Source organism: Paroedura picta, chromosome 4, assembly GCF_049243985.1.
Source record: "Paroedura picta isolate Pp20150507F chromosome 4, Ppicta_v3.0, whole genome shotgun sequence".
Lineage (NCBI taxonomy): Eukaryota > Metazoa > Chordata > Lepidosauria > Squamata > Gekkonidae > Paroedura > Paroedura picta.
In genome coordinates, this window is record NC_135372.1 from 76,725,012 (window position 1) to 77,829,147 (window position 1,104,136).

General features: G+C 42.6%; 10 protein-coding genes and 4 long non-coding RNA genes across 54 annotated transcripts in view; 9 read left to right on the plus strand and 5 right to left on the minus strand.

The window, feature by feature from the left end:
• The window catches only part of NFIA (nuclear factor I A), a 592,830-nt gene extending 526,136 nt beyond the window's left edge, over positions 1-66,694 (minus strand). The window contains exon 1 of one of the 6 annotated variants that reach the window (XM_077333540.1): positions 66,441-66,694. In XM_077333540.1, the coding sequence (XP_077189655.1) occupies positions 66,441-66,536 (96 nt within the window). In that variant the 5' untranslated portion in view covers positions 66,537-66,694. The remainder of the gene's footprint in view (positions 1-66,440) is intronic. The other 5 variants (XM_077333532.1, XM_077333538.1, XM_077333539.1 and 2 more) reach the window with 5 other exon arrangements.
• On the plus strand, positions 57,364-199,932 carry LOC143835604 (uncharacterized). 2 transcript variants are annotated; one of them, XR_013230240.1, is made up of 7 exons: positions 57,364-57,459; positions 61,201-64,167; positions 87,091-87,162; positions 178,152-178,326; positions 192,065-192,124; positions 197,764-197,985; positions 199,827-199,932. It is a non-coding gene; the product is annotated as an uncharacterized LOC143835604 (long non-coding RNA). The 2 variants fall into 2 exon arrangements; XR_013230241.1 differs by lacking the exons at positions 197,764-197,985; positions 199,827-199,932 and adding an exon at positions 195,433-195,563.
• Positions 199,933-211,612: 11,680 nt separating this feature from the next.
• On the minus strand, positions 211,613-216,973 carry LOC143836818 (uncharacterized). The gene is made up of 2 exons (XM_077336317.1): positions 216,148-216,973; positions 211,613-212,768 (listed from the first exon to the last, which is right to left on the minus strand). The coding sequence occupies exons 1-2, from the start codon at positions 216,665-216,667 to the stop codon at positions 212,026-212,028; spliced, it is 1,263 nt and encodes a 420-aa protein (XP_077192432.1). The 5' UTR covers positions 216,668-216,973; the 3' UTR covers positions 211,613-212,025.
• A 5,875-nt stretch (positions 216,974-222,848) lies between these two features.
• On the minus strand, positions 222,849-242,208 carry LOC143836819 (uncharacterized). 2 transcript variants are annotated; one of them, XR_013230764.1, is made up of 3 exons: positions 241,528-242,208; positions 226,732-226,974; positions 222,849-223,002 (listed from the first exon to the last, which is right to left on the minus strand). It is a non-coding gene; the product is annotated as an uncharacterized LOC143836819 (long non-coding RNA). The 2 variants fall into 2 exon arrangements; XR_013230763.1 differs by lacking the exon at positions 241,528-242,208 and adding an exon at positions 227,158-227,261.
• Positions 242,209-244,034: 1,826 nt separating this feature from the next.
• LOC143835605 (uncharacterized) lies at positions 244,035-350,967 on the plus strand. 20 transcript variants are annotated; one of them, XR_013230248.1, is made up of 11 exons: positions 244,035-244,274; positions 259,118-259,211; positions 260,749-260,991; positions 287,496-288,359; positions 304,589-304,733; positions 311,825-311,966; positions 315,277-316,373; positions 323,668-323,931; positions 324,042-324,111; positions 326,988-327,135; positions 329,592-350,967. It is a non-coding gene; the product is annotated as an uncharacterized LOC143835605 (long non-coding RNA). The 20 variants fall into 20 exon arrangements; XR_013230254.1 differs by adding an exon at positions 261,953-262,048 and having other exon boundaries at positions 323,668-327,135; XR_013230250.1 differs by having other exon boundaries at positions 323,668-327,135; positions 329,592-329,674; positions 332,325-350,967.
• A 40,351-nt stretch (positions 350,968-391,318) lies between these two features.
• C4H1orf87 (chromosome 4 C1orf87 homolog) lies at positions 391,319-422,877 on the plus strand. Of its 3 annotated transcripts, XM_077333546.1 has the most exons (12): positions 391,319-391,454; positions 392,566-392,704; positions 395,890-396,109; positions 399,189-399,314; positions 399,837-400,100; positions 400,981-401,090; positions 405,553-405,691; positions 407,242-407,339; positions 410,800-410,870; positions 416,222-416,256; positions 417,647-417,794; positions 417,941-422,877. In XM_077333546.1, the coding sequence occupies exons 2-12, from the start codon at positions 392,598-392,600 to the stop codon at positions 418,099-418,101; spliced, it is 1,479 nt and encodes a 492-aa protein (XP_077189661.1). In that variant the 5' UTR covers positions 391,319-391,454; positions 392,566-392,597; the 3' UTR covers positions 418,102-422,877. The 3 variants fall into 3 exon arrangements, with proteins under 3 accessions (XP_077189661.1, XP_077189662.1, XP_077189663.1); XM_077333547.1 differs by lacking the exon at positions 399,189-399,314; XM_077333548.1 differs by lacking the exons at positions 405,553-405,691; positions 407,242-407,339.
• A 14,094-nt stretch (positions 422,878-436,971) lies between these two features.
• On the minus strand, positions 436,972-483,617 carry HOOK1 (hook microtubule tethering protein 1). Of its 2 annotated transcripts, XM_077333555.1 has the most exons (22): positions 483,372-483,616; positions 475,615-475,700; positions 474,508-474,580; positions 471,312-471,362; positions 469,324-469,456; positions 467,644-467,711; positions 465,184-465,246; positions 464,055-464,138; positions 459,767-459,933; positions 457,963-458,103; positions 454,346-454,547; positions 453,314-453,424; positions 451,406-451,493; positions 451,257-451,317; positions 450,701-450,841; positions 449,017-449,110; positions 448,434-448,468; positions 447,079-447,161; positions 445,927-446,027; positions 445,522-445,623; positions 444,570-444,638; positions 436,972-443,875 (listed from the first exon to the last, which is right to left on the minus strand). In XM_077333555.1, the coding sequence occupies exons 1-22, from the start codon at positions 483,420-483,422 to the stop codon at positions 443,705-443,707; spliced, it is 2,175 nt and encodes a 724-aa protein (XP_077189670.1). In that variant the 5' UTR covers positions 483,423-483,616; the 3' UTR covers positions 436,972-443,704. The 2 variants fall into 2 exon arrangements, with proteins under 2 accessions (XP_077189670.1, XP_077189671.1); XM_077333556.1 differs by lacking the exon at positions 471,312-471,362 and having other exon boundaries at positions 483,372-483,617.
• Positions 483,618-483,662: 45 nt separating this feature from the next.
• On the plus strand, positions 483,663-491,681 carry LOC143835613 (uncharacterized). 2 transcript variants are annotated; one of them, XR_013230270.1, is made up of 4 exons: positions 483,663-484,340; positions 488,551-488,719; positions 489,493-489,614; positions 490,642-491,681. It is a non-coding gene; the product is annotated as an uncharacterized LOC143835613 (long non-coding RNA). The 2 variants fall into 2 exon arrangements; XR_013230269.1 differs by lacking the exon at positions 488,551-488,719 and having other exon boundaries at positions 483,666-484,340.
• FGGY (FGGY carbohydrate kinase domain containing) lies at positions 485,417-965,287 on the minus strand. Of its 9 annotated transcripts, XR_013230265.1 has the most exons (19): positions 965,164-965,287; positions 889,401-889,517; positions 823,075-823,137; positions 721,304-721,525; positions 710,671-710,782; positions 710,121-710,272; positions 687,725-687,813; positions 644,656-644,771; positions 628,049-628,177; positions 620,223-620,326; positions 586,906-587,013; positions 584,050-584,111; positions 579,735-579,882; positions 579,087-579,161; positions 571,209-571,329; positions 562,595-562,689; positions 524,748-524,809; positions 521,845-523,056; positions 520,435-520,630 (listed from the first exon to the last, which is right to left on the minus strand). XR_013230265.1 is itself a non-coding variant. In XM_077333557.1 (17 exons), exons 2-17 carry the CDS (start codon positions 721,502-721,504, stop codon positions 520,599-520,601), a joined length of 1,722 nt encoding a protein of 573 aa, XP_077189672.1. In that variant the 5' UTR covers positions 721,505-721,525; positions 740,055-740,240; the 3' UTR covers positions 520,435-520,598. The 9 variants fall into 9 exon arrangements, 4 of the variants coding, with proteins under 4 accessions (XP_077189672.1, XP_077189673.1, XP_077189675.1 ...); XR_013230266.1 differs by lacking the exons at positions 823,075-823,137; positions 889,401-889,517; positions 965,164-965,287 and adding an exon at positions 798,910-798,940; XR_013230264.1 differs by lacking the exons at positions 823,075-823,137; positions 889,401-889,517; positions 965,164-965,287 and adding an exon at positions 740,055-740,241.
• On the plus strand, positions 500,939-520,484 carry LOC143835612 (E3 ubiquitin-protein ligase RNF170-like). Its single transcript, XM_077333562.1, has 6 exons — positions 500,939-501,053; positions 508,536-508,608; positions 509,242-509,350; positions 516,606-516,679; positions 517,142-517,252; positions 518,040-520,484. The coding sequence occupies exons 1-6, from the start codon at positions 501,016-501,018 to the stop codon at positions 518,322-518,324; spliced, it is 690 nt and encodes a 229-aa protein (XP_077189677.1). The 5' UTR covers positions 500,939-501,015; the 3' UTR covers positions 518,325-520,484.
• An 889-nt stretch (positions 965,288-966,176) lies between the features above and the next one.
• On the plus strand, positions 966,177-969,241 carry JUN (Jun proto-oncogene, AP-1 transcription factor subunit). The gene has a single exon (XM_077333549.1). The coding sequence runs from the start codon at positions 967,165-967,167 to the stop codon at positions 968,104-968,106; it is 942 nt and encodes a 313-aa protein (XP_077189664.1). The 5' UTR covers positions 966,177-967,164; the 3' UTR covers positions 968,107-969,241.
• A 55,555-nt stretch (positions 969,242-1,024,796) lies between these two features.
• Positions 1,024,797-1,030,179, plus strand: LOC143835609 (CARD- and ANK-domain containing inflammasome adapter protein-like). Its single transcript, XM_077333554.1, has one exon. The coding sequence runs from the start codon at positions 1,024,975-1,024,977 to the stop codon at positions 1,027,240-1,027,242; it is 2,268 nt and encodes a 755-aa protein (XP_077189669.1). The 5' UTR covers positions 1,024,797-1,024,974; the 3' UTR covers positions 1,027,243-1,030,179.
• Positions 1,030,180-1,034,002: 3,823 nt separating this feature from the next.
• Positions 1,034,003-1,062,232, plus strand: MYSM1 (Myb like, SWIRM and MPN domains 1). 3 transcript variants are annotated; one of them, XM_077333550.1, is made up of 20 exons: positions 1,034,003-1,034,167; positions 1,037,224-1,037,299; positions 1,037,820-1,037,890; positions 1,038,696-1,038,773; positions 1,038,900-1,038,926; positions 1,039,416-1,039,491; positions 1,042,255-1,042,353; positions 1,044,985-1,045,682; positions 1,047,722-1,047,852; positions 1,048,591-1,048,694; positions 1,051,533-1,051,610; positions 1,053,228-1,053,316; positions 1,054,120-1,054,174; positions 1,054,255-1,054,305; positions 1,057,011-1,057,085; positions 1,057,385-1,057,573; positions 1,057,808-1,057,940; positions 1,059,302-1,059,407; positions 1,059,500-1,059,557; positions 1,060,124-1,062,232. In XM_077333550.1, exons 1-20 carry the CDS (start codon positions 1,034,097-1,034,099, stop codon positions 1,060,271-1,060,273), a joined length of 2,415 nt encoding a protein of 804 aa, XP_077189665.1. In that variant the 5' UTR covers positions 1,034,003-1,034,096; the 3' UTR covers positions 1,060,274-1,062,232. The 3 variants fall into 3 exon arrangements, with proteins under 3 accessions (XP_077189665.1, XP_077189668.1, XP_077189667.1); XM_077333552.1 differs by having other exon boundaries at positions 1,034,016-1,034,167; positions 1,037,227-1,037,299; XM_077333553.1 differs by lacking the exon at positions 1,038,900-1,038,926.
• A 27,181-nt stretch (positions 1,062,233-1,089,413) lies between these two features.
• On the plus strand, positions 1,089,414-1,091,238 carry TACSTD2 (tumor associated calcium signal transducer 2). The gene has a single exon (XM_077333563.1). The coding sequence runs from the start codon at positions 1,089,533-1,089,535 to the stop codon at positions 1,090,445-1,090,447; it is 915 nt and encodes a 304-aa protein (XP_077189678.1). The 5' UTR covers positions 1,089,414-1,089,532; the 3' UTR covers positions 1,090,448-1,091,238.
• The last annotated feature ends 12,898 nt before the right edge of the window (positions 1,091,239-1,104,136 follow it).

Below are 1,104,136 nucleotides of genomic sequence, written 5' to 3' on the forward strand. Positions count from 1 at the left end.
AGGTGTAATGGAAGTAATATAAACCAAGCCTTCTGGGTTAAAAATATTTTGATTGTGCATATGTTCATCATATGGACATCCTATTCAGTGTAATTGCTTCCTTTGCTACTGTTGCTTCTTTGTCCCTCTTTGTCATATGGGTAATTCTAGAGATCATACAATGAATATGCATCCAATTAAAACTGGATAAATAACTATAACACTGAGAGAAACTGAGCATAAATGAAATGTTTTCTCAATAACTTACATGAGTCATTTTAGTAAAACAGGGATCATATAGTAAAAGGTATGACCAGTCAGTTTTGGCTATGTGACAGAATCATTAGAAAGGGGAAATCAGTTGAGACTGACAATAAATTGGGTTCTGTAAGCAACATGTCTTAGAAAAGTAATTGAAAAGCGGAAGTATTCTTGACAATGATACTAGCATGAGAAAATGTGAGTAGTGAATAATAAAACAATGGTATAAATCACAATTAACAAAACACCATAATGGCATAATACAGTTTTTCAAAACATTCAAAGACAAAGAGAAAGAAACAACCTAGAAATCTACCATACTTGAAAAAATGATCAAACTTCTGCTCACTTATTGCTAATTATTTTGCAATCAGTTTTCTTAGTTCACTGCCTCATCTGCTCTCTTTCAATTAATGATAAGCATATGGTTGAAACAGTGGTACTCACTCCACAGATCATGTAGAACAGGGGTAGTCAACCTATGGTCCTCCAGATGTTCATGGCAGGGGCTCATGGGAATTTCAGTCCATGGACATCTGGAGGACCACAGGTTGACTACCCCTGATGTAGAACATAATTCACAGTTACCATCTACCAAAAGATCCACATTTCTCAGGCAATGACTGTTTTGAGGTGAGAACTACCTATTGAACACAAGCTCCACTAGAAAAGAGCTTTGCTCAGGTTTCTGAAACATAGTCCAGGTGCCACATAGCTACAGGTAACATGTCAAAGCGCCACACGTGGCTCATGAGTCACCGTGTAAGTATGACTGGGTTAAAACATGATTGATTTTTTTTCAGATCAGGATGAGCTAAATTCAGGATTCATTGTAGTAGTTTAAGTACAAAGAACTGGAATCATTTAATAGAACCTTTCACTGCAACACAAATTCTAATGATGTAATAGATTGGGTTTTTTTGTACTATCTCCTAGCTTAATTTAGAACATTCTTTCCAGTGACCTGGGCTTTTATTGCTACTATCTATCTGCAAAGTTGTTAATTGTTGCAAGAGAACAAGAATTTTACATCACGTTGCTTAATAGTTCCTGTTTAACTTGCTTCTGCCACATAGCATAACATGACATGAAAACCAAATGATATGAGTATTTCCTGGTTTCATAACTCCAGGTGAATGCTCAGAAATATGTTATCAGTTACCTCCTGTCAATTCCAATGGCAGTCACCGAAACCTAAACTGGCTTAACAGTTTCAGAAGCATTACTATGTTGCATATTACTGTGGGATAAGTAAACGTTCAGCTGGTCTCTTGAGATAATCAATGTTAATAAGGGAAAATGTATTAGTATGCAGCCAATAAAGAAATGTGTGACCAAGAAGTATGCATTAGAATACTTCATAATGTTGTAGGAAATACCTTAATTTTTGCTGTCTGGACTACTAGCTCTCTAGTAACAATCAAATCAAAACCAACATAGGCTGCAGTGTGATGAACATAGCTCCTCTGATTTTAGTTCCTACAAACACCTTGAACATCTTCATTGCCCATGGGGTCGCAATGGGTCGGACACTACTTCGCACCTAACAACAACAACAACTATTCCAGGTGACCATACATCAGTCTTTCCCATTTTATTCTTATCATATAATGTTAATAGTGAAGAAAACATATGTGCTCTAAAGTAGCAGTCTTGCCAAACTGATAGAAATATTCCATGTGTTCTGAGGTAGCCTGTTATTACTATGGGCTGCTTAATGTTAACTGCTTAATGTTATTCATTTTAATACACACACACGTGTAACTTAACCAACTCTACATTATAATAATTTTAAAACTATTTAAAATATCTATATTTTAGGCCTCTTGTCAGGGCATACTAGATTTTCCTTCTCTAAGGGATTTCCTGCATAATGTTATTGCTTAGGTAGTTTTTCTCCCACACATTCTCTTGAATCCCTTGTTTTCTCCTTACATTGCCCCTGTTTTTTCCCCTCTAGTTCTTTGGGGAACTTTACTCTAATATTTTCCTAGCAATTGAATTTGAGTTCTTTTTGTTTGTGTGTAGAACATTTCCTGAGCTGTTGTTGGTTCTGCCCACTTTCTGCTGACTGGGCTGTTACTGTGGAGCAACCTCTTTCTGTGGTCTCTTCCTCCTGCTTTTGCTGTGAGGAATTTTAAGCCCTTTTATCAGCCAATTTTCTAGATTATTTTTTAAACCCACTCACCTAATAGTGAGATATCTTTGTATGGCTATAAGAAGACACAGGAGTAATCCTTGGCCTTCCTGTGTGCTTGCAGCCACTGAAACCCTTTTCTTCTACCCGTTTTCTTTTGCTCTGCAGTTGGCTTGTTTGCACTTTCAGAGGGCATAGGAGTGCATAGTGCACTTTGTAGTCACTCAGCTTTCACTCTTTGCTTTTGTGCTTGGCTCTCTTGATGAACCCTGACCCTGCTCTTTCCCGCCACAGAAAGAAGGAAGGGTGCTCAAAGGAGCAGGAAGCCTCCTATAGAGTCAATCAGGAAACTAGAGGAGATAATTTGAAAAAAATCAGAGAGTTCCTATTCTAATTATGCTAAATATACATCCCCTTTGATGTTCCATATAGGATATTGTTCGTATCTTGTGTATTCCAACCATATATTGGTATAAGATGTGGCTGTGCCTTGATATCCAGCACCCCCTTATTGTATTTATTTTTCATTAACCAGATTGGTAGAAATTGATTCCTTTTTCTTTGCCTACAGTTGGTTGATGGGAAAAATTTTGAAAACAAATCTGCAGCCCCAAGCATTGAAATATTGGGGTGAACCTTTACGTGGAGGGCATTTACCAACATATTTACAGGAATATTTCCACATTAAAAAAAACTGAACACAATAGTATCCTTGCTCAAAACTTTTGATTTTTTAAAAAAGAGCATGTCTGTAAGGAAATAAACTGATGTGGAAACTGCAGAAATGTGGAGGAAGGGAAGATGGGCAGAACCCCCAGGCTTAACACAATTCCAGACTAACAGATAAATTACTAAGAAAAGTAGGAGATACGTTGCATGTGCAGAAAACCCCATAGTTCCCTGAATAATGCCAATGTGTTGATGGCTCTAGTGAATTTACTATACTGTAGAGAATAGAGATCAGCAATCTGGATTAAAGCCATTTAGAATGAAGTTACAAAGTGATTCCTAATTTATTTATTCCCTTCTCTCTCCATATCCTTTCATTCTTCTATGACCTGGTTATCAATATAAGAACCAAATCTGTTTAGGAAATTTTCCTATCATAGTTGTACCACTGAAGGAAAGAACAGATGGAATAAATTAATTAGTCAAAGCGTCTTTAAAGGAATGGCATTTCTTTGCCCCAGCCAGAGGTTAAAAAAGAGGAACATTTAGAAAAGTTAATAGATTTCTTGTTAGTTAGAACTTGTTAGTTTATTGATGGAACTGCCCATCACTTTATGTGTCAAAAACAGGTTAGGGTGTTCCAATTTGGAGACAGATTTCTTTTGCATGTGAATAGTTCCTAAGGAATTATTCCTATCAACATTTCATAAAACAGAAAATTAAAATTATTTGTGTCAACTGCCTTTGACTCAAAGATCCTGTCAACATGGCACATGACTGTGCTCCTAGTGTGAAGATGGTGAGTGCAATGGAAACATGTGATTACTCTGCCCCAGTAAACATGACATTAAAAGCCAGAAGGGCAGCCCAGTGAAAACAATGTATATGAACTAGAGGTACCAAGTCTGGGTTCGGAAATACAATCAGATCTTGGGAAGGATGGGACTTGGGGAGGGGAGAGATCTCAGCAGGGTATAATGCCATAGAGTTCAATCTTCAAAGCAGCCATTTTCACCAGGGGAACTGATCTGGCTCACCTGGAAATCAATTGTAATAGTAGGAAATCTCCAGATGCCACCTGGAAGGAGGGAACCCTAAAACATAAATGTCATACATAAATGTGTATTTGAAAATAGGGATGTGCAAAAAAAATTCCTCCCCCCACAGACTGACAAACACCTGATCCAAATAGGGAAGTCTCTTCACAGAACAGGCGCTTGTCGGGCTGTGACATTGTATAAAAATGCTTGCTTTGGGCATAGGAAAATCATGCTTGCATTTTCTAAGTTAGTGTTCTCTCCACTTCCTACTCCTGGAGTTTTTGTTCAGTGCATTGAACCATGTGGTCTTTTTTCCTATGTGGGTCTTCCGTATGTGGTTTATTGCTGCCACTGGGTAGCGGGTGTAACCACATAATGGCTGTCACAAATAATGGAGCTAATACTATTACGGAGCTAATATGAAGCTAATACTAATACATACCATATACTATGGTGGCAGCTGCTGATGAAGAAAATTCTTTAAAATCTTTACAGCCAATCAGTTATGCAGTAGCCAAGCAAAAGCCCTGCTGAGCAAAACCCCTTCCCCTGACTTTCGAAAAACACTTGGGGCCATTCCGCACGACTTTAATGTAGCAGAAGGCTTGCAAATTGTAAACGCTACTAATTTGCATTTCCACAAGACATCGCACACCATCTGCCACACTCACGAAACAGTCCCTCAAAAAGCGATTCGTTGTAGCTCTTAAAGGGAAATAGGGATTCACCCTCCGAAAAGCGCTACACTCTTGCAAACAATCTGCAACAGTAGCGAAAAAGACCTGTGCATTCCCATTGTTGCAGTTCCCACAAAGTCCCTCCCCCTGGCTCTCTCCTCCGAACTTCCGGCAAAGCGATCGCCGTTTTTTTTTTCTCGGAGCGAGCCGAAAGCAACGAACCAGCAAGGCTTCATTCACCCAGCGAGGCTTCTCCAGCTGCAGTCCCTCCACAGAAGTGCTTTAAAGCTTCCCTAAGTCCCCAAGTACAACACAGCCCTGTTTGCCAGTTCTCTTTATTTTTGGCCGAAAATCGCACCCGTGCAGGGGGTGGGATTTTTTTTCACTTTGGGGGAGCATGGTAACAATGACTTGCCAGCTCACATACCAGCTAGATGGGTCTCTACGTTAGGAGGAATCAAGGCATATTCGTTGCAACGTGTGTTTTTCTTTTTCTTTCTTTTTCTTTTTTAAAAAAACCTGTTCTTAAAGGGAAAGGGGCTTTTCGGGAGCATGATAACAACTGCCCATTGGCTGTTCATTTCATTGACGGCCAGGGGCAGGACAAAGCACAGAAAAAATCGCTTCCTTTCTAGCGATTTTTGCAAGACCGGAAACCTGTGGGAAACGATTGAAACGCTACTGGATTCCACTACAAAGGCAGGTATGCGTAACGGCGAGATTGCACTTTTAAAAGTAGCGTTTCCGCTTTCTGGAACCAATTGGCAACATTGGTCCTTGTGCGGAAAGGCCTTTGGTGAGTGCCAGGAAATGTGTCCACAGGCACCATACTGGGGATCCCTGAAGTAGGATAAACAGCTATAATCAAGGAAGCTGCTGAATGAAATATATGAAGAATTGATTAGCATCTGTAAAGGATTACAATATCATGATAACATGGGAAGAAGTACCCATTAATCGCTGAAACATCTCTAAAGGCATGGTATATGACTGTTTCCATAAGGCTAATTTTCAAAGGCTTGGCCTTAAAACAACAGCAGAATCTACTGTAGTGAGCAACCATAGAATTTTCCAGTGTGAAAATGAATGTATTTATTTATAGTTATATTTATTTGTTACCCTCTGTCCGACTCAGAATGACACAGAAAGATGTGGTGCAAAAGTTCATAAAACCTCAATATGCCGATGACTGGTGATTAAGAGGAGAAAAAGAGGTGCTGTGTTATATAAAGTTTAAAATAATAGAAACCAGATTCTTAAAATGAGAAAGAGTAAGTTGGACTAGTTGTCTCAAGCATTAGCACCTAAGGCAGGCTCTGGGAGCACATGGTATCAGCTGAGAAGGAAACTACTTCATTAGCCTCTAGCTAAAGGAAATGTGCTGGAACTGCAGTGGAGTGAAAGGAGGTGGGGGAAAGAGAGTGCCTTGAAGCTAAGGCAGCTGTTTGTCTTTATTGATGGCAGAGGAACAGTAGAGCTAGAAATGAACACCGAAGGTTGGATGGTGATCTGGCTTTATGCTTTGGGGGGCACAAGGAACCCCAGTCTTTTATTGTTTGTTTCAAAATTTTAAACCATCTTTTTTTCAAAACAAGGAAAGGCATACAAATCATATCAGTACTTCAGGTTGTAGCAGCCTTTACAGTAAATTAAAAATAGCAGAGTAAAAATAGCAGGTTCACCATATTCACCACTTTTACTGTACGTCAGGATTGCAGCTATGCAAACAAGACACCACAGCAGGCTTTCTCAACCAGAGTTTTTGTCCCTGGCACCAGCTTGGTGGAATGAGCTCCCAAGTGAGGTCAGGGCCCTCCCAGAACTCCAACAGTTCTGCAGGGCCTGTAAAATAGAGCTCTTCTGCCAAGTCTTTGGTTGAGACCAGGGTGCATCTACTGCATAAAGCAATCATTACTTGACCTTCCCCTTCATACATACACATATATACATCTCTATATATGTATTTGCCCCCTAGGGATTTTTTTTTTTTACCATCTTGCCCGGGTCATCCAATTACCATATATCCGTGCTGAGACCAATGAGGTGGTGTTCTGGCTGTTGTCCTATGGAGGAGTGGTGATGTTGATATGGTGTTTTAATGAGCATTTTTATTCTTAATTTTATTTAATTTACAGGTTACTGTATATCTTATTCTTGTTAGCCAGATACTGTGGGGGGCAGGATACAAATTAAATAATAAAAAACAAAACAAATGAGCAAGCAAGCGAATGAACAAACAAATTAATATTATGGTTTGGATCAATTGTCTTAACTACCTGCTGGCAGCTAGGTATAAATGCTTTGTTCTAACTTTCCTTTGTAGATATAAGCTTGAGTGTTGTGGGAAATGATTTTGGCAAGTAAAATGTGCATTTGATGGGAGAAGGGGGATTACCTATATGAACCCCAGGCTTCGCTTAGCAACTTGTTTTTAGCAATGCTCATTTTTCATGAAGTACCGTGATGTACCCACCATGGTTCTAATAAACAGCTTTGGCTTTGTTCTAGTAAGAAATGTCACAGCTTGTTTTGTGACCTGTAGAAGAGTATTCCAGATTTGTGACAGTGGGTAGGCAGGGACATCACCAAGGGCTACTTGGTAGCACAAACATGGTGGCACAAACATGAAGTTGGTTGCTGAGTGATTGGGCTTCCACACATTCCCTACATGGCCCTCCTTGTGGTTAAGGAGTATGGGTTCTGAAATACTAAATTCCCAACTGCCACTCTGAATCTGAGTCACTGCACACCATTGTACCTCTTCAAAAGTCCATGAATGCAGCCCAGAATGTTGTAGAGGGTGATGTGTGCTCAAATTTAGTCCATTCATCTTGATGGAGAGTAGGATAGTGAGAGCTGTGTCAAGTTCAGAAACCAGCAGAACCCACAGGGCTGCCAGAAATAATCAGTGTGATGACAGAAGCATTCATTTTTGTAGTGGTAGAAGGTAGAAGGAGGATCTGTGATGAAAGGCAGCTGCAGCATTAGGAAAAAACTTCAACACTGGGGCAGTGATGATCGCTTGACAGAAAGACATGTTGGTGCAGCATCAGGTTTTGGAATAGAACAGGCCATAGCTTTAGTGACCCATCCCCCCAAGCAGGTTCATAGGTAGATCTGACCATATGGTCAGCTGATTCCATCAAGCCCAAATCCCAGCAGTGTTTCCCATGTCAGCTGAGGCTCTTGTCCAGCCTGTAGACAAGCTCCCATGCCAGCTGGGATTCCCAGGGGGGGGGGTGAGAGGCAGAGAGGAACCCTTGGGCGTGGACCTTTGTTCGTCTCCCCTTGACAACTAGAAATGCAAGCACATCCAGTCCTCTCCAACCGCATCCATGCAGTCTCTTATGGTGGCCCCCATGATGGAGTCTGGTGTGCGGACATGGACTGCCTCCAAAAGATCCGTCCCATGCCCAAGAACAGCCAGCTATCACAAAGTAATGAAGCAATGAGTAACACAAGGAAAAATAGCATAATCCATAAAGTCCTGGGTGCTTTTCTGCTCCTCTCAGACCCTTCCCATAACAGCCATATCACTGCCATGAATCAGGCTGATCTGCACATCGGAATCCCCTTGGGCTGCCTCTGATGGGCTGCAAGTCCTCTCTGTGTGGCCCCATTCCTCCACCACTGCACTTGGGCTACCTACAGTAAAGTGCCAGTTGTGGTTGGCTTGCAGCTCCTGCTGAGAGGGGAGGGTCAAGTTGGACACCCCCCCCCTTTTCACTTTCTGAGGCCTTCCTTAGGTGAATGGTGTATAAGCATACCCAGTGTTATCCCCTTGGCTTTGGAAGAAGACAAAGCACTGGTAGGCTTTTCTGTATTATGTTTGACATGGTACAGGTGAGGTAGCAAAAGAGTATGCTCATCCCTCCCACATACACCAGTTTTATTCTGTTGGGCCTCTACTGCTCTTGCATCTAACAAAAAACCCCACATGGATTCCCTAGTTTGATATTGGTTGGTTCTCTTTGTTGGGTCAGCCAGTGCACTGGTGCCACATTACAATGCTTTGTTCTGTTCTGCTGCTGCCCCTGGGCACTACTGCACTGGTGGTTCTGTTGTCCTCACTAGCTCCCCTCCCCCTTGCTGGGACTGTGATTCTGTGCTGCAGCCCTGTGTTGGGCTGGTATTTGCTATGATGGAGTACTGGGTTCTTATGAGGGGCGCTGCACCAGTTGGTTGGCATTGAATTCTGGTGATGTTCTACTCTGCTACATTGGTTCGGCTGTCCCTGCAGAAATGCCCCTCCCTCTCATTCCAGTGATTCCTTGGTCCTGTTGGCACTACCACAGTGGCACTGGTTCTTCTGGAATGGCCTTTCAGGAAAAAAAATCACTACAGAGATTCTCTGGGCTTTTGTTATCTGGTTTGGTGTAGAGGTTAAAAGTGATGGCTTCTAATGTGGAGAACTGGGTTTGATTCCCCATGCCTCCACCATATGCAGCCAACTGGGTGACCTTGGGCTTGCCATAGCACTGAAAAAGCTGTTCTGAGTGAGCAGTAATATCAGGACTCTCTCAGCCTCACCCACCTCACAGTGTGTCTGTTGTGGGGAAAGGGCAGGTGATAAGAGAAAAGTGGCATAAAAGAACTCACTCTTCTTCTTTGAGACTCCTTCAGATAGTGAAAATCAGGGTATGAAAACCATTTTTTTCTTTCCCACCACAGAAACAATGGAGGTTGAATGGGAACACCCACTTTGGGTGGCTGTAGAATTGGACATTGACTTAGGGGTTCTTTTGTGGGGAGGTTCCAGCAATTCTGCTACAAGCTTCTGGGATCTATGAAGCCCACTATTTGTGCCCTTGATTCTAACTCCTCCTGGCTTCTAAAATCATATAAAGACCACATCAATTAATTCTTGGTATCTGTTATTAAAAGTCACTAACCCTCAACCACTCAAAGAGGCAGTTATCTGTTCACTACTAAAGAAATGATCAATATAGAAAAATTATGTAGCCAATTATCACCCTTTCTTTAATTTTCCCTTGGTGGGCAAAGTGGTTTGGAGACCAGTAGCAGACCAACTCCAAGTTTTCAAAGATAACTCATCTGTTCTAGATCCTTTTCAGTCTGGTTTCAGATCAGGCTATGGGACGGAGATGACTTTGCTGACTTTAGTTGGGCCTCCATCTAAATGTAGGCAAAGGTTAAGCCTATTTGTTGCTCCTACTGGATCCGCTGTCTTCTGTACAGTATATCATACCATTTTGTTGAGGTGCTTGTAAGCAGAAGTAAGCATCGGGGATTGTGTATTGGGTTGGTTCAAATAATTCCTTACAGACCAGATCCAAAGAATTGCCATTAAAGACTTGTTATCATCAGTGTGGGGATTATTCTGTGCGTCCCACAGAGTCTGATCATATCCCCCATGCTCTTCATTCTCTCTGTAAAACCCTTAGTTTTCAGGATGGCTGTTATCAATATGCAGGCAATACACAGCTATGCACATCCTTATCTAAATCTGGTGATGTAATAGAGATAATAAATCCCTTCCTGTGGTTAAACGGGTGAAAGTGAAAAAAATTGAAACTAAATCCTGAAGACAGAAGTAATGTTGGTTGAGAAGCTGGAGATCCTGAAAGACCCTATGCTCCCCGCTTTCAATGGGGTAAAGTTGACCTTTGCCAGCTCAGTTAAGAATGACATGGTTATACTGTGCGTAATGTAATTATTGGAGAAGCAAGTAATACAGTTGCAAAAAAGCTTTCTTTCAGCTTAGCCTCCCCCCCCCCAAATGGCCCAATACCTTGATACAGCCAAGCTGGCCACCTGGATCCAGGTCAAGACCAGGCTGCTGCAATACACTGTATATTGATCATCCCTCAAAATCAGTTAGAAACTCCGGTTGGTGCAGAAAGCCTCAGTTATTATTGGATGCCAGGTGGCATATGCCTGTTGCCCACATTCTGCAGTTATTCCACTCACTGCCCATCTGTTACTAGGCTCGATTTAAAACATTTTCTACCATATACAAAGGCTTTCATGACCTTGGATCTTCATATCTGGGAGACTGTCTCTTCCCTATGCTCTACCTCATCAGTTTTGTGCCTCTGACCGGGGCCTTCTGCAGCTGCCAACCTGCAAATGGGCAAAATCAATAACTGTCCGTATATGTGCCTTCTCTCTTGTGGTCCTACCTTGTGAAATGGCCTGCTTGAAGAGGTCAGGAAGACTCCCACTCCCCTGGATTTCCACAAACTATGCAAAACTGAATTATTCATGAGAGATTTTGGCACCAGTAATAGGGTCGCACTGCATGAGATGTTTCACAAAGTTACTTGGATGAATTATTAAGGACTGTAGTCTACTGTGTACAGTTTGCTGTAAGTTGGATCCTGCTATGTAATGTTGCTTCATTTAATGTGTCATGCTAGCAATTTACTTTACTTGCTTCAGTTCTAGTTTTATATTTCCGGTTGCTTTTATAACTTAAATCCTCCTTCACTGTTTATTGAATGTTCCATCCTATTGATTTTATTGACTTATTTTGTGTAATCCTCCTTGAGTCCCAGTGAGAAAGGCAGACTATAAATAATATAAATAAATTAAATTTCAAATAATACATAACTTTACATTGTTTTGATTACTTTGTATTTCATCATGAATGCTGACCAGCAGCACTGGACCTGTCAGGAGGATGGAATGAAATAGATTAAGATACAACAGTTGTTACCCTAGGTCAGGGGTAGTCAAACTGCGGCCCTCCAGATGTCCGTGGACTACAATTCCCAGAAGCCCCTGCCAGCGAATGCTGGCAGGGGCTTCTGGGAATTGTAGTCCATGGACATCTGGAGGGCCGCAGTTTGACTACCCCTGCCCTAGGTCTTCAGAAAATAACTTCATAAGAATTATGTATTTCTAAATGTTAAGACACCACTCTTTCATTAGCACAGATAACATAATAAAATCTTACTATATTATATTTTTAGATCAGGAGATCTAGGAAGTCTTTCTTGTCCTGAACTATTGTGCCTGATTACTGTAAGAAAAGAGTCTCAAAGTAAATACTGCACATGGTTCACAGGATCACAGCTCCCTCCCCCCATGACATATATCACAGAAAGTGGGCATGGTGTCTAGGAACATATCCTATGGGGTAGAAGTCACTGGCTCAAATTGAAGTTCACCCACAGGCTTATTGAGAGGCCAATCTATAATCTCTGAGACTATGTCACCACTCCTAAATTGGGCGGTTAGCTATAAACCACCACACAGAGTTATGAATAAGAATCACAATTCATACAGTTCATGGGGGGGGGGGGAGGAGGCAGGCCAATGTAAAATTACGGAATCCTGCAAAGGAGCCTATGACTTCCATGATGCATTTGTTTTAAGTACCCAGTTTTCCTTAGACCCCCCCCCCCAGCTACAAAAGTATTTGAATCAGCACAAATTGGGAAAAAGCACCTTCCCTCCAGTAATAGTCTCATGCTGCTATCAATTTTTCACTTCTGAATATGAAGTTCCTTGGTCTATTTTCAGAAGCTGGTTCCAGGGACATGGTATGAAATATATGATCTTACAGGCTGTTTTTTTTTTTTTTCTTTCATTTTTCTGATTGTAACATAAAAGGTGGATAAAATATATGGGGATGATCTTACAAAAAGCCAAAAATAAAATGAGTACTAAAGAACGGTGGCTACCAAATACATCATATCAAACATTTCCCTATAGTTTAATCCCCCCCCAATCAAACAGAGGGTTCCTAGCTTGCTGATGGCTATCCCACCCCTCTTTTCTGGTAGGAGGCTAAAATCTGTTTTCAGTTAAAAATGAAATAAAGGGTTCATTTACATTATGTATCAAAAGTAGTTGAATTATGCAATTATATGATTTAGGGAAAAATTCAGCCCATATAAAGCAGGCTAATCATGATCCTAAATTGAATTTTCAAACCTTTAATTGATCCCATCCCACAGGTAACATTCTATTTTAATTGCCAGGCTGAGATGGTTGCAATTAAGTAAATTAAAAACTCAGCTCAGTGGAAACTGGAAAAGCCTTCTAATTGAACAGATGATGGCCAGGTTTTCTAACAGTTGATTGCAAAAGGATATAACCACTTTGCTCATATTTCCTATTCTGCTTACCTCCATCTGCATTTGAATCCAGTTTATTCTACCACCACTACAAATGTTTAGAACATCATACCATTCAGCATTATAAAAGTTAGAATAATATCTTTAGCTGATGATAACAGGTTTTTAAGTTAATGTACAGCTCAGATGATATAGTTCAGTTCTCACAATGTTATACTATTAAGGGAATACACAAATAAATTTTGACTTTGCACTAGTCCCATATGTCAGTCATACTACTTTAATACATATCACCTGCTGCTGGTAGCTTGTAGCAGGGATATCAGGGATTACTGTTGTCACTTAGCGAGTCCCTCAAGTGTGAATCCCAGTGTATGACATGGACAAGACTAGAGTCACTGATCTGATGCATTGAAGTCATTTTGGATATGAGTGTCGCTACATGCACACCCAGTTTGCTGGGGGGTAAACAGTAATGACTGGGGAAGGCACTGGCAAACCACCCTGTATTGAGTCTGCCATGAAAACGCTAGAGGCCGTCACCCCAAGGGTCTGACATAACTCGGTGCTTGCAAAGGGGATACCTTTACCTTTACATGCACACCATCTTTTTGTGGCAGAAGATTTTTGTGTGATAAATTTCCCATAATAGCAAGTGATGTTTGCTTTGTGGATCCTATCAGTGCTAAATATCCCCATAGACATTCCTTATTGGCATACAAAGTCTCCATGGGATCCTATGAATACATGGCTTTGTATAGGGGGAGGGGGATTTCCTGACTCATGTGATAGGAACTTGTACAAGAATGGTTTATCATATGATGATTATAAACACATGGAATAATTTAAAATAGCCTTCACATGGTGGCCATAAAGCATACATCAGCTATCTGTGTATGAACAGTTTGTTTACACAGAATGAATAAACAGATCACTTATCCTCAGATACCAGGTTTTAATACAATTTGCCAGAAACATGTACTTTTAAGGTTTATTTTAAATAGAGCAATACAGCCTTAGGTAATGAGTGACATGTATGGCTTCTCTGCTGTGGGCTTTAGATAACTGATAGGATAATAAGTACGAAGAGTTCAGCAGATTTCACAGTAAGATCACAGTGACCGAAATGTGCACCAACTTTAAATGTTATAATTTTAAACTGATTTGAAACTAGTTTACTTCTAATGGCTTCCTCAAATAATCTTGGGAATTATAGTTCTGTAGTCTGTGTTTCTGCCAAGAATCTCTTGGCCCCTTCACAAAACTACAGTTCCCAGGGTTCTGTGATTTCTGTTGTTTTCATACAGAGTTGCTGACTGGTTTAACAGTCAACCCTTTCCCCCCTTGGAGTGGAGGAATATGGAAAAAAGAAAGGGTGTGTATATTTGTGTGGGGAGTAGTGAGTATCATAATTCAGCAGAAAATATTTTAACTCAAAAGAACTCTTAAAGTGTACATTATTTTTACTAAAATGAAAAAATGCAGCCAGTACGTCAAGACATTCTCGGCAAACATTTTTAGGGCATTTGAGTTATGTAGCTGCTTCCCAGCTCTCCTATTAATCCACTTTGCAGTCAATACAACTAAGATGATGCTTGCATGGCTGATTTATAAAAGGAAATGACCCCACTATCTGTAAATATAATTTATTTTGAAAGAACCTTGAAGACTACTCAGAATTATGAATGCATTGTGTGGGGTTTTGGTTGTATTTTAGATGTATGGTTTCATTCTAACAGTTGATTCGGAATGAACATTAGGAACAAAGATAGATTTCAAATATATCTGTATATGATAAGCTGCCCATCCATCCCGATTCCTGTGGGACACTCATGCTTTCCAGGACATCGTCCCACATCCTGCCTGTGTCCTTTAAAGTCCCGCTTCCCATGGCGCCATGGCCCAGCTGGAGCCCCCTCCCTGCCTGCCCCCCAGCCAGCAGGATGGCTGGCAGTGGTACTCTGCCCTGGTCGGCCCTGTGGCTGGCCTGCGCAGATGCACCAGGCGGAGGCCTGCCATCGACCCCCACCTGACCTGCACCAACTGTGCAGGCAGGAAACTGACAGGCAGGAGGCGACTGTGAGCCCAGTCAGAGGGATGGGGCCACTGCTGCTGCTGTCACTGGTGAGCCCAGTCGGAGGTACGGAGGGATGGAGGGGGGGCGCTGCTGCCGGCACCAGTGAGCCCAGGCAAAGGGAAGGAGGGAGGGAGGGAGGGAGGGGGGCGCTGCTGCCACTGCAGCTGCACCACGTCCTGCCTTACCTCCCTTCAACTCTGGTCACCTTAGTATATGAGAACAAAGAGTGTCAGAACTTGCTGCATAACTTCTATGCCTCATTAGCAATGCAGTCCTAAGCAGAGCTGCAGCCAAAAAACCTAGAAGTCTGTGTCTTTGCTCAGGATTACAACTGTTATGAATGAGTATGAGTCAAAAATACACACTGAGTGATGTAAGCCACTTAAGCAAAAAGTATTTGTAGAATATTTGTATTCATTGTAGTTTTTTTTAAATAAAATGTTTATTTCTTACCATCTATCACCAACTATGTATTTTGTGGCTCGGATAAATTAAACCTGGAAATGTCAGCCTCAGAAACTGTTTTCAAGTGTGCTTCCCATGTAGGCCTATCTTAAAGAAGAAATGCTAAATGAATAGTACTCCCTTTCATTCAGTTTCTTGAGTACCACAAGAACTGGAGATCCCAGGCTATTTAGATAAATGCAGTAATTGTATATTATTTGCTTATTGTGCAAGATTCACTGAGTTGCCTGCCAATATGCCATTCCTTTGCAATCTTGGCCTTGTCTACAGAAAGAAATACAAGTGGGTAAACTAGCACAGTTCCATTTCCACCAGCTAAACTTGTTGACACAAATCCTTCATTGTGAACAAATAATGCCACTTTTGTTTGCATTCAAAGACTGAATGCTGATGTTTCATAAAGCATATATATTTTTATTTAGTAATAAGTATTTGTCTAACATGTAAGGGCATTCTCCTGGGAGTTTTAAATTGTTGTCCTTTTCTTCTGAACTGCCAAGTGTTTTTAAGGCTGTCAGCACTGTAGCCACAAGTGCACTGTGCATAAGTCACTTCTACGTCCACCCAGCATGCATACATACAACCCAAACCTCAGCTACTCCTGGGGATATCAGGAATGAGGATACGGTGTGGGTCATCAGCCAAACATCAATCATATATAGTTTTGTAATTGGTAAGAGGAAGCCCATGGGACAGGTTGAATTCTGAGTATTTTTAGCATCTAACCAGGAATAGATTTGAGTCCAGTAGCATCTTAGGGACCAAGAAAATTAATTTTAGGATATAAATTTTCAAGAGACAAAACTCCCTTCATCAGGTACCATGATTTAGGGAGCATTGGCTCTCCAAAGTTTATATCCCAAAAGTCTTGTTGGTCTCTAATGTGTTAGTAGAGTTCAGTTGTAGCTCTTCTACTTTAGACCAACATGGCTACCCTGTGAAATTAACCTGGAACTGTAACTTCTTTTCTGATCTGCTATAAAATAATTAATAATAGTGATGGTGCATCCTGGCTCCAAGATTTAGCTGGGGCAGAACAGTGAATTGTAGCCTATATTTTTTAACAAAAAATTATGTAAGAGATTTGTGGGATAACAGGTACTGGAATGATGGGAGGCAAAACAAATTTGGTTGTTAGGTACATTCCTTTGCAGAGAAAGTAGTGTATCTGCTTTTTACTACAGTAATACGTGTTTGCTAATTTGACTAATTCAAAGCAACAGTCTAGTACATTAATGAGGCATTAAAATGTTTTCATGCTGCTACATTTTCCTAGCAAAACCTAATGGAAATGACCTACCACAAAGATGCAGTTATGGATAATGAAAAACATAGTCTATCTTTCTGCATCTGATGATTACCAATTGACTTACAGAGAAAACAAAACTTTTGGTATTTGTAAAAAAAATGCATTTTTGGATGGGGGGTCTGAACCTTCAGCAGGATATTTTTATTTATTTATTTTAAATTTTCTATGCTGCCCTTCCCCAAGGGCTCAATGCAGCTTGCAACAGGCAATACAAACAAGGGTTAAAACATTAAAATGCTAAGATATTAAAAACAATTTTATACTAAAACCTCCCTCTCTGAGCAGGAAACAGATATTTGGAGGAATTAAGAATAAGGAGACTTCTGGAAGAAGCACATGGAGGCTTCAGGAAATTATTCTTTGACCCAGCCTGACCAGGGCTGAATTGATTCAATCCCTGCCATCTACACTGGATGCAATATCCATTTTGATTTTGGGTGATTTAAATTTCCCATCTGCAACCAATTGGATTGAGCCACGGTGACCGTACCTTTCCCTTGTGATATCCAGGAGCAGAGAAAACTCGGTATAATTGATCAAGCTGCTTTGGGGGCTCCCAGTATTAAAGTGCAAATCTATGCTTTCCTGGAATAATGTCCTCCCCACTGATGTAGAGAAGCAGTCTGTCCTTGATTGGCTGGGCACCAGTTCAAAGACTTCCTAGTTCTCAGTTGCAAGATTTTCCTCCCAAGATTTATTTTTTAAAAGGTTTAAGGTGACTGTGCTTCAGAATCCACACTTCTTGCAGCAGACATTTGCCTCCTTCTGTGAGAGATTGCTGCTGGCTCAGCTCATCTTGGCTCTGCTCCCCACCTACCCACTAGCCCACCCACCCACCTGCTCACTCACTTGCCTGCTCGCTCCTTTAGGAAAAGCAGCCTCATCCTCAAGTGCAGATGGGTTTCTGTTTCAAGTTAAGAGGGGGGGGAGCACAAAGACTCGGGTTCAAATCAATCTGAATTCAACAGGATTGACAGCAGAAAAAAAAAGTAAGTGCAGAATAAGCCCTGGTCAATGGGTGGAGAAAAAGATGTTAAAACTCCTGGGAACAAGGAGGAAGAGTGCTGATTCCATCAACTTTGTCCATTTCAGTCTGGCCATGGGCTCTGGTCACTTTCATGGAATTCTCCAGAAGCGTTTGGCTATAGATGGATCAGTGTTGCTTTTATTATTAGATATAACAGCAGTGTTTGGTACAATCAATCATGGGCCAATATCTAGCCGACATGGAGGTTCAAGGTGTGGCCCTTACATGACTGCAAACTTTCTTCCAAGGCTGGAGACAGAAGGTGGTATTGGGAGATAGGACCTCCTGGTGGCATGCCTTTGTGTGTAGGATTCTGCAGGGTGTGGTTCTTTCCCTGATGCTATTTAACATCTGTATGTCTCCCTTTGCAAACTGATCCAGAGTTAATCCAGAGTTAATGACACCCAGCTATACCTGCTGATGGACAGTAATCCACTGAGATCCTCAGATGTCTTTGGCCAAATGCCTAGAGACCATGGCAAATGGGCTCAAGTGGAGCCAGTTGAAGTGGAATCCAGCTAAGATGGAAGTCCCTTGGCTGGGCAGAGATGCCTTAGACCAGCTGTCCCCAACCCCAGGTCTGGGTACCGGTCCTGCCATTCTTCTGCCAGCTCACCTTTGGTGCTCTCCGGCAGCTGCCATGGCTTGGGCTCCTCCTTGGCATGGCACTGCGCAGCTGCTGCTGGCAGCGCCCCCCCAGTGGGTGGCGGGAAGTCAGGGGCGCCTGCGGGAAAGCAAGGGGCTCAGGCGGTGGCAGCTATGTCCCTCGGCAAAAGACTACCCCCCCCAGGCCTCAGTAAAATTGTCAAGCGGTGACCAGTCCCCAGTGATAAAAAGGTTCAGGAACACTGCCCTAGACAACTCCCAGTCCTGGAAGCATTGTAGTATGGGCAAGACAAAAGTTTTGACTGATACATTTAGACAGTGACTTTTTTTCATGCAAGCAAATTGACTTTTGATATTGCAGTCATTCAGCAATGAACATGATGGGAACTTATATTTGAAGTAAATATATTTTCATAATAAGAAAGCTAGTTCGGTTAGACCCATAACTAAGTTTAAGATATTAAGTAAGGTCATATGGGAAATGAAGCATTTTGACAGACAGAAATAGATATGTTGGCTAAAGCTCAGGGCATACTGATATAAATGTTTCCATTGAAAGGTCAAACTAGAAGTGATGGCAGCAGATTCATGCTGTAAAATAATTCCTCATAATTACATATGAAGTGGGAAGGAGTGGTTTTGAGACCAAAAGGGCATGCAGATGAAGGGTGTGGTGTAATACCTTCTACCCCAGGATTAACGCCAAAGAAGGATCTCCTTGCTAATTAGCTAAATTAGCCAGAGGAAAACCAAGAAAAAGTGCAAGTGTGTGCGAACCTCCTCCCAAGTACAGTCCCATTCAGGACCAAAAAAATTGCAGATGACCCCAGCCAGAAGAGGACAATGAGCTGACTGGATCACACCTATGTCATAGAGTCTCAGAAAGCCAAGGTGAGAGTGGACCTTCTGACAAACAGAAAAAGAATGAGATCATACTTGGATATGGAAAAGGAAGAAAATAAAATTTCTGAGCCTGTGTAAGAAGAAGCCTTTTTTATGCTTATTTAGAATGACTCCATCTTGGATCAGAAGAGCAGCCAAGAGCACATGGTTCTAAGCAATTAAGGGAGGATCCCTGAATATTGGAACCAAGGTTATGAATGAGTCAAAAAGATTACTGTGGTGGAATGAGTCAGTTCTGGCCTGCAGGTCCTGTTCCACCCAGCCCTCCAAGGTTTTCATGACATTTGGAGAAACCTTTCTTTCTCTCCCTAATAACCTGGCACAACTACATGACTTTTGTAGGAATTGCCTGCTGGGTGGATCAGGACTCTCTCCCTTTCTCCATGCACATCCTATTGGATGTCAAAAAATAGGACAGGCTCCTTAACTTAGGATGTTATCGATGTCTACAGTTTCCATTACCTTGCTGCTTTCTCTGGCTGTCTAGGCAAGCACATGTTTAATCGCTGCCTCCTCCAAACCTCAGTTAAGAGTTTTACCTGTTCTGATGAACTCAGTACCAAAGAAGAGACCTTGTTTCATACTCTCCTAAGTTTTATTACCTCTCTTTTCCCTATCCACTGACCAGGTCAGGAAAAAGTTTTTCTGGAGATTCTTTCTGGTGCCTCACTATTATTTAATTCCTCCAAATCTCTGTTCCCTGCTTTGGAGGGGGGGGGGGGGGAGGAGCTTGACCATCCAGTTTTCTATATCTGTTAGTATTTGTATGAATATGGGCTGAGGTGTGACTCTGGAGAGCAATTCAATTGACTTCCTCCCTTCCTGCCTGTTCTCTGCCCAGAGGGGGAAAATACATTTTAAACTCAAAAGTGAAGATTTTGCTCAATTCAAACTTCCAGAGGAAAAAAAAGAACATATTAGCTTCTCTTATTACCATCTTCCGAGATAAATATATCACAAGGGTAGAGGATATCCATTTATTCCCACTTCCTCTACCCTTGCTCAGTTTGTTGTGTTTGCCTATGTAGTGTATGGTTTTAATTTACTTATCAAGCTTCTTTTCATTTTAAATGCACTATGTCTGATCTCCATAAACCACATTAAACCCTCATTTGGTCCACATGTACCAGGAGCAGAATATGAGAGACCCAAAATCAGTACTGCTGTCCCTAAGAGACCAAAAGAGAAAGGATCTTGAATGCAAACTCTCAGGTTGAGCTAAAACCTCTTTGAATTGTGTCATGTTTATATAGCCAGAAACATAGGGGAACATTTGCTGGACCTGACCAAAAAGAGCATATCTTCTATGATATTCCTATGTCAAATCCAGCAACTGCACTCCTATATTTCTGGCCATATCTGAGACAATTGATTTATTGGTTGTGCTTATTGTGAGTCTTGAAGAAAGAAGCCCATCTTGACTGATTCATTTCCTCATTGACTGAGGTACAGAAGCAGATGCTTGTGAGACCTGTCTCACTACAAGGGGTACAGAACCCATACCCTTGCTTAGTTCCCTAGAATCTGTTCATCCAATGATGCTTTTATCTCAGCCAAAAAGTGGTCCCATATAGTAGTTTCAGTATTTGGGACAGGCTGTGCTGATGTAAGCTGTAGGTAGGGTTTCATCATATCTCACCCACATTTGATTCTTAACGATGAACCCTTCACTTTATAAATGCTTGGAACAGGCCCATTTTAAAGACATACAAATAGACAATGGAAATAAAAAAAACATCATATCTAGTGTTGGCTATATTTCTAGCATTGTATTTTTAGGTTGCGGTCCTAAAACTTTATTTTAGTGTTCTTTTACTGATTTCTAAAGCATGCAAAGAGGAAGAGTCTGGAGCTATACATCATTTGTCTTCATTTAAACCCAGTAAAATTAGTCATCATGTGACTATGAGGTTATTTATTATATGATGCATCCAAACTGTATTGCGTAAGTTGTTCCTCACAAGGCTGCCACTGCTTAGCAGGCTGTTTCACAAACCTCACTTACATCAGCCCTCGAGGAGAAATCACGCAGTAACAGCCTTTATTTCTGCCCCTGTTGTAATTGTTAGGCCGTTTCTGTTTTAATTGATGAAATGTGCTACACAGTATGACAAAATGAAAAGAAAAGAAAACCCCTTAACAAACCTTTTGTTACCCTTCGGAAATGTGACGGGAGTGCCAGAAGTTAAAACTCTTAGGACTCTAATGAAAGAACAGAAGCTCTGTATCCTTTCTTGAAGACACTCGTTAGATTTCACATCTCACATTCTGTTTCCATGGATTTGATCCAAGAAAATAATGGTTGGAAAGTTATTAAGCAAGTGATAGTTTCAAAAAACTAAGTGTCATCACTCATTGTGAAAACACAGCTACACGGGGAAGGGTGTATTTATTACCAAAAGCCTTATGAATATAATCATTTCCACAGAGAACTGGAAGTTATTGGACAGAAGAGGATAATTTCAAGCCAGGGACTGATACCAAATGAGGAATTTGCCTCCAGGACAGCCTCTCATTGCTCTCGGGTTTTAGTGCTGCTTCCACATGACATTGGCAGCAGTCTGGAGCTCACAAGTGGCCAGCATGAGTTTAAGTCAAATTTGCTCCACAATAAGGGAAGTCACCAAACTTGATTTGCCACTTCTTGCTGCGCAGCGATCCAAGGAGCAAACAGGGGGAAGCCTGTGTGGAGGCAAAAATACGTGACAGTCTCGGCAGTGTTTTGCCCATCCTCACACCCACCTGCCCCTTTCCATTTCCTGATTGTGATTTTTTTAAAAACATGGCACGGTCCACATTGCTGCAGGATCACAAAGCTATGTTCCCTATGTAAAAAAAAAAAGTTCTCACTGTGCATTGGTTATTTTGGGATGAGGCAGCCAAAACACATTCCCATTTGTGCTTTCTGGCAGTGGCATATGAACAGGGACGGGGTGTGTGTGTGTGTGATGAAGCAGCCCTCTCCCAATCAGCTAGGCATCCATGCTCTTTGTTTTTAAACCTACTGTGAACACACAACGGGGTCCAGTTACCATGGCCAGCCTATCAGAAATCTACCTGAACATAAATAAAGACCATTACACAAAGAATCCCCAAAAGAGGAGGGAATGTTTCATTGTTGAGGCATTTCTCCATAGCAATGTGGAAATGTTAGTTGTTTTTTTTTAATGTCCATATTGGTATTTTTCCATAGCAACAGGGAAGTGCCCTTTTTTAAAATTAATTTTGGGGCTCTGGGAGGGAAGTAAGTTTGAGTCCCTGATACAACTACTGTGCAGAGATTGGTGGTTTGCAGTGATTGACAAGCCAAGGAGCAGGAAGAGAAGTTTGTGTTGTTTTCCCTTCCTGCCTCAATGGGAGACAAAAAGCCACCGCACGTTGGTGGGAAAACATGGGAGGGGTCTTCCATCAGGAAGCTTGCAAACACATGTTTTCCTACCGCGCGTTTGCAAGCAGGAGGTGGCGTGAGTTTTACGCCTCCATTTGGAATTAGTCTGGGCTTTGACCTGGTACATTGATATGTCAAACACATTTGAATATCCATAGTTAAATGTGCCCACACTAAATGGAAACCATGTAAAAAAGGAAAGTGGGTGAAAGTGGATGCATCTAGATGAAGGATTCATGGAAATCAAGGGTTTCCAGGGTCAGCCTTACCACGAGCCAGTTTGAAGAAGGAGTTTCTAGATAGCCATGTAATGCCCTTTTCCCATCCAGCCTTCATCTCTTTCAGAAATAAGCTGCATTCCAGTGTAAGGATAATGGTAATTGTTTGGGTACAAAAATATAAAAGGCAAACACAGGTTTTATAAACTTAAAACTTATTTTATAAAAAAGCTGATCCTGACATGCGTTTTCTGCATGCTTACTAACAGTTCAACTTATAAAAGGATTTAGAAACAGCACGAGTGATTTTCTGATCACATTTATAATTACTACTATGGACAGAGTCCTACAAGCCTAACTCCTATAAATCCTATTCATTTTAACTGAAGAACTTCTTATACCTTTCCACTTTGAGACCTAGGGTTTTTATACTGATTCAGTAATCATTCTGTAGACATCCAGTGAAATGAAGAATTAATTTATTGTGGTTATATTTATATTTATTAGCTCAAGTAAGCTTGGCAGAATCACTGGGACTATTTTGGGTGGATTATGGTTCAGAAGCCCGGGGCTCCACCCTTAGCAGCTCATCAGGAACTATCCCTTACCATCTGCTCCTCCAAACCCCTCACCATCTTTGTTGCCCTCCTCTGGACATGCTCCAGTTTCTCTACAAAAAAGAGGGATGGTGAGGGGTTTCGAGGCCAAGACGTATGAGGAAAGGTTGGGAGAGCTTGGATTGTTTAGCCTGGAGAGGAGACGATTGAGAGGGGATCTGATACCCATCTTCAAGTATTTAAAAGGCTGCCACATAGAGGATGGAGCAGAGTTGTTCATTCTTGCCCCAGAGGGACGGACCAGAAACAATGGGATTAAATTAATTCGAAAGAAATTCTCTCTAAACATCCGGAAGAAGTACCTGACAGAGTGGTTTCTCAGTGGAACAGGCTTCCTCGGGAGGGCACTCCATCTTTGGAAATTTTTAAACAGAGGCTAGATAGCCATCTGACAGAGATGTTGATCCCGTGAAGGGGGTGGCAGTTTACAGTATATGAATGATAGGGTTGTGAGTGTCCTGCACAGTGCACAGGGTTGGACTAGATGACCCAGGAGGTCCATTCGCTTCCAACTCTATGATTCTAAGATTCTATGATTCTACCCCTGCCCAACCCTACAAAATCATGCATAGCATGTGAATCTCTCCAGCTTTGAAAAGATTTGCCTGTTGGCATATGCACCACAGCCACCAGAAGTGTCCAGCTACAGAGACTGCTTGCTTTGAGGCATGAGTGTCCACTTGAAGCATGAGGCACCAGACCTACTTCTCAGGGCTTTGTCTCTTGAGCAGCATTTGATTGCACGCTCTCTGCTGCCTGCTGCTTCCTTTATTCCAGCCATATCATATGTGGGTTGAACTGACCAACTCTCATCCAATGGGGCTAAGCTGTTAAAAGTGCCCCCTCCCCACAGAAGTGTGGTTTTTAAAACCTTTATCTTGCCCCATGTTATTTCTTACTTGAAATCATCTCCCCATTAGCATCAGTAGAGAGAAAAACCAGTAGAGAGGAAAACCCCATCTCTCAAGGCTATTTATAGTTCCAAGGGGCCTGCAAGATGGAGCTCTTCCACCAGGCATTCGGTTGAGGTCATGCTAAGGAAGATCTAGATCCCTCCTTCACAGGCCCTCCAGATGCCTTGACCATTTAGGGCAGGAGATGCTCCCTCCTGAGGCTGGTGGGTGGTATATACTGGGAGTGGTGTCAAGAGTTGGAAAGGAATAGATTGGATTAGGCTGTTAAGATATTGTAAAATAGAAGAAATGGAGGTAGTGGCAGATTTTACTTTCCTGGTCTCCAAAATCACTGCAGATGGGAGCTGCAGCAAAGAAATTAAAAGACGCTTGCTCCTGGGGAGGAAAGCGATAGGAAATCTAGACAGCATCCTAAAAAGCAGAGACATCACCCGGCCAACAAAAGTACGTCTAGTCAAGGTTATGGTCTTTCCAGTTGCAATGTATGGTTGTGAAAGTTGGACCACAAGGAAGGCTGAGCATCAAAGAATTGAGGCTTTTAAACTCTGGTGCTGGAGAAGATAGGTTGAGGGACTTTGGAATTGAAAGGGTACGGAGGAGAGTGACGAAGATGATCTGGGGCCAAGGGACCAAGCCCTATGAAGAAGGTACAGGGACTTTGGAATGTTCAGCCTGGAGAAAAGGAGGTTGAAAGGGGACATGATAGCCCTCTTTAAGTATTTGAAAGGTTGTCATTTGGAGGAGAGCAGGATGCTGTTCCCCTTGGCTGCAGAGGAAAGGACACACAGTAATGGGTTTAAATTACAAGTACAACGATATAGGCTAGATATCAGGAAAAAAAATTCACAGTCAGAGTAGTTCAGCAGTGGAATAGGCTGCCTAAGGAGGTGGTGAGCTCCCCCTCACTGGCAGTCTTCAAGCAAAGGTTGGAGACACACTTTTCTTGGATGCTTTAGGATGCTTAGGGCTGATCCTGCGTTGAGCAGGGGGTTGGACTAGATGGCCTGTATGGCCCCTTCCAACTCTATGATTCTATGATTCTATGAGATACATTCCTGTGTACAAGTGTAAAGTACTTGGTTTCACCCAGAAGTATCAACGTTTCTTTTTGAAATTAGTCCCTTTCAAATTATTTTAACATACAAATATTTGGGGGCATTATTGTTCTTTAACTATTTTTAAGCTCAGATACTTAGTGCACACATATGCATGAGTGTACATCACAGCAATGCATAATGAAATCTTGGGAATATGGGAGTTGGGAATGTGTGTGGATAGGTTACATAACAATATGGAGACTTCATATAACATCTAGTAGTCTAGATCTACCCAAAAAGAACCACAGGAGAGAATAATAAAATGCTGCAGTTATGCTTGACAGGATAAAACAAAAAACAGCACAAGTCACCCAAAACAGAAGTGACAATTTTTTACAAAACTGCCTTCGTTAAGAACCTTCCAGATTTCCCACAAAGTATTTTGGGTATCTGTATTAATTCATAGTCCAGTGCAAGAATGATTTTCAGAAAATATAAAATGTGAGTAATATAGACTAATTTAGTTCAAGTTCCAGCATTTCATATATATAGGCCAGGTTTTAATTCCTGTTTTAATTAACATGGTGTCAAGTATACTAACGGACTAGAAATGTTTAATAGCAATATTTACAGATCTAATAACAAACTTCCTATTCACTAGCAGGGAAGAATGTTTGAAGCTATTAATCATCTCCCCCCCCCCATAATTTAAGAAGTGTCTGAGGATATATATAGCTGCTGTCATGTCAAATCAACACTTACACAAAACATTTATTTCCAGTTTAAATATTCCACTTCTTTGGCTAATAACAACAGACTGTAGTCCAAGTGAAAACAGGAAACATAATGATGTCAAGAGTCTGTTTTGAACTAGAAAAAGAGAGAATTCAGAATGAGCACTTGAACCATCTATAAAAGCCACTTTCTGTTCAAATACTAGAGTCAGCTTCAGTTTGACCAGCCATGTTGGTTCATTGGTTAAAAGACATGGCTTCAAATGTTGAGAAAATAAAAAACATTTTGAGAGGACTCATTTCTTTCTAAATTTGAGTCCAATAGCACCTTTAAGACCTACAATGATTTGAGATGTGAGCTTATGAGTGCATGCACTCTTCCTCAGACAACGGAACAAGGATAATAAGAGTACAGATATAAGGCAAAAATAAATTAGGAGAAAATAAGTAGAATGTGTCATAACATCCAAATTATGCAGTATGATAAAGTTAGATTCTAAATTACATTACGTCACATTACAGTCACATTGTCCCACATAAAATAAAAAGAAGAGGGGATTGTAAGGAATGTGGATATAAGAGTTGAATGGAGTTAGCATATGTAGTGGGTAGGTACTGTAGTTCCAAGAAGGTTTGTTGTAGATCTACAGTAAATCTTCTGAGAACTAAAGTACCCACCCTAAGATCTACAACAAATCTTCTTGGAAGTAAAGTACCCACCCAATGAGGTCAAGAAACAGGTTAACAAAGCCAGAAGGATACCAAGAGAAAACCTATTGGAAGACAGGCCCCAAAGAGACAATAACAGAACACCACTAGTGGTTACATATAGCTCTCAAGTCAAAACAGTTCAGCATATCATCAGTGATACAACCTTTACTGGATAATGACAGTTCTCTTTCTCAAGTACTGTGGGACAAACCTTTTCTTGCACACAGACAACCCCCCCCCCCAGTCTCAAACTAGTTACCTGCAACAATTCAATATCTAATCTGAACATGGACAATGGTACCAGAGCTTGCAACAAGCCAAATGCGAACTTTGCTGCCATATACATTCCAATAACACGATCAATGGACCTAACAACATCACCTACACCATCAAACACTTATTCACATGCTCATCTTCTAACATTGTACATGCCATTAAATGCCAACAATGCCCCTCTGTTTTCTACGTAGGGCAAACAGGTCAAACCCTCTGCCAAAGAATGAATAGACAGAAGTCACAGGACTGAAAAACCTGTAGGGGAACTCTTCAGCCTTCCAGGACATTAAATAAGTGACCTCAAAGTAGCTGTTTTATTGCAAAGGAACTTCAAGAACAGACTAGAAAGAAAGATTGCATAAATGCAAGTTATTACAACACTCAAAACAATGGAATCCCCAGGACTCAACAGGGACATTGGTTTCTTAGCTCACTGTGTATGCTAACGTCATTCAACTCTTATATCCATATTCTTTACAATCCCCTCTTCTTTTTATCTTATTTGGGACAATATGACTGTAATGTGATGTAAGTAATATGTAATGTAGAATCTAACTTTCTGGTCTCATGACAAGATAACAAACTAGCATGGCTTGTCATTTCTGGGGATACTTCCATGCTTGTGTGGAAACTGATGAGCAAGCTACTAGTCTCTTTTAATTATTTCTTTTCACAACTGGGAAAGTGCCTGCCATTAATTACTAACCTTGACATGTTTATTTCTCCAATACAAATGTCCAGTTGTGAACTACAACTAAACCCAAAAGACTGCTTACCATTTTAAGCAAAGAACTATCATACTGCATAATTTGGATGTTATGATACAGTTTACTCATTTGCTACTAATTTACTTTTGCCTTATATCTGTACTCTTATAATCCTTGTTCCATTTAGTCTGAGGAAGAGTGCATGCACTCCAAAGCTCATGCCTTGAATAAATCTTTATTGGTCTTAAAAGTGCTAGTGGACTCAATTTTTGTTGTGCTACTTCAGGCTAACACAGCTGCTCACTTGAATCTATCATTTCTTTTTAAACAGCAAAATTTTAGCATGCATCTTTTGAAGTCTTCAAATAGAATAAATCTTGGGATATTTACAGCTCTCAGGAGAAAAAATAATATTCACTTTTATCCCAGTTAGCCTCATTGAACTCATTGACTTGCTCTCTGGTCTCTCTGGTCTTAGACCATAGCAGAAATGGGACACCAACAGTGTGACCAAAACCTGTTATTGGATTTGGTTCAGCTTCATTTGGTTGAATCAGACAGTTTATGTAGTATCTTCTGTCTTTTGAATATGGATGCCATTATTATTATTATTATTATTATTATTATTATTATTATTATTATTATTATTATTTAATTTTTAGACTGCCCTTCTCCAAATAGGTCTCAGGGCGGTTTACAATATAAACAGTTAAAACACAATAAAACCCCCCTAAAAACCCCAGTTAACATCAACAACAAGTCACATATAACATATAAGCGGTGGTGGTCACAGTTCTGATCGTATTTACCCAACTTCCCCCCAAGTTCAGCCTGGTGGGGAGAATAATATTCAGAAGAGGGTGGACCCAATACAATAGATCTAACCATGATCTCGATGTTAGAGATCTCAATATTGGAGGGGATCCTCTGATGGATTAGTGGGAGAGCTGCCCTGGCCTCAACCATATGCCTGGCGGAAGAGCTCCGTCTTGCAAATATAGTAGAATTGTGGAGGATTATGTTTCTTCTTTCCTGTATCTCCTCTCATGTCAATAATTCCAGAAAATCATGGAATCATGGACCTGATAGTATCATGTGCCAACATTTGGTGTAAAATAAATAACCAAGTAAATAAATAAGAACTATTTGCATCATATTAGCTGTGCTATGTAGAAAGGCACTACTGTCCTCAGTATTCATTATCTGTGCATTCCACTCTATGTCCTTGGAGATGACTCAGTCATGAGGACCATTATAGAAGCCTTAAACATAAAAATAAATAAATAAGCATTAATAGACACCGGCCATAATACCGGCCTGAGATTTAAGTAGTAGATGAAAAATATGTCTGTAACTAAAGGGAGCCAAAGAAGGGCCTTTATTGTGGCTGCACTCACTAGTACTGACTCCTGGCACACTTGAGTGTGGGAAGGGGAGTGGGGGTGGCTCTCCCAAGTTTTGAGAGCAGGGCTTGGTGGAAATCAGTTCGCCCTTATGTATGAGTGCTGGCATGTTTTTAAAACAAAAAGCACTTTCCAAAATTATACTGGAACCTTGGAAGCTGTAAACTGATCCTTCTCAAACATAAAAGAAGAACACAGTCTGCTCAGATTTTCTGTTAGGGACTAATACACCTCATCTGAAATAGTTACTTGGGGTGTGATACGGTGAGCAGCCATATACCATGTGGTTTGCCTCTAGATAAGTGATCCGAAGCAATGAACTGTGATGAGTCACCACTTGATAATATGCTTGTGTACACTCAGTCTTGAAGATGCTTTTAGTGCTCATTTCAGAACCATCCACAGACATAAGGAGAAAGGTCATAGCCCATTTTAGCAGAAGCCACTGATCTCTGCCGCACTGACTGTGGAAATGAAACCATCTTGCTGCTTGAGGTGAGGCCAAATGTGACCTTAATTCCCATGCCATTAAACAAAAACAAACCAGTAATATCCTACTACAGCATAGTGGTTTAAATGGATAGACAAGCTGGATTGCGTTGACATGTGACTTGTCCCTTTGCTAACTGGCAAACTTTATTAAAAAGAAGAACTACAACTGGATGGCAGCTGGTATTTTTAAAACTATGATGACATTGTATGATCTCATACTTTCTGTGTCTGAAGAATAATCTCTCTGTCAGAATAATCTCCCTGGTTATACTGCTACTTCCATCAAAGGATTATTTGTCCACATTTGGTTGTCAAGGACTTTTACTATTATGTAAGTATAGCTCTGTCATTACAAAAATGTTAAGTTTGTGCAAACACATACCAGACTTTCAGTGATGGTCACTGTGCAGACCATATATCTTCTACCACACAATTTCAGCAAATTCACCTCACTTATGTCAGTACACTCTACTGAAAGTTGCCTAACATTGTCTGTGCTCCATTGGGTGAAGGAGGAGGTGGCCACCTTAAACAATTCACTGTTGCTAGTAGTGTTTGGCAGAAGCTATCTATTGCTGGCTGAATCCAGACATCTCTCAAAGGGGCCACCACTGACACTTAATCATAGTAGACAGGAGCTAAAGTTTCAGCTGTACCAGATTTACAGGGACACAATCCATTCCAGTAAGCAACTCCTTGGAATCTACCCAACAAAATAGCTGATGGCAAAGTATTTAATTTAGCCAATTGAAAAGCCCCCTGATATTTAAGGATACTAATTTGATGAAAAATAAGATGCATGGTTAAAAGGAGACACAAAAAAGGGGAGAGGAGACAAAAAGAGAGAACATACTTTATTAGACCTAGCAAGGGCTAACTGATAATCTAAGACCTCCAGTGTTCTATCAAGAGACGGTATAGCAGCCTGAGGGCCAATGCACAACAGAAAAGTGGGGGACAGCTCCAAAATATAGAGTTTACATTCAAGACTGGAGCAGGCACTTGATGTGAAGAAGTGGCATACAGTTTCCAGTGGTTCTTAGAGTTACCCACCATCAGTTTGGAGTTTTACTCAGAAGAGACATCAACAGACAGGTGATACAGCCATTAAAAAAAACCCTGCCATTTCTTTGAAGCAGGAGCAGGCAATGGGAGTTTAGAGCAAAGGAGTCCCATTCCCAACCGGGGCTTGGTAGCCTTAGACTTAACTTCCATTGTAAACACATTGTTTTCTTCACCTCTAATAAGGTGTTAGATAATTTTTTTAAATGATGGACCTCTATGATCCTTGGAATAATTCTTTATACAAGTTTTTGTAGTTTATAGGGAGTTCTTTGCCCTCACTCTGAAAAGAAAGTTCCAGGTTTTAGGCCTGGTTTAGCAAGGTCAGTTGCAATAACTTCAGGTATGACATCACAACATGTAGAATGTTGCAGGCATGTTCAATGAGAAACTGATCTCTTTCAGACATGTTCCTTATAAATTAGCTCTGGCAAATCTTACAGCTAGACAAGAGAGATATGGCTTGCTCTAGCCTTGACTGGCTGTTTTTCTCTTTTGTTATAGATTAGTTAATTGCCATCTCCATGAGTTCTCTGTCATTGTCATTTAGCAACTTTATCCCTGGTGAAACACTATCTCTCTCTTCACTACTCTATAATATAAACAGTGGAGCTTGATCCATACCAGTTGGGCTTCCATCCTGGCCATGGGGTGGAAACAGTGCTGGTCACCGTGGTGGATGAACTCCGGTGCCAGCTAGATCAGGGTGGGTCAGCCATACTAATAGAATCATAGACTCATAGAATTATAGAGTTGGAAGGTATCTCCTGAGTCATCTAGTCCAACCCCCAGCACTATGTAGGACACTCACAACCCTATCGCTCATCCACTATAACCTGCCACCCCCTTCAACCTTCACAGAATCAGCCTCTTCGTCAGATGGCAATCCAGCCTCTGTTTAAGCATTTTTAAAGATGGAGAACCTACCACCTCCCGAGAAAGCCTGTTCCACTGAGAAACCGCTCTAACTGTCAGGAACTTCTTCTGGATGTTTAGACGGAATTTCTTTTGAATTACTTTCATCCCATTGGTTCTGGTCTGTTCCTTGAAGATGGTTATCAGATTCCCTCTCAGTCATCTCCTCTCCAGGCTAAACAGACCAAGCTTTGCCAACCTTTCCTCATGTGTCTTGGTCTCCAAACCTCTCACCCTCTTTGTTGCCCTCCTCTGGACATGCTCCAGTTTGTCTACATCCCTCTTCAACTGTGGTGCCCAGAACTGAACACAGTAATCATATTATTCAATCTATCAGCCACGTTTGACATGGTCAAACATGAGTTGTTGGCCCAATGCCTTTCTGGGTCTGGGATTTGGGGAACAGCCCTTCAATGACTGTGCTCCTTTCCCCATAACTGGACACAGAGGGTGGCAGTGGGGGAGACACTGTCGCAGCCATACAAACTGCCTTGTAGTGTCCCACATGGTGTGATTCTCTCCCCCATGCTGTTTAACCTCTTTATGCACCCCCTAGGACAGCTGGTCTGGAGTTTGGGACTGGGTTGCCATCAATACACAGCAAACACCCAGTTTTATCTTCTCATGGGTGGCCAACTGGACTCCTCCCCTGATAGATTTGCCAGATGTTTGGAAGCTGTAGCTAGATAGTTAGAGTAGAGCCTCCTAAAACTTATCCTCTCCAAGACAGAGGTCCTATGATTGAGCAGGAAAGGTGCAGGACAGGAAGCACATCTTCCCAACTTTGCAGGGGCCCAACTTAACATCATACCCATAGCAAGGAATTTGTGGGTGATTTTGGATGCTCCATCAATGGAGGCACAGGCCACAGGGGCTGTGCACATGCATTTTACCACCTTTGCCAGGCACAGCTACTAACACTCTACCTGCCTCCTGACTGCCTGGCCACAGTGATCCATGTGTAAGTCACCTCTAGATTGGACTTCTGTAACTCACTCTATGCTGGCCTACCCTTGTCCTTGACCTGGAAAGTCCTCTTGGTGCAGAATGCAGGATCCATATCCAGCCTATGCTGAGGCAGCTGCATTAGTTACCAATTATGACCCGGATCAAGTTCAAGGGCTTGGTTTTGACGTTTAAGGCTGTTCACAGCTTGGGCCCTGCCTATCTGGGAGACCACTTGTCTGCTTATGCCTCCCCCAGGGCTCTTCACTCTGTGGGTACTAATCTGTTATTAGTCCCTGGCCCCAGAGGGATTCATCCAGCCTTGACCTGGGCCAGGGCCTTTTTGGTCTTGGCCCCAACCTGGTAGAATGAGCTCCTGTAAGAGCCGAGGGCTCAAAGTTCAAAGTTCCGCAAGGCTGTAAACTGGAGCTCTTCTGCCAGGTCTTTGGGTGAGGCCAGGTCTCCTAAGATCAGTAGGTCTTATCATGGTACGAATCCTTTGTGGATGATTGAAAGCTGGAAGGTTTTCTTTTTATGCTATCTTGTGATTGTGGTTTTAGGATTGGGTTTTTTATGGGGGATTTTATGGGGTATCATGTAATCCGCCTTGAGTCTAAAGAGAAAGGTGGACTATAAGTTCAATAAATAAAATAAAAATAAATTGTAAGAAAGACTTCTGTGCCACTAAAATTATAGTGGATAGGAAGAAGTTAGGGGAGGGTTTGGAGAGAAGAAATGGAGCTAGTGAAAGTTCCTGTAAGAATAAGAAATATAGTATGGCTGTGGACATCTGGTCTCTTCATTCCTAGTATCTATGTTCTTAGGATATAACCCAATGGAAATACGCACACTACACCCCACAAATTAGTGGAATTGAGTTTGGATTTTGGCCTCAGTACATGAATATGGATCCTAGACTCTGAATATGGATGCTCTAAATCAATGGAATTTAGACACATACACAACCTCTAGTTCCCAATCTCACAGAGGAAGAGGAAAAAGAAAGGGATAAAAGAACTTTCACTCTGCTTGGACTCTGCAGAAAAGGAAAGCAGCAGAATAACAATAGAAGGAATATCTACTTTTCACAATACTTGCCAATGACAGAAGTTTTAAAAGAGAGCTCATGATTTTAAGAAATTAATAAACACTGTGATAACATCAATGGGGAGAGGGGGTAGTATTACTTTGCACATTCACTTTTCATTTTTCTGTTTCTCCTGTACAGAAGACTATTATTCTAAGCCCATAGTTATGAACACTTAGCCATGACCAAAAATTAGCAATCATTTCTCACATGCCACTTCTTGAATAGCTCTTCAACAGTGACATTTATAATATTTCTACCATGACTATGCATGAGTAGCCCTTGTAGGAGGGCACGCTGCCCGTGTTAGTGTGCATGGTTTTTCATACAGCAAGAAATATGCATGTGAAACCCCTGGAGCACTTGATTGATAGAACTTCACCTGTTAGAAAAATATGAACTCTGTACTTTGGCCACATACATTAAACCACAGAGTAAATCCATAATTAAGTATAGTGTAATCAAACTATAAACTAACCAAATGGAGACCACAGACCAGAGTTGAAACTAGTGAAGGTGACGGATGTTTTGGCTTTGGTTCAGTTAACTGGTTGTGCCAAGAGGAAGCTCTGCCACAGGATTTCAGTCACTTTGGTATGACTCACAATCTTGTTCTTAATGTCTGGCAAAAGAGGGATTAAAAATATCTGGCAAAGAAACTTGGATGTATGTTATTGTGTAATTTGCTCTGCTTGTGTGTGCATAATTTGCTCTTCTAGCACCTTCTGCTATCCTTTAGTCAAAAGAGCCAACAATTTAAACTGCCCAATGACAGAGAGAAGAGTTATGGAATGCTATAGGATTGGCACTCATTTCCAGACTATTTATACAAGAACAGTGAACATTCAGCCAGGATTAATTGAGGGAGATGGTATGTCAGAGACTACTATATTTCCCTGATATTGCCAAGCAAAGAAGTAGAATGATTTGATAACAAACTGGAAACTATCCCATCCTAAACAGCCATTAAATGCCTGGGACCACTAACTTTCCATTGAAAGGGTCTCAAATTGGACATTTGATTTGTTCCAACTGGCAGTTTTAACAAAAGTTAATCATTCACCATAGTATTCTCATTTTGAGGGCTTCTACGTCTCTTTTAGTAGGTGTCTAGCACAAAACTGTGTTAAGCCAAAAACAATCAGAAGGTGTGTGGCACCTCTATTTTCTAGACTTCATTGCAACATCAGAGCAGATTAGTCATGTTGACACATAAGGATATGATCCTGACCTTGTGGAACTGTCAGCTTCTTCAAAAGATAAATGCTCTCTTCCTGACAACTTTGGACATGGCTTGGTGGAGGCCTTTTTCATGAACACACATTTAGTTTGGCTAGTAATTGTCTCCCAGTCTTTATGCTTTGTAAACTTGACCTAAGAGATACTGAAGTACAGAGAAGATTGTGCATTTTCTGAAGACTGGATGAGTACAGGTGCTAGAAATACCATTCCTTTCAAGGTTTTCTGAGCCAGTTCCAAGTTACTACCCTTACATTAAAAAAAACATTCTTCCTTAAATATAGTGCTGTACATGGCAGTAACATCTAAAAATGCCTCATTTCTCAAATGTGTGCTATGTCCATCCATAGTACTGGAAAGCCACAGAAAGGTTTGTCACAGGTTTGTGATGTTGCATATACTTAGGCAAACATACAGCAAGAAGCTGTTGAATGTCCCTGTTTCTACAAAAGGATTGTTCACAAGGAACTTTAGAAAGTAGTGGAAACTCTTACACAAAAAAAGAAATGTGTGAGATAGCATCTTTAAGTATTTGGTCTATTTTAAAAAATATAAATTATTGCATCTATTTATTTCAAATGTTCCTATCTTGCAGCTAATTCCAAGGATTTGGAAGAAGGAAAAAACAAACAAGATTTCCCAACAAGATATATCAATTTGAAAACAGGTACAATATGAAAAATGGAGCTGATAGTATTAATAGGGAAACTCTAGTCTCTGCATGTTAAATAAAACTCATTTAATGATGCTTGGTTTAATTATATTTGTTGAGCATCCTAAAAAATCCCAACAGAACTTGAGGTGAAGAATTCATTTCTCCTCCCTGCTGTGAATCCACCTGTTTCTGTCAGACTCGGTGCCTTGATAGCTGGGTTATCTTGGCTAACTACAGTAGGTCAAAGGCATACATGTCTATGAAGCTTACAAAATTTGCAAAGGAAGAAAAAGACAAAAGGAACATCTGTATTTCTAAACTTGTAATGTCATCCCCTCCACATTATACCATTACAGATATTGACAATTAAAGAGTCATGCCAAATATGCAGTACTTCTTATCCTAATTTCCAAGTAAACAATCAAATCTATCCTTATCCATGGTTCCTCTGGCCAACTTGGAATAGGGTCAAACAGGGTGCAGCCAGCAAAACTGCCTGCACCCTGATTGGCCCTGCCCCCCCAGCTCCCACCCTCCGTCCCTGTACCCTAGCCTCTTTGCTCTCAGAGGCGCATCAGTGCCTGGAGCCAGCAGCAGGTAAGGGGAGAGGGCCCTGGGCAAAGGGTCGTGGTAGAGGCCCTGCTGACTGCTTGCTAAGGAGCTCTGTCCCAGGGCCTGCTAATGAGATGGCCAGCCCCCGCCCGCCCCACTTGATCCAGCTGCGAGCTTCTCTGGAGTCTGAGTGGCCCAAAGCCACTTTAAGCCACCTGGCTGGGGGCCAGGGGAGGGGACCCTTTCAAGGCCCGTTCTTAGGAATGGGCTTTGAAGCTAGTCAGTTAATAAATTTTGAAATCTAATGTGGATAATAGGAAATCAGAAAGCCTTACTACTTCTAAGGTAATTTCTACTGCAAAGCACTGGATGATGATAGTACATGTTTAGGTTCCAGTTATGGCGCTTTATCTATGACTGTAGAGCCACAGATTTTCTTGCAAGATAGTGGTTTGCTTGTGCTTATGTTCTGTCAGTATGAGAAGAGACTGAATGTTCTGCATGTAGAAAAAGTAGCATCTCAAGGATAAAAGGCTGATTCAGCCCTACCTTTTGATGTATTCAAGTGGGTAGCTGTTGTGGTCTCAAACAGTACAAAAAAAAATTGAGTCCAATAGCACCTTTAAGACCAACAAAGATTTATTCATAAAAATTAGTGATGCCTTCCATCTGCAGTCTGAAGTGGTATGGTCTGGAAGTCAACTACCTCATCTGTAGAATGTTAATGCAATACAAAGGCTGTCACTCTGTTGTAGCAAGGAAGACAGTCTAGTATCATGTTAACGGGTAATTTGTTGCAAGGCAATGTGTAGAGTGATTCACAGCCACTGTTCTGGAATGGGTTTCCCTTTTTGCAAATTCTCATTGGTTCAGCAGCAATTCTGTGGTTCTCATGCTAGATTTACAGACTTTGTTCTTTTGCCACCTCTCAAGGAGCTATTTTACTCCTACTTTGCATTGATGCTGAATAAAAATGCTGGGTAATTTTTTTTTAATTAGTGGTTTCTAGGGCAGACCACGCGGCCATTTTGCACTTCTATCTGTGGTGTGGAACATGTGTAAAATTGCTTGGATTGATAAAAAAAAACTAGCTTTCCATGCAAGCAAATAAAATAAAATAAAACCACAGACCTTTGAAACTTTTAGAGTTGTTGGCTTGGAGAGGAAGACAGGCTTTTCCTACACTGTTGGCCTTTGAGGATGATAATTTACTTCTCACTGGGAAGTAACATTTAACAGCCTTGAAGAGGTCTGAATGCCAAGCCAAAAGCTCCTTTCATAAATGAGTCCACCTCTGCTGGCAAAGTTTGGGCAGCTGTAATGTGAGCTGAGATTTGCTTGTGAGTCATGCGGAAAGAATAGAGGAAGCATGAATATTTTTTTGTAAACAAAGCTGGAGATCTGCTGAAGTCATCCATCTTTGGCAAGTGAATGGAAAGACATAATTCTGATTCAAAAGGTGAGGTAAAGAAGAAATATGTCCAAAAACCCCAGACTATTTTTTCCAGAGCCAAAACACGTGACAGATCCAGAAGCTACCCAACCAACTGTCTGCCTAGGTCTCTGCCAAGCAGCCAGATGCTGCTGTTTTAAAAATATCTTCCACAGCTGAGTATCTGACTGCTATCAAAACGAGGAACAGGAACTGGGGTTTGGAACAGGGGAGAGATTATGATTGCTTTTTATTTTCAGTTCAAAGAGTTTCTTAGAGCACACTGAAGGATTGCTAGACACATGGATGATTCACATGACCATCTGGGCATGTGGTGGCCACTTGAATAGATCATATGCAGTGACTGTGCAAACAACCACGATGCTGGTATGCCATCGCTAAGCCCTTGTAGAATGTTTTGCAGTTGCTCACAAGACTAGAGACTATTACAGATGGCTGATTTAAGTGTGTTTATAGCAGTCACCTTTAATGTTATGATTCCACAAATTGTATGGAACACAGCCTTGAGAATGGGCTGGAAGCAGTTGGAGTGACTATGCTGGAGGGCTACGTCTGGACAGAAGCATGCATGTTTTCCATAGTGTGCTTGTATCCTGATTTTTCACTTCAATCTCATTTTTCTTGTCACTATTGTCCAATTACAGTTTGTTCAAAATTCAGTGCCAAAATGATATAACATCATAACCATGTGAAATATTAAAATTATGGGGGAAATCAGTTATTTAAAAAAAAACCCAAGCTCAAAATTCCCATCTACTAAATTTGATTCCTGCTTTTGGCACTAGACCAAGAAACATGTAAAATGAGTGTGTGTGTGTCATCAATTTGCTTCTGATTTATGGCAATTCTCTATAAGATGTACTCTGTCAGATAATGGGCAGGATACAGGCTTTTGAAATGAATAACCAATTTTCAGTATTCCACAGACTAAGAATAATCACCCATATAATAAATACAACTGTGCTGATTTCATGCCTATAAGTGCCACCAAATTTTCAAAAATGAGTTATGTTGTGGAGCTGTGGTTGTTGGCTGTTGTCTTTTCTAATCTAAATGGTGTGCATTTATCTTGTAGATACTAATATTTCATTAAAAATAAGAAAAGAAAGCATAAGAAATGTCGCAAATTATAGTTGTTGCAATGAAATCCCAAGTGAAAATTGAGCTAGAGAGAGCTGATTTTGCCAGCTCTGAGATGGCAAGGATTTTGTTCATGAACTTAAGTTTATGAATGACTTCTCTGCCACTCTCTCAAAGCACATGCAAGGGATTGTTGGAGATATAAATATTTTAAACAAGCACAAGCTCAAGGAGGTTAGCTTTCATGCCATCTAATTTGGCAGGCAATAGATACACTCATCACAAATCTATTATTTTGAATACAGCAATGTAGCTGAATAACATGCCCTTCATAACATCATGGTTTTCGATGTAGTGAGACAAATCCATATCAAATCTATATCATATTGGGGAGAATGCAGACATTCAACACATTTCTCCCTAATTCCTTTCTCCTGTGATGCTTTCCTACTTGCATACATACATTATAATGTTCAAATTATAATGGATGCTTTTTTAAAAAATTCCCAAATTTTAACCCAATGTCAAATCAAACATTAATTTGGAAATCAACTGAAGTTGCCTGATAGTCTACCCCTTGGTGGGTATGATTTGTTCACCAACCTATATGTCTATTGTGAATAAGTGTCTGTGCTAACATTCAAAGTTTGCAACCTTACAACTTAAAAAGAATTATTCAAGGGTGTTAATGTTTGGTGAAAAGAGTTTCTGTTTGAGTGAAAATGGCTTGCCAGTTTTTGAATTAACTCACTTGGAAGCAAGCCCATGTTTGTACATAATTTGATTACTTGGTATTTGGTTCTACCTTATACAACTTATCATCACCAATTTCTTTTCCATGTTGAATAGTGGGCACATACCTTCAATTCAAGATACTGAGTGGCAAGAAGATATTGAGTGGCGAGATATTGAGTGGCAAGATGGCTTCATGTGCATTATCCAGTTTATAAGATTTCTCACTCTATACACTATACACACAAGCCTTCTATCACATTACCTGATGCATAGCATTCCCTCGTTAAACATGTGAAATGATTTCCTCAAAATATATTATGTTTTAATTGATAATAGATGATTTAGAAGTCTTAAATGTTTAGTCCAGGAAGTCACACACACAAGCCATCAAGAATATGTATGGACTTGCCTTCAGGGCAACTTCCTATGTTAACATTTTGTATTAAAAACAGATATCCTGGCATGAAACATATGCAGACCACATTAAATGTGAATGATGTATGCATGTGTTATACTGTGTTCTTCCAAACATACATAAGTAGAGGCAAACAATTTACACAACTGCAGTTCACATTTAATACAATCCATATTTACATTGTAAAGCAGATATTTAGGTATAGAATAATAGAATCATACAGTTGGAAGGGACCTCTGGGGTCATCTAGTCCAACCCCCCTGCACAATGCAGGAACTCACACCTATAGCAGCTTTTATTTCATGTATGGATTTAATGAAATCATTGTAAAATACTGATGTTTTGAGTAGTTAAAGATCAATGGTATTTATGACATAAAACATGGTTTCCAAGAAACACTCAGTTTCAGGCTTTTGTGGATCTTCAAGGGAAGGCAAATCTTCTGTGAGTATGACCTGATAATAATTTCCCTCAGAATGCACACTTCCTTGTCATACATGATGTGCAATGGCCCTATCACAGACCTATTTTCCCCAAACAGCAATATGGAGAAGCAAAGTTGAAGAGACCCAAATCATTATTTTTTTGATACAGATTTTTTATTATTCAATTAGGACATAACAAAATGTTAATATAAAGAAACTACATTCGTTAGATTATGTAGATTGAACTCTACAAACATTTTAGAAGAAGAAGAAGAAGAGTTGGTTCTTATATGCCGCTTTTCCCTACCCGAAGGAGGCTGAAAGCGGCTTACAGTCGCCTTCACATTCCTCTCCCCACAACAGACACCCTGTGGGGTGGGTGAGGCTGAGAGAGCCCTGATATCACTGCTCGGTCAGAACAATTTTATCAGTGCCGTGGCGAGCCCAAGGTCACCCAGCTGGATGCATGTGGGGGAGCGCAGAATCGAACCCGGCTCGCCAGATTAGAAGTCCGCACTCCTAACCACTACACCAAACTGGCTCTCTCTTTAGTATAAAACCCTGTTCTATCCCTGTGTCACTTATCTTTTTAAATAGTTCAGATAAGGGCCCCATTGTTCTTGGAAGACATCATCAGTTTTCCGTTGACTGTCAATGTCAATTTGGCCATCTTGGCCAAATCCGCCAGTTTAGTCAGCCAGTCCTCTATTGAAGGTAAATCTTGTATCTTCCATTTTCTGGCTATAACCAGCCTTGCTGCTGTCGACCCAAATCATATTTATAAAAAGAAACCTGCAAGTTTTCAGAAAATATACTGTGCAGATGGACCTTCTAAAATGCAGACCCCAGGTGCTGATGTTATGTAAGCTGTGACATAGATCTTCAAATGGTACCATCTACCATTAAGTAACAAAATTCTGCTATAAAGAACCATTCATCTCGGTTGCTGAGATTTCCAATTTGTTTTTAGTACAGGTGATAGTAACTGACAATATCAATGTGAAACCAGATGTAATAAAAACAGATCAACAGATTTACTTTTTATTCTAGTACAAAATAATCTGTAGTTTACTACAGTGTTCATGAAAGGGAGAAAATATTTAAAATCTGAGAAAAATACAAGACAAAACCTAAAAGTCCTATTAAGGTACAACTGGTTTGCATTAAAATAGTGTGCAGTGTATGACCTCCCCCACTCCACATCATATCACTCACATACTGTTTTTCTAATTTCTGGTATGTTTCTATTAGGAATCAGAGTAGTGGGGAGTGCTGTTTGGCAGCAGCGGGGGGGGGGGGGGAGGGACGGGACTAAATCCCCTGTGGGCCCATGCAACTAGTTTCATGGTTCTTTGAATTCTGGCCACAAGTAAATGTGGGTTTGAATGTTCACAGATGACCTTCACAACATGGACTTGGCAATTTGGGAGGGATTAGAAGAAACCAATGATGGCTTTTAAATTAGCGTTTGGATAAAGCTTGTAAAAATCTAATCATTGCAAATCTACTTCTTATGTAGTCTATTCCATTATGCACATTGAGGGCTTTAAAGGAGAAATGCCTAATTTTTTTCTCCTTCATACAACAAGCTTATTCTTTTCTTTATCCTTCTGATCTTCAGAAGCTCAATAATCCAATATTTAAAAATAGGGAGGACTTGCCCTTTTGATTTTAAAAAAAGTGTGGATATATCGAGGATAGCTGTTGTATTTAATTTAGGACTCAAAGAGTTAACAGTCTGAGGAAGAAAAAACACCCACTTGCCTGAAGCCTGTCACCTTTTCTTGGCAATTACACTGCTAATGGCTGGATCCCAAGCAAAGTGGCAAAGAATATCTCTTCTCACGTTCCCAACTCACAGTGCATTCCCAAATACCAGATGGTGTTTTTGGAATCCATTTCATGATGTTTGATATGACAATGCTTCTTTATAATGTTAAATTATATATAACAATTTCAAGTAGCTGATATCGGAACAAGTAGAGAAACAGAATAGCAAGCACAAATGGAAAAACAACAACTCAGAAACCAAAACCATGGGGGTTTCACCTCCGTTATTGTGTTCTGTTTCTCTAAGATTCTACTCGAATTTGTAAAAAAGAAAAAAGAGAGGAAGAGGAAACAAATTGTTTGTAGAGCTTGCAATACACTCACATTGCCTATTTCTGTCTATAATTTGGTGCACATTTCAAAAGTCTTGCCAGCCCTGCAGGAGGACTTTGAAAGAGCATATGCAGTTATATTTCAGCATTGTAAGAAAGAAATAAATACAATCCCTTCTATATTTACCTATTGTTATCTAAAGCTTTGGAATTTGTAGAAAAAGGCTTCAGTGTATGTTACCCCAAGTGATGCTAGAAAGGACCCATCAACATCCATGGAAATATTTCCAGATTATGGGTAGTAAAGATCTGTCCCAGTAAATTTAATTCAGCAGTACAAATTCACAGTATATGAGGATCTGCTTCATTAATGAGTCAAATTCAGTGTGTCAAATCAGTAGGTGATTCCAACATTTATATTAAAATCAATGGCATTTTTTGATCTTCAAGTTCTTTGTACACCTTTCAAATCTGGACCAATTTGTTGTACAACAAAGGAAAACTGGATTTTGGGATGGGGAAATTAACATATTTTTCTTTCAACTGAATTTCAAAGAGACTTTCACTTTCTTTATATGGTGGTGTCAAGCAATATACACTATCCATAAAAGACAATAAAAACTCTACTTGCTGAAGATCTCCATAGCCCAAATAGCCTTTTTCTTTTGCACACCAAGTCACAAAAGGTATGAAAAATGAGAGAAGTAAAGAAAGCCTATCGTTCTGAACACCCTGTGCTGAATTTCTGGGAAGCATGTATTGTATTGTTATCTTTCTCTTCTCAACATGTAGCTGAAATATTGGGCAGATTATCTAAACAGTTTGTTCTCTTTTTGTTGAAGAAATGGATACAGAAGCATAATCTATTACCTACTTTTAAACTATTTTCTTCTTCAACAACACTGTTTACTACTACCACAGAGTTTAAATCACTCTTTTATTTTCAGTGTTGTTATGTGTACACTACAGTGATACACTAGAAGTCAAACTCAGAAGTGACCTCCCTCTCCCAGTTCAATTTCCTTTTCCATTGAGAGCTCTAGCTTTAATTAGTGCAGATACTCTGAAAAGTGATTCAGTCCCAGTTGCACATCCTTGTGTGACTTATCATTAGTGTTCCCATTTTCACATACACTGCAAAGATCTAGACACTGATTCTCTATCAACTGTGCCTAAATTTCTGTGGCTTTTCCCCACAGCAAAAGTAATCATTGCTCACAGAACAGATCGTACAGGTCTAGTAACTGCCACATAATTAACATTAACATGCAGCAATGCAATTTCGGAGTCTTTTTAACGGGCGTGGATAGTAGAATGCATAGCTCATCTTTCTTTGTCATTCTGTAAAAGGGGCCCCATGTGAAGCTGCTGGTTACTGAGTGATGCTTTGTAGTCTGTACCAGAGAGTTGCACAGTACCAGCTGCACTGGCAGGTAGCCGAAGTGCGAGGAGATAGCTGCCAAACTATGCTATACAAAAGAAAGAGTGCCAGAGAGAAAAAGACCTTTGCATAAAATGACCTTTGACCCTTCTGCCAGCATGGATCCCATATTCATCACTTCCAGACAATTGCATCCTTCATTTCACCACAAATGATGACCAGAAAGAGACCATTTGTGATAGCAATTGTTAGTTTACAGTTCCCAGAGACTGGATTATCTAGCCTTTTGTTTTGGTGGTGCCAATATGTCATTTGATCCTTTATTTACAGGATTAAAATAATCATCTAGCAAAATATTATTATTAATACTTCTGAAGACATGGAGCACACACAATGTAGATTGAGGGGGGGGGCAGGTCCCTAAAATACAATCCTGTGTTGTTAGTTATTTTCAAGTAAATTGTTAATTGCAGGAAGTTAAATGTAAACTGTCGGAGCTATCTTGCACTACCTTTTTAAATAGCCAAACATTGTTCCAGAACTGGTATCTCATGCCTCAGTTTTTACCACCGTTTTAATTATTCCTTCCTTCATTTTTATCAGGATTTTTTAAAACTTACATATATTAGTTGAGCAGCACTGTTTATCTAAGATGAAACAGATTAATTTTACAGAAAAATATTTTGGGAAAACTTAGTTTTATGTAGATATTTATTTGGAAATAATTGACAAGAAATTCAAAATAGTAGAAAAGGATTCAATCATTGATTTTGAAGTTTACATTTTATTCCATTCAGCTGCATATTACATTTTATTCCATTCAGCTACACTTACTTCTCAGGACAGATTCATTTTTTTCTGTTAAACCATCTCACTGGAATCAACAGGAATCCTAATGAGCAACCCTGAAAACAGGATGGACATACATTTTTCCACAAGCAGAATTTGTAAAAACTGGTCTTCACTCACATCAGAGAACTGGAAATATGCCTGACATCCAATGCTAAGTATTAAGGGAAAAGTTCTGTGCACACGTGTGGAACGAACACTTGAGGAAAAACTGAAATGTATGGTGTAATACGATGTCAGTGAGTTTAAAAGGGTGTAACTCTGGTTAGGGTTGCCACTATTGTTTCTCACTGGAAAAGAAGAGATGTCTTAAAATTTCTACAGATGTTTCTCTGAAAACCCTGCTCCCCCTGTGGCCCTCCCCCCAGATGTCTATTTGATCTTTTCCTTCTTATCATAAGGAATGTTCCTTTGACGAATGGAAAAAGCCTTATACCTGAAGGCTAGCTTCATTGTACTGCACCTGACTTCTGGCTTGCATGTGAGACTGTCTGTTCTTTATTTTCACTCTGTATGAAGCTAATGGAATTTGCTGTTGATTAACCTCAGATCTTGAATAATGATCCAGCCTGAGATTACAGCTGGCAATGCCATGGCTACTTGTACTTCCTAACTGTGGGAGACAGCAACAAGCACAATGGTGCAAAGCTATAGATCCAAATGTCAGAAATAGCTCATGAGAGTAAATTTAGCAGTCATGGAATAAGAGGATGGATTTTCATGCATTAAAAACTAACTAAATGACAGGAAGCAAAGCATAGGAATCACTGGAAGTAAGCAGTGGGGACTCATAAGGAATAGTATTAGGTTTCATGGAACAGCCAGGATCTGGCTACAGGTCTGGCTACAGGTCTGGCTCCTCTGAGGAAGAAGCATCCTGCAAGCCGGATCCAAAGCCATAGCTAGTAGCAAGAGACACTGCAGGAGGAGACAGTCTCGGAGGAGCCAAACATCCATACAGCCATTTAATAGCCTTTCAATTAGAATTGCCACATGCAGGTAAAAAAATTACTTGAGATTTGGGGATGGAGCCTGGGGTGGACCAAGACCTCAGCGGGTTACAATGTCATAGAGTCCTCCCTACAAAGCATCAGTTTTCTCCAGGGGAATTGATCTATGTAGTCATGCAGAGATGAACTAATTCCAGGGGATTACCCTACTTTCACCCCCCCCCCCTTCCCAGCCCTGAGTTGGCAATAGAGCCAGCTGCCCCGCCAGTTCACCTCCCGTGTCTCCAGAACCTTGGGAACAGCATACAAGGAAGAATAGATGGGACAGAAGGCATAGTGCCAGACTGGTAGCACAGCACAGACTCCACATTAGCCATTAGAATGAGTGCTTGCAAGAGTGGGGCTGAAGTGGTTGGCTGGTGTTTAGCCTGCTGTATAAAAACAGCAAACAAGGGAGTGACTGTGTGGAAGGAACTTGTTGCCTAGTTTTTAAGCTTTTGATTGACAAAAAAATCCAACTTCAAGTATGGCCTATTGGGATCTGAACTTGTTGAAACTGAGGGGATAGGATCTTAGGATCATCGTGGATAGCTCAATGAAAATGTCAATCCGATTTGCTGAAACAGTGAAAAAGGCAAATAGTATGTTAGGGATTATTAAGAATGGGATTGAGAATAAAATATCTGATAATGTAATACTCCTGTATAGATCTATGATGTGGCCCCATTTGGAATACTGGGTCCAGTTCTGGTCACTGTAATCTCCTAAACTTTGCCCTGAACACTCAAATCAGCACCCTGATTCTGCTTTGTGTAGGTGAAGAGCATATTTATGCTCACCCAAAGAGATCACCCAGTAGGATTCCAGAATGCTCTGTAGGATCTGATGTCCACCTGTGACCCAGTTGATGAGCTGGTAGAGGATTGACATTGCCAACTCTCTGGGGCCATTGATGAAACTGCCAGATCAAGTTCAAGGTTTTCGTTTTGACCTTTAAGGCCATTCACGGCTTGGGCCCTGTCTATTTGAGGGACTGCTTGTCTCCTTATGCCCCACACAGAGCACTTTGCTTTGTGGGTGCTAATCTGTTGGACATCCTTAGCCCATGGGAAGTAAGCCTGGCCTTGACTAGGGCCAGGGCCTCTTCAGTCCTGGCCCTGACCTGGTGGAATGAGCTCCCAGGAGAGCTTAGGGCCTTGTCAGAGGTGTCACAGTTCTGTAGGGCCTGTTAAACAGAGCTCTTCTTTGGTTGACACTAGTGCTAAGAATAACATGGCCTATTCTCAGGCTTTGTTTGGTAGTCCAGCTAACCCACCACCTCTATAGAGGTCTACTCAGGTGACTAGGGAAGCCAATAGTGTGGCTTGTAGGGGGTCTTACAGACTGAGGGCTAAATGGGGTTTTATATAGGTGTTTTTCTGAGATTTTTATGTTCATAAGCCACCACACGTCTTTGGAAAATGGCGGGATATACATTCAATAAATAATAATAGTAATAATCCAGAATTTTGGGCTAGGGTGTCATCAATATACCAATGACACCCAGCTGTTTCTGTTAATGGATGTCCATCCATCTACACCTCTGAGTGTATTGAGTGCCAGGAAGTGGTGGCAGATTGGTTAAGGCAGAGTTGGATGAAGCTGAATCTAGCTAAGAAGGAGGTCCTGTGGCTGAGTTGGCATGCCCCTGATGAGATGCTTCAACTTCTGGCTTTTGGTGGTGTCTGGCTAACAACTTTGGCCACAGTCAGGAGCCTGGGGGTGATTTTGGACACCTGCAATTGATGGAGGCCCAGGTTAATGCTGCCTGTCAGTCTTTCTACTATCTTTGCCAGGTGCAACAGCTAGCACATTACTTGTTGATGCCTGACCTGCCCACTGGGATCCATGCAATGGTCACCTGCAGATTAGACTACTGCAATTCACTATGCAGGGCTACCCTTGTATCTGATCTATACACTTCAACTTGTCCAAAATGTAGTGATCTGGCTCCTTATGGTAACCAGGTGGAGAAAGCATATACAGTCAGTGCTTTCCCAGCTGCATTGGCTCCAGACTGAGGACTGAATCATATTCAAGGTGTTGGTATTGACTTTTAAGGCCCTAAACAATCTGGGACCTTTGTACTTGTTGGACAGTATCTTCCCCATGTCCCTCAGAGGAGCTTGCACTCAAGCTTGCAAAATCTGTTCAAGATCTCCAGCCCAAGAGAAGTGAAACTGGCCTTGACCACAGCCAGGGATTTATCCACCCTTGCGCTGGCCTGGTAGAATGCTCTCCTGAGTGAGATCAGGGCCTTGTGAGTCTTAAGGCCATTCCACTGGACCTGTAAAACAGAGCTGTTCCAGCAGGCCTATGGTTGAGGCCTATGGGAACTAGCAATAACTGGCCTCCCTCCCTTTTAAGGGAAGGTGATGAGTCCCTGGGATTTTTAAGACAGATCAATTTTTAATAATAATTTAATGGTTTAATTGCTTAATTATTGAATAGATGTTGCAAGCTGCCCAGAGCCCTTGGGGAAGGGCAGCATAGAAATGAAATCAATCAATCAGTAAAAGGAAGGACATTGAAGAAGGAAGGCAACCAAGATGATTAGGGGGTTGGAACACCTTCCCTGTGAGGAAAGGATGAAGATTCTGGGACTTTCCAGTTTAGAATGAGATAATTAAGGTAAAGGTAACATGATAGATGTTTATAAAATTCTTCATAGGGTGGAGAGGAATCTTTCTCCCTTTCCCAAAATACTAGAACTAGGGGGCATGATGGACAGTATATACAAGATGGACAAAAGGAAATACTACTTTACTCAGATTAAAATATGGAATTTGCTATCATAAGAAGTAGTAATGGCCACAGAATAAACAGCTTTAAAGGGGAATTAGTTTCATGGGCATGTCCATCAAAACCATCATGATTTTGGGGATCTTCCACATTGACCTATTGTGTCTAGCAGTGGCTGTGCTGGGACACTGCCAGTTCCTAGCAGTGGGGCAGCATGCCCTGACACTTCCCAGCAATGCATGAGGGAATGCACGGGGGTAGGAATCCCCTGGTGCACATAGACTGCCCTGATGTTTTGTGTGTGTAAGCACAATGCTGGGGCTGGAAGGTTCCACCATGCCGTGCTGCAGCTGTGGCAGTGGGAGAGAGCGAAGGGTATGGGGGGCCCACCGCATAATGGTAGGATAGTGGCATGCCTGAGGACTGAATCGTATTCAAGGTGTTGGTATTGACTTTTAAGGCTCTAAACCAGCGGTCCGCAAGCTTGTGGGGAGACCGATCGCGCATGCGCGTCAGCCCCAGCGCAATTGTGCATGTGCGGACCGCTGCGTACGTGCGTTTGCGCCCGGCAGGGGCGCAAACGCACGTGCGCGGCAGTCCGCGCATGCACGTTTTCGTCGCGGCCATGCCGGCGGCCGCGGCTTCCCCTCCCGGCCCCTCCGGGCCGCGAGCAAATCGGCCGCTAAAGCGGTCGATTAGCTTGCGACTCGGCAAGCTTCTCTTCCCTCCCCTCCCGAAGTGAGAAGCTTGCCGGGCCGCGAGCGAATCGGCTGCTTTGGCAGCCGATTTGCTCGCGGCCTGGCGAGCTTCTCGCTTCGGGGGGGGGGAGGGAAGAAGGAGCCGTGGCCCGGTGCCGAGGCCTTCACAGCCCAGCGCCGGGCTGTGGCCCGCGGGTTGGGGACCACTGCCCTAAACAATCTGGGACCTTTGTACTTGTTGGACGGTATCTTCCCCTATGTCCCTCAGAGGAGCTTGCACTCAAGCTTGCAAAATCTGTTCAAGATCTCCAGCCCAAGAGACACAGTCCAAGGGCTCAGCCTTGGACAAAGACACTAGTCCTGTTTAGGGATAGGCACAAATTGGCTGGTTCATGATTAGCAACCATAGTTTGTGGCAGGTCAACCAGCTAAATTTTTCACAAACTTTCAAGATGTTAATAGTGATTCATGAATCAATACTTTTCCAGACAAACTGTCTCCACTCAAACAAAGTGTTTGCCAAACTTCAAAGCAAATTCAAAGCTATTAGGGCAGGCAGAATTCACACTTTGGAAACACCAATAGGTTCCTTGTGTGTTTGAGGTATGTTATTTGCACTTTTGGACCTGCACCTGAAATTCCTACCAAATACACTTTTCTGGGGGCATCTGCGGGGAGGAATCTGCATAAAACTTGGAAGGCATGTAGAGGAGCATCAAGGAGAGGTCCTGTATGGGTTTGACATCTATAACTTGCACAGGGTTAATTCTATATAGTCCTGACCAACTGAATCTGTGCCTGTCATTTCCCCAGAAAGTGCTTTCCTGATGGCACCTTCTTTCGGGAGTAATGGTGGTGGTTGGTAACTTGGACTACGCAAATTCAGTCCTCACCAAACTTGGAAGGCAGATAGAAGAGAGTCATCCTGGTTCTATAGCAGTGGTTCTCAACCTAGGGGTCGGGACCCCTTTGGGGGTCGAATGACCCTTTCAAAGGGGTCACGGCAGGGCAAGCAGCTTGGCTGGGGGAGAGGTGCCATCCACACAACAGCCTTGCGGGGTAGATTGAGATAGAGCATTCGTCTATCTGGAGCAGCAGAAAAGTGCGAGATCATCATGGTGGGACAAGAAATAGAACTGAACTGAGAAACCCCAGAATATATATATATATATGTTCATGATTGTGTGTATGTGTGTCTGTGTGTGTGGATAGAGATAGAGAGAGATAGAGATAGAGATAGAGATAGAGATACAGATACAGATAGAGATAGACACACATAAAGGTAAAAAGGTAAAGGTATCCCCTGTGCAAGCACCAGGTCATGTCTGACATTTGGGGTGACGCCCTCTAGCATTTTCATGGCAGACTCAATACGGGGTGGCCTTACCAGTGCCTTCCCCAGTCATTACCGTTTACCCCCCCAGAAAGCTGGGTACTCACTTTACCGACCTCGGAAGGATGGAAGGCTGAGTCAACCTTGAGCCGGCTGCTTGGATTAAACTCCCAGCCTCATGGGCAGACAGCTTTAGACAGCATTTCTGCCGCTTACCACTCTGCGCCACAAGAGGCTTCATATATACGCACACACACACACATACACACAATCATGAACAATGTAGCTTCATGCCATTGGTCAGTTTTGGTTTAATTTCTGTGAAAGAACACTTGCATAATTTTATGGTTGGGGGTCACCACAACATGAGGAACTGTATTCAAGGGTCGCAGCATTAGGAAGCTTGAGGACCACTGCTCTATAGGATCCCCTGCAGGTTTGAGTGACTAGCATGTCTAGGAGGCTCCTCTGTCACATCACTAACCAAATTTTCTTTGGCAGCTAAAAGTTTGTAATGGCTTGTGTTTTGTGAACCAGACATATTACAAACTCTGAACTGGACCCCATTTTCCTGGTTTGTGCTTATCCCTTGTTCTGTTCATATGTTACAATGAATGTTCATACATACACATATATCCTGCCCATACTTTTATACATTCATTTGTAAGAAAAAGCCAGCAAATGTTCAGTTTACAAATGAAATCAGTACCAGGATAAATGTAAGCTTAGTATCACACATTCAGCTGCACATGCATTGATTGTAAATGGAAAATTAGTCAATGCACATTTAAAAAACTGTACACTATGCATGCATTTGCTGTAAATTGTGAACGAGTTTTCTGTATTAAACTCCCTTTTGTGGTGCGAGATGTGTAGCAGCAGATTAAAACAGCACAAGAATCATGCTCCGCTGCCTCCTCAGGGTTCCTATTTCCACTGAGAAATGGGAGATTTCCAGGTGTCCCTTGGAACAGAGGAGTCATAGGTGGTCTCTCATTTCTTCCTGGAATGAGTACAGAAATAAGGTGAGGGGGTGATTCTGTGCTCTGCTGAAAGCCCTTCTGGTAACATGAGAGAGTTGCATTTCTTTCCCTCAGTGGAATGACTATTGAATGGAGGCACAGGAAACAAAATGCAATGGCCAGGAGGGGCTCAGCAAATTCTACATCTAGCTTTGCAAGAGGAAGGTAGAGAGCTCAGATCTTTCCTGTAGTGTTTGGCTTTGCCTTGCCTTTTTGTCAGTTCTAGCTTTCAGGAGAACATGCAACCGAGTAGCTGCAATCCTAAGAGCACTTTCATGGGAGTAAGACTTTGTGTTGAGTAGAACCTACTTAGAATTGTTCTCTTTGTGGCTGTCTCTTCTGCAAAGGCATGTCTGCTTTATCTGACATACGTAGTTTAGCTAGTCTCAATTTATATCCCCCCCTCCATTTTAGTACTTGCCTTTGGAGCAAAACATTGGCCCTATGAAGACAAGTAGGAAAACCCCAGAACAGGGAATTCAATATATTTAAGGAAACCTTCCCTATCCCACAAATCTCTTATTCCCAAATCAGTCAGCTATTCAGTTTTTCTCCCTTTAACAGATTCTCAACCTTCTGAAGCTAGAAAGGATACTAAGTCCTCATGAAGAAATCTCAATTGACTGAAGTGGGACTTACTGCTCAGTAGAGATACTTAGGAAGGCTCTCTCAAAAATAGTTGCTGCAACCGATGTGAACACAAAACTCAACATGCTGTGGTTTCCATATTCATTATAGTGGAAGAAAGCCTGGCAACCAACTGGAGAATGGGTGTGTGTGTGTGTGGGGGGGGGAGATGGGACATGACAAGGTCAGTGATGGTTAGCATGTTGTCACTTCTGGGAAGAAACCATAAGTGATGTCTTGCCTCTTTGGGAATCCCTGGACACTCTATATAAAACCATAGAGTTTTCAGGGATTCTTAAAAGGGAGTCTGTATACATAATATGCTTTATTACAGCTGTTCATTGATCTGAATGCCAAATCCTTCCTGAATTGGAGGTCCACTCCATATATTTTCATTGTACGTATAGAGCTGTACCCTGACTTATTTTTTTAATATCCCACATCCTGTGTTCCAGATTATCATAGTTTAGCATAGATCTGAACCTCCCATCAATTATTACAATGCTTATGCACAATATATTCCTTGTAAATAGTCAATATGCACTTCTGAAAGCTGATGTTGAAAATACAACCAAAATTGCACAGTGCTGAACAAATTACAAATTCAATTTACATCACCAATACAACTGATACTGTAACTCGGTATTTAATCCACTTGTAAAAAGCATTACTGCATTCACATTGTCTTCTCACATTTATCTTTCAGTGTAAAAACTGCTGAGTAACACTAAAAGATTTAAATATGTTTTACAGTGAGTTAAAAACATTGATTATATTTATTAAGAACGATAGGGTTATTCTGTTGGTTAATTATGACCCAGTGACATCAGGAAGGACCGCCCCCCTGCTGCATGTGTTCTGGAGTTCCTATTTGTGTATTTGTGTATCAAGGACTTCTACATTCCCTTAGGGCAGAATCTGTGGATAGAATGCCTTTCTTTGCTTCAGTTCTCCTGTGTGATTTGGCTCACTTACAGGAATCACCTGCAGTCCTTGCACAAAGGAGATATTATGTTACACTTTAAAAAATTTGTGGTACACTCTAGCCTGATTGCCAGGGCATTTGTGATTGATTGGATGACCCTGTCTTTTACAAGAGATTTGAGCATATCATTTTAGGCTGTTTCCAACCTTGGGTAATTAGGAATTTGAGTCAACAAACAAACTTGTATATAATGGACTGTCAGGTTATAGCTGAGTTATGGAGACTCCAGCAAGGGGCTTTCAAAGCAAGTAAGAAACAAAGGTACATTGCATTGCCTCCCAATGCAGGAACTTCTTGGGAGGCTCCCTTCCAAATAATGATCCTGTGAATACAGTATGACTTTAAGTGAGTGGTTTGTAATATGATATAGATCCCAGAAGGCCATAGCAGATAAGCAGTCATGGCTAAAGCAGCAAGTTCTGCTCCTTCTAATGCTGATTTATAAACTGGTCAGATGAGTTCAGTTCCCCCTTTCTCTCAGTTTCAGCTCACAACAAAAAAGGGGGGGCATCCAACAAAAAGGGGGGTAGCCATTCAACCCATCCATTTCCCTTCCCCCACCATGAAGTTGGGGGGGGGGGAGTGAAACAGATGGCTTTTATGTTTGTAGTCATTTAAACCTAAAAGCTGATTAGTGGCCATGTCCCACTGTTAGGTTTAAATGGCTAGCAACAATTTGACCAATCAGTTTTGCTTCCCCCTGCTTCAAAGCCATTTAAACCTAAGGTGGCAGTTACCCATCAGGCTTAAATGGCAGGCAGTCATTTCAGTCTAGCAGCAGGGCAGATATTCCTATCAGGTGCTAGGTTTAAATGGTTGGTAGCCATTTTCATTTCCCCACTGACCAATGAAATGGTTGCAAGCCATTTAAACCCAACAGCAGGGTAGATCTACCTATCAGCTATTAGGTTTAAATGGCTGGTAGCCATATCCCTGGTCCATTTTGGTCCCTTACTTCAAAGTGGGGCAGTCATTTAAATATAACAGCTTAACTGTAGATCCAACACAGCTCAGTTTAACAGGTCCCAAACAGCCAAACTGAACCAGAAAAAAGTCCCATAAATGATCAAGGATGACATCTTCCCTGGACATTGGTTTGTGGGCTCCCAACTGACCCACATTAATGCCCAATTTTGACTCATGAGCCTTTTCATTCCCATTCCTTCCCATTCCATCCTGCCACTTTCTAAAACCTCTTATCCTGATTATGGGTTATAAGTAAGTTAGGATGTTGCACTTGCCATCCTTCTTCATATCTCAGGTCCTCTCTCAGAGACACCAACAGAATGGGTAACCCTTTAATAATCAGCTCTCACTCACACAGAACAAAACACTGAGGCCCTTTCCATAGTCATAATTTGCTAGCACATTCTCACCACATTGAATTCTGGATTCAGACCCTGAATTTGCACCTGGCAATCTGTATTTGTGTTTTTCTCTGGCACTGGCCTGGAGTCTATTTGTGGCTTGCATTTTGCACTTAAATTGGAAGAGTGGAGGTTTCCACCCTGCCTCCCCTACGCTTTAAAAAAAATACTGAGCATGCAAAATAATGTAATTGCATCTTAACAGGATCAGACCAGAAAAATGCCCCCCCCCCAGCACACATCTTGTTCTCATGTCTCCTAGCTGCACTGGTGGAAAGAGCAAATGGGTGCCTACTGCTCAGACAAGGACAGTTAAGAGTTGGGGAGAAAAGTGAGTATGGTTCTCATAACAAACTTGTGCTGTAAACGCAGTCAAAGTAAAGAAAAATAAAACAAATGCATCATTCATCCCACAATTCCCTTCAATCATAAGGTGTGCTTAGATGCTGGGGAAAATGGGGAGGTGGTATGTATGTGTGTGGTGTATGTGGTGCTTATGTTACTGCAGATTCACATTGTAACATGATCATCTGTAACCATGAGCATCTAAATAAAAGCAGTAAAGCATCCTGGGAGAAGTTTTGTGTTAAGGGTCATGGGCCAATCAGGTCCATCATTGGTGTCTATATGCCTCTGGTCGTCCATCCCCTGGCTCCCCAATTAGATTAGAACTCCCACCCCTAAGGGTCTTCCCACAATTCTGCCACTTCTTTGCAGCCTCTTGCACCTCTCCAGGAATGCATGGAGGCCCTTTGGCTTCATTCCCCTGAGGCAAAAGTTCCTGCCTACAGAGTTTAGGGAAGCCAGACTGTTTCTTCTCTGAGGGGGGAGCACCCACCCCACCATCCCCCCAACTGCCACCTTCCCCCTCTTACGGACCCTGGGACACATTGGCTGCTAGGCGATCCCTTCAGCCCGCCTGACATGGAGGCTGCCAGTGCCTGCCTCCACGATGTTTGGTTAGGAGTTGGGGCCAGTTTGGTTAGGAGTGGGGCGAGTTTGGTGTAGTGGTTAGGAATGCGGACTTCTAATCTGGCAACCCGGGTTTGATTCTGCACTCCCCCACATGCAGCCAGCTGGGTGACCTTGGGCTCACTGATAAACTGTTCTGACCGAGCAGTGATATCAGGGCTCTCGCAGCCTCACCCACCTCACAGGGTGTCTGTTGTGGGGAGAGGAAAGAGAAGGCGACTGTAAGCCGCTTTGAGCCTCCTTCGGGTAGAGAGAAGCGGCATATAAGAACCAACTCTTCTTCTTCTTCTTCTTCTTCTTCTTCTTCTTCTTCTTCTTCTTCTTCTTCTTCTTCTTCTTCTTCTTCTTCTAAACCTCAAACAGAGGGGAGGGTCAGGGGGGAATGCTCTGGTACTGTAACTGGGGGTGCCAATCTCCAGGTGGGACCTGGGGTTCCCCTAGAATTACAGCTCCAGACCAAAGAGATCAATTCCCATAGAGAAAATGGATGCTTTGAAGGGTGAAGACTCTGGTACTGTAATTGGGGATGCCAGCCTGTGCTTACCTAGCCTTCCTTGGCACAGTTCAAGGAGGGTGGCAGGCAGCTTGCAAATGTTCTCCACCTGTGGGCTGGGCTGTCTTTGGTGTTTGTCTCCTTGCTCATGACTGATGGGACTCACAGACAGATGGGGGTGGCTAGGATTTCCACTCCATGCTGCACAGAACACTTTGGGAGACCCAGCCCTTCCTGCAGGCTGTTCTGCCCAATTTCCTTCCATTACAGAGGAAAGAGAAGAGGGCTTCCTATCCTTTCCTTGGGAACTTGCTGGCATCATGTGGGGAATGACACATGGCTTAGTGGTAAATGAGGTTGAAGTCTGCCCCAAGATTATTTTGGGGTTCATCCTTGCCCCAGTTCTTGTTATAGGGGAGTTCTTGTTCTAGGGGAGGGAGGCCAAACTGTGGTTCTCCAGATGTCCATGGACTACAATTCCCATGAGCCCCTGCCAGCTCCTGCCAACAGTTAAAGGATGGTGGCTTCTAAACTGGAGAGCTGTCTCAGCCCTACATCCCGCACAGACTATCTGTTATAGGGAGAGTAAGGCCTCCATCCTCTCCATTCACCCTCCCCCCAGAAACTAACCCAACTGTCACTTGCATCCCCCCTTAAATCTTCCCCAACCAAGCTTACCTGCAATGCAGCTAAAGCAGCCAGGCCCTGGATCCCTTTCTCCAACAAAATGCTGCCATGACCTTCAAGACAGACACCTTGGGAGACACACACTGTCCTGCCCTGCTGTCTCCCTCTTGGCAAAAGCCCTTCTCACCACACTGTGCCACCCAGCTGCCTCAAAGCCAACATCCATTCCCATCCAACCTTCCCTACTATACTTTCTTCACACCCATGTCACCACTACTATGGCCCCATTTGCTATCACACCAACACAATCCCCCACAAAACACCCCTTCATCCCTATGCCCTTTCATGCAGAACAACCCTCCCCATCCTCTTCTCACCATCAAGCTATAACACCAGTTGTATTCCTAGATACAACAGGCTTTACCCCTAGTGTTCAAAATTTAAAAAATATGGTGTGGAGGGGAGGGAAGGAAGGGGAGGTTGGGAGGAGAGACAGACCATTGGTCAGAGTTTAAACATCATCCTTTGAGATGGGAAACAGAGGAGGAAGCCACCTCAACTCTTTTAAGTTTCCACTTTAGGTAACCGTGAATTCCCAGATTTACCAGCATTTGCAAACTGCGGTGTACACAGGGAGCACTTTTGGAGCTGCTCCTGAAATTTCTGTGTGAAATGCTTGTAATTCTGCAGATCATTGCACCATTTTTTGTGGATTTGGAAACAGTCTGAGGAAAGTCTAAGAAACAACGTTTGAACTATAACTACACTTGAGATCCTTGCTACAAATTTACTTTTTCAGCCTCTTCTAAGCATCTCTTCTATACAGTTCCCCTCCATCAAAATAACTTTTTCACCACAGTTCCCATGCTGCTGACTTCTCTGCTGTTAACCCCTACTGTAATTTTTTCAACTTATGTATTTCAGGTTTCCATCTCTCCACATTCTGTCAGCTCTCATTGATTGCTCTTGGAAGGAAGTGCAATCTAGATTGTCTGTCACATCCAAATAATGACTAAGGTAAACCTTGTTTAGCTTCTGTGATCTTACAAGATTGAGATAACCTGTGCCATATTATGCTATTTCCCCATTACCCCATTTTAAACCATCACAATTGTCAGTCACAAGACCAGACTGCTACTTCTTCTGGTTGTTCTCATCTCTTCATATGAACAGGCTAAGGGATTTAGAAGAAGAAGAAGAAGAAGAAGAGTTGGTTCTTATATGCCGCTTTTCCCTACCCGAAGGAGGCTCAAAGCGGCTTACAGTCGCCTTCCCATTCCTCTCCCCACAACAGACGCCTTGTGAGGTGGGTGAGGCTGAGAGAGCCCTGATATCACTGCCCGGTCAGAACAGTTTTATCAGCGCCGTGGCGAGCCCAAGGTCACCCAGCTGGTTGCATGTGGGGGAGTGCAGAATCGAACCCGGCATGCCAGATTAGAAGTCCGCACTCCTAACCACTACACCAAACTGGCCAAACCACTACACCAAAATTTAACTCAGGTACACATGACAGTCATTTAGAACAGAGTTGTATGTACCTCTAGCATGGGGGCAGGAGAAAAATAGCAAAGAGAGAGCGGTAGAAAGAAAGAGTGATTAAGAAAGAGCTATAAAGAGAGAGAGAAAGAGGATAGAAAGAAAGAAAGAAAGAAATAAGAAAAAAGAGGGAAAGGAGACTGATAGCAAGAAATATATGTAGAAGGAAAAAAAGTAAAAGAAAGCAATAGAATGAAGAACAGAGGGACAAATATAGAGAGGGAGAGAAAGACAGAGAATTACAGAGAAAGAGAGAGAGAGAAAGAGATATAAATTGAGAGAGGGAGAGAAGTAAATTAAGAGAGAGAAAGAAAGAGAGAAAAAGACAGAAAGAGACAGAGAGAAAGAAAAAGAGTGATAGAAAGAGAGAGATAAAGGGTAAGAGAGGGATAGAGAGAGATAGAGAGAGAGAGACAGCGATAGGAGAGATGTAGAAAGAGATAGAAAAGGAAGAGAGAGAGAGAAAGTGGGGAAGGCCTGCCACGATGTCTCCCAGGCTGGCCAGGATTTTCTGTGCCCGGTGAGCCTGGGAAGGGCAGTGGAAGACAGCCCACCTGCTCTCACTCACCGGTGGGACGAAAAGCTGCAGCAGGGCTTTTAGTCCCAGGGGTGAGTGTGGGCAGGAACTCTGTGCCCCCTGCCCCGCAGCCCCACCAACTTCCATCCCTGAAGGCAGGCAGGGGCATACTGGCACTAATAGCGCCAGAGTGCCCCTGGCCAGGTTGATGGGTCCATGGGCCAATCAGGATGTGCGGACTGGAAGTCAGACAGTGCTCATCTAAGAGGGCCCTGCTCAATTATATGTAACCGCAAAAGCTGTTACAGATAAACTTTTATGTGCATGAAGATTTCTTTAGTCAGAAGAAGTGCACGTGCACACAAAAGCTTATAGTTTGAATACAATGCTGTTGGTCTTAAAGATGCTACTGGACACACTATTTATTCTGCATCAATAATATTCTAACCTGCAACAAGTAGAAGAGAATTCACATGCACATTTACAATATACTGATGAATGAGAAAAAATTCTCTGCTCTCTTAAAACATAGATCCTATTGTTTTTCCTATAGTTGTTAATTCTGAAGAAATCTACAAAAATATAGATTCCCGCTTAGCCATAAGTATCTAGGATAGGCGAGACTATAATTCTACACAAATGAATTCAGAAGGCTGCCTGAAATATCAGTATTTGTTCTAAAATGACATTTTAATCCTCAAGTAGAACGGCTTCATCAAATAGAAACAGAAAAATAAGCTGAGATATATTTAGTTTCATGTTAAAAGGAAAGGTGTTATTTGGGACTATCTGGATGGATATAGCAAGTGCTTCTTTGCAGGCATCAGCCACATGATCTACTGAAGTTTTAGATAGGGCTGCCATCTGATTCCCACATTTCAGCAGCAAGGGCTGAAAGCCACAATGCCATTTGGCTCCAGAATTTGCAAAGTCAATTTGCCAATCTCCCAAGAAAACAGTACCATCTGGATGCACCTTAAGTCACTGCCCTCTAAAATAGTTCACTAATTAAATGTCAGAAAAAGAACTGCTGTGTAGTAGTTCCACCTCCTCTGAGATCATGCCAGAGTAGCTCAACAGTGATCAGTCTGGCTGTGGCTATGGCAACAGAACAACATGGGGTGCCATTGATGGCAGTCCACGTATCCAAAAGTAGAGGTAAAATTCTCACCTGTAGAAAATACATCAAATGTTTTAGACTTCACAAACACACCATTTCTTTCATGTTGTTTTTGGCATATTTTCTGAAATGGCGTTTGTTCTGTGTGCTGCATCTGACTTGATGTCACGTTACAGAAATCCAGTTCTGCTTTGAAATTAATTGGAATGGCTGGTGTGCACTAAGGGAGAAATCCTAAGCAGGTCTATTCAGAAGTAATCCCGTTTGACCCAATGGGACTTAGTCCTGGGAAGATGTTCTTAGGATTGTAGCCTAAGTGTAGCATGTGTTTCTTTTAAAACACAAGTGCTGTGATTTCTTGGTAGTAAAGTCTACAAAGCATGTACTGTCTGCATTATACCATTCTATGACATGTCTGTAGCTTGATGATAGTTTATATATAACAGCCCTCTGGAAAAATCTGTGTTTACATGTAGCAAATGGTTTGAATTTAGTCCCATTAGTTAATATATCTGTTTTGTCTCTTTCAAGGATGCATAGATTATCTAAAACCATGTCTCAACAACCTGGTATATAGGAAATCGTCCAGAGGTTTGATTTCAGTGGCCATAAATGTAAAGCTCATTGGGACAATTGTTATTATGTACAATGTGTTAATATTAATAGACTCTGTTCAGCCCTGGAGTATGGTTTTGATATGATTGTAAGATCATTAATAATAGACACTTTGTATTAATTATCAAAGAGCCTCTTGTGGCGCAGAGTGGTAAGGCAGCCGCCTGAAAGCTTTGCTCATGAGGTTGGGAGTTCGATCCCAGCAGCCGGCTCAAGGTTGACTCAGCCTTCCATCCTTCCGAGGTCGGTAAAATGAGTACCCAGCTTGCTGGGGGGTAAACGGTCATGACTGGGGAAGGCACTGGCAAACCACCCCATATTGAGTCTGCCATGAAAACGCTAGAGGGCGTCACCCCAAGGGTCAGACATGACTCGGTGCTTGCACAGGGGATACCTTTACCTTTACCTTTATTAATTATCTACCCCTTGTTTTAATGTGTATATACAGAGAAATGCAACAACATTAGACATTATTGTATCCAAAAAGATTGGTAAGGTGGTGTTCTTAATGAGTATATATGAATACGTGTGCAAAACTGAAGAACACAGTGGTGGCTGTGTTAACTTCCTGTTTTGACACTAAGAGATGCTCTGCCATCAAGCAACTCTTAACACTTTGAACTACTGTGTTATGTTCATAAGAATTTTTATGCAAGGCAGGGAAGGTGAGGGTGCAAATGGGACAATTTATTCAACAATAAATTAACTTAGACAATACCGAAACAGTATGTTTAATTTATATTTGCAATCATGATGGCTGGAAGTTTGCTTCTTTTTAAACAAGTTATGCTAGGGTCCACAGGATTCAATTTAAATACAATAATGTGGGACACAGACGCTTCAAAATGTCCTATACTGCTGTAACTTAGAAACAGTAAGCTGCTTTTACTCTTTAAATTCAATAATTTCTCAAAGCTTGAACTATTAACAAACATTGCTCCCTGTCCTTTTAATGTTCATGCTTCTTCAGGTGAATTAAGTTTATGGAAGAAGACAATTCCCTCTCTTGTCAAGCAATGACATGAAATGCTATGCCAGGGATTCCTGACTCAACAAGGATCTCCTGAAATTCTGCTGTTCCTCCACCAGGATACTACACACAAATCATTATATTCTAAATGATTCTCAATGTTTATGAGTAAAAAAGTTCACGTGATGCATTCTTCTCTTATCAAATAAATATGAAATTATGATGCTTGATTCAATCCTGCCAACTGTTTACATACACAAATTCAGGGTTCTGACAAACCCTGAAATGGAAAGCAATGGAAACCATACTTATGCAAACTTTTTTTTTTTAAATCACAGCATTCAAAAAACCCACTCTTGGCTCAGAGTCATCAGTTGCCTAATTTCAAGATTTTCTAAATAAAGAAAAATTAAGCACAACAGGGAAAATAACATTGTAACTGTTGTTGAGTTTATAATCCAGTGTAAGTTACCGAGTGCTGATAAGTAAAGGAAGTTCAACCAGACAGTTTAATCCTCCAATTTCCTGTCTTCTAATCAGCCACTGGCTCTTTTGGCTTTAAATTAGAAACATTCCTGACAATATTTAGGACAGGTGAAGGAAGAGGATAGAAATGAAATGGAGGAAAAGTATACATCTGAAAAATATCTTGAGATGGGAGGATGAAAGAACAAAACATTTAGTGGAACAAGAAGTATATGTGGGAATAGTCCCTGTATAAATTAGCAAACATAATAAAAGGAAAAGGTTGCTCATACGTTGAGAAAGAACATTTATATACTGTATGATTATAGATGTTATATAGTATTGGAAGTAGACAATTATTTTCAAATACTATATAATAATAATTAAAATATTATTTTGTTTATACTTAATTTTTTTCCTAATGGTGGGCCAAGTTACTAATTCATAAAAATGTCATAGTACGGGCAGGTTTCCTGAAAAATTAAGGTAGCCAAGTACAACTTGCAAATGTTTACATGCATTACATGCAAATTAAGTATAAACAAAATAATATTTGGCTCAAATAACTACATGAAACAAAAAGTTATGATACTTAATGGAATCACTGTACATCAGATCGTGGGATAAAATACTCATGCTACTGTTGATAGTACTTTGATTGGAAGATTAGATACTCTTAACACAAGAGGTCCTAATTTTTATCTCTTTGAATGAATACTGCCTGAACAATTTTAGTTACTTCCACTGACAACTAAGTACAAACATACATGCAGCAAAAATGTCCCCAAGGAATTATGTGGCTAGAAGAAATGTAGAGACTGGGACTTACAGATGAGATCATAAAACTAGTTAACAGGATTTAGCATATTATAGTTTCAGGAAAAAGACAGTGGGGTTGAAAAATGGATGTGCATATCAATGAACATTTAAACCAGTACAATCTTTAATTATTGTTTGTTCTTAATAACTGCAGATACAGTAAGTCCCCAAGTGGACAGGATAAAACTCTGCACTTGTCACAAAGTTTGTTAGTTTTAAATAACGAAGTGTCTGTTTACTCTGCAATATTCTTTTTTTTTAAACTCATTTTGCAATAAAGAAGCCTGAGTGATCTTTATGGCACTGGATGAAGACAAACAATTAGCATTTGAAGAATTATTGCTTCTGATACAAACCATATCATCTATGCCTGAGAATCACTTCAAGCCATCTCTTCGGTTAGTCCATGCCTGCCCTTAATTTGGTTTAGCATCTGAAGTCGAAGGGGCATTGTATCCAAATCTGTAACTCCTTTATCACTTGTACCAATATAATAATCCTATATGAAGTGGTAACCATGAATGAAATGTTAAATTGATAAACCAGAAACAAATGTTGACAATGCTAGCTGTACTGACACTGACAGCTTTTTCTTAGGTATATAGCAATACAGGACAATCTAATACTCATTTCAATATTATACTATATTTTAATGTATATTACTTTTTATTCTGGAACAAGAATGTTTCTCCAACTTTGTTCACTTTAGTGGGAAAAATAAATTTCATGTCTGCGTGGTATGTATTAGCAGTTTTGAAGCCCAAGGTGTCACAAGAGTGATAGCCTAAATTAATATCTATTTCAAGAATGGCATGATTAAAGCATGAGGGAAGAGAGGGTTAGATTTCAAAAGATTTCTTGCAAGTCATTACCACAACTGTAATTATTGCTAAAACGTACACATGTAGTGAGCCTTGCTTACAGTACTATGAGGTGTCTGGCTGATCTTGAACACATTAGTTGGTATTAAGTCCCACTAAAGTCCATAAAACTATTTTACTTTTTATGTAACTTAGATCTTAAACTTTGTCACACCAGTCCAGATTTTAAAACAGCTTGTTCAGATATTTGTAGGAAGATAAACATGTAAAAATGTAGGGGATACAATGAGAAGTTTGTATTACAAAGCCATTTTTCAGTCAACCTCTCTCCAAACGTACACAGGCCATTAACCAAGATCTTTAAAAACCCCACAAACAAATAAAAAACTTTTCATTTTCATTGGACATCTCAGCAAGTAACTATTTAGTGACAAACACACTGTAGATTGAAATGAAATCATGCCAGGGAAAGGGGGGGGGGAGAGAGAGAGAGACAGAGAGACGAAGAAATTACTGTGCCCACCCTTTTATACAACCATTTCTTTCATTATAATAGGTCTTTTCATCCAAATGACACCGAACCTTTCCATTTGGAGAGCATGCCCCCATCCAGTAGAGACAGCAGCCACTTCAAACTGATTTCAACCTGCTTCCCGAAATAAAACAAACTCGCTCCATTGACACACATAAATTGTTTACGATTCATTAAAAAGCAAAATTGCACATCGCAGGGTTGGCAGCTGAGTCTGTGCGGGTGGAAAGAGGGCATTCACTCATCTCTTTGTATGCTGGCAGTACCAAACTGAAATTTAGCAGTAGGCAGTAGCTGAGATTTTTTTGGGGCAGCCTGACGATGCATGAGGTAACTTTCAAAGCTTCCTTTTTGTCTTTGTATGTTAAAGTGTATTATGTAGCTGAGTTTTGATTAAAAGAGCTTAACAGATGCTATGAGGTCTGGAGATAAAATATGCTTTGTGTATATGTGTATTTGTGTGTGAAAATGACTTATTTTTCTATCAATAGCTGCATCCTTGTTTAAAACTAGACATCGCTATTGTGCAAATACTTGAATGTTTCATTTTTGGAAAAATGAAAGCCACTCTTTGAGTGGATTGTTTTAACAGGCTGCTTTTAAAAACTCTGTACTTTCAGAAAATAAGTTCTGTGGCATATAAAAAGTTTAAGAAGAACTTTCTGTAAGGTTTCCTCTAAACAACAGCCTGTGTGGTTATGAAGCTTGTTTATTTTCTTGTCAAGTGCATTGCTAAACGTTTCCAGCATTTTTAAAAAAACATCTTATATTAATAGCAGTAAGACATCTGCAAAATAACTGGGATTTTTTTAAAGAAACCCAACTTCTTGGTAGACTTTCCAAAAGAGAAGCAATGCTCCTAAGACTACTGGATAAATTATAAATAATAATATGCTTCATCGTAATGAGACAATTTTTTAAAAAGGAGTGCTATAAGAACTTAAAGTGGGTTTAAAATCACAGTGTGACATCAAATAGCTTTACAGAAGATGTGCAGTTTAGAGCTTTCCCCTGAAACAACTTATAGTCAATAGTCACATTTTAACAGGCAAAATTCACTTAAATAAATAGCCTGAAGCTTCAAGAGCATCTAAGAACATCACTTCTGCATTTTCTACTGGCAGAAAGTCTAATTGGAAAATCAGCAGTATGAATAAAGTGGTTAGACTTCCTCTATTTTAATTGACCAAAATCAGCATGTAGCGTTTATTTGGCAACCACTAGCTAAACCCTTTTAATGAATAAAAGTTCAAGAACACCCTTCCCCCCCCAAAAAAAAACCGAACCCAAAACACCTTTCGATGAATGCAATGAATACCGCCAAGCTGCAGAAAGAAAGCCTTCCATATTTCACTTGTTCCTCTTTACTAAGTCCACAGATGTTTACTTCTTCAAATGACCCCAAAATTGATTGGGGAGATGTTTCCTGGGCGTGCGGTTATGTGCATAAACCTCTCTGCTCCCACTTTCTTGTTTCAGCATATCATACAAGACAATGGCATGATCAGTTTCATTGTAATTCCAATCACCAGTCCTTTTAAAACAACAACAACAACAACAACAAAAAAGCCCCTTGATATGTATGTGAACTGAACGGAGGTTCACGGTCCAGTTAGGAGCAGATAATACATGCATTGTCCTGGCCGCAAAATTTCTCTCACTGAAAAAAAATTCACGCTTTGCCACAAGAATAATAATTACAGCAAACGGGGGAAAAAAGCCTTGCAACAAATTAATCCCTAACGGACAGCACGCTAACGAGGGCAGTAATGATTCGAGGGCTCTCTTCCACACAACAGAGCTTGCATCTTCTGCCACAATGGGCTATTGTGCATCCTCCTAACTCACTGTACCTTTTGATATATTCAAGATGTCAAAGGTTGTCTGGCCCGAGTGACCATGACATGCGAGTTAACTCATTTTGAAGATGCCTCCTGGTACTTTATTAAAACTTTTAATTGAGCCCAAGCGACATTGGAGCAGGATCCATAACAACTGGCTAAAGATCCTAACAGCATGGAAATTTATTTGAACATAAACAAATGAAGGGAATAGTTAGACCAAGTCCTTTGATGAAATGCTCAAATGTTATGAATTCAAGCAGTCCTGCTAACAATACTGCCAGAGAATTTTGCTAAAATTGATCCATTCTGAAATGTCTTAAATTTCCTTTTCCAATAGCTTGTTAATATTGCCTGGTGAATATTATCCGGCGACGTCTTTAGTATTTCTACAACATGCAACCACAGAGAACAAGAATCTGAAATGTCACACTGTGACAAAATTCAAGGACCAAAAGAAGTCACGAAAAAAGTTATCCTTTGAAAGGAAAGCTTTTCAAACAACTTATCCCAATACTTTTCTAAAGAGGACTGGAAGAGGGAGGGAGCTGCCACTGTCTTTACTGTAGAACACACGAACAGTCTCTTGTTACAGAGGAAAAACACACTAGTGGGACAAGTGTAAGGCTGCTCCAGTGAAGAGTGTGAAAAAAAATTCCAAATGTTAATTTGATAAATGTGAGGTCTGGGACATTTTGTCAAAGAGGGAGGGAAAGTAGAAAAAAAGGAGGGGAAAAAAAAGCAGCCGTGCTGCCAACTCACCATCCACCAAGTTCTGGCCGAGATGTCATAGCAGAGCTGCCATTTGATGGATCCGTCGGAGGTTTTCCCTGCCATTATGCTGTCAGCAAGCTTCATCTGATGCTAACTCATGGGAGATAAGACACCTAATTGAGAAAACATTTGCACTGGCATGTTGGGCAACATGTAGCCCAGTCCATACCATATGGAATCATGGGTAAAAAAAAAATCTCCTTGACAGTGAACCAATCTCTCACAGACCCAGTGGCAAGGTGAAGTGGGGATGAAAAGTCATCTGCTCCTAGCACTGTCTTCTTCTCCTCTCTCCCTCTCCCTCTCCCCCCTCTCTCTTTCCCTCTCCTTTTTTTTTCTAAACTAAGAACCCACCGCTGAACATCAAGGGGGGGGGGTGGATAAAATTAGGGCTTCATCACTCAGATGATTTTGATCTGCAAGATTTTCTCCTTTCCTTTTTATTCTCTTTCCCCCCCTTCCAGCTTAAAAAAAATGAATAGAGACTTAGTAGGACAAAGGCAGGTAGTGGACTGCGGAGGGAGATCGCCACAGGCTATTAGCCTAAAATTTCTGCTTGACAGATGGAACTGCTTAGAGACTATCATGCAATGTTTTGGGTTTTTTTTCCAAAAAGAATTTCCAGTCTGATTCAGTATCTGTTTATCACAGCTACTTTTCCCATGAATGTGACCAAGAAAAAAAATACTGGAATGAAGGTTCAATTAAAAAAAATAAAATAAAAATATTGAACAAAATTATTTCACAAAATAAAATAAAAATAGTTTAAATGCTTTTTTTCTTCTCAGTGTTTTAAAGAGTTCTCTTTATCTCTTATTAAAATGCTCTGACACATAATTAAAATTCTTTAAAAAATTTGACTCCACCCTGTGTTTTTTTTTTAAATAGGAAACTATCCTTGAAATGATGAAACAGGTATCAAAGGGCCTACAAGCAGCTCAGTTTCAAAATATGTTTTAAAAAAAAAATTGGTAGAGTTTTAAAATAACCCAATAGGAATCATTTTTGCCAAATCATGTATATCAAAAGTACCTCACTAGCGAAATGTACTATATGCCCTACATCATACTAGTCAAATGGTATTCATGAACCCAAAATTTTGAATAAGCCAAACAATTAGGAAGGATGTTTGGTGGCCTTTCAAATTTCACCATGTCCACTGCAACTGTAGAATGCTCTTCATGTAAGTCGTCAGCAGTTTCTATTGATGTACCCTTCTTGTGCCACAAAGTGATAGCAATACAAAAAAGAAATAAAATAAAATAATGGTTTTGTTTAAGTAAGACAGCAATTCTTGGTTAATTGCCAGAAAGATAACTTACGCAGAATGGTTGAAATGGGAATTTAAAGGTCGTGTATAATTTGTCTGTATTTTTAGTTGAACAGCAACCTAACAGTATGTATGTTTGCTTGGAAGTATATCATGCTGAGCTGAATGGGATTTACTCCCTAGTCAGTATACTTTGGATTGCAGCTAAGGAATGCTGGATGGGGCTAAAACATTGCATTTTAAGTGTTTTTATCTTTTGGTCATATGCTTCTAAAGAGCTAAGAAAGATCCAAACACCAATACGTAAGGAAGCATGCAAAAGAACATTTGAATCTATAAAAGGTGTGGGCGTTCCACTTCCTAGGCTTTTTCAGAACTGAATTTTACACAAATTATAAATGGAGGGGTCATATTTATAGGGTTTTTCAGTTTCTTTTCCTTTCCAGAAAAGAAAGCATACACCACAAATGGGAGATCTTTCAATGATAAGAATCTCCCATTTTGTTTTCTGAAAATGCTTCACTGATCCTTACTGCACAACTTACATAATAGTCATTCACATGGCAAGGATGAGGTTTTGCTCAGCTCTGGCAATTCTGAGAGGGGGTTTTTTTGTTTTGTTTTTGTTTTGTTTTTGCAGTGCAAGAGATGACATGAGTAGACTTGAGCTCATCCAACCAAATTTTATTTCTAAGACAAAACGGAGACTTCTTATACTTAATTCTCCTGATGCTATTCTTAATAATGTTTCGACAAAATTATGTACATATGCATGAGCTTACATTTACTCCGGAATGATATATTTATTTCTTTTTGCAGGAGGTGTGTGTGCACATACAGAAACACATGATCCATACATGTTAGCATATGTATCTGTAACAATATTGGCATGCAAGTTTAATATCAGCTCCATTTATAGAAAGTTGTACTCAGCGTAGGATGTGTTAAAGGTACTCAGAATTCAGGAAGAAATGCGTATGTTGAAAGCAGGTGCCCTTGTGGTGGATTGCCCAGATCATACTGTGGTCACTTTATTTTTGTTCCAAGTGGCTGCCCTTCCTTCTGCACACTGCTTGGTGATCTTAAAATCCACTGTAAATATAAAGTAAGAGGATTAAGCAATAATCAGCATCAGAGCCAGCATCAGATCAAATGTCATCCTTCCCTGCTTTTCGGTCTTTCACAGGAAACATTGGGTCCTCAATTCTGATTATTAATTGAATAGCGCTGAGCTGACACTGCTTTCTATCCCTTATGAAAAATATAGGTAATAAAGACTCCACTCAGCACCTGTGCTTGAAAATAAGTTGACATAGTCTTGTATGATTTTACTGTGACTGAAAACTTTGGGGGGAATTTCTCTGTTTTCGACTCTGTCAGTCATTCATGGATCTTCTTGATCCCACACTGTCTCCAAATTAACCATGAAAAGCACTTCCAGCAACCACTAGAGAAGAAGACAGATTTCAGCTTTGCCAGTGGAAAGAGCATGAAATCATTGGATTCAGGGCAGTACAGTAGTCTGATGCAAAGACAAAATCACTGTTGCTAAAGAGCTGTGTTTTCGATCCAGGACAAGGAGGGTGCCGTTGACTTTACCATTCTATTCTGTATGATGTGGGTGGCAGCAGGTCTTTCTTGTCAAGCAAGCAACTACTTCTTTTCTAAGTGAGCTGTTACTAATAGCCTTGAAAGAAGATTAAATGCAACATGTTAAATATTACAATTATTGTGGAAAACAAAATTATTTAGTGAACATAATGGGGAGCAAATCAAGCATTTAACATGATCCAGGAAATGCTACTCTAAACAATTGCATTTGTTTTATGCCATTTCCCCCTCCTTTGATTGCTGACAGATGCCGTTTTGGAAACAAACATCTAAACAGTTTTCCTTCAATCACAAAAAAGGGGGAAAAGAAGTAATAAATTCCACACACTAGAAAACATCAATGTGGTTTTAATTTAACTCTTGTCAATCAGTGTTTTGCAAAATATGACATGTGAATGGTATCAATGAAAAATAATATCATTAGAAACCTTATCAACCACAAATGATGTTTCCCCTCAATTTCTTCCTACTTTTAAGGCAGAAAAAAGCAGTTGGCTATCCCCAAAGAAATGCTTCTTTGTCAGCTGCAAATGCCTCTGCCAGCGTTTCCTTTTTGTTTTACTAACTAATGCAGGATAATAAATACCCCACATGCATGTACTGTGGCTTTAGAAAAACATCAGAAAGCATTTGCCACAGAAAGAAATGCCTTCTGCAGCTAAAGTGCACTACTTTCTCTATACAGAATGAAATGACTTTGTAATGCTGGATTTTTCCTAGCAGAAGTAAAGATAGTGATAGTGGTGTTACTGAATTATCATGAACAGACTGAGAGACAACATCTGCAAAAGTACTTCTAACTCCATAAGATATACTCAGCTGATATTTTACACTTGCATTTTGATCCAGGATGTTTCCTCTACCCTAATTCCCTTATTTTTTTATTAAGCCCTGCCCTATGGAGGCTCTTTAGACTTGCATGGCCACCAGAGTCTGTCACTCATGCATTCTAGTTAGGGTTTAAGCACACCTTTGTAGCCAATGCCAAAAGAAAAAGAAGCACATCATATGCATTAATAGATCTGTAGATACATTGTGCTCTTAACAATTTTAGAGAGCATCACACCTTCTTAATTCAAGAGAAATGCAGGTGGCTGCTAGCAAAGAAGAGTGTGAACCCCTGACAAAATAAGATGTCTGATTTTCTTTCTTAGCTAAGGTTGCTAACTTTGAAATGGGTCTGTCTAGTTGTCCTTTGAATATCAGTTTGATCTGCAGCAGTTATCAGGTCGTTATTTAACCCCATGCCATGAAAAGCCTCAACTATAAAATCTGTGGGAAACGGCAGTTGGCAGGCTTTTTCTTAGAGTACTTTTAAAGCATTATGAATGAACAACTACTTAATGAATAAACATTGACAAATAAAATAACACATTTAGAGTCCAGTGGCACCATTAAATTAAGGTTTTATTCAAGGTACTAGGGTCAAAGCCCGTTGTATCCAAGAATACAACGGGTGCTAGAGCTTGGCAGTGGGAAGAGGAAGGGGAGGAGTTGTCCAGTCTGTAAGGGCATGGGGTTGAATGTGTGTATTGTGTGGGAGGTTGTGGTGGCAAATGAGGGTATGGGTATGGAGATATGGGTGTCAAGAACCTGTGGTGTGGAATGTTCATTGAGTGTGGGAGAGGACTGACCTTTGGGAATTTTGGCATAGTGGTTACAGATGAGCTTTCCAGAGCCATGTCCTCAGATATGTGAAGGGAAAATCAGACTAGAGACTCTTCTTAGGGGAAGATTACATGGCAACCAATTCCTCCCAGTTCTGCGTCATGTCCCTTCTTGTGTGAATTAGGCCACATTCACCGAAATGCCCCTCTGCCCTAATACACATGGGGCAGTCACAGTACACAGGTGTCCACCCTGTTCCTTCTTTTCCATTTTTTCACTGTTGGTAAAATGTTATGTGCCCACATGCTTCTTTCATGGTTGCTCCTTAGAAGAACGGATTTTTGTACCCTATTGCGTACTACCCAAAGGAGTCTCAAAGTGGTTTACAAATACCTTTTCCATTTGTCTCTCCACAATAATCAACCTGTGAGGAATATGGGGTTGTGAGAGATCTGAGAGAACTGGGAATGGGCTGCAGTGACCCAGCAGGCCTCAGGTGTCTCAAAGCATTTTACAATCATCTTCCCTTTCTCTCCCCATAGCAGACTCCCCATGAGGGAGGTGGAGTAGCGAGCCTCACAGGGAAGCTGGCAACCCTAAGAGGAAAACTCTCTGTGCACAGCAGTAATTTTGATTTTGAAGTCCCACCTCCAAACCTCCAGGAATATTTCCATCACAGGGGTAGCCAACCTCCAGGTGGGGCCTGGAGAGCTCCTGGAATTACAACTCACCTGCAGAGTATAAAGATCAGCTCCCCAGGCAGAAAGGGTTACTTTGGACAGAGTTGTGGTAGAGAAGAAACATTTAAGGCTTCCCACACAGGTTGTTGATGAATTGAAATACTTGAGGCTTACTGCACAGGGTTGTTGTGTAGATGAAACAGGAGACAAAAGAGCCAGTTTCTTCTGCAGAATAATGCTGTGCAGTGACCTCAAATCTGCAGAGAGTTGCAAAGAAGAAAGACACATGGCTTGGCTGTGTCTAACCTCCAGGCAGAGCAGTATTTTAAGTGAGAAGGGGCTTTTCTGTGGCCCTCTGTCAGCCAACTGTTTGGCCGAAGGGGAAAGTCCCCCCTCCCCTCAAAAGTAATGCCCTCAGGCCACCCTGTGTTGCTCTCTGAAGGAAAATGCCTCCCTCCCCTCAGTCAGGGCCTGTCAGAGGCTCCTTCGCAAAAGGCCTGAAGGGGGGAGGGGGAGGGGGCATACTCTCCAGCCTCCTGCCAGCTCTGTCAGGGTTCTGAGGCAATTTACAGTTGGACTTTACAGTTAGGACAGCCTTGGGGTGAAAAGGGCTGGCACAGCCTCTGTTCTCAAACCCCCTTGGCAGCCCTGCTGACCTCCTCTCCCTGCGGTGGTCAGGAGCAGACTGGCAGCCAGACTGGGCTGGGTGAATGGAATTTTGGTCTGTCCTGGTGAGGGGCCAATTGGAAGGCACTTCGCATGCCTCCCCACTGGCCACTTGGTCCTTGAGTGGCACTTGGAGGGGCGAATCAGGAGCCGCAGGAGCGGTTAAAGATGAGCTTTCATGTGCATGCACACGAAAGCTCATAATTAAACATTATAAAGTTGAAGTTGCGTACAGCAAACTCACTCCCTACCTGATTGGTCCTGAGAATGTGCTGACAATAGGGAGAGACTACTCTGCCAGTGAAGGCCAATCAGTTCAAACTGTACTCTGCCAATTAGGGCCAAGCAGTCTGTGCAACTTGCAGTCTGTCCACAAGGATCAGTCAGTTCAAACTGCACTCTGCCAATGATAGCAAATCAGTTCAAATTGTAGGCAGAAAACTCAATCCATTCCTGATTGGTCCTCCCTGGGAGTATGCAGCCAATAGGGAGAGAACACTGCCAATGAGGGCCAATCAGTGCAAACTGCACTATGTAAATGAGGATCAATCAGTTCAAATTAGGGCCAATCAGTGCAAATTGCAGTCTGCCAATGAAAGTCAATAAGTTCAAATTGATTGCCCACAACTCAACACCTACATGATTGGCCCTCCCTGGGAGTATGCTGCCAATAGGGAGATATCAGTCTGCCAGTGAGGGCCTGTCAGTTTAAATTGCAATTGTCAATGATGGTCAATCGGTTCAAATTGCATGCAGACAACTAAATCTATACCTGATTGGCCCTCCCTAGAACAGCTAGAACACTTTGCCAATAAGGACCAATTGTGGGGCTTATATGTCCTCTTCTTGCTGCTTGCTAAGTGGTAGAGGTGCTAGCCTCTCTGAAAGGCCCTGCTGCTGGTAAGTTGCGCCATTCTTAGCCTCTTTCCACACTCCATTTTCCGCAGGCAAGGAAGGGAAGCCAGCAGAGAATAAGTATTTCAGAAACAGAATGCCAAGGGACAGACAGAATGCAATGAATGTCTTAATTCAGTCCAGTGAGTCAAGGGTTCCTTCAGGCAGTCCAAGAGCATCAGCCGAAGGAGCAGGTCGCAGGTTGTGTCCACAACCCAGGACTCCTCAGTATAGGCTGTTAGCAGCCGCTCATACCTCACTTTGTGATGATTCACAGTTTTCTGTACTTAGCAACTGTCCTGCTAAACTGTCTTTTAGACTGGAGCTCTCTTCCAGCACATAGCGGGCATTGTTTAATTGGCTTAGGTGAGCCAGGTGGGCTGACAAGGTAGGAAGCTGCAGCTGGAGACTGGGCAGAGGAATGAGGAGCTCCTGTAGCAGCTTTAGGATCTAAGCTCTGGCTTCTGTGCAGCTTCATTCCCTCCTACTAGTCAGAGCTCTCTGCCTCTTGAACATCTGGCTGAGGCTCAGATGAAGCTGAGAAGTCCTGAAAAGGCTTTTGTCAAAGAGCCCTCCCGGACAGGACCAGGGCTCAAAACACCTCTCCATGGCCCTGCAGTTGGCTATCAGAGTGCTCTTTGTTTTCCCCTCTTTTAATTGAGGGCACATCGTTCTGTGGTTCTGTAGCTACGTGGACCGTGCCATTAAAAAAGAAATCAATCTGGAAATGGGGAGGGGAAGGCGGGTGCAAGAGCAGGCACAATGCTACCGTGACTGTTGCATGTTGTTGTTGCTATGACTTGTTGTATGATTTTGAGTAGGATCTCACTAGCATGAGAAATGAGAGCTACTGTATGGTAGGCTGCATCGCAATAGCAGGTATTAGTACTACAGTGGCACAGGTGTGATGTTCCTTTGAGTTTGCAAATCAGGAATAGGTTATTTGCTCAGGTTCCTGTTCTTAGACTCACAAGGTGTGTTTAAAACAATACCCACCAGTTATTAGCAATAAGACACAGGGATAGGAACAACTTGTTCCAGGATGGGGAGCTTTTTCTGTCTATAGTTTGAACTAAGGAACAAAACTATCAAGTAGAGACTCCACCTCATGAGAATAAACCAAACACACAAATATCAGAGAGGACAACGAACTCTTCTGTTATAAAGTATGCAATAAATATACCAAAATGTGGTTTCTTTTCAGTGAAGCATTGTATCTTAACCTAATTCTAACATAGCCAGCATCAAGAAGTGTAGCAATGTCTTCTACCTGAATTGGGGATCTATGTGCATGGTAAGCCTTCCCAGATTCTATAGTCGAGGTCATTCCTTACACTTTGGGCTGGTTTACAGTATATGGTGATTCTCTATATGTAAACTGGTCATCCCAGATATCACATCAGAAAGAATTGCACATCCTGAACATTTAGGGGATGCCAACTCTTGGATGGGAAATTCCTGGAGATTTGGGAGTGGTACCTGGAGAAGCTGAGGTTCATAGAAAGGAGAGACCTCTGCAGGGTATAATGCTATAAGTCCACTCCTGCTTCCACAGGGGAACATATCTAAGTGTGAAGATCCGGGGTATTTCCAAGGCCCACCTGAAACTGGCAAACCCATGAAGCTGCTGCTGACCAGCTGAAAGAGGGCAAACAGCATAACAATGTAGTGTAAAACTAGAAATTATATTATTTTTGTATTTGTACTAGTAATTAAATGCTATTTTGCTCCCCACCTCTCCAAACCTAGCAGTGTATGTATGTAAAGTCCATTCAAGTGACAACTGACAAGCCCGTAGTAATTTCAAGGCAAGTAAGTAAACAGAGGTGGTTTGCCATTGTCTTCCTCTGCAAAATCTTTGTTGGCAGTCTCCTAATGCAAACACTGACACGACTTAGCATCCAAGACCTTCTGAAATTGAGCTAAACTATCCCATTCCACATGCCACAACTCCACTTACCTCAAGCAAAATAAAAGAGGAATTATCCCTTAGATTAACAGCAATGAGGACTAATTTCTGTAACCCAGTACAAATTAAGAATAGTTCAGACGGCACAAAGAGCCAGGTGGGTGCAGTGGGTAAGAGTAGTGGCCTCTAGTCTGGAGTACTAAGCTTGGTTTCCCACTCCTCCGCATGCAGCCAGATGGGTGATTTGGGCCCAGCCACAATTCTTTCAGAGCTTTCTCAGCCTCACCTACCTCAGAGGATCTGTTGTGGGGAGAGCAGAGGTAGGCAATTGTAAGCCACTTTGAGGCTCCTTCAGGGAGTAAAAAGCAGGGTGCAAAAGCCTAGTTCTTCTCTTCCCATTTCACTGCTGAAGGTATAAATTGTCATACTTCTGAGATAGATTGTTCCCACTGCTTGCTGCTGTTCAGTCAGAACCTTCACAGGGGGTGGGAGACCGCAGGAAAAGCCATGCTTGGTGCTTCTCCCTAAGACTGTATCCGTAATTCTGATTTGCCAGTGCATTCTCACTGCATTGGACTCTGAATGTACCTGGCATTCTAGGACAGGTTTTCTCCTGTCATCGATCAGGAATCCAATTGCAACATATGTTTTGCATTTCCAGTGGGAGAGTGGGCGGTCCTGCCTCCCAACATGCCTCCCGTTTTGGGAGAGTCTGAGCATGCGCAATAATGCACTCACACCATAATGCAATCAAAAGTAATCCTCTCCCCCAAACTTGAGGCTGCTGGCAAGACAATGAAAGAAGGAGGGAGAGGTCTGGATGTATGTTGCTTTGGGACCCTTCTATTGCTATGAATGGAGTGCCCCTCATGAAAGTTATGGCTATGTTGTTAATGGGGACAAATTTTAAAAATCACAAATATACACCCCTTGATTCCCATGGCATTTGAATCACCCAAGTGTGTGCGTGTGCTGAATCATCATGCATGCATGAAAACAAAGTACCTTGACTGCCATTTCACAACTGTTTTTCTGAATGAACGATTTATTTATTTATTGGCATGGTTAGCGGCAAAAGGAAACATGGTCGCCAAAGGATCCGCTGGCTTGACAAGATCAAGCCAGGTGGATAGGGAATTGGTTAGAGAGCCACACTCAAAGAGTTGTTGTCAATGGTGTTTCATCAGACTGGAGAGAGGTGAGTAGCGGGGTACCTCAGGGCTCAGTGCTCGGCCCGGTACTTTTTAACATATTTATTAATGATCTAGATGAGGGGGTGGAGGGACTACTCATCAAGTTTGCAGATGATACCAAATTGGGAGGACTGGCAAATACTCCAGAAGATAGAGACAGAGTTCAACGAGATCTGAACACAATGGAAAAATGGGCACATGAGAACAAGATGCAATTTAATAAAGATAAGTGTAAAGTTCTGCATCTGGTTCAGAAAAATGAAAAGCATGCCTACTGGATGGGGGATACACTTCTAGGTAACACTGTGTGTGAACGAGACCTTGGGGTACTTGTGGATTGTAAACTAAACATGAGCAGGCAGTGTGATGCAGCGGTAAAGAAGGCAAATGCCATTTTGGGCTGTATCAACAGAGGCATCACATCAAAATCACAAGATGTTATAGTCCCATTTTATACGGCACTGGTCAGACCACACCTGGAGTACTGTGTGCAGTTCTGGAGGCCTCACTCGCAGTTGCGAGCCGCGGAGGAGGGAAATTGCGTTTTTCAAAGATTCACAAACCATGCAGCAAAAAAAAAAAAACATTCAGAATTTCTCCTTAAGAACCCTGTTTGTGTGGAAGGTTTATGATTCTGCAGAATGTAATGGGAGCCATTGTTGGCATTTTTCACGGCTGTGGAAACAGTCCATGCAAAAGTTCATTTGAGTTCTTTTGTGTTCCCACTTTGAGTATTCAGTGACAGAGGAAGCAATCCCAAGCAGATCTTCTCATAAGTCATTGGAATTACTTCCAGGAAAGTATTCTTAGAACTGCAGCCTGGATGTGCTTCATTGTATCAGGCTGTGAAGCAAAGAGAAAGATATGGTGTCCTACTTGTATTAAGCTTCTGAGATGAGTATTCATAATAATCTTTAATTTTCGAACCCACTCTTTCTTTGAGGCTCAGGGCAGATAATATCAGTTTATCTACTTTAGGCTTTCTCAACAGTGTTTTCATGAAACCCTGGGGTTTCTTGACAGCCTCAGAAGGGTTTCTGTTATTGGGTGGGAGTTAGTTATATAATTACCCATTTATTGGGTAATATGACCATATATGGTCATGATGATCTGCCCACCCTCCCAAAATGGCCAATGATGTACCTGGAGGGGGTGGAAAAGGAATAGGCCCCAGTCATAAAAATCCTTTCTGGCTGAGGCTCATTGATCATGGTAGCAACTGGAGTCCAGAAAGGTAAGTACTCTCATTATAACTTAACTGCTTTGGTGGGGAGTCAGGGGTTGACAGAGTGGCAGGTGCCTGTCCCAGCCATGTTTCCAGCTTAGTGGAGTATGCCACTGGGACATTTTTGGAATTGGAGGGGGGGAGGTCATCACTGTGGCTTTTGCCCTGAATTGGGGGAAGCTCCCTGCAATAGGTAAGAAAGAGAGCCCAAATCCCCGCCGTGACAGTCGAATTCCTGCTTTTTCCTTCAGGCTGTGATAGCCACACTCAGGCAAGCTGAGGGAAATGGCTACCTCTTGTGTGCGAACCTGGCCAAGCCCTGTGACTAGCAGCCCGCAGAGCTGGAGTGCCTGGAGACTTGGGAAGGGGACAGATAGGTATGCAAGCACCAAAGCCAGGAAGACCACCCCAGAGAGAGGAGTCTGGCATTGGGGGTGGAAAGGCAATGGAGCCCTGCCCTGGCCCTGTTCCCAGCCCAGTGGAGTAGGCTGCTGGGCCAAATCTGGTGTTAGGGATGAGGAGCGATGGAGTATGATGTCACATTTAGTGAGAGTATTTGGGTAATGTCACTTCTGGCAACATGTGACTTCCAGGGGTATGGCAGAGAGGTATGGTCTGATGGCATCACCTCTGGGGCTTTTTGAAGCCTGAAGAAAGTTTCAGGGATTGGTCTACCTCCTAGTCAGTTATCCCAAACAGAAAGTCAGACATTATGATGACTAATGATGCATTGAATGACTCTAATATCAAATTTTGTGTTCCTATTCAAATACAGTTAGTGCCAGGTGCTCTTATTTGCTTACCTCACAGGCCAATATAATGAACCATTAAAACATATATATCAGATGAAAAGCCAATATTTAAAGCAGAAAGCTGTGCCTGGAGAGGCAAGCTTTAAACTTGCTTCTGTTCAGGGCAGGGTCACCAGCAGACACTCTTCAGAGAATTCCACAGCTGAAGCACCATAATAGAATGGTGTTGCTTATCCCATAAGTGACTAATAGGACAGACACAGTCTGTTGCTGTTTGTTGATGGGGCAGAACCCTTCTTTTTTGCAGCCACTAGAAGCAAAACCAGATGGAAATGCAGAAAGACCAGTTTCTGCTGTTACTTTCCTTTGCTGGCCTCTAGTATGACCCATCTTATCTGCAGCCTAGCTGGCTGCAACCACCTATGCCTCTGGTAGCAAGCACTCCCTTCTCAGCTCTCTGCAAAAATTCTGAATGAACTTTATCCATGAGGATTCTGTAAATAGCGTTATAGCCTCAGCAGCCTTGGTAAAATGTACATTCTTTTACTGTTCTATTTCATGCAGCTTTCTATATGGCATAGGCACTGCCACCTACTGAACTTGTGTAAAAAGTGCTCCTACCACAGTGTAAAGAAGTACACATCATTGATTTGGGATATTTTCTCCTCTCGTGCAGAGCTACCCAGGGTGAATCAGGGGAGCATCTGAGTTGCATGGAGTATTGTACTGCTTCCTTTTTGCAGCCCTGCAACCTCTCCTTATAACAGTAGCCTGCAAAACAGAAATTATTTCCTAATCACTTAATTTTTACACCATGAGAAGTTCCAGCTAATGGATTTCTTTGTATTAGATTGACTGATAGATGATTTAATTAATATCTTGCCTTCCTCCCCATGGGCACCCAAAGTGGTTTATATCCTTCTCCTCTCCTCCATTTTATCCTCACAACAGCCCAATGAATTGCGCTGAGCAGAGAGAGTGTGACTGGCCCAAGGACACCCAGTGAGCTTTTATGAGGGGAGATGCAAACCTTCGTCTCCCAGATTCTAGTTCAAGGGTGGCCAAACTGTGACTCGTCAGATGTCCATGGACACTATCAGCATGACCACCCCTGTCCTAGTCCAACACTAGTACCCTTCAACCACTCAACACTACTACTGTTTGCTGTGAAAGACACAAAAGGGGAAACCCTCAAATGATATATAGCAGGCTTCTGTGTTTTAAACATATGTCTCACAAGCCAAAATTCATCAAGTAAATCATAGAATCATAGAGTTGGAAGGGGCCATACAGGCCATCTAGTCCAACCCCCTGCTCAACGCAGGATTAGCCCTAAGCATCCAAGAAAAGTGTGTATCCAAACTTTGCTTGAAGACTGCCAGTGAGGGGGAGCTCACCACCTCCTTAGGCAGCCTATTCCACTGCTGAACTACTCTCACTGTGAAAATCTTTTTCCTGATATCTAGCCTATATCGTTGTACTTGAAGTTTAAACCCATTACTGCGTGTCCTCTCCTCTGCAGCCAACAGAAACAGCATCCTGCCCTCCTCCAAGTGACAACCTTTCAAATACTTAAAAAGGGCTATCATGTCCCCTTTCAACCTCCTTTTCTCCAGACTGAACATTCCCAAGTCCCTCAACCTATCTTCATAGGGCTTGGTCCCTTGGTCCCAGATCATCTTCGTCGCTCTCCTCTGTACCCTTTCAATTTTATCTACGTCCTTCTTGAAGTGAGGCCTCCAGAACTGCACACAGTACTCCAGGTGTGGTCTGACCACTGCCGTATACAATGGGACTATGACATCTTGTGATTTTGATGTGATGCCCCTGTTGATACAGCCCAAAATGGCATTTGCCTTTTTTACCGCTGCATCACACTGCCTTCTCACGTTTAGTTTACAATCCACAAATACCTCAAGGTCTCGTTCACACATAGTGTTACCTAGAAGCGTATCCCCCATCCAGTAGGCATGCTTTTCATTTTTCTGACCCAGATGCAGAACTTTACATTTATCTTTATTAAATTGCATCTTGTTCTCATTTGCCCATTTTTCCATTGTGTTCGGATCTCGTTGAACTCTGTCTCTATCTTCCGGAGTATTTGCCAGTCCTCCCAATTTAGTGTCATCTGCAAACCGGATGAGTAGTCCCTCCACCCCGTTATCTAGATCATTATTAAATACTAGTAAAAAAGCCCATTGCCCTTTGAAATGCAATGGGCGCTAGCAGTGAGAGTGGGTATGGGGGGTGGGGGACTACCTGGAGCGGCTTGTGAGCTGCTGGCGAGTGGCCGGAGTCCTGGAGTTTCGGCGGCCTGAGGCGGAGTGGCGAGCGGCGGCGGGGCCTCCTCGGCTGCGGCTCTCCGAAGGCTCTCCAAAGCCTTCTCCCGGCTGGCGGAGCGGCCGAGAGAAGGCGGCCAGGCCCACCCACGGCCCGGGGCTGTCCCAAGCCTTCTCTCGGCCGGCGGAGCGGCCTCGCAGCGTCTACGACGCCGCAAAGCCGCTCCACCAGCCGAGAGAAGGCGGCCAGGCCCACCCGCCCCCAAGGCTCTCCCAAGCCTTCTCCCGGCCGGCGGAGCGGCCTCGCGGCGTCTACGATGCCGCGAGGCCGCTCCGGCAGCCGGGAGAAGGCGTCGCGGCCGACCGCTCATCTGTGGCTGTGCGGGTGAAGCAGGCAATGGGGAGCCGCGCTTCGCGTGTCTCCCCATTGCCTACTTCGGGCGGGATGGACATTTGGAGGGGCCAATCAGGAGCCGCTTCGCGGCTCCTGATTGGCACCTCCGAGTTTTTATCCCGGACAGGGCCCGCCCGAACTCCTCCCACAGTGCCCTTACTGCTTTATTCTTTATGCCAATAAAAGGTTACTGACTGACTGACTGGCTTTATTCAGTCCGTGGCGCTCCGCGCCACGGGGCTGTTTAAAGATGTTAAAAAGTACCGGGCCGAACACCGAGCCCTGAGCTACCCCGCTACTCACCTCTCTCCAGAGAGAGAGCTTTACTGGGCATACAGATTGATTGGGAAACTTTTCACCTGCCTGTTTTTGACAGTTAAAGACATGGGAACTTCATAACAACACAGTTGACCACTAGCAGTAAGATATCAAGGGGTTCTGATCCTAACATAAACAGAAGTGCACAGTGAGGGAATTTCAGACAGCAGCTACTTTGCCCTGACTACGAGGAGGACGCAGACTAAAAAAGCACAGAGGCATTTGGTGGCTGATGGAGGGCTAGGCATCTGGGCAGGCAAACAGTAGCAGGAGGACCTATAAGCACATCAGGTTTGGTAAGCAGGAGAGAGCAAACTGGAAGGGTAAATTTGACACAACAGCACAAGCATTGGGAGGAGAATTGAGGGCTAAGTCCTACTATGTATCATTCTGAACTGGAATACCTTACATATGCATCCTAGGGGCTATACCCCCCTCCCTAGATATTTGTCCAGCTTCTGCTTTATTTATTTAATTAGATTCTTATACTGCCCTTTCCAAATGGCCCAGGGCGGTTTACATGGAATGTTTTAGGGAACATAGAACATTGTATTAAATAACAGTCGCAACACAACATAACATAACAGTTCTAACAATGAATAAATATGTTTAACAGCTTACTACAATTAATTCATTAAACATTTCAATAGAACAGCCCCTAGGGAGGTCAGAATTCTTCAGATATGGAAGGTATAGCTTGAGGTGGGGGGGACTGCCGGATGATTTTTAGGTCAGATGTTTTGAGGTCGGATTAAACTCAGTCAAATGCCTGGTGGAGGAGCTTCCTTTTGCAGGCCTTGCAGAATTTTGAGAGTTTGGCCAGGCTTAAAACTACATTGAGCTCCAGTTACTATGTCCAGCCTTTCACAAATCAGGCAGGCAAAACACAGCCCCATTTGTGTTTTCTGGAGATGGGAATGAACGGGGAAAGCCAAGGAGCAAGGGGGGGGGGAGAAGTTTGTTCTGTTATCCCTTGCAGCCTCATCAGGAGGCAAAAAGTTGCAATGGGGCAGAGAGGGTCTCTGATGAGGAGGGATACAAACGCGGGGTTTACCATCCCATGTTTGCAAGCAGGAGGCCACTTGCATTCTAGCCCTCCATGCAGAAACAGTCTGACTCACAGTGATGGCTGCTCATGCTTGTCCTGTTGTGGGCTCAGGCAATCAGCTTGGTGAAGGCCATTTTTGCTTACCTTCCAAAGGGCAAGGGCCAAGTGGGGGGGAGTACGGGGAAGGGAGGCCCTGCCAAGAGTCGTGGTGATGGTGGTGGCGGCAGCGGTGGCAATGATTCTGGGGCCCTATCCCAGACTTTTATTCAGGTCCCCAGAATAACTGAGACTGATTCTGAGGATCAAGATTTTATTAAACCCCTTTTAAAATCCATTTAGATACTGCTGGATTCTCCAAATATTCTAAACTACTTTGTTAACATTTGAAGGTGTGAAACATAAGAAATGGACAGAACACATAGGGACTGCTTATTCCTATGTTTGCCCTGGCTGGAATACTGAAGGCTGGGGCTGGCTTATCTCTCTGATTTTAATCTTCAGACATTACCAACCAGTAACAGGGAAGCAACAGTTTTGACACCCTGACAATGTATGAAGCAGGCCTAGGATTAAGATTCATTATAAAATGGCCAAATTTAAGACAACTTAGTAGAATAATCATGCACATGAACTCAAGGCAGGGTTACAGCAAGCAAAGGAATGTATCTTTAGTAAATGCAAGATAAGAGTCCTATTTCTGGTATATATAATAATTCATAAAGAATTTCCCAGAGTGCTAGCATTTGCCATCACTTTCCTCCTGAAGTGCCATGCAACAGATGCTTCTCAGTGTGACATGACCAGCCTGGGTTTGCTGAACTTTATAAATGAACAATTGGATATATGTTCTCAGTGAGGGCAACAGAGGAAGAGCCACATGATATGTCTTTGCAAAATATTGAATATTGGGAATACAACAGTAAGAAGAGACACAGATAAAATCAGGGTTATGTACAGCTGATTCAAACTTACAGGTCACTCCAAGTGCCTTCTTCTTTAAGGTTCCCCATGATATTCTAATGGGTAAACTGGAGGACTGCAGATGGGATTTTCAGATGGTTAGGTGGATAGGGAGCTGGTTAAAAAACCATACTGATAGAGTAATTGCCAATTATATTTCATCAGATTGGAGAGAGGTGAGCAGTGAAGTGCCACAGGGCTTGGTACATTTTAATCAATGATATGGATAAGGCGGTGGAGGGGCTACTCATCAAATTTGCAGATGACACCAAATTGGAAGTAGTAGTGAATACCACATAAGGCAGAGTTCAATGAGATCTGAACATGATGGAAAAATGGGCAAATGAAAACAAGATGCAATTCAATAAGGGGAAGTGCAGAGTTCTACAACTGGGTCACAAAAATGAGAAGCATACATACTGGATGGAGGGATACATTTCTGGATGGCAGAGTGTGGGAATGAGATCTTGGGGTACTTGTGGACTGTATGCTAAATAGGAGCAGATGGTGTGGTAAAGAAGGCAAATACAATCTTGGGCTGTATCAACAAAGGCATCACATCAAAATCACAAGGTGTCATAGTCCCACTGTATACTGCATTGGTCAGACTGCAGTTCTGGAGCCCTCACTTCAAAATAGATATGGACAAAATTGAGAGGTTTCAGAGGAGAGCAACAATGATGATCCTGGGTCAGGGCATCAAGCCCTGTGAAGAAAGGCTGAGGAACTTGGGAATGTTCAGCTTGAAGAAGAGGTGGTTGAGAGGGGACATGATTGCTGTCTTTAAATATTTGAAAGGTTGTCACTTAGAGGAGGGCAGGGACAGTTTCCTGTTGGCAGAAAAGGACCTGCAGTAATGGGTTTAAACTATGGGTACTGGCTAGATACCAGGGGGGGAAATTCACAGTCTGAGTAGTTCAGCAATGGAACTGGCTGCCTGAGTAGATAGGGATTTCCCCCTCACTGGTTGTCTTTAAAAAGCACCAGGACAGCTACTACTTATGGATGCTTTAGGCTGATATGACATTGAGCAGGGGATTGAACTAGATGGCCTGTATGGCCCTTTCCAACTCTATGATTCTATTCTATAATTTTTCTGCCACCTTGGATGGCTGCAACACAGGGTACAGTGTAATTGAATCTCAGATGGAAGGATCCTGGGTAGGAAGCAGAAAATAAGGTGCCCACCTTTGCTGCTGGCCACCTAGGATTCTTCATCCAAGGTAGCCAGCTTCTTCTCCATCTCATCTTGGATGGAACTTGAGTAAGATTATAAATTGTCTGGAGAAAAAAAGTGTTGTCTCTTTAACAGAGGCTGAATTGAATGTTATTTAGCAGGTGGTGCTATTTACCTCCATGCTGTCAAAAGCTTCATCTGCCAATTTCCATACATTAAGCCTCTGTTAAATGGACAGGACATTTTTCTCTAGGTCTAGTTTCAACCTTAATCCCAAACAGGCAACCTTGGCTTCAATTAAATACGTGCCTCCTCTTGTGCTGCTTGGGTAGGTTCCAATGTGATGTGTACCTCTACAGCTTGCCTTAAAATCCCAGTTACATCAACATCTTTTCCGTCTTAATAAAACAGTAAGGGGTGTTGGGGTGGGTTCAGACCGTAATGGGAAGGAGCTATAATTGGTCCCATGGCCCTGGACTGACAAGTGGAGGGGCCAATTGGAAGGCGCAAAGCGCCTTCCAATTGGCCCCTTACCAGGACAGATCAAAATTCCATCCAGCCAGGAGCAATCTGGAGAAATGGCTGCCAGTCTGCCCCTGACCATCAAAGGGAGAGGAGGTCAGAAGGGCTGCCGAAGGGGATGAGGCTTGGACAGGCTGTGCCAGCCCTTTTCACCCCAAGGCTGTCCTAACTGTCATGTCCAACTGCAAATTGCCTCAGAACCCTGACAGAGCTGGCAGGAGGCTGCTGAGTGCGCTCCCCCCCCCCCCTGAGGCCTTTTGACAGGCCCTGACTGAGGGAAGGAGGCCTTTCCAAGAGCAACGCAGGGGAACCCGAGGGCCTTCCTTTTGAGGGGGGGAGGACTTTCCCCTTCTGCCAAACTGTTGCCTGGTAGGGAGGCCACAGAAAAGCCCCTTCTCACTTAAAATACTGCTCTGGCTGGGGGTTAGACACAGCCAAGCCATGTGTCTTTCTTCTTTGCAACTCTCTGCAAATTTGAGGCTACTGCACAGCGTTATTCTGCAGTTGAAACTAGATTTTTTGTCTCCTGCTTCATCTGCACAACAACCCTGTGCAGTAGGGCTCAAGTCTTTCAATTCAACAATAACCTGTGTGGGAGGCCTTAAATGTTTCTTCTCTACTACAACCCTGTCCAAAGGAGCCCTTTCTGCCTGGGGAGCTGATCTTTATACTATGCAGGTGAGTTGTAATTCCAGGAGCTCTCCAGGCTCCACCTGGAGGTTAGCAACCCCTGGGTTGGAAATATTCCTGGAGGTTTGGAGGTGGGACTTCAAAATCGTACAATGCCTCAGAGTCCAGCTTCAAAGGAGCCATTTTGGAGGGGCCAATCAGGAGCCGCTCCCTCCTGGGCTATGGGCTATGGCCAGCCCTTACCAGCAACTGTTTGTATTCTGGGGCACAGACAGGCAGACCAGCATCAGTCCTATGAGTCTGAAAAGTGCAGGAAGATCTAAATAAATACTTACAGCCTGAAACTGTAAATAGTGAGAGGGAGATTAAGGGAAGATGATTGGAAAATGCTTTGAGACACCTGAGGTCTGCTGGGTCACTGCAGCCCATTCCCAGTTCTCTCATATCTCTCACAGCCCCACATACCTCACAGGTTGACTATTGTGGGGAGATGAATGGAAAAGGTGTTTGTAAACTGCTTTGAGACTCCTTTGGGTAGTAAACAACAGGGTACAAAAATCTATTCTTCTTCTAAGGAGCAACCATGAAAGAAGCATGTGGGCACATAACATTTTATCAACAGTGAAAAAATGGAAAAGAAGGAACAGGGTGGACACCTGTGTACTGTGACTACCCCATGTGTATTAGGGCAGAGGGGCATTTTGGTGAATGTGGCCTAATTCACACAAGAAGGGAAATGTCGCAGAACTGGGGGGAGTTGGTTGCCATGTAATCTTCCCCTAAGAAGAGTCCAGTCTGATTTTCCCTTCACATATCTGAAGACATGGCTCTGGAAAGCTCATCTGTAACCACTATGCCACAATTATCAAAGGTCAGTCTTCTCCCACACTCAATGAACATTCTAAACCACAGTTTCTTGACACCCATATCTCCACACCCATGCCCTCATTTGCCACCACGCCACCACAACTTCCCACACAACACACACATTCAACCCCATGTCCTTACAGACTGGACAACTCCTCCCCTTCCTCTTCCCACTGCCAAGCTCTAGCACCCGTTGTATTCTTGGATACAACAGGCTTTGCCCCTAGTATAGGCATAAAGATAATGTCTTCCACCATTACACTTGTTGCCTCCTCATGTGTCACTTGAGTTGCTTGGACTGAACCAGTACTGGTGCTCAATGCATATTTTACAGGGTGTACAGTGGTATTGTCAGTGGACATGGAGAACATTCAAAAAGAAGAAGGCTTCAAAGGGCCAACGAGAAGTTCAGCCTTGGATATATGACACTGGAGACAGTGACCAAAGGGAGGGAGAACATGAAAGAGTAGAGAGATAAAGCTGGAACGAAGTCCAGTGATAATTTGTAGATCAGAAGAGGACAGAGAATGCATCCCTAGGGACCCCAAGAGACACAGGGCAAGTAGAGGTCAAGAAGTTCACTCTAAGCATCTCATTTTTCTGATCACAGCATTTCTCTCTTTTCACGATTCCAGGAGACACTTCGAAGGACCTTATTTTGTAATGTCAACTTTTGCCAAGCCCCTTTCCCATCTGCAAAACTCTCAGTAAGTGGCTTTACAACGTGTGCGAGCAGCGCTTAAGAAAACTAAAAGGTTAATATATTCTAACTAGATGTTGGGTATAGAATGTCAGATCTGTCAAACCACATTAGAGTGTGCTGCTCAATGAAAAAGATTTGATTTCTTTTGCCACTGTCCTACTATGTTCAAGTCACACAGTGCCAGCAGCAACCAGCCAGCGACCGTGGGCTGGCACTGAGTGGACCCGAGTGGGAAGCCAGCCGCAAGGACCATCTGTTTCCGATTTCTAACTGAGCCAAGATGTGCAGTGAAGTGCATTCCTTTCACGGAGCCAGCCTTCGCCATGCTCAAGTTATTAGGGTTACAAGTGAAATTATCTTTTCCAAACAGCAGGGGAGCCATAATCCGTATGGAAAGAGACTTAAAAGATTCAGATCACTATTGTTAACATTGTATGGAAAGGCAGCTTGCTTGCACATTTAATTACATCTTCATGGGGTTTGTAATGTAAAATATATGTTTTATTAAGCATAATAGTCTTTGAGGGAAGGTAGATGCTAATTCACCTGGCTCAGTTGAATAAACTGATCAAATAACATTTTCTTTGTATTTGCTAATAATATTTTCAAAGATAAAAATGAGTAAACAGTGTAGCTTCCATAAGTAGCTCAAAAAGCATTATAAATATAATGGTATGGTTGGTTACATCTTAAAATAAACGAACATTCACTATATGTGCAATGTTGTTTGAATCTCTGAGTAGCTGTGGATTCAAAAGACTGAAAAACTGACATTTGTTTGAAACATCTCTTAATTTATGGTACCAGTCTCCTGAATTTGTGTTGGCCAATGTCAAAATATTTTTAAACAAAAAAAAGCTGAAAAAGGAAAAAATGGCAAGTTTAATTTGGAAAAATGTAGCAACATGTATCTTTTGACACCATTCCATTCCTGTGAGGTTATTTCCAATTTGCTATTTGATTAACAATGTGGTGAATGTCATTGCGTTAGATAAACACTGGCAAAGTTGTACAACAGTTGCTCTCTTTGCTGTCATTGGACAGCCATAATTTACACACTGGCAACCTTGTGCTATGTGTTGACCAATTAAAAACCAGCATATTGAAAAGACCGTAACATTTTACTTTACTTTCACTGACTTAACAAACTGATTTGTGATTGGCTACAGTATTAAGACCTAGATCACTTCTAAAATCATAGACTCATAATGATGGAATGGATCTTATATGCGATGCATAGAGGCTCATGTTTGTTGTGACTAGCAGCAGCCAATTCCAGGTTGGAAATTTCTGGATATTTGGAGGTGGTGCCTGATGAGGGCAGTTTTTGGGAATAGGAGGGAACTCAGTAGAGATGTGATACTATAAAGTCCACCCTCCAAAGCTGCCACTTTCTCCAGGGGGGAACTGATCCATTAGTCTAAAGATGAATTGTAATTCTGCCCCCACCTGGATATTGGCTGTGATGGCATCCATGTTTTGGACATGGGGATGTCGCTTCCATTTTAAAGCCTATTATGGGAGATTTAAAAATGCTGCAAAGCCCCAATGCTGATCAAACCCAAACCACAGCTGGAACAAAGCACTCATGTTCTGGCCTTTATAATTGCCAAAACAACTGCCCACATTAAAAGGCATAGGGGGAAGAACAAGAGGGCCCTTGCCTCTTGTACTGCAGAGCCAATCAGGATCAGGCCTTTATGGGATCCCCCCTCCCTCCAGTTTGCCACATTAGGCCTTAAAATGGCAGCCTAATTTTTGTGCTGCATCATGTCTAGTTTGGCTCTGAGAAATATGTAGGCTCAGGGAACTGTATCAGCACAATATTAAAGTGATGAGAGCACTGCAACGTAGCAAATGTTTTCAATAAACTGAGACTGTATCCAGGGGTATTGTGTGTCAAGGGATCCCAAGTCCAGGAAGTTAAGGGGCACTTGTTTCTGGATGGGATTGTTCTGCCCCAGAAAGAATGGGTGCAGGTCAGAGTGTTCTGAGATCACTGTAATTTGAGACTCATGTGGTGGGGTGGTGGTAGCCAGGAGTGCCTATCTCTATCTCCAGATGATTTGCCAGCTTCAGCCTTTCCTAGATAGGAATAACTTGGCTACATTGATCTATGCTTTGGTAATCTCCATACTGGATTACTGTAGTACTCTTGACATTAGGCTACCCTTGAAAACAGTTCAGAAGCTGGAAATGTTGCAGAATACAGGAACCCAGCTGCTAATGGGAGTCTCTGACCAGACACATATTATGCCAGTCTTGAAAGATCTGTACTGGCTCCCTCTTTGCTACCAAAGCTAATTCAATGTGTTTATGTTAATACATAAAGCCCTAAATGGTTTGTGCCCCTGTTATTTGAAGCAGTGCCTTCTTCCTTACAGGCCTACCAAAGCAAAGAAATTTAAAGGAAAGAGCCTGCTTGTAATTCTGCCTTTTTGAGGTCGATTCTACATGGATGGAAAAGGCGGCAAGGGTGGTCATATGGAGTGTGGTAAATCGCCTGAAACTCAACCCCTCCAAGTCGGAGGTCCTGTTCTGGGCAGAAGAGGGCAGGACCAGGAAGTGTGCCTCCCATGCCTGAATGGTGTACAATTAACATCTACACCAGTGGTCAGGAACTTGGGAGTGACTTTTGGTGCCTCCCTGTCTATGGAGGCTCAAGTCACGAAAGTAGCCCAGATGGCTTTTTTTCATCTTTGCCAGGCCTGGCTACTAGTGCCCTACCTGTCCTCGGAACATCTAGCCACTGTGATCCATGCAACGGTCACTTCCAGACTAGACTACTGTAACTCGCTCTACGCAGGCCTACCCTTGACTCTGATCCGGAAGTTACAGCTGGTACAAAATGCGGCAGCTAGGGTCCTCACTAGGACACTTTGGAGGGCCCATATTCAGCCAGTACTCCATCATCTCCATTGGTTACCAGTCTGTTTTTGGGTCAAGTTTAAGGTGTTGGTATTAACTTTTAAGGCCATATGCGGCTTAGGTCCTACTTACCTGCGGGACCGTTTGGTTGCTTACGCCCCCCGCAGGGCTCTCCGCTCTGCAGGTATGAATCTACTGACTGTCCTGGGCCCCCGTGACGTTTGCCTGGCCTCGACCAGGGCCAGGGCCTTTTCGATCCTGGCCCCAACCAGGTGGAATGAGCTCCCGGAGGAGCTAAGGGCCCTGTCGGAATTACCATCTTTCCGCAGGGCCTGTAAGACAGAGCTCTTCCGCCAGGCATATGGTTGGGGCCAGGGCAGAGCCCGGGTTCCATCCAAGATCCCTGGATATAAATCCCTATGTATATAAAATTAATTAATAATTCTGATATTAATATAATGAAAACAAATAAATTTAAATAACTGGCAAACATTTAATAGCAATTGTTTGAATTTATTATAGACCAATAATATTCCATAATTGATAAGGACAACATTATTTGTAAAGTCACCCTGTACTCCAGATTCACTGGGCTCATCCTAGAGTAACTCTGCATAAGATTGCAATGTTAGTATCTGTGGAGTATTTCTAAATTGTTGTCATTTTTTAAAAAGTTGTAATCTGCCCTAGTGAAAAAACTGAGAAAAGTGAACTATAAAGTAATTAAAGAAATATGATAACGTTTTCTGCTGCACCATTTATAATGGCCATCTTTTAATTTATTTAGGTTATTTCTGTGCTGCCTTCAGAACATTAATGCAGGATTTTCTTTAACAACTTTAAAATACCCACCCAGATAATAAAATCATAAATCACTGAGCAGCTTAAAATACATGTAACAGTTTCAGGCTAAGAGCATACTTTAGGAGCATACTAAGAGCATGCTTTAGGATGCTTAGGGCTAATCCTGCGTTGAGCAGGGGGTTGGACTAGATGGCCTGTATGGCCCCTTCCAACTCTATGATTCTATGATTCTATGAATAAAAATTGCATTAAAAGACTGATCTTCTACTTTAAAAACTCGGGTAAAACATCCGCCTGTTGCTAAAAGAAAGTGTAGGCATCTATGTAGGCATCTATGGTAAAGGCATACCATAGATGAGTGGCACTACTGAAAAAGCTCTGTTGCTGCCTGCCTGGAGAGCCAGCCTTCTGAGGCTCATTTTAACTGTGGGCTCGATAATATGGGAGGAGGCAGTCCTTCAAGGAATCTGGTCTCCAAAAGACTGTGCATGCAAATCCCTGCTAAATATGCCTATGATAGTATAGGTTCCTGCAGCAGAGTTGTTTTGGATGATTACAGAGAGTGGGCAGGCATACATGGGTGGAAGAATTCTTGCAGATACTGTGACCCTTATTTATGAAGAGCCATATGCATTTCTGATTACCAGACTATAGAAAGACAAACAGAATTACTGTGCCCCTAGATCCCATGGTTCTCTCAAGGTGGCAGGTGCTGCACCATGGCAAAATAGGCAGCATGCACTCTTGATGCAGCAGCAGCAACTCAATGAAACTTCAATAGTGCTGCAGTGATAACACCAAGAGACCTTGATATGAGCCATTAGAGATCCTATGAATCTGGGGAATTGTTTTGTCCCTCTTTTCACATCTCAGATAGCTCCAGTACTGCCGAGATGGAAGATCTTGTGTACAGACCTTGTAATTCTCTGCCATGCCCAAGAGGCAACCCAAACAAGGATATTTCATGAGACACCTTGAGGAAGAGACTGCATTTTTTGAATTTGTCAATGAAGCTTGTAATTGGGACTTCTCAAACTGTCCTATTAACAGCCACTACTAGTTCCTGAGAATCATGAAGTCTCCATGCTGACGCATATGCTGACATTGACTGGAAGCCTAATGCTGAAACAGCAGAAGACAGAGTGGAATGCAAGGCTGCATTCAGGACATTTCTTCAGAAGGAGGAGGAGGAGGAGGAGGAGGAGGAGGAGGTTGGTTCTTATATGCTGCTTTTCTCTACCTGAAGGAGGCTCAAAATGGCTTCCAGTCGCCTTCCCTTTCCTCTCCCCACAACAGACACCCTGTGAGGTGGGTGAGGCTGAGAGCCCTGATATTACTGCTCGGTCAGAACAGTTTTATCAGTGTTCTCACTGCTGAGGGGTGAAGTTTGGGCAGGTGAACTATGACTGGTGTGGAATCAATGTCTGTGCTGAGAAATTAGCTAAGTGATTTTTCACACCCCTCCTCTAGCAAGGATCTGCTAGCTATTACTATTACCTGTTACTGCTACCTACTACTACTTGATGCTCAGTCCCTTGCCTTTGCCCTCACAAAGTATACCAGTGTCCCTTATGAGAAGGGCTCATGAGGAATACCAGTTTCAATGTCAATCATTAACTTGTCTTCTAGTGACATCACAGGTAAAGCATTGTTAAGCATCAGCAGCATTCAGATGCAGGGTAACCTAATCCACTCCTTATCTCCCTCATCACCATGGCTTGCAAGACTAGATAAGATGCAGAATAAATTTCTGAATTGGAGGGAGAAGTCCTTATAACCTTCTCTTTGTGTCAGCAGGGGTTTGGATCCAGCTCTGTATATACCATAGAGCCAGTAAACTACAGTGATTAGAGCAGGAATTCCCAAACAAGGGTCCATGGACCCCCCCAGGGGTCCACAGGAATTCTGGAAGGGGGTCCACAGCCTTTCCCCTCCTGCCTTAACAGACTCAGCCACAAGCTAGGGAACCAGCCATTTCCGTTGCTCCCCCTCCCCTCAAGGCTGAGTGAGTTATCTTGTGCTTTCTATGCCTGGGAGGGGGTGGAACCTGCACACTTACTCCCACTTTAAGCTGCCTCCCGGCACTCCACATACTCATTTCAGTCCTCCTTGAACCTGCCTGTTAACACAGATGGTGATGTCAGTTCTGGGGTGTGTGGCAGAGAGGTGTGACCAGCTGACCACTTCTGGGGCTCCTCAAAGCCTGAAAAATTATTACAGGGATTCCTCCATGGTCAAAAGGTTGAAAAAGGCTGGATTATAGGACTATGACCTGTAATACCCAGGTTTGAATCCTTGTTGTGTGGATAAAATGGAGGACACGAATGATGTAAACCGCTTCAGGTCCCCATTGCGGAGAAAGGCAGGGTATACAATCAATTAAATTGCATTGAACTAGAGATATTTTGAGCAGTTGTTCACATAGAGGTTATAGGTATATTGAGGGTACAATGTCACCTCCACATCTCTTTACATGGAAAGCTCCATGTTCCCCCGCTGCAACAGTGCTTTCATATTGGTAGCAAAGAACACTGCAGTTGGAAAGATGTTTCCCCAAGTCAGTTTTGACTGGACCAGCTTCAGAAATGTTGGCATAACAAGGTTTAAATTACACAGACTGGTGCCATTGGGGCCCTTTTATTACCTGAGGGATCAGTCATGTCAGAGAGAGCAAGTAGTATTTATGTTGCCACTCACCCTTTGGGTGGCTGCCTAGAATGACAGCATTCTTAAACTGCCCTAGGGCTCCCCAGGACTGCTGCTGGCAATAACAGCTTTGTTTGTGTTCTCCCGAGTTGTGGTCATCAGTGCTCCAATACAGTGGATTTCGGACCCTTCTTCCAAGTGGCTTGCTTTTCTACAGGCTCCCTGCATCTGAGAAGGCAATTCCTCTTTTTGCATTTTGGAGTTCTGCTGCTCAGTAGTCTGTTTTACAATGTCTGTTTGATGACCCTGTAAAGAATCCAGGGCCTACACTCTTTTATCTCTCTGGACAGGCCAATCATGTAAAATGAACTGGCCTCAGTAGCTGGGATTAGATGTTCTCTGTGTAACTGAAAATGGTCCTGAAATCATTCCCGATGGGCTTTGAAGCTTGTCTTGTAGGAATGGCTGGAATGTATATATCTAGGTTACCAGCAGACTGCTTTGATGCCACAAGAGTGAATGTAAGCTGAGTTGCAGCAGTTAACAATGTTGCTTTTTAAAAATCCTGTATTATTTTAGCACGGCACCAAAAGCTTTAAAAAAAACCTACATATTTTAATCTGGGCAGTATAAATTAGAACACTGGATGTCAAACTAACAGGGTTAATTAGAAAAATTGTTGGTCTTGATATATACCATGGTATGTTGCAAAATGAATGGTTTGTACAAATCTTTAACTACTAAACCAAACAGCTGAGAATCTGTTGTAGAGTACAGGACCTTTACTAAGTGTTGAGATTGTGGTTTTAACAAGTAAGGGAAATTTATCTCCTTCTCCCTGTGAAGGATCTTTTGTAAAATGGACTCCTTATTCATTGTTACTGTCACAAATTCCACCCTTTAAAATAACTTTACAACTCTAGTCTCTAAACGTAATGGCAGCTCAGTTTCCTAGTTTTATAATACCTATTATCACCACAGCCAACAAATATGAGTGCATTTATAATACAAGTCGCTAAATTATGGCTAATTCAGACAGGCATGCTCATTTCTCAGTATCTTTTCAAACGATGACTGAAGATCCACAACATTTGACTGAGGCTGGTGTCCAGCCACTCTTGTTTGCAATCATCAGGGAGGCTTGTCTGTGTCACTTCAGGCTCAACAAAGACAATGTGCAACTTTTGTACTGAGTACCCAGCAAACAGGTTCCACAAGAAAATGTACAGCAGGTGAGCGTGTTTGTAGTAAACCTTTCACCTATGACCCATGACACTGATGATCCAGCACATGATTGACTTCTTTTGTTGCAAACAGCTTTTAAATAAATGAGTGGAATAGTGGATTTATAGTGTGTACTACATTTGTGAAGCAAGATTTCTATCATTCAGCAGATTGCATGGTGTCCAGATAAAAGGTACTCCTCAGGTCAGACTCAGGACACGTATGAATGGGCCTACATGGTTAGCAAACAAAACAAACTGAAGCAGGAACCGACAAGGTTTATTTTAAGTGGTGGAAGGCTAGCCTGAGATTGTTGCTGCACTAGGGTTTTGGTTTGGATTTGCCTTTTTAAAGGGTCAAGTTTTTTTGTCTGTCTCTGCACTGAAATTTGCCTTTTCAGGTGCAGCCCCGAATTGCCCTCCACTTGTCTCACAGTGAAGGAATCCCCAGAAATCTGGTTTTTACTGAAGTGAGGTCTAACAGGGTCTATTTCAAGCATGCATTTGGTTTTTTGCAGTGCCTGCCATTTTGAGTGTCTGGACATGTCCCTTTCCTCACCATCCATCTGTGCAGGCCTGCCCTCAGCTTTGATCTGGAAACTTCAGCTGGTACAAAATGCGGCTGCTAGAGTCCTCACTGAAAAAACCTTGGAGGGCCCACATTCAGCTGGCGCTCTATCATCTGCACAGCTCTGTACAGGCAAACTCAAAGTTTCCATTGAGTTTGAAAAACATTCCTTTAAAGCCTGGTAGGAAAGGTACCGTTTACGCACCGGAGGTTTCATGCCGGGCTGCAGCCTGGAGTTTTAATTGTGGCAGATTGCCCCACCTGTTCCTGCACCCACATGGGGTAACATTTGGCTGGGTTCACCTCATCTGCCCCTGATTTGTGCTCATGCACAGGAGCTGGGGCAGTGAAGTTCCCAGTGCCTAAACGGTCAGGGATAAAAATATTTATGCTGTGTCTGTCTTTGATGCCTTCTAAGAGGTATTCTATTCCACACTGGAACCTTAGCACCATGGCCCATAGTAAGAGCCCTCGCAGATGCTTTTTAGTGCCCAGTTTCATCTTTGGCATTCCAGTCAGTGAACAACACTGCGATATTTTATAGTTTGTGCAGCATCATTTGCAATTTGAAGTTTAAGCTATTGTTCTGTTATGTATTTCACATCATGGGGTCTCCTTTTCATTTATGGGAACAGACTGAAAACTTTTAACCCATTTCTTGTTTTTGTTAGAGTGACTCTGCTATTCCATCTTACTTTGCAAATTAAAAAAAACACCTAAGAGAAAAAAGTCACCAGGAAGTTGGACTGGTTTGCAAGAAGGGCTTAATCTCAATGGAGATCAGGGGAGCCCACCAGCATCATTTTCACTGCAGTACAAAGTGCCTATTCTTGATGACTTGACCAAAGGAAGCAAAAGCAGGGTGACTTGCAGCAAAGCACATCTGTGGGGCTGTATTTCACAGGAAGCCAGTCAGCTCCTCTGCAGATATGTTTCACTAGGGAACAAAGAATTATTTTGTTTGAGGCCTCTGGAATGATGCAGTGAACCTGGTCTCTCTTTTTAAAAAAAAGTTCCTGAAAGCAAGGCTCAGAAAATGAAAAGTATTTTTTTAATTCCCTCCCCCACCTTAGGCGAAACACTTTTCAAATTAGCATCCCCTTCCCACATGAAAAAGTTTTTAAATGCTCTAATCTCTTCCTTCTATGTGAAGGAATATTGTTAACTACCCAATAAACAGCCTGATTCTTTTTAGGAGGGGTAGAATCCTGCAATCACATTGAAAATATTTATAGAAAATATATCAGAATCTTCCTCATGGAACAAATACCTCATGGAACAAATACAAAAGTTATATGACTTTTCTTTTTTTGTTCCACAACGGATCAGGAGAACTGGGGATTATCGATTACAATGCATTTGATTTGCAAAGCTTGCCTATATCATTCTGATGTGCTATTAGCTGTTCCACAACATTTTCTGAACCACAGTGTTTACCTTGCAATCCTGAGCAGATTCATGCCCTTCTAAGTCCTTTGAAGTCCATGCACTCATGGAAGCATAACCCTGTTTAGGATTACACTGTGCTTTTTTGTAGCACAGACAACATTATATACTTATATGTGTAGCTGGGAGCCAGAAATATGATTGTATTAAATGCTGGCCCAAAGATTGCCTCCATCTCACACTCCCCTCTCCTTTCTTTCTTTTTGCTTGTACAGCATCTTATGATTGGTGCTGAAAAGACACTGTCAGGTACTTCTTTATAGTTTCATTTTCTCTCCTCACCTCCATTGTTTGTAATGCCCTTGTCTTCTACTGCCTGAAAAATAAAATTCGCTTCACAATCAATTTTGTAGCATGCTCTTCAGGAGGAAAGTGAATCCAATCATATCTTCCAAAATGGCATTTATCAACCTTTGACATTATTTTAAACAGAGCTTATAAACAGTGACATAGTTACCCTAAATTGTAAGACCACTTAGAATAAACAAATATAGATCTTCTATGTGGGTGCCACCTTCCAGGCAGAACTGGAAATCTCCTGGAATTATTACTGACCTCCAGATGATAGGAATCATTTTCCTGTTATTCTCACATTATAACACATTACTAGCTGAACATATGGTTGAACCCCCACATTTATACATGTTTTACACCTCCCATTTCATTTCTACAGTGAATGTGTGTTGACTTTTTCTTATTAATAGGTGGTACACATTTACATGCAGGCTGTACATGCATTCACTGTAACATGTAAACAGGATTAGAGTAATTCTACGTAGGATAACACTATTTAATAGGGGTGGACATCATAAAATTCCCCAGCTAAAGCTATACACGGAAGTTGCTGGTTTGTTTTATTACAGTAATTTCCCAGAACAAGAATACAAATCCAGGATTCTTGGGAATTACAGAGCCTCTTTCTCCTAAGCAATTTATGTTCTCCCTAATGTGGCATGCACTCATGTTTACAAAAACAGAGCATGCGAATGCGAACATAGTGAGGTAAGGGCCATACTTTCCAGCATCTATCTCACTGTGCTCCTCTAAAGTAGCGATCCCCAACCTGTGGGCCGCAGACCACATGTGGTCCTTCGACTAATTGGGGGTGGGCCCCGAAGGATGCCTTCTTCCCCCCCCCCGGCCCTTTACTTCATCCCCCCCAGCCCTTTACAACACACTTCGGGTGTCATTGTCTCCCAGCACTCCCAGATGGGACTATCTTGTTGCAGAGAAACAAGCTCAGGGTTCCCATTGATTTGTCATTGTCATGAGTTAAAATTTCCATGAAAATAAAATGTTTCTTATGTTCATTGTTGTGGTGTGTCTGTATCTTATTTTGAAGGGATGTTTAAACATTACCATAGCGATCAGAGACCGCTAGGGCAGTGGTTGAGAGTAGAGGAGTAAACTACCCCCCCACCGGGCCTCAGTAAAAGCCGTTGAGTGGTCCCCGGTGAGTGATCCCTGGCATTGAGTGGTCCCCAGCGATAAAAAGGTTGGGGGGCCACTGCTCTAAAGCATTTACTTTTCTCCAAGCAACCCTACACACTTATATATGGTTATGAGGGAGAGTTGAATCATCATTCCTAAGACCCAACTCACTTGCTTTGCAGTTGCAGGAAATGCCATTTTAAAAATTGATGGGATTCTAATTTGGCCTGGAACACCCTAATTTGGCCCCACCCCCTCCAGTTGCCATTTCCCCATGCTGAAATAGCCCTGGCAGGGTGTTATTTATATAACTTTGGAGCTGAAATTGGAGTATTTCAAGCATGTAAAAATGTAATGTGTAGTTTGGCCTGAAGTTAAATCATACAGGAACTGCGATATAAATGCTAAAATGAATGTACTTAGGGAAGGATTCTGGTATGTGTATTTGTTGAATTTAGTGATGATAACTGATTCTATTTAAAAGCATGTAACAGGATCCTAAGGTTGCCTGACAAGAGAGGGGAAATGCATTACCGTGCTTCTTGTGACTACATTGCAAGGGAGAATTTCAGTAGCCTTTTCACTTCTCTGTTTGCTGTTTAGAAGAGAGCCTTTGTCTGGTAAGGGATTTGTTGTAAGAAGGGGAGAAAGAAAAATTACATTTGATAATGTGTTTCCAATTGAAACCAATAAACACATCACCTGAATACAGTAAACACCGTGAATATATTACTTAAGTATATTAAACATCCTAAATAAAAATATAAATAAATGAAAAAAACTGAATCTGAACAAAAAAAGAAAAATCTGTACATATTCGTAACATTTATGGGTGGATGTATGTATATCAGTTTCCCCTCTGGCTGCAGTAATTTTAAATATAATTAAAACCTCAGGGAGGTTTTACATTTTGAATCAGCAGAACCCTCTTCCATAGAAATTGCGTAGGATCCCTCATGAGTATCCTAAGGATATGTGCATCCTTGTTTTTTACTGATATATACATTTTCTCTTTACTAATGTGAAGAAGGGAAATCTTGACCTTTCCACACCGGTGGTGCTGTGCTGGCCTATCGCCAGGGTCCAGACAGGGGAAGATTTTCCTAGTCCACCCCAGATTAGTATCTCCACACAAGGCAGCCAGGGTGGAAAGGTTCCAACATGCAGGGGGTGTGGCGGGGGAACATTTTTTCTGTTTAGGGACATGGTAGCAATATCATATTCTTAAACAAACAAAAAATGCCCCAGGCAGCTTGGCGGCACTGCACAGCACCGCAGAGCCACCTAGGACATTACAGCAGTGGTCCCCAACCCCCGGTCTGGGGACCAAGACTGGTCCGTAGATCAGTCGGTACCGGGCTGCGGCTCCTCCTCGTCCTCCTCCCCAGCTGCTGCCTTGGGGGCTGCCCTGCCACTCTGCCACAGGCTCACCTTTGGTGCTCTCCAGCAGCCGCCAGAGCTGGGGCTCCCCCTTGATGTGGCTGCTGGCAGTGCCCCCCCAGTGGGCGGTGGGAAGGCAGGGGTGCCAGCAGAAAAGCAAGCGGAGCAGGGGCTCAGGCAGCAGTGGCAATGTCCCTTGGCAAAAGACTACCCCCACCGGGTCTCAGTAAAATTGTCAAGTGTTGACCGGTCCCCCATGATAAAAAGGTTGGGGACCACTGCCTTACAGGACACGATAGTTGGCCCAGGGTGGAGGGAGGAGTCAGGCCTGGAGGCCCAACTCTTACCTGCCAGACGGGCCTGACCCAACATAGGCCACAATGGTGCCTACAGCATGGGAGAGGACGTGGGGAAAAATCTGCCTTCCCTTGCCAGAGGGCCTGAGTCAGGACAGCCCCAAGCCATCCCTGGTGCCAATGTCTTCTGGATTAGCCCCATAACCAGACAAGCACTGGCTCATCTGCCATGTGGAAAAAGTCCTAGAGTCTCTGCTTCTATCCCTTCCCAAGATGCCAATCACAGATGGGGGAGAAGGGACTTTGGTTTTCCTCCCTCCATTATGTTCCAGTATCTGAAGACCGCCTGGTTACTAATATGGCAAATCTTTGTCTCTTTCCCCAGCTTCACTTATGAAAGCATTGAAAAGAGCCAATCAAATAGTATGATTACAATTTGCTGCTTCTGGAGCTAAGTAATTGTTGATATTTCAGGTATTTGTCCAAAATTTTCACAAAATTCACCAAAAATGAAACGGGGATCTGTCTCAGTATTGAAGTTGTTTGATGACAACTTGCTTCAAGTGCCACCAGAACCAGAGATTCAGTAGATGGCAATGTGTGTCAGGGCCTTTTTGGTGGTAGCACCAAGTTTCTGGTGCACCAAGTTTCTGGTGCTTTCTGAAATTAAATGTGCATTTTGAACCTTCCCATTTTATTGTCAGGAAGATAGCATCATAGAATCCTAGAGTTGGAAGGGGTCATACAGGCCATCTAGTCCAACCCCCTGCTCAACGCAGGATCAGCCCAAAGCATCCTAAAGCATCCAAGAAAAGTATATATCTAACCTTTGCTTGAAGACTGCCAGTGAGGGGGAGCTCACCACCTCCTTAGGCAGCCTATTCCACTGCTGAACTACTCTAACTGTGAAATTCTTTTTCCTGATATCTAGCCTATATTGTTGTACATGTACCCATTACTGCATGTCCTTTCCTCTGCAGCCAACGGAAACAGCATCCTGCCCTCCTCCAAGTGACAACCTTTCAAATACTTAAAGAGGGCTATCATGTCCCCTCTCAACCTCCTTTTCTCCAGGCTGAACATTCTCAAGTCCCTCAACCTATTTTCATAGGGCTTGGTCCCTTGGCCCCAGATCATCCTCGTTGCTCTCCTCTGTACCCTTTCAATTTTATCTATGTCCTTCTTGAAGTGAGGCCTCCAGAACTGCACACAGTACTCCAGGTGTGGTCTGACCAGTGCCGTATACAATGGGACTATGCCATCTTGTGATTTTTATGTGATGCCTCTGTTGATACAGCCCAAAATGGCATTTGCCTTTTTTACCGCTGCATCACACTGCCTGCTCATGTTTAGCTTACAATCCACAAGTACCCCAAGGTCTCGTTCACACACAGTGTTACCTAGAAGCGTATCCCCCATCCAGTAGGCGTGCTTGTCATTTTTCTGACCCAGATGCAGAACTTTACACTTATCTTTATTAAATTGCATCTTGGTCTCATTTGCCCATTTTCCCATTGTGTTCAGATCTCGTTGAACTCTGTCTCTATCTTCTGGAGTATTTGCCAGTCCTCCCAATTTGGTGTCATCTGCAAACTTGATGAGTAGTCCCTCCACCCCTTCATCTAGATCATTAATAAATATGTTAAAAAGTACCGGACCGAGCCCCAAGCCCTGAGGTACCCTGCTACTCACCTCCCTCCAATCTGATGAAACACCATTGACAACAACTCTTTGAGTGCGGTTCTATAATTCCCTATCCACCTAACTATCTGAAAATCCAGATTGCAGTCCTTCAATTTATCCACCAGAACATCTTTGGGAGCCTTATCAAAAGCTTTACTAAAATCCAAGTAAATGACATCAACTGAATTTCCACGATCCAGCAAACCTGTTACTTGGTCAAAAAAGGAAACCAGGTTGGTCTGACAGGACCTGTTGGAGACAAATCCATGCTGAGGACCTGTTGGAGACAAAGCCATGCTGAAATGGATTTAAATAATTCTTTTTATATTTTGCATTTATGTGTACCATGCATTTGTTAGGATCCAGATATGTGCAATTGTACCATCTGAAAACAAAATATTTTACTTCTCAGCAAAACTTTCAGCCAATTTATATTTGGTTGTAGAAAATAATTGATGGTACATTTTATTCCTAGAGTCATAGAATCATAGAATAATAGAGTTGGAAGGGACCTCATGGGTTATCTAGTCTAACCCCCTGCACTATGCAGGACACTCACATCCCAATCACTCATCTACTGTAACCTGCCACACCTTTGCCTTCAAAGAATCAGCTTCTTCGTCAGATGGCTATCTAGCCTCTGTTTAGAAATTTCCAAAGATGGAGAACCCACCACCTCCCGAGGAAGCCTGTTCCACTGAGAAACCGCTCTAACTGCCAGGAACTTCTTCTTCTTTAGATGGAATCTCTGTTGAATTAATTTCATCCCATTCATTCTGGTCTGTCCCTTTGGGGCAAGATAGAACAATTCTGCTCCATCCTTCATATGGCACTCTTTTAAATACTTGAAGATGGTTATCATATCCCCTCTCAGTCGTCTCCTCTCTAGGCTAAACAGACCAAGCTCCCCCAACCTTTCTTCATATGTCTTAGTCTCCAAACCCTCACCATCTTTGTTGCCCTCCTCTGGGCACATTCCAATTTGTCAACATCCCTCTTCAACTGGGATGCCCAAAACTGAACACAGTACTCCAAGTGAGGCCGAACCCGAGCAGAGTAAAGCGGTACCATCACCTCCCGTGATCTGGACACGATACTCCGTTTGATACAGCCCAAAATCCCATTTGCCTTTTTAGCCACTGAGTCACACTGCTGACTCATGTTCAATGTATGGTCTATTAAGACTCCTAGATCCTTTTTGCACATGCTACTGCCAAGACAAGTCTCCCTAGATTCTTGTATTTGGTGTATTTGGTTTTTCTTACCTAAATGCAAAACTTTACATTTGTCCCTATTGAACTTCATTTTATTCAATGTCCCCATTGAACTTCATTTTATTCAATTTAGCCCACTTCTCGAGCCTATCAAGATCATCCTGTATTCTGTTGCTGTCTTCAATTGTGTTTGCTACTCCTCCCTGTGTAGTATTGTCTGCACATTTAATAAGTATCCCCTCTAATCCCTCATCCAAATCATTTATAAATATGTTGAACAACACAGGCCCCAGGAGAGATCCTTGGGGTACTCCACTTATCACTCTTTTCCAAGAAGATGCTGAACCATTAACAAGTACCCTCTGGGTACAATTTATCAACCAGTTCTTGATCCACCTGACAGAATTAGGATCCATACCTCATTTTACCAACTTGTGAACAAGAATATCATGTGGAACCTTATCAAAAGCTTTACTGAAATCCAGATAAACTATGTCCACAGTCCTCCTGATTTATTTTTAATTACTAATTTGTTGTTTATTTTTGCTACATTTTATCTCATTTTTTACAATGATTTCCCCAAAGCATGTCATTCTAGAGTTCTGATGATCAGGGTGTGGGCTGGCATTTCTGCCTCCCTTTTTTTGATGCCAAATGCTTCTCCCTCCCCCCTCTGAAATTCTGCCCACTTTCTTGGGTGCCAAATATCTGTCTCTGCTCACTGTACAAGTTAGAATTGTATGTAATTCCTTATTAAAATGGGAATCTTTATCCAGTCTTTCTGAAACTAGGCAAAGATATGGGTACCATTCATGAAAATTCCATCTCAAATTGATGCAAAATGAAGGATTTGCAGTCTTGCTGTATATATTTTCCACTGAAATATTTTCCCATTGGAAAACAGGGGAAAAGAATGACAACAAATGGATGCAATAATGAGCTGAAATAAAACTGAATAAACTGAGAATAAAAATATAGCAAAACAAAATGTGACTACTATTATAGTGAGACAATGTTCAGACAGCTGACAGTTAAATTCTAGGAGTACTCTTCACCAATTAAACCATAGGAGTACTTTTTATGGCTCAGGCTGAGACACAGCTGCTGTCATTCCTCTGACAGGAATCTGACTTCAGCAACATTATCCTAATGTGTTGACTACTGAGCTGTGTAGTTTGTGGTGCTGCCTTTGAAGACTGTTTACATTAAGCTGCAGCTGGTGCCAAATGCTGCAACTCAGCTCCCTACAGGACTGCAGGAAGCACATCAAACCTTTTCTCATCCAGCTGTACTGGTTGGCAGTGGATCAGCTGCTGGATTCAATTCAATGTGCAATACGTTAAAAATCTTTCATGGTTTGGACCTGCATACCTTCAGAATACTTTCTTTCACCATGTTCTTCCTCATTCATTTAGATCCATGCTATGGATCTAAAATCTACAAAGAGTTTGCTCAGCATTTTGTGCTGGTGGCACCCATAATTTGGAATACATCCAACTGGCTAATTCCTTCCTGACATTTCAGTGATTGTTCAAAGCCTGAAAATTTAAGAATCCTTTTAACACTGTAGTAGTAACAGTGATAGTAGTGGTAGAAGTAGTAGGAGTAGTTAATTGTGATGGCTTGTACAGCTTGTTTTAAACAGAGTTTGAGAAGTCTGTTATATTGGACATTGCTGACCATAATGTATGGATGGGGTTATTTTGATATAAGCAAAGTTAGGCTCACAGGAAAACAGTGGGTCATTCCACACAACCACCAATGTAGCCAAATGTAAACATTATTGTAAAGCGCTACAATTAATAGCAGCAGGTCTTGACAATGCACGCAGCCATTTCTAGCGGAAAAAAGGCTCTCCCACTAGTGCTGTTTTTGTTACCCACAAGTTTTCGGTCTCGCCAGAATCGCAACAAAGGAGGCAATATTTTTCTGCGGAGTGTTGCGGATTGTGTACAATGTTGTGCATAATGTTAAAATAGTGTTATACATCAGACTTCAGCAACATTAGCACTGTGTGGAATGGCCCAGTGATTCTACCAGCTTGGTTTCTAAATGCTGCAAGTGGAAACTGTGGCAGTGGCTGCTGCAAGAAGAAGAAAATGTAACTCTATTTATCATGGGCTAACTAAAGACTAGAGCCTCTTGTGGTGCAGGGTGGTAAGGCAGCCAACATGCTGTCTGAAGCTCTGACCATGAGGCTGGGAGTTCAATCCCAGCAGCCGGCTCAAGGTTGACTCAGCCTTCCCTCCTTCCGAGGTCAGTAAAATGAGTACCCAGCTTGCTGGGAGGTAAAACGGTAATGACTGGGGAAGGGAATGGCAAATCACCCTGTATTGAGTCTGCCAAGAAAACACTAGAGGGCGTCACCCCAAGGGTCAGACATGACTCGGTGCTTGCACAGGGGATACCTTTACCTTTAACTAAAGACTTCTACATAACAAGTAAGGGTTATCTTGTTATGTTGGCACAATTGAACTTATAATGTGGCCAAGTTCATAACCTTGGTTTAATGAATCTTAATGGTAGATCACATAGCCATTTTGCACTGAATGTAATATAGCCAGCTGTTTGGTATGAACCCATGCCTTCTGGTTTCTATGTGTATGTTTGTGTTAACACCAGCCACTTAGCTGCTACAACTCACATGTCTGATTCTTTATCCCGGGGGAAGAGGAAGGGAGATTTCCCCTCCGGCCTTTACTTTGACATAAGATGCCTACAGCAGGAAAAAATGTCGTGGGCATTTCCTGCACGTGTCCCCAATGAAGATATGAGACAACAGCATTGGATTAAACTTGTTTATTTAAACAACTAATCATGCAGATCTAAGTCACATCATTGAATATGCTAACATATTTAAATGGGTAGCCTGTGGGCAGTTCCCTTTATAGTCCAGGATAACCTGATCTCATCAGATCTCAGCAACTAAGCAGAGTTGACCCTGGACAGTATTTGGGTGGGATGAAATAATAGGTGTCATGGAATACTAGGGTCATTACGCAAGAGCAGGCAATGGTACCTCTGAATGTCTTTTGCCTTGAAAATGCTATGGGGTTTCCATGTTAGCTGTGATTTGACAGCAAAAACAAACAACCCAACCTATGGTCAAATTTATCTTTCCTTTTTCATTGTTAGTATTTATCTGGTGTTATTGAGCAACAACAAGCTATATTTCATGGCCATTCTGAAAATTATGTCAAGGGAAACACTAATTTGCCACCAAAATTCCCAAGGCTTTCTCTACCATCTCACCTGTTCTACCTTTTTCTTCTTGATTTAATGACCCACCAGCAAAAAGTCATGCCCTATATTGGGATACACATCCACAGTTTGATATCTACTGCCTTAAAAGAATAACATTTTTTAATATATAAGTTCCCAGAGTATGCAAGCAGAGCCTAAGCACTAATGGAAATAGCCAGTGTGATCCTGTTTCACCTTCCACTATCCTTGGAGTCGGACCATCTGAATGGGGCTTTGATGTCCTTGATGCATGCTACAATGTCAGGTTTTGAAAATGTTTAATTAAATTAAGAAAAAAAGTCAGGCTAACCATACGTTCTTGTCTGAAATGGGTAGATGCAAATAGATGAACTTAGGGCAAATAGGGGTGGGGGTGAAGTGTAGGCAAGAGACAATTTTTAAATTATATGAATGTTTTAATGAACAAGATTATCCATAACAGCACATTAGAGGATGGAACTATAGAAGGGGGTCACTCTACAATGTTCTGAGTACACGGGAAATGCCTTTTTTGCTTACTTACGATTAACTATTAGGGGTGTGCATTTGGATGTTCCTGAGCCAAAATGAAAGCTGAAACTAGATGTTTGAGGACAGCTCAGGAAATAAAATATGCAGATCAAAATATAATGCCAATAATCTAGGCTCTTGTCTCCATAAACTGTTTGTAGTCTAGCAATATATTTTATCTTTAACTATGAAAGTATTAATCAGAACCAACACATGACAAATAGCCTGCTCTGTTTTCTAGCACAATTCTTATAGACACAATTACATATGCCAAGAACCAGAAACACCATATGTTGTTAGAAGTGTGCTCTTCAGTCCTCTTCATTCTTAAAATTCATTCTTTCTTTGCTTTCAACGTTGCATGCACTTAACTTCTTAGAAATCACACACACACATATATTCATAATATTGACATACATTGGCTTAGTTTCTTCTGATTGGATTTACTCCTGTTGAAATCTTACAAAATTCTTCTTTGTCATTTCTACAAACAAAAGGTTTTTTTCCCTAGGTAGGCCTAAAACTCTGTGTTCTGCTCTTCTGTGTGAACAATGTTAGAACTGAGCTCATCCATAGCATTATAGATATAATCTATGATATGAGCTAGATTTTTTTTTAATTATCTCCTTCTGTTTCCAAGGAATCCAATGAATCAATAATGTTGGTATGGAAAAAATCCTAGCCTCAGTGGCACCATATATTTCTTTGAAATAGCTACAAATGGATTTGTCCAGGGATCCTGTCGAACATAGTTTGTCCCCATAAATCTTTCTTTTTCCCAGGTGTTAATTAATCTTTCTGTAAGAAGTGCCTCATTAATTTCACATGGCCAGAAATAGAATTGCAAAACACTAGCAGCCTTGCATACGTTTCTTTCTCTTAGGCTGGTGACTATATGTTTATCTTCAGTTCCACTAGAGTGTGCTTTTAAATTGTTGGCACAGACTTCTATAGTGTTGGCAGCTGGAGTCAGTTTTCCTCCATAGTGTTAACAAAGGGAGCAAGGAAGAAGGAGTTAGCTGAATATAAATAAGCATCTGTATGAACAACATTGTACTGACTTCATGGAGCAGTGCTGACAATTCATTTGTTATTTGCACCCAGTCTAATTCTGCTTCAGAAGCATTCCACGGTACAGGGCAATCACCAAACCTTTGCACAAAAAAAAGAAAGAAAGAAAGAAAGAAAGAAAAAAGTCCCCTGTTCTATTAGTTCTATTGAGCTCCAACATACAGGAGCAAAAAAAACTAATCAAAAGACCCAAACAAGATTGTCAAGGTGTTCTTGGCTGAAGCACAATCGAATCTGTGCTGCAGTAGCGCAAACAGTTCTGCTGCCACTGCGAAGATTGTGTCAGCACTTCTGCTGTGAGCTCTTATTTCCAGGCATAATGGATTAACTTGGTGATAGAAATTCACTTGTGGCTGAAACTTGGCAATTGAGGTTCCCTTTAAGAAAAGCTAGTTAGCTTAGTGTATATAAATCTCCTACCTCAAATGTCTTTGCACAAAGTGGCCAGAATTTTGAACATTCTTCCCTTAACTGCTGGGGAATAATAATAAGCCACCCCCCTCAGAATCCCATCAACAAGCCCTGGACCTGTTTGTATCACGACTGTTTACTGTTATACTGTGTTGTGTTTGGTTGCAATTGTTGGTTATCGATGTACATGTTCTACAGACTGTTTTATGTATGGTTCTCTGTTATCATGTAAACTGCCCTGAGCCTCCAGGGAGGGCGGTATAGAAGTATGATAAATAAATAAATAAATAAATAAATAAATAAATAAATAAATAAATAAATAAATAAATAAACAAACTCTGATTATTAGAAATTCTTGTAATATAATGGATCCAGCCAGATGTTCCAATAAGTCTCAACTTTCCATGCCATACTTCAGCATCCATCTCATATAGTTTTTGTCCATAATTTTTTAAAAACATTCAAGCAATTAAAGATACACTTAAAGTTCTAAAATAATTCAATTAGATACATGAACAATACCCAGCTCTATCTCCTTATGGATGGCCACCTGGATTCTCCCTTGGAACCATTTGCCAGATATTTGGAAGCAGTGACGGAATGGTTCGAGCAGAGTCACCTGAAACTCAACCCCTCCAGACGGAGGTCCTGTGGCCGGGAGGTAGGGGGCAGGATCAGGAAGCACACTTACCCACCCTGGCAGGGTTGCAACTTACTATCATGTCCCAGGCCAGGAATTTGGGTGTGACCATTGATGCCTCCCTGACTAAGGAGGCACAGGTCAAGAAAGTAGCCGGCCAGCCATTTTTCCATCTTCGCCAGGCTCAACTACTAGCGCCCTACCTGTCCCCCGAACACTTGGCTACAGTGATCCATACAACGGTCACCAGCAGAATAGATTTCTGTAACTCGCTCTATGTGGGCCTACCCTTGTCCTTGATCTGAAAATTTCAGCTGGTGCAAAATGCAACTTCTAGGGTCCTTACTGGTACATCTTGGAGGGCCTACATTCAGCCTGTGCTGTGGCAGCTGCATTGGCTGCCAATTGCTGTCTGGATCCGGTTCAAGGTTTTGGTTTTAACCTTTAAGGTTAACCTTAGGGGGGTTGGGCCCCAAACACCTGAGGAACCGCCTATTGCCCTATGTCCCTTGCAGGGCCTTATGCTCTGCGGGTGAAAATTTATTGGTCGTTCCCAGTCCTAGTACCAGGGCCTTTTTGGTCCTACCTGGTGGAATGAGCTCCCAGGTGAGCTGTGGACCCTGCAGGATCTTTTAGCATTCTACAGGGCCTGTAAAATGGAGCTCTTCTGCCAGGTCTATGGTTGAGGCTGGGGTCAGTGAGGTAAATTGACACCCCACTGGGGTTTGAGTAGTACATTGTTAGACCTCCTTCTCCACCCCTCTAGTAGTGGGGGTTGGGAGTGGGTTTTCTGCCATGTTGGGTTATCTTGGGTTGCTACTTATCGAGGTTCAGATGGCAGGGACAACCAAAGCAGGTGCTCTGAAGATGACCAGAGTATATGGGTAAGTTCATATAGGACTAGGCAGTCCGTAAAACGTATGTACATTCCAGGCCATACAATGCTTTAAGGGGCCAATACCAGTATCTTATATTGAGTCCAGATGCAATATGGAAACCAGTACCAATAGAACAAATTTATGACCGACTGTACTCAATACTCTGGTTACACCATTCTGTACCAACTGTAAGTTCTAGCCAGTGTTCAAGGGCAGTCCCAAGTAGGGTGCAATGTAGTAACTAATTTATTTATTGATTTATTGATTTATTGATTGATTGATTTAGATTTAGATTTAGATGATTTTTATACCACCTTTCCATACGGCTCTGGGGGGTTTACATATAACATCATGGGGTAATTACATAGAACATTGCAACAAATATAACAATCATAACACAAGATGTCAAACAGAACAATATTCAAACAGGAACATTGACACAGATCTAGATTTTACCACAGTTTCAAGATATTTTCTGCTGAGGAGGGCCATAGCTGACTCACCAGCCAAAGTTGGTGAAAGATCCCCTGGCCATCTGTGTATCTGATAGGAGACCCAGGTCCAGGAACACTCCAGTCCTACAAACCTGTTCCTTTATTGGAAGTGCAACCCAATCCAGAAGGGAGGATAACCATTTATTAGGTCAGACTATCCTGCTACCAGTAGCATCTCCATTTCATCATAATAAAATTCATTCTAAAACTGCACCTATTCAGTTTCCACAACTCATCTGCTGGTGATATAAGATAGAGTTGAGTGTCAGCTCAGCCCAAGTCTCCAGTTGACTTTACATAGATTTCCAAAAGCATTGGAGACTAGAGAGAACTTTCAGGAATCCCATAGACTGAAGGCCAAGGGGTAGAGCAGTAGTTTTCCAGCAGCACATTCTGAAACCTCCTCTTGAGGTAGAACAGGACCTATCACAAAACAGTACCTTCTAGTCCTGAAGGGCAACCCAGAAGAATCCCTTGATTGATAGTATCAAAAGCTTCCAAGAGATGTCATCCACAAGGGAGACCAAGGCATTTTCAGTCCTATAATCAGGCCATTCAGGTCCAATGATACTCAGCACAGTCTTTTTTTTTTTTTTTTGGTGGTCTATGGGGGATCCCTTATTTCTTTTTCATCAGAGGAAAAATGGTTGGATACAACATAATTATAGTCCATTTATACAAATTTTGGAAGAATCTGCACTTAATTTTAATGACCCTACAGTAATGCTGATTAGGATTGTTCTGTGATTCCTGTGTAGGAAAGTTAAGGGTCTCAATCTAGTCTTAGGGAGCATTTATGGCTCAGTAGTAGAGCATCTTCTTGGCATGTAGAAGATTCCAGGTTGAATCCTTTTCAGTTAAAAGATGTAGGTGATGTGAAAGACCTTTGCCTGAGATCATGGAGAGCTACTGCTAGTCTCAGTAGACAGTCCTGACTTTGATGGAGCAAGGGTCTGATTCAGTAAAATGCAGCTTCATGTGTTCATGTTTTCAGTATACTTTGGTGGTCCTCAATGACTCTTGCGCTCTTAGCCTCTTATGGAATATGGTGGCCTGTACCTGTTACTGTTTTAGCTAAGTCTGAAGCTTTCTGCGAGTCAAAGGAGCTTTTCTCCAATTTAAGCAGCTCTTCTGCTTGAATAAGAGACACTAAACTTAGATTCAGCCTCCTTAGGCTAGTGAAAGGCTTCAAAGTTCGCTGGATGGCATGAAAGCAAAAGTTTGGCATTGGTCTAGTAGTATCAGTAGCAAATTTGGACTTGCCTATGCTAACAAAATAAAATCTTGTTCAAGATTACATGGAGAAATATGGGAGAATGACATGAAATCAAGTGATCTCTGAAATCAGATCCCAATTGATTTTTTATCAATAGAATGGGCTCACATACTCTGCTTCATCACAGATCCATCATTGTCCTCACTGGTTTGGCAATGTCTTTTACAAAGGCATTCCTTCCCATCTGCTCTCCAGCAACCTGCAATCCTGTTTGCCAGACTGACTGCTTACCTTTCAGATGGTAAGGTAAAGGTAAAGGTATCCCCTGTGCAAGCACTGGGTCATGCCTGACCCTTGGGGTGACGCCCTCTAGCATTTTCATGGCAGACTCAATACGGGGTGGTTTACCTGTGCCTTCCCCAGTCATTACCGTTTACCCCCCCAGCAAGCTGGGTACTCATTTCACCGACCTTGGAAGGATGGAAGGCTGAGTTAACCTTGAGCTGGCTGCTGGGATTGAAATCCCAGCCTCATGGGCAGACAGCTTCAGACAGCCTTTCTGCTGCCTTACCACCCTGCGCCACAAGAGGCTCTTTCAGATGGTACAAGTAATTAATTGCTCTTTCTCCCCTGGCAAGGTCATCATTCTCAGCCAAACCTCTTGAGTGCTAGCTGGCAAAAGGATCCACCACTTTCTTTGTCCCCATAGGGGAATGTTTTGGTGACAGAGCAGCTCCACCACCGAAATGCCTCCCCCTGGGAAACATAGCCATGGCGGAACGGTTCCCTTGTCGCAGGCCATCAGAGGCCCTAAAGGGAGCTGTGCTGGCACCAACATCATGCATTGGTGTGGATTAGCCCCGCTGTCATGCAAGTGCCAGCCCAGCCTTTCCTGCCCATGCATAATTGGTCTATGGTAACTTTCCGATATGGAAAGGAGATAACATTTACCAGGCCCCCCAGAATCTCTCCCCACCAGAGACACCCAATACATACACCACAAGGCAATTTCCAGTCCAGCCAATCTGTCAAGCAGTAGTTTATATTAAATGGTTATATGTTTACATTATATAACCATATAATGGTTATATGTTTAATTTCTGGAGTACTGTACATTATTATTATAATGGAACTTATGAACTTGGGAATCTATGCTGTGAACAGCCTTGAGCTGCAAGGGAGGGTGGTATAAAATTGTAATAAAATAAATAATATTGTTCAGTTACATCTGTCTGGATTGGAACACTTTTTAAAACAGCAACAAACTGGTGAAGGAAGTTTAAAATAGCTTCCATGAAATAGCTCTTTCATGTGAGCTAATTTATTATGCTTGAGAGGAAGCATGTTAGACTGAAATCAGTTGTACTGATTCTACATAAAATGCTTAAGGTTTTATGAAAAGAGTAAATACTTGTATGTACAAACTCTTTTATTCTAATGATATATTCAGATAGAAATGGCTTACCTTGAAGAAAGTAAGCTATATGAATAGATATCTTGCAATTTGTCATTCTACAGCATAATACATAAAGGTGTATGTTTTACAAAATTAATTCTAGTTTTATTAATGTTCTCTTGTTCCAACATAGTTGCATGTTTCATAATGCTAACTAGATGATCCAAAACTCCAACACCAAGATTTCTACTGGATTCCTATAGTATAAAATATTTAGCTGCTGTCCATAGATTTATCATTACTACTGATGAGCAAACTTTTTGGACCTGTTTACCCCATTCGAATTTTGGATGAAATCTCTTGGAGTCTCTGTCACAGGAGGAGAATTAATCCCTTCCTTATTTTTCTATGAACTGAGTAGTCTTCAGGCATGTGCTGGACTCCAGAAGAAACCATAGTAACATTTACTGCAAGTAAAAGCAAACAAATGACATCATCCAAATCCACATGGTTATAACTCTATGCAGATCCTGTCACCCTTGGAATAAAATTTCCAGGGGCTGGAAAGAAATGCTGGGGAAAGGGAAGCCAGGGAAATGGGGGAATTTTTGAATAAATCTTGCTTGGTGTCTGCCCGGCAGTGAACCCATTATAAAACTGGGATCATATAACATCCTGTCATGTATTAGGCAAGTCAACTCAGAATCACTCAGTTTGAATGCTACTAAATAGTGGCTGGCTTCTCTAGTGGCAAATGCTTTTAATGTGATCAATCTTTAGGGAAACTTTGTGTGAGGCCTTAAGCAAGACTATGTACTATAAACTCTCAAAGATTATAGGGAAAATCAGTCCTAATAATTGTCAAGTGTTTATTTATTGAGAGAGATTGAGCTGAATTTATTAGCCCCAAGTATGCTCTCAGATATTCTTTTCTGAACCAATGAAAGAAACCATTAGAATGTCAGTGGTTACAATCCCTATGCAGGGTAATAATAATTCAAGGGAGAATGAAATGGAATATTTTGTGAACTGTTATTTATAAACATCCCTAAAACATCTTAAAGTTTAATGATAATTGTATTTTTTAAATTTATCAGACTGGATAAAAAGCAATAGAACACCTATTCTAACAACATTTTAAAAACTCCTAATATCTCCCTTGTAATGCCTTTTCTTAGATTGTATTGATTTTGTAAGAAACACTTTTAGGAAAGAGAGAGAGAGAGACTAAATTGATAGGTTGATAGCTATTTTCCTAATGAGCAAAGTTTATAAAGAAAAAAATTTCTAATATTTCTGTCTCAGAATGGCCTTATTGTTTAAATCTAAGTGAAACACAGTTAGTGGGGCATTTCCTTGGTTAAATCACCTGTAAGATTGCCTCCTGTATTTGAAAACTGTTTTCCAGAGATTGTTCCCAGAGTAGGATGACACTCCTGCTTTGATGTGGTTAAGTAATTTTACACAACTCCACAACAGATCATATTTAAGTGATAACAGGAAAGATTACTGAAAGTGTTTGTTGGTAATTTTTTCTTTTAAGTTTAGTGGAGCAGAAAGTACCCTATTTCTTTTAGAAAGAGTCCCAGCAACTTTCTTTAGAAGAAGAAGAAGAGTTGGTTCTTATATGCCGCTTTTCCCTACCCGAAGGAGGCTCAAAGCGGCTTACAGTCGCCTTCCCATTCCTCTCCCCACAACAGACACCCTGTGGGGTGGGTGAGGCTGAGAGAGCCCTGATATTCCTGCTCGGTCAGAACAGTTTTATCAGTGCCGTGGCGAGCCCAAGGTCACCCAGCTGGTTGCATGTGGGGGAGCGCAGAATCGAACCCGGCATGCCAGATTAGAAGTCCGTACTCCTAACCACTACACCAAACTGGCTCTCTTTAAATAAAGTTACTTAAATTTTTAAAATGAGAATGATCATATTCAAAATATCAGCCAAATTTTGTACTGTTTAATGTTGGTAAATGGCAGGAAAGTACTTTAATGAAGACTGAAAATTAATTCATTTATACATTTCATACTTGACTATTGTTGTGTGGCACAGTACAGCACTGTTCTTAATGACTGTCTAGAGGTTTCAAGTTGCTATTGAAATTCAGAATACTATACCTCCAGATTTGGGTAACTTCTGATGAAGATATTGCACATTCAATACGATATATATATGTTATATATATTGTTGTTGTTGTTGTTGTTGTTATGTGCGAAGTCGTGTCCGACCCATCGCGACCCCATGGACAATGATCCTCCAGGCCTTCCTGTCCTCTACCATTCCCCGGAGTCCATTTAAGTTTGCACCTACTGCTTCAGTGACTCCATCCAGCCACCTCATTCTCTGTCGTCCCCTTCTTCTTTTGCCCTCGATCGCTCCCAGCATTAGGCTCTTCTCCAGGGAGTCCTTCCTTCTCATGAGGTGGCCAAAATATTTGAGTTTCATCTTCAGGATCTGGCCTTCTAAAGAGCAGTCAGGGCTGATCTCCTCTAGGACTGACCGGTTTGTTCGCCTTGCAGTCCAAGGGACTCGCCACAGTCTTCTCCAGCACCAGAGTTCAAAAGCCTCAATACTTTGACGCTCGGCCTTCTTTATGGTCCAACTTTCGCAGCCATACATTGCAACTGGGAATACCATAGCCTTGACTAAACGCACTTTTGTTGGCAGGGTGATGTCTCTGCTTTTTAGGATGCTGTCTAGATTTGCCATAGCTTTCCTCCCCAGGAGCAAGCGTCTTTTAATTTCTTTGCTGCAGTCCCCATCTGCAGTGATCTTGGAGCCCAGGAAAATAAAATCTGTCACTATCTCCATTTCTTCCCCTTCTATTTGCCAGGAATTGAGAGGGCCGGATGCCATGATCTTTGTTTTCTTGATGTTGAGTTTCAAGCCAACTTTTGCACTCTCCTCCTTCACCCGCATCAACAGGCTCTTTAGTTCCTCTTCACTTTCTGCCATTAGAGTGTTATCATCTGCATATCTGAGGTTGTTGATATTTCTCCCTGCAATCTTGATCCCAATTTGTGACTCCTCTAATCCCGCATTTCTCATGATGTGCTCTGCATACAAGTTAAATAGGCAAGGCGACAGTATACAGCCTTGCCGAACTCCTTTCTCAATTTTGAACCAGTCAGTGATTCCATGTTCAGTTCTCACTGTTGCTTCTTGACCTGCATATAAATTTCTCAAGAGACAAATAAGATGCTCTGGTATTCCCATCTCTTTAAGAACTTGCCACAATTTGTTGTGCTCCACACAATCAAAGGCTTTAGCATAGTCAATGAAGCAGAAGTAGACGTTCTTCTGGTACTCCCTAGCTTTCTCCATGATCCAGCGTATGTTGGCAATTTGATCTCTAGTTCCTCTGCCTCTTTGAAATCCTGCCTGTACTTCTGGAAGTTCTCGGTCCACATATTGCTGGAGCCTAGCTTGTAGGATTTTGAGCATAACTTTGCTAGCATGAGAAATGAGTGCAATGGTGCGGTAGTTTGAACATTCTTTGGCATTGCCCTTCTTTGGGATTGGAATGTAAACTGACCTTTTCCAATCCCGTGGCCATTGTTGAGTTTTCCAAATTTGCTGGCATATTGAGTGTAGCACTTTTACTGCATCGTCCTTTAAGATTTTGAATAGTTCAACTGGAATGCTGTCACTACCACTAGCTTTATTGTTGCTCAGACTTTCTAAGGCCCATTTGACTTCACATTCCAGGATGTCTGGCTCCAGGTCAGTAACTACCCCATTGTGGTCATCAGGGATGTTAAGCTCGCTCTTGTATAGTTCTTCTGTATAATTTTGCCACCTTTGTTTAATCTCTTCTGCTTCTGTGAGGTCCCTACCATTTTGGTCCCTTATCATACCCATCTTTGCATGAAACGTTCTCTTCATATCTCCAATTTTCTTGAAAAGATCTCTGGTCCTCCCCATTCTATTGTTTTCTTCTATTTGTTTGCACTGTTCATTTAAGAAGGCATTCTTATCTCTTCTAGCTTTTCTCTGGAATTCTGCATTCAATTGGGTGTATCTTTCTCTTTCTCCCTTGCCTTTCACTTCCCTTCTCTCCTTAGCTATTTGTAAAGCTTCCTCAGACAGCCATTTTGATTTCTTGCATTTCTTTTTCTTTGGGATGGTTTTAGTTGCTACCTCTTGTACAATGTTGCGAACCTCCGTCCATAGTTCTTCAGGCACTCTGTCTATCAGATCTAATTCCTTAAATCTATTTGTCACCTCCACTGTGTATTCGTCGGGGATATGATTTAGTTCATACCTGAGTGGCCTAGTGCTTTTCCCTACTTTCTTCAATTTAAGCCTAAATTTTGCAACAAGAAGCTCATGATCTGAACCACAATCAGCTCCTGGTCTTGTTTTTATTGACTGGATAGAACTTTTCCATCTTTGGCTGCAGAGCACATAGTCAATCTGATTTCTGTGTTGACCGTCTGGTGATGTCCATGTGTAGAGTCGTCTCTTGGGTTGCTGGAAAAGAGTGTTTGCTATGACCATTGTATTCTCTTGACAAAATTCTACCAGCCTGTGCCCTGCTTCATTTTGTACTCCAAGGCCAAACTTGCCTGTTATCCCGGTTATCTTTTGGCTTCCTACTTTAGCATTCCAATCCCCCATGATGATAAGCACATCATTTTTGGGCATTGCTTCTAGAAGGTGTTGTAGGGCTTCATAGAACTGATCAACTTCATCCTCTTCAGCAGCAGTGGTTGGGGCGTAGACCTGGATCACTGTGACGTTGAATGGTTTGCCTTGGATTCGAACTGAGATCATTCTGTCATTTTGGGGATTGTATCCCAAGTCTGCTTTTCCTACTCTCTTATTGATTATGAAGGCTACTCCATTTCTTCTGCGAGATTCTTGTCCACAGTAGTATACCTGATGGTCATCTGAATTAAATTCACCCATTCCTGTCCATTTTAGTTCACTGATTCCTAAAATGTCGATGTTCAGTCTTCTCATTTCTTGTTTAACCACGTCCAGCTTGCCTTGATTCATGGATCTGACGTTCCAGGTTCCTATGGAATAAAAATCTTTACAGCATCGGACTGTCTTTTCGCCACCAGTTACTTCCACAACTGAGCGTCCTTTCGGCTTTGGCCCAGCCGCTTCATTCATTCTGGCGCTACTCGTACTAGCCGTCTGCTCATCCCCAGTAGCATATTGGACACCTTCCGACCTGAGGGGCTCATCTTCCAGCGTCATATCGTTATGCCTATTGGAACTGTCCATAGAGTTTTCATGGCAAAGATACTGGAGTGGTTTGCCATTTCCTTCTCCAGTGGATCACCTTTTGTCAGAGCTCTCAGCTATGACCTGTCCGTCTTGGGTGGCCCTGCACGGCATAGCTCATAGCTTCACTGAACTACGCAAGCCCCCTTACCACAACAAGGCAGCGATCCTTGAAGGGGGTTATATATATATATATAGCCTAAATATTAAGATAGCCATTTGGCCATCTGGAACAACAGGTCTGGGAACTATAGCATACTAACAAAAGGGAGACTGAGGAATGTGGAGGGAGGATAGGGAGTCATAAAACATAGCGGCAGGAAACGACCTTGGGGTGTCACCCCAAACATCTATGATAAATCAGGACAAGACATGTCAAAGCAACACCTTAGCAGGCACCAGACTCAAGCCATTGAAACAGAATAGAATCATGGCAGAAAACCTGGGGATTCTGACACCACCACTAGAAATAGTGGACCTCTTGCCCCTCACTGGACTTCTGTGTTATGGGGGTATTTCTTCCATCCTTAGAACACACAATTATTTTCTGCTCTTTGCTGGCCATGGGAACGCGTATGTATAGCTGTGCCATGACATGAAATGGCGGCAGCCACATGTTCCACAGAGGAGAGAAATATTGCTGGGGACAAAGAAAGCCAACTCATGATTTGGGTTGTGCGTGGTGGTGTCTGAATCGGCTGTTTCAGGCCGATGCAGCCAGCGCCACGCCGTGGGGGTGGGGGAGGGATGTAACTCGGCGCCCTTGTGGTCCAATCAACTTGGGCAGCAAGGCTTTCAATGCAATCAGTAATTGAGAAATCCCTTTGGGCAGTGCGAGGCAGGAAGCGAGAAGAGACTACTTTTAAAAAGCTCAGGCTTATAAAGCCAAGGGACAAATATTCCCCTTGACCCCTAAAGCCAGATTCCCTTCCCCCCCTTAAAAAAAAAACTCTTAACTTTTTCTTTACAGTGTTGTTGTGTGATTTATTTTTGGGGCAAACTGTGACGTGGCAGTGGGATTCTACCCAAATAGCTGGGGCTAAAAAGGGTCAGGCAGTCACACCAGGAAACTCCCCTGCTGTGCTGCCTGCATGTATGCTGTTGGTGGTGATGGTGGGAATGTTTTCTTTTTAGGAATAAGGGCACATGAGGCACTTCTGGTCTAAGTTTAACCAAGTTTTTTTTTTAAACTAGAGAACAGTAACAATGAGGAAAATAAGCAACCCCAAACCCACCCCAAAAACTCCAACTTCTAACACTTTATTGGCCCTCATCCCCCTACCCACCATCCCCTGTTGAGGAGCCAGGCATTCCAGTTTGGCCTATATTTACCTGAGCTTTCTGTTGTGCAGGCAAAACACCCTCCCAGTTCACCTCCTCCACCGCTCCAGGACATCCACACACCCATTCAAGCACATACTTTGAGATAGGGGTAATCAGGAAAAAATTGGTTAGATGTTGTTTTGAGCACACAGTGGCACAGGAATTTTCTGCAGAGACACATGACACTTACGGGCAGACATAGCCCTCTCCTGCAGGCCATCGATGCCTTGCATTATCTCCTCCACAGTGGGGCCAGTTAGATGTGTCTCAAGAGGCCCCGTTCCTCCTGGGGTGTGTTGGCCTGAATTTTGGGGTAAAATTTGCCAATGTGGGATCACAAATGCTATCGACTGGCTCATGGTGGCACCAGCCACCAACCACCCCTTGCCAGGTGATAGGACCCTGCAGGTGCATACCTGACAGGAGCATCCTCCTCAACATCTGTGTCCTGGTCCTCCTCTGCCTCTTCTTGAGGGGAAGATATCTCCTCCCTGGGGGGTGGGGGTGGAGGGCTCAGCCACTCTCCTGGGTGCCATGGTGGCTGAAGAGGCTGGGAGAAAGAGGCAATGAGAAACACAAAGCCCCAGTGTGCCCAGTGATGCCAAGAAAGGTGAGGATTATTTCCAGAAACTGGGATATGCTGTCGGGTGGCCTGTAATTAAGGAGCTCACATCTGAAAAAGGCAATAGGACTGGCAGTCAGCCAGCATCCCACCTTCAAGCTCTTGAGCAGCAGTTCAATGGCACTGGCATCTTTGGTGGCAACTTGTCTCCTCCCAGGTCTGCAAACGCAGAACGGGGGAGGGGGGCTTAGGGATGCTACTTTGGGTTGGAGCTTCTGGGGTAGGATGGAGGCACCCACCGCCTGCAGGCACCCACCACAAAGGAAAAGTGAGCTCACTCTCAAGGTGACAATCTCCCCCTCCAGAAGTTTTAAATCTAATCCCTGGTAATCTTTGTGGAGGTGTGTTCCTCAACACCAGTGCAAGTCTGCCTGTCAAGGGGCACAGCAGCAGTCTCCCTTAAAGGAATGGCTGCTTTAAACTGCAGGATAGTGAGAGGGGAAGGGGGAATTTAAAAATGGCTCAAACTAGGTGAAGTGGCACATCGGGGGGGGGGGGGACTCACATAGGTGTTTCTGTTCCTCCCAGGAAGGGTGTCCCATGGCTTCACAAATCTCCATCATCTTGATATCAAAGGGTGTCCTCCTACTCTCCCTGGGGATGCTCTGCCATGACTTCTTCTCTGCTATGCTGACTTTGTGATAAAATCAAGAAAGCGATGGGAGACACAAATTCTTTTTCAGTCCTGTGATGTTGCAAAGGTAAGAATATTTGGAAACCATCATTGATAGATTAGAAATAAATTGGCAAATGACTCATGACTTCAAGATGTCTCTCATATCTTCTGTGCAGGATGGGGCCACTTATTTAAGTCACTGATCCAGTAGGATCCTTTTGGGAAGAAAAAGCTAAATACAGGGCCACCATACTACTTTTATTTATTTTTTCTGGAAAAATATTCATATAATTAGTATTCTGAACTGAAGGACAAAATGACTTTGACAAAGTTAAGCCTACAAGCTACTGAGTGACATGTGGTGTTAAATATTTTTAGTGTATGCCTGAAACTGACAGTGATTCAATATAGGAGGATGTATAATTTCAGATTGGCATGTGTGATTATCTTCACTTTGTTGACAGCAGTAAGCTGTCTTTTAACATAATTTAAAGAGCTGTCCATACAAGGGCTGGCCAGAGGAGCAGGCCAATGGGCAATTTGCCTTTTGCCCCTGGAAAGCAAGGGGCTTTCTACTTCTATGTACCATTGGCTCCAGCCCTGCTCACTAGAAATAGTTGGCATGTTGGGGTTATCATAAAAAAGAGGAAATGATATAAAAGGTATCCCCTGTGCAAGCACCGAGTCATTTCTGACCCTTGAGGTGACACCCTCTAGCATTTTCTTGGCAGACTCAGTACAGGGTGATTTGCCATTCCCTTCCCCAGTCATTACCGTTTTACTTCCCAGCAAGCTGGGTACTCATTTTACCGACCTCGGAAGGATGGAAGGCTGAGTCAACCTTGAGCCGGCTGCTGGGATCGAACTCCCAGCCTCATGGGCAGAGCTTCAGACTGCATTTCTGCTACCTTACCACTGTGCCTTTCTACTGATACCAGCCTTATCTCTTTCAAAGCTGGTTTCAAGAATGTGGTAATTGGTTGACAGTGAAAACCTGTGCTCAACTGTGTAACTAGGTGGGAGAAGGGAATTAGAAGTGGATGTTAGCATCTTCTGGAAAGTTCCATCAAGGATGATTCCTGATTGAATCCAAGAGACCGCCAGGTGCCAGAGGGCAAAAGACTATAATAAGGCTATAGGCCAGAGGAAAACCATGTTAACTTTATGCTTGTGCCATGCTAGTATGTTTTGATATGTCATGCTACATAATGAGGGATAGATACATACAGAATACTTTAGCTACACTTTGGACTGTTATGATGCAAGAAGATATGCCATCTAATACAAAGTACTAAATGTATTAGAAAGTTAGCTTTTTATTTCTTTGCTGCTAAACAGGAGGAACTTCACTATATAGTGATATTCCCTTTTTAAACAATACATCTTAATATATTTTTATTATTGTGCCTTTAACCTTGAGGACGCACAAGGCTGGGTGCTACTCATGCAAAAAGGAGTGGTAACCCAAGCTTGGGTCTCTGTCAGCTTGTTATTGGCTGTCCTCATTAAAATGACCAGCTGCATTTAGGTAGGAAAAACCATAGATACCAATATAAGATGGGGAAGACCTGTCTTAGCAGTAGTTTGTGAAAAAAGCATCTAGGAGTCTTAGTAGATCATACAATGAAATGAATCAGCAGTGTGACTCGGTGGCTAAAAAGGCAATGGGATTTTGGGCTGTATCAAACAGAGTATGGTGTCCAGATCACAGGAGGAGATGGTACCGCTTTGCTCTGGTTCGGCCTCACATGGAGTACTGTGTTCAGTTTTGGGCGCCACAGTTGAAGAGGGATATAGACAAACTGAAGCATGTCCAGATTTGGCAACAAAGATGGTGATGGGTTTGGAGACCAAGATGTATGAGGAGAGGTTGGGAGAGCTTGGTTTGTTTAGCCTGGAGAGGAGACGATTGAGAGGGGATTTGATAACCTTCTTCAAGTATTTAAAGGGCTGCCATATAGACGATAGAGCACAGTTGTTCTCTCTTGCTCTGGAGGGACGAACTAGAACCAATGGGATGAAATTAATTCAAAAGAAATTCCGTCTCAACATCAGGAAGTCATTCCTGACAGTTAGAGCGGTTTCTCAGTGGAACAGACTTCCTCGGAAGGTGGTGGGTTCTCCATCTTTGGAAATTTTTAAACAAAGGCTGGATAGCCATCTGATGGAGAGGCTGATTCTGTGAAGGCTTAAGGGGGTGGCAGGTTACAGTAGATGAGCGGTTGGACTAGATGACCCATGAGGTCCCTTCCAACTCTATTATTCTATGATTCTATAAAGGGTCTCTCCTTACCATAGTAGCTCTTTATAATTCGGAAACTGCCATGTAGGCAAAGGGCCACGTGGCGGGCCCAGGTGGTGTCTAGGTCAGTTGGTCCCCTGGAGAGCCTGCCTAGACTGCCCGCTCCTCCTCGCTGAAGCCCTTCCCCACTGGCAGCCGCACCACCTGCCAGCCACGCCAATGACGGTTCCTCCGTGGAGACTGCCTGTCTCTGGCCGCTGCCCACTCATGCGGTGCCTCACTGCTGGGGCCACCGCACCTCCCCAAATATCCTTCTTGGCTACTATTGCCACCATCCAGTCACTCCACCTTCTGCCCAGCCTCCTCCCCATGCCCATCCCGCCCCCAGAACCAGCTGCCCACCTTGGCCGCCACCTGGTTGCTCCCCCAGTTGCTGACCTGCCTCCGTGTGGCCCGCCCACCGCGGAGAACCACCCCACCCAGCCACTTGCTGCCCCAGCTGTCCAGCTGCATCTGCACCGCCTCCTGCTTCTGAGAGCCACCCACCCATTCTCCCGTCCAGCTGGTCGCCCCCCCCCGCCTGCCTGCCCACCTCCGCGTGAGCAGTCACCTCACCATGATGTTGGCTGGTTGGCTCTCACCGGTTGCCTGCCCATGCGGCTGTGGCCACCCAGCCAGCCCAACGCCTGCCTCACCCCCATCGTGCGTGGGTGCCTGTTGCCGGTGGGCAGGTGGCCAGCCCTGCGAGGCTCACACCGTCGATGGCCTGCGTCCAAGCTCCCTTGGTGGAGCCGCGGTGGCCCCAGCAGTGACTTGGTGCCTGGCCGCATCCAAGTACACCGCTAGAGCCCATTGCATTCCTGGATGCAATGGGCTTTCCTACTAGTAATAAGGAATAAAACATTTTCCTTTTACTTAATCTGCTGTGTCTTCTTTCTGAAATTTTACCACCATTTGTCAATTCTGCCCTCATTTTTACTAAGCAAGAAACTTAAAAGGCCAGAACATGTTTGTTTTCCAATAGCTTTCAAAGTGCCACTGTGAAATGCGGCTTCTGACTTAGCCAGCAGTTGCATTTTGTAACCCAGTTTTTACATATCTGTGAAATCTGGGCATTTGATCTAACATAGCCTCCTGGCTGTCAGAAGCCAGAGTAGCAAAGCAGTAAACAAATGGAACACAGCAAGCTGTTTGTCTTGCAGTGTCTGATTCCAGTGGATTATTGACTTGCCAGCTCTTGAACCAATCTCTGTGACTGTTCTGCTAACATTAGCTTGCTCAGGAGCACTTAACAAGTGATATACATAATATTATTTCTTTAAAACTGTGTAGAACCCATTTTCTGTTGTCTCATGTCATTGGGGTGTATGTGTGTGCATGTATCTGAGGTAGACAATTAGATCTTTTGCTGTTTGAGGCAACCAGAAATTATTCTCATAGCTTAGAGGAGGTGGCACACCTAGGGAAGACTAATTAGCTACTATTACCACAGCTGATTTTAATCCTGAAATCCTAGTACACTTCCATGAATAGAAAACAGTTTACTTTTTGAATATGTTATGTAGGGATCTAAACTTTTTGACATGACTCAGGAGTTGCAACTGAAAACGCAATTGTCTTCTCTCATTCCTCCCCTCTTCTCCATTTCTCCCATGAAAGACAGTGAAGCGGTTAGATCATGTTCAGTGGATTCCCTTTTGCCCTTGGTGTTTGCTACTGTTACTGACATCATTACTAATGCTGTAATTTGCCATGCATCTTCTGACACTGATGGACTGCCCTTGTGCTTTCGTTCATTGTCTTATTCATATTTCCATTCATATATACACAGACCTTCAAAGCTCACACCAGTTGCACAAGAACAGAGACGTGCTTATTTTCTTGGAAGAGAGACATAGAGAGAGAGAATGAAAGAGATCTGTGGTATGTCCTTGACCAGGAGTGAGCAAATTGCTTACATCCTTGTGGAACTGGAAATTATAATTTTGCCTTTATGTGCTTGTACAATTCTTTGGGGAGCAAAGTTAAAACTTTTGGCCACTACTACTCCATAGCATGTGTCATGCAGCATATGGTCATCTCTTGTCCAATTTCAGTGCCAGCAGACAGAATTGCAGCCAGTGTAAATGAAGCAATGCATCAGCCAGACCATTAACCTTTGCTCATACATGCTCTGCTCTGAAGTGGCTATTATTTATCAAGCAGTGTGCTGGGTAGCATCCTTAGCAAGCCTGATTAATACGTCCAATGGCACTATACTAAACAGGTGAGTAGTATCATACATAATATACTCAAAAGACTTCCAGTGAGCAAAGCAGCAAATATTTTCCTGCGAGAAATCTAACAATTCCAGACTATTTTTCTAAACTCAGTCCAAATAACACTGACCAAAAGCCCAGATTTAAAATCAAAATAACTACATGCACGCAGGGATCTTTTTCAACGGGTATAAATTATTCTATTTGTTTCCAACAATTAGTAGCATATTGTGGAACGTGGTCATGAATGATTAACAATCCATGCCTCAAAGTGCTCCACTGGCACCATCTGAGCTCTATAATTAAGCTAAATTTGTCAGATTAAAACAATAAAAGTACTTTTCGGTAATGCTGTGTTACTCTTTAGGCTGTACAATTTGTTGTGATTCCCATGTGAACAAACAACAGGCATATAGCAGCTTTTCCACATAATATCTGTAATACGTAGAACCCGTTAGCATATAGATTCTGGCGGTAGGTGGCACTGGCCTAGAGACTCTGTGATACAGAAGTCCTTATTTAAAAGCTGTGCCTCATGATGGCTTTGTGTGTTGAAGTGTTACTACAGGGATCCATTTATCAGCAGCTTACATGGAGGAAGTTACTTGGGAATGGACCAGTATCAGACACAATGCCTATTGTTTATCCAAAGCATTTGTCTCCCAACTATACCTTGCAGTTAACTATTACCATTTTATTTTATGGATACTGCTGTTACATCATCCATTCAGAGTAGATGAATGCATCAAGTTTAGCAGGCAGCAAGGAGTGAAGGACTATTGTATAAAGTTCCAACATTAGTTTTGTTTATTTATTTATTGCAATTTGTTGCTCTGGTATACTATGCACTTTGAATTAAGTACTGGAAAACAGATGAGTGAAATATATTTAGATTACATTCATAGCCCGTCTCTCCAGTGATCATCTTAGCATCAACTGTTCCAGTTCAAGACAATGTTTGATTCTCAGCTTATAGATAAATTCCAACAGCTGGTTTACTAATAGCCTTCTGTTATAAATATTTGCTTACATAGAAATATTTACAAAATTATAGCTTCTCTTGAAATTTTCAGATAAGGCTGTCAAAACTGCTGACAACAGAAAAGAACAATTGTACCTGGGTATGGATTACATAAGTATGTCACATTGGTAGCAGTTTTTGAGAATTTAGTGCAGGGAATCAGTTCCATTTTTTAGCATTGACCCTGAATGAATATCAATAACGGCTTGTATGGTGAATTATGTAGTTTCTTGGTCATCTGCAATACAACGCATGTGGCAATGTGTATTACACACTATTGCACATTCTCATGCAGATAGAATCTTTTGCATAGGACCTGGAAGAGAAAGATACTCATGCACCTCCTTTCCACTAGTCCTTATACTGCATGGTGTGATTTGCATTTAGTAGTTTTAAACCATTTTTACAGGAATCTGCTTGCGATCATAAATAGAAATGTTGACTGACAATTCAGACTAGAAGTTACTTTACTTCAACTTCAGTCATTTGTAATGTTCTTGAGCCCCATGTGGAACTTGGATATAACTACAGAACTGCTGAATCATATTGAAGGCTGGCATAGCTGTGAATTTCCTGAATGAGGGTACTGATCCTTTGTTAGACAATAAGCTAATGCCATTTACAGTGGAATACTAAGCACAGTTTACTACGAGGGTGGACTTGGGAAGGTTGTAACTGTTTAAAACTGCATTGTCAATCATCCATATTTTGCATGTTATCATGAAAAATACCCAAGAGCTTTGCAGATTTTATACAATATAGACATTGGGATGATTAAGGCCACGTGTTTAGAATATTCCTAAAACCCTTAATGTGAGAAACTTTTAAAATGATACTGCTGGTCTGTTGAACAGACCATTGTCTTTGCCGACTGGCAGTAGGTTTCCAAAGACCTTTCCTAGTCTAATCACCTGATTGGTGCTTTTAGCTAGAGATTCCCAGAATGAGACCCAATATGCCCCCTCTCACAGCTACATAAGCCTAGGAGATGGTGACAGAGAACAAGAGGTTTATAGCCTGCTTTATTCAAGGATCTGAAGTGTTAGAAAACAAAGAAGGTTTTAAAGGAGCATCAACGTGCTCTATCTTTCACCACTGGTTTCCGTACTGAAGCCTTTCCTATATAGTCCTAGCAGTGCTGTATAGTAGCCGAACATTCATCATAATAACCAGTTTTAAAATTAATTTGAACTTGCTTACCTATTCAAAAGTCCATTATTAACCCCAATAATGTTTGAATATTTCCCTTGTGTTAACTCTTGTTTCCTTTTCATCTGTATGTTTAAACATGTCATGAAACTTATGTTCAATATTTTTCACACCTTCTTCCCACTCTTGTATCTAATTAGTACATCTTTCTCTCCCCCCCCCCCCCCAATAGCTTACTGGCATATTTCCAGACAGCAATCTTATTTCCTTTTATTAATATACTGTGACTAAGAATGATGAATTGGGAAGATACTATGAGCAAAAAAATTGAGACCATGTCTAGTTTATTATTCTGTGGACCCTCCATATGAAAGCATGCTGCAGAGAGGCATGGGCTTGCATCACTTTTCATAGCATTTATTGGTCTGAAGAGATGCTTACAAAGTAGGCCTCACCTCCTTTCTGCAATAGACGTGTGAACAAGGCTTGCTCATGACTGGAGAGCAGAAAGAAGGTGTAAATATAAGAAGCATGTTGGATATGTATTCTTAGGCCCTGTATGAAATGGCTCAGAATCTCCACTTTATTTGAGTTCACTGTATGCCTTCTGTTGCTGTACAGCTTCACTGCTTACATATTCTGGGTTTCCATTTATATTGGCTACTGGTAATCTGACTTATCAAAAGTTCACTATTGTCAACTCCCTACTGCTCAGCTATTTTTCAAGCTTTCTGCAAACCCTGTTTAAAGGGATGGTAGTCTCTTTCCATGGGGTTTGCAGGACCACAAACTGAATGCATTAGTTTGGTTTGTGAATGGACAGTTTAGTTTGTGACTCACCATGACTGATTATGCAAGAGGCGGAATGCCTGGGCTGGCGGTGACATGGCTGAGGGGCTAATCCCCAATTATGCCTGACGTTGCTGCCATCCCGGATGCCACCCAGCTCTGGCCTGATTCAGGCCCTCAGATGGTCCATGGTAAGAAGACGAGAAGAGTTGGTTCTTATATTTCACTTTTCTCTATCTGAAGGAGTCTCAAAGAGGCTTACAATCACCTTCTCTTTCCTTTCTCCACAACAGACACCCTGTGAAGTGGCTGAGGCTGAGAGAGCCCTGATATCACTGCTCGGTCAGAACAGTTTTATCAGTGCCGTGGCGAGCCCAAGGTCACCCAGCTGGCTGCATGTGGGGGAGCGTGGAATCAAACCCAGCTCACCAGATTAGAATTCTGCACTCCTAACCGCTACACCAAGCTGATTCTTCTGCATTCCCTGAGATGCCACAGGTGCTATCGGGGGCTAGGTAAGGCCAGCATTATGCATAATCCCCTAATCTATGGTGTCCCTGCAGGAACACCATGCACCCCTGTCAGCTCCATGGAGCTGTGGAGCCAGCCGGGGCGTTCCACCATCCCCACCTTAGTGGGAGAATGGCATGCTACTCCACACCATCGTGCAGTGGGGGTCCCATGCCCCCCCACTCCCCCCCCCACTGCTGCCACCAGGCAGTGCACTGGGCTTTCTAGCCCTGTTGTTGTGTGTGTGTGCTACACTGGGGCCGTCTGTGTATACTGGGGGATTCCCTCCCCCATGCATATGTGGGGGGCAGCATAGCATTCCACCCCGGCATAAGGACCCGGCAGCAGCCTGGTGTGAATACTGCTGTGAATAATAGGTCCATGAACTACAAACTGAACCACACTTTTGCAGTTCATTCTCATCCCTAGTATTTATTCATTATGAAATGTCTCATATGAAGTGGCTTATACTGTAGATATCTGAAGAAGTGTGCAGGCACATAAAATTTATACCTTGAATAAAACTTCATTGGTCTTTATGGTGCCACTAGACTCAAACTTTGCTCTCTAGGAAAAACTAGCCCAGTACACATGACGGCCCTACAGACTTCCTGAGCATGCAGGAAGGGAGAATTGACATGAATCGACTTCCCCTGCTTCTGCACGATTGCCAGTCCATCTACAGCAGTGACTAGGTGGAATCAGTGACCCGGCAAACTCTCCCTCCCTTTGATTCGTGCTGTTAGGAGAGCAGCACCTCTGATTATGAGGAGTGGCATACATGTGGCCAGTTCTTCCAGCAGCCTTATGAGGCACTCATTCTGTCTCTCTTGCATGTTCCACAAACGCATGGAGTTGTTGTGTGTACTGGGCAAAAATGAAAATTTCAATGACCATTGATATATCTTGCCCAGTACTTTCTTAGTATATTTTGCCTTGCAACAGCCTTCCAAGTCTTCAGCAAAAAAGGGCTATTCTCTACACTTGCTACATGGGATCCTTTAACTGAAGATTCTGGTGATTAACACTGGGACCACATGCATGCAAAAGATATACTTTATCATTGAACCATGACCCTCACTCTAATCTATGCCTCCTCCATGCATAAAAAAGCCATTAAATCCAGGGCTTTACCTCTATGAGCACTATAATTTATGAGAACCAAAATAGAACAGTGCTTTCAAATCTAATGCTATTGCTTACAAAACACTTCATTTTCTCTAATGTACCACAGCATGCTTAGTATATTTAGGGCCATTCCGCACAACTTAAATATAGCAGAAGTCTTACCTTTGGTAAACGCTATTAATTCAACGTTCCGCATGACGTCATACACAATCTGCATTTTCTGATTTAACATAATATATTTTGTGTCTCATAGGAAAGCAGAGGATCAAAGAGTTTTATGGATTATTAAAACCAACTTTACAAGTAGAAATACGATGCAGCCATTGTCTCTCAACTCCAGTTTCAGTATCTATTTTTAAACTTTAAAGGTCAGAAAGACTGTATTGGCAATAGCATAAATGCAAGTATTTCTCAGGTACATGCAGCTCTTTTCTGAAATGGTACAAGGTACTAAATTCTCACCAGATTTTGGAAGGGAATGTATCACAGTAATCACTTAGTCAGCTCATATATATTTAACACATATATCAACAAGATTGAAACTTTTTCACCATCAACCATACTGACATCATTTAACCCTTCCTAATATGGTATCCTCATTTCCTGTATCACACACTAAGCTTTTGAACTAAAGAAGAATCACATTATGCAAATGGGATTTAGAATGACATATATCTGTTGGATCAAAAACCAGCTGTAATAACTCCTTTTAAGGATTCCCATTTCCAGTGTCAACTGCATCTGAATGCTCCGCAGCTTGCAACCTGTGCACCCATATGCTGTGATTCTTCTGCAGAGGACCATAGTGATAATGGAAACCAGTGTCAGCAGGAAGCCAGAAGGAACAGCATGAGAGTCTGGTTGGTAAATATCACTGGATCACTCTGGAGAAGTCTCACTGCTGGCTTTGCCTTAAGCATTATCTGAAGGACTAATTTTGTTTCATTTCTCTCTGTTTTCAGCTGTTTAGCATAATTAATTTGATCAGACCGGTAAAAAGAAGGCTTCTTTCCTTCATGCAGCAACAATTTGATTTCTTCAGTCTTTATTTAAGCATATGTAATGGTGAACTGATATCACACATGAAATAAAAGTTGATACCTTATATGATGGGCAAATTTCCCTGCACTGTTTCTTCTGATTAGTAGAATAAATCCATAACTGAAAGAGTATTTAAAAATGAAACCTCCAAACGTAATGTGTATATCCTGCAGGTTCAACATTTCATTAATAGCCCCTGTCTTCTCGGAAATTCTGATATCTTGGCAGAACATGAAAAAACAACACAAAATCCTTACTTTTATGTGTAAATTTGTAAATTCTAAGTATCACCAAGTCACACTGGCTGACCACATTTACCAAGTCATGTTTTTATATGTCTAAAACAAGCCAAGTATCATAATAAATTCTGATATTTTCTGGCAAATCTTAAAAATTTTCAAGAACCAACAGCAAATGTCTGTTTTTCCTTTTATTTCCATCATTTGCTCATTAATGTCAGCATTTGAATTCCTGGCCTCTGGTAGGTTCTCCAAGGAGATTTATTTTTAATTTGTTTGTTTGGACAGGTGCATTTTAAACTCATGTAATGGATTTACAAATATTTGGCTATAAATTAGATAGTATTAAATGCTATGGTTAAATAAATAAAATAAATCTTTTATTGCCCACAAAATTAATGCATAAACTCAGTGGGGACCATTTAGACAAGAATAAATATCTATATGGAAGCAGTAATAATGGTGCAGACCACAACCGTCCTGGAAAGAAGGTAAAAACAATTTATTTCACACAGAGAATTTAATGTTGAGCATCTTAGTGGCATAGAAAAAAAGACTTTCATGAGAGAGAAACTAGTATCTAATCTAAGTACTTAGTATGAGCATCTGTTTACAAATTACCTTCTTTTGCATTAGCAACACTTAATATATCTGCTCAGATGAATATTTCAGGAGTTAATGCAATATAAAAGGCCACAACCAAGCATTGCTCTTTGCTATTTTTGATGACATGAGTGATGGCTTGTTGTCATCATTCCTGCTACCATGCAGTCTTGGTAAATTAAAAGATTTAGCATTTAACTTTCTTTTCAATATAACAGCATTTTAGAATAATTAGCCAAGGTGTGTGTGTAAAATCTATGGTGCCAGCCAAAACAGAGGTTTACCCTTCTAAGCTCATTGACTAATGGGTTTAGAAAGATACAGTTCTATCTAGGATTGCATTCCTATTTCTATGAGGTTAATTTTTCCAGTTTAAAGAATCAATATTCCGTGTAATTAGACCGACAAAACCAAAGCTAGATATAGCCAAATTCTCTTATCACTTCCTAGGTCAATGGTATACATATAACAGAGGCTTGAAAATGATCAGTAATTCTTTGGTATCTTGCACTTTGATCCCTTCATCTTTGCTCGCTTCTTATGTTAATATGAGGATGAGATGCAGCAGTATTCTGAGACCTTTCAACCATATTATTGTAGTTTCACTTCCTCCTCCCTCTCTCTTTAACATATATAAACTGGCTTCTTGTAACTTGCTCCTTCAAAAAAAATACCACAAAATATGGTTTTCCTTAACTTGTTTCAGAAAGACCACAGGATGTAATTTAACATTTACACAAAACCGCTGTGAAAGATCGTCAGGGGATTTAGACTAAGGTGTTACCAATATGCAGATTATACCCAGATCTGTTTCTCCATAACAGCTAAGCCAAGTGGTCTTTCGAAGTTTTGAACTGGTACCTGGAGAAGGTAGTGGGGTGGATGAGGGTCAATAAACTCAAGCTCAGTTTTGACGATGAGGTATTGTTGGACAATGGAGAAGCTGCTTGGGGACTCTGGAGCCAGCAGTATGAATTCTACTCCTATTTTTGCATTCAACTGAGCAGATTATTCACTCATTTATTGAAATATTAAATATGCTATTAGGGGCAGGTTCTGGTATGAGATTGCAGCTGCTCAAGGCTATGCTCCACTTTCATAATTTGTTTTATTTTATTTGATCCTTTCCCCTTTAAAATTCTTATTTGGGGTGGGAGCATATCTTCATACTTTGTTTTGTTTTTATGCTATTCCCTGTTTTATGTACCTTTATTGAGCTTTCATCTTATCTGTGTCTTTCTAGCCTTGGCTAGCTTGTTTTTGCCCCTTGCTACCTAGGTGGAGAGGTGGGGCAGAGTAGCACAAAAATGCCAGTTTATCTCTTTTAATCCCTGTTTCATATGTATGTATGTATAGAATCGTAGAATCATAGAAACATAGAGTTGGAAGGGGCCATACAGGCCATCTAGTCCAACCCCCTGCTCAACGCAGGATTAGCCCTAAGCATCCTAAAGCATCCAAGAAAAGTGTGTATCCAACCTTTGCTTGAAGACTGCCAGTGAGGGGGAGCTCACCACCTCCTTAGGCAGCCTATTCCACTGCTGAACTACTCTGACTGTGAAAAATGTATGTATGTATGTATGTATGTATGTATGTATGTATGTATGTATGTATGTATGTATTTATTTATTTATTTATTTATTTATTTATTTATTTATTTATTTATTTATTTATTTATTTATACTTACTGCCTGCCAAACCGGCTCGTGGCGGGTCACAATCTGTCCATATAAAAACCCAGTAAAACAAATGCAGACACATATATACATACTGAAGAGGGAAGAGGGAGCATAGATGACATAGCTAATGCTGGCCTCTTATTCTTATTATGTGCTATGTCATTTTACACCCCCCTGTATGGTTTGTGTGTAAGGGGTGGGAGGGAGGTGATTTTCCTGATTTACCAGGAAAAGGAGAAGGTTGCATTTAGCCATTTTGGTTTTTGACTTGGTTTGTTCCTGAGGTCCCCACCTCAGTTTTCTACTATCCAGCCATGAGTTATGGCTACTGACTTGCCTATGCTGAGTTCCTAATTTATTGAATTTATTTGCCTGCATATTAGCGCTTTTATTTGCTAACTTATTATTACTAGGAAAATAAGTTGTTCTAAACAGAGCAATCTCAATGATGTTTTAAAATTGAGGGTCTTTCCGCACTACTTAAATGTAGCAGAAGTCTTACCTTTGGTAAATGCTACAAATTCAAAGTTCCGCATGACGTCGCACACAATCTGCAACAGTCCTGCAACATTCCAGCAAAAAACGCTTCCTTGAAGCGCTTTTCGGGGAATCGGGAAAAGTGGATTCCCCCTGAAAAAAATGCTACACTTCTGCGCACAAGCTGCAACACATCAGCGCAAGACATGTGCGTTCTCAATGTAGCGGTAGAAAGAAAGTCCCTCCCCCGCTCTTGCCCCAAACTTCCGGAGAAGCAATCGCCATTTTTTTCCCTTAGACCTGCGAAAGCAACGAACGAGCAAGGCTTCTCTGGCTAAAGTCCCTCCACAGAAGTGATTTAAAGTAAAACAAAGCTCCCTAAGTTCCCAAGCACAACACAGCCCCCTGTTCGACACTGCCTGTAATTTCAGCCACAAATCGCGCCCGTGAGGAGGGGATTTTTTTTCTACTTGAGGAGTGTGTAAACAATTAATCGCCAGCTCCTACGCCAGCAAAAAGGTCTTTCCGATGCAATGATTGAACACATATTCATTGCAACTGGTGTGTTTGGTTTAAAAAAAAACACAGTTTTTAAAGGGAAAGGGGCTTTTCGGGGGCATGAACACAACAGCCCATTGGCTGTTCCATTTGATTGATGGCCAGGGGTTGGAAGGAGCACAGAAAAAATTGCTTCCTTTGTTGCGATTCCAGCGAGACTGGAAACCTGTGGGGAATGAATGAAACGCTACTGGGACTTCTATATTACACTAAAAATAAAGGTATGCGGAATGATGAAATTCTACTATTTAATATAGTGTTTCTGCATTCTGTGAACACTTGGCAACATTGGTCCTTGTGCAGAATGGCCCTGAATGCCAGAATGAGCAATAATTTTAAAGCTCTCCAGGAGAATATAAGGAACATAGAGCACACTTCTTTTATGGGACTGGAGGGAAGTTTGACAGGAGATTACAGTCCTTTGGCATTTGCTTTTTAAAAGCACACGCTCTAGAACCTGGTCAACTTTTCCAGAAATACTTCTAGTTTAAATATATTAGCATCTCAGACAGACTTGATAGCTAAGATACTGCAGAAGATTTTTGAGTAGCTAGATACCCTGACCACTTTAACATTTAAAGTAGTGGTTCTCAACCTTGGGGTCAGGACCCTATTTGGGGTCACCTGGCCCCTTCCTCGGGGTCACCAGGTTGCCCTCCGCCATGGTGGCAGGTGGCAGCATGTGGAGGCATGTGGTGGCGGCGGTGGGTGGTGGGCGGGGGCATATGGAGGTGGACGGAGGTGGGTGGAAGCAGCGGAGACATGGCAACGACTGCCTATGTGCCACCTCGATTGTTGTGTGCATGTGTGCGCACACACATTTCCAGCACCCCACTGGCTCCTTCTGTAGCTGCCCAGTCTGCCTGGAGGGTCACGCCGGAGCCTGTTGAGGAATGCGCCGAAACACTTTGCTCTGCTCTTTTAGAGCTAGCAAGAAAGCGACCCCCTCCCCCCACAGGTCCAAAGTCATCCCACCTGACTCTGTCCAGAAAGCCCTGCATGCTCTGCAGCAGGGCCACCATGGAACCACACATGGTTAAAAGTAGGGAGAAAGGAGAGAAACGGCGAGCCAAGGGAGCAAGACACACACCTAAGCCCTGCCTGAAGCGGGACAGCAAGCAATGTGGATGTGGTGGCAATGGCAGCAGAAGCCCCCTCCCCCAGGCAGGGCCCTTGCCACCCTCCAGTCACTGCCTGCGGGGGGGTTGCCCATGGCCACGGCTGGAGGGGCCAGTGGAAGTGCCTCTGCAGTGCTAGCTGGCAGCTCCTCCGGCTGGGTCCCCACTGGGCTTCAGTGGCGAAGTTGGGGTCGCAGCAAAGAAAAGGTTGAGAACCACTGATCTAAGGCAATAAGCCAGAACTCCTAATTCTATACAAACAATGGGACAGATAGGAGATGTTTGGTTGAGCTTGGATTGCTACCTAGGAGCAACTCAACGCAAAGCACTGTTCTTTACCCATTTAGGTCTGTCTTGAATATTTATCCTTTTAAAGGCCATATCATAAACTGGGGAAATAAGTGGCAGATTAGAGAGTACCTAGCTGCTGTATTAAATCAAAGTATTGAAAACATAGATTTAAAATAATATGAAAGACTGACAAGCTATATCCATTTTGACAGATTGATGTGTCTTTTTTTCACCCAGAATTTCATCTCTGGTTATGGCTAAATCAGAGTAGCTGTGTTCACATGACATTTTTCCTTAGAGATCTTTAAAATACCATCTGCTACCCTTCTGATTCCAAACAAACAAATTCAATCAAATGGGCCAGAGTATTTGTCCCCTCCCCCCTTTGGGGGTAAATGGGAAGGATAACTTGCTGATTGACTTTTCATCTCCTGATTAATATAAGCAGCACCAGTTCATGGGGAGGAAATAATGGCCTGGCACCTGTGCAACAGTTACAAGCAACAGTTATGTCAATGAAATATAAAGATTTAAATGCTGCTGATGACAGTTTCTGAGATACATTTGGAGCCCTCATAACTTTAGAGCAGTCTAATATTATCATGCTTATGCAACGGCTACAAGTTAAATTAATTAAAACCAGGCACTCAGTTTGCAAGGTGGGTGGAATTCCCCCTCATTTAGGAAATAAATATCTTAGATCGTTTGCACACAGGAAGTTTCATGCTGAGCTGCAGGCTGGAGTTTTATTCGTGGCAGGTTGCCCCACCTCTTCCTGCACCTACACGGGGGAGTATTTGGCCTGGTGCACCCCCGATTTGTGCTCCTGCACGTGAGCTGGGGCAGTGAAGTTCCCAGTGTGTAAACGGTCATGGGGAAGCTCTTTCCATGGAAGGAAGACAATCATTCATCTATACTTCTGTAATATTTGAATAACCTGCTACCCTCTTTCCTGTGTGTTTTGGGTGCTTTGTTCCTTATGCTCCTGGTACTGAACAGTTTGATGATTTATGACCAGCTGAGACAAATTAACACAAAATATCCACTTGGAACATCACAGGATGGAGTAGCAAAATTCAATTGCCAAATGTCACCACATTTCTATCTAAACACAATATTATTTCAACTTCAAGATACATGGGCCTTGAATGAATTTATATTCCAGGCTTTCATAAGGAAAGCCTCACTTGGAAATTAAGGAGGGAGTTCCAGGTCCAGTCTAGCATGTTTGATTTTCACTGTGTTAAACATAACTTTGACCAGAGTTTTGTTCTCTCATGGTTTGGCGTTGTTTGTTTGGTCACTTTAGATAATCACCCCTTGATTCTTGTCTCAATGTACCATATGTAGTTACATATAAGCCGACTTGCATATAAGCCGAGGCACCCAATTTTACCCCAAAATCTGGGCAAACTTATTGACTGAGGGTGGGAAATGCTCCATCATCACAGGCTCTCCCATCCAGCCTTTCCCCCCAACAAATACAGAAAAGTCAAGAAGATGAATAGCCGCTGGCTTTTGTACCCCGCTTTTAACTAACCAGAGGAATTTCAAAGCATCTTACAATTGCCTTCCCTTCCTCTCTTGATTATTATTATTATTATTATTATTATTATTATTATTATTATTATTAGATTTATAGCCCGCCACTCCCTTGCCAGACACCCTGAGAGAGCTCTGACAGAATTGCTCTGCTGCCCCTCAGATAAAAGAAGAAACACTAGGAGAAAGAAACAGTAAATCCCAAAGCACCCCACAAACCCACCCCACCCACAGAAACCAAAATAATAGCTTGGAAGAAGTTATTAAGAAGAGGAAGAAGTGAAGGCAAAAGGGAAAAAAAAAGATCACAGTCCCTCAGTCAAACTGTTGATGTCCTACAAGCTGCCAGAGCAAGCTCAGCTTGCAGTACACCTTTGCAAAAGGCAATGCAATGACTGGCCAGCTGGAGCAGGCTTTTATTTCAATTACCATATATACCCGCGTATAAGCCAAGGAGGGCCTTTTCAGTGTGAAAAAAGGTGCTGAAACACTAGGCTTATATGCCAGTATATATGGGATTTACTTTCTGCTGTGAGTTGGGGAACCATGAATGAAAATTGGAATACAATAAATGACTTATATGACCAACTAATGGAGGCTTTCCCAGATACAATGGCTATTTTAGCAGGTGTTTTCAATGCCAGAATTGGTAGTTATAATGAAACTTCGCTAGCTATTTGGCTGGGATTTAGCCTCGACAATATCCTTCTCCTCCTATCGAGCTCAAGGTCATCATAGGATAGCTGTATTAATAGACTTTTTTCTTTATTAAAGGGACTTACAATATTAAATGAATGTACAGAGATTGATCATAGGAAAGAGTATAAGTTGTTGTTGTTTTTTAACACTGGGGATGTTATTGATTATTTCCTTTTTGCTTTTGACTTCCTACACTTGATAAAGAGCCTTTCTGGACAGGACTCTATAGACGGAGATAAATTTATCTATCTTTCTCACTTTGATGAAGTTGAAGGTTGTCTTGCTATAAATGGACCAGGGCAATTGCTTCAGCAGGATAATGAGATATGTTGAATCTCATGGCCCCAGTAATTGGAAGGGAGTGCCCATAGTGTGCTGCAGTCAATTGAAGTTAGCCCCAATCAAGGACAAAATTCTTAGTTAACTCCTTATTTGTGGCCATGGAAATGGTTTCAAGAGCTACTATATAATCTTTAGAGCTACTATATAATTAGAGCACTATATAATCTTTTCACTTCATTTGAGCCTTTCTATGAATGCTCATTTAAGCCAATGAACACAACTGAACCCCATAATAGAAACAAATGGTTTGATTCTGAGTGCAAAACTATGAAAAGAAGGATTCAAGAATTGCATAGGGAATTTAAAAGAGATGATACCCTATATATTCTAGAGGAATTATTGGACCTAAAAAATGACTAAAAATTAATTCTGAATATAATAAGGGAAGAAATGTACAAAGGGTGGTGCCATTTTATTACAACATGTAATAATGATTTCTCAAGTTTTTTGGAAAGCTGTTTCCATGATCATGAATTTGAGGTCCAACTTGTCATTATGTATCTCTGGTTCCAGGTGGATGAGATATTTAATTTTTAATTTTTTTAGTTAATATTTATTGATTTTATATATACACACACATAAGATTGTCATTGATTAATTGGTTCTCTTGAGAGATTCATCCCCCCTCCCTCACCTCCATTCAGTCATTGGTTAGTTTGATAGTCCACGAAGAGCTTCCATTGATTCTGGAATTCATTTTCCGGTCGGCTATTGACTAATACTGTCAGTCTCATCAATTTAGCAAAGTCAGATAGCTTTTCTAACCAAAGTTCTGTCGTGGGTACGGTCTTCACTTTCCAATTTTTAGCCCACAGTATTCTGGCTGCTGTTGTAGCATTAAAAAATAATACTCTTGCCTGTACTGGCAGATTGTCCGGAAAGAAGCTTAGTAACCAATACTCAGGTTTCATTAATTTTTAACATCTTTTCTAGCTCCAAGTGAACCTTGGACCAATATTTATACATCCTATGACACCTCCACCACATGTGAAAAAATGATCCAGGTGGATGAGATATTTTAATGAGCTCTTTTGCTCCAGTTTCTCCAACAATGCTGCACACGACAGATTGCTGGATGCCCAACCCTAACTGGGCCCATGAACTTTAGAAAGTTTAGAAATAGGAGTTGGCAAATGAGACCTGGCAAGGTACCTGGCCCAGATAAGGTCCCAAATGAACTTCTCAAAATAAATCCTATGTGATGAGGAAGAATTTTAGCACTTGTTTACTGTCTGAAAAATCAGATGGGAGAAATGCTCCCAGTTTGGAAGCATGTTATAATCCCCCTTATTTATAAAAAGCTTGGTAGATTTGATCTGGCCAACTATTGGCCAATTAAGCCTATCAACTATTGAGAAATTGTATTTTCTCCTTTTGTATCAAAGTTTAGTGTACTGGATTACGACCAATAAATTGGCTTTAGGACAGGCTTTTCCACTACTGATTACTGTTTAACTCTTTTTCATCTAGCAGAAAAATATACAGTTAGTCCTGGCACAAAACTTTACATGGCCTTCATGGACCTCAAGGTACCATTTGATTCAGTCAGCTGAAGCAAACTATGGGAGAAATTGTTCGGTTTATCCACTGATAAAGTCTATTACAGTTAATCAAGATCCTACACACTAATACTACTGCCCAGGTCCACCATGGCAAAAAGGGACAGCTTCCAAGGTAGTAACTTCCTCAGTGTAGTATCTTGTCTCATTGTTGATTGGTTGAGACTTGTGGTCTCTCTTCCTTTCTCAGTGTTGTTTCCCAAGGCTTGTGATCTCACTTCCTGTCTCAGTGTTTTTTTAAAATATTTTTTTAGTTTTATAATCTAGTACAGAAAGATAGAAAATAGATATAATGAATATAATAATCCCCTCAAGAGGAATGATTTTCGTTCCCTAACCCCAATATTTACTTCTGTTTATCAAGAAAGTCTGTATAATAGTGTCATTGTTCTTGAAATTCTTGTGTTGTTTCCCCATTCACGCGGCTGGTTAGACTGGTTAGATTTTTGAAGGTTTTGCCAGTTTATCAAACCAGACTGGTAATGTTGATTGGCTGAGGCTTGTGATCAACACTGAGACCGGAAGTGAGATCACAAGCCTCAACAAATCAACACTGAGACAGGAAGTGAGACCTCACTGTTCTTTTCATCTTATCTGGACCAAATTATCCTAGTCCCTAGTCCCAAGCACAGCACTAGGATTATGAGAAAATTATCAGACTTCTGTGTGATGCTAATTGCTAGGTACAAGATTATAGGAACTACAGGGAGTCAGGTGAGAATATCAGTTTTATTCTGTCACACTGTCACTTTCCATACCACATTTTCTCATGTTCACCTTGATGTGGAATCAATATCCCAATTACATCAAAATTAACATGATGCTTCAAAAATATTTCTTCACAGAGATTTGTCACAAAGAAAACCTTTTCCTTCCCAGGTACTAATTGAAATAAAAAAAGGAATGTCAACAAAAATATCATTTAAAAATGGTTTTAAAATAGAGAGCAAAGGAAGAAATAGCTTAGTTGCCTAAAGGGGAAATCTGAGGCTTACAGTAGACAGTGGAACAGCATGTTCAGATTATGGTGGTTAAACTTAATTGCGGGTTCTGTTAATCTGTATTATGATAGAATCATTCTATTACATTCATAGCAGTTTCTTCTGTAATTGTGTGATGTATATGAATGTAGTGAGGCCCCCTAAAGAAGTTCAGTTTCAGGTCTAATATCTACTCTAATTCTATGTATCAATTATGTTCCAGCCAAAAGTTCAAACGAAGGTCTAGGGATCTAGAGGATGTAGCTATCTATATTAAAGGACTTGTAATATAAGTACAGATATGGGTCAAGAGACGGTTGATGATTTGGTCTTATTATTTTTATGAGCCAGCTGCTATTAGATCACTGTATCATGATTTAAATGTGGAGTGGAAGCCTGTTTGGAAAAGAAATGACCAAATGCTTCAGCAACAGTTTATTGGGGGAGGGGGGGACAGCACTCTTTTGACCTCTAAAATGCTTATATGCATACACTTCTTTAACAATAACCCAGTATACCCAGAAATCTTCCAAGAATACTTCTGATAGATATCAGCTCTATATTAATTTATACAAGCAGAGTGATCAAGGCTATTCTTTCTGTCTTATTAACCCAAACTTTCATTTGGGAAAGACATTTTGTGTATACATAAAGGCATTCTTTTCTTACTGGTTCTTACTCCTTAGCCTCCTGCTAATATATCTTGTGAGTAAAGTTCCTCTAAAGGGATTTTAATATCCTCAGCAAGAGTATAGGAAGAATTCAGGGTCCAAAAGGAGTGTCATCTACTAGCATTTCTTCCTCAGAAGCAACACATGCTTTTTATTCTTATACTAGCAAGAAAGCCCATTGCAACCAGGAATGCAATGGGCGCTAGGACCCAGGGGACACCGGGACGTGCAGCTCTCTCTCTGTATCTCCCTCTCTCCCTCTCGCTGTGTGTGTCTCGGTGTGCCTTGCATCAGGAGGCATATCAGGTAATCAGGGCTTGTTCTTGTTTGGGGCAACTATCTGTCTCTCTCTCTGTATCCATTGCAGCAGGGGCGGCTCTCTCTGTGTCTCTCTCTCCATGGCAGCAGGAGCCATAGCAGGTAATTAGGGCCCCTTCTTAGGAGGGAAGCAGGGCTGGTCAGCAGCTTGGGGCAGCTCTCTCTGTGTCTCTCTCTGCCTACCTTGCCGCAGGAGCAATATGAGGACATGAGGGCTCGTGTTCGGTCTGGCAGGGCTTATGTGTCTCTCTCTGTCTCTGGTGCGGCTGAGAGGAACATGGCTAGCATCAAGGGAGGGAGGGAGGGAGCTGTAGGGGCAGGGCCAATCAGGGTACAGCCAGTGTTGCTGGCTGCACCCTGATTGGCCCTATTCCAACTTGGACAGCCGGACAAGTTCCACCCCCCAGGCTCTTTCACCAATATATAGAGGAACCTCCTGCCCACCCATGGACTTTTGAGGCCCTGCCTCCAAACCTCAAGGAACGTTCCTGACCCAACCTCCAGGTGCGGCCTGGAAATTTCCTGGAATTGGAGGTCATCTGCAGACTATAGAGGTCTGTTTTGGAGACTCTGCAATGTCAACTCATCTCCAGGTTCCTAGAGATGAAAGGGCTTACTTGGGAGGAGGGAACTCAGTGGCACTGTGCCCCAGAATGGTTGCAGGATCCCAATCTCCAATTAGGACCTGGGGATTTGCTGGCATTGCAGGTCATTTCCAGGCAACAGTGATCTGTCCCCCTGGAGTAAAGAAGTACTTGTGAGGGGGGACTCTCTGGCTTTGGATCCCTGGAGGTGCAAGAATGCCACACTCCAGGTGGGAAACTGAAATGCTTGCTAATAACAATAAACATCAAGTAATTTATAAACCTGTCACAGTGTCTTCGTTCAATTAAAAATATTTAATTGATGGCAACATTTGCTTGAAGACCTGAAAACCTTCCATTCTGAATATTCTTCAGTTCAGTTCAATATCAAAGTAAATCAAACACAGTTGTATGTTACGATCAAACACAAAAACATTGGTTGGAGAGTTTCTCAATTACTGCCTCTATGTCAGCTTTTACCATTGAGAAACCCCTGAAATATTTTTCGGGCTTTGAGAAACTCCAGAAGTGGGATTTCCAGGTCCTAGCTGGAAGCTAGAATCCTGTCACTGTCCAAAGATCACTGCAAACATCACTTCCTCTGGATGAAAGAGCTGCTTGGGATGGGGATGGTGTGTGTGTGGAGGTTACCCCCAAAGTATTCCTCCCTTCTCAGATTGCTAATTGCAAATTTACTCATGATTAAACATTCCCAGGGCAGAGGCTTTTCCTGGATGCCTTGGGTCCCAGATGAACTTCCCACAGCCCCCCCCCTCCAGAAGCTATGAAGAGGCTGCCCCAGAAGGTGGCTTGCTCCCCCCCCCCGATGTTCTCCAAGTTGAAAGAGGTCAGGACCCCTTATTAGCCCTGTGGGGTCCTACCTGATGGGGTCTAAACTACCAGGGCAAGCCATTCCTGGCTGAAGGCCACCTCCTATTGGGGGATATTTCCAGGTTGGTCCAGTCAGACAGGGAGTGAGTTATCTGCATGCAATTTGAGCTGATTTGAGTTGTCTGCATGCAATTTGAACCTCATTGGCAGAGTGTTTTCTCTCTATTCACCCCCAGGGAGGGCCAATCAGGTAGGGAGTGAGTTGTCAACTTGAGCTTTATTATGTTTAGTGATTTTTGAGCACCAAGTTTCTGATGAAACATTTGGTAGAGATGGTTTTGTTCCACATCCAAATCTGGTAAGAAGAACCAACCCAATTTAGGCTATTGCTCGAATTCTAGAGAGAGGATTTCTAGTACTAAGGATATAACACAGAAGAGTGATTGACAGCACCTGTCTTTTTACTGATGAAGTTCAATAAAGTGAAGCATCTATTATCTTAATTAGTATCAAATTGCTCTGTCCAAGACATTTTCCTCTACACACATTGTAGAAATGGAAATCCTAAATAAATGCCTTCAAGCTTTGTCTTCTTGTACTATCAAAAGTGATTTGTTATGTGTTTATTAATTTCTATCTAACCATGTCTACGGTAACTTAATCATCTCAATAGTAGTACATCAATTTATAGAATGCAGCAGAGGTGACTATAGAAGTGGAATACATCTTAGAGCCATTTCTCCCCTCTAAACTTTATCAGACAATGTCTGGTTTAATTTATTTTTATGACCAGTTCCTTAGCTTCTGGCAAGGCAAGTATTTAAAAAATGAACATATGTTGCATAAACCGACAGTGCATTTAAATTAGGCAAGAGTTACTTAGTTTTGACATGTATTGCCAGCATAACATAGCATTTTCATCAAAACTGGTGTTTTTATTTTTCTTTTAGCTGTATTTTCTTAGGTCTTAGTTGTTTTATCTTCCTATACTCTGAAATGTTTGAGTGGAATAAAGGAAGAGCATCTACAAATCATTCACATATAAGCTCCATTGAATTCTGCAGTGTGTTGAACTCTTTAACATGCTTGTGGAATCAGAACTTCTGTGATGGCCAAGAAGCCATGTTGAAAAGAGAGCTACTTTGGGGAGGAGAAATTGAGTAAAATAACTGTATTTTGTACTGATTGTTGACCGAAATAAATGTATCTGTCTGTCTGGGTAAAATAATTGTCCTTTCCAGCTGGGGGCCTCTTGTGTCAGTGGCAACTTCACTGGCAAAAGAAGTAGTAGCAGTTTTGCCTAATTCTTCATGCTTACTGGATCCCTCCATGCCTTTCTGGAATGGAGATTTCTTTACATGAAGCCCATGTGGCATACTGGCTGAAGTGTCAGACTAAGCATTGGAAAGCCTGTGTTCGAAGTCTTCTCATATACGAAGATGATGCGGTGTCCCTGGACAACTTATCCATAACCTAACTTACCTCACAAGATTGCTGGGATGATAAAATGGAAAAAAAAACCCCAGTAACTATGCATGTTCTCCTGAGCAACATAAAAGAAAATGATTTTGTCCAGGATATCGTTAAGTCCTCCCCTAACCAGAAACTGTTACCAGGAAAGCACTTACCCCCGTGTCCTGTGACATGTGTATATTCAGCAATGGGGAATGAGCGTAGTGAAAGTTTGGTAATGTAGTAAAAATAGATCATTTGCCAATGTAATAGGAGATGATTACACCCTTAAGAACTCAAGGCAGACAACATTGTTAAATTGTAAAAATAATAACAGTCCTTATTAGAAAGAAAATAATAAACGCATAAATATATCTAACACACTTAGCAAGCAGGCATATGGAGAGAAGCAGGGTGGGAAAAGAGGGTCCAGTAGAGATGATAAGCGAGAGAAAGCAGGCTGCTTGACTGGCACACAGGGAATTCTGGCACACAGGGAACTGGTTCCGAATCGAACAAACTCGAGAAAATGAGACTTGAAGTGACTTGCTAAAGTTACAGTTTATATAGCATGGTGGGGGGGGGGGGGGCTGGCATATGTGATGCAGGCCAGACACAAGGTAAGTGGAAATTTCCACTGAACCAGGTATTGGGCAATTGCTGTCCCAAGCTGGAAATGGCTGTTAATGGCCTTAGACAAAAGGAACCATCCTAGAGATGGGGCTATCTATAGACTAGGTGAGAGGATTACCCCTGGCAGAACGGCCAAGTGTGAGTCATGGGTAGGAGACAAAGAAGTTGGCCAAGAGCCCCTGGCCAAACCAGTTCTGGATAGACCATGTTATCAGTAAAACTGTGGGGTTGGATGAACTTCAGAGTCCAGAGGCACTGGAAATTACAACCTGTAGCAGAGGACAAGCCAAGGCATGTCCTGGTTTCCAAGATGGATTCTGTCCTGGTGAGGTTATGCCAATATCTTGTCAATGTGTTTCTGTGTCTGACTTGGTCTCAAGCCTTGACTGTTGCAGTGTACCACAGGTTATGCCAGTGTGTAAGGCAGGGGTCCCACCATACTTAGCAAAACTATTTTGGGAAGGAGAATGTAGGGGAAGTTCCACTTCTGTGAATGCTAACTTGCAGTTCATAAGATCCAACTGGCAGTTCCTAAGATATTATTTGTGTAGTACCTATATCTAAACATTGTGCAAAAAGCAATAAATTAAACATATTTACTGTTTCTGTTACAGGCTTATACTTTAAAATGGGGAGTAAAGACTGAAAAGAAGGGAAAAGAGCCATAGTTTCTAATGCTACAGCATTTTTTAAAAATGTTGCTTAAACATATAAAATAACAAATTTGATCTGAACTTGGTTTAGCCCACAACACATTTTAGCATTTTAAAAATCATAAATGCTTACACATTGCACATTTTTACAATGTATTAGCTTACTCAACAACTCTTATAAAGCAACTGTACAAACAATAAAGCAAGCGTGAACAGAAAACAAAGCCAGTCCAACATTTAACATTAATCTGATTAATTTCAACCAGCAAAAAAAAAAGAAAGAAAAAAAGGAGATAAGGTAGAGAACCAGACACTGCTATCAAAGCAGCTACTTACAGTACATTTTAATTTACACTTACATGTGTATGACCAATTAATCTAGTGTATCTTAACATTTCCTCTTTAGGCGGATCCTTTGGTTTATATCCATTCTAAAATATAATGAATGGAAGCAATGTCTCAATTAATCATTCCTAAGCATTGATTTTACTTTTGCAGATATTCCTATATACTGTAATTTAGCAAACCTTAATGATGAGATACTGGAAGCATCTTACTGAAAAACATCAAATAAAGTTCTTTTTAGATGTTACATTTACATGTACTGGAATACCTCTAGTTCATGTGCATGTTGACTGAACACATTTCTCAGGTAGTGAAGGTGCCCTCTTCTGCCTGGGGAGGCTGGAGGAAAGAACGTATGGGCATGGGGGAAATTTTTGGGCTATTTCAGATTTGAAAATGAGAGGCAAATTTGGTTGATTTGGATTTGGCCCAAATAAATTCTGGACAATTCCAAAATGGTCCAAGTATTACTCCAGTGTACATACTTATGAAAGATAGCACCAAGCACTCTCATTGCCAGCAGCAGTTGAGAGGGGAATTGATATAGCAGTTGTTGGCTGGAGGGAGATATTATTAAAAGCCCCCAAGACTCATCTAAAGGGGACCATTGCCACTGCAGGGGAGGAATGCCAAAAGGGACCTGGCTGGTGGGAGAGAACTCCCAGCTCTGGCATTCTCTGGGCAGTGTGTGTGTTGGCATGGCAACAGGGGGGGGTGAGCTAGGCATCACTTAAATGGATGGCCTGATATTGCTCGGCCTCTTTTCCCCATCAGGGTGCCCAAAGATGTGAAGCCCATCCTTCCTCCCTATTTATGAATTCTTGGACTATTTGTTAGATGTTGGATTGTATTGTTGTTTAATTGTCACAGCCAGCAGAAGTGTAGCATAGAAAGGGCCTGCTAACAAGGGCCTACTAACAAGGGCCTCCCGGCTTGCTGCCTGCCTGCTAAGGAGCTCTGTCCTGGCTCTGCTAACGAGTTGGCCAGCCCCCACCCGCCCCAATTGGTCTGGCTGCGAGTTGCAGCTCAAAGTCACCTTAAGCGGCTTGGCCAGGGGCCAGGGGAGGGAACCCTTTCAAGGCCCGTTCTTAGGAACGGGCTTTGAAGCTAGTGTTATTATAACTCAATCTGCCACAATGTCTCTGATTCTACAGATTTCTATTTCATGATCCACGAAGTTTTGAATATCATTCTGTGAACTCCATAACTAATGGCACTATTCATTCATTATTTTATAAATATATGGTCTGCATTCTACTTTGTATAAAGCAGTTTCCAAAATTAAAATTGTAACAGCATAAAATTAGATCAATAATAAAGCATAATAAAATATATCAATCATACATCAATTTAAGAACCTTCATCTAATTCAGTCTCAGCCTTCATCATCTCTATACCAAGATGGTATACCAAGGGCTATACACAACTTGAGTCCTATCTGCAGGATCCCTTAGCACCCTATGCCCCTCACAGGGCTCTCCACTCTGCTTCATATAGCTTAACAGTACTGGTAGACAGGAGGTTGCAGCATCTGAAAAGTCTATGCTTGTTGTAAAAGCAGGATGATCTTCCTGGAAAAAACACACCCTCAGACAGGAGGCTTGTTGATGATTTATGCAGGCCAGAGCTCATTAATAGCATCACTGGAAGTGTTCTTCCCAAAATTCTGCATTGTGACCTTGATCACTCAATAAATCCAGTTTTCCCTCATCCCCAGCATTATATATGCCAAGACAGTCATTGAGGAATCTACATATTCTAATTGTATTTTAAAACTATCATTTAAAATTAATTGCTATATGACACTTCTACTCCTCTGTTTTATCTTACAAAGAAATGCAGTGGAACAATATCTCTCTGATTATTATTTGTTTCAGCATCATATTTTAAAAAGTCAGTTTCCAGTTTTTACTGACAGAAAATACACTCTCTTAAAAGTCTCCTAAATATTTTCAAAAGCATTTGTAGCTTACCAGAAAGTTTCTTACCATGTTCAGCCATGAACACCTCAATTGCAATATGGAGCTCTACAGAAACGCACCATTTACATAACATAGCATCTGTATACCCTAGATCAAGTTCCTTCTTGTGATGTTATACCAGCAACCATGGTCCTATGGCCAATAAAATAACTTGTGGAATAAACTTTCTTTAACTCAGGAATGAGAGTTGCTTATTTAGACCCCTATCTTTACAGTTCCCAAGTTAATATGTTTGCTTACTAGCAGAGTGATGGCAGCAATGTATTGTGAAGCACATATTGATATCTTGTGGTAGGAATGGTATAAAGTTGTCATAAATTCATATTCCATGCAAAATATTAGACAGTATTATACTCACTGCTAATAATGGCTTCCAAGTCCATCAAAAAGGATCATGTCATCTGTTTCTCACAAGAGGACAAGCTGGTTGGAGCCAAACCATTATTTAAAAGCATATGCATTTAGCATTTACTATAAGTTAGTCGGGGGGGGGGGATCTTGATTTTATTCAAACATTCAGGCAAAAAAATTCCTTGATAAAATTAGATGCTGTAGTCTCCAATCTACATTGGGATTGGTCATTGTTGAATTCAGATTCATAAATGAAATGAAAAAACTACCATATTTGCCGGCGTATAAGACGACTGGGCGTATAAGACGACCCCCCAACATTTCCACTCAAAATATAGAGTTTGTTACATTACATTACAGAACTATGGGCCACTATGGGCAGCTATGTCTATCCCAACTGAAGTGCACCCGGTGTATAGGACGACCCCCCCCCCACTTGGAGGCATGTTTTTCAGGGGGGGAAAGTAGTCTTATACACCAGCAAGTACTGTAATTTGACTTTACTTAATTCATAAGATATATGTACAGCATAATATTGCTTTTAATTTAAGGGTAAAAAGAGATACACATTTGCAATTAACATTGTTCAGAATGCAAACTCTAAGCTTTTTCAGTATCTGCTGTTTTACTGGTAGTTATAGATTTTCCCCATTGCCTTTGTAACCCTGGCTGGAACCAATGGCCAGGCAATAAATCAAAAGCAAATATTCCTTATTAATATCCAGAGGCAATGATATGTAATTCAGTGGTATATTATAATTAAAGAAAAGAGAAGTCAAAATTCAGATTTGTACCTAGTACCTATTGATATAATATATTTGTATATTTTATAACCTATTAGAAGATTAGATTATCAAAAGTCAGTGTAAAGATCTAATTCTCTAGTCAGGATATAAATCTTTAGGTAAGGCTCATTAAGATTTATGTCTTATGACTATTAATGATCAATAGTTTTGTAATATTTGCAATTTTCACTGGTGAAAATGCTATTTTCTGTTGCATCTTTTGTTTCTATTTTAAGCAAGGTTTCATGAATTTCCCCCTGTGGGCAAATCCATTGTGTAGTGTGATTCTATGTGTTTTAACTCCTCAGTGACTTTCTTTGAGTTTAGTGGGAATAACTCCCAACTAATGCTTAGAAATGCAGCTGTATATAAATTACAGCCACTGGGAGGGGATATGGCTGGTATTAAATTTTGTTGTGCAGGTGACATAAAATATTAGCAGCACAGTAGATTAACCTTGGTGTAGTGTTATTATCATGCAGTACTGCAGCAACTATTACACTTGCTGAATTCTACCAGTAATTAGCAAAAATTTGGGGGGTGACTTGGGTTTTTCTCTGCATTAATCTAGGATCATACTGTATAACACCTGCACTGGCGTCAAGGGACAGTCTCATTCTGCAACAAATAATATTACTTTGTACCTGTAGAATACTCATGTAAGGGGCATGGCTTAGTAGGAGAGTGTATATATCGCATTGCAGAATGTCCCAGTTCAATGTGTAGCATCTCCAATAAATAGTATCACACAGTAGGTATAAAGAAATATCTTTACCTGAGACCTGAAGAATTGATGCCAGTCCAAATAAACAATATTGACCTTGATAGTCTATAGCTTTATACTTGCATATGCTTAGGTAATAAGAAATAGATTAAGCTCATAGCTGCTACAGTCATTGCCAGCCTGTAGGTAATTTTTCTCCAATAGTCTAGCCCAGGCTTTCTCAACTGGGGTTTCATGGTGGCCCTAGAATAATTTGGCCGATTGAGTGAGAATGAATTCGTCACGTGTGGCAGTGATTGTAGTCTAGAGAGGTAAGCTCTCTCATTTTAACTTAACTGTGTGTGGGGGAGGGGGCGGGAGTGGAATGGCATAGGCCTGCCCCAGTCCTGTTTCTGGTTCAGTGGAGTAGGTTGCTGGGACATTTCTGCAATCGAGGGTGGGTGACATAGTGGCATAGGCCTGCTCTGGCCTTGTTTCTGCAGTCTTCCACTGCAGTCTCCCTTTGTTGAAGAAGAGCAAACTGCTAGCAAACCCAGAGTACAGGTATGTTTCTGTTCACAAATAATACAAAAACATTTATGTGTTATCACTTCCTATGCTGTTGGAGTGGCCTGGTGTTGTCACATCTGGTGGGAGTGTCTGGGTGATGTCACTTCTGGGGCATGGCAGGAAATTTTATTATTGTTGTTGTTATAAGTTAGCTGCGACTTGAATTATCCACCCTGGGGTCCAAATGGTCTAGGTATGTTTCTCAAATCCCCATATTTATTTAAGTCATTGATGATTATAAAAAATTAAAAGCTTTGCATTTCCTAAGCCATGAAAGATAACCCTAGGTCAAGGCACTTCTATTGGTTGAGCCTGAGGGACCTTTTGGAATTTTGAGAAAGAGTAGTCCATTCCAACATGAAATACTTGCCATGTTTGTGGGGAAAACCACAAAAATCACTGCTCTTGGTGTTGAAGGCAATCACAGAACATTGACGAGTCCCACAGAATATTGGAAATGCTGCAATCTAAACATTATCCTATGATGGAAGCATCTGCTTCTGAATTGATGCCTTCTGCTGCTATAAAGGGAAAGCCTATTGGGCTCTTCTAAAGTACCTCCAGTTCCTGAACAGCCATGCAGAGAGGTTGCCAGGCAGAGAAAGAAAGTTAGAATCTCAGACGTTTAGGGCATGCAGCTATGGCATAACTTCTTAGGAAGAGATCAGTAATTTGCTAGTCAGTCCACGAATATGGTGTTACCTAAGGTTCTTTTTAAATTTTTGACTACTTGAGTTTTATCTCAAGGAACAAGAAATAAGCAGGCACCAAGAAAGATATCTATGGGCACCATGGCAGCATGGACTCTGAAAAGGTGATCAGTACTCTAGATTGTTCAGTTTCTCCCAATTCTGCCTTGGAATTACCTCAGAGACTATGGGGAAGCACTAAAGAAGGAAATAGAAGTGAGCTGTGGCTCCTTGCCTACATTTTGTTTATTTATAATTTAATTAATTTAATTTGTACCCCACATCTCCTGAACAAGTCAACTCGAGACAGCTTGAAAACTTGAAGGTGGAATTAATACTTCTGTGCTGCAGTGAGGAGCAAAACACTGTGGGAAAGTAACTCGATCTCATCACAAATATGCAAATTCTTCCTTCAGACATTAAGGCAGAATAGCAAGCTTTCACATGTACTTCATGAAGTCACCTCACTGCTCTGCTTTCTGGAATAAAGTCTTGATACCTCATTATTTCTTTTAGCAGTTCTTGTTCTTTAGTTCAGTGGACCAGACTTTGCCTACCGGTTGTCAGTTGCCAATCATTAATATAAATCATTATTTTCTGGTTTTCTGAGGTACATTTGAATATAATTAACACTTCTACAAACAGCTTCATTAGCTGAATGTGTCTTTCATGGCCTTTCAAAGCAGACTGAAATGTTAATGTTTTCCTTATATGTTTTATAATTTCCCTTTTGCTTTATTTCCAACAAGCATCCATTTGCTGAAAACATGAAAACACCAGACAAGTATCCTGACAACAGTGAACCATTGTAGCACCCATCCTACATCAAATAATCCTAGCACCTGTTCTTTTGTCATTTTCTACAGAGCCTTCTGACTAATAATATGATGAAATTTCTTGTAAAATCATCTCTCTTGCTATCTGAACAGTTTTGATTGAGTGAGATGCACTGGGGAGCATGTTGTAGGTTTTGTGACAGCATGAAATGAGGAGGGAAAAAGACCCAAAAAAAAAAAAAAACATGTGTTCTGTGCCACACAATGAACAAAATTCTATGTTTGTAGAATAGGATTTAAATATAATAGATTTCAATACTTGGAGATGCTTGTATTTTATATATACACAATTTTACACTGCTTGTGTTCTTGTACTATCCCCGTGACATCCCCTTTCTTTCATGTTTTGTTGTTAAATTCAAGTATTTCATTTTGCTCACCTTTGTTTTCTACATAAAAGCTCATTAATTTGCTGGAGGGGGCTAAAATTTCTGAGGTAAAAACAGTGCAAGCACAGACTTCAGTTCTTTTTTACAGTGACTTAATATGCTTTTGTTCTAACATTTACACCAAACACTTCAGTACACTTCCTTTGACTAATCTTTAACTCATTTAGTTTCCAGAAGGCTGGTACACTTTTCCAGTACCCACTCCCCTTCTCTTGAAACACCAGTACTTGTGCTGAGTTTTTGAAAACTGACTTAAGGTCTCTAAAGACAGTTCTTATCCACACCAGACCATGATTCTCTGCACTGTTTAGAGCTAACTTCCTATTTAACTGGGCATTTAACGGTTTTCTGCCTCTAGAAGATCTATCCCCTTTTCTTGGCCCAAATGAGAGACTTCCCAGACTTTCTCCCAGATCTCTGTTTGTGTCTGAAATCAGATTCTCTCTAGTCAAGGCAGAAATCTGACTGAACTTCTCTTCAACATGTAACTTTCAAGTATTTTTCTCTGCTCGGTTGATGCTAATCTATCAGATCTTGTGGAATGGCCTGTTACTCAAAGCTCTCTGGCTGGCCTATTATGCATGGCCGCCGAAACAGCGATTTCGGGTCACATGGAAAACGCGGAGGGGGAGGACGCGAAGCAAACCGCTTCTGCATGGGACGGGATGGGACGCAATGGCAGCAAAACCCAGAGTAACCGATTATGTACATGGCAACCCCGGGGTCGCTTCTGGTTGCACCCTGGTCACCTGGAAACTCTGCTTTCTTCCGCGTTTTGCTAACCTGGCTTTTTCGGCGGCCTGCACCAAATCTGAGGCCGGTTGCAGCCGGCACCATGTGTTATTGGTGATTTTAGGCAACGCCATTCCACCCCAAATGCGGACCTTCCCCTCCGTGCATAATGGGCTGCTCTGTGATGTATTAACCCTTCATGGTCCTTTACCCATTTGTACAGCACTTCTAAGCTTCTTAAAAGTTATGTCAATCATAGCAGCTTTCCAGCTACCATTATCACTTTGTTTGTTGTCATCTGCACCAAAGCTGAGTCAGACCTGCCATGTTTCACTCCCTTCCACCAATATGCCACCACTAAGGGTTTGACTGATGCTGGTTAACATTCCCCTCTCTAGCAATGACCTGTTAATCCTATTTTACTCCATGTTTAAATTTTGAATTATGGTATGCTACATGCTTAACCACATTTTTGTCTCGAGCCAAAATGCTCGAGCAATATAGAGTAGGCATGCATCCCTCAAAAAGGCCTGCTTAATGTGGCTCACAACATAAAATGAAAAATAAAATCATAAAAGCAACAGCATAAAAAAGCTCTAAAACAACCCAGGTCTTTAAAACAGCATAAAACACTACCTGGCATCCATAAGAGAGTTCTTTAGCTAGAAACAGAATATATCTGTCATTTAAAAAAAATTGTAATTTGCTGTGAGCTATATCTGTTGTTGCATGATCTTCTGCAAGCTTCCTTAATGAGGGAGAAAGGCCATATAGAACTGTTTAAACAAATTAACAATAAAATGCATTGGCTTAAGACCAGTGGCAAAGAAAATAGTTGTGACTTGACTGTCAGCACCACAAAGTCACCCAAGAGCTATTCAAATTCTAGCATTAATCTATGACTTCATTCCTGCAGGATGCTTCCTCACAATAGGTGATGAGAAAAGGAAAATGGAATACACTATGTGTACTATAGTTTCAGAGGGTTGCCATATTGGTCAGCAGGAGAACAGTTAGATTTAAGTCCAGTAGCACCTTAGAGGCTAACAAGAGTTTTAGGATATAAACTTTAGAGAGTCAAAGTTCCCTTCATCAGACATGAGTTGAGTAGAAATGAAGATCCCTGAGCTAGTATGTGCCTGCGAGTCTGGATAAGGGAAATATCTAGTCAGTGTACATACAGGAGATAAGAACAGCATATATATATTGCCTCTACCAAGAACTTGAAGGTAGACATGCCTAGGAGAATGTAGTACTATGTGAAAAATATCACTAACTGTATATATTATACTTCAAACAAAGCCAAGGCTAACACACCTCGACATTAAATGAGATAAACAACAATGAAATATGTACCATTGACTTCTTAATTCAAAGTTTTATAGTGAAGCATTTTTAATTACTGGAAGACTCCAGGGCTCAGATAATCAAATAATTTACACCTAGATGCTTTGACAGCACTCGGCCTTTGGCCTTGTGCCTAACACCACAATAAAGCGTAAATCATTACAGAGTGATTCACACACTGTCATGTCGTATTGCTTAATTAATTTGTCTGAAATCACTTTCTCTAAAAAGCCAAGACAAACAGTATATGTTGTATGCATTTCTTTAATAAAAGAACCAACATATAGCTCCCACACTGTCATGATAAATGAAACAATCTTATTGCAATCATTAAAAATAACAAAAACAAAAACAAGAATGAGCAGACTTTTCTAAAGTTATATAAAATCACACACACAGCATTCTGGTGTTTTACACTCCAGTCATAAGGCTTACCACATTCTGAAGGTTTTAAAGGGTTTACATATCAGAATAGTTTTGGATTGGCTCATGAAAACCTTAATGTTCAGCTTAAGCTTTAGGGTTGGAAGAATTATGTCCCTAAAGTAATCTTTGAACCTTCAGCCACTCTTCCTTGCCTACAGCCCACAATATATGGGATATTCCCAGACCTCCCCTTACCTTTATTTTAATTTCTGTCCTTGTCTGAAGATGATGCAGACTGAAAAGAGCAAATCTGTAAACTGAATCAGCGTGGCATATTTGGGGCATACGGGGACTATCTATAGAGTTCATATATGGGGAGACAGCACAGTTTTGGCAAAGAAGGAACTACAATAGGTTAAAATGGACAAATGTGACACACAAGGATAGTTAAAAAGCTCTGGGAAAGTGTGGAATACTTTGTGCGAGGTGCCAATGGTTCTTCTGTGCTTCAGGAAAGTCAGTGTGGTAGAAGAGTTAGAGGGGAAGTTTTGCCTAGGACTGGGGATCCCCATAGATTTGAAGCTCATCATCAGATGATCCTGAGCTAGTTCCTCTCTCTCAGTTTAATTCAAAAGATTGTGGTGACAATAATAGGTAGGAGTAGAGAGCAAGGTGTGCCCTGAGCTCCTTGCGTAGAATAAATATGAAGAACAGAGAATTTAGGTATGCATAACTGTCTTCTTCATTTATTAAAATATTTTTAATTCCTCTTTCTCTGCCCTCCCTACAAAGTGTGACATCAATACTGGAAACAATACCTCACTTTATAAATGTCAATAACAATAAAATAGATTCCAATAATACAAATTTATATTGGCTGCCAACTAATTGACAATCAAAAATTCACTTTTAAAGGAGAACAAAGTTTGAGTCGAGTGGCACCACTAGGACCAACAGCATTTAAAGCAGAAGATTTCATGTGCATGCACACGAAAACGTATACCATGAGTAAAACTTTGTTGTTCTCAAATGTTGTTCTGCTGCTTCAGGCCAACTGCACTTCCTAAAGGTAAAAAGGCTAGTCATACTCTGGGCCAGCCCACTCCACAGGTCTGGGTGCTCCCTAGCAAATATCTGTAACAGAGCTGCCTCTGTTTTTGCTACCCTGTGTGGTGGAACTATAAAGATGTTGACTCAAGGAGTGTAGCTGTGGCTCCTGTATCATATCATATAATGAAGGTGATTATATAGTTAAGCCCATTTGCAGGAATGAAAGGGAAGAAAGCACTCCATGTGAGCTGCCTATTAAAATAACAAGCTGATATCATAAAAGACTGGAAATAATGATCAGATGTGAAGATCCCTTAGTGATGGTCTTTCTGGGAAGAATGTAAGCTAAAGATCTAAAAATGGGAGCGTTTTAATATTACAGACAGTCCTTTGGCTACCCATGTCTCTTGAGATTTTAATTGATAGCATTATTAAAGCCAACAATATTTGAAGGCTAGTTTCTAAAAAGATCCAAATGTGCTTTAAGCTTCCAAGAGTCTCATGTCTTCTTTTTTTAAACTGTACAGATTAGAGGTAGTGAACTTATGTTTAAAAAATAAACACCTGCAAAATGCAGATGTCTGCATTCTTTCCCCTTCTATTTCACATGTAAGATAAAGATTAGACATCTGGTAATGGTAATCCAGAACACAGCAGTTGAGGAGCTGATTATTTTTATTACAAAGTACAATTTATTTCCTTAAATGCAGTTTCCATAAAACGCAGTGCAAGTATTTTATGGAAAGCTAGTTTGTTAGATAACCTTTTATTCAAGACAGTGAGAAAAGTATATGCTTCTTTTTAGTATTACAACAGGTATCCTCCCCCCAAAAATCAATTAACACATTGTAACAAAGTTAAGGCTTATTTTCTTTAACTGCAGTAATGTACCTTGGCACAAATACGTGCTTACTACATGGCTAAAACCAAAAGACCCCAGGGTACATTCTCCTGCTAAATCTAGCTACACAGCTCTCAGTTATGGCTGAACTTGGCTCTTCTTCCTTAGTTCGTTACTTTTAGTACTCAACCATGTACCCTGCCATTTTAGAACATTACTGTTTCAAACTCTGATTGTTTAGTTATTTTAACCCCCCCCCAGCAACTCTCAAAAGAAAAGTATGCATTCTAATTAGCAGCCCCAGGTAGAATGGATGGCTGTGAAGCACTTAGAGCAGCTACACTCTCCTGGTTCCTCAACAATGGTAGAATCAAAGAGCCACTATGAACCCATAATGAGGATCAGAAGCTTGAAAAACTTTCATTCCATTTTCTAATGAGCTAACATCATTGATCTCTTTACACATTCTCAAGGTCACATACTGGCATGGAGAAATGTAATGCGTGAACCAGCAATAGAACCAGAAACAAAGTCAGTGGCCATTGCAGTGATTGTAGAGGTTGACTGTGGAAATTGTACTTGGCTGTGACCATGTACTGTCCAGTCTACACATTCACCCATGGAAGTACAAATGGATACATAACCAAATATGAATCAGAGCATGACCAGAGTAGCCTGGTGTGTGTTGTGCAAGTATAGATTAAAAAAAAAACCTCCAGAAAACCATTGCAGGTTGTAGCTATGTGAAAAAATATTTGTTTTGTTGGTGTTCCGCAAAATTTTCCCCCTTTGAACATGCATCTGTCAAACAATATTGACTGCCCTTTTATCTGTCCTTCATTGTCTTTATTCATCATCCCTTATTAGCTCTGCTAACAATAGAAGAATAGAGTTCAGGACAAAGCAACTCCCCAGATAAACAATTTATAATCTCTAGTGCTATAAACTGTCAAGGGCAAGGATGTTCACCTCATGATATGTACATTATACCCTGCAATAAACTACTGTTGTGTTTATGGATCAGTTGTCAAAAAAGAAAATTAAAAAGATACCCTCGTAAGTTTATAATGTCATATATATTGGGAAGGCAGGAGGGAGAGAGAGACAGCCACAATATAGTGTTGATTATGATGATATTTTCCCATGCAAATTGAAGTTAAGGCTAAAATCCTTTATTGTATTTTGTTCCTGTCCTGCATTTCTTGCAAGAAGTGACAGAATACCCCCTTCATGTTTTCTTGTTCTCTCAGAACCGGGAGCCATATGGGGGCAGGCCTGGGTGCAGGGAGCCCTAGGGTGCCTTTAGCCAGTTCACTCGAAATAGAGAGTCTGTCCCATCCTATCACCCAACAGCAATAGAACATTTGTTCCCTGAAGGCCCGGCATGCTGCCAGCAGCAGGTGTTGGGCTGTCCTCTGGGAGGAAGGCAGCAGGCACAGGCATTGATGTGTGCCTGTGACAAGATGTTGCGAATCTGCTCGGGTAGCGACAGTGACAGCATCTGGGACAGTGCTGTGAGTCACCATTCTGAAACCATTAAAAACCAGTTGCCGTATCCTTTCCAAATAAGCAATGAAAATCACACTCCAAATTGTGTTCGTTTAAAATAAAATGGAGGTGGGGGCAGGGAGAGAAAAGAAAAGGAGCTGTATGCTGTAACTACAGCCTCTCAACAAAAGAAACTGTCAGGCCATATGCTGTCGAAGGGACTATTTGTAGCGACAGATTTATTTATAAAGTTTTATTTAAAAACCTACCTTTCAACCAAACCTGCTACACAAAGTGATTTCTGGAATTAAAAAGCTAAGACATGCAATGTTAAAACAATCAACACGAATATCCTTTCATAAGCTAATTCTCAACTGAGCTGCAGTAATGGACGATCAAGGGGAACCTGGCTGCTCTAAGTATTCCCTCTGATGCTTCTTAGAAAGCAGCTGGAAGTTGTCAGAATGGGCAGTCTTAGCTATGGCTGGATCCTGTCACAATGGAGGTGGGCCTGGATCCTGCCCCAATCCCCTCTGAAAAGTGGTATGGATTGTTGCTGGATATCACAGGAAGTCCTTACAACTTTAGGGCAAGTTGGAATATTAAACATGCCTCCAATGGAAAGAGACACCATATAAGATAATTATAAAGATAAAAGAATGTGCAGACCCTGACCTCAATTCTAGCCAGCTAATTCAAAGACAGGAAAAGATACACTTGATGCTTGAAGTGTTTCAACAGCCACCAACTGCTTGACTCAACACTGTGATTCTAGGGAGGTCAGGCAGGTGATGTGGTAGAAGAAACCCCTTAGAACCATGTTTGGATAAAATATATGGCCACAGCATTATTGATTACAGTCAAGAGGAGCATTGGCACGACATGGGGACTGATCTAAACATTGGGCAACCCACCTGCTGCCTGATAATACCCACAAGACTGGTAAGGGGATGAAACTATGGAACGACAAGACCCAGGATCCATGTGAGCATTGGCCTTTGCGTAGTCCACTTGCCACCTGGTGGTGGAAGCCAGCTGGCAGGCCCCAAGCTAGGCATGGAGCTTGAGTGGCTCTAGCCCTAAGAATTCTTATGGTATGTCTGCCCCAATGCCTTATGCAGGAATGCATGCTTACATAATGCTGGCAAATTGAAAATGAAATAGGCATGACCCATCTGTATGAACCAGGAGAGTCCCAGGGGTGGTAGGCCATTCTGAAAGGTGCTATGACGTACATTTGGCGGGACAGGAGGAGCCAACTCTGGCAGAACTCAGGAGGATCTGGGCCTCTTTCTCCACTGATACATTTGTATCTAGGCAGAAAAATAGGTAGTGCAGAACCCTGTAATAAAATATCACAAAGGGCCAAAGTCTGCCAAATGTTATCCCAGTGTGATGCTGCCAACAGGTTGCTGCTGCAAAAAGCCCCATAGAAAGCCAAGGTAAAGACTGCCTGAAAAAAAGTGGCTTCAAAGGCAGAAAAGTAAACACTAGGGAGCTACTGCATGAACTTTTGTAAAATAGGTAGAGAAAGGGACCTACAGTAATAGGGCTTGTGAGGGAAAGACCTCATCCAACCCTCAATGGCCCATCAAGTTAAAAAGAAGTTGCAAGGGTCACAAAAACTGCTAACTTTACTATAAAATGAAAAGGATGATCATGATTCTAGGGGCAACTCTTTTCCATTTTAGGTGAGCCAAATACTACAATATTAAGGCCTCAGGGGCAGGCCATGGCTCTCTCACCACTTGAGACTCGGCAAAAGACAAAAATGCAGACATAACATGTAAATAGGCCAGCAGGCAGAAGGGGCGAGAGACCTAAATGCTCCCTGAATGATTTATCACTGCCAGGAGAGGTTCCAGGAAGCAATCTAGATGTTGGTTCACATTAGGGGCCAGAATGTCATCCTGAAACCAAGATAAGGCATCTGCAGTGTCCTTACTAGTACCTGAAATGTATCTAGCTGAGAAAATGATTTTATACATCAAGTCAGTAAACAAAAATGTATTAAATGCATAACCTGTTCAGAGTGTGACAACTGGCAGTTAATTACATTAACTACTACTAGATTTTTAATTATTTATTATGAGATTTATTTGCCACCGTACTTGGCCAAGCTGGCTCATGGCGGCTTACAAATAAGATAAAAATACAGTAGTCTAAAACAGTAATGAATGCAGAATTCCAGAGAAAAGCTAGAAGAGATAAGAATGTTTTCTTAAATGAATAGTGCAAACAAATAGAAGAAAACAATAGAATGGGGAGGACCAGAGATCTTTTCAGGAAAATTGGAGATATGAAGAGAACGTTTCATGCAAAGATGGGTATGATAAGGGACCAAAATGGTAGGGACCTCACAGAAGCAGAAGAGATTTTAAAAAGGTGGCAAAAGAATACAGAAGAACTATACAAGAGTGAGCTTAACATCCCTGATAACCACAATGGGGTAGTTACTGACCTGGAGCCAGACATCCTGGAATGTGAAGTCAAATGGGCCTTAGGAAGTCTGAGCAACAATAAAGTGGTGGTGACAGCATTCCAGTTGAACTATTCAAAATCTAAAAGACGATGCAGTAAAAGTGCTACACTCAATATGCCAGCAAATTTGGAAAACTCAACAATGACCACAGGATTGGAAAAGGTCAGTTTACATTCCAATCCCAAAGAAGGGCAATGCCAAAGAATGTTCAAACTACCGCACCATTGCACTCATTTCTCATGCTAGCAAAGTTATGCTAACAATTTTACAAGCTAGGCTCCAGCAATATGTGGACCGAGAACTTCCAGAAGTACAGGCAGGATTTCGAAGAGGCAGAAGAACTAGAGAGCAAATTGCCAACATACGCTGGATCATGGAGAAAGCTAGGGAGTTCCAGAAGAACATCTACTTCTGTTTCATTGACTATGCTAAAGCCTTTGATTGTGTGGAGCACAACAAATTGTGGCAAGTTCTTAAAGAGATGGGAATACCAGAGCATCTTATTTGTCTCTTGAGAAACTTATATGCAGGTCAAGAAGCAACAGTGAGAATTGAACATGGAATCACTGATTGGTTCAAAATTGAGAAAGGAGTTCGGCAAGGCTGTATACTGTTGCCTTGCCTATTTAACTTGTATGCAGAGCACATCATGAGAAAGGCAGGATTAGAGGAGTCACAAATTGGGATCAAGATTGCAGGGAGAAATATCAACAACCTCAGATATGCAGATGATACCACTCTAATGGCAGAAAGTGTAGAGGAACTAAAGAGCCTGTTGATGCGGGTGAAGGAGGAGAGTGCAAAAGTTGGCTTGAAATTCAACATCAAGAAAACAAAAATCATGGCATCTGGCCCTCTCAATTCCTGGCAAATAGATGGGGAAGAAATGGAGATAGTGACAGATTTTATTTTCCTGGGCTTCAAGATCATTGCAGAGGGGGACTGCAGCAAAGAAATTAAAAGACGCTTCCTCCTGGGGAGAAAAGCTATGGCAAATCTAGACAGCATCCTAAAAAGCAGAGACATCACCCTGGCAACAAAAGTGTGTTTAGTCAAGGCTATGGTATTCCCAGTTGCAATGTATGGCTGCGAAAGGTGGACCATAAGGAAGGAATTGAGGGTTTTGAACTCTGGTGCTGGAGAAGACTCTTGCGAGTCCCTTGGACTGCAAGGCGAACAAACCGGTCAGTCCTAGAGGAGATCAGCCCTGCCTGCTCCTTAGGAGGCCAGATCCTGAATATGAAACTCAAATACTTTGGCCACCTCATGAGAAGGACAGACTCCCTGGAGAAGAGCCTAATGCTGGGAGCGATCGAGGGCAAAAGAAGAAGGGGACGACAGAGAATGAGGTGGCTGGATGGAGTCACTGAAGCAGTAGGTGCAAACTTAAATGGACTCCAGGGAATGGTAGAGGACAGGAAGGCCTGGAGTAATCATCCAAAACAGGGAGGAAGGGCAGGGAGGGGGGAACCCAATGATCTTCCCAAACCCTACCCCTGATCAAACACCTGGCAAAAGAGCTCCGTCTTGAAGGCCCTGCAGAACTGTACTAGCTCCAGCAGCATTCTCAGCTCGTCCAGGAGCTCATTCCACCAGGTAGGGGCCAGGACTGAAAAGGCCCTGTCCCTGGTCAAGGCCAGTTGTACTTCATGAGGGCCAGGGATCACCAGTCTGTTAGCAAAGCATCAGAAGGGAGGCAAAGGAGGATAAGCAGTCCCTCAGATATGTAGGGCCCAGACTGCATATAGCCTTAAGGACTGAAACCAAAACATTGAACTTGATCTGGAACAAAACCAGCAGCTGCCTCAGAACTGTTTGGATGTAGGCCCTACAAGACATTCCTGTGAGGACCCTCGCAGCTGCATTTTGTACTAGTTGAAGCTTCCGGATCCACCTCAAGGACAGGACCGCATGCTGCAAGTTACAGAACTGTAACCAGGTGGTCTGGGGCCAGGTAGAGTGTTAGTAGCTTCACTGGGCGAAGATGGGAAAATGCCAGTTGGGCTACTCTTGCGATCTGTGTTTCCATAGATAGAGAGGCATCAAGGATCACCCCCAGATTCCTGGTCAAGGGCATGATCTCTAATTGCACCCCATCCAGGCATGGGAGATGCACTGCCTGATCTGACACTATGACAACCGCAGGACCTCTGTCTAGGATAAAGTGACTAGATTGCTGGGAAGTTACAGCAGGACACCGAGGGCGTTGGTGGCAGGGAGGCGGAAGCCGGGGGGGGGGGGGGCTGGGGGTGGCAGCTTGCATTCAGAAACACACCAAATCAGAGTTTAGTCTAACCATGGTTTATCATACAGCCAGAGTTTCAGGTTTATTTGTAATCTGGAAGACATGCTATCTGTTATCGTAATGTTTATATGTATTGGGTGGTGGAAAGCACTGTTAACTTGTCGATGACTTATAGTGACTCTGTAGAGTTTTAAAGGTGAGAGATGAAATGGTTTGCCATTGCCTGCCTCTGCATAGCAGCTTTAGACTTCCCTTGGTGGTCTCCCATCCAAGTCCTAACCAGGACTGACCCTATTTAGCTTCCATGAGCTAAATCCACAATCAACTCTAGTGTCCACAGGCTATGCTGAAGTGGCACTTAGATGACCTACCATTGCCTGCTCATGTAGCTGCTTCCCTTTCCTGGAGCAAGCCTCACAGCTGGCATCTTTCAACAAAATGATGGGGGTACAAATGCTGCATGTTCCCCAAACCATTCACCCCTAGCAACAGTTGCCAATCACACCCAAAAGCTGCCCTCCTTGAGCTAATTAAATCAGTCCAGCTCCCTTAACCCTCCCATTTGGTGTCATCCATCTGTTGAGCAGGGGGAAGGAGGGTGGGCTGCTGCAGTCTGGAACTGTTTGTTTTAGATGTAAGGGGCTTTATGGTTTTATGGTGGGTTTTAATGTGAGGTTTATACAGTGTTAGCTGCCACTAACCAGTTTTATGGGGTGGTGGGATACAAACTGAATCACAAATAAATAAAAATAAAAATAGTCACTCAAATACTAAAGAACTATTGCACCAAAATAGGGGAAAGGTCTTCTTTACAATGAGTCACTCCCCCTCCCCACCAAATGGAGGAAAAGCTACTGCCAAAATACTCTGCTCTACTACCTGCTATGGCAGTTGGCATGTCCGAAGTGCCACAGTACCAAAGAAGATGGGAAGAGAGGTTAGAGGAGGAAAGAGTGGGTGAGCCCCCAACCAAAGCACCTCTGAATTAAAACTCATCCCTATTTCATGCCTACTATTTACCCTCCCTGCTATGAATTGAGAGATTTATACCCAACTTTTCTCCTCAATGAGGACCCAAAGCAATTTACAACTTTGCTCTCCCCAACTTGATTTTATTCTCACAATAGCACTGGGGGGTAGGTTAGGTTGAGATAGAGGGAATGGCTCAAAGTCCCTCAGTGAGCTTCCATATAAGAATGAGAATTCAAACCTGGGTCTCACAATAGGCTATTTTGACTCATAAACATACTAAAGAAATGAATTAATAGACAACCCTTGATATCAAGAACTGAGGGTCTTGAACAGAGATTGCCATGGCCTAGCTGTTTTCTCCCATGCACACACTGCACTGAATATTTATTACCCTGTTTTTCTCTCAAATGGAGGCTCAAACGTGGTTTGTAACATTCTCCCTTTTTACATTAGACCCTCAACAAACCTATTTTGAAGTAGGTCAGACTGAGAGACTGTGCCTGGCCCAAGTTCACCGAGTTAGATTCCATAGCAGAGTAGGGATGCAAATCTTTGGACCATTCCGCACAACGACCAATGTTGCCAGTTGTTCACAGAATGCAGAAACGCTATATTAAATAGTGGAATTTCGTCATTCTGTATACCTTTTTTTTTAGTGGAATATAGAAGTCCCAGTAGCATTCATTCCCCACAGGTTTCCGGTCTCGCTGGAATTGCAACAAAGGAAGCGATTTTTTTCTGTGCTTCTTCCTGCCCCTGGCCGTCAATCAAACCGAACAGCCAATGGGCCATTGTGTTCATGCTCGTTCGTTGCTTTCCCCAGTCTAAGGGGGAAAAAATGGCGATCGCTTCTCCGGAAGTTCAGAGGCGAGAGGGGGGGAGGGACTTTCTTTCTACCGCTACATTGAGAACGCACATGGCTTTCGCTGATGTGTTGCAGCTTGTGCACAGAGGTGTAGCGATCCACTTTTCCCGGTTTCCCGTAAAGTGCTACAATGAAGCAATTTTTGCGGGAGTGTTGCAGGAGTGTTGCAGATTGTGGAACCTTGAATTTGTAGCGTTTACCAAAGGTAAGACTTCTGCTATATTTAAGACATGCGGAATGGACCTGTGTTTCCCAGATTTTGTCCAACACCCTAAGTAGTATACTATGTTATTATACTATACTTGCTATCATACTGGTTCTCTTCTACAAGGGTAGAAAGTTCTTGTGCAAACCCGGGAAATAAGGTTTGGCTTATAATGGTTAGCCACAGCTTAAGCTGAATCTTTTGATATCATAGCCATGTTCACGTAAATCTTACAGGAGATAAGGGACAATCCATATATCTTGACCTTTCTACAGTGTGTGATAAACAATATTTGAAGAGGCTCTGATATGGTTTGTATTCAGTGGTTGGTTTTAATGTAAAGACATTAATATCCTGTAAAATAGGTTCTGCAGTTCAGCCCTAAGAACTTGTATGTTCTTCAGAGTAGCCAGAGGCAAATAGAGAGTGAGGCCTAAAGTAATTTGGATTGCCCAATAGTGACCCCTACTGGGGAAAAGAAGCTACCTTGAGGAGAAGCCAAGACCAGTGGATTGTGTTTATTTTGCTGCTTTGTAGAAAATTGCAGAGGTTTGATTTTTGGCAGTGAAAACTGAAAGACTCAGGAGGGGGAGGGGGAGAATGATTAGAGAAGTAAAGGTGTAAATACACACTAAAAGTTAGTATCACTTCATTGCTTGTGCTGGAAGCTAAAAATTAAAAGCTAAAAAAATCCTTTGGAAAGATAAATATGTATATTAAATAATAAATGAAATAGGACATCATTAAAAATGACCAATGTTTTCCAAAATTCACCTATAAAATGGAAATGGTTTTAAAACTGCCTTAAAACTAGCTTGGCAATGCTTTGGTTTTATTAAGTTCAGAATCAGAATAATAGTACTTTTATTTATTTATATAGACAACATAGTGAGAAAAATTAGACATTTAAATAGGTACAGAATTCATGAAATCTTGAGTATGATTTAAAATAGCCTACAATATCTTGGCTACTGTCATAGTACATATTGGGTCTTTATTGCTTAATATTACATTGATCAAATGCTTCTCATCCATACAGAACAGTTTAATTTTCTTCAAGTACCCCAATAAAAGATGACACAGTTGAACAAACCTAGAACATTAATTGCATATGAAAAAGTTAGTCTTTTTCTAAACATTTTGTAGACTTCTGTTCTACTTTTGAGGGGAAGATGATTAAACGTGCTAACTGATTTGCTCTTGTTAAAGGGTATATGTCCAAAGTTTGGATGTATACTGGGATGTATATGATATGGGGATGTCCCAAAATCAAGGTGAGCATGCACTGTTAGCAAGGGATCCCAGTAGTTGTCTTATTAAGTTGTACTGGAGGAGAAAAACCTGAACACTGCTTTTAAATGCAGGATACTGCTGTTTTCTTGAATATTAACTCATGTTACCAGAAGGAATTAGAAATGATCAAACACTATTGTGCACTTTAAAGTTATACAGATGCTACAAAGAAGGATGAGGTTCATCTTCGAACACTGACTCTTGATCTTGTTAACTTAGAGGGTGTTTTAGACCATTAAAGTATGTTGTAAAAGGAATAACATTGGTCTCTAAAGGGGGGTTACTTGCCAAGAGAGGATCAGTGACTATACAATTTGTTTTGGCAAGATCCAAGCATTATTTATCTTGCTTGATAGAAGCTTGTAACTCCCTATCCTCACAACACTAAACCTCAAATGTATATTATAAATAATTATGGAAGAACATTTTTAATTTTATTTCTGAAATGATATAGCTATGGGAACAGTCCTATGCAGGTCTATTCAGAAGAACCTCCTGTTCAAAATCTGGACTGCAGCCCATATTAGAAAATCAGTTTATAGCTTATCCTGGGTCCCCTTGAATCCTGAGCTCAAGTCTCTATTTTCTTTTCAGGCTTGGGATGCAGATGGTGGCATATATAGTATTCAAGCCCAGTTCAATCCTAGGCATCACCAGCTACAGAGTATCAGATAGCAGAACCTTTCTGTGTCTGAGTCTCCAGAGAAATGCTGCCAGTCAAAATAGACAACATTGAGTTTAGGTAGAACAATGATCAGACTTGGTATATGCTTAAGGTAATACATTATATATGTGCATAAATGCCATTATGGTTCACGATATATGCTTAAACACTGGCTTTCCTCCTCCATGAACAAAGAGAAAATCTAACAGCCCCTTTTAACTTTCCTTCAACAAATGCCAAGATAAGACTTATGTGTTAAAGAAAAGGTTAAAGCTGTTTTTCTCAAGTTGTCTTCTAAGGCTTTCTCATTTAAGCTATGGGTCACATTTATCAAAAGCATATCAACTACAGATGCCAGTTTCTTACTCAAACATAGCATGTTTCCTTTTTCACACCTCCAGGAGTGAGACATTATTCCAGATTAAAGATCTCTACCTGAGATAATTCAACTTTTGCTGGTTATAAGCAGAGTAAAAAACATGGGGCGGGAGTTACTATTCCTGAACAATATCACACTGTCCTGAAATGTTAAAGGAGCAGAAAATAGGCTATCTGAGCTGACGTTGGCAGATTCAGTCTCATTCTCCCTGTTAAGAGGTGGGATAGAGGTTTCAGTTTGGACAGGTGTACAAAACAAATTGGACTTGTTTTCTTTGTCACCAGCACCTCAAGGAGTGGGTCACAAGGAGGAATCCATCTGCCGGTACTGAGTGCCACTGAAGGTGGAGAGGGATGGAGTTCTCTGGGAATTAGAACTGATTTTCAGACCACAGAGAATGGTTCCTCTGTAGAAAATGCCAAGTGCAGGGCAGACTAGATGGCATCGAAACCCTTTCCAAAACTCTACCCTTCCCTTCCTGAGGTCTGTAGGAATTTCTTAACTACAGTTGGCAACCCAAGGAGGGGAATGTTGTGTTCTTACCAGAAGACAACAATGGAGGTGATGGTGTTACAGTTGCAGTACCACATAAATCTTCCACTATGCACTCTATTATCATTGGGGGTGAGCCTAAGCCTCTTCTCCTTCCCCACCAGTTTGCAAGGCAGGTAGGATGACTGTCTCCAGTGGAGTATCTTTGCTTTGGTCCTCCCCTAATTTTGCCTACCTTCTGTTGTGTGCAAAGTCCTGCCAGACCAACCTGGTTTCCTTTTTTGACCAAGTAACAGGTTTGCTGGATCATGGAAATTCGGTTGATGTCGTTTACTTGGATTTTAGTAAAGCTTTTGACAAGGTTCCCCATGATGTTCTGATGAATAAGTTGAAGGACTGCAATCTGAATTTTCATATAGCTAGGTGGATAGGGAATTGGTTAGACAACCATACTCAAAGAGTTGTTGTCAGTGGTGTTTCATCAGACTGGAGGGAGGTGAGTAGCGGGGTACCTCGGGGCTCGGTTCGGTACTTTTTAACATATTTATTAATGATCTAGATGAGGGGGTGGAGGGACTACTCATCAAGTTTGCAGATGACACCAAATTGGGAGGACTGGCAAATACTCCAGAAGACAGAGACAGAATTCAACGAGATCTGAACACAATGGAAAAATGGGCAAATGAGAACAAGATGCAATTTAATAAAAATAAGTGTAAAGTTCTGCATCTGGGTCAGAAAAATGAAAAGCATGCCTACTGGATGAGGGATATGCTTCTAGGTAGCACTGTGTGTGAACGAGACCTTGGGGTACTTGTGGATTGTAAACTAAACATGAGCAGGCAGTGTGATGCAGTGGTAAAAAAGGCGAATGATTTTTCACAGTCAGAGTAGTTCAGCAGTGGAATAGGCTGCCTAAGGAGGTGGTGAGCTCCCCCTCACTGGCAGTCTTCAAGCAAAGGTTGGACACACACTTTTCTTGGATGCTTTAGGATGTTTAGGGTTGATCCTGCATAGCGCAGGGGGTTGGACTAGATGGCCTGTATGGCCCCTTCCAACTCTATGATTCTGTGATTCTATGTTATGTGGCCAAATGCTTCTTTCACGGCTGCTCCTTAGAAGAAGAAGAGCTGGATTTTTGTACCCTGTTTACTACCCAAAGGAATTTCAAAGTGGTTTACAAACACCTTTTCCCTTTGTCTCCCCACAACAGACAACCTGTGAGGGATGTGGGGCTGTGAGAGGTCTGAGAAAACTGGGAATGGGCCGCAGTGACCCAGCAGGCTTCAGGTGTCTCAAAGCAGTCTCCGATCGCCTTCCCTTCCTCTCCCTATAGCAGACTCTCTGTGAGGGTGGTGGAGTAGGGAGCCTCACTTGGAAGATGACAACCCTAAGAGGAGGTCCCTCTGTGCACAGCAGGTAGTGTGGAATTCCAGAAGATGAATCCACACCAATCTGGCAACCTTACCTCCTCTCTGCAATGTTTTCTTGACCTAAAGTATGTCAGGGGGTGCTAGGTAGCTGTGGGGGTATTACACACTTTTGAGGCCCCACTTTCAGACTTCAAGGAATATGTTCAGACCAGGGACAGCTAACCTCCAGGTGGGGCCTGGAATTGCTGCTCATCTCCAGACTATACATGCACCCCTTCAAAAGGAATGCACATGGCCCTATAATCCACTTGGTTGCTTGGCTGGTGATGTCTGCTCTGCTGAAGCCTAAGACCTACTGCTGGCAACTGTAGTCCCTGTTGTTGTCTTCAAGGCCAAGTCATTGCCTAATGAAGGTGGATCACCTAGTTTCCCCCAAAGTCTCACTGTCTACTTTCCTGTAAAGCTAACTACACTTGAAATTCTGGGCCACTTATGTCTCTGAATTTATAGGAGTTTTTATTTACCAGGCCAAGCTTGAAAAAAAATCACTTTAGTTCCCATGTCTCTCCAGCCATTTACTTGTTCACTATTTACAGTTTCTGGCTGTAAATATTCTTTATTTAGATCTTCCTGAACTTTCCAGACTTGCAGGATTGATATTGGTCTGTCTGTCTCTCTGTTTGTTTCTCTGTACCCCAAAATACAAACAGTTGCTAGTAAGGGCTGGCCAAAGCCCATAGCCCAGGAGGGACACACCCACAACCACTCCACCCCAACCACAGTCTGTGAGCCTCTATCATCCTCTCTAGATCGCTGCTCATCTCTAGATTATAATGATCAACTCTGCAGGCAAAAATGGCTACTTTGGAGGCCGTACTCTGAGGCATTGTACGATTTTAAGGCCCTCCTCCAAACCTCCAGGAATATATCCAACCCAGTGGTAGCTAACCTCCAGGTAGGGCTTGGAGAGCTCCTGGAATTACAGCTCATCTGCAGAGGATAAAAATCAGCTACCCAGGCAGAAAGGGCTCCTATGGAGTTTGGACATGGTTGAGGAGAAGAAACAATTAAGGTCTCCCACGCAGGTTGTTGTGGAGTTGAATCACTTGAGGCCTACTGCACAGGGTTGTTGTGGAGATGAAACAGGAGGCAAAAGAACCTCTGCAACAGCTTCCAGTTTCACCTGCACAACAAACCTGTGTGCTAGGTCTCAAATCTGCAGAGAGTTGTTTGGCTGTTTCTTCCCTCCAGCAGCATGGCTGGCCACAGCAGTATTTTAAGTAAGAAGGGGCTTTTCTGTGGCCTCCCTATCAGCCAACTGTTTGGCAGAAGGGAAAAGCCCCCCCCTCAAAAGGAATGCCCACCCCCATGCCCTCAGACTCCCCTGCATTGCTCTTGAAAATGCCTTCCTCCCCTCAGTAAGGGCCTGTCAGAGGCTCCTTCGCAGCAGGCCTGAAGGGAGGGGGGAGAGAGGGAGCGCAGTCACCACCCTTCTGCCTCCGCTTGTCAATCTGTGGCCAAGGGGCCAATTGTTCCCCCCCATCCTGTTCTGAGCCCACCCCTACACCCCTTAGCCTTTTATTTATACTGTGGAACGCAGTTGTACAGATGCGAAATGTAGTTTACAGATACCAGAAATATTTCTTAAATTTAAAAATAGTGTAATAGTAAGTAGTAGTAATTTTAGTCCTCCCCCTATGCAACTGCTCTAAGTCTGACTGCTCTTGCTACAGCATTGTAACTTTTTTCTATTGCATTAGGAATATATAATATTAGATTTTGGCTCAAAATTTGATTAAAATGCCCTATCTATTGGGAGTATCTCTTATAATCTGACTCCATAATCTAACCAGCAGGATCATGCTATTTTTATTAAGTTTTATTATTATTATTTCCCAACATTTAGACTTTTCTCTGGGACTTCCACATCACTGGTATGATTATGCTGATTCTGAGATCCATACCATCTAAATTCAAGGTGCCAGTTTTGAAAGAGAGGTTTTGTAGAATGCCTATAAAACCTTCAAGGCACTGAGGCTGTGTTCTGAGACAGGTTCGAGGGTGCATAGAATTTCACCAAGCAGCTTTGACCTCTGTGCTGTTTAGAGGTCATAACTGTATTCTCAACTTTAAAAGCCTTGAACATTCATAAACCTAGTCTGGAAATTTCCAGGACAATACAATCTGGAATTTGAAGTTGTCAAGAGTGAGTTCCACTTTCCAGATAACATTTAGCCATGGCCAAAAAAGCAACTAACCACAGGCACCTTATATTAAAACAATAACAAATAGATGAATATTATTTCTCATCTGATTCTACATTAAAGGATACACATACACACAGAGAGAGAGAGAGAGAGAGAAAGAGAGAGAGAGAGAGAGAGAGAGATTTTCTATCTAGCATTCAGGAAAAGCACATACAAAATAATGAAATAACCATGCACAAATTTATATAAACTTATTTTGTTAAAGCCTTTAGCTTCCTCTTTTTTCCAGTAACGTAGAACTAATATTAGATTTCAAACAGCAACTGGGATACTTGTAAGGTACTGGTGCTGATACTTATAAGAATATTAGGAATGGAAGCCGTTCTTAGTAAAGCGACACCTGCCATGTAAAATACAATTAGAGTGTTAGAAAGTTTAATTTTTAAAATAACTACAAGGAGATATTTGTCTCCTAGTTGTTAAACTATTCAGTCACTTTATCTAGCAGTACTTTCTTGTTCAAGGTCAGGTTTTTTATCCTTTTGGAAATATTCCCATCTCAAAAAGGTTGTAGTAATTAAACTGAAATGTCTGGCAACAGGTTCCTCAAGCTGTTTTGTTGTGATAACTGGTGTTATTTTTGAAATGGAGCAAAAAGTTGCCATATCTCTAGTGTGCACGTGAAATATACTGGGCTTTTGCATTCCTTATAACTACCACGTTGCTAAATTTTAAATGTAATGGTCCTTGCAAGTAATTGTGATCTTCAGAGATAGTTTCCCTATGATAAGTACAAAGAGATACAGTACACTCAAAATTTACCATAAAATACTTTATTTCCTGTTATCTCCATCTGTGTCTTTTCTGTCTAGTCAAATATCTATGGAAAAGTGATTTCTACTTACCACATAAACAATTACAGTCTTGTTCGTTCCTAAATAAGAGAACTTTAGGGAGCACTTAGCTTATAAATTACCAACCATTTAATCAGAGTCTGTGTCTCCCTTTTGACCTGATAGTGGGGGGTGAAAAGAGAGGGCACAGTGAGTGGGCATATAAGTGATGCAAAAATTATAACTCCTGTGAGAAATATGGATTGAGCTTAGATTGAGTTTAGATTGAGACAGTTTGGTAGCCATTGCTGGACAGCAAGTAATATTGCACTCAGATATATGAAAGTAGTAAGTTCCAACTAAGCACTCTATATTTTAAAGAAATGTAACTTTAAGTTGTTTGTAAAAGATCCTAGAGAGAGAGAGTGACAAAACATTATGTTAGCACATAGTTGTCTTTTTATGCAGTCAGGTATGTTCAAGCTATTCACATGCAGAAAAACCGAATGTCAGATGTTCAGATATTCCTTGCGATACCTGAAATAGTGAGGGATCCAACATTCCTGCTTGATAGTATTTTACTCACATGTGAAGGATTACCTGAATGAAAAAGGCAGACATTAAAGATAATAATATGAAGAAGTGGAGGTTTTGTTTATTTCTTTTTATGAAGATACATTAACTTCGGAGGAATGTAGTTCTGAGTTTAGAGGCCAGGATATTGATTTGTGGCAGTCCTGGTTCTGAAGGGCCTGTAAGATGGAGCTCTTCCACCAGGTCTTTGATTGAGGGCAGAGCACAGAAGATCTGAGGGGCCCCTCCAAATTAGACATCAAATTAGACATCTATTCTACCAGGAGTGGACTGATGGCACCCCTGGACCCTCCCTTGAGGCACCGGTAAGGGATGGCTGGAAAGGGATGGGGGGGGTCATTTTCCCCCCTTTTTACCGCTAGGTCTTGTTTGTAATGGGGGGGGGGTGGCAATGATTTTAACCTTTATGTAGGGTTTTATCTTTTTTATGTACCAATAGCAGCAGGGAAGAAATCCAATAATAAATAAATAAGGCACAAGACTACTATTGGTTCTTGCCGTCTTATATGGAGCAATCAATGAGAAAGGTGCAGGAGATGGTATGGTGGTCTGCCCTACTCTCTGCTGCAGGCTTTTGCTGAAGGTTGGTGAGGAGTGAAGCAGTATTAAGAACAAGGGCAGCTGTTTAAGGATAAACAACAGAGAAAGTAAACTGAACTTTGTAATGTGCACATGAGTGAGCCTGTGGAAACCAAATTTTGGAGGTCCTAACTGAGAACACTGTAGAGGTAGCAGTGATGGTGGCAGCAGATACTCTGTAGAAAGGCAAAAGGGGAGTATCCATTTTGTTTTCCCCACATTTCTAGATGCTTTGTTTGTACAGTTTGGTATTGCACCACTGTTTAGTTGTTGGAGGGAGCCCCATTGAGGTACAAGAACATTCGTGAATGAAGAAGAGCTGATTTCCTGAATTTCGGAGTTCATTCTCACTTTGGAGTGAAGACAACTTTCCATTTCAGGAATCAGCCCTGCCCTGTACCCACACCCATGTAAAGGTTTTATGAGTTATTTACAGTGCCTCAACCACTGCCCATACAAGTTGTGGGGGCAAGTTATCTTAAAAAAGGCAGTTGATTGTCTGCTAATACGTTTATATAAATAAGTGAGAAACTGAAAATCACTGGAGTTGCCTTGGTGCTGCCCATGGGATTTGATGGAAGCTATTCAGAGGAGTTTTTAAAAACAGGTTACTAAGAATGACTTAAATAATTTAGATAAATTAGATTTATGTAAATATAGATCTAGATAAATGAGATACAATTATGCATGGCTTAGAAAAAAAGAGACAGAGAGAACTTTTGTCCTGTCTCTTACTAGAACCTGTACTGGAAACATAGCATCTAACACTGTACTGAAAGTCATAATCTTTATGTGGCTGATATATGTCAGTCTTTGAATGGCAGTATTGTGCTAAGATGGGATAACATAAGTTAAGCTAGGATAGCTCTCTTGTATACCAGAAACAATGCAGGTTGCTACAGTATAGGTAGGTAGGGATAATTAGAAGACACCATGAGTCATCTAATGATGAGAGGCTGTTCTCAGGTTAGGTCATCATTGTTTGAATAGCTGGGTGAGCCGGATAGGGAATGCCCCATGTCTTTAAGAAATGTCATCTGATGCCTTAGTTAGTAGACCAGCATGTGAGGGTTTTGGCACAGTTTTACATCCAGGTGAGGAAAATAAAGCCAGGGGTAATGCTGGCTAAATCTGGAACCATGGTGAACTTTTCCAAAATTCTGGCTGATGGAGGTAAGCTGCTTGTCAGCACCAACTGGTACTAATTCAGGGATATAGATCAACCAGTCAACCAGTTAATTGACATACTGATATATTGTGCATTTGTTTGGGAGTATTAGTATAATGAACAAATTGTAATTTGTTTTTAATGTATTTATAATGGAAGAAATTTCAGTTTAAGAGCATGGTAAGCATTACTATACATATCTATGAGTATCTGCTTTTGCTCAGCAGTGAATAGAAAAGGGGTGTGCATTCAGCTATATACAAATTAGAAAACTAGCTGAATTCTTTCAACCAGATACAGAGGGTGGTGTATTTTTGTTTACCCAGCATAGCCCAGCCTGGATAATACCCTCAAATTGGGATAATCTGGGAATACAAAATAGCCACAGTTAAATAGCATAACAGCATTTTAAAAGTTTAAAGCTTAATGCACACATTTAAAGGCACTGCAACATCTTTAAATGCCTTTTTTTTTAGATAGGGATACGAAAGTTTCAGCATAGTGGCTGGTGCCTCTCCTCAAAAGACCACCCAAATTTCAAAAAGGGTATCCAATTCCATGGGCCCCTCCTAAAGGTACCCCCATACTCCCTTGTTTTCTATGGGGGGACAGCAAAAAAAGAAGGGGGGGGGCAAATAATGATCATAAGCCAGATAGGCCTGTTCTACTCTACCCTCCAAAGTTTTTCCAACACCTGGATAGGCTTTTCTTTCTCTCTCTTTCAGGTGACCACTGCCATCATATTACCTTTGTGAGGAATTGCCTGCTGGGTGGGTCAGGCCTCCCAGCTTCCCTTTCAAGTTCTGAGGCTTTGCCTTTCTGTGTTCCAGTGCCTGGTCACAACAGGGACTGTTCACTGCCTTGTACACTCCTGGAAGAATAGCTGCTTGCCAACTGCCTCCCTTCCCCCAGCATTCCTTTTAGAATGCAATGTCCAAGATTGTGGAGGTCTATGTGGTACAGATGAGACTCTTGTGGCGCAGAGTGGTAAGGCAGCCGTCTGAAAGCTTTGCCCATGAGGCTGGGAGTTCAATCCCAGCAGCCGACTCAAGGTTGACTCATCCTTCCATCCTTCCGAGGTCTGTAAAATGAGTACCCAGCTTGCTGGGGGGTAAACGGTAATGACTGGGGAAGGCACTGGCAAACTACCCTGTATTGAGTCTGCCATGAAAACGCTGGAGGGCGTCACCCCAAGGGTCAGACATGACTCGGTGCTTGCACAGGGGATACCTTTACCTTTATGTGGTACAGAGAACCACTACCATCATCCAAAGTTATAAAGTATTTATTAACGATACTACCCCCTTTCCCAGTGTATGATCACCTGGACTGAGCAAGGTATTGAATTACACTAAGCAGTTGCTCTGTTGCTTTGGCAAAAACAGATGATCAGGCTTCCACTAATTATACCAAATCTGAATATCTAGGAGCTTTATATTACTTGCTAATCACTGAGATCAACACTGTATACCCTTTATGTGTCTGAAAAAGAATTTCAGTGCAGTCCTAGGGCTAGTGTGGTGTAGTGGTTAAAAGCAACAGCTTCTAATATGGTGAGCCAGGTTTGATTCCCCAGTCTTCCACATGCAGCCGGCTGGATGACCTTGAGCTGATCACAGTCCTGATAATACTAGTCTCAGAAAGCAATAATGTCTCTCTCAGCCTACCTCACAAGCTGTCTGTTGTAGGGAGATGAAGGGAAGGTGATTGTAAGCAGCTTTGAGCCTCCTTCTGGTAGAGAAAAGCAGGATATAAAAAACAGTTCTTCTACATAGAGTTACACCCTTCTAAGCTCATTAAGTTCAATAGGCTGAGAAGAGTGTACTTCTGTTTTGCGCTGCATTTCATGAAACCTGGCAAAAGCAGTCTCAGGTATTGGGCAGAGCAATCCTCTGTTGTGCCTATGCTGTGGCAGCTTGCTGCCATGCAACAGTGATACTGTCCCCTCCCAAAAGGGGAAGTTAACAGTTGCCATTAGAGGGGAAAGGGTGCTTCTGCAGTGGTGTCTGTGAAATTTCTGCTGTGCCATTCCATCCCAATGTAGTTGCAATGCTGACCTATCATGGGAAGATGCTTCTTGGCTCACCACTATGGGTTCGGTTCAACCACATAAACCATAAGATTGAAAGGGTACAGAGGAGAGCGACGAAGATGATCTGGGGCCAAGGGACCAAGCCCTATGAAGATAGGTTGAGGGACTTGGGAATGTTCAGCCTGGAGAAAAGGAGGTTGAGAGGGGACATGATAGCCCTCTTTAAGTATTTGAAAGGTTGTCACTTGGAGGAGGGCAGGATGCTGTTTCCGTTGGCTGCAGAGGAGAGGACACGCAGTAATGGGTTTAAACTTCAAGTACAACGATATAGGCTAGATATCAGGAAAAAAAATTTCACAGTCAGAGTAGTTCAGCAGTGGAATAGGCTGCCTAAGGAGGTGGTGAGTTCCCCCTCACTGGCAGTCTTCAAGCAAAGGTTGGATACACACTTTTCTTGGATGCTTTAGGATGCTTAGGGCTAATCCTGCGTTGAGCAGGGGGTTGGACTAGATGGCCTGTATGGCCCCTTCCAACTCTATGATTCTATGATAAGCATTACCATATAGGAGGGGGCTGCAACCAACAGGTACTGAGCAGCTGACAAAGGAGTATTTAGTGGAAACATGGGTGGTGGCTCCCCTTCACTATTGTCAACACTATCCTGTCTTTTCACAAGGCCCAGCCAACTGCAGGTGGAATGATCCCCCCCCCTGCCCATGCCACCTATGCTAAAGGCTCACCACATCCACTTGCTACCAGTGCTGTGTTGGGATGGCATAGCAGTGACCATCTCTGTCCTGCATCTTTAAGAAAGAGTTCTACAAGACTTCTTGACAGCTCTGCACTGATCCGATTCAGCTGATATCCATCAGGGCAAATGGCCATCTTAATAGTCATTTTGGGCACATCAATAGGCTATCTGATTACTGAAGTTGAACCTCTCAGGCTATAAGTGCCCAGTGTTTTAGGTCCCAGGCCCCTCAATTTTATGGAGGGGAGGCACCCTGTTGGTCTGACAGCTGAACCCATAAACCCTTCTTGGTAAAAATTCATATTTTAGCTAGTTTTAGACTTTGAAGGCCTGTCAGCTCTAAGGGCAGGTCCTCCCTAGTTAGAGTTTACTGTTTTACCCTACAGCAGATTTTCTCAGCCAGGGTTTCTTGAGAGCCCTGAGAGGGTTTCCTAAATGGGTGGGAGTTAATTAATTTTAATATATTTTTCCATTTGCTAAACATTTATCGGGTGATATGACTATATATGGTCATGTAAATCCCCCCCCACCAATGATTGGTCTGGAGGGAGTGTGAAGAGGACGGGCTCTTGGTGGGTGTGTACACAGCTATGCTTTCCAACATATTCTGTACAAGTGAACCACTTTTGGGGTTTCTCAAAGTCAGAAGAATGTTTCAAGCATTTTTTAAGTTGAGAAACTTGAGAAAGGCTGCTCTAGAGTCACGGCTATTTATGTTTGCCACCCTATGCTTCATAATGTGACTTAAAACATCTTTTACTTAAAATATCTTCTATACTTGACTTGGCCTTGGTGTGAATTCATTCCAGGTCTCCTCATCCCATTCTACAGCCTGAATGTACCAGCATTCTGTGACCACAAGGGCATCTTCATGGACCTTGTGGCCACGTTTCCAGGCAGCATCCATAAAATCCAGGTCTTCACAGCATCCAGCCTCAACCACCTGTTGGCCACCTGACTGGAGGATAAAAGGATGGCTCCTGGGTAAGTATGGTGGGAAGGGCTGCACCATGCACTTCTATCAGCACAACTGCACTGCATCTGCATGCTGGCAAAGTGATGGTGTGAACCCTTGTGACGGTGTAAATATGGGCATTTACTTAGCTTCTGGTGCCAATTGCAACCCCCACCCTTAAGGTTGCTCTGTAAATAGTGTATATTTCAGCCTCAAATCAAATTCTTGGTTCGGCCTTGGAGTTCTTCGTACAGCAATTGATTTAATTACTTTGAAGTTGAAGAATTGGATCTTCTTCCAGATGCTTTCAACTGTTTAAACATCTGTTCTGAAAATAGTAAACTTTAGAATCTGACCTTTCTTATAATCAGCTGCATGCATAAGGGTCACATAAGGGTCAAATCAAAGTCCATTCCAGCTGGGCTCAGGTGGATAACTTTTGCATTCTCAGAGGCCTCTCTGTCTTACAGATATTGATATGAAGATCAGAAATTTATTTTATCGCATAGTTTGCTCCTGTCAGAGATGGTTAAGTTTGCCTAAAGCTAAACTCTACCTCAGCAGGAAAATATTCTGAGGAATTCTTCCATATTGCTGGGCTACTGCACACAAAATCTAGTCTGAGATATAGTATTAAATAGAAGGACAGCTTTCAGAACTTTTTACTTAACAAAGAATCTTTGGACAACCTTCATTGCTTTATTAAGATCAATAACTACAGGAGTCTGATAATAGTTGGCATCTGGGCTTTGCTCTACTGCATGTCAAGTTCATCTTTGCATACAAAGTGAAAGAATGCATTTCATGCTGAATGATGGTTATATCATCATGGTTAACCACATGGCCTGTGCAGAAAGGCATCATAGTGGCATAGAAACATAGTTTGTCAATCAGGGATGAAAAGAATTAGCTAAATAACCAAGCAATGTTGCTTGCCACAGGATTGTCAAAATCAGCCAGGGGTTGAGATCTTTAATGTAAGCGCCTAGATTCCCCAGTGTTTCATATTAATCTGAAACTATCTGGTTTGTAATAGTGTCATCAAAGAAACAAGCCAACAGTTTTTCACTTGATTTACCTGGTGAATCAAAAATCAATTGCAAAGTGCAGAAGCCCAGGGTCCTTGTGGCAATGCAAACTTAACAGGATTGACATCAAACCAGAGAATCACAGCAAAAGAAATCCAAGCCAGGTGGTGGGCTTTGGCAAGTATTGTGTAACACTGGAAAAATGCAAATGCAACACAAAGAAACTCCAGTATAGGGAGAGGGGGAACCACTTGAAACTGAATAATACACTTGAAACTGACACAAGTCCCCTGGCACACCAATAGAACCCCCTGGAAGACTTCAAAACAAAGGAAAAACAAGGGGGGAGAACAGATCCCAGAAAATACTAGGTCCCAATCTTTCCAGTTAATCTGGAATATTTATTACCCAATATTCTCAGATATTGTTGGGATGCTAAATATTTGTCAGGTGTATTTTCATCTCTGGTAAGTCTGAATGCACACCCCTATCAAGAAGTAACTTTTTTGTTAGGCAGTTGCAGCAAATAGCCATAATAAATCAATGATAAAAATGAATATGCAAGAGTGTACTCATAGCCTATGATAGCATAGAATGTCTACAAATGATCCATCCGGAGATTATTTGCTGTGTCCTTTACTGAAAGGTAGCATCTTGATAAAATAAAGAAGTACAAATGAAGTCCAGAGGCTTAAAAGAGCAGGATTTGGTCCCATTCTTCCCAGATATTTCCCCCATTATTTGTTGGAAAATGAAGAAAACAAACAGAAAGAAATGTGATTTACTTGAAATGTGAGATTGGAGAGTTTTATGGACACCATGGACTGCCAAGGAGACAAATAAGTACCTTCTAAATCAAATCAAGACTGAATTCTCACTAGAAGCTAAAATAACTGAACTGAGGCTGTCATGCTTTGCTCACATTATGAGAAGCCAAGCCTCACTAGAAAAGACAATAATGCTAGGAAAAGTAAAAGACACCAAAGATTAGAAGACTCAACAAGAGACAGATTCACTTTGTAAAGCAAGCCACAGTATTGAGTTTGCAAGATCTGAACAAAATTGTTAAAAATAGGATGTTTTAATAGTCATTAATTTATTGGTTCACCATGTTATAAGTGACTTGACAGCCTGTCACACTGATATGTTTTTCTCTTCAAAATCCCTGATTATATGTGATTTTTAAGCCTACACATGAAAGACACATTCCACAAAGCAATCACATTTGAGGTTCATGTGGGTTTTTATACAAAGCTACTGCAGCAATACAAATGTAGACTAAAAATATTCACTGGAAAATGGGTGGAAACAGAAATAGGAAGGATGTTTTCCTTATTGCGCTTGGTGTTGTCCTCTTTCCTTTTCTCAGAAAGCATACAGTCCTGATTAATGAAAAAAAATCTGGCTCCCTTTCAGTGTCTGGCTTCAGAACATTTGCTATTTGATATCTGAGATATGTACAACATGTTCACAGTGAATTCTCCAACTGAAAACAGCAGAGTTCAAACCAAGTCAATTAATTCACAGAGTGAATGGATTTGAGCCCAGAATCTCATGCCTTGTGGAGGCCTCTTTGATACTCCTGCCAAAAGATATCTGTTTATAAATGCAGTAAATGTAACTGTTTGATACTTATAGCTCATACAGTCTTATGTGATTCCCTCCCCCCCTTGTTATGGCTGATCTCCGATAATTGAGTTACATTTTGCAGACATTTCAAGCATTTTTCCTCCTCCTCTGTAGTCTGCTTCCCCCACACACATACACACACTCCATAACTCAGTCAATACCTTCCTTGGTTTCACATTTCCTCCCCCTGTTTCCCCAGCCCCGTTGCCTTGGATATGCTGCTGAAGCCAGGCATAATAAAGCCGTATCCAGTATCCATATTCCCAGCCAGCTCCTTCTTGAACCTGTTTTTGTTGGGTTGGAATCTAAGACAGCGTGGCTTATCGGAGAGAGCAGAACCATTGAGGCACATGACCTTGATGAAAACTCCTAAAATAAATTTCTAAAACACCCACAAATTCTTTCCTGTACACGGAACACATTTATTCAGTGGCAGAACTGACTTCCACAGAAAGTCAGCAATCACTTTGGGAAGACATATCAGATGGTGTACACCTTAACCTTAATTGTTAAACCTTTTATTTCCATATCCTTCTAATCTGAGCCAGGGGATACTCTCCCTGAATGTACCTTTAGACACAACCAAGGAAAGTAGGTGCCCACCCTCAATCCTCACAGGGCAGGGAGGACAGAGAAAATTGGCACTGCAGGTTTTGCTACGGTGCAAATTAAGGTCCCAAGGAACACACCCCACAGATGGGTGATCATGTGAGGAAAAACAGTAACTAAGCTGTTGTCCCACATCTCGTAAAGAAGAGTGGGTTTAGGACAGTCTCTCAGAACACTGTTTTAAGATAGCCTCTTGGAATTCTTATTCCATCACAGCCTGAATGTTGGAAGAAATCTTAAGTAGAGATTTGTGCTCCCTTTGCTCTCCATTTATGAAGGCTCATCTTACACAAGGTTTTTAAAAAGCTGTCTGCAAAGTTGCAGAAGCAAGATATTTTTGCTGTGAAAGTTGCTGTGCTAGCTCAGGTCTTGTAGTTCTGTGGCAATGCAAGGCCTCTTTCTTTCTGTTGACTGAATGGAGATATGAACTGAAGTTGCATGGTGTTCTGCAATTATTTTTGTATAGAGATTAAAAAAAAATCCAGAGCAGCCTAAGGCAGGCCACATCTGAGCAGAAGAAGGGTGCATGGATAAAAGCTGATTAACCCTTTCCCAGCTCCAAACTGCCCTCTTAAAGCTGCTCTTCCTCTGAATCTTAACTCTCTCTTTCTTGCCATGTGAACAATGTTGAGTTGAAATATATCCTAAATTAAAAATTGCATGTTAGTATTTCCCTCCCCAAAAGCCCAAGAGCTATTAGGGGGAAGGGGTTGGTAAACAATATCATATAAGGGGTAACTTTTTCAATAGCAAATATTAAAAAAAAAAAAGAATTAGCATAGGACACCTTCATGCTAACACAATTCATGCTACACAATGTAGTTTTCAGATTCTTCTATAGCAGTGGTCCCCAACCCGCGAGCTGCGGCCCGGTACCGGGCCGTGAAGGCCTCGGCACTGGGCCGCGGCTCCTTCTTCCCTCCCCCCCGAAGCGAGAAGCTCGCTAGGCCGCGAGCAAATCGGCAGCCAAAGCAGCCAATTAGCTCGCGGCCCGGCAAGCTTCTCGCTTCGGGAGGGGAGGGAAGAGAAGCTTGCAGAGCCACAAGCTAATCGGTCGCTTTAGCGGCCAATTTGCTCGCGGCCGGGAGGGGCCGGGAGGGGGAGCCGCGGCCACCGGCATGGCGGCAGCGCGAACGCGCATGTGCAGGCTCCCTGGCCACCCTCTCCACCCACTACGCCACAGCGGTCCGCTGCAAGCGATAGCTTGCGGACCGCTGTTCTATAGCATGCAGTTTCTTCTCTAACAGTTACTCCCATCCCCAAATAATCCATCAGTCACAAACTTCCCTATCCAGTCTCTAATAAACTGGATGCAAAGCTTACAATTCTTCAGAAATAGGCGAAATCTACTTGTCAGTGAATCCATGCCCTTCAAGAATAAGAAATGTTTCATAATATTTTGTGAGCTATTGGGGGCCATGTAACATTTCCCATTATTTTAGAATTCAGGAGCAGATGAGAGGATCTTTCCTGTATGGACCCCATCTAAAACATTTGCTCAAGAAGTAGTTAACTTTGCTGCAGCTGTCATAATGAACACTGGCTTGCTGTGACTGGAGAGAAGACTTTCTACACCAGAAAAGATGTGATAAAACAGAGTGGACTTTGTCCCAATTCCTTAATTATGGTTAAGCCATGAGGAGCATTACTTCTCCAAGATCCTTTTAGGTCAACCGTCATTCTTTCAACTGCTTAATGAAATCCAAGTCTGAGAGATGGAATGCAGTTCAAATAATGCTCTATATAGATTGTATCCTGGTAGCTGCCTAAGTCCCAGGAACTGAGAGCCACATTAAAGGAAGCTTTGAGGAAGTAAAGGTTTAATTTCATTATCGTAAGCATGATTCAGTGCAGCTTTTTAACTGCATTGCTTCCTGTTTATCTTACTTGCGGCCTCGATCTAAATTGCAGTTTGCTATTTAGAGACAATTACTTATTTTTATTTTTTTCTCACAGTTAAGTGGAGCATTTTAGCACAGCTGAATTGCTGGGAGCCTTAGTGGAACAAATCTATTAGCAGTATGGCTTGAAACAATACACAAAAGAGCCCTGTGTGTGGTCTGCTCAACAAGCTTTTCACTTCCTTATGTTAAACAATAAATCTCTGAGTCAGCTAGAACTCGAAGCCTTGCATCTAAGGAGCACTGCATTTTATCTTTTATTCATTGGCAGGAGCAGAGCTATAGGAGGTATTCAAATCACACTTTTATTTAAACAAACACAGCTGGATCACATCCTCTTAATATAGCAATTCTCTAATGAAAAATAACAACATGGTCGTTATCTCTTTTCCTTTGTGCAGCTCTCAATTTGCTAAAATTAGGCAGGCTTCAATCCCATATAAAAGCTGGCATGTTGTCATGATCAGAGCTCATAGCAACTAACTGCAGAATTATAATGGGAATGCAATTACAGTGAGGTATATGAAATGCATATCCTTTTGTTGCTATAAGCTTCATGGGGTTCTACAGTTACTCTGAAATAACATAATTTTCTTTAAAAGTTCTTTGTCACACAGATCATGTTTTTTTTTTATTAATGTTGAGCTTATTGGTTACATGCAGTGTGGGTTTACCAATGAACAGGACATTATTTGGAGCTGGAATTCCAGGGTAGAATCTGCAATGGAATTTTTATCCCCGTTGACCCCGAATTAAAGAAAGTCATCTACACGTTATTCAATATCCATTTTGATATGTAGTGCTTTAAATTTTCCCTCTGCAACATCTATGATTGATCCACAGTGACACTACCTTTTCCTTACCAGGTTGGTGTAATGGTTAGGAGTGCTGACTTCTAATCTGGTGAGCCAGGTTTGATTCCTTGACTCCTCCACATGCAGCCAGCTGGATGACCTTGGGCTTGCCACAGCACTGACAAAGCTGTTCTGACTGAGCAGTAATATCAGAGCTCTCTCACCCTCACAGGGTGTCTGTTATGTGATTATTTATTATGTGATTCATTCCCTGCTACTCCTGAAGCCAGCTCGTGGCGGGTTACAATGGTCCATCATAAAAAAAACAGATAAAACCTCATTAATAACAGGATATCCAAGAATAACAAAAAAGCACAGATAGCGAAACCTAACCCTACCCTCCTACCAATATATAATCATGTGGGCTAGGAGGGGGCCATTGATGTTACATGGCCCAATGCTAGAAAACAATAGCACTAGCACTTGAAAGTGTACCCAGAGGGCACCCAAAAGTGGGGAACGATGATCTTCCTCACTGTCCTGGCCTCAACCTTAGACCCGGAGGAAGAACTGCATCTTGTAGGCCCTGCAGAACGCAGAAAGCTCCCACAGGTCCCGCAGCTCACCTGGGAGCTCATTCCACCAGGTCGTGGCCAGGACCAAAAATGCCCTGGCCATGGTCCAGGCCAGGCGTGCTTCTCTAGGGCTGGGAATCACCAACAAGTCAGTACCTACAGAGTGCAAGGCCTTGCGGGGGGGGGGCATAAGGCGACAAGCAGTCCCTCAGATATGTGGGGACCAGACTGTGAAGGGATTAAAGGTTAAAACCAAAACCTTGAACCTGATCCAGTCAGTAACTGGCAATCAATGCAGCTGCCTCAGCACAGGCTGGATATGGGTTCTCCAAGATGTTCTTGTGAGGACCCTAGCAGCTGCATTCTGCACCAGCTGCAATTTCCACATCAAGGACAAAGGCAGGCCTGTGTAGAGCAAGTTACAGTTGTGGGGGTTACGGTTCTGGGGGGAGGAAAGGAAGGTGAATGTAAGTCACTTTTAGACTCCATCGGGTAGAGAAAAGTGGCATATAAGAACCAACACTTCTTCTGCAATATTCAAGAGCAGATATAGCTTACTATAGTTGAGGAATCTACTCTGAGAGCCCCAGTATTACAATTTCTGCATTTTGCTGGATAAACTTTCTCCATGGCTTCTCCAACTCTGACATAGCGAAGCAGTCTGTTGCTGATTGGTCAAGGTGTCAGTTCAAAGACTGCCTGGTTCCTGGTTGCCATCCCCTTGCAAGACTTATTTTTGCCTTCATTTTGGGATTTGTTTTAAAGTGACTGCACTCCAAAAGCCCACACTTCTCTCAGCAGAGATTTGCCTCTTGGATTTACTTTCCTCTTCTCTGTGAGGCTGCTCCCTCCTCTCCCCCTCCACCCTGCTACTGCGGGAAAAGAAAGGTAAATGAAACCCTAGGGTTTCTTGATGACCCTGGGAAGGTTTCCTAAATGGATGGGAGTTAATTAATTTTAATATATTTTTAAAATGTTCTAGACATTTATAGAGGAATATCTGTTCCACTTAATATTTCTGGTAAGGCCTTGGAGGAGGAGTGTGTCTCATGGCTTGTGCCACTCAGCGCTTAACACCCACTCATGGCGGTTGTCCCACTCCTGAATGCTTCCTCCTCCAACTGACTTGCCTGTCTGTCCAGTAGTCAGCCAATCACCTTCCATCCCCCACCCATGACCAACCCTTCCTCCTTCCACTTCCCTCCAATGCTTGGAGGCTGCAAATTTCTGTCGTGTGAGAGCTGCCCTTGCCAGTGAGTTCCCTGCCTGCAGCCTTTCAAAATCCTGGGGGGAGGGAGAGGCTGTCCACAGAGTTCTTCCACCCCACCCCCCACAATCTAGCACACATTGTATTCCTGAATGCAATGGGCTTGGCCCCTAGTTACTATATATGGTCACGTAGACCTGTTTTTACCCTCCCAAAATGGCCAGTAATGGGCCTGGAGGGGGTGGGAAGGGGAGGGGTCGCAGGTGGGCATGTACACAGCTATACTTCCCAACCATATTCAGCATGATTGTGCTACTTCTGAGGTTTCTCAAAGCCTGAAATAAGTTTCAGGGGGTTCTCAGTGGTAAAAAAGTTGAGAAAGCAGAGCTTTCCACACAGAGGCAGAGGTGTGTGTGGCTTTGCCATTGGTGCTAGAGTTGCTGGTACAGTTCCACAGCAATAGGATTTCCACATGCCAGATTTCCCCATATTTTCCAGCCCCTTATCTCTCAGTAGGTCAACTCCCTGTTCCACCAAGTCCCCCCCTCAATCAGAATGTTATTGTTAAACAATATCTGACTCAGGTTTTCTGAATCAAGCCACTTTCATTGTAAGGGGAAAGTAGAATTTCCAGCCTCCAGGTGAGGTCTGGGGATCTTCTGGAAATTACAACTGATCTACAGACTACAGTTTCCCTGAAGAAAATGGTTGCTTTGAATGGTGGACTGTATGACATTATACCCTGCTGAAATTCCTCCTCAGCTCCATCACCAAATAATCAGAAACCTTTCAAACTAGAGTTGGAAACTGTAGGAGAAAGACATACTTTAAAAAATGAAAGCTGGGCATCCAGAAAATCTGGCACACTCTGCTATAACAGTATTCAACATCCACTTTTTTGTCTATAAGTCTCCTAATGATGGTGAGGGAAATGGCTGCTGCCATATGGACAGGTCAAGGAAAAAATGAACTTTCCTGTCTACATGACAGCCATCCTGGCTTTGCTGCAGTCTTTCCCAATCCTTCAGAGCAAAGCACATTTAGAAAAGATCAGAGAAATACCTAATCTGGGTGGAATACAAATGCACTGATACTGTAGGGACGAACCATTTCTTCACAGCATTAAACCTAGGGCATATAATCTGCATTGAAAAGATCTCCCAGTTTAGTTGTAACAAATATAAGATTGTAGATTATAGCAATACACTAATCACTTCTCAAAGTGTTGAGAAATCAACTGGCAGTATTGCAAGTTTTAGTTTCCTTTGAATTAAGGAAAGCATTTGAGGTCTATTGTGTAGAAGTAAAACTGAATGGAAGCCAATGAAATCCTAAAAGGAGCCCGGGTTCCATCCAAGATCCCTAATCCAACGGCCAGTTTTTCTCTCCTCTCCCTCTTATGGAATGAATGTCTGACCTCTCTCTGAACAAGTGGAGAAAGTGGGGAGAGTTACAGAATAGAATGCCATCTTTTTATTGCAATAATGGGGTATTTATGGGGTTTTATGTGATTTTACTGTGATTTTATATTTTATTGTGAACCGCCATGAGACCTTTTGGTGAACGACGGTATATAAATTCAACTATAAATAAATAAATAAATAAATAAATAAATAACAGCTATTTGCCTAGATTCAAATGAGTAGCCGTGTTGGTCTGAAGTAGCACAATAAAATCAGAAATTTGCCTAGTGTGCTTTCATCCTGCTCTTCTTCCAAGGGTGGCGTATGTGGTTCTCCTTTTCCCAAATTACTCTGTGTGTGTGAAATATAAATTACTCTGCTAATTGGAATTTTTTGTTTACAAAGTCATCACTGTTCTCAGGTTTTGCTTATTTTTGCCATAAAGTTCAGCTGACTCATGGCAACTCCACAGGCTTTCAAGGCAAGAGACATTCAGAAGTGGTTTGTTACTGTTTGTCTCTGCACATTAATCCTAGGCCTCCTTGGTGGGCTAAGGTAGATTGACCTGGTATACCTGAAACATTGTTGTTAAATTGTATTGTAGTTTAAGAAGAATTGGAGAGTACTTTTGAATCTACTGGTGGTTGCTCTGTTAGATATTAGAAATTATATATTTTCCTGAAGAAATGTTAAGTGAATAAATAAAATGCAAGATTTGTTTACGTTAATTAAGATGACTGTGTTGCATATCAAAAATAATCAGAAATAAGATTGAAATAAAGTTTGGTCTCCTATCTTTTGATATATGGAAATTAGTGATACTAAATCATGAAGGTATTTGAATGTACAATTATTAAATGTGTTATGTACAGATTTTTAACTATGAATGTCTCTTGCCTTGAAACTCTACAGGGTTGCTAAAAGTCAGCTCTGACTTGATGGCACTTTCTACCACCAAACAGATTTGTACTTCTGTAGTACTGTAAATGTATCTCTTTATGTGTCAGTTTGGGAAAATACAACAGGAAGTGCCCTCGGCCAGTGTAAATGCTGTTATGAGAGCAGAATTCTTTGGATCCAACCCTATGTAAGTGCAGAATTTGAATGAGAGCAGTTGTATGATCAACGTATAAAAGTGAGTAATTAAAGCACTGTTGCTCCCCGCCCCCATCTGACCTGGATTTTCTTGTAGTAGCTATTTTTAACCTTTATGTTTGTATTATTAGAAGTTAGAGGGAGCCACTAGCAGCTACAGAAAAAGGCATGGGAGCTTAACAAGCCGGCTAGAGACGAGAGACACATTGTGGGCTATACGAGGGCTTTAAAAAAGGGCTTTAAAAACATTGTTGGCTTTAAAAAACAGGGATGGCATCATGCACCAGTTATTTGGTCAAGGCAACTCTTCTAGTGACTATCCACAAAAACAAGTAAAGTAACCTTGGCATTGACCTTCAGGAATGAGGCCCAGTCAAACTCGTTTCCACATAATGACACGTAACAAGTCTGGGCATGATGACAAATTGTAGATTTTGCCTATTGATGTGCATCTTCTCTGTAGAGAACATTCGTGTCTGTTAGTGTAGCCCAGTGGTAAGATATCTGTCTAACTGCATCATGCTTCTCACTAATGATTACAGACAAGGGACAGAGATTCATCTAAAGGTAGGCACCCAACATTTATCAAGTTTAAAGCAAACCAAAATATTTGGGTTCAGTAGTTATTTACAAGTGGGGACCAGCAAGAAATTAATGGGAGCAGCTATCCCATTCCCTTATTTTTGGTTCCTCCTCTCTCCCTTACTTTTCTCACACTTTCTCTCTCCTGGCATCCCTTTTCTTCTCTCTTTTTCCTCCATGCCTGTTACTTCCTCTCCTCCATGACTCCCTCTTTTTCTGCTTCCTTCCCTCCTCACTTTTACTTTCAGCCCCATGCCATCACTCTCTCTGACTGTTTCTGCCTCCTCACCTCATCATTCTGTATCTCACTCTTTCTGCCCCACCTATCACTCTGTCTCTTTCTACACCCAACCCCATCACTCCTTCTGCTCCATCACTCTACCAATCTCCCACCTGCTCCCTCAGACACATAGCAGCAGTCGTGACAACAGTGCTCCCAGCTTTATCAGTGCTGTGGAAAGCCCAGGGTCACCCAGCTGGTTTCATGTGGAGAAGGAGCGGGGAATCAAACCCGGCTTGCCATATTAGAAGTCTGCACTCCTAACCACTACATCAAGCTGGCTCAGCATAGACTCCACCCTCCAAAGCAGCCATTTTCTCCAGGAAAACTGAATTCTGTCATCCAGGGAGCTGTTGTAATTCTGGGTAATCTTCAGTCCTCACTGGTAGGTTAGCAAAAGTATGGAGGAAATGGCTGCTTTGGAGGACAGAGTTTGTGGCAATATATTTGTTTGAAGTCCCTCTACTCCTCAAACTCCACCCTCTCTAGGCTCCATTCCTCACATATCCAGGAATTTCCCAACCTGGAACTGGCAATTCGATCTCCTTCCCATTCGACAATCAAGCTACCCTTATCTGCCTTTCTGTCTTCAGTTTTCTGTGCCCTTCCCCACCTCTGCAGCCTCTGTCTAGGAAAACAACATTCTTTCTTTGTGGGGAACAAAGCAAGCAGATTATGCTATTCTCTCCTTTTTATCTGCCCAAGAACCCTGTGAGATAGGATAGGTTGAAAGTATGTGACTACTTGCTAGTCTTAAAGGTGCCACTGGACTCTGATTTTGTTTTGTTGTACTTTCGCCCAGTCAGCTTCCACAGCAAGACCAAGATTTGAATCTGGTTCTCCAACACTCTACTCTGAAGCTCTCACCACTACATTACACTGGCTTACATAGGGAACTGCTGTTGAATAAATCAACCAAGTCTAATTGAGTCATGAAAGTTGGGTGATATCAATTCACCAAGCAAGTGCTGCCAGGCCTAGAGCTGCCACCCTTAATGTAGGGCCTAGAAATCTCCAAGAATTATGACTGAATTCCAGACAACAATAGATCTGTCTCCCTGGAGAAAATGGATGCGTTGGAAAGTAGATTCTGTGGAGGCCTCTCCTTCCCTCAAACTCTGCACTCCTCAGAGTTCACCACAAAATCTCTAGGAATATGCCAGTCTAGAGCTGGCAACTTTAGCCATTGCCTGACCCCAAAGAGTTCTCCTTTAAAAGGCAGAATAAACCTGGGTGTAGTCTGCACGGGGTTTTTATTCCAATCCCAGGTCGATTCAGTCCCTGCCATCTTCCCTGAATATGATTTCCATTTTGATTTTGTCCGATTTACATTTTCCCTCTGCAACAAGCATGATTGATCTGGAGTGACCCTACCTTTATCCTGCAATATCCTGGAGTAGACAATAACCCTCAATATTTGAAGAAGCAGATTGAGAAGGATGTGGAGCTCTGCCTGCTTCGAATTTGTTGTGGTAGAGAAGCCCTGATTGGCCAGGGTGTCAGTTCCTGGTTTCCTTAAAGCGGAGTCCTAACTTGCCTTAAAGGGAAAGCCCTAGCTTTTCTCAGCAGAAGCTCCAGAAGCCTAAACTTCTCTCAGTAGAGATTTGCCTCTTAGTTTTTTTCCCCTCCTCTGGTGTCTCCAATCCTCCCCCCCTCCCTGCCGTTCAAGAAAAGAAAGAAAGAAGTGCCTGCTGCGCTTGGTTACCCCCTCCCCTTCTGAGCTTCCCTAACTATGTGCAGAATGCATTTCTGTTTCAATTGGAGGGGGGGGGGAGAGGAAGACCCAAGTTCAAATCGATCTGGATTCAGCAGGATCCACAACAGAATAAACAAAGTAAGTGCCGACTCTGCCCTGGAAAGGGCCCTTCCCTTTCCTCTACCGTTTAATCTCAGCAACTGAAATCGGGAATACTGTGTTTCCCTAGCAACAGTTATTGGCACTCCTTTTACCATTAAAAAATAAAATAAAACCCTCCTCAGTGTATTGTTTAGATTTCATATTTTTATGCAAACATGGGGCCTTTTCAGGTATGTAGAAAGATCTATCGTGTCCATTCATGGCTCCAGTCACCAGATTTCAGTATCCAAATATTTGGCTGACTTGAAGCATACAAACCTTACTTAAAAAATAGTTTCATCTTCACAATGACTTTGTGAGGTAGTATGATTAAGGCTGCTCAAACACTCATCAGTTTGGCTTGTATCCTCTTTTTGGGTTGTGTATAGAGATATGATTTTTTTTTTACAATTAATCCAATAGTTTGTCTATCTATTCATGGATGTTCAGCAGGTTGTTTCAAGGTATTTCTTAATTGCTCAATTTCTCTGCTCAGCAGGCAGTTGCTTAAATAGACAATTAGATCATTTGAAAAAGATACAGTCATAGAGAAATGCTGTGTTTCAATAAAATCTTGCACTTTGGTGTTCAAATGGTTCTTAGTGATGCTGTTGAATTTGAATTAGCAATATGTTTACACATGGTCAGTTTGGGAAAAACCTGATGCAAACTGGATCAGGGGGCATCTACAATGTTCAGAAGGAACTGAACAGACCAAGTTATTGACTCACAGATGACTGACACCTTTGAACGTATTAAGTTCAACAGTCAAATATATTGGCAGTGAAATTCACAACATTTCTAACTGTGATTCATATTTCCCACAGGAAAAATACATTGGAGGGCTAGCGATTAACCCCATGGAATGGAACAAGACCACCACTGAGGTAGGACTTGAATTTCAGTATCCTAGCCTATGACCAACTGTTTAGTATCTTTAAAGAAATTAGAATATTACTGCTACATTTTGCATTTGAAAAGAAAAAATGGTCAGTTGATGAAAACTGCTATTTAGAAACACTGAGGACACAGCCTGAAATTTGGAGCAGAAGGGCAGGCTTGTATCATGCTATATACATAGAACTATGAATGGAAAATAAAATAAATGTATCCGGTGCATCTGTGTTAAAATCAGGGTTTCTTATATCTATTATATTTATGAAAATAAAAATGCATTATGGGAACTCATTTTTCATGGTATCTACTAGGTTCCTAAACAGTTTTGTGGGTGGTAATCTATGCAGGGGTAGTCAACCTGTGGTCCTCCAGATGTCCATGGACTACAATTCCCATGAGCCTCATGGGAATTGTAGTCCATGAACATCTGGAGGACCACAGGTTGACTACCCCTGATCTATAGCATCTGTGGTTGCCAAGTGGCAAATTAGGATTCCTGGTAAGAAATGTCATGGGCATTTCACTGGTTTGCTACAAGAAGAAGAAGAAGAAGAAGAAGAGGAGGAAGAAGAGGAAGAAGAGGAAGAGGAGGAAGAGGAGGAAGAGGAAGAAGAGGAAGAGGAAGAGGAAGAGGAAGAGGAAGAAGAGGAAGAAGAAGAAGAAGAAGAATGCTTCTCCCTACCTGAATATGCTGCTTCTCCCTACCTGAAGGAGGCTCAAAGCGGCTTACAGTCGCCTTCCCATTCCTCTCCCCACAACAGACACCCTGTGGGGTGAGTGAGACTGAGAGAGCCCTGATATTACTGCTCGGTCAGTACAATTTTATCAGTGCCGTGGGGAGCCCAAAGTCACCCAGCTGGTTGCAAGTGGGGGAGCTCAGAATCGAACCCGGCATGCCAGATTAGAAGTCCGCACTCCTAACCACTACACCAAACTGGCTCTCTTTTGGATAATGTGGATAATGGAAATGGCTCATTTCTGGATAGACCTAAGATAAAGACTAGGTACCTGCTGATAAGATTTTAAAATAACAGCTAGTCACAGCAGGTCATACTATGAATCTACTTGCAACTTCAAATATGTCATGTAATGCAATTGGTTCACTGAGAATCTGTTCAGCCAATCAGAGGTGGGCAGTAGGCTTTAAAAAAATCAGCTGCACCCTTTCTCCTCCAGCATTTTTCTCTGGCTGACTACCAACCATCCCTCATACAGCATGAGATTAGTTCATTGATTTTGTACAGCAGAGCAGGAATTTGGGTGTGTGTCTTGCCAGATAGATACAGGACAATTTTTTTTGTTTGCTCCATGCTATGTGGACAGGGCATTTCTCCTTAAATAGGCCTGATTAAAACTGGTTAGACTACTACAAGTTGGCAGGACTAGGGAGGCTTGCTCAGGATAGTTAGGATTAATCAACAAGTATAAAATATCTGATACAATAGGAAGGGAATTCATAATAGGGTATCACATGCAGGGCATTTCTGTGCTCTATGAAGGCACCCCCTCTGTGCTGAGTGGCATCTTTTGAATGTGGTAGGAGCCTTGTGGCACATCAGGAGAGAGGTCTGCCACTTCTCTGCATATGTGGTTAAGCAGATGGTGATAAGTAAGGCTGATGGAAGCACTGCTTAAATTTGGAGCCAGGCTGGATCTCCTGGAAAGGCAGATGCCTAGCGAAATCTGCTCTCAAAATTGTCAGCTTATTGAAACAAGCAGTCATGTACTGTAATTAACTTAATTTAAATACATAAAATTAGTAGAAGTCAACGTTTTGTTGTTTCATATAATCAGATAGAGTTTGTTTGTGTGTGTGTGTGTGTGTGTGTGTATGGCAAACAGGCAAAATATTTGCATCAAATTTACTCTGCAGGACTCCCAGGTTTTGACAACCATGATTATTCATGAAAAAGTCAAGAACTTCTATGGAAGGCCAAACATCATTGACACTTGTTAAACTCACTGGCAGGCTAAGGTTGTCTTGGCTGATCTGCTTACTAATGTCAGAAAAAGAGGGGGGAAACTGGCAACACTTCTAATGCAGTAAATACTCAGTGGATCTTTGCCTGTAGGTTTAGGTCATGCTTGACCAACTTGAAAACAGCTGGAAGAGTTTTGATGCTATTTTACTATGAGAGTCTGAGAAAATGGATATACACAGAGTTACTGCATATATTCACTGTTTTTGATATTGAAATGCCTTATTGCTAAGGCTTAGTTTTCCATAACTTTTGTAGCATTCATTTTAATAATAGAGTGAGAAGAGTTAAAAAAGATCATCTTGCTGCAGCTATGGAAGGTGCATTATGATAACCAATAGCACTGTACTTTCTTAAAATAATCAGAGAGGTAAGAATCTATCTTGAACCTCTGAATTCACCAGTAATCCACATTGGCTCCACTTCATTGTCTTTATAAAAAAAGTTTCTTTCCTGGTTCTTCTGTTCACTTTCTTTTATTTTGTGCTATTCTAACATATGTCCACCTTTCTGCCGGAAATGTGGGACCCAACACATTTTGTCTGTAAAGCATTTTTAGAATTGTTATATCAGCAGAAATTAAATTTTCTACGTAGTGTTACGATGTTGAACCAATATTATGAGTGTTTCAATATTTATCTAAGGCCCTTTCTGCTCTCAAAGTTTTCTACAGATTTCGGCAGTGGTAAACTTGAAATTGATTACTGCTGAGAGCTCTGCATGGAATCCTTTTCTTTGTAGTATTCCCCTGGGTGTTGGGAGTAAAATCTCTGCACCACATCATAATATGTGAATTATTTGTTTCAGGGGACTGGAAATGTCATGTTGCATTTCCAGATTGGTCCAAATTGTGGTGGGTGTGCTTATGCTAACATGACTGCGGTTCCTCACACGGTTTTGATTACTCCTGAGTGGCCATTAATGACCCCCAACCAGTGCAAATCTAAAATCCATTTTATTCAGCTTGATAGAGGGCTTAACAGTAATGGCTTCTAATCGGGTGAGCCGGGTTTGATTTCCCATTCCTCCACATGCAGCCAGCTGGGTGACCTTGGACTCATTACAGTCCTGATAATGCTATTCTCACACAACAGTAGTATCAGGGCTCTCTCAACCACCACCTACCTCACTGGGTGTCTGTTGTGGGTAGAGGAAGAGAAGGCGATTGTAAGCTGCTTTGAGACTCCTTTGGTTTAGTTTAAAGCAGGTATAAAAACCAACTCTTTTTCTTCTTCTATTATTATTATTTCTCCCCCAAGTCCACAGTCCAATGTTAATGCTCTTTGTGCGATGAACTGAGCTGCTGGATGCTTTTTTAGGTATGACCATTGAAAACCCTTGAGGTGCTGGGAAGGCACAGAACCTGCTGATGCGGCCACTACTGCCCATACCGAAGGCCCTCACCCACTCTTGCCACAGGATAGATTATATACTCTGTCATACCTTCTCTGCAGTCCCACTTGCTGCCTTCTCTTCACAAAGAGGCCAGTCAGGAAGAAGTGCTGATATACCTTCATGGCATCTACCAGTACACATGAACACATACAAATAAAAAGCCTTGAAGAAAGATATGTTTTCTGGTTCAGTCTTTGAGTGTGCCTTGACCAACTGATGGCCATGACCTTGATATTCATTGCACCTTGTTTCTCAAGCCATGCTTAGGATAATTCTGTCAAATTTCAATACAATGTTTTGGAATGAAAACATTTATTTCTATAGCCTATTTTGAAATATATGGCATAACATTTAACACTAGAGACGTATCATTAGGACAGACCTCTGTGGGTAAAATGAATGTATCCAAACATTCAAATAATTAAATATTAGGATAAATTGAAGGGTTTTTTTTTAACACCATGGTGTATTAAGAGCCTTGATGACTGAAGACATCACATGGGGAAAAATGGTAGTAACAAGACAAGTTGAAATTTTACTTAATGTGGATCCAAATAATAAATACCTAAATATGTACAGGTATGAACTTACTGGTAGTCTCTGCGGGTATGAACTTACTGGTAGTCCCGACCCCTCAGGGACCTTTTCGGTCCTGGCCCCAACCTGGTGGAATGAGCTCCCAGAAGAGCTTAGGGCCCTGCCAGAGTTGTCAACTTTCCACAGGCCCTGTAAAACGGAGCTCTTCCGCCAGGCATATGGTTGAGGCCAGGGCGGGTTCCCACCATTCAATTTGGGATCCCCCCCATCTCCATTGTGTCCATCTGTTCCCAGTCTCATCAGTAGGATAGCAAGACTGTGGCCTGGCTGGTTGAGGGGATAAATTGATTTATTAGTTTTTCCACCATCTTTTAGTCTTAATAATTTTAATAATGTAATTGGGATATTTAAGGGGTTTTATTGTATTTTATTCTTTTATTGTGTAAACCACTGTGAGCCTGAATGGGAACGGCGGTATATAAATTCAAGTAATAAAATAAATAAAACTATGTAACTTACTGGTTACTTTTACTACAAGTAATCTGAGGTTTATTAAGACATGTCTCATAGACTATTGAAACAACTGTTCATCATATTCAGGACTGTAGTTTAAACTAGAACTGCCTCCCAGCACTTGGGCTCCATCTGGCTACCACCCTATTCTACTCATGCATTCCCCTTCTGTTTCAATGTTATATCCAATATCTCAAGTTTTTGAGAGCTGCCCATCTAATATGTTGTCATAATTGAATAATGTTTGCAATTTCGTTAAACACTCAGCTCATTCTGTTTTTATATGCTTTTAAAATTAATAGCCTATTCACTTTGGTTTATGATAAATGTCCATGCCAATGTCTAATCCCATCTAGGTTTTATTCCAGTGTGTTCCAAAAAGAGGAAAATATTCTTACACTATATACATTTTGAAGAGCCAGTCCCTAGAATAATATTCATGAAAATTTATACATCCATCAGTATTGTTGGTTCTTCTGTAGTTTCTTCAGTTCTTCCTCCTCATTCAGGTGACACATTGGTCCCAGGCCTCAGGACAGTATTTGAAATAAATGTAGAATAAAATCAGTGTCCAGTAGCACCTTTAAGACCAACAAAGATTTAAGAAAGGTGTGAGCTTTCGAGCACAAGCACTCTTAGTCAGACTTGCATTTGAAAGCTCATGCCCTGAATAAATCTTTGTTGGTCTTAAAGGTGCACCTGGCCTCTGATTTTATTGTGTTTCTTCAGACTAACATGGCTACTCATTAGAAATAAATGTGACTGTTTTGGTTGATAGTAATTGTAAATATGTCTATAGTAATTGTAAATATGTCACTCCACAATCTATGGAGTAAGTTCCATTGCTTTAGGTGGATCTCTGTTATTATGATTTAGAAATGTTTTTTTTTATATGAGCCATTTCCACATAGCCATCTTTAATCCGCTCCTGTGGAGCGGATTAAATAAAAGAGTAAGGGCTCCTGGGGAGGAGTTAGGGCGGGACCCGTCCGGGATAGAAACTCAGAGGGGTCCAATCAGGAGCTGCAAAGCGGCTCCTGATTGGGCCCCTCCGAGTGCCACTCGAGGTCCAAGTGGCCAATTGGGAGGTGTGCGTAGCGCGCCTCCCTATTGGCCACATGGCCCACCCTGGACTGGCTGCCCAGATGCTTCGCCGCCAGGAAAGGAGCAGGGACGACACTGGAGCATCTCCCTTCCCTGCGCAGAGCCTGCCCGCCAAAGAAGCAGGGCCGCCCCTCGCGCCTTGACCGCACCACCTAACGCGGAGACTCGCCAACGATGGCCGCGGGACCTGCGCGAGCCTCCCCCTATAGCCATCCTCCACACGCCGTGCTTCCTGCTCGCCCCGCCACAACCGCCGACACCCGCCTGCCGGGAGCCGTCAGGACGCGCCGTCAACAACAACGAGACCTCGACCCATCCCCACGGTAAGCCTGCCCGACGCCTGGACTCCACACCAAACACACTACCACCCTCAACCACCCGGGTCCCCAGTCCGGACACCCTCCCCCACTCATCCCCATGCCTCGCTGACACGCGCCACCCACCTCCCTTCAGTCCAGATGCACTCACCCCTCTACTCCATGGCCCATCTCTGCCACGTCCGCCTGCCGCCCGAGCGACCCGCACGCACGAAGCCTCTTACTGAGACTGAAACACGCATGAGTGGAGCCCCGCACGTGCGTGCTTCCTAGCCACCAAGCCCGGCCCCCTGCCCTGCCCCGCCCCGCTGACACACCTATGGTACGTGCTGCCATGAGCCCACGGAGCCCACCTACAGCCCCAAGCCCAGCCTCTGCTCCACCCGCACCCATCCCGACCCCTACAGCTGCCCCAACACCCACATTCACACAGCAAGCGCCCGCTGTATTTGAAGGACAGCGGGCTTAATTTCTAGTACATATATTGTTCTGGATAACCTTCATAGGACTGTGAAGTGATGCGTAATTTCAGTCAGTGGATAGAAAGGATCCCCTATCTAGGATTTCCATTAGTGAACCACAACTCTGTCTTCCCATTAAAGTCCTGCCTCTTTAAAAGCTTGGGATCCCAAGAAACAGCATCTTGGGGAGTCAGAGGTCTGTGAAGGAAGGAGGAAATGGAAAAATTTGCTCCCCTCTAGGCATGGAAACTAAAATTAATGACCCCATAGAATTGGTATAACATGCCCTAATGATCCTCTGAACATGCCCTAATGATCCCCTAATGATCCTCTATCCCAACACTCCTAAGCCTCTTGTAATGCAGGGTGGTAAGGCAGCTGACATGCTGTCTGAAGTTCTGACCATGAGGCTGGGAGTTCAATCCCAGCAGCCGGCTCAAGGGTGACTTAGCCTTCCATCCTTCTGAAGTCGGTAAAATGAGTACCCACCTTGCTGGGGGTAAAATGGTAATGAATGGGGACGGGAATGGCAATCCATCCTGTATTGAGTCTGCCAAGAAAACGCTAGAGGGCATCACTCCAAGGGTCAGACATGACTCTGTGTTTGCACAGGGGATACCTTTACCTTTACCTTTTACCTAAGCATCCTACTCAAATCTATTAAGTAGGTCTAATTCCCTGTCAGAGTCAGCCTTTGAAAGAATACCAAAGGACATTTATTTAACACAATACATCTACAGAATTTTCCAGCTTTACCTTGTCCCTTGTAGTTCCAACTAGTGATATATATCAGTGGTCCCCAACCCCCAGTCTGGGAACTGGTACTGGTCTGTGGATCAGTCAGTACTGGGCCACAGCTCCTCCTCGTCCTACTCCCTGGCTGCTGCCTTGGGGGCTGCCCTGCTACTCTGCCGCTGGCTCACCTTTGGTGCTCTCCAGTGGCTGCCATGGCTGGGGCTCCCCTTCAATGTGGCACTGTGCAGCTGCTGCTGGCAGTGCCCCCCCCCAGTGGGCAGTGGGAAGTCAGGGGCACCCGTGGGAAAGCAAGTGGAGCAGGGACTCAGGCGGCAGTGGCAACATCCCTCAGCAAAACACTACCCTCCACTGGGCCTCACTAAAATTTTCAAGCGTTAATTGGTTCCCAGTTATAAAAAGGTTGGGGACCACTGATATATATGACAAGTTAGGATGCTGATTAATCACTTTCCACTGTATTAGACCTCACATGGAATTGTGTTTATCTCAGCAGTCTGTATGTATTGTGGAGTCACTCTTGGCCATGCATAAAACCTAATGGATGTCAACCAAGCTCATCTTCCAAACACTGCAGAATTTGTCATTATACAAAAAAGTAGCAGATGCACTGTTTTTTTAAACCTAATGCAGGTTGCTAGCTCCCTGATACTTTTCTGCACTTTAGCTGTAAGCAAGAATCAAATTTTATTATGGCTTCTTTGTCATGGCGAAAGAAAGAAAGAAAGAAAGAAAGAAAGAAAGAAAGAAAGAAAGAAAGAAAGAAAGAAAGAAAGAAAGAAAGAAAGAAAGAAAGAAAGAAAGAAAGAAGGCTAACATAATAAAGATGACAGGTACCAATAAAGTGTTCCTTGTTTTCTAGTACTCTATCCTATCTTTTCTTCAGTACTGACAGGTAGAGGGCAAATTTGCATAATGAACTGTTTAAATATTCAGTTTTATCAAGGCTTCAAGGCACTATTTTGTCCTCAGCCTCTTCCACAGCTAGTGACCCTATTGAAATCAACATCATTTGTCAAATCAAATTAGGCTTGTTGTTAATTTCAGACAGTGATGTTCATCTTTTTGATGCTTTCAAACAACTCTTTGGTAAATCTCTGTGACATAATGCTATTTAAATATGCTAAATGAGTCACTTGTTCAATGCTACAATTGTCAGAAAAATATGAAACTTTGCTCTAAGGTAAATATTGTTGGGTCACTTGAAATATATGCAAATTTGACATTTCTTAACTGATTAGCATATCTACACATCAAAGATTTCTAGATATCACATCAGATATTTTTGATTTAGGAGAGTTAAGGTCAGTGGCACTTGGCACACTCTTTACTTTCCATCAAGAAAGATATGAAATGAAAAGCATTTTGAAGGAAATATTAGGAATTTAACTACTTTGTTTAGGAAGAGCATTTTCAGTTGTAAGGAGCTGAAGATAAAATAATGGAAAAGGAAAAGTATTTAAAATAGTTTATAGCATAAACTGTGCAACACTATTTAGCTTTACTACAGAAATTTTACTTTTTATCACCAGGGTTTTAAGTAATCTTTTATCATTGATTTTTACAGCCTGCTTCTAGCCTTCTAAACTACTTATTGTTTATGCTGATTTTATTCTCTGATTTGGCTTTTAATACTGATTTTGTTTTTCTATTGTTAAAACTGTTTTTATGGTTTTTCATGATGTGTTTTTACTTAGTAAGCCCCCTTGAGCAGTTCTCTGGAGAGCTGTCAGATAGATAGATAGATAGATAGATAGATAGATAGATAGATAGATAGATAGATAGATAGATAGATAGATAGATAGATAGATAGATAGATAGATAGACAGACAGACAGACAGACAGACAGACAGACAGACAGACATGATGGAGCAGGGGTTGAACTTTGCAATTTATTTTACTATTAAGCGCTGTAATTTACTTTTTACTTTTATTGTGTTATGAGAATGCTGTAACTTCTTAAGGTGTCCATTCAATGGTTAAACATTGTTTGTGACAATGCAAAGTCCTGTAATGTTTTGTCTCTGTATCTTGGCTCTGTAACTTAGCTTCTGGCGTGAGGAGGATGTACTTAGCCATCTCTTGAAATATTGCCAAATAGTGCCAATGTTTATGAACCAGGCTGGCCTACTCCCAAGGCCAGTGGAAGCTACTAGAATTGTTGATATTAAACCATTGGGGTTGGGCGGAAGGCTGAGGAGAACGGAACATTGCCTTTTTGGGTCTTTCCGGTGACTTTGCAAATTGGCAATGGGTGGTCCAGGTGGGATGTGCAAAGGGTAGAGATTTTAGGTTGTTAGTTTGATCCTTAAGGGCATCACCTTTACCCACCTCCAATGGAAAGTTATTTAATCTCATGTATCTCTATTGTTCGACACACTGGCTTTTTTGGGACAACCCCCCTGTGTCATTTTGTTCTACTGCAGTTGAATAAAATTATTAAAAGGTTTTCCAGTCAAGTGGTCACTCTGTTTGGGTACTACACACTAGGCAAACGATCCCAAAACGCCTAGACCAGGCCCTGGGTTATCAGATGATGGATGGATGGATTCCAATTTACTGTTTGCAACTATGATCATCCAATTGCTGCTCTACCCTGGGTGGTTTCTAGGCCAAGATAAGGTTGAGAGAGATGCTAATCTCAATTAATGATCAGAGGGAAAGCAAGATGCAACCAATCATTTGTTCATCATGCCTGAATTCAGTTCTACTTAGAGTCAGGTTTTGGTCTGAAGCAACAGAATTACGTTTGAGTCGAGTGGCACCTTTAAGGCCCCAAAACTTATACCTTGAATAAAACTTTATTGGCCTTAAAATGCCACTGGACTCAAATTTTGTCCTTCAGTTCCACTTGTGAGCTTGCTTCCTTCGAGCTTCCAACTGCCATCAATGAGTCAATCAGAGAGAGGGTAGCATGAAAACATGCATCCTTGAGTCATTCATTGATCCAGTTATAGTTGAGGATACAATTTCCAAAAAGATGCTTTATAGAGGCTAATGATATTATGTTATTTTCATTATGCCAAATTTCAGGAACCATAGTGGCAATCCTACATCCTCACTGATGACTATTCCTAAGAGTCTGTGTTGGTTCTAGAATTGTTTTTCATGCAGCACAAAAGAGTAATTAGGAGAGGACTGACTTTTGAGTAAGTTTAAGATTATAAAATACACTTCTCCCCCATACCCTACTTGGTCTCATCTTTCCTTTGGTAGACTCTCACCAGCATAAATTTAACTCCAGAAACATTGCCATCAAGAAAAGGATATTGCTACATCTGCATATTCGTTCCCCCCCTTATCAGTCCTATCACATGCAGATGCCATATGTTGAGGATAAGGCAGCACTTTTCAATAGAAATGGATGAATATAGTCTTTTCATTTTCTTTACGGCTCCCTATGCTGTCATTGTGAATGGTTTACCTCTGCTAATTTTAATTGCTGGCACCAATGGGTTGTTTCTTTTGTGCATTTCTACACAATATGTATATATACAATTTAAGCCTTTCATATGCATTTATAGTATATATATTATATATGTTTAATGTGTAATTAGGATGTATTGATGAACAATTAGCACTGAAAAATGCATACATTTAACAAGAAAAAATAGCATGAAAACAGAATAGCACAAAAAGTACACAGGTTCCATTAGCAAAAGAAGAAGCAAAATCAAAATAAGGATGTATCTGAACAGGAAATTAAAAAAAAGAGTATTATCATCATTTGGTTACATAAATGTAGAATTCTCAGGAGTTAAAAAAAATGCCATGAAAAATCCATGTTGTTTTTTGTGTACAGGTGCTTACTGTCAGCATTGCGCAGAGTGCATTGTTTTACTTTGATCCTCCAAATTTTCTGGGCAGTGATATTTCTCCCTTCCAGTCAGATACTTTCAGGGAATCATAAGGTGAGTTCTCTCAGCCAATCGCCTTTGAACACAAGTCCCAAGGAAGTCATTTCATTGGAAGAACCTATGCTGAGTTGAGAGTTCCCAGACTATTCCATGTATAGCTCCACATTTATGTGAAAAACTTCTCAGGTGTTATTTATGATCAGGGAAAAGGTTCAGGGGAATCAACAGTCCCCTCTTCAACTAATGCTGTCCATGAACAAAATTAGCTTCAAGGTTTTCTAAACTGTATGTTTGATTGTGATCAAAGTGGTAAGCCTGGAGACAAATAAACATGTAAGTTAGCCCTGGGACACTCCCACACCTCAGGCCCTTGCTCTTGCCGCCACCTCCTCCTCTAAAAACTGTTCATATAGTAATAGTATTAATTACTTATGAAAGTACCTCTACAGTGGATGCCCAGTGTAAATACAAAAGTGTTTAACAAAAATTGTCATTCACTGGCAGAGTCTGCACTTTGTTTATTCCATTGTCAATCCTGTTGAATTCAGATTGATTTGAACTCTGGTCTTCCTCTCCCCCCCTCCCCATTGAAACAGGAAAGTGTTCTGCACGTGGTTAGGGTAGTTCAGAAGGGGGGGGGGGAGCCAAGCCTCTTTCTTTCTTTTCTTGAAGGGGGGGGGGGAGAGGAGCCAAGCAGGGAGCCTCTTTCTTTTCTTGGAGGAGGGGGAAGGGATCGAAAAAGGCAGAGAAGGGAGAAAAAATCCAGGACCGACAGAAGTTGAGAGAAATTACGGGCTTTTCCTTTAAGGCAAGCTGGTCACATGACCAAGTGTGGCCTATCAGAGGTTCTCTACCACGGAGCTTTCTTTATTCAGGATTAACAGCAGTCTCAGATATGGCACAATAAAGGTAGGGTCACTCCGGATCAATCCTTCTTGCTGCAGAAGGAAAATTTAAATTGCCCAAAATCAAAACGGAAATCACATTCTGTGTAGAGCGCAGGATCTGAATCGACCTGGGATTGGAACAAAAGCTCCATGCAGTTTACACCACTGTAAAATTATGTAAAAAATGATGGTGTCAGGATTTTAATTTTAAATGCTGATACTGGTGTCCTTTCCCCGCCCCACAGGAATCAGTGGAGAGAAGTGTGCCTCTGCCTAAAAGCACCCCCTTTGTCTGTTTTGCTTAAAATTTAGGAGGGGCTTAGATTAGAAGGAGGATTATGTTCTGTGCAAAAGTAGTGCCATCACCTTTTAAAAGCAGCTGCCCCAAGCCCTCACATTGGTTCCTCATTAAAAGAATAGTTCCAAAATCTGGACCTCCCCACGTACCATTAAAAAAAATGGATACAAATCCTGAATCAGTAATGTCCTACCCAAGAACTAGAGATCATGGTAAAAGCCCCCTCTAAAAATTCTGGATCCTAAATTATAGCATTTTTTTTTTCAGAACACACCCCTAGTTACGATACAGATTTTCCTGATGCTACATAGGCATAAACACAAATTATCCCCCCCCCCGCGGCATCAATTTCAGTAGTATCCTCACTTTTTATTTTACAAGGTATAATCAGATTCATCTGTTAAATACTATACTATACTATTCTTATTAATGTATTCCAACTCTAATTTTATCATGCAGTCATTCTGCTTCTTTGTCTGAAATGGGAAGAGAAGAAAATATTTCCAACATGCTCCAAATGCCAACAACATTTCTTGTTTAAAGGAAAAAACATACAATTTTAGAACTTATTGGAGCAGAAAGAGTGTCAGACACTACGAACATATGTTTATTGTCCCTCTTGTAGCTGAAATACAGGCAAACATTTCTCTCTGTGCTCTGCTCCCTTTCCCCATCTACATTTTGTATAGATATATTTACTTTCACCCCGTGACCTTGCATACTAAGTTCTAGGATGGATTGAATGGTTGACTTACTAGACCCCAGAAAATTAAGAACAAGAATGCTGATGGATCCATTTTTACTGTAGGGCAAACAGAACCACTGTAATAAATTAAGTGTTCATGTTTGACAATAAATCAATAACCACTTTTGTCTTCTAAGTAAAAGATGTTTTATTTGCCTTCCCTGTCCCCAGACTGAGGACATTGTGTAAAATAAGGATAGCAAGCACACATTTTAAAGGCAAGCTATCCAAATGACATCAGTGCAAGCTTTGCATTTGCAAGCTGCCCAAGCTTTTCCCATATTGGCAATGAGTTTGACAAATGAAAAAAGTCACTAATATTTTGACACCCTCACTGCCCAAGCATGATACCAGCTGGCTGTGAATCCGGGTGTTCATTGTTCTGCTGTATTTTAAAGACTGGTCTACAGCCAATATACTGGACCAGCTCCATTCATTCATTTTCAAGAGAGAGGGTTCAGCTAACTGTAACACCATTAAAAAAACAGATTTGGAAACAACTTTAACTGTAACAGAATCATAAAGATTCCTGGAAGTCAAGTCTGAGCTCAGACTTGAAGCCTTTTCTGTCAAAGAAAAATACTCTTTTCTGATAATTCTGTCATTAATTTGAGCATTAAGGAACACCAAGCTATTTTGAGTAGGTTCCCCCCCTTGAAGGATTCTATTCAATAAAACACAAGAAAGTAAATACATTTTTTAGTGGTTGGTCATGTAAAATCAGCATGTATTTTAAAAGGCAGTTGGGAAGGAGCTTATACAAGTAAACCACATACATAGCACACATGGCTTCAGGAATATATATTTAAATGGCAGAGTTGGATTACCCTCTATCCGTATTGTTAGTTAGCTGGAACATATTTGTTTTCAAACTACACTCTTCTGCTTCCTTTTTGTTGAAGAATGCTGAAGGCTCCCCACTGAAAGAATATTATTGAATCTCTTTCCAAAATTTAAAAGAAAATTATGCTTACCTAGCAAAGTCATCCTTTATTGTTCCTGCAAAGAGTTTTGTATAATATTTTTGCAAAGTCAATAACCATATTTAAACCCTCTGGCTTGTAAATTCTCTGATTAAAAAACAGATTGCCAGCAGTCATCTGCTATTGTCTAGCTTCTTAAATTCTGTTTCTGGTTTAATTTACTTGATTGTCCCATACACTATTCATGAGTTCTATAATATTCCAAACTTTAATTTCAACAGATTAATTCTTGCTAATTATTCAACATATGAACCCGCACACGAGAATTCTACTGTATGTACCATCCTGAGGCGCAGGCTGCAATGTCGAATCGTTTTCTGATTTCAAGTGGAAAACAAACTAATTATGTGGAAATATGATAATATATTATGCTGCAGGGACCAGCCCTGTGTCTGTTTAGAAATGTTTGCTTATGATCGGCTCCCTGTGTTATTTCTTCCAGGAGAAGATGCCCTTTCTTAATGCATAAACATTATTGACTGGTCCATGATTTTTTACTTCATGTAAAGTTGATTTACATAATTCTATATTACTTCCATCTGATGAAAGCAAACAAGACATCTTAGAAATCTCATCGCTGAGGTAGCCCTAAGCAATGAAGTGTAAAGACAAGAATAAACCGAGTCCTCTACAGAAGCCAATGCATTTCTTCCTCTTGCATTGTGCATTCCCCTCCTTTTATGTCAATTTGCTAAGAAGTCAATTCCAGCACCTCATCATAATATACTATACATCAACTATCAAAAATAAATTAAGGCCAGTTTGAAATGCAAGGATAGCAATCAACCTGCTAAAATGAAAAGTGAAGTTGGTTATAGAGCCAGACGTTCCATTGTCTGAAAAGTAGCACATTGCTATTAATGGAACGGTGCTGGTTTATAGTGGATGAAGATCAATATATCATGCCATAGTTATGGTACTGAAGATCATGGATATATCATTAATTGGTTTAGAAAAGACCATAAAAGCATATAAAAGTATCTGGGGCTCATTATTTTTTAAGTACTGCCATCTGTAGTTTGTTGTCGTTGCTTTTTAAGTTGTTGGGGTTTTATAGGGATTTTATTGTATTTTATCGGAATTTGTGAACAGCCATGAGATGAACCCTCATGAGTGGTAGTATATAAATCGCAAAATAAATAAACAAACAAATAAATAAATTCAACCTCAGCCCTGGCCCGACTCAGGCCCTTGGATGGCCCGTGGTAAGGGAACACACATTCTTCCACATTCCCTGAGATGCCGCAGATGCTATCGGGGGCTAGGTCAGGACAGTGCTCCACCCCCAACCTCCCACATATCCCTGTCAGCTCCATGGAACCGCAGGGCTGGCTGTGGCATTCCCCCACTCCCATCTTGGTGGAAGAGCAGTAGCCACTCCCCTGCCATCATCTGGTGGGGGGCCCCATGCACCCCACTCCTGCCTTCTGCCACTGCCAGGCAGCACACTGGGTTTCTAGCTTTGGTGTTGTGTGCACACACGCACCACAAGAGAGCTGTCCACATATGCCAGGGGATTCCCTCCCCCGTGCATGTGGGAAACAGTGGGGAATGCCACCCCAACTCAAGAACCCAGCCGCAGCCCTGCATGGCTTCTGCCATGCATAATCGGTCAATGTCCCCACTAGACCCCTGCCTCTCATGGTTTCCTAAAATAAGAGAGGAGAGGATAGAAGTTCTCTCCAGGAGATTATCAACCTCTCCCTCTCAATGGGAGATTTCCTGGAAGGGCTGAAAGAGGCAGTGGTCTGGCTACTGCTGAAAATACCATTTTTGGACCCACAGGACCTGGCCAACCACCGATGTTTCTGGGGAAGATAGCTGAGAAAGACAACTGTAGACTAATTGCTAACATGCCTAGAGGAAACGTCAGTCCTGGATCCATTCCAGTCTGACTTCTGGCCTCGCTAAAGTGTGGAAATGGTGCTGGTCACCTTGGTGGACAACCTCCAGAGATAACTGGTGAAGACAGTAAGGCCAATGGCATTGAGAGGGAGAGAAAGAAGGACAACACAGAGAAAAATAGCTGCACATGAGTAAATGTGATGTCGCTGTGTCACCTGGAAGTGACATAGTATATTGCTGATGTTGGGAATGATACCCTGGTTTGTGGGCAAAAGCTCCAGGGTAGAATTAGCTTCTAACCGTAGAGTTTTGCCCCCAAACCAGGGTGTTACCCCCCAACTTCACCAACATCTCTCACCAGTTCTGGGTAATATTTCACCAGTTTCTTATAGCTTTAAAACAGGAAAAAGAAGAAGAATGTCGCTTTTCTTTACCCAAAGGAGGCTCAAAGTGGTTTACAGTTGCCTTCCCTTTCCTCTCCCCACAACAGACACCCTGTGAGGTAGGTGAGGCTAAGAGAGCCCTGATATCATTGCTCGTTCAGAACAGTTTTATCAGCACTGTGGCAAGCCCAAGGTCACCCAGCTGGCCACGTGGGGGAGTGCAGAATTGAACCAGGTGTGCCAGATTAGAAGTCCACACTACAAACTGGGGGCTTGCCTGGCCCACAAATGGGGATTGGCAAAACTAGCAGGTAGTCTTTAAAAGCCTATCTGTACCAGAAAGCATTAAAGAGAATTCAAAGCACACGTTGAAGCCATAACTAGCTTAAACTTATGTGCTTTAGCCAGGTTCCTTTCTTGAATATCTGCGGCAGCCTTTCTGGGGTTTCTTGATGACCCTGGAATGGTTTCCCAAATGGGTGGAAGTTTATATATATATAAACTTCCATATGTATATGTATATGTATATGTATATGTATATGTATATGTATATGTATATGTATATGTATATGTATATGTATATGTATATGTATATGTATATGTATATGTATATGTATATGTATATGTATATGTATGGAAAGCAAAGCAGAGAATATGTTGTGAGTTTGCTGAGGTGATTTTTCTCACAAGATTGTGTTTTTCTTGTTGAACTTCTTGATTAAATCTCAGATGTTCCATTTAATATATAGAATAACAATGTTTACTATTGAGTCAACAGACTTTAAGTAATACATGTGCATTTACTAAACACTGCAATTTCCAATGGACTCTAGGCTTGTAGAAGTGTCCCCAAAAAAGTATCCCAAAACTCTTTTGCATGGTTTCAGTAGGTTTCTGCTGGGTTTCCCAAAATAGTATGGTTTCAGTAGGTTTCTGCTCAATGTACCAAACATATTAGAAGCAAGGAATGTGCTTTAGACACATCGCTGTTTCTGACAGTCTCTCTGTAGTATTTAAATAATTGAGGATTAAATATCACTTGAACTTAGGAAACTATGTTTTTTCTTTAATGCACCAATAGTTGGCATGTTTAGAAAAAACATTTAAAAATACAGAGCAAAAAAACAGTGTTCATAGTCCCAGGACACTCAACTGATTCTGTTATGGCCTAAAGCCATTCTGTTCTCTACATGCTGGTAAATCTGTTGATCTTAATCCAGAATTTAAATAAAAACTGTTTCAGAAAAACTGGGAGTTACAAGAAGCAGTGGAACACAGATGAGAAGTTGTCCAGTTATATTCACATATGTATTGGTGTCTGAACTGCTTAAACTACTGTTCATATGCTACATTACTTAATACTAAGAATGTTGTAAAGCAACTTGAGGTATTTCCTGCATCATTTCCACTGAAATAACCATCATTTTATGTTACCCTAATATGTTATCTTGTAAAAGCTTCTGTGAATCCATTGCAGGTATTTCAAAAATCCTTTGTATAGGGACATTGTATTAAAGTGTGAATTAAATGTATTATATTGACAAAATAGTTTTGCTGCTTGTTACTCCACATGTGGCACAATTGATGTATAGGCTTGTTTGGTGCTTTGAATCCTGTAAGATTTCCTTTCCAGTAGTTGCTTTCCCTACAAAGTCTCTGTTCTTGTCTAACTTGTAAGGGGGAAATATTGAATGTGAGTTGTCATTTTCACTGTGTTGCCATTTTCACTTTCAGAGTAGACTGGTGCCTCCTCTTAGGAGCTAAAGAAGCTTCTTTACCATTATTGGTCTGGACAGTTTTTAAAAGGAAAAGGACTGACCTGGCCTGAGAATTATTATGTTGGCATTATCTCAGCTGGTGGGATTTCCTTGCTGCTGGCTTGAAGGTAGCAGATCCTGCCCCTTAGCTCCAAAATGGTGGACAGTCTGGAAAGCTCCTGGACTCTTGCAAGACTTGGATGTCACAGCAACTGTCTGATCCTATGCCATTGGGGAGCTTTTTTGTAAAAAAAAAAAAAAAAAGCAATTGAAAATTTATTTTGGGATTTATATACCATCTTTCTCAGTTGCTCAACTTGGGGTGGTTTACATAGTCTAAAAACTCAGTAAAAATCACCTAGATAAAACCAGATTAAAATATAATTGGCTGGTAGGTGGCTAGTTTGGAGAAGAATGACGCGACACACTGAATTGGCAAAAAATGGCCACAGCTTTATTAACATTCAACCACAACACATAGGGTTGGGGCAACAAGGGTATGAGTCTAGACTAGCAGTCCGCTGACTGCAAACATGCTTCACCCCAAAAGGATCCCATCAAAACCCCGCTGGGTTACGGGTCTCCTCTTCGGGTAATCCTGCAAACCAGGGAGACAGCCCATGTGGAGGACCAAAGGGCGCAAACCTCCTTGGTTACCTCCAGGGCCATCTGGTCATGAACGAGCACACAAGCCTACCCCACCGGGTCTGCATGTGGCTCGTTACCACCACCCCCTTTAGGGGGCCCCATTCCCCGCAGGGATGCCGATCGCCCACCGGCTCTAATGCAACTAGACTCATACTCTTGTGCAAATACTGCTGTGACAAATAAAACCATACAACAATAACCCAATAATAAAGGGAGGGTGGGTGGGTAGCTTGCCTGTGCTCCGGCGAAAGAGGCGGGGAGGGAACAGGCAACCGTCCCAAACGGACGCTAAGCCCCGCCTCTCCTTTTTCGCGCTGCGCGAGCCGCGGCGCTGCCAGGGAGCCCACAGCTGCGGCTGGCTACTGCCGCTCTCTTCTCCCCACCCCCCACGCCGCCAAAAAGCGGCACGGGTAAGTCCGTGGCGCTCATTGGCTGGTAGGTGGCTAGTTTGGAGAAGAATGACGCGACACACTGAATTGGCAAAAAATGGCCACAGCTTTATTAACATTCAACCACAACACATAAGGTTGGGGCAACAAGGGTATGAGTCTAGACTAGCAGTCCGCTGACTGCAAACATGCTTCACCCCAAAAGGATCCCATCAAAACCCCGCTGGGTTACGGGTCTCCTCTTCGGGTAATCCTGCAAACCAGGGAGACAGCCCATGTGGAGGACCAAAGGGCGCAAACCTCCTTGGTTACCTCCAGGGCCATCTGGTCATGAACGAGCACACAAGCCTACCCCACCGGGTCTGCATGTGGCTCGTTACCACCACCCCCTTTAGGGGGCCCCATTCCCCGCAGGGATGCCGATCGCCCACCGGCTCTAATGCAACTAGACTCATACTCTTGTGCAAATACTGCTGTGACAAATAAAACCATACAACAATAACCCAATAATAAAGGGAGGGTGGGTGGGTAGCTTGCCTGTGCTCCGGCGAAAGAGGCGGGGAGGGAACAGGCAACCGTCCCAAACGGACGCTAAGCCCCGCCTCTCCTTTTTCGCGCTGCGCGAGCCGCGGCGCTGCCAGGGAGCCCACAGCTGCGGCTGGCTACTGCCGCTCTCTTCTCCCCACCCCCCACGCCGCCAAAAAGCGGCACGGGTAAGTCCGTGGCGCTCATTGGCTGGTAGGTGGCTAGTTTGGAGAAGAATGACGCGACACACTGAATTGGCAAAAAATGGCCACAGCTTTATTAACATTCAACCACAACACATAGGGTTGGGGCAACAAGGGTATGAGTCTAGACTAGCAGTCCGCTGACTGCAAACATGCTTCACCCCAAAAGGATCCCATCAAAACCCCGCTGGGTTACGGGTCTCCTCTTCGGGTAATCCTGCAAACCAGGGAGACAGCCCATGTGGAGGACCAAAGGGCGCAAACCTCCTTGGTTACCTCCAGGGCCATCTGGTCATGAACGAGCACACAAGCCTACCCCACCGGGTCTGCATGTGGCTCGTTACCACCACCCCCTTTAGGGGGCCCCATTCCCCGCAGGGATGCCGATCGCCCACCGGCTCTAATGCAACTAGACTCATACTCTTGTGCAAATACTGCCACAGAACGAGATAAACAACTCGTTCCCGCCAACCCTAATACATATAACCAGTCAGATAAAGCCCCCCTTATACTGTGGAGCCATAAATCCATCCCCCAATGAGAGAGATGAACTCCGTCGGGGCGATACAAGGCATCAATCTGGCTGTCAATGTCCGGATGCCATATAACCTGACCCCCCAAATTAACAATAACTCGCGAAACAGAACGATTAATTTTTGTTTTTGCACGGTTGATGATCGCTGGACTTTTTTCACTTCTCCATGTCCGTCGGCTCAGTAGCTCAGACCAAAACACGGCCGTGCTTGGCAAACGATGGCGCAATACAAGCAAGTCCTCGGACATTGCGTTGATTAATTGCCGACCCTTGATGCTTGGAATGTCGTTTTCGCCGAGCTGGATGACCACTGCCGCTGGAAATCCCCAACGATGCACCGCTTGTGCCACGAACGTCAACATGGATGTCCACCGCATTCCCCGATGACCATCCCAAATAAGACGCAAGTGATCATCAAGGCCGAGATCTTGGCTCCAGCCGGAAAAACTTGCATATTGTCCAGCCCAGTACACGATACTGTGGCCTATCATCAAAACCGTCCTCACTGTGGGGCGTAGTCCTAGAACAAGGCATAGATTAATAAACAGCATCTGGACGCACATAAGATTTGTAAGCCGCTGATCGCCACCTCCCCAATGACATAATCTGCGTGGCGGAAGCCCCGTCCTGAAAGGCTTGTGTCGCAGCTCCTATTCTAAACGAATGTGTGCCATACTTTCCCGCATCTAAGCCCATTTTACGTAAACAAGCTCGTAAAATGGCTAAAAATTGAAATCTGGAAAAATATGTCCCGTCCTTGTGTATGAACAAAGGACCCTTGCCCTGTGGACGTACGCGTAAATACTCAGTCAACCAGTGTACTGGGCAAACCCTGCGATTGGGTGAACTCGGGATAGAAACTGAAATGCCTTTTCCCAACTGGTCCGTCTTTGATTTTTTCAGCCACACCACAATATTATTATGCTGAATGACCACATCATCTCGGGTCAAAATTCCCGAAGTAGGAGATGAACGTGATGGAGAGATTATTTCCCCACAACGAAAGGCTCCGAAAAAGGCTAACGTAAATGCAGCTCCCGCCAGTGACACCTCATACTGGTCAAAACAAACCCCTTTTAAGTTAAGCAAAAGGTTGCCTAACAACAGTTTGTTAATCGGACGCCTCGAATCTTTGCCCACAGGATGAACTCTTCTCCATCCTTTTATCGCCTTCTTAGCTAAAAATGATGAACCAGGGTCCCAACTACCCCATATTTTACTAAAAAATGATAATCCTGCCATATGAACCCTGATTGTGCGTGGGGAGGTCCCTTTTTCCCAAAGAAAAACCAAGTAACACAGTAACAGGCGTTCAGACATAGGCCACTTCCCTCTGCAACCTAAAGTTGCCGCATAAGACGTGAAGTTCCTCGCCGCTCCTTCGTACGCACGACGCGTCGAAGGTGCCAAGGACCCTAACACGCCCCTCAAGATCACTCGTCGCCAAGTGACCAAAGTTCTTCTGGGAAGATGTCCGGATTTGCGTTTGCTCCCGGGGCCAACCGACGAAATCTCTCGTCCTGAAAACGAGAGAGAGCGTCGGCTGTCTCGTTGTGAACTCCCGCAACATGAGAAGCCACAAACGTGATGTTAAGCTCCAGACAAACGAGCACAAACCTGCGAATTAGCCGCATGACCCTCCCTGATTTTGAAGATTGTTTATTAATAACCTGAACCACTGCCTGGTTGTCACACCAAAAAGTGATTCGCTTGTTACGAAACAAATGACCCCAGATGATCACAGACACTAAAATTGGAAACGTTTCCAAAAAAGTAAGGTCCCGCCGTACTGCTACAGACCATGAAGCAGGCCACCGCTCGGCGCACCAATTAGTGTCATAAAAAACGCCAAAACCTAAACTCCCTGAAGAATCAGAATGAACCTGTAAGCAATCCTTCAAGGTCAAAGGCGTTTGCCAAATGGCAACACCGTTGAAAGAATCCAGAAATCGTTGCCAGACTGCCATGTCCTCTTTTATCTGGCGCGTTATGCGTATGTGATGGTGTTGCTTACGCACTCCTGCCGTGGAATGCGCCATACGTGCGCAAAAGGCCCTGCCAGGAGTGACGACCTTACAAGCAAAATTTAGATGGCCCACTAAGCTTTGCATTTCTTTTAACGTGCACTTGGCTCTTTTGGATAAGTCAGCTAGCAACCTTCTTAGTTTCTGTAACTTTTCAGAAGGTAGCCTGGATGTGCCCACTTCAGAATCCAGCTCGATGCCCAGGTATGATAACCTAGCCACCGGACCTTCTGTTTTTTCCACGGCCAGTGGCACCCCTAGCTCTGAGGCTAATTCCTGAAATGCGGATAAACGTTGTGCACATGCTGGCGAATTCTTTGGTCCCGCAAAAAGAAAGTCATCTAGGTAATGAGTGACTTCCCGAAATCCCCCCTTTGCTTTTACCGCCCATTCCATGAATGTGCTAAATGCCTCAAAGGCTGCGCAAGCTACTGCACAACCCATCGGCATTGCTTTATCCACGTACCAGGCCCCCTTGAAACATAAACCCAGCAGTTCAAAATCTGCAGGATGTACCGGAAGCAGCCGAAATGCTGACTTGATGTCGCATTTTGCCATGAGGGCCCCATGGCCACAGGCCCGCACCATACTGACTGCTTGGTCAAAAGGAGCATAGCGGACTGTGCATAACTCGTGAGATATCCCATCATTTATGGATGATCCCTTGGGATAAGATAGGTGATGAATCATTCTAAATTCACCAGGAACTTTTTTAGGAACGATCCCTAAGGGTGACACTCTTAAATTGGGAAGTGGCGGAACAATAAAGGGGCCTGCCATCCGCCCTTCATTACATTCCTTCTCAATTTTTTGTGCTACCAAATCAGGCATGACTCTGGCAGACTTTAAATTCTCACAAGTGGTAGCTACCCGAGGCCCAGTGTAAGGAATCCTAAAACCTGCCAAAAACCCTTGCTTAATGTAATCAGCCGCATCCCTTTTGGGATAACGCTGCAGCCACTTCAAAAGATTAGGCAGACTTACCGGAGTATTAGCCTTGCAGAGTAGTGATGGTGGAATGCCACTAGGTGGTTTTAGCTGAGCTTGAAGGTCCTGCTGTTCCCGACCCACCGTCCTTTTTTCCGGAAGGTCGGGCGGTCCGAAAGGGCATCTGTGTACCCCCCTTCGGGCAGGATGGAAGTGGGTGGCCACCCCCACACACCTCACACCTATGCTCGAAGCGGCAGCGCCTACGCCTGCAGCCTTTATTATTGAAATCCCAGCAGGGTAGCCCAGAAGGACGCCTTCCTGAGCCCCCCGCTTGACCTCTATCTCTAGGGCGTTTTGCGCTGGATCCCACTTGCACAAACCAAGTGTCCGGATGTTTTAGGTCCCAGCGCGCATCCGGATTTTGCGATGCCAACTCACGAAAAAGGCGGTCATATTCCATCGCAGCTTCATCTCCTGCGATGTCACGAGCCTCTAAAATGTGAGAGAGATACCTCCCCAAATGCCATCCTCTCTCAGGGTAAGATCCCGCCACTATAGTCAGATAAACGGCGTACCCCTTTAACCAATTGTCAAATGTTCTCTCACATGCCGTGAAAGTTTTATGTTTTTTCTTGTCCCTCCGGCTGCCAGTATCCCCACCTGAATCTTGGCCAGGGATCAGTGCAAAGAAATCAACGAAATAGCCCTCCAGGGCTCTCTCCCGAAGCTTAGGCTTCAAGTGGGCCCCAGGGGGCGCGTCCGACACCTTGCATTTTACCGGGGGAGCCCTCTCGTTCTTTGGTACTCCAGCCTCATCTAACAGGGTTGTGGTGTTCGACCTGCGTAGGTCCATCCATTTCGGAATCCCCGGAATGAAAGAACTCTGTATCCAGAACCAACCCTCCCGCCGTACATCTGTCCCCTCATCCCAAGAGGTGGACTCACCCGACGAAGGACTGCTGCATATAGAACGCCTTCGTTTATGTCCCTTGGAATTTGAGTGTCTCTTATGCCGAGTACCAGATGTTCTGTCCACTCGAGCTGACTCTTCAGAAGTACCACTTGTACCCTCACTGGATTCCCCAGAAAAGCTGAGCCTTCCAGAAGAACCACTTGCTCGATGCGCCATTGAAATTTTTTCAAAAGCACGAGCGTAACCCCGCCAATAATTATTGTAAGGTTTTTTGTTCTCCCTCTTGCCTTTTGAAACTACCTGTCTACTTGTGCCAGATGCCTGACTAATAAAACTTGAAGTCTCTGAGTCAACAGAATCTGCGTCCACAGATTCATTAGAAGCAGGTGAATCTGTAATTACCCGGGCCCTTGGACGAATTGGTGCCCTGCTCCTATGCTTCCTTTTAGCTGCAGCAGATTTTTCTCTGCTACTTGATTTTTTCCTGCTGTCTGTAACAGGGGAGCCATCCTGAGAAGAAGACTGCCCAGATAAACCTCCAGAGGGCGCCATACCCCTAGCCTGCTGCCTAGTTTGCCTGGCAACAGACCTCCCCCGCCGTTGAGTCACTGGCTTAGCAGCAGGTTTTTCCCTAGGCCTGCCAGCCCCAGATCCCCTTGAAGGGCTAATAGAGAGAGGCTCAGGACTGCCTCTCGCTTCTCGAGTAGCTGCTGGCCTGCTCTTGGAGGTGCTAACATTCCGGCCCCTTTGAAGGGCCCCACCCCCTTTTGGCCGTACAGCCGGCAGAGCAGAAGCCCAGGCTTCCCGTGCCTTAGCTGCGCTGTCACGCCGACTGGACTGCCTCTGAGAAGAAGCAGCCCTCCCCCCTCCTGCTGCTTTTGAAGCAGTCATCGGGCCCTTCTTCTGCCCCTTGCCCTGCTTTCTGGAACGCTGCTTCGACGCCATGCGTTCCTCTAACAAGCCTCTTTTATTTTATTCTATAAAGATCTTCCCTTAACCGCCCCTTTTACGTTTTTTTTTTTTAAAAAGGGGGGGGTAGAGGAAAAAACCTTCCCAAGCTGAAGCTTGCCCAAGCAGGAAGCTGGAGTTGCTGCGCCGCTAAACAGACTCCTGCCAGTCAAGCCTCTTCGCCTGGACCCGATTTCCCTCACAGAGCACAGAAGGCAAACCGCTAGCTTGCCTGTGCTCCGGCGAAAGAGGCGGGGAGGGAACAGGCAACCGTCCCAAACGGACGCTAAGCCCCGCCTCTCCTTTTTCGCGCTGCGCGAGCCGCGGCGCTACCAGGGAGCCCACAGCTGCGGCTGGCTACTGCCGCTCTCTTCTCCCCACCCCCCACGCCGCCAAAAAGCGGCACGGGTAAGTCCGTGGCGCTCAATAAAACCACAATTTATCACTGTGTTATCAGTCCTAATTACTGAGATCAATATTGTAGCTGGTAAGATGTTAGTTATTAAGTGGGGAACAAGGGAGAAAGGGAGGACAGAGGGAGCAGGAGGGAGGCCCAAGATTTGCTATAGGTATTATCTAGCTAACTAGGGTCAAAGCCCATTGTATCCAAGAATACAACGGGCACTAGAGCTTGGCAGTGGGAAGAGGAAGGGGAGGACTTGTCCAGTCTGTAAGGGCATGGGGTTGAATGTGTGTGTTGTGTGGGAGGTTGTGGTGGCGTGGTGGCAAATGAGGGCATGGGTGGGGAGATATGGGTGTCAAGAACCTGTGGTTTGGAATGTGTGTTGAGTGTGGGAGAGGACTGACCTTTGGGAATTGTGGCATAGTGGTTACAGATGAGCTTTCCAGAGTCATGTCTTCAGATATGTGAAGGGAAAATCAGACTGGAGACTCTTCTTAGGGGAAGATTACATGGCAACCAAGTACTCCCAATTCTTCATCATTTCCCTTCTTGTGTGAATTAGGCCACAAACACAGAAATGCCCCTCTTCCCTAATACACATGGGGTAGTCACAGTACACAGGTGTCCATCCTGTTCTTTCTTCTCCATTTTTTCACTGTTGATAAAATGTTATGTGCCCACATGCTTCTTTCATGGTTGCTCCTTCGAAGAAGAACAGATTTTTGTACCCTATTGTTTACTATCCTAAGGAGTCTTAAAGTGGTTTACAAACACCATTTCCTTTCATCTCCCCACAATAGACAACCTGTGAGGTATGTGGGGCTGTGAGAGGTCTGAGAGAACTGGGAATGGGCCGCAGTGACCCAGCAGGCCACAGGTGTCTCAAAGCATTTTCCAATCGTCCTCCCTTCCTCTCCCCATAGCAGACTCCCCATGAGGGAGGTGGGGTAGAGAGCCTCACATGGAAGCTGGCAACCCTTAAGAAGAAGATTCTGTGTGCACAGCAGTCTTGACCTTAGTATGGTTTTTTATACTGGTTTTTTATTTGTCAGGCCAAGCTTGGAAAAAGTTCCCATGTCTCTCTAGCCATTTACTTGTTCACTATTTACAGTTTCAGGCTGTAAATATTTATTTAGATCTTCCTGCACTTTCTAGATTCACAGGACTGATGCTGGTCTGCCTATCCGTGCCCCAGTATACAAACAGTTGCTGGTAAGAGCTGGCTGTAGCCCATAGCCAAGGAGGGACACACCTGCACCACTTTTTGCCCAACAGCAGGCAAAAATGGTTCCTTTGAAGGCTGGACTCTGAGGCATTGTACGATTTTGAAGTCCCACTTCCAAACCTCCAGGAATATTTCCAACTCAGGGGTAGCCAACCTCCAGGTGGAGCCTGGAGAGCTCCTGGAATTACAGCTCACCTGCAGAGTATAAAGATCAGCTCCCCAGGCAGAAAGGGCTCCTTTGGACAGGGTTGTGGTAGAGAAGAAACATTTAAGGCCTCCCACACAGGTTGTTGTTGAATTGAAAGACTTAAGGCCTACTGCACAGGGTTGTTGTGCAGATGAAACAGGAGACAAAAGAACCTCTGCAACAACATCCAGTTTTGTCTGCAGAATAACAGTGTGCAGTGGCCTCAAATCTGCAGAGAGTTGCAAAGAAGAAAGACAGATGAAACTGTCTAACCCCTGGCCAGAGCAGTATTTTAAGTGAGGCTTTTCTGTGGCCTCCCTGTCAGCCAACTGTTTGGCAAAAGCGGAAAGTTCCCCATCCTCAAAAGGAAGGCCCTCAGACTCACCTGTGTTGCTCTTGGAAATACCTCCCTCCCCTCAGTCAGGGGCTGTTAAAGGCTCCTTTGCAGCAGGCCTGAAGGGAGGGGGAAGGGAGCGCACTCACCAGCCTCCTGCCAGCTCTGTCAGGGTTCTGAGATAAAGTTTCAGTTAGGACAGCCTTGGGGCAAAGAGGGCTGGCGCAGCTTGTCCAAGCATCCATTCTCATCTCGCTTGGCAGCCCTACTGACCTCCTCTTCCTGCGGTGGTCAGGGGCAGACTAGCAGCAATGTCTCCAGATTGCCCCTGGCTGGGCTTGGTGGGTGGGCCCTGTCAGAACTTTTGCTTTGCGCCTCCCTACTGGTCTGTCTTGGTGAGGACCCAATCGGAAGGCGCTTTGCGTTTTGCGCCTTTTGATTGGCCCCTCCATTTGTCAGTCCAGGGCCAAGGGGCCAATCTGGGAGTTTTAATCCTGGACTCAGCCCACCTCAAGCCCCCTTACTGTTTTATTAAGAGGGGCAGATTATCAAGCTGGCCTCAACCATAGGCCCAGTGGAAAACCTCAATCTTGCAGACTCTGTGAAACTCAGGGAGTTCAGACAGGGCCCTGATCTCACTCAGGAGTTCATTCCACCAGGCTGGTTGAGGCCAGCCATGTTTCCTTTGGGCCAGGGATAATTAGCTGGTTAGTATTGCTTGATCAAAGTGCTGTCTGGGGAACCTATTCAGAGAGGTGGTTCCTTAGTTTTGTAGGGCCCAGACCTTAAAATCTTGAACCTGCTCTTAACTTCAATTGAAAGCCAATACAGCTGCCACAGTACATGTCTTACATGGTCTTTCCACAGCGTCCCTGTGATAAACCAGGCAGGAGCATTTTTGCACCAATAGTTTCTGGAGTGGGTTCAAGGGTAGGCCCATGTAGAATAAGTTACAGTAATCAAGTCTGGAGATGACTGTTTCGTGGATCACAGAAGCTACCTGGGGCCAGGTAGTGTGATAGTAGCCTAGCCTGGTGAAGATGGCAGAATGCCTGCCAAGCTACCTTTGTGACTTTAGCCTCTATTGTCAAGGAGGCATCATAAACCACACCCAGATTTCTGGCCGATGTGTAGTTGTAAGCTGCATCCTGTCCAGCATGCGTAGGTATCCTTCCTATTCTGGTCCCTTCCTACCTAGCCAGAGGACCTCAGTCTTTGAAGGATTCAGTTTGAGAAGGCTTGTTTTAAGCCATTCCATCACTGCCTCCAAGCACTGGACTAATGTGATTGGAGGAACAGCTGGCTGATCATCCTTCAGGAGGCAGAGCTAAGTGACATCTGCATATTGATGACACTCAATCCCAAAGCTCTGAACTAGCTGGGCAAGAGGGCACATAAAGATGTTAAATAATGTCAGGAAGATAATCTCACCCTGTGGAACTCCACAAGGAAGTTGGCAGTAGTGCAACTGGTCTTCTCTGGTCACGACCCTCTGACCTCAACCACAGAGAAAGGACATAATCCAATGAAGGGAAGTCCCTTGAATTCCCGTGTTGATGACACAGTGAGCAAGAAACTTGTGAGACACCACATCGAGTACTGCTGTGAGATCTTGTTACACCAGCAGCGCTGACCCACCTCGATACAACTGTCATCAGAGATCATCTGTCAGGGCAACCAGTGCTGTTTCAACCCCATGACCAGAGCAGAAGTCCAAATGAAATGGATCCAGAACCAATGTTTGATCCAGGAATGCTAGCAGTTGGTCCACACAAGTTCATACACAAGATGTGAAACGGGGCAGTACCAGATCCCAAGGATCCAACAATGTTTTCTTCACTACAGGGTGAACCACTGCCTCCTTCAGACCCTCCAGGAAAGGTCCTCATAGAGAGGGACAAATTGATAATCTCCCAGAGTGGTCTTCCCATCTTCTCATTACTGGCTTTCAATATACAGCATATTTAGCAGGCTCTCTGAATCTCCCCCCCCCCTGTTTTTTTTAAAGTAAGTCTCTTGCTCCTTCTGTAGCAGAGATGTGTTTTTACTTTTGTCTTTTCTTAACAGCTTTTACAAATGATTCAGAAACCCTGACACACATATTGCAATAGTGTTATATCAATATATAGCTAGTTAAAAATAGCCTTGAAAAATAGCTGAGGAAAAATGGCTGCTATGACAGCTGAGCCTTGCAGAATTCCAGGAACCCAATTGCCATTTTCCGGCTGTAGGGTTAGCTTTGCTGCCTTTGATGCTGGCAGCAGAGAGAAGCCTTCAGTAGGAAATGCTGGCATGGGAAGTCTGGAACTGGCTTCCTCTCTTTCGCCCTCATCTTTTCCATTCCTTGGGGATGAGGAGTAAAAAAAGAATAATGGTCATTAATTTTGAAGGACCCCCCCCCCAAAAAAAAAACCATGGGGAAAATATATATATATTTTGGCCATGTGGGGATCACAGCTTCTGGGCTGCTGCATTCTCTCAGCTTCCCAGATCACTGGCTGCAGGGCCAGGGTGCTCCAAGCATATGGTGAGGCTCCAGCCATGAGTGGGGCCTTGCTTACAGGTGCTGTTCATGACTTAACAAGTAAAAGACTGCAAACACTTATGGAAAGGTTTATTCTGCATTATGAACTCTTCTCACCTCTTCCTAATGAACAATGCAGATGATTACAGAAAACCCTTTTCTACAGAAGCAGAGGACCTATCCAGAACCAGCCTTGCCATGAATAAGGTGAAGAGACCAATAGTCTGAGGAAGAATTGTCTGCTATTGAAAAGCTCAGTGCATTTTAAATGCTTACCTAATGAGGTATTTTATTGAACAAATGGCTTTCACTATAACACTTTCGGGGCCTTAGTACATATGACTGGGATAGTTTCCTTGATCTGGGGCTTAAACTGTACAATCTCTCTGCTTACTATGCCATCCAGTTGCCTCCTCACTGTTTTTCAATCCTTGTGAAGTTCTTCGTGGTCAGGTCTCGACTCATTAGTAAGGTTTAAAGTGACTGTCTCTTCCTCTGTGTGCTGCCTCCTTCTTAGTCCTTCTTTTCTCTTGTAAATCACCTGTGGAGCTGTTCATAGTTGTTCCATCTTCCACAAACTGGATGACTGTTGTGACAGGTCTTTGCCAGCGTCACTGAGTTACCCCAGGCATCCTTTCATCAGTTTCCCTGGAAATCCTGGGGCAACCTGGTCCAGCATCATCTATTTTTACATTTGGGTAGACTGGCTGTGCTATGGGGGTGTTTGTAATTGTAGTTGATACATCTTTGTTGGTCTTAAAGGTGCCATTAGACTCAACTTTTGCTGTAGTTGATTGTGAGATATGACACCCAGCTGTAGGATTTGATGCTCATTTTGTTCATATTCTGGCTAGCTAATGCTTTCTTACATACCCTGAAAACAGAGTGGAAGATAAATTTAATTTGTAATATTCTGAATTTGGGCAATCTTTTTTATAATATATTTTTATTTTATTGTGTTTTTAGAATTAAAAAAAGACAAGGTAATAATACAATAAGGGTATTTCCCTCAACCCACAAGAAAGGATATGATATATATATAATTTAAACAGAGAAGACACGTTTCTAATACAAAGTACATATTTTATTGAAATTCTAAAAAACAGTTCCAATTATAGTAGAATTTTTCCGGAGATCATTTATGCAATGCAGTTGTTAATTTTGCCATGTTCTCCAACTTTGTCCAGCCATATGTCCATCCCAGGCAACTCTTGTTGTTTCCGTCTTTGCACCATGATAAGTGTGGCTGCAGCTATTGCATAGCTTCTATTGCATAGAAGAAAAGCTCTCTCAGATGTTTTTGCAGATTGGAAGACACTTAATAACATATATTTAGAATACAATGGGAATTTATCCAGAATTTTTTAACCGGCTCACAGGACTACCAAATATGGTAAAATGAGCCTATTACATCATAACACCGCCAACATTTCCCATCAAATTGATTAGACATTTGGGGTAATATACCATCTATAAAACATTTTATGCCAGTTTTTCTCTCGGTGATTGACATTTTGTAAGTTTAATAGTTTTAAACCACAACTGCTCCCATTCATCAAGTAAACTATTTTGACCAAAATTCTGCATCCATTTTATCATACAGTTTTTAACTTGCTGATCTTCAGTTTCTAACTTTAATATTTATAAATTCAACCTTGTAGGTGTGGTTTATTCTGGATTTCTAAGCGGCTTTCCAATGATTTTTAATTCCTGTGTCATTCTTGAAATTAATTGCATATGAGTAAACCAATCTTTCTTTCCCCCTTCTTGATTTATTGCAGTCTTTAATTTACCCATCAGGGGTAATCAGTTCTTGATATCTGAATATTCCTATGCATTTGGGCAATCTTGATTGTCAGATGTGACTTCTCAGTTGTGCAGAGGAGAGTAGGGATGTTCAAACATCGTTAAGTTCAGCTCACTTCCCATTCATCAATGATGATCAAGCAGCCAATTAATTGACAGGTTATTCACAAACTTTTAATATAGGGCTGCTAGACCTCGAATGCTCAACTCCCTGGCAGGAGGAAAATAGTGCCAAAATGGAGCATCTCAGTGTACTGGTGTCACTCCCATTGCACACAGATGTGAAGTCAGTCTATCAGTGAGGGATGCTGCAGTGCTCTGTTATTTGGGTAAAACTGTAAAGCCAGTGATACGATACGATAACATTTATTGTATGTAGCCAAAGGCTGTTACAAAACACAATTAAAACAATATGGCACAAATATAAATAAATAAAACAATATTTCTTCAATATTGTGTACCTAAAAATGTAAACATGGACTACTAAGTTACAATAAAAGGGATAAAATGGTGTATCAAGGTGGAGGCTCCTATAAAAATGCATTAGCTCGAATCTTCCTGGCAGCCAGAGCAAAAAGTGCCACCCTATATGAGATATAGGGGTTGACATCTGATAACAGATACGTGACTTTGTTAAAATCAGAAATAGGGTGTGAGTTTGGTAATAACTTGGCAAGGAATTTGCCCCTGGGTTCAGAGTACAGGGGACAAGCCAAAACATAGTGGGGCAGGTCCTCCACAGATGGATTTCTGCATATACACAGGCGTTGGGCTGTGGGTATTTGGAGATATCGCCCAGAGAGCATGGCTGATGGCATCATTTCAAACCGCAAAGATGTTAGGGCCATTCTAAGATTACGTGTTGTTATATTTACTAAATATGATGCTCTAGAATGGTCTTTTTAATTGTTTTATACCATGGGGCTGATTGTGATAGCTGAATTGAAGAGTGGTCAATCAGTGAGTCAGCTTTGAACACCCAATCATGTAAATCAGAAATATTGGCTGATGTATATCGTGAAAGAATGGAGCTAAAAAAATCAGACCGAGTCCTGTCTTTGCTCAATAAGAGCTTAAAACTTTGATGGCGTAAAGAATCTAATTTAGTTGTGATGTCTTTCTTCCAAGATTTCAGAATAGTTAAGTGGGCACGGGCTTTGAAAATAGGGAAAACCAAGCTCTGCCCTCATCAGGGCTGCAGGAGACCCTTTTGGAAGAGCCAGGATACGTCTGAAGAAAAAGTTCTGAATGGGCTCCAAGCTATTGATTATTTGTTCTTTCCAGCCCCAGATGTCAATGCCATATAGTAGGTAAGGAATGACCTTCGCTGCAAAGAGCTTTAGAGCTGGGTCAACTAGAAACCCTCCCCTGGTGTAATAAAATCTCAGAATGGCTCCAATGATTTTTAGACCAGAGGCCTTTATAGGTGCAAGGTGGGCATTCCAGTTTAGGGTCTCACTGTAAGTGATTCCAAGATATTTAAATGTACTACACTGTTCTATAGGAATATTATTTATACTCCAAATAAAATTTTTAGGTCTTTTCCCCAAAACCATAACTTTTGTTTTTGTGTAGTTGATGGAAAGGGACTCTTCCTTACAATAAGTACCCAAGTTGTTAAGTAGCTTTTTCAGACCAACTCTTGTAAGGGAAACCAGGACCATGTCATCTGCATAAAGCAGGACAGAGACCTTTTGCTAACCAACAGAAGGGGGTACAAATTCTGGGCCCGATAGTCTTTGAACTATATCATTGATATAAATATTAAAAAGCAGAGGGGCTAATACACACACCTGCTTTACCCCTTTCCTTACTGCAATTTCATTAGTTAGAGAGCCTGAAGCACCTACCCTAATTTTTGTGCGGGTGCCTGCATGCAGTTCATGCATCAGAAGCAGTAGGCGTTTATCAATGTTAGTTTCCTTCAGCTTTGACCAGAGTCTGTCTCTATCAATGGAGTCAAAAGCTGTGGCTAAATCAATGAAAGCTGTGTATAGGGCTCTCGTAGGGCCTTCTATACTGGAGTAGGCTAAGTAATGGAGGGTTTGACAGTGGTCAATGGTAGAATGGCCTCTTCTAAATCCTGCTTGGTGTGGGTGTAAGATACGGTTGTCAGCAGCCCAGTCCCCTAGTTTATGTAAGAGGAATTTTCCATAGAGTTTAGAACTAAACTAATGGGGCGGTAGTTTTATGGGTCGATCTTATTGCCTTTTTTGTGGATAGGAACCACTATGCTCATCTTCCAGCCATTGGGGGAAATGCCTGATTCATTTATCTGAGTGAAGACCCTGGCTAAGACTGGGGCTCACCAGTTAGGGAACGCTTTAAATAAATCAGGTGGAATCAGATCTTCTCCAGGTGATTTATTGGAAGCTAAGGATGTAAGTGATGCCCTGCTGTAACTTCCAGTGAGTACAGGGCCTTGTATCAGCACATTGCCACCACCTTGTAAATCCCCCCTGCCAGTTGCTGGGTGGTGGTGGCAGCCCAATTTTTGTGTGAATTTACAGGAACAGGCTAGCTACTTGGAGCCATCAGAAGATAACTCACAGTTGATAAGGAATCATTGGGGAGTCATCTTCTGATACACTACACCCAGTAAAAATTGTGTTTGTGTATGTGTGTGTGGGAGGGGAGTCAGGATCTGGCTTCTGTCTGATTAGCTGATTTGCTCAGACGTGTTCAGCTAATGCAGCCTTTCTCAACTTTTTTACCTTTGAAAAACCCTTGAAATGTTCTTCAGGCTTTGAGAAACCCAAGAAGTGGCATGATTATGCAGAATATGGTTGAGAAGCATAGCTGTGTACACACCCACCCAAACCCCTCCCCTTATCACCCGCTCTAAGATCATCATTGGACATTTTGGGCAGGGTGGGAGAGTCAACATGACCATATATGATTAAATCATCCAATAAACATTTAACACATTTAAAATATATATCAAAATTAATTAACATGCATTCAGGAAGCCCTGGTTGAGAAAGCCTGGGCTAACTTGTTTTTATATTTGCAAGTATGTGTGGGGAGCTGATCAAAACCCAGCTGATTTCCCTTCTCTTCTTCCCACCCCAAACTGTTTACTTGGGCTGAGAAGACTATTTTTTTCTTCTCCTCTCTGGCACGGGGAGCTTAGAAGCATTGCTTCTCGCCCCACTCAGCTGGGGTCATAGGGTAGAGAAACAAACTCACATCTGTTTTGCATCTTCACTGTCTAGCAATTTGCTGGTGAGGGATCTGACTCCCAGCTGATTCCCTATGTGGGTGTAGATCAACTTCTTGCCACCGGGAAGACACAAGCTTGTTTGGCAGCTGTTCTAAGTTGCTCAATGCAAATGGAATATCTCTTTGATGATCAGTTCACTGTCTGACTGTGAGTGCTGAATAGGGTAAGTTCAGTGTCCAAAACGCTTTGATGAAAAATTTTCAACATCCCTGGAAGAGAATAGGAGATTGTGATCAGACATTTATTTGAAGACTCCATATTAGCATTGTTCCAACTGCTTCAGGAAGAGCTTTCACTGGCTCAAGGAAAGGAAATCAATCCCCAGCCCGTCAAAAACATCTATTTGTATGGGGTTTTATGCACCTGTTCTCTCAGCAATAACACATGCTTACCACAGTAGTAGCTGCATCACACAGTACATATGCTGCTCCTGACATACATAACACCTCTTTAAGGAAACACATGGCCCCATATGTCCTCAGAACTTGTTTGCCCTCTGCAATAATGTAAGAGGAAATATGTTTCATGATAAACGCTTTCCAACTTTTTGTATGTGAGCAGAACTTGGGCTATGTATTTTAACTGTACTACAAAGCTGTAGATGAGTCTTATTTTGTGCATATAGGTGCCTGCCTGAGAAGAAGAAAGAACATTGAATATAAAATATAAAAGCAAAATTCCCAGATCAAAGAGCTACAGGCAGAGTCACATGAATCACATAAATGTTGTTTCTACGCTACATTAATATAGGCCAGAAACAGAAATAAGGATTTTCAATGACAGAAGAGTTATACGGGTCCTAAGCAACTTCTCATGTTGTTTTGATTTTCACTGATGCACAGTGCTTTAAAGAGTAAATTAGGTTTGCCCTCAGTTAAGGTGAGCTGAAATTACTGTTTTTCACAAACATTTTTGACAATTTCCCCAAAAACACTGCCTCGTTTTGCCTGTTTCCACCTCATTCCTTGAAAAAATTTGCTTACTCAATTACATTTGACTCATTACCAATACTCCCTCTGATATCAGCAAACAGTCAGATTTAATTGGCTATGTGACATACTGACCTTGAGTATTTTACTATGTGCTCTCTGATTGGGTGAGATTACCCTTCTAATTAATCAAAAAAGGGGAAAGTGTTAGCAGACAAATAAAAGATGGGTGCTGAATATGACTGAACAAAAATAGTCACACAATCAAATATTTCAGCCTTGCTGAGGACTGCAGCTTCCCACCGAGTCTTGAGTTTCTACTTGAACATTCAAACTACAGAATAGTTTTTTCCTCTTTTCAGTTTCGTTTTTTAAAGTATATCTGGAAAAAAAAATCAACTGGAAAAAACAGACATCTTACTAGAAAAAAAAATCTATCAACTTTGTTGTCAAAAATTACCCCCTACTCCCCAAAAAAAGACCTCTCAAATGGCAGTCATAAGGATACTTTCCTGGGTGCGAACTGGGTGACACTGGATAACATGGGACTTCCTTCTGAGTAGATCTGCTTAGGATTGCTCTCAATATGTATCAAGACTACAGAGCTTTTCTAACAAGGTGGTCTTTCACCATTTAGGGATTCCAAATCTGTTTCTTTGTAGAGCCAGATAACTCATGATGTCTAGCAGCTGTTCTGGTATGCCCAGAATTAAAATTTGTTGGTCTTAAAGGTGCCACTGGACTCAAACTTTATTTTTGGCACTGTGAGATTATTTGCATTTCTTTTCATTAAGCTTACTCCGTGCTTAGGCACTATCCAGCTACAGATTAGTACAATTGTTTTATGTCCCAACCCAATGTTATGTTATCTTGGTTTGAAAAGAACTAGCCCTAGGGAACCATTTTTTTTTTTAAAGGTCTGAGAAAAACACTGTTCCCACATTTCATTTGGGCTTGCGATTCATGAGCAGACATCTTTTAGTTCAACCACACACTTGACATGATTGTATTATTCATTAAGGGTCTATGAATAGAGTCCTTTATGTTTTATTTTATTGTCAGCAGGACAAATATTTTATTACATAATAGCGTAGTGTGTCTTGGGTGCTATTTAATTTCCTTTGAGAACTGGGTAAAGTTTTCAGTCGTTTTGACTACAAAAAGAAAAGAATGAGGGAAAGTCCTCCTCCAGGTGCCCTTTAAAGAGTATTTATTGTTACCACATCATGTCTTTTAAATGTGCTACTGATGTAAAATGAAGTCACTTATTAATTTCCTCTATGAACTCCATAAACAGAACTAATGGTAAATTTCATAGTTGACGCTTTGAACAGAGACATTTATGAGTGGGAGAATGTTATAATTGAAAACAGGGGGTGGAGGGACACCATAAGGTGACAGTATAAGGAAGAACAGCTCCCCAACTTTGCCAAATCAGCATATATTGTTCCATGTTTGAAGCCAACTGCTTTTAATTTATGCTTCACATAAAGGACATTCAGAAAGAAAATATGGTAAATACTTATCAAGACCCACAACATATACATAATCATTTATCCAGCAATATCTGATCTGATTGGGTCATAAAACAAAAGCAAAATAAAGGGATTTTAAAAAATAGGGCAAATCCTGCTTTGCTATCCGGTGCTACAAGTGCTTTCCAAGAATTATTATTTCATTGTTGCAAGGAACTCAGACTTGTTAATACAAAAGCCAAGTAAAAATTCTGAATTTTTTTTTTAAAGTTTCCTCACTGAGCTCATTTTTGGTGTGTGTGTGTGTCCTGATGAAATACAGGTGCAAAGACTAAACACAGTGGTCCCAGTGGGGCTATTTTCCAACCATTTCCTTTCTCAACAGACTTAGCAGCAAGAGTAAGCTCAGCCAACCAGCTATTGCAAAAAGAAACAAAGCAGAGAAAATATAGAAATTTTCCAGTCACTTACAATTAAAAAAAAAAATCTGGCCGTACTTTATTCTCCAAGCTTAATTTCAGCCACCACACAGGAATCATCTGGGTCCTAAGTGAAGCAGCAGACCTGGAGAATGATTGTCAATGTATTTGCCAGTGTCAGTTCACATAGCAGATGGTAAAAATGCCTGGTTTTAATAGGGCTAGAAGAAGGTTCTCTTGTGCTTAAAAGAAAGGAGGCAGCACCCTCTAGCACTGAGACTTTGCTACCATCAGGTGACAGCAAGTGTCAAGTACACACATACGAAGAGTGGCAAAAGCCCTTTCAAAGTCTATGTAGACTTGTTTTTCTCAGCATGAAAAAGGAAATCTTTTCTGGTTCTTAATTCAATCACACATCCAACTGGCAATCTTACATATCAAAATAGGAATCCAGGGAAGCTGCTCAAGTATGCAGATTAACAGAAGCTAATTAGCATTTAGTCACAGCCATCCTTAACTGATTGGCAGAACAGCTGTGGGGACCAAACAAAACATGCTGCGTTGCATATTTGTAAGGCCACCTGCCACTTGGCAGAAGCCAAAATAGGGTAAACTATCATTTCATAATAACAGAGCGACCTTAGTTTTGAAGCAATTCTGAACAGACGTATTTGGCTAAGTGTATAATTAGTACTTGTTTCACCTGACACACAGTTCAACAATAGACTGTACTGCTGTACCTGTTAGGTAGACATGCTGATGTCTTAATTGAGATTGACAACTTGCTAAAGTGGCACTTTATCAGTACAGGCAGAATCAACAGCCTTCTAAATGCACTTTTATGCTGTATATGAAGCAGAGCCACTAAGGTTTGCTTAAGAATGTACTGATAGTTTCCTTTGGATGTGGAGTGGGAGATTGTCCTTAGACTATACATCATGGAGAAGGGTGTCATGCATGATTGGGTAGCAGTGTCCTAAACAAAAAATGTCAGGAGGTACAACTGAAAAAAACAGAGGCATGGGAAGAACTATGTTGGAACAACTATGTAGAAGGATGATCAGCATTTCGGAAACAAGTAATATGGCGGCAAAGAAAGAATGAATTGCAATAGTAAAAAAGATATACAGCTTGCAGTTCAGCAGAGAATAATAGAGGCCAAGGCAGGCAAACTACAGTTGTGCTTGCAATTTCTTTTAAGTCTAATCCAGGGTCTGGTTAATACATGTGCATGGATGATATGTAACAACTAAGATAATGGGGGAATGTTAATCCACTTGCATCTCTAACCTGGTATCAAACCTTCAATTATTGTGATTTTTCTCCTTTGCAAGAAGTGCAGAGTTCCTATGAATGCTAGTCAGGCTTCCTACTACCTGATTTCAGGATATCATGATCAATTAAATTTAAGATGAATGTGAATTAAAGAGTGTACAATGAATGCAGCATTTTTCTTTACTTATTCTACTAATATAACAACTGAGCATGTTCAAATGCCACAAGGTTTTATTTGTTCTACACATGAACTGTGACTACAGTTAAAAGACATCAAATGGTCCTGTGTTCTAGGATCTGCATGCCAAAGGCACTAATCTCCCTTTAAAAAAAAGAAGGTGACTGACCTGTGTTCCTAAAGCAGTGACAATTCCAGATAAGTTGTCAAGTTAATCTATAGCAGTAAAACAAAGCAGAAGTCCCATGATACATTAAAAATGTACATCTTATATTCTAATACATATCTGTTGCCTCTATCTGTGGATAACTAAATCTGTGGATCGGGGTTATATGGAGTCTAAAGAGATTTTTTTTAACAGACTTAGGGCACTCCCTAGGTTTGCAGAAAAAGCTGAAAATTAAAAATTAAAGCTGAAAATTTAAAAAAATAGACAGAGGGGTTTAAATCCTTCCAAAGTAAAAAGTAGCTCTCCAAAAAATAAAACAGCAATCACAGAGAATTCTATCTCCAGTGGTCATTTTTGGAGCCCAGGAGTCAGTCCATGGGCCCTCTGGACCCTGGCAGTGGCTGCATAACTCAGAAGCCCAGTAGGGTATGCCACGAGCACTGGGCCCAGTGTGAAAGTGGTTGGGAAGGAGCCCCAAGTGAGCCAGCACAGTCTCCCCTCTAGCTCTCCAGCAAGCAGAGAGACCCAGAGAGTGGTGAGGTTGGGGTCTGTATTGGATCCACCTGCAGTTGCTCCAGGTAAGCTGCAGAAAGATATTGGGCAGCCCAGGGTTCCAGGCTGAACTTGGTAAGGGTGTATGGGGGCAGATGGGATTCTTCCTCCACAACTCTCACAGTCCCTACTAGTAAATAATAATAATTTTTGTTGGATTTAAAGTTTATTAAGATTTTGATGTTTAAGAATTAGTTTGATTTTCATTGAGAGAGTTACCAGTCTTCAGGATCTTCAGTTTACATTAAAACAAACCCCATAGGAAGTAGATTTTCTCTTGTGGGTACGTATTTTGTGGGAGAGGAATGGGAAGGCGACTGTAAGCCGCTTTGAGCCTCCTTCGGGTAGGGAAAAGCGGCATATAAGAACCAACTCTTCTTCTTCTTCTTCTTCTTTAGCTATTGTGTTATATGAATCCAGTTCATTCATGAATTCCATTGTGAGAAGCTCCTTAATTATGATTCAGTTTGATATATACAAATATTGTGAATGGGTAATAGTTACAAAGGTTCACTGCTTAACTACCCCAAATAGAATTTTGTATAACTTTTTAAACAGTGTAGGTCCTCTGTTTTCTAGTATGTAAAATGAAAAAGACCAATCTTTGAAATGCTCTTAATGAATGTAAACCCAGTTTTTTTGCAGCAGTAAACAAGGATCAATTTACTTATAACTTGTCATATCACTGTAATAAATTAGCCAGGAACATATTACCATTTGACAGTTTAAACAATACAGCAAAAAAGGAAACTGTAAACCTCTCAGGAACCATGTGAAGCCTGTTGGCAATTTAACAGACATTTGAAGATGGAAAGACATAGATCAACCTTTCTGAATACCGTCTTGATAACTCTTTTTCCAACATGCGCCAAAACACAGCTGCCCAAAGTCTAATGAGTTCCAGATTTGTTTGTCTTTGGTGGCTCAGGCAGATTCACAAGCCCCCTGACCCCAATTCTCAAGGTCATGTGATATTCTTACACAGCAGAGACAGGGATTTATCTCTTAAATTTATGAACAAGTATATAAGGTGATTTTAGAAAGGAACTGGAGTCCTATCCGCAATGTTTTGGATGATAAATTCCAACATGACATGACCTCTCCAGCCAAAACTCTCTAGTAAGTGGAAGAATTCTTTTCTTCTGTGACTCTCCCTTACATATATGCTTCCCATGCATCCCTTCAACCCTTCAACCTCTGTCCTGTCTCTGTCCACGTGGGCTATCTCTCTGTTGTAGGGATGCCAGCTTCCAGGTGGGACTTGAGGATCCCCTGAAATTACAGCTCATCTGTGGACTAGAGAGATCAGTTCCCCTGGAGAAAATGGATGCTTTGGGGGGTGGACTTTATGGCATTGTATCCCACTGAAGCTCCTGTCCTCCCCTGGCTTTATCCACAAATCTCCAGAAATTTCCAGCCACGATCTGACAATCCTAACTCCCCATCCCCTACAGTCAAACTGTGGCCCTCCAGATGTCTATGGACCTTTAGAACTTTATAGATAAAATCAGTTTTATTCAGTTTGATTTGGATTCTACATTGACTACAGGAGATATCAATGTTCCTTAGTATGCTGTTAGTGCAGCATTACTTGGACCCATGAGGCCAATCTCTCAAATCTATCAGAGGAGTATGCACCCAAAGGCACCATATTATTGATGTCTGTGTAAGGATTGTGGAGGGCATGGGTATATCAGACCGACCCTCTGTCTGACATGAAGGTCATGGGAGACAAGAAGTTTCTTGTAACTTTTTGTTCTGTAGGGCAGGGGTAGTCAACCTGTGGTCCTCCAGAGGTCCATGGGAATTGTAGTCCATGGGAATTGTAGTCCATGGACATCTGGAGGACCACAGGTTGACTACCCCTGCTGTAGGGTATAATATTCCAAGGTCCATTTATACACTGTGACTATCTCCCTTTGCCTCGCAGTTACTCTGATTACTCCTTCTTGGCTTTTCCCTGGGCTGACATCCCTTACTCCTTGGGCATCTCCCTTTCATATATATATAAAACATTTTAACAGTATTACAGATGTTACAAAAAGTTTTAGCACAGAAATTTCACAGCCATTTTAAATACTTGTTCCAATGTTTTTGGAATTCTTCTGGCAGCCTATGATAAACCAAGTCTGTTAGTTTGGCCATCACTGCTAGTTCTCTGAGTTCTTCACACCATGCATCCATGTTGTTGCTTCCAGCCAGAAGCAATAATAAGTCTTGCTGCTGCTGTTGAATGAAAAAAGAATTCTGCCCCTTGCATAGAAAGACCTGCAGGTAAAATACACAACAACATCTTTTTGGGTTCCAAGACAAATTTACATTTGAACACAGTTTGTAATTTATCATGGACATTTGTCCCAATTTTTTTAACCAATTTACATTTCCAATATATATGAAAAAGCATCATGACATTTCCAACATTTACCATCAGTTTTCTTAGACATTTCACTAATCACTTTAGGTGTCAAATACCATCTATAATTTTTATACCAGTTTTCTCACAATGCTAGACATTTCATTAATTTTACATTTTTACACCATAAATTTTCTTATTCTTCTATTGTGATTATCTTACCAAAATTTTGCATCCACTTTACCAGATACGTTTTTATTTGTTCTGTTTCAGTTTTCATAAGTTGATAGAAGTTTGTTGATTCTACCCAGAAAGTGCGGCTTGTCTTGCATTATCTGCTTTTCAAATTCAGTTTGCTCTCTCAGGATTCCCCAGGATTCTTTCAGTTCTTCTTTAAATTTAGATGCCCATTACATATTAGTGAACCAGTCTAATGTTCTTCGGTTTTGTTGTAGTTGTTGCCCATCCTTCTTCCATTATCGGACAGATCTTGCCTATGGCAATATGTGCTGAAACTAGTGAATTTTCATCTATAACTAACACTTTAATATACATCGAGTCTGATTGACCAGGATAGCTATTAAGCAAGGGAAGGATATACCTTTTATTATAAGGGGCAACACAGTATTCTCTGAAACACAGGGTCATAGCCTGTTTGCTTTGGGAACCTTTTAGATAGCCTGATTCGTGCTATTTCCAGCCAATACACTCAAAAGTGCACATGAAAACTAGCAACAGCTGTGAGAGAATATGAGAGCTGTGTGCTGAGATACACACCTCAGATAGAAACTTGCATCAAAAGAGGACATTTCTGTGCCTTAGCTGTAAAATATCTCCTTGAGGAGATTTTGAGGGAACACACTCGTGGCTTTAGTGCTTAGTTTCAGCATAAGCTGAAAGCTATTCTACACAATTGGGAATGATATTTGACAGAGGGATTTGGGTAGTGGTGTGAGAGTTCCAAATCAGGCCAAAGGAAAGGGGAGAAATCATCTAGGAAGAGAAGGACCCCAGCCCAGTTAAAAGGAGAAATTAACTGTTAGGATTTCTCTGTTGTGAGAGGGATTTCCCTGGTTGCTTCAGACACCTCAAGAGTTAGAGGAAATCTTGTGTTTCAAAAAAAGGGAGATGGGAAGTACTCAGTCTTCAAGAAAACCAGGGAGCCCAAAGGAAGTCAGAGAAAAATAATGAAGTATTTAGGAAAATACAGAAGAAAAAAACTTATATACCTCTTGAAAGTCTTTACTGAAGATCTATCAACTGTACAACATTCATAGCAACAATTTCATACCAACCATAGGATTAGCCTCTAGATAAGAATGTCCTTCTTTACCATTTGAATTTGCTTACTAGATATTTAGAACAGAGGAAATTATGTGTTTTAAAAATTGCTTGATTTTGGTGACATGAACTCCCATTTATGATTTCACAAACTAGTCAAACATTCTGTATTAGTGTGAAACTCACTGGAGACAAATCTTTTTTTAAAATAACATCAGCAAGTAAAAATAACATTGGCAAGTCCCTATTACTACCATCCATTAAAAGTTCACTTTTGAAAATAGTTTCCAATGTTCTTTCAATGCTCTTCAATAAATGATATGGATTTGAATGTTTTTCCTTTCTGCATTGACTCAGTGGAGATTGATGATTTATATTCAGCATTCCCCCCAATTCTACTGCCATTATTGCTTCAACAAAGCTTCCTTTATAAAAGTTAATCACTTTCTGTATAAGCAATTCCGTATTAGTTTGTATTCTGTTGTTAACGGGGAGTGATGCTCTGAAAGTTGGTATCCATTGCAACAGCAGGTGTTTAAGACAGAAGAGTAGGAAACAAAAGCATTTACTGCATGAAAAAGTCTAATAATAGACAATTTATTCACCTGGCTCAGGCTGCATTTGCATTTGAGATGAGCGCATTGTTATTTGGCAATCAGCTTATTGTGGATCCCAGCGGAAGTACATGAAAAATCCAAGTTGTGGCAATAAGGTTTTGCTGATATTAGAGTTACATTATATGGGACAGAAATGAAAAGCTCCATTCTGGATTAAGTACTTGGTGTTCTTTTCTTAAAAAGACTTTCAATGCTTTGAATAAAGCTTTAGGATTCACGCATTTTTCCTAAAAATTAGAAATATTATAGGGTTGCCATTAAGGGAATAATCAATGAAGACAGAATCATACTATCACAGGCTCAAAGAAAGTATACATGGTACATACCAAGTCACTTTAAAATTCGGGAAAGTTGCCATTTTGCACTGTGCAGTGTAATATCCATTGGTTAAATATGTGGCGATTAACCTAGCAAACTGTGGGCAAAAAGCAAAATAAATCAATCTGCTCTAAATGGAACCATTAATCATGGTGGTATACACATTTTGAGGTATGGGGATTAGCAGGAACTGATTGCCTCATTTAGAATTTTTATCCTTTATTTCTCACAGGAAAGAGTACTGCTAAAAAATTGGGAATAGTAAATTACAGGAAAGAAAGACTCTGGCAGGGGCAAGACTTATTCTCTGTGGAAGCTTATTCCCCTGTTTGAAAGGGCAAGGTCTGTGGCTTAAGAGAGGGACAGAAACTGGCAGAGAAGAGGAAGTAGGCTTGGATAAAATGGCACCTATTTACAAATATGATGCATACATTTTGGCAAGGATTCTAAAAAACAAATCACAAATGCTTAGCTAACATTTTCAAATATTTAACAGGTATGCTTCTAAACATACAAATAGTTTTGGAGTATTATAACTTTTAACTGCGTTTTTAAATTGTTTTAGTAATAGGCATTGGTCAGTTCTATTTTAGTGGTTTTAAAATGGTTTTAAAATATATGTTTAAATTGTTAGACTCATTGTGAAGTTTTCAAATCTGGAAGAGCTTCGCTGTATAATAAAAAGCTAAGGCCTAGGTGGGCGGAGAGTGGGTGGGGCCAGTCTGATCTTTGGACCAATTGAAGGCATGAAGTTGCCTCCTGTTTCATCTACACAACAACCGTGTGCAGTAGGTCTCAAGTGTTTTAACAACCTGTATGGCCTTAAATGTTCTTTTCTACAACAACCTTGTCCAAACTCTAAAGTAGCCTTTCTGCCTGGGGAGCTGCTCTTTATAGTCTGCAGATGAGCTGTAATTCCAGGAGCTCTCCAGGCCTCACCTGGAGGTTGGCTACACCTGGGATGGAAATATTCCTGGAGGCTTGGAGGTAGAACTTCATATTGTACAATACCTCAGAGTCCGGCCTCCAAAGTAGTCATTTTTGCCTGCAGAGCTGATTATTATAATTTACAGATGATCAGCAATCAAGAGACGATGGTAGAGGCTTGCAGACTGCAGTTGGGAGGGAGTGGTGCAGGTGTGTCCTTCCTGGGCTATGGGCTATGGCCAGACCTTACTAGCAACTCTTTGTACTAGCACAGACAGATAGACAGAGCAACATCAGTCCTGTGAGCATGGACAGTGCAGGAAGATCTAAATAAAGAACATTTACAGCCTGATACAGTAAATAGTGAACAAGTGAATGGCTGGAGAGACATGGGAACTGCAGTGACTTTTTTCAAGCTTGGCCTGGTAAATTAAAAAAAAAACAGCATAAAAAGTTCAAGACTGCTGTGCACAGAGAGACCTCCTCTTAGGGTTGCCAGCTTCCAAGTGAGGCTCACTACCCCTCCACCCTCACAGGGAGTCTGCTATGGGGAGAGGAAAGAAAGGTAATTGGAAACTGCTTTGAGACACCTGAGGCCTGCTGGGTGACTGTGGACCATTCCCAGTTCTCTCAGACCTCTCACAGCTCCACATCCCTCACAGATTGACTCTTGTGGGGAGACAAAGGGGGAAAGTGTTTGTAAACCACTTTAAGACAGCTTTGGGTAGTGAACAGCAGTATACAAAAATCCAGACCTTCTTCTTCTAAGGAGCAACCGTGAAAGAAGCATGTGGACACATAACAGTAAAAAAATAGAGACAGAAGAACCAGGGTGGACACCTGTGTATATTAGGGCAGGGGGACATTTGGGTGTCTGGCCTAATTCAAACAAGAAGGGAAATGACGCAGAACTAGGAGGTATTGGTTGCCATGTAATCTCCCCCTAAGAAGAGTGTCCAGTCTGATTTCCCTTTCACATATCTGAATATATGGCTCTGGAAAGCTCATGTGTAACCATTATGCCACAATTCCCAAAGGTCAGTCCTCTTCCACACTCAACACACATTCCAAACCACCGGTTCTTGATACCTATATCTCTACACCCATGCCCTCATTTGTCACCATGCCACCACCCACACAACACACACATTCAATACCATGCCCTTACAGTCTGGACAACTCCTCCCCTTCCTCTTTCCACTACCAAGCTCTAGCACCCATTTTAATCCTGGATACAATGGGGTTTGCCCCTAGCTGTGGTATAAATTGTTGCAATACAGTTGTTATTTTTAATTAATGAATTCAAAGTGGTTTCTTTGGATATTGTTGTCCCACTTATGTGTTACACCCTTCCACACTTCTGTAATTTTATCTTGGCAGTTTAAAGGGTCTCCTCTTTTTTTTTTTTTTTGTTCCATCCTGCTATGAGGTTCCTGAACCATTGTGCTCTGTGTTAATGAAACCAAGAGTTCTGCACGGTTGTAGTATAGAACCCAATTAATTCCTTTAGTATTATGTGCTAGCTTTTGAATTCTCATTTGTTAGTTACACACATGTTGTTGGACTTCAGATCCTGTAACTGATAAACAATTTTGTGATTATAATGAAGACAAGGAAATCAGATTGCCACATCACAATTTCACAGAATATTGTTCCTGTTACGTAATATGAAGATAATCAAAAGCTAATGATAACACATGGTGCTTAATTGTTTGACCATTATTGATCATGTGAAAGTAGGTAATCTATTGTTACTATCAATAGCATGTATTTCTCTTCTTTGCTGAGGATTTAAGAACAGAGGAAATTAGTTTATTCTGCCAGCACCCTTTTGCCAAAGAAACTTTTCAAAAGTATTTTCTACTTTTTAAATATATGCTTCAGTTCATTATGGACCGGTCTCCAAACAATATATTCTAAACCCTTTGGGTTCTTACCTTTGAAGCCTAATATTGAAATTGCTGCAATCCCAATGCTTATAGCCCTTCTTGCAGTATACAGAAATGCATTCCCATTAATCAAAAGAAAAGCTGAGTAAAGTGGTACAACGGGTAGTCTTATTTGAGCAAATTAAAAGGCAGAATCATTATTAAATGGCAGTTCTGCTAAACATTCTCTGATGGAAAGAGCAATGGGACACACTACAGAGCTTGGTAACTTTGCCAAAAATGTGACATAGAGCGATACAATAAATGAATGCATAAATAGTTATTGTTCCGAAGGGGTAGTCATAAATCACCAAGAGAGCCACAGGACATATTTTCTTTCTTTTTTTTTGGGTCAGGCTTGAAATGTGATCCACCTTCAGTAATAATATTAGTAAGAGAAGGGATATGAATCCAAGCCTCTAGTTCCATTAAAAATGAAGTAGAAATGGAGGACATGCCGTTTTTATAAGATTACATAGTATGCAAAAGCTGAAGCTTAGCAGTAAATTTTGGACTAGATAGCAGAATCCTCTAGACAGGAGAGGATTTTTTTTTATTTTTTAGGGAGAACAAGCAGGCATTTTGTTATTCTTTTAAAAGGTTATTAATCATGAAACATTTAAGAAATCTGTGAGATGATAGGTCACCACCTTGGAATTAGTTAACCAGTATAATAAATGGATATGCAAATACAGAAACAGTTACGTTGCTTAATAACGTCTTGTTGTAGACCCTTCGTATCTTCATTTTTTCATGGTGTATTTTCAAGTGCATTCTGCATTTTATTTCTTTTGACCTCTTGCTCTCAAAGAATTACTGCTCAACTCATTCCTGTGCTTTGAGCATCAATGCGGCCTGTTTGGTTTCTATACCCTGTCTTCTTGCTTTGCTTGCCTAAGAAGATATGCTCAATAACTTTACTAGTAGAAGAAAAAAGTCTCAAGCTGGCGATGGCGAAGTGATTTAATGTTCAAACTAAATTCACAATATTCAAAACAATTTCAAAATGGATTCCCAGGTATATGTCCGTTTTCAATTTCTTCATCAGTGAATTCTAAATCTCAATATGGTAATAACTCAATCCTCTAATAATGTTTTTTGGTTGTTGAATATAACTTAGTCTCTATAATATCTTGGGTGTGTAATTCAATCCCAAACTGGTCTCATAAATTCAAATTTGTTGGGATCTACTAATATTAAAAAGCCTCTTGTGTCGCAGGGTGTTAAGGCAGATGACATGCTATCTGAAGCTCTGAGGCTGGGAGTTCGATCCCAGCACCCAGCTCAAGGTTGACTCAGCCTTCCATCCTTCCGAGGTCGGTAAAATGAGTACCCAGCTTTCTGGGGGGTAAATGGTAATGATTGGGGAAGGGAATGGCAAAACCACCCTGTATTGAGTCTGCCAAGAAAACGCTGGAGGGCGTCACCCCAAGGGTCAGACATGACTCGGTGCTTGCACAGGGGATACCTTTACCTTTTACTAATATTAACTTCACTACATGTAACTCCTCTATAGCAGTGACCCATCCCACATAATGGCCAGTGACAGCTGGATGTAGTATCCCTGACACGTTGTACCATATACTTCTGGTGTGTCCTAAGTTTGAAGTATTTCGTCGCCCGTTAGCTAATTATCTGAAGAAATTGAAATTCAGCTGTGTTAATGAGAAACACTGGATTAAAATGATACTAAATGTGAGGGACACAGCAACTATTATAAAAGTAGCAAAGTTTTTACTGGCAATTTTAAATGAAAATCTTTTACGATAGATTTTACATCTCAAAGTGTTTGAAAATTTCATTTTATGCTTTGAAATTTTATGCCAATAAAGGTACTCTGAATCTGAATCTTCCAGTCTGCCTACATTCTCCTAAGGGCAGGGGCAGCCTTGAAGGACAAGTGGTGGCAGCAGCCGGTGAGGCCCAGAGCTGTGCTTGATTTGCTTCTACTGTTTGTCTTCCAAAGCTGTGAATAACTTTTTAATATAAAGATATAAGAATAATAGATTTTGAACAAAAATATCCTTGTTTTCAATATAAGAAAAATAATATATGTTTATCACCCCCAAATCATGTATATTAGAAGTTCTGACAAATATGTAGAAAAAAAGAAATATAGAATATGAAATATATATTAATGATGTAATACATATTGGTTATGAAATCAGAAATTTGAAATTTAAAATGGCTGAAGTTAGAAATATTCTATTTCATAAATCATGTTTTGAGGATTATAATGAAGACTAGACGTAAAGCCCATTTATAAAAATGGGCAGAACATGGGCATGGACCGGGCTTGTGCCTCTGGGGGCCTGGCCCCATTTAGCCAGGTCGTACTTACGTGGGGCAGGCTCGTTGGATGTGGTCGCTGTTGCCTCCGTGAACTCTGCACATGCATAGTAGGGGATGCTGTTTCGGCAGCGGGGATGCGGCCTTGGTGTTCTGGGGGTGCCGCTGGTGGTGCTGCGGTTCAGTGGCTTGGCGGCTTGGCTGGGTGCGTCCTCCGCTCGCAGGGAGTGGTGCAGCCAGGGCCAGGGGCTGGGGGGGCAATGAGGCGAAGGGGAGTGGAACCACGTAGGCACAGTACTCAGTGCTTGCGTAGGAGGGTTCGGCGTCGCGGCATTGGCCATGCGTCTCTTGCATCCTGTGTGTGGTTGTGGCGGCAAAAGCGCAGAATGGCCGGGAAGGCAGGAAAAGCAGGCAAACATAAGTAGGGGCAGGGAGAATGCTTTGGGGGCCCCCACAGGACGGGCGGGTTGAGAGTGGGAAGTGTGCGGGTGGCGGTGAGCGGAGAGGTGGCTGGGGGGGCTCAGAGGGAGTAGCGGCAAGGTTCCTTGGCGGGCAAGGGCTGTCGCTAGGTGAAGGGAAAGCTGCTTTCCCTGTGCACAGCGGTGTGGGGCGACCTTCCTCCCCGGCAGCCATTCCCGTGCTTGGCCGAATTCTGTCGTTGGCCGGTGGGAAAAGAGCAGGGCTGCCATGGCGAGCACTTATGGTCTGGAGGGCACAGCGGCGAGGATGGCTGCCTGGGAGTACTAGTGAGTCCGTGGTGCGCCGTTTGTAGGACGGGCCAAGTAGCCAATGGGGAGGCATACTTCGTGCGCCTCACAATTGGCCACTTGGCCCTGGAATGCCACTTGGAGGAGCGAATCAGGAGCCGCTTTGCGGCCATAGCCTACTATTCTCATAACGTCCACCAACTTCACAACAGTGAAGCAGCATTTAAATACAGAAATTCCTGCTGGTTCATTCTTAAAGGAACATTTATAAAAAGTAAGTCAGATCCATAGTGGATCAAACTGCCATAATTCATACGTTAAATGGTCTGGTATGTTTATGGACCTGGCACCAACCACACTGAAAATCACCCTTATGAAGAGATCTTACTATCTGTTAACTCCATTGTTAGTGGTGAGTGACCATATCACTAATATTTCTAGAGCGCCTTAGTGCTTTTAAAGGTTTTTTTTTTTAATAATCCAGGATATTTAGATAATAGATTTAAGTTTATTGGTAGATTTAGAATATTCTGATAAAAAATTATTCTCTCTTTAGGTTCCTTAGCCTTAAACCTAAGAAGGGACTCTCAAGGGATCTCATTTGCCCTGGCTCTAGTTGATGTAAAGATATCAATTGGGTAATCCCATTCAAGAAGTGAATTCTCTAAAGTATCTGCAGATTTTCTATGATTTAGGGCAAAGTATTGCAGTTGCAGGATGCTGCCTTCCCAAGTGTCAAACTGATGTCCTCAAAAATGGAACAAGAGTAACTGGGGGAGCCAACCTGAGAACATGTGTGAAAGAACATGTGTAAACCGCACTGAGCCTTCAGGGAGGGTGGTATATAAATATGAATGAATGAATGAATGAATGAATGAATGAATGAATGAATGAATGAATGAATGAATGAATGAATGAATGAAGCTGGCTTTTGTCCAGTGAGGACCCTGGAGGATGACACTCAGCGTAGGAGGGATGAGAGTGGACTTATTTAGGCTTATTGATGAAAGGCCACTTGTCAAGTATCAATTCTGTGCGGTCATGAAGAAGGTGCTGATGACTACAGGTATTCCCCCTTGACTTTTTGACTTTGTTACCTGCATCTGTACAGAGGCAACCAAGTCCCTCTTTTAGATAATAGGGCATGGCCCACTCATCCGAACATTACGAAGGCTTGGTAAAGAATAGCCCAAGGCTGGTTCACTGCAAGGAGCCAGGATGACCCACAGGAAGCACACACCAATTGCCTGTACAATGAATAGGCTTAGGTTTGAGTTGGCCTCTTGATATTGGAAATAAACCTGGCCCTTTTAGTATCCCATTGGAAGGTGTTGCCATGGCTGTCATTATTCTGTGTCTGCCTGAAAAAAAACCCTCTACATTTGTTTCTGTTTAGAGCCATACTTAATAATACCAGAGCATATTTTCGACAGCTTCATGTCTATTAACTCTTTAAAATATTCTGACATATTTCCTCTAAATTCTAGCAACATTAGCCAAAAATCATGCTGTGTGATCCTTAGCATATTTACTGTGGGGAAAAAATGCTACCAAGTTCAGTGAAGCGTCCAAGTTAGTAAGCAAGCCTAAGATTGCTGTCTTGACCTCTTCTTTCTTTTGTTCAAGAGGTCAACTGATTTCCTATTTGTCACTATTCCTTAATTACCATGGAGCCTCTAATCCAGGCCACAAATTCTTCGCTGCCCACTCTTTTCTTTTTAAAAAAAAAAACTTCAGAAAGCGTATCTAATAGCAACCAATGACTTTTCCTATTTTCTCACTTGGAATCTGTTTTGGGAGCTTGGAATTGCTGTCTCATTTGAATCAGTAACATCTGTGAGTACAGGCCAGCTACAGGGGGAATGCTTAGACTGATTTCCTGTGTTTTAAGGCTCTTTTTCCTCTGAGGAGATTGCTCTGGGACAATTACATTTAATGCCTCTTCTTTCTTTCCCTTTTCTTTGGGTAGCTTGGCTTGAAGGATTTAAAAATGATTTTAAGGAACGTTGCCTCCATTTTGAGAAGTTGCACTTTCAAATACATGAAAAGAAAAGTTTTGAGGGGATTCCTAAAGCTGTTTTGCAGCTTGCAGGTATGGCTTTGATTTTCCTTTCTTGGCAAGCCTTTGCTATTTTCCATCCCCTTCCATAAACCACATTGCTGGGTGCCCAAAGAAGAGGCCTGTTTAAACCTTTATTTTAGGCAAGAATAGAAAAGAATAATGCTGCACATTCATGCTAGTAACAAATCTGCATGTTTACTTCTTCCAAAATGTCTTTGTTAGTATTCAGTGTTGTTTTGAAGTCCATCTCTGAAACTATGTTTTACCTTAATTACTAATAATGAAATTGCATTTTAAAAATGAATTTTGTTTACAAAAGACAGTCAGAAGCAAAAGCTATTACTTAGTATTTTATTTAATGCTGGATTTTCAGCATCCTATTATATCTCTCATTTTCTCTACTTTAAGGAACTCATACAGTATGCTTTTTTAATAATTATTTCTGGGCAAATTAACGCAGGGCTTGCTTATGTTATTAAAATTGCAGCTTTTATGTTGTGAAAACTTTCTCTTTTGTCCTGGCAAGTGGACTCATTGTTGGTTTAGTAGAGAACAGTCTACCCCTCTTATTTCATACAGCAGCTGATAAATTATTCATGATACTAACTAGGAATCTGGATTTTCATATGAATTACAGTGAGAGGTTTTTTTTTTAAAGACTCCCACCATTCAAATAGAATTTCTCACACACCTGCATGCTTCAGGCCATCAGGTGTTTGAAATCACAGATGGGGTCGCCCACATACCCCTCCCCCCTTATCAAAGGAGGCCTGTGGATATTTTGTCTTTTTATCCATACATGCTTGTGAAATCCTCCCTCACACACTAATTAGCATGAGAGGAAAAGAGGATCTAATGGGACTCCAATAATTAGCACCAGGAATCCCATAACGTGGCTTTTAATTTTAACTTACAAGATGCAGGTGCATTTTCATCCTGGCTTTATAGGTGTGTGAAGCTTTAGAATGTTTTCTGTATTTTTTCCTGGCAGTTGTGGTAATGGTGCTGAGAACTGTGAAAGATGAAAGGCTAATAATGTTCACACTACTGTTTTGTTATATTGGTGTGGGGGGGGGGTGAATCTCATAGTAATGAATGGGGGATCACTGTGAGTTTCAGCATCTTATCTAAAGAAAATGGACTCTTTGGATGTGAAAAAAACTTCACTATCCAGATTTATGAAAGGACCGTAAATGGGTAAAAAATGTTGGCACTTTCAAAGAGCATCAGGAAAATTAAACTTCCACATGTGGCTATAGTATTTTGCGTAAGGATGGAGGTATGATATAGTGATATGTTCAGGAGGGCATTTATATAAATGAAAAGAACTATAGTAAAATGGTTCAAGACGATGTTTTACCCAGGAGCAAAGGCTGTAGTTTAGGACAATCAGTTCTATATTTACGCTCCTCTGTAGCATGGTTTTTTAACTTTGTGAATCGGTCTTGTAACTTTGTATTATATACCTGTTTGTATGTTTTTATTATGTACCTTACCATGTTCCTATTGTATTGCTAAATTTTGTAGTCTGCCTTGAGTCTCAGTGATAAAGGAGAACTAAGAATAAATATTCAAATGAATAAGAAAATAAATGTCACTCCAAGGATACAGTGATATGCCATTCTTCATGGTGGCAGCAGCACAACAAAACTGGACCTAAGAACAAAAGTCTACAAGATTATAAACTTGCACAGTAAATTGGTGTTTTGCCATGGGGCCATTTAATATTATGATCAGAATTGATCCTCTTATCTTTCTAGTATCACCTTTTCTAAACAGCATAGCTTTCATAGCTTTCAGCTAAGCCAACAGCCATGTTAATGTATAGTTAAATCTGAATCCTGGTGCCTGTATACTTCTGGACCCCCAGATATAGTGGGTCTTCTTTACTATAATTTGCCTGGTTCTCTCTAAACTTGATGACCAGCTTGGTGTAGCAGTTGACAGGCATGGGGGGCATTTTGGGCTCCAATAGGGACATGTACAACTTCTTGGCATTAAACATGGCCACAGCTTTATTCAACATCTCCCCCCCCCAAAAAAAAAGGTGTGTTGGCACCCCAGCATGAGAGAGGGATCCTATACAGGCGATAATCCAACTACCATTGCAGGCCCCAATGGCAACCAGCAACACCCCTTGATTCCTGGCCAGGAACTCAGGTCCCTAGACATTGGCCACCCCCAAGGGAAGTGTCCACTCAGAAAATACAGGTTGGGGTACACACCTCCTCTGGTCCTCTCCAGGCCCCTGGCAAAGTATACCCCTGCCTTCCTAGCCAGGGCACTCACACTCTGCCTCATCTTTAAGGAGGCCCCTAACCTGGGGAAGCCAATACACAGACTCCCCTCAAACCAGGCTCCTTCCCATAAGACCACCAGTTGTGACAAATTACAACTCAGATAAGCTAACTTAACTTGAATAGGAATAAAGTAACCGAGTGTAGGTGGGTGAACAGGTTGCTGTCCTCTATTGGCATCCCAGTGAAAGAAGCCGGACTAGCACACATGGTGCTTTTTATGGCCCATGCATTGCCCCCTCCTTGATGATGGCCTGCATCTTCAAGCCGCAGTGTCCCAAATGTGCTCCTGCATGCCAATTCAGGCACATCTTGTTCACCCAGCTCCCTCCCCTTGCCATCCTGCGTCCCCTGGTAAGTCAGAGCCATGATTAAGAGCAGCAGCCTCTGATCTGGAAAATCAAATTTGATTCCCCACTCCTCTACATGCAGCCAGCTGGGTGACCTTGGGCCAGTCATAGTTTCTCTCAGAGCTCTCTCAGCCCCACCTACCTCACAAGGGGTCTGTTGTGGGGAGAAGAAGGGAAAGGTATTTTTAAGCCATGAAGACTTCTTTGGGTAGTAAAAACTGGGGTACAAAGAAACAGCTCTTTACATTTCTTGTGACAATCCTAGCTAGGAATGCCAGCCTCCAAGTGAGACCTGGGGATCCTCCAGAATTACAGCTCATCTCCAGGCCACAGAAATCAGTTCACCTCAAGAAAATAGATGCTTAGAAAATGAACTGTATGTCATTACAACCCATTGAAATTCCTCCCCTCCCCAAACTCTGCCCTCTTTAGGCTCCATCCCCAAAGTCTCAAGGTTTTCCCCAACCTGGAGCTGACAATGCTTTTTAGCTAGCCTTGGTTCAAGTTTTGGTACCTCAAAACATAAACACATGAAGTTGCTTTATTCTGAACCAGACCCTTGGTCCATCAAAGTATTGTCTACTCAGGCTGGCAACAGCTCTCCAGGGTCTCAGGCTGAGTTCTTTCACATTATCTCCTACCTGATCCTTTTACGTTTAGATGCTGGGGATTGAACTGGGAGCCTACTGCATACCAAGCAGACACTGTGCCAGTGAGCCACAGCCCCTTAACAAAGACCTGCTGTTGCCTATCTTTTCAAACTCCAGTTCATGTTTTTGATTTCCCTTATCCTGGTGATTTTAATTTCCCTACTAGAGCTTCCACAAAATTAACATAAATGTCTAGACGATCCAAGCAGTACACTTGGCAGCTTTATGATTGCATGGTAGAATCCCCCAAATGGTACCCGTTACATGTGAATAATTTTAAACATTTCACAGATGTTCAGAGAAAGTAGAACATTCTTGTATACTTGTAACTGCTCTATGCTGCCAACACAGTATAGGGGAAAGAGTGCTGGACTAGGAAGAATGAAGTTCAAATCCTCAATCTGCCAGAGAAGCTTATTGAGTGACCTTGAGTTGCTCTCAGCCTAATATCCCTTTTATAGGATTGTTTTGAGGTTAAAATGGAGGAGAGGAGAATGATAATAGAAGCTGTTTTGGTTTTCCACTGGTGAGAAAAGCAGGATATACATATCATATGACATACCTGTAAGATTGTGGATTGTAAACTAAACATGAGCAGGCAGTGTGATGCAGCGGTAAAAAAAAGCAAATGCCATTTTGGGCTGTATCAACAGGGGCATCACATCAAAATCACAAGATGTCATAGTCCCATTGTATACGGCACTGGTCAGACCACACCTGGAGTACTGTGTGCAGTTCAGGAGGCCTCACTTCAGTTCTGGAGGCCTCACTTCAAGAAGAACGTAGATAAAAATGAAAGGGTATATAGGAGAGCAACGAGAATGATCTGGGGCCAAGGGACCAAGCCCTATGAAGATAGGTTGAGGGACTTGGGAATGTTCAGCCTGGAGAAAAGGAGGTTGAGAGGGGACATGATAGCCCTCTTTAAGTATTTGAAAGGTTGTCATTTGGAGGAGGGCAGGATGCTGTTCCCATTGGCTGCAGAGGAAAGGACACACAGTAATGGGTTTAAACTACAAGTACAATGATATAGACTAGATATCAGGAAAAAAATTTTCACAGTCAGAGTAGTTCAGCAGTAAAATAGGCTGCCTAAGGAGGTGGTGAGCTCCCCCTCACTGGCAGTCTTCAAGCAAAGGTTGGATACACACTTTTCTTGGATGCTTTAGGATGCTTAGGATTGATCCTGCGTAGCGCAGGGGGTTGGACTAGATGGCCTGTATGGCCCCTTCCAACTCTATGGTTCTATGATTCTATGATAGGGAGGAGATCCTAGGATTGTCTGGCAGCCAGGCAAAAAACATTCAGAGATTGTTTGCCATTGCCTGCCTTCATGACATGGCCCATAGTGCTCCTTATAGGAAATACCACCCAAATCCAAGAAGGTCTCTGATCCAAATACTGGACAGGATCAGCTCTGCTTAGTTTCTGAAATCTGATGAGACTGGTTTCCTGGACTATCCATGTCAGGGCTATAAATAGATATAAATGATAAAAAATAATTCTCACATCAGCACCAAATCATATCCTTATCCATAGTTCCTCTAGAAGAAGAAGAAGAAAAATAAGAGTTGGTACTTATATGCCACTTTTCTCTACCCAAAGGAGGCTCAAAGCTCATAGTGACATGCTACTCATTTTTTAGGGACATGCTACTCATCCCAAGAGGAGGAGGAGGAGGAGGGTTGGTTCTTAAATGCCACTTTTCTCTATCTGAAGGAGTCTCATAGTGGCTTACAGTCGCCTTCCCTTTCCTCTCTCCACAACAGACACCCTGTAAGGTGGGTGAGGCTGAGAGAGCCCTCATATCCTTGCTTGGTCAGATCAGCTTTATCAGTGCAGTGGCGAACCCAAGGTCACCCAGCTGGTTGCATGTGGGGGAGTGCAGAATTGAACCCGACTTGCCAGATTAGAAGTCCTCACTCCTAACCACTACACCAAACTGGCTCTCTATATATTTGTGAAACAGCCTAGGGGGCCGGTGGAATGTATCCAGCTGTCTGAGTTGGAGTAGGGCCAATCAGGGTGCAGCCAGCAACGCAGGCTGTACCCTGATTGGCCCTGCCCCTACAGCTCCCTCCCTCCCTCCCTGAACACTAGCCAGGTTCCTCTCAGACATGCCAGAGACAGAGAGAGTTACACAGAGCCCTGTCAGACCGAACACAAGCCCTCATTCCCTCCTATCGCTCCTGCTGCAAGGGAGGCAGAGAGAGAAACAGAGAGAGCTGCCCAGCCCTGCTTCCTTCCTAAGAATGAGCACTAATTACCTGCTATGGCTCCTGCTGCCATGGAGAGAGAGAGACAGAGGGAGCCACCCCTGCTGCGATGGAGGGAGAGAGAAACAAACAGAGAGAGCTGCCCCCAAACTGCACACCAGCCCTGCTTCCCTCCTACAAACCAGCCCTGATTTCCTGCTATGCCTCTTGCTGCGATGCACTCTGAGAGACATGCAATGAGAGGGAGAGCGAGAGACACAGAGAGAGATCTGCACCTCCCAGTGTCCCCTGGGTCCTAGTGTCCATTGTATTCCTGGTTGTAATGGGCTTTCTTGCTAGTTCTATCATATTTTGTCACCAGCTATAGACTGCATTCATTTGTTATGTGATAACTTGTACTGCACTAAGCTTCTCAAGGTTTTTAGTATATATATATATTTAGTAAATATAGTAAATATAACATATGTTTTCTTTTTTTCCAAAACATCATTAAGTTTAAAATCAGGCTGTTTAATCTCCCAATGGAGAGCCCATGGGGTTGTACTTACTACAACATGTAGCGTCTTTTCATATAGATATTTTCCTTCAATCTTTCATTCATTTGTTCACTTATTTACCACCACCCCCAGCAAGCTGGCTTGAGACAATTTACATCAGTATAAAATACCAGGATTAAAATAACTAAATTACAATCCAGCTCCAAATTCCCCCCCTTGCTCAAAGACTGCTTCAACCACCTCATGCCTTGAGATAGAGTATGTGGAGAAGGGACCCAGCCGGTGTTCCTTCATCTAGCCTCAACTGAACATCTGGTGGAAGAGAAGAAGAATTGTTTTTTTTATATGCCACTTTTCTCTATCTGAAGGAGTCTCAAAGTAACTTACAATCGCCTTCCCTTTCCTCGCCCCATGACAGTCACCCTGTGAGGTAGGTGTGGCTGGGAGAGCCCTGATATTACTTCTTCCTGAGAACAGCTCTATCAGTGTTGTAATGAGCCCAAGGTCATCCAGTTAGCTGCATATAGAAGAATGGGGAATTAAAACCTGCTCACCAGATTAGAAGCCGCCACTCTTAACCACTACATCAAGCTGGGTCTTGCAAAACTGTTTTTTTTTACGGGCCCTGCAAAACTGTGAAAGTTCTGACAGGGCCTGTAGTTCTGCAGGGAGCTTATTCCACCATGTTGGGGCAAGGACTGAAAATGCCGGGCCTTGGTCAAGGCCAGGCATACTTCTCATGTGTCGGGAACCACCAACCTGCTTAGATTCATGGAGCTTAACACTCTGTGAGGGGCATAGGGAGTCAGAGCGCCCCGCAGGTACACAGATTTTTGAATGGCCTTAAAAGTCAAAACCAAAACCTTAAACTTGATCTGGAACACAACTGGCAACCAATGCATCTGCTGCAGCACAGGCTAGATGTGGGCTCTCTGTGGTGCTCCTATGAGAATTCTTGCAGCCGCATTTTATACCAGCTGTAGCTTCCAGGGCCTCTTCTGCATGATTTTTTTTTTTTTTGGCTCCATGCAGAATACCTCCAGGTCACATATAAGGGCAGGCCCACATAGAGCAAGTTACAGATGTCTAACTTGGACTTCTGTAAACTTTCCCCACAGTTTGACTACCAAACTGCAGCAAGTTCTCTTTGAACTTCCTCACAAAGTCATTTCACATTAGCTACTTTGTGGTTCCCCCTTCAAGGATCGCTGCCTTGTTGTGGCAAGGGGGCTTGCGTAGTTCAGTGAAGCTATGAGCTATACCGTGCAGGGCCACCCAAGATGGACAGGTCATAGCTGAGAGCTCTGACAAAAGGTGATCCACTGGAGAAGGAAATGGCAAACCACTCCAGTATCTTTGCCATGAAAACTCTATGGACAGTTCCAATAGGCATAACGATATGACGCCGGAAGATGAGCCCCTCAGGTCGGAAGGTGTCCAATATGCTACTGGGGATGAGCAGACGGCTAGTACAAGTAGCGCCAGAATGAATGAAGCGACTGGGCCAAAGCCGAAAGGACGCTCAGTTGTGGAAGTAACTGGTGGCGAAAAGACAGTCCAATGCTGTAAAGATTTTTATTCCATAGGAACCTGGAACGTCAGATCCATGAATCAAGGTAAGCTGGACGTGGTCAAACAAGAAATGACAAGACTGAACATCGACATTTTAGGAATCAGTGAACTAAAATGGACAGGAATGGGTGAATTTAATTCAGATGACCATCAGGTATACTACTGTGGACAAGAATCTCGCAGAAGAAATGGAGTAGCCTTCATAATCAATAAGAGAGTAGGAAAAGCAGTCTTGGGATACAATCCCCAAAATGACAGAATGATCTCAGTTCGAATCCAAGGCAAACCATTCAACATCACAGTGATCCAGGTCTATGCCCCAACCACTGCTGCTGAAGAGGATGAAGTTGATCAGTTCTATGAAGCCCTACAACACCTTCTAGAAGCAACGCCAAAAAATGATGTGCTTATCATCATGGGGGATTGGAATGCTAAAGTAGGAAACCAAAAGATAACTGGGATAACAGGCAAGTTTGGCCTTGGAGTACAAAATGAAGCAGGGCACAGGCTGGTAGAATTTTGTCAAGAGAATACAATGGTCATAGCAAACACTCTTTTCCAACAACCCAAGAGACGACTCTACACATGGACATCACCAGACGGTCAACACAGAAATCAGATTGACTATGTGCTCTGCAGCCAAAGATGGAAAAGTTCTATCCAGTCAATAAAAACAAGACCAGGAGCTGATTGTGGTTCAGATCATGAGCTTCTTGTTGCAAAATTTAGGCTTAAATTGAAGAAAGTATGGAAAAGCACTAGGCCACTCAGGTATGAACTAAATCATATCCCCAACGAATACACAGTAGAGGTAGACAGAGTGCCTGAAGAACTATGGACGGAGGTTCACAACATTGTACAAGAGGTAGCAACTAAAACCATCCCAAAGAAAAAGAAATGCAAGAAATCAAAATGGCTGTCTGAGGAAGCTTTACAAATAGCTAAGGAGAGAAAGGAAGTGAAAGGCAAGGGAGAAAGAGAAAGATACACCCAACTGAATGCAGAATTCCCGAGAAAAGCTAGAAGAGATAAGAATGCCTTCTTAAATGAACAGTGCAAACAAATAGAAAAAAACAATAGAATGGGGAGGACCAGAGATCTTTTCAAGAAAATTGGAGATATGAAGAGAACGTTTCATGCAAAGTTGGGTATGATAAGGGACCAAAATGGTAGGGACCTCACAGAAGCAGAAGAGATTAAACAAAGGTGGCAAAATTATACAGAACAACTATACAAGAGCGAGCTTAACATCCCTGATGACCACAGTGGGGTAGTTACTGACCTGGAGCCAGACATCCTGGAATGTGAAGTCAAATGGGCCTTAGGAAGTCTGAGCAATAATAAAGCTAGTGGTGGTGACAGCATTCCAGTTGAACTATTCAAAATCTTAAAGGACGATGCAGTAAAAGTGCTACACTCAATATGCCAGCAAATTTGGAAAACTCAACAATGGCCACAGGATTGGAAAAGGTCAGTTTACATTCCAATCCCAAAGAAGGGCAATGCCAAAGAATGTTCAAACTACCGCACCATTGCACTCATTTCTCATGCTAGCAAAGTTATGCTCAAAATCCTACAAGCTAGGCTCCAGCAATATGTGGACCGAGAACTTCCAGAAGTACAGGCAGGATTTCGAAGAGGCAGAGGAACTAGAGATCAAATTGCCAACATACGCTGGATCATGGAGAAAGCTAGGGAGTACCAGAAGAACGTCTACTTCTGCTTCATTGACTATGCTAAAGCCTTTGATTGTGTGGAGCACAACAAATTGTGGCAAGTTCTTAAAGAGATGGGAATACCAGAGCATCTTATTTGTCTCTTGAGAAATTTATATGCAGGTCAAGAAGCAACAGTGAGAACTGAACATGGGATCACTGACTGGTTCAAAATTGAGAAAGGAGTTCGGCAAGGCTGTATACTGTCGCCTTGCCTATTTAACTTGTATGCAGAGCACATCATGAGAAATGCGGGATTAGAGGAGTCACAAATTGGGATCAAGATTGCAGGGAGAAATATCAACAACCTCAGATACGCAGATGATACCACTCTAATGGCAGAAAGTGAAGAGGAACTAAAGAGCCTGTTGATGCGGGTGAAGGAGGAGAGTGCAAAAGTTGGCTTGAAACTCAACATCAAGAAAACAAAGATCATGGCATCCGGCCCTCTCAATTCCTGGCAAATAGATGGGGAAGAAATGGAGATAGTGACAGATTTTATTTTCCTGGGCTCCAAGATCACTGCAGATGGGGACTGCAGCAAAGAAATTAAAAGACACTTGCTCCTGGGGAGGAAAGCTATGGCAAATCTAGACAGCATCCTAAAAAGCAGAGACATCACCCTGCCAACAAAAGTGCGTTTAGTCAAGGCTATGGCATTCCCAGTTGCAATGTATGGCTGTGAAAGTTGGACCATAAGGAAGGCCGAGCGTCAAAGAATTGAGGCTTTTGAACTCTGGTGCTGGAGAAGACTCTTGCGAGTCCCTTGGACTGCAAGGCGAACAAACCGGTCAGTCCTAGAGGAGATCAACCCTGACTGCTCTTTAGAAGGCCAGATCCTGAAGATGAAACTCAAATACTTTGGCCACCTCATGAGAAGGAAGGACTCCCTGGAGAAGAGTCTAATGCTGGGAGCGATCGAGGGCAAAAGAAGAAGGGGACGACAGAGAATGAGGTGGCTGGATGGAGTCACTGAAGCAGTAGGTGCAAACTTAAATGGACTCCGGGGAATGGTGGAGGACAGGAAGGCCTGAAGGATCATTGTCCATGGGGTCGCGATGGGTCGGACACGACTTCGCACATAACAACAACTTTGTGGTTTCCTTCTTCTTGTTCTTTTTCTCAAACCACTTTTGATCAAATTTGAGAAAGCATGGAGGTACAGCAAAGAAATCCAAGGGTGTGGCTGGAGACCCATAATATAAGTATCCTTGCTAAAGCCAAGTAGGTTATGCCTGGGTTAGAGACTTCCTGATACGGTTGTCAGCCTCTTGGTATTATTAGTAATCTGTAGACTATACGCTACCAAAATCAGTTACCCTGGAGAATATAGCTGGTTTAAAGGGTAGACTCTGTGAAATTATGCCCTGCCATGGTCCACTCTCCAAAACACACCTTCCCTAGGCTCCATCCACAGGGTTAGTGGTTGAGTGGAAAGTGGGAATGGCATGAACCAAACCACAAAGCAAAACTGGTCACAATTTTTCCCAGGTCACAAATCAAAGTCCCTTTAAACCCCTGCTTTCTGTTTTCTTCAAAAGACACGCAAAAAAGCTGAGTTCCCTGCTGCTCAAGTAATTTCTGTTTTTTTTTTAAGGCAGCACCTTTAAAGAGACTGTACAAGAAAACTGAAATAGCTGGTTTGCTGGCTTTCAATGGGGTTTGTGGGGCCACAACCACAAAATGGGTCAGTTCATGAATTAACCTCTCATGAATCGACATGAACTGCATATTTCCAGTTACTGCTCATCCCTCATGGAAGGAGATGATAGCCAACTCCAGTTTGGGAAATACCTGGAGATTTGGTAGGAAACTTGGAAAGTACAGTTTTAAGGAGGGCCTTCAGGAAAGGGAAAGAAGAAATAGTGGGGAAGATAGGAATGAGATCCCTTCTTATGGATTCCTGCTTGTATAATTATAATATCTACAATTTCCCATGATTTTAACAGACATGGTCTATTCACAAATGAAGTTCAATTTATTTCTGACAGTTGAATTTCATAAAGAACAGACTGGGCATAATCAGCTTTGTGATATTGGCTATTAGGCTCACAATGAAAGGGAACATTCTGAAAATAAATTAATCTGTAAAATGGTAATAGTTTATTAATCTTTCAGGAAGGGTCTCATAACCTTTTCTTTCAAAGTAGTCATGTATGCCCTCCTGCAGAGAGGCTATGCCTTTCTGCATCTCTTCAGTGACCCAACCCAGCTCAATAAAACTCACCATGAACAGGAAAGGTCACACCAGTTGGAAGACCTCCAGCTTGGTGTAGTGGTTAGGAGTGTGGACTTCTAATCTGGTGAGTTGGGTTAGAATCCACGCTCCCCCACATGCAACCACTTGGGCGACCTTGGGCTCGCCACAGCACTGATAAAGCTGTTCTGACCAAGCAGTAATATCAGGGCTCTCTCAGCCTCACCTATCTCACAAGGTGTCTTTTGTGGGGAGAGGAAAGGGAAGGCAATTGTAAGCCACTTTGAGACTCCTTCAGATAGAGAAAAGCGGCATTTAAGAACCAACCCTCCTCCTCCTCCTCCTTTTGGGATGAGTAGCATGTCCCTAAAAAAAGGGGGGCTGATCATTATCAAGTGGCTAAGGAGGAAAACTAGAACTTGTGTGAATGTTTCTGCCTTCATAAATTTAAATACTTTTGAGATTAAGTAGCTTATACCTTTTTATTTAAGCAGTGACTGCCAAAAGATCTCTCTCAACAGTGTTAATAGACCTCTCATTTTAACAAAACAGCTACTTGATTATGACAAACTATTGTTTATATTTATGGAAAGTTACCTCATTATTTTGTTGCCCATTTTCTCCTCAAAACTTAAATAGAGCAGTTTGTTAGTTTAAAATTACCACCAGTCTCTCATGTATCCTTTGATTCTTGGACAGGAACAAACTTTGACAGAAACTCCTGAATCTGCAGTTTGATCCATGTTTATCAAATGAGACAAATCCAACAAAATACTAGAGTTAGAATCAAGGTAGGGGATTCAGGTGCTCTGATGGAGGAATGTACCCATTTTCTCCTCAAAAGTGAAAGTCGTTTGTTAGTTTAAAATACTATCACCCTCTCATGTACCATTATCAAACAAAACAAAAGGAAAGTTTTTAGTCAGTCCTTCAGTTTCCTAGGCTGGGTCAGCATATATACATATGCATTTAAACAACTGGGTGGGTTAGGCAGCTAAACAAAAAAGAAAAGAAAGGAGCCTGCTCAGCCAAGAAAAAGGTAAGAAGATATGGAGAAATATTATAGCTGATATTGCCTTTTAACCCCCTAAATGGCCTAGCACCAGTGTAACTGAAGGGCCTTGAACATCAGCCTGTCTGCATGTTAAAATCTATTTATCATCATCATCATCATCAAATTCAATTTATTGCCAGACACTCCCGGAACCAGCTCATGGCAGGTTACAAATGTCCAGTAAACCCCAAACTGTGCCAGAGCATGCAACCCTACTTCTAGCTTTCATGTAGGGATTGCCACCTCTTTGATAAGAAAATATTGCTTATTTTTATAGTACATAATACCCAAAATGCCTCTCACTTCAGGTTTATAGAACTGGAGACCTTTTTGGAGATGTTTGTTCTTCATATAGCTATCAGAAGTTCAAGAGCAAGCCTCATTCAGTTTGGAACAATCTCTCTGGAGGTTCCAGCTTTCTTTGGGATTTCTCAGCCAATTGACAGAAATGTTTTGACTTTCAAATATAATGGAGCCAGGAAAGCTTGCACAGTGAGAATTATACCATCTGAAAAATTGCTCTTTCCTGCTGTGGGCCAAATAGTTGTTGCCAACCCAAAACACAGAAAAGTGAAGATATACCAGATTATCTAAAGCTGATGAAAGATGATGTCCTTTTTAAACAAACAAACATTTGAATCTATTGAAATTCTTTTCTAAAAATGTGCAACTCTATCTCAGTTAATTTGAAATCTGGCCATGCAGATGCAAAGGATAACTAGCATATGTTGTCCTGATGAGCTGCTAGAAGAAAACAATATTGCCTCCATCTTGATTAGGAGTAATGTGTTCTCAAAAAGGAGGGGGAAAGGACAAGATTAAAACAGATTAATTAAAACTCTCCGCCACATTGTTTAATATCTTCATATGCCTTCTGACCCAGCTGGTCTGGAATTTGGGGCCGAGTTGTCACCAATATGCAGATTATACCCAGATCTATCTTCTGATGGACAGCCACCTGGACTCCACCCTGGATACATTTGCCAGATGTTTGGAAGCAGTCGCTGGATGGTTGGAGCAGAGTCATCTGAAACTCAACCCCTCCAAGATGGAGGTTTTGTAGCAGGGCTGAAAGAGGAAAGACCAGGAAGTGTGCTTGCCCACCTTGTCTGAGGTGCAGCTTAACATCTCACCCTCAGCCAGGAACGGGCATGAACTTGAATGCCTCCCTGTCAGTGGAGACCCAAGTCACCAAAGCATGGTGGCCATTTTTTCACCTGTGCCAGGTGAGGCTGTTAGTGTCTTATCTGTCCTCAGACCACCTGGACACAGTGATCCATGCAATGGCCACCTCCAGGCTGGACTTCTGAAATCTGTTCTACACCGGCCTTCCCTTGTCCTTGACCTGGATATTGCAGCTGGTGCAGAATGCAGCTACTAGGGTCCTCAACAGGAATATATTGGGGGGGGGGCATATCCAGCGAGTATTGAGACAGCTGCATTGGTTACCAGTTACAGTCTGGATCAATTTAAAGGTTTAGGTATTAACCTTCAAAGCCATTTGTGGCCACAGCCCCACATATCTGCGGGGCTGCCTACCTCCTTGGCACCCCCTGGAGTGAGGAAGGGAAGGGAGGGGAAGACATTGGGAAACCAACAGGTAAGGGAAGAAATTGGAGGGGAGAAGGGGAGTTTGTGTGTGTATTTGTAAGGGAGGGAGGGGGGAGGAACCAAGGATGAGGTTGGGAAACCAACAGGTAAGGAGGGAGGGGGGAAGAGAAGGTAGTTTGTGTGTGTATGTGTGTTTGCAGGGGAGGGAGAGGACCCTGACCAAGTAGCCCCAGAGCAGGTATATGTCCCACATACTCTCTGAGAGTCAGACTGTCAACAGATATTTTTTCTTCTGAGTTTTTCAGAACTAGCTCACTTTCTCCATAGTCAATTCCATTAGCAATGCAGGGGGCCTCCTCCACCCCACCAAACAACCTCTTGAAACCACAGATTATAAGGAAAGAATGGATGGTGCTGCAGAATCTCTAATAAGTTCCTGGGTAACTGCAGGATTCCTTGAAACAAATTTTTAATAACATTTATCCAATCCTTCCTGCTATTTGAATTAATTGTATGTTTTTTGTACTGTTGCATGACATAGTCAACAGCTGCTGCCTATCTCTATGTAAGAAATAATGCATTGTGGTTCTTGCCATATCACCTAGTTGAATTGAGCGGATTTTCTCAAGTGGAGACATGGCCCAGATCCAAATATGATCAGACTATGAACTGTAAATGTAGAAGTTGATAGCTCTTGTTCTTCCTCAGCTTTCTTATTCCAAATTATAATGAATGAATGACTGCCCATCATAATTATCGAATTATGTCTAAAAGGAATCAGCATGACAGTTCTGAAACCCTTGAAGACAGAATCATATTTTCAGAAACAGATGGATTTAACACTGCAGATGGAATGCTAAGAGTACAGGTAATAACAAACTCAGTAAAGTGCTTTACCAAAGTATAATTGGAAGGTATTAATCACATACTGGTTCCTTCATTTCATCAAGTAGATTTTTAATTTTCATTAATCTTCTGCTTAGATTCCCACAAAGATCTCTATTTAGATTGTGTCTAACACTTGGGTGAAATATTTTTGAGACAGCTCAATGTTTAGTAAGGCATAACGAGAGGTGATGGCAGCAGATTCATGCATAAAAACTGGGTCTGCTTCCAAACAAAAAGGGGAGAAAAGTCTGACGAGGCCCGTTTCCCTTGTCCATGGTGTTGGAACTATAAGCACTGGAAATTAGCTATTGTTCTTCCTATGGAGTTTCAAAATGAAAAATTGTATTTAGAATAGAATCATAGAGTTGGAGGGGACCTCCAGGGTCATCTAGTCCAAACCTTTGCTCAATGCAGGAAAATCACAACAACCTGCTGGCACCCATAGTGACCCCAGTTCCATGCTCAGATGATGCCCCCCCCCCAGTCCAGAATCTCTGTCCAGTTTGGCCTGGAGGAAATTTGCCTCCCGACCCCGAAGTGGTGATTGGCATTACTCTGGGCATGCAAGAAAGGGCCACAAGAGCCAAGCACCAACACAGTCCCTCCTGCCCACCCACATACAATCTGTCTAAGTTCCCCGTATTTATTTACTGGGAGCAAAATGCCTGGAACTTGATAGTTTCTGGGTAAAAGTCACAATCTGTTGAAGAATTCAACTCTCTTCTCTCAGTCATGAGTAGTGCACTTACATTTGCCTCCTTCACCTTTCCTGCCATAGTTTGCAGATTCTGCAGAACCCAAATTAACATCTAGCTGATCTTTGTATGTTGTTTCTGCAAAGGACTGTATAGGCAATATTTTATACAGTGTGAATGCATTTATTGAACTAAACTTGTAGAAATATGCATAGTTAGGTATGTGCATAGAGAAGTTGGGTCCATTTTTCAGAGATACTGAATGCTCATTTAGCTATACCAGTTGCAGCTATTGTGTCAATTCCAGTTGGGTCAGTTCTTCACTCATCTTAATTGCTCAATTCCTTCAATTCTTATGTTAGAGATAGACAATATTACCAAGTCCTATGTAGGCTGAACTGTTCAAAGTCCAGAATGAGGCACTCTGGTCGTCAGGACTTGGCTTGGACCTAGTGTCAGCCATGGAGACACTAGGGTTCTCGCAATTTGTTGCCGGTCCCACATTAGGCCAGTCACACCCTCAATTTGATCTTTGGCACAGGCGTAGCAGTAGATCTGGTGGCGAATAACATCGTTCCATGGTCAGACCACTACGCCCTGAAGGCTCGACTGAGGATACCACGGTGTCCCCGTTTGGGTGACGGACAGATTTTAGTCCGCCCGCGGAGACTTATGGATTCCAAGACATTCTTGAATGCTCTGCGGGACCCGATGCCCTCTGGCATCTCATTAACAGTTTTAAATAATAAATAAATAAATAAAGATGTAATCTTGACAATATGCTCATTTTTCTTCATGCCATGCCCTTTTCCTTTATGAAAGATCATGCCAATTAATGATGAGCCACCGGAGCTGCTTCTGGGATTAAAATCAAATTTACAATGCCATGAAGAAGAGTTACCATCATTGCTGAAAATCTTTGCACAACAGCTGCTGACTGTGATGTCTCCAGGCTCATTTACATGATTGTTCTATTGTATGGAGTCATTCAAAAGAATGGCTTTGCAGTGGACAAATTTTCACAGCTTGATGTGACTCAAGGAACAATCTCCTATGTATACACTGGTAAGTAAGTGCTCACTTTCACAGTCTCTTCCAGATTTCCGTGTACTTTATTGTTTTCTCTGTTGCTCAACAGAAAATTTGATAGATGTTTATTAGTAACTATTTTCTTGAATTGAGTAAATTTCCAAATTGTGTTTTTAATTATTCAAAGGGGGGAAAATATAATTCCCCATGAGATCTCACCACACCACAAAGTTTCAATTGTTCATTGACTCCCCACCTTCCAATGTACCTTGCTCTTCTGTTGCCTCACAAAGTTGCTTCTTTCTCCAAATTAACAGTTTCACACTAAGGGCATTTCCGCACATTGTTAAAAATAGTGTTACGCTAGCTGAATGGTGTAGCGCTAAATACTATCACGACTCTTGGCCACTCCACACCTTTTTGCAGTCTCGCTCCGGTCTGCCACCTTTTTGCACTTTTTGCACTCCACAAGTGCTGCTGGAAATGGCAGACGAGAGCAACGTGGTTTATAAGTGATTCTCTTCCACCTGTCAATCAAGCCAGGCAGACAGTCCCTTTTCTCCATGTTTTAAAGGTCCTGTGATGCCTGCTTATTTTTTAAATTAATATTTCTCCATTCAAAAAGCACTATGCATCTATGATTAGATACATAATGCTTTTTGAACGCCACCCCTTATAGAATCACGAGTTTTGATATGCCTGATTTGGGAGGGGGGATTTTAGAGAGCCACACTTTGTGCTACAACTTTGAAAGAAAATTATTTCTGGCATCACCGTCACGCCTGTCCACCTATTCATTGCTCCAGGCTGTTCTTAATTTTTAAAAAGCACTTCCCATCTCCCAGAAGAAGGGAGAAGGAGGCAGGTGTGAGGGTGGGATATTGGAGGTGAAGGTAGTGCTCCTTCGCCTCCACACATTTCTTTGGCTGGTGACCTGCTGGTTGCTCTCCCTTAGCATGCACTAAATAGGGCAATCCACTTTATGCGATTCCCCTAGAGCTTTACAATGGAGAATGTAGCTGACCAATTACTGCCCAGATGCTGTATGTTGACAACGTCATGCAGAACGCCTGGCATATAGCATCTTCACAAGGTAAGTGTGACACTAAATTTATGGCATGCGGAAAGCTCCTAAGTTGCTCTTGCCTACATCTACAAGCGCTATTTTTTAATAAATATGAGCGAAGCTAAGAATGAGATGCTTTTGTATTCATGGGGTCATTATTCTAGGGTAATGTGCCCCAGTTGAAACATTCTCATTCTTCTTTCCACTGAATTGCTTGTCAGGAAGGTTTCACATGCATTTTTGCCATAGCAGCTAAAAGATAGCCAGTGTCAGGTATATGTAATACAGATGTCACATTCTTCACAACTAACTCATTTAGTATGTTGTTCACAACAAGATAACTTCAAAGGGTAACTCCAGGGAGGAATTACTGAATTAGAAGCCATCAGTAGGATTGACTATATGAGCAAAGGGTTAGTTAATATGGCTTTTAACTTATGTACATGAAGTAATTTATCTTGTTATTAGTAACTACAATCAGTGACACTGTACTTAAGTTGTATAATTTTGAGTTTTGCTTAGACAAGTCACAGTCTGCATCTCATATATTTTCTTTGCCTATATAAAACCTAAAAATCCTTTCCCTGACGTTGCCTCTTGACCCAGAAGTTGAGTGCCTTTGAATGTGGAGGTTCCCCTTACCTACTATGGCTAGTAGCCATTGATAGACTTATCCCCTATGAATCTAATCCTCATTTAAAGAAGTCTCTGCCTGTGGCCATCTTGAACCAGAAGAAGGGGAAATTAGCTTTAAAAGGGTTCCAGAAAGGAATAACATGAGACTTGGTCTATGTATACTAGAAGGGTAGATCTCATGGGGGTTAACTCACAATAAAATTATGAAGAGAGAGTGTAGGATAGTAATTTTAAATACAAATAAGTTTATTGTATACATAATTCAAGAAGTAAAAATGTAAAAAAACCTACATAAGCACCTGAGAACTAATTTTCTAAGTATTGCACACACACACACACATAAAGGGCAGAATTATAAAAGGTAGGAGGAAGGAAATTAGAATGTTTATGGGAAAGGACATACGGCCTGAAATCTTGGGTTTGAGGACAGGAGAGGTCCAGGGGCAAATGCAGCTGAGGTCCAAAAAAACAGAAAAAGAGGGAAGGGGGGAGGGGGACTGTATCACAATTGCAGGGGTATTCAGGTAGTTGAGAAACCTGGCACATTTTCTACTGAGTTCTGATGGCCTTTTTTATGGGGAAGGGCCCCATAGTTAGGCACAGGAACCTACTTTCTTGGGAACTTAATTGGCCCAAGATATGAAGCTTGAATTTGACTGGACAGTTTGAAGATAACTGCTGTCAAACTTTAGCAGGAAAAGGTGGGGAAAACATCTGTAAACCGCCCGTGGCGCCGCGGGCGCCACGGACTAAATAAGACAGTAAGGGGTTCTGGGGCGGGATGTGTCCGGGATGAGGAAGGGTCCAGATTGGACCCTTCCTCATGACAGACAATCAGAGGGACCAATCGGCAGGCGCGAAGCGCCTGCCGATTGGTCCCTCTGATTCCCGCCGCCAGCAACTGCGAGCCGCGCGCAGCGCGGCTCGCAGTTGCTCCTTTGCCGCTGGCCTGAAGCTGCGTCAGGCCAGGGGAAGGCTCCAGAGAGCCTCGGGTGGGGTGGGGGGGCGGCCGGCCCTCTCCTGGCTGCTGGAGCGGCTTCGCAGCGTCGGAGACGCTGCGCAGCCGCTCCAGCAGCCAGGAGACGGCTTCGGAGAGCGTCGGGTGGGGTGGGGGGGCGGCCGGCCCTCTCCTGGCTGCTGGAGCGGCTTCGCAGCGTCGGAGACGCTGCGCAGCCGCTCCAGCAGCCAGGAGACGGCTTCGGAGAGCGTCGGGTGGGGTGGGGGGGCGGCCGGCCCTCTCCTGGCTGCTGGAGCGGCTTCGCAGCGTCGGAGACGCTGCGCAGCCGCTCCAGCAGCCAGGAGACGGCTTCGGAGAGCGTCGGGTGGGGTGGGGTGGGGGGGCGGCCGGCCCTCTCCTGGCTGCTGGAGCGGCTTCGCAGCGTCGGAGACGCTGCGCAGCCGCTCCAGCAGCCAGGAGACGGCTTCGGAGAGCGTCGGGTGGGGTGGGGTGGGGGGGCGGCCGGCCCTCTCCTGGCTGCTGGAGCGGCTTCGCAGCGTCGGAGACGCTGCGCAGCCGCTCCAGCAGCCAGGAGACGGCTTCGGAGAGCGTCGGGTGGGGTGGGGGGGCGGCCGGCCCTCTCCTGGCTGCTGGAGCGGCTTCGCAGCGTCGGAGACGCTGCGCAGCCGCTCCAGCAGCCAGGAGACGGCTTCGGACAGCGTCGGGTGGGGTGGGGGGGCGGCCGGCCCTCTCCTGGCTGCTGGAGCGGCTTCGCAGCGTCGGAGACGCTGCGCAGCCGCTCCAGCAGCCAGGAGACGGCTTCGGAGAGCGTCGGGTGGGGTGGGGGGGCGGCCGGCCCTCTCCTGGCTGCTGGAGCGGCTTCGCAGCGTCGGAGACGCTGCGCAGCCGCTCCAGCAGCCAGGAGACGGCTTCGGACAGCGTCGGGTGAGGTGGGGGGGCGGCCGGCCCTCTCCTGGCTGCTGGAGCGGCTTCGCAGCGTCGGAGACGCTGCGCAGCCGCTCCAGCAGCCAGGAGACGGCTTCGGAGAGCGTCGGGTGGGATGGGGTGGCGGCCGGCCCTCTCCTGGCTGCTGGAGCGGCTTCGCAGCGTCGGAGACGCTGCGCAGCCGCTCCAGCAGCCAGGAGAGGGCTTCGGAGAGCGTCGGGTGGGGTGGGGGGGCGGCCGGCCCTCTCCTGGCTGCTGGAGCGGCTTCGCAGCGTCGGAGACGCTGCGCAGCCGCTCCAGCAGCCAGGAGAGGGCTTCGGAGAGAGTCGGGTGGGGTGGGGGGGCGGCCGGGCAGGGCTTCAGAGAGCCTGGGGGGCGGGGGCCGCCGGCCTTCTGGCTGCCGGAGCGGCGAACGCGCCGAAGAGCCGCCGCCCGATCTCAGTTCGCCCCGTTGACCAGTCGGCCCAACTTCGTCGCCAAAACACTGAGCCCCAATGACCAGCCACCACGGGAGCCCACACCCTGCTTGCCAATGCAAGCAGAATGGCGCCGCATAGCTGCACCCCATCCTCAAAAATGGCCCCTCTGGACGGTAAGCTCCCTCGCCTCTTTCTGCCTAATTGGGCAGCACGCCGCACAACAAGCTGCATTATTGATTCAGAAGCCTTCAAGATAAAAACTAGATGCTGTTCGTTTTTTTAAAGTTGGAAGACAGGACAAGGATTACTTGGATTGAATAAATAACGCTGTCTTACCCACATCAAGCCTTGAGAGGTGCCTGACAGAGCACAAGTTCAAACAAGGAAGTTATTTGCCAGGTAGTAGACCCTGAGTGCTGCTCCACTACCAAACAATCAGAAGACTTCTGACAAACTGCAAGCACTTAATAACATTTGCTTGCCAACTGCTAATTACCCCTTTGAATGATTCAGTTATGCCTGCTACTAGATAATTAGTTTAGTCATTTATGGCTGCACGTCCGCTTCCACGGGCCCCTGCCAGCACCCCCCAACCCACACTCACTGCTAGCGCCCATTGCATTTAGAACTGCAATGGGCTTGATTACTAGTTTATTATATTTATATACCACTCTTCTAAGGGCTCAGGGCAGTTAGAATCATAGAATCATAGAGTTGGAAGGGGCCATACAAGCCATCTAGTCCAACCCCCTGCTCAACGCAGGATCAGCCCTAACCATCCTAAAGCATCCAAGAAAAGTGTGTATCCAGCCTTTGCTTGAAGACTGCCAGTGAGGAGGAGTTCGCCACCTCCTTAGGCAGCCTATTCCACTGCTGAACTACTCTGACTGTGAATTTTTTTTTCCTGATATCTAGTTTATATCATTGTATTTGAAGTTTAAACCCATTACTGCGTGTCCTCTCCTCTCCTCTGCAGCCAACAGAAACAGCATCCTGCCCTCCTCCAAGTGACAACCTTTGAAATACTTAAAGAGGGCTATCATGTCCCCTCTCAACATCCTTTTCTCCAGGCTGTACATTCCCAAGTCCCTCAACCTATCTTCATAGGGCTTGGTCCCTTGGCCCCAGATCATCTTCGTCGCTCTCCTCTGTACCCTTTCAATTTTATCTATGTCCTTCTTGAGGTGAGGCCTCCAGAACTGCACACAGTACTCCAGGTGTGGTCTGACCAGTGCCGTATGCAGTGGGACTATGACATCTTGTGATTTTGATGTGATGCCCCTGTTGATACCGGCCAAAATGGCATTTGCCTTTTTTACCACTGCATCACACTGCCTGCTCATGTTTAGTTTACAATCCACAAGTACTCCAAGATCTTGTTCACACACAGTGTTACCTAGAAGCGTATCCCCCATCCAGTAGGCATGCTTTTCATTTTTCTGACCCAGATGCAGAACTTTACACTTATCTTTATTAAATTGCATCTTGTTCTCATTTGCCCATTTGCCCATTGTGTTCAGATCTCGTTGAACTCTGTTATTTGGTCAAAAAAGGAAACCAGGTTGGTCTGGCAGGACCTGTTGGAGACAAATCCATACTGACTTCCTTGGATCACCAAATCGTCCTCCAGATGTTTGCAGATCGCTCCCTTTAATATCTGCTCCATTATCTTCCCCACAACAGAGGTCAGACTCACTGGTCTGTAGTTTCCTGGGTCATCCTTCCTCCCTTTTTTGAAGATCAGAATAACGTTTGCTCTCTTCCAGTCCTCCGGGACATCTCCAGTCCTTAAGGAGGTCCCAAAGATGATGGACAAGGGCTGTGCAAGTTCTCTGGAAAGTTCTTTGAGCACTCTCGGGTGCATTTCATCCGGCCCAGGGGATTTGAACTCATCCAGTGCAGCTAAATGCCTCTCAACAACCTCTCTATCCATGTTAACCTGCCACCCAGACACTATCCTTTGGCTACTGCCATCTCTAGATGTGCCTAAACCCTTTGGCCTGTGGGAAAAAACAGATGTGAAATAGGCACTAAGCCTTTCTGCTTTCTCTGCTTTCTTCCGTTAGAGTTTGTCCATCCGCACCCAACAGTGGGCCTATTGCCTCCTTTATTTTACGTTTGCTCCTCACATAACTGAATAATCTTTTCTTGTTACAATGGGCTTCCCTAGCCAATGTTAGCTCACTCTCAGCTTTGGCCTTTCTGATGATTGATCTGCAGTGCCTATTAACCTGTAGGTACTCTTCTTTAGAGCTCTGTCCTTCCCTCCATTTCCTGAACATTTCCGTTTTCTTTCTTAGTTCCTCTTGAAGTTCTCTGTTCATCCAAATAGGCTTCTTAGAGCTCCTGCAGTGTTTTCGTCTTTCTGGGATAGTCATTGATTGAGCATGCAATAGCTCTTGTTTGAGTAGTGCCCACCCTTCACATGCTCCCTTTCCTTCCAGGATTCTCGTCCATGGTATGACACTCATCTTGTCTCTGAGTTTATTAAAGTTTGCCCTATGAAAATCCAACATCCATGTCTGGCTACAAGCTTCCTTGGCTCTCCATCTCAAAAGGAATTCTATGAGGACATGGTCACTTCCCCTTAGGGTCCCCACCTCCTTCACCTCATCCACCAACTCTTGCCTGTTGGTCAGTATTAAGTCCAGTATGGCTGAACCTCTTGTGGGTTCATCTACCATTTGATAAATGAAATTGAGTTTACATAGAACAGAACAAGAACAATACAGATAGATTAACAGTAATGAATTAAGTGAAACAACAAGCAACATGGAACAGTAGAAAAATGTGGGAAACATTAAATTAACTCATACTGAGATCAGTGGGTTGGATGGAATTATTGTGGGTGCCATAGGAGGGGGCTCAGGAGGAGAGCCCTTGGGAAGTGATGGCATGGGTCGACTTCAACCAAATGCCTGGTGGAGGAGACCCCTTTTGCAGGCCCTGCAGAACTGTTCAAGTTCCATCAGGGTCCTGATCTCCTCTGGGAGCTCGTTCCAGTTTTAGGTTCATGCCCATCTCCAGTTGTACAGCCTCCTAGGAATTTGTTTCTTTAATTTATTACCATCACCTGTGTGATATCCCAGGCTGTAATAGTTCTTATCCTAAACTCTTCTGATCCAACGATGTGGGAAAGGGTTCTTTTACATACCTCTTAGTAAACTGGAAATCTTTCCTTCTATAGGTAGAATGACAAACAATGGAGGGGAGAAAACACCTGTTCCATGCTGTGGTGTCAGTGGCAAAATTCCTTCCAGAGTATTTGATCCACTTTGAGTAGAACAGAGTAAATAATGAATTCTCTGTCAGAATTCTGTGACGTGGGACCAAGTAGTTCCATATATCTCCTCTTGAGGCTTAATCTGTTGATCCATTAACCCTTCAACTACTACACCATACAGGATCTCTTTTATTTGAAAGGCCTGTTAAAAAGAAGATGTGTTCTAGAGGCACTGTAGCAAATATAAGCATGTAGGATAATACAAATACTGTTGACTGTTTCACAATGGCTTCTCAGACTACAATGATCTGCTAACTTCATCTTTGCAGGTGTAGTTAATTCAGCAGTGAAAGAGCAATTCACTAGTGCACTAACATTTGATTGTCTATTTGATGAGTCAGCTTTGATTTTGCTTGACTTAAGTTTGACGTTTAAGGACCTTCTAAGCATTTTCGTCTGGTGACTACAAGGTAGTAGGAATGTTTTATAGATGTGAACAGTATTTTGCACTGTAGTCAGCGCTACAGAAACATATCTAAGGAAGTACCTTCAATTTTTCACATGTCGTGCCTGAAAATTAGCCAGTCAGCATCTTTAGCTGCTGATGAACCTTTAAATTAAAATATTGCATGCACAATTCATCCAGAGCCAAGTGCTTTGAATTCCATTAATTTAAGTTGCAACAATTGACTACATCTTTAAACTTTGCTACATAAATGAATGGGCCACAAATAGTCCTTTATATGAATGGCATTCTACTGTACAAGATGCTCCTCAGTTTTTACATTCACAGAATCAGAATCACAGAGTTGGAAGGGACCTCCAGGGTCATCTATTTCAACCCCCTTCAGAATGCAGGAAATTCACAACTACCTTCCCACCACAGTGACCCCAATTTCATCCCCAGATGATTACCCCCCAAAAAACACCCTGAATCCATGGCTAGTCGGGCTTGGAGGAAATTTGTCTCCTGACCCCAAAAATGGCAATCAGCATTTCTACAAGAGCCAAGCATGGACACAATCCCTTCTGTCCAGCCACTTACAATCTGCCTAAAATCACAGGATCAGCATTTCTAAGAGGTTGCTATCTAGCCTCGGCTTAAGCTCCCCAAGAAGGAGAACCCACCACCACCTGAGGAAGCCTGTTTCACTGAGGAACCGCTCTGTCAGGAACTTCTTTAAGATGCTTATTTGTAAAAGAGCAATACAGACTGGATTTATGGGTACTTCTGGAATCCATTCTATACTGCTGTTAATTTATTTTCTTTGTGTAAGGAGACTGTGCCTTCTCAGCTGGCTTTCTATGTTTTCTGGACTTGCTTTCTCTCTTTTTTGCCCCAGTCCATTGTAGTCTACACTTCTGCTTCCTTCTTCCTTTATCTCTTCCTTTCAGTTATACTAAGCCAGTTATACTAAGCGTTCCTAGCAAGATACCCACCAAGTTGAGGACATGGGTTAAAGGTGAGTCAGTTCATTGTTTCCAGCATTGTTTCCTTGTATCACTAAATCTTTTCCTATATCTCCATTGCTTCTCCAGACTGATGCTGGGCAGACAATCTATACTACTACTCATTAGACCTCAGGAGATCATTCTTCACAAAAACAGCCTGGAGCATAATAGAGCCTCCATCAGTTTTTCTTCCTCTAAGACTAGAAATTACCTCTTTTTGCATTTTACTGTTCTGTTCCTTGACCAAATCTCATGATCATGACTACAAGGACAGAACCATTGCTGCTGCATTTATCTCCTGAACTCTCTAGCTATTTATCTTAAGAATTTGAAATGCAGCCAATTGTACACAAATATTCAGGAAAGGAGCTCTGTCCTGAGAATACATTTTCCAAACTCTTGTTAAATAATATATCTCTGTCTTGAGAACCAGAACTGAACATGTCAGAAGAATACAGGGTCCTTGGTGTGCTCTTATTTTCTAAAACTGTGTTCTGTAAGATCCCTAGTGATGCTGCCTTTTCCTGGCGTTGACTGTTTTGCATTTTTATTTCAGATGACTAGCTGTTCTCATATATGGGAGAGAATTAACTCCTTAATTGAGAAAATACAGAATTGAGTACTTTGGAAAAACACTTTGCTTGTACATACTGTGGTCTAGCCATTTAACTTATAAGGAAATATCCTGGTGGACCACTGCCCTATGGGCTGGATGGCAGCCAAGAGCAAATGGAGCCAAGCCCAAACCACTCTGCCAGTGCCCCAGCAGCAACCTGGCCCAGACCCATCAGGGATAATAGTGATCTGTGTCAGATGACCAATTGCTTACTGTCACACTGGCATTCATTTGTGGGAAGAGGCAATGGGTGAACCAATCCCCATAGCTGGCCACACTGAACTGACTATCCCTTCAGCATTCATTTTTACTACCATAAGGGCCACTTGGCTTGGCTTGTTCCAGTGCCATTGTTCTGTTCTAGTCCATCCCTGGAGGTCTATACTAGCACATTCCACAAAACATGATTTGTCTGGTTCCTTCAGTTGCTGTACATGCTACAATAGTTATTTCTAAAATGTGTGTTGTCGTAGTGCACTTGTTATATACACCCAAGCAGTTTCCTCCTTCCCCATGTTTAGTTTATTTACTTCTGTCAGGATTGGTTTTGTTGAATGCATACCTATGCATTGTTGAATGAATACATGACATGACACGGTTGTTTCATGGCTGGTATATTACAGCCACTTGTTTACCATTTGGCCTACTATTCAAGTTGGTAAGTTTTGCTAAGCTCTTTGTGCTGTTTAGTGCACTGTAATTAAAAATTGAATTTAAGAACAGAAGCAAATTAGTACAATAGAAAAAGATGGAATCACTTTACATCCAGGCACTGAAGAAAATAATTTTTTTTACACATTTCTGGCTAGGAACAAACATTTTTAATCCAAGGGCTTATCTGCATTGGGCTTTGAAAGTTTGTTGGGCTCAATTTAAAAAAAAGCCATCTACACCTGCCCTGGATCTCCACTCTGATCCTGGTCAGGTTTTTTCTTCAATCTGCATTGCTCAGGATTGACACTGCAGTCATGCTTACTTATTCACTAGCATATCCAAGAGTGGATTTTGTCTGCATGGAAATGCAGTCCATATAATCACTCTCTTTCTGGTGCAGATACATTGTCTCACAACCCAGCCATGCCTCCAGCATTGACATTGTTCAGAAGTCTCTGTTGATTGGTTGGCTCCCAGTGGCAGCAGACCCCTTCATTTCTGGTGCTGCCTAAAATCTACCTGAGCTTTCATGCTGCTAAGCTGTTCCCCCTGATTTACAAATCTTCTTTAAGAAATGCAAGAAGCATTCATATAAGAAGAAGTTAAAGATCAGCCTCTCTACTTATATCTGCCTTCGTCTCCACTTGGGGAGGGAGGGGGAACAGGTTACTCTCTCTTTCTGAGCTTGGCAATTTGTTTCTTAAAGTGAGGAAGCATTGCCTGTCTTCCTTTGGAAAAAAAGTAAGTGAAAACACTAGAAAACCTGGTATAGAGTCTTTGAATGCAGTGTGTATAGGGTGGCTTATCAGTAAAGATTTTTGAAAAGTGTTTCCTCCCCCCCACCTTACAATTCTTTTTTTAAAAAAAGTATTTCTGATGCAGGAGCTTTTATTTATTTATTTATTTTGCTTTTGATCAGCTCATATTTTTAAAATGCACCACTTTAACTTTTAACCTTTTTAACTTTTGAAAAAGTAAACAAAATTAAAACTCCTGCATGGGGAGAAAAAAAGATCCACAGCCAGCCTTGAACTCATAACATCATGGTTTCAGGGCAAGTATGGTTGATTGAGGAGTGGATCACGGGGCAGGAAAAGGGTGGGGACAAAAACTCAGATGGAACCTTTATGTTTTTGAATTAACAGTGGGTTGGGGCCAAGAAAGGGAGGAAATCGCCACAAGAGCATTCTTTAATAACCTGGAGAAACAGCAAATTGAATGTCCTCTGAAGGGTGGAAAATAAATGCAGAAGGGGGAAAGCCTGTGATGCTGTAAGAGTGCCACCTGGTGCTGAGTTCCACAAGTCCTGCTGGGCCCAAAAGAACCTGGATGCAAGACCAGTTGAATTGCGCCTGGAGGCATGCAGAACTTTATTGGAGAAGCTTGGTGCAGTACAGAAGGCAAACCCAGGGCAGAGGCAGTGGGTTGTTATTTCTCACTCCCAGACAATGAGTCCGATTCACTGGAGGCTTTGCTGTCACTCAGCATACTTGGTTCTTCAGTCCTAAACCCTTCCACTATTGCTGCAGGGGCTAGGCCTGGCCAAGTAGCACATCTTGTTTGAGGGCTTGATCCTGAAGGATGAGCTCTCCCTGGCACAAACCTTTGGTTTCTGTCTCCCTTTTTAAAAAAATTATTTCCCTGCTACCTTGTTTTTCTCTCCCTTCAGGCCCTCATCCAGGATGGATACTTCTGCCTTAAGGCCACCGCAGGGCTGGTTCCTGGCTGCCATGACCCCCCCCCCCCGGGTAGGTTCACAGGCTGATGGTCTTGGGGACTGGGTCAGCCTTCTTCCCCCTTCCCTGCCTGCCATGTTCTCTCAGCCCTGCTGGTGCCCAGGTCCACACTTTCTCTCCCACCCCACCCTCCTGCTGGGGCAGGAGTATCCCAGGGTTTGGGGGCCAGGCGTCCTAGAGCTGCAGCCACCGGCAGACCTCTGTTCATTGAGATGGGATCCCCCACCTTGTTCAGGGCAGTGGCAGCCTAGTCATCTGCTGCGAGGCTCGTTGTCATGGATGCTGCCACCCCGCTTACTCTGTTCTGGTTTGGGGTCATGGTGGTCATTACCATGAGGCTCAGCATCACAGCCTTGGCTGCCTTCCCCATCCTGTTAAGGGCCGGTGCCACAGCAGCTGCGGTAGACCGCCTTTCCCTACCTGGGGCTTGGGCCCTGGAGTGTCTCTTCCCCACCAATGAGTGTGGGTGGAAAGAACCTGCCTGCTCTCCTGCCCAAGAGCCTTGACCCAGCTGGGAACTCCCAGGTGATGTCCCAGGCAATGCCTGGGGCCCCAAGCGGGTGGGGCCTCCAGGGTAGCCCGGACATAATCTTGACATGGCTGCTTAGAAAGTGGGAATGAAATAAAGAGGGAAACAGGAATGCACTGTAAAAGCAAAGGAAAACACCAGTTGATAGGACATTTAGTCTAATACCACCTTAGAGACAAAGAAGATTTCAGGATATAATCTTTTGAGAGTCAAACCTCTCTTCAACAGATACTGGGAGAAATGGAGTTCTCAGTCTTTATGTTCCAGTCAGAAGGTGGAATGGGTGTTGCAAAGAATGCTAGTAAATGATGTAAAGGTACATTGTATATTGTAATCAGCTCAAAGGTTGACAGGGTTACTGCAGTTTCAATATTTTTCCGTTTATTAATTTCATTTTCAAATTTCTGTCTTTTCAAAGGGATGGTTATAGATTTTGAATTGTGTTCAATTTGCTTTTTTGGCATTGTTTGTTCCTTGCAATTTTGGGTCATTTATCTTTTAAGACCAGGAAACATCACATCCAATTTATCCTGTTTGGCAGAAGGAGTAGTGTCAACAGTTAAAAGACAATACTTCATTTATCTAAGTGTTTTGGCTGGCATCTTAATATTGGTTGGTTGGTCTGGAATCCCAAAATAGTTACAGAATAGCACAAATCATGGTCTAATGTTACCATTGTCCATATTTCCAAAAGTATATTTTGATTCCTCAAACAAGAAATACAGAATAAACATATGTGGTTTAGAGTGAATTCTGTTCTTCGTATGATTATGGCATCAAAGGATGCCAGTTCCCCTGTTTTTATTCCCATACACATAATCCTAACTGTGTCTGATGCATTGCAACAGATTTTCTGTTGCTTTTCTTCCCACCTAGGTAAATCAAATGGACTATGGCATATTTAACCTAGTGGAATTCAAGTCCAGCTTTCAAGCATCTTGGGCAGAAGTCTTGCCCAAATCTGCTGGCTTAGATCTTTTGAACGGAAATCAGATCTGGGGCAATGTATATACAAAACATATTATTTACCACAGAACTATGGTATTTCTGTCTAGGCTAAAAATTAGCACTGCATTTGCATTTTCTCTCCGAGCTTCACAGTAGCAAGGCATGATACAACTGAGAATGAAAAGTCCATAGCTCCAATAGGAGCAGAGAACTTGGAAAGATTCAGCTGGTGCGGAAGAATGAGTAAGGTCACTGGTGACACAGCTCCATTCCATCTGTGCAGGCACTCTTAGCAGAAGTAATTCTGCAATGAGATATTTTGTAGCCTTATTCATTGGCATGTTGCTCTCCAGTTTTATTGTGTCATTTTTTAAGTAGGTTATTTGTTGAAAGTGAAAAGATGGGACTATACCTAAATGTCAAAAAGACCAAGATCATGACAACTACTAGCACTAGCACCAAAGTCACGATTGACAATGAGAACATGGAATGTATTGATGATTTCATCTTTCTTGGCTCTATGATCACTCAAAGTGGTGGATGCAGCTGTGAAATCAAATGGCAAATAACACTGGGCCGGAACACAATGTTAAGCATGAACCGAATATGGAAAAGCAAAGGTATCAGCTTAAATACAAAGCGCTGGCTAGTCAACGCCGTTGTCTTCCCCATAACTAGCTATGGAAGTGAAAGGTGGACTCTGAAGAAGCAAGACAGGAGGAGAATAGATGCTTTTGAATTATGCTGTTGGAGATGAATGATGCGAATACCATGGACAGCCAAAGTTACCAACAAGATAGTTTTAGACAGGAGCAAACCAACTATGTCATTAGAAGGGAAGATATTACAGCTAAAGCTCACTTTGTCTTGGACACATCATATGATCAATCTCGCTAGAAAAATCATTAATGCTTGGCATGGTCAGCGGCAAAAGGAAACATGGTCAACACAATCAAAGCCGACACAGGGATGACCATGAACCAACTAAAAGAAGCAGTCATTGACAGAGGTATACATCGAAATCTTTCCTATAGAATTGCCGAGGGTCGGACACGACTGGATAACATCATCATCAGTAATGAAGCAAAGCTCCCCTTTCTTTAGTAATTCATTACCAGTTCATCTAATAGAACATTTTAAGGGCCATCCTCCCTACCAGTGCAGGAATCTTTCTATAATGTCCTCTGTAGGGAAGAGTGGGCATTGTCTATTGCCTTTAGCAGGATAAGTTACTGGTGCTTGAGGTGTCACAAAGATTGGGGGGGGGGCAGTGCTACTGAAATACATAACTGCAACTTTTAAAAGTGGAAAATTGTTCCAAATTCTTCCAAAAGATCAGAGTTGATTTAAGCACTGTACACTGAGAACCAGTGTGCTGTAGTGGTTGAAGAGTGTGAGACTCTAATCTGGAGAACTGGGTTTGATTCCCCATTCCTCTACATGAAGCCAGCTGGGTGACCTTGGGTCAGTCCCAGTTCTCAGAGTTCTGTCAGCCCCTTCTACTTCACAGGGCATCTGTTGTGGAGAGAGGGAGAGAAAAAAAACTGAAGAATTCCCAAAGTTCCTATCCCCAGAATAGACATCCTGTGAGGTAGGTGGGGCTGAAAACCTGATTTCCTTTATGATAATCCCTCTAGATAATTGAAAAACTACAGGAAAGGAAAATTTAAAACCCCTGCTTTTGCGGGAGCTCAGAGTACTGCATACTGCTTTTTAAAAAGCTAATCTAAGCTATTATACCACTGTGTTGAAGATACACACTAACTTGTCTGTTTTAGTATCCTGCTAGAACTGACCTAGCTAGGAAGGAATTAAAGCCCTATGCTGAAATTTGATAAAAAGTGTTCAATAGTAAAGATTTCCTAAAACAGTTCCTTATGATTTTAAAAAGCCTATTTATTGTACTCAATAGCTCTTGAAACCAGAATCACACACCTGGACACAGATCAGTGAACCTCAATATCCCCTTCTAGAACTTTCTAGAAATTAAAAGGAAGAAATACAGGTGCAGAATGCCCTGACACAGTGGTACTGATGGTGAAAAGGCATGGAAAAGGACTTAAGATAAAAAAATAAGAATAACCTAAACCAAAAGTACTTTGACACACACAGACCAAACTAAAAAAAAGAAAAGAGGAGGAAACAAGTAGAGGAAGCAGAGGAAACAAGTAACAAAATCTCACTCTCCCCAACTTCCAAAAAAAAGAGAGAGAAAAGAAGGGGGGGACAGCAAAGGATGGTGGAGAGAGAGAGAATTCAATAAAATAATAGTTTTTTAAAAAGGCTGAGCCCCCCACACACACACAGACACACAAACATATTAAAGCCCAAGTAAGAAAAAATGAATATGTTAACTAAGTTTTAAACCAATTCCAAAGAACCAAAGCCAAGAACCAGTGTAGAAGTTCCCCACCTTCCACCAGGCCCAAATAATAACAAAAATCAGCAAACAACAACTGCAAGCAGCAAAAACAGGAGAAACTCAAAACTAAACAAAGAGAACAACAACAACAACAACAAAAGGCCTGAGGTCTTCGGCCTCCCCCCTTCCCCCCAGCCTTCCATCCAACAAACCAAAGAATAACTAATAACTAACAGTAAAATAAGAAAACCTTTTTTCAAATGTTCAATTCACTGTCCTCACTCTACTCTAGGCAGGCAAGCATGTAGTAATTGATCTAAAGTCTATAGAGTCTTTCAGACAATAAGAGTGACTCTCAGAGCACCAGCTAAATCCAAAACCAATGCACACTCAACAATTATGTGTAGCTCACCAAGACTCTTCCTTTGATGCTCTTTGGACGTGTACAGAAGAATTTGTGTGATTGGTTAAAGAGCAGTACTCTCCCTAACCTGAAATCCTCCTTACTGCTCCTTTCCCCCTTCTTCCTGTTTCCTGGGAAATGGGTGGGGGAAAACAAGTTAGTTTTTCAGTTGGACTTCACAATTGAACCCAGCAAACCTTCAATGCCTTTTGCAAAAGAACTGCAGTTATTGGCTCTAAGGCACTGCAGCTCACTGTAAGGTGGTTTTTCCACTGGTCTGTAGAGATGCGTCTTCCCTCTCCCTCCTGTTACCTGGAAACCAGAGCAAAAAGCAGGAAAGAACCCTCGAGAAAAACTGAAAGCCTTTCTGCAGCCTTTAATTCTCTTCAACACCAGCTATTCAGTATCGCTGAATATACCTGAAAAAAGCTGAAGTAAAATCCGCTCTATTCGGGGGTTTTTTTTATAAGATTTTTATTTTCCAGGATTAAAGATAATGAAATACAGGCAATCTACATTGTTAGTACAGGAAAAAAAAGGTTTCTTTTTTTTTCTCTTCATTTGATACATTTGGTTCCCCGTTTCAATCCCCTTTTAAAATATTTAAAGATAATACAATGCAAGTAATCTACATTATTTATTTTTTTATAAGATTTTTATTTTTATTTTCCAGGATAAAAGATAATGAAATACAGGCAATCTACATTGTTGATACAGAAAAAGAAAGGTTATGCTCTTCATTTGATACATTTAGTTCCCCGTTTCAATCCCCTTTTGTAATATTTAAAGATAATGCAATGCAAGTAATCTACATTATTGATACAGAAAGAAAAAGATTATGCTCTTTGTTTGATACACTTGATACCCTGTTTCAATCCCCTTTTAACTTATTTTCTTAGGTAAATCAGATAAGGGCCCCATTGTTCTTGAAAAGCCTCTTCTCTTCATTTAAGATTATAAGACTCCACATGGCTACAATATTATGGACTTTTACCCAAAGCTTATAAACTTTTTCACGTTTCCACCACATTTAAAAAGAGAAGTCTACTTTGTTACCATCGTTTCAACATTTGTTTGCATAGTTTTTAACAATTTTAACAATCATAAACAATTTATACTTGGTCTTAGAGCCATCCTCATTTCCACTAGGGAAAAGAAAAAAGGAAAAAATAAAAGCCTGCTTAGTTGTGCGGAAAAAGAAAAAAAATATATATATAGGTTGTTAAGGTTGTTAGGTTATATAAGTGTACATTATTAATACAAAAAATAATAAAATAGAGTCTTCATTAGTTAGTAAAATAAAGTCTTTGTTAGTTACATTTACACCTCCTCAGTTAGGTGCCTCCTTTTAGTTATGCTTTAAATTTAAGCTGAGAGTCACTACAGAGATATGTTAAATAATTCAAATTCAGCTAACATAGGAAATCTAAGACCCCACACTTACATGGTAGTATAAACCCATTCCATTAAGTGTCTCCTTTTAATTAAGCTTTAATTTTGGGCTGGTAGACACTACGAAGTTCAGCTTACTTAGAAGATCTTAGACCCCAGATTAACTTCTTAACTAGTTATATTGCCTATATGGCTACGGAAAAAAGCAGAAGGAGGAAAAGAATTTCAACCACTGTGTTTCATTTCCGTTCCCCAAGCTTCTTAAGGGGGTCTCGTATCGAGGCTTGTTACATCTTGTTGTTCCCACTGACTTATGTTCTGTCCAATTAGCCTTTGGCTTAGAGAGTGCAGTTGTAGTCTTTCCCTCGGAGTATACATCGGTGAATCTTGAAACAGTTGTACCTCCTGGGCTCTAATATCAGTACAGTTTTTTTTCCAAGAAGCTCCTTTCAATCGATTACTTTCACAGCAGATCCATATATCTTTTGATTGGTTCTTGTATACTGTTGCTTTGGAGTGGCTGTATGTCTTCTTAGATAGGGTGTCCTTATCTAGGCTGCAAAGCTCCGATATCCCCTTTTCCATCTCCATAATTTCAAATTTCTCTTCTGCTGGTAATTTTCCACCTTGTTTAGAGCTATCATCAGCCGCTGTTATTGATTCATCATTCCTGTTAGAGACTTCTTCCTTGCCGCCCTTGAACTCCTTGAGCATATTTTTAAGCAAGCCATCTGTAAATGCTTTCAAATCTTGTGTTTGTCTCTCTAATAAGTAAGCGAATTTCTTTAGCATGGACATTTTCTAGGCTTGAAATTTTGTAGGCAATTTTGCAAATAACCAGTAGAGGTCCTACGGAGTCCTAACGAAAAGCAACAGTCTGTTTTGACATTAAAGCAATGTCTCGTACTGGAACAGAATTCTCATGAGATCTTCCCACCCACGGCTCTTATCTCTTATCTCCGAAAACCAAAACAAATTCAGTAAGAGCTATTACTAATTAGTTTGAGTTATTTTAAGTCCTTCTTCTACTTAGAAAAGAGAATTGGCCTGCCTCATATCGAGGTGGCTTCAAGCAGAGCCAGAGACGGGGGAAAAAGGAGAAACGGGAAAGTACTTGCGTCTTTATGCGTTGATTGATGTCTTAATATCTTGGAGTTTAGCAGATGTCCTCCCCTCAGTTCACAACATTCATTTGCAGTAAATCGTAGTAGAGGATCAAAGTAGATTCGCTTATCTTCCTGTCACTCTAGCTTGCTTAAATTAAAGAAAGCAGCTTTCCACGTTTATTCCAGGGAAGAAGGTAGTATAAACCCATTCCATTAAGTGTCTCCTTTTAATTAAGCTTTAATTTTGGACTGGTAGACACTACAAAGTTAGATTTGATAATACAAATTCAGCTTACTTAGAAGATCTTAGACCCCAGATTAACTTCTTAACTAGTTATATTGGCTATATGGCTATGGAAAAAAGGAAAAAGGAGGAAAAGAATTTCAACCACTGTGTCTTATTTCCGTTCCCCAAGCTTCTTAAGGGGGTCTCATATCGAGGCTTGTTGCATCTTGTTGTTCCCATTGACTTATGTTCTGTCCAGTTGGCCTTTGGCTTAGAAAGTGCAGTTGTAGTCTTTCCCTCAGAGTATACATCGGTGAATCTTGAAGCAGTTGTACCTCCTGGGCTCCAATATCAGTACAGTTTTTTTCCCAAGAAGTTCCTTCCAATCTATTACTTTCACTGCAGATCCATATATCTTTTGATTGGTTCTTGTGTACTGTTGCTTTAGAGTGGCTGTATGTCTTCTTAGGTAGGGTGTCCTTATCTAGGCTACAAAGCTCCAACATCCCCTTTTCCATCTCCATAGTTTCAAGTTTCTCTTCTGCTGGTAGTTTTCCACCTTGTTTAGAGCTATCATCAGCCACTGTTGTTGATTCATCATTCTTGTTAGAGACTTCTTCCTTGCCGCCTTTGAACTCCTTGAGCATATTTTTAAGCAAGCCATCTGTAAATGCTTTCAGATCTTGAGTTTGTTTCTCTAATAAGCAAATTTTTTTAGCATGGACATGTTCTAGGTTTGAAATTTTCTTAGTCTTAGGCAATTTTGCAAATAACCAGTAGAGGTCCTACAGAGTCCTAACGAAAAGCAACAGTCTGTTATGATATTGAACTCAGTAAAGCAGCATAGTAAAGCAATGTCTCGTACTGGAACAGAATTCTCACGAGATCTTCCCACCCACGGCTCTTATCTCCGAAAACCAAAACAAATGCAGTAAGAGCTATTACTAATTAGTTTGAGTTGATTTAAGTCCTTCTTCTTCTTAGAAAAGAGAATTAGCCTGCCTCATATCGAGGTGGCTTCAAGCGGAGCCAGAAACGGGAGAAACGGAGGAACGGAAAAATACTTGCGTCTCTGTGCGTTAATTGATGTCTTAATATCTTGGAATTTAGCAGATGTCCTCCCCTCAGTTCACAGCATTCGTTTGCAGTAAATCATAGTAGAGAAACCAAGTAGCTTTACTTACACTCTATCTTGCTTAGATTAAAGAAAGCAGCTTTCCACACCGAGAGTTTGTTCCAGGGGAGAAGGTGCCGGGGGAAACCCCCACTCACTGTTTATAGGCTCGATCTGATGTCTGCCAGTTGTTTTCACTCCGGAGTTATGATGAGTCGAAAGTCTTGCAGGGAAGTATCCAATTAGCTTTGTAGATTAAAATAAGAGCTTTGTAGATTGCAGAGTTGAAAGAAAAGAAAAAAGTTTTAAAATGGCGGACGGCACTTACTGGACCCTGTGCACACTGAGCTTGCGTTCCATGGAAAATTAATTTCCCTGCGGAACAGAGAGGCCCCAGAGATTCACAAGGAATTCCTGATTAGATGGTGGGTGGGTTGGCGTACCCAGAACCCGGTTCTGTCAATTACAGCAGCAATTGACCCTCAGTGGAACAGGAGCTCGAAGTATTCGAGCTATCCAAGTGCCATGTCTCCACCCTCTCATGCGCTCTATTCGGGTTTGAGTAAACTGGCAGCAGGTCAGATGCTCTGATTTGTATTTGACTTAAAAATACCTGGAAAATATGAGTGACTTTTCCATAGGTATTTTTTTCAGCTCAGATATAGCCAAATGAATACTCTTAGTCCCAAATATGGAAGTAATCTGACAAATAAGCGATATTTGGTACTCCCTAAGACTGTGTTGAGCCTCTTGTGGCGTAGAGTGGTAAGGCAGCCATCTGAAAGCTTTGCCCATGAGGCTGGGAGTTCAATCCCAGCAGCCGGCTCAAGGTTGACTCAGCCTTCCATCCTTCCGAGGTGGGTAAAATGAGTACCCAGCTTGCTGGGGGGTAAACGGTAATGACTGGGGAAGGCACTGGCAAACCACACCGTATTGAGTCTGCCAAGAAAACGCTAGAGGGCGTCACCCCAAGGGTCAGACATGACTCGGTGCTTGCACAGGGGATACCTTTACCTTTAAGACTGTGTTTCATATGCGGTAGATGTCCGTGCTATAAAAGCACCAAGTGTTCCGTTAACTTGCTGTGTTTGGCCTTTCTCAGCCTCCCTTTGTTCATTCTGCTACATCCTCATGCTTCTTTGCCTTCTGTGATTCTATTTCTAGCAGATCAGTTTGTGCCGATTTGTTTTTGAAATTTGTCCAAAGCTTTATGTCTGTGTTTGTTCACTCCACTGCTTCCCAGAAGTGTCCAGGATTCCATGTGAAGTAAATGTGATGCTGTCAGAGGTTCTGCTTTGTCCATGGAGCTGAGTATGACGACCTCTGTGAAACTCAGCCCAATCCACTCCCTACTGCATTATGCAGAAGCTGGGTTTCACAATGTTCAGTTCAATGGAGTTTAGCTATTTTAGTGACTTTAGTGGTGTTTTGCACATAGGCTATGAAAAAACAAGACGGGGTAAATAATAGAAGTATTTGCATCATACAAAACTCACCATTAAATAGGACTGGTTTTTTGTCTGCTTTGCAAACTCTTCAGGTACTGACTACAAATCAGTGGATATGCACACCAGCTCAATATTGCTGACTAAGTTATCCTAAATACCCGTGTATAGACAAATCCTTTAGCTGAAGCAAAAAGCACCACTAGTGCTTTTCTGGGCAGCTGTTGCCCATATCAATAGGTGATTGCATTGAATTTCTGGTCAGATTTCAGGTTTTCTTTGTAACAAGCTATCAGAGATGTATGCCAGTAAAGGTTTTCTGAGTCTGAAGCTATCAAAGCCATTAAAAGAATTCAGAATGATGTGAAGAATTTTGTTGTACAGCATTTTCTAATAAGGAGATACGTTTGTGGTAGAAAGGGGTCTTCAGCATGTATCAGTTTATGATATTGCAGTGCTTCCAAAGAAGACTCAGAGATTGAGAAACTAACTTTCTTTTTGGAAAAAAGTCCTGAGCATAGTTACCTGGAAAACATTTACATTTTCTGTATGCAGGGCCAAATCACATGGTGTCTCCTACCCACAACTGCAGGATAGAAAATTGCACTATTTCTCCCCTCCACACTCTGCCTCCCTGTCTCACCTTTTCCCCTCCTCATTAGCTGCTCAGTCCTTCCCTTTCCCACTCACTGCCCTGCCACCGAAGCTGCATTTCAATGGATCTTCAAAACGAAGGGAGCCAGAGAGCTGCTGGATCCTGCTGGCAACCCCCTCCCCCCAAATCCTTAAAATTTCCAGCCCTAGGATGTTGGCTGGGCTTCGAGGCAGGGATACAGGCATGGCAAGAAAAGGAGGCTGGTCCTGGCTAGGTGGTGGCCGCAGAGAGTCCAGCCAGGGTGCCAGCCTGCCTCCACTGCCTCTGCTTGGGAAAGGGAAAGTCAGCAGGGGGGAGCACCCAGTCCTCAGCCCCTTGCCTCCAGTGACCCCAAGCTGTACTGCCCAAGCTGCCGCTGCCACACCACCCGAGCTGCTCAAGCCATACTGCCTTGGCGATCAGGAAAGTTGAGCAAGCAGCGAGGGTGGAACACTCAAGAGACTCTTGTGTTTTTCCCCCTCAATATGGTCTTATCCCTGGCTGCTCGCTGCTTGTTCACCTCTGGGATGCGCGATAGAGAGTGGTACATCCAGTTTCCTGCATTCACCACATCACACTTTAAAAATGGCCACATTGTGAAACAGCCTCAGGAGGCTGGCAGTGTCATTTGGAGGGGCCTCAATAAGTCTCCAAATTCAGAGACTGTGTCACCAAATATTCCTTGTGCAGAAGTTGATACTCTTCCCAAACCTGGATATGAGAATAGCAATGCTGGGTATAATACAGGTGAGTTTCAGACTTTTAGAATGGCAAGGTAGATCTACACCCCCCCTTCCAGGTAAGAGTCTTCATCTTACCTCCTTCCCCCCCTCTAATAGCGGGGGGTGGGGAAGGGTTTTCCGCCATGTTGGGGATTATGTTTTAACTGGTGTTTTTTAGCGGGGGTTTTATGACATGTAACCTGCCACGAGCCAACTCGGGAGTGGCGGGAAATATGCCTCTCACTGGCAAGTGAAACACAAACAGGGCACCTAGCACCACTAGGAGTGCATTGTGGGGGGAAGATACCACTAGGATAGCCAAGTCCACACTCCATGGCTGACTTCTCCCAGATTTCAGGTCCCTTAAGTATAGCAGCTCATCTGCTGGCGTCCCAAGGGGTAGCCACATAAGAACAGGTAGCACAAAGAAGGGGGAGTACACTTAGAAAAAAGATTTTTAAAAGTCTGTTCTCTGTATGACACACAAAATTGTCTTTTTGAGAATGTATGAATGCCTTTGGAAATGGAACAGGCAATGGATATTCTTACCAAAAATTAAGTTTTGCAATTTTTGTTTTAGATAAATATTAATAGTTATAATTTTTGTGTCCGTTTAGTATGCTGTGGGAGCCATCTTGAATCAGTTGAGGAAAATCTGGGGAAAAATGAACTGCCCAACAGTGGGAATGGTCATAAATGTTATAGGTGCTTGCTAATCAATCGGACCTGTCAGTGGTCCCTAGATCCATGAGGCCCACAAGGAATCACTGTGCAGATGATGCTATTGGCTTAAGGGCTGACAATTTGTTGAGGATTTGTGCTTAGCATTCTGTGTAGCTGAGCATAGATGGCCAATTTCACAGGGCGGTCTGCTATGGAGACCTATTTGTCCCTTCTGGATTCTAGCTGCCCTGGGGATATTTGCCTATGCAAATATGGGGCTTGGACAACACATAGTAGCAACTATTGGGCAAGCTTGGCCACTGAGGAGCCACAATCAATATGTGTATCACACTGCTTGATGGCTTCCCCGCCTGACAACTACCATGAGGGTTAATATCATCACCAAGTGTACCAAGCCAGGTCCCAGCTACCCAAAAACATCCTGGGGCTCAGTGCCCACACTGAGTGGATTTGAGTGGATGTGGCTTTGAGTGGCTTTGAGTGGATGTGGAGGGTCTGCACTATGAAGGAATTGGCCATCCACATGGATGTGTAGTCTCTTCCATTAACCCCTCCTTGTTCCATAGTGCCCCTGGAAGTTAGACCTTAGCCTCTGGGCTGGGGTGCATCTTACTTATGGTATTACCATCTCATACAGCAGAAATTCCTAGCTGAATGGTCACTATTTTAACTTCTCCTGATTAGGGGACTGAACTATTATGAAAAACATATTGGGTAACAAGGGGGACTGAGGGGCAGAGGGCAGTGTAATGGCACTCCCACATTGCTGACGTTCCCTTTGGAGCACTGAGGCTCCAAAGGCTGCTGCAGATGGGCCAAGGAAACATGACTGTAGTTCTGGGTGAGTCCTGAACTTGGTCATCTGTCACAAGGGGATGTGGCTGCTGGTGCCACAGAGGAAGGGAGGACTCTGTTCACTTGCAGGTTCTTCAGCCATGGGGCCCGTGTCTAGCACAGCCCATCCTACTCACTCTTTCCTTCATATGGTTAGCAGTCAAGTAGGAGCAGCTAGAAAGACGTTGTAAGTGGTCAGGAGACAGCAAATGATGGAGGGGCTTGCAGCATCTTTAATGGCAATTGATGGGCACCTGGAGAGGTTTCTTGCCATAGCAAGGTAAGGCAGAGAGGGACAGGACCACATCTCTTACTCTCTTTGCAACCCCTGCCCCTCCTCCTGCTGTGCCTGCAGTGAAGGTGGCACATGTGTTGTCAGCAGCATGGGCAGCCATTTGTCTGCCACAGATGGTGGTGAACAGGGGGCTCCCAGACATCCATGTTGTTGTCCCTCATCAGTCTTTACTTCTCTATGAGCTCTGTGTGCGGAACATCACTGTCATATGACAGTGGGGCTGGTGGGTGCTGCCCTCCTCCCCACTGACAGACTGCTGATTCTTGTGACAGGAACTCATCTCTTTAAGAACAGTATCCAGGTTTGGAGAAGTGTTGATCCTCTGGCCCATACCTTTTGCCTCATGCTGGCACCACAGCTGTGTGGCATCCAGCCACCACAGCACTAACATGGCTCAGGATAGCTCTGTTAATTGCATAGATATAGTCTCTTTCCATTTTGCACCCATTTCATGTTGAACTTTGAAAGAATGAGAAGAGTAAATTAAAATGCATGTTAAGTAATCTGTTTAAATGATTAGATAAATCTAAGCAACTAAAAATGTGCCTAGACCTAGTCGCAAAAATATTTAGCATAAATGTTGCAATCTTTCCAGTGCATTTGAAAAAACACTTGATTTCAGGTGACTTTCCTAAGACAGAAACTGCTACTGCTTTGTAACACTCCTGGAAGCTTTCTCTGTTATTCTGAGCTTTGTAGATTTTCAGTTGGAGAGCTTCCATTTTTGGCTTCTTGTTCCAACCATGTCAGAGATGCAGCTTGATGACAGCCAGCCACAGTCTGCACCGACTCCAACAACAGGATGCCTCCAGATAGGCATCAAGCTGTCCTGAAAGATTGTTTTTCTCTCCTTTCTCTTCCTCACCCAACTTTTTCTTAAAAAATAAAAATCCATCCTGATTAAGAGTTCTGAAAAACCTGAACGCTTCCACCCTGTGTTGTGTTATTTTTATTGGACATAATACAACACATTATATGACTTTTGTTTAAAGATTTCTGTTATCATCCATGGAATCTGAAAGAAACAAGCATTCAGCTAAAATCACAGGGTAGAGTTCTTCTGGGCTTGACCAGGCAACTCTAAACTGGTTTACTTCAAATTCTAATCAGGTCTATTCAATGGGGCCCACTGCCAGGAAAATGTCGTAGGATGGCACTGTAAGCCACTTCACATGGCAAAATGCTGTGCTGTACAAAAGGCTGCAAATATTTCAGTGAGCTTGCTTGGCAGATAAACTTAACCCTATTTGGCACTCACAGTCTAACTGTGAGCTGATGAGGGATATGGTCAGATTGCACCAAGCAATCTGACCTACTGCTGATCACAAAGGACTGAAGCTTCGGTACAGACAAACAGTGGATTGGCTCTCCATCCCTCCCCCCCTTTCTCCTCCAACCTGTCCTGTCTCCTTAGCAGCAGACCAGAGCATTTTGTTGCTGAGATTGGGTATTTTAATTTTGCTAATTTAAAAAATTATATGAATATTTCTGCTTTTACTGTAACAAATGTTATATTGCTTGTACATCACCCCAAGACGGCTGGTCCAAGAGGGGCAGTAAAAAAATTGAAATCAAAATAATTAAGCCACAAATGCTAGCAGGCATGGGCCCATCCTGTAGCTGCTGTTGCCTTTTTAAAAGGAGTTCTAGTTAGATAAAAAAAGGCAGTGGGAGCCGATTCCCATGAGGTGCTTGGTGTGGTGGCCCCAGGAGCTCTTATCTCCCTCCCCCCCGATCTTTTTGAGTTCTGGAGGGCTAGTGATGTACCTGAAAAGCATGGGGGAGCAGAGCTCCTGGGGCTCTGCATCATGCACCTGATCAAGACAAGGGCCTTGCTACTATTTTCAAAGAGCCAGAACTCCTTTTAAAATGTCAGTGGCCACAGGATGGACCCATGCCTGCCATCACTTCCAGTTTGGCCCTAAGTTCACTGACTCACAATTGTTTGGTGGAAGAAGATTCTGATCTCACCCATTCAGCAAAACAGCATCAAAAGGGGAAGTAGAAAGAGCTAATTTTTACCCACCTCCAAGCTGGGCAGACAGGAGCAAGGCTTGTGATCTCTGAGCTGCAAAAGGGAGGGGAGAAGCAGCTAGAATAATAGAATCAGAATCAGAGAATCATAGAATAATCATAGCTAATATCTCTCCTTTTCTCCACAGTCCAAGGGGACAGCCTGGGTACGGTAAGAGAAGGGAAATCAGCTGGACTTAGGATCACCCCCACCAAAAAGGAGAAAAAAACGTTTGCATCATAGCAAGTCCAGGAGACAGCAGGATTTCAGGGATGAGAAATTAGAAAATCTGGATTTCCAGCTGAGAGTCACCAACGGATCCCACCCCAACAGTTTTTGCTGAATACAGAACAAAGTTTCCCCAGAAGATCAGAAGAGATCAACTAGAAGTCAAGTTCTGATGGCTGAAAGAATACTGTTCCTGTGAAAATGCTGTTGTTGTGAACATGCATGAACAGGTTGAATAAGAAGAAACATTGGTTTTTATATTCCACTTTTTACTACCCAAAAGCATCTCAAAGACCGATTCTTCATTGGGAACTTTGAATTGAAATGTGAATTTACAAGGAGCACGAAAGAATTCGGTTTGATTAAGGGATCTTAAAGGATTGTATTGTAAGATATGTGTACCCAAATCTTCTTAATTCTATCCTGAAAAAAATCTTGACTCTATCCTTCTATCTTCTTGATTCTGTCCTAAAAAAAAGTGAACAAATGTAACCTGATGAGGAAGTCATAGCCATTCTCCTATTGATTTAACCACTAGTGATCAAATTTTGGAAATGTTAATTCTTGACTTAAATGATTTCCTTTTTTGATTCTCTTCCAAAGGTGCCTCCAGGAAGGGTATATCAATTGCTTTCGGTCCAGGCACGCACATTCAGAACCTACCTCTGATCTACTTAGGATATCAGTCAGCGAGGGCCTTCTTAAATCTATAGCAATGCCTTTCTGCATCATCATTGATTCCATTAACAATGAAGTCCCATCGCTGCAACTCAAGAACATAATGGTCAGTAAGATTATCTTTGAAATTCCTTGAGGCTTGCAAAATAATGCAAATCACATTTCCTTTTTAAACCTGAATGGTGCTGAAACAGGTGTGATAGCATAGCAATTGCATAGTTGCATTTATGGAACCTACACATTTATTTATTTATTTTAAATTACAACTGTTGGTGTGGCAGACACCAAACAAGTGGTTGGGAATGGATCAGAAAAATAGGCCTTTAAAGTTAAACAACCAATATGGTGGGGAATTATTATTCCTATATGATCCTTTACAAAGCCATGCACATAAACAACCTTGCTGAGCAGCATACATCAGCAGTTATACAAAGTAATCATTAATGGGAACAGTAAAAGATAGGATCTGCTTTAATATTAATTCAGATATTCAAGGTAGATTCAGATTTGCTTGCCCCTGTGAGGCAGCACCATCTATGTAAGAAACAATGTGCTTATGAGAAAGTTGATCATGTTCCTGTGAGTGTGCGCAATCCTTGAAAAGATGCTACTTAGCAAATGTCAATGAATGATTTGACAATATCTTGGTATGATTGTTAATATATCAAATACATGCTAAGTTAGCAGCAGGTCTTCAAATAAATTTTATAAAAACTGGGGTGGAAATATATCATTGGCAAGTTGTGAGTTATGGGCAAATGGAACTCAAACATCCCTAATTATTAGGAGTAAACACACAGATAACTAGAAGTTCTATATGCTGAAGGGGAGGCCTATATATAAAGTTCTCAGCTGGTATTACTTCCTGAATGAAAACATGTGAAAATAAAATGCTACACTCATGCTAGTTTAATTTCAAAGCAAAAGAGATTTCTCCTGGAAGTATTCTGCACTGGGTTGCAGAATACCTGAAGATGAATTAAAGCTTGAGTGTTTCTTAATACAATGCATTACTGGTGCATTTCAATCACAAATGTATTTATGCATGTTTGAGCTGAAAAAGCACACTGAAACCTTTGGTTGGTGAGTGACCAACAACGGAAAGTTGGCTTAATTTCTGTTGGAAGTTGAACAGAGTAATCTACTGGAGATTTGCATTCGCTCAGGCTAGCTTGATTTCATCAGATTTCAAAAGTTAAACCGGGTTGACCGTGGCTAGTATTTGATGGGACACCTCCAAGGAATACCAGGATCATGATGTGGAGGCAGACAATAGCAAACCACATTTGAAGGTCTCTTGCTTTGAAAGCACTATGGGGTTGCTGGAAGTAACCTGTGACTTGACCCCAGAAAATTTGTAACCCTTTATTCATTGCTATAGTAGCTATAACTCATTGGAATTTTAAAAATAGCAATAGTCTTCAGATGTTGTTATACTAGGTAAATCACTAATTCCTCCCATGCCTTTCTCCCTCCTCAAATAGAAATTGGGTGACTGCATTTGGGAGACTGCGTCTCCCTCCCCTCCCCCCCATATGGTTTGCTAATTCAGCTATGCAAGCAACATTGGCAGAAATTTCAAAAATCTACCCAGCTGTGGAAGTGCACATTGTTTTATAAGAGCACATGTCCAAAGAAGATAAAAAGATTTCTGTTTGAAATCCACAAAATCTGTTGAATTTCTTGTACAAGACTTTCTTGTACAAGAATTTTTTGTAGAAGACTTTGTATTCTTTCACTGATAAGGAGAATTGAGAGATTGCTTTCTATTGGAAAAGTAGTTGAGGGATGATGAAGAAAAGCTGGTTCTTATATGCTGCTTTTCTTTACCCGAAGGAGTCTCAAATAGGCTTACATTCGCCTTCCCATTTCTCTCCCCACAATAGACACCCTTTGAGGTAGGTGAGGCCAAGAGTGCCCTGATATAACTACTTGGTCAGAACAGTTTTATCAGTGCTGTGGCAACCCCAAGGTCACCCAACTGGCTGTATGTGGATAAGCTGCGGGGAATCAAATCCCACTCTCCAGATTAGAAGCTTCCGTTCCTAACCACTACAGCAAGCTGGCTCTCAAAAGTTCAGTCAGAAGTGACTCAAGCTGTATATCCCAATATGTCTGAAGGGTGGTTCATACAATGCTGTTATTGGTGTGGAAATAGTATAAAAAAACCAAATGCCTTACGTATCATGAGTGTCACCATTCAGTGCTTCAAAAACATGCCTGAGCAGTCATTCAAATCTAATGTCATTTATGCTATATTCCAATATGCAAGTTAATAGAAAATGTGAAATAACTCTAAAATGGGTTTTGAATAAGTGCCTTTAAATCTTTTTAAATGCATGCACACTACAAATATGAGGAAAATGTACTTGTAATGTATTCAGACCTTATCTGACAGGTGTGAACACCATCAGACTGGTTTGGGATCACTGATATGAGCTCATGTTCCCAATCAGATTGTGTTTTTTATAAAATAATTTCTAATGGAATTGAACCAACATACCAGATGAGCCATGTAACTAGGTATCTGAATTGTTTAGACACATTGATTTGCTTCTTCATGACATGAAAGTAAACACTCTACAAATAGAGGAATGAGACAGCTCCACACTCTTCAATATATGTTAGTTAAAATGCAAAAATACCCAGTGTGGGACATATGCAGTATGGCTTCTTTTTAAATAAATAAATATGTGTGCATATGTTGGGGAGCATGCAAGGTAATGCTTTGCCAGGAGTTTGTCTCATTTATTGTATAACTCTCTGAAAGCAGAGCTGGTACAAATTAATCGGGGTGCTCCTGTGAAGTTATCCAATTGCAGGGGGAAAACAGAGCTGAGATAAATTGTGGAAATCTTAAGCATGTTTTCATAACCTCAATAAACTTTCAAATTTTCTTGTTAATATTCAAAATGTATTAAATTTCCCAGTTATTTAATTTGACTACTTCATAACATTACTGCTTTAAATACAATAATTTAAATATGTAATTCCCAGTGCTGAATTTCAAAAGCAGTTTTGAAATGAATCTGAACTGTAAAAATATAGTTATTGAAAATAAGGAGCTTACTGTACAATAAACCTCAGTCATTCACCTATATGAATAATGTAAAAGAGATGCATATGAATACAGCACTGATATATGAGCTAATATTGCTGGAATGGGGGGGTGGCGGGGTACAGACCGAGCAGGAAGCACTGGCACTGCAGTAGTGGTTTTAGCATATAGATGGGATCATTGTTACTGAGAATGCAGCTATATCTTTCATCAGTGACCACTGAATCAAAACTAGAATTCAAACTATGTACCATATTGCTATCGTGGATTTTCCTGTGCCGACCCTGGATCCCCTATGATAGTCTGGTGTTAATCCAAATGGAATAAACTGGTAGTTTTGAGCATTCCAAAAGACAACATTTCAGATTAAAATAGGTAGCAGAATTAGTGTAGGATTTAGTAACTACACTGGCCTCCTGATTACAAGGAATGAAGTTTTAAAATTTTTAACTGCAAGGATTGCTATAGTGTCTTTCTCGTCAGGAAAACCAGAGGAAAATTAAACTAACTCAATAAACTATGCTATATAACAGTTGTGGGAGAAAAGGGTGATGCTGCTTCACCTCCAAAAAATCTATGATGTTGGGGTAGGTGTAGAATGTTAATTTGCCTAGGATAGCAAAGCATCTTGAGTTGGCCTGTTCTTTGAGAGCTCATGGTATGAATACACTGCTGCTTGACTTAGATTAATTAGACTGAGTAAGAAACATGAACATGTATTTCTCAGATCTATTGCAGGCATGAGCTGGAAGAGAAATGAACCAAAACCATAGTTCTGAATCCTTTAGAATACCCCTTTTTAGCTTTTCAGGTAGCATCTGCAAGAAACTAGATTTATATTATGTGAACTGCGGATGTCCTCTACTGGAAACCACAGTTCACTGCAGCAATTTGCTTTCACAAAATGACTTTCTATCATTTTCCCCTTCTTTCTACAATATTTTACAAAAAAAACCCAAATAGAAAGACCACTCATAGCACAAGAGTCACAAATTTTAAATTAGCAAGGATTATGCTTTGATCTTCTCACCAATTACTTATGCCATTTGTTGCATATAAATCTGCAAAGGTGTCTATGCAGATAATATAGAAACACTTTCTAACTCCAGTGTTTGAATACAAAGCATAGCCCCAAAAGCTAAATAGAAAAGCATGTGTAAGCCCTTCATTCGCTGTTGGTTGTGCCTGGTCTCAACCAAATGCCTGGCGGAGGAGCTCCTTTTTGCAGGCCCTGCGGAACTGTTTAAGCTCCGTCAGGGCCCTGATCTCCTCCGGGAGCTCGTTCCACCAGGTGGGGTCCAGGACAGAGAATGTTCTGGCCCTGGTCGAGACCAGGCGGACTTCTTTAGGGCCAGGGACCATTAGCCGGTTGGTGGCGGTGGAGCGCAGAGCTCTTTTAGGGGCATAGGCAGGGAGGCGGTCCCTCAGGTACACTGGGCCCTGACCGCGAATGGCCTTGAAGGTAATTACCAGAACCTTTAGTCTGATCCGGAATTCAACTGGCAACCACTGCAGTTGGTGGAGAATGGGCCGGATGTGGGACCTCCACGGTGTTGCTGTGAGGATCCTGGCCGCTGCGTTTTGGACTAGCTGTAGTTTCCGGGTCAAGGCTAAGGGCAGGCCTGCGTAGAGCGAGTTACAGAAGTCCAGTCTAGAGGTGATCGTCGCATGGATCACTGTGGCTAGGTGTTCCGGGGCCAGGTAGGGCGCTAGTAGTTTGGCTTGGCGGAGATGGTAAAATGCCAGCCGCGCTACCTTTGTGATCTGGGCTTCCATTGTAAGGGAAGTATCCAGAATCACGCCTAGGTTCCTGGCAGAGTCAGCCGTAGAGAGCTGTACTCCATCCATGGCAGGCAGGCACGCTTCCTCGCATGGGCCCTTCCTACCCAGCCACAGGACCTCCGTCTTTGAAGGATTGAGCTTCAGACGACTCTGCTTCAGCCATCTCGTCACTGCTTCCAGGCAGCTGGCTAATGCTTCTGGGGGGGAGTCAGGGCGGCCATCCATCAGGAGGAAGAGCTGGGTGTCATCGGCATATTGATGACAACCCAGCCCAAACCTCCGTACCAGTTGTGCGAGAGGGCGCATAAAGATATTGAATAGGATAGGAGAGAGGACCGCTCCTTGTGGGACTCCACAAGTAAGTTGACGACGGTCTGATGCTTTGTCTCCAATTGCAACCCTCTGTCCACGATCCCGGAGGAAGGAGATCAGCCATTGGAGGGCTGTCTCTCGTATTCCGGCATCGGTGAGGCAGCGAGCTAGAAGCTCATGATCGACTGTGTCGAACGCTGCTGAGAGGTCTAGTAATATCAGCAGTGCCGACCCGCCTCGGTCCAACTGGCGACGGAGGTCATCCGTCAGGGCGACTAGCGCTGTCTCTACCCCATGGCCAGGCCGGAAGCCTGACTGGGATGGGTCTAGGACCGAAGCTTCTTCCAGGTACTCTGTTAGTTGGTTTGCGACAGCCCTTTCAATCATCTTCCCCAGAAATGCTAAATGCGAGACGGGTCAATAGTTGTTGGGCTCTCGCGGGTCTAAGGATGTTTTTTTTCAGCAGTGGGCGTACCACAGCCTCTTTCAGTCCCTCCGGGAATTCTCCTGTTGTGAGAGATAGATTGATTATCTCCCGGAGGGGGCCCTTTATCCTTATGTCCGCTGTTCTTAGGAGCCAGGATGGCCAAGGGTCTAGTGGGCATGTGGTTGGCCTCGCTGTTGCTAGTATCCTGTCCACTTCGGTCAGCGTGAGTCGTCTGAAGTTACTCAAGGTATTCTCCAAAGACGGCCAAGGGGCCTCTAGTTCACTTTCTGTATCTAAGGTTGGAGGGAGGTCATGGCAGAGTGTCGAGATTTTATCCGCAAAATGACTCGCAAATGCCTCACAGCTGATGTCCAATTGGCTACTGTTTTGTTGCCCTTCAGCCAGGGCAGTAAGAGACCGAACTACCTTAAACAATTGAGCTGGGTGTGAGTCTGCGGATGCGATGGTAGCCGAGTAAAAATTGCGTTTCACTGACTTCACCGCCATCTCATAGGCCTTCATCTGCATTCTATAAGATGTTCTCGAGGCTTCGTCACGAGTCTTCCTCCAAACTCGCTCTAGCCGTCTCAGTTCCCGTTTCTTGTTGCGAAGCTCCTCGGTGTACCAAGGGGCCCGCTTGAGACGGGGCCGGAGAGGGCGTCGGGGGGCTATCTCATCAATGGCAGCCAGCAGTCTGTCATGCCAGTCGTTGACCAGGCCATTGAGAGAAGTGCCAGGAGGCATTGGCTCCCGCAGAGCGTTCAGGAATCCAATCGGATCCATAAGTCTCCGCAGGCGAGCTAAAATTTGCTCGGCGCCCAACTGAGGTGGGAGTGGTAGCCATAGCCGAGCCTTCAGGGCATAGTGGTCTGACCATGGCACGGCAGTTGCCGTGACCAGATCCACATTCAGACCTACGCCGAAAATAAGATCCAGGGTGTGACCTGCTTGGTGGGTGGGGCCAACAACAAACTGCGAGAGCCCTAGTGTTGCCATGGTTGACACTAGGTCCTGCCCAGTTTTAGAGGACGGCAGCTCAGCATGGACATTAAAGTCCCCCAGGACTAATAGACTGGGAAACTGTAGCGTCCAGGCCGCCACCGCCTCTAGCAGGGCAGGCAGGGCATCTGGTGGTGCATTGGGCGCGCGGTACACTAACCAGATGGCCACGCTCTCGGTTGATCCCCATCCGAGGCCAACACATTCAATGCCTGGTATTGACGGCGCAGGAAGGGCCCTGAAGGAGAAAGCCTCTCGGGTCAGGATTGCCACCCTTCCTCCCCGCCCCGCTGTCCGAGACTGGTGGAGGACAGAGAACCCGGCAGGGGCTAGGTCTTTGAGGGCGACTGTTTCACCTTTCCTGGTCCAGGTTTCTGTCACGAACGCCAGGTCCACTCTTTGCTCTGCAAAATAGTTTTGCAGGGTAGAGGTTTTGTTGTTTATTGACCTGGCGTTGCACAGCACCAGTGTCAGAGGCGGGTTATTCACCTTTGCCTCCACCCTAGTGTCGCGAGGGATGGGGCGGAGTCTGGAGGGGGCCCGTGTATGGTTGATTTCCGGGCCCCTTGGTCGCCGCCATCCGCTGTCTCTGCCTCTGCCCCTTATTGTTGGGATCCCTGACCCTTTCAGGGCCCCCGCTTTCTCTCCTTCCTCCGTTCTTTCAAATATGATGGGCTCCATGGACGTTGTTGGTTTTAGTTCTTGGTTTTGCGGTTTAGCTAGGGTTGTTGCCCGCCCTGGTTCTGTGCTTATTGCTGGTTTCTAATGTAGGTGTGGGGTTTTGTGTATCTGTGGAAGGTTGGTCCCGATCGCTATTTATAGCCTCTCAGGACTTCCCAGTTCCATTTGTGACAGTTATGTGCTCTGTGTAGGATGTGTATCTGGAGGGGTAGCCCCGATCGCCTGTTGCAGCACCTCAGGGTTGCCCAGTCCAGGGTGTGTGGTGGGTGTGGTGTATGTGTGGCCTCTGTGTTATTTCATGTTGTGATTTGGGACTGGATGTTTGTGGGTTGTGTGGAATTGGGTTGGACAGTTAGCGTTGTTTGGCAAGTGGAGGGTGGGTTGTTAGGTATGGTCTGAATTAATTAGTTGTTAGAGTTGGTTGATTGGGGTGGGTTTGGGTGGTTCAGTTGGTAGTTGGGTAGTTCAATTGGTTGGTGGAGTTGATTGATTTGGGGTGGCTTGGATAGTTCAGGCGATAGTTGGGTAGTTCAATTAGTTGATAGAATTGATTGTTTGGTAGAATTGATTGTTTTGGGGTGGGTTTGGGTAGTTCAATTTTAGGATTTAGTTGATTAATTGATGGTGGGGTTGTGGTAGATCAGTTGATGATAATTGTTCGGATGGGTAGATGGGTAAGGTGTTAATTTAATTTGGGTCAGTCAATGGTCAGATGGGTTGTCGTTAGGTTGAGGGTTGGAGGTTAATTCTTCTCCCTTTTTTATAATTCCTGTGCATAGATTGTTGTCTCTTTCCCTCCCTTTAAAAAATTTTTTTCTCCTTTTTCTATTCCCCCCCACCACCCCTGCTCTTTCCCTCCCCCCCCCTCTTTTTTCCCCTCCCCTTTTCTGTGCACACCACAATGTTTCCACTTGATTCTTCTCTTAGTTTGTTTGAAGTTTTCCCCTTATTCTCCCCCTCCCCTCCGTTTTCTGTCTGTACAGTTTTTCCCGCCTAAATTCTTCCTGCTTTTTTTTCTTCCCGCCTAAATTCTTCCTGCTTAATTTCTAATTTCCCTCCCCTTTGAAATAGGCATCAATCTTAGTCAGCTCGGTTAGTCCGTTTGATTTCCCTTCCCCCTTCTGAGAATGTCTGTTTGTGCCTTCTTCCCTCCCCCCTGCAGATAGGATATTTGTGGCAAGTCCCCCCCCCCCCGGATTTGGTATCAATCTTATTCAGTTTGTTAGTCCGTTTGATTTCCCTTCCCCCTTCTGAGAATAATAAATGGTCCGTTTGTACCTTCTTCCCTCCCCCCTACAGATGGGATAGTTATGGCAAGTCCCGTTCCCCCCCCCCCAGGGCTTGGTACTTCTCTTTCTTTATTGTTCTGTAGGTGAGTGTTCCTTTTCCTTTCCTTCTTCTTTCTTTTCTGTTTGCTTCTTTTCCTTGTCGCTCGGCTGTAGTGCAGGGTCGGCGATGGACAGGCAGCAGCAGCAAAGGGTCAGGCTCTGTTTGGCAGCGGTTGGGCACGGGTGGTGGACACGGCGCAGCTATGGCGAGGCGGAATCAGTAGAAGTCCAGGCTCCGTTCCTGCGGGGTCCTGGCTCTGATCGGGCGGCAGCTGTGGGCTTGAATGGAAGGCGAAGCGTGGTAATGGTGTCCTGTCGACCTTCGGCGGTGGAACAGCCGCAGCAGAGGGTCCGGCCCCGTTCACGTGGTGGCCGCGGTGCTGATGGTGGGCGTGGCACAGTAACAGTGGTCAGCTGTGGCTGAAGTCCGGCTCCGCTCGGGCGGCTGCAGGAGGGTCCCTCTTCAGCAGGCCGTTTCCCGCAGCGACACTGACAGGCCGTTCCAGTGGATCTGCTGGTCGGCTCTCCCTGGCTGTTCTCAGCAAGCTCCAGGTTCCTCCAGCCGTGGGGCTGTTCAGGCTTGGTAGATGGTCAGTGGGCAGCCCCAGCACAGTCCTTGATGGCAATCCCGGAGGGCTTTGTTGTTAGCCAGCCGTTGTTGTTTTCGTTTGTTTTACTTTGGTTGGTTTTCTTACCGTTTCTGTTTTTCTTTCTTTGGTTCTTCTTATCTGTTCTTGTTTCTCTTTGTAGTGGTTTTGTTATTTCGATTCTTTTGCGTTTCTTCAGATATCTGTAGTTAAGTTGGTGGGGTTCTTTTTGTTTTTGTTTCTTTTTTTAGAGTGATCAATTCTGGGTGCTTTTTGGCGGCTATTTTTGGGCTGGGCCTGTTTAGTTTCAGGAGCAGTCTGATTTCATGACTGCTCCAGCTGCCCTCTTGGATATCTTACCCCACCTCAGAGTTCCTTAAGGGGACTCCCCCTTTTGATGATGCAGGGAGCCTATTCTGCACAACCTGCATTGTGTTCCACAGCCAATGCCTAAACCCCACAGGAGGGAAGTGGCTTACCTTGCCTGGTTGCAATTCCAAGCCAAAGATATCTGTAATATGCATACCAATCCAGCTTTAGAACTCAATTCAACTGCACACACCTATCACAGGGGAGAAGTCCTGCTGCTCAGTCACCTACACTCCATAGTCTAAAGCATAGGTCCAGAGTGCCCTGAAGAGGTGTATTCCATCTGACCTGTAAAGACACCACTTCACAGATAGAAAAGTCCCAAGTGTTCAGTCATCCCAACACAAAGGACCAGAGTGCCTTGAGTGGTGTTCTTTGTTGAATCTTTTAATATAACCTTTCTGTGGGAAAGTCCTGGGTATACCAGACTGGATTCAATGCAGGTAATCCTGGTCTGCACAACACAGAAAAATATACTCAAGCGAGTCCCTTGGACTGCAAGGCGAACAAACCGGTCAGTCCTAGAGGAGATCAACCCTGACTGCTCTTTAGAAGGCCAGATCCTGAAGATGAAACTCAAATACTTTGGCCACCTCATGAGAAGGAAGGACTCCCTGGAGAAGAGCCTAATGCTGGGAGCAATTGAGGGCAAAAGAAGAAGGGGACGACAGAGAATGAGGTGGCTGGATGGAGTCACTGAAGCAGTAGGTGCAAACTTAAATGGACTCCAGGGGATGGTAGAGGACAGGAAGGCCTGGAGGATCATTGTCCATGGGGTCGCGATGGGTCAGACACGACTTCGCACATAACAACAACAACAATTTAAAATTTTTAATTGGCATCTGGCCCTCTCAATTCCTGGCAAATAGATGGGGAAGAAATGAAGGTAGTGACAGATTTTATTTTCCTGGTCTCCAAGATCACTGCAGATGGGGACTGCAGCAAAGAAATTAAAAGACGCTTGCTACTGGGGAGGAGATCTATGGCAAATCTAGACAGCATCCTAAAAAGCAGAGACATCATCCTGCCAAAAAAAGTGCACCTAGTCAAGGCTATGGTATTCCCAGTTGCAATGTATGGCTGTGAAAGTTGGACCATAAGAAAGGCCAAGCGTCAAAGAATTGAGGCTTTTGAACTCTGGTGCTGGAGAAGACTCTTGCGAGTCCCTTGGACTGCTAGGCAAACAAACCAGTCAGTCCTAGAGGAGATCAGCCCTGACTGCTCCTTAGAAGGCCAGATCCTGAAGATGAAACTCAAATACTTTGGCCACCTCTTGAGAAGGAAGGACTCCCTGGAGAAGAGCCTAATGCTGGGAGCAATTGAGGGCAAAAGAAGAAGGGACGACAGAGAATGAGGTGGCTGGATGGAGTCTCTGAAGCAGTAGGTGCAAACTTAAATGGACTTCGAGGAATGGTAGAGGACAGGAAGGCCTGGAGGATCATTGTCCATGGGGTCGTGATGGGTCGGACCTAACAACAACCTAACAACAACATAAGAGATAGAGAGTGAAGATCTCTCTTCACCTAACAACAACATAAGAGATAGAGAGTGAAGGTATTATAAAACTTTAAATGGGAATTATTTTAGTTTAGTAGTCTTTTATAATTTTTAAAATGTCAACCGTTTTGTTTCAAAACTAAAATAGCTCTGTACCTCCTGAATCATTCTGTCACTCAATAGTGGAGCACCTGCTTTGCATGCAGATGGTCTCACGTTCAATCCCTGGCATCTCTAAGATTAAAAAGAATCAGGTAATCCTTTCCTTGAGACCCTGGACCAACACAATATTAACCCTGATGGACTTATGTTCTGACTCAGTATGACAGATGCCAGTGTGGTATTGAGCTAGAATTTGGGAGACCCAGGTTTAAAGCCATACTCTACCATTGAGGCTTGCTGGGTGACTTTGGGCCAATCACACTTGTTGTTGTGACTTGTTGTGAAGATACAATGGAGAAGAAAACAATGTAAACTATCTTGAGACCCCCTTGGGGAGAAAAGAGGGATATAAATGAAGTAAACAAATTTAACCAGTTTGATATAGGAGTGTGCTCTGAGAAAGCTTTCATTATAATTTTGGATCCAGGATTCAAGTGGTGGGGAGCTTTGTTGTGATTGGTGATTTTCAGGTAGAACATTACTGGGCCAAGGTTAAATATACATTTTGGGGTGGGTTCTGGATATCTGGGAACATTATTTTCAATGGAGAACCAATATGAAGGACTGGGGCAGCTACTTTTAAATATAATTGAACCAGATTTGCACAGAACACATTCCTCTCTTTAATTGAAGGACCTCCTAGATTTTAAACTGAAAGGGTCAAAGGGGTTTGATTTTACACTCTCCTGAAGTAAAACCTTTTGTCAAAGAAGTACTTCTCATACTACTTGTTTTCCTACCACATGGTAAAGACTTCCTTTATAGAAAGCCTCCTAATTTTGGCCTGAATGACCATAAATAAATATTGATTGATATAGAAAGCCTCTCCAGCCCTTTAAAAACAGTTCACATTTTTCAAATACTAGAGCTCAGATATGTATGTGTGACTGGCTGTGATGAATCAGTAATCTAGTTCCTATGAGATACAACATCTTCATGTTGGGTTTCCACTGTAGGGGTAAAGTAATTAGTAATACTGCTATTTAAGGAGTTACTGGAATAAAAGGAGGACATAGCAACAGGGAGCTGGGATGTGGAGAATCTGAAGGATTAACTCCATGATATGATTGTATACAAGCTGTCTCCAGGGTCACCACGTTGGTCAGAGGCACACATCAGCTTCAGGAATGTTGTTTCATAGTCATAGTCATTAACAGTGATTTTGCTCATGAGGGGCTTCACTAGTTCCCTCACTCATATCAAAGTTTCAAGAGAATGTTCAACTGTAGACAGGGAAGTTGCTAGATAATTTTGGACAGTAACCCAGCTAATAACAAGTGCATGTTCCTGTTTGGCTACAGTTTACACTGGAAGCTTAGTAGTAAAATATATCACTTGGTTGAAAATAGGGGGAAAGATGGAGTTTTCATCTCAAGCAGTGGTGCTAGAAGGGATAGCTGAAAACAGAAATTAGCCCAAATTAAATTCTGATCTGTGAAGGTGAGAACATGAGACCAGATGCAAAAGCACAACTATGTAGTGTCCACACAAGCAATCCTTTCACAAAAAGAAATCATTCTGTACATATTTAGAAAACTTTGTGGGAAGAAGGAAGGAATCTTCTTTTCTCCAGGGGAACAAACTCTGTACGTGTATTTACTTAGAGATACTCAGCAAAGGATACTAAACAGAAGCTGACAGCATAATTTTACAAGAGTATTTAGGATAAGAATTGTCCGAGGAATTCATAGGATGTATTAATACCATCTGTATTTGAAATGTTCCTTCACGAAGCTTTGGTAAATTACAGTATTTAAGCAGTCACTTCTTTCCTTTTTGGCAGTGCTTTGACAACTTTCTGTGATGCACGGAATGAAAGCAGATAAAATATTTTTATTCTGCATCTTGAGTAACACTAGTCACTCAACTGACCTAATTGTGCCTATAAATATCTACATTTTAATACTATCCCTTCAGTTTCCTCCTTGTTTGCAAACAGTGAACATCTGCTAATGCATTCAAGTTCCTTTGAATTCACCCAAGATTTGATTCTATTTTGTGACTGTCATAAATTGGATAATATCCATTTCTATTAAAACAATTCTGATTTTACTTTCTCTATGAGTGTAATCTCAACCAAAGTGGATCTGAAATGAATTTTTCAAAGAAAATAAACCTCACATGTTTTTCTTTCATATTTGAGAATGATTCATAATTTTGCATTTTGTAATTCATTAATTAATGGCTTGGGAAATAATTGTTTTGATATTAAATATATGTAAGATACCCAGACTCTAAACACTAAAGCATTTAAAAAATAAACAATTTTAAAGTTAATGACCATATTATTATCATTGTCATTGTTATTGTCATTACCATCCTCATCCTCCTCCTCCTCATCGTCATATGCAATTTATAAACCAACTTTTCCAGCAAGGCTTGGGGTGGTGAACAACATGTTAAAATAGATATAAAGCAATACAGTAAAATCAAATACAATAAAACATTTGAACTTTTAAAACCATCCTCCTTATTCTCTGACTTCTCATTCAATCTTTTATCCAACCAATGTCACTGGTCAGTTGAGCTGGTGGGTGGGGGTGGGTATGCTATTGGAGGAGAGGAAGACCAACCAATTTTAATGCTTGTTCTGGCCTCAATCATATGCCTGATGGAATAGTGCCATTTTGCAAGGCCTGGAGAACTTTATAACTGAGGAAGCATCCCACTTAATTGGGATTTATTTATTGCCATCACCACAGTTTTAAATTGGCTGGCCATGTTGTGAGGGCTGTTTTAATCCCAGTGAGAGTTATTAGACATTAAATATCTATCTACACTGCTGTAGAAAACTGACCAATCTTTCTTTTCTTTAGAAGCTGTGTGGGATTAGCTGGCTACCTTAGGACCAAGCGGAAATTATTTCTCCCCAACTAGGCATTGAGATATTCCCTTTTTTGCCTGTTTCTTTGGGGGACAGGGTTAGGTATTTTAAAAGATCTGGGTTACGCTGATTTGGCCTTAATGGATTTGGAAGGATTGATGTGGACTTGATGTGGCTTATATATTGGGAGATCCATTGGGAAACTATTTAGGATGCTCACACTAACAGAATCCAATTTAAGATTGAATGTAATTATTGCAATTCCTTTGGAATTGTTAACCAAGTCTTAGTTCATCACTTATGATCTGATGTCTTCATTTGGGGGTATGCTTGTAATCCAATAAATGGTGTGGCAAAGAAATGGCTCACAAAAACAATACTAGAAGTATCATAATCTAATTATGAACTGTGTTGATAGAAAAATCTACAGAATCAGGTTAGGTGAAAATAGGAGGTATTCTTCTGAAGATCTGGGGAAAATATTGCAGGAATATGTGTTTTTAATGTTCCCTCCCCGAAGATAACTTGAAAATCACTGTCAGAACTTCCCATAACTTAAATACCATAAATGAAGTGGCTTCTATGACCAAGTGAATATAAAGGGATAAGAATTGCCACATAAGTCAAATGGAAATCCATGTAATCTAGCACTTTGTCTTTAACAATTATCAGGAAAATGCTCTAGCACCTGTGAATTTGCCTAATCCCTTCTTAAAAGTCATTGAAGTAAATGCCTGAACATGGTACAGCAGTGAATCCTGTATGTCATTGTACATAGCATGGAATCCATCCACTTTGTTTATGAAATGGGTAGTGAATGCCTTAAAAGGCAGACACTTCTGTATGGTAAGAACTCCATCAGCAGCCTTATTTTTTGTAAGAGTTCATTAAATAGATAAGATCAATCTCATGGAAAGTCCATTTACTAACAAGAGCAGCATTGAAAAATTACTCCAGAGTGTTATTGGACTGATCATATCAAATTCCTTATAAATTTTATGACTGTCATGCAGAAGCTCCACCAAATGTGGATATCACAGATATTTGGCAGTATGTTTCTCTGTTTCATAGTTCTGGAATATATTCTCTTGAATGTTCACAAAAAATTAATCCTAAGCATCTTTTAATAGCAATAGAAAACTTAAAACATTTACTTCTGTAATGTACTTTCACAGAAGGTAGCTTATGTGATTTTAATGGACATTAGACAATTGAAGCTGACACCATTAATCTGTCAAGATCAGTGGTACAGCATCTACTTAGTACACAAAAGGCTCCAGGTTCAAGCACTATCATCTCCAATTAAAAGGATTAGGAAATTTTGACTAGCAGCAGCTGTCCAGTGCTTCAGGTTGAAGTCTTTCATGTCATCTACTACCTAATCCTTTTAACTGGAGAGCTTGAACCTAAGGTTTTATGGGTACAAAGCAGATATTATACTACTGAGCCACAGCACAAAGAATTTTTTTCCAGGTACCAGTAATGTTCACATTACCAGGTCATCTACAAAAAGTCACTACTAAATCCTCCTTGAAATGGTTCATAATCAGATACATTCCACAGCTGTCCCTTGTGCTGGGAATTTGAAACTGCCATAGCAATCATGGAGAATGTAAGAAATCTCATTTTCTTGTGGTGATGACGCAAGAAGCTCTTTGAAGGTTCAATTGGTTTGTTTCCTTCCAGTTGTCACACACAAAAAAAGCTTTTTATTTCATTCTGCATATATTGCAAAGACATTCAGTACTCTGATTACCTGATTTGTTGAACAATGGAAGTATTAGAATTAAATTTTTAAAATACCATTTTATGATGTAATATGGACCTTAGCTATTTCCAAGTGCTAAAATGATAGCCAGTTTGGTGTAGTGGTTAGGAGTGCGGACTTCTAATCTGGCAATCCAGGTTCGATTCTGCACTCCCCCACATGCAGCCAGCTGGGTGACCTTGGGCTCGCCATGGCACTGATAAAACTGTTCTGACCGGGCAGTGATATCAGGGCTCTCTCAGCCTCACCCCCCCCACAGGATGTCTGTTGTGGGGAAAGGAAAGGGAAGGTGAATGTAAGCCGCTTTGGTAGAGAAAAGCAAGATATAAGAACCAACTCTACTTCTTCTTCTTCTTCTTCATCCAGTTATGTTAGCTTCAGCCTCCTGGTGTACTTTAAACCAATTCCTATCTGCCATACTTTGATATCCTGCATTCTACTACAAAGTCGATTCTCTTTAAAATTTGGCTTGACAGCTGTATTCCAGGTATTCAAGTTGTCTATAATTTTTGCTTCCCTTCCTCCTTTCTTACTCCAATAGGACTGATGCTTTTGTACATGCATGGTGACACAGAAAGCCTAGAGGATAGTTTCACCATTCAGCTGACAGATGGCAAGCATACAGTCCAAGGGACACTTTACATCTACATTATGCCAGTCAACGATGAAATTCCTCATCTTTCCAGGTTAGCCGTTAAAGTGACATTCAATGGATAGTGACTTCACAAAAGATGGGTCATTGTAGGGGCAGCATTTTGTTTCTCTTTCATTGTTGTTGCTACAGGATATGCATGGTTTGTCTCTTCTGTAATTGCACAGGGCAGGTCTAAGCAGAGTCATACCCTACTAGGTACACTGAATTGAATTGGCTTAGAAGGGTTAACTCTGTTAAAGTCTATACTAAACACCAAATTATACAAAAATTGTGTATTGCAACTAATAAGCTGGGAAGATGCAAGGAAATATAGCAAAATGATTCTGCCAAAAAGTGGGGAGAAAGAGTTCTAGTGTAAATTTTGGATATAACCTAGGTTTTGGTGAAGTGGCTATGGAAAATGGATTTATATATATGACACAAGTGGCAATTGTGAGTAAAACAGAAATAAGAACTTTTTAAAGGACATTCAAGTTTTTAAAAATCAATAATTTTAGGAAATTTTATATTTTACCAGCCTATTAAAATACAATTCCATATATTTCAATATAGGAAGGTCTCCTTAGATTACTTTAATAGTTAATAGTATTTATGAAGGTCTTTTAAAATTTGGAAAGCAGATAAAAATGGATCCATCACTTGATATATAATTTTATTCCAGTGCAACATAAGGTCTTATTCCAATCAATTTATTGAGCAATCAGTTGTCATTGTCCAATGCCCTTTTTATTTCCATGCAACAGATAAAGCAGGCTTTGGCCCATGAAAGCTTATGCCATTATAAATCTGTTAGTCTTTCTAGTCCCTCAATGTAAACTTGGACTACACTGATCCTTCAAATAATGAGAACTTGCTTCTAATTAAATAAATGGTCACATCATGGGTTGGAATTGGTGATATGTACTGAAATGTTTTAGTTGTTAAATGGGAAATATATCTATTGTGAATTTTTTTCCTTCTAAATAAATGGATTAAATTCTCCTGGACTGCAACCCGTGCTGAAAGAACCCTCTGTGCCAAATTTCAGGCTGATGAAAGATATTATCCCTGTTCTATAGGCAATTATACTTTTTACTTATAGGGTGGTCAAAGTGAAGTTTGACATTATCGACGGGTGATCTCCTTTGTGGGCATGGGGGTAAATTTAAACTAAAACAAATCTTGTGGGTGAGGGGAGCTTGTTGCCATCATGGAGGAGGCAGGGATTCAGCATCTATTGTCTCCTCTGGCATTCATCTTCCAGATAATGCAAGTAAAACATATGGACATAATTAATGCCTGCCATAGGGCGGGGTAGGGGGGGTAGGGGGAGACAGCTGGTAAGCCCAACACCATAGTGGAACAGAACAGAATAAAGAAGCCCAAGTTTATATGGAAACTAGCACAGCCTTCAATGACCTATGGAAAGAGGAAATGATATTCATAGAAACACTTTCAGAATAGTCCGCTTTGTTGGAAACTTATGCAAACTTTTCTGTTGGAAGATACCTGTCACTTAGATTATTGACTGTGATATTGCCACTCCTCTCACTAACCTGCCTGTTTCCCTCACCTTGTGCCACAATGAAAAGCTGACAGCACAGGAGTTAGATTGTATTTTATTAATTACTGTGTTTTAGGGGGAATTTTAGGGGATTGTATTTATTTATTTTATCTTGTAATCCACCACAAGTTGGCTTTGCCAAGAGCCGCGGGCAATAAATTCATATAATAATAATAATAATAATAATAATAATAATAATAATAATAATAATAATAATAATAATAATAATAATAATATATAGAATAATATAGAATAGCAGTCATTTAAAGAGATAATCGTCATTATTTCAAATGATCGATTAATTACAATAAATATAACATTAAAGAACAGAAGAGATCTGGCTGATTAGTTAATTTGCAAGTGAATGTTCCAGAAATGGAATTTGAACTTCTATGTGGAATTGGAGGAAAGATAACTAAAGTTATATGTATATGCTATTTGTAGCCCTAAAGGTAAAAGTAAAGGTATCCCCTGTGCAGGCACCGGGTCATGTCTGACCCTTGGGGTGATGCCCTCTAGCGTTTTCATGGCAGACTCAATACAGGGTGGTTTGCCAGTGCCTTCTCCAGTCATTACTGTTTACCCCCCAGCAAGTAAGCTGGGTACTCATTTTACTGACCTTGAAAGGATGGAAGGCTGAGTCAACCTTGAGCAGGCTGCTGGGATCGAACTCCTAGTCTCATGGGCAGAGCTTTTCATCCAGTGCAGCTAAATGCCTCTCGACAACCTCTCTATCCATGTTAACCTGCCACCCAGACACTATCCTTTGGCTACGGCCATCTCTAGATGTGCCTAAACACTTTGACCTGTGGGAAAAAACAGATGTAAAATAGGCACTAAGCCTTTCTGCTTTCTCTGCATCTTCCGTTAGAGTTTGTCCATCCGCACCCAACAGTGGGCCTATTGCCTCCTTTACTTTACGTTTGCTCCTCACATAACTGAAAAATCTTTTCTTGTTACAATGGGCTTCCCTGGCCAATCTTAGCTCACTCTCAGCTTTGGCCTTTCTGATGATTGATCTACAGTGCCTAGTAACCTGTAGGTACTCTTCTTTAGAGCTCTGTCCATCCCTACATTTCCTGAACATTTCCGTTTTCTTTCTTAGTTCCTCTTGAAGTTCTCTGTTCATCCAAATAGGCTTCTTAGAGCTCCTGCAGTTTTTTCGTCTTTCTGGGATAGTCATCGATTGAGCATGCAATAGCTCTTGTTTGAGTAGCGCCCACCCTTTACATGCTCCCTTTCCTTCCAGGATTCTCGTCCATGGTATGGCACTCATCATGTCTCTGAGTTTATTAAAGTTTGCCCTATGAAAATCCAACATCCGCGTCTGGCTACAAGCTTCCTTGGCTCCCCATCTCAAAAGGAATTCTATGAGGACATGGTCACTTCCCCCTAGGGTCCCCACCTCCTTCACCTCATCCACCAACTCTTGCCTGTTGGTCAGTATTAAGTCCAGTATGGCTGAACCTCTTGTGGGTTCATCTACCATTTGATAAATTAAATTGTCAGCCAGGCAGGTCAGAAAGTTGCATGACTGAGGACACTTCGCAGAGTTTGTTTCCCAGCACACATCTGGGAAATTGAAGTCACCCATGATGACAAGGTCCTGCCTCTTGGATATTTTCTCAAGCTGCTCACAAAGTGCAGCATCCACATCCTCTCGTTGGTCAGGCGGTCGGTAGCAGACACCAACCACCACACTGTTTGTTTTCCCCTCGCTTATTTTCACCCAGATGCTTTCCACTGTAGATATGCTCTCCTTCACTAGAATTTCCTGACAGGTAAGCCCTTTCCTCACATACAGTGCCACTCCTCCACCTCTTCGATCTATTCTGTTTTTTCTGAACAGTTCATATCCATCCACCATTACATTCCAGTCATCAGAATCATTCCACCAAGTTCCTGTGAAGCCTACTAGATCATACCTTTCCATCAACATGAGAAGTTCCAGCTCTTCCTTCTTATTGCCCATGCTTCGGGCATTAGTATAAAGACATCTGAATCCTTTTACTTTTGGTTCCCTATGAGCTGGCCTTGCCGGTTGGGCTGCCCCCGATCGTTCTCCTTCCTTACACTCCCCATGTTGATCATCTCCATCCCCTTGTGGCTTCAGTTTAACGCTCTCCTGATGAATCTCCCCAGGTTCCTGCCAAACACATTCTTCCCCAGCTTTGATAAGTGCAGTCCATCAGGTGCTAGTAGGCCTTCCTCAAGAAAGTCTATCCCATGGTCCCAGAAACCAAATCTCTCTTGCCGGCACCAACTACGCAGCCACTGATTCACCTCCATTATTTTCCTCTCCCAACGCATTCCTCTTCCCTTGACAGGCAAGATTGAAGAGAATACCACTTGTGCCCCCATTTGCTTGAGCTTCCTCCCCAGATTTTGATAGTCTTTTTTAATAGGAGCGATGGTATTCAGGGACATGTCATTCATTCCCACATGGACCATCACAAATGGGTAGCAATCTGTAGATTTGAGGAGTTTGGGCAGCTGTTCTGAAACATCTTTAATTTTCGCCCCTGGCAAGCAACACACCTCTCGGGTTAGGGGGTCGGGCCCAGCCACATGGCGATCCATTCCTCTTAGCAGGGAGTCTCCAATTACCAGTACTCTCTTCTTTTTTTTTTCTCAACACCATTTCCTTCTATCCCCGTGGCCTCTTCCCTTTGTCTTAGACTTTGTTTTATTTATTTATTTATTTTATTTATCATACTTTTGGGACCTCTTCCCTCGTTGACCCTTGCACCTCCTCTGCAAGGGCTTGAAATCTATTCTGGAGCTCCAAAGGCCCCGAGAACTGTCTCGCTCTACGCCGTACTCAATACCCAGGTGGCTACCACCTCCAGCAGGCCTGACAGGGAATCTGGTGGTGCATTGGATAGATGGTACTACCAACCAGATGGCCAAGTTCTTGGCCATGTCCCACTCAAGGCCAACATATTCAAGTCCTGGTATCATTGGCACAGTAGTGACATTAAAGAATAAATCTCCCGGATCAGGATTGCTACCCACCCATATCAAATTTATGATAAGGTAGAATAATAGAATCATAGAATCATTGAGTTGGAAGGTACCTCTTGGGTCATCTAGTCCAACCCCCTGCACTATGCAGGACACTCACAACCCTATCGCTCATCCACTCTAACCTGCCACCCCCTTGAATCTTCACAGAATCAGCTTCTATGTCAGATGGCTATCAAGCCTCCGTTTAAAAATTTCCAAAGATAGAGAACCCACCACCTTCCAAGGAAGCCTATTCCACTGAGAAAATGTTTAGACAGAATTTCATTTGAATTAATTTCTTCCCATTTGTTCTGGTCCGTCCCTCTGGGGCAAGAGAGAACAACTTTGCTCCAGCCTCTACATGGCAGCCTTTTAAATACTTAAAGATGGTTATCAGAGCCCCTCACAGTTATCTCCTCTCCAGGCTACACAGACCAAGCTCCCCCAACCTTTCCTCATACATCTTGGTTCCAAACCCCTCGCCATCTTTATTGCCCTCTTCTGGACACGCTCTAGTTTGTCTACATCCCTCTTCAATTGTGGTGCCCAAAACTGAACACAGTACTCCAAGTGAGGCCTAACCAGAGCAGAATATAGTGGTACCATCACCTCTTGTGAACTGGACACGATATTCCATTTGATACAGTCCAAAAATCCCATTCGCCTTTTTAGCCATTGAGTCACGCTGCTGACTCATGTTCAATGTATGGTCCACTAAGACTCCTAGATCCTTTTCGCACATACTACTGTCAAGACAAGTCTCCTCCCATCCTATATTGGTGTAGATGGTTTTCTTACCTAAATGAACAAATTTACACTTGTTCCTATTGAATTTCATTTTATTCATTTTTGCCCAGTTCTCAAGCCTATCAAGATCATCCTGCATTCTGATTCTATCTTCTGTTGTGTTTGCTAGCCCTCCCAGTTTAGTATGGTCTGCAAATTTAATATGTACCCCCTCTAATCCCTCATCCAAATCTTTAAACTGCCCGAGGCGCCACGGGCGCCACGGACTAAATAAAAGAGTAAGGGGTGGTGGGGAGGAGTTAGGGCGGGCTGTGTCCGGGATAAAAACCGCGAAGATAAAAACCGCGGGATAAAAAGCCGCGAAGCGGCTCCTGATTCGCTCCTCCGAGTGGCACTCCAGGGCCAAGTGTCCAATAGGGAGGCGCGCAAAGCACGCCTCCCTGTTGGACACTTGGCCCGTCTCCCAGACACCGCGCCACAGACTCCACTCCGCCCGAGCCGCCATCCTGCATGGATGGCCGCCAGGGAGGAGCCTCACCCCACTTCCCTGGCCTCGGGGGAAATCGCTTCCCCTCTTCCCAGAGAATGCCCTTCCACACCTCCTCCTCTGCCTCACTCCTCCTCCGTCTGCCCGCCCGACAACGACCGCACCCTTCCCACATTCACCCCGCCCCTCCCTGCTTGCCACCCCGATCCACGACATCCTGAAACTGCCACCATCGCCCGCTAACTATCCCTCCAACCCCACCCCCACCCAACTTGCGCCTTAACGCCTCCCCGCCTGTCCCGGACCTTCCCTGCCGCCGACGCACCCACGCCCGGACCTCCCAAGCCCGCTTAACCACTTACCCTCCTCCCCGCCTGTCCCTGAGCTTCCCTGCCACCGCTGGGCCCATGGCCCAACCTTCGAAGCCCGCTTACCTCCTTGCCCTCTCACACACGCTTGCTGCCGCCATCCCCACGGACTGCCCGCTAGCGCCCATTTTATCTACCAATAAAATGGGCTTTATTCCTAGTTCATTTATAAACACGTTGAACAACACAGATCCCAGGACAGATCTTTGGGGCACTTCACTTGTCACTCTTCTCCATATTTATGACATTTCAGAAATAAATTTTTTTTAAAAAAAAATTCATAGAATAGTATAGTTTGAAAGTATTATACTGCACTCAAATTTAGCCAAAAGGCTGAGAAAACAACATGGGTTAACAACCAGCCAAAAGTAGGATAAACATTTCACTGGATAAGTATGTTACAACTTTGTACTGGTCAAGATACAGTTTAACAAATCATCCATTGTTTGTGAGAACTTTGCTTCAAATAAGTTTGCTAGGGCTACAAATAAGTTTGCTGAGTGAAGGTATCTTGCTTGACCACTGGAACAACTTGTCTTTCCCTTGCTGTTCATCTTGGGAACTGTGCTGAGTCACTTTTCACAAGCAAAATATTTATCAAATGAAGACAGCCCATCCTAGTGTGTGTTTGATAGTAGGGAGAGTAACTTATGTCACATCTAGATGCCACTGACTGCAAATGTGTAGACATGGAAAGCAACCTGGTGAGCCTGTACTGCACAATTAATATTTAACGTCATGATGATCACAATAAAACAAACTGGTGGCTGCTCAAATATGTCTCCTGAGGACTAGGCCTGAGTTATGCCACTGAATAAAAATCAGCATTTTGTAAAAACAAACACTTATACCACATACAGAACTATATATGAAATGGAATTTTCATTGTGTGTGTACAGATAGATGTTGAATTCTGAATTGTTGTTCCTTTTTCCATCCATCTATGGGCATTTTGCTTTCTGACTTCTCAGGAACATGGGTTTAGAAGAAGAAGTTGCTGACGGCAGAGTTATTTCCAGTGTGTGATTACAAGCCAACGACAAAGATTCTTCAAGGAATAAGCTCCACTACATCATCAACAACAAACCAAAATATGGTGACCTGAATTTGAAGGTGACAATAATTTTCAGTGTTTCCATTTGAGGGGATTCTGTTTTTGCAATGAGAAATTCTAGATCATCCTCTAACAAAATATAGACCTTTCGAAGCATTTTCCTTTGTTTTCTCATGTTCACTAATGTTAAATATGCCCTTCAAACCTTTTCCAGTCTCTCTCTTCTACCTTCTGCAAATATGCACACCATCTACACCATATCTTCCAATAGCTACACCTAACTGGTCTAGAAATGTTCTTTATAATATTTTGTATCCTTGTCCTTATTTCTGTGTGCAAAAGCAGAAGCAGATAGGCCACTTAACTTACAGGGAAATTTCCCTAAGAGCTACGGTTCTATAGGGCAACTAGTGTTTAGGAGCAAGCAGATCAAAGTATCAGTGATTCTGCCAGTGCTCTTCACCAGTTGCCTCCTCCCTCACTACTGGCTGTCCAGAGGAAACAATGGATAAGTTAATTCCATTGTTGGCCCAGCTGAACTTAGTGGCCCCTGCAGCGCTGGCTTTGAATGCCACATTTGCCATTCAGATTGACTTGTTCTAGGGCCATTTTCACTTTCCAGACTAGTGCTGAAAAAGAGACAGGTGAAAATAGTCTGTACCTTTCTGACTGGGTATCAGTGTAATGAAGAAAAGTTTGTTTTTATACCCTGCTTTTCATTACCTGAGGGAATCTCAATGTAGCTTACAATCACCTTCATTTCCTCTTCCCACATCAAAAGTTGAGTCCAAGGGCACCTCAACTTTTGCTGTGCTATTTCAGACCAACATGGCTATCCACTTGAATCTCCCCACAACAGAAACCCTATAAGAGAGGTGGGGCTGAGGGACGTCTGAGAGAACTGTGACTGGCACAAGGTCACCCAGCTGGCTGCATCTGGAGGAGTGGGGAATCAAACCTGCTACTCTGGATTAGAGGCCACTGCTCTTAACCACTATACCAAACAGACATAACCATTGAACATCTACACCACCCTCTGGGAAAGATCATAACCCAGAGGCTAAAGGGGAAAGCTTCAGGTGACATATTTATTGACTCGATCATATACTCAAAACATGTTTGACAGCTGATATTCATTGCTCTTTCCCATTTTTGTGGCACCATATGCTCAGCAGTAACCACATGTCTAAAAATGCAATGCAATTTCTAAGAAAGGTGACATTAAGTTCCTGCTCCAGAGTGTCAGAATTCATCCTGTAAATATACTTAAATGTGAAGCTGCCCCAAATAGTGACAGATATTTCAGAACAAAGCTGAGATAAATGAAAAAGAAGCAGAGTGGGGTGTGTTTTGTTTGTTTTTTTGTGTCCTGCTTTATACTACCTGAAGGAGTCTCAAAGTAGCTTATAATCACTTGCCTTTCCTTTCTCCACAACAGACATCCTGTGAGGTAGGTGAGGCTGAGTGAACTCTGAGAACTGTGACTGACCCAAGGTTATCCAGCTGGCTGCATGTGAAGAAATAGGGAATCAAACATGGTTTTTCTATATTAGAGGCTGCCACTCTTAACCACTGCATCAAGCAAGTGTGCAAAACAGTGAGGCTTTTGTATGCCAAGTAGAACAATCCTGGGAACTCAAAAATAAATCATACCCTACTCAGCACCCTTTTCTTAGCACATAAAACTGATAGGCCTGTGTCTCACCCAACTCCCTATCCTTATGGAACTCCCCCCTGGAAAGGTCTCTGAGCATTGTATCTAGTTCTTGTGTGTGTGTGTTTTTTTTAATCAGCTCTCTGTAGCTATAACAAACCATTCTAATGCTGGATATGTTGCTTCACTAAGCTACTATGCTAGAGTCTTCCTTTTATAATTAAGTAACTTGAGAAATCTGTAGGGATCAATAAACTTTGAGAGCACTTACATAAAACAAGAATATAAAGTGGATAGTCTTGCCATCAGAAGCCAGTAAAAGTCAATTCCTTTATGTGACACCTCTACAAATGGCATTATGTCATTGCATAATATTAGACGGAAACGAAGATTTTTGTGCAAAACCATAAAATGTAATGAGTTTCACATAACCTATTTATATAAACGGAAAGAGAGAGTATGCACATATTTAAAGTGGACTTCCAGCTTTTTGGCATCCTGGAAACTTAAGGAAAGTTGGAAACTAGCTCCAAATAAATATTTCAGAGGGCTGCAATAGATGTTTTCTTCTATGGCAGCATACACCTCAATTGTTTTAACAGTTCAAAAATAGGCAAACCACTTATATATATAAATCTATGTGTATAATTGTTGCCATACCAAATACATGAAGTTAAAATGTACTTGTAGATTTTTTAACACAATGAGACTAAGTATTTTGGGGGCTTGCTGTTTTGCTTCTCTGAAATGTATTTCATTTATTTATTTATCTATCTATTTATGTTTAGGCTTCCATACTGTATGCTCTCAGTGAAAACTGCCTCGTGGCAGTTTATAGAAAAAGAAAGAAGTCACAAAATAACCAATAAAACTTATGGTAAAACCCCTTAAAAACACCCCAACCACAGAAGATGGCAGTATCTAACTGGTTAAAATAGAACCCATCTAACGCCTTGGGAATCAAACTTGGTGTAGATGCTTAAAATAGCTTGTAGTTAGAATGGTAAATATAGGCCCCCAGCACAGTCTACTACCATGTAGAAGCGAGGAGGACTAGGGGCAAGGGGAAGACCCGATCACATAACCCAGGGGCCCTACCCAACCTCAACCAAATGCCTGGCGGAAGAGCTCTGTTTTGCAGGCCCTGTGGAACTCAAAGAGTCCCAACGAGGCCAGCTCATCCGGGAGCTCATTCCATCAAGCAGGAGCCAGGACCAAAAAGGCCCTTTAAATGCACTTAGATTGCTGCATTGGAAGAAGCTGAATGCTACTAACTTAACCTGACCTCAATAGCCCAGGCAAGCCCAATCTTGTCAGATCTCGGAAATTAAGCAGAGTCTGCCCTGGCTAGCACTTGTAAGGGCAACCTCTGTTTTCTGCCATGGTGACACTAGGGCTCCCACTGTTTGTTGTGGGCCCTACCCATCAGGCAGGCCACACCCTGGACCTCATTTTCAACATGGATTTGAATGTGGATCTGGTCATGGGAAATGCCATGCCATGCCATGGTCAGACACTATGCCCTGAAGGCTCAGCTATGGCTACCACTCCCTCCTCAGTTGGGCACCAAGTGGATTTCAGTTCACCTGCAGAGACATATGGACCCAATGCCTCCTGGCACCTCTCTAAATTGTCTGGTCAGCAATTGGTATAGCAGAATGCTGACCGCCATTGATGAAATAGCTCCCTGATGTCCTCTCTACCTCTGTCTCAAGCGGGCCCCTTGGAACCAAGGAACTCCACAAGAAGAAACTGGAACTGAGAAACTGAGATGACTAGAGCGAATGTGGAGAAAGACTCATGACGAAGCCTTTAGAACATCTTATAGAATGCGGATGAAAGCCTATGAGATGGCAGTGAAGTCAGTGAAATGCAACTTATGCTCAGCTCTCTTCTGCCATTTCCAGCAGCAGATGTGGAGGATGAGATGCATGAAAAGGTGGCAAACAAAGGCAAGCTAGTGAAAAGGTGAGGAGGTACAATTAAATCTACAACTTTGCTATTGAGCTGGTGTAACACTGGTCCATTCCGCACAACTTCAATGTTGCAAAAGGCTTGCAAATTGTAAACGCTACTAATTTGCAGTTACGCATGACGTTGCACACAATCTGCTACACTCCTGAAACAGTCCCGCAAAGAGTGATTCGTTGTAGGGAAATCCAGAAAAGTGGATTCACCCTCCAAAAAGTGCTACACTCTTGCAAACAATCTGCAACACTAGCGAAAAAGACCTGTGCATTCCCATTGTTGCGGTTCCAGCAAAGTCCCTCCCCCTGGCTCTCTCCTCCGAACTTCCGGCGAAGCGATCGTCATTTTTTTTTTCTCGGAGCGAGCAGAAAGCAATGAACCGGCAAGCCTTCATTCACCCAGCGAGACTTCTCCGGCTACAGTCCCTACACAGAAGTGCTTTAAAGCTCCCCTAAGTCCCCAAGCGCAACACAGCCCCGTTTGCAAGTTCCCTTTATTTTCAGCCAAAAATCGCACCCATGCAGGGGGGAGGGGGTTCACTCAGGGGAGCGTGGTAACGATGAATCGCCAGCTCACATAACAGGTGCCAGCTAGATGGGTCTCTACATTAGGAGGAATCAAGGCATATTTGTTGCATGTGTTTTTCTTTTTTTTTTAAACCTGTTCTTAAAGGGAAATGGGCTTTTCAGGAGCATGATAACAGCCGCCCATTGGCTGTTCGTTTGATTGACGGCCAGGGGCAGGACAAAGCGCAGAAAAAAATGCTTCCTGGATAGCGATTTTTGCGAGACTGAAAACCTGTGGGAAACGATTGAAACGCTACTGGATTCCACTACAAAGGCAGGTATGAGTAACGCCGAGATTGCACTATTAAAAATAGCATTTCCGCTTTCAGGAACCAATTGGCAACACTGGTCCTTGTGTGGAATGGGCCACTATTTTTACTGCTGTGCGGAAATGCCCTTATTTGTGACATGCCTTGGGTGGCTCTATGAGTAAGGTCCTTGACTGGAGATTATAATTTTGTGAATTTGAGTCTTGATGTGGGTCTTATTTTTTTCCCCACACAGGAGTTTTTACTTTTTACTTTTGAAAAACTCGTGTTTTTAAAATGGTCCACACACATTCACCCCCACTTGTGTAAAGCACATGTTGACAGGGAGAAGGGAGGCAGAAGCAGATAGAGGCCAGGACAGATTCATCTTTACCCTGGGCTGCATTGATGTTTTTTGTGTTTTTTAAAGAGTCAGGAATACTATGAGAACCTCTGTGAGCTTTTTGATATATCTGGGACTGAAAGGTGTGAATGAATCCAGTGATAATAAAACCACAGCCTTCAGCTGGTACTTTGATGTAGCTTCTGCCAATTTTGTCTCACTTGTCCTTCTCTCACCTGTTGAGATGCAAAGCATCTACAGGTGGTTGCCTAGGATGGGATGCTTCCACTTCAGGTACTATCTTGCAAGATATTTTTATTACCATCAGTACAAGGAAATGGTGATGGAGAGCTTTGTTCATCAACAAAGGCATGGTATGTTCTAACCCACTCCTCATGTGATTCTGCTGAATACTGCACATGTTTCCCTTCTGACACCATAGTACACAAAGATCTTTGCAATGCCTTCATTAAACCATATACAAAATTCCAATCTTCTGGTACATAAGCAGATGTGCAGAAACCACAGAAGTCACACTGTATTGCCAGTCTAAATTTTGGAGTAGAATATTTGCTATATTAACTTCAAAGTATCTTCAAGGTTTAATGTCTATCATTATCAAAATTAAAATGGAACCAGTCTCAATGGAGAGACTTGATCAGGACATGTTTGTTTTCTAGTATGTAATGTTTCTTATATTTCTTACGTTTCAAAATTACAAAATATTATGCAACCTTTTAACCTGATTCAATCAATTAAATGCTCTTTTTGGTTTGAAAATTAAAAGAGTAGGGATTCCACTTAAAAATCTGTGTTAAAACTAAATGGCAGGGGTTTAATGGCTGTAATCTGCTGAATCACATGGAAAGGCACTTCATGCAGATTTACTAATAAAAGCCACCTGGGTGTTCTATTTTTTTAAATCAAGTGCATTATTATTAAATCTATTAATTAGCCCTTTGCTTGACATGCAGAAAATGGACAAGCTACTAGTCTTGTTGCAGAGGACACAGGTATCTATATCACAGTCATTTTGTTCAGGGAAAACTGGGCAGGAATATGTAAAGACTAATTGCTCTTGGCTCAGTTTAGGATTCCTGGCTCATGCCCTAAATAAGCCAGTGATAAAAATTCCACAGTCAGACATGGTTGTGGTGATATAACATGGATGAGCCAATTGTATACTGATTCTGTACCTCAAAGTCTGGTGTTGGTGTCAGTATTTTGTTTGCTTCCTATTTAAAAATTCTCAAACACTTACCCTGGTGGCATCTAATTGTCTTGAACCTCCTCTTGGCATAAAACCAGCTTCTGGCTAACTAGCAAGAACAAGCTGAGACACCTGGGTGTCAGCTATGAACATCAGGGTGTGCTACAGTGGATCCATCTGCATCTCTTGGCATATGCCAGCTCTTTTTCTGTATGACTGGTTAAGAAGCAGAATCCAAGAGATATGAAAGAGTGAGGCTTGTCTAAAAGACACAGAAAAACACTGTTTTGGAAGAAGTGCTAATAGATTAGGAAGACCTGTGTACATGTCCCCTACTGCTATCTTTTATGTATATATACTAGGGGCAAAGCCCGTTGTATTCCTGAATACAACTAACCCACGCTAGCAGGTTAGTGGAGGGGGAGAGAGAGGAAGACAGGGGAAAAGAAAGAGAGAGAGACAGAGAGAAAGAAAGACAGGGGAAAAGGCAGGCAGGCAGGCAGGCAGGCAGGAAGGAAGGAAGGAGGGAAGGAAGGAAGGAAGGAAGGAAGGAAGGGCAGACCCCCCCCCTTTTGGGATTTCCTGTCATTTCGCAATAGCACTGTGGGTGAGATGACACCATAGCAAAATGAGAGGAAAGGGGGGAAGGCTCCATCCCCCCTCCCCCATGGCTTCTCCGGAGAGAGCCCCTTCCCGGCAGAAAGCAATGCGGGCAGAGAGCCTCTGGCCGGATGGGTGGGCAGATTAATGAATGGCTGTATGTAATCTGGCTGTTTAAAAGGTCTTAGTTCTGGAGGGAACAGTCCTATCTATTATGTGCATAACTCACTATACAAATCTGTTGACTTAGTGTTATGATTGCCATCCCTTGTGTGTGTTTGTGACTAGTGAACAAAAGGAAGAGTTCAGTTCTGAAAAGTCTTCATGTGCAGTGATCCAGGATTGTATCCCTATTGAACTTCAAAGCTGTCAGGAGTCTGGGTGGATCTCAGAGTTCAACACTCAAAATTCTGAGGAGTCCTTGGGAGAGTATGAGACCTTAATGTAGATGGGTGGGAGAAAAAAATCAACCCCTCACAGTCTTCTGGTTCAGGCAAGGATGAAAGCCCACAACAACACATGAGAGTAGCCTGTTCCAAGTAGTATTGTTAAGACTTCTTGGAAATGAATAGAAATCACATGGAGATATACAGGAGTGTTAAGTCTTTCTAAATTTGTGCCAGGTGGTTGTAATTTATTGAACATAGGGTTTTTTTTGTAATAGTGCTCCTGTCAAGAAAAAGATTGGCACAAGAGAAATGGAAGCAGCTAAATCTCTGGGGGTCTTCTTTGGCGAAAACCTTCTATTGAGTCCTCCTGTGACTTATGCTCATAACTGCTGAAGAAAACAGGGATGCCATCTGTAAACTGTGATTCATAAACACTCTGTCAATCTGCCATGTTACCCTGACATCATAAAATAATAAGGAGTAGTATTGTCATAAAGAGGGGAGATTTGCAATCACCAATTAAATGCATCTAATTTATTTCAGTTACAGCTGAGGCTTTATTTATTAGAAAACAGCTGCATTTATTACAGAGATTTTTTTAAAAAAAATTCAACATAGAGACAACTGGCATTTTTGATAATCTATTAATCCTAAATAATCATGTGGATATTTCATGTACTTTTGTGGGCCAGGGTACAGAAAATTTTAAAGGAAACGCTACAACATTACAAGGAATGAGATAGGAAGGTTTAGGGGTTGGTCTTTGTTTTCAAAAAGATATAGTGATATAGGCCTACAAAACTATACTCTTATTTCTACTCCTACAAAAGTACCTATAAAAATAGGAGCTCTTGGATGCCATGTCCCTTGATTTTTCAAGTACTGCTTCTTTGCAGGGTTAGAACATTTATCTCGGTATTTCTTCCCTTTGCTCCCACCCCGTAATGCAGCCTTGTTTCCCAGCAAGGCTAAGATCTGCTAATTGGTTGTCAAAGTGTGATTACTATTTACAAAAAACTGGGTTTACAGTTTATAATTGGAGCAGGAACCCCACTCCATCTTCCAGCCGACCCAAACACCAGTTGAGTGTGATTAATTACATTTCAAGAGTTTAAGGATTGTGTGTGTGAGGCAATTCTCTCTACTCTTTACTTTCTGTGGTTAATGAGACAAATAATATGTGCAATCAAGTGAAAATTAAGGCACAGTTTTAACAGCTGGGGGAAGGGTGAGTAGGAAGAGCCCATTTTTAGTTCTTTCTGGTGGGATCCCAAAGCCAACATTAGGTCAACAAGCCTTTTTTGTTGCTAATATCTTTCCTTCCTCACTGACAATTTTCTTTCAAGATATCTCCCCCTTTTAATCAATCTGCTTTGGGGGCAGCACCACACTTCCCTTTCAGTTCATAATCTCTTTTTAGCATTGCCATTCTCCTCCTTAGTAGTTTCCCAATACAAGTTCCTTTTCCCAACTGTCTGTTCAGTGTAGTTCGTCCTTCTTTGCATTCCCTCCTCCCAGCAAATCACTTGCACACATAGTAATATTGCATTCAGCTTTTCACACCCACAGTGTTGGGAACAGATTTGTATATATTTTTCAGCTCTAGCTAACACAGAGTCAAACAAGGGAAATCCAATCTAAATAAAACCCCAGGAAACAGTCTGTAAACAAGGGGTTTCAGCCTGCAGATGTCCACGCTTTACCAGCCGTCTCCTCTTCTTCTATACTGGGCAATTTGATCCTTGTATTTATATGGCAAGAGACATCAGAGGGCACAGTCATCAGAGACAGAAGTACACAAGCATTCCTTCCAGCACGGAGCTCTTGCTAAACACTGGGGAACCAAAGCTGCCTCTGCCACGTATGCAGCACAGGGAGTCACTTGCCTGCAGTGGTGCAATTCAGGAGGCGACTGCCAGACTGTTCTTTTCCGGCAGTCTTCCCTACACTGCATGAGAATTAGAACCCTTCTTTGCCTGATACATAGTCTTGGGCTTTCCAGAACCTACAGTGTCAGAAATTGCTTCCACTCCAGGATGTCTCCCACAACCATCACGGCTCCCAATTCTGTGCTGCATCTTAGTATGTCAGCTGTCTTTATAGGGAGGGCTGTGAAATGTGAAGAGGAGGGAGTATAGACATTAGACACAGGGAACCTGCTCCTCAGATCCACTGCAGGTTTAGCCCTAGACTTTATATATGACTCCAGGGATATGGTGTAGATCTGGTAGCCATGCAGGTGAATAACTTCCCTTTATTACTGACTAGGATGTAGGGAAAACCTGACTTTCTCATCACTGTTAACTTGGTGAAAAATGTTCAATAGTACAACAAATATTTACTGTAAAAAATCAAATATTTGCTGAGGTTCTAAACCAGTGGCAAATGTGAAGATATTACATCCACTTTTTAAGAATACCAGTGTGTGAAAACAACATTGTTTGACTTAGCTCTGCAAGACAATGTGTAAATATTTTTTTCTTATTCATGGGTAGTTAAATGCATTTTTCCCTACTCAGCACAATTCTAAACTAAGTTATACCCATTTAAGACCATTTTCATTAGTACCTAGAATACTGCTTAGAATTGCACTGTACATTTCCCTCCATCTGTAAGTATTTAGGTGCTATCTTATTATGGTACTAGATCTAAAGCCCATTTTAATCTGAAATAAAATGGGCGCTAGATGGACGCGGCCTCCTGCCCCCGACTCCCAAAGGCTTCCGCAGCTGTGGGGCCGCAGAAGTCTTTATCCTCCTCCCCCCTCCGGCCGGCATAAGGGTACAGTGGGGCCGGGGCTGCGGGGAAGCGGCCTACCTGTATTGATGGGCGGCAGCGGGGCAGTCACGGCGGTAGCGGCTCGGCTGGGGGCGGCGGTGGCGGCCATTTTGGGCGGCTGGCTCGCTGGCAGCGGCGGCGGCTGGCTGGCAGGCTGCGGCAGCGTCCATTTTCGGCGGCGCCTGGCTGGCAGCGGCTGCGGCGGCCATTTTCTGCCATTTTCGGCGGCGGCTGGCTGTCGGCAGTGGCGGCTGCCGGCTGTCGGCGGCGGCGGCCATTTTGCGAGGGAAGAACGGACGGGAGTCCCCGGCAGCCGCGTCAGGCCGCCGGGCAGGGAGCACCCACCAGCCGTGCTATGCGCAGCTGGCGGGTGCTCCGGCTCCCCATTGCCTGCTTGGGCCGGGATGGACACTTGGAGGGGCCAATCAGGAGCCGCTTCGCGGCTCCTGATTGGCCCCTCCGAGTTTTTATCCCGGACAGGGCCCACCCGAACTCCTCCCACAGTGCCCTTACTCCTTTATACAGTCCGTGGCGCTCTGCGCCACGGGGCTGTTTAAAGATAGTGGTTAAGAGCAGTAGCTTCTAATCTGGTGAGCTAGGTTTGATTCCCCAATCCTCCACATGCAACCAGTTGGGTGATCTTGGGCTAGTCACAGCCCTAATAACGGTGTTCTGACTGAGCAGTCCTGTCAGAACTCTCTCAGCTTCACCTAGTCTGTAATGAGGAAAGGAAGGGAAGGTGATTGTAAGATGATTTGAGACTCCTTAAGGCAGTGAAAAGCATGGTATAAAATCAACTCTTCTCTCCCTTCCTAGTTTGTATTATATCAACAACAATACAGTCACAGTTCATGGGTTAGTCAACTACCTTCAGAGCTTAATTTCAAATTCAAATGAGAACCTTTGATTCCCATCATTATCACTGGCACAGATAAATACTTGTTTCAGTTCAACAAAGGAAATCTGTCCTGAGAAAAATGAGGTTTGTCAGTTTTTTTTTAAGTTGGTTTTTATTTGCCACTCTTCTCTACCTGAAGGAGTTTCAAAGCGGCTTACAATCGCTTTCCTTTTCCTCTCCCCACAACAGGCACCCTGTGAAGGAGGTGAGGCTGAGAGAGCCCTGATATCACTGCTCGGTCAGAACAGTTTTATCAGTGCTGTGGCTAGCCCAAGGTCACCCAGCTGGCTGCATGTGGAGGAATGGGGCAAACCTGGCTTGCCAGATTAGAAGTCAGCACTCCTAACCACTACACCAAGCTGGTGCTGAGCCCCTGGTCTGTTCAAGTTACCTAATGAATCGAGCCAAATTATTCTGTAATTTTGAAACGTAAAAAGAAGATACTGCAATAAAGCTGGTAAAACCAGATTACCCTTGGCAAGGTTACAGCATCATATAACCCCTTTAGCTTAAAATGCCATGCTGCGCTTAGTACATTAGGGCATTTTATCTATTAACCTAATCATTTCTGGTACAAAAATGGGTCACCTTCAGTTAAGACTCAGTTTAGATTCATTGTGGTGATGGCGTGAATGCATGCTCAGATCACATGTGTGCCTGTGCCTGTGTGCTAAATGGCTTAGTTGGATGTGTCTATGTGTGCAGTTAAATATGCCCACATGCTTGCCTTTGTGCACAGTCCCTAAGGGGGAATACTTATGCTGAAATACATCTTCTTTTGTGAAAATAGAGCTTAAAATAAAACTTAACATAAATTCTGGCTATTAACACAGGGATTTCAAAAGCCAGGGGTTATCAAATGAATTGTTTCACAGCCTGATTTGACACAAATAATCTTTGTTAATCCCTGTGATATGTGCCATCACTGCTTCTTCCTCATCTCTGCTCAGTGAGCTGCTTTCCTCCTCCTGGCCCTTCCTGCCCAAACTGATTCCCTCTGTGGAATACCAATGAACTGATCAGCCACCTACACACACTCACACAGCTTTCTTTCTCTTCTTATATGTGATTTTTTATATATCTCCCCTCCTCCCTTTTTATTTTAGGTGACATTGTTCTATTCACCAAACCTGTAACTTTAACAGAGGGTGACAGGGTGACCTTGACAACAGATGTTCTTATGGCAACAGATGGCATTGGAAACCCGAGAAGCTGCTGTATGCCATTTCTGTGCCACCTGTGCATGGTCAGATTGAGTACATCAATTATCCCGGCATGCCCATTTTCCGCTACTGCCAGTTGGATGTTGTGGCCCAGAAGATTTGCTACATTCATGACAATAGCCATGAGGCCAGTAAGGATTCATTCAGGTGAGAAGGCCTCCCCTTTTTAACTCCCTCCCCCCTCTGCAATATGTGGGAAAACCTTTCAGGAAAGCTCAGTGTTACTCACCTTTCTGTGATGTTTGCTGTCTATGCAGTCATTACAGCACTGAAGTGACTGGCATAAAAATACAGAAGACACAATTTGGGTATCCTCTCATGAATACAGTAAGTACCAGCAGTTGATTAACTATAATGTTTTAAGTACTACAGCCAACGCTCTGGGAGCTAAGTACACAAAATACTGAGGGATATAATTGCTGCATTTGTAATAAATTAGCATTTTAACTCAGATCAATACATTCCATTGGAAGGTTTCTGTTTCCCCTGACCACCTATATATCAGGGGGCAGGGAAGGGATGCTGCTAATATTGTTACTCTACATTTGAAATGGTAGTTGCTCCCCTGGGTAATTTTTTTCCAGTTAAGAGGGCAAAAAATCCACAATATTGTCTGAAATCATTGATAGAAGTTAATCCAGATGGTGGTGTCATTTCAAAAGAAAAGCATATGTTGGCTATTATAGTACTTAAATGTAATGGTTTTATATATCTCAAGTGAGCAGAGGAGAGAAAAAATGATATTCTCCTCTCTACCTCTTTTATGCAGAAAAATAAAAAGTTTCTTCCCTTTTTACTGATATACCAATAGATGTGGCAAATATTGAATAATGAAATAATAGCTCCTTAATACCATTTTTCTGAAGAAAAAAAAATCTTGTTGCTTAAATCAACTACAGTACAGTGACATAAGGCCAAGCTGCACAGGATGCTGAAGTTCTGTGTTTAAAATTCTGGGTGCATAATTTGCCCCCCCCAAAAAAATACAAAATAATGTGTGTTTTTGTGTTGGAGGGTGATCTGGATCAGAGCTGTGATGCTTGGAAAGGGAAAGTTGACCTTTCAGATCAGAAGTGCCCTACCTTTGTTCTTTAATTAGGTGGTCTTAAGTTTAAAATATTTTACCGAATTCTCTAAACATTCAGTGAGGCTTACAAATCAATAAAATTAAACAAAAAACATATTACAAAAATATATCATAAATATTGTTCTAAATGATCCTTTTCCAACCAAAATCCAAGGGGGGAAATATTTCCTGGATTTTTGTTCACAAATTAGCTATCAAAATCCCCTGAAACTGAACTGCTTTTCATTATCCACAAAGTTGACAGGATATACCACCTGAGCTAGGTCACTGCACTGAAAACACCATAGATCTTGGAAGGTAGCCAAACCTCATAATACATGGGGGTTTCTAGAAGCAATAGATAGAATTGTTAAGTGGATCTTGAAGCTCTAGTGGGAGGGGAGAGGGGAAGACAGGCATAATATGACTGCAATAATAGATGCAATTGAATTTGTGAACAAGAAAAAACAAGCAGCATTTTAATTTTTGGATGCAGAGAAAGCATTTGACAATTTAACATGGCCTTTTAAACTGAATATACTTCAATATTTTAACTGTGGCCTAAATTCTGGAGCTGGATGCAAGGTGTATATTCAAACCAACAAGCAAAGATTTTAATAAATGGGAAATCTCCATAGAAAATCTCCATAGATCAGGGCCCTGCCCAAACTCCCACAGTTCTGCAGGGCCTGCAAAAGGGAGCTCCTCCACCAGACATTTGCCTAAGACTGACTACAGGTCTCCCCTCAGACATCCCCTCCATGGCCTGGACTAATCTGACCTCTCTAGGGGGTTTAGCTACGTTTCTGTTCTTGTTATGTTGTTATTGTTGGGATTATTGAAGTTGTGTTGTTTAGAACCACTGTTGGATTGTTATTGTTGTATATTGACTATGTTGTATGTTGACTCGTTCAAGGTATCCCCCTGTGATGTTGTATGTAAACCGCCCTGAGCCATATGGAAGTGCGGTATAGAAATCAAATATAAATAAACAAACAAACAAACAAATAAATAAATAAATAAAAAGGATCATAGCAGTCAGCTCTACTACTTATTCTAATGTTAGGGACTTTAGTGACAAGGATCAGACAAAAGGATTAAAAGAATAAATGTGGATGATATAGAATTTAAAATGAAAAGCTGTGCAGACAATGCTGTTCTAACAGTCATAAATCCCCCCAAATCACTATAGTATATAATAGAAAGAATTTGGATTATTCTCAGAAGACAAAATCAATTTTTAAAAACAAAACTGAAAGCAAAAGTTTTAACTCAACAAAAGAAGGTATCAGAATTTGGAATGCAAAGTAACTAATGACCCAATTAAATATTTGGGAATGAATGTTAACTGGGCAAAACTGATTTTGTTTTAAAAAACATTACCAGAAGATTTGGAAAATGATACAGACATATCTAGATTGGGGGGGAAGCCTATAATGATAAATACATGAGAAATTGAATGTCAGAGAGAGAAAAAATCAAGTCTTGGCAAGATATTAAAGATAAAGGAATAAATATTCAACAGTTGCCATATTATCAATCAGTTTCAAGACTAAAGAAGATCATTAACAAGGAAGGTGGACTTCTAAAACTGAGTTCCAACAGTTGATTACAAAACAAGAATCTACTGACAAGGATTCTTGTCCCTTTTGTGGAACATCTACATATGGGGCGAGAATTCTTGTCCCCTGCACACTCCCCCCCCTCTCAAACAGATACACCCAGACTCTCTCCCTCCCCCCCCCCAATCCCACTCCCCTTCCTGCCTTACCTTTGGGGCTTCTGGGCGCTCCTAGCACTGAGGCCCGATTGCAGCCACTGCCAGTCTCCTGAGGCTGGCCCTGCTCTCCAGAGGGCAGGAGCAGCCTTGAAAGACTGGTGGCCCTGGCGCCCGATCAGTGAGGCCCAGGACTGTTCATTGTTCTGGCACCAGTGCCACTACCGAGTGTCTTCTGAGGCCACTCCTGCTCTCTGGAGGGCAGGAGTGGCCTTGAAAGACTGGTGCCAGAGCAACAAGCAACAAGCAGGCCTCAGTGCTGGGCCTTGCTGCTATAGCGCTACCACCGCAGCTGCAGCCCATCTACTGGGGCACTCTCTATGGTGGGACAATGGACATCATTTATTATTTCTATTATAGGGACCGTGGCAGTAGATGTTCCACATCAAAAAGATCATTTACTACGGTGGATCTACACTACTCCAGATAGGAACAGAAGAAGTGAAAACATGTATAATCAAATGAATGCAAAAAGCAAACACCAGCCAATCAGGAATTAGGAAAAATGGTACAAAATATCATCATCATCATGATCATCATCATCATTAATTAGACCTATATCCCACCGCTTTCCAGAGACTCATGGTGGCTTACAACATAAAACCCTCATAAAATCGCCACACAAAACCCATGTCCCAACGATTGGTGGCCTAAAATCCACCCCTCAAGCAGACTTCCTAGAGGTGGGGGGGGAGTGTAGATATAAGGTGTATGATGGTAAAGGTAAAGGTAAAGGTATCCCCTGTGCAAGTACCGAGTCATGTCTGACCCTTGGGGTGACGCCGTCCAGCGTTTTCTTGGCAGACTCAATACGGGGTGGTTTGCCAGTGCCTTCCCCAGTCATTACCGTTTACCCCCCAGCAAGTAAGCTGGGTACTCATTTTACCGACCTTGGAAGGATGGAAGGCTGAGTCAACCTTGAGCAGGCTGCTGGGATCAAACTCCCAGCCTCATGGGCAGAGCTTTCAGTCTGCATGTCTGCTGCCTTACCACTCTGCACCACAAGAGGCTCTATGAGGTATAATGGTATATAACCCCAAAGGATTTCGAGAAAGTAGATAGAAACTACAAAGGAAAAAAACTGGACATAACACAAATGTTATCAAATGTTTTTCACATGTTATCTTGTTAAAAAGCTGAAAATATTGGAAAGAAATACCTACAAAATGCAGAACATATTAAAATTTAAATTTCTTATGGAAGCTAAGAATAATATTAGGTATGCTGCCTAATGGTGTAGTGGTTAGGTGTAGTGGCTAGGTTTGATTCCCCGCTCCCCCAAATGCAACCAGCTGGGTGACCTTGGGCTCACCACAGCACTGATAAAGCTGTTCTAACCAAGGTGTAATATCAGAGCTCTCTCAGCCCCATCTATTTCACAGGGTGTCAATTGTAGGGAGAGGAAAGGGAAGGCTATTGTAAAGCCACTTTGAGACTCTTTCTGGTATAGAATAGCAGCATATAAGAACCAACTCTTCTCCTTCTAATGAACTTAGACAGATTGTGAGTGGGTAGGCAGGAAGGGATGTTTGTCTCTTATGATCCTTCCTTGCATACCTAGGGAATTGTTGGTTGCCACTGTGGAGTGGTAGATGAATTTCTTCCAGGCCAGGCTGGATTCTGGAGATTTGGGGGGGGGATCATTTGGGCATGAAATTGAGGTCACTGTGGTTAGGGGGGTAGTTGTGAATTCCTGCATTGTGCAGGGGGTTGGATGATTCTTCTTCTAATAAATTGGCCAAAATTCTGGAAGATGTCCCTCGATGGCGACGTGTGTCCCCCCCCCCCCGGGCCTCAGTAAAATTGTCAAGCATTGACCAGTCCCCGGTGATTGGAGACCACTGAATACACACAAAAGTTTGGAGACCACTGAATACACACACATACATAATTTTGATATGCAACCTTTTTTCATTTTTGTATTCCCTTCATATCTTTATTTTGTTTTCTAAAAGCCTATAATATATATATATATATATATATATATATATATATATATATATATATATATATATATATATATATATATATATATATATATATATATATATATATATATATATATATATATATATATATATATATTTAAAATGAGAAAATGTATTTTTTCCTTACTGAGGTCTAAATGTAGGTGGGGGTATATTGGATAAACAGTGAAGTATGGGAAGAATTGGCTTGCTTCTTCCCCAGCACCATGGCCTGTTTCCACCCTGTCTTACACAAGTTCCCACTCTAGTGACAAACCTCCAGCATCCTGCGTAGCTTGGCCTTTAATTTAGATTTCACTTAGCTATCATCCACTTCAAGCTGCTTTGCTCTATTTCACATGATCAAGGACTAAATTCACTTTATGTACAAATGCATTCATTAGTTCCCTGAAGTCATCTTTATTTTTTATGAAAAAGCTTCACAAACGGATGTTTAGGAGTAAAGAAACAGCATGGGGCGAGATGTGTAACACTTTCTCTTTCAAGCATACAATTGAAACCTTGGGTAGGAAACAGTTGCCGGGGAGGGATTCAAAGTGGACTAGTATCCTGTTCCCCACTATAACCTTTCTCCTTTTCAGTCCCCCAAAGCTTGTATTCTAAAAATGATGTTAGGACTCTAATACATTTATGGGTAACATACAGTTAGCCCCCTCAACACAGACTCACACTTTAATGTGTGTCCCCCCCCCCCAATTTTCACTAAAAGTTATTTACACTCTTTTTGCCATCAAATGGGCACTCTAGCTAATTTTATTCTTGCACTGATTAAGTGGTATAATTTCCTAAGAAATGAGTTAAATTAACAAAGGGAAGAAGAAATCCGTAAATCATTTAAACAGCCTCTTTGTAAGTGAGGTTAAGACCATCATTTATAAATCATACTCTCTCTCTCTCTCTCTCTCTCTCTCTCTCTCTCTCTCTCTCTCTCTCTCTCTCTCTCTCTCTTTGTGTGTGTGTCTGTGTGTGTGTGCAGGACAATATTCTCCACATCCTCCTCCTACATCCCCTCCTCCCTCAAACTTTATTAGGAACAAAATAAGGAAACAGCAATGTCAGGTATGTTGGCTTCAATGCCGTGCTTCAGCTCCTTTGCCACGACTGGGTTTCTAAGGCACCCTCTATGGATCTCCAAACTACAATAACAACAACCACAGCAACAACAACAAGCACAACCTTACTTTTATAGCCCACCCTTCCCAGATGGCTATCAATTTTGCCATTCCCTCTCCTTTTGGCTTTGTACCCTGCTCCCTTCTTTCTTAGCCATCTATGTTCCTATTATTTCCCCATCGCCTCTCCTGATAGGCCTTCTACATTTTGCATCAGGCCTGCAGTGCAGGGAAAGGGATGGTACAAACTGCCTCCTAGAACTGCTGTATGCTTTTTTAACTCTATGGTGCCTATATGTTTCTAAAGGGCTGATTAAAATCAGTAAAATGGGATAGCAAACCCCTTCCCTTTCACCAAGGCCCAAGTTTAAATCTGGGCTGTTTGCAGCTGCTGCATGAAGGAGAAACACAGCTGAAATCTGAATACCCAATTCCCTGTGATTTTACCCTTAGGCAACTGGTGTCAAGGTTTGATATGGCTCGTGTCAAATCTCTATAAAGTTGGGCAGGAATGGAAACTGAACCCTTTGCCTACTCGCACTTTTTTTGCAGCAGTTCTTCCTTTTGACCATAAAGGTCCATTAGAGGAAGAAAATCTGGTCAAACTATTTGGAAAGCAGAAAGGTGGGCATGGCAAGGCTCAAACACATTCTTCACTGTTTCAGATTTCAGCACATGCTTTATGTGAAACTGACAGGAGTGTTGAGGTTCATTTAGGCTTTAGGATGCAGCAGAGTTTCATCTGTTTGGATATGATGATTAATTTCTAAAAAGAGATCAGGCTTAGTCCTACTAGGCAGCTGATGCATCTGAGTTAGAATTCCTGTTCCTTAACTGTGTTGGTAAAAGAAAGGGATTCTCAAGCATCAGATATTCATAGGCTGACAACAGATTTCACAGCTTCACTCCATCATGAAATTCTAATGGCTTTTTTCCAGATGTTCCTTTGACTATGCAGAAGTTTAGGGTTTTATTGACATTGGATTACAAAATAAAGACATCCAGAAAATTCAGGCAGTCATGATATCGGATAATTGAGAAACAGAAAATTTGAAGTATTTACCACATCTGTGCAGCCTTCAACTGAAGTTCCATTTTAAAATTAAAATTCCAAATTGATCTGTGTTAGTGGCTTGAAAGCAAACTGCTGGCATATTATTGTCAGCTCCCAACCATGTAGTTGGATCCAATCCCTTTTTTTTCCTGAAATGGAGGTTGAGCACAGGAAAGAGATTATGGCTAAGTATCTGTAGGAGAGGATACCATATGTACGGTTCTTCCAGTGTTCTACTTTAGATGATTTAAACCAGGAACATAGGGAGATTGCTAGGGGAGTAAGGGAGGAGAAAAAGAGATCTTGCCAGTATTTTGGAAGGGTTAAAAATAGGGATTAAAAATCCTTTTTATCTCTAAAAAAAATGTACACTCTAAATTAATTTCTACTGGTAATCCAGATCGGGTTAAATAACTCCTCATTATTCTGCTACACAGCTGAGGCTTCTCAAAATGTTTATCTTGTTTTGTAACTGGTACCTTCTGGCATATTCCAGTGCCAACTCTTATGGCTCCTGCTATATTTCATTCTCACTATTTTTGGAATGGAGCTGCTGGTTCCAGGTGATTTAATAAATTGCTTTTTTTTTTGTATGTTCCTTTTAACTTACCCATCTGCGCAACACATGCGTAACTTGCAATCTGTTGGCAGTTTGCAGAAAGACAAACTGTCAGAGCTGCGTGCATTTGACAACTTTGTTCCCAATTAGATTAGTGGTAATTTTAACAGATTTCAGGCCAGTCGGGAGAGGAGGGGGAAAAGGGAATGACACGTTATTAAAGCATCAATTTTGACAGACCCTGAGCACATAGAACATCAGTGTAAATTATATTAAATGCTTTAATTAAAGCTATGAAAGATTTACCCTTTTAAGCAATAAGTGATTGCATGGCAAATATAAAGGGAAAGTGGATAACAGTTCCTAAATGGCTTCTGCCGTTTGAGACGGTGCATAGTCACTGCCTCCACCATAATCTATGAGTGTAATGTTGAAGGCATCATTAATTATTCATAGCCACATCTATGTAGCAGATGTGATTAAAAACATGAAGAGTAGCATTTGGAGACTGAAGCACTGCCTATTTAAAAATCATAGATCAAGCTTCTTTTCTATGCAAAACTGCTTGAAAACATCCAGGGAATAGTGACACTGGGGTTAAGTATCCCTGAGTTTGAACCTTAAACCTCACCAAAATAACTCTTGCCACAATATAGGGAATCCTTATTGATGGAGAAGTTCCAGTGCTCAGGTAGAATTTCCAGAACTGCAAAGGATGCCCCATTAGTTTCAATGCAGTCTGCAGATTTTATCTAAATGCATTTAGAATTGAGTCCAGGTACTACTGGACTCAGATCTAACTATTTTACTGCAGACCAACTATCTAAATACTCATTTAATACACAAGGATCTGTTCTTTCAATTGAAATGAATGGAACAAACCACAACTGTAATGCTGTTCATGAACAGGAATACAAATGGGGCTTGTAGTACCAAGATGCATATATTTTATTGCAACTCTAAAATAGAGTCTTGTCTACACAGGCAGCAAAATCACATAGTGGAGTGGACTGTACAGCTTCAGACTATCAGGGAGAAAGGTCAACAAGCCTCATGTAAAAATCCCCTGAAAAAAGAAAAGGGCACATCAGAGAGAAGGTTTTATTATTGTATATTGTGCTATTTTTCTGCCTAAAATAGGGGAATGTTTAACAACAATCCCTCTTCTTTATATAAAGCAGTAAGGTCTGTTCTGCCATCTTAGCTCTGTGCCACCTCATTTTCCTGCATATATAGACAAAGTCTAGGATTCAGTTGGAGAAATGTACAATCACAAAGCCATATACAGTGGTCAATGATTTGCTGGATCATTTAAAGATCATTGTACCTAAGTTCATTCTTAAAAGCTTTAAAAAAATGGCATATGATACTTAATTGGAAAACCATCAGAATAAATGCCTTACTAGAACTTCAGCAGACAATATGGCTCTTTATTTCAAATCATCATATTCCTTGGCCTTCATAATCTCTTGCTTCTCTAACTGATTCTTTTCTATACCTCCCCTGTAGGGTTGACAGCTGTGGGTTGGGAAATACCTGGAGATTTTGGAGGTGGAGCCAGGAGTAGGCAGGATTTGGGAGGGAGACAGCTCAATGGAGTATAATGCTATGGAGTCCACCCTCCAAAGCAGTCTTTTTGATGTGGAACACATCTACTGGCACACCTCCTGGGACAGAAATGAGTATGGACATGACATCCATAATCCCGCCCCAGGGAGCATGGCAGAAAAGACAGAGAGGGAGAAAGGGAGGTGGCTAGTGGAGTCGGAGGCTGGGTCACCAGCCACAAGGGAGGGAGAGAGGCAGCCAGTGGAGGCAGAGGCTTGGGCACTGGCCATGAGGGAGGGAGGAAGGTGGCCGGAGAAGCCAGATACTTCTGGGGCCTAGGGAGGATGCCACACAGCAGGCCAAAGTTGAGGCACCACCCTGCTGTCCTGTGAGGGCCAGAGTGGAGGCCAAGTGCCTTTCTGAAACTGTGGTGCCACCCCACAGTCCTCTGGGGACTGGGGCAGAAGCTGCATGGCTTGTCAAAGCTGCAACAATTCAAACAGGTTGGCAACCAATGAGAAGAGAGCCTGCCCTGCCAGTCAGCCAACTGGACCTAATCCCCTGATTCTGAGAGGCACCCTGGAGTTCCCGACCATTCCCAGCTGGGAAATCATATCTCCTTGCCTCCCAGAATCCTGCTCTAACTGGGAAATTACCTTTTGAGGGGGAGCCAAAGGGCACCAACCTCAGTTAGCTTCCCCCAGGTCACTTGGTAAACAGGCCTATTTCAAGCATTCCCAGCTGGGACGGCTTCCCCATTACCGTGCCGCCTCTTAGGAGGCCCTAAATCTCCAGGGGCTCCTGTGCACAGACAGGGCCTCTGCCAACAGACACTTTCTCATGGCAAATCCTGTGATGATAATTTCAAATTACTAACTAACACAACAACTTTCAAAACAGTGTGGAAGGTTAGGGACGCTGCCCGACGTTGAGCCAGGGGCAAAAGACTGGGCCTGGGCACGTGGCACCTTAAGTAGGCACACCCAAGCTCTGCCTCTCCACCGGGCCAATGCAAGCATGCAGTCTCTGGCTGTGCACACCACCGCTGACATGCCATCACACCCCCTTCACAGTAACCCCCGCACCGCATCAACACACAGCCGTGGTAAGTCTGCATGCAAACTTGTGCTTTTCCACTGTGTTACGACCCTGTCTTTTGCTATAAGGAATAACAAAAGGAAGAGTTAGAAATGTTGGATTTCTTTATTTTCACTCGGGCCTTTATTGTCTGACTTAGACTGTAGTGTGTTACTGGGGTGAAAGGGTCAACCTAGCCATGATGGTGTGCATGTATCTTACCCATGGACACTGCTATTTTGAGCTATTAAAAATAGCACCTGAGGATCAGCAAGGAGGCCATTGCTGCCACTGGGTCTGGAGCGCTGAAAAGGGACACTGCAGAGGGATTGGAGACTACAAATCCCAGCATCCCCAGCAGCAGCCCCTGGGCGACAGCAGCAAGGGGAAGGGAAGAGGCAGTGCTCCGTTAGAGGGAGCAAAGTCAAACTGCTCTGCCTCTTCTTCCCTTTGGCACTGAAGCGAACACCCAGCCACCTTCCCTCAAAATGTTGCATTAATCTGGTTCATGACAGTTGCGTTGCATGTTTTAAAAAAAATGAAAGAAACTGAAATAAGGGTAATAAATACAACTGTTTGTACATTTTATTGTCACAGCTGGTGGTTGGTTAGCTGGGAGCGGAAATTTTCCAAGGGGAGCCAAACTTGCATGCTGGCATCCCTAGTAAGCTGGGGGGGGGGGGGCTTAAGGGGATGTGTGGATGCGGAGCCTGCTTGGGGAGCTCACATTTCCAGATGGCAGGTGAAACCAGCAGAGGAAGAAGACACTCGATGGATTCGCATTCAGATGCCACTTCCCACAGGAAGCAGGTCAGTCCGGGAAAAGGTGGCATTTGAGCCAGCACAACCCGTTGAAGGAAACCTGCAGAATAAAAAGGGCTGCCTTGTGGTCGGCTGACCACAAGAGGGCATATCCACTTCCAGGCTATGCCACTCTCAAATAATGAAAGTAGCTATGGCCTTTTCATGTCAAAAAGAGTTGTTGAGTCCTTATTGAGGAGTGACTAATTAGACACCTGCAAAGCAATGCCATGAAGTGATCGAGCCCTGCATGAGGCTGGATGAGGTGTCCATGAGCTGTCATGTGAACACTGTGATGTCTAGTTTGGCCCAGAGGCTAGGAAAAGAAGATGACAAAGTGAGAACCAAAAATTTTAAACACTTTTTTAAAATGTGGTCAGTATTTGAACTTACTGTGGCCAAACTGATTGCTTAGAGGTGAGCTGAGCCCCTCATCAGCTTTCTTCAATATTGTACTCAAAGTCTGAAGCAGGTACCATGTAGTGTCATTTGTGCCTGGGCAGTTTCTGGCATTCAGCCAGACAGCTCTCCAAGTATCTGCTTCTATAAATTTTCCTGAATATATTACTCTGTTTGCTGCAGGGTCATGAACAGGTCATGCCTTGTAAAATAATCTGCATTTCTAGCTTATGTTTTTTAAATTGCTGTATCTTTTGCACCTGTCTAGTTAGAGAAGAGAACTTTATAACCAGTGCAAGCGCATATCCCCCAGAGTCATTAAAGTGACTCCATTTTCAAGAGGAGATTATTCTCGGGGGCTTTCCGCACCGGGATCCTTGTAGCAAATTGTTTGCTGAACGAAAAATCGCCATTTAAAATAGTGCAATTCGTCATTATGCATACCTGACTTTGTAGTGGAATCCAGTTGCGTTTCTATCGTTTCCCACAAGCTTCCGGTCTCAGCAAAAATCGCTAGACAGGAAGCGCTATTGCCGAGCTCGTCCCGCCCCTGGCCGTCAAGCAGCCAATGGGCAGCTGTTAGCATGCTCCCAAACAGCCCCTTTCCCTTTAAGAAAGGGTTTAAAAAAAAAAAAAACACACCCATTGCAACGAATATGTGTTGATTCGTTGCAACGGAGAGACCCATCAGCTGGCAGGTGTGTTTGAGCTGTCGTTTCATCGTTGCCACGCTCCCCCCAAGTGAAAAAAAAAATCCCCCCCCCCCTCACAGGCCCAATTTTCGGCCGAAAACAGTGTAAAAAATAAAGGGAAAATACATCAGCAAACGGGCTTCTCTGTTGTTTGTGCTTAGTGACTAAACAGCTCTGGGGAGGGACTGAAGCCAGGGAAGCCTCTAAACAGGCTTGCTGGTGGGTTGAACTTCGCTCGCTCGGAGAAAAAAAAATGGCGATCGCTTCGCCGGAAGATCAGAGGAGAGAGCCAGGGGGAGGGACTTTGTAGAAACCACAACAATGGTAACGCACAGAACTTTCCCGCTAGTGTTGCAGATTGGTTGCAGGAGTGTAGCGCTTTCCGGAGGGTGAATCCACTTTTGGGGATTTCCCTGAAAGCGCTACAAGGAAGCGCTTTTTGCGGATCGGTTTCAGGTGTGTGGCAGATTGTCAACGACGTTGTGCATAATGGCAAATCAGTAGCGTTTTCAATTGGCAACCATTGTGCGATTTTGAAGGCGTGTGAAAAGCCCCTCAGTTTCACCTGTTTTCTATTTATATGACGTACAGGGAGAAGGGATCACAGAAACTGGTATTCCCATGAGGCAGTGGAAGTATGTGCACACATGAAATGTTTCAGATCTGGACAAATCATCTCCCTTTGTTATTAATAAACACAATATCAGTCTGTCATAAGGAACTGAACTTATACCTGTCAGTCACTAACTAAAATGAATATGTTCACGTGGATAGTCGTGTTGGTCTGAAGTAGCACAACAAAAACTGAATCTAGTGGCACCTTTAAGACCAACAAAGATTTATTCAAGGCATGAATCTTCAAATGCATGTGGTTTAAGTTCTTAAAGAATGCTATAGCCAGGGAGGAGAGTCAGTGGTAGTGAACAGCTGGGCAATGCACAATTAGGGGTTTTTTGTACAATGCAATGTATGTGAAATGTTTCAATACAAATGATCAGATTTTCCAACATTCAATTATTTAAAAGGGTGCCATATAGAGGATGGAGCAGAATTGTTCTCTCATACCCCAAAGGGACAGACCAGAATGAATTGGATAAAATTAATTCAAAAGAAATTCCATCTAAGCATCTGGAAGAAGTTCCTGACAGAGCAGTTTCTCAGTGGAACAGGCTTCCTCGGGAGGTGGTGGGTTCTCCATCTTTGGAAATTTTTAAACAGAGGCTAGATAGCCATCTGACGGAGAGGTTGATTCTGTGAAGGCAAAGGGGTGGCAGGTTACTGTAGATGAGCAATTGGGATGTGAGTGTCCTGCATAGTGCAGGGAGTTGGACTAGATGAGCGAGCCATGAGGTCTCTTCCAATTCTTTTATTCTATGATTCTATGATTTGTCTATGCTGTTCACAATTTGCAAATTGTGAACTGAACCAGTGGGTAATGAGCACGCTGGTGAAAGCTCTGTGTGTTTTCTGCAGGACCTTCTGAGAATGGGTTTCCTGTGACTGGTTTTTTTCTCTGTTTTTACAAATTGATGAGGAAAGTGAATGGAATGAAGTTCTTTCTCTCATCTGTCTTCCTGGAAGCCTACTTTTGGTTGCAGTCTGGGCTGGATATTGTTGGGGAGTTGCAGGCCAGGTAAAGGAAAGAGTGGTCAGATATTTAATGCCTACCCATTTTCCAGTTCCTCCCTTAACTGGGAAATTCTGATAGATCCAACAACACAATACTAAGGGCCTTTCTGCACCCGTTAAATATAGTGAAATGCTTACCTTAGGCAGTCCTTATTTCCGGCCGCTCCTCATGATGTTACCAACATCCAGCATTCTGGCAGCAAATGGCTGACTACATCCTCCATTTTAAAGTGCTAGTTGGGGAATCTCATGAAGTGGAATCCCCAAACTAAAAGTACTTTCCCCCAGCAGACAACCAGCACACTACATGCTAAAGAAATGTATGGAGGCAAAGAAGAACTACCTCCACCTCCAATGTTCCGCCCTCCCACCCTTCTCCCTTCTTCCAGGAACAGAATTTTTTTAAGCGAACAGTCTGGAGCAACAAATAGGCATACATGCATGCAGGCAAAGCCAAAAAGAATTTTTCCCCAAAGTAGTCACACAAAGCATGCCACTCTACAGTTCCCCCACCCACCAAATCAGGAACAAGATTAATTTTTAAACGATTCAAAACTCATGATTCCATAAGGGGTGGCGTTATAAAAAGCACTATAAATCTGTAATTAGATGCATACGCATTTCAACGGAGAACTATTAATTAAAAAAAAATTGGCAGGCATCACGGGACCTTTAAAAAAGGAGAAAGGGGATTGGATGCCTGGCTTGATTGACAGGCAGAAGAGAGTTGCATATAAACCACATTGCTCTCTTCCACCATTTCAAGCAGTGCTTGTGGAGTGTAAGAAGTGCAAAAAGTAACAGACTACAGTGAGATTGCAAGAAGGTAAGGAATGCTGCAATAATATTTAGCGCTATGCGTAACACTATTTTTTTCGATGTGCGGAAGTGCCCTGAGTCTCAGTGTGCTGCTACTAATGCCAGATCAATCTGTGATATACAAACACTAATCCAAGATATGTATTACTGATACTGGGACAAATCAGAAATTCTGCTGGTGTACCACTACACTACTGCTTCCATATCTCTTTACACGAGCTATTAGAGGTAGTACTGGACTTGGTTTCACATCCTCAGCAATTTAAAATTCAGGTAACTTTAATGCATAGTGACAACTCCTTATATGGAACTCATCAGGACTTCATGATAATCATGGGAATGTCCAAAAACATCTTGCCATAGACAATTTATTCCCTGGTCCAGATTACAAACCAATTCAGTTTTTGTAGGCTGATTAATCCGAATGCTTTCCTCTCAACCCTTGGTGAATTTTCTTCTGGAATAGCTACTTCTCCAGTCAGATTCCTGGTTGTACTCTGGAACTTGTGCTGTGGGCCATGCAAGTTTCCACCTCATAACCCACAATATTTAATAGTCATGTGCAACCCCCAGGAAGAAGATTTGGAGACAAGTGTTACCAGTGTGTGCATGACATGCAGTTCTGTTTCTCCTTTTCTGGTGATTCACTTGAATAAGCGTCCCTTGAGGCAGTGGCTGTTATATGTATTTGGAAATAGTAATAGGGTAGATGCAGTAAACCAAATAAACTAAAGCCCAATCCAAATAAAGCTGATCTATGTTGATAAATAGTGTAGTTTGGGATTGCATTTTCCCTAAAAAAGCAAGTTGATAGGCTTTGAGTGTATAATTTTAGAGGTCTCATTTGTAGCACATAGCAACTTTATCACAAATTGCAAGAGAGAACTACTGTGAATCCAGAGGACCCATCCCACATGTTTAAATAGCACCACTGCAACCAATGTACATGTTTTTACATATAACTTTTTCATATTCATATGCACCTTTTAATATTACATCATAAAGAATGCTTTTGGTTACGGACATTGCATCTGGAATTTATGTTGATTAATTTTTAAAAACCTTCATTTGTAAAATTGCTTATATTTTTTTTAATGTACATCTTGTAGCCTACATTCATTGGATACATTTGTGCTGTTAAACACAGCAATTTTAGTTATCTCTGATTGATTTGGCATTTGTGCTACTTCCTGAAAAATATTATTATCCACATTTTGATCACATCTACTTTGTACAGAGCTGCCTTTGAGGACTGCCCCAAATTACTGTAATGAACCCAGTGACCTGACCAAGTGTTTTGGAATATAACGTCCCAGTTTTATAACATCTTTCACTGACTTCTAATTCATTTCCAGGAAAAATTCAAACTGCTAGCTCTGACTGCAGCCAGTGATTATTTGTGTTTTTAACAGTTCAATCCTAAACAGAGTTACACCCTTCTAAATTGATTGAAGTCAATGGGCTTACATGGGGTAAATTGGCTTCTTTATACTGCAAATATATCTTAAGCAGTTTCTGTTCCCATGTTCATCAAATAACCCTCTTTGTGTGCCCCTGGCCTCTGAGCTGAGATGAATGAAGACAGATAGTTTTGATCGGTTAAGGTGGTTCTGATTTCCAGGGCTTTATGTTTCTTTTGGTTTTCTGTTTTCCCCTCTGCACTCTTGACCTACTGATATTATATTGTGTTACGGTGTATTTGTTGATAAATAGGGTGGGGAGGGTTTTGATTCTTAATGTGTTTAATAATTTCATTGATGTAATCATTCATGTAATCATTTTTTAAACTGTGTTCTTACTGTAAGTCATGTCAAAAACTCTTATTTTAATATATAGCTAACAGATTTCACCATAGACAGATAGGAGTTAAAATAGGCTAAAGACAGAAGCAGCTTCCACTGCAGGATAATATCAGATCAAATTACTACCTAAGACAAGTGTGTAGCACACAGCTTCTAATTTGATTTCCGGCCTGATTATGGGAAAGAAATAGTTTTTGCCATCCAGGTGGATGACCAGCTCCGGGAGAGGGGCAGGGCTGTGATTCTGTTGATATCCTTGGATCTCTCAGTGTTCTGATACTGGAGTTGGATGATGTTCAATGCAGCTAAGAAAGAGGTTCTCTGGTTGGGTCAGTGTGCCTGAGGTGAAATAGTGTAGCTCCCATCTCTAGGCAGGGTCCAATTAACAACTTTGATCATTGTCAGAAGTCTAGTTGTGATCCTGGATGCCTTCTTATCTATGGAGACACAACTAGCACCCTGCCTATTGGTTCCTGACCAAGCCATTGTGATCCAGGCAACCATCATCTCCAGGTTTGACTATTGTAACTCACTCTACATAGTGCTGCACTTGAGGTTTCTCTGGAAAGTTCAAGATATCCAACCTGTGCTCTCCCAGCTGCACTGGCTCCAGCTTGAAGGCCATATAAAGTCCTAGGTTTTGGTTCTTTCTTTGCTAGCACTTTGCAGTTGCCCATTTAAACCAAGCAAATTATCTGTGGTTGTACAAATTGCCTCCATCTGGCATTTAAATGCTAAATGGTCTCTTTAATAAATAAAGCTAACTTTTCAGAGAGGAATTAACATAATGCTGTACTAATTCTGCCCTGACTGCTTTTGCTGTTTGTGTTTGAATAACTCAGAACATCTTTATTTATCATCCCTTAATTATGGTCTCTCTTGAATTCTCCTTGTCTGTGTTCCTTACCTTTTGTCCTGCCTGCTGGCCATTGCCCCATTTGGGGACTCTAATAGCATGCCACAGTCCCATGTCTAGCAGGTGGCTCTTCATTGCCTTCAGTAAGCCTATCCAATAGTTAGTTATACTGATAGTTGCCATTTTCCGTTTTTTCTTCTCTTTGTTATCAAAAACTGCCTTTAATTTTGCAGTGTGAATGCTCACTCTGGGCCCATAACCCTGCTGGCAGACAATATGCAGCAAGATTGTAGCACCAAGCTACTTAAAGAATGAAATAGTTTTATTGTGAAGAGAAACAACTAAGTATAGAAAGAGGAGAGAAGCGAGACCTAAATACTTGTTCTGTTGTCTGCCATCATTCTTCTGTTTGTTCAACTGCTGTTCTGGAGGCAAGCAGAGAGACTTCAAAGGATCAAGAAGTCTCGTGTTAAGTTAATCAGGAAATTTGAGGAGCTTATTTGAAAATCATCAGGAAGTTCCTATTCCAACTATGCTAAATACCCATCTCCTCCAATTGACCCTTCAGGACACTCATATTCTGCTCAGTCATGGACACCGCAAATCTTGCATGCTCCAGCAATTTATAAGGTTGTACTCCCTTTTAAGTCCATAATTGGAGAGAACCCCTGGACCCAGGTCTATTACTAGATAAGCAGGTGGCAGCTGTGGCCAAGACTGTCTTTTACCAGCTTCAACTGTGTAGCCAGCTACAGCCCTTTCTGGGCAAAAAGATCTAGTCACTGTGGTGCATGCACTGTTTACATCTGGATTAGATTACTGCAATGTACTCTTTGTGAGGTTGCCTTTGAAAAGTGTTTTGAAAACTTCAGTTAGTGTTGAATGCTTCAGCTTGGATGTTAAATGAAGTGAAGCTTAGGGATCTACAACTTTGGCCCATTTTTACTGGCTCCCAGTCAGTTTCTGGGTGTAATTTAAGGTACTGGTTGTTGTTGTTAGGTGCGAAGTCATGTCCGACTCATCGTGACCCCATGGACAATGATCCTCCAGGCCTTCCTGTCCTCTACCATTCCCCGGAGTTCATTTAAGTTTGCACCTACTGCTTCAGTGACTCCATCCAGCCACCTCATTCTCCGTCGTCCCCTTCTTCTTTTGCCCTCAATCGCTCCCAGCATTAGGCTCTTCTCCAGGGAGTCCTTCCTTCTCATGAGGTAGCCAAAGTATTTGAGTTTCATCTTCAGGATCTGGCCTTCTAAGGAGCAGTCAGGGCTGATCTCTAGGACTGACCGGTTTGTTCGCCTTGCAGTCCAAGGGACTCACAAGAGTCTTCTCCAGCACCAGAGTTCAAAAGCCTCAATTCTTTGACGGCCGGCCTTCCTTATGGGTGTTGACCTTTAAATCTCTATGTGCCTTGAGACCATCCTATCTGAAGGACCACCTACTTTATATGAATCTATCTGACCTCTATGGTCATTGTTTGAAGTTTGGGTGCTCTTGCCATCTGAGATTAAGAGTGTCAGAACCCAGGAGAGGATTAATTTGGATTTATTTGTTTGAATTATGTGTTTTTCTTCAGTTTTAATGTTTTAAAAGAAATTTTTAATTTTTTGTAAATATTAGCTCTCCTGGTGGCCCTGATGAAGAGTATAAATTTTATAAATAATAATACCCTGAAATTCATAAATAACAGTTTTTTTTTTACTTTGGTTCACCCCACTTAGAACCAAACAGTTTAGCCATCTTTTCCCCCTCAACTATAATATCAAAATGTTATAGAAATATTATCATTAAAACTGACAGCCATTTTTGTGTCAATTATGTATTAATGGTTTAAAAAATACTGCAAAAGGCAAAAAGCAGAAAGAAGCCATGATGACAACTTCCAAAACCAAAAAGAAACAAAACTGAGGCATATTTGGTACCTCTCTATGCAGCCAGTCTGTGCTTCTTTTACCTGGGTCAATTGGATAGTTGCCTATTCATGTTAATTTTTATTTGAATCAAATGGCATTTAGAAGGTGTAACCTCAAAACACTGTTATCACTCATTAGTTTTTCTCACACAGCAACTGGAAATGATATCGGTGTGTGTGTTTGTAGTAAGGTATTGCTGCTAGCAGACAGCATTTGTCTTAATTAGTGCTAATGTGTTAGAAGTACCTAGAGAAGTGGCAGATTGACATATACACACAGAGCTACTTGAAAGCAGTTTCAAGGAAGAAAATTAGCTCTTGCGCCTGAAGACATGATATCTCCCAAGATTTGTGTCTGAATAAATTCTTTGCATATTGGTTTAAAAAAGAATTCAGTGAGAGAATCCAGTTGTGTTCCTGGGAAAAAGGCAATTAAGTCTCACACTAAGGAAATAGAACTAAATGAGACTGTTATTATTATTTATTACAGTCCAATATTTGACTGATAGATGTTTTTTCAGTTTGAGATCTAAATGAGTTCCTGGGAAATGCAAATGTATTTTCACAGGATTCTTGCTGTTCCAAGCAACAGTGTCCAAACAACACCTAACCTAGTGTTATTTGTTCAATGTCTAGAATGTACAGGTGTTTCTTGAGACTTCTAGGCACTGCTCCAAGGGATCCAGACAACTGGCATGACAGTAACCTTCTTCTCCCAGAGATGCTACACTATTCATAGAATTTAGTAGTTTGTGAACTCCTGTTCTTTCTTTCCTATTCTGTTGTCTTCAGGGATTGCATGTCAATGATCCAAACTCGATTTCTCATTTTTTTTCCATTTTCAAAATGCCATTTGCCTTTTTAACTACTGAGTCACACTGCTGACTCATGTTCAGTGTATGGTCTACTAAGACCCGCCAGATTCCATTCACACATACTACTGCCAAGAAAAGTCTCACCCATCCTATATAGATGCATATGATTTTTCGTACCTAAATGAAGAACTTTACATTTGTTCCTATTGAATTTCATTTTATTCAGTTTTGCCCAGTTCTCACTACTGAAATTCATTTTAGCCCAGTTTTCTAGCCTGTCAAGACCATCCTGTATTTTGATTCTGTATTCTGGTGTGTTTGCTACTCTTCCCTGTTTAGTTTGATCTGCAAATTCATTTTAGCCCAGTTTTCCATGTCTCCCATTATAGCCAATGGGCCTTCTGTTCCCAAACTGCTAAAATCCAATACTTAGGTGTTATCATTTGGGCCATACTTCCAAGCTTTGCCAGTACATAGTCCTAATGATAAATAATATTTAGCATCTATATAGAGCTTTAAAGTATTCCAAGCACCTTATTATATCAATTTTCAATGTTCCTGTTGAATAGGTTGATATAATTGTAATATAGATAGAGGTCTGAACCTGAGACATATTTGTTAAAGGGGATGTCCACAAAGGAGATTTCTATATTCTTTGAGAAGGAGATTCCAGCCAAATATTTCCTGTTTTTTCTCTCAGACCACCCAAATCTCAAAGAAAAACCATGTGAAATAAATCATGAAATCAATATTCAGTTCCATGGCCCCCAAGGAAACAAGAACCTCCACCGTTTTATCTTCCCAGTCCTCCCGTATCTGTACCCTGTTTAGCAACTGCTAGAGCACTGATTTGTACATGCTTCTAACTGTTTTGGATTAAAACTTGGAGTTTCAAAGAAATTTTTACCCCAAAAGCAGCTTTTCCTGAAAATCCAGTCTCCGTTGGAGCTTGACTATAGTTTATTTCACAGTCAGGTTTTAATACATTGTGCACAAAGTACAGTTCCTGTCATATTCTGTTCACAGCTCTTCTCACACCCTGATCCTTGACTTTCTCAAGAGATTACACTACAGGACCCGAGGCTATTAAATGCAGCATGCCTCTTCTGTTTCTGCTTTTGCCACTTTCATCTTTGGGTCTTACTCTTGCAAACATTGTCAGGTGTGCTGTGTCAGCCATTCACATTCAATGCACAGTGTGACAGCATGACATGAAATGGTTCCGAGTATAATGCCAATGTCATTCACTGTATAACACTAGTGCTTCTCAAAAACTGTTGAAAACTGCAATGAAGGGAGGAAAGTAGATTGAAAAATCAATCATAAATCTGCTAAGGAAACAAAAGCAAAAAGAATTGCTGAGAATAGGTTTAGTACAGCATATATATTATATAAATACCATTAACATCACTCCAGAAGTCTGTAGAGCATTTCATACAGTGCAAGAATGGGCAACTGGGTTTATGACTGTTTATCTACCTTTCATACCTTCTCAGAGTCCTTCTCAGAGGCACAAATCAAGAAGTGGTGAATTCCTCTTTCTGTTACAGCCTTGGCATCCTTATACAGCCCACACATTCATCACTACATATGTAGCCTTTTCATTATATATGATGCTACTTTGGGAAAAGCAGATTTTTTTACCTCTGATGTGTATATATGTGAGCCCTGAAGAGTTAGTTGCTATTTCCCCTACCAAGACCTGTACAGGAGTGGTCTTCTATGTGTATGACAATCTTACCCTTTTCTCTCCCTCACAGGATTTCGCTTCATTTTACTCTTTTGCTGAACAGTCTCTTTACTATAATATCTTTGTCAATGAGCCAAATCAAAACCAAATTTATTTGGGTTTCTCTGATTTGGTCCACTTAAACTAATGGGAATTGTGATTTGGCTCGGATAAGCCCCAATAAAACCTAAATCAGCATTGATTCAAGATTTGTTCCTGTTTTTTTCTTAACCAAGCCACTTCCCTAACGGGGATGCCACCAATGCAGGAAAAAAGGGTAAGGGGGAGGTCTCAGGGGGAAAAAAATCAATCACCTCATATGTAAGATGATTGCTGTTGATGGCCATTTGCCTTCATGATAGACATGGATTTTTGCTGGCTGATGCACCATGTGGCTGCCTAATACACCATCCCCTCCATGAGCGACCATGAGTGGGTAAGTGTTGCCATCTACGCACAACTCCATGGTGGAGCTGGTCAAGGCCAGGTTCTCCAAAGCATGAGGCCAAACTGCCTACCCTGATGGCAGACTTTTGAAGTGGCCAGCACCATGGCCACTTCAACCTCACTGTACAATGGTGGCAGCCGGGGAAACTCCAGAGTGGGAAACCATGGCAACCAAGGAAACTCTCCCAGGAAGGGAGAAGTCCACTGCCACCTTGATACAAGATGGTTCTCCTCCACACACAGGGGATGGATACAGAACACACAGCAACATACATCACTGTGAAACTATGGAGTAGCAAGAGGGAGTGTTTAGGTGGCACACATCACTCATGGCTACCTAATGGATGATGGTGCTAACATGCAGGTAGAGATGAGGAGTGCACACCTGAAGATCATCATTTGCCTGGTACACAGACTGCACTGGATGGTGAAAATTGTACTGGTGCTGGGGAGTACTATTAAGAGGGGATGGAACACCACCACTCTTGAGACTAGGACCTTGCTGGAGAACTGCTAGTGCCTGACCAACCCCTTTTTGTGCAACATCAGAGCTGTGTGTCTGCTTTGAGAGAGGCAGTGGGAGGTGGAGCATGAACACCAGCTTGTTCAGGAAGTAGCCACCCAGTGAAACTCTACCTACATCATGATTGCACATTTGGTAGAGCAGAGGAGCACAGTGCAGGATGCAATCTCCTCCATGATCATTCAGCAAGGGGAAGAGGAGCTCAGTATCTGTTCCAATTATTGGCTGGCCCTCTCCCAAATGAAGAATGTCCGAAAGCCAGCTTGGGGCAAGTCATCACCAATGTTCTCTGCATTCACACAACTCACCTGGAGGAAATCATCCCCTTATTCGAGGGCAGGAATGGGCACTGGACCGTGTAGGGCAGCTGGGCTCTGAAGGGATGCAAGTTCTCATACAGGTCTAGGTTTTGGCAGACAGATAATGGATAGGCATCAACAAAAGGAAGAGGAATATAAGCTGGCCTGCATGTGCGACCTATGCATCAAGGGCAGCATTGCCCACCATCACTCACAGCTTGTTCCATGGAAGCATGAGCTCTGCCTTAATGTGCAAAGTTTCTAGAGTCATGAATGTGGCCAGAGGCAACAGCAGATGGAAGAAGCTGAGGAGGAAGTGAAAGCAGAGAATCAAGAAATGGGAGGGAAAGTGCATGGCTAAATAAGAGACTATTTTTGGTTGTTGGTTGTGAAGTGGGAGGACAGGAGTGGTGCTAGATGTGTGATGGCAGACCACTTTCTGCTAGATCACCCTGCTGTGAATCTGGCAGAATAAGATAATTGCTTCTGGTCATTCTCCCACATGTCCTCCCATTTCTTCTCCTCTCTGGGTGATCCTGGCACGTGGTCCATGGTTAGTTACCACAAAAGAACTTGTATGATAGAACGCAATCCATTAGTAAAATGGGGACATATTGTATTTGTACAAAGGGAGTGGAACCTGGTGCTGACTGGATGTCTACAAAAATGTTCACAAACATTTCATTTGTTGAGCTGGAACCTAGGGGCATCATGGAAAACCTAGCAAATACTCTGCAAAAAAGATTGTCTTTTTCCTGGTTTCTGCATGTCGCACCATTTCTGCCACAGAAGCCCACCATTGTATTTTTGGCATTCACCCCTCATGGCAGTGAGTGCACCTTTTCTGCATTGTTCCCTCGCAGTATTGTACTCAGCATCCACAGTATGGACATTTGTATACTGAAGACACTGTCTTGCAATTGGGCCAGTTCACACAGCTAGATATAGATTATATGAAGGTGTACTAAAGACACAATGGAGGAGCTGGACAAATTGATACATTCTCATTTATAGCTACAGACAATGTCAGTCATAGATTTTTGGTTAATGGTCAATGGACAGAAGACCCTATAGATTTTACAATATAGGTATCTGTGCATATTAACTACATTTCTTCTTTCTGTACAGGGTAACCATTTTTAAAAAATGCAGTCTAACATTTGCTGTTAAAAGGGAAATGTTAAAAACTAGTAGTCTGATATAAGTACTCGTTGTTGCTATGGGGATGTAATTTAAAGAAATATGCATATTTGGAAACTCACAAGGATAATTTTGATATGGCTTACCATATCAAAAGTGAAGGTGGAAGTCATATGAGTCCTGAGATATAATCTACATAAGGCCATCTTTGGAAATTGTCATCTAAGATCTCTAGCCAAAATTAAGGTACCACCTGAATGTAAAGGCAGATTCGACCACTCTTTATTTTTTAGTCTGTCTAGCTCAGTATTATCTGTGCTAACTTACAAGGCAGCAGCTCTCCCAGCAATTGGAGCTTCTTGGAACTGTAATTAGGACTTTCTGCATGTAAGGTCTCTGCTTTACATCAAGTCAAATCTCCTCCTTCTTACAGAAGACGTATTTTGGAAATGCAGCCTGTACATTGGCTTCTGTCCAATATGTTCTTTTTTACAACTGTTAAGAATGAAGACCTGTTAGGACCTGTCTTCCTCTGCATGTTTTTTTTTTTTAATTTGAGCCACAGACAGAAGATATTTGGGAGGCACTCCAGTTGTCATAGAGTCTCTTGTGGCGCAGAGTGGTAAGGCAGCAGACATGCAGTCTGAAAGCTCTGCCCATGAGGCTGGGAGTTTGATCCCAGCAGCCAGCTCAAGGTTGACTCAGCCTTCCATCCTTCCGAGGTCGGTAAAATGAGTACCCAGCTTGTTGGGGGGTAAACGGTAATGACTGGAGAAGGCACTGGCAAACCACCTCGTATTGAGTCTGCCATGAAAACGCTAGAGGGTGTCACCCCAAGGGTCAGACATGACCCGGTGCTTGCACAGAGGATACCTTTACCTTTACCAGTTGTCATAATGAAAAAAATCCAGGTTCATAGAATCTTAAACAAGCCTCTTGATTATCTTCATATTCTATCATTGCTAGTATTTTTTAAAAGATGGAAAAATGCAAAATAAGCAACTAACCTGTTTGCATGTATTTGCTGTAAGACCTATGGATATAAATCAAATTATTACCTGTGTTTAAGTGCTGCAGCTAGACTGTGAAATTTAGGTCTGTGCCTTTAAACCTACTATGTGATGCTTGATACACATTTAACTGCTTATTCAGGACTGAGAGGCTTAACATGTCTGGTAAATCAGGCTTTGTGGCCACTAGAGAGAGGCACCTCTGGCAAAAGTTCAGGAATCAGTGTTTCGGAAAGATTGGTTTGACCAGCTCTCATGTGAGAACGTGTCCGTGACCAAATGCAGTCAAATTCTAAATGACATTTAACTGCTCCCTTGCTGCATTTAACTATGGTCAGAATCTTCCTAAACCTTATCTCCCCCAATTTTGGCCTTTCTGTATTGTGGCTTGGCATTCCTTTTTTTTTTTTTTAGAAAATGCATGGCCTGCTTTGTTTTTTAATGTCTTGTCATAGCTTACTGAGCACCTTTATAAGGAACTCCCTTTTTAAAATATGCTTTAGCATTCTCAATTGTGAAATGGGGATTTCTATTTACTGTCAGCTGTGATATTTATAACCTGATGTGTACATGTTTACTGAAAAATGCATTCAGTGGGATGTTCTCCCCACTAAATATGCAGCCTTCACATAACAGATTATCAATAATTGGTCCATTTCAATCATGCCTCTATTCCTTGTAGATGTGATAATTCAGTTTACAAGGTGATATAGCTTTTAGAATATAAAGAGTTAATGGAAGCAGCTCCTAAATTGCATGTTTCTTAAAACTCATGGCCTAGTTTACTAATCAGTTGTCATAAGATGTCAGATAGGGAACCATCACTTCAGGACTGCAGAATGCAGTCAGTCAAGCAACTAATTGGTTGGACAGTGGCATGAAGGTGTGTGTCCCAGAGGAGGGTGAATTATCAGAACAGGTGAAGAAAGTTTGGCTAGACGAGCATCTCAGTGGTGTAACCCTCAACACTTGGCTGAGTTACAATGATGTTGATGGGGAAGGCAATTTTATTTCTTCTTGGGGAGAGTACATCACAGTGGGATGAATTACCACCATTCACCTTTTCTAGTCTAATGAAATTGCTAGTCAGCTGTATGCTTGAAGGAGCATGACCCAAACTAGGAGGCTGTATACTATGATTTTTGTAAATCCTCAAAATCTTGTTTTTTCTGTGTTCTTTTACTTTGCAACTTGTCTTTCTTCTCCCGTATTTCTCCACAGTCAGCAGTCCTGATATGGCACTACCATTGAACAATTCTGGGCTGTAGTCCCTGATCTAGAGCATCAAAAGAGCCTTGTTGAATCAAACCAGAGGTCCATGCACTCCAGCATCTTGTTTTACACAGCAGACAATTCAGAAGGCTAATTAATACCACGTAAAAGTCAAAGTCTTCCTTTAATGTTTCTTTCTATTACTAGTATTCAGAGGCTTACTGCTTTTGGATCTAAAGATTCCCTTTAAGAACCATGGCTAGTAGCCATTGATGGACCTGTCTTCCATGAATCTATCAAATGCTATTTGAAATCCTCATATGTTAGTGATCATCCCTAAATCCACTGACAGTGAATTCAACAATTAAATTGTGTGAAGACTGTGTATCTATTAGAACATTTGTGCCCTGCCTTTCCTACTTTTGAAGGTAGCTAAAGTTAAGAAGTGTTTCCTTTGTACATCCCAAATCAATTACCCATCATCTTCATTGGGTGTTCCCAACTATTATTATTATTATTAGAGAGGAAGAAAAAATGTCCTGAACACACTTTCTTCAGCCCAGTGATGTGCCCCATGAAATTTTCCAGAAATATCAACATCCCTATGTCATGTTCTGCTATGAAAGACCTTTTCAAGCAGAGACATTATTCATTCCTTCCCTTCTGTGTTGCCATTTGCCCACCACTATGGCCCATTATGCACGGCCGCCGAAATGGTGATTTCGGGTCACATGGAAAACGCGAGGGGGGAAGACACGAAGCACACCGGTTATGCACAGGACGGGGCGCGACGGCGGCAAAACCCAGAGTAACCGATTATGCACGCGGCGATCCCGGCACCACTTCTGGTTGCGCCCCGGTCATCCAGAAGCTGCGCTTTCTTCTGCGTTTCGCTAACGTGGCTTTTTCGGCAGCATGCACCGAATCTGTGGCTGGTTGCAGCCAGCACTGTGCGCTATCAGTGATTTTAGTCGCCGCCATTCCACCCCGAATGTGTGCTAAAAGCCCCGTGCATAATGGGTCTTTCAGAGACCTTTTTCTTTCTTTCTTTCTTTTTTTGGAGCTCACAGAATATTTTGTTCACCCTCAGGTACTGCCCAACAGTCAGCTGTTTTTTCTAGCCATTCACCAGTGTCCTCGATGCTTTGATAAGACTTTATACAAAACCTATAGAATCCTTGTTTCTTCTAAAAACAGTTGACTGAGCATTATCAGTTATTGCTTTCTGCTGGAAGCCAGTATTATCCATCATTAGATCTGTTTAAGTACAACTTTCATTAGGATGGGAGAAGAGCTAGAACTTGATGTAGAAATGCTCAGGGAAATTTGACTGGGAGATAAGCTCCTAATCCATGTCTGCATAGAAGGGATCAGTTGTTTAGCTACACCGTGCTTCAAACCAAGCAGGATCACAGTTCCTCCTGTGAATAATATAATTATTTAAATTAGAAGCCTACAGTCTAATTTAATAGAATGGACACTGCATTGTTGCTTCTGCAGTTTCTAAATGGTAATTCAGCCAACAATAGCAAAGTGAATTACATGGGAAGCCAGGGCATTTGCCCTTCTTAGTTAAATTCTGCCACTACTGAATCAAATAAAAATCATTTTCAGGTCTTATGTTTAACACTCAAGTTAAATAGTCACCTCACAGTTTAGAGTTGTATAAAGGAAACCTACCAGTTTTACTTCCCTTGCTCCTTTATATTACCCTGAATATATCTTTTTAAAGGTAGACTATCAAGATAAAACCACCTCTAAACTTCTTGTAAAGACAAGTCCAACTGCTATACAAAATCTGAAATATGGCAGGTTTGCAATCCCCATCACAGTTCAACACCTGAAAGTCATAGATACTAATAGCATATTCAATATTCATCAGCCTCCTTTCTTTGGATATCTAGAAAACCCAAAATCAGGCATTTTATTTTCTAACCATAAAATATAGTCTTGTAAAATGCCACAGGAATGTTTTTAGAGTTCACACAAGCCCCTTTTTGTTGCTGTGTGTGGCTTAAATAATTGTAGGACTGTAAATTTCCATTTAGTCCTACATTTACAGGGTAGTTCTTCCTATTAAACAGGCTGTCTAGTTCAACATTTACTCTTAACCAAGTGAGTGCCTTAATTAAGAAAATCTACTTTTCTTTGGTATATCATAAAGGGTGTGTGTGTGGAAAGATGTTATTAGATCTGAGAACCTTTAGATTTCTCCATTCCAGTCAGAAAAATATCTGTTTGCCATTGGGCTAAAAATAAGGTTAACCAGCCTTGCTTGTTAACCAGTGGAAGCTTGGGAGGAAGAGAAGTCATTGGGGGTGGTGTGTAGTGTTGAATATGCCATGATGTCACTCCTAGGAAAACTCATATCACTCTAGGAATCACTAGATTTCCTAGAGCTTTATGACCTTATATCACAAGTGCCTCCAGTATACTTGGGGGAAAGGAGGGGAGGCAATTGAGGGTTCAGAATGGTAGAATTAAGGGGCACAACAAAAAGGAAGGTGTGAGCAGGTATCATTTTGCAGGGGGGGAATTGAAAAGAGGGAGAAAGCAAAGCATGATGCTAGACTGTCTCCATTGGACTCAGATGCAGAAAGCGTCACGAATTTCAGCCTGAGAAAAGAGGGGAGGCAAGCCCAAATGCAAAAAGTCTAGAGTTGACTCACAGCATCCAAAGGAAATCCAAAGCGGGGCTAAAACAAGATATATCTCTCAATGCGGAAACAGTCAATAGCATACATAGTACTGAATCTTGGCTAACACAATATCGGTATATCCTTTGCAATTACTCCATCCTAGGGCTGCTAACCTCTATGGGTTTAGAAGCTGTAGTAACTTTGCATAGAACTTCATTGTAAGTAGTAATATATTTATTACTAGTAACATATTTATAGCTAGGAAGATCATAATATAAAAAACAGTCTCTATTTCTATGATTGCATAGATCTAATTTTAAGGATCAGACCTCCTGAATTTCTCCTTTTAAGGATCAGTCTCGTGACACCTGGAGAGCTCCACTGCTAATTAAAATATATAGTATATATACCTAGTTCACTGCTTTGCTGACACTTCCTATTCAGGCATCTAGAGTTTAGACTACTGTGCTAACAACACATTTATTTATTTGTTTATTTATTAGATCTTTATACCACTCTTTCCTCGTGGGCTCAGGGCAGTTTGCAACATATATGACAAAATTATAATCACTACTAAAAGGGGCAGTACAACTGCCTATCAGAGGGACTGCTTATCTGCTTATGTCCCCTGCAGGGCTCTTCACTGAATTTGCTGACTGCGCCAGGCCCCCATGACATTCACCTGGCTCAACCAGGGCCAGAGCCTTTTTGGCCCTGGCCCCAACCTGGTGTAATGATCTCCTGGAAGACCCGAAGGCCCTGACAGAAGTATCTAGGTTCTGCAGGGCCTGCAAGACAGAGCTCTTTGGCCAGGCATTTGGTTGAGGCTGAGCGGATGACCGGGGTTGTCAGCTGAGGGTCCCCCCCCTAGCTATGCATTGAGATCAACCCCCAGGCTTATACCCTCAAGGTTATTTCCTAGATCCCCAAGGCTGGAATAGTAGAGCTGGGACTGAGAGATTCTCTTTTTGTAGTTTATGCCGCCATTTACTGCTCTGTTTTTCTGTAATTTTATTGGGGGATTATAGGGTTTTATTGTGATTTTTATTACTTTTATATTGTAAATCACCACAAGCTAGCTGTTGCCATGAATGGCAGTATATAAAATATAAATAAAACCATTTGTTACACTAATAAAAATTATAGAAATTGTTACAATTTTAAAATACTGTATGACATTTAATCATTTACATTATCGACAGCATTTTGTACTCATATCATCCTCAGAGCTCTTGAGAGTGGTTGAACTTGTAATTTGGACCCCATCAGGATACGGTATTTGTAGTGCCCCATCTGGGGCTTGCCGACCCAGCTAGAGGACCTCTCTCTTAGTTGAATATAACTTCAGCTGGTTCTGCTTGAGCCAATCTGTCACTATGTCTAGGCAGCTGGTCAGTGTGCTTGGAGGTGTACTTGGATGGCTGTCCATTAATAGATACAGCTGGGTGTCGTCCGCACATTGGTGATACCCTAGTCCAAATTCCGGATTAACTGAGTAAGGGGGCGAATGTAGATGTTAAATAACATCAGAGAAAGTATTGCTCCCTGTGGGATCCCACACTGTTGGGCACACCATTGGAAGGTACTCTCCCCTACTGCCACTCTCTGTCCCTGACCTTGGAGAAAGGATGGTAGCCACTTCAAAGTGGTGCGCTGTATCCCCATGTCAGCTAGGCATTGGACAGGCAGCCTATGATATACTGCGTCGAATGCCACTGTAAGGTCTAGCAGAAACAGCAGCACCAACCTGCCTAGATCTAGTTTCCTCTGGAGATCATCTACCATGGTGATCAGAACTAGCTCTACCCCATGATCAGGCCTGAAGGCAATTTGCTTTGCATGAATCAGTAGTTTGAAGGGGCTGCCCAAGAAAGCCCTTTTAAATAACTGGTCCATACAGAGCAAACTGTTCTAGTCTGCATGACTCAGCTGTTTAAAGGTTTTTTAAAAAAACAGTCAGCCCCCCCCAAAAAAAACCTCTGTAAACAGCTGATCCACATGGAACAGTTTGCTCTGCACAGACTAGCTATTTAAAGGGGCTGTCGTGAGCTAGATGCCCAAGAAAGCCAATTTAAACAGCTGAACTACAAAGTTCTGCATGGATCAGCACTTTAAAGGGGTTTACAGGCTCAGAGCCACTTAAACCAAACAGCTGAGTGGCAGGGAGTCCCTCCACTCCACTGTTTTTCATGAAGAATAGAAACCATCTTGAACTAAATTAAAATTCATGGAAGTTTAAAGCATGTCTTCAGTTCACAAACATAGCTTCACAAATCTTGAACTGGTCAACATTCATGAAGAACTTTAGTTCACCAACTGGTTTAGGACCATTCTTGTTTGTTATATTTTCCTGGGAGAAAATCATCACTTTAGATCCTACCATTCCTCCCAAGCTGCTTTTAGCATTTTCTCCCCCAAAACCTGGAGATATCTTTCATAATTCTGATGATTTATGTGCAGTTTGTTTCTTGAAAATGTTTAATTCTTGTCTAGCTTTCTATTGGAAAACTTTTTGTAAAGGAAACAGGCTCATCTCAGTAATCCTTATGGGAACACTTTAGGGCACATCAATATTATTATATATTGCACATGAGATAAAGGGTGGAGCAGAGGGGTCATTGGTTTCCAGGAACTAAACAATCCTATCAACAAACTATTTGTTTTCAAGTTGTACAGAAAGACAATGATTTCCATTCATGTATTTATTCACCCATGAGAAAACAAAGTGTCTCATTTCCCCCTGTTCCACTATTTCCTCATTCACTGCCATGAAAGACCCTATAACCACTCCATTTGTTTGTATGTTTGTTGGACTTCTTTTCCCTTTCTTACCCACCAATCAATCTACCTTTATTTATACAGCAAATTTAATAGTGAACTGTTGGCCATCTATGACTTATAAATTGTTAGAAGCCAATGTTTATGGTTATAAAATTCTAATAAACATTTTAGCAAATAGATTGAAACTAGTTATAAAAACATACATACAGATAAAGATCTGAACTTGACAGATTCACTGTGGTTTCTACGGCTTAATCTTCAAGTTTCCATTTCTAATCCAAGTCATCTAGCCATACTAGTCTGCTGTAGCCTGCAAGTAGATTAGTTGTCTGCTATGTAGACATCAAAAGTATATTCATCTCCAGCCACTGCTTAACCCTTATTATGCATCTGGAATTGCTTTGGAGGAATTTCTTCATGTCTGTTCAGTCTTCTCATAGGGACATGCCATGTTGTCCCTATATCTTTTCTGATTGTATTTAATTGCTTAACATTGATGTATGTTTTGTTTAAATTGCTCTTCATTTCCATGAGAATGGCAACTCATTTAACATGATGATCTTTGATTGGTTGTTTGCTGACCTGTCTCTAATGATTGGCATAAATTTCTACAGGTGGATACATTTGAAAATGATAGTTGCAGTGAAGGTCCCAAATTGCATTAGATTCATCTGCTGTTATCTTTGATAATGGCACATGGCCCAAGTGTAATGTGTTCTTGGAATGAGGAATTGGGAGCCAGGTGTAATCAATCAACCCTGTTTACCACCTAAGATTTGTTAGCAGAGTTAGTAATGCAGTGAGGTTGCACAACCTGATTATAAAGTAGATAAATTTTTATTTACGAATTAACATACTTGATAGTACAGAGGAGAGACAGAGATAGCAGCTAACTGCATGTCAGACAGAGATTGGACTGTGACTTCCAAGAAGAAGCAGGAAATTGCCCCTAAGAGTAGCAATATGGAGACAGACAAGGAATGACAGCAGGAGAGAAGGTCCTAACCTCACTATCCTATCTAATAGTCTTCTTGCTGCCCCTTGCAGAGTCTTCTCCCCTTCTTTGTACACTAGTCATTACTTATTCCAGCAAGATTAGGGATAAAAAGCAGCAGGGTGTTGGCCCAACATGGGGAACTTCAGTGCAGGCTGGGTCCAAGTGATGCGGACTTCATGGCAGGGATCATTATCTCCGCTGTTGTACCTGGGCTCCTGACGGATGAAGAGAGATGAGTGTGCTTGATATGTATTAATGCTATATTGTTACATCTATGTTATACTGTTAATTTCAACTGACAGCTAATTGTTATCAATAAAAGTTAGCATTTCTCCTATCGGTTGGTGTGCTTATTGGCTCAAGATCCTAACAACGAACCATCGCCAAGTCTTTTGGCAAAACACAAATAAATGGCAGGATTTTAGTGGCCAAGATATTCAGGTTTTAAATTCAGTGATTACTTTAATTTGGGGGGGGGGGTCTTTTTGCTGTTTATCTGGGAACAGAAGAACATACAAGGAATAAGATCGATAAAATCCCTAACTTGGTCCCTGATTTCCTTCAGAAGCAAATTCATATAGCCTGTGTCCAAAATATTTTTGGATGATCATAAATATGCACTATGCTAATTATGCATGTAAAATAGTAATCAAGATGGATTTATACTGGATAAAAATATTTTCCTATTTTTCCAAGTTCACTTGCTTTTAGCTTCCAGAGTCTATAAACTTGTTACATGGCCTCTCCTGCCCATACAATTCCATACATTGCGTCTCATGAACCATGAAATAGTTAATTTTAATTCTGAGATTAGTGTTACATATTCTACATTTCTGAAAAATGCCTACCTTTGCAACTTTAATAACACCCAGTCTAAGAATCTTACAAGTTCACTATTTGTTTTACTTTTGTTTTACTTTTTGGTTATTAAAAAGGGATTATCCTGTCAGTGTCCTTAAATTTTTTTAATTTGTTGCAATTTCACACAGAACAGACAAGATGGCAGGGAGCTTAACCATTCTTGCAACTCTTGATGAATGCAAGCTTGCTGAAAATGTTGGTTTCTGCAATAGTGACTAGCAATGTACAAAAAATCCATAGGATTATGCACATTTCACTGAAAATTAGTTGCATTTGTTTCTTTTAAATCTCATTTAGTAATATAAGTGGAGGTAGTTTATATTCTTTTCCAAAGGTAGACTTGATTTTTTTTTTGTGTGCACAACATTTCACAAGGAAAATTGTAAAGGGAAAGGGAAACAGGTTATTTAAATGGGTGGGGGATTAAAGGATGTATGACAGAGTATCTGCTTTGTATGAAGGCAGTACTGGCATTTCAGTTACAGCATGGTCACTCTCAGTTTAAGAAAAACTTCCTGGCTTTTTAATTTTACTTATTTAAAATTCCAGTTATATTCCACCATTCCTACACAGTGGCTTGTGGTAAGAGCCATCAGAATAAAATCCCATAAAATTACAAAATCCCATTTTCTTTGCAATGGTCAACCAGGAGCTCAGCTTTATACCTTGGTCCAGCTTTTTCCATTATTGCTGTTGAGGAACATCTAATGTGTGGATTTGAATAAAAGAGATCTAGATTCTAAAATAAATTGATCCCCAAGTTGTTATTAAGCAATGTAATTTATTTACTTGGACAAGCCAGGTTGACATTGTTAAATTCGGTTCATGTGGTATCCAATTGCCTGGTGCCTACCCCCAGGCCTGGCCCCAATGAGTCCTCTTGTCAAAGGCTGAAACAGCCCTGGAAAGAGCCTTCCCCTTCTCCTTGCCTTTTACAGACAGAAACCAAGCCCGAAGGGCTGACCAGGTTGTTGTAGCTGTCTAGTAATAGGCACCCAGGACAACTCTTTCTTGAAGTTCCAAGTGTTCCTTTTATCATTTTCAATACACACACACCATGACATTTGTGTTTTGTGGCTGTTGGGTTGTTTTTTTTAATAAAATCAGAGTCCAGTAGCACCTTTAAAACCAACAAAGATTTATTCAAGGCGTGAGCTTTTGAATGCAAGCATTCTTCGTCAGACTATGATCTTAGGTGCTTGCTCTCGAAAGCTCACGCCTTGAATAAATCTCTGTTGGTCTTAAAGGTGCTACTGGACTCTGATTTTATTGGGTTGTTTTTTGTTTGTTTGTTTTAGATTTCAGGTTTTTCTGCAAACCTTGGGGTATTTTGTTTAGATTTTTTTTTATGTCTTGTTCATCCTTATCTTCACTCTCTGGGTTTAAGTATTTTCAGATTTGATTGTGCTGACAATTAGCTGTGCAAACAATGAGACACACAGAGGACTTTTTTGTACTGATACTCCCTGGTACTGATTCCTGATGTTCCAGCCCACCACACTCAGACAGCAGAAGAGGGAGTGGAGCATTAGGAACAGCCTAGTGCAGAGTTGCAGAGAAAGAGGGGAAGTGGCAGAAATTGGGGCAACTGTATATATGAATACTGGAACTATTTTTATTTTTTTTTACAAAAGCACTATATATGTGTGCTTGCATGTATAATTCTGTAAAGGGCACATATAATTCTATATATGCAAAGATTATAAATAATGTTTTAAATGTTCAAAGGAATTAATATTCATTATCCAACATTAACAACTCTGTAAGATGCTTGCCCCCATGTTGCAAGCAGGCTGGTTGTGACTAGTCTTCTTAAGGCTACCAAGTGATTTGATGGTGAGTTGCACTCCGGGACTTCCTGGTTCATAGGTCATAGGTCTCCTCTGAGCCCCTATAAAACATTAGCTCTTTCTGTCAATTTCTTTAAATCAACATTTTAAAATTTTAACTTGGATGGTGCTTCAGTTGATTTGTTATGCCTGAAGGAATGAAAACTCTATAGATTTTACTGCTGAAAGCCTATCTGCTGACAGATCCACAGCTGAGATCTAAATAATCCCGTGTGCCAAATGCTGATGTTATTAGCATCATGTAATAGTCTCAGTTCTAGTGTGACTTTATTACTTATTTGTAGCAAAATCAGTGTTTTTCCATGGAAGCTGTTGACTAATTGCTGTGTTACTTCATTGAAAATAGTGTAATCAGTAATTACACACTTGCTATTGTTACTGTTACCAACTTAGCACTTGACAACTATGTAATTTGCTTTTCACTGCCATATTCTGAATGGTTAAATGGGACTTACTATTCCAGCATAAGCTTTTCTCTTCTTTTTTTTCATTTTTCACCTTGCTGGCACTATTTGCTCAGAAGATAGGTTTATAGTTTTATCATTTTCATCAATGACAATTCTGAAGTGGAGCAGGATTTAGAACAAGTAATCAAATTAGCAAATCAATAGCCCCCTCCCCGTGCACACTGTACCATCACCACCCAAGTCCACAAGAGATTGGCCAAACACCAAAAGAGTCAGATTTTTCTTTTATTTCTTTGAAATTGAAAACCACAACATTGTTTAATATGTGTAGCTGCTTAAGAGAAAATAGACAGAAAACACATATATAAATATGGCCACACAAGTATAAGTCAGGTCTATCTAATTTAGCTTTTACTAGGAATGGTTTCCTACAATCTCAGGCAGAAAAAGGCCTCTTCTAACTCATGTTACCTGAGTCCCTCTAAGCAAAGATGTTCAGGGCCCTTCAACATGCAAAGCAACATATCCATTATACTGCTTAACCACAGGCTTATATGAATGATTTACAGCTATGGATTGTGTCCTTTAGCAGAATGCAAGTTTTCTTTGGTGAAATTTGTGTGCTTATAATAAATAATGTTATCTGGTTTTTGTGCAAAACCCTATGGTAGAGTTTTGCCCCAAACCCAGAGTGGGCACCACACCTTGTGCCTGCTCCCCCCTGAAACTCACAGAGCCAGCACCTGTGTCTTTGTCCCAGACATTTTATGTGCCCACTCCTCCCCCACCTGAAACTTGCAGAGCCTCCATCTGCAGCTGTGCCCCCAGACACCACCCACCGTAATTGTGCATGGCTGCTCCCCTCACCAGAAAGTTGGGGAAAGCCAACGAGTGTTTCAGGTGTGGGGGGCAGGTGCATGTGAGTCAGTGTCTGCCTTCTCAGCTGCTTTCTGAAAATATAGATTTAAAATCCTAACCTGCTTACTGGCAAATATGAATATGTAAGATAGGGATGGAAATAAAATGGAATTGCATTCTCTTTAAACTTCTTTATTTAGAGAATCTAAGATATATGTTTTGCCTGTTAATGTGCAATGTAGCAATGCTGAAAATACCTTTGATTGAGTGTGATGATTAATATAATTTCATAGTAGGAGGATTTTAATGTTTCATTTTTGTTCTTCTCCATTTTCTGAAATAAAGGAATATATTCTGTTGCGCTACAAAATCCTGATAGGACAAGCATGTGGTTAAGTGTTATATGAAATCAAAATGGGAATTCTAAAATCCTACAATCCTAAAATTGATCCCATGGTGTGGCCAGATTCTGTTCAGTGGGGCTGGTGCCAGCACTGTGCTTTGATAATTGGCCTATCAGACTCCTTTGTGGCAGCGGCATATTAGAGCTGGGCATAAGGATACAACAAAATCATCTCCTGGGTTTTAGACACTATTTCACAGAATGGGACAGACTCCTGCTTAGACTAACTGTAGCAGAAATGTTCTTGTGACACAAAAGAAAACAAGAGTAATGCCAAGAGGGAGTTGACAGGGATAAATGTTGCTGTTACTATTATTTTTCTTCTAAGTACTACCAGTAAGAATCCAGTGAGATGTTCCCCTATACTCCCCCCCCCTTCCATAATTTTCTGACCCTGAGCAATGTTGCGTGAAAATTATCGGGGTTTGAAAACTTCTGTTTAATCTTGCTGAATGTAAATAGGACTGCTAGCACAGCATTCCCCTGGGATGTAGATTCTGAGGATTACTGAAATAATAGTACATAATTGCTTCACTAGAGGGTTAGCCATCACTGCCCGACTCTTACGCAGCAAAGCAATGGAAACATGTTAGGAAGCAGGTGTCCTGTAGATGTTAAGGGGTTAATGTGAAATGAGGAACTGGGCTTTGGAGTGTTAATGAGGCAACATATGTTACCATCTGAATGATAAAGAAAATTATGATAAAGAAAGTTAACCAAAAGGCTATTTGCTGGACATTTCCTACAGGTGCTGCCATCCTCATAGGTGGAGAGATCTGCGGCTGCAGTAGTAACTGCAATATATTAAAGGTAAAGGTATCCCCTGTGCAAGCACTGGGTCATGTCTGACCCTCAAATGTGCTATATTGCTTATGGTTTTATTTGTTTATTATTATGCTTACTTCTTTATCATGCTTTATTTTTTGTCTTATGATAGAAAGAGCAGGTTATAAATATTTTGAATGATAAAAAATGTAAAAGGTTTATTTTACAAATGATATCAACATTTCAGAAATATTTCCAGAGCAATACACGCAGTCACATGTTTTAAGTAACAAATTAAAAATATAAAATGTAAAAAACCTAAAATAGGAATATAAAATACAAGAGACATCGCATGAGAGAACAAAGCTAGTAAGATTAAAGGACCAGGAAGACTGTATATTACTAGGGAAGAATATATAATTGAATGAACAAATGCTTTCACTTGCTACAAGGCAAATTTCCAGACTTCCTAGCCAGCCCTTTGTAAAGCATTTGCATGCATGCACACATACACACACTCACACTCATTCACTCACTGTCATTCCTTTTACTTTGTCTTGGTTGATTGAGCCTTAGTATATTCACCCTCATCCAATCTAGCACAAGCCTATGTTCAAGGATGGCACAACCTCATTTAGATGTTATGTTTTAAATAGGTGTTTCCATAAAGGTGCAGAATATTGTCATTCAGGATGATGGCCTGGAAGAAAATGATGAAGTATTCAAAATAATACTGAATAGGCCTACAAATGCTGTCCTGGGTCACAGGAGGGAACTGACTGTCAAAATTCTAGATCCAGGATCTTGTAAGTCTATAAACACATGTTCATAATGGACCACTCCAGCTCTTGCTTTTCTATTCTATCAAATTGTCCACAAATTGCTACAATTAGTCTGTTTTACCAAATTGCCATATTTTGAATTGCTACAATTAGTAGATGGCAGTGGAATCAGTGGGTCTAGCTGGTTGCCACAACAAATATGATTAGAGTATTGTGATTTTCAGTCTTCTAAACAGCATCTTTTTTGACTGTTACTAAAGTCACATTCACGATGAATGACTTGTATGTGAATCCTAGTATATACATCCTACATTTTATGGACTAAGATTGCAATTGTATGCATATTTATTGGCAAGTAAGGTTTGTTGAATCCAGTATTTTCTCAGTAAGAACATTTACAACTGTAAGGATCAAACTATCTTTATTGGAATAAAAACCTGGGAATTATCATGTGTAGGGATGGGCACAAAGTGAACCAAAAAGCAAAATTACAGATGAATTTTGCCTAAGACAGGTCTAAGACTTCCACAAACTTTAAAGGCAGTTCATGCTGTTTTTGCTTGTTCCTGGCCGCAGCAGAAAGCAGGGATTTAAAGTGTGCATGACTAAGCAGAATAGAGGGACCTGCAGGCAGAATCAGAGGAGATACATATTTCATAGAATCATGGAGTTGTAAAGGATCTCCAGGGTCACCTAGTCCATCTCCAGGGGGAATAAAACCCATAATCAACCATACATTAAACAGTTCACCTAATCTCCCACCAGGGTCCATTCTTTTCAGTCTAGCTATCATCATTCCATCTGATCCTATCACACTTTTTTTTTTGCATGCCTTCTAGATTTCCCACACCTCTCCAGTGTTAGCAGGGTAAATAAGTCATAGATATGTACACACTATATTTTAGGATAAAGGAGCTAAAAGGATTTATTTATGGAACGGCCACACTGTGACAGTGCAGAGGAGAGATAGAGACGGCGTCTGTCTACATGGCTGCCTAAGAGAGAGAGAGAGAGAGAAGCTTCCGAGAAGGAGGATTTCCTTACTCTTTTATTCACCTTTCTTAACTTTTTTACCATTCCTCCTACCTTTTTCATTCTCTCTTCCAAAAATTGAACTAACATCTCCATGTCATATCTTCAACTAGATGTTGTATATTTAAAAGACTCTAATACTACTTTTGTTTCTACTAAATAAAATTTCTCACTATCGCCTTCCGTTATCCATTCCTTATAAAAATCTTGTAATCTTACAAGTTTCTCACTATTCTCTCCTTCTTACCACATCTTCTTCAATCTTGCTTTTCTTACTTTTCTTTCCCAACAAATCCAATAGGAATGGCGGTAGTGAAGTCGATCAGCACCCTCTTGCACCATCCCCTCTAGGTGGAGAAGATTTTGGGTTTTAGGTTCAGGAGGAGTTTTTTCGCTGCAGCATCTTGGTTTTATGGGGTTGTTGTATTGTATGTATTTTGGTTTTTATGTTGTTTTAATGGATTGTATTGGGGTTTTTATCTGAGTGTTGTAACCGGCCTTGAGCCTTCAGGGGAGGTGGGTAATAAATAAAATCATCATCATCATCTCTTACTTTATTATTATTATTATTATTATTGGATTTATTTCCCGCCACTCCCCGTAGGCTCGTGGTGGGTAACAATAATCTTTCTCCCCATTAAAATACCCATTAAAAGACTTTAAAAACAACTCAACATGGCGGAAAAAACACCCAGTATTCCCACCCCCTGCTATCAGAACAGCAGGGAGGATGGGGAGAAGATATAACCTATTAAACCCAAGGGGGAGGGGATGTTGGCTCTCATTCGCTGATCCCGGCCTCATCCAAAAACCTGGCGGAAGAGCTCCATCTTGCAGGCCCTGCGGAAAGCTGGTAAATCTTGCAGAGCCCGCAGCTCACCCGGGAGCTCATTCCACCAGGTACGGGCCAGGACCGAAAAGGCCCTGGCCCTGGTCGAGGCCAGGCACGCTTCCCTAGGGCCGGGAACGACCAGGAAATTCTCCCCCGTGGAGCATAAAGCCCTGCGGGGGGCATAGGGCGACAGGCGGTCCCTCAGGTATGTGGGTCCCAACCCGTGTAAGGCCTTGAAGGTCAAAACCAGAACCTTGAACCTGATTCGGTCAGCAATCGGCAACCAGTGCAGCTGCCTCAGCACAGGCTGGATGTGGGCCCTCCAAGGTGTTCCTTGTGAGGACCCTAGCAGCTGCGTTTTGCACTAGCTGAAGTTTCCAGATCAAGGACAAGGGAAGGCCAGTGTAGAGCGAGTTACAGAAATCCAATCTGGAGGTGACTGTCGCATGGATCACTGTAGCCAAGTGGTCAGGGGACAGGTAGGGTACTAGTAGTCGAGCCTGGAGAAGATGGATAAATGCCTGGCCTGCTACTCTCTTGACCTTAGCCTCCATAGTCAGGGAGGCATCAATGGTCACACCCAGATTCCTGGCCTGGGGCGCGATAGTAAGTTGCGCTCCTGCCAGGGTGGGTAAGCACGCTGCCTGGACATTGCTAGTCCTCCAACCTTCATAACCCCTGTAGGAATCCAACACATTTTAGTTTGCCCTCAGACTCACTTTTCCCCTTAACTACTTCAATGCTATACTTTTTTTTTTCTTTCTAAAAAGGTAAAGGTATGCCCTGTGCAAGCACTGAGTCATGTATGACCCTTGGGGTGACGCCCTCTAGCGTTTTCATGGCAGACTCAATACGGGGTGGTTTGCCAGTGCCTTCCCCAGTCATTACCGTTTACCCCCCAGCAAGCTGGGTACTAATTTTACCGACCTCGGAAGGATGGAAGGCTGAGTCAACCCTGAGCCGACTGCTGGGATCGAACTCCCAGCCTCATGGGCAAAGCTTTCAGACGGCTGCCTTACCACTCTGCGCCACAAGAGGCTCTTTTTTTTTCTTTCTACAGGATGCCTATTCTTTCTATGCTGTGATAGTCCACTTTTCATTATAAACCACAACTCACAATCTTCTTATCCAAAGACACCTTCTAGCTCTGTCATATCCTTACTTATACGTTTACATTGATGGATCAACATGGTTCTCACCACTTCTATCCTCACAAGACCTACTGTAATACATCACTACCTCACCTCCATGTACTCCTTTAATATGGTTTTCTACGTCTGCCAAAATGTCCTTTATATATTGGGCACACTGGAGATGCCTCAGGAAACCTCATTACCCATCCTTCATGACAACTATCCTTCAATAACATTTAATCCACATCCTCACTATTCCCTTCATCTTAACCACCTCAGTCAATTCAATCTCCCTCATGTGGAGGAGCAGGGGATCAAACCCAGCTTTCCACATTAGAAACTGCAACTCTTAACCACTACATTACGCTGGTGTGAAATGTTATGAACTATTTGGAATCAGGGAGCTATGAACTGTATCACTAAGATAAAAATAAACTGTACCCTTTCCACAGTTAGAAAACCCTTTGCCTCCAAAGAATCCAGTTCTACTAGAAATATTATTCTTTGCAATGGGACTACTTGTGATTTCTACCAGTTTACCAGGAGTCCTAGTTTTTGACAGGTCTCCTAGACAAGAGTGCACTGACAACTAATGATTCTTACAATCTGCCACTAGTAACCAGTCATCTAAATAAGGGGATAACCCTAAAGACAATAACCAGCACTACACACTTAGAGACTACCCTGGGAGCAGTAGTTATCCCATATGTTAGAACACTGTACTGGAAAACTCTATCCCCAAATAAAACCTTTAAAAATTTCAATGTTGAGAGTGAACTGAAACATGAAAATAGTAATCCTTCTAATGAATATAAACCAACAACATGATAAACAGAAAAATGCAGAAAAATATTAACTTTCTGGGGTCTAAAATGGATCTAATTCCCCCATCTTACTATTTTTAGATTATTTAAAATTTTAAATTGTATAACTGTTTATACATAAATGTATTGGATATGGTTTCATGACTGAGTTGTACACCACTCCAAGGTAGGTATGCCAAGTGGGGTGGGATCTAAATCTAAAAATAAATAAACACAGCCTTCAACCAACTCCAGGAGAGCCAGGAAGGCAGGACTAGGGGCTGACTTATTTGGCTCCAGGAGGGTTGGGGAGACAGGGCTACAGGCTGACTTCTCAACTCTGCACCCACCCACCTCAATCCCACCCTGCAGGTAGCTCCAGGAAAGTTAGAGAGGCAGGGCTCAGGGTTGACAACTTTGCTCCAGCCCTGCCCTCCAGTCCTGTCAGGTTCTTGTCAGCTCATCAGATTCTGAGGAAGAAGCAGTGTGAAGAGTTCTTCCAGGATCAGCACCAGAGCCATAGGAACCATCAACAGACTCAGAACAGGTCAAGGAGCCCAGCTCAGAACCTGAACAAGGTACAAGCACTCAGCCTCTGGGCACCTGTCTGTTGACAAAAGCCCCAGCTGATTCTCCACCCTCGTTTTCTGAGCCCAAAGAACAACAACATGGCAAACAATGCTTCTTGTTTCTGGAGAGAGACCACTTAGATAGGTTAGCAGCTCAATGCATGTCTGGTCTCCGAGAGTGCTTACAGAGCCCTGACTAATTAGGCAGCTATTCATGGTTAACTGAGCATCAAACTTAAAACTAGGGAGGAGGCAACAGTTCACTGTGCTGGCAATATCGCTTATTTCTGAGCTGGTACTCCCCTTTCCTCCTAATGTATTTCAATCACATTCTCTGTGCTCTAGTGACCTGGATTATGGACCCGCTTCTGCCCTTGTCTGATTAGACTGCTTGTGTAAGTGACTCCTTGAGCTCTGACTCCTTGAGCCTGTGTTTAGAACTTTGTGTATCCTCCTCCCTTGAAACTATCTCTCTGGCAACACACTCTCTGGGCCAGGTCAGGAAACTTGACAGGTCCAAGCCTGTATCCAGCTCCAGGATGGCTGGGGAAACCTCTCAGCTCCATGCCCACTCATCCCAATCTCAGCCTGCAGTTGAATCCAGGAGATTGGGGAGGAAGGGTGCAGGGCTAATATCCCAGCTCCTGGCCCACCCCAATCCCAGCCAGCAAGTGATGCAGGGGAGTCGGAAGGCATCTCCAGACATACACTCCAAGCACAATCTGCAGCAGGCTCCAGGAGGCTCAGGAAGGCAGGTTCACAAACCAGATTCAAAAGACTGGAAGAACATTGGTGAAATTCTGCCCTTTACATGAGATGAATACTCTCCATTTAGAAACCTATCAGACCTGGAGAGAATGTGAATTGCACTTATCTAAAGGAAAAACAATTGATTATATTAACCAGCAAAAGATTACTCAAGAAGAACAGTACTAGCAACAAATCTTGGAACACTAGATTGCTTTAATCAGAGTTCTTGCCATGTAAACATTGGCATTCCATGATACAAATGAAACGTTATAGTGCTAGCAATGGAAATTTGTTGCAGTTTGTAGAATTTTAGCCCTTTTTGATACTACCATGAATGAACCTTTGCACAGTTAAAGATTAAGAAACAATCATTCACTATTTAGGAAAAGCTATAAAATGAGTTTATATAGCTTTGTAACACCCTAAAACAGGTATTAAACAAACAAGAGTACCACAAAATCAGGGAAATGTATTATAGACACTCAAGGACAATATTTTAGAAATGAAAAAATGGTACTACTGCACTTTTATTAAGCCTTTCCAGGGCACAGTGTCTCTAGAGCACTCTGGAAAAGGCTGAAATAGGACAAATAATTGTACTGGGGGGAAATGGTGGGATGTGTTAAAGGCATTCCAGAGCAGTATTTTGGAACTCTAAATGCAGCATCACTTGTAGCACCTTTTTTGGGGGGAAGGCCCCCTACATGCCCAGCAAGTTTTGTGAAGCATCATATTCCTGGGAGAGGCACTACATATTTGAAGCCTCTAGTTGACCCAGGGTTTGTTCTGTCCACTCCTGACCCATGAGCAACAACTACCCAGCACTTCTCTGGAAAGCTCTGCTCAGTTTGGAATGCAGCTACTTAACTGTGGAATACTTCCTCCCCTTCTTCCCCCCCCCTCCATTCTAGAGATATTTGGGCCTGAACAGGGTTAATCTGTGCACAATATTTCTGTGCTTTCATTTCTAAAATATTGTTCTCAAGTGTCTGTAATGCATCCCACTGATTTTTGCAGTATTCTAGTTTGTTTAGTGCCCATTCTAGCCTGTTATGGGGGAATCTGAAGGCTTTTTGACATGGTAAAGAAAGGTGTGGGGTTTCTGTCTTTTCATTTCTAAAATTTTGTTCCCAAATGTCTGTAATGCATCCCACTATTTTTGTGGTACTCTTGTTTAATGCTTGTTCCAGGCCATTCTAGCTTTTACCATGTCCAGAAAAATGCTTTCTCTTCATAAATAAAACTATTTTATTATTTAAGCAGCCTGGTGCTTTACTGTATTTGCATATTCAAGTTCTGCCAAACATGCAAAATAAGCCAAGAGGCAGGGAACAGCCTTTCTGAGACTGGGCACTGTTTCAACAGGGGAAGTCCCTATCCGTTGCCTAGTAATACGGGAGAGCCTGAGCACTCATTCATCCCCCCCCTCCCATAGCCCATTGAGAACTCACTCAGTAGAGAATGTGTGGCCTGCTGCAACAGTCAACAGAGGAAACAGCCATAGTGAGCCATGCAGAGGCAGGAGGGCTTTGGCCATAAACAGGGGAGGGTAGGTGGCACCAGCAGGGAACGGGGCTGCTCCAGTCCAGGGACCACATGAGCTGGGTGTCTTCCAGCAGCAGTGGCAAAACTTGGTCAAGCAGAAATCAGGCTAGTCACAGGGTGCCCCTAACTTGCAATTTTTAGGTAGCAGTTGAAGATGGTTTTATTTATGATCAATTTTGATTAATTTATTTAATTTACTAGCAGTTCTAAACTGTGATTTAATTTTTGATGACCCCTGGGATGGAAATGGGTACAGATACGATGTCTGTACTCCCGCCTCGGAGAGTATGCCAGAAGATGCAGGCAGGTGACTGGTGGAGGAGGCTGAGACAGCATCTGTGTGGCTTCTGGGGACTGGGGCACCACCCATGAAGCTGGTGCAGGCCAAGGCGGCACCCACGAGGCCTCTGGGGGCCGGGCTGCTGACTGCAAGGCTGGAGGAGGCCAGGGCCCTCATACCTGTGAGAGTCCGGCTGTTATTACTTTTATGGCTATGGATGGATTTTATTTATATTATAACCCCCTTTGAGCTCCATATGGGGAAAAGTTGGCAATAAATGTTTTTAGTAAATAAGTAAATGTTCTATATAGAAGATTTTGCCATAATGGAATTCCTTTTTTCATGGGAACTAAGATATCAGCATTTGCCTGAGATAAAAACTGCAGTTTACCTTTCTTTGAGCAATGTTGGGTTAAAAGTAAAAATTTGGATTTAGAAAGCAAAAGTAAACATTATAATATCTTCAATAAATATTAAGAATATAAAATATTATTTGATTTTTTTAAAATAAAAAGTTTGCTTTGATAGCAATCAACCAGGAGTATCTTTCGCAGTTTTAAAATCTTTCTAAAATAAAATTGTACTTGGCATTAGTATTGGTTTACTTTCTGAGATTCTGGCACTAATTCCTGAAATCAACCATATAGTTTTTCAAACAGAATTAAGACAGAGCATTCATACTGGGATAAAGACATAGTATATTGAATGTTTTTGGAATGGGACACAACTCATTTATTCATAAGATAAAAGATATCTAACTGCAACCGATCACTGGAATCCAAGAGTCCTTTTACAACAATGAACAATATATTTCTTCGAAAGCATTGTATTTTCCATTGCTACTTCTACTTCTCTTATACAGCTGTGATTGAATGTTGGAGTCTTTGGTACTGTCTTATTGAATCAATTTCCCCTAACCAGTTCTTGACATGTCTGTATTCTAAATATTCATGATATACATACCATACTCTTTAAACAATAGCTTTAGTAGCAGTTATTTTCTCAGCTTTCAATCATATGAGTTCCATGCATCAAGTAACTTCCCTGCCTGTTTTGCATGATCCCAGCTACAGTTTCAAGTGAAGTATTTTTAAGGTGACTGATCCAGATGTTTCCACTAATAGAGATCACATGTAACCCAGTCAAGATGGAAGGCCAGCAGCAGCAGCAGATGCCCAAGTTGCCTAAGGTTAAATTATACCCAGGGCCAATATGTTCTTGCTTTTAAATATCTTCCTTTGTCTCATATTTTAAGTGATGGTTACCATTATTTTCAGCTGAATTTTCGTGTCCAGTTGTGAAGATTAGAGCCTGCAATGTTGCAAATAATATACTACATGTACTATTCATATACCAAGCTAACCACCAGATTTTTAAAATGGGAGACACGAAGATCCTGATGATTTTGACACTTTCCAGCTGCAATTGACAATGCCATGTACTGACTGAAACTTGGGTCAAGAGTGACACCCTGTGGCCAAGGGATAACTTTTTGTGTGTCTTTCTCACTCCACCTGCTTTAGTAACAGTGCTTACTAAAAAAAATACATTTAGAAGGTTTATATTTCCAGTCATGCTCTTTAGAAACCTTCTTGTTTTGTCCTTGGATGTTCCCAAGTGGGAAGTATAACTGAAGCTGACATTGCAGTGGTGAATTTGAAAGCAAGACATTATACTGGCAGGGAAAGCAGCACTGTTGTTTTGTGTTTTTGTCTGCAGCATCTGACTTGGGACGCTTTCAAAAAATGAGTTCTCTGATGATTAAGCTGAGCTGGCAACATTAATCTCAGTTGTGCTGTATTTTAGATTTTTGACCTAGGGCTGAAAAGTCTGCAGACCACCATGCAGCAGTTGTCCCTTGGGTTGTACAGGGAAGGGGGTTCTCGGCAACTTTCTAAGTAAAAAATTAACCTTTTCAGAATTCCACAAACATCTGATACGAACAGCCAAAGAAACAAAGGAAAGGCTGGCAAAGGCTGTAAGGCAGAGGTGTCAAAATCATTGCTTATGAGTGCCAAATCTGACATAAATATCACTTTATCAGGCAGGGCCATGTGTGCCATAAAACATAATGCTAGGTGCCAAAGACATAAACTGTATAAAAGACAGCAGCTGGTAAGCTCTGTTGGTATATCTTCACTGTGAAGCACCATGGGCAGAGGTTTCAAAGAACAACTTATATGGGTGGAATGGAGAGCCAGCAGTGCAGCACTGAGCTGACACTCCCACACTGCTGGACTGCTGCAGACAAAGTTGTTTTGCCATGATGAAGCCACAGTCAGAGTGGCTCATCCCACTCCCCCACAAACAATCGCCTATTCTTGCATTAGTTGCTTGCAGGCTGAAGAAGAAGAGTTTGTTATTATATGTCGCTTTTCTCTACCAGAAAGAGTCTCAAAGAGTCTCAAAGTGGCTTACAATCTCATTCCCTTTCCTCTCCTCAAAACAGACACCCTCTCCTCAAAACAGTGCTGTGGTGAGCCCAAGGTCACCCACCTGGCTGCACGTGGAGGAGCAGTGGAAGCTGCCACTCTTAACCACTACACAAAGCTGGATGGCTGGCCCCTGGGCCTTATGTTTAACATCCCTGTTCTATGGCCTTCCAAGATCTTTACTGTGCATCATTTCCCTACTCAAAGGGGCTGGTTGCTCACCCATGTGTCAAGGCTCTTTTTCTTTATGTTCCTATTCTATAATTAGGTGGCTATGATTCTTCTTCACTCTCCCAAACAGGTGATGCTAAGGAAATACTGGATAAAACTAGCACATTTTCAGAAAGGTCATGGCCTCCTGAGCATTCACTAATTGCAAGCAAAAGAAGAAATGTCCACCAGGAACACCATCTGATCAATACTGGTCATCCTCAACATAGTTCTTCTGCCAAGAAAGATGATTCTAAGACTGAACACTTGCTTGATCATGGACACATTTGTTTCCATGTTCCTGCTGATGATAAATCCAAATGAACATGTTGGGGAAATGGGCAGAGTTCTCAAATGGTATGTACAGAGTCAGGGCCGGATTTTCCTATAGGCTAACTAGGCTTCAGCCTAGGGCCTCAAGATCAAGAGGGGCCTATATTCCACATTTTTATAAAGGTTAGTACCAATCACAACATTTCATTTAACATATTGATATATATCACAGTAATGATGTATTTAATTATCTCTAATGTAATTTACAAACTTAAAAATGGGAGGAGGAATAGCCTAGGGCCTCTTTTCATGTAAATCCATCCCTGTACAGAGTACACATGCATACCCTCCAAATGGACAGGATTATCAATCTCCAGGCAAGGCTTGGGGATCTCCCTCTATTACATTTGATCTCCAGATTACAGAGAACAGTTTCCCTGGAAAAATGGCTGCTTTGGAGAGTGGACTTCATGGCATTGTACTCTGCTGAGGTCCCTCACTTTTCCAAACCCTGTCTTATCCAGGTTTCACACCCAAAATCTCCAGTTATTCCCAAACCAGAGTTGGTAATGCTACAAGTTTAGCAGTTGTATACATAACCAGTAAGCAAATAGCAGAATGTCTCTTGCCTTGAAAATCCCTCCTGATTGCCATAAATTGGGTGCGACTTGGTGGTACAAATAATTATTTTTTCACCACATTTTTCTTTTTCAAAAGCAAAATAGTTAAAGTAATGTCCCTTTGGTAGGAAGAGATGTTATTAAAGAATAGATTTTCTCCAGCCTTCTCAACTCTTTGAGGTCAATGAACTAAAATATATCCTATTAATAACACTTTGGTTTCTTGCTGATGTTGCAAAATAAGTCACCATAAAATTATGAATATCATTGCCTTTCTGGGTGAATTAACTGCTTAGAAAGTTGTAATGAGGGGAAATGGAAGATTTGTTATTGAAAGAGAGTAATGAAAATAATGTACTAGATGTTCTTCCAGTACATCTACCTGCCAATGCAGAGCCTGTTCTTCCAATACATAATGCAATAATGACGGAGATACATTTCTTTTAATATTATTAATGATTCTGCATGTTTAAAAATATCTACCAATATTCCCACATCATTTTAGGGAACAATGTTAACAACCCAAGTGACCTAAAGTATATTTATGATGATTCAACTGCTGGTTCTGGACAGTAGTGAGAATAGGAATGGGCACAATCTAAAGTTAATGATTTTTTTTTTTAAACCAGTTTGTGTTTCATGAAGCAAAGTTCACAGCAGGTCAACCAGCATGAACTTTCCACAAACTTTCAAGCTGTTTATGGACATGAATGGATACATTTTCAGATAGTCTCCATTCAATAAATTTGCACGTATAACTCCTCCTCTACAAATTTTGCCCCCAGGGTGTTTCAGTGGAGAAGCGGTGACTGGATTTTGAAACCTATGTAGGCTGACTGTTGAAATAAAATACAAAACCATTGTGCTTTGACTTTAATATTATTGATCATTTATTATTTTAGTATCAAGGAACTACTCCAACAAGAGATGGCCTGTTTGCTCTGCCCTCTAACACCTAGGAAGCTGCTGGAGGGCCCTTATCTCTTTTAACTTTTCATCTATGAAATCAGCTTGAACATCCTTTGAGAGGTTTGGGCATGAAGAATGAACTTCTCCCATTATAGTCAAGCTCAAAGAAAGGAGGATTCACTTTTAAAGTGGGGGGGGGACATTCATGTCAGGGGAAGAAAAGATATATACCCTCCAAAGTGCAGTGCATGTTATAAATCATGATATTCTACACAACTGTGTTCAAAGGCTGTATCTTCAGTGGAATCTTTTAAGGGCAACTGACACTCGGGAGCCGTGAGTTTTTATCCCAGACTCGCCCCACCCCTTTCACCGCCCACAATTCCCTTACTGCTCCCGCGGGAGTGGTTTACAGGTGAATGAAAAAAAAAGAGGACTAGTCTTTAGATGGCCAGTCCACAGATTACTTTCTTGTAACTGAAACTGATTCTAAAAATGGCTCAGACATGTTTGATTTGCACATTGCTGTCAAGTCCAGGCATGGGGATTTTTCAAAAAGGGTGTGAATCATTAAAGAGACATGTACCAGCCAATATGCATAGTCAATGTTGCCTTTCTGGAAGTTCTTTCCTTCCTGAAATCTCTCAAAATATAGTCTGGAAAACAAGCCATGAAATAATACTTGCCACCTTTATGTTATTTTTAAAGCAAAAGTTATTTTTAAAACAAAGGTCAAACAGGATAACTTTCGGAGATTCATAATTTTATTTTTTGGTTTCCTCTCCTCTCCCCTGTTCCTAGGAGTCTCAATCCAGGAAATGTCCTTGTGGTTGGACTCTTGTAGCCAAGCACTGCTGCATTTTGAGTCTGGTTAGAAATGCAACATGAGAGAATACTAAAAGAGCCTGCAGAAAATGGTATGGGAGTATTGCAAATGAATTCCTTGAACACTGTTTTGTCCTGTTGGGACTCAGTTTAAATTTGTTTACCCTTTCCCCCATAGCAGTAAGGCACTTGTTCAAGAGCTCTACAGCATCACCAGGTGGCTTGGATAAAGAAATATAGTTATGTGTCATCAGCATGTTGATAACAGTCGGTTCAAAATCATTAATTAATTTCATCTAAGGGCTTTTCGTGGAGATTGAATAGCAAGAGGAATAAGATTGAGAGATGAGGAACCCTATGACAAATCCCACACTGATGATAATTGTGTGGGTTACTAGGATCTGCCCATAAAGAACAATTTAAATCAATCCAAAGCAGAACTTCTACTGCAAAAGCCTCAACAAGGTGGCTTAATTTACAATGTCAGATGTTGCTGCAAGAGTAATGTAGAGGCATGGCTATCATGTACATTCAAACAGAGATTACTAAGTAAAGTCATCAGCACCATCCCACCGCCTGGCCTGAAGGAAGACTGAAATAGGCCTACAGCAGAAGACTCATCCAGGAAGACTGTTAAGAAAGGACTAACTAGGAATTGAATGATAACTGGCTATGTCATATTTCTCTAGTGAAGGTTTTTAAAGTAGCAGACAGATGATTGCCTGTTTTAATAACTGGGGGAAAGGTACCATGAGTCAAAGGTTGATTTATGGTGAACATCATTGATGTGATCCGTACATGATTTCAGTAATGAATAAATAATGGCTTTCATCGGTCAAGATTTGGTGCAATTGGTGGGGGCAGAGATATTAAAAGAAAATGTTTCTCAGATGTACTTTTAAAAAAACCACAGTGGCACTGAATTTTACTAAATAATAGACACTTAAAATGGTCTGTAAGGAAGAGTTCTAATCCAACCAGTACTTGCCAAGTGACTTTATTTTCTGCTTTGCTGAGGACTTGCCACCTCCTTTTTAATTAGCTTTCTTTTAATCAAATTTATTTAAAGTGTTAAGCTTTTTACCTTAGAAAAGCCATTCTAACATCCCACCTAAGTGGTTAGAATGACCACAAACATTTATGGTCCTGAGCCCCTGGGGAGGGTGGTATATAAATATAATAAATAAAAAAATAAAATGGTCTTCTGCTTCTATGCTTGTTGAAAAAGCAGAAATTGGACAACAAGGAAATTGCTTGGTCACACTTTTTGTTGATACTCCCCACTCCAGCAGAAAACAGACCTGACCTTGCATCAAAAGCCTTGGAAGATCATTATGAAAGGAGTTCCACCAATCTGAAACAAAATATGCTGTCCAAAACATTGCCTAGAAAGAACTGGAAACAAATGGAGGTCTGAAGCCGCAGGTTTACACAGTGCCACACAAGAGCTTCAGAATGTTTTGTTTGGTTCAGGTGTTTTCTATGAAGAGAAAATATGTATAATTGCTACAGTTTTATTAGATTCAAACAGGAAAGAGAGAGGATGTGGTTTCAAAACATCCACACATAATTGCATATTGGTTTAATCCATCTCTTCTGAAATGATATGGGGGTAGGGGTAAGTAAAAGTCAGGTAAATTTTAAAAGGAGAAAACTAATCAATCTGGTTTAGATTAAAACAAATTGTAAACACCACAAGCATTCTTTCCTAGCTGGGAAATACATGTAATGTATGAAGAACATGGAAATTTTTGTCTGTTTCAAGGCCCTTTATTCAAAAACAGAACAGAGCTGACTGGAAAATTTTTTAATTCTCTATAATTCCTTCCATTGGCTTGGATTCAACACTCATTTCCAGCACTGATGGAAGAGATTTCTGTCACTGTGATAAGACTCCCTGCCTCCTCCTTCTATTGCAGCACAGAATGTCTCCTTAAATGCTGACGTTGGAACTTCAGGAGAGGAGGCAGATGAAGAAGAACGCCCACTTGAAGGACAGTCAGCTGAGGAGAGGCTTCAGATGGAGAGAAGGCAGCAGAAGCAGATGTCTGTCCTTAATGCCCTGGGGCACAGCTTCATGGAACAAGGGAGAGAGGATATGCGGCAAGCCAGGGATGTGGCTGATGCATTTAAGAGGCAGGAGAGAGAGCTCTTCCAGCAGGCCTTGCAGGAATCCCCTGAGCCTTCGGGGAGGGCGGTATATAAATCTAAATAAATAAATAAATAAATAAATAAATAAATAAATAAATAAATCTAGGGAGGAGGCTAGTTTGAACAAGGAGGTGTTTAGGTCCTCCATGGAGAGGAACCATGAGGCCCTTTTGGGGGCAGTCCAAGCCTTGAACAGAATGGCCACCGTACTGTAGAACATGGGGATGCAAGGCAGGGTCAGGGGGAGGAAGAGCCCCAACCCTAGTATGCCAGAAGACCCCACAGTGGCCGCTTGATGTGAGGAGGGCCCCTCAGATGCAGTTGCGGTGCTTCCCCAAGCCAGGGAACTAGAAGAAGGCATGTGGTTCTTAGGGCGCCAAAGATTAAAAGGACATGCCTGGTTAAACCCAAGGATAAGTATTGCCCCATGATCCCTCTCCCCATCCTGTTACACCCCCTGATTTTTTTAACCATTAAAGTGTTTAGAGAAAAGTTTAATAACTTTTACAGGCATGCATTTTACAGGCAGACTGGGAGGACAGATAGCCATGACAGTAATGAAAGAGAGGCATGTGAGACTCATGCAATGAAAAAGGCAATAACAGAAAATAAACAGGACAAACATCAGATCCCAAACTTTTCCCCAAGCCCTCCCACCTAGGAAACTTTCAAAATTATGGACAGCTCTATTTCTCCTCCCAAACCCCGTTCGGGATTCTATCTCCTCAAGCCTTGCAGAAAGATCCTGTAGTTGGGAGGACTGCTGCTGGAGTAGCCTCCCAGCCCTCCTCCACCACCACTCCTGGGCTTCTGTGCATCAGTTCATGGACATTTATAGGGCTTCATGAGCCATCTCTGAACAGGGCATTCTCCATCACCTAAAATCAGGGCTGGGATCTGAACCCCATCAATTGTCACTGCGGGGTGCCCTGGAACAAAGACCCCACGTCTATGATATCTCATATAGACCATGTCTCTTACATAAGTCTTGAAAAGGATTGACTGGTTAGATATTACTAGAGAAAACCACATATTTTCCTGCAACTTTAGCATGGCTCTACTGAAAAAATGTGGTGGTGACAGAAGGCATTCAGTAACACTTAGTAATTATCTTGTATCTCCTGACAAGCCTTTATGCATTAGTGATAACTCACAAAAAAAGAAAGAAAGAAATTCAGCAGTTAGAACTTTACATGCTGAATTCTGCTTTTTTGGCAACAAAATAGTGATCTGGGAAAATGATGGCAACCTTGCATAGCTGTTTTTTACAGACAATTTTTTAAAGAAATGCTCCTGAGTGTGTAAGAAACTCTGGAGGCGATCCATTGAAAAAAATTGTGTGTAGAGAAGGGGGAATCACAATAATGCTGCAGAAATAATTTAGGAGCTGAAGTGAAAGCCAGTGGTGGATACTTTATCCTTGCTGACAAAGGAAAACTTGGAAAGATCTGGTAAAATATCACTACATAAGTGAGAGTGCCTTATCAGGTATGTTAAGCACTAGACAAAAATATTATGTTGTGAGAAAAAGACAATGGTATGGTTTTAAGGTGTGTAAGTCCACTTCATATGAGTTGCTACATGTGAAAAAAGATCTAGTAGGGCACGTGTGTCACACATAACACTACTTCAATCACATAATGCTACTTCAATCCAAAGATGCTTTCATGTTATAAGCTATTATAGTCATTCAACCAGTGAGCAATTGATGAGAAACTACTCTTCATTATCCATACTTAAACAATAGCAATGAGCATAATTTCTGCCATTCCTAAAGGGCAAAACAATCCAGATGGTCCACATCCTATTTTTATAAAAGCCAACCCGAGGAGACAATTTCTAGCCCGCCCTCCAAAAAAATTCCTCCTAGTCCATAGGAAGAATACCACACAACTCCCACTCATGTCCAGTAATATCCCATTTGATACCACTTTTATCCTTCCAAAATCCTGTGATTGGGAGGCAGCACTGATTTAAATGGCTACCCCTAGCCTCCCTGGGATATGATGTCCAGGTCAAACAAACCTCTAGCTCAGTCCCACCTCACAGAGGCTTGGGCTTCAGTCCCCTCAGCAGAGAGTCTAAAAGTCCTCTGTTTCTAAAATGTTAGGGGACAGACTTATAGGCTACTACTGTCTTCTTAACCGGAGAGTGACTCTTAGGGAAATGTCTTTTCCCCATGGCCTTCAGTTCTTTTACTTGGAGATGCCAGACACTGAACCTGGCAGGCAAAACATTTACTCTTACACTAAGCTGATTTCTCCCCTTTCTAGAATAATTTCCATATTTGCTCCAACAAAGTCATGGGTCTACTAAGAACAGGGTGGTCATGTGCATCTGTTCAGAGACATTTGAAATCTATTTTAGCAATGATTGCTTTTAAGACTATAAGATGTGTAATGTAATTTCAGTCAGCACACTGGAGCGCAGCCGGATAGGTGTTTAAATTCACATTGCAGTATCTCCAATTTCAGGGCTAAAAAAAGAAGGTGAAAAGGACAGCTAGATGTGGAGTGATGGCCAACCAGTGACTTTCAAAAACTTTAAAGGAGGAAAAGAAACACTAAGCACATCCACAGAACAGAAGTGTGCTTTCATACAAACAAAGAATAAATGGGTTGCAAGACAATGGCAGAGTCTGCACTTACTTTGTTTATTCCATTGTCAATCCTGTTGAATTCAGATCGCTTTGAACTCAGATCTTCCTCTCTCCCCCCCCTCCCCATTGAAACAGGAAAGTCTTCTGCACGTGGTTAGGGTAGTTCAGAAGGGGGAGGGGGGAGCCAAGCCTCTTTCTTTTCTTGAAGGGGGGGGAGAGAAGAGCCAAGCAGGGAGCCTCTTTCTTTTCTTGGAGGGGAGGGGAGGGGGAGAAGATCGAAAAAGGCAGAGAAGGGGGGGAAAATCCAGGACCGACAGAAATTGAGAGAAATTAGGGGCTTTTCCTTTAAGGCAAATTCGTCACATGACCACCTGTGGCCAATCACAGATCCTCTACCACGGAGGAGAGCCCTGTTTCAAAACAATGCGATTTTATAATATATTCAGGATTAAAAGCACTCTAGGATATCGCACAATAAAGGTAGGGTCACTCCGGATCAATCCTTCTTGCTGCAGAAGAAAATTTTAAATCTCCCCAAATCCAAACAGAAATCGCATTCTGTGTAGAGGGCAGGGACTGAATCGATCTGTGGTTGGAATAAAAGCTCTGTGCAGTTTACACCAATGTAGACAAAGGCAGAAATGAAGATACATTTGTTCTACTACTTCATTATCAGATACCCTAAAAATACAAGAATAATTTAATGATACAAGATATGTAATGGGAGAAACAAAGTCACTACTAATGCCAAAAGAATCACTGTAGCCCTCCAAGCTGCCAGTTACAAAATGACTTTAAAACAATTTGAATGAAAATAGTATTCTCAAGGGATCTACATTTAGAACTGAGAATTCCATTTGATGCATCTTTTAGCATTTTACAGAGTCAGATTGACACGTTGAACATAACACCAGTCTTTTCAGTAAGCACAACTGGGAGATTGACTACAGAACAACAGTAGAATAGCTAAACAGACTTGTTACCCTTTCCAGACAGGAAATGGGCTAGTGCAAGAAGCCTAACAATACTTATTTGCTTGTTTGCTTATTTATTTATTTATTTGGATTTTTATACCACCCATTCTTTACAGCTCTGGGTGGTTTACATGGAACATTATGTAACTTTACATTATAATAATCTATAACATTATATAGGTTTCAGTACAACATCACGACAATCAAATAACAATTCACAACATAAATAACAACACTAGGGAGATCAAATTGTTCAGTCATGGAAGGGTGTCTGAGGGGGGGAGGGGAGACCAGCAGATATTCCGAATTGGTCAGTCTCAAGCAGATGCCTGGTGGAGGAGCTCCCTTTTGCAGGCCCTGCAGAGCTGTGGGAGTTCAGGCAAGGCTCTCATCTCCTCAGGGAGCTTGTTCCACCAGGTGGGGGCCAGGACCGAAAAGGCTCTGGCCCTTGTTGAGGTCTGGCATGCTTCTTTGGGGCCAGGGATCCGCAGCCAGTTGGAGGTGGCAGAGCACAAGGCTCTTTTGGGCGTTTAGGCAGCTCATGTTAATATTCTATATCTCACAGAAAGTGAGAATTGTGCTGGTATTGATTTTTCATGGATATAAAACTGAGATTTATTTAAAAATGGAGGATGCTGAAAATATGCATTTTATATAATTCCTGATTTATATGCAATATTTAATGGAAATGCAAAGGAGCTGCAATTCAGTAATCTGGCACAGAGTTGGTGGAAAGGGAGAGGCATCTGTACCAATTATATGTGAATTTTTTCAAAATCCATAGCATCTCTTCTTTCTATTCATTACACATTATTAATTCCAGCTCTAAAGAGCTGATCTAATAGTAGATAAAAATATAGAAAGACTAGGCATTATGTTAATAACAACACTACTGACCAATTAAAATTTATATGCCCCTATGTAGAAATTAAATACAGAAACCAGGGATAAACTGTTGCCTTTTATTGTGAAATGTTTATATGATATGATTGGGTCCCCGTTCCATTGTTAGGGAGTGTTGTGTACAGGGATGCATCCATAAAGTGCACGCTGGGACACTGAAGTTCATCCTTCTGCTTAAAAAGCTTCATATTTTCAATGCAACAAGTCATATCAGGAAGATTCTTCTGGTTATAACATCTTTTAACAAACTTGAGCTTAAAAGACAAACTACATGTTATGTGGAAGAACCACAGTCAGATAGCCTGGTGTTTCCAGTTTGAATGAAGATCAAGGTGGTTGTTGTTCTAAACTTTTCTTCCATGATCTGCATTAGAAACAGTAGGGGAAAAACACAGAGGCATCATGTATTTTCCCTAATAGCTGCTCTGGAAGGCAATTTCTGTTGGGGGAACAGTGCTTGGTGCCAGCTTGGGGTAGACTGGTGGCCTCTAATCTGGAGACCCAGGTTTGATTTCCCACTCCTCCACATTAAAAACCAGCTGGGTGATGTTGGGCTAGTCACAGTTCTGTTAGAGCTGTTCTTGCAGAGCAGTTCTGTCAAAGCCCTCTCAGCTCCACCTACCTCACAGGATGTCTGTTGTGGGGAGATGAAGGGAAGGCAATTGTAAGCTGCTTTGGGACTCCTTCAAATAGTGCAGTATAAAAAACAACTGTTTGCTGCTGCTAGGAAGTATTTTTTAAAAACTCACTTCAACAGCCAGTTCAAGATGGATACACCTTTGGATTGCTTTTAATACTAAATACATCAATGGAGATTCTCTCATGAATCTCCTACAAAAGGCATAGTTCGGCCCTCAAAAATATTTCAGATGAAAGAATAAGATGTGTTAATTTTAAACAATCCTATTGTTGTCCCAAGTGACTTTTAATTTCATTGTCTTTATTCTTGCTAATATTCACTACTTACATACTGGATAAAATTAATTTTATGTATTAATTAAATCTTACATGTGTATGCTATGTTTGAAAATGCATCATTTTAATTGATGTTTTTGTTTGTATATATAGGGGGAGAGAGAGATGCATATCTAAAGGGGGAAAAGTCTCCCTCAAAATGCTTTCTGCTGAAGTCACTACAAAATCTTTTATTTATGTACTTTTGTTGCCTTCCTAGTAATAATCTAGTATTGGAATTACACTTGATGCTGCCATTATCTTTTAGTTAAAAAAGTACACTGTATAGATTATTTCAAGGTTGCCTTTATACGGTTATCTTTTTCATTGGCAGTAGTCATTAGGAGTGGAGGGGTGGACTTGTTTGGCTGCTGGCTAATCAAAAGAGTGCCAAGGCTCTGCATTTTAATCCTAAACCAATTATCGGGATTTGCAGTACACCACAAGACTGGATGGAATAAAACACAAGGACAACTTGGAGGTCTCAGGAACTCAAAGCACAAGCTGAACCTTCTTAAAAATTAACTTGCAAACATAACCATGTGACTATTTGATAAATAAATGAACATTCTCCACCCCCTGCCAGGCAGATTCTGGAGATTTCAGTTCATTCACAGTTTGTTTGAATTGTATAACAATCAACAATATGCCATGCGGTACTCTTGCAAACAGGAATGTGCAAGCTGGAATTTTATATCTTCATACTATTACAGTCTAAAATGTCTAGTTATGGACTCTAGATATATAGAAATGCATACTTCTAAAATTTCAAAATGCAGCTTTGGGTTGAAGACCAGGAAGCATCAGGGGCAGCTCAGGACATTTTGCCATCCAAAGTACTTTCCTCTCCTGTGCCCTTACTAAGCAAAGTGAGTTCTAGAGAAAATGCCTCTGGAAACCACCTTGGACCTGCATGGCAGTGGGACTGAATGGGGAGGGGGGGGGTCTGGCAAAGGCAGGCATCAGAGGCCCTGCCTAGACAGCTTTAGCACAAACCTGAGAAGTGACAAGAGTCACAAGCTATGCCTGTCTCTGCTGATGTAGCTCTGCAGCCAGCCAATGCGCAGCAGCCATGAGGTACAGAAACCCTGCCTACTGTATCACTGTCATGTCTACATATTTGTCTGTTATGCTACAGCACAGTGAGCCCCCAAATAATCTCTTTCCACTTTAAAAATGGCTAAAACTTACACTTCATTTAAAGAGCAGGGATGGGAACAAATCAGGAAAATGCAGTTCATTTCTGTTCATGGTGTGAACCATCACAAACCTTTAGGTGCCAAACTGATGAGGTTCATGTGGTTTGTGATGTAGTAGAATAGCCTCCCAATGTACTGGAGACAACATTTTCACAGGGGATCTCAAGCTAACCCTTCAAAGTTTGGATGATGATTGTATTTACAAGGTCTGAGTTATGCCTCCCTAAAGAGGGTGTCCCCAGGAAAGTGCTTCCTGGGGAAATGGTAGGTGCAGGTGCAGGAGTGCATAGAGCAGGCTCTTGTAAGCTACATGTGTCAAACTTGCTTGGGATTTCATCCTGATGCTCCTCTACGTTATGTGCAGCTTGGACTTAGAAAGTCTGTGTTATACCAAAGAAGATGCCCCCAGGAAAGTGCTTTTGGAGAAAACATCAGGTGCAGGTTCAGAAGAGTACAGAATGAACCATTTGCAGGCTAAACACACCAAATGCTCAGGGAACTGTACCTTGCTGTCTGCTCCTCTACAATCCCTGCAAGCTGGGGGCAGATTACATTTCTGGGGTCCTAGCTATGGAACCCCCCCCCCAAAAAAAAACAAGTCTCCCCACTGCTCTCTCTGGAAAAGTGAGTCTATGGAATGACTCAGAAATAAACTCACAGGAAATTTCACCTGAGCAAACCCTTCCCCAGAAATACACAGGTCCAGCCATACTCTAATACAGCAGTCCCCAAGCCCCGGTCCGAAAACTGGGACCAGTCCGTACCAGTCCCTAGATCAGTTGCTACCAGGCCGTGGCTCCTCCTAGTCCTCTTCCCAGGCTGCTGCCTCGGGGGCTGCCCTGCCACTCTGCCGCTGGCTCACCTTCAGTGCTCTCCAGCGGCTGCCATGGCTGAGGCTTCCCCTTGGCGTGGCACTGCACAGCTGCTGCTAGCAGCGCCCCCCCAGCAGGTGGTGGGAAGTCAGGGTGCCAGCAGGAAAGCAAGTGGAGCAGGGGTTCAGGCGGCGGCGACATCCCTCGGCAAAAAACTACCCCCCCTCGGGCCTCAGTAAAATTGTCAAGCATTGACTGGACCCCGGTGATAAAAAGGTTGGGGACCACTGCTCTGATATATAGTCATAGGGACAAGTCTTCACCCTAGTTCTATCAACTTGGGTTGACAGAAACATCCTAACATTCCACCTCAGCTCCACAAGCAAATGGCTACTATTAATTGCTATGGGAAAATGCAAAGCATGCGAAACAGCAATGCTGTGAAGATAAAACATACAGCTGACTCTGATCCTGGATGGATAATGTATCTTTGTTGTTAGCCCCAGGTATGTGTGTGCACGCACTAAGTACCATGAAGTTGCTTCCCTATGAATTAATTACGTACCTCCAAAATATCCTATCATTAACAGCCTTGCTCATGTCTTGCTATCTATCTTTGAGAATGTCAATGTATTTCTTAGAGGGTCTTCATTTTTCCCTGCCACCTTCAGCTTTTTCTTACACAATTGTCTTTCCCAGTTCCGTTTGGCTTTTCATAATGGGACCAAAGGACAATAGATGCAGTTCAATCATTTAGCTTCTAGGGAGAGTTCTAGGGAGAGTTCTTGATTTGGTCTGGAACCCACTTTTTTTGTCATTTTGGTGGTCCACAGTATCCACAGAACTCTCCTCAACATCCCAAACGTTGGCCTGATGAGAGGTATTTTGCTAATTAGGAGTAAGTCTGGGGCATGGCTTGGGTGTTGGCTGGGCCAAGGTGTTGGATTAGAGCAATGGATTCACATTCCCTGAAAGCCATGAATGTAGATTAAAACTCTGTTGCCCACTTGCCAAATGGTGCTAAAAAGGACTGGATGAACCATGTAAGTCAATATCATATTTATACCTATTTCCATTGACTAACTGGGTTCAAGTAAGTAGCTGAAACTCTAGTTTGCAGCATATGAGACGGGAAGAGCAATGATAGATTTAATAATTTAAGGAGTACTGACTTCTTTGTCTACTGACATTCAAATATTTCTTTTTAAATAAAGTTTGAAAATCCATTCTAATTTCACAGATACAGCTGCAATGTAAATTTTAAATGTAACTTCACAGTTATAGAATGTGAAGGAAATTAATTTAGCTCAGACCTTAATTTTATCATTTTGTACCAAATGTTCCATCCAATGTGTTTTACACATACCAGTGGACAGATGTGGTGTCAATTTTATACTTGTTAACAGATGTGCAGTTAACTAATGTCCCACATGTGTACCCCCTCAGATGGAATTTTACATAAGAGTTAAATTATACCCTCCTCCTTCATTTTGGAACAAATTGTCATTTTATATTATTTTATCTATTATATGGACTTTTTATATAAATGCTTTTTAAAAGCTCTAAGTCTGATCCCATTTACCACAAAATGTTTAATGATTATGCACAGTCATTTGAAATGATCCTACAGAATATTTTTGTTATTTTTCAATATTTATGTGTATTGCAAAATGCTATTTGAACCCCAGCAAATATATCTGAGAACCAGCTTGGTGTAGTGGTTAGGAGTGCGGACTTCTAATCTGGCATGCCAGGTTCGATTCTGTACTTCCCCACATGCAGCCAGCTGGGTGACCTTGGGCTCACTATGGCACTGATAAAACTGTTCTGACCGAGCAATAATATCAGGGCTTTCTCAGCCTCACCTACCTCACAGGGTGTCTGTTGTGGGGAGAGGAAAGGGAAGGCAACTTTAAGCCACTTTGAGCCTCCTTCGGGTAAAGAAATGTGGAATATACGAACCAACTCTTCTTCTTCTTCTTCCTTCTCTTCCTCCTTACCTGTTCTCCCAGGAGGGCCCCAGCCTCCTCCAGCCTGGAGAGCAGCATCTCAGTCACAGCCTGTGGCCCAGCCCCCAGAGGTCTGGAGGGTAGCAGCCCAGTCCATATGAGCCATGTGGCCTCTGCCTTCTTCTTCTTTATCTTCTTCTAATTATTTAAACACACTAAAGAATTGGTGCTTACTGCCTAAAGATGGCTAGTGTTAAAAAGAAAAATCCACTGCACCTTAAAGGGGAACTGATTGTTATGTCAAGTGAACTGGACACATACAGTTTTGTCTCTACACCCACCAGTAAAAATGTAGGGTAGTAATTTATCTTTTGTAGGGGAACTGATAGTTATGAGCAACAATTGTTATAATAAAGAGGAACTGATTGTTATATTGAGTGAACTGGACACATACAGTTTTGTCTTTTTACCCACCAGTGAAAATGTAGAGTTAATAATTTATCTTTTATAGGTAAAATAAAAATTATCACCTTTACATTGCTGGCAAGCCATTTTTCAATGCAATTGAGGGAAAACAGCTAAAACTGGATTCCTGCTTAACTATCAATAGACTACATCCTCTAAAACTGATTCTGCATTGCAGCAAGGGGGAAAAAAGCTTCTGGACTTCAAAGTCTTCATAATATAGAATTTGTCCTGGAAGGTTGTCTGATAAACACACAAAATACTTTATACTGGATTGCAGTTATTCCATTATACTGAAATAACCAGGAAATGGAGAGGTGAGCAAGCAGCAAGGGCAGGACAATGCTAAAGAGACTATTTTGTGTCCCCCCCCCCCCCATATGCTCTTTTCCCTGGTTGATGACTGATTGCTTGCAGGTTTTAGAGTGGTGAATCCACTGTCCTGGATTTACCACATCACAATTTAAAAATGGCAGAATTGCAAGTTGCCTACTGGACAGCCTCAGGATGTTAGTTATGTCATTTGGAGGGGGCTGAATATGCGACCAACATGTGGAGGCTTTCAAACTACATTTTGCACTTGTGGGAAAGCATTTGTGGTTTCCACCAAAGAGACTGTGATGCCAGCTATTTTTTAAAAAAATAGAAGTTCTCTGTTTAAATTTCTATGTATCTATTTATAGATGCTTTCAAAAAAAATTTGGGGGGGAGGCATGTTTTTTGTGTAACCTGGTGGGGAAATGTAGAAAGCCCTGTTCTGGGTGAAGAGAGAGGAGGGTGGGCACTGGAGCTGGAGATCTCGCTACTTTGATAACGCACGTGTCTTTTGCTCGTGACTTGCTGGCTGCTCACATCCTACTTGCGCTACATGGCAGGGGGAATCGAGTTTATGTGTTTCCCCTGCAAGAACTTTAAAATGGAGGATAAAGCTGCCGGTTTGCAGATGTAATGCTGAATGTTCACGACATCGTGCAAAATGCCAATAATGTGGCGTTTACAAAAGGTAAGGATTTCACTTTTTTTACTGGATGCAGAATGGCCCTGACTCTGCCTTAGGACAGTCCAGCTGCCCTTCAGTTGGTCTCCCTTGTTCTTGCCCATGTGCCTGTTGCCTTGATTCACTCTTTGTATAAGCAAAGGTTATTTCAGCTGGCCAACTCTCATGGCAATAAGTTGCTGGCTACAACCAAGTTTTTCATTGTTATTCTACAGGTGAACTCCTAGGATGTTATCCCCGATTACTCCAAATTATAATAGGTATGCCATGTGTTGCTGAAAAGTGCCATCAAGTCACAGCTGACTTATAGTTACCCCATGGGGTTTTAAGGCAAGAGACATTTAGAGGTAGTTTTCTATTGCCTGTCTCTGCATCATGACCCCAGTATCCTTTGGAGGTCTCCCATCTAAATACTATATGTAGCCAATTTATATCTAGTTTTACATTTCCCCCATCATTCAGATTGATCAAGAAAGAACACAACAGAACCTCTTGCCATTCTAATATCAGTTTCCATAAACTTATAATCGTTTTCATAACCATCCACTTCCAATTTATGACAGCTACTATGTTAACAGGTTTTTAAACCCAAAAACCTATTGGCCAGCAGTATTTATGTTCCTGTGGATCAGGGCCTTCCTGACTTTACTTAGTCCTGCCTTCCTAGTATCTGGTTCACATTTCAGACTGAATTCACTGAAAGATAGCTGCATGAAAATGACAAGTAGAAACCTCAGGAATCTTCAGTGGAGAGTCATTTTTGACTGACAGTCAGGTAAGCCAAGCATTCCTGTTCTTCATGTCTTCAGAATGAGTCTGAAATTGTAGCTCTAAGAATAAACTCTACCCAACAGATTTAGACAGTTATGCTGTAATCCACTTTTATCTTTTCCTTTCCCGCCAGTCTCTGAATGGGAGTTTTCTCAGTTCTCCTTTCCTTCCTTTCATTAGTGAAATCATAAAATAATAATACCTTGCTCTTAACATCTGTCAGCAATGCCCATCACTTTGATATATACTAAATTTCTTTCCACCCAAAAACGACTAGTCAGTAATGTTTCCGAATACTGAAAAGGTCAAAGCACTATGAGACTTTCTTACTATTACTTAGAAATATATGAGGCAGAAAAAAATTGTAATGGTGAGAAAAGCATAAAATGGAATGTGCTCCCTTGACAGTCCTACCATTGTCACGGGCATGCTTGAACTTCCTTGTCCTTAAAAAAAACCCCTCGGAATAAGGCTTCATATTTTGACAGAATTATTATGAAATATCATAAAAGAAATCTATGCAGTGTTAAAATAGACCATATTAATATATTAATATAAATTACACACAAAAATATTGATTCCCAGTGTGGTGAAACAAATCAAGAGAAAAATAAGTTAAATGGTTAACTGAGTAGTAAATCAAAATATGGATGGGGTCCAGTATAGAAGCCCAGTTAACTAAGCTGCCCTACTTTTGTTTTAAGGTTTTGCTGACTTACTTTTGAGTGAAATAATGCTTTGAATTAGCAAAAAGCATGACCCTGTGTGCTTCAGCACTGAAGCCATGTGCACTATTGACTAGAGGATCCATCTCTTAAAAATCTTCTAAAACTATATGAGGAAATATAGAAGAACTATATCATACTCTGGAGAGAGAGAGATAATATCCTGTGCGTCCTTAAATGACTCTCTTTACTACTATGATATGGCAAATGTTTGTTCCTGTTTACTCAGTCACGTGAAAGGTTAATTATGCTAAGCAACTACGGTAGAAAACAATTCTTGGAAGACACATTTTTAACAACAGGTTGGGCAGCTTGCAAGAGCCATCTGTTTCCCACAAATGCTAAGGTACAATCTTAAATTTGCGAGGTTAAAAATTACAGATTGCACAGTAGTTTAGAAGAAGGAAAATCCATGCGGCGTTGATATGAAAGTTCTGATTCCCCTTGACATGCAACCTGGCAGCGATGCCAAGTTTCCTAAAAAAAATGGAGCTTGCATGTTAATAACCATGCAAATTTCAGGAGACGAAATAGCAAGGAGCCCCTCTATCTCATTTCTAATAAGAAGAGTTAGCACCTGGGATCCAGTTTTACCCAGAACAATTGCCAAAGAGGCCTCTGACAGATATAAACTGTCCCATAGCTAAGTTTATATTTTGACATGAAAAGTACAAGAAAGAGTGCTAATTCTATTTTCTTAGGCAGATGTTGATTTGAACCAGTTGCCTGATATCATACAGTCCATGTAGTAAAACTGTTCTGTGAGTATCATGCATGGAAAGGTATCAAATCCTAGAAGATAAAGTACTGATCTAGCATGGCATGTCCAAGGATCTGTTTTAGGAGGATCATATCTAATGATTCATTCATTCATTCATTCATTCATTCATTCATTTGCCACCCTCCCTTGCAGCTCAGGATAGTTTACAGAAAGTGTTAGATGAGTAACAGAGTACAGATAAGTTTGGTAACTGTGTCAATAATCTTAACATCAAAGTATAGCATATCATTTTCAGGTAACTATACCAACAATGTTAATGTTCAACAATCATAACGTAACATGTTCAGGTAAACATTTTGTCCACAATCCCAGAGACTGTGCTTATCTGGATAGGAGGGAAAGGGGACCCAACAGATGTTGTCACTGGCCTTGACCAAATGCTTGGTGAAGGAGCACCATTTTGCAGTCCCTGCGGAACTGTGGTAGCTCAAACAGGGCCCGGATCTCCTCTGGGAGCTCATTCCACCCAGTGGGGGCCAGGACAGAGAACAACCTGGCCCTTTTCAAGGCCAACTGTGCTTCCTTGGGGGCAGGGATCATTAGCCAGCTGGTATTGGCTGAGAATAGTGCTCTTTGGGGGGCATAAGCAGACAGACGATCTCTCAAATACATGGAAGCTGACCACTGGGAAAATCCATGTGCTACTTAGACGTTATTTACAGGTATGCAAAGGCATTGGCAATAATGTTTTCACATCTTATCATATCATGCCTGCAAAATAATATTGGCTCCTGTAACATTCTTTAATTTGAAGTGCCAGTATTCTATAATTTCCAAGACAGACTTGTACATATGCCAACTCATAATCAAGATCTTTCCCTGTTCCTCCTGTATCCCCTTGTGTTTAGGTTCTGCTCCTTCAGCACTTCAACTTAGCCTATTTGTCTTAAAAATTCAATACTACAGTCCTACCTCAAGTAAGAAAGCTTGTAATTCTTCTGTCCTTGTTAAATCCAATATTATTAAGCCCTGACGATATATCTCCAAGTTGGAAATGTTGCTCCTTTCTGATTTATATTCCATTCTGCATCCCAGGGCTTTGGCATTATTATTCTCTGTTTGTTGCCTGAAATTTCTGGTTTGAAATAGTAGGCTCAGACCCTGAAGTTGCTTTTGTTATCTTCTTTTGGGAGGAAGGGGGTGGTAGTTGACTTATTTGAATAATTTTCCCTGTCTATACACATTTGGACTGAATAACTGTGTAAATCCTTCTACACTCTAAAAATCCACCATCTCATTGTGTCACTGAAATATCTGAAGGTTGCCTCCCCTCCACATTGGTGAACAATTCCACATGATCTCTGAGCATTTGGAATAAGATATACCAGGCAAACAAGTCTGCCCACCTGATCAATCTGAAACTAACACATGCCTCCTGCTGGCTTCATTTACTGTGGAGTGACACACACTGCCCAGCCTGGCAACCGCAGTGCGTCCTTAGTAACACCAGATTTGCTGTCCCAGTGGAGGATGAAAAGCCATTTGTTCACCCTGGTGTGGCTGCAGCTGTGCCTGGACACCTTTTGTCTTTACCTTTAGAGAAAAGCAAGTGAGAGAACTCAACAGAGGTGGGTGTTCCCAGTCCTTTATACAAATGTAGAAAATAATTGTTTAAAAATATACTGTGAACTTGAGTAATGAAGTACTATAAAATATGTAGCAAGTTAATTTTCAGATGGTTCAATATGAGTACAAGGTGAAATGCTGGTCTCACTGTAGATACTGGAGAAGTACTTCAGCAAGCAGCAGACCTTTACCTGTCTAGAGATCTGCGCACCAGAGCCTGTGGTTGTATGTCTTGCTCCTTGCACTGAGCACAAAGAGGTCTTGAAGAATCTCTTTTTTTCCTTGCAGAAGTTCTTCTGCAGAGCTTTAGCATTGGATTGAGAGTTTTGGAGCTAATCTTTTCTCAAGAGTTTTTCTGCAAAGCCCAACAGGTACATGGTCTGCCAAGGCCATTTGGGCATTTGTGTCTATGACAATTTCCCCATCAAAGATTTCATTGTCCACTTGAAAACTGTACACTACCAGTTCCAGGCATTGCCATTCCAAAGACTATAGTGGCATTATGTATTTTCAACATGTAAAAAAATATTCTTAAAAAAATCTTATAAGAAATTAATGTATAAAGTACAGGCCTCTAACTCAAATCTCTAAAAATGAGCGCCTTAAAAGCAGGTGAGGATGCAGAAACTGAACATTTGTCATTCCTTTTGAACTTGTATTGATCCCAAATAATAACAGACCGGTTCTTCCTTCTGAAATGGAATGATGAAAGTCCTCAGATGAGAGCCATATGAAGTTGGGCCATTGGGTGGACTATAATGGGTGTGACTTGTAGGAGTATCATTTCAATGATAGATCCTAAAAAAATACAAAATTCTATGACAAAAATCTTCATACCTAATAGAAATTAGCCAACTAGCTGTAGCTGCATTGTTGGCATTTGCTCCTTATTACCCTAAGCTTCCTTTTGTACATCATTTGTTTTCTTTTGGGTTCTCTCATGCTATTGGTTGAGGTCCTTGATTTAATATATGTTAAGGACTCATCAAAATGAGTTAGACTTCTGTCCTAAAAGGTCTGAGAGCCACTGTCTGTTTTCAGTTCTATCTTTAAAGAAAAAAACATAGATTCCTTTCTAAGGAATCAGTGAATGCATTCCTTTTGAAATTACAGGAACTTAATCTCCAGAAGAAAGTCTGCAGTCAATGGCTTCTATCAAAAACATCCCTTATGGTTTCAATGCAAATTATGAGACTGTCATAAAAATCATTGGGAGCAAATATGTCAAATACCTGGTAGAAAAACCTGATAGGTAAGTATGACTTATGAGAAAAATATCTTCTGCCTCCTGTTAATGGGTATAGGTAATTAACTTCAGAATTAATTGGAGAAGGCATTAAATTACAATATGGCCTAAATCTATATTTATTTAGTACATTTTATGCCATCATTTTAGGCAATCAAGGTCCACAAGGTGGCAAACATTTAAAACACTAAAAACTACCTTTAAACTATTGTTGTTGTTAGGTGCGAAGTCGTGTCCGACCCATCGCGACCCCATGGACAATGATCCTCCAGGCCTTCCTGTCCTCTACCATTCCCCGGAGTCCATTTAAGTTTGCACCTACTGCTTCAGTGACTCCATCCAGCCACCTCATTCTCTGTCGTCCCCTTCTTTTGCCCTCGATCGCTCCGAGTATTAGGCTCTTCTCCAGGGAGTCCTTCCTTCTCATGAGGTGGCCAAAGTATTTGAGTTTCATCTTCAGGATCTGGCCTTCTAAGGCGCCTGCAGGGCTGATCTCCTCTAGGACTGACCGGTTTGTTCACCTTGCAGTCCAAGGGACTCACAAGAGTCTTCTCCAGCACCAGAGTTCAAAAGCCTCAATTCTCTGACACTCGGCCTTCTTTATGGTCCAACTTTCTCAGCCATGCATTGCAACTGGGAATACCGTAGCCTTGACTAAACGCACTTTTGTTGGCAGGGTGATGTCTCTGCTTTTTAGGATGCTGTCTAGATTTGCCATAGCTTTCCTCCCCAGGAGCAAGCGTCTTTTAATTTCTTTGCTGCAGTCCCCATCTGAAGTGATCTTGGAGCCCAGGAAAATAAAACCTGTCACTATCTCCATTTCTTCCCCATCTATTTGCCAGGAATTGAGAGGGCCGGATGCCATGATCTGTTTTCTTGATGTTGAGTTTCAAGCCAACTTTTGCACTCTCCTCCTTCACCCGCATCAACAGGCTCTTTAGTTCCTCTTCACTTTATGCCATTAGAGAAACTATTAAATACAGTTAAAATCTAAAATTCAATTTAAAATATAAACAAATAGCTCTAAAAGCAGGGCCAATAGCCATTATTGAAGGTATGCCAGATGAACCCAAAATTCTTCACCTGCTAGCAAAAGTCACCAATAGGTGGAGACAGGTGAATCTCCCTAGGTAAATCATTTCAAAGTTTTTGTGTCAAGATGAAGAGGTGGCCACCCATCTAGCCTCAGTACATTTAATTTAGAATCATACAATAATAGAGTTGGAAGGTACCTCCTGTGTCATCTAGTCCAATCCCCTGTACTATGCAGGACACTCAGAACCCTATCACTCATCCACTGTAACCTGCCACCCCCTTGAGCCTTCACAGAATCAGCCTCTCCGTCAGATGGCTATCCAGCCTCTGTTTAAAAATTTCCAAAGATGGAGAACCCACCACCTCCCAAAGAAGCCTGTTCCACTGAGAAACCACTCTAACTGTCAGGAACTACTGGATGTTAAAATTAAATTGTAATATGCTAATATCTGGTACTGTTTACAACTTGTTTTAAGTCACTGGGTTCTTTTAAAATGAGAGATTATAATGTGTTAAACCCTTAAGTTCAGATTCTTTCCCATGAGAACCCATGAGGATAGAAGGTACAATTCCAGACAAGGCATTCCCTGGTGGTGCCTTGTTGATTTTGTTCTTTTTACTTCATTGAGACCCTGCCTTTCTGCCCAGTGGGATCCAAAGAGGCTCACAGGAGTCTCTTCTCCCTTTATCCTCACAACATGAGGACAGGCTGGCATTTGTTTCCCCACACAAACAGCATGGGTCAAGATTCAAGTGGGTAGCTGTGTTGGTCTGAAATAGCACAACAGAAATAGAATCCAATAGCACCTTTAAGACCAACAAAGATTTATTCAAGGCATGAGCTTTCAAGTCCATGCACCTTGAATAAATCTTTGTTGGTCTTAAAGGTGCTATTGGACTCTATTTTTGTTGAGCATGGGTCAAGAAAGATGACACACCCAGCCATATATGCTCCCTGCCACGATGTGTCAAGCCACCCTTGGCCAGATTTGTGATAACATCAGGATTACCTGGCCTCTTTCTGGTCTCTTGACACCAGATATTGGGGCCAGTTGGTCAGAGCTGCCTCCATAGATCATTTCTATCATCCCACCTCTGGCACATCAAAATGCTTTACTAACTATAAAGGGGGATGGTTTCTTGGATGAGCAGCCTCATTGTGGGTCCTGTATGAAATAGTACAGATGCACTGGGACATCAATATGGCAATGGTAAAGGTAACGGTATCCCCTGTGCAAGCACCGGGTCATGTCTGACCCTTGGGGTGACGCCCTCTAGCGTTTTCATGGCAGACTCAATATGGGGTGGTTTGCCAGTAACTTCCCCAGTCATTACTGTTTACCCCCCAGAAGGCTGGGTACTCATTTTACCGACCTTGGAAGGATGGAAGGCTGAGTCAACCTTGAGCCAGCTGCTGGGATTGAACATATATTTATTATATGGCAATAATAAAGTTATAGCAGGCTTCACACTATAATTAACAATGTGCAGAATAGCCCTTTTAATACACCTTTTTATAATAATCTGTCCTCAGTATGTTCTTTGGTTCTCTGCATTTTGGTGGGATGCACTGGGGGTGAAGGGAAACCCCAAGTACCCTTGCAACAACTCTGTGATAGGTTAGACTGGGAATGTGTTGCTAGCTTCACCCAGAAAGCTTCTGTGGCAGAGTGGCTTTTGAACCTGAATCCCTCACATCCTAATCTGGTATTGTAGCCACAATACCAAACTAATTCCCTCCCTGCAGCTATTCACCTGGCACCTAACCTATATGATTTTAGGTGCAGAGTAAAAACAATTCTTTTTGCATAGGCTGTGAGCTAGATTTTTTTAATTTGCAATTGTATTTGGCTTGAAAATTCTTTCTGTTATGAGTCTTAGATTATTCTCCACAAATGGTGATTTCATTGAAGTTCTCGCTTTAGCAAAATTAAATAGAATTGGGCCAAGATTGTTTTTGAGATTATTGTATTTTCAAACCACAAGCATAATAATTCCAAATGTCCCTTCATAAACCTAACTGATAAAACTACTGCATTTCTTCCCAGTCAAGAAACATCTAAGTTAATATTTTTGTATTGCTCCGTAATGTGAAAGAATATGATAGATCAGTTGTCTAGGCATCAATCAGTACAATGCACACTTGTTTCTGACAGCAAAGCAAAACATGGCACGAAAGCTGAAACTCAATCCATGTTCAAAACACTACCTCCATATCATACAAGACAGAAACATGGAAACCCTCCAGATCTCAATAAGTCTTCTTGTCAACAAATCAATTATGGGCTAAATGATGAACAACAGAACAATGGGGAAAAGGAAGGACACAAGTCTCAACAAGTAAAAGCAAACAATGATCAATTTATGGAGACCAAAGTAAGTTGCTTCCTAGGTTGGTTTTTTTTATTCTACCCTTCCTGGAGGACAATCAATAGATTGCAAAATAATCAGGAACAGCTCTCTCTCTCTCTCTCTCTCTCTCTCTCTCTCTCTCTCTCTCTCTCTCTCTCTCGTAATGATCTGGTAGCAAAGTTTACAGATAGCAGCAAATCACTTAGGAGGATAGAAATTCCAGATTCTTGATTTTCATACTTTTTCTCATATAAGGTTTTGCAAGCATTTGGGAATATGCAGTGTCTCTTGATCCACACAAAATAACTTTATTTAGGAAAAACACAAAGCATTAAAGATTCCTTCATAGCAGTCATGAATAGAACCTGGGATGGGAGCATCCAGATTCTCATATTCTGGAACTAATATAAAGCATTAAACAGCACTAAAGCTTTAAATGCTGGACATTACACCTCACACCATTTTTTTCAGTTATAATATTCTGCGTACCATATTTACCTGACAAGAAGACAGCCCTAATGTGACACACACATACCTTTAAAAGGTTGTACACAAAAGGGTTTTTTTTAATTACTGTACATGTGGTAGAGCTCTTAGTTGCTGTGGGAACACAAAGCTACGTACTGTCAGTACAAATAAAAATATTCTCTTCATTGTGCATGGTAATTTTGGGATCAGGCAGCTAAAACACATTCCTGTTTGTGTTTTCTGGTAGTAGGATATGAATGGGGAAGAGGGGGGCATGTGATGAAGCAGCCCTCTCCCTATTAGCTTGGCTTGTGTGTTCTGTGTTTTAAATCATTATTGTGAACAAACAACCATCGGGGTCCAGTTACCATGGCCAGCCTACCACAAATCTACTTGAACAAAAAGAGAATCCATTATACAAAGAATCTTGAAAAGGGATCTAAGGAAATGTTTTATTGTTGTGGCATGATCCTGCAGCAATGCAGAAGTGTACGGTTTTTTTTTAAGTTTTACAGTTGTAGCATTTCCCCATAGCAATGAAGAAGTGGTTTTTAAATTAATTTCAGAGCTTGGGAGGGGAAGGGAGTTTGAGTTCCCCAAATAATTGCTGTGAAGGGATTGGTGGCTTGCACTGATTGACAACCCAAGGGGGGGGAGAGAAGTTCAGGTTGTCTATGCTTTTGGATTCTCTGCTGCCTGATCAGGAGGCTAAAAGTCACAGTGAGGCAATGGGAAAACACTGGAGGGGTTTCCTGTCAGGAAGCACACAATTGTGCAGTTTCCAAATGTGCATTTGCAAGCAGGAGGTGGCATTTGTTTTACACTTCTGAGCAGAATTTAATCCCATTTTAAGACATTTTTAAAATAGTAATTACATTCTCCTGTGCCACAGATATTTTTCACTAATTATTCAGTAATTTAGATCAGATACATTTATTTATTTATTTATTTGTTTGTTTGTTTGTTTATTTAGATTTCTATACTACCCATTTCTTTGCAGCTCTGGGCGGTTTGGTGTTTCTGCACCAAAACATGGCAACCATGTTTTCCACACTTCAGCTTTGGACACTAGTGCCCCCCCTTCTGTCTCTTAGCACAGTTACCAGGTTACCATAAGGGTGGGGGAATATCCACTTCTTGAGCTAATCTTTCCCACTTTCACTCCAGCAGCCAGCTGGAGGAAAGAAAAATTTAAAAACATCATTTTATGATGCCATGGGAAAACCTAAAAGTGACATCAATCAATTCTAGGAATTGCTGGATATGCCATGACTTTCTCATAGATGGTCCAGAGATTAGTAGAGAGGTGTGAGTCATTTGCAGGTTTTTCTCACACATAGACCGTTTATACACTGGAGGTTTCATGCTGGGCTGCAGGCTGGAGTTTTAGTCGTGGCAAATTGCCCCACCTCTTCCTGCACCCACATGGGGGAGCATTTGGCCTGGTGCATGTCATCCACCCCCAATTTGTATTCTTGCATGAGAGCTGAGGCAGTGAACTTCCCAGTGCATAAACGATCCTCATGTTACACTATCACCCAACGGCACCCCCCTTGTCCCCTCCAGCACAGTCTACTTCTGGTTGCCTGCTGCCAGTTGACAACCCTACTGTCAAGATTTGTCTGTTTTCTTTCAGCAGATTCTAGCAGCTCACACAACACAAGAGTCATAACATCACCTCACTGCTGCACAAGTCCCTGCAAAAGTATCTACACAAGTCATCCATTCAAAGCTCTAACTGAGCTCCAAGTCTGTTGCTAGGGCTGCTGGGAAGCCCCAGAAAGCTGGTGCTTATGCTACCACAGATTAGCAATGCAATGCAATTATGTTCAAAAGGAAAATGTAGGGGAGGGGAGGGGAGGGGAAAGGGTCAAAGGAGAGGCAGACTGTTGGTGGAGTTGACATGTCATCATTTGAGGCAGGAAACAGAGGAGGAAGCCAACTCAATTTTTAAGCTTCCTCACTGGGTAAATGTGAATTTCCTCCCAGGAGAGGGAGAGGAATCCAGTTTTAACAGCATTCACAAAACAAACAGTAAACAGGGAGTACACTCGGATATGTCCCTGAGGAGCAAGATTTCAGTGTAAAATGCTTGTCATTCTGTGGAAAATGAAGGCATCCATTCTGCCATTTTTTGCGGGTATGGAAACGGTGAGTTTTCTCATTTTTATCCTCACGATAATAATCTTGGGAGGGAGGTTAGCAGAGAGTCAGTGAAGTAGGCTACCCTTGGTCTCCCTAAAGTCATCTTTATGACTGAGAAACAACTGAGAAACAAGTCTTCCTGGTTCAAGCATAGTGCCTAGTTTCCTTATAAAGAATCTGGGTATTACCAACTTTTCTGGGTATTACCAACTTTTCAACTGACAGAATAGGGAAGAGAGCCCCATTCTGCACCATCAAAATAGTCATGTCAATGATTGTGGAATGGCATGGATGAAAAGCCACACTGGATGGAGTTTGTAGTGAAGTGAGGAATTGTATGCAATGGTCCCCCTTCCATCTTGCACCAGTGGAAATGCTGGTAGGATCCAACTCATATTTTCCAGTTGACACATTTTCTGTATTTTGGATATTGAAATTTTCACTGCCAGTATTTATTGGATTCCTTCTGATTGTGTGTTTGTTATCCAAGGGTTCAAACCTTCCAAATACACATTGTGTCTCTGCTCCATTTGGAGATAAATCTTTGTCCTATATGCATATGCTTCTAAAGCCATCTATCGGAGCTCAGACTTTAAGGCAACATGAAAGACAACAGGTAAAGCCTATCTTCTTATGCCTCCCGCAGGGCCCTACGCTTTATGGGTATGGACTTGCTGGCTGTCCTGAGCCCCCAGGGCATTTGCCTGGCCTCGATCTGGTGGAATGAGCTCCCTGAAGATCTACAGGCCCTGTCAGAATTGTCAGCTTTCCACAGGTCCTGTAAGACGGAGCTCTTCCACCAGGTGTATTGTTGAAGCCATGGTGAGTCTCCATCAGTGGATCCCTTTGCATGGGTAAATCAGGACCCTCACTCCCAATGTGAAAGAGCTCTTGGCCCCTTATAGTTGAACAGAGGGAGAGCGGGGAGGGTTAGAACTTCTTTTAAATGTTCATTGTTTAATGTTATTTTAACGGGTTTTAATGGGGTTAAATTGGTCTTTATTGTTTTATTGTGAACTGCCCTGAGTCTGAATGGAATGTGGCGGCATATAATTATGAAAATAAATAAATAAATAAATAATTCAAATACATTAATAAACACTTTTCACTATATATTTAAAATAATTACTTCTCTTAGGACACTGTGCAGAAACCACCTGTGACATATGAAGACAATGAACATCTTCTGACATTCCTCAGAAAGGAGTTAGAGACATATCCTTTGAGTCTGATTACACTAGAAAAACTGCAGGAAGCATGTAAGGTTTTGGATCCCCGAGTATCAGGTCTTCTTCCTCAGACACAGCTGAGCCACCTTCTTCTAAAACATGAGATCCCTCTGCAACTACCAACAGTCAAACTTCTTTTCAAGACCTTTTCCAAGGCAAATGACCAAGAACTGGTATGTTAATACATCATTTCAGATAGGTGACAACAAATAGTTTTGACCCAGTACACAGAGAAAAAGAGATTATAAGGGAAATTGTCGTCCAGATGCAGATTCCCTGGGTTCAGTGGATTTAGGTGGAATATATATGCACAGACACACACTGCAGACTTGAATCTGTTTTTTGTACTTTAACTGTCCTAGTTTCACCTTTAGGAATTGTAGATATTCTAATGTGTAGATAAATTGCTTGTAGAAATCTGTAGTTCACTCTTTTATGGAAACATAATACCCTAATCCCTTGGAAAATAGGAATAGCTATTAAATCAATTTGCATTTGTTGAGAAGATGTCTCCTTTAGACCCATTATGCACGGGGGTTTTAGCGCACATTCGGGGTGGAATGGCGGCGACTAAAATCACGGATAACGCACGGAGCTGGCTGCAACCGGCTGCAGCTTCGGTGCATGCCGCCGAAAAAGCCGCGTCAGTGAAACGCGGAAGAAAGCGCAGCTTCCGGGTGAGCGGGGCGCAACCAGAAGCGGCGCCCGGATCGGCGCGTGCATAATCGGTTACTCTGGGTTTTACCGCCGTCGCGCCCCACCCCGTGTATAACCAGTATGCGTCGCGTCTTCCCCCTCCGCGTTTTCCATGTGACCCGAAATCGCCGTTTCGGCGGCCGTGCATAATGGGCCTTATAGAGTAAGATAGATTCCAGTTTCATTGGTTTAAAGACTCTAAAAGAATTAATAGAGAATACACTGTTTTTGTTTATTAATATATTTCTGACAAATCACTTCAACAAATTCAGATAATCTCACTATTTATTTGCTACTTTACAAATTGGTCCTGAAGTATTAGAATCTTGAATGTAAAACTTTTTGTCTGTCTTTTAGGTAAATTATGAAAAATTGGTCCACTGTTTAACACTAGTGGCAGTAAGCAAAATGCAGAATTCCAAAGTTCTTCCAGAGAAGAGTCAAAAGACAAAGGATCACAGTGAAAGGTTCTATTTTAATTTTTAATATGCATAGTATCAATAAATGAGCAACGTTGCCAGAAAAAAATTCCTCTTCCCTTAGCTTCCTTCTGGTTAAGATCTAATAGGTGCTGTCATTAACAATCCGCTTTTATGAGTTCCTAATGAAAAGCTGGCTCATTTATGACATTAGAAATCATTTTACATAGCAATGAAGAACACAGATTTTCTTTTGCAGTTCCCTACTCCCTGCTAAAGAAACCATTTTTAATCTGTGAAATCTACACTGCAGATTGGTAAGATTAATCAGTGGTGGTTACTGCAGACTTCCTTTAATTATCCTTGGCAAAGGAAGACTGACAAGATGAAAAATGCATTCATTTCAGCTGGGTTTTATATATGATGTGTGTCAGCTTGGCAGCCCTAGAGCCTGAGTTTCTCTTAATATGTATAGGCCAAACACCATTGAAAACATGAGGAACTCATTTCCCATGTAAACACCTGAACACTAGCTACGGTTCTGTTTTTTTGCTCTCACTATTAAATAGGCACTACAAAATACATTTTTTAAGTATCAAATAAATGAATAACCTTGCTGTGTTTTAAAAAATAAAGTAGCCAGACAGCCTTTCAGAAGGGTGGCAAGAAGGAAAAATCAATCCTGTTATGACCAATATACTCACTGCTAAGGGCTTGTGTGATTTGCATAGCAGTGGAAGGGGTGGTGGGACTGAGTTTATACCTTAGAGCAAAAAATATGCTAAGATTTCAGATACCATCTGTATACACCTTGGTTGTTTATGGTGCTTGTGAACACATGGGTAAAGATCCTCAGATGGCTCATGAAATTCTGTTATAGACCTGCCTTGCCCTCTCACCCTTGTTTTTGGAAGCACCTGCTCCTAGTCAATATCTGTGGATATCAAGGTGCCACACATCCTGTATGTTCAGAGAGGCAAAAGATAGCAAGGCTACTGGAATATGGACAATCTGCAGTGTGCCTGATTGAGCAGAATTTATTGTCCATCAGGGGAGTCAGAAGATGTGTGTATTAGTATAGTTAGAATAGGAACTTCTGGGTCATTTTCAAATTATCTCCTCCAATGTCCTGATCGGTTCTACAGGAGACTTCCTCCTTTTGAGTGCACTTCCTCCAAGCTTGCCTCAAGCACAGCAGTTGAAAAGAAGAATAACTGCAGCTTGCTAGCAAGCTAGGTCTCTCTCTCTCTCTCTTTCTATACATAGTTGTTTCTCTTCACAGTAAAAATTATTTTATTATTTGAGCAGCAATATGCCTCTCAACATACTGAAACTGTTAACAATGGGCGCCACGGACTTATTCGTGTCGCCTTTTGGTGGGGGGAGGGCAGAGAAAGGAGCATCGACTCCGGCAGCCAACCTGCGTTTGCTTGGTCTCGCACTGTTTTGGCAGCGCGTGTGTGGTGGGAGGCGGGGCTAAGAGTGTCCTTTTAGGACACTGACTGACTTCTTCCTGCCTCTTCGCGATGCAAACATCTGGAGGACAATTTGGTGATCCAAAGAAGTCAGCATGGATTTGTCTCCAACAGGTCCTGCCAGACCAACCTGGTTTCCTTTTTTGACCAAGTAACAGGTTTGCTGGATCGGGGAAATTCAGTTGATGTCATTTACTTGGATTTTAATAAAGCTTTTGACAAGGTTCCCCATGATGTTCTGATGGATAAGTTGAAGGACTGCAATCTGGATTTTCAGATAGTTAAGTGGATAGGGAATTGGTTAGAGAACCGCACTCAAAGAGTTGTTGTCAATGGTGTTTCATCAGACTGGAAAGAGGTGAGTAGCGGGGTACCTCAGGGCTCGGTGCTCGGCCCGGTACTTTTTAACACATTTATTAATGATCTAGATGAGGGGGTGGAGGGACTACTTATCAAGTTTGCAGATGACACCAAATTGGGAGGACTGGCAAATACTCCGGAAGATAGAGACAGAGTTCAACGAGATCTGAACACAATGGGAAAATGGGCAAATGAGAACAAGATGCAATTTAATAAAGATTAGTGTAAAGTTCTGCATCTGGGTCAGAAAAATGAAAAGCATGCCTACTGGATGGGGGATACGCTTCTAGGTAACACTATGTGTGAACGAGACCTTGGGGTACTTGTGGATTGTAAACTAAACATGAGCAGGCAGTGTGATGCAGCGGTAAAAAAAGCGAATGCCATTTTGGCCTGTATCAACAGGGGCATCACATCAAAATCACAGGATGTCATAGTCCCATTGTATACGGCACTGGTCAGACCACACCTGGAGTACTGTGTGCAGTTCTGGAGGCCTCACTTCAAGAAGGACGTAGATAAAATTGAAAGGGTACAGAGGAGAGCGACAAAGATGATCTGGGGCCAAGGGACCAAGCCCTATGAAGATAGGTTGAGGGACTTGGGAATGTTCAGCCTGGAGAAAAGGAGGTTGAGAGGGGACATGATAGCCCTCTTTAAGTATTTGAAAGGTTGTCACTTGGAGGAGGGCAGGATGCTGTTTCTATTGGCTGCAGAGGAAAAGACACGCAGTAATGGGTTTAAACTTCAAGTACAACGATATAGGCTAGATATCAGGAAAAAATTTTTCACAGTCAGAGTAGTTCAGCAGTGGAATAGGCTGCCTAAGGAGGTGGTGAGCTCCCCCTCACTGGCAGTCTTCAAGCAAAGGTTGGATACACACTTTTCTTGGATGCTTTAGGATGATTAGGGCTGATCCTGCATTGAGCAGGGGGTTGGACTAGATGGCCTGTATGGCCCCTTCCAACTCTTTGATTCTATGATTCTATGATACCCACCCACTCTCCCTTTAGCATGTTATTTGTTAGGCTTTGTTTGTCACAGCGTATTTTGGCATCTCCCAGGATCAGTGCAGACCCACATGGGAGACCCGGATTCCCAGTGGGGAACTTGATAGCCTCCTTAAGGTTTGCTGATGGATACCGCAGTCAGTTGACTGCGTTGATCAGGTTCATTCCCTTGTTTTCCCTAACCCTCTGTTTTGAGTATTGAATAAAGCTGTGGCCATTTAAACGCCAAAATAAAGTGGAATTGTGGTTCTTTCTTAAAACTGTCCTCTTACCTGCCAAAGGCTAGGTCACTCAGGGCTTAGTTCAGCAGAGGAATCGACTGCCTGAGGAGGTGGTGAACTCCCCTTCATTGACAGTCTTCAAGCAGTGGCTGGACAGATACTTCTCCTGGATGCTTTAGACTGATCCTGCATTGAGCAGGGGGTTGGACTAGATGGCCCCTTCCAACTCTATGATTCTAAAATTCTTTTTTAATTCAGGTCCAAATACTCTGGCTTCTCCGTTTCCAGTTGCCGGATTGTCAAATCATATAGCTTCCTACAATATGCTATCCCATAACTTACTTGCAATTCTGAGAGTCTTATGCTGTCATTTGTCTTTACAAAGCCTATTAGCACAGTGTTTGATGTCATGTTTCCTGATGTGACTTAAGCCCAATTAGATATGCAAGTTTAAAAAAGTTGGGTCCTGGTTCCCTGGACCCAGTTCTGGATCTTTGCAGCCACACATCAGTTGCAGAGAAGGACTGTTAAAAACATAGGATAGCCTGCTTGGATTCAAAACACTGTTAACGATGCCAGTCCCAGGTGGGGCCTGGGGAGCCCCTGGTTTTACAGCTCCTCTCCAGGCAACAGAAATCAGTTCCCCCTGGAGAAAATAGCTGCTTTTCCATATATATATATATATACATACATACATACATACATACATACATACATACATACATACATACATACATATATATATATATATATATATATATATATATATATATATATATTTTACAAGTATTTATAAAGAGCAAAACTGTCTACTCCAGTAAGTGGCATACCCATAGCATATTAACTGTCCTGGAAGAAACTCCTAGCCTTCTCTTCCTTTTCCTCCATCAGTCGTGTGATGAGGTCCCAGCCCCTATTCCCTTTTGCCATGTCTCACTAAGGCTCACCATGTGAGGTGAAGAGAAGGAAGGCAGCTTCTTTCCAGGCCACATGGGGCAAAGAGGATAGACACCACAGTGCCTTGTGGCTGACCCTGCACCCCAAGGGAAAAGTGGGGTGGGGTTGCAGTTGGTCTTTGCATCCTAGAATGGGCTAGAAGGAGGTGCCATCTTTTCACCTCCCTGTGACCCAGCAGGGGGGACTATGAAGATGGATACCATCTTCTTATTTCTCCATTGCTTGGAGGGGCTGGCTTGGCTACCCTCACCTAGGGTGTCCAAAATCATTGGACCAGCCCCAACTTTAACTAATATTGTACACCATCCAAAAGCAGGTAATATTAGGCAACTGAACATCTAGAACCAGAACATCAGCCTAAATTGAGGCACCAGTGCCGGCCATAGCAATTATGCATTATAATAGTGAATTAAATATATGGCTGTAACAATAATACAGTGAGATCTTTTTAATTGCCCCTTCATTATATTCATTATTGTTCCATTAGTACTTGGACTCCAGAATATGCGTTCCAGGTCTTGAAGCAAATACTGAAGGAACAGAAGAAAAAACTCAACTTAGGAAAACTAAGTCTGAGTTTTCTTCAACAAGACGACAAGTGCTCTGGTCTTCTTTCACTGTCTGAGGTAAATAAACTCATACCTCATTGTACATGTTATTCAGAGGGTATTCCTTACAGTATAAAAATGTGATAATATTCTAGTCACAAAACAATTTTTTCAGTATGTCTGGCTGTCATCATTCCTTCTTGTCACTTTATGTCATATCTCAAAGAAATAATTGAGTAAGGAGAGGTATGAATTCTGGAGAAGTAGTCTTCAGGGACAAGAACATTACCGTCTATGAGTGCTGATTCTGAAAGTTAAAATGCTGAATAATTACAACTTTTTAAATATAATGCACCACCAATAACATGTTTTAACATATTAAAAAAAACACGTGGCATGGACTGTTTCCACACTAGGCATATTGTTCAGATTAGCTTTTTTAAAGAGTCAAGTTTTTCATCCATTTCCACACTGAAATTTGCCTCCTCGGGTGCAAACCTTACTCTTACAAGTAAGAGCCCCCTTACTGCAGCAAAGGCATCCTTAGAAAACTGTTTTTCATTTTTTAATGTGGGGTCTAACAGGATCTAATTCAGGCCTGCCAAAGGCAGAAATATTTTAAACCAGGATTTCCCCCATGCCCACCAGTTTTGGAACAAGCAGGCACCATTTTACAAAAAAAAAAAAATGAAAAGGGAAGGGAACAAAGCATGATGGGAGGCTGCCTCTGTCGGACTCAGTGCGGAAAACATGTAGCGAATTTCAGCCTGGGAAATAAGGGGAGGAAAGCCTAAATGTGGAAAGATAGAGTCAACTCACAGCATCCAAAGGAAATCCAAAGTGAGGCTAAGACAAGGTATGCCCCCTTATGAGGAAGTGGAAGGATAGGTGGATTCAACAATTAACCTTCAAAGTAGTATTTGGCTTAATCTCATATGATATGCATATTTAGTTTTGTTTGGTATTGCTTTTTAAAAACAAGTACAGCATTATACACACAAGTGTCAGTGTCGTGACCCTTTCCTTCTATATCAGGAATCAACACATGGTCTGAGTACTGCAGAGTTTGGGTCTCATCACACTGGAAATTTATCATTAGAAGAATCACAAGAAGAAAGCCCATTCTCCTTCCACTCCTTTTGTTTCCCAGTTTGCTTTCCCCATCATATAACTGTCAAGGATCACCCAACAGATGCTGTTAACTGGAGCCTTTTTATTTTCTTCATAGACTACAGATGTCAGCCATTGACTTTCATTTAAAAATATCCAAAATTATACTGTTCACAGGCATCTTGCTAATCTATGACAAATGTGTCCAGAATACCTATATGGCAACAAATCATAGTTTAAATAGCCAGAGTTTGGGACTTGGGTGCTCAGCCTTACAAAAGCATATGCCCACTGACATTAATACAGCTCGTCAAACTGATGAGCCCTTCTCTAACACATAATAAATCTTGCTTCCCATGAACTGCTTTCTTTAATACCTTTTCCTTCTCACACTCATTTCCTTTTGTATTGAATCTAAACAGCCATTATTTTAAATTCTAAAGTATCTTGATTGCATTAGCAGAAATGCATTTGAAAGTAATTAAAACCTACAGCAACTAATTTTATTTTATTTGCAGACAGAGCTGATTTGCAAAAAACATGAACTAACTCTTCCTCCTGGCATTCTGGAAACTTTGGTTAGCACTTATGACATTGGCAGAAGGGGCAAAATACGGTGGGTTTAATAGATATGGTAAAAGTGTGCTTTCCCTTCCCTGTTGCCTATGGTAGTAGGATCCTGTTCAGGGCCAGCTCATACTGCAATATTGTAAGTAGGGACATGCTCCTGCCTGAAGAATGGAGAACAGCTGGTTGATTCTACATCCTTGCTTCCATTTACCATTAAAAACAAAAGAAGAGTCCTGCTAAATCAGACTAGTAATCCAGCACCCTGTTTCAGACTGTGCTCAAAAAGTTACTGTAGTGGGGGGTTAATGGCAGACATAGAGGTTGAGGCTTTCCTTGATGTTGCTTCCTGAAACTGGTATTCATAGGTTTACTGCTGCTGAATGTGAAAAAGTTTCCTTTAGTCACTATGGCTACTAGCTACTGAAAACCCAATCTTCCAGTAATGTGTCTAATCCTCTTTTTAAGTCATTTATGCTTCTGGTCATCACTATATCCTCTGACAGCTAATTCAACATTTTAATCATTTGCTGAGTAAAGAAGTATGGCCATCAACATCATTGGATGCACTTGAGTCCTAATATTTTGGGAAAGGGAGAAAATGTTTTCTGTATCCACTCTCTTTATCCCATGTATGATTATATAAACCTCTATTATGTCCTCCCTTTGTATCTGAGGGAAAAGCTCATACCATGAACAAAACTCTGTTGGTCTTAAAGGTGCTACTGGACTCTAAGGTCCATTCCGCATGACTTTAATGTAGCAGAAGGCTTGCAAATTGTAAACGCTACTAATTTGCTGTTCCGCAAGACATCGCACACAATCTGCAACACTCCTGCAACACTCCCGCGAAAAGCGATTTGTTGTAGTGCTTCTAGGGAAATAGGGAAAAGTGGATTCACCCTCCAAAAAGCACTACGCTCTTGCGAACAATCTGCAACACTAGCGAAAAAGACCTGTGCGTTCCTATTATTGCGGTTCCAACAAAATCCCTCCCCCTGGCTCTCTCCTCCGCACTTCCGGCGAAGCGATCACCATTTTTTTTCCTCAGAGCGAGTGGAAAGCAACGAACCAGCGAGGCTTAATTCACCCAGCGAGGCTTCTCCGGCTACAGTCCCTCCACAGAAGTGCTTTAAATCTCCCCTAAGTCCCCAAGCACAACACAGCCCCATTTGCAAGTTCCCTTCATTTTTGGCCGAAAATTGCGCCCGTGCAGGGGGGATTTTTTTTCCACTCGGGGGAGCGTGGTAACGATGACTCGCCAGCTCACACACCAGCTAGATGGATCTCTACGTTAGGAGGAATCAAGGCATATTCATTGCAACATGTGTTTTCTTTTTTTTTTTAAACCTTTGCTTAAAGGGAAAGGGGCTTTTTTTCAGTATTATGACATCTGAGTCATATCCCTGACACATTTGTTTTCATACTGATGCCCATCAATGCCCATTTGCAAAGTTTTCATTTTTCCTGATTTTAAAATGCACAAGCTGAAATGTAAGAACTTGATCCTGTGAGATACTGAAGTCTCTTTCACACACACCCACACACACACACACACACCAAACACATCTTCTGTTCAGTCAGCTCCTTCCTGTCTCTCTGGTAGTCTTAAGGTCATGGACCTGTAGCATAATGTTGTGTACTAGTATCTCTTGGCAGTACTATCTGAATCTGAGAACATGGATGGCCTATATAATGAACATAATGTTACCCTAATGCACCTCCCAGGTGCTTAGCCTATATTTCAGATCTCTCCAGGGAATACTTTTTAAAACACTGGCTATCAATCTGTATTGATGTCAGATTAGCCTACAAAGGGCCACTTCAAAGACTTGTGGAAGCATCTCATTTCTTCCTTCCCCTCTATTTACTCTTACCTATATCCTCACCTTTCCCAGTTTCCTTTTCTTCTTCCCAGCCATGAACCAATTTACTTTTTTTCTGCCACCTGCCGATCTTCAGCTATATGTATCATTTATTTACTTCATTGATACTGGATGCACTTTCTCCACAATGGAGGCCCAATGCAGCGCTCATTATTGTCCTGTCCCACATTGTACCTCACAATATCCCTGTGAAGTAAGTTAGGCTTAGAATTTGTGGCTAGTCCAGGGTTACCCAGTGAGCACCATGGCAGAGTGGAGATTCAAATTTGTGCCTCAGATCCTAGTCTGAAACTCTCATCACTATACTACATTGGCTTTAGTGGGGTAACTATTGTTGAACAATAGCAAGCAGCCAGGTTTGGGTGAGGTGTGCAAAGCACGTGGTAGTGGGTCAGTCACCTAGTGGTTCCTGGCAGGCCTGTTCCCAATGAGTCCTCTCTCAAAGGCTAAAATAGCCATGGAAAGGGCCCTGTCCTCTTTCCCCACCTTTTACTGACAGGAGCCAAGACTTGAAAGTTGCTGTGGTTGCCTAGCAATGGCCACTGAAGGCTTTCATTCCCTAAAGCTCCTATCAGTTTGAAGGATTTTAACTCCCCCATTTGTTGTTTTTAGGATTGCAGGGTTTTTTCTCTGGTTTATAATAAGATCTGTCTTGATGGTTCATGTCTCCAGTCTCCAGATTTAAGTATCCACAGAGGGGGCCACATTGAGAATTAGATATATTAGTGTAATAGAATGACCTATATGTAAACTAATGTAAAGTTGCAAGTTCAAGTTTGCTAAGGCTATGCAAATAATGCCATACACATATAGCCAAGTTTGCCCATACTCAAATGTGTGAAAGATTTTTTTTAATCCAATAAAAAGACAATAAAATTGAAGGGTCTGTGTGTGCGTTAGCATCATTAGTTTAGTTAAGCATCAGCACTCCCACTGTGAATTCAACTCCTCAGTAATTAGGGAGAGTCTAGTTCCTCTGAGCCACTTTGTGATTAAATGTGCTTAAGATCAATAAACTGCCATGAGTGATTACAGTCATGAGAGATTAATCCTCCCTACAGAAACTAATACCATCTCTTTAAGCTGTCAAAGGAAGGGAGTAGGATGCAAAGAAAAACTGAGAAATGACTGGGAAAGGGAGGCCACAGATTTCTCTAATATCCTTTGATTTTCCTTACATTAAGAGGTTTCTAACTGCATTTTTTAAATCAAAGAGTTAATGTCTAAAATACAGTTGTTTCTTGCTTTTCTGTGCAATATGCCCTTCACCCCACATACTTCATCAGTGAGGATCTTAGCTCAAATGCTTGCATTACTACAAGATAAAGTGTTGAATCCACCCGGCTTTTCCATTGCAGTCACATTTAGAATAATTTAAAGGAACACAATAATAAAAAAATAAATGGCACAAAAGAAGTATGATAATAGTTATGGTCTATACAAGGCCAAAATAAAAGAACTAGCCAAAGGCCAAATGGTAAGGAAATGGGCATTCATGTTAAGGATTTTAATTTTTGTTTGCATTGAATATTAACGTAGGCATGATATGAGAAAATATGGCAAAGAATCTCATGAAATTGTCAGTATATTTTAAAATGCAGCATTTACTTTTTCTTAATGCAGATGGAAATCATTTGTGGAGTTTCTGAAGGAAGTTCAGGATGGGACAGATCCTTCCTTGCTTGTGTACAGAAGTAAGCTACATCATTGCCATTGTTCATGAAATCTAACCACAGCAAACAGTCAACTGCATTTTATAAACTGTTGAAATATCCCCAGTTTCTAGAGATCACTCCATTGGTGACCCAGTGATATTCAGGAGGTGACTAAACACCAATTACAGTCATAGATACTGACTGCGAATTATCAGGATGCTTAAACCATGCTAAGCTCCTTGCCCTGTAGTTAGAATGAAAACTAAGCCAGTTTTATGCCATTTATCACATAAATATTTCTGCTTTATAGAGAAAAGAACATATGGGGTCATGTGTGATTAATGTAACCATTTGTGCTACGTTAATAAGCAAAACATGACACTTGATTACGTTGATAAGTCAGTAAGAAAATCAACACAAGTCTATCCTAGAAGAATCAACTTCAGCATTTGATTTGAAACTTGGCTTTGTCCAAGGCTCACGTAGCAGCCATCTTCACATCGCCAGTCAGCCACCACTGCTTCAACAGCAAACAATGCAAAGGTGACTGGATGGTGTGCCGATTAGATAACTGCACAAACAAAATGAAGGAGGAGGGGGAGAACTTACTTGGGGGTTTGAAGCCTTGTTTGTACTAGCAGATTTAATTCTGCCTTAGTGCTTTTAAGTATCTTGAGTGTGTTAGTGCAGTGAAGTTAGACTTTTGTTTCTGGGTGGAATAAATGGCTGCACTTTGGGAACAGTGATTTCCTGTCTTCATGGCCTGAAACCTGGGGCTGAGGTGGCCTCCTTGACTTTTGACAAGAGCCCCAAAATGGGGTTGCCAACCTTGAAGTGGGGCATGGAGATCTCCCCAAATTACAACTGATCTCCATACTACAGAGATCAGTTCCCCTTAAGAAAATGGCTATTTGGAAGGTGGACACTATAGCATGGCACTCTGCTGAGGTCTCTGCCATCCTTAAACCCTGTCTTCCTCTACTCCTAAATCTCCAGGACTTTCCCAGTTCACAGTTGGCAACTCTCCTGCAGAATCACTAAGACCACCCCTGCTATTGCAGGAATAATACTTTGCTCCTTGCTCAATTCCAAGAGTCTACTTCATGTCTAGTCATGAATGTGTATGTTCATTTCCTAAGAACAAATTTGTGTCAACACTTCATCTAAGCAGACCCTCTTAAACATTACGCTCACCTAGCTGCAGCCCTGCTGCAATAGGGTTGCTATAATCTCCTCCCGGTGCAAGCAGGGTGTTCCATTACCAGGACCTGTCCCCAGCCACTGATCAGCTCACCATCAAAGGACTTTCCAGGAGAAAAAAAACAAGGCCCAAGTCAGTTGGCTGGTGTTGCATAGAAAGTGACATAATCACACTAGTGATGTCCAGGCAATACTCTGGTATTTGGTTGAAAACACCAGAAGCTTATTTTTACCACAGAGTTTTTGCCCAGATACCAGAGCATCACGTTATTCAGAGCAAACGTTATTCCAATCTTCAAAAAAGGAAGGAAGGATGACCCGGGAAACTACAGACCAGTGAGTCTGACCTCTGTTGTGGGTAAGATAATGGAGCAGATATTTAAGGGAGCGATCTGCAAACAGCCTGTATGTTCAGAGAGGCAAAAGATAGCAAGGTTACTGGAATATGGATGATCTGCAGTGTGCCTGATTGAGCAGAATTTATTGTCCATCAGGGGTGTCAGAAGATGTGTGTATTAGTATAGTTAGAATAGGAACTTCTGGGTGATTTTCAAATTATCTCCTCCAATGTCCCGATCGGTTCTACAGGAGACTTCCTCCGTTTTGAGTGCACTTCCTCCAAGCTTGCCTCAAGCACAGCAGTTGAAAAGGAGAATAACTGCAGCTTGCTAGCAAGCTAGGTCTCTCTCTCTCTCTTTCTATACATTGTTGTTTCTCTTCACAGTAAAAATTATTTTATTATTTGAGCAGCAATATGCCTCTCAACAAATTGAAACTGTTAACAATGGGCGCCACGGAGTTATTCGTGTCGCCTTTTGGTGGGGGGAGGGCAGAGAAAGGAGCATCAACTCCGGCGGCCAACCTGCGTTTGCTTGGTCTCGCACTGTTTTGGCAGCGCGTGTGTGGTGGGAGGCGGGGCTAAGAGTGTCCTTTTAGGACACTGACTGACTTCTTCCTGCCTCTTCGCGATGCAAACATCTGGAGGACAATTTGGTGATCCAAAGAAGTCAGCATGGATTTGTCTCCAACAGGTCCTGTCAGACCAACCTGGTTTCCTTTTTTGACCAAGTAACAGGTTTGCTGGATCGTGGAAATTCAGTTGATATTGTTTACTTGGATTTTAATAAAGCTTTTGACAAGGTTCCCCATGATGTTCTGATAGATAAGTTGAAGGACTGCAATCTGGATTTTCAGATAGTTAAGTGGATAGGGAATTGGTTAGAGAACTGCACTCACAGAGTTGTTGTCAATGGTGTTTCATCAGACTAGAGGGAGGTGAGTAGCGGGGTACCTCAGGGCTCGGTGCTCGGCCCGGTACTTTTTAACATATTTATTAATGATCTAGATGAGGGGGTGGAGGGACTACTCATCAAGTTTGCAGATGACACCAAATTGGGAGGACTGGCAAATACTCCGGAAGATAGAGACAGAGTTCAACGAGATCTGAACACAATGGAAAATGGGCAAATGAGAACAAGATGCAATTTAATAAAGATAAGTGTAAAGTTCTGCAGCTGGGTCAGAAAAATGAAAAGCATGCCTACTGGATGGGGGATACACTTCTAGGTAACACTGTGTGTGAACGAGACCTTGGGGTACTTGTGGATTGTAAACTAAACATGAACAGGCAGTGTGATGCAGCGGTAAAAAGGGCAAATGCCATTTTGGGCTGTATCAACAGGGGCATAACATCAAAATCACAAGATGTCATAGTCCCATTGTATACGGCACTGGTCAGACCGCACCTGGAGTACTGTGTGCAGTTCTGGAGGCCTCACTTCAAGAAGGATGTAGATAAAATTGAAAGGATACAGAGGAGAGCGACGCGGATGATCTGGGGCCAAGGGACCAAGCCCTATGAAGACGCTCTCTCAGCCTCACCCACCCCACAGGGTGTCTGTTGTGGGGAGAGGAATGGGAAGGCGACTGTAAGCCGCTTTGAGCCTCCTTCGGGTAGGGAAAAGCGGCATATAAGAACCAACTCTTCTTCTTCTCCTTCTAGGTTGAGGGACTTGGGAATGTTCAGCCTGCAGAAAAGGAGGTTGAGAGGGGACATGATAGCCCTCTTTAAGTATTAGAAAGGTTGTCATTTGGAGGAGAGAAGGATGCTGTTCCCATTGGCTGCAGAGGAGAGGACATGCAGAAATGGGTTTAAACTACAAGTACAACGATATAGGCTAGATATCAGGAAAAGATTTTCACAGTCAGAGTAGTTCAGCAGTGGAATAGGCTGCCTAAGGAGGTGGTGAGCTCCCCCCCCCCCCACTGGCAGTCTTCAAGCAAAGGTTGGATACACACTTTTCTTGGATGCTTTAGGATGCTTTGGGCTGTTCCTGCATTGAGCAGGGGGTTGGACTAGATGGCCTGTATGGCCCCTTCCAACTATATGATTCTATGATTCTATCACAATGTGGCAGTGTGATAACATCCCTTCCTGTGCAATGCCAGCAATGTGGCCTGGCCTTGCTTTTCTCCTGGTAAGTCCCCCTTGTCCCCTGCCTGTTCCCTGGAGTGACTTGGCAACCCTCTGCTGCCTTAACATGCTTTTTGAAAGAATTTTTAAAAGATACAAAAATAAGGATAAACATTCATATGGCTTTCAGATATGGCAGCAGTATACATAGCAGTGGTTGGTGAGATGAGGGAGAAGTAGTGAAAATACCACTGAATAGAGAACTGGAAAAAACTGAGCCTTATGTCTTTACTAAACAGGTGTCTGCTAAAGGCAGCCAAGACACACATCACTCACACAGCACTTTCCAGGAACTCAACCAGTGACCAGCAATGCCCAGTGAAGATAGAGGCCAGTGTTCTAAATCTAGCCCCTCCTGATGGGTACTATTACTGCTTTTCTGACTAAGGCCATCTGCATGCAGCATTGGTCACCGAATTAAGCTATTGAAAATGTGTTTTGCACCTATTTGTGCTCAAGGTTCACACCTATTTGTGTTCATTGTTCTTCAGTTATTCAGTTTAGGACATATCCTCAAAAGCTGGCATCTATACCTTGTTAAGTCAGTTTTATGAGTCAATCAATGGAGTTTAGCTTTATTAACTTTTTCAACATTTTCCTGTAATGCTAAAAGACGGAGGTCCTGTAGCTGAGTAGGTAGGGACCATGGGAGGAAGCGCATCTGCCCACCCTGGATGGTGTGCAGCTCTTAGTGACTCACTCCACCAGGAACCTGGGAATTATCCTGGATACTTCCTTTATAATGGAAGCCCAGGTCACAAAGATAGCACGGCTGGCATTTTACCATGTCCACTAAGCCAAACTACTAGCGCCCTACCTGGACCCAGAGCACCTAGCCACAGTGATCCATGCAATGGTCACCTCTAGACTGGACTTCCGCAACTCGCTCTACGCAGGCCTACCCTTATCCTTGATCCGGAAACTACAACAGATGCAGAACGCCGCAGCCAGGATTCTCACTAAGACATCATGGAGATCTCACATCCGGCCAGTACTCCAAGAACTCAGCTGGCTCCCAGTTGAATTCCGGATTAAGTTTAAGAATTCCGGATTAAGTTTGTTTGGGTAATCACCTTTAAGGCCATACGCGGTCTGGGTCCAGTGTATCTGAGAGACCGCCTTCCTTCCTATATCTCCAAAAGAGCTCCACACTCCACCACCTTCAGCTGGCTGTGGATTCCTGGCCCTAAAAAGGCACATAGGACCAAAACAGGGGCCAGAGCCTTTTCAGTCCTGCCCCCACCTGGTGGAATGAGCTCCCTGAAGAGATCAGGGCCCTGCCTGAACTTCCACAATTCTCCAGGGCCTGCAAAAGGGAGCTCCACCAGGCATTTGCTTGAGGCAAAACATCTACAGGTCCCCCTCCTCCCAACTGAGAGGTCAAACCTACCTAGGGATTGTCAATGTTATTGTTTGTTGAAATGCTGTTCTAGTTGGTGTGTTATATCAGAGTTGTTATCTGTTATATTGATATTGTTCTATGTAAATGTTCTACAATGTTTCATGTAAAATGCCCAGAGCCGTAGGGAAGAGCGGTATAAAAATATAAACAAACAAACAAACAAATAAATAAATTGAAAATAGAATCAAGGTTGAACATATCCAATGTCAATGTTAATGCATATTAGTTATACTACCACCTGTACTTCGTGCATATCTAATGAATCCTATTCCAGGCAAATGGCTATATAAAACAATTTCCCGTTTTTCATTTTAGGAGGAAACAAGGGAAAAATTGCAGATGACTCTCAGGTAATGTCAAAAACATTTTGATTGGTTTATCTGAGGTCCAACTAGACATTCCTTTTTTAAAGAGAGCATCTGGGCTTCTTTAACTGGATATTCTCTCACTGCAGCCATAGAGCAGCTATTGGAACTGTCTGTTTAAAAATAAAGGGGAAGCCTGGTTGAGCTGACAACTGGGACACGGTAGAGGCGGGGCTTTTGTCTTCACTGGCATTTCATTTTTCTGACCAGAAATGGCACTGCAGGGGAGTTACTTTCCCTTTTTTGGCTGCTCCATCTGTACAGACTGCATGTGGAACATACACAATTGGGGAAATATCCCCCATGCCATTTATGCCTAATTGAAAACTGATTTACCAGTATTTATTCTTGAAACTGAAGCATCACACAGTATTCCTGAAACTGAAGCAATCTGAACAAAGAAATCCTCACATTCATCCTTCTCTACTCATACCAGCCAAACTATGTAAAATGATTAGGCATGAGACTGACTTTCACAGGTGTCCTAGTTCACTTTTCAATTTTGTTTCTCCCCTGTGGGAAATAAACCTGAGTGTTTCCACCCAGGTTTTTTCTTTCTTTATGCCAAGTTTTTCTAATAATGATATATACATCTCACAACATTCTTTGTCCAGCTTTTGCATATCTATTTATTTATATTCAGTATAGTCTGCTTTTCTCACTGAGAATCAAGGTGGATTGCACAATGTAAAACACTTCAATCAATAGGATGATCCATCTAGTAAGCAATATAATAGGATTTGGGATTGCAAAAATTGTACACAAATGGCATAAAAGATATGTCCATACAAATGGTGTACAAATGGGACATACATATAAATTGGATAAGAAGGGCAAAAGAATCATCCTCAATAGCAGTGAAAATGAAACTGTCAGAAAGCAACAAAAATTATAACATTAACAAGATAAATGTATAGGGTTGTCCCTAAAAATATTGATCATACTTCAAAGTAGAAAGCAGAATTGAAAGGGGATTTGTCTGGCACGGTTCAGGCTGTCAAAGGATCCCAAATGTACAAATGTACAGGAGCATGGGCAAGAATATACAGTGTCTGTCTCTAAGCACGAGCTAAAGTAGTCTTGTCAATATCTGAAAATGACGCTGAAGCTATGATGATTCTCTGCTCCCTGTCTGCTCTTGAACAGGAAGCTAAGTAGTGCTAAGCTTTTGGAATTGAGATCTCATTTATTTATTTCATTTATTTAATTGTAAGGTCATAGAGAGAAACATAAGAGATAAATACAAAAAAACTTGTTCTACTTTAAGATCAGTTTGTAGATATACTAAGTTTGAGCTAAAAAGATATCATTATAAAAGTCATTTATTCATTTGTTTTTTTGTTTTTTGTTTGTTTATGTGTTTATTTATTTGCAGGTGGATAAGGGAAAGCACAATTTTATGGAGGCCAAGACTTGGAAGCATGATACACCTGACTCCAGTGATTCCGAGGAACAAGATGCTTGGATAGACCGGTTCAGGAAACTGGAGAAAGCCCTTTATTTGTCTGATATCAAAAACACAGGCAAGAATTATTCTTGGGTGATAATAACTCCACAAGGAGCTGGAAGTTGCATTTGCCCACTGTACTTGATCCAGCGAGCTAGGTTTTTTTTTGCAGGGAGGAGATGCCAGCTTACAAACCTTCTTGTTTTTTGTAATTATATACAGGCAAGTTGAACAGGGAAAAAGCCAAACGCTTGGTCCATAACTACAACCAAATTTATGACCTGTGTCTTAGTCCATTGAAAATTGACAAAGCCTTTCAACATTCCCGTCCTGGTCAAGACATGCCTTTGGAACCTCTGCTGCATTATTTAAAGGAGCTGTAACCAGAACTTGTAACATGGTACTCATGAGTGTATTTCTTTTTTCTCTTATGCTTGCTCATATATTGACAACCTGGCCTGGATATCCCAGGCAAGCCCATTACCATCAGATCTTGAAAGCTAAGCAGGATGAACCCTGCCCTGGCTAGCACTTGGAAAGGTTACCGCCAAGGCAATGGCAAACCACCTCCAAATGTCTCTTGCCTAGCAGCCAGACAATCTTAGCATCTCCTGGCCATATTATACACATATGATCAATAAATGATACATATTGACATTATTTTATTATGTTATTAATTCCATTTCTTAGTAGCTGCTCCTGGGCCTGGCAGCTTACAGCAGCTTACAATAGTAAATAAAAACAATAAAATAAACCAACCCCCAACCTCCCACACACACATCAATCCTCACCTCTCCTGACCCATCATTCCACCCTGCTTCCCACCCAAGCTGCCATGTTTCTAGGTTGTTGTTCCAATTGGGTACTCGGAGGGGGGAACAAGATATTCCACTCCACCCGTTCTCAACCAAATGTCTGGCAGAAGAGTTCCATTTTGCAGGCCCTCCAGAACTTTAACAGCTCCATCAGGGCCCTTAGCTCTCCTGGGAACTCATACCATCAGCCAGGGGCCAGGGCCAGGCGAACATTCCGTGGACCGGGCTCCTCCAGCTTATTAGCAGTCACAGAGTTCAATGCCCTGTATGGGGCATAGGGAGTTACGTGGTCCCTCAAGTACACTGGGCTCAGACCATGAATGGCCTTAAAGGTCAAAACCAAAACCTTGAGTTTGATCTGGTATTCAACTTTAACCAATGCAGCTGCCTCAGCACTGGCTGGATATGGGTTCTCCAAGGTGTCCTAGTTAGGACCCTAGCAACCGTATTTTGCACCAGCTGTAATTTCCAGGTCAAGGACAAGGGCAGGTCCATGTAGAGTGAGTTACAGAAATCCAGCCTGGAGGTGACTATGTGCTCCTGGGACAGAGAGGGCACTAGTAACCTTGCATTGCAAAAATGGAAAAATACAGCTGGATTGCTCTAGTGACCTGGACCTCCTTAGATAGCAAGGCATCCAGGATAACCCACAAATTCCTGGCACTGTGGAAGATCGCTAATTGCATACCATCCAGGGAGGGTAAATGTACTTCCTGATGTGGCCTATTCCATCTGAACCACAGGACCTCTATCTTGAGTTTCAACCAGTTTTACTTAAGCTAGACCGGTGGTCCCCAACCACCGGGCCAAGGCCCGGTGCTGGGTCGCGAAGGCCCTGGCATCAGGCTGCGACTCCCTCTCCCCATCCCCCCCAGTAAGAAACTTCCCAGGCCGCAAGCAAAAGCGGCCAATTAGCTTGTGACCCGGCAAGCTTCTTTTTTTGTGTGTGTGGGGGAGAGGGAAGCAGGGCCGTGCATCCGCAATGCGTGCGTGGGAGTGCCATGCATGCGCATGCGGCTGCGCATGCACGGCGTGCAAGGCCTAGCGATCACCCTCCCCACCGCTGCTGGTCCACAGCCTTAAAAAGGTTGCGGACCACTGAGCTAGACCATCACTGCTTCCTAACACCTAGCAAATGTTTCTGGAGAAGCCAGGGTGGCTGTTCATCAAGAGATAGAGCTGGGTGTCATCAGTGGACTGATTGACAGCCCAGCCTGAAGTTCTGGTCCAGCTGGGCCAGAGGGCACATAACAAAGTTATATAATTCCAAATGATCTGTAAAGTTTTCATTTCTTGTTAATTTTTTAACCCATACCCATTGTATTGAATTGTTTGGAGTCAACACCTGGTTATAACTTAACCCCATCTTGGTTGCCTGATCTGAAGACATTGGGGACTCAGACTCACTGATGGGAGGAAGGCCAGGAGAGGGAGGTGGTTGAGATCTAGCCAGATTCTCTGACATAGCCAAGAATAAGGCTGGGAACCAAACAAAGGTGAGGAGGGACATTGTTAGAAGACATGACAGCTCAGACTTGGGTAAGGCCAGAATAGGAGAAGATTAGAAGCAGCCCAGTTCAGCAAGGGGAAAGAGAAGGACAGGGAGGCAGGCAGCAGCAGAAAGAGATATGAAAGGCTTCCCTATCCTTTTGTAGTTTTCCAAATGGAGCAGGTAGAAGGAGATTAGAGACAGGTCAGGTGGGATGGGGCCAAGGAATCCTATGAAGAAGACAAAAAAGAGCTGGCTTTTATATCCCATTTTTTTCTACCCTAAGAACTCTCAAAGCTTCTTACAATTGCCTCCTCTTCCTCTTCCCACAACATTCACCTTGTGGGCTTAGGTGGGGCTGAGAAAGGTTGGGGGAAAATGTTACTGGCCCAAGGTCACCCAGCAGGCTTCAAGGATAGGAATGGGGAGTCAATTCCAGTTCTCCAGATTACAGTGCACTGCTTTTAACCAGTACACTACATAGACTCTCTATAAAAGGGAAGTGGGGAAGAGGAAGGAGGTCAGAGTCAAGGTCAGTCAGTCTGACGTTTGAAGAAAGAAGATTCAGGTGCTTTAACCCCCTCTCCTTCACAATTCAGAGGACAGTGGACCAGTTGCCCGCTTTGATGAAGGGATGGTGGTGATGCAAAGAATCTATACCTGTTAGAGATTAAAACAATACAAGAAAGCAAGCTTTGTACAGAGCATGGGTCCTGGGTCATCTCTTGGTGGTAGGGTGGTGAAAAGAGATGTGAATCTCTCTCCAACTCTCTGTTGTTCATATGAAGGCAACACAGAGTAAAACAGCAACTGCAGGTGGATATGGCTTGCATCATATCTCTTGAACAGAGAGACTGGAACCTTGTAATTTTAAATCCTTTCTTCAGCTCTTTGGTGTTCCTGCTGCTATAGAGATTATCTGGATTTTGTCACCACCAACTCTGAAGTTATCCGTAGAAGTGAATTCTTTTCCATATAGAACTGGCAAATGTTTCCTTGTGACTTTCTCAGTATTTATCATAATACTACCTATAGGAGTTGATTCTAGGCTATGTTTGTATTATGGAAGTGGGCAGGCAAAATGAAAGTTATGAGTATAGCTTTAAAATACATATTTTTAAAATTATTATATATACACTTAGCACCTCTTGTGGCGCAGAGTGGTAAGCAGCAGAAATGCTCTCTGAAGCTGTCTGTCCATGAGGTTGGGAGTTCAATCCCAGCATCCGGCTCAAGGTCGGTAAAAGGAATACTCAGATTGGTGGGGGGTAAAACAGTAATGACTGGGAAAGGTACTGGCAAACCACCCCATACTGAGTCTGCCATGAAAACACGGGAGGGCGTCATCCCAAGGGTCAGACATGACTTGGTGCTTGCACAGAGGATACCTTTACCTTTTTATATACATTTACTAACATTTCCCATTTTGAAATCTGATTAGCAACCTGATACTAATAGTATTGTGGCATCAGACAATGTTGTGCAACTTCGTTACTTCTTGTGTCATTATAAGCTGACCAGCGATATTAGGCTGGTATACTTTTGCTGCCAGAAACAAGATGCAAATATCCACTGGCATAGACCCAACATGTTTAGAGCTTCCTCAGCTTGTTTTCATGAGTGATCAAAATATTCACCATAACTGAGTAATAACCGTGAAAAAGACCTGTTTTCTAAATAGTTTACAGCTATGCCTCAGGAGAGCAGTAAATAAATGCATTTGTATATCTAATTCTCAACAATTATTATTATTATTATTATTATTATTATTATTATTATTATTATTATTATTATTATTATTATTATTATTTTGATTTATTTCCCGCCACTCCCAAATGGCTCATGTTGGATACTGACAATCTCTGTTGGATACTGAAATCTCTGGATACTGAAATACTCTGCTGGATACTGATGTTATGTGGGCTGCCACCCCTCCATCAAAGGCTGGCACACCCGTGTCAACCCTTCCTGACACTCCTGCGCAGACCCTGGCACCAGAGAGAGAAAAGCCAGGTCAAGCCTTGCAAGGCATAATGGGAGAGCAGCTAAAACCCACTTCTTGCTCTGAAGCAGGACTTGGAGGTAGGCTTCCCACAACCTACTTGCTTGCAAACAAAAGAGGAGTTTGTCAGCACGCCTGGCAAGTACAGAGAGACAAAGGCATCCCACCCAAAACTCCCCTCCAGCCAGCCAAGCACTTTGTCTTGTAAAGGGAACTGGCCACTCTCTTTCAACACCAAATCTAATCCAAGATTTGGTCTTTGTCTTTTCCCTTACCACTATCCCCAGGCACAAGCAATCATCCAGGATTTGCCAGAAATGGGCCATCAGCCCTTCTAGACAGGAACTATTTCTTCATATTCCCGGCAGCTAGTTTCTTTGTCTCAGCAACCCATTTCTTTGTTGGGACCTGGCTCCAGCCATCAAACTCTTTGTCCAAGCCCTGGACGAGATAGGATCAGCCCCCTATCACCTCAGGTCACAAATTTCCTTTAAATATTGGGTTCCCACAGCCACAAAGTGCAGTCAGTTTCCAGGCTACAGAAACTCTGTCCGACGTTCGTCTTGGTCCCTCATCCGTCTCCCCAAATTGCTTCCCTGGACCTACGGAACTCTGCTCCACCCGAAGACAGGTAGATATCACTTCCAATCAACCCTTAGTATAGGTTCCTCCCCTATAAGCCTCTTCCTTGTGTGCTAGTGGCTAGGAATGTACATTTCTTTGCTAGAGTGTGCATGTATTGTCTTTTGTCTAATTAGTGTGTGTTAATAAAGTCCTTCCATGTTTAGATCATTGTCTGCCTTGGTTCTATCTCAGTGACATAATTACCCATTAAACTGTGCAATCCAAGGTCCCACGTTACGCCACACTGCCTCTTGCTGGCTCTACTAGCTGATTCCCCACAACTAAATTTAGACTCGTGTCCTTACAGACACGCATTTGGCATAACACTGAAATACTGAGAATGGAACCATGAACACAACAGAGATGTTTCTACAAACCTGGGGAAAGGCTCAGGTTTGCAGAAAAACGTGAAACCTTAAAAGTGGGAGGTGGGGGTAACCGTCCAAATAACAAAGGCAATGACGGTAGCATTAAGAAACAAATGTGCTCAGTGACTGTCATTAGGCAATTGCAACAGTATTGTCAGCCTTCAAGACTTGGTTTCGGTCTGTAAATGTTGGAGAGAGGGGACAAGGAACTTTCTTGGGCTGTTTTGGCCATTGAAGAAGGACTCAGTTTGGCCAGGTATGCCAGCAACCACCAAACCAATCAACTTTATATCCCACATTTTGATTGACTCAGCTGGGACTGGCTGCTTCCTAGGTTTCAGCTACCCTACAAAAGCCTAGATGGTATAATAGTTAGAACTTGAAACTAGGATCTGGGAAATTTTGGTTCAAATCCCCACTCTACCATGGAAGCTTACTGGGTAAAACTTGGGCCAGAGAAGAATGGTCCAATTTTGGGTCTCTATTGTGGAGAGAGTCAGGGTGTAAATGAAGTAAATAAATTTTAAGTGTAGTTGAAGATGGGGTGGCAGATAAAAGGTATGTTGGTTGATGGATATGAAGGAGAGAAAGAAGCAGGGAAAAGTATGGATATGGAGGCTACCAGGGCAGAGTCTGCACTTACTTTGTTTATTCCATTGTCTTCCTCTCCTCCCCCATCCCCATTGGAACGTGGTTAGGGAGGCTCAGAAGGTGGGGGGGAGCCAAGCCTCTTTCTTTCTTTTCTTGAAGTGGGGGGGGGGGGAGAGGAGCCAAGCAGGGAGCCTCTTTCTTTTCTTGGAGGGGAGGGAGAGAAGATCGAAAAAGGCAGAGAAGGGGGGGGAAATCCAGGACCGACAGAAGTTGAGAGAAATTAGGCGCTTCTCCTTTAAGGCAAATTCGTCACATGACCACCTGTGGCCAATCACGGGTCCTCTACCACGGAGGAGAGCCCCGATTCAAAACAATGCGATTATATAATATATTCATGATTAAAAGCACTCTAAGATATCGCACAATAAAGGTAGGGTCACTCCGGATCAATCCTTCTTGCTGCAGAAGGAAATTTTAAATCGCCCCAAATCCAAACAGAAATCGCATTCTGTGTAGAGGGCAGGGAGTGAATTGATCTGGGGTTGGAATAAAAGCTCCGTACAGTTTACACCCAGGAGAAAGGAAAGAGTTCAGGGAAGTAGATACAGGGGAAAGTGAGGTGCCCTCACAAGTCCTTGCAGATTCTCCGCTGCACAACTGGACCTGATCCAGTAGTCAGCACCATACAACCAGACCAAGCTTTTTTCATGCTGAGGCTGCTGGGGGAGAGGAGGAGAGAAAGCTGAAGACAGGGGGTAGATTAAAAAGTTTGTATGATGGGTAGGTTGGTGAGAACAAGCAGGAACAGGCTATGGGGCTTTCAAGGAAGAGGAGGAAACAGTGGGGGACGGGAAATGAGATGCCCTTTGCAAGTCTTTCTGGATTCCCCAGTTGTAAATGTATATTTTTATACAGCATTAGGCGAATATATGTGTGTACAGAGCATGAACTCAAGAAGCTTGAAAAATGTTGGGTTAATTCCAGGGCTGATTCTGCACTTACTTTGTTTTTTTCCATTGTGGATCCTGCTGAATTCAGATCAATTTGAACTCAGGTCTTCCTCTATTCTGCCCCCCCCCCAGTTGAAACAGAAAGTGTTCTGCACTTGATTGAGGAAGTTCAGAACAGGGAGGGGTGTGAATTGCAGAGGGAAATTTTAAAGTGTCCAAGATCAAAATGGAAATCGAATTCAGTGTAGACTGCAGGGATTTAGTCGATCTGGGAGTGGGTAAAAAGCCCTGTGCAGAATACACCCAGGTATAAAAATAATATTGCAACATTTCAAAATACCTTTGGTTCTTAATTACTGCCACATTACTTGGCCCTGGGCAATAATCCCCATGACCAGCAGCCATATAGCAACAGAGTGTGAAGAAATAGTGTCATATAGAAACTCAAGTGTTTTGGGTTATCTTGTGCAATCCCGTTAAACCTAAAAGGGACTGCAGAAGACAGTCCAAAAAATAGCTGAGTGACTGGAAAGTGCTCTCAGCTGCCCAGCTGTTTTCCAGGCTTTCTGCAAACCCTTTTTAAAGGAACTGTGGTCCCTTTCAACAGGGTTTACAGGGCCACGAACCATGAACTTGTTCGGTTCACAAAAACACATCCTAGTTTGATTTGTGGCTCAATTTGTGGTTTGGTCACAAACCAAGTACCAACATAAGTTACAATATAGGAAGGGCAAATAACAATTTATAGTATACCTACTACAACTTACTCCAAATTGTCTTTTAGAAGCATAGAATACATGGCTTTTATAGTTCTGTTATGGATGAATTTTAGGATTTCATAGGTCCTTAATAATGAAATATTTGTTCAAAGCAGTTTATATTTTACATATCAATCTTTTTTTCTTTTTGGAAGTGAAGTTTTCCCATCTGTTTGCCCCACTTCCCCATCTGTTCCTGACGTCTCACAGTTATAGTCAATATGTTTACAAGTGCTGAAAGGAATTTCTTCTAACAGAGTAATGGCTTGCTACTTAAAATATACATGGATATAAGGATGATCTGGGATGCTAAATGAAGAATAGACCCAAGATTTGAAGGGAATATAGAATTTTGAGCATAGATTAACAAAAGGAATATAGATGCTATACCAAAGAATGAGGAAAATCCTTAGTGTTTTTAAAAATAATGTGGGGCCACAGCATTTTTTTTTCCATCCTCCCTTTTGTCTTTTTAATATTTGCCCAGTACAAACCTCACCATCTTGTATCCTCCTGTGTCACACAAAGCACAGTGTGATCTAGTATTATGGCCTTAACCTCAATCTCTGCCAGTTTAACTATTATAACTCTCCACCACCAGCCCCTTACCGGCCATTCATGGAAACCTGGGAGTGTTTATATGATGCCGTCCTTGAAAGAATGTTTAGTATCCTTACAAATATGCAAATAGCAAGAAGAAGAAGAAGAAGAGTTGGTTCTTATATGCCGCTTTTCCCTACCCGAAGGAGGCTCAAAGCGGCTTACAGTCGCCTTCCCATTCCTCCCCCCACAACAGACCCCCTGTGGGGTGGGTGAGGCTGAGAGAGCCCTGATATCACTGCTCGGTCAGAACAGTTTTATCAGCGCCGTGGCGAACCCAAGTTCACCCAGCTGGCTGCATGTGGGGGAGCACAGAATTGAACCTGGCATGCCAGATTAGAAGTCCGCACTCCTAACCACTACACCAAACTGGCTCTCCACAAAGTTCCACAAAGTAGGTAGTCAAGACAACTCAACTGCTGTACTAGAGGTTCAACAGTAGTATGGATGGTGTTTGCCTAACAACAGGACTATGTGTCAGTTTAAAGCAAATCTCCAAAGTGTTCAGTCCTGCTACCAGCTTTGAAGATCATAGTGGTTCAGCACTAGGTGGATTAAGTACTAACGAGGAAGTGTGCCATTCCTAATATATCAGCCAATAATAATTAATGATGGGTAAATCCCCCTCAGCTTGATTGGCCTTGGCTAAAAAAATGTTTCACCAAGAGAGAGGGGGAAATGTTTGAGGGTCATCAACAGAGTTCTGCACAAACCTCTTTGGTTCCAAGGCAGTAGCTACAACTAAAGTTCTGTAACAGTGAGTTCCATACAGTTTACTGTTTGCCTACCATCAGACTAAGAGCCTTTTGTGGCACAGAGTGGTAAGGCAGCAGACATGCAGTCTGAAAGCCATGAGGCTAGGAGTTAAATCCCAGCAGCCGGCTCAAGGTTGACTCAGCCTTCCATCCTTCCGAGGTCGGTAAAATAAGTACCCAGCTTGCTGGGGGGGGGGGGTAAATGGTAATGACTGGGGAAAGCACTGGCAAACCACCCCGTATTGAGTCTGCCATGAAAACGCTAGAGGGCGTCACCCCAAGGGTCAGACATGACTCGGTGCTTGCACAGGGGATACCTTTACCTTTACCTTTTTACCATCAGACTAATACTATTTGCTTCATTAGCTGCCTGAGTTCTGGTATTCTAGGAGAAGGAGGAAGTTTATGTAATTCTACTGTGTGGCAGGCAAGAACTATTTTGCTGAGTTTTTTGGCTATGGGAAGAAAGGGACGCCACCAAACATGAACCTATTCCCAGGCAAGTTTAATGAATAATAAAGCCACAGTGCCACCTTCCAGGCCACCATATTTTGCCAATGGAACTATGCAAGTTTAATAGTTGAGCTTTTACATTGTTCTAATGATTTGGATCACAGCAAAATCAATTGAATATTCTACTCCACATTTTGAATATTTAGAATTCATGCTGTTTAAACAGGCCAAACATCTGCTCTGGCTTTTCTGCATTCCTCAGCAACAGTCACACTCCCATATATCATCAGCACCAGGACTTAGAATAATCACAGTGCCAAAAACACCCCTTTCAAAACCTGTGAAAAATCCAGTTGCACTGCAGGCTTCCACTCAGGCTTCCACAGATGCCAACATATCAGCAAATCCTCTCCCTCTGATTTTGCAATTCAAAAGGTAGCTCTAAAACATGTTCTTTCCAAAAGATCCACTTTCTGTTTTTCTCCTTTTAAAATGCATATTACTCATTAACAACCTAATATGAGTTTCAGACTACACCACGTCTGTGCCAGAAGGGCATATGCACATGGCCATGTGCTTTAGACAGATAAGTACATAAACAGCATATTGGCACCAGACAGACATCTGTGCCTGGAAAAATGCTTCTGATATGTACATGAATGACATTTTAGCTTTAATTAAATCCACACCGCAAAGAAAGGAAAACTTGGCTGCTCCCTTCCTTCTGAGAAAGGTGCTTTTTATAATAGGATTGTGTTATTTTGATGTCCCTCAATATAGATTCTATTAATTAAATGCTTAACGTTTGTACCAGTAGCGATCAGAGGAAAGTAAAGTAACTACAGGGACTCTTGGATGAGTTACCAAAAGGTCGCATCCCTGTCAGTAGAATCTGCAGAACTGAAACCCGCTCCTCAGCAAATCTGACCTTGCTTCTCCCACAGCTAAATTTACATACAAGCAAAGTAAATTACAAGACAGGGGCTCAAATTATGAAAAGGCTGAAGCCCCTACTAGACACATCAGGCCTAGTTTATGCATGCATCAAAATGAGGTGGTTTTGAGGTAGCAAAATCTTCATACTACAGATGATGGATTGTGCAGATAATACACTGAAATGTTCCCCTAAGTCAAAAACTCCCTTCAAACAGAAAACTAGCATTGATGAGCAAAACTAACTGCTAGGAACTTTCTCATTGCTGAGGCAGCTTTCTATTATCTTTTCTTTATGCAGTTCATTCGAACACTTCAGGGCTGTGCTATCTCATTACTACCATATCCTCCTGTCTATGTGAACAAAGCCTTACTGTAACTGCTCAGGGTGATATCTGAGCAATAGACTATTGACAGATAGGAAAGGGTATGGGGGGGGGGATAACCCTTTATGGTTTACATAGCCCTATGTGGTATTATGGTAGTAATGGCTGTGTTGCTATTTTATTGCTCTATCTATGATGGCTTCCCCCCACTAAAATAACAAATTTATTTCAAGACAATTGTAGCAATTGCTGTCAGTTTGACATTTATCAACTCATTTCTTTTTGTGTACTTTGGGGTTAAGTAAGGATTAAGGGAAGGTGAGAACTCCTTTAGCTAGGGTACTCAGCAGAACTAGCTCTAGGGAAAGTTGCCAAAATCTTTGCTACTTGTTTTAAAGAGGAGAAAGTTATATTTGAAGTAATGTTATTCTGAAGTGTATTTTTTCATTTTTTAAAATTATTTGTCCCATCAAACATTACCTTTTAAAACCATAAGAAATATAGAAATGCAAAATGACCGTGGAACATGGCCATTTCCCACTTTACATGGGTAGAGTTGTTTTTTTTTTAATGAAAATTTATTCAAGAGGCAGGAGCTCCCTTACTAGTCTATTTGTATGATACATGTTTTGGCAAACAGGTTTGATACAATCCAAGTTATAACATCAAGTCTCCCTAAGTTTCACTCCTAAGTTTCACTCAAAACTCTGGGGAAGGCACTGGCAAACCACCCCGTATTGAGTCTGCCATGAAAACGCTAGAGGGCGTCACCCCAAGGGTCAGACATGACTCGGTGCTTGCACAGGGGATACCTTTATCTTTACCTTTACCTATAGTCTCAGGTGAATTCCAGAGCATTCTGGGACTTCACTTCCAGTCATGTGACCGGAAATTATTGTCATGATACTGTAGGGCAGGGGTAGTCAACCTGTGGTCCTCCAGATGTCCATGGACTACAATTCCCATGAGCCCCTGCCAGCAAATGCTGGCAGGGCTCATGGGAATTGTAGTCCATGGACATCTGGAGGACCACAACTTGCTGGAGTAAGAGGAGGCAATGAGTGGTGGGAACAGGAGTAGTGATCCAGTTAAGATTGCAGTCTGCTCAAAAGTCACATGTTTAGTGAGCTTGAACAGGTTTGCAGTGTGGATGAGGGATACATGTATACAATCACAGTCTTTTTGTCACACCTATCCTCATCTGCTATGCATCACTTAATTTTATTATATAAGATAAGATAAACTAATATAAATAAGTACTATTGCAGAATTCTGTGTCACTATGATACATGCTGCCAACTGCCCGAGTGCAGAAAACAGCATGTACACTGTATGGCATTTGATGAATGCAACTGTGTAGGTGCAAAGAGGGGCCAACTGTGAATAAGCCTGTGCTTGACAGGTATGTAGGCCATTTAAATGTTTGCTACCCAACCTTCTTGCTTCTTGTTTGCTACCCAAAGAAGCAGTTCACCTTCTTCTTTGAAGACTAAGATTTATTTCACAGATTGTGCAAAAGCTGCCACAAGATGCTACAGATAAGTTGCTACACAGCTTTTTACAAAGGCATGTCCTAGTCTGGACCCTGTAATACAAGACCACAGGCACAAAGGTGATTAGCCTAGCATAGAAGTCTAATTTCAAATTAAAACAATGATGTGATCCTGTGAAGGGGACTGACTTGTGTATAAAAAAGGAATTCATTCACAGTAAGTTCGAGTGATGATCTCATTAACATTGAAATTGTCAGCATCCCCAGTGCTAACAGTTTATGCCAAACCACAGACCTCAAGTTTGTTTCTTCTGTTAACAAACTTGATGCTCATGTGTCTATTGATAGTGTAATAAAAATAGAACTTCATAATAAAGATGGGGTTTCGACTTACCAGTCATGCAGGAAAAATAATACTTAGGGCCATTCCGCACAAGGACCAATGTTGCCAATTGCTTTCACAAAGCGGAAACGCTATTTTAAATAGTGGAATCTCGGTGTTCTGTATACCTTCATTTGTAGTAGAATCCAGTAGCGTTTCATTCGTTCCCCACAGGTTTCCGGACTCGCAGGAATTGCTAGAAAGGAAGCAATTTTTTCCTGTGCTTGTTCCCACCCCTGCCCGTCAATCAAACGGAACAGCCAATGGGCGGTTGTTATCATGCTTCCGAAAAGCCCCTTTCCCTTTAAGCACAGGTTTAAAAAACACACACACATTTCAACGAATATGCCTTGATTCTTCGCAACGTAGAGACCCATGTAGAGACCCATCTAGCTGGCGTGTGAGCTGGCGAGTCATCGTTACCACGCTCCCCCGAGTGGAAAAAAAATCCCCCCCCCGCACAGGAGCGATTTTTGGGCAAAATTAAAGGGAACTGGCAAATGGGGCTGTGTTGTGCTAGGGGACTTAGGGGAGCTTTAAAACACTTCTGTGGAGGGACTGTAGCCGGAGAAGCCTCACTGGGTGAATGAAGCCTCGCTGGTTCATTGCTTTCCCCACTCCGAGGGGGAAAAAATGGCGATTGCTTCACCGGACGTTCGGAGGAGAGAGCCAGGGGGAGGGACTTTGTTGCAACCGCTACATTGAGAACGCACAGGTCTTTTTCGCAAGTGTTGCAGGTTGCTGGCAAGAGTGTAGCGATGTTCTGAGGGTGAATCCACTTTTCCCGATTCCCCGGAAATCGCTACAACAAAGCGATTTTGGCGCTAGTGTTGCAGGAGTGTTGCAGATTGCTCACGACGTCATGTGGAACGTAGTTTTAGTGGTGAAAACAAAATGTAAGACAAGTGGTATATTAAAGTCATGTGGAATGGCCCTTAGTGAACTTGGAAGAAGTTTCCCCCTCCCTCCCCAGCACTGAGCTTACATAGACAGAATATGATTAAGGGGAAATTAAGAAAGGTAGAAGAAAGAAAATAGGAAGAGGAAGGTAAATTGGATTTTTCCTTATCATTTATTCCCCACACACATCATTAATTGTATACACACCATTCGTTTTAAGATTTACAAATGAAATATATTACAGGAACATGTAAGGTATAATTGTGAAACGACCTTAAGCAGCAGCTAAGGGAGGCAGTACAGGGCTAATGTCTAAGATGAAAGGCCTTTCTTTCAAGATTGTACTGAAAGTTTTCACACATGAACAAATACATTGTGACTACTCAGGGCTGACCCAAAGGCATGGGTTTCCTTATAGGAATGGATGCAACAGCTCAAAATAAAGTTGTAACGCCATTTCCTTCACATGTGGATGTTATTTCATTTATGAACTGGAAATCAAATGACTATAAATAATGTTCATGAATGTCAAATAACATTTCTGAACTTCTCCAGCTTGGGAGTGCTGACTTCTAATCTGACAAGCTGGGTCTGATTCCCTGCTCCCCCACATGCAGCCAGCTGGGTGACCTTGGGCTCCCTACGGCACTGATAAAGCTGTTCTGACCGAGCAGTGATATCAGGGCTCTCTCAGCCTCACCTACCTCACAAGGTGTCTGTTGTGGGGAGAGGAAAGGGAAGACGATTGTAAGCCACTTTGAGACTCCTTCAGGTAGAGAAAAGCAGCATATAAGAACCAACTCTTCTTCTGCAAAAACAATACAACATTGGCTGAAACGTTCAGACTGAATGGTATAACTTAAAAAAATATATATGAATTCAAACTGGTAAAGATGTTGTTCATTTCAAAGTTCACCAAAATAAAATAACTGGCCGGTACTCGGCCCGGTACTTTTTAACATATTTATTAATGATCTAGATGAGGGGGTGGAGGGACTACTCATCAAGTTTGCAGATGACATCAAATTGGGAGGACTGGCAAATATTCCGGAAGATAGAGACAGAGTTCAACGAGATCTGAACACAATGGGAAAATGGGCAAATGAGAACAAGATGCAATTTAATAAAGATAAGTGTAAATTTCTGCATCTGGGTCAGAAAAATGAAAAGCATGCCTACTGGATGGGGGATACGCTTCTAGGTAACACTGTGTGTGAACAGCACCTTGGGGTACTTGTGGATTGTAAACTAAACATGAGCAGGCAGTGTGATGCAGCGGTAAAAAAGGCAAATGCCATTTTGGGTTGTATCAACAGGGGCATCACATCAAAATCACAAGATGTCATAGTCCCATTGTATACGGCACTGGTCAGACCACACCTGGAGTACTGTGTGCAGTTCTGGAGGCCTCACTTCAAGAAGGATGTAGATAAAATTGAAAGGGTACAGAGGAGAGCGACTGGGATGATCTGGGGCCAAGGGACCAAGCCCTATGAAGATAGGTTGAGGGACTTGGGAATGTTCAGCCTGGAGAAAAGAAGGTTGAGAGGGGACATGATAGCCCTCTTTAAGTATTTGAAAGGTTGTCACTTGGAGGAAGGCAGGATGCTGTTTCAGTTGGCTGCAGAGGAGAGGACACGCAGTAATGGGTTTAAACTTCAAGTACAACGATATAGGCTAGTTATCAGGAAAACATTTTTCACAGTCAGAGTAGTTCAGCAGTGGAATAGGCTGCCTAAGGAGGTGGTGAGCTCCCCCTCACTGGCAGTCTTCAAGCAAAGGTTGGATACACACTTTTCTTGGATGCTTTAGGATGCTTAGGGCTAATCCTGCATTGAGCAGGGGGTTGGACTAGATGGCCTGTATGGCCCCTTCCAACTCTATGATTCTATGATTCTTCGATTTGTGTTTAAATAGTTGATCACACAATTCCTAATGACACCCCATCATAAAGCCCCTTTAAAATCTTTTGTGCACATCTCTGAATAAGGCTGTGGCTAATGATTCAACACAGATCCCCTGGTCCAACAGTTGGTGGGAAACAGGATCATTTCCATGAAAAATAGTCTGACTGAAACACTTGAGGGTGATCAGCACTGCAATTGCTATTTTAAACCACAAGAGAGCATCATTTGCACATTTTACTGTAGATACTTTAAAGAAAGCTTTGGAAACGTTAATGACTAATTTAACCATCAGTTCTACTTAATTATTTATGACTGGTGCTTTCTGAAATGAGCTTTTGTGACATATAAACAGATACAAACTAGGTGAGAAAGTAACTTTAATGAAATTATTATTTTCTAAGGGGAAAAATAGGTTGTGCTGAGAGTTTGCAAGGAATCCCCGCTCCCCCCCCCCCAAAGAAACTATAGCAATGAGGATGGCTGCGTGGACTTTCTTCACAAGTCCATAAAATCAGACCTGTTTGTCACAGTCTGTTCAAATTTGCAAGGTCTTTAGTAGAGTGTGAGGACTAGATTCCATGGAATTATTTATTTAGTGTTAATTGAAATGAAAAATAGGGCATATGTGATCAAGTAAACACGTATTAAGCTATTTAACACTGCAGAAGAAATTAATTGTACAGAATCTAACACACATGTAAGCCTGCACGCACATCTGAATACAAGGAAACATGCACATCAAGCAGAGATTGGTTTTACCCCTGCCTCTTGACCTGGGGGGGGGGGTAAATCACAATTAATGAGGACTGGGCAACAATAGGGCCACTGCCAGCTGCCTGGTCACATTTTCTTATGAAAAGAAGCTACCCCATATCACTGTTTACCTCAAAGAATCATTCTCATCTGTGTATCTAATAGTGACATGTGGCCCTCCTCTACAGATACTGAAATCTGCAGATCAGGGCCAACCCAACACTAAACAGATTTCCTTGCAAACTTGGGGGTGCTACCCATGGCAATAGACTTCACCACTGGACTGGAATGGCACTTTCATGCCTCTACAATCAAGTTACTCCTGATACCCACTTTTAGCCTAGGCCAGGCTTTCATGAAACCTTTATATTTCTTGATGGCCCTGGAAGGGTATTGTGAATGGGTGGGAGTTATTTTTTTAAAATGTTTAAAATTTGTCCCCACAACCTTACCATACCTGTGCACTACATCATTAAAGGCAGCAATTTCTGCTATGGCTCTCCATCAAATTAATGTTAATTGATAACATTTCCTCAGGTTCCTGTTATTGGCTTCTGTGAAGCTTATTGGCTTCTGTGAAGGCGAGAGTTATAACTGCTGTTTAAACAGAATGGTCTTTACCCCAATCTTCTACTGATAGATTGACCCAAGTGGCTTTCTAAGTGCAGTTATTTCACATGAAACATTAGAGGAACAGGTTATAAAAATGGCTTTTATTCACTACCAGTGAAGAGGCTTACAACCATTTACTAGTAACACATGGCTTTTGCAGAGATCTATGGCAGAACAATCCTGCTCTGACCTGCACTGCTTATTCCAGCCTTTCTCAACCTTTTTATCATTGAGAACCTTTTTACCTCTGAGGCTTCAAGAAACCCCAGTAGAGAGATCCTGCAAAATAGGGTTGAGGAACATAGGTGTATACATGTCCGCCTTGGACCCCTTCCTTTCTCACCCCCTCCAAGCCCATCATTGGCCATTTTGGGTGAAGGCAGCAGGTTGACATGACCATATATGGTCATATCACCCAATACATTTTTAACAAATTTTAACTATAAAAAATTAATTAACTCCTACCCATTTGGGAAACCCTTCCAGGGCCATCGAGAAACCCCAGGGTTTCATGAAATCCTGGTTGAGAAAACCTGCCCTATTCTATAGTGCCCTCCAAGGTATCTAGTTTTCTCAACAGCCAGAGGGGCTTTTCTCTCTAGGAACCAGTGTGGTGCAGTGATTTAAGGGTGGTGGACTCTAATCTGGAGAAACTGGTCTGATTTCCCACTCCCCCATATGAAGCCTTCTGGGTGACCACAGGCTAGTCACAGTTCTTTCAGAACACTCTCAGTCCCTACCTACCTCCCAAGATGCTCGTTATAGGGATGGGAAGAGAATGTGATTGAGACTCTTTAAGGTAGAGAAAATGGGGTATATAAAAACCTACTCCTTCTTCTCCCTCTCTGTTCAACCTCTGCTACCACCTTGCCTTTGTAGGAATTGCCCACTGAAAGGGCCAGGGCTCTTAATTCTCTCACCCTGCTTTGATGCCTCACCCCTGTGTCTCGTTTTCCAGCATCTAGTTACCATGGGGACAGCTTACTGCCTTGTGCGCCTTTGAGTAGCCCTTTGACAACTGACTGCTGCCCCACTTCCTAATGCTCATTTTAAAATAAAACCCCTGGAATGATGGAGGTCTACAATCTCTCCACTACCAGCATTAAAAGTTATAATGCATTTATTAAAAATAAACTGTGTACGACACCAGAATAAGGAATGCAAACAAAGAGTAAAACAGAATCCCTGTCCTTCCCTCTGTGCTTGCTCTACTGCAGGGATGGCCAAACTGTGGCTCTGCAGATGTCCATGGGGGTGGGGCAGGACAATTGTCACTTTCGGCAATTCTGATTGACTGATGCTGCAGCAGGGAACGTGGCTGACTGTGTGAGGAATGATGGGGGGAAAGTGCATCGCGGCTTACATTTTATATATGGAATGGAATGATGATGGTCAGTTCCTCAATGTACAGAACAGTTCATAGCCAAGAACCTTAGAATCCTAGAGTTGTAAGGGGCCCCCCAGGGTCGTCTAATCCAATCCTGTACAGGATTCAGGAAATCCACAACTATCTGCCCACCCACAGTTCCATGCCCAGATGATGCCCCCCCCCGAATCTCTGGCCAGTACGGCCTGGAGGAAATTTGCCTCCCAACCCCAAAGTAGCGATTAGCATTTCTCTGGGCATGCAAGAAAGGGCCACAAGAGCAAAGCACCAACACAATCCATTCTGCCCACCAATTTACTATCTGCTTAAATTCAAGAATCAGCATGTGTCAGGTGGCTATCTAGTCTCTGCTAAAAAGCTTTTCTCTTTCTCTCTTTCAGTGAATATTGTCCTTTCCTCATACTCAGGCTTCTCACTGCCTAAATGTGAGCTCCTCATCTTTAGCCAGTTTCCCTACCCCGTTCTACCTATTTATCCTGTCACATCCTTTTGTCCAATCAGAACACTTCAGTTCCCGCTCACTTTCTCTCTGCCCATTCTGTCATACAGTCACCCTATTTCTTACATATACACACAGCTCCCAAAAATATCCTGACCTTTTAAACTGTCTGTCAAGAACTATATACACAGCTCACAATATTTTAAAATATTAATTACAGATATTATATACATTAGAGCCTCTTGTGGCGCAGAGTGGTAAGGCAGCAGATATGCAGTCTGAAAGCTCTGCCTATGAGGCTGGGAGTTCGATCCCTGCAGCCGGCTCAAGGTTGACTCAGCCTTCCATCCTTCCGAGGTCGGTAAAATGAGTACCCAGCTTGCTGGGGGGTAAATGGTAATGACTGGGGAAGGCACTGGCAAACCACCCCGTATTGAGTCTGCCATGAAAACGCTAGAGGGTGTCATCCCAAGGGTCAGACATGACCCAGTGCTTGCACAGGGGATACCTTTTAAATAGTTGTGAGCCATTAAACCCTTCAGTTCAGCTCCCCCCACTTTGAAGCAAGGGTTTCCACACAACCCCTTTCCAAATTCTTGAATTTAATCTCATGAAGGATATAAACCCTTAGGACTGGGCTGTAAGCACACAGACTAACCTTAAGGAAGAAATCAGTGACAGCACTAGTATATAGCTTATAATAAATAAATCACAACATTTAAGTCAAAAGTTTTAATGTGAATATAAAAGAATGTTCCTCAAATAAAAAGGAAAACCATGTTTACAAATTAGTGCAATTCTTTGCCATTCTTTGAACAGATACACACATGTACACATTTTAAAAAATTAAACCTCAACAAGTGTTGTCTGGGGAGGAAAAGCAACTGTTTCTCTTAGTAAATGAATACATTAATATTGTCAACAATTATGCAGTCCCTGTTTAATGCTTACTGTGCAAAAACTTACACTTATTCCATATTAATAAAGAGTAGTAGGTGAAACATTCAAATTAAATCCACTGAATGCTTATTCTGATAAACAGAGAACTTTAGAAAACAAACCTTAAAAGTGTTCATTATTTTTAAAAACTAAATCACATTATCCATTATTAACTTATGAATTCACACAGTGGCACTTATTAACAAAGTGCTTCTGAATCTAATTACAATAACCATGCAGTTGAGAAAGGGCATAATCTGTCAAGCACCACTTTTTATACAGTCCCCTAATGAAATAAGGAAAAATTGCACAGCAGGGGTGCTGGGTGGGTTCTGTCTATGACTACTGAACAATGTGCAAGTTATAAACATTTCACCAGCCCAAACACCACTAAAATGTAAATGTAGTGTTATGGAGGAGTCCTGCTTAGAGAACTATACTCTGTCTTGAATTTATCATCAATAAAAACACTGTTTTTAAATATTTAACACTAGAAAGAACAAAGATTATTTTCAGCTCTTTCACCGGAAAGAGAAATAAGAGACATCTTTTACTAAATCAGTAATTATTGATTTAATGAGAAATAGCTCATTTACAATAATCTTGTATCTGCCTTCTTTGAAACCATGTGAACACAATGCATTTTATAGGTTTTGTACAAATAACTAAATTACTCTGCATTATACCCAATCAAAATATACTACGTGAAAGATAATACAAAGAGATAAAATTGATAAACAACTGTCCACCTTAAAATGTATCATATTTTCAAAATAAATGCAAGAGGAAATATGCCATTTCATCTCTACTGTATAGATTTAAAAACAAGAGGGTTCAGATTCAGAATTGAATTGCTGGTGATCAAATCTTGGAATTTTATTATTTACAGGAGGTAGTTCAAGTTTAAAACTAGTGTTGTTTCAAATATGCACAAATTCAGCTGCAAATAGCTAATACATACAATTACTTTTCTGAAACATTTTTCCCATGTTCAGCAACTCACACTGAAGATGCTAGGTCTCAGGAGACATTTCAGTCCAATAAGAGGAATATACATGCACAGGTATTGGAAATGCATTTCATCAGGATAAATGGCTGGATCTAAAAACTGGTGATATGCATGCACATCCTAGCCAGAGTTGTGCTACTGAACAGAACAATCTGTTTAGAGATGTGGAAGATGAGAGGAATTTTTCAGCAAACTGGTGACTTGTGATAATGAACAAAATTGTGATAATGAACAAAATAAACAGTTATTGCACCAACATAGTTCAATGTCTGTTCCCAGTTCTAGCCAATTTTAGCATAGTGCTAAAAATTAGTATTTTGGAAGATGGTGCTACATGACAGGAAAAATGATAACATTGTTAAAATCAGAGCCAAACTAGACATGGCAATAAGTATGCATCTATCACACATCTACTTTCATCCCTAATTCCTTACATGACGACTAGATGCATTTTATCTAGTATAATGACTTTACAAAATGCAGTGTTTCCCTGCTACGTTGCTAGCAGCTAGTACTTATTATGTCTTGACACAAGGTAGGGGTGTAGGATAGGAACATGCTACCTTATACCCAGTTTTAAAATATTTTATTTATTTTCAGCATTGTGTTTACTACCATGCCTGATTTAGCCCTTGTTTCGGTGGAAGAACTCTTATCTTTTCAAAGATGCAGGGCCTTCCCCCTTAGATTCTGTTTTGTCTCTATTATTCTCTACAATCAAACCACAGCAATGTAGAAAATTATTCCAAATTGATGAAAATGAAACCATATATTAGGCCCTTTGGTATAAAGATTCTATTGTGTCCCAATCCAGGTCAAAATCAGTTCTAAATCAGTCCCACAAAAATTCAAGGAACAAGTAAATCCCATTACTTCTGACAGTCCTTACATACCTAGTTTGACTCTGACATTATAAGTACGATGAGAATAAATTGGATGACATGATTAAAGCCATTAAAATCTACTGTGCTTGTGAATCCTCACCTACGGAGATTAAATAGTTCTTCAGTGCAATTAAGAGTCATATGGCATTACAAAAATATACAATATAAAAACACTAAGCATCGTGCTTTAATTATTTCATTCTACCAATTCATCACAGTCAGATATCTCAAAAACACGTAGCAAGCTCAGCACAATAATGATATTAAAACCCAACAGGTAGTCAACAGAAACATGGACACTTTGAAATTTTGCTCAGTAACACACTTGAACTGTTGGTATTTTTAGTGCACCATGTCATCAGATTGAAAGAGAATATTTCACACTTTTAAGGCTAAAATCTAAAACAAAAGCATGTAATATAGCAATTATTGCCACAAACATGGTAAGTCTGATTTATTGAATGCAAAACTTAGTAAAGTCTGAACTGCAGTTTAGTATAATGTTAGGACTCTGTGCTTGACCAGAACACCACCAAAAACAAACAAATCTCTAATATAACTCATTACATTAGGACCATTTACAAACAAACAAAAATATCTTCCATTCTAGTTTAGCTTGATATTAGGTTTTTGAAGAGTTTTTAAGCATTGGATAGACTAACTTTAAAACAAATGTGCTCCTCCACCAAGAGCTTGCATTCATACTCTCTTTTATACCTTAAGGAGATTACACCCAGGTTGCTAAAATAATTGCACCCTTGGCTGTAGATGTGGAGTATCACTTTACTGACAAAATTTTATGAAGCCATGAACTTTTGAAGGAAGCAGCTTGCAAATACTCCAGCATTTGCTTGTTGCACAGGGATACACAAAAGAACATTTGTTCTTTGCAAGAACCTGCCCTACTAGTTTGTTTAATTACTGTAATTTCAATTTTATCAACATGTCAACAGTAATAGTTCAGACTGAGGAGCAGTTTATGAGGATTCAAAATCAGGAGCAGGGGACTTTTGCTAGGCTACTTATTCCAGAGAGTGAGAAGTATTTGTCTGATCGAGAATGTGGCTATATTGTAATCCCAGGGACTAGGTATACCCAACCCTCAGGAGAATGCACTACACCTTCCACTCTCTGTGCCACTCTCTGCAGTTGATCACAGTATAAAGACCATTGCATGAAGCATTGGCCTGAAGCCTTCTAACTTCCATGACAACTGCTGGAGCTAGGAGACCACTAGGCAGCTGAACTACTTAAACTCTCTAAGACCCTAGCTTCTCTCTTAGGTGTCTCTCCCATCTTTCAAATAAGGATTATCCCAAGTCATGAACTATCCACTGTGACCATTTATGCACTGGGAACTTCACTGCCCCAGCTCCCGTGCAGGAGCACAAATCGGGGGCGGATGAGGTGCACCAGTCCAAATGATCCCCCGTGTGGGTGCAGGAAGAGGCGGGGCAACCTGCCATGACTAAAACTGCAGCCTGCAGCCCAGCATGAAACCTCCAGTGCATAAATGGTCTTTGTGAGCCACTGAGCACAGCCCTGTGACCACATGGTCTACTATTCATACAAAGTTAGAATCTTGCTTGGATCATATATATGGCTCAAACAATCACAAACTATGGAATGGGTCAAGGTCCTTTATATGTATGACAGATCTGCGTAATGTATTTTGCATCTTTTAAAAATGGTAAAATAATCTTATGCGAGACCAATGTAGTCAATTTATTTTCAATATACAGCTATTCTGGCTCTGCTGAATTCATACCTTTAAAATAGGGAATATTGTAGGGACTTTTGGACTAGAGGGTCTTGAGTCCCTCTAGAGAAAGAGCTGCAGACTGAGTATTTTGAAAGTATGCAGTTATTAGTTATCTTTGTGAATGAGGCATAGATCCAGACTCACAGTGTTTTGAATAGAAAGTAACTTTACTGGAAAGATTACACATGAGTATATACCATATTCATCGGATTCAGTCTCTTTACTGAAGCAGAATACAAAAGCTTAAGAGGCAGTTCCAAAGTAAACCCACTGCAAGCCCCTATGTCTGGCTCAAGTAGATTACATGCCTATACATCAGCAGAGAGCCTTAATGGAAGATGCTTGAGCTTGGAGCTGCTGAAACCAGAGTGAGCTGTATCCAGAGGGCTTCTGGAAGCTGACCTGGAAATTAACTGCTGGTTTTTTCCTGAGACAGAACCAAGAAGCAAAGACAAGATGGCTGGCAAAAACACTCATGGAGCACCTGCACCAGAAGGACAAGACACAAATGGAATTCAGGAGGACTTGCAGGCTAAATTAGACATCTCAGGCTATTTGCGGTGGAGGCCTGTGGCCTTGTTAACGTTTGAAATGTAGGATTTAAAGCAAATGTTAATAGAAGCAGGCAGCAATTCTGAAAGATAGATTTGGAAGGCAGACTAATGCTGCTAAATGCATTTATAATGTTAAAAGACTGCTCCAGCGCACAAGACATATGGCCCAAGATGGAAAGGTGTTTTAGGACCCAACCTTGTGGAAAAATAATTTTGCTTTTGAAGAAGCTATTTACTATGAAGCTTTCTGAAATGGTAGCATGAGGGACCATTTGAAAGAGCTGATGGACATTGTCTCAATGCTAAAGTGTATTGGACAAGCCTTTAATGATGAAGTTATTATTTCTGCTATACTATCTTTGCCAAATAACCATCAAGCTAAAATCACAGCTGTACAAGATTTGGAAGCTGTACAAGATCGTAGTTTGGAATTTGTACTGCTCTAGAGGTGAAGCTGTGAAAGTTGGACCATAAGGAAGGCCAAGCGGCAAAGAATTGAGGCTTTTGAACTCTGGTGCTGGAGAAGACTCTTGTGAGTCCCTCGGACTGCAAGGCGAACAAACCAGTCAGTCCTAGAGGAGATCAGCCCGGACTGCTCCTTAGAAGGCCAGATCCTGAAGATGAAACTCAAATACTTTGGCCACCTCATGAGAAGGAAGGACTCCCTGGAGAAGAACCTAATGCTGGGAGCGATCGAGGGCAAAAGAAGAAGGGGATGACAGAGAATGAGGTGGCTGGCTGGAATCACTGAAGCAGTTGGTGCAAACGTAAATGGACTTTGAGGAATGGTAGAGGACAGGAAGGCCTGGAGGATCATTGTCCATGGGGTCGCGATGGGTCGGACATGACTTTGCACCTAACAACAACAACAAGAGGTGAAGCAGAGGGGTAATTTCGCCAAGGAGGGAGGGAGAGAGCGGAAGAGAGACCAGGTTTTTCAGTATTGTACAGCTAACAAATCCAAGAAGATAGGAAGAGGCAGCTTCAAGCAAAGAGCTTCTGAGCACAGTCTCAATCCCCTCATCTAAAAGCAAAGAAGTTAGAACCTACATGGCCTTTGTTAAGAAGAATGGAGGAAAATCAGATAGATTAGTCCTGGAGTCAGGGTATGACCTGCATCTATTCAATAGACCAGAGTGGTTCAAGGAACTTTCTCCAAGTGCTGAGAATGTGGCACTGTGCCAAGCCAATGGGGATGCCTTGAATGCACAGTTTACTTCAGGCTAAAGGATACAAAGGCAGACAATTTGGGGCTGTATTTAAAAGATGACCTGCTTGTTCCTGAGATCCAGGATAATTTAATTTCACGTAGGAAGACTGTAAATAATGAAATAATGAAAAGGAATTCCTTCACCATTCTGTTTGAGGATTGCAATTTAAAAATTCCCCTAGAGACAGAGGGTAACTTTTTTGTGTTTAAGAAAATGGAGGCAAGCTTTGTGTTTGGAGTGAAGAGAAGTTTCAAACAGAGAGATTCTCAAGGTGGCTGGGGAGTTCTCCAGAGGCGAAGTGGCACACTGTGGGCCATCCATGAAAATCTGTGCCTCATCCACGAAGATAATAACTGCATACCTTCAAAACACTTTGTTATACTGTAGCATAAGGGACCTAAGACCAAATCTAATCCAAAGTCCCAATATGTATTTTATTTATGTTATATCTACCACAAACTGTGACTAAGCAGTCACTAGAAAACCCTAACTCTTATCCTACTGAAAGAGAGCTTAATGAGGCTTGAGCTCTTCCATGAATCTTAGCCCTGGCTAAGTGTGTCTAGGATTGCAGTCTTATAATCAGATCCTCAAGTCAGTAAATCGTTTTGGTTATTACATTTTGCTTACAGGCAGAACTATTCATGTCAAAATAACTGCAACTGGTCCTCAGTTTCTTTTCCTTCTTCAACACAAAATACAATTGCAGAAAAAAAATTCTTTTTTTGTGGAATGGGGCATTTATATAAAATTGCTGCCTATAAATCAAATTAGGCAAAATAATTTAAACAGAATTTTCAATATGATGCCAAATTTTGGAATTAATATTCTAAAAACTATGAAGACAGATATAAATCCTTTACAGTTGTGCTTATGAGCAGCTACCTCAAGTCTATTAAAATCAAGAAAAAGGTGACAGATATGCATTTTTGTGTAATCAATTGGCTAAATTCAGTTCACCAGCATAACAAATGGATCCCACAAGTAAAATAACTGATGGCCAGCATCACAACATCTGCATCTGTCAGATAGTTTAAAACAGAATTACAAAATAATTAAGGACACTTTAGTGCACAAATATCATTGGTGATTTACTCTGAGGCTGCAGCAGGAACTTTAACAGAGAGATTTCTTCGGGTATTGGTGACATGACGTTGCTGTGCAAGGAAAGAACGCCCAGGGAGGCCAGAAGTAGTATCTTTGTAGGTACCGCTCCCACTTATCAGCCTGGATTCCATGCCCAGCTTATGAAATGCTACACTCTGGAAGTAAGCAAGATAAGCTGATTAGACACACTATTCCTTACATTATGTCTTGAAACTGTTAAAAATTGTGCTTGCTATTGCAGATATCCAGTATACTTCAAAAGTTCAGTCTGCCACCCCTTATTAGCATTGTTGTTGATGCAGAAGAAAATAGTTTTCATTGAAAAATTTAGCCTATGCAGGCTAAATTGAAGAACAGTTGGTTCTTATATGCCGCTTTTCTCTACCCCAAGGAGGCTCAAAGTGGCTTACATTCTCCTTTCCTTTCCTCTCTCCAGAACAGACAACCTGTGAGGTAGGTGAGGCTGAGAGAGCCCTGATAATACTGCTCGGTCAGAACAGCTTTATCAGTGCCGTGGCGAGCCCAAGGTCACCCAGCTGGCCATATGTGGGGGAACGCGGAATCGAACCCGGCTCACCAGATTAGAAGTCCGCCCTCCTAAACACTACACCAAATAGCAGGATTTGCATCCTCACTTGAAAAATCTGAAACAATAACTAAGCAGACAGCCTCCCAAATCCATTTACCTGTGCAGAGAATGGCGGCTGGAACCTGCATGAAGCTGCTGCCACTGCAGCAAGAAATGAGTAGGTGGAAGATAGGAATTAACTATTCTGATTCGGAAAAGTTTTAGTATTTATTTTCCTCAAGTTAATGCATGATCTCTCACCCACACACTGGTCAACTCACCTTGTTATACCACGCAGATACAATTAACTTCTCTTCATGGTCACGTATCTTGGCCAATTTACATTCTCCCTAGAAGGAAATTTAACTGTAAGATATATGTATGACCCTCAAGATATATGTATGACCCTCAACATTCAAATCTGACTCATTACATGATCAAAGTTTACACCTCTTTCTAGGATAATCCATACATATCAATGAATAACAGAACTCCATTTAGTCTGCAAGTATTATTCCATTCCCAACTGAACAGGTGTGACCATGCTGAACCATATTTGTGTTACCCCTAGGATGGACTACTGTAAGATGCTTTTCACAGTACCTCATTGCACGACAGGCTAGAAGCTTTAACTGGTAACAGAATGCAGGGGCTCCCCTTTTGATAAAGTCCTGAATGGCATGAATCTGAGTTTGAAAAAACTTGTTTGGTTGCCTACTACGACTACTACAGCCTACTTGATTCTACATTCAATCTGAGGCGCCCCTTCTGACTTAGAACCCTTGTACTTGAAGGAACAGGCCTCTCAGAAGGAACTCAGACACCAATTTAGACCGTCTTTGCATTCTTCTAGCATTATCTTCTCTTGAAATGCTTTGCTTTACTACGGCAAAATCTCATGCTTCATCTTTACCAGCCTTTTGTAAGGTTTGGGAATGGTTTTGTTTTGTAAGACATGTACAGAATGGATTTTGATAGTTTTGTCTTCTGGGAATTATTTCTATGGAGTATGGCTATTGTACACTGCTATATTATTGGGTTGATTCTTCTTTTTCAGCTATGAACATGTGAAAATAACAGAAATTTTCAAATACACAAATAATTTTAAAAAACAGTATTTTAATTCTCTCTGTGTTCTTTGAATTCCCACCCCCAACATACTTAGTTTATAATCAAATTAGTTATAACTTCCAGAGACAAATGTTAAGGCTCTAATAAATTATTATTTCTTACCTCAAGTGCTTCAATTTTTTTGTCTTTTTCATTCAGCTGTTTTTTCAGCAACATGATTTCAGCTGATGCTGGATTTAGTTTGGGGTCTAAGGTCCTTATCACCTACATGAAAATGAAAATTAAAAATGCTTTGGCCTTTATTAGCCTTTCATCCAGGCACAAAATTAATTTGAAGTTAAAATATGCTTGGATGCACTGCTGCAGAATAACACAGTATTTTCCAATTTGGCAAATGAAAGCATTTGGTGACATAATACTATTGGGTGAAATAATAAAATTAGTAAGTCTAACCAAAAGATGTCAAAATAATCCTTTAAATGCCATGGAACTGGGCATGAGAAAGAGGATCTTACATTTTCATATTTCTGAAACAAATGCACTGACGTCATACACTACAATACTCACACTTCTTGCTTTTTCCAAGTACATCTTATATCTCTCTTCCATTGATTTCATATCTTCATCTTTCTTATGCAAAGCTGCTTCCAACTCTTCAACTTTTTGTGCTATTTAGTAGAAAGCACCATGAGATTGTCACCACATAAGTATCTAACTTGAAACAAGGAATGAGACTAAAGTACCACAGCATTTTCTAGAGGGATTCAAAACTAATTACAGCTAGGGCCTATAAGAAAGTGCTATACTTCCCAGTTATCAATAAAACAAGTTGTTTGACAGGTGGAAGTATGGCTTGGGATTTCTTCTTATCTCTCCAGCTATAGCTCCAGAGTAGAACTCAAGAAATCTCAACACACACGCACTCATGGACTGCAGTTAATCATTTCACAAAGATTGCCAAGCCAAAAATCATGTAATATTTTTTATCAGGACTAGTCAAATAATGCAAAACAGTCTGGAAGTACTTTTAAGACCTAGATGCTAAATGAAGTGTGTATGTGTGTGTGTGTGTGTGAACGTGCATGCAGGCACGTGGGGTGGGGGCAAGGGAGTCCAGGTCCTTGAACTTAGAGCAAGCATACTTGATTAGACTGGGTCATGTTGAATGGAGATGGTATCAAGTTGTATGCCTTTGGCTTTCAGAAAATTCCAACCACAAATGTAAAAACCAGAACCAGCACAATTGATACAAATGGTATGCAGGACTTGAATGCTCACACAGCATGTTATATTATTTAGTAATAATTTAGTAATGTTCTTATCCAAGTTATTACATGGCCTTTGTTTGTTTTTAAATCATAATTAAATAAAAGTTAAATTATGAAAAGAAAGAGAAGATGAAATTTGCTTTACAGACTGCAAGTACACCAACATATAGCTGCTTAGAGGCTTATGTAAGAATCAGTGAACATTGTAATGAAATAACCACTCCCTTTTGCAAGTGCAGTTCCACTGACTGAAGAGGGATGATTTCATCCTCTTCAGTGTAACCCTAGGAAGACACCTGTTCATGTAGGTATTGTGACGACAGACATCTTGTTAGGACTGCAGTGGGTTAGGGACACATAGGAGGAAGCACCATTCACTAGTGCCTTCCACTCAAGGCTGGTTGAATCCAAGCTAATAAGTAGCCAAAGTAACAATCAAGGAATTATTTACCATTTGGATTTTGATCTGGTTGGAGGTCTGCAAGAAGAGCCTCTTTCTTCTGCAACTCATCATGGACTTCGCTCAGTTTTTCCCTGAAAGATTCAGATACATTGATACAGAGATCAGATCATCATATGAATAATTACTTATTACTTCCATTACTTAGAAACTCACTGGAACAAAGTTAAGAGTCCTGTGGCACCTTTAAGATCAACAAATGCATCCCTGATGCATGTGATGAATTTCTAAGCAGCTCACATGAGTCCCTCACCTCCCGTTGACTTGTGTGGGAATGATTCTTCAGAAGGGTGGAAGCCCAGAGTGGAGGTAGGCAGCAGAGCAAGGATCGCAAGCTGAAAAGCCTCCATGCTTTTTGTTTTGATCTGCAGGGGGTGGGGAGATGGTGGGCCTGCTAGGTGAGCTGCTTAGAAATGCATTGGATGCACCAGATAGATATGACATCATCTCCTCCCACAGCTCAAAACAAAAACTTTACATATATTATTTAAAGGTGGACATTACAGACCCACCACCACCTTTCAAGAAATGGCTGAAATGTGAGCAAGTGTTTGCTGCCAGGGGACAGGGGGACTAAGTGGCAACAACAGTATTTTAATTCTGTTATATGTATTTCTAAGAAAAAACAGGACACATGGGTAGAGTTCAAATGTAAAACTGAATACTGCCCATAAATAAGAACACAGGAAGAGCACGGGATCAAAGCAATGTGGTTTATCCCGTCCCATACAGTGGTCATTCAGTTCCTCTGGACGGTCAACAATAAGTCCTCGGGGCCGTCTTCTGCTGATGTTGATGACTGCCTCTGAACATAGAAGTTCCCTTTAGTCACTATGGCTTGTGGCCACTGATAAGACCTATCTTCCATGAATCTGTCTAATTGTTTCTGTGATGTTCTTATTGAGATACGGTGGCCAACAGTATTCCAAATGAAGCTGCATCATAGATTTATACAGGGGCATTATAATATCAGCTATTTTATTTTCAGTCCCTTTCCTCATGATCCCTAACACAGAGCTTGCCTTTTTCATCACTGCAGCACGTGGGGTTGACACTGTCATTGAGCTGTCTATCATGAACCCCAAGATCTCTGGGGCTGTGGAATATAAGTAGCTGAATAAGTAACTGGGATAACTTGTGTTATGAGGAGAGGTGAAGAGCAGTTGGTGGTACCTCTTCATGGCTAACAATCATTCCCTTTCTTTATTAGCACTGCAAGGACAACAGGACATGAAGTGTTATTTACCAAGGACACAGCCAAGAGAATTTCTTTGCCCTTTCTTTCTCATGCATGTGTGTGTGTGTATGAGAGATTCAATACGTATAAATTAATTTTTAAAACTTACATATGTGCTGCTATCTTCTGCTTCAGCTTGCTTGACTAAAAAACCAAATTAACATATTAAGAAATGAATTAGGTCCAGTTCACAATCCACATATACTCAAGTAACTTGTTCCCATCAATGCCTATTATTATATGCTATATAGAGTAAATGCATAAAATATAGATAGCAGCTTAATATTTTATAGCCAGTTCTACACCCACCTACCAACTCCACAGTATAAATGACAGCAACTTGTATGCAAAGCAGTTCAAAGGTCCTCATATATTCCCACAACCACTTTGCAGGATTGGGTCATTTCAGAGTGACCTACTGAAGGCTACCCAACAAGCCTCCAGTAATTTGGAGTCTGACATAAAAACCCAACTTTGTACCCAGCACATAACACTAGCTCTTTTCTCAAGACCCTCTCCTAATAACTCCTCAACGATGGCTTGTTTTTATGGTGAATGTAAAGCACCATGATTGTGTTTTCACTGTTTTTTACAGGGCCAGACAAACATCTGACAACAAGATCATGATTCTCAGACAAAGAACCCGAGTGAATTGTTTTATCTTGAAAAATACCACTGATATATGCACTTACCCCATCACCTTCTGGCTTGGTCTCTTGCTCTTGCAAGGTCCTTTGGAGGTCTTCAATTTGCTGCTGCAGCTCTCCAATACGCTCCTTGCTCAGTCTATTTTTTTCATATTCCCAACCAGTTACATGTAAGAAGAACATAAAGAAAGCAAGATAGTCATTGTCTGTTGAAGACAACTGCTTTGAAAGGACCATGTTTGTTGGAAATAATGTAAAAGGCTGTTTTGATTGTGACCTTGGAAAGTGTAGCATCTTTTTGTTCAGGTTTAGTGCTGAAAGGGAAAGAACATGTTTGTAGCAGGGCTACTTTAGCCAGTATGAATTAAAAAACAGGCTATACCCAGCAATGAGCAACAGAACAAAAAGGAAAAAAAATGCCAGGTGATTTATTATTGTGCAAAGTCCCTACTGGCCTGGAGGCTGCATCAGAGGGAATCAGAACATTCACCTTGTGCTGGAATTGTCCACAGGAGTTAAGGAAGAACTTAATTGCTGTGGCAAGTTATAGCACAAGGTGAATATTCCATTCCCCCTTCCAAGCATGACTGGTGAAATGTGTAGGGACTTTGCACAATAATACATCAGTTGGCTATTACCTCCCTCCTGCCCTCCCCCCCCTTATACTTTAGGCCAGGGGTAGTCAAACTGCGGCCCTCCAGATGTCCATGGACTGCAATTCCCAGGAGCCCCTGCCAGAATTCGCTGGCAGGGGCTCCTGGGAATTGTAGTCCATGGACATCTGGAGGGCCGCAGTTTGACTACCCCTGCTTTAGGCAGTGCCACGACACTGCAGAAGGCACTGGCATAAATCTGTGTATGTGTGGAAAATGCAGCGCCTATTTGCTTGAATGGGAAGGCTGAAGCACTTTACGTCTATCGCAGGAAATACCACTTTAGTAATGGTTCAGCCGTAGCAGACATAACTGTTATATAAAGTATATTTACATTAGGGCCTATTCTGGACACAATAGATAATGCACTTTCAATACACTTTAGAAGTAGATTTTCCTGTTCTGCACAGGAAAATGCAGCTGCCAAAGCACACTGAAAGTGCATTCTCCTATGTGTATGGAATGGACTCTCTTTAGTTACTGCTCCTCTTTTACTCCTGTTTTTCTGCTTCTGCTGTATCATGTTAGCAGATCTAAACTATTGATGACGGTTACAAAAACAAATACAGAGCCTTTATTGGTGTAACAGGAATGAAGAGTAAAACAAGAATAAAACACAGACATGGTGCGAAACCAAGTTTGCAAAACAAAACCGTTACAATCATGTATGGTTACAGCAGTTGCAGCGTTAATCTGTTCCAAGTTGGCAACTAAAACCTGAACTAATATCAGTGTGATCGCTCAGATCTTGACAGGGTCCTTCTCATTCAATGCTAAGGTTAATTAGGAGCTAGGAAAAAACAGATGTTTGTGGGTATTTGCACAACTAAAAAAGAAAGCCTGCTTTCTGAGCTTGTTGTTTTGCACTTTAATTTACTTAAGATTCCTGAAGGATAGGTCTCAAGGACTGGAGTAAGTAAATAGGTAAAATTCACCAATTTTTGCTGACTGAAAAATTACTCTTTGAAAATTTGCACAATGCCTTTCAATACTTTGTTTTTACCTAGCAGAGTTTTTTTAAGCCTGTCATATACACATACATTCTTCAGAACACTGAATATAAGAGAGAGGGTCACCTGTTTTCCGTTTCCAGTTCATTTATTGCCCGATGCTTTTGTTCTAGCTTCTCTTGGAGTCTCATAATCTGTTCATTTTCTGACCCCTCCTGCTGCAAGTGGAGCATTTTGTTTTCATGCTGTAGCCGAATAAACATTTCTCTGAATTTTGAAAAGAAAGTTTATGATTAAAGTGTTTTCCAGAAGGTGTTATTTTACTTCAGTATACTTTTTCTCCAAGAGATCAGGCACTGGGCATGCTGTGTTACAATGTTCAATTAACAAGTATATATTTAACTTTGCTTATCTTTACACCGCTCCACGGGAGCGGTATAAATAAAACAGTAAGGGGTGTGGGGGAGGGCTCGGTCCGGGATGGAGGGGCCAACGATTGGCCCCTTGCCCCTGGACTGACAAGTTGGGGGGCACGAAGCGCCTCCCAACCTGCCCACCCCCCAACCAGGGCCACCTTCGGCCGACAGCCGCCATTACGTGGCTGCTCGCCAACAAGGCAGGTAGATGATCCCCTCCCCAACACACTTTAGATTATTATGGTTTTTGCCAGCACTTTTCTTACCTATATTCCACAGGTAGAATTTCAGCAGCAAGATTTTCATGACTTGTCACAATAGATGCATCTGAAAAAGATTGCACATCAGTAAGGCTCTTACTAGTTTTTGGACTTATAAAAAAGGGGAAAACAGAGGGTTGGGGGGAGAGAAGCACCTGCTTGGCTGAGGTGATCCTGTTGCATTTGTGAACACCTAAGTTCTTCATTTGTCTCTTTCAGTGCATCACGTTGCACTATCAGCCTCTGAAAAGAAAATAATTTTTTTAGTCAAAGTAAATTACACCACCACTCTAGGTAAACATGTCATCAAACAGTGAAAATACTCATCACAGACCCTGCTCTCTCTCTAATCTCAGTGGTTGAATCAGAAGCTACCAAAATCCAACTTTTCCACTGTTATGGTAAACAGGTGCACAGTAATTTTATTTATATTCAGGAAAAGCCCGATCTAAGAGAAAACATTCATTCCTGGGAAAGAAGCAACTTAACTACTAATATTACATGCTAGGTAGAGGAGTTTCCTATATGAAGACAAATGGCAGAATAGCAAAAAGGCGACTTGCCAAGAAGGGGCAAGAGACTATTGTTTGGCTCTCCTATGATGGGCCAGTCCAAAAGTAGACCAGAAACTCCTGAGTAGGCAACAGTAAGTTAGTTGGCCAGGGAAGGGAAGAGGGCAGGCGTGTGAAGCAGCTCTCTCACACACAACCCCTATCAGTACCTCAAGAAATAAAGAAAAAGGTTTGAGTAGTTGCACTGTAAACAGTACAGTGGGAAGGGAGCAGGCAAGTGAGGCCTGCCCTCTTTCTCACACAGAGATTTTACACCTCCAACCCATGGGGGTATCCCCAATACAAGATGGCTCCTTCTAAGGCAGTGGTCCCCAACCCCCGGTCCGGGGACCGGGACCGGTCCGTGGATCAGTCAGTACCGGGCCACGGTACCGGGCCACGGCTCCTCCTCGTCCTCCTCCCCAGCTGCTGCCTCGGGGGCTGCCCTGCCATCCTGCCAACAGCTCACCTTTGGTGCTCTCCAGAGGCTGCTATGGCTGGGGCTCCCCCTTGGAATGGCACTGTGCAGCTGCTGCTGGCAGGGCCCCCCAGCAGGCGGCAGAAAGTAAGGGGTGCTGGCAGAAAGCAAGTGGAACAGGGGCTCAGGTGGAAGCATCGCTCGGCAAAAGACTACCCCCCGGGCCTCAGTAAAATTGTCAACCATTGACCAGTCCCTGGTGATAAAAAGGTTGGGGACCACTGTTCTAAGGAATCACTTTCCTGTTATCCAGCCTGATGCCCTCCAACCTCAAGACTCTCAATCGGTAATAAAGCTTCAGAACAACACACATCCCCAAGCAAAAGATACATCCTTGCCCCTCACTCTGCCTCACGCAAGAGTTCAACTTTTAACTCTCTGTTAGCACTTCCGTCTAAGTGTTCCACTAGATCAGGGGTAGTCAAACTCCGGCCCTCCAGATGTCTATGGACTACAATTCCCATGAGCCCCTGCCAGCAACAGGACTGCTCAGTCCACTAGATACTGTATGATTCCTTACAGCAATGACCTCATTAGAATATTGGGCCAATTTAATTCTGGCTTTTGGCCCAGAAGAATCCTGCTCACAAACCTAAACAACTCCTTTATGTTGGAGTTCAGAAAAATCAACAACTTACTTTCATCAGCAAAAGTCTTTGCCACGTTTAGTAATGCTTTAGTAATGTTGCAGAAGTGCCTCTTTCAAAATTACAGTACATCTGCTTTCTGCTATGTATTCTGACCAAAGCCAGGTCTCTTGAGAATAAGGACTTCCAGGTCTTGTACCAACAGAAAATGGCCTTGTTATCAGGCATCACCCATTCCCGTATTTCACAGATATTCAGCTACTTTAAGAAAAAATTATTTATTTTATTTATTTATTCATATTTTTATACCACCCTCCCCGAAGGGTCAGAGAGGTTTACATATAACTGAAACTATACATGAAACCATACATATAATAACATTAATATTATTAATTGCTCTTTAATAAACAAACTAATGTATTTCAATTACACTCACAGAAGCCCCACCTCTCTCTCTTTAAGTAATGTTTCATGCTTTTCTTCTAGACGCTTCAGTTCAAATGCCTGTGTATCAGCTCTTTTGGATTCCTCAGAGAGTTTGTTGTGAAGTTCTTGGACCTTGCATGAATAGGAAAACAAACCAAGTTTGACACTTGTTAATTTAGACAATGGGGATGGCAGCTGTCTAGGTAGAATTTTACTGTCATTTAACCCAGAATTTGTTCATCAGCTCCAATAGCAGCTTTGAACACCGTGTCATGACTGAGAAGTTTATGGGACACCAAGATTCAATTCCCAACTCTGCCATGGAAGTCCTCAGTCTCCAGTGCAGAACTCCCACATTATTTGTTGCTCGGCCTTCTCTCACTTTGCAAGGGGGCAAGTCTCTATCTGTTAATCCATCCAAGTGAGCAGGCAATCCACACATGCAGCAGAGCATACAAACTACTGGAGTGCTACCAAGGTGCAGTATGAGTCGATTTAAAGTGCATTTCTCACAGCCAAGCTGTTCCCCTGCCCCAAGTTACAGAAGGAAGAGTTGATTTTTATACCCCACTTTTCACTGCCCAAAGAGTCTCAAAGTGGCTTACAATTGCCTTCTCTTCCTTTTCCCCACAGCAGACACCCTGCGAGGCAGGTGAGGCTGAGAGAGCTCTAACAGGACTGCTCAGTCAGATCAGGGTTGTGACGAGCCCAAGGTCACTCACCTGGCTGCATGTGGAGAACAGGGGAATCAAACTCGGTTCGCCAGATTAGAAGCCAACACTCTTAACCACTATACCACGCTGGCTCTCAACTAGCCCTACCATATACTAACAAATTCACTTTTTAAAATAAACAATAACATATCAGTCATCAATCAATATGTAAATTAGTGGCAAAACAGGAAATGATCTCATTCAGCAAGGAAAAGAAGGATTGGGCTTGGCAAGTGTGCATTTGGATCACATCTAAATCAAGGAGAACAAGTTTTTAAACAACTGCAATACTGAGGAAAGACAGCAATGTACAGGATGCAAAGAAAAGTGAATATCTTACCTGCCTTTTATATGTTTCCAGCTGTGCACGTGCTGCATTTGCCTTCTTTAGCTCTTCCTCTAGGCTAACAGTATTATGCATATACATCATATTTGTTTCCTGCAGAGATTTCACTTGTCTGCGGAAGTCGTTCAGATCCTCCAGCTTTTTACGGTACACCTCAACCGTCGATTCCAGCTTACTTGCCTTATCTGCAACTGTTCTGTAGAGGCAAAACAGAGAGCGAACAAAGGGTTTTTTACTCAGAACACAATGACCACTATGTACTTTTAAATATTTTACGAATAACTGGGGACTAACTTCCATGTAAACCTGCTTATGATTGCTCCCTAAGATACTGGGTAACACATTTTTTCTCTGTACTCAAGGCTGGTTATTACAAAAAACCAACAGTGGTATATCCACAATTTTTATACTTTTGCTAATGACCACTGTATAACTCTAAGTTAGGAAATTCCTGTAGATTTGGGGGTGGAGTCCAGTGAGGGTGACGTTTGGGGTGGGGAGGGATCATAGGGGGCTGTTCTGCCAGGTCTATAGTTGATGCCCTGCAGAAACATTAGAATTTTAGCTGGCCTCTTAAATCCACCCAATTAATCCTCATCTGAGAAATAACATCTTTACACACTGTCCCCCTCCTCTTTTTGGAGAAGAATGTGGCGCTGAGCAAAGCAGTTTTTTAAATGCTAGGGAACATTTTTTGCTTCACTGCCCCATATATAATATGCTACGAGATAAAATAATACAATTTACGTTAGAAAGATACTCAGCTCTGACAGCATAAGAAATGGTGAAGAAACTTTTAAATGATGAGAACCTGCAAATCCCCTTATGTACTGCTAAATTCTGTGCTGCTGTCATTAAGATGTGCAAAAATTTCACAGGGAAATATATCTTTGTTTATTTTTATAACATAAGTTTACAATTTGTATATAAAGTATTGTTTACTTATGATTTTATGATTCATAGTTTTAAGTTAATTTAACTAATTAACATATATTAACGTTTTATCTTTTACTATGGTACCACAGCATTTCTTATACTGGTCTAAAGTATTTTCAGGAAATTATATTTTAACAAATTTTAAATGCTAAGATTTTTATAATTTAAATTTTCTAAAATTTTTAATTGTGTGTTTTATATGTTGTAACCTCCATAGACTTTGGGGAACAGTGGACTAGAAATATAATATAATAAAAATAAATAAAATCTGTCAGGGTTACCAAACAGGGCCTGGAGTTACCCAGGTATTTCAACTGATTTCCACACTACATATATCAGGTCCCCAGAAGACATGACAACTTTGGAGGGCAGACTCTATGATAACAGTTCATGTTGACCTCCCTCCCCCTCCAACCCATGCCCTCCTTAGGCACCACCTCTAAATCTCTAGGAATTTCCCTAGCTGGAGTTGGCATCCCTAGTTTCAAATCTGTGGCCCCCTTTCAAACCCTCTCCTCCAGTAAGCCTTTACTGTTTTTCTACTACCACTAAGTAGAAATCCCCCCCCCTTGGTTAATTCCAACCGAAAGCATTTTTTTTTACATTAAATATTTCTTATAGGATTCAAACAACTTACAAAAAATCTGTAAGAGAATTTGGGATAAGAAAAGGAAAATATACCCAGCTAGACCTAATTATCCTGGTAGATGCAGAAGTACAGCAATTTGATTTAGCTCAACCTTGTTCCTTTCTTGTCCTTGTTATTGCAGCCAAAGTCTCCAGCAATCATTTTTAGCTTTCTTCTTTGGTGCTTTGATGTGTCCTTATTTTGTTTCTAGTTCTCTTGTTTATAAGTTTTATATCTGGCACTCCCTCCCATATCCTGATTAATCAGTAGCATAGGTTTTAAGTTACACTTCTCCAGCCTTCAACAGGGATACTTTGGGTTTCTATTTCCTAGACTGACCAACAACCTTTGTACTTGAAACTGAACATTTTCTCCCAAAGACTACACATTTCAACATTAAACAGGAATCAAATACAAAATTGTAGAAACTGTTCACAGGGATTATCTACTGATTATCTACTTATGGTATAGATTTCCTATACATAGGAAAATATTTATTTATTTACTTACGTGGATTTTTATACCGGCCATTCTTTGTGGCTCTGTGGCTCTGTGCGGTTTACATGGTACACTACATAAATTTACATGGAACACTATAACAATCTATAGCATTATATAATTTTCAATAGAACATCACTAACAGTAACAATTACAACACAACATGAATAACAACGTTGGGGAGATCAAATTGTTCAGTCATGGCAGGGAGTCTGAGCGGGGGACCAGCAGATGTTCCGAATTGGTCGGCCTCAAGCAAATGCCTGGTGGAGGAGCTCCCTTTTGCAGGCCCTGCAAAACTGTGGGAGTTCAGGCAGAGCTCTGATTTGGGGGTGAAAAAATCTAACTGACTTCCTTCCCACATGCACAATGTCCTCTAGACATGGAAGGAACATGCATACTTCCTGCACTTCCTTGGTAACATAACCTAGCACATATATGGTAGTCTGGTTTGTGGATGAGGTTTAATTTGCTTTCCAGGGCAACAGAATGAACCACAAATTCCTCTTCCAAAACTAAGATCTGTTGGGGTTCCCAACCTCTAGGTAAAGCCTGAAGTTTTCCCAGAATTATAATGGATCTCTATACTACAGAGATCAGGATCCCTGGAGAAAATGGTGTTTTTGAAGGGTAGAATCTTTGGAATCACATCTATGCTGACCCTAAGGTTGCCAGCTCTGAGTTGGGAAATATCAAGATGAACTATAATTCCAAGGGATCCCCATGTCCCACCTAGCTAAGCTCCTACCCCTTCCCCTACTCTGTCCTCCAAACGTTCAGTTCCCAAACCTTCGCAAATTCCCCAACCAAGATTTGTCAACCCTATTTTGAGTCCAATCTATCTCACTCTCCTCCACCAGGTCAGCTTGAGAGAAATGAAGATTGAGTCCCTTTCCTCTTCTGCTCCAAGCTGGTTACTAACAGAAATAATTTCTCCCAAAATACAAAAACACATTCCAGGTGTGAATTTCATAGGTATTTAGTTGCGATTATGAATTAAGATTCACAAAGTCTGGATGAAGGACACTGCAGTGTGACATTTACAGTGCCATCTTAAGCAAGGTGACATCCTTCCAAGCTCTCTAAAATTGCTCTGCCTAAAAAGCACTGTTATTTAGGAAGTCTGTAAGATGCCTTACATCTTGACGTGGGATGACATCTTGTTCAGATATAGGAAAAATGTTATATGATAATCAAAGTGTAAGGATATTTTGTATTATATACATTAAAATACAGAAAAAATCTATTATACCCAGTCTTCTTTAATGGTATGTTTTGCATTCCTAGTACCAGACCATCAACTATCAATAGTTTTTACAAGTTCCAATGACACTTGCAAACAAGAGGCTGCAGGACCATGGTCTAAATCTATAGGGTTTTTTTTTAATCACTGCAACTGAATTGCTGTATTTATCTGTAACATTTTGGTTCTTTGTCTATGAGAAATGAGGCAGAATACATAGTTGTAAGAAATATCAAGCCTGAAACCTGGGCAACCTCATCATATGCTGGGAAGCTCCTTTATGACTGACAGCAATTCAAACCATACCTAAGAACATCAATTTCATCTTTCAAGGCCCTGGACTCTTCTGCCAGACCAGTCAGTTCATCATTCCGATGTTGAAGCTCAACAAGTTGTTTCTCAAGTTCTTCACAGTGAACGCGATAATCATCTTTTGCAGCTTCAAGCCTTTTTTATAAACACAGAGGAATTACTAGTGCTTCGCATTATTCATTTCTTTAATAATACACATTTGTACTTGTGCAGTACTGGACAGTTATCTACAATTGCAATATAAAAACATTTTTTAAAACTTTGGCACAAAGAGACATATATATTTGACATGGGGCAACTGAGCAGATGCATTTCCTTTCCGCACAGGAAAATTTAATCCACTTAATAGCTGCTCTGGAATCTACATTTAAAAAATGTACCTTTATCAATAAGCAACCATTAAGAGAAATGGATAAAAGTACGCCATTATAGGGTCAACATTATAAAAACTCATTATCACTCATAAGAAATGCAATAACTAAAGATGAGCAAAAAAGTGAAAGCCAAACTGAGCCGCTGATCGTCCACCCTGGGGCCTGGGGAGCGTTTCCCCCCCCCCCGAAGAAAAACACCCCCCAGGCCCCGGGGAGGACGATCGGCGGCTCGCTGAGTGCGTCCTCCCCGGTGCCTGGGAAGCGGTTTTCCTCCCCCCCCGAAGGGAAAAGGCTTCCCAAGCCCTGGGGAGGGCGATTGCCGGCTCTGTGAGCACGCGTACCTTTGCTCTCGGCGGCCAGCAGAGGAATGGCCACCGTGAGGTGAAGGTTTGCCCTCGTGCGGGAGGTGGGGGGCTGGGAGGCACAAAGCGCCTCCCATTTGGTGCTTGCCGGGCCAAACAACCAATCAGCATAGGCGGTTTGGGGCTGGACTGACAAGCGGCGGGCCCAATTGCGCCTCCCGATTGGGCCCTCCGCTTCTCAGTCCAGGGGAAGGGGCCAATTGGCACCCTCCCTCATCCCGGACAGGGCCCGCCCTCAGGGCCCTTACTCTTTTATTTAATTCGCTCCACAGGAGCGGTTAAAGATATGGCAAGCTTCTCCAGTGAATTTGTTCATAATTTACGTGAGACTCACAGAAAAGCCCAGGGAATGAACAACTCATTAGGGCAGAACCCTAAACAAAGGTGCCACCAAACAGCTGATTCTGATGATCAGCGGTTTGACGGTTCTTTACATTCATCTTTTCCCCACCCAGACCCTTCCTAGGCAGCGGAGGCTCGATCTCTGCTGCCAGGGAAGGTTCTGTGTGTTGGATGGATAGGAAGAGCTACCCTCCCCAACCCTTTAAGAGATAGCTGCTAGTTGGGATCAGGTCAGGTGGGCACAGGGTGGACATTTCCACTATGCATCCACCCTCCTTGACCCTTCTGGAGCCAGCTGCTGGCTGAGATCTGGTATGGTGAGTGGGAGGTGGACAGCTTGTACAGATGGAATGTTTAAAGGGTCTGCCAAACAGCTCTCTTTTAAAGTGAGCTGCGTGATGGGGTATTTTCTTCTGTACAGCCCTCTGAGTTTTGCAGAGAGCCTTCTCTCTGCAGCTTCAGAAGGCTGGGGGGGGGGGGGGGGTTAAAGAGCTGCCAAACAGCTCTTCCTTCAGGCTGGCTGGAGGTATTGAAAGGGACCTAACTTGTTCTGGGTTAACTAGTGTTAAAGTTCATTTTAGGTTGGGGAGGGGGGAAAATAGAGCTCCCCCAAACTACAGTCAGTTTAGAAGTTTAAAAGCTGGAGAATCACTGCATTAACCTATCCATGAGGATAGGTTAGTGGGATTGACAATGCTAATGTACATCATTAATCCATACCTGAAGTTTTCTTCTTGCATTTGTTCCAGCTGTAACTGTGCATGATAATATTTTTTTGTAACTGCTGTGTTTGTATCATCAAGAGAGCCATCTAGTTGGTCCAATCGATCATTCATGACCTCGTTTTCAGACATTAAATTGTTCTTTTCCTCTTGAAGGGCAGCCACCTAAAGATACAGCATCCACTTTAGGATTATTGATTCATCAGATCATCCAACAAAATGTACTGCTATTCAGCCACTGCCAGAGAAAAGTGACCCCATCCAAATAATCTCAGTACAGATGAAGAACAACAAATGAAATAAAAGGTCAAATTTCCTAAGGTATCTTTGTTACCTTGTATTGTGGTAATGTGCCCTTATTTATATACATGATCATGCATTGTTTAGGAAATACTGATATGATTTTCAGCTGACTTACTGTTTCTCTCTTTCCTGTAATACTAGAATTCATAAGCACTCAAAGTGATTCACCAGTAGAAAATTCATGACAGACAAAAGGAAGTACTTCATCAAAGTAATTAACTTGTAGAACTCACTGTTACAGGATGTCATGTCCACTTATTGTATTGACTTTAAAGGGGAATTGGGCAAATTCATACAGCATATGGCTATTTGCTTGGAAATGGAACCTCTATGCTCAGAACCAGTAATTCTCAATACTAAGAGGTGAGGGGGCAGGCAACCAAAGTGGGAGACCTGGGGCTCTATACTCTGTCGTTAGGCTTTCTGGACTAGGCATGTGTTCAGCCACAGTGTGAAACAGAATTCTGGTCTAGATGGACCACTGAACTTTTTCAGCAAGGCTATCCTTATGAACCTTCAAACGGTTGCTTCATACTTCAGCATCAGACTAGACAATACAAACATGACATACTATTAACATACTATGCTTTCTTGTGCAACACAGTCCTTGCTAGAACCTTGAAGGGGATGGAAAGTAGCCTTATTCTGTTATGCTTGAGCAAGCTTCCTTCATATGCTTTTTCTAACAAATGCAGCTCGCTTTCATGCGTTCTATGTAGAGGCTGATGACAAAGAAAATATGCACTATGGTTGTCCACAATTTGATCTGGGTAAGGCAGTTGTCTTTTATAAGATAAAAGGAGAAACCAAACAAGACACACTATGGGGAATCACCATGGGAAATCATATGGTGCGGGGACACATTCCAGTTTGTAAACTGAACACGCAAAGCAGCATGGCACTGACCAAAACTCAGCAGTGAACTGTTTTGGAAAAAAACAATCCCAGAAGCCATAAGCCAGCAGCCTTTAAATATCTATACAGCACTATACATGGGAGAACATGCATTTCGTAATTATTTCTGAGTATGTTGCCAGTAAAGAAAAAAGGAACACAACAGTAAGTATATTAGCAGTCATAAAAGAGCAACAGATTAAAAGAACAGAGCCTCAAGCTTTTTCTAGTGAAAGCCACTGTGTTAATTTTAGTATCATACCATAACATCAGAGCATGACATATTAGTTCATTGGTACTTAGATGCAATACTCTGTTTGGATTACTTTCCCCTGAAACAAAAATAAACCTACCTTTCTCATATTCTTGTAAAGTATCATAGCAGACCTTATAAGTGAATTTATTAACAATTAGTTTAACTACAAATCATCCATTTTTGTTGATTTTCAAGTAAAAATGCATATTCAGTATATGGAAATATCTGAGTGGCACTACTTCATAGTATCAAATAATTTTTTTTCTTATTTATTAGAGTGGATACACAAACACAGTCATGAACATAATATAAGTTAGGGTGAATGTATGGATATTATTTCAGTTTCTTTCCTATCTTTCCCCTAAGCACAAAGGGTGGTTTGTAGGTATTATTGCACAAGTGCTTATTGTCTTAGCTGATACTTTTGTTCTTCCTTCATCTAAGGAACCTGAAGCTAATATAGAAAATAGGATATACATACACACAAACCTGCCTTACAACTGATGAGATCACTGGTCTATTCAGCCAGTACTCAGATTGGCAGTAGCTCTCCAGAGTTTCAGTTAAGAGTATTTCACATCACCAACAACCTAATATTTTTAAATGCTGATGCTGGGGATTGAACCTGGAACCTTCTGCATGCCCATCAGAGGCTCTTCCACTGTGTAATGACACTCTTTCAACATGTAGCTGCCTTATATAGTTTGACCCCTGGATCAATTGCTTCAGTATTTAGTATGACAGGCAACAACTCTCAAGCATCTCAGCCAGAGAACGTTCTTGCCTAAACTCAGTTACCTGGTCTATTTACTGAAAATACCAGGGACCAACCAAGAACATTCAGCATTAAAATCAGATGCTCCAGCATTGAACCAATGCCCCTACGGAGGAGGAGGAGGAGGAGAAGGAGAGTTGGTTCTATATGCCGCTTTTCTCTACCCGAAGGAGTCTCAAAGCAGCTTACAGTCGCCTTCCCTTTCCTTTCCCCACAACAGACACGCTGTGAGGTGGGTGAGGCTGAGAGAGCCCTGATATCACTGCTCGGTCAGAACAGTTTTATCAGTGCCATGGCAAACCCAAGGTCACCCAGCTGGCTACATGTGGGGGAGTGCAGAATTGAATCCGGAATGCCAGATTAGAAGTCCGCACTCCTAACCACTACACCAAGCTGGCTTGAAGCTGCTTTATAGTAAGTCACACTTCTGGTCCATCTAGCCCTGTCCTATCTACACGGACTGGCAGCAGCTCTCAAATGATTTCTCTAAGCAGAGATGCTGAGAATTGAACCAGACAGTCTGGGCATGTAGAGCATGCACTGGACCAGTCAGCTAAGGGTATAGTTATAAAAACCTCTGCCTTATGCAATATTCAATCCATTTCCATAAGAACAAATCCTATTTGTTTGTTTTTTTGTTTCGAGAACTCTGGCAGAATGAGTGCCTTATCCAAATTTGCTGTGTTTAAGAAGGCATTTCTACTTTATATTCATAAGAATTCTGCCTTTTATACAAGCAGTCAATGTGGCAAATAATCTAACCATAACCCATTCATAAAAATATAATAACATTACTAGCCTTAAAAAGGAATAATAAAACAAAAATATCAGGAGCCAACACACAGCCAAAAATGTATGCCTTTCAGGCAAAGCAAGTTATCAGCTTTTGCCAGAAGCCCAATGGAGTTAATGGGTCTTCACTAATCTCCTAAAACCATAGAAATACCCTGTTAGGCAAGTATCTAACAACAAATTAGTCTCAAACTGCAGGTCTACAAACAGGGAAAACACTCCAAAGAATGACACCATTATCTTACCCACAGTATCAGCATAGGAAAACACAGGCCAGAGAACACAGCCTAACTGGCATAAAATCATGGCATTATACTGGTGCATGGACCAAAGCAAAAAAATTGCACTGCAGTAGTGCTCAGTGCTGTCCAAAATGAAACTCTGTACACAAGGATAAAAAGCACAATCTGATGCAGAACCTTTTTAGTATAAGGTGGGATCTGACAGCTCCCAGAACTGCACAGTGCATTTTTCATATTAATACAAATGCCAGCACAGCAATTTTTAATGTCCATAAGCCCTTTCCCTTGATCCATAACTTTCCCCTGTTAAAGGGTACAACCCTTCCCAGCTTATAGGAAAGCTAATACATTTTTCCCCAGGATAGAGGATACAGGCTAGTCTTCTTTAAACGATATTGCTTTTGTTATGTCAAGTGCTATGAGACTATGGGACGTTATATGCCAAACAGAAGTTCAGTAGTAATAAAAAGGAGACAAATAGTGCAATGCTACGTAGAGTTATACCCTGCTAAACTAATGGAACACAATGGGATTGTGATGGATTGACTGTGCTGAGGATTGCATAGTAAATGACAATGGAAGTGATGCATAGGGTTCATTTTGAAATTATGGAGATGTATCTTCAAAATTTTAAACTGTGTAAGGAATGTCAGGTACTGTGAAGAAACTGTTACTTGGAATTAAAAGTATACTTTCACAGAGCTTCATCATAAATATTATGTTGCATCAGATTACTGGACACAGAAAAATCCATTATAATTGACAGAATGGCATTATATGTTTAACAACATATTTTTGAAACTGTCATAAAGACCATTTATAGGCATCATTAGTGTGTGAATGCCACAGATAGCACGCATGTTTGATGTAGCTATGATCTTACAGTGCAATTCCATGCAATAACCTCAGTCTAAACTCATTTCCAGGATAAACCTGCTGGTCTGCATAAGACTGCACAGTCGGCAAACAAAGGTCAGTGGGCCTCGGTTTTTAAGAAGCACTTGAATAAAAACCACAGGCTTACCTGCAGGTCTAGCTCTTGACATCTTTGCTTCAGTTCTTCTTTTTCTGCAAGTATTTCATTAAGCTCTTCCAATGCTCTTTTCAGCTTGAAAATGAAATGGTTACTTTCAGTTATTTAGCAACAGGCAAAACGTTAGTCTGTTTCTTGAGTACATACTGAACATCCAGCAGTTACACTGCCCAATGGGAAAATTACAACAAGGTCCCAAGGAAATAAACACATGGCTAAGCCTTTGAAGTGCGATCCCGACTTAAATTGCTGGGAGAGCTTTCGGCTTTCCACAGGGCCTGCAAAACAGCTCTTCTGCCAGGTCTACGATTGAGGCTAGGGCCAGAAGAATATCGGATAGGGCTCCCCCTAGGTATGACTGGCTGTCACACTCCCTAGCTTGTAGCTGTTCCATTAGGGAGGGCTTATATTTATCTTCCACCATATTTTGTATTTTTTTCTGTAAGGTTTTATGGAGTTTTTAATAGAGCGTTTTAATTAGGGTCTTATTTTATTGTATCGGGATTAGGGCTGTGTGCTCCAGCGCAGTTTGGCCACTTCAGTGATCATTAAAGCCAGAGGCGGCCACTGCTGCAGAGAGGAGGGGCGGCGCCGGCGCAGCAGTCAGCACCCACACGCAGTCCCAGAGCTCTGCGCCTGCAAGCAGCTGCCAGGTCGCATGCCGCCACCAGCATTGCCCCTCCCATCCACGCTGCATTGCTGGCAGCCGCAGGCTTTGATAATCACCGAAGTGGTGCCAGAACGCACAACCCTAATTGGGACTGTCATGTAACCCAACGCGAGCCAGTTGTTTTCAGCTCTATAAAAGTCCAGGGAACCAGACCTTTGAAGTCCTTAATCTCAATTACATTTATGTACAAAACTGGTATTTTGAATTATGCTAGCATCGGGACATTAAGCATTAATTCACAGATTATGAAAACCCTGAAACTGACTACGCCTTCTGAGGCAGTATTTTGGACAATGCGCAGAACTGAAGGAACATTCCCTTCACTGACAACCTATGGACCCAAATAGATATACACTCAATATTTAAGTCTCTTAGCTAGAAAGTAATTATAAATTTAAAGGAGAAAATAATTAAAGACATAAACTTTTTTTAATTATTTATCATAATTACCTGTTGCTCCAGATCACCAGACAAGTCACTTGCAACAAAGCCAGTTATTTCTTTGCTCATTAACTGTAACAACAACAATTAATAACTTAGATGCAATCAGGGATGCTGCAAGAGTGAATCTGTGATACTCGTGGGGGAGGAAATCCCGCCCCCTCCCACTGCTGCCGATTCCAACCAGAGGACGCCAACAACTGCTCCATGCCTGGCAGCAGCAGAGGAATACATGGGCATCTGCTACATCAGTGGTCCCCAACCTTTTTATCACCGGGGACCAGTCAACGCTTGAAAATTTTACTGAGGCCCAGGGAGGGGGTAGTATTTTGCCAAGGGACATCCCTGCCGACACCTGAGCTCCTGCTCCGCTTGCTTTCCTGCCGGCACCCCTGACTTCCCACCACCCGCTGGGGAGCGCTGCCAGCAGCAGCTGCACAGTGCCATGCCGAGGCGGAGCCCCAGCCATGGCGGCCGCTGGAGAGCACCAAAGGTGAGCCGGTGGCAGAGTGGCAGAGCAGCCCCCGAGGCAGCAGCCAGGAAGGAAGACGCGGAGGAGCCGCGGCCTGGTACCGACTGATCCACGGACCAGTACCGGTCCCCGGCCCGAGGGTTGGGGACAGCTGTGCTACATGTTGGCCTCAGTGTACCCAGCAGCAGTGGAGTCTGCTGGCTGCCGCTCTGACCCAGCCATAGAGAACGTTGGCTGCTGCTCTGGGCCCAGCTGCGGTGGTGGAGCAAGTGGGCAGCTGTTCAGGGCCTGGAGCAGCAGTCGGTATGCTGTGCAACTCCAGCTGGGCACAGAGCACCAGATGTCATGCTCTGCAGCCAGGTCAGGGCAGCAGACAGCATTTACGTTGCTGCAGTTGAGCCCACCATGGCCAGGATGGAGCAACTGCTGGCATGCTCTTCTACTTCTCCCAGGCTTGGAGCAGCAGCTGGCATCCTTCACCACAACTTCTGGTTTGAAGCAGCAGCTGGTGGGACATCTGGACTGCACTGCTGCCACCAAACCCAGCTTAGGTCCTCTGTCCCACTGCTGAACACCATTTTACGTGTATTCTCTCCACTTGTGCAGAGAAAGCTACTCAAATTTTGGGATGATTCCCCCCCTCCCCCAATATTATTTTTATTTTCATATTCTTCAGCAAACCTGGAAAGTTCCCCAAGTGTGCAGACAAATCTCTTTAGCCTCCATGTAGCCCCAATCCATGTAGTTAGATATCTGCAGTTGGTGGCCACAGGTGGTTAATAGTATATAGATAAAAAGAATGTCTGTGACCCAGACTCAAACTATAAGAACTCCGCACATGGTCTTTTCTAGAGTTCTAGGCTAGTCCAAGTTGCAGTCACAGCTCAGTCACAAGCAGAGATACATCCTTCTAAGTCTACAACCTTAGAAGCATGAAGCTCAATTTAGAATTGTCCTTGGGAAGATGCTAACAGTGCAATCTAAACTATTTTATGCAGAAAGGCTTATGTAGAAAGACTACTGTGCCATTATTCATAGTCTATTCATAGGTAGCAGTTACAAGCCATAAATAATTCCTGCTTATCATTTTAAACAACAGCATTCTTTTTCAGCATGTGAGAGTAGCAATTTGATTGGATCAGGTAACAAGATTGGTCTTCTTTTTAATTATTGACATTATGTAGGAGCTCTCTTGAAAAACCAAGCACATGCCAGTACATCTATATTTAGACATATATTTAGCGTATTTCGTATTTCCCACATAAAGAAAAACAGCAGGATTCACAAAAATGTTGATACACTTAACGATAAGTAGCTATAGATCTTTTACTCCTGAATTGTCATAACCCCTGCCACATGTCTCTAGTACAACCAAATATTGACTAAGCAACTGAACCTAAATAAATGCAGCAAACAAAAGAGAAAAGAGCAAAAGGTGAAGCAAAAGGGGGGTGGGATAGAATGTGAGTAATGTATTATCTTTCCCAAAAAAATCATCCATAGCTGAAATACATTTCAATCTGATACATACTTTCTTCTGATACATATTTTCTTCTTTCATGTATTAGCAGAGGAGAGACCTGAAGATTTCTAGCTGATTAATATAAAATGAATAATTGCTATAGCCCTAGAGATCTCGTTCTATTTGATTTTTGAATATGGTAAAGGGTTGCCAGGGCATTCCTGGCAACTAGCAGGAGATTGGGTGGTGGGGGGAGGAGACGGTGGCTGTCAGTAAGGACATGACATCATGTCCAGGAAATGCCACAAGTGGCATCACACCAGCAGTTCCTAGGGAGGACTGCTTAACTTCCAAGTTTTGTCCAGCAGTGACATCACACCTGATAATCCTTAAAAAAAAAAACTTCATATGGCGCTGCTTACAGTGACAGCAAGAAAGGAAAGGCAGGGGTAGGGGGATCCCTCATCCCCAATAGGGACCTGTCAACCCTGATAAAGAACTGACTGTATTTTTATTGTACAGAATTATTGCTTACCTCTTGTATAGCAGTCATGACAACATGCTGGACAGACTCTTCAAGTGTCATTATAATTTGTATATGTTCTACAAAACAAACCAATATGCAAAGACATAATATTAAAGATCTTTGCCCTGCAATTCACTTCTGAAACATTTAATCCACTTAAAATTTTCATTTGTTAAGGCAAATGAAGACCCAATTTATACATTTGCAATATTTTTCCTAGGACGCTAAAAGAAGGAGCTGTGGTTCAATTACAGAACATCTACTTGTGTTTTGCTGTGTCCAAATTCAGCACCATTGCAAGATGCTTAACAGACAGTTGTGCAGCCAGTCCAGTTATGGCCATACAGAGACAGAATGTGTGAGCCTGCACTTTCTGAAGGCTAAGAAGCCCTGCTGTTTGATATATGTGTGTATGTCTTTACAGCTGGGTTTCTGTATGCTTACGGTCTGGAGGATAGGGATCAGTTTTCTCCTCCTTCTCATTACAAGTCTCTCCTCATCATACCGGAGACACTTGTAATGAGAAAGTATGGGGAAGTGCTGGCAAAAATAAGGTGCTTGTGGGGCAGCCAATCAGCATGAGCAGTGCACCCCAAGTCATTGTGGCTGATGGGGCAGAACCTCAGCTGTGCCTGGGATTCCAGAGGCAGGGTTTCAACCAACGGCCTTGCGTATATGGAGCCTGTGCCTCCTCAGTACACTACATCTTTGGCTCCAGTCCTCCCTGCCCTCATATATGTGGCTGGTGTTGATGTAAGGGCAGCTGGGGATTCCTAATGCCCTTCGTTATGTGTTGTCCCTGTATACCTACTTGAGTGCTTGGTGAGAGGATTACTCCTGACCATGAGAGTTGTGGTTCTAGTTTGGATCCGTAGCAAAATCAGGACCCATGACCCTCACAGATGCAGGAATGCTTTTGTGAATATTCAATTGTGTGTTGCCTTGTTGCTGTTCCTTGCCTAGCAAAAGGCTGGTACTTCTAAGCACTGGCAACTTCATGACCTGAACCCATGTGCTACTGGGGTTCCCTCTGCAGAGTGAGCTACCAGAATGTGTAAGCAGTGTGCCAGGAGTACAGCTACATTTCCTTCCCTTTGTGTGCCTCGGGATGTAGGAGGGGACTTGAGCCCACACCAGCAGAGCTCTTTCGAGGGCTCCTCACAGCCCTGTCATGATGCTTGTTTTAGCAGAAGTCACTTTTTGCATTCTGTGTAGGACATCACAGAGGTGTAGGCACACCAACATGCGCTGCCTGGTTGTTTCTATCTGCTTGTCATGAGGATGTCATTGGTACACCAGTCATGATTGGTGGCTTGACAGTGAGGTTACTCTTGGGCAACTGCTCTGCTCTATGTATCTTGAGGTGATGTCTTTTCTGTTAACTGTCTGCTGAGCAGACAGGATACTGACTAGTGGCATTGCCACAGTGCTTGCACAGGGGCCTTAGGATTGGGCTAATACACATAGTTTGGAGTCTCTCTCAAATACTTTTAAATTGTTAAACTAAGCTCCCATTTAACAATCAGTCATATACACTGTCTTGGACATCTCATAAAGAAGAATGGACAGTTTTAACACTGCAAACTATTTCATAATACTGCTGTGCAATCTGTTTCTCACTACAGTCTATAAAATCTGTCACACAGTTGATTCACATGAAAAAACATGTAACTAGACAGCATGTTATACCTTGTTTCTTTTCGCAGTTGACAGCACAGCCAAGAATAAGCTGCAGTAATCTGCCCAGTTCTACAGGATCTGAATGTTCAGATATCCGACTTAAATCAGGAAGGAGATCTTCTGAAATCTGCTGGCCCAAAAACTGTAAAGAATGTTGTCTTACAATTCAAAAATGCCAAACAATGTAGTCTATGAAGGTATACATTTGTTGAGCCTATAACAAACATGGGGACAAACTGGAGAAGTTAAAAGCTATTGGGCGTATTTGCAGGATTGAACACTGGCTGCAATCCTAAAAACACTTTTCTGGGAGTAAACCCAACTGAATAAAATGGCACTTAGCTCTGACTAGGCCTACTTAGGATTGCTCTCTTCCTTTTCTATCATGCATGTATCAAGGAAATTTCATATAAATCTTCAGAGATACACTAGATAATGATGTATTTTAAGAAAGATGAATATGAAAAATAAAAATTGCAGAAGATCTGTATCTAATCTACTAAGTCATTTGTCATCACTGGCTGACTTAACAGCCTGCGAGTTGGTTATAGGGCCATTGTGTGGTGAGAACTGCAGCCTCAGAGTCCCCAGCCAGTTCACGGACAAATGACACGGGATGAAGCTTGATACTAGGAACTCTGCTAGAGTTGCTGCAGTATATGATAGAAGAGAGGTGGATGTAGAGGAAATTTTGAATAGGAAGATGAGCAAACTAGGTAATGCAGCAGAACATCTGCATGTAATTCCACCCTTAGGAATAGAAAGATTGGCTCTCCGTGAAAAAGATACATCCACCTATCTGAAGCATCATGAAAAACCACACATGTAGATAGTGCATACACACACACACACACACTCACACAATGGGATTTATATTCATAAAATATTTTATGAAAACACTTCCACTTCAAATTTTTAGATCCCCCTGAAATCATGAATTACAGATTCAATTTATGGAGTTAAGAGTAAAATGACTAAGTCACAGAATATGCAAGTAACCTCACCCAAGCAAGTTTTACGCATATAACGTTCTATTATTTCAAGTCAACAAGGAATGTAAACCATACAATAACATTTCATTTCATAACACATAGCAAATGGGCTATACATTCAGGTTTAAAGTTTGAATTTTAAAAAACTTTGGTACTCTAATCTAGGGGTTCCCAAAGTAGGTGGTATTGCTTTAGGGTGCTAGGGCTAATCCTGCGTTGAGCAGGGGGTTGGACTAGATGGCCTGTATGGCCCCTTCCAACTCTATGATTCTATGATATGCCCCCTGGGGGCAGTGAAAGGATCCAAGGGGCAGTGAGGAATTTGGGGGCAATAAGGGGAGCAGTAATCTGACTCTTCCTGCTGTGGCTGCATTTTCCTAGCCAGAGACATTCCAAGGTGGCTTGCCTTTGCCTGCCTCTGGGTAGTAGTGACCCTGGACTTCCTCGGTGGTCTCCCATCCCAGTGCTGACCAGGACCAACCCTGCTTAGCTTCCTGAATAAAATGAGAGCTTCAGAAGGTGGGCTGGATGGGATCATATTGCTACTGAGCTCCTCCCCTCCTCAGACTCTGTCCTTCCCAAGCTCTGCTCCAGATATCCCGGAATTTCTTAACTCAGGGTTGGCAACCTCCCTCAAAAGTCTCTATCTCTTGGAGGCTGGAAAAGTCTTCTGCCTGCTCCTAGTCAAGGGATTTTCCATTGCTTGCTTGCTTGCTTGCTTTTTCTCGCCAAAGAGGACACAAAGTGGCTTTTACAAATAACTGTTACAAAGATATATTTTTTCCAGTCTAGTATATGGCCTCTGCACAACAACCAAAAAAAAAAAAGTGTAGCCAGTATAGTGTATTTTGAATATGCAGTAGACCCAACGCCAGGAAAGACATGTGTGTCCATATGTGTGCCTGGGGGAGGGGGCACTAGGGATGTGGCCTGGGAGCCAGGGGATTGGCAGCCCAGAAAAGTTTGGGAACCACTACTCTAAACAGACTGCCGGCTTTTTCATACCTCATGATAATAATCCATAATTCCCTGAAGAACCTTCTTCAAATTACTGGCCTATGAACGTTCAAAAGAAAAAGAAAAAAAAAGAACTTGGTTATTTATTTATTTATTAGATTTCTATATCGCCCTTCCGTATGGCTCAGGGCGGTTTACATACAACATGAGGGATACATGGAACTAATTAATATATAACATAAACGTTGACTTGCATGTGTGGATGGACAGAGAACAAAGCAGATATAGGTCGTACAGGTGATGAAAAGATGTGTATTTCACCTCTCTTGATCAAACCTGAGTTCTCTTACTGCAAGTCATAGCTATTACATGTCTGCATGTTCACTGGTTTTAACAACAGCATCATACAAATGAATAGAGTTGAATTACTACTGTCATAGTGCTGGCAGTAACTCCTGCATGGGAGGAAGTCTTATAATTAAGACTTCATTTTTTAGAGACTTGCTTAAAGTTTGGCACTACAGCTTCCATATACCCTCCTTACTGGGCCAAAATTACATGTGAACATATTAAGTATCTTCAGTCCATTAGAAGGAATTACACAAAATATTATTTATCGTTAAAGCAGAACAGCATCAGCTAAAAATCACAAACAAAAACTACAGGTCTATAAAAGACTATGATCTTATCAAACTGCCTTACTAATAAAATCCTAGATGGTGCACTAAGACCCACCTAGATGGTGCACTAAGGCACTGTGTATGGCAGGTATGGGCCCTGACAGTGGTTTCTTCATCTTGACCCTCTCTGCCCACATTGTGGAGCACTTTTGTGCGGGCAGCACTTCAAGTCAAGGCTGAATCGTTGGTGCTTTGGACCTTGAGCACTGGAGACTCCCCAAGGTAAAGAGTTGAGGATGAATTGTCACAGTGGGGAGCACTTCACATTCAGAAACAGAAGTGGGATGGGGTGATTAGGAGAGGCTGCCAGGGTCACCAGCCCTGGATGGTGCAGCTGGTGCAGTCCCTGGTGAGACTGGGGATGCAGACCACTCCCAGGCCCACCAATATAGTGCCCATACCTAATGCCATTTACCTCCCCATCCTCTCATAAAGGAGAAAAGCCATTCAGAGGGAGCAGCTGGACACCCAGCACAGGTGGAAGGTTGCCATAGCCTAGAATAAGCAGTGTTTGGAAGGCCTCATAATGGCTCAAGAGACATTTGCTGGGCAGTCCAATGGCTTGTAGCTGTCACTAGGATCATGGATGCATGCAGGTGCAAATTGAGGAGCTGCTTGGTCACTGGTGATCTGTCAGTGGTGACCCATGGCCTTGCACCAGCCCCTGTAGCCCCCTGCACTTCACCAGCAGCAGTGGTAGGGCTGCAAAGCCAGGCTCAGGTGGGAGGTGCCCCTGATCACTGGCAACCTGTAGCTGGCCATGCATACTTTCTGTTATCCCTGTGCACTTTTCCTGGGGATCACCCCTTTCCTACACGAGGCATACTTCTGGGTGGTCCTGCTTGGGTCCATTCCTAATCTGTAGGCTGGTGCCACCCCTTCCTCTTTTGCTAATTCTACTCCATCTGTTCTGTGTCATTAAGGTCTGTGCCTTTAAGGGGGTGGAGTGTGTGCCACGGACCTGGCCTGGTAGTGTATAGTCCTGCTGCTTAAAGGTAAAGGTATCCCCTGTGCAAGCACCGAGTCATGTCTGACCCTTGGGGTGACGCCCTCCAGCGTTTTCATGGCAGACTCAATACGGGGTGGTTTGCCAGTGCCTTCCCCAGTCATGACCGTTTACCCCCCAGCAAGCTGGGTACTCATTTTACCGACCTCGGAAGGATGGAAGGCTGAGTCAACCTTGAGCCGGCTGCTGGGATTGAACTCCCAGCCTTATGGGCAAAGTTTTCAGACGGCTGCCTTACCACTCTGCGCCACAAGAGGCTCCTTACCTCCCCTCTAATCATGTGTCCCTGGGACCAGCGATCCCCAACCTGTGGGCCGCGGACCACATGTGGTCCTTCGACTAATTGGAGGTGGGCCCCGAAGGACGCCTTCTCCCCCCCCCCCCGGCCCTTTACTTCATCCCCCCCAGACTTTTACAACACACTTCATTGTTGTGGCGTGTCTGTATCTTATTTTGAAGGGATGTTTAAACATTACCATAGTGATCAGAGAGCTTTAGGGCAGTGGTTGAGAGTAGAGGAGTAAACTACCCCCCCCACCGGGCCTCAGTAAAAGGCGTTGAGTGGTCCCCGGTGATAAAAAGGTTGGGAACCACTGCCTGGGACTAAGTCCCTGTTGTTGACACTCTGTGGTTGACTGTTTCTCCCCTGTCCATCATGACTACGGCATCTTGTGGATGGGATGGCATAGTTGTTTGGGATGTCATTGTGGCCTGAATGCTGAGGCATCTGCCTAGTCCCCAACCTCTGTGGGATGTCATTGTGGCATGAATGCTGAGGCATCTGCCTAGTCCCCAACCTCTGTGGGTTCGCTTCAGAGAATGGACCAGTGGTACTGCTGTTGCACTAATGACTGGGCCCCTCCATTTTGGCAGCCTTTAAGATTGTAGTTTTCTACATGTAAAACTGCCTTTTTTATTTCTACCCCATCTTTTCCCTGCATAGCAGGACCCAAGGCAGTTTACAATAAGAGTCACATTCAACAGACATGACAATACAAAAAAACAAACAGCATATTGTAGTTGTAATAGTCTTGAATTAAGGTCTGGGAAACCCAAGTTTGAATCACCATTCTTCCATGGGAAGCATTCTGGGTGACCTTGGGCCAATGACACACTCCCAGTCTAACCCACCTCACAGGCTGTTATGAGGATCAAATGGCTGAGAAGGATGTACCTGCTCTGGGTCCCCACTGGGGAGATAGGCAGGGTTTAAGTGGAATAAAAAATAAAACAGAAACAGTAATAATCTCTTGATTATTATACTGTTAGTCCTTTTTGCGGGCTGAGGTTCATAAAGTTCCTCAAGCACAAAGGCAGGTGGGGCTGAACAGCTGGTCTTCTAGCTCTGGTGGCTGAAACACACAGTGTTCCCTGGCAGCAGTTTTAACCAGAACAGTGAATTCTGCACATGGGAATCAGTCTTTGGTTGGAAGAGATAAACAAGAACCTTGGTCTAACCATCTTAAACTGCTAAATAAAACTTTCTGCAGTGGTACAAAAATTGCTTATATGTGGAACAGTTATGAAATCTTACTGAATAAAAGGACAGAAACTTTACCTTTATCCTCCAATTATCACCAACATCTTCTTTAATACGGCTTAGCCAAGCATCATCAAACCAGGCAGCATCGCTAGAATGAAATTAAGTATTTCTTAAAATATTACAGAAATTACCCAAGAGCTCCAGCCCTGTTTCTCTCCTTGGCAAAGATGGTTTTGTCCAGTAAAAAATATTAAAGCCTCAAAATTAAATTAACTCAATTTTGTTGGTTCTTTTAAAATTTATTTTTATTCATGAGAGCATTTGATTAGTTCTTCTGCCTTCTAGAAAATTAAATTATTGCATTTAACTAGTGGTTTTCATACAGGTCACTGTAGTTCACTACTTTTCACATTGTAAGCTGCCTTGAGTTCCTATATGGTAGAAAGGTGGATAATCAACATTTTATTTTAAATAAATAAATACATTCCCCTTTTCAATAGAAGGCAATGGAGGTGCAGATGTGGTTTATGCAGCACAGTTGCTAGCATCCAGTATGGGTATAAGTGATAATGTCACTAGGCTAGGGCCAGGTGTTACTATCTACTTGGCAGACATCTACACCACTCCCAAACCCTGTTCTGTGGTACTCAGCAGTGATAGCTATTGCAGCCCATTGCACAAGCTCCTCCAGTTGGAGAGCCAGTCTGATGTAGTGGTTAGAGTGCGGACCTCTAATCTGGCATGCCACGTTCGATTCTGCGCTCCCCCACATGCAACCAGCTGGGTGACCTTGGGCTTGCCAGAGCACTGGTAAAACTGTTCTGATCGAGCAGTGATATCAGGGCTCTCTCAACCTCACCCACCCCACAGGGTGTCTGTTGTGGGGAGAGGAATGGGAAGGCGACTGTAAGCCGCTTTGAGCCTCCTTCAGGTAGGGAAAAGCAGCATATAAGAACCAACTCTTCTTCTTGTTGTTGTTCATCTTCTATGCAGAAGTATTTTGCCTTCTGAATCTCAGTACGGATGATAATAATCATTTCAAAAGAAAATTGTATTTTTTCATAATCCTGTATTAAGTCTCTGAAATTTCCATGAGTACAGCACTTTATAATTCCTGGTGATTCTTGTAATAATTCTAAATGAAATATTTGTAAGAAATAAAAGTAATACATATTAACTTACATTTCATGAAGCACCTGTGCCATAGCAACACCATTAGTTAAGTCTTGAACATCTTTGCAGAATTCGGCTGTATTAAATGTCTGCAACTAGAGAGAAACAAGAATAAATACCTACATGGACAAACCAAATTATTAATGTTAGCATTATACAGAGGATCAAACAAGATGGAAACAAGATGAAAACAGAATCAAAATTCAAACATAAATAAATAAAACCAGACTCCAAAATTGTGCTTTACTAATTATTTTGCATCCAATGGAAGCTTTCTTGGAGACAGACCCAGATGATCAGGATGCACAGAGGTTACGTTCATTCAGTGCTATCCTAAGCCAAGACACATCCTTCTAAATCCCTTGAAGTTAATGAATTTAGATGAAGGTAACTCTGCTTATGATGGTACTGTAAGTCACCTAAAGCTAGTCATTACCTCATAACCTAAGCTACCCTACAGGACTATTGGAAGGATAAAATGAAGAAGAAGAAGAAGAAGAAGAAGAAGAGTTGATTCTTATATGCCGCTTTTCCCTACTCGAAGGAGGCTCAAAGCGGCTTACATTCGCCTTCCCATTCCTCTCCCCACAACAGGAGAGAAGGCTATATTCAACCACTGTTAAATTACAAATTAAGTAATTCCATTGATCAGTGATCTTTCTTCATTGAAAAGGTATCCCAAACAAATTCCCACAAGAAACTGGATTTGCCAAAGGATCACGCATGGCAATTTCAAACTATGTTTTTCGGCCTTCTACCATTAGCCTGACTCACATTCCCACACCCAGGGTACTATCAGTAATTAAAGGCTTGAGCTGAGTGCCTTAGGCCCAAAATCCACATTATATTTTACATGTGATTGTCATGGGGACTTATAGCCATATGGCAGCTAGAATTCCTCTTGGCAAATCAGTGCAGAGACTCTGCAGAGGCCCAATTTGGATCAGAATCATGCCTCCTCCCCACCGCACTGTTTTCTTGTTGTTTGCTCTGCTTGGAGGCTGCATTGGCACTGAGCACTTACATTTACAGAGCCTTAGTAGGGCAAACAACACCCCCAGTGCTCTTTTGGGCCAAGATAATAGCTTGTGGGGGAAAGCAGGAACTCCTCCTCTCCCTCCACCATGATCCTGATCCAAATCAGGTCCCCGAAGTGCTTCTAAATTGAGTCCTCATGAACAACTCACAGCTGGTATCCTGCTACAAGTCCCCATTGGGATACGCAAATCCTCACACATAGTCCAATCTCCATCAAGTCTTTAAAAAATGTACAAGCCAATCCTTTTCTGAATACTCAGAGTACAGAGTGCATAGAAACACCTGCCTTGCCTGTGGGTGGCCTCATTTCATTGCTTTCCCAATAAGCAGTCAACTATGAACTTTGGTATCAAAGGGATATGTTAGCAAAAAATAGGAAGCAGTTTTATTTGGGCACTTGTAGAGAAGGTTATATTCGACAGGCCACACGGGTGTGTGTACGTGAAATAATTCAGGATCAGATAATTATCCACCTGTCCATCATACCTCAGCCAGTTCAACAGTACTTCAAAAGATAAGATCTGTAAATTTTCTAAAAGAAATACCAAAGCTTACTTATGGAATAATAACACTTGAATATCAAAGCTTTAAACATTATATTTAAAAATGCTCATAGGCAAGAAAACCCAGCTTTTCCAAGTAAAAAATCTATTTAAATATTTCTTCAAACTCTTTGACCAACTACAGAACTTTAAATTGTCTAACACATATACTAGCACAAAAAGCAGACATAATATCCAATCAGAAACAGAGATAAGAATATGACAGTTGTCAAAGGAAACATGTACTAATGTATTATGTTTCTGCCATCAAAGAATGAGTTCTGTTATGGAGCCAAGACTTCAGACATTAGCTAAGTAGGTAGAATCTACCTTTGTGATTCAACTACAAGGCACCCACATAAAATTCTAATTACATTTCAGGACCAGTCTACACAAAGAGCTAACTTAGTTCTCGGTAGTACTCACACTGTATACACTGACATTGGATGGACTGTATGCTTTAGTGTGCTTTAACGCCACCCACCACCACTCAAAACCTGAATCTGCATAGACCATCAGTTTGCTTCATTCAAATGTATAAAACAGGAATGCATATTCAAGATCTCTTAAAAGAGAAGGTTTCTCTAAATTGTTTAATCCAGGACACACTCTTGCATAAGAATACAGTAAGGGTTGTGTTGCTTCATTTTAAGACCCATGCAGTCCGTTATTCTTTGCTACAATCCCCCAAAATAGCCACAATTAGGTGCACCAACTTTTATCTATTTATTGAAATATTCGTATATTTTCTAACATCAAACCTTTTATCTACTCACATCACTTGTTTTTGGTATTCAGCTTCTTTTAGCTTTCCTGTGATTGCTAGGTGCATTCTTAAACAACTGAATTTAATTTCAGTTAGCCATCTTCCTTGGTTAAAACTACACATTCATAAGTACTGTCATCCTCTATTCACAATGGACAGTGTTTAATCTGGGCAATGCTTTAGACACATTTGAATGCTTTATTCTATGTACACAGCCTTAAAGGTAAAGGTATCCCCTGTGCAAGCACCGGGTCATGTCTGACCCTTGGGGTGACGCCCTCTAGCGTTTTCATGGCAGACTCAATACGGGGTGGTTTGCCAGTGCCTTCCCCAGTCATTACCGTTTACCCCCCAGCAAGCTAGGGTACTCATTTTACCGACCTCGGAAGGATGGAAGGCTGAGTCAACCTTGAGCCAGCTGCTGGGATTGAACTCCCAGCCTCATGGGCAAAGCTTTCAGACGGCTGCCTTACCACTCTGCGCCACAAGAAGCTCTTGTACACAGCCTTAAGAGTTTCCAAATGCATATTAAGAATCTCCTCAATAAGCAATTCATTCCTTTCCTGGTCAAAAATTAAATTACTAAGGAGACTTAAGAAACTACAGATTGCAGCAGCATATGGCTGACAATAATGATATAAATTATAAATTAGCACTTGGGAGAACAATTTAAAAATATCATTGTGAAACAGTCTACTCAATTCAAGAAACAACACTGAAACACAAAAATGAATGCCACAAACTTAAATTTCTTTACATTGGGAGATAATTTTTTTTAGCTTTAGTTGGTAAACCAATAGGACAAATTTTAATATGTGGGATGGTTTGTTAAGAACATTAGTTTGCTTTCTGAAGTCTCTTGGTTCTGAGACAATGAGTGCTAATACTCACCAAACAAAAGTGGTCTCATTTTTCCTTTAGTATTTCAAAGATATCTCACCCAACTCAAATGGTAATGATTGACCATCAAACTGAGGGGGTGACAAGGGATTCTTTTCCATTATATCTTTTTTTGGATTAAGCACATAAATAGTGATCCTAAATATGGTTTCCTGGGAGAAAATCCTATTTAATAACACTGGATATACTTAGAATCAGAATTAGAGTTGAAAGGGACCTCCAGGATAATCTAGCCCAACCCCCTGCAGAATGCAGGAAACTCACAACTACCTGCCCACCCACAGTGATCCCAATTCCAAGCTCAGATGATGCTCCCCCCCCCAACCAGAATCCATGGCCAATCTGGCCTGGAGGAAATTTACCTCTTGACCCCAAAATGGTGGTCAGCATTTCCCTGAGCATGAAAGAAAGGGCCACAAGAGTCAAACTCAGATACAATCCCTTCTGCCTACCCACTTACAATTTGCCGAAATTTACAGAATCAGCATTTCTGTGAGGTGGCTGTCTAGCCTCTGCTTAAAAAATTCCAAGGAAGGAGAATCCACCACCTCCCAAGGAAGCCTGTTCCAGTAAGGAACTGCTCTGTCAGGAACTTCTTCCAGATGTTTAGCTGAAAATTCTTTTGAATTAATTTCTTCCCATTGGTTCTGGTCAGACCCTCTGGGGCAACAGAAAACAACCCATCCTGTATGTGACAGCCCTTCAAGCAGTCGAAGATCATATCACCTTAGTCATCTCTCCAGGCTAAACAGACCAAGATCTCTCTTTCCTCTTGGTCTCCAAACCCCTCACCATTTTCATTGCCCTCTTCTGGACCTGCTCCAGTTTATCTATGTCCTTCTTCATTGTGGTACTCAAAACTGAGCATAATACTCCAAGTGAGGTCTAACCAGAGCAGAATAAAGTGGTACCATCACCTTGTGCAATCCGGACACTATACTTCTTTTAATACAGCCCAAAATCCCATTTGCCTTTTTAGCCATCAAGTCACACTGCTGACTCATGTTCAGTGTATAGTCCACTAAGACCCCTAGATCCTTTCTGCACATACTAATACCAAGACAAATCTCCCCCATATTATGATGATGCATTTGATTTTTCCTACCTAAATGCCAGGTCTTTGGTTGAGGCCAGTGCTATTAAATCTGGGCCGCCTGCTAGTTAGCCAGTCCACTCCCCCCAATGGCCCCTGAAGCACTGTTTTATTAAAGAACTGTTGAGTTGGGGGAGGTGGGAATTTTTGCTGCGAAAGGAGGGTTTTATATAGGGATTTTATATTGTTTTAGGAGATTTTAATGTTGGCCAACTGTTGTTACCCACCACGAGCCTCGCTTGGGAGTGGTAAGATACAAACTTAAATATAAATAAAACAAAATAAATATAACAAATATATTTTTAGAGCTTCCTTAAACCTCCTTCTAGAAATCCTAGCTGCTCCGTTGAGAGCAAAGTTGGCTCCCATCACAAATGATGATAGATAGACAGACAGACAGATAGATGCTTTCATATCTTGCACAATGGGTTGCAAACTGCCAGAAAACAAACTTCCCCAAAATTATGTTTGAACAATCAATATTCAATATATGGAACTTATCTATGGAAAGTCTTACAAATCAGAGCTCCTAGGATACATATAAAATGTATTATATGCACTTCTTACACTGATTGAACTGTTCCTTAAACTGAACTACTGAGCATTATATTTCATATTATAGTCTACGGATCCCCAGCCTTTCTGATCATGTGAACCCATTTGGTCCCCCTCTCTAACACTGGGTGGTGGGCACAACCACAAAATAGCTGTTGCAGGAGCTGGAATCAATCTCAAAAAAGCTGCCATAGGAAGATGTGTACAACTTTAGTAATGCTTCAGGCAGAAGCTCTGTTTAACAGGATGAACATATTGTTTAAAATATTATCTTGACTATACACAGCTTGCTTGCAGTCACAGTCACACAATGTGTGCTGTTGTAACAGATTTCTTTTTTAAAATCTGCCCTGCCATATGGATTTCCAGTGGTTAATCAGAAGCTCTGCTGGCCAAAATCTCTACCTAGCCCCACCCACTTTCTAAAAACACTTGGTGGACACAGGAAAAATGTCTGCAAGCATCAAGCTGGAGACCCCTGCTATATTCCCTATAGTGCCCCCAGATATTTGAAAAATACCTTTGTAGATTTTGCTCTGTGACCTGATACATTACTTCTAGAGTACATTTGTTTATCTTGGCAGTTCATACAGTTTGATACAAATCTGTACAATCAGTTGTTGTTCCTTGACGTGTAATATAAACAATTATTCTGAATTTTGCAAAACACAGACTCATAACCTGTACATTTAATTCTTAGCACAGCTTCATTTGTGGATACTTAAATCCAGAGACTGGAGCTATAAACAGACAAACCTGAAAAAGCTACAGGTTTGTTGTAAAAATCTGGAATCTACCAACCCCCATCCACCAACAATAGAAGCATCACAGCTTTTAGAAACAAGTGGCATTTCAGTGGCCGTTGTAAGGATTGCATGGCAAGCACAACAGCATTGCCAGACTACAAACTGTGGTTTTTTTGTCAATAAAAGGCAAGGGAAGGACCCTTTCCATGATGAGGACTCATCAGGGCCAGAGCAGGCAACATCTACTGTAACTTGTTAGCACCTGACTTGCATGATGCACCCTGGCCTAACAACCATCCCATTAGGATCTGGGACAGCCAGGTTTGAATCACAACACTTCTGTGAAAGTTCACTGGGTGACATTGGACGAGTTACACATTCTGAGCCTAAGTTATCGCACAAGGTTGCTCAGGATTCCCATTGTGGGAAATGTGGGGTATAAATGAAGTAAATAAATAATAATATACCTGAAGATGGTACAGATATAAGGTAGGCTGGTATGTGTCAAGGACAGAAGGAGGGAAGGAAAGGTGAGGCTATGAGGGTTGCGAGGAGGAGGGAAAGAGAAAATTGTGTGGGGAAAGGGATGCAGGTGAAAGTGCAATGTCCCCTACAAGTTCTTGTGGGTTCCCCACCATAAAACTGGGCCCAGTCCAGTGTTCAGAACTGTGCCAACATTTCCTGAGGACAGGCTGCAAAGGAGAGGGGAGGAGGGAAAGCTATAGACAGGTAAATAGAAGTAGAATGGTTAGTAGATATGCAAGAAGGAAGCCAGAAAAGGGAGGGCTATGAGGGCTTTCAGGGAAGGGAAGAAGAAATCATGGAGGAAGGGAAAATGAGATGCACTCCTTGTAGGTCCCCCACTTTTCATTATCTAACTTTAATTACCCAGTTATTGTCTACTCTCATATATTTGCCATACAGAATCTTTGTTAATGACATTTCAGACAACTAAGCATGATCCACCGACTAACCACGCCTTTCTTATTATATAGCAGAAGTTATCTTGCGAGCAAGCTTGTTAGCAACATGAATCATTGCAGTCAACTTTTATAACAAAGTGACTGGCAAAGCTACTAAGGCTGTGCCACGGAGTACTTATTGGAAGTTTGTATATCAACAACCAAGCATAGGATTATAAAACATAGCTGCTATCATGAACGTATTTATTTGGGAGTAAGCTCACTGAACTCACTGGGACCTGCGTGCAAATAAATACAAACAGGATTGGGCTGCATGTTAGATTCGCTTATATGAAACTGAACATACTGCCTGGGGTAACAGTATGCGGAACCGGGAAACAAAAGTCCATATTTGTGGAAGAGGAAATATGTGGACAATGACAGAGTCTATAAGCATAAAAAGCATAAACAGATTATAGAAACTGTTTATTAAATAAAGAAATGGTGTGGGTGGAGGATACTACTGGCAAAACACAGGCAGGTACATTTAAGGCAACCTACAGGATGCTGCACAGCACACAAACCAGGGCTATGCAAAGCTGTGGACGACAACCTAAGTGCTCCTCTAAATGTAAAAGATGGAGGAAATTAGAAGTGTACAACATGCACTTCAAATAAGCTCCCCATTCCTACTATCTGTATATTTAAATATATTTATTTTCCCCACTTTGCTTGATGTAATTTATTGCCAGATAAAACTGGGCACAACCGAAGCATGATTCCAGAACAGTAGCCTGATATTGCAACAACATTAAACTGGAGACCAGTGACACCGTAAAGACCTGTTTAAAAATCCAGTTTGCGCTTAGGACAGCTTAGGCGGGCGAATACATTTTGCGAATTCTTCAAGGGCCACTGGAGTTCCACTTCATTTCATTTCAGGGCACATTCCACGCAGCAAAGCTGGGCTTGCTTCCCAGAAGACAGGTACAGTCTTGTCGGGTTAGCTGAGCAGCTTCGCTCGGATCCGCGCCTTAGGGCGGCCGGAAAGACGGCTCGGGACTGCCATGCCTACGGGCGAGGGGCGGGATCGCGCCAGGGAATGCCCCGTCCAGGGCCGCCCCCTGCCCCAATGAGGGCGCCTGCAGGGGAGGGGTCGTGCGACCCACCCCCCGCCTCTCTCCCGCCCTGCCCTGCCCGGCCCTGCCCGGCCTCCGTCCTTACCCAGAGGATGAGGCTGTCGCACAGAAGCTGGTGGGTCGCTTTGGCTTCCATGGCGGCGGCAGCAGCAGCAGCGGCGGCGGCGATTTTTCTCTCGGTCACAACAGCGCCGCCGCCGCGCTCCTTTTGCGGAGCGGCCCCTGCCCCAAGCTCGCAGGCGTCCGGAACAATGCCACGCTACGCGTCAGCCGCCTCCGGTGTCACATAGGCACTCCTGTAGCCAGCCAGCCAGCCAGCCAGTCCGGGTGGGCGGGGGGGGGGGAGAATTTTGTGCTTGACGTGAGCGCTAACCAATCACAATCGAGATAAAGGAGGGCGGTGTGGCCGCTTCCTCGCGTAACAAGGCGCTCAAACCAGTCCCAGCGGCGGCCGAGGAAATGTACGGAGCGGGGCTGGGGGCGAGAAAGGCATAGCGATGGCTCTGGCGCCCCCCGGAGGAAGCACCCGGGAGAGCTGCGGCCAGGGTGGGCTCCTCTGACCCAGTTACGGAGGGACATGCCACGTCAGTGCGGAGCGGGCCGCCCACGGCTCCTGCGTCAGGCAGCGGTCCCTGCAACGCCGCCCTCTTCCCCGCCCCTGTCCCCTTTCGCCCCGAAGCGCCGCCGCCGCCGCCTCCTGCTGCTGCTGCTGCTCATTACGGGGCTGCTTCTGCGGAGTTCCCTCGCCGGGACGCTGACGGAGCCCTCCTAAATTACATCCGTTGCCAGGCAGCAGGCGCGGGAGTGTGTGAGGGAAGGAAGCCACACGCGGCCTCTGCGGCAGCGCCTTCAACGTTGGCCGGGGGCAGGGTGGCATGTAAGAAGCAATTCTTCCTCTTCTGCGTTTGCCTCTGAAGACTGGGCATCTGCGTGTAAAAAGCATGCGCTTTGCCGAACATCAGACGTAGTCAGGAACCTTTGAGATATTAAAACTTTTTTGATGTGGCTGTCTTATGCAACCCCATAAGGTTTTCAAGGCAAGCGACATTCAAAGGTGATTTTTTTGTTTTACCATTGCCTGCCTCGACATAGTAACCCTGGTATTCCTTGGTGGTCTCCTGAGCCTGCTTAGCTTCAAAGATATGACAAGGGGCTACCCTGGCCTATATAAATCAGGTCATATTTGAAATATTTTCCAGAAAAGCCTGGGGTTTTTTGGTCTATGTATTTCATCCCCCCCATACACTAATCCTTGCTTAAGTGTGAATCCAAATGTTCAAAATTAATTACAAAGTGCAGAAATTGATTCTTAGTGATTCTTAGGACTCTGTCAAAATCAATTAGTGATGCATATTAAATAATGTTTATGGAGCTTCAAAGAGTAACATAGATAAAAGACATGACTGCCTCAAGGCACACACAATAGATACTTTGCACAGAGAGAAATGAGAGGAAGCAAAGGGAAGAGGGCTGATGGAGACTTAAGGCCAGAACTAGGGGCATTGTCTCTTGTTTGGCATTCAGGGGCTGAATGTTTTTAACAGCTATCTGGCCAGTTTATTCAAGGAGGAAAAGCTTTCCTTGTTACTGCCTCTAGTTCCAGGAAAGAAAGAAAAAACTTTCTCTGTTGAATGTTTCCTGTTAGGCAGTGTGAGGCTAGAAGAGTCCATAAGTCTTAAAGAAAAGATAATCACATTGCAGTAGTTATACAATATAATAGACAGTGTACTGTGCTTTTTGGCAAAACCAACAGAATTGTTGTCAACAGTTGCCTTATTTCTCTCTACTTTCCTTATGAACCACCTTGACGATCTTTGAAGGGAAAATGTGACAAATAAATTGGGTTTCCCTTGTTTGAAAGAAATACCATCCATAAATGGTGTGCACAAACACACACACATATATGTTATTTAAGACAGGAAAATGACAAAATTGTTATCCTGTAGGCAAAACAAAGTTGTCAAATACTGCCTACATCTGACAAAGAGCTAAAACACCAACTCTTATAAATTCACAAGGATTATGTCCATACTGTCCTTTGTTTGACCCACTTCTTTGGCCTTTTTGTATCTCAGTGTCCATTTCTTTTTTTCTTTTTTTAAGATTTTTATTTTTATTTTCCAGGATTAAAGATAATGAAATACAGGCAATCTACATTGTTAGTACAGAAGAAAAAAGGTTATGCTCTTCATTTGATACATTTAGTTCCCCGTTTCAATCCCCTTTTAAAACATTTAAAGATAATACAATGCAAGTAATCTACATTATTGATACAGAAGGAAAAGGATTATGCTCTTCATTTGATGCACTTGATACCCCGTTTCAATCCCCTTTTAGGTAAATCAGATAAGGGCCCCATTGTTCATGAAAACCCTCTTCTCTTCATTTAAGATTATAAGACTCCACATGGCTACAATATTATGGACTTTTACCCAAAGCTTATAAACTTTTTCACGTTTCCACCACATTTAAAAAGAGAAGTCTACTTTGTTACCATCGTTTCAACATTTGTTTGCATAGTTTTTAACAATTTTAGCAATCATAAACAATTTATACTTAGCGTGGTCTTAGAGCCATCCACATTTCCACTAGGGAAAAGCCTACTTTGTTGTACGGAAAGAAAAAGGAAAAATATATATATATATAGGTTGTTAAGGTTGTTAAGTTATATAGGTGTACATTATTGATACCAAAAATGATAAAATAGAGTCTTCATTAGTAAAATAAAGTCTTCGTTAGTTACATTTACACCTCCTCAGTTAGGTGCCTCCTTTTAGTTATGCTTTAAGTTTGAGCTAAGAGTCACTACAGAGATATGTTAAATAATTCAAATTCAGCTAACATAGGAAATCTAAGACCCCACACTTACATGGTAGTATAAACCCATTCCATTAAGTGTCTCCTTTTAATTAAGCTTTAATTTTGGGCTGGTAGACACTACGAAGTTAGATTTGATAATACAAATTCAGCTTACTTAGAAGATCTTAGACCCCAGATTAACTTCTTAACTAGTTGTATTGCCTATATGGCTACGGAAAAAAGGAAAAAGGAGGAAAAGAATTTCAACCACTGTGTCTTATTTCCGTTCCCCAAGCTTCTTAAGGGGGTCACATATCCAGGCTTGTTGCATCTTGTTGTTCCCATTGACTTATGTTCTGTCCAGTTGGCCTTTGGCTTAGAAAGTGCAGTTGTAGTCTTTCTCTCGGAGTATACATCGGTAAATCTTGAAGCAGTTGTACCTCCTGGGCTCCAATATCAGTACAGTTTTTTTTCCAAGAAGCTCCTTTTAATCGATTACTTTCACTGCAGATCCATATATCTTTTGATTGGTTCTTGTGTACTGTTGCTTTAGAGTGGCTGTATGTCTTCTTAGGTAGGGTGCCCTTATCTAGGCTGCAAAGCTCCGACATCCCCTTTTCCATCTCCATAGTTTCAAGTTTCTCTTCTGCTGGTAGTTTTCCACCTTGTTTAGAGCTATCATCAGCCACTGTTGTTGATTCGTCATTCTTGTTAGAGACTTTTTCCCTGCCGCCTTTGAACTCCTTGAGCATATTTTTAAGCAAGCCATCTGTAAATGCTTTCAGGTCTTGAGTTTGTATCTCTAATAAGTAAGCAAATTTTTTTAGCATAGACATGTTCTAGGCTTGAAATTTTCTTAGGCAATTTTGCAAATAACCAGTAGAGGTCCTACGGAGTCCTAACGAAAAGCAACAGTCTGTTATGATATTGAACTCAGTAAAGCAGCATAGTAAAGCAATGTCTCGTACTGGAACAGAATTCTCGCGAGATCTTCCCACCCACGGCTCTTATCTCTTATCTCCGAAAACCAAAACAAATGCAGTAAGAGCTATTACTAATTAGTTTGAGTTGATTTAAGTCCTTCTTCTTCTTAGAAAAGAGAATTAGCCTGCCTCATATCGAGGTGGCTTCAAGCAGAGCCAGAAACGGGAGAAACGGAGGAACGGAAAAATACTTGCGTCTTGGAATTTAGCAGATGTCATCCCCTCAGTTCACAGCATTCGTTTGCAGTAAATCGTAGTAGAGGAACGAAGTAGCTTCACTTACACTCTATCTTGCTTAGATTAAAGAAAGCAGCTTTCCACGCCGAGAGTTTGTTCCAGGGGAGAAGGTGCCGGGGGAAACCCCCACTCACTGTTTATAGGCTCGATCTGATGTCTGCCAGTTGTTTTCACTCTGGAGTTATAATGAGTCGAAAGTCTTGCAGGGAAGTATCCAATTAGCTTTGTAGATTAAAATAAGAGCTTTGTAGATTGCAGAGTTGAAAGAAAAGAAAAAAAGTTTTAAAATGGCGGAGGGCACTTACTGGACCCTGTGCACACTGAGCTTGCATTCCATGGAAAATTAATTTCCCTGCGGAACAGAGAGGCCCCAGAGATTCACAAGGAATTCCTGAGTAGATGGTGGGTGAGTTAGCGTACCCAAAACCCGGTTCTGTCAATCACAGCAGCAATTGACCCTCAGTAGAACAGGAGCTCTAAATATTCGAGCTATCCAAGTGCCATGTCTCCCGCTTTCCCCAGTGTCCATTTCTGATTAGGTCGTGGGTTGCCATTTCTGAACAACAAAATGCTTAAACCTTTCTAGTATAGTCATATTTCCATTAGCCACTTGCTTCCCTACAGCAGAGCTACTGATTGCAGTTTTCCCTCATTCAGTTTTCCTTCCATCACTACAAGGACATGAATGACCCCCTTATTTAACTGCCTCTTTCATTCAGTCACAGTCATTTGGAATGACTGTTTTGGGACATCCTATGTATGATTTCCAGGGTAGTTTTTCCCCCCCTGACAATTTCAGTTAATTTCAGTGAGAGTTGTGTACACAACTTCTGTAAAAACTAGGTCATATATGGCTGAAACTAGACAATCAAAATGCTCATAGGGATTACTGAGAAAGATGTGAATATCAGTGTCAGGTCTTAGAAATTTAAGGAATGCTACCAGTGATGCTGGCAGGGGCAACGGGTTGTGGCCAGGCCTCTTATCCCTTTGAGGGAAAGTTTGCCTATACCCTTCTTCAAAACATCACCCACACTTTGCCTTCACATTGCTCTGCAGTCACCTTACCTGGCTGAAATGTACATACTGTGTGTCAGTTGCATCTGAACTTTCCAAATTGTGCTGTCTGCTCAAGCAGAAATGGTACTGCATGTGCCTTGCTTCCAGAAGCTGCCTGAGATCACTGTGAGCCTGCAGGGGCTGTTAACCACTGAATCGTTCTTATTTATTTATTTTTGTATTTAGATACTGCCCTTCTCCAAGGGCTCTGGGTGGTTATATATAAATAAAAACATACAACAAAAGCACTCACAGAAAACCCAGGGAAATAGTGATGGGAAAGTGAATTCAGTGCTGAAGGGAAGAAAATCAAAGCAGAATGAAAGATAAAACCCAACAGATGTTCACATTGAAGGTAAGGAGAAATGCAGAATGGAAAAGAAAACCCTAGGGACATGCATAGCAAAAGCAAGGGGAAACACCAGTGCATAAAAAGTCTGTGGTACCATATTTTGCTTTCTACATCCTTAAGGAACAACTGGGATCTCTTTCCCTAGAGTGCCAGATGTCAACTTCCTTGGCTCAGCTCAGCAAGCAAGGCACCATTCAAAAAGACCTTTCATAGACAAGGTTTGCTTTACCAGATGCAAACTCATAACTTGCCTTTATTTCAATCAATAATTTTGACAATGCATCCATTGTATACTGGATTTTCTCTGGAATATATCCATGTTATATCCTACTCCAAGATGATTCTCTATGCCCAGTTTAGACTGACAGAACAAACTGGTTGAGTTTATGATTAATCAAATTTTCAGGCATTACAATGGTAGAACTCTGAAAGATAACATGCTTTAACCATAAAGCTGATCATGAGATTATGTAATAATGGTTGAAAAATTTAGAAGTGTCTTAATGAGGATATTTTGCAATTAGAAATATATAGCAATGCCTTTTTGCCATATGCAATACAATAGTGAAGTCAAAGGAAAGATGTAAATCTCGTAGGTGTCTGATTTGATAACCTTCTCTCCCACTCCACCGCAATTTACAGGTGCTAAGCATCATGGTGTAGCATGAGACTAGATTATATACCTTCCTTAGAGACTGTCATCAGTTCTGTTCCAAAAGATTTCAGTTTGTTTGGCCCCAAGGGTAAGACAATATGTTCACTCTTTTTTTTTTTAGCTACCAGCAAATGAGAATATTCTGACAGAGAGCTCAGTGAGCAGATGAATTGAACTGCTGTTGTTGAATACCTCTCACCTCTCCACATGGTAATATCTAGAATAACAGCCAAGTCACCACAGGTAGCTGTATATTTACTGTTTGTACACTATCAAGCACTTCAAGATCGACAGGTCATACTTTCATTTTTTCTCCTCCATCTAGATATAGATACTTTTAATTGTTTTCTTTGAATAACTTTCAGCCCATGCTCGCACTCGAAATCTCACACCTTGAATAAATCTTAGTTGGTCTTAAAGGTGCTACTGGACTCTGATTTTATTATCTGAAATAAGGTAGGCTAAGAGAGGAGAGTGACTGGCCCAATGAAATGCATTCTCATTTAAGAATTCATCTGAAATGTACATTCATGTTGTAATATATGTTAATTTTATAAGTGCCTTTTAATTACAAATGAGTGAACGTAGTAGTGTTCACTTTTTTATTACATAGTGCCACTCATCAGCCTTGGCACAAATTCTGCACATCAAGGAATCTCACAGCCGACCCATATTCCTCTGACAGTAACTGTTTTGAAGGGGGAACCGCTTGCCAACTGGGCAAAGAGCTCATGCTTCTGAAACATGGGGCAGGTGCCACATTGGATAATGATATCCAGAAGATCCAGAGGTAGCTAGTCTAAGATCCTCCTACAGCTCCTGAGCCAATGAGTATCACTGGATTAAGGCATGGCCCTCACATCTCCTCTGTCTATCCTCTTTACCTGACTGATGAATGGTATCACTGGGACTTCGAGGGAAACTGACAGTATTTAAAGACTAGCAATTGCAAATGGATACTGTGATCTAGTGAAGAATTTACCTACTGTTATCTTTGATTACTTATCAACTAGTTGATTCCCAGGATTTAGAACCAATTCATCTATTGATTGTTAAAGACCTTTTTTGAATAACAATTTCTCATGCTTTCCCAAATCATACAAAGTAACATTGCAATTATATTAAATATCTCTAGTTGCATATAAAATATTTTATCAAGCTGAGCATATATAATAGAAATGATAGTACCTAGTGATATGTGAACTGTGAATTCAGCAAGTAGGCTTGGCTGAACAAAACAGCTAACTCAAGGTATCTCATGACTTGGCAGATAGCAGGGCTGAGTGTTATCACCTTCACTTGTTACCCATGGGTGTATTGCAGCAGGATGAAGACAGCAATTTGCTCTGGATGTTGTCCATGAAGTGGAAGGGAAAAGAACTGGAGTCAGCTGGAGTGCAGTTTTTCTTGGCCAGAGTCTGGTAAAAAAAAAAACTCTGCATGTGATGAAATTCATGTGATAGGCAATCTGTGACAATCAAGTATAAATACTTTGACATTTCTGTAGGGGGAAGGACTGATTGGCACCTCTAGCAGCCACTATGAATTAAACAGGAAGAGGACACATGTTGATTACTCCTGCTGCATAGCAGAGGTTTCCAGTAGGGTTGCCAACCTCCAAGTGTGGCTGGAGATCTGAGATTACAACTTGGAGAAAACAGCTGCTTTGGAAGGTGGACTCTATGTCATTATATCCTATTGAAATACCTCCCTTCCCTAATCCCCGCCCCAAAATCTCCAGTTGTTTCCCGACACAGATCTAGGTTCAGGGTTTGATAGTGAGCTCTCCCCAGGATGTTAAAGCCTTAGAGTTCCCTGAAACCAATATAAGGATTCATCCCTCTTAAAATCTTGAATTTTGAGATTTTGAAGGCAAGTTGCCTTTGACTACATCAATGTCTAATTCAGCCTTGTGCCACTGATCTTCAGCACATTATATGAGAGCTAATTCCATGAGTTAATTGTAAACAGTGTAGTATTTTATAATTCTATTTTATGTATTATAGTTTAGTAGAATTTTATTTGCCCTTATCTTGAATGCGTATTAAGCTTGTCTATTAAGTTTCTTACCATGGTTCACATAGCAGTTTCATATAATGTCACCTAATATGGTTGATAAATGAATGAATTTCCTTTTCAATAGACAAAAATCAAGAATTCTCTAATGGAGGATCAGGTGGGTTTTCCCACCCTTTTACCTATACAGAAATAACTAAAGTGAAGACAGCAGCATTACCTCCATATCACCCACATTCATATTACACTCCCCAACCAAATCTCCACTCTGCCATGGGAGCTGGCTGGCTGACCCTGGGCCAATCACATGCATTCAACCTAACCTAGTTGACAGAGGTATTGTGACGATAAAATGGATGAGAGTGATATAAGCTACTCTGAATCCCTACTGGTAAGAAAGGTAGGGTATAAATGTAGTAAATGAATGACACTCATGCCTATGCAGAGTGTGACAAAGTGTCTGTCTTCAAGTGAATAAAAGAAACTTGTACAGCCTACAGAATAAATGTTTTTCATTTCAAAACAACCTTCATCTTTCTCTAGGAATGCCCCCCTCCATTCCAATGTTGTTGTTGTTAGGTACGAAGTCGTGTCCGACCCATCGCGACCCCATGGACAATGATCCTCCAGGCCTTCCTGTCCTCTACCATTCCCCGGAGTCCATTTAAGTTTGCACCTACTGCTTCAGTGATGCCATACAGCCACCTCGTTCTCTGTTGTCCCCTTCTTCTTTTGCCCTCGATCGCTCCCACCATTAGGCTCTTCTCCAGGGAGTCCTTCCTTCTCATGAGGTGGCCAAAGTATTTGAGTTTCATCTTCAGGATCTGGCCTTCTAAGGAGCAATCAGGGCTGATCTCCTCTAGGACTGACCGGTTTGTTCACCTTGCAGTCCAGCGGACTCGCAAGGGTCTTCTCCAGTACCAGAGTTCAAAAGCCTCAATTCTTTGACACTATTCATTATGTTTGCTTTAATAGAGTTTTTTATTCTTATGTTAACGCCTCACCCAGCTACTTGCATAAGAAATATCAATAAATGCAGAGAAATCATATTACCACTAACAACTAAGTTGCATAGAGCATTCTTTGCTTGCTTCAGTACTCAAGAAAAGCAACTTTGTAATCCAGCATTTGGGAGAGGATTGCCAGTCAGGCAACTGAGCACTCTATGTGTTTAAAGTGCCATCAGATCACAGCTGACTAATGGGGGCCTAAAAAGACATTGGGTTTATTTAAATTTCTGCATGTGGAGCTGGTTTCACCACAGAAAAGCCACTGTAGTATTTTTTATTCTTCATAGCATTCCCCCTCATAGCAGCCACTGCGTCTTTTCAGTGCAATATTTAAAACTAGCTTTAGAATGACTTTTCTTATACAATGATCATGAAAATGCCTGGTTTTGCATGCATAAACACTAGCGTGTTTTTGATCTCCCCTGCGCAACTGTACACCAGTGGGGGAAACTGATAGATCCTAGGCCCCTCGTCTACCAATGGGAGCTTGAGGCATCCCTTGTTTGGTACAGACCCTCCTACCTCTACTATGACAGCATTACACCAGCAGAAATTAATTTATTCATTCCCTCAGAGGCATCTGCAAGCATTTCAGTCCACCTTCTATGAGGAACAGCATACCTCTGAGGGAGGAAAGTTGTGTTTTCAAAGAGGCTGTGTGCCACCACAGGAATTACTTGTTAAGGTGTCCATGTCCATGAACTACAATTCTCATAGGACCCTGTCAGCAGCATGTGCCAGAGTGGCAGTCATGTAATATTGTAGCTGACCATGGCCTGCCAATGAGCATCTAGCACAACAGAGGAATCCCCCCCCCCATATTTGATGTCGTAAGTCCGTCTTTCAAATGCATACTCCTTGCAGAAAAACACAACATTAAAAAAAAGGTTTTAAAAGGGTCAGCGTGCTGACTTCAGTGTAAACCTTTACATGCATAATAGTCCCTGGTCTCCCTGCTAAGATTCTGAGATCTGATGAGACCGGGATATACCATGCCGCCTTCCCTCCCACTAACCAATCTAGGTGGTCATACTTTGTCTTTTCCTTTTTTGCCATCTGCTAACTCTTCAGGGGTATTTTGGCTTGTTACTTCCACATGGGATTATAATATTTATTTCCTCATTGCCACAAAACTATCAAATGCACAAGTGTCAGTTTTGTGGGCCCAGGTTAAAGAAAGGAAAACATAACAAAACATACAAAACAAAGAGAATTTTGGAGAAATAAAGACACCACAGCTTTATTGAGTACATCACAGGAGCTCTGGCACAGCATTAGGGACAGATCCTGCCATCAAATAACCATCACACCCCAGTCTACCTGCTAGGGGTACAGCAGAGGAATAGCAATCCCCAGGAGCCATGTGGGTTCTGGTCACTGCACAGTGGTGAAAGCCCTGCTAACATTTCCTGAGCTGGGCATGCCATTGAATTTTCTGCACCCCAAGGCCACTTAAAGAAGTCCCCAGAATGCAGGATGCTGGCACACAAGCATTGCCCCTTGTCAAATGCGCAAGTGTCAATTTTCTGGCCTTTCATTACATTTTACTTCTTCATCTCCTGTGTATGTCAGGAGTGTGGCAAGAAAATACATACAGCTTGAAGGATAGCTATTATAAAGAGTATGGATTGTTTTATTTATTGTGGGAGTAAGTATACTGGTGTTTAATATGTCTGTAACACAAGCTCATATTTTGGGTACAAGTGTATTTTGGGTTAACTCCTGGTCATTTATTTGCAGTCATAGACCCATCATATCATAGTACAGACATAATACAAATAAGCTATCAAATTTAAAAATAATAACCATCTAATTGTGTCATCCAGAAATATAACACTAATGTAGCATTAAGTGAATAGGTTAAAATATATGGTCATAATAATCAGGTAAATGGTAAAATCCAGAAAAGTTTTCACATTGAATCATTATCAGCTAGGCCCAATATTAATACAAATGTTCTACTCATGGTGAGCTTTCCTGGTACACTTGCCTATGAACATTCATATTTTTAATGAAAATGTGTTTTGATATGCTAGAAAAAAATTTAAGTGCTCTTTTTCCTTTGTTGTGAGTAGCAATGTGCAAAAGTATAATGATACTGATACTGGTGCCAAAAGAATCAATATGGCATACTGCTGTAGTGTATTGCTGCTGGGAGGAAAGAGAATTATTATAACACTAGCAAGAAAGCCCATTGCAACCAGGAATGCAATGGGTGCTAGGACCCAGGAGACACAGGAAGTGCAGATCTCTCTCTGTGTCTCAGTCTCCCTGTTGCTACATGTCTCTCAGTGTGCATCGCAGCTGGAGGCATAGCAAGTAATTAGGGCTGGTTTGCAGTTTGGGGCAGCTCTCTGACTTTCTCTCCCTCCATCGCAGCAGGGGCGGCTCTCTCTGTGTCTCTCTCTCTGTGGCAGCAGGAGCCATAGCAGGACATTGGGGCTCGTTCTTAGGAGGGAAGCAGGGCTGGTCAGCAGCTTGGGGCAGTTCTCTCTGTGTCTCTCTCTACCTCCCTTTCCTTCATAACCCAGTGCATTAATTATGTTGTCAGTGTGCAGATTCCTTTTAAATGAATAAGTAACCCATCCTATTCCCAGAGCTTTGTATGTGTATGGGACTCTGGACCTCATAAATGTTAAAAAGATTACTTCAACCAGAGGCATTTGTCTGTTTTTAACAGTGCACATTTTGACTTATCAAAATCTCGTAAAGGCAACAATGATTAACTTTTTAAAGGAAATCATCAAATGAGTTAGCTGAATGAGGTATACAGTAGTTTGTCAAGTGGGGTTGACTGCTTTATTAGAACAGTTTGACATGAAAATTATATGTACAGTACATTTCAGCATGTTTTATGTTTTTTGCTCTGACCCATTGCTCTGACCTTTCTATTTTGGACTTTTTGTTTACTTTGCACTAATATCTCTAATTCTATTTTTATACCTCTTCCTTAAAAAAAAAAACAAGGTCAGAACAAGTTTGACAAATTAAACTCTGCCCCTAGTTGACATTAGCTGACTTCACAGATTTACTATTTCACATCCTCCTTTTCTACTGAAGCTGGCTTGCCAAGGCTAACCCAATATTATCAGATCGTGGAAGCTATGCAGGGTCAGTTCTGATTGTTACTTGGGTGGGAGGCCACTGAGGAAGTCCAGGCCTGGAAATCCTGGCAATGGTAAAAACCACCTCTGAATATCTCATATTTCGAAAAGCCTGTGGGGCTTTATATCTCATCTGTGACTTGATTGCACTTTTCACCACCAAAGGGTTATGGTATGACCGATGTACATCTGACAATCAGACCTGTGGTACTATTTGATCTACCCAAAAATCAACATACTGCTTTATTGATGAAATTTTGTGTCATAAATAATAATTTACTAGGACAAAAACCTACACTGACAATTTCAATACTGGGGTGGTTTGCTATTATGATTGTTCTACATTACAATTAAAAGGAAGTCCTTTGGCTCAGGTATTTCACTTACAAGTGTCAGAATTAAACTGCATCTGTTCTGTTGGAGCCACATTCTGCCATGGGCTTCTGGCTAGAAAACAGCCAATGAATTTGGATGTTACACAGAATACAATGGATAACTCCTGTTTCAGTTTTTCCCACTTCTGTTGTGGGAGGTAAAATTATTTGCAATACAGATCCAAAAGAACTAGTATACAGGAAAAGTGGATGGTTATTTAAGATGCCCAATTAAGACCTTATTTACTTTTATGCTTATTGTATTTATTCAAGTTCTGGGATAGAGAATTTTCTCCACATGAACATCAGCACAAGTGCCTTACAGAAAACAATGGAGTCTACTGAATGAGACATACATCATATAAAGCATCATTTAATGCATCATTTAAAGCATTATATGCACAAATGTGAAAAATAAGTGAATAGATGTTATATTGTATTACAAACCATTATGTCATGAGAGAGGATTAGTAACAGGAAGTCTTGCAAAGAGTCACCAAACACACAAAACATAACATTTGGGAATAAAACAGGCTGCAGTGTTTATTGATTACAGATGAAGGAGTGTTGGCGAAGCATGAGGTTGAATCCTGGGATATTGAGCAAGCCACCTGCCACTCAATAAGACGTCCCACTACCCACTTGCTGAGGAAAAAGCTGGGGCCATTCCGCACCAGGATCTATGTAGCAAATTGGTTGCGGAACGAAAAAACGCCATTTTAAATAGTGGAATTCGTCGTTATGCATACCTACCTTTGTAGTGGAATCCAGTTGTGTTCCTATCGTTTCCCACAGGTTTCCGGTCTCGGCAAAAATCGCTAGCCAGGAAGCGATATTGCCGAGCTTTGTCCTGCCCCTCGCCATCAAGCAGCCAATGGGCGGCCATTATCATGCTTCCAAAAAGCCCCTTTCCCTTTAAGGAAGGTTTTTAAAAAAAACACACACACGTTGCAACGAATCTGCGTTGATTCATTGCAACGGAGAGACCCATCTAGCTAGCAGGTGGTGTCTGAGCTGCCGTTTCATCGTTGCCACGCTCCCCCCGAGTGAAAAAATAAAATATCCCCCGGTGCCGGTGCGTTGATCTCCGCTCGCTCCGAGAAAAAAAAATGGCGATCGCTTCGCCGGAAGATCAGAGGAGAGAGCCAGGGGGAGGGACTTTGCAGAAACCACAACAATGGTAATGCACAGAACTTTCCCGCTAGTGTTGCAGATTGGTTGCTAGAGTGTAGCGCTTTCCGGAGGGTGAATCCACTTTTTGGGATTTCCCTGAAAGCGCTACAACGAAGCGCTTTTTGCAGATCGGTTTCAGGAGTGTTGCAGATTGTCAACGACATTGTGCATAACAGCAAAACAGTAGCAATTTCAATTTGGAACTATTGTGCAATTTTGAACGAGTGTGGAATGGCCCCTGGTGTTATACCAAAAACTCTGATAGAAAAGGGGAAAACTAGTAAGGATCTTTTGTACAGTTTGCAAGGTGATTAAGCCCTTCAGGAATGTGCTCCCACCCCTTGCCCAGTTAATCCAAGGATTTGACTGAGTTGTCATCAGTACATTGATGACGCCCAGCTCTTTCTGCTACTGGTCAAGTCATCTTTCGACAACACTGGACTGCCTAGCCAGCTGTCTGGGGGCAGTGCTGGAATGGCTCAAGCAAAGTGGACTGAAATTAAACTCTGGCTGGGTCAGCATGTGAAGGGACAGATGATGCAGCTCCCAGCCCTTGATGGAGCTCAACTAACACTGGTGCCTCCTGTCAGGAGGCTGGGCATGATTCTGGGTGCCTCCCTTTCAATGGAGGGCCAAATGAATGTTGCCTGCCTGGCATTTTTCGACCTGTGGCAGGCAGAGCAACTCTCTCGGAAGTGGACCTATCCAGGGTGATTCATGCAATGGTCACATCTAGACTAGACATTTACTCTATGCAGGACATCGCTTCAGACTGCTCCAGAAACTCCAACTGGCTCTTAATGTGGCAGCTATGGGGACCCGGTGGAAAGCACATATGACCCCAGTGCTCTTCCATCTGCATTGGCTCTGGAGACCAGAACAGGTTCAAGATTTTGGCATGAACCTCTAAAGTCTGGGACCAGTGCATCTACAGGACTGCCTCTTCCATTATGATCTCCCAAATAATATCAAAGTCATCTGACTAAAACATGCCTAGGATCTCCAGACCAAAAGAGGTGAGACCCGCCTCGGCCAGGGCCTTTTCAGTCTTTGCCCTGACCGGATAGAATGCTCTGCTGAAGGAGATCATGGCCATGCAGGACCTTAATCAGTATCACCAGGCCTATGGTTGAGGCCAGGTAGAACATCAAGAAGTGCTGCCAAAGATAGAAGGAAGACTTGCCTCCTCAAGAAACTGCTAGAATTCCCCAAAATCTTATTGAAATGAGGCTGGTGTAAATATAGATGTTTTAATATTTAATATTTATACTGTTTTTAAGGAAATTGTTTTAATGTGCTTTTACCCGCCCTGAGCTATCAGGAAGGAAGTGACACAAGAATAAAGATTGTTGTTGTTCTGTATTTACAGTATGATTTTATTTCTTTAGTTCTATATTGATTTTAGCATGATGCATGCACCCACAGAAATATTGTTCCTGTTCTGGCCAGGTTTCCCATAGGCTTGATCCATTTTAGTAATGCCTGCCTTGAAAGCAGGTGACCCGTGTTATGTTCTTACATAGGAAACAGATTAATAGCAACTCTACAAGTGAAGATGTAGTCGTTTTGCCGCCTATGCATACAAAGAGTTGGCTTTCTTGATTTACATTTCCCAGAATGGAAAATAGGTCACAAACGGACAAGAAGTGTCTTTCCAAATAAGAAGCCAGAGCTTCTTAAAAGCTTTATGGTGGAAAAGCCTTAATTTCACTGTAATAGCCCTTAGTTGTAGACATCCAGTGGACAGCTGGACTCAGATGACTTGAACTAATTAAACAAGATTCACAGATAATCACTGAATAGCCTTGATAGATTTGCCAGCCTCCAGCTCATCTTCAGGTGACAGAAGTTTACTCAGAAAAAATGCTGCTTTGGAAAGTAGATTCCATAGCCATTATAGCACATTGAAGTCCCTCCACTCCCCAAACCTGCTTTACTTGAAGTTCCATCTACAAAATATGCAGGCATGTCCCAAATCTAGAGTTGGTACCCCTATTGCTCAAATGATCTGTAAATGGTTCGTCATCTTCTTGGAGACTAGTGAAGAGTGGAGTGCCTCAGGGATGTGTCCTGGGCCTTGTGTTATTCAACATATTCATAAATGATTTGGATGAAAGAATGTTTTGGAGTATGGACTCTATTGTATTATGTCCTGCAGAGGGCTTTCCTCCCTACACCTGGCCTCCCAAGGCTCCAACCCCCAATCACAAGGAATTTCTCAAACCAGATTTGCAAGTAGATATTGCTGGGGCTGCTATGGACTCTGGCACAATTCTTATGCCATTTACCTAAAAAAATAATTCAGTGCTGAAGTAGGCTAAAAATTGCTGACCTTTCAATAACATAAATCAAGAAGGTTCACTGTTTTCCAATGAATTTATCATAAAGGTAAAGGTAAAGGTATCCCCTGTGCAAGCACCGAGTCATGTCTGACCCTTGGGGTGACGCCCTCTAGCGTTTTCATGGCAGACTCAATATGGGGTGGTTTGCCAGTGCCTTCCCCAGTCATTACCATTTTACCCCCCAGCAAGCTGGGTACTCATTTTACCGACCTCGGAAGGATGGAAGGCTGAGTCAACCTTGAGCCGGCTGCTGGGATTGAACTCCCAGCCTCATGGGCAAAGCTTTCAGACGGCTGCCTTACCACTCTGCGCCACAAGAATTTATCATAGAATCATACAAAAGGAAGGAGCCATATAGGCCATCTAATCCAACCCACAGCTCAATGCAGGATCAGCCTAAAGCATCCAGGATAAGTATCTGTCCAGCTGCTGCTTGAAGACTGTCAGTGAGGGGAAGCTCACCACCTCCTTAGGCAGTCAATTCCATTGCTGAACTACTCAAGATCACATTCACACACACTGCTACCCAGAAGTTTATTTCCCATCCAGTATGCATGCTTCTCTTTTTGTGACCCAGATGTAAAACTCTACACTTCTCCTTATTGAGTTGCATCTTGTTCTCATTTGCCTACATTTCCAGTATGTTCAGATCTTGTTAAGCTCTATCTCTATTTTATGGGGATGTTCACTACTCCTCCCAAACTGGAGATTGTATTCATCACAAATGAAAAGTTTACTCCTCCATCCCACAACACTTTGTACCAGGATTCAACACAAAGGATTGTGGTTATTTTCACAGTAGTTTTTAATCTTGCAGCAAAGATAATAGAATAACATTTTTATGTAATACATTTTTATTTCATTCTTGAGAAATGCCTAATAATGAGAGACAGGGATCTATGACACTCTGCCTACTTATCCTGCCACTGGTCTCAATTGTTTGAATTTCTATTTGTTCATTTCCACTCTATACGTATCTCTATAGTGATAAAACATGAATTTGATGCGTAACTGAACATCCAACACTTGTTAAAGTAATCTTAATATCCAATTCGCTATAATCCAATTATTTCTATACTGATTAATCTTCAGTATTACTATTGCCTAATGGAACTTTCATACTAGGATTCCTGCTGTAAGTTATATGAAATTCATTTCTCTTAGTTAGTAGCATGAGATTCTCCCCCCTCCCCACCCATCCATTCTTTATAGTTATATCAGATTTGGCCTGTTTCATCCATTGTGTTACTTTTGCTAGTCTGTTATCTGTGATGGCATGCTTCAATATGGAATGAGCAAAATATCTCTTTCAAAAAGTAGTGATATTATCTGAGATCTGGACTCTTTGTAAAATCACTCATACAGTTTCACAGGGAGACCTTTACCTTTTGCAAGAGTTCTCTTTTTGTAAATATGGAAAGAAATCCCCTTCCTTTCTGGTATTTAGAAACTCTGGCAAAACCTTGACATTAGTCAAGCAGGTCAATGATTAACTGAAATAAATGGCCTGCCTTAATGAATTGTGGGCTGTGACCCAACATCAGAGCATGCTCCTGTCAGCCACACACAGAGAGATCACGGCAAGCTTTAAAAGAAGCTGTTCTTATGTCTCTATTGAAGTGAGAATGATACATGATATACTGTACAGCTCTTCCTGGACCAGGTAAGATACCAGGGTGATCTGAATTGAGATAATAATGTGGTTTTATGTATTGTTATATATAAAGCAAATGAAAAAATCCTACTTTAAATTTGTTAAAGTTCCACAAATTCTTTGTCTTGTTTTCAATTTTAATTAAAATGCTAATTGACATGTTAATTAAAAGTCCTAAAGAACTTGTTTAATTTTTTAAAATTCATGTTACAATCAAAACTGAAAAGTAACTGCGATAGGAGACATTTTAAAAATGAATTATTTTTAAAGGCAGCAATGCTGGAGGCAGGCTGGGGCGGGTGCATGGGAGTCATTGCTGTCCCCCATGCTGAAGTGAAAATACTGGAGCAGGAGGCAGGGAAGAGCAACAGAGGTCTGAGTCATGAGCACAGCCTGATGACCAGGATGCACAACTGAGAATGGGTGGGGAAGACAGAAAGGGGGGATGTTACAGAAAAGGGGTGGGAAAGAGGGGAGAAGAAAATAAGTAAATGAAGGCAGGCAGGCAGGCAGGGAGAGTGAACTACCTCCTCCATACAAGTTTCCTGTAAGTCCATGCTTATCTAATTCTCAACATGGCCCATCTGTGGATACTTAATCCTACAGACTGAAGCCATAGGCAGACAAGATATTTCTACAAACCTGAGAAAAGCTTCAGGGTTGCAGAAAAAATATCAGAAATCTTGAATAGTGAGGGGGGAGAGAAAATGAGAAGCCATTTTCATTTGAGAGTGCTCAAAAAACTTTCCGGAGAACTTGCAGAACCCTTGTCCATCATCTTCGGGACCTCTTTAAGGACTGGAGATGTCCCGGAGGACTGGAAGAGAGCAAATGTTATTCCAATCTTCAAAAAAGGGAGGAAGGATGACCCGGGAAACTACAGACTAGTGAGTCTGACCTCTGTTGTGGGGAAGATAATGGAGCAGATATTAAAGGGAGCGATCTGCAAACATCTGGAGGACAATTTGGTGATCCAAGGAAGTCAGCATGAATTTGTCCCCAACAGGTCCTGTCAGACCAACCTGGTTTCCTTTTTTGACCAAATAACAGGTTTGCTGGATTGTGAAAATTCGGTTGATGTTGTTTACTTGGATTTTAGTAAAGCTTTTGATAAGGTTCCCCATGATGTTCTGATGGATAAATTGAAGGACTGCAATCTGGATTTTCAGATAGTTAGGTGGATAGGGAATTTGTTAGAGAACTGCACTCAAAGTGTTGTTGTCAATGCTGTTTCATCAGACTGGAGGGAGGTGAGTAGTGGGGTACCTCAGGGCTCGGTGCTTTGCCCGGTACTTTTTAACATATTTATTAATGACCTAGATGAAGGGGTGGAGGGCCTACTCATCAAGTTTGCAGATGACACCAAATTGGGAGGACTGGCAAATACTCTGGAAGATAGAGACAGAGTTCAATGAGATCTGAACACAATGGAAAAATGGGCAAATGAGAACAAAATGCAATTTAATAAAGATAAGTGTAAAGTTCTGCATCTGAGTCAGAAAAATGAAAAGCATGCCTACTGGATGGGGGATACGCTTCTAGGTAACACTGTGTGTGAACGAGACCTTGGGGTACTTGTGGATTGTGAACTAAACATGAGCAGGCAGTGTGATGCAGTGGTAAAAAAGGCAAATGCCATTTTGGGCTGTATCAACAGGGGCATCACATCAAAATCACAAGATGTCATAGTCCCATTGTATACGGCACTGGTCAGACCACACCTGGAGTACTGTGTGCAGTTCTGGAGGCCTCACTTCAAGAAGGACGTAGATAAAATTGAAAGGGTACAGAGGAGAGCGACTGGGATGATCTGGGGCCAAGGGACCAAGCCCTATGAAGATAGGTTGAGGGACTTGGGAATGTTCAGCCTGGAGAAAAGGAGGTTGAGAGGGGACATGATAGCCCTCTTTAAGGTTGTCACTTGGAGGAGGGCAGGATGCTGTTTCCGTTGGCTGCAGAGGAGAGGACACGTAGTAATGGGTTTAAATTACAAGTACAACGATATAGGCTAGATATCGGGGGGAAAATTTTCACAGTCAGAGTAGTTCAGCAGTGGAATAGGCTGCCTAAGGAGGTGGTGAGCTCCCTCTCACTGGCAGTCTTCAAGCAAAGGTTGGATACACACTTTTCTTGGATGCTTTAGGATGCTTAGGGCTGATCCTGCATAGAGCAGGGAGTTGGACTAGATGGCCTGTATGGCCCCTTCCAACTCTATGATTCTATGATTCCATTGTGAGTCACCTGTTCATCAGATCATAATCATACTATCTAAAGTGCCTGGTGTACTACATGACAACTCATTTATTAAAACGGGAGGCAGTTGCCCCTGAATGGGGGATATCTGTCGAGTAGGAAAAAGCAGCCTGAGGGATTTGTCCAGCACCTGCTGATGAAACTCATGAGTAGGCAGAAGCCTCTTGGGACAGTTTTGCCATAGAGAAGGGAGACATATGGGGAGGGGGGGCTTCTGTTCTTGCATTTAGAGAACAGGAACAAAAATAGGCCTGTGGCAAGTCGACAGGTAGCAGGTTGTGGCTGGCAGCCATGTATGGCTCAGTGGGGCTCTCCATGTTGTCCCCTCACTGGTCATACAGCTCCAGCTCCCCCAGGAGATATGCAATAGCAGGAATACCTCCTCCTGCTTCCATCACTGCTGCTGGAACCAGAATAAAGATATTTCCGACCTGCGCCTCACCTTGCATCCACTGTGCCTTGCCCAGCAGTCCCTTTCCTGAGGATTTCCCCTTGCACCCATAGTTCCTCCTTCCCTCCCACCTAGCACCACCCCTCTGACCCAGGAGATGAAGGCACCTCCCTGCACAGTTCTGAGGTCCCTCTGCTGTGCCTCCCTCCTGCTACCTTCTCCCCAGGGGCAGCCCCCCTGCACAAGACTGGGGCCTCTTTAGGCATCAATCGCTTTGACTTAGAGCTGTAATTAGCTGCAAATGAATCCCTTTTCCTTGATGGAGTGCCACTTTGGTACTCGCGGAGAGCCTGGGCTAGCCAAAGCATGTATGAAGATGAGCTGGGCTGTCAGCTCTCTTCCTGCCCCTCCCCCCGCTCAGTGGGAAAGCTTTGGAATAGCTTGCAAACTCCAGAACTGGGGATATTCCTTAAATTTTGGAGGTGGGGCCTCAGAAGGATACAGTGCCTCTGAGTCTCACCCGCTCCAAAGCAGTCATTTTCACCTGGGGAGCTGATATTTACAGTCTGGAGTAGAGCAGTGATGATGGTGACAAAGGGCAGCCAGTAGTTCAAGGTGGGGATGGAGTGGCATGGCTGTATCCCATTTGGCCGACAGACTCTGAGCATCCCTTTACACCACCCACTACCTAGAGCACATTATATTTCACACACAATGGGCTGGACTGCTAGTATTTTATAAATATTTTATTGTCCCAAAAGAGAACTACCTGAATTTCACCCACAGCATGTTAGACTGATGCCAGAGAACAATAATAAAAAGACCTAGTTAAAATGTACATTTCATATACATAAACCGCATTATAAAATGCGTTTTAATCCTAGGAGATTGTGACAATTGCATTGTGGCAATACCTGGAGTTCTGGAGATTTCAGAGCAAAAGTTTTTTTTTTCCTGGGAGGGAACCTCCCATATGATGAAATGCCTTGGATTCTCTTCTTTTCTCCATTAACTGACATTCAGCTGCTTTCTTTCTGGAACATATTTAGTCCTCAATCAATATGAGATATTTAGATCTTTGTCTCTCCCCCCCCCCTCCCGTCATTTGGTTAATTTACTGATTTGTCATATTTTTTAGGATACTTGGTTCTTGAGCATTCGTAATCCACCAAGGAGCCAATTAATTCACTGAGCATAGTGATGATATAAGAAGTCAGCTCGTCAAAACAGCCAATAATATCTAGATATCTTTAAATAGGACAGGGTCCTATTAAATAAAAGAGTAAGGCCACCTGGGGAGGAGTTAGGGTGGGCCCTGTCCAGGATAAAAACTCAGAGGGCCCAATCAGGAGCCGCTTCGCAGCTCCTGATTGGGCCCTCCGAGTATCCATCCAGGGCCAAGCAGCCAATGGGGAGGCGCACAAAGTGCCTTCCTATTGGCCCCTCACCAGGACAAACGAAAATTCCATTCACCCAGCCCAGTCTGGCTGCCAGTCTGCTCCTGACCACCGCAGGGAGAGGAGGGCAGTAGGGCTGCCAAGGGGGATGAGAACAGGGGCTTGGACAGGCTGCGCCAGCCCTTTTCACCCCAAGGCTGTCCTAACTGCCATGTCCAACTGCAAATTGCCTCAGAACCCTGACAGAGCTGGCAGGAGGCTGGAGAGTGCTCCCCCTCCCCCTCCCCCTCCCCCTCCCCCTCCCCCTCCCCCTCCCCCTCTCCCCCCCTTCAGGCCTGCTGTGAAGGAGCCTCTGACAGCCCCTGCCTGAGGGAAGGAGGCCTTTCCAAGAGCAAGGCAGGGGAGCCTGAGGGCCTTCCTTTTCAGGGGGGAGGGGGACTTTCCCCTTCTGCCAAACAGTTGCCTGACAGGGAGGCCACAGAAAAGCCCCTTCTCACTTAAAATACTGCTCTGCCCAGAGGTTAGACACAGCCAAGCCATGTGTCTTTCTTCTTTGCAACTCTCTGCAGATTTGAGGCCACTGCACAGCGTTATTCTGCAGAGGAAGCTGGCTCTTTTGTCTCCTGTTTCATCTGCACAACAACCCTGTGCAGTAGGCCTCAAGTCTTTCAATTCAACAACAACCTGTGTGGGAAGCCTTAAATATTTCTTCTCTACCACAACCCTGTCCAAAGTAGCCCTTTCTGCCTGGGGAGCTGATCTTTATACTCTGCAGGTGAGCTGTAATTCCAGGAGCTCTCCAGGCCACACCTGTAGGTTGGCTACCCCTGGGTTGGAAATATTCCTGGAGGCTTGGAGGTGGGACTTCAAAATCGTACAATGCCTCAGAGTCCAGCCTTCAAATGAGCCATTTTTGCCTGCAGTTGGTAGGGAGTGGTGCAGGAGTGTCCTTCCTGGCCTATGGGTTATGGCCAGCCCTTATCAGCAACTGTTTGTATTCTGGGGCGCAGACAGGCAGACCAGCATCAGTCCCGTGAGTCCGGAAAGTGCAGGAAGATCTAAATAAATATTTACAGCCTGAAACTAAATAGAGAACAAGTAAATGTCTGGAGACACATCGTAACTGAAATAGTAACTGGCAAATAACCTTGGCCTGGCAAATAAAAAAACAGTATTAAAAACCTTACTAAGGTCAAGACTGCTGTGCACAGACAGTCTTCCTCTTAGGGTTGCCAGCTTCCCTGTGAGGCTCGCTACCCCACCTCCCCCATGGGGAGTCTGCTATGAGGAGAGAAGGGGAAGACGATTGGAAAATGCTTTCAGACACCTGAGGCCTGCTGGGTCACTGCGGCCCATTCCCAGTTCTCTCAGATCTCTCACAACCCTACATACCTCACAGGTTGACTATTGTGGAGAGACAAATGGAAAAGGTGTTTGTCAACCGCTTTGAGACTCCTTTGGGTAGTAAGCAATAGGGTACAAAAATCTGTTCTTCTAAGGAGCAACCATGAAAGAAGCATGTGGGCACATAACATTTTACCAGCACTGAAAATATGGGAGACAGAAGGAACAGGGCGGACACCTGTGTACTGTGACTATCCTATGTGTATTAGGGCAGAGGGGCATTTCGGTGAATGTGGCCTAATTCACACAAGAAGGGAAATTCCCTTCACATATCTGAGGACATGGCTCTGGAAAGCTCATCTGTAACCACTATGCCACAATTCCCAAAGGTCAGTCCTCTCCCACAATCAATGAACATTCCACACCACAGGTTCTTGACACCCATATCTCCACACCCATGGCCTCATTTGCCACCATGCCATCACAACCTCCCACACAACACACATTCAACCCCATGCCCTTACAGACTGGACAACTCCTCCCCTTCCTCTTCCCACTGCCAAGCTCTAGCGCCCGTTGTATTCTTGGAGACAACGGGCTTTGCCCCTAGTATATATATTTAAAAAGTATAGCTGCCTAAATGGAACTTTTCAATTTCTTTGTATGACCCATTTTTAGATGCTGGAGTTGGATCAAGATAAACATAGAGCACCTCTGTTGCTTATTTTAAACCAGCTCTCCCACTAACCACACATGGGGTCTCAGGTCAAAGATAAGGAAGGAGCTTCTTTTGACCTGGCCTGTCTGGTGACTGAGACTTTTATAGCCACAGACTCTTGTACTGTTGAAATATGTCTAGTATTTTAGACTCCAAGCCCTGCTGGGATTGCAGAATTACTCAGCACAAACTTAACCTTTTCTCCAAAAATTCATAAATTTAATTTAAAAAACAGAGATCCTAACAAGGGTCTGTTTCAGCTGCATATTGCTCTAATGTGAAAAATATGTTTTGTATTAAGGCCTTCATTTTGAAAGAATTTTTTGTCTTTTGAAATTCAACCCTTGATAGGAAGTTATCTAAATTCCAAATACAGATATAAATTGCTCCTATGCAATACTTTGAAGCTATACATTTCTACATAATTCCACAGATTTCATTGAGACTATAGTAGAAAGCATATTCAGTTAGCATATTTTGGTATAACCAGGGATATGATTCTATAACTGGGTACCCTGGATAACTAATTGTCTGTATCAGTTGACAAGTACTTCTGTATTCAGCTATGCTGAATTTATGGACCTTCCTGTGAGATTGCCATGTATGCTTCAAATAGTGGGAGAAACAAGGCACATGGTGCAGTGCGCTCTGCATTCAAATAAATGGAAAAATGCTTTTTGATAACAGAGGTCCATATTTGCACACAAGCACCTGTGTTCACAAACGTTAGTTTAATGTGCTTCTAGTTATATAATGTCAATTACAACATGAAGCCTTATGCCAAGAATGTCACATCAGTATTATCCTCACAGAAAAAACAAGGATATACATTTATACAACCTGTGAGCTTGTCTCTGTAAGTTATAAAATTACTGAATAAAAGTTGATTTTACTTGCAATGGAACTTCAGCAGCTATGCTGAAAGCATCTGTGAATAGCTATACATACCAACATCACCAGAACCTATGTTTGTGCAGTTTAAAACTTAATTTCCTGAAGAACACTTGTTTTCCTATTGATGGAAAACAAACTGATCACAACCACAAGAGGTAGTCCATTTCTGTACAAATACATGATTGCTCTTGTCGCTTCACTTATTCTAAGAATAGGGATGCTTGCTCTGGGTTGGGAAATACCTGGAGATTTTGTAGGTGGGGCTTGCGGAAGGTAGAGGTTGGGGAGGGACATGGGGCATAACACCATAGAATCCACCTTCCAAACTAGCAATTGTCTCCAAGTGGACATCTTTGTCGCCTGGAAATAAGTTGTGATAATGTGCAACCTCCAGCCACCACCTGGAGATTGGCAACCCTGTCTATGAACCCGAACATACTGCTCTCCAGGAAGCTATCCCTCCATGCCCTATACAGATGTCTTTTTTATTACAGTTTTCTTAATTTAAGACAAGAGATGAATCCTCTGGAAAAGAATTATCCCACTTTGTCTTCAAGAAATCACATAGTAAGTTGATAAATCTGCAGTTCTTTAAAATGTATATCATAACATTTAAAAAAACAACAGCAACAATTTGATGCATGCCTGGATCATCGATGTCAGGAAAGCTTTTCAAATGTTCCATCATTTACTTTCTGGAACAAGCCAGTTGTCCTAGATCCAGAGTCTTGGTGACCTAATTAGAAACATACTTGATTCCTGTTTTTGCAGCAGATGAAGCTTGGCAAACAAGAAATTGATTGCTTTTCAAAACAGAGGCTTGTTACTTGATATACTGAATTTATAGAAGCTGAATGACATCCTTAATCAGGTTTTCCTGTCTTGTTAACATATGGGGTTGCCATATAATTAAAGCTTATTTCAGCTTTGGGTGTGCACGCATGCGCCTAGATACGAGGTTTCCAAAGGAAACCCACAGCGCTAAATCAGACCATGACAAATCTGCATACAGCAGATTGTGAAATGTTAAAAGTAGTAAACATGGAACAAGCTGGTGCCGATGGGTACAAGGAAGTTAAACTTTTCCAGATTTGACTGGAGTTAATTACTCCTTATTAAGTGCTACTGTACACTTTATGAATTAACTAGGGTATATCAGTTACAATCTATACCCATTAAAACAGGCTGTCTTGGTTTTAGGAATCTCTTCGGCATTGGCAGCAATGTTACTACAATGATTGGACCTGCCCTATCTGCCTCCAGCTGACTAGTTTCCCAGTAAAAACAAACTGTGGACATTTATACTGTGGTAGGTATTGTTATTTTCTCCAATTATTTTACTTTAAAACATAGAGCAAAACTTTTAGTACATTCAATTATAAAACAAAAAACTTCATTATAAAAGATTGTTTCTTGTTTTGTATGTCTGAAATTCCTGTAGACCTCAACATTAAGAAAAGGCTTTTTTAAAAAGAAAAGAGTTGGGCAATTTCTCATTAAATGAAATTAAAGGATTTTATTTATATATTTATTTGTTCAATTCTTATACCGCCTCTCACTAGGCGTCTAAGGGCGGTGAGTCCCTAGAAAGGAACTCACATTAGTTCAAATTAAGAGAGGAGCTTGGTGTAGTGGTTAGTAGCACTGACCTCTAATATGGTGAGCCAGGTTTGATTCCCCATTCCTCCTCCACATGCAGCCAACTGGTTGACCATAGGTTCCCCACAGCACTGATCAAACTGTTCTGACCAAGCAGTAATATCAGGGCTCTCTCAGCCTCACCTACCTTACAGGGTGCGTGTACTGGGGAGGGAAAGGGAAGGTGAATGTAATCTCCTGGGAGATTCCTTCTAGTAGAGAAAAGCAGCATATAAGAATCACTTATTATTATTATTATTATTATTATTATTATTATTATTATTATTATACTAGAGTAATTTTGTAATACAATGGGCGCTAGCATGCTGGCTGCTTCCCCTGGCACCCTTGCAGCCCTCCGGGCAGCCCTCCCCACCCTGCCACCCCCCGCCGCCTTCTCCCCGAGGGACAGGCCTCAGCGTGGGGAAAAGAGCCGGGCCGGCTCCTTTTCCCACTCTGAAGCCTCTCCCCCCACCCCCTCCCCCCCTGAGGCCCCGGCTTCAGTGCAGCAAAAGGAGCAGGCCTGCTGCATCTCTGATGTGACAGGCCTGCTCCTTTCCCTGCACTGAGGCCTCTCCCCCTGCCCCCTTTCCCCCTGAGGCCCCGGATTCGGCACAGTGAAAAGAGCAGGCCTGCCACATCCTCGACTCCTTTCCTGGCGGCGAGGCCTCTCGCCCCGGTCCTCTTACCTCCGAGTCTGGGATGGGCCAAGGGATCAATCAGGAACCGTGCACTGTGCACTGACACTCGGATTGGCCCCTTTGAGTTTTTATCACAGACTCGCCCCACCCCTTTCTCCACCTAGTTAGCCCTTACTGCTTTATTACTACCGCTCCCATGGGAGCGGTTTACAGATAATATATATTATTATTTAGTCTCAGACAGGTATCCGCTTTGTCATGCCCAGTTTGCCATCCCAGGCCTGTGGCACCTTCCACTGTGTTGCACTGCCATTAACCTCCTTAAACTTCATAATAGGAAGGGATAGGAAGGGGAGGGGGGTTGCTGTCCTCCTTCTATCCAGCACTTTCAGGTACTTGGATTGTGTTCCTGGTGAGTATCCTCCCTGGCCTGTGCCTGGAGTTCCCATTTTATGCTTCTTGGCATCCCTCTGGCCCCACCCCCTCATGCCATCCTACCAGATTCAGGACTTTCCCACAGGCCTAGACCCTGTCCTCATGCTGGGAATCCCACTTCTTGGACTAACTCAGCCCTCAGTAAGGGCCTAGTCTAACCAGGTAGCCACATTACTGGAAACAAGCTGGGAGGGGGGCATCTACTCTTGCAACATGTCACCTGCCCTTCTGGGTTCTTGCTAGGTGTTGCCCACTTCCAGGGAGCATCCTGCTTCATGAGGGCTTGTTCTGTGGCTGGATCCAGCAGTTTCTGGTTTTTGCCCATCACCTGTAGGTTCCCTGACTTCTCAGTGTCTCTTGACATCTCTCTTTGATTTGAAGCTAATCTGCCCAGCTCCCTGTGGTCCCAGTCTCCCACAATTAAAATGAGGTAAAATCTCATGGCCATGCCTACCAAGAAGAGATCAGGTGGTATTTTGTAAGTGTTAAAAGGAAATACACATTTAAGGCTGCACATATGGTCATCTACTATTTCCTGTCTAACAGCAGCCCAGCAGCCCAGAGTAGAGCAGCAGACCACAGCAGCGACACTTCCAGTGATAGTGCAAAGGGAAGCCTTTTATCATGGTTTTGTTAGGGCTAAAACCCTTCCTATGGTGGAAGAAGAGCTTCCACCTACACTATTCTGTCAGCATGGGAGATGCCAGTCAACCAGCATCATTTCCAAAGGATTGTCAGATAGTCCCCATCCCTACAAGGACCAAGACTCTTTTCCCCCAGTAAAATACTGTAACGCAGTGGTTCAGGACTTTTGGAATGCACATAGGAAATAGTTGCTTTGTACTACTTCACTGCTTCACTGCTGAGAGCTAAACTTGCACTAGAGGCTGTAAGCTGCTAAAATGAAGTGGAATATCCAGTTGTCTCACATGGACCGTTTATGCACTGGAGGTTTCATGCCGGGCTGCAGGCTGGAGTTTTAGTCGTGGCAGGTTGTCCCACCTCTTCCTGCACCCACATGGGGGAGCATTTGGCCTGGTGCACCTCATCCAGCCCAGATTTGTGCTCCTGCACGGGAGCTAGGGCAGTGAAATTCCCAGTGCATAAATGGTCATGTAACTGGGATACCCAGGACGTGTCAGGTTTACTCCTGTTTGCTCCTTACAAAGCAGGGAGGCTTCTCAGAGTCCTAATCCCCAGCCATGTGTTTTTCTCACAGCTGGATACATCTTCATTAAATCACTGGATAATCAGAAACATTTAAAGAATCCTTAATCCGGTTTACAAGATTTATTCGGCTAGCTCACTTTTAGTGGGACAACTGAAGTCCTTTCAATTTCTTTTAAGGAATTAAAACAAAAAAGAATAATACTGGCTGTACATTAAAATTAGAATTCTTATGGGGAATCTTAGGATAATGAACTGTCTCTCCCATACACATTCAGAGTACTTTCAGAGTTTCCAGGCTAACCTGGTTTTCCTTTATACCATTCTGTTTGCATGAATCTGATTTTACAACATAGTAGCTGAAATTTCTTGACAGAAAACTGACTATTTGACAGGCGTAAAATAACAAGAATTATAACAATAGTACCGCCAGGAATGTGCTAATTGAAGAAAGTCATTTGCATACTTTGCAACAATTATAAACAACTACAATTTTAATTATATAAAAATACAGTAAACTAAGTGAATGTCGTATTTGGTTTTTAAGCCATGGCTCCATATATAAGCACAAAGCTAGACTCAGGGTTTATCAGAATCAGGGAGCCCTGAGAACTGTTGTGTTATATACATACATATATACATAGATTACAATGCTACACGTGTTCCTTAATGTAAGCTCTGCTTTATAAAATATGCTTAAAAGAGAAATATGATTCCAGTTTAACACAGAATACATCCACTTTGGAATATATCAAGCCTGCTCTGTTACCCAGATATGCAAAGTACCTTGTTAAAATAATGTTATTCTGTTTCCCACTGTTATTTTCCTCAGTAACAATTTGTCCTAAAAAGCATCAGAGTTAACAAAATATGTTCCAATACATCTAACTTCACATTGCTAGAAGACATTGCACCCAAGAGTGCTCAAAGAAATTTCTGGAGAGCTTGTAGAAACTTTGTCCATCATCTTTAGGACCTTTTGGAGGACTGGAGATGTGAGAAGACAGGAGAACAGATGTTATCCCAATCTTCAGAAAAGGTTAGAGATGACCCAGGAAACCACATGCCAGTGAGCATGAACTTAGTTGCAGGGAAGATAATGGAGCACATTTTAAAGGGGGTGATCTACAAACATCTGAAGGACAATTTGTTGATCCAAGTGCGTCTCCAACAGGTCCTGCTAGATCAACCAGGTTTCCTTCTTTGACCAAGTGAGAGGCTTACTAGATTATGGAAACTCAGTCCATGTTGTTTACCTGGATTTACGTTAGACTTTTGACAAGGTTCCCCATAATGTTCTGATGGGTAAACTGGAGGACTGCAGACTGGTTTTTGAAATGTTAGGTGGATAGGGAACTGGTTAGAAAACTACACCCAAAGAGTAGTTGTCAGTTATTACATTGAACTGTACATTGAATTACATTGTACTGTATTACATTGAACTGTAGGAAGGTGAGTAGTGGAGTGCCACAGAGCTTGGAAATGGAGTTGGTACATTTTTATCAGTGATCTGGATGAGAGGATGGAGGGACTGTTCATTAAATTTGCAGGTGACATCAAGCTGGCAGGAGTAGCGAACACCCCAGAAGATATAGAGTTCAGTGAGATCTGAACATGCTGAAAAGTGATGCAATTCAGTAAGAATAAGTACAGAGTTCTACACCTGGGTCACAAAGACGAGAAGCATGCATACTGGATGGGAGATACACTTCTGGGTAGCAGTGTGTGTGAATGTGATCTTGGGGTACTTGTGGACTGTAAACTAAATATGAGCAGACAGTGTGATGTGGCAGTAAAGAAGGCAAATGCAGTCTTGGGCTGTATCAACAATTACTCTGGATTTACACATGTGGAAAATACGTTGTAATCCACTGTAAACTAGCTATGTTGGGAATGGCGGAATATTTATGTAATAATAAACAAACAAACAGAGGCATCACATCAAAATGTTAAGATGTCATAGTCCCACTGTATACCAAGTAGGAAAGACTCCACCTGGAGTACTGTGTGCAGTTCTGGTGGCCTCACTTCAAAAAGGATGCGGACAAAATTGAGAGAGTGCAGAGGAGAGCAACGAGGATAATCTGGGGACCAAACACTATGAGGAAAAGCTGAGGGACTTTGGAATGTTCAGCCTGGAGAAGAAGAGGTTGAGAGGGAACATGATTGCTCTCTTTAAGTATTTGAAAGGTTGTTACTTAGAGGGGGGCAGGGAGTAGTTCCTACTGGCAGCAGAGGATAGGACCTGCAGGGATGGGTTTATACTACCTGTCAAACAGTATAAATTAGAAAGCAGGAAAAACATTTTCAAAATCAGAGTACAGCAGTTCCTAAGGAGGTGGTGAGCTCCTCCTCACTGGCAGACCTCAAGCAATGGCTGGACAGATACTTATCCTGTATGCTTTAGGCAGATCCTGTATTGAGCAGGGGGCTGGACTAGATGACCTGTAAGGTACCTTCCAACTCTATGATTCTATGATACCATTATCTAGAAAAGCTCACAGGACCCTTTTGTGTTCAAACAGACCCACACATGCCCCTTCTCTCTGCTCTTTTCTGATTTTGATATTCAAGTGCCATAATCACAAAGCACAAATGAATGAAGTAGTTAAAGTTCCCCACTGAGAACAATGGACAAATTCTTGGGTATTGTAACTTAATTCTACAAAATAATCCAGCTAGACCTATTCTGCACCAGCAGCACTGTACCAGGCTGCTGCTGGATGTTTGCGCCAGCTGCTGCACGAAAATAATGGATGATTCCAAATTAGTGACAAGAGAGAAACAGAATCTATCCAGTAGCTTAATAAAGCTTGAAAAGATAAAGAGTCTCTTATGTTATTTATTCAGGCTTTGACTCTGCCAGAACGGTCTCTAGATTTGTTTTCCGTTTTCAATCTTTCGTCAGTGGCAGTGAGTCCGTCCTTGTTAATATTTGAGTATAATTAGGCAAACGCTCCTGTATCATGGAGAGTCAAGGCTGTGAGCTCTTGATCTCACAGCCTTGACTCTCCATGATACAGGAGCGGATGTTTGCACCAGGGCAGGTTGCCCTGCCTCTTCCCAGGTCCAGACGGGGTAGCATTTTCCCCACTGAACCCAGTCCGCCCTGGATTTGTGCTTCCAGATGAGGCAGCTGGGAATACCACATTCTTCAAACAAAAAAAATGCACCAGGCAACTCTGCCCCACTGCACAGCATGGCAGAACCACCTGGCCCTGTCAACACCCAGGGCAAAAAAGCGAACGTGGAATTATCCACATTCCCTTGCTGTGGGACAAACAAGGGCTTGAGCTGGGCCAGGCCTGAGATGGCCCTGGCCGAGCAATGATGTCAGGTGGAACAAGGAATTTGTCCTGTCACTGAATGAGCTGTGGGTAAGGACAAATTCCTGGTCTGGAAAAGATTCTAGTGAGTCCATCTACAAACTATCATGGACAGTAGCAAGTAACAACATAATCTGAAGCTTTTTCTTATACCACCTTGCAAGATTAGGATTTTTTAAAAATATATGTTAAGTAAAAGTTGTAATGAAATACACAGGCTAACTCTTTTGCTGAGATATTTCATTTGAAAGTCGGTAATTTCATTCTAATTGACATCAATAGATGCAAAGATAAGCAAATATCATACTTAAAATCCATATTATCTGCTAGTTTTTAAAGGGCAGTTGACTAATTTATGGGGTGGGGTGATTGTTTGTCTGTTTTATTGCGGGGTGTTTCTATGTTTCATCCAAGACATTTTGAATTCCAGCTTTATCACAAACCATATGTCCAGGAAACAAGCTAGAAAGCTGATCCCAGGCCAATATTATTTTTCTCTAATTGCTAATAACCAACAGAATGATTTGTGGGGGCCTCAGTAAACTCTGAAGAAAGCTGCATTAAACATAGATTTGAACTCAATTATGAAAATGTTGAAAAACACAAATAATCTCGGTAGAGAGGGTTCTGTAGTTCCTTCCTGCCTTCTCTGCTATTGTAAATGGGTTGATTCAGAAAAGTAACATTTGAAATATAATTCTTAAGGCCTTGTAATGTTGTGCTAGTTTTCTGTGAGAACTGCAGTGCAGTGCCTTAAAATTAAATTTTGAATCCTATTTTTCTGAGCAATATTGTTGGTTCACATTGGAGTTTTCCTTCCTAGTAGCTTCCCCCCTAATTAGGGATGACAGCAATAATGTTGGTTGTTCAACACAGGTAGGGCTCATTGCTGAGCACGCTGAAGCATGGAAGGATGAGGAACCATTCCAAAAACAACCCACTATTTGCTTGAGCAGAAGAGTAGGTAATAGATTTGGGTGCTAAGCAACATGAACCAAATGCTTAATTGCTGGAGAGGCATCCTGGAGGAGTGGAATGGAGCTGAGCCTCTTTCGGCACACTTAACATGTACAAATCTGGTGAGAATGCTGGCCATGCTTGGAGCTTTTTTGAAGTTGCCAAAAATGCAACTAGACAGTGCACTGTCTACATTGCAGCCTGCCCTTAAATTTAGCCTCCAGTTTGATAATACAAACCAACAATTTAACAAAATCTAGTTTAACCCATATCATGTTGACCTTGTCTTCACTGGAGAAGGTAGATTGCTGGCACCATGGAAAAAGCTGACTTTTGTCTTTCCACTGTGCAAATGTTTTTTTTCTTCCAGTTCTTATAAGATTTATTGATCCTTTTCTAGGCTCCTGTCTGATTGAATACTGGAAACATGGATCTTGGCTAGGAGCAATAAACTGTCCACTCTGCAGACAGAAGGTAAGAATTTTCTCTATGGCCATCTGTTTTTTGGCAGTTACTAGGAGAGGTAGAAAGATATGGAGAGTGATCCTGGCAGATTTATATCATGGTAGAAGACCTTCCAGAGTAATCTAGACTCCTATAACCATTTGCATCTCTCATCTCTTGCCTGTCAGGTCAGGAACATCTATCAAAGATTAAACAGGGTGCCTGCAGAAGGCTTTTTATTGTAGCTGGTTGGTTCTTTGACTCTCTCACCTATGGTAAAATCCTTATCCTCATCTGACCCACATCACTGGCTGTATGCATATGTTGTTAGAAATAACAAATGCCTTAGAATATGGAAGAAAGCCTGCCATAGAGGAAATTTGCCCACTGGAGCTCAAAACTGATGAGCAAGGGACAAAATAATGACTAATAAAACAATAAAATACACAGATGTGAGTTATACTTTAAAATGCTGCTTCTTTTCATCTGAAGGTTATTCTTCTTTACAAGATCTCTTGTGAAAATCAGCAGGACAGAATGAGCAAACAAATTATTTATGACATCAGAGATTACAACAAGCGCTTCTCAGGGAAACCTCGGCCTGTAAGTAGCTTCATACTTTAATATAGTAGGAAATTAGTTTTGTGTTTGGGTGCATTACTATTCTTTTATCATTCCCCAAACTGAATTAGTTAAATAAACAGGAACTGACTGTTCTATTAGGGCAGTGGTTCTCAACCTTCCGAATGCTGCGACCCTTTAATACAGTTCCTCATGTTGTGGTGACTCCCCAACCATAAAATTATGTAAGTATTCTTTCACAGAAATTAAACTGAAACTGACCAATGGTGTGAAGATCCATTGTTCATGATTGTATATAAATTGTTTTTTTTCTAGGGTTTCTCAGTTCAGCTCTGCCTCTTATCGCACCAGGCCAATCTCACTCTTTTCCAATCTCACTCTTTTCCACTGCTCCAGACAGATGAACTCTCTATCTCAATCTAACCCGCAAGGCCGTTGTGTGGATGGCCAAGTTGCTTGCCCTGCTGCAACTCCTGTGAAAGGGTCGTTCGACCCCCAAAGGGGTCCCAACCCCCAGGCTGAGAACCACTTCATTAGGAAGAGGTATTTCCAAAGAGGGCAGCAAATCCCAAGAGATCCAATAATAGGTAACAACAGTATGAAATAACTGAAGATTAGGCAAATGAGGAAGGGTTGCACCAGGCTGCTAGTTGCTGGTTTTTCAGTACCTGGGCTAGCTGCCAGTCCTGGTAATAAAAAGGCTGATGTTCAGTCAGCCCAGATACCCACTGTCTCACAGATCCAAGGAAGCAATATAAATTTGTAATAATAATGCTGGTTTTATAACCTACTTGAATTTCATGTTTAGTTTGCAGATTACCTCTATGACATGCCATTACTTCTCAACTTAGCCGTACGAGGAGTTTTTACCTTGGGTGGTCTTCTAGGCATCTTCTTCCTAAGAGTTGCCATCTGCTGTTTTGGAACTATTATGTGCCTAACTTCTCCATTTGATGTGATGCCAGAACCTCTTTGTGGAATCCTGGCTGCAGTTGATGACCTGGTTGTTGTGTTCCTACTTTTAATTTCTATGATAAACATTTGTTCACAAATGGAATCAGAAAGAGCAAATTTGACCAACTCTACAACATAGAACATCCTGTTGGAATCTTAATGGGCTAAAGGATTGCTTCTTCCTACATGGACACTGATCAGACCATGATGATCTCTACTGATTTTTGGAAGCAAGGAGGATAGAAATGAAGAATTCCAAGGGTTGATATACCACACTGGTGTTTACAAAAATACGTGGGATGAGGCTTCTAATGTTAATCGTGGACTAATGCCCAAAGATGTCTACAAATCTCCAGAAATGTGCTACTGAAAAATTTTACTAACAAATTTTCACTGTACATCCTTGACTTCTGGAAGGCACAAGGATTACAATTCAACAACTCTGATACTGCTAATAATTTAGTACATTTAAATTTGAAAATGTTCTGTTGCAATGGTATCTACAAAGTAACCTCCACTGGATAGGCATGCATGAAAAAGAAAAGTTTCTACTTAGCAGTTTATGGGGCAGTCAACAGCTTACATAGATAAGATGAGCTTGGGATTCTATGTTTGTACAAACATATGTGCTGTTACAGCAATTTGAGTGGGTTTGCCAACAGTTGTTAACACTCATAACATTACCCAAAACCAAACTACAGTTCAAAACTGAAGAAAAAAAAATCTAAAACAAAACCCAGGAGCTCAAGAATGAAACACAAAAGATTAGAAGGATCAGGCAGGGAACTTGAGAACATTATCTGGTTCCTTGATTATAAGCAAGCAGAGTTCTTTTCAAATCACTTCCTCATGCTGAGTTTCATGGTAGTAACCCCATCCCCACCCTTTCTTCCCCAAGAAGAACTTCTTGTATACTGTCATAAAACAAAAAAGAACAAAGAGCAAATTTATATTGAATTTATATTACATGCACACACACAAAGATTTACATGCATATATTTGTGAGTACACACATACACTGTGTTACTTTTTGTGCTATGGAATGGTGCTGGGAATTCAGTTTTATGCATATGCACGTGTAAATGTGTATATATAAATATTTATCATTCCGAAACATCTTAGAATTGTGTTGTTCCTTTTTTGCAAATGTGTGTGCATAAAACTTTTTTTTTAAGTTCCTTTGATAAAAGGTATAAGATGGATGAAACAAACTGGAGGACATACTGTTAGTAGTAAAGCCCTACTCTGGGCAGGAATTGTAGGCTACCTATTTAACAATTATATTTTGTTTCCCTTGACATACACTGCTTCATGACTGCAGTCAGTATGATGTGAACAGCTAAGTCAAATCTAACTGTGTTTCATTCACATCAAGGGTAAGGCTGACAGTTTTGAAAAATACCCTGGACCACTGCACTTAAAAGACATCTAACAAACTGAACCAGACTTCTATGTTTTCTTTTTGGCTATCCTTAGGATTATCAAATGCCTCTTTCTCTTCCTGAAGTTATGCTGCTGTAACAGAATGTCATGTGAACCTGGCTCAAACATGGATTTAGAAGAAAAAGTCATCCCCAGATACCTAAGCAATTAAGAGAATGTTAATTGGACAGATGGCCAACTACTGAAAACATTACTGAAAACAGTAGTGGTGTCCTTTTGATTATCATCCTTCTTAGTTATCCCATATACCATTTTCTTTTCAGAGACAGGTAGTTCTATCCTCCAAACCTTTCTATCCTCCAAAACTTTTAATTACTTGTTTGTGCTTATCTAGTCTAGATTTTAACCACAATGTTGTTTTACAAGCTTCTGACAGTGGCATTTTGTGATCCTTGCTTTCACTGGAGTCAAGAGATTTCACTGTTGTCAGGGATGACAAGATGGAGGACAAGAGTTTCAAAACTTCCTGGCCCTGGTTACTGGGAAGGGGCCTAAGAAGCTACATAGCACTCCTGCCCCATTTTAATCTTGCATAACACCTACAGTAGTGGACTTCAGTCATTTAGAAGCCTCTCTAGGCATCCACATTCATTTTAACTCTCAGCTGGCCTTGAAATCATAGTAAGCACTCTTCTGTAACATGAGAGCACTTTCTATGATTTCAAGCCTAGCAAAGCAGTACAATGACTATTATAGATCCCTAGAAAGTTGTTTCCCTCTTTGCTTTCATTGAAAATTGGTGCATTTTATCCTCTGTGCACATCTGGTTAACTGTAATGGGGGCACAGAAAACTCAGAAGACTATAAGCATTTTAAATTCTTTATTAGCAATACAAAATAAACTGTGGGCTATCATTGACTTTGAAAGATAAATCATTGGAAATTTCATGAACATGTTGAGCAATTCTCTTTCATACATCCTATGCACTCTGCATGATGGTTTTATACTGCTGCTGATGTTCCACAAGTTTCAGAAACACCTGGTATTTCTTATCATAAAATCTGTGTGGGGAAAACATAAAATTTAACATTTGGAAACTATCTGAATGTACCTAGAATATACACACTATATGCACATTGACTGGGACCTCAATTTCTTTACATGACACATTCTAGAAGGAAGCTTCTGGTGTGTAAACACATGCAGATCCACTAACCTTGGCCTACTATGCATGCACTGCTTTCCTCCACAGTCAGTTTGCTGACCCTTTTAAATAGCAATACAGTTGGCTTGGTTGCCAGGGCAAATGGAATGTTCACTTGACTGCTGGCTGATGCATCGTATCAACAGCAGGTGCTCAAGCTCCCATTGGTAGATGAGGGACTGAGAGCAGAAAAGGGGAGGAGACCAAAAACACGCTAACATTTATGCATAAAAAACCCCATCCTCAGTGCTGTCACACAAGAAAAGTTGGTGCAAAATTTTAATGGATTTAATGTACTGATTTGTACTGAAACATTGTGAACTGCCATGAGCCAGCTTCCAAGATTGGCGGTCATAAAAACCGAAATAACAACAACAACAACAACAACAACAAATAATAATAATAATAATAATAATAATAATAATAACAACAACAACAATAATAATAATAACAATACTAATAATAATATTCTCAGCTGTTTGGTCATTTCCACACATCTATAAAAATAGGATTATGCCATTCAGCTGGCGTAACGCCAAATATAATTGCTCCTCCTGGCACCTCCTCACCTTTTTCCTGTCTTTCTCTTCTCTGCCACCTTTTCACCCTCCACATGCCCACTTGAAAAGGCTGAAGAGAGCAATGCGCTTTACACACGACTCTTCCGCTTGTCAATCAAACCAGGAAACCAATCCCCTTTCCCAACGTTTTAAAGGGCCCATGGTACTCGCTAATTAAAAAAAAAATTAAATCCTTCTCCATTGAAACATGTATGCATCTAATCATAGATACATAGTGCTTTATTATTGCCATCCTCTTATGGAAGTCTTGATACCTAAAAAAAGAATCTTGTTCCTGATTTTTTTTGGGGGGGGACTTTAGAGAGGTATGCTTTGTGTGACAACTTTTAGGAAAAATAATTATTGGCTTTGCCTGCATGCTTTTACGCCTATTCATTGCTCCAGGCAGTTCACTTAAAAAAAAAAGAACCCGCCTCCAGGAGAAGGGAGAGGGAGGCGGGTGCAAGGGCAAGACATTGGTGGCAGAGCTAGCACTTCTTCACCTCCGTACCTTTCTTTGGCTGGTGGACTGCTGGTTGCTATCCATTAGATAGGGATTTCTTGGGATTTACCAACTTCTTGGGATTTACCAACTATAGAGGATGTAGCCGGCCCAGACGCTGCATGTTGGCAACGTCATATGGAGGGGCCGGAATATAACGATGACAGGTAAACATTTCACTATTTTTTAACATGTGTGGCTCTCTACTGGTTATATTTAAATGCCTTTTCCACAGCTTGCCTCCCCCCACCCCCAGTGCAGAGCCTGGAAAAGGGGATGCATGCTGGAAAGTCTATTTGGAAGGTCTTTCTACCCAGCAGACCCTTCTGAGGCTGTGCAGAGCTTGATCTTCACAGTTTCAGAGAAGTCTGCTGGGGAGGCATTTAAAGGCCTTGCCCAGCAGAACTGTATGGTGTATTTTTTCTTTCCAGCAGATCCTGTCTGAGGCTGTGCAGAACCTGCTCTTCACAGCTGAAGAGGAGACATTTAAAGACCCCTGAATCAGCTGAATAATGAATCAGACAAATCAAGTATGGTTGTTTAAGGCTTCTCTGATTCAGTTAATTTAAACTAATGGGATATTGCAATTTGGCTTGGATAAGTCTGAAAAATATCCAAATCAGTATTGATTTGAATATTTTCGGTATCCAAGCCAAAGCGCACATCCCTAGCTAAGACTGTGGTCCTCATGGTTAAATCTGCTGTTTCATTAAGAACTTCTTAATGAAGTTTTGCATCTTGACCTCATTCTACCTATGGTTTTCATGCTCTTCAATTATGTGCAGATCGAGGACTTCAGTGCAAATTTCTGCTGTGCATCATCAAGTTGCTTCCAATTTATGGGGATGCTATGAATTAATAACCTCCAAAATGTCTACTTCTTAACAGCCTTGCTCAGGTCTTGCAAACCGAAGGCTGTGGCTTCCTTTATGGAGTCAATCAATCTCACGTTGAGCTTTCCATTTTTCCTACTGCCTTCAAGTTGTTTTAGCATTATTGTCTTTTCAAGCTTTCTCATAATACAACCAAAAGTACAATAGCAATAGTTTGGTCATTTTAGCTTCATTAATTGCAAATACAAAATCCAGGAAATCAACGAACAAACCTGTAGATCTTTCATTAAGCCTCTGGGTGATGCTGTAGCGCTTCTTGAATAAGTTTGTCTGCTGCTTTAAATTGCAATGCAACTTGTTCACATAAAAATACACAATAAGTAGAGCTCTAAAGATAAGAACGATCAGTGGTAATAGATATATGTGAAAAATATAGTGGGAATTGATTGTTTAGATGCAGTATTCCAAACAGAGCTGCAGTAACAAAGTGTGAGTGATTTGTCATATTGGAGAGACATGTTTTTAATAGCTTTGATATGGTTTTGCAAATGAATGTTTTACTAGCATATGCAAAGTAATGGTTACTCTAAACATCCCAGAAGTCACCTCTGGCCATGAAATAACTTTATAAATGAATTATATAATGTTCTTACCACTGACCAATTCCTGTCCTGGCTATAGCACTTTTGTGATTTAAGTCAACCACATTCCTCAGCTCAAACCCTCTTTTCTGACCTTCCAAATTTTCATTCAGTTTCCTTTTCTGTTGATGAATACACTGTCCTACACCGAGCTTCTGTGACCACTTTGTGACCTTGTTATGTCTTCAACTCCTGTCTTTTATGGGCAGTAACTGCACCATGAAAAAGTTGGTCCTTCTCTCTTTTCAGGATTCTGCCAATACAAAAAGGGATTTTGTGTTTTTCCAGCTATATCTGCTAATTTAGTGAGCAGTTACTAGGGCTACCAACTTTACGTTTAGGCCTGCATTGTCCTGGAACTAAACTGATCACCAGCCTACAAAGATAAATTTTCCTATAGTAAGTAACCACTTTTGATGGCAGAATCTACGGTGGAAGTCCTAGGACATTTTAAAAACACACTTTAATGCAACGAATCAGTATCTTTTTATGACAAGCTTGTTATCCCTTCTTACTTTGTGTGACATGTTGAATACTTCTTCTAAAGAAATAGAATAGATGCTGCCAGTTAATTAAACATGTAGGATACCAACACTTATTACTATGCTCTACCCCCTGCCAGAGGAATCTGCAGTGAGCAAAGCCCCTCCTTGGTGACATCATGGCAGCAGGTCCCACACATGATGGTCTCCCTTCCCTATAGCCAGAACAGGAATCCTGATTTTATACTCAGAATAAACCTATTATCAGTAGTAAAGCCTTCTCCCTAGTGGCTTTGCAATCAGCATTAAGGGTTGCTGTACCAAACATCAATGATTGGAACGTGGAACTGAATATTTGGCTGCCACCACCTGTCTGGGAATCCTGGCTATGTTCTTCATTGTAGAGTGGGGAAATGGAGAACAATTTAAAGAAAGAATGGGTGAGTGGAACTGATTAACCTTTGCCCTTTTATATATTAAAAAGCTTCTAGGAACTGATCCTCATGGACACAGTAAACATACATTTAAAACTTTGGCTGCGAAAAAATGATTTGGGCTGTAAATGAAAAATGGAGGACAGGAGGAGGGTTAATCATTCCCCCAATCTGCATTGCACTCTTTCTATTATTTTGCTGTGGAAGAACACGTGTAATGTTTCCACATGCCTGTCATATAACTTTTCGTTTTCACTTATGTTATGTACTAGCTGTAATACATAGTCCAGCGTACCTTACTGTACTCCATCCAGTTGACTGGTGCTTGTATGACTGCTATATCCGAAGACTGTACAACCAGCTTATTATCCATGTATTAATAAACACTGCATATTCCTCTACTCAGTACACTGTGTAAAAGCTGGAGTAGACCTTAAGTTCCCCAAAAGTAAAGAATAGATAGCTTTTTGCAATGTTTTAGCTCTCCCAGACTGATACTTTGAAAAGAGGGAATTCAGTTACCTTTTATCCTTGTGGTTTGGCAGCACAATTTCCCCAACTCTCCCCATTTTCTCCATAGCATCCTGTTTAAAGATCAACAGAAGCCAGAGTTGCCTGTTTCAGTTTAACATTCTTTGTTTCCGTTTAACATTCTTTGTAAAGAACAAGATGTTTCAGAAATCAAACAGAACATCACTGATGAATTTTTGTTCAGAATTAACACACCAGAGTGCTTGAAATATGGTCTAGCTTGTTATAAAGCAGCATCAAGAAGTCGTTGCCAGGCTGTTCAAGAAGCCAGACATCCTTGCAAGGAGTACTTGAAAAGAGTGAAGAAATTTGATTATTCGAAATGAATCAAAAAGTATATACAGTAGTGTACAGCTAATGTGTTCAAGAAATTCCTTCCCAAATGCATGTGCATAAATACAGACACTGATAATATATCAATATGCCTAAAGAAAGTATCTGACCCTTCAGAAATGTCTGGGCCCAATCCAGTAAACCAGTATCCTCAAGGCTACCACAAGCAATTTGGATTACATGTAAACTGGGAATTCTGTGCTTTTCAGGCTGGTGGGGGCATGCCTTTTTTTGGACTGTGATGCACATGAAGAAGGGGATTCAGCCGTCTCACATGAGCCCTTTTTCTCACCCAAAGCAGTCCCAGTGAGCAACAATTTGCTTCATTTGGTAAAGTTACATGTAGCCATCATCATTATACATGTTTCTCAGCATAGCATGTAGGAGCCCCTCAAAGTAATTTCAGGTGAGAACCGCATGTGAGAAAAAGCATAAGCCCCTTCTCCACACATCAAGTAGCTATAGGCAGCCACAGGAGATAGTTACAGCAACATCAGTGAAACAAAAGACACTGTGGCATGACTGGCAAACACCACCAAAAAAGACTTTTGAAAGGTGCATATAAAAGTAGTCTTATAGACTGAATACCTTGTTTCGCCTTTGCTTTCTCACAGCATATGACAGCAGGACAGACTAAAATGCCAGCTTCCAAGTGGTATGGCAACCTGCATTGTATGGATCCAGTCTGTTGCATGGAAGCTAGAATTCTTGTCCATGCTGCTGTCATATGCAATCTATGACAACTTTTATATGCACCTTTCAAAATCTTTTTTGATTTGTTTTTGCCAGTCATGCCACAGTGTCCTTCTTTTCACTGATGTTGCTGTAACCTTCTCCGCACATGCCATGGTCCTGATCCAAATCAGGCTTGGGCAGTACAGAAATCCCAGCACACATAATTCAAAGTCCTTTTTATTATATGAATTGGTTGGAAATCCATCACTGGAGCTCCCAAGCACATTTCTCTCTAAAAAGCAGTTGCATGGGGCCAGGACATGGATCAAGGCCATGGCAGCGTCCTGTGTCATTTCCATGTATTGAAATGGCCTTGTGGAGCACCTATTTGCTTCACTGCAATACTGGAAATAACTTGTTAGCTGTATTTGTGTGCTATTTCTCTGTTCAAGCTCCTTCCTTCCCTCATATATGGTACATGATGATTGAAAGCCTGCATTGGTACGTCTTCAACTGAACTGCAGTTTTCTGCTCTGTCTGAAATTTAGGATGGGATATATGCTGAGAAAAAAGTTAGTTTGTATACAGAATTTGTGTGTGTGTGTGTTGTGTGCATGCGCATGTGAATTTAACTGTGATTGTATAAGTTTGTGTAGGATGCTGCTGGTTTAGGATTCAAATCTGGGTAATTTGTTCAGGCTCCAGATGTTCAGGACCATTATTTTCAAAGGGGAATCTATTGGAGGGGCTGGATATAAAGCTAACTGCACCAAATTTGCTAATTTGTAAAATCCTCTCTCTAATCAAAAGATCCCACAAATTTTAAGCAAATTAGAACAAGGAGTTCAATTTTATAGATCGTCAAAGTTAGTGCCTCTCTGAGCAAGTACACTTGTGGCGTGAAAGTGGTGGTTGGCCATGGTCTAGCAGAACAGTGGCGTTAAAAAAAACCCTGTGTTAGTTTCATTTTCTTGTTCTCACAGTGACAGATTTTATATACAGTATTTGCTGGTGTATAAGACTACTTTCCCCCCCTGAAAAGCATGCCTCCAAGTGGGGGGGGGGGTCGTCCTATACGCCGGGTGCACTTCAGTTGGGATAGACATAGCTGCCCATAGTGGCCCATAGTACTGTAATGTAATGTAACAAACTCTATATTTTGAGTGGAAATGTTGGGGGGTCATCTTATACGCCCAGTCGTCTTATACGTCGGCAAATACGGTATATATTTTTTAAATTCTGTTAATTTCATTTCCCTACTCTCAGTGACAGGCACTGCCTGGAGAAGCTCCAGGGTGTGTGTGTGAATGTTGCTATTTTTGAATCAAATGTCACCAAAATTGCAGGGGAGCTAATGCTGCCCGTCCATTAAAGCCCCCTCCCCAGTTTCAAGTGAACTGGATCAAATGGTTCAATCCTCTGAGTCCTTGGACAAGGTGCTCCCAGCCATCCTACTGCCGGGCCTTGTGCCTGGCTTGCACTAGGCAGGAGCCACCCTTGCTCAGTGAGATTTCCCCAAATAAATCTAATTGGAAGGGCAATATGCTGGTGCCTTGGAAATATGAAGAGTCAAAGAAAAGCAAGATGCCTCCCCTACTGCTGACAAGCACTGCAAGACAAAAACCAATATGGATTATTTTGGGAGTCATGAGAGTGGTAATATCTAAGAATGCTGGAACTGTATAATCTTTCAGGGAGATCACTGCACATTCGGTGTACATCTTCAGCTCAGGCATTTGTTATGTACACCCCTAATGCAGGAGTCCTGGCACACTGGAGGTCGATACTTCCCCACAAACTATGGTTTAGAAGTCTGGTTGATTGGGGGAGGGGACAAACTCGGAATCTGCAAAGGCATCAGTGTTGGGACTGCAAAGCAAACTGGAGTATGCCTGAAAGCTTTCCAAATGAGGAAGCTTTCACTTATATTCCATCTACAAGGGGAAGAAGATGAGAGTGTATAATGATAAGAAACAAGCAACATTTATGCCAGCTACAAGAAGACTCTTTCTACTAACATATAGATGTGGTCTCCAAATCTATTCCTGTGGAAATTCTAAGATTAAAAACAGCCAGAAGGAGGGAGGTGGGTGGATTTTGGGAATACTCCACAGTATTGGAGGGCAGAGTTAAATGTATCACACTGTTCTCTGGGGCTGCTATTTTCCTAAAAAGAAAACATATGGTAACATGGCTACCTGTAATTTTTTTCTCTGTGGTATTTACAAGCCCAGGTGGAGACATTTTAACGGGGATGCAATGAAAGGGGAAAAGGTTAAACTTTCTCTCCTAAATTCCATAAATTCAATACAAATCCCCTCTCTCCATGGCTGCATTTAACCTCTAAAAAAAAATCACACCTGTGTTCAATCATAGATTTTCTAGGTCATGTCTAGCTTGACCCTTACTCTAAATGACTGACAGAATCACACCTTTCTAAGATCACTGAAACCAATGAGTTTAGGAGAATATAATTTGATTTAGGATTGCATTGTGAGTCTTTTATTCACTGTAATTAGTTCCAAAATATTGTCCTAACAACTTAAAGGAATAACTAATCTTACACTCCCTACTGTTATGACATCCATCTGGAGTAGCACAATGTGCAGTCATGTTGCCAAACATGGAACTGGATAATAAAATCAGAGTCCAGTAGTCTGACGAAGAAGGCTTGCACTCGAAAGCTCACGCCCTGAATAAATCTTTGTTGGTCTTAAAGGTGCTACTGGACTCTGATTTTATTGTGCTACTTCAGACCAACTCGGCTACTCATTTGAATCTATCCTTATGGAACTGGATAGATTCTTCAGTATCTAGCAGCATCACAAACATCATTGTGGTATCCATTGTGACTATAACCTGGAAGACCCAAGCTTAAATTCCTACTCAACCATGGATCTTACTGGGTGACCCTCCATTTTTCAGCCTGACCTACTTTTTCGGTTGTTGTGAGGGCAAAGCAGTGGAAAGGACCACGATGTACACTATCACAAGTTCTTAGGGAGATAGAAAAGATAGATCAATGATTCTGCAGTCAGGAATTCCAGTTTGTGTAACAAAAGTATATCTGCAAATTCAAAAAATTAGCATCTATTTGGACACAGAATTAAGCACTTTAACCCAAATGGCTGAAATTATTGCATTAGTTTGTCATGGAATGTTGAAGGTTATTGGCAAGAGGGTAGTTTATGTGTGAAAAACATGGGCCACAAGTATTGACAGGGAACTATGAGAGACAGAGAGAAGTTCAGAGTGAGGATGAAGGGAACCTATTCAAAAGCAGCCACTGGCAGCCAGCCCAGCAGATTATGTCTCAGCTTCCAAAGGGCTGGGTCAGAGGAAGCCACAAGATCCTAGCACTCTCCAGCTATTAATCATGCACCCAGATTCTTAATGTCCTGTGGCTATAGGGATTTTCTGAAAAATGCCTGTGACTGCAAATTCTAAAAGTTTTTCTTTTTTGGCCTGGTATCCATGAATGCCTGATATTTTAAGGGCTTGTCCTGATGTTCAGTTCAAAGTGTGCCCTCATTGCCTGTGGGATAGTCCTGATTCAAATATAGTACCGTGAAATCTACTCAGTATGCAGTGGAAGGCAGTTGGCAGCCTTGCTGCAGGACACAACACTTGTAGCCCCCTCAATGCTTTTAAGGCAGGCCCTGTGCTTTGATGCAAAGAAGAAGACCACTCAGCCTTCAAAGAAGGTACCTACATGCTGGGAAACTAATTGGCTTCAAGACAAAGTCTGCAGATTGACTGCCAGGCGTGAAATTACTATGGGCTTATTCAGTTTCATGTAGTAATGGACCAACACAATTAGGCTTTGTCAGAAATGGGGTCAGCAACTGCAACAGCCGTCCCCCAAGTTCTACACTGACTTGCAGTTGCATCCTATCTGTGAACTCACGATCCTCTCTCCATGCACCTCGTGATGGAAGCTACTCCAGTGGTAGCAGGAAGGAAGTATTTCCCCCTCCACCTCCTACTGGTGCATGGAATAAAGGCAGTTCCGGCAACATCCCAGGCATCAGAGAGCTTGGAAAACATAGCTTTCCCTGGGAAGCTCAGAATGGATTTCAAATGCCCTTAGAAAACTATATGTCCAAGGGCTCCCAACTGTCTGGAATGCTGCTGAAGCAGGTGCTGGCAGGAAGAGAAGTGGACTGATCTACCTCTGCCATCAGCACCATCAGGCAACAAGGTGATGAGAAGGGAGAGAGACTGGGAATGAGGAGTGCTTTTCAAACTAGGATTTTAATCCAAACCAGAGACCTCATGGTGCTGCACCATTCACTGTTCAGCTCTTGGCCTCTGACCTGTGGTGTACTACAAGGTTCTATTTTGTTCCCCAAGCTTTTTAATATGAGATGGGAGAAGATAAACAGACTGGTCACCAATATGCGGGTGACACACAGCTCTATTTTGCATGGTCAGTACATGCCAGTCATGCTGTGGAAATTGTGAACTGGTACGTGGAGGCCATTTGGGATGGTGAGAACTAACAAGCTGAAACTTAGTTCCAATAAAATGGCGGTGCTACTGGGGGCAGGAAGGTGTTACCTGGAACAGGGCTACCTCCTGTTTTGGATGTGGTTGTACTCCACCTAAAGGAAGAGGTTTGTAATTTGTGTTAGATAAACAGGTGGCAGTGGTGGCCAGGACTGCCTTTTACCAGCTCAAACTTTTCCTGAACAAAAAAGATCTTGCCAGTCTGGCACATCTCATTCTAGTGTTGTTCCACCCATATTTGCTTCCAAATTACTCCAGGGCCCAATTCAAGATTCTGATATTGAGGCCAACGTGATCCACGCGATGGTCACCTCTAGGCTGGACTTCTGTAACTCGCTCGACGCTGGCCTACCCTTATCCTTGATCCGGAAACTGCAATTGGTCCAGAACGTGGCTGCCAGGGTCCTCACAGCAACACCTCAGAGGTCCCACATCTGGCCCATCCTTCAGCAGCTGCACTGGCTCCCAGTTGAATTCCAGATCAGGCTTAAGGTTTTGGTTATCACCTTTAAGGCCATACACGGTCTGGGCCCAGTATACCTGAGGGATTGCCTCTCTGCCTACACCCCTCAAAGAGCATTGCACTCTACTACCTCCAACCTCCTGGTGGTCCCTGGCCCCAAAGAAGCCCGCTTGACCTCAACCAGGGCCAGAGCTTTCTCCATTCTGGCCCCCATCTGGTGGAACAAGCTCCCAGAGGAGATCAGGGCCCTGACAGAACCCAAACAGTTCCGCAGGGCCTGCAAAAGGGAGCTCCTCCACCAGGCATTTGGTTGAGGTTGACCCGGACCATCGCTTCCAATTGCCCCCTCCCCTCCTATTATGACCGCCACTAATCTGCCTAACTCACTGGGTCCCAGTAAGAGTTGAGCTGAGGCTCCTTTGCAGTGCTATCATTACTGCTGTTATCATGTTGGGGTTATTGTTGCTGTACTGTTATTGCTGTTGTCACATGTGTTACCTCATGTTATCTGTACCTGTTTCTTGTTCCCTATAAACCGCCCTGAGCCTTCAGGGGAGGGCGGTATATAAATATAAATAAATATAAATAAACGTATCTTAAGGACCATCTACTCCCATATGAAAGAGCCTCTTGTGGCACAGAGTGGTAAGGCAGCCGTCTAACAGCTTTGCCCATGAGGCTGGGAGTTCAATCCCAGCAGCCGGCTCAAGGTTGACTCAGCCTTCCATCCTTCCGAGGTCGGTAAAATGAGTACCCAGCTTGCTGGGGGGTAAACGGTAATGACTGGGGAAGGCACTGGCAAACCACCCCGTATTGAGTCTGCCAAGAAAACGCTAGAAGGCGTCACCCCAAGGGTCGGACATGACTCGGTGCTTGCACAGGGGATACCTTTACCTTTACCTTTTTACTCCCATATGAACTTACCTGACTACTATGGTCATCTTTGGGGAACCTGATTAGAATGTCCTCAGTACCCTTTGTGGTCTGGGACCCACATACCTGAGGGACCACCTATTGCCTTAAGTTCCCTGCAGGGTTTTGTGCTCTGCGGGTACTAATCTGTTGGTGATTCCCAGCCTGCAGGAGGTTCTCCTGGCCTTGACCTGGTGGAATGAGCTCTTGGAGGGCCCTGCAGGAACTCCTGTGGTTCCACAGGGTCTGTAAGATGGAGCTCAACCACCAGGTCTTTGGTTGAAGCCAGGGTGCAGAAGATCTAGGGGCCTCTCCATATTTTAGAACAACAATATTTAAGACCAATCTGTATCTGGAAAAGTCGGCATCCATGGAGGTTTTTCCCTTGAGGTGCTGGGGGGTGGGGGGTGGGGGGAGAGGGAGGCGGTAGGGTTGAGTTTTCTTGCCACTGGAGTATGCTTGGTTTTTAATGTTTTTATTCTCTGTGGGGTTTTATTTTTTTATGGTAACCCACCATGTTTTTCAACAGTGGTGGGTAAGAAATCCAATAAATACACAAACAAACAAACAAATAAGGGTGGCAACCTGGAAATGTCCCTTCTCAACAGTGGTATTGAATTTATGGAATTGCTTCTGCAGGGAAATTTCTTTGTTCCCAACTTTCACCATCATTTGCCAGAGGGTGAAAACACTTTGATTTTGTTTGGGATTCCCTCAGTGATCCCTTTCTCCCATTTATGCTTTTGTGTATGTTTCTATGTGTTTGCATTTTGTCAAAATGTTTTAATGGTGTATATGCATTTTAAAAATAACTATGTTTCTTTTTAAAATTGGGGAATGTGAACTGAGTGGCAATGCAGCATAGATATATTTTAAATAGTAATATCATTCTGCAATTTGAAGGTCAATAGCCAAAAATGCTGGGATAATAATGGACAATACACTATAGTTTGAAAAATGGGGGGAAACAATGCCTTCAAAAAGAGAGGCATTTGCTTGAGGGAAGGTAGCGAATGCTCAGGCAGCCAAACTGCAATAACTGCAACAACATTTCTCTGAGGAAGAATACATGCACACGAAACTCAGGCCGTGACTAAATCTTTGTTGGTCTTAAAGGTGCTACTGGCCTCACATTTTGTTGTGCTACTTCAGACCAACAGGGCTACCTACTTGAATCTGCATTTACTGCATTGTAAGCTGATCATGTGGAAAGGCCTTAGTGTCCTGGAAAGCAAGGAACTCAGCCTGGGAAGAAAGGACAGCTGGCTAGCCCCTCTAGCAATTCTAGTCGGCCCAACAGGGTCACAGGTACGGTACAGACAGAGAACATTCTCTACTTAACAGAAGCACTCGTTATTCTCCTGGAGAAGATCCAGGCTTTCAGTTATCTACTCACAAACATTTTATTTAAAAAACAGTTATTCATTTAACCTTAGAGGCTTTTTCCCCTGGGCCTCTGGAATGAAGAAAACACCCACGCATGCCATAAACAGATGAAATGGCTCTTGTTCAGGGGAAATGGGGGGAAGACACCACCATCCTTAGTACCTTGTCATTATGATGCATGGTGTTCTGCCAGTTATTTATCGATGCCCATCTTTGCAAAGTTGGCTGACAGAGCCTTGGGAATCTCACTCCCTTCAATGGGTATACAGCATGAAGGAATTTAATGACAATACTTACATGTTTTTGAGTATTCTGTTGGATTCCTGTTTAGGATATGTCTGGAAATGCCACCCCAGATTTTATCCTGTCTGTATGAGACTAACAGGCTCAGCCTCGCTATTGTTGTAAGTTCTAGCCTTAAACCACAGGATTTCTGTATTTCCATACATAGTTTGGGATTTGGGAGCACAGCCAAGGGGGAGGGAGATAGGACTATTTGGACTGGGTTTTTGTTAATCTTTTGGCATTTGATACATTTCACCACTTGATTTTATGTATATCATGTGTCATCATTTTTTATTTTTATCATGGACTGGGGCCTCAAAAGATGGAAGTGGCCTAGGCCTCACTGTACCTCTGTTCCTTTTGGAGAAGAGGTGTTATTTCAAAGATTTATATGCCACTTCTCTACCAATCAAGTCAGGCTTTCTCAACCAGGGTTTTGTGAAAAAGAAGTGGTATAGACCTGCTCCTGCCCAGTTTCTGGAATTGGGGTGGGTGAAATGGAGCAGAATAAGGCCCTGTTTCAGCAGGCTCCCACTGTACACTCCCTTTGGTGACAAAGAGCAAACTGGTAGCCAGCCCAGAGTGCAGGTATGGTTCTGTTTACAAATTGTCTAAAAATATATCTATGTTGTCACTTCCTGCACTGTGGGAGTGGCCTAATGATGTCACATCTGGTGAGAATGTCCAGATGATGTCTCTTCTGGTGACATGTGACTTTGGAGCCATGGCAGGGAGGTGTGGCCTGCTGACATCACTTCATGGGTGTCTGAAAGCCTGGCACCTTGAAGCGAGGGGTTCAATGATAAAAAGGTTGAGAAAGGCTGGTGTACGGTGTCAAGGTATACCATTGTCCTAGGGAAGTGAGTTAGTCAGAGGGCTCAGGATTACTGACACTTAAGATTTTCTCAGCTCATATATGGTAATCTGAAATATGAGTTGCCAGTCTGGGACATAAGAACTGAAACAATTAATCAGATCTATTATCTATGTACCTTGAGTTCATTGATGTAAATATGACATAGTGGCAAAAATGCCCTGCACGAGAGACTTAACATTAAAATTGGTAAACTGTCAGATGTGAAAGCACACATGTGGCTATTTTGCCTTGTTTGTCTGATGCACTCTTTGCAAAAGTGATAGAATTACAATGAATTCACTTTGATTTGAATAATTTATTTTTCAGTAAATGCTGTGCTAAAAATAAAGTCACAAATGTTCTTATTTGATCATATAATGCAAGTGAAAGGTCTTTTACAGACAAAAATAGAGCCACTGTAGACTATAAATAAAAGGGTACATTCATGCTGTCTACTCTTTTGTTATAGTGTCAATGTTCAGACAGATATAAGCCAGTAAACAATCTAGCTGGCATTAAGTGAATAACAGAACTACAGCAGTCCCTTCCCTTTTATCAGATTATGCTGCTGTTTTATTATGAGATTAAAAATTAATCTGCTGTTACCAGTGTTCATTTTGTATATCTTTATTACTGACTACATATTCTAGTTTTCACGTTTCAGAATTTGTTTTGTGTGGTGTTCAAGGTCTTTAAGTTGTAAGGCAAGAAATGAATTATCTAAATAAACAGATAAATAAATTGATTGGGAGAAACTAGATCTACTGGACTTTTAAAAAAATCAAGAAATAGAAAACAAGCTACGCACTTTGTTAATGTAAGTGAATAGCAGCACCACTGGTGTCTTGTAAGCACTTCTTAATGGTGGCTAAAGTTGTATGATGTGCTCAACAAGAGGATCCCTAAGTGTAACATATGCCATACATCAGGGGTCCCAACCTTTTTTTGCGCCTGCTGGCTCCATTGGAATTCTTACCCAGGGAGGTAAGAGACCAAAAACAAAATGACAACAACAACAACAACAACAAAACACCCACTTGAAGGGCACCAGAAAAGGTGTTAGCAGGTGCTGTAGTGCTCATCGGTGCCACATTGGGGACCAATGCCACCTATAACCATCGCTCATGGTCTGCCTTTAAGTCTAACCAGAAGAGTTTGGAGCCCTAAATAACTAGTTTCAGTTTAGTCATTTGACAGAGACTTCCTGGTCTCCCCTAAAACCGGACAACAAATTATGCATGTGTTTGCGTCTTGGAAGTTTAGGTCCCAAGCTTTCAAAAGCTAAGACATCTATTTAACTCTGCAACTAAATGATTCGTTGTCAAGAAAGCCCCTGATATAGTTCACAGGCATCCTCTGAAAGCTTTGTTAGAGTGGTGAAGGGAGTATTGCCAGCCAGCAACACTTTTACACCTGCTGTGAAAATTCAAAATGCCATTGCTGTGTTGCTCATTTGTTTTAAAAATGAGTCAAGTGGATAACAGTACTTTATTTTGGAATCTGACAACTGAAGGAATTCCTTCATCTCATGAGTCTCAAATAGGCACCCTTTTGTCCTCTCTTCTGCTTCTGAAGGAATTTGACTAAATGATTTGAAACTATGCCAGCACTGTCTGATTTTAATCTACTTCCTCCCGGCACTGCTCAGAATTTGTTTCTGAATGCAAGTCAAAATGTTGATATTCATCTTTAAATGCTAAATAGCCTTACTCCTAGGGAATGTCTGCTCAAGATGAAATCCCCTGCCACTTTAGTATGACCTGAGGTCCCTATTCCATTGTTACTGGAAATTAGACTGACATCAGCAAGGAGATAAATTTTTTCTGCAATGAAACACTTATTGCGGAACTCCTACCAAGAGAAGGCTGAGCAACTTCCATTTTTTGTTTTCAGAATGCTACTAAAAACAGTTTTGGTTTTAGCAGGTAAATGGATGGTGAGCATTGTTATTATGCTGTCTTACGGCAAGGCTTTAAAAAATGCTACTTTGTCTCCATGTTGGTTTGTGGGAGTTTAAAATGATATTTTTATAGTACTGCTTCTTATTACCACATTGTTGAGATATCTGCATGCATACCACCTTGAGACTGAGATAATTCTATAGGATAAATCAGGTATATTTCACATACACCCCTCTCCAGAAGTTAAAGTGCAATCCTAAACAGAATTACAACATTCTAGGTTGATTAACCAGTTTGGTGTGTTGGTTAGGAGTGCGGACTTTTAATCTGGCGAGCCGGGTTTGATTCTGCACTCCCCACATGCAGCCAGCTGGGTGACCTCGCCACAGCACTGATAAAGCTGTTCTGACCGAGCAGTGATATCAGGGCTCTCTCAGCCTCACCCACCTCACAGGGTGTCTGTTGTGGGGAGAGGAATGGGAAGGTGACTGTAAGCCACTTTGAGCCTCCTTTGGGTAGAGAAAAGCGGCATATAAGAACCAACTGTTGTTGTTGTTCTTCTTCTTCTTCTAGCTTAGAACAGTTATCTTGGTTTAGGCCTGCAGTTGCTCTGAGAGTTTTGTGTAAGCCTTTGCATTAAACACTAAAGCTTTATGGGTTTGTGAGTTTCTGTTGTTATGCATTCATCTTAGGTTCTGTTAAATTTAAAATATTTTATATCAACTTGCATTTAAAATACTTCTTAAAGATTGAAATATTTTAATGTTTGCTGCAGAAAAGTAGCATAGAAATGTTTGAAACAAACCAACAGGGACTTTGATATATGAAGTACCACCTGCTGATCCCAAATATCCTTGTCCATCATGTAAGTCCATGACATCAAGCCCTGCTTCTCCTACTGCCTGTAGCACCTGAAGTATGAATGCCCTCCCCATGGCTATCCACCCTGCATCAGTTCAATTTCCAGTACCAGCTGAAAACTTTATGTACTCCAGCTTTTTTGGTGTTGATATGCTGTTTGCTGTTTTGTTTTCAACTTATACACTTTTTTTAGCATTGGATGATTTGTCTTCCATTATTTTAATTTCATTTTATTTCTTTGAAATGGTAGACTGCCCTCTCCACTGAAGCGGACACAGGATGATGAACATGTATAAAACCAGTGCAGTTAAAATCACAATTCAGCATTTTAAAAATATTTCTCATACTTCTAAAAACTCTGCCCATGGATGTAATACCCAGGGAGGGGGTGCAAGTACCAAAGGAAGGCCAATGCCATGTTATTGGCCTCAGCAGTAGGCCTGGTGGAAGAGCCCTGTTTTGCAGCTCCTGTGGAACTCTGTGAGCTCCAAAAGGGTCCTGAGGTCTTATGGGAGACAGTCTTGGCTCCTGTCGAGGCCAGTTGGATTCCTTTGGGGCCAGAGAGCACTAGCCGGTATTGGCTGAGTGCAAAGCTCTTCTGGGAACGTATAGGAAGAGGCAGTCCTACGGGCATGCTGGGCCCGGACCACATATGGCCTTGAAGGTTAAAACCAGCACCTTAAACTGGATCAGGAATGCAATCGGGGGACAGCTGTTATCGTTTTTAAATGTATATATAGTGAATTGTTTTATTGCTGATTTTTTGTTTTATTGTACCCATAATTCTCTCTGAAATGCTAAGTAATAAGTTCTACAGCTTGATTTATTAGTATTGCTACCTTTGGGTTGGGTGGGGAATAAGGGCTGGGCTTTTTAACTTGAAAAGTATTGTTTTTATGCTGTAAGTCACTCATTGAATGTTAAGGCTGAGAGACAGTCATGTTTTTACACTGTCCCCATAACTGTTAGCAAAATTAAAATGATTAAAAAGTTTTCATTCAGAAGACTTCTGCCTTCCCCAAGCATACTTTCAAAAATAGCAATGTGTGCCTCAAGAGAAACACTTTTCATTGCAAGGGTTAGTGATGCAGTGAGCACAGGGTGAGAAAGGGCAGGGGTTGTTCAGGATCACTACGAGACAAAGAAGCAAATGAAAAGTTTCTAATTTGTCAACAGCCCTTCCAGGAGTAATCCCCATGTAAACAAGCCCAGAGTGAGATTGGACAGCTGGATAAAATCACAAGGATCAGTGCAACTTAAATAAGAGTTTGCTGGCAATCCAGTCATAATGTTAGTCACTTATTTTGAAGACCAAATTTAGAAACAGAATGAGCCATTCTAATTGCCATCCCACCTCTTTTCAGCTGAAAAGTCTGCTTTGTGGCTAATATCTGTTGCTTAAATTAGGCAGTTGTTTTTTTTCCCAGTGGCTCCCATTCTCTTGCAACTCACAAGTCATTAAGTAATCATGTTTCATGGGCATCTGGCAAATTTGCACAAACTAAAGCAGGTCAAGGTGCCAGGCTGACCGCCTCATAGTGGGAGGCTCAGTTTACATGGGCAATGGATGGAGACCAACAGCTTGACTCTGTTTTCAGCTCTGAAGTTTTACTGGCACCAAGAATAATGATTTAATAGGCTTTGCTCTCTGACTCAGAAGTGCTGAACTGTGCACAGTGGAAGGGAACAGGTGCTCCTGAATGGTTTCATGACTCAGGATTGAGATGGGGTTAACAGTCTATGGCATATCAGAAGCCCCCTCCCAAATAAATATTCTCTTATTCAACCTATGAAGAACACTGCCTTGATAACAACTACACAATGCATCCTACTACTGTTGGGAAGGTCCCCACGTGCTCTTTTATACCAAGGGGAACTTTTCTCAATGGTAACCTGAAATAGAGATTTTCAAGATGTTTTAGAAATGGTCCATCTGTCTACTACAAAGGACACACTTCAATGAATGAAGTAACATGCAAAATCACATGTCAGGGCTCCATATTTGTCTTCACATTGGGTAAATCCAGCATGTATGAGGAGCAAAATCTCAAGTGGCTTTCATGATATAGGAATTTTTAGACATTTCAAGCATTCCTCAATAAGATCTCAGGTCCAAATGAGCTTCAGAAGTCAGGAAATGGAGGTTCACAGCATGGAATTAAACACCATCTCATTGTAGAACAAACGATTGACTGATGGAGACAGGACCAATATAGTGAAACTCAGTGCAGATAAGGCTGAGGTCCTGTTGGTCAGTGGACTTGTTACTTGAGATCTACAGTGTCAACCTGTTCTGAAGGACACTTCTCCTGAAGGTGCAGATTTACAGCCTGGAGGTACTTTGAAGTGCAGGCCTCCTCTGAGGTATGCAACATCTTTTATCAGCTTTTGCTGATATGCTAGCTAAGTGACCTGGGCATAGTGATCAATATTCTGATCACATTCAAGTTAGATTACTATAATGTGCTAAAGATTACTATGCTATGGTATAATGTGCTGGTTAGTACATACAGGTATGAATTGGACTAGGCTACCTGAAGATTTATCTCTTCCAATACTACCAGTCCATTGATCAGAACCTGTCTTCCAAGCCTTGTCTTTATGCCCCTGACTTTAGAGGTGAGGCGGGTGGCAGCTAGATACAAGGCTTCCAGATTGCTTTGTACTCTCCCCAACTGCAAGTAAGTGGACTGAAACTTAGATATTAGTATTTATGGCAATTTCCCAATCTAGCTGTATAACCATTGTTTATATTTAGGTTCATATTTTATATTATTATATAGGCTTCCTGGTGTAATTCTGCCATATGATAAATAAGTAAATAAATAAATAAATTCCAGGTTCCAGTTCAAAGCATTCCTTCTTATTCAGGCATTTAACTAAGGGGCTTTACTTTTTAGCTGCCAAATGGTCTGCTTCTGCTATGAGGTACGTTTTATTAACATTTTTAGGGTTATCAACAGTTGTTCTATGTTGTTTTTATGCCTCTGACTTGGTTCTTTAACATATATCTGCATAGTCAATAGCAAAGTCTGGCTGCCATCTGTGGATATCTAAATCTATGGATCAGGGCCATACTGCCGCTAAAGAGATTCTTTCTACAACCTCCTCCCCAACTTGCTGGTTTACAGATGCTCTGGACATGGCTGCCATGGTGGAGGACACTTGGAACTGCTCCAGGCTCAGACACCATGGCAGAGGATGCTGGGAGAGGCTCCAGGTCTAGCTGCCATAGCAGGGGACACTGGGAGCCATTCTGAGTCCAGCCACCACAGGAGAGGATGCTGGGAGCTGCTGTAGACCCAGCCACTATGATGGAGGAGGATACTGGGTGAGGTTCCAAAACACAGAAACAGCTCCTAAGTACCACCACTTTCTCCACCAAGCTCAAAGGTAGGTGGATGAGGCCAGGAACAATGCCAAGGTAGGTTAAAGGGGAGGGATGGGATTCCCCTCCATGAATCTTGCAGTCCCCTACACAGACAGACAGACAGATGATAGATAATTCATGATATTTTATTTCTTTTCAACTGTTTTCAACTGTAAGCTAGCTCAAACAGGACTCTGGAGAGGCAGCATATAAACTCCATGAATAAATAAATTATTGTTAAAGGAACTGCATCAGAATGACTAGATCTCCTCCATCTGAAAAAGGGTCATTAGCCCCGTAGTCATACGACCCAGGCCTATATTAGAAAACAGCATCCTTTAATGTCTATATAACAGAGCTTTTTCTTTGAGTTTCTGCAGATGCTGCAATATTTTTTTAAGCAGATCTTATGATGAAAGACATTGAGAGAGACTTCTTTTCAGCATGACTATAAAAACAACAAGGAAAAGTTTCCCCACTAAAGTTTTGCAGCTTCCTTTGGAGGAAAATGATGATCAAAAGCACACTCAGGATCACTTAGAGCAGGGTATGAAGAACAATGTCATGTCTACAATGAAACTTGCTGAGAAGGGTGAAGGAGATGCCAACACATTCTTTTGAGGCAATCCCAGGGTTGTGGTAAGATTCTGCTTGCAGATGCAATCAATTCTTTTTGCAATTTGGCTGGGAAATTTTCGACACAGTGAAGATGGGAGGTGAAAAGGGAGACAGATAGGGTTAGTGTCAGAAGAAAGCAGGGAGAAAGGAAGGGTAGGCTGCACTAAGACATTGTCGTCCATTGCTGGGAAATGACAGTACTTGGGATGCTGTGGAAAGCCACTTGACTGAGGATGCAAGGCTTATCCTTGTGACTTTATGTCATATTTATTGCACACATTGTGCCTTCATCGCCTTCAATTCAAACTTTTCTTCACCATCTGGTAAACGGGTGTTTTGTTTTGTTTAAATACAAATCTGTATTTAGTTTATGACCTATGGCTAGAGCACTGTTTGAATATTAGAAGCTGGATAGGGGTTTTCTCAATTCTTTCCATATGTTCATTTACTCTCTTGTAAAAATGTTTTGGATTTAGCCAGTTCACATACATATAGAGTGCTTTGTCAAATCCCCAGGCACAGACCACAACACAGTTCTGAGCATCCAGCTGGGATTTTATCATGAGAACCATTTAATAGAGGCCACCATGCCTCACTGTTATTGCCATAAAAACACAAAGCCATGTAGTTATGTTTCCTAATGTTCTGCCCAACAGGACAGTCTAATCATTCATTCTCATCTTTCCAGTATTGACTCTGTGACCTTAATTCTACCCTTTAGATACTCTTCTCCAACATCTAGTGGCTTCTTAAGGTTAAGATTTTAAATACCAATTGCTGAGCTTTGCATTGTGATCTTTTCTAATTACAGTTGCTTGAATGCTGAAATAGTCTGTATCCGGGCATAACCCCTAGCACCATGTACAGCTTACACTTCTGTTAAAGTGCCTGATCTGCTTTTTTATGAGATATGTTCAAAGATATGAAACAGTTTTTAAACATCAATAAAGTACGTACTTATGCTGGCAGACAATGAGCACAGAATATGTTTCTCTACTAAATTAGCACTGCTGATATAGCTTGTCTCCCAACACAGAATACTTACCTATTCAAACTCTCTCCTTCACTGGAGACAGGAGGAAGACAGATTTTCTTCCAAGGCTGAGTGAACAAAGGCCTAGTGAAGGACATTTGCTTTCTTGGAAAACTAGTTTCCTAAAAGGGAGATGAAATGCCCTAATTCTGCATATACTTCTAAGAGGAGGCAAAGGCTATGTACAGATTTCACTTATGATGGGATATTCATGAAGCTGATTTGTTGTTGGACACATAAACCACCCTTCCCTTCTAGTGTGGAGAATTTCAGCTAGAAACCTGTAATGTGCAAATGAAGGGACATAGATTAGCCAGGGTTTATTTAGCCACTACAAAGGGATGCTAATCCAGAATTAAACTCTAAGAGCAGCAGACTCTGATTTGGAGAATTGGGTTTGATTCCCCACTTCTTCACATCAGCCAGCTGGGTGACCTTGGACTAGTCACAGTGTTGTTAGAGCTATTCTCATAGATCAATTCTGTTAGAGCTCCCTCAGCCCCACCTACCTCACAGGGCATCTGCTGTGGGAAGAGGAAATGAAAGGTGTTTGTAAGTCACTTTGGGGCTTCTTTGGGTAGTAAAAAGCAGGGTATAAAAATCAGCTCTTCTTCATACAAGAAGGGCAGGGGTAAGGATGGCAAAGTGCACGTGAGCCTGGCAAGGAGTCAAGTTCAGGTGCATCCAAATTTAATATTACTCTAAAGTGATTATCACAGAGAGAAGTAGAGAAGATATATTCCCTGTAACCTTTGACCTCTTTACCCATATATTGATAAAACGGTTAAAACCTGTGGGGGAGGGGAGAGCATATTATCTTCTCTCATCTTGTTCCCAAGTTTTACTCAAGGTCACATGGATAAAACATCAAAAGTACTTAATCAAATACAATTTTGGAATTCACATAGCCTATCTGATTTAAGGAGGGAAAGATAGATTAGTAACAAAGGGATATGAGCTTATATTAGTAATGGAGAATATACTACCACACAGTCTGTGGAAGGCCCTACATACCTGAGGGACCGCCTGGCTGACTATGAATCCTGTAAAGCATTGCACTCCACCAAATCCAAATGCTGGGGGGTCCAAGGCCCCGAGATGTACTCCTGGCCTCAACCAGGACCAGGGCCTTTTCAGTCCTGGCCCCAGCCTGGTGGAATAAGTTCCTGCAGGCCCTTCAGGAGCTTTGACAGTGCCGAAGGACTGGCAAAATGGAGCTCTTCCACTAGGCATTTGGTTAGGGCCAATGAATGATCTGCAGTACAATATCTTATTAGCCTCCTCCCATAAAACCCCAGAAGAGCTCCCCCCTGGAAAAAATAAGAACTCAGGGATTTAACATCTGCAAGTAGGCTGTACTGTTAATTGGAATTCTAGTTATCTTACAATTTTAATTGGTACTTTATTATTGTTGATGTGGGACACATCTTCTTTCAATGTCCCTGGGATGGAAATGGGTACGGACATGATGTCCATAGCCACACCCCAGGGAGTAGGCCAAAAGTGACTGGGGCAGCTGTGGGGTGCTGTAGCCATCAGCTGGCTGGGGCAGCAGGCACTGTTGTGGGAGGAGGCTGGGCCACCTCTGCACTACCCAGGGAGGCCTGGGCAGTCATGGGGCAGCATGGTGCTTGGGTGGGCCAGTGCCATCCTGCCCAGCCATGGGCCATCATGAGGCAGTGCAGAGGCCGGGCAGGCCAGCACTTCTGTGAAGGTGAGGAGAGGGGGGAGGGAGGAGGGGGAGGGAGTAAGGAGTCTGAGTGGTGGGGAGGCCTCTGGGGGGCGGGGTGGAGTCCATGCTGCTCCTGGGGGCGGGATGGCTGCCCTTCAGGCCTCTGGGGGCTGATGTGCAGGCTACAACACCAGGCAAGGCCCAGGCATCGCCCTCCAGGCCAGAGGAGGCCAGGGCTCTCTCCTGGGAGAAAAAGTGAGGAGGGAGGACTCTTTGTGTACGTATGTCTGGGAGGGAGGGACCAGGGAATAGGGTGGGGAAGGAAGAGAGATGGAGACAGAGGGGAGGGAAGGGGTTTGCATGTGTGTGTGTTTGTGTGTGAGAGGGAGTGGGAGGGGGAAATAGATTAAAGAGCTCTGGAGCAGGTATGTGTCCCACATACCTGTGAAAGCTTGGGTGTAACTACTTTTATTTTAATATATTTACTATGTATTAAATAATGTTTTAATGCATTTATTATGCATGAGTCAGTTTTCAAGAGGGGTAGTTATATAAATCCAAATGTAAATAAATAATAAAAAGGCATTATTCCCCCTTATTCCTCTTCATTGTTGCAGTTCCTTCTGACCCTTTGGGAAGATTGATCCCATGGTAATGAAACCCACATGGAGGAACAGCTTTGCAGCTGGAGTGAAGGACAAGGAGCTGAAATGGTTCCTCTGTCCTTGTCCACAAGAATTGGCTCCGCTGAGTGAATGGGGCAAGTTCATCCCTTGTTCATCTTCATTCCAGACCACCAGCCTGCAGAGCTTTGTCTCTGCATACCCTGTGGCCCCAGGATAGATTTTGAGGGGGTAACCAGAAGGAGCTGCAATAATGAAAAAAACAAAAACAAAACCAGGAAAACTCAGGGCTTCTCCCAAGAACAGATGACAGGATACTGGCCATTACATTATAATATATATAAATATAAATACACACACACACACACACACACACACACACACACACAGACACATATATATATATAAATTAAATATTTGTGATTATACCCGCTTCTTTGCATAAAGCACTGCAGGGCACTGACGATCTCAGAAAGGATACGCACAACATAGGAAAATATATTGAAAAGTCCTTTTGACACATGACTAATTATGCTTGAACTGGTCGATGGTATGTGCTGCCAAATGTACTCTGGAAGGCGGGGGAGGGAGACAGACAAGAGAGAGTTGTGACCTTTCACAACAGAGAAAAATATCCAGAGACTCTAGGATTCATGATGACAAAGGCAATGAATGATTTGTCAAAGAACATGGTGACCTCTCCACTGAAAGAGCAGCCGTGCCTCATCAATATCTTGTACAAATGCCACTTTATGACCCACAGAAAAGAAAAGAAAAAAAGGCCAAGCCTTCTGCAAAAGTGTATAGAACTGGCAATAGCAGTTGAAGGAGAAGAGGAGGCAGTGTTATTCATTTTCATACTACTTCATACTTGCCCCCCAGGATTTATACAATCAGGATTTCCACTGGATACTACATATAGAGTAGATAAGTGAAATCAGTAGAGACCATAATCAGTCATTCTTAGCTTAGAAACTGCTACACTCCAAATGCTAGCTTCATCTGCAGCTTAGATACCGACAGAGAGGGAGCAAGACAGACATCCTTGGCAGAACAATTCCTTCAATCCATGATTCTTGTGATGACAGAAGGAACGTTCCCTCAGTGTATCTGGATGCCATATGTTTGGATTTATTCAAGCTCTCTTCCAGTTAGCCTCCTCTGATTGTTTATTTTCGATACCTGCCCATCTCCAAACCGAGTAGTTCATAAGAAAGACTGCCTATACTAAACTCGAGTATAAAGGCACACAAAGCCTTCTGCAGGTGCTGCTGTGGGAACTGGAATGCCTCTGGACATTCCAAAGATTGTAGAGCTGCACTCAGCCATTTAAGAAAATAAAATTTATGCAAACTTTTCACAGACAATTGTTTTTGCAAGATGTGACCTTCCCAAAATCTGTCTCCCATGAGGCAATAAATCACAGCCTATAACTCTTGAAGAAACTTCCCTCTTCTGTTTTTGTTACCTCTCCATCTATGGACATTTGCTGACATTTCACAGTGGCTTTCTCTGTTTCAATAGGTCACAATTTCACTGTAGAAGAAATTGTGAAAATCACACCACACAATTATCTGGGAAACCAGACAGCAGCTACCATAAGCCCTAGCACTACAGTTGTGAAGTACAATTGGGTGAGAGAAAATTATGAGAAATAAATTAAACTATATGTATTTATTATAAAGTGAACTAAAACTCTACTTTAAAAACACAAGCATATTCTGCCCCTGAAGTGGTGAACATTTTATCTAAATGAAGTAACTGAATATTTTAACTAATGCTAATCAATATCTTAATTGTGCTTACAAATTTTTGACAAACAAAAAAATGATGTTTGTTAATTGTCTCTAGTATATCAGACCTGCTTTATTTTCAACATGAGTTCTGACCTGAGTAATATTCTTTGTCACTCAGCATCATCTTTAAGTTCCAGAATTTATATGTGTGTGTATGTGTGTGTGTGTGTGTGTGTGTGTGTGTGTGTGTGTGTGTATGTATGTATGTATGTATGTATGTATGTATGTATGTATATACACATATATATACACATATATATACACATATATATACATATATAGAGCTAGAGCTAGAGGAGGTCTGGATATTCTCTCCTTTTGCAATGTACCTCAAACCAAGTTGAATGTCCAATACCAAAGAAAACCCAATGAATAACCTGAGCCTTTTGTTAAAATATTGCTTCTGCCATGGGAGTATCACATTTTCACAATCTGAGACCTACAAAAAGTGGTATAATGCAAACAGATTAGATCTACGCCTAGAAGTATTGGTTCACGTATGTTGGAATAGTCTGCAGGTGATGAAAATCCTCTTACCCATTAGTGGTACCAATGACAGTCAGAATTAATTAAAGTAGATAATGGTATTTGGGCCATCTGAATTGTTTTAATCTATGCTATATATGTAGACAGCTTTATTCTGATGTATTTTTAAAAATCAGTGTAACTCCCCCCCCCTCCAAGTTAACATGAAAGAAGCACCAGATGACACTTGCCCATGAAGAATATCTCTCTCTTACTAACCTTTGCTGAACTATTTCTAAGATATTTTCATTTTATTTATTTACAAAATTTATATCCCACCTTTTTGCCTTTACAATGGCTGGCAAGATTGCTTGCAATTTAAAACATGCCTGATAAAACTACATTATAAAATCATTAAAGTCACCATTCCTCCCAAACATACATCCTCAAAACAACTTTTAACAGTTTTAAACAGGAAGTTGCTAAACATACATACATACATACATACATACATACATACATACATACATACATACATACATACATATCCTTATCCATGGTTCCTCTATGTATTTGTGAAACAGCCTGGGGGGGGGGGGGAACGTGTCCAGCTGTCCATGTTGGAATAGGGCCAATCAGAGTGCAGTCAGCTGCGCCATGATTGACCCAGCCCCTTCAGCTCCTGCCCACCGTCCCTGGACTCTAGCCTCTTTGCTTTCAGTGCCAGCAGCAGGTAAGGGGAGAGGGCTCTGGGCTAAGGGTCATGGTGGAGGGCCTGCTAATGAGGGCCTCTTGGCCTGCTAGGCTGGGCCTGCTAACAAGGGCCTTTTGGCCTGCTATGCTGGGCCTGAGGGCCTCCTGGCCTGCAGATTGCCTGCTAAGGAGCTCTGTCCCGGTCCTGCTAACGAGCTGGACAGCCCCCGCCCGCTCTACTTGCAGCCCAAAGCTACCTTAAGCTGCCTGGCCAGGGGAGGGGACCCCTTCAAGACCTGTTCTTCGGAATGGGCTTTGAAGCTAGTGTGTACATATACATATATACATACACACACACATATATGCGTTAAAATACATACAAAACATAAAAACATTGGAAGAGGGGATTACTGAGGGAATGCCAAACAAATCAAAAAGACTTCACTCACTGGCAGAAAACAACAACAGGAGGAGATAGCTGAATCTCCCTGGGGAGAGAGTTATAGAGTTTGGTGCCATGTCCAAGAAGGCCTTCTCCCAGATTTCTTCCCCGAGCCTCTGAAAATGACTGTAATGCTCAGATAAATTCACAAGGAATTAGGTAGTCAAGCATGTTGGTCCCAAACCATGTAAGGCTTTGAAGGGCAAGACCAGCGTTTTAAATTGTGACCCAAAACAAACTGGATAGATAGGCTAAGAATGATATGGTCCCTATGACTCACTCCAGTCAACATCCTGACTGTATTTTTCTGTATACCTTTTCAAGCACAGTCTCATAGACAACGCATTGCAGTAATCTAGTTGTAACCAAGGCATATGGATCACAGTGACCAGATCTTTAATGAGCAGGAAAGGCTATAGCTCTCTGTTGAAGCTGGTAAAAGATACTCCTGGCCACAGGTGACATGAGTTCAAGAGCACACACAGATGATGAGCATGTTCCTTAAAGTAGCGATCCCCAACCAGTGGGCCGCGGACCACATGTGGTCCTTTGACTAATTGGAGGTGGGCCCCGAAGGACGCCTTCTCCCCCCCCCCCGCCGGCCCTTTACAACACACTTCAAGTGTCATTGTCTCCCATCACTCCCAGATGGGACTATCTCATTGCAGAGAAACAAGCTCAGGGTTCCCATTGATTTGTCATTGTCATGAGTTAAAATTTCCATGAAAATAAAATGTTCCTTATGTTCATTGTTGTGGCAATCTAAAATGGTAGATTCTGAAAAATTCCAAAAATATTCAGGATTTTTCAGGATTGTTGGAGAGTTGCAGTTGAGATGCATTTAAAGGGTTCTCAGTCCATTTAAATGCCTTTATAGTACACAGTTTACAGCTGCGAATACCATGGACAGCCAAAGTTACCAACAAGACAGTTTTAGAGAGAAGCAAACCAACTATGTCATTAGAAGGCAAGTTTACAGTTCACCCACAATGCCACCGCAGCTTGCAAAAGTTATTCAAATTTTAAAAGAACTGCATTCCCTTTAAAATTTAAATGCCTCCCCCCTGCACTGGAAACAATGCAGGAGGGGGGGACCTTGTTTGGAGGCCCATAGAACTGAACCCCCTGGTCCAATCTTTTTCAAACTTGGGGGGGGGGTTGAGGAGAGGCACCGGAAGCTATACGGATAATTTGGTGCCACTACCTCAAAAAACAGCCCCCCCCCGCCCCAGATTTATTCCCAACTACAACCTATGTGGGATTACTGACTATAATGGCTCCCATAGGTATAATGGAGCTGAAAAAGTTGACATACCTGAATATTTACCAAATACAAATACAATACTGGTAGTGGAATTCAGAATTACAGCAGATTGGTGCCTCCCCTATATAGGCAGTCCAGAAAGATACCATGATCAATGGTATCAAAAGCCACTGAAAGGTCCAGGAAATTCAGTAGTCACTCTTCATCTGCTGATTTCCCAGCACAACTCAACCACCAGGGTGATCAAGGCTGTTTCAGACTCATAACCAAGCCCACAGCCTGACTGTAAGGAGTCTAAACAATTTGCCTCATACAGAAAAGCTTGGAATTGTCTTTTTAATGCACCTTGCCCTATCTTTAACTATTTGTGTAAATTTGTTTAAAGGTGAATTCCATTAATGATACATCCCTTGAAATTGTGGAGTTACAATATACACTTTCTTCTCTGTTTGCTGATAACAAGAAAAAACCCCATATAAATGGAATTGTAGAGACATGTGAACCCACAAATTGTCAGTCATTTAATTTTACAAGAGCAGAAGGAACGCAGGCCCTTTCCATCCAATGTGTAATTTAATTGTCAAACAAATTCTGCTAAGCCTTACTAAGACATGCCACTCTCAAACAAGTAGGCTTTGTTAACTTGGGAGATGTTTTATATTTCCTTCATTTAGCTGCTCCACTTTTATGAAATAATTTCTAATTAAAATAGTAAGTTATCCCTTGTTATCCCTTCAAGCCTTGGAAGTTCTCTAAGGAATAAAAGCAACACTGAGAAGGATATAATGTCTCTGACTCCAAATAAAGGAGAGTGCGCCAAAAGTTGAATTCAATACATGGAAGTACATGCACACATATGCACAATGGCCTCAGCATGTGCTAACACAGCTGAAAGAGGGGAGACTAGCCCTTTCCCATATTAAGTGGCTCACATAGAAATGGTGGTGCATGATTCAGTATTGGTACAGAAGCCGAGAATGCTTTATTAGAATAAAATTATCTAGCACCACAAACTTTAATATGTGTAAGTAGTAGGATGTGCTGGTCACTGCAAGTAAAGATAAATTATTTCACATTCCTTGCTTTTAGAAAGGAGGTTGGTCTAAATGTGTTTTAATATGATATGGTACGGAACAGTGTTATCTATTTAGTATGTTTTTACCTGGCTCTTCCTCTAAAGCAGTGGTCCCCAACCTTTTTATCACCGGGGACCACTCAACGCCGGGGACCACTCACCGGGGACCACTCAACGCCTTTTACTGAGGCCCGGTGTGTGTGTGGGGGGGAGTTTACTCCTTTACACTCAACCACTGCCCTAGCGCTCTCTGATCACTATGGTAATGTTTAAACATCCCTTCAAAATAAGATACAGACATGCCACAACAATGAAGTATGTTGTAAAGGGCTGGGGGGGATGAAGTAAAGGGCTGGGGGGGGGAGAAGGCATTCTTCGGGGCCCACCTCCAATTAGTCAAAGGACCACATGTGGTCTGTGGCCCACAGGTTGGGGATTGCTACTCTAAAGAACTCAAGATAGCACACACAGTTCTCCCATCCCTGTTCAGCCACTAAAATGGTTAGGCTGAGAGAGATTAACTGACCAAAGGTTACCCTAATGGTTAAAGTAGGAATCTGATGTCAGAATGCTCAGATCCCATACAGGCACTCTAACTAGTATGCATCTCAATGGCCAATAATGCATGGAACGGGTGTGCCAGGCCAGCACTCACACATCAATAGAACAAATCCCTGGAGATGTGTGATGTCGACATCGGCCCGGCCCTCTCCCGTCCCCGGTCTGCACCTCTAATGGGGACCATTATAGTCAGTAGAGAACAGCTCTAAGAGATTAACCCAAGGTTACCCAGCTGGCTTCATGTGGAGGATGGGGAATAAAACTGTGCTCCAGATTAACAACCACACCACACCGGTTGAACATTACAAGGAGTTTCCTAGTGGTTGGAACAGCATGACAATGGCACACTTACCTAAGAAGGTGGTGAGTTCTCCCTCCCTGTATGTGTCTGAGCACAGGGCAATTTGTCAGGAATACTCTGGTCTGAATTTCCAGCAATAAGCAAGGAGTTGGCCTAAAGGCCTTTTCCACTTTTGTAATATAAAAATTGGCTGTGAAGTCTCTGAGCTGAAATCACCTCACAGTAAAGAGCTACACATCTCTCATTCTTGTGAATGAGTCAATAAATATGCAGATCAAAAACTTTCAACATGTTCAGCAACTGGCATACCTGATTGTGGAAGCCCCAAGTACTTATTTCATTTCATTTATTTATATAATTTGATTTATATGCCATCAATCACTTCATGTTGCACAACCATCATATTTATCTATGTGAAAAAATAGCTCTATCCTGTGTACAAAATCTTGGATTAAATGGAAACCTGAATGGTGCAATTGAACTGCAAGCAAAACCCTCATTTGAATGCAGACCTGTTTTAACAGACTCACTTGTTAAGAGACTCACAATATGCATTTTTTCTAGGTCCTTTTAAAAGAAAACCTTCTAAAAGAAGGTTCTGGTTGGAGTTCTGGAACCATCTATTCTCCTTCCTATTTCTCATTTAACAATGTCTATTGTGTCACATTCTGTTTTTGAAGCATCATCAAAAGCAGCCCTGCCATTCTAAGCACTCATCCCTCAGTTCCTCTATATATCAGGGAGCTAGGGAAGTTCAAGGGTATAGCTGGCATCTGGGAGCAATTTGGTCAATGGCTTCCTGCAGGCCTCAGTTTCAGGTTTCAGTTAACTGCTGGAAATCAAATGGATCCGTAAGTCTCCACAGGTAACTGTAAATAAGCTCATTACCTCTGCAAGGAGGAGTAAAACTTAGTCTTCACAAGGAAATGATCCGACCATGGCACCAGTTCACACAGAACTGCAAAACTCAGATCAACCCCTACACAAAAAGTCAGATCTAGTATGTGTTCTGCTTCATGCTTGGTGGCCAAAACAACCTGGGAGAGTCCCAATGTTGCCATGGCAGCCATGATGCCTTAAGTAGTCACTGATGGAGCAGATTCCACATGGACATTGAAATCCCCCAAGACTAATAGCCTGAAAAAATGCGATGTCCACCCAGCTGCTGCCTGCAAACCTCACCATGGTGCCAGCTGATGAGCTAGGCAGACAGTAAACCAGGAAGACACCCACTCTCTCCCTAGCACACCATGCTAGGTCAACACATTCAGTGCTGAGGAGTGTTGGTTCAGGGATCCTTTGGAAAGAGAAAGAATCTCAGATGAGATTGCCCCTCCTCCCCAACCCATCCTCCCATTAGAGGTTGATGGAGGACAGAGGATCATGTATTTAATCTCCTGTCCAGCAAAATAACAGTCCTACAGAAAAGAGAGCACATTTTGAAGGCAGCGGAGGAATCAGTATATCCTTTCCTTCTGTCTTCCAGTTAATGAATGATACCTCATCCTTACTACACATCTGGGCAGCCAAAAGTTTGAATGAACACACACCTCCTCTGAAGTTGTTGTGACCACTGTTTTGCTTACATGTCTGCTAGTACATGAATGATTTTCTATTGTTATTGAATGCTTGAGCATAAAAATGTTAAGTCAGCTTTTAAAGATTTCTGTTGCACTTTGAATATTGTTCCACAGATGGAGCTGCTGCAAAATTAAAAGACTGCTCAAGCTCCCATTACCAGAAATTACAAGAATCTTGGTACACCAAGTTCTTTAAAATATAATATTACAGGTAAAGCCAGTGCTGCCCATCCTCCTAAAACCTTGATTATCTCCACGGGATTCTGATATGTAGCACTTTTAAGGGAAATAATCCTCCTTTTCACTAACCCAAAAGCAAGCTCCAATCAGTCTAATGTACCTAATTTACCAGCAATGTTAATCTAATTTCTCACCTCTTCCTGACCCTTTATATGGCACGTTCTAGGAGACATTAAGATAAGCATAGTAAACTATTTTGTACCAATACATTCTATACAGTTGGACAAAGGAAACCTACCCAAACAATATCATCCTGAGTAAGATACCAACAAATTTTGCTTGAGAGATCACAGCAATAACTAAGATGCTTTTATAATATGCTGCCTATTTTGTATTTTATCTTTTATAATTTATCTAATCATTTTAAGATTTTTTTGGTTATGTAATCCCATGGCCTATTTTATTTTGTTGAAATTTTAAGCCCTATTTCTATATGTTTTATACATATTTTATGGCTGACTGACTGACAGCAATGAAGTAGCAAATCATTCATCTAAATTGTGTTTAAGGATGCAACCTTACATAAGGGACTTGCTCAATGCTCAAGCAACCCAAGTGCTCCTGTAGCTCAGGGCAACAAAATGGGCAAGGCGAGAATGGAGAATCTCCTTCCCATTTCTCATTTAACACTGTGTACTGTGTCACATTCTGGATTCTCTGAAATGAGGAGATTCTCCTGCACCTGTTTTACTATCTCCAGATTCAAAGCAGGCTGTAGAGGCATTGCCTCCTGGACTTGGCCTGGGTCTGGCCAGGGTAGCATGGAAGGAGGTAACATTTGAGGCAGCAAAATGCCTTGGGCTACCCCTATACAAATCTTATGGAATTTAGAAGAGTTATTTTAAATAAACCTGTTTATGATCAGATTATGAATCAAAGAATGGTGCAGTACAGATTTCAAACATATAGTTAAGCTCATATGAGTACGCAAAAATAACATGAGCAATTTGCAGTGACCACTTAATTTTATAGAATGTGGTCTAAAGGACACCAGAAGTTCACACAAGAAGTAGAAATTATTTACAGGTGACTAAGAATTTTTTACAGGTGACCAAGGTTTTTTTGTCTTTGAATGGCAGAGGAAATACAGATCCTTCACCTGGTCTTAATGATATCATACCTGGAATTCCTAGAGCAGATGAAAGAAGATAGAACTGGACAATTGTTGGATAATTAAGCAGGCAGGGCTGGCAGGTCAGGAAGAAAAAGCTATTCATTGTTGCCATAGTCAGGTGGTTCTATAGAATCCAGAGGTGGTTTTGGTTAGATGAAGCTTCTTATTGGTTGGGAAAACTAGAAGAGAGATTGGGTGTATCTGTGTCAGTGGAATAACACCCCCCCCCTCCACCACCACCACCATCAAACAGCTTTTAGACTCTACTTCAGGGAGACACAACCTTTCTGAGCCTGTCAGCACCTTCAGAATTCTTAAGCAAGATGGCAGGCACAGCCTCAAAAAGGCTGCAACGGGGGGGGGGGGGGAGGGGGGAGAGCTCGCCACACCCCCAAAGTCAGGGAATGAGATAACTCTTCAGCTTTTCAGTTAGATGCCTTAAACAGGATGCTTTTTAACATGAACTTAATGTTTCATAATGTTTTCTTGACTACAGCTTACCTGTAGTCACAAATCACCTTGTGCTGTGGGACAAGATGCTGCCAAAGCAACTATGTAGAATAGGAGTGGCCAAACTATGGCTCCCCAAATGTCCATGGACTACAATTCCCATGAGCCCCTGTCAGCATGGGAACTGTAGATCATGAGCATCTGGAGAACCACAGTTTGGCCACCCCTAATGTAGAAAATCACAGCTAATCAGATATTCAGTGGCTAGTCTGAAGCTCTGCTGACCAAAGCCCCACATGGTTCCAACCTGTGGGCACTGGGAAGTGTCAGTGGACACCATGACACCCACAGACATCACCCTGGGGGCCTCCTCCTAAAATAGTCCAGTTACCAGGATGCGTCATAGAAACATGTTTGTGGAATGATGGCATAGGCTGGAAACTTTTCCTGTTACTAGCTGTTTAGATGTTTATCATTTCTCTGTTAGGGTTCAATGGATGAGTGATAGCTCCACCAGAATTTCTCTTCAATGTTTCATGGAGCAGCAAGACTAAAGTCAAGAAAGAGGATTAAAAAGAAGTATGCAACTTTCTCCCTTTTTCAAGTTCAGAAGATTGAAATCTATGGACACTCTAACTACACTGCCTGTACATCACAAGTAGGCTCAGGCATGTATGTTTATGATTTGCATAAGTGAAAGAGGCTTCACTGATCAAAGGCATCAGACAGAACTTTAAAATCATTTCACGTTGCCAAGAACATAATAATTTAAAAGGGATATAATTAAAGTAATGAGATATGACCCATCCAGCATTAACTCAGTGATCAACATCAAGATATATTTGAAACAGCTGTACACGTGACTTTATCTTGAGGGAAAGTGTGACAGGAAATAAAGTTGTACAGGACACAGATACAGCACAAAAGAAGACAGCACAGATATAACATAGAGAAGGCTTAACTTTAGTGATGATATAGCAACAGGTGCCCTTGGGCTATTTGTACATTTATTTTGAAGTCAACCTCACTCAATTCAGTAGGACTGACTGCTCTACAAAGAAACTAAGAATTTAAGCTTAACTCTTACAGCCAACTTCAGATAAACCAGCAAAACTTGTACATGCAAGGTAGCAAATTTCACTATGAAGCCGGACTTGTTGAAGTATATCCTGGTGGTTCAGATGGCTGGTGTCAATTGTGCAGGGCGCAGTAATCATCTTGTCCTTTGAAAAATTCATTTTAAAAAACCTCAGGCATTTCAGACATCTTGCACTGACTCTACATGCCTGTGTTTCCTAACAGAACACTCTGATCTCCCATGCTGGCATTGCAAGAGTTCAGATTCCAGATGGGGAATTAATGAGGTGGATTGAGTTTCCTACTCTCTCGTGTACATCTTAAAGTTTCTCTTCAACTTAGCTAGAGGGGAGGGTCGCCAGACTATTCAATTTGTCTGTAATACAGCACGTATAATTAGGGAAGGCACACTCTGAAAAGAAAGACAGCTAACTTGGACCTGCCATAAAGTCTCCAGATTGCCCTACCCTCCCTTTAATAACTGTCCTATTTTATCAGCAGTGCAGAGTGACTTTATCACAGTAGAAACTGTGCCTGCCTACAGAACATATAACATTATGCAAGATTCAGAGGTTTTAAAAGAATCATCACATGGCCATTAGATTTGAAGCACACAAAAGGAAGATGACATTATTGCTTTAATATAGCCACCTTTTGGGAATACACATGACAACCATTTTTATGTAATAAATGTATGTTTTAAATCAATTGGGAAAATCAGTTTATTCTGGAACAACAATCTTCAATGTTTTACATGCTTTAAAAAGCAGCCTCACTGTCTGTACCAGGGAAGATTTACAGCATGGGCCATAAACAGGATGCTTGAACTATTTTATTGTAACATCCCATTCCAAATGCATTACATGGAATTAAAGACAGCCATGCACATTATGATTACTGTGGGAAATACCACTTCAATCTACAGTGCTTCCTGATGTAGACATCAGAAATAGCCTTATCATGGTTTCCAGACACTTGTATGGCCAAGGTTAAATATTGTACATGTAGGTATAATACCTTCTCTTTATCAGTTTGCTTTGGGAAATACCGATGTTATCTCGGTGTTCCCTATGTCAAAAGTGTAAGATAGTTATGCGTTTTAACACATGACTTCAAACGGAATTGTTTTTAGGATCAGTATGCTAGTAACATTCCTTCAAGCTCTGATGCTACATGGGTAGGGGAAGTAACTACTGAAGAAATAAAAGATTGGCCTCTAATAGAGTGTAAGTGAGTTCATATACGGTATATTCCATTCCTACAGGAATACACTACTTGAGATGTGTGTGTAGGGTAATGGCTTTCAGGACAGCCTTTGCTATGGACATTTCAAGTGCAAGGAGTTTGTTTTCTAAACCTGGGAACATCTTCAAACAAGTGGTGTTCATGGGTATATGGCAATTGTTCACCTAGTCACTTGATACTGAGTCAACTGTAAATTCGTGATTATAAAATGCACAAAATTTTCAAAAAAGGTCACTACATCAGAAAACTGGAATTTCAAGTAAAAATGCTTAGGATTGAGATGTAAATGTGCTTTACCTTTAATTGTCTAGCACATTGTTACTTCACTAATGACTACCCACTATCCAAACATCAAGAGGGCCTCATGTCAAAATATGATCAGGACTGCAAAAATATATGTGAAAATAAAATGAAAAAGAACTGGTGGGTGTTGTTATAGGAACGCAGCAAAGTTGGGAAAAAGTAGGGTAAAGGTATGTGGACAAATTACCCACATAGTGAAGGATTAGGAAGGAAATGCTCCAGTGCACAGTAGTTGCGTGAAGAGGGTGTGCTCCTCCAGTTATTCAACAGCTAATCCTATTCACAACCTTTCAGTCTAGAAAGTCGGAGAACACAATTCTCATCGCTTGCTGGGGAGTCCCCCTGAATAGAATATTCAGGGATTTATTTGTGCGTATATAACAGGGATCACTCTGACAGAACCTCGTAGAGTTCATGGATGGTCACATGCATCCAATGTTAGCATTTGAGGCATTATATTTGGCCAATGTTTTCCTCTGGATTTCAGAAAAAACGACAAAAACACTTTATTATTGCTGAGCCTCAGTGACATGTTCCTTTCCTGGTGATATAGATTTCTCAACTGAAGCCAATGATTGAAGTGCTAACATCTTGCCAACTCAAGGCAATTATGAGCCAAGTGTAGTTTTCACCTAGGCTATGGTCAAATTTACATAACAAGAAGAGTTGGTTTTTATACCCTGCTTTTAACTACTCAAAGGCATCTCAAAGTGGCTTACAATCACCTTCCTTTCCTCTCCCCACAAAAGACACCCTGTGAGGCAGGTGGAGCTGAGAGAGCTTTGAAAGAAACTGCTCTGTGAGAACAGCTCCAACAGGACTGTGAATAGACCAAGGTTACCCAGTTGCCTGCCTGTGGATTAGTGAGGAATCAAACCTGGTTCTCCAGATTAGAAGCTGCCACTTCTAACCACTAACCAATCACTAGTAAAGTCAGGGCCTCAGCAATGATGGGCCCAATGGATGGGTCCAAAAGATTACTTTTGGGCTTTGCATTATGGTCTGCAGAAATTATTACCTACTGTTAGACTTTGGCTTTCCTAAGATAGGTTTTACTTATACAGTTCTAGTATTATAAAATGGTTACAAATAATCCAGAGGGACATCTAACAGAACACAACAATACAGCATGTACCAATCTGCTAATGCACTAAATGTATGACAACACCAAACACAGAATTTGCTTGAGATGTTTCAAAGACAGAGTTTATACTAGTAGCACATTCTCAGTTCTCTTATTTATTTATTTCAAAATCAGACTGATAGAATGTTGTGAAACCTTATGAACAATGGGTAATCCTCTGGTACTATACTAAACAAGCACAAGGAAAGAGAACTTTACTTTTGGTACTATTGCACACAGCAAAAAGAAATGTTAACCATAAATAAAGCAAAGCAAGTGCTCAGCAACAGAGAAGAGCAACAGATGTCAATCTGTATCCTGCATCATTAAACAGCAATAGCACATGAAACTACAAATCTTCCTTCATCTGTTAGTGAAAACATCACGTTAGGGTGAAGCAATTTTGCTGTTGCTGAGCTCTCTCTTAGTTACGATTAAAAGTTGGATCCTCTCTTTACTCCTCCAGGACAGATGCTCCAGCCAAGGAATGCATAAATTGTCCACCCATTATCATCTCACAGAGGTTAACAGGAGCAGAGCTATAGCCTATGTTTAAAAATCTAACACACAGCCCATAAAATGGTTTGATTCATTTCAGAACCAAAAGATACATCACTATGCTACAAAAGTTATGCCAGACCAAATGCAATACTTTTTCAAGTGTTGCATGATCCCAGTGCCCTATAGAATACAGGACTAAATGCACATTTTCACATGTGCACATAAAGTTGTTACAGGCATGCATGCATGTAGTAAAACCAATGTGTAAACTGGCCTTAAACTGGCTGACTGCACTAGAGGATTCTCCAGCACCCTTCAACTAAAAATGGTTCACCTTAAGATCTGAAACCATCATTTTGGTCTTTCTATCAATAGTTATCCAGAATTAACCACTTTACAAAAAGGAATGGATAGACCACTGTGATCACTGGCAGAAAAGTATCACTAACTATTACTAAAATAACTCCAGCAAATTTGTTGGCAGAAAAACAGAAAGAATTGTATTTTAATGTTAGTAAACTTAAACAACTGCCAGAGGCAAGTATATTTTTTGCTTTGAACTGTTACACAATTTGCTTTGCTTTTGTTGCTGAGGGTAGCCATGCTGGATTGCAGTAGAAAGGCTAGATTCAAGTCCTGTAGCACCATAGAGACCAACAACATTTTCCAGGTATAAACTTTTGAGAGTCAAAGCTCTCTTCATCAGATACCTCTAAAGAACTACTGGACTTCAATCTTGCTCCAGTACAATTGATTGTGCCTTATGAAAAGGACTCCTGCATGGAATACGGCCATTTCTCTATTTCTTCTGTTGAGAGAACAAGGCAATTTCTGCCCCTAAAGGGAGGAGTACTAGCTGCATTAACTTTCACAAACAGAAATTCAGAATGCTCTCCAGATTAAAGAACAACAAATCACTTTTATGTAAGATGTTTTTAATAAACACAGCTCTAAATTATAACTCATAACATAGGAGCGTGAATTTAACCCTGCTCTTTCAGCAAAGAATGAAAGAAGAAGATCAAAGCATCATAGCCTAGTTCTCTCTGTCAATCCAACTTTCCAGAACCTCCATCTCTTCCTTCATCCCCCAATGTTTGCACAATGATTAAAAGCGTAGTGCTTGACACTACAGGAGACTTTTAATAAAAGGTGCATTAGCAGCAAGCCAACGGAATGATTCATTAACTTCTTTCTTCCAATATGTTGTTTATACAAGATGATTACAGCAACTAATTAATGAATCATCCTAGTTTATATTGAAGTGTCTGTTTCCCCCCCCCCCTTTTTTTTTGAGGTCAGGGAGATTTTGCTATTCAACAGAGTCCTTTTTCTAATGTAGCCCGTTTACTCATCAATGAATACCTAGACATTTCTTCTTTTTAGTGTAAACAGATACATAAAAGATCAGTAGAGAGCTTGGTTTCCATCCTGAAATGTTTTGGAAGACCTGATTCTGAGAAATTTTGGATTGGGTCCTGTACTGCTGGATTTGAAGTAGCCAATAGGGGCTCTACACCCTAATAATTGATGAGGAATTGATTGGGCCACTATCTATCTGTATAGGGTTTTATGCGATTTATATTGTAATATATATATTTTACATTGTAATGAGATGGCTGTTGCTGAGAGTGGTGGTCTGGAAATTGAAAAATGAATAAATAGATAGGTAGTTCATTAACATTATCAACCTGTGTCTCTATGTATGCACAGAAAAATCCTCAACCATAAGAAAACATATGTAATTACATTTAGGTGAATTCTGTTTGCAAAGCTCCATCAAGAGAGAGGGCATTTTTGCAGATCAGAGAATTCATCCCAGATGAATGTGGTCATGGTCTAGAAATGTGGTCATGGAAAACAGCTAAAATCTGCAATCCACAGTTTATACCTTAGCAAATTCGCTAAAGCCAACCTATGACCTTCAGGTTAGAGGCAATATTCTTGTACTCAAGTACTACAGCCACTAATGCAGAGACAGAATATACACTGTTCCTCTGCGTAGAACAGCTTGCCCGTGCATGTGCGAAATCTAAGGTGCTGGAGTGGGGCTTGGGTTTCTAAGTGGTTTGGGTTTCAAAGAGATCTCTGTGTGTCCCCAAGCTCACACAATTTATGCAAATGCACTGAATTATTTAAAAATTCTAGTATTTGCTAAGAATATGGATGACACAGGTAAATAAATCTATATTGTCACTTCCTGTGCTGTGGTAGTGGTCTGGTGATGTCATATCCGGTAGGAGTGTCTGGGCGATGTCACTTCTGGTGACATGTGACTTCTGGGGGCATAGCAGGAAGGTTTGGCCTGCTGAACCCCCCTTTGGCACATTATGCACGGTGGCAGCTACTCCGCGCTGCTGCTGTGCCGTTGTGGCGGGGCAGGATGCCCTGCCGTTCCCCATTTATGCACGGGGGTGGGGCGTGCAGAGCTTCCCTGGCGTAGCGTGTGCACACTCACATTGTGCTGGAGCCAGGAGGCCCGGGACGCTGCCGGCCATGATAAGCAGCAGCAGCCGGGGGGAGGGGCCGTGAGGGAGTTGGGGGGGCTGGGGCATGCAGTGTCCTTGTAGGAGAGCCAGTTTGGTGTAGTGGTTAGGAGTGCGGACTTCTAATCTGCCATGCCAAGTTCGATTCTGCGCTCCCCCACATGCAGCCAGCTGGGTGACCTTGGGCTAGTCACAGCACTGATAAAACTGTTCTGACCGAGCAGGAATATCAGGGCTCTCTCAGCCCCACTTATCCCACAGCGGCTGGCCGTTTCTGCGCATAGGTTGACGGCGCGCCCGTCCGTGTGTAAGGCGACTGAGGGAATGGCGGGCTCCGCGCGGCTGCAGGCAAGGTGGAAGGGGGGCGGACCGGGAGGCGCAAAGCGCCTTCCGATTAGGCCAGCAGCGCGGGGACTATCGGCACCATTCCTCATCACGGACAGGGCCCTCCTTAGGTGCCCTTAAGCGATTATTTAATCCGCTCCGCAGGAGCGGTTAAAGATGTGCCTGCCGGGGAAATCTGTGCTCTGAACAGCATTTGCTGATTTCTTTGCACAATGGAAACCCACAGGTGTAAAAACTAATAGTGCACAAAAACACACTTATCTGAATTCAACCTTACTGTTACATAAATGTGTTTAAGATGATTTTTAAGTATGATAGGCAGCCTATTGAATGTCCTGGAAGGTTGAAGTGTTCCCCTACAGGTTTTTCAGTCCGATGATTTTTTTATTTCTGAAACCAAAGAATTAAATGGACATAATTCTGACATCAAAAATCACAGGACTGAAAAACCTGTAGGGGAACACTTAAACCTTCCAGGACATTCAATAAGGGACCTCAAGATAGCTATTTTATTTCAAAGGATTTCCAAGTACAGACTAGAAAGAGAGACTGCAGAAATCCAAGTTATTACGAAACAATGGAATACCCAGGATTCAAAAAGGACATTGGCTAATCTCACTGCGTGTGCTAACCTCATTCAACTCTTCTATCCACATTCTTTAAAATCCCCTCTGCTTTTTATTTTATTTGAGATAATGTGGCTGCAATGTGATGTAAGTAGTATGTAATATAATTTACAACTCTCTGGTCTCAGCAAGGCTTTCATTTGTGAGGATGCTTCCATGCTTGGGTGGAGATGGATGAGGCAAGCAACTAGTTACTTTTAATTATTTATTTTTACAACTGGGAAAGTGTCTGCCATTAATTAATAACCTTCACATTTTTATTTCTCCAATGTTTTTGTGAACTACAACTGAACCCAACGGATTAATTAGCTTTTTTAACGAAGAAGTATCATGCTTAATAATTTGTATGTTATGACACAGTTTACTAATTTGCTGTTTCCTTATAACGGTATTCTTATGATCCTTGATCAATTGTCTGAGGAAGAGTGCCTGCACTTGAAAGCTCACACCTTAAATAAATCTTTGTTGGTCTTAAAGGTGCTATTGAACCCAAATTTTGTTGTGTTACATCAGACCAACACAGCTACCCAGTGGAATCTAGTAAACAGAGATGAGACTGAAAGCATCCAATTTTGTTGCGATTGTAACTTGCAATTTGAGGAAAGATAGAAAAATGCAGAAGTTTTCACTTCCAGATCCTCCATGATTACATACCTGCAGTGAAGCAAAATCTTCAGAAGCACAAGCCCCAAGGATGGCAGCACCTATTAGAACAGACTCCACTTCCTGGGCAAGGACAACAGGCATGCCTGGACAAAAACAAAAGCTTTTTCAGAATGCCCAAAGTACAGATGACATTAAAAAGACAGAACGAATAATTGGAAGTACAAACAGCTGGAGAATTATTCCATGCATCTCCTATGTCTTTTAAGCATTTAATCTGAAAAAAGGATGTTGACATTGAATGTAGAATCAAGTTTTCTTGCTAGATCCTCATATGAGTGATTGAAACAATGAATTGGACTTCAAATTAGGTTTGAAAAACACTTATGATATGATAGAAATGTGTAGCTGTGAATTGGGCCAGTTAATTAAAAGTCACTTGAGAGTTCTTGATTAAAGGAGTCTGCAGGTAAGAGCTCAGAGAGTATCTTCATTCAGTTAGTATCCTTCCCCTAATAAAAAAGCCTAATTACTTGTTTATCTTTTCCTAAACATACAAGGGCATTTACGCTTGCACATCTGAATGCCTTGCCACTGGCAGTATTGTTAGGAAGGGTTAATGGTATTTGATATTCCTAATAGATTCTGTGAATGTGGTTCTAACTGAACTGACTCTATAAATCATGTTCTTTTTAATTTAATTTTCAGAGTTGAGAAATGAAGTGATTTTCCTTTGCTTAAACTGGACTCTATCTCTATAGAAGCTAGATTTTCTTGATTACCAAGATAAACAAGTAACTTTGTGAGTGGCTAAACTTTTGACAACTGTAGTAAAATAATATTGTTACTCAGCTTATTTAGGCTTCCCTTTTAATGTGTGAAGGCTTATTGTTTATGACTCATGTTGCAAAAACAGCACTTAAAAAAGTGGCATGCCCTTTGTAAAACGGTATGATGGATTGGTGCATCTATAACATATGTAGACATCATTTGGAGTCATTTTCCATGGCTGTAGAGATCAGAGCTATTACATTAAAAATATTGAAGGATGTAATTTACATAAAAAGTGAAGCTACCAACAAATAAACAAAATCCTGAAATCTAAAACAGAAACACTGGCTGATTTCAGGACAATATTGCTAGAAGGCTGGCTTCAGTAAATTCAAATGATTGTACACAAGTGGAAAGCATAGCCACTTGAAGGAAGTTTGATGGAGGGTGGAATATGTTAAATGACATCTGGTTGTCAATTAGGAAACAAAGTTAACAAGGATTTTGTAATAAGAACAGCCCGAAAAAAATGCAAGAAGGAAGAGGAGAAAACTTTACCCCAAAGCAATTATCAAGAATTAAAACATGATATATCAATATAAAAGACAAACCTATAAAGAAGTGAAAAAGACAAGTAGAAGCCAACAACACAGATTAAGAAGTAGAGAGGCCTAGACAGGAAGGAACCCTGTGGGATCTAGAACCTTTAAAGAGGGCAAAGTCCTACCCATCAGCTGATCATCAATAGCTGCCAAAACCTTTAAACTACCAGAAGATTGTACAGAGAAGGTTTGGGGATGTCTGCTTAGGATAATGAAAGGTTTCATTACTTTTTTTTCCTAGGCTGCTTTGGAGCGCTTTGGGAGAACCCCTTCCTCAATATTATCACAAGGGGCTAATAAAACTCCAACCACTTTTAACAGAAGTGGAATCAGTAACCAATAATACTACTTTCTTCCAACCCTCCCAAACCTAACAATGACTTTTTATGAGTTCCAGATTATTGTGTCACAGATTGGTTCACAGAATGCGCATATGGAAAACAACATGAAATAAAGACACAGGGAACTCTTCTCATTAGTTTTGCAACTTTTTATTATTATTATTATTATTATTAGATTTATAGCCCGCCACTCCCTTGCGGCTCGTGGCGGGTAACAATATCGCAATTCCCCATTTATCTCACAATATAGATTTTGGAATCTCCTGTATCTTAATCAGCCTCTGTACAGGAATTATTCTTGAGAAATAATCCTCTAATTTGCATTTATATCAAATATAACGGAATAAATATTTTTACCAGCTTTAACTATTCAGTTTTATTGTCCGGAGAGGCAATCAGTTTATGTTTTTCGTGTAGGTACATATAATCCTTATACCCACATACTGATTGTTGCTATTATTTAAAGGTAAAAAGCAAACACAAGATACCTAAAGCTACAGTTGCCTTTTAACATTAAAGTGGGAGGAGAAGAACATTAAAATGGGGGAAATGGCATGTGTTCACCTGTCTATACACTCCCCCCCCCCAAACCCTCTTCTCTGCCTACATTTCTTTTGTTTTATTTTTCTTCCAGTTAGTACTTCAGACCAGATTTAAACTCAGTATTGGAGATTCATGGATCAAATCTGTTATGTTCTCATTGGCAAAAATGTTTTGACACAGAGTTGAATAAACTTAAAAGAAAACTAAATCAAGAACTAGATTTAAACTGTATGTCTGGAGCTTTTAAAATGTACTTTAAAACCTGCTTGTTTTTCACTCTGCAAATGCTTCACAAAGGATACATTCATTTTAGCACAACAATATGAATCTGAGGCTTTTATGTGGTCTAAGAAATTATCTATTCGTAGCCTGCATTACTGGCTAATGGGAGCTTATATTTTACAGTAATATATTCAGATTTTCCTGTCTTTTCCTGGAAGAATAGGGGATTGATGCAGGAATGCTAGCTATGTTATCTTATAGATTTTAATGAGGGCAGGGGAACCGAGAGCGTTTTACTCAGATGAACTCTGACATCTCCTGTCAGTCACAGTTCCCTACAAACAGGGAGAATTCTATTAAGGCAGAAAGGCCTCTTTGTCTTACATTGTGCTTGGCTAATAGATACAGTCAAAGGACCCCAGTTTAAAATTTAATCAGAATTATCTATTAATAGATCTTTAATTTTAGACATCAGAAAGCAACTCTCAATTCCGAAGCTGTTTGAATTAGATAAGGGGAGGTGTGGATTTGATAAAATCTTATTTGACAAATACAAAGTACTGCTATGGTAACAGCCTGTATGCATATCAAGCCTAGGTCAAGACCCTGTGTCATTTTGGTTCTCTCTTTCTGCTTCCATTAGACATAATTACATAATGCTGATTTTCATCTTTCTTCCTGTATCGGTAGGAAGTCTGGCTTGATGTTCAAATAATGCAAATCTGCATGCTAAATACCCTGAAACCAAACTTTAAACTTAATCTAAACCATATTTGACTTGTACATTTTTTAAAAATTACCCTTATGGAGTTTTCTTATTCCATAATGCCCCATCCTCAAGACTTTAGAATGAAACAAAGATGTTTTCCATAGGTTAATCATAGAATCATAGAGTTGGAAGGGGCCATACAGGCCATCTAGTCCAACCCCCTGCTCAACGCAGGATCAGCCCAAAGCATCCTAAAGCATCCAAGAAAAGTGTGTATCCAACCTTTGCTTGAAGACTGCCAGTGAGGGGGAGCTCACCACCTCCTTAGGCAGCCTATTCCACTGCTGAACTACTCTGACTGTGAAAATTTTTTTCCTGATATCTAGCCTATATCGTTGTACTTGAAGTTTAAACCCATTACTGCGTGTCCTCTCCTCTGCAGCCAACAGAAACAGCATCCTGCCCTCCTCCAAGTGACAACCTTTCAAATACTTAAAGAGGGCTGTCATGTCCCCTCTCAACCTCCTTTTCTCCAGGCTGAACATTCCCAAGTCCCTCAACCTATCTTCATAGGGCTTGGTCCCTTGGCCCCAGATCATCCTCGTCGCTCTCCTCTGTACCCTTTCAATTTTATCTACGTCCTTCTTGAAGTGAGGCCTCCAGAACTGCACACAGTACCCCAAGTGTGGTCTGACCAGTGCCGTATACAATGGGACTATGACATCTTGTGATTTTGATGTGATGCCTCTGTTGATACAGCCCAAAATGGCATTTGCCTTTTTTACCGCTGCATCACACTGCCTGCTCATGTTTAGTTTACAATCCACAAGTACCCCAAGGTCTCGTTCACACACAGTGTTACCTAGAAGCGTATCCCCCATCCAGTAGGCATGCTTTTCATTTTTCTGACCCAGATGCAGAACTTTACACTTATCTTTATTAAATTGCATCTTGTTCTCATTTGCCCTTTTTTCCATTGTGTTCAGATCTCATTGAACTCTGTCTCTATCTTCCGGAGTATTTGCCAGTCCTCCCAATTTGGTGTCATCTGCAAACTTGATGAGTAGTCCCTCCACCCCCTCATCTAGATCATTAATAAATATGTTAAAAAGTACCGGGCCAAGCACCGAGCCCTGAGGTACCCCGCTACTCACCTCTCTCCAGTCTGATGAAACACCATTGACAACAACTCTTTGAGTGCGGTTCTCTAACCAATTCCCTATCCACCTGACTATCTGAAAATCCAGATTGCAGTCCTTCAATTTATCCATCAGAACATCATGGGGAACCTTGTCAAAAGCTTTACTAAAATCCAAGTAAATGACATCAACCGAATTTCCCCGATCCAGCAAACCTGTTACTTGGTCAAAAAAGGAAACCAGGTTGGTCTGGCAGGACCTGTTGGAGACAAATCCATGCTGACTTCCTTGGATCACCAAATTGTCCTCCAGATGTTTGCAGATCGCTCCCTTTAACATCTGCTCCATTATCTTCCCCACAACAGAGGTCAGACTCACTGGTCTGTAGTTTCCCGGGTCATCCTTCCTCCCTTTTTTGAAGATCGGAATAACGTTTGCTCTCTTCCAGTCCTCCGGGACATCTCCAGTCCTTAAAGACGTTCCGAAGATGATGGACAAGGGCTGTGCAAGTTCTCTGGAAAGTTCTTTGAGTACTCTCGGGTGCATTTCATCCGGACCAGGGGATTTGAACTCATCCAGTGCAGCTAAATGCCTCTCGACAACCTCTCTATCCATGTTAACCTGCCACCCAGACACTGTCCTTTGGCTATTGCCATCTCTAGATGTGCCTAAACATTTTTTATTTATTTTAATCACATTTTATTGTGCAGCAATGTGCTATATTAAAGCTGTGTTTAGATGAACCTGAGGCTTCTTCTGGTAACATATAATTTGCTATGAAGACTGTTGTCATGTGTGCTCAAGAGAAGGCAACATAAAGTTGAATAAATTACATGTGGTTAACTAGCTTCTGCTGGTTATATCTAAACAACAAATTGCAGAGAGACCTGTCATAGGTTCCAAATTCTTCAAAAGCTGCCTGAAATTGCATGCAGGCTTTGTGTATGTTGTATAGATAAGTATGTACTCGAAGACTGCAGCTAAAGATGTGGTTTACCTGAAGTAACAATGCAAATTGATTCCATAACTGATTAACATTGAATTACTATAAATCTTAATGCTCTGTAGGCATTCCTGCCAACAGGGCACTACTGTCCCTCAGCCTTTTGTCCCTCAATCTTTAGGGAGGTTTCCCTCCCAGATCCCACCATTCCTTTACCTTTGCAATCTTCAAATACTACTTGCCACTAGGAACTGTTTAACTGCTCTTTGGGCAAACCTCCTATTTCCCCCTGCTTCTTTGCGAGAAAACATTCTCTCTTATCCCTAGGCCTGTATCTCTACTTCTTACACTGCAGCAGCACTGAATGGTGACATTAAATAAGTTCAAGAAAAAGCTTGAAGATGGCAAAAGGCTCAATCAGTGGAGTATACACTCCTACTTAACATATTTTGTACAACATTTTAGCAGGGGGCCCATTTAGATTTTTAAAAAATTGCATGGTCCTCAGGCCATCCGATCCTGCCTCTTCAATGTCATATTTTAGATAGCCTCCTTTCAAAGAGAAGGACAAGCCTCAGAGGTCTCCATCTTTCAATGTCCTCAAAACAATTAAGTGAGGACCACATTAGATACCATTCCTAGCAAGTTTAAGTAAAAAGCTTGTACATGACCTAAAAGATGCTATAAGGCAATAAAGCAGATGACCCTAGAAATAAATATCTCGCCCTTTCTCAACACTCAGTGTGGGTAACAACATAAAACAAAATCAATAAAGTATAATCATATATAAATATTCAGTAAAACATTTTTTGTGTTTCAGTTGCCCCCAACTAGTTTAGATTGGGGGGGGGGGGGATAAGGTCCCTAGAGGCAGATCTTCTCTCTGTTTCTTGGTGATTTTTCAGGGCCTCAAAAAAAGTTCTAAGCAATTTCACCCATTGATCAGAAAGGATGGCTGCCGGAGGCAGCAAGAAGCTTTTCTATTGGCTAATGACTTTTGGGCAGAGACCACAGAACACAGGAGGGAAGGAGCCTGGAAAAGCTTTCACAGATGTTCTCAGAAACAGAAAAACAGTAGCATTACACAAAACATTAAATTCCAACATTAACCTGAAAATTTTTTTTAGCTATGTACAGATATGGACTTGCATCATCTTATCTTTGCAGTGCAATAATATGCATCAGATAACAGAGTGAAATTTATATTTGAAGTAACTATAATGATTACATTAGGACTTCTGAGTGTCACTCAGCAAACAGAGTTTCTGAGGCTGAGCTACTAGATTCCAGCAACTAATTAATTTGAAGTCACCCAGAAGCTAGATGATTTTGGGTGGCAGTAGCTATACACATATCTTTTTGAAAGAGAGGGAAGCTAATTTTATTGCCTTTCTCTGAGGGAGAATCTTTAACACCATTCCTAAATTATCAGAATTTTTGCATTAGTCAGATAGACGTGATGGGGGCTTAGAAGCAATCCTTATGAAGGACTTGTGAACCCTCCCTAGAATCCCTCCATGGACACTCAAGATACATGCTGTAATTGTAAAATGAGGATTTTATTAATATATAAAGAGAAAATACATAAAATAGAATTTACTATTATGTGAGGGGCCTGCAAAACTTGAGAGGATGAACCTCATCTGGCCCACCATACTTCTCTGCCTTCCTTCCCCATCATAGCTTCCACAGATGTCCTCACTTTCCTGGTACTTCTCCTCTGTCCCAACTATCTGTATCATCCCATCCCATCCCATCCCTTCCCTACCATTCCCTCCCTTCCCTTCATTCCATCACAGAGTTGGAAGGAACCTCCAGTGTCATCTAGTCCAACCCCGTGCACAATGCAGGAACTCACAACTACTTGCCCACATACTCACAATCTGCTTAAGTTAATAAAATCAGCATTTCATCTGCCTACATTAATAAAATCAGCATTTCACTTCTTTCTTTCCTTCACCCCCCAACTTTTTGTTTTTTTCCAGCTTTTCTTACTTCCTTCCTGTCCCCAGTCCTCCCCTTTTACTCTACATTTCTTTTGTTCTTTCTCCACACCCACTCTTGTATTATGCCTTGTCTTGCCTACCTGCCCCCTCCTCTTTCCAATTCAGTTCCAATGTTAAAACTGTAGCAGACAATTACCAGAACTGAGTAGGCAATCTGAAGAAGTTGCTGATGTATCTTGAGGAAATCCTATGTGGTCATTTCTAGATTTAAAAATAATCCTCCCCTTTAATGTTCTATAATTGTATTTATTTAACAAACCTGGGTTATTTTCTAAGTTTGTAAAAAGATCTCCCACATTGCTCTAATCTATACATGGTTCTAATCTGGGTATTTAATGATATACGTCTAGAACCATGTTCAGAATCTTTAATCCGCTCCTGCGGAGCGGATTAAATAAAAGAGTAAGACCTGTTGGGGAGGAGTTAGGGCGGGCCCTGTCCGGGATAAAAACTCAGAGGGCCCAATCAGGAGCCACGAAGCGGCTCCTGATAGGGCCCTCCGAGTGTCCAGCCAGGGCCAAGCCGCCAATGGGGATCCGTGCGAAGCCTCGCCTGACCAGCCGGGGACTTGCCTCGCAGATTGCCCTCGCAGCCCGTGAGCTCAGTCCTCCAGCCGTGCCACTCCATCTTCAGAAAGGAGCAGGGACGACGCGGCATCCCTGCTCCTTTCCCACCCCGGGGACCCTGGACATTGGGACAGACCCTAAATCGTCACCCGCCTTCTCCCGCCACCCTGGCGACGCGGGAGCTGTGAACCGCCTACCCATCCATCCCCCATCGCCATGCAGTCGACCCCCCTCAGCGTGCCCACAAACCTGCACCTACACATGTCACCCGTGCATGCGCACGTGCTACGCTCACGCTGCTGCTGCAGCTGCATCAGCCGCCAAGTTGGGGTCACTGAGCAGGTAAGGTTGAGAACTGCTGTATTAGAGGATTTCCTCTGGAGCATTCAAAATATTTTTATACAAACTAAATATTTCGTAGAAATTACTTTAAAAACATAGCTAGACATAGCCTTTAAACTTAAATTTTAAAACAATATATTATCAAAGTTATTGATAAGACAATTGCATTAGAGCTCAACAACCTCTACAACAGGGACTGACAGTAGGCTGATAGTGATGTATAATACCCCCTTTACCACTTCCTCCTCTTTCTCACAAACAATTTCCATTCTTTTCCTTGGTTAATTTTTAAGCCATAGTTAACAGTTACCTTGTAAATTTTGGTTAAAATTAACCATGGTTAATATCAATGATAGCTCTAGTATGGATCAAACAGCATTAGACAGCACTAGCCAGGGAAAGGAAGAGAAATGCACTTCGGCACAGGAAGGATGGAAGGAAAAAAAGTTTATCTCTCCATTCATTATGACCTCAAACTTACCTACGATGTCTGCATGCATTTGCACAAAGAGTGGGTTCTTGCTCAGCCCACCACACATAAATAAGGTGTTGATACGATGCCCAACAGTTTGCATAGTTTCCACAATATGCCTTGTTCCCAACTTGAATAGGAGAAAAACAGAAAATAATTAGAAAAGCAACCAATTAAAAAGACCACAAAGTTGTCTAAATAACTGGAGATATATGATTTTTGGCTGTACAAAATGAAAATGACAGCTAGACAAACTGCCAGGAAAGAGTGAGAATCTATTTCAACATTAGCATAGCTTACACAAATTTCTTATTTTTCAAGATTAAATTATATGTCTGAATGTGCAAGGGGAATTTATATGTGTTGAATCCCATACAAAAGTTCTAGTTCTAAAGTATCACCACCAATCAGATTCTTCACACGAGTAGTAGCAGAAATGGGGGCAGAATGACTAAGATAAAGTCCACAGAGATTCGGGAAATTGCTAGAGTGTTAGAAATAACCACCTGAACAGATGTTGCCATGCCACTTCCCACTCCTTATATATTCTCTCTGAATTTCTCAATCTGCTCTTATCTTTAGCCCTAATAATGCCTGGTTTCTGTGGAATGTAACTGGGTAAAACTGGCCCAAATTGGCCCTCAGTGGGGAATATGCCCCCAATAGGCATCCCCCACTGGATGCTAACTGACATGTGTCATCCCAGCCTCTCTCCTCCTCTTCCTTCCTGACAGGAGATGAGTCACCCCCATCCTGCTGACTGGCTTCCTGACGGGAAAGCCATGTCCAAGACGTGGGAGGAAAGGAGGAAGAGAGCTGAGCCTGCTCGCCAGCCCCGGTCTCTTAGGTGCACTGGACCCAAACCATGTATGGCCATAAAGGTAATTACCAGGACATTAAACTTAATCTGGTATTCAACTGGTAACCACTGAAGCTATTGGAGTACGGGCCAAATGTGGTCTCTCCAAGGTGTTCCCATGGGAACCCTGGCTGCCGCGTTCTAGACCAGTTCTAGTTTCTGGATCAAGGTTAAGGGTAGGTCCACACAGAGTGAGAGCAAAAGTCCAATCTAGAGGTGACTGTCACATGGATGACTATGGCTAGGTGTAATGGGGCCACGTAAGGCGCTAATAATTTGGCTTGGTGCAGGTGGAAGAATGCCAACTGCATTCTTGTGACTTGTGCCCCCATAGAAAGTCATCTAGGATTATGCCCAGATGTCTGGTGGAGTGAGCCATAGGACCTCCATCTTTGAAGGGTTGAGCTTCAGATGGCTCTGCTTGAACAATCCCATCACAGCTCCCAGACATCTGGCTAAAGCTTCTGGGGGTGAATCAGGATGGCCATCCATCAGAAGGAAGAGCTAGGTATCATCTGTACATTGATGGCATCCAAGTCCAAACCTCCACAGTATCTGTGCGAGAGGGTGCATAAAGATTTTAAATAAAATTGGAGAGCGAACTGCACCCTGTGGAACTCTGCATGTGAGTTTGCAGTGGTTCAATTGCTCCAATTGCTATCCTTTGTCTGGAGAAAGGAGATCAGCCATTGCAGGACTATCCCCCATATTCTGGCTTCAGCGAAGTGGAGAGCTAAGAGCTTATGATTGGTCAAATGCCACTGAGACCGAGTAGTACAAGCAGCACTGAAGAAGAGTTGGTTGTTATATGCCGCTTTTCTCTACCCGAAGGAGGCTCAAAGCGGCTTACAGTCACCTTCCCTTTCCTCTTCCCACAACAGACACCCTGTGTGGTAGGTGAGGCTGAGAGAGCCCTGATATTCGTGCTCAGTCAGAGCAGTTTTCTCAGTGCTGTGGCAAGCCCAAGGTCACCCAGCTGGCTGCATGTGGGGGAGAGCAGATTCAAACCCGGCTCACCAGATTAGAAGTCCGCACTCCTAACCACTACACCTAACTGACCCATCTCAGCTGACAATGGTCATCCATCAGGGTGACCAGTACTGTTTCTACCGCACAGCCAAGCTGGAAACCTGACTGGGATGGATCTAGGACTGAAGCTTTATCCAGGAATGCTGATATTTGGTTTGTGGCAGCCATTTCCACCATTTCCCCCAAAAATGCTAAGTGCAAGACAAGGGGTCCCATGAGCCCAGAGATAGTTTTTTTTTTTTTTCCAGAAGAGGACGTCCCACTGCCTCTTTTAACTCATCTGGAAATTCTCCCATTCAGAGGGAGTGGTTGATTATGTCCCAGGAGGGAGCCCCGATCTTCTCATCAGGTGTTTTTGGAAGCCATGAGGGGCAGGGGTCTAGTGGACAAGTTGTTGGTCTTACTGAAGCTAGCTTCCTGTCCACTTCCTGTCCACTTAAATCATCCAATGTTCCCTCCAGAGGCAGCTAAGGGGCCTCTAGATTGCTTTCTGTGTCCAAGGTTGGTGGGAACATTGAGACTTTATCTACAAATAAGTTCACAATTACACCACAATTAAAAACAAAACCACAATCCTAAAATCACTATTACTTTGGGACTCCATATTTACAGAGGTCAATTGAACAATAATCCAAAATAATTTTGCTAGATAAGAAATTGACACCACAGAGTCAGAAAAGTGAGATTTTTTTCAGTTCCTTCACTGACACTTTATAGGCATTCAGTTGGGCTCTATAGAATGTTCTCGTAGCCTCATCACTACGAGTTGATTGCCAGGTTCACTCTAGCCATCTGAACAACCTCTTCTGACTCTCTAAGCCCCTTGGTAAACCCTGGATACAAATTTCCTAATGAGCAAGTGATTGATGGGGAAAGGGAAGTCCTAAGTTGACTGTTACCCACTGCCCAGCAAAGAAGAGTGATGGAAGGCCTCACAAGCACAACTGTATAAGTGACCTTGGTGAATCTTTGAACCAGAACCAGACCTATACATTTACTAGGGATGCTGGAAGATCTAACAGTGATGCAGGCTTCTGGATTTTTCATAAAATCAGAACTCAGAGCTTTTTAAAAATCTTAAATCAGTTGTTGCAAAGGGACAGCTACTGTATAAACAAACCAGGAATTCATGAGTGCCTCAGAGAAGCTGGATAGGCTTTGTGGTGTTGCTCTGCCATCTTCTCAAAGCAGTTAAACAATATACATGTCTAAACACCTACATACATATCTAAAGACCCTGTCCCAATGTAGATGTTCAGATATATTTATGTGCATGTATAATGCTATCCACATTGTTATGGAAATGCTGACGTAACACAGGCAGCATAATATACACAGCTGTTTTCTTTCTCCCACTCTAATAACAAGAACGGACCACTATTTTTCTCAAGAGCATTCTATCAGCCAGATAACTATCTGGCTCAAGAGAAGAAACTATAGTACTCTATTTCAACTCAGCTGAACCTCTTATTCACCTTCTGAATGTGTAAGCAAAAAAAGAAGTAAAAATGTGTCTCAGGAATTTTTGTCTCTCAAATCCTGATAATGTAAACAGGCTCATTTGTGTACCAATTGTATACTCTGAAATCATATTTTGAAATTTAGATACAGGCTTTAAATCTGGACAAATCTTCAAAATAAAAATTCTTGCCAAGTCAGGCTAATGCCAAGCATAAATCTTCAGCTTTTATACACTGAATAAATCTTGGGGCATAGCTAAATTCACTGCAAGCTTTACAAATCTGCAGCAAACGTTTTTCAGATCTACAGTGGGTAGTTAATAAAAGCAGTTAAGGTTTAGATACTTATTATCACAGAAGTAACTTTTAAATACTTTTTAATTAGAGATGGGTAATTTTTCCTCGTCTTCAACACACAACTTAATGTGATGAAGGGATCAGCAATGCCATAAGAAATTTAGAATCTTTCAAGAAGCCAAGCTCCTATCAGAATAATGCAAGCTGGAATGGTCACAGCGGAGACACCAGACTAATATGCACCCACCCACTCCAGGAACAATGGATGCATCAGCATAAGATAACAGACTGTTCCAATGGTGATGGAGATGGAGAAATCCTTGAAGGATAGCTACTGGGCAGCAGCAGGAGTGGAAGGTGACACCGGCAGAGGGTCTTTACAACCGTAATGCCAATTCAGCTAACCCTGGTTAGTACTCTACAAACGGTGGCAATGTTAAACCATTTCTGAACAACCCTTATCTCAAAAATCCGATGACAAGACAATTCAAAATGAAATGAAAGATATAGTGCTGGAAGACAGCACCCTCAGATAGAATGGCACTCAAACAGCTACTGGGGAAAAGCTAAGGACAACTTTGAGTACAGCTATTCTTAATGACACAAATGGACTAAAGCCAAAAGGACATTTAGCTGTTGACATGAATGGATGCAAAAGGAAAGTCCTAAGCTTTTCAACACATATAATTGGAACACAGAACATGAGAAGAAAGAGTCAAGTTAAACTTGAAAGCATAAAATGAGAAATGGAACGTTTGAACATTGCAATCCTGGGGAGTGCCTGAACTAAAACAGATTGGCTTAGGACATTTTCATTGAGAATATTATAGAATGTTTTATTCTGGAAATGACAAATACAGAAGCAACTGAGTTACTCTAATATTGACTCATAAGCAGTCAGGGGCTATAATGCAAAGTCTGACCACATAATATTATTCATGGAAAACTTATCAATATAGCAATCATTCAAGTCTATTTCCCAACTGCAGGTGCTGATGAGGAATAAATTGAAAGCTTTTATTCAAGTGTCCAGGAAGAAACTGATCACACACCTAATTCAGATGTGCTAATAATCATAAGTGACTGGAATGCAAAGGTAGGAAACAAAGCAGAATCAAATACTGCTGGAAGATTTGGCCTATGAGCATGAAGTAAAGCAGATGAGCAACTCATAGTATTCTTCAATGACAACAACTGGTTTCAGGCAACCAAATAGATGATTGTATAGATGGATGCCAATATAGATATCGAGCAGATTTTATAATTGCAAGTAAAAAATGGAATAGCTCTATATTGTCTGCTAAAACAAGACCAGGAGCTGATTGTGGTACAGACCATGTTTATATTGAAAATTAGAATAGGGCTGAAGAAAATCATCAAAACATTTTCAACACATCACCAAAAAAATCACTGTGCCAAAATATAATCTAAGCAACATCCCTGAGGAGTTTAAAGACCATGTAAAGAACATATTTCCTTTACTAAGTTAAGATTACCAGATTTTAGCATTGGTAAGGCGGGACACCATTGACCGGGGGGGGGGGGGTCTTGTTTTAAAATATGTATTGTAGTATATATTTTTTAATTTCAACATAAGTACAATTTGCCAGGTGCCCCCGATGTCCCTCCAAAAGTGGGACAATCTGGTCACCTAATACTAAGTATAAGTGTTTCTGAACTGGGAGAACATGGGCTGAAAATAGTGATATAACCAAGGAAGAATGAGCAAAGACTATTACTGTAGCATTCAAGTGACTTGCATGTAGAGATGAGAACTATTGCAAAAACTAGTGTAAAAAATAGAGGGGAACAACAACAACAAAAGGAAGAACAAGATATTTGTTTCACAAGATCCAAAAAATCAAAGGGAAGTTTAAAGCAGTTTGCCATGAGGAAATATTCACTCAGGCAAACATTCATTTAAGTGGACAAAATAAAGAAAAGGCGGGAACAATATAAAGAACTATTTATGAAAGAATGATAGATTTCTTCAAAGAAGAATCTTTTGAAGAAAAATATGGGATTCTAGAAAGTGAAGAGAAAGCTGCACTCAGGTTTGTCTGCATTTCTGAATTGTTATAGAGTTTGAAATGTTCTGCTTTTCCCCCTTCATTGTGTGTGTGTATATGGGAGGGGGAAGAACATGCCACAGGAAAGGCATGGGGAAGGGAGATTTAAATATGCTATATGAGACCCTTGTCCTTATATCCCTTTAGTTGGAATTGGTCCAACAACAGATAAGACTGAATTTAGAACAGCAATGTTCTACAATTTTAATGAATTTCATGTTTATATCTAGGCACTGTTTCAGTTAACATTAATGACAAATGCCACCTAATATCATGAACCAGTTACAAACCTCTAGAAAATTATAGCTTTCTTCAAAAATTAAAACTATGCACTAAGCATCACAAAAACAAAAATTAAAACCTGATTGTTACAGAAAATGACAAGTTTTCACCAACGCAATTCTTTGTTGCCTTAACTGTATTGCTGATACAAACAGAAGAACCATCAAGAAAAAAATAAGACATAATCAGTTCTCTTTATATTGCAGATTTCAATCATCACTAAAATCTGATACAGGCAAAACAGGTCTAAAGAAGCTAAACTTAAAATCACATAGCAATAATGTGCAATGAAACACTTGGATAATAATAAAAGGTTTTCCCAGGATATCCAACTGAGTTAGTTTCCACCTCATTAGCATAGAATAATTCTGTGGTACTTGTCTGGCATTGAGAAGTTGTTGACTGTAATCTCTTTCATGAAACAATATCGCCGTTCTCATTTTCCAAGAAAGTGATTGCATTTCTTATTTAAATTAAAGGGGGTAGTATAAAAGTACCCAGTATATTGGTATTACATGACTAAAGCTCAGCAATAATAGGACTAGCAGTAATATATTCCAGGTTCAATAAGAGTAATCCTGTTTTTGTTAGGAGTAATGCAAAAACAGTGTAAATGGCATTCATAAAGTCTGTTCTTACCAGCTAGACTTTATGGATTGCCATGATGCTGAATGTAAAAGCAATTTCCACTGCCTGTCTGCTTTTGTAACCCACATCACAAAACAGTAGCAACTGGTGCTTTCCAAGGTAACACTCAAACATGGCTGACTGGGCAGAAGGAAGCGAAAGAATTTCATTTCCATGCCAGGCCTTACATTGCTTTTGTAACATGTTTGCAAGGCTGTAGATTTACATTTCAATTAAATAGAATTCAATTATACAATGATGACTAATGACTGAAATTATCTATCAGGCATCAAGATGTAAGTAAAAGATGCAAGTAAAAGACCAGTTGCAGACCTCACTGTGTCAAAATGTTTATGAATGCCAGAATGTTTTGCTTGCTGAAAAATGCTACTGAAAGTAAAAGCTAAAGCAAAATTAAACAAATCCTGACAACTATTACTTTTTTCATTAGTCAGAAGCTGATGAGGTCAGGAAGGCCTTTATTTTGATAATCCTTCACACCTTGTAGAAGAGCATGTCCAGAGTCGAGTTAAATTCTATATAATGTCTCCTCTGCCATTCCCTCCCCACCTACTATCTGCTCATTGGGAAAGTTGTCCCTGTCACCAGTGTCTAAAGTAGTCACAGGAAAGGGAGTGACATACTGCTCCCCAAAAGCTGGCAAATGTCTTGAGTTTTACACAATGTGCCAAAGAAGAAGAGGCCCAGTTTCCTTTAACAGGAGGAGCCTTTTATAAATACAGCAACCAAGTGTAAATATAGTCTAGTAGTATACTGCCTCTCACAATAATCAACTTGACATTTTTAAAAGGTTTCAGTAAAATAGAACCTCTCTTCTCAAAAATTTTATTGCAACAACTTCATAAGAAAGACAGGCCTACAAAGAACTCACTAAAAAAATTTAGGGGCAATCTCCCACAATGATATAAACACCTAAATCCTGAGGGGAAACACCTAGGGAACTAGACTATGTTGAGATTCTCTCCCCCCTCCAATTCTTTAGCAATGGAGATGTGATTATTTCTATACTTCCCTTTGAAATTTACGTAATTCTTACCTTATGATAAAGACACTGGTAATTACAAATTTGTTACAAAAACAGGTATAGTCAATCTATAACACTGGATATGTTTTATTGTTATAAAAATGAACACTGTAGTTTGCTTTCCTATCAGGGTAATCCAAAACAGAGTTACAGCTTTCAAAGTCCATCGAATTTAGTAGAAATGCTTAACTGCTTAGGACTGCAGTGTAATTTACTTACTGCAATGGCTTGAATTGTGGCCAAATACAGAAGAGCAAGATCATCAAGGCTTTGAGATAATGTCAGTCCAACAACCTGCAGGAAAAACAAGAAGAATACCATTCTTGCCGATCTGAAATTTTAGTATTTACAGAATTATTTTATTTTATACTAGTATCAAAACCCATTTTAAAAATGGACTTTGAAATGGGCAGCAGGCAGAAGGGCATGAGAGGGTGGCCGCAGCTCCCTTTGGGCGGCAAAGCGGGCTAAAGGGAGTGGGAAGCCCACCTCTGCCAGCGGCGACAGGACTTTGTGGCCAGCAGAGATGCTGCAAGCCCCCCCCCCTCCCAGCAGGAGCATACCTGCGGGCCGCAAAGCCCTGTTGCTGCCTCTCCACATGGGCGACAATGGAGGCTGCAGCCACAAGGCTTCCAGCAGGCAAGGAGGGAGGATGGGAGCTGGAGGGGGAGGGCCAATCAGGATGGACCTGGACAGACAGGGCCCTGGACAGTCTCCTCCCAGGAGGCTGTTTCCCAAATATATAAGAGAGTGAAGTAGTGTTAAAGATTAGTGATGAAAACATTTAAAGAAAATTTAAAACACTAATTTCAAGCATTTATTTTACCTCCTTACTCTGTTTTGACCCTTCTGCAAAGACAGACTTACCATGCCCTTTAGAGTCAGATCTGCTAGGGGAGATCTGTTGCCATGGAAATCTGGCCAAACATGTAAATCAACAGTGAGGAAACCCACAGGCAAGGATTTCTTAATCACATCCAGGTGACCATTCAAGTACGTATATATACTTTGAGCTCTGCAAGGGAAAAGAGCAGAAAACAGGGAGGGGCTGGGAATAAGTGACAGAAGTTGTTCCCTGAACATCCTGGCTGAGAAGTACGCCTACGTATGCATGCTCGAATCATCAGAAAGCCCACCTGGAGTATGGTCAGATGTGGCATTAGAGTCTCATCTCAGCATTAGGGTAGCAGCTTGGTTGCAAACTCTCCAACCAATTCTCAGTGATTTCATCTATATTAACAGGTAGCCTCACCGACGGCATTTCATATTTGAAAACTCTCATGAAGAGGACTCCAGTACATGAGACTTCTGGAAAGCAACTGTGCACATGAGCCTGGCATGCAATATCTGCATGTGGAATTAATCACAGGACTTGCTCATGAAAATAATCTTATGTTTTAAGACTATGGCACAATGCAAATGCTGTTGCGCAGCTATTAGAAACCTGGGGTGCCATCCAGAGAATGCTTAATTTCCATTTATTTCAGTAGAATTTACGTGTACTTAATTTTCTCTGGAATATGCCCAGAGATGAAATCCAAAGAAAGTAAACTTCCCTCTATGTTCCAGTGAAATTAGAGGGAATTGTGATCTAGCCTTGGACAGCCTGTACTGCCTGGCATGCCAGCTGAACACGCTACTATGACTTACAATTACCATGCGTTCTAAATTTCTAGGAACAACATTTGCGTTTGCATCCTCTGGAACACCCTCATTTGCAGGAGGTAGGTCAGTGTGAGCATCTTCCTCTAATTACAATTGATTGGTTATTGTCTCTGTTTTGGAGGTCTAAGTAGTGATATTCATTTAGCCTCTGCATTTATATACTAATGAGCTTCTTGAGGGAATTTGGCATGTGTTTACTGCTCTGACTTATGACCTCCTTGCAGCTGTATATTTATGCTCTGCATTTATGCATTCAGCTACACATTGTTTCAATTAAGCTATAACATGTGTTTGCTATTGAAAGTATCATTCAAAATGAAATGCACACTGAAGAGATTAAACTAACTAATTCATATCATTATTCTCATACTTTAATATTTGTTTTATGTAACTTCTTCAGAGGAAAAATACATAGCTTAGACAGAGATTACAATTCTTCAGTGTCCTCATTTAATTCCTACCCACACTATCCCAGTCTTCCACTGAAAAAGAGAATGCAATCAGACTTCCTAACTTGACCTAGCCATAGTGATCCACATGACGGTCACCTCTAGACTTGCTGTTGTTGTTAGGTGCAAGTCATGTCCGACCCATCGCGACCCCATGGTCCCTACCATTTTGGTCCTTTATCATACCCATCTTTGCATGAACACTTCTAGACTAGACTTCTGCAATTAACTCTACGCAGGCTTAACCTTAACTCTGATTTGGAAATTACAACTGGTCCAGAATGCAGTAGCCAGGGTCCTTACAGCAACACTATGGAGGTCCTGCATTCAGCCTGTTCTCCAACAACTGCGCTGGTTACCAGAAGAATTCTGAATTAGGCTTAAGGTTTTGGTAATTACCTGAGGGATTTCCTTTCTGCCTGTGCCCCTCAAAGAGCTCTGTGCTCCACCACCTCCAACCAGCTAGTTATCGCTGGCCCTAAGGAAGTCTGTTTGACCTCAGCCAGGGCCAGAGCCTTCTCCATCCTGGCCCCCACCTGGTAGAACAAGCTTCCAGAGATCAGGGCACTAACAGAGTTAAAACAGTTCTGCAGGGCCTGCAAAAGGGAGCTCCTCCACCAGGCATTTGGTTGAGGTCAATTGAAGTGAAACAGCACCTACTGGGCCCCTGAAACCATATGACTGAACTGACCAACCATGGGTCTGTTGGATTGTTATCTTCCCTGTTTATTGTCATTACTTTCATTTGTTATAACCACTGTTTGATGTACTACTCTTGTTACGTTTCAAGTGAACCACCTTGAGCCCTTAGGGGCTGGCTGGCTGGCTGGCTGGCTGGCTGGCTGGCTGGCTGGCTGGCTGGCTGGCTGGCTGGCTGGCTGGCTGGCTGGCTGGCTGGCTGGCTGGCTGAATGAATGAATGAATGAATGAATGAACAAACCTAGTAAGCATGTAAAACACTGATGACATTTACGAAAATATTATTGGTTGTTTACTAAGACCCAAGAACCTGGGGAAACCTAGTAGAAATGGAATACAAGTCCTTGTTATAAACCATCATCCAATTAAGTTCATTTTAATTATATAGATACTGAGGACAATTTGATTAAATATTATTTATTAATTTATTTGATATCTAAACTACCATTCCTAGCCAGCTAGTTCACAGTGGCTAACAACAATAATTAAAATTACAATATAATATCAATAAAACATTAATTTAAAATGCCACCACCCTCCCCAGCCTACCCCCAGCTCCCATCCAGCAACCCTTTATCCCACCAAGCCATCAGTTTCTACAATCAATCCCGAGACAATGTAATAGGTTATTGGAGCAGCGGGGGAGAGGGGGGAGATCTTCCTCCAGTTCAGCCTGGTCTCAACCAAACGCCTTGTGGAAGAGGTCCATTTTACAGGCCCTGCTGAACTGAACGAGTTCTTTCAGGGCCCTCAGCTCTTCTGGGAGTTCATCCCACCAGGCAGAGGCCAGGGCCAGGTCGAGGCCAGGTACATCTCACAAGGGCCAGGAGTCACCAACCTATTACTGGTTGATAGATCGAACCCAAAGGGTACTTGTTCATGGTTCAGCATCCTCTAGGAGAAGAGTGAAAAGTGGAGTGCCCCAGGGATCTGTCCTGGGTCCTGTGTTGTTAAAGATATTTATAAATGGTGATTTGGATGAGGAATTAGAGGGGGTACTTATTAAATCTGCAGATTATACTAAACTGAGAGGAGTAGCAAACACAACAAAAGACAGAATCAGAATAATAGGATGATCTTGATAGGCTCAAGAAGTGGACTAAACTGAATGAAATGAAATTCAATAGGGACATTTAGGTAGGAAAAACCAAATACACCAATATAGGATGCAGGAGACTTGTCTTGCCGTAGTATGTGCAAAAAAGATCTAGGAATCTTAGTAGACCATACATTCAACATGAGTCAGCAGTGTGACTCAGTGGCTAAAAAGGCAAATGGGATTTTGGGCTGTATTAAAAGAAGTATAGTGTTCAGATTGCACAAGGCGATGGTACCACTTTGCTCTGGTTAGACCTCAATTGGAGTATTGTGCTCAGTTTTGGGTACCACAATGAAGAAGGACATAGATGAACTGGAGCAGGTCCAGAGGAAAGCAATGAAAATGGTGAGAGATTTGGAGACAGGACAGAGGTGGAGAGGGAGGTTGTAGTACTCTGCACCTCGCCATTAAACCCTGCAATGGGCTCCAAGGCCCTCTACAGGGCTCCGGGGGAGGGGGAGGGGGAATGCTCACCACCTCCCCCTGAGCCCCATGGCCACTTTTGCACTCTCCACGCTGACGGCCCTGCCCAGGAGAGGCCACTAGAGCCCGCTGTATTTTGTCTACAGTGGGCTTTTATGCTAGTTAGAATATAAGATAAAAACTTACATAGCTTGTGGTAGTTTTCAAAGCATTTTACAAGTATTGATGATTCATATAAAACAATCATTTAAGACAGGTCAGTGTTTTTAACCCCCTACTACAGATGTGTCATATAGAATCCTGATTATTACAATGTATAGAACAGCTGTGGACTGAGGCTGCTGTATGACCAAATCGGTAAAGAGCTTCAGGCGTATGTGTTCCTTCCCTCCCATTCCTCCTCCAATTTCTTCCCTTTCATCCAATTCCAAACTGGGAAGCTATCATTTGTGCTCATCTTGAAAACATGGTTTGTAAATGGTCATTTCTAATACCGATTACTAAGACACAGCTTCATATCTGGGTGTAACAGCAACTGTGGGGTTGCTGAAAACCAAGAAGTAATTAATTTTCTCTCAGTCTCATCATGAAATACTGATAAGAGTTGCACCCTTTTTGCTCCACTAAATCAGTCCTCAAGTGGATATGTTCACAACAGCACTGGTTATTCTGTATAATGAGAAGTATGAAGTATAAGTATGTAAAGAAAGAGAAGGAAATTAAGATGACAAATAGCACAACCTGCAATCAAGTGAAGCTGGAATATTTCAGTTGAACTAGTTTTTTATTTTCAACCAAAACAATGTTTCTAAGAGTAAGACTGTAAACAAAAAATAAAGATGGTGACCTGGTTGCAGCTTTTGTTTGTAGTTCTGGGAAAGCAGCATGTCCTTGGATGATATGCTCTATCTTAAGAAGCAGAGAGAGAGAAATTGATAAATCATTTTACATATAATTTCTTGGGGGGGTTTAAAGAAAAATGTTGAGATGTTGAAATGTTCCAAAAACACACATTGTACTGTATGCTATCAATTGGTCAAATTGTTTTAAAAAACCCAGCTGCAATGACAACTACTAGGAATGGGAAACTCTGGCTAAGTGTCTGGAATCTAGGAGTCATCAAGACACATTAACATCTCTGACTCTACCCCATTACAGCAATCACAGTCATTGTTTCGTTTCTGTGAGGTTCCATCCTGGGCTTTGTCTTCACACCAGATAAACCCAACACAGGGTTTCTAGTTGCTTTAACATAGACAAGAGATGACATCAAGTACATAGGGGCTAGTACTCCAGCCTTAGCCCAAGGTTACAATTTTCCTTTAAAAGTAGAACACCTAGCATCCATCTGTATTCTGGGATTCTCTGCATATTCCCTCTACATGTGACCCTGTCTTCATCTTCCATGTGTGAATACTCTGGGACTTTCTGTGGGTATGTCTCCTCTTCCTGTGTAATACTGGTTGTTTTGCTGCTGTTTCCTTGAAACTCTCAAAATCATGATAGGTAAATATTGTCTCTTTCCCCCAAAATGCTACCCCTTTTAAGCCCTTGTTTTCCATGGACTCATTGATTGTATGTTTTACATGTTTTTGTGTGCTTTTATTTCTTTGAATTCTACTTAATAAAAACAACAGTCCAGTTTACTTTGAATTGGTTTGTGTAGAGTTTCTTAAAAGAATATACTGGAATACATAGATAGAGATCCTGTAGCTACCTGCCGCTTACTGTAGATATGTGCCTCCAAGTAACTTGCTAATTCTCCATCCAAATTCAAGAAATCTCCTATTTGGGTAACACACCTGATAGCCCAGATGCTATCAAAGGTTCTGGTAATTACCTTCAAGGCCATTCCCGGTCAGGGCTCAGTGTACCTCCCTGCCTATGCCCCCAAAAGAGCTCTGTGCTCCACCGCCACCAACCGGCTAATGGTCCCTGGCCCTAAAGAAGTCCGCCTGGCCTCAGCCAGGGCCAGAGCATTCTCTGCCCTGGCCCCCACCTGGTGGAATGAGGTCCCAGAGGAGATCAGGGCCCTGACGGAGCTTAAACAGTTCCGCAGACCCTGCAAAAAGGAGCTCTTCCACCAGGCATTTGGTTGAGACCAGGCATAACTAACCAACTGCGAATGAAGGGCCCCTGCCTCCCCCCCCCCAGAACTCCACCAGAGTGCTCTGGACCTGTTGTGCCATTGCATTATTTCATTGTTGTACTGTTATATTATATTGTTATACTGTTACAACCCTGTTATTAATATTATTGTATGATTATTATTAACAAAGATTGTTTGATGTATGGTTCATAAGTTCAATGTAAATCGCCCTGAGCCTCTGGGGAGGGCGGTATATAAATAAATAAATAAATAAATAAATAAATAAATAAATAAATAAATAAATAAATAAATAAATAAATAAATAAATAAATAAATAAATATCAGTGACCCCCTAAACCAGTGGACCCCAACCACCGGGCCGCGGCCCTGGCACTGGGCCGCGGCTCCCTCTCCCCGCCTCCCCCGCTGTAAGAAACTTCCCAGGCCGCAAGCTTGTGGCCCGGCAAGCTTCTTACTGTGGGAGGGGGAGAGAGGGAAGCAGGGCCGCACACACGTGCATGCGCCATGCGTGGCCGAAACAGAAAGTGCTGCGCATGCGTGTTTTCAGCCATGAATGCGCACTGCACATTTTTTGCCATGCATGTGCATTGCGCGTTTTCGGCCGCGCATGCGCTGCATAAGTGGCCAGGCAATCACCCTCGCTGCTGCCGCCGGTCCCCAGCCTGAAAAAGGTTGGCGACCACTGCCCTAAACCACTTGTTAGGGTAATCAATATCATAGGGCAGGTATTAGGGGAAAGAAGCAGCAGACGCCACTGTTTCTGTCCATCACAAGCCTCCTGTGAGCATGGTCAATATGTCAGTTCTGAGGCTGACTAGAGCCTTTTAGTGGATTAACATTTAGGTCATGTAGGGTAGTGGTCCCCAACCTTCTTGTGGTCGGGGATCGCCTCCGAGGGTGGGAGAGAGCTGGCTGCTGCAGCTGCGCGTAAATGCCTGTGGTTCGGCCACCGACACTGATGGAGGACTCATCTGTGCTCGTGCTGGTCTCATCTGCACTTGCATCACCTGCACCGCTGCTGCTGTTGGCTGAATAGGTGGGGCTTAGTGGTGAGGAATTGGGGTACGATCCGAGCCCCGGGCAGGATGAGTCCTACCCAGGCAGCCATACTGCCCTTTACCCCAGTAACACCCCTGTTGGCATCAGCACCTCAGTCCAGCCCAGACAGTTGGCTGGAGCGCAGGGGACAATGCCAGTGGGTGGATTCCACAGCGTGCCAGCGAATCACTTGGCTGATGGCACGCTGTCAAGGCAGATGAGCGCCAGGTGCAGGTACTTCAGGGAATGACGTCTCAGGCTGCGTGTACGGCCAGTTAGCAGGTTGCACTTAAACGGGGCGGCAATCACGCTTCCTCTTGGGTACAATCTGAACACTGATCCCTCTTATTGCCTTGCCAGCCGACGGCATAGAAACTCAGACTCTGCCAATGATAGCTTAGTGCCCGAGTAGGGCAGCAGAGTTGGGCTCTATTGCTCAAAGTCATTCTATCCTCTTCCCAGGGCATAAACAGTGTTTCAGCTTAATGCTGAAAGCTAAAATTCTTGCTAAGACACTCCAAGTTCTTCATTGGGAAGAAAAAAGCCAAACATTACCAGTTTTCCTGTAGCACTCTGCCCTCCTTCATTTAGCCAGAACCCTGGCACCATTGCTGAGTAGTACGGTCCCCAAACACCAGGAACAAACAAAGGAGACTCACTTATCTAAAAAGATAAATCCAAATCTGGTTAGTCTAAAGTCCAAGGTAAGCCTTAACTTTCATTATTAACATGATAATTGACACAATAACATAAGCAAAACAAGTGGATCGCTATCCCGAGAAGCTTATGCTCTAAGTTCCAATGATATGAGAGAAGGAAGAAGAGGAAACATCTTTGCTTCCATTCTGCTGGTATAGTTTTTAAGTGTGGCAGATTCTAATCAGGCGAGCTGGGTTTGATTCCCCAGTCCTCCACATGCAGTGAGATGGGAGACCTTGGGTTAGTCAAAGTCCTGTTAGAAGCTGTTCCCCTCAGAGCTCTCCCAGCCTCACCTACCGTATTTGCCGGCGTATAAGATGACTGGGCATATAAGACGACCCCCCAACATTTCCACTCAAAATATAGAGCAGTGGTCCCCAACCTGCGGGCCGCGAAGGCCATGGCGCAGGGCCGTGGCTCCCTCTCCCCGCCCCCCCCCCGCAGTAAAAAACTTCCCAGGCCGCAAGCTTGCGGCCCGGGAAGCTTCTGCCCTGCCGGTCCCCAGCCTCAGAAAGGCTGGGGACCACTGATATAGAGTTTGTTACATTACATTACAGTACTATGGGCCACTATGGGCAGCTATGTCTATCCCAACTGAAGTGCACCCGGCGTATAGGACGACCCCTCCACTTGGAGGCATGTTTTTCAGGTGGGAAAAGTAGTCTTATACGGCAGCAAATACTGTACCTCACAGGGTGTATGGTATGCAGAGAGGAAGGAAAGGCTACTGTAAGCCACTTTGAGAGTCCTTTGGCCAGTGCAAAAGGGGGTATAACATTATTATTATTATTATTACAGGTTCCTTCTTGCAGACAGGTTAGAACGATCTACGTTTACTGTGATGGCATCTATGTGGTAGAATAGGTGTCCCAAGAATGTAAGGAAGCCATCACCTTGCCACAGGATTTTTGGAGGCAGTGTAAAACCAGGTTATTCCAGTTGGTGTTTATATGAACTGAGACTCTTTGATGCTCTCATTTCTGGGATCTGGGTTATAATAATCGTTTTCTATATTAAAATTTTAAATAATACTGTAAGTAATATTGTAGCCATGCCTTGAATCTTAATTTTTTTACACCAAAAATGCTGCAAATAAATATCAGCAATTTGGTCTTGGTTGCAAATAATTGCTTATGTCCTTCATGGCCCTGTATTATAGACCTCTCATGATGGAACTTATCCTGGATTTGCATGAAAAAACTCTGTACAGGCACAAAAAATGCTGTTGACAGTAAACTAACTTTGAGGAAATAGAGCTAAGAGAATTATTTGATGGTAACAGCAAATAATCAGTGACATAGGAATGAGGTAAACCTGAGATGAAGTGAAATGTTAATCTTTTGTTATACTGGCGAAGTTTCTACTTTGACCCTTCACATGGAACAAGGAGGATTCCAAACTTAAAGATTTTAATTAACAACCTTCCCTTCCTCCTCTCATCTACCACACCCATGTCTACATGGTACATTAAGTACTTTATTAACTGGAACTCTTCAAATTAATGCTTGATGATTGGTTTTGTTTAATTGAGTCATTTTACATCAAACAAGCTAAAGATCAATTTTTTCGACAAAACAGACAAAACCTTGCTTACTAACATGGAAACAAAGGGGGTCTGGATCTGATTCTAGTTGGACTAAAGACACAGAAAGAGGAAAGCAACATGTAGTAGGAAACATTTTTATGCATCTAAGTTCAGTTCTCTCCTCTCAGTGGACCAATCCACAGTTCACTTACAGTTGTTTATGACCAGATACTGTTCTGCTTTCACAAAAAGGGAGAAGCAGTGAGGAAATATGCACAAGTAGTCTCCTGTCTTTACTCTTTGCCTCGTCCATGCTCTACTTTTCTCTTTATCTCCAACCCCATCTTTCTTTCCTCCTAATAACACTAATCACAGCACCTTTACAAGACTTCAGTGTCTAAGGTATTCCTTTCTAGCCTAAACTCCTCAGGTAAAGGTTTATCACCTCAGTAGACTGAAGATGAAGGGGTTGAATGGAAGATTGATCTCATAACCAATCTTCCTTCTCAGTGGTCCAGGGATGGGGCAGACTCTGCTTCTGGGAGAAGCTCACCTTTACTAGTAGGCAGAATTTCTAATATTTGTATGATTCCTGGAAGGGAAGGGGCTTCTCTCTCAGATCCCCAGTCTGGTTCTGAAACAGTATAGTTCCAGTAAATAGTTGAAAAGGTAAACTGAACACAATAAAGCTGCATGTATTTATTTATTTTATTTAATTAACAACCTTCCCTCCCTCCTCTCATCTACCACACCCATGGCTCATGGCAGGTTACAGCGTCTTATAAAATCCCCATTAAAACACCCATTAAAAGACATTAAAAAGCCCAACATGGTGGAAAACCCACTCCCAACCCCCACTACAAGTACGGTGGAGAAGGAGGTCTTATGATGTACTACTCAAACCCCCAGGGGGGGGGACGTCGATCTACCTTGCCAGCCCCAGCCTCAACGATAGACCTGTCTGAAGAACTCTGTCTTACAGGTCCTGCGGAATACTGAAAAATCCCGCAGGATCTTTACACATCTGTATAAACACAGATTATCAGAAGAAACTCCCAGCAAATCTCACCAGGAAGAGAAAGGGCAAAAATAAGGCAAGTTCAGAGACTGCTCCACCCCTGAAACACCAAGGAAGATTCATGGTAAGATAAATCTTCCATTGTCCACTGGTCTGCAGTGGGACAAGATTTACTTTTGGGACATAGCAAAGCAGTGGGGGACTTGTTGTTAGACTTTGGTCCTTGCCTCATGCCTCCAGGACAGGAAATGGAGGCAGTTCAGGGCCACGACAACATCCAATGCCCAGCCTAGGGAGGAGGGATGGCTCAAGTATCTTCTGAATATCTGTTTCTGGGAAGGTGAGGGAAGGGAGAAGGAAGAGGAGACCTGCCTGGAGCACAGGCATTATGGACAATCTGTTGCTTGTTGCTCCCAATCAAGGGGGAGGAAGTGGCTTTTCTTCATCTCAGACTGTGTGGCGGTGGAGGCACCTGAAACAGCGGAAAAAGAAGCAGAGGGAGCCCGGGCCCCTCCACCTCTCCTTGCCGTCAGGGCATTCCAGGACAGGGAAGGGACAGCTGGATGCCTGACTGAGTTAGGAGGGCCAGTCCCACTACCACCACTCCTGTGAGCCACCCGCCTCAACCCTTGCTTCCCTTCATGCACTCTGATAACAGTTGGTGAGTTCCTCCTCCTTCCCATGAGGTTCATTGGGGCAGTGACAGCAGTGGGAGAGGGAAGGAGGTTCCAGTCAGGCATGGCAAGGGTCCACCATTAAGGCCATGATCCTCCTCTTCATAGAACTTGGCTGCGCTAGGTAAGTGCACCACTTCCATGGTGATTTCCATTGCAGTTCACCCCCAAGGTGTGGCCTAAGATGTGTTTCACATCAAAAACAGTATTATGTGATGACTAACAGCATTTGGCATTCCATCCAGGTAGAAAGCTATATTCTGTCCTTTCATATGCCCGATTTTTGTTCTATTTCCTTGACATAGATATGGTATATAATAGTGGTTTTGTCTGTTAGATGTTCAGAAGCTCTAATCCCAGACAAACTTCCAGTCACTTGGAAACATGTTCTTTTTGATACAATACAGAGATAAATCCCCCTTCAAGGATCGCTGCCTTGTTGTGGCAAGGGGGCTTGCGTAGTTCAGTGAAGCTATGAGCTATGCCGTGCAGGGCCACCCAAGACGGACAGGTCATAGCTGAGAGCTCTGACAAAAGGTGATCCACTGGAGAAGGCAAAGGCAAACCACTCCAGTATCTTTGCCATGAAAACTCTATGGACAGTTCCAATAGGCATAACGATATGACGCTGGAAGATGAGCCCCTCAGGTCGGAAGGTGTCCAATATGCTACTGGGGATGAGCAGACGGCTAGTACGAGTAGCGCCAGAATGAATGAAGCGGCTGGGCCAAAGCCGAAAGGACGCTCAGTTGTGGAAGTAACTGGTGGCGAAAAGACAGTCCGATGCTGTAAAGATTTTTATTCCATAGGAACCTGGAACGTCAGATCCATGAATCAAGGCAAGCTGGACGTGGTTAAACAAGAAATGAGAAGACTGAACATCGACATTTTAGGAATCAGTGAACTAAAATGGACAGGAATGGGTGAATTTAATTCAGATGACCATCAGGTATACTACTGTGGACAAGAATCTCGCAGAAGAAATGGAGTAGCATTCATAATCAATAAGAGAGTAGGAAAAGCAGTCTTGGGATACAATCCCCAAAATGACAGAATGATCTCAGTTCGAATCCAAGGCAAACCATTCAACATCACAGTGATCCAGGTCTACGCCCCAACCACTGCTGCTGAAGAGGATGAAGTTGATCAGTTCTATGAAGCCCTACAACACCTTCTAGAAGCAACGCCCAAAAATGATGTGCTTATCATCATGGGGGATTGGAATGCTAAAGTAGGAAGCCAAAAGATAACCGGGATAACAGGCAAGTTTGGCCTTGGAGTACAAAATGAAGCAGGGCACAGGCTGGTAGAATTTTGTCAAGAGAATACAATGGTCATAGCAAACACTCTTTTCCAGCAACCCAAGAGACGACTCTACACATGGACATCACCAGACGGTCAACACAGAAATCAGATTGACTATGTGCTCTGCAGCCAAAGATGGAAAAGTTCTATCCAGTCAATAAAAACATGACCAGGAGCTGATTGTGGTTCAGATCATGAGCTTCTTGTTGCAAAATTTAGGCTTAAATTGAAGAAAGTAGGGAAAAGCACTAGGCCACTCAGGTATGAACTAAATCATATCCCTGACGAATACACAGTGGAGGTGACAAATAGATTTAAGGAATTAGATCTGATAGACAGAGTGCCTGAAGAACTATGGACGGAGGTTCGCAACATTGTACAAGAGGTGGCAACTAAAACCATCCCAAAGAAAAAGAAATGCAAGAAATCAAAATGGCTGTCTGAGGAAGCTTTACAAATAGCTAAGGAGAGAAGGGAAGTGAAAGGCAAGGGAGAAAGAGAAAGATACACCCAATTGAATGCAGAATTCCAGAGAAAAGCTAGAAGAGATAAGAATGCCTTCTTAAATGAACAGTGCAAACAAATGGAAGAAAACAATAGAATGGGGAGGACCAGAGATCTTTTCAAGAAAATTGGAGATATGAAGAGAACGTTTCATGCAAAGATGGGTATGATAAGGGACCAAAATGGTAGGGACCTCACAGAAGCAGAAGAGATCAAACAAAGGTGGCAAAATTATACAGAAGAACTATACAAGAGCGAGCTTAACATCCCTGATGACCACAATGGGGTAGTTACTGACCTGGAGCCAGACATCCTGGAATGTGAAGTCAAATGGGCCTTAGGAAGTCTGAGCAACAATAAAGCTAGTGGTAGTGACAGCATTCCAGTTGAACTATTCAAAATCTTAAAGGACGATGCAGTAAAAGTGCTACACTCAATATGCCAGCAAATTTGGAAAACTCAACAATGGCCACAGGATTGGAAAAGGTCAGTTTACATTCCAATCCCAAAGAAGGGCAATGCCAAAGAATGTTCAAACTACCGCACCATCGCACTAATTTCTCATGCTAGCAAAGTTATGCTCAAAATCCTACAAGCTAGGCTCCAGCAATATGTGGACCGAGAACTTCCAGAAGTACAGGCAGGTTTTCGAAGAGGCAGAGGAACTAGAGATCAAATTGCCAACATACGCTGGATCATGGAGAAAGCTAGGGAGTACCAGAAGAACGTCTACTTCTGCTTCATTGACTATGCTAAAGCCTTTGATTGTGTGGAGCACAACAAATTGTGGCAAGTTCTTAAAGAGATGGGAATACCAGAGCATCTTATTTGTCTCTTGAGAAATTTATATGCAGGTCAAGAAGCAACAGTGAGAACTGAACATGGAATCACTGACTGGTTCAAAATTGAGAAAGGAGTTCGGCAAGGCTGTATACTGTCGCCTTGCCTATTTAACTTGTATGCAGAGCACATCATGAGAAATGCGGGATTAGAGGAGTCACAAATTGGGATCAAGATTGCAGGGAGAAATATCAACAACCTCAGATATGCAGATGATACCACTCTAATGGCAGAAAGTGAAGAGGAACTAAAGAGCCTGTTGATGCGGGTGAAGGAGGAGAGTGCCAAAGTTGGCTTGAAACTCAACATCAAGAAAACAAAGATCATGGCATCCGGCCCTCTCAATTCCTGGCAAATAGAAGGGGAAGAAATGGAGATAGTGACAGATTTTATTTTCCTGGGCTCCAAGATCACTGCAGATGGGGACTGCAGCAAAGAAATTAAAAGACGCTTGCTCCTGGGGAGGAAAGCTATGGCAAATCTAGACAGCATCCTAAAAAGCAGAGACATCACCCTGCCAACAAAAGTGCGTTTAGTCAAGGCTATGGTCTTCCCAGTTGCAATGTATGGCTGCGAAAGTTGGACCATAAGGAAGGCCGAGCGTCAAAGAATTGAGGCTTTTGAACTCTGGTGCTGGAGAAGACTCTTGCGAGTCCCTTGGACTGCAAGGCGAACAAACCAGTCAGTCCTAGAGGAGATCAGCCCTGACTGCTCTTTAGAAGGCCAGATCCTGAAGATGAAACTCAAATATTTTGGCCACCTCATGAGAAGGAAGGACTCCCTGGAGAAGAGCCTAATGCTGGGAGAGATCGAGGGCAAAAGAAGAAGGGGACGACAGAGAATGAGGTGGCTGGATGGAGTCACTGAAGCAGTAGGTGCAAACTTAAATGGACTCCGGGGAATGGTAGAGGACAGGAAGGCCTGGAGGATCATTGTCCATGGGGTCGCGATGGGTCGGACACGACTTCGCACATAACAATAACAACAGAGATAAATGGCAATGTCAGAAAGCCATATAAGTTAAATCAAAAAGAAGAGCGGGCCTTACAACAGTTTTACTCTTTATATCCAGAAAACTCATTTATCTTGATATAATGGAAAGTACTAGGCTGTGACATGAAACACTGGTAGCTTGCTTTTCCTAATGAGTATTAAAAGTCACTCCAAAACAGTTCTAGAAGTGATGTTTGTAGTCCTCCGGGAATTGTCTTTGATACTATGACATCCTACTTTGTCTACCTCTGAAGTCTAACTAACAGTAAACCCAGAAACTACTTTGATATGAAATTACTCCTTTCCTGAAACTGAAATGAAAATAAAACAAAATCCTCCTTCCAGTTATACTTAGAAACCCTACTTGTAAATTTGAACACAAGGATATGCAAAATGAATTTTCTGAATGGTTTCAGGAAAGTCTAAATATTATGTGTCTTGCCTCATTATTTCTCACATTCCATAAATTATTGTTTCACTGTTCCCAAAAGCTACTCTGTGATTCTGCCAACCTTCAAAGGCAAAGTCCAATTAAAAGACTATAGTTGGTACTTCTGGGAAACCATCAGGTTTTGAATATCTGCAGTCAGGCTTGGCATTTTAGAGGGTACCCACAAGAATTTGCCAGGACAGGATATTTCCGTGCTGGCTCGTTTCTGGTTACACTCTTAGTTGTTCATATCATCTTACGACTGAAATACCATTTGTATACATTCCAAAAGACTATCAACAAATGTGTGGAGCAGTTAAGAATTGAACATCAATACATCTGTAAGGACAGGCAACGGGTGTGGAGTTTCTCTTATACACAGGGAATTTTCTTCTCCTCCCTATAAGTCTGCAGGGAAAAGGAAGTTCCCTAGATCTGGCTGAGAATCATTTTCTCTTTCCAATAAATCTCTACAGAATTTCAGATAGATATACACACCCCAGCTTTCCCATGTGCACAATATGTTCTCTAAAGGTCAGACAATACATTCTCAACAAATATGAGACATTATAATATTATTTGTATATTGTTTGGATGATTTACATGCTTACTGATTTTCACTGTTGCCCCAAGACTGTTAGCTGAGACCACAGGACAGTTGAACATAGGCATTTGTGCACTCTACAGCAGGATTATGTCCAGTGAAATACATTAGTATCTGATTTATACTTTTTCCTGAAGTTTTCATGGTTTTTTCAACAATGCCATAACCCATCAGCCCCCAGCTATTACCTCCTCCAAAAATACAACAACAAATCTCCCTTCCAAATATAAAAACAGGTATTTAGAAGCTGGGCATAAAAAGAGATGTGGAAAAGAGGATCATCTTTTCCACATCTCCACTTATGCCCAGCTTCTAAATAACTGTTTTTATATTTGGAAGGGAGATTTGTATGTGTATAACTCACCTCAAACCTTCGGGGAGAAGCGAGTAATAAATGTAATAACAATAACAATAACAATAACAATAACAATAACAACAACAACAACAACAATCATAAAATATATGTATGTGCGTGTGTGTGTGTATGTATGCATATGTATGTATGTATATGTATATGTATGTGTGTGTATATATATATGTGTGTGTATACATACAAACTCAATCAGGCCTGGAAGAGTATGCATATACCATCCTCCTGGATCACAACTAAAGGTTTCTATAAAATGAGTCACATTTATGTTTACTCCAGTAATGCACATATAAAACCACATAAAAACAGCAATCTAGTTAACTAATACTTGCATTTCATCCTTTTATAAAGCACCAAACTTTGTATGATTAATGTTACATAGTTTCATATATAACAATGTAATCCTTCCTAGCCTTATCCATTGTTCCTCTTGATATTTGTGAAACAGCCCTGGGGGTGGAGAGTGTCCTGGCTATCTGAACTGGAATAGGGCCACACCCTAATTGGCCCTGCACCTACATCTCCCACCCTCCCTCCCTGGATGCTAGACACTTTGCTCTCAGACAGCGTGTGAGAGAGAGACATAGAGACACAGAGAGCCCTGCCAAACTGCAAAGGACCCCTGATTACCTGCTATGGCTCCAGCTGGGGGGGGGGGGAGAGAGAGAGAGAGAGAGAGAGAGAGAGAGCGAGAGAGAGAGAGAGAGAGAGAGCGCAGCCCAAACGAGCGTCATTCCCTGCTACACACAGCCCTAATTACCTCCTATTTTATATGGGGCATATTGTTTTTATCATTGTAAGCCACCTTGAGACGACTTGATCAAGAGAGGCGGGATGTAAGTAAGTAAGTAAGTAAGTAAGTAAGTAAGTAAGTTAGTAAGTAAAGGCTCTGCTGCAACAGGGGGAGAGAGAGAGAGAGAGAGAGAGAGAGAGAGAGAGATCTGCACCTGCCAGTGTCCCCAGGTTCCTAGTGCCCATTTCATTCCTGGTTGCAATGGGCTTTCTTGCTAATGTAGAGAATAAAATCAATGGAATAACTCTGCCAGGATAGCAGTGTAAATGTGTGGGGAGCAATGAGAATCTCTTGCCTTCTCCTCTCAGAATGAGGAGCAGACTGGACACTGCTGAGTCTTCTTATATCTCCCCAATCGTTCCCACAAGCTTTCTTTCTCCTTCTCTCCCCTTTCTTCCACGTCCATGCACTGCCTCAAATCAAAATGGATCCCATTGTTAGGACCAAGAGGTTGCAGAGGGAGTAATTTTACAGCCCTTTAAATTTGCACTTACAATTGCTGGTCCATTACAACACTCAGGGCAATTTTATTACAATTGTTTCAAGTTTACAGCAGTAATCAGCCTCACCTGCACAGTCTGCTGAAGGACCAACAGCGGGGCAACAGAGTGTAGTAATTAAATTGGTAAACTAGTGTGCCCACTAGCTATTAAGCTGTGTGGTTGACTCTCTCCAGTCTCTCCCTGTTCTCAGTTGTCATGAAGATAAAATTGTTCCAAGTTTCTTGACAGAACAATCTAAAAAGGTGTAGATAGATTGTGGAGGTGCAAAAGTGGTGCATAAGCACAACATGCATCTTGTTTTTAATTACAAGAAAAGGGGATTTGATTGGTAATATTAGAAACATTAAAAGGTTGAATTATGAGCCTATTATTTTCAAACTTTGGCACCACTAATGAAAACTATGCAATTGTCTCATGGATTTATCTGCATTTTGGTTCACAACATTTAACCTATAAAAATATGGAAGGTTTTTCATAAGAGGGAGACATTTAAAATCTCTGTGTAGGAGGATTTAACCTCTGTCTATGCTCCTTGCAAGATTTATACTAATATGTAAGATATGTAAACATTACAGAACAATCAGAAACAAATGAAATGATTAATCCAGTTTAACAGTCTTCAGCTGTGATGTAACTGCCAGGAGGCAACGTCTGTTACAAGTAAATCATCTGGATGACACACAGTCTTCAAGTCAACCTCAGCATGCCCTACTGAAAATCAATGTCAAACTCTCTAGGATCAGAAGAGCACTGAACAACTGCATAATGTGGTTATAAAACAAACAATACACAAAGTAAAATATGTAATTCTATGTAGAAATACAGTAAAATACCAAAAGACTGTCTTGGCAAATATTTGTTCAAAAAACAAAACAAAAGCCACACAAAGCCAGTTAAGCAGAGACACTTTCCCCCTCTGCATCCACAATAAACTTATTTGTAGTTTTTCAATACCATCTTTTGGAGTAGACAACAAATGGACATAGCAGCTTCCCACCAAGCATTGCTACAGGATATGAGCTTTCAATAAAGTGGGAAGACCAGGAAGTAACATTTGTTTTCTACAGACTAAGACATCTACTAGAGGAAATTTGAATGTCTGTTTCTCTCAGAATGTCTTGAGTGAAGTCAGTGATCAGTGCTGGGCATTAAGTATGGGAGAACCTTTTTTCTTTTTGCGCTTAAAAACATTCCGTGGGTCTCCGATCGTACTTTGACTTGCTTGCATATAGGTAGGTATCCCCTGTGCAAGCACTGGGTCCTGTCTGACCCTTGGGGTGACGGCCTCTAGCGTTTTCATGGCAGACTCAATACGGGGTGGTTTGCCAGTGCCTTCCCCAGTCATTACCGTTTACCTCCCAGCAAGCTGGGTACTCATTTTACCGACCTCGGAAGGATGGAAGGCTGAGTCAACCTTGAGCCGCCTGCTGGGATTGAACTCCCAGCTTCACGGGCAGAGCTTCAGACTGCATGTCTGTTGCCTTACCACTCTGCGGCACAAGGGCTTGCATATAGTTCTGTCTAATATGGTGCTGGCAGTCCTTTTCAAATGATTGCACCATTACAGAGGAAGAGTGTGGTAGTAACTGGCTTGAATTCAATGAAGGACTTACATGGATGGAATGTTTTCTACCATTTTTATTCATCAATTCTACGGCTCAATCCTAAACAGAATACAACCTTTTAAAATTCTCTTTGCTCTGTGGGTTCAAATAGACTTGTGATCCCCGGCTCCCAGGAAGTTTGCCTGGCCTTCGACCAGGGCTAGGGCCTTCTTGGACCTGTCCCCCTCCTGGTAGAATGAGCTTTCAATGAGCTGAGTAACCCTGCGAGAGCTGGCTCATTTCTGCAGGGCTTGTAAGACAGAGCTCTTTCACCAGGTTTTTGGTTGAGGCCAGGCTAACAGAAGATCCGTCCATCCCTGGGAGTCTCCCACTGGAACCTCCCATTGGTAACATCACCCCTGGAGACATGGCAGATGGGAAGGTTGTGGGAGGTGTTAAGAGTCTGAGAAGTTATGAGTTTTTTTTGTATTTTATTGTATTTTTAATTGTTGTTAGCCGCTGCAAGATGGCAGGCTCAGGAGCAGCAGCATATAATAAACAAACAAAAACAAAATCACTGAAGGAGACAGATTTTAAAATACATAACTATGTTTAGGATTCTACTGTTAATGTCTTTGTGCTATAGAATACTGAACTTGTAAGACAGAAGTATTTAGGGTCCATCTCCTCAACCCATCTATATCAAGTCATCAGAATTTTAAACTCATCTGTAACCTGGATTTGGGCAGATATTTACCAACAGCATAAAAGTGTGAACAGCGTCCCTACTTCTAAAGCTTACATGAATAAAGACTGAGATTTCCTGTCCCTTCATTCCCCCTCCCCTCAGTATTTTTATTCAGTTATTCCTGAGACAGAATGATTCTTCCACAACTTTAAGGCCAGATTCTTTTCTCTCTTAAAAAAAATCTTTTAATGAAATTGTCTGGGTACAAAATAACCTTTGCCCCTTTAGTATTTACTGTGTCGCCTGCCATGAAACTGAAACAGAGCACTTTGATAAATGGACATAAAGGTTGTCTGGGTACACTTCTACAAACTGTTCTCTGTTGTGTACTGAAATGCCTTTTTGTACCCTTCTAAAGTACCACAGACTCTGTAGCACATAGCAGAAATTCTATACGAAGATGGAACTCTACATGCCTATTAGTAGGTTTTCCATATGTCTGTTATATTAGGAACCTTAAAAAAAGGAAGGGGGAAATGTTCCTCTTTACAGAACATAACAGCTCCACAGATGATATCATTCACATTAGAATATTCTAGTTTCAAATTATAGAACAGAAATTACCATTTCAGTGTATTTCTCTCTTGCTTCATTCTGGCAACACTAGCTATTGAGTTTCAGATCCATCATTTGACTTTCAACATGGAGAAATCGGTAGGTACTTAAACTGGGAGACTGCAGCCATGAATAGTCATGCTGAAAAATCAGAAATCTAAAAACAAAACAACAAAAGCAAATTGTGTTTAGCCTCCCCCCCCCCCCCCCGGTAATAGAAGCAGCACCTGTTGCTCTAAAAAATACATGTCCTCAGTGGCTTTAGCTAGGCAACCACAACAGTACTGCCAGCATTCAAATTTCTATCACTAGGGGTGGGTGGAGGCAGATCCCTTTCTAGGGCTCTCTGAGTATTTGAGAGATGACTTATCAGGGCCAGGCCTGTCAGCAACCACCAGACAACTTGCTACCACCTAACTCACATGACTCACACTGGCCCATGAAAGCCAGTGTGGTATAATAATTACAGTTTCTAACTAAAATCTGGAAGTTGCAGGTTTGAATCAGAAGTCTGCTGAAAAGGAAGAAGAATAGGCTGCCTAAGGAGGTGGTAAGCTCCCCCTCACTGGAAGTCTTCAAGCAAAGGTTGGATACACACTTTTCTGGGATGCTTTAGGATGCTTAGGGCTGATCCTGCGTTGAGCAGGGGGTTGGACTAGATGGCCTGTATGGCCCCTTCCAACTCTATGATTCTATGATTCTAAGAAGAGTTGCTTCTTATATGCTGCTTTTCACTACCCAAAGGAGTCTCAAAGTGGCTTACAATCGCCTTCCCTTTCCTCTCCCCACAACAGACACCCTGTGAGGTAGGGGAGGCTGAGAGAGCCCTGATATCACTGCTCGGTCAGAACAGCTTTATCAGTACTATAGCGAGCCCAAGGTCACACCAGATTAGAGGTTTGCACTCCTAACCACTAAGCTAAGCTGGCTCTCTAAGATTGGGCCACTCATATACTTTCATCCTAATCTGCAGAACATGATTGTTATGAGGTTAAAATGTATGAGAATAATGTAAACTGCTTTGGGTCCCTATTACAGAAAACTAATTAAATAATAATTACAGCTGAAGACTGCAAGGGACAGATGAAAGGTAGGCTTTGTTGCCTGGTAGAATTGAGAGAGAGAAGCATGGGAAAATGAGACTATGGAGATTACCAGGACGAAAAAAGTAGTGTTGGGAGGGGGATACAGGTGAAAATAAGGTGTCTTCTGCAAGTCTATTAAATTGCATCTTGTTCTCATTTGCCCATTTTTCCATTGTGTTCAGATCTCGTTGAACTCTGTCTCTATCTTCCGGAGTATTTGCCAGTCCTCCCAATTTGGTGTCATCTGCAAACTTGATGAGTAGTCCCTCCACCCCCTCATCTAGATCATTAATAAATATGTTAAAAAGTACCAGGCCAAGCACCGAGCCCTGAGGTACCCCGCTACTCACCTCTCTCCAGTCTGATGAAACACCATTGACAACAACTCTTTGAGTGCGGTTCTCTAACCAATTCCCTATCCACCTGACTATCTGAAAATCCAGATTGCAGTCCTTCAATTTATTCATCAGAACATCATGGGGAACCTTGTCAAAAGCTTTACTAAAATCCAAGTAAATGACATCCACCGAATTTCCCCGATCCAGCAAACCTGTTACTTGGTCAAAAAAGGAAACCAGGTTGGTCTGGCAGGACCTGTTGGAGACAAATCCATGCTGACTTCCTTGGATCACCAAATTGTCCTCCAGATGTTTGCAGATCGCTCCCTTTAATATCTGCTCCATTATCTTCCCCACAACAGAGGTCAGACTCACTGGTCTGTAGTTTCCCGGGTCATCCTTCCTCCCTTTTTTGAAGATCGGAATAACATTTGCTCTCTTCCAGTCCTCCGGGACATCTCCAGTCCTTAAAGAGGTTCCGAAGATGATGGACAAGGGCTGTGCAAGTTCTCTGGAAAGTTCTTTGAGTACTCTCGGGTGCATTTCATCTGGACCAGGGGATTTGAACTCATCCAGTGCAGCTAAATGCCTCTCGACAACCTCTCTATCCATGTTAACCTGCCACCCAGACACTGTCCTTTGGCTATGGCCATCTCTAGATGTGCCTAAACACTTTGACCTGTGGGGAAAAACAGCTGTAAAATAGGCACTAAGCCTTTCTGCTTTCTCTGCATCTTCCGTTAGAGTTTGTCCATCCGCACCCAACAGTGGGCCTATTGCCTCCTTTACTTTACATTTGCTCCTCACATAACTGAAAAATATTTTCTTGTTACAATGGGCTTCCCTGGCCAATCTTAGCTCACTCTCAGCTTTGGCCTTTCTTATGATTGATCTACAGTGCCTAGTAACCTGTAGATACTCTTCTTTAGAGCTCTGTCCTTCCCTCCATTTCCTGAACATTTTCCTTTTCTTTCTTAGTTCTTCTTGAAGTTCTCTGTTCATCCAAATAGGCTTCTTAGAGCTCCTGCAGTGTTTTCGTCTTTCTGGGATAGTCATTGATTGAGCATGCAATAGCTCCTGTTTGAGTAGCGCCCACCTTTCACATGCTCCCTTCCCTTCGTACAACAAGGATGTATCAAGCTTCAGAAATGCCTACCAGCAACTACTGGTAGAAGAATCGCCACCTCCAGTTTCAGAATACATGCCCATCCATAAACTGGTCAATAAGAATAGACTAACAATGAGGTTAAAAAAAAAGCAAAATGAAATATCCGAAAACATACTTTACTAACAGAATTAGATAATCTGATTAAAATAAAAGGTGCAGAACAAAGGACAGGATTCGAGGGGGGCCAAGATTTCGTTCTGAGAGGGTTGCAGGGCCTGACAGGGGTCAATTGCGCAAGCAATTGGCAGAAAAGAGGAGGGGTACGGAAACCCCACCTCATCTTTCTACCCAGGAAGTTTTTGGGGCCGTCTCCAATCCTTTAGGGAGTATATCTCCCTGGATTATAGGCTGTCAGCGTTTCAGGTCCAGAGGACGACTGCCATATTCTATCTCAGACTTTCGTTTCTCTCTTTAATCTTAAAGCATCTGCTTCAACCCTACACGACGATTTACTGCAAATGAACGCTGTGAACTGAGGGGAGGACATCGGCTGAATTCCAAAACATCATTTACTGCAAGTATCTCTCGTTTTTTTTCTCTCTTCCTGCATCAAAGCCCTTTGTTTCCCCCCTCTTCTTACTCTGCTCTGCCCGAAGCCACCTCGTTATGAGACAGGCTAATTCTCCTAACTAAGCAGAAGAAGGACTCAAATCAACTCAAATTAATTGGCAAAAGCTTTTATTGTAATTGTTTTGGTTTTCGGAGATAAGAGATAAGAGCTGTGAATGGGAAGATCTCACGAGAACGCTGTTCCAGCACGAGAATATCTGCCTTACTGACTTCAATACGTCACATGCCAGAGGATAAAACAGAGGACCTCTACTGGCCACTTGTAAAATTGTTTGAGGCCGGTTGTGTTTTTTAAAGTCAAAAACATGTCTATGTTAAAAAGATTGGCTCATCTAATAGAGAAACAAACCCAAGATTTCAAAGTATTTACAGAAGGATTGGTCAAAAATATCTTCAAGGAGATCCAAGATGGCAAGGAAGAAGTCTCCAACAGGAATGATGGATCAATAACAGTGGCTGATGACAGCTTTAAACAAGGTGGAAAACCAACAGTAGAAGAAAAATCTGAAATTCATATCTTCAAGGAGATCCAAGATGCCAAGGAAGAAGTCTTCAACAGGAATGATGGATCAATAACAGTGGCTGATAACAGCTCTAAACAAGGTGGAAAACCAACAGTAGAAGAGAAATCTGAAATTCTGGAGATGGAAAAGGGGATGCCGGAGTTCTGCAGCCCAGATAAGGACACCCTTTTTAAAAAGACATACAGCCATCTCAAAGCAACAGTGTACAAAAATCAATCAAAAGAAATATGGATCTGTAGTGAAAGTAACCGATTTAAAGGAGCTCTTTGGGAAAAAAATTGTATTGATACTGGAGTCCAGGAGGTGCAACGGCCTCAAGATTTATCGATGCATATTCTGCGGGAAAGAGTACAACTGCACTTTCGACGCCAAAGGCCAATGGGACAGAATATAATCTTACGGGAACGACAAGATGTAGCAAGCCTCGAGATGAGACCCCCTTAAGAAGACCGAAAGCTCATATTGTTTTATGTTTAATGTTATACTGTATTCTATATTTCTATTTTTATGAAAAAGGGGAAGCAGTGTCTCTTTCTCTCTTGTTTCTTTTCCTTTGTAGGCATATACAGTATTTGCTGGCGTATAAGACTACTTTCCCCCCCTGAAAAACATGCCTCCGTCTTATACGCCGGGTGCACTTCAGTTGGGATAGACAAAGCTGCCCATAGTGGCCCATAGTACTTTATTTTGAGTGGAAATGTTGAGGGGTCGTCTTATATGCCGGCAAATACGGTAGGTAATATAATCATTAGTGTTGGAAATATAAAATGGGTTTCTCCCCCCTTATTTTTTTTTTCTATTAGTGTATTGTTCTAGGGCCAAAGCCCACACTGACCTGTAGAAAACGTTTAATGTTAAGTTTTCAACTTAAATCTGAAAATATACCTGTCAGGATGGCTCTTAGAATGGGTCAAGTATAAATTGTTTTGTAGATGTATCTGAATTAAGGAAAGGAGAAGTTATGAAATCCTCTTGTAATTTTTTTCTTTGTACATCTTTAAGGCAAAGCCCTACTTTCCTTTCCCTTCATTAGGGTATTGATACAGGGCCAAAACTCATACTGTTCTACAAGAAATGTTTAATGTTAAGCATCTAACTTAAACCTAGAAATATCTGCCAGGATAGCTCTTAGATTGTATCAAGCAGTTAACGTGAGGTCTACGATCTCTCAAGTAAGTTGATTAATAACAACTTCTCTTTTGTATATCTAAATAGGCCTCTTTTCTTAAATGTAGTGGAAATGTGGATGGCTCTTAGACTTAAACGTGAACAAGTTTATAAGCTTTGGGCAAAGGTTTATAACATTGTGTAGTTAATGTGAGGTCGTACATTTTCAAATGATGATTATATTTTACTGTTCTTTGTATTAATAACTCATACTGCATCCTATATTTCTATCTTTATGAAAATAAAAAAACTTGTATATATATATATATATTAAAAAAAGGATTCGATTTAAAGGGATAATGACTCAACATCTCTGATATTCCAAAGTCTGCTGTGAGCACAGAAAGGATCCTGAACTCACCCTAGATCTCCAGGAGGCAGCTGAAGACAGTTTTATTTAGGAACATATTTGATTAAGTTATCAGTAGTCCCAAACTGTTATTTTAAATTTTGTTTTTTTATGTATTCTATCTATTCTATTTTATGTAATCTAGTCCAGTGGTCCCCAACCTTTTTATCACCGGGGACCGGTCAAAACCTGACAATTTTACTGAGGCCCGAGGGGGGGTAGTCTTTTGCCGAGGGACGTCGCCGCCGGCTGAGCCCCTGCTCCACTTGCTTTCCCATCACCCCCCCTGACTTCCCGCCACCCGCTGAGAGGCGCTGCCAGCAGCAGCTGTGCAGTGCCACGCCGAGGGGGAGCCCCAGCCAAAGGTGAGCCAGGGGCAGAGTGGCAGGGCAACCCCCAAGGCAGCAGCCGGGTAGGAGGACGAGGAGGAGCCGCAGCCTGGGTCCGACCCATCTACGGACCGGTACTGGTCCCCAGCCTGAGGGTTGGGGACCGCTGATCTAGTCTATATTGTATGCTACCTTGTAAGGAAGCTACCTCTGTAAGGAAGAAAGGTGGCTAATACGCATTTCGAATAAATAAAGTTTGGTAATCAACTTAAAATGCAATTACTGTTACCATTCTTGCATTCTAGTTTATTGACACAGAAACTGAGTTACATATATAGATCTGTACCTTCCATGTGAACCGCCCTGAGCCCCAGAGGAGGGTGGTATATAAATGCAATAAACAAACAAACAAACAAATAAATGTTAATGATCTTTTGTCAACATGGAGAGACATAATAATTTCCATATAGGAAAAAGTAACATAGAAGGAGGATCTAAAGAATGGTCTGGAGACAACTGGAACAGAGTTAACAAGATGATTAATTGTACTGTTTCAGTCCACTCAGTTATAAAGGAGGCTTTTCAGCTATGAAACATATGTTTCAACTGGGGTTGGTGGAATGGGGCTCTCATAGAATGATAAGGGTTTGTACTTGGCTTTAAATTCAAGCTTTTCCTAAACATGCAGATTTTGGACTCTGTAACCGCAAAAGGTCATTCATTCCATTTGAGCACCTTGGAACTATTTTTTTTAGTTAAACTCTGCAAACTCTTTTAGTTTGAGAGATTAATTGTTGCAATAGGCATCTATATATCTGAAAGGGAATATTTGTCTTGTGACTTAATACCATCTTTAACTGCTCCTGCGGAGCGGATAAAATAAAGCCCTAAGGGCTATTGAGGAGTTAGGGCAAGCTCTGTCCGTGATAAAAACTCGGAGGGGCAAATCGCCCCTCCAAGGGCCATTCAATCGCCCCTCCAAGTGCCATTCAAGGGCCAAGCAGCCAATGGGGAGGCGCGCAAAGTGCCTTCCTATTGGCCCCTCACCAGGACAGACCAAAATTCCATTCACCCAGCCCAGTCTGGCTGCCAGTCTGCTCCTGACCACCAAAGGGAGAGGAGGTCAGTAGGGCTGCCAAAGGGGATGAGAACAGAGGCTTGGACAGGCTGTGCCAGCCCTTTTTGCCCCAAGGCTGTCCTAACTGTAAAGTCCAACTGTAAATGGCCTTAGAACCCTGACAGAGCTGGCAGGTTGCTGGAGAGTGCACTCCCTCTCCCTCCCTACAGGCCTGCTGCAAAGGAGCCTCTGACAGGCCCTGACTGAGGGGAGGGAGGCGTTTCCAAGAGCAAAGCAGGGGAGCCTGAGGGCCTTCCTTTTGAGGGGGGGGGGGACTTTCCCCTTCTGCCAAACAGTTGCCTGACAGGGAGGCCACAGAAAAGCCCCTTCTCACTTAAAATGCTGCTCTGGCCGGGGGTTGGACATAGCCATGCTATGTGTCTTTCTTCTTTGTAACTCTCTGCAAATTTGAGGTCACTGCACAGCATTATTCTGAAGAAGAAAGTGGCTTTTTTGTCTCCTGTTTCATCTGCACAACAACCCTGTGCAGTAGGCCTCGTCTTTCAATTCAACAACAACCTGTGTGGGAGGCTTTAAATGTTTCTTCTCTACCACAACCCTGTCCAAAGTAGTCCTTTCTGCCTGGGGAGCTGATCTTTATACTCTGCAGATGAACTGTAATGCCAGGAGCTCTCCAGGCCCCACCTGGAGGTTAGCTACCCCTGAGTTGAAAATATTCCTGGAGGTTTGGAGGTGGGACTTCAAAATCATACAGTGCGTCAGAGTCCAGCCTTCAAAGGCAAAGCTTTTGCCTGCAGTTGGTAGGGAGTGGTGCAGGGGTGTCTCTCCTGGCCTATGGGTTATGGCCAGCCTTTACCAGCAACTGTTTGTATTCTGGGGCGCAGACAGGTAGACCAGCATCAGTCCTGTGAGTCTGGAAAGTGCAGGAAGATCTAAATAAATATTTACAGCCTGAAACTATAAATAGAGAACAAGTAAATGTCTGGAGACACATGGTAACTGAAATGACTTTTTGGCCTGGCAAATAACCTTGGCCTGGCAAATAAAAAAACAGTATAAAAAACCTTACTAAGGTCAAGACTGCTGTGCACAGAGAGTCTTCTTCTTAGGGTTGCCAGCTTCCCTGTGAGGCTCGCTAGCCCACCTCCCTCATGGGGAGTCTGCTATGGGGAGAGAAAGGGAAGACGATTGGAAAATGCTTTGAGACACCTGAGGCCTGTTGGGTCACTGCGGCCCATTCCCAGTTCTCTCAGATCTCTCACAACCCCACATACTTCACAGGTTGACTATTGTGGAGAGACAAATGGAAAAGGTGTTTGTAAACCATTTTGAGACTCCTTTGGGTAGTAAGCAATAGGGTACAAAAATCCGTTCTTCTAAGGAGCAACCATGAAAGAAGCATGTGGGCACATAACATTTTATCAACAGTGAAAAAATGGAAAAGAAGGAACAGGGTGAACCCCTGTATACTGTGACTACCCCAAGTGTATTAGGGCAGAGGGGCATTTCGGTGAATGTGGCCTAATTCACACAAGAAGGGAAATGACGCAGAACTGGGAGGAATTAGTTGCTATTTAATTTTCCCCTAAGAAGAGTCTCCAGTCTGATTTTCCCTTCACATATCTGAGGACATGGCTCTGGAAAACTCATCTGTAACTAGTATGCCAAAATTCCCAAAGGTCAGTCCTCTCCCACACTCACCAAACATTCCACACCACAGGTTTTTGACACCCATATCTCCATACCCATACCCTCATTTGCCACCATGCCACCACAACCTCCTACACAACACACCCCATGCCCTTACAGACTGGACAACTCCTCCCCTTCCCACTGCCAAGCTCTAGCGCCCGTTGTATTCTTGGATACAAAGGGCTTTGCCACTGGTAAGATATACTCCAGTAACAAAATATAGTTTGTCCCCACATTTGGAGGGGGGGCACTGGGGGCAGAGTGTAATGTCTGAAACAGCTTTAAAGGTGTTAATAAAATATGCTGACATTACATATTTAATTTCCTGTACTTCAGTTATGATGTCACACTGATCTGTATTGCATGGATTGTCTGTATCCCTACCGAAAGAAGAGTTTCTGCCCACAGAATGCAAATATCTCACCTCCCCCTCCTGCTAAAGCCCAAAATGGCTCCTAAAATGTTACTCTCAGAGGAATCAGGTGTGGTTGGCAGGCAGAAATCCTTCCATCCACAGAAATGCAGTGATGGATACAACTTCCTATATCTTCTTCCCTACTCCCATTGACTTTTGGTACAAGAGAGGCCATATCTTTGAAGAATGCCAAATATACTATCTTCTATACAGCAACATTATAACGGTAATTCTGCTCTGCAATTTTGTTCAGAAAACAGGGGGGAAAGCATTCCTACCATACCATGTGCATGAAATAAGAAGGCATACAGGAACTGCAATCTGAATTTGTATTCTGCTACTTGGGATTATCTGGAAGCTATATAGCTTTAGTTTCTACGACTCTTTCAAAAGTTGTCATACAGTGTCTAATTTGCGATGTTTTTTCTTTTGTTTTCTTTGCTCTGCAATTAATCTTCCCACCCCCCTCCCCTCTCCACTAGTCCAAAGGAGGACAAATTGCTGCCTTTGCTAAATGTTGGGTTATGGCCAGCTGGCTCAAAGATTCATCGCCCAAGGCATTAGGCAACATTCCCTTGGAGACTGGACATTTCATCTCTCTAGCAAGGGAGAACCAGCAGGGGCTGAAGAATACAAGTTGAAAATCCAGAACTCAGATTTAGGATGTTCATGCTGAAAGCACATTTGCTTAACTTTGCTACACAGAACACTTGAACAGATCTCGCAGGTCCAAGCCAGCAGTATGGTATGTTGTGTGCTTTGGCTCTGGGCAGGCTTTTCCCATCACAGCTGAGGACTCATTTGCAATATAGATTCAGGGGGTCTTGATGGTTTAAGTATGTGGCATCGTCTGCCCTCAAATCGCAGCCAACATATACTGAAACCACTTGCTGGTCTGGCTCCCACTGAGATTACAGAGATCAGACTGCAAGAACACTTTGAGCCAGCATGCCTCTGCGGTCTCCACCCCAGGATGTTCTGCAAAGGACACGTACTGTGCAAACTCTGGGGCTGGAAACGTGCTTCAAGCTCTATTTCTGTAAACAAAGCTGGCAGTCAGGGTGGATATTGTGCAGCAAAAGCAGCACTGTTTTATGCTTGCTTGTTGCTGGGAGGAGCTGGGGAACCAAGTCAGAATAAACACTTTTCCCTGAAGTTGCTTAAAAAACAACTAACTGGCAAGAGAGGTCTTTTCCAACGAGAAGGAGAACCTTTAGGATATTTTAATATACAAGTTTACTGAAGCAATCACTTAACTCTTGTACACTATTAATCTTTAAGGAGATAATTTTAGACGAGCAAGAAGACAAAGTTAGCTCAACAGATAAGTAACTGTAGACCAAATGTAGTTGCTCCAAATTGAAAGAAACAATCTAATGCATAAGAACCCAAGAGTAACAGTTCTGGATCAACAAAAATTGAGTCCAGTAGCACCTCTGAGAGCAACAAAGATTTATTCAAAGCGTGAGCTTTTGTGTGCAGACTCTCTTCCTCAGACAAAATGGAACAAGGATCATGAGTACAGATATATATAAGAGGTAAATTAATGGCAAATTAGTAAATTGTGTCATAATATCCAAATTATGCAATATTATGCCATTTGATAATTCTTTGCTAAAACAGCTAATCAGTCCTTTTGAGGTCAGTTGTAGTTCACAAAAACATTGGCAAAATAAAACTGTCCATGTTAGTAATTAATAGCAGACACTTTCTCAGTTGTGAAGAAAAGAAAGAAATAATTAAAAGAGACTAGTTGCTTGCCACATCTGTTTCCACCCAAGCATGGAAGCATCCCTGCAAGTGACAGCTGTGTGTGCAACTATCTTGTCCTGAGACCAGAGAGTTAAATTCAGAATTATATTACATATTACTAACATCACATTATAGACACATTGTCCCAAATAAAATAAAATTGTAAGGAATGTAGGTATAAGAGTTGAATGAGGTTAGCATGCACAGTGAGATAGAAAACCTATGTCCTTGTTGAGTCCAGAGTATGCCATTGTTTTGAGTGTTGCAATATCCCTTTCTAGAAGAAGAAGAGTTGGTTCTTATATGCCAGTTTTCTCTACCCAAAGGAGGCTCAAAGCGGCTTACAGTCGTCTTCCCTTTCCTCTCCCCACAACAGACACTCTGTGAGGTGGGTGAGACTGAGAGAGCCCTGATATCACTGCTCACTCAGAAAAGTTTTTTATCAGTGCCGTGGCGAGGCCAAGGTCACCCAGCTGGCTGCATGTGGAGGAGTGCAGAATCGAACCCGGCATGCCAGATTACAAGTCCACACTCCTAACTACTACACCAAACTGGCTCTAGTCTGTTGTTGAAGTTCCTTTGCAAGAAAACAGCTACTTCGAGGTCCCTTACTGAATGTCCTGGAAGGCTGAAGTGTCCCACTACAGGTTTTTCAGCCCTGTGATTTTTGATGTCAGATTTATGTCCATTAATTCTTCAACAGAGGGTTTGACCTGTTTGCCCTATGTAGAGAACAGAGGGGCATTGTTGGCTCTGTTGCCTCCTTTGCTTTTATTTATTTATTTATTTATTTATTTATTTATTTATTTATTTATTTATTTATTTATTTATTTACTTACTTACTTACTTACTTACTTACTTACTTACTTACTTATAGTCTAGAGGTGACCATTGCATGGATCACTGTGCTCTGGGTCCAGGTAGGGTGCTAGTAGCTTGGCTTGGCAGAGATGGTAAAATGCCAGCCACATTACCTTTGTGACCTGGGCTTCCATTGTAAGAGAAGCATCCAGGATCATGCCCAGGTTCCTGGCGGAGTGAATTGCTGAGAGCTGCACACCGTCCAGGGTGGGCAGACGCGCTTCCTCCCATGGTCCTTTCCTACCCAACCACAGGACCTCTGTCTTTGCAGGGTTGAGCTTCAGACGACTCTGCTTGATCCATTTTGTCACTGCTTCCAGACATCGAGCTAAGGGTTCTGGGGGAGAGTCAGGGCGGTCATCCATTGGGAGAAAGAGCTGGGTGTCATCTGCATATTGGTGGCAACCCAGCCCAAACCTCCTTACCAGCTGAGCCAGAGGGCGCATAAAGATGTTGAATAAAATAGGAGAGAGGACAGCTCCTTGAGGGACTCCACATGTGAGCTGGTGCCAGTTAGATACTCTCTCTCCTATCTCTACCCTCTGTCCGCGACCCCAGAAGAAGGAAATCAGCCATTTAAGGGCTGTTCCCCATATCCCGGTGTCAGATATTCAGTGAGCTAGGAGCTCATGATCTACTGTGTCAAACGCTGCTGACAGGTCTAATAGTATGAGCAGTGTTGACCCGCTTCAGTCTAGCTGGCGTCGGAGATCGTCCGTCAGGGCAACTACCCCATGTCCAGGCCGGAAGCCTGACTGAAATGGGTCAGGGGCTGAAGTTTCCTCCAGGAATGCTGATATTTGGTCCGCAGCAGCCCTTTCAACTAACTTCCGCAGAAATGCAAAACAGGCGATAGTTGTCAAGCTCTTGTGGAGCCAGAGATGGTTTTTTGAACAACGGGCGCACCACTGCCTCTTTTAATTCCTCCGGGAATTCTCCTGTTGAGAGGAAGAGGTTGATTATTTCCTGGAGGGGGGGCTCCTATTTTTATGTCAGTTGTTTTTAAGCGCCACGATGGACATGGGTCTAGTGGGCATAGTGCTTTCCATATAGCCATAGCTGCCTTCAACTCATTTGGCCATACAGTCTCTGCTGCCTCTGCCTCCTTGCTAGTCTTCTATCAATAGGTATGCTGCAGATTATCAGGATACTGCCTTTGTCCAGTGTGGGAGGAATCAGGGCTGTGCTAAGTCCCAGCATGGACAAGAGGGATACATGAATAGTGTATATGTTCTCTGCCTAGATCAGGCTTTCTCAACCAGGGTTTCATGATACCCTGGGGTTTCTTGACAGGTTTGCCAAATGGGTGGGAATTAATTATTTAAAAAATATATATTTAAAAAAATTGTTAAAACACTTATTGAATGATATCACCATATATGATCAAGTCAACCTGCTCCCCCCAATGGCCAATGATGGGCCTGGAGAGGGTGAGAAGGGGAGGGGCTCTAGATGGGCATGTACACAGCTATGCTTCCCAACCATATTCTGCATCATCACACCATTTCTGGGGTTTCTCAAAGCCTGAAGAATGTTTCAGAGGTTTCTGAAGAATGTTCCGAGGTAAAAAAAGTCGTGAAAGTCTGACCTAAACATACTAATCAATAGTTGAATGCTAGGGAACATATTGAATTTAATTCGCTGTTTGGTAACCACTAAACCAATTTCTCACACATAGCCTATGTGTAAGTACCATTAATTTCAATGAGTATTTGAAGGGCATATTGGCAGAGTTTCTTAAAGGTCCTATAGTCTCATGTGAGGAAGGGACATAAGAATACACAGCCCTGTGATGAAAGTTAGATTGAAAAACTGTGCAAGTAGCTTTGAATAGCTCAGACATTATGCATGATACAAGGTTTAAGAAAAATATGGACAAACCCAGCTTGTTGCTGGTCTTCCACGTGCATCTTGATCCTCTCTCCTTTGTTCACATGCCAAGAATTATGGCTAAATTCCAGTTTTGATTATCCATGATATACAAATGTAGGTATGTGATGAACTGGAGCAAGTCCCTCACCCACCAACAGAGATTAAATTAGGGCTTAATCCTGGCATAGAAATTTAGCTAGAGGGAAACAGGCAAATTAATTCTGGCTAATCCACATACATGCATTTCCATATCAAGGATGCATTACCAGAGTTATCTTTTTAAAAACACAGGCCTTATATATTTTTAAAATTTAACTGAATACAGGGCCTTTGTATGGATGGCATGACCAAATCCAATATTTTCTCCTGTACATTACACATTCTAACAAGTCAGTTTTCACATGCATACCTTTCTAGGAATAATTCCTAGAGCATACACATAAAAATAAAAAATGTGTCATAAGAATTTTATTTGCAAAACTGCTAATGTAGTTGCTGATAGCCATTGTTATGACACGATTTGCTTCATTGTACTGTTTCTATTGTGTGAGAAGCATGATTACGAAATGCACTTATGCATATTTCAGAGATTTCTAAGAGAAAGAATATAAAGCTAGCAGAGCATATTTTGAAATAATTGCATGTGTCACTGTCTAAAAGAACAGTCTTTTTAGCAAATGATCCTATTATATTTTCTCTGAATTTACACGACTCACTGGTGGCACCCTCCCCCACCCCACCCAGGCTTGCAAGAAATTAAAGTAACCCAACAAATTATTTTGAATTCTTTCTTGTTAAGACCCTTAGAAAGAAAACTACTACTCAACCACTGCACTTTCACCCTGCTTTATGTACTCTGAATTTCTCCTGACAGTTGACTTTTTCATTTGCCAGAACCACAACAAAGAAAGGCCTTCAGTTTCCATACAGGCCATTCCCCCCCCCCCCCCCGGGTGTTTCGCGCTCTGTGCTGATCATCTCACAAAGATATTATTGTTACTGGCTCCATGCACCTGAAGCAGATCAAAGGCACTTTTTTTAATGCCAGCCTGACCACACAGGTCTCTCTCCCACTGCATTAAATTAAGCCCGATGATTCATCTCTATTGCCCTCTGGGTCTCTCGGTACAAAGAAAAGAAATATATGTAGAGAGAGATTTCTAACAAAAACATGGAGGATAATAAACTTTCATTTTATGGCCCTAATTAAAAAAAGGTACAGTTAATTTCAACCAACTGCAGCTGCATATACATCTCATTAAAAAGGCACACACAATTGCCCTATGTCATCAGCAGCATAGTATAAACAGATACAGATAAAAGAGTACTTCACTGAAGACCTTTCATACATTCATTTCAAGCTGGTTTTAGATTCATTACTTGTCCACAAATGGGAAATTACATTACCTTGGCCAATGAAATGTGAGTGGAATAAATACTGAGCAGTTGCATTATAAAATCACAGCAGATTATGTTATCTATTAAAGTACAGAAAATGCCTAGTCTTAAATAGAAAGCTAATAATGAGCAATGTTCTTGTTGTATTACTTGTTCTGAGTAGCACTTCACACTACCTTTGACACTCTCCATAGGTCAAAACTTAGTAATAATAATAACAACTTAAATGGTGTTCTTAGAGAACAACCATGTATATTACCACTGTATGATAGAATAGTGTCTCCATGTTGCAGTTGTGAATGCTGAGATTGAGAGAGATTTGCCCAAGACCATCCAGGGATGCATAGCAAAGGTAAGAGTCAAACTGGGGACTTTTAGATTAGTTAGCTTCTGTTCTACACCAGATCTGCTTATACAGAGTTTCAGCAGAAGAGCTAAATTGAACTCACAAAGCTTCTTTATATTGAATCAGAATAGTAGTTTATCAAAGTCAGTAATTCCAGATATTGGACATTTAAGCTTTAAAAAGAACACTGGTGAACCCAATTAATGATATTTTCAATTCAAAATATAAACAAACAAACACTAGTAGTGAATGCAGTTGATTTACTGGGGAAGCCATAAAAGCTCCAATAAATGAAGTTAATTATATGCAAGGCTAGGTTTTTTTCTAAGGAGTACCATAAAAAGGGGGTTTCTTATATTTCTAAACAATTACTGTGTGTGTCTGAGTGTATGTGTGTGTGTGTGTGTGTGTGTGTGTGTGAGAGAGAGAGAGAGAGAGAGAGAGAGAGAGAGAGAGATAATGTAGTCGTTTTAGGAGATGAGTCATCAGACTTGCAAGTATATAAAGTAAGCATAGTGACTGGTCCTGAGTGACCCAGGCAATATAGTTCTGGCTCAGGTGGATAGGGGTTCTGACCCTGACTCTCCCAGATCCCCTACCCCAATTCTCATCTCTCTTGTGTTTCCCCCAGAAGTGATGGGGAAGGCCTGACAGAGAAGCTTTTTCTGAAACCTCCAGGGGGTACTTTTTGTCCTTCCATGACCCCTTTTCCCTCATGGGCTAAGAACGGAAGGGGGGAAGGAGGTTACCGTATACCATCTGCTCCAACATTCACTCTGCCTCCCAGCTCTGTGACTGTTCAACTCTGTGTTTTCAAGGACAGGAGGTCTTTCCCCTCAGAGCAGCATGTATAAGACAGCCCAGTTGTGTCCCATTCCACACGCTGGCCCTCTTCCTCCTCACTTCCCCACTGGCCCCATCCCTTCATTGGCAAGCTACTGTTCCAGATGCCTGCTCTACTTAAACCCCCTCACCACTGCCATTAAAAAAAACATGAAGCCAGTTAGTGTGAGCTGACAGTGCCCCCCTGCCCATGTAGTGGCCATGCCAATCCTCACAGAACTGTGGTCAGAGGAGGTGGGAGGTAACAAAGCACCATATCTGTGCCACCATTCCCTGCCCACAAATGCATAATTTAACCTCAACTGCATAATCCTGCCCCCCAAACATTTCCGTTCTATTTCTTGAGAATTTTGACTACACACACCTCACAGTGTATACTCACATGTGCCTCAAACAGCCTCCTGCCTTCCCTCCCTTGTACCAGTTGCTCGTGTGCCCAGTTCTATCTAGCCCCTTGATGGGCCAGTTCTAGTCCTTGGGCCATATGTCTGACATCCCTGCTCTGGAGTCTCTAGTCCATATCTTTCACATCAGGTACTGGAAACGCTGCCAAGGTTGGAACCTAAGATGTTCTGCCTAAAAAATTAAATTAAAATCTCTAAACCATGGCCTCACTCCATTAATCACCTGTAATTAACCATTAGGCTAACTATGCTATAGAAGTATGAAATATATATAAATGTAGATATAAGCTGTACTCAGTAGCTAGCCTGTTGCATCCTTAGTAGAACAGAGGCTTGAGTCATCTTTAAAACTTAAAGGTGACTTGATTGTGGAACTCTGGCATCACCATAATGGTAAACTGTCAAGGGCTGATATATGGAAATTCCTGTTTGGGGGCCACATCAGTGACATAGGAGCCATCATAACATCATTTATTATACTCACTTCCAGTAGCACCTGAAATATATCAACAACCAGAGTAGGACAAGCAAAGTGCTTATTTCTCTCGGAAGCAATGCAAACCTCCCTATGTCCTAAGGCAGGGCAATACTGGCATAAGAAGTATATTGTCGATTTGGCCATGACTAACTGTTAAGCACTGAAGAGTGGATATATAACCAGGGATACTAAAGCACCCATCATTCTAGATAATCTTCTGTTTGCCAATAGCAAGCAGGGAGCCAATTTTACACCAACATTTGAGTGCTCATGAGCAGCTAAGGATGTTCAGCTTACAATCATAGAGATGGAAGGAGCCTCCAGGGTCATCTAGTCCAACCCCCTGCAGAATGCAGGAAATTCACAGCTATCTGCTCAGTGACCCCAATTCCATGCCCAGATGATGCCCCACCCAAACCAAAATCCCTAGCCAGTCTGGCCTGGAGGAAAGTTGCCTTCTGAACCCAAAGTGGTGATCAACATTTCCCTGGGCATGCAAGAAAGGGCCACAAGAGCCAAGCATTGACACAATCCCTTCTGTCCACCCACTTACAATCTGCCTAAGTTTTAATATGCAGAAACGTTACTTTCTGTATAATAAAACAATACAGTACAATCAGCAGTGTTTTATGCATGAACAGTTTCACACAACCCAACTGGAATTCTAGTTCCCCATACTCCACCGACTTGACATCACTGCATGCCACTCCATAGCCAAATATAATTGAAAAGTGAGGAAACCAGACAGTTATTTGTGAATAAACACATTTACAAAGCTTACTCTTTGGAGTTAGTCAAGTCTTAACTTTTGTTTTGTATCTGAGTTATTTAAAATATTTACCTGCTGCTTTTCTCCTGAGCATCTCAGGACCCAAGGTCTAGAAGGTGCAGTTCTTCCCCCCCCCCCCGGCATTTAATTTAATCATAGTACCATAGAGTTGGAAGGGCCATACAGGCCACCTAGTCCAACTCCTGCTCAATGCAGGATAAGCCTAAAGCATCCAGAATAAGGATCTGTCCCTCAATCGTTCCCCACAGGGCTTGATCTCCTGGCCCTAGATCATCCTCATTGCTCTCCTCTGCACCCTCTCAATTTTGCCCATGTCCTCTTTGAAGTGAGGCTTCTAGAACTTCATATTTTTGTTACTCAGATGTACAATTCATCCTTACTGAATTGCATCTTATTCTCATGCATGTTTAGACCTTGTTGAACTCTACTTTCTGGAGTGTCTGCTACTCCTCCCAATTTGCTGTCTTCTGCAAATTTAATGAGGAATCCCTCCACCCCTTCACCCAGATCACTGATAAAAATGTTGAAAAGTACCAGATCAATCATCCATTACCCTGGGGGAGAATTTATTTTGCATATTGTGTGGATTTGAGAGTGTTTGCAAGGTAGAAAGGAATGAAACTTCACCACCACAGTTACTGTACAGCTGCAAAGCTCACAGCACAGCACTGAATTCAGAAAATCTGGGGATTGGTCCATCAAGACTACTGCTGAACATGTTTATTGTATTCTATGTATTATAGAAGCAATCATACCACATAATCCAACCTCTGATTTGCACTGCTTAAAAAAACTGTGCACATTGCTTTGTTGTAATTGCAAACTAAAAGACTGAATGAAGGTGGCAGATGCATCTGCTTGACACGAAGAAGGGCTTCAGATTCAATCCTCAGCAACCTCTGCTCAACCTGCATGATTTGGCCTTGTCCAAAAGTGGCCACCACACAACCCACCTGAGCAACTTGCTACCAGACTATTTTTGCAACTCGGCCAGCATTTTCCCAAGGAAAGGGTGTTGGGGAAGAAAAGTATGGAAAGGTGGTAGCCATTGTGGTTGGAATGTCAGACTAGGATTTGGGAGACACAAATTCCTTGGGGAAATTCTGGGCAAGTTGCAAAAGTAGTCCGGTAGCAAGGTACTCGGGTGAGTTGTGTGGTGGCCACTTTTGGACAAGGCCAAGTCCCCAGTCTGCCATGGAAGCTTGCTGCATAACTTTGGGCTGGTCATTCTCTCTCAGCCTAATCTACCTCACTCTCTTTCAAGCGAATCTACTTTAGGGTGATTGTGAGCATAAAATGGAAGAGAGAAGAAAGATGTACGCTGCTTTGGGTCCCCATTAGGGAGAAGAATAGAGTATAAATAAAATAAATGAATAAAGCTGAAAACTGGGGTAGATGGTTGATGAGTGGGGGAGAGAAGGAAACAAGGAAAGGGGAGAGCTACTAGGAGGAGAAAAAGTTGAAACAGTATAGGGGAGGGAATACAGGAAAAATGAAGTGACACCCCCATCCCTCACACACACACTCACAGATCCTTGTGGGCTTCTCACTTGACACGTGTAATGTGTCATGGCCCCAACTGCAGATCTGTCAAATCTGTGGATCAGAGAGAGGTTTGTAGGATAATTCAAAAAGTTAAAAAACAGAGTGGAAATTAAATTCCCCCCTCCAACAGAGGAGCATGGTCTGTGCTTATATAGACCACACACCTTTGTTGGCTTGGCTTCATCCACCCTTTTAGTGAGGGAGACAATAGACTGAGGCTCTCTCTGGGACAGCTTGGTGTAGTGGTTAACTGCAGCAGCCTCTAATGTGGAGAACTGGGTTTGATTCCTCACTCCTCCACATGCAGCCAGCTGGGTGGCTTTGGACCAGTCACGGTTCTCTCAAAGATCTCTCAGCATCACCTCCCTCACAGGGTGTCTATTATAGGGAGAAGAAGCGTAGGTGATTGTAAGCTGCTTTCAGACTCCTTTGGGCAGTAAGAAGTGGGATACAAAACCACCCAATTCTTCTTGTTCTTCTTCTCTGCAGAAACTACCACCACCCTCACCACCATCACTACCATCACTATATGAACCACAGAGACGGTGAGGATACAGGTATCAAACAGAGAAGCAGTGTCACCACTTCACCCTCCCCCCCAGCCTGGCATGAGCAATGGCAATGCAGGTGGGCGGGAAGAGAGCAGGGACCACCTCCACTGATTGATGCACAAAGGGGCAGCAATGCAGGCAAGCACTGTCAACGCTTACCCATTGTTTCATCATGCTATGGAGGCAGTGGCAAGACAGGAAGGTGGGCAGGGAAAGTGCAGGAATTGGTGAGTGGAGCTGACAGGGACCCCCCTCTCCATAATCAACCTTGAAAATCCCTCCCCTGCTTTTACTAAAAGCTAATCAACATAAGCATGCTCTTGTGTACAGAGCCCATATAATGGTATATATTAAAGTAATATTAAACTGTCTTGTGCAGGTCAAGTGTCTCTTGTTTAGCACCTAAGGGCCGATTTATGAATGGCTCTCTTCTTACACTGATAATCATCACTAGTAAGGAAAAATGTATACAAAAGGAAAACATGACCATTTATGAAGATCAAAAGTCTCTGTTTTGCTGCATATACTTATTATGTCATACGCAACTTATAAGGTCTACATTTAAGAGCGTTAACAAGTTTTAAATGAAACATAGTAGAAAAAAAGGGTAGTCATGAAACTAAATGCTTTCAGGCCTTTACATTTTAAAAAGGTATAAATTTTAAAGAGACACTAAACTTTAATTGCAATCTCAGGAAAAAGCTTTCCCCCTAATTCAGTGAGAAAAATTAACGAAGTAAAAATTGCTTATCTGGGCTCTTTTGGAGCCACAATGCATCTCATAATTCAATAGATCATTACAGCTCTCAGAGCAAGATGGATTTATATTGATTGAGTGAGGAGGTGGTCCAAGGGGCTTTTCTAAAGACACTGAGTACTCAGTTATACATTAGCGACAAAGCTCATCATAGGTTACTCAAAGTCAGAGTCTGGCTCCAATTTCACACTGCCCTGCTGAAGTCAAAGTAGAATCATTTGCTTTTACATTTTGTGCCATTCCCTCCAGTATTGATTTCTGCAACTATTAAAGATGCTTCTTGATAGCAAATGCATGATGATATATAATTAATATCTCAAGGTAATGATAGAGTTACCATCATAACACACAGGCTAGGCATACAAAGGTAAGGAAATTAAAAGAAGAGCTTCAAAGGTCAGTTTCTCATCTGCCCAGTTTGTATGACTAGCATCAGGATTCTGCCCCCAACTTACCCCCATATGGCATGAAGATGTCCCACATATCACAGCAATTCGGGAAGTAATTGGCTGGTTTTCACAGGGCAAGTTATATCCTCTCACACTGGCTCCAATCATGCCTAGTATAAATAAACAAAACCTATTTCAGGGCAATATTTCATGACATCATTGAGAAGGCTGCCAAAGACAGCTACAGATAAATTAATCTCTCTACTCACTACTTCTTGGCAGATATATTCTTAAAATATATTAATCCATCTGATATAATCCATTTAATCAGAACCAACATGAAGGTTCACACCAAGAAGACAGGACAGGTCTAGATGTGATTGGAACATATCTATATCTTGAAATACAGCTGTTAAGCAGAGGGTGAGTCCATTAAGAATGTGTACAATTTCAAACTAAAGGTGGCAAGGTTGGAGAGGCTGGACACACATAAAAATTAGTCAAAGCAATTGACTGAGGTTTTCTAACTTGATTCTCCTTGCTTCACACTAGATTTTCTAAAATATGGCCAGCAAACATATGTAAGTCACAAAAATAATCTAAAATGTGATGAGTACCTACAATCACATATGAATTCTGGCAGCCCTAGAGGGTTTTTGTGAATCATCAAAATAGCATATGTACACTAGCAAATGCCAATATCCACCAGTTTGGGCATAACAAGTGGTTGCTGATATTTGCTAAATTTGTCTGGGATTACCAACATTCACCAAATTTTATACATTTACTGTAACACATGGGTTATATTTCACATAGACTAATTCTTTTCAATAGGGCAGCATGCCCTGCTGTTTTCCATGTATGCTAGGGGGACAAAATCCCCCAGCATACTTAGTCCAGCCCGGAGTTGTGCGCGCAAACACGTAACTCCAGGGCAGACAGGTTCCGCTGCACTGCATGGTGCATGTGGGTGGGGGGCAAGGAGGTGTCCCTGCACAAGAGTGGGATAGTGTGGCAATCCCACCATCATGGGGGTCAACGAGGTCCCCGTTTGACTCTATGAAGCTGCAAAGCCAAACGGGGCATTTCGTGTCCTTGCAGGGGCCTGGCCCGGCCTGGCGTGGGTGCCAGTGAAGCGCGAATTAAGAAAGGGAATGCTGAAAAATCAGCATTCCCTTTCTTATTGGAGGCCCTAACAAGGGCCAGGGCAGGGAGAGGGCCGGGCTGATAGCAATGTCATGCATCTGTGGGGATTTGCCTTGCTGACATGCAAGCTCTGCCCGGCACACCCCTCACATGCTTAATTGGTAATATACAGCCTGCATTTAACAGAGCTATACTAAGCTTGCTTCATTCGAAGAATTCATCCATATCCCAGATATAAACAGCAATAAATCTACCAACAGAATGCTTTTTCACTGTTTTATCCTGTTATACCTATTATTATGGTTTACAATATTTAGATCACAGTACCCAAAGTCAATCAGCATCCACAGCAACTTTCCAGGAATGTTAATGCTTGCTGTATTTGATACTGACAAATTCACATCATATCCTCTTCAAATTTGAATCTGGCTCAAAACAGGGATTACATCTACATCCTATTTTGCTACTACATAGTCTCATCATCACCTCTCTCTATTACAAAGCAACAGAGCTTTACTATTGTGAATCAGGAAGCAACAAAAACTACAACTCCCATAATCTCCAGTTTAAAAGGATGGAAGAAAATGGTGATTTGTGTATTTCCCAACAGGTCTCTCCTGTGTTCAATGATTTCTCCTTGCCTTTAGTTACCTATCCCTCCCCCTCCCATATGGTTTTAGTTGACCTGGAAGAATAATTGGAAAGGAAAGGAGATGTCAATTTTCAACTGTTTCCGTCAAGTGCTAGAAAAGTATTATTAAAGTGGCATTTTTCCTGAGGCTAGCTCAGATATATGTTGTACATTATTAGTTCCTACTTAAGTCAGAATACAATTATATTAGACTTTGCATGAGAAAGTATGCAGATACAGTATTTGGATGTAACTTTGAAATGGAAGCTCTTTCTTTAATTAGGATCAAGGCTACATTCTATATGTGAAACGGAGAATTAAAGTGTCATGCATAAATTCTAATGGAGTGTTCCAAGAGCAAATGTGGGAACATAACCCCAAACCTTAATCAGTCATTTAACTAAAGGCCATTCATTCTCACAGTGTAATGAAAAGAAGGATAATGTCCCTTTCCATAGATTTTACTTAACGGTTGCTCACAATTAATTAAACTCAAGTTATTTACTCAAATAAATGCTTCTCTGTAGTATTCTGGATGCTGCTGTTGTTCAACGGACAGCCATGACATTTATATGCTTAGCTCCCAACAGCCTTTATGAAAGATAACCATGACTAGTAGATTACTCCAGGGGCATATCAGGCTCACATGAAACTTATTCAGTTGTGAAGAACAGAAACAATCAGGACTTCCTCCTAACAATTCAGCTTTCTTATTCTGCCCTACAGATAGGCAAATATTCCACATTGTGCTATGGTTTTTCATAGAGAAAGCCAGCAGGCAATTTCCTGTACAAAGCAGTGCTATAATTAGAAGTGTACAAAGATGCTTAGAATACTTTCTGTACTTCAAAATGTTCATTTACATTAAAGGACCAGAAAAAAGTGATAGAAATCAGTACGAATCACATTGCTATTAATGACTCACAAATGTGTTAATCATGCTGATATCAAATCAAAACCAAGTAATATTTATGACAACTTTCCAATCTCTGAACCAAATTTACACAGAGATCGTGTTCCTTAATTTAAATAATCAGAATGGTAGATCAAAAGGAAATCTGTGTATGTTATATCACTCAAAGCAAATCTATGTTATATCACTCAAATGTTGTGTTGTTTCCTGTACATTCATCTGAGCTACTTTGGCTTATCTATGGCTTGATTGATACAACCAAATTATTAACCCCTTCTGGACAATTTCAACTTAGTTGATGCATCTTCCTTTTATTTGACATAGAGACCGGCAACTGCTGTGGTAGTTGGCTACTGCCTTGGTTTAATTTTATTGTTACTGTATTGTGGGGGGTTAATTTTTTTTTATTGCTCAATTATTGTACTATTTTATTGCTCCATTATTGTACTGCATACTTGAGGGACCGCCTATCTCCTTATGCCCCTGCAGGGCACTTCGCTCTGTGGGTAAGAATCTGCTGATGATCCCAGGACCCCGGGAGGCACACCTGGCCTCAACAAGGGGCAGGGCCTTTTTGGTCCTGGCCCCTACCTGGTGGAATGAGCTCCCTGAAGAGCTGCGGGCCCTGTCGGAGCTCTCTGAGTTCCGCAGGGCTTGCAAAACGGAGCTCTTCCACCAGGTGTTTGTCTGAGGCCAGGTGGTGGCCCAGGGGCTAAGATTGGGTCACCCCGGAGGGGGAAGCCAGTATTGGACTGGCCTGGTTCCCCAGATTATTCCACCCTATGTCCAATTATCCATCTGCTCCTTTCTGCTCATCCAGTAGGCTTGTATGGGAATAATTTTTTCTTAATCGCCATCATTGTGAATGAGTCGTTTTTATGGGGTTTTAATGGGGAATTTTAATGGTTTTTAATGTACTGTATTTGTATTGAAATATTGTGAACCGCTGTGAGCCAGTTTCCGAGAATGGTGGTCATAAAAATCGAATTAATAATAACAACAACAATTATTATTATTATTATTTATGATTGTAAGCTGCTGCAAGTCAGTTTCATCAGTAGTGGTGGCTAATAAATCACAATGTAATTTAAATAAAAAAGAAACAATTTATTGTATAACCCACAGTTTGATTACAAGATGTAACTGATCACCTTGTGTGCAAACATTGGTCTATCTAATACTTGCCTCTTCTCTCACTTCTCAGAAGAGAACATGCTGGCCTCTATATTCATCTGCCTAGAATGGGCTATACAACAAGCTCAATATACCAGAATTACAAATGCCAAAACAAACAAACTAAAATCTTTTCCATCCACTCAAACTGTATGCATTCACAAATCTCATGAACGCTATGAAGCCACAATGTTAACAATTGTTAATAATGCCCAAAGCTATTATCTTAGTCATATGTATTTGGGAGCAACACCCATTAGTGATAGTTTTTCCATGTAAAATTGGACAGGATTAAAAGAAAAGAGTTTTATTAATTCATATTTAAAGGAAAAGTTTGATTGAAAAAATGTGTAGATTTTAAATGAGCTGCCACAAATTTGTTCCATCTAGTGACAACTATCTTTAGTTGGGGGGGGGGGAAGATTTTGAAAAACAGTATTGTTTAGAGGTCAATGATCTTTGAAAGCCGACAACATAGTTAGGGTTTAATTTTGATAATCTGAAAATGGTTTATGTGGTATTTGATTTGCATTCTAGGTATTTCAAGATCACCTATATATGTTTCTATTTTTATGGAACTGTTTATAGGTTAAATGATTTTCAACTCATGATTTGAATTATACCTTGAATGGCAAATATCAAATTACCTTCTTTTGTACTCTCTCCTCAGCTCATATTTGCTACATTAAATTCTAAGTCCTATAGCCCTAGAACAGACATATATGTGGATGAAACCCATGTGCTTATTATTTCATCGTGCTCAGCTTCCATGGGAAAAAAGTGAATTTTCATAGTGTCTTTAACATGTTTAGAGCTGTTTTTAGCCCCACTTTTAACAATGAATATTAAAACTCTTAACAATCTTAACACCTCCCAGGGTTGTTCCCAGCGACAGGAACACGATGCGCTATTTGCTGCCCAAATGTGCGCCTCAGCTGCAAGAGTGCACAGCTAGGAACGGAGTTCTCGGTGATCTGCTGACAGCTGGAAGACAGCTCCCCCCATGCTGTGCCCTGCTCCTGCTTACAATAAAGCTATGGCCTTGTTTACTCCACTGATCATGTCTGAGCCTTTGGGCTGATCCTGCATGGAGCAGGGGGTTGGACTAGATGGCCTGTATGGCCGCTTCCAACTCTATGATTCTATGAGTCCTCTTTCCAGCCCACTCATTCTGCAGTGTGATCTTAAGAGGTGTTGCAGCTTTATAAATCCATTGATTTATTTATGTTCTAATATATATAAGAATTGCCTTTGGTTGCAAGCATTTAGTCACTATATAACAACTGTAGAAAGTTAAATAAAATCAGAGTCCAGTAGCACCTTTAAGACTAACAAAGATTTATTCAAGGCGTGAGCTTTCGAGTGCAAGCACTCTTTGTCAAAGAACTGACCATCATAACAGTAGGAATATATAAGCAAAAGTTAATCCTGTTACATTAGTAAACTCAAAAGCTCATGCCTTGAATAAATCTTTGTTGGTCTTGAAGGTGCTACTGGACTCTGATTTTATTGTGCTACTTCAGACCAACACGGCTACCCATTTGAAATTGTAGTTAGTTGTAATTCTGTATCAGCCATTGGTATTTCTCTAGTGAATAAGAAACAAAATCAAGATTAACACAATGTCAGGACTAACAAGTGAAAAGAAAAACAACTGAGAGATTTTATCAACTTTAGCATCTCTAAAATGTCCAAATGGAAGCCCATGCACAAACTCCATTCTGGCTTAATACCAAAACAGCTTGATAATGGAATCCTACTGGATTATAAATGAAAGACATAGTAAAATATTTAAATTGTCAATTATGGAAACATTATCAAATAATCGGACACAACTGTGGGTAAAAACTATCATTCCTTGGCATTGTCTTGAACATCCAGGTTCACATTTAGCATCCACAATCAAATAGCATCATTATGCTAGGCTTTCCAATTGTGATTTCTCTGTATACCTTGAGTTTGCATTCATATAATGTTGTTACAGTGCTAGGCAAATATTTTATTCTTTATCTCATATTTGCCAAGAGATACTACAAATGTAGTGATTTGAATATTTTCAATTAAGATTATAACAAAATATTTTGTATTTGGAATTCAACTTTCAAAAAGCTGAAGCATTACTGTAAAATAGTTCCCTTCTGCTTAGTCTTTTCTCCAGAGAAGTGGCAATTAGGCTTTACGTACTCTCCTGTCCCTAGAAATGAAGGACCAAACCATGTTCCCAAGTCCTCCATGGGGACACAGCATCATTTCAGAGCTTCTTTTTAAACTTTTCAAAAAAGCATGTTCTGTGACACAGGGAATGAAGGGCTCCTCTCTCTCTCCCTCCCATGCCTTTTTAAAGAGGAATTTTTTTTTTTAGGCGTAGGACTGATTTTGCTCCCTTCTGACCAAAACTAACTCACTATAACCAATTTCGAGTTCGTCCCATCCTACCAGCAGAAAATCTTTCCAATAATTGCTGTCACGATATATGTCAGAGTTTACAGTCTGAGACTGAAACACTGGACTTACCTGAAGGTTTCTTCTCTTCAATGGGGTTAAGTCATGATTGGGTCATGCCTCCTCTCATGCCAGGCTATGAAATACTGTTTTGACTCTCCTGAAACAGATCCAGTCATAAAACAGACTATCTTGAAGATAATGTCCTTAATAAGATCTTTTTATTTTATTTAATTCTTTTTTTGGTCATGTAGTGAGAAAAATTGGATGCTTTTATTCCACTGAAGAGAAGAAACTTTCAGGTAACTCCAATGTTCTGCTGTCCTTCAGTGAGCGAAGTCATCCAAACTGGTTATGTAACCAAGCTGAATAAAGGGTGAGAAATCTACATCATCCTTTCAGTCCAATGCTTGTTGAAGGACTTTCCTCCCAAAGACACTCCTTCAAGTAACTGGAATTCAAACTGTTTAGGGCTTGATATATTAATATCAACACCTTAAATTGGGCTGAGTAGCAAATAGTGAGCCAGTGTAGAACTTTCATGACCAGCATGGTGCGCATCTGGCTGGAGACTTACCATCAGCAGTTAAGCTGCTACATTCTGCACCAGCTACAGCTTCCAAACCATCTTTAAAGGTAGCCCCATGCAGAGAGCATTAAGTACTCTAATATGGAGGATTACCAGAGCATGGAATACCATGGCCAAGTTATCTCTATCCAGGAAAGGTCGAAGCTAATGAACCAATCAGAGATGGAGGTAGGTGCCTCCAGCAATGAATCCAGGAGAACTCCCAGATCCCATACCCATTCTTTCTGGGGCAGAAGGACCCCATCCAGAACTAAATGTCTCTTAACTTCCTGGACTCGGGAACCCTTGACATGCAGTACCTCCATCTTGTCTGGATTCAGCCTTAATTTATTGATTTCCATCCAGTCAATTACTGCCTCAAGCATCTCAACTGCTTAACCTGACTTAGAAGAATAAAGACATAGGTCTGGGTGTGATCTGTGTACTGATGGAACCTCACTGCAAAACTTCTGATGATGGTTTTATATATATGTTAAAGAGAATGGGAGACAGATCTGACCCCTGGGGAACCCCACATGAAAGCTCTCAGAGCATTAAGCCAAAGGTCCTCATAACTACTTTCTAGAGCATACCTAAGAGGTATAACATGAACCACTGTAGAGCAGTGACACCAAGTCCCAGTCCCTGAAGCTGCTCCAGCAGGATATCATGGTTGATGGTAATGAAAGCCACTGAAAGACTGAGGAAAAGAGACAGGGTTGCATTGCCACTGTCCCTCTCTTGATAATGGTGACCAAGGCAGTTTCTGTGCCAAACCTCTGCCTGAAACAGGTCTACATACTCCATTTCCTACAAGCACGCTTACAGTTGGGTAGCCACCACCTTCTTCAATGCCTTGCCCAAAAAGGGAATACTAGCCAATGGTAACTGAAACCAAAAATACTAAAACTGATCCTGTCCTGTAACTTCTGTGGTACAATCCTTGGCCTATACTGCAACTGCTACAACAAAACTTTTTACAAGACATGAAGGGTAGAGAAAAGGCAGCAATTATTTACCTAATCCTCCAGCATGTGCATCAATAAGAGATGCAGCAACGGCAATCCCTCTAGGAAGGCCAAGGTCTTCTGCAGCCTCTGGTGTCAGCCCATTTCCAACAGGAGTTCCTGGAGGCAGAACTTCATTTCCTGAGCAGGCATAAGAAAAATCAGTCCAGTGAAAATGAAAGACAACTTCAATGTGCTTTAAAAAAACCAATCCCCTTTACTCTCTCCCTCATTTAACAACACTTTCTTTCATGTAAAGGTAAAGATAAAGGTATCCCCTATACAAGCACTGGGTCATGTCTGATCCTTGTGGTGACGCCCTCTAGCGTTTTCATGGCAGACTCAATATGGGGTGGTTTGCCAGTGCCTTCCCCAGACATTACCGTTTACCTCCCAGCAAGCTGGGTAATCATTTTACCGACCTTGGAAGGATGGAAGGCTGAGTCAACCTTGAGCCGGCTGCTGGGATTGAACTCCCAGCCTCATGGGCAGAGCTTTCAGACTGCATGTCTGCTGCATTAGCGCTCTACACAACAAGAGGCTCTTCTTTCATGTACACACATACAAATTCCATATATTTTTCACCAAGCACTCAGCACATGCAGATGGTATAATGTTAATTGTAAGTTTAATTGCTTATAATCAACAATTGTATTCATGCATGATTTAGACAAGAACATTATGTTCATAAGGATTAGATTCGTGTTAGTATAATTTCAGTAGTTATTTAGCGTTCCAAGATTTAATTTTCTGTGGCCTTTAAAAGCCAAATTTCCTTGGATTTCACTGTTATGCATATATTTCAATCCACTAGTTAAGAACCTCCTCACAAGACCTGCGTTCTGTGCCCGTGGCAGCAGAAGTAAGAAGGGTGGCAACTGAAGGTACTATTTTTTCAGCAGTAGCACTTCATCAGTGGGTTTCCGTCTGTCTTGAGGCATGCTCTACTCGGCATGCTCTACTCTATGACCGTTTATGTACTGGGAACTTCACTGCCCCAGCTCCCATGCAGGGGTACTAATAGGAGGCGGATGAGGTGCACCAGGCCAAATGCTCCCCCGTGAGGGTGCTGGAAGAGGTGGGGAAACCTGCCATGACTGAAACTCCAGCCTGCAGCACAGCATGAAACCTCCAGTGCATAAATGGTCATTGTTAGGCACCAGAGCAAAAATTTTCTTTTAATTCACCTTTTTAATTCTTCTTAAAATTTGAATCTAACTTGTTACAAGGACCAAGGACCATTTACCTGCCAAATGTCTTATGCTTTGGGTTTTCGTGCATCTGTGTTTTTAATGGTTGTTAATTTGAATTAGTTTATGCTTTTATAATTTCGTCTTGTTTTATTTTTGAGCCACCCTTTTTAGAAGAGATGGTACCGGGCCACAGCTCCTCCTCATACTCCTCCCTGGCTGCTGCCTTGGGGGCTGCCCTGCTACTCTGCCACCGGCTCACCTTTGGTGCTGTCCAGAGGCCGCCATGGCTAGGGCTCCCCCTCGGCATGGCACTGCGCAGGTGCTGCTGGCAGCGCCCCCCAGTGGGCGGCAGGAAGTCAGGGGTGCCAGCGGGAAAGCAAGTGGAGCAGGGGCTCAGGTGGCAGCAACGTCCCTCAGCTAAAGGCTACCCCCCCCCCGGGCCTCAGTAAAATTGTCAAGCGTTGACCGGTTCCTGGTGATAAAAAGGTTGGGGACCACTGATTTAAGCTATAGCATGTTGATATTCTAACAGAACTGCAGAGTCTTTTGGGATTCCATGGAATTAAATAATTGGTGAAATCTGTCTTTCTTGCATCTGTAGAAATCTAGATGGGCCACAACCTATTGGAAGTCAGCTAGTTTTTAAAATAAACTTTATAAAGCCTCAGTAGTTGGTTTCGACGCAGACACCACTGACTTATGATGTCATCTCTCAGACACTATTAAATCTCATTTTAAAAAGGGAGATTTCTGACTATAATATCAGCAACCACCAGGCAACTTGCTACCACACAACTGACATGACTCAGCCAGGCATGGCTCATTGCTACTGTGCAACTCTAGCCATCTCATGAAAGCCAGTACACTGATTAGTTCCAGACTAGGAGTTGTGAAACTTCAGTTCAAACCCCCACTTGGCCATGGAAGCTCTGTAAATTACTTTGGGCCTACACTACCTCATAGTGTTGTTATGAGGATAAAATGGAAGAAAAGAAAATGATGTGAGCTGATCTGAGTCCCCATTTAGGAGAAAAGTGAGAAACAACTAAAGTAAATAAGTAGATAAAAGCTGAAGATAGGGAGGTAAACTAGCTAGTGGATAAAAAGGAGAGAATGAAGCAGGGAAAATTGATAGGACACCGGGTAACACAGGAGATAAGAAAAAAGAAGCTGCGTGAGGAGGGCCCATTATGCACGGCCGCCAAAACAGCGATTTCACGTCACATGGAAAACGCATAGGGGGAAGACGCGAAGCAAACTGGTTATGTACGGGACGGGACGCAACGGCAGCAAAACCCAGAGTAACTGATTATGCATGCGGCGACCCCGACGGCGCTTCTGGTTGTGCCCCGGTCACCCAGAAGCTGCGCTTTCTTCCACGTTTCGCTAATACGGCTTTTTCGGTGGCATGCACCGAATCTGCGGCCAGTTGCAGCCGGCTCCATGCGTTGTCGGTGATTCCACCCCGAATGTGCGCTATCCCCCCTCCCCCCGTGCACAATGGGCCGAGGTGATACAAAGGAAAGTGAAGCCCAGCAAGTTCCTACAAGTCCCTCACCATGCAACTGGACCAGGCCAGAATGTTCCTGGAAAGAGGCTGGCAGGGAGAGGAAAGGAGGAAAAACTGGAGGGGTGGGGGAAATAAAGACAGGTTGCTTGGTGGGTGCAAAGAAGAGATGAAAGCAGGAAAAGGAGACATGCTAAGGGAATTTCCGTGGAAGAGAAAGAGAAAACTGTGGGGGAGACTGCCAGGCTGGGGGAGGGGGGTTGTCAAGTTTCAGCAGCTCGCTGGTCTAGAATGCAATGTGGTGTTCAGACAGAGAGAGAGAGAGAGTTTCTCCTAAATCACAGTCCTTTTCCATTCTGCATTTAAGTGCCAGGAAATGGTTGTCAATCAATCAAAAGTCAGGGTTGTCAGAGGGTGGTCATATCTGGTCCAGGGTCTGGGACAAGAAAGCTGGCAGGTAAGGATCTAGGCAGAGTTTCAGCACAATGGTTAGCTAAGCAAAGTGCTCAGTTGCTTACACCAGGAGCACCACCCCTTGCTGCTTTCCTTCAGGTCTCCTCTTAGAATCATAGAATCATAGAGTTGGAAGGAGCCACACAGGCCATCTAGTCCAACCCCCTGCTCAATGCAGGATCAGCCCAAAGCATCCTAAAGCATCCAAGAAAAGTGTGTATCCAACCTTTGCTTGAAGACTGCCAGTGAGGGGGAGCGCACCACCTCCTTAGGCAGCCTATTCCACTGCTGAACTACTCTTGAGAGGACTTTGAAGAATTTTTTTTGTAAAATGACCTCCCTTCCCTTCCCTTCCCTTCCCTTCCCTTCCCTTCCCTTCCCTTCCCTTCCCTTCCCTTCCCTTCCCTTCCCTTCCCTTCCCTTCCCTTCCCTTCCCTTCCCTGTATCTGAATGTATATACTGCCACTCCCAGGGTTACTGGCTTGTGGCAGCTTCCAATGTCCATACAAATCCAGTAAAATATAATTCAAAATACATAATAAAAACCCATTTACCGTGGGGGTGCTGCAGTTTTGCGAGGGGAGCTCCAAGAGGTTCCTGTCCCTACTCGATCTCAACCACACACCTGGCGGAAGAGCTCCATCTTGCCCTGAGTTACTCTGGGAGATCATTCCACCAGGTGGGAGCCAGGACCGAAAAGGCCCAGACCTTCATCAAGGCCTGGTAGGCCTCTCTCGAGCCAGGGACCACCAACCTCTTGGTATTAGAAGAATGGACCATTTGAGGGATGTCGGCAGACAGCCGATCTCTGAGATACACTGGACTCAGACCACATATGGCCTTAAAGATCAAAACCAGTACTATTATCCTTATGACGTACCTTAATTTAGGACAACAAGGTAAAGTGATTATAGTGTTGGACTAGGACCTGGAAGACCCAGGAATGAATTCCTACTTTGCCATGGAAGCTTGCTCGATAGCCTTGAACCTTTTACACATTCTCAGACTTACATGCCTCACAGGATTATTATAAGACTAAAATGTGGAAAGGGAGAATGGTGTAATGGGAGAGCGAGTTTGGTGTAGTGGTTAGGAGAGTGGACTTCTAATCTAGCATGCCGGGTTCAATTCTGCACTCCCCCACATGCAGCCAGCTGGGTGACCTTGGGCTCACTGTGGCACCGATAAAACTGTTCTGACCGAGCAGTAAAATCAGGGCTCTCTCAGCCTCACCCACCTCACAAGGCGTCTGTTGTGGGGAGAGGAAAGGGATGGCGACTGTAAGCCGCTTTGAGCCTCCTACAGATAGAGAAAAGCGGCATATGAGAACCAACTCTTCTTTTTCTAATCCTCACTAGGGAAAAAAGCGGGGCATAAATGACTTAAATAATAAAACAAATATTCCATGGGGACCATAATTGCATCCGAATATGGATGACCCGACACAGTATCCAAATGTTGACATTTGCCCACTGTTTGATCCTAATCATAGTTTAGTCCTAATCCAGTGTTTGGTTTTAATCACTAAGCCTTATAGTCCTATCCAGAAAATACAACCCATATTACTGATACCATACACAGAGGGATGGGATGTCAGTTTTGGAAATAATTGCAATTATCTACACAACTGTTACTCCATGTATACAGTCTACTTTCATTTCTTACTACTTGTCGAAATGTTATATCTTCTTTACAATAAACAGATAAAAATGATTTTCTGACACTTCTCTTGATATCCTTCTGGAATGTTATGAAGAGTAGAATTCTTATTCTTCTATATAAATACCACAATGATCATGTTACTTGTTCTTACATAGATTCACTGACTTCTCTGAATGCAGTGGGTTGGATCCAGCCACCTTTTCATTTCATTCAGTCTCATCTAGTTCCCCTACTTATGACTGTCCCTCATGACACATGGCTTTTGTCCATGCAGGTCCATGAATCTCTGGTATAGCTTGTCTGGTGGTCAAAAGACTCTCTTCTCTCATTTTTGCTAGTAGAAAGACTAGTTGGAAATAACCTAGCTAAGATTAATTTATTTTAAAGACATTTTAAAGGACTTTAAAAACCAAAGCATTCTTGGTTTTTCCTGAGACACTAGGGCTAAAAGTAGAAATATTGAGAGTCACAGAATATTGTAAAAGAACGTTCATTTTATAGCACACCAATAAACTGCTGCACAACTTGTAAAGCAAGGCAACATCAAAAACAGAGATTACATGAATGGGTCAGAAGCAACTTTAACATGCAAGAAGTCCTAGGCAGAAGACTTTGCTGGGACAAATAAGGTTATTATAAAAGCAAAGTGCCAGCTAACTTGATTGTATGAACGATGACGCTGCTACACTAAGGGTATCTACATCCTAAAGGCAAAGAACCTTTTGTTTCATGCTTAAGCAGCTGGTTGAGTTTTTCTTACTGCAGAGCCTTAATTGTAGCACTTCTATTTCATAGCAGACAGCCCATTTTTAGAAGAGGACTTTCCCCCCCATGTGAAGTGAGAAACAAGTTTACCAAAGGAAAAACCTGTCTGAAACCTTTCCTTCCCTTTTATCCTTTCCTGACGACTAGCTTTGGAATTTGCTGTGCTCATGTTTTGTTTAAAGAAATTTATGGGGTACCAATGAAGGGACACCTTTCTGGGCTATTGCCATGGTAACCGCTTGTTTACCAGACGTAACAGATGAGGTGGACAACTGTGTATCTTTAGTAAGTAAATCACTGAATCCCAAGTTGGCACTGATATTAATAGAATCGGCCATGTTAATATTCACTAGCTTTTAAAAATAACAAAAGAAAAGTGGAGGACCAGCTGATTCAGCTGTGACACATTCACCCACTCAAAAGCAGTTTCAGCCTGGCTTGCAGAACCAGCTGGGCTTTATGTTAAATTGCAAATGGCTACAATTCTCTTGTGGTGCAGAGTGGTAAGGCAGCACACATGCAGTCTGAAGCTCTGCCCATGAGGCTGGGAGTTCAATCCCAGCAGCTGGCTCAAGGTTGACTCAGCTTTTCATCCTTCTGAGGTTGGTAAAATGAGTACCCAGCTTGCTAGGGGGTAAACGGTAATGACTGGGGAAGGCACTGGCAAGCCACCCCATATTGAGTCTGCCATGAAAACACTAGAGGGCGTCACCCCAAGGGTCAGGCATGACCCGGTGCTTGCACAGGGGATACCTTTACAATTCCAGGCCCTGAAGCTGAGCCAGCTCTAGCAGAAGAGAGAGGGGCCTCTGAATGTGCAGCAGGGGAAAGCAGCAGATGTCAGCCATGCTCTTCCCAAGAGTCATCTTTGGTGTAGCTGCAGATGCATTCCAGCTCTGACAGCTCGCCTGAACAATGCAGAAGAAGCAGAAGGGTGGTGTTTGATGAACACTAAAGGAGCCAGAGACTGCAGGCATGCTATCAAAGTAGATGGGGCCCAGCTGGGATAGCTCCTGGGGAGGATGAGTGAGTCCTTCCCCAGGTGCAGCCAATTAGCTGGGCTGTTTTTAGGCAAAACAGCGGTGCAATCTATGCAGAAACTCTCTTGTCTGGCTTGGATTCCTTGGTCTGTGAACTTCTGACTCCCATCGGATTCCCTGACTCCTGGCAAACGGCTTTTAACTATGCATCTGGTAATTGGACTGGCTTTGCTGAATACTGTTGAATATATGCTTATCTGGACTCTGACCTTGACTTTCCCTCGACTACTTTTTGCCTCATCCTTAACTCTGCTTGCTTTGATTCCTAATGACTCGGACTGGACTTTGACTCTGGTGTGGACTCCAGCTAGACTCTGCGGCCCAGGCACCTCCTGCACAGCTGCCACTGGGTGTGGCCAGCTAGGGTATCATACTACTTATATCACATCTGACTGTGTTATGGTCATGATCCTCTTCTTTCCAAGCACAAAGTACTACACTCTTTAATGGAAGGAGAAAAGAGAGACAAGGAGAATGAAAGAAACTCCCAAATTGTATAAGGATGAGATTTGATTCTTGGAATAACAAACAAAAACAGGTCCAAAAACTGATGGTGGCAGTGCTTTATTATGAATATAAATTCTACTAGAAATCTGAAAGCATGTAGTTGCATCACAGATACAGGGATAATATATTTATAATCCTTATATTTGTTTTTTAATGTAGAGTATTGACAGCCCCAGAAATAACTACAGCATATCCACAGCATTTTTACATGAAGCCAAATGTGAATTGCTGTAGAAAAACAAGCTATGTATAAAGCACAGTTATTCAGTGAAAAATCATTATTTAGTCCCTTAAGTAGCCCCTTAAGTAGAGGAATGGGCATGAAAATTTATCAGCCTATTAAAAAAAAAAGAGCTTGCACACTTCAGCACCCAAAAGGTCCAGAGTTCATAAAAATTTAAACAGAATTGTTAATGCCTACCTATGTTCTATAATACCATGACAGTCTTTACTTTAATCAGAAAACATACATAATAGAATTGCTGCACAATGAGGGGGGGGGAGGTTGCGCACAAATCAGGTTCTACTATTAGGCTGAAATTAGTTAAATCAATAAAGTTCACAGTAATTCAAAGCTCAGATCTAAATCCTTAAGTATGCCATGTAATTATTTATAACATAAAAGAGAAGAACCCAATAAGCAGATTGTTGCAATCCTGAAAGTTTAACCTAAACTGAGAAATGCAAAAAGTCAAGTCTGAAGGTTGGTATTTTTGTAGGTGAAACTACACACTTTGATGTGGCAAAGGTGCAAGGGAGTTCCAGGAAAGGGCATAACTTACAAATACATCAATTAAAAGTGAAACTGAATGTGGATCTGACATAAAGGCTGTAGCCAGTACCTTTCACGGGGAACCTGGTGCTAAATCATTTGGAGATTACCTGATTCTAGGTCAGACTTTTGTACATGCATATTAAAGCAGCTTTCTTACTGTAATCTCTAGGAAGTCAGCCTTCAACACAAAATTTTGTAAAAGTAAACTAATACTGGCTGTAGGGTTTTCAAATATACCTATAATCAGTGTAAATTTAAATAAAAAGATCTTACAAATGTTTTGGCTACTTTTTATTTTCCCTTGTTAGACAGAGAGCTGCAACATGAAATTAAGGAATTATTATTTAACCTGTATGAAATTCCAAATATAGTCTGATAAAATAGCTACAATTGTACCTGAAATACAGATAAACATACAAGTCATATGGCCAATAGACCAAAGTAAGGCAGCAATGCCTCATGCAGATGTTTAAGGTATAAAGATGGTGGTGAGGGGGGGGCAGGATCATGCCTCCCTGTTTTAAAATTCCAGTTGCATACAGGCTTACATACAAACACTGATTGATAACAGACACGCAAAGCTGGTATATGGTGAAGTTTTTGCTCATGGACACTGTCCAATGTAGTTGTTACGTTCACTCCAAAATCACCAAGACAGATATAATGTGATCATTATGAACTGTGTTGATATCTAGCCTGATTGCATCAGATCTCAGGAGGTAAGCAGGGGAAGCCTGGGTTTATATTTTGACTGGAGACCACCAAGGAAGTCTAGAGATGCTATATAGAAGCAGGCAATGACAGACATTCTCTAAACATCGCTTGCCTAGAAAACCCTACGGGGTCACCATGAGCCAGCTGTGACATGAGAGCACTTTCCACCACTGCCACATAATCATTCTCATGAAGCTGGAGTCTCTGTGTGGATACAGGCTAAAGTGGATTGGTGGCTTGCACTAGAGACGATCCACCTAAATGCTCACTTTGAGTGACCTTGAATCAGTCATTCTCTCAGTTTAATCAACTGCAAAAGTTGGTTGTAAGGTTAAAAAGTGGAAGCACCCATCAACATACATGAGTTAAAAAACATCAGAAAGCAGTATAAAAATACCAAACAATAAATAGTCCTAGGCTGAATGTATCTCCATTTCTAGTCTGAACTAGAAATGAAGTCCACAAATTGGGCAGCTGTGGATGTAGATCTGTGCGAAGATTCTAGTATTAGGAATAAGCACCACTTCAGAAGACAAATGGGTTATGCCACCAGGTCTATATAGTGTTGATTGTTATGTGAGGGTTGAACTGGTTCTCTTTATGTTAGTGTCATGGTTTCTGTTTAATATACACAAACTACCTTGAAGGATTTTAAAAGCCAATGAGATACAATATAAAGAAACAACTGATTGCACTGAGTCAGGTATACTAAATCGACCAAATAAATTATGTGGATTGAGCTTACTTTGTTCTATTCCAAGCATTAAGGCAAAAACAGCATGATAAGTCTGAATGTAGAGGCACCTGCAGAAATGTTCTGGATCAGGGTAACAGGGTAAATAAATATCCATCTTACTGAATGTCACAATAACTCTACTTCTTAAGTCAGGTTCTCAAAAAAGTTGGAATTGAAAACTTAAAGTCACAATATGGGCAAACAATACAAGAATGTTTGGCTTTGAACGTGATTATGGATTGAAGCTTGGTTTAGTGGTTAGGAGCGCCAACTTCTAATCTGGTGAGCTGGGTTTGATTCCCCGCTCCCCCATATGCAGTTGGCTGGGTGACCTTGGGCTCACCACAGCCCTGATAAAGCTGTTCTGACCAAGCAGTAATATCAGGGCTCTCTCAGCCTCACCTACCTCACAGGATGTCTGAGACTCCTTCTGGTAGAGGAAAGCAGCATATAGGAACCAACTCTTCTTCTTCCTAATCTGTTCAGGTAAGCATGGTATTTTTCCTCAGTGAGGAGCCTTCCTATAATGCAAGAGTTTCTTCCTATGGCAAAAGCGCTTAGCTCCAGAGAAAAGCTCCTTGAAACAGATGAAAGGGCAACAGCCAACCAAACAGATTTTCAGGATCCCCTCAGTTAATAATATGAATGTTATAGTTATTAAGTGTATGGTTCCATGTATAGTTTCAGTTATATGTAAACTGCCCTGAGCCTTAACGGAGAGCGGTATATAAATATGAACAAAATGTTCACATTTTAAGAGTAAGAGAAAAATACATTCTTTTTTACATGTAAGGAGTTATATTTTCTACATTCCTGTTCAATCTACTAGTTTCTTTATATGAAAGTGTTACCATTGTTAAAAGAATTTGTTTTCATTTGTAACATGCACATTTACATTGCAATCCTAAACAGATTCAGCACTGACTAAATCCATTAACTTAGAAGGACACAATGCTGCATGGAACTGCACTGTTAGTCACTTAAAGTGATTAGCTGCTTTCCTCTGTCCTTGAAATGCACTATTGTATTCAATCGTTCATGCCCACATCATAAATAATGTATGTTTAAAAAATTCTCTCCTGCAGAGCCGTAGGCACTAGTGTGCTCGAATTTCTTTTAAACATTTATTTACTGCTTATTCTCTTTCAGTGTTTTCCCACTACCCATTTTTTTCAGCAACAAAAAAAGCTAAAAGATGCATCTGGTAGTAGCCGTCAAATGCTAAATAACTGTCAAGAAGCAAAATTCCTGCGGGGATGAAGGGAAGATGTCAAAATCTAGCAGCCAAATCTGAACTTTGGATAGCTTATTTGTGGGGGTGGGGATACCACCAAACCTCTGTAAGCCCACCTCTTCAAACACTAGTGTTACCTTATGCAGGTTGTAGTTTCTCATTACTTCAAAAAGCATGCAAAGTGGAGACATCCAAGGTTTCCCCTGATGATCTTAGTGGTACAATAGGTGCTATGGTATAAATCTCTATACCACAACACATACAGAAGGAGAAAGGACTTGCAGCATCTGGAAACACTTTCAACCACAGCTTTAAAATGTGTCCAGAAATTACTTCCTGCATTGCTATTTAAACACCAAAAAGCTTCATGGATATCATTGATGATATAAAATTATTTCTTCTCAGTTAGATCAATTAAACTGTTATACAAATTTGTTCAAATCAAAGTGTTAGTTTAAAATATTCAGGTGATTAACTCTGAAGAATAAGGTTTTTAAAAACTTGAATGATAACACACTCATTAAGGACATGTCTGCTTGGACAGCCATTAAAAATCCATTAACTTAACAAGGAAAGCTTTAAAAAAAAGCTACCCTGAAAAATTTCTGGTAAATGAACATTATGGCCTTTTAATGGAAATCTGCCATAAATATTAAACAATTAGCAAAGCTAGCAGTCTAATTAAGCCCAAGGCCCTGAGAAAGTTCAAAGAAATGTGAAGACATCGTAACAAGAAGAATGTAGGTCACAAAATATGTAAAGCACAGCATTTTAAGACCCGGTTATTTTGCATCAACACTACAAATGCAGGGGCATACATAGAATCATAGAGTTGGGAGGAAACTCCTGGGTCATCTAGTCCAACCCCTGCACTATACAGGACACTTACAACCCGACCACTCATCCATTGTAACCTGCCACCCCCTTGAGCCTTCTATCTAGCCTCTGTTTAAAAATTTCCAAAGATGGAGAACGCACCACCTCCCAAGGAAGCCTGTTCCATTGAGAATACCTACAAGAACCCCATCTTGCCCTGTGTATGCTGACACTGACTGCTTTACAATCTTATTACTAGTATTTTTACCCATACCTTGAAAGGGGAGCAACAGCCAGAGGGGCAAGAGGATCTTAGAGACTGGTGAAAAAATTGAGACATCTGTCCATCAGCTGTTTATTGTCTCCTTATTAATCTGTTGTATTTGATAGATTTTGGTTGCCATCTTGAAAACCATATATGGTTAAAGGACAGGATAAAAAGAAAAAAGAAATGCACACCAGGTCCCGAGCAATGCTTGGGTGTATTTATCCTCAATAATGTTAAGTGTGTTGCTCTCAGTGTTGGAGGTTTCATTTAGGGAGGTTTATTTGGATGTATCCAAGCTGGGAAAAAACCCCCAAAAAATACCTTACCTGTATTTTTTGGGTATTTTGTTAGTCAAATACAGATCACAGTCAATTTCTGCCTGTCCAATACAGCCATTCCCAAAAAATCTTGAAAATATTTGGGATTATCTGGGAATGCCATACAGTATTTAAAGGGCTCTCAGTCCCTTAAAATTCCTTCAAAGTTAACTCACAGCTTGGAGAACATGTTTAAAGGAACCACAAGCCCCTTCAACACTGTTTTTCCCCTCCTTTGGAAACCATTGAGGATGGGAGGCACCTTTCATTCGGGGCCCATCTAGGTGGACCCCTGGTCTGACCTTTTTCAAACTTGAGAGTTCTTCTAAGGACAGCTGTGCTGCAAATTTGATGCCTATACCTCAAAAAAACAAAACAAAAACCCAGCCCCTAGGCTCCCAGATCAATTTCTATTATGCCCTATCGCACTGGTCCCCAACCTTTTTATCACTGGAGACCGGTCAACGCTTGACAATTTTACTGAGGCCCGGAGGGGTAGTCTTTTGCCAAGGGACGTCGCCGCCGCCGCCTGAGCCCCAGCGCCCCTGACTTCCCGCCGCCTGCTGGGGGCGCTGCCAGCAGCAGCTGCACAGTGCCATGCCGAGGGGGCCACAGTGGCATGCCGAGGGGGCCCAGCCATGGCGGCCACTGGAGAGCACCAAAGGTGAGCCGGTGGCAGAGTGGCAGGACAGCCCCCAAGGCAGCAGCTAGGGAGGAGGATGAAGAGAAGCCACGGCCCGATACCGACTGATCCATGGACCGGGACCGGTCCCTGGACTGGGGTTGAGGACCACTGCCCTATCGGGATCATTGATTATTATGGTCCTCACAGGGTATAATGGAGCTGGAAGAATTGGGGATTCCCCAAGAATTTGGGGATATTTGAAAATGCCAAGGTTTTTTTTAGGCCCAAGATACCTGGACCCAAAAAGAAATCCTGAATTATTTTTTGCACACTTCTAGTTTCATTCTCCAGTAGTCCAACATCATAGAAAGTACATATTTCTGCTCAGTTTTCTCTTCCAAAAAGAATTCAATGGCACACACATTATTTCGCACCTTAACCTACTAATAGCTTTAAAAAGGGAAGATCTCCATTCCTTTCCCCCTTAACGTATAAGACTAGTGCCTCAATCCTATGTACACTTCCTTCAGAGCAAAGTTCAATGAATACAACACAATCTGCTTTTCAACAAATATATGTATTGTATTGTATGACTGTTTCACTTCTGCAGCTGGTGTAAATATAAAGTTGGCTACCTCTTCTCTGCAGTTAAATGGAAGAGGCAACCTTGAATATGCATACTTCCTTCTCCAACCTCTGGAGCAAATTCCCTTCACATTACTTCAAAAACTGATGTCAATATCAGCATCAAAATAGTGTTAACTAATAACCAGGATTCTTCTTAAAGGTATTTCAGACACCAATCTTAAACCTTGATTCCAGATCCTCCTTAAACAGGTAATTTGTTTTTTTTTACAAGTTTTTTTAATTTCATAAAGATAGAAATATAGGATGCAATACGAGTTATTAATACAAAAAACAGTAAATAAAATATAATCATCATTTGAAAATATACGACCCCACATTAACTACACAGTGATATAAACTTTTGCCCAAAACTGAGTCTAAGAGCCACCCATATTTCCACTACATTAAAAAAAGGCCTATTTAGATATACAAAAGAAAAGTTGTCATTAATCAGCTTACTTGAGAGATCGTAGACCTCACGTTAACTGCTTGATACAATCTAAGAGCTATCCTGGCAGATATTTCTAGGTTTAAGTTAGATGCTTAACATTAAACATTTCTTGTAGAACAGTGTGAGTTTTGGCCCTGTATCAATACCCTAATGAAGGGAAAGGAAAGTAGGGCTTTGCCTTAAAGATGTACAAAGAAAAAAATTACAAGAGGATTTCATAACTTCTCCTTATCCTTAATACAGATACATCTACAAAACAATTTATACTTGACCCATTCTAAGAGCCATCCTGACAGGTATAAGTTGAGAGCTTTGCATTTTCTACAGATCAGTGTGAGCTTTGGCCCTATAACAATACACCAATAATAATAAAAAATAACGGGGGAAAACCCATTTTATATTTCCAACACTAATGATTATATTATCTATATGCCTACAAAGGAAAAGAAACAAGAGAGAGAAAAAACACTGCTTCCCCTTTTTCATAAAAATAACAATGTAGGATACAGTATATGTTGTTAATACAGAGAATAGTAAAGTTTCCAGGTTTAGATTAAATGCTTAACATTAAACATAGAACAATATAAGCTTTCAGTCTTCTATAGCTTCCACTTATCCTTAATTCAGATACATCTACAAAACAATTTATACTTGACCCATTCTAAGAGCCATCCTGACAGGTATATTTTCAGATTTAAGTTGAAAACTTAACATTAAACATTTTCTACAGGTCAGTGTGGGCTTTGGCCCCAGAACAATACACTAATAGAAAAAAAAAATAAGGGGGGAGAACCCCATTTTATATTTCCAACACTAATGATTATATTACCTACCGTATTTGCCAGCGTATAAGACGACTGGGCATATAAGACGACCCCTCAACATTTCCACTCAAAATACAGTACTATGGGCCACTATGGGCAGCTATGTCTATCCCAACTGAAGTGCACCCGGCGTATAAGACGACCTTCCCACTTGGAGGCATGTTTTTCAGGGGGGAAAAGTAGTCTTATACGCCAGCAAATACTGTATATGCCTACAAAGGAAAAGAAACAAGAGAGAAAGAGACACTGCTTCCCCTTTTTCATAAAAATAGAAATATAGAATACAGTATAACATTAAACATAAAACAATATGAGCTTTCGGTCTTCTTAAGGGGGTCTCATCTCGAGGCTTGCTACATCTTGTCGTTCCCGTAGACTTATATTCTGTCCCATTGGCCTTTGGCGTCGAAAGTGCAGTTGTACTCTTTCCTGCAGAATATGCATCGATAAATCTTGAGGCCGTTGCACCTCCTGGACTCCAGTATCAATACAATTTTTTCCCCAAAGAGCTCCTTTAAATCGGTTACTTTCACTACAGATCCATATTTCTTTTGATTGATTTTTGTACACTGTTGCTTTGAGATGGCTGTATGTCTTTTTAAAAAGGGTGTCCTTATCTGGGCTGCAGAACTCCGGCATCCCCTTTTCCGTCTCCAGAATTTCAGATTTCTCTTCTGCTGTTGGTTTTCCACCTTGTTTAGAGCTGTCATCAGCTACTGTTATTGATCCATCATTCCTGTTGAAGACTTCTTCCTTGGCATCTTGGATCTCCTTGAAGATATGAATTTCAGATTTTTCTTCTACTGTTGGTTTTCTACCTTGTTTAAAGCTGTCATCAGCCACTGTTATTGATCCATCATTCCTGTTGGAGACTTCTTCCTTGCCATCTTGGATCTCCTTGAAGATATTTTTGACCAATCCTTCTGTAAATACTTTGAAATCTTGGGTTTGTTTCTCTATTAGATGAGCCAATCTTTTTAACATAGACATGTTTTTGACTTTAAAAAACACAGCCGGCCTCAAACAATTTTACAAGTGGCCAGTAGAGGTCCTCTGTTTTATCCTCTGGCATGTGACGTATTGAAGTCAGTAAGGCAGATATTCTCATGCTGGAACAGCGTTCTCGTGAGATCTTCCCATTCACAGCTCTTATCTCTTATCTCCGAAAACCAAAACAATTACAATAAAAGCTTTTGCCAATTAATTTGAGTTGATTTGAGTCCTTCTTCTGCTTAGTTAGGAGAATTAGCCTGCCTCATAACGAGGTGGCTTCGGGCAGAGCAGAGTAAGAAGAGGGGGGAAACAAAGGGCTTTGATGCAGGAAGACAGAAAAAAAAACGAGAGATACTTGCAGTAAATGATGTTTTGGAACTCAGCCGATGTCCTCCCCTCAGTTCACAATGTTCATTTGCAGTAAATCGTCGTGTAGGGTTGAAGCAGATACTTTAAGATTAAAGAGAGAAAAGAAAGTCCGAGATAGAAAATGGCAGTCATCCTCTGGACCTGGAACGCTGACAGCCTATAATCCAGGGAGATATACTCCCTAAAGGATTGGAGATGGCCCCAAGAACTTCCTGGGTAGAAAGGTGAGGTGGGGTTTGCGTACCCCTCCTCTTTTCTGCCAATTGCTTGCGCAATTGTCCCCTCAGGCTTCAGAGATAGCAGAGCAAATGCCCTGCCACCCTCTCAGAACGACATCTTTAGCCACACCCCAACAGGTAATTTGTTTAGACTTACAAATGCTAAAAATTCTTGCCAACATCTTCTCTTAAGTGGGCAGGAGGGAGAGGGATCTTCTCCAGAGAAAAAAGCAAATGGAAGAAGGGAGTATAGATTTTGGAAGCTAGCTCCCAAATTCCTAATACACAAGAGGATGCCAATATAATATGTGCACTGGGTGGAAAAAGTAAGCCAAAGCCTTTCAAGCCAGCAGCCTCTTCCAAGCTCTAAACATAATTTATCTATATGAGATAAGAAACTTTTCAATTTACAAATACAATATTTCAACAGTTGTGGTGCCAAGAAGAATGACAGAATATACAGTCCTTATCCATGGTTCCTCTATATATTTGTGAGACGGCTCTGGGGGAGCCGTTAAAACTTACCTATTTTTGTGTACTTATCTGCCACCAGATCTTCTAATCCAATCACCCTCCAGAAACTATCATCCCAGCCTTTTTCTGAAGAGTAGGTCCACTTACACACCAATGTACACAAAGACCTAATGGGTAGGAAAAACAAATTGCCATTTTTTTAATCACTGAAAAACAAAAGATTTGCGGGTTAGCAACTGGAATAAACCACATATATGGTCATGTCGACCCATTTCCCCCATCCAATATGTTTAATTATGGGCCTGGAGCGGGTGGGAAAGGGAGGGGCTTCAGATGGGTGTGTACACAGCTATGCTTCCCAACCGTATTCAAAATAAAGTGAGAGGGGTAGGACCCAGTGAAAGACCAGATACAGGGCAAGTACAGAGGCACTGGGATACCAATATGGAAAATCAAATGTATAAAAATGACTTTCATGGAGTCTTCAAACTTCTATTCTTCTTTATTCTTTTATATAAATCCCAACGCATTTCGCTCTTTGACTTTATCAAGGGACTTCAATTTTCATATTTTGAAAAACAACTTCGGTATAGAGAAGTAATCTCCTAACAGGGTGTAAGATAGTTTCAGCAATCGCTATTCGTAGCTAAGGGCGTTCCAGACCTAATTCAGCATGTTCACACTACTTCTGGGGTTTTCAGAGCCTGAAGAATGTTCCTGGGGTTTCTCAACGGTAAAAAAATGAGGACGGCTGGTATAGAAAGAAAAACTTTTAAAACCTCCTAGTCAAGGTTTTAACCCATTTCACGTCTCTACCCCAAAAAGGCATTTCTTCACAGAGGTGACTAGATCAGATACTGTTTTGTTACTGGATTAATTCAACTATGTTTATGTTGACTAAGTACATGTGTGTTTGAGTCATGCTGTAGAAACGAGATTCCTAGACATCATAAATGATAATGCACCTGATCATTTGGTCACAGAGCCAATGAGAATGGCAGTGATCTCGGACTTTGTTTTGAGCACGGCTCAAGATCTGATGAGAGATGCCGGTGTTGCTGTACTAACTGGGAACAGTGACCACAGTGCTATTAAGCTAAGCATTCATGTCAATCCTTAAAGTCTCAAAGAGTTACAATTGATGTCTAAAGAGGGAACATTACAAAAATGAGAGGATGAGTTAGAAGGAAGCTGAAAGGGAAATGCCACTTAGACCGTTTATGCACTGGGCACTTTACTGCCCCAGCTCTCATGCAGGAACACAAATAGGGGGTAGATGAGGTGCACTGGGCCAAATGCTCCCCCGTGTGGGTTCAGGAAGAGATGGGGCCACCTGCCACGACTAAAACTCCAGCCTGCAACCCAGCATGAAACCTCCAGTGCATAAACGGTCTTAGTGAAGCTCAGATAGAATGCATTTCCAGGTTAGGAAATATTGCCAAGTCTAAAAGAATGACTGTATGGTTAACAACTCAGGTCAAGTATGCTATAAATAGCAAAAATGAGTGAGATTGGGGCCCTGTGGGACAAAACAGTTTCACAGAGCCTGGAAGATAGAGCAGTTTCACCAGGACTATGGTTGAGGCCCACAGAATACCAGCAACTGGCCTCTCTATATAGACAACAGCATCCATATGCTACAGAGTACTTTACTCCTCCTCCCTCCCACCAGAGAGAAAGTGGTAACTCCTGGGTTTTTATTATAAACTCTTTTAAATAATGTAAATGTTTTAACTCTTTTATTGTGTTGATATGTTGTGAGTCACGCTGAGCCCTTGGGGAAGGCAGGCATAAAAATCTGAAAATAAATAAAAAGGCTTCTCTTTAAAAGTTTGCCCCAAAAGAACAGAGTTTGGCAAAATAAGTGTAAATTAATAGGCATACAAAAAGAGTAGACTGCTGAAAGCATCAAGACAAACAAGTATTTTTAAAAGCTATCCAGAGCAGAGAAGCAGTTGGGCAAGGATTTCTCAATGAACATGAGGAGATGCCAGAAAAGTTAAATGAACTCTTTGCATCTGTCTTCACTATAGAAAGTGTGCAGCATATGCCCATGCCACAGTCACTATTTTCAGAAAGGGGGGTCTAAAGAACTGAGTCAAATTGAGACAGAAGAGCTCCACTTTAAAGACCCTGTGGAACTTGGCCAGCTCTGACATGGCCCGTGTCTTTCCCCGGGAGCTCATTCCACCAGGTAGGGGCCAGGACTGAAAAGGCTCTGTTCCTGATCAAGGCCAGGCACACCTCTTGTGGGCCACGGACCATGAGCCTGTCGGAACTGGTTGAGTATAACGCTCTTCGGGGGACATATTCAGAGAGACAGTTTCTCAGGTATGCCGGTTCCAAAACGTGAATGGCTTTAGAAGTCAAAAACAGTGCCTTGAACCTAATCCAGTACTCCAATGGAAACCAACACCGCTGCCTGAACACAGGGTGTATATGAATCCTCCATGGTGTTTTGGTGAGGACTCTGGAAGCCGCATTTTAGACCAGCTGTGATAGTAGAGATAGGGACTAGGGAAGGCCCACATACAGTGAGTTACAGTCTGGAGGTGACTGTTGCATGGATAACTGTGGCTAAATGAACTGGAGCCAGGTAGAGTGCTAGTAGCCTAGCCTGGCATAGATTGAAAAACATCTGCTGAGCTACTGCGGTAACTTGTGCCTCCATAGAGAGGAAGACACCTAGAGTCTAGTTGTCTGTGCGGCAGTAAATTGCATGCCATCCAGGCTGGGCAAGCACACTTCCTCCACTGGTCCCTTCCTACCCAGCCACAGGACCTCAACTTCAGGCAGCTCTGATTGAATCAATCAGCCATGGCCTCCAGACACCTGGGCCACTGTTCTAGTGAGAAAATTGATTGGCCACCCATCAGGAGGTAGAGCTGGGCATCATCTGTGGATTGGTGACACCCAAGCCCAAACCTTTGGGCCAGCTGGCCAAGAGGACACCCCCAAGGGATGCTGTATTGAAGCATCCAGTAAAGGGATTGGTCCTCCCTGTTGTGGTCACCTTACCTCAAAAGGACATTGCTGAGCTGAAAAAAATACAGAAGAGGGCAACCAAGATGATTTGTAGGAGCACCTTTCCCTGTACAGAAAGGCTAAATGATCTGGGGCTTCTCAGTATAAAAGAAATGTCTTGTAGGCAACGGGGGGGGGGGGATATCTTTCCATATAATAAAACATGTCCTGTGGCCCCTGACAACTCACTTCTTATAGCAGTGAATGCTAGAAGTCCTCAGAAGTTCCACAGGGGGGCAGGAGCTTCCGTGTGCAGCCTGCTGAAACATGCACTCAATGCCCCACCTGTAAACTTTCCCAAGGAAGAGGCAAAAGGAAAAGAAAACTGGGGGAAGGGAATGTGAGAATGTGAGGGGACTTGCTCAGTCCAGCCTCTGCATGGCTGTGAGATCAGGAGCTGGTGTTCCTTCTTCTCATTGCCTACCTCAGAAATAGGAAGGGAAAAAGGGAGAAGTGGTCAGTGGTGGTCAGCAGGTAGGAAGGGACAAACAGATCTGCCAACTTTGCCACCAGCCTCCTCCTCCATTCCCAGCATCATGCCCATAAAAGGGTGGAGAAAGTACTGCTGCCCTGCTTTATAACCATGCTGAGCTCTCTCTGCCCAGCCACACACAGCCCACTCTGGCTCTCGAAGCAGCTGTCTCTGATTGTGGTGAGCCAGCAACTGTTGAGTGACTTTCTTGTGTATCCATGTGTGGGTGGGCATCTCTTTTATCTTGACTGGGAGATGGCTTGCCATGTGGCCAGGATTTCACTTACCCACCAGGGTGTGGGAGGAGGACTTGGTGAACCCAAGAGAAGTCATTTCAGGGGGGGGGGGCAGAGAAGTGTTTGACGGACATTCATCTCTTCATCTTCCCCTGTCTTCTCTTTCACACCATAATTTGCTGGCTATTTCTGACTTGTGCCTTAGCCACAACCCATTAAGCCTCTCAAACTATCTGTGACGCTAGCAGAGTTAACTTTGGCATAACTCTCTGCTATCTCTTCTCCCCTGCCATCACTCTCTTCCCTTCCCTTTGGCCAGCCACCCTTCTTCTGCGCTCCTTCCTTCCCAGTGATCTTGGCTTGGTGGCCATGGTAGGCTGCTTAGCGCACACAACCCAGTGTGAGCTAAAGCAACTAATCCCCTCTTCCCTGGCTCGAGCAGGGCTGGCGTGGAAGCAATGTGCCAAACGCCAATTTGGTGTAATGGTTAGGACTGTGGACTTCTAATCTGGCATGCCGGGTTCGATTCTGCACTCCCCCACATGCAGCTAGCTGGGTGACCTTGGGCTTGCCATGGCACTGATAAAACTGTTCAGACTGAGTACTGATATCAGGGCTCTCTCAGCCTCACCCACCTCACAGGGTGTTTGTTGTAGGGAGAGGAAAGGGAAGGTGACTGTAAGCTGCTTTGAGCCTCCTTCGGGTAGAGAAAAGCAGCATATAAGAACCAACTCTTCTTCTACTCAGCTGCTAAAGCACCCCAGTTGACAGGTGGCCTCATGGGGATCCCCCTAGATTCTACTGACTTTCCAGGTCTCACCCTGGGGTTCCACCAGAGCTCATGACCTCCATTGCCTGAGATGAGTTAGCGTGCCTTGCTGGCTGCCACCAGGGCCAGAACCCCCTGCATCATGTTGAAAAGCCCCATCCTCTTCTTGCCCCTTTTGCCAGCCCACCTTCTCTCCCTCTTCCCAAAAGTGTGCAGCAGTTAGAGCCCGTTGGGAATTAGATAGATTTGTGGAGGATACATCTATCAATGACTATTAGCCATAAAAACTAAAAGGAGCCTCCACATTCAGCGACAGTAAACCTCCACATTCTAGTACCAGGAGGCAACATCACGAGGAGACTACAATCTCTATGCCCAGTTGTTGGCCTCTAGAGTAACTCATAGGCCACTGTGTGAGACAGGATGCTAGACAAGATGAACTACTTGTCTGATACAGAAGGGCTTTTCTTATGTTCCCATACTATAACCTCAAAGTTACTATAGACTGGGTTAATCTAACTGGGTCTTGTCAGGGAAAAAATTTCCATTCCAAATGTAACTGGAAAAGGTACTTCTACTGGCTACAAAACTTCAAGAGCCAGGTATAGAGGAAACCCTAGGCTGATGACTGAGTAGTCACAGTAGACAGGTCCACCACATTCCCAGTAACTAAAATCACCCCATCTAGAACCCCAACTACTTTAAAAGATGACCTTCCTTCATACCCACATATTTAAGGAACAGCAGAGACTAAAAGCAAAGCAGATTATTTCAAACTAAAACTATTCAAAATCTGTTGGTGTAGACCGGAGAAACTCTACATATGATTGCACTCAAAAGGCCTTTCAGTTGTCCTACTCTGCCAAATGTGTGCTTTGATTTTCCCTCTCCCTTTCATATATGGTACTTTTTTTAATGAAACAGAAAATTTGTATTCAAAGTCACAAAATCCCAGTCAGTTTATATAGGCTCAATCACAGCTTTTGATCACCTGGTTACTCTGTATCTCCATACAGGCATGGGTGATCTACTATGAAAATACAAATGACAGATCAGAAGTAGCCCTACTGCATTGCAAAGCCAGAAGCAATCTGTTTATGAAGCTCTGAATGTTCTTCATCGGAAGCAAAGATGTATGAAAGCACAGTGAACTCATGGCAGAGACCCACAATGTACAGATACCAACTGCACCAGTCTGCAATCATCTTGTGAACTGATTTCAATATAAATGACATTTAACTAATGTGTTCAGAATTGTTAGTGTGCATCTATCAAGACAGAGAATGGAGGATCACAGATTTCCATACAATAGTACTTATTTTAGAAGCAGCACTCCGAGTGCAATCTATGCTAAACTGGGAAGACAGCATAAGAGGCACAGACCTTACAAGGAATGAGAGATTGGTTGCTGGCACTGGAAGGAGTGAGACTGTATCACATTGCGCTGGCTTTCTGCAGAAAATTCTCATATTTCTAGTTTCATGCTAATGTACCATACTGGAAGCATGGGAACTTCAAATACAGATGAACCCTTTTTGAACTCCTTTGAACTACTTGATATATCTAAAAAAAAAGAGCAAGTAATATGCACTTCTGCTTTCCCCACTCCCCTGTAACACATGAAGCAAAACTTGTGCATCAGCTAGAGTGAGATACAGTGGGATCATCTGGAGTTCACAAAACACATTGTGCAATGGATTTATCCATCATTGTACATTATACCAGAAACAAACGTCATCTAGTTCTGCTTTTCTAGCGGTATGTCACAAGTGAAGCAGCTCTCAAACTACAGGTATTCAAATCATTTCACTAGATCTAGGCTCAGATTCATCAGTCTGAAAATGGTTTCTCAAATAATATGGAATAGAATAACCACATTCAGGCATGCAGCCTTAAATACTTACTATGAACTGAAGCAGTTCAAGATGAAGCACTTGGATCTATACCTATTTTATTCCATGCAATTAAATATTGTAATTGGTAGTAGACCACAATCTTTAATTTCCCAAACAGGTCTAGAATTTCAATCTCTTGTAACCTCAATTTGACTGAATTCTTCAGACTCCCTTCCTGAAAACAGTGGCTAGGTACATGTCCTACACTTTCCACAGTAAACACAAACATAAAAAATTAATTGAGATTCTCTGCTATCTCCCCATCTTCCTTTAGCAATCCCTTTATTCCATTGTCATCCAAAAGCGTAACTGCATCTCTGGCTGGTTTCCTTGTTCAGATATATTTAAAGAAATGTTAACTGTCTGCTATAAATATTTGTTTTGTATTGATGCTCCTCTCATCCTCATCCCCATGAGACTTTGGATAGTCTTAACTGGATAACTTCTCATTAGAAAACTGCAAGAATCTATTGCTTGGTATCTTGGGAATTAGATGTGAGAAGCTTCTCGTTTGATCATGTGACCTCTGCTCTCGTTTGCTACAAGCTGGTTCCTATGGATGAGCCTGCATATCATCATGAGTTCAAGATGAAAACTGTAGTCACTGCCAGTATAGCAAAATGTAACATATATATTGCTGTTAAAATGGATGCTTTTTTGCCTCAATTGCATATAATCAGTGTAAAGAAAATTAAAATGCCACAACAATGGATAAATTTCCCAAAGAAAATAGGTGGGACAAAAATCTTGCAACCATGCTTTAAAAATGTGAACAAATGCACTCAGTATATCCATAGTAATTTTCTGAGAGGAAGTGAGTTGTGCGAAAATGGGAGGATAGTTTTTTTGCCACCAGAGTAGGTGACAGAGCTTAAACAGTTCTGCAGGGCCTGCAAAAAGGAGCTCTTCCGCCAGGCATTTGGTTGAGACCAGGCATAACTAACCAACAGCGAATGAAGGGCCCCTGCTCCCCCCCCCCAGAACTCCACTAGAGCGCTCTGGACCTATTGTGCCATTGCACTGTTACATTGTTGTACTGTTATATTATATTGTTACACTGTTATATTATATTGTTATACTGTTACAACCACTGTTATTAATATTATTGTATGATTATTAACAAAGATTGTTTCATGTATGGTTCATAAATTCAATGTAAACCGCCCTGAGCCTCTGGGAAGGGTGGTATATAAACATAATAAATAAATAAATAAATAAATAAATAATTTTAATGGGGTATTATAGTGGTTGTATTTTATGAGAGGTCTATGTAACCCACCATGAGTTGGCTTGCTAACAGTGGTGAGAAATAACAACAACAACACTAATGACTCCCGTATTCAAGAGAAACAGTAACATGCTGTTACATCCAAACTGGCAAACACTGGTTTGCATTTTATCCTCCCAAATCAGGACAAAACAATGATTTTCTCAAAAACAGAATCTTAGTTTACAGGACAAGCAGAAACCAAAGCCTCTTTACACATACCACCCCCCACCAAAAATACAAATATCAATAAATAAAATGAACTTGGACAAGCAAGATTTAAGCTCCTTTATTTCTTTGTTTATATGTTTGTTTGTTTATATTTACCACCTTCCTTTTCAGCTCAAGGTGATTTATTTAGAACGTGGAAGAACATTGGAACAAGTAGAGTGTAACTCAGTAAAAACATCAAATGAAACAACAGTAATAACAGTGGTTACAATAGAATTTCAGTAACTGGTTGAACAACATTAACATGTTAACTATCCCATAGTTGGTCAGTTCAGAATTCAGTTCACAAGGAGGGGCTCGGTAGATGTTGTTGGTTCCAACGACCTCAACCAAATGCCTGGCAGAAGAGCTCCATTTTGCCACCCTTGTGGAATTGTGCAAGCTCTGGCAGGTTCCTGATCTCTTCTGGGAGCTCATTCCACCAAGTCAGGGCCAGGACAGAGAAAGCTCTGGCCCTGGCTAAGGTTAGATGAGCTTCCTTGGGGCCAGGATCACCAGCCAGTTGGAAGTGGTGGAGTGTAGAGCTCTTTGGGGGGCATAGACAGCGAGACCGTCCCTGAGGTACACTGGGCCCAAACTGCATATGGTTCAGTCTGGCAGACATAACATGAAGCAATGGTTTAACTATGCATATTGAGAGTGAGCCAAATTTTGGCTTCACAAAGTCATCCAAATTCTGGTATTCCTCAATAAATGTTGTTTTTATTATCTTCCTCTTTTTTTCCCTTTTGCATCGACTCCCCACTCTCTGAAAGATGAGTTGGTATCCCAACCTGCAATTCAGGAAGGATATTGCTGTATGTCATGGAAAACCATAATCAGGATTAAATGGCTAATAACCTAACTTTAGAACATGGTTTCAGATCCTGGTCTGATGTATCTTAACTAACAACAATTTGTGGAGTGCCCTGTGTTCCCACAACCATATTTGTTCACACAACATCTGAACCCAACCCTTGTGACTAAACTTACAATAGAAAAGGCTTTATCACCACAGAACCATCTGGAAGATTGCATTCTACAATGTCTGACAAAAAAACAAATACACAGAGATCATCATTGAACTAGAAGTAATATTTGAACACATCCTACCTCACTTAAGAAAAGAGAATGAAAACAATTTTACTAAAAAAAATTAGAGGAGTAAGTTTTCCATTCCCCTAGGAATGATAACAACATAATCTTAGGGGCAGAGTCTGGTAAAGATTCAAAAACAAAGGGAACCTTTGGCAAAGCTCCAACTATTAGAGGACAGGGCTCTTAGCACATAGGAAGACTCTAAACAGCTCTAGGCTTCTTCTGGTATGAAAACAGACCAATAGAAACACTAGAATTCTCCTCTCACTCCACCCACAGCTGTCCCAGACAGAACATTCAGCACATTTAAACCCTCCAGCAATACTTTATGTTAAACAGAGCTGGGTGTTGGTGCTGTGGAAGTCACAGATCATCACGTGGAAGTATGTGAAAACAAGCAACCATTCCCTCAAGCATTATGCTTAATTACAACAGTATTAGTTTCAGGAGGAATCTGCATTAGTTCTAGACAAGGCACACATATAAATGCTCATGGTGTCTGAATCAGCAGTGTCTTTTTCTGCAAGGCTACTATCCTGTACAAGGTAATAGAATAGCTGGAGGAGAATTTGTGTGTGTGGGAGGGAGGTTAAAAGTAAAGGCAGCCTGAACTCAATAGGCACTGATGTACATTACAAAGAATATTTAGGTACACATAGCCACAGCACATGAATTACGATCATATTTTTAAATGAACATCAGTCCTGTAATCTGCAGCCAAGTCACAGCTGACTAACGGAGGCCCATGCAGAGTTTTAAGGAGAGAAGTTCAGAGGTGATTTGCCACGGCCTGCTTCTGCTTCACAACTGTGGTATTCCTTGGTGGTCTCCCATCCAAATGCTACTCATGACTGACCCGGCTTGGCTTCCAAAATCTGATGAGATCAGGCTTGCCTGCGCCTTCCAGGGCTACTTAAGGGCTACTTAGATTTCAGTTACTTCTTTATGTCTCGTCGGCAAGTTGATTATTTTTTCCTCCTCCTTCTTGCTGGATGGAAACCAGAAAGCAACAAAGGGTGGCAAACACAGGCTCAGGGGAAGTTAAAAAACGTCAACCCAGATAAAGGAAATAGGGGAAAGAGTGAAGATAAAAGACTGAGTGGGAACACAGTTTGTTTCTTTGTTTTTGTCTTCACTTCTCATTTGTTATCCTACTCAAATCTTATTTACTTAGAAATCATTCCCACTGGTTTCAGCTTCCATAACAGTTTAAGATCAAGGGGCACATACTGAAGCATAAAGAAGATTACAGATTTATTGAATAATATTTGAAAATACAGTTGATATTTATTAAACAATTTTACCTAGTTACTATGCTGAACATCAGCTGTTACCAGGGAAGCTAAAATGTCAGTATTGCCTAATAACACTTTCCTGGGAGTGAGTCCCACTAGATAAAATATATTTTATTTCTGAGTATACCTCCTTAGGATTCCTGTGTGTTTACCAGATCCCCAAACACACAGACACAGGTTTTCAAATGTATACCTGCATTAGACTTAGAAATATCTGAGATTTTTAGAGGTCTAAGAGAACTGGACTGTACATATTGATCTTTTATTTATTTATTTGATTTATATACTGGCCTCCCCGGGAGCTCAGGGCGGTTTACATGGAACTTATGAATGATACATAAAACAATCAATAACACATGAATAACCATACAATATTAATAACAGGCAGTTGTAATAATAAACAGTGTAAACAATGATACAATAAACAGTACAAACAGGTCCAGCAGGTAGAGTTCTGAGAGGGACGGGAGCAGGGGCCCTTCATTTGCTGTTGGTTGTGCCTGGCGCAAATGCCTGGCGGAAGAACTCCCTTTTGCAGGCCCTGCAGAACTGTTTAAGCTCCGTCAGGGCCCTGATCTCTTCCGGGAGCTCATTCCACCAGGTGGAGGCCACAACAGAGAACGTTCTGGCCCTGGTCGAGGCCATGCGGACTTCTTTTGGGCCAGGGACCATTAGCCAGTTGGTGGCGGAGGAGCATAGGGCTCTTTTGGGGGCATAAGCAGGGAGGTGGTCCCGCAGGTACACTGGGCCCTGACCGTGTATGGCCTTGAAGGTAATTACTAGGACCTTTAGTCTGATCTGGAATTCAACTGGCAATCACTGCAGTTGGTGGAGAATGGGCCGGATGTGGGACCTCCACGGTGTTGCTGTGAGGATCCTGGCTGCTACATTTTGGACCAGCTGTAGTTTCTGTTTTTATGAACTTGCGTTGGGCTGTCTGTAGCCCAAGGGACCTATGTAGTAAAGAATAGGAATTTAAAAAAATATGGCTTCCAGTTCTTTAGTCTAAAACAAGTTAGCCAATAGGTAAGACCTTCATCAAGAGATGTCCCAGTCTCCCTATTTGTCTGATAGCTTGCAGAGGATCAGTAAGAGGATTAAAAAACAAACAAACAGTGAAGTCACTTCGAGATATTCACCAGAAGTGGCATTGCACAGCTGATGTGGTGCTATTTCCCCCATTCACAGGTTACCATTCATCAGCTGGCAACCCATTGGCCATTTATATGAACGGGAGATGAGGTGTAACATAGTGGCGAAGAGAACTGGCTATAGTCAGGAGTATTCTGGTTCAAGTATTAGCACAACCAGAATTCCAGAAGTTAAACTTACACAAGATACTTTCTTAACTTCAAACCCAACCCCCAAACTATTTAATACATTTGAATTCACCCAATTAGGGTCTTCAAGACTGGGAAACAATTTAAAAAGCTTTATTAATCAACTTCTAAAAAACAGTATATTGATGGCAACCCAGGCCAAACCTTTGAGTAATTTTACACAGCAGTTTCATGTAGAAAAGCACAGGGAACAAGATGGAACTCTGTGGACCTTATAAGTCCAGTGACCACGAGGAGGAGTAGCACCACCTTTTGATGCCTACTATCCAGATAGGACTGAAATGACCACAAAACTCCCAGTCCCAAAATCAAGAGGCTGCCCAGGAAGATAAATCTGATTGCTGATATGCCCAGGAAAATCAACAGGATCAAACTACCTACCAGAGTGACCAAAGTTGTTCCAGCTCTATAACAATGCCTGAAATTGGACTGGAAAGGACTCAAACAATCCACTTAATCCAGGAATCCCTGAAGATATCCAGACACCACTCATTCAATTACCTTGCTCAAAAATGATACATCTGAAACTGGATTATAGTTATTTAAATTCCTTGGATACAGATGTATTTATGGGCAGATGCATTATTTCAGGTTTCGGCAAGTACTCCCTGTTTCAGGAAAGTAATTACTGCTTCCTAGATCCAGCCAGATTGAGCCTCTTGTGGCGCAGAGTGGTAAGGCAGCCGTCTGAAAGCTTTGCCCATAAGGCTGGGAGTTCAATCCCAGCAGCCGGCTCAAGGTTGACTCAGCCTTCCATCCTTCCGAGGTTGGTAAAATGAGTACCCAGCTTGCTGCTGGGGGGTAAACGGTAATGACTGGGGAAGGCACTGGCAAACCACCCCGTATTGAGTCTGCCATGAAAACGCTAGAGGGCGTCACCCCAAGGGTCAGACATGACTCGGTGCTTGCACAGGGGATACCTTTACCTTTACTTTAGATCCAGCCAACCAACCCCTCATGAATAGATTTAAGCAAGCAACAGGAGCAAGAATCACATTAAAAATTGTAGTTTCCAATAATCTTATCCTTATCCTCAGCCCAAATAAACTGGAAAAGTATCCCACAACATTGGACAAGTCAGCACCCTGGCACCATCTGACTCTATCACTTTTAATGTAGAGTCAAAGTTAGTACAATACAAAAACCTTTATCTGCAAAGTGTTGAGCAAACTGGTCACAAAAGCCACCAAGCAGTCCACCTCTTCCTGCAGATCAGATCCCAGTAGACCACGGCCTTTCCAGAACATTTCTGTTGATCTATACTGTGTGAATGGTGGCGGTGAAGGATTCTTTCTCTGCTACCATTACCGCAATGGAATAGGTTTTGAAATGAGTTCTAGTCTGTATCTTGTTTGACATCAAAGGTTATTCCAGCCACCTCCCTTGTGTTTTCATGTCCTGCAGCTCTTCAGCAAACCAAAGAGCTGCCCAGCGTCTAAGACCTGACTCAGGTTGTCTAGGAGCAATTGTGCAAATAATCCATGTCACTTCATCTTTCCAGAGGATACCAGGGGCAGGAGTGTCAGCTATATGTAACCATGCTGGTTACAAGTGTTGATTACTCTAATAATTTGTGTTAAATACATTGAACAATGAAAGATAAGTTTTGGATGGCTGTCTATAGAAGTGTGAGAGGTTTATGTCTGCTACTCTTCAGTCTTTACACAAAGTTAAATTTAAACACTGAACAAGAGTATTGCTGCAGAAATCAAGGAAGTTACTTTGAGAACTGTATGCCAAGCCATTTGACTAATGATAACCATCCAATGTGTCATATGCAGCAGCGGTCCACAAGCTTCTGCTTGCTGCGGACCACTGCGGAATGGTGAGCGGAGAGGGCGTCCTGGGGGCCCGCGCATGCGCAGCAGCCCCAACGCAAATGCGCGTGCGTGGCAGTCTGTCATGCGTGTTTGCGCCGCCGCCATGCCGGCGGCGGTGGCTTCCCCTCCCGGCCCCTTTGGGCCGGGAGCAAATCGGCCGCTAAAGCTAAAGCGGCCGATTAGCTTGCGGCTCGGCAAGCTTCTCTTCCCTCCCCTCCCGAAGTGAGAAGCTTGCCGGGCCGCGAGTTAATTGGCTGCTTTGGCGGCCGATTTGCTTGCGGCCTGGCGAGCTTCTCTCTTCGGGGGGGAGGGAAGACGGAGCCGCGGCCCGGCACCGAGACCTTCGCGGCCTGGCGCCGGGCCGCGACCCGCGGGTTGGGGACCACTGATATGCAGGAACTATAGGCACACTGATTATTGTGAGGAGGCCCTCTTTTCTCTCCTGTTCATATACACTACAGGTCCAACTCTTCCAACAATTGTGATCACTAGTGGAGAACAGAAGGCAAAGATTATTTGGTCTCTTCTACCCAAATTCATGAATAGTGTTGACAGCTCTGATCATATGCTCCGTGGGATACAAACACAAAGTAGGTGATGGAGTAATATCAACTTTAAAGTCTAATTTGCGCTTTAAATTTCTCTTTTTATATTTCACGAAGCAAAAACAATTCTTCAGCTTTTCATCATTAATGGGAAACATAGTTTCTATTGTGGTAGAACAAACTGCAAAAACAAAACAAAACAAAACAAAACACCTCTAAGCCAGATTAACCTCTGCATTACCCTAACAAGAGTTCCAATATGTCATTTCCAAAAGTGGTTGCCCAGACGTTTCCATGCTGGAAGCCAGCTTGGTGTAGTGGTTAAGAACAGTGACTTCTCATCCAGGTAAGCAAGGTTTGATTCCCCACTCCACTCCTCCTCTACATGCAGCCAGTTGGATGACCCTAGGCTAGCCATAGTCCTGTTAGAGCTGTTCTTAAAAAGCAGTCCTGTCAGAGCTACCTATCTCATGTTGTGAGAAGGGAAGGTGATTGTAAGACACTTTGAGACTCCTTTGGGCAGTGAAAAATGGGGCATAAAAACAACTTTTTATTCTTCACACCTGTAAGATTAGGACCAATGTAATGGCCTCCCCCCCCCCCCTGGGTTCCAGTAATCAAATATACACTGCTTTTAATGACGAAGGTTCCATTTATAGCTCTGTAATAACCACTCTGGACTCTTTCTTTATAAATTGGTCTCTTATCTCTCTTTAAAGTTTATCTAGACCAGTGACCATCACCTCATGTAATAAAGTTATTTCTTCTGAATCTTTCAGCAATCTATTTCATAGAATGCCACCAAATCAAGTTTTACATCAGAGGAAGAAAAGTTTCTGTCAATGTTGTCAGTACAATTTTATATATCTTTATAACTGTGCCTTGGGATGTATCTTTTTCTAGACTAAAAAGCATGGAAATGTTTATCACTGTGCACTTACATTAAATTTCATTTGCAATTGTATTGTTTATCCAGTCTGATGAGATCCTAATGGAGTTTTATCATCTTGAATAATCTGGTGTTATCTGCAAAGCAACTTTATTATTTGTTCTGAGATTTACTAATAACTGAAGTATCACTGTTCCCACTATGAATTCTGCTTCTCTCTCTTCACTTTGAAAACTGTCCCTTTATTACTTTCCCATGCTTCTGTTATCAAGTTACTTACCTATAAAAAGGACTATTAGAAATCTGGGGGGAGAATCAAGCAAGGGATCCCAGATTTTCTGTTAATTGGTAGAGACATGGACCCATTATGCACGGGGGTTTTAGCGCGCGTTCGGGGTGGAATGACGGCGACTAAAATCACCGATAACGCACGGAGTCGGCTGCAACCGGCCGCAAATTCGGTGCACGCCGCCGAAAAAGCCGCGTTAGCAGAACGCGGAAGAAAGCGACCAGGGCGCAACCGGAGGCGGCGCCAAATTGACCGCGTGCATAATCGGGGAGGATGGAGGGTCGGAGGCAGCATGACCGCTCAAGCGGCTGCCGGAACGAACGGCGGCGCAGGCCGGGGGGCAAGGGGATCGCCGCGGCTAAGGACGGCAGAGAGGCCAGCCACCAACCTCCCACCCATTCCCAAACACACACCCCAACCACAAACGAGAACGGAGGCGAGGTCTCTAAGAAAATACAAAAACTTTATAAAACAGTGTGAATGAACAAAGCAAAAATATACAATACAAAGCTTTAAGTAGGGGAAACTATATAAAGGGGAAACCTATGGGGCAGAGGAAGCAGCAAAGAAGGGGAGAGGCGAACTGGGAGTAAACTAAGGGGAAGGGGAAACATGCTCCCTCCCCCTCTGTGCCCAACAAACCCGGCAGGGCTGCGCCTGCGCAGGCTGCTTCCGCCCTTCCTGGCCTCCGCCTCCGTGCTCGCCTCGCTTCCCCTTGGCTCCGCATCGACACCTTGACACCTGCCGCTCTGGGTTTTGCTGCCGTTGCGCCCTGTCCCGTGCATAACCGGTTTGCTTCGCGTCTTCCCCCTCCGTGTTTTCCATGTGACCCGAAATCGGCGGCCGTGCATAATGGGTCATGCTGGCCCTCAACAACTCTATTGCACAATAGTGTAAGTATATCCCAGCCACATTCTAGCATCCTGTTAGCTTGTTGGGGCCCGAACAAGTATTCCTGGCAATGACAGAGCAACTGTAAATGATGAGCCCTGCCCCCCCCCTTTTCCTGCCCTCATCTTACTTACTCCTACAAAAATCATTCTGCACCTCATTCTGGGTAACTATTTTAATTGATTAGGAAATAATGGTCAAAAACATTTTAAAAACTTATTTTTGTATTATTCCTTTCATTTCTATAGTCACGAGTCTTCTTTAGATAATACAGACCTCTGTCCAGCTACTCAGATCCTCTGACAAAATAGCATTTCCATCTGTGAAAGGGGGCAGTAATTTCCACTGATTTTCCCACCCACCCATTTGACTCCATTTTGTTTCTGAGGGTCAGCTGACCCTCAGGAACAAAATTTCAAGGGATATGCTGGCATGTAGCAGGATAAGGAAAATGGGAATGTCCCTCCAAGTCTACAGACAGCTGGAGGTAGGTGGGGCTGAGAGAGCCTTGATATTACTGCTTGGTCAGAACATGATGAGCCCAAGATCACCCAGGTCACCCAGTTGGCTGCATGTAGAGGAGGAGCAAGTATTCATAGAATCATAGAGTTGGAAGGGGCCATATAGGCCATCTAGTCCAACCCCCTGCTCAATGCAGGATCAGCCCAAAGCATCCTAAAGCATCCAAGAAAAGTGTGTATCCAACCTTTGCTTGAAAACTGCCAGTGTCAAACCCAGCTTGCCAGATTAGAAGCCACCACTTTTAACCACTATACTAAACTGGCTCACCTGAATGGTACTGAATCTGCCTGAATTCTTTCCTTACTGTATTTTTAACAATTAAAAAGTTATATGTAATATGTACTGGATCTAATTTGTAGACATATTCACATCTTTGTTCTCAGTGTTTGTAGAAATCTATATATTTATTATTTATTTATTTATTTATTTATTTATTTAGATTTATATACTGCCCTCCCAGAAGGCTCAGGGCGGTTTACATTAAAACTAGTCAACGATACATGAAACAGTCTTCGTTAAAACATACAGTAATTAATAGCAGTGGTTGTAACCATATAACAGAATAATGTAACAGTATAACAATATAATAAAATAATATAACGATGGAACAGTACAATACCACAACAGGTCCAGAGCTGGGAGTTCTGGGAGGAAGGGGGGAGAGGGGGGGAGCAGGGACCCTTCATTCGCTGTTGGTTGTGCCTGGTCTCAACCAAATGCCTGGCGGAGGAGCTCCTTTTTGCAGGCCCTGCAGAACTGTTTAAGCTCCGTCAGGGCCCTGATCTCCTCCGGGAGCTTGTTCCACCAGGTGGGGGCCAGGACAGAGAATGCTCTGGCCCTGGTCGAGACCAGGCGGACTTCTTTAGGGCCAGGGACCATTAGCCGGTTGGTGGCGGTGGAGCGCAGAGCTCTTTTAGGGGCATAGGCAGGGAGGCGGTCCCTCAGGTACACTGGGCCCTGACCGCGAATGGCCTTGAAGGTAATTACCAGAACCTTTAGTCTGATCCGGAATTCAACTGGCAACCACTGCAGTTGGTGGAGAATGGGACGGATGTGGGACCTCCATGGTGTTGCTGTGAGGATCCTGGCCGCTGCGTTTTGGACCAGCTGTAGTTTCCAGGGCAAGGCTAAGGGCAGGCCTGCATAGAGCGAGTTACAGAAGTCCAGTCTAGAGGTGACCGTGGCATGGATCACTGTGGCTAGGTGTTCCGGGGCCAGGTAGGGTGCTAGTAGTTTGGCTTGGCGGAGATGGTAAAATGCCAGCCTCGATACCTTTGTGATCTGGGCTTCCATTGTAAGGGAAGTATCCAGAATCACGCCTACGTTCCTGGCGGAGTCAGCCGTAGAGAGCTGTACTCCATCCAGGGCAGGCAGGCGCGCTTCCTCGCATGGGCCCTTCCTACCCAGCCACAGGACCTCCGTCTTTGAAGGATTGAGCTTCAGACGACTCTGCTTCAGCCATCTCGTTACTGCTTCCAGGCAGCTGGCTAATGCTTCTGGGGGGGAGTCAGGGCGGCCATCCATCAGGAGGAAGAGCTGGGTGTCATCGGCATATTGATGACAACCCAGCCCAAATCTCCGTACCAGTTGTGCGAGAGGGTGCATAAAGATATTGAATAGGATAGGCGAGAGGACCGCTCCTTGTGGGACTCCACAAGTAAGTTGACGACGGTCTAATGTTTTGTCTCCAATTGCAACCCCTCTGTCCACGATCCCGGAGGAAGGAGATCAGCCATTGGAGGGCTGTCTCTCGTATTTCGGCATCGGTGAGGCGGCGAGCTAGAAGCTCATGATCGACTGTGTCGAACGCTGCTGAGAGGTCTAGTAATATCAGCAGTGCCGACCCGCCTCAGTCCAACTGGCGACAGAGGTCATCCGTCAGGGCGACTAGCGCTGTCTCTACCCCACGGCCAGGCCGGAAACCTGACTGGGATGGGTCTAGGACCGAAGCTTCTTCCAGGTACTCTGTTAGTTGGTTTGCGACAGCCCTTTCAATCATCTTCCCCAGAAACGCTAAATGCGAGACGGGTCGATAGTTGTTGGGCTCTTGCGGGTCTAAGGATGTTTTTTTCAGCAGTGGGCGTACCACAGCCTCTTTCAGTCCCTCCGGGAATTCTCCCGTTGTGAGAGATAGATTGATTATCTCCCGGAGGAGAGATTATCCTTATGTCCGCTGTTCTTAGGAGCCAGGATGGGCAAGGGTCTAGTGGGCATGTGGTCGGCCTCGCTGTTGCTAGTATCCTGTCCACTTCAGTCAGCGTGAGTCGTCTGAAGTTATTCAAGGTATTCTCCAAAGACAGCCAAGGGGCCTCTAGTTCTCTTTCTGTATCTAAGGTTGGAGGGAGGTCATGGCGGAGTGTCGAGATTTTATCCGCAAAATGACTCGCGAATGCCTCATATCACATGAGTACCCATTCATATAATAATATTCACATTATCTTCTATTTGTGAATACTGAGGTACTTAGGCACAGCTACAGAATCTACATCTTTTATAATTAAAAGGAAAACAGACAGTTCTCCTTGGAAATTAGACTAGACTAATCAATGCTGGAATTTCCTGGGACTGAATGACAATTTAATCAGCAAAACCAAGCAGGAATCCAATACTATTCATTCTAAGAATTCTTGCAAATGGAAAGCAGTACTGGAAGGACAAGCTAGAAAGATAAAATATTATTATTTAAATACATGAGTGGTTTGCTTTGATTTTACATTTCCAAATAAGGTAAACAGTATTACATGCCACATTTTGTCTCAGCAATAACCTTTTGGGGCTTAGTAATACGTAACATCCAAGGTTCAAGGTTCAAGAAAACCTTGGCCCCCTAACAAGCATAAGCATAAGAAGAGAGCTAAGGAGACAACCCCTAGAAGGTAAAAAATCTTCCTTGAAATTACTAGGCGGCAGTATGTCAAGCCACAAAACCAACTAAGACACTACAAAGCAATATCAGTAGAGCCTTTCATACCCTAAAGCGGTGGTCCCCAACCGCAGAGGCCCTGGAACTGGGCCGCGGTTCCCTGCCTCCGCGGGGCCGCGTGGGGTCGTGCATGCGCATTTGCGCCATGCGTGGCCACAAACGCGCATGCTTGGCACTCCCGCACACACGTGCGGCTGGGTCGCACATGCGCATTTTAGCCATGTGCAGCCACAAACGTGCAAGCGCGGCACTCCCACGCATGGCACAAATGCGCATGCATGACCCGGCCGCACATGCACGCATGCATTTTGCGCCATGCGCGGCCGCAAATGCACAAGTGCAGCACTCCCGCGGCATGCACGGCCGGGCAATCGCCCTCCCTGTCGCCGCCGGTCCGCAACCTGAACAAGGTTGCGGACCACTGCCCTAAAGCACAGACAACCTGAAATAGTGTTGCCAGCCGTGACCTCAGTTGGTTAACTTCTGGGACTGGGCACAGCTGATACTAGACAGGAGAGATACACAAAGGAATTAAATTACATATGCCCCTTTTAGTGGAAACAAGAGCTTTGTAAGAAGACGAAGGAATCTTCAGCCCCTTTCTCGCAGCTTGAACTCCCCAAGTAAATATTTAGGGTCAAGGTTCTTTGGGTTATCCAAGATTCATGTTTCTTTGTGTTAACAATAATGTTAGACTGAACAAAATTGAATACTATGTATTCTGCCTCTCTAGATGTCCCAGTGTGCATATTCTTTCTGATTTTATACTTCCTGAAAATCCTATATTTCACGGTATGAGAATTACTTTATCAAATATCTGATTAGTAGTTCTGCTTTCTCATAAAATTAAATATTCTTATTACTTTTTACTGTATTATACTCTCATTGCTTCCTATTACTAAACAAAAATTTCAAATTACAATATGCTGTTCCATAACATTCAGGATTTTACTGTTGAAGAGAGAATACTCCTGCAGCTTTCTACACCCATGTGTACAATTAATCTTTTGTGATTTTACCATTCCCTGTCAAGCTCCATGTTATATTTAATACTGGACACACTTTCAGAAACAGTATATACAACTGGATTCTTTTCTGTGACAATGTTACAAGATAAACAGAACCCTTTGATCTTAGGGAATTCTCTTAACAGTTTTGCACCCAAATTTGGAAGTGACCTTCAATTAACATTTTTCAGCAAATGATGTAATCAAGAGTTACATTTAGAGACAGCAGACCACTAGGGTCAGACACATCTAATCAAAAGTATAATTATTTGTATTTAAAATTATTTATCTGTGGAACTGTGACCTGAATTCCAGAAGTTTTGGAATATACAAAAGTCTAAGTGACAAGCTACACATGGTTGTTGGTGTTTCATGACTGGAGATGCCAATATGTTTTTGGACCACCAAAAAGCAGCAGTAGGCAATGCTATGTGGATTAGAAATATGATCCTGTGGAAGGGTAAGTGCTCTGTCCTCTTGCAGTTTCTCAGTGTGTGTATGTGTGGGGAGGGGGAAGTTAACTTCTCAAAGCTAATGTTTTTTCACCCCATGCTATAAAAACCTTCCTGAACTAAAAAGGTGTACAGGTTCCATGTATGGAGTATGAATATATCACTGAGAAATCTGGGCTGGATTTTATGCTTCATAATTCTGTTAACAATTTAGACACCGCTAGTTGATCATCTCATTCTCATTACCCTTTCAGGATTTTGACTAGTTCCTTAGATACAGTGGTATACAGTTTACAAAAGACAGAATAAGCAGATTATCAACAACAATTATAGATAAATTATATCAGTAAATTAAATTTAAAAAATTTAAAAGTGTGGTCTTCAATCTGCTGTGTAAAATTGTTGAATAAAAAAGAACAATTCTATTTTCAAGTCTAGTAGCATCTTAAAGGCCAACTAAATTCTCAAGAGATAAGTTTTATTGAATCAAACCTCAATCTGTCAGATACCAAGGGCACATCCACGATAATCTCTTTGCTGTGTATTTCATTTGTTTCTACTATGCTTTGAGCTGAAGCAATTTCAGAAGTTGGTTCCTCCGTTTATCCCCAACACTGCTCTAATTTTTAAATCCAGGATCTACTTTACACTTTGGAGCCAGTGAAAGATCACCTTTTTCCTATGCTAGTGAGTCTACAACACACTGTTTTGGATTGTCAGTTCCCCCCACACATACAAGTTGACATACCAGGATATTGCCTGCTTCCATGCAGCCCTTCATCCTCCTCTTTCCAGCTCTGTGCCTTTACAACTGGCATCTTCTCCCACCTGCTACCTTAAGACCTCCAAGTCTGCCCCAACCCTATGCAGCGAACAGAAAGCTTTGCTTATCCCCCGACGTGAGAGAAGCAGAAGCACTTATACCATTGTTGTGAGAGAAAATGTTGCATCAAGGAGTTAAATGCTCTCTTTGCTTTCCCCCCCCCCACCCCCTCTCTCTTCTCCCTACACACTTCCCTATACCTTCTTCTTCTTAGCTTCAGATGGACCTTCCTCCACTTCATGTCATGATTGATAGTGATGATGGTGGTGATCCCACCCTTGCCTGCTACCAGGTCCCACCTGCTGTCAAATTTAGAAGTGCCTGTGTATAAAAAACAGACCTATATAAACTCCTTCGCAAACAGAAATGTTGGACAATAATAAAGCAAAAATAATGAACTGGGAGGGGTGGGTCCCAGTGAAGAAACAGATATAGAAAAATACAGACACACTGGGAAACCAATATGGCAATAAAATATCCAAATTGGACTTATATAGAGGCCTCTCTCTTCAGTAAATCTTTTATTCTTATTTCACACAAGCCCCGATGCGTTTCACCTTACAGCTTTTTCAAGGGACGGTTTTTATATTTAAGGACCAACTTCAACTTATTAAGGAATCTCTTGATAGAGTATAAGGTAATACAATAGCTAAACTTAGCTTGTGGTGCTTCAGTCGGGACTTGTGTGAAATAAGAATAAAAGAATTACTGAAGAGAGACGACTCTATACAAGTCCAATTTGGATATTTAATTGCCATAGTGGACAATAATAAAAGCAACTGCTTAGGCAGCAATTTCCACATTTAGGAGAATCAAATAATGGAGATGGGGAAAGGATATGCAGGACTGGCTTTTTAAAAGAAACAGGGAGAATGGAGCCTGTCCAGGGGACAAGGAGAAAGGGGTGGCCAGTGAAAGGAATAATGCTATGTGGGCAGAACTTTAGGGAACAAAGCAAACAGCACAGATGCTGCTAAAAACAACTGGGATATGTTTTTTTCTTGAAGACACTGGTACAAAAGAGACTGAGAAAACCAAAGAAAAATTGGCTTGAAACTGGCACAACAATGCCAGGCACACTATACTATATTTAATCTGGCACAAGATAGAGTTAAAAAGCCAAGATAGAGTAATAAGCTCATGTGGAAATGCCCCATATTAGCTTTGATTCATGAAACTTATACTCTGGAAATTTTAATTGGCCTTTAAGATGCTACTAGATTCAAATTTTGTTCTGCTATGACCACAGACTAATATGTCTACTCACCTGAAACAATCTTTATTTTGTGAACTGGACTGCTGGAACAAAGGAAGAAAACAAACTAGTATTGAACAGATGGCAGACGTAGCTCCTGTGCTGAAAATCATGGCCTAAGCATGTCCTTAGACCACTCAGACCTGAATTCTAAGTGCATGGTGGATGGAGACTGCAGTGATATTTAGTGCTAGAACCTGCTTTTGCTTGAGGATCATTTGCGGCTGGATTGTGCTGGCCTGGCTTTCCTCAAAAGAGTTCTTGTTTTCATCTCTGTAGTGTCAGAGGAAATACTCTGATATCTGCCCTGCACAGCAACTTTAACAAGCAAAGCAACTCTCTGAGGCAACCCCTGTATAATATTTTGGATTACATGAGTTTTAGAGTTATTCTCAAAGATGCATGCATAAGAAAACTCTCAGTTACATCATCCAAATGCCTCATTAAAATAATCTTATAAGGTTTATTTACCAGGAAGCCGGGACATATATAAACAGGATTGTCTGAGAATGTTACATAATGACCTCATGATTTTTTTTAAATCTTCATGTTGGAAGAGAACTTTATATCAAACTGTCATCTTAAAGTTGCTTAATAGAAGAGTGCAGACATAGATAATATGATAAAAGAGCTCACAGAGAACTCTTAAGCTTCAGTACAAACCTGGCTTTGCAATCTAAATGATGGATGCACATACCAATAAATCAAGCACTGACTCAGGCACAAGTTTGCCTCTTCCCAGCATTCTTATATAAGTAGTTTACTCTTCCGTATGTTTAAAAGAAACACATGAGCTCATGCATGTATATGTCATGGTACTTCACTGGGAATTTTCTCCCCCCTGGTCAGGGGAGAGTTCCTTCGTGACACTGGTGAGGATCAGCCATCAAGCACTATCCTGCATATCTGTACTGTAACCTGCCGCAATACAGTCTTCCATTAGTGTCAGATAAGAAATCCAAATAATAAATAAACTGAAGGACTGTGTCTCTTATAAAAGAACTTGACCCTGGGCAATCTCAGAAGTAGCCTTAATGGTCTAAAGAGTGTGTGTAGTTATAAGTGTCAAAGCTTCACCCATACACTGAAAAGTAGAGAACAATGTATAGAAATGTAAACAGTACTGTCAATCATCTTTGACAGATATCTAATATGGGAGAAGAAAATGAATTATTCATAATGAAGATGTCATTTGCTAGTTGAGAACTGCCAAAACCCATTTTATTTAATTTGTAATTTTATCACTGAGGGCAAGTGTCAAACTATATGTACAAAAAATTAACATGCTGCTGTTAAACTAATGAGAGAAAATTATTTTGACAGCTACAGCACCTAACAGACTGTTTCTCTACTTTAGGGGACACAAATCTTATGTATCATAATTTATGTGCTGACAACACAAACTCTTTATAAAGTCTAATGGCATATTATTTTGTCAACTGCATCACTAACTCCAATTCAAAGAGCCTCAAAGTTAGAAGACAAGAAGGCATGCACATTGACATGACCTGCCAAGGGATGATGTTGTCCAAGGAAGCAGGCAGAAGGATCGCTTTGTAGACCTACCCCATCATCACATCCAAGAGACAGGGAAAGCCAGATGGAAGTTCAGAGTCTGTGACTGAACAAGAATCACTTTCAATGATTTAGGAGTCCCTGACTGAGACCTGTCTATTTCTGCATCTTCTGTGATCATCTCTGGAACACCAAGAACAGCCAAAGCATCAACTGTACTGAAGTCTAAGGCCAGACAACATAGTGGGTAGGGCTGCCAGGTCCACGTTGGGAAATACCTGGAGATTTTGGGGGTGGAACTTGAAGAGGGTGGGTTTAGGAAGGGGAGGGATTTTGATGCGATATAATGACATGGATATGACACCTTCCAAGGCAGTCATTTTCTTCAGATGAACTGATCTCTGTGGCCTGAAGAGATCAGGTGTAATCCTAGGAGACCTCCAGCTACCACCTGGAAATTGGTAACTGTAAAGGTGGGTATCTAGCAGCTTAGGCTATCCCATGTAACGTAATGACTTCAAAGGGAAGAAAATAAATGAACACAAAGTCTTATCAGAAGCAGGGTCCTACTAGCTATACCACTGCAAAACAACTATGAAGTATGCATGCAGGCCACTTTGCATCATTGGCAGCTGTGTAAAAGGCTTTGTAAATAAATGTGCAAAAAACAGCCACAGCATAAAGTTGCACAGAAGCAAACCAGCAAAAAGATGCCCATAAGTCTCAAAAGCTGTCAAACCACATACACCATTCTATTTTACTATTTGTTAAAATGATAATCATAAGGGATTTTGTACTCCAATTGATTTAAAGAGCTAAAATAGCCAAAACTACTGCACAACTTGTAACCTGCCACAAACCGGTCTTGGAAGTGGTGGGAAATAAATTTAAATAATAATAACAATCAAACAGGACAGTTTTTGAAAACAAGCACATGTGCAATCCTCCAGCCTAAGGGTGTGGGTTTGTGTGTGCGCACACACAGAATCCTAAACCTCCCAGGTGAGTTAAGTAATGCGTGAACTTGCCTCACACTGAATGCTGTCAGAGAAGTGGGTGAACCAGAAGGGTGTTGTCCACCACTAACCTCTGGAGAACTGCTGCATGCAGCAGTTTAAAATCACATAATTCAGACCTCTGCAACTCTCTGTATGAAGCAAGCATTGAAACAAAACAGTGCAACAATGTAGAACTATTGCAAACTGAAGAACAATTAGGCTGTAAAGTGCAAGGGAAAAGAACAAAACATAAAAACACACGTTGAAGCTCACATATTCAGCCATAGCCACAGTTTGACAAGGATATTGTCAACTTAAAGAATCTAAAGGAATATTACTAGGATGATCAATACATTCAATAGGAAATAAACAGATGTGTAGCATTTCTATATAGGGGGGAACAGAGACTGATAACTGGAGTCAGTGTATAGGTCTATACATGGAGGGAAGATTTTTTTTTTAATTGATTTCTTAGATTTTTATACCACTCTCCCGTATGGCTCAGGGCAGTTTACTAGGAACATCTGGTGGGGGGGTATTGCATAGAACATCTGCAACAATTTCAACAGATTGACAGAATATTACAACTGGTTCAACTGAACAACTTTAACAAAACCCCAAAGAAGGTCAGATTCATTCAGGTCATGAGGTTATGTCTGGAGGGGGGGGGGGAGAACCACGGATGTTATTGGGTTGGATTAGCCTCAGTCAAATGCCTGGTGGAGGAGCTCCCTCTTGCAGACCCTGCAGAATTGTGGGAGTCAGGGCATGTAAACTGGGACTCTCCTGGGTCCTGCCCAGTAGACATTCAGGGAGTGTATAAACTAGCCCTTAGAGCAGTTTAATAACAGAATAAGCCACCTGCAAAATGTACCTATTTTATTTTTTTAACTTGGGATTTTAAGCTGCCCATTTGAGATCCACTGACTTGACATAGTCCATTGTTCTATGTACATACATACATAGAAACAGATCATCATACAAGCATGCCTCTCTGCAGAATATACACAATAACAGGTTGACAACAAGTCACAGATAATAAGGAGTCCAGCAAATATGCATACTAGATGATCAGCTACATACTACTTGGCATATGTGACCATCATAAAGAACTTTTAAAAAAGGACCACGTTGTTCTACCATGACACAACACAGACACGGTTAAGTACAATGAGACAAAACCAACATTAAATTAATAGTGCAGTTAAAGCAACAAACAGAACTTATTTAATTTAATTAATAAATAAAGGCATCAGATCATATGCTCATAGTTTAAGATCATTAAAACTCTGAACCACTTTCCTGAGAAAATGAATTACAGCATAACTCGCCTCTAAGCAACAGTCAAATCCTAGCACAAATATCTCAAAAATCAAGGTATGCTTGATCTGAAAAGTTTTAAGGAATGCAGACTACCAAAAAACCTCACAACAGTTTGTTTTTTCTGCCACCTTTCCAAAGTCCATGTCTGGAATGAGGCTAAACAGTCTTTTTTTCAAGTTGCAGTATTCAGACTTTATGAAAATAAAACACCAGACATATATTTCTTAGACTCTTAAAAAAAAAAAAGATTGGTCTAACTTCATGTGAATTTTCAGGTACACCTCCTAGAAGTAGCTAGAGGCATGACATGAGACACCAACACCCTTTAACTAGTTCTTTACTAGTTAACATGTTTAAAAGATTGGTCCACTGCACACTCCTTATACCAGGGGTAGTCAACCTATGGTCCCCCAGATGTGTTTGCTGGCAGGGGCTCATGGGAATTGTAGACAATGGACATCTGGAGGACCACAGGTTGACTACCCCTGCCTTATACAGTACCCATCAGTGCAGGGGAAGAATACATTTATTGGTTTATTTACTTCTGTTATACCCGGGTTTTCTTCCCACTCGGGATCCCAAAGTGGCTTACTACATCTACCCGTTCATTTTGTTCCCACACTGCACTTAATGAATATCAGCTGGAAATGCAACCATATTTTCAGCATCATGGTCACTGTGCCCACATGTTATAATACTGAACTACCGTGTACAGATGGTGGGCAAGCAAAGTTGACAATATTTTGCAAAACTACCTTTCCTGCTTTGCAATATTGACATCCATTGAAGATAGAGGAAAAGGACCAAACGATTGCTTTCCAAATTACTGCAGTAGAACGCCCAAACTGAAGAACTGCAGAGCTTGAGCAGAATGAAAAGCCATCTGCAGGGGATACCTAACTTCCATCAATTCACTGCAAAGTTTAATTAAAGACACTGCAAGAGATGGACTGTGGGGAAAACCTGCCTAAGTAAAGAGTACTGAGCTGCTAATCACAGGGTCTGAAACAAAACATCACTTCAGGATCAGTCCTCCTCAGGCTTTCATCCTTCAGCTCGAGCCTCCCCCCCACTTTTCGCTCTCTGTCCACAACCCTCCCCATACTTGGGAAGGGGGACAGGGTCTTTGCTAGCTGCAACTGATTAAAGGCTGTGTTTATTAGCCAGCGTCTTCCTTGTTTTGCTTTGCCTTCTCTGGATACAAGAAAGGGGGAGGAAAAAGGGAGGACTTTCCCCAGCAGTTTACTTGAACCTGCCCATGTTGTGATTTCTGCAGCAACTGCTAGACGCAATACAGTCCTGTTATTCCTCTCCCCCACCCCCCACATCATTGGGAAGGCCAAATGATGGGACTTTATTATTATTATGGTTATTTGCAGTCCTTGCAGTTGCTAGTTCGTGATCCCATGAGGGGTGGCTTTCAAAAAGTACTGGAGAAGTATTAAATTTTTTAAAAAATCACAGGCCCTTTAAAACATGGAGAAAGGGGATTGGCTGCCTGGATTGATTGATTGATTGATGGGTGGAAGACAGTAACATTTAAAGCGTGTTGCTCTCTTCCACCATTTCCAGCAGCAGTTATGGAGGGGGAGAAGCGCAAAATGGCAGCAGAGAAGACCAAGACAGCAAAAAGGTGAGGAGGGACCAGGAAGTGCGATTATATTTAGCGTTATGCCATTCAGCTGGCGTAAGGCTATTTTTACTTATGTGAAGAAATTGCCAGTGAATCCAAAAACAAATGGAGTTTTTTTTAATCCACACACAATGTAATTTACTTTTAGTTTTAAAAGATAATAAGAAGTAAACTCCAACAGAGTTAAAGAGTGAAAGTCTTTAGAATATGGGTGGGAGGGAGCACTAATTGCCAACAGGGAAGTTTCACTTAAATTTTTATTTAAATTACTTAATAAAACCAGAACATTTGGGACTCTCAAAGTCATTACAATGCACTTAAGGAAATACAAGGAGGATATGATATATAGAAGTTCAGAAACTTTATATATCCACATCTATTAAGCATTTCCCAAATGCTCCAGTGAACACTAACCCACAAATAGAGAAATGAGCCTTTGGTAGTCAAATTACTAAATACTAACCAATTGTGCACTGTTAATATAGAGATGTATAATGAGTAACAAAGAAAATGCAATGAATAAGAGGGAATGAAGGGAGGATATGGAGGACTCAACAGGAGGCACAAATTGGGAACAATGCTTTAGTTATCTTACATGGGTGTGGTGGAATGACTTGGTTAATAACAGGCATTCTGACGGATTCTATTCCAGTTTCTTATCTAGACCCAACTATTCAGACTATACCTTCCTATACCAAATAGGGTGATATAGTTGAATCTAAACTCAATAAAGAGAGCCTCTTGTGGCGCAGAGTGGTAAGGCAGCAGACATGCAGTCTGAAAGCTCTGCCCATAAGGCTGGGAGTTTGATCCCAGCAGCCGGCTCAAGGTTGACTCAGCCTTCCATCCTTCTGAGGTTGGTAAAATGAGTACCCAGCTTGCTGGGGGGTAAAGGGTAATGACTGGGGAAGGCACTGGCAAACCACCCCGTATTGAGTCTGCCATGGCAACACTAGAGGGCATCACCCCAAGGGTCAGACATGACCCAGTGCTTGCACAGTGCTTGCACATACCTTTACCTTTAAGCTCAATAAATTCCACTTTCTGTGGAAATTACCTTCTACAGAAGACAGCAACAAAGGTGATCTAGGTGTTGGAGCACCTTTCCAATGATCGAAGAGTCTCAGACTTTTTAGTTCAGAAAAGGAGACATTATAGAGGTTTATAAAACTATGCATGGGTCTGTGAAAGTTGATCTCACTCTTTAGTACGATTAAAACCGGGAGGGAAATGTATCAGCTTTCACAATTCTATGCAGAATTTTATCAACCTTTACATAAAGTCTTCCCCCACTTCTTTCCTGAACTTAAAAAAAAAACCTCAGACAGACTGGGGTGCAATTACAGCTTGCATCTTCATGGTGCACCCTAGATAATGCTAAATATCTGGAACTTTTGGTGGCCAGACAATTGTAGGATCTCCTGGCTACACAACACACATGGAAGCAATCAAATAAACAGTACTTCTCAGGACTACTTGACAAGGGGTATAGGAGATGGAATCCGAACCTGCCAAATGAATATTGAGGATATAAGCAAGTCTACATTTAAATTATCAGCATTCCTGGACAAAGCTTCAGTATTAGATTCATCCCAGTCAGGGTTTCTGACTGGCCATGGGGTGGAGACAGTGCTGTTCACCCTGACAGCCTCCACCGCCAGCTGGACCGGGGCAGGTCAGCGTTGTTTGTGTTCATCAACCTCACAGCAGCATTTGACATAAATGAACATGAGCTCTTAGCTCACTGCCTTGCCAACATCAGGATATGGTACATAGCCATACAATCATTGATCTCCTTCTTTTGAGGCCATGGACAGTGGGCAGCAGGCAATCAAACTGCTGCCAACTCACATGTGGTGTTCCAAAGGGAGCAGTCCTCTCTCCAATCTTATTCAACATCTTTATATGCCTTCTTGCCCAGCTAGTGCCAAAGTGTGGACATGGGCATCATCAATATGAAGATGACACTTCCTCCTAATGGATGGCCACCTGGATTTACTTTCAGAATCTTTAGCCAGGTGTCTGGAAGCAGTGACGGGGTGGCTCAAGCACAGTGTTCTGAAGCTCAACACTTCAAAGATGGAGATCCTATGGCTAGACAGGAAAGGTCCAAATGAAAAGCACGATTGCCCACCTCGGGTTGCGTGCAGCTATCGGTGACTCACTCCGCCAAGAATTTGGATGTGATCCTGGATGCCTCCCTCAGAGCTAGCACAGTTGCGCAGGGCCTATAAAATGGAGCTATTCCGCCAGACATTTAGTTGAGGCCAACTGAATTGACAACAACAAGAAGTACTGGGCACATGTCCTGGCCTTCTATCCTTATTCTTCTTTAAACACTGTTGACTTTAATAGCAACCATGAAAATGGGAGATATATGATTAATTATAAGAATGGTGAGGCAATTATTCATTGGGCTACATTTTCTATGCTAAAGACAGAGACATCTTCAGATGAACACCTTGGTATAGAGATTTCAATCCTTACTTAACATTTGCCTAAGTCAGTCCTTGTATATTGTTAGAAATAACTCTCTACGTGATGTCTCCTGGCTTTTTACTTTCACAGGAAACTCTCTTTACCACAGTATTAGTGAGACAGATTGGAACATTGACCACTCACCTTTCTCATCTCACTGATCTGTCCCTAGAGGGTAATTCTGTTTCCTGAGTCCTCCATCCCTCAAGCCTGCAACATGGAGGGCACAGAGAGGCATCCTGTATCTCTTGCCATCTAGCTATTTATATAAAAATAGAAATCTTCGGTTTACCTTTTTATGTGTAGTATCAAAGTCTTCTAATAAATAGTTATTATATTAATTAAATACAACCAAGGCGAAATGCATCTGTCCTGAAAACTGCAAGCTGTCAGGGGATTTCAGTGCTGATGCAGTTTCCAATACTAAGAGTGGAAAGGCACCAGGCTTTGACTGAATCAATAATGAGTTTCTGATGAGCAGCAGCACATTCACTAAGAGGTGGCTCACAAAGCTTCTCACTGACATCATGAAAACAGGAAGACTCCCAGAGAAATTCAAGAAAGCAAAAATAGTTGCTATTCTCAAACCTGGAAAACCAAAATGTCTGGTGGAACATTACAAGCCTATTTCCCTTCTGGGCTGCTGCTATAAACTCTTTGAGATTACAAATCCTGAACAGAATTAGTGATAGAATTAATTAACATATCCCTATTCAGCAAGCAGTTGTAGTTGTGAAGGCCAAGTTTTCATCTTAACAACTTTCACTGAGGAAAGTTATCAGAAGTGTCTTAAGACATAGGCGACAGTAGGAAACACTTGATGGCACAGTCTGCTATATACATTTTTAATAGTTTCCCCCTGTATAACATTATTTTGACCCCTAAATAACAAAAAAACAGAATAATGGTGTATCCCATGGCTTGGTCCTTGCTTCAGTCCTTTTCAATCTATAAATCTCGAATGTTCCCAAGATAGGGATGCTAGCCTCCAGGTAACACCTGGGAATCCCCTGTAATTACACCTCATCTCCAAATGTTAGAGATTAGTTCCCCTGAAGAAAATAGTTGCTTTGACAAAGTGAACTCTGTGGCATTGTACCCTACTGAGGTCCCTAATGTGATTGCGATTCAGCCCACCAAACTATTTTTCATCTATCACAGGAATTTCAGCATCATGCTTTCCAGGGAGATGTGAGAAGAAGAAGAAACCGCAGCAGCAGCCGCCGCCGCCGCCTTCTGGGACCTTAAACAGTTCCAGAAGGCCTGTAAGACAGAGCTGTCCCACCAGGCCTACAGTTGAGGCCACGAAATAACATCAAATAGATGCTGGCCTCCCTGATTGAGAACCAATCCACCCCTAACTCAGAAATACCTAATTTGCCAAGGAGTCAGTTTTAAAACAATTTTAAAAATTTAAAATTTTTTAACTGATTAACATTTTACTGTATATATGTACTTTATTTTGGGTTTATTTATTTATATCTGCTTTTATTGACCACCTGCTGGCTCATGGTGGTTTACAGTAAAATCATTAAAGCCCACATAAAATACAAGATACAAATGCTGGCAGGAAAATCCAATCTAAATCCTCTCCCTCCACCTATCCCTGCCCAACAGCAACCACATACCACCGCCCCGGCCAGCGGAACTCCTGCCTAGATGTCTGGCACATAGGGCCTATAATGTTTTAGACTCTTCCAGTGTTAAACAAGGAAGGGGGGATATAAAAAATCTGTTGTTGTTGTTGTTATTATTAAAAAACGACAACTTGTAAGAGAGGGTTGGTTTTTTTTTAAGACGTGCTCATTTGGAGGTGACTAAAGATGAAGAGATGTAAGAAATCCAGAAAGGAATCAAATGCTATTTTTTTTAAAGAGGGGGAGGGGAAAATGTTTGATTTCTGGTAAAAAACACTCTAGCACTTCTCACCTACTATTTTACAAAAGCCAAACCACACTGGGCAAGATCAGCGCCTCATAGCCAACAACACACACATTCAATACTTGAGATCATTTTCCTGAAATAGAAAACTACATACATATCTCAAATTTCATATCAAGTCACTGCAGAGCCCAAGAACTGCAGGGAAGAAAAGAGTGCCAAAGCTGTTCTCAGGCTTGAGAGTATATGTAACAGCAGACGGGAAAAGAGAAAAGAAAAAAAAAAGATTGTCATATCACCATCTTTCTCATTCTACATCTAAATGTACAAATGTACAGCCCCCTCCCATCATTTAACAGCATTTTTAATAGGCCTGCTTATCAAGAAGTCTTTAGTTTGTTAAATTAAGACACAGTGCTTGGATTAGCAAGACACTAAGTTCAGCATGACTTCATGGTTGGCTCAGAGTTCAACATTTCTATGGCAGCCAGCCAGCCAATACACCCACTACAACTCCTGCCTCCATCCACTGTTTCATTGCCTTCTAACTCAGTACCAAACTAACTCATTTTTCTTTCCTCAAGGCAAAAGAGCATCATACAAAAATATAAAGCAAACACCACTATGTTTCAAAGCCTAAGCACCTCTTTAAAAATTATACAAAATATTTACAAAAGATTGCATAAGTTAAACCCTGACACACAAATATAGCACTAAACTCAGATGTTTCATATCTGTTAAAATTCGAATCCAGTTTCATCCAATCATACAATTAGTTAAGCACTGCCATGGAGCCAAGAACAGCAAAAAGCTCAAGGTAATTTGGAAACCACCTCAGATTCTGCTGCTCTAAATTTGATAGAAGGCATTTGCACAACCGTTAAAATTGCCTGCCTGCCTGCCTGCCAAAGAGCTTCTCCAGCAAATGGTAATGGGATATGTAAATAAGTTTGGCATTTATCATAGAATCACAGAATTGGCAGGGGCCATACAGGCCATCTAGTCCAACCCACCCACTCTGCTCAGTGCAGAATCAGCCTAAAGCAACCATGATAAGTACCTGTCCAACTGATGCTTAAATACTACCAGTCAGTAGGGGATCATATCTCCTCAGGGAGAATATTCCACTGCTGAACTAATGACTGAGAATTCCCCCTCCCCCAATATTACCATTATCATTCTAAACATAGTTTAAACCATTATTTCAGCTCCTATCCTCTGCTGTCAATAGGAACCACTCCCTGCCCTCATCCAAGTGACTACCTTTACACAATACTTAAAGAAAGCAATCATGTCCCCTCTCAACCTCCAGTTCTCCAGGCTGAACATTTCCAAGTCCCTCAGCCTTTCCTCATACTTGGTACCCAGGTATCAGATCATCGTCACCATTCTCTGCACCTCTCAATTTTTCCCATGTCCCTTTTGAAATGGAGCATTAAGAACTGAACACAGAATTCTGGGTGCAGTCTGACCAATGTGGGATTATGACATCTTGCGATTTTGATGTGATGTCTCTGATGATACAGCTGCATTCACTTTTTTACCAATGCATCAAACTGTCTACTCATAATTAACTTACAGTCCACAAGAGGCTTTTCTTATAGTGGGTTTCCATGACCAGTCTCAGCTCACTCCCAGCTTTGGCCTCTACAGCTACATGATATTTGTGAACAGATTGTTCCTGGCCCCAGGGAAGCATGCATGACCTTGACCAGGCCCAGGGCCTTCTTGGTCATGGCCTCTACCCTGCGGGAGCTTTGAACATTCTGCAGGGCCTGCAAAATGGAGCTCTTCTGCCAGGTTATGGTTGAGGCCAAGGCAGCGAGGAAGATTAGTTGGGGTCCCCACCAGTGTCAGGAATTAGTTAGACCATTACCATCTTGGCCCCTCTATCCACCCTCACTAGAGGTGGGTGTGGGTTGGATTACTATGGAATTCCACCATGTTTGTGCCAGTTGTTCTGTGGGTTTGTCCTGTTTTAATGAGGTTTTATGGGGGGGTTATTGAAAACTTTTTAACCTGCCACAAACCAGTTTGGGAGTGGCAGGGAATAAATCTAAATATAATAATAATAATAATAATAATAATAATAATAATAATAATAATAATAATAATAATAATAATAATAATAATAATAAAGATATAAAGCCTTGTGAAAATCAAAAGGCTCCCTTTTTCACATATCGCAAATCCTCAACTTTAGGTAAAGTGTTTAACTTTATGATCACAGACAAGACTGAGATGCTGTTAGTCAATGACAAAGCTGCTCAAGATTAGACAACTATAGCTAGACAACAGAATTGTAGGGGCCAGTAATTTCACCCGTATCATCCTCCTCCTCACTCGATTTCCTCTTTGCCTCCTCCTGACAGCCTCTCCCCTTTCGCTGCTTCCTTCTCTCCTTCCTACGCACCAACCAATCAACCTATCTTTTACCTTTCCAAATCTTCAGCTTTATTTATTTTACACAATTCATAAGGGCATGCATGTGGGAGACCAAAAACAGCTTACATTGTTTTTCTCTCTGTTTTATCCTAATTACAACCTTTCCATGCAGTGGCTGCTGTGAAATAATAATGTGGGCCCCACCAAGGCTGGTTGAGTACTGCAGAAGCAAGTCACTTGGCGGTTAATGCCAAGCCAAACCCCAATGAGGCCCTCCTCTCCTCCGAAGTAGGGAGAAGAGGTGCAGGGGTGGATTGATGGGTCAAAACAGCTATACAAAGCCCCTACTTGAAACTGGCTTGAAAGTTGCCTACATTATCATGGCTACCTACCTACTCCTGAGAATCTAAAAAAGTCAACACTAGGGAAATGAACTTATGCCTATAAAGGGTAGAATACAATTATAAAAATATAATAGCAGTATTTATTAATCAAGTTAAAAACCCAAAGCTTTTAGCATAGCCTCAATAAAATCAATATATTTATGCATACTAATGCTTCCACTGACCAGATATGTTTTGGCATTACTGCCTTTATCAATGGTCAGGCATCAAATAAAACCAGTGTACATAAAATTATTAATAAATACAATAATTGTTATAGTCAATCAGATCCTTTACATAAAAAGATATATTCAGGAAACTATGGACCTCTGAAAAGAAAAAAGAAGAAAACCTGTGTTATAACAGCTTGGTATAAATCAATTAGGGAAACTTTTTCAAAAAAAACTTATAAGCTTCTTACTTATATAGTCAATTCTGTAGACCAGAAGGCCAGATAAAACTATTTGAGGTCACTAATATTTCAAATCAGGTCCTGGTCAAGGCAAGAACCTGTTAGGTTTATAAGTATGTAATTATTAGAAATTTCCATATGCTAATTATGATGTTACACTGCAATTTAACTGCCAGAAATATCATCTTACTTTCAGTGTCCAGTAAGTGTCTTGTAATCAGGAGCCAATCTTCATCCAGAATATGCTGCAGGTGAAATGCTGTTACTCTGAATCTTTAGACACAAACCCCTGTGCCGGCTGCAGAGGTAACCACATACGCAAAGCTTGCAAGTTTAGGGATGTGCTGCCAGATTAGGAAATCCACTAGCCTCTGTGGTGGAAGGGCACTGAAGTAATGTGCTGGAACAGGTGAGCGTTCAAAAACTCCTCCAAGGTCAACTGGACCCCATTGTGCGACACCATAGTGTCCAGCAGCCCTTGGGTTGCAAAGAGTCTGGTGAGGGCCTTGATGGGTTGCCAGCTGGACCGGATCCATTCTAGTCTCACCTTGGATCAGCTGCTGCATCAAGTGGAAGTCATGGCAGCTCAGGACCTGGTCTACATCTGCAACTATGTGAGTGGTCCCAACTGGGACCCAGTGGTGGTCACCCAGCCCACAGTTCCCGTGTCATACCAGGTGCAGTCTCTAAATAGCCACACCTTACAGCAATATGTAGATCAGATATGGTGGCACATGTCAGGCACTGACAGCTCCTGAATCAGAGGCCCCAGAACCCGTGTCACACCGAGACTGGATGTCCTGAAACCAGCAGCACAAGTCTCGACACTCATGGTTTCTACGCTGACCCTGGCAACCCCACCTTCTCTGGAGCCTTGTCATTCTCAGTGGATCTAGATATGCCTCTGCTACTTGCAGTACTTTATTTGCTACTTGATGGAAATGTACTTAAAGGGGGGGGGGGAGACGTGTTCTGTATGCAGCTTAACTGAGATCTTAGTGTTAGCATTGAGGAGGTGTAATTGCCATTGGCTGACATGCAGGATATAGCCTGCTACTAGGTGTTGTATTTGTCAAATCAGGGGAATCCGCTTAGGCCTAATCACAGACTGTGATGGGAACCCCTAAACTGTCTATAAGTCTGGGTGATGGGCTGTTAGTTCAGCTGTGTGCAATCAATAAAACCTAATGTTTTGGCACTTGAGCAACTCCACCCCTTATTGAACCCACTATTCAATAGAAGGAGTGGGGAAAGGATAAAGAGAGAGATGGGAAGGGGAATAAAACCAAAGATGGGGGAATGGGATGATGGTCAGAACACAGGGAGGAGAAATAGGGGAAGGAAGGGAAGATTGACAGAGAATGGGTGGAGAACTAAAGAGAGATGTCATAGGTTGACGAGAAGGAAAGGGGAAGAAAGGGGGAGAGAGTGGGAGAAATAGAGAGGGATAGGTTGACAGAGAAGAGGAAGAGGAGAAAGAGACATAGGGAAAATTGATGGAAAGTGGACCTGAAATTTCTGCTGTTTTCTTCATCTTGTCCTTTCTAACATACATACACAAGTTTCATAAATGGCATCAAAACAAAGAAGACTGGTGGTTTAAGGCAGCAGTTTTCATCCCAGCAATCAATAACTTTAAGGCAGGTCATGAGCTCCTATAAAATTGCCTTTTTAACTGCATATCAGGAAACCCTGATAGCAGTGCACATTCATTTTGAGCAAGGGTTCTGGTCTCTTTTTCATGCATGCCAAGAGTTGATTCCTCTGAATCATCTGATTCTGACTCTTGCCTTGCTTCTTGCTATGATACTGAGTTTGTGTTTGTTGTCCCTAACTGTCATGGTTTGCAGTTCTCTGTTCTAGTCTTAAAGCCAGTGAAGTCATAATCTGCACCCTCATTCTGACATGAAACTATGGTGTCACATAGCTTCCTATCCCATGATTTCAGACCAGTGGATACCAAGTCTGAAATAATTGAAGACCAGTGGGTTTAGGCAGCTCTCCTTTGCTCAAAGCTGTTAGCAAGTATACTGAACAGGACAGATAGATAGAATTACAGTATGCACAGCTGGAAGCCAAGTCTGATGTTGCACAAAAGAAGGGTAGAAACTATTTAAACAGCATGAGAAGGGGAACCATTTCAAAGTTGAACTCTTTTAACACACAAAGACACTGCCAGTGTTGAGTGTAGAAGAACAGTCTCTAGAGGAACATGAAACTTAAACATATCACTTTACTCCACCAAGATTAAAGTCAGATTTTTCAATGCACACATCTCAAATTACCCTCCAGATTACCTCCCAGTTTTAATAACATTTTAATTTATGACCGAGGTTAAATAACAGCCCAGAACTAATAATAATAACTGGAATTACCTTTCCTTACAGTAAATTCAACATGAGGTATCCCTTAAACTATGTTTCATTTCCCCATCATTGTACAGGTTTTGATTTGCTGAATAGGAAAAAAATAGTTTCAAATATGCAAATACAGTTCAGTGTATCAAGGCAAAGGTGGTTGATTTAAAAACTATCAGTCTTATGTACCCTGGGAAGTATCAGCCACAATATGAATATCATCAGTGACTCCAGCCCAAAACCCTCAACTCTGAATGGACAGAATCATTTGAGGGGGAGGGAGGACAAACACACCAATAAAACACATGTGTTAATGTGCTTAGGACTGGAATGTCTGTGGCCAAATTTATAAATAGCAGCAACTGATTTTAAAACAAATAAATAAACCACCAGACTCTAGATCAGCCTTTTAACCTTTTGATCATGGAGCCCTGGAACCCAGCTGGAAGTGATGTCGGCTGGCCACACCTTCCTGCCATGCCTAAAAGGCACTGGGGTGGGGGGGGGGGGGGAAGAAAGGTGGAGACTTGAGGCAGCAGTAGGCATCCAGGCTCCATTCCCTTTCCCAGGCATGATAACCACGCAAGAATGCCACCCCCCAGATCAATGGAAGCGGTCACTTCCCTGCTTGCATAATAATCCTGGGAATAGCTTGTAGCTCATTAAGGCAGAATATAGGGGAAAGGTCAGGAAGCCCCTCAGGAGCTATCATGGAGCCCCAGAGCTCCAGGGAGCCTAGCTGCGAATCCCTACTCTAGCCCCTGTGGACAGTGATCTATAAAATTAAGGAGGGAAATCAACACTGAGTTTCATATTTTTCAGCAAAAGTGAAATGCTCCAGAGGCTTTGCTGAGTGGGTTGCTCCAGAGTCTCTGAGCAGCATATTGTTTAATTGACAGTACTATCTTAGTCAGACTTATACTTTTTTTACATATCAAGTCCATGTTCTACAAACCCAATTTGTTTCCCTGTAGCTAAACAGCACTTGTTGGAAACATGGTTTTTAAAACCTGAGTGGGCCCAAATTGGCTTGGGATCTAAGAGTAGACAAGTTCCTGCCTTTCTCTACTGCCATTTTCCCAAACTTATTTACATGACTTTGGAACTGCACATAATATTCCACGTGCAGATTAAAAGTTATGTAAATAACTCACCAGTGGAGCCATTTTGACTTCTGAAAATTGTCTACAGGGAAAACCAGGATCCCTTCCTTCCCCCATGCCAATGCCCTGAGCCAAATTGGACCACCACATACTTTTAAAATTATGTTTTCTGCAGCTGCTATGTGGCAAGTGCAGAGAACCCAGACCCAAATTGTCAAAAAACAAGTCATATAGTTTGGTTCTAAGCTCACTGAAGTCAAAGGGCTCTGTTTGGACACCACCGCTGGTTCTTCAGCATGCAAGAGTATCACACACCACACAATTCCTACATAAAAAGTAAACTACAAGAATAAGTTGTGAAGCAGGATGAGAAATCCTCAGGGTTGAAAATTCCTTTCAGCATTTCCAGTTTGTTATTATTTTTAAGCTCCTAATTATGATCCTCATCAGCTTTTGGAATAACCTTTCTACTGCTTTTATCTAAAGGCTTTTAAAATATATTGTGAGTTTTAATTGTATGCTGCCTCAAGCAGGACTCTGTAGAGACACCACAGACTTATTCTAAATAAATAATTTCCCCCTTATCCTGCCAGAACAGTATTTAATATCTTGGTTTGATTACTGATGGAAGAGAAGAGAATAAATTACAGTTTGTTGGATGTAACAAACTATAGTTTGCTACAAAAGCAAAAAGTATTAATCTCTGAGCCACTAACAAATGGAATGGAAACGAAGTGTAGGAATTAATGGATCCACTTAACTCATTCTTGTAATTGCAGCCTAGATTTTGCCATTACATGTGAATAATTTTTTCATGTGCTTGCTGCATGCCCCCAGTGCCAACTCACAAAAATTAACAGAACAATAACAATAAAGAATAACCAAACTATAACACAAATTTAGAACAGTTCACATCTTAATTGTCCTGGATTCCCCCAAAGAATCATGGAACTTGAACTATAGTTCCCAGAATTCCATGATAAAAGACATGTCTACTAATCCTATCCTATTTAAATATAAAAGGTAAAAAGGTAAAGGTATCCCCTGTGCAAGCACTGAGTCATGCCTGACCCTTGGGGTGACGCCCTCCAGCGTTTCATGGCAGACTCAATACAGGGTGGCCTTGCCAGTGCCTTCCCCAATCATTATTGTTTACCCCCCAGCAATCTGGGTACTCATTTTACCGAACTCGGAAGGCTGAGTCAACCTTGAGCCAGCTGCTGGGATCGAACTCCCAACCTCATGGACAGACAGCTTCAGACAGCATTTCTGCTGCTTACCACTCTGTGCCACAAGAGGCTCTTATTTAAATATAGATATACTCAAAGTTCACAAGCAGATCTTAGGTGCTTTAGAAAAATAATAAATATGCATACAGTACAAGACATGTTAGTAAGTCTTTAATAAGTTAACTTTCTCAAGACAAAATCCTAAAGTGGATCACTGATTAGTCACCTCATTTGAGATAAGGCACCAGTTAGGCCAACTGTTTGAAGTTTGCACAGGATTGTAAATTGTGAGAACAGATTGGGCAGTTGTATAGAGTTGCTATGATAAAATCTGTTTTCCATGTTATACTATACAAACCTTGGCAGTAAAGCAGCTAAAGAGACAGTTAAAACAGTCTGCCATGGCTCAGCCTATTCATTAATTTTTATCACAGATTTCCTTCAAGGCCAAGGGCTTGTTTTGATGAAATCTGTATTTTGCTTTTTTTCTATTTTTAAATACTTTTGACTTTTTTACAGTGCCAGAATATGCCTGGCTTGTAAACACAGCTATGCTATTAGTACAGGAACAGATAAAAGGGGGGAAGCCTTTATTATGGAGGTTTCATCTAGGTCAGAAATTTCTAAATGGTGTAACAGTATACATCTGATATTCAGCGGGTAATTTCCAAGCTATCTTCCATATAACCAGACTGTTATGCGCATGAATTTAATCTTTCCCCATCAGAAGCAACTAAGATTGCCAACTGTCAGGTGGGGATTAGAGATCTCCAGAATTACAATTGATTGTCAAGGTACATAAATTTCTTATTTATTTAAAAAAATTATTTCACTTCCTGTGGAGAAAATGGCTGCTTTGGAAGGTGGACTGCATGCTATTATATCTTCCCTAAATCCCACCCTCAAATATCCAAATATTTCTGACCCTAGAGTTGAAAACTGTAGAAGCAAAAACTCCCTAACACAATGAGGCTCATGGTGCTTGACAGTTCATTTTCTTCTCACTATACATAGCAACCAAAAAAAGAGTATGAAATTAACTTGTAATTAAGACTTGTTATAAAAAGGGATGCTCTTAACATTCATCAGTTCCACGATTGGAAACAGACACACAATTGTCCATAAATGAATTCATTATATATGAGCAGTTAGAAATCATTTGTCATGCTATTTTTCAAGAATCCAAAAATACGTTACACGTGTGCAGTCTCACAGAGCTCTATGGCAATCCCAGTTCCCACCTACCTCCCACAGTTCCTACCTACCTCCCACAGACCATATTAAATGGAGTTTAAAAGAATAAGACATCTATGATCCTGTTTTCCCCAACTAAGAAAAACACCCACAGTATTTACAGTTAAATGGAATTCTTGAAAACATCTTACATGGAACTGGGGAACAAATAGACAATAGCCTTCAATAATGTAGCCAAAGAGATGGACCAAATGCTATCTTTCATGCTTGGCAGATGTCTCAGAAAACTTTTAGGGAAACCAGTAATATTGATAGACCTGTACTTTGGGAACGATAACACAGACAGCACCTTCTGCTATCTAAAACAATAACTTTACACTTACCTTTCCTCTTTGTCATACCAAGACAAAGGTTTATAGTTCAGACACAATGATATTACATTGCATCATGCCGGATATTGATAACTGGAGCAAACAGTATTTTTTGCCTATATCCAAAACTTTATTTTATATCAGAACAAGCAACTAGTATTTCAGAATGGCAGACATTAACAAAATTTAGAATATTCATATACAATAACATCTTCTCTCAAGTTAGTATCTTGCACCAAAAGAATTTCACAACAATTTCTGTGTGCATAGGAGATACTCAAGTTTGTTACTTCATAGGAGCCTGTCTCCACTTTTGAATATTGAGATAGTTTCAAAAGCAGTTTATTTGCTGTTCTAAAGATAATGGGGGGTGGGAAGAATTATTGGGCACTCCCCAAGCCTTTTGGCATCCCTAAAGTAGTAATTTGTCTCTCAGTCACTGCCCTGAAGGAACCGTTTTTAGGAATTCATCTCCCTGCCCTCAACAATGGTACAAATGATACTCAACTTGAGAGAGAAGGTTGCCTAAACTGTATTCAAATTATAAAACTCTGCCATTCATTCCCAAGGACAAAACTGGCACTGGGCTGGCTCAGGGTACCCCCAATGGAGTACAATAAGTTAATAGCAACATACTGTCAATAAGAATTAAAGCGCTTCCAAGAACCATTTTGTTCAGGAATGTACCATGGAAACAGAAGATTGGTTCAAGATGTTCTCAAATAGTCCAAATCACATACAGATGTGCATGCATTATGTGTAGTCAAAATGAATTAAGCCAAAAACTAACACAAGACAAGAGATTTTTTTAAAGAAGGAAATAATATTTTGCATACCTTGCAGTGACACCTGTTGCTTTCCATGATAAGAAATCTGGAAGATCAAAGAAGCAGCTTGCCCGTTCCCAGCAAGACTCTTGCAAATTCTGACAATTTTTTGAAAGACACACATTAAAAACACTGTTGTAGCCCATTATAATTTTTAAACAAATTTAAATCATATGCAATTATCTGAGGAAAAACTCAGTATTTTTCCTTAACATGAAACACTCAACATATGCCATGTCCTCTCAGATGCTGATAGAATAGGCATGGGGCCATCTGGGGCCATTCATTCCTTCGTTACCAACATGTGGTGCTAATAAGAAAAACAACTATTTTCCCAAGGACACTTTTACAAGTCATATTTGAAAGCACCACAGGATAATTACAGAGATATAGACAAAGAAGTATGCCTAGGCTGTATAATTATATAGAAATATCAGTATTCTTTTCTTAAAATTTTCTACTCTGAATACACCATAGATACATTAGTGTATACCATTTTGTTATAATCATCACATGTACACAGAATGGTGCAAGTGTGGTGTCCAGTGTGGTGTCCATGGGCACTTTTCCTGGTGTCTGATGAGCATTTTTCAGAAAACGGGTTTGGTCAGAGGAAGATCTGCCCAGCAGCAGTTCTGACTGGCCAAAGGAGATCTGACTGGCTGGGCAGACTTTTAAAAATTGCTGTTGGCAGCAGCTGCAACCTCAGAGCAAGACTCTTGTCTACATGACTAAAGGTAGGCTGTGTATATGCAAGAAAAAGGTTATTAAACAATATGTTGATTTTTAAAAGCCATCTATTTTTATTTTTATGACATTTATTAACCGCCGTTCTCGGGCCAGCTGGCTCATGGCGGTTTACAATAGTAAAACAGTACAAAAAAGCTTCTGTCTGAAATTCTTAATGTATGTTTCTTACTTCCCGATACTCGTGGTTGGTTCCTCCTCCTGCAGCAGCTATTTTATGGCCGAGATTTTTCCGTACTAGCAGTATTGTTCCGTTTGCATTTTTTAAAGTTTGACCTTTTTGTCCATTTTTGAACTAAAATTTGCTTCTTCAGGTGCAGTCTTGAATTGCCCCCTCACTTGCCCCACAGCGAAGAATCCCAAAAAAATCAGGTTTCATTTTTTCAAAGCAGGGTCTGAATGGGTCTAATTCGGGGCTTCCCAATGTGGAAATGCGTACAACTGGGATTTTGCCTGAGCCCACCATTTTGAGTCATTTGGGAACACTCCTTTCCTCATCACTGCTCTTCTTCTCCCCTTCCCTCTGAAAAATCTTCCTTTAAAAGAATGAGTGATTGCATTCCAACACTGTTTCTAAGTTTTTAAAAAACAGTCTTGCAATCTTATGCAGTAGGGATCGCCTCCCCGCCTATACCCCCAAAAGAGCTCTGCGCTCCACTACCACCAACCAGCTAAGGATCCCTGGCCCTAAAGAAGTCCGCCTGGTCTCAACCAGGGCCAGAGCATTCTCTGTTCTGGCCCCCACCTGGTGGAACGAGCTCCCGGAGGAGATCAGGGCCCTGACAGAGCTTAAACAGTTCTGTAGGGCCTGCAAAAAGGAGCTCTTCCGCCAGGCATTTGGTTGAGACCAGACGTAATCAACAGCGACTGAAAGGCGCCTGCTCCCCCCTGCCCACCCCTCAGAATTCCACCAACATGCTCTGGACCTGTTTGTATTGTTGCACTGTTGTATTGTCTATATTATTTATACTGTTACATTGTTATACGGTTACAACCATTAGTTATTATTATAAAGTTATTCACATGTTTATAGATTGTTTTATGTATTGTTGTTTGTTCTTATGTAAACCACCCTGAGCCCCCGGGGAGGGCGGTAAGTAAGTAAGTAAATAAATAAATAAGTAAATAAATAAATAAATAATCCAGTTTAAAAAAAATTACATTCAGGATATCTTGTGGGAGGGAGGTAATCAAGGGCACAGAATGGTAGGATTGTTCACAACAAAAACAAAGGTGTAAGCAGGCACTTTGCAAAAAAACACATTTTTAAAAAAGGGGAAGGGAGCAAAGCATGACAGGAGACTGCCTCCATTGCGGAAAATATGTTACAGATTTCAGCCTGGGAAATGATGGGGAGGAAAGCCCAAATGCAGAAAGGCTAGAGTCAACTCAAAGCATCCCAAGGAAATCCAAAGCAAGGCTAAAGCAAGGTATGTCTCCTAATGTGGAAATGGTCTGTGCCCACCACTCTGTGAAAGTTTCAAAGGTGACCACTGGCTCAAAAAGACTGAAGATCTCTGGAATATGTTTTCTTTAACCACAACAATCCTTTAAATAAGAGGAAAATATATAGACTTCTAGAAGAAGCAACATAGAGAACAGTGTGGGCAGCATTTGAAAGTTATAGTACAAAAGGAAAGATTCTGGATTATACAACCACTGTACTAACATCAAAATTAAAAAAAACAAGATACTATCACTGCAACTGCATCAACATGGCAGCTGAAAACATATAGTTTTCAATATGAAATTAATATTGCAGTTCATTGATTGAAAGTCTGCACATAACACAGATTAATTTTTAAATTATAAATATACTAGGGGCCAAGCCCGTTGTGTTCAGCAATACAATGGGCACTAGATTGGTGGGGTGGGGTGGAAGAGCTCTGAGGACAGCCTCCCCCTCCCCCCAAGACCTCAAAAGGCTGCAGAGCAGCTGTTAGGGCAGCATACCGGGGAGCACCAAGGCCCAGGGGCTGGAAACCCCCGGGCAGGCAACTCATCGGCAGGGGCAGCTTCCAAGTCTCAGAGGGAAGTAGAAGGAGGAGGGAGTGATCAGGTGTGGAAGATGGAAGTCAATTGGCTGGCTGCTGGACAGATAGGCAAGCCGGTTGGAGGAGGAGAAGGCACTCAGGGATGGGACAGCCACCCTGAGTGGGTGTTAAGCGCTGAGTGGCACTTAAGCCATGAGATATGTTCCTCCTCCAAACCCTTACCAGAAATATATTATGTGGAACAGGTGGTTTTCGGGAAAAATATTTTCTGCATTATTTTGTAAAACAGCATTGCAATGACAAAGTAGTGTTAGCAGCAACTGCCACCCTCACAGCCAGTCAGTCAGTCAGTCAGTAACCTTTTATTGGCATAAAATGTATAAGACATATAAAAATAGGGTTTAAAATTTCAAGAAAATAATAAAATGGGGTTACATAACCAAACAGATCTTAAAATGATTAAATAAACTATAAAAGATAAAATACAAGGTAGGCAGCATATTATAAAAGCATCTTAGTTAAAACTCTGGCAACTAAAATGGTTATCTCTGGGTCTTTGTCAGAGAGCAGAAATTGCAAGGTCATAGATTTTCTTACAGAAGGCTTGTTTCCCAGCAAAGCAACAAAGCTGTCATCCCGACACTGCTCATATAAGGGGCAATCTAACAAAATGTGTGAGACAGAGTCAGGGCAACCAGAACCACACGGACAGAGTCTCGCATGGTATGGGATATGGTGGAATCTTCCCTCTAAGACCTTTGAGGGGAAAGCATTCATTCGTGCCAGGAGAAAAGCTCTTCTCAGGGGTGGGACATCAAGGAGATGCAAATATGTAGGCATAATATTTCTCTGCATAGTGATGCCAAAGAATGCTGGTGAGCAGACTCGAGGCTGGGTAGGTATGAGTTCCTGCTGCTCATGATCTAATATTCTCTGTTTAATAATCCGGAAGATACATTTTTCTTCCAGAGGTAGTAGGGAGTTCAGATCGATGCCAATGGAGACTAATTTTTGTTCAATAGCCTGGAACCATTGAAATTTAAGAGGGTCACTTTTTAGACAAGTTAAAAGGCTGCCAGTTTCTATTCTAAAAAACAGTCTGACCCAGAATTTAAAAGTAGCTATCCAGGCCCTTGTCTCTACCCTAATTTGGCCAAATTCTGCGCAAATGGCATGGTAGGAGACACAGTTGGGAACCCCTGCAATTTGCCTATAGAAAGCAGATTGAACACCCTCAATAGATTTATTAAAGGCAGGAACCCATAAGGGGCATCCAAACAGGAGCTGGGACAACACCCTCACAGCTATGGAACTACAATTCTTCCGCAAGCTCATAGGAAATGGTCCCCAAAGAAACAAAGGCAAGCAAATGTAGGAGCAAAGCACTTTGAATGAGGTACAGTCACCAAACTCTGGACAAGAACTGTTGAACAGCCTATTCCGGCTTTTAAGGACTGAAACAGAGCAGCCCAAACAGTAAAGATTGTGCTTAATTATCAACAAGCAGGGTAGGACTGAAGAGAGACTCTTGAAAATAGTGTGCCCCTTTCATGATTATTTAATGTCAGTAAGTACAGATTTCTGGCCAGTATTAATCACGTAACAAATCCTTCTTTTCAGAAGAAAGAGAAATAAATAGTGACTGGTTTTAATTTTATTACTGTACAAAACTAAAAAAAAAAAAATCTCCTGAAATATAAAGATGTATCCAAGTGATTCATTTTGGTTGTCATGGCAGTGATTTGTCATCATTGACTAGCACAAAGTATATGAGGAGCCGCTATAAGCTTCCACACTAGGGCAACAATCCCCATGTATTCAGAGCTAATTATAATTCACTATTATATTTGCATTACCCCCACGCAATTAGCAAGTATAGGCCCTAAAAAAAATCTTCAATGCAGCAATTCATCCCCTGTAGCCAAAGGCAAAGAAAATTTAGTTTAGTCACCCTTGTTTTCTTGGGGACCTCAGGGCTTCTTTCTACCATTCTCTCTTGTTCTGCCAGATCCACCCACTTCACTCTAATTCACAAAAGCCTCCTCAGAGCAGCTGTTGCTGAGACAGTGGTCATCACCACAGTAATTAAACAGCTGAAAACACTACCAAGCTACACAAACTGTGCCCAGTTATTAGCCACATATTCTGAGCTTTCTCCTCAGGAGTAAAAAACAGGGATGACAAATAATCTTTCACTGTTATTTTTTTAAGGCATATTTTTAATGGGGGTGGGGATCAACCAAGATATGAAACCAAACTTGGTACGCTGAAGTCTAAATAACATGCTGGTTCCAGACTAAAGTTCCACTTTAGCCATGTGGACAACCAAATTTTGCCAACAAACATTCCAGTCCCAAGATTTGTAAGCCCTGTTTCAACTGAAATTAGTTATATTAATTATGCAAATTTAAGTGTGAAGAGCTACAAAATTGTGTGTGCTGCCTGTTATCAGTATATTCTAATGTATAAAAGGGGCAATAAGGGAACCCAGTAGAACAACTATTGCTTGGAAGTAGAAGGGGAGCAAAATAGAGAGATTAAAAGGTTTACATCCATTTAAACTTAACAGCTCTGCTCAGCTGTCAGGTTTAAATGGCCCAAACAGCCAAACAGGACAAAAATCCAGGAAACATCCAGGGATGGCACCTCCTTCCCTGAACATCAGTTCTGGCACTACAAACCAGGCCAAATTTGTGACAAATTTTGGCTCGTGAACCAGGTCATGCCCATCCTCATGCCATGAATCAGCTGCTACTTGACAATAACAACAACAAAAAATCTCCAAGGAACAAAGGCAGAGAAAGCGCAGCAATTGCTCACAAAAGTTTGATCCTGGTAGCTCCAAGGAATATGAAGTATTTTTCCAGCCCTGAACACAAATTTCCTAGTCTGCTGGAAAAATTATGCAGACTTGTTAGCCCTGTTTCAACTGAAGTGATTTCCATTAATTATGCTTAAGATATGGGTGCGGTTGTAATAGAGGAATGTAGGAGACCTGATTAACACTGTGGCCCATTCCGCACTGGTGACACTGCTCTGGGCCAATGCCAGTGTTCCACTGTGTCCCCACAGGGGACAGATTTCAGTGGCAGACCCAGTCTGCCCCAGATTTCTGCATCCCAACAACACAGCCAGGGCAAAAAGGTTATGCTGCATGGTGGAGGGGTGGAATGGGGGGTTATTTGCAGAAATAACCTGCAAATTTAAAAAACGCATAATTTGGCCCCACGATGCCATGAAACGCTGTGGAACCGACTGGCTATTTTTTGTTCTTGCCAGCATGCCATAGGCAGGAACTGTGTCCACACAGGCCTGGCCCAGCCACCAATGGTGCCTGACAAAGGGAATGCAGAAAATATCCACAATCCCTTAACACGGGGCACCAGAGCCCTAAACTGAGCCCAGCCTGTGAGAGGGCTGGGCCAGCAGCAATGTCATGTGGAAGTGGGGATTAGCCCTGCTGCCATATGAGCACCCACCCAGTCTTCTCCTCTTATGCAGAATCGGCCTCTGAGACCATTCCATAGTTATAATTTGACAGGAGAGTTTCACCACATCAGATTCTAAATGTGGCATTCTTCATCTGTGGTTTTCTTCTATCATAGCTTAGAACTGAATGCACTTCATATCTTCAGAAGAGTGGATGGTGCTGACTGCTGTCACGCCTCTTTTTTTTTACAATTTTTTTTTAGTTTGTGTATGTGCAATAATACAATAGCATGGTGAGCTTGGTATAGTGGTTAGGAGTATGGACTTCTAATCTGGCGAGCCAGGTTTGATTCCCCGCTCCTCCACATGCAGCCAGCTTGGTGACCTTGGGCTCGCCACAGCACTGATAAAACTGACCGAGCAGTGATATCAGGGCTTTCTCAGCCTCACCTCCCTCACAGGGTGTCTGTTGTGGGGAGTGAAAAGGGAAGGTGAATGTAAGCCGCTTTGAGACTCCTTCAAGTAGGGGAAAGGTACATATAAGAACCATCTGTTCTTCTTTTCTTCTAAATGGCAGTCACAATACTTTAGCATGCAGAAGCTCATGGGTTGTGAGTCCCCATGCTTGAAACACAATTTTGTGTTCTAGTTGCTTTTTGTTCTCTTCCTGCGTGAGCCCAGACTTATCGCAACCCCCCCCCCTTCCCATTCCCTAGGTTCTGGGTGACATGTCTATGTAAGCTCAACCACCACACATGCATCAAGACAAAGGATGTTGGCTATCATTACCTGTTTATCATCCCAAAAGGGTTACATGAAATAAACTTTTAAAAATTGAACATTAGCCTATTGATTGGTATTGATGAAGTAAATAAATAAATCTGTCTTTAAAAGTTTTTTGCACAAAGCCCCAAAATCTGCCCAAATACATACTTAAACACTATAATTTCCAGGAAGACATGTACTTTCTGAAAAAACTAGATGGTCTCTTCCTTTTAACAGAGTTTTTGAAAAATCAAAAACCTTCTTAATTAGACTTGGGGAAAGGGGGGAATGAAGCTATTCCACAAATGCTACCAACTAGCAGTACCTCAACAACATTCTTTAGAGGTCCCAATGTACCTTAGTGTGTGATTAACCAACATCTGGTAATTGCTAGTTTGATGTTCCTGATCTATTTAGTATTATCATCTATATTTGGCTACAAATGTGGTATAAAACCAGTAATGAAAACCAGCAAAATCCTAATAACCCTGACCCAAAAAACCTTGCTCTCTCCATAGATTTTAGAGCAAAAACGCTTTTTAAAAATCTTGCTCTTGGGCCAAAATTTTGCTTTCCTACCACCGGCACTACTCCCTTGCTCTTCCCTAGCCACAAGAAAGCAGACATAACCCTGATTGATTGCTGATTTTCCTTATTTCCTTGGGATTAAAAGTCACTTAATTCATCACTGTTCAAGCTACCACAATGGAAGCAGAAAAACTTAAGAAAACTGAATCCTTTTAAGAACTGGAAAGTTTGTCAGAATATGAAAAAATTGGAACTGAATCCAGACAAAACTAATGTAATGCTGGTTGGGAAACCTGAGGTCTTAAGCAGCATTGTGTTTCCCACTTTTGAAGGGGTTCAACTGACCCATGCTGACAGTTAAGAGCCTAGAGATTATACTGGACCCAGAATTACTGTTAGAGAAACAAGTTAACATAGCTGCAAAACCATGTTTTTCCCTCAGCTCAGTTTAAGCTCCCTGCCTCTCCTTGCCTGATCAGGCCAATATGGATCCATGCCAAAGTACCACTGAGACTATACTCCTGTAATACTATCTACATACGTCTCTCCTCAAAATCATCTCAGAATCATCAGTTGGCGCAGAATCTGCAGCTCAGTTACTGAGAGTGAAGTGGAGCATGCATAATACACTCTTTCTGCTGTCACTCCATTAGCTGTCTTTCAGTTACCCACAGTTCAATCCAAGATAGTGGATATCACTTAAAAGGCCCTCTATGGTCTTGGACCTTCCTATCTGCAAAACTGCCTCTCCATATATGTTCTGCCATGATAATTTCACTCAACTAAACAGGATCTCCTACAGGTACCATACTACCAATGGGCAAAACTGACAATTGCCCGGACATATGCCTTCTTGGTAGTGGCACCACCATGTTGAATGGCCTAGCTGAAAAGGTCAAGCAGACTCCCACCTTCCTGAGCCTCCGGGGAGGGCGGTATATAAGTATGATAAATAAATAAATAAATTTTGCAAACTATGTAAAAACAAAAATGTACCATCAATGCTGCTATATTTCAGCAGAGAAAGAAAGAATTATTTAGTGAAGCAAGATCACTTAACTCATCTTAGAAGTAAGTTGAAGATGCTCCCCCCCCCAAAAAAAGGAGGTAGATTCATGAGCTCCTAGCTCACCGCCTTGCCGACGCTGGGATATGGGGGACAGCCCTCAAATGGCTGATCTCCTTCCTCCAGGGTCGCGGACAGAGGGTAGCAATAGGAGAGAGAGTATCTATCTGTCACCAGCTCACATGTGGAGTCCCACAAGGAGCAGTGCTCTCTACTATCCTATTTAATATCTTCATGCGCCCTCTTGCTCAGCTGGTGCGGAGGTTTGGGCTGGGTTGCCACCAATACGCAGATGACACCCAGCTCTTCCTCCTGATGGATGACTGCCCTGACTCCCCCCCCAGAATCTTTAGCCAGATGCCTGGAAGCAGTGACAAAATGGATCAAGCAGAGTCATCTGAAGCTCAATCCTGCAAGGACGGAGGTCCTGTGTTTGGGTAGGAAGGGACCATGGGAGGAAGCGCACCTGCCCATCTTGGATGGTGTGCAGGTCCTAGCGACTCACTCCGCCCGGAACCTGGGTGTGATCCTGGATGCTTCCCTTACAATGGAAGCCCAGGTCATGAAGGTAGCACGGCTGGCATTTTACCACCTCCGCCAAGCCAAACTACTAGCGCCCTACCTGGAACCAGAGCACCTAGCCACAGTGATCCATGCGATGGTCACCTCCAGACTGGACTTCTGCAACTCGCTCTATGCAGGCCTACCCTTATCCTTGATCCGGAAACTACAACTGGTGCAAAATGCACCATCATGGAGATCACATATCCGGCCAGTACTTCAAGAACTTGGTTGGCTCCCAGTTGAATTCCGGATTAACCTTAAGGTTTTGGTAATCACCTTTAAGGCCATACGCGGTCTGGGCCCAGTGTATCTGAGAGACCGCCTCCCTGCCTATACCCTCAGAAGAGCTCTACGCTCCGCCACCTCCAACTGGCTACGGATCCCTGGTCCTAAAGAGGCACGTCAGGCCTCAACAAGGGACAGGGCCTTTTCAGTCCTGGCCCCCACCTGGTGGAATGAGCTCCCCGAAGAGATCAGGGCCCTGACAGAACTTCCACAGTTCCGCAGGGCCTTACAAAGGGAGCTCTTCCACCAGGCATTTGGTGGGGCCGACTGAGCAATAACACCTACAGGTGCCCCCCAGACTGAGGGAACGAACCGACTGAGGGATTGTCAAGTTATTGTTGAAGTGCCGTTCTAATTGTTCCAGTTGATATTTTGTTGTTATTGTTATATTGATTTTTGATATTGATTTTGATAGTGTTCTATGTGAATGTTCAAAAATGTTTTATGTAAACCGCCCAGAGCCGTAGGGAAGGGCGTATAAAAATATAAATATAAATAAAATTAAAAAATAAATAAGATTCTCTAACTGCACAGTACTTCAGTTAAATGTTTTCATGGTGAACTGGGTGGTATTTCAAACCCCTAGAGATCAGAGATCACTTTTCTACAAAGCTGTGCCAAGAACGCTCCAATATATTGCCCATCTCAACGTGTTTTTCACTGACAAACAAGAAGTAGAGATATATTTTAAAATAGTTATTTTTGTGTTCTCATAAATGTGCCCTGTGTAAGTTATTTCCAAAATGGAAATATGGAAGTCATAATTCTTTACTCCTTTCTTGCCTATGCTAAATTTGAAAAAATGAAATACAAATTTTTCACTAACAACCGGTTACAAAGTTTCACCTCACTGTGTTCATTCTGACTTTCTGAATAATCACTACTTTTGTTAAGAGGTCCAATTAAAGAAGGTTGCTGAGCCCAAAGGGAGATGGAGCAGCTGCGAATGCTCCCAAAACTTCCCAAAAATTGGGTTCTAATTAATATTTATATTAGTTTTTAACTGCCAAGACACTTTTGGAAGACTTTTGCTTAAAAAGTGGAGTGAAAAGCAATCAATAAAACATATCAGAAAGTGTAAAACAATACACAAAGGGAAAAATCAATAAAGTTCCACAATTAACACTGCTACAACTTAGTCTCTTCTTGTCAGTCTGGTAATTAGTAAAAGAGGAATTTACATGAGGTTGGTTCACATGTAACCACTAACCATAGCTTGGCACTGGAGCCATGAGGGCATAACTACACAGCATGCCCAATATGTGCCACATCACTTCCTTGTTCAGTGCTATGGGAGAACACTGTGAGAAGGGCACTACACTGCTTTTGCTGGCAAAAAAGGTGTCCTTTCTAGGGGATGAAGAGCATATTGGGTACTTGGGCCCTCAGTCTCACACACTCTAGGTTTTAATGCAGACCATTACATTCAAAACAAGACTGGTTGGCACTTACCTTTCAAACCAAGTTAACAAACCATGATTTGAAATGAATTTGTAAATCATTTGGAAGACAAGCAGCTCAAATCAATATTTTGTGAGACTGGATGAAACAGAAAATTGTCATTTTATATATACACTAGTAGTAGAGCCCGCTGAAACCAAAATTCAGCGGGCGCTAGGGGCCTGGGGAGCTTTTTTCTCTCCCCCCCCCCCCCGATCTGGGAAAAAGCTCAGCTCACACAGCCGCGGATCGGCTTTTTTCTTCCCCCCCCCGATCTTGAAAAAAGCTCCCCAGGTCCCGGGGAAGGCGCTCCGCGGCTCGATCGCCTTCCCTGGGGCCTGGGGAGCTTTTTTCTTTCCCCCACGATTCGCGCCACCCGATTGGGCCCTCTGCTTGTCAGTCCAGGGGAAGGGGCCTATCGGCACCCTTCCTCATCCCGGACAGGGCCTGCCCTCGGGGCCCTTACTGTTTTATTTCTTCCGCTCCGCCAGGAGCGGTTAAAGACTAGAATTAAAGCCCATTTTAATAAGGAATAAAATGGGCGCTAGGACCCCCGTCTCTGGGGAAGCCTTCGCGAAGGCTTCCTGGGGGATGGGGTGGCAGGGCCATCTCGCCGCAACGGGGGGCGTTTTGGCGGCCGATGCATCTGTGAGGTGGCGAGGCTGCTCCTGGAGACGGCAGAAGGCTGGTGATGACCCCCACCCCCCAGCAGCATCTCAGAGCCTTCTGCTGGCCCCGGCAGAAGGGCGGGAGCCACCCCCACCCCCCGGCAGCGACCCAGAAGCTTCTGCCGTCCCTGGGAGCAGGCTTGCTATGGCGAGTGCGCTCCTGGGGCGGGCAGGAAGCTTGTGGTGGTGTCCTGGAGGCTTCTGCTGGCCCCAGGAGCGGCCTTGGCCTGGCGAGGCCGCTCCCGGGGCCAGCAGAAGGCTGGCGCCCACCCCTACCCCCCAGCAGCGACCCAGGGGTTTCTACCAGTGTTGGCGCTGGCCGGCGAGGCGGCTGCTGGGGCTGGTAGAAGGCTGGAGCGCACCCCCTCCCCCCAGCAGCGACCCGGAGGCTTGTGCTGGCCTCAGGAGTAGCCTCGGCGCGGCAAGGCTGCTCCCGGGGCCGGCAGAAGCCCGCCCGCGACTCCCACGGCCCCGCCCCCCCACCCGGCTAAGACTTGCGTGCTTCTCCCAGCCCCAGGGCCAGGAGAAGGCCAGGCCTGCCACCCCACCCACCCAGCCGAGACTTGCCGGCTCTTCCCAGGGCTGGGAGAAGGCCAGGCCCGCCCCCCCGATTCGCCACTCCGAGTTTTAATCCCGGACAGGGCCCACCATAACCCCTCCCCACTTGCCCTTACTCCTTTATTCCTTCCGCTCCACAGGAGCGGTTTAAAGATAGAAGACATAGACACAGACAGACATACATGTAGAAGGAAGCCATAGGGGAGTGGCAAACCTCTAGAGCAGGCTTTCCCTGGAGTTTCACAGCAGCCCCAAAAGGATTTCACTGACTGGGAGGGAATTATTAATTTTAAAATTTAAACTGTATCAGGTGATAGGACTATATATAGTCATGTCAACATGAGCCCCCCCACCAATAGCCAATGATGGGTAGAAGAGAAGGTGAAGGACTCCCCCATACAAATCTTTGCTGGCCAAGGCTCATTATACATGGTAGTGACTAGAGTCCTGAGAAGTAAGTATGATTTTAACTTAACAGAAAGATGGGTAGACAGGGCAGCATTGATCTGCCCTAGCCTTGTTTCTGCAGGCTCCCACCACAGACTCCCTTTTGTGAAGAAGAGCAAACTGATAGCCAGCCCAGAGTGAAGATATTCATAAATCATCTGAGAACATTTCTGTGTTGTCCTTGTAGGAGTGGCCTGGTGATGTCACATCCAGTGGGAATGCCCAGGTGATGTCACTTCTGGGGGCATGGCAGGAAGATGTGGCCTATGGACACCACTTTTGGGGTTTCTTGAACCCTGAAGAATGTTTCAGAGATTTCTTAACGATAAAAGGGTTGAGAATGGCTGCTCTAGAGCAACAGCAGCAAAGGCAGAGACAGGACCTAAGGCTCAAAAGAAGTGCCTGGCTGGCTGAAAGTTACCACCAAATGTTGGAGGACACACCTGATTTCTCACAGGATGGAGACTGAAAGGACAAGACTCACTTGCATGAGGTTTGGAAGGGGCTGTAATTGTTCTCTGGACAAGGGTATTTTGAGGCTGGGGCACTGTGTGCTCAGTCAAGGTGTAACAAGTAAGAATGCTGCCACATCCATGTCTGTGCACCTGGAATCTTGCCCAGTCTGATTTCAGTGTTTTCAATGAAAACACTGAAAATGTGTTTTCAATAACCGGTATACATTTTGGCACTTCTCCTATTCTAAAATGATATCTACAAAGGACTAATTTCTTTAGTGATTATTTTCACAAATAAAAGGAATAATTGTTCAACATTTGCCTCTGTCAGCTTCATCGCTCTTCAGCTGCTACCTTCACTGACAGGTCGTGCTCCATTCGCATGAGCCTGAGTTCCTGCCTGATTCTTGACCCAGACTGCCTAGGACTTTGATGACTAACACCTGCCCTGGGCCACTTACGACTTTACTGTCTGACCTCTGCCTGGCAACTTATGAACTGGTAAAGGACAGCTTTTGACTGTGTTCATTTCCAGCTGCTGGCCGAGGCTTTGCACACATTTCTCTGCTGTACTATTGTCCTCCATCCAGGATTGATAACAGCACATCTGGGAACTCTGCCAGCTTCAAGGTTTGAACAGAAGTAAGCCAAACAACTATCTCCAGCCCAGGAGAAAAGCATCTCCAACCCAGCCAGGGATGGGCAGTAGAGGTCACCCATAAGGATAACTAGCGCTATTTCTACACCATAGCCAGGCTGGAAATCTGACTGCAATGGGACAAGGGCTGAAGTTTCCTCCAGGAATGTTGATATTTGGTCCACAGCAGCCCTTTCAACCAGCTTCCCCAGAAACGCTAAGTGCGAGACAGGGTGGTACAATACAATACAATACAATACCTTTATTGGCATAAATCAGATTAGCAGGATAAACAAAGTTAGTCATGATACGTCAGACAGTTTAAATTTAAAAACTGAGGACAGAAATTCAGCCATAAAAAAGGTGACGTCGGCATCCTTATCAGTCAGTAAAAATTGGCAAATCAGGTCTCTTGAATAGTTTCTCCGTTTTGGTATTAGGGGTATAATATGCCTTCTCTGTTCAGTGAACAAGGGACAATCCAGTAAAATGTGTTGGATGGTGTCAGGAGAATTTGATTCACAGGTACATAGTCTGTTTTCGAAGGGGATCTTGGCAAATCTCCCTTGTAATACTTTGGATGGAAAGGTGTTAAGCCGAGCAAGCGAAAACGCTCTGCGATGGAAGGGATTTGCCAAGCTATGGAAATAAGCCGGCATTATCCCATGCTTCACTTGGAGACCAAGCGCACAGGGAGAGCAAATTGCTGGCACAGTGGGATGGAGTTTTTGAAATTCCTGATCGAGTAGCCTTTGTTTGATTTGGTACATAATGGAAGATTCATTCAGAGATAAGATGTAATCGTAGTCAATGCCAATTTGTTGGAGTGTAGTCAGGATGGTAGAGAACCATTTAAATTTAAAAGTGTCTCTCAGTAAACAGGCCAATAGACTGTCTGATCGAACCCTAAAATGCAATTTTAGCCAATATTTAAAGGTGAAAATCCAGGCCTTAGTTTCAAGAAGATTGAGTCCAATTTCAAGACATAAAGAGGAGTAAGGGACGCAATTTGGAGTTCTCAAAATCTGCCGGAAGAAGGCAGACTGTAACCTCTCCATGTTTTTGTTAAAACCTGAGATCCACAGAGGGATACCATATAAAATTTGGGGAAGGATTTTAGAGTCAAACACACGACAGACATTGAAACTCAACATCAAGAAAACAAACATCAAGAAAACAAAGATCATGGCATCCGGCCCTCTCAATTCCTTCCAAATAGATGGGGAAGAAATGGAGATAGTGACAGATTTTATTTTCCTGGGCTCCAAGATCACTGCAGATGGGGACTGCAGCAAAGAAATTAAAAGACGCTTGCTCCTGGGGAGGAAAGCTATGGCAAATCTAGACAGCATCCTAAAAAGCAGAGACATCACCCTGCCAACAAAAGTGCGTTTAGTCAAGGCTATGGTCTTCCCAGTTGCAATGTATGGCTGCGAGAGTTGGACCATAAGGAAGGCCGAGCATCAAAGAATTGAGGCTTTTGAACTCTGGTGCTGGAGAAGACTCTTGCGAGTCCCTTGGACTGCAAGGCGAACAAACCGGTCAGTCCTAGAGGAGATCAACCCTGACTGCTCTTTAGAAGGCCAGATCCTGAAGATGAAACTCAAATACTTTGGCCACCTCATGAGAAGGAAGGACTCCCTGGAGAAGAGCCTAATGCTGGGAGCGATTGAGGGCAAAAGAAGAAGGGGACGACAGAGAATGAGGTGGCTGGATGGAGTCACTGAAGCAGTAGGTGCAAACTTAAATGGACTCCGGGGAATGGTAGAGGACAGGAAGGCCTGGAGGATCATTGTCCATGGGGTCGCGATGGGTCGGACACGACTTCGCACATAACAACAACACGACAGACAGCTGGGACAAACTGATTGCCTTTAAGGAAGAAAAAACGGTTTAGATGGGTAATGGAACAGTTAGCCTGCAAAGTAATTCTATTTCTATGTTTGGTCCAGTGCAAATTATGTTGGAAGGTAATTCCTAAGTATCTGAAACATTTGACCTGCTCGATTTTAGGACCACCAATACGCCAGTTTGAGGGAGACCACTTCTGTGCAAAGACCATCGCTTTGGTTTTTTTGAAGTTTATCGATAGATCATTGAGTTGGCAATATTCGTGGAAAGCATTCAGATATCTATTCAGACCAATTCTGGAGTGGGAAAGCAAAACGGTGTCATCAGCATACAGAAGAAGTGGGATTGGCAGTTTATCTAGTTTGGGTGGATGACCATTTATGAGTCTTAGGGTTTTTGGAAGATCATGTAAAAAGAGATTGAATAAGTGAGGAGCAAGGACGCAGCCTTGTTTAACTCCTCTCAGGATGGGGATTTGATTAGTTAAATGATCCTTTTCAGTAAGTTTAACCTGACAGGTATTGTTGGAATGGAGGTTCATTAGAAGTAGTAATAGGCGCGGATCAATATTGAGGTCTTGCAATTTTCTCCTTAGTAGACACCTGGAGATAGAATCGAATGCACCCTTGAGGTCAACAAAAGCTACATAGAGTTTCCTCCTACCTGTATGAAGATATTTGTCTGCAAGAGAGTAGAGGGTTAAGCAGTGGTCTAAGGTGGAACAGTTTTTAGTGAAGCCAATTTGTTCAGGACCTATTAAGTCATTTGAAGTCACCCAATCTAGTAGCTTAAGTTCTAGACATTTGGCATACATTTTGCTGGCGATGGATAGAAGGCTAATAGGACGGTAATTTTCTGGAGAGCTGGAACCACCTTTTTTATAAATAGGCACAATGATTGAGTTAAGCTAGGATTCAGGGAATATTCCCGATTGGTTGATAGCTGTAAAAAGGACAGCCAGCAGTTGTTTCCACCAGTTAGAGTTTAATTTAAATAGTTCAGCTGGTAGACCATCAGGCCCTGGAGATTTGCCTAATTTTAATTCTTGGATAAGGTTTTCGATTTCATCTAGGCTAACAGGAGGCCAGCTAGGAAGAGAATCAGCGGGGGGTAGGCTGAGATGATTATTTTGGATTGGGGAGGCAGCAAAAAGTGTAGAAAAATAATTGTGCCATGTTTGGGAAGGGATAGAAGATTTAAACGGCCTGTTGCTTTCACCTAAGTAGTTTGCGATCGTTTTCCAAAAAGAGCTGCTGTTGTTAGATTTAAATGTTGCTAAAAGATGATCCCATTTTGCCTGGTAATAAGAGCGCTTCTTAGTGTTTATTAAGGATTCATAGTGTCTTTTTTGGAGTGTATAGTTTTCTAACAAAGTGAGGTCTTTGGATAGACGAGCTTCATGGAATGACTTCCTCAGAGCAACCTTTACACTGAGGCAATCATTATCAAACCAAGAAGAAGGTCGGGTTGTAGTAGGTCTTAGGGGTAGGGCCTTAGTTCTGCAGGCCAAAGCAATTTGGTCAAATGTTCTTAGAATCTCAGAAGGGGAGCCGGTTTTAATGATATCCTGTTTTAGGTTAGTCATCTGAGCTGAGTTAAGGAATAGGGTGAATTCACTGCCAACTTTAGGTGACCATCTAATTCTATTAAAGATCATAGTGTTTTCCAGGGGAGAGGGTTGAGTTTGGTCTGGAGTAACAGTATAAAGGGTTTGGAATGAGAGCTGGAGTGGTAGATGGTCGCTTTTGGTGTGTGAACCTATTGACAGAGAATAAACTGATGCAAAAAAATTGAAAGAACATAAGCTATAGTCAAGTCCACTCCTACCATGGGTTGTGCAAAAAGTGAAGTCCTTTGAACCGGGAAATTGGTCGAGGCCATTTAAAACAAGCAGATTGTGTGCCAGACAGTATTCAATCAATTTGAGACCTGCCCTATTCAGTGTGATATCCAAGGATGACTGATTGAAAGAAAATTGAAAAGGTATATGATCTTCAGTGTCAATCCCCAGGGAGGAGGCTAGGTCTGAGTTAGACGCGCCTATGCGAGCATTGAGGTCTCCCATGACAACAGGGTGATAGTTGTCAGGCTCCTGCTGGTTCAGCAACAAATTAGCAATTTACATCGGTCAGATTATGGTTCCTTTTGAGCAGAAGATTTCACCATCTACTATTCAGGACACAAATCTATAAAAAGGAACAACGTGGCTTTCATTGCAAGCAAAAAAATATTCTCAAGCAGTGAAAAGCTTTTTGATGATCAATGATCAAATCATGACAATTCAAGTTTGCGCCAAGCCAATGAATATCACAGCTATCCAAGTATATGCTCTGACAATTGATGCATCAGAGGTGGAAATTTAAGACTTCTATGCCACCATTCAAGACACTTTAAGACAAGTACCCAAGAAGGATGCAAAAATTGGCACACAAGCGGAAAAAGACATAATTGGCAACTTTGGACTTGGAGAAAGGAATAATGCAGGTGATCATCTGGCACAATTCTGTCATGAAAATCTGTTTCTCATCATGAACACTTGGTTTAAGCAGCATAAACATCACCTATACACTTAGACATCACCAAATGGACTACACTGAAACCATGTTGACTATCCTATGCAGTCAAAGATGGTCCAGTTCAATCCTTGCTGTCAAAACATATCCAGGTGCTGACTGCAGTTCAGATTATGAACTGTTATTGGCTAAAATTAAAACAAAACTCTGCAACATCAAGAAGACATCAGGGTTCAGGAAGTTGGAGGCCTCATGAACTGTGGCAGGAAATTCAATCAATTGTTGTTGAAACAGCAGTTAAACACATACCACACAAGAAACCAGAAAAAAGATTAAAATGGCTCTCAGATGAAACTGTAAGAATAGCTGAATGTAGAAAAGCAGCAAAAGCTGCAGGCAAAAGCGAGGAAGAAAGAAAATTCAATGCAGATTTTCAAAGGGCAGCAAGAATACACAGTGAAACTTACTGGAATCAGAAATGCAAGCAGTTAGAAGAAGACTACAAAAAGCCACACACACACATGGGAAAAAAGAGAATGGCAGCCTTCTGAAGTTTGTCTTCAAAGGTGATTAGATGGGAACACTCTGTGCTCCTCCTTTGCGAAGATCTGACTGGAAGGGAGAAATGCTGTTGCTCAGGAAATCAATGGCAACAAAGAAAAAGATGATCACAAGCTGCATTGCTGATAAGCATCTAAAAAAAAAAAGATTCTCCAAAAACTATATATTGTTTGAAGGAAAGGGATTTTGTCATACCAACAATCCCAGATTTGTATTACCATTGCAGGAAACCAAGGGCCCAGACATGTTCCATCCTGGTCCCTATCTGAGGGAATAAGTTCCTGGAACACATCCGAGCCCTGTCAAAACTAGTACAGTTCCGTAGGGCTTGTAAAACGGAGCTCTTCCACCAGGCTTTTGGTTGAGGCCAAAGCTAAATAACATCTAACTATTGCATGACTCCACCCATCTACCTACTAGTTACCAACACTGAGTTGAAGAAGCCCCAAATTATTGCCAGACTCTTGCCTGTTCTGAGGGATGAAATGCCACTGCTGATTTTAATCTGGTTGTGTCAACATTTTTTAAAATGTATTTTAAACTTGTTCGATAGGGAAGCATAGAAGTCAAGTAATTAAGTATGTTAATTAATTAATTCCTGTGCCAAATATGGGATATAAACATTCCTTTGGACTTTCAAACTATTAATTTTTTTAAAAAGGCAATCCTAGGAATAAACATATATCCCAAAGTGCTAGAGAAAGCTTCCGTATCCTAACAGTCTGCTGTTTTGTACTAACTAGCTGGGAGGCAGACTGTGACTGCAAAACCTTCAGTTAACTACTCTAAAACTTTCAGTTGAGTACAACATCAATCTTGGCAAGTCACGGAGATCTTACATCTTCACACCCACTTATTTCCCTATGTGGCCACATTTGTCTACTTGGGACTAAGAGACTAAACATTTTTGTTGGCAAACTCTACTTGTTGATCTTTGTAACTCCCATTTTTTTCAAAAAAAATATGAAACTCAATCTTTTCCTAAAACTATTAAAATAATTAGAAGACTACTGAGGAACACAATAGGAGAGTAAGTGAATATTCACATTTCCTGACATGGTCCACAAGCAATGCTAATTAATCCCTAATAAATATGAATCTGTCACTACCCACTTCTGCCAGTTCACTTCCTTAACCTTCTGCAGCTTGCACCTTGTTTCTTTATGAAGAGAGTCAAGAAAAGAGACTCCAGCTGTTGCAGGCTGACAGGGGGTAATTTACATTTGGCCTTTATTTAGAGAAGTATCCTTGAGACCAAATGTACAAGCCAGAATGGTAGAGGCTATAAAAAATTTAAGTGGCACACATTTTCCCTTTCATCTGACAGTTAGTATTAAGAAGCTATATATCAAACTAAAGTCACATAAAATATAAACTAAAAAAAGATTCTATGAACAAAGTTCCTACTTTTGGTCAAGTTTTGCTTTGCACTGATGAAACATAACAGTGCAGGAGGTGATTTAAGAGATCAGATGAAAAGATGATTACTTTACTAGTAGAAGTATGTGAAAAGACAGAGTTGGAGGAAACTGTACCAAAAGCTGGACCTTGTATTAGAACAGAAAAGTATGGTACAAATTTTAAAAGTAATACATTACTAGCTATTAAGACCACTTTAAAAGCAGGCAGGAAAGAGGCAGCAGCCCTCCCCCACTCCCCAGTAGGTCTTGCCATGGGAAGCCAGGAGCTGGCATTAGTGCTCCTGGCGTCCCACCAGCAGTTGCAGCGCCCCCTGATCCCGGGGTTCCATGGCAAGCATGGGGGGGCAGGGACTGCTTTGAAATTGGGCAACTGTGTGCCACTCACTGCTCCACTCCCCACACCCTGCCACTGCCTGCTCTCAGCAAGGTAGATTAGGAGGAGGTGGCAGCAGGACTCCCAGCACCAGCTCTCGCTTGAGGCTGGGAGCTGGCTGGGATTTGCCACCAGCCCACTGTGACAGCACAGAGCTGGGTGATGGCAGAGTCCCCCACCAGTACACCAGTGCCACTCCTTGGCCCACAAGGAGGTGGGTGGACAGGCAGGCAGCAGAGAAGCATCTTGCTGCCCTCGCCCTGGGCTGAAACGGGAGGCCATGTGGAAGCCCCCCCCCCCCCGCATACATGGAAGCTCAGACCACATGGGACTGGGAGATGGAAGCATCCCTGGTGCCCTGCCAGCACAGCTCCCCACCCCACAGGGAGGCAGAGAAGCAAGTGAGCATGTGCCACAGAGGCTACTGGTGGGCTTGGCCCTACATGGAACCAGGAGCCTGCACAGAAACACACACCCCAGCACAGCGGGGTTGCACAGCAGCAGGGATTGCCTCAAAGGGGTGGTGCTTCAGGGTGAGATGGGGAGGTGGGCGGTCAGCCAGTACAGAGGCTTTTGGAAGCCCCAGGGCCATGCAGGACCGGGAGACCATGACCTCCTCAGCGGCAGAAGAAGGAGGTACTGCATCCTCGGACAGCCTCATGCTACTCCTCCCAGCCTCAATTGGTGCAGAGGCATGGAGGCTGAACAGAAGGGGGGGGATAGGCAGGCAAGCACAATGGAGGCCTGGATCTCAAGTGGGCAGGCAGGTTTAGAAGCTATACTTGCATCCCTGGGGCTGGCCTGCAGCCCAGTCTCTCTCCCCCTACTCTCAAGCCACCCCACTCTGCCAGCTTATCTGGCGGAAAGAGGGGGATGGCATCCCTACCTGATTGGGCTTCCATGGGCAAGTGAAAGGAGTGAGGGCCAAACAATCATTTTGCCTCATAAATTGAATCCATCTAAACAGCTTTCTAACTTGCTAACAAACCTAAACTTAGTAAGATGCTTTTTCATCTTTGCAACATATCCAGCTTTCCACATTCTGGAACTGTGGAGTACTTCCAGATGCTGTTCTGATTCCAAATTACTTGCTGATATAGAAGGGAATTGTTGGAACTGCAATCAGCAAGTGATTTGGTGAAGTTAACTGTGAAGAATTTTTGTTGTAAAACTCAGACTGCTAAGCTGTGTGCTCACTAGTGACACCAGATGGTCACAGCTGAGATTGCAGTGGAGGAATCTCAAGAACATGGCCTGAGAGTTTTCTTTGTTTAAAATGGGCCACTGCCCTCTTTCTCCTCCTCCTTCCTCTCTCCATCTACTGATGTGTGGGCATGTAGTTCTGTTTGCAAAACCAGCTATAGAGGCTTGCAACATGTTTTCTTTGTAACTACTTTTAAGCTTCTGTGCACTGCTCCAGTAAAGAGACTGAAGCAGATGAATATGATATATATTCATGTGTAATATTTCCATTAAAGATTGTCCCTTTTAACCCTCAAAGTGCTGTGAGTCTGGATAAGTACCTCTTTCACAAAAGGTAACCAAAAACTGCACTCTGTTACTCTGCAGCTCTATTTTTCTGGAGGGACCTACGACCAAGTCCAGTCCAAAAATAGTAACAGTTTCCTATTCTGGCTACTGTGATTCTAATATGTCCAGAAAGAAAATCTTTTATTAACTAGTGCTGGATTTGTTCCCTCTCCTATCAACTGACTATACCATCACTAAAGCCAACTTTAGGAATTGTTACTAAACAAAACACTAAATCACCAACAGTTTGAAGGTGGTGTGACCAGCACCTCATCTAGTATACTAGACTATCAGAGCTGGCAAATATTTACCACAGTATTCTCTACAGCTCCATTTGGAAACAGATACCAAATTTTGTTTAGTTAGCAAGCTATGCAGGTGTGATGTCATTCTTCTGACACATAATATATAATATGCCAGGCTCTCCAACTCAGAACAAAGGCTTATAAAAAACCAGAGGGAGGAGTCAGAGAACACTTGACATCATCACAGAAACCAAGGATACAAGACAAACAAACAAAAACTTCTTGAAAATCAGCCCATCATCTATTACATTTTTTCAGGTAAACTCACTTCCTTCAACCACAGCAACTTTGGCGGCTGCATCTCGACAGACATCACACCACCAACATAGCGTAAGACGTTGTGTCGAGTCCCATTGATGCGTGTTACCTGGTCAGATGCACGATGGTCCATCCACATGATGATGTTTCTCTTGCAGTCTCCTTAAACGTTAAGATCAAACTCAGATGTAAAAACAATCACAAGAAATTTATTTGATTATATTCATGTTTATGACTCTCTTTCTCCTTTCGTTCTGGTTATATCAACAAGGCAAACCTATTCACATTTGTATCAATGCACACTTAAACCAAATCTTGTGGCAACCAATTTAATTCTTGTCCCATGAGAATACCTAAAGAGCTTTAAACCAAAGCAAACATTTAGCATAAAAAGGTCAGTCCATCTCTATACACCTGAATGAGCCTTGGATTGAAGTCAAGCACTCCAACTGTTATGGTACAGTTTTAAAATCTTTTCCTGTTATGTACATGTTATGGTTTTAATAGCAGTCATTTTTTTAAAACACTGGACAAACTAATTTTCAGTTTGAGTGTCCTACCTTCTAAGTTGACTGCCAAAGGATGGAAATTATTGTCCAAGACAACAAGGGAACAAGTAGCATCAAAACCAAGTCCTCGAATCTGCCTCGTATCTATCCCTTGGATAACTTTCTGAGAAAACACAAGAAAGAAGCATTCAGGTAGAAACCACAGAACAGCACACAAAACTGGCAGTTCACATTCAAAATACTGATATTAACAAAGGCTTAAACATTAGCAGTTAAGACAGCAGCTTAAACATTAGCAGTAAGTTTCCATTTAGCTACATTACAAGTAGGTAAGAATTGGAGCCTCTTATGGTACAGAGTGGTAAGGCAGCAGAAATGCTGTCTGAAGCTGTCTGCCCATGAGGTTGGGAGTTCAATCCCAGCAGCCAGCTCAAGGTTGACTCACCCTTCCATCCTTCCGAGATCGGTAAAATGAGTACCCAGCTTGCTGGGGGGTAAACGGTAATGACGGGGGAAGGCAGTGGCAAACCACCCCGTATTGAGTCTGCCATGAAAACACTAGAGGGCGTCACCCCAAGGGTCAGGCATGACTCGGTACCTTTACCTTTACCTTTTAAGAATTCAAAAGTTTATGTTTATGTAAACTACATATTCATAAAAATGCCTTATACCAGAAAAAACATTACTAGCTCTTCTAGCTCAGTGTCACCTACTCTGACAGAAGTTCTACAGAGTCTTAAATAGTGCCTTTTGGGGCATGCCAAGGACTTTTCATTCACCGCTTCCTACATGCCTGTGGTACTCTCTACTACAGTGGTCCCCAACCCCCGGTCCGGGGACCGGGACCGGTTCGTGCATCAGTCGGTACCGGGCCGCAACTACTCCTCATCCTCCTCCCCGGCTGCTGCCTTGGGAGCTGCCCTACCACTCTGCTACGGCTCACCTTTGGTGCTCTCCGGTGGCCACCATGGCTGGGGCTCCCCCTCGGCGTGGCACTGCACAGCTGCTGCTGGCAGTGCCCCCCAGCAGGCAGCAGGAAGTCAGGGGCGCCGGTGGGAAAGCAAACGGAGCAGGGGCTCAGGCGGCGGCGACGTCCCTCGGCAAAAGACTACCCCCCACCCCACCCCAGGCCTCAGTAAAATTGTCAAGCGTTGACCGGTCCCCAATGATAAAAAGGTTGGGGACCACTGCTCTACTGTACCAACCAATGATAGAAAACCTAACAGCTGACACCATTTAAGAATCATTTGCTGAAGGGTAAACTGTTTTGGCTGCATTTTTTAACTCTGTATTGATTTTTAACTCTGTGTTTTAACGGGGGGTTGTTTCTCACTTGTTTCTGGATGCTTATGTTATTGCTGTCCTTGCAGATTTTGCCACTTTTTTAGATGCCTTGAGTCTGATATGAGACATAGTATAAATATTTTAAAATAAACAAATAAATATAAGTTTCAGATATTGAGAGCACTTCCTCTTTAGCTCTTACGGCAACCAGAACCCTTTCTATAACTTTCTCCTATCGGGGGGGGGGGGGGGCGAGAGGCAGCCCAGAGTTAATACATAAACAACCTAGCAGGCACCATCAGGCAGAAAGGCTTAACATTAAAAATTATATTGTAAAAAGTAAATCAGAAGTGCACCTGGTAAATTTAAAAATGCAGAAAACTTATGCAAACTGGCAGAAAGCATAAAAATGGAAAATTCGTACAGTCTTGAACTGCCTAGCACCAGATACACCCTGCCCCAAAGACAGATTTATGTAGTACAGATAGGATGTATGGTTTCAATTGAACTAGTATAATTAATTTGCTCAAGATTGTACTCCATATTTTATTTTCAAGCTTCTTTTCAATGTGGCATATAAAAATGGAGAACACAATACAATAATACAATAAAATGAGATCAACATATCACATGATAGAGCAGCAGCAATAAAAAGCAGGATATGAATATATCTTTGAAAAAAGTCATGAATAAAACCTTTTTGCTGTAAGGTCACAAAAAGGTGAATTTCAGGGAAGGCATTTCAGATTTCTAGGGTCACCACTGTAGAGGCCAACTTGGCAACTCTACACAAAATGTGAAGCAGGGTCTCACCAGCTGAGATTACCAACCTGTCATTCCCGCACCAGCTGCACCTCTGGCTCCAGCACCAGAGGATAGTCCAGAGGACATAGCTGACCCGGGAGAGCTGCCCAGGCCAAGCACTCTCCCAGCACCAGCTGGAGACCATGCCATTGAGGATCGGGGGCCACCTGATCCCCTGGATAACAAGCAGCCTGGTCCCAGCCAGGCTGATATCCAGCCCTATGTGCCGACCTATGTGAAACTTCAAGACAAGACCCCATCCAGCCCTGAGGATTTGCCAGAGTGGCAGCAGCTGCATCGTAGGACCAACTTGATAGCTGTCTGAAGGTCAACATGCTGTCAGCATACTGTTAGTCTAGAAAGGGCCCAGCTGCAGCTCCTTCCTCAGATGAGGATTAAGCTCAGCTGCATGTCCTCTGTCTGAAGGCTACTCCACCCCGTCTTGGTGTACTTAAGAAGAGGCTTGAGGCAAGCCTCTTCAAGAGTGCAACATGAACATTTCCCTGCTGGTCTTCCCAGACATTTCGTGTTCATTCGCTACAGTGAATTTCTGCCAGACTGATTCCTGGTTCCTGACTTTGCTCCCAGCTCCAGACCCTCAGCTTTGGCTTCTGGCTATGTTCCCAATTTCTGATCTTTGGATTTGGCTTCTGACTTCATTCCGGCTTCTGCCTCTGGTTTGGCTTTTGACTTACTCCCCAGCTCTTGACCCCAGCCTGGCTTTGACTCTGCTCCCCCCCCCCCATGCCTTCCACGTGTACAGTCTCCCTTGGCTCTTGACCCCCTGGACTGGACTCTGTGTTTGCTCCTGTCTCAGCTCAACCATCCGGCCAAGTAGGTGCAGCCCAGCAGGGTGGCACATGGCCATGTGAAGGTTCAACCATCTCCAAGATAACTTGTAAAGCTTTAAAAAGTTTGGGTACTGTGTAAAGCACTTTGAATCTGGTCTTTTGGAGAGATGATCCTGCCTGCAAATGCCAAATTATGGTTTGGCTTTAGTATTTTGCACTGTTTGTTTCTGAATCATGTTCAAGAACAGACTGTGATACGACCTGTTACAGTAGTTTAAATCTATGCCTTAGTTACCACCACAGGGAATGGTTGTCAAAGAAGCCACGCGTCTAATTTTATATCTCCCAGTAACTGCCTAGAAATTTAGACATCAACAAAAAGTCGATATTGTCTACATTTGTTTGGACAGCAAATTATCTCACTTCCTACAGCTTCTGGAAAACCACCTACTGAGTTAACAAGAAGAGGTATCAAGCAGTGCAGAACAGAAGGTCTTTCACTACATTGTTACAACAAAAACAGTTTTAGAAAGCAGAACTATTTGTTATAACTCTGAAGTAGTGTAAGTCTACTGGTTCTGTTTCCCTGACATGGAGCTTTTACCATGGTCTTTTCTTGGTCAATACACACAGAAAGGCAACTTATTTTCCATTATTGTAAGAACAGCAACTAGAAAAACAAACCCAGGAGTTCTTCTAGATCCTAGACTGCTGAGTATTTTCTGGATACTGGTTGGTGAGGTAGAACAAGGGCTTGGCATTAATGCCCACTGGTATAGGAAATTCAGTCGCCAGTACCCTTTCAGTTTTTTTCCTCTTTGCTCTCTACTGCTATATTTAAAAAGATATACTTAAACTTAGCCTGTACTGCTATAATAAAAGGGATATATTTAAGCTTAGCCTGTACTACTAGGACATTAATCACGAAGCCTTATTTGCAAAGCCTTCCACCAATGCAAGGTGTACTCAGCTGGTGTATGTCACATGTTCCACCAGTGAAAGGCTCTCGGCACAAACAAAAAATTTTTCAAAACGCAATCTCCACAGTTAATAAAACTGACATTCATTTTCACTATCCACATAGTGCAACTGCACTATCATATCCCTTGTCGAGCCTCCATCTTCCTCTGCCTGCTTTATCTTAGGACACTCACCACACAGTAAGGTTCATTAATATTTGAAAAGGCTGATCAATAATGAGAGAACAGTGAACTGTCCAATGACGAATTACAAGGCATCTCATGCATATTTAAACAGCCAACGCCAGAACACCATGCACTCCTGGGAAAAGGCTTTTTGTGGAGGACTATAGAGCCCCCAACACTCACTGCCAGTACAGATCATAATACCGCACAGAGATGCAAAGAAGAAATCATAATCAACTAACAAAGAGCAGGAGAAACAGCAACAGCCCTTTATTTCATTTAGGACATTATGTTTCAGTGCAGCTTTCCAGGAAAAGAAAACACATTACATATGGTACCCCTTGTATTTAAATTTATTATGTATGACACCATCCAGAAATTTCAATTATCATATGGGATTGGATGTGCCAGAAGCCAAACTAGTTGAGAAGCTCGAGAAGTCATAAATTTAACTCCTCTGCTCCTACAACACACACATTTCAACCAACATGATTTTTCCCTGGTAAAAGATTTTCTACATGTACGTCTTTATGCACAATTGGTGCCAGGAGGCACTTTCTTTAGTCCGGTAGATTACCAATCCCATTAATGCCAGTTGGGAAAAGCTTATAGTTGAAATCAGCTGGTCTAGACAAGTATGCATAGAACTGCACTGTCAGGGTTTTACCTCCAAAAACTGAAGATAATAATCCTGATTTTTATCATAAACAGGATTTCTACTCAAAACATACAATTTTGTCTCACTAGAATGCCACATGTCATTTCCCCTTCAATCCAGAGTTTTAAAACCAAAAACTCACCTGGCAATTCTCACAGACTGTCCAAAACCAACACACAAAAAGAAGACAAGGCAGTGACTATCATGGATAAAAGTCAAGAGTACCTTCCAATATTTCAGAAGATCCCTATTCATTAGCACCAGAAAGAAAAAAAAGGGGAATCTTCCCAAAACACATATCTTTAAACAGCCCGTGGCGCCACGGGCGCCACGGACTAAATAATTCGTTAAGCCCCCTTGAGGTGGGCTTTGTCCGTGATGAGGAAGGGTCCGGGTTGGACCCTTCCTCACGACAGACAATCGGAGGGACCAATCGGCAGGCGCAAAGCGCCTGCCGATTGGTCCCTCCGATTCCCAGCCTGAGCAATTGTGAGCCGCACGCAGCGCGGCTCGCAGTTGCTCCCGGCCTGACGCAGCGAGAGGCGCGAAGCGCCTCTCGCCGCATCAGCCCGCCGCCCCCGGGAGCCCCCGGCAGTCGCGCGAAGCGCGGCTGCCGGGGGTTCCCTGCCTGCCTGCCTGCCTGCCTGCCTGTCAGCCCGCCGCCCGACGGAGCCTGCCTGCCTGCTGCCCAAAGAAGCCTGCTGCCGCCGCCACCGACGCCGACGCCGACCAGCCCGCCGCCGCCGTCGGTGAGTCCTAGCGCCCACTGCATTTAGCTGCAGCGGGCTTGATTACTAGTTGGTATATAACACAGCTATCCTTGGGTTTAGATATAGCACTTTCTGAAATAAATTAATTCAATCAACTAAAAAAAAATCCGGCTACACTAAAGGGATATCCATTTTAAATGGTTGCTCAGAATTGGGGAAGATCATATCAGGCACATTACTGCAGGGCAGAACATGTTGCCCTGTTGCCTCAAATCCTTTAGAACAGGGGTAGTCAACCTGTGGTCCTCCAGATGTCCATGGACTACAATTCCCATGAACCCCTGCCAGCGTTTACTGGCAGGGGGCTCATGGGAATTGTAGTACATGGACATCTGGAGAACCACAGGTTGACTGCCCCTGCTTCAGAATAGCCATCCCCAATCTGTGGGCTGTGGACCACATGTGGTCCTTTGACTAATTGGAGGTGGGCCCCGAAGGATGCCTTCTCCCCCTCCTCGGCCCTTTACTCCATCCCCCTTTACAACACACTTCGGGTGTCATTGTCTCCCATCACTCCCAGATGGGACTATCTCGTTGCAGAGAAACAAGCTCAGGGTTCCCATTGATTTGTCATTGTCATGAGTTAAAATTTCCATGAAAATAAAATGTTCCTTATGTTCATTGTTGTGGCGTGTCTGTATCTTATTTTGAAGGGATGTTTAAACATTACCATAGCAATCAGAGAGCGTTAGGGCAGTGGTTGAGAGTAGAGGAGTAAACTACCCCCCCCCCACCGGGCCTCAGTAAAAGGCGGTGAGTGGTGCCCGGTGAGTGGTCCCCGGTGATAAAAAGGTTGGGGACCACTGCTTTAGAACATTCCCTGCACCAATGATCCCAGGCATTGAATGTGTAGGCCTGATGTGAGAGACAAGGGAGTGTTTGGCTATTTGGTTGGTATCCCAGCTGCCTAATACACCAGGAGATGCCTGCTGAACCCTTTGGAGTTGGTGGTTGAGTGGGCCTTCTGGTCCCCCAGGTTGAGAGTCTTGGGGAACTTCAATGTCCCTGTGGAAAAAAACTAACTTCTCACAGGTTTTGGACCTACTGTTGGCCATGGCAATGCTGGGACTCTTCCAAATTGGTACTGGTCCCACATATCAAGCAGGCGACACACTGGATTTGATCTTTGGAACAGAGATACATATTGGTCCAATATAGTCTACTAGAGTACCATGGTCAGACCATTTTGCCCTAAAGGCCAAGGCAATACCCTGCACCCACCCTGCATAGACAGAGAACAGATTTATGCTTGCCCACGGAGACTTATGGACCCAATAAGATTCCAAATGGTTCCAGATGCCCTTACAGAGATCTTCCATAGACAACTAGATCTAGGCAGATCAGCGCTGGTGTTATTGTTAGAATTAATGATAGCATTCAACACAGTCGATAGTGGGCTATTAGCCCACTGCGTAGCCAATGTGGGGGTTCAGGGTGCCGCCCTTCAGTGGTTGTAGTCCTGTCTCCAAGGTCAGGGAGAGAAGATGATGCTAAGAAAGAGAACCTCACAGTAGCACACCCTAATATGCAGGGTGCCACAAGGAGCTATTCTTTCTACAATGGTATTTATCATTTACATGCTTCCCCTTATCAGGTTAGTTCGGAATTTTGGGATTGGGTGTCACCAATAATGCTGATGACACCCAGCTATACCTATTTATGGACGGCCATCCATCTACACCCCCAGATTCTTTGACCAGTTGTTTGGAGGCTGTGGTGGATTGGCTGAAGCAAGATTGGCTGAAATCGAATCCAGCTAAAACTGGGACATGTAGACCCTCTGGCTGGATCTACATGTCCCAGTAACAACTCCTGGCTCTTGACAGAGTCCAATTAACAGCTTCAGCAACTGCTATGAGCCTGGATGTGATCCTGGATGCCTCCTGTTGCATGCCAGGCATTTTACCATCTTTGCCAGGCATGTCAACTAGCACCCTGCCTGTTGACATCCAACATAGCCACATGATCCATGCAACAGTCACCTCCAGCTAGATTACTGTAAATATGCAGGGCTGCCCTACAAACAGCTCTAGAAATTTCAACTGGCCCAAAATGCAGCAGCACAGGTCCTAACTGTACAATTAATAATAACTGGGGCCCAGTGGAGAGCAAATATACAACACGTGTTCTCCCAGTTGCATTAGAGATCAGATCAGGTTAAAGGTTTTGGCCATCACCTTTAAAGTTCTAAATAGTCTGGGACCAACATATCTATGAGACCACCTCTCTCTTTCCAAGAGCATATGAGCAAAATCTGTTTAGGGTCCCTGGCCCTAAAGAAATAAAAGTGGCCTCAATCGGGGCCAGGGCCTTTTCAGTCCTGGTCTCAGCCTGGTGGAACACTTCATCTATTGAGATCAGACCATAGATTGCTCTGCAGGGCTTGCAAAACACAGCTGTTCCACCAGGCCTATGTTTGAGACCTAAAGAAAGATAACATCAAAATATTGCTGGCCTCCCTACCCAAATCCACCCAATCAAATTGTTGAAGACTCCATCTAGAACCTCCTTTTCCATTCCTTGGAATAGGAGACAGATCTAGCAGGTTAAGATTATTTATCTTTTATTATTTTAAATTATGATAAATTGTATTTTAAACTGCTTTAATTTTAAACATAAAGTTGTATAATTATATTTTAAACTGTGTAAACTGTCCTGAGCCTACAGGAAAGGGCGGCATATAATATATAAATAAATTCATTGTGGCACCGACTGTGTGAAAACCTTTCCTCTCTTATCTCTTAGCTTGCTGCCACTAATGTCCACAGCTCTTGTCCAGGACTCTATCCAGAAATTCCATTTTGTCTTGAAGTCCACTATTTGTTTATCTTCGACATAAGTTGTCAATTTTGCCATCTGAGTGATTTCCAATGTTTTCATCTGCCAATCAAATATGGTGGGTGTCTCTTTTAACTTCCATTTTTTTGCCCAGACTATCCTTGCCGCCGTTGTCAAATATCTAAATAACTCTCCATATTTCTTATCTTTTTCATTTACCAGAAAACTTAAAAGATAAGCTTCAGGATTTAGAACTATGGAGTCCTTAAAGATTTTTGAGATTTCTTTGTGGATATCCTGCCAAAAGTGTCTTGCTCATTTGCAGGTCCACCACATATGAAACATTGTCCCCCTCACTTCCCCACATTTCCAAAATTTGTCTGATAGGCTTTTATTCATTTTTGACAATTTGTGCGGAGTCATGTACCAACAATAATGCATTTTGTAATAGTTTTCCTTAATATAATAACTATTCGTAAATTTCAGATCTTTACTCCACATTTTCCAATGGAATGTTATGACCAAGATTCCTTGCCCAAACAATCATAAAATCTTTGACCACCTCATCCTCCATATACAGTAATAAAGATAATCTTAACACCGCCCGTGGCACCGCGGGCGCCACGGACTAAATAAAAGGGTAAGGGGATCTGGGGCGGGATGTGTCCGGGATGAGGAAGGATCCGGATTGGACTCTTCCTCCGGAAAGACAATCGGAGCGCAGCGCTTGCCGATTGGTCCCTCCGTTTCCCAGCCCCAGCAACTGCAAGCCGCGCTATACGCGGGTCGTAGTTGCTCCTTTGCCACCGGCCTGACGCGTCGGAGGCGCAAAGCGCCTCTAACGCGTCAGGCCGGCCACAAGGGAGCCCCCGGCAGCCGCACTCAGCGCAGCTGCCGGGGGCTCCCTACCCGGTGGCCTGATGCGGCGAGAGGCGCTCCGCGCAGCTGCCAGAGGCTCCCTGCCCGCAGTTGCTCTTTTGCTGGCCAGAGAGAGACGACGACAAGAGAGCCCCCGACGAGAGACGGCCAGAGAGAGACAACGAAGAGGGAGCACGGCTGACGGGGGCTCCCTGCCCGCAGTTGCTCTTTTGCCGGCCAGAGAGAGACGACGATGAGTGAGCGTGGCTGACGGGGGCTCCCTGCCCGCAGTTGCTCTTTTGCCGGCCAGAGAGACACGACGACGAGGGAGCCGACGGCCGCCACCCGGGGGAGGCCCCGCCGCCCGAGGGAGCCCCCCCCATTGCTCCCTTGCCGCTGGACTGACCACGTGCCTCCCGACCTACTGCAGCCACGCCTCGCCCTCCTACCACTGCTGCACCAGCGCCCGACCCGCCGCCCCCTTCCCCCGCGGCACTGGCCCCTCTGGCAGCCGCGCCAGCGCGGCACCCACCTTCGCCTGCAGATTGGACCTCTCCGCCGCCCCGCGAATCCTCCAGGCGCCTGCAACGGCAACCCCTCCCCCAATGGCGCCGGCTGCGGCAACGGCTCGGCCACCGCGTTTCCCACGAGCGCCAGGCGCCGGCACAGACCGCAGCTGCGACGCCGGGGCCGCAGCCGCTGCCCCTAGCCAATCCACCCTTTCACCTCTTTGTGGATTCCGAGGACACTCAGCCAAGGACGCGTCAGATAGGGCATGCCCCAGCAAGACAACCACAGAAGACACCAGCCAACATGGGACGCCCTTGCCCTGGCCCAGCCACAGCCTACGGTATGTGCCCACCCACCCCCAGGCCGCACAGCCACCCCCTCCACACCCATTGCCGCCCTAGCGCCCGCTGTATTTAAACTACAGCGGGCGTAATTGCTAGTTCATACATCTTCTTGATTAAATGATTATCATCTTTACATAAATAAAACTCTAAGTGTGATTTTTCTACTTCAAATTCCCATAGCTTCCTATCCCTTTCATATCTGTCCTTAATCTGTCTGTCACCAGTCTACATATTTATATTCTACATATTTATATTCTTGCACTAATTTCTCATGAGATTTAATTCTAAACTGCATTATCCCTTCTTGGGTAAAAGTCTCAATTATATCCTTATAATTTAACCATTTAGTTTCTGTTGTTGCTTGCCCTCTGAACAGAGCTTCCTGTGGTGACCACCATAAAGGAATTTTAGAATTTTCTTTTATACTTATTCCAAACCTTAAATAAAGCAAATTGTATAACATGATGTAAAATTGTTTATTTGCTTTCTCTTTTTCATACCATAAATATGCGTGCCAGCCGAACCTCAAACCTGCACCTTCTAATGTCCAGTCTTGATGTATAGAGAGAATGTGGCTGGCAAATTTCACCAGTTACCTCAGTCAGCCCTCTTAAATTATTTTATGTTGGGGTATCATGAGAAAAAGTTCAAAGTGATAAAATAGAGGAAAGTGGCACTCAACCTCACTAGTTAAGCTATATTACTACATTTGACACAAAATACTGGACTTTTGTGACTGTACCTTTGTGACTGTACAACAAGCAGCCCAGATGTCATCAGAGGATTGCTCGTAGTGGTCTGGTTGGGGTGCCCATATTTGAATTTGCTGGTCTGCATAAGCCACTACTGTCCCAAGCTGGTCTACCAAAGCCGCACGGACGCTTGCTGTGCCAACATCAATTCCAATGTAGTAATTTACTGGACCCATGTTCTTGCTTTGCATTTTGATCAGGCCTTTGAATGACTGGGGAGGAAGAGAACAGAGAAGAGAAAAACAGCCCTTTAAAATTGCACTGTACTTACTTTCTTGAACACTGATATTTTATGTAAGCACTCAGCTTTTAAACAAAACAAATCTATGCAACATACAAAACGTATTATAAAATTGGCATACAACCTTTTATTACAGCTATTTATCATTTCTATAACCCTTACCTTATGGAGCGCTGCTTTTACAACCACCCAGGTAGGTAAAGCTGACAGATTTTGACATATCCAAAGTAGGTCCATCTTACTTTTTACTCAGGGCAAACCCAGGCAGTTATATAGATTTTCCTGAAAAATCAGCTGACACCTTAAATAGGACATGAATTGATGGCACTATTTTTAAAGTATATTTTCTTTTAAATATGTTAATTTTAAGAAAAAGATGAACTGAAATAGTTCCTTTTAAAAAATCAAGTGTGATTATAATGTTATAAACTTTGAATATATGGAAATTTATTGAAATATTTGTCTTTTTTTATTCAAATAGTAAGTTCAAACCATGTTCTATTAACATTTGCAGACTCTGCCTGTTGACTCTCCTCCCTCTCACCACAGCTCATCATGCTTGCTAGAAAGCCACTGAGCAATGGTCAGGAGACCCTCCAAAAATATGCAGTGTAGCACAGGGAGCTGCAGTTGTATGAGGGGCACACTGGAGAAACCTACCATGTACAAATGGAAGGAACGTCTACTCACAGTGATGCCTCTGTAGAGCCAAGCATGTATCCACCCATTTCAAAAGGGCCTGTTTACATCCAATTTCATCTTCCCATAACCTGCTTGATGTATAATTTATTCTTGAGATTACCTTTGATTATAAAATGTTAGGTATGTAATATGCATTCTATAGTATATATACGATACTAAATACTGTACGTTCGTATCCTCTGGTTTCCTAAAGCCAAGGTCGGGAATTATTTTATAGAAATGAACAAAATCAATTTAATCTAGTCCAGTTTAATAAATTATAAAGTGGGGAGTGGGGAATGGATATTTGTAAATAGGCATCAGTGCAATCCCTACACAGAATTACTCTCGTCAAATCCCAGTGAAATCAATGGTCTTAGACCAGAATAACTGTATATGATCACAGTCTAAATTTATCATCATGATCTGATTAATGTTGTTGATCAGCACTTATTGATGTGATCAACTCATAAGCAGGTTGTGGCATTACCCTTTCACTAACACACCAGCACTACTCACCAGAAAAGGGGAGACTTTATCACAGTCTCAATTCCTGAGGAAGGTTCCACCAAGCCTATGACTGAGGCCCAGAAATAACATCAAGAACATGCTGGCCTCCCTGCCTAAAATTCCACCCACTAGACCAACCTCATAAGAATTATTCCCCCGCCCCCTACTCAGTTCCATTAATTAACTTAGCTATAATTCCCTGTGAGGAGAAAGAAGGGGCAGTAGGCTTTTTAAACACAGTTTAAATTTATAAAACTTTATAATTTTGATTTATTTATAATCTTAATTTATCTGTATAATATTGTACTTGAACTTTGCTGTGATCTGTTCTGAGCCAACAAGGAAGTGCAGAATATAAATGGAAAATTAAATTAAAGGTTAAAAATTATTGGCCGAACAAAACAACCTGCCATCATTACCCAGTAGAGTACCACTATGCAGGTTCTCTGCACCGACAAAGGAACTTTTAAAGAACAAAACACAGATTATAGAAATGAAGAAGTTATCTGATACAGAAGGGCTCAATACTACTGAGACAGCTGAAAGGGGAGTTAAGTTTTGACAGAGCAGTGCTGAGATGATTCTTTCAGAATACGTTCACAACAATAATTTCTATATGAACTCCAGTACTTGAGCCAGAGGAACTTAGGATCCACTGTACATTATTTATTTATTTATTTAGATTTCTATACCGCCCATTTCTTTGCAGCTCTGGGCAGTTTACACAGATTATAACTTACATGAAACATTATGCAGACTATAACATCAAAACAACTTTCAATAAAACATCAAAAGATTACAAAACCACAATTATAATATAATAACAATTAACAGTAACTTTGGGAGAGTCATGGGCAGGCGTCTGGGGGGACCAGCAGGTGTTCTGAGTCAAGTCGGCCTCAAGCAAATGCCTGGTGGAAGAGCTCCCTCTTGCAGGCCCTGCGGAACAGTGGAAGTTCGGGCAGGGCTCTGATCTCCTCAGGGAGCTCGTTCCACCAGGTGGGGGCCAGGACCGAGAAGGCTCTGGCCCTTGTTGAGGTCCGACGTGCTTCTCTGGGGCCAGGGATCCGCAGCCAGTTGGAGGTGGCGGAGTGTAAGACTCTTTTGGGGGGTATAGGCAGGAAGGTGGTCTCTCAGATACACTGGGCCCAAACCACATATGGCCTTAAAGGTGATTACCAGAACCTTAAGCTTAATCCAGAACTCAACTGGGAGCCAGCCAAGTTGTTGGAGTGCCGGCCGTAGAGTGAGTTGCAGAAGTCCAGCCTAGAGGTGACCGACGCATGGATCACTGTGGCTAGGTGTTCTGGGTCCAGTTAGGGTGTTAGTAGCTTGGCTTGGCGGAGGTGGTAGAATGCCAGCCGCGCTACCTTTGTGACCTGGGCTTCCATTGTAAGGGAAGCATCCAGGATCATACCCAGGTTCCTGGCAGAGTGTGTTGGTGAGAGCTGCACACCGTCCAGGGTAGGCAGATGTGCTTCCTCCCATGGTCCCTTCCTACCCAACCATAGGACCTCCATGATTCAGCCTCATGATTAATTGCAAATAATTTATTGTATTATTACATACAATGTCTTAGACAGAGAGATACTTTATATATGCACTAAACCAGTGGTCCGCAACCTTCTTGAGGCTGCGGACCGGCGGCGGCAGGGTGGGCGATCGCCCGGCCGTGCATGCAGTGCGTGCGCAGTCACGCACGTTCAATGCATGACCGGGTCACACATGCACATTTGTGCCATGCACGGCCACAAACGTGCATGCGTGGCACTCGAGTGCCGTGCATGCCCGACCTGGTCGCGCATTGCGCATGCGCGGCCCTGCTTCCCTCTCCCCCCCCCCACAAAAAGAAGCATGCCGGGCCACAAGCTAATTGGCTGTTTTTGCGGTTGATTTGCTTGCGGCATGGGAAGTTTCTTACTGGGGGGGGCAGGGAGAGGGAGCCGTGGCCTGATGCCAGGGTTGGGGACCACTGCACTAAACAACTATAAAAAGAAACCACAGCAATTAAAAACTTAGCATTCCCAATGAACAATAAAGAATGTTTACTGGTTACAAATTAAGAACATAACTAGGAATGTTTAACCAAGAAAAAGTCACACCTTGGCAGCCATGTAATCCCATCAATAATGCAATGGCAGTCTTGTGGTGTACGTCTCTCCTCTCCAAATAGTTTACATTCAATATACAATCTGTCCACATTACATGATGCATAAATGGGTAGAAGTCTGGTAATTAATACCCTGCAATTCATCTGTAAAAGGTCCAGAACTACCCTTCTGCCAACTGGAATGGTAGTTGCTTGAATGATGCATACTTGATCCCTTTCTTTCAAGCCCTAGAGATCTTTAATGTACCAGGAACCAAGTGGGGAGAAACCAGGTTAACAGCAGCGATAACAGCAGCAGTTAACAGCAGCGATATATGACCTTGGACAAACTCTGGACACCATCATCATTCTCCCTACAGAAGAGATTATATCATTTCAAGGGAGGATAAAGATAGTTGAACACCATAGCTCACATTGGTTCAAATTACAGACACTCCCTTGCCTGTTTCTGCTCCAAGTGACTTTTTTAATGTAAATATTTAAAAATCCTTTTTCTCTCTAATGGGGACTCAAAGCAGCTTACAATATCATCAGCACTGTTTGCCTCCACTGTTTCCTAAAAGCTGCCTTATGAGTAGGATTGCCAGCCTCCAGGGGAGGCCTAGAGAGCTCCAGACCACAGAGATCTGTTCCAGCGGAGAAAGTGGCAACTTTGGAAGGTAGACTCTATGGCGTTATACCCTGCTGAGGCCCCTCCACAAACTCTGCCCTCCAAGGTGCCATACCCACATTATCTCCAGGTATTTCCCAAACCAGAGCTGGCAACCCTCCCTATGAAGAGGGTTAGGTTAATGGAGAGTGACTGGCCCAAGTCCACTGAGCAAAGTTAAATGGCAAAGTGGAGGTTCAAAACTGGTTCCCACAGATTCTAGTCCATCATTCTAACTAGTGTACTACATTTGCTACACCAGTATGATATAATAAACAATCAATGCTTAACACTTATGCAGCAACGTTGTATGATATTTTATTTGGGAATCTGCTGCATACCTTATATACAGCAACAGTGGTGAGACACTGTGATTCCTTGTTCTTAGTCTCACAGTCTGTTTTGCAATTGATTAATTCAATTGACAAATGCCTCCAACAATTTCTGACTTAAGCTTTGCCTGAATAATGCAACTTGAGTACATTTGCTGAAAAATATTATACATTCAATCACTTCTAACAACAGTAACCTAAGCCACAAGAGTTATTCAAAGGGCAACGTTCCTGTAACTCAATCCAGTTTCCTTGCAAAAACATTGTTGGATGTGAGAGGTGGTATTGGAGCACAGCACATTTGAGATTTCACCTACATGACATCTGGAGCCACAAAAAAGCACGGTATTCTCCTGGGTGTCCTGTGGGGGAGTTCACAATGAATATATTAATATCTTAAAACAGATCTCTGCAGAGTTTTGCAAACGGAGATGTCAATGTGTTTTACAAGAACATTTCTAACTTGGAAGATGAAAAGGTTAGCTAGAAGTCAAATTAAGGCAAGCATAAAAAACAGAAAAGAACAGGAGGCTAGACCTGCACCTACTGCTCTAGAAGGATGAACGTGAATTAAGGTCAGGGAACCTTGGATCATTCATTACCAAACTTCCCATCCTTACACTGGGCTCCATATACCCAGGAACCAAGAACAATAAAGGAAGAAGCAACCCATTCAAACTTTCACTTAGTAGATAATATCAAACTAATTCTGATCCATTCAAGGAGACTTTTCAATCTGTTCTGCCTCCTGTTAGGCCCATTATGCACAGAGTGGAAGGTCTGCATTCAAATGGCGGTGGCTAAAATCACCAATTATGCACGCTGCAGGTGGCAACCGGGTGAAGAGTCAATGTATGCCTCCGAAAAAGCCGCGTTACTGAGATGCGGAAGAAAGTGGTGCTTCCCGGGACCAGGGCGCAACCAGAAATGGCTCCGGAGTAGTCACGTGCATAATCAGATACTCTGGGTTTTGCCGCCATTGCGTTCCGTCCCGTGCTTAAGCAGTTTGCTTCACTTCTTCTCCTCCGCGTTCTCCATGCCGCCGTTTCAGTGGCCGTGCATAATAGACCTTACAGACAAACTAGCACTCCAAACCTGCAAAAGCACATTCACATACACAAGTCTTTCCACAAACACAGTGGGTGAGAGAATAAGACCCTGTGATAATTTAACTGAAGCAACTGGTAGAGCATTAAAGGCCACCAGTATGCACACACAGTGTAAAATAACATTACAACAACAATGCAAAACTCACACTTTACTACTGACAGTGACAGACAGACCTTTATTACGGTCATAGACCATTATATGATTCATCTGTTAAATCTAAAATTTAAGCCATCCTAAAATATAGTAATAAAACATGCAATAAGAGTACACAGACAATAAACTACTCTAAGATAACACAGCTCTCCAGTTCATTTGGCACAGACCTACAGACCTATTTCAGAGAAGGACATCATTCAGAAATGAAAACATTAAAGGGTTATTAGGGGGAAACAATTTTATCAGGGGCTGCAATGTTTTCCAAACAAGTATTAGTGATCAAAGGTCCATGGTGCATGATAAATGTTTATTTAGTTATTTTTTTTCTTTTATTGTTATTTATTTATTTGTATTTATATACTGCCCTCCCTTGCAGCTCAGGCCAGTTTACAGAAAATGTTAGATGAATAGCAGAGTACAAGACAAGTTTGGCAACTGTGTCAACAATCTTAACATCATCAACAAAAATAGTATAACATGTCTAATTCAGGTACAGTAACTATATCAAGAATCCTAACATTCAACGTTCAACAATCATAACAGAATATATTCAGATAAACATTTATTCCATAATCCCAGAGAGGGGCGTGGAGGCCCAAATAGATGTTCTCACTGACTTTGATCAAATGCCTGGAAGAAAAGCTCTGTTTAGCAGGCCCTGCAGAACTGTGATGCTTTGGACAAAGCCCAGATCTCCTTTGGGAGCTCATTCCACCAAGGTGAGGACCAGGGTCGAGAATGACCTGGCCTTGGTTGAGGTCCAAACATGCTTCCTTGGGGCCAGGGATGACTAGCCAGATAGTACTGGCTGAGCAGAGTGCTCTTGGGGGGGGCAGGTATAGGCAGAGAGACAGTCTCTCACGTACGCTGGACCCAAACCACCTTATAACCATAGAATAACAGAGTTGGAAGGAACCCACCACCTCCCAAGGAAGCCTATTCCACTGAGAAACTATGTTGGGAACTTCTTCCAGGTATTTAGACAGAATTTCTTTTGAATTAATTTCATCCCATTGGTTCTGGTCCATCTCTCCGGGGCAAGTCAGAACAATTCTGCTCCATCCTCTTCAGCAGTCCCTAACCCCCAGTCCAGGGACCGGGACCGGTCCGTGGATCAGTCGGTACTGGGCTACGGCTCCTCCCCGGCTGCTGCCCTGCCACTCAGCGGCCGGCTCATCTTTGGTGCTCTCCAGTGGCCACCATGGCTGGGGCTCCCCCTCGGCATGGCACTGCACAGCTGCTGCTGCCAGCGCCTCCCAGTGGCCGGCAGAAAGTCAGGAGTGCCGGCGGGAAAGCAAGCAGAGCAGGGGCTCAGGCGGCGGTGGTGACGTCCCTCGGCAAAAGACTACGCCCCCCCCCGGGGCCTCAGTAAAATTGTCAAGAGTTGACCGGTCCCCGGTGATAAAAAGGTTGGGAACCACTGCTCTATATGGCTGCCTTTTAAATACTTGAAGATGGTTATCAGATCCCCTCTCAGTTGTCTCCTCTCCAGGCTAAACATATGTCTTGGTCTCCAAGCCCCTCACCACCTTTGTTGCCCTCCTCTGGACATGCTCCAGTTTGTCTACATCCCTCTTCAATTGTGGTGACCAGTCATTACCAGACGTACATAATCTATAGTCCAAAGGAATGGAGGGAATTTTTCTAAAAGGAATCTGATAGTAGTCTGTTCCAGACTACTGTAGGTCAGGACCCCAAAGTATGTCTCAAAACCTCTAAAAGTGGATGACTGCCCTTGTCTTTTCTATTGTTCTCTATTGTATTTCGGAAACAGTATCTTGGAAACAGAATATAGGTACTAGGCTGTCATCTGGGAAAATACATATTCAATCTGTACTTAAGCAGCTGCACTGGCTATCTACTGGTTTCCAAGTTCAAGGTGCTAGTTCTCACCTTCAAAGTTCTAAACAGTCTAGGACCCTCGTATCTAGGGGACTGCCTCTCCCCAAGAACACTTTTTTCCGCATCACATGGTCTGCTAGTGGAGCCCGGCCCACACCTGGCTCAACAGTCTTCAATAAGGGAAAGAGGCGGAGAAGTGCCAGGTTAGTAGCACAACATTGTTCAGTCTTGACTTCCAACACAGAGTTGGTACAAGACCAAGGCCTCAAAAATGGGATGCCAAAAAAAGCCAGTCTGTGGGAGCAACTTTGTAACCAATGCTATGTTCTCCAAGTCTTTTGGTAAGAGAGTTTTGTCTGTGCTTTGTTGATAGTGTTGTATTTTTTCCATAGAAAGATCCTTCCTGATATCTTGCCTTGCCTATGGACCTTGAACCTTAGTCCTTCCTGCTTCCTTAGACAGGACACCTGGCTCTCTGACCTGTTTTAGACTGGTTCACAAATTCTACTTTGTTTATTACGTTAATATCTTGTAATTGCCTTCTGGAAACTGTTGGCTACAGTAAACAGCATCAGGCACTGACGTGAATATGCAATTGCCTGTGTGCATTCTGAAGATCAAGTAATATGAGGAAAGATTGAGGGAGCTTGGTCTGTTTAGCCTGGAGAGAAAGCGACTAAGAGGTGATATGATAACCATCTTCAAATGCTTGAGGGGCTGTCATATAGAAGATGGAACAGAATTGCCCTGGAGAGATGGACCAGAACTAATGGACTGAAATTAATTCAAAAAAATATTCGGCTAAACATCCAGAAGAAGTTCCTGACAGAGCAGTTCCTCAGTGGAACAAGCTTCCTCGGGAGGTGGCGAGTTCTCCTTCTTTGTTAGTTTTTAAGCAGAGGCTGGATAGTCATCTTACAAACAGGCTAATTTTATGAACTTCGGCAGATCATGAATGTGTGGACAGGAAGGGATGTGCCAATGTTTGTCTCTTGTGACCCATCTTTGCACACCCAGGGAATTGACAATTTCTGCTGTTGGATGGCAGGTGAATTTCCTCCAGGCCAGACTAGATTCTGGATCTTTTCAGTGTAGGGATCACTTGGGCATGAAATTGGGGTCATCAGGGGTGGGCAAGTAGTTGTGAGTTCCTGCATTGTGCAGGGGGTTGGACTAGATGACCCTGGAGGGACCTTCAAACTCTATGATGCTATGATTCTAAGGCTGTGTCAGCAAACACTAGGCATAGCCTTGAATGTGACAGGTGTGCTATAAGTAAATTAAAATAAATTAGGTGGTAGGCTATCACCATCATATTCCCAAAGCTTTCATAAGTCAACCAAGTACAAATTTGGTATTTGGATCTCTGTGATAATGCACAAGAAACACAAAAGTTTGCCAATGAAATAATCATTACTCTATTTGCCATCTGCTATAACTCCAAGGAATTCAAGACCACATACACAGTTGTAGGATTGTTTTTCTTTTTATTCATTCTCCTCCCCAAACACTCTCTTGTTAATTTGAAAGGCACTAACTGGCCCAAGGTCATCCACTGAGTGTCATGGTTGACTAGGAATTTGAACCCAGGTCTCCCTGGGCCATGTCCAACACTATATCTTGTTAGTATTCTAACTGGCTCTTCTCAGCCTTGAGGAGTGCTGAAAAGGCAAACAAGCTGCAGACTTGTTTTTGAACTCTAACTGGCTAAGCAAAAATCTCACTCAAGCGGGAACAAAATGTTGCCATGACAGATGTCAGCAAAAATCAAAGTCTGTCCAATGAACCCTAAAGTTGTTACAGCTGATCATTCTGGATTAATGAAATCAATAAACATAAAACTGACATTTAGGCTGTTTCCTGTACCTGTCCTCCCAAGCGTGCATTAACTAATCCAGAGTCTCAATAAATGAGGCACACATTTCTCAGCAAGCTAATCAGTATCTCAGGCTGCAGGAACAGAACTAAAAGTGTTGTTTACACCCTCAGTTATCATTGAAAAACACACCATAAACTCATGTAAACCTCTATTTTGTTGATTTGCATATAAAAGTGTAAACAAATAAGAAGCCGAACTGAGTTCAAAGAGACTCCACATTCACCATCAAGGAGACTGGACAACCACCAGAACTTGTTCAAGATCAGAGGGAGAGAATTAAAAACAAACTAGGGAAATATCCTAAACAAGTTTGTTCAAGAAGGTAAGTCCACCTCATCCACTGGGGCCTAGGAAAATGCAGCTTAGTTTACTAAAACTTTACTGCAGTCTTAGTTTACTAAATCCAAATTTACAAGTTCCAGAAGAAAGCTCCCAGTGTATACTAACCTGCCTGTGTGTGATTGCCCACCAAACCCCTATGATAGACAGAAGGGGGATGACACCAGCACAAGGACAGGTTGATAATGCTACTGCCAAGAGAGGCAAAGTAATCTTTCCATAAACATAGTTGAGGAATTACTCATTCTACGGCTCTTTGTATAGTGCCCCAGAAAGTGACAAAACATCAACATTTGCATATTGGCTACAATCCAGTATGTTTCCCAGCAAGTGCTTACTGTTGAAACATCACCCAAACCAAGTGTCTATAATTATTTCTGGCAGATACTGGAAAAACTAGGCAAGTAGTAAATTCAACAATTAAATCAATTTTTAAAGACTTGCTGTAAACCACATTTTATAGACACTTTCAGCCCGGCAGCAAGAATATTTCCAAAATTTAATGCATGGAGCTTGGTCATCCTTGCATAGTATTATGTAGAGACACAGCCCTAAGTAATTTGTTACTTGAAAATTAAACATTTATTTGGATTATTGATAAATCTGCAATTCTAACACTAAAGTCCTGAAAGTTCCTGCTGCATCAATTTAAGAGAAATCAATAGCTCTCACATCAGCTAAATTACAAGAAACACGCTTTTTAAAAAAGCATGTCAGATCATAAATAATGTAGTATACCCCATTTCTGCCCATCCTTAATATTAGATTACCTGAATAATTCTCAATCAGCCACAGTGCAATCCCAAGAACACTTTCAGAGGAGTCTGTGCCCCAATGCACAGGCGTAACCCAAATTAGATATTGAAGTGAGGAATTTAGCTAGTGAGAGTGGTAACAACACGATCTCCACCAGTGTATACCAGAGTTATTATTCTAGAAATCCTCAAATGAACCAGACTGAAATAAATGAAAGTGGGTTTCCATAAGAAGAAACTTGAGACAACTTATAAACTTGCACCCCAAAACAAATTAAATACACACAAGAATTTAAACTTAGGAATACAGAGTTGAAGAGGAATAAAAAGAGGGGGTAGAGGGGAATTATAGCTACTGCCACAATGTAAAGAAAGAGAAGGACCACAGGTCAAACAAAACCTCCAGCACTTTGGAAAAATAGAAAAGACCAAAAGATTAAGACCACCATATGTAGTCGGGGGAGGGGGGGATCCCAGATAACATGCACACAAATGGGTGCTGATGTTTGACACATTAGCCCACAAATCAATATGCTTGATGTGATTGCTCTGTCTGACAAAGAAACTTGAAGGCACCTAATGTGTCTGTTCGAAGTAAGGACAAAAACCCAGGGTGACCTTTGGAAGTTTCCGAGGAACTAAAACAATAACTGTGATGGCTCTATTGGTGCAGATGCAAAACAAAAAAGGAACAAAAAAAACAACCTGAGAAAACAAGTCAGGAACCCAAAGGCTGAACAAAATAGATTAAAATTAGAATACAAGTATTTATTATTTGTGGCAAGTTCTTAATTGTGGCAAGTTCTTAAAGACAAGGGAATACCAGAGCATCTTATCTGTCTCTTGGGAAACCTATATGCAGTTCAAGAAGCAACAGTGAGAACCCGGCATGGAATCACTGATTGGTTCAAAATTGAGAAAGGAGTTTGGCAAGGCTGTATACTGTCACCTTGCCTATTTAACTTGTATGCGGAGCACATCATGAGAAAGGTGGGGTTAAATGAGTCACACATTGGCATTAAGATTGCAGGGAGAAATATCAATAAACTCAGATATGCAGATGATACCACTCTAATGACAGAAAGCAAAGAGGAACTAAAGAGCCTCTTGATGTGGGTGGAGGAGAGTACAAAAGCTGGCTTGAAACTCAACATCAAGAAAACTAAGATTATGGCATCCGGCCCTCTCAATTCCTAGCAAATACATGGGGAAGAAATGGAGGTAGAGAAAGATGTTATTTTCCTGGGCTCCAAGATCACTGCAGATGGGGAATGCAACAAAGAAATTAAAAGACGCTTGTTCCTGGGAATGAAGCAGTCGGTGCAAACCTAAATGGACTTCGAGGAATGGTAGACGACAGGAAGGCCTGGAGGATCATTGTCCATGGGGTCACGATGGGTCGGACACGATTTCACAAATAACAAAAACAATTTATTATTTAGTGCACATTAAGATTAAAAACAGCATTAAAATATAAAAATCAGAATCTGTGCAATATTACACATACAATCTCAATGACTGCACATGGCATGACCACAGTCCAAATGTATTTCAACCCAAAGGTCATTAGTGGTCAAATAAAATATATGCACATATTATAATATTACAATAAACCTGGTCGGTATCGTAAACGAATCACAAAATGTGAAGTGCCAAATGTATAATATATATTAATGATTCCAGATAAAGGTAAAGGTAAAGGTATCCCCTGTGCAAGCACTGGGTCATGTCTGACCCTTGGGGTGATGCCCTCTAGCGTTTTCTTGGCAGACTCAATACGGGGTGGTTTGCCAGAGCCTTCCCCAGTCATTATCGTTTACACCCCCCCCCCCAGCAAGTTGGGTACTCATTTTACCGACCTCTGAAGGATGGAAGGCTGAGTCAACCTTGAGCCGGCTGCTGGGATCAAATTCCCAGCCTCATGGGCGGAGCTTCAGACAGCATGTCGCTGCCTTACCACTCTGCACCACAAGAGGCTCTTATGATTCCAGATACAGCATTCAAATAAATATTCAAACGTGTAAAAAACCACCACTTGGTCCAAAACCAAGATACAATCCTGTCTTCATCCTGGAAACCCGGTAACTGGCTGGCATCCATGATAGCTGCTTGAGAGCAGACTGTGTACCTTTATTTATTTATTTATTTATTTATATTATTATTAATTTGATTTTTATACCGCTGCTCCCACTAACTGGCTCGCAGCGGTTAACTAATAACAAAATCCATCCATTTAAAATCCCCATAAAGCAGTTTAAAAAATTTACAACATATTTGTTGTTGTTAGGTGCGAAGTTGTGTCCGACCCATCACGACCACATGGACAATGATCCTCCACGCCTTCCTGTCCTCTACTATTCCCCAGAGTCCATTTAGGTTTGCACCTACTGCTTCAGTGACTCCATCCAGCCACCTCATTCTCTGTCATCCACTTCTTCTTTAGCCCTCAGTCGCTCCCAGCATTAGGCTCTTCTCCAGGGAGTCCTTCCTTCTCTTAAGATGGCCAAAGTATTTGAGTTTCATCTTCAGGATCTGGCCTTCTAAGGAACAGTCAGGGCTGATCTCCTCTAGGACTGACCGGTTTGTTCGCCTTGCAGTCCAAGGGACTCGCAAGAGTCTTCTCCAGCACCAGAGTTCAAAAGCCTCAATTCTTTGATGCTCGGCCTTCCTTATGGTCTAACTTTCGCAGCCATACATTGCAACTGGGAAGACCATAGCCTTGACTAAACGCACTTTTGTTGGCAGGGTGATGTTTCTGCTTTTTAGGATGCTGTCTAGATTTGCCATAGCTTTCCTCCCCAGGAGCAAGCGTCTTTTAATTTCTTTGCTGCAGTCCCCATCTGCAGTGATCTTGGAGCCCAGGAAAATTAAAATCTGTCACTATCTCCATTTCTTCCCCATCTATTTGCCTGGAATTGAGAGGGCCGGATGCCATGATCTTTGTTTTCTTGATGTTGAGTTTCAAGCCAACTTTTTCACTCTCCTCCTTCACCCGCATCAACAGGCTCTTCAGTTCCTCTTCACTGCCATTAGAGTGGTATCATCTGCATATCTGAGGTTGTTGATATTTCTCCCTGCAATCTTATATATGAAGTATAGTTTGTCATCCTCTTTTAGCATACATATTGGCATACATATTCAGTTCCCATCACATATTGATCCTGATCTAGAAGTTATTACCACCTTTCTTAGCAGAATAGTTGTTGATATTTCTCCCTGCAATCTTGATCCCAATTTGTGACTCCTCTAATCCCGCCTTTCTCATGATGTGCTCCGCATACAAGTTAAATAGGCAAGGCGACAGTATACAGCCTTGCCGAACTCCTTTCTCAATTCTGAACCAATCAGTGATTCCATGTTCAGTTCTCACTATTGCTTCTTGACCTGCATATAAGTTTCTCAAGAGACAAATAAGATGCTCTGGTATTCCCATCTCTTTAAGAACTTGCCACAATTTGTTGTGCTCCACACAATCAAAGGCTTTAGCATAGTCAATGAAGCAGAAGTAGATGTTCTTCTGGAACTCCCTAGCTTTCTCCATGATGCAGCGTATGTTGGAAATCCTGCCAGTACTTCTGGAAGTTCTCGGTCCACATATTGCTGGAGCCTAGCTTGTAAAATTTTGAGCATAACTTTGCTAGCATGAGAAATGAGTGCAATGGTGCGGTAGTTTGAACATTCTTTGGCATTGCCCTTCTTTGGGATTGGAATGTAAACTGACCTTTTCCAATCCTGTGGCCATTGTTGAGTTTTCCAAATTTGCTGGCATATTGAGTATAGCACTTTTACTGCATCATCTTTTAAGACTATGAATAGTTCGACTGGAATGTTGTCACCACCACTAGCTTTATTGTTGCTCAGACTTCCTAAGGCCCATTTGACTTCACATTCCAGCATGTCTGGCTCCAGGTCAGTAACTACCCCATTGTGGTTAGGGATGTTAAGCTCGCTCTTGTATAGTTCTTCTGTATAATTTTGCCACATTTTTAAATCTCATCTGCTTCTGTGAGGTCCCTACCTTTTTGGTCCCTTATCATATCCATCTTTGCATGAAACATTCTCTTCATATCTTCATATCTTCATGGGTTGTTGGAAAAGAGTGTTTGCTATGACCATTGTATTCTCTTGACAAAATTCTAACAGCCTGTGCCCTGCTTCATTTTGTACTCCAAGGCCAAACTTGCCTGTTATCCCGGTTATCTTTTGGCTTCCTACTTTAGCATTCCAATCCCCCATGATGATAAGCACATCATTTTTTGGCATTGCTTCTAGAAGGTGTTGTAGGGCTTCATAGAACTAGTCAACGTCATCCTCTTCAGCAGCAGTGGTTGGGACATAAACCTGGATTACTGTGATATTGAATGGTTTGCCTTGGATTCGAACTGAGATCATTCTGTCATTTTGGGGATTGTATCCCAAGACTGCTTTTCCAACTCTCTTATTGATTATGAAGGCTACTCAATTTCTTTTGCGAGATTCTTGTCCACAGAAGTATACAACATATAACAAATAGCAAACGGTGGTGACCTAATATTCCCAGGCAAGTTCCCTTAGGGTTACAAGCTAAATATCTATACTGATATGACCAACATCAATAATGAAGTAAAATTTTATCACACATGCTTAACAGTATAGCTTTCAAACCTGCTTTGACACACTGAAAGATACAGCCAATATATCTTTGGATGTTCACCCGAGTCTGAAACATACAACCCTACACAACATATGTTTGTAAAACATTTAGAGCCATGTTCGCCAACCCCCGGGCTGTGGCCCGGTACCAGGCCCTGAGGCCCTTGGTACCGGGCCTCAGCAGGGGGAGGCGTGGTTGGCGCTCGCCGACCCGGGAGCAAATGTGTAGGCGCAGAGCTGGTGCACCTGCACATTTGCACCCATGCCTTCCCCCCCCTCAGTGCGGCTACTGGCACGTTTATACGCACCGGCGAGCGTCGCACTGAGGAGGGGGAAGGCGGGGTGCAAATGCGCAGGTGCATTGGCTCCGAGCCTACGCATTTGTGCCCGCCGGCGAGTGCCGCTTGTCCCGCAGTGTGGCACTCGGCAGTGGGCGCAAACAAGCAGGTGCGGAGCTGCCGTGCCTCTGCATTTGCGCTCACACCTCCCACCAGCGCCCACACTTCCCTCTCCCCCCCCAGGTCCCTGGCCCAAAAAAGGCTGGGGACCACTGATTTAGAGCACTTAAAAACATTACAAAACATAAAGCATATATTGGCATAGACACGCCCATGCACACAAGCCGAAGTCCAAGCAGAGTTCTGGTCAAAAGCCACGTCCCAAGCAAGCACCAGCAACCGTATCCCAAGGGTGGGGCAGAAGACTGAATCCAGAATCACAAGCCAAGGTCAGGACAGGAACTCAAACACTGTCAGTGGCACTAGAGTATAGACACAATGATGCTGCCACGCTGCAGCTCTGTCTCCAGCACCTTTTCTAGCCAGAGGCCCAGCCTGGTAGTGCCAATGTTGTGCATCTGGGTTGTCTCTCAGTCCATTTTCACACTGGAGGCTCCATGCTGGGCTGCAGGCTGCAGTTTGAGTTGGGGCAGGTTGCTCCGCCTCTTTCTGCTCCTGTATAGGTGAACATTTCACCTGGATGTAAACTGCACGGAGCTTTTATTCCAACCCCAGATCGATTCAGTCCCTGCCCTCTACACAGAATGCGATTTCCGTTTGAATTTGGGGCGATTTAAATTTTCCTTCTGCAGCAAGAAGGATTGATCCGGAGTGACCCTACCTTTATTGTGGGATATCTCAGACTGCTGCTAATCCTGAATATATTCAGAACATCGCATTGTTTTGAATCTGGGCTCTCCCCCGTGGTAGAGGACCCGTGATTGGCTACAGGTGGTCATGTGACAAGCCTGCCTCAAAGAAGAAACCCCTAATTTCTCTCAACTTCTGTCGGCCTTTGATTTTTTTTTGTGCCTTTTTCATCCCCCCCCCCCAAATTCAAGAAAAGAAAGGATTTTTTTCCTCCCTCCTCTGACTTCTTGGATCCTCTCCCCCCCCCCTTCAAGAAAACAAAGAAAGAGTCTCCATTTGCCTCCCCACCACCACCTTCTGAGCCTCCCTAACCATGTGCAGAAGACTTTCCTGTTTCAATGGGGAGGGGGGGGAAGAGGAAGACCCGAGTTCAAAGCGATCTGAATTCAACAGGATTGACAATGGAATAAAAAAAGTAAGTGCAGACTCTGCCCTGGTGTACATCATCCATCCCGGATTTGTGCTCCCATGCAGGATCCAGGGAAGCAAAGTTACCAGTGTGGAAACAGTCTCAGCCTGGCTCCTGTAAGTAGTCTCTGCTGGAGCTGAGGCTAGCTCATCCCCGAGCTGCTAGCCTGCTGCTTCATCTCCGCTCCTGCAATCTGACACACAGCCTTCTCCTTTACTGCTCACAGGGCTGAAGAGGTTGGGCGGGGGGAGTGAGTTATCTGTTATCAGACTCATGTGACTGGCCTGGCACCAGAGGACTGAGGGACCTCGGCACCTGTGTCTGGTTGAAGCTCTGAGTCTACCTCCACTTCCTGAGCCTTTGAACCTGGTCCTGCAGCAACAGTGGGAAGCTCAGGTCCTGATCCTGCAGGTATAGCCTCAGGTTCCAGACTGGGTCCTGCAACTACTCCCACCTCCAACTCTGTATCTGAAGAGTCGTCCAATAAGCATGGCTGGACTATGGCATATGTTCAGAAACAAAAGCCTTTGGAATAAAGTCACACAAAATAGACCGTTTGAGGCCCTGACCCTCTTGTTTGCATCCTAAATAGAGTGCCAAGTAGACTTGAACATATAGTGATACTGGGTGAAGCTGGGATCTGGGAAGAAGGCCAAAAGTACAACCTGATACAACTTTCACCCAGCACCACTGGCCTATCTGGGGTTCTGGATGCAAACAAAAGCTGTAAAACAGCAGAAGCCTAAAACAACTTGTTTTCTTCCTTCCCTGCCCTGTTTTTTTTTAAATATCCAGCCTGATGAAGAGTTCCAGAGAACTGAAGACCCTGAAGTATCTTTGGGTTGTTATTTTGGTTGGCCTTAAAGGCATCGCACAGCGTTTGGGGTTTACTCTGGTTACCTTCAGACATACACTCTAAAGTTACTTTACAATTTTTTATCCTACTCTTTTACAGAGAGAGAGAGAGAGAGAGAGAGAGAGAGAGAGAGAGAGAGAGAGAGAGAGAGAGAGGGATTACCCAGATAATTTTGCATTATAGGTTATGTGGAATGCTCAAATGTGTTCTCCTGTTCTGCACACCAGAAAGCCTTTGCTTCCCAACATTTCTAACAAACAATAAAATGTACACACGTGTAATTATCACATATGGCAATATATGTATGGCCTGAATATTCATTTCAAGACAACCTTTGAACCTTTCTGATGCAGGATTGTTGTTTGAAATAGCCCTGCTTTGCTTGGATGAGGAAATAAACACAATGTCTGAGTATAACGGCCATGGCTGAATTGTTTGTCTGTTTAAATGAATGTTTATTCTCTACCCCCCACCTTTCTCCCTAATGAGGATTCAAGTGACTGACAGAATTTCCCCCCTCTCCTATGTGTTCTCACAACACTGTGAGGTAGGCTAGGCTGGAACTGAGTGGCTGGTGCAAGGTCAGAGGAGAGAACTTCACTACCTTGTTTTATTGGGGTGCTGGTTGTAGGGGAGGGGTTTTATATTGGGAGCACGACTTTTCTGTAACCTGCCTTGAGCTTCGGAATAAGGTGGGCTATAAACTGAACAATAAATAAAAATATGGTAAAGAACGACTTTACAAAAATTTGGTTTAAAAAAAGAAGTTTGGCATTTATACACCGCCACGATACGAATTAAAAGCCATCCTTCCCTATTCACCACATTCAGATCCCAGGCTTCTGCATACTCAGACGTCCCATGCAGTTTAACATGAATTAATCCCAAATATGTTTTGCAGAGGATTTCAAACATATAGTCACTGATGAAGGGGAAAGCGTGAAAAGATATAGCAAATGCCTGGTATTTTTGTTTGTTTTCCTACGAGAAAAGAGGTGGGGGGGGGGGGACCGCAAGATAAGGATTTCCTGAAACAGGACTCGCTGGGATACAGCTAATTATTACTTGAGTTGGAAAGCAGAGGCCACTTACTTGCCCAAAAGTGAAATATGACCTATTCTGCAGCACACTTTGCAGAAACCGCACTTTTCCTGACAAGGCAATTTCCGGGCTCCCGGTCGCAGCAGCAGTTGCCCGGAAAACGCCTCGCCTTTTCTCCTCTCGACAGGCGACTGTGTTCTGTAAAGCAATTCCTGATTGGCCGATTCACCGTGAGCTATGACTGGCTGGAAGTCCTCTCGTTCTGGGCTCGCTCCGGAGACGTGCTGAGTAGAAGTACCAAAGTCTACTCTCCGGACAGCCGCCTCTCCCCCTCTCCCTGCTGAGGAATGCTCGCAAGCTGCACTTTAAAGACAGCGGGGAGAGGTTGTAATGAATACCTTAGACTTTGCTAGGGATGCGATGCCAGCCTCCATGTGGAACCTGGGGGTCCCCCGGAATTAGGCAACACAGAGCCGTTCCCCTGAAGAGAATGGCCACTTAGATGAACTGCAAGGCATTATACCCCATTGAAATCCCTCCCTTCCCCCAAACACCACTCTCTGCAAGTGTCTCAGGTTTTTCCCAACTCACAGCTGGCAACCATAGACTTTGGGTATCTAAATCGTGTCTGCAAAAATTATGCCCCCCCTAAAAAAATCAGGAAAATCCTTTTAGAGCTTAAAGTATAACTATTTTCCTCTTCCCCATCAGCTACTCAAAGGTGGTGTATCAATGCAGTGAGACAATTTGGAGCAGGTTCCTGTGCTGCCTTTGCCACTTACTGGACAGGTGCCCTTAGGGAAGCAAACCTGCTGCACTGTGAGTCAGAGAGATGTAGTGCTTGAATGTTGAAGGCAATCTCTAATGGGACCTTAGGTCAGTCAGTTTCTCAGCCTACACTTGTCTCATAGGGTTGTTGTGAAGATAATTTGAAGAGGGGAGAATTATATCTGCAGATTCAGCTCTTTGAGAAAGGTAGGATAAAAATATAATGGGTATAGAATCAAATGTCATTACATAAGAACCTAAGAAGAGTCTGTTGGAACAGTTCAGTGGTCCATCTATTCCAGCAGCCAATCTCACCCAGTAGCCAATCAGTTCATCTGCTGGTTCTACAACAGGTATATGCAGACTGCAACACACACTAGAAAGCTGCAGACAACCATACCCCCAAATTTGTACACAATTCATATGCAATTGTATGACAGATAACATATATACTAATTATAAGGTAAAGGTAAAGGTATCCCCTGTGCAAGCACCGAGTCATGTCTGACCCTTGGGGTGACGCCCTCCAGCGTTTTCATGGCAGACTCAATACGGGGTGGTTTGCCAGTGCCTTCCCCAGTCATTACCGTTTACCCCCCAGCAAGCTGGGTACTCATTTTACCGACCTCGGAAGGATGGAAGGCTGAGTCAACCTTGAGCCAGCTGCTGGGATTGAACTCCCAGCCTCATGGGCAAAGCTTTCAGACGGCTGCCTTACCACTCTGCGCCACAAGAGGCTCTTATACTAATTATAGTTATATATAAATGTGCAAAATCACTTTCTGTGTAGACTGCACAGCAGCTCATATTATTAAAAAAAAGAATTTTAACATCAAATTGGTCTCTGAAACTCACTGCCCTCCTGCTACTCCTCAGTCCTCCCCCTTGAAAAAAAAAATGCCCCAACCCCAGCTCTCCAGGGAACCCAGATATTGCAGGGCAAAGAAAGAGACCCAATACAAGAGTCTTGCCTTTTCCCATATGAGGTCTAATAACAGCCAGGAGAAGAAATTTCTGTTAGGAAAATGGCACAGGATGGAATGGGTGTCTTTGTTTGTTTAAACTTTCTAAGGCCCCTTGGCTTTGATCCAAATCCACCTCTGCATCCAGTTCCATGACTACTCTTTACTAACACTGGGAGATCACAAAACCCCAGCGTAGCATATATTTTAGCCCTCTAAATTTTACACAATACCTTCTTGGGAAGACTGGAGTGCTAACTAAAGGAAACACAAACACTTCCAGGATTCTCTCTTCCTTTAGTGCCTTGGTTCTGGCTATGAATGAAAGCTCCTCTTTTCTTTCAAGTAGAAAGGAAGGCCAACACCAACAGCTGAGTAAATCAATATTGCTCCAATGTGACTTGCTGACTATTTGACCACTAATGTCAGATACTTAGTGTTTCTAAATATGAAATGGCGTCTTTGGAATATTCTCCCTTTATAAAGACCTAATGTGACATTTGCTGAAGGAGAAACTCTTAGCATAAATCTGTCAAAGACAACGCACTTAGTCATATGACTTCACTAGCAGCTGTAGCCTTTGAAGGCCAAAGTCCAAGCATGTTGAAAAATTAAGTCTTCTTAAAGCTGATGATTTTGTTAAATATTGCAGCACAGGGCCTAAAGTCACATTAGAGGCTCTGGTAATTATCTGGGAGAATTTCCCAGTGTGTGAAAAGTGTTCCTGTCTGGCTGCCTACGTTGATCTCCTTTAATGCCCTCTGCAGCAATGAGCATGGGGCTGATGAAAAAGAAAAACAAAACAAGAGTTACTTTGTTCTGCTGTAACCACCTTTAAAAATGCTGAAGTCATCAAGCAAATGTTGCTTCGAGGATATCACCTGTCCTCAGCACCTCTAGGCATGAGTAGTGAACCTGAACAGAACTCAACTTCAAACCAATCCATTTTTATTTCTTAAAAATATTGTATTATCACTCCTACACATGTATGATGCAGTTTCCAAAAATTGGATGAACGCAACAAGCATCAGCTTTTGACTCTAACTAAAATGAGCAGTGAAAATATTCAGTTAGGCCAATGAAGCAAAAAAAAAAAAAAAACGGCCTCAGACCATGCAAACAAAATTATTAGTCAGAATTTGAAATCTCACATAAGGTCTAATCTGGGAAATACCTCGATATTTGTGAAGGGAATCATCAGGCAGATATGTTTTGGGGAGGAAAGGGACCTCAATGGGATATAATTCCCTCTGGTTCATCTCCAGCATGGCCATTTTCTCTTGTGGAGATCAACTCTGGAGATCAACTATAATCTCAGGAGACCTCCAGCTCCTCATGGTCTTCATGCTTAGCTACCCATACTGTGTGGCCAATTTATTTTTGTGATTACCACCTGAAGGTTAGCAACCATAATCCCTATGAAGCCCACTGATCTCCAAAACATGGAGAACGGGAGCCCCTGAGGAATGACATGGGTGGGATCTTCTACACGAAGACAGAATCAAAATATAAGATGATCTTGATAGGCTCGAGAAGTGGGCTAACTAAATGAAATTTAATAGGGACAAATGTAAAGTTCTGAATTTAGGTAGGAAAAACCATATACACCAATATAGGATGGGGGAGAGTTGTCTTGGCAGTAGTATGTGCAAAATAGGAGTCTTAGTAGACTATACATTGAACATGAGTCAGCAGTGTGACTCGGTGGCTAAAAAGGCAAATGGGATTTGGGGCCGTATCAAACAGAGTATCATGTCCAGATCATGGGAGGTGATGGTACTACTTTGCTCTGCTCTGGTTCGGCCTCACATGGAGTACTGTATTCAGTTTTGGGCACCACAGTTGAAAAGGGATGTAGACAAATTGGACCATGTCCAGAGGAGGGCAACAAAGATGGTGAGGGGCTTGGAGACCAAGACATATGAAGAAAGGTTGGGGGAGCTTGGTCTTTTTAGCCTGGAGAGGGGACAACTGAGAAGGGATCTGATAACCATCTTAAAGTATTTAAAAGGCTGCCATGTAGAAGATGGAGCAGAGTTGTTCTTTCTTGCCCCGGAGAGACAGACCAGAACCAATGTTATGAAATTAATTCAAAAGAAATTCCATCTAAACATCTGGAAGAAATTCCTGACAGTTAGAGGGGTTTCTCAGTGGAATAGGTTTCGTCAGGAGGTGGTGGGTTCTCCATCTTTGGAAATTTTTAAACAGAGTCTGGATAGCCATCAGAGAGGCAGATTCTGTGAAGGTTCAAGGAGGTGGCAGGTTACAGTGGATGAGTATCCTGCAAAGTGCGGGGGGTTGGACTAGATGACCCAAGAGGTATGTTCCAACTCTATGATTCTATGATTCTAGGAAGAAATAATTGTTGGGAACTGGCAATTTAATTTGGATTTAACCCATGATTTAGAAGTATAAGAATATCATTCTAAATGCATTCACAAGACAGCATTTCTGTCAAAAACTGAAATAAAGGTTACAAATTAGCAACTCAATAAGAGACCAATCAATGCTCTCATTTGACAGGACAGTTATGTGCATTGAATGTACCTGAAGAAAATTACATGTAGCAGGAGTTCTTTCATTATGTACAGTATTCACACTTACAAAGGTCCTAAACTTGGACTGATAGCAGTGTGGTGGGTAATGTGGACTGATTTTGGTTTGTCATTGTCTGCCTCTATGTGGTGACCATGGACTTCTTTGGTGGTCTCCCATCCAAATCATAATCAGGGGCAACTCAGCTTACCTTCCAAGATCTGACAAGGTCTTGCTAACCTGGGCTATCCATGTCACAGTATATGGAGCACTAGACAGATTAATTGATTGTAAAGTGTTCATAGTTAGGTTCTTCTTCCATCTTGGATTGTTATATGGATTTTTGTATCTAAAACACAGTTGGTTGATGCTACACAGCTAGCACAGCTTTCTTTCTTTCTTTTCTTTTCTTGTAGGAATAACAGTGTACTCTACAACATGATTGCTGGCTATGTTCTGTTTCATAATAATTTGATTTTTGCATGGCAAGGCACAGCAGTACATTAGGGGGGCATGACCTTACCATTTGTCTCTTGAAGTTACTGCTTCTTCTTTTTTTTAACTCTCTCCTGGTCCTCTCAGGTTAACAAGTTAACAGTTTTTCTCCTTGAGATGTCCCTTCAGCATGACTGTGATGTCTCATAGATCAGTGTGTAGCTACTAGTGCATTACAACATTAGTCATCAATTAGTTTTAAACCCCTACTGTAATATATCATTTATCTAGTCTGTTGTGGCACTTCTGGGGACATTTAATTTTTAAGGCATCTTGATTTTATTTTAAAGCTTACACCCGCATCCCTCCTTTGTCCCCCACACAGACACCATCTCCTTAAGGAACAATAAAAATTAGATTTGTTTGACCTGCGCTGAAAGTTCATTTGAGTAGGATAGATTTAATTGCTTTGCCTGGTCTGCCAGACAGCTTTTATGTAATATTCCAGACATTTACGCACTGTCTTTTGTGTGTCTGCAAGCAGGTGCATTGGTCCAAAGGAGGATGCCTGTAAAGCAAGGCTTACAATTCTTTGTTCATCTCTATGGTAGTCCCTAGGGAAATTGCTTGCCCTGAGATACCACCAGCATCTAGTTAGAAATTCACTTTGTTCCTAATGGCATTTGCTTTTACTGTTTAATGTTCACCTTTATAGTGTAATTAATTTTAGAAAGACGTCAATACAAGCACAGATACTCATGTTATCATTTCCTCTGCAGAGGACAAAGCTTCATAAAGATGCTGGGACAATGTTCTTGTTGTGCATCCCGATTTTGGTTTGCTGCCTCCTTTTGCCATCTCCTGTTTTTAGCCACACTCCTCCCTGCTCCATACAACACCTCCCAGCGCACCCTTTTCCCCCTCTGCAAACTAGGGCCTTTGATTTAGATATGCCCTACAGATCTTTGGACCAAACTCTTTCATATTTTGAAATGCTTCATGTTTGTTCAGCCATGTGAATGAGATATGATGACCATGAGCAAAATTAAAATAGAGGACATTGCTTCTCCAGACTAGCAGCAGCCAAGAGAACTGAATACCTGGGCTCATTTTATGCCTTCTAAAACTGGCTTGGAACAGTTGCCTTCATTGTCCAGTAGGTAAACAGGCCATGGTTTCCACACTGCATACTATGAATTATGAATTTATCATGAGAACCCTTGTATTATGCTATATCCTTTCTTAATTGTCATTTCCCTTTTGCATTCTTAAGACATCCTTTGTAAGTTAAACACTCAGCCAGCATCTTACAAGCTGGCTGCCATCTTTCTACAGTTCTCCATCCTATATTTATTTCCATCCTTTCCAATAATGGGTTTAAACTACATGGAAAATGATATCGGCTAGATATCAAGAACAAAAACATTCACAGAGTACTTCGTCAGTGAAATTGGCTGCCTTAGGAAGTGGTGAACTCCCCCTCACTGACAGTCTTCAAGCAGCACCTGCTTATCATGGATGCTTTATACTGATCCTGCATTCAGCAGGGGGTTGGACTAGGTGGCTTCTATGGGCCCATCCAACTCTAGGATTCAGTGATTTATTTATCCAACTTATATGTCACATTTCCATCTACTCTTCAATGCACAGGATGGATAAATAGATTTTATCACTGGACAACTCTCATTAGCAAAGTAGAGAAGGCTTAGAGTACAGCAAATGCAACAGCTACATTGCAACAGTTTTATTGTGAGCTTTAATATGAGATCTCCTGTTAACATCATCTTTGTTGAGCCTCTATCTGGATACATGATTTTAAAATATATAGACACATTTTCTGGTTCTAAATTCAAATTCTAGCTGCTGTGCCACATCAACTTCACTTGTAGATTCTTGTGTCCTCAAGCTGAGGGTGGAATCCAGTCCTATTAACTCAAGTTCACCAGTGGTCACTGTGATCAAATTGTACCAATTCAGAGGAAGAAACTCGTGTCTATTTGATATTTCTGCTTGAAGAGCTCTTAACAAAACCTAGAAGAATTTAAAGTGGCAGCAATCCAAAGCAATTTACCAAAATAATACATACTCTGTGTGCGTTATCTCTGGATCTTGACTACTTCTCAAAGTCACAGAGCCAAGTACCGGCTTGAACAGATGCGGTAAGGAAGGCGTTGTTTCTGCATGAATGCATCTATCACACAATGTATTTGGCAGCAGGCTTTAAAAAGTCTTTGTTTTTGTTAAAAAAGATATAACTGAGAGAAATTTAGGCCCAAGGTGAGCGTATATTAATCTTTACCTCAAGTGGACAGCTGGGTTAGTGTCCTCCTTGGTTCTACCTCATTGACACGGTGTTTATACTCTTCTGGCTTCTATAAAGTACAATATACTTTCTGGATTATTACTAGCATATGATATTTGTTCACTAAAAATATTCAATCCTCCATGATTGCATGGAGGGAAAACAGCCACTCAAATATAAGCAGCCTCAATCTGGACAGTTATATCCTTGTAGCTACCTTCCAGACCTGCTTAATACCAAGAGGCATTATCAAGAGCACTAGGTTGACCAAACTTATTCCAAACTCCTAAGATATCATCACACATGACAGAATTTCTATGTAGAAAATATTTTGACATGTAGGAAGCAGGCCTGAGACATAGTTAGTTTAGGAGTGAGCACCTCGGGGTCCCATTCCCCCAGCTGGGTATTCCCTGCCTACACTCATTTTGCCTGCTGTGATTCCAGATGAGAGTAGGAAGTGTTTTTTTTTTAAGGCAGTGTTGCATACAGTACTGCACCATTCCTGTTTTTAAAATATGAGAGACATAGGGTAACTCTAGGAATTAGTAGAAACTCTAGGGTAAAATCATTGAAACTGATAATGACTGGAATGTAATGGTGGATGGATATGAACTGTTCAGAAATAACAGAATAGATCGAAGAGGTGGAGGAGTGGCACTGTATGTGAGGAAAGGGCTTACCTGTCAGGAAATTCTAGGGAAGGAGAGCATATCTACAGTGGAAAGCATCTGGGTGAAAATAAGCGAGGGGAAAACAAACAGTGTGGTGGTTGGTGTCTGCTACCGACCGCCTGACCAACGAGAGGATGTGGATGCTGCACTTTGTGAGCAGCTTGAGAAAATATCCAAGCGGCAGGACCTTGTCATCATGGGTGACGTCAATTTCCCAGATGTGTGCTGGGAAACAAACTCTGCGAAGCGTCCTCAGTCATGCAAGTTTCTGACCTGCCTGGCTGACAATTTCATTTATCAAATGGTAGATGAACCCACAAGAGGTTCAGCCATACTGGACTTAATACTGACCAACAGGCAAGAGTTGGTGGATGAGGTGAAGGAGGTGGGGACCCTAGGGGGAAGTGACCATGTCCTCATAGAATTCCTTTTGAGATGGGGAGCCAAGGAAGCTTGTAGCCAGATGCGGATGTTGGATTTTCGTAGGGCAAACTTTAATAAACTCAGAGACATGATGAGTGTCATACCATGGATGAGAATGCTGGAAGGGAAGGGAGCATGTGAAGAGTGGGCGCAACTCAAACAAGAGCTATTGCATGCTCAATCAATGACTATCCCAGAAAGACAAAAACACTGCAGGAGCTCTAAGAAGCCTATTTGGATGAACAGAGAACTTCAAGAGGAACTAAGAAAGAAAAGGAAAATGTTGAGGAAATGGAGTGAAGGACAGAGCTCTAAAGAAGAGTACATACAGGTTACTAGGCACTGTAGATCAATCATCAGAAAGGCCAAAGCTGAGAGTGAGCTAAGATTGGCCAGGGAAGCCCATTGTAACAAGAAAAGATTTTTCAGTTATGTGAGGAGCAAACGTAAAGTAAAGGAGACAATAGGCCCACTGTTAATGGCAGAAAGTGAAGAGGAACTAAAGAGCCTGTTGATGCGGGTGAAGGAGGAGAGTGAAAAAGTTGGCTTGAAACTCAACATCAAGAAAACAAAGATCATGGCATCCGGCCCTCTCAATTCCTGGCAAATAGATGGGGAAGAAATGGAGATAGTGACAGATTTTATTTTCCTGGGCTCCAAGATCACTGCAGATGGGGACTGCAGCAAAGAAATTAAAAGACACTTGCTCCTGGGGAGGAAAGCTATGGCAAATCTAGACAGCATCCTAAAAAGCAGAGACATCACCCTGCCAACAAAAGTGCGTTTAGTCAAGGCTATGGTCTTCCCAGTTGCAATGTATGGCTGCGAAAGTTGGACCATAAGGAAGGCTGAGCGTCAGAGAATTGAGGCTTTTGAACTCTGGTGCTAGAGAAGACTCTTGCGAGTCCCTTGGACTGCAAGGCGAACAAACCGGTCAGTCCTAGAGGAGATCAACCCTGACTGCTCTTTAGAAGGCCAGATCCTGAAGATGAAACTCAAATACTTTGGCCACCTCATGAGAAGGAAGGACTCCCTGGAGAAGAGCCTAATGCTGGGAGCGATCGAGGGCAAAAGAAGAAGGGGACGACAGAGAATGAGGTGGCTGGATGGAGTCACTGAAGCAGTAGGTGCAAACTTAAATGGACTCCGGGGAATGGTAGAGGACAGGAAGGCCTGGAGGATCATTGCCCATGGGGTCGCAATGGGTCGGACATGACTTCGCACATAACAACAAGGCCCACTGTTGGGTGCGGATGGACAAACTCTAACGGAGGATGCAGAGAAAGCAGAAAGGCTTAGTGCCTATTTTACATCTGTTTTTTTTCCCACAGGTCAAAATGTTTAGGCATATCTAGAGATGGCCGTAGCCAAAGGATAATGTCTGCGTGGCAGGTTAACATGGATAGAGAGGTTGTCGAGAGGCATTTAGCTGCACTGGATGAGTTCAAATCCCCTGGTCCGGATGAGATGCACCCGAGAGTACTCAAAGAACTTTCCAGAGAACTTGCACAGCCCTTGTCCATCATCTTCGGAACCTCTTTAAGGACTGGAGATGTCCCGGAGGACTGGAAGAGAGCAAAGGTTATTCCGATCTTCAAAAAAGGGAGGAAGGATGACCTGGGAAATTACAGACCAGTGAGTCTGACCTCTGTTGTGGGGAAGATAATGGAGCAGATATTAAAGGGAGCAATCTGCAAATATCTGGAGGACAATTTGGTGATCCAAGAAAGTCAGCATGGATTTGTCTCCAACAGATCCTGCCAGACCAACCAAGTTTCCTTTTTTGACCAAGTAACAGGTTTGCTGGATCGGGGAAATTTGGTTGATGTCATTTACTTGGATGTTCTGATGGATAAGTTGAAGGACTGCAATCTGGATTTTCAGATAGTTAAGTGGATAGGGAAGTGGTTAGAGAACCGCACTCAAAGAGTTGTTGTCAATGGTGTTTCATCAGACTGGAGAGAGGTGAGTAGCGGGGTACCTCAGGGCTCGGGGCTCGGTCCAGTACTTTTTAACATATTTATTAATGATCTAGATGAGGGGTGGAGGGACTACTCATCAAGTTTGCAGATGACACCAAATTGGGAGGACTGGCAAATACTCTGGAAAACAGAGACAGAGTTCAACGAGATCTGAACACAATGGAAAAATGGGCAAATGAGAACAAGATGCAATTTAATAAAGATAAGTGTAAAGTTCTGCATCTGGGTCAGAAAAATGAAAAGCATGCCTACTTGGATGGGGGATACGCTTCTATGTAACACTGTGTGTGAACGAGACCTTGGGGTACTTGTGGATTGTAAACTAAACATGAGCAGACAGTGTGATGCAGCGGTAAAAAAGGCAAATTCCATTTTGGGCTGTATCAACAGGGGCATCACATCAAAATCACAAGATGTCATAGTCCCATTGTATACGGCACTGGTCAGACCACACCTGGAGTACTGTGTGCAGTTCTGGAGGCCTCACTTCAAGAAGGACGTAGATAAAATTGAAAGGGTACAGAGGAGAGCGACGAAGATGATCTCGGGCCAAGGTACCAAGCCCTATGAAGATAGGTTGAGGGATTTGGGAATGTTCAGCATGGAGAAAAGGTGGTTGAGAGGGGACATGATAGCCCTCTTTAAGTATTTGAAAGGTTGTCACTTGGAGGAGGGCAGGATGCTGTTTCTGTTGGCTGCAGAGGAGAGGACACACAGTAATGGGTTTAAACTTCAAGTACAACGATATAGGCTAGATATCAGGAAAAAAATTTTCACAGTCAGAGTAGTTCAGCAGTGGAATAGGCTGCCTAAGGAGGTGGTGAGCTCCCCCTTACTGGCAGTCTTCAAGCAAAGGTTGGATACACACTTTTCTTGGATGCTTTAGGATGCTTAGGGCTAATCTTGCGTTGAGCAGGGGGTTGGACTAGATGGCCTGTATGGCCCCTTCCAACTCTATGATTCTATGATAATACACAGGCTAAAAGGTACTTCCTATTGCTTTCAGCCTGCAAAGGACCTGTATGTCCCTTATAGCTTTTGAGACTATTTTAGACGGACTTTTGCTCCTTTCTGTATTTATTTATTATATATTATATTTAAATACCGCCCTCCCCGAAGGCTCAGGGAGGTGAAAGAACAAAGAGGGGATGACATGAAATGAATGTTGCTTCCCAGAGAATGTGCTGTAACGTAACACCAAGTTCAGCCTGCCCACAGTTCACAAAGTATGAATGCAAGATCAAGTCCTGACCTTACAATCCGGGGAATCTGCTTCCTGCCCTTTCTTACTTTTTAACATTTTGTAATATCCAGCCTGATTTTAGTGAGCTCATAAGCTTCTATAGTGTTTTGTATCTATTTGGTTGATCTTAATAAATGATAGCTCATGGCTGTTCACAACTTTTTCGACAACACACAGGATCTCTGATCTCCATTCCAGACAAAATGTCCACAAGAATATCATTGTTGGAGATTTGAGCCGGTACAGGAGAATCAACCATTACACATGCCATGATTTTGTCCTAGCAAATGTTGCCAACTAGTGGAAAATGAGAAATTTCAACCCCAAATTCTGGAGGAAAGCCTGGTTTAATTGAGATGGAAGCCTGATATTATCTAGATATCACTAACATATAGTTGCCATCATCTGCTCAATACTTTATCCCAAAAGGTAGCTAATAGTTTATAACTAATAGTTCCCAGAATTATCTTGGTCCAGACAGGGTCTGTTCAAGAGTGATCATATTGTTGTCTCCCACTGCTATAACTGAGCCCTAGTATTAAAATGGATTCAATGGCCTATGTTCTGGCTAAAATTACATAAATCCCCTGTAAACCCAATTGTGTTGTTAGCTACATTGCAAGAAGTCTATGATTGTGAATCCTTCTCTCCTAGTAAAACTGTACAGGGATCATCTTCTCTGTTGAAATGCAATATTCTAATTATTCTGTTATATGGAGATTGGATAATAAATTGTACGTTCTTAGAAAGGGATTAAAAAGAACAAGTCAACCCAACCATGGGAGAAAGGGAAGAGAACCAGCTACAGTAAACACTCAACGCTGCTTTAACAAGAGAAAGAAAAAGAAATGCAAGTTGGCCAGCTGCCAACTTGTCCTTCCCACCTTAGAAAGCATTTTGAGTTGAAAGATATATAAACAAACCTTAGCATTCTATATAATTTACTTCTGATCCTAGTTGATGTTTGGATGATAGAATTTCAGCACTGAAGTATGAACTTGATATGGTACCAACAGTTTCATTTTAATTATAACTTGGGGGGGGGGGGAATACTCCTAAAAGTTCATTTGGGGAAATGCATATCTTGCCATATGGAAAATGTCAACTGTATTTTCCCCCCAAAGTACAGTTCATTCATTTATATCCTTCCATTGGCAGTTGCAGTGCTCTGAAATAAAGACTAAAGAATAATGGATTTCTATTATGCAGACGCAGAGACAGACTATGTTTCTCATTAACATTACATTCGGTTTTAACACTTTAAGAATTATTTTCTAGTAAATACAATTGATCATTTTATTGGGATATTTGGTTAATATAACTGAGTTTGCCCAGTCATAGAAGCACAATATTGAGTGTAGTAAATAAATATTTCAAGAAAAATATTGTATAAAAGGTCCAGATCACATTTAGGTTACAAAAGAAAAGAGGTCTAATCTAAAGAGTACTTCCCCTGTCACAAATGGCCAGCTTTTCCAGCATCATGTGTGTGGGAGTATAAGGGCATTGTGTCTATAGGTGAGACCTGTAGAGATATATGGGGCTCCATGGAAAGCCACGTGAAAAGAATCTGAGAGGACTAATTGAGAGAGAAGAGGAGTCAGAGGGCAGCTCCCAAGTTAAGCTAAAGAGAGGCATCCCATTCAAGGAGATGTAAGAGTAGCGTAATGCCCCTCAATATCCAGGCATGCTGAGTTGCTCACTCCAGCACACCCTCTCTACTCTATATGCTGTCGAAGCTCCCATGTTCAGGCTACCCCAAAGATCTTGGTAATGGTAAATATATCCACTGACATTTTCTCAGTGGGACAGGAGTGTAGCTTGACAACTCCTTGTCCCTGCCAGTTTGGTGTAGTGGGTAGGAGTGTGGACTTCTAATCTGGCATGCCGGGTTCGATTCCTCACTCCCGCACATGCAGCCAGCTGGGTGACCTTGGGCTTGCCATGGAACTGATAAAACTGTTCTGGCTGAGCAGTAATATCAGGGCTCTCTCAGCCTCATCTGCCTCACAGGGTGTCTGTTGTGGGCAGAGGAAAGGGAAGGCGACTGTAAGCCGCTTTGAGCCTCCTTCGGGTAGAGAAAAGCGGCATATAAGAACCAACTCTTCTTCTTCTTATCTACATACTAGTTCCTAATTCAAATGTGCTTTGTCTGCACACTGTTACTTTATGAAAGAGAGAGGGCTATACATCTCTGATTATAGCAGCTGAAATGACAAAAATTCCTAAATACCAAAATCCTCTAGTAACTTTATAAACCACTCTAATTCTCTTCAAGCTTCAAGAGCAGATACAAATTCTGCTTCCGTAGATGAGTGGGCAACAATGTTTTGTTTACGACTTGCCCAACTTATAGTACTACCTCCATAGAAAAATGCATAACCATGACTGGATCTTAGATCTGATCTTTCTCCTGTCCAGTCTGTATTAGCATAACCCCACAGTGTGGGCTTGTTAGTTATCAGTCTCAGTTTAATGTGTACAATACCAAATGTACCTCATCACACTTTTAACCGCAATCTGATCCTTTAACTGCAATCCAATTCACTTCTGAACAATATAGCTTCAGCTATTGCAATGTAAGGTCTTGTTTTCATCACAAAGTATAGAAGTTTGCCAGTTGCAGTTCTATAGTTATTGTTGTCAGGTACCTTTTCTTTCTAGACATCTAATTCCATTGGTGTGGGGTGGGCATTGGTATAACACCTTCCAGACCCAGGTTTTGCAATAGTTCCAGAATCATCTGCTTTTGACTATAAGAAGATAACTTCCATCTGGTTCCTGTTTGATCTGAATTCCCAAGTAAAAGTAAGCATCACCTAGGTGTTTGACTTCTACTTCCTTGTTTATAGTTGGGACATAATCTCAGTACAGTCATTTTGATTTAGTATAACTTTAATGTAATTTAGTGTAACTTTTACTTTTTCTTGTATGTCTACTTGATCTTCATTGGCTAGTTGCACTTCTCCTGAAGCATTTGTGTCCAATTGATATCTAATGTCATATTACGGAAGCACCACTATCGATTAGCCAAGGCTTTTGATTTTCATTCTTTTGAGCTTTGAGACTTCTTCTGGTAGAGAAAAGCAGCATATAAGAAACAACTCTTCTTCTTCTCCTAAATGTGATACACAATAATTAAATTGCTTTCTTTGGGATAAATCCTTCTGTCTCTGTGTTGAGTATAAGATTCCTTGCTGGTGTTGGTATTTACATTTCCCTTGAGCAAGCACTCCCTCTGGGTGTGACCTGGCTTGTTACAATTGAAGCCATAAAGGGCATTTCTTTTGACTTTGGAGTTGAGCATTCTGGATACAATTGGCTTTGTTCTTGCCCCCCCCCCCCAACTCAACCTAGCTTCTCAGACCACGCTACTTGAACCATTCTTGCTTCTGAGTTGCTCAAAATAGCTGTTTTGTTTATGATACTCAGTTCTTATTGGAACATCTTCCAACTTAGAATCATTCCCATTAAATAATGAAATTAATACAGAATAAGATCCAGATAGTTGGACAATCCAATTTTTAAATCCTCATCTAGCACTTTACCAGTAGTTGTAAGCTTGTCAATTAGATTTAATAACTTTTCAATATTGTTCTCAAAGAAAGTTTGCTAGCAGTGTCTTGCTCTCCACAGAACTTCCCTAAGGCTTCATTTATCCATTTTGCAATTTATTGCCCTTTTGTGTATACTAATTGGGAATTAACCAGTACATAATCAGATTTTGTGCTTTACCAGCTGCATTTTCCCATCTCATGACCTCATTTTCAGACCTTGAAGGTCATGAAGTAATGAAAAATTAGTTTTCCCCCTCCTTGAGCTGATGTGATAAAAGAAGTAATGGTGGAAGAGAATGTTATGTCAATGTCCTTTTGCCATGAAAAAAGCTGTTCTTCAGAGCATTATTTCCCCACTGATATCTAAACTCATACCTAGGTATGGCCTTTCTATGAGGTTTTGTTTTCTGAGTAAGCTGCAGTATTTCTGGGTAATATGGTTGGAGTTGCCATGTTGCCTTCCTAGGGTGGTTCTGTCTAAAGGACATACATCCAAGGAACAGAATTCACTCCTCCATCTGCAGAAAAAAACTAGATGATACTAAGTCCCCAAGTCTGTGCCCAAGTCCAGCTCGTGAAAACAGCACTGGGGATGGAACAAGAGCTCTTATTCCCACATGCCACCAACTCCAGCAAAGATTTGCCAACTCTTGCTTAGAACATTCCTGGAGATTTGGGTATGGGGGGGGGGGGGGTGAGCCTGAAGTGGGTAAACAGGAAGGGGAAATCAACAGGGTATAATGACACAGAGTTCACCCTCCAAAGCTACCATTTTCTCTAAAGGAAATTATCTCTGTCATCTGTAAATCAATTATAGTCCAAGGATACCTCCTGCTTCCACATGGAGGTTGACAATCTCCTGTGGCGTTTTGGAAAGTTTTTTTTATAAACAACATCTAAAACAGCACCATGTCCCTATGGTGGACTTGGGGTGTGGTATTGTCTAGTTTGGCTATGAATTGTGTGATTGTTTCAGGGATTCTTCTGCTTCAAGGAATAAAATAGTTTTATTTAGAAGAGAAACAACTTTGTATAGAAAGAGAGGAGAGAAAGTCCTGTCTAACTGTTGTTCTTCATTCATTCTGGATGTAGTAGAGGTAAGCAGGGAGGAAGTATGTACTCAAAGGAACAGAAAGTCTACAAATGAGCCAATCAGAATATAGGATAAGACTTTGAAAAATATTAGGAAGTTCCCATCTACCCATGCTAAATACACATCTCCTCTGATGCCCCTTGTAGGATATTCTTCACATGTTGTTGAATCATGTATAGTACAGATCTTGCAGATTTCAACAATGTTACAAGGAACTACAGTGCAGTTGTCATGCTATTGTCTTCCTGGCAGAGGATAACACAGTTAATTTCTTCAAAAGCCATTCAAAAATATCTACATAGCAAGCTTCCTAAAAAGTCAGTACGTTAAGAGTAGGGATGGGCATGAACCAGTTAACAACCTTAAATCCACCACGACTTTGGCTGGTTTGTGCCCCCACCCCCTCCCCCAGTTCAGAAGAGGCACCTCCCCTGAATATTTTCCAAATGTTTTGTTCAAATTGAGTTCGGAGATCTAGTCATTTCAAACCTCAATTTCACTTCTGCCCCTTCCAAACCAAGGAAAGCAAAATGAAGGTTTTAAATGGCTCTCAGCCATTTAAAATCTCTATTTCACTTCCCTTGGTTTGGAGAAGAAAACAAAACAGAGGAAAGCAAAATGTGTGTGTGTGGGGGGGGTTAAATGGTTGGCAGTGAAATTGATCTCTAAATGCCGGACAGCTTCAAAGCAGGAGAGAACAAAATTGATGGCCATTTCAGCCTTACAGTGGAGTGGAGGCTTTGTGGGGAGAAGCAAACAGATAGGCCCAAACCCAGCCAATTCACCTGGGTTCTTCTGAGTTATTTGTTTGGGGATTCAGTTTGGGACTACCCCAAACCCCAAAGCAAACCAGAATTATCCAGATTGTGCTCAATCCTACTTAGGAACCTTCCTGACATTCTTGAGAAAACTGGTCCAAATAACCAGGGCTACTGCTGAAAAGCCCACCAGCACACACATTTTATCAGCCTCGTGGAAGAAATGGAAAGGAGATGTTGGTGGGATGAACAGAGTTGCCTCATGGGTTCAGAGAGATATTTGGGAAGAGAGAATTAATTTCTGTTAACCCTTGCTAAGAAATGTAACAACTGTGTAAAAGAAACTACGTAACTTGGAGAAATATTTAGAGGAGCCGGAAACAAGCTGGCAATAAACTCAGGGTCAAACAAGCGATGTCAGTAGAAGTTTCTTGGGTATAAACATTGAGCATCAATCACATGGAAAGAACTTTTTTTTTTTTTTTAGAATGAGTTATCATTCTAAAAGCAGAAGTGGTGCACAGATGAACAGAAATTCTCCCATACATGAATTCCTTGTAGTGGGAAGAGCCAGCTTGGTATAGTGGTTAGGAGTATGGACTTCAAGCTGGGTTTGGTTCCCTGCTCTTCTACATGCAGCCATCTGGGTGATGCTGGGCTCGCCACAGCACTGATAAAGCTGTTCTGACTGAGCAATAATATCAGGGCTCGCTCAGCCTCACCTACCTGTTGTGAGGAGGAGAAGGCGACTGTAAGCTGTTTTGAGACTCCTTCGGGTAGAGAAAAGCAACATATAAGAATCAACTCTTCTTCTAGTCTCTCTAAATACACACTGTTCTCATAGCTGAGTACATTTTTGATATCCTAGCTGAGAAGGAAATAGCCATTATGAAAGGTGAATATATTACATAGGAAGAGGCTGCAGGTGATTTGCCAAAGGTCTCTTGGTAGGTTCAAGACAGGGGTTAGGCTTAAATCAGGGGCCTACAATTTCCCAGATCATTCATCTCCAGGATACTGGAAGCTAATAGTTCAGAGGGCAATTTCAGACAAAAAGGCTCAGGAGAAAAGTATTTTTGAAAAGCAGTCCTATCCAGTACTTCTGATCACATTGTGAGCCTTCACCCCACACACAGCTGTTTTAAAGTAAAAATAAAATAGTCACAAGATTGAATCCTAGATCTCCCACATGCCTTGTAGTTTGGTTCACAGGAAATGACTTTGTTATAATAGAGAAGGTTACACATAAAAACCTTTAATAAATTGTACTGCTTGGTTAAGTGTGGATTATTCTAACACAACTCATGATGGGGACTTCATAACTGCCTCCATTTATATTAAAAATTTCAGACATATCCAATTTACTTCTTATAATCTTTTCATGGAATATTAAGGTCTTTATTTTAAAGTTTCATTATTTTAACTGTGACAGGAGTGAGGATGACATTGGGTGGTGATTTATATTAAAAGAAGAATCAGTAGGCTATTTTCAGGTGATAGGCACTTGATAAGCCTTTGAGAAAGGTCAGAGAGTGCGACCACTAAATGGCTGCCATGGAGTGTGGGATTAGCTCTTTGCCTTGGGGAAAAGATGCTACTTGATTTTAGTTCCCAGGCAAAGGGGAAAGCTTGTTCTCTACCCAACTACAGGGAGAGGCTGCCAAGCACAAAGCTAGGATTTCTGGGCATGGCCTGACAACTGGAAGAGTCCAGGGGGAGGGGCCAGGGTCATGGGGAAGGCTGCCTTTGGGTAATGCCATGACGTCTCTTTCAGGGAAAACCCACAAGTTAGCTGGTGTGCAAAAGTACCCACTGTGCAAGAGTTTTGTAACGCCTTATGGTCCTGTGTTCAAAAATGGCCAGAACGAGAGTGACGTTTATAAGGCAATTCTGTAACAGTTCTCAAATGTTTTCAAGTGTGATTCAACTTTACATTTACTCTGCCTTTTAGGACCACTCACAAAGGATCACCGTACTGCTCCCTCCCTCAAAAAAAAAAATACAAGAATTCTCACAGTAGCCAACACTGAACAAATGTTACATGTGACTAAAGCAGCCCATTTGATGGCAGCGGTCTCTACCAGAAGGTACAAAACCTCCATGTTCACCATATTTTTCTTCTGCTGCCTCTTTGATCACACCTTCATTAAACATTCGATTCCTTGCAATTACATTCAGATTAAACTGCTGAGCTTTTCTTAGTGTCTTATCTCATTTAATTACAATGAAGGCCTGTCAAATATAGACTCTGATACTTCAATGTACTGCGTTAGTATGCTCTTTCTAAAGGAAGAAAAAATCACAACTGGGATAGTGAATGAATACAGTGACACATTGAGCTTCATGGATTCTGTGATTTCCCATGTAATATGTCAATCCTGCTTTTGTTCTCTGCCATCAGTTCTCTGTGGAATGTTTCATTCCAAAGAGCCTCCTACCCTTAACTTTCAGGGGGTAGCTATACCAAGTAGCTTGCAGCAATAGCAACAAAGAGTTTGGTGACATTTCAAAAGCTCATACAATTATTTTGGAATATGCTTTCACGAGCAAGAAGCAACTTCTGCAAATGCATTAGGTATTTGCGATGGTATGCTATAGGGTCACACAGACATCCCTCTTAGTCTTCACACTTTTCAGCATCTATGTGAAACCACAGGGAGAGATCAACTAGGGATTTACAATGAGGTGGCAACAATAAGCTGATGGCACCCATTTCTGTTTCTCCTTAATAAATGAGCTGACTGGAAATCCTGTGGAAATCCTGCACTAATGACTAGAGAAGGAAATGTGATGGATGAGAAATATGACAATTTCCGCATGGTGGGGTAAAACACAAGTGGCTTCCTGTTTGCAAATGCAGGATAGTAAATTTTGCGTTTGCAGCCCTCCTCACAGGAGACCCCTCCCACAGTTTCCCTTTGCTCCATTGCAGCTTTTTGCCTCCCGACAAGATTGCAAGGAAAAGCAAAACAAACTTCTCCCTCTGCGCCTTGGCTTGTTAATCACGACAAGCCACCAATCACAGCACAACAGTTATTTCGTGGACTGAAAATTTCTCTCCCCCCCCCCCAAGCCCCCAATTTTTTAGGGTACTTCAATGTTTCTATAAGGTAATACCACAACTCTGATGCATCTGTAACCGCTCGGGGAGCGGTATGCTTAATTGGTTAAGAGGTAAGTGGGTGGAAAGTGGGCGGGGCCAGTCTGGATGAGGGCCTAATTGGAAGGCGCTTCACGCCTTCTGATTGGGCCCGCACCAGGACAGGCCAGAGCTCTACCAAGTTGGGATGCACAAAGCCTCAGACAGATCACGCCCACTCAGGACATTGGGCCAAAGTTCTGACAGGGCCTGCCCAGCCAGGGACAATCTGGAGACATTGATGCCAGTCTGCCCCTGACCACCGCAGGGAGAGGAGGTCATTAGGGCTGCCAAAGGGGATGGGAACAGAGGCTTGGACAGGCTGCACCAGCCCTTTTCAACCCAAGGCTACTGTAACTCATGTCCAACTGTAACTTGCCTCAGAACCCTGACAGAGCTGGCAGGAGGCTGGTGAATACTCTCCCTCCCCCTCCTTTCAGGCCTGCTGGGAAGGAGCCTCTGACAGCCGCTGACTGAGGGGATGGAGATGTTTCCGAAAGCAACACAGGGGAGCCTGAGGGCATGGGTGAGGGCCTTCCTTTTGAGGGAGGGGATCTTTCCCCTTCTGCCAAACAGTTGGATGACAGGGAGGCCACAGAAAAGCCTCTTCTCACTTAAAATACTGCTGTGGCCAGCCATGCTGCTGGAGGGAAGAAACAAAAAAGCAACTCTCTGCAGATTTGAGAACTACCACACAAGGTTGTTGTGCAGGTGAGACTGGAAGCTGTTGCAGAGCTTCTTTTGCCTCCTGTTTCATCTGCACAACAACCCTGTGCAGTAGGCCTCAAGTGTTTCAACTCCACAACAACCTGCGTGGGAGGCCTTCAATGTTTCTTCACCTCAACCCTGTCCAAACACCATAGCAGCCCTTTCTGCTGATCTTTATACTTTTCAGATGAGCTGTAATTCCAGGAGCTCTTCAGGTCCCACCTGGAGGTTGGCCACACCTGGGTTGGAGATATTCCTGGAGATTTGGAGGAGGGCCTTAAAATCGTACAATGCCTCAGAGTCTATCCTCCAAAGTAGCCATTTTTGCCTGCAGAGCTGATCATTATAATCTAGAGATGTGCAGTGATCTAGAGAGGAAGGTAGTGGTTTACAGACTGTGTTTGGGGTAGAGTGGTTGCAGGTGTGTCCCTCCTGAGCTATGGGCTTTGGCCAGCCCTTACCAACAACTGTTTGAATTTTGGGGTGCAGAGAGACAGACAGACAGACCATTATCAGTGCTGGAAAGTTCAGGAAGATCTAAATAAATAATATTTACAGCCTGAAACTGTAAATAGTGAACAAGTAAGTGGCTGGAGAGACATGGGAACTGAAGTAACTTTTTTGAAGTTTGGTCTGGTAAATAAAAACTACTGTGAACTCAAAGGCATGTGGCCCAGAATTTCAAGTGTAGATAGCTTTACAGGAAAGTAGACAGTGAGACTTTGGGGGGAACTAGTTGATCCACTTTTATTAGGCAACGACTTGGCTTTGCAGACAACAACAGGGACTGCAGTTGCCAGCAGTAGGTCTGAGGCTTCAGAAAGGCAGATATCACCAGCCAAGCAACCAAATGGATTCTGGGGCCACGTGCATTCCTTTTGAAGAGATGCATATGAGGGGAGAGAGCTTTCCCTTCAGCCTAACTGCCTAGAGATGAGCTGTACTTCCAGAAGATTCTCGGATCCCACCTGGAGGCCAGCATCCCTAAACCTCAGGGGGATACAATGCTACAGAGTCACCCCTCCAAAGTAGCCATTTTTGCCAGCGGAGCTGGTCTGTATAGTCTGGAGATGAGCAGCAACAGTAAAAAAATGGAGACAGAAGAAGCAGGGTGGACACCTGTGTACTGTGACTACCCCATGTGTATTAGGACACGGAAACAAGAAGGGAAATGATGTTGAATGCAGAACTGGGAGGAATTGGTTGCCATGTAATCTCCCCCTAAGAAGAGTTTCCAGTCTGATTTTCCCGTCACATATCTGAAGACATGGCTCTTGAAAGCTCATATTTAACTACTATGCCACAATTCCTAAAGGTCAGTCCTTTCCCATATTCAACGAACATTCCAAACCACAGGTCCTCGACACCCATATCTCCACACCCATGCCCTCATTTGTCTCCACGCCACCACAACCTCCCACACAACACACACATTCAACCCCATGCCCTTAAACACTGAGCAACTCCTCCCCTTCCTCTTCCCACCACCAAGTTCTAGCGCCCATTGTATTCCTGGATACAACGAGCTTTGCCCCTAGTTTTTAATAAAACAACACTGCCGCATTGCTATGGAGAAATACCAGAATGATACAACCCCCCCCCTTTAGGGGATTCCTGAGCGCGGTGGTGATGTGGCGGCACCCCTCCCTCTCCCCTCCCTCCCCTACTCACTGTCACCTGTGGAGTGCAGTGGCGGCGGCGGCGGCAGCAACGGCGTGGCGGCGCCCCCTCCCTTCCCTCCCTCCCTGACTCACCGTTGCCTCCAGAGAGCAGCATCAGCGCAACAGCGCCCCCTCCCCCTCCCTTCCTTTCCTCCCTCCCCGGCTCACTGTCGCCTCCCGAGCATGGCGGCGACGCCCTCTCCCTTCCTCCCTGGCTCACCATCGCCTTCCCCCTGATACAAAGATGTGTGTGTACAGATATATACAATATAATGGCATAATACCAGCCTGTGCTCTTCCCCACAATACTTTGTTATATATTTGATTTTTATGAAGGTCTCACAACATTCTTCTTTGCTTTGCTTCAGACTTTAATTTGATATTTAACTGTTGACCAAAGGATCATTATTTATTAACAGTCTTCAAACCATCTTTTTTGGTGTGAATATGTATGTGTGATGTCATATAAATATTGAGGAACTCTTGGCAACGAAACCTTTTGTCTCCACAATGTGATAGTGCTACATCCAGATGGCAGTACCATATGGTATTGGGCAAGCACAAAACAGAAAACAAGGAATACACATGGGGGAACTCAGGCAGTGGTGCAGAGGCACCCTCTGGAGACGGGGCCATGTCAGGAACGATAGGTACCTTCCTCCTTAGGATACTCCCCCACATATTACATGCTTACTGAGAGGACTACCTTTCATACATTTATCAAAACTTATGCTACATCTGTCAGTCTTACAGACCAAATCAGGCCACACAGTGTTTTTTTTGTTTTGTTTAAAAAGGGCTCCTACTCATATATGTATATATGTAGCTTATTTCGTGTCACCGAGTGTTACAAACATGCACCTTGTTTTTTAGGCACAGGGAAAGTATCCAAATAAGTGCCGGGACAGATGGTTACTCTTCTCTACAGATGAAAAGAATCCCCGGTCCTGTCGCAAACTTAAAAAGTATACTTCCCTTAATTTCAACCTGGACCACCCCATTAGGCCTAATTCTAATGCCCTGGTTGACCGTTTATGCACTGGAGGTTTCATGCTGGACTGCAGGCTGGAGTTTTAGTCGTGGCAGGTTACCCCATCTCTTCCTGCACTCACACGGGGGAGCATTTGGCCCGGTGAGCCTCATCCGCCCCCTATTTGTGCACCTGCATGAGAGCTGGGGCAGTGAAGTTCCCAGTGCATAAACGGTCGTTGAGGGGAAAGTATATCTGAGGAATTGGGTTTCCCCCTGTTCTGGATGGGGTTATAGTTCCCCTAATGGAGTGGGGATCATAATTTGGGTATGTTATCCAGATTAGAGGTTTCCTGAATTAAGATGGGGGAATTAGTGAATCACTTGAAGACTTAGTAAAAGGCAGATTACTATGGGATCTCCACCTATGTATACCAGGATATTCTCTAAAGCAGGGATAGTCAACCTGTGGTCCTCCAGATGTCCATGAACTACAATTCCCATGAGCCCCTGCCAGCATTTGCTGGCACGGGCTCATGGGAATTGTAGTCCATGGACATCTGGAGAACCACAGATTGACTACCCCTGCTCTAAAGAAACTATACATAAACCAGTCCAAAGTAAATTGTACAGGTATTTTAATTCAAAATTTAAAAGAAGTACAAGCTCACCAAAGCATATAAAACACAGACCAATTCTGCACAAGGTATTTGCCCTTGCACAGCCTCTCATTGTTCACAGGTTTTAGTGCTGCTTCCTTATGACATCTGCAGTAACCTCCAGTGGGGTATGCAGGTTTTCATCAAGTTTTCTCAGTGATGAGGGAAATCACAAAATCCTGCTTCCCCTTTCTTGTTATGCCATAAATCAAGTGTGCAAACAGGGGCAATATAATAGAATAAAAACACATATAATGGTTCTGGCTCCTCTGATTTATACAGAAAATGTAACTTTGGCTTATATTTGACATGATAGCCCCTAAAAGCAACGTATGATAAAGAAACTAGAGGGCCTATGATGGGTTTGTCTGGACTAAGGATGTAGTCCAGGGTGAGACCCTGGAAATTTCCCAGGATTCAAACAATGCCTGTGATTGAAACAACATCAAGGGGAAAGGGAACCTCAATGCATAATCAAGCCAAACAAAGAAATGAGGTACCCACTCAAAAGAGCTGATACTTCTAAACATATCAAAATTACATTATGTCTGAAGAGGTATATAGAGGTGACATAAATCAGTGAAACGCATACAAAAACAATGTGCAAACCGAAAAATATGAAAAATTGAACCTTTATAACTGACAACTAGCAGAAATAATTCTAGGGGGAAACATAGTGAAGGAAATACGTAAAAAGTGGAGATTGATGGGCAGATGTATCCTTATTTGTGGAATGCTGAGAGTAATTGAGACCCCATCGTTATAGTCATTTCCTTTCATGCATGGACAAGATCTTATAGCATAGGTTGCATGCACATGAAAGCTTATACCTTGAATAAAGCTTTGTTGGTCTTAAAGGTGCCACTTGACTCAAATTTTGGTATATTAAGAGCTTATATGAGATACACATCTTTGAATAAAATGCCAGACTCTGCTTGACAGGCCTATTCTACTGAAAGGAATAAATGAGCATTCAATTTGTATGCACAGATATCTCACCAGTGTCTGAATCATGGCACAGACTTATGTTATACTTTGAAAGTCTGATAAAAGATAGATAATAACTTTGCCTATTGTCCTGGCTTCCAGGAACCACCAATACTGTTAGGAGGTAGGTATTCCATATTATGCAAGCCACAAGCATACTTGACATTGGTTACTCTACTCCCTCATTTGTAGTCTTAGAAGTAGGACCACTAGAAGAATGTAGCATGAAGATAAAGCTTGTCCTTAGTAACAAAATTCAAAATGCAGGAGAGAAAGTTTTAAAAAAACTGATTTGGGAGACATCAACACTGTTTTCATCCAAACTCCCTCTGATCTTTGAGGAAACAGAAGATGGTGTCCTCTGATGCTGCCAATCTGGCCCCATTCAAAAGAATTAAACTCAGACTTAGGAATCAAGCAACTCTGTGTGTGTGTGTGTGTGTGCAGTTTCCATGACCACTTGGTTATTTACCGTTTTCTTAGATCAATATGACAATATTAAATACTTGCCAATTTATCATCCAAACAAGCAGCAGATGTTTCATTTGACATAATGAACGTTTTTTATGTGAGTGTTCATTTTAGACATGGCAAGATGAAAGACATGGCCCAGTAAGCCCAGTCATTGAAAATAATATCATTTTTGGTATGTGTGTTTTTCTAATAGTGGTGTTCCTTTGTCAATATAATGTTTTTTAGACTAATGACTGCTGGAAAATGTATTAGTAACGCTTGGGGAGTTTCTTCAGGGTTAGTTAGCAATGGAATGCAGGCAATATGACCTATATAACTTTATTTACATAAGCATTTCAGTGTATAGCCCGCTCTATCCCCAAAACTCAGGAGGCTAACAACAGCTGCATAATAAACAGATATAGCATTTTCCTGTGTTCAGAGGTCTTTACTGACTTTATTTCTCTAAAAATTCTGTAGAACTCTCTGCAGGAGTTGAGGAAATCCTCATGAGGACAAGGTAGTGGAAGAGTTTATTCTGTTGTAGCTAGATATTTGGTCAAAATTGTGCAGTGTGAAATGAGTTTTTGTGCAGCTGGACACACAGGGTTTCTTTAAAGGAAATATGTGACAAAAAATCCTTTCAGTCTTTATAACCTCATATGTAGCAGTAGAAAAGAGCAAGAGTCCAGTAGCACCTTAAGAGACTAACAACACTTGTGGCAGAGTATGAGCTTTCTTGGGTCACTGTTCACTTCTTCAGATACCATAACTTTACATATATTACATATATATTTTGGCATCAATTATTTGACTAGTCAGATGCATTTATGGACTAGCACGGAATTCTGTTTACAGCTGTGTACTGGACAGTGGTGTATTAGCAAAATCTGAAACCGTTCTCCAGCTTAAGCATCTTTTCTTTTTCAGAAGTAGCTCTCCCAATAGAACAGCAGTTCTTTCAGAGGAAGGCTTTAGAACTGGGTTTTGTGATGGCCCTAGACGGGTTTTACCAATTGGGTAGGAGTTTATTAATTAATGGCCAATGATGAGCTTGGAGGGGTGAGAAGGGGAGGGGCCCCAGGTAGGCATGTACACAGCTATGCTTGCTAACCATATTCTGCACAACTGTGCCACTTCTGGGGTTTCGCGAAGAGAAAAGAATATTTCAGGGAGTTCTCAACATTAAAAAAGTTGAGAAAGGCTGCTTTAGACTTTGTTGTGTGGGGTGGTAGTATGCAAGCCAGTAAATGTCTAGGTTCCTTCCTTTGGCATACAGCCTCCTGCCCTCTGTTTTGATTCTCTACTGCTGTTCTAGGTTTTATGGTTTTTGCTGAAATCCCCAAATGTAAAAATTGTGCATGAAAAGCACCCCACAATTGAAGCATAATGAAAAAACATGTCTTGTGGAAAAGCAAATCCAGAAATAAACTGGAATTTTTTGTAACAGTAACTAACCTTTCTTTCTTTCTTTCTTTCTTTCTTTCTTTCTTTCTTTCTTTCTTTCTTTCTTTCTTTCTTTCTTTCTTTCTTTCTTTCTTTCTTTCCATAAAAAAGAATCACTCAAAATGGCACCTTTCCCTGAAATGCCCCTGTCACAATTGCATATTTCAGTCTCTAGCCTGGGGAAAACTGGGGAAACTGGGAGCCATGTAGATGATTGCCTCTTCAGGATCTTCCATTAATTGCTATAGAAGCCTCATTCATTACTGCAGCACCCTGGTATGTTTCATGTGACAGGAAGAATGATCAAGAAACTTTAGAAGTTACAATGTGCTATTTTAGGACTTCCAGTCATGTTCATCTAGAACAGTGGTTCTCAACCTGTGGGTCGGGACCCATTTGGGGCTCAAATGACCTTTTCAAAGGGGTTGCGGCAAAGTAAGCAGCTTGGTTGGGGGGGCATCTACACAACAGTCGTGCGGGGTAGATTGAGATTGACTAATTATATACATTCTTGAACAATGGATCTTCACACCATTGGTCAGTTTGGGTTTAATTTCTGTGAAAGAACACTTGCATAATTTTATGGTTGGAGGTCACCACAACATGAGGAACTGTATTCAAGGGCCGTGGCATTACAAAGGTTGAAAACCACTGGACTAGATGGTTTGTGTGACCACTTCCAACTCCATGATTATATGATTCTAAAATAGCATCCTCACATATTGGGCTCATCACAGGAATAATGTGTTCCTGTAATGTGTGGTTGGTGTTCTTCCTACTTTGCATGCCTCCTGTTGAATAAAAAAAGAAAACAAATAAAGGATTAGAGAGGAATAGGATTAAAGAACCAAGTCCAGGTCTCCTGGAGATTTGAAGGGGGTGTCTTGGATGGCACAGTTTGGGAAGGGGAGGGAGTTCAGTAGGAATGTGATACCATAAAGTCTAGCCTCTGAAATTGCCATTTCATCCATGGAAGTTTGGAGATATGTAATTCCAGGAGAACTCCGAGTCCAGACCCCCACCTTGATTGTAGGCCTCCTATATGCGGGGAAATTGGTGGAAAGTTGTTGAAGACAGATCTGTCGACTAATTGAATTACAACAACATTGCAGACTCTGGTGCAAGGTTGAGTGGGATAAGTAATGACTGCAGTTCCCTTGCAGGTAATCAAATATAAGTAGTAACAACTATTATTTTGACAAGATCTATGATGATTTTGTTTCTTTCCTGACTTTTCCTGTCAAAGAGTCACTTCTTGTAGCTGTTCCCTCCCTTCCTATCTTCCCTTGGATTCCTGGGTTTATCCCCCCTTTTGCTTTCCTAACTCCCTGAGTTTCTCATACATTTACCTGAAGAACTTGAGTACATAAGAAGAAGAGTTGGTTCTTATATCCCCCTTTTTGCTTTCCTAACTCAGTTTCTCATACATTAATACATAAGAAAAATCTGTTTATTAAACACCACTGAGATACACAGTGCTTTTTGAAAGTGTTCTCAATTCACAAGACATAACCAAAGTAATCTCAAGAGACCAGGAGATTACTTTTATCCCCAGATTATAGAGGATTAAGAGGTTATAGTTTGCCTAAAAGCTTTCCAGTGATTTCACAGCTAAACTGAGTTTTGAACCACAAGCTTTTAGCGCATGAGCTCTCAAAATTCCGAAGTAGCTATATACATGTTAAATTTTAATCCTGCTCTTATTCCAAAGAGACTAAAGGCACAATCATGGTGGTTCTTTATTGTCACAACAAACTTGCAAGACAAGCCAAGCTGAAAGGTTTGACTGACCCAGAGTAACTCAATGAGGTTCACTGATGAGTGTGGGTTTGAACCCAACTGTCCCACACCCTAGACACTCTAGCCAGTATACCCCAGCAGAGGATTTGTGTTTCACAAATTATTTCCTGTTCATTATCTTCTCAAGCTGAGTTTTTCATAGGGAGCCAAGGGAAATTGAGAACATGAACCTTAACAATGTCAACAGGAAGAAGGCCTTGAAATCTATTGCCTGTTCTTAACATTCCCTAACTAGTCTATCTTGTTTGCTGTTGTGTCACCACACAGAGAACTGAGTAATTTCTGACAGCAGGTAGGCCAACTGCTTACAAGCAGTCTTTGAAAAACCATATCCTACTCTTTGGCTTCGACTCTGCTGACATCTGTTACAGAAAGGGAGTTCACCACATCCATTTGTCAGTAGGCAAACACTTGGATCCCAAGAGGCAGCTTAGAAAGGGAGGAATTGCAGCATTTTGATTCCTGTGTCTGCAGAATTTCTTTAATTTAAAGGTCAGCAAAAAAAAAAAGGGCTGTCCCAGCACAGAAAATAAGTGTAGTACAGTCCCTATAATTTAAGGGGGGGAGGGTATCAGTGTTATCTGGGACATTTTTATCCCACCTTTGTATGGCTGCCAACAGACCTGCAAGGAGGGGGGGGTGGATGTCCAGTCCAGATAACAGAAGCTTAATGGGTAGAAAGGGGCAGCTGAAGCTTTTCCTGGTATAGTGTTAAATAATATCATCTGTTTAGTAACTTCTCTTTACTTCATTCATACAACCACCTTTGTTCTCAGTGGGGACCCAATACAGATTACATTGTTCTTCTCTCCTCCATTTTATCCTTACAACATCCCTGAGAAGTAGGTTAGGCAAGTGACCCAAGGTCATCCAGCAAGCTTCCATGGCAGAGAGAGGATTTGACCGTCGGTCTTTCAGATCCTATATCTACCATTTAATCATCATTCCACACCACAGAACATTTTTTCCTTTAGACAGCTGACAATTACATGGCCAAGTGGGAATACACACCCAGATTTAGACCAGTATTATAACCACAATACCATACTGCCATAAGAGTTGGCACTGATTTGTGTCCAACGTGCCATGAGAGATGTAATATACCTCCAAACTATGAACATCTTTACCTGACCATTCTCACAAATGTCTGTTAACAGAACAGTCTGTTAAAGGGACAGAACATTTTTTTTACTCCAGGTTGTTGGCAACCCTAGCGAAGTGTAAATGAGTTGATGGGCCTCTGGTTGCATCCTTATACAAGGAACATTTTAAATATATTATCAGTACAGCTAATCTTCAATATAGGCAATCTATGGATACTTCCAAGTATGTAGAAAAATCTAAAATAAAAACCCTTACATTAGGAAGGGGATTAAAATCTCTCAAACAATAGAAGTAGTGCATGTAGCTTTAAGAAACATGGCCCCCCATACCTTTGGGAGGCAACCACCCAATATTGCCAGTCTTCAAGCCTTGGTTTCTGGCTGTAAGGGGGGGGGGACTTTCTAGGGCTGTGTTGGCTTTTGAAAGAGGATTCATTGGGCCAGACCCAGCAGCGACCACCAGATGACTTGCCATGATAAGGTTTGCATGTTTCTTCCATGCCCAGCTGCTTGCTACTGTTCAACAACAGCCACCAGAGTTATGATTCCTCCCCCCTCCTCCCCTGAACGTACTATATTCACCTCTCCTTGGAATAGTGCTAGAAACTGTACCCTTGTGGCTGAGGCTTATATGTAGCTGCAAGAACCTTGAATGCCACATGAGCTTGCCAGATCACATAGGAAGCACCCTTGCTACCATTCCATGGGGAATATATGATTCTTCCACATGATCTTATAGACTCATGTGGCCAACTATAGCCCAGTGGAACTCTGACGATGTAAAAGGGATTTTCAGCAGTGGCTCTGCCACCAAAAGAACCTTGGAGTCAGGCCTGAGGCCCCAATCCCATTTCTTCTATTAATTACTGATCCTTGCTAGGATTGCCAACAGGTTGAGTGAAGCTTACCCTGCTCCTTTAGTAGTGGCTTAGTGTGCGGAAACAGGCAAATAAAGCTTTTTACGGCATGTAAGTAAATAGCATCTCATTAAGCCTCTATTAAAGGGACAGGATATTTCCCAGGCAGTTAGCAACACTGTTCTCTGCTTTGACCATGTAATGAATATTTAAAGTTTATTGTGCCGTGATTGTGAAAATGTCTTGTTTTGTATAGAATATAACAGATTGTTGCTGCTCCACTGCCAGTGAATAGGAAAAATGCTATTCCCTTTTTTTTCTGACAAAGCTCCTTCTTCTTGTAAGAACTGGCTGACAGGCCAAAACTGAACAGATATATTGTTGCTGTCAGCATAGAGGTCACTAATAGGAAATATTTGTTTGTTGCATTTATGTACATCCTAAACATGATAAACCTGAAGCCTTGTCAGTAAAAGGCACAATAACTCAAAGCAATGTTAATAACAGTTCCACTACACTACATTTAATAAAAACCAGATTTTTTTTTGTTTGAATCCTTGATTCATGTCATAACTGATTTTTATTTCATCCTAGCACTCTGCGGGCTAGGGCTTAGTTTTCAATCTTCCTGGAAACTGGAGAGAAAGACAATGGGCTGGGAGCTTTGATATTGTAACAGCAGGTGAACTGACCAATTGACATTCAGACTTCTCAGATGTGTCCATTTGACTACATTGTAAAGCTGTAAATTCACTTTGCAGGTAAAGCATGTGCTTGCTGGTATATGCCTGAGGGGGTTCTGGGAATTAACTCTGCTCTCAAAAAACTATTCCAGTTATACATGTGACTCAGCTGTTGAAATTGGGATCTTTCTGTGGTCACATGGTGGCATGCTGATTCAGTCTCTGCTTGAGCTGTACAGAGTACAGAAAAGAGGCATCTCATCTCACCAGATATAAAAGAGATTTTCTCCGTTTGTTTGAAGAGGGAACATGCAATGATTGGATAATTATTTTTAATTGTCTATTAACACACAAGCTCCACATCATGCAAATAATGTTCTAAGATTGTTATTGTTCTAACATTTTCAGGAGAGGGAAAAGTGAGGGGGGGGGAGAATCTTTACAAATGCATATCCATCTCTATTTATTGAAAACTGCAGGGTCTATTCTCTCCATTTCTCACAGGAACCAGATGGGCAACAAGGATCCTGTATGGAGTACTGCTTTTCTCAAAGGAACTCTCTTGTAGAAGTGCTCTTTCCAGATTACTTCCCTGTAGAATCTGGAATGCTTTGAAAAAGACCCAACTATGGTAATAAGAAGAGGAGTGCATTCCATGCTCTGATTCATTCATGAGAGTTCTAGAATGCTGGCTCAGCTGTGAAATCCTATATGTAGGGTTTCGCGGCCGGGCAATTGCCCTCCCTGGTGCCACTGGTCCCCAGCCTGGAAAAGGTTGGGGACCACTAATGTACACTACAAATCATCCAATGGCAGCACCTCCTGAAGATCTTAAAGAAGGGGCACTTTTCACCTTTTCAAGAAATCCATTCTGCAGAGCTGGAAGGTTTGTTCACGGTGACATCCAAATCGGCTGCTCCAGGCTGACGCAGGCAGCACCGTGCCACGGGGGGGGGGGGGGTGGAGGGGAGGCACAGGCGCCGGTGCATAACTCGGCACACACATGCAGGCATGGAGCTGGCTCCATCATCCTGGAATGGCTGATTTGGATGCCACTGCACACAACCCTAGCTGGAAGCATGATAAAAAAGGCCCAGACCTTGGTCAATGCCAGAGAATCCATAGCTAATAGATGGCTACCTGATTACCATAGCTGGTGCACAGGGACATATGAAAAGAGATGGACCTTCGAACATGTGAGCTGTAGGTTATGAAGAGCTTGAAAGGTCAAAGCCAACACCTTGAACTGAACATGGTAACAGACTGGCAGCCAATGGAACTGTCTTGAGATGGACGATGGATGTTCCCTGTGGCTGGCCACTGATAAAAGTCAGGCTGCTGCATTCTGGACCAGTTGAAGTTTCTGATACCAATTTTCATCACTCATGGGTTTGAACTTAGCTATTATTAAGTTCACAAATCACTCTGAACAACTGAGCTGGATGAGATTCTACAGACACACTGATGGCAGAGAAGAAAATATTCTTTGCTGCCATCATTGCCACCTCACAGAACTGCAAACAGGCTTTATGACACACTGTGTCTGATTCATCCCTCTGCCAACATCACTCTAATCATCTTCTAGTCCACTTGTTGTTCCCAAGCTCCCTGGTAAGCCAAGGAGCTGGGGGCCTCACACACCATGGAAGAAACTGCCAAGAAGCAAGTCTGTTTTTATAGCCTCAGTCAGCCCCTCATTCCATGCAGTTCTAAAAGCCTCCTCAGAGTTAAGAGGGAGGCTCTCAAAGTCCCCCAAAGCCACCAAGAAACCAGCAGGATCCACTAATCTCCAAAGTCTGACCATCTAAATCAGCCTATGGACAGAGGTAGAAGAACCTGTATTCTTTTCTCAGATATTCAAGAATGGAGAGCAAAGCTGATGACATCTCCTAGAATGCAGGAGTCATGGCTCAGTGGTAGAGCATTTGCTTGGCATGCACAAGGTCCCATGTTCAATCCCTGGCATCTCCAGTTAAAAGAACCAGGCAGTAGGTGATATGATAAATGTTTGATTGAGATCCTGGAGAGCTGCTGCCAGGCTGAATACACAGTACTGACTTTGATGGACCCATGGTCTCAGTATGCGGTGGCTTCATGTGTTCCTGAGTTCATGGTTAGTTATGAATAAACTCAGCATTGTGAGGAGTACATTAATCTTGCTGCCCTGGAAGGTGGCAGTTGTGGTTGGAATGTTTGGGACTTTTTTCATTCTTGAGGTAACTATCTTTAAACCGCTTGTGCGGAGCGGATTAAATAAAAGGGTATGGGCTGTTGGGGAGGAGTTAGGGCGGGCCCTGTCTGGGATAAAAACTCGGAGGGCCCAATCAGGAGCCGCGAAGTGGCTCTTGATTGGGCCCTCCAAGTGTCCATCCAGGGCCAAGCCGCCAATGGGGAATCGCCACAGCTGCCAGGGGACTCATCACACAGACGGAACACACCTCCAACCTGGTGAGTCCTCCTGACGACCACTCCTCCCCGTTGCGAAAGGAGCAGTTCCTTTCTAGCCCCCCTATCCCCAACTAACCGCCCCTCGCATCTTCCGCGCCAACGCTCCTTCCCACCCCCCAAAGGCAGCCACCCACCGCCGACCACCTCCTCGATCCCCCCGAACCTTCCTGCGCCTCCGACCCCCCGGCCGCCTCTCAAACCGCCACCCTCCCACCCCTGCCCACCCCCACCCCAACCGTCCCTTCCCATGGACCCTCGTAGCTTCTGTACTCACCGTCATGACGTCCTCCACTTCCCCACCCCTGTCCTTTGCTTGCCACAGCGGCACCACGGCTAGGCTGCGCCGCGGCTCGCCCACACAGCTTGGCCCGCGCGCCCTCCATGACGACGTAGGAATGAACTAGGCATGCGCAGACTTCCGCACATGCCTGGTTGCTCTGCCCGACACCCTGACGTGGCCCCGCCTCTTGCCCTGCTCCCCAGTTCCATATGCCCTACGTCCTCGCAGCCGTGCCTCACGCAACCTGCCTCGTCACCCGGCGACACGATAAGCTGCCCAGGAGGGCATGCCCTACGTCGCTGCCACCTAGACGCCTGCCCAACGCCCTTCTCCCTGCCCCCGAACAGCCTTGCCGCCTCGCCGCCACACCGACGCTGTTCCTGGGCCCGAGAGAACGCCCCACCTCGCGCGCCCCTGCCTCGCTGCCCAGCGAACTTCTTCCTGCCCCCAGAACAGGCTCGCCGCCTCGCTGATGTGGCAAGCCTGTCCCCGGCCCTGGCATCATGCCCCTGATCGCCCCTGCCTGTCTGCGCCGAGCCCGGCCCCAGGAAGCCTTCGTCCTGTGAAGTCTTCCCCGGACTGCGGTCCCTAGCGCCCATTTTATCCAAGCATAAAATGGGCTTTAGTTCTAGTATACTTATAATTGTCAAAATTTATATACATACCCTTTAGTAATATTATAGTGTCAGAGTCTGGAAACCCCTGAGGCAGAGATTGGCACAATAGCTTTGAGGCAACCTCCCCCCGCCCCAAATTCCAAGTAACAAAATATCAGTTAGTAGTCCTTGGCCCCAAAGATATGTGGCTGGCCTCTTCCTGGTAGAACAAGTTCCCAGAAAACATCAGGGCCCTGAGGGGACTGACACAATTCCACAGAGCATGCAAGATGCAGTTCTTCTGCCAGGCATATGGTTGAAGCCAGTATGCCCAGGAGAATGGAAAACATAATGCAGCCCTCCCAGCTGTGATTGGGTTCTTCTCCTCCAGTTTAGTGTAGCAGTTAGGAGCGCAGACTTCTAATCTGGCAAGCCAGGTTTGATTCATGCTCCCCCACATGCAGCCAGCTGGGTGGCCTTGGGCTTGCCACAGCACTGATAAAGCTGTTCTGACTGAGCAGTAATATCAGGGCTCTCTCAGCCTCACCTATCTCACAGAGTGTCCGTTGTGGGGAGAGGAAAGGGAAGGTGAATGTAAGCCACTTTTAGCTTCTTTTGGATAGAGAAAAAGCGACATATAAGAACCATCTCTTCTTCTTCTACCCTCCTAATTAGGAGACTCTTTGATAATGATTCTGTTCTAAATGAAGTTATGTTTGTGCTCTTAGTTTCTATTGGTTTTTAATGTATTTACTGTATTAATATTTATATTGTATGATTTTATTATATATTGCTAGAAGACTGGCTCAATAGGGGCAGCCTATAAACAGCAATATCCTCAGGGACCAATGAGGTAGGCTAAGAAAGAGTCAATTTTACAAATGTCTGGGAACGAGAGACTACAGAAGGCTGTTTATAATGTGTTAATTTATTCTATTTTTACATTGCTCATCCACAAAAAGGCCAAGAGTGATATATAATAATATAGTTTTAATCAACTGGATAAAGCTTAAAAGTAATAAATCATTCAATATAACAAACATTTATCTCAACAAATACTGAAGAAAATAAAAGCATCATCACTTAGGGTCTAATAATACAATTCTATGAAACTTTGTTGTTGTTGTTAGGTGCGAAGTCATGTCCGACCCATTGTGACCCCACGGACAATGATCCTCCAGGCCTTCCTGTCCTCTACCATTCCCCGGAGTCCATTTAAGTTCGCACCTACTGCTTCAGAGACTCCATCCAGCCACCTCATTCTCTGTCGTCCCCTTCTTTTGCCCTCAATCGCTCCCAGCATTAGGCTCTTCTCCAGGGAGTCCTTCCTTCTCATGAGGTGGCCAAAGTATTTGAGTTTCATTTTCAGGATCTGGCCTTCTAAAGAGCAGTCAGGGCTGATCTCTAGGACCTATCGGTTTGTTCGCTTTGCAGTCCAAGGGACTTGCAAGAGTCTTCTCCAGCACCAGAGTTCAAAAGCCTCAATTCTTTGACGGCCTACCTTATGGTCTAACTTTCGCAGCCATACATTGCAACTGGGAAGACCATAGCCTTGACTAAATGCACCCTGTTGGCAGGGTGATGAAATTTTACTCAGAAAGAAATCCTGTTCAATGGTATTTACTCCCAAGTAAGTGTTTTTATGATTGCAATCAAAAACTGAGGAGAGGACGCAATAGCTGAATAGTTATGAAGAGGATATTCCATAGGTGGGGCTCAAACTGAATAGGCCTGTTTCTGGCAGCTACCCATTTTCATAATGTAGCTGAAGATATAAAGCAGGGCTTTCACTGAGATTCTTGTTCGAATTGGACAGTCTTAGTGTCCTTTGGGGGGCATGAGATTTTGAGACAGGTTCTTAGGGAGAACAAAATGCTCATTTCTGAGAAAAGGATCCCGATGTCTGTTTGCTTACATGCTTATCAACCACCTGGATCTTTCCTTTAGGGGTCAGTCAGGGGTCCTTCCCTTCTCCTGTAATGTTCAATGCTTGTCTGAAATTGCCAAAGGAGACTTGGAGCTCTGGCATAAAATACAATCAATGCACTAATAATATCCTCCTCGCTATCTAAAATTCACAGAAAATTGCCTATCATTACTGTATGAAGATAGTAATACAGTTAGACCTCTGATACCTGGCCAACTATTGTCCCATTTCACATTTGGCATTTCTGGGAAAGGTGGTTGAAAGGGCAGCTGTGGACTAACTCCTGGCATACCTAGAGGAAGCTTCAGTTTTTGACCCATTTCAATCTGGCTTCCATCCTGGCCATGGGGTAGAGATGGCTTTGGTTGCCCTGATGGTTACCTCCGACAACACCTGACCAGAGGTTGGTCGGCACTGCTAGTGCTATTGGATCTCATGGCAGCATGTTGATAGATCACAAACTTCTTGATCACCACCGCACCAATGCTGGTATACAGGGGACAACCCTCCAGTGGCTGATATCCTTTCTCCAGGTCACAAACGCTGATTCTGCACCGTGGCTGCTGCACTGGGCCACCGGTGATGCATGGTTACCTCCACAGCTGCATGGTTACGTCCACAGCTTTCTGTGTCTCCACAGGAGACACAGCTCTGGCTCTGAAATGTGTCCCCTTGGGGGATGCAGCTCTGGCAGAAAGGTTCCACTGCATAGGGCAGGTGGTACTTTTAAATTTTGCAGGAAGGTGGGATTACATGGGAGCATGATCCCACCTTCTGGCAAAAAAATTTTAAAGCCCTGATTTGCCCTGCAGCACTGTGAAGCCACCATGGAGGAGCCACATCTGGCCTGCCCTGATGTAGCTGCACTGGCTCCCAGTTGAATTCCAAATCCGCTTTACAGTATTGATGTTAACCTTTAAGGCCATACATAGTTAGAGCCAAGCATAACTGAGGGACCCTCCAAAGGACACTAAGATTGTCCAATTTGAACAAACAGGTAATCCCTCGCACAGAAGAAGTACATCTGGCCTCAACCAGGGCCAGGGATTTTTTTGTCTTGACCCTGACCTGGTGGAATGAGCTTCTAGAAGATCTAAGGGTCCTGACAGAATTGGGTCAGTTCCGCTGGGTTTGTAAGATGGATCTCTTCCACCAAGCATTTGGTCGGGACCAATGAACAGCAAGACGACTCCAACTAAACATCGTATGTGTATCCCCCCCCTGAAAACTGAGATTTGAACACTCCTATATAAACTACTTGGCCTAGCAGCTGGCATGATTGTTTTAAAGATTACATGGTTTTCAAGTTTTAATATTATATTTAATATTACAAAAAAGTACATTTTTATTATCAAATTTATAAACGGTCCTATTGGACCTGCCATCTCGGGGTAATTTAAAACATTTAATAAATACAAATGAAATAACCGTCTGACTATTTATATCCCTCACAGGGCCCTTTGCTCTGTGAATTCTAAGGGGATAATTATATATAGCATTACACCATTCATCTGGCATAAAGTTATTTTTACAGAGGTGTGAAAATGCCCTGATGTTGGTGATTCCTGGTCCATGAGAAGTTCACCAGGCCTTGACCAGGTCCAGGGCCTTTTTGGTCCTGGCCCCTACCTGGTGGAATTAGCTCCTGGGAGAGCTAAAGGCCCTGTGAGAGCTAGAACAGTTCCACAGGGACTGCAAGATGGAGTTCTTCTGCTAGGCGTTTAGCCAGGCTAAGTAAGATCTCTGGCCCCTCCTCCAAGAACCAACCCTGGGACATATGGCAGATGAGGGGGACTATGCATGGGTGGGAGTGGGTTTGTAGGGTTTTTATGATATGTTTTAACAATACTGATGACTGTATTCTTTTATACTTTGTTGTTAACCACCATGAGATGGCTGATCCAGGAGCAGTGGCCTACAAATCCAATAAATAAATAAATAAATAAATAGATAGATAGATAGATAGATAGATAGATAGATAGATAGATAAATAGATAAATAGATAAATAGATAAATAGATAAATAGATAAATAGATAAATAATACAATCATTAAAAGTTTAAAAACCATTCAAACAATAGGTGACATCTTCATTGCTGTTCTTCCCATTAGGGAACAGACAGGAAGAACTATTGCAGTGGTATGTTCTATGAATTAATTTTGGAAGCTACTTCAAGCCAGTTTGCTGGGAGGGGTGAGGTAAAAATTGAGAAATAAATAAAAGAAAAGAAAAATAATACTCCAGATCCGTTAGTTTTTTTTTCTTCTGAATTAACTGTAGTTAACCAGGTTGGGTTGAAGAACATAGGAAACACTTCCAGCCTATTATCAAGGCATAAGTTCATAAAAACATTTAATACAGGGGAGAAATCATGTGAAACAGCAAGTGTTCTAAAATACTCCCAAACAACAATGTACTGGAGAATTAAGACCTGTAGAAGAATTCTTGTCTGGGAAAATTAGGGGATTTCCATTGCTGCAGAGAATGTAATGACAGATTTAAATTTCAGAGTGGAAACAGTCTTTGAAAGGCATGAGATTTCAAGCTTCCTGAAAGAGCAGGCCTTTCATTATGTGAACTATTGGCAAAGTTATCAAGAAAAGCAGGGAGGCAACTCTGGAAACATAAACTAAAGATTAATTATTAAACCAGTTAATAAACAGCACCCCTATTTTTTTTTTAAATACCCACTGAGTTCTCTTAAGAAGGAAGATTGTAGGAGTCAAAACAATCGTTGGTAAGATGTAAATGTAAACATGACTTGACAACTGTGAGCTCCAATGAAATTTAGAACCAGACAGAAATGGGATAAGCAGATTCCTTTTTGTTCATGACCCTAGTCATACTTTCTTTTTTCCTCCTGTAGAATGACACATCAGAATCCCCCTCATGTCCTGTAAATCACTCTCAAGACAGCACTTGCCTTTGAAATGCCATCTTGCATTACATTCATAACTTCCAGACGAGTCACATTAGCAGTGCCTCTGTCCATTTTGGAACATAAACAGTAGGAAAAAGAAAGGCAAGCCAGCCAATGTGCAATAAAGAAAGCAGCAGGATCACATTATTACTCTACTCATGACGGTGTGTGTTCTCTTGTCTGAGTTAAGATGAATGCCTTGTATTAGCGGGAGTATCTTCTCAGTACTGGGTGTAAACTGCATGGAGCTTTTATTCCAATCCTAGGTCAATTCAGTCCCTGCCATCTACACAGAATGCTATTTCTGTTTTGATTTTGGACAATTCAAATTTCCTTCTGCAACAAGAAGGATTCATCCAGAGTGACCCTACCCTTATTGTGCGATATCTTAGAGTGCTTTTAATGCTCAACATTTTTTTAATCGAATAGAGAAACAGGCTGTTTTGAATCTGGACTTTGCTCTGTGGTAGAGAACCCCTGATTGGCCAAAGCTGATCATGTGACAAGCTTGCCTTAAAGGAGAAGCCCCTAATTTCTCTCAACCTCTGTTGGTCTTGGATTTTTTCTTCCTCCTCTGCCTTCTTCGATCCTCTCTCCCCCCGCTCCAAGAAAAGAAAGAGGCTCCCTGCTTGGCTCCTCTCCCCCCCCCCTTCAAGAAAAGAAAGAAAGAGGCTTGGCTCCCCCCCTTCTGAACTACCGTAACCATGTGCAGAACACTTTCCTCTTACAATGGCGAGGGGGGGAGAGGAAGACCCGAGTCCAAATCGATCTGAATTCAACAGAATTGACAATGGAATAAACAAAGTAAGTGCAGACTAGTGGATCATTTCTTTCTCTTATCCAACTGAGTTTTAGCAAAGAGCAGCTCCTCTGACTGCCCTCTTGCATTGCCTAGGCCAGTGGTCCCCAACCTTTTTATCACCGGTGACTGGTGACAATTTTACAGAGGCCCGGGAGTTGGGGTACTCTTTTGCTGAGGGGTGTTGTCACCGCCTGAGCCCTCAGCCACTTTATTATTTGCACAAAGCAATTTATTTTCTATATGTTTAGATATATTGTAACTCCTGGTCCATGGCTGCTTAGATGTTTCTATACAACTCTCTTCTGAGCCATAGTCTACAAAGCACATTTTGAAAGGTGTCTGTAATCACCAAACGCTGCATTTTTATGCTGTTACTACTGAAGTTGGATATTCACTGCTCCTCAGCTGGGAAACCAGATAAGTGCATATCATATAAATATATAAATAAAATATACTTGCTAAATAACATATTGTTCGATCTTAAATTTCAGCCATCTTGGGAGAGCCATAGCTAAATCATGTAATTTACTGAAATGGCTCACTAGGTTGAAGATCCAAAAGAAATATTGTGTGGCCTGGATTGATTTCACATGTCAACTATTTGAGAACCAAAAAAAAGTTATTTATAGGGGCTGATGAGATGAAAATATGGGGCCTGATTGGGCAGTAAATACGTTTCGCGATGTATGCCCCAGAGGGTCCATGGTTTCACTTTTCACTGAATGTTGGACAGGACCCACAGAGAGGTGCTTCTTTTAGGAACGGAGCAGGTTGAGAGAAGTGAGAGAGAGAGAGAGAGAGAGAGAGAGAGAGAGAGAGAGAGAGAGAGAGGTTCCCCCACTGAGAACGGTTGGCAGAAGTTCAAATACTGTGAATCCAGACTCAGTTATGAATTTTTGGCACACAAATCTAAATATCTTGAACTCAAGTGAGGGGGTGCATCAAAGCACTTGCTGTGTATAATTTCCTTGGAACTGTCACTAACTATCTCTTGTGGACTTAATCCCAGCACAGAGGGCAGTGCTTGCCCTTACCTGTCTTTGTATTGCTTCTTGTAGAGCAATACCAGTGAAGGACTACCCTATTTGGATATGGGTGATTTTGCGGGGGTGGGGGACGGGACTGCTCTTGCTTTCTATTATTTATGTATAGTGTTTGAATCCCATTTCTGTTCTTTAAAAAAAGACTCATTGAAGCAATTATTCAATAATTATGAATTCAAGGACCAGCTCAATGTTCCAAAAAATATGTAGTAATACTGCAGATAAAAAATCATATGGGTAGCCTAACAAATCCCATGAGTGCACTGCAGTTTCCATTCTTCAGGAGATAAAATATCACCCTGCATGGACAGGATGGAGATTCTCTGCTCCATTCCTGCCTACTCTGGAACAGCAGCACAAATTTGCTTTCCTGCTCCATGCTTCTATGCCAATAAGCCTGGGATGCCATCATGACAAAGCAGAGAGAAAGTCTGGCATGCACTCCCAAGCGCAACAGGCTGAGCAGCTCTTCCAAACATCTTGAGAGCCCTTACATTTGATACTATGAGTTGCTATTTCAGCACAATGATTCATTACAGTGGATTTCTCAGACTAAGAGGAAAGATATTGAAGTATATTATTTGTCACTGGAGGGGGAGAGGGGAAGAGATTAAATTTACAGAACAGCAACAAGTGGCCACTATGCCATGTTTGTATAGACCAGTCAGCCAGTTCATACTTTACACAAGGCTGCTGATGTTGGAATTTCTAAATTCATTTTTATTTATTTTTTCTTTGCTGTCAAGTTGCTGCTGATTTACAGCAACCCTGTAGGGTTTTCAAGGCAAGAGACAATCAGAGGTAGTTTGCCATTGCCTGCTTAGCTTCTAAGATCTGATATCTGGTAGCTTGGGTTACAATGGGGAATATTAGGGAGATAAAAGTCTGTCCTTCGGGGATTCACGGGGCTGAGAAGTCATGTGCAAAGACATCTTGTTATCGAGACAAAATGCAATTGTCACCTTAGGTTGCAGATGTTAGAGGGCAATAACCTCCCCCTCCCCATGCCTGTCCTCCCCCCTACTTCACTGCCATTCCTTGCCTGAAAATTGGACAGCTTCATGTCTCCTTGGACAGCTTCATGTCTCCTTTTCTCCAGTCCTTTGCCTCAAAGAAGTTGAGGAAATCCTCATGAGGACAAGGTAGTGGAAGAGTTTATTCTGTTGTAGTTAGATAGTTGGTCAAAATTGTGCAGTGTGAAATGAGTTTTTGTGCAGCTGGACACACAGGGTTTCTTTAAAGGAAATATGTGACAAAAAATCCTTTCAGTCTTTATAACCTTATATGTAGCAGTAGAAAAGAGCAAGAGTCCAGTAGCACCTTAAGAGACTAACAACACTTGTGGCAGAGTATGAGCTTTCTTGGGTCATTGTTCACTTCTTCAGATACCATAACTTTACATATATTGCATATATATTTTGGCATCAATTATTTGACTGTTGTTGCTGTTATTATGTACGAAGTCGTGTCCGACCCATCGCGACCCCATGGACAATGATCCTCCAGGCCTTCCTGTCCTCTACCATTCCCCGGAGTCCATTTAAGTTTGCACCTACTGCTTCAGTGACTCCATCCATCCACCTCATTCTCTGTCGTCCCCTTCTTCTTTTGCCCTCGATCGCTCCCAGCATTAGGCTCTTCTCCAGGGAGTTCTTCCTTCTCATGAGGTAGCCAAAGTATTTGAGTTTCATCTTCAGAATCTGGCCTTCTAAAGAGCAGTCAGGGCTGATCTCCTCTAGGACTGACCGGTTTGTTCGCCTTGCAGTCCAAGGGACTCGCAAGAGTCTTCTCCAGCACCAGAGTTCAAAAGCCTCAATTCTTTGACGCTCAGCCTTCCTTATGGTCCAACTTTCGCAGCCATATATTGCAACTGGGAAGACCATAGCCTTAACTAAACGCACTTTTGTTGGCAGGGTGATGTTTCTGCTTTTTAGGATGCTGTCTAGATTTGCCATAGCTTTCCTCCCCAGGAGCAAGCGTCTTTTTATTTCTTTGCTGCAGTCCCCATCTGCAGTGATCTTGGAGCCCAGGAAAATAAAATCTGTCACTATCTCCATTTCTTCCCCATCTATTTGCCAGGAATTGAGAGGGCCGGATGCCATGATCTTTGTTTTCTTGATGTTGTGTTGCAAGCCAACTTTTGCACTTTCCTCCTTCACCCGCATCAACAGGCTCTTTAGTTCCTCTTCACTTTCTGCCATTAGAGTGGTATCATCTGCATATCTGAGGTTGTTGATATTTCTCCCTGCAATCTTGATCCCAATTTGTGACTCCTCTAATCCCGCCTTTCTCATGATGTTCTCTGCATACAAGTTATATAGGCAAGGCGACAGTATACAGCCTTGCCGAACTCCTTTCTCAATTTTGAACCAATCAGTGATTTCATGTTCAGTTCTCACTATTGCTTCTTGACCTGCATATAAATTTCTCAAGAGACAAATAAGATGCTCTGGTATTCCCATCTCTTTAAGAACTTGCCACAATTTGTTGTGCTCCACACAATGAAGCAGAAGTAGATATTCTTCTGGAACTCCCTAGCTTTCTCCATGATCCAGCGTATGTTGGCAATTTGATCTCTAGTTCCTCTGCCTCTTTGAAATCCTGCCTGTACTTCTGGAAGTTCTCGGTCCACATATTGCTGGAGCCTAGCTTGTAGGATTTTGCGCATAACTTTGCTAGCATGAGAAATGAGTGCAATGGTGCGGTAGTTTGAACATTCTTTGGCATTGGCTTCTTTGGGATTGGAATGTAAACTGACCTTTTCCAATCCTGTGGCCATTGTTGAGTTTTCCAAATTTGCTGGCATATTGAGTGTAGCACTTTTACTGCATCGTCCTTTAAGATTTTAAATAGTTCAACTGGAATGCTGTCACCACCACTAGATTTATTGTTGCTCAGACTTCCTAAGGCCCATTTGACTTCACATTCCAGGATGTCTGGCTCCAGGTCAGTAACTACCCCATTGTGGTCATCAGGGATGTTAAGCTCGCTCTTGTATAGTTCTTCTGTATATTTTTGCCACCTTTGTTTAATCTCTTCTGCTTCTGTGAGGTCCCTACCATTTTGGTCCCTTATCATACCCATCTTTGCATGAAACGTTCTCTTCATATGTCCAATTTTCTTGAAAAGATCTCTGGTCCTCCCCATTCTATTGTTTTCTTCTATTTGTTTGCACTGTTCATTTAAGAAGGCATTCTTATCTCTTCTAGCTTTTCTCTGGAATTCTGCATTCAATTGGGTGTATCTTTCTCTTTCTCCCTTGCCTTTCACTTCCCTTCTCTCCTTAGCTATTTGTAAAGCTTCCTCAGACAGCCATTTTGATTTCTTGCATTTCTTTTTCTTTGGGATGGTTTTAGTTGCTACCTCTTGTACAATGTCGCGAACCTCCGTCCATAGTTCTTCAGGCACTCTGTCTATCAGATCTAATTCCTTAAATCTATTTGTCACCTCTACTGTATATTCGTCGTGGATATGATTTAGTTCATACTGAGTGGCCTAGTGCTTTTCCCTACTTTCTTCAATTTAAGCCTAAATTTTGCAACAAGAAGCTCATGATCTGAACCACAATCAGCTCCTGGTCTTGTTTTTATTGACTGTATAGAACTTTTCCATCTTTGGCTGCAGAGCACATAGTCAATCTGATTTCTGTGTTGATCGTCTGGTGATGTCCATGTGTAGAGTCGTCTCTTGGGTTGTTGGAAAAGAGTGTTTGCTATGACCATTGTATTCTCTTGACAAAATTCTACCAGCCTGTGCCCTGCTTCATTTTGTACTCCAAGGCCAAACTTGCCTGTTATCCCGGTTATCTTTTGGCTTCCTACTTTAGCATTCCAATCCCCCATGCTGATAAGCACATCATTTTTGGGCGTTGCTTCTAGAAGGTGTTGTAGGGCTTCATAGAACTGATCAACTTCATCCTCTTCAGCAGCAGTGGTTGGGGAATAGACCTGGATCACTGTGATGTTGAATGGTTTGCCTTGGATTCGAACTGAGATCATTGTATCCCAAGACTGCTTTTCCAACTCTCTTATTGATTATGAAGGCTACTCCATTTCTTCTGCGAGATACAGTAGTATACCTGATGGTCATCTGAATTAAATTCACCCATTCCTGTCCATTTTAGTTCACTGATTCCTAAAATGTTGATGTTCAGTTTTGTCATTTCTTGTTTAACCACGTCCAGCTTGCCTTGATTCATGGATCTGACGTTCCAGGTTCCTATGGAATAAAAATCTTTACAGCATCGGATTGTCTTTTCGCCACCAGTTACTTCCACAACTGAGCGTCCTTTCGGCTTTGGCCCAGCCGCTTCATTCATTCTGGTGCTACTCGTACTAGCCGTCTGCTCATCCCCAGTAGCATATTGGACACCTTCCGACCTGAGGAGCTCATCTTCCGGCGTCATATCGTTTTGCCTTTTGAACCTGTCCATAGAGTTTTCATGGCAAAGATACTGGAGAGGTTTGCCATTTCCTTCTCCAGTGGATCACCTTTTGTCAAAGCTCTCAGCTATAACCTGTCCGTCTTGGGTGGCCCTGCACGGCATAGCTCATAGCTTCACTGAACTACACAAGCCCCCTTGCCACAACAAGGCAGCGATCCTTGAAGGGGGAAGACTAGTCAGATGCATTTATGGACTAGCACGGAATTCTGTTTACAGCTGTGTACTGGACAGTGGTGTATTAGCAAAATCTGAAACCTTTCTCCAGCTTAAGCATCTTTTCTTTTTCAGAAGTAGCTCTCCCAATAGAACAGCAGTTCTTTCAGAGGAAGGCTTTAGAACTGGGTTTTGTGATGGCCCTAGACGGGTTTTACCAATTGGGTAGGAGTTTATTAATTAATGGCCAATGATGAGCTTGGAGGGGTGAGAAGGGGAGGGGCCCCAGGTAGGCATGTACACAGCTATGCTTGCTAACCATATTCTGCACAACTGTGCCACTTCTGGGGTTTCGCGAAGAGAAAAGAATATTTCAGGGAGTTCTCAACATTAAAAAAGTTGAGAAAGGCTGCTTTAGACTTTGTTGTGTGGGGTGGTAGTATGCAGGCCAGTAAATGTCTAGGTTCCTTCCTTTGGCATACAGCCTCCTGCCCTCTGTTTTGATTCTCTACTGCTGTTCTAGGTTTTATGGTTTTTGCTGAAATCCCCAAATGTAAAAATTGTGCATGAAAAGCACCCCACAATTGAAGCATAATGAAAAAACATGTCTTGTGGAAAAGCAAATCCAGAAATAAACTGGAATTTTTTGTAACAGTAACTAACCTTTCTTTCTTTCTTTCTTTCTTTCTTTCTTTCTTTCTTTCTTTCTTTCTTTCTTTCTTTCTTTCTTTCTTTCTTTCTTTCCATAAAAAAGAATCACTCAAAATGGCACCTTTCCCTGAAATGCCCCTGTCACAATTGCATATTTCAGTCTCTAGCCTGGGGAAAACTGGGGAAACTGGGAGCCATGTAGATGATTGCCTCTTCAGGATCTTCCATTAATTGCTATAGAAGCCTCATTCATTACTGCAGCACCCTGGGATGTTTCATGTGACAGGAAGAATGATCAAGAAACTTTAGAAGTTACAATGTGCTATTTTAGGACTTCCAGTCATGTTCATCTAGAACAGTGGTTCTCAACCTGTGGGTCGGGACCCATTTGGGGCTCAAATGACCTTTTCAAAGGGGTTGCGGCAAAGTAAGCAGCTTAGTCTACAAAGCACATTTTAAAAGGTGTCTGTAATCACCGAACGCTGCATTTTTATGCTGTTACTACTGAAGTTGGATATTCACTGCTCCTCAGCTGGGAAACCAAATAAGTAATTGTGCATATCATATAAATATCATATAAATAAAATATACTTGCTAAATAACATATTGTTCCATCTTAAATTTCTAGCCATCTTGGGACAGCCATAGCTAAATCATGTAATTTACTGAAATGACTCACTAGGTTGAAGATCCAAAAGAAATATTGTGTGGCCTGGATTGATTTCACATGTCAACTATTTGAGAACCAAAAAAAAGTTATTTATAGAGGCTGATGAGATGAACTGAAGTAAAACTGTTGTCAACCGGGGCTGATTCTGCACTTACTTTATTTCATTGTGGATCCTGCTGAATTCAGATCGATTTGAATTCAGGTCTTCCTCTATCTCCCCCCCCCCAATTGAAACAAAGTGTTCTGCACGCGATTGGGAAAGCTCAGAACAGGGGGGGGGGAGAGACAAGCGCAGCAGCAGCAGCCTCTTTTTTTGAACGGTGGGTCAGAGGGGAGAAAATTGGAGACAGCAGAGGAGGGGGGAAAGAGGCAAATCTTTGCTGAGAGAAGTTAGGGCTTCTGGAGCGCAGTCACTAAGACAAGCCTTGCAAACTGGGAACCAGGAAGATTTTGAACTGCTGCCCTGGCCACGTTAATTTCCAGAAAGCAGAGAGCTGCACATTTACTCATGGCGGTTTTTGAACTATTGAGGCTTATATCCACTCCAGAATATCACGGGGGAAAGGTAGGGTCATCATGAATCAATCATGCATGTTGCAGAGGGAAAATATAAAGAGCCCAAAATCAAAACGCAATATGAATTCAGCGTAGACGGGAGGGATTCATTCAATCTGGGACTGGGTAAAAAGCCCTGTGCAGACTACACCCATGAAAAAGGCCCTTTTGGTATTGCCCCCAGCTTGGTAGAATGTTCTACCAAATGAGATCAGGGCCCTGTGAGTCCTTAATCAGTTCCACAGAGCTGATCCAACAGACCTGGCTGAGGCCCAGAAAGAACATCCCTGCCTCAAGAATCCATCCACCAACCAATCCCTCCGAGCACTGATTAGCCCCCTCTTAGTATGATCTCAAACTATAAGAATAAGCAGCTTTTAAAATATGTTTAAAGTCTAGCTTTAATATGGTATTTAATTAATATTTTATTTGTAATTGTTTTAACTTTGATGTAACCTGCCCTGACCCAACCAAGGAAGGCCAGGATATAAGAATAAAATTATTGTTTTTATCCAAGCCCTGTAGAGTCGCTTGCATGCCTTATGGGGCCTCCTGAAGTCTCTCTAGATTCATTCCTCTTCATCCAGTGGAATCATTACATCAAGGCAGGGGAAACGGCTATGAAAGGGGAAGTGGAGTGTGTAGAAAGGCTACATTCAGTAGTCACAGACCATAACCATTTCCCCATATTTTTCCCTCGGACAGCCAAGCAAGCTCTCTGTCTTGTGCAGACATCTGTACTATGCATGGAAGCTGTCTCTGAGCACCCAGGCAACATTTGGATCCACTATGTCGATAAACTTTATTTCAACTTTGACATTAAGCTACTCTGTTGTGACTCATGGATGTCCACAGTTCTCCCATAACTTGAACACTGTAGGAAGCAAACATCCACAGCAGAAAAGAGTGAATAGTATACAGTGTAGGCTTGGTTTTTCTTTATACAAGCACAGAGTAATTGTGTTAAATTCAATTCACATTTATCCAGGTATTGGCCTCTTGTTAATTTGGAAAGTGAACACATGTTAGCTCTTTCTTACAAATAGATGTACCTGAGTACATGCAGGGTATATGTGTGTTCATGGGTGCATGTGAGCAGGGCTAGAATCTCCTATAGTGGCAGGAGGATGGAAGTGAGACACTACTTTTGCTTGTTACCAGAATAGGCACCATCCAAACAAATTGGTTATCGTAAGTAGATGCTATAAGAGCCTCTTGTGGCGCAGAGTGGTAAGGCAGCTGTCTGAAAGCTTTGCCCATGAGGCTGGGAGTTCGATCCCAGCAGCCGGCTCAAGGTTGACTCAGCCTTCCATCCTTCCGAGGTCGGTAAAATGAGTACCCAGCTTGCTGGGGGGTAAACGGTAATGACTGGGGAAGGCACTGGCAAACCACCCGGTATTTAGTCTGCCATGAAAACGCTAGAGGGCGTCACCCCAAGGGTCAGGCATGACCCGGTGCTTGCACAGGAGATACCTTTACCTTTACCTTTAAGTAGATGCTGCCAGGAGGAGGGATAGTTGAAGACACTGAGGACAGATAATGATGTTGGGGGAAGGTGGGAAGGAAAGAAGAAAGCAGGAACAGGGGAGAGTCTGTGGGGGCTTTTAGGGAAGGGAAATAGTGAGGGAAAGGAAAATGAGATATCTGTGTCAAGTCTCTTGCTTTTTAAACCTAATTCCAAGTAGCAGCATAGAGGATATGACAAGCAGATCTGCAAAATGGAGGTGAGGACAGATAGGGGAGATTTCAAACTTGAAGAAAGCCTCAGGTTTGCAGAAAAATCTGAAATCCTCCCCACAAATACACAAAGGTATTAACACTTCCCAAATAATAGATGCAACATCTGTAACTTTAAGTTGTCTGTGACCATTTTCTACGTTGCTGGCAACCATATCAATATTGCTGAACTTTCTAAACCTTGATTTCTCTAAAGTAAAACTCAGGGAGGGGGAATTTGGAGGCTAAAACAACCCTGCAAAACTTTTGTTCCTTGGGTTGCTAAGCTCCAGATGTGGCATTCTCCCACAATTACAGGTGATCTCCAGATTACAGATATGTGTCCTTGTAATGAAATTGCAGCTTGGGAGGGTGAAGAGAACAACTCTTGGGTGTATGTCATCAGGGCCTGGAGATTCATCTGTTTCGAAGTTCCGAAGTTTCAAAGTTTGAAGTTTCGAAGGCTTGGATGGCAACCTACCTGAGGCTGCTATGCAGAGGAAGGCAATGGAACACCACTTCTGCTCATCTCTTGCCTTGAACATCCCATGAGGTGGAACGTCAGGGAATCGCCATGACTCAGTTGTAATTTGATGATGCACTTTACTTACTTGTTTAAAGTATTAACATATTCCTACCTATTTTTTTCTTATACAATGAATAGGAATGTAGGAGAACAGTATCAATGGGTGAAGCAGCCCAAGTGTGACAGAATTAAATCCCCTTCTTTCCCCCTCCCCATGCAATCTTAATTGAACGGAGCACAAATCCCTGAAATTAGTGCCTTAAAAACACTTGGAACCTTGCCAAGGGCCTTGTCTGTTTTGATCCTTAGGCTCAAAATCAAAACAAATGGGATGCTGAAAGATCAGTGATCAGATCATCCCAGTTTCTTCTAAAGTCAGCCTGCAGTCTCACATAGCCTTGATTTGGACCACAGAAGCGTGAAGAGGAGAGAGAGGGGGTTAACCGTTTCACCCACTTGTGCACAGTTATGGCCACTGAAAAAAAGACCCACCCACCCTGGCAAGCCAATAACAGTGCAGGAAGGATTGGTTTTGATTAATAAAATTAGTGAAAGGATGCACTCAAAGAGTACTCAAAGAACTTTCCAGAGAACTTGCACAGCCCTTGTCCATCATCTTCGGAACCTCTTTAAGGACTGGAGATGTCCCGGAGGACTGGAAAAGAGCAAACGTTATTCCGATCTTCAAAAAAGGGAGGAAGGATGACCCGGGAAACTACAGACCAGTGAGTCTGACCTCTGTTGTGGGGAAGATAATGGAGCAGATATTAAAGGGAGCGATCTGCAAACATCTGGAGGACAATTTGGTGATCCAAGGAAGTCAGCATGGATTTGTCTCCAACAGATCCTGCCAGACCAACCTGGTTTCCTTTTTTGACCAAGTAACAGGTTTGCTGGATCGGGGAAATTCGGTTGATGTCATTTACTTGGATTTTAGTAAAGCTTTTGACAAGGGTCCCCATGATGTTCTGATGGATAAGTTGAAGGACTGCAATCTGGATTTTCAGATAGTTAGGTGGATAGGGAATTGGTTAGAGAACCGCACTCAAAGAGTTGTTGTCAATGGTGTTTCATCAGACTGGAGAGAGGTGAGTAGCGGGGTACCTCAGGGCTCGGTGCTCGGCCCGGTACTTTTTAACATATTTATTAATGATCTAGATGAGGGGGTGGAGGAACTACTCATCAAGTTTGCAGATGACACCAAATTGGGAGGACTGGCAAATACTCCGGAAGATAGAGACAGAGTTCTCAGTAATAAAATAAATGCCTTTCAAAAAACTTAAACAAAATGGCTACCAGGCTAGAGAAAGGAGCAAGGAAAGTAAAAATAAATCCCTTTTGTATTTAATGCAAACTATCCATGTATGTGGGAGGAACAGCTGATTTCAATTCATTTTTTTGGATGTACCACGTGTACATTGCCCAATGCTTTGTTAGGCCCATTGCATTAGACCCATGAGTTCCAGGGCAATCAAGAGATATCGCTGCCAGTCTGCTCCTGACCACCACAGGGAGAGGAGGTCAGCAGGGCTGCTAAGGGGGATGAGAACAGAGGCTTGGACAGGCTGCTCCAGCCCTTTTTGCCCCAAGGCTGTCCTAACTGTCGTGTCCAACTGTAAATTGCCTCAGAACCCTGACAGAGCTGGCAGGAGGCTGCAGAGTGCGCTCCCCCCCCCTCCCCCCCTTCAGGCCTGCTGCAAAGGAACCTCTGAAAGCCCCTGACTGAGGGGAGGGAGACCTTTCCAAGAGCAACACAGGGGAGCCTCAGGGCATGAGTGTGGGCCTTCCTTGTGAGGGGGGGGGGGAACTTTCCCCTTCTGCCAAACAGTTGGCTGACAGGGAGGCCACAGAAAGGCCCCTTCTCACTTAAAATACTGCTCTGGCCAGGGGTTAGACACAGCCAAGCCATATGTCTTTCTTCTTTGCAACTCTATGCAGATTTGAGGCCTACTGCACAGCGTTATTCTGCAGACGAAACTGGTTCTTTTGTCTCCTGTTTCATCTGCACAACAACCCTGTGCAGTAGGCCTCAAGTCTTTCAATTCAACTACAACCTGTGTTGGAGGCCTTAAATGTTTCTTCTCTACCACAACCCTGTCCAAAGTAGCCCTTTCTGCCTGGGGAGCAGATCTTTATACTCTGCAGGTGAGCTGTAATTCCAGGAGCTCCCCAGGCCCCACCTGGAGGTTAGCAACCCCTGGGTTGGAAATATTCCTGGAGGTTTGGAGGTGGGACTTCAAAATCGTACAATGCCTCAGAGTCCAGCTTCAAAGGAGCCATTTTTGCCTGCAGTTGGGAGGGAGTGGTGCAGGTGTGTCCCTCCTGGGCTATGGGCTATGGCCAGCCCTTACCAGCAATTATTTGTATTTTGGGGCGCAGACAGGCAGACCAGCATCAGTCCTGTGAGTCTGGAAAGTGCAGTAAGATCTAAATAAATATTTACAGCCTTTGGGTAGTAAACAACAGGGTACAAAAATCCGTTCTTCTAAGGAGCAACCATGAAAGAATCATGTGGGCACATAACATTTTATCAACAGTGAAAAAATGGAGAAGGAACAGGGTGGACACCTGTGTACTGTGACTACCCCATGTGCAGAGGGGCATTTCGGTGTCTGTGGCCTAATTCACACAAAAAGGGAAATGACGCAGAACTGGGAGGAATTGGTTGCCATTTAATCTTCCCCTAAGAAGAGTCTCCAATCTAATTTTCCCTTCACATTTCTGAAGACATAGCTCTGGAAAGCTCATCTGTAACCACTATGCCACAATTCCCAAAGGTCAGTCCTCTCCCACACTCAGCAAACATTCCACACCACAGGTTCTTGACACCCATCTCTCCACACCCATGCCCTCATTTGCCACCACGCCACCACAACCTCCCACACAACACACACATTCAACCCCATGCCCTTACAGACTGGACATCTCCTCCCCTTCCTCTTTCCACTGCCAAGCTCTAGTGCCTGTTGTAATCTTGGATACAACGGGCTTTGCCCCTAGTAGTTAATAACACAATAACACCAGTCATCATGCCTTAGAAAACGAAGACTGCAACCTTCATCTCAAAGCAATCCGCTGATGGTATTACCACTAACTCCAAATGTGTAGGAGGAAAGAAAACAGCCTTTAAGAACAGAAGGGATGTGAAAAAAATGATAATAGCATTTGTTAGAACAGTCCTACACCGCTTCTGTCTATTTTATTTACTATGGAAGAGAATCTGAAAACTGCACAGAAAAGTTATATATTTGGACTGATGAAATTAATTTCCATAAACTTAGATAAATTTTTGACTTCAAAAATCTTATACAACACACTAATTCATTTTTCCCTATTGTACATCTGTAAAACCAAGGGGCAACTAGCCTCATGTCAGAAACGTTGACCCTGGGGTAGAATTATGCCTCTCTAGTAACCTCAAAAGATGTATTCAGGCAATTCAATGGGGCCTGAATGAGCATTGCAGTGCAGACGGATGGGCATCCAAATACACATCGGCATCAATCAATTACACCTATAAAAGGCTATTTCCATTTGAGGATCTTCTTTGCTGGAGCTAGACATGTGGTTGTTGTAGCAATGTCTGTGCTTTTCTCTACAGAAATATGTAGAGCACTTGGGTGGGAACTAGTACAGAAAGCCTCTCCCTTCTTCTGGCTTGCAAAACTAAGCTGCATTCTAAGGTTTCTGCTCTATTTTGCTTTTCTGCAAACAATGTTCCCAGTTTGGGGAAGGAGAATGAGAATATGCTTATTCCATAGGCTGCGCTCCAAAGAATGTGTTAACTCTGTGCAAAGCTGTTAGAACACTGTACTTTCTTTATTCAGAAGGGTGATACAGGAGGCCATGCCAGACTTCTGTATAATTCACAAGTTTTGAGAATACATCTCCACAGGAGTCACGTGTAGAGTGAAACTCATGGGGAGATGTCCCAGAGTTTGTCCAGGCTTGGCTTGAGCTGGCACAGCCACAATCTCTGTGTTTGTTGAACAGAGGCATTCTGGGAAGGGAAACAACAGGTCCACTGTTATTTTTGCATAAATAACCAGTGCCAGGGCTGCTATTTTATAGATCTTGAAAAAGGAGCTCATAGTCCTTCTCATTCCTCCTTCTATTTTGGTCTCAGTATGAGAAATAGGTAGGGATGCCAGTCCCCATGTAGGATCTGGGAATCCGCCAGTTTGGCAGCTCATCTCCAGTTCCCTTGGAGAAAATGGTTCCTTTGGATGGTGGATTCCATAGCATTATACTCCACTGAGATCCCGCCCACCCCAAATCCCACCCACTCCTGGCTCCACCCTTAAAGTCTCCAGACATTTTCCAACCCAGAATTGGCAACCCTTGAAAAATGGCAAATCCTTAGTAATTTTCACAACAGGAGAATTTGCAGAGGGACTGAAAGAGGCAGTGGTATACCTGCTACTGAAAAAAAACATCTTTAGACCCACAAGAGCCCGATAACTACCAACCCATCTTGCACTTAGAGTTTCTGGGGAAGATGGTAGAAAAGGCTGTCGGAAACCAACTAACAGCATTCCTGGAAGAAGCTTTGGTCCTAGACCCATCCCAGTCTGGTTTCCTGCCTGGCCATGGGGTAGAGACAGCACTAGTCGCCCTGACAGATGACCTCCATCGCCAGTTAGACCAAGGTGGGTCAGTGCTACTTATATTACTAGACCTCTCGGCAGTGTTTGACACAGTCGATCACGAGCTCTTAGCTCTCTGCCTCACTGATGCTGGAATACGAAAGACAACCCTTCAGTGGCTGATCTCCTTCCTCCAGGGTTGCGGACAGAGCATTGCAGTAGGAGAGAGAACATCAAACCGTCAACAGCTCACTTGTGGAATCCCACAGGGAACGGTCCTCTCTCCCATTCTATTTAACATCTTCATGTGCCCTCTTGAACAACTGGTACGGAAGTTCGGGCTGGGCTGTCATCAATATGCAGATGATACCCAGCTCTTCCTCATGATGGATGGCCACCCTGACTCTACTCCAGAAACATTAGCCAGCTGCCTGGAAGCAGTGATGAGATGGCTCAAGCTGAGTCATCTGAAGCTCAATCCTTCAAAAACGGAGGTCCAGTGGCTGGGTAGGAAGGGTCCATATGAGGAAGTGTGACTGCCTACCCTGGACGGTGTGCACCTCTCAGCGGCTCGCTCTGCCAGGAACCTAGGCGTGATCCTGGATGGAAGCCCACGTCACAAAAGCAGTGTGGCTGGCATTCTACCATCTTCACCAAGCCAAACTACTAGTGCCTTACCTGGCCCTGGAACACCTAGCCACAGTGACCCATGCGATGGTCACCTCTGAACTTCTGTAACTAATTCTAGCAGACTTGCCCTTAGCCTTAATCTGGAAACTACAGCTGGTCCAAAACGCAGTGACCAGGGTCCTCACAGCAACACTATGGAGGGCTCACATTTGGCCCATTCTCTACCAACTACAGGGGTTGCCAGTTGAATTCCAGATCAGGCTAAAGGTTCTGGTAATTACCTTTAAGGCCATACACAGTCAGGGCCCAGTGTACCTGAGGGACTGCCTCCCTCCCTTTGACCCTCAGAGAGCTTTATGCTCCACCGGCACCTACCGGCTAATGATCCCTGGCCCTAAAGAAGTCCAACTAGCCTCAACCAGGGCCAGGGCCTTCTCTGTCCTGGCCCCCACCTGGTGGAATGAGCGCCCGGAGGAGATCAGGGCCCTGATGGAGCTAGAACCATAGAATCATAGAACCATAGAATTGGAAGGGGCCATGCAGGCCATCTAGTCCAACCCCCTGCTCAACGCAGGATCAGCCCTAAGCATCCTAAAGCATCCAAGAAAAGTGTGTATCCAACCTTTGCTTGAAAACTGCCAGTGTGGGGGGGCTCACCACCTCCTTAGGCAGCCTATTCCAATGCTGAACTACTCTGACTGTGAAAATTTTTTTCCTGATTTCTAGCCTATATCGTTGTACTTGTAGTTTAAACCCATTACTGCATGTCCTCTCCTCTGCAGCCAACGGAAACAGCATCCTGCCCTCCTCCAAGTAACAACCTTTCAAATACTTAAAGAGGGCTATCATGTCCCCTCTCAACCTCCTTTTCTCCAGGGTGAACATTCCCAAGTCCCTCAACCTATGTTCATAGGGCTTGGTCCCTTGGCCCCAGATCATCTTCGTCACTCCTCTGTACCCTTTCAATTTTATCTACGTCCTTCTTGAAGTGAGGCCTCCAGAACTGCACATAGTACTCCAGGTGTGGTCTGACCAGTGCCGTATACAATGGGACTATGACATCTTGTGATTTTGATATGATGCCCCTGTTGATACAGCCCAAAATGGCATTCGCCTTTTTTACTGCTGCATCACACTGTCTGCTCATGTTTAGTTTACAATCCACAAGTACCCCAAGGTCTCGTTCACACACAGTGTTACCTAGAAGCATATCCCCCATCCAGTAGGCATGCTTTTCATTTTTCTGACCTAGATGCAGAACTTTACACTTATCTTTATTAATTTGTCTCTTGTTCTCATTTGCCCATTTTTCCATTGTGTTCAGATTTCGTTGAACTCTGTCTCTATCTTCCGGAGTATTTGCCAGTCCTCCCAATTTGGTGTCCTGCAAACTTGATGAGTAGTCCCTCCACCCCCTTATCTAGATCATTAATAAATATGTTAAAAAGTACCAGGCCGAGCACTGAGCTAAAACAGTTCCACAGGGCCTGCAAAAGGGAGCTCTTCCTCCAGGCATTTGGTTGAGACCAAGCGACCAACAACATCCATGGAGCCCCTGCTCCCTCCCTACTAAAAAATCCACCCATGTGTTCTGCTCTGGACCTGTTCTCATAGACATATTTTGCAGTTTACAGTTTACTGTTACAGTTATGTTTACAGTTTAATGATAATATTATTGTTGTATGAAAGTTGTTATGTAAACCAAGTTCTATGTACTGTTTCTACATTTTATGTAAACTGCCCTGAGACTCAGGGGAGGGTGGTATATAAATATAAATAAATAATAATAAAATAAATAATGACATAAATTATGGTTGTAAAACTGAGGCAATAGAATGAACTTGACCTTTTGCCTCATTCTGTAACCCGCCACGAGCTGGTCTCGCGCATGGAGAGAAGTAAATTAAATAATAATAATAATAATAGCAACAGCAACAGCAACAATAATGATAATATTTTTTAATGTGGATTCTTTCAAGAGGTATCTCCACCACTACTGCAATGAAGCTGAATAAATCCATCCCTGCTTTGTCATGGGTCTTAACAGCAGTGGTCCCATGGAACTATCTACCTGAGAATACTAGAAAGGCTAGGACTGCCTGCCCAGCACTGGCAACGAACAATGGGGGGGGGGGGGGGAGAGGATGAAACAGCGTTTCGAATGCTACAACATCTCTTCCATCTATCTGGGAAAAGCTGATGTTACAGCACAGCATAATTTTCCCTTGCATTTGTCATACACACACACACACAGCTTCATGGAGCCCTGGGGTACAGGGAACATTCATGGGGGATCCCTTACTCATAGTGGGCTTCTGGCAATGCTAATGAAGGCTTTGAATCCTTTGTGTGACTCCAGCAATAATGCTAATGGGGGGTATTTAACGACTAGCATGGTTATTTTCCCTGTTTTGCATTTTTCTACCATTTCTGGGATGTAGGCCACAAACCAATACAGAGCTAAGGGCACTTAAACCTCCTTCAGGGTCAGCAAATAATATTGTTCTTAAAAGTTTTAACCACATCAATGACAAACTTTTATGTAGGGGAATGTTTCTGTTTGCCTGATATTAAAAGTTAGCTTTTCAGCAATTATTACACTGCTGTAAATATGCAACTTCTTCTTCTGCTGCTACTACTACAAAATCATTATTAGTTGCTTAAGTTACTGATTCTCAAATTGTGGGTCACAATCTAAAGGTGGGCTGTGGGTCAGGATCTTGCAGGTGAGTTGGAGCATGTTGGGAGCATGGCAGTGGAATGGCGTGAGCTGGGAGAAGAGGCTCTGGGAGGCTCAATGGGAAGTTAGGACTTGGTTCTGCAGAATGTGCAAAATGGCCATGAAACACAGTCCTACCCAGAAAAGCTATACATTTACAAATAGCCAAGACAAACAAAACAATATAAATTTACGCAATGCTAACTGATGTAGGATTCCTACATTTTATGTTAGGAAGTGAGAAAGTAGCATGGAGCTATTGGCAAGTAGGAGCTAAAACACTGTACTTTTCAAAATGATCTGAGAACAGTACGGTACGTTAAGAAGTGGACCGTATTTCAAAAAGTTTGAGACCCACTGGATTAATTTTCGCCTTTAATATTTTGGTGCCATTGGTGGCAAATACAATTTGGTTGAATTTGCATTTCTGGTCTTCTGATTAATGTTGACTATTTCTACTACCATAATGAAATTCCACATTTATTGAAACATAATGAGATCAATAGCTATCTGCTTCCAGCACTGAGAAAGAAAACAATTTACAAAATAATGTGAAACAGCAGGATGCAAGGAAGCCCTCTTTCATACACACCCCTTAACCCATAACCGGAACTCTATTGCCAATGTGAACTGGGCAACAAGCAAAATGATACTGCCCCGGGGACTTAAGTGGGATAGTCCATGGAGAATACGCATACGACTTGCAAATCATTTCCCTAGAAAATCACTCTGATGCTAGCAATTATAGCCCCTCCTCCTTCTTATTATTCAGTATCCCCTTTTGCAGCCACCAATCTCCTAAACAATATTGAATTCAGCAAGAGTTTAGCTATCCTGAGTTCAACTCAAAGCAATACATTTTCACATTTAACTCATCATGCTGTCAGTGGCAACTTGTGTGCATGATGAAGCTCTCAGGCTACAATTTCACCATGAAGTCAAATGTTAGAGACCCAGCATCTCATATTGTAACACACAACAAACAGTGATGTTGGCATAAAGACTGTTTTTGTTGTTAGAGGCTGACTGCTCAAAGTACTCACTTAGGGAGAAGCAGGGAACAATACCGACCTAAGAGCCAGGGCTTTCAAGGATTCTGGAACAAAAGAGAGGAAATCTTGAATAAATATGGGATTCTCATCAAAATGTAGCATTCTGGACAAGTCTACTGTGGAAGGCTGGCAAATCTGGGTATTTGACAGGCTTACAGTCCAGTAAACAGATTGCCACCTATCAACCCTCCCTCTTTCTTTCTTTCTTTCTTTCTTTCTTTCTTTCTTTCTTTCTTTCTTTCTTTCTTTCTTTCTTTCTTTCTTTCTTTCTTTCTTTCTTTCTTTCTTTCTTTTGGCATACAGAAGCATACAGAGAGTGAGAGGAACTGGCTCCTGCAGTTTAAACATGCAACAGTCATGCCTGGCTGGTATCTGATTTCCTGTCATGCAGCCCCCTAGTGGGTGGACGGGCTGGACTGAATTGGCAGGCCAAGGCATTTGGGAAAACACCAGAAAACCCTACTTGTTTCTGGCAGTGATTCCCTCCCTCCCCACTTTCCCCACAACATTAAGCTGCAAACAGACAAGCACTGCCTCATCTTCCCCAATCAGAAAAGTACACAAGATTATAATTTAAAGCAGAGAAGGATAGCATTTTCCCTGAGTTTTCCTGCAACTGGAACCACACATTGTTGGATATTTAGGGTTCCCACGTCCTGAAGGGGGGCTTTACTGGTGGTTCATTGACATCACTGGTGATGTATTGACAACTCTCATGGTCTCAAATGGCACTGATGTCAACATGGCACCAGTAACACTCCAGCATTAGCCAAAACTATGGTTTAACCACAGAGAGACCTCCTGTTAGAGCCGCCAGCTTCCAAGTGAGGCACAGAATGCACACCAAATTATGAGCTAGCGCCCGTTGCACTGTAGCATGCAATGGGCTTTACTACTAGTAAATAAATGAAAGGCCTATCTGAGGTCCTGGTTACCAGATAACTATAATGGCCAAATATTCAAAATTATGACTGTTTCAGCAGTCACTAAAAACTTTGTGGCAGCATTCATAAAGCTCTACATAATTTCATTACTTTAACATTAAAATCTTGCAATTCAGGCACAACACTGAATATACTTCTTGTTTGCCATTCCATCAGAGGGAATTCACAGTATAAAGTGGAAGCTCAAAAGCTGCATTGGCTTCCTGCACTGTTTCCCACCTCAAAATGACTGTTTGAGATTTGACCAATGCTGTGTCTCTGCCAGCCCTCCTCTACTTCCCACTGTATTAAAAATATTTTAACATGATTGTGTTACAACACAGTTCTAAAGTAGCTCAAGCACATCATACATACTGCCTCCACGTCCAGTAAGATTGAACGTTCAACTGAACAATTGTAAATTTCGTGCAGGGAGACTAGGAACATTGTTAATTTCATCCAGCAGACTTGGGGCTTTCTCCAAATACAAAAAAAGCTGTCTTTGTGTTACAATGTTGAAGCGTCCTAACATAATAACAGGGTTTTTTTTAATTACTATATTAGGGGGGAAGGGGGGGAGGCAATTTCAGCACAGAATGTTTGACTGAAGAGGCACACTTAAAACAAAGGTGCAAGCAGGCACCATTTTCCCCAAGCTGTCTTTGAATTTGCATTGATCCCAAGAAGGCTGGGGGGGAGGGGGAATGAGCTGCACAGCACATGGAAAGGGGGAATACTTGGACACCTTTTCCATGGAAGGGGGAGGAAAGGAGGAGGGAGGATGGCAATTTGGATGGCAAGGGAGGCGAGGCGGGAGCCAGGAATGCCATCTCTCCCAACAGGTGTGTAAAATTCAAACCAGAGTCCTGGATCCAGAGAAAACCACAAATGTAGAATGCCAGGTGCAAAATCGGGGTTGGCATCAAGAAATCAATGTGGCAAGAACATGGCAGCAAATAACAACTGCAGAAATAGTCTGTGTGGATCCTGCTGTCAGCCATGGGGAGTACAGTTATGTTTTGAATGAGATGGACCCATGAAAGCCTGCAGGATCCCCCGTCTGGAAGGTACAGTAATTGTTTAAAGCACTATAGGGCTTTATGGGATTAGTACTGAAAGGGCAGGAACAAAAGCAGGTCCAGAGGTGAATTTTTAACAAAGGTTAAAACACTGCTGTTAAAAAGCTGTAACAGAACATAAGAAAAACCTTGCTGGATCAGACTAGTGGTCCATATAGTCCAGCATTCTCTCTTACACAGTGACCAACCAGTTCATCTGGAGGGCCAAAAGTAGGACAAAGAAGCTGAGACCTTCTTCTGATGTTGCTTCCTGTCATTGAGAATGAGAGGTCAACTGTTTCTGAATATGGAGGTTTCCATTAAATGTTTTTCATATGCTACTCTCTTCCTTTCTTTTAATACATGTGTATTTAAATATCTGCCTTGGAGATTTAATTTACAGTTTCCTCCACAAAATCATTTCTCTGACAAATTCAACACTCCTGTCATAAGGGTTAAAAATACCACATAAAACTATTCTGCATGTTAAATGATGTTCCTTTTTCTTTTCTATGAGTTTTCCCAAGGATATCATGACATTATATCTGTGCCATTAGAAAGGCGCAGAGTAATCACATCTATGTGCCAAATTGTATTTCTGGCAGAGCTGTTTAAAAAGATAAAACATTTTAAAAAAATCCTGCTGCCCCTATCTACAGAGCTAGCACTATATTCAAGCAGTTACATTTGATAGATAGGAACTACAAGACAATTTGGAAGAGTAGCAGATTCTTTACTTTTTGTTAGCCCAGGCTTCACTGCCATTAGAAATATTTACCATCTAAGATGCTGGCTTGGGACTCAGCTCAAAACATAACTGCCTGACACATGTAAAGTGAGGCCTCATAAAGCCTCTCCAGAACTAAATGAGCAGATCAAAGTTGGGAATGTGAAAACTGAAAACTCTTAACGTTTGACTTGTGGTGAAGCAGTAGGTACCTGTCACAAAACCTAGGTCTTCTGTTCCAATTTATCCATGGGTGATTTTGCATTGCATTGCACAATATGCACTGAGTTGCCCAATGGTCTCACTTCAAACATTCATTCATTCATTCATTCATTCATTCATTCATTCATTCATTCATTCATTCATTCATTCATTAGATTTTTATACTGCCCTCCCATACAGCTCAGGGCTGAACACTGCACAGATCTACTCAGCACTCATTCTCAACATCCCTAATGTACCCTTAAAATTCACAGTAGTGCCAAGAAACACGTTTTTTGCTGTGTCTGCTGACTTTGCCCTGTTTCCACTTGTCACCTTTGGAAGTAAGTAGCAGGGATTAAAGGGTTTCCTCCATCATGGAATATCATCTTTTGAATCAGAAATAAGATGAAAGTTGCTATTTTGACTGTTTCCTTGGCAGCACATGTTCTCCTTTCAGAATTAGCCTACACATCTGTGTACTCCACCCCACACAAAACTTGCTATATTTGAACAACAAAGCTACACAGTAAATATCTAGTATCAGGCTCTGGCAAGCCTTCGTATCATAGGATCTCAACCCAATAATGTAAATCTACTGTCTCTGTTCAGGGAATAGCTATGTGGGACTCATCTCTCTGACCCAATATTATGAACAAAACTCATAAGTGGAGTCTGGGGTAATCAAAAAGTTTAAGCAAAGAGAATACAGAAATCTTTTTTGGGTACATCTTGCTTGCAGCAAATGGGCTCTGAACTGGAAACCAGAAGCAAAAAACTGCCCTATTTTGCATGCCACTGCTAGCCCAGCAACATGGACTTAGTCAATAGTTGCATGCCATCCTGTGGCACCTGCACAAGACAACAAGAAAAACAATAAGTGCTACAAGTAGATTGGGAATATGCTATGGCTGTAAGTAACAGTGAAAATTCAAGGTTGTTTTCAAATTAGGACTGGTCTGAGATTTTTTACTCCCCAAAGGAGGTGTTCTAATGAACTGAAGAAATGTGCTACATTATTTCTTATTGTTATGAAGTTCCATTTTGTTCATGTCCGTTCCACCTTGGTGCAAGGAGAAGCTTTCCTCTGTGCTTTCAAATAAACAAGTTGCTAGCTTCCAAAGGACAGAAAGCTATCAAGGAGCAGAAGTTCACCTAATTCAATCAAGCTAACAGAAGTTTACTAGGGACCATTCCGCATGACTTAAATATAGCAGAAGTCTTACCTTTGGTAAACGCTACAAATTCAACGTTCCGCATGACATCACACACAATCTGCAACACTCCTGCAACACTCCTGCAAAAAGCGCTTCATTGTAGCGCTTTTCGGGGAATCGGGAAAAGTGGATTCCCCCTGAAAAAACTGCTACACTTCTGCGCACAAGCTGCAACAAACCAGCGAAAAACATGTACGTTCTCAATGTAGCAGTAGAAAGAAAGTCCCTCCCCCACTCTTGCCCCGAACTTCCGGAGAAGTGATCACCATTTTTCCCCCTTAGACTGGGGAAAGCAACGAACGAGGCTTCTCCGGCTAAAGTCGCTCGACAGAAGTGATTTAAAGTAAAACAAAGCTCCCTAAGTTCCCAAGCGCAACACAGCCCCCTGTTTGGCACTGCCTGTAATTTCGGTCACAAATCACACCCATGGGGGGGGGGTTCTAATTGAGGAGCGTGCAAACAATTAATCGCCAGCTCCTACACCAGCAAAAAGGTCTTACTGATGCAACAATTGAACGCATATTCGTTGCAACGGGTGTGTTTGGTTAAAAAAAAACAGTTCTTAAAGGGAAAGGAGCTTTTCGAGAGCATGAACACAACAGCCCATTGGCTGTTCCATTTGATTGACGGCCAGGGGCGGGAAGAAGTGCAGAAAAAAATCGCTTCCTTTGTTTCGATTCCAGCGAGACCGGAAACCTGTGGGGGATGAATGAAACGCTACTGGGACTTCTATATTCTACTAAAAATAAAGGTATGTGGATTGACAAAATCCCACTGTTTAATATAGTATTTCTGCATTCTGTGAACATTTGGCAACATTGGTTCTTGTGCGGAATGGCAGAAGATATCCTGGGGAACTCACGGGGACAAGGCTGTAACATTTGCTTAAAAAAGGACCTCCAGTAATCAATCAGTGAGTCTTTAGCCACTAGGAGGCCCTGTTGCTACTAGTACTTTTGTTTCCTAAAAACAGGGTTCATGCCTGTCTCTGAAATACCTATATTTAATCCGCTCCTGCGGAGCGGATTAAATAAAAGGCTAAGGGCTCCTGGGGAGGAGTTAGGGCAGGACCAGTCCACGATAAAAACGGAGGGGACCAATCAGGAGCCGCGAAGCCACACCCCTGCTTTGCCGCCTCACTGCACCCCTATGACCCTCCAGGTCAGCTTACCCACAACCTAACCCCCCGGCCCCCCCAAACACCCCTACACGGCCCTCTGCATGCCTCGCAGACCCTCAGCTCGACCCCTCTGGACGCTCCCTCGAACGGCCGCCCCCTCGCTCCCACTGATCCGGCCACTCACGTGCCCCATTGCCGCGCGTCCTGCCTGCACCACAACAAGGCCGCGTGACCCACTCCGCTGCTGACAACACCTTCTTCTGAACCATGCATGCGCGGATATCCGCACATGCGTTGTTCAGATCCACCATGGCCTCCCCCCTACTCCACCCACTCCACACACCACACACTGCAGCGCATGCCTGGTCCCGTCCCCGTCGCCCGCTCACCACCCACCCACTCCCGAGCTGCCTCTGCCAGCGGCGGGGACTCTGGTGCCACCGGGGCCTCTGGCCACAGCGCCGGCCCCTCTGCCGCCGCCGCCGCCTCTCCCGCCAGCGCAGACTCTGCTGCCGGCTGCAAAACCTCTCGCAGCAGCCACGCCACAGCCTCCGCCAGAGCCGGAGCCCCCCGCCCCTGACCCACCCAAACACAGCCCCAGACGGACTCCCGCCGCAACACCGAGGTAGGCCGCCCCATGCCCGCACTCACAGGCCTGCCGCCGCCTCAACACACCGCCCGCTTCCGACCTCGCCTCTGCTTCCAACCTCGCCCCGCTAGAGCCCGCTGTATTTAGCCTACAGTGGGCTTTTTTTCTAGTTCATTTATATTCTGCCTGCTGCCTACTTAGACTGCATTCAGTGGGTGTTTAGAGTTGTCAGGTCTGGGTTGGGAAACCCCTGGAGACTTAAGAATGCAGCCTAGAGAGGGCAGGAATCTCAGTGGGGTGTAATACCATAGAATCCATCATACAAAGTGTCCATATTATCTAGATATCAGGTATCAGGGATCTTCAGGCCTCACCTGGAAGTTGGTAACCCTATTATAGACAGATTCTAGCTAAAAGTTCCACATGTGAAAGGAGGTGCAATTATTTATTTACTGAAAACATTTTTATGCCACCTTTACACCCAGTCAGGGTCCTCTAATTCGGCACACATAAAAACACTAAAACTCAAAATATTTTAAATTATAAAATATTTCAGTAAACACACACACACACAAAACCAGGCATAGAAGCCTGCCAAATAAAACAAAAAAATCTTCACCCAATGGTGGAAGTCACTGGGAGTCAGACGTATATCCTCGGGAAAGGAGTTCCAAGTTTTGGTGTCACAACCAAAACAGTCCTTTCTTGGTTTGCCACAGGTCTAGTCTCACATGGTGAGAGCAACTGAAGCAGGGCTTTTGAAGATAACCAGAGTGAATGGATAGGTTTATATGGGAGAAACTGATCCTTATGATATATTGGTCCCAAGCTATACAGTGTTTTACAGGCTGTGGGGAGAGAAATGGGAAGGCGACTGTAAGCCGCTTTGAGCCTCCTTCGGGTAGGGAAAAGCGGCATATAAGAACCAACTCTTCTTCTTCTTCTTCTTCTTCTTCTTCTTCTTCTTCTTCTTCTTCAATAACCAGCATCTTGAATTAATTTTTGCCCATTCCTCATTCCCTCAACAGGCGGTCCCACACATACATGAGGCCAAGGCCACAGATGGCCTTAAATATTACAACCAAAACTTTGAATCTGATCCAGAATTCAACCGGGAGCCAATGCAGTTGCTTGAGAACAGGAGTATTATGGACTCTTCATGATGTCCTAGTGAGAACCTGCACTGCTGCATTTTGGACCAGCTGCAGTCTCCAGATCCGGGTCAAGGGCAGGCCCACAAACAGCAAGCTACAGTAATCTAAGCTGGAGGTGACTGTTATGTGGATCACTGTAGCTATGTGCTCTGAGGACAGGTAGGGCACTAGTAGGTTAGCTGCGTGAAGATGGTAAAACGCCAGCTGCACTACTGTGGTGATGTCAGCCTCCATCAAAGGGACGTATCTAAGATCACACCCAAGTCCCCAGCGGATTGTGCAGTTGTCAATTGCATCTTGTCTAGAATGATCAAATGCACTTCCTCTCCCGACCCTTTCCGGGCAACCACAGGATCTCCATCTTTGAAGGGTTGAATTCCAGACAACTCTGCTTGATCCAGACAGTTACTGCTTCCAAGCAACAGACAATTGTCTCAGGCGGAGAATCTGTCTGTCTGTTCGTGAGGATGTAAAGTTGTACTGTCTCAGATAGTGATCTAGAGATGCTTCCTTTTACATGATTATTTTGATGTGAATTTGGGTTCCAATGGGAACGTGAACCATATTGACACAGGCATACAAGCACTAACTATAAACTGTAACATAATGTCACAGAAAATGTTGGGGCTCATTTCTTGCATATTCCTGGGGTCCAGTTCAGTTTCTCTACTGGCTGTCAAGGTGCAACTCATTGTGCAGGTTGCTTCATTGGTACCCTTGAATAGAAATGCTCTAAGTGAATGTATGGATTGACTGAGGAGTTGGACGGGGTATATGCAAGGTGTCTACTGGTTTAGGCCTTAATCTGGGCTTCAGGAATGGAAGAACTACTCCAAGGGCTAGAACAAATATTGTTCCTCTACATTCACAGTCATCACATATGCCTCAAATACAGGATGTGAGCAATTCAAAGAAAGTGCTTAGTACTGCATGAAAAAACAGTCAAAACGATTGCTTATGCTTCATATTATTGTGAGGAAAAAATATAACCATTGTTTTGAAAGCGACAAAATGACTTTTCTTTTGTATGGGAAGTTTCTTATTTTAAAAGGTAGTGTCTAAATACACAGCTAAATGCAATGTTGTTGTGTTATTCTCAAAAGCAGAACAGATTTAAAATGAAATAAAATGTTTCTTCCCTGTTTTAGCTCAAAGTGCTTCTTCTTGGAGGAATTCAACAGGATTCACAAAGCAAGCTTTTCATGTAATTATTCTTTTTGCAAACCATATGCTATCCACTCAGGAAACAGAAAGCCATCACATGACTTGAAACAACCACGTGTTATGAGTAACTAGTAATCAAGCCCGCTGCAGCTAAATGCAGCGGGCGCTAGGCACTTACTGTTGTTGGCTGTGTTTCTTCGGTGTCAGTGTTTCAGCGGCGGCGGTCTGATGGGTGGTGGCTGGCTTGGTCGGCGTTCTCTCGGCGGCGGCGGCCTGGCTGCTCCCATCGCCAGCCGAGAACGGCGTCCGGGTGGCAGCTGCCCAACAGGGAACAGGTAAGCCCGCTACAGCCGCCCGGAACCTGTTCTGTAAAATGGCCTCTAGTTTTCCCAGGGGGCCGGAGGAAGAGGCCTCTCGCATGGCTCTGGTCCCCCCGCAGGGGCTCCTCGTGTCTGTGGATCCCCTCGAAAGCTAACCCCAGCCAAGAAGGCGGGGCATTCTCCACGTGTTTTCTCCAGTCTGCGTATTTGTGGGGAGTCTAGTGGTCCTTTTGGAAGGTTAACTTTGGGTATATGTTTTTTTAAGAAATCGCTTCTGTAAGTGGGAGCAGAAGAGGTCGATCAGAATGGACACACTGGGACACAATCCCTTCCCCCAGCTATTGAAAGTTCTGTATTTGACTACACTTCTAATGTCATTCAAATCAAGACAATGAAGACCAAAAGTTCTTATTTGTCCAACAACAACAACAACAGCTAAAATCCTCAAGATGCCCAGTTCAGTCTGCTATACCATTTGCAAGGGGTGCTCACTCAGAATGCATACATTGCTAGATCATGCGTTATATGTACTGAAATCCGCTGAATTCTGTACCCAGAAACACAGACTTGCAATCACAGGGAATACTACCCCCCCCCCACTGGGCCTCAGTAAAATTGTCAAGTGTTGAGTGGTCCCCGGTGATAAAAAGGTTGGGGACCACTGGTTTAGACTAACAATAGTATGACTGTTTTCTTCAGGAGATGTCATATTTAGTTACCCCCCTCACAAAAAAAGGTATAAATGAATCCAGTTACTTATTCATTGTGAATGATTCATCTGATTCCTGAGCTGCAACAGAGAAATTTCCGCAGAATCTTCCTTCTTCCATTTCCTGTCTCAGTGATCCAGAGAGGCTGTTCAGTTCCAATGATGCCAATTATAATACAAAATCAAGATCTTGGAGTCTCTACTTACTACTACAGAAGCTAATTTCCACTTATTTGCAACCAGCATAATTTTGATGAAAACATCCCACATTTTAGAAATGTCACCAATGTATACAACAAAGTTTCCAGCTAATTGGTTACGCAGTTGCCATATATTTTTTAGCTGGGGGAGGAAGAGAGAGGAAACAACTCAAGGTCAGAGGAAAAAACTTGTTCCTCTTGATGTTATTATATAGCCATTGTTTTGGGAGAGCCATTGGGAGAGCCAGTTTGGTGTAGTGGTTAGGAGTGCGGAATTCTAATCTGGCATGCCAGGTTCGATTCTGCACTCCCCCACATGCAACCAGCTGGGTGACCTTGGGCTCGCCACGGCTCTGATAAAGCTGTTCTGACTGAGCAGGAATATCAGGGCTCTCTCAGCCTCACCCACCTCACAGGGTGTCTGTTGTGGGGAGAGGAAAGGGAAGGCGACTGTAAGCCACTTTGAGCCTCCTTCAGGTTGAGAAAAGCGGCACATAAAAACCAACTCTTCTTTTTCTTCTTCTTCTTAATAAAATATAATTAATAACGACATCAACTAAACAAATAATTGAAGCCTCTGGAAATGCTGAGAGATTCTGAGGGATGTTCCCGGGGTGCAGTTTGGGAAGAATGGGATGCCACTTCCAGAAGATGCTTTAGAAATTGCCCCTAATCTTAATGGTGAAGACCAAAGAGACAAGTGGAAGTTGGTGGGCTTGGGGGGTTATGCAATTGTATTTGTATGGTTTCCTTTTATTGTATGTTTTATTGTTGTTAGCTGCCGCAAGATGGCAGGCCCAGAAGCAGCTGCATATCAATTAGACAGGAAGATAGATAGAAGATAGATAGATCAAAGTTATCAGCCACCCCCCACCCCCCATTCTACTTCTCAATTTCTCAAGGGTGTGGGATTGTGGCTGATGCAAGGGTTTACTTGCCATGGGCAGGCACCTGGCAGGCCTACTTATTGGGAAAGCAGTGTGTATGGGGCAACTAGTATATAGATCTTGCTCAGAGACTGAATAATTTGACTTGCCTTGAATACATCAGTATCTTCCCTAACTTCTTGCACTGCTGTCAGCATTCCTGTTAAACTTTCAAGTATACCTGGTGGGGGAACAGCAAGCACTACAAAAAGTTATTCTTTCCTGATACTTTCCAAAAACATTCTGCTTAGGGGTGGTTTTTGCAGCATCCAAAAAAGGGGGGGATGGAAAGAAGGAGGAAGAAGCCTGTTTTTGCAGGTACTGCTTTCCTTGCTTCAGAGAGGCCTCAGTTGGGCCAAGTGATACTTCCCTTCTCTCACACAGGGCTGGCACTGCCTCCCTCACCCTGTAACCTGAGGGGGGGGGGAGGGATTACCTAAAATTGTATATCTGATGTTTATCTGCTGCTGTAGGTGTTTTACAGCCACTGCAGGATCTGCAGGATATGCGTTCTTATCCATTTCCAATTAGAAAACAGCATGAATAAGAACCAGAGTGAGGACTTGGTTTAATTCAAGTTCTCTGGCCTCACTTACTTACTTTATATCGTCATAATTCTGTAATAAAAACATTTTCTTTCATTTTCTCTCATCTAGCAGTATGTAAGTTATAAAGTGGAGGGACCCTCATTATTACTGGCCTAATTAAAAAAATGGTTTTCAGAAGGGTTTGTGTATATTTTTCAAGGTTTATGTGCCTTATAAATCAGAGAAATTTTATATTGGATCTGGCTTCCAAAGGTGGATAGATGGGAGGAGGTTCAATTTATAAAAGAAGTATTTGAGCCAGAATTTGCACAAAGAAAAAAAATGCTGCTATTATCAGATTATTGCAGTTTTAATAGTATCAATACCCTGCTTTCATATACTCCCGTGTTCACTTCAAAGTACAGTACAAACAATATTGACTTCACACAACCCTTCCAAATAATGAAACCACTTAAGAACAACTGGTGTTCATTGTAGTCACTGAAAATATTTGAGGCTGGGCCTAAGCCATTTAATAATGTCATAGCCTCTATGGAAAATTCTAGCCTAGACATTTTTTAATGTATATAAGTGTGTTTATGTGTTGGGGATTACCTATTGCCAAAGGCCTGGGAAAATGCCTTCATTTGGCGCATAAAATTCAGCAAGAGTAAATGCTGGGTAAACTGATGGAAGGAAGGAATTCCACGGATGAAATGGAAAAGATTGTAATTTACCTGAACAGATCTTACTTTTTCAGGAAGTGGTGCAGAACTAAAGCTGGTTCAAGGTCTTACACTTCATAAATGAGACGACAGCACCTGTCTGCAGCCACAGAATGTGGCTTGTCCTTTTAGAGTGATTATAACTCCATGGACAGGCTGACTGCTCAGTCCTTGGCTGGTTATGTTGTTGACCAAAAACACCTTAATTTTGTCTGGATTTAATGTGCACATTGGCCTTACTGCTTGTATACGTCTATTAGAACACCTGAATCAGCAGAAAAGGAGAAATACAGTTGGGTATCTTTCACATTATGGCACTTTGTTTTAGTTGCCAAACAACCTCTCCCACAGATTTATGATAAACTAGGGGCAAAGCCTGTTGTATCCAAGAATACAACGGGCGCTAGAGCTTGGCAGTGGGAAGAGGAAGGGGAGGAGTTGTCCACTCTGTAAGGGCATGGGGTTGAATGTGTGTGTTGTGTGGGAGGTTCTGGTGGCGAGGTGGCAAATGAGGGCATAGGTGTGGAGATATGGGTGTCAAGAACCTATGGTGTGGAATGTTCATTGAGTGTGGGAGAGGACTGACCTTTGTGAATTGTGGTATAGTGGTTACAGATGAGCTTTCCAGAGCTATGTCTTCAGATATGTGAAGGGAAAATTAGACTGGAGATTCTTCTTAGGGGAAGATTACATGGCAACCAATTCCCCCCAGTTCTGCGTCATTTCCCTTCTTGTGTGAATTAGGCCACAGACACCAAAATGCCCCTCTGCCCTAATACACATGGGGTAGTCATAGTACACAGGTGTCCACCCTCTTCCTTCTTTTCCATTTTTTCACTGTTGATAAAATGTTATGTGTCCACATGCTTCTTTCATGGTTGCTCCTTAGAAGAAGAACGGATTTTTGTACCCTGTTGTTTACTACCCAAAGGAGTCTCAAAGTGGTTTACAAACACCTTTTCCATTCGTCTCCCCACAATAAACAACCTGTGAGTTATGTGGGGCTGTGAGAGGTCTGAGAGAACTGGGAATGGGCTGCAGTGACCCAGCAGGCCTCAGATGTCTCAAAGCATTTTCCAATTGTCTTCCCTTCCTCTCCCCATAGCAGGCTCCCGATGAGGGAGGTGGGGTAGAGAGCCTCACAGGGAAGCTGGCAACGCTAAGAGGAAGACTCTCTGTGCACAGCAGTCTTGACCTTAGTAAGGTTTTTTTTTTATATACCAGGCCAAGGTTGGAAAAAGTCAAGTCAATTCCCATGTGTCTCCAGCCATTTACTTGTTCGCTATTTACAGTTTCAGGCTGTAAATATTTATTTAGATCTTACTGCACTTTCCAGACTCACAGGACTGATGCTGGTCTGCCTGTCTGTGCCCCAGAAAACAAACAGTTGCTGGTAAGGGCTGGCCATAGCCCATAGCCCAGGAGGGCCACACCTGCACCACTCCCTCCCAACTACAGGCAAAAATGGCTCCTTTGAAGGCTGGACTCTGAGGCATTGCACGATTTTGAAGTCCCACCTCCAATCCTCCAGGAATATTTCCAACCCAAGGGTAGCCAACCTCCAGGTGGGGCCTGAAGAGCTCCTGGAATTACAGCTCACCTGCAGAGTATAAAGATCTGCTCCCCAGGCAGAAAGGGCTACTTTGGACAGGGTTGTGGTAGAGAAGAAACATTTAAGGCCTCCAACACAGGTTGTTGTTGAATTGAAAGACTTGAGGCCTACTGCACAGGGTTGTTGTGCAGATGAAACAGGAGACAAAAGAACCAGTTTCGTCTGCAGAATAACACTGTGCAGTGGCCTCAAATCTGCAGAGAGTTGCAAAGAAGAAAGAAACATGCCTTGGCTGTGTCTAACCCCCAGCCAGAGCAGTATTTTGAGTGAGAAGGTGCTTTTCTGTGGCCTCCCTGTCAGCCAACTGTTGGCAGAAGGGGAAAGTTCCCCCCCCCTCACAAGGAAGGCCCACACTCATGCCCTGAGGCTCCCCTGTGTTGCTCTTGGAAAAGACTCCCTCCCCTCAGTCAGGGCCTCTCAGAGGCTCCTTTGCAGCAGGCCTGAAGGGAGGGGGGAAGGAGGGCACTCACCAGCCTCCTGCCCGGTCTGTCAGGGTTCTGAGGCAATTTGCAGTTGGACATGACAGTTAGGACAGCCTTGGGGTGAAAAGGGCTGGCACAGCCTCTGTTCTCATTTCCCTTGGCAGCCCTGCTGATCTCTTCTCCCTGTGGTGGTCAGGAGCAGACTGGCAGCCATGTCTTCAGATTGCCCTGGAACTCTGGTCTGTCCTGGTGAGTGCCCAATCGGAAGGTGCTTCGTGCCTTCCGATTGGCCCCTCTGCTTGTCAGTCCAGGGATAAGGGGCCAATCCGGGAGTTTTGATCACAGACACAGCCCACCCCAACACCCCTTACTGTTTTATTAAGAGGGAATAGATAGCTTCGGAGATAAGACAGAAGCCTGCAGGATTCCATTATATAAGTGCCATGGTGTCAAGGAATAATTTGCATCAGTACTTTCTGGTAGTAGTCTGGAACAGTAGACTGGTAAGCAAAAACAGTCCCTTCCTCTAGCTGGCCCCTACCCTACCTCCAGGGGAGTGGGGAAGGGAACATGCTCACCATGAGAGAGCCAGCTGCCCTAGACCCAGGGCTGTGTGTACCTGGAAAGCCACCATTATGAGCGAGGTGGCAGTCCTGGCTCCAGCCCCTTGCAGGGCGGATGAACTGCTGCTGCTACAAACAAGCTAGCTGCCCTAATCCCTTGTGTGGTGGGCAAGCATTTCTGGTTTACCTGTGTATCATGGCACTGAGGCAACTAGTTTGCTTTGGAGCAGCAGCTTGCATGGCTTGCACAGTGCCCAAACAGCTGGATCACTTACAGCAATGGCACTCCCCTGCTGCCACTATATGGGGCAAGAGCTGATGGCCCACCACAGCATCAGCTGCAAGGACTGCCCTGGTGTAGAGAGGCAGCAGCCCAACCATCAGCACAACTATATTTCCCCCAGAGGCATGTATGGGCAATCCACCCAATAATCATCTTGGACAACAATCATCCCAGTATCCTGCTCCAGAGAGATAGTGTAGTCAATGATGTTGGAAACCACTGGATAACCAGGGCTGATTCTGCACTTACTTTGTTTATTCCGGTGTGGATACTGCTGAATTCAGATCGATTTGAACTCGAGTCTTTCTTTATCCCCCCCCCATTGAAACAGAAAGTGTTCTGCACTTGATTGTGGAAGCTCAGAATGGGGGAGGGGGAACCAAGTGCAGCAGGATCCTCTTTTTATGAATGGGGGGGGTGGAGACAGCAGAGGAGGGGGGGGGAACAAAGAGGACAATCTCTGCTGAGAGAAGAGGGCTTTTTGAGCACAGTCACTTTGAACTGATGTCCTGGCCAATCAGGGAAGACTTTCTTTTCCAGTGAAAGACAGCCAGACAATTTCAGCCCCAAACCTGAGTCAGAAACCGTTGAAATGGGTCTTAGTAATACATTTAATTCAAGAACATCTGGAATGGTGTAGCAACCAATGACTTGAACACTGAATCCAAATCAGATATATCTGTAACCTTGAGCAGATCTTTGAAAGGGTGGCATATACATTCCCTAACCAGACCAGATGATAATTAAGATGATTTGGGATAATGGAAAGCAAGTTTAGAAGAGGCCTGTTTTTTTCTGACACGCAGGAGATGCACTCTCTATGCAGATTAAAACAGTAGCTGAGAGTGGTGTTCCTAGATATTACATATCTTAGAAGGTGGTCCTCAAAAAAGAAACACTATATTTGTTGAGGCTACACCTAACAGATTTTCCTCGACCACCCAGATATACTTCATTATTGGTTTTAGATATGAGTGCATTATTTGATATTATTGACCACTGAGGAAGACCCAGTAGGGTCGGAATGTGTTTAGTCTGTTCATGTTCTGGTAGATCTGTATAGTTTTAAAATATAGTTTTTATCTTAATATTGGTGCACTTTAATAAATAACTGTTAAAATTTTATATTGTTTTATAGCTCAACATAGGTAGGGTCAGGGGAAATTGCTGCCTTACATGCACGAAAATCTACATTTCCACACTTCATAGTAAAGCAGATTTCAGAAAGACCGGGAGATGCCTCAGAGATACATGGATGCACCATGATCATATGGGGAAGCAGGCAAAAACCTCATTTAGGAACAACATTGAATCTTGTGCAAACAATCCTTGTGGAAATGGTAAATGAGCAGCCCAAGTCATAGGAAGGGCAAAAAATAGTGACACCTAGGCTCTCACAGGTATATGGGATACATACCTGCTCTGGAGCTCTAAAATCCATCTCCCCCTCCCTCCCTCTCACAAATACGCACACACAAATACTCACACACAAACCCCTTCTCTTTCCTTCCCTGAACAACTCCCCGGTCCCCACCCCCCAGAGATACACACACACATATACACAAACATGCACACAATGAATAATCTCCCAGGAGGGCCCCGGCCTCCTCTGGCCTGGAGAGCAGCGCCTGGGCCCGCGCTGGTGTTGAGGCGTGCCACAAGCCTCCATGAAGCCCTTTCACCACTCAGACTCCCTGCTCCCTCCCCCACTCTCCTCACATTCATGGCAGTGCTTGCCCACCCGGTCTCTGTACCACCTTGCAATGTCCCCTGGCCAAGTGGGGTGGCACTAGTTTGCCTTGCCACCACACTGCCCTGCAGCCGTGCTGCCCCGTAATTGGCCTGTCTTATTGCCCGTGAACATGTAAACTGAATAAAAATATGAACAATGACTTATTTCTAATTTAATAATATTCTGTGTGCCTTTTTAGTATTTTTAAATTATTATGACATGGCTCTCATTGTTATGATCAATGAACCATGAAGTATATTAGCAAAGTAACTGTTCTAGCTTTCAAGATTTACATTATCACAAGTGGGAACCCACAAGCCTTGCACAAAGGATCCCACCCTTTGTTTCCCCCCTTGCTGGACAGCCTGCTTGTTTCCCAGGCTGCTGAACCACCACCTGTCTGTCAAATGCAGCTGTGTCTCTCTAGCTCTCTCCTTCTTTCTCCTACCTGCCCCAAGGGGACTGACCTGACCCATCCTACTTCCCAATGGCCTGCCTTACCTGTTTGCCAGCCAAGCTCAAGCAGCAGCAGTGACAGCACTTAGTTGGCTCCCCTGCCTACCTGCCATGCCACTGCCTCTACAGCAGAGAGGGCTGGCAGCTGCTTTCACTTCCCTCCCCTGGCAGGCTTGGGGGGGGGGCAGGACCTCCAGTGGCTCCTGCTCCTCTTCCCTGTCCACCAGACTGCAAAGGAGAGGCAGCAGTGGAGGGGCTCTCCGTGGGGGCAGTGACTGACTCAGAGCTAGGCACATGGACTCAGCAGGCTCCTCCCCCTCACTACTGAAGGTACGTGCATGGATCATGAGGTTTCTGTTGCTCTCACCTCCCTTACTGTGATGTAACATGCACATGTTGTGTTCCCAGCACAACAGTATTTCCCACAACTTTTGAAAACATTTTTAAAAAACTAAAGGAAAAGGCTTTGAAGAAAAAAAGCTGGAAGAGGGACAGCCTAGGATTTCCATCTTAGTTATTTGCAGAATACTGTGTAATTTGGATCTCTTTAATAACATACAAGCTTTTTCTTAGAAAATGAAAAAAACTCATGACACTGGGTGCTCTGTTGCGACAACACATGGGAAGTGGTGTGGATTGCTCCACCTCTTCACATGAGTTTTGTAGCAGAAGGAGCAAACTCACTCTTTGGAGGGAAAGCAGTTTTAGCTACAAGCAGCCAGATCCATGAATGTAAAGTAAGAGATCAGAAACAGATAAACTTGAATGACGGAACAAAAAGTGTTTCCTTGGCCATCTAAAAATCTCTCGGCAACTTCCTTTTCCACAGAACAGACCGAAACCTGCCCTGTCAGATGCCAACCAAGCTGCTGCTTGTTTTGTTGTGTGTGTTGCTAAGTAACAGGGCTGTTTTTGCTTATTTGTCTCCCTTGGGCTATTTCACAACACTCTGTAACACATGCTGCTCTTTTTTCCTGCACATCTGGTTTGGATTTTGGATTTCAGAACACTTTTGTGCACTCTGAGCTATTAGCTTTCCTATCCATCATCAGCAATCTGCAACAGATATGGCCATTTCGGCTATTCCCTGGGGAAGACCCATTTCATCCTTACCAGCAACTATGGGACTCGTTGTAAAAGGCTATTCCTTCAAAGTCACCATGTTGCAAGAGCAGGACATATTTGTCATCTATGATTTCATTGGTATCCACTAAACTTTAAAGGGACTGCAATAGAAAGCAATCTGCAGGTTCTTTGCTGTTTTTGGATCTACCGGTAATTCCTAAATATATCTGGAATTTTCTTGGGGTTTTTTCCCCCTGAGAAAACCCCTGATATATTTGAGAAGCCAAAATATATCCAAATAAGTTATTTTTTAAAATATATTTTCAGCTTGGGTAGAGCCAAATGCACACTTCTACTCTCAAGGCGAGGTTATTTGGCTTATGATATTAAATAGAAACCTACCGCCCCAATAAAGGCTATGTGGCACCAAGTGACCTGGTAAACAAAGAAACTGGCACAATTATAATTCTGATGAGGAACAGAAATTTTGGTTTCCAGTGGGAAATCAGGGGAGTATTGTGTCTACTTTACACAGGAACCCTGGGAAATAAAAGACGACACCTGAAAATTTAAAAACTGAATCCTTAGACAGTGTTAATGTCTCTCAACAGGCATGCAGCAAAAGTGCTCCTTGAGTCTATTTCAGTCTTGACAGATCTCAAAAGCTAAGCAAACTTGGCCTTGGTTAGTACTTAGATGAAAGTCTAGCGCTGCTATTCAGAGGCAGGCAATGGCAAACCACTTCTGAATATCCCTTGTCTTGAAAGGCCTAGGGTCACCATAAGTCAGCAGTGACTGGATAACAGTTTCTGCCATCACCACTTTTGAGAGCGCCTTCTGCCCTATTCGTCTAACAGAAGACTTGGAACAGCTAAGTCTGTAATTCTGACTAAGAACTGGATCCATTAGAAGCACTACTTGTTCCTTTAGAAGCAGTATGATTCTGATCCACATGGTGCAATAGAAAATCTTGCATTCCTTAAAGCACTTTCTACTGACATTTCAAACAAACAAACAAAAAATGGATTCAACTACTTCAGAGTTTCCAGTCCTATCTTTTCACATCTCCAAATATCCTGCCCATCTTATTCCAGCTTCCACTATGCTATACCTTTTCAAGATCCCCTTAAAAATACAAATAAGTTGCATTTCATGTACAGAAATCTCTTAGCTCTATTCTAGACACCGGGTACTCTAGATGCATAGTCTGGGTTTCTTAACATATAGAACAGCGGTCCCCAACCTTTCTGAGGTCAGGGACCGTCTCCGGGGGTGAGGGGAGAGCCGACGGCCCGGGTGCCATGCACATGCGCAGCAGCTGCATGCAAACGCACACGTGCAGTTGCCACGCATGCACATTTTCATCACCAGGTGGCGCAAACGCGCATACGCGGCAACTGCACACATGCACGTTTGCGTTGCCGGTGTACCGGCGGCCGTGCCTGCCTCTTCCCTTCCTTCTTGCTGTGGGGGGGAGGCAGGCATGGCTGCCAGCAGCCCGGTACCGTGGCTTTCACGGCCCGGTACCGGGCCGAATACTGGGGGTTGATGACCACTGACATAGAAGACTAGAAATGCTGAGGTGGCACAATTCATTCACTACACAGTGCTCTGCACATCACTATATGCAAAGGATCCTGGAATGCTTATCTCTTTGATCTTGCATACTGGTACCCTTAAAATATTGACAGCTACTTGCACTGTCAGGCCTGACCCCTGACACTGGCTGCTGCCATATTTAGGGCCAGTCTCAAAGTGACAGTGTCCATGGGTCTGACACCACCATTTTAAAGCCATTTTAAAATACAACGAGTTCCCAATTCTGATTGGTGACAGGCTGAAGTGATTTTGTTTCCCCCCACCCATGTTTTTTTAAGTGCCCAAGTGGTCCTCTGCAAAATTTATAAATCACGGTTGTCCACAGATCAGACCTATAAATGCTGTCACATCTATTTTGGCCCACAAGCTCCATCTAATCATCACCAAGTTTTCTAGTTTGTTGGGAAATAACATGAGGATTTTTGTATCATATGTGTGGTGGGAGTTTTGTGCCTCCCAAATGTACACCAGCTGTTTTCTGTTTGCGATCATGGTAAGTAGGAAGAAGTGGCTGTAGATTTTCTCCCTTCATAAGTAATCCTGTTACTTACATGGCAACACATTAGTTTCACATCAGAGTCAATAGAGAAACCAGCAGGGGCAGGTTTGCTGGCCTGCACCCCTGAAAGCAGCTTGAAGGTAGTGGATCACTGGTAAAGATCTGTAAATTTCTAAGCAAAGGAGCCTGACTTATATTTAACAACCAATAGGACATGTATAGAGGAAAGGACAGAGGAACTGAGTGTTACCCTTTTATTTTGAATCTGTTGCTCAGTTTGGTGCTGTGCTAAAAGTATGCTTGTAAATATTCTCTTGTTAATGCATATTTTGTAACTTTTGATCCTGCTATTGGTTCTCTATGCCACATAGACCTCCATCCTCTTGGAGATGATATAAAAGGAGCGCCAGGAGGAAGGGGAGGACAGTCAGTTGGCGTGGCTACTCCCATAGTGCTGACCAAGGAAGCAAGCAATCTCCATGGCAACTAGACTCTCATTAACAGGAAAGGCCTCAGAACTTGCAAGGGAAGCTGTGAGTCCTGAACCTCCCAGTACACCACTCTTACAAAGATCAGGTAGTGGTAGTAGCTGGAGAGAGAAAAGTCCCGCCAACTACTGGGAAACCATGAGACGGTAGGATAGAACAGGGACTGCAGGCCGGAGCAGGACTGTTCCATCAGACTTTGGCAGCAGGGCTAAGGACAAACAGATTACATGACTGGCCAGGTATTTTGAATGTGCATGCACAAGCACAGAGAAAGCAATGGAAGAGGTGTCACCCCCCCCCCCCCAAGTTGACTGGACAAGTGTCAATTCAGACCAGCTGCCATGGAGTTAGCAGAACAAGATACAATCCCGAAGCTGACAAAACAAGAAGATTGTCAGAAGCAGTGGACAGACTGAGGACTACCAATGAGATGAAGACTCTCTTGCAGGCCAAAGCAGGCCTATTACGTTACAGGCTGCAATCCTGGGAAAACTTCAGATACTTAAACTCCACTAACACCAAAAGTAACTTCTGGACAGGTAAGAGTGCAGTGGACCAAAATTTCTTGGTTTCACAGAAACTTCCATGTTTTATTCTTCCTGCAGACTATTTAAATGGGTGAGAAATACTTGATAACAATGAAAGCAGCTACAGCAATGTTTCATATTAAATATGAGCAAGGGCCATGGCTCGGTGGGAGAGCCTTGCAGGCAGAACATCCCAGGTTCAATCCCCAGCAACTCTAGTTCAAATTAGTAGGTGAGATGAAAGCCCTCTCTGCCTGAGATCCTAGACAGCTGCTGCCAGTCTGAGGGGCCTTTACCTGAACAGTTTTTTTGGGAGCTGGAGGAGAAGCAACGACATAAGAAGGTAAATAGGGGGGGGCAAGCATAAGGGGGAGCTGCATGCACACAACTGGATCCAGAGAAGGAGGCTGTGGCAGAGCCAGACTCATCCAGAGGGTTGCCTGAGGGGCAGAATTCTTGGAAGCCGCACTCTAGAGTCTGAAAGGTCTGTTCTGTACAAACAAGCCTTTCCATTCATATTCTGAGATGGCTGTTTTTTAAGTTCTACCACTGGCAAATGAAAGGGCTTTCTTGTTCCTGGGAAGCAGAAATCAAATGAAGAGACTTGAAAATACTGTTCAAACAAGTTTTCAGTTTCATCCAGACCTATTGTCCGAAAATACTGTGGAGCATTATTTTTTTCCAGTATCCACCCAGGTCTGTCTGCTGCTTGAAAGGTATGTCCTTAAAGCAAGCAAAAAATATTTTCAGCAGGGATAGGTTACTAATTGCTAGGTCTGGGAAGAGCAAAAACAACGCACTTGCATGGCATTGACTCACTGTACGGGTAAACAAATTTCAAATATGAAGAATGTTGCTAGAATTGTGAACCTTAGGCCATAAGGATTCTGATGCGGTAAAGTAAAGTCAGCTAAGCCTTTTAAAACACAGGGAAATATTTTGTTTTGTTTTCTGCAGTTTTTAGGATGCAGATAGATGTAAGATTTTCATTTTTTCTTTTCCTTTTTGGTGGTTCTAGCCCCAGTCTTCCTTCAACAATAGCCCTGTAGATGTGGTAAATTACCTCAGGATTGTTAGCATTAAGTCTTGCCATAGGAAGGACTGGGAAAGAAACCCTACATTCTCATAAAAAAACACTAGAGAGTACGCTGGAGTGAGTAAACTGTAGATAGGCAAAATAGTTTCTTTTTAAAAATGAAAAGAAATGGGCTTCTATCCAGTGATCAAGCAGTGGAAAGTACTGACAGTCTTAGCTCTTGGCCATTTCCTCCTCCCACCAGCAGTCAGTTCCAGATTAGGTCAAGTTGATCCCTGGGGTTGCCATGAGGAAGAGGAAGGGGAAATCATTCAGTGAACACCAAATGAAAGAAAAAAGTCTTTACCTACTGACAGAAGATGGCAACAAAGATAGAGGATTCTCCATGGAGAGAGAGTTTCAGGGTTTTGGTAGCACAACCAAAATGACTGCCCCCCTCCCAGATCACCCTCCCAGACCATCTAATACCAGAAGATGGATTCACTTGAAGCTGGGCTGCTGAAGATGACTTTAACAGCTGAGTAGATTTATAAGGGAGGAGGCTTCCTTCTGGTATGTTGATCCCAAACCATAGGGCTTTAAATGCCAGCTTCAGTACTGTGAATTGTGCCCAGAAACAAATTGTAGATCAGTGTAGATGGGCCAAGACTGGAGTGATATGGGACCTCTGACACACTCCAGACAACATCCTGGCTGCAGCATGCTATACCAATTAATATTTCTGAACACAGCACAACAGCAGCCCTGTGTACAGAGCACTGTGGTAATCTAATTTAGATGTAACTAGAACATGTACTACAGTGGCCAGATCTTTCCTGCCCAAAGCTACTAAAACATACTCCTGGCTACAGCTCCTCCCTGCTTATCCCCCAGTAGGCATGGGTCCAAAAGCACCCCCAGAAAATTGACCTATGCCTTAATGGGGAGTGACACCCATCCAGAATTAGTGACACCAGTCACACCATCCACTCATCAGTAGCACTTCTGCCTTGGTTTGACAGGCACCTAGGGCAAAAGGCATAATCCAAACATTGGGTCAAAAGCCACAAATTAAAAAGTCCAAGCATCAAAGTAGAAGGGAAAATCCAAAGTGCATAAGCCAGGTTACCATCTAGAAGATCAAAGTGTGTGTGCATATGCACACAGGCACAGACATGCAGGCAAGGGAGGGGGGGCAGGCCTTTGGCAGCATCCAAGGGCTGGACCAGCATCCTCCATCTCCCTCATCTGAGGAAGTATTGACAGGATTAAACTTCAGCTTATTAACCTTATGTATTACATGTGCCTTACTTCTCTGAGGAGTGAGAAATTCCAGAGCTAGTGCTTACTGAGGTTAGTTGTCTTTGCAGGAGAGTACACTATAATCTGATGGGGTTTAGAATTATACAGTACAGCATAGACAGAGGCAATTCTAGATTGACAAAATGGCTCTAGAAAGGGCCCCTGTCCTAACCCAGTCCCTTTCCCCTGACAGAGGGGGAGGAAAAGGCACAATTTGCAGAAAATGTTTCCTGCCTATTCACTCTACTCATGCTCTCATGTTTGGCAGGAGGTGACCAGGAGTGGATGGTTCCTCAGGCCATTTACTCACCAGAATATTTACAATTGGCTGAAATATCCAATCTACCCCTGGCACAGAGACACTCCTATGGGACATCAGATTGCTGCCTAGAGATGAATGCCAGGGGGGGGGGGGGGAGTTAAAAAAATGGCTATTGAAGAAGGCATTATTATTGGTATTCCACATTATTCAGATTCCAAATTCTAAATTTAGTATTACTTTTGAGATTCCAAAATTATTTGGGTCCATCATTCCACTTGGGAAATATTTCCAGAGGAGGTGAGAAGTCTGTTTTTTGAACAAATGACACCAAAATTGTCAAAGTGTTAGTGCTGCCTATCCCCTAAAGACCCAAGTTTCCAGTGAATTGGATCAAGACATTCAGTTCTATAGGGCCCTTAACAAAGTAACCGCAGCCATCCTCCACTGTTTCCTATGGGAAGAGGGTGCCATGCTTTTCACAGTGCTAAGAATAACTAGACACATAAGACCAAGTAACCACTAGCCAAAATCCTCCCAATGCAAACAGAACCAATAAGTCCAACAGAACAAACCTCAAACCAGAAAATCTCAGCAAAATGACAGGCCAACTTGGGAAGCCCAACAAAACCAACCCCAAACCCGAGAATCCTAGCAAAACCACGGACCACTCTGGCAAGCCCAACAGAAGGAACCCTAAACCCTAAATCACAGCCGAACCACAGGACAATGTGACAAACTCACCACAAAGAATGATAATCCAGAATAACCAACCTGGTCAGCTCTCTGTAAAATGTAATCTCATTTGTCTGTGGGAACTGCTTCCTCCTGGGAAATCTGCAAAGAGAAAAAGTAAAAATATATAAAACCCCCAAGTATGGCACTAAAATACTAGCCCCAGTCATTAACAAATATTTCTGGGAATATTCAGGATAAGGATACAAGTATTAACAGAGATTCTGCAGTGTGTCTCTGGATACATTCAAAAAATGCCAATAAGGTATATTTTCAGACAAGTCATGTCCAAGCACACATCCCTAAAGCTATCCTACATCAAATCCTCAGATCCTGCACCCACTAGGGCTTCAGCCAACTTGTTCCCAGCCCCAAACAAGCATGCCTGGCCTCAACTAGAGCCAGGGCTTTTTCAGTCCTGGCCCTGACCTGGTGGAATGAGCTCCTGGATGAGCTGCGGACCCTGCGGGACCTTCCAACGTTCCGCAGGTCCTGCAAAACAGAGCTCTTCCACCAGGTCTACAGTTAAGGCTAGGGCAGTGGTGTTAAGCTGCAACTTGATAACTTCATCACTCCTACCTCCTCCTTCTAGAGGTAGGAGTTGGGGGTAGAGGTGGGTTTTCTGCCATGTTGTTGGTCCACTTTTTTGTATTTTTGTCTGTGTTTTAATAGGGTTTTAATGGGGGGTTTAACTGGACATCTGTAACCTGCCACAAGCCTAATTGGGAGTGGTAGGTAATAAATTTAATAATAATAATAATAATAATAATAATAATAATAATAATAATAATAATAATAATAATAATAAAGTATTTCTGCCTCTTTCTCTCTGTGGCTTTCCCCCAGATCTCAAGCTGTGTTTCCTTCTCATGCAGGCATCCACTTTTCCTCTCCTTCTAGCCAAGTAAGGCTTTTGCGTCTTTTAGTCCTGATGGGTAGTAGAACTGTCATTTTTAACAATCTATTGCCTTTAGTAGGATATCTACATCACTCAGAAGTATTATAATTCCTTTCGTCATGAGTTTGGATTCTTCCAGAGACTTCAGGCCAAAGCTGTAGAATAAAATCATTTACAAATAACAAGCATGCAGAAGGTAACAATATTCATACACCTCATCTTACTTTTGAAAAAATTAAAACTGTTACAAATCTCAAAAATTGGGAGGGAAGTCTGTTGTTTAGTATTGATATCATAGTCAGGTTTTATTTTCAACCAGGTCCTCCGAGAAGAATAATTACTCTGTGGTGTTGTAAGGAAATCCAGCTCCTTAGTCACCAGAAGTGCATCTCAATGGGCAGGGGGTGAGCAGAAGGGATGGCAGTTTAAAGAGGCACCATTTTGTTGAGCCACTACTGTCCTTGGGAGAAGAGCGGTTACCAAACCAATATCCCAACAGCCAGCAGTCTTTCCCTTTTTTGTCCGAAAAAGACCCATCTCCTTGGAATTCTGGCGAAAAAACATGTTTAGGCAGGCGGTTTCCTTATCTCTGGGAGAAGGCTAACATGGCTTTCCTACTACTGCTGTAACTGCTGATGAAGCACAGTGGCAACAGGGTTCCCCCGTGAAGGTTTCCCATATTTTCCCTATCCCGGCCCCCTGGTAGCAGCCATTTACCCCCACCACTAGGGCTTTTCAGGCTTTAAAAAAATGGCAAATGAACATCGCTCTCCCATTATAACACGTTGGTTACTGGTTTCTCTGAATTCCCAAATTTCTTTTTTTTTTAAAGTAAATTGTTGCCCCTTTTCTTGCAAAGATATAAAAGGAAGGTATAGATATCTGTACAATGAAAGGGGGTAGAAACTTAAGGGTTTTTAAACAAAAGCTGGAAATTCAGAAAATCCAAGATATGCAGTGTTATGATATTCAACTGCCAATTTAACTAATGAAACAAAAATGCCCTCCTATTGCAGGAAGAAATGGCCAGTCCAAGGAAGTGGAGCAAGGAAAATGGTGCCAATGTAGACTGGTTGGATCCAGATGTTCCATCCATATGAGTTCCACCCAGCTTTTGATGCCATCTTTCCCAAACTATTTCAGCACAGGAGGCTTGGTAAGCATCACAGAAAATTGGGGGGAACCCAGGAGCTGTTGAGAAAGCAGGACTCTCCCTCCATTTTGCAATAGCATCTAAGCCAAAACAAGCCATGACACAGAGAGATGCCCATCTTATTGTGTCCTACCTCTGAAGATGCCAATCACAGTTACTGGTGAAGCTGCAGGTACTAAAACTACCAGACCTCGGTCACAGCGCAGAAAACCCACAGCTACCATGGATGTAACTTTTGTTTCACTGCCTTCCTTCTCCTGCACTGTCTTCTACTGACATCTTGCTCCAGCTCACTCTCTGCCTTACTTCCCAGATTCCTTCTCTTCTCCACCTCTCCCCACCTTTCTCCTCAATATGGAACCCAATGCAGTTAACACGGCTTTCCTCTTGATCCTTTTCTTTCCTGTAGCCACTACTCTCCTATCCTCACAACAACCTTGTGAGGTAAGTTAGGCTGAGACATGGGGACTGCCCAAAGGCACTGAGTAAGCTTCCATGGCAAAGTGGGGAACTGAATCTGGATTACCTAGATCAGGGGTCCTCAACCCACCCACCGGGCCGCAAAGGCCATGGTACCGGGCCGCCAGCGGCCACGCCTTTCCCCCCCCCGCAGCGAGAGGGGGGGAAGAAGCAGGCACGGCCGCCGGCATGCCAGCGATGCAAACGTGCACGCGCGGAGCTGCCGCGCATGCGTGTTTGCGCCCCCTGCTGGCGAAAACGCGCACGCGCGGCAGCTCTGCGCATGTGCGTTAGTGCCACCTAGTGGCGAACACGCACATGTGCGACAACTGAGCGTGCGCATTTGCGAGCAGCGGCGGCAGTTGGGCCGCCGGCTCTCTCCAACCCTCGGAGGCGGTCCCCGGCTACTAGAAGGTTGGGGACCGCTGACCTAGATCCTACTCCCAACACTCTAACCACTACACCACATGGGCTCTTCATACCCAATCCTTCCATCCTATTGCATTATGAGCATGCACATTCCCTGGAACCTTTTTGTGTTTAATTTGGGCCCCTTTAGACTCCTTGGCTTCTGCTGTAAAGTTAAGGTTCCCCTCTGTATATAGCTTTTCTTCAGATTGTTAAGGGTCACACATAAAAAAATCCCTGACAAAGCAGTTTAATAAAAAGTTGTGGCAAAATAGTAAAAAAAATTAAAAATAAATTGCATACTTGCTTCCAACAGGGGTGAAAATATTTCTGGGCCAGTTGGCAGGCGCTTGACTTGTTCTGCAAATAACAGAAATGGCTAGAGCAGTACATCTACATGCACAGAAACCTCTGTTATTGACAGTATTCATCCTGGAAACAACTTGAGAGGAAACAACTTAGCAAGGGACAACTGTGGATTGTGCTGTGGTCATCTTGTACATACAGCTTTCAGTATAATAGGTGAACAGAGCTTAGAATACAGATCCCATAGCAGGTTATGAATATTTGGAATGTCCTCTGCAACCAATTTCAGCATGTACAAAAGACAGTCACATGAAAAAGGACATCACTGTTCCCTTCTCATTTTGGAGGCCTTGGACAATTGAGGGAAAGGAAATTTCCTTAGGTGTCTGGGTCCCAATCTTCCATACTAGACCCTATCCATTTTGGAGCTTTGCTATAATAGAATGAATTATTTCTGGCAACAATATATCTTTCTACAATGGGATGAAGAACTTCTGCCATCCCTTTCTGGGAAATGTTGCAGCTGTCCTAAATTCAGGGCATCTTGGACTCTTAAACTAGTTTGAAAGCCCCTTTTAGCACAACATTTATTTCTTCAATGGGAGCAAAACTGACAATGTGCCCAAACCGTATTATTGCTTCTGGTGAATAAATGGGAATGATTCACCAAAATAGAGCCAATGATTAGGAAAATAACTAGTTGTTTGATTGCGTGCTTTTTTACAAAGCAGTCATCCCCACTAACCCATGCACCAGCCCATTATTTTGTCACAGGTTTTCTGTGGTTTTATTAAAGTATCAGCATAAAGTATCAGGGAAAGGCACTAGGGTAGACGTGCCAAGCAAAACATCTTCACAGTACTGTGGCCATTTCTTCCCTCTTGAAAGGACTGTAAATATTAATAGTCTGTGTTTCAAATATTCTTCCAGGCCATGCCTCTCCTCTCTTCTTTTGCTTTTTCTAGAGGTGTGGTCATTCCTTTCTCTCCCCACCCTCTGCCACTAGTTCAGCCTTGGAATGTTGTCAGCAATCTCCCTCCACACCCCAGAAACACCCTGCCCAGAAGGCTGTCCCTCCTGGTGGAGTGAGCTCATTGTGAATTTTCCATTCAGCACAGCACTTCTTGACTGTTTACCAAGACTCTGCTTCCAAGGGTTTATTTTAAGCTATTCATTCACTTCTTCTTTAGCCTATTCTTAGTTTCATATCCTTTAGAATCCCTATGTATATGGCACTGCACATATATGGGCAATGAGGATTGTTTAGGATTTAGAAAGTGTGGAAGAGGTTGGGGATATGTATAGGAAACTATTCCAGTGGGAACAAAAGACAGTGGGAAATAAAAAAGAATGGAAGGTAAAACAAGACATTTCTGACCACTGAAGTTCAAAGTAGTATTTTGGAGACTGACTTGTTTTCAGACATGCTTCTTCTCTTATACTGGCAGAATAGGAATAGGACTTCCCCTCTATCAGAGCCATGCAGTAACCGGAGCACAGAAGAAGGATTTTTAAAACAACTAGAATGTTTGGTTTCCATTAACTGTACAAATGTGTATCATGCCTACCAGCTTGGAAGAAACTTGCAATTTTAAGATTCAAGATGCACTGAAAACATCCCCATGTGCCGTTTAACATGTGATTTTGAGTAGAATCATTCATATCACAGAGAAATATTTGAGCCTGATTCATTCCAGGCAACAGTCCAACAGGCATTTTATACAACATGCAGTGCAAACACACCACTTGAAGGTTCAATCCATGCAATTCTTGTCCATAAAAAAGGAGGGCAATAACATAAATATGGCTTATGTGCTCACAGGCATGTTCACAGAGGACATAGAATTGTAGATCTGGAAGGGGCCACATAGGCCATCTAGTCCAACACCCTGCTCAGTGCAGGATCAACCTAAAGCAGTCATTATAAATATCTGTTCAGCTGTTGCTTAAAGACTGCCAGTGAGGGGGAGCTTACCACCTCCTAAGGCAGCTGACCTGCTGCTGAAACTACTCTGACTGTGAAAATGTTTTCCCTACTATCTAGTTGATGCCGTTCTACACATAGTTTAAAACCATTATTGTGGGTCCTATCCTCTGCTGACAATAGGAACCTTTCCCTGCCCTCCTCTAAGTGACAACCTTTCAAATACTTAGACAGCAATCACGCCCCCCTTTCAGTCTTTTTTACATGTGTCTCATTATATTTATACTAAACCAACCAACAAAAAAAATTGGATTGGTGACTCTACAATTTCATATTGTAAAAAAATCCTTTATAACTTATGAACCTCTTCATTGACACAATAGTCCACACAATAGTCCAACAAAAATGAGTATACCACTTGTTTTATATCTCTCATTCCCCAGGGCTGATGTGACAGCAGCACTTTATATGAAACTTAAACAGCTCTACCCCTAAAGCTTAGGCAGTAAAATCTGCTCTTCAGAACACACTGTTCTCTGTTCAGTGTGTGACCACACCAGGAACTAGAGCCAATAATCTGAACTGGAATTGTGGTATTTTTAATGCCAAGTTGGGCTGCATGTGTCTGGGGAATGTACATGTATACATAATATTTCAGGCGGAAGCACTCCTTCATGCCAAGATTATAATACAATCTTAGATGGTGCTTGATTCCAGCAGCACACTGCAAGGCAATGCCTGTCCCAGCAATCATAGTATTATCTGCTTCCTTTGCAACATCTTGATCCAATACTACTCCACTCCTTTGAAATCATATGATTGCACAATCATTAATTGTCATCTTGCTCCATCCTTGTCAGGAAGGTCATCTTGCTCCATTCTTTGCATGAAAGCATGCCAAAATAGTTTTAGCAGATTAACCAACAGCGTGGAAGAGTATAGCTCAATAATATCTCAGAGATAAATACAGAGCAGCCAGCAATATAGAGCCAATGTGGTCTATTACAGGGAATACAAAATCGTGATTTCAGTTCAAATCTCTGCCAACTACAAACTCTCCAGGTGGCTTTCTGCACTGTGAGCTTTTGCTGACTTGGAAAACAGAATAAAAATGTAACTGAGAGCTAATTGGTAAAACTAGAATTAAGATGATAAAATTTATTTATTGTTTAAATTTATATCCCGCCACTCTCCATGGACTCGTGGCTGGTCACATAAAACAATACAAATCCCCAATAAAACCAATCCGACACCCTCCCCCACCCCAAATAACATGGAGCACAAGAAGCAGCATAATCCCAACCTCCCCTTATCCACAGCCAACCATCACCACAGGGAGGGAATTCACAAGATGGCACAGCGCTTGGCCAGTTGTTCCTGGTCCCAGCCTCAACCAAACACCTGGCGGATTAAGATGACTTTTTAACACCAAGTATTTAGACTTCTAACTTTCTTGCTTCCTTCCTATTCAGTCATTGCTCAGTATGGATGGGCATGAACCTAAAACATTCCAGTTCAGGGTTTGGGCAGCCCCCCAACCAAACAAACAAAAGGGATGGGTCAAATGGCTCACAGATGGCTAACACAGCCATTTAAACCTAACAGATGATGGGTGGAATTGCCATGTTTAGTTTAAACAGCTTCCCCCAAGTGGGGAGAAGCGAAACTGACTGGTGAAATGGCTCACAGTCATTTAGCCTAGCAGAGGGGTGAGTGTGCCCATCAGTTATTAGACTGAAATGGCTCTGAGCCATTCCACCAGTCTGTTTTGCTTTCCCCTGCTGTTCACCTGAGCCTTTAATTATGGAGTTCATCTTTAGCACTATTTTAGTCTGAAAACAGGTATTTTAAGCTGTCGGTGATCTGTTATTACGGTCTGTGTTTTTATGCTGGGATGGGTTTTTAAGGCTGGATTTTAATCTCTTTTAATGTTCTGTTTTTATTATATTTATTTCGTGATCCCCCTTGGTGATGTCACATGGAACAGTAATGTTAATGGATGCATTTCTGCTCTCCACTAGAGACTGTACCACAAGGTGCTGGTAGTCAAAGATATGTGTGTGTAGTCAAAGAGATGTGGCTTTGGACTATTTACCACAGATGTAAAAAAGCATTAACAGTGTGATAAAATGCAGTTAATTTGTGCTAGATCATTGACTCCCACCTCCAGTTTGTATATGCAGTACATACCCTAAACAGGCATATGCTGTGGTACTAGAAATAGCCCCTGAATAATTAGGCTACCTGACCCTGAGTGTACCCCTTTCTGCCCTGCAAGTAAGCCCTAAAACTTGAGTCTCAATACCTCTTGCCCATGTCTCCAACCTGGCAACTCTAAGAAATATAGAGATACAGCATATAAATAAAGGTGTGCTATACAGCAGGGGTCCCCAATCTTTTTATCACTGGGGACCAGTCAACGCTTGACAATTTTACAGAGGCCCGGGGGGGGGGGTAGTCTTTTGCCGAGGGATGTCACTGCCACTGCCTGAGCCCCTGCTCCACTTGCTTTCCCATCGGTGCCCCTGACTTCCCGTCTCCCACTGAGGGGGGGGGGGCTGCCAGCAACAGCTGCCCAATGCCATGCCTAGCGGGAGCCCCAGCCATGGTGGTCGCTGAAGAACACCAAAGGTGAGCTGGCAGCAGAGTAGCAGGGCAGCCCCCGAGGCAGCAGCCGGGGAGGAGGATGAAGAGGAGCCGCAGCCCGGTACCAACTGATCTATGGACCGGTACCGGTTTCCGGACCTGGGGTTGGGGACCACTGCTATACAGTGCTTTCAGTAACAAGCACAAAATATTACTGAATGTCACTCCAGCAAAATAAGAAGTAAGGAAGGGATACCTATATCCTCTCACACCTCATATGTGAAAAGAGGAACATCTTTGTGTATCTAACCAACCCACCCTATTCTCACACCAATGACCCCTTCCTTGAAAGCTTTTCTCTGATGATGCAGCATTATTTTATCTTATTTTGATTGAAGCAGCTGTACTGCTTCTCAGAATGTCAGGCGAACTTTTTTTCAAGCAGAACAGTAACTAGGAAAAACACTAGTGACTCCATCTTTTATGCCTTGATTGCAGGTGGAAACTTCAATGCCAAGCCTCCAAAGACATATTATTTTCTGAACTGTTAAGAGTGCATCACCATTTTTGAGAAGAAAAATATTATCTAATTTGATATTTATTCCCTGCTTCCCCCCCCCAGTGGTGACTCAAACGAGCTTTAAAAAATCATCAAAAAATCCCCCCATTTTATCACAATGGCCTTGTTAGACAGAATAACTGGCACCTGACCACTCAGTAAGCTTCTTGTCAAAGGTTTGACTGTGAACCTTCCAGATCCTAAGGCACTCTAACCACCAGACCACAATAGCTGTCACCACCATGTGATATGGGCTCAAAGAATGATGTTACAGTAGAAACAGATCTTATCTTGATTAATATCTAGACAGAAACCAGTATGGGGGCCCCAATTAAAAACAAGCAAAATTATATCTGGATATGCCCATTCTCTGGTGCCTTTGGTAGACTATCTACACTAATATGCATGTTGACTGGGCAATGTAAAAAAAAAAACCCAGTGTAGGTATATTATCTGAAATTTTTTGGATCATATATGTAATAAACCAGATAATGTGCATATTCTAGTGATTGTGCTCAGTAGCAGGTATTCTCCAATTTTTTTGTATTAATTCTGACACACAACTTTGGAAAGGATTGCATTTAATGTGTGATATTCATATATTAACATGTATTAATCAAGTTAAACTAGAAAGTTAAACTATACAATACTATAAAATATAAGGTAATGATGTACTGTAACTACACAAATGTTGAACACTTCTTCTCATGTGCAACTGAACTCTACCACGAAAATTAGACTATTCTTCATAAGCATTACTTATAGAATGTTTATGAGATTCTGCAAACTGTTGTAGCAGCCATGTATAACAAAGACCACAACAGTACCATATTGTTTTCTTTTAGATTCTTACCAAGGTTCTCCATGCCCACACCATTTCACTTGTTTTTGATTATTTGATCATCATACTTGCTGATTTCCACCTCCTTATGGCATCAGCCATCTGTTCTAATCATTCTTCCAAGATGTAGGCTCATTGCCTGTGGCATTTTTATTCATCAGTAATCAAAGAGGAATGTTCATTACTGATATTTTTCATCATGACTTTTTCTTTTTCTTGACTTTGGAAAGGGAGATCCAAAACTCCTTTTTGTCTTTAGAGGTAAATTTGCAGATGGGAAGTTTTTTCTTTTGTTACCATAACTTCAGGACTTGTTACCAAATTTGTGCTATTTTTCTATTCCAGAAGGATAATGGAAGAATCTTAAGGGGTTGTCAGGGAGTACCTCATTCCCCCCTACTCCACAATTTCTGTTCCTTGAAAACCACTATTGCTTCTCCCCCTTTCCTGATTTTCTTTCTTTCATCTCTCCTTCCTTTGTACTGGGCAACCTACCTTTATTTGCCCCCTGTCTTTTTCTGACCCTTGCTCTCCTCCCTCCTCTGGCAAACTCTGCTCAGAAAATGAAGGGCAAGTTGCACAATGCCATCTATCAAGTTATACTTGCTTGAGCAGTGCTGCTGTCTGCTAAGGCCAGTTACACAGTGGAGAATTCACGAGGATTTATAGGAGATCACTCCCCATACCTCCTCCCCATACCATTTCCTCTTTACCTCCTCCTGGCAACCCACGTATTCTCTCTCCTTTCCCTGCTCCCTTATTTCCTTTCTACTCACCAAAAGGTTCCTTCTTTGGGCAAAAGATTCTCTGCCCTCTGCTCCCATTTCCTGCCACCACTATGGGGATTAGTGGGGTGGGGGGAGTTTAAAAAATCTTGTTGGCCAATGGTGTTGTGTGACTTTCAAGTTTGCCAGGGAAGTTCCAATAACTCCAGAAAGCTGACTGATGTCCTTTTTGTATTATTCTCAGAAGTGATGTAACTCTATTATTGTTGTTGTTGTTGTTGTTGTTGTTGTTGTTGTATTTGTACCCCGCCTCCCCCCGAAGGCTCGAGGCGGCTTACATAACCCCATCCCCTAAAACCATAAAATAACAATAAGATCCAATAAATTTACAATAGTGGCAACAATGAAGGCTTAATCTTACTCATTTGGTCTCCGCATCCTCAACTACAGGAGGGGGGGTGACACTCTCTACCGCCAGTTTGTGAGGGGGGGGGCTGATCTTCTTACCGCCCGGCCTCAGTTATAAGCCTGGCGGAAGAGCTCCGTCTTACAGGCCCTGCGGAATGCTGGTAATTCCCGCAGGGCCCTCAGCTCTTCCGGGAGCTCATTCCACCAGGTTGGGGCCAGGACCGAGAAGGCCTTGGCCCTGGTCGAGGCCAGGCGGGCTTCCTTGGGGCCGGGAACGACCAATAGGTTAGCCCCCGCAGAGCGTAAAGCCCTGCAGGGGATATAGGGCGAAAGGCGGTACCTCATATATGCTGGGCCTAAACCATGGATGGCCTTGAAGGTCAAAACCAAAACCTTGAACCTGATCCGGAAGGTGACCGGTAACCAGTGCAGCTGCCTCAGAACTGGCTGGATGTGAGCCCTCCACGGTTTAGCTGTGAGGACTCTAGCAGCCACATTTTGGATGAGTTGCAGCTTCCGGATCAAGCCCAGAGGCAGGCCGGTGTAGAGCGAGTTACAGAAATCTAGTCTGGAGGTGACCGTCGCATGGATCACTGTGGCCAGGTGTTCAGAGGACAGATAGGGTGCTAGTAGCCGAGCCTGGCGAAGATGGAAAAATGCCCGGCTAGCTACCTGTTTAACCTGTGCCTCAAGTGTTAGTGAGGCATCAATGGTCACCCCTAAATTCCTGGCCTGAGACGCAATATTAAGTTGCGTCCTGGCCAGAAAGGGTAAGCGTGCTTCCTGATCTGCCCCCCTATGGCCCAACCACAGGACCTCCGTCTTGGAGGGGTTGAGTTTCAGGCGACTCTGCTCGAGCCATCCAGCTACGGCTTCCAAACATCTGGCAAATGGATCTGGGGGGGAGTCCGGGTGGCTATCCATGAGGAGAAAGAGCTGGGTGCCATCAGCGTACTGGTGGCAACCCAGCCCATAACTCCGTACCAGTTGAGCCAGAGGGCGCATAAAGATGTTAAATAATGTAGGAGAGAACACCGAGCCCTGTGGGACCCCACAAGGGAGCCGGTAAGGTCCTCTCCTACAGCTACCCTCTGTGTCCGGTTTTGGAGGAAGGAGCGTATCCAGCGTAACGCTGTACCCCTTATCCCCGTACCAGCGAGGCAGCTCGCTAGCACCTCGTGATCGACCACGTCAAACGCGGCCTACAAATCTAAAAGAACTAGCACAGCAGAGCCACCTCGGTCAAGCTGGCGACGGAGGTCATCCAACAAGGAGACCACACAGTCTCCACCTCATGACCAGGGCGGAAGCCAGACTGGTATGGATCGAGCGCCAAAGTATCTTCCAGGAACGCTAGGAACTGGTCCACCGCAGCCCTTTCCACCACCTTACCCAGGAATGCTAAATGGGCTACTGGGCGGTAGCTTGCAGGGTCATGCAGGTCCAGAGATGGCTTCTTGAGGAGAGGGCACACCATCGCCTCCTTCAGCACCTCAGGAAACTCCCCCAACTGGAGAGAACAGTTAACAATATCCCTGAGCTGCTCACCTCTGTTGGCTGATGGCACCCTCTCCCTCCATGTCCCTGCCCTCCCTGACTCTTGAGTGCTGTAAGCAAATGTCTGGTAATTTTAACAATTAGCCTTTCTTTTTAACAAAAAAGGTAAAGGTACAGTTTGCTATATGTTAGGTCTCAGTGAACTGCTTGACTTCACCAAACTAGCACTATAGTATGTTGCTTATTAGGACTAATTTTGAGCCATGTTAATATACACAAGTCTGAAATGTTATTATTAGGAATAGGCTGCCTAAGGAGGTGGTGTGCTCCCCCTCACTTGCAGTCTTCAAGCAAAGGCTGGATGCTTTAGGATGCTTTGGGCTGATCCTGCGTTGAGCAGGGTGTTGGACTAGATGGCCTGAATCGCCCCTTCCAACTCTATGATTCTATGATTCTATTAAAAGAGTTACCTCCTTGTGCAGCATATGGCTGTAAAGTCATCTGATAAACTTGCCCCTAATATTTCAGAATGACTAAAGATGTCTTCTTTATGAGATGTCCCTGCATTCCTGCACATCTCGTTATATTTTGCCCCACCTGACATCTACAAATGAAGGCTTGATGGCAAACAATACCATGACATAACTCATCATTCCGGCTACCAATACCTTTTCTCTCGTCTATACTCCTGTTGCTTTTTGCCAAAAAATCCATATTAAAATCTAAGTGACTTTCTGAAATCACTAACATGCTTGAAGCCAAATCTAATTTAGATGAAAAGTATTATGAGGAATGTACTTTGCCTGCCTAAACAGAAATATTATAGCAGTCACTTAAAAGGTAATTGATAAATGCATAAAAATTACTACCATTCAACATTCCCCTCCCCCTGATCAGCTAGCAAAATCCTGTGGAAGTTTAAACATTTTATGGAATTAATGATATAAATGCATGAATTTACAGCAAATGGCAAGCAAGAATTTGGCACCCTTCCACTGTATTTACTTAAAGGTGATAATGCATTTAAGAAAGCCCTTCAAGCAGAATTTGTATTAAGCACCAGTGAACTTGCACAGATTTATTATCAAATGCTTTTAGACTGTCTGTAGCCTTGAGCATTTTTCTTTATTTCTAGAAATTAAAAAAGAGTAATATATCATCTGGAGACATCAAACAGCATGACAGGATTTCTTTCTGCTCTCCTTCCCACTCCTTCTTAATGGTGCCATTTTCTGCTCGGGGGAGGGTGGCAAGTCTTTAATTATACAACATGCACTGCTTGGCAAACTCACTGGTAAGTTTTAACTTGCAAAAACATACCATCCTTGACATCTTCACCATGGTTAATTCTCTTCCATTCCAAAACCCTTCCTTCTAAACTCATTATCCAAACATTTTATGACAGCACAATCTTGCCTCTGCCATCTTGCCTTCAGTTTGTTGCTGTAACTTCCATGATGTCATTTCATTCCATGTTTCGCGCATCTTATTTGCCCTTGGCAAGTTAGCAACATCTGAGATTATGTAGCAACTAATTTTTTTTAAGTAGCTGGCCAGAGCGAGTTTTTACAGTTGTTGGTCTTCTAACTTTGGAACACCCTCCCACAAGGACTGAAAAGGTTTAGGCCTTCCAGATGGGTTTTGAAGACCTGCCTATTCCAGAACACCTTTGTGATAGAGTTACAAGACATGATATGAAAGGGAAACAGCATAACTGGAAATTTTTATTTGATTTATTTTTCTTTTATGGCATGCTTATTTTATAGTATTAACTGTTTAAGATCCAGCTTGGTATAGTCATTGAGTGGTGGCTCCTAATCTGGTGAGCTGGGTTTGATTCCCTGCTCCTCCGTATGCAGCCAGTTAGGTGACTTTGGGCTAGTCACAGTTCTCTCAGAGCTCTCTCATCTATCTCACAGGGAGGGGAAGGAAGGTGACTATAAGCCTCCTTTAGGTAATAAAAAGTTGGCTACAAAAAAAAAAAAACAGCTATTCTTAACTGTGGCCATTTCTGCATGAGGAACATGTTCCTGAACAGCCTTTGCATGTTGGTGAGATATTCAACCACCTCCACATGACATCACCAACATCCAGTAGCTGGGCCACAGTTTGGCCATTCTTAACAGTTTTGAGAATCAAGAAAAGTGGATTTACCATCCTTAACTGTGCGAACCACTGGTGAGCAATCAGTGAGCAACCAGAGATAAGACTGTATGGAGAGGGAAACACACAATAGTCTTGGCAGCTTTGTCCTGCCCTCGCACCCACCTGCCTCTCACATGTTCTTGGCCACAGAATGGTGCTGTCCACGCAACAATGAGTATGTGCCCCCACATGTAGGTGAAATGTCCAAAAGAAAAACATTTTAAATATTATTGTGGCATGCAGAGAAAGCATTTTCACTGTTCATAGCTAACAAAGTAAGTTAAATAACAGTAAATATAGTTTATGGCAACATCCATATGTTGGTGGCAGGCGACAGCAACCACATCTACACATTTATTTGTTTATTCTATATGGAGAGTGCATGGATGAGTCAGAACGGGGACTTTATTTGGGAGACCTAGCATCAATCGGCATGTGTCTGTGTTAGGGGGGTGGGGTTCCCATGCTTAGAACACACAATCCCCCCCTCACACTGTAATGGCCATGGAAACACATACATCAAGTTGCCCTGCCACTTCATTAAATAGTGGTAGCAGCATGCTCCATGGAAAAGAGAAACATCAACTTGGCCTGCGAGGCTCTCAACCCAATCAGGAGACGAGAATCTCCTTGGGCAGAGGGAGGCAGGAAGAAAGAAGAGGAAACCAACTCTGCTTACAGGCGATTTTCTGTGAGCTGCTGCATGGATGAGATGGAGTCAAGCTTACAGGCACCATCAAACCCATCAGCCTCGCAGGCATCCTCCATGGTGGCAGGGGACCAACATGGAGGGACATCGAGGTTAGAGACCTCCTGGCCATCTTCTCTGATGAGTATAATTACTCAATGCCTCCCATCACAACTGGGAGGTTTTCAAGGAAGTGGCAAGACAGATGAGGGCTCTCAGGCACAATCAGATCTGGCTCGAGTGCCTCTCAAAGAGAATGTGTGGCAGGAATACTTCCAGTGTTTGGCACACAACAAGCGCGCCAGAGCTGCACCAGTTACATGCCCCTATTTTATCATTCTTAGGGGTATCTTTGGAGAGGGGAATGGCTCCGGCTTTCCAAAGCGTATGGCTCGCAGCATGAAGCTGAAAGTAAGGAAGCCTGCTACAGAGAAAAGAGGCCACCAGAAATCTTAGGAGAGGAGGAGGAAGGAGAGATAGCTGAGCAAGACCTTGAGTGGCCTCTTAGTGTACCGTCAGCCAAGGAGCAGCCGCAGAGAGAGAGAAGGAGGCAGAAGCATGTCTCCCTCCTCACCTGGAAAGGGAGCGGTTAGACATCTTCCAGGAGGACTACAGGTATGCCATGCTAGACAGGGAGGAGGCAAGCCTAGGAGGACTTCACTGCCTGCATGGAGCAACAAAATCCTCATGGGGGCTGTAGAGTCAATGAACGGGATGGGGGACCTTTATGGAGAGAATCATGTTAGTGATGGAGGGCAGGGCAAGGGAGAAGAGATAAGTGATTTTGCATAATCAGCGGGCATAGAAACAAAGTGCACAGATGCCTGGCTGACCAGGAGCGGGCTGCTTCATAACGCGCCCCCCTCCCTTTCTCCATTCCCCCTCCGCCAGAAAACACAAATGGGACTGTGTTTTGCCTGCCTCATCCCAAAAAGACTGTAGACACTTTACAGAAGGTTTTAACTTTAACTTTGAAAAAGTAACTTTGTGGTCCTGTAGCAACGCAGATTGCACTATTTTTTTTTTATTTCTCAGAGCAGGAAATGTAGAGGGGAGGGCAGGTGTGAGGACAGGACAAGTGCTACAGAGACTACCATGCCTTTCCCCCTCCATATGGGCTTGCCCCTGGTTGCTCCCTGATGAGAAGCATGATAAGAGGTGGCAAATTCAGTTTTGGCGATTTCCCTCATCTCAAGGCAAATCAGGCCAAAACACAAGCCTGGGGACAGCCTTGGGATGCAGATAACATCATGTGGAGGGGGGTTCTAAAACCTGTGAACAACCAGAGGCTGTCAAGGGGTAGATACCTCGTGTGGAAACGGTCTCAATTACCAACAGAGATGGATAAGCTGTAATGACAAATTGCTGCCTGCCATTTCTACAATATCTTTACACCGCCCGTGGCGCCGCGAGCGCCACGGACTAAATAAAAGGGTAAGGCATTCTGGAGCGGGATGTGTCCAGGATGAGGAAGGGTCCGGATTGGACCCTTCCTCCGGACAGACAATTGGAGGGACAAACCGGCAGGCGCACAGCGCCTGCCGATTGGTCTCTCCGATTCCCAGCCCCAGGAACTGCGAGCCGCGTGCAGCGCGGCTTGCAGTTGCTCCTTTGCCGCTGGCCGGCGGCCTGACGTGGCGAGAGGCGCGAAGCACAGTGTCAGGCCTCTGCCAGAGAGAGACGACGACGAGAGAGCCTCGGGTGGGAGGTAGGACAGCCAGCCTTCCCCCGGCCGGCGGAGCGGCCTCGCTGCATCGTAGATGCGGCGAGGCTGCTCCGCTGGCCGGGAGAAGGCTCGAGAGAACCTCGGGTGGGGGGTGGGCCGGCCAGCCTTCTCCTGGCCGGGAGAAGGCTTGAGAGAGCCTCGGGTGGGGGGTGGCCCACGCTGCCTTCTACCACAATGCAAACTGAACACTGAAAGAAAGAAGATCAATGCAAGATGACAAAGAAAACAAGATGGCCATGAAAGTGATGGAAAACACCACAGTACAATAGGTCAGTGTTTCATTAGGTCCTCGTGGACCAAAAGTCATATGCAGTTCCTTGCTTTTAGTAACCATGGGAGATATATATCCAGCAAACTTCTGTTTTTTCATGCTATATGACTGCATAGGAAAACCTCTTCCAGCAATATTTCTGAGAGAAATTGGCATATCTTTAAACAGCCTTGGGTGGGGGGTGGGCCGTAACACCTTCTCCTGGCCGCTCCACCAGCCGGGAGAATGCTCAAGAGAGCCTTGGGTGGGGGATGGGCCATGCTGCCTTCTGCCAGAGAGCCACGGGTGGGGAGAAGGCTCCAGAGAGCTACGGGTGGGGGGTAGGCCTTCTCCCAGGCCATCTAGCGCCCATTTCATTTGCATGTGAAATGGGCTTTAAATCCAGTTAAATTATAATGTATACTAGCCCAAAAGCCCACTGCATCCAGGAATGCAATGGGCGCTAGCGGTGCCCCCCCTCCCACCCTACCTGTGCGCGCCACTGGCGGCTTGGTCAACATCCCTGCAGGAGCACCCTCTTCAGCAGCCAGGGAGTATATGGCTGCGAGGCTGCATGTGCACCTTGCGGCCAGCTTCTGGGGGCAAGTGCTCCAGGGGTGGGCCCAATATGGGTGCACCCAGTTTTGCTGGGCATACCTGGATTGGCCCGTGGAGCCAGAAGTGATGGTTGGACACCCAGACCGGTCCTGGATACCTCTCCGCCCACAGTGGCTCTTCCAAAATATTTAATGGTTACAGATAATAAAATACAAGGCATATGTTTAGGAGTAAACCTTGGTGATTAGATCTAAGCAGGTATCTCCATGCTGTCAGAACTAGTCAATGGTTGGTAGACAATAGAGGAAATCTCAGGTTCAGCACAAACACACTCCTCTACAATGTGGCAATAATGATAGTGACCTACCTTGCAGGGTTATGTAGATTAGCATGATAATGTCTAGTACAGCAAAATTACAACCTAACCTTGATCCTTGACCTACCTCTCTTCCCTAATTTTATAGCAATCATGCATTGCATAAGCACCAAAGAAAGATCAGACTATGATACTCAAGGAGAGATACCACATCAAGGAGAGATTATCATCCTAATTGTACAGGATGGGAACTGAAAGGGCAAGAGGCGTCTGAGAGCTTTATTCAAAGTTGTACAGGAGATCTGTGACCAGGCTAGCAAACAGACAAAAAAACTCCCAGCTTCTGACTGCACAGTCTTAACCACAAGATACTTCTTCCCTTCATAAAATACTCATGGCTTCACGTAGCTGTTTTTAAAAATGGAAACACAAGATCATCAAGTGCTTTGTTTAAAATGTTACACAGCTCTGAAGATTCTGCAGATTATGAAATAAGATTTTTTGTTTATCTGGCCTGTGCTATTTAAATCAATAAAACATTTGTTAACAGTAGTATTTCTGCATGCCTATGAACTGGTCACTACATGCTGATTGACAATGGATACTTTTGTTGTTGTTTGCTTGACAGGACAGATGACAACAATAACAATCTGTAAACAGCCCGTGGCGCCACGGGCGCCACGGACTCTATAAAGGAGTAAGGGGTAGTGGGGAGGAGTTAGGGCGGGACCGGTCCGGGATAAAAACTCGGGGGGGGCCAATCAGGAGCCGCGAAGCGGCTCCTGATTGGCCCCTCCAAGTGTCAATCCCGCCCCAAGCAGACAATGGGGAGCCGCGCGAAGCGCGGCTCCCCATTGCCTGCTTCACTCGCTCGGAAAATGGCGGCCCGCCTGGTGAGAGCCTCGGCTGGGGGGTGGGCCGGGAAGCCTTCTCTCGGCCGGCGGAGCGGCCTCGCAGCGTTGTGGACGCTGCGAGCCCGCTCCGCCGGCCGAGAGAAGGCTCCAGAGAGCCTCGGGGGGGTGGATGGGTGGGGGGGGGAAGGGAAGCCTCCGATTCCCAGCCCCAGCAACTGCGAGCCGCGCGCAGCGCGTCTCGCAGTTGCTCCCGGCCTGACGAGACTCCAGCCGGCGAGAAGCTGAAGAGAAAAAAAAAACACCCCTGTAGGAGCCTTTCGCAGCCCCAAGCCGAGAGCCAGCAGAAAAAAAACCCTGTAGGAGCCTTTCGTAGCTCCAAGCCGAGAGCCAGCAGAAAAAAAACCCTGTAGGAGCCTTTCGTAGCTCCAAGCCGAGAGCCAGCAGAAAAAAAACCCTGTAGGAGCCTTTCGTAGCTCCAAGCCGAGAGCCAGCAGAAAAAAAACCCTGTAGGAGCCTTTCGTAGCTCCAAGCCGAGAGCCAGCAGAAAAAAAACCCTGTAGGAGCCTTTCGTAGCTCCAAGCCGAGAGCCAGCAGAAAAAAAAAACCCTGTAGGAGCCTTTCGCAGCTCCAAGCCGAGAGCCAGCAGAAAAAAAACCCTGTAGGAGCCTTTCGTAGCTCCAAGCCGAGAGCCAGCAGAAAAAAAAACCCTGTAGGAGCCTTTCGTAGCTCCAAGCCGAGAGCCAGCAGAAAAAAAAACCCTGTAGGAGCCTTTCGCAGCCCCAAGCCGAGAGCCAGCAGAAAAAAAAACCCTGTAGGAGCCTTTCGTAGCTCCAAGCCGGCATGCCCACGAGAGCCAGCAGGAAAAAAACCCTGTAGGAGCCTTTCGTAGCTCCAAGCCGAGAGCCAGCAGATAAAAAAACCCTGTAGGAGCCTTTCGTAGCTCCAAGCCGAGAGCCTGCAGAAAAAAAAACCCTGTAGGAGCCTTTCGCAGCCCCAAGCCGAGAGCCAGCAGAAAAAAAACCCTGTAGGAGCCTTTCGTAGCTCCAAGCCGGCATGCCCACGAGAGCCAGCAGAAAAAAAACCCTGTAGGAGCCTTTCGTAGCTCCAAGCCGAGAGCCAGCAGAAAAAAAACCCTGTAGGAGCCTTTCGTAGCTCCAAGCCGGCATGCCCACGAGAGCCAGCAGAAAAAAAACCCTGTAGGAGCCTTTCGTAGCTCCAAGCCGAGAGCCAGCAGAAAAAAAACCCTGTAGGAGCCTTTCGCAGCCCCAAGCCGAGAGCCAGCAGAAAAAAAAACCCTGTAGGAGCCTTTCGCAGCTCCAAGCCGAGAGCCAGCAGAAAAAAAAATCCTGTAGGAGCCTTTCGCAGCTCCAAGCTGGCACGCCCACGAGAGCCAGCAGAAAAAAAACCCTGTAGGAGCCTTTCGTAGCTCCAAGCCGAGAGCCAGCAGAAAAAAAAACCCTGTAGGAGCCTTTCGCAGCCCCAAGCCGAGAGCCAGCAGAAAAAAGAACCCTGTAGGAGCCTTTCGCAGCCCCAAGCCGAGAGCCAGCAGAAAAAAAAACCCTGTAGGAGCCTTTCGCAGCTCCAAGCCGAGAGCCAGCAGAAAAAAAAACCCTGTAGGAGCCTTTAGCAGCCCCAAGCCGAGAGCCAGCAGAAAAAAAAACCCTGTAGGAGCCTTTCGCAGCTCCAAGCCGAGAGCCAGCAGAAAAAAAAACCCTGTAGGAGCCTTTCGCAGCTCCAAGCCGAGAGCCAGCAGAAAAAAAAATCCTGTAGGAGCCTTTCGCAGCTCCAAGCCGAGAGCCAGCAGAAAAAAAACCCTGTAGGAGCCTTTCGCAGCCCCAAGCCGAGAGCCAGCAGAAAAAAAAATCCTGTAGGAGCCTTTCGCAGCTCCAAGCCGAGAGCCAGCAGAAAAAAAACCCTGTAGGAGCCTTTCGCAGCCCCAAGCCGAGAGCCAGCAGGAAAAAAAATCCTGTAGGAGCCTTTCGCAGCTCCAAGCCGAGAGCCAGCAGAAAAAAAATCCTGTAGGAGCCTTTCGCAGCTCCAAGCCGAGAGCCAGCAGATAAAAAAACCCTGTAGGAGCCTTTCGCAGCTCCAAGCCGAGAGCCAGCAGAAAAAAAAATCCTGTAGGAGCCTTTCGCAGCTCCAAGCCGAGAGCCAGCAGAAAAAAAACCCTGTAGGAGCCTTTCGCAGCCCCAAGCCGGCACGCCCACGAGAGCCAGCAGAAAAACATTAACCCTGTAGGAGCCTTTCGCAGCTCCAAGCCGAGAGCCAGCAGAAAAAAAACCCTGTAGGAGCCTTTCGCAGCCCCAAGCCGAGAGCCAGCAGAAAAAAAAACCCTGTAGGAGCCTTTCGCAGCCCCAAGCCGAGAGCCAGCAGAAAAAAGAACCCTGTAGGAGCCTTTCGCAGCCCCAAGCCGAGAGCCAGCAGAAAAAAAAACCCTGTAGGAGCCTTTCGCAGCTCCAAGCCGAGAGCCAGCAGAAAAAAAAACCCTGTAGGAGCCTTTCGCAGCCCCAAGCCGAGAGCCAGCAGAAAAAAAAACCCTGTAGGAGCCTTTCGCAGCTCCAAGCCGAGAGCCAGCAGAAAAAAAAACCCTGTAGGAGCCTTTCGCAGCTCCAAGCCGAGAGCCAGCAGAAAAAAAATCCTGTAGGAGCCTTTCGCAGCTCCAAGCCGAGAGCCAGCAGAAAAAAAAACCCTGTAGGAGCCTTTCGCAGCCCCAAGCCGAGAGCCAGCAGGAAAAAAAATCCTGTAGGAGCCTTTCGCAGCTCCAAGCCGAGAGCCAGCAGAAAAAAAATCCTGTAGGAGCCTTTCGCAGCTCCAAGCCGAGAGCCAGCAGATAAAAAAACCCTGTAGGAGCCTTTCGCAGCTCCAAGCCGAGAGCCAGCAGAAAAAAAAATCCTGTAGGAGCCTTTCGCAGCTCCAAGCCGAGAGCCAGCAGAAAAAAAAATCCTGTAGGAGCCTTTCGCAGCTCCAAGCCGAGAGCCAGCAGAAAAAAAACCCTGTAGGAGCCTTTCGCAGCCCCAAGCCGGCACGCCCACGAGAGCCAGCAGAAAAACATTAACCCTGTAGGAGCCTTTCGCAGCTCCAAGCCGAGAGCCAGCAGAAAAAAAACCCTGTAGGAGCCTTTCGCAGCCCCAAGCCGAGAGCCAGCAGAAGAAAAAACCCTGTAGGAGCCTTTCGCAGCCCCAAGCCGAGAGCCAGCAGAAAAAAAAACCCTGTAGGAGCCTTTCGCAGCCCCAAGCCGAGAGCCAGCAGAAAAAAAACCCTGTAGGAGCCTTTCGCAGCTCCAAGCCGAGAGCCAGCAGAAAAAAAACCCTGTAGGAGCCTTTCGCAGCCCCAAGCCGAGAGCCAGCAGAAAAAAAAACCCTGTAGGAGCCTTTCGCAGCCCCAAGCCGAGAGCCAGCAGAAAAAAAACCCTGTAGGAGCCTTTCGCAGCTCCAAGCCGAGAGCCAGCAGAAAAAAAACCCTGTAGGAGCCTTTCACCGCTTCAAGCCGGCGCCCTGGGAGCCCCGGCAGCCGCCCACAGCACAGCTGCTGGGTGCTCCCTGCCCTCATGGCCCCAGAACACAATGGAGCCGCCGGGAAAGCCGCAGAAGAACAAAAAAATGCAGAGGAGCCGCCACAGCCCAGCGCACCACACCTGGGACTCCCGCCTCCTCTTTCAGGTAGCCTGTCCCTCGCTCTGTCCCTCGCCTGCCGCTCGCTCTGGTCCCCACCTGCTAGCGCCCATTGTCTTCTTCATACAATGGGCTTTTTTACTAGTTAGAATCCATATAATCCAACCATCTCGAATCAGATATCCTGGGCCAGGTCAATAGAAATAGCTCTCTCCTGTTGTTTGTACCCAAGTTCAAATGTGATAGATGGCGAGATAGTTTCCCCCTCCACCTTTGTCTTTCAGCCTGTGGTAGCAGCCGCAATAGCTCTGCTTTCAGGAATCACTTAGGCAATGCAACATTGCATTGGGTAGAATAGTGGATGGGAAATGTAGCACAAGGGAAAAGCCAAAGTCTCTGTGCATTCATATAGAGCTGCATTACCTTCCCAGAGCAGAGCTGGACTTGGAGCACAGGCCTGATATGAGCCACCCTATTTTCTACATTCAAAGTGAAACCCAGATAAGCTATTCTTGCTGTGAACTTGACAGCCTGAATATGTAGCATATTAGAATATGTAGAATATGTAGCATACAAACATTTCTTTATTTTATTCATTATATTTATATACCGCCCTCCCCGGAGGCTCATTTAACTCTTTTTTTCGGTCCTGGGAAACTATCCTGGAGACAAACATAGGAGATGAACAACTTCTGAAAATCTTCCTCCTCGTTTCCATTTTGTTTTGAGAAGGAAATGCAGTCACCAACTCACAGAACAAGACAAAGAGCAGGGTTCTACTGTGTTATGGCCAACCATTTCTTCCTAGCACTATTACTGGAGTGCCTTCATTCATGGCCAGAGCATGGAGCACAATCGACAAGTTGCCTCCTGTCTTGGTTACAGCTAGATGCACCAAGGTTAACAGAGAGAAAAATCTCTCTAGCTCCACACTCGGTAATGATACTTGGAGAGGAAAATTGACTTTAAAAGAATCAATATCCTCCACTTCCCTCCCACCCAATTCAATAACCCTTCTTATTCCCAACAGACAAGACAAGAATCCATTCCTCACCAACCGGCAATCATCATCAGGCTAAAATGTCTGACTGAAATATGAAGGCCTGAACAAGCCCTTTTAATTTCTGCACATCAACTGGTTTTGTTAGGGAAAAGCAAACGCTTCATCATTATCAGGTCATAAAGTTACAGCCCTTCTACATTATAAATCTATCACAAGTATTTTCTTACAGTTATGCTCTCTGACAAATCTGAATCATTGTGAGCTAAAAGCATGGCCGGAGAAATGAGTCCTCCCGAAGCACGTCCAAGGGAGGCCAATTGCAATGGCATTCTCTAATGAACCAGAGCACTGACAGAACAAATATTTGTGTGCATCACTTAAGAGCCTCTGTGTGTACAAAATAATTATAATGAACAGAAAACCGTCCATAAAGCAGCTTCAACTGAAAACAATCATCATTATTGTTGTTGTTATGTGCGAAGTCGTGTCCGACCCATCGCGACCCCATGGACAATGATCCTCCAGGCCTTCCTGTCCTCTACCATTCCCCGGAGTCCATTTAAGTTTGCACCTACTGCTTCAGTGACTCCATCCAGCCACCTCATTCTCTGTCGTCCCCTTCTTCTTTTGCCCTCGATCGCTCCCAGCATTAGGCTCTTCTCCAGGGAGTCCTTCCTTCTCATGAGGTGGCCAAAATATTTGAGTTTCATCTTCAGGATCTGGCCTTCTAAAGAGCAGTCAGGGCTGATCTCCTCTAGGACTGACCGGTTTGTTCGCCTTGCAGTCCAAGGGACTCGCAAGAGTCTTCTCCAGCACCAGAGTTCAAAAGCCTCAATTCTTTGACGCTCGGCCTTCCTTATGGTCCAACTTTCGCAGCCATACATTGCAACTGGGAAGACCATAGCCTTGACTAAACGCACTTTTGTTGGCAGGGTGATGTCTCTGCTTTTTAGGATGCTCTCTAGATTTGCCATAGCTTTCCTCCCCAGGAGCAAGCGTCTTTTAATTTCTTTGCTGCAGTCCCCATCTGCAGTGATCTTGGAGCCCAGGAAAATAAAATCTGTCACTATCTCCATTTCTTCCCCTCCTATTTGCCAGGAATTGAGAGGGCCGGATGCCATGATCTTTGTTTTCTTGATGTTGAGTTTCAAGCCAACTTTTGCACTCTCCTCCTTCACCCGCATCAACAGGCTCTTTAGTTCCTCTTCACTTTCTGCCATTAGAGTGGTATCATCTGCATATCTGAGGTTGTTGATATTTCTCCCTGCAATCTTGATCCCAATTTGTGACTCCTCTAATCCCGCATTTCTCATGATGTGCTCTGCATACAAGTTAAATAGGCAAGGCGACAGTATACAGCCTTGCCGAACTCCTTTCTCAATTTTGAACCAGTCAGTGATTCCATGTTCAGTTCTCACTGTTGCTTCTTGACCTGCATATAAATTTCTCAAGAGACAAATAAGATGCTCTGGTATTCCCATCTCTTTAAGAACTTGCCACAATTTGTTGTGCTCCACGCAATCAAAGGCTTTAGCATAGTCAATGAAGCAGAAGTAGACGTTCTTCTGGTACTCCCTAGCTTTCTCCATGATCCAGCGTATGTTGGCAATTTGATCTCTAGTTCCTCTGCCTCTTCGAAATCCTGCCTGTACTTCTGGAAGTTCTCGGTCCACATATTGCTGGAGCCTAGCTTGTAGGATTTTGAGCATAACTTTGCTAGCATGAGAAATTAGTGCAATGGTGCGGTAGTTTGAACATTCTTTGGCATTGCCCTTCTTTGGGATTGGAATGTAAACTGACCTTTTCCAATCCTGTGGCCATTGTTGAGTTTTCCAAATTTGCTGGCATATTGAGTGTAGCACTTTTACTGCATCGTCCTTTAAGATTTTGAATAGTTCAACTGGAATGCTGTCACCACCACTAGCTTTATTGTTGCTCAGACTTCCTAAGGCCCATTTGACTTCACATTCCAGGATGTCTGGCTCCAGGTCAGTAACTACCCCATTGTGGTCATCAGGGATATTAAGCTCGCTCTTGTATAGTTCTTCTGTATAATTTTGCCACCTTTGTTTAATCTCTTCTGCTTCTGTGAGGTCCCTACCATTTTGGTCCCTTATCATACCCACCTTTGCATGAAACGTTCTCTTCATATCTCCAATTTTCTTGAAAAGATCTCTGGTCCTCCCCATTCTATTGTTTTCTTCTATTTGTTTGCACTGTTCATTTAAGAAGGCATTCTTATCTCTTCTAGCTTTTCTCTGGAATTCTGCATTCAATTGGGTGTATCTTTCTCTTTCTCCCTTGCCTTTCACTTCCCTTCTCTCCTTAGCTATTTGTAAAGCTTCCTCAGACAGCCATTTTGATTTCTTGCATTTCTTTTTCTTTGGGATGGTTTTAGTTGCTACCTCTTGTACAATGTCGCGAACCTCCGTCCATAGTTCTTCAGGCACTCTGTCTATCAGATCTAATTCCTAAATCTATTTGTCACCTCCACTGTGTATTCGTCGGGGATATGATTTAGTTCATACCTGAGTGGCCTAGTGCTTTTCCCTACTTTCTTCAATTTAAGCCTAAATTTTGCAACAAGAAGCTCATGATCTGAACCACAATCAGCTCCTGGTCTTGTTTTTATTGACTGGATAGAACTTTTCCATCTTTGGCTGCAGAGCACATAGTCAATCTGATTTCTGTGTTGACCGTCTGGTGATGTCCATGTGTAGAGTCGTCTCTTGGGTTGCTGGAAAAGAGTGTTTGCTATGACCATTGTATTCTCTTGACAAAATTCTACCAGCCTGTGCCCTGCTTCATTTTGTACTCCAAGGCCAAACTTGCCTGTTATCCCGGTTATCTTTTGGCTTCCTACTTTAGCATTCCAATCCCCCATGATGATAAGCACATCATTTTTGGGCGTTGCTTCTAGAAGGTGTTGTAGGGCTTCATAGAACTGATCAACTTCATCCTCTTCAGCAGCAGTGGTTGGGGCGTAGACCTGGATCACTGTGATGTTGAATGGTTTGCCTTGGATTCGAACTGAGATCATTCTGTCATTTTGGGGATTGTATCCCAAGACTGCTTTTCCTACTCTCTTATTGATTATGAAGGCTACTCCATTTCTTCTGCGAGATTCTTGTCCACAGTAGTATACCTGATGGTCATCTGAATTAAATTCACCCATTCCTGTCCATTTTAGTTCACTGATTCCTAAAATGTCGATGTTCAGTCTTCTCATTTCTTGTTTAACCACGTCCAGCTTGCCTTGATTCATGGATCTGCCGTTCCAGGTTCCTATGGAATAAAAATCTTTACAGCATCGGACTGTCTTTTCGCCACCAGTTACTTCCACAACTGAGCGTCCTTTTGGCTTTGGCCCAGCCGCTTCATTCATTCTGGCGCTACTCGTACTAGCCGTCTGCTCATCCCCAGTAGCATATTGGACACCTTCCGACCTGAGGGGCTCATCTTCCAGCGTCATATCGTTATGCCTATTGGAACTGTCCATAGAGTTTTCATGGCAAAGATACTGGAGTGGTTTGCCATTTCCTTCTCCAGTGGATCACCTTTTGTCAGAGCTCTCAGCTATGACCTGTCCGTCTTGGGTGGCCCTGCACGGCATAGCTCATAGCTTCACTGAACTACGCAAGCCCCCTTGCCACAACAAGGCAGCGATCCTTGAAGGGGGATCATCATTATAACAGAGGGCATTTTTTTTTCACATTTCTATTGTTAGCCCAATGAGTAATTTACCAGCCTTCAAGAGGCACCTCTGCCGCTGCTGCTGCTCAGTGGGAACTCTTCCAGGGCTTCCAAAGTGCTCTTATTTGGGGCATGCCTAAGAGAGTATCAATTAGTAACTTCCTAGCTAAGGCTGCTTCCACATGGTGGTGCTTCCCTTTCTAGCTTTTACTTACAGTGGCAATGGAGCATCCACAAGGCTGTTGACCTAAACTTTCCTTGCCTCAGCCCCCCTTCTCATGGCTACCAATAACTTCTGACACCGTCAGCGGACCTTTTTCAGATCTGTGTTTTATTTAAAAATCTGGAATTAACATAACATTACAGCGTTATAGCAGTATAGCAATCTATCTACCAGGACCACTAAATTTAATGTAAAAATAAGTCATCCACATTTTACCACCTCTTCTTTAATTCCATCAAATGAACTGTTTTTAATTCTATCAAATTCCAGTAATTAATAAAAGGACACGTTTCCCCCCCCCCCAAACTGAACTTGGAACTAGTCTCTTCTTTCCCACGTATACTTGAAAGTATATTAACATTACTTCCAAGATTCTGTAACAATCCTTTCCCTTTGGCACAGCCTAACATTTCCACTCCTGGGCTTGCTGGAAATAGCAGAAAAATCTCATCTTTATTGTTGTTGTTGTTTTAAAGAAAAGGTGGCCAGAGCTTGTGGGGGGAGCTGGTTTCATTAAGGGAGCGTGTGCAACAAAAGAGGAGAATTGCTCCTGTGGCCCATACCTTTCCACCTCCTACCAGTGACAGACACTTGGATGGGCCTTCTGGACTCATGGTTCCCAGGAGTTCCATCTGCCTCGACCATCACATTGTCCTGTCTATCATTCACCCTTAGCCCCACAACAATACCGCGATGGAATGTTGCGGCAGAATGGCCATGGGCACCACCGCAACAACACTTGTCAACACAGCTGAGGCATCTTTTTTGCATTCAGCCACATACCTATCCTCTTAGGGGAATGACTAGTGCAATTCAGGATTGCCCTGCCTGAGACTTTTTTTTTTATGAAAGCTGAATTTTCAGAAGAACTAACAGATAACTTTATAATCCTTTCCTGCATTCCAAATCATTTGGGAGATGTTGGTCTCTACATAAGATCATTTGGATCTACTCTTTACTTGTTTTAAAAATGACAATGGATTCAAAATGCTTAAAAACTGAGCTGTATCATATGAATGCTCTCTTTGTACAATGCAAGGCCTCCACATGGAGCTCAGGCTACAAGGCTGCCATGATTTGAATGGCTGTAATGGACCGTGTGGAGCTGCCATCATTTTACAAATCCCAGCAATTTTATGAGCAACCTTTACATGGAGAACCCATGCATCTCACAAGCAATGCTCTAAATGATCCCAGAGAGCTCCAGTGGGTTGAATAGTTCAGCAGTGGAATAGGCTGCCTAAGGAGGTGGTGAGCTCCCCCTCACTGGAAGTCTTCAAGCAAAGGTTGGACACACACTTTTCTTGGATGCTTTAGGATGCTTAGGGCTAGTCCTGCGTTGAGCAGGGGGTTGGACTAGATGGCCTGTATGGCCCCTTCCAACTCTATGATTCTATGATTCTATGAATTGAGGCACAGAAATTATCCTGGGTAAAGCCTCATATTCCTTTTCTATTTCTCACTGCTCAGTACAGTTCTTGTCACCAAGCTGATGAGCAGCTGGGCATGCTATTCCCACCACTTTTTTTAAAGCAGCACTTCCCATCTCAGATTAAGGCTTCCGTTAAAGGAAAACACACTTAGAGGAGACACTGGAAAATCCATTGAAGGATTACAAGCAAAGAAAAATGGAAGGGAAGGTTTCAAAAGCCATTAATCTTTAAATCTTCTGATGTTTTCCTGAGCTGAAACGGACTTTCACCAAGGAGCTGGCTGATTTTGATGATCCTAGGAGAACAGCTTGGACCTTGTGGGTGTAATAAATGAATTTGTGTCCGATTTTTTTGTTTTTGTTTTGGCACACTTTCCCACACTTGGAGCTAGAGGCTGACATGGAATTATTGTTGCACAGACTTCACAAGCCAGGTGCAGAAAGGATTCTATTGGCATCACATCCACACTAGATTCTTCTCACAGCATGAAGAAGGATGTATTGGATTATATTTTATTGGATAATGGTACCCAGTAAAAGTGGCAATGGCTATGGATATATTTCAGTTCCGGGCGTTAGCTCTTTTTGTCAGCTCAGCAATCACCATATCACATATTCATGCTTGTGGAACATGATATCCTACAGCCCATATGATTGATGATACTTCAGCTCATCTGAGGAAGTGTATTGTAGGGTCAGAAACCATTGTCTGACTTGGAGGAAGTGTCAACTTGTATGTGTGATTCACCATGACTGTTTATGCACTGGAGGTTTCATGCCAGGCTGCAGGCTGGAGTTTTAGTCATGGCAGGTTGCCCTACCTCTTCCTGGACCCACACAGGGGAGCATTTGGCCTGGTGCACCTCATCCGCCCCTGATTTGTGCTCTTTCATGGGAGCTGAGGCAGTGAAGTTCCCAGTGCATAAATGGTCCATGTCAATGCAAATTATTAGCAATCAAGGAGCTGTCCAGCCTCCAGCCATTAGCTTGTAACTGCAGAAGTCCCATGAGTTTCAGAAACTGCCCTAGTCAGGACCTAGAATTCTCCAAGGCTGTTTTGATCTTTGATTTGAAAGCATTTGCTCTCAGCCTTTTCTTCAGCCTTTCACATACACTTTCTGATGCCTACTCAGCAGATCAAAAGAATCCCAAGGATCACTGTGATCAGCAGCACCTCCTGCTAGTTTACCTTTTAATTTTGGTGGTTTGCAGATTCTTACCATCGTGGTAATCCTTTTCCCCTCACATGAGAAGCCTCCTTCTTTTCAGGCATTTGGAGTTTGACCCAAACAGTGAAAATTTATATCAGTATTTTCCTGAAAATATGTGCAAGGAACTATCATAATCAAATCTCTTACAGGAAGTCTTTTGAAATGCACTGTACAATGGAAGAACTTCTCATAAGGCAAAATCTTATAGCCCTCTAAAGGCCCCACTGGAAAGTGTGAAGTGCACTATATATGATTATTCCTAGGACATACTCTGAACATGTTATTTAGCTTATATCCCTTGATGATAAAAATGATTTCCTAGAATTGCTTATTAATATTTTTAGATTCAAAGTGCTCAATGACAAAAATATGTCTGATAAGAAGAGGTTTAAAAAAGCTTAAGAAACCTTACTACCAAGGTCTACTTAGCATAACTTATTTTTTATAGCCTCTAACAACAATGTAATGATTTCTTTTTAACTGGAAAAACAATATATAAGACTTCAAGCCACGTTCTGGAATTTATTAGTGACCTTCACCAAATCCCATTTGGTTGCTGAATCTCAGAAACTGCCAGTTACAGTTCTTCATGGGGGGGAAGGGATATAAAGCCTGCAGTGCAGAGACTAGCAATGCAAACTTGAGTAGAGTTACATGTTTCTAAGCTCACTTACTCCAGGATGGCACTAGAAGGCAGAAGTCCTAAGAGCAATTTCCTTGGATTACTTCTGAGTAAACTTGCATAGAATAGCACTGAAAGTTTCTTAAGTAATACTCCATCTTTTCCTCTTGCTTGTTCTCAGTTTACCTCTTGCATTGATTTTACTACTTACAATAGACATAGTATGATAATATCACTGCTCTAAGTTGTATGGCCTTGCTCCCTGTATAAATCCATATTAATTCATTATTCCCTTTTCTTAGTTCTGTTGGGAATATTGCCAGAGTTGTTCAAAGTGGAGGGGACAAATGGATGGAGGTTTTTTTTTTTACATAGGCATCTACTCTAAACCAATGTACAGAAGCAAAGAGCACATAAGCCTGCTGATGAGAACTTCTATAGGCAAATATAGCTATCACTGCAACAGGTAAACTCTGGTCCAAATCAAATATCCCATTGTGACGTTTCTTAAAAGTGGAATATAGCCCTGGAAGCCTAGAAATCCCATACGAGCCGCAAGGGAGTGGCGGGCAATAAATCGAATGATGATGATAATAATAATAATGATAATGATAATAATAATACCAAAATAATGCAATTGAATGGCTGTTTTCAATCTCTGAGAAAAAGAGCAGCCACACAGAGTTTGAGAAAGGCACTCACACAGATGTTAAGTCAATGACACAAAGGTTATGCCAGTATTCTGGATTGCTCCAAGTTCATACCAGAACAATTTCCCCATATTTTGTGTGCAGATGGGAGGAAGAGGCACTTGATGGCTTTTTTCATCTTGCCTAAATCTTTTGTTTCTATTTTCTAATTTAAAAGTATTAATATATACTTTTCATGAATGATTTCAGCTTTAACCACTTCATTTCATGCGACCAGCTAAATGAGACTGAGCTGCCCTGAATTAGTGTGGAGATCAATAGGCACAATATATAGTGGGGATAGGGACTACTGGTGGTTGGAGAGAGAGAGGAATGGACTGGACTGGGGGATCCCATCCATCTCGGGACATGTAAGATATGGTGATGGGAAAAGGAAGTTAAAGAGAAGGGGTCAGAGATGCCGGAATTCTTGGACTCTAATTTTCCCCCCATCCCAAGAGATGCAGAGGGTGAGGCTAGGAGAAATAACCCAGTTTCAAAATTGATGTTGTGCAATTCAGGTCTATCAAAAATAAGACCTCAGCTCTGAAAGCACATGGTAGACCTGGCATGTATGACTGAGACCTGAGTGAGGAATGGTGAAAATGTCACTCTAAAATAGCTTACCCCACTAGGGTACTCAATCCAGGTTACAAATCTATACTGGACTTTGGGTGGTGAGGGGCTATGCTCATCCGGGAGTTTTCTACAGGATTATGCTCCACTATCCAGGCACACCCAAGGGAGAGACCACACTTCGTCCACGAAGCCACGTTCAGGAAGCCAAGACCTAATGGCTTTCCATATGCCAAATTTCAGTCCTGTTCATGTCTTAGTACCAACTGAGCAAGTCTGAGTCCAAATGGTGAGGCAAAGGGGTAGTCATAGCACAAGCCAGGGTTGGGAACTGTAAGAGCTGAATCCTAAATCAAGTCAAATCTGAGTGTCAAAGCCAGAGTCTAGAAAGCCAAAACTGAGGTCAGGTTGCCGAGGAACAAATGGGCAATGCTTTACTGTAGCAGGGCAGGAACTGGAGTTCAGGGCAATAGGCTGAACACTCAGATTGCACCCATGAGCAAGCACAGTTACTGCCTTGCTGAAGTGCAAACCCCAGTACCCAGCTAAATAGCCACACTTGTAGCCTCAAGCATCTTCCGCGGGATCCCTTTCACCTGCCCTCCATCTGACAGCAGGCCATGAGTCAAGCCCTCCACCACCACTCCAGAAAGTCAAGCTGCCATTGCCTTCTGTGCTCTGGTGAGCTGTCTGGGCTTGATGGGGGGCACTGACGATGTCGAAGGTCCAGTTGGCAAGAAAGGCAGCATGTCAGCTTGGATGGGTCCATATAGACGCCACCCCAGTGTTTACCGCTTGTGTGAAATGAGCTTTATAGATAACCTCTAGAAGCAACTGGACTGAGGCAGGATAGTCCTACTGGCATTGTTAGACCTCTCAACAGCATTTGACATAGTTGACCATGAGCTCCTAGCTTGCTGCCTCGCCAATGGGGAGATATGAGATTCTGTCTTACAATGGCTGGTCTCTTTCCTCCAAGGTAGGAAACAGAGAGTAGCTATCAGAGAAGAACAGGGCAAATTGGATTTATACAACGGAAACTGACTCTGGAACATTTGTGTTTCTAGCTGACAATTTGAAACACAAAAAAGGGAAACTTTATGTGGCATTTATTGACATGAGGAGCATGTTTGACTCAATTCCCAGGATACTCTTATAGGTAAAGCTGAGGACATTGGAAACAGAACCTTGTTTACTTTTCCTGCCATTGCAAGTCAAGTTAAGCTTACCTCTAACTGCCAACTATCAGATGATTTTCCCATTTCAAAAGGAGTCAAACAAGGCTGTATCCTGGCCCCACATCTTATCAATCTGTTCCTGAGTGACATGGAACAATCCTTATCTTCTACAAATGGACACCCATCTTCTGTTGTATGCAGATGATACCCTCATTCTTTCCCTTCAAAGATATTTAAAATATTTTTACCAATATTGTCAACAGTTATCAATTAACACTGTAAAATCTAAAGTTATGGTCTTTTCAAAGAGATGGCTTCCCTGTAAATGGCACATTGGAGTCAGGGTCAAGTTAGACAGGAACAAGTTTAAAACTTTGGATACTTGGGAATTTCCTTTTATTACAAACTTAAATGGTTGCTACACTAAAATAGGATGATACATTTAGCCAAATGTTCTTCCACCCAAATAAAACATTTTTTTCTTTCTTGGTGGCAATCAATGTGTCCCAGGAGTTAAAGTCTTTAACACAAATCATCATCTCGAACTTTGTATAGGATCCTTTTATGGATCATGGCATTAATAAAAATATGGAGACTGTACAGGCTTCTTTCTTTCTCCAGCTACACTTTGTGCTAAAATGGGACAACACCTTCTTGAGACTAGGGCCTGAATTCTGGCATTCAAATACTAGCTGAAATTCCATTTTAGGACAGACATGGAAAGTTTATTGGGACACCTAGTGAATGACCAACAGATACCACCTGGTCCTCTATAATTTTGTTTAAACTTAAGAAAACTGTATCATTGAAAGGATTCGTGGGCCAAGAAAAAAATTTTCTTTCTTCTTCAGTTGTATGTTCCTCTTCCAATTTGGGCTTAGCTTCCCCCTCCAATGTGCTCCCTGGAAGATTCCAACATATTCCCTTTCAGGAGAAACTTTTATCATGTGGTTTGAATACCCCTGATGCTTTTCAGGAGGCACAGCTCGCAAATGTATGTCACCAGGTGCTTTATTATCTGCACCAGGCAAAGTTACTAGCACTCTATCTCACCCCAGAAGACCTAGCTACAGTGATTCATGCAACAGTCCCCTCCAATTTGGATTACTGTATCTTGTTCTACATGGGGCTGCCCTTGACCCTGCTCCAAAAATTACAACTTGTACAAAATGCAGCTGTCCAAATCTTCTTAATGAATATTAAGAAGTTCATACTTGACTTGCCAACGAAGAGCTGCACTGCTTGCCAGTGGAGTGCCAGATCAGGTTCAAGGTGCTGTTTTTGATGTTTAAGGCCCTATGTGGTCTGGGCCCTGCGTATCTGAAGGTTGCCTCTCCCAGTATGTTCCCTGGGAAGAGCATCACTCAGCAAATGGTGATTCCTAACCCCCTATTGGTGATTCCTAACCCCCAAAACTTTTGCCTGGCCTCAAACAGATCCAAAGCCTTTTCAGCCAAATCATCTGCAAGTTTATTATCCAGTTGATGCCTCTCCAAAGCATCGTGATTCAAGGCAATCACAAAGGATATATCTATTTTTTTAGTTAAAATCTGAGAATTGTATTTAGACTGGACAGCTATATATTAGGGGGATAATTAATAAATTATATATGTGGAACTTTTAAAGGTTCACAGGGTTTTTTTTTTACAGACTAAAGAATCTGGAAATATTGAATATGTAGAAATGCTGATGTGCAAATGAAATCTAAACTGTCTGGTTGGATCAGCCAGATTTTGCTGAGGCATATTTGATTCAGCAGCTGGATTTTCTAAGGAAATCTCCTGCCTTGAAGACAGAAATGGAATTCACCGAAACAGAATGCTTATACTTGTGTTCTAGGAAAGGTGGGAAATTTCTTGTTAGGGGTCTCTCCCCATAATTAGTAAATACATATGGAATTGGAACCCACAGCTTCTTGCCATTCTTCCCTCGTTTCTTTAGCCTTTGCTCATACGTGACTTCTTAAGTGCAACATGAGATTTTTTTTTCATGTTATCAGTCAGTTCATCTGCCAAATGCCTGTCTGGTAATAATGTCCCTGTCTGCTGAATGAAGGCTGAATAATGCATCATTAAATCAATTGTTAATGGGGACGCAGGTCAACAAGTTCACGATTGTTGCTGATGAACCTTTAGATTGGCAGCACCACTGATACAGATGCTTTGTACAATAAGAGGGGCAAAACTCCACCAAAGAAGGTGCTGCAAAGTAAATGCCATGTCATGCCAAAATTATTCACAGAGGATGCAAGCTGCCCAGGACTTTGATTCATGGTCCGTTCAGTTTAATGAGGTTTCCAGGCTAGTTGGTTTGGCTAATTATGCCCCAGTGCAATTAAAATAATCAAGCAGTTTACAAAATTGAGTGTCATCTCTATCTGACTGCAAGTTCAGGACCTGGCCAAAACAAAAATAAAGCCTGATCCTGTCTTCTTCCTTGAATCCCAGCCTAATTTCCTCCTATGACTGAGACAAATTGCTAGGTACACGTAGCTACCCCACTGTAATGCTACAGATTGTTATGTAAATGAAACCCCAAATATGTTCAGCTATAATTTGGTATTGGTCCAAAGCATCATGCCAAGTGCAATTAACTTTGTAAATAAACATAACCCTGTCTACTAAAGCTGTCTGAACAGGAGGAGAATTTTTGAAACAGTAGAAGGTACATTAAAAGTAAATAGTTGGTTTGATTAATGGTCTTGAGAGGCTTTGGGGTGCAAAATTTAGTGGCTTAACTATACTGCATCCATTTTGCTTACAAAAGAAAAAACTAGAAATTTAAAAGTGAAGTTTTTCATCAAAAAGAAGCAAGTGGGGGAAAAGGGTTATAGTAAATTTCCTTTAGACGGAACTTTGTTATAGGATTATAGATGTGGGATATTTATATTCAGTAAATGACTCTGACAGTATTTTGCGTCACCTTGAATCAGCCTTTCTCAGCTTTTTTACCATTGAGAAAACACTGAAATATTCTTCAGGATTCGAGAAACCCCAGAAGTGGTGTAATCATGCAGAGTATGGTTGGGAAGCATAGCTGTGGCTGGGGCTCCTTCCCTTCCCACCCCCTCCAGGCCCATCACTGGCCATTTTGGGAGTGGGGATATAGGTCAACATGATCATAAATGGTCATAAAGGTAAAGGTAAAGGTATCCCCTGTGCAAGCACCGAGTCATGTCTGACCCTTGGGGTGACGCCCTCTAGCGTTTTCATGGCAGACTCAATACGGGGTGGTTTGCCAGTGCCTTCCCCAGTCATTACCGTTTACCCCCCAGCAAGCTGAGTACTCATTTTACCGACCTCGGATGTATGGAAGGCTGAGTCAACCTTGAGCCGGCTGCTGGGATTGAACTCCCAGCCTCATGGGCAGAGCTTTCAGACTGCATGTATGCTGCCTTACCACTCTGCGCCACAAGAGGCTCTCTATATATGGTCATATCACTTGATAAATATGTAACAAATTTAAAAATATATTAAAAATTAATTAACTCCCACTTATTTTGGAAACTCTTCCAGGGCTATCGAAACATCAGGGTTTCATGAAAGTTTCATGAAACCCTGGTTGAAAAAGCCTGCCTTGGATGTATTGAGAAAGGTCATCAGCAGAAGCTGAGACTGTATAAAGTGCTGAATGGATGATGATTTTGCAATCCATAGATAAAAGACTCAGCTCATAGTATAGATTTTATGAAGATTTCATACATAATACCTCAAATGCCAGTCATTACTAACTTCCACTAAAAGAAATCAAACTAGGCATGCTGCTTTCAGTCAGACTTGTACCATGGGTTATTTTTGGGGTACATCTTTTTGCTGTTATTCTCATTTTTAATATTTGTCGGTATAGTGGTTCTATTTGTAAACTGAAACAAACAAACATTCTGATCATCCAAGCTGAGATCTTTCACATTCTCAAAAGGTCCTGACTTTCTCCCACATCCACCGAGGAGGAGAAAAAGAGATAACTCAGACCCTTTTACATGTGCTGCCATTTGAGCTGGACTCCTTTGTTTCCTACCCATATGTTAGCTGGGATAATTCCTCTCTATTCACGCCTCACAGTCTTTTAATGGATTTAGGGCAGTCCTTAAAAATGCATAAGCAGGACAGGCATCACATGCTTTTGCTATGGATATTTTATGAGCAAGTCGAGATGCATGCTGTGTTCTTGAAACAAAAGGCTAGATGATCCAGTGCTGGACCAGAATGCATATTAGCATGTCCCGTATGAGACCTTCTTGCTTCACATGGAAAAACAACAGCCAAGGGCATGAGAAAGACTCCCTATTCCAGCATCTGGGTCAGTAGAAAGCTTGAACTTACCATACACCCTGCCCTAAAGAGATGCAATTCAATCACTGGAAAACAGAGATGGAAAGAAAAAACAGATTTAGGAAATCGCAGCTTCCTCCTTTCCTCTTATTGTGTCAGCTGGGGTTTGCATAGCATTGAATAGATTTTAACTCACTCTGTTAGCAAGGGGAATCATATAGCAGCTGCAGCCAACTAATTTTCTGGCCAGCCAACTAAACAGTGAGATCTAGGGCTTGCCATCCTGGCCTAGTTCCCCTCGTAATACACACATACACTCAAAGGTGAATTCTACAGACAGAAAATTCTATTCCCCCCCTTCAGCATATGGTTAAAAACTACTCTATATGCTAATTTGTGGGGGTCCCTGGGTTTTGTAGACTTTTAATATATGGAGTTAAGTTCTCCAAAGGCAGCTTAACAGCTCGGTCCAGGACCAGGTCTCCAGAATTGCCAATGTTAGTCTTTCCAAGCTCTGCTTCCTGAGATGTTTTTCCACTGGAAATGCCACACACTGAACTTTGAACCTCAGACATCCAAAGAATGCACTTGACCACCAAGCTACAGCTGCTGTCTTCTTGAGTTCCACCTTCCTCCACTTCTTTATATCTATCAATGAAAACATTGCCAGCTTGGATAGCAATACATTCACTGACTTTCCTTTCACAGGGAGCTCAAACTACTCCATTGACCTAAATTCAACTTTCTGTTCAAACCCTTTCAGAGATAACAAAATCCATTCCTGTTTATTGATGGTCAATAATTCATTTTATGCTTTTGTGGTGTGTTAAAAGATACAAGTCAGTCATCATAACCATCAATATATGTAATTGTCAACATGTCCAAATCTTTTAATACCTAAATTTGGAAACTGTAGCCATGTACAGACAAACCATATGTTTCTACAAACCTCAGAGAAAGGTCCAGATTTGCAAAATAAATGGGGGGTTAACTGCCCCAAATAATAGCTGCAGAGCCAGTAGCTTTAAGGAAAAAATAACCTATGTGGACATTATTAGGCGACTGCAATGGTATTGCCATAACTGCCAGTTAAAGCCGTTGATTCGGTCACAAAAGGCCCTTTCCAGGGCTGTTTTGGCCTCCAAGTGAGGAATCGTCAGGGTCAGACCTGGCAGCAAGCACAGGGGGACTTGATACCATACGGCTTGCATGACTCACCCAGACCTGGCTGCTTGCTACTGCTCAACAGCAGCCATCCCACGAAAGCCGAGATATCACAGCAAGGGGGGGTGTGTTTAAATTACATGAACAAATAAAATTTAAAAAATAATTTAGTGTCTCAGACAAGGATTTGGAAGATCCAGATTAAATTTCTGTTCTTCCTGAGTGATTTAGGCCAGTTACACCCATGCAACCTAACCTACCTCACAGAGTTCTTGTGAGGACTAAATGAAAGGGGAGAATATATTTATTTATCTTTTAATTTAGTTTCATGGCAGTTAAACAATAAAACAATAAAATATAATAACCCTTAAAACCCCTTAATATGTAAGACATTAAGACATTAAAAGATGGCAATATAATCAGAGTTCTAAACTCCCACCCCCTGTTCAGCATGCAGTCAAATGAGCTCTCTCATCAGGAGCAAGAGTAAACTAACCAACACTAAGAGATCCCCCACTGGTGTCAGTTGCTTTGGGTACACATTGTGGAGAAAGGGAGGTATAAATCTAGCAAATACATGCTAATTACTGCTGAATATAAAGAACGAATAAAAGGTGGGATGGTTGGTAGGTGGGAAGGAGAGAAGAAAGCTGTGAAAAGTAAGGAATCAGAAGTTACAAGGAGGGAGAAAGAGGAATTCATGCAGGCAGGTAAATGTGAAGGTAAGTAAGGTACTGTCTGCAAGTCTTTGCAGGTTCCCTGACACACAACTGAGCCCAATCTGAAGGCAAGTAGGGATGAATGCCCTGATCTGCCCTTTTGTGCAAATAACTGCATTACTTCTGTGGCAGCTAGGAGACACTTGACTAAGGATCCTGACTTCACACAGAGTCTACCAGTTAACCTATTTCTGTCACACAAAGCTTTCTGGGTAGCCATATGTTTGGCTTGACCTGTATTGCTTATTGTGAACCCAAATTAAAATGGAGGATCACAGCCATTTTTCACAGCAAATGGCCTATCTGGGCATAGCATAGTGGTTACAATTTCAGACCAGGATTTTGTCTGAACAAGCCATGGAAAATTGTTGGGAGCCCTTGAACCAGTCACACCCTCTCAACTTAATTTACCCCACAGAGTTGTGAAGACAAAACGGAGTAAAGGGAAATTATATTTTTGGTCCTCCTTGCACATTGCAAATGAAGAAACTAACTAATATAGTTAAAGATGGGAGATGAGATAAAAGGCAAGTTTCTTGGGTGGAGGGAAGGAGAAAAGGAATCAAAGAAAGATAAAGCTACTGGGGGAAGAGGTGCCAAGAGGAAGATATAATTTCTCTAAGAAGAAACAGGGGAATAGGATGTTCTTTCTGTAAATCCTTGTGGTTTCTCCCCTGCACAACTGGACCCAGACCAAACCAACAGACAGCACAGCACCCTATGGCATTATATCCTGTTAAGGTTCCCCTCCTCCCCAGGCTCTACACCCAGATCTCTAGAAATTTGGTGCTGGCAACTAGACACAATTTAAAAATTATTCAGTGTAGCTTTCCAAATTCCTGCCTGAAAGGAAAGAAAACTATTCCTTCCCACAGATAGTAAGGGGCAAACCCCCCCCCCCTCAATTGCATTGCATAATTTTTTGGGGGGGGATTCAAGAGTTAGCAACCAATTCAAAACTTAAGACCCCTTACCAACTTTGCACTTGCATTTTGAAGATCAAAATATGATTGTAAACTAGTCTTCCTGCATGGCCTGCAAATGATTCAGAAATCTGATGAAAGCACATTTAAAGGTAGGTTTTTATTTTCATATGTACACACAAGGAGCAGGAGAGTTGTTGAAAACTGTTTTAAATTGCAAGTGTGAATTCATTCTAAAATGTGTTATTGGTAGCTACAAGTTTGTCAAAAGGGTTGACACTTCCCTAACAACTTACTTGATAAAAAAAACAAAATCAGTGCTTGCACTCAAAAGCTCATGCCTTGAATAAATCATTGTTGGTTTTAAAGGTGCCACTGGATTCTGATTTTGTTTAGTTGTGCTACTTCAGACCAACACGGCTACCCACTTGAATCTACTTGCTTGATGTAATGGGGGGAAACCTTGAGATCCTACACAGAATCCCTTCTTTTCCTTTTCAGGCATTCTGCTTTGCTTGGCCTCACATCAAGAAGTTATAGAATGTTCCCTCCCTCCCCCCCTTCTTTCAGAACCTCCAAAACTACTTTCTGTCAGTCAGAAGTGCTTTTCACCCTGTTATCTGAACACCAGATCTGTTTTGCTAATTGTTTCACACATCTTTATCACTGTTATTCCTGATCCTGCACAGATGCTGTGTATTAGTATCCAGATCAGAAAAGTAGGAGTCCTCCCTCCTCCGCTCCCCATATGCCTTGCTTGCTTGTTTTGTTTTTCATTTTAGCAAGTCATTTTGTGATTGTTAGTGTCCCTTGGAGAAACTCTGATGTTTCTCAAAAAGCACCACAATTCCTCCTGAATTAACAGAAAAACTACCAATAGGGTGATCTCTTGGAAACAAAACCCATAAGTTTCTACTTATGTACTCAGGCAGGACAATTAAAATCTCAACAGCTGGGAATAACTGTGTTAAGACATGTTGGATTTCTCAGCTTTTAATGTAAACTTTCACCTCCCTCTTAAAGCCTCAGCTAAGTCTAACCAAAGCACCAGAGATGAATTGCTGAGGCTTTTATAAAATAGTTTCACAAAATTGGCTACATTCCAGCTTTGTTGCGTTTTTTTTTTTTTGACAGCTTTGCTCCTTAGATTTTCCCTTTTCCCCCTCACCCACTTAAAATACTGTGCATATATTTAGGAATGTTTATGATCAGAAGTCGGGCTGTGTATTTGTATTTGGCATAAACCAAGCCGAAAAAATACCAGGAAAATATCTTACTGGTATTTGGAGGGGTGTTATTTAAGCTGAATACAAATCAAAGAATCCAATTCGCTAGTAGTATAGTTGAGCACAAATAAAAGTCAATGTTCTTGGCTTTTATTTGGGTATATTCAGCTATATCGAAGAGGACCCAGCCCCGGAAAGGTGGCACGGAACTGAAAGAGAGGATCAGCTGGGGTGGCCAGAGCTGGTAGCAGCAAAAGAAGGCTACCAGCCCTGGTGACTGAAGGCAACTTCCACATTCAGAGGAACTAAATCTAGAGCTAGAAAGCAACATCAGGGGAAGGATGTGGCTTCTATGCCCCATTGTTGGTCCTCCAGAGGAACTGGCTGACTAGTGTCTGAGAGAGGATGCAGGACTAGATGGGCCATTAGTCAGATGCAGCAGAGCTCTTCTTATATTCTTATGATTTCAGTTTTAAAAAGAGATGACTGGGGGGGGGGGCATGACAGAAGTTTAACTTTTTCTCCCTTTTCAAAAATACCAGAATTTGAAGGCATCTAATGAAACTGATGGACAGTAGATTCAGGATGAACAAATTAGTATTTACACAGCAAGTGATTAAAATGTGAAATTCAGTATCAGAGGATGTAGTTTTGGCCACAAACAATTTAAAAGGGAATGAGATTAAGGAATGGTAGATCTATTAGTGGCTACTAGCCATGGTGAACCTCCACTTCCAGAAGTAGTAAACCTCTAAATGCCAGAGCATAACTACACGAAAAGGCTACAGCCTCTATGTCTTATTGTTGGCCGTGCATAGTAACTAGTTGGCTACTGTGTCAGACAGGATACTAGAGTAGACAGTATTTATTCTTTACTTACTTTTAATCTGGGGCTTGCAGGCTGCCAGCTCCCTCCTTAATCAAACTTAGTCATCTTTCCTGCTTGTCTTTCTGGGCATCGGTCAAGTTCCTCCCTGCACTCAAGCTAGAGGGCTTTCCCCATTCTTCTTAAAGGTACAGGCTCTTTTCTGGACCAAAGCCCCAAGGCTGCTCAAGGCAAAACTATAGAAAGATGGTGAGGCATATAAAAATAAGGAAAGAATTACAGGTTTTGTCAGTGAATTTTTATGGGATGTATTGACCAGAGACACACAAGGGTAGTAGAACCTGTTGCCCAGTGCCTAGTTGTAGCAATGGAAAGTCAGGAATAGAGGTGGTTTTGCTGTGTTGTGCTGCTCTGGAAGTCTTTGTTGTGCTGTCTGTGCAGACATAGATGTAAAATAGGGATTTATTTTTGCCAATGATAATCCAGTGAGATGACTGTTTCCTGGATGAGGGCAAGAAAGAGGGAGTGGTGGGATTTTTATAGTAAAGTATGGTAAAGGACAAGAGCAAGGCTAAGAAGGACCAGTATTTAGAAGAAAATCTGCTTTAATTTTCCTGATTGTATGGAAATAAACAGACTATAAAAATTTAAAAAAATACTAATTTTGTTAAATATTAAAAGTGCAGCTGTAAACTGAGATCATATCTTATGTAGTTTAATTTTTAAAAACAATATGTTAAATACCTTTTTATCTAAATAATGATTGTGAAGGGGGCACAATTTTGTATCCTTGTTTTGGGCACAAAATTAGCAAGTTGTGGTTCTGGACATAGTCAACCATAAAGCACCTTTTGTCTTGAAAACCCTTAGGGATTGCCAGAGGTCAGCTGTGACTCAATGGCCCTTTCCACCACTATTTATAGCCCATGAAAAATGGAGCACAATAAAATAAAAACTGATAATAAAAAGACAGAAATGATTGTATGATAAACCAGCAGCAGCAAAAGAAATCTGCACAAATCGGATTGCTGTGTAAGATCTATGTGAAAGCATCTTATTCAGAAGCCATAAAGAAAATATGAGGAGGAGAGGACAAGAGCATCACATCACTGGCCAGGACAGTGCGTTTGTGTTAAACTGGATGGCAGCATTTACCAAGCAATAAAAGAATCAGAGTTCACACCACATTATAAAGGAGTTCTGGTGTTTCCACACACTTACTACTTTCTCTTCCAAGGGCAGATTAGGAGGAGAGCAAGATTTGAATCAGAGGGCATCTGGATCAGGCAGAGGCTGCTATTCTGAACCTGTGGCAGAGAGCAAGCTCTCAAAGATGGAGTCAGGCCTGGCTTGGCAGACTTTAACAGTGTCTTGGCTTTGGCTTAAGCCTAGACTATGGAGGGAAGAATCTACGATCGGAGTCAAAATTGGAGGTCATAACATAAATAATATCTGCTATACAGATGATACAACACTCCTTGCTGAATTGGAGTGTGATCTGAAGACCCTGCTAAAGAGACTAAAAGAAGAAAGTCAAAGGATGTGACTATACCTAAATATGAAAAAGACCAAGATCATGACTACTGGCAGTAGCACCAAAGTCACAATTGACAATGAGAACATTGAATGTATTAACATCTTTCTTGGCTCTATGATCACTCAAAGAGGTGGATGCAGTGAAATCAAACAGTGAATAACACTGGGCCAGAACCTTAAGCATGAACCGAATATGGAAAAGCAAAGGTATCAGCTTAAATACAAAGCGCTGGCTAGTCAACGCCGTTGTCTTCCCCATAACTAACTATGGAAGTGAAAGCTGGACCCTGAAGAAGAAAGACAGGAGGAGAATAGATGCTTTTGAATTATGTTGTTGGAGACGAATGTTGCGAATGCCATGGACAGCCAAAGTTACCAACAAGATAGTTTTAGAGAGGAGCAAACCAACTATGTCATTAGAAGGGAAGATATTATGGCTAAAGCTCACTTACTTTGGACACATCATGCAATCAAACTTGCTAGAAAAATCATTAATACTTAGCATGGTTAGCGGCAAAAGGAAACGTGGTTGCCAAAGGATCTGCTGGCTTGACACGATCAAAGCCAATACAGGGATGACCATGAACCAACTAAAAGAAGCAGTCAGAGACAGGGGCCCATGGCGAAGACTTTCCTATAGAATTGCCGAGGGTCAGACATGACTGAACGGATGACATCATCACCATTGAGGGATGCTACTGGTTATAGAAGACAGTGTGCCAGACTGTGAGACAGGGGTCCTGCCATACTTAACATAGTGGGATTGGGTATTTAACTTCCCCATTAACTTTAAAAAGGTTTACATTTTCTAAAGCACATCTATAACTCATTACAAAAAAATGGGGGGAAATCTTCCCAAAGTAATCCCATGGATACAAAATGTTATGTCTTTAGGCAGTCAATGTTATACAGCATAAAGCTTACTTCTTACAAATTAAAAGCTAAGATCAGGGGTTCCTTAGTGTTGTGCAGATTCATCAGTGACCATTCTGAAGAGAGTCTACGGTCCCCACAAACCCCTGCCAGAATGCACTGGCAGGGGCTCATGGGAATTGTATACAATGGGCAACTGGAGAGCCACAGTTTGGCAGCCCCTGGATAGGATGCCAGAGGATGTGGTAGGGTGACCCTGTCAGGTCTGAGGAACAATGATTTCTGGGTCAGTTGGTTAAGCTAGCTGACGTGTTCCAGAGAAAATCAACAGCTTTAGAATAATGGAGAACAAAATGTCACAAAAAGTTTTGTTAAGGAGTTTATGCTCTCGAGATATTACTCTCTCATCCATCACCAGTGGGAAAAATGGCCTTTGGTCAAATTCAGTCATCCTAATGGTGGCTATTAATTTTCACCTGGACAGTCATCATTTATTCACAGTGCATCTCATTCCTACTAACATTGATTCTCTGTGAGTCACAGTTTGATTCTGGCAAGAACACATTTGCTGTTTGAAAGGTTTTGGGTACAACTTAGCACCTGCATAAGCCAAATAGAAAAATCATGCTATCACTTTGCTTGCGACACATCAATCACACGACAAATGCCACATTGTTGATTTTATACAGAACTCCCACGTGCTTATTTTCCTAGCTTTTATTCTTTGCCAGGCTTGTTTCTTGTTTTATGAATTTGTTGATTATTCATCAGAAAACTGCCTTCCTCCTCGGCCCAAAATATAGTTTAGATATACTGTGGACTGATACTTTGGGGGAATCTAATATATTGTATTTCTGAAGACACTTGATATTCCTGGGGGGGCATCCATTGGATTATTTATTTTAACATTTCATGGCATTAATATAGCCCACATCTAATAAGGCACTGTTAGATAAACAGTCCAAGCCCATGAAATAATTTGGACAAAAATGATTGTGTTTAGGATTGCATGAATGTAGAAATACAAGGTGGAATTTACTTCAAGAGGCATCAGTGGTACTGTTTTGAGATTTTTATTGTACAATACAAGCTCAGAGATGTTTAGGGTCTTTATGTCGTGCCTGGGATGCAGCCCGGAGGTAGCCACCTTCCATTGTACCGCTATTCCTGACCCCAGGTAGTCTACAAGTTTCTGCCTGAACAACTCTGAGCCTTCAAGACTTTCTTCCTCACTGGCTTGATGATCAGAGCTCCTTTTTAACTCACCAGCCTCTTGCCTAAACCAAGGTTTAAGGGGGTGGCAGGTTATAGTGGATGAGCGATAGGGTTGTGTGTGTCCTGCAAAGTGCAGGGGATTGGACTAGATGACCCAAGAGGTCCCTTCCAACTCTATTATTCTAACTCCTGTCCCTCTGCTAAATGTCTGCAGCAGCTGCTGAGAGCTATCCTTCAAAAAGGTACATCTGCCAGTGAATCCTGCTGACAATACCCCCTCCTAGAACTACCATCCCTTCCCATCCCACCTTCATCTTTGGACATGCTTGTCCTGCCACTTGAGGAGACCTACTGGGAGAGGCCAAGGCAGGATGAGCATCAGGTTTCACTCTCAGGAGGGAACCACCCAGGATTGATGGGTCCTGGGATTGTTTCCTTGGCTCAGGATCCTTCAAGCCCCATGAACCTGAGCCAGCCCTCCCTGAGCCTTTCATCACAGAAGAAGTTGGGAGCAGGGCTGTTTGCCTCCTGAAAGCCCATCACGATGCAACTGTTCACCCCACATGCATCCCTGAGGTTTTCCCCCTCTCTCTGGCCTTTCCACTGTTCTTCCTTGGCATCACTCTCCTTCTGGCCCTGCCCAGCATGTGCTACTTCATCCAAGGTAAGGCCTGCTTGACCAGTTTTCAGGGTTTCCTGGTTCCATGGCACCTGAGATGAACTGCAGAAACATTTGGGGGATGGCTTTGAGTCCAGCCCCAGACAGTTTGGAGATGAGATATGGACCGTTTATGCACTGGAGGTTTCATGCGAGGCTGCAGGCTGGAGGTTTAGACGTGGCAGGTTGCCCCACCTCTTCCTGGACCCACACAGAGGAGCATTTGGCCTGGTGTGCCTCATCCACCCCCAATTTGTGGTCCTGCACGAGAGCTGGGGCAGTGAAGTTCTCAGTGCATAAACGGTCATGGTGATGGCTACTAGCTTAGATGGGAAGTTGTTTGAATAGGTTATGGAGGACAGGTTTATTGCCATCGGTTAGCCATAATAGTCAAATAGAATCTTTAGGATCCAAAGTAGAATACCTCTGATTTTCAAATACTGGAGAGCAGTCAGCAGTTATGTGAGCCCTGGGATGGGCTTTGTTGTAGCACCTGACAGGTCAGTGTTGCAAACAGGAAACAGTATGTTGGTGTAGATGGACCATTGACCTGATCTACCATGGCTACTATTTTGTTATATTCTAAATCAGAGATTTCATAAAGTGTTTTATCTCCTAATATTTGTTTTATGGGTAGATCAAGAAAAGAAAAAGGGATACTGTGCGTGCTGAAGGAACTTGAGAATTGCAAAAGGTAAAGTGATGGAAACAATACACCCCTATTTTAGATGGTATTTAAGAAAAGTTCTGTGAATTCTCAAGTTTACTAAGTAAAACTCTATTCATTTTAGAAAATTGCCCATGTAATAGGGGACTGGGTGAAATCTTTCTACATTAAACTAAGTTTGTCTGCAAGCAGCAAGAAAGGAATTTCTTCAGGCATCTTGAACAAGTGTGTACCTGAAAGGAAACAATTGCTTTGTAGAAGGGTAAAACATTACTTTTTTGTTTCATTAATGGGAAATACTGTCTGTAATTGTCTGAAGGGAAATTACTAAAGAGATCCCCCCCCCTTTCACTTAGAGAAAAAGTCTCTAAGCTTAAATCTTGGAGACCTGTACAAGCTACTCTCTGGAAAATCTTCTGCCTGACAGAGTGCCTGTTTGCTTCCAGTATGCTCTGCTTGTATATTACTAAATAAAACACATATTACAAAGCTACTGTGCAACTCGAGGGTTTTCCCTCAAAAAGAAACCAAACTCTTTAGCTTTGTTCTAGACACCACTAGGAGAAGTAGGAAGCTCTTAGTAGTATGCAACACTTAATACATTCATTAGTGTGTCTGTGTGTTGTCATAGTATTTTAACAGGAATTTTAAACAGTGGTCTTTGCACATTCCATTATTTAGCTCTGTTATCTATAGAATCTACATAGTAATAGTTGAGAAGGAAGGCAATATAATTTCCTTTCCACAATTAAATAGAGACAGTATATCTCTATAGTATACTGTTTAGCATATATGTATAGTGTAGTGGTTAAAAGTGGCGGCCTCTAATCCAAAGAACTGGGTTTGATTCCCCATTCCTTCACATACAGCCAGCTGGGAGACCTTGGACCAATCCCAGTTCTCAGAGCCTTCTCAGCCTCCCCTACCTCACAGGATGTCAGTTGTAGGGAGAGGAAGGCTGGGTGATTATAAGCTGCTTTGAGACTTCTTTGAGTATTAAAAAGTGGGGCATAAATACCCATCTCTTCTTCTATCAACATTTATACTACAATATCTTAACAGTTTAAGGTTGCAATCCTATACAGATTGACCTAGTAACAACTTTCACTGAATGTGGTATCTGATTAAACATCATAATCTGGCTGCAAATCATGTTAGCTGTTTTGTAGCAAGTGGTCCAGAAATAGTGTACATGAACAATACCTTGACACTGCCATGAATCAGCCCTTGAATCTACTTATATCTGAGCAGATACATATGATTCAGATATGATAAGTACCAACTCAGAATTGCTAAACTGTACCATTTCAATAACAAAGGCCGAAATTATGTTAATAAAACACTATTCAATAGCATATTTGTCATGTACTTTTACATAAAGTGGTGTTGTGACCTTGCTATTGAAGTTTTCAGAAATATTTTAAAACTCTTATCACAAATATTCTTATAGTTCTTACTCCCAAACAAGTGAGAAAACTCAAATAGGACTCCAGTATTGCAAGAGCTGTTGTTCCCATGGTTGATTCCATTTCACTCAGGACATGCATATTATTTATTTATTTATTTATTTATTTATTTATTTATTTATTTATTTATTTATTTATTTATTTATTTATTTATTTATTTATTTATTTATTTATTTATTATTTGTATACCACCCCATCAAAGAGTACTCCCAGGTTGCTGGCCAATTGTGCAACAGGTGTACTTCCTGGTGTGGGTCCTTCTTCCCCAGTCACCTTTGAAGGATTAATTTTAAGACAGCTTGCTTTAAGCTACGCAGCCACTGCCTCCAAACACCAGTCCAGTGTGGTCGGACGGGCATCTGGTCAACAATCCACCAGGAGATCGAGCTGGGTGTCATCCATATATTAGTGGCTTCCAAGCTCAAATCTCCAGGCCAGCTGGGCTAGAGGGTGCATGAAGGTGTTAAATAGCATCAGGAAGAGTATTGTACACTGAGGGATCACACAAGGGAGTTGGCAGTGATTGATCCTCTCTGATCACGACCCTGTGACCTGAACTGTGGAGGAAGGAGGTTACCACTGAAGGGCAATCCCTTGGATCCCTGTGTCAATGAGGTGGCAAGCAAGAAGCTCATGGTCTACCATGTGAAACAGTGCCATGAGATTGAGTAACACCAACAACGCTGACCCACCTCAGTATTGCTGTAGCCCGAGATCATCCATCAGGGTAACCAGTGCCATCTCAACTCCATGGCCAGGGCAGAAGCCTGATTAGAATGGATCCAGAGCCAATGTTTCCTCCAGGAATGCCAGCAGCTGGTCCACAGAGGCCCTTTCAGTTACCTTCCTCAGAAATGCTAGATGCGAGACAGGGTAGTAACTGGCTCAGTCCTGGGAGTCCAACGATGGTTTCTTCAATAGAGGGTGAACCACTGCCTCTTTCAGACTATCTGCGAAGGTCCTAGTGGGGAGGGGCAAGTTTACTATATTCCAGAGCAGTTCTCATACCTTCTCGCTGTTCATTTTCAGGCATATCATATCCACTTTATGATTTATGAAGTATGCCTGTAGAGCTGAGGTAGGTTTTACAATACCTAATGTCAAGGCCTAGATTCTTCTAATACCTGACGACGTTATGTTCTTTCCTTCAATGGGTACATGAATTTATGGTGCAATATCAAGATTGCATGTGTTCACAGGTCCAGTTGCACAAAATATTTCAGTCATTTCTAATTGTTTTTCTCTATGGGCAAGTGTCATTGTGAAAATCCAGACAATGGTTGCTTGTTCATTTCCAGAAGTTTCCAGACAACCACTGCTTTAGAGATTTGAAAAGTAACCCACCATTGACCTTTGGACTCCCAGTGGAATCCAAGGCAACCAAAAACACATTAAACCTTCTCTCATAAAGGTGAATGTATAAGATTGAAAGCCCCTAAGCAGAAAGAAAAGGGTCTACATTAATTCAAGGGCTAAGAACAGGATTTTTGAACAGTACTGTATGGTACTGCAAAGGCCCCTCAATGGTACCATAGTATGGGCATTTTCAAAATGGTGGCTTGGAAGAGCCCCCCCCCCCAGCTCCAAGTGGAGAGAAAAGGGGGGAAAATTAAACCTAATTAATTCTACCATTTTGGGGGCAGACTGACCTTCCCCTTCCCATAATGGTCAATGACAGGCCTGGAGGGGGCTGGCCATTTAAACCTTCAACAGTTGATGCTCCTCTCACTTATGGGGGAGGGCAGGGAGGCATGGCCAGCTGACATCACTTCCTTGTACCTCAAAGCCTAAAAAATATTTCAGAGTTATATCCATTGTCAAAAGGTTGAAAACTGCTGGCTAAGAGAGAGGGTTAACCAATGCCTTCCCTAGCCTTGCCCTATCAACAGAACAGCCAATATTATTTCCATGTAAAACCAAGGAACATCTACGAAACAGACAAACCTACCTAAACAAATGATCTATGTATATAAAAATTAAAAAGAATGTACTGCTACTATGTATTTAATTAAATCCAAGCCTGATTTTAAATATTTAATTTTGTCTAGTGGGGTCAGTCTTCTGTAAAGAGTTTGCCCCTTTCCTTGAAGGAAAATGACTCAGATATAGAAGATGATGCCTATTACTTTGATTCATTGTTATATGATCCCCTTTAACAGTAAAGTGTCTGGTTTCTGTGCCAATGATGAAAAGTACAATGAGGCCAGCCAGAAAGAAGGAGAGGGCTTCTGCACTTCTGTCTGATCCCCTAAGTCCTCATACTGCTTATATGATAGTTAAGCATAAATGGGATCGCTTGCCTGCATTCAGACGACATGATAATGCAGGAGAGCGAAATTCCTGAAAATTCCATTCTTGCCATTTGCAAGGTTTCCAGACAATATTAGCATAGTGCTGTGGTGGGGTGGGGAGCAAACTCTTTACCTACCTCAAAACCTAATAACAGTCCTATAAGCAAATTATTCCTTGTTACTATAGCCTTTTGTATTGAGACTATGGAAAGGCAGATGTCAAGCTTGAGTTCTAAACTTTGCAGCATTCTAGGGACACAATAGCAGACAGGGAAAAGGGGTTGTGTGAATGAGCACATGGAGGGTAGGAAAGCAGTTTGCTTTTTACCTAGTAGTATGTGCGAAAAAGATCTAAGAGTCTTAGTAGACCATACATTAAACATGAGTCAGCAGTGAGACTCGGAAGCTAAAAATGTAAATGGGATTTTGGGCTGTATCAAACTGAGTATCGTGTCCAGATCACGGGAGGTGATGGTACCGCTTTACTCTGCTCTGGTTCGGCCTCACTTGGAGTACTGTGTTCAATTTTGGGCTCCCCAGTTGAAGAGGGATGTTGACAAACTGGAACGTGTCCAGAAGAGGGCAACAAAGATGGTGAGGGGTTTGGAGACCAAGGCATATGAAGAATGGTTGGGGGAGCTTGGTCTGTTTAGCCTAAAGAGGAGACGACTTCGAGGGGATCTGATAACCATCTTCAAGTATTTAAAAGGGTGCCATATGGAGGATGGAGCAGAATTGTTCTCTCTTGCCCCAGAGGGACAGACCAGAACGAATGGGATGAAATTAATTCCAAAGAAATTCCATCTAAACATCCAGAAGAAGTTCCTGGCAGTTAGAGCGGTTTCTCAGTGGAACAGGCTTCCTCAGGAGGTGGTGGGTTCTCCATCTTTGGAAATTTTTAAACAGAGGCTAGATAGCCATCTTACGAAAAGGCTGATTCTGTGAAGGCAAAGGGGTTGCAGGTTACAGTAGATGAGCGACTGGGATGTGAGTGTCCTGCATAGTGCAGGGGGTTGGACTAGATGACTCATGAGGTCCCTTCCAACTCTATTATTCTATGATTCTATGATTCTTACCTACTCATTCAGAGAGCTCAGAAGGAGACTTAATACTAATATACAAATCAGCTAGCCTACATCAGATCCCCCAGAAATAGAGCGAGATCCTGTACACCTGGGTGTAAACTGCACGGAGCTTTTATTCCAACCCCAGATCAATTCAGTCCCTGCCCTCTTCACAGAATGCGATTTCCGTTTGGATTTTGGGTGATTTAAAAATTTCCTTCTGCAGCAAGAAGGATTGATCCGGAGTGACCCTACCTTTATTGTGCGATATCTTAGAGTGCTTTTAATCCCGAATATATTATAAAATCACATTGTTTTGAATCGGGGCTCTTCTCTGTGGTAGAGGACCCGTGATTGGCCACAGGTGGTCATGTGACAAATTTACCTTAAAGGAGAAGCCCCTAATTTCTCTCAACTTCTGTCGGTCCTGGATTTTTTCTTCCTTCTCTGCCTTTTTCGATCTTCTCCCGCTCCCCTCCAAGAAAAGAAAGAGGCTCCCTGCTTGGCTCCTCTCCCCCCACCCTTCAAGAAAAGAAAGAAAGAGGCTTGACTCCCCCCCCCCCCTTCTGAACTACCCTAACCATGTGCAGAAGACTTTCCTGTTTCAATGGGGGGGGGAGAGGAAGATCCGAGTTCAAAGCAATCTGAATTCAACAGGATTGACAATGGAATAAACAAAGTAAGTGCAGACTCTGCCCTGGTTAGCTTCCAGATCAGGTTTACGGTTTTGGTTCTTATCTTCAAAGCCAGGAATCTTGTCTTTCTGGAAAGAGCAAAGACCACCGTTTACCAGTTTTGGCTGACTCAGCAGCTGCAACCTTCCCTGGAAACAGTTGCTTCAGTTATGGATGTCTTTGACATCAAAATCAGAACCCAGTAGCACCTTTAAGACCAACAAAGATTTATTCAGGGCATGAGCTTGCAAGTGCAAGCATTCTTCGTTAGACTATGAACTCCTTACATGTCATGGTCTTAAAGGTGCTACTAGACTGATTTTATTGTGCTACTTCAGACCAACACAGCTACCCATTTGAATTTGTGACATCAAGACACTGAATGTGACATGGACTTTGTAAATGGACTGGGAATTTCAATGGGAAATTCTATGATTCTATCTCCCTATAAGAACTCTGGCAAGAATTGTTCCTTTAAGACATATTTTCAACAATCTACATTTTGTTTTGGGTTTCTATTTGTTACTACATATTAGTGATTGATAATCATAAAAACAACAAAACAGGCCCAACATAGAGGGGGTGGGTGTTGTTGCCTCCCCATGCATGTTCTGATGAATTATTCAGTTTCTTTTAACTTTATTATTATGCCAATTTAGCCTCCATTTTCATCAACCAGTCAGGATTTGTTACTCATTTTCATTGGTTTCAATAGGAAAAATATTTCCACCTGTAACTTTTTTGTTGTCTAACCTAAGCATATGAAAAAAAAATACTGAAGCTTTCTGGACCAACTGAAGGTTCTGCGGGGGATTTTGGGGGAGGAGTAAAATCCATAAGGACAATAACAGTGAATACAGCCCACCTTCTCTGTTTGGGCAGGTGAGGTTGCCAACCTCCAGGTAGTGGCTGGAGATCTCTCATTATTACAACTCATCTTCAGGCAACAGAGATGAGTTCATCTGAAAATGGCATTTTACTTCATTTAAGTCCTTCTTCTCCCCTTCTTCTACACCAGCTTGTTATAATGGTTAGGAGTGCGGTCTTCTAATCTGGTGAGCTGGGTTTGATTCCACACTCCTCCCTCACATGCAGCCAGCTGGATGACCTTGGGCTCGCCACTACACTGATAGAGCTGTTCTGACCGAGCAGTGATATCAGGGCTCTCTCAGCCTCACCTCCCTCACAAGGTTTCTGTTGTGGGGAGAGGAAAGGGAAGGCAACTGTAAACCGCTTAGAGACTCCTTCGGGTAGAGAAAAGCGACATAAGAACCAACTCTTCTTCTTCTTCTTCCAAATTCTTCAGGTTCCACCCAGTTATTTCTCAGCCCAGTCCCCAATGGGGATTAAATTGTACCATTCCTTTTTAGTGATGAGTACAAGAGGCAAAATGCAAGGAGACCTAAAAATGTGCTTTGCCTTTGCCATTTGGTATTTAAGACCACATGCAGATTGCCAACCTTTGAGTTGTTTTTGGAGAACCCCACATACAGGTTATATACTTAGCTACAAATGCAGTTGTGTGAGTATTTATGACTTACTAACAGAATGTGTGGGTATTATATTAGGTGCTGAAACTACAGGTGAAGGTATGCTTCAATGAACATAGGTGAATACACCTTCCAGATTTAAAGCTGCCTTTTTCTCCAGTCTAATCAGCTGTAATACATGAGAATATAGAAGCAATTAAAGAGGCAGTAGTTGATTATCAGACAGACCTGGCTTTCACTTTATTTGTACAGGTGTATTGTAACATAGGCCTGTGGTGTGAACATTTTCCACTTCATTACTCCTGGCATATGCTCAAACGCTTCACATGTTTCACCAAATCTCTCAATTTGTTTAGTTTCAGTGTTCCATTTGGGGTGTTTGTTTAAGCATGAACCAAGTCATAAATTAGCAAGTTGTTTGACCCTTCATAATTAAATGAGAGAGGTCTCCTAAATACACCTTTGTCTGGGTATCCAAGTTGAGTCATTGGGTTCCCTTTACCTTAACAGTTCATTTTTTGAAAGTAAGCAGGTTAGAATGAGTGAGGCTTGGACCAGGACAGGATTTCCCGAGACTGATCCCCCCCCCCCATTTTAGAACTCTATCATGAGAGAAGCCTGCCCAAGCCACTCTAACATATTTCTTTTCTTAAGAAAATTTGATAAGGCCTTTATATTCCAACAACTTTCTAAAAAGTATTTGATATGATAAAAATATATACATAATAAAAATAGTGTACAATAAGTACAAGGTAAGCATGTCTTTCCAGACCATGAAATCTCTGTAAAATTAAGAACTCTCTCTCTCATTATGCTATAAATTTAATTCTTTGCACAACCTTCAATCTAATCTGAAAGCATCTCTATTTTGTTGGTAGACCATTCGTTTCACAAATGGGTAGGTTTCCTTTATATTCATCAACCGGTCTTTCTTTCTTTCTTTCTTTCTTTCTTTCTTTCTTTCTTTCTTTCTTTCTTTCTTTCTTTCTTTCTTTCTTTCTTTCTTTCTTTCTTTCTTTCTTTCTTTCTTTCTTTCTTTCTTTCTTTCTTTCTTTCTTTCTTTCTTTCTTTCAGTTCCTACCAAAGACCAATCTGACTATGGTAATCACATATATGTAACACTTTTGCTTGAAGACTTTTAGGCATTTGAACTACACATTAAGATATCTCGTTTATGGGGAATCTGCCTCACTAATATAATATACTTTCCATCACATGTTTCTAGTGATCTATTGCCCATTTACTGGTCCACCATAGATTGACAAAGTTTGCCTTTTTTGCCATTCAAGCAATTTGGGTTATTACAAAAACATCAATCATATAAGAACAAAGAATTAAAATATATGTAATTAAGGTCACTTGAGGCTAAAATTACCAAGTAAATAGGGAAAGGAATAGGAAATGAATTAGACATGAGTGTCATAGGTGAAAGTATGGTAAATGAAGAAGAGGAAATTCACCTCAGCCATTAGTGCCATGGAAGTTCCCAAGGAAAAGTGCATTTTCTACAAGGGTCAGGGTACTTTCCAAAGAAATGACCCTTTGTTGATAGATCATGTTGACACTTGTTGAGGAAGTTGTTTGTACAAACAAGTTACCCCACAGAGTCCCTTGATGTAGTTCGAATAGAAATAGTTGTCCAAATGGCTGATTGCATTCAGCAATTTGGTTATACAATGGGGAGCAGAGTCACATCCCACTACACTCTCCTTTTCAAAGAAATGATGAAACCAATGTGCACTAGTCTGTATGACAACTAGGGTTGGATTCATCCCTTACATTATTCAAGGAGAAAGCCCAAGTTAACTCAAATGCCCTCCTCTGCTATATCCTTCCTCACACAATAACCTCTACCACTCAACAGTTGGCCTTCCTTCAGCTTATAAATATATGTCTACTAACTATTCTTAGATATGGTAGCTAAAGGTATCCTCCATATAGAGACACAATGCTAGTTGCAGGATGACAGCCTTTCAAAGGAACAATTAGTTGGCAAATATAGGAAACAGGATGCTGAACTAGGACCCTTGATCTGGTTTCTTATAGAGAGAGATTTTTAGGCTTTCTATAACTAACTTTTAAAATCAGAGTCCAGTAGCACCTTAAGACAAACAAAGATTTATTCAAAATTATGTACAAAGCATTGAAGAGTTGGAACCAAATGGGAAAATTACCGTAGCGCAGAACTCACTGAAATGCTCCAACCATCATATATTGATGTTGCCTCAATATTAAGCCACTCTACTCTTGTTACCACAGAAACAGAGCAACAAATATTTGGAGCTATGTAATGCCTTCCACCAAAATTCCAGACAAGCATTCTTTGGAAAGCGTTGCTGTCAATCATATCACTCCTGTCCATTGAATGAAGGCTTTGTGCGGATGTTGTCTACTTAGGCTACAGCTTAAAGACATAGAACCTGCTCTCTTCACAGCTTTATAAGACAACAACATCACTGTTGTTACAGCATCCATTTGTTCATCATTTATTTCCTCACAATGAAATGATCATGTCAACAATTCTGAAGAATAAATGTCAAAGAATAAAGCATTTTGAGAATAAAAAATCCAGATTCTTTTCGAGTCCATTGGCTCTGTACTGGCAGTTTATCAAATAACTTCACTTAAGGCACCATGTGATCAATCTGGCTGCCTTCCAATGTTTTCTTTTCATCTCCGAAGTCATGGCCAAAGGTTATTTTTAATCTTATTCTGATAACCTGAACTGTCTGTCTATGAACCTCAGGGAGGGGTTGCTGTATCCTGCCAGATATTTTTTACCTGAGGCTTCCCATCTGTCCAAATTTATGATGATGGGTGAGAGCTAGGGAGTCTATGGCAGGTGCTACTTTTCAAACCCAGAAATCCTGTCTGTTTCTTCACCTATTTAGCTATACTCCATCTAAAGGGTAAGATGCAGCTCCAGTATTCTAATAATCTCTCCATTCTTTTGCTGCACTGCCCTAAACTGATGATTCCGAAAGCATCTATTCAGCTACTAGGGGCAAAGCCCGTTGTATTCAGGAATGCAACAGGCACTAGAGCTTTGGGGTGGGAAGATGAAGGGGAGGAGTTGTCCAGTCTGTAAGGACATGTGGTTGAATGTGTTTGTTGTGTGGGAGGTTGTGGTGGCATGGTGACAAATGAGGGCATGGGTGTCAAGAACCTGTGGTTTGGAATGTTTGTTGAGTGTGGGAGAGGACTGACCATTGGGAATTGTGACATAGTGGTTACAGATGAGCTTTCAATAGCTATATCTTCAGATATGTGAAGGGAAAATCAGACTGGAGACATTTATTAGGGGGAGATTACATGGCAACCAATTCCAGGTGGGGCCTGGAGAGCTCCTGGAATTACAGCTCACCTGCAGAGTATAAAGATCAGCCCCCCCTGGCAGAAAGGGCTACTTTGGACAGGGTTGTGATGGAGAAGAAACATTTAAGGTCTCCCACACAGGTTGTTGTTGAACTGAAAGACTTGAGGCCTACTGCACAGGGTTGTTGTGCAGATGAAACAGGAGACAAAAGAACCAGTTTCGTCTGCAGAATAACGCTGTGCAGTAGGCCTCAAATCTGCATAGAGTTGCAAAGAAGAAAGACATATGGCTTGGCTGTGTCTAACCCCTGGCCAGAGCAGTATTTTGAGTGAGAAGGGGCCTTTCTGTGGCCTCCCTGTCAGCCAACTGTTTGGAAGAAGGGGAAAGCTCCGCCCCCCTCAAAAGGAAGGCCCTCAGTCTCCCCTGCGTTGCTTTTGGAATTGTCTTCCTTCCCTCAGTCAGGGGCTGTTAGAGGCTCCTTCGCAGCAGGGCTGAAGGGAGAGGGAGGGAGAGCACTCTGCAGCCTCCTGCCAGCTCTGTCAGGGTTCTGAGGCAATTTACAGTTGGACATGACAATTAGGACAGCCTTGGGGAGAAAAGGGCTGGTGCAGCCTGTCCAAGCCTCTGTTCTCATCCCCCTCGGCAGCCTTACTGATCTCCTCTCCCTGCGGTAGTCAGGGTCAGACTGGCAGCTATGTCTCGAGATTGCCCCTGGGTGGGTGAGCCCTGTCAGAACTTTGCCCAGTCATTGGGCCAAAGTCCTGAGTGGGTGTGACCTGTCTGAGGCAGGGCCACTCTCTGCCCACTTAGCCCTTCGTGAATTATATAACAGCTTCCACTTTTACAGATGCTGCTCACAGTCATTGCAAGTATGCTTGGCTAACACTTCTATGTGTTGGTGCATTCTCTCATTGTCTCCTCTGTTTAATGCACTCAGGGATCATCAAGTGCAATGGAGAAAAACTTAAGATGATGAAATAATCACTGTTATTAGGGAAAGACCACACTGGGCAGTACCTTCCTCCAACTTATCTGACTATGTGAAGGATTCAGACTTTGGTCAGTGGAATACATTAACTTTTTGAAATACATAGGGGAATACAGGCCATTGTCTCCTCTTGCCATCCATATATGACAGGAGAGATACTGTCCTTCTACCTCCATTGTACACATTGCTCCTGAAAGATAGACCAGATTTTCTGCATTTAAAATACTACTGAGCAAATAGCTTCTCACTATGATCTGAGAGAAGCATAAACCATGCTCAAAATGTCCAACAATAGAAAAAAAGTCCCGAATAACAGTAGTTCCTATTTGAGTGAGTTTCACTTTTTGTGCTGGTCCTTCTCAACCAGCATCAGAAGGCTTGTCTTTGGTGGAAAAGCTGTGTGTGATTTGTACACGGCTGAAATGGAGGCAGCAGCTTCTTGTAAAGCAGAAGGAAGCAGAGCCAAGTATCTGGCCTTGCAGTTGTAGGAGGCAGGAAAGGCTGGTCTAGAGTCCAATGGCTGAAAACCATTCCAGTAGACCTAATTAATTCCTGACAGATGTTTCTCCAGACTCCCCTTTAAAACCACCATTGAAGGAGATTCCATAGGCAGCTTGTTCCACTGGCCAGGTGTTCTAATTACTAGGAAGTTCCTTTCATAAATCTACAATAAAGTTATTCAGATTCACCATCTCTTGTCTGCAATGTCTGTTGCAGTGTCCAAGCTTCTGCCAATGTCTGGATTAAAATGCTGTATTTGCTCTATTTCTGATAAGTATTTGCACCCAGTGGTGCCAAATGAAACATTGTTTTAATGGTCTTTAAGCCATTTGAGGGGAAGAGTCTTCCAATTACAAAAAAGGAAGTTGCACATATTATTCCACAATAATCACCAAATAGGTTTTCTATAGAGATAAAATGTATAGTTTTTGATGATGGCACAATATTTAGTCAACTCCAAAAACACTGGACAATCTATCACTGTAACTCACCAAGCCATCCAAGGTCTAATTAAAACCTCATGAAAAGTTGTTCAGTGATATTTGAAAATGTAAAATAAAATAGCTTTTATAGCTCCACTTTATGAGCCCATATGATTTCTCAGGCTTTTCAACCTGTGGCATATTTTTTTTAAACCCCATGAACTTTGGGAATATTTAGTAGATTTTGTCACTTTTTTTCTCTGCAGGCTTTCACCAATTGCTACAACTCAAACCACAAATAAAGCATTAAAATTATTGATGTGAGCTAAGCAGTCAGGTCACTGCCAAGAAAAGCACTGCTCACTTTGGCTTTTTCTATGTAGCTTTGGAAAATTAGTCCCTAGGATGTAGCAAAGATCACATTTTTCCCTTTCTTCACTAATAGCAAAAAATATTACCTTTCATGTGTGCTATGTTATTTCTGCAGCTAAGAGAAAATCTGGTTGGTTGGAACTGGAGGTAGCTTGTTACGTGGGCAAAATTCGCCAGTCTGAGACTGGCCAACTGTAATGATAATAAATCTCACAGTTTATTAACTCAACATTTAGCACCCCCACCCCCGAATCTTGGGATATGGCAATCACAGACTTTTCTTTGAGAAATGTCCAGGTGGACAAATCTTTCTGGGGATCTAACTCAAAATCATCAGATACATTTTGGATACCATGCAGCAGTTCCGTTAATTGTACTCCGTGCAGGCTTAATCTATGCAATAGTTTTTGCTTCAGCTATGCATTTTGCTTCATGACATCACTGTGGCACATCTTTGACAGTGCTTTTTATGGAAGTTCAAAACCATTTTTCTAACAGCGGTAGCTGCTCATTGCATTTAATTAAAAAAATTCAGAGCACAAGCGAAGGAATAAGATACATGTTTCATTACTGATTGAACCAGTTTCAATTTTGCCATCAATCTCTGAGACAGATTTTATAAATAAACAGTATTTTTGCTGAACACTGAAGTATCTCAAATGGTGCCTGTTCTTTGCACATAATTTCTGTCTCTTTCTGATCTGGCCATAGGCAGAAAAATTGAGACATTATTAACCTTTATGGTGGGCCACTGCAGCTCACCAGATGGTAACAGCCACTTGTTGTTGCTGTTAGGTGCGAAGTCGTGTCCGACCCATCGCGACCCCATGGACAATGATCCTCCAGGCCTTCCTGTCCTCTAGCATTCCCCGGAGTCCATTTAAGTTGGCAACTACTGCTTCAGTTACTCCATCCAGCCACCTCATTCTCTGTCGTCCCCTTCTTCTTTTGCCCTCGATCACTCCCAGCATTAGGGTCTTCTCCAGGGAGTCCTTCCTTCTCATGAGGTGGCCAAAGTATTTGAGTTTGATCTTCAGGATCTGGCCTTCTAAGGAGCAGACAGGGCCGATATCCTCTAGGACTGAATGGTTTGTTCGCCTTGCAGTCCAAGGGACTCTCAAGAGTCTTCTCCAGCACCAGAGTTCAAAAGACTCAATTCTTTGATGCTCAGCCTTCCTTATGGTCCAACTTTAGCAGCCATACATTGCAACTAGGAATACCATAGCCTTGACTAAACACACTTTTGTTGGCAGGGTGATGTTTCTGCATTTTAGGATGCTGTCTAGATTTGCCATAGCTTTCCTCCCCAGGAGCAAGCGTCTTTTAATTTCTTTGCTGCAGTCCCCATCTGCAGTGATCTTGTAGCCCAGGAAAATAAAATCTGTCATTATCTCCATTTCTTCCCCATCTATTTGCCAGGAATTGAGAGGGCCGGATGCCATGATCTTCGTTTTCTTGATGTTGAGTTTCAAGCCAACTTTTGCACTCTCCTCCTTCACCCACATCAACAGGCTCTTTAGTTCCTCTTCACTTTCTGCCATTAGAGTGGTATCATCTGCATATCTGAGGTTGTTGATATTTCTCCCTGCAATCTTGATCCCAATTTGTGACTCGTCTAATCCCATCTTTCTCATGATGTGCTCCACATACAAGTTAAATAGGCAAGGCAACAGTATACAGCCTTGCCGAACTCCTTTTTCAATTTTAAACCAATCAGTGATTCCATGTTCAGTTCTCACTGTTGCTTCTTGACCTGCATATAAATTTCTCAAGAGACAAATAAGATGCTCTGGTATTCCCATCTCTTTAAGAACTTGCCACAATTTGTTGTGCTCCACACAATCAAAGGCTTTAGCATAGTCAATGAGCCGTTCTTCTGGAACTCCCTAACTTTCTCCATGATCCAGCGTATATTGGCAATTTGATCTCTAGTTCCTCTGCCTCTTCGAAATCCTGCCTGTACTTCTGGAAGTTCTCGGTCCACATATTGCTGGAGCCTAGCTTGTAGGATTTTGAGCATTACTTTGCTAGCATGAGAAATGAGTGCAATGGTGCGGTAGTTTGAACATTCTTTGGTATTGCCCTTTTTTGGGATTGGAATGTAAACTGACCTTTTCCAATCCTGTGGCCATTGTTGAGTTTTCCAAATTTGCTGGCATATTGAGTGTAGCACTTTTACTGCATCGTCCTTTAAGATTTTGAATAGTTCAACTGGAATGCTGTCACTACCACTAGCTTTATTGTTGCTCAGACTTCCTAAGGCCCATTTGACTTCACATTCCAGGATGTCTGGCTCCAGGTCAGTAACTACCCCATTGTGGTCATCTGGGATGTTAAGCTCGCTCTTGTATAGTTCTTCTGTGTAATTTTGCCACCTTTGTTTAATCTCTTCTGCTTCTGTGAGGTCCCTACCATTTTGGTCCCTTATCATACCCAACTTTGCATGAAACATTCTCTTCATATCTCCAATTTTCTTGAAAAGATCTCTGGTTCTCCCCATTCTATTGTTTTCTTCTATTTGTTTGTACTGTTCATTTAAGAAGGCATTCTTATCTCTTCTAGCCACTACAGTGATATAAAGTAGCCTCCACATGTGGCCATAACACATGTATTATTGTTGAACTCCAAGTTGAACTCCAACTCATATTCTAACAAACTTGAATTAAATGAGAACAATTTACCATACTGGTGAGAACCAGCATGGGGTAGCTGATATAGTGGTCAAGAATTTGGAAGACCCAGGTTCAGATCTTCAATGCACCATACATCTCACTGGGCAATGTGGGCCCATCATTCTTTTTCAGCATTGTTCACAGACTTATTATAATACGGTGACCAGATTTTAAGATTGGTAAAGAGGGACACCATTTACTGGGGGGTTGCCAACCTCCAGGTACAGCCTGGAGTTCTGGAATCACCACTCAAGCCTGCATAGCTTGGAGACACCAGAGGGTTGCCAACCACCAGGTGTGGCCTGGAGTTCTGGAATCACTACTCATTTCTGTGCTTACAAAGAGGCTCTACGTTTCTCTCCCTGGGAATGGGTCCAAGACGGAGCATTTTGCCACAGCCTGATTGGGCTTATCGTTGATTTTATTTGGTTGTTTATTTGGTTGTTTATTTATTTATTTGGGGATTTATATAGCACCCCTCTCAGGAAAACTGTCTTGGGGTGGTTTACACATATACATTCAGTAGACTACTACAATAGCAGCATTGTCAGGGCTGTGATGAGCCCAAGGTCACCCAGGTAGAATAATAGAATCATAGAGTTGAAAGGGATCTCCTGGGTCATCTAGTCCAACCCCCTGCACTATGCAGGACACACACAACCCTATCGCTCATCCACTGTAGGTAGCTGCATGTGAAGGAGTGGGAAATCAAACCTGACTTGGCAGATTAGAAGCTACTACTCCTAATCACTACACCATGTAAAGTTTATCTATATAGCTAGGAATGTTATGTTAGTTTCCAAAAAAGAAAGATGGTTGATATTAAATTCTATTAAGCATCCTATCCTAATTCAAGTACAGAGAAATTCCCATCCTATGGCATATACAGTTTGTATCAGATGTTTTAATACTCAAGATCTTGTCTGTTTTACAGGTTCACATAGACCTCATCACCTAATTGACTATCAGAGAGCCAGTGTGGTGTAGTGTAGTGGTTAAGAGCACAGCCTCTAATTTGGAAACCTTTGATTTCCCACTCCTCCACATGCAGCCAGCTGGGTGATCTTGCACCAGTCAGGTTCTTTCAGAGTTCTCACAGCCTCACCTACCTCACATGGTGTCTGCTGTGGGGAGATTCAAATGAGTAGCTGTGTTGGTCTGAAGTAGCACAATAAAATTGGAGTCCAGTAGCACCTTTGAAACCAACAAAGATTTATTTAAGGCATGAGCTTCTTCATCAGAATATGAACTGACCATCAAGCCAGTAGGAATGACTTTTGCTTATATATTCCTACTGCCATGGTGGTCAGTTCATAGTCTGACAAAGCTCATGCCTTAAATAAATCTTTGTTGGTCTCAAAGGTGCTACTGGACTCTGATTTTATTGTTGTAGGGAGAGGATAGGTAGATGATTGTAAGCCACTTTGAGACTCCTTTGAGTAGTAAGAAGCAGGCTATAAACAAAACTCTTCTTCTACCATACACATTTGCTTTAATCTTTTGATCTATCTCTGCTTCTATTGCACTTTTTACTCCAGAGGCCCATACATAAAGTAAGCTTGTCAGGTGCTACCTAAGCACGTACTAAAGATCTCTTCCAAAAAATAGCAAGTTCCATGTGTCACAATGCAATGCACTTAGGACTGCAAAATGTCCACAGCATTTTCATCTACTGCAGCATAAAATGCAAGAATAATCAGTTAACAGTATACTGTTTTATTTTGCACATTACTATTTATAAAGATAGCAGTTTTTATTTCATGGCTATTTCTTATATTATTCTGTACATTATAAATTGTTCATGCAGTCACAATAGTCTTGAGACAGGTATTGTGACTATTCTTTCTTATATTATGCACAGACATACCCTAAATTGTAATGCACTCTCCTCTTCCTCTTCCCTTCTCCCAGTCTTACAGCCCACATCTGAAAACTGTGGCTAACTTTTGGGTCCTAAACCAAAAGGGTCTGAGAAGCACTGGACCAAGACAGCCCTGATTATTTCATATAAATGAAACTGAGACTAACTTCCATCCTATTCTGGTCTGCCCAGTGAGGCTTACTTCCAGGAAAGTGTTCCTATGATGGGGCTGTCAGTACATGCTTTTGTTTAACCTACCAAGACAAAGGAAAGTGAGGTGAAGGTCTATTTGCCTTCATTTTCTTGAGAGAAGACCCCTGCTTTAAACATGTGACAAAAAATTTGAAATGACAAAACTTACATCTTTTAGATTTCTGTCTGCTGCTCGGCAGTTAGCAGTACTATTGGGGGGAAAGGCTGTTTATATTAGCCGGATGATGATGTGTGCATGTAATGCCTGAGATAGACGGGGTTCCCCAAGCAGCCCCCTGCCCCTAATTGCAAAACTGCTCCGCTTCCCACAGCCTGGTGATGCAGCGGCGGAGAAAGGCATACCTGCCCACGGCTATCAAAGGCCGTGGCAGCCTTAAGGCTTGGCAGCGGATGTTGTTTGTTTGTTTGAACAGACCCCACGTGTCTGTGAGGAGGCAGGAATGCACCCCGGTGAGCCGTATGAGCAGCTGCTGCCTTCAGCCTCACTAGCATTCCGCAGTGCCTGTGCAGCCCTCCTGAGGGTCTGCCTCTTCCCGCCCATTGTCTTCTCCTTTTTCTCACCAGGTTCACAGCCAGACTCCCTTGGCCCCCTCCCCGATTCTCCGGATTCCCATTCTCGGTCCCCCTCTTTCTTTGGTGCCTTTTGTTTCCCGCCACATCGAGTCCCCTCAGCAGCCCATTCTGACGGAGAGGCCGGTGCTGTCCCGGGCTCCACCCTGCCTCTTGGGTTTTTAGGTGCGGCAGCCAGGCCAGCAGCCACCTCCTCTGTGGCCGGCTGGGCAGAGCGAAGCAGGGAACAGGGCGGAGGCAGCCACCTGGTCGCCTGCCCCATCTGGGCTGGCCCACTGCGTACCTCCTCCTCCGTCGCCGCCACCTCCAGCTCCCTCAGGCCCGGCCGCTTTTCACAGCTAGGTCTGGCCACCTAGCCTCTGCCCTACCCTGCCCAACGGGCCGTGGCTCCTCCAGGGCATCACACCTGGCCGGGTGGGTGCAGGAGCCTGTGGGGGGGGGGCAGCAGCTTGACCAGCTGGCCACCACCTCCAGGCCAGGTGGGGACTGAGGGCGGCCTCTGCCTGGCATGCCTGCACAGGCCAGCCAGGGCAGAGCGCCACTGCTGGCCATCTGGCTGGCCAGGGGGCAGGGAGGGAAGCAGGGAGAGGGCTCTGGCAGGAAGCAGGACTTTAAAGGTTCCAGTCAGGATGACCTGGAAAGTGTGAGTGTCCCGCAGGAGTTGGGATGGATGGGCAGCTTAAAGATAAAATAGGAGAGAACCATGCATATCAACTCAATTACCTTACAGGATGTATAAGATTAAAATGTATTTATCTCCATTTTGTAATGTATTTATATCTGCTTTACTGGATAATTAAACTACACTTCTGAGAGCAAAGATCTGGAAGATCAAGATTCCACTCCCCACTTTAGCACAAAGCTCACAGCAGAAATATTGGTACAGCCATTTTCTCTCAGCTTAAAATATCTCAAAAGGTTCTTGCAAGTATAAAATGAGTAAGAGTATATCACCTGGAGCTCCTTTGATGAACGATGGCATAAATATAAGAACATAAGAGAAACCATGTTGAATGAGGCCTACAGTGGCCCATACCCAGATGTCAGCAGGGCCAGAACTCCAGAAGCCATCCCACTGTTGTCCTCCAAGAAGCAGGAAGATAGAGTATCACTGATCACTTCAGTGAGTTATAATAGGATCAAGACCAACCACTTGCCCACTAGACCCCTGCCCATCATGGCTCCTAAAAACAACTGACATAAGAATAGCCCCCCTCCCCCTCTGGGATATAATCAACCTCCCCCTCTCAACAGGGGAATTCCCAGAGAGATTAAAAGAGGCAGTGGCGCTCCCGTTGCTGGAGAAACCATCTTTGGACCCGCAGGAGCCCTACAGGAAACAAGCACTTTGATACCTCCTTTGTATGTGTATGTGTGCCACTTGCCCTCTCCTCACACCTCTGCTAAGTAAGTATGAATCAAGTTTATTCTGGAGCCATAAGCCTTTACAAAGTTTTATACCAATAAAGGTATCTGAATCTACAAAGTACAAAAAGATAATCATAAGCAATAAAAGCTGGTCACTAGATAATAATACATACAATGGAATCCATACAACAGAACATCATGGATCATCAAAATCAGCCATTGCTCCTCCCCTTAGTTCTTATCTATCTGGCAACCAGAACAGTGCAACCGTATTGGAAACATGTGGATCGTTATCAGACAATAGAAGAATCACCATCTCAGAATCTGGAATGCCAGGGGCAATTGGGAGTAATCTACTAAGAAATGTAGTTCTGGGTTCTATATAGAAATTACAGTTCAGTATATAATGGGTCAGGTCTTCAATTTCCCCTTTGCCACAGATACCTAAGCATTGCTCACTTAGGTGACCCTGCAACATACCTCTGTGCACAGCAGTGGGCATTGCGCAAAGTCTCAGGATTTTGAAAGCCATTCTCAGCCTCACGCATCTGCTAAAGTTGTGTTTATTTCCTTGTTCACTTCATATATAAATGTATCCTAGGGAGAAAAAATACATTGCTTTTAAAAACCCATCCTGTAAAATTCCATTTGGATAGTGTTGCCTGCCCACCCCTCAGTGTAAAGACAACCACATTCTGTTATAAATTCACTACACAGTGACATTCAAATATCTGTTATATTCCATGTGTGTAATACATATTTGAAAATGGAAATTGTAACTAAAAGCAGCATCAGAAATATCTTCACTAGCTTTTGATAATATATGTAATATTTCTGTCATTGTTTGCAAACTGTTTTATGAAGAATATTTACTTATTCATTTGGATACATTTCATTTGCCTGCCCAGGAAGCCTTGTCCCAGAATTTACTGATTTTACTGCTGATTTTACCATTTTTACTGAGGGGCTTTACGCACCGGGATCTTTGTAGCAAATTGGTCACTGAATGAAAAATCGCCATTTAAAATAGTGGAATTCGTCGTTATGCATACCTGCCTTTGTAGTGGAATCCAGTTGCGTTTTGTAGCATTTCCCACAGGCTTCCGGTCTCGGCAGAAATCGCTAGAAAGGAAGCACTATTGCCAAGCTCGTCCTGCCCCTGGCCGTCAAGCAGCCAATGGGCAGCCGTTAGCATGCTCCCAAACAGCCCCTTTCCCTTTAAGAAAGGTTTTTTAAAAAAAAAACAGACCCATTGCAACGAATCTGTGTTAATTCGTTGCAACGGAGAGACCCATCCTGCTGCCTGGTGTGTTTGAGCTGTCGTTTGATCGTTGCCACGCTCCCTCCGAGTGAAAAAAAAAAATCCCCCCCCCCTCACGGGCCCGATTTTCGGCTGAATTAATGTGTAAAAAATAAAGGGAAAATACATCAGCAAACGGGCTTCTCTGTTCTTTGTGCTTAGTGACTGAAGGGGAGGGACTGAAACCGGGGAAGCCTCTAAACTGAAGAGGCTCGCTGGTGCGTTTATCCCTGCTCGCTCGGAGAAAAAAAAATGGCGATCGCTTCGCCGGAAGATCAGAGAAGAGAGCCAGGGGGAGGGACTTTGTAGAAACCGCAACAATGTTAACGCACAGGTCTTTTTCGCTAGTGTTGCAGATTGGTTGCAGGAGTGTATCGCTTTCCGGAGGGTGAATCCACTTTTGGGGATTTCCCTGAAAGCGCTACAAGGAAGCGCTTTTTGCAGATTGGTTTCAGGTGTGTGGCAGATTGTCGACGACGTTGTGCATAACAGCAAATCAGTAGCGTTTTCAATTGGCAACCATTGTGCTATTTTGAAGGCGTGCAAAAAGCCCCTGAGAATTGTATTGCTGAAATTTAATTAATGTCTAGCCATTTCAAACTAAATGTTGCATTATTTAACTTGTGTTGTTATTTAATTAATCTAATTAAATACAGCTTAGTGATAAAACTCTGTATAATAATAACCAGAACAATCAAAGACGGCCTGAAATAAAGGACTTTAATACCAAAACTGGCTAAAAATTATCTGAAGTCTTAGGTGAAGAGAAATATTCTCAGCTGGCACCAAGAAAGCTAGTAAAAGTAGGCACCAATCCTACTCTCTCTTGACTTCCGTGAGAACCCTCTAGCCTTGTTTGTTACAATAATCTTAATTACCGGGCAGGGCAGCATGAAAAAGTACAGCCTTTCAGATACACCCTTTAAGGCTCTGGAGTTGAGTACCAACACTTTGAATTGTGTCCAATAACAGGCAGCTATTACAGATCTTTCAGCACAGGGGTAATACAGTCCCTGTCCCAACAGCAATCTGGTAATTGCATCTACAAGTGATGGAATTCTCTGGAGCATTTATATGGAAGCTAAAAATCAAACTTCATTTTCCTATTCTAGGCCAGTTTTGCACATTTTTCCCACCAAGAGATACATGACAATAAGTTACATTCAGAGTGAAAGCAGCATGGCTATGGTTAATAAACAAACAAACAAAAATAACAAAAATATTACCAAAAGAGCCTTGTCACATGGCCAAAAAGAATATGCTCAGTGCAGCCTGAGTCTGGCTCAGCTATATAACTTAAGTCTTCATTACTATAAGTCTTCAACATATTATACTATCTTTTATAATAAAAGCAAGTAGCAAAGAAATACATCTTGTTCTCATGTAATTTTATTTATTTATTTATTTATTTATTTATTTATTTATTTATTTATTTATTTATTTATTCACATTTATATACCACCCTCCCCGAAGGCTGAAGGCCTATGCTGCAAGTACCCTTGCTATGGATAAACAGATCAGGGTCTGGACAGAAGACCCTCTGGAACTCGTTTCAACAGTAAAAAGGCAGGATGCAAATATAATAAATACCAAGACAGTGTAACATGCGAAGCACTCTTCAGTTATTCAGAAAGAACTCGACACATCACATCAAGTTACACACAGAGACACCAGTTAATTCTGCAGCTGACTTTGCAAGAACCTTCCTAGCTACTATGCAGGAATCAGGAAGATTCACTTAAAGCTTTCTTTTAGTGCAAAGAGATACAGACCCTGAATAAAGGCCACTGTTGCAGTCTTGGAAATGAGGAACACTTCAGATTTATAAGCAAAGCTCTGTAGTAGCCTCACAGAGGACAGCCCCAAAGATCTGGCAAGAAGCAGTTGCCTTGTAGCTTCTCTCTGCCAAAAAGCACAAAAAAGAATCCCAGTGTTGTGGGAGTCTCTTGCTCATTCCAGTCAAAGGACAATATCACAGCCTGGCATTTGTATCAAGAACACAATGCTTGAGAGTGGGAGAATGAAAATCCAGGGGAGGGGGAGAAAGAAAGCCCTTTAAACACCAGGAAGGAAACCGTCTGGGAGAGAGGTTAATGAAGATTAACTAAAAATGCAGGAAACACAGGCTCAGTGGGTGAAATTGGCACAAGCTTATTACACCCAGTCAAAAAACTAGAGTCAGTTATGATAGGCAAATATATCGTGCAAGGTGATAGTTTAGCTGCAACAACAAACCTGTTGCTGAGGAACACAGCCCTGTTACTGATGAGATCCAGTTTTAATAAATTGGGTGGTAGCTAATTTGTAAAAGAGAGCATGAAGGAATTCACACCAGCCTCCAACAAAGTTTGAGCCCCCTAATTTTTGATGTAGGAAATCTGGCTAGAATTATTCAGTCATGACAGAAAGACACTCTGTACATTTTCAGAAATACTCATTTTTAACATTTTAAGGCCTTTAGAAAAGACTAGCAGGTTCTTGGGAAGAGAGCTGAGTCAGACCATGTCCTGATGAATCATAATAATGCTATAAGTATTAGTCAAAAGGATCCTTATAGCATTATTATGATTCATCAGTACATGATCTGACCCAGGGCTCTTTCCTAAAACATGTTGTTCTTATTATCATTATAAACATTATTGTAATAATAATAACCAGTTCCCCTTTCCTAGTAATAAAATGTCTCACCACCATTAGAGATAACAAGGATGGGCATAATTCCAGATGAAATAATCTGCAGGAACAAAATAAAACTGGAATGCAGTGACACCTTAAATACTAAAAAGATTTCTTCCAGCATATGTTTTTGTGAGCCAGAGCTCATTTTAACATTATATTCACAGAAAGCTTGTGTGTGTGTGTGTGTGTGTGTGTGTTAAGGGGGGCAGATCTTAGTGAGAGTAGGGCTGCCGGGCCTATGACACGAGGTCTTTCATCAGCAGCCCTAGTTGCCTGCCACCACTCAAAGCAGTGGCAAAAGAAAATAATTTTTTGAAAAACCCAAAACATTGGTGTTGGCTGCACAGGTATGCCCTTTCTGGGGGGAACCCAGAAGTGATGGAGGGTAGCTCCAGGAATCAATAGAGTTTCCATTGATTCCTAGAGGTCTCCTACCAAGAAGTGAGATGGCACTGCAGCTAACATTGTACCACCCCATGTCCCTGCTCCAACCTTTTCATCAGTTTCTAGGTTCCACCTGGTAACCTTAGATTCTGGATCATAATAATTTTTCAAGGATAGTTTTTGTTTTTAGCACCACACAAAATAATTGCCGACTTACTTTGGAGCGTGCCTATGAAAATTCTCTGCATAATAGACTTTATATTAAACAAAAATGAACACCTATCTAAAGCTACAAATCCTCAACTAGGTGCCAGTTTGGTATTGATGGAAACAACTATGGTATTTCCAGTTAAATGTGTTTAGATTTGAGGAAGATCTTAGTCATTTGACCATTTAGGTTCCTCAGAATTTAGGTTATAGAGATTTGGGGAACTCCTAGAGCATCACTGGGGTGACTATGATGTCACTGCCAGGTTTTTTCTGGAAAAGACATAAAGACATTCTCCTCCTGCCTGGAGAAAAGCAGTAAGAGAGCTGCACCAAAAGTGGGAGAATGTCCTGAGGCTGATAACCCTAAGTGACCCCAGTGTAGCAAAACATCTTGTTTCAACTCTGCTGCCACCCTTGCAAAGAAGCTATTTGCGTTTTGTTAGCATGCCAGCACACGGCTACCTAGGCTACCAGCCTTTGGCCTGCTAACGAAGCACACAGAGCTACTTTTACATGGCTGAGACTCCAAACCAGTGTAAAGTTGAAACTGACATGCCATTTAAACTGGGCCTCAGTCCCCTTTTTGGCAGGGGAAGGCTATAATAGAGCATGAAGGCCCATGATAATAATCATCAGTCTCAGTGAATCCAAGCAAATAACTATATACAGAGCTCATAACTTGCATGTGCACAGACTTACCTTCTCACAGACACCATGATACCCAAGTCTCAGAAAAATACTTAAATATTACCTATTACATATTACCCATATACTCTTACATATTACCCATATACTCATATACAGGCTATAAACATAGATGCTCACTCTTAAAGACATGTGTATGCACAGGATGAAGCACAGATGCTTTCTCCTTTGGCATTTCCTACTGCCACCAAGTGCTTTCAGGAAGGTGGAGCTTTGCCCAGCAATGATTCTGATTAGCCATTGAAGATTTTACCAAATATGTAGGTTTCTAAAAATGCTTTGACAGCAGCACTTGTGACTATAAGAAAACTGTGACAACCATTTTGTGGCTGGCTCCACTTCCTGTGGCAACCATTTCGTGTGACTGTGCATCAGAAGTCCAAAGGTGCCCACTGGCTCCAAAAAGCTAGGAACCCTGATCTATATAATGTCATGCTCATTTTGAGAACAACTCATGAACCTCCTAGGCTTTCCCCTCAACATAAGATGAAATGTCCCTTTAATTTTGTTTCAAGGAAGAGCTCCAGTGTGCATGCTCTATGATAGCTTCAATGAGGAGGGTGGTGCTCAAGGGCTTTTTTATTTTCCCAGCTGAGCCATGCTATAGCATTACAGTGCAGCTTAGCTGGGAAAGGGAGAGGGAATAAATGCCAAAAGGAGAGGGGTGTGGCAGTGGCAGCAATGAGCAGTATGGAGGCCAGTTGTATAGATGCTGTTCCCACTAGGGCTGCTAATCTCCCATTGATGCCTTCCACTGTAAAAGTTGCTCTCCAATTGATTAATTCCCCTGGAGAGAATGGCTGCTTTGGAGGATGGAGTCTCTGCCTTGTGAACGTGGCCCTGTTGCCACTGATTCACTGCAGTGATTCTGGTAAAAGTTCCCCTTTTCATTTTTTTTGGCTCTGGGTAGGGTGGGGTTTTGAGTTAGAGGCACCCACAATGCAGTATAGCTGTAGGAGTTCCAAAGAGTTCCAAAGAACCCCCAAATTTTAAAAAGATGGGTGGGGGAGGTTCAGTTCTGGGGGCATCCAAAGTGGGTGCCCTAATATGACTTCCATTATTTCCTATGGTGTGAAGAAAAGCAGATTCCCTAGTCTATTCATAAATTCCCATCATAGGAAATAATGGAGGTTGGGTGAAGGCACCCTCTTTAGGGGTGGGTTTTTGAGGTAGAGACACTAAACCTACAGCTGTAGCTGTTCAAGCCTCTCCTCAAAAGAACCCCCAAGTTTCAAAAAGATTGGACCAGGGAGTCCAAATCTAGGAACACCCAAAGAGGGCTCCCCATCTGACCTCAATTATATCATACTGGCCCGTCGCATTTAGGAATACAACAGATGCTAGATTAGGAGGGTGGAGTGGAAGAACCTCCCCTCCCCCCAGGACCTAGAAAGGCTGCAAGCAGCTGTTAGGGAACTCACCAGCAAGCAACAGGTAAAGTAATTCTATTTATCTCCGTTTCATTATGGACAAGACAGCCTATCCAACCAGTTCAGAGTTTCTTTTCTCTGCTTCTTCACCAACCCTGAGCGGACAAAATTACCACTTAGTAAAATTCCACTCAACCTTTGAGGCTTTCAATCACAGCAGTGAACGCTTTTGTGTTGCAGCTCCCAGTTTTTGCTAAATTGTATTCTAAGCACCTTAATTATAGAGTACCCATTCTGATGGACCGGAGAGGAGGTTAACTCCCAAGGAACATATAACACTCAACTGGAGTGCCAGTGGGCAGGATTTTCCTTTCGTATGTGTGGCTGTATGAAAGTCTGTGGAGAAACAGCCTTGCAAGAGAAGCTGCATAGTAAACAATGTAAATCTAAAAATATCTCAGACACGATGTTCCATTTGCCCAGTCTTTTTTGACATTAACACAGAAGTCCTGGGGTTGCCAGTAGAATCCCCCTGCTAAAGAGCACTGGTGGAACGTGGCAGGATTTACTCTGAGGCAGAGTGCTTAATCCAGATACTCAGTTTTCAAGGTCAGAACTCAGGTTTGTCATATATGTAGAAATAACATCAAAGAACTCCTGAGCATGTGTAGATAGCTCTTTCTATCTGCTGAGGAAACGATAACAAATCCCTACTTGTTAGTTTGAGGGACAGAGAATGCGATGCATGTTCAAAAGGAAGAGGAGAGGAGCAGAACTGTACTGACTGGGATTTTTCCTCAGGCCACTGAGACTGAGTATTGTGGCATTCTAGTGCAGAGGAGACCCTATTATTTGAATCCTATGACTAGCATTTTAGAGGCTTCTCATTTGCATGATGCTTTCAAGTGTTCAGAGTGTTTCACTTCTGTTCACCTGTTGTTAACTTTAGATAGACCTACAAGAAAGGTAGAGCCTCTTGTGGCGCAGAGTGGTAAGGCAGCAGTCATGCAGTCTGAAAGCTCTGCCCATGAGGTTGGGAGTTCGATCCCAGCAGCCGGCTCAAGGTTGACTCAGCCTTCCATCCTTCCGAGGTCGGTAAAATGAGTACTCAGCTTGCTGGGGGGTAAATGGTAATGACTGGGGAAGGCACTGGCAAACCACCCTGTATTGAGTCTGCCATGAAAACGCTAGAGGGCGTCACCCCAAGGGTCAGACATGACCCGGTGCTTGCACAGGGGATACCTTTACCTTTACAAGAAAGGTGAGGTTGCTAACTCTGGGTTGGGAAAACTCCTGGAGATTTGGGGAGGGAGGGGGTTTGGGGATCTCCGCAGGATACAATGCCATAAATTCAACCCTCCAGAGGAACTGATCTCTGTAGTCTGGAGATCAGTTTAGTTTTAGGAGATCTCTAGATCCTACCGGGAGGTTGGCAATCCTAAAGATAGGTCAATTATATCCAAGATACTGAGACTAACTTGTTTAAGATATCCAGGTATTCACGTGGATCAGTTTCCCAGTCACTATGTTGTATCAGTTCTCAGGCCATGCAGACATGTCTCAGAACCTACTTATGGCCTACAAGACCATGAACTATTCTGCCTGTAATTGCAACGTCACTGATATCCATGAAACATCTCCATGGATGTAACTTTTACCTTCCCCTTTGCATTAAAGGTGCCCTTCCTTTTTAAGAGAAGGGGGTGTAATGGAAGTTTTTCATGTAGTTGAAGCTTTTCATTTCATGGCTGTAAATAATATCAGTATCATCTAGTTTAAAGCAACCCATGAAGCCTCTACTAACGGGACAGACCATTTTTCTCCAAGTCTGTTGGCAACTTTACCGACTGTGCTAGCTGGACAGAGATTTTTTCTCAGGTCAATGAGATTGTGGAATGTGCCACTGTAATGCAGATGAAACCCTGTTATTTGAATCCCATGATTAAGAGAACTGTCAATAATATCAGCGTATACTTATTCTAAATAGCAGACTATAAATGCTGAACTTTTGATTCTCCTAGTTTTTCTTCTTGACCATTGAAGCGATTGAGTGTGCACCATAGCCTCAGGTCAGTTTGGTGATTTTTTAAAGGGCTCAAGTCAAAGCACAAGCTGTCTTTGGCCTATTATGTCTGGGTATTTTCTCTTGCTTTCACTGTGCATGTCCATTGGGTTTTCTTTGTTGTTCTGTATTGATTTGCTTTCTGGACACTGTTTCCCCAGGTTTTCTTTTGTGCCAATTTCCCCCTTGTTTCACTTTCAAACTTAAGGTAATTCAAAAGTATACAGATTCCCTTGGATTTCCTCACCCTTTTGTCAACCTCTCAGGGCCATTCCGCACAAGGACCAATGTTGCCAATTGCTTTCACAAAGTGGAAATGCTATTTTAAATAGTGGAATCTATGGAGGGACTGTAGCCGGAGAAGCCATTGCTTTCCCCTCTCCGAGGAAAAAAAAATGGCGATCGCTTCGCTGGAAGTTCGGAGGAGAGAGCAAGGGGGAGGGACTTTGTTGCAACTGCTACATTGAGAACGCACATGTCTTTTTCGCAAGTGTTGCAGGTTGTTGGCAAGAGTGTAGCGATTTTCTGAGGGTGAATCCACTTCTCCCGATTCTCCGGAAATTGCTACAACGAAGCAATTTTGGCGCTAGTGTGGCAGGAGTGTGGCAGATTGCTCACGACGTCATGCGGAATGTAGTTTTAGTGGCGAAAACAAAATGCAAGACTAGTGCTATATTAAAGTCGTGCGGAATGGCCCTCAGAGATCACTCTCCCAGCCATATCAAGGTCATTCTATCCATTCTGTACCTTACAGGCTCCATTTTCCCCTTGTTTTAAAATTTCACACTGAGATGGCAAGCCTTTGTCCCTGTAACACTTTAGTGAACACAGTTTGGGGGAGTTAAACATTTTGGCAGTCTCCAGAAGCCTAACATTAAAATGGTGTCTGAGCCACATGGACCTTCAAGCAAACCACCAAACTTTTTTTGAAACTGGCAAAAACCTGCAAAGGTCTTTTCCCCCATATTGCCAAGTGCAGGGGACTGTCTGCTATGTTATTGGCTCCTATGAAAAATGGACATCACATGATCATATGATCTCATAATAAGTTGGAATATGCCTGGTAGAATCCACTGACATTGCAAGCTGTAATTGTTGGCAATATGTGTGTGTGCATACAACTCTGAAAAGTCAGCTGCAACTCCAGCACGCTTTGCACAGGAGTGCAATTTGTATGGGGGAGTTCTCTGGCAAAAACACTGAAGAGTTTTTTTTTAGTCTTGTGCCACTTAATTAAAAAAATGGGGGGGGGTTCGTCCCCCCCTTTGAGTTCCTTTCTGTTCCCTTTAATTCAATAAACTAGCACTAAAATGCAAGTGCAAAACCTGATTTAAATGGATTTAAATTGAAGGTGCTCGCTGGAAGCTACTGTGCAACTGATAGGACAATTATGAAAAAAGTTTGGACAGCACCCCCACAAATCACAAGTGACATTCCACCTCGATTTAGAAAGGTACATTTTTAAAATTGTAGCTGCAGAATAAATACACTGGAGGAGAAAGATGGTACAGGAGGTGGACACCGAATCTGAAGTCAAGATTAAAGGCTTACTGCTCTGAAAATATGCAGTAAAATGTGTGTGCATAATGGGCATTTCACTGAACCTTAATAATGTGCCTTACCCATGCTTTAACTGGTCTGCTAAGTGCCTTGAGAGATATGTCCATGTAATGCAAAAAACATGTTTCAATCACTGTTTACAAAAATTGTTTTCCTCACATTATTTTCAACATCTGTGCACACATGTTGAGTCATGCACAGGATTAATAAATCTACTAGCTTCTGACTATATATCAAATAGTCATGTGGCTGATGTGCCCAGCTTATGGTCTTGCACAAATGGTGGTTACTGGATTACAGATTTAACTATGAAGTTACTAGGAAATCTCTCGCATCATTACAACAGTAATAGTTGAGGCTGCTCCTGAAAGACATTCCCCTCCTATCAATTGCCATCACTAGCACTGCCGACTTGAGAAGTATTTGGGGGGGGAGGGAGAGATTTGGGGAGGGGCAAGATTTCAGTGGAGTATAATACCATAGAATCCACCCTCCAAAGCAGCTATTTTCTCTAGGAAACCTGATTGGTCTCCTGGAGGGCAGTTATAATTCCAGGAGATCCCCAGGCCCCATCTGGAAGTTAGCAAGACATGCATTTTTGCCCATTTAAACCAAAAGTAATCAACCAAGCAGGGGTATTTTTCCTTTCAAGTCCTGAATCCATTGCTGAGTCCCCTCCATTCCCCTCCTCCCTTTATGCATTTTAATAGGTCAGATCTAATAGAGATTGGTGAGCAGCGCTAGTCTGCAATCCTCGTTTCAGCTAATTGTAAGTCAGCCTGGCATGACAGTTCTGTCCTTCACTTGCATGGTTAATGGCAGGGGCTTTGGGTAGCAAAAACGAAGCTATCCTTGTCTCCTTGGCAGCCCGCCAGCTCCAAATAATAATCCATTAATGTCTGCCCCACTGGCATCCTTGCCAAATACGAGGGATATCTTTTAAATAAACACTGGCAGTTCCCAGTCAGAGGAAAGCAAGGGAGTGGAGGAAAAACAATCCTTGACATTTCAGTGACTTTGCAGGGCGAGCTGACACCTGGTACTACCCTGATCTGGTGGTGTTTATGTGGAGCTTCTCTCTTGGCTCCTACGCTGCCTTTAAATAGAACTGGAAAGACATAATGATAGCAGTATCTTTCTTGGACATCCACTGAGGCTCGTTTTTCACCCTAGCCAAGGGGATCCTGATGTTAATATTAACATGAACATCTGTGCTGCTGTCTTCCTCTGAAAGTCAGAAAAACAGGTTAGCGGGCCAGCATGCTCCACGCCCTTTGTCAACAATGTTCTTTTTTCCCACACTCAGCTGCCTGGATATATTCTCTTTTCTCAGGCCTTCTTTTCCCATCTATTGATTCCTTAGCTGTTCATCCACCTAACTAAATAGCAGCATTGATCCGCAGAGAATGCTCTATCAGAAACTGCTCAACTTGTATGGAAGATTTCCCAGACATATCTTTCCCACCTTTATTCAGTTCATTCCATTAACATTTTTAAAAGCTTGTAAATATTTTTTTTTACTTCTTTTCCCTCTTTCATCCCATTTCCAGGTTCTCAAATGTGAAAAGAGGCCTGCAGAAAAAATCCTTGACCCTTTAACAGATGCTTAAAGTGTGCAAATGGGCAGTTGAAGCTTTTATGGCAGAGAGGAAAAAACATCATTTGGTTAATACTGTCCCATTAAGCCTCTATTAAAGGGGGAGGGCACTTTTTCTTCCAGGTTGTTGCACTGGTCTGGAAAATAAATGTATAGACTACACTGGGGAGAACGTAGGCCTGACTTTTAATGTGGCTCTGGCTGCCTTTTAAATATTAACAATATTCAGGGAACTCAAAGACATATTTTCATGATAGCCATCTCATATGAAAGGGTCATGATCCACACCCAGGTCTCAAAGGGAGCTTAAGAGTCTGGTCCTATGCATATATACTCAGTAGTAGGTTCCAAATGTTCAACAGAACTTGTTCCCAGAAAAGTATGCATAGCATTGCAGTCTTATTGGTAACAAATTCCAAAGAGAAATTCATGATGCAGTGCAATCCTAAGAACACTTTCTGGCCACAACTAATCTGCTAGTTTTTAAATCTATTCTCTAATTATTAGTGATGCTTAATTCTAATTTTGCATGTGCCAAATATAATTCCTACATAAGACAGATAGGGATATATAACAGGAAAAATCAAACATAAATAAAGTATACTTACGAACAAATTAAAATTATATTTACAGCCAGTGATGTTTGCTCATAAAATTTTTATCCAACTGCACATACTTAAATTAACATAGTTTTGTACCTTCCATTAACAACACTCATGAGCACTACAAATTGTTTTTGATTTGTAAAAGTTTGATAATTAAATTAAATTATAAGTTTAATTTATAAACAGCTTTTAATTTATTAACATGCAAGGACACTCCATATTGTTTTAGCATTTTTAATTCCGACAATGCTTATCATTACGACCTTCTGTGTGGCATACTGAAGTTATGCTGCCTCTACATAGTTATGTAACCCCTGTGATCTCACAGACCAGCGGTTCTCAATGTTTTCTTCGCCACAATCCCAACTTTGGCAGCAGCTGGTGTGCTGGCAGCAGCAGTGTGCACGAGTGGTGTGCGTGCGCATGCGTACAATGATCAAGGCGCCTGGAGGCAGCCATTGCCATGAAGTTCAATAGGGACAAATGTAAAGTTCTGCATTTAGGTAGGAAAAACCAAATACACCAATATAACATGGGGGAGACTTGTCTTGGCAGTAGCATGTGCGAAAAGGATCTAGGAATCTTAGTAGATCATACATTGAACATGAGTTAGCAGTGTGACTCAGTGGCTAAAAGGGCAAATGGGATTTTGGGCTGTATCAAACGGAGTATCGTGTCCAGATCACGGGAGGTGATGGTACCGCTTAACTCTGCTCTGGTTCAGCCTCACTTGGAGTACTGTGTTTAGCTTTGGGTACCCCAGTTGAAGAGGGATGTTGACAAATGGAACGTGACCAGAGGAGGGCAACAAAGATGGTGATGGGTTTGGAGACCAAGACATTTGAAGAAAGGCTGGGAGAGCTTGGTCTGTTTAGCCTAGCGAGGTGATGACTGAGAGGGCATCTGATAACCATCTTCAAGTATTTAAAAGGGTGCCATATGGAGGATGGAGCAGAATTGACCAGAACAAATGGGATGAAATTAATTCCAAAGAAATTCCATCTAAACATCTGGAAGAAGTTCCTGACAGTTAGAGCGGTTTCTCAGTGGAACAGGCTTCCTCGGGAGGTGGTGGGTTCTCCATCTTTGGAAATTTTTAAACAGAGGCTAGATAGCCATCTGACGAGAAGGCTGATTCTGTGAAGGCAAAGGGGTGTGTCCTGCATAGTGCAGGGGGTTGGAATAAATGATGCATGAGGTCCCTTCCAAACCTATTATTCTATTATTCTTATCTACTCATTCAGAGAGCTCAGAAGGAGATTTAATACTAATATACAAATCAGCTAGCCTGCATCAGATCCCCCAGAAATAGAGAGAGATCCTGTACACCTGGTTAGCTTCCAGATCAGGTTTAAGGTTTTGGTTCTTATCTTCAAAGCCAGGAATCTTGTCTTTCTGGAAAGAGCAAAGACCACCATTTACCAGTTTTGGCTGACTCAACAGCTGCAACCTTCCCTGGAAACAGGAGACCTTGCCTCAGTTATGGATGTCTTTGTGACATCAAAGTCAGAACCCAGTAGCACCTTTAAGATCAACAAAGATTTATTCAGGGCATGAGCTTGCAAGTGCAAGTGCAAGCATTCTTCGTTAGACTATGTCATGGTCTTAAAGGTGCTACTATTTTATTGTGCTACTTCAGACCAACACGGCTACCCATTTGAATCTGTGACATCAAGACTCTGAATGTGACATGGACTTTGAAAATGGACTGGGAATTTCAATGGAAGCAGAATGCTGGAGCTACGGTGCTGAGATGTGACATGGGAACCATACACTTCTCCTGCATTACAGAAATTACATTGGTTTCCTCTTATATTGGGCATCCTCTGGGTATGGAATTGGGGTCACTGTGGTGGGCAGGTAGTTGTGAATTTCCTGCATTCTGCAGGGGGTTGACTAAATGACTCTGGAGGTCCTTTCCAACTGTATGACTATGATACTTTGTTTTGGGCCAAATGCAAAGTATTGACCTTCAGACTACTAAATACCCTGGAACTGAGGGCATATGAGGAATTGTCTGCACCCCTGTGAGCCTGCTCAGAGCTTAAGGTTTTCTGGGGCTGGCTTTCTCTGTGTACTGATCTTATATGAGGCAATATATAATGGTGGGTCTCCATTATCACTATAATCACTATAATCCTACATACATTTTACTGCAAGTAAACCCTATTGAACAAAATCGGATATACATCTGCTTAGGCTTTCTCTGTACTGCCCAGTCCATCTCCCTTGGTCACTAGGCTGTTTTGTTAGGCATTATAGCCCAACAATTTAGCAAGAACGGAGAAGCCTGGTGCAGAGACACGAGATTGCCTATGATCCCAGTCCAGGTTTCCTGTGCATACATGAAGATTCTGGCAGAGGGCAAAGCTATTTACTGGTTTATACAATTCATCACACTGATTCTTTGCACAACCAACCAACACTCAGACACTTCAGCAGTGTCCATGTGTTATTTGGACAAGTCTAGGAACCTTTCCAAGTTGAAATGCTGGTAATTACAGGCTGATTAAGTGCCTGAGAGTGACTTTGTTGGTCAGCTTATTCTGATTCCCTGGAGTGTAAGGACCTACTGTTATGTTGCTGAGTGCATTGGTACCAAAGGAGAAAAGATACAAAGATTAAAATTAATTGGACAAGATTAGGTTGGTGGAGTAAGTTTTTACATTCCACAAAATTCTGCATTAAGGGAAATTGAAGACAGCAGAATTTGAAGAATAGCGCATATGAAGGTGAGATTTGTTCTCTGCTAGGGATGCCAGCCTTCAGGTGGGAACTGAGGATCCCCCTGAAGAACATGAATATTTTAGAAGGTGGGCTTTGTGCCATTGCCCCCCATTGAGGTTCCTGTCCTCCCCAGGTTCTATTCTCAAATCTCCAAGAGATTCCCAACCTGGATATGGCAACCCTACCTCCCCATCCCACATTGGTGACCAGGGAGGGCCTGGCAACCCTACTCCTGGCTGCCTTTTTATTTTAGCAGTTTAAAGACTGCATCAGTCACCGTGGGTCTGCATGAATAAAAGATTTTTTTAACCTACTCTGCAGCTACTGTTATGCAAGCTTTGAAAAGGAGGGAAACAAACTATTTCCTTGTTGGAATGCCAGCAGAGAGGGATTATCTTGAAAGTCTTCTATGTGTAGAAGGCCACACTTGAGCCAGCCTGAAAGCAGAAGATAGTTCCATACCACTGTATTTTTAGTTTTAACATGTTACTCCACTCCCTGTGCAGCCCATATATGGCAATCAATGCTAACTTCCTGTTTTGGTTTCTCAATATTGGAGTCAGGTTAGTTTCGGTTTCTGAGGCAACACAAAGCAGAGCCTACGTGGGCAGAGAGGAGCACTGGAAAGTTTCCTGAAAGACAGCAGACTCGCTGTCTCTGCATGCTGATGTGTGCCATAGGGATCCTTATCAAATCTTGAACCCAGTGCCCCGGCAATGTTTTTCCTGCCACTTACAGGTATCCATGTATGGCTGAAGGCAGATAAGAAAAGCAATTTCTAACACAGCAGTCCATTGAGAAATACCAATAACCCCCAATTGGGATGATGGGGGGAGGGGTGGGATTCCTGGACTTACTCATTGGCAGTGGGAGGCAGAAGTTGAGGAAGGGGCGTTATGCAACTGTATGGTGCAACCGCATGATTCTTGTGGGATCAGCTGTTCCTACCACATGCTACCAGTGTCAGCTGAAGCTCTTCATCAGTCAGCAACAACGTATTTGAATGGAGCTGACTGCTGTGCCCTGCATCCATCACTTCCTCCCAGTGCCTACCTGACATGGCAGGAAATCCTCTCCTTCCTCCAGCATTCTACTGTGGTGCTGGCTGCTCCATTTGGTAAATAGCTCCATCAGCCACCATTGCACATGCTGTTTTCAAGGCAGCAAATCAGTGTTCCAGCACACCACACTAGAATGCAGAGTGTGCACAGCTGCGCATAATTTGAATTGTGAGTCTACTGCGGATCCATTCTCACCCATTTTTAGCCAAACTTTCATTGAGACTTGCACATAGGAGCAGCCTGTTCTCCCAGTTTCTAGCACAATCTGATTGATGATAGGATGGCCCTGTGAAAATCAGAAAGTTACCGCCCAGACAGATGGCAATGTAGAATGCTGATTGGCTGGATCGTATGACTGTCACAAAGCCACTCCTCCTTCCAGTCAGAAACAGAATTTCAAGTAGGAAAAAACTGACTGCATCAACTGAGCATTTGATTGAATAAACATCCCAGTGCGAGGGCAGAGCTTCACTTTTGCTGTGTTTCCTAAATAAAGAAAAAGAGAAAAAAACCTCAAAAAGAGGTGCAATTGGATGGCAGAATTGCATAAAATTCACTCAATATATCCATGTGTGTATTTAAAATGCCATCAAGTTGCAGCTGTTTTATGGAGGCACTTCATGGGGTGTTCAGGATAAGAAACATTCAGAGGTAGTTTGCCATAGCCTCCCTCTGCATGTCACCTGTGGTATTCCTTAGACTCCCATCCAAAGACGAACCATGGCCAACCCTGCTTTGAAATCTGACAAGGTTGTCTTAGTTTGGGCTATCCAGGTCAGGACCAGTATATCCATACCTGCCATGAGCATCTGTACCTAAACTAAGGGATGGGGGCTTATTTGAGGATTTGTTTATTTATCATAGGACATGTGTAATATAGCCAGGAGATTGTCTGGCTGCCAGGCAAGAGACATTTGGAGGTGGTTTGCCATTGCCTGCCCCCTGGTATTCTTAGAGGTCGCCCTTTCAAGTGCTAGCCAGGGCCAACCCTGCCCAGCTTCTGAGATCTGATAGGACTGAGATTTGCATTTCGGCTTCAGATAAACTGCTGTCTATAGCTGCTGCTCACTGCATCTACATAAGCAGTTCTGAATCAGAATATCACTTCTTGGAAAGTCTGATTTTGTTAAGTGCTGCTATTCACCAATTAAGAGTGACACAAAACCAACTAACATTCTGCTTTTTTGGAGATGTCATTCCCATGCCTGCATGACTTCCTGTGCAAAGTTGGCCTTGTGGTTCATTATGCAAACATAATGAGTTCTCCATTTTGCATTCAAAGCATTTCCTAATTCACAGAATGCCATCCCCCCCCAAACACTCACGCACCAACCTACACACCAGAATTACTGGATCAAGGCAACTGCATGGCCTAACAACAGGCTTTTCCCATGAAGGCAGACCATTAAATAACATTTTTATCTGCAGCATACTGTTCAGACTTTACCAAACAAAGAGGTATCTATCTTTCTGTTTACAGTCTGCTAGTCAATGGGGGAAAAAAGGTGTTTATGCTCACTAGTATCCTATTATCTAAAAAGTAATTGTAAAAGTTGCCTGAAGCCACACCTACCTGGCTGGGTGTGATTGAAAGGAACAGTGTGTTATGCACTTTGAATTTGAGCCATAAAAAGTAAAAGTCTGATTGCCAAGAGGTTCTCATGAGGAACTTGGGAAGCTGGATTGACACTACTTTGAGACTGATAGTGCTTATGCCCCCCCCCCCCCAGGTCAGCTTCTAAATCTGTAAATAAATATATATGACAGAAATATCAAATGCCAAAACTGCTTTCTTCTCACTAGTCCAGCAACTCTGAAATTGCCCATTGCGCTGAGGGGTGCAAGTAGACTCCCAGAGTCTGTTACTCATTATTATATCGTAGAAATCAGAGTAACTCTCTCTACTAGGGCCTGCCCTTGTCCTTGTCCTTGACCTAGAAGCTGCAGTTGGTGCAAATTGCAGCAACAAGGATTCTCACAGGTACATCATGGAGAACTCATATGCAGCCAGTGCTGCACCAGCTGCATTGGTTGCCAGTTGTATTCTAGATCAAGTTCAAGGTTTTAGTTCTGACCTTCAGGGCCATCTGCAGTTTCAGCCCAGTGTACTTGAGGGATCATCTTACTTCTTATGCTCCTCACAGAGCCCTATGCTCTGCAAATTCTAACTGGTTGGAGGTCCCTGGCCCTCAGGACATACGCCTGACCTTGACCAGGGCCAGGGCCTTTCTGTTTCTGGCCCCTACCTGACGGAATGAGCTCCCTGAAGAACTGAGGGCCTTGCAGGAGCTTTCACAGTTCTGCAGGGCCTGTAAAACAGCTATTCCACCAGGTATTCAGTTGAGGGCGAGTGACAGAACATCCTCCAGGCACCCCTCCTATGGGTCATAGGGCCCCATGGCCCACTGAATACAGAAGGGGAAATGAGTAGGGTGGGGTGGGAGCTTTTATCTTACCTGTGTAAATTGCCTTGAGCTGGCTGGCCGGGAGTGGTAGTTTATAAGTACAAAATACATCGGCATCAGTTTACATGCTCCTTTTTTCTCATTTTCAGCACTGCTCTTTTTCACAGGATTGAAATCTCATGTATATTTGAATACAAGATCTCCAAGAACACTGTAAGGAAACATTGGGAGCAGACGCATGTGCTTGATACAGACCCTAGATGAGCCAGCCTCACTAGACCTTAGAACTGCAGGAGTTCATGACAGGGACTTGCAACTATACTGTATCTGCTAGTCCCCTTGTAAATAAACATGAAGAAGGGCCTGGTTCAGATTAAAGGAGGAGGAATTCCTCCCTTTCCTCCCGTGCTATTTGCAGTAGCTGAAACAGCCTGAGAGTAAGAAGGGAGTGTTAGTTTCTCTATGGAGAGTTCCTCTACCTTGTGGTCCCCAAGCTACTTCAACCACCAAAAACAGCACAGGGGTAAAGGGAGTGGTCCTGAGCTGAATCAGGCCCTGCTGCATATTTAGTAATGAGCTACCACTGGGAACCAGCAGCTACAGCTGTAAGTGCTCATGGTGAATTCCTGCAGTTTGTCATGTCTAGGCAGGCTCTCTAGGTGGTACCTAAAGAAGTGTGCATGCCAAACTTGGTTGGTCTTAAAGGTGCCACTGGGTTCAAACTTTGTTCTATTGCTTACGGTTACCCCCCTGAATCTGGATAGGTTCTCTCACACTGGGTGGAATCACTGGGGAAAGTAATGAATGAACAGCACCATAATTACGGATCATCAGCCACAGATGAAACAACATAGGCAAATTTTAATAATTGCCCAACTCACATTTTAAAGGTCAACCAAAATGATATATGAGCAACTTTCTCCAGAATCTTCATCAGGCAGGAGATTTGGAAAAAGGCCCAGAGAGTAAAAGAAGAAGTTTGTTTTTATACCCCGCTTTTCACTACCTGAAGAAGCCTCAAACTGGCTTATGCTCACCTTCTCTTCCACTCTCCACAACGAACACCCTGTGAGGTAGGCAGGGCTGAGAGAGCGCTGACAGGAATGTTCTGTGAGAACAGCACTTGTCAGGGCTGTGATGAGCCCAAGGTCACCCAGTTGGTTGCATGTGGAGGTGAGGGGAATCAAATCCAGCTCACCAGAGTAGAAGCCATTGCTCTACTCAGACCACAATCTTAAACCTTAAGAGTTCTGGAGGACATGGAAGCTTGCTCATCATTTTATGCCATTTGCAGTACCCTCCTAAACAGAGTTAGGCCTTCTAAGTCCACAGAAATCAGTGGAACTTAGAAGGGTGTAAGTCTGCTTGGGATGGCACTGGTTTTATGTGTTGATATCTGTACAAGGTATTACATGACTTTTTTAAGGGACTTTTTTTTTTGGGGGGGGAACAGTGCAGCTACTTGGAAACTCTATATAAATCGTATGGTTTGTAAACTTTAGAACCAGTGCCTGTGTTACTTTATTCCCTTAACATTCTTACACATCATCACTGAAATTGCTCTACCAGCAAGCTGACACAAATTACTTCTGTTCTGAACCTGACCTTATGCATACAGCTGAAATGGTAGGGCTCATGGCCCATTAGAAAACAATGGATCAACAGGGTGGATGCTTTCCTAAGGTGAAAGAAGTGTGGATGGAGCTGTGGCCAGAGCACTGGGTTAGAATCCTGCAAGGCCTATTTCAAATGACTCTGTTGGTGATCATTCTCTGTTAGCTTAACCTACTTGGTAGGGTTCTTGTGAAGATAAAAGAAAATAGCACACTTTATGCCTTGAGCCTTTTAGAGAAAAGAATAAATAAAGACCTTTCGGTATTCACAAGGACTGATTTTCCATAAAGAACTTGGCTTTAATAATTTGAATGATGTCCTTTTTTTTGTTCTAATGGTTTTTAAGATGTGTTTTTGTTGCATGCATCCTTAATTAGGGCAGAAAGATATAAATTTTAGAAAATAAATCCATCTGAAATAGTTTCAGGAGGATAGACATGTTGGTCTGCACCAGAGAAGTCCAGTGGCACCCTTGAGACCACCAAGATTTTAGGAGTAAAACTTTCAAGAATCCAAGCTCTCATCTACCTGCACTTGAAAGTGTGAAATCTTAAGTCTTATACAGCCCTGCTCTCCAATATGACCGTTTATGCACTGGGAACTTCACTGCCCCAGCTCCTGTGCAGGAGCACAAATCGGGGGCAGATGGGACACATGGGGCCATGTGGGTGGAGGAAGAGGTGGGGCAACCTGCCATGACTAAAACTCCGGCCTGCAGCTTAGCATGAAACCTCCAGGGCATAAACGGTCTATCAGAGGTAGCCAGGTAAGGATGTGGCTGCTCAGTGACAAGGCATTACTCTCTAGACATGATCAGAGGCCTCCTTGAGCATAAATCCTTGTGTTTTAGGGCTGGGCCCAGATATTCAAAACAGATTCTGGGACTGCACCCAGCTGAATCCTAATTCATGGAGCTTCTGATAGTTCAGGCACCTGATTGGTTTTCTCAGCATAGTTGATTTGTAATTCACCAGAACCTGTTGATGATTGAGTTTGCAGCAATAGCAGGAGGTGGTGAAATAGACAGAGTGAAGTGTTTGGCTGGAACAGCAGAACTGGGAAATGACTGAGACATCACATGACGGGATGCTCAGCCTGCAGGAAAGGGAAGTGTTTACTTAAAGGCTAGACTTTTACTAGTCTCCCACAAGAGTGGTGCAAGCCAGCCCTTCAGAGTAACCTGACCCATTTGTACTAGCTAGTTGCTGTACAGATAGCAAATGTCCACCACACCCTTGAGTAGGTGGACAAATTGTTTGTCAAATGTGTTCAAGCCACCTTCATTGAAACTAAAAAATAGCTCCACTGTCTAATGCCTTTCTGCAAAGTCATTATAAGCAGCTGGCAAAAAGATTAGCGTGGAGAAAGCATCTCAAAGGCAGAGACATGAATCCAGAAGGCATGCCTTCACTCCATTAACCTGGAATTAATGCTCAGCAGTCATTAGTGCTTCAAAGAAAATGCAACACCTACCAGAGCAGGTGGATATTCTCAAAAAGACACCACTGTGCTAGGGTGTTGGGGGGGGGGGAGACGTATTATGGCTAGTCACTGCTTGGACAAAGTGTGTTGAAGTAATCTTCTGGAAGAGCAAACAGTTGGCAACTCTTCAGGAGAAATCTTGGACCCAAGGAAGCATGAGCTATCCCAGGTGGGGGAGACCAATGAATATGAAACAAGTGAACACATGAAACTGCCTTATACTGAGTTAGACCATTGCTCCAAGGTCTGTATTGTTTACTCAGAAATGCAGCCAGTCTCCGGGGTCCTCAGTCAGAGGTCTTTTATATCACTTACTACCAAATCCCTAACTGGAGGGGCTGGGATTTATCCTAGGACCTTCTGCATGCCAAGCAGATGATCTACCACTGTGCCATGGCCTCTCCCCGTGGCTCTGTCTGGGCATCTGGCTTACACATGGGGGAGAATACTAGCAGGCTAAATGAGTTTCTGGATCTTCTCACTGAAGCCATTTCCCCATTAACTTTAGGAGACCAGTAAGGCCTGGTCTACTCAGGCAACAGAATGAAGCTGTAAGACACATCTGGAACCAGAAATGTGGTTGCCAGCCTCCAGGTGGGTCAGGGAGATCTCTCACTAATGCAACAAATCTCCAGATGACAGAGATCAGTTCCCCGGAAAGAAATGGCTATTTTGGAGGATGGACAATATGGCATTGCACCTTGCTGGGGTCCAACAAGTTTCAACAAATTACAACTCAACTTCCCTACACTACCAATCTATTGTGCTGCAAAAGTTATTGGTAATGATTGAAATTCTTTCCCAGCTGGCAAGTACAGAAATGGCAGCAAGAGATTCTGCACCCCTACAGCATTCAATCCTGAAATCAGGGCCAGTTCGTAAATTTGGGTGCTTCGATTGCAGCTGCTGCAGTATTGAATCTTACACTGCTGAGGATATACTAGCAATACAGAATGGCTAACATTCACAGCAGTATAGATACCATACCCCGGTAAGCAGTAGGGAACCCTATCTATTTCTCTTATTGAAACATCTGTCAAACATGACATCATTAAAGCATTCAGCAAAATGTTCAACAATGTCCAGCATGGTTACACAGCACTCTGCTCCAGTCTCTCAAGCATATTATCCTAAATAGGTTTCATGTTCCATGTTTTTCCTCCTTTGGAATTGCAACTTATTTTCCTTTCAACCTCCAAGTATGTACCAAGATATTACTTCAGATCCCATTCCACGTGTCCAGACTTTCCAACACATACACTGTTCATTCAATAACTCAGAGTTAATTGAAACAGCTCAACTCACTTTCAAAAGAAATGTCTGGTTGCTTAACCTTCAGCTGCCCACTGTAATGGAATGGGGGGCTAGACCTGCTGAGAAAGCACCTTTGCAGTTTCAGACCCAGCAGCGGAAGCTTTTGATCCAGACCAAAGATGTGCAGTGTGCAGCAACAGACACTTTCTTATGACATTCAGCTTCTCATTATTTTTTCATTTTCTTACATCCAGGAATATGCCGATTTTCACTGCACGTTTGTAAACTTGACATTTCCATCAAGTTCTGAGATAACGGGGCATTTAAAAGTTCAGTTGAGGGATGGAGAATCTTCCAGACAATTGCCACACATCAAGCTTTAGAACTCTGCATTGTGGATTTAACTAGATTAGATGGCAGGCGGGGCCTGCAGATCTCCCAGATGATCTCCAGACTACACAGAGCAGTTCCCTGGAGAAAATGACTGCTCTGGAGGGTGGGCTCTATGCCGTTATACCTTGCTGAGGTCCCCCTCCTGCTTAACCCCAGCACCCCCAGGCTCTAGCCCTAACTCTTCAGGAATTTCATAGCCTGGACATAGCAACCCTAAACTAGACGATTGTGTGCTCATTTGTTCAGTCAGTAGATATGAATGGAAGAAATGTAAATTTTTAAATAATTTGTTCCACCTTGCTTAATATATTCTACTGTGCATGAATCAGGAATTCTTTTGAGCAACTCTGGGGTTTGATCCATTGTTATTAATTAGACAAGAATTAATTATGCCAAGCAAACTAATGAACAACTTCATACTCTCTGCTGCAGGGTGAAGGGGGGGAGAGGAAGTATAAGTAGATGGGCCTGATTTCATATAGTTGGTATGATGGTCAAAGAGGAAGTTGTGTAGAGAAAACACTTGAGGTCTTTCTGCATCCCACAGTGTTTGCATCACCCCCATGCAAGTTCCTCTCCAAATGCTACAACAGCCAAACAAAAACAAGAAACGTAATTTACAATCCAGGTTTTCTCCTCTCCTGTGAAACCACACCATCTCCCGTTCCTTTAATTATTTCCAAGCACTAACAACATGAAGCCTGCATTCTAAGAAAAATTCTGCCTCCTTCCTTCCCTCCCTCCCTCCACAAAGGCGTCTCATCAACAAATTGTTACTTAGCAGGGTATTATTGTTTTACAGTTTAATTCCAAAATATTGCTATGCTTCTATTTAATCTTTTTCTCCACATAAATAGATTTTTCTCCACTCCAGCCCTTAAAATCATGTCTTTCTTATGCAGAACAAAAGTGTATTGTTGATTTTGTTTTTTCAATTTTTTTTACATTAAACAAAAGATTGTTATTCTCTTCCCTTCCATGCAGAGCTCTCTGCTAGGAGAAAACTTGTTTCCCCCCTTCTATTATTTCATGTTTATTCCTGGGTAACGAGAAAACACATACACGTATATGTGCACGTACTGCCTTGCTCCAGATTGTTTAAATGGGCAAAAGCAAAATGACATTTGCATGAATGCCAAAGCCTTGAATATGTTTAACAAATTCATCTGAACTTTCATGGAGGGCATCAAAACAAACTATCCAATGCTATCTGAAAATCAGGTAGGGATGTGCATTCTAAAAGTAACTACTTGGAGTGTTACTGAAAGACATTTTTGAAGCTGAAAACATTAGACCAACTTGGGCTATTTTTAGAGTAGCATTTTTGGTGGATGGGGTGGAGTTGGCATACACTGAGCAGGGGTCTGGGCGCTCATGGCCCTAACACTGCTATTTGAAAGGCAAGTTGGTGCAGTAGCCTATCAATTACAATGGGTTTGCTAGGTCTCTTCTTTCGTAGACTCGGCCAATCCGACCATGCTAACACCTACTCCTGAAACCATAACTGGAATACTATTTTCTTTGTGTTGGGCTGCTCTCAGGGCTGGCATCAGCATACCCTGAGACGGGGCAACTGCCATGGCCCAGGGCTTTTGGCAGGACCCAGTGCCATCCATCCCACCCCCCACTGACTCATTTGTTAGTGCTGCATTGTGCCGTCTGCTGCACTCCATGCGAGTCCCTCAGGGAAAAGGGATGCAGGCAGTGGTGTGCAGAGGAAGGGCGGCAGGAGAGCTCACAAGGGAAGAATACACAGGTAGGTGGGAAGCATATGGGGGGCAGGAAAGGAAGGAGGGCATGTAGTTGGGTAGAAAGTGGGAGGGGCCCTCTGGAAATGCTTAATCTGAATCTAAAGCCTGGAACCAGCCTTGGCTGCTCTTGTAGACAACCCAGATCCTCTCAAAATGTATTTCCTGACACAACACCTTAGTACCTTGTTAGTAGCTGTGTGGATAACTCACAAACAACAGTTGGTTTTAATCCAGTTATTGAAGCAGTACAGGGAGTAGCTTTATGCCCGTTTCCAAGCAATATGCAGGAAGGATTGTAATTTTCTTCCTTCCTTGAGAATGTACAGGCCATTCATGGGTAGATTTTTCAAAAGACTAATTATTGAAAGACACAAGGTGCCAATCATGAGTCATGCTTCATAGGTTACAGCTTTAAAAATGTGCCATCAACAGCCTGTATTCATTCTCCTTGCTCCTACACAGATGAATAATACACTTGGTGTAGTTCCAGTGTATTTAATCCAACACCCCAGTTTAACTCTTTCAGAGGTTTAAAAAATGCTCGTTTATTGACTGCTACTTGATCCAGAAGACCCTCCCCTGTTCTTTTTAACATGCAGTTTGCCTAGCCAGTTATCAAGACCTCAGCTAGAGATGGTACCTATGAGAGCCATCCTAAAAAGGTCTAATCAGAAGCTTCGTCCCAGGAAAGTGTCTTTAGGATTGCACTCTAAATGTTTTAATTGAATATCTGATTGATACAGTAAGGACTTTTCCCCCTAGGGTTGCTAGTTTTGGTTGAGGTAATTCCTGGAGATTTGGGGGCAGTGCTGAAAAAGGGTGGAATTTGGAGAGGGGAGGGAGCTCAGTGGGGGTACCATGCCATAGAGTGCTCACTCCAGAGCAGCCATTTTCTTCAGGGATAGTGAACTTGGTGGTCTCGAGATCAGTTGCAATTCTAGGAGAACATCAGGACCTGCTTTGAGGTTGCCAATCCTAATTTTACCGTCCTGGCTGCTTGACATGGCTCCTTCAATCTGCAGTGAAAAGGGTGGCCAATTTTTAAAGTGATCCCTCTAGCTGCCCCTCCAGTATTAGTTTCAGCAGCAGCAATTGTCAGATGATATGGTGTGGCTCCATGCCATGAAAAGCCTCCGCTACGAATTTCCACACCATAAGGATTTTCTTCCCTGTCTGGTTCGCTACATTAGATGTGGAATAGTTTGGATGTGGATGTATATTTTGTTCAATGCCTCAAAACATTTTAAAATATATTGACCAAGCCATGCGAATGGAGCATAAAATAAAATGTAACCAGACAACTACCTCAAAATCACTTTGATGGCAAGCATGTACATTATACAGCTTTTGGCAGTTGCCCAACCCAACGTAAATAGCTAGGCCACCCTAAGGTCTTATACCCTTTTAAACTAATTGCTCAAACCAGGAGAAACACGTAATCCTGAAGTTTTTACATAAGGATTATAGCATAGTGTAGTGATTAAAGAGAACCAGGCTTGATTCCTTACTCCTCCACATGCAGCCAGCTGAGTGGCCTTGGGCCTGTCACAGTTCTCTTAGGGCTGTTCTTGTAGAGCAGTACTGTTAGAGTCTCACCTACCTCACAGGGAGGAAGGGGAAGGTATGTATGAGCTGCTTTGGGAGTCCTTTGGGTAGTGAAAAGGAGGCTATAAAAAACAGCTCTCTTATTATTCTAACAGAGTACTGCAATGCTAATTCAGTTTTTACATAATTCTGCTTTTTCCTATCTTTCAAAATACTTGCTTAGGTTAACTGACAAGAGAGTTGGTAGCAATGAAGCATCTGTTGGCTGTTATGATCATAGTTATGCCCTGCAAAGACATTCACCCTAGTCACTGGGGCCTTTCTTCATGCTCAGCTTTCTTCTGAATTTCTTGGGAGCTGATCCACAAGCATTGGAATCAGCTTGGGCATTGCTCTTCTGCACATCTCCCCTCCCTGGGCATTTTCACAGTTGTGGAATCAGTTACCTGCACATGGCTCTAAAAATGAAGTTTTTTGAAGGGAGGATGCTGCATCACAGCACTCTCCCTTTTTTAAAAATGCCTTATAATATATTGATATAATAAAATGCATGTGGAAATCAGGATAAACCAAAGCAGCATGGAGCCAGACTCAAAGGGGGAAATAAACATATCAAGAAAAGCTCCCAGAAAAGAGAAATGCTTCCTAATGACTGTCTTTCTATGGCCCTCCCCCTTGTTGGCTGTTTTGGATTTGACAGACTCTTAAGAGACATTCTTTCAAAAATAAAAAAGGGTTTTTCTAGGTCAAATTTTAAATGACCTGCACATCTGGTTCTAAATACCTCCTCTTAGTTCTTAAAATGTGCACAACCTGTTTAGTACTTTTTTTCTACTGTGCCACATGACAGCACCTTTGAAACAGCTCATCCAGATCGCTTCTTTTCATTTCCAAGTATGATCACAAAATAAATATCTCTTTCATTCCTGACTTTCCCAGTGGCATGTTTTATTTCATGGAGTACTCTGTTCACTGATTACATTTAGCCTTGTTAATGTATCTGTTCCCCGCCCCTCTATATTCCAGACAAGTAAATTTTGTTTACGGCTGACCTTTAGCTCCATTGTGTTAGCATCTGGGAGGCAGGGAGTGGCTCAGTTGCTTAGTCTCAGGTATATTCATATGAGGGGAAAGTGTAGTTCTAATTAAATAATTAATGCCCATTTGCAGAACTTGTTTCTAGACCTTTTAACATAACTTGGTGATCTGCATATTGGACTACTGTAATGTACTTAGAGATATGCTTCGGAAACTTAGGCCATTTCCGCACAGTGGCCAAAATGGTGGGACGCTTCCTGCCTGCAGTAGTATGATATTTAATCACACTATCCCTCCCGCTCAACACATTGCACTCTCCCTGCCGTGTCCTCCCCTCACCACATGCTGTGCAAGCAGCAAACGCGGGATGGAAACCAGCAAAGGGCACGGCAAAGGCAGAAGTCTGGCGGCACAGCAGGGAAAGAGAGCAGCACACGAGGTGGGGGTCTACGGACCGAATATGGGAAAGCTGCACGGAGGTAGGAATGGCTAAGAAAATTATCCTTTTTTGCAAAGGGGGGGGGGAGTCTACCAGCTTTGTTTGGCAGGTAATGGAGGGAGGAAGACAGGGGTGGGGGAGGGGCATGGACTAAAACATGTTTCCCCCTCCATACCTCCTTCCAGGCATGCCAGGTTTGATTCTGCGCTCCCCCACATGCAACCAGCTGGGTGACCTTGGGCTCGCCACGGCACTGATAAAACTGTTCTGACCGGGCAGTGATATCAGGGCTCTCTCAGCCTCACCCACCCCACTGTCAAGCGCTGAGAGAACTCACAACTAGCTTCTTAATGATCAGAAAGCTTTATTGAGAAGTACTACACGCATCAAGACTGGCGAAGTCAAATCTGACCTGAGTACAGATTTGCTTCTTCTTATCAATACAATTCTCCCGCTCAAAACTTGAAAGTTCCCAAGGGAGGGGAGAAGGAGAGAAGAGGCACAGGCAATTAAAACAGTGATACATTCACATGGCCTTGACTGGGTGATAGCGAAACCGAGCCCAGCCGAGAGGCCTCAACAAGTGATAAGAGTTACAACAACATATATTTCACTTTTAATTGTTAGCAGGAATATAGGACCTGTAGCAACCAGGCGCCAAGCAATATAACTGTCATGGAAAAACTCAGGCTAATTTATGACAGAGATTCTACAATCCTGACACCCACAGGGTGTCTGTTGTGGGGAGAGGAATGGGAAGGCGACTGTAAGCCGCTTTGAGCCTCCTTCGGGAAGGGAAAAGCGGCATATAAGAACCAACTCTTCTTCTTCTTCTTGCTGTTTGTGGGCAGGTGGTTTGCCGGGGGATAGTGCTTTTTAGGTTGTAGTGGGCTGTTTGTTGGCCAGACGTGGGAGGTTGGCAACATCATGCAGAGAGGCTGGAATATAGAAAGCATCTTCAGATGGTGTGACACTAAATTTATGGCATGTAGAAAAGCCACTAATGCCACCACTCATGGGCCATCAATATGAACAGGTAAAATATGTCACACTGGTTTTGAAACACCTTCAGAAATTACCCGTTTATTTCCATGTTCAGATCAAAGTTCTATTTTGGCCTTTAAATTCCTTCATGATCTGGGCTCTGAGCACTGCAGAAATTGCTTTCTCCCAAATGCCCTAAGGTCCTAAGATCTGCTGACAAAGCTTTAGCCAAAGGGTATAATTCTAGGAGCTCAGGTTAGTTGTTACTAGGAACAAAGCTCTTACATAGCTGTAAAATACATTCCCCCAATAGGCCTCTCTCTTTAGACTTCTCTCAAAGATTATTGAAGATATTTTTTATTTTTCAAGGAAAGAAGATTTTAACTGAGAGTGTTATTTTTAATTTGTACTGTTAAATTTAAATCATTCTATGTTATATATGAAATTTATGGAATGTTTAGTGGGAAAACTATATGCTAAACATCTCCTTAAAAAACTGCAAGATTGGATGAATGTTTCTAATTTACCGGGTAGGGAACAAATCGTATTTACGCCTCAGTATTCCACCCTGCATCACTGTTCAATTTTGGCCTTCCTTGCTGAAAAATACTCCCAGCAGGGGTGGGGGGAATTATATACAGCTTTTACTGATTTGCGTAAGGTCTTTGACTCAGTCAAGCATCCCTTATTATGGGAGAAATTAAAGAAGTTGGGAATAGAACACCGTCTCCTTTCTTTACTTCAAAAATTACATTCCTCTAATTTTTGCCAAATTAGATTAGATGGCTTGGGTACTTTATCCCATAAAATTCCTGTATCAAAAGGTGTACAGCAGGGTTGTGTACTAGCCCCAAGCCTGTTCAATTTGTTCCTTGCCGATCTACCTCTGTATCTGGCCGCAATGGACAGACATCCCCCCAAATTAAAATCAGCTGAGGTTCCTATATGCTGATGATGCAGTGGTTCTCTCAGTCACAAAAATTGGTCTTAAACGTGCTTTACATAAATTCATCTCCTTCTGTGATTTGAATTCCCTAGTTGTCAATTTTGATAAGACCAAAATTTTAATATTTTCCAAATCTTGGAAGCATGCCACTTGGAGAGTTGCAGGAAAAAAGATTGAACAGGTTAAGTCCTTCAGATATCTGGGGCTTCTTTTTCATTATAACCTAAAATGGTCTACCCACCGTAATACTAGTCTTTCCTTGGCCAAGAATAAATCACAGGCCATTTGTTGCTTCTACTTCCAGAAGGGCAACTAATATGTGCCTATGGCTCTTCGGGTTTTTCAAGCCTCCGTGATCCCTCGACTGCTCTTTGGGATTCCTGTATGGATCCAGTCTCTGAATAAAGAAGCTGTAAAGGTCTGCGGCCTTTTACAGCAGAATTTTAGGCTTACCGAATTCGGTAATCTATTTGACTCTATGTGCCGAGCTGGGTCTACACACTATCGAATCACGTGCTTGGATTTTATCCATCAAATACTGGCTCCATCTTTTCCTTGTACTTCTTCCATCTGACCATTGTACTTCGAAATGGTCTCAGGCCATTGCCTCTAAAATTAAATCCATAGGATTCTTTAGCTAACTCTGGAGAGGATCATATTTTTCAAAGTATCCAAAGAAGAATCCAGGATATTGATCTCCCGATAATTTATGCTGGTACAGTGGGACCGTGCTCCCCACGAGCTTTTGGTCTATCCTATACCCCAAACACTATGGCACACTATTTTTCCAACCTTATGATACCTTCAAACTGCAGAGCATTTATGTTAGCCAGACTAAACCTATTTCCTTCTGCAATGGTTGAAGGCAGGTATAGGAGAATTCCCCGCAATGAAAGAATTTGCAGGTATTGCCATACAGAACCAGACTCAGTTTGCCATATCATTCTGCGATGTGAGTTGTATAACAACAAACGTTCTGACTTGATCTCCCCACTTCTACCCTTTCCTAATGTCTCAGATGGCAGGGCTCTTGAATTGCTGCTTATCGATAATTGCTCGGAGACCATCTTGGCATCACTTTTATATAAAGGTATGTGGAAATGCAGTAACAGATATATGAAGCTACATGGAAATGCATTCTTTACCTTCTCAAGGACCTCTCTATTTATTGCTAGCTTAAGATTAAATCTTGACACTGAAACTAGGTGCCAGGGCTAAAACTAACCCCTACTCAGAAGTTCCACTCATTTTCCTGGGACTTATTTCTAAATAAGTGTACCTAGGATACACTTTATTTGAATAATGTTTGTAGCAATTCCATTCTAATTTTTCAGCCATTGAGGACTTCTATTAAAATGTGTATATTTCTAACAACTCTTTACCTCTTCCGATCTCTGCAATGTGATATTGAGGAACAGGCAAATTCAAGGGCCATTCTACACAGAAAAAAAAAGCCTTACGCCAGCGCAAAAAACCTGCGCCTCCCGGAATTCCTCACCTGCTGGCTCCTCTGCTGCTGTCTCATACTTTCTGGCAATCGCACGGCTGCTTGAAATGGCGGAAGAGGGGAACGCGCTAGACATGTTCCTTTCTTCCACCTGTTAATCAAGACAGGTGGCCAATCACCTTTTCCCCTCATTTGAGGGGACTGCGATGTCCGCAATTTTTTTTAATTACACTTATTGGTTTAAACGCATATGCATTTATTCATGGATGCATAGGGCTCCTTTCACTGCAATCTGGAGCCTTGAAGCTTAAAAAACAATGGGGGGGGCAATTTGTGTATGTGTTTGTTTGTTTTGTGGGAAGAGGCATGATTTATGGGCAAACCGGTGGGGAAAAGTTTTTTTTTGTGCTCTGCCTGGTCAATTGTGTGCCTATTTGTTGCTCCAGGCAGGTTTTTTTTTTTTTTAAAGAAAGCCCCATTCCGGGTTTAGAGAGATGAAGGTGGGCTCAAGGGTGGGCACTGGACCTGGAAATCTCGCTACTTCAGCCACTTTGGTAACACATGTGTCTTGTGCGAGTGTCTTGCTGGCTGCTCTCATCCTGCTAGCGCTACATGGTAGGGGTAATCCATTTTTGTGGATTCCCCTGCAAGTGCTTTAAAATAGAGGATGTAGCTGCCGGTTTGCAGATGTAACACTGGATGTTTATGATGTCACGCAAAGCACACACACACACACACAAATGCATTTGTAAAGGGTACAACTCTCACTTTTTAAATTGGGTGCGGAATGGCCCCAAGTTTATTTTAGGTTATGAACATACATTTATTTGCAGAGATATTATAGTCCCTTTTCACAGGTGGAAATATTGCTTTTTAAAACCCAGAATGAACAGCTCTTGATACGTATGGTAAAGCTGTTTCAGATGCCTGAGGGCTGTAACATAAGCAGACACTCTATTTACATACTATACAAGCAAAACTTCTGGGCTTGGCATTTAAAATAACAATTTTAAAATATAGCAGGAATGTTTTGGCATTTTTATAGGGGGCCATAAATACCCAGAAAAGGACAAAGATCCCAGGTGCTGTAATGCCTGTTTCTTGATGAGTCACATATGAGGTATAATAATACACTGACAGCTTGTGTCTGATGATCTACTGACCAGCTTGCTGAGTCGCATTTTGAAAAACACATACATATATGTCTTTGAGCGTTTCCAGCCTGTTGAACCAATACAGAATGCCTTCATTATTATTCTTCAGCCACACATCTGCCTTGTGAGCCTTTCCAAGTCTCTGTCACACCCATGCCAACTTCAAAGCCACCTTTTATCTAGCTAGCCACAAACTGAATTCAGACAATCCCAGGCTGCAGCCACTTCCACGCAGAGGTTTTTCTCTGTTTCAGGTACCAAACCAGAGTGATCTCTGTGTGTGTTTCAAGTATCCACACAATATCAAGATCTGATTGTACTCCAAACATCCTTTCCACATCCTTGTATGCTCTTTCTCAAACCTCTGATCTGTTTTTGGAACAATGCAGTCCAAGCACATTATCATACTATCTAGATAGGACTGCGTGGTTTTTCAAAGGTCCCACCCACATTGGTGCCATTTTTATTCTGGCAGTGTGGCAGGGAGAAAATGACGGCTTGTGCAGGAAAGGGTGCAGAAAACTGCCGTATAAAAGTTCCATGGCCACCACTACACATCCCTCTGCATCAGCAATGAATGCAAAATGGGTTATCTTCACTATGTGGCCACTGCTGATGATTTGGCACTATGGTTAGATATTGGTTTGTAATCCTAATTTGCAGAACAATCACAAGCCATAGTTTACATACCAACTAATTTAAGGTGACCAGATTTTAACATTGGTAAAGCGGGACACCATTGACCGGGGGTGTTCTTTTTTTAAATATTTTATTTATTTTTATTGTATATGAAGCACTTACAGAAAGATGAAAAGAAAAAGAAACAACCAGCTAGCAAAATAATTGTTGATGCATGTGAGAGTATAGTCTGTTATTATCTTAAAAAGTACATATTCAGTTCCCATTGCATATTAGTCCTAACCTAAAAGTTACTGCTGTCTTTCTTAGCAAAGTAATTGTTGATACATATGAGAATATAATCTGTTATTATCTTAAGTAATATATAGTCAGTTCCCATTGTATGTTGGCCCTAACCTAAAAGTTGCTGCTGTCTTTCCTGAGAAAGACCAGGTAATTGCTCCACTGTTCGTCACATTCTTCAGGTGGTCACAAAAGATGGAATTGTGCTCTTTTCCATGATGTATCTGCTGGTAGGTCTTGAAATATTTGTGTTTCTTGATCCATCAAACTCAGCGGCGTCGCCTGATGCTTTTTGAATAGAATATTTCTTGCAGCCTTGCTGTAAGAACCCACAAAGATGTCTTTTGGTTGCTTCTTGCGTGCGGTCGCCTTTGAATAGACTCTGTATACTTTGTCAATCCAATCTCTTCCTCCTCTAAGTAGTCTTCCAGGCTTTCGGTGATTTCCTTCCTTAGGTCTGTTTTCCCAAATTCTTCCGAAACGCCTTTGATTTTTACGCTCCTAGCTTTAGATTCTACTTCCAGGGCTTCGGATTTGTCTTCTGCCACTCTCTCCCGCTCCTGTTGATTAAATTCCAGACATTGGATTCTCATTTGGTGTGTTGCCAGCTGAGTTGTGTTTTCATCAGCTATTATTTTCAAACCGTCGATTCTGTCTGAGAGCTCTTTCTTGGTATCTTGAATTTCCTTTTCAACCTTTTTGACTACTTTTAGAATCTCTGAGTTGCCTTTGCATAATAAACAAAACATCTGTGCATTAGTTAGGTTTTCCATTGCTGTAAACAACTCCACAGAATGCATACGCCACCATATAGTCACAGATCACAGACAGGCCGTCTTGCGAGAGTTCGGGCGATCAGGAATTATCAGTTAGTCAATCTCTGAATTCTGTCAACATCTCCTGCTGATCTCTCCTTAACAAATTCTTAAGCTCTTTCTTTTGTTTGTTTTAACAAGTGTATTTAGCTGGCTTGTCTCCCGTCCGAAGAAAGAATTCCCTTGCAAATTGATTAGGGGGGAAGAAGGGGGGCTAGTGCCTGGCTTTAAAGAAGAGGAAAGCAAACAGAGAACTCACAGTCTTTGCGTTGTTGATTCGCCAGACTTCAGCTGTTGTCAAGCTGGAAAGAGATAATCTGGGGAAAATGCAGGATTTTATGCGGCTGATCGTTTCAAGCTTAGAAAGTAGTTTTCAACAAGGACGCCATTATGGCCCCAAGCACAGGCAGCGATGATCCGGAGAACTTAGTCTCCGTGGATCTGTAGGACCCTCAGGATGCCGTTCCCGGTTCCTGGGGTGACCAGTGAGCGAGATTTGCGCATCCCGCTCAGGTCTGCCAGGTGCTTCTGCCCCTGGCCCTCTGCTTGGCTCGGGAGCTCGTTACAGAACGGGCTAGCACAGCGCCATCTTCAGTCATCCTGACAGGGGGTGTTCTTGATTAAAAATTTGGTCTATATGGAGCAACAAAAAATTTCATAGAACACACAGAATGCAAAAATAGTATTGTAATATATATTTTTAAAATTTCAACAAGTACAATTTGCCAGGTGCCCCCAGATGTCCCTCCAAAAGTGGGACAATCTGGTCACCTTAAACTAATTAGAACTGAGATGAACAACATATAGCTCGCAGCCTGTATGCAGCTTGTGGATACGCCATGCAGCCCAAAGACCTAGCACCCTTCTCTTCCCCTGCCTTCCAGCTAAGAGCTTTCTGAAGCTACCTGCCCCACCCATCCCAATCTGAAAAACTTCTACTGCATCCCTATTCAGCGGTGTTCAGAACACCAGCTCCCAGTTGGTGGTACTTGAAAATGCAATCCCCCAGGATGCCACAAAACAATTCCTCACTGCATTGCATTACAAACTCCTGGGATACAATAGGATAAAATAAAAAATTTTCTATGGTAGGGTCTAGAACATCACAGGACAGCTGAGATATAGGGTTACAGTCCCTCTCCCCCCACCCCCACCCCAAATTATGTAGAACATACTGGTTCATGTGATACTCTTGTTCACAAGTTGGTAAAATGCGGTATGGATCCTAATTATGTCAGGTGGATCAATAACTGGTTGACAAATCATACCCAGAGGGTAATGGTTCAGCATCTTCTTGGAAAAGAGTGACAAGTGGAGTACCCCAAGGATCTGTCTTGGGGCTTGTGTTGTTCAACATATTTATAAATGATTTGGATGAGGGATTAGAGGGGATACTTATTAAATTTGCAGACAATACTAAACTGGGAGGAGTAGCAAACACAATTGAAGACAGCAACAGAATACAGGATGATCTTGATGAGCTCAAGAAGTGGGCTAAACTGAATAAAATGAAGTTCAATAGGGACAAATGTAAAGTTCTGCATTTAGGTAGGAAAAACCAAATACACCAATATAAGATGGGGGAGACTTGTCTTGGCAGTAGCATGTGCGAAAAGGATCTAGGAGTCTTAGTAGACCATACATTGAACATGAGTCAGCAGTGTGACTCGGTGGCTACAAAGGCAAATGGGATTTTGGGCTGTATCAAACGGAGTATTGTGTCCAGATCATGGGAGGTGATGGTACCGCTTTACTCTGCTCTGGTTCGGCCTCACTTGGAGTACTGTGTTCAGTTTTGGGCACCCCAATTGAAGAGGGATGTTGACAAACAGGAGCATGTCCAGAGGAGGGCAACAAAGATGGTGAGGGGTTTGGAGACCAAGACATATGAAGAAAGGTTGGGGGAGCTGGGTCTGTTTAGCCTAGACGACTGAGAGGAGATCTGATAACCATCTTCAAGTATTTAAAAGGGTGCCATATGGAGGATGGAGCAGAATTGTTCTCTCTTGCCCCAGAGGAACAGACCAGAACAAATGGGATTAAATTAATTCAAAATAAATTCCATCTAAACATCCGGAAGAAGTTCCTGTCAGAGCAGTTTCTCAGTGGAACAGGCTTCCTTGGGAGGTGGTGGGTTCTACATCTTTGGAAATTTTTAAACAGCTGCTAGAGAGCCATCTGATGGAGAGATGAAGGCACAAAGGGGTGGCAGGTTACAGTAGATAACTGATAGGGATGTGAGTGTCCTGCATAGTGCAGGGGGTTGGACTAGATAACCCATGAGGTCCCTTCCAACTCTATGATTCTATGATTCTATGTCACTGGACAGAGCCAGATGAAATCATGATGCAGCCTACTTCGCTCCAGTCAAGAATCCTCATGGCCCACCTAGGAAGAAGAACAGTTGTTTTGTACCCCACTTTTTACTACCCAAAGTGGCTTACAATCACCTACTCTTCCTCTCCCCACAACAGATGCCCTATAAGATGGGTGAGGCTGAAAGAGCTCTGAGAACTGTGACTGGCCCAAGGTCACCCAGCTGGCTGCATGTGAAGGAGTGGGAAATCAACCCCAGTTCTCCAGATTAGAGTCTGTCACTCTTTACCACTACCACAAGGCGGCTCTACTGCTTGAGTTGGGCCCCCTGAAATTAGATAGACATGTGAAGGAAAGAGGGAAGAAGAGGGAAGGAGGAGGAGGAGGAGAGAGGCAACAGGCTAGAATCATGTGGTGCCAAACCATAGTTTTTTAACCAAGCCATAAACTTAAACCAAAGAGCCTGTAAGTTCTACCAACAAGGTCCCAGGCTTTCAGCTCTTCAAAAAAAATTTCCTGCCTTATCAATTATATTTTCATTCAGATAGTTTTTAATGTTCAAACATATTAATTTGAAGACAGCACACTGTAAAAACGCATCATCAAATTAAGAATCTTTTAATTAAAAACATGGTCAAGTAGTAACTCCAGAAGAACTGGAGCAAAATTGCAGTTAGATTCTATCCAGAGAGTCCCGTAACAATACTAAAAATACAAAAGTCAAATGCATGGTCATTTTGCATATCCGCACTTCAGTTTTCTCTCCCTTGAAATCACACTGGCTGTTATGGGCCTTGACGTGCTTTTTGATTTTCACATTAAAGGTGTTGTACTAGTGCAAAGTGTGACATATTTGTAGTGGTTTCTGATTTCCTGAGAACATGTTATTCATGTTATTCATAATAACATGTGGTTAGTAGAAAGAGAGGAAGTATTAAATCTTGGATTCATATCAATTTGGCTCAAAATACCAGATAAAGACATCCTCTTGGAGCATTCATTCCACTTTCCCACATCCAGGTAGCCCCAGAAGAGCAATAAAAGTCCAGTTCTATGGGAATGTGAATGGTCAACAGCAGACTATGTTCCAACATACAAGTAGCCACTTGATTGAAGATACCCAGGACTTTGCCTTTCTATTTCACACATTTCAAACAAATGCATTCCTGGCATAACTAGTCACTGTTTGTTTAAAAGCTATTCAGAAGGCTGCCCTAATAGCATTTGCATACTAGCCCAGCAGTGTAAAGAAGGTTCCAGGTGGGGCCTGGAGATCCGTTCCTACTCTGGATTCCACCCCTAAAATCTCCAGTTATATTCCAACCTGGACCTGGCAACCATACAGCAGAAAAATTACTGAGGCACTACCCTGAAATTCAATTCATGAAAGGAAGAAGAAAGGTTGTTTTTTATATCCCGCTTTTCACCACCTGAAGAAGTATCAAAGTAGTTTAAAATCACCTTCCCTTCCTCATCCCCTGAGGTAGGTGGGGCTGAGAGTGCTCTAAGAGAACTGTGACTGACCCAAGGTCATGCAGCTGGCTTTATGGGGAAGAGTAGAGAATCTAACCCAGTTCTCCAGAATAGAATGTGTTGCTCTTAGCTATTACCCCACCCTGGCTCTTGTAATACTATAAGACAAATTTAGTAAAATAGGATTCCTTCTGAATACACAAATTTAGGATTGTTCCCTGAGAACACTGACAGTGCAGTCCTGTGCAGAATTGCTCCAGCCTAAACCCAATCCAGTGCAGTGTTAATGCAGATGGAAGTCCATTGACATCAACAGAATAAATGAACATAGGACGGCGCTGTAAAAGTAAACCTCAGAATTAGAAGAGATCAACAGCATTCACGTTTGCTCTGGGATGGAGACATCTTCCCTAATAACCCTATCATGATTTGCAATATAGCTTTGGAGCCCATATTGAAGCATTCAGCAATGTACCTCTCAGGCAGCAACAAACAACTGTGTTTAACTTTGTTTAACTTCCAGGGGCCTTAAAGTGAGAGATGTCAGATTGTCTGCTGAATATGAACAAAACAACAGAAAGCACTCCATTGAGTGATTTAACTTCTTCTTCCAGTCTTTAATTTCATCAAAGAGTACAGAAGGACCTAGTGATGGTGAGAAATACTGGCTGGAAAAATGGATATTTCCATCCAAACTGATGCAAAATCAAAAGCTGGATATTTGAAATCAAGAGCTTCTTTGCATGCATGGATTTACCTGGGAGATAATTTCATAATTTAAAAAGTGCACTTGTGATGGGGGTATTCTCATATTACTCCTAAAGCCTCTGAAGAATTAACAACATGGATTTATATATTACAATGCTCCCTAGTTAAAATGTATAAAATAACTGGTTTTGTCTAAACAAACAAATAATCCTTATGAATTTAAAGGCTGCTTTCTTATGCCAACCTGACTGGGAACTGAATGGAGCTTTAATACTGTTTTGTTAAAGTAACCCTAATTATTCTTCCCCAAAATATTTGAACTAAGCCACTAAATCTAAAGGCTGTTAGATCTTCTCAGGTAGAGGAGTCCTATGTAGCAGGGGGCTTTGTGGCAGTGTTTGTGCTATAATCAGATGTTTTCCCCAGGAACAAAATTCAGCAACTAGCTAAATCCATATTAGCTTTATCAGAAGGTACTAGCATCCTCAGTGGTGTTTACCTGCCATATTTTCCTTTAATCAGAGTAAGAAGGGGGTAGTTTTATAAACCATGGTTTTCGTGGAAATAAAATAATTGGTCAAAAGGGTGTTTTCTGCATGAAGGCAGGCTTGTGTGGCTTCCCTGGTACAGTTCCAGTGTGCTTATCTGGCACAGTTCCAGTGTGCCTTCAACATGGCAGGTTTCCCCACATTTTCCTTACCCCGGTCTCCTAGCAGTAGCCACACACACAAACACACAGTAACACAGTACCAATGGGCCCTTTAATTTAAAAAAAAATCAGGAGCTGAATAAGCTTTCATTATAGCATTACATACATGCCTTGGGGTCTCTGAATTCCCAGGTTTCATTTTTTAAAAGTAAAACTCAAGCTTCTTTTGTTGCGGTGATATAAGGGGGAAAGCACATCTTTGTCACTAAAAGGCTAGAAACTTCTATTTTTAAAATGATAGCTGGCAGTTAACAACACTTGATCGGTACATTGTTAGCCCCATGGTTCCTCTATATATTTGTGAAACAGCCTGGGGTGTGGAACGTATCCGGCTGCTCAAGTTGGAATAGGGCCAATCAGGGTGCAGTCCAGACCCTGCCCCTACAGCTCCCGCCCTCCCTCCCCTGGATGTTAACCACGTTCCTCTCAGCCACGACAGAGACAGAGAGAGACACACACACAGAGCCCTGCCAGACTGAACACAAGCCCTCATTCCCTCCTATTGCTCCTGCTGCGAGGGAGGCAGAGAGAGAGACAGAGAGAGCTGCCCCAAGCTGCTGACCAGCCCTACTTCCCTCCTAAGAACGAGCCCTAATTACCTGCTATGGCTCCTGCTGCCACGGAGAGAGAGAGAGACAAAGGCCTATTATGCACGGAGGGGAAGGCCCACATTCAAGGTGGAATGGCGGCAGCTAAAATCACCAATAATGCACGCCACTGGCGGCATCCAGGCGCAGAGTCGACGTGTGCCGCCGAAAAAGCTGCGTTAGTGAAACGCAGAAGAAAGTGGAGCTTCCCAGGCGACCAGGGTACAACCAGAAGCGGTGCTGGAGTGGCCGTGTGCATAATCGGGGAGGTACGTGGTGTACAGCCTCTTGTGGCGCAGAGTGGTAAGGCGGCCGTCTGAAAGCTTTGTCCATGAGGCTGGGAGTTCAATCCCAGCAGCCGGCTCAAGGTTGACTCAGCCTTCCATCCTTCCGAGGTCGGTAAAATGAGTACCCAGCTTGCTGGGGGGTAAACGGTAATGACTGGGGAAGGCACTGGCAAACCACCCCGTATTGAGTCTGCCATGAAAACGCTAGAGGGCGTCACCCCAAGGGTCAGACATGACTCGGTGCTTGCACAGGGGATACCTTTACCTTTACCTTTACGTGGTGTACAGGCTTTGAGAGCTAGGAATTCAGAGGAACTAGAAGATTGTACCAAAATCCTTTAGTCGTGGTGATGGTAAAGAAATGAAAGTAAAATGGCAGCTGATGGAAAACATGCACAAAAGTCCAGTGTGGACACTCCATAAGATGTTCAAAGATTTTCTGCATTTTAAGCAGCAAGGAGCACTACATGAAGAACTGTTGCTGTTTAGACACAATCTTTGAGGGGGAGAGGCAGAATTAATTTCTAAAGATGTCTTGGAAATTACCTGTGATTGTGCTTATTGTCTGATAATCTGCTGGTTTAAATTTGTAACATCTATAGTATTGTTGTAAGTTGGGCATAGCTGACTGACTACTCTAAACATAGGCTATATGTCTCTGGTTCCATGTTCACACATGCTTAGATCACACATGGAGGGACTTTGGGTGATGGGAATCACACAGAAAGGGCATGTGACATGATAGGGAACGCATAGGGAGAGCTAGGAGAGAGAACAAACATTGGCCAGTGCTGTGTGTTCTCATGCTGGTGAAACATCACACACACACACTCTCTCTGTAAATGGAGAACACCTGGATGCTATTCATGGGAGGCTGTGTCGGATTGCCAAACTACAGAGATCAGTTCTCTAGAAAAAAAAATGGTGCCTTCAGAGACTGAACTCTCTGGCTTCTCAGCTCTGCTGAGCTTCTCCCCTTAACTCTGCCCTCCCTAGATTCTGCCCCCAAATTTCCAGAGACTGGCAGCCAACAAGGAGTCTGTGGGAGCAGAGCCAGGGGAAAGCATGCCATCATTTCCAAAGGGGAAGCCCGAAGTGACATTATGCTGTTCTAGAAATTGCCATAGAATTTCTGGCAAAATCTACATGGCATTACGCCACTTCTGGGTTTTCCTTGGAACTGAGTAACACCATCACATCAACTACAATTGTTTAAATTACATTCTTCTCACAAGCCAACATGGTAGTGGCACACAGTGTGGTTTCCCTGGCCATGTTTCACATCCTGTCCTCTGAGGTGTTCTGCCTGGACTTTATACAGGGCAGATTTTCTCAACCAGGGTTTCATGAAAGCCTGGGTTTTCTTGATGGCCATGGAAGGAGCAGGAGTTAAATTTTAATATATTTTTTAATTTGTTAAACAATTATTGGGTTATGTGATCATATATAGTCATGTTGACATTCCTCTTACTCCCAAAAATGGGCCTGGGGGGGTAGGAAGGGGAGGGACCTCAGGTGGGCATGCACACAGCTATGCTTCCCAACCATATTCATGCCCACCCAATGATCTTTTCCTTCCCATCTTTTCAAGGCCCACGATTGGCCATTTTGGGAGGGGTGGGTTGACATGACCATATATGGCTATATCACCTGATAAATGTTTTTTAAAAATTAAAGCTATATAAAAATAATTAATTTCCACCCATTAAGGAAACCCTTCCAGGGCCATCAAGAAACCGCAGGGTTTCACGAAACCTAGGCTGAGAAAGCCAGTTACAGACCATTCACACAGGTGAATGGGAATGAAGAATGATTATCTTACATTGAAGTCAAAAATAAAGGAACAGATGGGGAGCAGGGACAGATAAGGCAAGGTGAAAGATTCTTCTTTATATTGTGCCTGAGCTAAATCTTGTTTCTTTACTGATGTTGTTGCAATCCTTGAACTGTATTCCCTTGGAACAACAGGAGGGAGGTTTGGCTTGCACAATGGAGTCCCATCTCTGAGGGTGAAGGGAACAGTTTAATGGCTTCCTTCTATTGTCTTATCTCTTGCTATCTTCTCTGCCACTAATAGCCTTTGTTAGACATTTTATTGACACTGTGTTTTTTGTTCCCAGAGAACAATAAAAAGGAATACTGCTTAACCCATCAGTTTGGAAAGCACATATGGAAATCTTTAGGATTGCAAAACAGCTACAAAGGATATTAGTGTGCTAGTTCTTTTAGCCATAACAAATATTTGGCTTATGATAGAAACCAAATTTAAAGGATTAGACCAGGTAAGACTTTAGCTGGGGGAAATTAACATAGATGTAAGGGCTTTGTCTCATCAGGCACAACCCAGATGAAAGGATACTCCCGAAAACAATTTTTCTTCTGGCTCGCCAGAGGGAAAAGAAGCTGTGCCAACCACAGACTCAAGCTATACATCATGGTGGCTCAAACCTGGATCCACTCTAGTCATGAATGAAGCAGAGGGGCAATTTTGAAAGCAAAAAAGTGTGCATAGAGTGGAAGGGTTTTAAGTCCTTCTGCATGTGGTTTACTGTATGAGGATACAGAAAATGCCTCCCTGTATCAGTTTAAACAGTGATCCCCAACCCCCGGTCCAGAGACCGGTACCGGTACGTGAATCAGTCAGTACCGGGCCGTGGCTCTTCCTCGTCCTCCTCCCCAGCTGCTGCCTCGGGGGCTGCCCTGCCACTGCCACCGGCTCACTTTTGCTGCTCTCCAGCGGCCGCCATGACTGGGGCTCCCCCTTGTCGTGGCACTGCGCAGCTGCTGCTGGCAGCGCCCCCCAGCAGGCGGCGGGAAATCAGGGGAGCCAGTGGGAAAGCAAGTGGAGCAAGGGCTCAGGCGGCAGCAATGTCCCTAGGCAAATGACTACCCCCCGCCGGGCCTCAATAAAAGCGTCATGCTTTGACCAGCCCCCAGTGATAAAAAGGTTGGAGACCACTGAGTTTAAAGATTCATTTAATCCAGCACCTGTTTCCTGCAGGGGGCATGTAGATGTTTTTAGAGGGCCGATATGTTATGCATGAAAGCCAGATCGGTTTGTTACTCATAGAAACTGGGGGGCTTTACACACCGGGATCTTTGTTGCAAATTGGTCACTGAATGAAAAATCGCCATGTAAAATAGTGGAATTCGTCGTTATGCATACCTGCCTTTGTAGTGGAATCCAGTTGCATTTTGTAGCGTTTCCCACAGCTTCCGGTCTCGGCAGAAAAGGAAGCGCTATTGCCAAGCTCGTCCCGCCCCTGGCCGTCAAGCAGCCAATGGGCAGCCGTTAGCATGCTCCCAAACAGCCCCTTTCCCTTTAAGAAAGGTTTAAAAAAAAAAAAAAAAACAGACCCATAGCAACGAATCTGGGTAGATTCGTTGCAACGGAGAGACCCATCCAGCTGCCTAATGTGAGCTGTCGTTTGATCGTATGATCGTTGCCACTCTGCCTCGAGTGATAAAAAAAAAATCCCCCCCCCCTCTCACGGGCCCGATTTTCGGCTGAATTAATGTGTAAAAAATAAAGGGACTTTATTTCAGCAAACGGGCTTTTATGTGGTTTGTGCTTAGTGACTAAAGGTGAAGGACTGAAGCCAGGGAAGCCTCTAAACAGAAAGAGGCTCGCTGGTGCGTTTATCCCCGCTCGCTCGGAGAAAAAAAAATGGCGATCGCTTCGCCGGAAGTTTGGAGGACAGGCTCAGGAGGAGGGACTTTGAAGAAACCGCAACAATGTTAACGCACAGGTCTTTTTCGCTAGTGTTGCAGATTGGTTGCAAGAGTGTAGCGCTTTCCGGAGGGTGAATCCACTTTTTGGGATTCCCCTGAAAGCGCTACAAGGAAGCGCTTTTTGCAGATTGATTTCAGGTGTGTGGCAGATTGTCTACGACGTCGTGCGTTATGGCAAATCAATAGCGTTTCCAATTGGCAACCATTGTGCGATTTTGAAGCCGTGCAAAAAGCCCCTGGATTTCGAAATATACTGCTTCTGAACATAGAAGTTCCATTTAGCAGTTATTTAGCCCTCCATACAATTTTTTAGTCCCCTTCTTCTGTTCTGTCTCAAAAATGAAATTTTAAAAAGTAAAAGAAGAGAATTCAGAGGAACTAGTACTAAATCATTATAATGTAATTGTGCTATAGCAGTTGTTGATTTTTTAAAAGCATCTGTGGCAAAAGGGGAAATGGTCACCATGGGGGGATGAGACAAAAATAAAAATCCAGACAGGGGATTAATTTGAAACGGTAGACTGGTATGTAGTTCTCTGGTCTGGGGACAGGGGAGATAACTCTCAACTGCCAATCACCATACCGGAAAAGAAGAAGATGCTTACAAGATTCCTCCATTATTGGAAGGAGAAGGAGCGTAATGGCAGGGTCTCAGTTAATTAATCTCAGCATTCCACAATTAGGGATACATCTGCCCATTAATCCCCAATTTGGACATATGTATTTCCTTCACTATGTTTCCCTGTGAAATTTAACCCAAACAAATGGTAAACTTATAAACTTGTTATTCCTGTTTGGTCATTGAATATGTTAAACAGCTTCATTATGCTGTACGCTAATTTGCAGCTCACCCTCTGCCTTCATGTATGGACTGGTAAATCCCATTTCATTGTATCTGAGGTAGTATGAATGCACATGAAAGCTTATATATTGAATAAAACTTAGTTGATCTTAAGTGGACTTAAACTTTGTTTTGTTATTTTGCTGTTAAGTTCAACCCTTATATTGCCTCTTGCTTGGAGTAACATAGAAGAAGAAGAGTTGGTTCTTATATGCTGCTTTTCTCTACCAGAAGGAGGCTCAAAGCAGCTTACAGTCGCCTTCCCTTTCCTCTCCCCACAAGAGACACTCTGTGAGGTGTGTGAGACTGAGAGAGCCCTGATATCACTGCTCGGTCAGAACAGCTTTATCAGTGCCTTGGCAAGCCCAAGGTCACCCAGCTGGCTGCATGTGGAGTGTGGAATCAAACACGGCTCACCAGATTAGAAGTCCGCCCTCCTAACTACTATACCAAGCTGACCAGCTCCTTTGAATTGGCTCAGCAGCTAATACACAATGCAGATTTTAACAGGGTTTTACACCATGTCCTGAGGCATTTTCCCTTCATTAGACCCTTCTTCAACATTTGGGTTTTTTCCACTAATATCAAGCTTGAAGAAGAATTCTCCTGAACGTGAAAGCTTGCACACTGTCATGTGTCATTGGGATAGTTCAAATTAAATGTATCATATGGATGGTGGTTTTGGGTTTTTTGGATGTTGCTTTAAAAATAAAGTACAAGCTGAAATCATCCCGTCTTTCCTCAGCATTGGGACTAAGCTTCTTATTCGTGATGAGACCTCATGTCAGAAGAGAAAATCCAGGAAATACATGGTCCTAAATACTCAACAATTAAAACCAGCACTTTGAATTGAACTCAGAAACTATCTGGCAGCTAATGTAGACATTTTAAGACCTCACAAATAGGAGAAGCATGTGAAGGGGGAAAATAACTCTTACTGATGCATTTTTGAAAGATGAAAAACTTTATTGTCTGAACACTATTTTAGTTTGCTGTGAAAAGGAATTCAGCTGTCCTCATTGAGGAGAAAAGTGATTAATAAATGAAGTAAATTAATTAATAAAAGTGATGAGAAACAATGGGATATCTACTGAAACAAAAAAACGGCATTTGAGAGGTTAACAAAGCTTTCTGAAGAGGAAGCAGGTTTATGTCTCAGCTCTACCACTGGAAAATATTGAAACAATAAAAATAAGAAGCGGTAGAGTATGTTTTTGTAAAGAAGTGAATTTCCTGCCTGCTGTGCCTCTGATAAATTTCAGTCAGGGATGACAAGAGAAGGGGGGAGGGAGAGAAAGAGGAAAAACGAGACTTCCTGGAAAACCAGACAGGCTACAATTAATTGAGGACATCTTCATCAGGAGAACAGCTGGTGTGGCCTAATCATCAGCAAAAACAGAGCCACAAACCCAACAGGAAACAGAGAAGAGCCTGAATCAAACTTTCAGGATCCAAATGCGTTAAAGAAAAAGTGAAACATGACATATCCGACCAAAGCTTCCTGCAGGCAAGCAACTCCTAAAGCGAGTGGCAGTGCTATGAGCAATCAAGCTGCCATGCTCAGCTCCTGAGTCTTATGCAGGCTGCCAACTCCCCTTTGTTAGTGGCTGGCTGCCCCTGGATGGTCTTTACAGTTCAGCATGAATCACAAGGGTAGAACATTCCTTTAGTCTCCCTAGAACCAGGCATAGGTCACTCTATGCATTGTACTCCCAGCAGCAGCAGTTCCTTATTAAAGGTTTTGAATAGTTGTAATAGAATCTCCCCAAACACTAACAAGATTATTGGTCGTTTTAAAAGGAAGTTTCATAATCCAAACTTTAATGGGATTATAACAGTAATACGATGTTCATTTGCTTATAAATAAATACTGGTGAATATGAAAGAAGCAGCACTAGGAAATAGTGTAATGGTTGTAGTGAAATCAACAGGCATAGCATTTATATTTATTATATCATTATTTATTTAGACATTCATATTCCACTTTTCTGTCTTGGAGAGACCTAGAGTGGTTTACAACATTATTCTCTCCTGCATTTTATTCTCACAACTACAACCCTGTGAGGTTGTTGGACTGAGCGAGAGAGAGAGGAACTGGCCTAAGGTAGGTTCCCAGAATGGGAACTCAAACCCAGATCATTGTCTGAAACTCTGACCATTTCCGCACAAGGAAGCTACCACTGGATAGCCTCTGGTTGCTGGCAGTTTTTAGAGCCCACTCCACATGACGCCGTCTGCATCCTGAGGCTGTCCAGAGACTAACTCAAGTTTTGGCTAGATTTGCCTTGGGATGAGGAAAATCGCCATAACTGCTTGTCATCAGGGAGCAACCAGGGGCAAGCCCATATGGAGAAATAAAGCCACAACAGTCTTTGTAGCATTGTCCTGGCCTCGCACCTGCCTTCTCCTCTCCATTTCCTGCTATGAGAATCATTTTGTTGTATTTGGCCTAACAGGTGTTTAGTCTCCACTCATGGATTTTGATGGCATATGGTTGAATAAAATGTTTAAATGAATAAATAAAATAAATAAACCAAATCCTTCTGAGGCATGCAGTATTTCACTCTCCCTACAAAATGCAGTGATATAAACTGATTAGGAATACAGATTAGTCACTAGTTAATAGAAGAAAATCTTGCAAGCAAAGCTGTTAATTTGATGGGTTCTATCCACACTGGACAAAGCAAAAGTTTGGCTTCTATTTTTCATTGTTTCCTGAAAAGTTCTTTCTCACAAGGTACAAGTTTTTAGATGGCCATTACACAGCAGTAGACTGTCTCTGATTTTCACATTATTTCTTTTTAAAAAATACATCACGTTACCTCGGCATGAGCCTCTTGTGGCGCAGAGTGGTAAGGCAGCCGTCTGACAGCTTTGCCCATAAGGCTGGGAGTTCAATCCCAGCAGCCGGCTCAAGGTTGACTCAGCCTTCCATCCTTCCGAGGTCGGTAAAATGAGTACCCAGCTTGCTGGGGGGTAAACGGTCATGACTGGGGAAGGCACTGGCAAACCACCCCGTATTGAGTCTGCCATGAAAACGCTGGAGGGCGTCACCCCAAGGGTCAGACATGACTCGGTGCTTGCACAGGGGATACCTACCTACCTCGGCATCCTAATACAATTCTTTAGAAAAAGGAGATTTAGGTCAGAGTTCATCTGATGCATTAGAATTCTAGTAACACAGTAGAAATAGAACCACAGGAAAACCTCACCACATTATCCCCTAACTTCCCAGCCTTGATTCTTTTTTACTTCTTTGATGGACCACCACTTCAAATTTTATCATCGCTGACTGGCTTAGCAATTTGTTCTTGATATCATATGGCAAGTTTCTGAAGCTTCAGATGTGTAGTGGCATTTGCTTCTTGTCTTAAGGGGGAGGACGGGACAAGAGTAGAACACGAGGATCCAATTGTCTGATAAATAGAAACATCTGTTGGAGTCATGAATGGTTGATTAGTGGAGTTCATTTCCAGGGTACTGCTTCAGTGGAACTCTCTTGTTTCTGAATATCGCATATGTCAGCAGTTCCCAAATGGTGGATCAAGATTCACAGCCGGCTTATGAGAGCCATGTGGCTGAATCACTGGGTTGTTGGGAGTGTAGGGTCAGTAGAAAGGCTTCTTGAAGGTAACTGAGAAGTGCATTATGGGATATATACTCTTATTTTCCTAGGATAGCACTTAATTCCATAGTTCCCAATTTGTTAATCCGAGTTCTCTTTACAAGCTTTTTGAATTATGTCCATTCTTTTTGTGGTATGACCAAATGCATGACTTGGGCCAAGACATGTGTGAGATAAGCATATATGTTGGTCATGTTGAGCTCATGGTGAAGTCTTCAGTTGCTTTGCAAGTCCAGCTTCATACAGACTTCCCAATGGAATTGCAGCCATGTGCCCACACACACACACATGTGCGCTCCTGAGCCAGGCCAGACATCCTAATATTCAGTCATTATCCTGGCTATGGAGAGCTAAATACCAACTTCAGTATCCCAGTTACAAAACTAAAAACCCACCAAATGAGGACATCTTTTTGCATTTGGGTAGAATTCTGCATAATTGAGCCTCTTGTGGCGTAGAGTGGTAAGGTAGCAGACATGCAGTCTGAAAGCTCTGCCCATGAGGCTGGGAGTTCAATCCCAGCAGCCGGCTCAAGGACTCTGCCTTTCATCCTTCCGAGGTCGGTAAAATGAGTACCCAGCTTGCTGGGGGGTAAACGGTAATGATTGGGGAAGGCACTGGCAAACCACCCTGTTTTGAGTCTGCCATGAAAATGCTAGAGGGCATCACCCCAAGGGTCAGACATGACCCGGTGTTTGCACAGGGGATACCTTTACCTTTACCTGTATAATTAACTAGGCTGTAGCTCTAATTTTTTTTTACAGACTGAGCCTCTGTCATCTGCAATCACCCAGTGTTGTCTGGGTTTTGAGTAGCTATACATTTATCTTTCCAGCGTTCTGCATGCTATGGAAGTGGCATGCTTCAATGGTAGAGCAACTTGAAAAGAAAGAGTTTCTATCTGGGAACAGAACAAGTTTTTTACTCATTAATATGCATACACTTAAGAGCCTCTTGTGGCGCAGAGTGGTAAGGCAGCCGCCTGAAAGCTTTGCCCATGAGGTTGGGAGTTCGATCCCAGCAGCCGGCTCAAGGTTGACTCAGCCTTCCATCCTTCCGAGGTCGGTAAAATGAGTACCCAGCTTGCTGCTGGGGGGAAAACAGTCATGACTGGGGAAGGCACTGGCAAACCACCCCGTATTGAGTCTGCCATGAAAACGCTAGAGGGCGTCACCCCAAGGGTCAGACATGACTCGGTGCTTGCACAGGGGATACCTTTACCTTTACCTTATGCATACACTTAGGAATTTCTTCATGAAAAATGATGAACTTGGTAAGATTTTAGAATAAGGTGATATAACAAAACAGACTATAAAACTGTAGATAGATTAAGGGGGGTAGCTGTGTTGATCTGAAGCAGCAAAACAAAGTTTTAATCCAAAATTTTAATCCAACAAAGTTTTATTCAAGGTATAAATCCGGATTTCTCAACAAACTTTGTTGGTCTTAAAGGTGCCACCAGACTCAACCTTTGTTATGAGAGTGTAGACTAAAAATTTGAATGCTAGGAGTAGAATGTTTGACACACAGTGTTGTGTGCTAGAGCAATCTGTCCCTGTCTTTCTGTAATTCAGACTCACAACCCAAGAGAGACACCTTCCAGCATCTAATCATGGGATATGAAGTCCAGCTCTTCCTCTTTCACCTGAGGCTGATACATGCTTTCCAGATCATAGGACTAAAACAGTTAGCTCCATATAGGCTTCCAAAGATCCCGCTTGGAGTGGGACTTATCCCCATGGACCTTTCCTACTGCCACTCAATTGGGTGATGGGAGAAAAATAAAGGAGAAAATGAGGGGGCAGTTAATGACCTGACAAACTAATATCACTTTCCATGTAAGTAGAAGGCCTTTTTGATACTGGCCCCCACCTGGTGGAATGAGCTCCCAGGAGAGCTGCAGGCCCTGTCGGAACTTTCTCAGGTCTGCAGGGCCTACAAAACAGAGCTCTTCCACCAGGCGTTTGGTTGAGGCCAGGGCATGGAAGATCAGGCTCCTCCTGAAATGGTCCCCCTGAGGCATAGGCTTTGGTGTCAGTAATCTGGGAAGGGGAAGAGTGTTATCATCATCATGGCGTGGTGTAGGTAGGGTTTTAATGACTGAAATTGGGGTTTTATGACTGTTTTACGGGATTTTATGGCAGGGAGATTTTTTATAAACCACCACAAGCCATTTGGAGTGGTAGTATAGAAACTAAAATATAAATAAATAAATCTATGTTCCAATGGGTACATTCTAGAATTCAGGCAAAACTCTCACTGAGTCTCCTGCCGGTTGCCAGCCTTATGCTTAGGAAACCCTAGTTCTACATATGGAGCATGGAGCTGAACACAAAAACCTAGAGCACTGCACTGTGAGCAAGAGGTTGCTAAATCCAGGTTGGGAAATTCATGGAGATTTAAAGGTAAAGGCTGCGGATGATGGGGTTTAGGGAGCAGAGGGATGTCAGTGGGGTATAATATCACTCACCTCCAAAGAGGCCATTTTCTGCAGGGGAACAAAGTTGCCACTTGGAGAATAGTTATAGCATTGTCCACAGCCAGCCAGTCACACTCCCAAGTGTACGGGCCAGTTGCCTGGAGGTGGCGATGGACTGGCTCAAGTTGAATTAGCTAAAGTTGAATCCAGCTAAGACAGAGGTCCTCTGGCTGGGATGATGGGCCCCCAGTGAGATGCTACAACTCCTGACTCTTGATGGGGTCCAGTTAACAACTTCGACCACCATCAATAGTCTGGGTGTGATCTTGGGCTCCTCCCTATCAGTGGAAGGTCAGGTCACAAATGCAGCCTGTCAGGATATTTAGCATCTCTTCCAGATGCAGCAGCTAGTGTATTACTTGTCAGCACCTGACCTGGTCACTGTGATCCATGCAGCAGTCACCTCCCAACTAGACTACTGCAATTCACAGGGCTACCTTTGTACCTGATCTGGAAACTTCAATTGGTCCAGAATGCGGTTGCCCAGGTCCTTCTAGGAACCAGGTGGACAGCACAAATTTGACCAGTGCTCTCTCAGTTGGTTCAAGGTTTTGGTCCTTACCTTTAAGGTTCTAAATGGACTGGGACTTTTGTATCTGTAGGACTTCTCCACTATGCCCTCCCAAAGAAATTTACAATTAAACGCACAAAATCTGCTCCAGATCCCTGACCCAAGAGAAGTCACTGGCCACAGCCAGAGCCACAGCATTTTCAGCCCTGGCGATGGCCAGGTAGAATGCTCTCCTGAGTGAGATCACAGTTCCACAATGCCTGCAAGACAGAATTGTTCCACTAGGCCTATGGTTGAGGCCTCCAAATATTACCAATAAATTGTCCTCCTGACATAAACAAAAAACATCTATACGCCCACTCAATCACCCACATTTGAAGCACTTTACCAACCCCTCTCCCTCCTAGCAGAGAGAAGCTGGGAAGTTCCTTTGAATGGTCTTAAATGTAAATCTGATTATTTTAAAATGTTTTAATCATTCATTTATGATGCACTGTAAGCTGTCCTGAGCCCTTGGGGAGGGTCAGCATATATATTTGAAAAATAAATAAATCTCCAGGCATTACCTGGACATTGTCAGCCCTATCAGATACTACTTCTGAAACAAAACTAATTCTTCTACTTATAAAATTGTGCCCAGTGCAGAAATCTCTGCTTTTGCATCAAAATTCAAAATATATAGGCCTCCTTCCCTTTTCCATCTTAAGTCACAAACCACAGCATCATGTTCCTCCTGTCCATATCACCACTTTTTGGCAGTACTTTAAGGCTGCACTAGGGTCTTTCCAATCCTAATCTGATACCTTAATCACTATACCACCCTAGCCTCGCCTCTGTAAAATGGACTGTCATAGATCTGACACAAATCATAAGGGTTATTTTGATTTTGGCTCTTTTATTGAATTATCTCAATGCATTAATTATCAAAAGCTACAATCCCCATGACTCCATCCAAAACGTATCATTTTGTACCAGCAATATTTCTGCCATAGTATCCATTAATTAAAAGCAAGAACTCCTGGAACACCCAATAAGCAATTTTTTATATGTCTTTATTCAAGTCAGTCTAAACACTCTTTTGTGCTGCTTATTTAAACCCAAATAAATAAATCAAGAGTAGATATGAACCAGAGCTAGTTTCAGAAGTCAGGCAAGTGATTCAGTTAGAGTTTTATAGTTTCCAGTCTGCCAGCAAAACCCAAGGTGATTCCAGGGAGGGTGTGACAGCAGTATTCTTTGAAGTGCAGAAGCCTCTTAATCATAACTCTTTCTACTTTTCACTGTATAAAATGATTTACAATTTTTATCTCATTTTGCATCTTCCACACAACATTGGATACTGTGTTTTCATGCACTATAGCAGAAAGCAATGACTTGCCATGGGATTTTCCCTGGTGGATGACAAATCAATTCTGGTGCAGGTGATTGCTATAAGCACAACAGTTATGCAATGTCTAACTATATTAAGGTGACCAGATTGTAACATTGGTAAAGTAGGACAACATTGACCGGGTGGGGGGGGGGGGGCTTGATTAAAAATTTGGTCTATATGGAGCAACAATTTTTTTTCATAGAACGCATAGAACACAAAAATAGTATTGTAATATAGATTTTTTTACTTGCAAAATAAGTACAAATTGCCAGGTGCCCTCAGATGTCCCTCCAAAAGTGGGACAATCTGGTCACCTTAAACTATATGTGGATGCTGTTTTGGTCTTTGCATGATCACAGAATCATAGAGTTGGAAGGGGCCATACAAGCCATCTAGTCTACACCCCTGCTCAACGCAGGATCAGCCCAAAGCATCCTAAAGCATCCAAGAAAAGGGTGTATCCAACCTTTGCTTGAAGACTGGCAGTGAGGGGGGAGTTCACCACCTCCTTAGGAAGCCTATTCCACCACTGAACTACTCTGTGAATTTTTTTTCCTGATATCTTGCCTATATCGTTGTACTTGCAGTTTAAACCCATTACTGCGTGTCCTTTTCTCTGCAGCCAATGGGAACAGCATCCTGCACTCCTCCAAATGACAACCTTTCAAATACTTAAAAAGGGCTATCATGTCCCCTCTCAACCTCCTTTTCTCCAGGCTGAACATTCCCAAGTCCCTCAACCTATCATCATAGGGCTTGGTCCCTTGGCCCCAGATCATCCTCATCACTCTCCTCTGTACCCTTTCGATTTTATCTACGTCCTTCTTGAAGCGAGGTCTCCAGAACTGCACACAGTACTCCAGGTGTGGTCTGACCAGTGCTGTATACAATGGGACTATGACATCTTGTGATTTTGATGTGATGCCCCTGTTGATACAGCCCAAAATGGAATTTGCCTTTTTTTACCGCTGCATCACACTACCTGCTCATGTTTAGTTTACAATCCACAAGTACCCCAAGGTCTCGTTCACACACAGTGTTACCTAGAAGCGTATCCCCCATCCAGTAGGCATGCTTTTCATTTTTCTGACCCAGATGCAGAACTTTACACTTATCTTTATTAAATTGCATCTTGTTCTCATTTTCCCATTTTCCCATTGTGTTCAGATCTCATTGAACTCTGTCTCTATCTTCTGTAGTATTTGCCAGTCCTCCCAATTTGGTGTCATCTGCAAACTTGATGAGTAGTCCCTCCACCCCTTCATCTAGATGATTAATAAATGTGTTAAAAAGTACCGGACCGAGCACCGAGCCCTGAGGTACCCTGCTACTCACCTCCCTCCAGTCTGATGAAACAGCATTGACAACAGCTCTTTGAGTGTGGTTCTCTAACCAATTCCCTATCCACCTAACTGTCTGAAAATCCTGATTGCAGTCCTTCAATTTATCCATCAGAACATCATGGGGAACCTTATCAAAAGCTTTACTAAAATCCAAGTAAACGACATCAACCGAATTTCCACGATCCAGCAAACCTGTCACTTGGTCAAAGAAGGAAACCAGGTTGGTCTTAAAGGACCTGTTGGAGACATGGGAATGATCTATCAAGCAAGCTAGGATGAAAAAGGAATATATTTTAAATGTTCCACAAATAGAAAACATTTTCTAGTCTTGAGTTGATGGTTCACATTTTCTTCTTGCCTGACCGTAGGGTTGCCTCCTGTTGTGCATCTTTGCTTTTAACAATTCCTCTAATTCAACATGGCTTCCTTTTTTGACATTACTCTGCAAGGAAGGGGGAAATCTCACCTGTTAAATTTCTGCTACTCATGCCACTGTTAAAGGCTCACTAGTCTTTCTGTAAGTCAAGCACCAGCCCTACACAGATTAATAATCCATAATAAAATATTCCGCTGAAATAAGATAACTGATACCCCTAACAACAGAAGTATTCCTCTTAGGTCTCTTTTCTCTTTGCAGCAACATTTTTTCTCTATCTGTTTCTATAAGACAGGTCATTTGTCTTCTGCAATTTTTCAGTTTTAGAAAACCAAAAATGACTCTCCACTTTAAAGGAGAGTCTGGAAATTTAAATGTTTAGTGACTGATCTGGAGCAGATACCATATCCAAGTAGTTTCTGAAATGGGGGAAGGAGAATGAGGAAGAGGAGAAAGAGTTGGCTTTTATATCCCACTTTTCTCTACCAGAAGGATTCTCAAATCACCTTCTTTTCCCCTCCTCACAAGAGACACCCTTTGAGGTAGGTGGGGCTGAGGGAACTGTGACTGACCCAAGGTCACCCAGCAGGCTTTATGTGGAGGAGGAGTGGGGAATCAAACCCGATTGTCCAGATTAGAGTCCACCACTGGTAAGCACTCCGCCATGCTGGCTCTCAGAAAAATTGGGAGGTGGGTGATATGGAGGTAAATTATAATCCAAATGATCTTTATTGCTTTCATTGTTGGAACAGTAGTGTCTTGTATCAGTTGTTGTCCACTTAAATACTGGGGAAGAATGAACAGATATGTTTCTTTAGACTCTATTTCCTCTCCTTCCCTGGCATGGCGCAGGAATGGTAAAAATAGCATATGTATTTAAGATATATTGAATAAATCTGCTTAATATCCATTTTACAACTTCACATGGTCCCTTTCTCTTAAAAGACTGACGCATTTCCTCCTTCCAAGATTCTTAGCATTTGTGAGTACTATGATGTGCATATTATCATATTCACCAAACTGTTTATCTCACTCCCTTTATGCCATCAGTAGTAGGCATTCCTTGAATGAAATCCCCTCTGTGGATGGTTAATACCTGGCGTGCCAGATTCCTCTGCTGCTATTTTGTCAAGGGAGTAACAGAGAACCTGTCATTTCATAAATAAGCAGATTTTTTTTAAGTTCTTTCCACCTGTTTTTATACCAACTGTTGGATGGACTTTGGGAAACTATAGAAAAAAAATGGGACTTTTTGGATGACAGAAAGAGGAAGTTCTATGAAAGTACAAAAATATATACTGTCCATGTCTTTGAAAAGGAAATTTGCATTTTTGGCTTTCATAGTTCATAGCCATTTGCATTAATAACTATAAAACATCCAGTGGCAGTTTTGTAGGTTATCTAGGGATATGTAAGGAAGTATTCACTTGTAGGAGGTTTTAGTACTGGACCTTTGGCAGCCACAAGAAAACAAAATCATATTCTAACCCCCCCCCCCTGCAAAATGCTGGTAATATATGTGAAGGTTTGCTTTAAACTGTTAAAAGCCAAATGTAAAGTAGACAAAAATAAATGCCCAATAACATTTGCCAGATTACATGCCCAGGTTGCTGCCTCCATAGCTATCAAACTGCAGTGGGTGCTATCAGAGCATCCATACAACTCAGTCTCCCCCCCCCCCACACACACACACTTTTCTTCTGTGGTTTCCCTTTCTTTGCTCCAATGTTGCCGGAAACATCAGCCTCAAATCTGGGTTTCTTATATATGAACTGGAAAGTGCAGCTTCCCAGACCTCCCAGTCATATCTGGCACCATTTTGCTTCCCCTTCCCCTTGCACCCCTCCCCCACTGCTGTCAGTGGGCCTTCTAGCAGTGTTTTTTTAAAACAACAACACTGTAGTAGGCATGTCACTATTACACTACAGTGATATACCTGCTTATAGATTGTTTAAGATAACTCTCTGGCAGCACAGGGGTGGGGGTAAAGTTGGTAAAAGAAAATATGGCAAGAAAAGCAGAGAATTGTGAGGTGTGAATGCTCAGCTGTTTCTGTGAATGCAAGGAATACACAACTGGGAAGCAGCCCCAAATCAACCAGAAACAGAAGTCTGACCATGCTTCCCCATGAAAGGTTACCCAGAACCTACCCTATGCCTTTAGGCTCTTTCCAAAGGAATACCACATTGGGATTCACCATGGTATTTTCTTCATATAAGAATAGTTTGTTAAACAGCTGCATGGGCCCTGCTGGCTCATATGCAATTACCAGGGACTGTTCTGCATGATTTTAACACATATGAACCAGGCCATTATCATAATTCACAGCAGAGACCAAGAATTTAGTAATAAGGCTCCAGTTCATATTGTCAATTTCTCCATGAGATTATAAACACAGAAAATGTAACCTTGACAATGAAGCTGTCATGACACTCTGCATTTACAGTGTGATTCTCAGTATATCTTGCTGCATACTTGTATAATAATCACAGGTGGGCATCTGGCCATGTGAAACAGTCCAAAGAACTGAACATCTGTGTTGATAAAAGGAATACCCAAAGCTAGATGGGTAAATGAATATGCCTACAAATAGAGAATATCTCTTGTGAGTCTTCGAAAAGTATTGTTCTTTGTGTACTTTCAGGCCACCTGGAGAGATCTATGAAATGCAGGTGCTGCCAAAGCACTTTTGGAAAATTTATATCTGGTGGCAACTTACCCACCAGCTAGATTGCAACACACTGGAGCATGATCTCACAGGCAGGAACAGACCTCTCCCACTCTCCCTTGCTACGTTTCTCAACAGGAAATTAAAAAATTAAGCCTCTAGGTTGATGGCTCCATTACAGAAGCCATTCAAAGAAATCCATGCTATCTTTTGAGGAATAGCCGCCAAAAAGGACCAAGACATTACAATGAAAGAATAAAAATATATTTCTTTGTCTCACTTTTTAAAACTCTGGTAACCAGGAAGATAAAAAGTCTTTGATCCTTTTTCAGCATTCTTCCATTGCCAGTCCTGCCATATGTTCATGCATGTTCCTTGATTATGATGAGACAAAGGTGGAAAACATCACTAGGTCACAGATGTGCCACTGCTCCTGGGACATGTGGGTGGTCTTCAGAATGTTTTCTGAATTGTGTGGGACTGCATCACACTGATGAATTTTGTGCATCACAATATTCCAGGTCACACAGGATCATGTTGCATATTATCAAATTAATTTACAAAGTGTGCTTCCCACTAGTAATTAATGTGCACCCCCATTGTAGAACATTTCAGGGTATCGTATGTACATGATAACTACTGAAGGGCTTAAACAGCCAACCTTTTCAACATTCTGCCATTTTTGTGTTACACTCACATGATAGGAAGCCATAATAGGCCACAGCTTCTCGTGGCACATGTATGGAATATACATATCACAGAAAATCTGGACACTGGCTTGCCATAATCAACGATGCCTTAGTGTTTGTTCAATGGCATATAAATCAATTAACTAACTTAAAATTCTTAATTAGTTGGTCCCTTGAATATAGGAATTGTATTTTGTAGAAATTGGTCTTTGTTTATGTAACCCACTTTAGCTGTACTAACAAAACACAGAGGTTCCAGCATGACTTTAATATGAGGTTGGTATCTGATGAGGCGAATCTCTCAAATTCTGGGCCACTAGGATGATTACCCTGATTTGAAAATGTATACTACTGTATACAGGTGAAATCTCAAGTTTGCTCTGCTCCCTCCCTTTTGTGGCATTTGCTTTTGTTATGTCCACACCATGACTGCAACAAAAAAATCCTTTCAAAAACTGAGAAAGAAAACCAAGAATGGAAATCTTGTGATTACAACAACAGAATTATACCCTAACACATCCCATTCCATACCTTTTCAGTAGCAACTTGATGTATCTATATAGAAAACATTGTGAAATTCTATACCTACTTACTAGTGATAAAGGGCAAGTACAATAGACCTCTTTTTGGTATTTGGGCTCAAAATGGACTACAGGAACCACCACCCACATATTCCTCATGATGGTTCACTTCTGTTTGTGTCCCAGTCAATAGCTAATTTAGTACATGGACCTCAATCTGAATTAGTATCCCCTCCATGATGTTGCACATAGACATATCAGGTATGCCTGGCTGCCACACCCTGGGTCAACATTTTCATCTGGTTTTCCATTACAACCCCAAGAACTCTTTCAATCTCAGTCTTAAGCAGTGTAGATAGTATGGAAGTAATGTTGGCAAACCCATTTATAATTTGCTGTTGCAGCAATACTATTTGTTGTTGTTATGTGCGAAGTCGTGTCCGACCCATCGCGACTCCATGGACAATGATCCTCCAGGTCTTCCTGTCCTCTACCATTCCCCGGAGTCCATTTAAGTTTGCACCTACTGCTTCAGTGACTCCATCCAGCCACCTCATTCTCTGTCGTCCCCTTCTTCTTTTGCCCTCGATCGCTCCCAGCATTAGGCTCTTCTCCAGGGAGTCCTTCCTTCTCATGAGGTGGCCAAAGTATTTGAGTTTCATCTTCAGGATCTGGCCTTCTAAAGAGCAGTCAGGGCTGATCTCCTCTAGGACTGACCGGTTTGTTCGCCTTGCAGTCCAAGGGACTCGCAAGAGTCTTCTCCAGCACCAGAGTTCAAAAGCCTCAATTCTTTGACGCTCGGCCTTCCTTATGGTCCAACTTTCGCAGCCATACATTGCAACTGGGAATACCATAGCCTTGACTAAACGCACTTTTGTTGGCAGGGTGATGTCTCTGCTTTTTAGGATGCTGTCTAGATTTGCCATAGCTTTCCTCCCCAGGAGCAAGCGTCTTTTAATTTCTTTGCTGCAGTCCCCATCTGCAGTGATCTTGGAGCCCAGGAAAATAAAATCTGTCACTATCTCCATTTCTTCCCCATCTATTTGCCATGAATTGAGAGGGCCGGATGCCATGATCTTTGTTTTCTTGATGTTGAGTTTCAAGCCAACTTTTGCACTCTCCTCCTTCACCCACATCAACAGGCTCTTTAGTTCCTCTTCACTTTCTGCCATTAGAGTGGTATCATCTGCATATCATCTGCAATACTATTAGGTGCTTGCAAGTCACTTTCATCCCTGGGAAGAGTGACTGTCATTTGGCAATCAGATATATCAGATAAATATATATTTATCATATACAAAACTTGTCATGGCCATGAGCTCTCATATCTATACCTCTGACTCTATGCTCCAGCATGACAGCTTTGCCCATCTCAGCAGTGCCTGCAAATAAGAAAGACCAACTACCTGAACTTGTGCATTCTCTGTTTCAGCCCCTACCTAACAGAGCAGCCTACCTGATGTGGTCAAGGAGGCTCACACTCTCCTGGAATTCCATAGACTATGTAAAACTTAATTATTCAGGTGGGCACTCTTACACTGGTAATAGGGCTATGCTATAACAGAATGGTACAGAATGATGCTTTAAAGAAGCGACTGTTGACTGTATGAAACATACTATCCATTCCTGTTAAGTATTACCATACTAAGGGCCATTCCGCACCGGGATCCATGTAGCAAATTGTTTGCAGAACGAAAAATCGCCATTTTAAATAGTGGAATTCGTCGTTATGCATACCTGCCTTTGTAGTGGAATCCAGTTGCGTTTCTATCGTTTCCCACAGGGTTCCGGTCTTGGCAAAAATTGCTAGAAAGGAAGCGCTATTGCTGAGCTGTGTCCCGCCCCTGGCCGTCAAGCAGCCAATGGGTGGCCGTTATCATGCTCCCAAACAGCCCCTTTCCCTTTAAGGAAGGTTTAAAAAAAACACACACACACCCGTTGCAACGAATCTGCGTTGATTCATTGCAACGGAGAGACCCATCCAGCTAGCAGGTGGTTTGAGCTGCCTTTCATCGTTGCCATGCTCCCCCCGAGTGAAACCCCCCCCTCACGGGCGCGATTTTCGGCCAAAAACAGTGTGAAAAATAAAGTGAAAATAAACCAGCAAACGGGCCTCTGCGATGCTTGTGCTTGGTGACTTTAAACAGAGGGACTGCAGCCGGGGAAGCCTCACTGGGTAAATGAAGGCTTGCCGGTACGTTGATCTCCTCTCGCTCGGAGAAAAAAAAAATGGCGATCGTTTAGCCGGAAGATCAGAGGAGAGAGCCAGGGGGAGGGACTTTGCAGAAACCGCAACAATGGTAATGCATAGAACTTTCCCGCTAGTGTTGCAGATTGGTTGCAGGAGTGTAGCGCTTTCCAAAGGGTGAATCCACTTTTTAGGATTTCCCTGAAAGCGCTACAACGAATCGCTTTTCGCGGATCGGTTTCAGGAGTGTTGCAGATTGTCAATGACGTTGTGCATAACGGCAAAACTGTAGTGATTTCAATTAGTAACCATTGTGCTATTTTGGACGAATGCGGAACGGCCCTAAGTAATTTCTCTGTTATTTTAACATGTCATGTTAATAATGATGTGCTTCAGCTTTGTTTCAGATTTCTGCTCAATTACTGATTCCTGCAATCCTAATCCTACTATGTTGCTTATTGGATTGATTACATGGTGTAGTCCATTTTGAGTCTCAGCAAGAAAGGCAGATTTAAAATAATGTAATTTTTAAAAAACCATAGAGGCAGCGTACCTCTGGATACCAGTACAGGGAGGCAGCATTAGGAACAGGCTCCAGCTGCCATGCCCTGCTTGTTTGATGCTCCAGAGCAACAAGTTGGCTGTTATCTGAAACAGGATGCTGGTCCAGTGGTCTAATCAGGCAAGCTTGATTATGCTGCCATGCTCTTACAGGGGGAAACATGTCCTGAACATATCCTGAACATGTTTTGGGAGTACATGTTTTGGGAGTAAGCACACTGGGGAGGATGCATTCCCCCTGTATGAAAATATTAATAATCTTTCATGCCACTACTTGAAAAATAGCTAGAGAGAAGGCTTTATTGGGGAGGGGTGTTTATTTTACAAAGGGTGAAAATGTTCAGGGAAAGAATACCTAGATTAGATTCAGAATTACTCTGAATCACTGAATTATAGAGTACACCTCTGAATAGATCTAGTGACAATGTGGCATTGGGCAAAGCAGGTTTTTGTAATTTTTGCATTTTCAGGGAATTGTATTTTAAGAAATATTAAAGCTTAAGGTGTGTATAATTTAATTTTTTAAAAAAAATTAAATTGTGTGTTTTATATGTTATAACCCACCCCAAACTTTTGGGGAAGGGCAGGCTAGAAATATAATTAAGAAATAAATAAATAACAGGCAGATACTTGAAACATCTCACAATGAATGGTAAACATCAATGCCTCAGGCATTTATGCTTGATTTCTTTGTTCAACACTTTCCCCTTTGTATTTAGTGTACTGAATTTAGAAAGGAGAAAACTTCCACTGACCGTATCTGGAAATGTAACAAATAAACCACATATATGTGTACTTCTTTTTGTGGCTTAGATATTTCTTTGGTTTGTCTAAAGTGGAAGTAAAGAACCAACACAAAAGAGGGAACTTGTCAATGGCACCCAAATCTGTAAATAATTCTTTTTTCAGAATTAGTTTGTTTTTATACTCCACTTTTCACTACCCAAAGGAGTATCAAAGCAGCTTACAATTGTCTTCCCTTCCTCTCCTCACCACAGATACCCTGTGAGGGAGGTGGGGCTGAAAGAGCTCTGATAGAACTGCTTTAAAAGAACTGTTATTAGCCCAAGGTCACCCAGATATCTGCATGTGGAAGAGTAGGGAATCCAGCGGGCTCACCAGATTAGAGGCTGCTGCTCTTAGCAACAACACCAACATCTGGGGAACACTCCTGGATCCTGCCCTGCTGCTTGAAAAACAGATAATGGAGGTATCCTGGGGGATAGGCTGGTTTACAGAAGCAACCATTCCTGGAAAAGTCAGACCTGGCCATTACCTGCTTTACAGGTAATGGAGTTATCCTGGACCTCAGGCTACCTTACATGGAAGTCCTGATTGGTCTTGGTCCTAGATATCAGCAAGACTGCTTGAGACCATAGGAAACCACCTATGGCTTGTGCTATTCCAGAAAGAGTTTGTTATTATAATATTTCTACTCTATTGCTGATATCCCTGGTGATCAGCGAATTATTATTTTGCACATGATAACCACTACTAGGTTGGTTTATGCCAGGCAATGGAAACAAAATAATAGTTCTAAAATTGGTTGTCAAAAATAAAAACGATTTATATTCTAGTGAAATTAACTGTTTACCAAAATAATAAAGATATTCATAGGGTTGATCTTTTGTGGTCAAGTGCAATACAAAGCATGGATGAAGTAATTGAATAGTTCTTGGTGATGGGTTTACCTTATATGTGATTGTTGACTGTAGAGTGGAACAAATTTGCAATGTATTTTATATGATTTTTAAAATTATGTATATATCTATTTTATGGGTAAACACATCTTAAAAAAAAAATCCTGCTATAATTTTTCATCAACCAGAAGGGGGAATACAACCAATAAATCAGGGGGATGAGATTAGGAAGGGCACCCACAAAAGAGCTAGAAAAGATTATTAAGTGTAAGGATGTATCACTAGCGACCAAGATTGTTAATTCATGCCAAGTATTCCCCATTACCATGCTTGGATATGCAAGCTGGACAATGAGGAAAGGTGACAAGAACAAAGTTGATTCCTTTGAAATGTGGTCTTGCGGGAAAGTTTATGGGTACTGTGGACTTCCCATAAGACAAATAAGTGGGTTCTAGATCAAATCAAGCCTAAATGCTCTCTAAAATATAAAAAGACTATAGTGAGGCTATCTTACTCTGGTCACTGGATGTTGGTGATGTCATGTGGAGCGGCCAGAATATGACTACCTAAAGTAAGGATTTCACTACATTTAATAGGTATGGAAAAGCCCTCTAAATCTCTTTTAAGAGTTCAGTGAGCCAGCAGAACGCTGGTTTCACTTGAGTTTGGTGGCAGCAAATGGTGCTATTGATTACATCCCAATGATGGTACCCCCTCATTGGTTAGTAATTCTGTAATACAGCCAGTATGGTGGAATGGTTAGAGGCCCAGGGTCATCATCAGCTATCAGGGAAACACAGGTTCAAATTCCCACTCAGCTGCATAACTCACAGGGTGACCTTGGGCAAGTTATCTTCTCTTGACCAGCTAGACATGTTTCATAGGACTGTTGTGCAGATAAAATGGAGGAGAGAGTAATGTATGATGCTCTCTCTGAGCAAAGGAAGAATAAAATGTATAGACAAACAGGATAACTATCACCCCTTGGTTAGATATGAATCATTATTTTTTAATTTTAATTTTATTAGATTTTTATACCACCCTTCCATATAGCTCAGGGTGGTATGTCATAACCCCACTTTGTTACAATAAACTGGGAAGGTAGTGAGAGGGGTAGAGAATTCCACCCATTCACCATTCTTTTGTAATTTCTGTAAAATAATAGTGAATATACACTCTTGGTATGCCCAAGTATAACATTCAATGCAGGGAAAGTATAGATCTCAAAGATTTTACATTATTATAACTGGCATGAAGAGCAAACTGATGTAAATAAAGTCATGTACCCAATAGCTTATAATTATAACAATCTGAATCCAGATTGGAAGCTATAAAGGCAAAAGATTCAAACTCGCAATTTTACTAGGAATCCCTCAAGCTGCCAACTATATGACCTCAGTGATCTCACAGAAATTCACTTCCTTTTCTGTTTAGCTGTGTACTCAACTTCCTTCCGGATTGTCAAGAATCCTATTTCTCTGGCAGCTGCTGCAACAGTATGAGGTGTCATCTTGGAGAGAATGCCAAATTCTCTGTTAACTTAATTTTGCGTGTGTGTGTATGTGTACTCTTAAAAGCAATTTCAAATCTTTCTGGGCTTCTGCTGAAATAACTGGAAAAATGTTCCTTCCGGTTTACCATTTAAAAAAATAACAGATTCAATTTTCCTACCTCCAGTTTCTGTTTCTTAAAGTTACAGATCACAGCTCCCAGATTTCAAGATGGAAACTCCTCTAGTGTAGAAGACAGGCAAGGAGTCTTCTAACAGTAGCATCAAATAGCAGGCCTTGTTTGGAAGTAAGCTTCCAAAACCCCACCATTCTGTGCTCTGTTCTGCAACTTCAATAGCACCACTGGAGATATCTACTTGGACCTCTGCCTCATCTTTCTCATTTTGTGCTTCAGTCTGCACATACGCTTCTTTCGCCACTTAGCTCTCATACTGATGCCCCCCAGCTCAGACCCCAAGAACGGGGAGCAGAGCAGTAGTCAGATGGCCACAGATAAACAAGACATGCCAGACACCATCCACTCAAGATAGTGGGCAGTGTCATTTCTGTGTCCACATGAATCTTCTATGTAGAACATAAGCATACATAAATATTTTATATCCATTGCCTCAAAGACTGGATATCCTGCTGCTTCCACGTTTGCATTAAAGACATTATTATTATTATTATTATTATTATTATTATTATTATTATTATTATTATTATTATTATTGAATTTATTTCCCGCCACTCCCTTGCGGCTCGTGGCGGGTTACAACAGTATAAAACCTCATAAAATACATTAAAACCAATTAACATGTCAATAGTTAATGACTACCTGGCAAGACGGCTAATCAACTACCCTTTCCCCCCCTAGCACGTGGAGAGGGGATACTGATGGTACTCGTGTCTAATCCCAATCCTCAGGTCCCGGGGGGGCATAGACGTTAAGCCTGGTCTCAACCGTAAACCTGGCGGAAGAGCTCTGTCTTGCAGGCCCTGCGGAACGATGGAAGGTCCCGCAGGGCCCGCAGCTCTCCCGGGAGCTCATTCCACCAGGCAGGGGCCAGGACCGAGAAGGCCCTGGCCCTGGTCGAGGCCAGGCGTGCTTCCCTAGGGCCGGGGACGACCAATAGATTTTCTCCCGCAGAACGTAAAGCTCTACGGGGGGCATAGACCGATAAGCGGTCCCTCAGGTATGTGGGTCCCAACTCGCGTAAAGCCTTGAAGGTTAAAACCAAAACCTTGAACCGGATCCGGGCAGCAATTGGCAACCAGTGCAGCTGCCTCAGCACTGGCTGGATATGGGCCCTCCAAGGTGTGCCAGTGAGGATCCTGGCAGCTGCGTTCTGCACTAGCTGAAGTTTCCGGATCAAGGACAAGGGAAGGCCCGCGTAGAGCAAGTTACAGAAATCTATTCTGGAGGTGACCGTTGCATGGATCACCGTGGCCAGGTGTTCGGGGGACAGGTAGGGCGCTAGTAGTCGGGCCTGGCGAAGTTGGAAGAATGCCTGGCCTGCTACTCTTTTGATCTGCGCCTCCAAAGTTAGGGAGGCATCAATGATCACGCCCAAATTCCTGGCCTGGGACGCGATGGTAAGATGCACCCCTCCCAGGGTGGGCAAGCGCGCTTCCTGATCCTGTCCCCTGCGTCCCAGCCAGAGGACCTCCGTCTTGGAGAGGTTGAGTTTCAGACGACTCTGCTCAAACCATTCTGTCACCGCTTCCAAACATCTGGCAAATGGTTCCGGGGGAGAGTCCGGGCGGCCGTCCATGAGGAGATAGAGCTGGGTGTCATCAGCATACTGGTGGCAACCCAGTCCAAAACTCCGCACCAGCTAGGCCAGAGGGCGCATAAAGACGTTAAATAATGTGGGGGAGAGGACCGCGCCCTGTGGGACTCCACATGGAAGTCTGTAGGAGCGCGAGAGCTCATCCCCCACTACTACCCTCTGGGTCCGGTCCTGGAGAAAGAAGCGTATCCAGCGTAAAGCTGTGCCCCGTATCCCCGTTTCGGCGAGGCGGTGGACCAACAATTCGTGGTCCACGGTGTCAAAAGCGGCCGACAGGTCCAGAAGAACCAGCACTGCCGACCCGCCTCTATCCAGCTGGCGACGGAGATCATCCAGCAGGGCGATCAGCACCGTCTCCACCTCGTGGCCAGGTCGGAAGCCAGACTGATATGGATCGAGTGCCGAAGTTTCTTCCAAGAATGCCAGGAGCTGGTCTGCCGCGGCCCTTTCGACCACCTTGCCCAGGAACGCTAAGTGCGATACTGGGCGGTAGCTGTCTGGGTCTCGCGGGTCCAGCATAGATCTTTTCAGGAGAGGACCACTGCCTCCCTTAGCTGCTCAGGGAACTCCCCGGAGTCCAGGGAGAGATTGACAATATCCCTGAGCTGGCCTCCTATCTTCTGGCCCCCTCCTTTGAGGAGCCATGACGGACAGGGGTCGAGGGGGCACGTGGTCGCCTGACCGAACCTAGCAACTCGACCACTTCGGGTAGAGAGAGCCGTCTGAAGCCATCGAACGTCACCTCCAAAGGCGGCCAACAGGTCTCCAGTTCATTTACTGTATTAACTGTGGCGGGAAGAGCGCGGCGGAGCAACGAGACTTTGTCCGCAAAATGGCTCATTAAAGCCTCACAGCCTAGTTCTAATTTCCTACTATTTTGGCACCCCTCAAGGGCGGTAAGGGATCTAACTGTTCTAAATAGTTGGGCCGGGCGAGAGCTTGCGGACGCGATTTCCGCAGCAAAAAATTCCCGTTTTGCCACTTTCACCGCCATCTCATACTCCCTCATAAGCGTGCGATGAGATGTTCTCGTAGCTTCGTTGCGAGTCTTCCGCCACACTCGCTCCAGTCGTCTCACTTCCCTTTTTCTCTCCCGAAGCTCCCTGGTATACCAGGGTGCCCGTTTGAGTCGAGGGCAGAGAAGACGTTTAGGGGCGATCTCATCTATGGCAGCCGATAGGCGGGACTGCCAGTCTGTCACCAGGGCCGCCAGTGAGTCGCCAGGAGGCATCGGGTCCCGCAGAGCATTCCGGAATCCTATTGGATCCATAAGTCTCCGCGGGCGGGCTAAAATGCGCCCGCCGCCCAACTGGGGGGGGTGGTATCCTGAGCCGGGCCCGCAGGGCATAGTGGTCTGACCACGGCACAGCCAAAGCTGTATCCAGATCCACTTCTATCCCAGCGCCGAAAATCAGGTCGAGTGTGTGTCCGGCATGATGGGTGGGCCCAGCAACAAATTGCGAAAGTCCTAGTGTTGCCATGGATGACACCAGGTCTCCGCCATGGACTGGAGAGGGCGCATCTGCGTGGACATTGAAGTCACCCAGGATCAGAAGCCTGGGGTACTGCAACGCCCAGGCGGCCGCCGCCTCCAGCAGGCGGAGCAGGACATCTGGCGGCGCGTTGGGCGGACGGTATACCAACCAGATAGCCAAACTCTCGACCGAGTCCCATCCAATACCGACACACTCCACCCCCTCGATTTCCGGCGCCGGGAGAGCCCTGTGGGTGAGAATCTCCCGGACCACAATGGCCACCCCCCCTCCCCTTTTGTGGGTCCGAGATTGGTGGAGGACCGAGTAACCTGGTGGGGCTAGTTCTCTCAGGGCCACTGTCTCGCCTCACCCAGGTCTCGGTCACGCAAGCAAGGTCCGCCTTCGACTCTGCAATAAAATGTTGCAGAGTCGAGGCTTAATCGACCTTGCGTTGCACAAGACCAATGTCGGATCCTTTACCCTAGCCTCCACCCTCACATTCCTGGGGATGGGCCGGAGGTTAGAAGGGGATCGAGCACACCCAGGGCGCCGACCGTGTCTCCACGACCGGGCCCTATACAGGACACCAGTGCTCCCACCCCTTCTCTTGTCCAACCTCCTCCCCTCGCTATAGCGCCCCTGGCCCATGATCGTCGAGATCCCTAGCTACAATAAGCAGCTGCTGTAGAAGATTCTTTTGGAGCCTTCCCATTCCAACTGATAAATCTAAAAGATAAATCCTTGATATAGGTTTAAAAACACAACTCAGAATCACCTCTATTATTTATGGCTCCTTATCCTGGAGAAAGGCTTCAAACTTTGCTCAGTCGAGTAGATGGATACAGGTCTTTGTCTTCTGCTGGCACTTAGCCATCCATGTGTGCTTGCTAATTTTTATATAGTAGGTCTCCTACTCCTACAAGATCATGTAGAGTAGCCTTTCTCATTTTTTTTTTACCAGTGAGAAACCCCTGAAACATTCTTCAGGCTTCAGGAACCCCCAGAATTGATGCAATTGTGCAGAATATGGCTGTGAAGTATATAGCTGTGTTCACGCCCACCCGGTGCCCCGCCCCTTCCCACTCCCTCCAGGTCCATCATTGGCCATTTCGGGAGTGGGGTGGGTCAACATGATCATATATGGTTATATCACCTGATAAATGTTTAATAAATTTACAAAATATTTTAAAATTAACTCCCACCCATTTCATGAAACCCTGGCTGAGAAAGCCTGCCTCAGAGCAATCACACTGTCTTCTGGCACTGAATGACTGACCCTTTCTCCTGGACAGATATAAGCAAACAACATGTAGCAATTGTGGAATTACACTCTGATAACTGACAAACAAACTAGAAATCCTAACTTAAAAACTTCAAAGAATACCAAACATACACATAAAAGCTAAACAATGGTGATTTAGTAATACTGTATTTTCAGTGAAACTGTATATTTTTATTATATATCTAATCCTACCCCTAGAGAGCTACACTTGTTTTTAGACTCATCTGTGGTTTTGCAGCTCAACAGGGAAAACTGAAGCAATAAAAACAGAAAGTAAACTTCCAGCTACATGTACATGCATGCTCTTCCATTCACACTGGTTGAAAAGAGCAATTTATTATTTCTCTTGGTATGGTAAAAATTATGGGGTGGATCCTACCTAGCTCTCACAGAAACAAACTTTTCAGTAGAAGTCCTCTTACTATAACCCAGCTGTGCCTTCTGGACACCTGGCCAATGAAGAAAGAGGAAATTGACAAAAATAGCTCCCTTTTCCACCAGCAGAAGTTCCTTTCACCAGCAGAAAATATGGTTAGGATTTAGCACTATATATGGTGAGAATACTTGGTGCAAGAAACACACATGAGATGCACTCTCTTTGCAGAGTGGTGTTCCTAGATATATCTTTGAAGGTGGTGCTCCAAAAAGAAACACTATACCAGTATTTGTTGGGGCTACACACCTAACAGATTTCTCTTGACCACCCAGCTATACTTCATAATTGGTTTTAGATATGAGTGCATTATTTAATAATATTGACCACTGAGGAAAACCCAGTAGGGTCAAAACGCGTTTGGTCTGTTCATGTGTAGTTAGATCTGTATAATTTTTTAGTATAGTTTTTAACTTAATATTGTTGCACAAAAATAAATAATTGTTAAATTTTTATATTGTTTTATAGCTCAACCTTTGAGTTCCTGCAAGAAACATATAACCTTAGAGAGTTGTAACCTCTCCAAGCATAAGCCTTCAATGAATTCTTTACTGGGTCTGTATTATTGTTGCCAACCTTCTAACAGTTGACCACAGAGATCAGTTCCTTTGGGGAAAATGACAGCTTTGGCAGGGAAGTGAGGTGAACTGTGGGGCATCATGTCTGTGATGAGCCCCTTCCGCTCCCAGACTCTGTTCCCAAATCTCCAAGAAATTTCCAACCTGGAGTTGGCAGCCCTAGCCTGTCTCCAGTAGTCATCTTGGTACTTACCTAGTGCAATTTAACAGTTTCTCTCTGCAAGAAATCTATATTCTTCTCTCTATTGTGGTCTAACCATATTAAAAAGAAACCTGACTCAGTCAAGTATGATAGACATTTGCATTCTCAAGAAGGCTGAAAAATTACGTATCTCAATCGCTCATGAAAATGCAATTGCTTCCAAAGATCCATTTATCCCTACTTTCCCAGACATGTTTAGGTGCAGTACAGATGAAAAAAATGTAACATTACAGCGATTTAATTATTCAAATAATCTGACTGTTTCAACTCAGCCTATATTGATTGGTGAGAAAAGTCTGTAAATCAAAATCCCCATTATCATTGGTCAAAAGGATCTGCCTGTGTCATCAACAGAAGAGAATTTGTTCCTAGCACTGGCCCACACAGAATTACTCAGACATGTAAATGGATACTGTCTGCAAAAGGTTAATGTTCCATAACAATAAAAGGAATATTTACCTTAGGAGATCAGCAAAAACAAACCTAAAGTAATAGCTGATTAATAATTTAGCTTTTTAATGATGCTCTCTAAAATTCTGAATTCCATGGCAGCAAGCCACAAGTTCTCAATATTTATTTCTGTAAGATTTACTTCTAGTGTGCCTGAGCTGCATGGTATCGAATGGAATTCAGCTGAGTATAAAAGCTCAGATTTCCAGTTATCTCCACAGCTACCTGGTATTTCTGAAGTAAATTGCCTTGTTTATTACCCTACACCATATTTTAACACCATATTATAAGATGTACCCAGACTTTTCTTGACTTTCAGGATTTTCATATTTCACCTAAGTCCCCTGCATCTTGATTGACCTTAAATATATTTATCTGGAAGCAAGCCCACTGATTTATAACCATATACCCAAGCAACACTGCAGCTACTTGTGGAGTTATGGGTGGTCTGTTGGTGTGGCAATGGATGCATAAAAAAAAGGTAGCAGATGCGGCAAAGAGGCAACAAGCAAAAGCCTGACAAGAAAGAGATATGGCAGAGAAGGGAGATATGCAGGAGACAGGGTGTGCTGTGGGCAGGATTCACTCTTGTACTTCCTAAGAGCCACTACAGAGTCAGTTATGTCAGCAAAACCCTACCTTGCTGAAGAAGACTCAAGTTGGATTCCAACTGTTTTGCAGCCTTATAGTATGGAACAATCCTATTCTAGAATGCCACAAGAGCTGAGTCTGCACCAACCATAGCTATTCAGACATGTAGGATCAAGAAGCTGGTATTGCAAGATAAGTCTGTAAATCAAAGTACATGCCAATTAGCAGTATAATTAATGCTTTGGGAGCTGGATGTTTTGCCTGCCATGGCTAGAGGCCTACATTTTGTCCCCAGAGGAACTGGAAAGACCTGCTTTGATTGTGGCCAATCTCGTGATACCACATTTGTGAAAAAGAGGAAGTCCAACACTCACTGATACATAAGCAGCTACAAAAGGGGCATAAGGAATGGTGCACTCTGAAATCCCGCAAAAGCAAAGGAAATCATTGAACTAATGTTGTTCAGTTAGACTCAAGAAGCAAGAAACCTTCCCTTTGTGGATACATACAAGTAACTGGGAGTCTGTAATGCTCTATTTCAACATTTTGTAATCCGAGCAATAACGCTGATAAAAGCAGCCTGTAACAAGTGCATCAAATCTAAAACCTATCAAAGCTGTCAAAACACACAAGTGGCACAAGAGGGTGGATGCACACTTAAGCTGGCCTACTCAGAAATATGTTGTATTTTATTCACTGGGGCTTACTCCCAAGAAAGAATAGGGCTGCTGCAAACCAAATATCAACATTCCTAGAGGAAGCTTCTGTCCTAGACCCATCCCAGTCAGGTTTCCGGCCTGGCCAAGGGAAAGAAACAGCAGTAGTTGCCCTGATGGACAACCTCCACCATCAACTGGACAAAGGCAGATTAGTGCTGATTGTGCTACTGGACTTCTCAGCAGCATTTGAAACAGTCAACAATGAGCTTTTAGCTCACCACCTCAGCAATGCCAGGATACCCGGACAGCCCTCCAGCAGTTAATCTTTGGGGCCATGGACAGACGAGGTAGCAATAGGAGATTATCAAGTCACCACCAGCTCACATGTAGAGTCCCACAAGGAGCGGTCCACTTTCCAATCTTATTTAACATCTTCATGCACCTTCTTCATCTTCATGTCATCAATATGCAGATGATAGCTGGGCAGGAAGGGGCCAAGGGCGGAAGCACATTTGCCCAACCTGGACAGTGTATAGTTATCAGTGTTTCCCCCTGCCAGGAACCTGGACATGACCCTACTCTATAATAGTTATTCTTTGCAATTTAACAAGTTTGTCTGCCTTCAGTTCTTAAGGGTTTACATACCTCGTAAACACAGGCGAACTTGATCCTTTAATCCTAAGTTTCCCCACCTCTTGCTGCTCAGCTAGTTCCCCAAGGCTTAATACACGTGTCTTAGGGCAGTGGTCCCCAACCTTTCTGAGGCTGGGGACCGGCAGGGCATCGGGCCGCGCCCGCGCATCGGGCCGCACCCACACGGGCCGCGCCTGCGCATCGGGCCGCGCCCGAGGGCCGCGCCCACACGGCCACGCGGCCCAGCCCTGATTCCCTCTCTCCGCCCTCCCGCAGTAAGAAGCTTCCCGGGCCGCAACCTTGCGGCCTGGGAAGTTTTTTACTGTGGGGGGGGCGGGGAGAGGGAGCCGCGGCCCGGCGCCATGGCCTTCGCAGCCCGGCACCGGGCCGTGGCCCGCAGGTTGGGGACCACTGTCTTAGGGCACATGCAAACGCGATTTGGGTAACACTGTTCTCTGTTATCACTGTTACTCATTGACATGATAATACTGTATTGTTCCATGTTCCCTCATGTTCCACGTAAACCCCCCTTACCCACGGGGCAGGCAATATATAAATGTAAGAAATAAAATAAATATGTTTTATAACTGTCTCCAACGGTCCCCAGGCCTCCCTCTCAACCCGTCCCCCCGGTCCCTGGCCCAAAAAAGTTGGGTTTAGAGGATTAGGTAGATACATAGATGTTTGGAATTCTCATCTAAAGTCATATTTCTGAGATTTCACTAATATAAACCTACAAAAAATGGACATATGTGGAAAGCTATAACCTCTTTTAAAGTCAAGCAAGGAGATTTTGTCCATCATCTTCAAGACCTTTTGGAGGATGGGAGATGTGACACGAGACACAGCAAAAAAGGCTAATGAGGTCTTGGGTGTATCAACAGAGGCATAACATCCAAATTGCAAAGCATCATACTCTTGTTGTACACATCAGTCAGTTCACATCTGGAGTACTGTGTGCAATTCTGGAGGCCTCACTTCAAAAAGCATGTGGATAGGATGAAGTGAGCGCAGAGGAAAGTGATGAAATTACCAGGGGTCTGGAGACTAAACCCTACAAGGAAACACTGAGGGACTTGAAAATGTTCAGTGTGGAGGAGGGTGATGGGGTAGATGATTGCACTCTTTAAGTACCTGAAAGGCGATCATTTAGAGGGCAGCGGAAGGACAAACACTTGGCAGGGATGCGTTAAGCTGATCCTACACTAAGCATGGCCTCTTCCAACTCTATGAGGCTTCTAGCATATGACATGTCAAGTACTCCTACGTTAAAGCCATTCTTCAGACTAAGCATCAGAATCTTCAGCTGCTGGGGCTGTCTACCCCTTTTCTTACGGCTAGATTCAGGCAGTGATTCTTCCTTCAGAGATCTCAGGGGTACTGTGCCTGAATTTCAGTCCCCCAGGGTCCTTCTTTTCCAACTATCATTCTTCCCAGCCAAAATTTCACCCTTCCTAATACACCAGATTTGTTTTAGAGGCAAGAGCCATCAAAGGGGGATTCAGATATGGACCCCAACAGAATGTGGCTGTCTCACATTTTCCTACACGCATGCTGTTTAGTTTCTGTGCAACCATCATCTCAGTAAGAATCCCCAAGAATGAGTGGTTTTACAAAGGAATCTCATGGATATTTTAAATATGAGCAAGCTACTTAAAGTCAACAGAAAGTATAAGGGGAATATATTAAATGCATCTAGGATGTTGTATCAAGGCACAATGCACTACTTTTTTACTTCACTGGTATTAAACTGTTTTGGAAATTAAGTTATTTTTAGTACAAATTTGGTTTTTGGTTTTTAATTTCCATCTTTCGTACTATGCCCATCTGCCAAAAATATTTAGGCTGAATTTCTGAAATGTTTCACATTACACTGTATCCATCCAATGCAGGAATAATTTTCACCTTTTTTTCAGAAGTAATAGTTGTTGTTTTTGTTTTTTTGGATAAACACCTTTACTTCTATGGAAGTCCAGAATTGTACCAGAAGCAGGAAGAGAGAGATCTTTATGAATGCAATCCTATGTCCACTTATCTGGGAGTAGGCACAACTGAACATATTGGAAGTTTCCTTCTGAGTAGACATACACCAACTTGATATTTAGGTCTTAAAATTTGTATAATATTTTAAGCAGATTTACTAGTGTATAATGTGATTTCTTCCCATACTGTTCTAACATATTGAAGAACTTCTGTTTTATATCTCATCTTGTGGCCTGTGTTTCAAGTAGCAAGTATCCCAAGTCTTGGAGTACTGCATCAATTGGAACACATGTGGTTCAAGTTTTTTTTAACAAAAACATCTTTCTATCCATGAGTCTCCAAGATATCTTACATACAAGAATTAAAACAAAAACAATTAAGCAGACAAAAATCAATACAATTATCCTGATGACCATAATGGAAGTAAAAAACCCTAGCCAGATTCTTAGTTATATCACTGTAAAAGTTGGGTAGAATAACAATACAATTCTATGCAGAGTTACTCCAGTCTAATCTGCTGAAATAAAACAGACTGGTGAAAATCCACACAGGAGTACACTGTGAAAAAAAAGTTTCCAGGGAGCACTTAAAAAGGCATCAGAGCAACATCTGGAGAGCACTCAAAGAGCTACAACTGAGTGCCCATCTCATGCTATCCTTCATGGGTCAAAACTTTTTATATACATAAATGCTGTTATTGGACATCTCAAAAGCAATTCTAGAAATGCGGGGAAACAAAACACTATCAAGGAAGCAATTGTAAGCAGACCTACTCAGAAGTCTTATGTTACTGATTGGGGCTGACTACTAGGGTTCTCTCAGGATGGTACCCCAAGTTTTAAAAATAGTTTTGTTGTCGTAATAGTAATATAAGACTGTATAACAACAGATAGCACTGCAAATTTCAGAAATGTGGATTTATGCTGCAGATCTTATGGCTGACAGGATTTCTGCAGTGAAAACTGTAAACGTCTCATTTTATTCTCAAGTTGCCTCACAGCCAAGTATATGTCCCGTTTTATAAACTCAACTATGCCATAGAAGTCTGTGTCCCTCCACCCCAGACACTCTAGTTATCCCAAAGCAAGAGGACATGGACTGAAGGCATCCCGGTGCGGGTTCTGAACAGCTCCCTGACCTCCTCATTCACGCCTGGGGCCGCGGCTCAGGAGGAGCCCGGCAGTGTCCGCAGCCAGCTCTGGCGGAGGAGGCGGAATGAAACGCCCCAGCTCAGAAGGCAGCGGCGGCAATGGGCGCTTTCCGTCGCGTTCAGCTCTCGGCCAGCCCGAGGCGGGGGCGATGGTCCGATGATGGCTCGGCGCTCCTTCCCAGAGAAGGCTCGCACACTCAAACTAGCTTTACATTTTATTTGTTTTAAGAAAAAAGGACGGCATGTCCGTTATATCTGGGGCGGTCCGCGCCCACAAAGTGTTAACAAGATTCTTGGCGGGAGATTTTTGAACTGCGAAAAAATGGCAAAAGAGGGCATATTTTTAGGATAGGTTTAAAGGGCACCTTGCCACTGTGTGTGTGTGTGTGTGTGTGTGGAGGGCTCCAAAAGAATCCATGGGCACCGACAAGAGGGCTTTTCGAATCTTACCCATTTAAAGTTGGCCTCCCCCCCGCCCGAGGGTCAGAAACTGGCATCTAGGTGTCCACGTGCCCGAGGATGCCGCTTCCCGCGTCTACCGTCGGGCTGCCGAAAGTTCTTCAAGCATCCGGGGGAGAGGGGGAAGGCAACGGGGCTTTTAACCCAGGGCCCCGGGAGATCCCCTGGGATCTCTGGCACACTCGTGCCAGACACTCACTCTTGCCAGACACACATGCAACGGGATTGATTCCCTAGCAAAGATCCTCGCAACTGTTCACCCGGAAAGAAGTCCCGTGGACACTAATGGGATTGACTGGCAAGAACGTTTTAGTAAGATCAGGCTACACAATCTCTCTCCCCCCCCCCCCTTACATCATTCCCCGCTTCTCTCCCCGCCCCCGGCCGCCCCGCTTCCAGCACACCACCTTCATCCCCTTCCTGCCTGGAAGCTCTTCGCTCAGCCGCCAGAGGCAGCGGAGGATATAAAACCACGTGAGGATCAGCCCACTGGACCTCCCACCTCCCCGCCCGCGCCATGTGCAATGAGACAGCAGGAAGGAACCCCGGGATCCACCGTAAGGGCGCGATCGCCAGGCGCGAGAGAAGCGTGGACTTAGCGGAAAGCCGCTTAGAGAAGTGAAGTTCTAAAGCGCGCGATCCATTGCAATATTTGGGATCGAGGCACCATTTCTGGGCCTCCGCCGTCGGAAATACAAGAGTGCCATCTCCCCCCCCCCCGGTATGATATCCCTGAATCTGCCTGCTTGAAACTCTTGGCGCTCCTCCCCCAGCCCGCGCGACCCGGGCGGGACTCCTCCTCCCCCCCCTTCCCAGCCCGGTTCCTCCAACTCCACCAGAACTCTTAAGCGGGTAACCAGATATTCAAAAACAATACGTCAGCCCACAATGCCCTGCTCGGAGCCCAGGCATTACCTCATCCCATCATGCCCCGCGAAAAGGGGGCGGAGACGCTTCCAGGGGTGGGGTGGCCATGGCGATGGGAGCCTTTGCAACAGGCTGGGCCGGCAGCCCTCCTCCCCTTGAGACGTCGCTGTAGCCAATGGGAAGGCCTCGGGGTGACATCATGGGCTATTTTTAGGGAGTTACTGCTCGCTGATAAGTGTTGGGCTCCACGCTGGGAAAGGGCTCAGAGTCGGGTTGAGCGTGCGGCGGAGAGCGCCGAGGCTGAGGACGGGCAGCGCGGGCTCCAGCGAGCGGCCCCACAACAGCGCGTCGCCCAGCCGTTCCCAGCGGCTGAAACTTTGCCGAGGGAGCCGAGCCCCGTCAGCGACGAGGACCTGCTGAGCGCTCGCTGCCTCCGCCAGCTCCAGAGAGCGCTCGCCTGCTCAGCCACCCGCCGGCTGGGGCGACCGCAGCCTTGCTGCTGAGTGGACTTTTCTGGCCCCCGAAGAGGCGCGGGCGGCTGCGGCAACTTTTCGGAGCGAGCCCAGCCGGCGAGCGGGAAAGCCTCTGACAGCCCCGCCGGAGGAAAGGGCGCGCACTCCAACAAGTGAGCGCCAAGCTCGCCGACGCGCTCCCACCAGGAGGGGGAAAGGAGGACTTCGGTGGGTTGGGGACGAACCAAGTTCCCGGACTCGTGACCCGTGACCACATCGCCAGGGGGCAGCCCGAAAGTGCTCCGAAGTTTCCCAAAGCCTGAGGAGAGAGCGAGAACAAGAAGAGAACTTCCCTTTGCGCTCCGGATTCTGGAACTGATGCTTGTCCCCAGTCCTTGGAGCTGAAAAAGCGCCTGCTTGACGAACCCAGCCCTCCCCCTCTCCTGAAGGGGGGCAAGAGAAAAAGGAGAGCCAGCCCAATGCCTTTTGGCTGAAAAGTAAGACTTTACTCCGTCTCTTCTGCGGAAGGGAGCTTGCTTCCTTGAGTTTCTTTTAATCGCGACGGGGGGTGGGGGGCGAACTCTTGGCGGCCAGGCTCGGGGTTGGTTGTGGAGGCGAACAGAAAAGGTTCCTTTTCTTGGTTGTAAGAGACCCAACTCGTGGACTGTATTCTATGACTGCAAAGATGGAACCTACTTTTTACGATGATGCCATAAATGCTACCTTTGTACAGCCAGAAAGCGGCACTTATGGATACAACAACCCCAAAGTTCTGAAGCAGAGTATGACTCTGAATCTGGCTGACCCCGCCAGTACTCTCAAGCCCCACCTGAGGAACAAGAATGCTGACCTCCTGACCTCCCCAGATGTAGGCCTCCTGAAGCTGGCCTCCCCGGAACTCGAAAGGCTCATCATCCAGTCTGGCAATGGCCTGATCACCACCACTCCTACCCCGACCCAATTCCTCTGTCCCAAAAATGTCACCGATGAGCAAGAAGGATTTGCAGAAGGCTTTGTCAGGGCACTTGCTGAACTGCACAACCAAAACACCATGCCAAGTGTTACTTCTGCTGCCCAGCCTGTTAATACTGGCATGGCCCCTGTTTCATCTATGGCTGGAAACAGTGGCTTCAGCACCAGTTTGCACAGTGAGCCTCCAGTCTATGCGAACCTCAGCAATTTCAACCCAAATACGCTCAACACGGCACCTAACTACAGTGCAAACAACCTGGGCTATCCTCCTCAGCATCTAAACCCCCAGATGCCAGTGCAGCATCCCCGCCTTCAAGCTCTGAAAGAAGAACCTCAGACTGTCCCCGAGATGCCTGGGGAGACTCCTCCCTTGTCCCCTATTGACATGGAATCCCAGGAGAGGATCAAGGCAGAGAGGAAGCGCATGAGAAACCGAATTGCAGCCTCCAAGTGCCGGAAAAGGAAATTGGAACGGATCGCCAGGTTGGAAGAAAAAGTGAAAACTTTGAAAGCGCAAAACTCTGAACTGGCATCTACTGCCAATATGCTGCGAGAGCAGGTTGCTCAGCTGAAACAGAAGGTCATGAATCACGTCAACAGTGGATGTCAGCTAATGTTAACACAGCAGTTGCAAACTTTTTGAAGGGACTAACTGGAACTGTATGTGGTAGGGAGAAATTAAGCAAAGGAGACAGATTGGGGAGGTGGAAAGCTCTCTGGAGGGGGAGGGGGAGGAAATGCTGCAAGGCATTGATTCCTGAGGGTGCTTCCCCAAAAGCATGTGTGGAGAGACTTTGGTGCCTTTTGTCCTGAGGTGGTGGCAAGCCAGTCAACAGTACTGTTCCTGCTCAGATGAGGCCCAAGAGCATTCTTTTTTAACATTGACCAAGACCTGCATGGACCTAACTTTCAATGATCATTCAGTATTAAAGGTTAAACTGCAGTAGACACTGTAGATTGCTTTTGCTAGTACTCCATGTTGAGAAAAAGTTGGGGAGGGAGTTTGTGGGAAGCTAACAACAGAAGCTGAACTATACTGCCTGCCTTCGAGTCGAGTTGTGTATGTACATATCTTTTTTTATTTTATGAAAGCTGATTAATGTCAATAAAACTACTTCATGACTTTGTAAGTTATTTTTACGTTCATTTGGGATCTTTCCAGTATTGTCTGTAAATAAGAGATTTTTTTTAGCACTCTTGAGTTTACCATTTGTAATAAAGTATATAATTTTTTATGTTTGGTTCTGAAAACAAATGCAGAAAGGGTTGGTTTTATTTAAGAAAATATTAACGATGCATCACCTGCTTCCTCTAAGAACTTATAAATCCAGCATTTACAGTGTCACAACTTGTGGTTAGATGCTAGAACCGTTTTCCCTTTTTACAACTTTAGCTAACCTATTCTTCTATAATCAAGTTCTAAAAGGACATATAAATGATTGCCAGAGATTCTGCCTGTTTTTTGTAAAACTGTTCTCTGTTGAAGAGATACTGACATAGTTGGGTCAGAAGTAAAAAAAAACAACAACTTAAAATTGGACTATTCCATGTAGTAGGAATTTTCAAGCATCATTGGCATTTCCCATTTAGATACTCCATTAAGCAATTATTTTTGATAACATATCTAAACATAGAGAAGTTTTCAAAAAGGGAATCCTGAAATGGGAATTTGTCTCCTTAATGCTTTTGTTAACTCCTAGATGAAAGATGGTCTTTGTTCATGAGTATTTATGACTATGCCTGTTGTCCAATAAAATCATTCTATTACTCTTTCCACAGATTTGATATCCTTTTCCCTCTTTTTGTGGTTTTTCTCCATCCTAACCTATTCTGCAGCCAAGTGGGGGAAATATAACTGGCTAGCTGAGTCAATATATTTTAAAACTTGTGGAATATGAAACTTGTAGGCACTTTAAGACTGGTGTTACATATAGTTATACAAGAATTTGCTGATAATGTTCCCTTTTTTTAACTTCCACTTTCTTCCAGTGTATTTACAATGATGGGAGAAGGCCTATTTCAGTACAAATTACAAATAACTTTTTGGTTTTACTCATGCTCAGAGGTAAAGTGTAGTGAACATACTAGAATTTATTCCAAAGTAAGTATCTCTGAGAGTGCCCAGCATGTTCCAGTGGGATGCTCTTGGTCAACTAGACATAGGATCTCTGCCCTCTTTTATCTTGGAAGCAAATCCTGTTGAGTGAAATAAGGCATATTTTCATGGAAGTACTGGTAGGACAGTAACATTGGTCTTTAAGCATTTTACTTGTGAATCTTACTGATATCAGCAGAACTTATTTTTTAGAGTAAATTAGGCTGCAAGTCTCCTTGGGGGATAAGTGCTGTTGATTTACATGCAAGCTATGTCTAGGAAACCTTGTTTAATTTCAAGAAGACACTGTTTCAGGTCCCCCTGACTCATATGGAGGCTTCTATTACTTGTAACAATACTACTGAGGTTATTTCTAAATCTTGTTACTTGTAGTTAATATTAAAATGCTGAGGGTTTTTTACAAAAAACCACTAGGGTACATGGGAAAATATTAAGTCTATTATTTATAATTTAAAAAAATAGGATTCTGGAAGTATAAATTAACTGTCCTTGGCTTCCTTTCTTTTGAATACTATTTGATCTTGTTAGTAAAAGTTGGCAGACCTACAGCCATGTAAGAGTTCCTGCCTTGTGTGCACAGTGCAGGACTCATGCCTTCACTTTAAAACAAGCAAATGCAACAAGTGTAACTTTCCCAAGTGCTTCAGCAGCTATATCTCTGCCTGTCCCATATAAGCTACAGAAAGTAACCCTTTAAGTACAAATTGATTTCGTGGTGAGGGGAATAAGAGACTTAACAATGTCCTAATAGTTGAACAACTGGTTTTTCCCTCTTGCCCCACCACTGCTCTGTGCCTTCAGTGGGTAGAAATTCTGCAGGGGGGGAATCTGATTCATTGTCCAATGAATTCCTGTGTGACTTAAAAGAAAAGCTGCTAATTCTGCTTCCTGGTGTTTTGGAAATATTTCCCACACCTTCATCACTTAATAGTATTCATAAAGGGCAAGAATATATGTGTCGGAAATGGTTGTGCAGAGATTTTTTGGAGCCGAGATGTCTGCTGCTTTCTATAAAATGGGTAAATGAAAAGGCTTCTTTTACTCCTCCCTGTCAGCAGAAGAAATTCTGGTGTATGATATTTGTTTACTGCTATCAGTTGGTGCATTTGAGTCAATAGTTACCAAATAAAGAGTTATGGGGAGAAGCACATGGTCTGCTGAGTATACATAGTGCTGATGCAAGCAACCCAGAAGGTAAGTTGATTTTGACTATATGTAGGAACAATCAGCCAGAAGAGTGATGTACGCGCAGAATAGCTGGGTGTGGCCTTGCAAGCTGCTAAACAAGTCCTAACTAGCAAAATGAGCAGGGTTACCTGAAAAGATAAAGCCACAGTGTCTACTTCTTTAGGGGAAGAGGTTATAGTTCTAAAGGTTTGTCACAATAGAACATGCTTGAGTGTTCAGCTCTGTCAAGATATCTGTGCCTTTTGGATCACTCACTTCAAGGAATTTTGGCCAAGTCACATTTCTGTAGTCCATTTGGTGCTTATTTCAATGGTGTCAGTCTAAAAGCTGAGTCCAAGAGAATTTCAGAACAAGTGGAAGGGGGGAGGAGATTTCTAAACATCCCAGAATGTAACAAATAGCTACAGGTTGCTGAGCTTGATCTTGTGGAACGGTCAGGTCAACTGCTCGCTCGCTTCTGCAGCATTAACCAATGGAAGAGAAATTCAACAGATGTAACCTTTCTACGTGGAAGTGCAATGATTACAAAGCATTACTGGTTGAATTTCTTTCTGGCATGGGTCTGTTAAAGTCCCAGGAGTCCTGCCAAAAACAACTCTGGCAACTGTATGCCAAATAAAAAGTGGCCATCGCCTTTTTTTGGTTGACAGAATTTTGTGGCTTTTAACACGAGGGGCTCAAGAGCCAAAGCTTCCCCATGACGTCAATCTTCATTTTGGGAAAGGCTTTGCCTGTTTGTTTTGCCCTGATAAGTGATTTTTTTAAAATTTCTATCCCATCCTGTATCACTCAGACTGCTATGGGGAAAAGGAAATTTATAGAGGTCTTGGGCATGAATTTGAGTTCCCATGTGAGATACCTGAAGGAAACAAAAAAGGTAATGGGAGTGAGATTGGAGCTGATATTATAAAAGTCCTACAATTCGGTATATATACTTAAGTATCACTGTACAAGAGTTTTAGTACTCGGATAACCCCAAACACTGAGGTAACACATGTGCCAAGGAAACAGATAGCACCCCCCCTCCAAAAATAGGGTTATTATACCTACTTATGTCCTCTGCTAGGGGGGTAGCTGTTTGGCAATCTTGAAAAAGTAGACCATATTAGCACTGTCAGTCAACAGAAGTGACCTGTCCTTCAACAACTGGCCAAATAAAACTGAACTTGTTTTAGAATAAATACAGAAGTGGCTTAGTGGCAAAAGAGAATCAAAAGCAACTGGTAAAAGAAATCATACTAGTAGCTGTCATATTTATTTATGGAATTCTGGCTATCTGACTTCAAATGCCTCATTGTCTCCTAATAGCAAATTTGATGGTCTGTTGCCTATCAATAGGGCAGCCAAATGAGGCTGCCCCCCAGAGTAGGCATGCTTGAAAGACTCTCCTGACATGCAGAAAAACCATAAAGAAATCTCCCAGCACCCCACCACCACCGCCAAATGCCTTATGAATGCCAAACATTCTTCCAAGAGGGTAACTAGACATCACTTAAACAAAGGGGGAGGGGGGGGGGAAGAAATGGTGTACTCAAGGCTGTTAGAGGTTTCAGTATTCAAAAGGTCACATCTCAACCCCCAACCTTTCAATACAGCAAAGGGAGCAACAATATTTTCCTCACTGCACTGTACTGCTCAGGTTGGAGGCTAAGTGAGCAGCTTTCTGTTGTCAACATTTTTAATAGGGAAATAATTGGCAATAGTGACGGGGAGGGGGGAGGGTGCTTGGTCTGCTAAGGCTCATAAGCATTCATAGATATTGGAGGCAAAGCATTAGGGTGAAGAGGATGTGTGTTCCCTATTGCTGTGCTACTCCAGGCCAAATCTACAAAGCTGTCACTGACAGTAATATTCTTGGACCGAGGACAATTAAGATCCTCTAACTTAGCGATCTCCAACCTGAGGGCCGCGGACCACATGTGGTTCATCGACTAATTGGAGGTGAGCCGCAAAGGATGCCTCCCCCCCCCCCGGCCCTTTACAACACACTTCGGGTGTCATTGTCTCCCATCACTCCCAGATGGGACTATCTTGTTGCAGAGAAACAAGCTCAGGGTTCCCATTGATTTGTCATTGTCATGAGTTAAAATTTCCATGAAAATAAAATGTTCCTTATGCTCATTGTTGTGGTGTGTCTGTATCTTATTTTGAAGGGATGTTTAAACATTACCATAGCAATCAGAGAGCGTTAGGGCAGTGGTTGAGAGGAGAGGAGTAAACTAACCCCCCCACTGGGCCTCAGTAAAATTGTCAAGCATTGAGTGGTCCCTGGTGATAAAACGTTTGGGGACCACTAAAAATTCAGTGGTTCTCAACCTTCCTAATGCTGCGACCCTTTACTACAGTTCTTCATGCTGTGGTGACTCCCAACCATAAAATTATGCGAGTGTTCTTTCACAGAAATTAAACCGAAACTTACCAATGGGGTGAAGATCCATTGTTCATTATTGTATAAAAAAAATTTTCCCCTGGGGTTTCTCAGTTCAGTTCTGCTTCTTGTCCCACCATGCCAATCTCACTCTTTCCGCTGGTCCAGACAGACAAACGCTCTATCTCGATCTACCCCGCAAGGCTGTTGTGTGGATGCCCCTCCCCCCGGCTAAGCTGTTTGCCCTGCTGTGACCCCTGTGAAAGGGTTGTTTGATCCCCAGGTTGAGAACCACTGCTCTAACTGGAGATGCTGGGAACTGAAACTGGGACTTTTCCCATATAAATTAGGTACTTTGTTACTGGTCCATAGCCCCAGCGTGTTTTTGTTTCAGGAAAGGTGCTTTGAATCCACTCTCCCTTTGGCAATTAGAATGCTCCAAGGAGAGAAAAGCCACTCTGCTCAGACTGGAAATTTAGGCCACCTGATAGGGTTGCCAGCTTTGGGTTGGGAAATACCTGGAGACTTTGGGGGTGGGACTGACAGTGGGCAGGATGTAGGGTGTGGAATGACCTTAGTGGTGTATAATGCTAAGGAGTCTACCCTCCAAGGCAGCCATTTTCTTCCGGGGAACTTTGCTGCCTGGAGATGAGCTATAATTCCAGAGGATCCTCAGCTGGTATCCCTACCACCTAGCTATTCCTGGTATTCTAGGATGCTTTAAATGTTTAAAGACTCTGTTAACTTTGAAACAAAATGTGTCCTGATGGGGTAAATGAATCAAGACCAGGGAGTAAGCACCCACTTTTCAACTTTTGAAACTGCAAACCAGGCAGAGTCCCTAACAGAATCCTGGCATGGAAGCAAGGTAAAATGTGGGTTAGAGATACATGCAGTGGGGTGTGCACTTCCAAGTCCAACTTCCCACCTAAATCTCTTTCACAGCACAGCAAAAAGGAAAATGGAAGGAAAAATGGGCAAATGAGAACAAGATGCAATTTAATAAAGATAAGTGTAAAGTTCTGCATCTGGGTAAGAAAAATGAAAAGCATGCCTACTGGATGGGGGATACGCTTCTAGGTAGCACTGTGTGTGAACGAGACCTTGGGGTACTTGTGGATTGTAAACTAAACATGAGCAGGCAGTGTGATGCAGCGGTAAAAAAGGCAAATGCCATTTTGGGCTGTATCAACAGAGGCATCACATCAAAATCACAAGATGTAATAGTCCCATTGTATATGGCACTGGTCAGACCACACCTGGAGTACTGTGTGCAGTTCTGGAGGCCTCACTTCAAGAAGGACGTAGATAAAATTGGAAGGGTACAGAGGAGAGCGACGAGGATGATCTGGGGCCAAGGGACCAAGCCCTATGAAGATAGGTTGAGGGACTTGGGAATGTTCAGCCTGGAGAAAAGGCGGTTGAGAGGGGACATGATAGCCCTCTAAGTATTTGAAAGGTTGTCACTTGGAGGAGGGCAGGATGCTGTTTCTGTTGGCTGCAGAGTAGAGGACACGCAGTAATGGGTTTAAACTTCAAGTACAACAATATAGGCTAGATATCAGGAAAAACATTTTTACAGTCAGAGTAGTTCAGCAGTGGAATAGGCTGCCTAAGGAGGTGGTGAACTCCCCCTCACTGGCAGTCTTCAAGCAAAGGTTGGATGCACACTTTTCTTGGATGCTTTAGGATGCTTAGGGCTAATCCTGCGTTGAGCAGGGGGTTGGACTAGATGGCCTGTATGGCCCCTTCCAACTCTATGATTTTATGATTCTAAAAAGCAAAAAATATCCCCTCTTGTGTTGTTTGGCTTATTTCCCACAAATCTCAGCCATCACTAATGCTGAGCTGCAGAGTTTGGTGATGCACCTATTTAACTGAGCTCAACAATCTTGTATGACTGATAAGAATTTCCTTGTGATTTATTTATTACATTATTTATAGTCTGCTTTTCTCACTAGGAGTCAAGGCGGTATACACAGAGCGAGTCAGTGAAATTAACTGGATGGGACTTTCAGAATACAATGCAATAGGGTTAAGATTATAGAAATCAGGGACCAACCAAAAATCTAAACAAGAAAGAACAGGAGCAAAGCATAAGTATTAACATGAAATATTAAGTGATGCAAAAATTATGTAGCAGAATCCTACTCTAAGCAAGAAGTAAACAGAAGTAAAAATCCCACTCTCTAATCACTTATCCAAGCAATTTTCTGAACAATTTTGTTTCAGTACAGCCCAATTAACTGTGTGATTATCTATTACCTTAGTTTTTACCTCTATTACCCATCACTAGGAAACACAAATGTGGTCTACACCACCCACAGTACACAGAGTATAGGAAACACATAATATAGCTAGAAAATATGCAGCAAAGTATATGACCATTCCTGCATGAGGAAACTGCCTCTGGACAGCCTTCGAATGTTGGCAGCTTTTAGAGCCGCCTCCATCCCGAGGCTGTCAAGGAGCTTGGTTGAGTTTTGGTCATTTTTTACTCGCACTGAGGGAAATCACCAAAACTGGATTTACCACCCTCATTCATGCATCCCATTGGTGAGCAACCAGGGGCAAGCTTGTATGGAGGGGGAAACATGCAATAGTCTCTGCAGTGTTGTCCCACCCTCCCTGCTCCATTTCCTGCTCTGAGTATTTTTTTTTTTAATGGTACAGTCCATGTTGCAGCATGATTGCAAACCTACATTATCAAAGGTAAAATAGAATTTTCCAAATGTGGAGGGCTCTAGGACTATGTTAAGTATAAACTGTTTATGATTGTTAAAACTATCAGAAACTATGCAAACAAATGTTGAAATGATGGTAACAAAGCAGACTTCTCTTTTTAAATGTGGTGCAAACGTGAAAAAGTCTATAAAAAGTCTATAAGCTTTGGGTAAAAGTCCATAATATTGTAGCCAGTCTATAATCTTAAATGGAGAGAAGAGGGTTTGTAAGATTGAAACAGGGAACCAAAATGTTTTTCCACAGCGCTTCCTAACCCACATACAGAGTTTCTTCTACTATGTGACGACGGCAACAAAACTAGAATTGGCCAAGAAATGGAAAACGTAAGAACTACCCTCGACAGAAGACTGGGTGAATAAACTAGCTGATCTTACCAAGATAGCCAAACTGACACTAAGAGGCCTTTCAAGAATAATGGGGCCCTTACCTGAACTATTTACAAAAGGGATTAAAAATGGGGAACCAAGTGTATCAAATGAAGAGTATAGCTCTCCTTTTCTGTATTAACAATGTAGATTGCATGTATCTCACTGTTTTCAACTCTGGAAAATAAAATAAAAACTTTCTATAAAAAAAAAAAAAAGGTAAAATAGAATTTTCTTTAAAGTGTGCACATCAGGCATGCAAAATACAGCCTCCTTTCTGTTTCTGGAGATGAGCTGAAAAGTGAGCTGGAAAAGGGGGAGTGGTGATCGGGCAGTCTTTTTCTGATTATACAAGGGTCTGAGCACTTTGTTTTGAAGCCAACCATTTACACAAAATGACTTTTTGGGCTCCAGGACCATGTTTGGTGTCTCAGAAATCCACACATCCACTCAGATGGAAATAAAGTCCAAAAGAACACAAATTCTGTATAATTCTGGCGTTTTTCCATAGCAACGCGGCAGTGTTGATTTTTATTAAACATGCATCTGTGTTGTGGCATTACCGCATACCAACTCGATAGTACTTAAAAAAAATTCAGGGCAGAGGGGGGAAGTTTCAGTCCATGAGAGCTGCTGTGCTATGATTGGTGGCTTGCTGTGATTGAGAAGCCAAGGAGCAGAGGGAGTTCATGTTGCTTTCTCTTGCAGCTTCGTCAGGAGGCAAAAAGCTGTGATGGGGCACAGAGAAAGCACGGGAGGGGCCTCCTGTGAGGAGGGCTATAAATGTGAGGTTTACCATCCTGCGTTTGCAAGCAGGAGGCCACTCATGTTTTACACCTGTGTGCAGAAATGGTCTGTTTTCTAGTGTGTTGCACTTATGGGAACAGGGCACACTCTGCTTTCCGTCTAATAATCAGAAAAAGGTTTGGGAGTGTTCAGGTACAGATTTTTGTTCCACTCTCTCCAGCAACTGATCATGGCTTCTAAAGAAGACCTGCCTTATTTTTATTAACTCTTTGCTAAAGGGAGTTTCATTAACCATCCCCCTACCCTGGGAAGCTTTCTAGATCCCAGGATTCTCCATACCCTGATGGGAGTTTCCACCAGCCAGAAACAAATTATTTAAAACTCACAACAGAGATCTTGTTGTCATTCTTATATTCCAGGAAACTAGTTCCTTCCTGACCCAGTGGGCAAAGTGAATTCTAACAGGTAGGAATGTACTGAGCATTCTGGACTACAGCCTTCTTCCAAGGAATACAGCATTAGTACAGGGGGATTGGCAGCTGCTCCCCTCCTGGACATGCCTGTGTCTCTGACTGGGCAGAGTCCAATGTGTGAGTGGTTGGATGTGTATAATCCTTGGCAACTCCATTTAAGTGGTAGGATGGTTGGGAAAGTTTACTTACCACATTGGTGTCCTGCTTTTCCATCAAGACGTTCAGTACAGCATGTATAAAAAGTTCTTGGTTTTATCCTCAAAACCATGTAAGGTAGAAAACTCAGGAGATAATAACTTTTCTGAGAGGTTAAGAGGAGATTTGAACCCCGGTTCAAGTCCAGCACCTCAGTCACTGTGTCTGAAACCTTGGGGAACTGTCAGCCAGAATGCACAGAAGGTTCAGTATGTTTAAGGAAACTCCATATTTTGTTTTTAATTTTAATTAGGAATGTAGGCAGCTGCCATCTGGATGTGCTATGAAAGTCAGCACTGATGCACATGGGCTGTTGTGTGGCACATGGGCTGTTGTGTGGTGGTTTAGGTTTATACTCGTGGTGTATCAGTGGAAAGTTCTACCAACCATTATCAAAAAATCATAAGCTGGTGGTGAGTTTTGTGGGAAACTATTGTGTATTTGGAAGGATGGTGTACCCCCTGGCTATATTGTGATACGCTTCACCATTACCAAGGAAGAATTAGTGATAGTAGTGTGGAATCAAGCTTCAGGTTTCTACTTCTTGCTGTACATGACTGAAAAGATCAGCAGTCAGAGCAGGGTTGGCCAGGCAGGGCTGCTACGCCTCCTGCTGCCCTCTGCCTACTCTATGCACTCTCCGCCCTTTCTGTTCATCTTTTCATTGATTCACTAACCATTATTAGATTCAACAATCATGTCTGCAGTTCAGGCAGTAATCAGTAGGCAAACAGAAGGATAATACATGGCAACCATGCATTTATTTAGTCAAAAGAAAGCAAGTTATATCAGCCTAGCAGAGTTGTTAGATGTTTATACTTTTCTGATGGGCCTTTTAAAAAGAATGGGATTTTTAAAAAAGCTATTACTAGCTGACATTAGGGAAACATTTTGAAAAAAAATCACATTGTTATTATGTGTTCCATTCTGCTTCAATTATTGCCAGTAGATTAAGAAAGTGACATTAAGTAAACACAAAATAAAATAATTGCATTTGAATAGGACAGGCTACAGGAAACATGATTTGATTAGTGAATGCTGCGATTAGACCTAATATTGGTGAGATTTTTAAAATAAGGAACCAAACCACTGCACCTGGCCCGAGGCTGCACGTTGCCAGACTCTGGTGGCCTCTGAAGGCATTGGCATTGCTCCAATCTTAGGGCTCAATTCTCTACATTTCATGATCTTGACTGCTGCTGTCCTCTGCTGGATCAGCTGTTGGGCTGCCAGAGGGATGTGCTTAGTGCCAAATAACTGTTTTGCCATCTTTCCCACGTGAAACCTGAGAAGTTACGGTAAAACCTCTTGCACCGTACAGAATACACCATTATTATTAGCTTATATATAATACTTCACAGTGTTCATAGCAATTCATATATATAATAAAAAAAAAGTTATGACTCTGCAGTATTTCACAATAGTACAAACTCTTGCCTGAACAGAAAAGGGAGAGCATGTGTACTATGGGACAAAGGCTATTCTGCCAGTGTCCTGACATGTGGAGCTTTTTCACAGGGTTAGGGTCTAAGGATGCACTTCCCACCCACACTTTAACTTGGAGCATGATCATTTTTTAAAACTGGAGAAAGTGAGTAATCTTGAGGTGTGCTACAGAAAGCCCCATAATAAATACAATTAAAAGAAATTAAAAGCATTGGGGTCCGTGCCCCATTGAAACGGGTGCGGTTTAAGTTGGGTGCAATTGTAACCTTTGCATTCTTAAGAATCAACAGCTCCCCACCCCCCTTTTAATAGCAAGCGATTGCTATTGGAACAAGCTATTTGGAACAAGCAACTGAACACAGGACTCATACCAGTACGCTCTGTATTTGAACAGACTGCTCACACAGTGTCTGGAGCCTGAAACTGAAAGCTGGGCCCCTATCACTCACACTAATTTGATAAAGGAGTGAGCTTATGAAGCTATCATCTTGGAGTGCTCTGAAATTCCTGAGGAGGGGTGTGCAAGAGTCTCTCCAAGCAAAATGTGCTCTTGTGGTCTTGTTGTTTATTTGCTTAACAACTTTCTACAAATATATATATATACACAATGACTTGAAATGCCTGCTAATAGAGAAATGTACATGATTTTACAAGGGGGGGAGGTCACACATGCGTTCATGCTGTGGTCAGTGTAATGTTAAGACCAATTTATTACAATTGGACGCAAAATCAAGATTTCTAAGATACAAGGTTATTTTTGGGGGGAGTAGTTAATAGCACACATATAATTTGAGAAACATTAAGCAATGAGAGTTGCCCAACTTCAGCTGGCATATGGACATTCCTCACTATTACAATTGATCTCCAGATGATCAAGATCAGTTCCCACAGAGAAAATGACTGTTTTAGAGGGCAGACTGTTTTGGAGGGCATTATACCCTGCTGAGGTCCCTTCCCTCCCTAGACTCCATCCCCAAAACCTTCAGGAGTTTCCCAACTGAGAGCTGGCAACCCTTTTAGAGTGGTAATATCTTTGGAAACCATGCCTAAGTTCTTAGGGTTCATGTACAGGAGTTGATTACACTATCAGAATAAGAGACCTGCAAAAACCCTGCACAGTTGCTTCTGGTATCCCTCAGGCTCTATTCACTGCGAGCTGTATATAAATTTTTATGCCTTTGGAAACATTTAATATTGTCTCTCCCTTTAGGATAAATGTGATGAGCTTCAGTTTCAGTACCTTAAAAGGTGGCATTGTTATGAAGGCAGTTAAGCCCTGTAATGAGGTTTCATTATGTTGTGGTTAACTTCAGGCACACCTTTGTTTCAAAGTTACCTGGCTTTTTTTTTTATTTAAAAAGCTGCCTACCTATAAAAAATAGCCCTGATGTTTGGCATGAATGCCTGTTAAATATATTCCCAAAGTATGCTAACACACCCTTAATTGCTTTCGAGAGTACTGTGGCAATTTTTGTCTAGAGCCTTTTCATTCCTTCGTGTAGAAATGCATTGTTCTTTTGGAACAGGCCACTCCCTTGCTGCTTTGTGGTTTCTGAGAAAATGTGTGAAAAGTTCAATGCATTTATGCTCTACCTTATATGACACTAAGGGGAATGTAAAGCAAGTTTTTAAATATTGCAAAGAGAGTGAATTCAAATAAAACTTCAGTAGCTTAATGCTTCATTTTCAGCTTTGTTTGAACAACCACTTTGTTGCGAACTCAATCACTATAGGTGGCAAGAGACAGAAATAGCTGACAGGGTATACAGTATGATGTCACTTCCAGGGAAAACCTAGGGGCCGTTCCACATTCGTCCAAAATAGCACAATGGTTACAAATTGAAATCGCTACAGTTTTGCCATTATGCACAACGTCGTTGGCAATCTGCAACACTCCTGAAACCGATCCGCAAAAAGTGCTTCGTTGTAGCGCTTTCAGGGAAATCCCAAAAAGTGGATTCACCCTCCGGAAAGCGCTACACTCCTGCAACCAATCTGCAACACTAGCGGGAAAGTTCTGTGCATTACCATTGTTGCGGTTTCTGCAAAGTCGCTCCCCCTGGCTCTCTCCTCTGATCTTCCGGTGAAGCGATCGCCATTTTTTTTTCTCCGAGCGAGCGGAGATCAACGCACCGACAAGCCTTCGTTTACCCAGTGAGGCTTCCCCGGCTGCAGTCCCTCTGTTTAAAGTCACAAAGCACAAGCATCATAGAGGCCCGTTTGCTGGTTTATTTTCACTTTATTTTTCACACTGTTTTCGGCCGAAAATCGCGCCCGGGAGGGGGGGATTTTTTTTTCACTCAGGGGGAGCGTGGCAACGATGAAATGGCAGCTCAAACATCACCTGCTAGCTGGATGGGTCTCTCCGTTGCAACGAATCAACGCATTTTCGTTGCAACGGGTGTTTTTTTTTTTTTTACACCTTCCTTAAAGGGAAAGGGGCTGTTTGGGAGCATGATAATGGTCGCCCATTGGCTGCTTGATGGCCAGGGGCGGGACACAGCTCAGCAATAGCGCTCCCTTTCTAGCGATTTTTGCCAAGACCGGAACCCTGTGGGAAACGATAGAAACGCAACTGGATTCCACTACAAAGGCAGGTATGTATAACGACGAATTCCACTATTTAAAATGGCGATTTTTCGTTCAGCAAACAATTTGCTACATGGATCCCGGTGCGGAATGGCCCCTAGAAATGATATTGCATGGAATGCAATACTGGGGGGTCCCCCTATTCCTGCCCCCCCAACCAGTGGCTAGGTACACAATGACAGTCCTATTTAAAGTGCTATCCTAAACAGTGTTTCTATACCCTTGTAAGTCCACTGTAGTATAACTGTTTAGGATTGAACGGCTGGTGCTCAAGGGATATGATTGTGTTCTTTACAAGAGACAGGGGGGATAAGCTAACTGACCAAGGATATTGATTATGTTTAACTAAACGGAGCATCCTGGAGGGCAGTGGAGAACCTAACAACAACAAAATCCAGTTTACCCTTCATTTCTCAGTGCCAGTGCTGGACTGAGGACTGGGAACTAGCTAGATGTGCTAATTACTGTGTTGTGCAACAGTATTTACTCACACAATGGTTTCCCCAGTGGGATTTTAAAATATCCATTCACTTGGTCAAGAAATATGATCTAGAGATAAAGATGTACTCCAATTAGTTGTGTTTGACATCCAGCTTTAAAGCCAATTTGATTTGCCAGTCCTATTCACTTAGATTCATTATCATAATCTTCTGAGACAAGCACCAAAGGTCTTGCATTCTCAGAATCAAACAGGAAAAACAGAGAATCACCAGCCAATGCTATTTCAATTTGCCAGGTATGACCATTGACAGGCTGTTGAGCATTATCAGGCACTTAAATACTATATAATTCCTACTCCATGCCTGTTGCTTGTTTTATTTATTATTTTATGTTGCCCTTCCCGATGGCTCAGTGCAGCTTAAAACCACATAACTACATCATCATCATCAATAAATTATTAAAATCATTAAAATACATAAACATAAACATTAGCTGCATACTTCATCTCTTTTCCAGGTGGAAGAGGGGACACGTCATTCCAGTGGTGTTCTAATTGTGTGGGATCATGCTTATGGAGGCCAGACGTTATGATAGAGCCTTCCTACCTGAACCATAGGTCCGGTGGATGGAACAGCTGTCTTGCAAGGGTAAAACATATAGGGTAAAACAGCCCTCCTTTGGGTGGTATTTGTGCATACTATAGAGAACAGCCCTTATCATCAGTACAGTTTACAGCTTGGCACCTCAGTGTCAGGAGAATAAGACACAGCATCTCAGCCTGTGCAAGAGGAAGCCAGATGGCTCCAGAGCCTGAGGAAAGGGGTGGGGGAGGAGGACAGGGCAACTACAGGTCAGACACCTGAAAGGGTTGCTGCGATTTTGGTCAAAGGAAATATGGCATGACCCGGGGCTACATGACATTCCGCCATGCTAAAATCTCCTTCAAGCAAAGAACTGAAAGCTGAGACCTACACAGAAGGTGAAGGAAGCAGCTGGCTTCCCTCCCTTGCTTGGGGGAGTTGGAGGATGGGAAGAAGCTGAGAACGGAGCAACTTACCAGCAGCAGGGCCTTTCGAATTGGCCCTCATTGGCAGTGTTCTCTCCCTATTGGCTGCACACTCCCAGGGAGGGCCAATCAGGTAGGGACTGAGTTGGCTGCACACAAGGTCAACTTTATAATGTTTAGTGATAGTGACATAAATTGCTTTACACAATCACTCTATGTTTGAATGCTTGAAAGAAAGCTCAATGTGTGAACTTATTCCTCTGGAAATCACTGAGTTTGAAATGACATTACAATTTCATGTTCCTTGGGTACCATTTCTGTCTGTGGCCCATTAGGAAACAGATTGCCATTCCGGCTGTATAACATTTTTTCACTGCCTGCATGATGGACACAGAGCAGTGGAGAAGGAATGGGTGATGACCTTCAGATGAGATATTAAACTGACCTGTCTCTCTTTATTTCTTTTAAAACCATCCTGTAGTCATAATGACAATGATACTGTTTCCTGGCTATGAGGAGAGAACCTGCTGACGGGGGCGCTAATGAAGACGTGTTGGGTGAAGACAATGTCTGGGAATTTAATCTCTTACTATCAATATTATTATTATCAAGTTAAATATAGACTTTGATAATGCCCACCAGCAGGAAAGGACAACTTGCTTGCAGAACAACGTTTGTATCTCTGGGTTGTGCAAATGATGGAATTGTGAATACCTACGAGCTGAGATCCACATCAGTGCTAAAACCAGAACACAGTTCAGCTACACAATCAGATGTCATTTAGAAGTACACATTGACACATGACTGGTTGAAACCAAGAAGTCTGTCTCTTCTGTCTGTGGCTGCTTCCAGAAAATACTCAGCAGGGAGTTTATGCCCATAAGATTTTAGTTCTCGTTTGGATGGTGTGCTTGAAAGTTTAAGACTCATGCCCTTTTAAATTCTTGTGGATGGTTATATTGAAAGGTCAGCCAATCTGAACAGATCTTTGTGTACATGCTCAGCAAGTCATCTGACTTTCTTGGCATGCTGATATTTCACAGTGTCCACACACACTGCAGGTTTCATGAGGACTGCATAAGTGCATATGAGTGATTCCAGTAAGAGACCTACTTAATTTATAATATTTATAAAGTATACTCTGTTAAAAAAAACATACAAAACCATGGCTATTCACAATCCTAATTAAAATATATACCATCACTAAACATTATAAAGTGGAAGTTGCATGCAGCCAACTCTCTCCCTTCTTGATTAGTCCTGGGGTTATGCTGTCAATAGAGATATATCACTCTGCCAGTGAGAGCCAGTAAGTTCAAATTGCATGCAGACAACTCAATCCCTACCTGATTGGCCCTCCTTAGGAGTTTGCAGCCAATAGGGAGAGAGCATTATGCCAATAGAATTATAGAATCATAGAGTTGGAAGGGGCCATACAGGCCATCTAGTCCAAACCCCTGCTCAACGCAGGATCAGGCCAAAGCATCCTAAAGCATCCAAGAAAAGTGTGTATCCAACCTTTGCTTGAAGACTGCCAGTGAGGGGGAGCTCACCACCTCCTTAGGCAGCCTATTCCACTGCTGAACTACTCTGACTATGAAAATGTTTTTTCCTAATATCTAGCCTATATTGTTGTACTTGTAGTTTAAACCCATTACTGCGTGTCCTTTCCTCTGCAGCCAATGGGAACAGCATCCTGCCCTCCTTCAAATGACAACCTTTCGAATACTTAAAGACGGCTATCATGTCCCCTCTCAACCTCCTTTTCTCCAGGCTGAACATTACCAAGTCCCTCAACCTATCTTCATAGGGCTTGGTCCCTTGGCCCCAGCTCATCCTCCTCGTCACTCTCCTCTGTACCCTTTCAATTTTATCTACGTCCTTCTTGAAATGAGGCCTCCAGAACTCATTCACACACAATGTTACCTAGAAGCGTATCCCCCATCCAGTAGGCATGCTTTTCATTTTTCTGACCCAGATGCAGAATTTTACATTTATCTTTATTAAATTGCATCTTGTTCTCATTTGCCCATTTTTCCATTGTGTTCAGATCTCGTTGAACTCTGTCTCTATCTTCTGGAGTATTTGCCAGTCCTCCCAATTTGGTGTCGTCTGCAAACTTGATGAGTAGTCCTTCCACCCCCTCATCTAGATCATTAATAAATATGTTAAAAAGTACTGGACCGAGCACCGAGCCCTGAGGTACCCCGCTACTCTCCTCCCTCCAGTCTGATGAAACACCATTGACAGCAACTCTTTGAGTGCAGTTCTCTAACCCAGGGGTAGTCAACTTGTGGTCCTCCAGATGTCCATGGAATACAATTCCCATGAGCCCCTGCCAGCGTTTTCTGGCAGGGGTTCATGGAAACTGTAGTCCATTAACATCTGGAGGACCACAGGTTGACTACCCCTGCTCTAACCAATTTCCTATCCACCTAACTATCTGAAAATCCAGATTGCAGTCCTTCAATTTATCCATCAGAACATCATGGGGAACCTTAATAAATATGTTAAAAAGTACTGGACCGAGCCCCGAGGTACCCCGCTACTCACCTCCCTCCAGTCTGATGAAACAGCATTGACAACAACTCTTTGAGTGCGGTTCTCTAACCAATTCCCTATCCACCTAACTATCTGAAAATCCAGATTGCAGTCCTTCAATTTATCCATCAGAACAACATGGGGAACCTTGTCAAAAGCTTTACTAAAATCCAAGTAAACGATATCAACTGAATTTCCACGATCCAGCAAACCTGTCACTTGGTCAAAAAAGGAAACCAGGTTGGTCTGACAAGACTTGTTGGAGACAAATCCATGCTGACTTCCTTGGATCACCAAATTGTCCTCCAGATGTTTGCAGATCGCTCCCTTTAATATCTGCTCCATTATCTTACCCACAACAGAGGTCAGACTCACTGGTCTGTAGTTTCCCGGGTCATCCTTCCTCCCTTTTTTGAAGATCGGAATAACGTTTGCTCTCTTCCAGTCCTCCAGGACATCTCCAGTCCTTAAAGAGGTCCCGAAGATGATGGACAAGGGCTGTGCAAGTTCTCCGGAAAGTTCTTTGAGCACTCTCGGGTGCATTTCATCCGGACCAGGGGATTTGAACTCATCCAGTGCAGCTAAATGCCTCTCAACAACCTCTCTGTCCATGTCAACCTGCCAGCCAGACACTATCTCTTGGCTACTGCCATCTCTAGATGTGCCTAAACCCTTTGACCTGTAGGAAAAAACAGATGTAAAATAGGCGCTGAGCCTTTCTGCTTTCTCTGCATCCTCCGTTAGAGTTTGGCCATCCGCACCCATCAGTGGGCCTATTGCCTCCTTTACTTTATGTTTGCTCCTCACATAACTGAAAAATCTTTTCTTGTTACAGTGGGCTTCCCTGGCCAATCTTAGCTCACTCTCAGCTTTGGCCTTTCTGATGATTGATCTACAGTGTCTAGTAACCTGTAGGTACTCTTCTTTAGAGCTCTGTCTTTCCCTCCATTTCCTGAACATTTTCCTTTTCTTTCTTAGTTCCTCTTGAAGTTCTCTGTTCATCCAAATAGGCTTCTTAGAGCTCCTGCAGTGTTTCCGTCTTTCTGGAATAGTCATTGATTGAGCATGCAATAGCTCTTGTTTGAGTAGTGCCCACCCTTCACAGGCTCCCTTCCCTTCCAGCATCCTCGTCCATGGTATGACACTCATCATGTCTCTGAGTTTATTAAAGTTTGCCCTACGAAAATCCAACAAGCTTCCTTGCCTCCCCATCTCAAAAGGAATTCTATGAGGACATGGTCGCTTCCCCCTAGGGTCCCCACTTCCTTCACCTCATCCGCCAACTCTTGCCCAATAAGGGCCAATCACTTCAAATTAGGACCAAGCAGTGCAAATTGCACTCTGCCAGTGAAAGCCAACCAGTTCAAATTGCATTCTGTCAGTGAGAGCCAATCAGTTCAAATTGCATGCAGACAACTCACTCCCTACCTGATTGGCCTTCCCTAGGAGTTTGCAGCCAATAGGGAGAGAACACTCTGCCAATAGAGGTCCATCAGTTCAAATTGCAATTAGGGCTGAGCAGTGCAAATTGAAATCTGCCAATAATGGCCAATCGGTTCAAATTGCATGCAGGCAACTCAATCCCTACCTGACTGGCCCTCTCTGGGAGTGTGCAGACAATAGGGAGAGGACACTCTGCCAATGAGGGCCAACCATGGGGCTTATCTGTTCGCTTCTTCCTCTTCCTTCTGCTGGCTGGGTAAAAGAGATGCTGGCCTGCTGCTGGTAAATTTTTCCATTCTCAGTCTCTTTCCATTCAAGGGAGGGAAGCCAGTTGCTTCCTTTGCGTCCTGTATTGGTCTCCAGTTTCAGCTCTCTACTGGAAGGAAGCACAGATGAGCTGCCAGGGAGGCAGAGAATCAGTATTTCAAAAACAGAATGCCAAGGAACAGACAGAATGCAATGAATGTCGTAACTTAGTCCAGTGAGTCAAATGTTCCTTCAGGCAGTCCAAGGGCATCTGCAGAAGGAGCAGGTCACAGATTATGTCCACAACACAGGCCTCCCAGCCTCAAGTTAATATAAGTTGTCAGCAGCCTCTCAGTCCTCACTCTCGGATGTCACCCAGTTTTCTGCAGTTAGCACCTGGCTTGCTAACATGGTATGGTGCCTTTTAGACTGGAGTTCTCTTTCAGCACATAGCTAACATTGCTTAATTGGCTTAGGTGACCCGGGAGGGCTGACAAGGTAGGGAGCTGGAAGATGGGCAGAAGAATGAGGAGCTCCTGCAATAACTTTGGAATCCAAGCTCAGGTTTGTCTGCAGGTCCATTCCTTCCTGCTGGTCAGAGTTCGCTGCCTGTTGAACATCTGGCTGGGCTAAGCTCTCATCCAGCTGAGGCTCAGGTGAAGCTGGGAGTTCCTGGCAAGGCTTTTCCTCTGAAGAGTCCTCCCTCACAGGACCTGGGCTCACAACACCTCCCTATGGTCCTGCAGCCGGCCATCGGAGTGCTCTTGGCTTTTCCCCAGCTTCCCTCTCCTCAGAGGAGCTGGTGGGATCCAGCAGCCTTCCCCACCCCACCTGGTCCTTGGGAATGTGGGGGGATGGGAAGGAGACAGTTCCCCGTGGCCTTCTCTACCCAACCTGGTCCAGCCTTTGGGAGATGTGGGGCGCAGGGAGGAAGGAGGCAGCCCGCTCCCCATGGCCTTCCCTACCTGGCCTGGCCCAGCCTTTGGGAGATATGGGGTGGGCTGGCCAGTACCCCTCCAAAACAGCTGTTTTCTTCAGGAGAACTGATGCCTTCCTTCCTTCCCCCCCCCCCCCATCTTCCAGAAGGTTTCTAAGCCCCCACCTGGTATTTGGCAACCCATCTGGCTGCATTTGGAGGTGGAGTCAGTAATCACACCCAGCTCTTGAGATTCTGCTACTCTTTAACCACTTCACCACACTGAATCTCCAGATCCAGCTGAGGGGGTGGGGGGTGTAGTAGGGCCAGAACCCGGGAAAGTCACAGTGCAGGTATATGTGCTAACACCCGTTTTATTACATTGCCCCTAGTTTTACATAAAAATGAACTCAGATTTGTTTCATTTAATTTTCAAGGCTAGGAAGGACAACTATGTAAGTTACTAGTTATGCCAGTTTTTGTTTTTTCTCTCTTCTTTTCCACAGAACTTCATATATTTGGAGCAGAAGCGCAAGAAATTTGTACAAGAAGGCTTCTTTGTCCCTGATTTATTAAAAATTTTGTTCTATAGAATGTCAGGTTGTTTACAAACATTTTGCTGGCATCAGTAAGATAGGTAGCACTGAAAATCATTTTTAGTAACCTCCTGGCCTGTAGTATAATAAAAATACACAATAAAGATACACAGCAGGTAAGGAATGAACATGGACTTAAGTCAGAACTTCAATAGGGCAGTACTATTTCATCATAGGGCTTGGTCCCCAGGCCCTGGATCATCTTTGTTACTCTCTACACCCGCTGAATTTTGTCCACAACCTTTTTGAAGTGTAGCCTCCAGAACTGCACACAGTATTCCAGATGCAGTCTGACCAATGTGATATAAAGGGGGACTATGACATCTTGGCCACCTCATGAGAAGGAAGGACTCCCTGGAGAAGAGCCTAATGCTGGGAGCGATCGAGGGCAAAAGAAGAAGGGGACGACAGAGAATGAGGTGGCTGGATGGAGTCACTGAAGCAGTAGGTGCAAACTTAAATGGACTCCGGGGAATGGTAGAGGACAGGAAGGCCTGGAGGATCATTGTCCATGGGGTCGCGATGGGTCGGACACGACTTCGCACATAACAACAACATGACATCTTGTGATTTTGATGCGATGCCTTGTTGATACAGCTCAAAATTGCATTCATCTTCTTTACTATCACATGACATTGTTCATATTTAGCTTACAGATCACAGATACCCCAAGAATTTGTTAACACTGCTGTACAGAAGTGTATCTCCCATGCAGTATGCATGCTTCTCATTTTTGTGACCCCGGTGTAGAACTCTGTATTTATCCTTATTGAATTGTATCTTGTTCTCATTTGCCCACTTTTCAAGCATGTTCAGATCTCATTAATTGTCTGGGGTGTTTGCTACTCCTCCCAATTTGGTGTCAGACCCAGTACCGAACTCTATGGCACTCCACTCTCATCTCCCTCCAATGAAAAACACCATTGACAGCTACTCTTTGGGTGCAGTTTTCTAATCCACCTAGCCATCTGAAAATCCATTCTGCGGTCTTCCAGTTCACATCATGGGGGACCTTGTCAGAAGCCTTTCTGAAATCCAGGTAAACAATTTCAACTTAGTTTCCATGATCTAGTAAGCCCATCTTAGTCAAAGAAGGAAACCAGATTGGTCTGGCAGGGCCTGTTGGAGACAAATCTGTGCTGACTTCAAACAATATTTGAGAATATATTTTAAAAACTACAATGAATTTCCAAGTAAAATGTCAAGCAGTCCCTTGCATTGAGGAATGCTCAGCATTCCTATCAAACAGTCTTGGAGTACAAAGCAATTGACATATCTCAACGATCTTTACAACTGCCCACGAAAGAAAGGGTGTACTATTGGGATTAGGTAACAGTAGCTTGCCTCATATTGATTTAATTGCTACAATGAGATTTGAACAAGATACTAGGCAGCTCATAGCTCAAACTTGATTTAAGTATGAGCTGGCTGAGGCAAAATAACTCACTGGAGGGACTTTGCACTCACACAGTCTCATTGTACACTAGGCCACTTCTTCCTCTACAACAAGACCATGAGTACAAAGTCCGAGGGATAAATATTTTTGCATCAATCAGCATCACATTTAAATTAGGCTTCAACAGAAAAATAATGCAAAGATCCATTGTCCTGAGCAAATACTATGTTACTTTTGGCCCATGGTTTGACACCTCTTTACAAAGGTTTGCCCTTGCTTTTTAAAAAGTAGAGGGCCTGCTCTGTGTGTGTTTATTAAAGCACTGTCTATTTGCTTCTGACTTGTGGGAACCCTATGGGGCTTTCCGCACCGGGATCTTTGTAGCAAATTGGTTGCTGAATGAAAAATCGCCATTTAAAATAGTGGAATTCGTCGTTATGCATACCTGCCTTTGTAGTGGAATCCAGTTGCGTTTTGTAGCGTTTCCCACAGGCTTCCGGTCTCGGCAAAAATCGCTAGAAAGGAAGCGCTATTGCCAAGCTCGTCCCGCCCCTGGCCGTCAAGCAGCCAATGGGCAGCCGTTAGCATGCTCCCAAACAGCCCCTTTCCCTTTAAGAAAGTTAAAAAAAAAACAGACCTGTTTGTCTGTGTTGATTCGTTGCAACGGAGAGACCCATCCAGCTGCCTGGTGTGTTTGAGCTGTCATTTCATCGTTGCCACGCTCCCTCCGAGTGAAAAAAAAAATCCCCCCCCCCTCTCACGGGCCCGATTTTCGGCTGAAAGTGTAAAAAATAAAGGGAAAATACATCAGCAAACGGGCTTTTCTGTTGTTTGTGCTTAGTGACTCTGCGGAGGGACTGAAGCCGGGGAAGCCTCTAAACAGAAAGAGGCTCGCTGGTGCGTTTATCCCCGCTCGCTCGGAGAACAAAAAATGGCGATCGCTTCGCCGGAAGATCAGAGGAGAGAGCCAGGGGGAGGGACTTTGTAGAAACCGCAACAATGTTAACGCACAGGTCTTTTTCGCTAGTGTTGCAGATTGGTTGCAGGAGTGTATCGCTTTCCGGAGGGTGAATCCACTTTTGGGGATTTCCCTGAAAGCGCTACAAGGAAGCGCTTTTTGCAGATCGGTTTCAGGTGTGTGGCAGATTGTCAACGATGTTGTGCATAACGGCAAATCAGTAGCGTTTTCAATTGGCAACCATTGTGCGATTTTGAAGGCGTGCGAAAAGCCCCTATGAATTAACATTCTCCAGAAGATCCTGTCATAAGAGTCTTGGTCAGGTCTTGCAGACAGAGCTACAGCTACCTTTATAGATAAAGTTAATCCATCTCATGTTAGTCTTCTTCTTTTCCTGCTGCCTTCACCTTTTCCTAGCATTATCTTTTCTATATTTTCTCATTATGTGACGAAAATATGAAGTACAAAGAGGGCTCACCAGGAATGGCAAAAGTTCTGCTATCCCAAATTAAGCTGACCCCAGTTTAATATACTTACTAAGAAGTCCTTTTGATTTTTTTTACCTCACAAGAATCATGTCTATCTATGTTGTGAACTGCCATCCACAATGGTAGGAGGATATAGAGAAGAACAGAGGAAATACTAAAACGAGAGAATAAAATCTCCCTTCAAACTAAACACGTTATGTTTGGAATGTATTATCTCTAAGCAGCTGCCTGAAGGAGAGAAAGCAAAGAAAAGTGAGATTTTTCCTCTTTCTGATGCCCCTCTGAACATTAGGGGCCATTCCACACAACGACCAATGTTGCTAAATGTTTGCAGTATGCAGAAATGCTATATTTAATAGTGGAGTTTTGTCATTCTGCACACCTTCAATTTTAGCAGAATTTTGAAGTCCTTGTAGCGGTCTATTCATTCCCCACAGGTTTCCGGTCTCGCCAGAATCTCAACAAAGAAGGCAATATTTCCCCCCGCCACTTCCCGCCCCTGGCTGTCAATCAAACAGAACAGCCAATGAACTGTTATGTTCGTGCTCCCGAAAAGCCTCTTTCCCTTTAAAAACTGTTTTTTAAAAAGCCGAAAACACCAGTAGCAATGAATATGTGTTCATTCATTGTCTCAGAAAAACCTTTTTACTGGCGTAGGAACTGGGGCTTAATCATTTACATGCTCTTCAAGTAAACCCCCCCCATGGCTGCAATTTCTGGCCGAAATTATGGGCAGTGTCGAACAGGGGGCTGTATTGTGCTCAGAAACTTTAAAGACAATTGCAGAAGGGAGCTTTGTTTTACTGTAAAGCACTTCTGAATTGCTTGTGGAGGGACTTCAGCCGAAGAAGCCTTGCTTATTTGTTGCTTTAGCCGGTTTAAGGGGGAAAAATGGCAATCGCATGTCTGGAAGCTTGGGGGAGAGAGCTAGGGAGGGACATTCTTTCTACAGCTATTTTGAGAACGTACATGTATTTTGCTAATGTGTTGTGGCTTGTGCTCAGAAGTCTAGTGGTTTTTTCAGGGGGGAGGAAGGAATCCACTTTTCTGGATTCCCCCAGAAGTACGACAAAAATCCAAATGTTGCTGGAGTTTGGTTTGTAGGCGACGTCATGCAGAACGTTAAAAAAAAAAGCATTTACAAACTGTAAGACTTTGGCTACGTTTAACTTGTGCAGAATGGCCCTAGCTCTTCATCCAACAGGTTAGAAGGCCCAGGGGAGGCCAGTATTTTTCCCTAATCCCAGTCAGAAGGTAGGAAGAGTATTGCAACAAGGGAACTCAGGATGCAAAGGTACAATGCACATTGTAAACAGCTTGATTAGAGCAGAGGGGAATGCTTGGAGGCAGAACATTAGCATTTGTAGTGAGATAAGAATTTGATGGCCCTATTCAGCCCTGGGGGAGGGGTCCATTGTTCTGAACTTGTGAGTGAATTTAAGTTTAGCAATCTCTTGTTGCAATCCCCTGTTGAAGCTCCAGTGTTTGAGGACTACCACTTTTAGGTCAGCAATGGATTTATGTCCATTTATTCTTTTGTGTAGGAACTGACCTGATTGTCCAATGTAGAGAGTGGAAGGGTATTGTTGACATGTCATGGCATATATAATGCTGAAAGATTAACAAGGGAATGAACTTCAAATGGTATGGTATGGCTGGTGTTGTTAGATCTAATGACTGTGCTATCAGAGTGAATATGGTGGCGGAGTTTGCATCTTGGTTTGTTTAAGGCCCTAATCCCAAAGTCCATGTTAGGAAAGCGAGAAGTGGGTGAGAAGTGGGCATGTGAAAACATGTGAAAAAGGAATATCATTGTCCATATTGGTTACAGATCATTAATGATGTGTTGAACCATTTTGAGCTGAGAGCAGTATGTAACCACCAGTGGTGTCTTGCTGTTGTTTTGGCTTATCTTGTAGGAGACTATTCCTTGGTATCATTCTGGCTTTGCTGATATGTTGCCATTCTGCATCAGATGGGTATTGTAATTCCAAAAATGTCTCTCAGTTGTAGATCTGTAAGTGAAAATCTGTCCTACAATGATGGTGCCCAAGATATCCTGGGTTGTCAGGCTTGTGTATTTTGGGTAGAAGAAAGAAAATGCCTAGTCAAGGTTCTTGTGGTATGTCCATGTAGATCTGTTCCTGTGTGTATTAGTAATTCTTTCATACTCTTGTTTACTCCTTTTTTATATTACTGAGGATGGCTGTTTGTAGAAAGTGGTATTGGAGAGCTGTCTTTCACCTTAATGTAATTTGATTTGTCCATGATGACAACTGTTCCTCCTTTGTCAGTTTCTGAGTTGTTGTCTGGATTGTTCCTAAGGCTGTTTACTCTGTTCTTTCAGTGTGGGTGAAGTTGTATTGTGAAAGATGAGGCTTCTTGGTCACATCAATTTGGGCTCTGTGGTGAAAACATTTTATGAAGAGATCTTGTGTAACTATGTAGCCATCAGGAGGCCCACTTGCAGCCCTTTGTCCTGTAGAGTAGGGTGGATAGTGATTTTTGGTTAATGTGTTGTCTCATGGTGGGTGGCAAAGGTGGCAGCTGCTCAGCAGTAGATTGCGAACTGCCTTGTTCCGAGGCTTCATCTTTCATCCTGTGTTGTTTTTCTGACTTGAAATGGCTTGGGAGTGTACTATTTGTCCCATGTGGGGAAAGTAGGTGTACCCCATCAATATGTCCTCAATGGGTCTGTTTAAAGTTGGGAAAATGGGAAGATTAGAGTAGGCTGAAATCCCCTCTTCTTGTACACTATGGTCCTGAACCAGTTTAGGTCTAAAGTAGTGAGCCCCATCCTGGGGGGCCGCGGATCACATGTGGTCCATCGACTAATTGGAGGTGGGCCGCGAAGGACGCCTTCTCTCCCCCCCCCGGCCCTTTACAACACACTTCGGGTGTCATTGTCTCCCATCACTCCCAGATGGGACTATCTCGTTGCAGAGAAACAAGCTCAGGGTTCCCATTGATTTGTCATTGTCATGAATTAAAATTTCCATGAAAATAAAATGTTCCTTATGTTCATTGTTGTGGCGTGTCTGTATCTTATTTTGAAGGGATGTTTAAACATTACGATAGCGATCAGAGAGCATTAGGGCAGTGGTTGAGAGTAGAGGAGTAAACTACCCCCCCCACCGGGCCTCAGTAAAATTGTCAAATGTTGAGTGGTCCCTGGTGATAAAAAGGTTGAGGACCACTGGTCTGAAGCAGTGGTCCCCAACCTTTTTATCACCGGGAACTACTCAACGCCGGGGACCATTCACCGGGGATCACTCAACGCCTTTTACTGAGGCCCGTGGGGGGGTTGTCCTTCAGGGCCCACCTCCAATTAGTCAAAGGACCACATGTGGTCCGCGGCCCACAGGTTGCGGATCGCTAGTCTAAAGGACCTGGGAACTGAGTTTTCAACACAAACTTGCAACACATCTGATTATATGTTCCTAAGAAGAACGTCAGTATGAGGCCAATGCCTCTGAATAGAAAGTGTAACTTGATTATAAGCCACTCCATCCAGCCTTCCCAACAGCTGGGTACCAACTCAGCCAGCCAGCCAACTACGTCTTGTGCTTCATTTGAAATTACAGGGCCAGCACAATAGCATCTCAGGCTCAATTAGAGCCTTGAAATAGATTTCTTTAAGGTGCTATACTTTGGTTTGGTTTTACTGTGGCATATGTATGGTAACACTTTATATGTATGATGAAGTGGGCTTGGGTCCATGAAAGCCAGCTCTACCACAATGTATGTCAAGTTTTAAACTGCGATAATAGTCTGTTGTTTTTACTGCAGCTGACTAGCATGGCTACCCTTTGGGGTTTGTAAATTAATACTCACTACATATTTAGAGCTAGGAATTAACTAAACAGATGATGACTACAGGGCTTGTTTTTCCCAGCTTGTGGTGAGGAGGCTGTGTGACTTGTTCAGAAGCTGCCAGTTTTGAAATCTACTACAAGCCACCTGAACGTGGGTAGCGGTTGGCATAAAAATCTGACTGGTTCTCTCATAACAAATTAGTCACGTGTCCTTCTTAGCCCACAACAGAAATCTTCCTGGACTCAGCCTTTGTTGCAACCAGCTCTTGGTGAATTCCATGTAATGAACTTATGTGATCAGACAGAAAGTTTGGGGCTGGTCATCCTGCCCAAGAAGAATAAGGCTTTAAGTTTCATTACAGCAGAAAGCATACCTTGCAGAAGTTAGGAGAAGGTTTGTTTCTAGTTAAGACTTTCACAGCACCAAAATAAAGGTGAAGTGACTTCTTATGAAGAAAGCTTGGGACAGGTATTGTAGCAATTGACTTTCAAAAGAGCTATGAGAGGAAAGCCTGGGAAGGCTGTAGGACAGGTTATGCAGATAGATATTTCTGAATGATTTTTAGGCTCCTTCATTGCCTGGTCAATTTTCATGAACCTAAGAACACCCATGAGAAACCTGGGTGGTTCACAGGTTCCACCTTCTCTGTTCTAACAATACATTAGTATCATTGTATCTGTTTACCCATGTTTCTAATCACCTTACAAACATCATCTGACAGCAGGAAAAAAATACGGCTAGTATCTCTCCTGGCACTAGACCCCTTTATTAAGATCCCCTTTTAGAAAAGAAGAAGCATAATTGTGTATGTCATATGCATCATAGTTGTGGCACCAAACATTTGAACTTTTGAAATAGGCTTTCAGTCACTGACATTGCAATCCTAAGAGTCAGCAGAATAGAAAAGCAAGAACAGGAGAAGTTCACAAATGCCAAGATCTACGAGTAGTTTCGTCCAAAGGCATTCTGTCAGCTGTCATTGGAACCTTTGGAGTAGTGCGTAGAAGTCTCAAGAAACACCTGGACATTCTGGGCATTAAGCAAATAACACCAGCTCAGCTCCAGAAGACAGCATTGCTTGGAAGAATCCTGCAAAGATACATTTGTAGTTCTCAAGACCTTGGATAGAACTCAAATCGCAGAATACCATCTATCAATCATATAAGACTGTGACAAATAATAATAATAAGGTTGTGTGCATGTATTCAATACTATTTTTTCTCAAGTCTACAACTGAGAAAACATGTATGTTTGTGTAAGTACAGGGAATGTATAATGATTAACAGTGCTATCCTAAGAACACTGGGAGTAAGACCCATTGAATTGGCCTGAATAAGATTCTGCGTAGACCTGTTTAGGATTAAGAACTTGAAACAGAGAGGGAGGGTTGAATGATATATTTTATGCTTCATCAATTGCCATTTCATATTGGAAGGTGGAGCACTAATATCAGATTACGAGGGAACAGACACAGCTGGTGCGCCTTGAGCAATCATTGCTTGTGACAATTTTCTACACAGATTTTTTTTTCTATCTAGGAACTCTATGTGTAAACTGTTATATGCAATCAATGCTGATGTGTTTATGTTCTACACACACGGTTCCCATATGGTGGGAAGCTGGAATCAATTGTATTTCCCTGCTGAGGGTACACATAGTGAAATAAATGCATGTGTACTCATCACCACACCCAATATTGCACATATGGCTTTGAGGATGCAGGGACATTATTCCACTGCAGTGTGATAGTTTAGAGATTTAGATAAAATAGGAAGAAAGATTTTTAAAATGCATCAGGAACTAGCATATGAAGGAGGATCACCTAAACGATCGAGGTAATTCCCAATTATTTATTTTACAAAATTTATATCCCACTTTTCTGTCCTCATAAGAGCAACCAGTGCAGCTCACAAATAAAAAACATTTGCAATAAAAATCACATCTTAGTAACCATCAAAACCAACAAAAACATATCATTAAAACAATTACAACAGATCTGAAAAGCACATGTAACAGCATAAACATGACAACTAAAACATAGGGTAGGGAACTGAGGGAACACGAAATGAAACAAAAGAATCTTCACTTGACAGCAAAGATGGCAACAGAAAGGGAAAAACAAGTCTGCATGAGTACCTCATGGTGCTACAAGAAGGTCCACTCTAAAGACAGGGGCACCCAAAGCAGTGCCTCAGAAGATGACCACAGTGGTTGGGTAGGTTCATAAGGGAGTAAGCTGTTCTTTAGGCATGTTACTCTCAAAATACACAGGGCTTTAAAGGTCAGCACACATCCCATTGAAATATCTGAGACAGACTGGGAGCCAGGGTAGATAGGCCAAGACTGGATTAATAAGATCCCACTCCGTTCTGCACCAATTGATGTTTCCAAACACTTTTCAAGGGCAGCCCCATGCAGGGCACCTTGCAGTACTCAATGTAGTAACCAGGGCAAGCATCACAGTGGACAGATCTACTGCAGTGGACAAAATTACTCCGCATGTTCATATCTAGGCTATGACAAGTCGTTCTAAAAATTCTGAGTTAATCAGGAATGCTGGTTTAACCAGCATTTATTCCTTTATAACCTAGTCTTACAATGTCAGCTACCATCCTATAACCTATGTGTAGAGAATTCCACATTCACTGTCCACTACCTTAGATTCAAAGAAACTATTTCTATTGGCATTTTCTTCTTCTCCTTCCCCCATTTAAATACCCAGCTTTCTGATATGCTCCATGGGCAGCAGACATATTTTAGCACTTGATCTACACACATCATCCTGTATCTATACACTTCCTTTGTTCCTCAAAAAAACAACAACCCTAAAGCAGCATATAAGGGGTTATCTCATTTTATCCAACAACCTATCAGGTGGTTGGGCTAAGAGGTGATGATTTGCACAAGATCATCTAGGGAGATCCATTGCTAGACGGTGATTTGAACGTATTTTATTTGTCCATTGCCCTTAGATGAAATTGATCAAGGCTCTTAATTAAAATTTTCACCTCTGAATAGAAAAAGAAATGCAAAATCAAAAAAATGAGGTGACAGAAATTAATCCGGTGCAAGTTTTGTTTACTCCCATACAGCCAATGTTATACAGTTTTTGCTACCAAAGACCCAACAGTATTAAGATAGCAACAATATATGACACATGCAAGGAAGTTTGCACTGCAAAAATTAAGGGCCAAGTTCCACTGATATTTGTCACCATGACAATCAACATTTTTGCATATTATTGCTCTACAGTAGATAAAAAACATGTTGCAAAAGTATGTTGCAAAACCCATCCTTGCAAAGGTTTGAATTCTTACTCAGCTGATTTCTGTTTGATGAAGAATCTTTGTCATTATTTTCAACTGAAACATTCTGACCTATATATCAGGTGATTCTTCCCTGGCCAATGAAACCACCCTTGCATGTAAGCCCAGCTTGACCTTGATTAGCATTAAATCTGTGCTGTCATATTGTTTAAATCAATGGGTTGAAAATGTAAAACACAATCTGTATTTTTTCTCAGCTCCTTTCCTAAGTTTAGTGAACTTTGATTTGTATGCTGTCAAAAACAGTTCTCCATCATTTCTCAGAGGCTAAAGCATTGGTTCTATCATTTTCCTGTCAACCAGGCAGGATAACTTTCATGTATACTACCAATTTTCCAAGTGATATGTATTCAGCAGGCATATTGCTGGATTTATTTTTCTTTCTTTGCTCACAAGACTGCTCTGGGAAGGTTTCTTTCCAACATGCCCCAACCAGATTCCCACTATCCTAGACAGCATGAACAAAGGTTGCTGTGCTGCTCATGGCACATGGGTGGGAATGAATCTAGCTTTGAAAGGCTTCAGGCCAATAGGATCCAGTATGTAGCACAATATATATTTATACTAGGTCCTGGTTGGAGGGCATAGCTCTTACATATTGAGCAAGAAAAGATTGTGAATACACAGTTTCCATATTCCAGTAAACTCAGGGCCATTATAGTTTAGATTTGGGGTGGCCAAACTGTGGCTCTCCAGATGTTCATGGACTAAAATTACCATGAGCCTGCTGGCAGGGGCTTATGTTAATTGTAGTCCATGAAAGTCTGGCCACCATCCCTGGTTTAGATGCTCTTCAAATCCTGGAGTGTTGAGGTGGGGTGGATGGAGTAAATCCTGGGCATAGGTGAAAGTAATTTGAATTTCTTGCCAGGACTATCAAGTGAGGGGGGGGGGCCTCAAAGCAGATGATGGCCACTTCTGCCACTTTCCCATTGATACGTTTTATTATTTTGTGGTGGCTTACATTCAGCCCTGATTCTGGGATCCTACCTTGAAGAAAGGATAATGTGCTACAGAAATGTAAGCAAAGGCATACTTTATAAAAATATATGTTATACTAGAATTTAAGCCCATTTTATAAGGAAATAAAATGAGTGCTATCCCCCGTCCCTGGGGAAGCCTTCGTAGGGTGAAGGCTTCTGGGGGGCTGGCACGGCACGGCCATCCTCTCGCAACCTGGGGTGTTCTCCCAGCCGCGGGAACAGCGTCTATGATGTGGCGAGGCTCTTCCCGGGGCCAGGAGGTTGCCGCCCGCCCACCCACCCGGCAGCGACCTGGGGACTTCTTCCTGGGGGCCATTGGCAGCTTGGTCCTGGATGGACACTCGGAGGGCCCAATCAGGAGCCGCTTCGTGGCTCCTGATTGGGCCCTCCGAGTTTTTATCCCGGACAGGGCCCACCCTAACTCCTCCAAAGTAGCCATTACCGCTTTAATTAATCCGCTCCACAGGAGCGGTTAAAGATTAGCTGTCCATTTGCAGCAGTGGCAAGCACATTTTATAGATTTTAGCACCTGGTGTCATGGTGAAGATTGCCTGTAAGAGTTCAGAGGAAAAAATGCCATCCCTATATTGTTGGCCTTTACACTAGTGAAAACTGATCCCTTTCCCCAGTTACCCAACTCCAAACTGACTTGTGCTCAAGTATATTCACAATTCTATAGGCACAGTAAAGGATGTAGCGACTTGCCCCGAGTCTTGATATGTGAGTTTTGTTCTTTGCATACTTTGGGGGTTTACATACTTCAAGGGGTGTGTGGTATTTGGAGATGACAGAACCACCACCTGGGGCTCTCCTGTGATCTCTTCCCCTCACAATGCCCTAACGAATCCTGGCACTGGAGAAAGATTAAGGGATGTGTGGTGGCAGCTCCAACCAACACAGCGGTGTCAGAGTGACTCCACGGAGCCACTCAACCCACATACCTTGTGCTCTACTGGCACCAGGGGCATTGAACAGTGATCCTATTCTACCCAACGGGAATAACTCAGGGATAAGATTGTGCCATCAGACAATGTTTTTGCATTTATTTTTAGACATGAGAATGACGTGTAAATGTCATCCTGTATTTTTAATGTGCATTAAGGATAGAGGTGGCTGTTATAAGATAGCATGGCTTGAAACCAAGATGGAGAATGTTAGTGCTTCTTCCAAGAGGGTCTAATCTAGAATGCATACTGCAAACTTGTTTTCTTTTATGAACAAAGCCCTGGCAAAATCAACACCACAAGTAATCAATTAACTAAATACTTACACTGTCAGAATAGCCTATCAGAACAAGAGTGGGAAAAGTCACCTTTTGACTGAGACAAATATAAATCCAAAAGAGCACTTTTGGCAATTATAGTATCTTGTTAGAGCTCTCTAAAAACAGAGTGAAATCTAGAGCAGAGAGAATTGACAGAGGCCAAAAGCAAAGAAGGGAAGCCATCCTATTTATTATCAGAAGTTCTGAAGGAGTACAGCAGTCATTTTGAACATTAAAGCAAATGCATGCTTTTTAACTAGGCCAGTTATCTCATTCATCCAATAAGTGGATGAATGTTTGTAGCCCAGCTGGAGTGGTTTAACAAACTTCCCTTCCTTCAGAGCTTTCAGGGCAGATTGCTCTGCTATTCCAGCTGCCAGAGGAGTTATTTGTCCTTCTTAAGGCTTTGAAGGTCAGAGAGCCATGGTGCTAAGATGTCCTGTGACCTCTTCCTCCTCTGGAAAGTTACTATGTGTCTCAACTTCATAATTTCAGTTTACAGGTGGGAACTCACATAATTTAATATCTCTCCATTTCAAAATGTCCCTGCCTATAGAAAATGAGCATTTTTGGGGAAAGGCTACACATCTAGATTATTTGTGGGAAGATTTTAAAAGGAGGAATGTTCAGCAGTGTCAACTCCCATCCATAGTGTGAAATTAACCAGCCTAGAAAGAAGTTTCCCTCCTCAAGGAGGTAAATGATTCCAGCCCCTCTGCAGGTAATAATACATTGGCTAATGACTGGTACATGAAAATGCTCAGTGGGCCCTCATTCAGCACTAGAAATGCTTGGGCAGGCTGGCCTATCTTAGGTGGGTATTTTAGTTGGAACACAAGGCCTTCAGCTGCCTTGAGACAACAGCTTTTGAATTTAATTTGATTTTAGACCAATTCAAATCACCTAGCCTGAGGACCAAACCATGTATGACATTGGTCTACACACCTGCCATATAATAAATAATATGTACAGGGTACCAAAACAGTTCAGGATCATGGTGCTGAGGAAAGCCAGGTTCATTCTTGATCAGAAATTACCATGCCAGGCTGGGGGAGGGGGTGGGGGGGAGAGAAGAGCTGCCTTTTTTGTACCCTACATTCTACTACCCAAAGGAATCTCAAAGAGGCTTACAATTGCTAATCGTTTATCTTCCCACAACAGGCACCTAGTAAGGTAGGTGAGGCTGAAAGAGTTGGTGGGGCCAGGCCAGGGACTCACATTTATAAGGGAGTATCCAGTGAAGAGCCTCTTGTGGCGCAGAGTGGTAAGGCAGCCGTCTGAAAGCTTTGCCCATGAGGTTGGGAGTTCAATCCCAGCAGTCGGCTCAAGGTTGACTCAGCCTTCCATCCTTCCGAGGTCGGTAAAATGAGTACCCAGCTTGCTGGGGGGTAAACGGTCATGACTGGGGAAGGCACTGGCAAACCACCCCGTATTGAGTCTGCCATGAAAACGCTGGAGGGTGTCACCCCAAGGGTCAGACATGACTCGGTGCTTGCACAGGGGATACCTTTACCTTTACCTTTTACCCAGTGAAGTGCTGCCTTTCCCCCCACTCTGAGCAGCCATTGAGGCAACTCACACTCCCTCCCATAGTTAGGTTAGTGGTTTATTTTGTTGATTGTTGTGTTCTGTAATATTGTTCAACTAGATATTAAGCCCGCTGTGGCCAAAATACAGCGGGCCCCAGCATGATGTGTGGGTGGAGGAATGGGGCGAAGGAAGGAGGAAAAGGAGACAGAAAGACAGAAAGAAAGGGAGGAAGATAGAGACAGAAGAAGAGGGAGAGAAACAGGTAGCCAGAAAGAGGCAGATGGAAGAGAGGGAGGAAGGGAGGAAGGGAAAAACAAAGGGAATGCTGGGAGGAAGGGAAGGAGAAAGGGAATGCTGGGAGGAAGGGAGGAACAGAGTAAGGTAGGTGGGCTTGGGACCTTCTGCTGGGCCCAGGGGCAGGCTCGGCTGCTCCAGGGCCTGGCAGAAGGCTCGGGACTGGGGCGATGGGCTCCGCGGCCTACTGCCAGGCCTAGGAGCAGGCTCGGCTGCTCCAGGGCCTGGCAGAAGGCTCCGGAGGGGGGCGATGGGCTCCGCGGCCTACTGCCAGGCCTAGGAGCAGGCTCGGCTGCTCCAGGGCCTGGCAGAAGGCTCCGGAGGGGGGCGGTGGGCTCCGCGGCCTACTGCCAGGCCTAGGAGCAGGCTCGGCTGCCCCAGGGCCTGGCAGACGGCTCGGGACGGGGGCCGTGGGCTCCGCGGCCTACTGCCAGGCCTAGGAGCAGGCTCGGCTGCCCCAGGGCCTGGCAGAAGGCTCGGGACGGGGGCGGTGGGCTCCGCGGCCTACTGCCAGGCCTAGGAGCAGGCTCGGCTGCCCCAGGGCCTGGCAGAAGGCTCGGGACGGGGGCGGTGGGCTCTGCAGCCTACTGCCAGGCCTAGGAGCAGGCTCGGCTGCTCCAGGGCCTGGCAGAAGGCTCAGGACTTCGGGAGTGGGCTTTGGGGCCTTCTGGCGGGCCCAAGGGCAGGCGAGCCTGCCCCAGGGCCCGGCAGAATGCTCCCTGGGCGAGGGGAAGCCGGCCGGAGGACTTACCACTGGGGAAGGCTTCTTCCTCTGAGCGGCAACTCCCCGGCCGGCCCAGGCGAGGCTGGGCCAACCAGCCAATGGGGAGCCGCGCTTTGCGCTGCTAGGCCCTCGAGTGACACTCGGAGGACACTCGAGGCTTCTGATTGGGCCCTCCGAGTTTTTATCCCAGATAGGGCCCGCCCTAACTCCTCCCCACTTGCCCTTACTCTTTTATTCCTCCCGCTCCTCTGGAGCGGGGAGGGGGAGTTTAAAGATGGTTCCATATCACGTCACAGCTGGCAGGTTTAAGCATAAGAAGGATTGTTTGGGGGGATGGTCAAGCTCATGCGCTGGCCTCCCCAAGGTGTGGGGGCTCCCATTAGGAGCTGTGAGTATTTGGGCCAGGTTGTGGCTTGCATTTTCGGGTGCCTGGGGGAATCTGACAGAGGCTCATGCCCAGCGGGCTCCTCCAGTAGCCACCTCCTATGGAATAGCAGGCCTTTGAGATGCCCTGGAATCCTGGAGGCCTTGCCAGAGGAAACGGGTCTGTGGCCCGCTATCTGATTCTTTGTGGGTCAGCTGGCCCCATGAGGGCAGATTTTCTTCCCATTCTGTGCCACGCTCATTCATAAATAAAGTTGTGACCATGTCTTCGCCAAATATAAGGTGTCAGAGTCCTTATTTACAATGCAAACATATCCCCCCGCATAGGCAATAGTTACATTGCAGCAATCAGCTCATGAAATGTCTAATCAGAATCAACATACTCTAGAATATTTCCATCTAGAACATTTGAAATCTAAAACAAATATAATAATTTTTTCAGCAATAACTGGTTTGGTTTTCCCCCTCCCTTTTAATTAACAGACTAATAATGAAACCTTACTGTTTAATGGAATGAATAATGGCTTACAGTATGCAACAGCAATTGTATTTCTTCAGTGACAAGGAAAACCCAGCTGGGGCCCTAATAAACCTCCTCTCAGATTTCTCTGGCATAATAAATAGAGTTTGTACACAATTTACTGGAAATGGATTTCCTGAAAAGGAGAGAGAGAGAGAATAAGGGGTGTGGGAAGGGGGGGGGAGCCTTGATGTGGTTATGCTTTCTCTCCAGGATTTCATCTAGGCTGCTGTGCCTCTAAGGCTGACATCCTAACAGCAGTAACTTGATATGCTGTAACAATTTAAAGCAGTTTACGATGGAGCATCACTTTCTTTTCTTTCGTTTGGGGGTTTATAAAATAGTTCTTATACAAAGTCTGTTATTATAAGGGTACTGTTCAGTTATAATATGGATGAAAACCAAGAGGGAATATCATGGAGAATCTTTCCTCCTTTTAAAACTTTATTTATTTGTGTTTTTATCCTGCATCGTGAACTCAAGAGCTTTCAGAGCAGCTTTTAAAATAACCAAAAAAGTAAAGAAGTTTAAAATCAAACATAAAAGCAAACAACTCCACAATTAAGGCAATAATTGGAACTACACTAAAACTATAACACAGAACAGCAGCAGATAACGAGTTTTAACTCCATTAAAAATACCAGTATGTTTTGCTCCCTGAATGCCTGAGAGCTTGGTGCTTTTGACTCATTTTAGAAGCTTATGGCAAAAGTGGCCTGGTGAGTCTCTTGGGAAGGGATTCTCCAAGCGAAACACTGTTGATAGCCTCCTGTGTGCCAGAAGGCAATGGTAGATTGTCTATAAAGGTTAACAGTAATGTTGCTAGTTCTGGGTTTGGAAATATCTGGAGATTCTGGGGGTCGAGTCTGAGGCGGGTGGGGTTTGGGCTGAGGAGGGACTTCAGTGGGATATAATGCCATAGTCCACCTTCTAAATCGGCCATTTTCTTCATGTGAATCAATATCTGTTGCCTGGAGATGTCTTAATCCTAGAGATCTCCAGCCACTACCTGGAGGGTGGCAACTCTAACGGATGCTGGCATCCTAGTTACAGGGGGGTAGGACAATGGCCTGGGAAGTAGTTCCATGCAAAGTGGGTGGGAACGACCAACAAAAATTGGTAGTTACTGCACCACACAAGGCAGGCAGTTGCTGTCACAGACACAAGCTGGCAGGGTTGCCAGCTCTGGGTTGGGAAATACTGGAGCCAGGGGTGGGCAGGATTTGGGGCGAGGAGAGACTTTGGTGGAGTATAATACTAGAGTCCATTCTTCCAAGCAGTCACTTTGTCCAGGGGAGCTGAACTCTTTAGTCTGGAGATTACCTATAATTCTGGAGGATTACCAGGTCCCACCTGAAGACTGGTATTCCTACAAGCCAACGTAACTTCTACTGTGGGTTATGTGGGCACACTTTGAATAAAACTTGCAAATTTTAAGAAACAAAATTTTTAATTTCTTCTCTTAATAATTTTGTACAAACTGAAAACAGAACATAATAGTATAATGTACAGTGATCTCTTAAAGTTTAACAAATAGACTCTCCTCCCGTACAGCCTGCAAGTTCCAAAGTCCATATCTTTCAACTGTACATACTGACCTCTAGTCTCCCAGATGAATGTTCCTGAAGAACTCTTTCATCAGTCAGCTCAGCAATCAGCTCAGCCCTTAATCAAGGTGTTAAGGACCTCTGAATCATATCAAATTTCTCCCAAGGCAGCTTTGCCCTCCTCCATTGCCTCACTTACTGTCTGCAGTCTCTCTCTGAAGAAGAGAAAAACTCCATCCCTTTTCTGGCTTATAGTATTTGAACACAGGAGTTACACCAGCAGTCATGTACCACATATGGTTGAGTACAAGCCAGGCAGAAACTGTGGCATGCCTACTCCTTCCCTCTTTCTGTCAAGGTTTGGGATGTCCCCTTTTCCTTCTTCCCTCCCCTTCCAGCAATGGGCAGGGCTGGGACTAGCCCAAAGGCATTCAGTCAACTATCTTTGAAACTAACTGAATCTAGCACTCAGTCTTCAAAGGCAGTGAATTACAGATAGCCTCAAGATTATCCAGGCAGGCTTCAACCTCAGATCTACATCATAATCATATATGAGCTAGAGAATCCTTGCCTTGTAGTGACAGAGGATTATGTAAATTAGCCTACAACAAATGCATATTTATCTAACTACTGTTTAATGCCACAAAGCATTATTGCCACAAGGCCAAGTTTCATTTTTAAAGTTCATTTCATAACATACTGTGACAGACTGCCAAGGGTTAATGCCTAACAGAATTTCTTTGAATGACAGGCTACTCAAATGGAATTCTGTGGAGAGTTAGTTAAGAAATGACAGTTGGGAAGAAGACAAAGTTAAGCACTGACTGTGGATTGGGAAATAGGCAAAAGAAGAGAGAATATCAGAGAGGACCCCCATTCAAGCCGAGAACGGAAATTGCTTCTAGTTAAGAGGAGAGCCTCTTGTGGTGCAGAGTAGTAAGGCAGCAGACATGCAGTCTGAAAGCTATGCCCATGAGGCTGGGAGTTCAATCCCAGCAGCCGGCTCAAGGTTGACTCAGCCTTCCATCCTTTCGAGGTCGGTAAAATGAGTACCCAGCTTGCTGGGGGGTAAACGGTAATGACTGGGGAAAGCACTGGCAAACTACCCTGTATTGAGTCTGCCATGAAAACACTAGAGGGTGTCACCCCAAGGGTCAGACATGACCCGGTGCTTGCACAGGGGATACCTTTACCTTTAAGAGAAGTATTTCTTGCCCAGTGGAAAGTGAGATAGGTCTTAAAAGAGGAGTGTGAATAGAGGAGGATTCTGTGAACTTAGTTTAATGTTCCTGCCTTCTAGACTATGAGTCAGTGAAACTCAGAAATCTATGCTTGAGTGTTTAATCAGAAAGTTAAAAGAAAGCCAACACTAACTTGTTGGCTACAACGTATCTGGAGTTAATGTGATTACAAAGTTACCTTGGTTTTATTACTGGTTCACCTCATGCACTCTACCACTGATTCCACCTGACCTTTTTTCTAAATTAAATAAAACATTTTGTTTATTTTCAGCTTTCAAGAGTCTTTCATATACCATTTCAAAAGCTGAATATAACAAGATAATTTTGTTTCTCCCCTCCCTGGGCATTATCTATCTGGATGGGACAGCCATAGATAAACAAATAAGAAAGATATAGGGAATTGCTCAGCATGAAAGAAGGAAAAGGGAAAACTTTGTGTGGGTGGAAGAGGGTGAGATCACCATGGCAGAGCTGTAAATACACACACACATTTGTTTAAAAATGGAAGGCAAGAATTCTAGCCATTTTTTGTAAAGGGTCTCTGCTATGTTTTATTTTGCTGATTCCTGAAGCTTTCTCAGCTTTTAGTAATCTAATATTTCTGCATTACTTAAACAGTATGCTAATGAAAGGCTTTTGTGCAACTGTTCCGTATTAAGTGTCATCCAAAGAAATGTGTGGGTTTTTAAAAGACAGATTGCAATTGTTATTTATGAACAAACTTCAATCTCAGTCCAGTTCTCCTCCAGTTCAAGCTGCTCTCTGGCAGGTGGCAAAAGAGGAGCATGCCAAACTGTTTGTAACCGTGCCCTGCAGTTTGGGATTTCATATAATGTTATTGCGAGGAAGTTGGAAGACCAAACCACATATCCCCAGGAAAAGGACACTATCCTTCCTGATAATGTTGGGAAAGTGGCTGATCATCACTTATCTGCCATGTTATTGTCTCCCTTCACTAGGTACCTAGGACAATGTTGCCTCCTTCACCTGTTCTCCGTCTGTCACCCACTCCAACTGTTCTTTCCTCCATGTCCCATCTTTCCTGCCCCTTAAGCAATGTATATGACCAGTTTGCTTAGCACATGATTTTCCGTTGTTCATCTCATTTCTATTTCAGCCTTGCCCCATTCAATGTTTAGCCTCAGCTTATCAACTCTTACAACCCAGGTACCATGTTGCTGAAGTTCAAATGGAGAGAACATTGTCCCCACACAATGCTGCCTTCCTGTCATGCCCTGTAACCCTTATATCATTGGCTTTGTCTGTCCATCAGATTTTCCACAGCAGTTGTAGTTGTTATGTGTGAAGTCGTGTCCGACCCATCGCGACCCCATGGACAATGATCCCCCAGGCCTTCCTGTCCTCTACCATTCCCCGGAGTCCATTTAACTTTGCACCTACTGCTTCAGTGACTCCATCCAGCCACCTCATTCTCTGTTGTCCCCTTCTTCTTTTGCCCTCGATCGCTCCCAGCATTAGGCTCTTCTCCAGGGAGTCCTTCCTTCTCAAGAGGTGGCCAAAGTATTTGAGTTTCATCTTCAGGATCTGGCCTTCTAAAGAGCAGTCAGGGTTGATCTCCTCTAGGACTGACCGGTTTGTTCGCCTTGCAGTCCAAGGGACTCGCAAGAGTCTTCTCCAGCACCAGAGTTCAAAAGCCTCAATTCTTTGACGCTCGGCCTTCCTTATGGTCCAACTTTCGCAGCCATACATTGCAACTGGGAATACCATAGCCTTGACTAAACGCACTTTTGTTGGCAGGGTGATGTCTCTGCTTTTTAGGATGCTGTCTAGATTTTCCATAGCTTTCCTCCCAAGGAGCAAGCGTCTTTTAATTTCTTTGCTGCAGTCCCCATCTGCAGTGATCTTGGAGCCCAGGAAAATAAAATCTGTCACTATCTCCATTTCCTCCCCATCTATCTGCCAGGAATTGAGAGGGCCGGATGCCATGATCTTTGTTTTCTTGATGTTGAGTTTCAAGCCAACTTTTGCACTCTCCTCCTTCACCCTCATCAACAGGCTCTTTAGTTCCTCTTCACTTTCTGCCATTAGAGTGGTATCATCTGCATATCTGAGGTTGTTGATATTTCTCCCTGAAATCTTGATCCCAATTTGTGACTCCTCTAATCCCACATTTCTCATGATGTGCTCTGCATAGAAGTTAAATAGGCAAGGCGACAGTATACAGCCTTGCCGAACTCCTTTCTCAATTTTGAACCAGTCAGTGATTCCATGTTCAGTTCTCACTGTTGCTTCTTGACCTGCATATAAATTTCTCAAGAGACAAATAAGATGCTCTGGTTTTCCCATCTCTTTAAGAACTTGCCACAATTTGTTGTGCTCCACACAATCAAAGGCTTTAGCATAGTCAATGAAGCAGAAGTAGACGTTCTTCTGGTACTCCCTAGCTTTCTCCATGATCCAGCGTATGTTGGCAATTTGATCTCTAGTTCCTCTGCCTCTTCGAAATCCTGCCTGTACTTCTGGAAGTTCTCGGTCCACATATTGCTGGAGCCTAGCTTGTAGGATTTTGAGCATAACTTTGCTAGCATGAGAAATTAGTGCAATGGTGCGGTAGTTTGAACATTCTTTGGCATTGCCCTTCTTTGGGATTGGAATGTAAACTGACCTTTTCCAATCCTGTGGCCATTGTTGAGTTTTCCAAATTTGCTGGCATATTGAGTGTAGCACTTTTACTGCATCGTCCTTTAAGATTTTGAATAGTTCAACTGGAATGCTGTCACCACCACTAACTTTATTGTTGCTCAGACTTCCTAAGGCCCATTTGACTTCACATTCCAGGATGTCTGGCTCCAGGTCAGTAACTACCCCACTGTGGTCATCAGGGATGTTAAGCTCGCTCTTGTATAGTTGTTCTGTATAATTTTGCCACCTTTGTTTAATCTCTTCTGCTTCTGTGAGGTCCCTACTATTTTGGTCCCTTATCATACCCAACTTTGCACGAGCAGTACCACAGCAATACCTTGAGCTTTATCACCACAGCATAGCCCTGGTCATTTGAAAGCTAGACCCTTCATTAACCCTCACCTAGCCTCTTTCCTCATTATGATAGTAATTCTGTTTGCTCAGGAAATGTGTTATATTTTCATCATTCCTGTTGTTCCTCAATCTGAAGTGTAAGTCACCAAGCCATGGATCAAGTTTTATGCGTGTGATGCTGTTATTTAAGCTGAACACCTCAAATTATATGAACTATACATCTTAAACAAATAAATGAGCTCAGACAACTGAGAGCATGTGGAGAAAGCTGCTGGGGAATGCTGCTGCTGCTGCTGCTGCTGCTGACCAGTTGCATTGCCTACAAGTTTCAATGGACCTCCAGGACACGCATCCCATCATCTGCAGTGAGTGTGACATGATTGCCTTCCTCCCAGAAGACAAGATGGACTACAGCTGCCCCAAGTGTAAGCTGGTAAGACTTTTGGAGGAAAGGATTAGGGGCTTAGAAGAGAGGATTATTACCCTGACCCAAATTAAGAAAGGGGAGGAGTTGCAACCAGTCTTGAAGAGGATAAGGGGATTGACCTCATTATGGAACCTCTGCAGACAGTTAGGAAAAAGTCTCAATGGCGTAGACGGTTCTCGGGACCTTTGGAGCTCCAAAATAGATTTCAGGCCCTTGCAGAGGAGGTGCAAATGTCAACAAGGGAAGAGGTCCCAAAACAAAGTCTAAGACTAAATGAAGAGGCCACGGGGATAGAAGGAAATGGTGTTGAGAAGAAAAGAAAAAGGAGAGTACTGGTAATTGGAGACTCCCTGCTAAGAGGAATGGATCGCCATGTGGCTGGGCCCGACCCCCTAACCCAAGAGGTGTGTTCCTTGCTAGGAGCAAAAATTAAAGACGTTTCAGAACGGCTGCCCAAACGCCTCAAATCTACGGATCGCTACCCATTTGTGATGGTCCATGTGGGTACAAATGACATGTCCGTGAATACCATCGCTCCTATTAAAACAGACTATCAAGATCTAGGGAGGAAGCTCAAGCAACTGGGGGGACAAGTGGTATTCTCTTCAATCTTGCCTGTCAAGGGAAGAGGAATGCGTCGGGAGAAGGAGATGATGGAGGTGAATCAGTGGCTGCGTAGTTGGTACCGGCAGGAGAGATTTGGTTTCTGGGACCATGGGATAGGTTTTCGTGAGGAAGACCTACTAGCACCTGATGGACTGCACTTATCGAAGTTGGGGAAGAATGTGTTTGGCAGGAACCTGGGGAGATTCATCAGGAGAACTTTAAACTGAAGCCACAAGGGGAAGGAGACGTTCAGCATAGGGAGTGTAACGAAGGAGACCGATCGGGGGCAGCCCAACCAGGAAGGCCAGCTCATAGGGAACCAAAAGTAAAATGATTCAGATGCCTTTATACTAACGCCCGAATCATGGGCAATAAGAAGGAAGAGCTGGAACTTCTCATGTTGATAGAAAGGTATGATCTAGTGGGCATCACAGAAACTTGGTGGAATGATTATCATGACTGGAATGTAATAGTGGATGGTATGAACTGTTCAGAAAAAACAGAATAGATCGAAGAGGTGGAGGAGTGGCACTGTATGTGAGGAAAGGGCTTACCTGTCAGGAAATTCTAGTGAAGGAGAGTATATCTACAGTGGAAAGCATCTGGGTGAAAATAAGCGAGGGGAAAACAAACAGTGTGGTGGTTGGTGTCTGCTACCGACCGCCTGATCAACGAGAGGATGTGGATGCTGCACTTTGTGAGCAGCTTGAGAAAATATCCAAGCGTCAGGACCTTGTCATCACGGGTGACTTCAATTTCCCAGATGTGTGCTGGGAAACAAACTCTGCGAAGCGTCCTCAGTCATGCAAGTCTCTGACCTGCCTGGCTGACAATTTCATTTATCAAATGATAGATGAACCCACAAGAGGTTCAGCCATACTGGACTTAATACTGATGAACAGGCAAGAGCTGATGGATGAGGTGAAGGAGGTGGGGACCCTAGGGGGAAGTGACCATGTCCTCATAGAATTCCTTTTGAGATGGGGAGGCAAGGAAGCTTGTAGCCAGATGCGGATGTTGGATTTTCGTAGGGCAAACTTTAATAAACTCAGAGACATGATGAGTGTCATACCATGGACAAGAATGCTGGAAGGGAAGGGAGCATGTGAAGGGTGGGCGCTACTCAAACAAGAGCTATTGTATGCTCAATCAATGACTATCCCAGAAAGAAGAAAACACTGCAGGAGCTCTAAGAAGCCTATTTGGATGAACAGAGAACTTCAAGAGGAACTAAGAAAGAAAAGGGAGATGTTCAGGAAATGGAGGGAAGGACAGAGCTCTAAAGAAGAGTACCTACAGGTTACTAGGCACTGTAGATCAATCATAAGAAAGGCCAAAGCTGAGAGTGAGCTAAGATTGGCCAGGGAAGCCCACTGTAACAAGAAAAGATTTTTCAGTTATGTGAGGAGCAAACGTAAAGTAAAGGAGGCAATTGGCCCACTGTTGGGTGCGGATGGACAAACTCTAACGGAGGATGCAGAGAAAGCAGAAAGGTTCAGCGCCTATTTTACATCTGTTTTTTCCCACAGGTCAAAGGGTTTAGGCACATCTAAAGATGGCAGTAGAGCCTCTTGTGGCGCAGAGTGGTAAGGCAGCCGTCTGAAAGCTTTGCCCATAAGGCTGGGAGTTCAATCCCAGACTGAGTATTGTGGCATTCTAGTGCAGAGGAGACCCTATTATTTGAATCCTATGACTAGCATTTTAGAGGCTTCTCATTTGCATGATGCTTTCAAGTGTTCAGAGTGTTTCACTTCTGTTCGCCTGTTGTTAACTTTAGATAGACCTACAAGAAAGGTAGAGCCTCTTGTGGCGCAGAGTGGTAAGGCAGCAGTCATGCAGTCTGAAAGCTCTGCCCATGAGGTTGGGAGTTCGATCCCAGCAGCCGGCTCAAGGTTGACTCAGCCTTCCATCCTTCCGAGGTCGGTAAAATGAGTACCCAGCTTGCTGGGGGGTAAACGGTCATGACTGGGGAAGGCACTGGAAAACCACCCCGTATTGAGTCTGCCATGAAAACGCTAGAGGGCATCACCCCAAGGGTCAGACATGACTCGGTGCTTGCACAGGGGATACCTTTACCTTTACCTTTAAAGATGGCAGTAGCCAAGAGATAGTGTCTGGCTGGCAGGTTGACATGGACAGAGAGGTTGTTGAGAGGCATTTAGCTGCACTGGATGAGTTCAAATCTCCTGGGCCGGATGACATGCACCCGAGAGTGCTCAAAGAATTTTCCGGAGAACTTGCAGAACCCTTGTCCATCATCTTCGGGACCTCTTTAAGGACTGGAGATGTCCCGGAGGACTGGAAGAGAGCAAACATTATTCCAATCTTCAACAAAGGGAGGAAGGATGACCCAGAAAACTATAGACCAGTGAGTCTGACCTCTGTTGTGGGTAAGATAATGGAGCAGGTATTAAAGGGAGTGATCTGCAAACATCTGGAGGACAATTTGGTGATCCAAGGAAGTTAGCATGGATTTGTCTCCAACAAGTCCTGTCAGACCAATCTGGTTTCCTTTTTTGACCAAGTTACAGGTTTGCTGGATCGTGGAAATTCGGTTGATGTCGTTTACTTGGATTTTAGTAAAGCTTTTGATAAAGTTCCCCATGATGTTCTGATGGATAAATTGAAGGACTGCAATCTGGATTTTCAGATAGTTAGGTGGATAGGAAATTGGTTAGAGCAGGGGTAGTCAACCTGTGGTCCTCCAGATGTTAATGGACTACAGTTTCCATGAGCCCCTGCCAGGAAACGCTGGCAGGGGCTCATGGGAATTGTATTCCATGGACATCTGGAGGACCACAAGTTGACTACCCCTGGGTTAGAGAACTGCACTCAAAGAGTTGCTGTCAATGGTGTTTCATCAGACTGGAGGGAGGAGAGTAGCGGGGTACCTCAGGGCTCGGTGCTCGGTCCAGTACTTTTTAACATATTTATTAATGATCTAGATGAGGGGGTGGAAGGACTACTCATCAAGTTTGCAGACGACACCAAATTGGGAGGACTGGCAAATACTCCAGAAGATAGAGACAGAGTTCAACGAGATCTGAACACAATGGAAAAATGGGCAAATGAGAACAAGATGCAATTTAATAAAGATAAGTGTAAAATTCTGCATCTGGGTCAGAAAAATGAAAAGCATGCCTACTGGATGGGGGATACGCTTCTAGGTAACACTGTGTGTGAAGGAGACCTTGGGGTACTTGTGGATTGTAAACTAAACATGAGCAGGCAGTGTGATGCAGTGGTAAAAAAGGCAAATGCCATTTTGGGCTGTATCAACAGGGGCATTCCAACAAAATCACAAGATGTCATAGTCCCATTTTATACGGCACTGGTCAGACCACACCTGAAGTACTGTGTGCAGTTCTGGAGGCCTCACTTCAAGAAGGATGTAAAATTGAAAGGGTACAGAGGAGAGCGACGAAGATGATCTGGGGCCAAGGGACCAAGCCCTATGAAGATAGGTTGAGGGACTTGGGAATGTTCAGCCTGGAGAAAAGGAGGTTGAGAGGGGACATGATAGCCGTCTTTAAGTATTTGAAAGGTTGTCATTTGGAGGAGGGCAGGATGCTGTTCCCATTGGCTGCAGAGGAAAGGACACACAGTAATGGGTTTAAACTACAAGTACAACGATATAGGCTAGATATCAGGAAAAACATTTTCACAGTCAGAGTAGTTCAGCAGTGGAATAGGCTGCCTAAGGAGGTGGTGAGCTCCTCACTGGCAGTCTTCAAGCAAAGGTTGGATGCACACTTTTCTTGGATGCTTTAGGATGCTTTGGGCTGATCCTGCATTGAGCAGGGGGTTGGACTAGATGGCCTGTATGGTCCCTTCCAACTCTATGATTCTATGATTCTATGATTCTATGAAATATTCAGGCTGACAAATATTATTTCCAAACAAAAAAAGCCCCCCCTTCTTGTATGGATAAATTCACGATAAATGAAACTCAATTGCTGAGTTCCCCAAGAAAAACCCTATGGAAACTGGTAGAAACCTGTAACACATGGCTTAAACTTTATACCTGTTGATGAATGTATTAAATTGTTGATGCATACAAGTATTTGTGGGAAAATATTATAAATATATATAGGGCAGTGAACCTTCAGGTGGTAACAGAGAAAGCAATTTGTCAGAACTGCAGAAGACAAACAACCTAGTGAAAGAGGCACCTTTGGTTGAACATTTCAGAGTTGTAAATAAAAATACATAGATCTAATCTTCTTTGGTTTAGAGACAATGTAAGACATTTTAAAAAAATCTACTAAGATTCTCACCCCTTATGTGGAACATCTACATAAAGGGCGAGAAACCTTGTTCCCTGCCTCCTCCCTCCTCCTGCCCCCCCTCCTTACCTGCTAGCTGGGAATAGTGGTAGTGAGGCCAACCCAGCAACAAACAATGATGTGCGTTACTGTGCTGGCCCAACCCCCGCCAGTCTCCTGAGGCTGCCCCTGACTTCCAGAGGGCAGGAGCAGCCTCAGAGGAATAGAGGAGGTGAAGCCAGCCTAACAACACAGTGGCCCCACTCCTGCCAGTCTCCCGAGGCTGCCTCTACTCTCTGGAGGGCAGGGGCGACCTCAGAGGCATAGCGGAGGCCAGGCCAGGCCAGCAACGCACAGCACTGTGCATTGCTGTGCTAGCCCTGCCCCCGCCAGTCTCCCGAGGCTGCCTCCACTCACCGGAGGGCGGGAGCGGCCTTGGAAAACTGGCGGCGGCAACACTACCAGAGCATTGAGCATGCCTCCATGCTCTGGTGCTGCTGCCGCCATCCATCCACTGCCGTGGTCTCTGGGGGCGGGACTCTGTGGACACCACATCCATAGACTTGTTTGGGGGACCGCACCAGTAGATGTTCCATATCAAAAATCAATATTGCTAAGATTATGCTCCAAAGTGAACCATTTTATATTTTTTTGTTTGCATTCCTTAATATTTGGGGGCCTGAACTCATCTATGAATGTGTCCTGCTTTTTGTAAATATTCCTTTAAGAATGATTCAACAATTCCAGGAATTTCTGCATTTAAATGTTTCTTTACTGTTGGTAAGTTTGTGGACATACGAGATTAGTCGGCTGTGGCCACATGTATTTGTCTCCCGAGCTACTACATTTTGAGGAAGATTCCACTGAATTACTATAGTTTTTGTTTATTGTGGGAATGTTAGGCCGCCCCTTTCCAAAAAAGGTCTTGGGGTGACTTACATCAGGGTACATGTTGAATAAAGATTCAAGTAAAACATGCTTTATGCTAAAACAATACTAAAATTTTTACTGTAATTGCTCCATCCCATAAATCGCCTAATGAACCAGGTGAACTAACTGCAATGATTTACTGTATAGCGTGGCTCAAGATGGGGCAGATACAGGATAGAAAGGGGGCCTATTTAGATGTTAGAGGTGCAATCCTGGAACTCAACCAAATGCCTGATGGAAGAGCACCATCTTGCAGGCCCTCCAGAACTTTGGAAATTACATGAGGGCCTACGTTTCCACTGGCAGTTCATTCCACCAGTCTGGAAAAGCCCTGGCTGTGGCTGAGACCAGGCATACCTCTTTAGGGCCAGAGATCATAAGCAGATTGGAATTTGCTGAACAGAGCGCTCTTTGCAGGGTGTATATGGAAAGGTAGTCCATCAGGTATGCTGGTCCTAGACTATGTAAGGCCTTGAAGGTTATAACCAACACCTTAAACTTGATTCAGAACTCAATTGGTGACCACTACAGCTGCTGGAGAACAAGTCAAATGTGAGTTCTCCATGGGGGTTCCTGTAAGGACCTGAGTGGCTGCATTTTGTATCAACTGTAATGTCTGGATTTAGGATAAGGATAGCCCTGCATAGACTGAGCTACAGTAGTCTAGCCTAGAAGTGACTGTTGCAGGGATCACCATGGCTAGATGATCTGGAACCAGACAGAGCACTAATGGCTTCCCCAGATATAGATGGAAAAACGCCTCGTGAGCTATCTTAGTGACCTGTGCCTCCATATTCAAGGAGGCATCCAGAATCACTCCTGAGTAATGGTGCAGCTGCAAGACAGGGAAGGTGCACTTCCTTGTCTGGAGCCTTCCTACCCAACCAAAGGAACTCCATCTTCAGGGGAATTTGCTTCATGTGGCTTTGTTCGATCCACTCTGCCATGGCTCCCACACATCTGCCCAGCAATTCAGGGGAAGCATTTGGTTGGTTGCTAATTACCAGGTAGAGCTGGATGTCATCTGCATACTGGTGACAATCCACCCCAAACTCCCAGACAAGGTGGCCTGCCCTAGAGGGCGCATGAAGATGCTGAAAAGTATCAGGGAGAGGATCACACTTTGTGGAACCCTGCATTGGAGTTTGTAAAGGTATTGACCTTTAAGGCTACACGCGGCCTGGGTCCCGTCTACCTGCGGGACTGCTTGGTTGCTTATGCCCCCCGCAGGGCACTCCACTTTGCGGGTATGAATTTACTGGTTGTCCCGGGCCCACGGGATGTTCGCCTGGCCTCGACCCGGGCCAGAGCCTTTTCAGTCCTGGCCCCAACCTGGTGGAATGAGCTCCCAGAGAGCCAGTTTGGTGTAGTGGTTAGGAGTGCGGACTTCTAATCTGGCATGCCAGGTTCGATTCTACGCTCCCCCACATGTAGCCAGCTGGGTGGCCTTGGGCTCGCCACAGCACTAATAAAACTGTTCTGACCGGGCAGTGATATCAGTGCTCTCTCAGCCTCACCCACCCCACAGGGTGTCTGTTATGGGGAGAGGAATGGGAAGGCGACTGTAAGCCGCTTTGAGCCTCCTTCAGGTAGGGAAAAGCAGCATATAAGAACCAACTCTTCTTCTTCTTCTTCTTCTTCTTCTTCTTCTTCTTCTAAGGGCCCTGCGGGATCTACCAGCTTCCGCAGGGCCTGTAAGACGGAGCTCTTCCGCCAGGCAGGTTGAGGCCAGGGCAGCTCTCCCACAAATCCATCAGAGGATCCCCTCCAATATTGAGATCTCTAACATCAAGATCATTGTTAGATCTATTGTATTGGTGCCACCCTCTTCTGAATATTATTTTCCCCACCAGGCTGAACTTGGGGGGAACTCAGGTAACTAAGATCAGAATTGTGACCACCGCCGCTTATATGTTATATGTAACTTTGGTTGATGTTAATTGGGGTTTTTATGGGGATTTTATTGTGTTTTAACTATTTATGTTGTAAACCGCCCTGAGACCTATTTGGAGAAGGGTGGTCTAAAAATTTAATAACAACAACAACAACAACAACAACAACAACAACAACAACAACAATAACAGCACAAATGATCCTCCCCAATGGTAATCATCTGTGCCCAAACTTGAAGGAGACCAGCCACTGAAAGGTTAACCCCCATATCCTCAAGCCATTGGAGGGCTGACCCCTGTATCCCCAATTTTGAGCAAGATTCTAGTGAACTAAGGTGTAAAGATATGTTTTATCACAAAATATTTATACCTTTGTACATGCATTATTTTTCCTGTAATGTATATTTTCTGATTCCTTGTAACTGGCTACTTTTATGAATTTATTATAGCTTGTTTCAAATATTTGTCCAGAAGTATGACAAATGTAAAATATTGATACGAATAATCAACTATAATAATGACTCATTAACACTTCTTATAACTTAGTTTGCTTTTGAAATTTATACATCTGTTCTATTTATAGTTGTGGCACTCAAGAAAACTCTATTGTAAATAGTGAATAACTGGACTATGCTCTGGCATAACTTCAGGTTTTGAATACGGAAGACTATCTTTATTGGATAAACTTTTATAGCCTTTTTATCAGCCTCTATGTGGTAAAAGCAAACGGAAAAGTGTATGAGGTGAAAATGAACTAAAAAGATGGATTTAAGGTATTTTTGAGTCCTTCAATAAGGTATATTTTCCCTTCCAAAATGGATTGTTTCCCAATAAATTGTCAATTATTTATTTATTTATTTAGATTTCTATACCGCCCATTTCTTTGCAGCTCTGGGCGGTTTACACTGAACATTATATAACTTACATGGAACATTATTATCCATTTTTAAATAAAACAAAAATAGAAAAAGCCTAATGACTTCCAGTACAACTGATTTATGCCCCACTATGTTTTGGCTTGCCCCTTGTACTCCGAACCCGGGGGCAAATTCCTTTCCAAGTTATCACCAAACTCATATCCTATTTCTGATTATCAGATGTCGACCCCTGTATCTCATATAGGGTGGCACTTTTCACTCTGACTGCCAGGGAGATCAGAGCCAAAGCATTTTTACAGGAGTCTACACCTTGATACACCATTTTCCTCCCTCTTATTGTAACTCAGAAGCCCATGTTTACAATTTTATGTATGCAATATTGGATAAATATTGTTTTATTCGTATTTGTACCATATTGTTTTAACTGTGCTTTGTAATGGCCTTTGGCTATATACAATAAATGTTATCGTATCATAAAACTGATTTTGATCTTTACAAAGCCTTCTTCAGGACTTATATCTATCTATAACAGAAATAAAAAGTAAAATTTACAAATAAGCATTTTAACATAAACTTATTTATAATATACTTAACATACATAGCATTGAAACATATTTATCCACAGGTAGATATGTTGCTTTTATTGAATAAACTTTATTGGATAAACACACTGTGCCACCCATCCCTACATCTTGGTCGATATCCCTTTTCTATGGGAATCAACCCAGCAATGGGGGCGTTTCCCGTTTCTGAACCCCACCTCTCATAAACAGTGAAAACAAAACGTTGTTGAAAAGATTATTCTTTTTGTATGTGGGTGTGTAGGAAAGGGGTCCTCTCTAGGAATCACTGAAAGCACTATGGAAACTTCTTTTCCCTATAAGTGACATCATATCAACACTGATTCCTGCACACACCCCATCCTCCTGCTACTTAAGAATGTGGTAGAAAGTTGTGGCCTGGAAAAAAACAACATACAACCCAATCTCGTGCATATTTACTGAGAACAGTTATAATATATGCAATGGGCCTCACTCAAATAATCTGGAGTTCATCAGGAAAAAGGGAAATATACAAATGTTTTAAAATAATTAAGTTTGTATATGATTGCTGCTTTACTTGGAAACAAGTCCAGTGAATTTTACTTTCAAGTAAATGAATTTAATAGCAAGATGCCACAGTCCAGAGTTACATATGCTTGCATGCATGTCCATTCTACTGGTTCCAGTAGAAGTTACTAATAGTTATAATTCATTTCTGGGTCTTCCTTTAGAAAGCATGGATGGGAGTCCCAGCTACCTACTATCTAAAAATGACCAGGGGTTGCTAAGCCCCTGGTCAGGGTGAGAATCCCCTGCCCCAAATTCCTGTTACCTGCCGGTGCTTGAAGTGGCAGTTGGGAGGGGGGGGAACCCCTCATCAGCATGACAATTTGATGATGTAATTTTGGGGGAGACTTTTGTATGATGGCTCTAGGATTGACATTCCATGTTCCTGCCTCCAGCTCTCCTGCCAGTTTCCAGGCTCGGCCTGACAACCCTGGTCAGCCAGCAATTTTTTAATGTGTTACCTATAGGGTGGATCAGATCATGGTTTGCACAATGATAATGGTTCTGCAGGGCCCTCAGGCTCATGATGAGCACCTTCCTCCCCTTTCTAGCCATGAGCTAATTCTTGGTTTTGGCAGACCACAGATTTTTCACTATGTCTGACTAAAAAATGATTTGTGCTCACCCTATAAACTACAACTACAAGCCAGTTTGTTCCTCATTTGCAAGACATGTATCCTATTTTGCCAGTACAGGCTGGATGTAGAGGCTAAAATTTGGATGTAAAAGGCTGACTGCTGAAAATCAGGAAGCACTAATTAGCTTAGAGTGTGCAAAGAAAACAAGAAAAGGGAAAGAAGCAGAATGCAAGCCCAGGTCTCCCACTGGTTCACTTGTAGTACTAAGCATGGTTTGGGAGTATGTCTGAACCACGGAAGCTTATGGTTGGATACATTTTGTTAGTCTTTAACAAAGACTATTATCCTGAACCAAGCAAAGCACTTACCTATAATGCCACCTGGAAAACTGAATCATCCAGCATCTTTGTTTCAGACTTAGTCATGCTAAGCTTGTAAAAAAGATGTCAAATGTTTTCAATATACCGCTGGTTAAATTCTCAGTAAGTATTGTGCTTCAAATGTTGAATCTGAAATTAAAATGCATGCTGGGAAACATTAATAACATAACTTTACTCACTACTGATATATTTATGTTCATTTCTTCCAGCTGCTAAGTCAGGCCAAATACCCCAGAGAACGTAAAGAAAGTCCTGGAAATCATTCAGTTATACAGCAGGCTGTTTTAACAGGTTCCAGCTCTCCAATTACTTTTAAAGCATGGGCCAACTGTGGCCATTGAACATGCTCAGAAGAGAAACAGTGACCTCTGCTGTTTTGTTAAGACAAAATGACAAGAGTCTGTTGTAATAAAGAGATTTTTGTTTGCTCTTCTCAGGAGGAAAAAGCAGGGAATGTTAAAACATTTTATGTTGAGACTGTATTTTTAAAAAATAAACTCTTGTATTCATTAAAAAAACATCTCCAGTCAGACAACCACAAAACTTCAAAGCACCCACAGCTTCAAATCAAAGCCTGATATAAATACCAAACAATTCGCTAAAGCACACTCAACTATGAAAGTGAAAGAACATATCCCTCTTTCAAGTGGTAATGACTTACTGGCCTAGTTGTTGGGTCAGCATTACTTGACTAAACAAGGAAAATGACTTGACTTGGAGTATTGTTTACATTACACCCAACAGGAAGAACCAAGTGATTAGTAAATTACTGAGGACCAGTTCAAATGGTGTATCATCTGAGTGCCACCAGAAAAATGATGCTTTCCTCTGCTGTTACTGCAATATTTATAGACCACTCAGCTGTGATAGAGACAAGTCATATCAACTCCCAACAACACAGCACTGTGTTGAACATTGTCACCTGGTAGTACTTTTTGTACTCACCATATAATATAAATGGTTGACAACTGTTAAAACACCCCTCCAGATGGATAGCTAATACATGGGAATAATAATATTTGAAATATCTTGCAAGTTATGGGCTTACATGAACACTTCCAGTTGTAAGTTCATCTGTTTCTTAAAGACAGCATGTCAGAGCTACCATTAACAGATGCTGCTCACATGTGCTCAGTCTCAGAAGTCGGGTTGAATACCTCAGCCTCACTCCTCGATCCTCAGCTGCCTTTACCTTCACAGCCTACATGGCCAAAGGGTCTACTTCTTTGTTGCTTTGCCAAATCCATGGGAGACAAAGCAAGGACCCTGGAATGCGCTGTGTCTCTTCCTAATAACATCCCAAGAACTAGTAAATATAACAAATGGACTGGTGGATCAAAGCACCTCCCAAAGATTTCAGTTCAGCAAGCTGCAATAAAAGTCAGAAATTTCTCCCCACTTCCTGCAAAGCATGCAAGTTAAATTAAGTATGAATTGGGATTCAACTGTTCAAGGAGATTCTTTCTCAAGTTCAGATGCTTTAGTCCGCCTATTTAAGATCAAAAGCACGGCCCATCCATTTCACCTTCACTTAATAAGTTTGGCACATCTTGCTGCCCTCTATCCCACCTACAATTGGGACACAGCTAGTACCTTATGAAAGGCCCCTCAGACTGAAGCCCCAAGCAGAGTTTACAATGTTTAAATATGTTTTTGTTTCCTCCAATTTCAATTCAAAAGTAAAAACTAAGCTGGCTAGAATTAGCACACACACACATTAAAATGTTCTGTTGTACTTTATATCCTGCTTTATATGTTCAAAGAGGCAATCTTAGCGTTCAGATGGTCTAAGGTCCTTCTACATCCCAGTAGATTTTCAGCCCTGAATTTGCTTCTTCAACATATGTCTTAAAAGCTAATTTGACATTATAAGATTATATGACTGAGCTAGAAAAAAAATACTTCATTTGCTTTCTATCAAAAACCTTCACTACAGCTTTCCTGTATTGCTTTAACAGGTCTTAATTCCTAAAGTATTACAATATTTCATCTTGTGCAGGAGCCTGAACTTGTGACAGGTTATCCCCCACTGCTGCCTTCTGGTTATAAGACATAGTGCTCCATGAAGTGTGGCCGTCCCTTTTATCTTTGTCCTACCAACATGCACTAAAAGAAGAAGAGTTGGTTCTTATATGCCACTTTTCCCTACCCAAAGGAGGCTCAAAGCAGCCTTCCCATTCCTCTCCCCACAACAGACACCCCGTGGGGTGGGTGAGGCTGAGAGAGCGCTGATATCACTGCTCGGTCAGAACAGTTTAATCAGTGCTGTGGCGAGCCCAAGGTCACCCAGCTGGCTGCATGTGGGGGAGCGCAGAATCGAACCTGGCATGCCAGATTAGAAGTCCGCACTCCTAACCACTACACCAAACTTGTTCATTTCAGAAGGCCTTCACAAAAAACTGATATTGTTTGCTCTGAGACTATTTAGATGTTACATATTCTGATGCCCTTTAGATTGTTGCTATTATGTATTGTTGCATCTTGGTTGCTGCTTTGTTCTGATGATTTAATGTGATTTTATTATGCCTAGCAACAATTTTCATGGATTCTTCCTTCGTCGACAGATCTCCCAGGATGCCCTTTGTGGGATTTCTGAGGGTCATTTGACCCTCAGAGTCAGCAAATTTGAGGAACAATGTAGGCTGCATGAGGAAGGGGAAGGCAAGGGAATCCTATTTCACACAAACACCTTCCATTAGAAGACATTCTTACTAGATCTTAGCAAGTATATTTTATTCTTATTATCTGCTATCTGATTATCCTAAGCCTCAAAATACACTTGAGAGTTGAAAAGTATTACACAAAGAGACTAAATAAAACAAAACAAGATCAGATTAATTCTTATCAGAACTTACCATTACTACCTTCAAAACACTGTGTTTTCACAACACTGATATAGCTTTTTAAAAATGTTGTTTCATTATCTTCTTGCAAGTCATTATTATGGTCATTGCTCTGGAAAAAGGATTTGTTCTTAGTGTTCTCATATAAAAATGTTTTCAGGTCTACTCTTCTGTAAACATTAAACTCATTTTAGCCATTTATCTTACACGGATTGCTTTTTGTTTCGCAATCCAGCACCACAACTCTTGAACAGGGTGAGATATGCCTCTGTAGAACAAGAAAAGGTATACAGTTTTATCTCAGCATTACACACAGCCTAATTACATAGCAACAGTAACCAGCCTGCTGGTTTTCTTCTGACATGTTTGACAGATGAGTCGCATGGCAAACAAAAAAAGTTTCCTCCCAATCGATAGCTTAGTTACCAACTTTGAAAACAAAACCTTTCCACCTCAATATTATTTAAGCAAATGTATTTACAGGAATACTTTTACTGAGTTCTTTTATTCATCAACTCAGCTGGTTGTGAAGCAAACTGAAGGCAATGGTGCTGGACTGCAAAAGGGAAGCGTTTTTTTAAAAACTCTTGCCATCACACTATCTGCCAGCAGACACCAGAACAAAACTATGTCGTGGTTTCTGCTTCCTTACGATCAACTTTGAACTTTAAATGAACGCTTAATCTACCTGTGGCTTAATAATCTAAAAACATCATGTACTCAACCAGCATGTTCACAAATCCATATGCCATAGAAGTGCTGAGGACTAAAAAGGATGAACTTGCAGAAGGCATAAACCATCCCGACCACCTTGTGAACTGGCTGATAGACAATGGCATTCTTACACCAGATAAGAAGATGGCTTTATCTCATTACAGGACAAGAATAGCAAAGAATTCCCGAATTTTGGACATCCTGATTTCTCAAGGTGAGCGAGCTTGCAGGTTGTTTTTTTATCCCTGTCTAAAACAGATTGAGCCACAACTATATAACAACATAAGGAATTATGTTAGTGATGTGAATGAGAGTATTGGAGATGCAAGAAGGCAACTAATAGGGTACCTACTTGAGAAAGACAAAGGGTGGGTACAAAAGCCAAAGAACCATCACCGAAAGAACAAAGAAAGCCATAGACAGAATTTAGATGCTCAAGGTAAAGCAGCTCAAATCAAACATGAACAGAAAACAGTTTCAGCTGCAGAAAAGCCTGTAGAAACTGACTTGGGTTCTCTCAGTATCTTTGATGCTGTGGCTATAGGTACTCTTTCTGATGTAGAAAAAACTTTAAAGGACAGTGATATTAATGCAGTGAACTCCTCAAATGAAACCCTCCTACATATTGCAGCTGCTCATGGGCATGTCAAGATTATTGATTACTTAATCAACAAAGGTGCCAAGTTGGATGTCAAGGATAAAACAGGGAGAACCCCACTGCACAGAGCTGCTGAGAAGGGTCACAATGAAGCTGTGAAAATGCTGCTCCAGGCTGGTGCCAACATTTACAGTATGGATCAAGTAGCCAAGACGCCACTTCATTTGGCCAACTGGAACCACCACACCCAGGTTCTCAAGAGCATTCTGGGGGAAGAGGTCAGACGATACAAGAACCAGCACAATTTCTTGCACATGGCTGCTCTCAAAGATGACAGTGACTTGGTACAAATACTCTTAAAACATGGTGCTCTAGTGGATACCAAGGATGAAAAAGGGCAAACTGCCCTGGGCTATGCTGTGTCTCAGGGGTTTGAGAAGACAGTGAAAGTCCTGCTGGAAGCTGGAGCCAACATTGATTCCAACATCATTGATGCAGCTTTTAACAGCAACAACCAATCTATTTTCAAGCTATTGTTAGACTATTCCAAAGGATTATCACCTGATACGATGGTATCAGCTCTCTATAAAGCTATACAGAAAGACCTGCATGGCATTGTAGCTGCTTTAATTGAAAGAGGCACAGACATAAATGCCCACAATGAAATGTACTATACACCTTTGCTTGTGGCGTGTGAAATGGGAAAAACAAGGTCAGCAAAAGTACTCATGGACATGGGGGCCAGCTTGAAGGACAAGACCCCCAACTCCAGCAGTGCTTTGCACCTAGCAGTTCAAGCTGGAGCCTCATCCATTGTAAAGATGCTTCTAGACAAAGAAATGGATGCTAACTTGGCTGGCCAAGGAGATCAAACACCCCTCCATATTGCTGCATTACACAACAAGGGAATGCTAGTTGGCCTATTAATTGATGCAGGAGCTAAAATTAATGCAGTCACTAAAGAGCTATTCACTCCACTGCATATGGCAAGCCATAAGGGCCATGTAGATGTTGCTCAAAAGCTACTGCACTATGAGGCCAATGTCAATCTTAAGGACAGGTGGTCCAAGACACCACTGCATCTTGCTGCTGAAACAGGAAATCCTGCTATGGTGGAACTACTTCTCAATTTCGGTGCTGACCCCAGTGCAGTAGACAAAGAGAAAAAGACACCACTTCACCTTGCAGCCATAGGAAGTCATCTTAACACAGTGAAGGTTTTGTTAAATAAGGGTAGGTTTGGAGCCAAAGACATGGATGGCTGTACACCAATGCACTATGCAGCCATTAATGGGAATATAGAAATAATAAAAACTCTCTTGGTGGCTGGGAAAAATAAAAATATTGATGATCGAAACATTTGGAGAAAGACTCCACTTCATCTGGCAGCAGAGCATGGACACAGTAACTTACTACAGCTCCTACTGAACAACGGGTCTGCTATTAATGCTTTGGACAACAATAAAGACACACCGCTGCATTGTGCTTGCAAAGCTGGTCATTTTGATTGTGTGAGTACACTGGTCCACCACTCTCTGGGGAAAAAAGCAAACCTACAGGCTACAAATAGCCTGAAAAAGACTCCACTACAAGTAGCAGAATCCAGCTCAACAGAAAACCAAGCTCAGATTGTTGTACTTTTGAAAAAGAAAATGCTCTTGATAAAATAATTCTGCAAAGAGTGGGGTACTAACTAATCACAGACATTTCCGTTGAGCCTCTTGTGGTGCAGAGTGGTAAGGCAGCCGTCTGAAAGCTTTGCCCATGAGGCTGGGAGTTCAATCCCAGCAGCCGGCTCAAGGTTGACTCAGCCTTCCATCCTTCCGAGGTCGGTAAAATGAGTACCCAGCTTGCTGGGGGGTAAACGGTCATGACTGGGGAAGGCACTGGCAAACCACCCCATATTGAGTCTGCCATGAAAACGCTGGAGGGCGTCACCCCAAGGGTCAGACATGACTCGGTGCTTGCACAGGGGATACCTTTACCTTTTATACATGCCTTTATTCATAAATCTTACTGTTCATATGTAGAATGGTGAGTAGGTTTCTACTTTTAATTGAAAACAAAGTGCCTGGGCAAAGAGAAGAGACTCTGCCCCTGCCCACCCAATCTGGTAACACTGGAGATGGACAGACACAAAGCAAAAGAGCACCAGGGGGCAGGTGGGCAGGAATTATTTCCACAGCCTGCATATTCCATTTTTCTTTTAACATAAACCACATACTCCTTGTGCCAACACAAACTGGTGAAGCTCTGTTGAGAATGCACCACTTCAGCCTGTAGGTTGGGGAAGTTTGTACACCTGAATGCTCCTCCACACAATATTGTATCTGCACTTAAAAAACTGATGCACCTGGAAGAACAACACTTTGTATGGAGATGCAGTGATGTTACTACCCCCCCCCCCACACACACACACTGCTTGAAGCAACACATCCCAAATCTAGTGATTTTTAGATGTGATAGTGTTTATGCTGGGAGCGATTGAGGGCAAAAGAAGGGGACGACAGAGAATGAGGTGGCTGGCTGGAGTCACTGAAGCAGTAGGTGCAAACTTAAATGGACTCCAAGGAATGGTACAGGACAGGAAGGCCTGGAGGATCATTGTCCATGGGGTCGCAATGGGTCGGACAAGACTTCACACATAACAAGTGTTTATGAAATACTAAAAAAAAAGCCTGTTTTGAAAATGGGCTGGGGGACAGGATTTCCCACACATGCAGCCATGCACCCTGCTGAACTCAGGTGGGTTTGAGGGAGGGCTGGTACAGAATGGGACAGCCCAACTAGGGGAACTGGGCCACCGAGGTTGCAGCAGCATAGTGGAGTGTAACCAGCCATCCTACCCCTGCTCTCCCAGGAGGCATGGGAGCACGGCAGCCAGGATCAGCGTGTTCAGCCTCTGGCTTATGTGCTACTGCCTATTTCTCCTCCCAAGTGCCTGGAAGTGCCAATAAGGAGAAGGATTAGGGAGCAGAGGGAACCCATTAATGGCCCTCAGTAGGGAAGTGACCACTCCTTATTGGGGATATGCCTCCAATGAGGGACAATCGGGTAAGGCATTTGTCACCCACACGCAACCCCAACATCATGGGGACTGATATGGCGCACTCTGTCACATTTTTTTAGCCATTCTCAATCCAATTAAGGCCACATAACATACCACAGAGCTGAAGTTGACTGGTTAGTACATGTGAAAGTCCAAGATTACTGTTGTATCTGGTAGATAAGCAGTTCAGATATGCAGAAATACAGAGCAATTTACAGAGGGTTCTTCATACCTACTGTCTACTGATCACTGGATCCTTTCAAATTCTGTGAAATTTCAAAACCATAAATTTACTTACTTAAGATGGAAATTACTTACGATGGAAGTCATTAACTCCAGTCATTATGCCTGGAAATACATTGGAATAAACTCATAAACTCACTGGATTAGTAGGAATCATTTCAGCACTTAATTAAAAACTGCCTGAATAAAGAAATATTAATTGTCCATCAAGTAAGTCATCACTTGATTAGAGCAGAATGGCTTCCGCAAGTGAAACAGCCATCTCATATCAATCGCAAGGATAATTCATGCCACCTTAAACAGATATTTTGCAATAGGGACAGTTTGCACATTCTGCTGAGAATTGTTAATGAAGGGGACAGTGAGTTATGAAGATATGAATGAAACCTTAAGAAGAGCATAGAAGGGCACCCCAAATTAAAAATAGCAGTCCTGAAAGATGCTGAGGCTGAGACTTTGGAAAGTCCTGAGCATCTTCCAGTAACCACTGAGCTACCAGCTAAACAACAGGGGACCAATTTCATTTAATGTTAACAATTTTCTTTAGATCATTAAAACAACTGTAAAAGTTTGAGATGTGTTTTCCAATGTATTTTAGCCAGGCTAATGAAATAAAAAGGTAACCTTGTCAGCATTTACTTCTTAGGATACTTTGATTATCATAAAGGGCATTGTGTTAGCCTGCAGAATTTGATCAGAACCCATTAAAAGCAGATTTCTGCTGCTGGGACCAAATAATAGTTATAACTGAACTCTTACTATATTCATGGGCAGGTTATAATTCAACTATTTCTAGAGGAGGTGTTGAAACAACTGAAGCTGTAAGCACTTAAAGAGAGCTAATTGAATTCAGGACTGTGGCTGTATCCTCATGTGACATGCAGAAATCATCACCAAATATAGGCAAGATTTCTGTATCAAATATATTCACATATGCATATGGATGCAATCCAAAGTCAACAGAAAGCCAAGACCAGTTACTGTGTTATTGAGTTAGATCAATACTACTTTGTTTAGGTTCCAAGAATTGTAATGGAATGCATTTGATAGTTTAAACATAAAGTATTTCCATTTGTTTTATTTAATGGAAACATTGCACTGGTTGGAAGCTGTCATGAGCTGTACTCTTAATAAAGTTAAATGGTGTTTTATTATGCCTCATAAGTTTGGTTTGTTATTATTTATTATTATACATGTGCTTTCTCTAGAAAGCTGAGAGTTGTTTACACTGTGTTCCTAACAGGCATATACCTGTATGACATATCTTCACACCAGTCTCCAGATTAACATTTCCTCAACATTATAATTGATCTAGAAAGGCATTCCCAAAAGTCAGTAGTTTCATGATTTCAACATTAGGTTTAAATATATTAAGTGTCTTTTAGCTATGAAATGCACACACTATTACTAATAAAATGGAGAAAACTGCAACAGGGCAATAATCCAATAGACATTATCCCATAGAATAGGGCGGGTTTTAATTGATCTATATTGATGGGACATTACTTCATTTCCAGGAATGTAATGAATAGATCAGGGGGAAATGTCACATCCAAAGAATACAAAATCTAGCCTTTATTTTACAGTCCAACCATATGTATGTTCAGTGGACTTACTCCCAAGGAAAATGTAGATATTGATGTACCAGGCTATCATAATTTTTAATTTATCACGCAAATCTACAGGCCTAATCTCAAGATCTTTCCACAGCACTTCAGACCCCATTGTTCATAAATTACATGTAGCTCTTATTTGCTACTTGGTTGACTCAGCCAGTTTGGACATATTATTTCTTCACAATACACTTTGTATGTTTCTCATACTGAATAGTGACTGCATCAGCTCTGTGTTGTTAGATCTATACTGTCTGTCAGCTTCTGGACACAATTCAACTTCTTACCATCAGACCCTACATAGTGTGTGGGATGAAGGTTCTTAAGGATCACTTCTTCCCCTACTATCCAGCCTTCCAGTGAAGTTCTTCCTAACAAGCAAGACCTCTGCTCTAACTGCAGACAGATGGCAATTAGAATCTGGCTTTTTCAGCAGTGGCAGTGGGACTGTGGAATGGTCCTCCCTTCATAGCCTTCCAAGGATCTACCCTTTTAGGCATCAAGGACATTTTTTTTACCCAAACTTTTAACTAGGGGGTTGATCCTAGTTTGGTGTAGTGGTGTAGGGAGCCAGTTTGGTGTAGTGGTTAGGAGTGTAGTGTAGTGTAGTGGTTAGGAATGCGGACTTCTAATCTGGCATGCCAGGTTTGATTCTGCGCTCCTCCACATGCAACCAGCTGGGTGACCTTGGGCTCGCCACGGCACTGATAAAACTGTTCAGACCGGGCAGTGATATCAACGCTCTCTCAGCCTCACCCACCCCACAGGGTGTCTGTTATGGGGAGAGGAATGAGGTGACTGTAAGCCGCTTTGAGCCTCCTTCAGGTAGGGAAAAGCAGCATATAAGAACCAACTCTTCTTCGTTTTTACATTCTGCTTCCAGCTGGAGATCACTGAAACTGCCAAATGACATGTTCTGGGTTTTTATGTGCTTTTATTAGGTAAGTGAAATTTCTGGGTTTCATTGCCTTTTTATGGAGTTGTTAATTTTAAAAAATGTCTGCCTTTATAGTATTTTTTATTTTGTGAGCTGCCTTGAACATGTCTCTGAAGAGGCAGCATATAACAGTGATAATAAATTGCAACTGAAAACTTGGGTTATGTGATTGATCACCTCAATTCCACATAATTTATTTTTTCAAAATTCTGCCAGACATGTTTAGTTTCTGCAGGGCATGAAAGACCAAATTGTTTAGGTTGGCCTTTGGCATGTAACCCACATATTTTAGTTAATGGTACGGTGCTAGCCACATATTTTAACATATTTATTATCTGCTTTTATGTTTTTAACTTATTTATATGGTTTTAATGTTCTAATTCACTATGAGACCCTTTGCGGTAAGTAATGTCTACAAATAAATTTGTATAAATCCTTCGGGGATTCATTACTCACAAATTATTTAAGCCAATGCTTCCTGTTAATCAGTTAGCTTGTTTGAAGAGAATCTGTCCTCTTATTTCCATTAACTTTGGTGTGAGTCTTTATCAAACAATTTTGGGGAACCCAAGTATGTAACAGTTACTAGATTACCTGTGTATGAATTTAGTTGCTTCTATACAGAAGTTTTGCTTGGTGCTTTCTGACAAGAACTAGAAATTAGGGATTTAAATTTTACAACCTAAAAATTCCCTCCTGCCATATTTTTATTTTTGTAATTCAGACTTTTAGGTTCTTCTAGTCTTCAATGGGGGCCACCCAGCATTCCCTTAGTTATTATGAGGAAATAATAGCCTTGATGAAAACAACTAAAAACATGTTTATTTCAGTGATCAGTGTGGCTTAGTTATTTCCGGGTTTTCCTTTTATCCAGCCCTCTCAACAGTATGGTAAAGTTAATGGAGAGCTGGAGTCTAAGAAAGCAAAACAAAGGAGCAGAAAGACTCAAAAAGATAAAATAAAAACAGCACCTAAATCTTTATTACAGCCACAAGACTTTTAAGTTTAAAAAAAAATAGGAACACCACCCTATCTTCAAAATTCCTGAAGGCCCAAAAGAATGTTCTAACCAGCCAACCTCCCAAACCTTCTCACACGAAAATCCATTGGTAGCTCAGCCTTGCTCATTACCATTGAGAACCACCTGAAATATTATTCAACCTTTGAAAAACCCCGGAGGTGGTGTAATCATCATGCAGAATATGGTTGGGAAACAAAGTTACGTACAATCCCACCTGGGCCCCATTTCCCATCCTCTCCAGTCCCAGAAAGAAAAAGCCTGCATTAGCTACTCTCCAATTCTTTGCTAATAAACTTGATTTTAACTATATTTTTGTTTGGTGCTCAGCTATTTTCATGAGAGTTCTTTAAGAACTCTTGCAGGACTGCCATATAGTCACAGTCTTATTTTGTAACTAGCAAAAAAGCCTGTTGTATCTAAAAATACAATGGATGCTACCCCCCCCCCCCCCGGCAGGACGGCTGAGGCCTAGAGAAGCCTTGGTGGGCCTTTTCAGGGCTGTGTGGGATCACTGGCAGGCCCTGGGCAGTCTTGCTGAAGCCTAGCAAGGCCACAGCTGAAGCTGCTCAGTGTGGCAGGAATGCTGGTAGGGACTGGCTTGCCCTCCTGCACTACCAATGCCTGGCAAGGCCATGGCTGATGCTGCTTGGGGCAGGGAGCAAGTGCTGGCAGGGGCTCCATTCCTCACAGCTCCTGTTTAGCAGGCTGGTACTTCTTCCTTATGAAAGAAGTTGGAGGGGAATACAGCCAGAGGCAGGACATCCCTCCTGATTGGCTGCTTGTTGGATGGACAGCCAATCAGGGATGGGACAGCCTACTTGATTGGTAGGTGATGAGTCCCAAATCCTCCAGCACCCTCTTATTTTATTTATATATTCAGATTATATTTGTCACACCACCACTAAAGTTTTCCCTGGATAGAACAGGAGCTTGACTCTATTTCCCATTGCCTAAACTTTCATTATTAACTGATGTCCCAAGGGCTGTACCGAAAGACAAACTAGCATGGGCTGTGCCAGTGAACCCGAGGTCAAAATGGGGCAAGGAGGAGGCCACACCTCACTCACCTGATGGGAGGTCCACAGAGCCAGCTGAAAACACAGCACTACCCTGCAAGGCTGGCTATTGGTAGCCCTCGACTTCTCATCGCAGGGAAGAGCCAGACACTGCCAGGTTAGCTACACTAAAGCTCAGCCAGTAGGGTGAGAGGAGGTACCATTTAAGTGTCCTTGCAGACCTCGCCATAAGGCTAGAGGGGGCTCAATTCAGCAGCCCACGTAGACTTATTCCCAGCAAAAAGGGTTACTCTGGTCCTCTTTCCCCCTCCCCCAGTGTTTTGTTCCTGTTTTCCTAAAGGTTTTCATCTAACATTTAGCACGAAGAATGCCTTAAAAACAAAACCCTGCTGTCTTTTTCTTTCCTATGTGTGGGCTCCTCTGCTCCCCCCCCCCCTCTCCTCGAGCCTTATTTGTTGTGGTGCTGCTGCTCTTTCGTCGCCTCCTCGCACCAGCTACGGAAGCCGGGAAACGGAGCGCGTGACGCACGGCCGAGGAGCCTCCGCATTCCAGTGACGCCAGCGGAGGTGACGTCGCGTGGCCACGGGGACTCCCCCTGCTGCCCTTTCCTGTTCCCTTCTCGCGAGGACTGGGGCAGATTCCGGGATGGAGGCTGTGGAAGAGGCAGATGTCGATGTTGAAGGCGACGGAACGGCTGCTGGAGAAGCGCGCTCGGGGTGAGGCGGGAGGGGCGAGGCCTGGCTCCGGGGCCTCCCGAGCGAGTGTGTGTGTGTGTGTGTGTGGAGGGGTCTTGGATAGGACCTGGCTCCGTTTAGCCGTCCGCTAACGCTTCCTCTTTTGGAGGCGGGTTGTTGGTTGCGGTTCTGGCGAGCGCCCTTCTAGCAGTGGGCTCCAGCGGAAAACAAGCCCCTTCCCCCCACCCCGTTACTTTTGTCTAGACACAGTCGGCGTCAGATGCTCTCCTATATACCCTTTAGCAGGGCTACTCAGGCATGTGCTTTTCCACTGTGCCTTGAGCCCTCCGTGTGTTGCCTGTTGGTGGTAGATTCGTGCCCCTGTTTTTATTATTATTCTTTAAATTTACTTTTAGATTTATACCCCGCCTCTCTTGACAAATATCACCTCGAGGCGGCTTACAAATAGAACAATGAAACAGAGTAACCTATGAAATCTTATTCAAACATTAAATAACATTATCCATGGTATCCAAACAGTTATGAAGATGGCAGCATGACTCATATTCCCCAGCCAACTCAGCTGATCCCAACCAAGGACCAATATCATGCTCCAAGTGATGTAACTTGGGTCTGATCTTCCGTGTTCAATACAGAAATGCTTAGGAGAGGGTGGGACCCCAATTAGTAATTCTGGACAACCCTCCCACCGTCAACCAAACGCCTGGTGGAAGACCTCTGTTTTGCAGGCCCTGCGGAACCTAGATAGGTCCATCTTTAAAAGAGACATTGTGGCTTGTTTTGCAAAATGCCTTTGTAATGCATTTGCATTATAATATTCATATTTAGCTTGAAGCTGCTAGCTTCCCATTTAGACCAACCTGTTCCTATCTTTGTCATTGCCTACATATATAGTGAACTCTGCTGAATGTTTCAGTTGTGCCTCTTTTGCAGTAAGTACTACTTGATTTGGTTTTTAATCCTGGTATTCTATGGGCCATTTTTTAGTTGACTTAACGAAAACTTGTGGTCAGTTTACAGTGCACCAAAATTCAGAAGCCACTGCATAACAGGTTATTCATGAATTAACAGAGTAGATAGCAGTGTATGGCCTTCAGGAATCTGTGAGGGCTTAGTACACGATTGGAACTGTTTCCAGCTGTTGAAAGTTGTAAGTAATGCTTCCTCTTGTGTCATTCTGGCTGTCAGATCACTTAAGTTAAATTGAGTAGGAGAAGGCACCTCAAGTTTTGAGCTATTCATTTATGTAAAGCAGTCATTAGGATCTCTTCTCATTAGAGGACCCTTTGCAGTAGGCTTGCACAGTGAGCCTAAGCTAAGGGTGAAATAACTATACTTGACACACTTTGTCTTATATATACATGAGACGTATTTCTAGAGCATTTGACTGAGAAAAGCCTGCATGTTAATTTTTTTTCTTGAATGCATTCATTTAGGCATGCACAAAGAAACAGATGACATTATTTTTTTTCTTTCCCTTTACAAAGGTCAAAGTTTCTAGCAATTAATGATGTTATATTTGACAAAAAGGGTATTTTATTGGTTCAGTTACCAGGGCACCCTGTAAACATTTTGGACTCCCCTCACATTGTGGCCCCCTCAAAATGTGCTAGAGCCCCTCAGGAGCCCATAAGGCCCCTAATGAGAATGGCCAAAGTAAAGGTTACCAGTGCAATACCTGCTTCTTGTTTTCCACTAGAGAACAGAACTGCTGAGTATCTTGACATGGGAAAATACCTAAAGTAAGGTTAGGTAATGCTTGTTTATGTGAATACACACATCGTTTAAAATAGCGATCCCCAACCTGTGGGCTGTGGATCACATGTGGTCCTTCGACTAATTGGAGGTGGGCCCCGAAGGACGTCTTCTTCCCCCCCCCCCCGGCCCTTTACAACACACTTTGGGTGTCATTGTCTCCCATCGCTCCCAGATGGGACTATCTCGTTGCAGAGAAACAAGCTCAGGGTTCCCATTGATTTGTCATTGTCATGAGTTAAAATTTCCATGAAAATAAAATGTTCCTTGTGTTCATTGTTGTGGCGTATCTGTATCTTATTTTGAAGAGATGTTTAAACATTACCATAGCGATCAGAGAGTGTTAGGGCAGTGAGTGAGAGTAGAGGAGTAAACTACCCCCCCCCCCACCGGGCCTCAGTAAAAGGCGTTGAGTGGTCCCCGGTGATAAAAAGGTTGGGGACCACTGGTTTAAAAGACCAAGTGGATAACTGCTATTACTTGTTCATCAGAATCTGATGGAGTGAGCATTGTTTCTGAGTGAATAAAATTACCCATGCCCTGAGGCCTACACAGTCCCAATAAACAGTAACTCAGCACTTACTGTTCTATAGTATTCTATAGAGTTACTCCTGTGGAACAGTTCCTTCTTAATTTCCACAGGCTACCACAAGAAATGCCGCTCCTGTTAAACTTTTAAAATGCGTATTTCCTCAGGTCAGGTAGATCCAGCTTTACAATATAGTGGTGTGAGAGTTGTTAAACTTTTAATATTGTATTGCTTATTGTATTATTTTTATGTTAGCCAAAGTGAGCTGGCTGGGCCAAGAACAGCGGCCTATAAATCAAACAAATAAATAAACTGTTCATATCTAAGGTTGCCTGAATTATATTGTTAAAAAGTATCTTTAAAGTGCTGTGAAAACTGACATGATTTTCTTGATGCTTATAGTTTTGAAGAGCCTCTTGTGGCGCAGAGTGGTAAGGCAGCCGTCTGAAAGCTTTGCCCATGAGGCTGGGAGTTCGATCCCAGCAGCCGGCTCAAGGTTGACTCAGCCTTCCATCCTTTCGAGGTCGGTAAAATGAGTACCCAGCTTGCTGCTGGGGGGTAAACGGTAATGACTGGGGAAGGCACTGGCAAACCACCCCGTATTGAGTCTGCCATGAAAACGCTAGAGGGCATCACCCCAAGGGTCAGACATGACTCGGTGCTTGCACAGGGGATACCTTTACCTTTATAGTTTTGAAGCTTAATTCTATACAGGTACAAATGCAGTTTCTGTAAGAATTGGTATTCTTGAGATGTGTGTTTGATATGAGGTTATGTTTTTGTTTTATTTTAGAAGCAATGACAATCCATCATCTAGTTTACTCCAAGATCACTACCTTGACTCAACTTGGAGAACTGATACTGATCTTGTAAGTCGGCTATGAAACAAATTGTGAGAACCTCTTCCTGTCTTGGAGACATTTTCTTAAGGTTTTTCTCTGCCTTTGCCAGTTAAAATACATCTAGACTGCCATAGGGAGATTTTTTAAAAAGAAGCATCTATGGAGTTCTATGCACAGGTAACAAAACCTTGAAATATGAGCACATAGCTAGCTGTATGAAAAGGCTTTTCTCTGTATTCAGCTTCATGTGTCCATGTGCAAGGAACTTCTATTCCGTATATACGTCAGTATAATTGTAAGCTGGTATTATGAACATGACCCTATTTATAGTGTTCCTTTACAGTAAGATTTTCAGGCAGATCTTATTTACTGATTTGTTGATCTTACAAATCTCAGTTCAGCCACGAAATTTCTGGCTCACTGAAAAAGATGCTTCTAATTAATTTTTGCCATTAAATAATATTAATATTTTACTTCAATGGAGTTGATTGTTGTGCAAAACACGGGTTTTGTGAATTATTATATAATAAAAACATTTTTCTTCTAGCCTTGGAGTCTTGATAACACAATTAGTGAAGAGAACAAAGCTGCAATTGAGAAGATGCTGTTAGAAGAAGAGTATCCTTATTTATCCATTTGACAAAATACAATTTCAGCCCTAGTAAGAAACAGTTCTGTAATGCAGACTTATAATTAGCATGTCAGTTAATCACCATTAGTGATCTAGAGATTTTCCTCTGGCCATCACTCACAGATCAAGGATGCCAGTGAGTTATATTTCTGAGAGCACTATGCTTTAAATTCTAAAAGTCAAGTGTTGAAATAATTTTGTTTGGTGTCCTTTCCACTCATGATAGGTGCTCAACTAACTCAAGAGGCAGGAGATGTGATTTTGTCTGCTGCTTCTGCTTCTTAGTTGAAGCTGCCCATTGGCCATTAGCCAATGCAGGTCCTCAAACCCCAGCATTGTTTTGCTGCTCAGAACTGGCTACTTGGAGGATGTCTGCCTTCACCACCATCATCTACTGGCACTGCATATGGTTTATTTATTTGTAATTATTATAATAATTGTATTTGTTGACTGCTACTCCCAGCCCTGCCAGCTCGTAGCAGTTTACAATAAAAACATTAAAAACCACATAAAACCCAATACATATAACCAATATTGGCGGCAGAAACTATCTGCAGAAAGCAATTTACAAAAACTCCCCCATCCTATCTACAAAATCTACAAAAACTCCTCCATCACCCTGAAGGGTATTTATTGACGATGTCCAGACTAGGACCCTATAGAGGTAGGGATCAGCTTGTCCTCCAAGGCTGCCCATGCCCTGCGGAGAGCGCGGGCAACCTTAATATAACATTATTTATTGGAGAAGGGGACACAAATCGTATGCAACCTACTGTCCTTAATAATTTTCAGATACTATCTGTCTAGTAAATCATCTTCAGAAAGGCTTTGGAATGATTTGAAGGAAAGTGATAAAAAGTGCATTAAAAGGTAATATGCTCTGAAGGATGAAAGTTGCATCTTGCTGTACTTTTGAATGTTTTAAAATGGAAGTATGCATTTTTAAAAGACATGGGCATAAGAGAACTTGAATTTGTGTTTTTTTGTACTTTACAGTCCTCACAAGAAGGATGGGAAAATCACGTATGTACTTGTAAGGCTGTATTGATGAATTTTGAAAGAGCTTGTACCAATTTTCATACTTTAGAATTTGAATAGTTTCCTGATAGTTCTTGTACAGGGTTGACTTGGCAAATAGGATAAATTTATCATTAATATAAACTTCAAGTTCTTGCTGTCTGAGCATTAAATGGCTGTACTGAGTCAGTTTAGAATCACCCCAATCTACAACTGAATTGCTGCTATTAGTTTACTGTCTGTATCTGTTTTCTTTCAAACCAAACTGCTAGCTGTGAAAGAAATGACAGTGTGTGAACAATGCAGTAAATAAATAGTAGACAAAAGTTATTTTGAAACATGATTATTTTCCAGAAAGGCAAATGACTAAAAAAGTATATGCCCTGTTTCTGAGTACTTTGAAATGTATGTTAATTGTAGTGAAGAAATGTTATAGCTCCTTTTTGTATGGGTATTTTAATGTAGCTGAAGAGCATTTGTCATATTTTCTTCTAGTGTACGTTCTCCTACAAAATCTAGTGTGTCGTTAAAGTGGACTTCAGAAGAAAAGGAATTATTTGAACAAGGACTGGTATGTATAACATTGTTAAATTATTAAAGATTTTAGATTAGACAATTCTGCTTGACAGATGAGGAATCGGCAAAGGCTTGCAGGGATCACTTCATTTTCTCCTTCCCTATGTTTTCTTTCTCTCTTCCTGACACTTTCCCGTATGTATTAACCTTTCTCTGCTTCATTCTCTTGCCACTCCAGATTTCAGCTTTGCTTATTAATTACTTAATTTATACCTCCCCTTTCCCCCCAGTGAGGGCAATCTGGCTGTGACATCTGTCACCCCATTGATTGCCAGTGGGGACCCAAAGCAGCTTATCAAAATCATTCCCACTTCTTCTATTTTATCTTCACAATTACTATAGTAGTTTAGGCAGAGAAACGATGAGTCTTCTAAGGCCATGTAGCAAGCTTCCATGACAGAGTGGGGATTTGAATCTATATTTCCTAGATCCTAGTCTGACACTTATAATCAATACAGCTTTTCCTCCTTTCATTCTCCTTTCACTTCCTGGTTGCCTCTCCTCGGGGAAAATTATGCAGGCTGCTTCGGTGAGTTAGTTGGTAGCCTGTTCCTGTGCCAGTATCAGATCACCTGCATGCCTAAGAACCTTGGCAAATCAAATAGTATCTATAGTCCCACTAATATGTAAGTCCGGAGATTATTTTAATGTGTGCCTGCCTAATTCTAAGAGCATGAAATATGAACTTTGCTATAGCCAAAGTTAACATTGTTATTGCCAGCTAAAAGATATGGCAGATGGAAATTAAGTGAGTGGCAGGGAAACCTGCTTTAACAAAGGCAGTCTGAAATTGGCTTTTATAGAAGAGGGTGACAACTAAATAGGAAATGGGATAGTTTCAGTTACAACTCTGTCACAAGGGCAGAATCTCTGGGAGTGACGAATATTGTCATAGTGACCTAACTGTTTTGCAAGTGGTAAGGTACCTGTTCTAGGTAGGAAGAATGGTTGGTGAAAAAGTGGGGCTATTAAAAAGGTAAAATAATGTGGCATAAAGGAAAAGGAGTGGCTGAAAAACCACAGATAAGAAGGGAACAGCATATCTTGGCATATAAATTTAATAGCTCCTGATCGAATCTAAGCAAGATGAGAGCCTTCTTTCTAACTTCTGGGGCATCCAAAGAGGACAGAAACTGATTAAATCCTAGACTCAGACCATTTCTGCACAGGAGAACTTAGCTGCCCCGGCTTCTGTGTGGGAGCACAAATCTGGGGTGGATGAGGTACACCAGCCAAATGTTCCCCCATACGGGAGCAGGAAGAGGTGGGGCAACCTGCTCCAACTCAAACTCGCAATGGAGATGAAAGAGCTGCTTCTAAAAAATCAGCAAATCAGCAAATGAAGAACAAAAATCAGCAAATGAAGGACAAAGGAAACGGTGTTATGGTGAAAAATATTTTTTGAACTGATTCTAATGAACTCTTCTAGTGCTTCTTTATGTTCCTATGTACATCATACAAAAAATTAACAGGGTCGAGATTAAAAATTGCCCATTTCCAAGGTCAACACCTTTTCAGTGGCTTATTACCTCTCTTGATTCTGTTAGTGTATTTAACCTTTCACTATATGTTATCAATCACCCAATAGTATACATTGGCCATAGGCTCACAGTTTCTTAGAGGATCAAATACGTGTAATTAGCAAAGATCTCCTTCAAGTGTTGAAGTCTGGCAATAGCATTGGTTGCTTAGGAAACCCCACAGTAGATACTGAGATCACCCTAAAGGCACAGGAACTGTTTCTGTTACTGGAGGTGAGATTAAATAATCCCCACACCTTTTTTTAAGATTTCAGATTTTTCTGATAATATAGGACTTTTTGAAAAATTATAAGGAGATCTGGCATCTATAGAGGTTAAATGTGATGTTTATGGCTCCAGTCTCTGGATTTAAGTATCCACAGATGGGGCCACGTTGAGAATTAATTCTTTGTTTAAAAGCAGCATAAATAACGGAACTTTAATAATAAAATATTTTATATGGAAAATTATCAAAGAAGTGAATAATTAATTCTTACTTATGATATTTAACGTGTATTTATCTACCCAATAGGATTTTTCTCCCAGGAGTGTAACACTTTTTCATGCTCTTAAGAGTCTCAGCTTGATATCAAAGTATATTTTCTCTAGTAAAAAATTGTATGGGGAGGGGCAGAGGATGAAGAGGCTAAAGTGAGCTACTTTAGTTGTTGTGGTGTAAATGGAGGCTTGTATCCCCTTTAATTAAAAACCTGAATATAATATTTGTCTAGACAATTGGTCTTCAGCTAGCTACAGGGTCAGGATTCACAAGTGAAACAAAGCTAGAATGGGTTGCCCCAGGATAACATTTGCTTTAAAAATATAGAAAAATAATGGTAGGGGGGGGGAGGGAGAATACCTATGTACTTGACCTTTTTGTACTAATATCACAGTCATGGCTCCTTGCCACCACTTTGGATTATTGTAGTTGATTTAGTGACTAAGACTTTGAGCGTTGATCACTGTTCTGGCTGAAGAAGGGTTACTAAATGTATATATAATCTGTCAGGTGTATTTTCCTGTCCTTCAGTACATGTCCCAGGATTCCTTAGAGTGAAGGAATGACTGTGAAACAGGTGGAGAAATGTTGTATAGTTGTGTCCTGAGAAAACCAGAAAGAAGAAGACACCTGCTAACAAATTTGGACTCATATTATATTTTGAAATTAAATGTGAATCCTTCTCTGAAAAGGCTGTTGGTCTGGATACAGAGCTGAAATTATATTTCATTTCTCTTAGGCTAAGTTTGGCAGAAGGTGGACAAAAATTGCCATGATGATTAGCAGTCGCAATGTTCTTCAGGTAAAGAGCTATGCCAGGCAGTATTTTAAGAACAAGGTAAGCTTGAAACAACTTTTACTTAACAGAATGGCAGCATAGCAAACCTTGATGTTTCTCTGAAAACAGGGTACTTGTAGGGAGTGGAAATGCCATCCTAAGCAGAGTTATCCCTTCTAAGTCTATAGAGTTAGAAAAGTATATGGCACTGTAGATTACCTCAACATATTCAAAATTATTTAGACTGTTTTATTATTATTATTATTATTATTATTATTATTATTATTATTATTATTATTATTTCAATTTATTTCCCGCCAATCCCAAATGGCTCGTGGCGGGTTACAGTGTCTTAAAAAACCCCATTGAAACTCCCATTAAAAGACTTTAAAATGTCACAACATGGTGGCACAATAATAAGATCCCCTTCCTACCCCCATTCCTAAAAAAGGGGGGGTGGAGGAGAAGGAGGTCAACGATGTTCAAGAAGCCCGGGGGAGAGCAATCTATGTACCCCAGCAGCCCCAGCCTCAACCATAGACCTGGTGGAAGAGCTCCGTCTTGCAGGCCCTGCAGAACGTTGAAGGGTCCCGCAGGGCCCGCAGCTCACCCAGGAGCTCATTCCACCAGGTGGGGGCCAGGACCGAAAAGGCCCTGGCCCTGGTCGAGGCTAGGCGTGCTTCCCTAGGGCCGGGAACGACCAGAAGATTCTCACTCGCAGAGCGCAGAGCCCTGCAGGGGGCATAGGGCACTAGGCAGTCCCTCAGGTATGTGGGTCCCAGCCCGCGTAAAGCCTTAAAGGTTAGAACCAGAACCTTGAACCGGATCCGATCCGGACAGCAATTGGTAACCAGTGCAGCTGCCTCAGCACAGGCTGGATGTGGGCCCGCCAAGGTGTGCCGGTGAGGACCCTAGAAGCTGCATTTTGTACTAGCTGGAGTTTCCGGATCAGAGACAGGGATAGGCCCTCGTAGAGCGAGTTACAGAAATCTAATCTGGAGGTGACCGTTGCATGGATCCCAGTGGCCAGGTGTTCGGGGGACAGGTAGGGCGCTAGTAGCCGAGCTTGGCGAAGGTGGAAAAATGCCTGGCTGGCTACTTTCCTGACCTGCGCCTCCATAGTCAGGGAGGCATCAATGGTCACACCCAAGTTTCTGGCCTTTTATGTTTATATCCTAGTTATGCATTTTATTTTTTAAAAAGATTATCACCAACCAGAAGTGACTTTATGGTCTTGGTAGGTATCATCAAATTCTTCTATAACTCTGCAAGTCCCTTTCATCTTTGTTCTTTAATTCTAGTCGTGTGTGTGTGTGTGTGTGTGTGTGTGTGTGTGTGTAGGGGGGGGGTCCTTCATTTCCAGTTCATGCTAATCCCCTTGCTCCTTTTGAGTAGTTTCTGTCCGTTTATAGTCACCAGTAGTTCTCAACAGTTCCTATACTCACCTGCTTTCTATCATAAAAAGCCTGTTGCTGGACCTATTTTTATGGAGCCTATTTTTAAAACTTTGAACATGAGTTGTATTGTTTAACTCATGTTCAAAATTTTAGAAATAGGCTTCATGGTAAAATACGTTCCATAAAAATAGGCTCTCATTCCCCTGCAGGCCAAGACGGAATGGATCCTATAACTCCTCTCAATTGGGAGAAAAGCAGAGAGGCTCTGCTGAATGCATTTTATGCTCTTTAGCTGCTTTATGGATCTCAGTAGCACTTGGCATAAGAAAAAGTAAGTTAGGTGTACTGGAGCAGTGGAGTTCTCTTCTAGGCCAGTTTTCTAGAGCAGTGGTCCGCAACCTTTATTAGACTGTGGACCGATGTGGGGGGAAGGCGGCCGCAAATGCGCATGCCTGGCAGGTCCGCGCATGCTCGTTTGCGGCTGCACATGGCGCAAAAGTGCAGTGCTGGCAGCCACACTTCCCGCTCCCCTCCCTCCCACAAAAAGAAGCTGCGCAGCCCGGTGCCGGGGCCTTCGCGGCCCAGCACTGGGCTGCAGCCCGGTGGTTGGGGACCACTAGAGCACTTAGCTTATTGTTTTTGATCCTTTAGCTGTTAGAAGGGAATGGTGGTGCTCCTAGTGGGTAAGAATTCAAGGTATTTTTCTTGTGCTTGATTTCCTTCTCATAGTCACCATATTGCTAGCTAACACATAGGCTACAATTCTGTATCAGAGGGTAGCTATGTTGGTTTGCAGTGGAACACTTAGATTTGAGTCTAGTAGCATCTTAGAGGCCAGCAACATTTTTGGGAGAGTCAGTGCTCCCTTTGTCAGATACATACCCTGTAAATTTTGTTGGTCTCTAAGTTTATGAGTTTCCTCAGTAACTATTGTGTAAATATCAACATTGGTGCACAATACTGTTATCTTTGTTATGTAATCTTCCATGGACTAAGGTATTTGGGATTTATGAAATACCGTGATGATCTTTACTTGATGTATAGGTTTCTTAAGCACTTTTCTTCCTATATATTTATTGCATATAATCAAAATAAACTGAGAGAAGCTGTTATTAAATATTATGCTAATTCTGAGTACAGGTTACTTATATGATTAAATTCTGAATACTGAGTTTCTGATTTTTAATTGCACAAGGGCAGAATGGTTGAGAGGTTAAAGGTGAGCAGCTTTTGTTTTGAATTTTGTACATCATTCCATTATTCTTAACGTTTCTTTATGTGCTTGTCTGTTAAGACCAAAGCAGATGGCTTGCAGAAAATGGAACAACGTCAGTGCCTCAGCGCTCCAGTTCTTACTAGCAGTGAGAAAGAAGAAAAAGGAAAAATCATGTTATGTGCACCTACTCAATTGAGAGGTCGGGCAGACCCTAATCTGAATGCAGTGAAAATTGAAAAACTATCAGATGATGAGGAAGTAGATATTACAGATGAGATGGATGAGCAGCTTTCTTATGCACTTCAGCAAGAATCTGGGAAGTCAGAGCTGTTAGATAGTCCAAAGAGTCAAGCTGAACAAACAAGTTGGGCAGAACCCATTTTGGATCCAGCTGTTCTTACTACACGATACATTACAAAACCAGACCACAGTGAAATTGAAAATCCAAAAAGTGTAATATTATGTTGTGAAAAAGATGATTGTGAACTTGTGAGATCAAATCACCCCAAATGTACCAGCTGGTTTTCTAATTCAGAGCAGTATGGAGAGCAGGGTGACTTCGCTGACAACAGCATTCTTTTCCATTGTTCTGATCAAGTGGAAGAGGAGAATCAGATTGATGCACAGGAGCTTAAGCCACCTGACCAAGAAGTGGAAATGGATAAAAATGTCATACTAGACGAAGAAAAGCAAGCAATACCAGAATTTTTTGTGGGACGCCAGGCCAAAACTCCTGAGCGTTACTTGAAAATTAGAAACTACATTTTAGATCAGTGGTAAGCATTTTTGGAAAAAGATTCAATAATTTCAGTTGAAAAAATATTGTATATGCACAGCATGTGTATGAATGTTTAATCAAGTGTAAAAAGAAATTTAGCTGAGTTTTAGGTCAGTGGAAGAGTATCTGTTTGACATGCAGATTGTCACGCATTCAATTCCTGGAATTCCAGTTTAAAAAGCATCTGGCAGTAGGTGATATAAAACACCTGAGACTTCAGGCAGCTGTTGACCGCATAGATGGTACTGAGCTGGATGGTCTGGTGGTCTTGCCCAATGTAAGACACCTTTATTTATGAGATCACTTTCCCTCCCCATGACTCTTCCTGAATGCTTGAGTTGTTAGGCTGGATTTAGCCTAGAGCCTACTGGTTAATTACCCCTATCAACTGTCATTAGTAACAAAGCATGATTATATATAGATTATAATGTTTTTAACTTTTGTATATTTTATGTGATGTTACCTGCCCTGAGCAACACTGAGAGGACGGGCTAAAAATAAAATATTATTATAAAAAATGCTGTCAGTATTCCAGTGTCAGACCTGGAATTTATCAGAGTTTGGGCATTCAGTTATTCAGAACCAGCACAAACAATATGTAATGAAACTTTATGTATAATTTTTTGGATAGAGACTGAGCTTTCCATAACCTTGCCTGATGCCCAGGAAATAAAAGAGTCTTAGCAAGTTACAGAGATCCATCTTCTGAGTGAATCTGGGTGAAAACTCATGGTTTGTAAATTCCTGATGTGCTCTGTTCATCTAGACATCTTGAGGTCACTTTGAATGTTACACGGAACTGCTTCTTCCTTTTGCATTTGTGTAACATCTGAAGTTGAAACTTGGCCGAGAAATATTTTTAGTGTCATGTTGATATACTATCACATATTTTTCTACTAGGGAAATGCTTTAGTTCTTCCTGCAGATGTTACACAGGAAATACAAGCCATGTGTTTTCTGTCCTAGCAAGAAAGCCTTCCCTGAGCTTTTAGACATGCACACAAAGGAAATGAGGGGAAGTGGCTGCTAGGGAAAAAATGGACTCGCTTTGTAAAGCAGTTAAGATAAGATGCACCACCTGTCATCTTCTTGGGATTTGACTTTCCAATGGAATCTGACTCCTTGACGATAGGTTTGGGGCTAAATTGCCAAACATTGTTCTTGATCCTATTTCTTGGATTCTTTGCCCTTTCATTGATGGGGACCACTAGCATTTCTTCAACAGTGAAAGGCAAAAGTTGTTGAAAAGTTACAGACTGGCCACCACATTCTTTAAAATTGTGTTGCATTCATAGTTTGCCTATATGTCTGAACCACAAGCAAAGGTTTGTGCTATTTTCCTGCAAACCAGGAACTAAGCAGTGGTTTAATTCTGGGTGGCAGGAGAAAACACATCATAGTTTGCCCGTTCATATGTAAGCAAACAAGGCTTGTTGTGGACCTTTCTAATCCCTGTCACATGAAGGGAAGGAGAAATGAGTGATGTAGTAGCAAGCCATTGTTTTTCATTGCATCTTAAGCATGCCACTGTCTTAGCTCCTGTAATGTTAAACTAAAATTGCTTATGTTTGCAGATTATTTTGAAAATGTATCCTAAATAATAGGCAGTGATTTATAACTTAATGTACTGGCTAATCTCACTGCATGGCATTTAATTCCCACTTCTTTCAAGTATTTTATTTTCATGAGCATTTTTTAAGAACATTCAACCTGTTACAGAAAGTCGTTGCTGATCTACTGGTTTGTTCGTTTGTTCGTGGGGGGGGCACTGCAGAGCTTGCAAAACAAATTTTATTAATAATAAGTATATGTAAAAAGGCAAGTCTGCTCAATTCTAAATCATAACATATGATATTTTGTGATTTAATGAGTGAGTCTGGAATTAAATTAATTTATAACAATAGCTATAATGGTGTTGTGCATATTGTGCGTAAAGAAACTTCTGTTTTTATAACAATATAATGAAAAAACTTAACAGTCTAGTTAAGACATCATTTATGTGTTTAACTTTTTTTATTTGTTGTGGCCTAATTATAGGGAAAGAATCAAACCAAAGTACCTGAACAAGACTTCAGTACGCCCAGGTTTGAAGAACTGTGGTGATGTAAACTGCATAGGCCGGATACACACGTACTTGGAATTAATAGGAGCAATTAACTTTGGCTGTGGTAAGAAGGCAGCTGTAATCTGTTCAAATATCTATTATGATTGTGCCTCACATTTTGGTAAGAGCCCTTAAAACAATTCACATCATGGGCAACTCATAGCAAGCTATGGTGTTAAATTGGACCATAAGAATGAGGCTGGTGGGAAGGTGGGGAAGACTACATAATATGGGCCTAGTTGAAATTCTTGGTGAATACATTAATTTGTGTGTTTCTTTATATTTTTCAAATTTATTTTCTTACTAGTTTCTGAGTTCATGGGATTTAATGAGTTTTGTTTCAGTAGTTTTTTATTGAACTGAATGAAAACTTAAATATGCTGAAATACAATCTAGTAGATTGTGCTGCTCTAAATTTTTTACTTCTGCTACTTTCTTATTGTCTTGTCCCTTGTTCTCCTTCAGGTTGTTTTTCTTTCTCCTGTTAGTTTCCTCCCCATAGCCTTCAAGCATTCCAGGAGACTGAGCACTTTGTGGTAGTGTGACACATATTTATATAGAATTATGTAATCAATAACATTGTAAAATTTTCCTGGGGAATGGCATAAGAAGACACAAAGAAGTTATTTATACAAAATGGGAAGGAAATAATTTTGTCCACCTAAAAGCTAGTCTAATGTTCAGTTTTTATCCCTGTCCGTTAGAATTCAATACATTTGTTCATGAATATGAGCATGAATTTGCTGTTTTGATTGGGTCTGAATGAGCTGCTAATTGTCACTTCATTTGTGCATTATTCTAGAGCAAGCTTTGTATAACAGACCACAGTCAACTGACAAAATACGACCAAAAGAAGGAAAGGATACTATAGAAGCATATCGGCTTGTGCAACGGCTACAGTCTGTGGTAAGATAAACATCAGTGGATACAACACTTTTCTCTTTAAATAAAATATTGCTTCCATTGTAATTTTTTGTTCTTGCAAAAGTTGCTTCCCTTTATCATAATTTTTCTAGCAACAGTTTCATATTGATGAGATGATAAATGAAAATACATTTTTCTCTCTCTGCTTAAAGACTTTTCTAGTCTAAATATGTTTGGAAATTCTGGACATACAGTAGTAATGATTTTACACAGTAATTATTTTTTGTTTCTAGAAATAAGGTTTGGCAAATACATACAAATTTTAAATTCAGTGAATTTCCATAAAGAATTTGCACAGTGGGGCCACCTAAGTTTACGGTAGTTGTATGAGCAAACCTGAGGGAAACCTCCAGGGGTACAGAAAAAATAAAAAGGAGGTTACTGTGACTGAATTAAAAGGACTGTGCAGAGGAAGTGGGGGGGGGGATTTTAATTGTTAAAATGATGCTCCAAATATGGATCGAATGACATGGAGGTGGGAAGCAGGAACTGTGAGGCGGTACAGAGCAGAGAAGAAAACACAGGGGATGAGAAGGATCTCTGAAGTAGAAAAGAAGCAAGTGGCCAGTGAAAGCAGCTAGGTGGAAGGAAAACGTTGGAGGGCAGAGGGATAAAAAAGATAAGTGGGGTAGAAGAATTAGTAGATGGGGAAAGAAAATGTTCAGTGTGAGAAGAAAGCAAGGAGAGTAAGTATTGATCTTTTCCCTCCTCTGTTCCTTTTGGGATGAAAGCATATCATTCATGCTTTCTTCCCCAGGCTATTCTCAGTGGGCTGGTCAGCATTCTGCTTAGCCATTGCTTCAGGGTGATAATGCTTCTTGTGTGCCATGCCCCCAAGCCACTATACTGTTTGTGGCAGTCTTACAGCTGATTCATTCATTTAATTGTATAATTATATGTATTGCTCACCACAAGACATAAGTCACTGGTGATTTACTTCAGCACATTCAAAATTTCGTCAACCTGGGATCTTAGTCACAAATTTACACACTATCCAGATGGACCATATGTGTATAGTCCTCAATGTTTTGAGTGTCCCCCTTGCATATCATACCATACATGCACATATATTCCAGGGCAAAATTGTATTGCCTGATGTATATTTCGCTCCTCCATTGGGTAGCTCTTCACTAAGGTAATGGGGAGATTCCCAGAAATAAAACTGAAGCTAAAACTGAAGTTGGTTTTTATAGCCTGCTTTTGACTACCCAAAGCATTCTCAATGTCTTACGGTCTCCTTCTCTTCCTCTCCCCACAACAGACATTCTGTGAGATAGGTAGGGCTGAGAGAGCTATGACAGAACTGGTCTGTGAGAACAACTCTAACAGAATTGACTGGCCCAAGGTGACCCAGCTGGCTATGTGTGGAGAAGTGGGGAATCAAATGGCGCTCTCCAGATTAGAGGCTGCCACTCTTAACCACTGCACTGTACTGCACCCAGCTGTCTGTCTGGAGAACTGGTGAATTAGGAAAGCAAGACACACACTGAGAATTGTATGCTCAACAAACAAACATGTACACACACACATACATAAAGAGTAAACCCATACATCTGGATTGTTCCTAGTTGTATAATATTTACAAAAGGGAACAAAAGAAGGTTGCAAATGAAAGCATGCAACCCTGTCCTGAAGAAGGTTGGTGTCCAAGAAGTTCCAGCAGAAGGAAGAAAAGGAACGCACAGTAGTGCTGCATGATGGCCAATTGCAGAAAATATTAGAATGGAGGGAAACTGGGGCAAAGACTGAAACTGGCTTTAAGTCTCTGAAGATCCTGTAAGGTCATGGGGCAGAAGGCAGATGATTAAATTGAGGCCAACTAGGTTCCTCTTAAATTGAGGCCAACTGGGTTCCTCGCTCCCAGGTAGAGAGAGAGTTTGACCCATGCTGAATGGGGGAATGGCTTGATATTTTACTGTCCTCCATCTTGCTATGTCATGTTGTTATTCTATTATGTTTTAATGGGGTATTTTACGGGATTTTGTATTTTATTGATCTTGTAAATCACCACGAGACATTTGAAAGCAGTGGTATATATATAAAATAAAAAATACTGCAAAATATTGGAGAATCGGAGCTATATTTATGCAGTGAAAATACTGGCAGCATCATAGCCAGTATGCTCCCAAGCCGAGATTGTGTGACTGGAATGACCAAATACTTGATGGTCCAAAGAGTGAACAAAAGACAAGGAGTATCAGATAGCTGTGTCCAGGGGATAATAATAGGCTTACAATAATGGCGATTGCCAGCTGAATTTTCCCATGCGTTATGCCTTAGTGGTTTTAAGAGAGCCAGTGTGGTGTAGTGGTTAAAAGTGACTCAGGGCAGTTTCCAACATTGCATGATGTACATTTCCATTGAATTAATAAAATACCATACAATAAAATACCATACATTACAACATAATAATAATTACAAATCTGTTAAAACAGTCAAGCCATCTATTAGGCAATAAGACTCTTCCAGTGCTGTTGATGTAACATTATTTCTACTTTTTTTGTGATTGCCTGAATTCATGGTTGGGGGGAGTAATAAATATATGGAGGGCACCCAGTGGTAGCCTGGACGTTCATTGGCCCCAACTAAATGCCTGGCGGAAGAGCTCTGTTTTGCAGGTCCTGCAGAACTGGGCCACTTCTGACAGACTCTCAGCAATTTGGAAGCTCATTCCACGAGGTAGGGATCAGAACTGAAACTGCCCTGGCTCTGGTTGAAGCCAGATGTATCTCTCTTGGACCAGGGAGCACCAATCTATTGGTGTTGGGAGAGTGTAACATATTGAGTGCTCTTTGAGTAATGTATTTTTGCTTCCTGTAGCGTACAAGGAGACGGCGTGTCAGAGACCCTTGGGGAAACTGGTGCGATGCCAGAGATTTGGAAGGACAGACGTTTGAGGTAATATGACTCCAAATTGCTATTGCTATAATACTGAAAACTTCATAACGTATAAATCTACGTAATGCTTCATACATATGTTTTTGGTGTTTAGAATATTCTAGTAAGGCCAAATCGCATTCTGTGCAGAGTAAATTTAATTTCTATCTATGTCTAGAATAAATGATGTAAACAAATACTGGTTGTGCAAAACACTAATTCTGCATAATGTTGAGTGTGACTTCTCCATATTTCATTCTGCTGTTGTGCCTAAAACTCATTAGCTATTAATAGAAAATCATGTATGTTTTAATTAAAATTATTACTTGTATTCTACGTATTTTCACTTTGTTAAAGTTTAGCTGAACACTACAGAACTAGTTTCAAAAAGGTTTGTTATTTATACTTTGTTGGAAAGGTGGTTATTAAGAATTATGTACCTCTGTATTGTAGTAAGTTAAAAAGGCAGGAGTTGATATATTCCTTTGTTATGTGAAATACTTTAAATGCTTTCTTTGTATGGTTTCAGTTGTAGCACTAAAGTATTTAAGATAGGGACAGTGATGGTGAATATATTATACAATAGGATTGAGTAGTGGTTCTCAACCTTCCTAATGCCGTGACCCTTTAATACGGTTCCTCATGTTGTGGTGACCCCAACCATAAAATTATGTTCTTTCACATAAATTGAACCGAAACTGACAAATGGCGTGAAGATCCATTGTTCATGATTGTATATAAACTATTCCCCCCCCCCGTGGTTTCTCAGTTCAATTCTGCCTCTTGTCCCACCATGCTGATCTTGCTCTTTTCCGCCTGCAGGAGGAGTGGCAACAGTAGAGGCACCCCTCCACCCACCCAAGCTGCTCCCCCTGCCATGACCCCTGTGAAGGGGTCATTCAACCCCAAAGGGGTCCCGACCCCCAGGTTGAGAACCACTGAGACACTGGTGTAACTACCCGACCTTGGATAGTCCAGGCAACCCTCATCTTGTCGGCTCTCAAAAGCTAGGCAGGGTCGGACCTGGCTAGCACTTGAAGGGTGTACTAGTCATGACATGGAGGCAGGCCATGGCAAACTGTCTCTTAACGTCTCTTGCCTGTTAGCCACACAATCTTATGATCTGGCAATATTATACACATGTGATAAATAAATGCCGGCATAACTGGTGCTGTAGTGCCTTGACAAACTGGATAGACCTTTTGCTCTCACGAGCATGGCAATTCTTAATAGTCTTGGCAGAAACTCAAGGCAATAACTAGGGAAACAGGACTGACTGAACTGGCCAACAAATGTCAGTTTTGAAGGGTGCTGAAGTTGTGTGCTTTCCTGGAATTTTCAGAAACAGTCACTGAATAGTCAGTGGGGAGGTTTTCTAACAGGTGAGTCTTATTCCCTCTCCCTTTGGGTCCTAGTGCATTCCTGCAGTTACCATGTACCTGGCAGAATCCTGTTGTACTGTCCTAAAGGTGCTACTGGACTCTGATTTTATTGTCCTAATCATGACAGCCATTCCATCCAACCCATTTCAGTGTCTTTATGCCCATTGATCCAAATGAGCTGAAATGTGCTCAATGGTTTGTTGGATTGTAGACTTAATGTTATGATCAGTTTGCCTAATAAAGCTTTCCTTTTTAGCATCTCTCTGCTGAAGAGTTAGCTAAGAGGCGAGAAGATGAAAAGCATAAACCACCAAAACCTTCTAAAGGACTAAGACACAGCAAAAGGTTTACATTTTTAAATATCTATGTTAGAAGTAGTGCTTGTTCCTTCTGTGACGTTATGCAAGAACGCTGTTTATCAGAACAACGTATGTTGTAAATATTGGTTAGCCTTGACCTGGGGATGCCAGGCTAGCCTGATCTCGTCAGATCTCAGAAGCTAAGCAGGGTTGACCCTGGCTAGTATTTGGATGGGGAGTCTTTAAGGAGTATCAGGGTTGTGACACAGAGGCAAGCAATGGCAAACCACTTCTGAACATCTCTTGCCATGAAAATCCCACCAGGTCACCATGAGTCAGCTGTGATTTGATGGCAAGTGTGTGTGTGTGTAATTTACAGTACAGTTTTTTAAAAGAGTTAAACTGTTTTAGGCCCATTGAATTTAAAGGGTGTGCTTAGATTTAAATATGACGTTTGAATGAAAAATTTTGTTGCCATTTAGTTTAATATTAACACAAATGTACATGTTTGAATAAGTTGCTGAGATAAAGAACTTTGCATTTACTAGAATTAAGCTAGTAGAATTAAGTGGCCCAGACTAGCCTGATCTCATCACACCTCAGAATCTAAGCAGGGTAGGCCTTGGTCTGTATTTGGGCGAGAAATCTCTATTGAGTATTAGGGCGGTGATGCAGAGGCCGGCCATGGCAAAGCATCTCTGTTCATCTCTTGTCTTGAACATTCTAAGGGCTCACTATAAGTTGGCTGTGGCTCAACAACACTTTGCACCACCAATCACCCACCTGGGAAGAAACAACATGACTTCCAATAAATTCTGAGTTTTCAGATAAATTTTCTTCTTTTTATAGTTCATTTGATCCCTTTCAACTGATCCCTTGCTGCTCCTTCACAGAAGAAAAAACTGTAAGTATGATTTTGTTGTAGCCAGGGCACACCTTTTTGTTTACTTAAGCAAGCTTTCCTTATCATTTTTATCTTTTCAGGAGCCATTCCAAGTAACAATAGCACCAGAGGTACTTCTGATTATGGATTTGGTAAGTGTTAATATCAAATTCTTTCCCCCTGGTTTCAATTTTCTCTGTTTTTGGAGCTTAAAGAAATGGAATGTTCGACTGAAAGCCAAACAAAATTGTGTTCTTGTCTTATTGTTGCTGCGAATGTGCTGTTGTCTACTTTTGCTCTGTCTGTTATGTACATTATAGACTGTCAAGTCACTTCCAAATTTTGGTGACAAGAGATGAATTAATCCTTAACATCATTGCTCAAGTCTTACAAACTGAAGAGTAAAGCTTCCTCTTTTCAGTCAATCTATCTCCTGTTGGGTCTTCCTCTTTTTCTATTGCCTTCAACTTTTCCTAGCATTATTGTCTTTTTCCAGTGAGACTTGTACCTCTGTAGTATGTTCCAGTATGTTGCTTTTTCCAGAAGGGGTAGATCTATAAAATTCTGCCATAGAAATTCTGCAGATTGTTTTCCCTGCTTTCTAGTTAGAAACATTTTGATTATGATAAGCCTAAGAAAATCTTTAGATCTCAGTCTAAGTGGGTTGTCACAGATATCTTTATGTTATATTACAATATATTACTGCATTTTATGGGCCTGTGGTGAGCCATGCCAGAAACAAAGTCCAGCATATATTATTTATATTATTTTAGAAAATGTATATCCTATCTTTCTGCCATTACAGTGGCCATCATAGCAGCTAACAATTTAAAACATACTTGATAAAATTACATTTTGAAACCATTAAAATACACTTCCCAAAAAAATCTAATTGAAATAACTAAAATATTTTAAAAAGAGAACTGAAACATAAAATAGAACATATACAAAACATAAAACATTGCTTAGGCAGGAGGGATCATCGTGGGAATACCAAATGAAACAAAGAAGGGGACAGATGAATCCTTCCAGGAAGGGAATTCCAGAGCTTTGGTGCTGAAAGTAACCATAATGATTGGACAGGGTCATGAGGGTCCTTCAGGTATAATGATCCCAATGATTCAAAGACCATATGGGTCTTTGAATGTCAGGACCAACACCTTGAATTATGCCTAGAAACAAACTGGAAGCCAATTTAGGAGGGCCAAGATTGGACCCTGCGCCATTCAGCTGCCTGGCTGCAGCATTCTGTACCATTTGAAGTATTTGAACATCTTTCAAGGGCAGCCCCACATAATCCAACCTTGTTGTAACCAGGACATGCACCACTGTGATGAGATCTTTTCTGTCTGGGAAAGCTTGCAGCTGGCTAACCCATTGAATCTAGTGAAAGATACTGTTGGCTACAGCAGCCACCTGCTTATCCAGCTGTAGTCCTGGATCCACTCAGGAGTATGCATCTGTGCCTTCAAGGGAAGTACAACTTTGTTCAGAATGGGTGACACTTTAAATTCTGGGTCAGACCTTCCACCCACTCATCCCCATTCACATTGCAAATTTAACTACCTTGACCAAGATGCTACCAGCATTTATTGTTTGTCAATTTTTTGGAGAATGTTACATTTTCCTGTTGGCTACTTCACACAATAGTAGGGAGGATTAGTGTAGAATCATAGAGTTGGAAGGGGCTATACAAGTGCAAGTAGTGCAAGTTTGTGATGAGTAAATGACAAATGAAGGATTCCATTCGAAGGGACATCTGCCATATTCTTTTCCCACTATATGCCAAACTTGTTCTTCTTTGAAATACTTTTAAATTAAAAGTGCTGTTTATTCCACGTCCATGATTGGCATTTAGTAATAATTTTATTTTCTCTAGACTAGGCAACCTGGCTTTCTTTTTGGCTGTCTGCTGTTTATTATATCACAGTTAGTATGTAATCTGTTATGCTAAATCTAGAAATCTTTATTGGATGGAATGGTGAGATGGAAAAGCTTTGATTTGTTTGTTTCTTTAATTCACTTACTGGTTTGTATCTTCATGTATTTCCGATTAGGGACAGGTAGTTATGTTGGGGGAGATAGAAACAGGACTCTCCCCATGCCCCCAAGTCCAGTTCTGCTTTCATATACATAATACATTATTTTTCATTCTTATGATCACCGATAAAATAAATTTTAATTAAAACTTGCTTTAGTGATGCTAACTACTATCTGTGCAAGAGGAAACTTAAAAACTTTCTTGGTAAAGTCAGTGATAGGATAAATTCCATACAGGTTTAGAACACTCCTGAGCATATGTTTATACTTTTTTGTGTATTAGACAACACTTTACTGCTGATGGCATGGAAGGTAAACATGACCTAGGTAGAATTGGAGATAAATTTGAGTAGATTTCCTTCCACTATATGACAGATTTTAGGTGGCGTGTTATGATGTACTAGGTTAAAAAGTGGGTTAACAGTGCGTGTGTGTTGAATACATGAAGCTGCCTTAGACTGTTAGATCATTGGTTTGTCAAGTCTTGTCTACTCTTGCCTGGGAGTATCAACCCAGGATCTTATGTGGAAGCTTTCCACTTCATTTACTACTTACCCTTTTAAGTTGAGATATCAGGGATTAAACCTGGAAATGTCTTCATGCAAAGTAGGTGCTGTATCACTGAGCTATGACTCCTCCTGGGGTGTGAATGCATGCAGTTAGTTATAAAATCTCTTGGGTGCAAGGGTACAAATTGGCACCTTGGGCTTTATCTAATAATTAATTTCTGTTACAGTGGGTTTGAAGAGAGACTATCAGACATTGTTTTTTACTATCTAACTCCAAGAATTCTAAGTAATATTTTTCTTGTTTTTAGCATGCCCATGTTTCAATGGCAGAAGTAATAGGTCTACTAGGTGGAAGATATTCTGAAATTGATGGAATAGTTGAAGTAAGTGGCATAACTCTTTAATATGAGCTCATGGTCACAAATACGGTATCAGGCCATATTCCCTGTTGTGGCCTGGTACATTGAATATCCTTGCACAGAGAGAACAGTGTAGATACCTCTGCATGCTTGTGCTGCAACCATGGTAGATTTGTGCATTTAAAGGTTCTAGGGAATACTAGAGAAGACTTCAATCCATTTAGTATTCAAGGAGAGACTAATTTTATTGTACTTAAAATCAATATGAAATCATTGCTGAATTATAGTGCATTTGTATAGGCTTCTTTGTTTGTTCATTACAGATTTGTGCAGCAGAGCCATGCAATAGCCTCAGTACAGGCTTACAATGTGAGATGGATCCTGTATCTCAGACTCAGGCATCGGAGACACTTGCTGCTAGGGGTTACAACATTATTGGGTGGTATCATTCCCATCCTGCATTTGACCCTAATCCTTCAATACGAGATATTGATACACAGGCTAAGTACCAGGTAAATATGAAATTTGACCTTCCTTTGTGCAAGAGAAAATAAGTACAGGTGTAAGCTGCAACAACTCAAAACATTACCCAATAATTGTATTGACAGTTACTTTAATCTGAATAATGAAATACCAAATATAAAGTACCATCTTAATGTATAAATGGGGTTTTAAGGAAATTTGTATTTTTTTTTACATAGCCTTCATTAGAAAGAGATTAACAAGAGAATTTTTCCTTTATATAGAATTACTTCTCCAGAGGTGGCTCAATGTTTGTTGGAGTGATCATAAGTCCCTATAATCGAAATAACCCACTTCCATATTCCCAGATTACATGTTTGGTAATCAGCGATGAGTGTAGTTCTGATGGTTCCTACCGTAAGTATCTTTACAAGCTATTCTTAATCATTGTAACCCTTTTTTCATAATTTAAATCACACTTCGAAATACAAAAAGTTCACTGTACTTGAATGACAAACGATCTCTGTAATTAAATGTTAAGATATTTACTGTGTACATATATGGGAAATATACAATCCTTGAACTTCCCATTTTTGTGACTCTGTTACTCATGAAAAAACAAAACTGTACAGTGGAACTGTGAGGGTTCATTTTCTACTGAATATTAAGAACAGTACTACTTTCCACAATAGGACTCAAAGATCCAGTTTGGATCTTTGAAATGGGATTTAGGATCTTAGGTCATACCCTGCCCTTTTATGTAATTTCCTTTTCCTCCCACTCTACCCAGGTTCTCTCAAGGGAATATATCCATGGTGGTATCAATTATCATTAACAATAGTATGCAATAGTTAATTTAGCTGGAGAAGTATGCCAAGTGAGTTCAAGGTTGATTGCCTATAGAGACTTAGTTCTGCTAGTTTCCCAATCCCGTGGGTACTTGCTACTGTTTTCCACAGTACAAACCCAATGACTACTTGCTACTACTTTCCACAGTATTTGTCCTACAGTGCAAATCATCCTATATTGGGAAACAATGGAAAGACTTATCTGTGTACCTGAAATGCTATAAATGTAAGAAATAATTTTTCTGAATGTGAATAACTTGTTAAGCATAAGTCATGGAAAACCTCAGCCATGAGTTAATCTTATTAAATGGGAACAGATAAGCTTTAAAAAAGATAGAAAATTAATTATTTTGTTCAGGTTAGAATGCAAATGTTAAAATGTCACAAATAATATCTACATTTTATTTTTAATAGTATTTGTGTGTTCTGAAATATTTCTAATCTGCATTTTGATCAGACAGTCCCACAGTTTACACAGTAATACAGTAAAGTTAAATACATAATTTGTGTGTGCCTGGTATGATCACTTTTTCTGTGAATTATGAAGCCTCAAACCATGTCAGACGCTGTTTATGAAGCTATCTGCCATAAGATAGGGAACTGCTATGTGGAATCTTCAGTTCATTAGATCTTGGTCTTGGTTAGAGTTCCAGACATTGTCAGTGGAAAGTTTGTGGCTAAGGTTAAATGTTTTTTTTATATTAAAAAAACACACACACACCCTAAACCCTTGATTTTGGAACATAAACCATTCTTGCCTATTACTTGGCTACGTGTACCAGTGGTCTTGACAGTATAGACCAACTTTAGGTGTTCATATTCCTGCTGTTGTGACCACAATATAAGAGTTTAAGAATTGATTGCAGATCAAAGGAAAAGTTGTATGTATACTTGACAGTGTACTTTATGATGTGTTCTAATGGTTTACAGGCTTGCCATACAAGTTTGAAGCACAACAAATGTTGGAAGAGCCTCAGTGGGAATTAGTATTAGAAAAAACACGATGGATCATTGAAAAATACAGAATGTCTCATAGGTATGTGGGAGTTTGTATTTCAGAACCCTTTCCATAATTTTCAAACATTTCTGTATGCTCTGATAATAGTATTGACGTCATTCTTTCAATAGTTCGGTGCCCATGGACAAAATCTTCCACAGAGATTCAGATCTGACCTGCTTACAGAAGGTAAGAATTTCAAATTATTCCATAGCACTTATCAGAGGAGAGTACTTGCAATGAAAATTATTGCCTTTTATCAAGGTGGATAATTTAATTATGAATTCTGAGAACCCTTAGTGGATCCAGTAAGTAACTGAAGTAAAAGCAAAAGACTTTAGTTGCTAGGGTTTATTTATTTTGGGGAGTCTTTTTGCTTCACAGTGACATTGGTTGCAAGCACCTTAGGTCCATAACTAACCCTGACAGTCAGTAGAATACATAGCTATAATGCAAATAGGGTCCATTATAAGACTTGTGTCATGTAATTATTGAACCAGAACTTAGTATAACCTATGAACGCCTATGCAATCAATTGAAGGGTAGATTTGGACTGCAGAAAGAGGTAGTTTGCTGAAGAGTAGCTATTACTTTAGTTGCTGTGGGTAGATGGTGAGAAATCTTTAACTGCATCATAATAGTAAACAAGTCCCTAAAATGTTCTGACTAGTCACAATAGACTTCTTGTTGCCTTTCTTCTTAAACATAATTTAAGCAATGTGTATTTTTTGTATTGTCTTTCAACTATTAACTAGCTGTTGGAGTGTATGAGGAAGACTTTGGATCATGTGGCAAATAGCTTCATTGCAGAAGAATTCTTGGCTCAGATAGAAAACTTATTCCTCTCAAACTATAGTAATAAGAAATGGAATAATACTACTGAAGAGAATGACGTGTCAAAATGACCAGCCAACACCATAGTGTTGAAAAGAACAATCTCTTACTTCCTAGCACGTTGCCATTCTTAAGTGACAACATCCAGTGTTGCTAAATAAAATTATTTGCACTGAAAGACATTGTGACATAATCATGAGAAACCACCTGAATTGCAATGTACTCCTAATGTTTTGGAATTATGGTAGTACTGCAGATGTATACATGAAGTATTTGGCATTAATAAGCTACCGTGTATTGGTTGCCCAGAGCAGTTAAAACGCTACTGTGCTACTAAGACCAAGAGGTCAATGTTCGTATTGTATTTTACCTAGCTTACATTTGTCTTTAAAGGACATCACTGTATAGTACATTTTGGTGTCTAATGTAAGATGTTTCTCTTAGTAAACACATTGATCACATAAACTAAGCAGTATTGTACATTGGTATTAGCAGGTAGGGGAGGGAAATCCATATTCAAAACAGTTGTAACTAATATAATTCAGATACAGAAAGGAGGTTCAAAGTAGATGTGTTGTTGGATTTTCAAAGGTAAGTGGGGAGTTCCTTTCTCTGCTTCATTTACCTGACTTCAGTTGGGATGTGCACTTCAGCTCGGTTGCCTTGGTGATCACCGAAGCCCAAGGTGGTGCATAGGAGGCCGGCAGCATGGCGTGGAGAGGAGGGGCGGCAGCAGTGCACTAGCTGCCAGCCACGCGCAGTCGTCTGTGTGCAGTCGCTGGCTGGTGTGCCACCACTGCCCCTCCTCTCCATGGAGCTGGCCTCCTCCGCGTCGCCTCGGGCTTCTGTGATTGCCAAGGCGGCTGAGCCGAGCCAAAGCACCCCCTCCCTAGGTGGGGACCTCCAGGCATGTGATTTGCCCATGGAAAAAGTAAGTAATTTGCACAGTGCTTGAGTTTTTCCTCCCTTGCCCCAACAATGCAGCTCCAACCCAAACTGGGTGAATTGCAACTGCTGTTCATTCACAGAGGGGTCTGGTGGTGGCAATCAATTCACAGCTGGTCCAAGGCAGACCCGTAGTCTTGGCCATTTCATCTGCGCCCAGTCTATGCAAAAACATTGTAGTTCACTCCCTGCCCAGTTGAACTGGCAAAGTGGTATTGGACTGTGCCCTCGTAAACTAAATTCTGCCATCTGAATGAATTGCATAAATGTAAAATTTGTCTGGGGAGCAGGATGTTCTTGTTCATTTGTCATCGAATGAGTGGGGCTAGGGAAAGAGTCCACTGAACAGGAGCTGGGTTGAGAACATGCCCCAGACCCCTGGAAACCCAAACTTGGAAAACACACAGGACAGAAAAGAACAAGCCCTCTCCTAGGTAAGCATTTTAACCCAATAGAATCTGAACTAGTGTGCTAGTGGACTGCATATTCCATATAAGCTGTTTTAACTTCAGTTAAAACTGAGAGCTGGACTATCTTGAGTGCAGTTGGGTGCCCTGCAGGTTGGGCAGCATCCAGTTAACATGCTCATATTGCTGTGTGTACCAAAATGCTTCTCAGCGACCGATCAGAATCTAATTTGGTTTAGTAATGCTATTAATCTGCAAACAAGGGCCATTTGATTCTAGTGTGCTGGAGAAACCTGCATTCATTTTGAAATCTGATACATGTTTTTGATGCAGTTTATTTCAATTTGAATCAATTGTAATCCCTCAGTTATCTAAGAAAGACCCCTTCATCATTGCTTAAACAAAAAAGAATCATAGATTAGTTGGGGACATGTCTCGTAATTGTACTGCAACAACATTATTATTGAATAATATATACATGACATTGTAAATATATGTAACAGTGGTGTAAATAATGTGTATTTGTACAGAAATGAATGACTACTTGACCCTCATGTGAAGATATTTACCTATGATGTGTTTTTACCAATAACAAGGAAAGCTTATCATGAAATAATGGAAATAACTTTTCTTGGCAGCATTGCCCCTTCAATAAACTATGTGAAGGTATTAAAAATATTGCTTTCATTTCAAATAATTCTTTTTATATATCAAACTGAAACCTTGAGCATGAACAGGGCATTTAACAGGGCAGGTTCCTGGGTTTGTCTTACCTTTTCATTTAAGAGCCCAGTTTTGTGTTCTGTGTTTAAAGGTAGGTTATCACAAAGAGCTTTAGCTACAGTTAAATTAACAGTGTAGGCTGTTTATTATCTGGATGTTCTGTGCACTTTGGATCAAAAGCCCTTTTGTCATCTATGTAAAACATGTACATATTGCATTGTTTAAACATTTACCACGTTGGCATGGGGAATAAACAATTTCACAGGCACTTCACGCTGCAATGACAGGAAATGGAACATGGGACTTAACTTGATTTTTCCTTCTACTCTTGAAAGCCACTAACTTGGAATGTTTTAAAAGTGGAGCCTATCTTAAGGTCCCATTAATACCTCGGATACCTTTATCTGGACCGTCACTTTCAGTTCAAGGTGTTGGCAGAGTTTGAATATGCAAGAGTGAGCAAAGCACCAGGATTATTAGTTTTTATTATGACGTGAAACAACTATCTATAGAAAGAGGAGAGGGGAGATCTACCTGTTGTTGTTTGTTATTCTGTCAACATCTGTTCTGGAGGCAAGCAAGGACAAAGTGTGCCAAAAAGCAGGAAGTGTCCTGTGGAGCCAATCATGATGCTGAAGGAGACAATCTGAAAATCATTGGGAGCTCACCACCTCCTTAGGCAGCCTATTCCACTGCTGAACTACTCTGACTGTGAAATATTTTTTTCCTGATATCTAGCCTATATCGTTGTACTTGTAGTTTAAACCCATTACTGTGTGTCCTCTCCTCTGCAGCCAATGGGAACAGCATCCAGCCCTCCTCCAAGTGACAACTTTTCAAATACTTAAAGAGGGCTATCATGTCCCCTCTCAACCTCCTTTTCTCCAGGCTGAACATTCCCAAGTCCTTCAACCTATCTTCATAGGGCTTGGTCCCTTGACCCCAGATTATCTTCGTCGCTCTCCTCTGTACCCTTTCAATTTTATCTACATCCCTGAAGTGAGGCCTCCAGAACTGCACACAGTACTCCAGGTGTGGAGTATACGGCACTCTGACCAGTGCCGTATACAATGGGACTATGACATCTTGTGATTTTGATGTGATGCCCCTGTTGATACAGCCCAAAATGGCATTTGCCTTTTTTACCACTGCATCACACTGCCTGCTCATGTTTAGTTTACAATCCACAAGTACCCCAAGGTCTCATTCACACACAGTGTTACCTAGAAGCGTATCCCCCATCCAGTAGGTATGCTTTTCATTTTTCTGACCCAGATGCAGGACTTTACATTTATCTTTATTAAATTGCATCTTGTTCTCATTTGCCCATTTTTCCATTGTGTTCAGATCTCGTTGAACTCTGTCTCTATCTTCCGGAGTATTTGCCAGTCCTCCCAATATGGTGTCATCTGCAAACTTGATGAGTAGTCCCTCCACCCCCTCATCTAGATAATTAATAAATATGTTAAAAAGTACCGGGCCGAGCACTGAGCCCTGAGGTACCCCGCTACTCACCTCTCTCCAGTCTGATGAAACACCATTGACAACAACTCCTTGAGTGCGGTTCTCTAACCAATTCCCTGTCCACTTAACTATCTGAAAATAGGGTACTCCAAGCTAGTAGCCCAAATCCTGATACTCTAGGAGTGCCTTGACTGCCAGGATTCATGATGTGATCTAAAGGTAAAGGTATCCCCTGTGCAAGCACTGGGTCATGTCTGAGCCTTGGGGTGATGCCCTCTAGCGTTTTCATGGCAGACTCAATACGGGGTGGTTTGCCAGTGCCTTCCCCAGTCATTACCATTTATCCCCCAGCAAGCTGGGTACTCATTTTACCGACCTTGGGAGGATGGAAGACTGAGTCAACCTTGAGCCGGCTGCTGGGATTGAACTCCCAGCCTCATGGGCAGACAGCTTCAGACAGCATTTCTGCTGCCTTACCACTCTGCGCCACAAGAGGCTCTTATGTGATCTAGAAGGCTTAAATACAATGGATTAGGAGGAAATCGCTTGATCCTCTTCCTGCATCAGTATCAAATGCTCATTTTTTTACAATTCAGGTTTAACTAATCTTTTAAGGCATTGCTGATCATTGCCCAACCTGTTGAGGGCATGCCTGTACTGCTTCACCCACACATAATCCATTTTCTTAGAGGAGTTAATTAGCTAATTCTGCCTGTGATACATTGCTTCTCGTTCTGGCACCACCACATGATCTTATTTATTGGTTCTACTGAGCTTCTATTTGAACCTATCAGGGAAGTTCCCATTAAGATGAACTTGGCTGTTATATCCTCACATCAGTTTTCAGGGTTTGATATTCTCTTAGCTAGAAAATGACATGGTGGTCCTGTAGATTGACCCACTTTTATACCTATAGTTAACTCTTGTTTTCATAGGTCACAGGGGATTCCTTTTGCCATAAACCAACCTATCCTGAAGAGAAATAGTGGCATATGTTGGGTCTGAGAACAGCTTTCTGACTTTACATCAGAAGGAAAGCCCCATCAGTTGGACTTTCTGTTTATCATCTTCATTCTTCCATCTAAAGGGCAAGGGAATGTTACAATCTGCCATGGCTGAGAGTGTGTTGGCCTCTCAGGCAAGAAAGATTCCTGATTGCCAAGGAATCATTTTGTTTGCAGTACAGCTACTAATTCCGCTTACAATGCCACGTGTAAGGCTGCCACATGGGCTTCTAGCTCCACCTTTGTAGGTCATAGAATTGACACCCTTGCCTCAGCTTTCAGTTGCAAGGTGCTTACCAGTTGTTCAGTCAGAATAAACCCACCAAGCATGGGAATTGCTTTCAGGAATCCTAGGACAAGATGCTCTTGCTTTTCAGGCTAACTTGACTCACCATGAAGGTTCCAGCTAACCTGGGGCTGAGAGGACATCCTGACCTGCTCTAATTGGAGAGAGAAAAATTGCATGGGTGTACCCGAACATATCTTCCGTGTCTAGCTGATTTCATTCTTAGACTTGACCTGTTGGCTTTGTTATATTGGCTGTTATTTTGAAGATGTTTTTTTGTATTATCTCTAGTTATGGCTTGGGGAATTTCCAAACTGAGGATCAGAGTGAGCTCACTACCAGAGACAGGAAGTTTGAGTTGATATACCTTCTGACTGATTGGTAGGAATCATCTATAATAAGATGTCCTCCCAACAGTAGAAATAACTTTTACAGCAAGTCCATGTCCAATAAAAGAGCAAGAGTCCAGTAGCACCTTAAAAACCAATAAAATTTGTGGCAGAATATGTATGAGCTACTCATTACTTCAGATATAGCTAGAATGTAAGCCCATCTGTCCTTATATTTTGAAGAGCTGTGTGCTTTCAGATGCTGAATAACAATAGCAGGCTTGATTGGTGTGATATGTAGAAGGGTAGGAGGCATATGATGGGTAGATATGCAGATGATGCCACTCTAATGGCAGAAAGTGAAGAGAAACTAAAGAGCCTGTTGATGCGGGTGAAGGAGGAGAGTGCAAAAGTTGGCTTGAAACTCAACATCAAGAAAACAAAGATCTTGGCATCCAGCTCTCTCAATTCCTGGCAAATATATGGGGAAGGAATGGAGATAGTGACAGATTTCATTTTCCTGGGCTCCAAGATCACTGCAGATGGGGACTGCAGCAAAGAAATTAAAAGACGCTTGCTCCTGGGGAGGAAAGCTATGGCAAATCTAGACAACATCCTAAAAAGCAGAGACATCACCCTGCCAACAAAAGTGCGTTTAGTCAAGGCTATGGTATTCCCAGTTGCAATGTATGGCTGCGAAAGTTGGACCATGCGGAAGGCCAAGCGTCAAAGAATTGAGGCTTTTGAACTCTGGTGCTGGAGAAGACTCTTGCGAGTCCCTTGGGCTGCAAGGCGAACAAACCAGTCAGTCCTAGAGGAGATCAGCCTGGACTGCTCCTTAGAAGGCCAGATTCTGAAGATGAAACTCAAATACTTTGGCCACCTCATGAGAAGGAAGGGCTCTCTGAAGAAGAGCCTAATGCCGGGAGCGATCGAGGGCAAAAGAAGGGGACGACAGAGAATGAGGTGGCTGGATGGAGTCACTGAAGCAGTAGGTGCAAACTTAAATGGACTCCGGGGAATGGTAGAGGACAGGAAGGCCTGGAGGATCATTGTCCATGGACACGACTTCGCACCTAACAACAAAAATAGGCATTAACAGCATTGGTAATGAGACAGGAAATCTAGGTCTTGATTCAGTCTAGGAGGATGCATTGTCTTGAGCTTTATTATTAGGTGCAATTCAGCTGTTTCTAATTTCCCTCTGAAATTCCTTTGTGAGAGAATTACTACTCTTAGGCTTGCAACTGGATGTTCTAGGAGTTTAAAATGATCCTCCACTATTTTTTTAATGTTGCTGTGTTGGCTCAGTGAGAGAACATTTGGAATGGATAACAAAGCTCAAGACAATGAATTCAACTTCCTGGACTGAATCAAGACCTGGGTTTCCTGTCTCATTACCAGTGCTGATATCTCCATGCCTACTATCCCAAATCAGTCAAGCCTGCTATTGTCATTTGGCATCTGAAATAACTCCATTCTCTAAGATATGAGGACAGATAGACTCACATTCTAGCTGCATCTGAAGAAAGAAGCAGTGACTCAACAAGCTTATACCCTACCTCAAATTTTGTTAGTTTTTAACTGGACTCTTGCTCTTTTTTACTTCTACAGACTAATGGCTACCCATCTTGATCTATCAACATGCCCTATGTTTCATGCTGGTGGGTTGCTGAGCGAAGCTGTTGTAGGTCTGCTGCCTTTGAGATGACATCATCAGAGGATGTACTGAATTTATCCATCACCTCTGCAATGGCCTCATACTGGAAAAGGAGTGGGTTAAATTTCATGCTGGTCCACACTGGTCCACCTCCTCCTTTGGGGCCCCCCTTCCAATCTCCTGAGTTACTTTTGTGTAGAGAGGGGTAGTCCCAATCATATCCTTCTTGGCTTTCAAATGAAAATTTAAATAGCTAAAAAGTTCCATCTCCCTTCCTCTGGTTGCCTTCCATCCCTGGAAAATGCCTGGGCATGTTCTGCACCACTAGGACCATTTACGTACTGGAGGTTTCATGCTGGGCTGCAGGCTAAAATTTTAGTCATGGCAGGTTGCCCCACCTCTTCCTGCACCCACATGGGGGAGCATTTGGTCTGGTGCACCTTATCAACCCCCAATTTGTGCTCCTGCATGGGAGCTGGGACAGTGAAGTTCCCAGTGCATAAATGGTCTAGGTGGCCAACTTTGTTCTGGTCACTTCCTTGGCCTGAACCCATCAGGCCACCATCTGGCCACATTTGCTTTCTGGCCTGCTAGGGGTTGAAGCCATGACATTGCCAGCTGATTTACCAGCTGATTCTGTTCTGGAGAAGTCTGGCTCTGCAACTTCACGGATCACTGGCCTTGCTTGTGGAGCTGCAGGTAAGTCCTATGTCTCTTTCTTGGCCGCACTGTCTTTGCACTGGTTGCAGGGCCAGCATCAGAGCGCCCAACAGTTCTAGGCAGGGTCCCTCAAGGAGATTAGGAGGGAAGTGGCTGAGAAAATATTTTCCCTCTATAGTGTACCTCTGAGACTACCAGCTATCTCTTGACTTCTACTCTGAAATACTACAACCATTCCTTATCCTTTTCTGCCCTGAGGGAGCTCTTTGACCTTGGAGGCAAATGCTGTGTCGGTTAAGGTTCTGCCCTGAAAATTCCCACTGCTTCCCTGTTATCAGTAGTTTGGAGGCTCTGGATACTTCCAGTAAAAAATTTTTAAGCTCCTCTGCTGAGAATTTAAATTCTTCAGATGCCCTCACAGCCAAATGTTATGACTTGTGTTCTTTTATTTATGCTTAATAATAATGTGAGGAAATGGGGGAGAGAAGGAAACCAGTGCAGGATGCAGAATGCTGAAGCCTAACCTGGACACACCATGAAGAGATTAAAAATGGTTAAGAAGTAGCATGAAACAGCATTTCTCAAATATTCCTGCAGCCCTTGCTAAGGCTGGAGAGAAATTGAAGAAGGTGTGGCATTCTGGTTCTTTGTCTCTGCCTTCTTTCCCATCTGTCGAAGATGTATTCCTTTTCCAAGTGTGTAGATCTGAGTCAAAACTACAGTGTTAAATTATGTGAGGTATGACTAAGAAATAGAAGTCCAAATTACATTGCTATTATTGAGCAAACATTGTTTTCTTAAACCATTTCTGTGTTCATGATTGTTTTTCAGAAAACCCATTCTGTAAAATATCAACTAATGCTTGTCTGTATTTAACCGTGGTTCAGATTTAGGTGGAACCAGCAGAGGGAGCTGTATAGCAACGAATATGTTGTTGTGATTGTCCTACATACAGTAAAGCTCTTATCTCAAAGACCTCTTGATCTTGTGGCTTTTATGATAAGGAAGAGCTTATATAAACAACTTTATGAAATGCTTGAACCAAGGAGGCTTAATTTTTGAAAATTCAATTTTTTCTGTCATCTTAGTTTATTTTTAAAGAAAAGGAAACTCCCTAATTTTTTTAAAGGTAAGTAACACTTTTCTAATGGACTTAACGGTATTATAGTGAGTGATTTTGTAGTATTTCAGATCAAGTGCTGATATATTCACCAACCATAACAGTGTATCTAATTGGTTAGCATCTTTCCAGTGTAGACACTAACTGAGCTTACGAGGGCAGAGATTTCTTTCACATAAAAGTCCCTGCTCTGAAAACAGAAATATTTAAGCTATCCTGGATAATATGTTAAAATCATAACAAAATATTTGCCTTGAATTCAGAATCTCCTCTAAAACAAGAAAGCCCCCCCTCTCTCTCACACACACATACACAGAGAGAGAGAGAGAGAGAGAGAGAGAGAGAGAGAGCTCATGCATGGTGACTGAAGTGTTCTCCATTCCTGTGCTGGTTTTTCTACTGAGTATAATGATGTTAATGATTTTCTACTTAGCAAGAACTGCTCATACTGTTGTGAAAACATGGCATTTGGTTTAAATGCAGAATTATCAAGCTGTTCCAAGAGGAAAATAGGGTTACCGAATGTTTGGTTTCAATGGCAACCATTTTCCAGGTGGAAATTCTATAAGGTAGTATTTTACTTGTTTTTCACCTACCATATGAGTATTACTAATTTAATATTTTTAATAATAATTTAATAATTTAATGTACAACCTTGGAAGTGCTGACACTGGTAGCTATTTGCCTACCACTTTAAAAACCATCCCTACAGACAAAATAATCTAGTCAGCTATCAATCACCCAATATTCTACCCTACCTGGGAAAAGCAATGGAAAGAGCACATCATACTACTCCACATCATGTTGGATAACTCATGTACCCTTTTCAGTCTGACTTCAGTCCAGACCATAGAGCAGAGATGGCTTTGATGGCTTCAGCTGATGAGCTCCATCTGAATGTATATATCAAGGCCATGCTTCTTTGTTGGTGCTACTGTTATTCCTATCTGCAGTCTTTGATACCATAGATCAAGCAAGCTGTTTGTAGGCAGAAATAGATATCAGGAGTTACGTCATGGATTGGTTTAAATTAGTCAAAGGGTTGCTACTGGAGATCAGTTACCTTACAAGCGGGAGTTGTCCTGAGGGATTCCGCAAGTTTGCAATCTAATCCTCCATGTTATTCAGTCTCTGTGTAAAATGTTTAGAAGTCGCTCATAGCTTTGAAATTAAATGTAATCAATATGTTGATGACACCCAGTTCTCTCTCTCTCTCTCTCTCTCTCTCTCTCAGTTGAAACCCACTGGGATGCAGTAGAGGCCTTGAGCCACTGCTTGACTGCTGTGATTAAATGGCTGAAAGTGAACAAATTGAAACTGAGCTGAAGATGGAAGTAATGCTGGTTGGGAAGCCTGAGGCCTTAAACAACATTGTGTTTCCCATTTTTTATATTCTTCCTCTGACTCTTGCTGACTGTTAAGAGCCTAGGGCTTATACGGCATCTAACATTGCTGCTAGAGAAGCATATTAATGTAGCCACGGAAAATGCTTCTAACTTAGTTTAGACCACAAAATGGCCCCAAACTTGACTTAGCCAATCTGGCCACCTGGATCCTTCTGTGAGTCAGATTTCAGTGCAGAAATCAGCCTTTTCCACATTGACTATTCAGTTCCTACTACAAAAGTTTCTTTCTATATCCCACTTTTCACTGCCTAAAGGAGTTTCAAAGGGGCTTACAATCTTCCTTTCCTCTCCCCACAACAGACACCCTGTGAGATAGGTGAGGCTGAGAGAACTCTGAAGGATTGTTCTGTGAGAACAGTTCTGACAGGACTGTGACTAGCCCAAGGTCACCCAGCTGGCTGCATGTGGAGGAGTGGGGAATCAAACCTGGCTTGCCAGATTAGAAGCTGCCACTCTTAACTGCTATACTATGCTGGTTCTACTTATATTAACCTATGCTACCTATAGCTATTACCTTGTCAGGTTATGATTGAGCAATACCTTTTATGCTTTTCAAATATTTAAAAATGGAAATAACATATCTGGGTAAATTGAGGTGGACTTCTCTAGACCTCTGAAGGAGGCAGTTATTAGACCTCTGCTCAAAATGGAAGAGGTAGCTAGTTACATGTGAGTCTTTTCTAGGGAAGATGATAGAGCATAAGGTGGCAGAGCAGCTCCATCTGCCCTGGACCATTTCACTCTGATTTCAGGCCTAGGTTGGGTTCTGAGGCAGCTTCAGTTGCATTTGTGGACAATCTTTGTTTAGAGTTGGACAGGGGACAACCTTCCCTGTTGATACAGTTGGACATCTCAGTGGCCTTTGTTACAGTTGGCCACTCCATTCTTCTCTACTGGCTTGAATATGGTGTTAGTAATAAGGGCTAAACTCAGTGATTTCATTCATTTTAAAATCAGACCAGACACAAGAAAATTCCACCATAAGTGCAGAATCAACTGGGTAGAATTTATCTTGTGGGATGCCACAGGTGTATGTTCTTTCAGTCATGAAAATACATACATACATACATACATACATACATACACACACACACACACACACACACGAGGGTATATTGCTACAAAATCATAGGAACCTTTATTAAACACAAATATCAAAAAGTAAAGCTATTGTTTCTCAACATATCCTCCATTTAGGCCTATACACTTCTGAAGGGGGCTTCCATCTATAACTCCTTCCTGAAGAGTTTTGCACTATTTGATTTACACCACATCAAAATGTCAATTTGGGTATCCTCAAGGGACCCAAATCGAGTTCCTTTTCAATGTTTTTTGAGTTTGGGGAATAGAAAGAAGTCTGATGAGGCAAGATCAGGGCTGTAGGGAGGATGGGGTAAAGTTTCCCATCAAGATTCTCGTAGTGCAGCCTTGCTACCCTCAAAGAACGAGCAGGTGCATTGTTGTGATGGGGAAAAGTTCTTTCATACAACCTTCCTGGCCCTTTCCTCACCAATATTATGTAAAAAATTTTAAGGGACTTTAATGAGACTAAGTTTACCGAGAGAGGTTGTTTGCAGCCATACTCTGATTGCAGAAACATGTTTAAACATGTGTTCTTGGGGAAAAGCCCATACAAGCATGAACTGGAACCCTAGCAGCAATACTTTCTGACACCCTCATATATGAGACCACTGCATGAGATTGTCTGGTGCTTTGAAGCTGGTTGTTATTAATATGCTGATGACACTACATTTCATTATTCAAGCCTCCAGATGCATCTTTCTTGATTCTGAATGGGCATTATGAGACTGTGATCAGGTGGCTAATGCATAACACACTGAAGCTGAATCTCAACAAGACAGTGGTAATGCTTGTTGGGGAAGGCTAATATTCTCAAGGGACTGAATCCACTTGTCCTGAGGAGAATAATGGCTTTTTCAGAGCTTGGGGGTGCTCATAGAATCTGCCTCTCTGTTTGAAAAGCAGGAGGGCACAGTGGCCAGTGGTACCTTCTATCAGCTGCATTTGATTCACCAACTTCCTTGTTACTAGACTCAACTGATCCATGCTTCTGTAACCTCACAACTAGATTACTGTCTTTGAAGACAACCCAGAAACTACAACTAGTCCAGAACATGGCAGCTTGACTGCTATTATTGGCTGCCAGTCTGTTTCTGAGTTCAATTCAAAGTACTGATTATGACCCTTAAAGCCCTTCATGACCTAGGAGCCACAGGTTTGAACATGAGCCTCCCTCCATATGGGCCAAGGTGGTTTACAACAAAATGTGAGGAGCATAAGAATTAAAAACTTAACCATTAAAGCTACCTGTACTTTTCTCATTAAAGATAATTCTAACAACAGAATTGTTTTAAGTGGTAAAAATCAATCAATCAATCACCTTTATTGGCATAATCATAATAAAACATATATATAAAAGACAAGGTGGTTCAGATCCCAGATCACTTGGAGAAAATCCCATGAAGGAATTTTGCAGTGCCTTTGGTTATTTGAGGGTTTTGATCCGATAAAAGAAAGTGCACTATTGTTGCAGGACTGAATCTTGCTTGTCCCCATGAGAGGAAATATGTACAGTTCTCTGAGATGGTTATGTTGCTCACAAAAGAGGAGAACGTGTTCCACTGACTTGGGTTTCTTTGCTGAACATGGGAAGTGGTAAAAGTGACATAGAAGACAAATTATTTTTGTTCACTCATCATGTAAAAAACATGTATTGGAATTAAAATTGAAACCTTAACACGCAGAAGCAGAAGGTCTTACATTTAGATTCTCAGGAGTTCATCTTTTAAGGGTGGCTAGCCCTGAAACAGGAAGAGGTGACACAAGAGAGACTTTAGTTGCTGAGTGATCTCTTTCTACCTGATTCACCCTTGGTTTCCTTATAGACTTCCGTGGCCCTCCCTTCTTCTGTGGGTTGGTATCTTGGCAGATCTGGCTCTGGAAGGAACCAGTCAGCCTGCAGCCTTGAACTTCATTACTCATTACTGACTTCACCTATCCCTGCTGACTTTGTCTTTCTATATTCTGAACTTGTTCTTGTTCCTGCATCTTGCAGCTGCTTGCCCCAGAGATCCTTACTACATTTGTGATTCTTTCCCTATTCAGCCTAGAGTTCTTCTTTACCAGTCACTCCTCCTGTTGTTTTCCTTTCTGCTTTAACACAGAGTTACAAAGGCTAAAAGTTCAGACTGTGATTTGTTTGTTGTGCTTCTAAGTTTTATTAATAATTAATAAAAAATAATATGGTGGTCACAAAATCTTAAACGGGAAGGCTCATACAGATCAGTCAAAGCTCTATGAAACAGACTTGCCTTACAATGATTTTAGAAAACATGAAGCGATTGTATTGACTATCAGGCGGCAACTATAAAGGAAAACGCTACTCCTGCTGGCATTAAAAATGGCCGCAGCCTTTATTGTTACCTCCCCTCAATGGAAGGTTGGCACCCCAAGACCGGATAAGGAAACCTGAATCCCCCCCAGCCGTCCGGCTGCATTAATATCTCATGCCTCTGTGGCGTTCTGGGCCCCCGCTTCACTCCCAGCCAGGAGGGCAGGTCATGCCACGCCACAGGGTTTTCTGCAGGGAAGCAGCTATTGCGGGACCAAAGGGCGTCCGCCTCCATTGGCTCCCCCCCCCAGCTGCCTGGCCACAAGGGCCTATCCTCCCAGCCGGGTAGGCTGTGCCTTTTGAATGGCTGGCCTCAGTAAGGAGACCCCCTTTAGTCGGGAGTCCCGTACGCAGACGGGACTCCCTACCAACAGGTTCCTTACCGGTCCAAAACCGCAGCTGCGACAAAATTCACAAATATAACAAGCAATTAACCAAAACTGGGGCGGGAGGGAGGGTTGCTGTCTGGCAGGCTGCGGCGCGGAGAGGCCGGGAAGCCAAGCGCTCAGCCTTATATAGGCCTGCTCCCGGCCCCTCCACGTGACAAGGGCCACGAGGCCCAGCAGGAGTCGCCTGCCTCCTCTGCGCCACCGCGGCGTCAAAGTGGCAGCCGCAGTAAGTCGCGTCTTTTCATTCTGACAATCATAGGCAAGCTGTTCTGAAAAGCCAGAAAATGCCAGTTCCTAAACCAAAGATTAACAAATATTCCTAACAAGTAAGTGCACTAATTAGCTATGGTGGACAGAAGGGACATTGGCAGATATGGAGAAAGACACCCCTTCATTAGGTAATCCTTCCTCCTTCTGAAGACTTCAGACACATTATGCAGACGGAGAGATGTAGCAGCCCATCCCTTCCTGCACTTGCTAGTGACATATGTCAATTCAACATTTACCCAGTTTCCAGTAGGTAACTGATCCAGCACGAGGTAAAGTCAGCATGAGCCTTTCCTGTACACGTTGGTATTTCTTGTGTTGCCCTAGCAGCACAGGTTCCTGATCGCATTTTGTAAAGGTAAAGGTAAAGGTATCCCCTGTGCAAGCACTGGGTCATGTCTGACCCTTGGGGTGATGCCCTCCAGCGTTTTCATGGCAGACTCAATACGGGGTGGTTTGCCAGTGCCTTCCCCAGTCATTACCGTTTACCCCCCAGCAAGCTGGGTACTCATTTTACCGACCTCGGAAGGATGGAAGGCTGAGTCAACCTTGAGCTGGCTGCTGGGATTGAACTCCCAACCTCATGGACAGATAGCTTCAGACAGCATGTTGCTGCCTTACCACTCTGTGCCACAAGAGGCTCTTCACATTTTGTACCTACCCTCAATACTTTTGTTTTCCTTCAATGTTACTTGGACAACGTGGATTTACTAGACTGACGTTATTCAGTTATTTACTAATATTCTAGAAATTGCCAGTGCTCTCAAAATTATACTTTAGTTTGTTCTACTTATCAGGAAACGGAGAAAAGTTATAAGCAATGTTTTCTTAAGGGAAATAAGGAGAGAAGAATACAAATGTTGCAATGGTATTTTGCAAAATATTTTTGCTCCCTATTTTGAATGTCTAGTAGACAAGTCATGGTTTATGTAATTCCAGAGTTTTCAATGGAGCCTACTGAATATTACTAGAGCATGCTATTATCTGCTGAGATGTATCTTTCATGCAACGTTCTCCCCTATACGACAGAAGGTATCATTCACGTTACAAAAGGAAAGTGTGCAAATAACGTGTACTGCTTCATCCAGTCATAGGATATGACAGCAAAATACATAACATAATCCTGCTTTAATTTAAATCATACATATTCAGTCAACTGTTATTTTTCTAGGTGTCTTGATATAATCTGCCCTGAGTCCACAAAGACAGGACAGATAAGAAGTCTGTAACACTTATAAAAGCCAAACTGACTACTTACCTACTACTTGATTGGCCCTCCATGGAGATCTGCCAACAATATTATTATTATTATTATTATTATTATTATTATTATTATTATTATTATTATTATTATTATTATTATTATTATTATTATTTTCATTTAATTTTTAGACCGCCCTTCTCCATATAGGTCTCAGGGCGGTTTACAACCCAAACAGTTAAAAACACAATAAAATCCCCATAAAAAACCCCAATTTACGTCAAACAACATATCACATATAACATATAAGTGGCAGTGGTCACAATTCTAACCATATTTACCCAACTTCCCCCATGTTCAGCCTGGTGGGGAGAATAATATTCAGAAAAAGTGTGGCGCCAAGGCAATAGATCTAACAATCAATACTGGAGGGGATCCTCTGATGGATTAGTGGGAGAGCTGCCCCTGCCTCAACCATAGAGACAGAGTACTCTGCCAAAGAGGGCCAATCAGTTCAAATTGCACTCTGACAATGAGGGCCAATCAGTTCAAATTGCATGCAGATAAGTCACTCCTTGCCTATTCCCCCCCCCCAAATATTCTCACAAGAGGAGATAGGATATGGCATTCAGCCAGGAATGGCCCACCCTGGTATTTTAGCCCCAATCAGGAGGGAGCTCTCAGTCAAGAAAGGTTATAAGAAGAAGAAGAAGAGCAGGTTCTTATATGCAGCCTTTCTGTACCCGAAGGATTCTCAAAGTGCCTTACATTCGCCTTTCGTTTCCTCTCCCCACAACAGACACCCCGTGAGGTAGGTGGGGCTGAGAAAACCCTGATATTACTGCTTGGTCAGAACAGCTTTGTCAGTCTTTTGGAATACCGAAGGTCACCCAGCTGGTTGCATATGGGGGAGTGCGGAATCAAACCTGTCTCACCAGATTAGAAGTCCACACCTAACCACTACACCAAGCTGGCTGTCGTTTTCTGGGTGGAAGAGTAGCCAGCCTCAGGGCATGCCCTGCTTGCCAGTAAGTTGCCCTGGCCTCTTTCAACTCAGAGGACATGGGGGGGGGGGGGGAGAAGCAAGCTGCCTCCTGGCCCTGCATGCTTTCTGGACAAGGGGTTGTAGGAGGCCTCGAAACAGTGCCATGCTGGCCCTCTGGAACCCAGGGCAGCCAGGAAAAGCCATTGCCCTGGGAATGTTTACTCATGAGTAAGTCATGTGAGGTTTGCAATTTACCATCTGAGAAGGGAGGAATGCTTTGGGGGTAGCCACCACAGGCAATTGCAACAGGGAAAGTAATGCTGATGTGGGTGGGACTGGGAACATGTACACTTTCCCTTTCTGTCTGGATACCACCTTGGTCTTGCTGCAATCTTTCCAAGACTATCACAACAAAGAAAATCTTAGCCAAATGTCATGGAAGATTGGGAAACCGTAGATGGGGCACAGAAGCACCATGAGGACCTGGGGACATGTGGAGGGGGGAGACACTGCTTCCCAGTAGCACCTTCTCAGCAGAAGAAGAGTTAGTATTTTATACCCTGCTTTTCACTGCCCAAAGGAGTCTCAGAATGGCTTATAATAGCCTTCCCTTCCTCCCCACAAAACTGGCAACCTGTGAGGTAGGTGAGGCTGAGAGCTCTGAGAGAAACTGCTCTGTAAGAACAGTTTCTAACAGGATTGTGACTAGCCCAACGTCATCCAGCATCGGGAGAAGCAGGGAATCAAATCCAGCTCACACATTGGAAGCGGCTGCTCTTTAACACTACACCAAGCTGTACAAATAGTCATTGCCTTAAAGAGATGTAGCTAGAATACAGGCAAAAGAAGCTGTTGCAGGAGGATAGTTTTTTTTTTAATTTGCTCATTGATTGTTAGGGATTCTTTTCTTTTAAATATGGACCTTCTGGCAAATGGCTTCTCTGAGCAATCCAAGAAGGGAGACACTCAGGTATTTCCTACATGGAGATTTGATTGTGTGGTTTATAAGGTTTGCAATTTGAGAAGGGAAGAACGCTTTTGTCTTCTGTGGTCTCGCCTTCCCTCTGTGTGTGTGGGTGTGTGGAGGAGGGGAGTGCTACACAGCTGCCCCCTCCCCCCCCACTAGTCTCTGTCCCAAGCAGCTTTTTCCTCCAGTGGAACTGCTCTCTGACCAGTGGCGGGAATGCTAGCTTCCAGCAGTGCACTCTCACTTCCAGGTACCTCACATCACGAGTGGTGCGTCAATGTGATGATCTAGGCAAAGGTCTCTAGTAAAGCCTTCTGTTCAGTCTGTCTCTCCCTCTTTATAAACTCCACTGCAAATATTTTTCCCTGCTACTGAACATACTGGATTTTCAAGACTTTTAAGGGTATCGATGTACATTCCTGGCTGATCAAATCAAGGTGGAAATAATTCCATTTTGCTTTTCAGTTCTGCCCTATTCTTCTTTTGTATCTGGCTATCACTTCTAGACCCCTCTTTTCTATCAGCTCTTTACATTTTGGCCAGCTAATGTCCCGGCATTTTTTTGGATCCACACAAAATTGAACTGCTTTTCTAGAAATTCTATTATCTATAAAGACAACAATCTTCCGCAATTAGCCACCCCAATTGCTTAGGTTCAACAGGGAATTCCCAGCTCCAATTTCCCATCCTTAAGTAATTATGGAGCAGGAGGGGGGGAAATGGTATTCATAGTAACAATCAAGGATTTTCCACAAGTCTCTATGGTATTTACTGCAGAGATTATGGGAAATGTATATAACATTTCCTGGAACTTACATCCCCTCAAACTGTACCCTCACCAGGCACGGGCATCCAAATCTCCCCAGCATTTGCTCAGGCAGTGTTGGGAACCCTATTTGGCATTCTATGTGGTATAAGTATCACCACTGGCACAAATATTTCTATATGTTGAGTATTGAAATACTGGCTTAAAGGGCATTTTTTTTCGAAGCTTTGTTAAGGCAGAAGCCTATTCCACGCGGGACTAGTAAGTTATTAAGTGCTTTCTGTTTCCCAGAGAAGGACCAAGCAGCATCCTCTGACAAAAGTGTGCTTAGTAAATAAAAAAAATGTTTTCATGAAAAAAAACCTTATATAGGCTCCCATGTCAGACTGTCTGAGCAAACTACAAGCTCATGTTCATAACCATGGCAACTGAGACAGGTATCTTAAAAGGGGTATCTATTACTATGAAATGTCTTGTGCATTTTCTCAGGGTACAGAGCCTTCATTGAAGCAGGAAAAGGCAAGTCTCACTGTACATGGTTTATACAAGCAATTGTAATTCTAAATACTTTTAACTTTCTTGGTACCTCCAAGTACTCCCTCATATGGTTGAGGGAAACGGGGTTGTTTAAGGTGCCCTTCCTCCAAGTGGGGCCTGGAGATCTACAATTATGATAGATCTGACAACAAGCATAAGTTTCCCTGGAGAAAATTGCTGGTATGGAGACTCTTTGGCATTATACCCCTCTGAGGCCCACCCCAAGCTCCATCCTCTACAGTCTCTACCTCCGTATCTCCAAGAATTTCCCAAACCAGAGCTGACAACAGTAGTATTGTTGATGTTTCTTTGTGTAGGATGCTGCCTGCTTTGGTAGGCCAAGAGAGCAAGGGTGGTGGTGGTGGTGGTGGTGGTGGTAGGAGATGGCTAACTTGGCCCTCATTGCCTGGGTAGTTTCTGTTTTTCTCAGCTAGCTAGCAATAGAATGCAGCCTAGAAACAGGGAAATGACAAGATGTCCTGACTGACTTCATAATTTGCTGAAACGGCCACAGGGTTGTTGTGTGCCCTCAGCCTAAAGGAGGTTGTGACAGATTGGCTAATAGAGTGACAAATTGTGATTCAGGATTTCCCTGGTTAAAACCTTCCAGCCATGACCTTACTAGGCGGCCTGAGGCAAATCTCCTTTGATCCTCAATATTAGGATCTTTCTTGCCTGACTTGGAAGGCTGTCTTAAGTATTCCTTTGAGTTTAAGAAAATAAGGTAGATCATAAATATTTTACGTAAATCAAAATATAATGCATACAAGGTACGATGAACTTGAGAAAGCACGCTGTGAGTGCTAAATGGATTACAATGCCATAGACCAAAGTGTAGGAGGCCACTAGGACCCCAAATAAAGGCAGCAATCTTCATAACTTCACAGAGTAACTTTTGGAATGGCTTTTGGGGCTGCAGAAGGAAGGAAGATCTTCAGACTCCTTTGTTCACCATGTGCAGCTCTTTGCATATTATAAGTAAAGCACATTGTTTGAGAAACACAGTGGTTAAAGAACTTTGACTTTGCTTGCAGAACTAAAGGTTCCAGGGAAGAGGGATTGACTCATTGCTCTTAAACACTACTAGAATAGCACCTATAAAGTAATGACTCAGAGTTTTGGTTGCAGAATACTTCCTGAAACTGCCAAGTTGATGTTAATCATTATATTCAGGCCTGTTCAATCAATGTGAACATTATGGTATATTCTGTGGGCCTAGGCTAAACACAGACATCTCAAGGAGAGGGAACGAAAAGGCTGTCCATTAGGGATGCCAATCTCCAGGTGGGACCTTGGGGTCCCCCAGAATTACAGTTCATCTCCAGACTACAGATATCAGTTTCCCAAGAGAGGGTTTCCCAAGAAATTGTCCTCTCCGGGCTAAATCCACGAATCTCCAGGAGTTTTCTAACCTGGATCTGTCAACTCTACCCCTGTGGTCCCCAACCCCCGGTCCAGGGACCGGGACCGGTCCGTAGATCAGTTGGTACCGGGCCACGGCTCCTCCTTGTTTTCCTCCCCGGCTGCTGCCTCAGGGGCTGCCCTGCCACTTTGCTTTCAGCTCTCCTTTGGTTCTCTCTGGCGGCCGCCGTGGCTGTGGCTCTCCCTCGGCATGGCACTGTGCAGCTGCTGCTGGCAGTGGGCGGTGGGAAATCAGGAGCGCCAGGGCGAAAGCAAGTGGAGCAGGGGCTCAGGCAGCAGCAACGTCCCTCAGAAAAAGACTAGCCCCCCCCCCCGGGCCTCAGTAAAATTTTCAAGCATTGACCGGTCCCCGGTGACAAAAAGGTTGGGGACCACCGCTCTACCCCACCTCATCCCCTGTTGGGGGGGGGGAGCAGTATTAGCAGTCCTACTGTCCATAAATAAAATAGTTTTTTGAAAGGAAGGAATAATCAACCCATCAGTGATATATGAATGGTAAATGTTTGAAAGATGTTTTATTACATCAGAACAAAATTACTGAAAAGCTCAAACTAATTGCAACAAACTAGGCACTGACACTGGGCAGGGTCAACAAATCAAATCTAGGTTCAGTGTATTTTCTGCAAATAACAAGTGTGGATGATCACATCAAAACAGCAAGAAATCTGGATACTAAGGGTTCAGCTGCATGTGATACTGGAAATTAATTGATGAGGATTTCTTGGAATGTATGAAATGCAACTATAGGAAGACAACTAAGCTGTACAGATGGCAAGGAAGGGAATTCACTCACCTGCTTGTGCCTCCCCCCTATTTCTATTCCCCCTTCCCCCAAAAAACTATTGATTGTTCCATGTGGGAAAACATGCTTGCTAAATATTTCCACTCCATTTTCTACAAGATTCTTACAGATGGCCTAGAAGTACAGAAAAGCACAATGAAATAAATTAATAAACATGTAAACAGATGAAAACAAAACAGCAGCGAAAACCAAATGTATTAAAGCAAACTTGTCATCCAAAGATCAATATAAGGAGAGTGAGTGAATTATTAGTTCTACAGTATTGGTGCCAAAGCTGAGAATGCATCATGTATAACCTGTTAGTAGAGCTGGGGAAATAATTCAGTCCTAAACATGCAGAGTTGCTTTCAGTAAAATTTACTGCAACAAGATGGTAAAAGGCACCACCTAACTGCATAGTTAGGTGTTGAACAGCAGAAAGATGTTCAAGGTACAAAAACGTATAGGCATAGGGGAAGCATGAGAAGCAGAGTGAATACAAGAGACGGTTTCAGTAGGCTCTGAACACGGAGAGTGTTACAGTTTAATAAAACTGAACATGTATTGTTGCTTCTCCACATTTCCCAATGGCATGGGACTATTCCATTTTCATTTTTATTGGGAGGTTCCAAATCTCTGTCTGCATAGTGGTTTAATGAGTGCTGCTGCCGCCATTTCTTCAGTTAAGCAACATTGCATAAGTCCTTGCTCTTGCATATCTCTCAGCCAGTGATACTTAACACCAATGGTTTTGTTGCAGAGTGTGTGTGCGTGTGTAAGGGGAGAATGAATCCTTTCTTATAGACTCATAGCTACAGTTGGGTCCATTCCGCACAACTTAAATGTAGCCGAAGTCTTACCTTTTGTAAATGCTATTAATTTAACATTCCACATAACGTCATAAACAAACCACAAAACGTCTGCCAAACTCCAGCAACAATCTGAATTTTATAGCACTTAGGGGGAAATCCAGAAAAGTGGATTCCCCCTGAAAAAAACGCTACACTTCTGTGCACAAGTCGCAAGACATAAGTGAAAGACATGAGCATTCTCAAAATAGCGGTAGAAAGAATGTCCATCCCTACCTCTCACCCCTGTGCTTCCAGAGACATGATCGCCATTCCCCCCCCTTAAACCAGCGAAAGCAACGGATATGCGAGGCTTCTCCGGCTGAAGTCCCTCCACAAGCAATTCAGAAGTGCTTAACAGTAAAACAAAACTCCCTTCTGCAGTTGTCTTTAAAGTTCCCAAGCACAATACAGCTCCCTGTTCGACACTGCCTGTAATTTCGGCCAGAAACTGCACCCATGGGGGGGGGGGTGTTACTTGAAGAGCATGTAAACGATTAAGCACCAGCTCCTACACCAGCAAAAAAGGCCTTGAGACATCAAATGAACAAATGCTCATTGCTACTGGTGTTTTCAGGTTTTTAAAAAACAGTTTTTAAAGGGAAAGAGGCTTTTCGGGAGCACGAACACAAGAGTTCATTGGCTGTTCTGTTTGATTGATGGCCAGGGGCGGGAAGAAGCGCAGAAAAATATTACTTCCTTTGTTGCGATTCCAGCGAGACCAGAAACCTGTGGGGAATGAATAGACCGCTACTGGGTTTAATATTCCACTAGAATTGAAGGTGTGCAGAATGATGAAATTCCACTATTAAATATAGTATTTCTGCATACTGCAAACATTTAGCAACATTGGTCATTGTGCGGAATGGCCCTTGTTATTTCTGCAATTTATCCTGATTGCAATTTATTTGGACGGATAATAGGGGTACCTTCCAACCCACTTCTTGTTGACCACTGGCCTGCTAAGGGCCAGCAGGAGGGAAATATTTTTAATGGTACAGTGCTCGCAATACAGCACGTCTGGTGAACACCTGGAACTGACATAACATCACTGATGTAACATCAAGGTGATGTTCTTGGATATGGGAAGAACCACAGAGTTTTCCCCAGATACAAAAGCATTATCTTGTCATCAAGGTGGTAACATGATATCACTTCCAAGTATTTGCCACCTGTCAAACCAACTGTAGCTGCCTCATACATTCAGAACACGTTAACTGAGAAGTCAGTACAATATGAATTATTACGACAATGTCCTTTTTCTCTAGGGAATGGCACAGCTGGTGAACCAGCCATTAGCTGGTAGAAAGCAGTCTGATCACTGCTACCACTTGACTATCCAAGGTGCAAGAATACCCCCTGGTCTGCAAATCTTGAGGGGTAGGGGATGCATCTTCATCCAACACAAGTAATATACCTTCTCTGCCAAGAGCATATCCATCTTGTCTGGAATGTTAGTTTGTTATTCCTCATCATTAAACTCACTTAGTAGCTCAGCCTCACCTGTCTCCTGGAATTAGATAAACACCAGAGGTAGATCAGGATGTTATCTATATACTAGTGATACAGGTCCAAATCTCTGACCAATTCCACATTGAGGGGCAAAACTCGCTCTGACTCCTGCTAGCAAACTTTGTAAGCTGAGTATTTGCAAGCCTCCTGATGGGAGACCCCTCCCACTTTTCCCCTCCGCCTCATCATGGCTTTTTGCCTCCTGACGAGATGGCAAGGGAAAACAAGTAAAACTTCTCCCCCCGCTCCTCAGCTTGTCAATCACAGCAAGCCACCAATCAAAGCACAGCGGTTGTCTCGGGGACTCAAAACGCCCATTCCTCATAGAATCATAGAATCATAGAGTTGGAAGGGGCCATACAGGCCATCTAGTCCAACCCCCTGCTCAACGCAGGATTAGCCCTAAGCATCCTAAAGCATCCAAGAAAAGTGTGTATCCAACCTTTGCTTGAAGACTTCCAGTGAGGGGGCGCTCACCACCTCCTTAGGCAGCCTATTCCACTGCTGAACTATTCTGACTGTGAAAAACTTTTTCCTGATATCTAGCCTATATCGTTGTACTTGAAGTTTATACCCATTACTGCGTGTCCTCTCCTCTGCAGCCAGCAGAAACAGCATCCTGCCCTCCTCCAAGTGACAACCTTTCAAATACTTAAAGAGGGCTATCATGTCCCCTCTCAACCTCCTTTTCTCCAGGCTGAACATTCCCAAGTCCCTAAACCTATCTTCATAGGGCTTGGTCCCTTGGCCCCAGATCATCTTCGTCGCTCTCCTCTGTACCCTTTCAATTTTATCGATGTCCTTCTTGAAGTGAGGCCTCCAGAACTGTACACAGTACTCCAGGTGTGGTCTGACCAGTGCCGTATACAATGGGACTATGACATCTTGTGATTTTGATGTGATGCCTCTGTTGATAAAGCCCAAAATGGCATTTGCCTTTTTTACCGCTGCATCACACTGCCTGCTCATGTTTAGTTTACAATCCACAAGTACCCCAAGGTCTCGTTCACACACAGTGCTACCTAGAAGTGTATCCCCCATCCAGTAGGCATGCTTTTCATTTTTCTGACCCAGATGCAGAACTTTACACTTATCTTTATTAAATTGCATCTTGTTCTCATTTGCCCATTTTTCCATTGTGTTCACATCTCGTTGAACTCTGTCTCTATCTTCCGGAGTATTTGCCAGTCCTCCCAATTTGGTGTCATCTGCAAACTTGATGAGTAGTCCCTCCACCCCCTCATCTAGATCATTAATAAATATGTTAAAAAGTACCGGGCCGAGCACTGAACCCTGAGGTACCCCGCTACTCACCTCTCTCCAGTCTGATGAAACACCATTGACAACAACTCTTTGAGTGCGGTTCTCTAACCAATTCCCTATCCACCTAACGATCTGAAAATCCAGATTGCAGTCCTTCAACTTATCCATCAGAACATCATGGGGAACCTTGTCAAAAGCTTTACTAAAATCCAAGTAAATGGCATCAACCCAATTTCCCCGATCCAGCAAACCTGGAAACTAGGTTGGTCTGGCAGGACCTGTTGGAGACAAATCCATGCTGACTTCCTTGGATCACCAAATTGTCCTCCAGATGTTTGCAGATCGCTCCCTTTAATATCTGCTCCATTATCTTCCCCACAACAGAGGTTAGACTCACTGGTCTGTAGTTTCCCGGGTCATCCTTCCTCCCTTTTTTGAAGATCGGAATAACGTTTGCTCTTTTCCAGTCCTCCGGGACATCTCCAGTCCTTAAATAGGTTCCGAAGATGATGGACAAGGGCTGTGCACGTTCTCTGGAAAGTTCTTTGAGTACTCTCGGGTGCATTTCATCCGGACCAGGGGATTTGAACTCATCCAGTGCAGCTAAATGCCTCTCGACAACCTCTCTATCCATGTTAACCTGCCACCCAGACACTATCCTTTGGCTACGGCCATCTCTAGATGTGCCTAAACACTTTGACCTGTGGGAAAAAACAGATGTAAAATAGGCACTAAGCCTTTCTGCTTTCTCTGCATCTTTCGTTAGAGTTTGTCCATCCACACCCAACAGCGGGCCTATTGCCTCTTTTACTTTACGTTTGCTCCTCACGTAACTGAAAAATCTTTTCTTGTTACAATGGGCTTCCCTGGCCAATCTTAGCTCACTCTCAGCTTTGGCCTCCTGAGCTCTGAATTTTTTTTTAAGTAAGTGCAGTAATGCCATAAATGCATTTTTAATTAAAAAAAAACCCAACAATTCCACATTGCTATGGAGAAACACTACAATAATCAAACATTCCCCCCACTTTTGGGAGTTGTGCTATTTCAGAATGTATTTATGTTTGGGTAGAGTTGAGTGAGGCTGGACATGGTAACTGGACCCCAAAGAGTGATTGCATGTAAACAGTAGGCTTAAAAACCAAGAACATGAATGTGTGGCTGATTGGGAGAGAGCTGCTTCATCACACGCCCCCCCCCCCGCCCTTTCCTGTTCTTTCACCTTTGCCAGAAAAGACAAACGGGACTGTGTTTTGCCTTTCTGATCCCATGGACACTTTAGTGAAAATTTTATTTTAACTTATGCAAAGTAGCTTTGCGGTCCCATGGCACTGCAGACCGTGCCATTAAAAAAAATTTAAGCAGGAAATGGAGAAGCGTGTGTGGGTGCGAGGGCAGGTAAAACACTGCAGCGACAGTCGCATATTTCTCCTGCCGCACAGGCTTGTCCCTGGTTGCTCCCTGATGTGAAGCGAGATAACAAGTGGCAAATCTAGTTTTGCCAATTTCCCCCATCTTGAGGTAAATCTGGTCAAAACTCGAGTCAGCCCCTGGACAGCCTTGGAATGCAGACAATGTCATGTGGAGGGGGCTCTAAAACTTGCCAGTAACCAGAGGTTGTCGAGGGGCAGAATCCTGATCTAGATACCCTGGTCACTAAAAGTGCTGAGAGGGGCAGAAGACCAACAGGAATGTACTTCCTATGTACAGTTCTCAAAGCAAGCCATCCACCAGTGTGATGAAAGCAATTTGAGTTGCAAACTTAGGATGGAAGATTGGAAAGGGTCTAGACCAGGGGTAGTCAAACTGCGGCCCTCCAGATGTCCATGGACTACAATTCCCAGGACCCCCCTGCCAGCATTCGCTGGCAGGGGGCTCCTGGGAATTGTAGTCCATGGACATCTGGAGGGCCGCAGTTTGACTACCCCTGGTCTAGATAATATAGGTACCTGTATTTTCTCCCTAGTTGGCAACTAGTACCACAGCCTGATTCCACCAGATCTCGGAAGCTAAGCAAGGTCAGTCCTGGTTAGCACTTGGAAGGATGACTTCCAGGCAATACCAGGGGCGGGACATGGGAGCAGGCAATGGCAAACCACCTCTGAACATCTCTTGCCTGCCTGCCAGACAATGTTAGGGTTCTACATGCTATACCATAGATAAATAAATAAATACACAAAAGCAATTTGTTCAAGAAAAATGGCACAAGGGAAAGAGTTAAACTACCTTTTACTATCTGTCTTTATCTAACATGGGCTGTCACAGAGGTTTCTAGCCTTTAATAGAAGGTGGAACATCTGAATGATGAATCTTTTGGCTCGTCTAGCTGGAAAAGGAGAGGAAACTATAATAGATACTTCCTCATCATGTTGGAATGTCTTTCACCTAATAACACAGATTCTCTGAAAGTTTGCACTAGATAAACTTTCCATTGTTGCAGCACAGTAGATATTAAAGTTCCTTGGAATGGCATCCCCCACAGGTCAGCTGGCGTTGAACGGATCAGTTCACATAATATTCTGTGCTTTGCTAGTGTCTGTATTTTTAAAAATTATTTCTTGACTACCCCTCTCAACAAAACCCATTTGGGGCAGTTTCCAACAGTTTCAGTAAAACCATTTAATATCTCATAACAAACATCTGTTTATCAATTAATTTAACAATGATTAAGTATCAATTAACTATTAAAAGTATTAAGTATCAATTAACTGTTTTAAAGGTTATAGCAGCCAGACTAGGTGCTGGCTAATAATTGTAGTGCTGTGCTGTTAGTAGTTCTTATAGTCCACAATCCAAATCCAGCTTTCAGGGGAGATACATCCAGAGGGGGGCCCAAGGAATGTTATTGGTGGAATGTATTGGCCCCATTGAAATCTCTGGAAGCTTCATCTTGCAGAAAACTCATTCCACCAGATAGGGGCCAGGACTGAAAAGGCCCTGGTTGAGGCCAAATGTACCTCTCTTGGGCCAAGAATCACCAGCCTGTTGAAACTGGCAGGGCATAATGTCCTTCAGGGGGTATAGTACAGTCAGTAGGAAACTACATTAAATCTAATTTCCTCTTGAATGTAGATATTAGCGCATAGTACAGTTCTCAGAGTAAAGCAGTAAATATAACTGTGTTGGATACCAGCATTTGGGGCATCAGATATAAAGTACAATCAGTTTAGGGTTTGAGGCCTCTCCTTATGACTATCTCATTGTAGTTTGGTAAGATAAATATTATGATGCTTCAGCATTTCACTTTGATTCATAGAGTCTTTGCTCCATCTGTAAACCGCTCGGGGAGCGGTATAAATAAAACAGTAAGGCTAAGGGGGGTGGGGCTGAGTCCAGGATAGGAAAGAGGGGCCAACAAGAATTCCAGCCAGTCGGGTGAGGGGCCTATCAGAAGGTGCAAAGCGCCTTCCAATTGGGCCCTCACCAGGACAGACCAGAGTTCCATCCAGTCAGGGGTCGTAAAGCGCCTCCCGACCCACCCACCCAGTCCAGCCAGGGGCAATCTGGAGACATCGCTGCCAGTCTGCTCCTGACCGCCGCAGGGAGAAGAGGTCAGTAGGGCTGCTAAGGGGGATGAGTACAGAGGCTTGGACAGGATGCGCCAGCCCTTTTCGCCCCAAGGTTGTCCTAACTGTCATGCCCAACTGTAAATTGCCTCAGAACACTGACAGAACTGGCAGGAGGCTGGTGAGTGCCCTCCCTCCCCCTCCCTTCAGGCCTGCTGCAAAGGAGCCTCTGATAGCCCCTGACTGAGGCATTTCCGAGAGCAACGCAGAGGAGCTTCAGAGCATGAGGGTGGGCATTCCTTTTGAGGGGGGGATTTCTCCTTCCGCCAAACGGCTGACAGGGAGGCCACAGAAAATCCCATTCTCATTAAAATACTGCTCTGGCTGGGAGTTAGAGACAGCCAAGCCATGTGTATTTCTTCTTTGCAACTCTCTGCAAATTTGAGGCCTACTGCACAATGTTAGTCTGAAAATGAAACTGGATGCTGTTGCGGAGTTTCTTTTGTCTCCTGTTTCATCTGCACAACAACCCTGTGCAGTAGGCCTCAAGTCTTTCAATTCAACAACAACCTGTGTGGGAGGCCTTAAATTTTTCTTCTGTACCAGAACCCTATCCAAAGTAGCCCTTTCTGCCTGGGAGGCTGATATTTATCCTATGAAGATAAGCTGTAATTCCAAGAGCTCTCCAGGCCCCACCTGGAGGTTGGTTACCTCAGGGTTGGAAATATTCCTTGAATTTTGGAGGTGGGACCTCAAAATTGTACAATGCCTCAGAGTCCAGCCTTCGAGGAGTCCACGGATGCACTTCTAGGCCCGAGGGAGGGGGGTGAAAAGCACACCTAGCGCCCATTGTATTTACAAGTACAACAGGCTTGGTCCCTAGTAGTATAATATTGTCTCAAAAATAAGAACTATTGTATTATTTATCTTTTTCATCCAAATCTAACCACCATGAGCAGTGACCACTAAGGCTGGTGTTTCTTTCCAGTATCTTTTAGGACCATAGAGCCACCTCATGTCCATATGCAAGAAGCAGACAGAAAGAGGGTGGATGGGGTTTGGTCAGAAATGAGATAGTAATCTGACACCTATGCTTCAGTCCATGAGGAAGGCATGTTTCTATTTGCAAGAGCTTAATTTGGTATTGGTTTCTGTGTTTCTTGCATGGTATACTTCCTCATTCAGTGGGTGGAAAGAAAGGCAGGCAGCGAAGAGTTGCTGCCACTCCCTAAGATCATAGTTGAAAAAGGTGCAGTGCTACTGCTCCTCTGTGGGTTTACTGTGTCACCATAGGCCTCTTGATTGTGAGTCACTTGTTAAACTGGTCAGGCAAGTCCGGGGTTAGTTTACAAAGAGCGGGAGCCGCGCCCTGCTGCACAGAAACCAGGAGGTTCTTGCTGTGGAAGGATCTTGTCTTCAGGTTGCTATATCCATTTGTTGTTGACTTGACTTCTGCTCTTCCTCTCCAAACCCATGGAGTCTATTTTGGGGGCCACACTGTTTCTCCTACTTGTGACTGCATCAGCAGCCCAGAATGACTGCATTTGTGAAAAAAACAAAAAGGTGATTTGTAGTGAGAGCTGCGAATGCACGGCAATAGGTTCAAATCAGCCAGTGGACTGTACTACGCTGACTCCAAAATGTCTACTGATGAAAGCAGAAATGATCCCATTGAAGGGCAGACGCTTCCAAAAGCCAGAAGGTGCCTTACTGGACAATGATGGACTTTACAACCCTGACTGTGATGACAACGGCAACTTCAAGGCAAGGCAATGCAATCAGACAGAGACTTGTTGGTGTGTGAATTCTGCTGGAGTAAGGAGAACTGATAAGGGGGATAAAAACTTGAAATGCAGTGAGCTTGTGAGAACAAACTGGATCTTCATTAATATGAAACACAAAGAGAGGGAAGCTCCCTTCTCTGAGCACGAACTGGCAAACGCTCTCCGACAGATCATTCAGAACCGATACAAGCTCCAACAAAATTTCATCACCGCTGTTGAGTATGACTCCCCGTTCATCCATATTGACCTGAAGCAGAATGCTACCCAGAAGTCTCGTGAAGATGTTGATATAGCAGATGTAGCCTACTACTTTGAAAAAGACATGAAAGGTGACTCTTTTTTCCATCATGGCATGTTTAATATCTCGGTCAACAAAGAACCTCTTGAGATTGAAGAAATCCTTATCTACTATGTTGACGAAAAAGCACCAGAGATCTCTATGAAGCGCTTGACACCTGGCATTATTGCAGTGGTGGTGGTGGTCATTTTGGCCATTATCATTGGAATTACTGTCCTTGTGATTACCAGAAGGCGGAACTCTGGCAAGTACAAGAAGGTTGAGATTAAGGAGATGGGAGAAATGAGAAGAGCGCAAAATTCATAGTTGCCTCAATTTGAAGGCGAAAAAGACTCTGACATTGAGGAGATGGAAGGAAGATGACGAGATGATTCCACCTTTTTGGGGTTATTTGGAGGGTGGGTGGGTGGGAGTTAGCTTTTGTTTTTTACATTTGTAATCAAAGATAAAAGAAAGGTTTTTTTGAAATTCTTATGATAGCAGATCAGGAGACTGATATAAGAATTTAAGCATTTCCTTTAATATGGTATACTATAGGATAAAATTAGCTTGAAATGAGTACTGAAGTCTCAGAAAGAAATTTCCTGTATTGTTCCCCACCTCAGAGTTCCCAGTTCCATAACTACTGTTTTTTAAAAAAAATTTAATAAAACTGTGTTCTTCATAGCTACACAGAGAGCTTAATTTATATTCTCTGCATTTCTGCATCTGTTTCTATGTTTAAGGCAGCAATCCTAAAATGCTTTCCTGGGAGAAAACTCCATTTGATAAAATGGGGCTTATTTCTGAGTAGACCTAATTAGGATTGTTCCGTATATGTGTTTGGCAGTGTTTTCAGCACTCTTTGCTGAACTGAATTTTTATGTGACTTGCTTATTCAGCTGCGGCTGACTTTCTGTTATTAAAGATGTTACTTTTGATCAAGTGGTTGGTTTCCTGATACCTTTTCCTTTACCATTTAAATATGATTGATGTCACTGATTCAATATATTATTTAGAATAATACCTTATGTCAACATAACCTTTCCTATGGAATTGGTGTGTGTGTGTATATATATATAATGTTATATTGCTTGAAATAAATTTTCTTAACCTTACAGTATTGCCAAGCTTCAAGCGTTTCAAAAGGACCTTAATATTTTCAACTATTTCTCATGTGGGTCACTTTGCTTATCTCTGAAAAATCAGTCAGCTCATCTGTATTATAGCACTTTCCAGTACTGTACTGAGTAGCATGATATCAAGTTGTCCAGCATCTGAAATAGAAGATCAAATCATGTAGTAACCAGTCACTGACATTTCTTGGAAATGGCACCAGTCTTGATCTGGTAACAGCACAGTTTGTAATTAAGCTGGTACAGTTTTCAAGAGCACACTAGTTCAAATTAGCACAGTTCTGTGCTGGTGGCCAATTCACAATTTGCTCAGAGTTTTCCCAGGGAGATGATGCCAAGGGGAGGAAAGAAGAGCTAGCTGAAGTTGGTCGCAAATGAAGTTAGGTTGAAGAAGAGAGAAGAAATAGGAAGGAAGAGACTTTGAGGGCTCCATTTTTGACTACTAATTATCTAAGAGGGAATAGGTTTCTCAGATAGAAATTTGTTACTGTCATTTTCATAGAAGACTAAAGAGGGACACACAAAGAATTTCAAGGAAAAGGGATTTTCTTTGCCTCACCAACTCTTGCCTCAACATCTCTCTCTACTTGCTTTCCCTCCATTCCTCTTATCTGGCTTTCCCTTTCACCACTCCTGCCCCCAAACCCTTCCTATTTGTCCTCTTATGAACCCAATAATTCTCCAGCTCAACTCCTTTCCAGTTCTCATTTCCTTTCACCCCACCCTTCCCAACCCTGCCCTTCTTCTACCCGTCATCCCAGTCACCATTCCTCTCCCTATGCTTCTTCCTCCAATAACCTCCTCCTATTATAAGGCATGATTTTGGGTTGCACTATGGCACAATTCCAAGTGGTGTATGAAAGTACTACCATTAGGACTGCTATTTAGGGTCACCTCACCAAGTCCCCTTGAATTCAGTCCTAAGTTGTAAGAGTAACATGGAGAATGTTTTGAGAGCCAGTTTGGTATAGTGGTTAGGAGTGTGGACTTCTAATCTGGCATGCCGGGTTCGATTCTGCACTCCCCCACATGCAGCCAGCTGGGTGACGTTGGGCTCACTATGGCACTGATAAAAAACTGTTCTGACCATGCAGTGATATCAGGGCTCTCTCAGCCTCACCCACCTCACAGGGTGTCTGTTGTGGGGAGAGGAAAGGGAAGGCGACTGTAAACCGCTTTGAGACTCCTTCGGGTAGAGAAAAGCAGCATATAAGAACCAACTCTTCTTCTTCTACAAACAGCCTTCCTGCTTTCCTGGTACAGTAATATGAGAATATTTCTCAGGAGCTTGAAGACTCCTGATTTATAGCCTTGGGTATTCTGTGGGAATTTCCACTCTAGCCCTGTAGTATGGCCATGATTCATTCTTGCAGTTTCGTGGAAAATCCAAATGACAACCCATTGCATTTCAGTGTTTTCCTTGTTGGAGTTTTGTCTTTTTAAGGTTTTATTTGACCTACTATTTTTTTATCTTTAACCGCTCCGAGCGGAGTGGATAAAATAATTCGTTAAGGGCCCCAAGGGTGGGCCCTGTCTGTGATGAAGAAGTGTGCCGATAGGCCCCTTCCCCCGGACTGACAATCGGAGAGCCTGCCGATTGAGCCCTCCGATTGTCAGTCCGGCGGCAATTGGTCCCTTGCCGCCAGACTGACTAATTGGGAGGTGCGAAGCACCTCCCGATCCGCCCCCCTTCTTGCTCGCCTGCAGCTGCCTGGCCGCCGCCATTACCTGCCTCGGATCCGGCAGGGCAGGTCGCCGCCTCGCTGCACTGCCGCAGCCTCACCTCCAGTGACAACAAGGGCCCAGGTAGGCCGCGCCGCGGAGGGGGGCCTGAACGAGCCGCGCTGCCCCACGCCCGCACCGGCCCTGCCGACTCCCGAGCCCGCTAGTGCCTGCTGCTTTCAGAGTGCAGCGGGCTTATTTACTAGTTTAACATAAAATGCAATTATCATACTGGGTTATGCATATGAACATATGAACAGTCCAAGTGATACTGAGTCTTCTTGGGCTATACCGTACTCTCTTCAAATGTTCTTATTATGCTTCCCACTGGCCCTGGAATTTGGCTATGCTGTAGTCATGGCTAGTAGCCTTTAACATCTATAAAGAAGGCAATTATCCTCCAATTCAGATTTGAATGTTGGGATTGCTGCATGTGTCACTGCTACCTATAAGCAAGATTATTGCAGTATTTTGTAATGAAGCTGTCCCTATTCAGCTGGGGCAAAACAATCTGAATTGGAATTGGCTTTATGGAAACAGATCCTCCAGATTCAGCATCTCTATTGATTGAATACTCAAAGCATAGAACTTTCCCATCTCCCACTGCAGTCTACCTTTCAAGAAATGTTGCCTACAGGGCCCAGAAGATGTTGAAGAGGGTGTGATCAAGAAAAACAAAAGATTACACCAATTCCACTTTTTCCCCATGCCATTTTGATCATAGTAAACAGTTGGATTCAACCTAACATGTTTCATTCTTATTATATTTTTACTAATGCTCTTTTTCAATAAGGCAATCTTTACAGATAAATGCAACTTCTCAGTACTCATGGAATCTTTCAGATAGTTGCCATCTTTGAAAGGATTGCAAGCAGTTCACCACCCAAACTTCAGAGACCATGATAGACTTCTTTGGTCATGAGTATTGAGAGGGAGAACAGGTTTAACTGCTTTACCTGTTTGTCAGTGTATCTTTAAAGAGAACTTTACTCACAATGTGTCAGGTATAAAAGGTCCTGTTTTCCACTTATGCATGTCTATTTTCCTCAACCCCCTGAGTTATAGCAATTGATGAGAGAAGAACCAAACTGATTTACCGGATAAGGAGAATGAGAAGTAATTAAAATAGTGCCACAAAAGCAAAAACGTAGGTGAGGAGGGAAAAAACATTGATGAATGAGGAGTAAAGGAAAGCTCTCCTGTGTGCATATGAAGGTAGGACAGACATAGTTATAGTTTTATCAAAGCTGCTATAAATAATGAATTAACCTCATTTGAAAATGGATGGGCCCTGGTATTTCTATGCATGTCATTGCAAATAGTTGCATATGCTACTAAGGGGCAAAAAAAGCTCTAAGGTCATAAATGGAGAATGATACAGTATATGTCAGTAATTAATCAAAATAACAGAAAGATTAATTACAGCAGGGAGCTCAGAAGAACATCTCTGGCCATATGTCATTCTAGCCAGAGTAAAGACATAGAAGGAACACGACTTTAACAAACTCCATGTATTCTCAGAATTAGTCATGCCTCCCAGACTGTTCCTGAGACAAATATGCCTTGTCTCCAATTTAATTTTAATCACAGGTAAGGTTTAGTTTTGCGCTTTGTGACCAAGACTAGTTTTTTGTCCTTTACCTCCCAAATCAAACATTTAAAGAGATATTCCTCAGATATTCCCCCACCCCCACCCCAATAACTCCAGGAATGCTCTAAGGCTGATTTGGAAACCTTAGTTTTGATACTTGAAGTATGTCAGGGCAGAAAGAAAAATGGCTAAAGCAACAATGTAGTGATGAAATAAGCAAGAGTGCAGAGCTTTGTTCCCCACACCCATATATTCCACTTTTTGTAAAAAAATATAAACAAGAGCTTATTTGATTTTTTATACCTGTCTTTTCACTATCTGAAGGAGCCCCAAATTGAGTGATAAATACCTTTTCATTCCTCTCCCCACAACAGACACCATGTGAGATAGGTGAAGCGGAGAGAGCTCTGAGAGAACTGTGACTGGCCCAAGGTCATGCAGTGGCTACATGTGGAGGAGTGGGGAATCAAACCCGATTCTCCAGTTTAGAGTCTTCTGCTCTTAACTATTACACCATGCTGGCTCATGCTTTTAGAGTGGGTGCATCAAATCTAGCTTGGCCTACCCTTTCAAGTGCTGAGTTATTGGCAGATGCTGATCCATACCTCAGTTAGTAGCTGCATGACATGTTCTAACTATATTATTCACACCCCCAGATCAGGTAATTATTACACTTGGTAGTAAGATGTAAAGATAATCACATACCCATTCTAATATGCAGTGGATTCATACCATAACTCACTTCACTATACGGGTTCCTTTCCTTATTAAGCTCCTATGACCAAAGGCCTTGAGCATAAAACCGATAGATCACAGTAGGATACAACAAGTAGTATGAAACATGCCAGAACAGACAAGAGAAAAATATAGAACAATAAAAGTACAGATATTTCTTAAATGTCTAAAACCACATCAGATAAAATAAATGACATCTACAGTTTTCATATGGTCAGCAGCATAAGCCTCATTTTAGCAGTATTTTAAAGAGACAATTATCGTGACCATACTATTGCAACAGATGGGGTTATTTCTGGATCGAAATCCATGAACAATAAAGATATCATCCAGGGTTCAGCAGGATGCTGAAATCTAGGCAGTATAGGGGTATTCCAAAGAACCCTGGGGTCAGTCCATTGATCACAGAATAACAAGTGGTCGACAGTCTCTATTCTGCCAGGCAAATAGCCACAGAAGTGGTCTGAGAAGAGAGATTTAGTGGATTGTCCTCTCAGTTCTGCTGTTGGCAAAGCATTCATTCTGGCAAGCATAAAAGGATGCCTGTGGCTAGGGATTGTGAGGAGTTTCAAGTATGAGGGAAGGGCGTAAGTGGAACATAGGTAAAGGTAAAGGTATCCCCTGTGCAAGCACTGGGTCATGTCTGACCCTTGGGGTGACGCCCTCTAGCGTTTTCATGGCAGACTCAATACAAGGTGGTTTGCCAGTGCCTTCCCCAGTCATTACCGTTTACCCCTCAGCAAGCTGGGTACTCATACATTGCCCAACATACATTGCCCAAATTAGTTTGCTGACATGGCTAAGGTCAATCACCCTCACCCTAATCAGCTTCAGTGCTTCCATATTCTTGAGCATTGTGAAAGAAGGGTCAAGAAACTCAAGCCTATTATCTACACACCTCTCCCAAGCACTTCTAAAATTGCCTTCCTTTAAAAGGTGCAAAAGCCCCTCTTAACATTGGGTACTGAAAAGAGGACCTTCAGACTCAGATTAAAGGCAGCAACCCAGTCCCTAGACTCAGTTGAGCACTGTGCAAACTCTACCCCAAAATGCAGTTCCTGTGACACAACTAGGCACTCCTGCCATTTGTCGCAGTGGATTCTGCGAATCAGGTCTTTAAAAAGCCAAATAACTTGCGGTAGCAAGCATGCCGATGGATACCTTCATTTAATTGATTCTCAAAACTGTGTAAAGGCAATCCCTAGATAACACTCTTACCCTAGCAACTTAAATGTGCGTTGCAACTTTGAATATATAATTATACCTCCCGACTTCCTCGGTTTCTTTATTCAATGTATTTGTTCCTTTTGCACCTATGTAATGCTTTTGGGCTTTCAGTTCTGCGCATATTGTAATCTAATATAATCATTTGTGGCGGTAGAGATTTCTCGCAAAACTGCTTCCATACGTAATAAGCACTTACTGCCTGTGGTGAGTCAGTCATATGCCTCAGCACACGATTTCAGATTTGATCCCACTATGGCAAAGCACTGATTTTTCAGCACTTGCTGTGACACACCGAAAACTTAATTCTGTGTCTAGTAACAGATTTGTGTTAGGTGTTAGATGGCATGGACAGTGTTTGAATACTTTCACTGTAACTACTATGCACTGCAGTCCATCATTTCTTTTTTGCACTACCTTATTCAAATAATATCTTGTCCATATTTATCCAGTAAGCAATATTCTTTCAGTGCAGGCAGTCAAAAATAATTCCTTCCCTAAAATTATTCAATTTTAAACAGAGTACTGAGGACATTCTACTGAATATTAATCAAGATTTTGCCCAGTTTAATCATTAAAAGCAGCCCAAATCTCAGAAATACAGCCATGACTTGATCCATTACCTATCATACTAGCTTCAATTCATGAGCCCTTTGGGTGGGAATTTCTAAAACTGACCAGCGATTGGCTGTATACCCGAGAAAAAAAACAGGAGAAAACCCCTCTGAGAGTTGGGTATACTCCGGAGCAGGATTCCCAACAGGAGTTCAGGGGAACCTTGAGGTTGTATGAGAGTTCCCCAGGGGTTCCGCAGCCTTTCTCAGAAGTTCAGATGGCCACCTGTTGTGGTGTGCTTAGGTCAGATGAGTCTGGAAAAAGAGACTGTGTCTGTGCCCTAACATTGGAAAAGGCATTTCCACCAAAACTTTCATGTCTCAAAGAGAACACAGGGTGCTCTTCCTTGAACTGGAGATACAGATTCATTCCACAGATTGCAACATCTTGTAATACAGACATGAATCAAGGGTTTGCAAGGGGATTTCAAAGGTTATTATTAAGTAAATAATAATAATTATTATTATTAAGTAAATTATTAAGTAAATAATAAACGTATACAATCAGAGGGATAGCTGTATGAGTCTGCTGTAGAAAAAAGAAAAATACTTTTGTGGCTTAAAAAAAATCAGAACTAATTTAATGAATTAGACAAAAATGTTCATAAACCAGAATATTGCTACCAACTCCTGTCTGGGAAATGCCTAGAGATTTGGGGGTGGGGCAGGGTTTGGGGACGAAACTCAGGAGAGTATAATGCTGTAGAATCTTCCTTCCAAAGAAATCACTTTCTTCAGGGGAACTGATCTGTGAGATCTCAAAGATCCACCTGGAGGCTGGAAACCAATGACAGGTATTTTTTCTTCTTCATGAATTAGACAGCTAGGTTGTGTGGCCCTCTTGAACTTACACCACAATATATCTAAGGTGCTGCAAGACAGCTGTTTTAGCACAATCCTATGATTATTATTTGAAATTAGATTCTTCTCCTTTGGTATGTTTATGGATAATATCATATAGCAAGCTACAAATACTTTACCCAAACTTACATGTGTGCCAGTGAATTCTTTAAAGTATTTAAGCAACTGTGTTGGAACAATAATTTAAAACAGAAGTAATTTATATCTTAAATTTTAACTACTGCAGAAAATGGTTGCAATATTAACAAATTGTCCCTCAGTCCCCTACTCCTTAATTGGGTTGATGAATACTATTACAGCAATAACATGCAGGTACAATTACCCTTTTCAGAGCTTTCCCATTCATCTGCCTCAGGCTTTTGATAAATTTCGGAGTGTTGCAAGTACCTCTTTTTAATGCTAATATTAATCTTAATATGCTATAATTTCCTATCAGAGGATGGAGACTTGACGTTTCCAGGTTTTAAAAATATTCTTTGGCAGCCTGAGCACAATTCTTTATGCCACAGTTTTGCCTTGTTAAATTTTGCACATGCTGAATAAGCTGACAAGATCCTCATTTCATTTTCATGAAGGTCTTTCTCCCTGAGGGACAATAAACTTTAGAACCATACTCCAGCTCACTTCACTACCTAGGAAATAATTATGGAGACACACACGGTTGTTATCTAAATGAAAAGGAGAATAAAAATAGATTTGTAATTCCCTTCTATGTTTTCAAACATGGACCTCAAAAGAATGGGTAATATTTGCTCCCGTTATTACTTAGGCAATATTTATTTAGAATAAATGTTTGTCCTCTCTGGTCTTACTATAAAGGAGTCTCTTTTTTGTACTGGTCTAGTTGCTGGAGAACAATCATTACAACTGTATTCAGGGATTTTTTTGTAGTACTGAGTACTAGCATCTTTTTTGGGGGGGGGCTCTCCAAAGTGAGCACCAACTCCTTTTAAAAAACAACAAAAGCACTGTGTATAACAATTGGTGTTTGAATAGTGTATAGAAGTGGTCCCCAACCTTTTTATCACTGGGGACCGGTCAACACTTCACAATTTTACTGGGTCCTGGGGGGGGGTCGTCTTTTGCCGAGGGACATCGCTGCAACCTGAGCCCCTGCTCTGCTTGCTTTCCCAACGTCATCCCTAACTTCCCGCTGTCCACTGAGGGGCGATGCTAGCAGCAGCTGCGCAGTGCCACACCGAGGGGGAGCCCTAGCCATGGCGGCAGCAGGAGAGCACTAAAGGTGAGGGCAGCCCCTGAGGCAGCAGCCAGGGAGGAGGACAAGGAGGAGCTGCGGCCCAGTATTGACTGATCTACAGACCAGTATCGTTGCCCGGACCGGGGGTTGGGGACAGCTGGTGTATAGATCTCCAGTTCACCAAGTGTGGAAAATGACAAGGTACTCTTTTTTTTCCAATATTTATGAATATATAGCTGTTTTGCATAACTGCTTAATTATATTTTGTACAACTTAGTTATAATATCTTTTGAGCACCTTCTTGGTTAAGTGGTTTGGCTAAGAAATAGGAGACCTAGAATCATAGAATCATAGTTGGAAGGGGCCATACAGGTCATCTAGTCCAACCCCCTGCTCAACGCAGGATCAGCCCAAAGCATCCTAAAGCATCCAAGAAAGGTGTGTATCCAACCTTTGCTTGAAGACTGCCAGTGAGGGGGAGCTCACCACCTTAGGCAGCCTATTCCACTGCTGAACTACTCTGACTGTGAATTTTTTTTCCCTGATATCTAGCCTATATCGTTGTACTTGTAGTTTAAACCCTCAACCTATCTTCATAGGGCTTGTTCCCTTGGGCCCAGATCATCCTCGTCGCTCTCCTCTGTACCCTTTCAATTTTAACTACGTCCTTCTTGAAGTGAGGCCTCCAGTACTGCACACAGTACTCCAGGTGTGGTCTGACCAGTGCCGTATACAATGGGACTATGACATCTTGTGATTTTGATGTGATGCCCCTGTTGATACAGCCCAAAATGGCATTCGCCTTTTTTACCGCTGCATCACACTGCCTGCTCATGTTTAATTTACAATCCACAAGTACCCCAAGGTCTCGTTCGCACACAGTGTTACCTAGAAGCATATTCCCCATCCAGTAAGCATGCTTTTCATTTTTCTGACCCAGATGCAGAACTTTACACTTATCTTTATTAAATTGCATCTTGTTCTCATTTGCCCATTTTTCCATTGTGTTCAGATCTCGTTGAACTCTATCTTCTGGAGTATTTGCCAGTCCTCCCAATTTGGTGTCATCTGCAAATTTGATGAGTAATCCCTCCACCTCCTCATCTAGATCATTAATAAATATGTTAAAAAGTACCAGGCCAAGCACTGAGTCCTGAGGTACCCTGCTACTCACCTCCCTCGAGTCTGGTCAGTTATGCACAACAGGAAAATTCACAAAAAGTCTGCAAAAAAAAGACGTTGCTCTTTTCATTCTGCATGTGGCAGTGGTTTTGCCATGAAAAAAACATTGGAGTATTTTTGATTATGCATGGCACTCCTTCCTCTTGGAATTTTCTGCATTGTTTCCTCACAGTATTGTAAACTTGCTTTGCTACATTTTTTTACTGTAATGGACCTGGTTCCAGGGTTACTTTTAATGGCATGCATAAATGCTATTGTGTTTTCTGTCTCCTTCACTAAGCTGTCTTACACCAATGGCTGAACAGAAAGCCCATAAACTACAATTCCCATGAGGCTCTGCCAGCAGCATGTGTCTATCATTGCTGCTGACCACAGCCTACCAATGAGCTCCTAGTATATACTAGAAGAAACATACTAAATAAAATAAGTTTTTACAGAAAGCTAAAACTGTCAATGTTTTCAATGAAATGATCAAAAACTTATTTCACAGAATATCGAAGTGCAATTGAAAGCTAGTGAGTATCCTTTTGTAAACCATTAGAACTTGAACACTGAGAAAAATCTCAATTTTAAGAGACAATTTTATGAATTACTAGAGTCAGATAACTGCCTTATCCTGGCAAATAGATGGGGAAGAAATGGAGGTAGTGACAGATTTTGTTCTCCTTGGCTCCAAAGATCACTGCAGATGGGGACTGCAGCAAAGAAATTAAAAGACGCTTGCTCCTGAGGAGGAAAGCTATGGCAAAGCTAGACAGCATCCTAAAAAGCAGAGACATCACCCTGCCAACAAAAGTGCGTCTAGTCAAGGCTATGGTCTTCCCAGTTGCAATGTATGGCTGTGAAAGTTGGACCATAAGGAAGGCCAGATCCTGAAGATGAAACTCAAATACTTTGGCTACCTCATGAGAAGGAAGGACTCCCTGGAGAAGAGCCTAATGCTGGGAGCGGTTGAGGGCAAAAAAAGAAGGGGACGACAGAGAATGAGGTGGCTGGATGGAGTCACTGAAGCAGTCGGTACGAGCTTAAATGGACTCCTGGGAATGGTAGAGGACAGGAAGGCCTGGAGGATCATTGTCCATGGGGTCACGATGGGTCGGACACGACTTTGCACCTAACAACAACAACAAGAGTCAGATAATTGACTGGTAGGTGATATTCCGATATCAGATCTTCTTGTTATTAGTGCTTGAGGAAAAGTTAATTCCATTTATACCTGCATTAAGAAAAATAGTTCTTGTAAGGAATAAAAGTTCTGCAATAGTACTAATTACAACCATGTTTAGGCACTTTTTGGAATAATACAGTATTTACTGTTGTTGCATCTAAAGAAGATATTCGCACAAAACTGGACACTGAAAATGGCTCTTTTCTTTCTGGTGGACCTACGGTTAAAGCTCACAGAACATCAAAGATATTGGCCTCCCTGCACACACTGAATGATATACTGAGAGCCAAATGTCTAACACCAAATGCCTTAATACATCTTACTGGCAGTTCATTCTTCTTCCTTGCTCCAAGGAAAGCTTTGCTCCAAGTGTATATGAATCTGTCAGAAATCTAAATTACTAAAAACACTTTTAAAACCGTAATAATAATTTCAATAACTGGAACAAACTATTTTTATGATTGTGATTTTATTTATGTATGTTGTAAACTGCCTTGAGTCCATAAGGGAAGAGCGGTATAAAAACTGAATAAATAATAAATACTAATGTTTTCCAGTAATGATCTAGATTTTAACATCAATACTTTATAGAATTTTAATTTTGGAGCTACTGTGAATTATAGCAAAATATAATTTCAGCTCTGTTATGTTTGCCACACTACTTTTAGACTTTGTAAATTAGCATTTGGTAGACAAAGCAAGATCCTAATAAGGTAGTGCTGATGTCATTTACATTTTCTTTTTATGTTCTCTAAAAGAATCATAGAATCATAGAATTGGAAGGGACCTCATGGGTCATCTAGTCCAACCCAATGTTGGGAGTTGGCACTGAAATAAGTTGTTAAAGGGATGCTATTTGTAAAACCCAAGGGGAGTGGTCATCATAGGTGAGTAGCAATTTTACTTGTTGTCCTAAAGCCAATTTGCTTCATTTCTAGGGCTCTCTAAACCTTTTTGATCCTCTCACCAAAATGAAAGCTCTTAAATAATTCAAATTTAAAAGCTATAATGACTATTTCTAACATTTTTTGATCTAGCTATTTAAAGAAAACAACCCTGAGTCTTATGGAACGGCAGTATAAAAATCTAATAAAATAAATAAATATGACCTTTTATAAATAACTATGACTATACACACCACATTTTTATACAAAGAACCATTCACTGCTGATTTTCAACTGGGATATCCTAGATTTGCATATGTTGTATTTGTTGACTTTTTTGCAACTTCATTAAGTAGTATTGCCACCAGCCTGTTACCCAAAATGCATTCCTCAAGGGGAATTATGGGGAATTTGAATATTTAGCAATAAAGTGGGTAACTGCAGAATCTTTCTATCAATGTCAAGAGGGTCCTTTTCCCAGACAGAAACCCTTTTTAAATAAAGATGACAACTTACTCTCAAATTAATTTATTTAGGGAAAATATTGGGGTACATTCACAATACACACACAAGCAAAAACTATTCATGGACCTAATAAAAGGGAGGAAATGGGAGAGTTCAGAGTAGGGTTGGGTAATATGTACCTGTTCCAGAAGAGTTACAGATTGGAGGGGGACTGGCAGCATGACAGCTGGGAGGTGGCATCTGGAGCCAGTAGGCACCCCAAGGTGGGCTGCTTACTGAACGCAAAACTGGGGATGGTGGCTGTGTTTTTTTTAAGTAGGTAACATGTAGCCTAAAGCTATTGGCTACATGTTAGAATCCTCAAACCTAGGCTGATAGGTTGCTTCCTGAGAACCTGAAGTTTCTCAAGAGGGGACAATACCTGTAACTATTGACAAATATTCTGAAATAGTGTGGCTAAATATTTGCATATGCTGACATATGGCATTAGGACAAGGGTGTGAGAGATTACTAGAAGGAAGGAAGAAAGGAAGGATTAATTGCTTATCTGATGGCCCATTAATGCAAATATGTTGGGAGGGGGAACACATGACAACCTTGCAACATTCTGGTCTTCCGATGAAACTGCTTGCCTCAGCATGCTTTATCTTTGTCTTTGGTTCAGACTCCATTATCTGAACACAGAGAATATAATTTTTATATCTATGAGAAATGCCTCTGGGAGTCAATCTAGTCTAACCTTCTAACCATTCAAAAGAAGGGTTTGTCACACTAGTATCAAGTCAAAAGAGAATTTCAGAAAATCAGGGTGCATAATGTAAACAGCTTCCCTCATCACTGCAACATGGGATCTCTGCAATATCCCATATTCTCACATTTTGATCTTATAAGAATACTAGTAAGTCAACAGAAATCAAGAAATCAATCATGCACTTCACAGGATACCTGTGAGGATAAAATGCAAATGCAAATAAAACTTAAGTGGGTATGAATGCCTAAATAAAAATACTCAAGGTTCATTCATATCTCGAGTCCACAGAAACATTGAAGAAGGGCTTTGGCTTTGAAGAGTTGTTTTTTATATGCTGCTTTACCAGAAGTCTCAAAGTGGTTTACATCACCTTCCCTTTCCTCTCCCCACAAAAGATACCCTGATAGTACAGCTGGGTCAGAACAGCTCTATCAGTGGTGTGACAAGCCCATGGCCACCCAGCTGGCTGCATGTGGGGGAACGGG

Excerpts from the sequence above, each read along its gene's own strand:
- C4H1orf87 (XM_077333546.1), top strand. The coding sequence starts at position 392,598 with ATGGCTTCTATCAAAAACATCCCTTATGGTTTCAATGCAAATTATGAG. Across the intron at positions 396,110-399,188 it reads ATCAATTTATGGAGACCAAA|GGTTCAAACCTTCCAAATAC; the intron begins GTAAGTTGCTTC and ends TTGTTATCCAAG. Across the intron at positions 407,340-410,799 it reads GGCAGAAGGGGCAAAATACG|ATGGAAATCATTTGTGGAGT; the intron begins GTGGGTTTAATA and ends TTCTTAATGCAG.
- JUN (XM_077333549.1), top strand. The coding sequence starts at position 967,165 with ATGACTGCAAAGATGGAACCTACTTTTTACGATGATGCCATAAATGCT.
- LOC143835612 (XM_077333562.1), top strand. The coding sequence starts at position 501,016 with ATGATACATGATATACTGTACAGCTCTTCCTGGACCAG. Across the intron at positions 509,351-516,605 it reads CTGTGGACATTTATACTGTG|GCTCCTGTCTGATTGAATAC; the intron begins GTAGGTATTGTT and ends ATCCTTTTCTAG. Across the intron at positions 516,680-517,141 it reads GTCCACTCTGCAGACAGAAG|GTTATTCTTCTTTACAAGAT; the intron begins GTAAGAATTTTC and ends TTTCATCTGAAG.
- TACSTD2 (XM_077333563.1), top strand. The coding sequence starts at position 1,089,533 with ATGGAGTCTATTTTGGGGGCCACACTGTTTCTCCTACTTGTGACTGCA.
- FGGY (XM_077333557.1), bottom strand. The coding sequence starts at position 721,504 with ATGCAAAGCAAGAACATGGGTCCAGTAAATTACTACATTGGAATTGAT. Across the intron at positions 587,014-620,222 it reads CATCTTCATGCCATATGGGG|ATAAGTGAGTCTCCTTTGTT; the intron begins GTAAGTTGGGGG and ends TTATCTTTTTAG. Across the intron at positions 579,883-584,049 it reads CAAACAAAAGCTGCAACCAG|AGCTCAAAGTATATATACGT; the intron begins GTCACCATCTTT and ends TTTCCCTTGCAG.
- LOC143836818 (XM_077336317.1), bottom strand. The coding sequence starts at position 216,667 with ATGGCGCCCTCTGGAGGTTTATCTGGGCAGTCTTCTTCTCAGGATGGC. Across the intron at positions 212,769-216,147 it reads ATGCAGCAGTCCTTCGTCGG|GACTACGCCCCACAGTGAGG; the intron begins GTGAGTCCACCT and ends GCCTTGTTCTAG.
- HOOK1 (XM_077333555.1), bottom strand. The coding sequence starts at position 483,422 with ATGGAAGCCAAAGCGACCCACCAGCTTCTGTGCGACAGCCTCATCCTC. Across the intron at positions 475,701-483,371 it reads GCGACAGCCTCATCCTCTGG|TTGCAGACATTTAATACAGC; the intron begins GTAAGGACGGAG and ends GTTTCTCTCTAG. Across the intron at positions 471,363-474,507 it reads GTGATAATTGGAGGATAAAG|GCCAGTAATTTGAAGAAGGT; the intron begins GTAAAGTTTCTG and ends GAACGTTCATAG.
- MYSM1 (XM_077333550.1), top strand. The coding sequence starts at position 1,034,097 with ATGGAGGCTGTGGAAGAGGCAGATGTCGATGTTGAAGGCGACGGAACG. Across the intron at positions 1,037,300-1,037,819 it reads GGAGAACTGATACTGATCTT|CCTTGGAGTCTTGATAACAC; the intron begins GTAAGTCGGCTA and ends TTTTTCTTCTAG. Across the intron at positions 1,059,408-1,059,499 it reads AAATACAGAATGTCTCATAG|TTCGGTGCCCATGGACAAAA; the intron begins GTATGTGGGAGT and ends TTCTTTCAATAG.
- LOC143835609 (XM_077333554.1), top strand. The coding sequence starts at position 1,024,975 with ATGTACTCAACCAGCATGTTCACAAATCCATATGCCATAGAAGTGCTG.